Source organism: Rana temporaria, chromosome 5, assembly GCF_905171775.1.
Source record: "Rana temporaria chromosome 5, aRanTem1.1, whole genome shotgun sequence".
In the NCBI taxonomy this organism is placed as follows: Eukaryota; Metazoa; Chordata; class Amphibia; order Anura; family Ranidae; genus Rana; species Rana temporaria.
The window spans coordinates 291,732,004-292,885,436 of NC_053493.1; the positions used below are offsets into that span (position 1 = coordinate 291,732,004).

Sequence of the window (1,153,433 nt, forward strand, 5' to 3'; positions counted from 1 at the left end):
GCCGCTGGGGGGAGTTTGCGTCGTAAACCAGCGTCGGGTATGCAAATTAGGAGTTACGGCGATCCGCGACGGATTTTCGCGTTCGCTACGTCGCCCCTAGTCTAGTTTCCCGTCGCAAAGTTAGTCGTCGTTTTCGGTGCCCTAACTTTAGTCAGCAAACGTATTGATTTGACCGATCGTGTGTACGCGGCATAAGTTGAGTGTGCAGTTCCATTTACCCAACTGATATCAGGATAACTGAAGTGTTCTATAATAACATTATCTTATTTCTCAGCCAACTTATTCAGTGAAAGGCCCTAAATCTCCTCCTCATCCTTTATTTTAAGGGGTCCATGGCATACACCCCCAATTAATTTACAATTTGTTTAATTCATATGTAGCTTCAGCCATAAAGACTCTGAACTGTTACAACTCTCATTAGTGTTATCATTTCTCAAATTAACTTTCAGATCACTCTTAATATACAAGCATTAACCTCTATTTCTTCTACCAACCTAGTCATGTGAGGCGGGTGTGCATGTGTATGGTGCGCAGTGGTGGGCTGGAGCGATGGGAGAGGGGCATCTGTGCTCAGGTCCATCTGCCACCCCCTCGACTGATGGATCACCAACCGTCACTGATGTTCAGTCAAACAAACAGAGCCTCCCTTGACTCCCTCTAGAGGTGTTTCTGGCCAGCTCAGCAGATTGCGTTACAAAAGGCCTGGATTCTTTCCTAAATGTACATAATATAACTGGGTAATGACATTTATAGGTGAAGTCGATCCAGGGAAAATCTGATTGCCTCTCGGGGGATCAGGAAGGATTTTTTTCCCCTGGTGTGGCAAATTGGATCATGCTTTACTGGGGGTTTTCGCCTTCCTCTGGATCAACTGTGGGTATAGGATTGTGAATATGGGATTGTATGATATTAATGTTTATTTATTTATTTATATGGTTGAACTAGATGGACTTGTGTCTTTTTTCAACCTGACTAACTATGTAAAACAAAAACTGGTCCAAAAAGATCCGTACACCCACTCTTTAAGTACCACCACTGCGCCAAAAGTAACCTCAGGCCCCGTACACACGACTGGGATTGATCCGCGGATCAGTTCCAGCAGATAGATCCGGTCGTATGTAGGGCCTAGCGGACATTTTCAGGCGGATAAAAAGCCAGCCGACGGATTCCCAGCGGATAAAAATTTCTTAGCATGCTAAGAAATCTATCCGCTGGAATCCAGTCCAGCGGACTGATCCGGTCGTCTGTACAGACTCACCAGATCAGTCCGTCCGCTCGCATGCGTCGTAATGATTTGACGCATGCGTGGAAGTATTTACCTTCCAGGGTCGTGCACGTCGCCACGTCATTTTGCGGCGACGGCGCGGCCACGTCACCGCGGATGTATTCCGTGGGGATTTTGATCTGATGGTGTGTACAGCCATCAGATCAAAATCCGCCAGAGGATTTATCCGCTGGAAACGGTCCGGCGGACCGTTTCCAGCGGAAATCCTCTCGTGTGTACAAGGCCTAAATGTGCAACAGCTGCTGCTTTAAATAAAACAAATGTAAATAAGCATTTACAGTATAACTATAAACTAAAGTAAATAGTAGCGCTAAACAGTATAAATAAATAAACCCAGTGACAAATGATAGTGATCAACACTAATACATAAATAAACAATAATAAAGTTTGTGCAAAAATAGTCCATACAAGAGACTGGATTTTCTCAAACAAGGAAAGATGAACATTTTCTGATGTGAAATCTTCAAAACTTTCACCACACCGCGTGCACTCAGTTTTTCCACTCCCCTTTGGTTAAACACTTAACGAATTGCGATGACTTGCACTCCAATGCTCCAATGCAAAAACAGCATCAACCCTTACAGAAGACTCCACCACAAGAAAAGAAAACAACTTAAGCAGCTGTTCAGTATAATAGCATATGCATACATTAAACATGCCTATTTGTTAGGAAGGTTGAATAGCTTGTGCATGTTGTAAGCATATTTTGTAATATATGTAAGTCTTGTACTATATTCCTATAATTGTAATAGTTTGTATTATTAATATTATTATTATACAGGATTTATATAGCGCAGCCTTTACAATACAAAGGCAGACAATACTGCAACAATACAATTCAGAACAAGAGGGTTAGAAGGGACCTGCAAGCTTACAATCTAAGAGGGAGGGGCTAATGAAACAAAAGGTAGTGACTGTGAAGGACGAACTGATGAGGGAAGTAGAAGATTTGGTTTTTAGCTGGAGGCAGGATAAGCCTCCATGAACAGATGAGTTTTCAGAGATCGCCTAAAAGTTGGCAGAGTAGGAGATAACGGGACATATTGTGGTAGTAAGTTCCAGAGGATAGGAGAGATTCTGGAGAAGTCCTAAAGACGAGCATGGGAGGAGGAGACAAGGGAGCTAGAGAGCAGAAGGTTTTGTGCGGAGCAGAGAGAACAGTTTGCATGATATTTGGAGATAAGATTGGTGATGTAGCTCAGGGCAGAATTGTAAATGGCTCTGTATGTAATTTTTAGTGTTTTGAATTTTATTCATTGGGCAAAGGGAAGCCAGAGGTAGGATTGGCAGAGAGGAGTGGCGTGAACTGAATGGTTGGTAAGGTGGATGAGTCTGGCAGCAGCATTCATGTAGACTTGAGAAGGAGGTTCCCCTCCTCATCATAGTACCCATACAATACAAACTGTAACCAGAAACATAAATTAACAGGAGCTAATTAACTAGTCATTTAACCAGCCTAGGTGACTCAGAGGCCAGAAGACACATTACACATTATCATATAAATAAACGCAGAACACCTTCACACAATAGCCGGAGGCCCCAGTAGCAGAATGACCAGCTCCTACATTGCTGAACATGAAATCCATATCCAAGCAATGCTTTGATTAATCAGGGATTGCAGATGGCATTGCAAAACTCTTACAATGTTCCATCATTTTCTCAGTAACCCTGTGCCCCTTATAGACACAGGGTGACTTAGACATATGAGGTTCATGGGGAGGTGAAACAAGGGTTTCCCAACCTCTCCAAGGGATACTGGGTTCCAGGGGCCCGCGGTCAAAGTGACTCCATTCACATCTCTCCCCTTTCGGCAGCAGACTAAGACAGGAGGAAACTCCAGACGGGTTGACTCCAAAGTTAATCCATAGTTCCAGTCTGCCAATGCCTGTACCCCCACAGTACCCCAAACAAAGTGTTCCAAACAGAGCATTACTCACCCAGCCAACCTCTGCCCCTCTCGTAGAACATACCCGCTGTTGGGGAGAAGTGTGGACTGGTCCTTCCCCCTGGAGTCCCTTCAGCCATTGGAGAGAAGACAGGGTGTCTGGACTCACTCCGTCATGCTGTTGGGGATCTGGGCTGACTACCCAGCATTCCTGTGGTATACAAGTGCAGACCGTAGTCCCACCCACTTTCACAGGAAATCCATCCTTTGTTAGTTGAGGGCAGAGGCCAGCAGCACTTTGCCCTGTTGCCAGCACTTCTGCTGGGGACCCCACATCATCTGCCTGGCTAACTGTTGGCGAGGGAGGGAGCTTCTTCCAATCCCAGACTGTGGATCTACCGCTGGGGGGCAAGGAAGACCTCCTTCTCTTCCAACTGTGTTGTTGCCGTTGGGGAAGTGAGCTGGCTTCTTCATCTCCTATTCCCTCATCTGGCTGCTGGGATGACATTTTTCTGTCACTGTCTCCCAAGTGCACGGATCCTAACTGGGGAGGGAAGACAAGGTAATTAAGTAAGACTGAAGCAGACTTGTAGTGTTTTCTGTTGCTTGTGCTGGGGAAAATGCTGCATACACTGTTTAACCTCCTTAGCGGTAAACCCGAGCGTGACTCGGGGTGGGTTTTCAATGTTAGGATCGGTATCCCCGAGTCACGCTCGGGGTGGACGTGCAGAGTGTGCAGCGGCGCGGCTTACCTGCTCGCTGGATCCACAGGCAAGTTACTTACCTTGTCCCTGGATCCAGCGATGCCACCCCGCTGTGTGAGTGAGCGGGTCCTCCTCGCTCGATTCACAGTCTCCCCGTGTGCCGCCGGTCTCCGTTCCCTGCGACGTTACGACGCACGGGGGCGGAGAACGGCGCCAAATTCAAAAAAGTAAACAAACACTATACATACAGTATACTGTAATCTTATAGATTACAGTACTGTATGTAAAAAATACACACCCCCCTTGTCCCTAGTGGTCTGCCCAGTGTCCTGCATGTACTTTTATAAAATAAAAACTGTTATTTCTGCCTACAAACTGTAGATTGTCCAAAAGTGTCCCTTTATGTCAAAAATGGTTTTAGATCAGCTAGAAAACAGCAATAACAAATTATAATCACTTGCAGAATTGTGCGATAGCGATTTGTGGGGAAATTCGTCATAAAAAAAAAAAAATAATGACAGCGACAATTCTGCAACTGAGAAAATTTCAGTGATTTTGAGTTGATTACATTATTGAATATTTTTTATTATAATTATATTATTATTTGTTATAATTATTTATAATTATTTATTATATTATAATTTATAATTTTGTTTTTTAAAAAAATGTCATACCCGGGATGCCTACAAGACACTTTTTGGTCAGATTTAAGTGAGTTATTCCTAAAAATTACAGGCCTACAGTACAAATCACCAAATGTCCTTGCAAAATAATTGTACCGCTTTTGGTACGTAATTCCAGACAGAATCATATCGCCAGGGAGGTTAAGAAAACTAAGGCTGCAGAGGTTTCTGGTGTCCAGGAGAAGGCCTGCACCCTGCCAACGTACTGTAGGCCAGAAAGTGAATGTCTGTTGCAAAGGAGCTTGCAAGGTATGCTTCTTCTTTCAAATGAGCACGGTGTGAGGGAGATTTTACTCTTAAAAGTTTTCGGTACAGTTAGGGAAAGATGTGGGCAGTAGCTGTGTTTGTTTAAACTTCCTACATGCACTGCATACTGAATTGAAAAAAAGAGGAACAAGGCAGAGATATAAAGAGTCTTATTAAAAGAGCAAGTTGCAGTGGCTACCAAGTGTTTGCAAGACACTACAAGCAAGTCAAGGGTTTTGGAATGTAGGGTACTCAAATTCAAACCTGCTATTGCTTTGAAGTGTCTTGAAACCACTGCAGACAGAGCTGAAGATTTGAATTAGCGGTGTGCAACCCTCATGATCAAGTCTAATGATGCCCTAACAAAGGACAAAGTCCCAAAGCCTGTAAGCAGAAGTAGAATGTGCAAATGTTACTTCCCATAAGTGGGACGTTGTGAGTCTGATCAACTCGAATAGAGAAAATGGCAACTACAAAGAAAAGTGGGGAACGGGAAAAAATTGGACTTTTGAGGAACAGCATACAGTATATCTAAGAATCATCATTTATTAAATATTACTGATTATATAACAAATTTCTCATTGAGATCGACAAAACATCATATAGTACACATATTAACATCAGAGTATGATAAAGAAGCATATTGCATTAAAGATGGTTCATTCCTTTTGGCCTGGCACATTTCATGGACGTGATCCTTTTCTTCAGGAGCCATCAACATTTTTAGTCAAATAACAATCTAAACAAAAACAACTGAAACTATTATTCAATATTCTTCATCCCAGTACATCTCTTATATGGGTGACACCCCTGGACACACAAAGGATGGGGGGAAACATCACAATTGAGGAGGATGGGAGGTCATCCACATCCTTATTCAGAAAAACTACAGCATGTAACACTATCCTGATAGCCAACAGTGCCCATTTGATGGCACTAGTACAAAGTATTCACTATGGGCAATATCTTTGGATAAAACACAACTGTTCAAATGAACAGGATTTTGAAAGGGAAGCCTTAGCTTTGAGAAATCGTCTACTTTTAGGAGGCTATAGTAAAAAAATTGTCAAAAAAACTTTGCATCATTCTTGTAATATTTTAGTAGCACACACCTGGCTCTTTTTGACACACACCCAAGCACCCTTGCTGTAGCCCCCCCCCCCTCCTGTATATTCTCTCTCTTGTTACATTTCTATGTAATGCAATTTTGAATGTAACAAATGGAATATGTATGGTACACTTGCATGTAGAACAAATAATTTTTATTTGCAAGCTGTAGTACATACCTATTATGCAGTGGTGGGTGGAAGTAATAAGGCAGGATGCTGGAAATTGTTTGTAATGTAGTTTCCTTTCGTTGTTTATGTTTGGTTCATTTTGGGAATGATACATTTTCTTCTTCCCAGGGAGTGCACTTTCTGGATGTATTTTGGGATTGCTATGGGTCAGGCCCCTGTTGCGCTAGAGCCAAACCCAATTTTGGTAGTAGGGCACTGCTTCTCTTTTTGGAGTGCCAACGGTATTGTGCGCATCCCTTGTGGTCCGAGGTTATGTGCACCTCCGTCACTCAGGGGTTGCACTGCCAGCAACTTTCCCATATTCCATGGGGCCGATCGGTGCTCATTAAGCATGTGCTCGAGTCTGCATACTGAGGTATAGGTGCTGCCCTTCATATGGCCGGCAGGTGGGCACATGCACAGTTCCAGCCGAGTCTTCCATGGCCATCTTGGAACCACCTGGATGCTAGTTATCGTTCAGGCTAGGGATCTGCCACCTATAACCAAATTTGGCGCTATATAGTGGAGGTGCTGTGTTCTCAGCTGCAGTGTGAAGGCTGTACTTTATAAAGATCAAAATGAGTGCTCATCCTTCAACTACATACCATGTAAGTAAAGTAAGTAAGTAAAAGCCCAGTGGTACCTTCTTATTGCAAGCCTTGGGTCTGAGAGATAAAACATATCAAGAGAGACTTCAGGAACTTAATATGTACAGTCTGTAGGAAAGAAGGTTCAGGGGGGCATTATTTTTAATATGAAGCTAAAATCAAGAACACAGGCACATGGCAAACTAGCAGAAGGAAAGTTCAAAACAAGTGTAAAAAAAGTATTATTTTACCAAAAGGGTCGTTGCTGTTTGGAAAAGACTTCCAGCAGAGGTATAAGTCAGTCAACAGTAAGTGGATTCAAACATGCTTGTAACAAAAGTGGTTCTATACTAAAAAAGGTTAACAAAAAAAACTTCTAAAAAATGGGGCAGACTCGGTAGACCACTAGGTCTTTTTTCTGCCATCACTCTTCTATGTTTCTGTTACTGTGGAGCTAGTAGCTGATCGAAAATTTAGCTCAGGTCACTAGGTACCAATATCCTTCCTTCTTACACCGTTCCTCAGCCTCCAGTTTCTTGCTGCCCTACTACTGTGGCTTGTGGTACATGGACTATTTATGAAAATACTACTATGCAGATCCTTTTATTTAGCTTGGTAGCCAAGTCCACTAAATCATTTTTAGAACACATCATCTGCTTCTAACTTTGTCATTGGTACTAATGTGTACCATGACAACTAGGTCCTCCCCAGTTCTACCCATCAATCTGTCAACCTGATCTACAGCTTACATAAAGCAACAATTAAGACAACAAAATTACATAAATGTCAAGTACCTTTGTGCTAATGTAGACAATCTCATATAAAGCTACAGAATGGTAGGTATTAGTATCTCTTTTAGCAAAATGCATGTAATATAGTTTTATTTCCCAGTGATTTTGGGAGCCAGGGACATGCACTTACAGATCAGCCATGGTAACTAACAATATTCAATAAAGTGGGTGTGGTGATGAAAGGTCAAGACAAATTGAAGAATTATATTTAAATATAACCAATTATTAGATATTGCCAAAATGTCCAAAAAGCAAAGAATACTGAAAAGATAATAATGTATTTGTAGAAATAAGAAATTAACTAATGAACTTAAAAGGGAAATTCTAATGGTCATTCAGTTCATTTTTTTTTTATAAATTCTTTAACTAATGTTTATATCTTACAATACATCTTATAATATCTTTACTTTGCATATAAACTTTTAATACAGAGTGCATGAGAGTGCATAGTAGAAGTTAATTGCATTCACACTTTTTTACTGAAAGTCCATATAGAGCCATACAGAACAGGGGGGAGGGGGGTGTATCAATCCTCAACTGTGTGTGTCATTTGAGTTATTGAGCTTGGTAAATAGCAAGGCAGTAAAGACGAGCCTGGTAAACATGGTAAAAAGAAGCTTAAAGTTCTAGATGTAAATAGGTACAATTAAATACAGTATTTATATGCAATATTTCATATTTCAAAAAGATAAAAATATTTTTTTAGAATCAGGCATTTTAGTCCTGAAGATAGTAAAGAAATGATATGTACAAAAACACTTTCCTTTTTTAAGATACACAGAAATAAATTACACATACCGTGTAATAAATGATGTGTAACAAGACTGTTTTCTTGAGAGATGCATAAACATACACAGCAGGTGTTAATTGCCACGTAGCAACACTACATTCACTAAACAAACATTGCACATAACTCCTTTTTTATTGTTCATGTGAAGCAATTTATATATCATGAACATTTCTGTGTATAATGCACTTTACTGGCATGACAAAAAAGTTAGCAGATTTCAATTATCCTAAAACATTACAAAAAAATTTAGAAAAGTGATTCAGATTTACGTTTCAATTTATGCTTTGTGTATGAATGATGATCTTGCTTTCAATTAACGTACCAAACAGAATTCTAAATAATTTGTTTCTTATACTCCTTAATTAGATTGTAATTCCAAAAAAAATCAGAAACTTTTTTAGACTTTTGGATAGGGAAGGAAAGGGTTATGCCTCGTACACACGATAATTTTTCGGGTTGTAAAAAACGATGTTTTTCAGGCTCTAGAAAAAACAATTTTTTTCAACTCCATCATTAAAACGGCCTTGCCTACACACGATCGTTAAAAAAAATGCTCTAGTGACGTACAACACGTACGACGGCACTATAAAGGGGAAGTTCCATTCGGATGACGCCACCCTTTGGGCTGCTTTAGCTGATTTTGTGTTAGTAAAAGACGATTCACTCTTTTCTGTCTGTTACAGCGTGATGAATGTGCTTACTCTATTATGAACGGTAGTTTTACCAGAACGAGCGCTCCCGTCTCATAACTTGCTTCTGAGCATGCGTGGGTTTTTCACGTCGTTAAAGCCTACACACATGATCATTTTTTACAACCTGAAAAACAACAACGTTTAAAATGTGGTAAAAAAAATAGAGCATGTTCGAAACAAAATTTGCCAATTTTTCAGAACCCGAAAAATGCTCTGAAGCCCACACACGATAGTTTTAAATTATATTTTTAAAAAACGTAGTTTTTTACAACCCAAAAAATGATCGTGTGTACGCAGCATTAGAATTGATCTCAGAATTGTATTGCAATCTGTAACCCACCAGGACAGGAAAAAGAGCGTAAATCTCCAATGGTAGCATCAACGAACACTGGTGAAGGACCTACTTTTCCTAGTGTGCTAAAATAGAACAAAAGTATTTTTATTGCTGTAGTATCTCTGTTCCAATTCCAAAATGGCTGACTCTACGCTTGTGCTCTGCTGTTAGGGCCTCCTGTTGTTGAGCATTTGCCTTAATTGGGAGCTGTATTAATGGCATGCTTTAGTGTGCCTGTGACTTCCAGCCTAACTCCAGGCTTCTGTCTTTATTGCTTCCTGCATGTATTTATAAAAAATTGTTAAAACATATTAGTGTCTTAAAACTAACAAATGTTAGTCCTTCCTCCTTGTCTATGTGGAAGTCTTCAACAATGACCTCACGTTGGAATTATTTTGACATCCCAATATGCGGTGTGTTTTCCCCAATCATGATTCACATGTAGTCTGAAGGAGGGTGTGCTAAAAGCTACCTGAGCTATTTGAAAAGTTGGATGATACTACACATCATCCTACCAGAAAGTTAAACTAGGCCTGATCTACAAGCAGGACAAGAAGAGGAATACAGTTAATATCTTGTATTTCTCTTTTTAACTATTATTCGGGACTGGAGACATTTGTCTGTTTCTGGAAACTGTCCAACCAACATACCTACAGTATATATGAATACAGTTAATATATCAACACAGCCCAGGTAAATTAATAAGAATGAAAAAAGTAAAACAAGGGGAGTTGAGCTTTCAGTGGGTTGCAGATACAAATTGAAATTTGTTCCTATAAATCCTTGTGAATTTCAGTATTTGTGCTTTTAAGGTTGTTGCTGTTTATTGAATAAAAATGAATGCCAGTAGATCCAGGTCACATGTCAGAGGAACCATCCACCTCACTCTTCTGTGCCTTAACTAATTATTTATTATTTATTTGTTGAAAACAGATTCTAGTTTATTTCAGAAGACCTCTGTAAAAAAAAAAAAACGTCCATTCCTGGTGATATATAGACTTGGTAGACTCCTTATGGATCAACAACATCATCAGACAAGGATAGCTGTCTCAAGTGTCTCCTATTTGATCTCTAGGCCATTAAGTTCAAACTCCTGAGGTATGGGTAAAAGGTCCTGTTCTGGTCTAGAAGATCCTTACAATATGGCAGTGGAATTGGTGGTTCTAACTTCATTCCCCATAACAATAGGAACCATGGCCTTTTCGGACAATATGGGTCAATCACTATTGCCTGTACCCCCTCCTGTTGGCTCTTGAATGGGGTACATAGAATCGAGGCAATTGGCAGAAAGACATAAGCCAAGCGATAACTTCAGCATTTTACCAAGGCATCCTGATTCAGAGCCTGTAAATTGTGGAACAAAAAAAAAGAAGACTTTCCGTGCTCCAGTGAGGTAACCAACATTGCTGACATACTGTGTGTGTGTCAGATAAGTACTTACCGAGACCGAGATGCTGAGGGCGACTCACCTTTGCGACCTGGTGCACTCCGCCCCCTGGAGTTGAGACAGGGAGGAAAGGCGCAAGGAGGCACCAGTACCAGCGATGTAGCTGAACTTAATAGCAGGTGCTGGATGGAAGACTTAGCTGGTGGTACTTTACTAGAGGCAGGCAGTAGGTCAGGCAGCAGGACAACTTCAGGTACACAGAGCATGTTTCAGGGGGCAGAGACTGGAAGCGGGTCCGGGGTGCAAGCCGAGGGTCAAGGGCAGGAGAAGGTAGCAAGTCCGGGGATACAGGCCAGAGGTCAGGGGTTGGAGACAACAGCAAATCCAGGGACGTAAGCCAGAGGTCAGGTTCAGGAGAGAGAGCAGAGTCGTGCGGAAGTCCGGGTCAAAACGAGGCAGGTACAGCAACAGAAAGTTCAAGCAGGAGCTGACGACAAACCAGCAACCTGTCATGAGACAGGGGCTGCTTTAAATAGGGCGGTCAGGCCTCTGATTGGTTCTGGGGGTAGGCGCGCCTGTGCACATGCCGTGCCGCCGGACTGCACACGCGCGTTCGTGCACGGGCATGTGCCGGAGCGCTGTTCCATCACGCATGTGCGCCATTCGGTGGCTGGCAAGACTGGCTCCCTGACAGTGTGTATATACAGTATATATATAAATATATATACCACATTGTTTACATATGTTCAAATTTTTATAACCATCAAAATGCACTGTCCTGCTGGTCTCTCAGATATAAAGGAGGATATAGCGGAAATTTGGAAATGCCTGTCTATATAAGCAATGCTTGAGCAGGGTTTTTGGAAAACCCTCCTTGCGTATTGATATAATAAATAGATTTGGAATGCCATTGCATAGAAAGCTGCGTTAGCAGGCGTACAAATGCACTTCTCACATTTGTTCAGCTGCTGCTATCTGGAGTGACTCATACTTTTTATTAAATGATGAAACCTGAATAATGTATAGCAATACAGTTGTGATTTTGATCATTTAAACTTTGGTATTGCCTTGGAAATATATTGCCCTTTTGAAAGTATTATCAGGAAAATCATAAATTTATGAAACGCACATTTTTAAAACATTCCCCTGCATTAACAACAGTATATTGAGCACATGAATCTATCAGTGAGACTAGCGCTTAGCATTTATCAGACTACTAACCATTTTCCTGCATGCTTATTTTGTCCTATCAGGTGCACCTTCGAAAACATAATTTTTCAAACTTTTATTACATTTTTAATTTATGTTCACACACTGTATATTGTGCGTTTCATAGCTTCCATGTTCCATTTTTCAAGAGTCTTAGCTGTATTTAGGGGAAAGCGTTCATTATCATTCAGCCCGTGCTTCCTCCTCTGTTTGAAGCAGAACATATTTATTGGTAATTCAATTGATTGTCATCTCATCGTGTAACAAATGTGATCGACTGCATTTTTTTTTAAAATAGCTTATGCATTTTGTAGACATTTATTAGCACAGAAACTTTGAAGTCACAGAAAGTTTAGACTGGAATATATGGAGCAGAAATAATAATAATAAAAAAAGAGCAAACAGCGTCTTTGAAGCCGGTTAGAAGTCACTTTGATAGCATAGGATGGGGGTTGTTATGGCTGAGATTGTTCTACAGGACTAAATACATTTTCAGGCTCTTTCACAGGGGCAGCGCAACTTATATACACCTTCTGATTGGCCTCACATAACAGAGTGACAACTCTTTTTTTTATAGATAGGGGTCTATTTATTAAAAAAAATGCTCTGTTAATATATCTCATATAAGCATAACAAATAATGCCTGTAATGTTTGTAATATGTGTGTACTAGTTTCTTTGTTGACTTGCAGTGGGCAAATGTAACAATTTGATCCTCAGAGAAAAATAGCTATAAGAACATTGACTGAGAGAGTGACATTCACCAATACAGCAAATAGCCTAACACTATAGGCTAAGAACATTTGACCAGCAGAGGAAATAATATGAGGGATTCTATGGAGAATCTTGTATGAACAGATGAACTAATGGGTGTTTGGATGAACAAGCCTCCAGCTGCAGTGTGAAGTGAAACATTTAGCAGTGGTATTATTGCAGGGATTTCCATTATGTTAATGTGCAAATATGGTCATGTCCATATACTGTATCACGCAGAGACCTGCCCCTTTGCTTATAATGCAGCTGTGGGGACCTGGAGATGACATTTGGCAGGAGTCAAGAGATGGGTTCGGACATATTGGCATTTTTTTTTTCATTCAGCAGGGTTGGTGGGAGGCAGTTATTGTGATTGACATAGATCTGCATCACAAATTGATGTGCTTGAAGGTGGACTTACATCATGGGACTTTTTTTTACCACTATTGTTTTTTATGAAGTAGGAATACTATGTGCCCCTTATTTTTAAAGGGGGCTTCCAATAAGCCCCCATCTGCTAACCCCCACAACTACCAGGCCATGATTGTGGAGAAGAGGCACATGAGGGACAGGGTGATTTGCCAGGGGGCCCACCCGAGCAGGAGATGGTCAGAGGCTAAGGGGAAGGAGATGGTCAGAGGCTGAGGACATGGTAGTTTCCTCCACTGTGCCCCTTTATATTACTATACCTGTGCTATCTCTCCACATCAGTCAGTGACTGTGACAGTGTCCGCCTTCTGTCACTCACTGTGACTGTGTCCCGATTCGCTTATCTCTCCAGTCAGTCACAGTGTCCTCCTCTACCGGGCCGGCTTCACCTCCCAGTCATACCCTCTTGTGGCCCGTGACGTCGCTCCTCTGAGCCTCCGAGACCCGCAACTTCCAACTTCTACTGGAGTATGATCGGGGAGGGGGATTCGATCCCAGCTGTCCTAGGCCTGGGGGTGCATGGATCGTATCAGGACATCGCTGGGAGTTTGAGTTGTAAAAAGTGCGTGTACGATGGGGAAGAGGGAATCCAGGGGATGAGAATGGAGACTGACCCTAGGATCACTCCCCTTCCCCTAATTAATGATGAGCTGGGTGACACATGGGGTCCCCCCAGGAAGAGGAATCCAGGGGATAAGGATGGAGAGACCCTAGGATCATCCCTAGCTACCCCCCTGGATACACACCCCCTCAGGAAGAGAGCAAAGGGATCCAGGGGATGAGGATAAAGAGTAACCCTAAGATGCCTCCCCAGGAAGGGAAGGGATCCAGGGAATAAGGATAGTGACCCTGAGCCCCCTTAAACCTCCCCACCCCCACGGAACAGGAGGGATTCAGGGGATAAGGATAGTGACCCTGAACCCCCCCACAAGTAAGAGAAGGGATCCAGGGGATAAGGATAGTGACTCTGAGCCCCCCTCACAGGAAGAGAATGGATCCATGGGATAAGGATAGTGACTCTGAGCCTTCCCCCCCACAGGAAGAGAAGGGATCCAGGGGATAAGGTTAGTGACCCTGAGCCCCCCCCCCTCACAAGAAGAGAAGTGTTTCAGGGGATAAGGATAGTGACCCTGAGCACCCTAAACCTCCCCACCAGGTATCTAGGAGATAAGGATGGAGAGTGACCCTGAGCCCCCCCCCACAGGAAGAAATGGAGTCCAGGGATAAGGATGTTGACCCTAAACCCCCCCCCCAGAGAAGGGATCCATCCAGGGGATGAGGATGGAAGTAGCAGTTGAGGAGGAGTGTCCTTTTGAATGGTAGAGATCACCGACACCGACTCGCACCATGCTCTGTCTGTTCCTCCTCCACCACCAGCCAACTTTACAATGCCCAAACTATCACAGCGGCTCCAGATATTGGGGGCTAGTACTCATCATCCCCTCCACAATCATCTTCTATCTTCCTGGCCATGCTGAGACAGGACCATCTCCCCTCCTCCCCCTTACCTTACAAGACTCCAGAACTCTCCCCACGGAACCGCCGAGAACGAGTGCGGCTTCCATTTATAAATGGCGCCAGGTGGTGACATTTACGTTACTGCGCATGCGCTGCCCAGCCAAGCTTGTACGATATTTCCAGAGTCCTGCAGCTTCGGAACGGCGCATGCGCAGTTGCATGGCCGCCCCTTAGCCATCTTTCTTATTGTCACCGGCTGTCCGTATGGGATGAAATTACCGGACTGTCCGTAAATTAACGGATGGTTGGCAACACTGACGGAGGCATGTAAACTGACCACGTTATCATGGATCAGCAGCCAAGATAAACGTGGTCAGTTTAAACAGGGGAGTACAGAAACAGGCAGGATCAACCAGGTATTGTAGAACATGGAGAGTGACAATTGACATGGCAAAAGTACTGTGCTATATCTTGTCCCCTAAAGGGACAGGATCATAGGAGCATGTTTTTTTAGGGTTACAACCACTTTATATGGCAATTGCCAATGATTTTTCTTTTCAGCTGCATTTGTAATTGTGCTTTACTTACATCAAAATCAGCTTATACATGTGGTGATTCTTTTATTTTGTTCACGCCTGTCTATCCTATGAAATTATCAATTTTATAGCAGATTCAGGCCGGGTTCACATTGATGCTCACTCTATAACCCGCGACCCTGCCAAGCTGTCCGCTGTGATGTACACAGACTTTCCAGCCTGAAAGAGGGAAAGAGATGCCTGCCACATCTGCATGGGCTTTTTCACCCCCTCCTTCTCCCTGTTTCACTGACTCACTAAATCTATTGTAATGCAAGCTGACTCATAGAGAATGTTCACTTTGCAGCCTCCCCTGTGTCCTTATTGGCAGAAAAACAAAGCCAATTAAAAGAGCAGTCACAGGAGCCAAAGAGAGGAACTTTAACAAGCTGCAGGAAGCAGCTGCAAAGTACTCTAGAGTATGATGTTCCACAGAGCGGCCCCATAGCTTTGTATAGTGACTAAAACTACCAAGATAAGCATTCTTGGAGGAAAGTAAAAGACTCCATTTTAATTCCTGAAGAGATTCTCAGTGACCATGGGGCAGCAAAAGAGATCAGACCTAGGAGAGATGCTGTCTCTCAGATGATCTCCCCGCACTATTTAGGCCTCCACCACTAGTCGGGACATCCAGCCTGAGAGAAAGGGATTCCAGGTGCATATCAAGGCGCACCTGCACCGACGGTAAAGTGTTCCAGTGTGAGGTGACTAGTCAGATCACCAGGAAAGCCTGCTGTTCCAGGATGTTCATTTGGGCCTTGACCACAGGATTTGATGAGAGGGCATTTTGCCCATCTATAGGGAACAGAAACACTGCACCATAGGAGGAGTATGAATGTCATTTCTGGTAGTCATCTTGCTGACACTTGTAGTGCTAAAGGGATAAGGGATAAGGCTATCCATTTCTGGGACACTGTATACCAGTGATGGCGAACCTGTGGCACGCGTGCCACAGCTGGCACGCCGAGCCCTCTCTGTGGGCACGCAGCACGCCGCCAGGATAGCAGAGGGAATCCCCCAGCAAGGCAGTCACTTGCACTGGCGGAGCAGGCACGGAGGAGCTGACTCTGTTCCTATCGCGAGTGCAATCAAGCAGTGTGAGTGTGATTGGGCAGTGGGGTGGCAGATGCGAGTAAAGCCCTCCCTGCATGCAATGAGGACAGCCCATTGGAAACGACACGGAGGGAGTGTCTGCTCTGTAAGCAGCGTGTGATGCCTGTGTAATGAAGTGCATGGAGGAGAATAACTCCTCCCTTCCTGGGCGTGGAGAGCGGCTTCCTGTGCAGGGACTCCGGTGCTGAAGCATTGCAATGTGGAGGACTTTGTACATACACAGGTAGGATAGTGCTATGGGGGAAAGGGTAAATGAGGGGGAGCAAGGACACTGCTGTGTATGTGGGGAGAATGTGAAGGAGCAGAGGACACTGCTTTGGGAAGTGCCTTCACATCACCCCCCCCCCCCTGATCCCTGTACATGCATCCATCTCTGATTTCTGTACATCCATCCATCTCTGATCCCTGTACATGCATCCATCCATCTCTGATCCCATTGTATGCATCCATCTCTGATCCCAGTGTATGCATCCATCCATCTCTGATCCCAGTGTATGCATCCATCCCTGATCCCTGTACATGCATCCATCCCTGATCCCTGTACATGCATCCATCCCTGATCCCTGTACATGCATCCATCCCTGATCCCTGTACATGCATCCATCCCTGATCCCTGTACATGCATCCATCCCTGATCCCTGTACATGCATCCATCCATCTCTGATCCCAGTGTATGCATCCATCCCTGATCCCTGTACATGCATCCATCCATCTCTGATCCCATTGTATGCATCCATCTCTGATCCCAGTGTATGCATCCATCCCTGATCCCTGTACATGCATCCATCCCTGATCCCTGTACATGCATCCATCCATCTCCGATCCCATTGTATGCATCCATCTCTGATCCCAGTGTATGCATCCATCCCTGATCCCTGTACATGCATCCATCCATCTCTGATCCCATTGTATGCATCCATCTCTGATCCCAGTGTATGCATCCATCTCTGATCCCTGTATATGCATCCATCCCTGATCCCTGTACATGCATCCATCCATCTCCGATCCCATTGTATGCATCCATCTCTGATCCCATTGTATGCATCCATCCCTGATCCCTGTACATGCATCCATCCATCTCTGATCCCATTGTATGCATCCATCTCTGATCCCTGTATATGCATCCATCCCTGATCCCTGTACATGCATCCATCCATCCCTGATCATGCATCCATCTCTGATCCCATTGTATGCATCCATCTCTGTTCCCAGTGTATGCATCCATCTCTGATCCCTGTATATGCATCCATCCCTGATCCCTGTATATGCATCCATCTCTGATCCCTGTATATGCATCCATCCCTGATCCCATTGTATGCATCCATCTCTGATCCCAGTGTATGCATCCATCTCTGATCCCAGTGTATGCATCCATCCCTGATCCCTGTACATGCATCCATCCCTGATCCCTGTACATGCATCCATCCCTGATCCCTGTACATGCATCCATCCCTGATCCCTGTACATGCATCCATCCCTGATCCCTGTACATGCATCCATCCCTGATCCCTGTACATGCATCCATCCCTGATCCCAGTGTATGCATCCATCCCTGATCCCTGTACATGCATCCATCCCTGATCCCTGTACATGCATCCATCCCTGATCCCAGTGTATGCATCCATCCCTGATCCCTGTACATGCATCCATCCCTGATCCCAGTACATGCATCCATCCCTGATCCCAGTGTATGCATCCATCTCTGATCCCAGTGTATGCATCCATCCCTGATCCCTGTACATGCATCCATCCCTGATCCCAGTGTATGCATCCATCTCTGATCCCTGTATATGCATCCATCCCTGATCCCTGTACATGCATCCATCCCTGATCCCAGTGTATGCATCCATCTCTGATCCCTGTATATGCATCCATCCCTGATCCCATTATATGCATCCATCCCTGATCCCATTGTATGCATCCATCTCTGATCCCAGTGTATGCATCCATCTCTGATCCCAGTGTATGCATCCATCCCTGATCCCTGTACATGCATCCATCCCTGATCCCTGTACATGCATCCATCCCTGATCCCTGTACATGCATCCATCCCTGATCCCTGTACATGCATCCATCCCTGATCCCTGTACATGCATCCATCCCTGATCCCAGTGTATGCATCCATCCCTGATCCCTGTACATGCATCCATCCCTGATCCCTGTACATGCATCCATCCCTGATCCCAGTGTATGCATCCATCCCTGATCCCTGTACATGCATCCATCCCTGATCCCAGTACATGCATCCATCCCTGATCCCAGTGTATGCATCCATCTCTGATCCCAGTGTATGCATCCATCCCTGATCCCTGTACATGCATCCATCCCTGATCCCAGTGTATGCATCCATCCCTGATCCCTGTACATGCATCCATCCCTGATCCCAGTACATGCATCCATCCCTGATCCCTGTACATGCATCCATCCCTGATCCCAGTGTATGCATCCATCTCTGATCCCAGTATTCTGAGCGTAACACACTCCTTTGAAAAAGCACAACATGTTTTTTCTGGGCAGAATTGTATGTTTTTGGTCCCTTAGGGCTCATTCAGTCAGATGATCAGTCCCTTTCTCTGTACAGAGCAGTTGGTAGGTTTAATTTCATGTTGGCACTTTGAAAAAAATAAGTTGGTTTTGTGTCGCTGTTTGGGCACTCGGGCTCAAAAAGGTTCGCCATCACTGCTGTATACAGACATCATTGTCCTCTCACCTTGCTGAGGATCATGCCTGTTTCACTTGATAAGCTTGGCCAGTTATGTTGTTTGGGCCCTCTATAAAGGAGTTTAACTGGTTGCCGACCAGCCGCCGTTGTCGCTCTATTTTTGTTTATAGCGCAAAAACTAAAAACCGCAGAGGTGATGAAATACCACCAAAAGAAAGCTCTATTTGTGGGGGAAAAAGGACGCCAATTTTGTTTGGGATCCACGTCGCACGACCGCGCGAGCAAGAGAGACTGCTTGAAACTGCCTGCACAGAGAGAGAGAGGCCACTTGACACTACCTGCACAGAGATAGACCGCTTGACACTTCCTGCACAGAGATAGACCGCTTGACACTTCCTGCACAGAGAGAGAGACCGCTTGACACTGCTTGCACCAAGAGAGAGAGACTGCTTGACACTGCCTGCACAGAGAGAAAGACTGCTCCACATTACCCGCAGTGCAAAGGGGTCACTCTCTGTGGGGGCAGTGCAAAGGGGTCACTCTCTGTGGGGGCAGTGCGAAGGGGTCACTCACAGTGGGGGCAGTGCGAAAGGGTGACTCTCTGTGGGTGCAGTGCGAAGGGGTCACTCTCTGTGGGCGCAGTGCGAAGGGGTCACTCTCTGTGGGGGTGAAAGTTTTCCAGCCAGCAGAAAAAAGTGATCACTGCTGGCAGCTATAGCAGCCAGCAGTGATCATCAAAAAAAAAAAAAAAGACACGCTGGTTGTACTGAAGTCAATTGATAGATTGAATTCTGTACAAACACATTCTGCACATAGATTCAGCAGAAAATTCAGTCTGTCTATGGTGGCCTAAGTCAACCAGCCTTTGGGTTTAATAATATCCTCAAATCTTCTGAAAGGGGTGCTCCACTGAGGTGTAGAAATTCTCTTTTCACTCCACCTTATTTCCAGAACTCTCAGTAGGTATTAGATGTGCAAACAATAAGGTGAGAGCACATCTAATACCTACTGAGAGTAATGGAAATAAGGTGGAGTTCAAAGTGAACCGTGCCATTACTTAGAGGAATTGGCATTTAGGGGGTTAAAACAGGCAGGGATGAAATTTTTTGATATCACCTCCTCTGCCTGTCACTTTTCAGAGGAGTGGCAGTGCCTGCTGCAAGTGAATACAAGTCTTTGGGCTCACACTGGTGTACTGGCAGTTTTACCACAGTCATAGTCCCTCAGGTTGCAAATGTTTGCTGCATTTACTGGAATTGCACCAAAGATGCAGCATGCATGACGTTTTGTGCACTTTCAGAACATGCAGTAAAAATGTGCAACCTCTTTGGGAATAGGAGCAATATGTAGGAAGACAAACTGCAGGATACCAGTGTGAGCCCACACCATAACACCTAGGAGGGCAAGGTAGTGTCTGTCACAGGCAGAGAGGGGGAGGGAGGAGGAGCTCACTTACTTGTATGGTCCCGGGTCCCAGGAGACTCACTGCATTCAAGCCGACTGCTCAGATTGAACGTTCCCACACACAAATCCTCTTCACAGACAGAACACAGGCTGGCCAGAGTGTGGGCAGGGAAAGAGAGAGCAGCCTCTGCCAGCCAAATGTGTGGAGGAGGGAGGGGCTGGGCTCTGTAACACAGAGTGTCGGCTGTGAGACAGAGAAGACATCGCTGCTCACAGTACTGGATGGAGCTGCGCCAGCTCAAAAACTGCGCATGTGTGGTTCTGAGCTGGCGACAAGGCAGCCTTTGCAGAGAATATCAAAGCATCCCAGGGGGAAAATGCATCCCTGCCCCCTGGCCCAGCCCGCCCCTGAGCTGAAGACACCAAACCATATATTTTCTTCAAAAGGACTGAAGCTACTAGTGCCATACGGATCTCCATGTACATATTCAAGGCTCTGCATATGCATTGGGTGTTTGGGACAGTTTATCTAGAAAGCCATTACTTGTTGAATTGAATAAGTGTTTAAAGTTTGGCTTGTGGTGTCAGGGGACAGAAGAGAGAGGCCTGACACAAAGAGAATAATTTCTTTGCTCTTCTCCTGCCTGGACTCATAGAGCCAACCTGAGAAAAGGTAACCAATCAAATTTAAAGGGTCACCGTGTGCTTTATTTATCATTTAAGTGTGTCTCTGCTCTTGGGGACATTCTCAGGTTTGGAATTCCCTGAAAGCAATTTGAATATAGGATTGGGAGCTATATTTCTCCTAATCTCAGTTATCACTCTCTAGTTGATTACTTGAATATATATACTGATACTGTCTATTATTCTTCCACAGAAATATTGCAGTAAAGACAATTTCTGTGTTTTATCAAAATGTGTGTTTATCATTGATCATTGCACTTACACTATTGCCAGGTGTGCCCGAGGGGGCTGAGGCTGTTATTAGGGCTGAGAGGCAGAGTAAAGGACTGAACTAACTTAAGCAGCTCCTTCAGGGGTATCACTACACAAATAACATTTGGTTAGCTAAAGCACTATTATGAATAGTTGCCATTTTCTTAAATACATTTTTTCACCTTTTTCTCACCCTTCTTTACATTTCAGTGGCAGTGGCAGTAATTACAGCTACATGCATGATCTCCAGTGTTGGTGGCATTGCATTCCTCAAAGCGGGTTTCCAAATGGTGACAGCTGTGGAACATGCCTTCGTAATATGTGTTAAAATTGCCACTTGTAGTTGCAATTAAAACTTGTTTGAGAGTATAATTGGAAGACAGGGACAGAGCATTGCCACTCTAAAACAGGAAATGCCTGCACAAAGACACTTATTGCAGGATCACCAGGTATATCCTAAATGAAAACTGCAGATTTAAAAATACTGGCAAACACGTATTTGGCTTACCAGTAAAATCTGCTTCTAGATGTACAGTACAGGACACAGGACTTACAGTTAAAAAGAAGGAAGCAGGGAGCTTTCTGTAACCTGCCGGTAGCTGGAGTGCACGCTCTTGGCACAGCATTGTTTTACATTTTGGTACGCATACATGCGTACAGCTGGTGTAAAGAGGTTAATCATGGGATGTCCAAAAGCAGTCCAACTGAGGGCTGAGCAGTACAGCATACAACACCAACTGGCCCACATAACCAGTGTTGCTCATCTTCCTTTAAAAAAGTAATTAGTTACAGTTACAAATTACTTGTCCAAAAAAGTAATTGAGTTAGTGACTCAGTTACTACATTGGCAAAGTAATTAGTTACTCAGCAAAGTAACTGACTTTTTTTTTGCCGGCGTATGACGACCCCCTAATTTTCCAGCTAAAATACCTCTGATTTTCACATTGTTAAATATTAATATCAGAGATGTTCTGTCACATTAGCAAGCATGTAAGGTGCCATTAAACGCAGCTATTCACAGCTCCCCTCACAGCCCCGTGTGATTGTTCCAGCACGGCATTTCAAGCAGGCAGGTAAGGGAGAGTGGAAAGTGGAGAAAGTGAGTGAGAGGAAGTAACAAGCTGAACACACACACTGCTGGCTTCATTTCTCACCTCTCTATACAGTGCACTTGTTCCCGATCCCTCACCTAACATTATCCTATCTGTAGAGCAGAGGCTGGCCGTTCCCCCTTCCAGACACTTACTGTGTGATCACGGTGAGTCGGTGACACATCCATCGCTTCTGTCGGCTGCTCCAGGGGAATTCAGTCCCATGCTGTGAAGGGTCACTCGGCGGCCTCCTCCTGGCAGCTCCGGACTGTGAGGGAGGGAGGAGGAGGGGAGAGGGATCCGGCGGCCATCCATTGGATTCAAAAGCCGCTCCTCCTTCTCAGGCTGTTCCGTGATAGGCGGAACAGTCATTTTCCCAGCAGAGCCTCTGTTTAGTGTTCAGCCTATCACGGATGTCCTCTCATCCGAGGCCGAGGCTGAGGATGAGAAGGCATCAGTGATGGGCTGAACACTAAACAGAGGCTCTGCTGGGAAAATTAGTGTTCCGCCTATCACGGACGGAACAGTCAGAGGGGGAGGCACGCTTTTTTAATAATGGATGGCCGACGGGTGGCTGAGTGACAGGTAGGTGTAATTACGGTAACGCCACCCAAGTAATGGGAACGGCGTTGCCGTGAGGGGAAGAGTAATCTGGTAGATTACTCGTTACCCTCAAAAGGGGCTGCGTTAGGTAACAGTGTTTAGTTAAACGCCGTTACGTACAACACTGCACATAACAAACAGGTCAAGGAGGTACGTTTCTTTCAGTGGAGAGAAGAGGTCCATCACCTAAAGAAAGTAGAAAAAAACTGAAGCTAGCTGGGAGTGGAAGGAGTTATAAAGGGAATCTCTTTGCAGACCCCTCTTTTTGCCAGTGTTCAGTCATGGAGTTTGAGTTTGGTTACTGCCACATCTGTATGTTTATACGTACAGCAATTCTGTATATCAGTTCTCTCTCTGCAGTAGCTGATTCTTTAAACTGTCGGTGGTGAGCACAGGAATCTCTATACACTTTCCACACAGTGCAGAGGTCTCCCTCATATTATTTCCTCTTCTGGAAGAATGTTTTTAGCCTGTAGTGTTAGGCTGCGTTCTATGTTGACTGAATGTTCTTTAACTCTTCTGGTCGAATGTATTTAAGACAACAAATAAAAGCTGATATTACACATACATTATGGATAATATTTGTGACTTTTGTGCAATTGCTTTTTTTTATAGAGACCCTTAAAGTGGAGTTCCCCCCAAAAATGGAACTTCCACTTTTTGGAATCCCCCCCCCCTCCGGTGTCACAATTGGCATCTTTCAGAGGGGTGGAGGGAGCAGATACCTGTGTAATACAGGTATTTGTGCCCACTTCCTGGAATAGATCACTGCGGTGTGACCTACGCCACTTCCTGCGCCTACACTGTGCTCCCCCGCTGTCTTCTGGGAGACACACATGTCCCAGAAGACAGCAGGGACCAGTGAGGACGTGCAGCGCGAATCGCGCATGCGCAGTAGGGAACCAGGAAGTGAAGCTGCAAGGCTTCACTTCCTGATTCCCTTACCGAACAGCCGAGTGCTTCCACCTGAGAACTGAGCGACTGATCTGCTTCGGCTGCCTACATCGTGGGCGCCGTGGACAGGTAAGTGTCCATGTATTAAAAGTCAGCAGCTGCAGTATTTGTAGCTTTAAGTGTAAATTTACAATCAATAGACCATTGGCATGCTTAGTTTTAAATTTTTGCACAAGTTTTACTACTAATTGTATATTAAACTCATAATTATTATTATTAGCACACACAAAACATGTTCATTTTTACTGTTCACATGTACTGCAGAATAAACTGGACTTTCACAGCTTAGTTGTGATTTATCTGCCCTGCAGGATGTTATAATTTCAGCTGCATACGCACTCATGTTATTGATTTTATATCATTTTAATTATATGTTGTAAGTTGCCTCAAGATTGGCTTAACGCTGTCTTCAGGTGTGAAAAAAATCTGTTTGCACATATACAGTGATGAAAATAAGTATTTGAACACCCTGCTATTTTGCAAGTTCTCCCACTTGGAAATCATGGAGGGGTCTGAAATTGTTATCGTAGGTGCATGTCCACTGTGAGAGACATAATCAAAAAAAAAAATCACAATGTATGATTTTTTTAACTATTTATTTGTATGATACAGCTGCAAATAAGTATTTGAACACCTGAGAAAATCAATGTTAATATTTGGTACAGTAGCCTTTGTTTGCAATTACAGAGGTCAAACGTTTCTTGTAGTTTTTCACCAGGTTTGCACACACTGGAGGAGGGATTTTGGCCCACTCCTCCACACAGATCTTCTCTAGATCAGTCAGGTTTCTGGGCTGTCGCTATGAAACACGGAGTTTGAGCTCCCTCCAAAGATTCTCTATTGGGTTTAGGTCTGGAGACTGGCTAGGCCACGCCAGAACCTTGATATGCTTCTTACAGAGCCACTCCTTGGTTATCCTGGCTGTGTGCTTCGGGTCATTGTCATGTTGGAAGACCCAGCCTCGACCCATCTTCAAAGCTCTAACTGAGGGAAGGAGGTTGTTGCCCAAAATCTTGCAATACATGGCCCCGGTCATCCTCTCCTTAATACAGTGCAGTCACCCTGTCCCATGTGCAGAAAAACACCCCCAAAGCATGATGCTACCACCCCCATGCTTCACAGTAGGGATGGTGTTCTTGGGATGGTACTCATCATTCTTCTTCCTCCAAACACGGTTAGTGGAATTATGACCAAAAAGTTCTATTTTGGTCTCATCTGAAGACATGACTTTCTCCCATGACTCCTCTGGATCATCCAAATGGTCATTGGCAAACTTAAGACGGGCCTTGACATGTGCTGGTTTAAGCAGGGGAACCTTCTGTGCCATGCATGATTTCAAACCATGACGTCTTAGTGTATTACCAACAGTAACCTTGGAAACGGTGGTCTCAGCTCTTTTCAGGTCATTGACCAGCTCCTCCCGTGTAGTCCTGGGCTGATTTCTCACCTTTTTTAGGATCATTGAGACCCCACGAGGTGAGATTTTGCATGTAGCCCCAGTCCGAGGGAGATTGACAGTCATGTTTAGCTTCTTCCATTTTCTAATGATTGCTCCAACAGTGGACCTTTTTTCACCAAGCTGCTTGGCAATTTCCCCGTAGCCCTTTCCAGCCTTGTGGAGGTGTACAATTTTGTCTCTAGTGTCTTTGGACAGCTCTTTGGTCTTGGCCATGTTAGTAGTTGGATTCTTACTGATTGTATGGGGTGGACAGGTGTCTTTATGCAGCTAATGACCTCAAACAGGTGCATCTAATTTAGGATAATAAATGGAGTGGAAGTGGACATTTTAAAGGCAGACTAACAGGTCTTTGAGGGTCATAATTCTAGCTGATAGACAGGTGTTCAAATACTTATTTGCAGCTGTATCATACAAATAAATAGTTAAAAAATCAAAAATTTTGATTTCTGGATTTTTTTTTTTTTGATTATGTCTCTCACAGTGGACATGCACCTACGATGACAATTTCAGACCCCTCCATGATTTCCAAGTGGGAGAACTTGCAAAATAGCAGGGTGTTCAAATACTTATTTTCCTCACTGTACGTGTATTCAAATGCAGGGATTACTGCAAAGGCCACCTTTTTAAACATAGGAAACTGCATGGTAAACTCATTACACTACTGGCTAGATATTTAAAATTAATTATTATAGTTTAATCAGAAATATACAATTATTTTGTAGACATGCGGCTATCGATCTTCTGGGTGCCACTAAAAAATAGCTTTGCATGCCCACCTTGGCACACATGTCTTAGGGCATTAGAGTGTGTAAAAACCACCTTATCTGAACTCAACAATATGTACAATCAGCACTATGCCCACCACAACATTACATGTTTTAAATAACATCACATGCATGCCCTTATGGTAACTAAGACCTGTTTAACAAATCAAATAATTTGACTACCTTTTAACCTTGTGTTTGAGAAATTACTAATAATATTAACCACTTAAGGCCTGGGCCTAGAGATAAATGACAGCCGGATGCTGGTTTTGTTATCTTGAGTGGAAGTCATATGACGTCTTCTCAGGAAGCACTGATCGCACGGCTGGGCAGCGGCGCGATCCGTCACCAACCGTGACTGATCAGGGTACCGTCTCGCTGCCGGTACCATGTGACCACCATGATGAATCACAGCAGGTCACATGACAGTTGTACACAATGGAGGGCTTTCTTTCATTCCATCCAATGTGTACAACTGTGTTGCTAGCTGTGATTGGTCAATTTGATCATGTGGTACAGACAGGGCCAATCACAGCCCATCTGTACCATGTGATTAGCTTTTTTTTTTTTTCTGAAGTCACCAGTCAGTGTCCCTGATCACCACCACACCAGTTATATGATGATGCTGTACTACACTGGTGACAGTATGTAAAAAACAAAAAACAATTGTCAATTTTATTCTTTAATTTCTTTATTTTCCCCAAAATTATGACAAAAAAATTGCCCGGTATTGAAGTGGTTAATATAAAAGAACTTGGTATCACTGCATTTACACTTTACCTGCAGGTGCTTGCTTCACAGATAAGACCAATACACAGTTAGCCCATTTAAAAAAAATGTTCAAAAGGTTAAAGTGTTTTTTTTTTTGGGATGCTGTAGGGGATTGGTTACGACCATTTGATTTTATTTTGTTTGTGTCCCATCGGGAAGATTTCTCCGCACTTTGATTTCCAGGAACACAGCAAGAAGTAAGAGGATATCTCTCCAAAGCAAGGGGTATCCCCTAGTTGTCACCAGAAAATGTTTACCCACTAAACAAATGTTTTGGATTTCCTTAAGCTTCAATATTTATTTCATATTTTTATCAGTTATTATTTTTAGATTACAGTGTGTGCATAGTTGTTTCGCTACTGCTATTTGTTACCACCTGCTATTGTTACTAGCTTTGTAATTACTGAATCCAAGCCATACACATCTGATGGAATTCAGGGTAGCTTTCCCCTGATACCCATAGCTCATTTAAATGAGCTTTATTCTGACAGGACATTACAATATGAGCTATACTATAATGTGCTATCATGTTATAGTACATTATAATCAAATAGGTTGCAGGCAAGGTAAATCTGTATTAATGGCTGCAGCCAGGAATGATTGCAGAGCTATTAGCTGTGGCCGTCAGTAATGGAGAGTTGTAAGCAAAACGTGACACTCTATGGAATCACAACATGCTCTATATATGGCAAAAGTGTAACCATATATAACACAATCCCATAGCAATACCATTGTAAGGCCCTCTAGCTCTGCAAATTCCATCTTAAAGTTAATATAATGGTTGTACAACAGTGTGGTAGTAGTTATACCTTTAGATTAAATGTGTGGCCTTAAGGGTATTTTAGGTAGATTGCAAATGTTGGGGAAAAACTCAATTGGGAATAATAACTGTTTCTATACTCTTTATATTCTGTATATAGACAACATCATTTGTTATAATTGAACCATCAATGTTTAAATATCAAGACAAAAGATGTTTTTGATAGATTTTTTTAAGTATCCTTTTATTTTTTTGCAAAGTCATTTATTTTTTCAAATAATACAAATAAAGTCATTATAGTTCAACAAAATGTGTCCCATTAAATGCAGTTTAAAACAGATAAATAAATGTCATGTTTTCTGTCAAACACATTGGTGTACAAATGTAATAAAAATATGTAGTCAGAGTGCTGAACTGCATTTTCCACAGAACACAACAAAAGTAAAATAAAATAAAATTCAACACTGTTGTAGTTAAGACAATAACAAAGTAAAAAAAAAAAAAAAAAGATCCTTCATAAGAATGGAATTGTGCTCGTTCGTTTTACCAAAATCTGCTGCTTCGTTCAGGCAACTTGGTCGCTGTAAATAACCAATCCTTAAACATCAAGGTGCATCTTGTCCAGAAACAGCGAGACAGTGGGGGTAAAGGCAGTGCAGGCAGCTTCCAGATAACATTTCCAGCTCCTCAAAGAGCCATTTATAAGAAAGCTAAATAAGCAGAACACTGAAGTTTTCATTGTATATATACAAATATAGAGGAACAATGTCCATTGTTCTTGTTGAGATGAAGGTGAAAAGTTTTTTTTCTTCTTTCATTTGCTTTCATTGCCTTGCTGAAATGGTCACACAGAATTTAAATATTCCAAAGCCACTTCATAGCAGAATTTGTATTGATCCTGAAACAGAAGAGAATACAAATTTTCCAATCATGAGGGAAGACTGGTAAAGCAGATAGGTGAAATCTTGGCATAATGAAACTTTTCATCTTTGTTAGGACTATTAGATCTGTATGGATGGAATTATTTGCTCCGGCTTGTGAAAAATACAGCTAGATGAAGGTCCTATTGATGCTTACAAGGATCTGGCAGATGATGAGCTCTCTGTGGCTATATGTGGATACAAAGCCACGGTTTAAGGAACCAAATTCTGTCACTGATCATAATAATATTTAGTAAGATGCTCAAGTCATTACTACTGTAGATTAACAAGTTTTACTAGCAGATATCAAATAATGTCCAGAAAGCTTCTTTGATACCTACTAAAGGGCTTCACCTTGCACTCCATGGCTTACCACGGTAGCATCAACTTCCTAGTTGCTCTAATGCCGCGTACACACGATCAGTCCATCCGATGAGAACGGACCGATGGACCGTTTTCATTGGTTAACAGATTAAGCTGACTGATGGTCCGTCACGCCTACACACCATCGGTTAAAAAAACGATTGTGTCAGAACTCGGTGACGTAAAACACAACGACGTGCTGAAAAAAAATACGTTCAATGTATCCAAGCATGCGTTGACTTGATTCTGAACATGCGTGGATTTTTAACCGATGGTCGTGCCTACTAACGATCGGTTTTGTCCTGTCGGTTAGGAATCCATCGGTTAATTTTAAAACAAGTTGGATTTTTTTAACCGATGGTTAAATAACCGATGGCGCCCACACACGATGACCGATGAAAACGGTCCATCAGACCATTCTCATCGGTTTAACCGATCGTGTGTACGCGGCATGACTGTAAATGGTATGTTGCATAACTACTTCCCTGGGTTAACCTGATGTAGGAAGACTGAATGCATTGGTCAAGTAATGTTATGGAATGGGAGAAGGGCAGCATGAGTATGGCAGTCTTGGGCTCTGATAAAAGAACAGGTTTATCTTAAATTAACAAAAGTTAAAGAACAACTCCAGGTAAGCAGCTAAATAAGCAGCTGATATAAGGACGGGAACTGTTTTACAGATGAAAGAATTTGCAATTCTGTGAACTAGGAACTCTAGGCAGAAAACAGGAGCTTCACCACTTCCACTACATCTGCAGTACAGATTTATCAAGACAGACCCTCAGGTGCTGATTTGGTAATAAAGGAGGAGCAGCAAAGTGGTTCTAGAGCCTAAACATTTTGGGCCAGATTCACAAAGGACGTACGCCGTCGTAAGTCCGAAAGTGCGCCGTCGTATCTATGCGACTGATTCATAGAATCAGCTACGCCTCACTGTTTCCAAGATACGACCGACGTAAGTCTCCTACGCCGTCGTATCTTGGGTGCATATTTACGCTGGTCGCTAGGGGCGCTTCCGTAGATTTCTGCGTTGAATATGCAAATGAGCTAGATACGCCGATTCACGAACGTACTTGCGCCCGGCGTATTAATATACGCTGTTTATGTAAGGCGTACGACCGGCGTAACTTTACCCCTCATAAAGCAGGGGTAAGTCATGTTAAGGTATGGACATCGGAACAATGTCGTATTTTACGTTGTTTGCGTAAGCCGTACGTGAATGTTGATGGGTGTAGGTTACGTTCACGTCGACTAAGCAGGGAGAAAATTCGCCATGATACTGAGCGTGTGCCGTTCGTTAGGCGCGTCATTTACGTGGGGTCATGATTCATTTCCATACAACACGCCCCCTACCAGCCTACTTTAAATTACGCAGGCTTACGCTGGCCCATTTACGCTACACCGCCGCAACTTACAGAGCAAGTGCTTTGTGAATAGTGCACTTGCCTGTCTAAGTTGCGGCAGCGTAGCGTAAATAGGATACGCTACGCCCGCACAAAGATGCGCCCAGATACGTGAATCTGGCCCTATGTACCTTAATGCATTCCTTACATAAAGGTAAAACATGTTTAGGCATCAGCATCCCCCTTTTTACTTACCTTAGCCCTCATTCAATTCAGCGAAGTGCACGTCTGCAGCTTTTCTCTCCTCTCACTTTTGGGTTTCACTGGCTTTGCTGAGGCACCGGGAACTATTGGCTCCCAGTGCTATCAATCAAAGCCAGTGATAAGGAAGCGGGGCCGAGTCCCGCTGTCTGCATCAATCGACGCATTATTTTCCTGTACTTTTTTTGAACTTGTCTTCTGATTTGTTACATTTCAATAAACAAATTTGACAAGAAAAAAATAAAAAAGTACCTTTACAATCGCTTTAAGATTCAGCAATTGTGAACTACAACAAAGCCTGATAGGTTGCAAAAACAGGCCCTCTTTCTCTCAGGCTAAAAGCTACAGTGAATTGGGATTATAGAATGGCTCATATCAAGACAAATTCAGGTATGTACATTTATTTAAATTTACAAATATATATAATGATTCCCTAAGCAAAACATAACTACATTATTTTGTGTTTTTGTGTCTGCCTAGACTTCAGCTTTTTGGCATACTAGTGATACAAAAAAGAAAAATCTACTTACTTTCCTCAGTTTCCTATAAAGTTACAGTTAGGGAATAGATTTTGCATTGAATCGCACATAGCATATAAAATAATGTTTTTTTTTTAACTTCCAGCCACTTTATTACAGTATATATGGCTCAGTATACATACTTTGATTCTAACTTTATTTTCCACATGAAAAATGTACTTTCTGATTCTCATCTTGCTTGGCAAATGTTATATAAAATTGTGATATGTCCACGTTCCTGTTTGCTTTAGCTGAAGCCCTTTATTGCACAGAGAGTACAAAAATTCAAATGTGGGAATGTCAATTTTGAAGCTTTATTAGAACACCAGAAAAAAACAGTTCAGACATCTGTCAAAACGATTTATCTCTGTACACAGCAACTCATGAGACAACTGTAATGTCACTATGGCTGAAACTAATGCTGATTATGCAAAGTTGACAAAATCAGTGTTACCGTTTACTATATTTGGGATTTAATACATCTCAGATATGATTTGGTTATCTCGGCCATATCTTACAGCATTATTCTTCAAGACACAAACTGCTTTAACCACTTGCTTTAACCACTTGCCGACCAGGTGATTATTCATTATATGGCGTCAGGTCAACACAATCCCGCGAACCGTCGCAGCTGTACGTCGGTCCCTTTAAGCGGGATAGCGGGCGCGCGCCCACTGCAAATCGGGGGTGCGAATGCTCATGACCGGTGGACGTAATGACCGCTGACCACGAGCGATCGCGGGCATAAGAGGCAGAACAGAGACGTGTGTGTGTAAACACACACATCCCAGTTCTGTGAGGAGAGAAAGATTGTGAGTTCCTACAAGCTGAGAACCACAATCTATCATCTCTTATAGTGAGTCCCATCCCTCACAGTTAGAACACACACATAGGGAACACAGTTAACCGCTCGATTTCCCCTAGTGTTAACCCCTTCCTCGCCAGTGACATTTTTACAGTAATCAGTGCATTTTTATAGCACTGATCGCTGTATAAATGCCAATGGTCCCAAAAATGTGTCAAAAGTGTCCGATATGTTGCAGTTCTGATAAAAAGATTGCCGTCATTACTAGTAAAATAATAATAATAATAACAAAGTCATAAATCTATCCCCTATTTTGTAGATGTTATAACTTTTGCGCAAACCAATCAATATACACTTTTTGCGATTTTTATTACCAAAAATATGTAGAAGAATACATATCGGTTTAAACTGAGGAAAAAAATTAGCTTTTTTAAAAAAAACTTGGGGCTATTTATTACAGCAAAAAATACAAAATATTGTGTTTTTTTTAAAACTGTCGCTATTTTCTTGTTTATAGCGAAAAAAAAAATTAAAACCGCAGAAATGATCAAATATAACCAAAAGAAAGCTCTATTTGTGGGAAAAAAGAACGTCAATTTTGTTTGGGTACAGAGTTGCATGACCGTGCAATGGTCAGTTAAAGCGACGCAATGCCGTATTGCAAAAAATGTTCTGGTCATTGAGCAGCCAATTCTTCCGGGGGTGAAGTGGTTAAAGGCAAGGTAATGTGCACACCACCAAAGCTGGTCATAGACTGCAAAGAGCCCTGCAGAGATAAAACATTATCAACCTTTTAACAAGCTAATGTATCTTGCTAGAGTGCTGCCCAACAAGACCAAAGGATGGACTTACTAAAGCAAAATAGACTGTGGGATTGATTTACTGGAGAGTGCAAAATCTGGTGCAGCTCTGCATAGAAATCTGACACTAGTTATTTTGGGCAAAGCATAATGGAACAAACTGAAGTTAGAAGTTGATTGGCTACCATGCACAGCTGTACCAGATTTTGCACCCCCTGTTTTAGTAAATCAAACCATTTGTACTTTGCAAGTGCAGTTGCACTCCTTTTTCCCAGAGCTTATAGTAAAGGTGGTAAAGTTCGACTTTGTAAAATATACCCAATCAAAGTGCAAGGAAACACCTCTGGGCCCTTCACCCCACCTTTAGTTGTCCTCTCACCTGCATTAATAGACCTCACTAGATTAGAGAGGTCACAATGCTCTTTAGAATGGTAATTAGACACTACTCTACCTGTTTAGCAGTTTCGATCCTTGAGGAATGGTTTTCGGGATTACAGCAGGAATCTTCTAATGGACTTTTCCTATTTTCACGAATCTACTAGATATGGACTATATTTTATTGATTTATATTGCTATTGATCTCCACCCTTTTTATTGATTTTCACAGATTTTTATTGGTTTTCATTTTTTTTATATATATATTTATTATATATTGTATATGCATATTTTTAGCTGATTAGCAGATCTATTGATTTATTTGAGGGATAGCGTTGTACAATTTATAGCCTATAATAACACAACATTACATAAAAATATCAATTTTATTATACAAAGTAATACAAATTCAGTAAAAAAAATAGTATAATAAAATAGATTTTTATGTAATATTGTGTTATGCGTTTTAGAACACTGGTAAGGTATAATTAAAGGTCCCATTCTTTTCAGCTTTTTTACAATCCCACGCAATTATAGGGATGATACCTACCAGTGTTAGTGTGATTAATACAGTACTGAATTGGGCCGTCACTATTTAATAGCTTTACCACATTTACTAAGCTCTGGAGAAAATTAGTGTAACTGCAGTTGCCACGCGCACTGTGGCCCAGATTCACAAAGCACCTGCGCCGAGGTATCTCAAGATACACCGTCGTAAGTACAAATGTGTGCCGTCGTATCTATGCACCGACCCACAAACTAAGATACGCCTAAAAATAGGCTTCATCCGACCGACGTAACTTGCCTATGCCGGAGTATCGTGGGCGCATATTTACGCTGGACGCATGTGGCGCTCCCATTGATTTTCTATTCAAATATGCAAATGAGGGAGATACGTCGATTCACGATCGTACTTGCGCCCGGCACAGGCTACGACTGGTGAGTGGAAGTTGTACGTACAGCGTAAAGTTATGCCCCATAAAGGAGGTGTAACTCAGCAGCATCCATGCAAAGGGCTGCACCAGGGAACACAAGCCGTTGTATTTTACGTCGTTTACGTTGGACGTGAATATGGCTGGGCGTAGGTTACGTTCACGCCGTAGGCAGTGATCCGTCGTATCTTAGGGAGTAGATCCGACGTGATTCTGAGCATGCGCACTGGGATGCGTCCATGGGATGGGGCATGCGCCGTTCATTATACGTAGCTGTCTGAGACGCAGCCCATCATTTGCATGGGGTCACGCCTAATTTGCATGGCTCACACCCACTTCCATATATGCCGGCTTACGCCTAGGAAACCCAGCGCAGATTTGGCAGCACTGGCTTTGTGAATCCAGTGCTTGCCTCTCTGTGCTGCGTCGGCGTAGCGTAAAGAAAATACGCTACGGTGGCATAAATATGCGCCGCTGTTTGTGAATCCGGGCCTGTGTCTTTAGTAAATCCACCCCCATGAATGGTCCAGACAGATTATTCTTCATATTTGCCATGAGTTCCCTATCCATGCAAGGATTGTGCACATTTGATTCGTCATTGAACAGACTGTTAGATCAGGGGAAGAATATCCCCATTAGTCATATTCAGCATTAACTTGATAAGAACATCTGATTTACCCTATGTAACCTCAATATGCTGGAGCATCTGGAGTATTTTAGTACTATTTTTTCTTTATGTGAAATGTACAGGGATACTGGTAATGTTATATGACCCTAAGGCCTTGAAAGATGTCATATAAAAGCAACAAGATAAAAATCTGACATTATAGTGAAGATCCTGTTGATTATATTTCCATTCTATGAGGGGCTGGAGTAGATACAATGACAAGGGGATAGCACATTATCTTCAATTATTTCCAGATTTTAGGTTTAGTATGTGTTAGTTTAATGTGGCCATTTGTGTCGCAGATGGGCTCCTTATGGACTATGTTGTAAAAAGACACTGCTTTTGGCTATAATCAGATAAAATCAAATTAAAAAAACAAGTCAGCTCTCAGTGTGCTACATACTATTTGTTTTCTCAGCAGATGTTATAATAGTCTCTCCTACAAGATTAAAACTTCAATAACACATTTGAACCTCCAAAAATTTCTACAAATGTACTTGTTTTGTCCAAAAAAACTAAAATAAAGGTCACTCGCTGGGAACCAGGCAGGCATTACAATGAAATCAAGCTGAAAAACGAAAAGCAATATAGTGCAGATGGGATTGACTCTTATTCTGGCCAGATTCTGGCAGGTTTCAAAGTCCTAAGAATCTTCAGATGTGTGATCATTTTATCCAGCTTACCCTTTTTCCAAGGGAACCCTGAGGATGTTGCAAGTTAAAATAATGGAGTATATTGGATTTTTATAGAAGCTGATTTGAAAAGTTTACGTGTAAATGGGCTATATAGTTTTTGTGTGGCGACATGTGGTCTTTGTGGCTGGTAGTGTTTCTCTGGAGGAAGAGATATGCATTTAGGTGTCTGTTTATGAAGCAGTGAAATATATTCACTGCTTCATTCGCCGGCATTCACAGTGGAGATCTATCTCCTCTGTGTGCCTGTTTATGAAGCTTTGTAGATCGATTCACCCTCGGAGGAGTGAAGCGATCTACCAACGCTTCCAACACTGGAGAACGGCCCCTGATACTGGAATCTCGTGAGACTTCACGAGATTACAGTACCAAAAATTCACAGAAACATCTACGATGTCAGTTTATTAAGCAGTGATAAATAATCACCGCTCAGTACACTGACAGACGGGTGGTTAATGTTAATAAAATAATAAGTCCCCCTGCATAATATATATATGGATACACACACATACATTGTATATACATGTTTATACACACACATATATATATATACACACATGTATACACATAAATATTACAAGGGGACATGGTTACAGTGTTGGGGGGGGGGGTCTGAACGCGGTAGAAGGAAGTTAAAAATCTTCCTCCTTAGATCCCCTGGGATTCCCTCTTCACTCCCCGATTCTCCACCTCTGAGCTGGTGAATCGGGGTGTGAATCCTGACACAGATCGCCAGTAAAGCGCTCAGATTGCAGCTTCATAAACTGCCGTTACTCAATGAGGATTCTCAGTGTGCGGAGATAATTGGCGGGAGAACATGTTCAAACACTTCTCCCCCGATTATCTCTGTTTCATAAACTGTTTATGGACTGTGATCAGTGGCGATCCTTGGATCACCGCTTCAAAAACGGACACCTTAGGCAGTGTTGTCTCCCAATATTCCTGTGGTACCTCATTAGTAAGTGACCCTTGACTGAGATTTTTTCGGACAAACTAGTAACACTTTTGAAATTCTTAAACGCAAAGGTCCCAGCATTGTATTTGCACTTAAAACTATCCCTTTATGCACAGTCCAAAGCCAAATCAATACAATAATATCATATGAAAAAATCATTATGTCTGAGGATGACAAAGTAGAGCAATTTAATAAAATCTGGCAAGCATTGATATTGGCTTCTATCTTCCCTTTGCATCATAGGTCCTAATGATATTTCTCCTTAACACCCTCCATATGCTTGATTAGCCTTGTGTATTAGGTATTGCTAGGCTGGTCTTGCTTATTAATGCTATGTGATTTTCTCCGTCCCACACTCCGCTCCCGTCACACTCAGTTTCTTTGAGCACCCAGAAGGGTAATATTGGCAGTCACAGCAGTCGTTCCAACTTGAAATAGCTAAATACAATTTTTAAACATAAAAATGGTCCCTGCTGACCATGTTAATACTTTAATGTGTTTACAGTAATGTTGATAATAATCACATGCTGACACACCTTCATGTGTAAGAAAAGTCAAAGTCTTAGTGTTGGGTAGAACATACTGTTATAATGTTTTCCTGTAAATGCTTGCTTTTTTTTTGCATATTGATTTGTTAAGTGTTAAAATTAACTATTGTATCACTATTGAAGTATTCCTTGAACAGGTAGTTTAAAATGGTGGCATTAATGTAAATAAAAAACATCTGGAAAAATTATAATGAGGTATGATGTTAATATTGTGTATCCCTATATTGCTGTTTTGAGACATATACATTGCACTTATATGTTTATATTGCCCTTTTGTCTGTTAACCATATAGGTACTACAGAAAAACAAACAACTACTCCAGCATTTAAACGGTCGGTCCCCAGACCATGATGCTGTGTGGTGTCTGTACTTTCTCTGGTAAAATGCTTCAACGATGCTGCCCTCCTCTGACTGGGGAATCCACATGCTGAGTACATTACACAAGGTTTATTGATCAAAGAAATCAAAAAGTCAAATGAATAGTCAAAGGACAGGCATGACAAAAAATCTGCTGGTTAACAAATGTTGCAACATGTGATTAAACTATAGCAATGCTGTCAGGCTGATGCGTTTCGGGGATGCATCCCCTTTCCAGAGCCTGTTGGCATTGCCATAGTTTGGTCACATGTTGCCACACTGTTTGACCAGCATGTTGCCATGCCTGTCACATCTGTCCTTTGTGAGTATTCATTTAGCTTTTTGATCAATAAACTACTTTGGGTAATGCACTAGGCGTTTGCACCCCCCCCCCGTGCGTTTTGTTTTTGTATATAGGTACTACACCAGATGACTTTCCCCATTTACTGTTCATTCATGCTTATACTATTTGCATAAATTCTGTTTTTCTGTACTTGCATTATGTTTAAACAGATAAAACATGGGGAAATATGCATGTATTTCAGAGATGTTACTATTTTTTTTTAATATTTTGCTTTGACATACACTTTAGGCTGGGTTCACACTATGTGCGGCATGGGGCACAGCAGGGGTCCGGTGCGTTTCCGTTCACCATTTCACATCCAAATTTTTGCCTAAATTCAGACCTGAAACTGAGCCAAAGACACACGGGACCCCTCTGCTGTGCGCTCCGTGCCCTCCACCGGAGTTGTGTGAACTGGTTCCCTTGACAGCCAGTCACACCCTCCTGTCATGCGAATTGGATGCGGGGGAAACCCATGCTGGTGTGTTAACTATGCTGTGTTGGACACACAGGAGTTGATTTGCAAAAACTGAAGAGTGCAAAACTTGGTGAAGTTCTGCAAAGAAATCAATCAGCTTCCAGGTTATATTATCAAAGCTTGAACAAGCTGAAGTTAGAAGCTGGTTGGTTACCATGCACAGCTGCACCATATTTTGCACTCTTTTTAGTATATCAACCACACTAACCAGGAAAACGACTCACGTCATCATTAGTTATCTGTTTAGCCCAGTTAGGCTGGATTTAAAATTAGGAATTCAAGTACTGCTTTTTTCTGGATTAATTAGCGACACAAAATACGTAGTGAATACATAAGGCAGCAGAGTGCTTGCTAATAAAAAAAAACATTGGGTAGAATGACTAAATCGAACAAGACACAAGGCAAACGATGACAAAACTGGAAAATGATAGTGTTGTTGTCTCAGCGATGTATTTGTGTAGACGTACAGTTACTAATAGATCTGCTTAAAGAGTGATGCAAAACCTTCAGAGTTCAATGAACAAATTATAAAATGTAATTACTTTTGAGAGGGACAATTGACAAATGCTTGCATACATACAGTATTTCATCGGGGGCACACAAACACCTACGTGTAGGGATACAGAAGACTGCGCCTCATTACATTAGCTTCTATTTGCATTAACGAATGCAGCTACAATTAAATACAATATTCCTCAAGTTAAAATAAAAGCTGGCTAGCTGGGAAAACGCATAAAAAATGTATAATTTAAAAGTCTGGAAATTCATTTTCACAATGTTGCTTTTTGCAAGCATACAGATGCGCTCTGTGGGAAGAATATTAAGCATTGTTCACAATTCAATCTTGGAAACTAATGAGAAAAGTACTGATCTGGGTACTTTGCGGATAAAGGAAGCATACAAGCTCTGAGAATGTGAAGAGTTCCTGAGCAGAGATAAACAGATGCCAGGTTCATGGTTCACAATCAGAACACCATCTATTGCCTTCTCATACAACTAGTCTCTGGCAACATGGAAATAGAATTACTATAGTGCTGGAGCCATGCCAGTAATTTGCCATTATACTCAGTGACATTATGTTATGCCTAGGTATTTGTTAGCATGCATTAATTGAATAGATGGCTTATATTTTGAATAGGAATGTGGCGCATTGTGATTCAAGCAAAATAGATGTGCTTCCAGAGACATAGATAATAAAAAGGAATTTTATTTTTATTTTAAATTTTCTGCTCTCTCTCCTTTCAGTTTGCCGCTGCAGTGCTGCTATTAATGAATGTTTTTAGACAAAAGAAAGTACTGGTGGACTGAGAAATCAATGATCTTTTGAATTTGATTAAAAAAAGGCTTTTGAAACAACCCATACCAACAAACAGGATCGAGATTTAACTAAAAATGTAATTTAACACTTGAGAAGGCAAACCTGGTTGTAGCACACTGCCTAAATGTTTCTGAACTAATAACACTAAATAATTCTTGAATTGGTATACTGATTGTAGAATTGTGCTAAGAAGAGATGATGGAGAAGGGAGATAAATATCTAACCATGAGTTACATGGAAATCTAGAACTTTTATCATGTAATAATAATAAATAATAGTAAATAAAATAATACATTTAAGGAACAAATGAATTAGGGGAATCCAGCAGCACTATAGGTTACAGGAGAAGCGATGGGAGCACATGATCAGTTTTTCATCTTGAATAAAGTAGTTCCAAGGGCTAATGTAGTAATGCTTCCATAAACAGAACTCTCCCTTTAAAAGAACTGTGTTGTTACTCATAAACATACATGTATAATGTTGTAATTGGTTTTGGTATGTTCACATAACCCACAGCAGCCTCAAAAGACCAGAATGGCTGCCTTAAGCTTAGTACACACTGGTCAAATGTTGGGCGGCATCAGCCGGTTCAATAGAAACTGACCAACATTCGGCCCGTGTGTACTGGAGCCGATCCGACAGAAACCAGCCATTCGGCCTGCTTCTGTTGAAGGAGCATGACTGAAAAGGCCTGATAGCACTGACCAGGGTAATCTGGGGGGGACTCCCCCCTGTAAGAACAAAATAGCACAGCAGGGGAGATTGATGTACTAACGTTGGATAGTTAGAGCAGTGGCTCCTTCTGAGCAGTCAGTTTTCTTTTGTTAAACCAAAAATAAACTAGTTGTATGTACTAGGCTTTTGAAAGAACCCATACCAACAAACACGATCGAGATTTAACTAAAAATGTAATTTAACACTTGAGAAGGCAAACAACGGACCTGGTTGTAGCACACTGCCTAAATGTTTCTTCCTTTAAAAGAACTGTGTTGTTACTCATAAACATACATGTATAATGTTGTAATTGGTTTTGGTATGGTCACATAACCCACAGCAGCCTCAAAAGACCAGAATGGCTGCCTTAAGCTTAGTATACACTGGTCAAATGTTGGGCGGCATCAGCCGGTTCAATAGAAACTGACCAACATTCGGCCCGTGTGTACTGGAGCCGTTCCGACAGAAACCAGCCATTCGGCCTGCTTCTGTTGAAGGAGCATGACTGAAAAGGCCTGATAGCACAGACCAGGGTAATCTGGGGGGGAGTCCCCCCTGTAAGAACACAATAGCACAGCAGGGGAGATTGATGTACTAACGTTGGATAGTTAGAGCAGTGGCTCCTTCTGAGCAGTCAGTTTTCTTTTGTTAAACCAAAAATAAACTAGTTGTATGTACTAGGCTTTAGTTTGGTTCTCCTGGTGTGCATATGCCCCTAAATATACAGGTACTTAAATCTAATTGATATTGCAGGATGTAAGTGCTGATTGACAAAGCAGGTCATTTTCATCATGTCTGCAAACTGCAGCCTTTGAATGTTCCTCTTCGTGGTAAGGACAGAATGACACAATGATATGTAGCATGACCTGCAGCAAGTTGCATAGAGCCCACGTTGTTTCACATTTCATGGCTAAAAGACATCCTACACCATCTAGCCCTTGCCTCTCCAGCCTTACTGTCCCTGGGCTACCCCTTAATTAATTATATTTCAGTTATTTAAATCGTGGAGGCCCAGCATATAACATGTAGTCATGCAAATGCAGCCTGCCAAGCAACTTCTACTCCTCCAGACTGACATGCCTCCATAACTCCTAAAATTCACAGCCCACTACCTGCATCATAGCTGAGGCTCTGGAGATGGGTGTTGAGGTGAGTTGTACAACACTCTGTTGGCCCCTCCCATCAGCCCTGATCTCCCTGCATTGAAAAGAGAAGTATTGATACCCATTGATTACATTACTGGGTCTAAAATAAGGTACTGTATGTAATGAAACCATTAATCTTTTATTTAACAATTTGTTAGCATGTTAATGAGAAGGGAAATGAGAACCTCTTAAAGGCTAAATATGAGCAAACTAATTTTCAGATTTGCATGATTGCAACAGCTGCCAAAAGCTGCTGTCATTTGTTCCATGTAAGGGTCGTTGGTGGGAACAAATGTATAATTTGGTGCTTCCACAGCTCAACAGGAATGTCTTTCTCAGTCCACTAGGGCAGGTCTTGATGTATAGGTGATAATACTGGTGGGATGTTTGGTAGTCATGTTTCTGCACTGTACTGCCATTATATTTCTTTGGGAGAATAGAGTGGTATGTTGCCAGTCAGAGAACGGACAAAAAAAGTTTGAAAGAGATCTAGTTTTATTTTTTTGCACATTTGACTAAATGTTTAATTTTGCCCAGAGTTGCTCTTTTAAAGGTGTGTCCAACCAAAACTTTTTTTTTCTTCTGAAGCCCCCTTGCAGCAACTTGTCTATGTGCATGCACTCGGGCAACTACTACGAGACGTTTCTCAGAGCACATTTCATGATTGTGACAACATTGGATTATGTGTGTGCAATTTGCATTGGCAGTAGTCGCTACTGGTAGAGCATGTGACCGGGTAACAATGCAAGAAAACAATTGGGAGACAGGAGCAAAGTGCCACCCTACAACAGGAAGTGTCTGTCTATTTGAATGAAAGCTGCAGTTTTAGAGAGATTAAAATAACTTTTAAAGTTATTTTAACAAACTCAAGTCTATGTAAGGCCTCGTACACACGATAGGTTAACCAGAGTACACCGGTCTGATGGACCGTTTTCATCGGTCAAAACCGACCGTGTGTGGGCCCCATAGGTTATTTAACCATCGGTTAAAAAAAAGCCAACTTGCTTTTAACCAACGGATTCCTAACCAATAGGTCAAAAACGATCGTTAGTAGGCACGACCATCGGTTAAAAATCCACGCATGCTCAGAATCAAGTCGACACATGCTTGGAAGCATTGAACTTCATTTTTTTCAGCACGTCGTTGTGTTTTACGTCACCGCGTTCTGACACGATCGGTTATTTAACCGATGGTGTGTGGGCGCGACGGACCATCAGTCAGCTTCATCGGTTAACCGATGACAACAGTCCTTCAGACCGTTGTAATCGGATGGACTGATCATGTGTACGAGGCTTAAGAGTTTAGTGATTTCTGAATACTTTTGTTTTCTTTATTTACCATGTGGTCTCATAAGGCCAAATACATGCAGTGAAATCACCTCCTCCATCACCTGATAGTGTTCAAGCCTATTGATTGACCACCAGGTCTGAGCACCATGCACCATGTGAAGTGATCACATGTTCCCCCATGCCCAGAAATACCTGGCATTTTGCAGTAGTAGCCATAGAAGCAGTAGCAGGGGGTGGGGGGGCTGGGGTCACTGGAAAGGTGAAAACAATTAGTGCAGGGATAGTGCTTTACACAGACACGGTCACTTTGACCTGCATGGGCAATGTAAAAATTTCTTAAATAAAAAAAAAAAAAAAAAAAAAAATTGGTGGTTAGATTGAATATATGAAAAGTTTTTACTCTGCTCTTGTGAAGTATTTAGAATTTGTTTCCATTATTTCTAGGTACAGAAACACAGCATTTTTATCACACACCTTGGAGTAAATTCCACAAGCCTTCAGGAGCTTTTTATTTGGATCCATTATCCTCGTGGTAAGAAAATTCTACTTGTTTTGTCAAGCATTTCCACAACATACAAGAATGCCTGCTGCAGCTGAGATAATGAAACATTTGTATTCAGTAGTAAAATGAGAAAAACTTACCAAGAGGTCCACCATGTTAGGTTTATTGTTCCTAAGTGTCTTCACAGCGTGGAATACGTCAACTGCCCTCTGGTGCTGAAGCATTTCACAAACAATACTAATTGCACAAAACGTTCCACTGCGACCACCTCCATTTCTGTGAAAAGAAGAGTTAAATGTGATTTAGCCTGAGTTTGCCGAGTGTTTCTGTGAAACTACAATCCCTCAAGTATCATATGAGCTTCACTTAGAACTCAAATTATCTAAATTATTGGGTTGAGTTCTATACACTGTCTGCAACTCAAACTTTTTATGTACAGCTTCTACCCTTCAAGAGGTGATAAAGAAACCAGCTACAGGGGATGTGATCATTAGAGACTGCGATTCTAAGACTACTTAGGAAGTAGCAATGGGGCAATCAGGACATATTTCTGTTGATGGTCTGTATTCAACTTGTGAGTAGTTCATTTACGTAATGGAAATGCTATCTAATACTGTTAAAGCTGAGTTCTGGGAAAAACATTTATTTTTATTTTTACATTTGCTGTGTAAATATAAACTACTTCTATTGATGCCTTTTCCAGCATGTGTGGCTGCTGTTAAATTACAGAAAACTCTTATTTTTCTTTAGCCTGTACAGTTCTGTAAGCAGAAAATATTGAGCAATGAGACTTAAAATTCCAGGAGGACATGCAGATGGATGCCATCCAATCACAGAACACCTTGTGTTCTGTAAAAATAATACAAGGTGTTTTTTGAATGGACGAGTTAGGCCGCATACACACGGTCGGTCAAAACCGATGGAAACGGACTGAAGGTCCGTTTCATCGGTCCAAACCGACCGTGTATGGGCCACATCGGTCAGTTATCCTTCGGTCCAAAAATTTAGAACTTGCTTTAAAATTAAACTGATGGACGCCTAACCGATAGGTCAAAACCGATGGTTAGTACGCAAAAGCATCGGTTAAAAACCCGCGCATGCTCAGAATCAAGTCGACGCATGCTTGAAAGCATTGAACTTCGTTTTTCTCTGCACGTCGTCGTGTTTTACGTCACCGTGTTGGACTCGATCGTTTTTTTAACTGATGGTGTGTAGGCACATCAGACCATCAGTCAGCTTCATCAGGTAAACCGATGAGAACGGACCTTCGGACCATTCTCGTCAGATGGACTGATCGTGTGTACGAGGCCTTAGAGAACTAACAACCAGCTATCAGAGCTATACTACAGCCAGGACTGTAAATTTGGCCATACACTAATCACATTTTGTTAGAAATGTTTCCATTTGATTTTCTAATTGTTAATCTCAAACTAACACATATCTAACAGTGGGCATTGTTTTCATTTGGGAAATCACTTCAAAATGGAATGTTAAAAGCAAATGAAGTTTTGAATTACTTTCAAATGGCATCCGCCAAGTCATTGAATATACTGAGAATTTTCGCGTGAATCTTCCTACAAATATTTGTATAAACATTCACTCAAAAATCTACTAGTATGGGTGGCCTTAAGCCCCGTACACGCGATCGGAATTTCTGATGGAAAAAGTCAGACAGACTTTTTCCATTGGAAATTCTGACCATGTGTATGCCCCATCGGAGTAATTCCATTGGAAATTCCGATGAATTCCATCAGGGTTTAGATAGAGAACATGTTCTCTTTTACTCCAATGGAATTCCATCAGAATTCCATGTGATTTTAGTCGGACAAAGGTTTGGTCATGTGTATGGGGCTTTAGCCTTAGCACTTGATGTTAGGTGCTTACAGTAACTTGTACAGGCTAAATAAAAGTGGGAGTATTCCCAAATGTAGCAGCAGCCACACGTGGGAGAAGCATCAGGAGTTCAGCTTTGAATTTATATAAAAAGACTAGAAACACAATATATTTAAAGAGTATGTAAAGGCAAAACATTTTTTATTGCTGTCTGTGTCCTTGTTACGGAGATTCACCCTTTATATTGGTCCAGGTGAGCATTATCCGCAAATATTCTGGTGACAGTTTTTCTTATTACAGGTATTTATAGCACCAACAATTTACACATACATGTATACTGTACAATCGCATCAGTCCTTGCCCTCAAAGAACTTACAATCTAAGTATTTAACTCACATTCATACATATGCATACTAGGGCCATATTAGACAATTAACCTACCAGCATGTCTTTGGAGTGCTGGAGGAAACCCATGAAGGAACAGGGATAACATGCAAACTCTAGGCATGTAGTGCTCTGGGTGGGATTTGAACCAACAACTCTAGTGCTGCCAGGCAGAAGTGCTAACTACTCAGCCACTGTGCTTCCTATGTTGATAACAATGAAAATTTGAGAGCTTTCCTTTTATTTCCTTACATTTCAAAAAAGGGAGTGAAGGGAAATTTTGCCAGTGGGAACACAGACACCAAAAGTAACCTGAAGTGCTCTAACCATTCCCTACTCTATAAAAAAAAAAAAGATAAACTCCAGTTTCACAGCTGATATTCATTTACTGGCTGCTGTTCTACCTGCTAAAGCATTTGTATTTCATAGTTACATTGTTAGGTTGACAAAAGACACAAGTCCATCTAATGCAACCATTCATTTCCATCTAGTCCAGAGATTTATACAGTCCTACCAGACTGTGCTGCGCTGGTGATCTCACTTTCTCTGCGTTTCTTTAACAACACAGCCTGTTGACCTCCCAACGTCAAACTGTTTCTAGACAGAGCAGGAGCAGCAACTGTCCGTCAAAGTCAAATCTTTTCTCCTTCTACTTGTCAGCATGTTCTTTGTTAGCACATATAGGATACATGTCTGGCCTGTAGCATTGCCACCTCCCTCTCTTATTCCACATACACATGATCGGTTAAACCAATGAGAATGGTCTGATGGACCGTTTTCATCGGTCAAAACCGATCGTGTGTGGGCGCCATCGGTTAGTGTCAGGGCGCAGACCTTCCACGGTCTCTTTCCCCAGTTGGTCCTGGGTGGAATCGAACCCAGGATCTCTCCATTGCAGGTCCAGCTCTTTTGTCTCTGAGCCACTGCTCAGTGCTATTCTGTGTGCTGTCCGTTGGAACCTGGTCCTGAACCTGTACTTCTGTGGACCAATCAGTGGCCAGTGCGGCCTATTTAAGCCAGCCCCTTCCCCTTTGCTAATTGCTGGTTTGTCATCAGTTCCTGTATGTGCTTTATCCCTTGAACTAACCTCTTGACCTGGATTACCTGATTGCTTGACTAGATACCTGACCTCGGCTCGTTTATCGGATTGCTGCCTTCTCTTACCCCTGACCCCGGCTCTGGACTTTGGACTCGCTTCTCTCTGTGAACCCTGATCCCGGCTTGAATCTCGGACTTGCTGCTGTCTCCATTCCCTGAACCTGGCTTGCTTCTTGGACTTCCTTATTCCTGCTCCTGATTGACTTTGCATTGGCTTCCGGCTTCTAACGTATCCTGTGGTTCGGGATCCCACACTTGTGATCTTCACCTCGGCTACTACCCAGCTACCCTCCGGTGCCGGTGCCTTCTGGTGCTTCCCTCTCTCTGTTTCCACCCTCGGAGGAAGGTTAGCGCCAGTCCGCAAAGGTGAGCCGTCCGCAGCATCTCGGTCTCGGTAAGTACGTGTCCTGATAGTACAAACCAGCCAGATGTCTGAGACCGACCGGGCGCGCTCACCTTTTGAGACCTTGTGCCAGCAGGTCTCCGCCTTGACGGACGCTGTGCAAAAACTTCAAGAAGGCTATCTCCAGATGGATGGCTGCCTACAACAACTTGCCATCCCACCTGGGCCATCTGCTGTACCTGCAGCCCCTCTTACTGGACTTCCCGCTCCTCAGGCCGCATTAACCCCAGCAGTTATGACCACGAACCCGGAACCCCGAGTACCCACTCCTGAACGCTTCTCGGGTGACCGTAGGAAGTTCAGAGCTTTCAAAAACGCCTGCACCCTTTATTTTGGTTTACAGCCCAGGACTTTTTGCTCTGAGGCGGTGAAAGTGGGATTTGTCATCTCCCTCCTCTCGGATTAACCCCAGGCCTGGGCCCATGGTCTAATGGAGCAGAGGAGTCCCGCTTTGGACACTATTGACAAGTTTTTTATTCACATGGCCAAGCTCTATGACGATCCCCTGCGTTCATCCACTGCTGAATCCACCCTCCATAATCTGAACCAGGGTAGACACCCAGTGGAGGATTACACCGCCGAGTTCAGGAAGTGGTCGGCCGATACTGGGTGGAACGAGTTGGCCCTAAAGTACCAATATCGCCAGGGTCTCTCCGAAGCCCTAAAAGATGAACTGGCACGTTCTGAAACCCCTGCTACGCTGGAGGGTCTGATCCAGTCCGCCACCCAGTTGGACCGACGCCTACGAGAGAGGCGTTCTGAACGTTTCCAGTCCAACCGTCTCAGCTGGACTCCGTCACGTCTGCCTTCGGTGCCCACACCTCCTTCGGTTTCACCAACTTCTTCATTACCTGATCCAGAGCCTATGCAGCTTGGCTTAGTACGTCCGCCCCTCACTCCGGAAGAAAGACTACGCAGGCGTCGAGCCAACCTTTGCCTTTATTGCGGTGGGGACGGCCACTTTTTGCGCACCTGTCCGGTGAGACCCTGTAAGTTGAAACCTGCACCAACCCTCAATTACCATGTCTCGCATCTATCACAGACTTACGTTGTGCTTTTCCTTTCCCTGCAGCTTCCGGAAGGGGCAACCCGCCTACCGGCGATCATTGACTCGGGAGCATGCAGCAGCTTCCTGGACTTGGTCCTGGCCCAAAAGCTGCGCATCCCTCACCGCACTAAAGATACTCACCTTCAAGTCCACCTAGCGGATGGGTCACTCCCCCGTTCTGGATTGGTTACACATGAAACACTTCCCCTGCACGTCATCTCTGATCTTGGCCATCAAGAACATCTTCGGTTGGACCTCATCCCATCTCCCATGTTCCCCATCATCCTGGGACTCCCTTGGCTTCAGCTCCATCAACCATGTACCAATTGGCTCACCAGAGACATCAGTTTCACGTCTTCTTTTTGCCTTCAGCATTGCCTGCTACCTCCTCCTGATTCTTGCTCCACCCTCATTAGCCCACCCCAAAACCTTCTACACGTCTCTCCTGCCTACTTGGGGTACAAAGACGTTTTTGATAAACAACAAGCAGATTGTTTACCCCCACATCGGCCGTATGACTGCCCTATTGATCTCCTGCCAGGCTCTGAGATTCCCTTCGGCCGTATTTTTCCCCTTTCAGAAACTGAATTAAAGGCCCTCAAGGCCTACATCGACGAGAATTTAGAGAAAAAATGTATTCGCCCCTCCTCTTCTCCCGCTGGGGCTGGGATTTTCTTCGTCGAGAAGAAGGATGGCTCACTCCGACCTTGTATAGACTAGGGAGCTCAATAAGGTCACCATTAAAAACCGGTATCCCTTACCACTCATCCCAGAGCTGTTCCAGCGTTTCCGCTCGGCCCGCATCTTCTCAAAACTCGACCTCAGAGGAGCTTACAATCTTGTCCGGATCAGGGAAGGGGACGAGTGGAAGACAGCGTTCAGATCTAGATTCGGACATTTCGAATACTTAGTGATGCCTTTCAGGCTTTGTAACGCCCCAGCCACTTTCCAACATTTAGTCAATGACATCTTTCGTCAGTACCTGGACGACTTCCTTGTTGTCTACCTAGATGACATCTTGATCTTTTCAGCTACGCTAGAATTACACCGGAACCATGTTAAAAAAGTACTTATGATACTCAGACAACACAAATTATATCTCAAAGCAGAGAAATGCGAGTTTGAGAAGACTTTAATACAATTCCTAGGTTTCCTTATATCCACTGATGGGGTTGCCATGGACCCCCAAAAGGTCAAGGCAATTCAGGAATGGCCGGCTCCTACAGATAGAAAAGGTGTCCAACGTTTTATTGGCTTCGCCAATTTCTATAGAAGGTTCATTGTGGGGTTCTCCTCCATTGTCTCCCCCATCACCAAGCTTACAGGTCAAGGGAATCGGTTCCATTGGTCACGGGAAGCTCAGGAAGCCTTCATTAAGCTTAAGTCAGTATTCTCTTCGGCACCCGTTTTACATCACCCAGATCCAACACTCCCATTCATCCTGGAAGTTGACGCTTCAGAGTCCGCCACTGGTGCTGTTTTATCTCAGAGACAGGGGCCAAAATCCCTCTTGCACCCAGTTGCTTACACCTCCCGGAAACTTACTCCGCCGGAAAAGAACTATGATGTTGGGGATAGGGAGTTGCTTGCTATCAAATTCGCATTGGAGGAATGGCGGTACTTACTGGAAGGAGCTATTCACCCTATCATAATTTTTACAGACCACAAAAACTTAGAGTATTTGCGTTCCGCTAAGCGTCTAAGACCCAGGCAGGCTCGCTGGGCCCTCTTTTTCACGCGGTTTAACTTCCACATAACCTATAGACCCGGTTCAAAGAACGGTAAAGCCGATGCTCTTTCAAGAATGTTCCCGGAAACACCTGATACTTCAGAACCCAGCACTATCCTGAACCCTCAAAACTTTTTTCTGATTGCTCAATCAGACTTCCTCAATTCTCTTAAATTGGCATCTCGCCAATGTACAGATCCGGAAACCTCTTCACTTGTAAAACGGGAAGATTTGTGGTGGTCTCGAGATAAGATCTTTGTGCCAAGGGAAGTAAGACAGCTACTCCTGGGTACCTTCCATGACCTCAAGATGGCAGGCCATTTTGGAACACGTAAGACCTCCGAACTAATTGCTCGATCCTTCTGGTGGCCTAAGTGGCGGCGTGACTGCAAAACCTATGTGGCCTCCTGTGTCCGTTGCCAACACAACAAGGGTCCTAACACCAGGGCCTGGGGTCTTCTCAAGCCACTGCCCATTCCGGAACGTCCATGGGCAGACATCTCAATGGACTTTATCGTTGACCTACCACCCTCTGAAGGGTTCACCACGATTCTAGTCGTGGTTGACCGGTTGTCAAAAATGGCACATTTTTTGCCCATGGTTGGCACGCCCTCAGCTTCCGATACGGCAATTTTTTTTTTTAAAGAGGTCGTTAGACTTCACGGAGTCCCCAAGAGTATCGTATCCGATAGGGGTACACAGTTCACATCCAAGTTCTGGAGGGAACTGTGTAAGTCCCTGGAAGTGAAGATTTGTCTGTCCTCGGCCTATCATCCGCAAAGCAACGGCCAAACGGAAAGAACTAACCAGACCTTGGAGCAGTACCTCCGTTGTTTCTGCTCAGTCTCCCAGAATGACTGGCGTTCACTATTAGTATCTGCAGAATTCGCATATAACAACTCCATTCATGCCTCCACAAATCAAACACCGTTTTGGGCAAATTATGGCTTCCATCCTCCCTTCTTACCGGACTCTATTCCCGAAGCTTCTGTTCCAGCCGTCCAAGAACGGTTAGTATCCATTCAACAGAATTTCTCAAACTTACAAGAGGTGATGCAGCGGGCTCAGGAGGACTTTAAGAAATTTTATGACAAAGGTAGAAGGGACTGTCCCACTTTTGAGGTGGGAGAGAAAGTCTGTCTGTCCGCCTCTAATCTAAAATTACCTGTTCCTTCACAAAAATTGGGCCCGAAATTCATCGGTCCTTTCGAGATTAAACGCAAGATTAATCCTGTAGCCTTTGAACTGGCCTTACCTGATTCTTACCGGATTCACCCCGTATTTCATGCCTCACTTCTTAAACCCCTGGTCCCGGATCCTTTCCAAGGGAGAGCGGAGCCTCCACCTCCACCAATAGAGGTTGAAGGAGAAAGAGAGTTTGAAGTGGAAGCTATCCTTAACTGCAGGAAAAGAGGGAGACAACTCCAATACTTAATTAAATGGAAGGGCTATCCCCCGGAGGACAGTTCATGGGAGCCTTCCAGAAACATTCATGCCCCTCGGTTGATTCGGTCCTTTCAGCGTGAACATCCTGAGTTAATGGACAGTTTGGGCGTCCGGAGTCCGCCCCTAGGGGGGGGCACTGTAAGGGCGCAGACCTTTCACGGTCTCTTTCCCCAGTTGGTCCTGGGTGGAATCGAACCCAGGATCTCTCCATTGCAGGTCCAGCTCTTTTGTCTCTGAGCCACTGCTCAGTGCTATTCTGTGTGCTGTCCGTTGGAACCTGGTCCTGAACCTGTACTTCTGTGGACCAATCAGTGGCCAGTGCGGCCACATACAGGAACTGATGACAAACCAGCAATTAGCAAAGGGGAAGGGGCTGATAGAAAAAAACAGTAAAGTTAGCCCAATTTTTTTGTATAATGTAAAAGATGAAGTTACGCAAAGTAAATAGATATCTAACATGTCACGCTTCAAAATTGCACACGGTACTTAAAAATCTCCATGGGGTCAATAAGATAACCGCTTCACAGCCGTTTTTTTGAATGCAGAGGCCGGGGCGTGACGTCATAAAATCGCGCCCAGCTTCCGACGATCATAGAGACTTCGGCGACCATCTGGTCCGCCGGAAATCTCTGTGATCACTATCCGGGGCCGGCGGATCCTGTCACCGACTCACCGATCGCACAGGTGAGTCGGTAGAAGCACCGGAGGGCGGCGGGAGGGGGGGCGTCTCCTTTTGCCGCCCGGAACAGCCGCTTTGATCGTTCCTATGGTGTAGGGAATCGCCTGCTGAAAATGCCGATATCTGAATGATGCCTGTAGCTTCAGGCATCATTCAGATATAGCCCCGCAAAGTCCAACAAAGCCCAGGACATCATATGATGTCCTCTGGGCATCAAGTGGTTAATTGTAGATATTCCCATTCACTGATATTCCATCCGTTTTTACCCCTTATATCCTGTAAAGATTTTATCCTACCCTGCTCCGTGATGTTCTTTATTTGTGCTGTTCCCATTTTGTTTCCAAACAAAGTCCCTTGCCCGGGGATAAAAAAATGTGTTTTCGTGAGTGCCATTAAAGGTGAACTAAGTCCATTTATTATGTCTATAAATAAAATCCCATATTTTAAATACGTTTTTGGTTATTTCATGTGTATCTGAGTCCAGTGTTCTGTGTTTTCGTTGTATCCATATATTTTTTGCAGTACTATTTTTCTTTTACTGCAAAAAAATAGCACTGTAAAAAAGTCACTTCTAATGAAAAATTTATGAGCTGTCACGGGTGAGGGAAAATTTACGAATGGGGAAATTTGTTTTAGTGACAACGGTTTTTAAGGGATTTCCCATTTGTTTGGAGAGATATCTTATTACCTCTGAAGTTCTAGGACAGAAAGTGAAGGGATCTCCCTGACGGAGAAAAATCTAAAAACAAACAAATGTGACAGGGTTCCCTACTCCACCCAAAACAAAATATGGGGTAGGAAACAATGCTTATGTCAGTGGCAAGAAAGGAGTTTCTTATCATTCAGCAATGGAAAAAAAAAAACAAGGTCTAAATGATCTTCAAATCCTCTAAAGCTGATACTTTCCTTCCATTTTGCCTTAGGCTTTTTGATTAGAAGCATCTAGGCTCCTAGGCTAGAGCTGACCTAATTTCAGTTCAGTTATGATCTGGACTAAGTTGTACAGTGTATGTTTTGAAGTTTTTCTTATTATTGTGACCATTTTCCTAAAGAATAAATCGCAGATTTAACCTTTTATGAGCTATAAGATTAGCAATAACAGTAGAAACATGCAAGAAGGAAATAACAATGCCAATTGGATGTTCCATATTCATCTCACTGTAGCCACTGTGCACAACATGTGACTGTAACATCAATAAATCTATCGTTAGTGGAATCCCAAATTGAGGAATTGAGAAAAACGTAAAAAAAAAAAAAAAAAATAGACGTTACTACATTCTGTGTGTGCATGCAAACATGAGCAAATGGGATTTTTGCCAACCCCCCCCCCCCTTTTTTTTAGAACTATGATCCCATAAAATTTGTATCATTGCAGGTACTGGATATCATTTTGGTGACTGTGGCTACTCCAGAAAACATATGAGGCAAATGTATGAGTGCTGGGCAAGGCCTGCCTGGGAGTACAAAACAGACCTAATATTCAAAGTGGTTCTATAGGCTGAAGGTTTTTACCTTCCATTCTATGCAGGAAGATTAAAAAAAAAACTTCTGTGCACAGCAGCCACCCCAGCCCTCCCTAATATTTACCTGAGCTCCCTCTTGATCTAGCAATATGCACAAGAGCATCGGCTCTCCGGGGACTCTCCCTCCTCGTTAGCTGATATCACAGCAATCACAGCCAGTGAACCAATGAGGAGAAAGAGGGGGAAGGACTGAGCCACAGCTCTGTGTCTGAATAGAAACAAAGGGCAGCAGCTCAGGAGCGCGTCTGCTTGGGTGCCCCATTGCAAGCTGCTTGCTCTTGGGGCATTCGACAGGGTGGAGGGGCCAGGAGCACCGACGGGGGACCCAAGAATAGTAGGGTTTGGGCTGCTCTGTGCAAAACCACTGCACAGAGCACGTAAGTATGACATTTTTTTATTAAAAAGTTTTGCCTTTAATATCACTTTAAGCCAGCACACATTATCGTCTGCTCACACAATACTGTTTTACATAACAGCAGAACAGGTACCTTAGTGTCGGGGCCTGACTAATTCAATGGACTTCCCCTGCCCTCTCCTACATTTCGCATTAGGAGTACGACCTTGACCCACTCTGTGTTAGGAGTGCTGACAGAGATCCTCATGAACAGAACACAACAGCCTGGCTGTCAAAGTGATGGTGGAGATCCTCTGGACTAACACCAGCAGAACAAGGGACATTATTTGATCGCCACAGTGCTTTTTCTGTGATTATTTGCCATGTGGACTTGTATATGATCACAACAGTGGTCTATATTTGATTGCACATTTGTTTGCACTTTGTTTACTTGCACGTATTATATCACTCAGCAGGAGTGGGAATATTCAGATTCTGTGATTATGTGTCACATGGATTTTTATATGATCACATCAGTGGTCTATATTTGATTGCACTATTTGCACTTTGTTTATTTGCACAAATAATTTATTGCAACATTGGGCACTTTCCACCATTGCACACAGGCACGCATGCACTTTAATAGTATCAACAATTTATATAAATTTTTACTATGCCAAATGTATTCATTAATTGAATTATAGAACAGCGCCATTTTATGTTATGTTTCAGCCCTGATGAAAGATGCAGACTTTAGCCCCTGAAACACGTTGATTTTATGTGTGGTGCTTCCATTCTATATTCACTGAAATAGAATCAAATATCCATTTTTGGGCATGACTCTCAGGTAATTGTAGGTCTTCATTTTCATTAGGTTTGGAGCAGGGGGGGGGGGGTGTTCTATATTGCACTTTGCATCTAAATATTTATTATTAACCACTTAAGGACAGAGCCTCGTTTTGAGATTTGGTGTTTACGGGTTTAAAACAGTTTTTTGCTCGAAAACTACTTTGAACCCCCAAACATTATATATAAAAAAAATTCTAACACCCTAGAGAATAAAATGGCGGTCATTGCAATTCTTTGTGCAGTGGTCTTACAAGCGCACTTTTTTTGGAAAAAATAAAAAATTTTGAATAAAAAAATAAGACTGCAGTAAAGTTAGCCTAATTTTTTTAAATTGTGAAAGATGATGTTACACCAAGTAAATTGATACCCAACATGTCACGCTTCAAAATTGCGCCCTCTCGTGGAATGGCGACAAACTTTTACCCTTAACCTCCATAAGCGATGTTTAAAATATTCTGCATGTTTTGGGTTACAGAGAAGGTCTAGGGCTAGATTTATTGCTCCCGCTATAACGATCGTGCCGATACCTCGCATGTGTCGTTTACATATCTGGGCGCTATTCCGATAAAATGTATTTTTTAACATACTGTGACCATAGAAATACAGTGTTACCCTAGAGACACTTTACTACTCTGGGGAAGTGATCAGGATTTTTTTTTACACATTATGATTATTTATACCAGTGAATAATTTTTATTTCTTCATTTTCCAAAACATTATGACAAAAAAGTATAACTTCAAAAAACTCACCATGTCTCTTACTAAATACCTTTGACTGTCTACTTTCCAAAAATAGGTCATTTGGGGAATATCTGTACTGTCCTGACATTTTTTGACCTCAAGAAATGAGATAGGATATCAGTACTTTAGGATTGATAGATACAGTATATACCATAGTTTGTTCCTACAGACTAAATAATATACACCGATTTGGGTAATTTTCACCACAGAAATTTAGCACAAAAGAAAGCTTTAGTTGTGTAAACAAAATTATAAAAATAAAGGGCCTAAGCCTCAAAAGGGATACGCCGGCGTATCTACTGATACGCCGTCGTATCCCTGTTTCTATCTTTGGAACTGATCCACAGAATCAGTTTCACATAGATAGGCAGAAGATCCGACATGTGTAAGGGACTTACACTGTCGGATCTTAGGATGCAGTACCGCAGCCGCCGCTGGGGGGCATTTCTTGTCGAAATGCTGCTTCGGGTATGCAAATTAGCACTTACGGAGATACACAAAGCTTTTACGCTTTGTTTTTTCTCCGTAAGTATTAGTTTGCTGTCGCAAAATTAGGGCTGCTTTTACAAGGCCTAAACTGTTTACACCTTGTAAAAGTAGACCCTTCTACCCCGCGTCGCTGTCATTTTTTTTTTTTTTCCGCCGCAACTCGTTTTTTTTTTTGCGCCCGTCGCGATTCTCAAAACCCGGCGCAACGTAAAACCGCGCAAAGCACGTCGGGAAAATGACGTCGGGAGCATGCGCAGTACGTCCGGTGCGGGAGCGCGCCTAATTTAAATGGGACTCGCCCCATTAAATTAGGAACGCCTTGCGCCAGACGGATTTAAGTTACACCGCTCAAAATTTCTAGGTAAGTGCTTTGTGGATCGGGCACTTAGGTAGAGATTTTGCGGCGGTGTAACTTAAATAGGAAAAATTACGTTCCGCCGGGTTTTTGTGGATCAGGCCCATAGTTTGGCTACAGTGTTGCATGACTGATCAATTGCCATTCAAAGTGTGACAGTGCTGAAAGCTGAAAATTGGCCTGGACAGGAAAGTGTCCAGTGATGAAGTGGTTAAAAACCTCTTTGTAAGCGCAATACAACTTTATAGGTCCATGTAAAATTCCCCATGTTGTAAGAATTGTAATCTTAGCAGCAGAGAACTAAGAATGTGCAACTGTGTGTATTCTTGGTTTTTAGACCCACTATCAATCAGCAAAATGAGTCATTGTGGAGTTAACTGACATTTGCCATTGCTGCTAAACAACGTCTGGGCATCTAAGCTTTAATCTGGTCAGGAAAGGGTTCAATTATTTTCAGGTCCTGAAATCTGTATAATTGCTCTACTGGATATTTGTGGGTGTTGTTATTAGCTTTTTATAAAGCACCTGTCATTTTCGAATTAGTTGCCCTTTAACCATAACATAAAAAACCTCCTTAGATAGATGTACACTTAACTTGCTTGTAAATTTGCCAATAACAAGGTATGCTAATATTACTTAATAACAAGCATTAGGATAATTGGATATACTGCTGTACTAAAATTTCAGCTGCAACCTTATGCCCTAGATATTTAAATCTAAATGCTAGGACACAAAAACAGTCAAATACCAATCTTGCGTCTCTGGTGCCAGACTTTTATTTCATTCTTCTTTAAAAAGCCTCTTTTTAAAGGTTACTTCAGTCATCCTCAACAAACCAGAACATACTTCAATCTTACTAGAAGGTTAGTTACTTACATGAAAGAGATTTCAAGCATATTCACCACTTGTTTCAAAGCTTTCAATGCAAGTAAAAGGTCACGTCTGACCTTAAGGGATACAAACTTGATGGAGCCGTCTCAAATGTAAAATCACTTCTATAATCCATGAGATTTACATGGAACAATAGGAGATACTGAAGAGGCCTCCCGCTGATAGTCAAACACAGTGGAAGGAATGGAGGCAGGCTCTCTAGTCCATTTAACTCGTGTAAAACCACCTGAAGAATTTCACCATCAGGACTCAATCATGTTCCTGTAACAGTTAACTATACTGCATATAAAACATACTATATAGTGTGTTTTTACATTTGTTTTTTTTACACGCAATAGCATGAAAACACATAACAATTATTGTAAAAGTATGTATTAAAATACCACAACATGTGCAAAAATAAAAATAAAAAATACATTAAAAAGTTAATAAGCCCTTTCGCCCTTTCCACTGGCAGCAAAAGTTCCCAAGGACTTACTTTATATTTAGTCTTTAGTCTTAGATCCATAAAACTCTATGCAGGCTCAATGAACGGGTATGGCCACAGGGGAGGAAGGTCTCAAGCAGAGGATGTAAACAATGGAGCAGGCTGTAGCTTTTCTTCTCGTGGTCGTAGGTAGCTTAGGATAGGGTCAAAGGTGTTTGGTAGTTTAGAACAAGGGAGCTAGGGAGGTTGGGTAAGTGCACTTCCTGGTACAATAGTTTTTATTGTAGTAAGCAAAACAACATAACTGGTCAACCACGCAGGGGGTATGTTACACAGAACACGGCATGAAGGCATGGGCAAAGGCACAACTAAATTTTTTGGGAGTTCAAAATGTCCACCGAGCAACCTAATGGTATGAGCCAAATGTCCATATAAAGCACCTAAGCCCATGTTTTAGTGCGCTAGTTTGCTTTGAAAGATTTACATAAGCAGATCAACTTGCCACCCACACAGGGGGATCAGAGTGAAAAGGGAAATATTAAAGGAGTGTTCCAGCCTTTTTTTTAAGTTTATTAAAAGTCAGCAGCTACAAAAAGTGTAGCTGCTGGCTTTTAATAAACAGACACTTACCTGCTCCATGGTTCCAGCGACGCGCCGGCCGGGGCTCCGCTCCTCGCCCCCTCTCGCATCTTCATTCCTAGTGTGGGCATCCGGCAGTGACAGCTTTCGGCTTCACGGCCGGGCACCCACTGCGCATGCGCGAGCGGCACTGCGCATGCGCGAGCAGTGCGGCGCCGTCCGATTGGACAGGCGCTCGCCGACAGGGAGGGGCTGCAATAAGGCGATTAAGCGAATCGCCTTACCAGCCCCTCGGCGGAAGGAGGAAGTGGGACAGGAAGTCGCACTCCTCCTGACCCCCCCACTATCCCCCCCAAAAAATTACATGCCAAATGTGGCATGTAAGGGGGGAAGGAGTGGATTAAGCGGAAGTTCCATTTTTAGGTGGAACTCTGCTTTAAATATATTGATAAGTACATTTATGGTTTAACAATTTTGTGGGTAAATGCCAAAAATTATGATCTTGCGGCACTAGCTGCATGTGAGCAAAGGACTTAGGGGCATGCTGTGGTGAGGTAAGGGTGAGGGCAGACATATGCCCAGTATCAGTAGCAAAAAGAAGAGAGAAAAACAAGAATAGAGAAGCAGAGAAAGAAGGAAAAAAAAGGAGGGTGGAGGAAGAGTTTGGAAGGAGGCTGGGGTACATATATAAAATCAATTAAGAAAGGCCCAGGATGTTTGGATACATTATGGGGAGAGCATAAGACCACCAAGGTGGCCAAACTGTGTGGAATTTGGAATTGGTATAATATACATGTGTAGCAATGTAGAATGTAGGATACTAGACATTTTTTCATTGACCATAAGGTCAGGTAAAATGCTCTTCACCATAGCAAACAAAACAGAGGGTTTCCTCTAGGCTCTGGCAATTGCATATTTAGCAGCAATAAACAAATGGGTCACCAACTTTTGTTGGTATGAGAACAGGCTCTGGACCGGACAATGCAGCAAGGCCACTTTAGCATCCTTGAGAATTGATATACTGTATGAAACAAGGAATAGAGAAGCCAGAAGACCTTGGATCAGAATCCGATTAAAAGGGGGCAGGACCATCAAGTATGGACATCCCCTTATTAGCCACAGCCCCTGGAGCACCTGTCACTATACGATGGGTTTGAACTTGCCATCTGGGCCAGAACCCAATATCAGTAAGTGCTCTTTGAATGAAAATACTCTTTAAAAAGGTTTTCAAAACACTTTTTCTAGATTCCAAAATATTGTGTGTGTGTGTATATATACTGTATATATATATATATATATATATACACATATACATACACACAGTAGTGGGCCAGATTCAGAGAACACTTACGCTGGCGTATCTACAGATACGCAGCGTAAGTGTCCAGATGCGCCGTCGTATCTATGCGCCTGATTCCTAACACTAGATACGCCTGAAATATGGCTTCAGCCGACCGACGTAAGTTGCCGTACGCCGTCGTATCTTGGGTGCATATTTACGCTGGCTGCAAGGGGCGCTTCCGTAGATTTACGTGTCGAATATGCAAATGACCTAGATACGCCGATTTACGAACGTACTTGCGCCCGTCGGATTTAGCTATGCCGTTTACATAAGGCTTACGTCCGGCGTAAAGTTACCCCTGCTTTATGAGGCGCAGGTAATGCAAAGTATGGACGTCGGAACAAGCGTATGTTTTTACGTTGTTTACGTAAGTCGTACGTGAATGGGGCTGGGCGTAGGTTACGTTCACGTCGTTGCCATTGAGCCGTCGTATCTTAGGGCGTAAATACAACGTGAATCTGAGCATGCGCGTGCATGCGCCGTTCTCTCGGCGCTTAATTTACATGGGGTCACAATTCATTTCAATACAACACGCCCACTACCAGCCTACTTTGAATTAGGCGGGCTTACGCCGGCCCATTTACGCTACGCCGCCGCGCTTTGTGAATACTGTACTTGCCTCTCTAGGTTACGTCAGCGTAGCGCATATGAGATGCGCTACGCCCGCACAGAGATACGCCGATCTCTGTGAATCTGGCCCACAATATATATATATATATATATATATATATATTGCTTAAAGTGGCAGTAAAGGCTAACTGAAGGTATTCCTAAAAATGCTGCCTCCTCCTTCCTTCTACCTATTCTGCTTAGCCTTTAGAAAACAATGTAAATACTTTTTTAACCACTTGAGCTCCAGAAGATTTTACCCCCTTCATGATTAGAACAGTTTTTGCTATTTGGCACCGTTTTAATGATATTTGTGCAATCATGCAACGCTGTAACGAAACAAAAATTATATAATTTTTTTCACGCAGAGATTTCTTTTGGCATTCTGCTACATGCTTTTCATAAAAAAAAATACCAATACATTTATTTTGATTGGTTTGCATGAAAGTTATAGTGCCTACAAACTATGGTATATATACTTGAATAACATTGTTTTTAATACTATTAATGGCGGTGATCTGTGACTTATAATGGGACTGTGATAGTGCGGCAGGCAATCTGATACTGACACTGGTGGGAACTAATTAGGCTCCATGTTCACGGGACACTGGTGCAAACTCCTCTGAATGAATTTTTTAAGGCTTGAAACCGGCGTTCAGAAACGCACGTTTTGCCACGTTTGCATGCCGGGTTTACATGCGTTTAACCGCGTTTGCATCTAGAAGCGTTTATTAAACATTGTTATTTTAACTATTTCAGCCATTTTGACCAGAGTGAGAAGCAGCAGCAGAGAGAGCAGCTGTATACTTGTATTTGCCTCTATTGCTGTGCTTTTTTTTGCAATGGTTCCCATAATGAGCATTTGTGAGGAAATGCTCCTGACGTTGCTCTTAAAGAGGCTAGAACAATGTAGAAAATTGCGTGCGAGGTCCAGAGTCAGAGTTCGTCGCTATTGGACCCATCCATTGATTGCGCAGAAAATGTCGGTAGAATATTTTTCAAACATGTACGTACAGCTGCATACCTATCCGGACAAATTTTTTGTCCATTGCCCCATTTGATCTTCTACTAGAAAAACTACCACCCAGTCTGACACGGTCTATGAATCATCGCAAGTAATTAAAACATTTTAAACCAATTTTTTTTTATGTTTTTTTATCATTTTCCATCATATTTTTGTCTTTTCAGGTAAAAAAAACAAGGGTACCTAAAAACGCTTATAAACTAAAATGCTGCTAAACGCGGGTACCGCGTTTAGCCGCATTTTGCCTTTTGGAAATCGTCTGCGTCTGAACCCATTTATTTGCTTTCAAAGAAACGCTGTTAAACGCAACTGCATAAAAATGGCAATAAACGAGACTGTGTACACGGTGCCTCTGAACGTACGTTTAGCAGCGTCCTGTGTACATGGGGCCTTAACTGCCACTGACATCATCAGTAACATTAATACAGTGATCAGTGATAATACTATACTGTCAGTGTACTAAAGACACTGGCTGGGAAGAGGTTAACAACTACGATGATCAAGAGGTTAAATGTGTGCCTATGTGTAATTTGTGTAGTGTGCTGCTTTTACTACTAAATCTCTCAGTTTCTCATTCCTCAAACTGACAGGTCGCATCCTATGTACAGAGCTCTGTGTTGTTTGCACACAGCTAATCAGCAGGCCCTGGCCATGAATCATTGGGACTTGCTGACAGGCTCCCACTGTGTACAAATACAGCAGGTGCCGGGCCGAGGGCACGTATGCGCGCCCTAAACCAGGGAGTAGGCAGCTACATATGGGTGCATCACTTTGCCTACAGCGGCCACATTTACACACAAAACATTGCAGGCGGGCGGGCGCCAAGTTCTTAATTTGCTTTGGTGTGGTCACATGATCAAGTGGTTCAACTATGGCCTTGAACTTCCAGAGCACTGAGGTTGGTTCTTCGTCCACTCCCCTACAGAAGCTGCTTTCTGATACAGAGGAACCTGAGTTGATGAATCATGTGAATGCACTGGAGCTTCACTGGGGTGCTTACAGCTACAGAGATCAGCTATAGATGATTTTTGTAGGGCATAGCTTCCAGAATTCAGTTAATTTGTAAAATATTTCAGGACTTGACATGACTGTCATTCTCTACACAAATAAGCCATGGGTGTATTAAAAGATCCCATGTATGTGTACAGTATATAGGTTTATTTCCAAAGCTAATAACCATTGATCTAGAGTTAAGAGGTAGCACATAATATGCAACCCTCTTTCCTCCTCATTTGTCCCTTACTTTGGTCTGATCTATATAGTTGTATGTAAAATGCACTTTCCCAGTGCTAAACCTTTCATACAACTTCTAAATTGCTGCATTTGTAGATTTCAAAAGCCAATATAAAGGAATAGTAGTGGTAAAAAAAGGGGACTTGTGGATTTAACAAATCTTTTTTTTTTTTATTCTCCTTTAAGGGAGTGTGTCCTATGCCTACATACTTTTGCTAATAGGTGTCCCCTGTTCCCATCTCAAAAAGTTGGGAGGTATGTCTTCTACAGTCATAAGTAACTAGCAGAAGCAATGGAAAATGTGTCATTATTAATGGCAGGCTCAGGCCTCGTACACACGACAGAGGAACTCGTCGTAAATGAAACATCGTTTTCCTCGACGAGCTCCTTGTTAGGCTTGTCGAGAATCTTGACAAGCTTTCTTTGAGTACACACTGTCAAGACAAATTCTCGTCGTTCTCAAACGCGGTGACGTACAACACGTACGACGGCACTATAAAGGGGAAGTTTGATTCCACTGGCGCCACCCTTGGGGCTGCTTTTGCTAATCTCATGTTACTGTGTGTTAAGTAAAAGTTTGGTGAGAGATGATTTGCGCTTTTCAGTCTGTTACAGCATGACGAATGTGCTATCTCCGTTACAAACCCTACTTTTACCGAAGGCACGCTCCCATCTCATACTTTATTCTGAGCATGCGCGGGTTTCTAAGCATACACACCAACGTGTTTCTCATCGTAAACCAGCCCGACGAGAAACACGACAAGGAAATTGAGACTCCCAACGAGGGAAAAGAGAACTTGTTCTCTTTTTTTCTCGTCGAGTGCCACGACAGTTTTCTCGACGAAAAACATACACAAGACCGTTTTCCTCGGCAAAAAAGCTCTGACACCAAGTTTCTTGATGGATTCTGTCGAGGAAAACGGTCGTGTGTACGAGGCCTCAAACTGTCACTAGTCAAGTTTTGAGCTCAACACACACACATCACAACACATCACAATCTGACTGTACAATTTCCTATAAATCTACCAAAAACTATGTAGTAGCCACTTTTGTTTTGGTCCGAATACTAATTTGGAGGACATTTTGGTTATTCTGAGACTCAGATTTCTCCAAATCTTCAAATGAAATAGTAACATATAGTAACAAATTTCATTGAAATCCGGTAAAATTTGTTTGCTTTATATGTTATCTAATGGATTCCAACATTTCAGAACGATTAGAATTCGGATAGGTCGAAAAATGATCGACTGATTAGAATTCTGTGTGAAGAATAGCTGGTTGTTAATCAGCCGGCCACCCGCGTCCTTAACAACCAATGACTTATCATCTGTCAGCTGGCTTTTCCACTGACAGATGAATATAAAGAAAAGTATGCCGTCAATGGGGACAAGGGTCTTATCCCCACAATCGTGGTCGGAATTTGGAAGCCCCCTTTAATAAGGGGGCTTGTGGGGGTAAGATCCTGCCCCCCCTATGTGAATGAATATGTGGTACATACCCTACCCATTCACCCAAAAAGTGTCAAAAAGTAAGAAAAACACAGACAGTTTTTGAGAATTCCTTTATTAAAAAAGAAACAGTGTTCCCCCATGTGAATTCATTGTTAATCATTCTGCCCACCGCACCCACAGAAGAACAACAAAATCACTCCAGCTGACATGGAGGCCTTCTGCCTTCTGCAGGCTCCTCCATTTGACAGTTCTTTTATAGGGAAGGACGGGGCCACCTTGTAATGTCATGGACCGGTGTTTGTTGGATCAGCAATGTCACAAGGGGGTGGTGCTAACCTTTATTTTTTTCAAGGGTATAGAGGTGGCCAAATGCACACCATAAAAAGCAGTGCATCATACACAAAAAGCATAGACATATGGAGGGCTGGCCCATCCAACAATCGATTTAGCCATGTCTATACTTCCTATATTTAAAGATTTGTTTTACATTTTTTCACTCTCTCAGACTTTATTTTTTTTTGAATTGTGCACTTTTCTTTTTTGTTTCAAAAGCAATGCACTAGCTTACTGTAGAATCAGGAAGAAATGCACATGGAATTTTAAAAGCAAGTTGTTTTTCTGCATAACATTTCTAATACACAACATTTCATAATAGATAACATGCCAGAAATTATTTCCAAAATTCCCTTTAAAAAGGTAAAGTCAGAGAAAGACCCTCTTGTCAACAGTAAGATTGTCAATCACAATGAACCATAGGAAAATCGGTAAGGCCTCGTTTTTTTGTAAATCCATTAGTGAACCTTAACGGTTGCTTTTGTAAGTACCAACTTTAGAGAGAAATAAATGTGAGTATATAAAGCCATGTTATTTCTCTTTACGTGTTTGAATTCTTCCTGTCTATTTTTGACTATTGTGCTGGCTTTTCTTGACATTACATTTCAGGATGAACAGATTGTCCCAAAACCTGTTGCCATGGTAACTTAGACTTTAATATTCATTTATATTGACCTATGAATGTAGAGGTGGAGGGGACAAACCACATTTATTTAGGTTTTATCTAAATATGATGGCTATGGTACCTATAAAATATTTAACTGGGCTACTTACAAGCAGTGCACAACTGTTCGACCTTCTCCTCCATTATATTCTTCTTGCCATTTGTCCACTTGCCGAATAAGCTTTAGAAAAGACCTTTTAGACACTGGAGTATCTCTATACATTGGCCAGCCCAAGAACTGGAACTGCTGTACCATGCGGTATCCATCTTGAGGCTGAAAGAACAGAATAGATTTCTATAGAACATAATCACTCAATAACTTACTAAAACTAACTTTTTACTTTCGAAAAGTCACCAATTTTGAAATGCCAACTCTACTGGAACACAAACTATATTTATAGATTCACTGCTTTAAAAGTAAAAAAATAAATAAACATTAAACATTTTTAAAACTACTATTAGCTTATGGCAGCATGGCCTAGATAAATAATAGCATTCATAAACAAAACGTTAAATAACCTAATCAACCTCAATTTACAGTACTCTTCATGCTGCCAGGCTTCTACAAACAAATCAAGAAATCAGACACTTTTTGACGGCAGCTTGGTCTGTTATTGCAAGAAGCTGGCACCAGCCTGAGCCCCCTTCACTTGCTGCCTGTGTTTGTGAAGGGAGCTATATTGATTTTATGGAAAGTATGCTTGGTTGTGAGCATGATAAATCTCAGGCCCACAGCCTTACCTATTAAGAAGGGTTTAGACCATGTGAGAGATAAACAGAGTGAATTATCCCTAGACAATACCTTTCAAGGGACACCAAGTACTAGGAAATATGGGAAAAAAAATATGGGTGAAAGGAGAACGAATAATAATGGCCCAGCCACTCTTGTTACTACTTTTTCTAAGGAGTACAAACAGGTGGCGAACATAATTAAAAGGAATTTGCCGATTCTCTATTCAGACACAGGTCTTTACAAAATTTTAGGTTGTCGCTTCTCTAGTTGGAGGACCCCTACTTTGGGCTCCCTTCTGTCCCCAAGCTTATTTGCATCATAGAAGCGCCAACCTACCTGGTTGTCCTACCCTGGTAGTTTCCCATGCAATTTAAAAACATGTAGGTATTGTTATTTGAATGCCCCTACTAGGTCATTTAACTCTTTTAGTTCAGGAGAAAGTTTTGAAATTAAACAGTATATCAATTGTGGGACTCGTTTTGTAGTGTATATTATATTTTGTGTCGCATGCAATTTGCAGTATGTGGGGTGCACTACACGTGCCCTACGCACCAGAATAGGGGAGCACTATTGTGACACTTCGAATCCCAATGCTAGACATATTTCAAATGCTTCACAACATTTTAGAGAATGCCATGCTGGTGATTTGTCCTTTTTCAGGTTCACTGGCATCAAGAGATTGACTCTAATACCCAGGGGTGGAGATAGGGGTAGCCGACTTTTGAATAGAGAGGCGTGGCGGATTTTCAGGATCCAAACTAGAGTCCCCCTGGGGTTGAACCTGGATCTACATTTACGTTAATTATTATTATTTATTGGTGTATGTACATGTATGTATATTTTTATTTGTGTGTGCATGTATATACATTACCTTTTTCCCACCACGTCTCATATTGTTTTTTTATTTTTTTTCCGTTTTAAATGATTTTTTGTTGTCTTACATCTTTCTCCCCTTGGCAATTTAAACTATTGTTCAATCCTCCGACCCCTCTCCGCTATCTTCCCTATTCGACAATCCCTCCTTCCCCCAAGGCTTTGGTGTATCTTCGTTAGGCCCCTTCAAAAGGACTGAATGGCAACAGGCACGCTCCTTTGTGCATCCTACGCTGGGGTCGCCAGCGACCCCGGCAGGTGCTCATGACTGGCTCACTACACTACACTTGTCCACACTTACAAAGCACCTACATTCCTCCTCTCAGGTACACCACCCTCCCACGGAGTTTGAACGACTGTGTTCCCTCTCGGAGACGCCCAGGCACCTACTCTCGACCATATATAACCTACTGCAAACACTCACGCACACCGAGCTACCCTCTTACACTAGGATGTGGTCTGCAGATCTGGGTGAGGACATCCGGCAGGCAGACTGGCAGACTTCGTTTTACTTTACTCACAAGTCCACGATCTCCTGCTACGCACAGGAAAAAAACTACAAGATTCTGTCAAGATGGTACAGGGTTCCCTCCGTGTTGCACAAAATATTTCCGTCCACCCCGGCATCCTGTTGGCGATGTTCCTCTGCAGTGGGGACTTATCTACATGTCTGGTGGGATTGTGAGAGGATCCGCCCCTTCTGGACTCAGGTATTTGAATGTTACAACAAAGTCTACGATAAATCACTGGTTCCCTCACCTAAAATTGCTCTTCTCTCCATCCTGCCTGGTTCTGTTAAATCGCAGAGACGAAGTCTCCTCCGTTTCTTCATGTCTTCAGCAAGACAGCTCATACCTTCCTACTGGAAGTCGACCGCAACTCCTCCATTGTCACGCTGGGTCTCTATTATGAACGATACCATGAGAATGGAGGAGATGCTGGCTCTTGACAATGACACTTTTGATAAGTATAAGTTGCTATGGCTCGTATGGCTCCACTTCTCTTCCTCTGACACCCTGGCGAACATGTTGTCCACCCGACCATGATCACCCCTGATCGCCTCCGTCTATGTCACCTCCTTAAGATAGACTAGGTTCCCCTCCCCCCCACTTTATTTACATTGTTTCTTCCATTTGCTCCCTCAGCAACTCTCACACTCCCCCATGATTCCCCTCTGGTTTTCTTCTCTCTCTTCTCCTTTCCTTCTATTCTCTCTCTCTTCTCTCCTTCCCCCTCCCTCCCCGCCCTCTCATGCCCCTGATTCTTGCCCCCCCATTTTTATTCTTATTTTTCTTGTTCTTTTTTTTTTTATTTGCGGCCTTGGTTCTTTTTTTGTCTTGTGTGTCATTTTTTCGTTTGACTTTATTGTTTCCTTTTTGGAGACTCTGGTTGCAATGTTGTCACCTATTAAGAGGCCATTTTTGTTTCGGGTTCTTGTCATAATTGTTCCTGTTATATTATACGTTGGTGGGAGTCCTGCTGTGGGCGATAGCCATTGGGCTGACCCTCTACCACTACGTATTTATGACTGTTCCCTGATTGTGACACCTCATAATGTTCATGTATAACATGTTAAAATTCTAATAAACATATTTTCAACTCTAAACTATTGTTCAATAAAATAATTTTTTTATGAATTCTATCTTTATATTTTTTTCTGTGGTTTGCTTTTTTAATGAACTACTCCCAAATCCTCCTTTCCCTCTGATTTCATTGCATCAATTTGAGAATTAAGAGGTTAATTGGAAACCTCTGTGACCAATGAGGGGGGGGGGGGGCGGGGGGTCGTATTTCTTACAAGTATATATTTTGTGCTGTTTTTGTACATCAATGTTGTGAACAAGGCCTTTGCGGCTGAAACGCATCTACCTTTGCTGTATTTTTTTTATGGAGATACGATAAATTCGGACTGATTTAAGAACATGTATGGAGTTGCGGATTGTCTTTTATCTATCCACAGCCTTACCTGGACTGTTTGCAACCATTTTTGTTACTCTTTCAATTTTGCATCAGTTTCCTCCGCTAATGTTTGAGAGTTAAAATACCGCCAGGATCTGGTCATATGGAATGGGGGATTACACACACACTGCCACCCCCCCTCAATATGCTCTTGGGCGCTATCTACAAGTTATTTCTGGGAAACCTGCTATTGTCCACCTGGTTCAAATGCATTTACTTCCCTAGTGTGACTTAACTGATCCCTCACATTATGGAATGTTGTTCCTCTTTTTTTCAACATATATCCTACCTACGCTGTTGTCAATTGCCTAATTGTACATTATTCACATGCGCTGGTATGTCTCTGTTTACTTTTCATGGACCTACTTATGTCTCTATGGTCTATCATTTACGATGTTCTTTTTGACCTTTATTATGTAGAAAACCTAATAAAACAAGATTAAACAACAAATAAAATGTTTACACTAATGTACTTTTAACATTGCAGTTATTTAGGTATTTCTAATGCTTCCGTTTTCCAGGAACTGCTATTAAAGGTAACTTCTCTGGACAGAAAAGAGGGTTGCCATTGCCAACCCAGTGTCAGAATATCTGAACAGCTGCAGAATCTAACTGGATGCAGCCACTGTTCAGACAGACAATTTGCCATCTGGCTCTTTTGATTATTTAGTCAGGGCGAGTTTCAAACTTACCCTTGCTGCATTATATATCCTAAATATTCGGCTGATTATGTCTTCTTCTAAGTCAGCAGATACAAACTCCACTTGAATAGGACCATGTCTATGTACTCCATTTTCTGGCCAATACTGCGGACACAACTAAAGAGAAAAAATATGGACTTATCAATATATAATTATGTTTACATATGTACACAGCTATATGTATGCATAATAATTTTGTGATAAATTAATATGTATAACAATGTTATAGCAACAACCTACTACTGTTAAAACAAGCCATTTCCTAGCACTGAACAGTATGATAACTACAATTGCAGTTGACATACTGTAGATAGATTTTTGTCTTTCGAGCTTCTGCAGTTATAGCTGAACCAGTTTCATGGTAGAATGTTTGCAACATTGGAGGCTTTAAGTCAGCCAGAAGAAATAAAAAAAATAAATGCAATGTCTTATATCCCACTGAATTGGAAGACCACACACATATCATCAGATCTCATTATCGGTACACAAGTCAGAGAACATTAGGAGCATGGAGGACCTGGTCCTTTCCTTTAAAAACAAACAGGATGTGTATAGGAAAACTTGGTACTATTAAACAGAATAGTGTATAGGAAAACTTGGTACTATTGCACTAATTACATGTTTTCAGAAGAGGTTAACACTCTTCTGAAGGAAGATACCTATACTATACTGAAATACTTAGACTTACACCCAAGCAAAATACCTCTATCATCTTCTCACCACAGCCCCCCCACCCTTCCCTTTTCCTTTTTCCCCTCCCCTTGCCTCGCTATAGGTTCAAATTTCTTACCCCTCTAATCCTTTTTCCAGATGCCTGGGGCTTCACTTCAGAACCCACGCCTCATATGCCCTGTGTCCCTCCTTCTCTTCTCCTACCATATACCCTTTATCCCCTTGTACAGTACAAGTCTGCACAACTAGTTAAAATGTTTTTATCCACTTAAATATATAACATTATGGGGGTTATTTTCGAAAGGCAAATCCACTTTGCACTACAAGTGCAAACTACAAGTGCAAATTGCACAAGTGCAGTCGCTTGCACATGATTGGATGATAAAATCAGCAGAGCTTCTCCTCATTTCAGATCTACCCCTCAGATTTACAGCGATTGCACTTTCAAGTGAACTTTCAATTTGCACTTGTAGTTTGCACTTGTAGTGCAAAGTGGATTTGCCTTTTATAAATAACCCCCATATGTATTTATACACTAATTTGAGGTTTACTTGTTAATTCCCTGGTTTGCACTGCATTGTTCCTCTATCGGTGATAATACCGAAATTGTACTTTGTAAATTACTTCAAGCATATAGTCTATCCCAAACTAGGATTTTTAGAGATTCCTTTATATACATTCATCTCCATTCAACAGTCACCACTAGGAACTAGGGAAGTCTACTTAAAGCGGGAGTTCACCCATAAATGCTGTTTTTGCTCTTTTACCCTTAGATGGATGCTAATTTAGTCTAGGGGAATCAGCTAGTTGTTTTAAAATCCGAGCATTACTTACCGTTGTAGAGGGCGATCTTCTCCGCCACTTCCGGGTATGGGTCTTCGGGACTGGGCGTTCCTTCTTGATTGACAGTCTTCCGACAGGCTTTCGACGGTCGCATCCATCGCATCACGAGTAGCCGAAAGAAGCCGAACGTCGGTGCGGCTCTATACTGCGCCTGCGCACCGACGTTCGGCTACTTTCGGAAAATCGTGACGCGATAGAATGCGACCGTCGGAAGCCTTTCGGAAGCCTGTCGGAAGACTGTCAATCAAGAAGGAACGCCCAGTCCCGCAGCCCATACCCGGAAGTGGCGGAGAAGATCGCCCTCTACAACGGTAAGTAATGCTCGGATTTTAAAACAACTAGCCGATTCCCCTAGACTAAATGAGCATCCATCTAAGGGTAAAAACAGCATTTTACCGGCGAACCTCCGCTTTAATGAGGTGAATGTTTAGAATGGTATCCCTGGAATGAAAGCAGTCCTATCATTGAGTGATAAATTATGAAAATTCATCCCACATATATCAACTTGTTCTCCCAAGAATGATCATTTTGACTCCAAGGTTCAATGGTACCAATCTACTCATCACCAAATGCTGCTGCATTTAGTAGGATGTCATCATTCTTTTAATGTTTACCCTAATAACCTATTCATACTACTCAATAAATTATTTTTTCAGGGTGTTGTGCAGGAATGGTACTAAAAGAGAGCTTTGAAAGGGCAATGGTAAAACAAAAAAGGTTAGTCTACGTATATCTGAGGTTTTACATATGTGTACGTGTATATACAGTACATGTATTAAAAAGGGATTTGCATAAAGTAGTTATGGGGTGAACCCCCTAAAAAGATTTTTTTTTCACTGTCTTGTGTCTCCACTAGATAGATTTAACTTCTCTATTTGTCCTGGTGACCACTGTCACCAAGACATGAAGTGATGGGAAATACAAAATGTTAAGCCGTGTACACACGATAGGTTTGTTCGATGCAACCAAGCCGATGGACTGTTTTAATCAGACAAACCGATCGTGTGTGGGCCCCATCGGTCTTTTTTGCATCGGTGTTAAAAAAATAGAACATGTTTTAAAATTTTCCTATGGATAAAATACCGATATAAAAATCCGATCGTCTGTGTGGAACTCCATCGGAGAAAAATGCATGCATGCTCAGAATCAAGTCGACGCATGCTCAGAAGCATTGAACTTCATTTTTTCGGCTCGTCCTAGTGTTTTATGCCACAACGCTTTGGCAAGGTTGGAATTTAGTCTGATAGTGTGTAGGCAAGACTGATGAAAGTCAGCATCATCGGATAGCCGACGAAAAAATCCATCGGATTAGATTCCATCATATATCCGATCGTGTGTACAGGACTTAAGAGTTGTCACCAAAACATGAATATGAATGAATAATTCTAGCAGTAGGGACATCTGTTCTTGTGATTTTCACTCATTTCCTGTTGCATCTCTGGCACAGGAATTTAAGGGAAATCTCCACAATGGGACACAGACAGCAAACTATTCTATTTTAAACTACAAATATATACAGTATATACTATATATATATATATATATATATATATATATATATATATATATATATATATACTATTTTGGTATGCATACATCTTTAATACATCTCTAGAAAAACGTTCTTGTTTTTCTATCACGGAAAGAAAACAAACTATGGCTTTCAAGAAATTGTCAAGTAATTATGAATATTTTTAAACAAATGTATTAATTGATTGTTATCACCGCAAAATTTCAGTGATTCTGATCATAAATTGTTTTACAGCATACAAATTCATGCATGGCAAACTCAAAGTTCCAAAAGCAGTTTCCTCTTGTGCTGAGGTTAAATTGTGCAGAACAAATTACCAAGTTACATGGATACAATCAGTGTACTGGAAGATACATATGGATCCATCTATTCATTTGGTGGGCACTAAAAAGGTCAGCCTTTTAACTCTGGGAAAGAAATGCACTTAGATGTAATGTAAATGGAATTTTAGTACTGTTACATATGTACCCTGTGAAAAAAAAAATGCAGAATACTGTGATGTGTGTTTATTCAACCATTTGCTTGTAAGTTTGTAAGTTTGATCCAGTCTTTATAAAATGGCATTGTGTTAAATGCTTGCTCTAGCACATTCACATCTCCAGGGCCTCCCCATAGCACAGAGTAAACATTTCAGACTGTTAACTTGTTTGTCTCTTCCTATGTTCATCATAGCGAAAGAAAAAAGGAATCACTTGGATCATCTGCTAGATGTTTTGCCAGCAGTGATAAAGCCTTTAGAAGCATGTTATGCTGCCAAATTATTTACAGGTACTGCAACACTCACTACATACAAAGGTATTGTATTTTTTTAAGGTACAATAACGATAGAGGCATTGAAGTATGCCAGGAAAGCAGAGGTTAATAAACACAGCTGCATTTTGTAAACTACGTGGGTCTTATTTTTATAATTTCATAGTGATTTTATATTGAAAAAAAAAAAACACATCATAAGAAAATATAAAGAAATGAGGTAGGCACATAAATGCACTGTAAATAAATGAATATACAGTACTTACAGTGCATCTGGAAAGTATTCATAGCGCTTCAATTTTTCCGCATTTTGGTATGTTTATTCAAAAATTGATTAAAATCGTTATTTTCCTCAAAAATCTACAAACAATACCCCATAATGACAATGTAAAAGACGTTTGTTTTAAATCTTTGCAAATTTATTAAAAATAAAAAAACAAAAAAAATCACATGTACATAAGTATTCACAGCCTTTGCCATGACACTCAAAATTGATCTTAGGTGCATCCTATTTCCACTAATCATCCTTGAGATGTTTCTACAACTTGATTGGAGGTCACCTGTGGTAAATTCAGTTGATTGGACATCATTTGGAAAGTCACACCCCTGTCTATATAAGGTCCCACAGTTAACAGTGCATGGCAGAGCACAAACCAAGCCATTAAGTCCAAGGAATTGTCTGTAGACCTCTAAGACAGGATTGTATCAAGGCACAGGTCTGTGGAAGGGTACAGAAACATTTCTGCAGCCTTGAAAGTCTCAATAAGCACAGTGACCTCCATCATCCGTAAATGTAAGAAGTTTGGAACCATCCTGGCTTTTCCCAGAGCGGGCTGCCCGGCCAAACTGAGCAATCGGGGGAGAAGGGCCGTAGTCAGGGAGGAGACCAAGAACCTGATGGTCACTCAGGAGGGGGAATGCAAAGGGAAGAAGTAAACCTACGTACCTTCGGCCCTGTCATATGGAAGAGAGGGGAAAGGGAAATTAGTTAAAGAACAATGCCTCACACCTGGCCCCAAAGGGTCAGTGGGTGTGCGGACGTGCCGTGGAGTTTGCATGACCCCATAGATTGGGGGATTGCCCCCGCAGCGGTCCCATATACACATATGGAGTCTTTATGTAAGGATAGAACATAGGCAAACAACTATTCAACTTGGTCGATCAGGCAGAGTAGTAAAGTACCATTAGACAAGATACCTGGGTTGATCATGTTTTTATATATATATTGGTGCGTCTGGGTATGCCCAATAGGCTCTGTTTTGTATTATAATCTTTGAAAATAAATAAAGATGACATTTTAATTAAAAAAAAAGACTTGAGGCTGTAATTGGTGCCCAAGGTGCTTCAACAAAGTATTAAGCAAAGGCTGTGAATACTTATGTACATGTGATTTTTTTTCACATTGTCATTATGGGGTATTATTTGTAGAAATTCAAGGGAAAGCATGAACTTAATCTATTTTAATCCATAACAAAATGTGGAAAAAGTGAAGCGCTCTGAATACTTTCTGGAGGCACTGTAGTTGTGGTGGTTGCATTCATTTTCTTTTTCAGACTAGGACCATTTCAGTAATTGCAGAAAATACCTGATGATCTTATCAGAAATGCAGTGTGCCTGTCACTTCCTGAAAGATGAACTGGAAAAAACAATATTACCTTCATTGTAAAATTCTACTCTCACGTGATGTAGATGAAGAGAGGAAGACATATTTGAAATTCAGTCTGTGCGACAGCCATGGCTTCATCTTTAGATACAGTGTATCACAGACCTGCCGACCGCAGCCAGAGAAAGCCTAGCCAGACCACAGCTGGGTTCACTGAGGAATAGAGCCTATGGAACGGGTGGTCCTTTCCAGAGTTCCTGATAGTAGAGATGAGTCACTACCCTGGTTACTACCAGCCTATTCAGGTGAGCGGGAGGCCCCTGTGGAGTGGGCCACTGGAATGATGAGTGGTAAATTCAGCCCAGACTATGAGGGACTGAGTGCAGCACAGCCCTCAAGGATTCCAGGGGATTGCAATAGTATGTTGCACAAGATTTCCAGGAGCTGATTATGGCTCAACATGCAGGATTTCCTGGGACTTCAATACAGAGTGCACAGCAAACCTTTCAAGGATAAGGTACTGTTCAGCATGCAGGATTTCTAGGGACAGGTGATCAGAGTGCACAGTTGAGTTTCCATGGACAGGGTGCCGCACAGTATGCAGAAATACTAGGGGCAGGTGAGCAGAGTGCGCATTAGACCTTCCAGGCATAGGGTACCACTTAGTGTTCAAGATTACCAGCTATGGGTGAGCAGAGTGCACAGTGGGACTCCCATGGACAAAGGTTATAAGACTCAGAGATATGTGAACAAATTTTGCTTGGATGAGGATTGCTGATCTGAGCACAGCTTAGGTGGAGTCATGGATTGCCAGGCTGGGCAGAGACTGATCCTATCAAACAGTAGGTGAAATTGGTTGGCACTTAACGCTACCAGACCAGGTAAAGGGTCAGGTGAGATTAGACCAGGTAACAGTTCAGCTTCACAGCTATAGCATAATAAATACAAAGCAACAGATTGACTTTACACTGATCTGTGACAGTGGTGGAGTAAGCATAGCTACAAAGAGACATAAAGTGTGTTATTTGCATGATTAAAAAACAGGTCAAAATCTGAAAAAATTAAACAAATGCAGTCATCAAATCTAACGACTGGTAAGCTGCAATGTATTAAATATAATATATAATATAATGTGCTAAAAAATGTAAGATCTAACCATTTTGTTATGTGCAAAGATGACACAGGTTGTTATAGTAACTTAGGAATAGGAGTTGCAGAAGGAAGTGATACATGTTAAAGCCTAAGTGCAGCCAAAATCACAAACAGAAAAATCAGCACAAGGGAAATTACTTACAGTCAGCAGGATATGTCCCTTGTGCTCATTTCTCTTCTGTTACTGAAAAATTTCTTCTGTCCCGCCCTGAACCTATCAATCATTTGCCCATCCTCCAAACATAGATTGTGATTCATTCATGGAAACTGCAGTACAGCTTCTATGAATGGCCGAACTGGACGGAAAGGAAGGGCATAATCAGGTCCTCTTGAGGAGAGGCAATGACAGCCTATTAGTTCTAATAAATTCCATGCTGACCAGGAAGATTATGGCGATAGGTTTGGGGGGAGCAGGACTGAAGTAGATTTTCACTAATAGAAAAGGAATCAGCACAAAGGACACATCCTACTGACTGTAAGTTATGATTTTTGTACAGATTTTTCTGTGATTGTGGCTGTCCTTAGGCTTTAAATATCCAAATTAGTACCTCAGTGCTTGGGTGTTTCAAAGCTCTTCGAGCAGTTAGGCCTTAAATTTTGAAGTTTTGGGTTTTCCACCGATGGTTTTTAAATATAGAACTCTTCGAACAACAGACATTAATGAGGTGATGTGTTATGCCCCGTACACATGATCGGAATTTCCGTTGCGACAAACTCTGAAGGATTTTTCTGATGGAATTCCGTTCAAGCTGTCTTGCATACACACTGTCACACCAAATTCTGACCGTCCAAGACGCGGTGGGGTACAACATTATGACGAGCCGATAAAAATATAGTTCAATGCTTCCGAGCATGCGTCGACTTGATTCTGAGCATGCATGTTTTTTTCTCCGTCGGAGTTCCATACAGACGAACGGCGGAATTTCCCATAGAAATCTTTTTTATCGGAAAAAAAGAGAACGGGCTAGATTCACATACAATGGCGGATCTTTATGCCAGCTTAGTGCATCTTTTTTCTGCTGCACCGGACCAGCGCGGAGAGGCCTGTACATGATTCACAAAAAAAATTCTCACCCAGATGCACCAGTGGGGCGTATTTTAGACGGCGTAAGGCGGCGTAACTGTAAGTGGGCATCACCCTATGCTAATGAAGCTCCGACGGTGGCGCAGGGAGATACGTCGTGCGCAACTTTTACCGCACATGCTCAGTGACATCGACGGGCTGACTGCCCCCATCTGCACATGCTCAGAACTGCGCCCCGGCGTGACCCCTAAGATACGCCGGCCCACTGCCTCCGCCCAGTCCATAAATACACCCAGACATGCGCCCTACAAGTGCAAAAGTACCCAAGCATTTTTGGTTCCTGCTAGGTCTTTTGCACTTGTTTTTTGGGGGAATTATGGCTGCTGGAGATCCTCTCCCGTGCCCTCCTACTTGCCCGTCGACGCAGTAGTGCTATGACCACGGCTGTCCCTGGCATGTTGGCACACAGATGTGTTGTCCAGCAAGTGTGGTTGCTCAGGTCGTCTGTAACAGTGCTGCTGCAGCTGCTCTCCAGCTGACCTGTGCAAGTGTGGTGCAAAGTTACCCCTGCTTTATGAGGGGTAACTTTGCGCCGGAATTTCCAGTTACACGCACCGGGAGTAGCCTGCGCCGGCCAAACGTACTTTTCTGAATCGGCGTATCTCCCTTATTTGCATATTTAAAACCAAAAAACCATGGCCGCGCCAGATCCGTCCAGCGTAAATATGCGCCAACGCCGCTCCGGCGTAGAAAAGTTACGCCGGTAGGAAGAAGTCTATTTTGAGGCGTATCTGGTTCTGTGGGTACGGCGCAGAGGTACGACGGTGCACATTTAGACTTACGCCGCGCATCTCGATATACGCCGGCGTAAGTGCTACATGAATCTGGCCCAACATGTCTAAGTCTGTTGGAATTTCCGATGGAAAAACTCAGATGGGGCACACACACAAAATTCCGTCTGACTTTTTCCATCGGAAATTCCGATCGTGTGTACAAGGCATAAGTCATTCAGGTCACTCACTACCTCTGCCCTGTTCCATTACAGCAGTCTTTTCACAGACTACATAAACACAATTATTGTCATGGATGATTATCTCTATTAAGCATCATGTAAATAATAAACATATTGCACTGACAGCGTTGTGAATGTTTTTAACCAGACTTACCTGTGCTGGATCTACATCGTTTAACATTACTATTGATGTACAATGGTAGTCAAGGACCAGTCTCCAGAAGTCTTTCACGGTGTTTGGCAATGGATGCTGTGTAACGATGAAAGCGGACGGCTGCACATAGCTCTAAAGAAAGCAGAACAAATTATAATGATAGAAAAGAATCAAGAAATCAAATACATTCTGCAGCAGAATGTCACAAATCAGGACATTGTTAGGATTAACAAAACGCCCAAGGCCCCTTTGGATTTTCCTCTTTTTCTTGTATGTAATAAATGCCACCTATGTGCCTGTCTGTTGTAAAAACCTTTGGCTGCCCTTGAATTCTTCCACAAAAGAAATACCTTTGTCGTTTTAGAACATTTTATCTCTCCATGATAAAAACATAGATTTTTCTTTTATTAGAGAATATGACTAGGAATTGATTTGTAGGGTCGTTGTGGTACTTCTGACAAGTATATTTTTAGCAAGGATTTCAAATTACTCTGGGATCACAATATAAAAGTGAGATAAAGGTTAGCTTTTAACATTCATACTTATTAAATGCTAGACACTGGGAAAAGTTCACAGGCTGAGCTCTGGAGAGAGAGAAACTCTAATCTACTGTAACTTCTTAAACTAGTTTGCCTAACACGTTAATAGATTACTAATATTGTGCTCAGTGGCCATTTTATTAGATACAACCTTTTTTCGTAAAAAAAATCTAAATTCTTCAATGCATGCATTATAAAATGTAATGAAAATCGTCCCCTGTGAATTTTGTCTATATCATTTTATAGCATCAGTCAGTTTCTGCAGAATTCTTGGCCACACAAACATGCTGTGAGCCTCAACCTCCACTGCATCCCAGAGGGTTCATGCAATAGAAAGTTTTATTGCTCAGGTTATCATGATTTTTCCAGGCTTCACCTTTCTGGTTTTAATAATCCCTTTGCCTACCACAACCCAATTTTCCTATTCTTCACTAAGGCCTCGTACACACGACCGAGGAACTCGACGGGCGAAACACATCGTTTTCCTCGTCGAGTTCCTTGTTAGGCTGTCGAGGAACTCGACAAGGCAAGTTTCTCCATTCCCGTCGAGGAAATAGAGAACTTGCTCTCTTTTTGGCTCGTCGAGTTTCTCGACAGTTTTCTCGACGAAAATGTACACACGACCGGTTTCCTCGGCAAAACAATATCTCCCAGCAAGTTTTTTGCTGGTTTTTGCCGAGAAACTCAGTCGTGTGTACGAGGCCTAACAGAGTTGAACACAATCTGATCTTCTGCTGCCCACTTCAAGGTTCACTGTGTAGTACAGAGAAGTCCTTTTGCACACCAGTGAATGAGTGAGTGAATAACTTGTATAGCGCTACACATGCAAACTAAATCGCCTCAAGGCGCTTGTTCCATCCGTTGTCTTCCTTATCCTTCAAAAGAGGTAGGTCTTAAGTTTTTTCCTGAAGTCCTGATAGTTTTCTTCCACGCGGATGTCCATTGGTAAAGCGTTCCATAGCCGTGGTCCTTGGTCTGCAAATCTTTGTTCAGTGATCTAGCGATTAGGCAGTTAGTTGGCAATTATGGACCCCTGTCAGGTTGACAATTCTTGCTATTTTCTCTCAACCTCACTCGTTAACAAAGAGTTTTAATTTACAAAATGTCTGCTCATGAATTTCTTTTTTGTTTTTCACACAATTCTCTGTAAACTTTGCAGACAATAGTGTGTGAAAATCCCAGGTGGTCAGCAGTTTTTGAAATGCTGCAAACACTGTGTCTAGCTTTGACAGTCCTTTGATTCTGCATCAAACAGCTGAACCGTTTGATCATGTCTGCATGCTTTATTTATTTATTTATTTACTTATTATTTGTCATAGACATTTATATAGCACCTAGAATTTACGCAGCACATTATATAGACATAAGTTTATGCCCTCTACTAGCTTACAATCTAAGGTACCTATTTTACATGTATACATACACACACTTGAGGCCAATTTATACAGGAATCAATTAACCTACCAGCATGTTTTTGGAGTGTGGTAGGAAACCGCAGTACGTCCATGCAAGCACAGGGACAACTTGCAAAATTCATACAAACTTCATGCAGATAGCATGCTGGACCGGATTTGAACCAAGGAAATCAGCAAAAGTGCTAACAGCTAAGCCACTGTGCTTGAGTCGCAGCCACACTGTTTGGTTAGTTGTGTTAACAATCAAGTGTACTTTAAGAATGTCCACTAATTGAATTATATTATGAACATTGTGACGCTTGCTTAAAAGGTCAGGAATGAACCAATACAGACCCTATGAGTTAGGGATTGGGAGGGATGGGGGACCACTAAGTCCCCCTTACACTGAGGCGGGAGGTGCGGTGGCGGTAAAGCGCCGCTATTTTTAGCGGCGCTTTACCGTCAGAATTGTGGTGGTATTTGGCCACTAGCGGTGCAGTTTTACCCCCCGCTAGCGGCTAAAAAAGGGTTAATACCGCCCGCAATGTGCCTCTGTAGAGGTGCATTGCCAGCGATATAGCCATGGTTTCTCATTGCTTTCAATGGGAAGGAGCGGTGGAGGAGCCGTAAGCACAATGCTCCAAAGATGCGGCTAGCAGGACTTTTGGAGCAGTCCTGCTAGCGCACCGCTCCAGTGTGAAAGCCCTTGGGCTTTCACACTGGAGAAACAGCAGCCACTGTTTCAGGTCGGTTTGCAGGCGCTATTTTTAGCGCAATAGCGCCTGCAAACTGCCCCAATGTGAAAGGGGTCTTAGGAAGTGCTGCCTTGTGTGTCTTTACAAGTGGCAACCATGTAATATTCATACACAATTGTTTATATTACCGGCCAAAAAAGGCATAAAACGCTGTACATTTATAGTCCCGGAAATAATAAAAATAAAATGATTCCTTATGGGAACCATCAAAGTTTAATGATGGAATTCAGACTCCTCAATCCACCATAAAACAGGAAAATGTCCACTGGTGTTTTGATCCAGTAGGTAATTGGGAATGAGGATTTCATATATTACAGAGAAGGCTAGATCATATGAGGTTTAAATGTTGTCCTCAAAACTATCTTAGTTTTCTTATATTGGAAAAAAAATGAAAACGCCCTAAATCTCTCTTAATTGCACAATGGTAAGTATCCCTGCTTCTGGGCCAAACCTATTCTATCTATATAATGCTGCAGTGTATGTTTGGGAAATGTTTTACATATTACTGGAAATTCAACAATTTATTCCAACAAGGCAGATGTATTATGAGAATCCATCTGGTCAATAGCGATACTTAATGATTAATAACTGAACTGAACTAACAATGTACAGTAGCATTTGATATAAGAGTTAGCAAATAGGCTCAGCATGAGTTGGTTCACAAATTAATTAGGCCTTTGCCAAAAGCCATTATGTAATTGACCGTAACTTGCCAGCAACATAATCACTAACTCAACTCACTTTTATCGAATTTTTGTCCAAATTAGTAAGTTCCCTCCATTGTTGCATTAGCAAGCTGACCAGCAAGGGAGCAACATCCATTAGAGATAGTGGCAGTTGTATTTTAGTCATTCTGTAATTGACAAGGTGTTGCCAGCAGCAGAACTGCCAGCATTACATGGTCTTAATGATTCTAGCATCATATAGGTGGGAAATATTGTCTTGCAAAAAAAGCAAAGGCACATAGGGGTAAGAAAGATTTCTCATTTTAAATCTCAAGTCTCATAAAACCTTTACATTAATAGAAAGAGGAGGGAAATTAATTCATTATTGTAGTAGCAGAAACAAATCAAAGCTTAAAGGAACACGGGGCCAGATTCTCAAAAGAGATACGGCGGAGTAACTGCTGTTACTCCGTCGTATCCCTGGTCCTAACTATGGAACTGATCCACAGACTCAGTTTCCCATAGTTAGGACGAAGATCCAACATGTGTAATTGAATTACACTGTCGGATCTTAAGGATGCAATTCTAGGCCGGCCGCTAGGTGGCGAGGCCATTGCGGCCGGCGTAGAATATGCAAATGACCAGTTACGGCGATCCACGTACGTTCCGACGGCCCGTCGCTCTAAATCTACGTCGTTTACGTCGAGTTCTGCCGCGTAAAACTAGGGCTAAGCCCTAGTTCTCTTAAGCCATGTTAAGTATGGCCGTCGTTCCCGCGTCGAATTTTAAATTCTACGTCGTTTGCGTAAGACGTCCGTGAATGGCGCTGGACGCCATTTACGTTAACGTCTAAGCAAATGACGTCGGAGCGACGTCAGTTAGCGCAATGCACGTCGGGTAATTTACCCGACGGAGCATGCGCAGTACGTCCGGCGCGGGAGCGCGCCTAATTTAAATGGGACTCGCCCATTTGAATAGGAACGCCTTGCGCCGGACGGATTTAAGTTACAGCGCCGCAAAATTCCAGGTAAGTGCTTTGTGGATCGGCACCTAACTTGGGAATTTTGCGGCGGAGTAACTTAAATCAGAAAAGTTACGTTGCGCCGCGGCTTTGTGGATAACCCCCACGGTCTGTAGCAGTATTGGGGTATTATGGTAATTCATAATATTTGTAGACATCTTTGAAGTTGAGTCCAGAAGAAACAACTCTGAGACAAGTATTATTAGAAAAAAATAAAAACTATTATGTGCATGGGCAACATATCAGGGGAAATAATTCAGGGATGGAGTAAAGTCCTACATTTTATCAAGTGCTGTAGAATATTAGTTGACATTCTTTTCTTGGGCAATATTTGTCATTTGTTATTTGCTAAGTGTACCCCGATGAGTACTTTATTGTGCTGGAGGCTGTTTTCTTTATAGTTTGGGAGTTTTCATTTTGTTGGATTACAGATTATATTCTCATTACTATGAACCGTGAAACTGATCTTACATCCATCAATGCTGCGTTGATGTAGTTACTGCTCTCGCCATCTATTGTGATGAGGAAGGGGAGGCATCTGTCTGGAGGTAAGACGTCCATACATCTGTTCTTTTCATGGTTCCTGGGTAATAGCGCTATACTGCAGTCTTCCACCCGTAGTGTTGGTGTCACCATGTTTAGTGTCTGCAGGTACAGAGACAATAATGCAACAACTCACAAAAAAAACACACTTAATGATTTTTTCAAAGTTTAATCAAAAAGAATATATATATATATATATATATATATATATATATATATATATATATATATATATATATATATATATATATAAATATGTATGCAATAGATTGGTCTATATTTGGCTATTTTAGAGTAAAAAGCTTTTTGTGTCTTCCTCCCCAGTGTACCCGATTTTGAAAGGTACCTGCAGCCACTTCCCCCTCCCTCCCAAAGTCTTCTGGGACACAGGACAGGTCCTAGAGGACTTCAGGACCAATAACAGAGAGCAGCGCCGCTCGCACTTGAGCAGTGGGCATACAATTGTGAAGCAGCAAGCTGTAACAGCCGAGTGCCCATAGTAATGATGCAGGCGCCGCCGAGGGAGGAGAGAGGAAGAAAACTGCTGGGGTGAGTGCATCGCTGGACCGTGGGACAGGTAAGTGTGTGTTTATTAAAAGTCAGCAGCTACAGCTTTTGTGGCTGCTGTCTTTTAATAAACACACAAATGACTGGAACTCCGCTTTAATGCAGTGACCGTTCCCCCTTTTTGGAGCAAAGGCAAAATCCCAAACAATCCATATCAGCATGGTTAGAAATATGTATATATAAGAAATACATATCACACTTGCAAAAAGAATTATGCATGGCAATTACCACTAGCTCTATCATCTTCAAAAAAATCGTTAAAATGGCTACATCTCCTGGACATATAGGGCCATGTAATACCACTTTTAGCATTATTATGTGTATAGATATCCACCAAAGAACTTATTTGTGTCTTTGGTAAATGCAGAGGTTAGAGACATTTAATTAAAGGGGTTATCAAGGTTCAAGTTTTTTCACCTTAACCTCCCTGGCGGTATGAGTAATTCAGATTTTAGGTGCTGAAAGCGTTACCATTATTTTGCATGGACATTTGTCGTTTTATATTGTAGGCCTGTAATTCTTAGAAATAACTCACTTAAATCTGTCCAAACAAGAGTCTAGTAGACATCCCGGGTATAATAAAATTTGAAAACACAAAATCATAAATTATAATACAATAAATAAATATAAATAACTATAACAAGTAATATAATAATAATACAAATTATTACTTTTAATTTTTTGATGACGAATTTCCCCACAAATCACTATCGCTCAATTCTGCAAGTGATTCTAATTTATTATCGCTGTTTTCTAGCTGGTCTTAAACCACTTTTGACATACAGGGACACTTTTTGGTTGCTATGGACAATCTCCAGTTTCCAGGCAAAAAGAACAGTTTTTATTTTATAAAAGTGCATGTAGGACACTGGGCAGACCACTAGGGACAAGGGGTGTGTGATTTTTTTACATACAGTACAATAATCTATAAGATTACAGTATACTGTATGTATTGTGTTTATTTTCTTTTTTAAATTTGGCGCCGATCTCCGCCCCTGTGCGTCGTAACGTCGCAGGGAACAGAGCTCGGCGGCACTCGGCACTGTGAATCGAGCGAGAAGGACACCGCTCGATCACACAGCGGGGCGGCATTGCAGGATCCAGGGACAAGGTAAGTAACTTGTGCCTGTGGACTCTGCGAGGCGGTCCTGAGTCTGGCTCGGGGTTACCGCTTTTGGTCCTGAAATTTCACCCCGAGCCAGATTTGGGAATACCGCCAGGGGGGTTAATGTATTCTATGCATTAAGGTGAAAAAAACATCTGATGTTTGCCGGCCCCCCAGCCCCCCCCGTTTAATTACCTGAGCCCTCGAAAGTCCCGCGTCGTGAATGAGCAGGCTTCTCGACCGGGCTTTTCGGCTCTTCTCAGCTCATTCATTAGATGATGTGGTTGAACTGGATGGACTTGTGTCTTTTTTCAACCTGACTAACTATGTAACTATATATGATTGATAGCAGCGCAGCCATTGGCTCACGCTGCTGTCAATCAAACCAATGACGCGGCGTGCCAGGGGGGGGGCAGGGCCCCCTTGGGAGAGAACTTCCAATGAAGGGGGTTAGCTCTTGCGGGGAGGAGCCGAGACAGCCGCCGAGGGACCCCAGAAGACCAGGATCGGGACCACTCTGTGCAAAACGAGCTGCACAGTGGAGGTAAGTATGACATGTTTGTTATTTTATTTCTATATTTGAACCTTTACAACCCCTTTAACTGCTAAAAACATCTCCTGTTCCTGGATATTATTTTATAAATTCCCAGTAAAGTGTTACTTGTTATTTAAAAATCATGTTCACAACCATAAGCAATTATTGTGCAATGTTTAAATAATGCAGCTGAGCTGCTAGGTGTACACATAAAACATGGTCACCAACAACAGGTACAAGCTCTTTGTTCTACTGCAAGAAAAGCAATGTTACATATGCTACATTTGATATACTAATATGTGAGCTTAAGAAATACACCAAGTCATCTAGCAATATTTATTAAAGGATCCAACTTACTCTAAACTCCTCTTTTATTTGACTGGAGTTTGTCTGTGGGTCTACTTTATTCATTTCATAATATACAGATCTCACTTGAGATGCTGTCAGTGATGTGTCCCCACATAGGCAGGCTTCTAAAATGGCATCATGGATGAACACATACTGTTCCTGTAAGGAGAAATATGAGAACAATGTGATTATTTTCATGAAAAACTATCTTTGTTTATAAAGGAAGTAAGGCACTGGTTGAACAAAACAGCACAATGGTGTCTTGCAATCCTGAGAGCCTTTTGATTGCCACCAAGAGCAGCATCTGCATGTTCTCCTCAGGTATATGTGAGGCCCCGTACACACGTCCGAGAAACTAGACGAGCAAAACACATTGTTTTGCTCGTCGAGTTCCTTGTGAAGCCGCCGAGGATCTCGGCGAGCCAAATTTCCTCATTGACTAACGAGGAAATAGAGAACATGTTCTCTTTTTGGCCCGACGAGATCCTCGTCGGTTTCCTCGGCCAAAAGTGTACACATGACCGGGTTTCTCGGCAGAATACGGCTTCGATCGAGTTTCTGGCTGAATTCTGCCGAGAAACTCGGTCGTGTGTACGGGGCCTGAGGGTTTTTCTGCATACTCCCATTACTCTCATAATACATAAAAATAAATAGGGATGTTAGTAGGGATGGTAAAACATAAGCTCGCTTGACAAAATAAGCTAATGGGAATTGAGTAAAATGGAGAATAGTACAGTTGGACCAAGACACTAAGATATAAGTATACATCCAATAAGAAATGATCAATGTACGATATGAAGCCTTCTCTCAATATTCTGGTAAGACTGAAAGTCACTATGAGACTCATGAACATTATGGATAGCATATTTTCACCAAAAAGATATCAGAACCGATCAAGCATCTCTTCTGTAGTGATGGTTGCATTTGTTTTCTAAACATATTTAAAGTAGAAGTACAGCCAAAGCTTGTTTGGCTGTACTTCTCCTATGGATCACAGGAGTGCAGATCTTTGTGCACTGCTGTGACCCATTTTCAGCCGAAGTCCGTTCTCTGCTGACGTCACAGAAGTCGGTCCAGGCTCCGCGTTATCATGACCACCTCCGCCCCCTCCACTGCCCAACGCTCCAGTGAGTGAGGAGGACGCAGAGCAGACAGCGGTGACTGACAGTCAGCAGCTCCCTGCTCGCGGAGCTGTGAGAACTGAGCGATCAGCGGTGTTCGATCGCTCGGTTCTTAGTGTTAGAGGCACCGGGGGACAGATGCAGCATCGGAGCGATTCTGCATTTACCTAGGTAACTATGAATCTTAAAAAAGAAAAAAAAAAGACAAGATACTTCTCTTTTAATAGAACCGATGCATGAACCTGTTTGGGTGTGTAATTTATTGTCAAACTGTTATAATTCTAAACACAAAGGATTGAGGAGTTAAAAAAAAGTTTGAACGAAGGAACAATGGACTTATTGCCCATATCCTGAAACAAGAATACACAGAATCAGTCTTACTGATTATTATGAGTGATACCTCCACTTTGCAGTGGTACTCTGTAATCAGGTTTTCAGGTCAGAATTCAGGTTATTGCCTTTTTTTTTGCGCTGTATTTACCGTTTAATGCTTGAGTTTCTTTTCAGACTCCCGCGGGGAGTAGGCGTTCCTATGAAGAGGGGAACATGATTGACGTCCGGCTACGGCGCGTTCCGAAAATAGCCGGACTAGGTCTCGGCTCTTCACGGCGCTATACGGCGCCTGCGCACGGACTAGGAGCTGACTGCGCAGGCGCCGTATACAGCCGAGTCCTATTTCGGCTATTTTCGGAATGCGTGACGCGCCATAGCCGGACGTCAATCATGTTCCCCTCTTCACAGGAACGCCTACTCCCCGCGGGAGTCTGAAAAGAAACTCAAGCATTAAACGGTAAATACAGCACAAAAAAAAATAAAAAAGGCATACTGTAGCTGACGCTAGTATGCTGGACGGGATGGTATATAATTCTTTTAGGGTGAACCTCCGCTTTAACTGTTACTAATTATATTATGACTAATGTTACAGCATATTCTGGTTAGTCATATAATAAAAAACAAGCCTTCTATTTACTATTGCAATTACCTCTGTTTGAACCATATTCACTCTACGAGAGCGAAGTTCCCTTACACAGTTGTAGATATCTACAACTCCTTCCCTTTCTGCCATATCCAGCATGATGTCTATGACAATAAAGCAGCCTGTTCTGCCAGCTCCGGCACTGAAATAATAAAACAAATACATCATTACTTAATCCAAAGCAGTAATAAAGTCATGAAAATCACTACTTTTACTGATATAAGAAAACATTTAAATATTTATAGGGGTTATTCTATAATACTTAGGAACTAAAATAATTTAGACTTCATTAAATAATACCCACCTAGCAAATATTAAGGCTGATGGCATAGAAGAGGAGTGTAACATCTGACACCTGTCATCGCATTGTTGTCATGATTGCTGTATTTGTAGTGTAAGAAAGACAACATTAAAGTGTCCATAGACATGAGATGATGATCTCATGTCTATGTGCAGCTGCTGACAGTCCATTCTGACAGATGTCAAGGAAGAAAGTGATCAGAAATGTTAGAGGAATGTTAGATGCTCTTGTTTCCTCTCCAACACGCTTGTGCCAGGATTATCTACAACAAATGCTTTGCTCCTCTCTTCTCTTATATCCTAAACATGAACCTGTGTGCAACCCATATATACATATTGTAACCTCACACATCAGCATCTCACTGGTCCCTGGCCACCTTAAAAAATATTGATTAAAGGGGTTGTAAAGTAAGGTGACCAGATTTTTTAAATGAAATCCGGGGACATATTTTTTCTTTATTAGTAATGGCAACAATCAGCGACTCTCTGCCCGTCGCCGCTCACTCTGCCAGGGAAGGCAAGGAGATAAGCAGGCAGGCGGCTGGCCAGGACTTGAGCCAAGGCAGAAGAACATGCGAGTGGAGCTGAATGGGCATGCGCCCGAAACTGAAGAAATATTCCCTCCGCTCCGACCAGCACATGATCATCAGAAAGGGGCACAGATAATGGGAAAAATACAACCCCCCTATGCTAGTAGGCACGGCGGAGCGGGGGTGTGTAATTCTCATTTTTTTATTTTAATTCTGCACTGATTGTCTTTGAAATTGCCCCTGTCCCCTATTAAATCCAATCTGGGGACAAAACCAGGGACAGACTTGGTCCGGGGACAGTGTCCTCAATCAGGGGACTGTCCCCTGAAACTAGCGATGTCTGGTCACCCTATTGTAAAGGTACAATTTTTTTTTCCTAAATAGCTTCCTTTACCTTAGTGCAGTCCTCCTTCACTTACCTCATCCTTCCATTTTGCTTTTAAATGTCCCCTTTTCTTCTGAGAAATCCTCACTTCCTGTTCTTCTGCCTGCAACTCCACACAGTAATGCAAGGCTTTTTCCATGGTGTTGAGTGTGGTGCTCGCCCCCTCCCTTGGACTACAGGAGAGTCAGGATGCCCACTAACACACAGCTCCTTTCTCTATCTGCAATGCAGAGAGCGTCCTGACTCTCCTGTAGTCCAAGTGAGGGGACGGGCATGACACTCCACACCAGGGAGAAAGTGTCGCATTACTGTGTGGAGTTACAGACAGAAGAACAGGAAGTGAGGATTTCTCAGAAGAAATAAGGACATTTAAAAGCAAAATGGAAGGATGAGGTAAGTGAAAGAGGACTGCACTAAGGTAAAGGAAGCTACTTAGGAAAAACAAATTGTGCCTTTACAACCCTTTTAATTTGTAATGGAAGACATTTTGGGGCATACAGATATGTTTTTTGTATAAATAACATAGCCATACTACTTGATATAACCTTAATTCAGTATTGACTTGTGTACATATTTATTCTCTGTATATCTCTGCCCTGCTTTAGGAATAATACAAATTAAGGTAGTAATGCTTGTAGGCTATACTAAACCTTCAACTAAGGCCTCGTACACACGACCGAGTTTCTCGGCAAAAACCAGCAAGAAACTTGCTGGGAGATATTTTTTTGCCGAGGAAACCGGTCGTGTGTACATTTTCGTCGAGGAAACTGTCGAGAAACTCGACGAGACAAAAAGAGAGCAAGTTCACTATTTCCTCGACGGGAATGGAGAAACTTGCCTTGTCAAGTTCCTCGACAGCCTAACAAGGAACTCGACAAGGAAAATGATGTGTTTCGCCCGTCGAGTTCCTCGGTCGTGTGTACGAGGCTTCAGAGTACCTCTTGGTGTATCAGAACTTACCATAAATACATAGGGCTGGAACATAGATGGGAAGATTGGCAGCCTTTAGATTTTTTTGCAACCACAGATTAAGTGGGCATTGCCAGATTAAAACACATTAGTACTGACAAACAAGCTGCTTGCCATGGACATGCAAGTAGCAGCTGATATGTAATTTCCATTTTTTGGTAAATGTTAATTAAATTGGGTTGCAGAAAAGGCCATAATATATCAATACTGTGGACATGGAATTGGACATGGAATTCCTTAACTTAAAGCGGAGTTCCACCCAAAAATGGAACTTGCGCTTTTCGGAATCCCCCCCCCCCTCCGGTGTCACATTTGGTACCTTTCAGGGGGGACGAGGGAGCAGATAAGTGTGTAATCCAGGTATTTTCTCCCATTTGTGGGCATAGGCGGGAGACACAAAGGTCACAGAAAACAACAGGTACCAGTGGGATCGCTGTCTTCTGGGAGAGACACAGGTCCCAGAAGACAGCAGGGACCTGTGGGATCGCGCAGAGTGACTCGCGCATGCGCAGTAGGGAACCACATCCTGATTCCCTTACTGAAGATGGCGGTGGCAGCACCCGAAAGCCTAGGGACAGATTGGCTTCTGGTGCCGACATTGTGGGTGACCAGGACAGGTAAGTGTCCATTTATTAATAGTCAGCAGCTGCAGTATTTGTATCTGCTGACTTTTTTTAGGAGGAACTCCGCTTTAAGGTGCAGGAATCACTTGTGCTTTCATTTCTACATAACCACTTGCATCTCCTTTCATACCATATACAAGGATAGCTTAGCTTACCTGCAGTGTATTACCAGTGGGCCGGCATTTGGTGGACTTTTTACTTTAACTTGCCGTACAAATCCCAGTAGCCCTGTTGCATGGTATGGCACACCATGGTCTGGCCAACCTGTAAAGTGAAACTGCCGAATTTCCCGTATTTCATGTATACCCCTCTGTCAAGTAGAAATAATAAAAATAATAAAGTGTTAATTTAACAGCTCTGTAGAAATACATCTATTTTATGCAATGGTTCATTTATCTCTAGTATTGCAGAGGAAGAAATTTACAAACCTGTTATAATCTGTTGCTATACATATATACAGAGGCATCTGGCTACTCCAGTCAATCCAACATGTGGATTTAATTAAAATTGCACTGAAAGTGCACTTGGAAGTGCAGTCGCTGTAAATCTGAGGGGTAGATCTGAAACGTGGGGAAGCTCTGCTGTTTTTATTATCCAATCATGTGCTAAAATACTGTTTTTTATTTTAATTGCATGTCCCCCTCAGATCTACAGTGTAACCGAAACGCTGCTAAACGTGAGTTGCCATGTTTAGCCAAGTTTAGCCGCATTTGGCGCTTGAAATTCCTCTAAACACAGCTTCTGAATGCATTTTTTGGGGTTCCAGAAAAAGCCTCTAAACTCAACTGCCTAGAAACGACTATACATGTACTGATAAGATAACAGAGGAGAGTTCAGGAAAAAAATGCCCAACTGCTCCTAAACGTCTGTTTGCCAGCAGCAGTGTACATGAGGCCTAAAGCCTCGTACACACGACCGAGAAACTCGACGGGCGAAACACATCGTTTTTCTCGTCGAGTTCCTTGTTAGGCTGTCGAGGAACTCGACAAGGCAAGTTTCTCCATCCCCGTCGAGGAAATAGAGAACTTGCTCTGTTTTTGGCTCGTCGAGTTTCTCGACAGTTTCCTCAACGAAAATGTACACACGACCGGTTTCCTCGGCAAAAAAATATCTCCCAGCAAGTTTCTTGCTGGTTTTTGCCGAGAAACTCGGTCGTGTGTACGAGGCTTAAGGGGATAAACTTCGATAAGGATACAATGACAGTTAAAGCAAACTGACAAAAAAAAATATGTGTTTCTTTTTTAATTCTCACCCATCTTTAATCCTTAGTTTAATCTAATCAGCCCTAATTTGCTCTTTCTTTGCTTTCTCCCCTAATAATTATTTTACTGATGATTTTTTTCTCTAATCTTATTCTATTTTCTAACCATTTCTATTGACATTTTTTTCATATTTAATCATTTTGTTTCTACATTTTTTAAGTGTGGCATTAAAAAAGTGCACAATTGAAAAACATGCTTTTATTTCATTTGCAAAAAAAAATTGCAATGTTTTGTACCAGAATCAAAATGTTATTGTCATGTTGTAAAGAACTGTAATGTTTTGTTAATTAATCAAAATTTTGACATTTTAAGCAGGACGATTTTTTTTCACATATATATATATATGTGAAAATATATATATATACACACAATATATAGTATATATATATATATATATATATATATATATATATATATATATATATATATATATATATATATATACGATCGGTTTTTTATGCAATCCAAAGACAGAAAAGGTTACAAAAATAAAAACAATGCACTTGTTGTCTTCTTTAATCAGTGTTCGTTTAAAAAAAAAATACATATATATATATATACATATGTATATATGTATTTTTTTTTTAAACGAACACTGATTAAAGAAGACAAGTGCATTGTTTTTATTTTTGTAAACTTTTCTGTCTTTGGATTGCATAAAAAATAAAATAGTACTGTAATGCCCTGTACACACGATCGGTTCGTCTGATGAACTGATCGTGTGTGGACCCCATCAGTTTTTTTCCCATTGGTGAAAAAAAAAATAGAACCTGTTTTTAAATTTTCGCATGGTTAAAAAACCGATAGAAAAAAACGATCGTCTGTGGGGAAATTCATCGGTCAAAAATCCATGCATAACTAATAGACAGGAAGTGCAATCAGCGCAAAAATATGTGTAAACGTGATCAAAAAATAGTGTAAAAAGACCCTTATTTAAAGGGAAATAGGTAATAGTCAAATAAAAAACTATTTCCTAGAAGTAAAAAGTCAAAATAAAACTTAACAGTTGAAATTCCACTGGAATGCTTGCTGAACACAAAAAAAAAAAAAACAATCATAAATGTATAAATTTAAAGTGAACAAGAGAAAATAAAAAATAAAATATATATATATAAATGCACAAGTCCACATAAGGTAAAACGTCCACAATAAAGAAAAAGATCCAACGATCAAATCTTTGGAAATCTTTACCACGTGAAAGAAGGAAAAAGAGACACCCAAAACTGAAACTGTGTTCCTCGCTTACATGCCAGTTTGAATCGGCAAAATTAAGCATTTTTTTTCTCGAACAAAATACTGTATACTGTATATGCATCCCTTTTGTTATCTTAAGTAATGACAAAGTTGTTACTCAATAAAACTGGGTCATAGCAGAATGGTAAAATATGTTTCCAATCCATGGGGGGTGTACAGGTGTCAGAGATGTACTGGTTAAACATGTGGTACTGTTTAATGACTATAAAAAGATCTTCATAATCTGTAAGCTCTAACATGTTTAAGTATTTCATATGAGATAAATCACCAGGAAAAGAAATAAAACTAGGTTCCATCTAAAAACAGAAACATATTTTAGATATGAACTAAATTCACCCCAGTTCTAGCAATACTCTGCCAGAGAGATAATATTGTAGTGACGATCATAAATCTCAATAACTAAGACATTTTAATACAGTGCTACCATTTCTAATGGGATTGAATGGAACTCCATCTGTTCAGCAGATGAATCAAGTCTACATGAGATTTAATAAGAAGCGTCTCCAACTGGAGGTCTTCACACTTTTCTCATCAACGAAGACATATGCTATTCAGTGCAATTTGCAAACTTCACAGGGTTGGGATGCTGCTTTGAATTTTAGTTCACACTGAATGCACGCTAACATGAAAATACAAAAAAAGTGAAAGAGAATTAGGAGTATGGGAGTGCTGGGTGGTCTGAGATACTGATTATTCTATATTAAAGTTAAACTCCAGGCAGATATATAACCCTTTCATGCCTAAGCCTATTTCTGACATTTGTTGCTTACAAGTCAAAATTCATATTTTTTGCTAGCATATTACTTAGAAGCCTCATACATTATATAAATATTTTTAGAAAAACCCCTAGAGAATAAAATGGCAAATACATGGCAAAAAAAAAAAATGGCGATCATTGCAATATTTTATGCCACACTGTATTTGTGCAGCGGTCTTTCAAATGCAATTTGTTGGGAAAAAAGACACTTTCATGAATTAAAAAAAAAAAAACAGTAAACTTAGCCCAATTTTTTTATATAATGTAAAAAATGTTACACCGAGTAAATAGATGCCTAACATGTCATGCTTTAAAATTGCGCTCACTCGTGGAATAGCGACAAACTACGGTAGTTAAAAATTTCCATAGGCAACGCGTTAAAAAAACGTAACGGTTACCAGGTTACCAGGGGAACTTTAAAAAATAGTTTTTTTATTTATTTATACGCTTTAAAAAATTGTAACGGTTACCAGGTTAGGGTTACAGAGAGGTCTTTTGCTAGAATTATTGCTCTCACAGGGACAATCGCGGCTATACCTCACATGTGTGATTTGAACACCGTGTACATTTGAGGGTGTGACTTAAGTATGTGTTTTCTTTGCTTCAGGGAGGACACAGGGACTGGGGCACTTTAAAAAATCTTTTTTTTTCTTATTTATTTCTTACATTGTCCCTTTTAAAAAAAAAAATTCTGATCACTTTTATTGCTGTCACCAGGAATGTAAACATCCCTGGTGACAGTAATAGGTGGTGACAGGTACTCTTTATGGAGGAATCGGGGGTCTAAAAAAAAAAAAATCCCTCCCGCACTTAAAAGCATTCAGATAGCTAAAATTGGCAATTCTGAATAATGTCATTTTTTTAAATTGGTGCCATTGGCAGCTGAGTAAACCGGATTTTACATCAGAGACCCGAACAGAGCTGAATCCGGCTTTGTTCGGGTCTTAGCCTAGACGGCGGACGTGCCGGCTGGTGGCTCGGGTCTCCTGGTGGCACGGGAGGCCCAGGAAGAGTGGCGGGAGGGGCGGGAGGGGGGACGTCTTTTAGCCGCATTTGTTATCACTAAAGAGCCAACCGCCCGCTATAGAAAATGCTGTAGGCACGATCAGGTATAACCCCTTCAAGCCATGAACGCAAATTTGCGAACGGTCAGCGTGTAGGGGATAAGAAACAAATAATGCAGTTCTATATTCAATAATACACCAATAAATGTATATTTTTTATAAAGAACTCTGCAGTTTCTTTCAACAATTTTAACCTCCCTGGCTGTATTCCCGAGTGTGGCTCGGGGTGAAATTTCAGTACCAAAAGCGGTAACCCCAAGGCACACTCGGGATCACATCGCAGGATCCAGGCAAAGTTACTTACCTTGGGGTAGATTCAGTAAGCAATTGCGTCTGCGTAACCATAGTTATGCAGCGCAATTGCTTAGTTGCGCTGGCGTATCAACTGCTCCTGATTCAGGAAGCTCGATACGCCGACTGCAGCCTAAGATATGACTAGCATAAGGCTCTTATGCCGTCGTATCGTAGGCTGCATTCTTACGATGGCCGCTAGGTGGCGTTCCCGTAGTGGTCAGCGTAGAGTATGCAAATTGCATACTAACGCCGAATTCACAACCCTACGCGCGCCCTGTGTACGCATTTTACGTCGTTTGCGTTCGTCGGGTTCCGCGTAAGGCTGCTCCTGCTATTAGCAGGGGCAGCCAATGCTAAGTATACCCGTCGTTCCCGCGTCGCGATTTAAAAAAATTACTTTTTTTGCGTAAGTGAATCGTGAATGGCGCTGGACGCCATTTACGTTCACATTAAAGCAAATGACGTCCTTGTGACGTCATTTGCCGCAATGCACGTTGGGAAAGTTTCCCGACGGAGCATGCGCACTACGTTCGGCGCGGGAACGTGCCTAATTTAAATGATCCACGACCCCTACAGGATCATTTAAATTACGCGCCCTTACGCCGGGCAGTTTTAAGGAGCGCCCGCGCAAATTACGTAGCTACTGCTTCATGAATGAAGCGTAGTGCAGGTAATATACGGAGGCACAGTGTTAAAACGGTATGCTCCGTAAGAGGGCGCAATTCGTACCTGAATCTACCCCCTTGTCTCCTGGAATCTGCGAGTGTGTGTGCGAGCTGTGTCCTCCTCCGCTGGATTCACACAGTGCCGAGTGCCAAGCTCTGTTCCCTGCCAGCGTTGCGACGCACCGGGACGGAGTTCGGCACCAAATTCAAAAAAAATTAAAACACAGTATACATACAGTACACTGTAATCTTACAGATTACAGTACTGTATACAATTATTTCACATCCCCTTTGTCCCTAGTGGTCTGTCCAGTGCCCTGCATGCACTTTTACATTCAAAATAGTTTTCTTTCTGCCTGGAAACTTGAGATTGTCCATAGAAACCAAAAAGTGTCCCTTTACGTCAAAAGTGCTTTTAGAGCAGCTAAAAAACAGCGATAATAAATTAGAATGACTTGCAGAATTGAGTGATAGTGATTTGTGGGAAAATTCGCCATCAAACACTGAAAGTAATGACAGCAACAATTCTGCAACTGAGCAAATTTCTGTTTATTTATTTGAATTTTTTTTATTATTATTATATTATTATTTGTTATAATTATTTATAGTTATTTATTATATTATAATTTATAATTTTGTGTTTCAAACTTTATCATACCCGGATGTCTACTAGACTCTTGTTTGGACATATTTAAGCAAGTTATTCATAAGAATTACAGGACTACAAAATAAAACGCCAAATTTCCATGCAAAACATTGTACCGCTTTCAGCACCAAAAATCTGACATAATCATACCCTGAAAACAGAAGACTGTGAATGCCTACGTCTAAGGTGGGCAGCAAGTCTGAACACCTCTGTCATGCTGGAGAGTGCAAAATCAGGCTCTCTTCTACAACAATCGGCTTCCAGCTTTTATCGGCAAAGCTTGATTGAACAAGCTGAGGTTAGAAGCCGATTGCTTTCTAGGCAGAAGTGAGCCAAATTTTGTACTTTCCAGCTTTAGTAAATAAATCTCACAGCCCTGCAGCCTCCAGTAAAATTGTCAGAATTGCCACTGTCATTGCTGAGTCTTGTAGTAATGTACGGGTGGGAGAAAGGAACAACAATGGGCAGCAGGAGACACGGGTGTTCAACAGTCCCAGAAGTGTAAAAAGCTGAAGATTTTCCTGGAGACTGCAGCAATAGAAGTTAGAGAATTCTCACCTCATCAGAGAGGTATTCACAGTGTTCAATTGCAGGGAGCTGTTTTTTTGGATTTCTTAGTTGCTGTAATGCAAGCAGTTAGTACCTATATTTCACTTGGTATCATGCTCTAGCAGTCCCTTGTGAAGCACAGCTCCGACTGGGTGTTTGATAAGCAGCACAAGTAGTCACTCAATTACCTGAATGCTGCAATGTGTAGTTGGTAACAAGAACATGCTGAAAGTAGAGAAAATAAGCTCATCTGCTGTGTCTCCTTTACCAGACTGAGAGAAGGACAAGACCGGAAAGTGTTTCTGAAAAATGTATGTCCAACTAAACATTTTGTCTTTTTTTTTTACAGTGGACAAACCCCTGTTAGGTTTTTATGGTTATCAGGAGCTCCATTACATAGATTTCCTCACAATTTCTTTCTTGCTACCAACATTTTACCAGACAGGAATAGAGAAAAACTCTCAAACAACATGAACAGAAAAAAAAATACAATTTTGACTAGGGTAAGGCCATAACTGCAGATTTTCCCCCACTTCCTGTCTGGAGAAGTCATCAGCAGGAAGTGATAGTACATCTTTCCAAGGGCACATTTACACTTTTGGTGCCTTCTGCATAGTGAACTGTGGTGGATGATTCTTCAGAGGGCATTTGACAGGAGGCTTCCTCTCGACAGCCTTAACCCCTAAAAACCCACACTGACAGTTCACTGGGCGGCATTTTTCCTCCAAGTGTTACAGGGATAGTTTTTATCATGCCCCAGCATGTGTACACCCCATCTTCTGTGTTCGATACAGGAGCAGTTTCAGGGCCATAAAAACACAGGTAAACCATGTGTCTTTACCACCACCCAACCACAAATTCAAATGAGGCCTAACAGAATGAGGAAAAATAATAAGAATTTGTTGCGCTATAGATCTTTAGTATCAGTTGGTTCAATAAGATATCAGCAGCCAGCACAATATTGAAGGAAGTCAATAACAAGATATATATGGTAAGTGTGCAGCGCTTTAAATCCCAAAAGGACAATCCAAGAACAAAAGTTCAATAGTAGTTCAATCTGTGATATGCAGGGAATTAGGAGACCCGCCAATACAGCCGCTTACCCCATGTAGTGGACCCTCATCACAAAGGTCACATCAGCTTATATAAAGTAAACTCAGGTAATAAGGAAGCCTATCAATCTTCATACACTTAGTGGCAGCAGACCGGATAGTGGATGCAGCAAACCTCAATGGGATTCTCCTTGTTCAAAAATTCCCCTTTAGCGGTAATCATCAAATATATGTCATTTTATGCAGACAAAAGGAGGTAAACCTCATTGTGCAGTACATCAAAACAGTATTTATTCAGATAAAAAACATTTAAAATTGCACTCACATTGCTGACAAACAAAAGCAAGCTCTGTTTGTATGCATACAGCCTCTCCCCATCAAAAAGATGGCTGCCATGTCCCAGCATGCAGTAATGTCACATTTCTGCCTCCTCCCTACGTCGTTTTGTGAGAGAATCACATAATCGAAACAACGTAAGGAAGAGTCGGCAACGTGATGCTACTGCATGCTGGGACACGGCGGCCATCTTTTTATCTGAATAACTACTGTTTTGATGTACTGCACAATGAGGTGTATCCCCTTCTGTCTGCAGGGGGTGACATATATATATATTTTTTTAGTTCGGATGACATATATTTGATGATTACCGCTTGAGGGTAATTTTTGAACAAGGAGAGTGACATCCAGGTTTGCTGCATCCACTATCCGGTCTGCTGCCACTAAGTGTATGAAGATTGATGCGCTTCCTTCTTACCCGAGTTTACTTTATATAAGCTGATGTGACCCTTGTGATGAGGGTTCACTACATGGGGTAAGCGGCCGTATTGGCGGGTGCTGGTGACTGGTCTCCTTATTTCCTGCATATCGCAGATTGAACTACTTTTGAACTTTTGTTCTTGGATTGTCCTTTTGGGATTTAAAGCGCTGCACACTTAACATATATAACTTACAGAACCCAGGACAGGAGCAAAAACTTGAGTGGAATTCTTTCACGCTATATGAAGCGGAAAAAAAAAACACCCCACTTTGGCTTGCAGCATAGTAAAACCAAATCTACTACCCTGCCAGGCAGATGTACATTTTAGAACTGGATAGACAGAAATACTAATCTTTTAGAAGGTAAAACAGCTCTTGTCTAAATATTTCAACTGTGTATACTGTATAACAGTTTGCTTGGAGTTTAGTTTTATTTCTGGATTAGAACTATGTATGGAAACTATGGTTTGTCAGGGCAACTTGTGAGAACTGAAAAATATAATGATAATGGTCATGGCAAGAGAGAAAACACATGCTGAGACATCCAAGTAAAAAAAACACATTTGATATTTAGTTAAAAAAATGATCAGGATGCCTTTGCCATCAGGAAACACTTTCTTTATCAGAAAGGACTTTCTCTACTTCGGAATTGCTTTTGCCAATCACAAAAAAAGCTCTTCAACAACTCCAAAGTTCATGTTAAGGGTGATGTCGACAAGCACTTTAAAAACAGCCTGTTCAGCAATTTGTGAAGCCTTTTCTATATAAATCTCTGACCTTATAGCAAAAAAGCAGTATGGAGTTAGGAACTGTGGATAATGCTTTGTCCCTGGACCTTGCAGATAATTATTCACAATGACCAGTTCTAGAGTATTAAATTGTGACATTATAGCTAAAAAGGACAATTGGAGGTAAGCATAACTTGTTAATTACATTCACCTCCTTTCTGTACGTTTCCAAATACAACACTGAAACAGGAAACTACTGTACATCACTTCTCATATAACTACATCGTTTGCACAGTTCCCTGCCTGTCTGTTTTAAACCACCAGGGATGTTAAAGGACCCCTAAAACCAGTTCCCTAGAGAGGGGATGATCACCATCACGTTATTATTGGAGCACATAAGCACTGACACCCTCTCCTGGGCACAGGGAAGTTCTAAATAGCCCAGTGCTTGGCAGCATCACACACCATTGATTTGGGAGAGGTACCCCATTTGTGGTAAATCCCTTTCAAAGCACCCTCAGTGCTGTAGGGTATGTGCACTGGTATCAACATGCTCAATACCCCCTTGTCATTGGCAAATCAGCTGGGATTTCTAGTGTGTTGGTCTGGATATATCTTGGAGAGGCAGAAATATATATATATATTTTTAAATCATTTTAAAATTCCAAAACATTAATTAAATACATTTAAAAGTACAGTTTCAGAAGCATGGAAGGCTCAGGCTTTAAAGTTTGCATGCTGGGTTAAAAGCTGTATTTACTGCTGACTTTAAAAGCGGCATTCACCTGCTGTCTACATTTGTCTGGTGCACATTCACCTTATTATAAAGAGATGTATGTCACAAGGACAAATTGCTGTATAATTTATAAATAGACCCTTTGCTCACTAAGCAATATCAATGTTATATTTGAAATTCATCCACCACTTTATACTGGTCTTTGCCTACAATAACAGCTTGACATCCCTATACATTGATTGACTATATATAATTCACCATAGTATAACCCACCATAAGCCAGGCTGAATAACATTAAGAAGTAGGTTGAACAAGGTTACTTGGCTTTGTCTGCATATGTTGTTTGAGAAAGTAAATGTCTAATGCCCTGTACACACGATCGGTCAATACAATGAGAACGGTCTGATGGATTTTTCCATCAGTTAACCGATGAAGCTGACTGATGGTCAGTCGTGCCTACACACCATCGGTTAAAAAAATGATCGTGTTAGAACGCGGTCACGTAAACCACGTACAACCGCACTATAATGGGGAAGTTCAAATCCAATGGCGCCACCCTTGGGGCTGCTTTAGCTGATTTTGTGTTAGTAAAAGACGATTCACGCTTTTCTGTCTGTTACAGCATGATGAATGTGATATCTCCATAATGAACGCTAGTTTTACCAGAACGAGCACTCCCGTCCCCTAATTTAGTCTGAGCATGCATGGATTTTTAACCGATGGACGTGCCTACAAATGATTGTTTTTTTTTCTATCAGTTAGGTATCCATTGGTTAATTTTAAAACAAGTTTAAATTTTTTTAACCGATGGATAAATAACCGATGGGGCCTACACACGATCGGTTTGGTCTAATGAAAACAGTCCATCAGACCGTTCTCATCGGATTGACTGATCGTGTGTACGCGGCATAAGTGTATATACAGTACATACGGTATATTCTGTGTGATCTAGGGACTTTGAGGTGGTGCTTCAGTGGTTTGTAAAATCACTTCTCCTTAGACCTGGCAAAAATATACAAAGGAATTAGGAATGAGCTAAAGTATTAGACGGTGTGTCAGGGCATTAGGATTCCTGTATAGACCTCAAATGTTCCAGAAACTTAATTCTACTAGAGCAGAAGCTCTTAGGTGGTATTTGAAGTGTTGTTGCTTCTTCACGTTAATAGGAACCAGCACAGAGCTTCTCTTCTGCTTGTGGTGGATGGTTGCAGCATCCAAATTGTAACTGCTGAACCCAATGTAGTTATGTAATAAATATGGATAACTACTGCCTCCATATGGATATTTACTGCCTCCACATGGATGTCTGCTGCCTCCATATGGATATCTACTGCCTCCACATGGATGTCTGCTGCCTCCACATGGATGTCTGCTGCCTTCACATGGATGTCAGCTGCCTCCATATGGATGTCTGCTGCCTCCATAACCAGCTACACTATAGCAGCTTTCTCATTGTACTTATAGTAGGCTATCCCTAACTCCAAATCTCAAGTATAGCTGACCACTGGTGGTGTATATAAGTCAACCGGCTAATATATGTCTTAGTGATTGAATGCTGAAATGTTTGCTTTTTCACCCATGTTCTAAGGCTGTAACTAAAGCAGGGGTTGACAAATTTGCTTGGAATCTAGGAGCCAGCTAAAAAAGTTAGGAGCCAGAAAACGCGCCCCGTCGCGACGAGCTTGCGCGCAGAAGCGAACACATACATGAGCAGCGACCGCATATGTAAACAGAGTTCAAACCACACATGTGAGTTATCGCCGCGATTGGCAGAGCGAGAGCAATAATTCTAGCCCTAGACCTCCTCTAACTCAAAACATGCAACCTGTAGAGTTTTTTAAACGTCGCCTATGGAGATTTTAAAGGGTAAAAGTTTGACGCCATTCCACGAGCGGACGTAATTTTGAAGCGTGACATGTTGGGTATCAATTTACTCGACGTAACATTATCTTTCATAATATAAAAAAAATGGGGATAATTTTACTGTTGTCTTATTTTTTAATTAAAAAAAGTGTAATTTTTTCCCCAAAAAAGTGCGCTTGCAAGACCGCTGCGCAAATACGGCATGACAGAAAGTATTGCAACGATCGCCATTTTATTCTCTAGGGTGTTAGGATAAAACATATATATAATGTTTGGGGGTTCTAGTTAGAGGGAAGAAGATGGCAGTGAAAATAGTGAAAAATTACATTAGAATTGCTGTTTAACTTGTAATGCTTAACTTGTAATACCAACGGCCACCACCAGATGGCGCCAGCTTACACATCTGGTGGTATTAACTTGTAATACCAACGGCTCACCACCAGATGGTGCCAGCTCACAAAAAAAAAAAAAAAAAAAAAATTTTTTTTTTTTTTTTTTTTTTTTTGCCCCCCCTTCCAAGCCAAGTCGCCAGGACCCTATTTCTAGTCGCCATGGCGACCTGGCGCCCGGGATTTGTCGACCCCTGAACTAAAGTGACTAGCTAAATCCTCAGTTATTTGGTAATTACTGATAACAATTATGATCAGATGAGCATGACCCCAATATTTGGCTTTGAATTAGTGAAAAAATGTTGATGGCCCTGAAATTCTGATGGGGACACTTCACCAACAGAGCACCTAAGCAATATAAGAAGCCAGCATTTGATTTACCTTTCTGACATCCCTAAACCCAGTAAACAATGTTAACATAAACACATACCTTTTCCACTGCAAATGTTCTTATTACATATTCAGCAAGTAGCTCTGTTTCAATTAATGTCACTTTAATGTCTTTATATATCTCTGTATCATCTGGCCAGTATTTGCAGCACTTCACCTGGAAGTATATTGAGAAAAAATGGAAAATTAATTATACATTCTTATAAACTACCCGATTTGCAAAGCTTTAATGAGAAGTGACCCTGTCAATCCTATGTTAAGAGGAAGCTCATTGATTATCAAAGAGAGCACTTAACACAAGTAACAAATCTGCAAAAAGTCCTTAAAATCAGGTTTTCTTAATGAAACAGTAAAAGGTTGAGTAAAACTTGGTTGATACTGATTCATCACATCCTCGGTGGAAGAACATGTGTCTCTCAATAATATTGTTTTTTCCAAACATCTCATATTATTTAGGAATATTTTTTATATTGAAAGAAAACCCTTATGCCCGGCCAAATCACATCGGAAAAATATAGAATATGTTCTATATCTAAAGCCCGATGGAATTCATCGGAATTTCCGATGAAAAAACTCTGATGGGGCAACACACGATCGTAAAATACGATGGAAAAAGTCCATCAGACTTTTTCCATCGGAAATTCTGATCGTGTGTATGGGGCATAACTCTAATGAAAAAGCATGATGTGTTGTAAAATGAGGAACTCAAAAGTATTACATTTTTGTTTTCTTCCATTGAGAATACGTAGTGTTTTAACGTGCAAAGATTGAGTTAAAGTAGATCTTCACCCTCAATCAGATGTTGCCTCCCTCTCACCCCTCTGCTGTGCAAAATAAGCTTTTTTTTAAGTATTTTCAGTTTTCATCTGCCCCTTCAATGCTAGTCATTCGCCTAGTCAACTGATGTGCATTTGGGCATATGTACATCACATATCTCAGGAGGCTTAGTCATTCGTTGAGAAAGGGGGGGGGGGGGCTAGTGGCTCATTATTGATTAACTGCTGGCCGAAACCAGGAAGAGCCTGCAGCCTCCCGATGGTGTCATGTGGCTTGGGACCGAGCAGGGGAAAGAAGAGGAGCAGAACCCAGCATGACAATGCTGAGTCTGCTGGGTGGATGAGTACCTTAAATGTGCAGATCCTGTGACCAGGTAAGAATGGCTTAAAAAGGGAATGTACAGTTTCTAACTATTCACTATCAGAAAAATGTATTTTAAAGAGACTGGACCATTTTAGACAAAATGATTGTGCCCTGTGAAACTGCTACATAAAAGTTGTCATTTACCTATCTGTCATTTTTGCACATCCACTACGTGGACCAAAAATTTTCTATCATTCTGATCTATCAATTTCCATATCATTATAAATAAATGAAATTACTCCAAAAAGTCATGTCTGTATTGCTTTAATGTTTTGGCAGTATACTAGCATTTACTGATTTAATTTGTTAGCAGGACAACATTCTTAGGTAAAAGCTCTGTTAACTTTACAAAGTGTGGAAAGTTTGACCTTTCTTCTGGTTCGAGGAATTAAAATAAAATATGACTGGTTTCTGTGAGTTTCAGTTCTTTTTACATATTTCTTTGTTTTTAATAAAGGGCATCTAAATTCAAGAACACATTTTTTTTTATACAGCTTCTCATTTCTTAGATGTGGTGTTCTTTTTTCTCTCTAGGCTATTTTTCCCTAAAGCAGAGTTCCACCTATTTAAAAGTCAGCAGCTACAAAAAGTGTAGCTGCTGACTTTTAATAATCGGACACTCACTTGTCCCACAGTCCAGTGATGTGGGCGAATGAAGCCCAGCTCCTCTCCCCCTCCTCTCTGCGGCGTCGGCATTGTAATTGTTTTACAGCCATGCACATGCGCGAGCCACGCTGCACGCTGTGAATGGCCAGACAATCCTTTGGGACCTGTTACGTGTCCCAGAAGATTGCAGGGAGGGAGGGGGAGAGGTGAACTTCCTTTCCGGTGCCGCAGAACCCCGGGAAGAAATGGGAGCTGCATGCCTTTAAAAAGAGGGTATCCGCCCCCCCCAAACAAATGACATGACAAACATGGCATGTCCGCGGGTCTCCATCACTTAAAATGGAAGTTCCATTTTTGGGTGGCTCTCCGCTTTAACCTTTAACAGCAAGCATTTTATGACTATAGGACACCACCTCCACTGCTCATTTTTATAACATAGGGGGAAGATGTTCTGAAGTCCAGACAGAGAACTGGGAGCAACACTAACTAATAACAGTGTACAGAAAGTTTGGCAGAATTAACAGGTTTTTCTTTTTTTCCATTAAAATGGTTGTAAAGTCACATTTACTGATTAATTACCTTCTTTGCAGAGCCCTGCTGTCCTGTCACGTGACCTTCCTCTGCTTTCCTTCATGATCTAAGAGAGCACAGTGGGAGGGGCTGAGATTCCCCAATGATGAATACAAGCTAGCAGAGGGAGGTCATGTGTCTGCACAGCAGGGCTCTGGAAAGAATGTATTTAGCATTATAATTTTAGTAAAACACACACACACTGTACTTATCAGGGACCTAAAACAAAGAGCATCAAAGTAATTAATATACAGTATGTTTCTTTATTTTACAAGCACTAAAGCAGCTGTAGAGAATAGAATTACACAGGCATGAGAAGAGTGGGGAGGAGCAGACAGGGGAGGGGCGGAGAGGAGATTGACTCTCACACAGACTAGAGAACGGACAAGGGAGAGAGAGGGAGTGGGGGGATTCAGAGATGCTGATGAGATTGCTGGATGACAGAGGCACGTAAACTGATCACGTTATCATAAATTAGCCACAATTATAAACTTGGTAAAGAGGGGGAGACAAGAACAGGCAGGATCAGCCAGGTATTGTACAGCATAGAAAGGGACAACTGACATGGCAAAAGCACTATGCTATATCTTGTGCCTCTCAGTCCGGACTAACAATCAGTACCAGCTCCTGATCATGTGACACTGTAACAGCCAATCACAGTAGCCACATAATTACCAACCTTTCCTACCCCCTGGGTGTTCAGAAAATTTTAAAGGGTTGCTAGGGTGGGTGAGAAGGGGTTAAGTAATATTATTAAATTATTTTTCATATGCAGCTAAATGACAATTCATTCAATAATTTTAAGTTGGAGAAAAAAAATATATGTTGAAATGATGCACAGAAATGTTATGGAGAAAGTATTGATATGAAAAGGTAGGTAGCAAGAGACTCATGATTAAAATGTTCTATATGGCTGCCTGTTTATTAACACGTATACTCTAGTTTCTGTGTGCTTGTTGTATTGAAACTATTCACATAAATATGTTCAAAGAAAAAAAAACAGGAAGCAGCTGCAAGGAATCAGGGACACAACAGAGTCAGAACAGAGATGTCTGGAGATAGCGGTTGCCAACTATTGACTTCCAAGTTTTGTGAAAATTAAACTGCAGATTGGAGGGATGAATATCTTTAAGCTTGACTCAAGTATGATGATATTCACATTCCTCTTTATAAGTATTGAAAGGAACAGGAATCTTTTGAAATTCTTTACCTACCAGCTGATGTAACATACTTTTACATAGCAAGTTAAAATGATTAAGATTTTATTTTTAGTCATTTAATTTTTAGTAGACCTTTTAAAAAAAATCCTGATTAACAAAATCACCAGTTAAAACAATTAATTCACTTTCTCCATCTAAGTCCTAACAAAAAATTCTGTAATTAAAAAACACACAAAAACATCAAGCAGAAAACATACTGATATATTAAGACAATATAAAAAGAAGATAGAGAAAAAAAAAAGAAAAAAGGGAGAGGGAGAGAGCATCGATTTCCTTGAGCCCAAACACTATCCATAAAATATAAATAGCATCTTCTTGGTGTACAAATATATGGTAAAATTGAAAACCTAATCCAAAGGCCATTAAGTCATTAAGTCTTTAATTCAGAGAGCTACACATCTGTAAATATTCTGTAGATAACTTAATTTCTCTCCAAGCATCCCACATATTAAAGTTAAAAGATTATCAGCTATCCTGTATTATATCCTCAATGACTCGGGTCTGATCTATCTGGTTAAACATGACATAATGGGTGGGGCTAATGATGACTTCCAGTGTAAATTTTGATCTATGCAGTTTGTATATAACCTAGAATCCTTCTATTCTCTGCAGTTTCTCACTATATATCTCTACCAAAAGACCTTTGGGCCAGATCCACAACCAGTGGGCGCAACTTAAATGTTCCGATTTAAGTTAAACCGCCGCAAAATTTCTACCTAAGTGCCCGATCCACAAAGCACTTACCTAGAAATTTGCAGCGGTGTAACTTAAATCTGTCCGGCGCAAGGCGTGCCCAATCTAATGGGGCGAGTCCCATTTAAATTAGGCGCGCTCCCGCGCCGGACATACCGCGCATGCTCCCAACGCTATTTTCCCGACATGCTTAGCGTTACGTTACGTTGCGCCGAGTTTTGTGAATCGCGACGGGTAAAAAAGAGATGCGGCGGGAAAAAAAAAATTTTAAAACTATTTTTACAGCGACGCGGTAAAGAAGGGTATACTTTTACATGGTGTACTAAGTTTACACTTTGTAAAAGCAGCCCTAATTTTGCAACGGCAAACTAACACTTACGGAGAAATAACGAAGGGAAAAAGCTTTGTGGATCTCCGTAAGTGCTAATTTGCATACCCGACGCTGGATTTCGACGAGAAATGCCCCCAGCGGCGGCCGCGGTACTGCATCCTAAGATCCGACAGTGTAAGTCCATTACACATGTCGGATCTTAGGGATATCTATGCGTAACTGATTCTATGAATCAGCCGCATAGATAGAAACAGGGATACGACGGCGTATCAGCAGATACGCCTGCGTATCCCTTTTGTGGATCTGGCCCTTTGTCTGTAAACCAGGCACCCTTGGTTTATCTCAAATTTTTGATGTAAGTACGCCATCTTGTCACATGGTTTATATTAACACTTTATATTAGTACACCTTCGGTAATCACTTTTTATAGTTGGTTCCCATCTGTTTTTCAGGTGCCAACCTCCTTATCATCACCCCTACACATTCTATCACCTACCATCCCCTCATTGTAGTGTCCACTAATTTCTCCACTATCATTCTCACCCATTTTTATTGTTTCCTCTACTCTTCTTTTGTCCCTGCTTCTTTCTTTCTTTCCTTCTTTCCTTCCTTCTTTCCTTCCTTCTTTCCTTCCTTCTTTCCTTCCTTCTTTCCTTCCTTCTTTCCTTCCTTCTTTCCTTCCTTCTTTCCTTCCTTCTTTCTTTCTTTCTTTCTTTCTTTCTTTCTTTCTTTCTTTCTTTCTTTCTTTCTTTCTTTCTTTCTTTCTTTCTTTCCTTCTTTCTTTCTTTCTTTCCCTTCTCCCCCCCTTTTGCCCCACCCCATACTCTTACCAACACCCCCTTACCCCCCACCCCCCCTTCCCTTTTCCCTCCCCCCTCACTTTTCCCCCCCAGTCTTTTCCCCTGCTTTTTGTTAGAGTGATTTAAATCTTTCACTTGGGCTATCTTCATTAACCAATTTCTACAATACTCTGTTGGATAGATTTCAGCCGAATAATCTTTTTCAGGCCATACTGACACACTGGGGGTTATTTTCTAAAGGCAAATCCACTTTGCACTACAAGTGCAAACTACAAATGTAAATTGCACTTGGAAGTGCAGTTGCTGTAGATCGGAGGGGGACATGCAAGGAATATAAAAAACAGCATTTTAGCTTGCACATGATTGGATAATAAAATCAGCAGAGCATCCCCTCATTTCAGATCTACCCCTCAGATTTACAGCGACTGCACTTCCAAGTGCACTTTCAGTGCAATTTCAAGTGCACTTTGCACTTGTAGTGCAAAGTAGAGTTGCCTTTTTCGTAAATAACCCCTACTGTACCACATTAGTGTGCTATCGCTTATAGAGTTAAAGAAGTGTCAAGATAAATAAAGTTTTTTAAAAAGGGAAAAAAAAAAGGACTGTGATGTATTCTACAAGGCACATATTGTAACACCTTAGGCCTCGTACACACGACCGTTTTCCTTGACAAAATCCATCAAGAAACTTGGTGTATGTGTTTCGTCGAGAAAACTGTCGTGGATCTCGACAAGAAAAAAAGAGAACAAGTTCTCTTTTTTCTCGTCGGGAGTCTCAATTTCCTCGTCGTGTTTCTTGTCGGGCTGGTTTACGACTAGAAACACGTTCGTGTGTATGCTTAGAAACGCGCACATGCTCAGAATAAAGTATGAGACGGGAGCACACCTTCGGTAAAAGTAGTGTTCGTAATGGAGATAGCACATTCGTCACGCTGTAACAGACTGAAAAGCGCAAATCGTCTCTCACCAAACTTTAACTTAACGCGCAGTAACACAAGATTAGCAAAAGCAGCTCTAAGGGTGGCACCGATGGAATAGAACTTCCCCTTTATAGTGCCGTCGTACGTGTTGTACGTCAACGCGTTTGAGAACGACGAGATTTTGTCTTGACAGTGTGTACGCAAAGAAAGCTTGTCAAGATTCTCGACAAGCCTGACAAGGAACTCGTCGAGGAAAACGATGTTTCTTTTACGACGAGATTCTCGGTCGTGTGTACGAGGCCTGAGCTTGCACCTGCTAGTATGAATGTGCACATATTGACTACATATCCTCTGTGGGCCATTGGACTACCACTGTGATTACAGATGGTAATTCCTTCTCACGTGTGTTTTGTTGACAGATTAGGAGATACTGTATTTATTGGTGTATAAGGCCGGGTACTCACGAACAAACATGTACGGTGAAAGCGGTCCGTCGGACCGTCTTCACCGTACATGTCTGCCAGAGGGCTTCTGTACGATGGTTGTACACACCATCGTACAGAAGTCCGCGCGTAAACAATACGCGGGGCGTGTCCGCGTCGTCGCCGCGACGATGACGCGGAGACGTGGGCGGGCCTGCCATTTAAAGGCTTCCACGCATGCGTCAAAGTCATTCGACGCATGCGAGGGACGGCGGGCGCCTGGACATGTACGGTAGGTCTGTACTGACGACCGTACATGTCCGAGCGGGCAGGATTCCAGCGGACGGTTTTAAAACACGTCCACGAATATTTGCCCGCTGGGAAAAGGCCCGGCGGGCAAATGTTTGCTGGAATTCGGCCCGCTCGCGCCTACACACGACCAAACATGTATGCTGAAACTGGCCTGCGGACCAGTTTCAGCATACATGTTTGGTCGTGTGTACGGGGCCTAACACTCACTTTTTTACCCTGAAAATAGGAGGTAAACTGTGCCTACGTGTTACACGCAGGGAGCTGTGGAAAGTTTTTTCCCTGAAACTTCCCTCTTAAAGTTAGGGTGCGTGTTATACGCCTGTGCGTTTTATACACCGATAAATACGGTAATTCAAATTTCATGCATACCAAAGCATAGTGCTGAATATACTAACCCAATAAAAGCTGCTGAGAAAAGTATTCATATAATGACATGTATGACAGTCCACTCTATCCTCCCCTGTAAACGTCTATCTACTCATGTCCTGCAGAATGAATAGTTTTTCTTTTTCTTTATGGCTTAAGAACAATCTTAAAATAGCTACTCTTTAGGTGTTCATGTCTCTGCAATATTTCATACGTAAAATAAAGTAGGTTATGGATGAAAGTTTCCTGTCAACAAATCTAGGGTAAAGCTGCTGCAACAACAACAGCAATCCTACTTCATCAAAGCAAAATGAAATGCCTGAGATGTCCATCATGACATTGATAAAGCATATGTGTTGTCAGCATAGTAATACATACTGCTTCCCTTTTGGATCACCATTCTTCCTCTAAGCAGTCTTACCACTGATGCAATTAGGCTCTGATGGAAGTAGCAAATCACTGACTCATTTTTTATATTCTAGTTTTGGACTAGTGAGGCTAGAACTATTCCCTGAGTCATTGCCTTGGAACAGGTATGTAAGACAAGTCCATTAGTGTCATGTACAATTGTCACACTTGCTGTTTCAGCAAAATAAAAAGAGCAAATAGCACTATGTTCGGTTTAACCAGTGATTCCAGATTTTTTGTTTTATGCCGCGTACACACGACCATTTTTCAGCATATCGAAAAAACTACGTTTTCCCAACCTCATCATTAAAACGATGTTGCCTACATACCATCGTTTAAAAAAAATGATCTAGCAAAGCGCGGTGACGTACAACACGTACGATGGCACTATAAAGGGGAAGTTCCAGTAAAAGACGATTCACGCTTTTTTGTCTGTTACAGCGTGATTAATGTGCTTACTCCATTATGAACGGTAGTTTTAGCCCACACACGATCATTTTTTACAACCCGAAAAATGACATAGTTTAAAACGACGTTAAAAAATGCAGCATGTTCGAATTTCTTTTTTGTCGTTTTTCAGAACCTGAAAAATGATGTGAAGCCCACACACGGTCATTTTAAATGACATTTTTGAAAAACAACGTTTTTTTCATGCCGAAAAATGATCGTGTGTACGCGGCATGAGAGTCAAAATAGAAGTACAAGTGCAAACTTTTCTCCTGGTTCTTTCTGGAATGCTTCCCTTTACTAGCAACAAGAGCTGTCAATGCATCTACAATAGACAGGCACATGTAAGGCCTCGTACACACGACCGAGGAACTCATCGGGTGAGACACATCGTTTTCCTTGACGAGTTCCTTGTTAGGCTTGTCGAGGAACTGGACAAGCTTGCTATGCGTACACATGGTCAAGACAAAATCTCCTCGTTCTCAAACGGTGACTTACAACAAATACAATGGCAGGGGAAGTTTGATTCCACTTGCACAACTCTTGGGGCTGCTTTTGCTAATCTCATGTGTTTGCATGTTAAGTAAAAGTTTGGTAAGAGACGATTTGCACTTTACAGTCTGTTACAGCTTGAAAAATGTGTTATCTCCAGTACAAATGCTACTTTTACTCCCGTCTCATACTTTATTCTGAGCAAGCACGGGTTTCTTAGCATACACACGCTCGAGTTTCTCGTTGAAAACCAGCTCGACGAGGAACACGACGTGGAAGTTGAGACTCCCGTGGAGGAAAAAGAGAACTTGCTCTCTTTTTTGCTTGTCGAGTTCCTCAACAGTTTCCTTGATGAAAAACGTACACACGACCGTTTTCCTCGGCAAAAAAGCTCTCCCACCAAGTTTCTTGATGGATTCTGCCGAGGAAACCGGTTGTGTGTACGAGGCCTAAGTGTATGTGTTTTTCTAGTGTTATTTAGAACTCAGTAAACAGTTTACAGATTCCTTGTATATTTAATTGCTGGCCTAAGGTCCGTTGCAGTAAAGGGGCTTGGTTTGACTTAAAATGTTTATTAATGTGTAATGAATCATAAAGGATGCACAAACAACACCTACACCAGTTTGTGTGCTCAAGGCTCTATAAAAAAGGCTGTTGGGAAAGACAATTTCGTTTAGTTTTCTTTTATTTTTTTTATTTTTTCTTAACGAATGCAAAGCTGATATCTGGACACTTTCAAATGTTTGTAATATTTATGGTATTTTTTTTATTTGGGGATTTTTACTGCCACATTATCATAAAAGTGTCAGCTGCAAACCTCTTTGCATATTTTGAGCATTACTAAAATCAGGAAGATTGTTTGTGTTTTTTTTTTCTATTCTTGCAAACCCTTCATCATTTATTAAATCAAAATTCTGCATTGTAAACACACTGGAATTAAATTATGTCAGCATCAGAAAAGAGCTTGTTATGGAGAAAGGGTCAAATACTCGGACCAGCCCTCATCTTACATATACGTGGTTGGCTAATAGAGTGTTTTTAAATATACACAGTTAACCACTTAAGGACCCCTTCAGGCCGATAAAGGTGCATCGCCTTTAAGATCCCAGCCATGGGTCACGCACGCGTTGCCGGCAGCACGCTCGCAATCTAGTCCTGAGCTCCGTGGCCACGCCCGTGGGACCCGATCGCCGCCCGTGTCCCACGATCGGGTCACAGAGCTGAAGAACAGGGAGAGGTAAGTGTTAACAAACCTTTCCCCTTCTTCTTAGGCCTCGAACACACGGACGGACTGTCCGATGAAAACGGACCGCCGGACCGTTTTTATCGGACATGTCCGCTGCCGGATTTTGGTCTGATGGTTGTACACAGGATATGTGGTGACGTGACCGCGCCATCGCCGCGACGATGACGCGGCGACGTGCGCGACCCTGGAAGGTCAATGCTTCCACGCATGCGTCGAATCACTTCGACGCATGCGAGGGCTTTCGGCCGAGCGGACATGTCCGGTAAGTCGTACAGACGACCGAACATGTCCGACGGACAGGCTTCCAGCGGACATGTTTCTTAGCATGCTAAGAAACATTTGTCCGCTGGAAACCTGTCCGATCCGCCGGAAAATTGTCCGGTCGGACGTACAGACGACCGAACATGTCCGCTGAAACTGGTCTGCGGACCAGTTTCAGAAGACATGTTCGGTCGTGTGTACGAGGCCTTAGTGTGAGTGTCATTGATCGTCTGTTCCCTGTCATAGGGAACGACGATCAGTGACGTCACATGCCCAGCCATGCCCCCACACAGTAGTAATCACTCCCTCGGAAACACTTAACCCCTTCAGCGCCCCCTACAGGTTAACCCCTTCACTGTCAGTGTAATTTTCACAGTAATCAGTGCATTTTTATAGCACTGATCACTGTAAAAATGACAATGGCCCCAAAATAGTGTCAAAAGTGTCTAATGTGTCCGCCATAATGTCGCAGTCTCGATAAAAATTGCTGATCGCTGCCATTACTAGTTAAAAAAAATATTAATAAAAATGCCATAAAACTATCCCCTATTTTGTAGACGCTATAACTTTTGCGCAAACCAATCAATAACCGCTTACTGCAATTTTTTTTTACCAAAAATATGTAGAAGAATATGTATCGGCCTAAACTGAGGACATTTTTTTTATATGTTTTTGGGGGATATTTATTATAGCAAAAAGTAAAAAATATTGCATTTTTTTCAAAATTGTCGCTCTATTTTTGTTTATAGTGCAAAAAATAAAAACGGCAGAGGTGATCAAATACCACCAAAAGAAAGCTCTATTTGTGGAAAAAAAAGGACATCAATTTTGTTTTGGAGCCAAGACGCAGTACCGAATCGAAAAAGGGGACTGGTCCTTTAGCTGCATAAGGGTCCGGGGCTTAGGTGGTTAAATAAAAACAAGATAACCTCTGCTCCATGGTATGCAAGGGATAGGTCTGGGTAAAAAAACACCCTAGAACAGGGGTAGGTAACCTTTGAGCGGTGGAGATCTACTTGAAGAACCGAAAAGAGATCAAAGATCACCATGGTTCAGTATTCTTTTTTTTTAAAGAGATTCAATGAAATATCAGGGGTTTAAACAGACCACTGATGTCTCACTTTTGAGAATATGGGTAGATTTTTCAACATGTGACATACACAAGCTATAGCAGAGTTGTTGCATTATAGAAGTTGTAAAATAAATTCTACAGGGAGCATGGCAGAAGATGCATGCTACACTGGAAAATTCCATGGACGTAACTGACTCACTTTGGAAGGATATCATTCCATTTACTGGGTGTATATATCAGGAAGTCAAAGAAAATCATAGCAAAAGGGAAAAAAATAAAGACAGATAGGAGTTTCAGTCCTTCCTACTCTATTTAAAACTAAAGGGAGTTTTGCCTTTACACAGTATCTCACAAAACTGAGTACACCCCTCACATTTCTGTAAATATTTTATTATCCTTTCATGTGATAACACTGAAGAAATTACACTTGTCTACAATGTAAAGTAGTGAGTGTACAGCTTGTATAACAGTGTAAATGTGCTGTCAACTCAAAATAACTCAACACATAGCCATTAATGTCTAAACCGCTGGCAACAAAAGTGAGTACACCTCTAAGTGAAAATGTCCAAATTGCACCCAAGGTGCCAATATTTTGTGTGGCCACCATTATTTTCCAGTACTTCCCTAACCCTCTTGGGTATGGAGATCACCATAGCTTCACAGGTTGACACAGGAGTCCTCTTCCACTCCTCCATGACAACATCACAGAGCTGGTGGATGTTAGAGATCTTGCGCTCCTCCACCTCTCCACCTTCCGTTTGAGGATGCCCCACAGATGCTCAATATGGTTTAGGTCTGGAGACATTGGCCAGTCCATCACCTTTACCCTCAGCTTCTTTAGCAAGGCAGTGGTCGTCTTGGAGGTGTGTTTTGGGTCATTATCATGTTGGAATACTGCCCTGCGGCCCAGTCTCTGAAGGAAGGGGATCATGCTCTGATTCAGTATGTCACAGTAAATGTTGGAATTCATGGTTCCCTCAATGAACTGTAGCTCCCCAGTGCCGGCAGCACTCGTGCAGCCCCAGACCATGATACTCCCACCACCATGCTTGACTGTAGGCAAGACACACTTGTACTCCTCATCTGGTTGCCGCCACACACGCTTGACACCATCTGAACCAAATAAGTTTATGTTGGTCTCATCAGACCACAGGACATGGTTCCAGTAATCCATGTCCATAGTCTGCTTGTCTTCAGCAAACTGTTTGCAGGCTTTCTTGTGCACCATCTTTAGAAGAGGCTTCCTTCTGGGACAACAGCCACGCAGACCAATTTGATGCAGTGTGCGGCATATGGTCTGAGTACTGACAGGCTGACCCGCACACCGCTTCAAACTCTGCAGAAATGCTGGCAGCACTCATACGTCTATTTCCCAAAGACAACCTCTGGGTATGATGCTGAGCACATGCACTCAACTTCTTTGGTCGACTATGGCAAGGCCTGTTCTGAGTAAACAACTGCATGGTCTTGGCCACCGTGCTGCAGCTCAGTTTCAGGGTCTTGGCAATCTTCTTATAGCCTAGGCCATATTTATGTAGAGAAACAATTATTTTTTCATATCCTCAGAGAGTTCTTTGCCATGAGGTGCCATGTTGAACTTCCAGTATGAGAGAGTGAGAGCGATAACACGTACTTTAACACACCTGCTCCCCATTCACACCTGAGACCTTGTAACACTAATGAGTCACATGACACCGTGAAAGGGAAACTGGCTAATTGGGCCCAATTTGGACATTTTCATTTACGGGTGTACTCACTTTTGTTGTCAGTGGTTTAGACATTAATGGCTGTGTCTTGAGTTATTTTGAGGGGACAGCAAATTTACGCTGTTATACAAGCTGTACACTCACTACTTTACATTGTAGCAAAGTGTAATTTCTTCAGTGTTGTCACATGAAAAAATATAATAAAATATTAAAAAAAAATGTGAGTGGTGTACTCACTTTTGTGAGATACTGTATATAATTTAAAGCGTAACTCCACTTTTGTTGAGAAACAAACATTCCCCTGGGTGATCTATGTACACTGCAAGGATTATAACAACTTTTGTTGCAAATTCCTACCTTTTGTTATTCTGAAGGAATCCATGTGTGTTTGTTTGTGCCTCTGAGCTTACTAGGTCTAATGGAAGTGGTTTCATAATTATCAGTCAACTGTGGCAGCTGCAGGGAACTAATGGGGAAAGTTGCCGGGCCTACTTCCCATAAGGCATGTTGTTATTGGAAATATCTCACCAAAAATTAAATTTTTGTTGCAGGGGATGCCTGAAATCTTTATCTAAGGCAGACTTCTTGGAAAATTGGTGAGCCAATCACACAAGCAGGAAATTATGTTTCTGGGGAGTGGGTAGTACACATTCTGTGTACAGAACACCTCCATGTAGATATATTGCATTGCATTTATAGAAAATTACAGCGGCTGCAGATTGAAAAGGAAAGATAATTCTTAATAACATTCAATTACAATGTAACTTGTGTCACAATTGTACACACTATATTATTTTTTCTTTATTTGCTATTTTTTTCACCAGGAAGGTGGAGTTACCCTTAAATAAATTCCAATACACAATTTTAGCACAGACACTCAACTAACCTCCCTGAAGAGCCATCATCATTAACTCCCTAATATTGTTCAAAATTTCTTGTTATGGTAACCATGTCATGGTAAATACCATGTAACCATGACACGGTACCATGATTCGGTTGTTACTAAGCACCCACACAGCCAGTCCTTGAGTAAAATGCTGATGTAAGCATTTATATATCCTAATTCTAACTGAAGGGGAGTTAGGTTTTCAGTACTGGTTTGTTCTCTGCAGACATTTTGTCATTATTGGAAACATTGGAAGATACAAATCATACTTTCGTTCAACTCCATTCAAATGCATACAATTATCTGAAAATTATTATTACCTTTCAGTTTAAAAGTAATTGGCATCTGCCGAGCTTCAGTTAAATTTCCTTGTGTGTTGTTATTAAGTGCGTGATATAACAAATGTAATGGACTAATGCAGGGATATGCAATTAGCGGACCTCCAGATGTTGCAAAACTACAAATCCCATCATGCCTCTGCCTCTGGGTGTCATGCTCGTGGCTGTCAGAGCCTTGCTATGCCTCATGGGATTTGTAGTTCTGCAACAGCTGGAGGTCCGCTAATTGCATATCCCCGGACTAATGGGTATAGTGTTGACAGTATATCTGTATCTCTTAAGAACTTGAAACCAATGTTCTGGGCGTTCAGAAAAAATTCACTCTTCTGATTCTGATCCCGTAATGTATACATTAACAAACACGCATTTGCTGTATTTTGTACTAGTATCCTACCCATACAGAACTTCCAAACTATATTTACCTATTCTCATATACTACTGCTTACTTACAGTACCTACTGTAAACTGAAGACTGCTCAGCCTTAACGGAAGCTCGCTATGGGCTCAGGAGCTTCTCTTGTCCCCTGCAGTTTGAAGAAATGAAAAGCCTAACAATCTCCATATAGACAGCCTTCACATGAAGGGGATCAAAGAGTAACTCCACTTTTGTTGAGAAAAAAGCAATCCCCTCTTGGCAAACAATGTACATTGCAGGGATTTTAACAAACTTTGCAGCAGATTCCTATCTTCTGTTGATGTGAAAAAGCTGTTTCTTTCACAATACTATTTTCAGACTTTTATTATAATCAGCTGGTGCACTCTCAGTGTTCTAATGAGAAAAGCTGCATGTCATGCATCACCTTAGGCCCCGTACACACGTCCGAGGAACTCGACGTGCCAAACACATCGAGTTGCTCGTCGAGTTCAGTGTTGAAGCCGCCGAGGATCTCGGCGGGCCGACTTTCCTCATTGAACAAGGAAATAGAGAACATGTTCTCTCTTTGGCCCGACGAGTTCCTCGTCGGCTTCCTCGCTGAAAAGTGTACACACGACCGAGTTTCTCGGCAGAATCCAGCTCCAATCAAGTTTCTGTCTGAATTCTGCCGAGAAACTCGGTCGTGTGTACGGGGCCTCAGAAGTATTTAATGCTTGGTGAGTATTGCACCAAAACTGAAATTCCTATTGCAGGGGGTGCCTAAGATTTGACTTGTATCACACCAATCACACAAGCACACAATCACACAAGCAGCGCACCAATCACACAAGCAGGAAGTTACTTTACTGAGTGCATTCTGTACACCTTTGTACCTAGATTCAGGTACGGCAGCGCATCTTTCCGGCGGCGTAGCGTATCATATTTACGCTACGCCGCTGTAAGTCAGAGAGGCAAGTGCTGTATTCAAAAAGCACTTGCCTCCTAACTTACGGCGGCGTAGCGTAAATGGGGCGGCGTAAGCGCGCCTAATTTAAATGAGGATGAGGGGGCGTGTTTTATGTAAATTATTGGTGACCCGACGTGATTGACGGTTTTTACGAACGGCGCATGCGCTGTCCGTGTACATATCCCAGTGTGCATTGCTCCAAATTACGCCGCAAGGATGTATTGGTTTCGACGTGAACGTAAATTACGTCCAGCCCCATTCACGGACGACTTACGCAATCAACGTAAAATTTTGAAATTTCGACGCGGGAACGACGGCCATACTTAACATTGACTAGGCCAACTAGGGCCAGCTTTATCTTTACGCGGCGTATCTCTTACGGAAACGGAGTATCTTTACTGCGACGGGCGCGCGTACGTTCGTGAATCGGCGTATCTAGTCATTTACATATTCTACGCCAAACTTAATGGAAGCGCCACCTAGCGGCCAGCGGAAAAATTGCACCCTAAGATACGACGGCGTAGGAGACTTACGCCGCTCGTATCTTAGCCTAATTTAAGCGTATCTGGTTTCCAGAATATGCTTAAATTTACGACGGCGCAGATTCAGAGTTACGACGGCGTATCTACTGATACGCCGGCGTAACTCTCTTTGAATCTGGCTATCGGTCTACAAAAACCCTCCAAGTTGCCATATTGCAATTTTACAGAAAATGACATTGCCTGTAGATTTAAGGGAAAAGTAATTTTTAATAACATAAATTGCAACATGACTTGTGGAGAAATTATATATTCTATATTTTTTTATGTGCTATTTTTTCCCCTGAAAGTGGAGTTACTTTTTAAGCCTAAACTGGGAAGGTATTACTGTGGTAGCCTGAAGAACACTAGAATTTACACTAAGGCCTCGTACACACGACCGAGTTTCTCGGCAAAAACCAGCAAGAAACTTGCTGGGATTTTTTTTTTGCAGAGGAAACCGGTCGTGTGTACATTTTTCGATGAGGAAACTGTAAAGGATCCCATCGAGCCAAAAAGAGAGCATGTCTTCTTTTTCCTCGACGGGAATGGAGAAACTTGCCTTGTCGAGATCCTCGACAGCCTAACAAGGAACTCAACGAGAAAAATGATGTGTTTCGCTCGTCGAGATCCTCGGTCGTGTGTACGAGGCTTAACAAATTCCACCATCTTTTTCCCTTTGCCTTTGCTAATATGTCACGATTCTGCTGAAGTTGTGAACTGTCTTTCAAGAAAAGAATCTCAGAAGTCACATCTTGGTTCTTTCATGTGGGGTATGCCCAAACAAATGATGGACCCCAACAACTAAAGGTGGCTTTACACTGTGCAATTTTTATAATAAATTCAAGAGAAGTTGTGATTACTGGTATTTTAACTGCAAAAAATATTAGTTCTGTAATACATCTTTGCTTCTCGCTCCGATCTCATAATTTATTGGTGATTCCATGGATCCCCAGTCTCACTCTTCATGTATAGTTAAACTAATCAAAGACATCAAAAATTCCACAGCCAGCCTGTGAGAAAGTTCTATGTCAAATGGCACTTAGAAGGAGAAATGCTCAAACTGGAGGGAAACTTGGTCCTTCATATAAGCTCAGTGGTCATTTTAAAAACGGATAACTCTGATCTTTCACCATAATCTGCCCCTGTATGGTCATCTTCAGATTTAATACTGGAATTTATCTCTCTCATCTCCACCCAAGGATAGCATTAACCTTTAACGGAATGATCCAGGACAGTCATCTGCAATTTCTTCTCTGTCTCCTCTTGTCACTAGTCAAGCAATTTTCTCATAATATGAAGTGAATTGGTAGAAAATGATGGAAAAGTGTAAAAAAAAAAACACCTGTGTTGATTTTTCTCTCTCCAATTTGTTACAGAAGATAGAGCACAACACAAAAGGGAGAAAAAGAAGCAGGAGCTGACTTAAGAAAAAGAATAAGGTAAATAAATGGCAAGTCAAAGATCAATACCGCTTTCAGCTTTTCATTCATAAGATTTAACTAATGTGTTTACTCCTCAATATAAGCCTTTCCTATGAATGAAATAATTTTATCACCTCTTATCAGTGCAGTGCAGGACAAATTAATAACGTTTGTAAATGTCTTAAGAGCTTCATTTAGGTTTTTCTTTTTATATAAACGGGAACAGTATAATGAGGTCTTTTTTAAAACTCTGTTAACATATTTAGCAATCATTAGCCTTAATTACCAGAACAAACTCTCCCGTGGGAGCTGGGGGGGTTGCCCTGCATGGTTTTCTGGCGGTCAAATCCATGGAACAACACAAAGGATATTTGCTTTGCTTCATTTTAAACAACATAATACATTAATGAAATAAACCCTACAGGAAGTACATGGATTCCAAGTCACTTGACGTAACTGACGGGTGTCAAGGCAGATCTTCAAAGACACAATACAGTCTTGTGACATTAGCTAAATGCCAGGTGCGGTAATGTGTGTAGGTGCCAGTAGTATGACAAAGGTCCCTTGTTGGAGTTGTCATGGACAGTAAGCAATTCATAGCTTGTCAAGTAGGTTTTTAGATAATGACAAGCAGCGACAGGTGTACCAGCCCCTGCCGGGGGAAATTCTAGAGCAGGTGCCAGATATAGAGAGGCCTTATGGTGAATCCTGTATGAAACTAACCTGTTCTGTGAAGATATGAAGAGTGACAAAAATGATTGGACTGCCCTTGTCAGTCTTTGGAAACGTGCGCGCATCTAGACTTTAACCAACTCAATGCCACACTGTTTTCTAAGAATATTATAGCAAAGACGATCTGTAAATGGGATTTTGCACAGCGGCTGGCAGACGCTGAAAGAAAATGATGCTCAAAAATCAATTTAAATCATTAAGTAGATTTAAAGACTGATAGCTCTGGTATGAGATGGGAAGCAGCTTTCAATGCAATTATCAGGAGACATATCTGTTTTCATTTCAATGCTATTGCATTGTGCTGAAGCAAAATACTTTCACTTTTTTTAAGAGCCTTAGGACACATAGGTGTAATCAGAAAATTAAAGTGTTTTTCTTTGTGTTCAGAGAGTAGAGCTTGAAAAAAAAAACTTGACTGATTTATATTAGAATTCATCTTTTTATCTCAAATAAGAGATGGCAGAACAGAATAACTTTTTGGGGTATAAATTTATATATGATGAGACTCTAGCATGTAATTTTCTGGGGTCCTAATCTCCTAATGTACTAGCCATAAAGGCCATGGCTTGAAATATATTGTATTTTCAAACTAAATGAAGGAACAGCTGCTCTTTTTGCCCATTGCATATTCTATGTTTCAATCCCCTACTAAAGGAATAAAAAAAGGAGCCAGATTGCTCTTGGCTCTGATAAATAAGGCAAAATGTGAGCAGTCTTTTCTGGGCAATTCCACTACCCTATGCCTTACTAGCTTCATACTGTCTGAATGATGTAGCCATTAGAATCTTTTAAACCCCAACTCCAGGAAAAGTATAAATTCTCCCTTTCAGTGGGGCTGTCTATAGGACCAGGTGTAGCAGTCTCTTTTACCTGATCCTGCATGCCCGCAGGCTCTTCTGCACTGCTAGACTAGCATTATTACATTTTGATACATTTTCATAAAATCATCTGTGTTTAGCGTGCTTGCCTTTTTACAGCATTTGACACTTCTCACTTTAAAATCCCTTAAATTGGGAGAGTGGTTATCTCTCTCTAGTGGCAAGCTGTCCCTTGAATTTCCTCGCTCCCCCTCTTTTGGTGTGGTCGGTGTCCCCTGATCTTCTGGGGTGTTCCATTTTTGGGATTGGCCAGTGCTACAAATTTTGTAAGTTTTTTTAGACCATTTATATGTTTGCCAACTTGGTTTCAAAAATATATTGTGTTCTGTGGTACAGTGTTAATATATATATATTTTTTTGTAGAATCTACTCTTTTTACAATATCCCCTGAGGAACAGTGGCGGTTCGTCTATAGAGGGCACTGGAGCGCCGCCCCCTCTGGCTCTCGCATCGCCACTGAATAACATAGATTCATGCATTGAATCTATGTTATTCTTGCTGGCCGCTGGTCTATTCAGATGGCCAGACCTTGAGCTCCAGCCACCTGAATAACGGCAGCTGGTTGGCTGTGATAAGCTTTCCGAGTACAGCCCTCAGCCTTCCGGATGCTTATCCAGGGAACGTACGTGGGGGTGCGTTACTTGGATAAGACTGACAGGCGTCTCAGCCAATCAGGTTCACCGGTTCTGGTTATCGGTAACCTGATTGGCTGAAGCGTCATCATGGGTGGGAGAAGACATTGAGGGACGTGGAAGGACTCCATAGGACACCATAGCTTGTAGACTCTCTAACTTTCACACAGACCAAATAATATCCACTAATTTTGGTTATTTTTACCAAAGATATGTAGCAGTATAAATTGTGGGCAAAATTTATGAAGAAAAATTAATAATTTGCAACATTTTATCACAGAAACTAAGAAAAAATATATTTTTTTTCTGAATTTTCGGTCTTTTTATAATTATAGCGCAAAAAAATAAAAAACCCAGAGGTGATCAAATACCACCAAAAGAAAGCTCTATTTGTATGAAAACAAGGACACAAATTGATTTGGGTACAGTATTAAGCCCCATACACACTGTCATGGACCTGGCCTTGCAGTGCTGGAATGTTTCTACTTGAAATCCTAATTCATGTATTTCAGAAGATGGGACATTACTGACAGTTCATTGCAGGAGATACTGGACACATTACAAGTGGTTCAGTTGTCCTGACTAGGTCAATAGACAATGACCCTTCAATGCTTAGCTCAGTTTTCCTGCAGGTTTTCTCTTCAGGTTTACCAAAACCATCTAAAATGAGGTCAAACCTCAAGAGTTTCAATTTGTATGCAATCAGGCAGTTCCTTGCACTACATGGTTTTGGTAAACCTGAAGAGAAAACCTGCAGGAAAACTGATAGTGTGTATGGGGCTTTACATGACTGGGTAATTGTCATTCAAAATGTGAGAGCACCGAAAGCTAAAAATTGGTCTGGGTAGGAGAGGGGTTTAAGTGCCCAGGAGGCAAGTGGTTAAAGATAAATATGTAAATATGACATTTTAATATACAAAGTTAACTATATACTTCACTTAAAATATATATTTTTTAATTATAATTTCATTCCTAAACACAATAACGAGTTATATACAAAAACACTATACAATACCTTTAAGAACCATGTCTGAGATATACTCATATAAAGATCATGTTAGACCATAAAATACTGCTTACCCTGCCCACTTCCACCAGGTTGGTGACCATGACTATGCTGGCTGTATTTTCATGCCACACCATTCTCCAGAAATCATATGCCGTTTCTTGCATTGGTCCTGTGCAGACATACAAAATGAAATGTTCATTTAGTATCACAACAAAAACGTTTCATATATAAAGAAAGGCAGAACACTCTTGCATAGGATAAAACCACTGCACCGTATTTCAGCTATTCTGACTATAATAGTCAATCAGAAGTGAAGAGAAATCCTATCTACTTCTAGCTATGAAGAGAGACATGTGACTCACCCCTCTTTCTCCTATGTCATGTACTTGGAGATTGGCCCAATGTTGTCACATGAGAGTACAGAGAGTGCTCTTCTTGTGCAAGCTCTAAGAGGCACATTTGCAGTATTAATAAGTATATATCTGTGCAAGCTCCAAGGGGCACATTTATAATAAAGTTGATATCAATATTTATTCTCTGTTAAACTCTGCAAGGCCATACCACTGCTTTATATATGCCCCTCCAGTGCGATTGGACATTCCTTCTTAATTACTAACAGCTGAATAGAGGTGCGGGGGAGCGAAGGGAGGGAGAGCGTATAAAGCTGGTGGTTTCGGTATTAATAACTAACTGTTGCTTTCCCCTACATTGGCATAGCACAGGTTCACTTTCATTTTACACATGGCATATGCCCTTCATAAGGTATTAAAGAAAACTATGATGCCGCGTAGAAACGATCAGATTTTCTATCGGAAAAACCTGGAAACACAAAAGTTCTCTGAACTTTCAACCGTCAAGAACACGGTGATGTACAACACTACGACGAGCCAAGAAAATTAAGTTCAATGCTTCCGAACATGTGTCGAATTGTTTGCGAGCATGCGTCAGAATTTTGCTTGGCGAAATTGCTACAGACGATCGGATTTTCCAATTGGAATTTTTTCCGTCTGAAAATTTGTGAACCAGTTCTCAAATTTTTGTTGGTGGAAATTCTGACAGGAAAAGTCCGATGGAGTCTACACGGTCGGAGATTCCGACCAAAAGCTCACATCTGACTTTTCTTGTCGGAAATTCCGACCGTATGTACGGGGCATTAGGCCTCATGCACACGGGACGTTAAAATCATGTTATAAAAACTGCAGTAACTTTGCAGTGAGTTTTTCCCCCCAACATTTTTAATGGATCAAAAACGTAAAAAAAAAAGGCGGTGAGTCGCATTTTTGAGCGTTTTTTGACGTTAGAGAATTTTTACAGCTGAAAACTCCTCTCAGAACCCACTAGTTTTGTGTATTTTTTAAAGCCAAAAAACGCCCCAGACAGAAATTTCTGATAACATCCTATGTGTGCATGGACACATAGGATAACATGATGGAGCGTTTAATGACTGTAGAAAAAAATGTCTACAGCCAAAAACAGCTGCTGTAAAAACGTCCAAAAACATCCAGTGTGCCTGAGGCCTTATTGGTATGTAAAAATGAAAGATACAAAGTTGAATGCTTGTTTTTTCCACTGCCAATATACAGCACAGGCTGATCCTAAAAGATTTAAAGTGGTTGTATAGTAATTTTTTTAACTTTTACCTACAGGTAAGCCTATAATAAGGCTTACCTGTAGGTCCAAAAAATATTTTCTAAACCTGTATGGTTGAGGAGATATTCCCCTCGCAATGAGCCGCTGACTGCAGTGGCGCATGCACACAGGGGATTCTCGGCTGAAAGCCTGGCAGATGCCGGACCTTGCCGGAAAGAAATCTCCCGCGCGCGGGAGTGACGACATCGCGGCTCCAGCCACTCACATCGCTGGAGCCATGATACCCGGAAGACACACCGAGTCAACATATCATCTCCCTTGGTGTGGACCAGGTGAGTTACTGATGCCTCGTTCTAAGGTAAGTATTTCATAACGAGCTAGTATGCGGTGCACACTAGCTCATTATGCCTTTTGCCTTACAGGTGACGAAAAAAAAAAGTTTGGGACTATACAACCGCTTTAAATAAAGAGTTCATGGTACCAGTGAATGTGGAACATTACTATATTATTTGACCTTTAAAGAATAGCAGCAGTAACATTTGAATAATGCTGCCCCATGTTGGTGACAGACATAAAAAACAAACTGTCCTTTTAAAATGCCCCTTGTACCCCCATATCTGAGATGTTCAGTTGTTAATGGGTGTTCAAAGTGCCAAGGTTGTAGACCTGCCATGCTTACGTTCCATAATACAGTGTACCTCTTTAATCAACAGAGAGAACTGCATTACAGGGGTGGGATGTTTAGGAATGTTCTAAATATCCAATTATAACTAAAATTTCCTGGTTGCACAAAGAGGCCCAGATCCACAGAAGAGCTACGACCGCATAGCTCCCGATACGCCGTCGTATGTCTGTGATCCGCCCATCCTAATTATGCGGCTGATTCATAGAATCAGTTACGCATAGATAGCCCTAAGATCTGACAGGTATAATTGACTTACACCGTCGGATCTAGGTCGCAATCTTGTACGTTGTCGCTCGTCGGTTTTTCCCGTCGCAAAGTTACACCTGCTTTAACATGGCTTATCTTTAGAACAGCCATGTTAAAGTATGGCCGTCGTTCCCGCGTCGAATTTCAAATTTTTTTTTTGCGTAAGACGTCCGGGAATACGAAACGCCGTAACGCACGTCGCAGTTCAAGAAAAACGTCGGGGTGCCATAATTTCGCACAAAGCACGTCGGGAAATTTAAACACGGAGCATGCGCAGAACGTTCGGCGCGAGAATGCGCCTTAATTTAATGGTGCCCGCCCCATTTGAATTAGGCGGGCTTGCGCCGAGCGGATTTATGTTACACCGCCGCAAGTTTACAGGTAAGAGCTTTGTGAATCAGGCACTTACGCGGTGTAATGTAAATCAGATACGTTACGCCGCGGGGGAGCAACGTAAATGTACCTGAATCTGGCCCAGAGTTCCCTGGGTTGAAAGGCTTCTGAGTGCTCAGAAAAAAGTGCCTGCATTTAGGTTTCTTAGTAAATTGAAGGGACGAGTTTGCTTTAAGTCCAAACCTGCACCAGCTCCAGAAATTTCATAGATGCAAACATTTCTTCTCACATGTGGTTTTGTTCAGATGCTTCATCTTCCTTTTACATTGACAATTTTCAATTACAGTCTGGCATTTGAATAAATGATTATAGCACCACTTGTCTTAGGCATAAATTAAAATACAATAAAGCCTGCAGGGCAGAGTGGAATCTCCATGTCCACGCTTAAATACTGTGCCAAACTCACAATTGTGGAGAACAGAATATTTAAATATACTGTATTGATATCAAGCATTTATTATCATACATACACTGGTGTTTAATAAAAGCATCCTTTTCAGAAAAACCTGACCTATTCACACATACACTGTAAACGTTCTGTATATTTCCCTCGCTCTCATAGCAAGTGATCAACAATATCAATTGATGCAATTATAATACATATCTGTTGTACATAATAGCTTTTGCTTTTGACCAATTTCTATGCATGAAGCTTTGTAAAGTTCAATAACAAGCAAGTATCTGCATTTAGGATCAACTTGTCTCTACATTGCCTAATATATCAATAATCCAGTAGGAAATTAAAGTCCCATAAATTGCAAGGTGAGGCCTCCATGGATAAGATTTTTTTTTTTAGTTGGAGGCCAAACCAACACCCCAAACTTATTGTTGAGTGCCTCAAAACATTCTCAAACCATTTCTGCAGTGCAGCAGGGCAAATTATTTTGCTGGAAGAGGCCACTTCCATCAGGGAATACTGGGCCAGATTCACGTACAGCGGGCGCAGCGTAATGTAACCGATTTACGTTACACCGCCGCAAATTTTCTGTCTAAGTGCCCGATCCACAAAGCACTTACCTGGAAATTTGCGGTGGTGTATCGTAAATCCGTCCGGCGCAAGGCCGGCCAATTCAAATGGGGCGGGTACCATTTAAATTAGGCGCGCTCCCGCGCCGGACGTACTGCTCATGCTCCCGTCGCAAATTTCCCGACGTGCTTTGCGCGAAATTACGACGCGCCGACGTTTTGTGAATCACAACGTGAAAAAAGAGTTACGCCGGGAAAATTAAAAAATTTAAAAATAATTCAAAAGCGACGCGGGAAAGATGGGCATACTTTAACATGGTGGAGTAATTTTCCACTTTGTTAAAGGTGCCCTATCTTTGCGACGGAAAACTAACACTCGCGGCAACGTAACAACGGGAAAAAGCTTTGTGGATCGCCGTAACTCCTAATTTGCATACCTGACGCTGGTTTACGACGCGAACTTCCCCCAGCGGTGGCCGCGGTACTGCATCCTAAGATCCGACAGTGTAAAACTATTACACCTGTCGGATCTTATGGCTATCTATGCGTAACTGATTCTATGAATCAGTCGCATAGATAGAACAACAGATACGACGGCGTGATTCAAATCGGTGATTAGGGGGCGTGTTTCATTTAAATGAAGCGTGTCCCCGCGCCGAATGAACTGCACATGCTCCGTTTAGAAATTTAGAAAATTTCCCGCTGTGCATTGCGCGAAATGACGCAACAACGTCATTTTTTAAACTTAGACGTTACTTACGTCCATCCCGATTCACGGACGACTTACGCAAAAAAAAAAAATTCAAATTTCGACGCCATATTAACATGGCAAGTCTATCTATATGCCGCAGAATACCGGCTTTAACTATACGCTGGAAAAAGCCGACTAGAGACGACATAAGAGAATGCGACGTCCGCGCGTACGTTCGTGGATCGTCGGAAAAAGCTAATTTGCATACCCGACGCGGAAAACGACGCAAACTCCACCCAGCGGACGCCGAAGTATTGCATCTACGATCGGAAGGCGTACGAAGCCACACGCCTGTCGGATCAAGCCCAGATGCCGTCGTATCTTGGTTTGAGGATTCAAACTAAAGATACGACGCGGGAAATTTGAAAGTACGCCGGCGTATCAGTAGATACGCCGGCGTACTCTCACTGTGGATTTGGCCCAATGTTGTGAAAATAACATGCACATGAATGGCAGGACCCAAGATTTCCCAGCAGAAAATTGCCCAAAGCATCACACTGCCTCTGCCGACTTGCCTTCTTCTCATACTGCATCCTGGTTCCATCTCTTCCCCTGGTTAGCTATGCACATGCATCTACACAATGTATATAAATAGTGTACATGATTCGTCAAACCAGGCCACCTTCTACTATTGTTCGCTGGTTCAGTTCTGATGCCAACGTGCCCATTGTAGATGTTTCTGGCTGTGGACATGGGTCAGCATGGGCACTCTGACTAGTCTGCGGCTATATAGCCCCATACACAACAAACTACAATGACCATTTTTCTGCTTTTGACACATCAACTTCATAGACAACATGTTTACTTGCTATCAAATATATCCCACTGACTTTCAGATGCCATGGTAATGAGGTAATCAATAATATTCACTTTAACCGTGAGTGACCATAATGTTATTGCTGACCGGTTGCATACTGTATATTTTATACATATACAGATACCAGCCTGTCAAATAGTTTGACCAACCAGGCTTCTACCATTAAGTAACCTAGTAAAAGTGGTACTTGTTTTATATACAGCTCAGTACCTGGATGGCTTTTAATATCTATTTGGGGTTCAAGTGGGGAAATCTTTGGGTTGGGAGGTTTTTATGTACTCGCCCATCTGGTTTCCATTGTCCTTAATATATATTCTGTCTGGGTTTTTTTTTTATTGCTGCCTGAATCCTTACTGGAGAAAGAGACAACACTCTCCAACAAAGCCACGGACATAAAGCTAACTTAGGGCCAGATTCACGTAGAATCGCGGCGGCGTAACTTATCCTAGATAAGTTACACCGCCGCAATTTTTCATTGCAAGTGCCTGATTCACCAAGCACTTGCAATGAAAACTACACCCGCGGCCTCCGGCACAAGGCGGGCCAATTCAAATGGGCGTGTGCCATTTAAATTAGGCGCGCTCCCGCGCCGGACCTACTGCGCATGCTCCGTTTCCTAACTCCCGCCGTGCTTTGCGCGTCGTGACGTCATTTTTTATGTAGCGTACTTCCGTATTCCCGGACGACTTACGCAAACGACGTTAAATTTTGAATTTCGACGCGGGAACAACGGCCATACTTTAGACAGCAATACACTTGCTGACTAAAGTTAGGGCACCAAAAAAAAACGACTAACTTTGCGACGGGAAACTTGACTACGGACGACGTAGCGAACGTGAAAAACCGTCGTGGATCGGCTGTAACTCCTAATTTGCATACCCGACGCTGGTTTACGATGCACACTCCCCCCAGCGGCGGCCGTGGTTCTGCATCCTAAGATCCGACAGTGTAAAACTATTACACCTGTCGGATCTTAGGGATATCTATGCGTAACTGATTCTATGAATCAGTCGCATAGATAGAAACAGGGATACGACGGCGTATCAGGAGAAACGCCGTCGTATCCCTTTTGTGAATCTGGCCCAAAGTTTCTAAACCACCCTCCCCTCCAAAAAAAAGTTCAAAAGTAGTTACACTTTAAGCTTACCCTGTACATATATTTAGTGGTTTTGAATTTGAGTTGTTTGTGGGTAGCAACTTTATTCAGCAAAACCCTGGTTTTGTCTGAAAAATGTATGTGTGCTGGCAATTATTTCCGTAACAGTTACCGTCATTTATGAACACTGCATTAAAATGGTCCAGGCTTCTTAAAGCGGAGTTCCACCCTATTTTTTAAGTTTGTATCATATGATGTAATACTGCCCCCTTAAATATATTTGGCATGTTTTTTTTTTTATTTCTAAATACTCACTGTGCTATTCTTTTTCGTTTATTTCTCCCGCCGCGGCGGCAGAGGCCTCGCAGCGTCATCCCCAGCCCTGCTATTCCTCAGAAGTATCGCGGTACTTCCACCGCAATTGAAAGAAATCTCGAGCGAGCGGGTGGGCGGGCGTAGGCGGAGAGATGGTTAAAGCCCCGCCCACCGCTCTATGTATGTCCTGCTTCAGGGGGGTGGTGCACTTGCTGTCATTTGCTTAGGAGGGGCGGGCTAATGTGGGCACAAACCCCCCCGCAGTTTGTGCGGGGTGTTTGCTGTCCCACACTATCTTAGCCCAGCTCTTCATGGCAGCCGACATTGCTTCCCGTCAGCTGCCTCTCTCACTTGCAATGCAGATGAAGGTGTCAGATCGGAGGAGGCGTGGTAGGGGCGGGGTCATCGGCATACACTGTGTATGCCGATGACCCCGCCCCTACCACGCCTCCTCCGATCTGACACCTTCTGAGTACACAGACAGGAGGAGGAGCCAGGCAGGAGGTGGGATGCTGCTGTGCTAAAGGTCTGTGTACAAGTAAACAGACATCATTAAACACAGACTATAGATGACACTTGCGTGGGGGAGCTGATATAAATGAATGCCTGCAGTGATCTATGTGGGGGGAGAGGGTATGTGCTAGGGGGCGTTTTAGGAAAATCTGCCCCCACCCCTCCCCCAGCACATGTCCTCCCTCCTCCCAAAATGCCTACTAACACATGCTGTACCCTTTCCCCCACCCCTGATTTAAAGAGATGCTGGCTGAGTTCCCGGGGCTGTACTCCTGTGCTCATGAGGGGTTCTCACCATCCCTGTGCTGTGCTCATGAGGGGTTCTCACCATCCCTGTACTGTGCTGAGTTCCCAGGGCTGTACTCCTGTGCTCATTATGAGAGGTTCCCACCATCCCTGTACTGTGCTGAGTTCCCAGGGCTGTACTCCTGTGCTCATTATGAGAGGTTCCCACCATCCCTGTACTGTGCTGAGTTCCCAGGGCTGTACTCCTGTGCTCATTATGAGAGGTTCCCACCATCCCTGTACTGTGCTGAGTTCCCGGGGCTGTACTCCTTCTGTGCTCATTATGAGAGGTTCCCACCATCCCTGTACTGTGCTGAGTTCCCGGGGCTGTACTCCTTCTGTGCTCATTATGAGAGGTTCCCACCATCTCTGTGCTGTGCTCATGAGAGGTTCCCACCATCCCTGTGCTGTGCTCATGAGGGGTTCCCACCATCCCTGTACTGTGCTGAGTTCCCGGGGCTGTACTCCTTCTGTGCTAATTATGAGAGGTTCCCACCATCTCTGTGCTGTGCTCATGAGAGGTTCCCACCATCCCTGTGCTGTGCTCATGAGGGGTTCCCACCATCCCTGTGCTGAGTTCCCGGGCTGTATTCGTGCTGTGCTCATTATGAGGGGTTCCCACCATCCCTGTGCTGTGCTGACTTCCTGGGTTTGTACCCCTGCTGTGCTCATGAGGGGTTCCCATAATCCCTACAGCGCCAGGAAGTCAGCACAGCACAGGGATGGTGGGAACCCCTCATAATGAGCACAGCAGATACTATTAGTCCAGTTTTTTAAAAATTCATCATAACGAATGTGGGTAATTGTTACGAAAAGTGAACGAATCTAACGAAAATTCGTATTTCGTACGAATCTGAATTGAGTTTCGGGCACGAAATACGAAAATAACGGCTAATGCGAAACGGAACTAAACAAAATGAATTTATTGACGGCGCAAATGTCTAGTATATGTATGTGTGTATGTATATATATATATATATATATATATATATATATATATATATATAATATATATATATATATAATCTTGTTTCTGTGCAGATATATCTACATAACAAATGATTTAGTATATTTACTGGTTCCTGGAGGGAGGAGGGGAGGAGAGTTTTGCATAGACAAGGGGCAGCAAGTTCCTCCCGTTGCTATGGAAACCTGACCTGAAACTATTACATGCTTGTACAGCACTGAGCATGTGCGAGATCAAGGCTGAAATCCAGGAAGTCATACAGTCTGGCTTCATGATGCCCACACTTAAGATGGCCCCAGTCAATTTCTATTTTATAAAGTGTCTAAATGCTGTAACAACCTAACAAAACGGACCTTAGTTTACAGACTAACTGTAGTAGAATACATTAAGCTTGTGTATTACAGGGGTTTTCATATTTAAAAAGTTTTTATTTTTAAAATTGTGGCCGGAACTCCGCTTTAACTAGACACATAAACTGAGACATCCTCACAAGAAATCAGGTTTCCTGGAAACACCTTAGAATAAATGTGTATCCAATGGAAGTCCTTTCCACAAAGGTTTATTGGGAATGTAAATAAGAGTACACAAGCAAATTAACCACACCAGGGAGAAAGCCTTGCATTACGGTGCGTAGTTACAGACAGAAGAACAGGAAGTGAGGATTTCTCAGAAGAAATAAGGACATTTAAAAGCAAAATTGAAGGATGAACTAAGTGAAGGAGGACTGCACTAAAGGAAGCTATTTAGGGATTTTTTTTTACCTTTACAACCCCTTTAAGGAACTGGTTTAGATGTTACATTCAACCCTTCTGTGATAAAGCATGGTCTCAATTTTTATTAAATATGAAGTATGGGAGGGGGGTGTTGACTTGTATAAAGGTTCCCGCACATAACTGTAGCATCCCTAACCCTTACATTATGCCCTTTGTAGTGCCGTCGTACGTGGTTTACGTGACCTCGTTCTGACACGATCATTTTTTTAACCGATGGTGTGTAGGCATGACTGACCATCAGCTTTATCGGATGGACCGATCGTATGTACAGGGCAAAACTTAAATTGAAAAAAAAAAATACCGTTGTCTTTTTTTTTTATGGATTTCATCTAGCCCATCAGCAGTACCTTCTGTGCTACAGGTAGAGGTACATGTAGAATATTCTGATGATGACGACAACAGTGAAACAAGCCTATGCAATGTATATTAGCACAGCTGCGTACAATCTCTATATGTGTGTGATAGGATGACAACAAGGAACACAAATGTGGCACAAGGAAGCATTGTCATCCTGCTTGCACAAGGACCTTCACCAAATGTTACATTCACAAAAGCTATAAATGCAAAAACATTCACTTATGAGGCTGGATTCACACTATTGCAAATTGGATGTGGGTTTACCCACATCCAATTCGCATGGAAGGAGATTGTGACCGGATCTCTATGGACCCATCTCCGGAGCAGTCTTCTGGTTTGTTTCAGGTCTGAATTCAGCCAAAAATTCAGGCTGAATTGGGACCTGAAACGGTGAACGGGGGTGGACTGGACCCCTGCTGTGAGCGGCTCCATGCTGCGGTGTGAATCCAACCTAAGAGCAATAAAAACATCAGGGCTCAAGTCCTGCGGGAACGCATGGGAACGGAGTTCCTGCACTTTTTTCACAGCAGGAACTCAGTTCCCTTTGCAGGACTAGAGCAGCCGAGCCACCCGAGCCAATCCTTCACTAAGCGGCGATGCCCAGCACGAGTCACTGTCAGGGGCAGGCGAACCTTAGTAATCCTTTATGTTAATGGCCGCTGTATATGGATTCATCAGGTAGTGTGCGGGTATTCCGTCACTTCCTCGATGCCACAATGTCTCCTGGGAGCTTTTTTTATTGTTCCCATGAGACATTGCGGAGGTCTGCCGCAAGTTATTGCGGGATTTAGAATTACCATGCGGTTTAGTAATTATGCATATGAGCGTATCATTTTTTTTGGTGGGGGAGTGGATCTTGGGTGGGAGGTCTCACACTTTTTTCCCCAGGACTTGACCCCTGAAAAACATGTTACAGCTCATATGTGATTTTTAGTGACTGATTTTATATATTTTTAAATACATTTCTAATTGAAAATCAGTTATATGCAGGCATACCCCACTTTTAAGTAAACAATGGGGTTTATTTACTAAAGCTGGAAGAGGCAAAATCAGGCTCACTTCTGCATAGAAACCAATGATCTTCTAACCCCAGCTTGTTGGTAATAAAACCTGGAAGCGCATTGGTTTTTATGCAGAAGTGAGCCTGATTTTGCACTTTCCGGCTTTAGTAAATAAACCCCATTGTGTACTTAAAAGTGGGGTATGGCTGTAATACAACATATAGCAATACAGGGCTATGTGGGAAAAAAAGTGCAATGCTAAAACTGGGCTAAAAAAATCTTAGCAAAAGTATATGAACAGTACTTATTTAGGGCCAGATTCACATAGATGAGCGGCGGCGTAATGTATCGTAGATACGTTACACCGCCGCAATTTTTCATCGCAAGTGCCTGATTCACCAAGCACTTGCTATGAAAACCTACGCCGGCGGCCTCCGGCGCAAGGCGGGCCAATTCAAATGGGCGTGTGCCATTTAAATTAGGCGCGGTCCCGCGCCGGACCTACCACGCATGCTCCGTTTCCGAACTCCCGCCGTGCTTTGCGCAAAGTGACATAATTTTTTCGAACGGCGACGCGCGTATCGTAATTCCGTATTCCCGGACGGCTTACGCAAATGACGTTATTTTTTAAATTTCGACGCGGGAACGACGGCCATACTTTATACAGCAATACGATTGCTGTGTAAAGTTAGGGCACAAAAAAACGACTAACTTTGCGACAGGAAACTAGACTAGCGCCGACGTAGCGAACGCGAAAAACTGTCGTGGATCGCCGTAACTCCTAATTTGCATACCCGACGCTGGTTTACGACGCAAACTCCCCCCAGCGGCGGCCGCGGTACTGCATCATAAGATCCGACAGTGTAAAATAATTACACCTGTCGGATCTTATGGCTATCTATGCGTAACTGATTCTATGAATCAGTCGCATAGATAGAACAACAGATACGACGGCGTATCAGGAGATACGCCGTCGTATCTGTTCTGTGAATCTGGCCCTTAGTTATTACTGGTATAGGTAAATGAGCTTGGTGATATGCCAGGACAAAAATACGTACAATTTTTTACAGTTCTCATAAGTGTATGACTGCAGCATTTCACAAATGTTTCCCTGTAATATTACCAAGTTGTAATATTACAGGGAAAACAACACGGTACAATGTCACTTTAAATGTCTCAGTAAGAACATTTTCCCTGACTTTCATGCACCTATAACTTTATGATAGCAGCATGACATGTGAACTAAAATCCACAGTAAGTAATGTATGTTTGAAAGCTATTTCACAGTTGACAAGACTTGTACATTGTTGCAGAGTAGATGACCTGCATTTCCCATTCTTCCATCTGCCCTTTTTTTTCCATTTTTACTTCCATAAACAGTTTCAATTGCATTACATGCACTTGCATTATTCCACTAACCGGTTCACTGCTGTTGTCGGTCAACCTTTGACCAAAATAAGCTTTTCTTCAAAGCACACTTTGCTGGTCCTTCCCCTATCTACAAATAAAGTTATGTACTCTACCATCTGTTAATTTAATAAAATAGTGCAGACCTCAGTATTCTAAAAAATGAAACATTTCATTTTTTTTCTCTCCTTGTATGCTGAGTGCAAAATAATGGTCTGCAGATACATCTGCAATTGTTGGGTCATGACCCGTGAAGTCTCTTGCTTATTCCAAAATATCTCTTTTAACTATGAGCGATACCTTTTAGCAGTGCCTTTTCTCAGCAGACTATAATCCATTTCTATCTATATCTACAAAATGACTGTGGTGATCCATGGCGTGGCGTTCCTTTGTGGAAGTGCTATCAATTTGTTCTTTTCATCTGTAGATCTAACTATCCGATCTTCTTACTACTTCTGTGCAACAATAGAGCCTTTTCCTCATGGTATTTAATAGCTTTTATTAAACGCTGCTCATCTTCACAAGGTATCCAACCAATGTTCTGAAAATGAACATTTCTGTAGAGATTGTACAGCTGACTAAACAGATTCAACCTCTGGAAACCTCTTCCCACTGGAGGGCAGACTCCCCAAGAACATTATTAAAACTCTCTTTTGTGTTTCGTATTGCTGATCCTCGGTATCCAGCATACCCATTAGCGGCAAGTACAATGTGAATTGGACCAGGTCAGAACAACACATCTTATTAGAGTGGTATTTAAAGAGGAACAGCATGTAGGGGAAGAAAAGTATAAGCTATAAAAACCTTTCCTTTAGTGTTACTCTATAATGGCTAAAATTTTCTTACACAAGTAGTCAAATAGTAATTATGTCACACATTGTATAACAAGAATGACACAATGCAACAAACACATATAGCTAGATTCAGAAAGAGTTAAGCTGGCGTATCAGTAGATACGCCGTCGTAACTCTGATTCTGCACCGTCGTACATTTAAGTGTATTCTCAAATTGAGATACACTTAAATGTAGCTAAGATACGACTGCCTGCACCGTCGTATCTTAGCTGTCTAGTTTTGCTGGCCGCTAGGGGCGTGAACGCTGATTTACGCCTAGAATGCGTAAATCAGCGAGCTACGCCTATTCACGAACGTACGCTTGCCTGTTGCAGTAAAGATACGCCGTTTACGTAAGGCGTTTTCAGGCGTAAAGTTATTCCACCAAAAAGCTGGCCTAGCCAATGTTAAGTATGGACATCGTTCCCGCGTCAAATTTTGAAAATGTTACGTTGTTTGCGTAAGTCGTCCGTGAATGGGGCTGGACGTAATTTACGTTCATGTCGAAACCAATAAGTCCTTGCGGCGTACTTTGGAGCAATGCACACTGGGATATGTCCACGGACGGCGCATGCGCCGTTCGTTAAAAACGTCAATGACGTCGGGTCACGATTCATTAACACGCCCCCCTGTTTCTCATTTAAATTAGGCGCGCTTAGGCCGGCAAATTTACGATACGCCACCGTAACTTAGGACGCACGTGCTTTGTGAATACAGCACTTGCCTTTCTAACTTACGGCGGCGTAGCGTATATGCGATACGCTACGCCTGCCTAACGTTAGGCTCTCCTACGTGAATCTAGCTAATAAATCCAACATAAAGCAGGAAAGAAAAGAGTGGAAAGTGTTGTAATACTGATTTAAAGATTGTATTATTAATTTTACTTATACAATATATTAAAGCTCTACTCCAACCAAACAGATATAAAATACACACATTATTGAAGCTATTTATTCATGAATATATTATACAATTTATTTTTTCAAGCAGTATAACTATCTGAATTTGGCCTTTTGCAATATCAAGATAGGGGGGCGAAGCAACAGAATGAGTTAAGTTGTGCTGCAGTTCAAGGAACCTTCTAATAGGAGCGGAGAGCAGAGTTACAAAGAGATGTGATCATTAGCGTGTTGCTTAAAGCGGATCTCCCATGCAAATAAGTTTTTTTGTTGTTGGGGGTAGTTAAATAGTTAATTGCAGGGCTTAAATAAACTCACGTATCTTGTCTCCAACGTCCGCTCCTCTCTCTATCTGCCTGCAATATACACTTATATTCCTTTGTGTCCGCCGTTGCCATTTTAACTGTGGGCATTAGAATCCCACGAGCAGGGACTTCCTGGTTGGGGTGATGCTGTTGTCCCAGCATCCACCCCTCGATCTCATGCATGCGCACTCGCAGCGGGGAGCAGCGGTGTCAGCGTCGTCAGCGTCTGTGTTGCCATAACAACGGCAGGCGTTGTAATTAAAAGTTACCGCCCCTGATGTAAACCCAGGCTCATGTAACAATACACCCGCCCTCCTTCCTTTGTTTATGTCGCGCGTCACTTCCTGGTAGAGAAGTAGCGCGATATTTATTATCACAGCTCTAAACAGGAACACAGGGAGCTATGAGAGAAGCTCCCAGAGCACACTGCGTGGTAGGGGAAGTGACCTCATGCCCGAAGAATACCCGCAGTTGTGCTGCCCGGAAACATCTGGACAGTAAAGGTACTGTACACGTATGAAAAATATAAACAACCATTTTAAGCATTTTTAATATTGGCTGTACTATTAATGCAATCTTGCAATTAGGGTGGAGCTCCGCTTTAAGGCTTAAAGCGGAGTTCTACCCAAAAGTGGAACTTCCGCTTAAACCACTCCTCGCCCCCTTACATGCCACATTTGGCATGTAATTTTTTGGGGGGGAAGTGAGGGCTTCGTTAGGAGTGGGACTTCCTGTCACACTTTCTCCTTCTGCCCAGGGACCGCTTAGGCGAATCGTCATATCGCATTAGTCGGCCCCTCCTTGTAGGCAATCGCCTGAGACACGTGACAGGTCCCAGGCGATCGTCTGTCCACTCCTAGAGCGCAGCGTGGCTCGCTCATGCACAGTGAGCGCCCAGCCGTGAAGCTGAAAGCTGTCGCGGCCGGGTGTCCACAGTCTAAATGGAGGCGCCGACGGAGAGGGGGGGAGAGGAGCGATGCTCCGGACGGCCGCGTCGCTGGACAGTGGAGCAGGTAAGTGTCTGTTTATTAAAAGCCAGCAGCTGCACTTTTAGCTGCTGACTTTAAATAAACATAAAAAAGGCTGGAACTCTGCTTTAGCCCAGGTTCACACTGGGTACAATTTGGTACGATTTGAGATGCGATTTCACATGTCAAATCGCATCTCAAATCGGAGGCATTTGCCGGCAATTGTCACAATGGCACCGTCCTAATCGGTGCGACGCCGCATCTGTGGCGCTGCACCGATTTTTAAAAAGTAGTTCCTGTACTACTTTTTGCGATTTCAGGCCGCGATTTACATTGAACCCTGCACAGATGTCTCTTAAATCGCGGCCGAAATCGCGACAAAATCGCGGCAAAACCGCAGCCGCGAAATCGCGGTAAAATCGCGATTTTACCGCGATTTTGAATTCGCAGTAGTGTGAACCTAGCCTTAAGGTTGATGGACAGACAAGATTTTTAATCAAGATTTGTATTCAATTGCAACAGAGAGAAATTAGATTTCCCCCCTCCAGGCAGGGCTGTGTTGTGTGTCAATCTGAAATCACGGCCATAAGTTAGGCCATATTGCTTGAGAAAAAAAAAATGTGGCATGCAATGCATAGCTTAGAGAGAGCTGTGTATGGTTTTTATTGTGCTAAATATTGGGCAGTGTCTAAAGGGGTGTGATTCAATTGAATTTGAGACAAAGTAATCAACGTTTTGAATAAGGAATGTACAACACAGTGCATAGAATGGGAGGCAGTATGGAATAGAAATAGGATTATCTCCAGCACATTGGCACTGCAGCCCTCCCACAGCACACCAGCGGCAGCTTTCTAAGAAGAGGAAAAGGAGAAACGCTGGTGCCACGTAAGTCAGCTAAAACATTGTTTTGTTATTGCATGTGAACAACAGTCAAAAAGAAAGCCATCAGGCCTTAATCCTGGCTAAAGCCATGGTCTTGCACATGGCAGCCCTGGTCCTCCTCTTTTCTGAGCCCCTCCCCTTTGTCAACTACCTCCATAGCAAACAACTTAATATTGGGCATGTCGTCCATGCTCATTCCCATAAGACACAGAGAGTGTGGCTCAGCCCTGCCCCCTGTTTCACCCTCGCTGGCTGTGATTGACAACAGTGGGAGCCATTGGCTCCTACTCCAGGATCTCAGCCAATCAGGAGAGAGAGACTCAGGAGAGCCTCAGCTCTTGTGCACATCGCTAGATCAAGATCGGGTTTAGGTAAGTGTAGCGAGGTATCACCTTTCTTTTGTGATTAAGAGACTACCATCTGTTTATCCAGAAGGATCTCAGCTCCCTCCGGTGGCCAAGTTGGGTTATAGCCACCTTCTATTTACTTTTCACACTGAGTACAGGGAGAAATAGACTCCATTGCCCTGGTCTTTTCATAGACTACGATACCCAGAGAGCAACTGTACAACCCCAGAGTGCTTTGCTTCCCGCACAGCCTGCTGGGGGAGGTAATTTAAGGGAAAGAACGTGTTGAGCACGCTCTCTCTGGACCGCCTCTTCAACCCAGGAAGACACCTGTTTCAGGCATTTGGCCGAAAATCTAGGCAAGAGTTTGAGGCCTATCCACGCCCGGGCGGATCAGCACCCAGAGACAGAGAGAGGATCTATGACGGGGTGATCGGACGGTGTCCCAGTCCAACGGTAATCGGAGGGAGGACCGGAGACTGTCATCTTGAAGGACGGTGTGTTGGAGTTCGTAGACGGAGTGTTCCGGAAGGACAAGGTCTGATCTGATTGGGTGAGACGGGCACCTGCCCGAGCATACTAACTGCATTGCAGGAGGGTGGATCGTTTGTACTTACTACCGTGATTATACTATTCAGGCATTTTCCGCCAGTCTACTTATTCCCTTTTCGGATTACAAATTACTTTTGTTGCGCGCCAACGCATACCACCGCGGAAGTGCACCAACTGTTGTGTTAATTTGTATTGAGGTTTGGTCTGATCAACCAAACCACAGTAGTGAGTTTCATTATTTAAAAGACTGCCTATTTAGTTATAGCAACTGTTGATATCTATTTATCTATTCTTTAACTGGGTAATCAGTTCTATTAGACTGTATAGCACTGTTATTAGAGAAAGAGAGCTGGGTGAGGCTTGGCAGGGAGGTGCTTCAGTGTGATGTCCTACTGAAGGAACCCCCTTTTGCTGTGTGCTTACACAGGTCTGTGTATTTATTAGGATCTAATTTGTACTTATCTTATATCTCTAATTCTGACTCTTGCAGGGCTCTGCAAGAAGTCCATTATTGTTTTACCTTTGTTTCTTTTGTCTCTACCTTTTTAAGTAAAGAGTTACATTGGTTAAGCCGAATTTGTGTGCAGTTCCTCTGTCATCCTACAGGATCAATACAACTCAAGGTAACCATTTGTTACATAATTTACTGTGGTATGCCAAGGTATTGTGTCTCCTAACAGTTATTGGGGTTCGCAATTCTCACTGATACCAGTTGTGCCAAGGGAGGGTTTGAGCCAGTTTTAGGGGGTGGTAGCCAGAGCGTAGACCCAAAACAAACCAGCAGCTCTTTCGGGGGTAGTGCTACATAAGTATTAGGGGGACTGAGAATGCATGAAGGTAAAGAAACTTCAGCCTTTACAAACACTTTATGGGGACACGGGCCTCGTCCCCACAACCCTGGTCCGGTGATTGTGGGGGTCTTCGGTTGGGGGTACAATGTACCCCTACCCATTCACATAGGTGAGTGGCCGGGATCTAGGGGCCTCCTTGTTAAAGTGGGTTCCAGATTCCAATAAGCCCCCCATCCACAGACCCCCCACAACCACGGATAAGGGTCTAGCATGGATTTTGGGGGGGCACGCCAATTTTTTTTTACATTTTGCCATGGAGTTCCCCTAAAATCTATGCCAGACCCAGAGGGCCTGGTATGGATTTTGGGGGGACCTCATGCTATTTTTTTAAAGTTTTGGCGTGGAGTTCCCTTTAAAATCTATACCAAACCTAAAGGACCTGGTATGGACTGGGGGGACCCATTTTTTTCTAGATTTTGTATCTATATTGTCGGGTGCCAGCAATACATTACAGCCGCAAACAAGTTTAAATTACATTTTTTCCTTTAGAAATGTCATTTTGCTGCGGCACTGTTCTAGACATTGCACAGATGCACCACGTTACAGGCAGACTAAGGGGACACCCCATGCATGATACTTAACCACTTCAATACAGGGAATTTTCACCCTCTTCCTGCCCAGGCCAATTTTCAGCTTTCAGCGCTGTTACATTTTGAATGACAATTGCACGGTCATGCAACGTTGTACCCAAATTACATTGTAATAATTTTTTCCCCACAAATAGAACTTTCTTTTGGTGGTATTTAATCACGTCTGCGGTTTTTATTTTTTGTGCTATAAACAAAAAAAGAGCGTCAATTTTGAAAAAATATATATATATTTTTTTTCTCAGTTTAGGCCAATATGTATTCTTCTACATATTTTTGGTAAAAAAAAACGTAAAAAGCGTAGATTGATTGGGTTGCACAAAAGTTATAGCATCTACAAAATAGGGATATACGCAGGATGGGAAGTGGTTAAAGGAATATTATGTTTTTATTGTTTCACTTTAAGCATTATTAAAATGACTGCTCCTGAAAAAACTGTTGTTTAAAAAAAGTTTTTTTTTTTTATGGCACAATTTGCATATATGACTTATAAGTAGGGTTGTCCCGATACTGATACTAGTATCCGTATCGGGACCGATACCGAGCATTTGCCCGAGAACTTGTACTTGGACAAATGCTCCAATGCTTTAGCCGATACCTGGACAGTCAGGGTGATCAGTGCGGTGGGGGAGTTACAAGCACTGATCACCGCTGACTGTCCTCATATCCTCCTCCAGCCCCCCTCCGTGTCCCACTCCATACTGCCATCTCCCTCCGTGCTGCCATCCGTGCTGCTGCCGCTGTGTGTCTCCTCCTCTCCCCCCCTCTCTCTCTCTCTCCGTCCGTGCTGCTGCCGTGTTCCCCCCCATGCTGTCGCCGTGTTTCTCCCCCCCTCTCTCTCCGTCCATGCTGCCGCCGTGTTTCTCCCCCCCTGTGCTGCCGCCATGTTTCTCCCCCCCTGTGCTGCCGCCGTGTTTCTCCCCCCCGTGCTACCACCGTGTTTCTCCCCCCCCCCCCGTGCTGCCGCTGTGTCCCCCCCTCCTGTGCTGCCGCCGTGTCCTGGATGGAGACGATCTGTCAGGATGGAGAGCGGCGGTAGGAGCCGGAAAATCCGGCTCCTACCTTTTCCGAATGTACAGAGTCAGTAATGACTCTGTACAGTCTCATAACTGAAACATTGTAAACTGTGTTTACAACGTTTCAGTTTATGAATGAAGAGAAGTTGCTGTCTTCTCTCATTTTCAGTACAGCTGAGGCTGCAGAGAAAGGGACTGGGGAATCTGTGTCCCTAGTCCCTTTCTCTGTCTCAGAGGAGAGATGTCAGAGGTATTTTAAGACCCCTGATATCTCACCAAAGCCCCCAACAGGGCTGATAAAAAAAAAAAAAGGAATTGCAATAAATAATAAAAAAATGAATTGTAAAAAATAAAAAAATAAATAAAATAAAAAACACACTGACACTGCCCATCCCCCCCCACCCAGGGAGGGGAGCATTGTAAAAAAAAAATTAAACAAATTGTAAAAAATAAAAATTGTAAAAAAAAAAAAAAAAATACTGACACGTGTGCCACTGTCACATGAGGTTTAAAAAAAGTATCGGTAATCGGTATCGGCGAGTACTTGATAAAAAGTATCGGTACTTGTACTCGGTCCTAAAAAAGTGGTATCGGGACATCCCTACTTATAAGACTTTAAAAGACTTTGAAATAAGACTTCATAACACTTCAAAAGTGTTATGAATCTGCAGTAATACTTTCATGCCCTGTCTGTCTACTTACCTCTGGTCTGTGTATCAGCCTTAGAGCCTGCACTCTCACACCTGCATGGTTAAGTAATCTTCCCTCAGCGTGGCTCCATCCTAGCCTCAACGGGAACCACTATTTAACACTGTGTTCTCCAAGCCTGCCTTGCCGAGCAATATTGTGTGTTTACGGTTTGCACATTGCCATGTGCTCTTTGTCTGTTTCTGTTTTGCGATCTTGGCTTGTTCTTTGACTATCCCTGCCTGCTTGATACCCTGGCCTTTGGCATTTTCTCTGTCTATCCTTGTCTGCTAGTTAGCCTGACCTTTGGCTTATCTCCTGACAATCCCTTGTCATCTTGGACTGCTAATTCCTCTCTATCCTCCAGTAGCCTACCGTGAGAGTGAGCCCTGGGGGCCGCAACCTGGAGCCAGTTGCAGTGCAGTCCATCCTCACCATTAGATGCTCTGGTGAACACACGCTGGTTCTAAGACTTTGTGTCCTGGGGAATCTTATGCTCTAGCTCCCAGTGGGATCTGTGTTGGTGCTCCAGTGGACCTGCTTTCCTGAACAATCCAGAGTTCCATACAGCCGTAGGAACCACTACCTTAGCGGTGCACTCCTGACTCCAACATTGTGCATCTGTCACCTGGCCTCAGGCCACCTCACAATGAGCTCCTTTAATTTTTAAGTTTGTGTCCTATAGACTTTAATAGGATTCACATTTTAGCACACATTTTTTGCCTGTTCGAATGTTCTGGTGCTAACTGAATCTGGGGGCATTTTCACCATCCCTAGTCCAAACTAACTATTTTAAAGTGACAAAAACCTGTAGGTAGGCTTAAGCTTAGCGCTAGCCAAGGCACACTTTTGTTTTCAGTTTTGCATAGAGTAAGGAAAGGTTGGATCCAGATTTGTATTGCATTTGTGAGGTTTCTCCTCACTTTTTGCTCTAATGACATCCTGTCATATTTGACGAATAAGGTGTCACAAGACAGGAAGTGAGAGAATCTCCCTAATTGGGCCAAAAAGCTCAATAAAAATGGATAGAAGTTCTAATACTTCCCTGATTTACCACAACTAGAAAACCAAGTTCTAAGAGTTGGGCTTCATACTGTATAAAACACATCACTCATGGCTTAATGGTGACAAACTACAATAGAACAATGCAGCTTTAGAGGTATGAATCCAATGTGCAGCTTTGCCTCCAATAATGATATGGCAAAGGTCACTCAGGGTTTTACTACTTGATAATAAGGAAAATATTGATCTGTTTAATGTGTTACATTTCAAACAGCATTAAAAATCATTTAAATGCCTCAAAGGACCCCATATTACGCCTGCAATCATCAGCCTGCCACAGTGCTAGTGCCCTGCAATGAATGCTACAGACTACAAATAACACATTTTGTATAAATTGTCCAGGGACGATATTGACATTTATCCTTGTATGTAGATGCAGAGGCAGCCAGCAATGTATTTAATTGCTGCTCTCCATCAAACAGCGCTACACACACTGATAAAATGTGGGATCTTTTGCCATGTGTCAAAACAGATCAGGTAAATATCCATTTTACACCCATTAAATGCAGCTCCCACTCCTCTTAAACTCATTACTCCCAAGTTTCTGAGATAGGAAAGATATATGTTTTTCATGTAAACAATTTTCGAGACACCCCCTGCTACATCTCCAGTTATGCTTTTTTATTTCAAGTGCAAAAAATGTAATCTAAAAACAACTACAATGGTCAACACCCAAACTAAATTCCATCATGTTTCTGAAAGTAAAAAAAAAAGGAAAAGAAACGTTTAACTGAAGTGTATGCTTGAGGTATCAACAGGGCTGAAACTAGGGGTGGCGGGGGGCACATGCCCTGGGTGATGCATCTAGGGCGGCCCTACCATGGGTGACACCCCAACCCAAACACGGGAATCGCTGCTCTACATGTGTCACTGTTGCCCAACCAAGTGTAATATGCAGGCAGCACTATCGCTGAATCACTCTGCTCCTCCCACTCACCTACACTATAGAAACGCATTCCAGAGCGATGCTTCAGCTACTGTTGCTACAGTAGGTGTTTGTGATATTGTGTTTTTAGCACGACAGCATCGCGCTGATTCTCGGCGACATGGTGCCGAGATCTCGCCGACATCTTGCACTCACTGGAATAGTGACAGCACATTCCAACGTGCGCGTCATAGAAGCGACGGGAAATCCGACTTGGATTCCCGCCAATTCTACACGTGTGCGGCGTTTGTTATGAATCCTGAGGGGGAAGTCCCCGCCGGATTTTAAATAAAAATTCGGCATGGGTTCCCCCCTCAGGAGCATACCGGGCCCTTAGGTCTGTTATGGGTTGTAAGGAGAGCCCCCCTACGCCGAAAAAACGGCGTAGGGGGTCCCCCTACAATCCATACCAGACCCGTATCCAAAGCACGCTACCCGGCCGGCCAGGAAAGGAGTGGGGACGAGCGAGCGCCCCCTCCTAAACCGTACCAGGCTGCATGCCCTCAACATTGGGGGGTTGGGTGCTCTGGGGCAGGGGGGCGCACTGCGGGGCCCCCCCACCCCAGAGCACCCTGTCCCCATGTTGATGAGGACAGGGCCCCTTCCCGACAACCCTGGCCGTTGGTTGTCGGGGTATGCGGGCGGGAGGCTTATCGGAATCTGGGAGCCCCTTTTAATAAGGGGGCCCCCAGATACCGGCCCCCCACCCTAAGTGAATGGATATGGGGTACATCGTACCCCTACCCATTCACCTGGAGGAAAAACGTGGGTAGGTATCACATGGGTAGGTACAGAGCATGATGGGACTGTGAGGCCTATATAGGTCCGATGCAAGCCGCGCACACGTCATTTCAGCGAGAAGAGCCGGCGTGTCAACATCTGGAGAAGAGAAGAAGATGACGTCACAACCCGGAAGAAGAAGAATACGTCACAGCACGGAAGAAGAAGATAGACGTTCAGCGCTGAAGGAGAAGGCACCGGACAGCTGGAGGAAGAACCGGGGTGCGCCGAGTCAACAGCGGAGAGCGGCGAACATAGCAGAAGACCCCCGAAGAGTGAAGAAGACCCCCCGGATAGCCGAAGAAGACCCCCCCGGATAGCGGAAGAAGAAGCACACCACCCCCCGCCGAAGACGTCGGAGGAAACCCGCCGAGGAGTGGGCGCTTTTATAAAAGCGACCCCCCCCCCCGGTGGTGGAAGAGAACCGGACGGCGGCGAAGAGCGGCCCCCACCCGAAGACGTCAAAGAAGAAGCCCCCCCTGGTAAACAGAGCTAAAGAAGACAGGGGGCGGCCTCCGGAGCAGACTAATAAATTATTTTAAAAACTCTTGTGTTGTGTTTATTGACTTTAACATTTTTCCTCCAGGTGAATGGGTAGGGGTACGATGTACCCCATATCCATTCACTTAGGGTGGGGGGCCGGTATCTGGGGGCCCCCTTATTAAAAGGGGCTCCCAGATTCCGATAAGCCTCCCGCCCGCATACCCCGACAACCAACGGCCAGGGTTGTCGGGAAGGGGCCCTGTCCTCATCAACATGGGGACAGGGTGCTCTGGGGTGGGGGGGGCCCCGCAGTGCGCCCCCCTGCCCCAGAGCACCCAACCCCCCCATGTTGAGGGCATGCAGCCTGGTACGGCTCAGGAGGGGGGGGCCGCTCGCTCGTCCCCACTCCTTTCCTGGCCGGCCGGGTAGCGTGCTTTGGATACGGGTCTGGTATGGATTGTAGGGGGACCCCCTACGCCGTTTTTTCAACGTAGGGGGGCTCTCCTTACAACCCATAACAGACCTAAGGGCCCGGTATGCTCCTGAGGGGGGAACCCATGCCGAATTTTTATTTAAAATCCGGCGGGGACTTCCCCCTCAGGATTCATAACAAACGCCGCACACGTGTAGAATTGGCGGGAATCCAAGTCGCTTCTATGACGGCTCTGTCTCCATCGCGGCAAGCCAGCTCGGCGCTGGCTCCCGCGATGGGGCTCGTAGGTGCTCAATCTCGCCGAGAAAGGGAGCGAGATTGACACAATATCGCGTGCACCTACTGTATGTTGCTAAGCCTTGAATGCTTTTCTATAGGACGACCGGACGGAAGAAGCGGAGTGATTCAGTGCTAGTATGCCTATGTGGTCTCCCTCCTATTTTATTCTTTGGTATTTGGCAAAGTATGCAGAGGGGGGTCCAGAGAAGGACCTGAATTGGGGAAGGGGTTCAGAGGAGTCCCTGGACTGGGGGGTGCAGTGGAGACCCTGGGCTGATGGGGTATGCAGAGAAGGCTCTGGGCAAAGGGGTGCGAAGGAGGCCCTGCACTGAGGGGGCGCAGAGGAGGCCCTGGCCTGGGGGGACACAGAGGAGACCCTGGACTTGGGGGGTGCAGAGGAGGCCCTGGGCTCAGGGGGGGTTGTAGGAGGCCCTGGGCTGGGGGGTGGTGCAGAGGAGGTACTGAAGTGGGTAGTGGGGAGAGGGGATGCAGAGGAGGCCCTGGACTAGAAAAGGATTGGTGTGGCAAAGACCCTAAATTAGGAGAAGGGAGTGCAGAGGATGCCCTTGGCTAGGAGGGGAGTGTAGAGGAAGCTCTGGACTAGGGGGTGCAGAGGAGGCCCTGGACTAGCAGGGGAGTAAAGAGAAACATATACAAGAAAAAGTGTGCAAACCCCTTGGAATTAACTGGTTTTCTGCATTGATTTGATCTAACCCTGAAGTCACAAAAACATACAAAAGCAATGTGCTTAAGCTGATAGCACATCAACAATTCTATATATATAAAAAAACCTTCACCCTAGATCAAAGCCACAGGTTGCTATAATAACCACAACCTTAGAAGCATTTACTTTCTTTCACATACCACCATTCTATTCAGCATTAATGTTATTAACTTTCTCAAGCACTGTTCTTCCCAAATACAGCCTAACAATACAACCGTTTCATTTAGAAACATGTGAATAACGTGGATCATTCCTGTAACATTTTTCAAGATGATAAACCAGCTCACACTTATTCACAACAATAGAATTTGTTTTCTTTATACTTAAATGTTGCTAGCGTAACTAGGAATGTGGTTTTTATGTGGTGAATGTAAATTACATGGTGCTGTGGTTCATGAAAACTTGACCCTACATACAGTCCTGATCAAAAGTTTAGGACCACTTGAAAAATGGCAAAAAATCATATTTGACATTGTTGGATCTTAACAAGGTTCCAAGTAGAGCTTCAACTTGCAACAAGAAGAAATGAGAGTGAGACAAAACATTTTTGAGCATTCAATTTAATGAAAACAACGAATAAACTGAAACAGACTATTTTTCAGCTGATCAAAAGTTTAGGACCACATGCCTTTAAAAGGCCAAATCAGTGCAAAGATGTGGATTCATTGTCATCTTCTGTCGGGTAGTCACACGTTGTGATGGCAAAGACAAAAAACTCTCCCTTTTTGAACGTGGTCGGGTTGCTGAACTGCATAAGCAGGGTCTCTCATCAAGACACTGGGCGATCCTCGACCCAAATTAATGCCCTTACTGGTGCTGACTGCAGCCCCATAACCATCAGACGGCATCTGAGACTGAAGGGCTTCAAAAACAAAAAACTTCTTGAACGCCACAGAACTGTTCGTTTGGACTTTGCAAGAGAACACCAAACATGGGACATTCAAAGGTGGAAGAAAGTTTTATTCTCTGATGAAAAAAAATTTAACCTTGATGGTCCTGATGGTTTCCAACGTTACTGGCATGACAAGCAGATCCCACCTGAAAAGTTTTCTACGCGCCACAGTGGAGGGGGCGCCATAATGGTCTGGGTGCTTTTTCCTTCAGTGGAACAATGGAGCTTCAGGAAGTGCAGGAGCGTCAAACGGCCGCTGGCTATGTCTAGATGTAGCTCGAAACATGTCGGGTACATAGCCTATACGCTACCTGCCAACCACGCTGCATTATTTCTTTCTATGTGATCACCTGTATTGGTCTCTCCAAAGACTTGTACCTTTTTATCAAATTTCGTTTTTGGACGTTTTTATTGTATTTATCCATGCCTAATAAAGGCCTTTTTTATTGGGAATAACTACACCATGTGGAGCTGTTTTCCTTTCCATGATTCTATGATTGAACATGCACACTTGACACCATCTATGAGGATTCCTTCAGGGATTTTATCCCATATTAGATATATTCGGCTTCTGATGGTGATTGTCTGCGGTTCCATCGGCTGTTCCACTGCTATTATCGCTTTGAGGAGCTCGTGCATGCTTGATTGACACACCGTCGCTGACGAGTGTGTCCACCTTATCTGGTAAGAGTATCCATCTTTTACATTTACCATTCGGATGTTTTGGCTGATCCTGTGAGAGTGATACCTTGATGTGGCTTCTATCATCTGCTTAAATCAATATTGGATTATACTACGGATCATAATTTGATTCCTGCTCTGAGAAGACTCGCCTCACATGTTTTTGTAACTTGGTCTACCTCAATGCTGTTCCTTTTGTTTTCCACTTGGACTTTCTGCAACAGGAATAGTTCCTTTTATTAATATTGGACTCTTTTTATTTATTCATATTTCTCTTGTGGCATTCATTGGTATCACACATATTATATTTTTTGTCACATACCTCCAGGTATTTATATTTGTTCACTTAAGTAGATTTATTCATTCTCACTTGATTGTGAGCACTTTGCTACAGCAAAACACTGTATATATATGGTTTCATACCATATATAATTTAGCGCTGCACTTTTTATTTTTTATGTCTAGATGTTGCAGAGAGCATTCCTCATGACTGAGGGCCCTCGTCTGTGTGGTAACGACTGGGTTTTTCAACAGGACAACGCTACAGTACACAATGCCCGCAGGAAACGGGACTTCTTCCAGGAGAATAACATCGCTCTTTTGGCCAATTCTGCGTGTTCCCCTGATCTAAATCCAATTGAGAACCTTTGGGGATGGATGGCAAGGGAAGTTTACAAAAATAGACAACAGTTCCAGACAGTAGATGGCCTTCGTGCGGCTGTCTTCACCACTTGGAGAAATGTTCCCACTCACCTCATGGAAACGCTTGCATCAAGCATGCCGAATTTTTTTTTTTAAGTGATCAACAATAACGGCGGAGCTACTCATTACTGAGTTCATGTTTGGAAGTTGGATTTCTGTTTTGGGTTTTTTTTTTGGAGGAGTGGTCCTAAACTTTTGATCAGCTGAAAAACAGCCTGTTTCAGTTTATTCGTTTTCATTAAATTGAATGCTCAAAAAATGTTTTGTCTCACTCTCATTTCTTTTTGTTGCATGTTGAAGCTCTACTTGGAACCTTGTTAAGATCCAACAATGTAAAATAAGATTTTTTGCCATTTTTCAAGTGCTCTTAAACTTTTGATCAGGACTGTATTTCTCTGTGTTGTAAAAGCCTCACTACAAGAGCATGTGCATAATATACAAATATGAAGCCATCATTGTTACTATAGCTCTGAAAGATATATTTTTTAAAGCACATTGTATTCTTAAGGCATTGTTATATGTAAGTTAGGCTGCTATTCATGCTGATGAAAGAATAAACCCACTGGCTGTCTATCTCTACAATCAAGCAGAGCTCAGTTTTCGCATTTAAATAATAGAATGCATTCAAACAATAAAACCTGATCATCTGATTATTAATCAAAATATTTAAAGTTATCGTCAAAGATGAAGATGTACTTGTGAAAAGATAAGAAAATAGATCTTGGCTACCGGTTCTTCATTATATATTTTTTTTGTTTGCTTTTTTTAATGGCTACCTATAATTTGGACCTGTCAAGAAAAATATAGTCTAATATAATGCTAGACAGAATATAAACAGCATGACAAAATACAGCGGTAACAAGTTTCCATGCATGCTAAACTCTGATGGAGTATGCATCCAACTGGAGGTTTCAGCAACGGTAAAAGATATAGGGCCATTATGACTGTTCTACTGTGTTGTGGGGCATTACTATTTCAAATGGTCTACCAACACCAACTATGTATGGTTAACCCTCCTGGCGGTATCCCCGAGCGTGACTCGTGGTTGATTTTTTCTACCAAAACCGGTAACCCTGAGTCACGCTCGGGGTAGATATGCAAAGCCTGCAGCGCGCGCTGGCTTACCTTCTCCTGGATCCAGCGATGTCACCACGCTGTGTGAGCGAGCGGGACCTCGCTCGATTCACACAGCGTCCTCCTGTGCCGCCGATCTCCGTTCCCTGCGACGTTACGACGCACGGGAGCGGAGATCGGCGCCAAATTCCAAAAAGTAAACAAACACTATACATACAGTATACTGTAATCTTAAAGATTACAGTACTGTATGTAAAACCCCCCCCCCCCCCCCCCCTTGTCCCTAGTGGTCTGCCCAGTGTCCTACATGTCATTTTATATAATACAAACCTTTATTTCTGCCTGAAAACTGTAGATTGTCCATAGCAACCAAAAGTGTCTTTTTATGTCAAAAATGGTTTTAGATCAGCTAGAAAACAGCGATAATAAATTATAATCACTTGCAGAATTGTGCGATAGCGATTTGCGGGGAAATTCGTCATAAAAAATAAAATAATGACAGCAACAATTCTGCAACTGAGCAAATTTCAGTGATTTTGAGTTGATTACATTATTGAATAATATTTATTTTAATTATATTATTACTTGTTATAATTATTTATAATTATTTATTATATTATAATTTTAAATTTTGTTTTTAAAAAAATGTCATACCCGGGATGCCTATTAGATTCTTGTTTGGTCAGATTTAAGTGAGTTATTCCTAAAAATCACTGGCCTACAGTATAAAACACCAAATTTCCTTGCAAATAATTGTACCGCTTTCAGCATGTTTTTTCAGAAAGAATCATACTGCCAGGGAGGTTAATAGACCTGTTGTATTTCTTCCCAATGCAGTGCACCACAACCAATTGCATTAGGATGTGCACCTCAAAGCTCCAACACATATGCGTTTGACATATTTACCTGCCTCTTCCCCACTCTTCATCCTGAAATGGGAGGAAGGGGGGACCCGTGCAACAGAAGTAAGAGGAACAGGGAAAGGAGGGGTCGTGGGCTGGCATGTATTAGTACCGATCCCCTATATTTTCCTTCTGCGGCAGCTGAATGTTGACAAAAGGGAGAGGAGGAGAAGCCTACTTTTAGCTGCTGCAAGAAGAAAATACAGATCGGTTACACTAAATGCCACCCCCACCACCCCTCCTGTTCAGGTTCTGAGGGTCAGCAAGGAAGGATTGTGGTTTACCTGTCACCTGCCCACCATTGGCAGGTTGCTAACCCCAGGATTAGGGTGTGCCCAGGCACACCTGGCACACCCCTTGCGGACGCCTATGACCACAAAACACATTTTGTGCACTGTCTAAGAAGGTAGGTGCATTGAAATTCCATTTAAAGTGAATGAAACTGCAACATACTGCACATGCCTTAACATGCACTGTTTTACGATGTGAATGCATCATAATGCTAAAATTACAGAAAAGATAAAGGCAATCTGCCTCCTGCCTTTCAAAAGAAACTGTCAATGGTAGGTTGAAAATGTATATATGTGTGTAGTAAGCATTGAAGTGAACCTGTTGCAAAGCTAAAGTTTCACATGAAAGAGGTACTTGTAAAGAAGAACGTGAATACTTACCTCTCCTGCCACCTGTGCTGCCATATGCTGCGTCTGGGAGTGATCCCTCTCAACACTCAGTATCTCCTACTGCCAAACTCCATATCAGGTTGACACGTGATGTAGGTATTCACATTTTTTTTTATGGTTACTTTTAGCTTTGCTTTACAATAACTGACGATATTTGAAAAAAAAATCATTGACTGCAAAGAATATTTACATGCCCTGCTGACTGTACTGCTGATCTCCATGCTCTTTAACAGTCAACCTTGCTAAATAATTTTCAGTGTTTCCTTTTGCCATCCCCTATGCCACTGCTGTGTCATCACTACTCATGACATAGGGGCCGGCGGATGGAACCACAGCTAAAGGTGGAGAAAGCCTTCATGTTTACTGCCTTGATGTCACTTATACCTACTGAACTAAATATTGTCTCGACTGAATAATATAACCCTCTAAATTTAGGCTAAATGCACACTGAAGCTCATAAACTGCTGTTTTTGGTGTTTTTTTTAATAGCCCATAAACTCCCCTCTATGTTAACCTAAGTGTCCATGCACACATGGATGTTTTTGAACGTTTATCAGCAGTGGAGTTTATGGGCTGTTGTCTGAATGCCCTAAAATTGCATTCAGAAGCTCTTTTTCTGACCACAAAAAAAAGCACTTAAAAACATTAAGCGTGCATAAACGCTGATAAACGCTCAAAAACGTGGCTCACCAGCGTTTAACGTTTTTGTTCCATTGAAAAAAAAAAAAAAACAATAGTGCACATTTTGCTTATTTTTTGTGCCCTACCTAAAACACAGTAAACAAAAAAAGGGGAGCAATTACTCGCAAAAAGCAATTGATGGTCGGACTTTGGAGGCAAGGCGGAAGTATATAAAAATATACATTTATTAAAAAAATAGAGAGATTTAACAAAGAACAATAAAGATAATAAAAAAAACATATAGATTGAATAATAAATATGGACAATATCCTCTGTACATCGTTACGCGTTTCTACCTAGAACACACTGACGCTAACTGACACTGATGCTAATGAAAAATAAAATTAAAAAAAATCCTGCAAAAAAATACTGACCCTGACCTATGATCCTTGCTTGACCCAAACACTAACCCTTGGCACTGACCTAGATCAAACCTTATTATTATTATTATTATTATTTTTTTACTACACACACTTTATTTCCTCTCTGCATTGTATCTTTCCTCTCCATTCACAAAGAGAGAGAAACACAGGGGTGGGCTTCACAGTATCTGATCACTGTGATAGCCAATCAGAGGCTACCACAGCGATCAGCTCCAAGTCCTGATCATTAGTACGGGGCCTGGGGCTCTCGGTGAGACCCCGTTCTCTATGCTGTGAGCGTGCTGTGCAACGCGCTCCTAGCACAAAGGGAAATACACATATATGCAGCCCCATGGAAAAAAGCCCAGTGCAGTGGGGCCGCATATACATGTTACTTCGGCGTCAAGGGGTTAAAGCACTATTAAACCACAATTTAGTTCCCTTATCAGAATGCAATAGCATAGTGGGAGAGACCCGCCGGGTTGACCTGGGTTGAATGAAAAAAACTTGCAGTGTGTGCCAGGCTGAAGACAGGAAGAGTGTTACTGGCTGGATCACCAGGTGAAATAAAGCACAAAAAGCCTAAAAATAGAAAAGTAATGCAGCCACCACATCTAAGGATTGGTAAGCTGCAATATACTACATGTTTTGTTTTTGGGTTTAAAGCCTCATTGAAGCCTCTTTAAACCACCACAGATTTCAAAAACTAAAAAAATAGGTTTCTAGAAACATTGTTGACTGTAACCATAGCCATGGTAGCAGTATTTCAGTAAACCTTCTCAAGGGAGACAAAGTGAGGGTAAACAACTGCTTATATCTTGGATGAGTACTAATGGAACAGCCATTATGCTTAAGCGCCGGGTAGATGCATATATTTCAGTTCAACTTGTTTGTGCCCACACATGTCTACTTCCTACCATTAATGTGTCAACTTAAAAAGTTTAAAACACTTTACATTTTAGCAACATTAAACGTTATAATAAAGTTTCAGCAAATATCTTGTATTGACAATATTTTGTATCAAGCTGAACCATTCTGTATGTTGTAAAATGGTATCTAAAAGAACAATGACATAAAAGTTATGCTATAAGTAGTGCTATCAGTACCTATAATTACCCTTTGTCCTGCATGACCTTTGCTTAGCTCCTCCAGCATCCTAGACGCCGAGTGTATGAGTGTACCACCCCCCGGTACCTGCATCATTGGATTTGATTGACAGCAGCGGGAGCCAAGTATGAGGCTTTAGATAATTTGACCCAGGCAGATTTGCTGAACCCTATTCATAGCCAATCAATGACATCCAAGCTTTTATTCTCCGGCTATCATTTTCTAGGGCAGACTGGCTGAGACAATGCAGTCTGTCTGAGACACTTTTTCCTTCACTCTAAAAGTTGTTCAGTGCCATATTGGCTCATGTGTGTGTTGGAGATAACATTAGCCAAAATAGGTGGGTAGAAAATGGTGTTACTGAAGCCTGCTGGGTTGAAATTTCCTACTGCACTTGCCAAATTTTAAACCATTTATGGGCAAGCTTTAATAATTCAGTTTTAAATCAGATCATCTACTTTTGCTGGTTGGCTCGATTAGTGCTGCCGGCTATAGCCAGCGGTGCTGATAAGTGCATTCTGATGGCAGGGAACACTCCCCTCTGTCAGAATACAATAGCTCCGGAGGAAGTATTTATCCATCCACCTTGAATGTGTGGATGGGGGAACTGAGTTATTTTCTTTTGTTTAACCAACTCGTTAATTGAAAGAAAAGTAATCATGTATGGCCTGCCTAATGCAGCGTACACACGATAATTTTTCGGCATGAAAAAAACGTTGTTTTAAAAAAATGTCATTTAAAATGATCATGTGTGGGCTTCACATCATTTTTCGGGTTCTGAAAAACGACAATTTTTTTTTCCGAACATGCTGCATTTTTTAACGACGTTTTAAACGATGTAGTTTTTCGGGTTGAAAAAATGATCGTGTGTGGGCTAAAACGATGTTAAAAACCTGCGCATGCTCAGAAGCAAGTTATGAGATGGGAGCGCTCGTTCTGGTAAAACTACCATTCATAATGGAGTAAGCACATTCATCACGCTGTAACAGACAGAAAAGCGCAAATCGTCTTTTACTAACACGGAATCAGCTAAAGCAGCCCCAGGGGTGGCGTCATCCGAATGGAACTTCCCCTTTATAGTGCCGTTGTACGTCACCGCGCTTTGCTAGAGCATTTTTTTAAAACAATGGTGTGTGGGCAACGTCGTTTTAATGATATAGTTGGAAAAACGTCGTTTTTTCTACATGCCGAAAAACTTCGTTTTTTCTACATGTCGTTTTTTTTTTTCATGTCGAAAAATGATCGTGTGTATGCGGCATAAGAGTGCAACAAGTGCTGTATCTTGGCTAGGCGACAAGACCCAGGCCTAGGTTGGCACTTTGCAGGGGGGCAGAAAAAAAAAACGCCCCTGCCTCCACCTGAGACTCTTATGAGACTCTATTGGCCACTAGTTGCTAGAGCCGCCTGGCATCTAGCAACCAGTAATGTCACAGATGCGACTTCCTGGCCCATAATTCAAAGTGGAAGAGGATTTAACTTTCTCCTTCTCCGCGCTTAGTGCTTGTAAGGGCCAAAAGAGTTCTGCCAGTGCAGCGACGTTGGGGTGCAGGGCAGCGAAGCAAAATCCGGCAATTTCACAACAAGCTGGCGGCTGGCTCTGGAGGCTGGCTAGAACGTAGAGCTCGGGAGGGAGAAGACCTCCACCCCACCACCACGGCACCATCCTGTCCTGAGCAGCAGCGGACGCAGCATCCCTGGTGCCTCTCAGAGCCTGCACTCCTTCTCCAACCTACTCTCCACTCCCAGCTGGGACATCAACAGAAAGACAGGCTCACCGAGGGCTCATAGGACGGGGATGGGCAGGAGGTAGGTAGGTGCATCAGACACACCTACCCACAGACAGGGGGACACAGAAGGGACTGCAGGCAGGACTAGGGGGTCTCTCATCCCCCTTCTCACTCTCCGACCCCCTCTTTTTCATCCCCCTCTCTCTCACTCACCCCCTCTCTCTCTCCCACCCCCTCTCTCTCTTCCCTCCACTCTCTCTCCCACCCCTCTCTCTCTCTCCCATCCCTCTCTTTCTCTCGCCCACCCCTCTCTCTCTCTCTCTCTCCCATCCTCTCTCTCTTCCATCCCCTCTTCCTTCCCCCTTCTCTCTTACCTTCCCTCCTCTCTCCCACCCCCTCTCTCTTTTACCCATCTCTCTTTCACCCAAATTACTCTCTCTTCCACCTCCTCTCTCTGCCTCTCCCCCTCTATCTCCCACCCCCTCTCTCTTCCACTTCCCCCCTCTTTCTCTCTCCCACCCCCTCTCTCTCTCTCTCATGCCCCCTCTCGTGAGATCTTAGGGGTCCATACTGGGACTTGTAGTCCTTCAATTTTGGAGGGTGTCAGATCCATTAAACAGGAAGGGGTGGGGAAAATTTACATAGGAGGGGGAGGAGGTGCCCAATTTTAGTCTTCCCTAGGGCAGCACAAAACCAAAATACACCACTGGCAACAAGTGGAAATAACTGAAAAAAATATGATTTGATGCTGACAGAACTTATCATGTATAGCTATGTCTTTATCAATAGCAAACTTCATGAGATGTGATCTCAGAATTCCAACAGTACTGTTACTAACCACTGTGCCACTCTGCTTACAGGGCCTCAAAGTAGCACAGAAAGACTCAGGGCACCATTCAACTGTCTATGTGAAAAACTGTTGTGTGAGTTGCAAAAGTCAACAGGAAAAGAGTCAAGAATTATGGCATATAGGGCCAGATTCACAGCGGAGATACGACGGAGTATCTCAGATACTCCGTCGTATCTCTCAGAGTACCTATGCGACTGATTCATAGAATCAGTTACGCATAGATAGCCCTAAGATCCGACAGGTGTAATTGTTTTACACTGTCGGATCTTAGGATGCAGTACCGCGGCCGCCGCTGGGGGGAGTTTGCGTCGTAAACCAGCGTCGTGTATGCAAATTAGGAGTTACGGCGATCCACAACGGTTTTTCGCGTTCGCTACGTCGCCGCTAGTCTAGTTTCCCGTCGAAAAGTTCCGCGTCGCCGTTCGAAAAAATGACGTCACTGGCGGGAATCTCGAAACGGAGTATGCGCAGTAGGTCCGGCGCGGGAGCGCGCCTAATTTAAATGGCACACGCCCATTTAAATTACGCGGGCTTACGCCGGAGGCCGCCGGCGTAATTTTTCACGCAAGTGCTTGGTGAATCAGGCACTTGCGGTGAAAAATTGCGGCGGTGTAACGTATCTACGATACGTTTCGCCGCCGCGATTCTACCTGAATCTGGCCCAAAGTTCTCACTGTTGGAGTAAGACATATAGGAATCCACTAACTGACTCTGCCCACCTGGATCCACCTTTAACTAAAATATAACTTTTGGGTGTACTGACCCTTTAACTGTTGTGCCAGAGGATGGATCGTTTACTTTCATATAGGGTAATAAACTTTTTTTCAAAATGCAGAACAGTAGATTGGCTTACAGATTTTTTCATGAGCCAGCTTGCCAAATGAAAACGTGCAATTTAGTTCCAATAAACTCTGGAAATGTAATCCATCTCACAATGCTCAGATAGTCACACAAGAGTACAACTGTCTGCTCTGTTAAGGCCAGATTTGTTGCCTATTACAAACTGATTACAGTTGCCACTTTTTGGCTGCCTACAATTATATTTGCTCATTAACACTTGATAGCTTGAATGCAGATGAAGAAGAGTATGAGAACAATTAAATCTCAATCATAATAATTCCACAGAGCTTTGAAGATGACTGCTCAAATGCTATTTCCCTGCAAAGACTAATTATCTCCTTTTGGCTCCTGAAGATTGCTAGAAGATGGATGTGTGGCATTTCCAAAGTATTAACATCAAGTTAAACAAAGATATTTCATTATGAAATGTTTTCCTTTTACTCTAGGAAAATTAGGCTTCATTCCAGAATTAAAAAAAATGAACAACTGTCAGAACTGTGCCATTGGTGAGATGGGAAGATGCCTGACTGGGAGATCACTGACAGCAAATACGACTTTACTGTAAACGCTGTGCTGATTTTTTATTTATTTTTTTATGCAGCAATCCAGACAAATAGCTAAACAAGCAATTATAATACATAGGCCCAGATTCTCATACATTTACGTTGCTCCTGGGCAGCGTAACGTATGTGATTTACGTTACACCGCCGCAGGTTTACAGGTTTACAGCCTGATTCTCAGAACACTTACCTGTAAACTTGCGGCGGTGTATCGTTAAATCGCTCGGCGCAAGCCCGCCCCATTGGGCACCATTTAAATTAGGCGCGCTCCCACGCCGAGCGTACTGCGCATGCTCCGTCGGGTAAATTACCCGACATGCATTGCGCTAAATGACGTCGCCCCGACGTCATTTGCTTAGACGTTTACGTAAATGGCGTCCAGCGCCATTCACGGACGTCTTACGCAAACAACGTAATTATTTTTTAAATTCGACGCGGGAACAACGGCCATACTTAACATTGGTTGCCCCTCCTAATAGCAGGGGCAACCTTACGCGTCGCGTACGCTACGGAAACAACGTAAATTCTCAGCGTCGACCGCGCGTATGCTCGGGAATCTCGCGTAATTACCTCATTTGCATAGACGACGGGGAAAACGACGATGCGACACCTAGCGGCGGGAAAACAAATTGCTTTTAAGATCTGACAGGGTATCTATGCGTAACTGATTCTAAGAATCAGTCGCATAGATACCCGGGGCCAGATGAGGAGTTACGACGGCGCAAATGGTGTTGCGCCGTCGTAACGCCTTTGAGAATCTGGGCCATAGATGTAAAGCACAGTACCTACCAACTCTGTAATACTGTTCAGACAGTTTGATAATTCCCTCACCTCACATTGCACACCCAGAAGGAGGGTTTTGCTACTTTCTGGTTCCATTTTGCAGCTTCTTGTGTCACTTTGCTGCTCATTTATAAAAACTACGCTTAAAGTGCTTGTATAGTGTGGCCCGGATTCACGTACGAGTTACGCCGGCGTATCTCCAGATACGCCGTCGTAACTCCGAGTCCGAGCCGTCGTATCTATGCACCTGATTTTTAGAATCAGTTACGCATAGATTTGTATTAGATCCGACCGGCGTAAGTCTCATACGCCGTCGTATCTTAACTGCATATTTACACTGGCCGCTAGGGGTGTGTACGCTGATTTACATAAATATGTAAATCAGCTAGATACGCGAATTCACGAACGTACGCCCGGCCGACGCAGTACAGATACGCCGTTTACGTTAGGCTTTTCCCGGCGTAAAGTTACCCCTGCTATATGAGGCGTACATGCGGCGTACCAATGTATAGTATGGATGTCGTTCCCGCGTCAAATTTTGAAAATTTTACGTTGTTTGCGTAAGTCGTTCGCGAATAGGGCTGAGCGTCATTTGCGTTCACGGCGAAAGCATTGGCTTCTTGAGGGTTAATTTGGAGCATGCGCACTGGGATACTTTTACGGACGGCGCATGTGCCGTTCGTAAAAAGCGTCATTTACGTGGGGTCACATTAAATGTAAATAACACACGCCCACATCTACCACATTTGAATTAGGCCTATTTACGCTATGCCGCCGCAACTTTGGTTTGAGAATACGGCACTTGCCTGTCAAAGTTGCGGAGGCGTAACGTAAATAGGATACGTTACGCCCGCACAAAGATACGCGCATCTACGTAAATCCGGGCCTGTGTTTTTTAACTTTTACCTACAGGCAAGCCTAGAATAAGGCTTACCTGTAGGTAAAAAAAATATCTCCTGAACCTTTACGGTTTAGAAGATATTCCCTTCGCAATGAGCCGCTGACTGCAGCGGCGCATGCACACGGGGGATTCTCGGCTAAAGGCCTGGCAGATGCCTGACCTTGCCGCAAAGAAGTGTCCCGCGCGCATGTGCGGGAGTGACAACATCGCGGCTCCAACCACTAACAGCACTGGAGCCACGATACCAGGAAGACACGCCAAGGCAACATGTCATCTCCCTCAGCGTGGACCAGGTAGGTTACCGACGCCTTGTTCTTAGGTAAGTATTTCATAATGAGCTAGCTTGCGGTGCATACTAGCTCATTATGCCTTTTGCCTTACAAAAAAATAATACATTTTTAACTATACAACCGCTTTAATGATGATGCTGATTTATTACCTATCAGTAGGCTGTAGATGGGTAAAGATGAGAAGCTGGAGAACTAAATGAGGAGATAGTTGAATTGTCATCTTGGCTTTGCAGTGTGGCCAATGTGTATGAATCTGAAGACTGGCTGAACAGAGTTTTAAAGCCATATACAGGAAAATAGTTCACATTTGTTTATTTCAATTTGGGTACTTTTAGGTAGATTCAGAGAGAATGGTGCAAAGTTGCGGCAGCGTAGCTTAGCGTGTTTAGGCTACGCCGCCGTAAGTTAGCGAGGCAAATACTTGATTCTCAAAGTACTTGCCTGCTAAGTTACGGCGGCGTATGCTAAAGCGGGCGGGCGTAAGGGCGCCTAATTCAAATGTGTGTAAGGGGGCGTGTTTTATGTTAATGGGGCTTGACCTTACGTTTTTGACGCTTTTTTTCAACTGCGCATGCGCCGGGCGCCTACGTCTCCCAGTGTGCATTGCGGCTAAGTACGCTGCACGGGCCTATTGATTTCAACGTGGACGTAAACGACGTAAATCCCTATTCACGGACGACTTACACAAACGACGTAAACATTTCGAATTTCGAAGCGGGAACGGCGGCCATACTTTAACATTACTATTCCATCTATTAGATGGAATAACTTTAGGCCTGATATTGCCTTACGGAAACGGCGTAAATGTACTGCGGCGGCCAGGCGTACGTTCGTAAATCGGCGTATCTACTAATTTACATATTCTACGCCGACCGCAATGGAAGCGCCACTTAGCGGCCAGCCTCAATATTGCAACCTAAGATAGAACGGCGCAAGCCGTCGTATCTTAGATATGTTTAAGCGTATCTCTGTTTGAGAATACACTTAAACATAAGTCAGCGTAGATTCTGAGTTAGGTCGGCTTATCTACTGATAAGCCGGCCTAACTCTTTCTGAATCTACCTATTTGTCTTGAGTTCCATTTTAACCACTTTATCATGTGTGGCAGCTTAACCTGTGTTTTGCCAATGCAAGGCAAAATAACCAAGAAGTCTACTTTAATGCTAACCTTCACACCTGAAAAATGATAAAACCTAATCTTAACTAACTATAACTAAGCTCTAACTACAGCAATTGCTAACCCCAATAGGCCATTTTAGTAATGTTAGGGGCTGCAGTTGAGGCCCTCTATAACACTTTAAATGCCCACCAATGCTCTAACCCAGTTTCCTCATGGGCCGCATCAGCATTATGATTGGCCTCAAAAGGGCCGGTTGTATATGTAAGATTAGATGTCCAGCGCATCCCCTCCCCTTACATTAGATGTCAGAAGTTGACACAGTTGACACAGTGCACCCCCTTTCATTATGCTGCTGCTGGGAAGAAGCTGGATGCATTGCTTAAAAGCGGAAAGTAGGGGTCTTGAGGAGGACCAGTGGAGGGCTGCAGCTGCAGTAGAGGTGCGGGGGCCACATGAAATGGCCTGGAGGGCCGGATTCGGCCTGCGGGCCTTGTGGTTGACACCTGTGCTCTAACCCAACCCCTAGCTAATCACACCTTTTAGATAAACTTAATTTATATGAATAAATCAGTCTGTTAGTTTAGTCTGTCAGTTAGTTAATATTTCCCTCTCCTCACAATAACTCCTTTCAGCACAAAATATGACAATCTGGACTAGCTGGCAAAAATAGGGCCAACCTGGCAGGCAAAAAAAGATATATATAAAAAAAAATATCAGAGACTTTTTTTTTTAACAATCCAGCAATCCAGTAATTGTGTGCTTGTTACAGAACAATGTAATAATGTAATGAGCTCCAATCAGCGGAACTACTCTGAGGATGGAGAAAGCAGAGCTCAGCAGCTGCAAAGATATATTTAGAGATAGGGACTGCTCACATCTCTGTGCTTGCAGGGATATGTATCCTTTATACTTAATGTGTTCATTTTTTTTCAACATATTTTTGGGTTGGATTAAGCCAGAATTTGTCTTATATAGAGTTATTCTTATGAGGGGTTTAATGTACTTTTTTGTCCACTGCAGAAAAAGTTAGAACGACGAAGAGCCCACAATGATTTGGTGTGAACTGTTTACATTTTTTCCTGCATTAATTGCCATTGCATTGGAAGCAAACACATAGATATTTATAGAGGCCACTAGAAACATATCTTTGTGTTTTGATGCATTTTTTACCCCAACGTACCTGTACGTCCCTTTGAATTTACGGCCATGCTGGTGCGTGTGCGCAGCTGGCGGCATGCATGCACCCCTGCTGCAAGCTCCATGACCGTGCCTGCAGGACCCGCAGATTTGATGTCCGCTGGTGTCCCGTAATCTTGTCACGGAGCTGCAGAACAGGGGGGGATGCCTGTGTAAACCAGGGCTGTGGAGTCGGTAGATAAATGTTCCGACTCCGACTCCTCAGTTTTATGTACTTCCGACTCCGACTCCTCTGTATTAATATGCAAATGTATTTTATACATTCCTTGAGGGAAAGAAACGCAACCTACCACAGGACTACTGGCTGGGAAGCCAACAGTCTACTGTATTGCACAGTTTAAGCAAAAGACAAACACAATGAAAACAATCAAGTGGCTGGATAGTAGCAGCAGGCATAAACATCAGGAACAGGATCTTTACCAGTTCAAAAATACAAACCACATTATTTGGTTGTTTTAGAACAAAAACAAAGCTTATCTGTAGGGTTAGGGTTATCTGTAAAACCTAGAAATGGTTTATATTAATCTTGAAATGTAGTTCTAGGCTTAGCAAATGCAAATCAATTCAATGTAGAGTTCTAAGGAAGAGAATTGCCTCTGCCACATCCTCTTTCATAGAGGCTCTTAAATCAGACTTTATTATTTTTAGGGCTGAAAATAATCTTTCGACACTGACTTGGGTGGGTGGCATTGCAGTAACTATTCTGGCCACATCACTAACGATCTCTGGATAAACAAGGATGGCTTCTTCAACAGTAAGTTTTGATGAGCGATCATACTTTTCAACTTCTTTTAGTGCTTTATAGAACTCCTGTTGGAATTTTTTTATTTGGACACTTACTGGTTCTCTAACATGCGTTCCCTGTAAAAGCAGAACACAACACTATGGAAAGTATAAGTATTGCAGCTCCTAATTGTGCGTTGCGTGCCATATAGTGAAGCACATGAAAAGCATGCTTCTTCACGGTCACTTAACGTGTTCGTTTTGCGGTTACGTGAGGCACTGCATGCATTGGTCTTTATTCTTACAGTAGAGAAGTCATTAATTATAACTTTTTGTGAATTGGGACATTTAAACTTGCTTTTTTTTTTTTTTATTCCAATCTAAATTTAGTAGGAGTCGGAGTCGGAGTCGGTGCATTGTTTGCCGACTCCGACTCCAGGTACCCAAAATTTCCCCCGACTCCGACTCCTCGACTCCGACTCCACAGCCCTGGTGTAAACAAGGCATTTCCCCGTTTTGCCTTGTGACAGGACACTGATCTAATGCTCCCTGTCATCATACAGATACTACCCCTGGGGAGATACTGAAAATTATGAGAGACTTAAAAGCTTCATCACATCCGGATGATATCTGTCCCGGGTGGCTCATGAAGGCCAATGCAAAAACATTGGTCCTGGACATTTGCAAAGTTATTAACCTTTCTCTGCAATTAGGCATCGTCCCAGGAAAAATTAAGCATGCCATAGTAACACCCCTTCTGAAAAAGATGGGCCTAGACATAAATGACCCGCTCAATTTCAGGCCCATCTCCGCCATCCCCTTCCTGGCAAAAATCCTAGAGCAAGTAGTCTTCAGGCAGCTACAAAACCATTTTGAGGGGGGTAACCTCTTCCATGACACCCAGTCAGGGTTTCGTCCGGGAAGAGGAACCGAGATATCTGTGCTGGCCATGCGAGAAAGACTATTGACAATCCGTGACGCAGGGGGGTCGGCAGCCCTGATTTTGCTAGACCTCTCCGCAGCATTCGACACTGTTGACTATGATATACTGTTGGACAGATTAAAAAATCTTTTTGGTCTTAACGGGGTGGTCCTGAGCTGGATACGCTCGTTTCTCCATGAGAGAACACAATGTGTCAAGATGGGAACACACCGGTCTACCCCAAGACCTTTGACATGCGGAGTTCCACAGGGGAGTGCTCTATCGCCACTCCTCTTTAACTGCTATGTTCGTCCTCTTGCTGACATCATCCAGAACAATAACTTGGAGTGCCAGCTTTATGCCGATGACACACAAATTCTGGTTGATTCAGCAAGAGGACATCAGCAGCCAGTTCAGTTGGCGAAATGCCTGGTAGAAATACAGGACTGGATGGCTGGCAATAGGCTTGGACTGAACGCAGCTAAAACTGAAGTTCTATTAATTGGTCCTACTAGCCCGGTATTGCTGGCTGCTTGGCCTCTGTCTTTCGGACCCACACCCATTCCAGCCAAGCAGGTAAAAAACCCCAGGAGTCATAATTGATGACACCCTCTCGTTTGTGTCCCACTTTAGAAACATCCTGCGGAATGCCAATTACCATCTAAGGCTCCTCAGAAAAGTAAAACATCTATTCACGCAAAATAACAGGTCACTACTTGCCCAGGCATTTAATCCATTCCCGGTTAGACGGGGCAAACGTATTCCTATTGGGTGCCCCGCAGAAATGGGCCCATAAGCTCCAGGTGGTTCAGAACCACACTGCTCGCTTTGTACTCGGTCTAGCGAGACGAGACCATATTAGCCTGGCCAGGAGATCACTTCATTGGCTCCCTATCGAGCAGAGAGTGATCTTTAAAACGCTCTGTATCTTCTTTCGTGCATACTGGGGACAGGGTCCCAAGTACTTACACAGCTTGGCGGTGCACTATGAACCCTCGCGCCTATTAAGATCCAAGACCCAACATTTAGCCACAGTTATTCCATCTAAACTTTCTTCCATGGGAGGCAAACGACTCCAGAGTAGTTGTGCCATGCTGTGGAATGCCCTCTCCTTGGAACTTAAGATGACACCTAACCTGCTCCTCTTCAGAAAAAAACTAAAGATGGAGCTGTTCGTCCAGGCCTATGGATAAATGTATATTCTTTTCTCTCTCACAGTCCGCCCCCTCATTGAAGGGGCCACTTGCCTCTCTAATAACTATCATGTCTTCTACCCCATCCTCTAGTATCCCCATTGTTCCTTTTTTCTTTTATATTTTTTCTCATACACTTCACGGCTCTTTCCTCTTGCTCCCCTAAGGGCTGGATACCCTTTCCTTTCACCGCCCTCTCTTCTCTTTTCTCTCTCTTCCTCACCACGGATTGATTCAAAGTTACATCTAACCAGCGGCGCTTAGACGCTCACTTCACAGTGGGCATTTGGCGCCTAATTAAGCTCAAAAATCAATCAATCAATCAGTGTTGTGTCACTGGTAGCCCAGCCCCCCTACAGTTAGAATCACTCCCTAGGACACACTTAACCCCTTCCTCGCCCCCTAGTGGTTAACCCCTTTACACAGTAATCAATGCATTTTTTATAGCACTGATCGCTGTAAAAAAATGACAATGGTCCCAAAATAGTGTCAAAAGTGTCCAATGTGTCGCATTATGTCGCAGTCACAATAAAAATCGCCATTACTAGTAAAAAAAAAGAATATTAATTAAAATGCCATAAATCCAACCCCTATTTTGTAGACACTATAACTTTTTGTCGCAAACCAATCAATATATGCTTATTGCGATTTTTTTTACCAAAAATATGTAGAAGAATACACATCGGCCTAAACTGAGAAAGAAATGTATTTTTTTTATATATTTTTGGGGGATATTTATTGTAGCAAAAAGTAAAAAATATAGTTTTTTTTCAAAATTGTCGCTCTTTTTTTGTTTATGGCGCAAAAAATACAAAACCGCAGAGGTGATCAAATACCACCAAAAGAAAGCTTTATTTGTGGGAAAAAAATGACATAATTTTTTTTTGGGAGCCACGTCGCACGACCAATAAATTGGCAGTTAAACCGATGCAATGCCGGATCCCAAAAAATGGCCGGTCATTGGGCAGCCAAATCCTCCAGGGCTGAAGTTGTTAAATGCATTAAAGCATATGTCAGTTCTTGTCAATGCAGGCTGTAGTGCGTTTTAGGGTGTATTGTGTTGCATAAAGCATTGCATGTCTCATTGGAAAATGCATCAGGTCAAATCACAGAGGTATGTTTCCAGCAGTGTTGCCAACCATCAGTATTTTTACTGGCAGCCAGTAAAAAATGGGCACCTTTCTCCTGCCAGTAAATGCCAGTGACAGGAAAAGGTTGACAGTAAAAAATATGGTGTGACGCTTGGGTCTGGTGGAGGCAGTGCCTGAGTGTGACGTGTGATGTGATGGTGCAAGCGAGCTAAGCAGAGCAGCTGGAACCTCGTTTGTGTGTCTGTGGGACAGGAGCAAGACAGGCCGGGAGCGGGACTGTTGGTGCTGTTTGGACTGGAGTGGACTGAAGGGACCACCTGGCATGGAAAGAGACTGTCTCTCAGGTGTGTGTGCCGTCCATTCTAATTCCTTGCCCTCCTAAAAATAATAAAAATATCTATCTTAACCACTTGAGATCCGCGCTATGGTCGAAAGACGTCCACAGTGCGGCTCTCAAGTGCCGGGTGGACGTCCCTGGACGTCCTGTCGTTGTTGTTCCCTGTGCGCGCCACTGGGGGCGCACAGCGGGGAAACAACGTGCCCAGCGCATCGTTCGGGAGCCGATGCAAGTGCCTGGCGGCCGCGATGTCCGCCAGGCACTCGCGATCGTCGGTTACACAGCAGGACGTGGAGCTCTGTGTGTAAACACAGAGCTCCACGTGCTGTCAGGGAGAGAGGAGACCGATCTGTGTCCCTTTACATAGGGACACAGCATCGGTCACCTCCCCCAGTCAGTCCCCTCCCCCCACACAGTAAGAACACAATGAGGGAATACATTTAACCCCTTCCTCACCCCCCTAGTGTTAACCCCTTCACTGCCAGTCACATTTATACAGTAATTAGTGCATTTTTATAGCACTGATCGCTGTATAAATGTGAATGGTCCCAAAATTGTGTCAAAAGTGTCCGATACGTCTGCCGCAATATCGCAGGCCTGACAAAAAAAAATCACAAATCGCCGCCATTACAAGTAAAAAATAATAAATCTATCCCCCATTTTGTAGGCGCTATAACTTTTGCGCAAACCAGTCGCTAATTGCGATTTTTTTTTTTTAACAAAAATACGTCGAAAAATACGCATCGGCCTTAACTGAGAAAAAAAATTGTTTTTTTTAAAAAAAAAATTGGGATATTTATTATAGCAACAAGTAAAAAATATATATATTTTTTTAAATTGTCGCTCTTTTTTTGTTTATAGCGCAAACAATAAAAACTGCAGAGGTGATCAAATACCACCAAAATAAAGCTCTATTTGTGGGGAAAAAAGGACGTCAATTTTGTTTGGGAGCCACGTCGCACGACCGGGCAAATGTCAGTTAAAGCGACGCAGTGCCGGAAGCTGAAATTTCGCCTTGGCATGAAGGGGGTTTATGTGCCCAGTAAGCAAGTGGTTAAATCACATTGATGATTGCATATTGTACTTGTTTGTAGCCTAAATACTGAAATTGGCACTTAAAACTTAAATTTGTTTTAACTTTTGGAAATGCCAGTAAAAACTTGTCTGTGCCAGTAAATTTTGGGTGCCATGTCAGTAAATTTCAATCTGGTAGGTTGGCAACACTGGTTTCCAGTCTCTTGGAATCAACCTCTCTCACTCTACAGCCAAGCTCAGAATGGTGGAGGGAACAACAGCACAAGGAGGAAAACAGCTGTGCTCCCGTGCAGTCAGTATGATGATATTTGTTAAGACCAGAGTAACAGGGAGATGAGCTCATCAATCTGCTGCCTCTCCTTTTGCTATCCAATCACAATGTTGGGAGGAAACCTGAAAATGTTAGTGAACTGCAGCAGAGAAAAAGTAGGACTCCTCCCCTGGTAGACAGGGCTCTACTGTGTGGCAAATCTGTGTGAATTTCAGGCCTAGGATAGATAGAAACAGAGCTTTTTTTCTCAGAAAATAGGTGCAGGAACTCAACCACGACCCCGTCCAGATTTCAAAAACAGTAGAAGGGTCTTAAAGGGGCATTAAATACCAGGACTGCATTACATACAGTTTGGAGTTCAGGGGGTTACACACAGAGTGTAGAGCTGTGACTTGTACACACAGAAACCAGACTTCTGTGTTTACAAGTGATTGTGGTGAGCGGACACCAAAGGGTCTGAGCCAAAGGTGGTGGAACTGAGTTCCCCCAAGTTCCCCCTGAAAAAAAGCCCTGGATAGAAATATAAGTCCTTTGACAGGTCAGCGAGTTTAGACCAATGTATTTCATCTGTGCATTTAGTTGTCTGTCTGGAGGTTGGCTTTACAAGAAGACTGTTAGTATTTACAGTTTTCCCTTTAAAAATATATCTTGACTTGGGGAGTTTAGTATAGTGCAATGTTAGCTTTAAGTCAGCTTTGTGCTCATGTGCAAGATCCTTTCATACATGGGGCTGAGCTGTGCAGCTCATAAATAAGCCTCTAGTCATTACTCTAAGGCCTCGTACACACAACCGGACATGTCCGCTGAAACTGGTCCGCGGACCAGTTTCCGCGGACATGTCCAACCGTGTGTACGGCCTAGCGGACAGGTTTCCTGGCCTAGCGGACAGGTTTCCAGCGGACAAAAGTTTCTTAGCAAGCTAAGAAACTTGTCCGCTGGAAACCTGTCCGTCAGACATGTCCGATGGTTAGTACGACTCATCGGACATGTCCGCTGGTTATGACGTATAACCAGCGGCCCGAAATCCCGCGCATGTGTCGAATTGATTTGACGCATGCGTGGAAGCATTGAACTTCCGTGTTAGAGAACGTCGGTGTCTTCTACGTCACTGCGTTCTCTGTCTGCGGGGATTTTGGTCTGATGGTGTGTACACACATCAGACCAAAAGCTACCAGCAGACATGTCCGATGAAAACGCGGACCGTTTTCATCGGACATGTTCGGTTGTGTGTACGGGGCCTTAGGCAGCCATTAGCCAGGTTTTATACCTTTGTTCAAAATTCTATTGTTCCCTAGCTGCACTCGAATGTGTCTTCTGACCACATTGTAAATGCTACTTGGCAGTTTAATCCAGATTCCAGAAATGATATGCAAAATAACCAGGGACCTAAGGCCCCTCTCACATGGAGCAGACCTGCTGGACAGACTCCTCCAGCTCAGCGGGGGGGTCGCTCTGTTGATCCTCGCTGAGCAGCAGATTACAGGTTGATCTCGGCTCACTGTGCAGGGACGGACCTGTCAGAGTTTCGCTGTTCTATATGGCGAGATCGGATGAAAATCTGTTTGTTTTGAGCGGATCTTGTCGGATCGGATGGCAGGCAGGTGTCAGCAGACACATCTCCGCTGATATCCGCCTACACATAGAAGTCAACAGGTGACGCGCTCGGATCCGCATGAAAAACTGACAGGTGGGTCCGAGCAGGCCGATCGTGTGAAAGGGGCCTTTTTTATGTCATGTCATATTCACATTACATGTCATAATAAATTCCCCAAGGTAAAAACGAAAGTGTAAGCATACTTTTTTTTGCACATAAGTCACAGAGCTACACAATATTTTTGCCTATCAACATGCAAGCAGAAGCTTTTATATTATACAAATATCTAAGAATAATCCTTTCCTGCAGTGTTAGGATAATCACATTTTACACATTTTCCATCTCTCAGCCTCTTCTTAGGAAAAGCTGCGTTCTGTCAACATCATTGCATACAGTAAATAATCCGCTCGCACTCAAGATATTATTTGGTGCCTAAATGAAATTATGAATATATCAAGTGAGATCCTAGACTAAAGCATGTTTCAGTTAACAGTGAATTTCTCATTTAAAATTCCAATCTATACATGACAGTTTTGAAGATACACAGTCTTGGACTAAATAAACCCAGTAAATATAATTTGTGTAAGTTTGGACAGATACCATCATGCAGATAAAGCAGAATTCCAGGAATCATTTTGGTCACGTTCTACTGTACAATGTCCCCATATTCGCATAGCCTGTGCACATATAAGAACTACTGAATTAAAAATATCCATAACAGTATTTTTAAAGTCCCAATCATGTTTAGTTTGCATCATGTAGGGTTAGTGTGAGGGGTTAGGAATAAGAGGATGGTTAGTGTTGGGGTTACAAGGAGGGTAAGTATGAGGATTAATGTCAGGCTTAGGTTTACAGTGAGGTTATTGTGAGGATTAAAATGTTATTAAAGGCAGAATATTTTTTTATTAAAACATGTTATACTTACCTGCTCTGTGCAGTGGTTTTGCACAGAGCAGCCCAGATCCTCCTCTTCTTGGCTCTCCTGCCGATTCTCTTGGCCCCTCCCTCTTGCCAAGTGCCCCAAATCAAACAGCTCGCATTCAGACACAGAGCCGTGGCTCAGTCCTGCATGAATGCATGAAGGTAAAAAACCTTTAGCCTTTACAACCACTTTAATGTTAGGGTTAAGCTGAAAGGGAGGGTTACAATTAGTGGCACAGGTTAGTGTAATAGGGAGGATTAGTGTGAAGATTACTGTTAGGGTTAAAGGAAGGATTACAGTTAGGGGTACAGGCCACAACAGTGTGAGGAATAAAATTAGGCCTACAGGGAAGGTTAATGTGAGGATTAATGTTCGATTTACAGGGAAGGTTGGTGTTGAGATTAATGTTACAGTTAGGAGTTCAAGTAGGGTAAGTGTGAGGATTTTTGTTAGGGTTAAATTTACAGGAAAGGTTCATGCTAGTATTACATGGAGGGCTAGTGCAAAGATTAATATAAGGGTTACAGGGATGGCTAGTGTGAGGAAAATTGTTAGGGTTACTGGAAGGGTTACATTAGTGTTTAATGTGAAGATTAATATTAGGATTATTAGAGGGAGGGCTAGTGTATGGGATAATGTTGGACTTGGGGTTACAGGAAGAGTTAGTGTAAATATTAACATCAGGGTTAGTGCTACAATGAAGGTTAATGTGAGAATTAATGTCAGGTATAGGGTTAGAGGGAAAATTAATGTGAGTATTAATATTAGGGTTAGGGTTGGAGGGCCAGTGTGAGAATTATGTTAATGTTAGGTTACATGGAGGGTTACATTGGTGGTACAAACATTGTTGTGTGTGAGGATAAATGCTAGGGTTGGAAGGAAGGCTAGTATAATGAGTAACGTTAGTGTTGGGTTTACAGGGATGATTAGTGTAAATGTTAATGTCAGGGTTAATGTTACAAGTAGAATTAATGTAATGCCGCGTACACACGGTCGGTCTATCCGATGAGAATGGTCTGATGGACCATTTTATCGGTTAACCGATGAAGCTGACTGATGGTCAGTCGTGCCTACACACCATTGGTTAAAAAGCCAATGGTGTCAGAATGGGGTGACGTAAAACACAACGACGTGCTGAAAAAAACGATGTTCAATGCTTCCAAGCATGCGGTGAGTTGATTCTGAGCATACGTGCCTACAAACGATTGTTTTTTTTGGTTAGGTATCTATCGGTTAAATTTAAAACAAGATTGCTTTTTTTAACCTATGGATAATTAACCGATGGGGCCCACACACTATTGGATTGGTCCGATGAAAATGGTCCATCAGACCGTTCTCATTGCTTTGACCAATCGTGTGTACGCGGCATAAGCATTAGGGTTACAGGGAGAATTATTGTGAGGATTAACTTTAGGGTTAGGATTACAGGGAGATCTAATGTGAAGATTAAGGTTAGGATTAGAGAGAAGACTAGTGTAAGGAGTAACGTTAGGACTGGGTTTACATGAATGGTTAAAATAAATATGAATGTCAGGGTTAGCATTATAGGGACAGTTAGTGTGGGGATTAATGCTAGGATTGGTTTCACTGGGACGACTAGTGTGAGGAATAAGGTTAGGATAAGGCTTTAAGTATGTAATGGCCCAGCAGGGGAATTGTAAATCTATGCTATAAAACCAACTGGCTAAAGGAAAAATAATAAAATAATAGTGTAGTCTTAACAAGGCCATAGATAATTCTTTGTTCAACCAGTGTGCTGAATAAAAAAAGTGAATAGATTCCTCCATCAATCCAAATAAGGGCGATGGATAAATCCCTCCACTGGGGCATTGGATTCTGACAGCAGGATTTTTTGCTAATAGAATAAACTGATCAAAGGCTGAAGCCACTGATCAACAAAAGTTTTCAACATTCCCATTCAACAGAAGTTGATCTAACTATCGTCTTCTGTCAAACTGAGATAGCAGCTGGTCCCTGCTGAACTGGAAGACTTTTGATTCACCTTTGGGCAGATTTAGTGTAATGCCGCTTACACACGACCGTTTTTAATGTCCTAGAAGTCAAGCCTGCCTTGCATACACACAATCGTGAAAAAAAAATGCTTGAGAAAAGCGCGGTGACGTACAACCTGTACGACAGCACTATAAAGGGGAAGTTCCATTCAGATGGCGCCACCCTTGGGGCTGCTTTTGCTGATTTTGTGTTAGTAAAAGTTTGGTGAGAGACAATTCACACTTTTCAGTCTTCATGCTTTTCAGTCTGTTATAGGGTGACAAATGTGCGATCTCCATTACAAATGCTAATTTTACCAGAACGTGTGCTTCCGTCTTATAACTTGCTTCTGAGCATGCACGTTTTTTTCCCGTCGTTAAAGCCTACACACGACCGTTTTTGAAAAACAGCAACGTGAAAAACAACGTGAAAAATTAGAGCATGTTCTAAATTTTTAATGCCCATTTTTCACGTCGAAAAAATGCTCTGCAGCTTACACACAATCGTTTTTAATGACCAATTTAAAAAATTGCATTTTTCACATCATTAATGTTAGGGTTACGTGTAAGGCAGTAGTGAATTTGCGCTTCCCTAGAAGAATGTGAAATTCTAAACACAATCTGGAAGTGATGGTGAGAGGGTTAATTGCAAATTGAGCAGGACAACACCTGCTAATTACCCTTAGATAAGTTAGGTGGACAAGTGAAAATGAAAATAAATAGAAATAAATCGTATTGGGACAGAAAAAAATCTGAATAGGTGCTGCAATTTGTAAAACTGCTGGAATAGGCAGCAATGGACAGAAATATTAAAAGGGAGATATATAGCGCAACTCCCAATAGAATAAATGAATAGTGAAAAAACAACACTCAAAATTGAATGTGACAAAAAATATATTAAGTGAATCTATGTGTCTACTGCAAAAAAAAATTCAAAACATATATAAACATAGAGTCCACTTGGTGTGAATGAGAACGCTGGATCGCTGGTCAAACAATGTAGCTAAATCTTCCACACAGTAATAAAGCTTCAATATGCGGGAATACAAGGTGTAAAATCCGGGCTAGCTGGCCCCTTACCAGAAAAAAGTCTGCTTCCTTTCCCTGTAGAAACCTCATCAGATGAAACGCTGCGTCGGATGGAAGCTCCAGTATCAGACACAGCCACTACCTAGCATATCGGTATTTACCGAATACTGCAAAGAGATACGTCTCATACGGATATTGGATACCCCTCTTTTTAACTGTTGAATTCATGAAAATGTGGTTGCCAAACTTTGATGTCCACTGCAACTTTTTAAAAAAAAGAGGTTCTCATTAACTTTTTAAACTTGCTGCGCTATGAAGCCCTCTTTTTCCTCTAATTTCATTTGCTGACCATGTCATCTCCGGGAGAGCTGTAAACGAGCGGAGCAGAGCAGAGTGTGAGTGTTCCTCGGAACCTGTGAAGACGGACCTTCTTCCCCTGCACCCCTCCAGTTCAAACAATCCTTGGACTCTATGTTTATATATGTTTTGATTTTTTTTTTGCAGTAGACACATAGATTCACTTAATATATTTTTTGTCACATTCAATTTTGAGTGTTGTTTTTTCACTATTCATTAATTCTATTGGGGGTTGTGCTATATATCTCCCTTTTAATGTTAGGGTTACTCCTAGGGGTACAAGGAAACAGTCTTGCTTGGATTGATATATAATATGTAATAAAAAGACTTACATATTTACCATTGCCTGGATAAAATACTGCTCAAGGATTGATTCTGTATTAGTTTATACCTAGACATTTTGGTTATGTGACCAATACCAAATCAGAAAATCAGAGTTTTAATTTTCTGATTCTCCCCTTCAGCAGAAATCATGTGACTAATAGACTCGAGTTTTGGCATTGGCACTTAAAAAAGTCTGCAGCAATATTCTTTCCAGAAATTGTATTTCAGTCTTTCTGCTACTCTTTATTTTTCCAATGTAGCAAGACTGACATATACTGCTTTACATTAAAATTTTGATACAGCTCTGCTTTAATTTATTAATGCTTGCTAATTTAAACATTTTATTAAAAGTTATTGGCAAAAAACAAGAGATGCACAAGCCTACTTAACCTGATTGGTTTATTGTAATAAATATTGGTTTGCTACTATGGAAAACCATAAACATTTGAATAAAATTAGTCATACATTTTATAAAAAATAGATCTGTAGGAGTTACATCATCAATCTATGTATACAGATCTATACAGCTGTGCAAGAGGGTCACTTTTATGAAAAAGGTATTGTAATTTAAGATTAGCAAACAAAACTGGAAAATCTAAATGTGTACACTTTTATGAATATTTATACTGGACGACCCAACCTACTTGACCTTGTGAGCCAGGAGTGGTAAGAATAATTGCACATGAACCTTTTTCTAATAAGCACTTTAATGAATAAAGTCATGTATTGAGCATGCCTAGCCTTGGCATTATGGTTATGAGAAGTGTAAAAAGCAACAAGTGATCGATGATAAATGCATGATAAATGCATACATCCATTTCTCAAACAATAAAAACAAAATGGGATTATTTAATAATGTAAAGTGCTCATGTGCCAACTGAAGTATCCCATAGCTTTTAAAATACAACTTTCACTGAAGTGACTGCAGTAAACTGAAAGCTGATGAATATCTATTGTTACCTGTACATTGGATGACCTTATTAAATTTATTCTAGCAAATATGAGGTTTCTAAGCAACCGCATGGTCTGTAGAAGACTAACTTTACGTCCTTGAAAAAGGCTATAAATTTATTACTGCATTGTTTACCTTAAAGTAGCTTTATAAAACTTTCTACACAATAAATGCACAATCACCCATATTATGTATTGTGTCTCATGTAGACATTTGGACATCAACCAGTAGAAGGAGCTTTCAGTGACTCTCAGCTTAAAGGGGATCTAAATCCTAACTACATTAGTTATTATAATAATAATAATTATCATACATTTTTTTTTACAAACACGGATCTCCATTGCAGCCACTTCCTTTTTTATGTTCGTACACTTTAGTAAAATTTGGTGGTAGCTGCAAGTCAATGCTCAAAACTATGACTTAAGGGCCAGATCCACATACATGTAGATCGGCGCAGCGTATCAGAGATACACAATTTAAAAAAAAATTGTCTGTCTTTTTTTGTTTATAGCGCAAAAAGTAAAAACCGCAGATGTGATCACATACCACCAAAAGAAAGCCTATTTGTAGAAAGAAAGGGTATACATTTTATTTGGGTACAGTGTCGCGTGACATCTAAACTGACAGTTAAAGTAACGCAGTGGTAAATCTTCCGGGGCTGACGTGATTAAATCTGAACACTATGCCGAACTGGAAAAATCATAGAGATAAGAAATTCTGACACTTTTCTGACACTCCTTCACAGCATGCTTGCTCCAGACCTGAGATTTAAAAGTAGCCAGACATTGCCATCACTTTAGGACAGATAAGTTCTTTATTTAAAATAAAGCAGATGCAATCACAAAGTTGCTATTGCTATTCATAAGTAACTATGAGTACTGTGTATAAAGAATACTCCAAAGATCAGCTATGAAATATACATTCCAGGGACATGAAGATTGCATTTTACTGGGGCTTGGATTAAAACTACTTGAACTAGATTGTATTCCACATTTGGTGATCTGTCATGGCTGCTGAGCCTGTGCTGTTAATATTTACACTTCTGGGAATTCTGACATTTTTTTTGACACATATATCAATCTCAAACTCCATGTGCAACTTTCATTTGTTTCACTGAAGGGGAAATGCCCTATTATTGTCAATTTAGCAGAGACTGGATCCAATATTTTGGAACAGATTATGTATGGGCCTATGGGCTACTGGACAGTATGATCTCTTAGACAAGCTTTCATACAGCAATATGGTTATGAGGATACCGTCTCTTCAATTTTCTGCATTCAGCCTAATTTTCATTTTTTGGGATAAATCATATTTTCTACATGGAACAATGATACTTGCGCATATTCCTCATGTGTAGATTTGAGCTATACATGGATCTGCGGTTTTCTTAAAGTGGAGTCCCACCCAATGGGGAAGCTCTGCTTGTTTGTACCCTTTCGCTCCCTCCACTGCCACTGGGGGGGGTAACTGCTCCCTCTTCCGGGTACGATTGCCGATCTATGACATTTCCGGCCCCTTCTCCTCCCTTCCGCTGCCTTCTGGGACACACAAGTCCCAGAAGATGGTGGGACCGTTCAGGAAGTGCAGTAGGAAACAGGCTGTGATGCAGCAAGGCTTCTGAAGGTGCCTGGAGCTCCTCTTTAAAGTGGAGTTCCACCCATAAATATAACATTACTTCAGTAGTTTTAAAAAAATGTCATTAGTCCTTTACAAATTTTTTTTTTTTAGATGCCTTCAAAGTGTTGTTGCTAGGTAGAATAGTTAATCTTCCCACTTCCTGCACCTAGGTGCTTAATGCTTCCTAACCTACACCGCACAGACTCCTGGGAATGTAGTGGGTGTAACTTTCCAGGAGTCTGTGCATTCCCCAGTCTCAAAGAATCATGTGACTTGGACAGCACAGGTGCTGAAACCTGATCTGACACTGCTTGTGCAGCACTGAGCATGTTCTAGATCTGCAAGGCTGAAATCCAGGAAGTCATACAGTCTGGCTTCATGATGCCCACACTTAAGATGGCCCCAGTCAATTTCTATTTTATAAAGTGTCTAAATGCTGTAACAACCTAACAAAACAGACCTTAGTTTACAGACTAACTTTACTAGAATACATTAAGCTTGTGTATTACAGGGGTATTTATATTTAAAAAGTGAAATTGTGGCCGGAACTCTGCTTTAAGGACCTCATATTACCTTGGATGTAATGCACTCTGGAGTTAACTTGCTAAAGGTAAATAGGCCGTTTCATCTGAAAGGGAATTATGGTTAGTGAAATAAGTGAAGCTCTGCTGAATTCCATCATCCAATCAAGTACAAGGAAAAATATTGTTTTCTTTGCACGTGCTAGGGGATTCTTTATATCCATGAAGTAGACTTACATTTGAAACATCAATATGCTATGTTATACATTTTTAGTTATATATTTCTTCAAGTATACAGTACGTAGGGTGATATGGAGCATTCTGCATTTGGGACTTTTGTGTCTATGGCTTTTTATGTATGATATCTTTTGGGGTAATAAACTTTTCTTTGAAAATGTAGTTTCTGGAGATGGATTTGATAATGTATATACCCTGCTTTCATAGTCCATAGTTATCTGCTGAGCCTATATTAGTTAGTAACTATTCATTTAAAACTTGTAAAACAGGTCCTTTTTTCACAACAACTACAGGAACTTCTAATAACTGTTAATAACTCATAATTTCCTACCTGTTAAACCAGTGTGTGACTTTCGTTAAAATGTATTTATCAACTAAAGATAATTATAATCATGGTGTACACCAGCTATCTTCCTCCACTTCAAGCACTTTCCATATAATCTCTAATATTTTGTGGGAAAAGGTGTGATGGTGTATTTTCACATTCTCAACACCTTTTCAGTACTAGGAAAAGCTAGTACCTTCATTTTTAAAATGAAAGAAACTTCCACCATGATTGCCTGTCTTCGAACCAAGAGAAATTTAGCAGGATTCAGGTAGGGGCGCGCATCTTTGCGGCGGCATAGCGTATCGTATTTACACTACGCCGCTGTAAGTCAGAGAGGCAAGTACTGTATTCACAAAGTACTTGCCTCCTAAGTTACGGCGGAGTAGCGTGAATAGGCCGGCGTAAGCGCGCCTAATTTAAATGAGGATGTGGGGGGCGTGTTTTATGCATATTAACTGTGACCCGACGTGATTGACGTTTTTTACGAATGGCGCATGCGCCGCCCGTGTACATATCCCAGTGTGCATTGCTCCAAAGTACGCCGCAAGGACGTATTGGTTTCGACGTGGACGTAAATTACGTCCAGCCCTATTCACGGACGACTTACGCAAACAACGTAAAAAAAATTCATTTCGGCGCGGAAACGAAGGCCATACTTAACATTGACTAGTCCAGCTATTTGATGGAATAACTTTACGCCTGAAAATGCCTTACGTAAACGGCGTATCTTTACTGCGACGGGCGCACGTACGTTCGTGAATAGGCGTATCTAGTGATTTACATATCCTACTCCGAACTCAATGGAAGCGCCACCTAGCGGCCAGCCTAAATATTGCACCCTAATGCCGGGTACACACGAGAGGATTTATCCGTGGAAACGGTCCTCCGGACCGTATCCGCGGATAAATCCTCTGGCGGATTTTGATCTCCTGGTTGTACTAACCAGGAGATCAAAATCCCAGCGGAATTCCGTCCGCGGTGACGTGTCGCGCCATCGCCGCGATGATGACGCGCAACGTGCGCGACGCTGTCATATAAGGATATCCACGCATGCGTCGAATCATTACGACGCATGCGAGGGATGTGTTCGGACGGATCGATCCGGTGAGTCTGTACAGACCACCGGATCGATCCGCTGGAGCCGATTCCAGCGGATAGATTTCTTAGCATGCTAAGAAATTTTTATCCGCTGGAAATCGGTCGGCCCGAAATATAACCGCGGATAAATATCCGCTGGATCGTATACATACGCTGAAACCGATCCACGGATCAATTTCAACGGATCGATCCTCTCGTGTGTACGGGGCCTAAGATACGACGGCGCAGGCTGTCGTATCTTAGCTAGGTTTAAGTGTATCTCAGTTTGAGAATACACTTAAACTTAGGACGGTGCAGATTCCGAGTTAGGTCGGCGTATCTACTGATAAGCCGGCCTAACTCTCTCTGAATCCACCTAATTATCTGTGGATCTATGATGAGGGTCAGGGATAACTTGGGTAGAGCTGAGGAGGATAGAATGAAATAGGGAGGTTGTCTATTTTTGGTTTTGGAAGAGGGTGGTTGATGTTGACTCATTAGAGGACTGAGCTAGATGGAATGAGGGGTCCCTGGATAGTGTGGCGCCACATACGGGGGGGCTGGCTGGAGGCTATCTAGCCAAAACCCCACTTTGACAATGCCCAGATGTGATTGGTTACTACATCTGATTTCCAGTGAGACCTGCCTTGTATGTCAGTTTTAATAAAGTAATTTGATTGAAATAAATGTCTAGTCCTCTTCAACTAATGTATATAGTACTTAATGTACAGAGTAAAGTAGAGTATTTTAACTGCTACCCACAACCACCACAAGCCACTGCCATGTTAAACTGGAGGTTATTAAATGAATGCTCATATGTGATTCCAACAGCACTGTTTTTCCAACATGCCCAAATTTCAAATATGATTTTCACTGTACCCAAGTTTCTGATACAAACACTACAAGGAAGATCCTCCAAATAATGGTATAATTCTTGTTTTCACCCAGTAAAACAAAGCTTATTTCTCCAAACATATGGACAATATAAGCCTGTGAGTTGATGAATGGGGGAATAGCATGTTCCGACATAGTTTGTCATTTTAAAGCTCTTCCATACAGCACTGCTTGTACAATATTTTATATATATATGCAAATAATGCTGATGTTGTGTTTCTATTTTTCTCCTCGTTTTATGAGCACCTCTTAGAGCTGCATGACATAAACAGCCACGGTCCATTAAATGGGAAATAAACTACATACTGTGTTCATTACTACACATCAGATTTTTTAGGTTTCTCAACTTGAAGTTCTACCACAGAGCATTTAAATAACAGTGCAGCATTGTAATTATACTATTTTCCACAAACAGCTCTGACAATTTAATTGTGCACTGAGTATATTGCAGTGCAGATTGGTAAACGCTTTTACACAAATTTCCCTGTCAGAAATAATGTTATGTTAGCGCTAGTAAAACAACCTTGTCTTAAAGAGTTTTACAAGTTTCACAGCTAATGCACAGCACAGTTATGCATGACATGATGAACACAAACAGTGGGACTTACCTTGTGTGGCAATATAGTGATTTGGTCTATGATAGCCCTGCAAATGAAAAGAAACAAAGGAATATTAGAATGATTGATTCTGCATTCACTGCCTGTATTGTCTATCAAATATATTGGCATAAAGGTTTTGCCCAAAGCAAATATCAGAAAATTTAATATAACTATCATGCAAAAAAAAAAAAAAAAAAAAACACAGGACTGAACCAAAATGTGAAAATATTTATTTTGTCTTCTAAAATTTTAAGCAAAACTCTGGGCAAACAGATCCAGAAAAACACATTTCAAAAAGGTTATAATTTGATTTGCATTTTAATGAGTGAAACAAGTATTTGACCCCTTCGCAAAACATGACTTAGTACTTGGTGGCAAAACCCTTGCCTTGCCACCAAGACGTCATAGAGGTCAGACGTTTCTTGTAGTTGGCCACCAGGTTTGCACACATCTCAGGAGGGATTTTTTCCCACTCTTTTTTAAGTGAAGTGAAGTGAATGTATAATATAAACTGTATGTAAAGCACTGTGTAAATTGATGGCGCTATATAAGTACCTGTAATAAATAGCTATAGCTGAGAACAATGTAACTGATAGGAACAGGCTTGGACTGACAACTCATGGGGCCCCCAGGCAATAGAAGATTATGGGGCCCCCGGGCTTACAGATGGCCACCACGCCAGGAGACAGTGCATAGGCAGGGCAGCTAAAATCTCAGGATTTTCACATCAAAGCATGTCGGTTTCAGACATATCAGGGACAGATGTAAAAAAACACAGATTTTTACATACTGTCCCTGGTTTTATTGAGCCTGGCAACCCTGATGGGGCCCCCTAGTAGCATGGGGTCCTCAAGCAGTGCCCAAGAGCCCCAATGGTCAGTCCGCCCCTGGATAGGAATTCAGAGCAGTGATCACAAGTTATCGGCTTACAAGATTTCTTCCAGAATCAACAGATATTTTTTTGCATTTACCAAAAAGATATAAAATATGCTTTCAATTATATATTTTACCTGACCATAAAGGAAGCAAATAGGAAAAGTTAATTGTTGGGCTTTTTGTTTTAGTTTTAGCTTTGATCAAACTCAACTTTTACAATAGCTAACAAAACAAATATGTGTCCGGAAGGTACAGTAATTAGACTTTGGAGGCTTTCCTATTTTCCCCAACAAAAATAATAATAATTCAAGCAGAGGTCACAGTAAGACTTTGCTGAAGTTTGGGAAAATGCAGGCACTTGTATTCTGAGCCTGATTTCAAATTATAGACAGAAAAAAAGAAGCACATCAGTACAAGTTGATAAGTATGCAGTTGCAATAAAGCTAATCTTGGCAGGAGATGGAGTTCACAGAAAGAGATCTGGGGAAACAGTACACTCATCGCCTGCTTCATGCTTACATCTCTCTCCGTGAGATCTCATGCAAGCAATGTGGGGACAAGATCTGAATGTTAAATTAAATGCATCCTTTAGAGAGAAAAAATGCTACTAATTTCTGTTCTCTTTGAAGCCATTCACCACCTGCTGTCCTAAAGATATATAGTCATTTGCAGCGAGACACTGTGGCACTAATTAATGACATGCGGTAAGTTCAATGTGCAAAATAATGTGCACAAATATTAATAATTCTGTAACAAATAAAGTAATCGGTCCCTGCTGAACATTAAAAAATGGGAATGCTATTTGCAAGCCACAAACATTGCTGAGCATGACAAATTGTCACTAACAAATTGCAAGGCCTACATAAATACAAGGCAGACTGTTCTGCAGAAATGATTCTCAGAAGAAAAAAAAAAGTAATGGAAATTGTTTAAAGCTTTGTTCAGGATTTCAGAAACATTTTTTTTAACATTTTGTTAGATGCATTTGAATTCATAAGCAAACATTGTAGAGATGTTTATAGGAAAGAACAAAACCAGCATTAATTATAGCTCCTTTTAATGGAATCTGGGCAAAATGTCAGCATGGGGTTTATTTATAAAAAAAAAAGAAACTGCAGTGCAAATGTCCCAGCCTTCACACAAAAGCCACAAAAAAGCCTGCAGTGTCTATAATGTGTGAAATGCCAGTTACAACTTGTTACACCAACCACCCCCCACCCGCTCAAGACTGGCAGTCCAGTGAAAACTAGAGGACCAGAGAAGAGAGCGGTAAATTAACTCTGCTTGGAGCAGAGAATATTTTTTCCCCCCTGCTGGAGCAATTTGGATCATGCGTTGCTGTTTATTTTTTTTGCTTTCCTCTAGATCAGTGGTCTCCAAACTGCGGCCCTTTGCTTGCTTTTATCCGTTGTTCACTGACACCAACAAAGGGGCACAATTCCACCCAGTGTTATCAACAATAGGGCCCAATGACAGGGCCCAATTCCTCCTAATGACATCAACAATGGGACTCAATGATGGGGCACAATTCCTACCAAAGACACCAAAGATGGGGCACAATTCCTCCCAATGACATCAACAATGGGGCCCAATGACGGGGCACACTTCCTCCCAATGACATCAACAATGGGGCCCAATGACGGGGTACAATTCCTACCAAAGACACCAAAGATGGGGCACAATTCCTCCCAATGACATCAACAATAGGGCCCAATGACGGGGCACAATTCCTACCAAAGACACCAAGGTTTGGGGCATAATTCCTCAGAAATGACAGAAGTGATGGGGCACAATTCCTCTCGCTGACACCGAAGATGGGGCATGGTTTACTCCAACTGATGCTGGGACCTTTTTTTATTCCCGATAGCCACAGTCTGGCCCCCTAAAGCCTAATGAACAGCAAAGTGGCCCTTTGCTTATAAAGTTTGGAGACCCCTGCTCTAGATCATGGGTCTCCAAACTTTTTAAGCGAAGGGCCAGTTTACTGTCCTTCAGGCTTTAGGGGGCCAGACTGTGGCCAGTATGAGCAGAAAATGCCCCAACATCAGTGATTCATCATCGGTTTTAATGGGAGTAATAGTTCCCCATTGTTGGCATCAAATGAAGTATAGTGCCACATTTATGGTGTCAGTAGGGGGGATGGTACTCCATCATTTGTGTTAGTTGGTGAAATAGTGTCCCAAGGGCCAGATAAAGGCAGGCAACGTCTTGTGACTTCTACCAGTGTCTGGTTAAAGCTTGTAGGAGAAGTTTTCATTCTGTTCTAACTGTCCTATCAAGCTGCAGGACCCCTGACCCTCTGATTGTGCTGATCACATGCACCCCCCCCAAAAAAAAATAACTTTCAAGCAAGCTTGTCCCCTAGCCTATGTTCTATTAGCAGATAGATTGGGTACTGTGGAAGAAGGGGAGGACCAGAGAAGACAGGTTTAAACAGCCTTTTTACACAATGTGGAGGATTAACCCATTAGGTTCCACAGTGAGTATAACAAGCATGCTTTACAACATATAAAGACTGATTTTACTGTTGTGGGTGAGCAGTTGTCTCCACCGGCAGACTACCCCTCACCCAGAGGTTCTAATGCCGCGTACACATGATCGGTTCGTCTGATGAAAACGGTCTGATGAACCGTTTTCATCAGACGAACCGATCGTGTGGGGGCCCCATCGTTTTTTTCCCCATCGGTAAAAAAATTTAGAACCGGTTTTAAAATTATCTGATGGTTAAAAAAATGATAGAAAAAAACAATCGTCTGTGGGGAAATCCATTGGTTAAAAATCAACGCATGCTCAGAATCAAGTGGACGCATGCTCAGAAGCATTGAACTTCGTTGTGTTTTACGTCACCGCGTTCTGACACAATCGTTTTTTTAACTGATGGTGTGTAGGCAAGATTGATGAAAGTCAGCTTCATCGGATATCTGATGAAAAAATCCATCAGACCGTTTTCATCAGATGAACCGATCGCGTGTACAGGGCATTACTCTACCTGCTCTATCCAAAACTTAATAAAAGTCTGCTGTCTTATAGGTCTTCATATTTTAGGGTGGATTTGAGGTATTCAGACAGGTGTCTACATTTCAGGTAAGTAGATGACCTGAAGTAGCTTGCAATGACAACGGGCACTGTTAGGAATAGGGACCATTGACATTCAATATGCAATGCCGCGTACACACGATCGGAAATTCCAACAAGAAAGGTTTGATGTGAGCTTTTGGTCGGAAATTCCGACTGTATGTAGGCTCCATCAGACTTTTTCTTTTGGAATTTCCGACAGCAAAAATTTGAGAAAAGTTCTTGTCAAAATTACGATCGTCTGTATGCAATTCCGATGCGCAAAAAAAAACACACATGTGCGGAATCAATTCGACACATGCTCGGAATCATTGAAATTTTTTCTCGGGTCGTTGTAGTGTTGTACGTCACCGCTCTTGACGGTCGGAATTTTATGTGCAACATAAGTTTGAGCCAACATTCCGTCGGAAAAAAATACACAGTTTTCTTGTCCGATCGTGTGTATGCGGCATTAGAGGGCAGAGGTTGCTTACACATTATATCACAATGCACGCATTTTCACATGCTACCCTTCATTAGAAAACAGAGCATATTCACTATAAACTCCATCTGTCAATTGAACAATTATTAAATTAACAGACACATCCATCCGATTGCCATGTCAGCGCAGCTGAACATATAATATATTTCACATTAGGAACTGACTGCCTCCCAATGCTTTTCTATATTTGCAGTACAGCTTCTATAATTTTCAATTATAACTTGGAATGAATAGATTTATCTACAAACTCACCATTTCTCAGACAGTTCATTCTAATGTAAAACATTTGGTTAACATGATGCAATATGAACAAAGAAGTGGTGCTGAATAATTAAAGGGCTTACATATTTAATGAAATGGCTTGCTTGCATTAGAAGCACTGGTTAACAGCTGCACACTCCTTTGAAGGGAACTTAAAAGTGTGGAGATGACAAGAGACTGCAAATCACAGCATTAGGAATTACATAGTTTTGTCCCATTAATATGCAAACAGCTTTCTATTTAATGAAGAATTATGCCAAACTAGTGACAGAAGAAGAAATAACAGTAACTTTCTATATGCATTCATCAGAGTGTGTAAAGAAAACCTCTCACTAGATAATGGGAAAAGTGCAACAGTGACTTTTCATCCAATAGTATATTCACCAAGGGCCCTGCCTTATTACTCATTATACCACAATGGCAGAAACCTATGGATTTATTGTATAATATATAACAAAGCGCTGTGGTATGCAGTACTACACAGCTGGGCATCCCTGGCCAGCAGAATCTCAGGCTCGGTAATTAGGTGATCCCAAAATATCATATCATCAGTGACATGACGATTTTACACAATGGGATATCCATGTGTGATCAAAAAATGCCAAGATAAAAAAAAGAATAGTCAGAGTGGGTAGACATTTTCTCCTTTTATGAGTTATTTTTCAATTTTTATGTTCTTGGAGTCAGTGATGGTATTATTACTATTAATAATACACAAAACTTTTATTGTAAGCTCCTATAAGCAAGGCCCTAACCCTCTTGTATTGTATTGCAAATGCAATGTCTTTCTTTATATTTTAAAGTGCTGCACAAACTGTTGGCGCTATATAAATACTGTATAATAATAATAATAATAATAATAATAATAATAAAAACATAAATCACGTTTCCTCTTCTAAGCAAACTTGGCTTATTTTTGTTACGCTCCACTGGACTATCTGCAGTACTGCTTCCATGACCAAATAATCAATGCCTTAGGTAACACGATCTCTACTGATAGGAAGGATCGATCAGTCTGAACTCTGAATCTCCCTTTTAGCAAAGATCGTGTGAACAAATGCCTAGGGGACATAGGTGTGCGCAGCCTATGGCATTAGGGTGTGCACACCAAATCTCAAACACACATGCGTGTGTAACATACCTTATATGGCAGTGGGCAAGTCAGTAGGGCTTTGTCAGCAGGGCAGAGATTGGTGTCTGTGTCTTGATTGGTATTATTGTTCTTTTACAATTTTATTTTTATTATTTATTTTTTTAAATATATATATATATATATATATATATATATTTTTTTTAGGAGCCCTGTTGGGGGGCTTTGGTGAAATATCAGTGGTCTAAACAGACCCCTGATGTCTAACTTTTGAGACAGAGAAAGGGACTGAGGACAGAGATTCCCCAGTCCCCTTTTTCTGCAGCCAGGCAGCAGGGGGAATCTGCACAGCACAGGGTAATTAGGGTGTGCCCAGGCACACCTTACACCCTATGTGCGCACGCCTATGCTAGGGGTTTAGTTATTTAATCCACACTGCAAGCAACCTGGAGCACATTACGTCAAGGAAAGGCATGCATTTTAATCCTTCTGTTAGTCTTGGGTCTATGGAGCCCAGATATTAGTAAAAAACAACTGAGGGCTAAGGACAGCATGCAATTACAAGAGTTTATTGGTAAAAGCTTGGAACAGGCTGAAAATCTGTTTCATTCTGACTAGAACCTTATCATTCATTATGCAATGCTTTTCCTAAGCAAGCGTACAATATGAGAGGTGTAGAGATAATAGACATAATCCATTATCCTGTACTTTTACACTAAAGTACAGCATCAGTCAATGCTAAAGTTTTTAAGTGGTACGGTTAATGAAAGTGCACTTACATGCTTCCATTACAGTTTTATTAAGTAAATTCTCAGAGTCGGACCTATAGAATTCTGTGAGGATCACCTGTACTGGAGTGACCAAGGGAAAAGTTGATTTTAGTCAGAAAATCTAAAGATTGCTTCAGGCAGTGACTGGCTGAGCAATTTAAGAATGTATAAGGCGTGTTTTTAAATCAGGGGTTCTGGGTAAAAAAGGATAGCATTACTGTCTCCGAATTTATTTTATTCTTTAAAAGAAATGTGTAGTTTTTGTATTTACCTGAAACACTAAATGTAATATTTGCTTTTTTGTGTTCTTTTAAAGTTGAACACAATCACAAGTAAAAATCTTCCCTTGAATTGGGGCTACCCCTCATTGCAATGGTTAAATTTTGGTTTAGTGTACCAGAAAAAGCACTTTTACTTACCCAGTCCTCTGCTCCCATAAGCTGCCCCAATTTAACCCTTGCAGTACAGGGGCTGCCCCACAGCCCCAGGGATAAGCTTTAACCTCTTTGCACTAGCGACACGCAAACATGCGTCCTCTTGGTGGGTGGACCTTGGTGCTGAGTGGCCCCATATTTGCATGGATTGGTGCAAATAAAGCTGTGCTAAGAGCACACTCCCTTGCGATTGGGAGCTTTCCGTTCTTGTGACCACCATGACAGCCAAACACAGCCATCACAAGATCATTTAAGGGGACAAAGAAGGGAAGCACCACCTAAGTGCAATATGTCAGATAAAAATGTTTAATCTCAAAAGAAATGCACTTACAAAACATGGCCTGTAGAAGGAGCCTGTCTCCGAGTGTGTAGCCTTTTGTTTCTAGCCCCACCTTTCTTCCGGTGCTCTTCTTGGTTGCGCTTTCCTGTGATGTCATCGTCTGTGCTCCACGCTGAATCTGGCTGTTTCCTCGTGGTCACAGGATGGACTTTTCTCCCTGCCTGCAGACTCATGGATCTAGATGGACCTGAGACCGGACCGCGCATTATGAGACCGTGATGAGCCCGTTCTATATTTAGGTTTTGTAAGTGCATTTCTTTTTTAGATTAAACATTTTTATCTGACATATTGCACTTGAGTGGCGTTTCCCTTCTATGTCCCCTTGTCTTTCCTTAACAGAGTTGGCTTTTCTCTGAGGACAGCTGCCACCCACCATTTCCCTATCTCCAGGAATGGTCATTTGTACCACTATATGGACTATTGAACTGTGCCTGTTTTTTAGACATATACCAGTGTTTGCGCTAACAGTTCACTCCTATCTTTTTGTATACAAGATCATAAACCCCACCCTGCCTCCTAAACCTCTTAAAGGGCCTGGAAGGCCCATTAAATATGTAATTTAAAGCCACTTTTTGAGTTCAGAAAACATATTGCAATTAATATAATGAAGTCTTCTGCCCAGCCATCAGAATAACATTCTAGTATTCCTATCACACATGAACAAGTATTACTCTCAACTGTGCTGCAAGAAGGATTTTTTTTAAATAAGTCATCACAGCAGTAACACATCCCTATTCAGATGCTTAGCTGGAGGTTTCAATCAGATAAATTGAGCAGCAAAGTAAGCAGTATCTGCTGAACGGTTTCATTAGCTAATTCATAATGCTCTGACTTTGTTGTGTTTTAAAATGTTTATTCTTAAATCAAAGTTAATATACTTATAGTATTAATAAGTTTAAAAACTTAAAATAAATAATCCTTCCTTGCGGGGGGGGGGGGGGGTGGACGGTCCACTGCATGGGGTTAACAGCTTGTTTCGGTCTAGGAGACTTGGTAACCCAGTTTACTGGTTCACTGCAGCCTCTTCTGCACTATGCTCTATCATTCTCAGGTCCTCTGACATCGTTAAGACCGATCCTGGGACCATCAATCAAGCTGATTACAAACATTCAGATGTGCTTAACAAACTGTCGAATAAAACAATAATATAATACGTACATCAATATAGTTTCCATTGATATAGTCTGAGCTGGCTTCATCTTCAATACTCTGCAGTCTCACTCTGGAATGATCATCTGCAACAAATTCAGAGTTATACTTTTAAATGCTTGCTAAACATTTAACACTATTGCTTTAATTGTTCAGGAATGAATCCACAAGGCATAGCAGTTATGTTACACCTCATATCTAGCTGAATCAAATTAGCAACCAAAAAGCATGAATACTGTACAGCACATTACTTTTAAAGTAGCTAGATGCAGGTACAAATGTGATGAGAGGAATAGGGGAAGAGGGACAGCATTATGTTCTAGAATTATATAATGGTAGGAATCCTTGTCATTTGTTTTTCTTCCTGCTTAACCCTGCCACCCAATCAAGAACTAGACTAATATATATATATATATATATATATATATATATATATATTGTAAGGGGTTAGCTCGGTAGCGGGGTGTGTGACCCCCTGGATGGGTTCACTACACACTGAAATTATACAGACAGGCAGTCGAAGACGGTTGAAAACAAAGATTTTGGTTTATTCTTCCATCTTGCTGGAAACAAGTGCAAGCATCCAAACAGCATAAACAAAATCAAACATAAAATAAACCCTGGCCACTTGGGAGCGTCTACCTTCACCACACAGGAACCTATCTAGGGAGTCTGGCACAGCCTAGTGCTGGGCAGACACTGCTGGTCATACAGCAGAAAAACATTAGTCTCTTTTTGATTTTTATCACACAGAAAAATCAATCACCTCCTCACCTCCTCAGAAGACTTTCAGCCACAGCTCTCCTTACTCACAAAGCCTCAGGATGCAGCAAATCAGTGGTAATCTTCTGGATTACTTATAGAGGCCTTAATTGCCTCTTTCTGAACAGCTGAAGTTTTCCAATGCCCTTAGACCTTTTCTGGCTACTTCTGCAGCCGACACCCAATAACAATTGGTGTATTGTCTAAACAAGGCAGAAATGTATGTCCCGTCTGTGACAACAGCCACAGATTTACCTGACTTCCTGTCACAATATACATATATATATATATATATATATATATATATATATATATATATATATATACAGCTTAGGTACTAGGTGCCAGGAATGCTTTATTATATATAATGATGGAATCAAAAAGCTGCGTGTCTTTAAATGACTTAATCAAGAAACAAGATACATTTGGAACTAGCAGTACTTTTGAATTGTCCAATGCAGCATTTAAAGGACAGTAGAAGGTATGGCTAAGTTTGATTTGCCCTAGGAGCTAAAGTCATTTTACAGTGTTATAATTTCTTAACATTATTAGGATTTTTTGTAATTTTTATGTTTTGACAAAATGGACAAACAATCCTAGAGTACATTTTACAGACATACTACAAATACAAACTCTTACAAAAAAAGTGTGCTGTCCCAGCTTTGATTCTATTGCATACTGCATAACTGGAAGCTGCCTTTCTGCAGGGTTCATATTGGGGAATGTTCTTTTATATGCTTGTACAGATTAGAAAAAAAGACGTTGGTTATTTGATTGTTCCTGCCTTCTAAATTAGAGAAGGTGTAAACATCTCTGAGGCATAACACATTTCACAAATCCATGGCTTTATGACTAATATGTGAATTAAAAGGATGTGCCATTGTAACAAGTTAGATTATCTGGCTTACCCAGTTTCTGAATAACTTTGGAATGGAATTAGAAAACTTAAGTCTTCACAGATTCCCAAAAGGTCTGTTGAATTAAATTAAAATGGGTCTTGGCCCGTTGCTCTGAGCTAGCTGCTTTTGCTCATTGTAATAAATTACTTTTCTTCCTGATGGCACAGTTTCTTATTACGTATTTCCCTTACACGGTGATAAGACACAGCCTAGTTCCTAATGCACCACAGGGCTTAATTATGCTCTAGTATCAAAAAGTCAACAGTGTCAGCAAGTGACAGTCAGTCTCATGTAATGCTAAAAGCTATAGATCTGTAATTAAAATTATTGTTATGCCAATACTGTTCTACTTTAGTGGAAAACAACCTAGTAGAACACGTCAGTCCACTAGACAATCATAATGCTTTGGAAGAGAACTGCCCCATTAACAAAGGTGTGAAGTGGACAGTGAATTCATAGTAGTAAATAATCACAAAAATAGATCTTGCACAGCTCTTTGAGAACCAGAACAGACCTATTTACCAGTATTAAAACCAAAGTTATTTATTTACTTCTTGCAGAATGTATGTCTGTCTTACTTGTCTTATTGGGTCTATCTACTTCAAACTGATTAGGTAGATTCAAAAGCTCTTAATTATATATCCACCTATTATTCATTTGTTTAGGCTAAACTGAATTTAAACAGTGTACACATATGTACACAATCTGCTCTACAAGTCTACTTCTCTCAAATTTTTAATTGCTGATCAAGAAAAAGAGAGTGGCGCCCCCCTGCTGCAGGGGGTGCATACAGAACTTGTTTTTACTGCACACCACTGTGAACTGACACCACAAGAAATAAGGCATTTTGTCTTGTCTTGTCTTGTGTTGGGACTGTGCCGGAGAAGGCTGACAAGAGTAGCCTCAGTGGACCTAGTGTAAACAAGCCCTCAGTTTATTTTTATTTTAACAAAGATCGTATACATACATATATATGTATAGCCAACTTAGCAACAGGCTGGCAAAACAGCAAGAAAGCGATAGGATCAGGGTGGGGTTGGAACATTACAGATCTGGACAATTGGCATCTTACAGCAGAACTAGAGTATTTTTTTTTTGTATTCATATTGATATGTGGCCAAAATTGGGAACGGTCAGATTGAGTGAACCGAAGAAATTCCTCACTCTACTGTAAAAGTAAAGACTGACATTAAAATTTTCATTAATGATATTTCTCCTTGTGCTTTTGGTTGTTCAAACAGTCCTTTTTTGGGTCACAATAGAGCCCCATTTATGTTGATTCAATAAAAACTTAGAGGGAAAGCTAAAACTTGTTTAGCCATCTTATAGGAATTGTAACTTAATAATGTAATAACGTTTTGTTTTTTAAACCTGTTCTATGTACTAAATCTTCACATAGAATTAGTGTTATCTCGGCTGTGAACGTTCTAACCTTAGAAGAGGAAATTGATTCTGATTTTGCGAGTTTGCGCATAATAATCTATACGGCAGGAAGTTTTTAAATATATGCCTGCTCTTTGGGCTAAGATGATTTATTTAACAGGCACAAAATTTGTAACCTTTTCTTCTGAATGATCTACGGATGTTTCACATTTGTAAAGGTTATAAATTTGCCTGTGTAATAAAATCTTTAATTTCAGCCTGGAATCTCTCTGAAACAAAAACCTGTAACCTAAGATAAATGAGTGCTTAATTACCAGGCACTCACAACCTTGAAACACAGCAAAATGAACACAAAATTAGCTCCATCCTGACTCTAGGTCTTGAAGGGTTAATCCACATATTTAATTTGCTAGCTTCAGCATTCATTAGGCAAAGATAATACTGCTCGGGGCTTAAAATATAATTGTCCCCAAAGTGCATGCTGGGAAAATTTTCTGGTCAGTTTTATCAGAGCAGCCACTGCAATGGAATCATATGCAGTGCCACTATTGTACTGTCAAGACTTACATGCTATGATATTCCCATATCTGTTCTTCATTCTGTTCTCGTCTTTCTTTGCTGAATCCCACGGTGCTGCCTGTCCTTCAAAGAAGCTCTGGAAAAAAAAAGAGTCACAAAACATTATGCCACATGGAAGGAGGGGAAAATCCACACTCCGAGGTTAGGAGCAGAATTACAGCAATAAGTTCCTAATAGTACTAGAAAAATGCCAGCTTGACTGAAGTAACAGAAATGACTGCCTCAGTTGTTCACAAGATGATTTAATTATCTGGAGATCTAACCGAACAATCATGTCTGCTTCATTTGAGCAATACGCAAGGTACAATTTACATTGTCACTATCACACATGCCTTTCAAAGCAGTGCCACCCAAGCTTCCTTTTTAGATAATGAGCCAAGAATAAACTGTAATAGGAACTTAAATGGAGACAATGATAGACAATACAGTATTCTGTATTAAGTTGTTAAGCTGTGCATATGCTAGTTATTTCGATAACAAATAAATGGCCACTTACAGGCACAATCAACAGGTGTGATTTTGGTATGGCCTACATTGTGGATGCAAACATAGCCCATAACACTGAGGAAAACTTTAGTCAAACATATTAAAAGGCACATTAAAATTGATATTGCAAGTCACAAAACTATGGTATCAAGCAGCCTCAAGAGTAGTTCCCATAGAAATATGTGAAGCTGAATGAAAACTGAGGAAAACTTTAGACAAACATTTTAAAAGGCACAATAAAAGTGATAGTGCAAGGCACGAAAATATGGTATCAAGCAGCTTCTAAAGTAGTTCGCATAGAACTATGTGAAGACCTAGAAGGTCATGACATGAGTTGTTTAGCTGTATAGGGAAGTGTCCTTTTATTTACAATGTTTAGATGAAAGCGTAGGCCACTTTAACTCTATTTCCCACAACTCCATAGGTTTCTTAACATGCACAGGGAGTATAAATTCCTCATCTTCCTTCTGTCAAGAACTCATGCCTGATGAAGCTGAGGTAGCTGGGCAAGTGACCTGCAACCAGAAGAGAGGTCCTCTACCATTAAAACCAGCAAGTGGGCAGCCATGCATGAGCCCAACAGAAGGCAAACTCTCCAGCTGCAGGGAGACCCTCACCAATTGCTAACAGAGTATTCCAGATCCAGTGGGGTGACCCTTTGTGCCTTAGATACCTCCAGTTGTTCACCTGGACTTTACTGAGAGGAATGCTGTTTTCTAGGAATATCACAAGTAGTTGTGTTCCAAACTGTTTTACTTGTAAAAGAATATGCTTTGCAGCCACATATTACTCTGCTTGAGTAACAGAGACATTGCTGTGAATAGTCAACGCTTTTGAAAGTATTCATTATTAAGCAGGGTATGCTTGTTTTGGAAACCTAAGACTTTTTTTGCATCATTTCTTTTAACTTTGCACCTGTTTAGTAAATTGCAAGTTACAGTTCCTTCGATCAATAACCTATCCTTGTAAAGATGAAAAATTGAACTCAACCTGCAACGATTTTTCTTCCAGGGAACCTTGAAAGTAGTGGAGATGTAACAAGGGATTGAAGCCTTTCCTACTCCAATCCAAATTGGTGAAACTCTTTGGTGTGGAATAACTTTTTAAAGTAACTAAGGCAGCCTATAAATCAATTGATTTTCTTTCCTTCCACTATAGCTTTGATTCCCCCATCAACACCATTAGTATTATTGAAGGAATGCCTCCCGCAGCACTATTGTGTTCTGTTGGCTGGGGGGGAGTCACAGGGAGCATTACTGGCTGGCAGAACATAATGATTACTGCTGCAGCTATAATCTGACAGGCTAGTTGTACCCAAGTCGAATCTCAGCCAGTCCCTGCTGAACCAGTCCCATTTCAATCCATGTATGGCTGGCTTAAGTAACATAACAGGGAAGGTCACAAAAAAGCTGTAAAAGCACAAGTTACCTAGCTAGTTACACAGATGACAATAAGATAAACCAGTTAATATGATATTTTTTCCTTTTGGCACTTAGAGATCATTCACACCAGACGTGCTGGTGCTATGGAGGCAGCTATTTCCAGCACAGAACCAATGTTTTTACAAGGTGAAATGCCTTGTTTTCAGGGTTGCTGTGGTGTGCATGGAGCCCACGCCTGCATGGAGTACTTTTTTACAGCGCATAGGGCTGAAAAGCAAACCACCGCTGCATGACCCTTGACCTGTATTGAAATGTCACTTTGCAATAAAGCTTTGTGAAAAAATGTAACAGTGTGATGCACTGGGATCAGCATATTGCCACTGTATCTCCTAGCATATACTAGCAGCAGGGCGACCAGCGTGACTTGCTGGTGTAAACATGCCCTTATAGCGGGGATCATCAACCCATCAATTGTAATCTACTCGTCGATCATGGGCAGGTGATGGGTGGATTGCGTCCCTTGTTTGCTCACCCTGGAACCTGAAGTGGAGGGGCAGCATTTAATTGAACCAATGGGCTTTATTTTCCTCCTAGCAGCAGCAGCTGAATTTCGGCAATGCCCGCTTCTCCCTCCTCTCCCTCCTACTGGCATTCAGCTGCCACAGGGAGGAAATTACAGCCTATCGGTTCTACTAAATTCCACCCCTCCTCTCCAGGCTCCTCTTCTTTGTATTACCTGGTCCTCGTGTGCTTCCTTCCCCCCTCCCCACAGCACTACCGGGCTCCCCTCCTCTACTCTCCCACTGCTGCTTTCAGTATGGAGAGCCGGAAAGGGGTCAGTAAATGTACAATTTTCAACTGTGATTGAAGCATAGTGAACTGTGTTCACTATGCTTCAGTTGGCGAATGAACAGGTAGCTGCTCAGCACTTCCCATTTATTCAATGTCCAGTGCAGCTGAGACTGCAGAGAAAGGGACTGGGGAATCTCTGTCCTGAGCCCATTTATCTATCTCAAAATTGAGACAGCAGGGGTCTGTTTATATCCCTGATATTTCACCAACCACCGCCCCTCTCCCCATGGGGCTCCAGAATAAACTGTAAAAAAAAAATATATTATTGTAAACAATGATTTTTTTTAAAACATTTTTAAAGAATAAAATACACTGACATTGTCCACTGCCCTACTGACACCAACCACTGCCCTACTGACACCAAAATCTGCCCTACTGACACCGTCCACTGCTTTACTGACACCTTCCACTGCCCTCTTGACACCATCCATTGCTTTACTGACAACGTCCTCTGCCCTACTGATACTGTCCTCCGTTCTACTGATGCTGTCCTCTCCTATACAGACTGACACCGTCCATTGCCCTACTGACACCATCCACTGCTTTACTGGCACCATCCTCTGCCTACTGACACTGTCCACTGCCCTATGATACCATCCTCTGCCCTACTGACATCGTCTTCTGCTTTACTAACACTGTCTACAGCCCTACTGACACTGTTCATTGCTCTACTGACCCCATCCTCTTTCCTACTGACAGCCATACTGACACCATCTACCGCCTACTGACATTGTCCTCTGCTCTACTGACACCATCCATTGTCCTACTGACACCAAGCTCTGCTCAACTGACACTGTCCACTGCTCTACTAACTACTGACTGACGTCAGTAAAATGCTAACAGTGGTTGTAAATCCTCCCCAACCTAGCCAAAGCGAAGGAAGAAGCTGGCTGAAGTTCTGCCTCATGCCATTTAATAAATAAACTTTTATCACTCTCTTTGCCAATATTGTGTAACCGTAACCCATAATATACAAATTTAACCTTTTAATTGACTCATATCCAGAACGACACTGGGCAGGCCCAGTCCTCTTCAACTGGCATGAAAATGTATAAGTATATTCACATGCAGTTCTTCTGAACATCCAGTATTTTTTTCCTTGAAATTGTTTATTTGGCACATTTTTATAAATGATAACTTCTTTTGGTGATACAATCCCATGTAATCTAACAGGTACACAGTGTCAAAAGGCCCTCTGCATCATGTTTTAGAGTAAGGTTTGGTATAATTTATAATTTATTTATTTATTGAATCTGATACATTTCTGCCCAAACAACCTTCGATATTTTCATCTCAAAAGCTGGTTACTTTTTCCTTTTCTGCGACACATAATGAACACGGCGGAAAGGCAGTAAAACACATAACTGCTGAGTAGCTTAGAAAGGTTTGTTTGTATAAATCTAGCAGCACAAAATCCTGACAGAGCAAATGAGACTTTTGCTAGGGATGTCATGGGGTCAGTTCAAAATGTTACATGAAAATCAAAGAATTTCAGTTTTCATTTAAGATAGAAACCCAACACACTGCTCAAGAGTCACACATTCTATTTAGAACGCTAAGGTTTTCCTTTAAATGAAAAACACATCAGGAGCCAAACCCTCCTAGTCAGCTGTGTGTTGATAGAACTTTTCTTGAATTCTAGAAAGGTGGGGACCGAAGTTGTCAACAGCTGCCAAGTAGAACAAAGGTGTTTTTTTACTTCATTTTTTGGAAGCTGAAAACACCTAAAATGGCAGCTGCGCCTGTACTTAAAATGCTACCATAGACATTAAGTAGCTGTATGCTGCCTTACTAAGTATAAAGATGTACATGTATGCCCCCTTAAGATGAGAGCTATACTCCACATCGCAGGACCAATGTTTATAGCCTCCACCAGATGGCCCTATCTTCTAGATTGTGGGGTATGTCTTGATGCTTCAGGTAGGCTCATGGAGATATTTTTATGAATAGAACATACGTTTTTCTGCACAACCGAGAGGATTTATAATATCCATGGGGGATTTATTTATCTACTTATAGATAAATTTGGGAAACATCATGCTTGGGTTTGTATTAGTAAACCTATTTTTTCTAGTCTGCTTCAGAAGAGATGCTACAGAAGTCAGTTATATCGTATAAAACTATAAAATACTGACTAGTACCATAAGCATAATTGCTTGATGCTTGTTTTCAAATATCATGTATTTTGTTCACCCTGGAGCTTGGTCACCTGATGTCGCCGCGCAGTGGAAATCAGACATCTTTACAGTTGGAAACTTTCTTGCTGCTTTTATGGATTGAAATGCAAGTTTTATACCTACGTTTGTGAGTATATTGGATTATTTTTAATAAATCTTTTTAGTATCAGTAATACTATGTCTTTTATCTATCTCTGCACCCTGCATGAGTTAAGGTCCTCTTTTCATTGGAAGCCCTCCTGGTAGTGAGGTTAAAGACATCCAGTGATACAGTGGATCTTGTGGCTTGGAGCTGGCTTAATTTAATGTGTTTGACCATTATGTTAGATGGTCCACTAACGAGGGTAACGGTCTGTGTGTACTTTGCTCTTGGTGGAGGACCTATATAGCACTTTTTGTGTGTGAAAAAAGCACGGGTTGGATACCTTTTTTTGGAACTGTACCATGAATAGGGTTGTTGAATATTTTCAATGTAGACGGTGTATGAATTGGGTTCTTTAGTTAGGGTCGTCTGGAGCAGACTCACCCTGTTGGGATCCAATGGCTCCTTTTTCATCTGATATCCAAATGAAACTACTTTATGATCAAGAGCTTTGTATTGTCAAACCTGTGAGAGAGATATCACACTTTCCTCAATGGGCCCTGTTGGATTTCAATAAACATTTAAGCAGAATAGACCAGTTGTGTCTTCATCTATACATCCTATGTTGGGGGTGGTTCATTGGGAATAAGACCAGTGTGAGGTCACATAGTAGAAGTGCAGCCAGTGGCAGTGCAGTCATGGAGTCTAACACCTAATCCTTCTGGGGCACACATCTGCTTCTTTAAATCTGGAAAACCTAGGGCAGTTTTTTTTGGCAGGTACAGCTACGCTTTAAAATTGTATAAAGGTGAAAATCAGGCATTAACATATGGGTTTACGGAAGTCATGAAGCTGCTTGCATCTGAAGCAGACCTATGGCTTTGGTAACACAATAAAGCTACAGGTGATACTCCAAAAATTTGAATATCGTGCAGAAGTTCATTTATTTCACTAATGCAACTTAAAAGGTGAAACTAATATGTGAGATAGACTCATTACATGCAAAGCAAGATAGTTCAAGACTATTTGTCATAATTGTGATGATTATGACTTACAGCTCATGAAAACCCCAAATTCACAATCTCAGAAAATTTGAATATTGTGAAAAGGTGCAATATTCTAGGCTCAAAGTGTCCCATTCAATTTAGCCAATTAAGCCATAACACCTGCAAAGGGTTCCTGAGCCTTTAAATGGTCTCTTGGTCTGGTTCAGTAGGAATCAAAATCATGGGAAAGACTGCTGACCTGACAGTTGTGCAGAAAACCATCATTGACACCCTCCAAAAGGAGGGAAAGCCTCAAAAGGTAATTGCAAAAGAAGTTGGATGTTCCCAAGGTGCTGTATTAAAGCACATTAATAGAAAGTTATGTGGAAGGGAGAAGTGTGGAAGAAAAAGGTGCACAAGTAGCAGAGATGACCGCAGCCTGGAGAGGATAGTCCGGAAAAGGCCATTCAAAAGTGTTGGGGACTTTCACAAGGAGTGTACTGAGGCTGGAGTCACCACACACAGACAGATCCTAGACATGGGCTTCAAATCGTATTCCTCTTGTCAAGCCACTCCTGAACAACGAAAAATGTCAGAAGCGTCTTACCTGGGCTAAAGAAAAACAGACCTGGTATGTTGCTCAGTGGTCCAAAGTTCTCTTTTCTGATGAGAGCAAATTTTGCATCTCATTTGGAAACCAAGGCACACACTGCAAGATGCTTGAAGTCCAGTGTGAAGTTTCCACAGTCTGTGTTGATTTGCGGAACCATGTCTTCTGCTGGTGTTGGTCCACTGTGCTTCATTAAGTCCAGGGTCAATGCAGCCGTCTATCAGGAGATTTTGGAGCACTTCATGCTTCCTTCCCCAATGAGCTCTATGGGGATGCTGACTTCATTTTACAGCAGGACTTGGCACCTGCCCACACTGCCAAAAGCACCAAAACCTGGTTCAATGACCGTGGGAATACTGTGTTTGATTGGCCAGCAAACTTACCTGACCTGAAACCCATAGAGAAATTTTGGGGCATTGCCAATAGAAAGATGAGAGACGTGAGACCGAACAATGCAGAACAGCTGAAGGCCACTAATAAAGCATCCTGGACTTCCATCTCCTCAGCAGTGCCACAGGCTGATAGCTTCCACACCACGCCACACTGAGTACATATGCATGCTTATACTTTTCAGAGGTCCGAAATTGTTCTATGTACAATCCTTGTTTTATTGATTGCATATAATATTCTAATTTTCTGAGATTGTGGATTTGGGGTTTTCATGAGCTGTAAGCCATAATCATCACAATTATGACAAATCACAGCTTGAACTATCTTGCTTTGCATGTAATGAGTCTATCTCATATATTAGTTTCACCTTTTAGGTTGCATTAGTAAAAAAAATGAACTTTTGCTCGATATTCAAATTTTTCGAGTTTCACCTGTATTTAGTATCCATTATGGTCATAGAGATTGTTTTTTCATTTGATCTGTAAACACAACAGTCTACATACAGTATGTCTCTGGAATACTTACACAGACACACATACTATATGTCTGCTGTTACCCTATGACTACAAGAAAAAGTCATATATTCCCCACTGGTCACAACTGGCTCCAAAAGAGTGTTAGATTTAATTGATAGTTTTACAATTTTCTAGAGGGTTGAGATTTGGTAGAACAGCAAAAGTATTTTAAGCTTTCTATTTCAACTTTATCATTTTAGACACCCAGAAACTATATAAACTAAAAGATTTACAGCTCCATACCTTTTCCACTTTGAAATGATATTTATGTTTGCTAATACTGAGTGCACTAAAGCAGAACCTCTGTCTTCTTCCAAGTAAACAGAAAAGAATTATAGTTTGTCTATGAAATTGGCAATGAACTTGAATACTTAATTATTCAAATGACATAAATACTATCCATATGAAAATAAAAGCTGTATTTATAATTAACAACGGGTGCATTATAATTACATACAAAATCATTTGCATAATTTAAGCAGCTACAAATCGAAGAAAGGTTTTTCATGTCCATTTAATGGGAAATAATAAAATATAAAAGGATTGAAGAGGTTATTTAGTATAAAGTGATGATTTTTTTCCTCTCTGAGACACTGCTTCACTGCTCATTATGTTTGAGTAAAATCATCAGATAAAAAATAAATAAAAACATACTTAGTGTATTTTGTCTGCAAAACTAGCACATGCACACAGAGACACACACACTAAATATGAAAAATACATTTTACATTTTGAAACCTAAATAGTATGTAGCTTGGCAGTAACCTGCCAAAAAATAATAAGACTTCTAAACTGCCACTCTTAACTCCATGGCCGTGTGTATACAGTATATGCAGCTTCCAAGAAGTGGGATTTAATCCTGGACACCGCATATATGTGCTCCTCTGTTTGTGCTGGAAGCGCACTCGATTGTGCTCACCCAGCACAGAGACTGATTCATCAGTGACCGCTCCAGGTCTCAACCAACAGTTGAGAGCCAGAGGACTCAACTGACTCGATTACAGTGATCATTCTCTCTATAGCCCATCCCTGTGTAATTTCTCCTCTGTGAATAGGAGAAACAACAGACTTCTCCTCGCGAGGCCAAAAAGATACATTGGCCCAGATTCTCAAAGGCGTTACGACGGCGCAACACCATTTGCGCCGTCGTAACTCCTCATCTGGCCCCGGGTTTCTATGCGACTGATTCTTAGAATCAGTTACACATAGATACCCATTAGATCTGAAAGGCGTAAGGCTGTTACGCTGTCAGATCTTAAAAGCAATTTTTTTTCCCGCCGCTCGGTGTCACATCGTCGTTTTCCCCGTCATTTATGCAAATGAGGTAATTACGCGAGATTCCCGAACATACGCGCGGTCGACGCTGAGAATTTACGTAGTTTCCGTAGCGTACGCGATGGGTAAGGTTGCCCCTGCTATTAGGAGGGGCAACCAATGTAAAGTATGGCCGTCGTTCCCGCGTCGAATTTAAAAAAAATTACGTTGTTGCGTAAGACGTCCGTGAATGGCGCTGGACACCATTTACGTAAACGTCTAAGCAAATGACGTCGGGGCGACGTCATTTAGCGCAATGCACGTCGGGTAATTTACCCGACAGAGCATGCGCAGTACGCTCAGCGCGGGAGCGCGCCTAATTTAAATGGTGCCCGCCCCATTTGAATTGGGTGGGCTTGCGCCGAGCGATTTAACGATACACCGCCGCAAGTTTACAGGTAAGTGTTCTGAGAATCAGGCTGTAAACCTGTAAACCTGCGGCGGTGTGACGTAAATCACATACGTTACGCTGCCCAGGAGCAACGTAAATGTATGAGAATCTGGGCCTAGGTATCTTTTCCTCCTTTGCAAGAGGAGAAGTCTATAAAAAAGATCTGTTAAAAAAAAAAAAGTTTAACTAGATCAAGCCTTCATCTAATTTAGTAAGTGTTAGTGCCGGTTCACACAGGGGCGACTTGTCAGGCGACTCAGCCGCCTGACAAGTCACGCTCTGTTCTGTACTATGGAACCGTTCTAATAGGAGCGACTCAAGTCGCTCAAGTCACTCAGGTCAAGACTTAGAAAAAGGTTCCTGTATGCCTTTGGGACGACTTGCAGTGACTTCAATACAGAAGTTATTTTGCAAGTCGCCTCTGAAGTCATGTGCAGATCGCCTTGTAGAGTCGAGCGGCAAGTCGTGCTGCCCCTGTGTGAACCGGCACTAAGTGGCAGTGTGTCAGCTAATGTCAGAGCCAGTTGGTGGTGATGTCAATGTCAGTTATTGTCATTAAGGCTGCATTCACACCTAGCATTTTGAATCGCAGGCAGAATTTCCAGGATTCTGATCACAATTTCAATGTTCTGCTAAAATGACAAATCATGCAAGGTGTGTGGCAAGTTAGTGGCAGTGTTAGTGGCAGTGTTAGTGTGTTTTAGGGAAACAATTGTTTTTTTATCTAGTTTCAGTGTGTTTAGATAAAAAAATCTAAACTCCTACTTTTGTTTTTTTGGCCCTACTACTGGTACAAAGAAAAAATAATGCTGCACACATATGGGTATCACGGTGATCATCAGAAGTATGAGAATTTATATTGCATTTTTTTTAGTGGTGGGTCATAGTAATGGCATACAAATATAAGGTTAAAGTAAAATGTTTATTTTTTATTATTTTTAGTAGTGGTGCATCAGAATTTCTGCTGCCGAAAATTATCGGCTGAAAGGCAAAAACAGCTGATACCGAAAGGGGGCGTGTCACTCTGGCGCGCTCAGTCCTCCACTCCCTCCTCCTCCCCACAATCCTCCTCTCCTCGATCTCCGTGTGTCACAAAGCTGAATTGTCCGGGCCGTAGTAACAATGTCCCAACTCCTGTGACAGACGGCAGACTGATCCAATGCCGGGACATTGAATTAGTGTGATGTGATCACAGGAGGTGGGACATTGTTACTACGGCCCGGGCAATTCAAATCCGTTCTGTGATTAAGACTGCTCTGTGCAAATCCACTGCAAAGGACAGGTAAGTGTAACATGTTTTTTTTTTTTTAACTAAAAAACAAATGAGACTTTACAATCACTTTAATGCCCTGTACAAACAATCAGTTTGTCTGATGAAAACGGACCGATGGATCGTTTTCATTGGATGAACCAATCATGTGTGGGCCCCATCAGTTTTTTTCTCACCGGCAAAAAAAATAGAACCTGTTTTAAAATTTTCGTATGGTTAAAAAAACGATAGAAAAAAACGATTGTTTGTGGGGAAATCCATTGGTCAAAAATCCACGCATGCTCAGAATCAAGTCGACGCATGCTCGGAAGCATTGAACTTCATTTTTCTGAGCACGTCGTTGTGTTTTACATCACTGCATTGGACACGATCGGATTTTTAACTGATGGTGTGTAGGCAAGACTGATGAAATTCAGCTTCATCGGATATCTGATGAAAAAATTCATCGGTTCGTTTTCATCAGACGAACCGATCGAGTGTACAGGGCATAAGTGTAAGGGTGTGTGTAATTTTTCCACTTTATTTTTTAGCACCAAAAGCCTTGCATTGAGAGCTACCAGCTCTGTACTTCTTTTTTTAACATAATAACAACAACAATGCAACAACTTTTTACAACATAATTTTCCCACATGTTGTATGTCATTCCTTGTTCTTTGAGTTGAGTTTCTGCTTATTCAATGTTTACTGTCCCTGCCAATTCAGGTTTCATCCATTATTCACTTCTACTGCAAATGCAGGATGGAGAATCACACTATATTACTCAGGGTTTCTTCTGATCTTTTTAGATCAAGATAGCTACAATAATGGAAGTATGACTGGGCTTAGCTACCATTTTATTGTTATTTTTATGATAAAGGTACACATATCCTTTAACACTCGGTATAAATGAGCATTCATGTCAAGTTGGGGCATTCTTTCTAGCATAACTTCTAAATCAGTCTCAAGATGGTCCCTCAACTGCCAAGGACTCTATGTCAGACTTGAGGTTTTGCTGCTATCATATGTCCCTTTATGACTTCTCTCTTTGAATTCTCCTATAATGCTCCATCAAAAAGTATGTTTCTTAATGTGTGTCTTCATAAGGTAGATAATGCAAATACATTATTTAAAATGGTCTGGAGTGACAGTATCCTTCAATAATTGGATCTAAGACCTAACTAACATCTAATTTTCTACTGGATAGTTTAGAGACTCTTACATTTTTATATTTCCATAGTAATTTTAAAAATATATTTTAACCCAGAGAAAATCTACAAAATTTCTGCATAACAACCTTCATCAATGGTGGATGGAAGTAAAACCTAAATTTAGGGATGCATAAAAAAAATTCATGTGCCTGTATAAATGACGGATATGCTCAAGAAATGAATTACTGAGTCTAGCATGCAACTGACGATTATTTGTGTGTCTATTCTAGTTTAACGGTCTATATGGATATATCTATTAAAAATTTATTTGTGGTATTGAAGTGGTACGTACATATTAGCACATTCAAAGACCAAGTTTGAGAGAGCTGTGAAAGGTAAAATTAAAGGTCTGATCTATATTTTTTGTCAGCCTGTATAAGGACTGCCACAGTGGAATAACTCTTGAGAAGAAAAAGTTTACCAGTAGAACTTAGGATGGATCAGAGTGCTGATGTTTATTGAAAGGATGCAAACATTTCCATCAAGGGAAATAGACCTATGAGCTGCCAATTAGACCTTACAAGTTTAGCTGTTCATTAAAGTGACCCTGTCAACACAGGGTCAAATTAAAATCAATTATTATTAACCCCTTCCCGACCAGAGCACTTTTTACAATTTGTCACTGAATCGCTTTAACTGACAATTGCGTGGTCGTTCGGCGCTGTACCCAAACATAATTTTTACTTATTTTTTTCTCATAAATAGAGCTTTCTTTTGGTGGTATTTGATCACCTCTGCGGTTTTTATTTTTTTGCGTTATAAACAAAATAATAGTGACATTTTTGGGAATTTTTTTTTTTTTTAACTTTTTGCTATAATAAATATCCCCAAAAGTTTTTTTAAAAACATATTTTTTTCCATAGTTTAGGCCAATATATATTCTTCTACATATTTTTGGTCAACAAATCGCAATAAGCGTATATTGATTGGTTTGCGAAAAAGTTATAGCATCTATGGAAAGATTTTTAGCATTTTTATTATAGTTTTTTTACTAGTAATGGCGGTGATCTGTGATTTTTAGCAGTACTGCAACAATGCGACAGACAGATCAGACACTTTTGACACTTTTTTGGGACCATTGGCATTTATGCAGCGATCAGTGCTATAAAAATACACTAATTACTGTGTAAATGTCACTGGCAGGGAAAGGGTTAACACTAGGGGCGATCAAGGGGTTACATATGTGTTCCCTTTGCATGTTCTAACTGTGTGGGGATGTGAGTGACTAAGAGAGAAGTCCTGCCGCTTTTCTACTTCGTAGGAAGAAACGATAGGGCTCCTCTGCTCTGACAGCACAGGGATTTGTGTGTTTTCACACACAAATCCCTGTGCTGGCACTCGTGCACGTGATCGCACGTGGCCGGCGGCAAACGTGCCCGCTGGCCACATGCATTGGGTCCTCGACCATGCAGCAGGCACACAAGCGCATCCTGTGGTGGCCTAAAACGGTTAGGGCGTAAAGGTATGGAATTTCTCCCAGCAGTCCCATTGTGCCGCGGTATATCTGCGTGACACAGTTAGCAACTGGTTAAAAAAAAGTGCTCCAACTCATAATCATACAGTCATGTGATCAAGAATCCATTTTTTTCCGGTTTCGGCCTGACATTTTTTTTTATTTCGGTTTTGTTTCGGTTCTGAAATTTCCATTTCAGTGTACCTCTACAAATTATTAAAACAATCTAAATCAGCGTAATAAAACAATTTAATTTCAGGGATAACAACACAACAATAAAAAGTGAATATTAGTTTATAAATGAAAAAGTTCATAAGTGAAATGCTTGATATCCCTAATCTTTTTAAATGTAATGTGCCAAAAGCTTACTTCACACAAGTGCTAGCTTCAGTGTGCCACACCACCAAAGTGCCCAAACTCGTTACCAAATGAATAAGATCTCCAAATTATAAGAGCTTTCCAGCACATTTTTTTTTATAAATCATTGATGGTTTAAATCATGGGTCCTCAAACTATGGCCCTCCAGCTGTTCAGGAACTACGATTCCCATCATGCCTAGTCATGTCTGTGAATGTCAGAGTTTTACAAGTCCTTAATGGGATGTGTAGTTTTGGAACAGCTGGAGGGCCGTAGTTTGAGGATCCCTGGTTTAAATGGTATCACACAAGGTGGTTTGCTCTTTCCGTGATGATCTTTACTCTTTTGTGACTTGTGGGGTTGATCGCTGTTTATGTGCTGCAGATCTCTTAAAATTTGGAGATCTTGTCCATTTGCTAAGGAGTTTGGGCATTTTGATGGTGTGGACAAAGAAGAGGGCAGTAAGTATACAGCAGTGCCGATCCTGACCTCCCTGGGGCCCTAAGCAAACTGACATGGCACATTAAAATTGAGAAGCGGGGGGCGCTGACGACAGTGACATGTCACATTAAAGAAAGTTGAGAAGTGGGGGGAGGGGGTGTTCTGCTGTCGGAAATGACATCTTACATTAAATTGAGAAGCAGGGGGTGCTGACTTTTTACCTCTTCTCCCATGGAGCCAGCGAGTTGAGAAGCGGGGTGAGGGGGCGAAAATGACTTCTCACCAGGCGGGGCCTCTAGTAATTTGGGGGCCCTTCGCAGCTTTGCGGGGCCCTAAGCGGCTTGCATAGTGAGCCTATGGGGCCGATCGGCCCTGGTATACAGCAACATCGGTGATGCATTGGGCAGGGTTGGCACGTGATGAGCCTGCACCTTTGGAAAACACACTTGCACCTGCAGGAAATGCTGGTGGAGTGTCGCTGTTACAAGGCTAAACGTATCACCCGGTGTGTGTTGTGTCAGGCACAGGGAATGGTTTAATGCAATACTCTCTCTAACTCTGATTGGGGTTGACTCTGGGGAAGATAAAGAAAGGGGATTACATTCTGGGGTACAAAAACAAGCACATTAATCCCATTTATTAATTGAAAGGGTCTATAGGTGCATTGTGTGAAAGATTGACTTTCACTTGAGTGTTTGCTTCGGTGCAAGGAATAGTTTTGGTGGATTACAGAAGATTTGCACGTAGATTCACTGTTTTTGTTGGATAAGGGCTTTGCAAATAAAATGTGACATTTTAATTGTTGGTTATCACATAATTTATTATATAGTATATGTGAATGGCACAGAAACACTATGGGGGTTATTTACTAAAGGCAAATCCACTTTGCATTACAAGTGCAAAGTGCACTTGAAATTGTACTAAAAGTGCACTTGGAAGTGCAGTCGCTGTAGATCCGAGGTGGACATGCAAGGGAAAAAAAACAGCATTTTAGCTTGCACATGATTGGATGATAAAATCAGCAGAGCTTCCCCTCATTTCAGATCTACCTCAGATTTACAGCGACTGCACTTCCAAGTACACTTTCAGTGCAATTTCAAGTACACTTTGCACTTGTAGTGCAAAGTGGATTTGCCTTTAGTAAATCAACCCCTACATATATTTTTCGTTTTATTGCCCATTTTACATAGCATTTTTGATATGGTATAGTAGCTGGAAACTACAGTATAATGATAGTAGTACTTGTCAAGTAATGCAGTGCCGTGTCGCAAACAATAGCCTGGTCATGAAGGGGGTAAATCTTGCAGAAGTCAAGAGGTTAAACTCTCATCAATATGTCTTGTTTTTACCTTCAAGTTTACAGGGAGACAGTGGCCCAGATTCAGGTAGATCCGTGCAATATTTGCGTGGGCAAAGGGCAACGATTTTTGCTCTGCGCCCACGCAAATATTTCGATTTGCCCGCGATTCACGGAGCAGTAGCTCCGTAAATTGCGCGGGCGCTATGCTAATTAGCCCTGTGTAAGGGCGCCTAATGCAAATGATCCCGCCGGGGGCGGGAATCATTTAAATTAGGCTCGCTCCCGCGCCGAGCGAACAGCGCATGCTCCGTCGGGAAACTTTCCCGACATGCATTGCGGCAAATGACGTCGCAAGGACGTCATTTGCTTCTAAGTGAACGTGAATGGCGTCCAGCGCCATTCACGAATCACTTACGTAAACGACGTGAAATTTAAATTTCACGAGCGGGAAGGGCGGCTATACTTTAGCATTGGCTGCTCCTACTATTAGCAGGAGCAGCCTTACGCTAAAGTCGCCGTACGGAAACTCCATACCTTGCGTGCGCAGGGCCCGCGCAACTTTTGTGAATCGGTGGTAGTATGCAATTTGCATACTATACGCCGATCACAATGGCCGCGCCCCCTAGCGGCCAACGCAAGAATGCAGCCTGAGATATGAAGGCATAAGGAGGCTTATGTCTGTCATATCCTAGGCTGCAGTCCGCGTAGCGATGTTCCTGAATCAGGGGCATTCGCTAACGCGGGAGCAAAACAGCTATTGCCATAGGTTGCGCGGGCGCAATAGCTTCTTGAATCTGGGCCAGTGTATGTTATATTTTATTAGTATCCAATTGAATAAATGAGTACAATAAAATGTGCCGCCTATTTATATATGAATATATATAAATACACCCTCATTTTTACAGTTTTTAATTGAAATTTTAACAGCTCAAATTCTGTGAAAAACCTGAAATGGTACAAAAGTTAAGCAGTAAACTGCCATAGGTAAAAAAGAAAAGTTGACAAAGAATGAAAAATAATACACATTTCAGAGTTATAAAAAAAAAACATTTTCAGGGAAGAAGAAATGGGTTAAAAACTTGCAGATATTTTGCAGCGATGTAAGTAAATTAAGTCTTGAAAGTTTAAGCTAGCAATTCCTACAGGTTTCCCAATGTTTGTTGATTATTTACAAACGCTCTTGCTGCGTACACACGATCGGAATTTCCAACAACAAAATCGTGGATTTTTTTCTGACGGAATGTTGGGTCAAACTTGTGTTGCATACACACGGTCACACAAATGTTGTCTGAAATTCTGAACGACGAGCCAAGAAAATGAAGTTCAATTCCGAACATGCGTAGGATTTTTGTGCATCGGAATTGCATACAGACGATCATAATTTCCGACAAGAACTTTTGTTGTCGGAAAAATTGAGAACCAGCTCTCATGCAAATGTCCGATGGAGCATACACACTGTCAGAATATCCAACCAAAAGCTCACATCGAACATTTGTTGTCGGCATCTGTCTGTATAAAAGCAGTGATGAAACAGATTGTGTTACTACACCCTCTTAAGCAATATTGTACTGCAGAAAGTAGTATATTGCTCTCAAAATTACAAGAAAAAGGCATTTAACAAAGGAAGACAGACTGTTATAACCCTTAAAAGTGTAGGTCTTTCCTGTAGAGAAATTGCAAAGAAAGCCAAAGTGTTAGTGAGTACAGTTTTCTACACCATCAAAAGGCACTTGGAAACTGGAGGAAACTCTGACTGGAGGAGGTCTGGCAGACCCAAAACCACAACAGAATCAGAAGACAAGTTTCTCAGAGTTAACAGCTTGCGTGACAGGTGGCTCACAGGTCAACAGCTTCAAGCACAGCATAACACTGCTCAAAGTAAGCAAGTCTCAGTTTCACCTGTGAAGAGAAGACTTTGAGCTGCAGGTTTGACAGATCGAGTGGCTATAAAAAAGCCATTGCTAAGATGGCAAAATAAGAAATAGACACTTGTCTAGGCCATAAAGCATAGTCAGTGGACTACTGCAGACTGGAAGAAGGTCTTATGGACTGATGAATCAATTTGAGATCTTCTGTTTATCACACAGGGATTGTGTATGCTGTCAAGTAGGTGAAAGGATGGATCCTTGGTGCGTGACACCAACTGTCAAAGACAGAGAAGAAAGGGTGATGGTCTGGGGTTCTATTTTTTGTATTCAGAGTCAGTAACTTGCTCAGAGTGAGTGGTTCCCTGAACCAAAACTACTACCACCGCATTTTGCAGTGCCAAGCATTACACTCTGGAATACGACTAGTTGGTCTGGGGTTCTTCCTACAGCAAGATAATTACCTAAAAACATACCTCCAGGCTGTGTCAAAATGACCTTAAACAGAAAAGAACAAGATGGTAGGCTTCAAATCATGGAATGGCCAGCACAGTATCCAGACAAAAAAAAAAAAAAACATTACGAGCCAGATTCACAGAGTTCGGCGTATCTCTGTGCGGGCGTAGCACATCTCATATGCGCTACGCCGACGTAACATAGAGAGGCAAGTACAGTATTCACAAAGCACTTGCTCCCTAAGTTACGGCGGCGTAGCGTAAATGGGCCGGCGTAAGCCCGCCTAATTCAAAGTAGGCTGGTAGTGGGCATGTTGTATTGAAATTAATCGTGACCCAATGTAAATGAAGCGCAGAACGAACGGCGCATGCACGCGCATGCTCAGAATCACGTCGAATTTATGCCGTAGGATATGACGGCTCAATGGCAATGACGTGAACGTAACCTACGCCCAGCCCCATTCACGTACGACTTACGTAAACAACGTAAAATCTGACGGCTGTTCCGTCGTCCATACCTTTGCATTGGCTGCGCCACCTATAGAGGTGTTTTATCTTTACGCCAGACGTACGCCTAGCGGCTTACTGTGACGGGCGCAAGTACGTTCGTAAATCGGCGTATCTAGCTCATTTACATATTCAACGCGTAAATCAACGGAAGCGCCCCTAGCGGCCAGCGGAAATATGCACCGAAGATACAATGGCGTAGGAGACTTACGTCGGTCGTATCTTGGCAAAATTCAGGCGTATCTCATTTAAAGAATCAGCGCATAGATACGATGGTGCACATTTGGACTTACGACGGCGTATCAGTAGATACGTCGGCGTAAGTCTCTGTGAATCTGGCCCTAAGTTGGTTTGGGATGAGCTGGACAGAAGGGTGAAAGCAAATCAACCTACAAGTGCAACACATTTGTGGGAACTGCAACAGTGTTGGGAAGAACTTTCTGAACAATATTTATTTTTGTTGAAGAAAGAATGCCATAAGTGTTCAGCTATTATATCTGCTACTTTGATGAGTCAACAATTTAGATTACATTTTTATAAAGAAAACAATTCCATGATTTCTTTTTTATGTCCAATTGTATGTAGACGGAAAGAGAGCAATAAATAGAAGACAATTTTAGCATTTATCATCTACTGAACTGAAAACCCTATTGTACGGTAGGTATTGCAGAATCCAATACACGTGTAATTTTCCTGCCTTACAGGATTTCTGTATCCTTTTAAAATGGTGACTGCCAATTATGATGCTCTCTCCTTATGCTAAACTTCATGTGCGACTTTTAAACTGCAAATGGTTCCTAGCTTTTGAAATAAACTATTTTTCTGAAGCTGAGAGAAGAAGAAAAAATATAAATCAAATCAGAAAAGCGGCAATATAGTGAACAGAAACTGTATTCTTCATTTCTGACACATTTTTTCCTTTGACAGTTGCCTCTCTGATCCTACCTTATCTCTATTCTGCTACAATAGTGCACATAAGATCAAAAGAGAGAAAGCAAAAGTAAATCATTTATTCGGTAAAAGCCTGGGGCTTAATTCATTAGTGCTTAGAAATATCTCCTCAGATTCAGACCTACTCCCATAAAGAATGGTAATTTAACAGGTGTTTAAAGCTTACTTGTAATGAACACTTTAATTATTGAGCAAAAGAGAAATACCGTGATTTCCAGAGTTGGGAAAAAGCAGCAAAGAAGCCAACGTATCATTTTCCAAAACAGGAATAAATAGGGCCTGCAGATGCAGTGTGTTAAAATGTAAATGTAAGGACACATTTACTGGATAACTGCAATTTAGTTCAGACTAGGTAGTAAAATATTTATATATTAGACATTTTCTGCAGGACATTACAACAGACAACACAAAAAAACTGTAAAATTGTGATTAAAAATGTAATATTACCTTAGACTATACTGCACATATTATCTTACATAGATTTATATAGACTCAGAATACTAAGGCCCCATACACACGAGAGGATTTATCCGCGGATACGGTCCAGCGGACCGTATCCGCGGATAAATCCTCTCGAGGATTTCAGCAGATTTCTATGCGATGGCGTGTACACACCATCGCATTGAAATCCGCGCCGAAATCCTCTGACGATGACGTGTCGCGCCATCGCCGCGATTATGACGCGGCGACGGGCGTGACGCTGTCATATAAGGAATTCCACGCATGCGTCAAATCATTACGACGCGTGCGGGGAATCCCTTTGGACGGATGGATCCGGTGAGCGGATGGATTTCAGCAGATGGATTTGTTGAGCATGTCAGCAAATATTCATCTGCTGGAAATCCATCCCAGGGGAGATTTATCCGCGGATAAATATCCGCCGGAGTGTACACACCATAGAATCTATCCGCTGAAACCCATTCGATGGGATTTATCTGCGGATAGATTCTATCGTGTGTATGGGGCCTCAGGTTTAAATTATATTTATATTTGTCTACTGTTTATACCGAGAAACCAGCTTGATCAGTGGAGCATGCAGGTCCAGTCTCCTCTTTTCATGGAAATTGCTATAGAGCCCAATATCTGGATCACAATGTAGACACTCCCACTTTCAAACAGATTTTTCGTGTACATAGGCTTTTACTATTTTTTATTTAATACCTGCACCATTTGTAACAATAGGCATTGTTACTGAGATGCAGAACTCTAATTGCCCACAAGATGGCAGTGTCCACTACTTTGCCTAATCATAGTTGCAACCCAAGTGTCCAGAGCAGTCTGGGAATTGTAGTCTCCAAGGAGGACCTTAAACACAGTGGAGCTGGAGTCACAACTACAAGGCCCACAAGCACCAGAGAGGGCCTATATTAAAACAAAAGCCCAGGAAGGAGCTGGGCAGTGAGAGGGATAGATACACCAATTAGGAAGGAGTGTGTTTAGCTGTGCTGTGTTAAGGCAGGCCAGACTGGGCTGCATATGTTGGGGTTGTACCATAGCTGAGTGGCTGCTGAGTCCTGAGCCGTGGAGGTAATCCGGGGTGGAGCATCCATCATCTGCATTCGGTGCATTGCTGCTTAATGCCCCCCCTCCCCACCAAACAGAAAACTGACGGATGCTTTTGTTCTGTCACAGTGGGATCTGGATTGAGGGTCCCTGACCCACACAACAACCATAACTAACAGTTAACACCTGTTTTAATGCAACCCCGAGGAAGGACTGTTATCCTCCTTTGACACTGCTCCCATTAGAGGCTAAACACAATTGCTGCCACTTTCATCTGAGAGCAGCCACTATTAAAACCAGAGAGAGAGAGTTTAACGAAGGACTCTGGCTGTCCTATACAGACGGATTCACCCTAAATCTGCTGTCTGCAGTACTGCATAGCCCAGGAATGCAAGGATGGCCAGCTAGATCCATTTATCATGGTTTACTGTGCTGTCAGTGCTAGTTTTTGATATATTCTTGGCTTCCCAGCTCATCCTGCCCTTGATCACCAAACATTAAGCCAGACATGCAGAGGAGCAAGGTCATGCAATTTGAAGCTAGTGGATGACAAAATATTTGTAAGCCCGAGTGACCTGTATATACTTTTATATTACTGATGTAATGTTCTGATGGTTTATGTGCAGGCTTCTTCTTCAGTAAAAACTGTATGTCAAAAATATATCTTCACTTTTGGCTGTGGGTCCTTTTACATTCTAATTCTCTCTACTGGTCAGTAAGGTTGCCTATGACATTAAAGGACCAATGCCTAGGCTTATGATGTAGGAGAGGGCAAGACTAAGCTCATCGTCTCTGTTACTCTCTGCATCTGTTTGCAGTAAACTGCACAAATTGTTTTTCAGACTATTAGAAATGTTATATTGACTCCAGCGTAAGAAATACATTTTTTCGCTGCTATGTTCATGGGAACTTATATAACTACAATATAAAGAAAGGGAACTTTACCACATTATGAGTAATTGACAATCTTCATACAAGTTGAAACAAATATTCAGCAGTCTACACAGACAAGCAGCATCTAGTATGCAGGAGAAAGCAAGTATAATGCATGACATGATAGCACCATTTATTGATTCTCACTCATTTGTCAAACAGACATGCCGACTGACTTCCCCTCAGATGCAAAATGTTATTCAAGAGCTCAGGGGAATCGCCTGTAAGTCGTACTGGCAGTGAAGGGAGATTATTTTTCAAATAATTTCATGGTCATATCTTTTCTGTTACAGAACACTGCACATTACATCTATCAGTCAAGAAGTGTCATCTTTTCCTGTGCATTTCACAAGCTTTTATATTAAGGAACCATTTAACCTAAACCAGAAGCTGACTTACATGAAAAGCTATTAAAAATATTAACAGAAATAAAAGTGCAACTTCCAATAAATTTATCGCGCACTTTAAAGTTAGGTTGCCTGACCTCATTTACTTACAGATTCATATGGACTGATCTATAACAGATATGGTCCCACACAGTAAAATCTGTAAGCTATGGATGTTTGGCATCTTTTAGGAACTTCTGGATCCTGCATGTATCAAGCATGTGCAAAAAAGTGCCCCATGATGGTCGCATATTGTACATGCACTAATATGGTCATCTGTTGACTGCATATTCCACCCTTCCTGACTGTGTCTGCTATTCATACATGGCTCAGTTCTTATCAGGGTAGGAGTAAAAATGATATCACTTTTTGGCAGTCAAGCCATCAATGACTTCTATATTCATCTATATACTGTATACTGTAAACACATATTAAAGCTGCCTATTGTTTTATGTTATTTATACAGTTAGTTTTAGCCTTCTTATGCTTCCATAGTATTATGAGAAGAGGTCAACTGTGTGTTTTATGGTACTGCAATTACCTTTCATACTTTCTGATGTATTTTAAGTTATGATGAACTCCTGAATCTTCCTCTAAAAACCTAAACTGTGTTTACATTTTAGGGTCCCTTTAAATTTTAACCAATGAGTGGATTTGTGTCTATGTCCCTAAAGCAAGGTCATAACTATTTAAAAATAAGAAAACCGAAGGGTTCAGGCACACAGTGTAATCAATACAACCCAAACTGGATGCCCGTCAGAAAAACATTTAACAATATAAGAAATCAGACTTTATGTATCCTCAAAGTTCACATCCTGTCAGCTAGAGAGGAGATGAAAGGCAACGGTGTCAACTCTTCAAACCTGTTATGTAGCTATCTCGTTGAATCTAAAATATTAATAATGAATGTTCAAAATAAAATATTGAAAGTTCTTTTTGGAAATTACAGGAGATGAAAAAGGCATTTGAAGTTTCTGCTGCATTATACCTTTTTTTGCAGCACCTCCTGCCATCGTACCCGTCTAGGTTTCATACTCACTTCATACTCTTCTTTGAATCCGTAGCCTTCAGCACATTTCATCTGTGTGATGTGCTGCAGCAAGTCAGCTACCCGGATGGCTGGGTGAAGCTGGCCTGTCTGGTAGGGAACATCAGCTGCCTCCCGTTTCTTGTATGTATGAGACTGGGCTAAGCTGCTTGTCTCGCTGTTTGTGTGGTTTTCATCTATCAGAAATAAAACAAAACAGGGTTAGTGATTTTGAACTTGTATAAAATAGAAATGAAATATAAATGAAGTATAAACATAAATTTAAAAAAAAAAACACAAAAATAGAAATGAAAGCAGTGAAAATGAAATTATGACGAGATAGAAGGCAAAATGCTAAGATAAGAAATATGCACATTTCAAATTACATTTTAAATAGTTGGTAACGATGCATCAAATACAAATGAAACAGACTGAAACAAATTCACAGAGTAGTTTGTAACAGTATACGCAACAGAGCTACAAAGTAAATAACTAACTAAAACTATTTAAAACATATGTAAAAAAAAATGGAACACAATATGGTTGGACACTGGTTTAGGGTACAGACGTTTAAGGTTTACAGTTCTACCCCATTCATTTGCATGCAACTTGTAATCAAGGTTGTTAAACAACACATGAAAAGGGGCAAAACTGAGATGCAAACAGACAAAAACAGAACCACTGGAAGTGAAAAAGACCTACATGGGTTCCCCTGCCATTTATCCTTCCAAGTGCTGGAAAAATATACAGAACTTTGCAATGTATACTCATCCAGCATGGGAAAGGACACCCACCTCCCCCATAGTTGTTTCTCCAGAGTGTACAAAGAGAAACTTACCATTAATTGGCACTTTTAAGAAGATATATCAGGAGGGAAAAGAGTAGGAAAAAAATAAGACAGGGCATAAGCAATTAAAATGTATTCATTAACAACAGCATGGCTCCTGACTGTGGTCAAATAGAAGAGACGGGGTATGAGGTTGAACTAAAAAGCTATAGAAAATAGGCAGCTAAGCGCTAAAAATGTGGGCTGATCTATGATTGTATACCTATTAATAATGAAGGGCAGGGTAACAACATTTTGGGGATTTTCTACTCAGAGCTAAAAGTGGACCCTTGTTGGAGAAACTTAGAGTGGCATTAAAGAGAGATGCCCAACACCTACACATTTAGGATTGGGATCAATAGCTGCACTTTGATATTTCAAGTGCTGCACTATAATTTTGTGGCTCATTCTCTATGGTATAATGGTTCTCTGCGAGCATCATTTTTTTTCAATGGAAGGCTGCTTACAAAGATACATTGAGAGCTCAGAGACATCTCAGTGTTATTACACTGAGCTCTTTAAATTACGGGTCTACTTTTATATTGAAAGTCGAAAACCCCTTGGGAATTAACCTTTAGTGAGGAAGTATAGAAGCTACCATTTTCAAAACCTCCATCTGAAATTTTTAGTTCTCTGGTTGTCATGACAATCCAGTGGCTTTAGTTCTCCCTAAGTGACTAACTTAGAACAAGCATCAGGATTAGGAGTTTGTTTTGACTTTCTTAACATGCATGTTTGCTTCAGGTCAGTGTCTCAAAGTACTGAAGCCAGGAGCAGCCTAGCAACTAACATTTTCACAAGGAGTTCAATAGCAGCTTCCCTGTTTCTCTCACTAAAGGTTTCCTTTAACCCTACTGTAGTTTCACATATTTTATCTAGATTAGTATTTTTATTTTATGGTGGAAGTGATAAAAATAAAAACATCTTTTCATTGTCTGACAAATTAATAGATCAAAAGTCAAATGTCCACAAATATTGCTTATGTTATAAAATTATTATTTAACGTAAATTACTTCTTATACAAGACCAAAGGCTATACTTTAAATGGGTTTTCATCTGGGTATGATGTATCCTATAGTTTATGTATTTCATGCACATGTGCATAATGAAGACATAGATCTATGAAGGGATATTACTTAAAGGGAACATAATATATACAATCTACTACATCATGCCTAAAAATAAGATACGACACAAAGGACAAAAAACATAATGCCATTTAATTTTGTTTATTTTTAATTGTCAAATAATCCATCAAATTTTTGTATCACAATATATCCAACCTAACTCCAAATCCTCATGAGATTCTGGTCCAGTCCTGGTTTTCAAACTCCCATTCTGGTCCTGGTATTCCAGATTTTCTACAGAAAATTAAAAATGCCATGACCAGAATGCATCGAAAAAACAGAACATTTGAAACAAAAACAAAGAAAATCAGTAATAGGAAAACATAACAACAGCCCCCCCCTTCCCGCACAAAAAAATTGTACAAAATGTTTACATTGAAGATAAGTCATATTAAAAAATAGATGTATACAGTTTTATAATGGAATAAAAATAATTGGTCATCGGTACTACATATCATGCAACAGTTTAATAAAGATCTCAAAAGCATCACAAACATTATATAAGCTTTCACAAAAATATTTACATACTAAATGTTGCGGGAAGTAGACTCTTTAAAAAATAACATCTTTAGTGCTGTTTTCCTTCATTGAAAACCATTTAATAAAAAGCCAAACTATATATTTACAAATGCATTTTCTTGCATTTTATGAAACACTTGTTACTGTGATATTTAGATTAGGCATTTAGACTGTACATTTATTTAGTAGGTCTAAATTTTGCATACTTAGTAAATGTTTTCTGCTATGAAGAAAAGTTCAGTAATCTGACTTAGAATTACATCTTTTCTATTATACAAACAAACTTTTGTATTTCTTAAATTCTAAAAAATGCATTTTGTGGCAATTAGCTTGAAAGGTGTGGCCTGCTTTTGCCTATAACTTTTATTTTATAAATTGAATACACATTTTAGGAAACTACACATAAAAGTATACTTTACTGTTGAAAATATAAACATATGAATGTACAACTTAATATATTAATACGCAAATTAACTTTTACTAGATTGTATATACATATGTATTGCTTCTCAGCCTTTTGACTAAGATTAGGTGAAAGATTTTATATGTATAGCTGCATAACAACCACACCAGCCAAATTGTAAAACATATATATATATATATATATATATATATATATGTATTACAATTTGGCTGGTGTGATTGTTATGCAGCTATACATATAAATTAAAATGTTCTACTATACAAAAAATATACACAAATATGGTGGACGATTAAAACAATTTTGTTATAGGGTCCGAAACTCTCCCTTCTTATTCCTAACATCATTTTCACTTGTACCTGTCACTACATTACTAGGCCCCCACTACTGCTCGGCCCCATAGTTGCTGCACTCTCTGTTAAAGTTTTATTTTAGCAATTGATATGCTCAGTGATGGACAAAGCCAGTGAGGGGTCCCTGCGCAGAAATTAGGCATTATAGCTTACTGAATTGTGAGGGGAAAAAAAATGAACTTTGAGAGAAAAAAAACCCAGCCAGGATACCTTCAGTCACTGAAAGGACCCTGCTCGTCATCTGGCCGCTGAGGTGCTTAGGCCCATTACAGGCAGGAGAAGCCCCTACCTGCAATGGGCCTCAGGACCTCAGAGGCCCTTGGTGCCTGTATGGACTGCACCGATGTGTCCACCACTGGATAATGTTCATTTAAAAAGAATCAAGAACAGTGACGTTAAAAACTTGTAGCTTACATGACCCTTGTTAAAAAAGCAGCTCAGTCCTTATTTACAGATTTATGAGAAACTACAAATAAAATCAGAACCTACAAATGACTAGGTATTATTGTTGGCATCTTTGGCATTGTGGACATTACCTAGAGGAGAGCAAATTTCTTTGGTTAGTAAGGATCCACAGGGATTGTGGATAGGTTTATCAATATAGTTGAAACAATGTTTAGTTTTATAAGCCCAAAACTGATATATAAAATCAATATTACTTTTGTTCTTAGCACCAAACCTGTGGTCCTTTGGTACTTGTTGCACAGCCCTCAGGGTCCAGCAGTAAGAGAATTAAATTGTAAAGTGTAGATAATGTCAGTCTCATTTAACATATCCCTGAACCCTACAGTTTTCTGCTGCAGCCTATCTCCAGCCTTTAACCACACCTGAAGCATGTTCCCAGTCATTGACGATTGACCATAAGCAGAATATTGTCTGCCGCTGACAGTCTTTTGTAGCACTACATATACTGAAAATTGACCCTCTGAAGATGTGAAGGGCCGCAGTTGAGTTCTCCTTTTTATAGTAAGTTGACCACCACTGTTTAAAATCCTACTGGGACAAATTTACAGGTGCAGTTTCATGACAGAATATTTGAAAGAGGGGAAATGTTTTTTTTTTATAATTCTTCAGAGTTTATTCTTCTATTCATAAGCGATGCATGTTGGCATCCCATTGTATACAGACAATGCTGTGTACTATAAATACAAATTTGATTATCTCATTTATTTTGTGAATTAAAACTGTATGACAGGCTTACTTGTTAGTGTCAGAAGTGCTGGACAGAGATAAGGGAATGCAAAAAATATCTAAGATTTTATTTAATAGGCTTACTATAATCCTGCAATTAAATCTCACAGATGTATTCATTCAAACTGTGCATTTTCTTCCCACAAGGGACATTTATATGTGTGATAAAGCCCTTCACTAGATGGACAGAAGGAAAATTCTTAGAATTTGTAGATATTGTGAACCATGGGCCAGATTCACAAAAGAGATACGACGGCGTATCTCCTGATACACCGTCGTATCTCTGTTTCTATCTATGCGACTGATTCATAGAATCATTTACGCATAGATATCCCTAAGATCCGACAGGTGTAATTGTTTTACACTGTCGGATCTTAAGATGCAGTACCGCGGCCGCCGCTGGGGGGAGTTTGCGTCGTAAACCAGCGTTGGGTATGCAAATTAGGAGTTACGGCGGATCCACGACGGATTTTCGCGTTCGCTACGTCGCCGCTAGTCTAGTTTCCCGTCGCAAAGTTAGTCATTTTTTTTGGTCCCCCAACTTTAGTCAGCAAGCCTATTGCTGTCTAAAGTATGGCCGTCGTTCCCGCGTTGAAATTCAAAATTTAACGTCGTTTGCGTAAGCCGTCCGGGAATACGGAAGTACGCTACGCGCGTCGCCGTTCGAAAAAATGAAGGTCACTTCGCGCAAAGCACGGCGGGAGTTAGGAAACGGAGCATGCGCAGTAGGTCCGGCACGGGCGCGCGCCTAATTTAAATGTTAGCTGCCCATTCGATTTGGCCCGCTTTGCGCCGGACGCATTTACGATACACCGCCGCAAGTTTCCAGGTAAGTGCTTTGTGGATCGAGCACTAAACCTGAAAACTTACGGCGGTGTAACTTAAATGGCTTAAGTTTCCAAAGGCGCAATTGTACGTGAATCTGGCCCCATATCCTTGGCTGCCATAGATTGTGTAATTGATATTTGACACGGTCTGGAGTGTTCCAGCTCTGTTCATGGAAGAAGGTACTGCAAGTATTTGACTAAAAAAGTTAAAACAAAATTGTGTTTAATCCAACATGTTAAAATTCTTCTCCTATACCATATCTAAAATAAAGATTTCTATATATAGGGTATAGAATTGGGTATGTGGGGTTGTATGATATTTTTTATTTTATTTATTTTTATGGTTGAACTAGATGGACTTGTGTATTTTTTCAACCTGACTAACTATGTAACTATGTGGTTCCAGCACACTGAACGCTAATATAATGTTATAAAAATGGCAGTAGCTTTGCAGGGAGTCTTTTAAAGTTTTTTAGTGTTTTTGCAGCGTTAGCGTTTTCTAGCGTTTTTTTTTTTTTTTCATTTTCTTTTATTTGTTTTTTACAATAAATCAAAAATGCAAAAAAATGCTGGCGAGCCACGTTTTTGAGCATTTCTAAATGTTTTTTAGTGTTTTTTAGCGTTTATCAGCGTTTGGTGATTTTTTTATGTCGAAAAACGGCACTTTGACCGCGATTTTCGGGCGTTCAGAAAAAAGCCCATAAACTCCACTGCTCATTAAAGCTGAAAAACGACCATGTGTGCATGGACACATAGGCTAACATAGAGTGGATTTTATGGACTTTTAAAAAAACGCCCAAACTCCAATAAACTGCAATTTATCAGCTCCAGTGTGCATGGAGCCTGTAACTATGTTCATAAAATTTCCCCATCCTTTTTCAAATGATGTAGTAAAAAGGCCTTTTACACCCAAACAAATAGGCAGATGTTTACAAAAACTTCTTCTTCACATGGCTTTTAACTACTTCACCTCCAGAAGGTTTTACTATTCAGCACTGTGCTACTTTAACTGGCAATTGTACAGTCATGCATCACATGCATCACTGTACGCAATTATAATTTACGTATTTTTTTTTCACACAAGTAGAGTTTTTCTTTTGGGGGGGGGGTGATATTTGATTTAGTAAAAAGGCATGGCAAGTTTTTTAAAGTTGTAATTTTATGTCACAAGTTTTTGGAAAATGAAGAAACAAAATCATTGTTCTATAACACCTGAAACTGAAACAATGAATAAAGTTGACATTTTTACATAAACGTGTCAATGTGCTGCTAAGGCATTCCTTGGTAATGTTACGTAATTCTGTATGAAAGCCAGACTGAAGATGAATTCATCAAAGGTTTCCTCCAAACCAGGTATCCAGGTACATGTTTAAGAGATCCCTGTCCTAGTATGATAGGATGCCAAGAAAACGCTTCTAAAGTTTAAAATTGCATTTTAATGATTCTGCAAATGACAACAGGAAAAAAACAACCATGGCACTACCTGCCTGGAGTTTGCATGTTCTCCCTGAGCTTGCGTGGGTTTCCTCCAGGTACCTCGGTTTTCCTCCTATACTCCAAAGACATGCTCTAAATTGACCCCAGTATATGTATGTATGAATGTGAGCTAGAGACCTAAGATTATAAGCTCCTTGAGGGCATGGACTGATGTGAATGTTAATGTCTGAATATATATATGCGAAGCACGGCAGAAACTGATGACTCTATATACGTATCTGTAATGAAAAAATAAAACACCAGAAAGCCAAAGTGTTTCGGGAGCTGGGCACTCCCCCTTCATCAGGGCTCCAGAGAAAAACAATATATCAGTTGGACCCAGAGCAAGGCTCCTGAAAAAATTCACTCCAAACCAGGAGGACAAACTTTAAAAGGTGCCTCTGTCAGTGGAAGAGTAGCAAGGTCACTGCTAAGTACTGTGTATGTTAAAGGTTTTCCTCTAAGGGTCCGTCACACTGATGACCTGAGCTGAATCCACGGGCATTGGTGTGCACTGTGTGACACAGCGCTGAATGCACTGAACCCAGCACATTGTTTACTTTGTTTCACAGAACTTTATTGAAATGTAACTGTCAGCATACTGCTCAGTCACTGACATGGGGCACCTTTTAAAAAGGTTATCCTCCTGGTTTGGATTACATTTTTCCAACATCATTGCTCTGGGTCCAACTGATATTTAGTTTATTTTAGAGTCTGATGACGGTAAAGCGCTGAACCCCCAAAATGCATTGGCCGCCTGGTGTTTTTCCTGTTGTCATTTGTAGAATCAATAATATACCACTTTAGACTTAAGAAACTATTGTTTGGTGCCTTCTTTGGTAGAAATGCTTATGTAATTCCCAAATCTCCTGTTCAGATGACTTCTGTATTTTGAGAGAGTGGCCTTTTTTCTTGGGTGCTGCTGGGCGCAAGCCATTTGGCTTTATAAGGACTTTCATTATATACCAGGGATCAGAATCCAGTGCCTCAACTACTTCTACCTAGTATGCTTGGATGTCAGGCATCTTACTGTTGTCACTCCACTGGAAAGGAATACCACAAATTAGAGTTTTAACTGCTAACAATTAACTGAGAGGTTAATAGCCTGTCAAACAGTTATCATGCTAGGTAACAAGCTCCTAACCTCAAAGATCTGAAGGATCAATTCTGAACGCCAGTAAGGGCATGTCATCTATCAACTGGTTTCACACAAATCATTATAACAGCCCAGGAATTCATTAATATCACTCAATACAGCATAGAGAAATAACTTCGTAGCAGAAAACACAACGTAATAATCCCCTTTGACTGCTTTGTTCTGTTTTATATGACTTGATTACATGATATTTTTGCAATATCGAAATTTCCAGATTTTTAATGAAAGGACAGTAAATCAATCTGGTGAATGGATCTTAGTCCATTGAATAGATTATGTTGAAAGTATACCTGACATCAGGTCCCAGACCAGTACAATAGTGATAACTGTAAGTAGTTTGATGGCTCTGCTCCTTGAAGATACTATAAATGTTTAAACAAGAATGCTTCACATTGATTTGTAAGATCTGACATGTTTAATAAAATTTGCAGTGCTTGTTTACAAGTGAAACAAGTTCAACATTTTCTATTGTTTGAGTCTGACTTCATTATAAATTTCTATTTGATGTATAAAACTAATTACGAAGTACCTTAAAGTTGACAGCACAAGTGTTCAATGAAGAGAAAAAGCATTTATTCTACAAAAATGTCTGAAAGATTAAAATTTACAGGTGTGAAAAATAAATACTTGTAAAATTAGACTGTTCTACCAAAGTTAAGGGAATAGAAAGACAGAGGCATGAGATTTTTAGACAAACATTGCAGATCAGTGTTAGCCAACATTTGGTTCTCCAGCTTTCACCTGGGCTACAATTCCCATCAACCCTGGAAGCTCCATCCAGCAAGTAATTGATGGGAGTCATAGCCCATTAGTAGCTAGCAGAGTCATTTCTTGGCTGCCACTGTTACATGTTTTACTTTAGAAGTATTCAGCTCCAACATGCAGTCACAGTGAAAAACTGTCCCACGAAAATATTGTAGTATAAGATTGTGTACAAGCCAAGTGGGCAAAGCTGTGATAGATTTGAATGACCCCCACGTATACAAAACAATCTTTAGTAGCACCATTTAATGAACATTGAATACTTTTCTTCATAACATGTTCAGCATTTGCATGTGTAAGAATCACTAGAGTCACTGCTGTGTGAAGAGCCAAACACAGGACGCATGGGTAAAGTCTCTTCTGCTATCACTGTCTATCCTAGTCATTTGTACAGATAACTTTTATGAAGGGAAATGATCTCACCTAGAATTGCAGTTGGCACAAATGGATCTGCCATACACCACAAGCAGGTCAAAGCAGGAAGAAAAAAAAGGATAAAAGAGAGAAGGAGAAAACAGACAATAATTGATGCAGATTTTGAAGACTACAGATGCAAGGTAGATACATGTTTACACAGAGGGAAGGTTTATAACACCGCTGCAAAAAAGGTCAAAGAAAATGTACTCTTATCAATGGCATTGTCTAGAGGTTGGGTGAGTCTAGCACAATAATGAATTCAGTTCCCCCTATCTCTGCAATGCATCATTTTAAAATCCTATACTAAACACTTCTTGCTGCCACCTTGGCCATTATGTCAAACCTACAGGATGTAAACTGGCCATAGATGGATCCTTTTTTTAACAGCCAGCCAGCTGATTAAAAAAGACCAAACTGATTGCTCCAACCACACATTTGGGTCCCCTCTCTTAGCTATTGTATTCTGGCGGCTGGACATCCGCTGTCAGAATACACTGATCAGCACTGCAGCAGATTGGCTGCAAATGCCGATGGATCAAAAATATACTGGCAGAACTGTTTGGGAGGAACTGATTAGTAGATCATCTCCTCTCTAATGGGAACAGCTATACACGGATCAAAATTCGGTCTATTCCTGCTGAACTATGTATGGCCAGCTTTAAGGAAGGACTTGCCTGGGAAGCAAGCTGATCAGACATACATATTACAACTCTACACTACTACCAAAGACAGAGCCATAGACAATCTCTCCTATCTATTGGAAAATAACAATTCTGATTCCATAAGTGGCTTTTGGAAAGATATCACTGGAGAACTATATTGTCTCAACAATTTACATTACATTTAAAATGAAGAACACTAGATCTAAGATAGGGTCAATGGTTTATTTGACTGGATTGCAGATAATTTTGCCATACCATTAGTATATTAGTGCACACCTGATTCATTAATAGTCCAAAACATATTCATTATTTCTTTTGTATATGGACACAGTAATTTTGGTGTATTTTACTGCATACAAAAGTCACAGGAGGGATGCCAGGGGACCATAAAAAATCAGGGCCTGTATTCATGCACCTGCAATCTTGAGGTAGAAAATATGCTGAAAGGTAGGCAATTATTGAACATTTGCAATGGCTCTGCTTTTTTTTTTTTATCCATGAGAGCTTTAGGGTACTTGTGAATAGTGTCCAGCCTTGCTTGTTATTAACTGACTCCTGTCCTATGTCAATAATAAAAATGGCCACTGCGTATTGCTTTGGTAAAAAGGTTAGGTTGTAGAAAGTTCACATTAATATGTTGCTGAACAACAATTGATCTTGTCATATCTAATATTCCAATCCATAACTCTTGCACTGATACAGTAATACTGAGTCATCAAACTGATTTTCAGGTACATTTAAAGGACCCGTGTGACATGCACAATTTCCAATCTCAGCGTCCATATGCCTAGAGCAGAACACTCACAGTGAGGATCAATAAGCAACAAAAACAGTGTTAAGTCAGCTGTGCCTATAACATCCTTTTCCAAACAGAGATGAAAAAATGGTACAAGCACTTTATGAAACTTATGAACACAAATCCTAACTCAGCTATAATTATCAATATGTATTAAAGTGATATTATTTACCTCAGGTTAGAAGGAGGTCAATAGTAGCTCAAATGCACCTATCAATGAATTCTGAATGATCTTAGAAGTCTAAAACGGATGTTGAACTGATTTAATTGGCACAAGCCCAAAGCTTTTTGACAGAGGCCCTTATTGTCTCAGCGCAGAGTAGGAAATGAACTAAGGATACTGATAGAAATATTCTCCTTAGCATACTTTTCATACATAAGACCTTGTGTTTTGTTAAGCTGTTTCTCAGCAGTAAAGCTTTACACAGCAACTGCACTAGGGCTAAAAGTGATCCTGGTATATAAGGCTTTGCTGAGCATATTTGAGCTGTATTATTCATATATCAGGCAAAAATGCTGATTTGGTAATCATTTTGGGGATCCAACTAGAAATGTGTAAGTATTGTGTATTAATCATATCAATGCTGAATGAAAGTGATAATAGGAAACCCCATCAATGCTCACATACATCCACAAATATCATACAACTTTCAGAAGAGAATGGTGAATAAAAGAAAGTGAGAGAATAAGTAGCACAAATCATGCCTATTGTGTTGGTAAAAGTTGCTACAAAAACCAGTGTTGCCAATATAAATAACCATAAGGATTGGTTGGCATTTTTTTAAAGAATGTACCTAATTCCCTGTGGTTTAACAGCTTCCTCAACCATTCCTGTAACTAGAATAACTTGCTTTGACGTCTGTGCATCTGCCTGGCAATGCTTGAAGTTTTACTGACTAGCAAATGTCATACATTCCACCGCCCTGCAAATTTCTGCAGTAATATAGGGAAAATAATGGGTCTGAAGATTCAAGTTCAGTTGTAGTAAAGATACAGTAGCAGTGATAAAGAAACTTGAAAGAATTGCTATCTTTGCTGTGAAGCTGAGGAAGACACATTAGTCAAATATCAGCGACTTCACAGTTACCTTGCTGGCATGTGACTTGGCTGTAGTTAATTGGTGCTTCTGGGTTATTCACTGCTTTTCTTCTCTCACTCATATAAGAATACTGAAAGTACTGAGTAGCACAGATGCATTATTTTTACAGCATTATACCTACTGCAAAGTCAAATATAGCCTCAGCCAGTATGAAATCTGCTAAACTTGAGGTTTCCTGGGAAGACTTTGACATCACCAGAACTCAATGCAGCTGTTGATATGGGCAGGAAGTAGCCAAATTCCCCAGTCTTCCTAGTGGTTTCAATATAACAAAAAATTCAACAGCTAATGGGAATGATGGGGAATAAGTTGGAGTACTGCAGCACAGTACTGTTTGATAACCCCCTTTAGACTGCTTATTTTCCCTTATAAACCTCACAGAGTGGAATTTATATGCTCAGAACTATAAACAGTTTTGGAACAATGATGGCAACCCAGTTCAAAATCAACATAACTCAAGCATTATCTTTAAATGTTGAAGTATGGTAAGCAATTTGCAGCCTACACCTGGTTCTGACATTGGTTTACCTAAAGCAGAACTACACCATAAACATCTTGCTTTTTTTAAGTTTTGGACAGAGAGGGGTAGGGTTAGAACCCCTCTTGTGTTCCTATTTCTGTTTATGTCTCCATTTGGGAGATTTCCCCTTACATCCTTCCTACCTAGGAACAGGGTATCGCTGGGGCAGAAAGTGAACGATTGTTATACAGACAGGCAGGCTGATTTACTAAGGCCGCATACACACGGTCGGTCAAAACAGATGAAAATGGACTGAAGGACCTTTTCATCGGTTCAAACCGATCGTGTGTGGGCCCCATCGGTCAGTTAACCTTCGGTCAAAAAATTTAGAACTTGCTTTAAGATTGAACCGATGGACGCCTAACCGATAGGTCAAAACCGATGGTTAGTATGCAAAAGCATCGGTTAAAAACCCGCGCATGCTCAGAATCAAGTCGACGCATGCTTGGAAGCATTGAACTTAGTTTTTTCAGCACGTCGTTGTGTTTTACGTCACCGCGTTCTGACCCGATCGGTTATTTAACCTATGGTGTGTAGGCACATCAGACCATCAGTCAGCTTCTTCGGACCGTTCTCAGCGGATGGACTGGTCGTGTGTACAGGGCTTAAGGGATGAATCAAGATTCACTTCAATAACCCAGTCATACGAAAAGCAAACTCCTGCATTTTTCTTTAATCTGCACATAGTTGGATAACTGAAATTAAACTTCACAAATTTTTTTCCATGAATATTCTCAACTACGTTAGTAAATCAGCCACAATGTTTTAAAAGTAATATAGCTTCTTCTGCTTTTTCCCCATCTTCTCTCATACTGGGGACCTCAGTTTCATGAATTTCTTTTCCTGGGGTAACAGCGACAGGATGAGAGGACACATCTCCCAAACAGGGGCACCACAGAAATGAAAAATAGTTAAATAATTTGACACTCTATGCATAACTAAAAAAAAGTAACTTTTAACTGGTCACTCCCACAGCCTCCCTTCAAACCAAGACTTTTGTGTCCTAACAAACAGTATATGGATCTTCCCCATGGAAGAGAGACTGAAGATTAAGGCGTCTAGGAAAGGAAAGCCCAGGTTATGCTTACCTTTGACAACACTGTTTACTTTATAGATACCACCTGAAGCACCTTGAAGACAGTGTGCTGACTCGTCGTCGACTGACATCAGTTAGTGCTATCTTTCTTTATTGTTTTAAAATTGTATGTTACCTCACGTTTTTTGTTTATATGTTCTTAATGCTGCCTACTTCTTTTGTTGTTAGCTCATTGAAAATAAATGAATCTTTATGGATGAAAAAAAAGAAGTTTGGGCTATATCTTCTAATGAATGCCATTAAATGAACACTCCAAAACTGCCCCATAATCAGCAATGACACAATCTAGCATCAATGTGAGCAAATTATTTTCATGAGGCAAGATGCTCTTTAGCTTTCTGCACACATACTGAAAAATAGAAAAATGATTGAATCAAGTAGAACATTATTTCTATATCCTGCTTACCTGGGTAGTATGAGTTGGGCACAGTTGTACTTAGAGTGTTTGTTTTCATTGTGAATGAAGATGGTGACGAAACAGCTGCAAAGAAAGAACAAGAATTATTTAATCTACTGTACTACACATCTGACATATTAACATTACCGCAGCACGATGGTGTGAATGGCCCCTCGGAGTCCATATACAACACCAACACACTGCATTGTTATTCATTGTTAATTGCACCTCAATGCATACATTTAGTGTGCTGCAGCATACTGTTAATGCATTATACTGTACCACAATATACTGCATCTAAAAACCAGAGCAGGACCCAATTAAGGTACATTGATAGCCCATGCAAAAAAATGGACTGTCTAACGCAAAACATTTAAATGCATGAAATTGTGGTGAATGGGCCCTCACTATGCTATTTCACTGGAATCTTAACGGCGGATAGCTAGCTGTGACTCCTTGTGGCTTCACAGCTGGCTGCTCACTGCGCATACAAGAGCCGCACTGTGCTTTGTGAATGATCCTGCAGTCTTCTGGGACCTGTGATGTGCCCCAGAAGGCTGCAGACGGGGATGGGGGGGGGACAACAACTTCAGAAGTGGGAATGGGTACCTGTCAAAACCAGATACCCACTCCACCCCTCCAAAAAATCTGCCAAATATGTCAGAGAAGAGGGGGAGGAAGAGCTGAACTAACCATTTGGGCAAAGTTCTGCTTTAACACGTGTTTTCTTCATAAGTATACAGTATATATTGCATTTAAATGCAAGCTACTGATTGGACAATGATAGAGCGGCAGCAGATTAATAAAGTTATACCTGTATTCTCTCCTCCTATCATTGTCAGACACTGTCAGGCCTCATACACACGACCGAGTTTCTCGGCAAAAACCAGCAAGAAACTTTCTGGGAGATATTTATTTGCCGAGGAAACCGGTCGTGTGTACATTTTCATCGCGGAAACTGTCGAGAAACTCGACGAGCCAAAAAGAGAGCAAGTTCTCTATTTCCTCGACGGGAATGTGTTTCGCCCGTCGAGTTCCTCGGTCGTATGTACGAGGCTTCAGACTCAAACTTAAGATGTAGGGGCAAGATCCATAAAAGGGATACGACGGCGTATCTACTGATACGCCGTCGTATCCCTGTTTCTATCTTTGGAACTGATCCACAGAATCAGTTTCCAATAGATAGGGAGAAGATCCGACATGTGTAAGGGACTTACACTGTCGGATCTTAGGATGCAGTACCTCGGCCGCCACTGGGGGCATTTCTCGTCGAAATGCCGCTTCGGGTATGCAAATTAGCACTTACGGAGATCCACGAAGCTTTTACGCTTCGTTTTTTCTCCGTAAGTATTAGTTTGCAAATGCAAAATTAGGGCTGCTTTTACAAGGCCTAAACTGTTTAGGCCTTGTAAAAGTAGACCCTTCTATCCCGCGTCGCCGTCTTTTTTTTTCAAATTTTTTTTTTCCCGCAGCAACTCGTAATTTTTTTTTTTACGTCTGTCGCGATTCTCAAAACCTGGCGCAACGTAAAACCACGCAAAGCACGTCGGGAAAATGACGTCGTGAGCATGCGCAGTACGTCCGGCGCGGGAGCGCGCCTAATTTAAATGGGACTCGCCCCATTTGAATAGGAACGCCTTGCGCCGGCCGGATTTAAGTTACACAGCCGAAAATTTCTAGGTAAGTGCTTTGTGGATCGGGCACTTAGGTAGAAATTTTGCGGCAGTGCAACTTAAATGGGAATATTTAAGTTACTATTTTTTAACGAATGCATAAATGAATTAAATGGTATTTCAAAATACCTGCCTGGAGTCCCAGTTTAAGGTATTGTCAGCATTCCTGGAAATCCCTTTAATGCTGTTTTTCTGAGGGAACCAATAAGCTGAAAAAGCTCAGCCTACACAATGGGCTTAGTAGCCTGGAGACTATAACTAACATGCCGATTTCCTTAATGCTTAAAAAAAACACAACTCCAAGCTATTCTTAAATGAGGAAAATGGAAATTATTCACAGTGTATAATAGAAAAAGTACATCATGCTCCCAGCTATACTCTGGGCTTTGACAGCAAAGACAGGCAAACTTGTTATGATTATTAAGAGAAAACCCTTGATGCATCAGTGGCTGCTCATTACAATACGCAATGTGATTTAAGGCACAGCACGGGAGGCACTGATTTTCCATAAGTGACTACTTTGTCCATTAAATTGATTGGTTAATGAGATGGAAAAGTCTTAAAAGTCACTCTTATTCACTTCAGTTGCTTCCTCCTCTATGCATTAGTAAAAATAAAACCCAGTGCTGGAGCAAAATCATTTTGAACTTACATCTGCCATTTAGATTGTGCGTGTCCATGAAAGAGAAAGCTTCATCACAGTTGGTGCCTTGCTCCGTGTAGCTCTTATCCATTGAATTCACCATCACTGTCATCTCCTGGCGGGTGCTGCTCAGGGTCTCTTTCCGCTTCTTTGCCAGTTTCCTGGAAAACAATAGGCAAAAAAACAATAAATCACTACTGCTACATGACATTACACACACGGCTACATGATTATAGCACATCCTGTACTGGCCGACTACCTTTTTAGTTAATGCTTTTCACAAGGCTGAGTTAATGCATTTACCCATCTGAGCAGAAAAAAGTTCACTTGCACGTGACGCGCTACGTGCGAAAAAAGAGCACCTGTCTTGGGTCACAGGTTTTCATAGCAGAAGAATGTGTGTGTTAATCGAAACTTGCATATTTTATTCTTAAAAAAGCTTTTGTTTCAGTTGAACAGAAAAGATTTGTATGATGTTGATGCTGCTTGTGGTCTGTAGTGTTCCCTTTTATTGAAGTGTTGGTGTACTGGCCTGTGAAAGCATCCGATCAAACCGATCTTGTTTTGTTCAGATGCTTTCAAGGGCAGAGGAAGGATCTGGGGTCTAAGATGTCTCAGTAAAGAGAACCAGTTACCGTTACTGTTGTTGTTCATCCCTTTTTAATAGCAATAAAAGTGAAAAAAAAATTAAGCACTTCCCATCCGCGCTTTAGCCGAATGACGGCTACAGCGCGGATCTACTTTGCCGGGAGGCCGTCAATAGACCCCTGCAGGATGCACATGGCGCACGCTGTGATCACCGAGCCACTGAGACTCAGGTGATCAGCCGGTCCCGGCCCCTTACCACGTGATCAGCTGTCAGACAGCTGATCATGTGATGTAAACAAAAGCTCGGGCAATCATTTTTTTCTCCTCACGCTGACAGCATGAGGAGAAAAAAAAGCCGATTACCGGCTCTTGTGCAAGGGACATCGGTCCCAAAGAGGAAGAGGCACATCCGCCTCCTTAGTGCCTACCAGTACTGCCTGCCAGTGTCCCCTGCCAGTGCCACCTGCCAGTGCCCACAGTGCCCACCAGTGCAAAACAGTGTCACCTATAAATGCCCACGAGTGCCACCTATCAATGCCCACCAGTGGTGCCAATCAGTGCCTCATCAATGCCACCCAGCAGTGCTGCCTATCATTGTCCCCTACCAGTGCTGATCATTGCCCATCATTTCCACCCATCAGTGCCCATCACTGCCACCCATCAGTGCCATCTATTAGTGCCAATTTTCAGTGCCACCAATCAATGCCCTTCAGTGCCACCCATCAGTGCCCACCAGTGTCACCTCTCAGTGCCCACCAATGTCATCTCTCAGTGCCCACCACTGCCAACTATCAGTGCCCACCAGTGCTGCCTTATCGGTGCCCATCAGTGCAGTCCATCGGTGCCCATCAGTGCAGTCTCATCACCGTACATCAATGAAGGAGAAAAAATACCTGTTTGAGAATTTTAAAACAAAATATAAAACATTTTTTTTTTTTTATTCAGTCTTTTACCAAAAAATAAAAACCGCAGAGGTGATCAAATACCACCAAAAGAAAGCTCTATTTGTGGGAAGAAAAATTATAATTTCATTTGGGTACAGTGTTGTATGACCGCCCAATTGTCATTCAAAGAGTGAGAGCACGAAAAGCTGAAAATTGGTCTGTGCAGGAGGGGGGTTTAAGTGCCCAGTAAGCAAGTGGTTAAAGAAAATGTAAAACGATTATTATTTTTTTTAAATAAAAAAGGTGAACACATGCATATGTCACACAAGTACAAGTAAATGGTGTTTGCACCATACATGCACACATGTGAGGTATCACCATGAACATTATAGCGAGAGCTATAATACTAGCACTGTGTAACTCTAAACTGGTAACCTATAAAAGCTTTAAAGCCTCTCCTATGGCAATTTCTAAGTATCATAGTTTGCTGCCATTGCACAGACGTACACAATTTTAAAGCGTGGCATATTATGTATCTATTTAATGGGCATAACATCATCTTTTATATTTTACAAAACAATTGGATATTATATTGTCTTTTTGTGCATTAAACTTCATTAAATTAGGACCTCTGCTTAAATAAAATAATTTTTTGGGGTTTTCTAAGTAATTTTCTAGGAAAAAATGCTGATTTTTACATGTAGGAGGGGAATGCCAAAATTGACCCTGTAGGCAAGTGGTTATTTAGTATTGCAGAAAATGGAGAAGTTTTCATCTTTACTGATATCCCAGGTAGGTAACATATGGCCTTTGCTGCTCGACAAGGTTCTATACCATTTGCCGACCACAATACCTATATATAAGTTGCGGTTTGCAAGTGGTTTACTGGGGAAGCCATCAGCCATAACCCTGGTATTTTTTTTCACACAAAAGTGGTCCGAGCAACTAATTAACCGCTGTATCGATTTCAGAAGCAGTGGGAGGGGACCGCTTGCTGATGTTTCTCAGTTTTACCATTTTTACCGGTGTGCCTGGGAAAAGATTTGATGGGTCACGCAGCTGGCCATAGAGGTTAACAGAAACCAGATCACCTCTATGGTCTTGGAGGGCCAGAGTGACATCATGACTTCACTTTCGGTGAAGTTTATCTTTTGCTTTTAAAGGTAGAGGAGATATTTGGGACCTTACTGACCCCATATATCGCCATAAAGAGGACCTATCTTCCCTTATTTCTATTACAAGTGATGTTTACATTCTTTGTAATAAGAATAAAAATGATAAAAAAAAAATAAAGGGACAGTATAAAAATCAAAAATCAAATAAATCCGAAAAAAAAATGAAAGCGCACCCATACGTACACATACGTAAGTCGCACACGTATATCTAAACGGTGTTCACACCACACATGAAGTATCGCCACAAACGTTAGAGCAAGAGCAATAATTCTAACACTAGACCTCCTCTGTAACTCTAAATAGGCAACCTGAAAAAGAAATTAAAATGTTGCCTATGGAGATATCTTAGTATCGTAGTTTGCCGCCATTCCATTAGCCTTTGCAATTTTAAAGCATCACGTGTTGGGTATCTATTTACTTGGCATAACGTTATCTTTTCTACTTTACCAAAACATTTTGTTATATATATTTTTTTAAATAACCGATCGTGTCAGAACGCGGTGACGTAAAACACAACGACGTGCTGAAAAAAATGAATTTCAAAGCTTCCAAGCATGCGTCGACTTGATTCTGAGCATGCGTGGACTTTTAACCGATGGTCGTGCCTACTAACAATCGGTTAGGAATCCATCGGTTAAATTTAAAGCAAGTTGGCTTTTTTTTTAACCGATGGTTAAATAACCTATGGGGCCCACACACGATCGGTTTTGACCAATGAAAACGGTCCATCAGACCGCTGTCCTCTGGTTAACCTATCGTGTGTACGAGGCCTAATAGTATGACTTCCTTGGATTTTCAGCGCCATCTGGGGGCCAAAATATTGTATATTTTCTAAATGAGGTAGTTCAGAAAAATAAACTATATTTTGGCCACTAGATGGAGCTGAAAATCATAGGAGGTTCTAGAGAAAGTACTGGGGAACTTCATGCAGCCTTCACCAAGGCTTGTGACATTTGTACAACTAGTGTTTTATAAACAGACCCACTAAGTCTAGAACTTCTAGCAAAATAAATAATAACTTTGTGTTTGCAACAGAAGTGAGGATGTCCCGCTGTACTGAACAGTGTAATGAATAATGTGATGGAACAAACAGAGATAAAGTTGACAGCTGTGCTTGAAAACACAACAAATCATAGATGACCGTTCCTGATGCCTTGATACAGGGGTCCTCTGTTTTTTGTCCGCTGACCAGGTATGAATAGTTATTGCATATAAGCACTGATTTCTGTTGCACATTTGTGAAACACAGAGTTATGACCATGACTTATATAAATGTTCTCTCATATCTGGGCACTAAAAAATCTAAAGCATATGTAAAAAATCAGGAGAGCAAGGTTTATCTTTAGTTTACGATTGATGTAGTGTGTACATATTCAGAAAATTACATAAAACCATTTCCATCAGTTTCTGCTTTGGCAGAGCTTAAAAACTCATCCCCCTTCCACAGTCAGAAAAAGAACGCATACACCCACGCCATGGGGCCAGTTTAAAAAGGAGCCAATTAACCTACCGGTATGTTTTTTTTTGTATCACAAAAGGAAACTGAAGCACATAATCTAAGCTCTCTAATGGAAATGTGTAGTGGTTCAGCACATACTGCCTTTCTTTTCTTGCTATGGTCAGAACAATACAAAATCAAAACTTGTTTTTCCCTTTATTACCAGACAAATATGAAATATATTAATATTATAATATTTAGCATTATCCTTTTTAGCCAGGGGGAACTTTATCAACCATTTCACAAGTTCATTTACATTTTTCCTCTCCACCCCTGTTGTAAAAACCACAAAAAGAAAGGGAGACGTATAGATCTAGTGCATTATCTCAAAACCATTGCTTTATTAATAAAAATGGTAAGTATTATACTCACAAGATACCAAATGTATCCAGCTCATCACATGGTACAATGTCATCCAATCCTCACTGAATAATGTCATGTGGTAAGAGAAAGTAGAAATCCAGTAAGCTAACTGAGGAGGAGGCTGGTCCTCGAAACGCGTTATCCTACTGGATTTTTACTTTCTCTTAAAACATGACATTATGCAGTGAGCATTGGATGATTTTGTACCATGTGATGAGCTGGATACATTTGGTATCTTGTGAGTATAATACTTACCATTTTTATTAATAAATCAATGTTTTTTTTTAAATTTACTAGGTCTGTGCGCCCTCTCTTTCTTTTTGTGGTTCCAGTTGCCCAGACTCCCCCAGTCTTAAGAAAGCAGCAAGACGAGGGGTATCCATACCAGCCAGGATGGAAGTATAGCCTACTTGCATTATGTGGACCCACTCCTAAGCGCAGGAGGTTTTTGTGTTTGACTCCCTCTTGTAAAAAGCCTGTGCTTTACAGAGCTGTGTTGCCCAAGCTGGCTATACACAGATTCCTCCATCCACACTATACACAATTAAAGGACAAATCACCAACTGTGGCTATTATATGCTGAAATCCAGCTGCTGTTCAGCAAACAATTTTTTAGTTTTCCAACTGAAATTGATGTCGGGCAGAAGGTCACCCACAAAGCGAATTTTAGCTGATTTATCAGGAACTGCATGAAACTCGGTTTTATGCAAACAAGTGGAGAAATGTATACAAACAAATCAGTGAAGCCCCCTCTCTCCTCCTCCTGACATGGGGCTATATCTGATGATTGAGGTTGAGTTCACACCTATGTGAATTGTATGTGGGTTTCCCTGCATCCAATTTGCATAGCAGGAGATTGTGACGACTCTCTATGGAGCTGGTTTACATATCTCTGTGGCAGCTGTGGAGCGCACTGCACAGAAACACTGTGGGCGTCATTTACGAAAGGCAAATCCACTTTGCACTACAAGTGTACTGCAAGTGCACTTGGAAGTGCAGTTGCTGTAAATCTGAGGGGTAGATCTGAAATGAGAGGAAGCTCTGCTGATTTTATCATCCAATCATGTACAAGCTAAAATGCTGTTTTTTATTTTCCTTGCATGTCCCCCTCTGATCTAAATCGACTGCACTTCCATGTGCACTTTTAGTGCATTTTCAAGTGCACTTGCAGTGCAAAGTGGATTGTGTGTCTTTAGCTCAATTTCAGGACCAAATTCAGGCACAGATTTGGCCCTGATTCATCCCTGTGCGATCCGCAGCCGGTTCAGGTGTGAATCGAGCCTCAATCAGAGACAGCTTGTCTGATAGTGGATAGCCACTATTCTATTTTCTCTTCAAAAACCCAAAGTGCTCTCAAAATTGCAAGGTTTGCATTCTTTGTTATAGCAAATACTGTGCACAAATGCAGGGATTCACTTTCTGAATTGACTACTGAATTTCTTGCAGACCCTTGCAGACCCTTTTTGAACAGTTCTCCAAGTCCACCTTTCCTGTGACATTCAATCCTATGTCTTTTCCAACCTTGGAAAAATAGCCATTGTAGTCAGTGCAAAGTGACAGAGTCTCTTTAAAGCCCACATATATTAACCTTATCACACTCTCCCACTACTTTGTTGTTTTGTCAGAGCTTTCATGAAATACCCAATGCCTCTAGGTATGGTAAGGGATGTGACCTTCTACTGCAATGCAGTGTTTGCCAATGAGTGGCCAATTGCCAAGCTCAAAAACTGTCATGTGAGGGAGGGGGTGATGTTATCAAACTCCTGTGTAAGTTCCGACACCATTCTACATCTGGCTGCAATGGAGGAACAGAATTGTGGGGCACAAAGTAAAGTGAGAATTAGAGGGTCGGAGGGTGGGTTTTTGAAAAGACTATCTCTTAACCACATAAGCCCCGGACCATATTGCTGGTCAAAGACCAGAGCACTTTTTGCGATTCGGCACTGCGTCGCTTTAACTGACAATTGCGCGATCGTGCGACGATGCTCCCAAACAAAATTTACGTCCTTTTTCCCCCCACAAATAGAGCTTTCTTTTGCTTGTATTTAATCACCTCTGCGGTTTTTAGTTTTTGTGCTATAAGCAAAAAGAGAGCAACAATTTTGAATAAAATTTATATTTTTTACTTTTTACCATAATAAATATTCCCCAAAAATATATAAAAAAACATTTATTTTCCTCAGTTTAGGCCGATACCTAGTTTTATGGCTTTTTTATTAATATATTTTTTTTTTGCTAGTAATGGCGGCGATCATTGTTTTTTTCGACACTGCGACATTATGGCGGACACTTCTGGCAAATTTTTTGGGACCATTGGCATTTTTATAGCGATCAGTGCTATAAAAATGCATTGGATTACTATAAAAATGCCACTGGCAGGAAAGGGGTTAACCTAGGGGGCGGGGAAGGGGTTAAGTATGTTCCCTGGGTGTGTTCTAACTGTAGGGGGGGGGGGTGGAATCACTAGGGGAAATGACTGATCGCTGTTCATACATTGTATGAACAGACGGTCAGGCATTTCTCCCCTGACAGGACCGGGAGCTGTGTGTTTACACACACAGCTCCCGGTTCTCGCTCTGTAAAGAGCGATCGCGGGTGCCCGGCGGTGATCGCGACCGCCGGGCACGCGAGCGGGGGGCACGCACGCGCCCCTATTGGCTGCTGGGAGAGATGACGTAGATCTACGTGATCTCACCCAGCAGAGCCGACCTGCCGCCGGCGGCTGGTCGGCAAGCAGTTAAAGTGTTCGTTACCCCAACATTTCATATTCCTGATATGTGGCTGCTATACCATGTACTTGTATGAAAACGTATCCTGTTCTCTTTGTATTGCTTCCTTTGTGTGGAATCCCTGGTGTTCCTGCCAGTCCCTCTGATTTACTATAAAAAAAATTGACCACCAATCGTGTGGATGGAGCTATACATTTTTTTATCAGTCTGCTAGTTTGACCAGCTTTAGGTTAGGTTGGGTTGTTCCAGAAAAAAACTGAAGCAGCTCTGTACACATCAATGAATGAATTAGTGGGACACAAAAGGCATGACTATGGATGACCAGTACAAGTAGTGGGGGGTCCATTAGACTTTGGAGGTATAATGCTCCTTTTTACAAAAATATTTAGTTCCATTTTCTACTTACAGCAGTTAGTCTCTGCAATAGAATTCTGTGGGAGAAAAGTTTAAATGCAATCTACTCACTGGGGGGGGGGGGGGGGGGGAGAACCTCTGGGGGAATCAAGGATGGAAAATGACCTGGGTGTCCTAGTAGATGACAGGCTCAGCAATGGCATGCAATGTCAAGCTGTTGCTAACAAAGCAAACAGAATATTGGCATGCATTAAAAAGGGGATTAACTCAAGAGATAAAGCGATAATTCTCCCACTTTACAAGACTCTGGTCCGGCCGCACCTAGAGTATGCTATGCAGTTCTGGGCACCAGTCCTCAGGAAGGATGTCCTGGAAATGGAGCGAGTACAAAGAAGGGCAACAAAGCTAATAAAGGGTCTGGAGGACATTAGTTATGAGGAAAGGTTGCAAACACTGAACTTGTTCTCACTGGGGAAGTGACTTGTGAGAGGATATGATTTCAATGTACAAAGACCTTACTGGTGACCCCACAATAGGGATAAAACTTTTCCACGAAAGGGAGCTAAAAAAACACGTGGACACTCATTAAAAGTAGAAGAAAAGAGGTTTAACCTTAAACTGCGTAGAGGGTTCTTTACTGTAAGGCCTCGCACACACAATAGGTTAACCAGAGGACAACGGTCTGAAGGACCGTTGTCCTAGGTTAACCTATGAAGCTGACTGATGGTCCGTCGTGCCTACACACCATCAGTTTGTGTCAGAGCGCTTGTGTCAGACGATTGTGTCAGAGCGCGGTGACGTAAACCACAACGACGTGCTGAAAAATACGAAGTTCAATGCTTCCAAGCATGCGTCGACTTGATCCGGAGCATGCGTGGATTTTTAACCGATGGTTGTGCGTACTAACAATCGGTTAGCAATCCATCGGTTAAATTTTAAAGCAAGTCGACATTAAATAACCTATGTGTAAGGGGGGAACCAATGCGCAAAACCAGCCTAACTGTGAATAATAAAAATTAAGCTAAAATCTATAAAAGCAGCAGCCCCTACTGAAATAGTGCTCACGCACCAAAAGACAATGTAAATAGGGGGTAAATAGAGGCGCTTGCCAATTAAAATAAATACTAAATACCAAATAACGCACAGCAACGTAAGAATAGTATTGATTGAATCCAATGTATATGTTTCACTCCTGGTTCCAATACCTTCAAAGCATCTAATTGGAGATGAATGAGGTGGAGATAGTGAAAATTAATAATACGAAAATACGGACTAAAAATAATAATTGATAGTCAGCACAGTAGTAGTAATCCAACGGTATCATAAACAGTGATGACGTGAACAATATGTGAAAGAAATCCAAAAGAACACACAGTGTGAAATCTGAGTGATAAATAATGTAAATAGTAACATCAATAATTGTGAATAAATAATGTTCAGATAAAAATATATAATATGAGGAAAAAAATATATATTTAAAAAAATATAGTGATATATATTAGAGAGTTCAAAATCAAACTCTACTTGTGATGAAAAACAGTTCCAAAAAGGAAAAGTGCAAAAAAACTTATAATAAAGTGCCAATCCAATCCAAACTCTTCCAGAAGAGTATTGATGGTGTTTTATAATAAATTAAATAAGTGCTGCAGTCCACCGCACGAAATTCCAGTGTAGTTTAGTGCAGATTGTGAAGATAATTCCAGCCTCTCACCTCAGAACAGGTTAAACCAGCCTGTTAGATGAAATAAAGGATTCCAGCAGTGTACACTCTAAGGGTCCCTCCAAAACGTCCACCAAGGGTAAAGCTCCAGACCACTCACATGAAAGTAAATGCAAGCTCCATAGTGTAATAAGTACAACACAATTTTAACTCATTCATCTCCAATTAGATGCTTTGAAGGTATTGGAACCAGGAGTGAAACATATACATTGGATTCAATCAATACTATTCTTACGTTGCTGTGCGTTATTTGGTATTTAGTATTTATTTTAATTGGCAAGCGCCTCTATTTACCCCCTATTTACATTAAATAACCTATGGGGCCTACACACGATCTGTTTGGACCGATGAAAACGGTCCATCAGACCGTTGTCCTCTGGTTTACCTATCGCGTGTACAAGGCCTTAGAGCAGCAAGAATATGGAATTCCCTTCGACAGATGGCAGTTTCAGCTGGGAGCATCGATATTTTCAAAAAACTATTAGATAAGCACCTGAATGACCACAACATACAGGGATATACAATGTAATACTGACATATAATCACACAGATAGGTTGAACTTGATGGACTTGTGTCTTTTTTCAACCTCAATTACTATGTAACCTATTATGTAAAAAAAGGTTGCACTGAGGGGCGTAGCTGATACGCAGCTATGTCAGCAGAGAGCAATGCAGTGTGAGGGCAGGAAGCAGGATTTTCACTGAGAAAAAAAAATGTTCAAGCGCAAACTAACTACAAATAATAACATCCCGGGACACAGGACTATATAGGGACAAAAGGATGTTCGAATTCAATTGGGTTTTCAATCTACATTTGTTTTATAGCATACAAAAGAAATGAAAAATTACAATAAATCATAAAATATATAGGAAAAAATTAGTACCAATATGACGATAAACAGATGGTTTTAATAATAGCACCAAACATTATTAGATCACCAAAGTTTGGGATATTAAACTAGAGGAAAACTGTACAGTGCTTCAGGGGAACAGGATCTGTGTTCAAAATATAATCTAAAGAGGCAGAAAAGGGAAAAGTACACATAAACAGAAAGAATATTAAGTAAATAACATGTGGCAAATGTTTCTGGAGCTTTCCTGGTTCCAGCAGATCGCTTAACAACAGAGAGAAAAGGTCTGCGGTGAGATACAGTTATATGTATTATTACAGCTCTGTGGCCATTACATCAAATAACGGTGGATAAAGAACAGGTGTTCACCTTATTACTTGGAAACAAACTGACTATTCAAAGCAGTGTGGTAGAATGCAAAAGCCAGCTATTTTAGGGAAGAAACATATCAATGGTGGATTCTTGTAAAGCATGTTAGCGTGCGATTACGGCAATAATAACATTGTTTAAATTGTAACAAAACAGGGTGCTTACCATAAAATGTCATATTTAGTGATGCTAAAATTTGGGGTTGAACGCAATTATTTAATTAGCACAAAAGGACTCTACAACTCTACAATTAAGTTCAGAAACATTGTGGAAATGACTTCTGTCACTCTCTGCGATGCAATGCTGTGTAATGAATAGCAGGTCCCTGTGGCCGGGAGGGGGCCCGGGTAAGTCTGTTGTTTATTCAAAGACACCAGCAGAAGTTAATAGACAGTTATAAACTAATTGAGTGTGTCTGTAGTGATATCTTCCCATTCATCTAGCTCATTCTATTTAGCTTTGCTAAGCTTCCATATGGCGCTGAATCCTGCTGCTTGAAACAGTCACATGAAGAACAATGAAGTAAGATAACATGCAGCACCAGGGAGCAAAGAGTTTAACTGTTCTTTTAAGCTCCCTTTGACGATACTGATTTTAACTCCTCTCTGGCACATTGTAACAGTCTGAAATTTTATTGAAACCAGGAAAAAAGAAAAGAAAACTTTTCTACAGTTAGTACTTTGTACTAAGAATGCTAATGGCACTTATACAGTAACTACGGTAGATGATGAAATTTTTGCCAACTTGATTTCAGTGTGTTACTGATAAGGTGACCATCCACAAGAAGTTAAAGGTACATGCAAACCCTAACTAAATGACATTTAGTTTGCTAAAGTATGTATCAAACAATTTACATGTTTTATAAGAAATACTTTTATAATGTTTTCCTTCTTTGTCACTTGCCAGTAATGGCTGCAGCAGACCAGCACTGATGTGCATCTGCCATTTCGTTTTTTCCAATTTTTAATTATCGGGACGACGTGGCACTGTGAACTCCTTAAACCTCAGTTCCACAGCCCCACTCTGTGATGATCTGATTCATTATTTCAGACCAGTACTGATGGTCTCTTGCAGTCTCTATGCAGCCACTTGATATCCACATACATGAGATGTCAAGATCAGGAATCCCACTATAATGCCCCGTACAGACAATGGGAAATTCGGACAACAAAACCGTGGATTTTTTTCCAACAGATGTTGGCTCAAACTTGTCTTGCATACACACGGTCGCACAAATGTTGTCAGAAATTCCAAACACCAAGAGCGCGCTGACGTACAAGACATACAAAGGTACTATTAAAGGGAAGTTCAATACCAGATAAGTTAGTAGAAGTTTGGTGAGAGACAATTCGTGCTTTTCAGCCTCATGCTTTTCAGTCCGTTACAGCGTTACAAATGTGCTATCTCCATTACGAATGCTAGTTTTACCAGACCGAGTGCTTCTGTTTCGTACTTGATTCAGAGCATGCTTGGAATTTTGTGCATCGGAATTGTCCACACACGATCAAAATTTATGAAAACGGAGTTTGTTGTGTGGAAAATTTGAGAACCAGCTCTCCGATTTTTGTTGTCGGAAATTCCGACAGCAAATGTCCGATGGAGCCTACACACGGTCGGAATTTACGACAAAAAGCTTTCATCAAACATTTGTTGTCGAAAATTCCGACCTTGTGTACGCGGCATAAGACTTGCAATATGGTCAACAGTAGACCATGTTGGTGTAATGTGTATTGAAAAGGTAGTGGTCTCTAATGGAAGCCCATATGATGGGGTGATGACACAAGAGGACAACTGGTCGGTGCAGAGCATTGTCACCCTGCAACAGTGTGTGCCAGAACACAAACCTTCATGGATGGATCACCAGATATTATTTTAATAAAATACGTGGATTTAAGGGGTTAGTTCTCCTCTATGCAGTTCATGAATGTGTGTCCATAATTTTAAAGTAAACTAATTTAAAAAAAATATCCATTTATTCTTCTCCCATACCTGTAGGGCTTTTGTAAACAGACTGAAACTTACCCTAAATACTTCTGATATTTTCCAAAGCTTCATCTTGTCCTTATCTCTAGGATGGAACAGCCATTAGGACAAGTGTCTCCTAGTGATACAGGAGTGAGTGCCTTCCTTCTGAGCAGTGCTGCGCTATTCTGTGTCACTGCAGATGACTTTAACAGATTCAGCACTTTCTCTCCCATCACAACCTCTGAACTCATCTACTCTGCGGAGAGCATATGTGTGTGCAGGGTTCGGAAGTAGGACAGCGCTCCCTCTGTACTGTAATGCCGCGTACACGCGATCGGTTAAACCGATGAGAATGGTCTGATGGACCGTTTTCATCGGTCAAAACCGATCGTGTGTGGGGGCCATTGGTTATTTTTTTTTTTATCAATTCGTTTTTATTGAAAAGTTTTTCAAAACAGGTTATGGTGTACAACCAAGGATCAGAAATAATAAACAAAAGAATACAAAAGGGTATAGAGACATAACAGGCCAATTTCACGATGACATTCTATATAGGGTCTACATGAGCATAAGTCCACAGACAGATCAAAGACCGAAGAAAATCAGGAACATCATTAGTCCTTTAACATAGGCCCATAAGAAGAACATTAGCCCGTCATGGGAGTAAACTAAGATGGAGGAGAGATGGAAAGGAGGGGGGAGGAGGGGGAGAGGGGGTAAAGGTAAGGGAAGGGAAGGGAAAGGAAGGAGGAGGAAGGAAGGGAGGAAGGAAGGGTCTGCCCGCCCCCAGTACAGCAATCATTTAGAAACAAATCACATCAGTCACTCGAAAAATTCACCTATACATCACTTGGAAAGTGTGTGGTCCACACCTGCCAAACCACATCAAACCTCGGCCTACTGCCTCTCCTATTAGCTATTAGAGACTCATAGACATAATGCGACCTGGTGATTACCAGAACCTCTGATGCATTGGGGGCCCTGTCTGCCTTCCAGTGTCTCGCAATAAGAGTTCTAGCCGCCAACAGGATGTGAGAGATCACCACTCTAAGATCTGGTGGAAACCTCTCAATGCCTATATGCAGTACCGCAAGGGCAGGGTTTGGGCGGGTCAAAAATCCAGTAATCCTGGAAATGTACGTAAATATAGCGTTCCAAAAACTTCTCAGGTGTTTGCACGTCCAGAACATGTGGAGCAGGTTACCTGACTCCCCACAGTTCCTCCAACATAGTGGTGAGCCAAGATGGACAAACTTGGAGAGCCTGTAGGGAGTGAGATACCACCTGAGGGCAATTTTTTGGGCCAATTCCCAGTGGTTTATACAGCTAGACGCTTTGTAGATTGAGCGGAATGCTTGCTTCCACTGTTGTTCTGTAAAAGTCACTCCTAAATCCTCCTCCCACTTCTCAAACGGCCGGGATTTCTTAAAATACATTTTGTGTTGGAAAAAGTTGTAAAAAATTGCGATACCCTTGGGTGGTGCTGGATCAGAAGTGTAAAAGTCCCATGCCTCCCTATGGAAGCACATTTGATAAGAAGTTAGGGATTTCAAAAAATGGGCAATCCTAAGATAAGCATAGTGATCCCTATGGGACAATGCAAATTGGCCCTGAAGGGAGGCGAACGGGCGAAGGACATTATTGTGGAAGAGGTTCTCTATGTACAGGATACCTTTGTCCCGCCAGTCCGACATCGAAAGGTTCGGGATAGCCAGAGAAAGGATCTCTATGGGAACTGAAAGCTCTACGCATCCAGAGGGCAGGGGAGGCGCATCACGCAGCTCCCTCCAGGCCGCAAGAGAGGCCCGAAGTGTGAGCGGTAAAGTACTTAGCGGAAACGGTTTCCACGTGTCCAGTAGTAGCAGGAGTTTGAGATTTTTAGTCGGGCTAAGGGACATCTCAATGTCGGTCCAGATAGAGTTAGGGTCGTTCGGGGAGGTCAGCCATGGTCTGAGTTGTGTCAGAATCGACGCCCGAAAATAGTCTTGAATGTCCACAAGCCCCATCCCTCCCACCGATCTATGTCTGACCAATAAGGTTCTGGCACAACGGGGTCTTTTTGATTTCCAAATAAATTTGGACAGGATGCCATTGAGGGCTTTAAGGTGCACCCTGGGAATGGGGATGGGAAGCGTTCTAAAGATGTAAAGCATCTGAGGTAGGATCATCATTTTAAATGTGGCTAAATGTCCAGTCCAAGATAGCTCCGTATTAGCGAATCTATTGGTGTCTTTAGTCAGTTTGTCGATCAAAGGTAAGTAGTTGGCATCCGCAAGTTTGGATGGGTCCGCCATTATTTTAATTCCTAGATAGGAGATAAAGGATTTGCTCCAAGTGTAGGGGAAGGATTTTTGGAGATGAGCTTTTGTAGGAGGTGGAGTGCCCAGGTCAAGAATGATTGACTTTGAGAAGTTCACCTTGTAATAAGAGATGTCACTGAATGCTGCTAGTGCGTCATGGGCATGCGGCAATGAGGTCGAGGGAGAGGTGAGGAAGATGATTATATCGTCGGCAAAGAGATTAATAGTGTGGGATCTACCTTGAACAGGGAAACCCTTGATATCCGGATGGGATCTAATCCTCTCCGCTAGGGGTTCTATCAAAAGATTAAAGATTGAGGGGGAGAGGGGGCACCCCTGTCTTGTGCCATTAGAGATAGTAAATGCATCCGACAGCAGGTTTGATGTATACACCTGAGCACAAGGGGAGGAGTACAAGGCAAGTATGGCCGAAAGGATGGGTCCCGTGAAGCCAAACCTCTGTAGAGTATATCTCATGTACCCCCAATGTATCCTGTCGAACGCCTTCTCCGCGTCCAAGGACAACAGCAGAGAAGGCGTTCGACAGGACTTAGCACACTGCACCACCCCGAGCACCCTCCTAGTCGCATCTGACGCCTGTCTCCCCGGGGTAAAACCAGATTGATCAGGGCTGATAAGGGTCGGGAGGACAGGGAGAAGTCTATGGGCCAGGATCTTTGCGTACAGCTTAACGTCAGTGTTGAGCAAGGATATGGGTCTGAAGTTAGCCGGGGTGGTGGGATCCTTGCCTGGTTTAGGAATTGTAACCACATAAGCCTTCAGCATCTCGGAGGGGAACGAGGCAGAGGACACAGCTTCAGTAAACACAGCTTGTAGTGTGGGTGTCAGACTGTCCTGTAGGAGCTTATAATAATCACCCGGCAGCCCGTCCGGTCCTGGGGATTTACCCAGTGGGAGTGATTTAATGGCGCTTCTGATCTCAGATTCCCCTATGGGTGCGTTCAGTGACGTGAGTTGACCCTCCGATAGGGAGGGGAGATTGATCTTAGCAAAAAAGGCCTGGATGGCATCTTCTGAGGGTTGGGGCGTTTTGGGGTCTCTATTTAGATTATATAAGGAGGAGTAGTACTCCGCAAAGGAGTTCGCTATGTCCTTGGGGTTCACAATTTTAGAATTGTTGGACGAGTGGAGAAGGTATGGAATTTTAGATTTGACCCTAGCGGCTTTAAGTCTTTGGGCCAGGAATTTACCAGCACGGTTACCTGAGGAGTAATGGGTCAGTTTTAGGGCCCGCAGGTGTTTGTCATATTGGTGGATTAATAGAAGTCTGAGATCAGAGCGGCTCTGTGATAGTTTTTGTGCAAGTTGATCTGTAGCTTTGAGCTTATTTTGGGCTTCTAAGAGTTGGATGTCCCTAAGGAGCCTGTCCACTTTCTGTGTCCTCAGCCTTTTCTCCCTCGCACATATCTGCAAAATGATCCCTCTAACAAAAGCCTTATGGGCACACCATAATATCGCAGGATCCGAGACCGAACCTGCATTCTCCGCAAAAAATTGGGACAAACTCTTGGATAACATAGACACATGGGATGATGACTGAAAAACTCGGGAGTTAGCCCGCCACACATATGCAGGGCTCGGGGTGTGCCCCTCCACCACCGTAATCGACACAGGTGCATGGTCAGACCAAGAGATGTCGTGGATGGTGGAGGAGGACACCGCCTGCAGGAGCATTTTATCCACCAGAATCAGGTCAATCCTGGAGTAAGAGTTGTGTCTGGCAGAATGGAAAGTATAGTCACGCTCATCAGCGTGCTGGCACCTCCAAACATCAAAAATGTCTTCAGCGTGAAACAGGGGTTGAAGCTGGGGTGGGGTTCGTTTCGTACCAGACGATGAGTCCAGAGTGTGGTCTGCTGTTAAATTGTGGTCCCCACATATTACCAGGGATCCCCTTTTGAGGGCAGCTATTTTACTATAAAGTCTCTTCAGAAACCGGATTTGGTGGGAGTTTGGAGCGTACAAGCTGACCAGAGTGAAGGGTTTGTTGTTGAGTTCCAAAAGCAAAATGAGATACCTCCCCTCTGGGTCAGCGTGGGTTTCCAACAATGTAAGGGCCACCGTGTCTCTGAAAGCAATGAGAACCCCTTTTTGTTTAGTGGGGGCTGAAGCCATGAGGATATGTGGAAAGTTCCTGTGTTGAAAGCGAGGAGGCTCAGAAGCCCGAAAGTGCGTCTCTTGTATGCAAAGAACGTCGGCCTGGAGTTTAAGCGCTTCCCTCCAGACCGAGGCCCGCTTGGCCGGGTGGTTAAGGCCGTTGACATTGAGGGACACTATTTTAAGCGCCATGGTCACAGTGTGGGTGCGGATGATAACAGTACCTTAGTTCCATAAACTTCAGAGGCTCCAGGTTTTCGGCATCACTGACAGGCAGGGGGAAGATGGACGATCCAGTTCGGAGCGGTGCAGGGAGAGCAGCATGAACGGAGAGCAGACCATTCCAGGAAGAGGGAGGGAGGACGGGGAACAAAAAGAAAGTCAAAAAAAGAAAAGAAAAAAGCAAATAATGTAGTAAAAATGCGACTTGTCCATGCAAGAACCAGAGGGTAGGGTTTCTACCCACAACTGAGGGGGTAAACATAACGTGCGTACACGTACGCCAGGTCAAGGTGGGAACCTTGATGTTCAGAAAAAACTAACCATATAGGCATATTATGAGCTGGATTTGTTTTTGCCACTCTTCTTCCTCACCACTGTTTGCCATTCAGATTGGACTCCTATTTTCTCTGGGGACGAGGCACTAGGTTGTGATTGCTCCGGAAGGATGTCCATAGCTCTGAGTAGAGCAAGGCCCTCGTCTATACTCGTCACTACAGAGTTTTTTCCGTCATGAGTGATAGTGAGCTTTACTGGGAAACCCCAGCGGTAGGGGACATTATGATTCCGTAACGCTTTGGTTACAGGGATCAGAGACCTACGCTTTTGCATCGTAAATTGAGATAAGTCCGCATAGAGTTGGATGCGTTCAAATTGCTCAGGAAGTTGCTGCGTTTTGCGGAAAGTCATCATAAGCTGGTCCTTCACATGATAAAAATGCACCCGCATTAAAACATCCCGGGGGATATTATCAGGAAGGTGGGCTGGCTTGGGCAATCTGTGGATGCGATCTATCTGCAGTTCGGACTCCGGGACAGAGGGGAGGATTTGGTGAATCAAGTCCCGAGCATAGTGATGAAGTTGTGCTGGGAGGACTGACTCAGGGACCCCCCTAATTTTTACATTGTTCCTCCTCGATCTGTCCTCGAGGTCGGCCACCTTTGCCCTAAGCCAAGCTAGTTCTTCTGAGTGGTCAGCATGGGCATCAATCAGGGTATTATGAGAGCTGGCAAATTCACCCATTTTTTCCTCCACATGTGTGACACGCTCCCCCATTTCTCCCATCTCAGCCTTGAAGTTACGCATGCATTGCATCATATCAGCGTGCATGGAGCTACGTAGGGAAACTAACATGTCCTTTAAAGTTGTATCTGAAACCGCCTTACCTGAGGTAGGAAAGGCAGTGAATGGGTCAATCAGCTCCCTCGTGTCCTCCATGGAGTCCTGTCCAGGTCTCAGTGTCCCTGCATCTCCCTCCAAGCGGGGCTTAGATTTGGCAGGGCTTCTGGAGAGAGGAGTAGATGCTGGGGTGAGTGTCGCTGGAGACCTCCGTGACAAGCCTGCTTGGTCTCCTGGGCTGGACGCGGTCGAATGTGAGCCACGCGAGGAGGCCGGGGAGACAGTCTCCGGAGCGGCGCCATCTTGGTGTAGGCCGCGGCCCTTCGGAGGATAAAAGTCCTCCAATTTCCGCGGCTCCCTTGACTCCTTACGTTTGCGGGTCATACCGCTGCCGTCCGGGGTCTGATACGCGGAGAGTCCGAGTGGATGTGAGCTGTGGTAGTGCCTCTATCGTCGGCGGTTCCCGTGCCTGGAGCGGAGCTGTCGGATTACACGTCCATGCAGCTTCGCGCGGTAGCCACGCCCCCTCCCATTGGTTATTTTTAACCATCGGTTAAAAAAAAAGCCAACTTGTTTTAAATTTAACCGATGGATTCCTAATCGATAGAACAAAACCGATCGTTAGTAGGCACGACCATCGGTTAAAAATCTATGCATGCTCAGAATCAAGTCGACGCATGCTTGGAAGCATTGAACTTCGTTTTTTTCAGCACGTCGTTGTGTTTTACGTCACTGCGTTCTGACATGATCGTTTTTTTAACCGATGGTGTGTAGGCACGACTGACCATCAGTCAGCTTCATCGGTTAACCGATGAAAACGGTCCATCGGTCCGTTCTCATCGGATGGACTGATCGTGTGTACGCGGCATTAGGGTAGAACTCATCCTAATGGCTAATCTGTCCTAGAGGAAAAGGAAAGGATGACAGAAAACATTAGAAGTGTTTGGGCAGGATGACAAAAGGCCTACAAGGTATGGGAGGAGCATAAATATATATTTTAAAATTGAATTTGATTTAAATTATGAAATAGTTTTCATATACTACATAGAGTATTTTTTTAAAGTGAACTAACCCTTTCAAAAGACTGAAAATTTATTTTGAAATTCTATTAACATGTTAAAGCTTAAAATTTAGATATAGGTTTTAAATGGATCAATAGCATGAGTTAAAAACATGCTTATGTAGTTTCAGTTGGTTAGTTGTCTTCCACTAGTAGTTTTTATTTTAGTTTTTTACATGGAAATGTAGAGCAATACATTTGTGTCCTGTATAATGCCTTCATTGTGTTCACAAAAGGATCCCACCTGGCCAGTTTTAATGTGTGATTATTCTTTTGTTATTATCTGCTCTATACCTTTACCACCGTACCATCATTAACACAATAGGGAATTTTGTCATCACAGAATCATATTGCTTTATCATAAAAACGGGCTGCAGAACTTTTCATTCAAATGCAAAGCATGCCAGATGTTGTAAACAAGAAATTGCATAGAACGCTACACAATTATACTACACATAAAGGGGAGCTACGTGCCAGGAGATTCTACCATCATGGTTATAAAAACAAAGATAAGAAACACCCAACAGAATGTAAATTGAATGTGATTTTCATTTTCTAAGATTAATGAAAACCGTGGCCCTATATTATGGCAATCTTTTGTCCACAGACCACTAGAGGGATATGGCCTTAAACATGACTGGATGCCAGAAATGGCAGCAACGGAGAGAATTGAGAGTTCACCATCTTTGTTGTTCTTATACAATGACTACAATCAGATGTTTAACTATAATTTTTTTGTACCATGCTAAAATTATTTAAAGGCATATAGATATCTCCACTGTTGATACATTGGGGGAAATTATTCCTTGACCCCCTGCAGATTTTGTAAGTTTGCCCACTTACAAAGAAATAATGGGTCTATAGTTTTTATCATAGGTGTATCTTAAATATCAGAGACAGAATATCAACCAAAAATTCAGAAAAAACACTTGATACAAATTGAGTTGCAGTTCAGTGAGTAAAATAAGTATTTGATCCCCAAGAAAAACATGACTTGGTGGAGAAACCCTTCTTGGCAAGCACAGAGGTAAGACATTTCATGTAGTTGGTGACCAGGTTTACACACATCTCAGGATTTTGGTTCACTCTTCTTTACAGATCTTCTCTAAATCCTTAAGGTTTCTTGGCTGTCGCTTGGCAACTTAAAGTTTCAGCTCCCTCCATAAATGTTCTATAGGATTAAGGTCTGGAGACTGGCTAGGCCAATCCAACCTTAATGTGCTTCTTCTTGGACCATTCCTTTGTTGCCTTGGTGGTATGTTTTAGGCCATTGCCATGCTGGAAGACCCATCCACGACCCATCTACAGTGTTCTGGCTGAGGGATGAAGGTTCTCATCCAAGATGTTACAATACATGGCCCCGTTCATTGTCCCTTTAATACGGCAAACCTGCCCTGTACCTTTAGCAGAGAAACAGCACCAAAGCATAATGTTTCCACCTCAGTGCTTGACTGTAGGGATGGTGTTCTTAGGGTCATAGTCAGCATTTTTCTTCCTCCAAACACGGCGAGTCTAGTTAATGCCATAGAGTTCAATTTGGTCTCATCTGACCACAGCACTTTCTCCCAATCCTTCTCTGAATCATTTAGATGTTCATTTGCAAGCTTCAGTTGGGCCTGTACATGTACCTTCTTGAGGAGGGGGTCCTTGCGGGTGCTGCAGGATTTCAATCCATGGTGGCATATTATGTTACCAATGGTATTGTTGGTAGGGGATCAAATACTATTATACTAACTGAACTGGAACTCAATTAATAACATTTGTATCATGTGTTTTTTCCTGGATTTGTGGTTAATATCCTGTCTCTATCATTTACAATACACACTATGATAACAATTATAGACCCTTCCTTTCTTTGTAAGTGAGCACACTTACAAAATTTGCAGGGGGTCAAATAATTATTTTTGCCACTGTACTGTACATGTTTTCTACAACAATATAATGCACACTGCCACATATGTATTGTGCGGCAACGGCACATAGAAAACAATGGGACTTGCAGTGGTGCAGTGGTGTGCATAAAAAAGCAGCTAAATTGGCACAATGATGTAAGCAAACCCTATATCTCACAAAATTATATGATCAATGTCAGGATCTCTTTGAACAAAGTCCATAGATAAAAGCACATGGGGGGGTCAACAACTTTACCAGGAGGTCACTTTTTTCCTAGCTCAAACCTTAGACAACAGCAACAACATGAACAGCACAATTCTGGTTCCTGAAACGGTATTAAGCCATGCCACTGGAAGCTGGCACGAGTCAATCACTGATGGTGTCTTTCACTCTAAATAACTGTGTCTTATACCCTGATATCTGAGTCCATTTGCCAAGTTGGCAACAGCTGACCCCATCTTACTTACAGCCCAACTTATCTTTGCCTGGTGATATATTCTTGCTCCGTGTTCTGGCCACCTATGCCTTAACCAGGCAATATCAGCCATTCTCTACCTGACACAACTTAGAAGCTACTCAATACACCCAGAGTGATTATTTGTCCACACACCCTTAATAGCACTGGGGACCATCAGACATTGTCATGATCCAGTGCAAAGTGTCAACAGTCAGGCCCCCAATGTCAGCCAAGGTGATGCTAGTGATGTCCCAAGAACCACTAGTAAACTTGAGGGAAAATGAGCTAGAAACCATTGAAACATCAATACAAGAAAAGTAATTGACATTCAGTACCACAGCATGTATCACTTACACGTGTACATATATTTTCTTTTGAATTGTAAGCAAACTATACTGTTGTCTGGATAAAACCACATGATGTCGATCAATGCTGTGTTTTAGGAACTGATAACCCACTGGTTTATTAGAATTATACGGTAGGGACATCTTTGAACCTGCAGACCTGCAACATCCAAAATCCACCATTATAGGAAAGGTGGATTGATGTTAATATATGAAAACATAAAGTAAAGATTTTTCAGAGAATCACAAATGAAATAATCACACTACTTGTTTTACATTTTACCCATTAATACGCTAATTCACATGCACTGCTACTTAGAAGGGTGAAAAGCATGGATATCCAATGGCGCAATGGCACTAGTTTTTAAAAAATATTTTTCAGCACTGACCTTGCTATGCATCATTGTTGCCTATATCTTATTTACAGCTCTGTTTTCAGCTTTATTTACCTTCACCTAGACCTCAAACTCCAGGATAAGCAGCACTCCACACTTTCTTCATTATGGTCCTCATAAGTGTTTTGTGTATGATAAGTCTTAAAAACAGAGGTCATTGTGGCAGAAGGGGGTTAATATATGGGTTCATAAGGAATAAGTTAGTTTTGTCTGTTGCTCACTCTCCATAGCACAAGCCGTGTGGCAACCCACTGACTTACGTGACTCCTGCAGAAGACTTCATTAGTCAATGCCAACTTCAATCTGCTTCAGTTATGTTACTTCTGGACCCCAGAGGAAAGGAGCTCTCTGTGGTGAATGCAAGCTACACTAAAGATAAACTGGCTCATTTTACAACACATCAGGCCAGCACGTCCTTACTCTCAACAGCATCCCAAAACACAGGAAAATCTATAAATGCTATTAACCTTGCCAAAGTATTAAATGAAAGAGATGTATGTGCAGGCAGGATCTCCTTCAGCAATGGCAGTGTAACTCATGTTATACATCATTTACATAAGACAAACATATCATGGAAAGCCATAATCGCAGTGTAAGGCCTCGTACACACGATAGGTTAACCAGAGGACAACGGTCTGAAGGACCGTTGTCCTAGGTTAACCTATGAAGCTGACTGATGATCCGTCGTGCGTACACACCATCAGTTAAAAAAACGGTAGTGTCAGAACGCGGTGACGTAAAACACGACGTGCTGAAAAAAACGAAGTTCAATGCTTCCAAGCATGCTTCGACTTGATTCTGAGCATGCGTGGATTTTTAACCGATGGTTGTGCGTACTAACGATCGGTTTTGACCTATCGGTTAGCAATCCATCGGTTACATTTTAAAGCAAGTTGCCAATTTTTTAACCTAAGGTTAAATAACCTATGGGGCCTACACACGATCGGTTTGGTCCTTCAGACCATTGTCCTCTGGTTAACCTATCGTGTGTACGAGGCCTATAACCACATGCCTATTTAAAGCTCTTTATATGTCATCAGGTGCATTCAAGAGGTAAGTTGTCTTCTACTAGTAAGGTAAAGTTTGGTACACCTGATCAATTTTGCTGGAAGGTGGGTATCCCATCTTAAACAGTGTGCCTATGCTTGTAACAGTTTACTTAATGAGCCTGTTATTTTCTCTGCCCATTGTAGTTACTCCTTCTACAGGAAGCAATGAGGAGAATATATTCAATTCCATAGTTGTGGAGGTGAAATAGCAAAGATACAAAAGGTGTGATTATAAACATAATGTAATCTAGCTGCCTAACATTTACTTGGTAAAAAGTCATGTAAACATATAGGTAGATTCAGAGAGAAGTGCCTAAACTTGCGTCGGCGTAGCTTAGCCTGTTTAGGCTACGCCGCCGTAAGTTAGCTAGGCAAGTACATGATTCTCAATGTACTTGCCTGCTAATATACGGCGGCGTAGCCTAAAGCGGGCGGGCGTAAGGGCGTCGAATTCAAATGACTTGGAGGGAGGCATGCGCCGGGCGACTACATTTCCCAGTGTGCATTGCGGTTAAGTACGCCGCATGGGCCTATTGATTTCGACGTGGACGTAAACGACGTAAATCCCGATTTGTGGATGACTTACGCAAACAACGTAAAAAATTTGAATCTCGCGGCGGGAACGGCGGCCATACTTTAACATTGTTATTCCACCTAATAGATGGAATAACTTTAGGCCTGTAATGCGTTACGGAAACGGCGTAAAACTACTGCGGTGGCCGGGTGTACATTTGTGAATCGGCGTATCTCCTCATTTACATATTCTACGCCGACTGCAATGGAAGCGCCACCTAGCGGCCATCCGAAATATTGCAATCTAAGATAGGACGGCGCAAGCCGTCCTATCTTAGATATGTTTAAGCGTATCTCTGTTTGAGCATACGCTTAAACATAGGTCGGCGTAGATTCTGAGTTAGGTCGACTTATCTACTGATAAGTCGGTCTAACTCTTACTGAATCTACCTAATAGAATTTATTGTTTCCAAATTGCCAAAAATCTAAAGGACATACAGTCGACCCCCAAAATTTGTGGGGGTTACATTCTTTGAGCACCAGCAAATTGTAAAAATCTGTGAATTTTGCATGTGTTAAAAAATGCCTATAAATGATTCACACAGGTGTGGCTTAAAGGCGCCCGACTTTAGCGTGGTTTGTAAAATTACTTCTGCATATAAATCAATGCAAGTCGCTCTGAAGTCACCCCCAAGTAGTACAGGAACCTTTTTCTAAGTCGGAGTGACTTGAGTTGCTCCTATTAGAATGGTTCCATTGTACTGCATGGACAAATCTGCGAATGACTGAGGCCCGCAAACTCTGAACCGCAAATTTGCGGGGGTCGACTGTACGTCTCATCACAAGTCTTCTCATGCACACTTGTAGGTTTAAAGGGATTATGTAGGCAGATCTTTTAAATGATGGAGTACACCTGGCAGGGTGATCTGGTGCCTATTGGGCTGCACAGTCATGTTTAGACACACTGCACACATGCTGTAAAGGAAACTGCAGGTGAGCCTATGAAAATAGAGGTTAATAGTAAATGTCTTAGTCTTGGACTTTAAATAGTCAGTCTGATCAATAGTGCTTTGGCATGCTGTGGTGCCATTCAGTGTGAATGGCACCCCAATGTACCTATGTTGCAGCACATTGAAATGAGCTGTGCTAGCAAAAATGCAGAAAGGTGGATTCCTGGTCTATTGTGGTGCATTAGGCAGCCCACTAAAATAGATTGTCTGGCTTAATGCAACACAAACTCCTATTTCACATAACACATGTTAACATATGTGCATTAAATCTACCACAACAGAGCAGTGTGAATGGACCTTAAAGTGTTACTAAATCCACAACAGTAAAATTGGTCTGTATATGCAGTAAAGCATGCTTGTTATACTCACTGTGGAACCAAAAGTGTTAATCCTCTGCATTGTGTAAAAAGGCTATCTAATCCTGTCTTTTCTGATCCTTCCCTTCATCCACAGTCCCCAATCCATCTCCTAAAAGTACAGAGCATTGGGGACACTCTGCACATACTAATTTTGGTGTGTATTTCTAGAGACATTTTTTTTTAAGTGGGTGCATGTGATCAGCACAGGGCCTATCAGCACTGTCCAGACAGAGGGTCAGGGGTCCTGCAGCCACATAGGACAGTCAGAGGAGAATGAAGACTCCTCCTACAAGCTTTAATCAGTGCTTGGCCAGACACTAATAGAAGTCACAAGACTGCTATATACCGCTGATGAGAAAAGATATTTAGTATATATTTACAAAAAAAAAATGCATTTCCATGTTCTGTGGGAGACCAGATATAGTTTAGTAACACTTTAAGGCAGTATTATCCCTATAGAGATACAGGTAAGGATGATACTGGCAACATTTCTACCGTATTTGCCGGCGTATAAGGCGACTGGGCGTATAAGACGACCCCCTAATTTTAGAGCTAAAATGTTGGTTTTGGGATATACTCGCCGTATAAGACGACCCCTCACTGTGCCATTGCCTCACCTCACTGTGCCATTGCCTCACCTCACTGTGCCATTGCCTCACCTCACCATACCATTGCCTCACTGTGCCATTGCCTCACTGTGCCATTGCCTCACTGAGCCATTGCCTCACCGTGCCATTGCCTCACCGTGCCATTGCCTCACCTCAAATTGCCGATCTTCATTACTTGCCTGGCAGAGTGACTCAGACTTCGGGCGTCCATTTTTTAAAAGCCACGCCTCTTCCTCGTGCTGTTCCGTGATAGTGATAGGCGGAACACTCAGTTTCCCAGCAGAGCCTGTGTTCAGTGTTCCGCCTATCATGGACATCCTCTCGCCTGAGGCTGAGGACGAGACGATGTCCGTGATAGGTGGCTCACTGAGCCTATCACAGAACAGCACGAGGAGGAGGCGTGGCTTTTAAAAAATGGACGCCCGCAGTCTACATCCGGCGTACAGTATAAGACAACCCCCGATTTTTAAGCCAAATGTTTAGGTATAAAAGGTCGTCTTATACTCTGGCAAATACGGTAGTTCTTAAGAGAAAAAACAGCATACTATGAGAAATAATATGACTGCTCAAGAAAAAAGAGGGGTAAGTTACTATTTGACAATTTTTTTTTTAGGTTTGTAAATACTAAAATCAATTAGTGAATAAAAAACAGAGAAAAATCAGTCACCTGGTTATTGTAAAATACATGCAATAAGAATGGGAATAGGAAAAGTTCTATGAATATTTAGGTGTGAGCTTGTTATCTAGATCAGCAATTAGTTTCACTTCCTGGACTTCGACAAAACAATTGTAGCAAATATTTGGCACTAAATGCCTGCTATGGATAAGGTGAGTGTGGTGGTGATGGATGGATCATTAGACTGCTTAATTCTGATTTAATAGCACAGTATTGTCAGCTGTAACACATTTAATTTCCCAACAATTCAGACTGTGGCAGTTTTTATGTCAGTGACAAATTTACAGCTACCTCAATGGCCCTAAAGCATAGGCCTCTCTTCCCCTATGTGAAAGCTCATTAATTTATGACATCTCATTCCCTGATTGTCTCAGTACATTCCTAGCGCTTTCCCTGTGAGAGACATATTTTATCCCTAAAGCTAGTGTGATTATCTAATTGACAAGCAAACTAAATAAGCTGGAACAATTTAACGAGACAATGTTTCAGTTAATAGAGGCAGAAAAAGTTACCATGTAAACAAGAGAAAGATACCCCAGAAATGACATGGCTTAGCATAAATGAGAGAGAGAGAATTACTCTCAACAAGAAGGAAAATGAATCCACATGAGGCAGCATTCGAAAGGGCACCTATTGTACCATACACAGAGTCATATTGTTCTACAATACAAATGATGCCATGGTAAACATAAAGCAATCTGACAGCGTTTGCAACTGATCACCTTGTAAATTTGAAGAGTAATATTATGGTTTGACAATATTGACATGCTCTGTCTAGGGTGCAGGATTAGATGGCGATGTGTGTCTCCTCTGAAACAGAAACAAGCACTAAATAGTGGGTGTGCATGCTTGTTAAAAAGCATCCTCAAGTTTAGGGATGGGCGAACTGTTCAGCCTAAGCATGAGTTTGGGCCAAACATTTGCCTGTTTGGCAGCTCGCCGAACACCTGGATTTGCAGGGTGTTCCCTGGGTGTTCAACCCGACAAACACCCTGCAATGCACTGAGTGCGGCACAGTGCATTCTGTGCCCTGATTAGGCAATGCTTTGCCCAATCAGGGCACAGTGTAAGGCCGCGTACACACGATCGGTCAAAATCAATGAAAACGGTCTAAAGGTCCGTTTTCATCGGTCCAAACCGATTGTGTGTGGGCGCCATCGGTCGTTAACCTTCGGTCCAAAAAATTTAGAACTTGCTTTAAAGTTGAACCGATGGACGCCTAACCGATAGGTCAAAACCGATCGTTAGTATGCAAAAGCATCGGTTAAAAACCCGCGCATGCTCAGAATCAAGTCGACGCATGCTTGGAAGCATTGAACTTCATTTTTTTCAGCACGTCGTTGTGTTTTACGTCACCGCGTTCTGACACGATCGGTTATTCAGACCATCAGTCAGCTTCATCGGTTCTGACATGATCGGTTATTCAGACCATCAGTCAGCTTCATCGGTTCACCAATAAGAACGGTCCTTTGGATGAACTGATCGTGTGTACGTGGCCTCAGCTGGTTGTTAAGGCACAGAGCTGAGAAGCTGGCCGCCACATCCTTGACAACCGATGTGTCATTAGCTGACAATGGGTTTCCCTGCTGACAGCTGAATAAAAAAAAAGTGCTGGTAAAAAAAAAAAAACGGCATTATTTACAAGTAATTGCCCATAAAATGGGTATGGGGTCTGGGTACTGCCCTGGGGGATTTTTTCAGGAGCCGGGATTTTAATGATGCTTAAAGTGCAACAATGAAAAATTCCTTTAAATATCATGTCTGGGGGGCCCCCTTAGTGTGCCTGTAAAGTGGCACATTTTTAGCATATACAGAACATGCTACAGCAAAACTGAGATTTCTAAAGAAAAAAATCCCATTTAAAATGACTCGCGGTTACAATTGCTGACAACTGGCTATTACAAAATAAAATAAAAATCGGTATGGGGTCCCCCCCCAAGATCCATACCAGGGCCTTATCCGTGTATGCAGCCTGGCAGGTCAGAAAATGGGGGGGAGCTACCCTAAATCACAATCTAAAGTCAAAGTAAAGAATGATCAACAGGTAGAAAGGTTAAAGGGTTCAGAAGATGGGTAAAGTCGGCAAATGGAATCAACATACAAAATAGCACCCTATACTCACAACAGGCTAGCGGTTAAACTGATTCTAACGGAAAGAATAAAAAAACATGTTATACTTACCTGCTTTATGCAATGGTTTTGCACAGAGCAGACCCAATCTTCTTCTTTTTGGATACCCTGCCAGAGGTCCTGGCTTCTGCCCCCTGCCGAGTGACCACAATAGCAAGCATCTTGCTATGGGAGCACTCTAGCAGGCTCGCTCCCCAAGCCACGCTCTGTGTATCCATTCACACACAGAGTGCGGCTTGGTCCTACCTCCCGCTCTCTTCTAACTGACTCACTGGCTGTGATTGACAATAGCAGGAGCCAATGAGGAGAGAGAGACCCGGGAGAGCTTCAGCTCTCATACACATCGTTGGATCGAGATAGGGCTCTGGTAATGTCGGGATCCCTGCAGAGCTTTAACTGGCTCTGTGATTTCAGCCAACAGCAGACTTTAGCCTGCTGTCAGTTTAATCTGGGTAACAAGAGTAAAGAACTAAGTGCACTCCTGTCACCCACAGGAGAAGTATGGCCAAAAGAGGTTTGGCCATACTTATCCTTTAAGGTGAGCTTCTTTTTCTTGCTGTTGGGCTCTACAGCAAAGTGGGTTATAAATATCTGTTATTTAAAGAGTGCAAAAAACAATGCATATGTACAATCTGCAATGACTCATGCCAACCAATCAGGTTTTTAAATAAGTCTTATAATATAAGCCTTTTTATACCTTTTTTGCATTTAATTGATTTAGGACCTGTTCACACCATGCAAAGTGAACTGAATTTTTACACACCGGATCAATGCAGGTCATCGTGGGGGAACATTGAAAACAGTGGTTTTCTATGTGCCTTATTGACACCACAGCTTTGTGTAGATGTGCGTTTCAGTGCGATAAAATGCAGCAAGAACACACGTAAAAGCAATGCAACCCAACTGAATGGAAAGAAATAAAAAATAAAATCCTGTTAGTATTTTGACCCTTACAGGGTCCTGTAGCTTCACACAGATGACATTAAAATGCAGGCAATTCAACAGGCATAACACCCTATATTAAATGCACATTAACGGGTATGCATTTTGCATGCGTTACGGAGAGTTGTTGTGTGCAGTATGGCATAAATACGCCACTGAAAATATTTATCTGCAGTACATCCATCCACCTGCAAATGTATACACATGCTTTTCTGAGAATGTAAAGACTTTGGTATGTGAATATTGCAGCCTATTTGGGCATGTCATCCTTGCCATCCTAAGATAAATAATATGGCCATTAATACTACAGTATGAAAGACTAAATATTTCCTTTTGGAAAAAAAAGTATTTTACAATGTATAATATATCTTGTATACAATATACAATATATCTTGTATATTAACATAACTAACAGCTAATGACACACAAGCTGTCTTACTACAATTCTGTTTGTTGATCTAGCCTACAACCTTGTAGCAGCAAATGTATAGCCTTGGCAGACAGCAACAGAAGGTGCTTCAGCAGATCGACTTGTATATTAATTAATACAGCGCATACACTAATGTATCACACCTGTCAAATGACAACAGGAAGAACATACGCTATAATAGTGTTATATGAAGACTGCTAAAATACAGAGTTAAATGCCATCCTCCCCAGCTCTGGGTTAATTGGTAGAAGCATTTCTCTGACTTTCACTATAATAAAGATTAATTTGTTCAATGAAACAGCTAACAGGGAAGGAATCCCCATATTGGCAACAATCACAGATAAGTGTCTGGTCATTGTGTACTCTACTGTAGCTTTAATTAGCTCACTATTATCCCACAAAGCAGAAGGATGAGGAGCCTACTTTCTGCCTGTGTCATTATGTCGGCCTAAAGCAATTAGAGTCGAGCGTGCGGCTAATAGAATGTCCTTAATACAAATGTGTTTCTATTTGTAATTATAGTAGATATATACATGAAGAAATAATGTTGCTAAAAACATAACACATTTACACTTATAAACCATTACCTAAAACTAATAATGGAGGAAACTACCAAAACGGAAACAGATGGGAGCAGTGGGCCTTAGACATTAACCTGACAAACAGACTAACTGACCATCATAACAACAAATCTGATTTACGCCTACACAGAAAAGTGACGGTGGAGAATAGATGTCTGAAACTGAGTGGTTGCGAAGGGCAATTATTTTCTGGGACAGTTCTTCAATGATAAACTTTGATAAATACGGCAAAGTTACATATCTATGGGCCCAAATGAACTTTATGGTGTTGTATATAACAGCAGGACTGCAATGATAAGAGAAGGATTCCAAGAAATTTACCAACCTTACTCTTTAACCAAAACAATGGCAACTAATTTGTAGTCTTTAAAATGCTCTGGAATTGGTAGGAATCAATGTCCTTGACATTGTATACAGTACTGTGTTCCGGGTGCAAGACGAGACCTTTCTGTCTCACACCCTGAACAAAATAGTGATGGTCTGAGAGGCACTCAGCCATTCATGGAAGCTTTGTATTCTATCAATGACGTCCGAGAGGCAGGCTGATGATGTCACAAGCTCTGACTCCAACCAGAGGAAGCTTTGTATTCATTCATTGACACTCAAACCGATGCTATTTTGTTCTGGATGTGAGACAGAAAGGTCTCAACTCCCACTTGCAACACAGTCCTGTATACAGTATGTAGGCTCAGTGTAACAGAATGGCCCGTGAGACCCAGAGGCTCTTGCAGGGTGTGGGGTACTCCTGTTTCAGCTTCACCGATGACTCTTGTGCCTAAAGTCATCCTATGTCCACTAGGGGCATAGGATGACTGAGAAATTATATCTTGGATTACATGAGATGGGACAGAAATGATAATTCACAATGTATTCCAGGATATCTTGAAATATTACAGGTTGTTGATTCTGAACCCAACAGGCCAATAGAAGAGTGACTCATTCATGTGGGAACACAGACTGTTAAGGTGGCAATTAAGTCTACTACTGTCATGTAAACAAACCTTAGTCTGGCTCTCAGGAACCTTTCATTGTGTTATGCTAATTGACACTGTATTGTGTGAAGTTCTATTGATGATAATGTGTGTTGTGAGTTAGCACAGTCTAAGAGTCATGATGTCTGACTTGTCAGCTGTAGTAATCAGTTCATGTTAATTATGTCAGACCTGGTGCCAAAAAGTCTGACTAAAGGATGTGTATTGTAGGCTCGTTAGTACCCATTGTATGATGTTGTGGGTGGAGTGTGTCATTGTCCCTTTGATTACTGCAGCATGCTTTTTGGTGTATATAAGAAGCCTGAGTTTCCCAGTAAAGTCTATCCCTTTTGAACCAGAGAACAAAGCTGTGTGTCTCGTTTCTGGGGAATCCATTGTGTCGGTAGCTGTCTTGGGTTCGGAATGGAATATCGTAAACGGAGTTAACCCCTGACCGTTACACTCAGCTACATACAGTTTACACAGCACACCCAGCAGCCACATGTTAGTGAGGGAAATAGTTCATTTGGGCAAGCTTGGCCTGAATTAACTATTTAAACTGAAACCTTTAGTTGGAGATCAGCTGTAAAGCTGCTGCAGCTGGATGGTGCACTTCTAACGTTTATAGCAGTATGTGCCCAGGGATGAATTCCCAGAATGGCAGCAGTCTGCATTCTCGGCATTTATCCATGGGGCTATACTGCCCAAACTCTTAGTACTACTTGGTGCACTGTCCCACTTCATCCAGTAGAGCTGCTTTTAGCCTTTTTTAGAGTTGTACTAGCTGCCAGTAGCAGAGCAAGATGGTGCACGTGTGCCTTTTGCTTGCACCAAAATGGCAGGAACTCATGCATTGGGGCTAAACATCCATTGTGCATGAGGCAATTTTCAGGAAAAAGAACCATAATCTCTGTGGAAGGCAATAAATACCTGTAAGTGTACACATAAATACATCCGACCTAGTCTACCTCACTGAATAGGAAGTTGGGTCAGTTGTGTAGTTTGGGTTGACAGCACCTGGGGCAAGTATTACTCCCCCTAAACTTCAAACACAGGGCCATTGACTCTGTGCAGTTGGGTGGTCAAGCAAAAGGCTGTAGCCCAGGCTGCCTCTTGGAGAATGATTGATGGGAGTATGTCATGATAAATAGGCAGTGTGACACCAGTCATCCCTGGGAGGCCCATAGGGGCCTCACCTACCTCTATACTAACTGCACCACTGTCCTTCGAGTGTGCATCCCCTTTACTGTGCACCATCAACTATAACTCCCTTACAGGGTGTGCACTCGACCAACAGTACACCTCCCATACATACAATCAAAGTCAGTACAATCCCCCCAGATACTGGGGTCAAGTTTGAAGACATTTTCTCTTCTCATTATGAGATTCACTCTTTTCCATGCACACTCATACCTGTAAACCCAACTCTATGGACCCTCGTAAGTGAGCACACCCCACTTTATACACCCACCCCTTCATTGTGCACACCACTCCCTTCATACCCACAATGGACCCCTCAAATCCTTACACCCCCAGTCTCTTCACCCCTCATTGTGCATCCCAACATTATATAACCCCCTTCTCCCCAGGTTTGCATTTCACAGCATGCTGGTTGATGGTGGTCCTGGGAATGAGGGAGGAGAAACCTTACTAATTTTGTTCCCAGGGAAACCAGCCTTGTAGCCCTGCCCATGCTTTGCCATTGAGTTAGGTGTAGCAAATTATATCTTGGTATTTTTTTTTTGTTCTGCAGGTCCTTTAACTGAACCTTTTCATTTATTGCTCTTTGCTTATGCCAAGCAGCAGAACTAGCCAGCTTTACTTCTGAGGTTTTTTTTTTTCACTTCAGACCTACCATTACCTGAAATGTATTCTTTTTTCCAGCACTAATTAGAATTCACAAAAATACCAGCTTGTACAAAATACTAAAACAACTATTATGAAGCTTTTCTGTGCCAGGCCTACATAATGCACTCTGTACACCTCAAGCAAAAAGGACCCATTATAAAGAGGGGTAGTAGGCCCAGACAATCTCCATTCAATTTTTACATTGCTTTTTTTTTGTGATTATTATTTCCTAAAAGCTGTTACCGACATTGAAGTGCCCTCTTCATATTTAAGAGCTTTTATACTCTTTATCTTTGTATTTTGAAGCCTTTGTACTTTCACTACAATTGTACCTTCGGAATGATGCTGCTATGCCTATATAGAATGGCACAAACTAAATATTTCCAGTGCAGGGTTCTGCTAAACAACTGCAGGTATTTGGGGAAAAAAACAAGTCCATTTCACTTTAAAATGTCAAGATGCAATTCACCTCAGCATGCTATTCAGAACACAAAAAGCCATGGATAAATGCATCCAAAAATGCTGCAAAGGCCTACCAATCAAAGATGTCAGGTCTAGGTAGATTGCTATTGATGAAACTGTATAGAACAGTTAGAGGTGGGCTGTAATCATAGTCATTCAGGCAAAGGGAATGAAAAAGAACAGAGCAGAGATGTTACAATGGCAGGCATAAACAAGCCATACAACAAACCGCCATGTAGTGGCAGTTAATACTGAAACAAAAGAGTGTGCAGTCGCCACAGTGAAGCAAAGTTCCTTTTGTTCCCTTCCAGTAGAGAAGATGATTCATTTTAAATGTACATTCACCACTTCCCTTGAGAGGCTGGGAGTTTAAAGGCTTTGATCCCTGCAGGTGACCACAAAAAACTGCTCTTACTCTAAGCCACTTCAGGTGATTCTTCAAGTTTATTAGACTTGTAAATTAAGCCTGGCATTGGCACTGCAGCGGACTGTAACAAATTCAAATAGTTATTAGATGTAATTTAATTAGCAGGATGTAAGGATATGTTCTTTTTATATCTAGCGATGCATAATTAGAAGATAGGGTTTATTGTCTCTGAAATATAGAAGGTACAGGGTGTAGGGCCATATTATACACAGGTTGTGATATATCAGCCAGCCACTATGTGTTCTAAAGAACAGAAATCTAAATGGTTCCAGCTTACGTTTTCCCTCTGCCTGTACGATTTTCAGCACCCTCTATACAGCTCTTTATAAGAAATAGATTATAACGATTGTAAACGATCATCTTGTACAACAACTCATTTAGTTTAAAAAAGAAATGAATGGCATTGATATAAAAAAAATCATTATCAATAAAAAAAAAAAATCCCCTTTTGTGCATTGATATAAAAAAACATTATCAATCAACAAAAAAAAAAACCTTTTTATAAGTGATCACATATCCTGTGTTCTCAGCTGCACAATAGATGGGGGAAGGAGAAGCAGCAGCACACCAAAAACACAATTTTACTCTAGCCCCACCCCCTGGTGCCCCCTTTCCACCTAAACGAAAAATGATTTGTCTCTGCTCGTGCAGCCTCCTGGGGTTTGCAATGGGCTTCCGATGATGTAGGAAAAAAGAATGGAACATGGGTAGTGGGGACATAGCAGCAGATCGCAGCAAGGCAATGCTGGATTCATTCAGTGGGCAGGTGAGTATGTTTTCTGATGAGAATCCTGCAGGTAAGAAAGGATAGGGAAAAAACAGGGTGGGGGGGGGGGGTGTTAGCACTGGTTGTTTTTTTGGGGGTTTAAGTTACAGTGCCTGTAAGCAGACTAAAGAAGTGGTAAATGAAAGTACACTTGGACATTTTATGAATTTTTCACGTATGCATAACTGAATACATTTTTTCTTGTTTTTTTTTTTACATCTAGGGTTTAAATTTTAGTGATTAAACTGTCTGGCTAAAGTACAGGTGTATTGTTCTCAAACAATATTGTAAAAAATGAGCAAAGACCACTGCCATTCTCAGAAGCAGGACTGCATAGTTTAATTTCGGGCTATACAACATATAGAACAAAAAACTAGCAAATAATGAACGTTTTCTCAAAGATTTAAAGGATGCACCCCTATGAACAGGTGCATACATGGAATGGATGTCTAGGACCAACAACCAATCCAGACTCACTGGAAAGGAAACCGATGCACTCTTAGTGCCCATGGCAAATCCTCCACTAGCAATGCTTGTACAGGAATGAAGTACCGTACCTAGTGGTTGCCCTAGTTCCAAAAACTACCTTCTGCTTATCACAGGACTGGGGAAGAAAGGCAACAGACGCGCTCAGGACTAATGTAAAAATCTTCTATTTCTGGCTGCAATTTATAAACGTCACATCAAATTGATCAGCGTATATCAGCAACTGAATATACATTATATTACCAAAAGTATTGGAACGCATGCCTTTACACACACATGAACTTTAATGGCATTCCAGTGTTAGTCCGTAAGGTTCAATATTGAGATGGCCCACCCTTTGCAGCTAAAACGGCTTCAACTCTTCTCAGAAGGCTGTCCACAATGTTTAGGAGTGTGTCTATGGGAATGGTTGACCATTCTTCCAGAAGCGCATTTGTGAGGTCAGGTACTGATGTGAACGAGAAGGCCTGGCATGCAGTCTCCGCTCTAATTCATTCCAAAGGTGTTCTATTGCATTGAGGTCAGGACTTGTGCAAGCCAGTCAAGTTCCTCCACCCCAAACTTGCTCATCCATGTCTTTATGGACCTTGCTTTTTCAACAGAGGAGTTGAAGCTGTTATAGCTGCAAAGGGTGGGACAATTTAATATTGAACCCTACAAACTAATACTGGGATACCAATAAAGTTCACGTGCGTATAAAAGCAGGCACCCCAATACTTTTGTTAATATAGTATATATGCAAATCTCAACCGTTTATGTAAAGTAAACCCCCCTCCCCCCATTTTGCACCTTCTGAGCCTCCCTGTTGGTTATCTAGGCTGCCAGTCACATACAACAATATGGAGGCTTAGGAGATGTGAATGGTAGCATCATTTTTTCTCAGGAACAGCAGTGATTGGATTTAGCTTCAGCTGCTTATATCTCTATATTTACTGATAATGTAGTATTCACTGTGAAAGTAACCTCTGATTGAGCAGTTTGTCATCATATACTGTACACAGTCAGAAATGCCCAACTTGTGATGAGTATAATTTAAGTTAAACTGTCTTCTGGATAACATTGGCTGTGCACTGAAATTACTCTTTAAAGCTGAACTTCAGGATTTTTATTAACCTCTTGGAATCAACAGTACGCACATATGCGGCCTTTCGGTGGGTGGGCCTTAATGTCGAGTGGCTGCATGTTTTCATACCACAATGTAAATACACCTGTGCCATGAGCGTGCACCCTGCGCGCTCCCGACACAGTTACTGGCGGCTAACAGAAATCTCCCGATCGCTACTTCTGATCATGTGACCATTGTGACAGCTAATCATGGCAGTCTCATGATCATAAACATGCCCCGTCTCTTGGCATCTGAAATCCCTTAAAGGGCCAGAAGGTGCCAAGGGGTTAAACCAGCACACGTTAAAAATTAATTTCTAATTAAGATTATCTTAGTTGCAGATGGCTGCAAAAATCATAGTTAATCTGATGTCAGATACTATAGACAGTGCTATACTTCTGACACTGCAAGGATAAATAACTTCAGCCTGAAGGGCTACCATCGTTCACCATCCCTTTCCACCCACCTTGTTAATTCTCCAAAAGTCTTGTGTTTTTTCAGAGGAAAGAAGAGAAAAGGGAGCACAAACTAAGCCCTTCATTCCCGTGGAACCAGAAGTATAGTGCTATGTGTAGGATTCAGCATCTATGAATTCTGCAGTAGACAGCAGCCATCCTTCTCGAGAATAATCTCAATTACAGGTAACTTATTTAACTTGTGCTGTTTAAAAAAAATCCTTGCGTTCCTCATTTAAGCTGATGATAACATCACAAAGGCCCTGCAATCACAATACCCCAAAATATTTCCTGCATATTTTCCATGCATTTATGTCAATGTTATAATGTAAACCAGAGGATACATAATCACATATATTATTTATGTGTAAGTCAGTTTTTTGGTGGTGGCTTAATCTAATTATCTCTCCCAGGGACTGAGTCCCATCTTACAGGAAAAAGTCAGAACGTTATACATCTATATTCTGTAGAAAGCTAAAGAAAGTGAAATAAGAAATCATCTCAGCACTGCAGTATTTTAGGCAGAGGTAACATTCTATAGCACTGTCAATCATCAGGTGAGTCACATTACTGAAAAGTTTCCAAAGCTGCAGGAAGTTACCCTAGTTATAAATTTGGAAAATAAAACTGCTGATAAAGCGTTTAAAATTCTTTGCATGGATACAGTGAGAAGCTACTCTATCAGAGCAGAGATCAAAAAGTGAAAAGTTACACGTTTGCTGATTCTGAAGGAATTCGAATTTGCGTGACTTATCAATATTTCCAGAGCATTAAGCATATACAACTTTCATTTTACAGGCATAATACTAGTCACTTAACTGAGAAGAACTCAGTAGGAGATACTTGCTATCAAAAAAGGATTGCGGTACCATGGCTGCCAACTCATAAATTATGAGGCTGATGCGTTTCCTTCATCTGGGACCAGGACACTCACATTGCTGATATCACAGATAAAAACAACACCGACTAAATTTTTTTCACATTTAAAGTGAAACTCTGAGTGAAATCAAAAATGACATATGATGCAGCGTGACACTAAGGCCGGGTACACACGGACAAACATGTATGGTGAAAGCGGTCCGTCGGACCGTTTTCACCATACATGTCTGCCAGAGGGCTTCTGTACGATGGTTGTACACACCATCGTACAGAAGTCCGCGCGTAAACAATACGCGGGGCGTGTCCGCGGTGTCGCCGCGTCGATGACGCGGTGTCGCCGCGACAATGACGCGGCGACGTGGGCGGCCCGCCTTTAAAATGCTTCCACGCATGCGTCGAAGTCATTCGACGCATGCGAGGGACGGCGGGCGCCTGGACATGTACGGTAGGTCTGTACTGACGACCGTACATGTCCGAGCGGGCTGAATTCCAGCGGGCTGTTTTAAAACAAGTCCAGGAATATTTGTCTGCTGGGAAAAGGCCCGGCGGGCAAATGTTTGCTGGAATTCGGCCCGCTCGCGCCCACACACGACCAAACATGTCTGCTGAAACTGGCCTGCGGGCCAGTTTCAGCAGACATGTTTGGTCGTGAGTATGGGGCCTAACATTAACATATAAAAAAAAAAATTGTATCTGAGTTCAGTTGAAGTTGACAACACTTTGATCAGAAGCTGATGGCTGGCGGCGAATGGCTTCAAAGTGAAAGTGATGTGGCAGCTCCATAGCTGCTGACCACTTTGACAGAAACGACCACACGGTGCCCCCTCCCGTGGTTCCCAGGCTGTCCAGTGCTTAACGATGCCCGGGAACACATCTAGCAGTGGTGGGGGGAAAAAGACTGCAGTGGGGCAGAGGCAAATCCATGCCTTAATCTCACATGCAGAAAACAATTTTGTGGCGCTAAAAATAATAATAATGATGATGATATGGTACTAATAGTCTGTGTTAACACCAATTGACAGTGTAATCAAATGAAAAAGTCCATATATAATAAATCAATGACAGTAGATAGTTAAAAATAAACTGTTGATGGATGAGTAATCAAGTGAATGGTTCCAAACACCACGGTGAATCAAAGTAAATGATTTGTGAAAATGACCAGAAGCGGAGGCTTACCAGAGGTATTGAACCCAAATAAGCATACGCTTAAAGGGTCAATACAAGCTGAATGTAAGTTGGTGAAGACCACATCAACCGGATCTGGATATACGATTGGGAGGATACCCTGAAGACATCACGTAAACCAGCACAGGGGGGAATGGCAGCAACTTGGAGGTAATTCTCAAAGGATCAGGCCGTATCCAAAGTGCATAAAGGAAAACGAAGGCACATAGTGTGATACCATAACAATGTTGAGATTTAATAACGGTTAAAAACACTTACAGTTTTGCTGAATAAAAAGGACATCAATAAGAAATAGTGCATGGCAGCAGCAGAGTCCCGACGCGTTTCGCAATAGTTTGCATCATCTGGGGTCTCACATGCAAACAATAAAATTGGAAGTGATGTCACTTCCGGTTTAATATGCACACTTTCCAGGCCAGTACAGCCAGACACATCTAACCAAGCTGATCTATGCTTGGTTAGATGGTGTGAAGGGCAGGTGAGACATTGGGGTCTATTAGACCCCTAATGTCTCCAAAAAGAGTTCCTGTCACCTGCCCAATGCTATCACATGTGATAGCAATCACTTTAAAAAAAAAAAAGTAAAAAATAAAAAGATAAAATATATATATATTTTTTAAAAATTGACTATTTTACGTGTATGTAAATCATTGTCTCACTATACATGTGACATATCGCCATGAACAATAATTCTTGCCCAAGAGCTTCTAGTTAACTCTAAATTGATGGGCTGTAACATCTTTTAAAGCATCATCTATGGTGATTTTTGGGCACCATAGTTCTTGGTGATATCATGGGCGCACGCAACTTTAAAACATGAAATGTTAGGTATCTATTTACTGGATGCAACCTCATATTTTATATTTTACCCAAAAATGTATATTATATTGCATGGTTTTGCACTAAAATAGATTTTATTATATTTTTTCTGGAAAATTTGCGTTTAATAAACAGTTACACAAATATCACGTCAAACAAAATTTTGCAACTATCACCTTTTTAATCTACAGGGCCTTTGGTTTCAGAAAATATATAATATTCCGTTTTTTTTTTATTTGATTGTCAAAAATTTGGATTTTTACATGTATGCGACAAAGAAAAAAAGTTGTTCTGGAGCTATACTGGTAAAGACACGTGCAGTGCAGGGTCCTTAACAACCAGTGATTAATCAGCTCCATTTGCTTACATGGCTAGGAATCCCCAGTCATGTAGGCAAATGAACCAGGGATAGGCCAGGGATAGCTGAAGGTATTAAAAATGTTTTGGCTTTACATATAGTTTAGGGCAATCATATGGCTGCATCTTACGCCATTCTATAGGCACTCATAGACAACCATAAGATGACTGTTCACTCTGTATATAGTCAGTTGTTTTGGAGAAAATTGGATATCAGTGGGATTACATTTTGTAGTCTAATGACTATTATTCCACCAAAATAAGGACAATTCGTGGCATTCTTCTAAAATACAAGCTTGTGAAATATAAGCTTACATCCTCAGTACATTTAAAAGAGAAGTTCAGAGTTTTAAAAAAAACAAGAGTTTAAACTTACCTAGGTGGTTGCAGCATCAATCTGATGCTACATCTGTCTCCTGCCGCCTCTGTAGTGAAAAATGAGTGATCAAACACAGAAGATCCTTATCCTTAAAAATCTCCATATGCAACGTTTAAAAAAGAAAAAGTCCCTTGAAGAGCTATGGGCGGAAGTGACGTTTTGTTGTCGCTTCCGCCGTGCAATTGTATTGAGCTGAGCGGGGGCCATCTTTCCCTCACTCAGCAAAAATTGAGGAGATTTAGATTTAAAAGGGTAAAAATAAGGTGGTGGGGGCTAGGGGGGGACAGAAATAATGCACAAAAGGTACACGGTTAATGATAAGATAATTGTATGTGGAAATATGGTTAAATAAGTCTTTTTATATATGTATTTTTTGTATATGACTAAAAGCACAGTTTGTATCATAAGAGCAAATTTCTAAATAAATAAAAATAAGAGATTCAAAAAGAAGAGGATATCGGGGTTATGGCAGCTAGCTGCTGCCATAACAACGACATTCAACAAGTGCTGCCTTATAATGATTATCCGTAAGTGGTTAAGAAAAAAAATCATTGGCTTTCTTTAAATGTCTACAGATATCCTACAATACCTATGGAGCAAAGCAAAAGCAAAACAATTAAAAAATTATTATTATACTTTACAACGCAAGCAAAGAATAAAGGGCCAGATTCACAAAAGAGATACGACGGCGTATCTCCTGATACGCCGTCGTATATCTGTGATCCGCCCGTCCTAACTATGCGACTGATTCATAGAATCAGTTACGCATATCTAGCCCTAAGATCCGACAGGTGTAATTGACTTACACTGTCGGATCTTAGGATGCAATTCTATGCCGGCCGCTAGGTGGCGAGGCCATTGTGGTCGGCGTAGAATATGCAAATGACTAGTTACGGCGATCCCCGAACGTCTGCGTTACCCGTCGCTCTAACTTTACGTCGTTTCCGTCGAGATACGCGTCGTAAAATTAGGGCTGAGCCCTAGGTGTTCTTAGCCATGTTAAGTATGGCCGTCGTTCCTGCGTCGAAATTTAAAACATCACGTCGTTTGCGTAAGTCGTCCGTGAATGGCGCTGGACGCCATTTACGTTAACGCCGAAACCAATGACGTCCTTGCGACGTCATTTAGCGCAATGCACGTCGGGTAATTTACCCGACGGAGCATGCGCAGTACGCTCGGCGTGGGAACGCGCCTAATTTAAATGGTGCTTGCGCCGAGCGCATTTACGTTACACCGCCGCAAGTTTACAGGTAAGTGCTTTGTGAATCAGGCACTTACGCTGCAAACTTGCGGCGGTGTAACATAAATGGATTACGTTACGCCGCCGCTGCGTAGCGGAAATGTATGTGAATCTGGCCCAAAGTGCCTGGGATAAATGACTAGTACAGTATTTGCTTTTTATAAACAAAAGATATTTTCCATAATTTATTCAAAATTTTGCATCTGAAAATAACCTAATATCATAAGTAGACTGATGCTGCATAAAATTTATTTTAGGAAAAAGCCTTAGCAAATTGATTTACAAAATGTCAGCAGTATTTTTGTAATATTGGCAAGTTTGCCAATACCTTTCAGAAATATGATTTGATAACAAGGTCATTTGAAATAAATAATGTTAAACTTTAAATTGAACATGCCAGCATTTTTCTGTTCACACTGTTACATTTTATTAAGTGAGAATGAGTGGAGAATTGTTTACTGATATGCTCCACAAAATAACTCTTCTTCTGAGTTTTGGATATGCACATTGTAATGCAAAGCTTTAACAGGGATAAGGATTTTTTTGAAGGCACAATCCAGTCATAAATTTGAAGAAAAAACTTCAGATGTAAGAAGGGAACATGGACTACCTGTTAAGTATATATATATATATATAATAACTTGATTTTTTTGTAAACATGTATGCTATGAGGAAGGCTCCGGCCGAAACGCATTAGCACTATAGATGTAGCACTGCTGTTAGTGCCAAATAAAGATTTGAAAGAGGAAGCAATCGTGTTGCTGGCATTTCTTGCTATTTTGATGTTCATGAGACACAACAAGCCTAAGCACCAATATTCAGCTCATTACTTTATAATTGTTCAGTAGAGCTTGGGTGAGTCTTTGTCTACATGACTACCTGTTGATTACTTAGGTTTTTCCATCCAAAAATTGCTGTAGGGCATCAGTCATACCATTCCCCTTTGGTTGTAATCTGGTGATCTGTAAACCACTGCTTGTGGCTCTATTCTTAGACATTTCCACTGCAGGCCCCTTGCTTTCGCATGCATAAAGTATGATATAAAAAAAACAATTCCAGAACTAAAAAGTTTCTAAATCATGTTCAAACCTGCTTTAGAAATTGTTATATGATTGCTAATACAGAAAGCATATAAACATTATAATTTTAGCATAACTACAGAGCCACATATCTGTGGCTCATTGAATGGGTTCATTTACTGCCTGTAATTGTTCTTTAATACATTATTATCTATTATTCTTTCCTCTTACAAACTAGAGCATTATGGATCCTAGGTAGTGGCTGTATAAAGAGTCTTGATGTCTAGATTACGTCTGTCCCTTTCTGGCACTCAAATACCACAGTCATTCACCTACTAAATAAATTGTAGTGGAATAGGGTGAAGAGAGGGGACCATAAAGAGTAACTGCAGTCTGCTTACATAATTTGTAATAAAACATCTTTGCCATTCTGAAGCTTTGCTCCAACCACTTTGCATATTATGTTATATATACTGTGATTTTGTACTTGCCAAATATGCTGCAGAAATCTCCCTCCACTAAGTCTGTCTGTAGCCATTTTAACTGTGGGCAGCTGTAGCTGCTGCCTGTTCACTTCCTGTATTTACATAGACACACCTCCAGCTCTGCAGCTTTCATTGGCCCTCTTATGACTCATTCCCCCTCCTTTCCTGGCAAACTCTCACAAGAGTGAGAGAGAGAGAGAACTGTGCATGATGTCATAAGCCTAAGCAAGAAACAGGATGTAGGCTGTATGAAGTATTTACAGTCAAAAAATTTTTTTTACTATCCAAAGTTAAAGGGGTTGTAAAGGTAAAAGTTTGTTCACCTTAATGCATTCTATGCATTAAGGTGAAAAAACATCTGTGCATTAGCCACCCCCCCGAGCCCCCTGTTTACTTACCTGACCCCTTTGAAAGACCAGGGCCGTGAATGCGCAGGCTTCTCAGCCGGCTTCTCGGCTCATTCATTGGTTGATTGAAAGCAGCGCAGCCATTGGCTCGCGCTGCTGTCAATCACATCCAATGATGCAGCGCACCGGGGGGGGGGGCCGAGTGATACAGTGAGCGCCAATAGCTGCCAGCTGTATCACAGGAGTGCGCCCGTAAGAACTCACCACCATGAGAGCTCGCTCGCATGAAGGTGGTGAATTCTTGCAGGGAGGAGCTGAGACAGACGCTGAGTGACCCCAGAAGACCAGGCAAAACGAGCTGCACAGTGGAGGTAAGTATAACATGTTTGTTATTTAAAAAAAATATATATCTTTAGTGTTCCTTTAAAACAACAAGGGCAGAAGATTTAATAGATGGAAAGTTGAAAAAATTACTAAAGGTCCGTTTTAATCTTTAAGTCCTTTGTACAGCCTAGATCAGTGATGGTGAACCTTGGCACCACAGATGTTTTGGAACTACATTTCCATGATACTCAACTTCACTGCAGAGTCCATAAGCATCATGGGAAATATAGTTCCAAAACATCTGGGGTGTCAAGGACCGCCATCACTGGCCTAGACATAGGATACAAGGGGATTTATGGGGACACAGGGATCAAGTTTAGGTTTAACACCGGTACTACACTTCACAATATTCTTAGGCTAAGCCAGCTTTTCTTAATCACAACTATAGAAAATTCCCTTCCTCAGATTCAATAATGGAAAATGAAACTGATTCTTATTCTGCAGACCACACAAACAATAAAGCATTGCAAACAAAACAAAATTTAAAATGGCTTCTCTAACCTTCCAAGAAATAAAACAGACAAAATTGTGGTCTGATTGGTATTTAAAAATGCAATTAAAACAAAAAGCTTCTTACACTTTCAAACTGTTTTCAATTATATCCTTTTTCTTTCAGTGTGGTCTTCTTTTTGGAAGCAGTTTTCTTATCAGGTTACCATGTACATCTTACAGACGCATGCTAAGCAATCAAGGAAATGGCAATTTATTTCTATGTGGTCTCATTGCAACTAACAAGTAACAATCAAGCCCAAGAAATGTCAAATGACAGACAGTGGGAGGTGTACCGCTAGGCATGTGGTGCAGCTACTTAGCTTGGCATTGTGAAAACACATCCACACTGCCACAAAGCAGAAACATGTTTATTTCTGATCATGCAAATTGCTGCATGCAAACAAAAATACGTGAAGAGAATAACTTTTTAAAAATAGGAAAGATTTTGACACTAAAAAAAAAAGCCCTTTTTTTCTGGCACTGACTATGCACAATACTATGTTTTCTTATTTTATAAAATGTTTCTGGAGATTAATGATTAACAATGTGTAAGAATGCCACCTGTGGCATTCAATTGACAGTTGGTTTTGTTTGGTGTTCAAGTAACTATAGACATTAGAAAACATTTGCCTACTATGTCCCGTTACATCTGTATCAGGCAATGATCTTTTGTATCTACCAAGCATACTCAGGGACTGTAACTATCAATTGGGTTGAGTCTGTCTGGACAGATCATTAGTGTCTTCTCCTAGATAAGCTAGGGAATAATTACTGCCTTCTGTCTTCGGGAAACTCAATCGCTCATGCATAAATCGCTACGATCTTCGTAGTCACTTAGGCCTGCTTGCCTATCCCCCATTTTCAAAGTTTTAGATTTTAGTCAACCATATTCATGTTACTGAAAGATAAATATTGATTGGCGGTGATGGCTTGACATTTGAACCAACAGAATTGTAGGATTTTAACCACTTACTTACTGGGCACTTAAACCCCCTTCCTGCCCTGACCAATTGTCAGTGCTGTCACACTTTGAATGACAATTGCGTGGTCGTACAACACTGTACACAAATACATTTTTTATAATTTTTTTCCCACAAATAGAGTTTATCTTTTGGTGGTATTTAATCACTGCTCGGTTTTTTATTTATTTTTAAAAAAAGGAAAACATTTTGAAAAAAAAACACAGTTTTCTATTTTGTTATAAGATTTTGCAAACGGGTCATTTTTCTCCTTCATTGATGTGTGCTGATGAGGCTACACTGACGGGCACTGTTAGGCTGAACTGATGAGGCTGCACTGATGGGCACTGATAGGCTGCACTGGTGGACACTGATGAGGCGGCACTGAAAGGTGGCACTGATGGGTGGTACTGATGGACAGCACTGATAGGTTGAATCGATGGGCACTGATGGGTGGCAGTGATGGGCACTGATAAACAGGCATCAGTAGGTGACACTGATAGGCAGCACTGCTAGGTGGCACTGATGATGAGGCACTGATGGGCACTGATTGACACCACTGGTGGGCATTGATAGGTGGCATGGTGGTCATTCATAGGTGGCACTGATTGGTGGTACTGATATGCACAGATGTGGCTGTGCCTCTTCCTCTTCGGGACTGATGTCCCTTTCACAGAAGCCGGTGATCGGCTGTCAGCGTGTGGAGAAAAAGAAACTGATTACCGATCTTCTGTTTACATCAAGTGATCAGCTGTCATTGATCGGCCCCTTACTATAATCTGTGATCAGCTGAGTCTCATTGACTCTGTGATCACAGAGTGCGCTGTGCGTGACCCGCAGGGGAGCGTGCAAAAGGGCAGATATATTATGATGGCATCCCGGCAAAGTAGGTCCGTGCTATAGCCAATTTTCAGCTATAGTGCGGAGTTAAAGGTATCAATATGTTTGTTTTTCAAATAGTCAACCCAATATATCTAAAAAACAAGCTTTATTTACAAAATCAATATAAAAACACCCTTGCAAAAATTACAAACATGCTGCACCAACAAAATGTCTGAAATTACTACAATCGCACAGATTAAAACAATAATTTTTATGGACAGGTGGTGGCTAAGGCTACATGTTTCACAGAATAATTCTGCTTCTTCAGACTGGAATGGAAATCCTGGTATTTAGCTCACATAGTGTATTACTGGAGTATATTTGATTCCCATGGGACTGTAGGGAAGTACGCAAGATGGAACCCTCAGAACCCAGGAGAGTCCCCTCCAGAATTGGAGGTCTCTTCACACAGACTCACTAATATTACGTCGAGACTGTGGCGGTGTTTTTGTTTTATCACAATAACAGGTTGGTGGTATGTTCTATGTATGTGCTTACATCCCAGAGTGGTGTACAGGCAGTGTACATTTTTCATTAATAGTTGTTGCTCCCTGTAGAAAGATATCCCCACTACAGGTTAGACTATTTATTAGAGCTGACAGCAGTGTTCATTATAGATACAATAGTTGTAAAGTAAGATCCCACTCTTATATCACTAGGTGTATGCCTTGGCTTTACCAGATTTCTACCAACCCCAATGTTAAGGTGTTATAGATAATGAGCCAATTGCTTCCAGTCAAACCAAGACCTCAATTTGACGTGAACAAACATACCCCCTCTCTGATTTGATGGTAATAGGTTGTTACATTTCATTTATTCACCAAGCGAGGAAAAATGCAGATTGTGGAACATATTCACAGAAAAATCAAAAAAAAATCAAAGCTGCCACTGAATTTCTGATGGAAAAAGTCAGATGGTATTTTTTCATCGGATATTCCGACCGTGTGTGTGCCCCATCTGAGTTTTTCAATCGGAAATTCCAGACGGACTTAGAAAGAGAACGTGTTCTCTTTTTTTCGGAAGAAAATAAATTATATCGGAAATTCCGTTTGTCTGTATGGAACTCTGACAGAGAAAAAAACATGCATGCTCAAAATCAAGTCGACGCATGCTCAGAAGCATTGAACTTCATTTTTCTCGGCTCATCGTAGTGTTGTACGTCACCGCGTTTTAGATGGTCGGAATTTGGTGTGACAGTGTGTATGCAAGACAGCTTGAACTGAATTCAATCAGAAAAATCCGGCAGAGTTTATTCTGACGGAAATTCCGATCATGTGTACGGGGCATTAAGCACCTATGCGTTTTGCTTAGTTCATGTTCCATTACAGCCCAATTAAGCCTTTATTTTAAATTACTGTGGTGCATTCAGACTGCGTAAAAGGAAAATAATATGTCAGTCTATCATTTTTTTTTTATATTCAGCTAGTTTGCTGCATGCTTAGACCACTACACAGAATGTGTTGGTCTGGATATCCAGCAGTCTGAAACGCCCAATGCACAATGATCCAATCAACAAAGCTGCAGAGAAAGGTTGAGCATTGTTGATTGGGGCACTGTGCAGGGGGTATGTTGAACCGCTAGAGATCTGGGCCAATTCATTCTGTGTCAGAGCAGCTGCTTGTATTTGCAGTGTACTGCCGATTTCACAACTTTTCAATATTTTAAATACATAAAATGTAGACATCATGAAATTATAACATAGTCAAAATTCGACATTTCATTATTAATCACAGGTTAAAAAGCAGCAGCAAGAACAGAACTGAAATAAAATGAAATGACAACATAATCTATATTTATATTTAAATGTTTTGAATTGCAGTCTTATTAGCTCACATTTCTTTTACCCCCAAAATGGTATATAATTTGTCAGATATCTGCTACATTCTGTTCTGAATTAATTAAAACCTTAGCTAATTACTGCAATTTCCTAACCAATGAAACCTATATACAGATATCCTCAATTAAGAGACAAATAACTGTGACCCTCCTCGCCCCAATGAAAAGTAATATTATGGTTATTAATTCACAAAAAGCTGCTAGGATTATCTTGTCGCTAGAGACAAATGCAGCTTTCTACTTACGGTAAATTGCATTCTAATTCTTTAAAATATCCATTTTAATGTTTTTATGTAAAAAATCTATTAGGTTGTATTCAACTCTCAGCGATTCTATGAGCCATTCCTCTGGACACTGTCTGAAATGCTTTAAATCCTTTTCCCCAAAACAATCTTGGTCAATGTCTTAGACAATAGGTTACTAGGTCCATCCTCAACCTTCCCTGACTGTTCAGCTTCTGACTTGCATAATGTGATAACACATGTGCATAGGCAATTGTACACACATACTAAGACCAGTTTATACAGGAGCTTTTTATTCTTTTGAGCATGGGAGGTAACCAAAGGAAACCCACATGAACAAAGTGAGAACATGCAAATGCAATCTAATGTACTGGCCAAGACTTGAACCAAGGACCCCGGTGCTGCAAAGCATAAGTGTTAACTACAGTACTAAGCGCCTGTGCCATGCATACTATTTAAACCAGTCACTAATAGAGATGAGCTTCGTGTTCGAGTCGAATGTATGTTCGACTCGAACATCATATGTTCGATCGTTCGTCGATTTACGAACAAAACGGCCACGGCCCATAATTCACTGCGGCATTGCGCGCTGATGATTGGCCAAGCATGCACTATGACCCGCGTGCTTGGCCAATCACAGCTCGCAAAAAACGGAGAGCCATATTTGGCAAAAGCCAGGGTGGCTTTGGCCAATTATGGCTCAGGGGGTTTAGTACACACCCCACACTATAAAAGGCCACCTACAGGGCGGCCTTGTGTAGTTTGTTGCGGCTGTTAACAGAGAACAGAGAGAGACAGAGTCATTTGTTGCAGGTAGAGCAGGCAGGCAGGCTAGTCAGTTAATGTTACAGTGTGTAGAGAATATATATACATCCCAGGTGTTGTACATATATTTATACACTGTAAAGCTTAGCTAGATCAGTTCTTCCTAATTTACTGGCAGGCAGGTGATTGTGTTATTTAAAGACGTTATCACATTCATACTATAGACACCCAGCAGGTACAATATGCAGGAGCAGTGATTTTAATGATGCTTAAATAATAATTATAAAAAAAAAATCCTTTAAATATTGTACCTGCTGGGTGTCTATAGTTTTCCTGTGAAAACGTCTTTGAGAACCCGGGTCTTGCCCGAGGGAACATGTATCAATGGAAAAAAAGTTTTAAAAAAGTCCTGCTCCTGAAAAAAACAATAGTTTTTTAAACTTTTTTCTATTGATACATGTTCCCTGGGGCAAGACCCGGGTTCTCAAAGACGTTTTACGACAATAACTTGCATATTAGGCTTTAAAATGAGCACTTTTGAATTCGAAAGTTCGAGTCCCATATACGTCAATGGGGTTCTAAATGTTCGCGCGAATGTTCGGTCCGTTCGAAGGTTCTGGTGCGAACCGAACGGGGGGGGGGTGTTCGGCTCATCCCTAGTCACTAATATCTCACATGTTTACCTTGTTAATGTAATTTCAAAAGTAATTAACAATATTTCTACATGCAGCTTTTCATAAAATAATATTTTTAAACCCAGCCATCAAGGTCCTTGTTCATGTGTGACAACGTATGTCCCTGTCTGTCATTTTGTCACACAGGCTTCTAATGAAGACTTTTGCTTGCTGTTTCAACACACATTATGCAGTCATGGTCCACCATTGTCACCATCAGCAAACATGCCCTAAGAAATTGCAAGAGATTCAGCAATCTCTTAACCCCTTGACCCAGACAATACGCAGACATGCGGCCTCACTGGACTGTTTTTTCCCCATGATCAGTAACTGCAAAGCCCACCCTTGTGTTACTCTCTCTCTCTCTCTCTGTGAATAGAGATGAAAGATACATTGTATATTTCTCTCTCCCTGCAGAGAGAGAAAAAAAAAGTGTGTAAAAAAATAATAATAATAATATTAAGGCCCAGTACACACGACCGGATCTATCCGCTGGGATTGATCTGCGGATCAGTTCCAGCAGATAGATCCGGTCGTGTGTACGTTCAAGCGGACATTTCCCAGCGGATTAAAATCCAGCCGACGGATTCCCAGCGGATAAAAATTTCTTAGCATGCTAAGAAATCTATCCGCTGGAATCCAGTCCAGCGGACTGATCCGGTCGTCTGTACAGACTCACCGGATCAGTCCGTTCGCTCCCATCCCTCGCATGCGTCGTAATGATTCGACACATGCGTGGAAGTATTTACCTTCCAGGGTCGCGCACGTCGCAGCGTCATCGTCGCGGCGACGGCGCGGCCAGGTCACCGCGGATGTATTCCGCGGGGATTTCGATCTGATGGTGTGTACAGCCATCAGATCCAAATCCGCCAGAGGATTTATCCGCTGGAAACGGTCCGGCGGACCGTTTCCAGCGGATATCCTCTCGTCTGTACGAGGCCTAAGAAAAAATAAAGAAAAAATACCTAGATCAATGTTTGATATTGGTTAGTATCAGCGTTAGTGTTTGGGTCAAGTAAGGGTCAAAAGTCAGGGGCAAAGGTCATGATCAGTATATTTTGGACAGGATTAAAAAAATAAAATAATAATTACTGTCACTATCGGTGTGTTTTAGGTAGGATAAAAAAGGCAAAATGCACACTATTGTTTCTGGGCTGTACTATAGGTACTTACAGCAACTAGCATATACATATGTGGTATCGCGGTGATCATTGGGACAAGAGAATTTATTTTGGATTGTTCTTTGGTGGTAGATTATGGTAGTAACAAGAAATATACAGCTAGCAGTAAAACTATTTTTATTATTTTGGGCCAGTTTTCCTTTGATAACAAAAAAAAAAAAAAAAAATTAGGAGATATCTATTTAACACCAAATGAAAGCCCAATTTTTCCTTGAAAAAACAAAAAAACAAAACAAGGTATAATTCTCCTGGATGCACAACATAGTTGTAATGATATGTACGGTTTTACTAACACATGTCAAAGTTGCAAAAAATGTAAACAGTGTTCATGATATTCAGAGCTTTACCAAGGTAAGTTACATTTAGTTAGCAGTTACATCTACTTAAATTCACACCTCCATTCACTAGGAATGGTGTAAAAAACATTTACATTCAGTCACTTTAAGTCAACATTCTTTAACTTGTCTGATCAATAGTTTTTCAGATGGCTTTTTTTTTCTGAGGAAATTAAAAAAAGACGCATAATATTCTGTGCTGTCAATGTTAGGAGGATGAAGTCTTTCACATTCTTTAAACTCTTTCTTATTTTGAAGCAGTACTTCACTTTGTTGTTAAAATAGGTTGCTGGATTGTTATATTGATTACTGGAGCAGATCAAACACAATTGTGTATATTTAATGCATTCACTATAAGTATATTATTTTCTAGCTCTGTGGAAGCTGCAATTAATTACAGGTTGCTGCCACTAGATAAAGAAAAAAGCCTTTCCAAGTAAAGAAAATTGTAAACAAAAATAGATTTTTTAAGGCTTAACTACTCTAAATAACGTGTAAAGATTGGAATACCCAAAAGTACCCCATGCATCTGCAATGAGCTCAAAGACAACAGAGCCCGGTAGGCCTGCTCTCTGTAACCAAAATCTTCCTTTAGAAGCTTGTTTGGAGACTAATGCCACAAATACACGACCGTTATTCATGTCTTAACGTGATTCCTCTCAAGCCTGCCTTGCATACCCACGATCATGATAAAAAATGCTCGAGCAAAGCGCGGTGACCTACAACATGTACGCCGGCACTATAAAGGGGAAGTTCCATTCAAATGATGCCACCCTTTGGGCTGATTATGCAAATTTCCCTTCTAATAACTTGCTTCTGAGCATGCGCATTTTTTTCCCCATCGTTAAAGCCTACACATGACCGTTTTACACAACGAGAAAAACGACGACGTGAAAAACGACAAGAAAACGACAAGAAAAAATAGAGCAGGTTCTAAATTTTGAATGCCCCTTTTTCTCATCAAGAAAAATGCTCTGGAGCCTACACATGACCAATTTTTCTCGTCATGAAAAATGGTTGTGTGTACGCGGCATTAAGGCTGGGTTCACAATATTGCAAATTGGATGCTGGTAGGCTAATTGGCTCCTGTCTAAATTGTCCCTAGTATGTGTATGTATAAATGTGAGTTAGGGACCTTAGATTGTATGTATACTATATGTAAAGTGCTGTTTAAATTGACAGCGCTATATAAGTACTTAAAACAAATACATTTACAAAATATTTACCATTATATATAATGGTTCCCATCTAAAAAAACTTATTTTCTCATCCAAAATGATTCTTTGCCAACTGTCAGATCTCCCATGAATAACATGAATCTACAGAACACATATTACATAAAATAATGTTATTTTCGCCAAAGTCTTTTTCTTTGACAGCGATTAATGGCACCCTGCTTAAACTAGATGGATTCTCATACAGCAGTTTATAAAGAATAGATGAGAATAGATGAATTTTCTTTGTAGTTCCCAGAAAAATTAATCAGTTTGTAATTGACCACTTTTTTTTTCTGTGCCATTATAACATTTTGCAAAGCTAACAGACTTTAAAACTCAAAAAGTTGCAACTTTATATAATTAGTACTGTGTCTATCTCCCTATTTACTATGACACTGTGACTTGGACTGTAGCTGATAACTGATGTGGAACTTTCTTTGTTGCTGCTGTATTATCCTTCTGCAGTGTGGACAGGGTTAAACTGAATATTCATGAATATAACTATCTTTGCAATGTTTGTCTATGTACTGTCTCCAGTGCAGGAAGCAGCCATCTTGGCTCAGTCTGGATCAACTAGAGGATGGTGATTGGTGGAAGTATCAGACCAAGTGGAAGTGTGTCAGGGAGAGAAGAAAAGAGACTTAGAACCTTCTCCCTTGGAAGGTGTGATTTGGATGACTGGTGAGTTCAGACTGTACTAGAGAGTACTTCCACCACTTGTAAGAAAGGATTGAAAGATACATCATAGCAATTTATATCCCTGTTTGATTTGAACTTGATTTTTATTGAATCAGAAGACATGACCCAGAAGAGGGTGCCCTGGGTCTGGTAAGAGACTAACATCACACACGTCAGTCTGCTGTTGGGTCAAAATTGTTGTGCTCTGCTCAAGGGTCTCAACTTTTCTGCCCAGTTTTTTTTTTATTATTATTAATTACTGGCCAGTGGGATAAAGTGGGACTGTTATAGGAATTCTGCTCAGGTGTTTAACCATATCTCTTTGAGTATTGTTATTGTCATATTGATTGTTTGAATACACTTGCTAAACCCTTCTCCTTTTAGGCTATGCTTGGGCTAATACTGTACATCTAAAATGCCTCATGGTGTGTCAGGTGTGAAGAGAAATCACAAAACAATTCAGCCACAAAGCTTATAGTTCTAATGTATAATAATACTGTAATAATTGTCATAAAGCCAATTTGCAGTTGTATTTCTTTCCATTAATGACTCATCAACAGGGACTATAGTCAGCTTACAAGTCCTTAAGGATCCTTTAACACTGGGCGCGGGAGGTGCGCTGGCGGTAAAGCGGTGCTATTTTTAGCGCCGCTATACCGTAATTTTTCCCGCAATATTCGGCCGCTAGCGGTGCGGTTTTAACCCCCGCTATCGGCCTGAAAAAGGGTTAATACCACCTCTGCAGAGGCGCATTCCCGGCGGTATTACCGCAGTTTACCATGGCTTTCAATGGGAAGGAGCGGTGGAGGAGCGGTAAACACACCGCTCCTTCACCGCTCCAAAGATGCGGCTACCAGGACTTTTGGAGTGGTCCTGCTAGCGTACCGCTTCAGTGTGAAATCCTTCGGGCTTTCTCACTGAAGACTGCAGGGCCGGATTTTTTTTCGGCAGGATTTTTAGCGCAATTTTTTCCGCTAAACCGCCTGAAAAACTCCTTAGTGTGAAAGGGGCCTAAGTGTAAGCTTGCAGCATACAGTTGTTAATACAAATGAATGGCTGAATGCGGCTGTATTGTGCAAGAATGAATTGCTTCTGCATCTGCAGTTACACACCCATGTGCATATGGTATATTTCCCTACACGCAGCACATTTTCTTTTGGGGAAATATGTCACATGTGCTTGCATGGGTAAAAACTGAAGCAGAAGCAGAAAATGTTTACACAAGTATGGCTGAGTACAGCCATTAAAGTGGTTGTAAACCCTCACATATACCCAATGAAATGAACAACCTCAGATGATACACAGAGATGAACAAACCCTCCTACATAGGTTTTACTTGTTTATCTGCAATCCTCTCTTCCCTACACCCTTTCAAAAGGGTAGAACAATGTTAAAATCCTTCTTTAGTTAGTATCACAGAGGAGGGGGCGGAGAGGCTGCAGTAAGTGTGTGACAGCTGATTGGAGGAAACACCCCCTCCACACAGCAGAACTGTGTTAATAGACAAGCTGCATGCTAAGCTTCCTCCCCGACACAAACTTATCTCATGTGTCGGGAAAACTTCTCAGAAGTGACTCATGCTGATAACAGAGGAAAGAAGCACCAGAGAGAAACAACACTTAAAGATTTGGAGAGAGATAAGTAAACACTACAAATATATGTGCTTTGCTTCAGATTCCATGACTGATGTTTACAACCACTTTACTAGATTTCCAGATATCACAACCTCTCCACAATGTGATTATTTAACTTTTTACTCTGCAGGTGCCTAGTTCATGTGTACATGAAACCTGATTGCCAGTTGAAAACAACAGTACTGGCTACTGCAGCCGTGAGCTTTTATTGCCCGCTTAAAACCCATGAAATATATGTACATTACATGTGGTCCTTAAATCATTAAATCTATTTTAATTTCATGTTGTAATATTATAAAATCCAATAAAGTCTAAGAACACTATGACCTTTAGCGAAATATTCTAGCATCTAGTATTTCTGTGAAAGGGCACTACTAGAATTGCAGATTTATTTATATTTTTTTCATAACGTGAGGATGCCTTAGAACCAATATGAGATTTTTTTGGCTTCCAGTGTCCCCAGACGTATTTCAATTAATATATTTAAAATGATATCAATGACTCTTTCATATAAACAAATGTGTATCATGAGAGCCATATCCTTTATATAACAAATTATCATGGTTTTGTAACTAAAGATAACAGACTATGTGCTGTAAAGGTTTTGTCCCAGTTATATCAGAACCCATTGTAACATTGCAATCATGAGGTTTGTGACTGACCGGAGAATTTCTTTGTCATATTAAAATCATAGCTAAAAGAAGTAAAAACAGGACCTTAAATCTTATTATTATTTGCTGTATTATGTGCATTAGTGTTAATCAAGTGTTCCCGCGTGACATAACAGTTATAAATATAGTATAAACTTTGTGTAAGCAGAAACGAAGATGGCATTTATTATGCGCAAGAGAGATGGAGCTGCAATAATGCAAGACCTTTAGTATGTAAAGTACATTCTAAGGCATTTGGCACTGCAATTTAATGGTATCTCTATTGTACAATTATGCTTTATAAAGAATTTAAATATTAGTATAAACACTGTAGCAGAAACAGGTGCAACATTACTGTGACATGGGCTTTTAACGCCAAGAAACCTGCTTAGATATTAGAAGTATTTATATAAATTGTGTGTTGTACCAGCCTTACTTAAAGCTGAACTCTAAGTATATATAAAAAAAGAAAATGTAGGTAATCATTAACCACTTGATATGGCACTGCATTACTTTAACTGATAATTGCACGGTCATGTGAAGCTGTACCCAAATAAAATGTATGTCCTTTATTTCGCACAAATAGAGCTTTCTTCTGGTGGTATTTGATCACCTTTGTGGTTTTTATTTTATTTTAAAGCGACAATTTTGAAAAAAAAAAAAAACAATATGTTTTACTTTGTGCTATAAAACCTATCAAATAAAAAAATAGAATTTCTTCATAAATTTAGGATAATATGTATTCTGCTACATATTTATGGTAAAATAAACATCAATAAGTGTATATTGATTGGTTTGCGCAAAAGTTATAGCATCTATAAACTTTGGGATATTTTTATTTATTCATATATTTACTATTTATGGCGGCGATCAGCGACTTATAGCGGGACAGCGATATTGCGATGGACATTCTGACACTAACTGATACTTTTGACACTTTCTGGTGACCGGTGACACTAACACAGTGATCAGTGCTGAAATATACACTGTACTAATGACACTGGCTGCTTTCCATGCCTCTCCCCTTGTCAGAACGGCAAAAAATAAATATATTACCTATGGTCTCTTATTCACTCTTTGAGTGAATAATGCCGCGTACACACGATAATTTTTCGGGTTGTAAAAAACAAAGTTTTTCAGGCTCTAGCAAAAACAACGTTTTTTTTCAACTTCATCATTAAAACGGTCTTGCCTACACACGATCATGAAAAAAAAAATGCTCTCACAAACCGCGGTGACGTACAACACGTACGACGGCACTATAAAGGGGAAGTTCCATTCGGATGATGTCACCCTTTAGCTGATTTTGTGTTAGTAAAAGACGATTCACGCTTTTCTGTCTGTTACAGCGTGATGAATGTGCTTACTCCATTATGAACGGTAGTTTTACCAGAACGAGCGCTCCCATCTCATAACTTGCTTCTGAGCATTTTGACGTCGTTAAAGCCCACACACGACCATTTTTTACAACCCGAAAAACGACAACGTTTAAAACATCGTGAAAAAATAGAGCATGTTCAAATTTTTTTTGGCCCGTTTTTCAGAACCCGAAAAATGCTGTGAAGCCCACACACGATCGTTTTAAATGACATTTTTAAAAAACATAGTTTTTTACAACCCGAAAAATGATCATGTGTACGCGCCATGAGAGTTTATTAGTGAAACCTTCAAGTTGGGAGACAGTGGAATCCTTAAGGGTAAGACCTGATAAAACGACCACAGGAATCACCCTATAGGTGTGCAGCCGTAAATACAGTTTATATTTTCTTTAAAAGCACATACATACTAATTCAAGGTCATTTTACTTAGCTGTGTATATAGATAACAGCTCTTGCTGACATAAACTTTTTTTTTTTGTACAAATTTTTCCAGTGTACAAATCAAATTTAAACTGTTATTAACTGGATACTCTCTGCTCCCAAATGTATATAAAAGGACAACCTTACATTATGATTTACTTGCTTTTCTGACTCATATTAGAAAATGTGTCTCTCTGTATTGCTTGCATACAGAAAATAAAAGCTCCTGAAGTTTCATATTTTCTTGGTCGCTTGTTAACTTAATTTCCCCAGTAGTCCAGCACTGATGTTCCTTTGTAAATGTCACTTGTTTCTCATAAATAAGAGTGTTTCTGAGTATTTCCATGCAACCTAAAAAGGTACTAAAGTCAAAGTATAAAAGAATTGTAAGCAGGTAGAGTTTTATGTCTAGAAACTCTGTATAACCGTTGCCTTAAAAATCTCTTTTCCTTCCTGCTAACACAGATTGCCACACATTCGGCATATGAAAAAAGAGTTGGGTGATGGAGCCATGCAACTCACACGTGCATGTGCAATACTTAAGTCATTCATGACCAACCAATGCCTGAAGAGAGAAGCTCTGGACCTGGAAGAAGACTAGGAGAAGTGGTGGCAAGAGTGACGGGGAGTGTGGACCTCACTTACATTGCTGGAGGTGGGCACTCTAGGAGATAAGGCTGCCACCCAGGGAAAAGACTTCATCCGGTGGCGCCCCCCCCCCCCTTTCCGAAGAGGAGGGTGTCAGTAGGGCACTGGATGGTGTCATTCGTTTTGATTTTTATTGTTTCACTTTTTTTTTATTTTTTACACTTGAATTATGCATCAGTGTCCTACTCACATCAGTGTCCCCCTTACTTTAATGTCCCACTTAAATCAGTCTAATCAATATTCCAATCACACACGTTCCTGGTAAAACGGCTCATAAAGAAAGGGTGGGTGCCGAAATGATCACCAGCTGGGCACTGGAACCATCAAACAAATGAACATATTTGCCAGCAGGCTGATTGTTTTTAAATTGTTTTGGCGGGATTCTGACACCTTAATGACATCATGGGGAGGGGGAGTTAACATTTTTTCACACGATTTTATGTTTTTTATATATAGAGTTTGTTAATGCACTGATTCACTTTATAACTTGCCTGACGAAGAGGTCATGCGTGACCTCGAAACATTGCACTATTGTGATGTTTGTTTTGCATTACATTTTTGGAAGTAATCGGACGATCCACGGTGTGCTGGCGAATATGTACATCCCCTTAAATCAGTTTCTCCCTTACTTCCTGGTCCCCCATTACTCTAAAATCCCCCTAACAAAAGAGGCTCATCTATCATCAGAATCCCAATTTACATCAGAGCCCCCCCTTATTTCAATGTCCCACCTTACATTAGTATCCCCCTTTACACCAGTGTCCATCCTTACATCAGTGTCCCCCCTTATTTCATAGTCCACCTTACATCAGTGAACAAAAAGAAGAAAAAGAAAGGCGCACCAGCCTAGTGTATTACCGTTGACAATTTAATAAATAGATAAGATAAAATATAACTACTCACAAACGAAATGGTATACGAGGCTTGTCAACAACAATATGATGATGAATACCCCTCGAGCCACACTCCCGGATAGGGGGGAAAGAGGTGTGTCACTGCCGTCTGACGCGTTTCAAGGCAACAGGGGCCTCTTCATGAGAGCTCAGCACCTTACATCAGTGCCTACATAACATCAGAGCTCCCCATGTGTCCCCTGCCCCCCCTAGATTTGGCCCTGATTACAATGTATATTACTGGGGATATTTTGTTGTTTTCAAACACCTATGAGGCAAGAAATATTGGAACTGCCACTGCTGACTTGTTTTTAACCTGCCTGGCGGTCTTCCCGAGTCTGACTCGGGGTTAGATTTTCCTGCTGCGAGCGGAAACCCCGAGTCAGACTCGGGATCGCCTCGCTAGATCCACAGGCACAAGTTACTTACCTTGTCCCTGGATCCAGCGATGCCACCGCGCTGTGTGAGCGAGTGGGACCTCGCTCGATTCACACAGTGCCTCCGTGTGACGCCGATCTCCGTTCCCTGCGACGTTACGACGCACGGGGACGGAGAACGGCGCCAAATTCAAAAAAGTAAACAAACACATTACATACAGTATACTGTAATCTTATAGATTACAGTACTGTATGTAAAAAAAACACACCCCCCTTGTCCCTAGTGGTCTGTCCTGTGTCATGCATGTCATTTTATATAATAAAAACCTTTTTTTCTCCCTGCAAACTGTAGATTGTCCATAGCAACCAAAAGTGTCCCTTTATGTCAAAAATAGTTTTAGATCAGCTAAAAAACAGCGATAATAAATTATAATCACTTGCAGAATTGTGCGATAGCGATTTGTGGGGAAATTCGTCATAAAAAAAAATAAATAATGACAGCAACAATTCTGCAACTGAGCAAATTTCAGTGATTTTGATTTGATTACATTATTGAATAATTTTTATTATAATTATATTATTATTTGTTATAATTATTTATAATTATTTATTATATTATAATTTATAATTTTGTTTTTAAAAAAATGTCATACCTGGGATGCCTATTAGAATCTTGTTTGGTCAGATTTAAGTGAGTTATTTCTAAAAATTACAGACCTACAATATAAAACGCCAAATTTCCTTGCAAATAATGGTACCGCTTTTAGCATGTTTTTTCTGACAGAATCATACCGCCAGGGAGGTTAAAAGTGGATTTTACCTTGATCTTGGTTTCACAAGTGAGTCACTGCCCTTTTACAAGTATGCATGGCAAGAATTCAGACCTCTTTAGATTCACTGGCTGCATATTTCCCCAGCCCTGGACCCTTAAAAACTCTTTAAGGTAAGCTCCCATATTTCTTTACATGTTCACCTTAAATGCTCTAACATTACAAGAGAAAAATTATTGTAAACAAAAAGGCAAATATAGTGACTTTACTATGCCACTTTGGCTATACTGTACAGGCAAACTAAGTGATTTTATGACAGAAACGTAACTATCAATGAAAAGACCAAGCAGATTTGCATGCTCATGTCAATAGTTTCAATCACCAATGAAGCCACTGTTTTTTTTATATATAGCAGTATTAGTTATTTCGTCTTTTCCCTTTTCAGGATACAAAAAAATAGTTCATGGATTGTATTTAAGACTAAAGAATGCAGTTAGGCAGATGCTGCCTTGAGACAGATTACTAATAATCTTTGATTCAGGGTCAGTAGAATGTAGTTCGCTTTAGGCATCTTCAGACATAAGGGATTAAGGATTAAAAAGTTAAATTAAAATAGAGTTACTTACACAAGCTAATACATTGCTAATGCCTAGTACACTTACGATCGTCTTAGTCTCCAGCATTGGCCTGTGCCAGATCATATATTTTAAAGAGTTATTGGTCAAACAGGAAGAAAGAAACACCAACAGCATGTATGCTAGAGTAATTATTACAAAACAAATACCGGTTAAATGAAAAAAAACAGCTTCTACAGATTAGGAAACATATAAGAGCAGTAATAAGCATCAGCTCCTAGCCAAGATTTTGTATGTACAGAATGCTTTGTGAAAGCCTTTTGGTCTTCTTTTGCTAGGTTTAACCCCAAGGACAGAAAAGAACAATGCTTCTTTGTGCATTATGTGCATGTGTGTGTGTATATATATATATATATATATATATATATATATATGTATATATATATATATGAATAACTTTTATCTATGCAGTCTATGTTACAAAATACAGAGTGCTATTTGTATGTGTGTTTGTGTATGTGTGTCTGCCTGTGTGTGTATGAGAGACTGTTTGCATAATATGGATTACTTAATAGCATGAAGCTTTAAGTCGTCTAAAGCTGGTCATGCAAGTTTAAGGATTTGTCCACTTGCAAGTTCTTCCCCACAGAGTTTAAGACACAGAAAAGCTCTCTTACAATAAAACAAACTTTGGTGTGTATGTTGTTGTATACACCTCAGTGTTCCATTAAAGTTCAATCAACAGAAGAATTGCATGTAGCATTTTTGCTACTCAACACCTTTATCAGCTATTCAGGGTATGCACTGTCATTATTGAGTAGGCTCTGGACTGTAATGTCAACGTTATATTTGTGTTAAAAATTGCCAACAGGGGTTAGGCAAAAACTTTCAGCTTCTCCAACCTTCTGTTGCAAGACTGGAGAGAGTGCAGAGACGGGCAATTAAACTAATAAGATAGAGAAATAATTCTGCACAGCTGCACTTCCAAAAATCCTTTTATTGAAGCTTCATATGACAAGTGATTGACAGATGGAGCAGGGGACAAAGATGTAGAAGCGTTTTTTGCGCAAATTTTAGCGCTTAGTCATTACCTCTTCTCATAAGAGCTATGAGCATAGGTAAACTAAACTAACTGCATAATCCCTTTAACTACTAACGGACCACCCCGCCGCAGGAATACGTTGCTACTTTTTAAGAGGAATACCGCTGTTATGGTAGCAGCTATCCTCTTCAAGAGCAGGCGATCCGCTTTCAGATAAAAGTGGTCTCTGCGGCGGATTCATAGGAACGGACTGAAACAATTACTTCTTACCTCCAATGGAAGACTTCTGGACCGTCACTTATCTATCACATTCACAGAAGGTTCACACCAAATATATGTGGCTGGCTCACGCTGGCCACAGAGGCACTATAAAATTCTAGTTGTAACGGGGTTAAGAATTAAATAATATACCTTTTTTTCACTCCATAAAACGCACCTTTTCCCCCCAAAAAACGGGAGAAATGTCTGTGCATCTTATGGAGCGAATACTAACCACCAGAGCTGCTAATAGGGGGATGTTCTGGTGGTAGAACGATGCCCTATGCATCTCTCTGCCTCAGCTAAATCCTGTTTCTCCCCTGCCTTCAGCTGCTATAGGGAGAGAAACAAAAGACATTGTTCTTTAATTAACATTTACATGTAAATTTACATGTAAATTGGCATTTACATGTAAATTGTGCAGGCATTGTTATGAGGTAAAATGAGGTCAGCTGCGCGATTCATATGCAAATCATGCCCCATTCTCTGCATGCTGCCCACCTATAGGATGTAAACAGCATACAGGTGAGCATAGGGGGCATGTAGAGGTAATCAAAGAGGGGTGCTGAAGGTGCAGAGGTGAACAGGGGAGGTATGCAGTCAGAGGTGAGCAGAGGTGCAGAGTTGAATGGGAAAGAAGGGTTGGAGTGCAGAGGTTAGCAGAGTAGGGGTTTGGGGGACAGAGGTTAGCAGATCATGAGTTAGAGGGGCAGAGTTGTACTGAGAGGGAGATACGAATGCAGAGATTAGTAGAGAGAAAGGGGATTACTGTAAATACACCTGTTATATGGCTAGTCATTGTAAATGTCTCAATTACATGGTCATGTAAATACTCCTGTTGTGTTGGAGTTAAATGTCCTAGTTACATTGGGGATCAGTGTAGGGTGCCCCCTTACATTGGTTGTCTGTGTAGAAATATTATTCAGTTATATTTTATTAAATATTTTAGTCCACCATTTGGTTCAGATTTTTTTTTCATATTTTCCTCCTCTAAAACCTAGGTGCGTCTTATGGTCAGGTGCGTCTTATGGAGTGAAAAATACAGTACTTTAAAACAAGGGCACACAATTTATTTACACATGTTCTTTTTTATATGCTGTATATTTTTCAGGAGAAAACAAAATCTTAATTTTAAATCTGTACTTGCTTATGAAGCAGCCTTGAATTCATTTCTCATACAAACCACCTTTTTCTGGCAGACCAATAGGACGTGGTTCAATATTTCATTAAACTGCTCTAACAGAGCATAATTCAATCTATTAAAATAAAACTGCAGTCTAAGAAATCTGAATAACAATACACACACTATCTGTAATACACAATATGATGAGCCTCATAAAAAGTTTTCAATTACATTGTAACTGTGAAAATGTTAACCAAAAGAAAAAAGAAAAAAAAAGGAGTATACAAAAAAGACTAACATTTTAAACAAAAGTTGCGTATTCAAATTCAGATAACAAAGAAGAACAAAATATAACATAATCCTGCTAGTATTCCTCATAAGATGAGATCAGAATGGATCAGTTCATTCAAGTTCCAGGCTTGTAAAAAAATAAGATCTGGTAATTTCAATACTTTTATGCAGATTATATTACTCATTTAGGTTAGAGGGACGCTAATAGATATTCTACAGTCCCAAAGGCTTCTTCCTCACTGGTTCTGGTTCTGGTAGTGGTGACTGATCCCATAAAACCACTTTTTTTATCTGGTCCTCTAGTCTTGTCTTCTGCAATATTGATGCCACTGTCACATCATTAGCCATTGGTGATCCCGAATTGTATGTGAATTTGTTAAGAAATCACCCACATTCAAAGAACACCAGAACCCCAGCTGTTATGAGACTGAGGTGTAGAGTAAGTATTACTCTATAATATATCCTCCTAGGCTAAACAGACAATATAGCCTGCATTAGTACATGGGGGTGGGCAGTGGAGATACAACTATATTTCCCCTTTTTTAAAGCAGAAAGTTTAGCATTAGGCCAGGTTCACACCTGTACGACATATGCTCTGACTTTGGGAGCACGTGTCGCATGAAGTGTGTAAATCAATGATTCCCTATGAGAGTCGTCCTAACTGGCCCGACACAAGTCGGTCCGACTTTAAAAAAGGTTGCTGCACTATTTTGGCCCAACTTTGGTCCTACTTCAGTCCAGTGAAAATCATGGAAGTTGGATCAAAGTCGGATCCTTGTTCTAACCATTTGACTTGTGACATCTGACATGGTGATTACAGCAGCAGTAAAAGGAATGTATGTCACATTGGGATTGATGGACACTATTCTGTACTCTTACTTCTGGACCTCTCTGCTATCTTTGACACAGTGAACCACCCCCTTCTCTTCAAAAAACCCCATGCCTTTGGTCTCCATGACTGTGCTCTTCACTGGTTCTCATTCTACACTCCTCTCCCTTTCCCCCTTTCTCTGTCGGGGTCCCCCAAGGTTCTGTTCTTGGACCTCTCCTATTCTCCATCTACACCTCCCTTGGTCAGGTAATAGCCTCCTTTTGCTTCCAGTACAATCCCTATGGTGATGACATCCAAATCTATCGCTTTACCAATGAGATCACTCCTTCAGTCTCCTCACGTATAACTTATTTAACCTAACAGACATATCAGCCTGGATGTCACACCACTTCCTCAAGTGCAACCTATCCAAAACCAAGCTTATAATCTTCCCTCCCCACGTGCCTCTTCCCCGTCAAGATTGATAGCACAACTATCAGCCCATGCCCACATGCCAAGGTTCTAGATGTAATCCTGGACTATGAACTATTCTCTTGGCCCCATGTCCAACCACTGTCCAAATCTTGCTGCCTCAACCTCCGCAATATCTCCAAAAAATTCCCCTTCCTAACCAATGACACCACAATTCTCCTTGTTGACTCCCTGGTCATCTCTCACCTGGATTACTGCAAGTCCCTCCTCATTGGCTTACCATTACGTAGGCTATCCCCCCTTCAATCAATTATGAATGCTGGTGCCAGGCTTATCTACCTTACAACCTTTCAGTGTCTGCGACTCAAAATACTAACAACAACTTACAAAGCCATTCACAACTTGGCCCCCAGCTACATCACTAACCTAGTCTCAAAATACAACCTACTCGTTCTCTTCATTCCTCCTGCTCTCTAGATCCCTTGTCACCTCCTCCCATGCTTGCCTCCAAGACTTTTCCAGAGCCTCTCCTATCCTATGGAACTCCCTACCCCAATATGTCTGTTTATCTCCCACTCTGTTTGCTTTTAGAGAATCTCTGAAAACCCTCCTCTTCAGAGAAGCCTATTCTGCGCCCCCCTTACAACTGTACTTTTATTTTCTCCATAATCATCCCACAGTTATTACCTTTTGTATCATTTGACCCTCTCTCCTAGATTGTAAGCTCTAATGAGCAGGGCCCCCCAAATCCTCATGTATTGAATTGTATTGTAATTGTACTGTCTTCCCCTGTATTGTAAAGCACTGCGCAATACTATTGGCACTATATAAATCCTGTATATTAATAATAATAATATTTCAGACAATCATTTGTACAGCTGAAAGTCTATAGCTCCATTTACAACAGAAACACATTGTCAATATATTGACAAAGGTTTTTATGTCTCTTCTGTACTACTCCAAGGCCAGCCTTCGTGAGGAGGATGAGTTCATGTATGTAAACTATACACCTTATTGCTTCCCTCTATTGTGTATACAGCATGAGATAACAGACAGTCAAAGCTTTGCATAGGGTCCATGTTTGTAGGAGATAAAGCTATGTAATGCATGCTGTAGTGACTCATGCTGTTGTTATTCCTCATCTCTATGAGATGGAATGCATTTCTTCCTTGATAGATAGATTGATAGAGTCAATATATGAACTGGGCTAAGAAGTAGGAGAGTGCAATTTAATTCCACATGGAAAATAGCATTGAGGTTAAGAAGTATTTCCCATAATCAGTGCAAGTAAGACTTTTAAATTGCAATCCATCTGCTAGAGCAATAAGAATGTACAGTAAGTGAGCAAACATTCTGCCATTATATTTATTGTCTGGAACAAATGAGTATAAGCTATTTTGTTGTAGGTAATTAGTTTTCTCAGCAATATAACCCAAACATTTGAGCCTGGCTTAAAAAAAAGAATGCAGAAAACAAAACAGGGGGATATGTAAAGTATAAGAAGTGCCTTAAGGTAAAACAGAGTTTTACATTTTATCATGTTTTCAATATAACAAATGTATTTACACAAAAAAGAGAGACTTTTATGGCCTCAGCCAAACCATGTATAGAAAAAGATAGGTCACGACTGGAGTGGGGTTCTCGAGTAACCTAGAAAAGTGGAATATAGCGGCCAAACAAGGTAGACGCCATCAAATTAGAGTACAATATAATCTTTATTGCACATGTTAAAATAAATGAAAACATAGCCATAATATGCTATACATATAGAAATGTACCACTACCTCCATGTTTGACCGCTATAGCTCTTCTGAACAAATGTATTTATGCAATTTCTACGAAGGTAAACAGGCATGGTCAAAGTAAGATGGTAATTTGCTTGATGATAATGATTCAGAAATGGAGTGTTAGGAATATAGCAGCTATCTGAAGATCTGCTTCATACAGTGTGACCTGTCCAAGGATGGACAAACAGATTGTTATGCCTGAGCAAGCAATTCTGCTAAGTGTGTAACTGTTCTATGAGGTATCTTGTGTGTTGAAAGACACCCCAGGTATATAAATAATCAGATATGTGGAACCAGGAGCTTCTGAATTCTATACATGAAGAAATCACAATTATAGGGCAGGTCCATCCTAGACCCCAGTCTAGCACCAGTAGTCGTTTATAAGTTACACAAAAAATAAATAGGTGATAACCGGGAACCACTGCAGGATATTTCCTAATAAAATTGATTGAAAGGAAATATACTTCTGGATGATTTGACTTGTTACAATATTAGAGTATTGTCATATATTTAGTGTGTATATAGGGGAATAGAGTGGTCTAGTGTATATTTTTGGACAAGGTTGTCTTGGTTTTATTGAGGAGATAAGTGTGCATTTATTATTGGCATTAATATTTTGATATATTCAATAAAAGCTATTTTTTTGATTCCTGGTTATCAGCTATTTCTTCTGTGTATAATTAAAAAAAAAACAGACCCAAGAAAGGTTTAAAGACTTATTATGGATCTACCATGTCTTAAAGCCATGGAAAGGTAACTGTCTCTAAGCCGGGAAACATATGAGAATCTTTAGAGCTAGCTGTCAACAGATGATTACTCTAGGGATGGTATTGGCTGATCTAATGATAAAATGAAGAAGAACTGATCTACTTTATTGGTGTTATTGCTGCCCAGTGTGCTGGCTCACAGCAGGAAATGGGTAATTGACTGTCTGAAACTATAGAGAAAAATGAGTCAGTCTAGCACTGCAAAAAAAGTATCTGTATCTAAACCCAAGAACAAAAATGTCAAGTTTTTTTAATTATTATATTTCTATATATATATATATATATATATATATATATATATATATATATATATATATATATATACTGTAAATAGATAGATTTGTTTTCCTTTTCTTTGAAAATGGAGCCAAAGGCGCATAGGACCCCTGTGCAAGCCACTCCACAGCACCCCCCGGAGATATATGAACCGACTTCATGCGACTTCCTGTCATGCGGATTGGAATGCGTGGAAACCTGCATCCAATTCGCACTAGTGTGAACCCAGCCTTACAGCGATGACCTCAGCCGAAAATGGAGCTTCAGCGTTAGTAAACATTGAGGTTGATTTACTAAAATTGGACAATGCCAACTCTAGTGCAGCTCTGCATAGAAACCCATCAGCTTCCAGGTTTTCTTTTCAAAGCTTAATTGAACCAGCTGATGTTAGAAGCTGATTGGCTGCCCTGCACAGCTGTACCAGATTTTGCACCCTCTAGTTTTAGTAAATAAACCCCATTGTCTTCACCATCTGGAACCTTAAAGTGTTTTGGGGACAGATACATGAGGTATGCGGTTGCATTCTTTGGGGTGCATGACCAACATGCTGATCCAAAGGATTGAAAGCATTTTGAAGCCCTAATCCAGTGTTTCTCAATTCCAGTCCTCAGGCCCCCCCAACAGGTCAGGTTTTCAGGATTTCCCTCAGATGAAAAGGCTGTGGTGATTACTAAGGCAGTGGAACTGATCAAATCACCTGTGCAAAATAATGGAAATCCTGAAAACCTGACCTGTTGGGGGGGCCTGAGGACTGGAATTGAGAAACACTGCCCTAATCCAATACAAATGAACCTATATTGGCTTCATATTTCACTCTGACTTTTCAGACCTGCATGCTTTTTTTAGATAAGTGACTCAGAAAGTATTGAAATCAATGACAGCCAGACAACTAGAAAACTTAGAAGGCACTGAGCAACAGCAGCCAACAGATCAATTATCTTACACAAAATAGCTGACTAAATTAAGTAAACCTGGGAGCTGCCATTAACCACTTAAGGACCCCTTCACGCCGATATACGTTGGCAGAAGGGCTGGGCACAAGCATGTACCTGTACATCCTCTTTAAGAGCCCAGCCGTGGGGGCGCGAGCGTGCCACCGCCGGCGCACTCGCGACCCGCTCCGAACCTCCCTGACCGCACCCGCGTGACCCGTGGACCCTATCGCCGCCGGTGTCCAGCGATCGGTCACCGGAGCTGAAGAACAGGGAGATGTGTGTGTAAACACACCTTCCCCGTTCTTCATTGTGGCAATGTCAGTGATCGTCTGTTCCCTGATATAGGGAAAGATGATCACTGATGTCACACGTCCAGCCCCGCCACGCTACAGTTAGAAACACATATGGGGTCACACTTAACCCCTACAGCGCCCCCTAGAGGTTAACTCCTAAACTGCAATTGTCATTTTCACAGTATCAGTGCATTTTTATAGCACTTTTCGCTGTGAAAATGACAATGGTCCCAAAAATGTGTCAGCATTGTCCGATGTGTCTGCCATTAAGTCGCAGTCATGAAAAAAATTGCTGATCACCGACATTAGTAGTAAAAAAATATATATTAATAAAAATGCCATAAAACTATCCCCTATTTTGTAAACGCTATAAATTTTGCGCAAACCAATCCATAAGCGCTTATTGCGATTCTTTTTACCAAAAATAGGTAGACGAATACGTATAGGCCTAAACTGAGGAAAAAAATTATTTTTTGGGGCTATTTATTATAGCAAAAAGTAAAATATATTGCATTTTTTTCAAAATTGTCGCTCTATTTTTGTTTATAGCGCAAAAAATAAAAACCGCAGAGGTGATAAACTACCACCAAAAGAAAGCTCTTTTTGTGGGAAAAAAAGGACGCCAATTTTGTTTGGGAGCCACGTCGCACGACCGCGCAATTGTCAGTTAAATCTACACAGTGCCGAATTGAAAAAAGGGGCAAGGTCCTTAACCTGCATAATGGTCCGGGTCTTAAGTGGTTAATGACTTCCTTCTGAAAAGGTCTGCCTGTTTTGCTAATAAACTGGCTTCAATACTTTCTGAGTCACTAATCTGGAACAAGCATACAGATCAGGAAAGTGAAAGAAAAAGTCTGAAACTCTGGTGTACATACTTGTTCTGAGTCAGAGACTCTAACACCGAACCATGCAAGACAGAGGGACAGCTAGGCAACTAGCATTTTCAGGAGGAACTCACAAATAGCAACTTTCATGTTTCTTCTATTAGATGACTGGATTCCTTTAATGTGAGAATAGGGTGAAACATGCTCTCTATAACGTCTTGCCTACAAGTGTTTTACTACACATCCTAATTTCTGCATAATGGGATAATGGAACTGAAAATATGGATGAATGAGTTTTCTATCAAGCTCTCATGGACTGCAACATTGATATTCAATATTCATGCATGAAAAAACATGGCAGAAAGGATGACACTACTTAGGCACAAAAGTTTACTTACAGGTAATATGTGTAGGAGTTATAGCTTCTTCTGCCATGATGAAGCAAGGATTTAGGCAGTGGTAGAAAAAATGAAATGGAAGGAAAGAAAAGCCAGATATTAATGTATGAAAAAATCAGGATGAACGAGAACAGATCAGGTGACATGAATGAAAGATTCTAGCAGCAATTTTACATCACAGACATGACATGCAACACATCGGACTCAGTGGCTTGAGACATTGCTGTACATTCATTATGAGGAAATCTTTCATAACCATCTACATCCTAATGAGTGGGCGAGGATACACTTATGGAGCAATGTTTTCATTTGTAATGTTTACTGCCTTTATTTATGCTTTGCATCAGGAAAGGTTATTTGTCTAGAGGTCCTCTGAGATGTAACATCACATATTCGAAATGCTACACTTTAGGGCTCATTATTGCTTTGTATCATGTTCTAATGACACTACATGAAGCAGGATAAAGAAGAATATTCAGAATGTGGTATGGGATAGGAATCAAAAGGGTGTAAATGTCAAGGAAAAGAACGTTCTGTGTATCCCATAGAAAGTAGAGATTCAGCTACTGGGGGCCAGATCCACAAAGAAATTACGCCGGCATATCTATTGATACGCCGCGTAATTTCTAAGATCCCCCGTCGTATCTTTATTTTGTATCCACAAAACAACATACAACTGAAAAAGGGCTCGAACCGACTGGCGTACGTCTTAGTACGCCGGTGCATATTTACGCTGGCCGCTAGGTGGCGCTTCCGTTGATTTCCGCGTAGAGAATATGCAAATGCGCTAGATACGGCGATCCACAAACGTACGTCCGGCCGGCGCATTTTTTTACGTCGTTTCCGTAAGGCTTTTTTCGGCGTATAGTTACCCCTGCTTTATGAGGCGTATGCAATGTTAAGTATGGACGTCGGGCCAGCGTCGAATTTTCCGTCGTTTACGTCATTTGCGTAAAATGTTCGCGAATAGGGCTTTGCATAGAATTACGCTCACGTCGAAAGCATTGGCATTCTGCGGGTTAATTTGAAGCATGCACACTGGGATACCCCCACAGACGGCGCATGCGCCATTCAAAAAAAACGTAAATTACGTGGGGTCAATAGGAATTACCATAAAACACGCCCACATCTTATCTATTTGAATTGCGTGCCCTTACGCCAACACAGTTACACTACACCGCCGTAACTTACTGCGCAAATTCTTTCAGGATACGGAAAATACGCTGAAAGTTACGGTGGCGTAGTGTATCTGAGATACGCTACGCCGGACGGAAAAATGCGCGGTACGTGGATCTGGCCCCTAGTGTCTAGCACAAGGTAGTTACCCTGGTTATCCAAAAACCAAGATGGCTTCCACTGATTTCTGGAAATAATACATAAGAGTTTTCAATACATTCATATCTTACATGTAAACAGACTAGACAAGCAGATGTCACATTCGGGAGGTTATAAGTTGTGTTCACCACACAGATAACAATCTGATTGTACAGTCTCCTTTACGTCTCAACAACTATAAAGTGCAAGCGCCTACCTAATTGGATACAAATTAAATAGTTTAGGTAGGTCCTCAAATTACGTAATTTTGGTAAATCTAAAATTTGTAAAGAGGCTCAGTCCTTAAGTAGTTAACCAATTAGGTACTGCCTATTCTCCAGGATATATGTAAACAGACTAGACAAGCAGGTGTCACATTCGGGAGGTTATAAGTTGTGTTCACCACACAGATAACAATCTGGCTGTACAGTCTCCTTTAAATCTCAACAACTATAAAGTGCAAGCGCCTACCTAATTGGATACAAATGAAATAAATAGTTTAGGTAGGTCCTCAAATTACATAATTTTGGTAAATCTAAAATTTGTCAGATAACATGGTGAGCCCAGTACATGTAGGCCCGCACGTTTACTATTTTAGTGACAAAAACACATCAAATGGATACACCTTAGGCCTTGTACACACGGTCGGACCAAACCGATGAGAATGAACCAAAGTTCAGTTTCATCGGACCAAACCGACCTCGTGTATAGGCCATCGGTCTGTTTTACTTCGGTCCAAAATTTTTAAAACATGCTTCAAAACTGAACCGATGGACCGCTGCCCCATCGGACCAAACCGATGGTTAGTACAGAAAAGCATCGGTTCAAAACCCGCGAATGCTCAGAATCAAGTCGACGCATGCTTGGAAGCATTGAACTTCGTTTTATTCAGCACGTCGTGTGTTTGACGTCACCACGTTCTGACCCGATCGGATTTTGGACTGACGGTGTGTACACATATCAGGCCGTACGGCCACTTCAGAGGTGAACCGATGAAAACGGTCTGACGGACCAGTCACATCGGTTTGGTCCGACCGTGTGTACAAGGCCTTAGTGAGCTGAAACAACAAAGCCATCGCCGAAAGACAAGCTGGAATATGAATGATTGTGGTAGTTGTAATATTTCCACTACTATGTTAAGTATAAAAATGTCAATAAATGTTTTCCCTTGCTAATCCGTTTTATAAAATAAGATATACAAATGGTAATGATGGAGATATATTTGAAGGGATTTTCAAATGTACCTCTAAATTTAACCAATAATCATGAAAGGTCTTAGTAATTAAAAGATAAAAGGTCCACATTATGCATGGTACAGCTTTTCAAGCTTTTCACTCAATGTAAATAAGAATTTCTTTAGTGTTAACATTTGTCCTGCATCTTGTTGGAAGGGAAGCTCAAGCAACTTTAACCACAACATAATTTTTTAATATAAAGGTAGTCCTGGATAATAGGTGGTCCCATAAAATATATGGGAATGTCCCTTAAATATTCATAGCTCTATAAATATTCAACAGTCTGAATACTTATAGTGCGTACACTGTTAAATACAGTACATACCACATCATTTGCTGGATACTTATACTGGTATAAATATTTAAGGGACATGCCCACAGTTATTACATTGTATGGAATAGCGTAGTATCCACAACTACATTTAAACCAGAGATAATTTTTTTTGTTACTATATAGGAATAATCCTGCATTTGTCCATTTAGGGCACATTTCACAGATTCATGTCCATTGTCATTTCATTGGAGGAACTGTAATTTGGATCGTTACACAGGCATCCAGTTTTTTTACCTATTCACTATATACATCCTTTAACTGGATCAATAATATATAAATCATATTGCGATCACAACAGGGACCTGCCTATTGATATGGACACATGGCCATTTGTAGGTTTTAAAATGTTTTAAATTTAATTCTACATATGGCTGGTCATATAGCTCTGTATTTGTACTAATTCATTTTATTTTATTGTTAAATAAAGGCTTTTGTATTTAGGTGTTAGTGCACCCTTGTATTCATTTACTTAAGCTTTTTTCTGTATCATATATCCTGGAGAACAGGCAGTACCTAATTGGTTAACCACTTAACCTCACTGGCGGTATGATTCTTTCAGAAAAAACATGCTGAAAGCGGTACCATTATTTGCAAGGAAATTTGGCGTTTTATATTGTAGGTCTGTAATTTTTAGAAATAAATCACTTAAATCTGACCAAACAAGAGTCTAGTAGGCATCCCGGGTATGACATTTTTTTAAAAACAAAATTATAAATTATAATATAATAAATAATTATAAATAATTATAACAAATAATAATATAATTATAATAAAAATTATTCAATAATGTAATCAAATCAAAATCACTGAAATTTGCTCAGTTGCAGAATTGTTGCTGTCATTATTTTTTTTTTTTATGACGAATTTCCCCACAAATCGCTATCGCACAATTCTGCAAGTGATTATAATTTATTATCGCTGTTTTTTAGCTGATCTAAAACTATTTTTGACATAAAGGGACACTTTTGGTTGCTATGGACAATCTACAGTTTGCAGGGAGAAAGAAACGTTTTTATTATATAAAATGACATGCATGACACAGGACAGACCACTAGGGACAAGGGGTGTGTGTTTTTTTTACATACAGTACTGTAATCTATAAGATTACAGTATACTGTATGTAAAGTGTTTGTTTACTTTTTTGAATTTGGCGCCGTTCTCCGTCCCCGTGCGTCGTAACGTCGCAGGGAACGGAGATCGGCGTCACACAGAGGCACTGTGTCAATCGAGCGAGGTCCCGCTCGCTCACACAGCGCGCTGGCATCGCTGGATCCAGGGACAAGGTAAGTAAACCATGCCTGTGGATCTAGCAAGGCAAGCCCGAGTCTGACTCGGGGTTGCCGCTCGCAGCAGGAAAATCTAACCCCGAGTCAGACTCGGGAATACCGCCAGGCAGGTTAAGGACTGAGCCTCTTTCTGACATTTGGTGTTTACAAGTTAAAAACATTTTTTCCCTCGAAAAATATGTAGAACCCCCAAACATTATATATATATATTATTTTTAACACCCTAGAGAATAAAGAGAATAAAATGGTGGTCATTGCAATACTTTTTGTCACATTGTATTTGCGCAGCGGTCTTACAAGCACACTTTTTTTGGGGAAAAATTTACTTTTTTTAATTAAAAAAACAAGCCAATTTTTATATATTTTTTTATATTGTGAAAGATAATGTTAAGCCGAAATTGATACTTAACATGTAACTTCAAAGTTGCACCCGCTCATGGAATGGTGACAAACTTTTACCCTTAAAAATCTCCATAGGCGACGTTTAATAAATTCTACAGGTTGCATGTTTTGCGTTACTGAGGAGGTCTAGGGCTAGAATTATTGCTCTAACGATAGTGGCGATACCTCAAATGCGTGTTTTGAACACCGCTTTCATATGCGGGCACTGCTCACATATGCATTCGCTTCTGCACGCGAGCTCGGGGTGCGTTTACATTTTTTTTCTTATTTATTTGAACTTTTCTTAAAAAATAAATAAATGGGTCACTTTTATTCCTATTACAAGGAATGTAAACATCCCTTGTAATAGAAAAAAGTATGACAGAACCTCTTAAATATAAGATCTGTGGTCAAAAAGACCTCAGATCTCATATTTACACTAAAATGCAATAAAAAAATATATATATTTTTAATGTAATTAAAAAAGAAAAAAAAAGAGCATTGGGTTTTGATGTCGCTTCAGCTCTGCAATGATATGGAGACGGGTGGGGGCCATCTCCCCTCACTCGTCTCCATGTCACACAAAGGAACAGACCTGATCGCCTCTGCCGATACTTACGGCTCCAGTAAGCGGAGGAGGGCACCGGAGAGCAGTGGGGGGGCCCTCTCCCACCATCGTTAAAAGTGATCTCCCTGCGAATCTGCTGCAGAGACCACTTTTATCTTGAAGTGGACCACCCACTCTTGAAGAGGATACCAGGGTTATGGTAGCAAGCTGCTACCATATCAACAGTATTCCTCTTCAAAGTAGCAACGTATAACGACGGCTGGCGGTCCGCTAGTGGTTAAATTGTACATAATATTATCTTTTGATATTATTAAATTGAATGGCATATGAAACTGATGTAATTCCTCCCAGTTAGATAATACAAAAATTGTTAAAAAAAATTAATTTCTACCTCAAAAGAAAAACAACAAAAAAAAGTCTGGAGTTAAGCTTTAAAAAAGCAAATAAAAAAGTAACATAGCATTTACAATCTTGACTCATATTGTCATATTGCAATTAATTGTTATCAAAAATTACCTTTCCTTTTCAATCTGCAGCTCTGTAATTTTCTGTAAAGCGCAATGCAATATGGCTATCTGAAGGTGCTCTGTACACAGAATGTGTACAGCATGCCCCCCAGAAACTGAATTTCCTGCTTGTGTGATTGGCTCACTGATTTTCAAAGAAGTCTGCACTAAGATACCAGGCATAGGAAATCACGTCTAAAGGGATGCGGATCCTACAATTTTCCTCATTAGAGCCCTGCAGGTGCAGCAACTGGTTGACAATTAAGAAACCACTCCGATTAGATTCACTTACCACATGAACACAGACAAACACACATGGATTTCTTCCGAGTAACAAAAGGCAGGAACCTGCAACAAAGTTTGTTAAAATCCTTGCAATGTACATAGATCACTTAGAGGGAATGTTTTTTCTCAACAATAGTAGAGTTAAAAAACTGCTAAAAAAAATAGGAGCAAAAGAGGAGTTGTTGCCAACAGAATACAAATCGGGTTTTCTTTTTTAAATTTATGGAAAAACAAAACATGAATTCTGATTGGCTGCTGTAGCCAATGATGTTCCATTTGTGATTATTTTATTTTCTCTGTTTTAAATACGACCCACCCTGCCTTCTACTGGTAGATATCCCCCAAGCTTTTCTTATAAGCATGATGAATACTTCTATTTCATAAATATTCTTAAAACTGCAATTTCATACAGTCAAACTTTTGTTTCTTATTGTAGACCTTGGCTAATTTTGAGACACCTTTAAAAACCTATTTAGCCTAATTGCAGATCTTGTTTCCTAACTGACAGCGAGGGAGATTTACTAAAACTGGCGCACCCATTATCTGGTGCAGCTGTGCATAGTAACCAATCAACTTCTAGGTTTTATTGTTAAAGCTTAATTGAGCAAGCTGAAGTTAAAAGCTAATTGGCCACCATGCACAGCTGCATCAGATTCTGGGTACACCGGTTTTAGTAAATCAAACCCCCCCCCCCACCCAAGTGAGACACTGCCTTGCAAAATTAATTATTTCTTCTGCCTGCACTCACTTTCCTGCACCTCTCTCTCTGGATCATCACCCCAAACCATGACCGATCCATCACAAAGCACTTCAAATTCGTCACTGTCTTTTTTCGCCAAACGTATATTAGATATGTGTAGTGAGACAGTTTATATACAACTAGCTTCTAATTCTATCTGGTCCACCTAAATGTTATACTTCATAAAGTCTATAAACTGTAACTCCAGCCAGAAATTTTATGTATATATACTGTATATCTATATAGATGGTCTTAAAGATCCCTTGGTCTTAAAGATCTTGGCTTCACTTGACCATTAGGATAGTGCAAATTGCAAGCAAGAAGCATGTTAATATCTGTATGTAGTCTTCATCTAAGAGTCAGTGATCTTTATTTTCATATCCTCACTTAGCTGCCTAGTGCATGGCTGTTGGACGTAAGCAAACCACCCTAAAGTGGAGCTCCACCAAAAAGGGGAAGCTTCACTTGTTTGCACGCCCCTTTTTTGGGGGGAGCAGGTACCTGGTCACCACTCCCACTTCCCGTTCAGATCACCACGATGAACTGAACCGGAAGTTCAGCCCCTCCTTCCCCTGCAGTCTTCTGCAACACATTACAGGTCCCAGAAGACTACAGGACCATTCACAAGGCACAGTGCAACTCCCGCATGCACAGTAGGAAACAGGCTGTGAAGCCGCAAGGCTTCACTTACTGTTTCCCTTACTAGAAATGCGTTTTTTTCTTTGTCTGAATTTCGTTGGCTGGGGGTTAGTCAGCGTGCTCGCCCCCTCCCTTGGGACTACATCCCTGTGGGGAGATGCTGTGAACGTTTACATACCCCACAGGGGTGTAGTCCCAAGGGAGGGGGCGAGCACTCCGACTAACCCCCAGCCAGAACAGCTCGGATGATGGGGGCAAGCTTACTGAGGAGGAACAGGAAGTGAGAAATTCAGACAAAGAAAAAAAAACATTTAGAAGGGAAATCAAAGTAAAACGTAAGTGAACCAACAATGCACTAGCTTAAAGGAACCTATTTAGAAAATAAAAAACAAACCTTTACAACACCTTTAAGGTTCCAAAGTGAGAGAATTTGTTAAACTCTGGAACTGCCTACACTTGTAGTCATAAGTTTGGGGTCCTCACTCAAAAATCTAACATTAGGGAAACAGTATAGGCTGGATGAGTGTTTAAATGTTTGCACATGTAACTTTTTTACTTTTATTTACTCCAGTCTTTTAAATTCAGCAAATAAATACCTGCAAAAAAACCCTTTAGAAAACTATTATATTTCCAGCAGGTTTTCTGTTTTCATCTTATATTGATAAGAAAAACAAACCATGAAATGTGACCAGGCAAGTGGTTTGTATTTTATTTTCTAAATGCTTATTGCAGAGGGCTGAATTATCTGACCCACGTACCTTGCCTTGGGCTATATATTATGTTCATCTCTTTGCTGCATGGCCATTCATTGAATTTTCTGTCTTATCTGGTTTCTCTTGGCTGGCTTTAAATATACATTCCTTCAGCAATATCTGCCTTCAAAGTATGAAATGCAAGAGGGATTTCCTGCAACAATTTTATCTGCTAGGCAATAGGTAGCTAATCAGTACAACTTGTTGCATCTGTTTACTTATTTTCCTATTCTGATTTAAAGCGATATAAGGCTAGGTTCACACTGCTGCAAATTAAAAATTATGGTAAAATCGAGATTTTACCGCGATTTCACGGCTGCGTTTTTGCTTCGAATTCGCTGTGATTTTGCCACGATTCGCCACGATTTAAGGGAATTCCAGTCTATAGTGCTGAATCGCACACGGATCAAACTCACACAGGACCCTTTTTTCCCGCAGATTATATTTGCAACACATTGACGTGAACGGCACTAATGTTAAACTATGTAATTTAAATGACTTGCGAATTTGAGAAATCGCAACGGCTCAAATTCGCAATAGAATTCGCAGCAGTGTGAACCTAGCCTTAAACCCAAAACAAGCAGTTAAAGTGATTGCAAAGTATTTTTGTTTTTGTTATTTTTTTAAAATAACAAACATGTTATACTTACTTGCTCTGTGCCGTAGTTTTGCACAGAGCAGCCCAGATACTCCACTTCATGGGTCCCACACCGGCGCTCATGTTTCCTCCTTCCTGCTGGGTGCCCCCACAGCAAGCAGCATGCAATGGGGGCACCCAAGCAGGTGCGTTCTCGATCAGTGGCTCTGTGTGTCCATTAACACACAGAGCCATGACGCACCCCCCTCTGTCTCCTGATTGGCTCACAGCAACATGAGCCAATGCAGCGGGAGAGCAAGGCTCTTGTGGACATCTCTGGATCAAGAGGGTGCTAAGGTAAGCATTGGGGGGGGGGGCTGTTTTTTTACCTTCTTGCATTGAATGCATGAAGGTAAAAAACCTTTTGCCTTTACAACTACTTTAAAGCTGAAGCCCTCATTTTCCTTAATCTCCCCCACTGTAGCTCCCCGGAAGTCCCCAGACTCAAGACCTGTATATGAAATTTAAAGCATGAGAATATATGCAGCCAGCCTTTTTGAGTATGATACATAACATTCGTATAATTTACATATCAACCACTTGACAACTGGGCACTTAAACCCCCTTAATAACCTGACCAATTTTCAGCTTTTGGTGCCCTCACATTTTGAATGACAATTACTCAGTCATACAAAACTGTACCGATATGACATTTTTGTCCTTTTTTTTCACACAAATAAAGCTTTCTTTTGTGGTATTTATTCACCGTTGGGTTTTTATGTTTTTTTTCTGCCATAAAAGAAAAAAGGACTGAAAATTCTGTAAAAAAAATGTTTTCTTTGTTTCTATTATAAAATGTAGCAAGTTAGTAATTTTTCTTCATAAATTTTGGCCAAAAATTCATACTGCTACATATCTTTGGTAAAAATAAGTACAAATTGGTGTAAATTATTTGGTGTTTGTGAAAGATATAGAGTCCACAAACTATGGTGTCAATATGGTGCCAATAGATCGGTACAGAGAGGGGAGAGAGGAACAGGCGTCATGACATGACGCCGGTTTGTTTACAAGTGATCGCTCCGTGATTTGACGGAGCGATCACGTGGTAAATGGTCGCTATCAGCGGCAATTTACTGTGATCCGTCATGCGACGGGTCCCCCGGACCCGGCGATCACGGACACTCCCGTGTGCGTGCCCCAGGGGGCGCATGGGAGCGCGGTTCTGGGAAGACGTCAATGTACATCCTCCCAGAATAAACAAACCGCCCTGTAGCCAACATTCGGCTATGGGCCGGTTGTTAAGTGGTTAAAATAAACAATTCTTCTTAGTTGGCCATCCAAAAGTTTACAGACTACAATATGTTTCATGGTGATATCTGCAGATGAACTTAGTTGCTGTTATAATTAGTACAAATATATTTTCATTAAAGTAGGTATTCATTTAAGACCGCGCTGTAAATATCATTTATCAAAATAACCACTGTTGGAGAGCTCAGTTACACTTAAGTCTATATATGAAGCTATTAAGATAAACAACCATAAAAAAAAACTGATGAAAAAGCAAATAATGCAAAAGAGAAATTTATCACTGAGCTCAAGGCAAAACATACAAAAATGGAACATACTTTTTCTAAAACAATTTTTAAATGGTATAATTGAAATCACTTTATAACAATGAAAGGTACTATAAAATCGTATGGAGTTTTCTTTACTCATCTGCACAGCTCGTAATGCACAGCTGGTAATATTTTAGTAGGATGATTCCAGTGAGAATTAGAATTCTATCCTAGGTAGCTGCTTAGCTAATGTACCTAGATTATTTGTGGAACATTACTAGCTGCCCGTATTTCAGGAATAGCATTTCTAGCAGACCTTGCCAGTGTAACTGATGACTGGTGAATACATCAGCAGAAAGGTTCCTATAGGACCCGAGTCAGCATTCAAAGTGACACCACCACCATCATTAATGATACACCTTTCACTATGAACAGTGAGGAAGTGTTTTTATTACAAACATGAGAATGCAACAGATATGATAGAATGAACAGCTAGATAGGGACTAGATAAGATTGTGTCTAGATAGAGAGCCAGATATTATAAAGGATATGCACATACACCAGGGCATTGATCATGGATGGACATCCAACATGTTTATGATTACAATGTATGGACAGTAAATTTGCCAACAAAGGTAGTTTGATATGGAGTGTAATCTCTAGTGTCCTAATGTACGCCAGTCAAAGCCAATGTGTGCCTAAAATTAAAATATACATTTTCTCTTATATTTTTGAGTCTGACTGCTGCTTTAGCAAATTAGACCCATGAAGATAGCCTTGTCTCATGCTGCCCCTGGAGGGTAATGCATAGCAAAACCTACCCATATAACAGAGACAGCTTTGTGAACCAGAATGATGAATTGCCAATACTAGAAAGCTAAAAGTCCTTAAGTGCATACGAAAATTTCCCCTAGATCAGGGGTGTCAAACTCAATTTAATCGAGGGCCGCATCAGCATTATGATTGCCCTAAAAAGGGCTGGTTGTATCTGTAAGATTAGATGTCCAGCGCATCCCCTCCCCTTACATTAGATGTTAAGACGAGCCAACCCACCATCAGAGGTTATGTCCCCTACCTTCCCTTACATCACAGTGCACCCCCTCTTTCCTTAAGCTGCTGCTGGGAATAAGCTGGATGCATTGCTTAAAAGCAGAAAGTAAGGGTCTTGAGGAAGACCTAGGAGGGTGAGGGCCACATGAAATGGCCTGGTGGCCCGGATTCGGCCCACGGGCCTTGCTACTAAGAACAGTACCAAGTCTCCTTCACTAATACTACAAAGACTAGGCTGTACTGTCAGGGGCTTTGCTAGGTGGCAAAAAGACCAGGGGCTTCAGCCAAAAGTCCAAAGCCGGAACCGGGTGGGGGGGGGGATCTGTGGCGGTATTAGAGGTGTTGTATGTGGAGTAGCGTTTTTTGGGGCTGGGCGGTGGGGTTGTGTGACTTACCAGTGCCCATCAATGCTGACCACTGACCTACCTGCACTGACCTACCTGCACTGACCTACCTACACTAACCTACCTACACTAACCTACCTACACTGACCTACCTGCACTGCATGACCTTACACACACTGACCTACTGACAATGGCATAGATACACACACACTGACTTACCTGAGCTCAGCCGTAGTGTCAGTCACTCGTCACTGTCAGAGAGGAGAGGTCGAGGAGCTGCCATGCCGAGGAGGAGGAGAGGAGCTGCCAAGCCGAGGAGCAGAGCACTCGGCCAAACTGGGCCCCAGCCGCACTTGGCCGCACTCGGCCGAACTCGGCCACAGACGCACTCGGCCGAACTCGGTCAAACTCGGCCCCAGCCGCACTCGGCCGCACTCGGCCAAACTCGGCCCCAGCCGCACTCGGCCACAGCCATCAGCCGCACTCGCCCATAAGATCGGTCCGGGGCCCCGACGTTCGGGGCTAACAATACAAACATAGGTAAATAGATTCAGGGCTTTTCGAGGGCCCATTCCGGGCTCCAGCCCCCCAAGCCCGGGCCTAACGACGCCCCTGTGTACTGTACTGAATAGCCACTTTATTTTAGAATTAAAAACATAAAATATCTGTCAACATTCTACATGTTATAATGAAAACATATATATATATATATATATATATATATATATATATATATATATATATATATATATATACATATATGTCTCAAACTTAAACCGAACACCTGACTACAAAAATACTCCCATATTTGGTAAATGTCCAACCATTCTTGGCATTGCATGGACCTCTCAAGCCTACAAATCCTAGGTGTCCCAGAAAAATAGGGACAAGTAAAAGAATCAAGGTTGTAGGGCTACATTGTACAACTACTGAAGAATTTAGGGAGTGTTTGTAATTAGACCAGACCTGGAAATTTAATTGATCTGAATACATTAACAACCTTGCTAGAGTACTATGGTAGAATTATTAATACGTTGTAGCAAGTGTTTTTTTTTTTTTTTTCAACACACCACAAGGACAGAAGGATTCATTTTAAAAACCCAGCATTATATAAAACCATTTATAAACAATCAAAGAATACTTTGTTACAGATGGGTATACGCGAAGCTATTTCACATCTATAACCTCAGCATTACCTCCATGGAAGATGTATTTTTCTAACATATTGGTGACACCATGTATTGCTATTAAATTAAAATAACCTTGAAAACATTAGATTGAACTATAGCCACCTCTTAAAAGCACAGTAAACCAAAGAATGTCAAACCATATCTCAGAAAATATGTGCATGCACATAGAAAAAAAAAAATGTGTTGTCACTCATGTGTCACTCATTTGTCCAAAAAAACTTCAAATAAAAATGATATACAGTGGTACCTTGGATTACGAACATAATTTGTTCCAGAAGAATGCTTGTAAGCCAAAACACTTGTATATAAAAGAGATTCTCCCCATAGGAGTCAATGGAAACTCAAATAATTTGTTTCACAGTGAATGCTATTGTATGCAGTACCGTATATGGCATGGGGTGGGGGGCACCGGTCACACTCGGAAACACTCAGAGCCGCTTGGATGCACTCAGAGACACTCAGAGAGGCATGGAGAAACTCTGGATGGGAGTGTTTCCGAGTGTCTCCGAGTGCATCTGAGTAGCTCCAAGCAGCCCGAGTGTCACCGTCACCCCTGCACCTCTGGCCAAATGTGGTACTGCACATCCTGCTCGTCTTGCGAGACAACGCTTGCAAACCGCTTCAGGATTTTTTTTAAATAATAGCTTGTATTGCAAAGCGCTCGTAAACCTTATATATATATACCTACCTATATACACACACAGTATCTCACAAAAGTGAGTACACCTCTCACATTTTGTAAATATTTTATTATATCTTTTCACGTGACAACACTGAAGAAATTACACTTTGCTACAATGTAAAGTAGTGAGTGTACAGCTTGTATAACAGTGTAAATTTGCTGTCCTCCCAACATAACTCAACACACAGCCATTAATGTCAAAACCTCTGGCGAAAGTGAGTACACCCCTAAGTTAAAATTTCCAAATTGTGCCCAATTAGCTATTTTCCCTCACTAGGGTCATGTGACTTGTTGGTGTTAGGGTCTCTGGTGTGAATTAGGAGCAGGTGTGCTCAATTTGGTGTTATCGCTCTCACTTTCACAGGCCTCGTACAGACGACCAGACATGTCCGATGAAAACGGTCCACGGACCGTTTTCATCGGACATGTCCGCTGGGATCATTTGGTCTGATGTGTGTACACACCATCAGACCAAATTCACCGTGGACAGAATACGCGGTGACGTGGCGGCGACGATGACGCCGCGACGTGCGCGCACCAGGACGTTCAATGCTTCCACGCATGCGTCGAATCACTTCGACGCATGCGTGGGATTTCGGGCCAGCGGACATGTCCGATGAGTCGTACTGACCATCGGACATGTCTGACGGACAGGCTTCCAGTGGACAAGTTTCTTAGCATGCTAAGAAACTTTTGTCCGCTGGAAACCTGTCCGCTAGGCTGGGAAACTGTCTGGTCGGACCTACACACGACCGAACATGTCCGCGGAAACTGGTCCGACGGACCAGTTTCAGCGGACATGTTCGGTCGTGTGTACAAGGCCTCATACTGGTCACAGGAAGTTCAACATGGCGCCTCATGGCCAAGAACTTTCTGAGGATCTGAAAAAAGAATTGTTGCTCCACGTAAAGATGGCCTAGGCTATGAGAAGATTGCCAAGACCCTGAATCTGGCTGCAGCACTGTGGCCAAGTCCATCCAACAGTTTAACAGAACATGCCTCGCCACGGTCGACCAAAGAAGTTGAGTGCACGTGCTGCAGAGGTTGAAGGGGTGGAGGGTCAGCCTGCCAGTGCTCAGAGCATATGCCACACAGTGCATAAAATTAGTCTGCATGGCTGTCGTCCCAGAAGAAGAAGGAAGCCTTTTCTAAAGATGATGCACAAGAAAGCCTGCAAACAGTTTGCTGAAGATAAGCAGACTAAGAACATGTATTACTGGAACCATGTCCTGAGGTCTGATGAGACCAAGATAAACTTATTTGGTTCAAATGGTGTCAAGCGTGTGTTGAGGCAACCAGGTAAGGAGTACAAAGACAAGCGTGTCTTGCCTACAGTTAAGCATGGTGGTGGGAGTGTCATGGACTGGGGCTGCATGACTGCTACTGGCACTGTGGAGCTACAGTTCATTGAGGAAACCATGAATGCCAACATGTACTGTGACATACTGTAGCAGAGCAAGATCCCCTCCCTTCGGAGACTGGGCCACAGGGCAGTATTCCAACATGATAACGACCCCAAACACACCTCCAAGACGAACACTGCCTTGCTAAAGAAGCTGAGGGTAAAGATGATGGACTGGCCCAACATGTCTCCAGACTAAAACCCCATTGAGCATCTGTGGGACATCCTCAAATGGAAGGTGGAGAAGCACAAGGTCTCAAACATACACCAGCTCTGTGATGTCATCATGGAGGAGTGGAAGAGGACTCCAGTGGCAACCCGTGAAGCTCTGGTGAACTCCATGCCCAAGAGTGTTAAGGCAGTACTTGAAAATAATGGTGGCAAATTATTGACACTTTGGGCCCAATTTGGACATTTTCACTTAGAGATGTACTCACTTATGTTGCCAGCGGTTTAGATATTAATGGCTGTGTGTTGAGTTATTTTGAGGGGACAGCAAATTTACACTGTTATACAAGCTGTACACTCACTAATTTTCATTGTTGCAGTGTATAACTTCTTCAGTGTTGTCACATGAAAAGAGATTTTTTATTTTACAAAAATGTGAGGGGTGTACTTTTGTGAGATACTGTATATATATATATATATATATATATATATATATATATATATATATATATATATATATATATACACAGTTCCAAACAGCGCCCAATGTAAATCCTTATGCCTGTACTGCATCATTTGGGACTATGAAGCTTCTGTATCACCGATCTACCTGTAGTGTGCACCCGTTAGGCTTGCCAATTACACTGTGCAAAAAAGATTAATAACAGCCAAATAAAATAAGGTCTACTTAGGCTGAACAAAAAGCTTAATTCTGATTGGTTGTCATGAATGACTGCACACCATCGCTCTCTACATTATTTAAATAGATAAAACTCTGATACATTCTCTAAAAAAGATGATTTCTAATATCTTTGTTCATAAATTGACATGGATTATAAAGGTTTCATCAGTCCAAGATTGGTATGTTAATTATAAGTGGAGCCTGGTGGACTAAGCTCACTCCTGGCTTTTTATATTTATTAGATACTCTGGCACCAGAATTTCTTTACAATAGTTCCATAGAGACTTTATGGTCTCACTTTTCATGTTCCAGAACATCATGTTGTATTCTCCATAATATAAAACAAATGAGCAATTGAACATGGAGTGTGGACCCCTTTATAACCACCACAGCAGGTATATAGACCTAAAATATCAAGCACCAACAGTGTTCCAACAAATTTCAGCATACAAAACTGTCAGACCATTCTAACTTTCTAGCATTTACTATATAGTGAAATACCAGCTTTGGGTGTACTCTCTCCTAGCAGGACAATGGTACAAAGACAAGTGATAGCCTGTATTTGCGATTTAAAAGGGTTGTAAAGGTTCATTTTTTTTCTAAATAGGTTCCTTTAAGCTAGTACATTGTTGGTTCACTTACCTTTTCCTTCAATTTCCCTTCTAAAAAATGTTTTTCTTTGTCTGAATTTCTCACTTCCTGTTCCTCCTCAGTAAACTGTTCTGGCTGACTAACCCCCAGCCAGAACGGCTCGGATGATGGTGGAAAGCTTACTGAGGAGGAACAGGAAGTGGGGAATTCAGACAAAGAAAAAAAAAATTTAGAAGGGAAATCAAAGGAAAAGGTAAGTGAACCAACAATGCACTAGCTTAAAGTAACCTATTTAGAAAATAAAAAAAACAAACCTTTAAGTCATTCAAAATGCAATTTAGCTTCTATTCAGTCAGTTCTGTAACTGTGTACTGTGTTTTATTTTTTAGGTTTAACGTTTTAACACCGTATTACATATTTATACAAGTGTAGCACAAGAGCTTATTATAGTTTACCTATGCTAGTAAAGGTTTAAGTATGTTATTATATATATATTTTTTTTTCACTTAACGCATTTGGAAATCCAATGTTTGCATTCTGATCTGATTTTTACAGCAAAGTCATCACGTACGCATTTACTGCTATGTTTGCTTTGCTTTTCGTTAAATGCAAAATATGCTATTCAGCTACATGTGAACTGCTTTTCTTCCCTAACAAAATCAATGTGCATGCTAACAAAAGAAAGTTAAAAACAACTCAAGGCAAGATTATTATAATATAAATAATCCTCTAGGCACCAGTACTAGTTTGGCAGATCCCTGTTGTGCTGATCTTTTTATTCATAGCGTTTACCCAATTTTACTCTTCATAAATCATTGCCATATAACTGCACAGTTAGTAAATTAGCAACAGCTCACCTTTTTTTCATCACTAAGACAACTCCCAGGAAGATAATGACGAATAGAAGGATTCCAGCAATGACTCCCGCAATTTTTACTGTGTGATCTGACTGTTTTTCAGGTTCAGGATCTGGCTTACGAGTTGCAGCTCCTACATCGATTAAAAAGACAAGACAAAATGTGAGAATTAAAGTTAAAAACGCATAGCACAGACATGTAATTAATAGTCACTTCTACTAACATGTTGCTGAAAGTGAAATTTGACTTAATAGATTTACTGCTTTTTGTTTGAAATTTGTATCTCTAAATTATGTAGGGAAATTGTTTAACTTTTTACTTTAACTTAAATATTTGTGTATACACATAAAAAATATAACACATTCTAATACATTTGCCCTGACTTTAACATAAAAAAATAATAATAAATGGGCTGTCACTTATTTGTGATGTCCTTTTGGCTAAAAACTTCAGCGAAAAAAATAAATAAATAAATAAATAAATATATATATAAAACATATTGGGACTTTGAAGCCTATGTATAACTGACCAGCCTGTAGCCTGCACTCATTAAAGCGGAGGTCCACCTGAATTTTTTTTTTAAAAGCCAGCGGCTACAAATACTGCAGCTGCTGACTTTTAAAAAAGTGACGCTTGACTCTTGGATGCTGCCGCCACCATGGTCGGTGAGGAAATCAGGAAGTGAAGCCTTGCGGCTTCACTGCCCGCTTCCCTACTGCGCATGCGCGAGTAGCACGGCGCACCGTCACTGGTCCCGCTCTCTCCTGGGAACAGTGTGTTTCCCAGAAGACAGCGGGCGGGGGTGACGCGAATTGGCGTGACTCCTGCGGGAGTCAATACCCGTAATTGGTGCAAATACTTGTTTTATACAGGTATCTGTACCCCCTCCCCCCTGAAAGGTGCCAAATGTGGCACCAGGGGGGGGGGGGCGTTCCGATAAGCGGAAGTTCCATTTTTGGGTGGAACTCCGCTTTAAAGTGAAGGTTCACCCAAAATATTATTTTTTAACATTAGATTTAGGCTAATTAAGGGGAGCAGAAATGGGTATTTTTTTTAAAATCAATGCCGTACTTACCGTTGTAGAGATAGATGTTCTCCCGCTTCCGTGTATCGGCTGCGGGACTAGGCGTTCCTATTTGATTGACAGCCTTCCGACCATCGCATACAGCGCGTCACGAGTTTCCGAAAGTAGCCGAACGTCGGTGCGCAGGCGCCGTATAGAGCCGCACCGACGTTCGGCTTCTTTCGGCAACTGGTGACGCGCTGTATGTGACCGTCGGAAGGCTGTCAATCAAATAGGAACGCCCAGTCCCGAAGATCATACCCGGAAGCGGCGGGAGAACATCTATCTCTACAACGTTAAGTACGGCATCGATTTAAAAAAAAAATACCCGTTTCTGCTCCCCTTAATTAGCCTAAATCTAATGTTACATTTTTTTTTTGGGGTGAACTCCCGCTTTAAGCTTTTTAAATAACATTGTACAAGACAAGTCTTCCATTAGCTCACTTACAAAAGTGTTTATTTGTAGAGTAAGAAAGGGTACAGCTGAGAGCCTACTGTCTGATATGATGCTATTTGGTAAGTAGGTGGTGCCTGGACCCAGTTCTGTTGTAAATATAGCAGGGTGGTCAACAGCTTATGGCTGTTTTCTTGCTGCATTTCTTCTCTTACAGGAAGTTGTACAATTTGCTTCTCCCCTTATCTAATAGTCGCTTGTCTGTACTGTGCAGCTTTTACTGTTAGCTGAGTTTATGTTTTGCTCTATAGGACTTAAGACATTGGGGCCAGATGCTTTCTATTCCACTTGTTTTATTAATATACAGTAGGATGTTCTGATTGCAACTGTTTTTTTTTTCTTTACCACAGTCATAAGTAAAATTATTGAGGGGATATTTCAACTTTATCAGATTTGTAAATATTTGGAAATAAAACACAATTTAATTTTCATTAAATTGAGATTTAATTTTTTTTCATTATTTTGATAAAACAATTAAGTTTTCTAGTAGCTAAAGTTAGCATGATGCGAATAATAGTCACTCATTCACAAACAAAGGGCTAGATTCAGGTATCTGCGCCTGATCTTACGGCGGCGCAGCGTATCGTATTTACGATACGCCGCCGCAACTTACAGGAGCAAGTGCAGTATTCACAAAGCACTTGCTCCGTAAGTTGCGGCGGCGTAGCGTAAATGGGGCCGGCGTAATCACGCGTAATTCAAATGTGTAAGGGGGGGCGTGTTTTATGTTAATGTGTGTTGACCTGACGTGATTGACGTTTTGTACGAACGGCGCATGCGCCGTCCGTGTACATATCCCAGTGTGCATTGCTCCAAATGATGTAGCAAGGACGTCATTGGTTTCGACTTGAACGTAAATTACGTCCAGCCCTATTCGCGAACGACAATGTAAAAAATAAAAAAATCTAAGCGGGAACGGCGTCCATACTTAACATTGAGTGCGCCTCATAGAAGCAGGCACAACGTTACGCCGAAAAAGCCTTATGCAAACGACGTAAAAAACGAACACCGGGCGCACGTACGTTTGTGAATCGACGTAACTAGGTAATTTGCATATTCTACGCCGAAAACAACGGAAGCGCCGCCTAGTGGCCAGCGTGAGAATGCACCCTGAGATACGACGGCGTAATAGAATTACGCCAGTCGGATCTTAGGCTAATGTCGGCGTATCTAGCTTTCTGAATACAGAAAGTAGATACGCCGGCGCAGCTTTGAATTTACGCGGCGTATCTATGGATACGCCGGCGTAATTCTTTGCTGAATCTAGCCCAAAGTATTTCATTGATATTTAGCTGATTTCGACCACATTGACTATTCAATATACCAATTAAATTCCACAATTGCACGGCTGTTTACAAAAATCAAAACTGAAAGGTGAAACAGAAATCCATGTTGGTTTGAATTGGTAAATGGAATCATGCAGTTAATCATATAATTTCATCCCTTTATTTAAAGTGTATTCAAACCCAAAAAAACTAATTGTAATATATTGCAGCTTTCCAGTCTTTAGATGTGAACGTTGCATTTTTAAAGGATTCTGCTCTCTATTTTTTTACTTGGTGATTCTGCTGGTAACACACTTTGAGGAGAATTTATTAAAAGTGGAGCAGCTAGAATCTGGAGTAGCTGTACACGGCAACCTGTCTATCTTTCCTATCTATCATTTTCAAAGCTTAAAGCGGGGGTTCACCCTTAGAGGGCACTTTTTCCCCTTCGATTCCTGCTCGTTTTCTCTAGGGGAATCGGTTATTTGTATTAAAATATGAGCAGTACTTACCCGTTTTCGAGCTGCATCTTCTTCCGTCGCTTCCGGGTATGGGCTTCGGGAATGGGCGTTCCTTCTTGATTGACAGTCTTCCGAGAGGCTTCCGACGGTCGCATCCATCGCGTCACGATTTTCCGAAAGAAGCCGAACGTCGGTGCGCAGGCGCAGTATAGAGCCGCACCGACGTTCGGCTTCTTTCGGCTACGAGTGACGCGATGGATGCGACCGTCGGAAGCCTCTCGGAAGAATGTCAATCAAGAAGGAACGCCCGCTCCCGAAGACCCATACCCGGAAGCGACGGAAGAAGATGCAGCTCGAAAACGGGTAAGTACTGCTCATATTTTAATACAAATAGCCGATTCCCCTAGACCGAACGAGCAGGAATCTAAGGGGAGAAAAAAAAAATTTAACAAATGGGTGAACTCCCGCTTTAACTACCGTATATACTCAGCCAAGTTTTTCAGCCCTTTTTTTAAGTCTGAAAATAACCCCCTCGGCTTATACCCGAGTCAATGTACCTGAAATTATTTACAAAATAGGGGATCGTTTTATGGCATTTTTTTAATATATTTTTTTACTAGTAATGGTGGCCATCAGCGATTTTTATCGTGACTGCGACATTATGGCGGACACATCGGACACTTTTGGCGCTATTTTGGGACCATTCACATTTATACAGCGATCAGTGCTATAAAAATGCACTGATACTGTGCAAATGTAACTGGCAGCAAAGGGGTTAACCACTAGGGGCTAGGAAGGGGTAAGTGTGTCCTAGGGAGTGATTCTGACTGTTAGGGGGCATGGCTTACTGTGACACATCACTGATCGCTGCTCCCGATGAGAGGGTCAGTGTCACTAGGCAGAACGTGGAGATGCTTGTTTACACAGGCAATCCCTGTTCTGCAGCTCTGTGACACACGATCGCGGGACACTGGCAGACATCGAGTCCGCGGGTCCCGCGGGCGCGATCACGGAGCTCGCAGCAGGTGCGCGCGCACACCGCCGGCAGCAAATCCAAACTGACGTATATTTAAATCGATTTTCCTGTCCGTGCCATTCTGCCGACGTAAATATACAGGAGCCGGTCCTTAAGTGGTTAAAGGAAAGTACTTTGTGGGTTATCATTCTCTTTAATACTCATGAGAAAGCTGCCTACATTGTTTTCATCAAGCAGGTCGCTGATCATAAATTACGATGCCTTTGGTTCCTACTGAATTTACACATTAATATCAGTATCAAGTATGTCCACAAATCGGTATTATTGACTCAGTAGCTACAGTACTTACTAGTGTTAATAGTATGTAAATGAACCCCCACATTTACTCATACACCATACTTAGAACACAAAGTATAAACCACTTATACTATTGCTGCTATCTCAAGACAAAACTTCATGTAAATGTTGCATTCAGTTCTTCAAAAATATACACATTGTAGCTCTATGCTAATGAGGACATTCCTACTGAGTGTCTGATTTTTGCCTGCACTGTTCTCCTTACAAAGCACGGTGCCAAGAAATAAAAGTATGAACATACAAGCACAGACCTCATTAAAGCTGAACCCCATGGAGTAGAAATGCAAAGTGCTTCATTTTTTAAGTTACAATAAACTTAAAACAAAAAGACCATGTTTCTGTCATAAATTCAGGCTATATCTACAGTATCCATCCATCTATCTATCTATCTATCTATCTATCTATCTATCTATCTATCTGGAGAAAAATTAGAATCAACTGCCACCAATCAAAAGCCAGCTGTAATTTTTATTATCCATGTTAACTACTTGCCGACCAGCCGCCGCAGTTATACGGCGGCAGGTCGACTCCCCTGCGCGAGAGCCTGTAGCTCTACGTCACCTCGCGAAGCGGCCACTAGGGCCGCGTGCGCGCTGCCGGAGGTGCGCACGCGCGCCCCCCCGCTCGTCCCTGATCCCGATCCCAATCACCGCCGAGCACCCGCGATCGCTCGTTACAGAGCGAGGACCGGGAGCTGTGTGTGTAAACACACAGCTCCCGGGCCTGTCAGGGGGAGAAAGGCCTGACCGTCTGTTCATACAATGTATGAACAGCGATCAGTCATTTTCCCTAGTGAGTCCACCACCCCTTCCCCGCCCCCCCAGTGTTAACCCCTTCCCTGCCAGTGGCATTTTTATAGTAATCCAATGCATTTTTATAGCACTGATCGCTATAAAAATGCCAATGGTCCCCTTCCCCGCCCCCCAGTGTTAACCCCTTCCCTGCCAGTGGCATTTTTATAGTAATCCAATGCATTTTTATAGCACTGATCGCTATAAAAATGCCAATGGTTCCAAAAATGTGTCAAAAGAGTCCGAAGTGTCCCCCATAATATCGCAGTACCGAAAAAAAAATGCTGATCGCCGCCATTACTAGTAAAAAAAATATATTAATAAAAATGCCATAAAACTACCCCCTATTTTGTAAACGCTATAACTTTTGCACAAACCAATCAATAAACGTTTATTGCGATTTTTTTTTACGAAAAATATGTAGAAGAATACGTATCGGCCTAAACTGAGGAAAATATATTTTTTCATATATTTTTGGGGGATATTTATTATAGCAAAAAGTAAAAAATATTCATTTTTTTCCAACTTGTCGCTCTATTTTTGTTTAGCGCAAAAACTAAAAACCGCATGGGTGATCGAAAACCACCAAAAGAAAGCTCTATTTGTGGGGAAAAAAAGGACGCCAATTTTGTTTGGGAGCCACGTCGCACGACTGCGCAATTGTCAGTTAAAGCGACGCAGTGCCGAATCACAAAAAGTGCTCTGGTCTTTGACCAGCAATATGGTCCGGGGGTTAAGTGGTTAAAAAACTTTTCAATGGATTTTAAATGTGACAATCTCAGATGCTTTTCTTCTACCCAACGAAACAAAAGACTTGTAACCTAAACTTTGGCCTGTGTCTTTAAGTCGCTTAAATCCAAGCACGTTTTATGCCAGTAAAATTAAATTTCGAGATCATCTCATGCATTTCATTATATCTAAAGCTTTCGTGTTAGTGACAAATAAACCACATTAACAACATGATGACTGTCCCAAGTATTTCCCTAGGTGTGATTTGCTGGACCATTTTCCGTAATTATTTTTCATAAGTGAAGCAGTAATTCTATAACATATTAGCTGAAACACCTGGAAAAGTGTGATAAGCTAATTTACCATGCATTTCACCAGCAATTGTTTTCCCGCACAATAGCCTATTTTTGCCTTTGGAAATTTAAATCTAGGTCACATCTGGTAGTCAAAAGACTCCTTCTAAGCAATTTATTCACAAAGTGGGAAACAGCTGAGGATCATACCACTGGCACCCAAATATCTACCCAAATGAGATAATCAGTGCCTTGCAGCAGCTAGTGTCTTAGCTCTCCCTAGCTCCAATTTTTTGTCCTGTTTACACTGTTTACTGTATAATGTGATGGAATGTCAAATTTGTGTCTGATGGAATATCCATTTCCTTCTCTAAATGAATTTAAGATGAAGAATGTAAGAGACGCTATGTTCAATTCACCAAAGTCAATCCTTTTCTTTTGCAGTTTTTTCCACCCAGACTTCCAATTTTTTAATCACAGGGTGACAGTATTCATCATGTGAGGTGTCAGAAAAAAAGAAAGATGGTGTTGGAAATTGGAATGCATTTCAGAAAATCTACAAATGACCCAGTTTTGGAAAAATGGCATGTTCCTTAACATACAAAATCAATCTGCAAAATGGATTGAAATCCAAATTCACGTGAGAAATGGCACAAACCAAACAGGAAAAAGTTTTATCTAAAAATATGGTACACTGAGAACAGATATATTACACATATGTGCACCAGGCCATAGTCTCAGTAAACTGCTAAAGGTATGAAGATAATCCTAAAATGCTAGGCCCGAGCACTGCCACATGAACAAAGGACTTATGTCACAGTGGGGGTTATTTACTAAGCACTGGAGAGTGAAACTCTGCATAGAAACCAATCAGCTTTCAGGTTTTATTGCCAAAGTTGAATTAAACAAGCTGAAGTTAGAAGCTGATTGGCTACCATGCACAGCTGCATCAGATTCTGAGTGCACCAGTTTTAGTAAATCTATCCCAGTGTGAGCTGTGATGAAGAAGGGAGCAGTAAGGCAATGCAGGCAAGGATAATATACTGCAGTGGTCTCCAAACTGCGGCCCGGCGGCCAGATATGTCCCTTAGCTTGCTTTTATCTGGCCCTTGGGGAACTATTTCATTCACTGACACCAACAAAGGTACACAGTTGCTCATAATGACACCAACAATTGGGCCCAAAGACACCAAAGATGGGGCCCAATTCCTCCCAATGACATCAACAATGGGGCCCAATGATAGGGCACAATTCCTACCAAAGACTCTAAAGATGGGGCACAATTTCTCCCAATGACATCATCAATGGGACCCAATGACTGGGCACAATTCCTACCAAAGACACCAACGATTGGGGCATAATTCCTCCCAATGACACAAGTGATGGGGCACAATTCCTCTCACTTACACCAAAGTTTACTCCAACTGATGCTGGGACCTTTTTCTACTACCGATGGCCACAGTCTGGCCCTCCTAAAGCCTGATGAACAGTTAAGTGGCCCTTTGCTTAGAAAGTTTGGAGACCCTTGATATACTGTATAGTGGTCAGGGGGGGCTCTGCAGAAAAAAATGCACTTTTCCCTGCATGGGCAAGGTAACAGGGTCTCCTTAAAGAGGTAAAACTTGTAAGGCTTCTAATATAACATGTTTAAAATAAGCACTTACCAATGCTTCCCTTGCTATAGCAATTTATTACAGGTTGTGTCAGTAATATCCCTGAAGTATACTTCATCTGCTGTCACTTTTAGGAGGATCAGGCCTCGTACACACAAGAAACTTGCTGGGATTTTTTTTTGCCGAGGAAACCGGTCGTGTGTACATTTTTCGACGAGGAAACTTTCGAGGATCACGTCGAGCCAAAAAGAGAGCATGTCTTCTTCTTCCTCGACGGTAATGGAGAAACTTGCCTTCTCGAGTTCCTCGACAACCTAACAAGGAACTCGACGAGGAAAACGATGTGTTTCGCCCGTCGAGTTCCTCAGTGGTGTGTACAAGGCTTCACAGACTTTATGTAGTAGGCCCTGTACTCACCATGACGTTACCAAGTTGTCCGACTACTGCCTGTAAAGTTTCCAATGCCTGAAGTGAGATATTCTACCTGTCTGGTTCTGGGCAGGCTACTATGAACTATGAACACAATTACATACACAATAAAATGCTACTAAGGCTTCGCTTACTAACGCACTGAAAATGTATCCAGGTGTCATAGTGACAGGATTTATATTTTTCCTTCCAACACATCATAAAACCTAGTCTAGACAAACCCTGACAGTGGTTGTCATAGCAGCAAACTAGTCCTATTAGCACATGTGGATTTTAACTTTTACTATATTAAACTTGTTTATACCATCTAATCATTGCACACTCTTCATAAAGGCTCAATATTAACACCAGCTTTGTTCAAATTCTAAATTCCATAAGCAAGGAGGATAACAACCAATTGGTGCTGAAATTCAATAAAATGCATTAATACAGAATATATATATATATATATATATATATATATATATATATATATATATATATATATATACACACACACACACACACAAACACACACACACACATATATATATATATATATATATATATATATATATATATATATATATATATATATATATATAGTGTTTTCTGAGGGTTAATAGTGTAATAGTAACTTTATTGGTTACTGTACAACATTTTTTTTGTCACCCAAAAAACAACAGTGACGTTTATAAAAAAGAAATGCTAGAGCAGGGTTCTATTAATCTGATCATATTCATATATACATGGTTATGGATGAGCAAAGCAAACAAAATTGGATTCACAGGAAGATTGGTGAACCCAGGAAAAAAAAAACCTAACCACAAACATAGTGAAAACCACAGTCTATGGGAGCTGAGTCATGTTATTTTTTTTCCTGGTATTTTTTAAGACCTAAATTGCAAGCGTTTGTTAGAAAAAATTAAGATCATGAGCAGTTGGTAAATGACATGGGGGAAATGTACCAAAGAAGATAAAAAATAAAATAAAAAATAAGAGCAGCATATAACATGCATTGGGGGTGCCTTAAACGTGCATACGAAGTTGTAGAGCAGTACAGTTTACTCCTTTAAAAGTATATTTTTTTTCAATCAGTGGCTGGGGATCTGTCATCTTGTGGCAGTTGTACTACTGTCAGTAAATGACAGAGTATCTGCCAGCTTGTGTTTGTTGACAAATCAGGGAATCTGTTATTTAGTGATAGCATTAGAGCAGATGATGGATCACCGCCGGCTTTCTCATGAACACATATAATTGACCAAATATGGTCATGGCTATATTTGATCAAATATATAATCAAGTATCCCAAGTCCATTTGTTTACATTCAGAAGCCAACAGGGGATCTGTAATTTTGAGTAGCAATAGGTGATCATCATCAGGTACTGTGGGTTGTTATATCTGTGGATTGTCTTTAATTGTCAGGGATCTATGTTGTAGAGTAATGTGATTGACTTTGTATTTACATTGAGGAACATTGTTTATTTTTTATTTATTTTTTCAGATAAATAAGAAGGCCAGTATGGTGGCCTGAGTTTATGGGAGGAGCCCGGAGGGTATTTAAGCAGCCCACTCACACATGCTCTTTGTCGGTTCAGTGTGCAGTACTACACGTCACTGGGCCGACTCTTCCCAGCTCACCTCATGTCCGTGAGTCTGCGCATTCAATCGCATTCGACATCGCAAGCGCTTTGCGGCTTCTCCCTTCATGGTCTTCGCCGGCGGTTCCCGCTTACTGTCGCAGGTAGGATTCAAACCTTTTCGTATCTTGTGCAATCTTACAATTTGTTATGCTTCCTATCCTGCATCCCTTTTGGGAAAAAATCTGCCTGAGTTACTTTTGCTTATGTTCCAACATCATTCGGCTCAGGCATAATACATTTGCAACTTCCTTCTGTCAAACATACGATTCATTTGTAAATCCATTTGGAGATTGACATGTGTTTGTATGGGTTCTTTGGCAGATTGAGGTGGTAATTGGACTCACATGGTGCCTTCTCTGCACTTGATTAGCCTGGGGGGATGGGTGGTTGGTAGGTGTTCGGTTTCAAAGCAAGGGGTAGCATACACTCTACAACCAATTCGTATCAGATTCGTTCAATACTCCTTACTATCAATTCGTATCGGATTCATTTCATGCATTTTACAACCATTTTGTATCAGATACATTGCATACGTTCTACCGTTGTCATTCATTGTTTCCCCCATGTCGTGTGTTTTAGTTCCCGCAGCGGAACTTACGAATTGCTTGTACACGACTCTTCTCTCTCATTTATTTGCCAAAGTTATTGCCTGTGTGGCGCCACACCACACTCTTGGGATGCGTTGCACATCCACTCCAGTCCAAAGCAAACCCAGTCGCACGTTCACTGTCCCAGGTAGGAATCGTTAGCTTGTTTGTCATGTCAAATTCGTGGCCACTCATGGTGTCACCTGTACCATATGTTTGGTTCCCGCAGTGGAGCTTACAAAGCATTGATACGTACTTCTTGTGTTCTATTTTCTACACCAAACCTCGTTGTTTTGCCCCATGCACGGCATCACGCTACACGTTCCCGACATGTTTCACTCCAGCCACAGTCCGCCGCAAACTCACTCGCATGGCCCACTGTCGCAAGTAAGATTTGTTATTACATTCTTTATGTTCTATCAATTTGCTACCATTTGTTGTCTCCCATATCGTTCATTAGTGGCCCCTATGGAACCTACGATTCAAACAGGCGTTGTCCTTCTACCTTATACTGCTTGCTTAAGGTACAAACAAACCAGGTGTTTCTATCCTTTCTCAGTAACCCAATTCTAACCCAATTCTTATTGATTGAGACCTTGCAACCATGCAAATCATCTCAGCAGTCTGATACCCTTGCTGAGACCCTTGCAACACATGACCCTTAAAAAATGCAAAAAAAAAAAAAACGCAAAAAGGAAAAAAATAAAACTATTGCCACCACGTAATCTCAGCCCAGCAACCTGACACCTGTTGAGACCGTTGCAACGATGCAAAATTCGTCTCCACAGCCTGACACCCTTGTTAAGACCCTTGCAAACGCAATACCGTCTTAGCAGCCCCACACTCATCGAGACTCTTGCAACCACACTAAATCATCTCAGCAGCCTGACACCCTTGTTAAGACCCTTGCAACACATGACCCTTACAAAACAAAACAAAAAAAAAAACGCAAAAAAATTAAATAAAAAAAAAACGCAAAAAAAAAACGCAAAAAGAAATATAAAAGTGCAGAAAAAAAAAAAATTGCCACCACACAATCTCAGCCCCGTTGAGACCGTTGCAACGATGCAAAATTCGTCTTCGCAGCCTGACACCCTTGTTGAGACCCTTGCAAACGCAATACCGTCTCAGCAGCCCCACACTCATGGAGACTCTTGCAAGCACAGAAAATTGTCTCAGCAGCCTGACACCCTTGCAAACGCAATATCGTCTCAGCAGCCCCACACTCATGGAGACTCTTGCAAGCACGCAAAATTTGTCTCCGCAGCCTGACACCCTTGTTGAGACCCTTGCAAACGCAATACCGTGTCAGCAGCCCCACACTCATGGAGACTCTTGCAAGCACATAAAATTGTCTCAGCAGCCTGATACCCTTGTTTAGACCCTTGTAACACATGACCCTTACAAAACGCAAAAAAAAAAAAAAAAAAAATATGCAAAAAAAAATAAATAAATAAAAAAAGCAGAAAAAAATAAATTGTCACCACACAATCTCGGCCCAGCAACCTGACACCTGTTGAGACCATTGCAACCATGCAAAATCGTCTCAGCAGCCTCACACCATGGTTGAGATCCTTGCAAACGCAATACCGTCTCAGCAGCCCTACACTCATCAAGACTCTTGCAACCACACAATACCATCTCAGTAGCCTCACACCATTGTTGAGACCCATGCAAACGCAATACCATCTCAGCAGCCCTACACTCATCAAGTCCCTTGCAACCACGCAATACCGTCTCAGCAGCCTCACACCATTGTTGACACCCTCGCAAACGCACTACCGTCTCAGCAGCCCCACACTCATCAAGACCCTTGCAACCACGCAATACCGTCTCAGCAGCCTTACACCATAGTTCAGACCCTTGCAAACGCAATACCGTCTCAGCAGCCCCACACTCATCAAGGCCCTTGCAACCACGGAATACCGTCTCAGCAGCCTCACACCATAGTTCAGACCCTTGCAAACACAATACCGTCTCAGCAGCCCCACACTCATCAAGACTCTTGCAACCACGCAATACCGTCTCAGCAGTCTCACACCATTGTTGAGTCCCTTGCAAACACAATACCGTCTCAGCAGCGCCATACTCATCGAGACCCTTGCAACCACGCAATAATGTCTTGAGCAACCTCCCACTCGTCAAAGACCTTTGTGACCATACAGTCTCGCCCCAGCAACCTGGCATTCATTGAGACCCTTGCAGCCAGACAAATCATCTTTGGCCTCATGTACACTGCTGTTGGTAAAAAAAAAAAAAAAAAAAATGGGTTCAGACGGATGTTCAGAGGCATTCGAAACGCATTCGAAACGCCAATGCCTGTAACAGCTTGTAAACACTGCCAGATGCGGTAACTCATGTTTACCAGCGTTTCATTCACAGTCGTTTTCATAAAAAAATTAAAATAAAGGGGAATATTGTCTCAGCAACTTGACACTCATTTGAGACCCTTGCTAAATGTAATATCTCAGCTACCTCACACCCTTCTAGACCTTTGCAACCACACAATCTCATCTCAGCAACCTGACACCCGTTCAGACCTTTGCAGCCATACAAAGTCATTTTAGCAACCTGACACTCTTTTGAGACCATTGCAAATGCAATATCGTCTCAGCAACCTGACACCCATTTAGACCCTTGCAGCCATACAAAGTTGTCTCAGCGGCCGACGCTCATTTGAGACCATTGCAAAACACAACATCGTCTCAGCAACCCCTCACTTGTTGAGACCTGTGCAACCACACCATGCCATCTCAAAACAAACCTCATAATCATTGACACCTTTGCAACCACGCAATATCGTCTCAGCAAACCAGACTGAGACCCTTGCAACCACCAATACCATCAAACCTTCATACTCAAGGCCCCTGCCACCACACAATATCGTCCCAGCAACCTGACACTCACTGACACCCTTGCAACCGCACAATATTGTCTGCAGTAGTATAAAACACTTATCGGCACGCACCTACGTGCAAACCCGAATACAAACTAAACTTGCAAACACACCTCAGTGACAAACAATCAGCCACACAAACACACAGTGGCACATAGTTGGCCATTCATCTTCAGTGGCACGCGGGCCACTCATCTTTTCTCAGTTTTTTCCCTGCGGTTAGTTCAGGTTTTCATCCAGCACCAGCGAGTGCACGTTGGCCTGCGAGTGCACGTTGGCCTGCGAGTGCATGTATATCGTCTTGTTGAGCACCTGTGTATTGTCTTGATTTTTTCACACCAATGCAAGATCCAGTCCAAGTTCTAAAACTAGACCAAGCATCAGTAGCAGACTTAGCTATGTGGGACAACTTCCCCACCTGATGGAAAATCATTTCAATCTTCATCCCGGCAGTGTCAGCCGAGCCACCAAAGGCTTTTGCAGCCATTTTTTGGCCGCCACTGGTTCTCCAAAACTTGTCCCCCAGAAATTCTCTTAAATTTTTGCTTCACCCAGTCTTCATCACGCCTCGTGCTGCACCCCATCGTGGCAGCTGCCCAGGTCTGGGACCACACTTGAACAGGACAGACACTGTTCTTCACCACAGACAATCGTGCCACAGCCGACATCATCAAGTAAGATAGATCTAAGTCACTCCCCATCACTTCCTGCGCAGGCTTGCGCAGCTTTCACTCTGTCACCAGTTAATATCTTATGTAGACCTTTTCCAGGCAAATGCAAAAAGCAGCTGATGCGCTTTCCTATTCCAACCTTGGAATGGATGTTTCTTCCAGCAAGAGCCTGGAGCCGACCCAACAACTATCCCTGTCCCACCATGGACATTGCTGACGATGGACTGAAGTCGCATCTCGCCAACGCAATCCAACTTATTAACCACTCCTTGGCACACAACACACTGAAGGCCTATCGCACTGCTTGGAACACTAATCGCAAATTTTTGGCCCCTTGCCCCGGAGCAGCAATAGGCAACGTTGGACACATCCTAGCCTTCATATCGTATTTCCACATGCAGCTGACCATTTCTCAATACTATCACGCCATATCTAGATGGCATCCAGCATTTCCTGTCCCTGCAGGACCCCAGTAAACCGTCAGTATTCTCGAGCCCATGCAGTCAAGTCCCTCCTACAGGGCATACAGAAGCACCAACCTGTAGTCAGTGGCAAGTGCCTACCTTTCAAGAGTCCCCTCTTTAGGGACATGTCTAAAATCCTTACTCGTTCCCTGTTTAGGGCTTTGCCCAGTCTAGTCACCCAACAGCCATCTACCAGGCCTTTTACGGTTCCCTACAACCTAGTGAATTTAGTCAGCAGCTCCGGCAGTCACACACTGCTCCGACGCCACCCGACTCGCTTTCGAACCACTACACTCTCACAGTCTGCAAACGCAACAAACAGGCCCCTGGGGTTGACATCAACCTGTTTCAGACTGACAACGCCTGACGCCCAGTGACGGTGCTCGACCCACTACTGCTCCATCTACCCAGCCAATCTGATGGTAGCTCGTTGCTACCCTTTCTAAACCAGCTCCCTGAGTGTCAGCCAGTGTGTCAAGCATGTCAGAATCCTCCTAAGTAACTTGGGCTTCAAACCCCAGTCAGTTCTCTGGACATTCTTTCCGAATTGGAGCAGTCTCAGTTGCCTCCCAACAGGGAGTACCAGACTACGTAATCAAGATACCAGGCTGATGGAAGTCTCCTTGTTTTGCCACATACATCCCAAATCCTCATGAAGGAATGGCACAAGCCTTTACCAAGCTGGCTCAATAAATACAAGAAATCAATATAAACTATTTCCCTATCTGAGTCTTTTGCCCCCTTTTCTTGGCATACTGACCAGACCACCAAGGCACACTTCAGGTCTATTTATGTTGTAAGTCTTGTCGCGTGTTTATGTGATCCACATCTCTCTCGGTCAGAGGGTAACGACCATAAATAAGAAGGCCAGTATGGTGGCCTGAGTTTATGGGAGGAGCCCGGAGGGTATTTAAGCAGCCCACTCACACATGCTCTTTGTCGGTTCAGTGTGCAGTACTACACGTCACTGGGCCGACTCTTCCCAGCTCACCTCATGTCCGTGAGTCTGCGCATTCAATCGCATTCGACACCCTCCCGCCCTTCCCTTTTTCAGGGCACTTCTCAGCATGTCCTTCTTCAATTAACTACCCATTACTTACCTTGGGTATGCCCCCTTTTCTTGGCATACTGACCAGACCACCAAGGCACACTTCAGGTCTATTTATGTTGTAAGTCTTGTCGCGTGTTTATGTGATCCACATCTCTCTCGGTCAGAGGGTAACGACCATAAACAATTTTTATTAGTGTGAATGCTTTATTTACTGTTTACATTTACATGTTTTTGTGTATGGTGAACAAGGGGTACTATGTATCCCACACATGGGGGAGCTGGGTATCTGGTGACCCCCTTATTCTAAACAGGGCTTCCCGCTCTCAAAAGGATTCTCTTCAAATCCCTACATCCCTTTTGGGGGACAGGATAATAAGATGATACTATTGTCCCCAAAATGGGGATAAGGTGCTTTTGGGATACCGTCCCAATGTTGAGGACATGTGTTCTGGGATGGTTCATGGGAGGGGGGTGCATGCTTATTGTCCACCTTTTTCCTGAATAGGGAATCTTTATGAGTGTTGAAGAGAGCCCCACATAATTTTGTTTTCTCAAAAAGGGCCAGCAAACCATTAAACAAACAGTGTGGAGTTGATGAATAAAAAAAATGAAATACACCATGAAAAAGGTCCTTTGTTGGAAAATGACAAATATAATGTTTCACAATGTAAATCTAATGTCAATCACATTGTTCAGTAATATAGATAACCATCAATCGCAGAAAGCGACACCTGGCGATGTTCACCCACCATCACAACAACTTGACGATCTTCAACCATCATTGTTCTTGTTGCAAATGACTGATCTTCACTCTTTTTTTAATGTAAACAAGACAGTGGGCATCCTGGGTCTCTTCACAGACTAAATATGGTCTTGGCACTATATAGTTAATTTGTGATGTTGTTTAGTGGTGCTACTGCTATACTGCCCTTAAATTACAGACTTCTGGCTATATCAGCTGAATTTTTGGGTGGGCAGACAAATGCCACGTACACACGATCGGATTTTCCATCTGAAAAAATTTGGATGTTTTTTTCGGCGGAATTCCGCTCAAGCTTGGCTTGCATACACACGGTCACACAAAAGTTTTCTGAACTTTCGACCTTCAGAATGCGGAGAAAATTAAGTTAAATGCTTCCAAGCATGTGTCAAATTGTTTCTGAGCATTTCGCGAGTCGGAATTGCTACAGATGATTGGAATTTCCGATTGGAATTTGAAAAGTCAGATGGAGCCTACACACGGTCAGAATTTCTGGAATTATGGGGTAAAACTGGTCAACTATGGTTCGTTTGTTTCCCATTTGCTGGATTTGGTCAGAATAAAACTCAAGCCTCGTACACACAACCGAGGAACTCGATGGGCGAAACACATCGTTTTGCTCGTCAAGTTCCTTGTTAGGCTGTCAAGGATCTCGGCGAGCCAAATTTCTCCATTGCCGTCGAGGAAAAAGAAGACATGCTCTCCTTTTGGCTCGACGAGATCCTCCACAGTTTCCTCGTCGAAAAGTGTACACACGACCGGTTTCCTCGGCAAAAAAAAAAAACAGCAAGTTTCTTGCTGGTTTTTGCAGAGAAACTCGGTCGTGTGTACGAGGCTTCATATTCAATACAAAGCTGAGGCTCACCCCTAATACAGCAATTAGAAATGTAAATAGCATTAAATATATTCAATATCTTACAACCACTTAATACTCTAGACTGACCCTGAGTAATCCTCTTCTGAGAATAGAGTGCACCCCCTTTTCTTTCCCTCTTTCTATTCCCTTTTCCTTTACTATCTTTGTTCTCTATCTTTCCTCTTCTGGTTTGAATTAGTTTATTTCAGATCAATTCTTGGGATTCCATGGCAGTTCAATTAGAGGTTTCTAAACCTGATTTATATTTGATTCTAATAATTAAATGATGCAACGTGAAATCCCAAATGCATAACTCTTCTCTAACTACATGACTGAACTCCCAAGAATTTATTTATGTATAAGTTCTATACATATACAAATTTTCTATACAATGACTAATGTTGTTTACTGTACTTTTATTTAACTTGCAATGACAAATATTGTTTATTGTACCTTTATTTGAAAAATGTCAATAAATATATTGAAAAATAAATGTAAATAGCAATTTTCACATATTTTAACTGCATATGTTCAAGTAATACTCAACTCTGTAAGTTTAAACTCTTAAGCCTCGTGTTTATTGATTGGTTTGCGCCAATGTTATAGCATCTACAAAATAGGGGATAGTTTTATGACATTTTTATTAATGATTTTGTTTAATGGCATGGATCTGCAATTTTTATTGTGACTGCAACTTTATGGCGGACACATCGGACACTTTTGACACATTTTTGGGACCATTGTCATTTTTACAGCGATCAGTGCTATAAAAATGCACTGTTTACTGTAAAAATTACACAGGCAGTGAAGGGGTTAACCAATAGGTGGCACTGAAGGGGTTAAGTCAGTACTAGGGAGTGATTATTACTGTTAGGGGGCATGGCTACGAGTGACACATCACTGATGACCGTTCCCGATAACGGGGGTACAGCCATCAGTGACATGTCACTAGGCAGAATAGGGGAATGCCTTGTTTACAAAGGCATCCCCCTGTTCTGCCTTTGCCGACCACAATCGCGGGCCGCTTGGGAACATCGAGTTCCCGGGTACCAGGGGCACACTCGCGATTCACGCGCCAGGCACGCACGCGCTCCTGCTGGGCGACAAATTTAAAGGGACGTACAGGTACGCCCATTTGCCTGCCCATGCCATTGTGTCGACGTACATCTGCGTGCGGCGGTCAGAAACTGGTTAAATACCCAATCATATGTAAAAAGAAATAACAAAAATACAGGACTTGACAGAATAGCATATGACGGGATATTCAAAATAAACATAGCCTACCTTTTATTAGTAATATGTGTTATGCTGATTTAACAGCGTTCATATATTTATAAAATAAAACTTATTACCTCAGGCCTCGTACACACGACTGAGGAACTCGACGGGCGAAACACATCGTTTTGCTTGTCGAGTTCCTTGTTAGGCTGTCGAGGAACTCGACCTGCCAATTTTCTCCATTCCCGTCGAGGAAAAAGAGAACATGCTCTCTTTTTGGCTCGTCGAGTTCCTCGACAGTTTCCTCGTCGAAAAATGTATGTACACACGACCGGTTTCCTCGGCAAAAAAGAAAAACCCAGCAAGTTTGACTTTATTACTCAGAGTAATAAAGTCAAAGATAGCCAAATAACTAGCATTTTCAGATAGAGGTCAGAAATTGCAGTTTATACTTTTTATCAGTACAGTGTAATATAGTAAAAGGTCACTTTTGATGTAATTTACAAAAGGGGGCATACTCAAGCAAAAGTGATCTCTTGAAGTAACCTTTACATTTGGATATTTGGAACACCCCTTCCGAAGACATAAGCTATAGAACATAGACTTGATATTTAAAGGGTAGATAAAACAACGTTTAGCCCTTTTTTACATAATACAACATAGTTTACATGAGCAAAGAATACATTTCCTGATCTTGTAACAGCAGTGCAACGTGTTTTGATGTACTGTGATGTCAGATAAGACTTATTGCCTCTTTATGCATGTAATGTTTATCATTTCTGTGCTGTGACAGTTTCATCCATAAAAACAATACACTAACAAGAATATGAGCATTCAAAAGCTTGATGATTGCCGAATTTCCTTTCAGCACTAAACCTTTAATGTCAAATGCTATAAAGTTGCTGAAATACATTCTAATGCATTAAAGCAACATACACATTTTAAATGACATCTATTGGAAAACAGACAACACCCAACGGGCTATATTTATTGCAATAAATTTGATTAAACCTGAATGAAATGTCACATAAAAAATGATTTACAGCACATGAGACAAAGTGCATCCATGCATGCATGCCCCTACAAAAGTACAACTGTTGAGTAAACACTATTATATTCTAACTTTAGTGCATACTATGTGCTAATGATGATACATGTAATAATGCATCATATAACATCTTTCTGGGCTTGGTATACATCACTAATCCCCCACCCCCAAAAATAAAAGCAAAAATCATTTTATAGTATGTTGACTAAACTATAGCATTGTGCTTCAGTTAAAGTGGTATTAAACTCAAAGCAAAAAATATAACATATTGAAGCTTACCAATTCTTATGTCCTGTACACACGATCGGTCAAACCGATAAAAACAGTCTGATGGACCGTTTTCATCGGACCAAAACGATCGTGTGTGGGCCCCATTGGTTATTTATCCATAGGTTAAAAAAAAAGCAATCTTGTTTTAAATTTAACCGATGGATACCTAACCGATGGAAAAAAAAACGATCGTTAGTAGGCACAACCATCGGTTAAAAATCAACGCATGCTCAGAATCAAGTCGACGCATGCTTGGAAGCATTGAACTTTGTTTTTTTCAGCATGTCGGTGTGTTTTACGTCACCGCGTTCTGACACGATCGTTTTTTTAACCGATGGTGTGTAGGCACGACTGACCATCAGTCAGCTTCATCGGTTAACCGATGAAAACGGTCCATCAGACCGTTCTCATCGGATGGACCAATCGTGTGTACAGGGCATTAGATGTGGTTTAGGATAAAGGTGAGAATGAGTATTCAAAGTAACAGACACCGCATCCCAATATGGAAGACAAAATTGGAGGGGCTAGAGGTCACAGGCCTCAGGACTTTAACCACTTAAGACCCAGACCAATATGCAGGTAAAGGACCTGGCCCCTTTTTGCGATTCAGCACTGTGTCGCTTTAACTGAGAATTGCGTGGTCGTGCAATTCGTGGCTCCCAAACAAAATTGGCGTGCTTTTTTTCCAACAAATAGAGCTTTCTTTTGGTGGTATTTGATCACCTCTACAGTTTTTATTTTTTGCGCTATAAACAAAAATAGGGCGACAATTTAAAAAAAAATGCAATATTTTTTACTTTTTGCTATAATAAATATCCCCAAAAAATATTTTTTTCCTCAGTTTAGGCCGATACGTATTCTTTGACATATTTTTGGTAAAAAAAATTGCAATAAGCGTTTATTGATTGGTTTGCGCAAAATTTATAGCGTTTACAATATAGGGGATAGTTTTATGGCATTTTTATTAATCATTTTTTTTACTACTAATGGCGGCGATCAGCGATTTTTTCCGTGACTGCAACATTATGGCAGACAAATCGGACACTTTTGACACATTTTTGGGATCACAGCAAAAAGTGCTATTAAAATGCACTGATTACTGTGAAAATGACACTGGCAGTAAAGGGGTTAACCAGGAGGGGGCACTGTAAGGGTTAAATGTGTTCTAAGGGAGTGTTCTTACTGTGGGGGGGCGTGGCTGTGCGTGTGATCTCACTGATCGTCATTCCCTAACACAGGGAACAGATGATCACTGACAGCCACCCTAGGAAGAACGGGGAAGGTTTGTTTACACTCACCTCTCCCCATTCTTCCTCTCTGCGACCCGATCATGGGACACTGGCGGCGATCGGGTTTGCGGGTCTCACGGGCTCGGTCACGGAGGACTGGACAGGGTTGCGAGCGCGCTGTCAGTGGCGCGCTCGCGACCCACGGCTAGGCATCTTAAAGGGAATGTACCTGTATGTACATGTGCCCAGCCGTGCCATTCTGCCGACGCAAATATACATGCAGCGGTCCTTAAGCGGTTAAAGGTGTCATATAGACAGCAACACAGTCACTAATGGACTAAAGTAGAGATGTGAAAAAACTTTATAACAAAATGTATTTAAAAAACATGAGACACTGGGATATTCAAATCATACATCAATTGTTCCCTTAGTAGTACATTTGAACAGACAATACCACTTTCTCTACAAGTTTAGCTCAACAGAGCTTCTTCAGGAGTTGTGGCGTCTTTTATGCTTTTATATGAAATATAATAAGTACTCATGTTGGACGTTAAAATATTATAACATTAAATATTGGCATAAATAAGAATAATTATGCAGGTTTATCAACAAGAAGATAAAATAAAGAAAAAGAAAAGAAAGCTTGGATGGGACTCTCACCGGGGTGGAGGAACATCTCTCTGTACTTGCTAAATTTGTGCACTTTTAAAGTCCAAATTACAATTTTTATATCTATGTTTAAACATTAATCAGTATTGGTTCTATACCATATTAATATCCATACTATATAAAACTATGTTCCTATGCCCTTGTCTTTGATTATTTTCCACATTTGTTGATAAACCTGCATAATTATTCTTATTTATGCCAATATTTAATGTTATAATATTTTAACGTCCAACATGAGTACTTATTATATTTCTTTGTTACCCCTAGCATAATAGACGCCACAACCTAATTTCCTGAAGAAGCTCAACTGAGCGAAACATGTAGAGAAAGTGGTATTGTCTGTTCAAATGTACTACTAAGGAAACAATTGATGTATGATTTGAATATCCCACTGTCTCATGTTTTTTAATGAATTTTGTAATAAAGTTTTTTCAAATTTCTACTTTAGTCCATTAGTGATTTTGATGCTGTTTATATGACACCTTTAAAATCCTGAGGCCTGTGACCTCTAGCCCCTCCAATTTTGCCAATTCTTAGATGTGGTGGCTGTATTCGTTTTCTTTTTTCCCCCTGTTTTTACCTGGTGATCTGGCTATTAACACATACCCTGTATTACAGTGCCTACACTCTGAATGAAGGAGCACATTTGTATAGCAGCATTGTCAGTATGGGGGAAGGGAGTGTACTAGCATATTTAAATACAGTAACAAATTGAAGCAAACACCAGCTTACACTGCAATTATGCAAGCAGTTACAGCAACAATTGTTTTCCTTTTGGAATAAAGGTTTTACATAAATAAATAAAAGGTGACCATTGTAAGCACCCCTACCAGTGGTAAATGGTTGGTCTCAACACTCCTGATTGATATATTTGATTGTTCTTTTGAAAAACAACAGACTTACTGGCCAGATCACCAGTTAGAAATAAAGGAAAGAAAAGAAAACAAATGCAGCAATCACATCTAAGAATTAGCAAATCACAAAATAATAAATGGTTTCTTTTGGGTTTAATACTGTTTTAAGTTCAGTGTATTCGTTTAATTATGTGAACTACCTATATAACCATAATAAAAAAAAATGATATCATTAAAGTGATATTAAAATCTCCAAAAAAAAACATACATGTCATACTTACCTGTCCCGACCCTCTTTTTCTCACTGGCGCTCCTGGCCCCTCCCTCCTTCCGAGTGCCCCCAGAGAAAGAAGCTTGTTATGGGGGCACAGAATTGCTTCCAAGCTGCAGCTTTATGTATCCCTTCACATTCACTCACCACTCTCTTTGCTGATTGGCTCAATGTCTGTGATTGACAGCAGTGAGTGCCAATGGCTCCTGCTGCTGTCTCAGCCAATGAGAAGAGCAGAGGCATTCGTGCACATCATTGGAACGAGATGGGGCTCAAGTAGGTATTGGGGGGATTGATGGGGCACTGCTGCACAGAGAATGTTTTTTACCTTCATGCATGAAGGTTAAAAACCTTAAACCTTTAGAACCACTTTAAAAAAATATATACCGTATTTATCCGCGTATAACACGCACAGGAGTATATATTTTCAGGGTAAAAAAGTGAATGTTATACGCCAATAAATACAGTATATATATTAACTACTTATATTAATGACCACCACTGAGAACAGCTATGGTCTACTATATTACTTAAATATTTTTTTTAGGAAAACACATATATATTCTTAACCTTATTGTAAGTATGAAGAAAAAGAGATCCCCTGATATTTATTGAAAACAAATGCCTTACATGTGATGGTCTAGTTTACTCATGCCTTTCCCACAGGAATGTTTCCTTCATAACAATCTATTCTATTTCCATGTCAATAAACATGTTTCCCATCCATGCTACTCTAAGTGAGAATGCTTTAATCTGCCAATAACTCATTAATGTGAATATGTATTGCATTTATCTACTACCAAGAAAGACATGACATGGTGCTAAGAGCAGTGTTGGAGTTGAGCTATGTGGAAGGTGTGAGCTTATGCTGTCAGTTATTAGATGTTGCTCTAACATTACAGTATTTAAAGTTGCCGCACATTTGCCTAACCACTTTCCTACCGAGTCAATTGTGAAACATACATGTAAAAATTTACTTTTTTTCCCAGAAAATTACTTAGAGGCCCCAAACATTATACTGTATATACAGTATCTCACAAAAGTGAGTACACCCCTCAGATTTTTGTAAATATTTTATTATAGTGCAGCGGGGAGTATTCCCTCATCCACCCTTATCCATTGCCTCAGCCAGCTGATCAAAAAAAAAACATTTCTGGCCAGCTTTAGATACAGCACTGGTCACCTGGTCACTGGAACACTGTGGCTCCACAGCTACCATTAGTTTCTGCGCTACAATTCCAGAACACTACATAAAATAAACTATTATCGGCTATGAATCAAAGAAGAAATGGGTTTCCCACAAAATTTCTTAACTTATTTGAAATATTCAGTGTGTTATCAGGTTCCAACCCTAATATAAAAAAGGCAAACACAACTTGACAAAAACAAAACACTCAATTCACGAACTCCACCCCCAACTTGTGACATCAGTGGCTCTGTCTGAGTGTTCCCAAGTCCCACCAGCACTGTTGGAACCAGCGACAACCTCATGCTTCACCGCAGCCAGTCCTCCCTTGGAATAAATGAATCCTACCACTAGATGTGCTGATACCTTTGTGATCTTGTGAGTTTTATTACTTATCCTTGGACTAAAATGTGCAATTATTGCTGCACTTAAACACAACTTGGTGTATTGGAGTAGCAATTGAGTGGAAATAGGTCAAAGGCTAAAAAAGTCCCAGTTTAAGTTTAGATTAATAAAACCTAACCAATGTTTCGTCCTTAATTATCTGCCCTATATTTTCCTACGTCTGTATAAGCTCACATGCATGCATTTTATTTGGTTTTTAATTAAAAAATATATATAAATAAGATTCTTGACAATAATAATATACTGTTACTGAGCTTAGTGGAATATAAAAAAAAAAATATGTGTTTTCCTTTATTATATTTAAAAACAGAACATATATGTTAGTCAGTCATTCTAAATATGTCTCCATATCATGATTTATTACAAAAAAGTACAATACAGCGAAACATACACAAATGATTTGTCACTGTCCAAAATGGTGTCTGTAGGAGGCAGATAATATGTAAGTTTGAAACAATTCATTTTCTGCATAATAAGTAAAATTTGCTTCACAGCCAAACTAACTTGCTTTATTTCTTGCTATAAAAAGCCATTTAAAATGATAATGATGAAAAGATATCAACTATAAAGATACTAAAAATACAGTTTAAAACTATACAGCGTAGATAGAAATGGCTTGGTTAATAATACTGAAATAATTTAGAGGCCATATAAGAAATAATAGCCTCCCAACAGAAAAGGCCATCAACTCTACATTGCCAATGTAATATTTCCCTCTCTTTACATTTGCTTCTAACATTTAGAAAGCGTTCATGTTTTGTTTAAAAATGTATCTGAATTATTGAAATTTGTGCCACGATGTCAAGTAATATGTAGCTATACCTGACTTTATATATTGTTCACATTGCAACTACGTTCTCATGCTATCTCTGGGTTTTTATACTGTGTTTTAGATGAAATGCCCAAAACAGGTTACTTTTAACCAAACAATACCTCTCTTCCAAGTGTAACATATCACTGCTACCAAAATCGTCAAAAAACTCTGGAGATAACTTTTTAAATGTTTTCCTTATTTAAAAAATAAATGGATGGCAAGCAGTTTAAATAAAACATGCAGAAAAAAAAATGGTATATGAAATGTGACATATATGGACTGGTAACAAAAAGATCAAGGACCTGAAATATAATACATGAGTCTGACTAAAAGGTACCCACAGAGACAAAGTGACATATATTTTCCAGATCAGGTGATCTCATGCCAATAGGGCAAACTGGTCTTGGGGTCCTTCTACCATCTTTTCCGTACAGCGTAAAAAACACAAATGTTTGGCCAAGCTGGTAATTTTCTCTTTTCTAAAGGCCAGATGAGGAATTAGTCCATCCCCACATCTGACTGCCCTCTTATGTCTATGCCCTAATGCCGCGTACACACGATCGGTCAATCCGATGAGAACGGTCTGATGGACCGTTTTCATCAGACCAAACCGAACGTGTGTAGGCCCCAATGGTTATTTATCCATCGGTTAAAAAATGTGAAACTTGTTTTAAAATTAACCAATGGATACCTAACAGATAGACAAAAAACGATTGTTTGTAGGCACGTCCATCGGTTAAAAATCCACGCATGCTCAGAATCAAGTCGACGCATCCTTGGAAGCATTGAACTTCATTTTTTTCAGCACGTCGTTGTGTTTTACGTCACCGTGTTCTGACACGATCGTTTTTTTAACTGATGGTGTGTAGGCGCGACTGATCATCAGTCAGCTTCATCGGTTAACTGATGGAAAAATCCATCAGACCGTTCTCATCGGATTGACCGATCGTGTATACAGGGCATTACACTAAATAAACGATTGGTCAGAATGCTGATCACAAAATTACTCATCACAAATGTATCACAAGGGCAGAAGATTTCATAGATGGAAAGATGGAAAAATGACTGAAGTTCCACTTTAATCATTCACTCGCTTACTGTCACAATGGAAAATTGAATCAGCCGCAGCAATGCTAAATATTATACAATGAGTATGCCTAGTCAAAATAAGGCAAATATATCAGTTTTCCTGTTCACCATATCTAAACGTATTCAACAAACTTTAAATGTTGTTTGTATTTAAGATAATATAAAATGTGAATATACAGTTAATGGTGAAGGTAAAGCACTTTTATGTGCAATGCTACTTGTTAATGTGTCCTTTGCCTACCTATCTATAGCTATGGGATAATAATTGTTTTAAATATGAAAGTGTTATAGCACAGATACAAAACACAAGTAATGGTTTGAGTTAGACATCAGCCACAAAAGCCATTATGATTAATATATTGTGCTGTGAAGGTCACAATTATAATAGCTATATTCACTTCCAGCTCTCTATCACCTGTACAATATATGCAATATAAATATAATCTATGCTATTTAATGGTTGCCTGTCTTAATGTTTCCTTTCACAGGTATCTTTTTATGCACATAAACTGTATTCTTTTATGTTTTAATGGAATATATGTTAATTAATAATGGCAAATATAAATAAAATGTTTCTGTAAACTATATATTGTGATAATTCCAGACACTTTACAAGATCTGTTTCTATAGTTTTTCTTACTTTTCTTGTCTGTTTCCATTTTCTTTTACTTATTTAGTAAATGTGTGTAGAAAAATAAAGTTTTTAATTTATTATATTTGTGGTTTTCAGATTTTTTAGGGCAACATATCAAATTCTGAGTATTAATTTAGGGATTATAATCATGCTATAGTATAAACATTTTCTTAATTAAAATAATCTTCATTAAAAAGTTGTGACTAAATATCAGGTGTGGAAAACATAAAAAAAAAAAACATATTTACAGTACTTTGCTGATCCATTGTCACAACTGGAAAATGTTCTGACTACATTATTGACAATTACAGACAATATTAGCTAATTGAGAAAGATTATGTAGGAATTAGTAAATCCACCATGTCTGTATGTCGTTTCACCTAAGATCTTGTGTGCTCCTTTTCAAAGTAACTTTCTTTTGGTTTTGAATAGAGAATGGAAGGGCCAGAACCTCTGTCAGAATTCTGCTGCTCTGTGTGTCCCCGTTAGGGCAAATCACCCCATTTGACCGTTTTGTAACTATTGTTTCTGGGAAATAAAGTGATGGGAATTTCCATATTTTATGGTTGTCGCCAGAATAGAAGGTGAATTAAAATTTTCCAAAGGAGATGTGCAAGAGGGGAGATTTCAGTTTGGAAATATTTCTACCCATTTCCTTTAGTATCTTTGGGAAAGGGAGTGAAGACTATTTTCTTCAATGGGATATAGACAGCAATATAAACTTGACTAATAGCCAGATTCACAAATAGTTACGCCGGCGTATCAGTAGATACGCCGACGTAACTCGGAATCTGCGCCATCGTAAGTTTAAGTGTATTCTCAAACTGAGATACACTTAAACCTAGCTAAGATACGACAGCCTGCACCGTCGTATCTTAGGGTGCAATATTTAGGCTGGCCGCTAGGTGTCGCTTCCGTTGAGTTCGGCGTAGAATATGTAAATGCCTAGATACGGCGATTCACAAACGTCACAGTAAAGATACGCCGTTTACGTAAGGCATTTTCCGGCGTAAAGTTATTCCATCAAATAGCTGGCCTAGTCAATGTTAAGTATGGCCGTCGTTCCCGCGTCGAAATTTAAAATTTTTACGTCGTTTGCGTAAGTCGTTCGTGAATAGGGCTGGACGTAATTTACGTTCACGTCGAAACCAATACGTCCTTGCAGCGTACTTTGGAGCAATGCACACTGGGATATGTACACGGACGGCGCCTGCGCTGTTCGTAAAAAAAAACGTCAATCACGTCGGGTCACCCCCCATTAACATAAAACACGCCCCCTCATCCTCATTTGAATTAGGCGCGCTTACGCCGGCCCCATTAACGCTACGCCGCCGTTAGGAGGCAAGTACTTTGTGAATACAGTACTTGCCTCTCTGACTTAAGGCGGCGTAGCGTAAATACGATACGCTACGCCGCCTTAAAGATGCGGCGCCATACTTGAATCTGGCTATAAGATTCTAACTATTCCCTACTCTATTTAAAACAAACAAAAAAATAGTTTAGGCTATAGACACACATTAAGGCAGAGTATATTAGTACAGGAAATTACATTTTGGATTCAGTCGGACTAGAAAGTATTTTAGACATGGGCGGGAGGGCAGAGGTGACAAAAACATATTGAAAACTGAGTTTTAATACAAAAGTACTTAACAGCTGCTAATAAATATACATGGCACGCAAAATAATTTCAGTTGAAATAGATAGTTAGGGAATATATGCGTGACTGTTTTTTTTCTACAAGACATCTTTTTCAAGTTTACTTTAAGTAAACCCATTTTGAACCAACTAATCTAGAAGGAATTCATTGGTTTATTATGTATCATTGCTACTTTACATGTACACTGGCAAAACGAATGTTACGCTTTCAGGAACCTCCTGATTTTTGTGGGATATCCCTTTTCTAAAGCTCCCATAAGAATGGAGCTTTCCAAACTGGGCATGGCTTAGGTCACATAAAGCAATGGTTGGGCAAAGAGGAATTAAAATTAATGTTACAATGTTAAGGGGCTATGACTTAACTGAACACATTTTATGCCTTATTATAACAATTACAGAAGCTTAAAAACAACGCACAGAATAAGTACACACATAATGATTGCATGCAGTGAAAATGCTGATATTTATAGCAAACATAAATGGAATGGACAAGTATTTGTAAAGTGCATGAGCAAGTGCAAAGCTTAAACAAAAAATAGAACAAAGCAAATAAACAACTATAAGAATAAAAATTAGTAGATGAAAAATGTTGATGGCAGGAGGCAGAAGGAAATGCACGATGAGTTGTGTGTATTTGAATGTCTGACCTGTTAGTTGGTCGTCGCCTGCAGCAGGGGCGATGCGAATGTATGGTGTTGTAAGCTGAGTCACGATTATCGCAGCTAAGGCAAAGGAAGATTTCCAGGTCAGCATGCATGAGGAGGAGAAGAAAAGCCAGACTGAAGCAAGGCTGACAAGAATACTGTCAATGTTTTACCATGTCAAACACTGCAACATCATTCTGCCATAAAACCTCCCATCCTTATTTCACATTGTATAGAGCTGACACTAGAAAGAATGAGGGAAAGTAAAGGAACAGACTGGACTATGAAAATGAGTTAGAAGCTTTTCAGTTAGATCTTGTGATTGATGACAGAGCGGAAGATATGCTGCGTAGAAGCTTACACAAAACACTTTTTGTTTACATTATGGTACATTTCAGGACACAGTACTTCAATTGTCCCTTATTTTTGAGTAAGTTAAAGACAAATGGAATTCTAATACCCTTTTTATTGTATTGCATTGTATTTTATTGTATTGTATCTATATGAAGAAAAAGTAAGGGATGTATGAGACCTTATTCATGGGAGCCTTTTAGATTGCAGGTTGCTGCTTTTTAGATTACAGAGGCATTTAGACACCCTGCAAAACTTCTAAAAAGAAAAAAAAAGAACAATGAAACTTGAGGTCGTTACTACAGTGTCTGCCTGACTATGGATTTCTGTGGCTTCATTTGGGCCTTAAAGCCTAGTACACACGATGATATCATTTTTATTTTTTGCATGCTAGTCTCCATATCGAAAATGTATAGGTTACCAACGTCCAAAAATACTCTTAAGACAGAATAAAAATTCGGAAGTGATGTAATGTATTTGTATTGTATTTTTTTTAGATGAAAACTACTGATTAAAAGAAGATTGTACAATATCATACGCAAAAAAAAAAAAAAATTGTGTTTGTTTCTTCGTGTAATTTCGGACGAAAGCTGTGTACTAACGATCAAATTGTCATATGATTGCTTTGAAAGCGGTATTTGTTGTACGATTTTCTGATCATGTATACTAGGCTTTAAACACAAGATGTCAGTGAACTAGGTTTACATAGCTCACATAATTCCAAGAAACAGTTGTCTTGGGCATATTATGGTTCATGACTTCTGCCAAGTCTTACATGTAAAGACTAAAGCTGGCCATGTGCCAGTGGATCTGACTGATTGAAGAGAACAAATGGAAATTATTTTTATTGAATGCACCAATATATGCATTTGGGCAAATATATAGGTTTAGATCTGGGCTTGGGCTAAAGAGACTTTGAAGGGTTTGCATAATTACCATATATGTATATTTCCATCAAACTGTCTCACATTGCATTTACGGTATTGATTTGTAGGTATGTTTGTATTACACATAGGTTGATTAATAGCCCCCTGAGATTTGAGCTACTCTTGTCAATGTGTAGGTGAGTTTAATAAATTAAGTCAATTTTTTAGATAGTTTTATTTTAATATATTTAAATTTTTGCTTGAGGATTCGATTTGAACTATACTTTACCTATCCAGAGTGAAGTCGGCTGCATGTGCACAATCAAGATGTAAATGATTTATCCTAGACATGAATTTGCATTTGTATTTCAAAATTGTCACAGCAAAATAAATAGTATGACAGATTTACTAACTTCCTATTGTTGTACATTACTTGTAATGAAGGTCATACAACATAAAAGGCTTTCTATTGAATAAATCAAAATGAGGGGAATTTATCATAACTGGAGCAGCAACCAAACAGCTTCTAACTTTTTTTGTTTTTTGCTTACCTGAACCTGCTGGAGATAGAAGCTGTTGCCATGCACAGCTGCTCCAGTTTTAATACATTCCTCCCAAGGTATATTCTTGCAAATAGTAAATATTCTAACTGTGCATCTCAAAATCCCACAATGGAAATAGGACCAAGGACCTTTGGACCTATCAACACCAACTGTCCGTGTTTTAGTAGGCTCTATGCATGGAAAAACTGTTCTATGGTTGTTGGATGAATCTTTAGCTATTACTCAAAATGACTGCATTATTTAGAGATCATTGTACAGTAAGTTATAGGTTTTCATTTATTTTATGTTTATTGTTGAGTCTATTTCCTGTGCTACATAACCTCTCTCCATGCCTGCTGTCTTACCAGTTTGATTCAAGACAGACTGGTGTTTGTAAAACCTTTCTAAGTACTGACACTTTGATACATAATGCTATCTGTATGGGAGAGGCATGACAAGAAACCAACAGTTTACAGGCATGTATGGGAATGACTCTACATTAATAAAAGATAAGCAAAAAAAGGGATCAGGTAGGTAAAACTGAATGTCTCTACATTAATAAAAGATAAGCAAAAAAAGGGGATCAGGTAGGTAAAACTGCCCTATATCTATTTGAGCATTTAGCCCTTGAAATATGAGGGGGGGGGTGGTAGCCCCATTGCAAGGAAGCATTTTTAGTTTTGCTGGATTTTTATATTGTTTTTTTTTTTTTTTAGGTTTGAAATGACTGTGACCACACATAGGGTAAAACAAAATAGGGATGTATGTGTTTATTTTTTTAATTAAATCAATAGCATCAGTGACAAAACATATGCTATCTAATATATAAGGAAACAGACTTATGCCGCGTACACACAATCAGGCTTTTGCCCGGCCAAATCTCATCGGAATTCGGAATTCATCGGAATTCTGATGGATTTCCACCGGAGAGAAATAGAACATGTTCTATATCTAAACTCCGATGGAATTCATCGGAATGTTCGATGAAATAACACCGATGGGGCTACACACGCTCGGAATATGCGATGGAAAAAGTCCGTCTGACTTTTTCCATCGGAAATTCCGATCGTGTGTACAAGGCATAAATGGATAATTTCTCCTTTCTTGTTACATGTTACATCCATATTTAGGTATGAGCATGCCTGTCACGTATGTGGCAAAGGCAATGAAGAAATGACTGTGACCACAGATAGGGTAAAACAAAATAGGAATGCATGTGTTTATTTTTAAATTAAATCAATAGCATCAGTGACAAAACATATGCTATCTGATATATCAGGAAACAGACTTATGCCGCGTACACACGATCAGGCTTTTGCCCGGCCAAATCTCATCGGAATTCTGATGGATTTTCACCGGAGAAAAATAGAACATGTTCTATATCTAAACTCCGATGGAATTCATCGGAATTTTCGATGAAATAACTCCGATGGGCTACACACGATCAGAATATGTGATTGAAAAAGTCTGTCTGACTTTTTCCTTCGGAAATTCCGATCGTGTGTACAAGGCATAAAGGGATAATTTCTCCTTTCTTGTTACATGTTACATCCATATTTAGGGTAACACGTTCAGCATCCACAAGCTCTTCCTCGGATCCCCCCCTTGCCTGTAACAGTGGGCCGAGGATCTTCTCCCTGCACTCCCTGGGAGTGTGGCTGTGCAGGGCTCCACCCACACAACCACATGATTCATGATTCATTCACTATGAATCAATAAACTACTGATGAGTGCTCTAGGTGGTTCATTGGGCGCTGATAAGTGCTCTAGGTGGTTCATTGAGCTTCCTGTCATTAAGTAACTGCCTGCCAGTATCATAGGTAAAGACAGACAGATACAAAAACTGTCCACAGGAGCCTGGCATTTTACCCACCATCTCCTGATTGTGGGTGCAATGATTTACAGGCTCCTACATTTTTTTAAATAAAAGCACATATTTTACCTGAAAAAATGAATTTGCATTTATTATTTTTTTAAAGGTGAATTTATCCTTTAAATAATTGCTGTCTTTTAGGAGGACACCAAAGAAGCTCATATAAGCCGACATATAATGCCTTATCTGTTTACTATCTACTGCCTACTGTGACCAAAACAACACGCCATAGTATATTTTGACATCTTAGTGGAGGACACACTTCTGTCAATAACTTTAACAAATGCATGCAAAATCACAGAAAAATACAATATTTCCAATGCTTTCTTGCAGCAGTTATCCATTCCATGAACACAATTTTATTTATTTTGCAAAACTGTAAACTTACTAGAAAATGACTGTCTGTTTTGGCCCAGTTCCTCTGCTTCTCTCTTTACCTCCCTAAATAATTCTATGTAGCAGTCAGCAGAGGAGCAAAGGGGGATTCTATAGAGTGTCCCTAGAGTCTGCTTGAGTCACATCCAAGATTGTGGCAGTCAGCACAAGTCTCAGGACTTTTGAATATCTACACAAGGAAAGCTTTTACAGCTGAAACACATGTCAAAACTTCTGTATCTTAAATGCAAATATAATATTATGGGAAGATTGCAGTTGGAATGAAGAATGAATGGTCTGACAACAGAATGTTGCAACTATGTGCAGTCTGTTTAGGCTATCATTCAAACCTCAGCTATATTTCTGTTACATGACAATAATAATAGTTTATAGAGTATAAATTCATAACAATTGTCCAAATATATATATGTATATATATATATATATATATATATATATATATATATATATATATATATATTGGCAGCCACTCTGCTTTTAGAAAGATTAAAAAACACAGAAGGTCAAATAGAACAGCTGGAAAACGAGGTGAGGAAAATACACAAGAAAATTAAGGACAGACTTTTTTCTGAAGGATTTCTCATTTACATAGAACAGCCTGAGTGCTATTAGAACTGTGGCAACAAGCGAGAGAAATAGATCATCTACCATCTGCAGACAATTAAACTCAAAACTGCTGCTGCATAATATTTTGAAATATCCCTCTGCAATGTTCAAATAGAGTGATGTTACTGGATGCTTCATAGCTAGTTACGTGCCCTAAATATCTTAACAGAATTGTCTTCCTTGTTAGAATAAATCCATCTCTACCACAGTCAGAGTACATAGACATTGAGTATTCTGGGATAGTCAGAAGTGGCACATGCTTTGGGCACATCTAGACAGACCTCTATACATAATCTGAACAGTATTTTTTTCCCCTGACTAATCTACAATTCTTTTGATATGCTTCAACATATTGGTGAAATATTCTTTGAATGAAACTCCTATGTACGTTTCATTAAATGATGATGTATGTGTGGGTACTAGTACTCAGATTCTAAGACTTTTCCACCATTCCAACTTACTACTGTGGAGCTGGACAATCCTATCTTTAGACTACAACACAGGCTACCCACCATTCTGACCATGACTAAGATCAATCAATAGATGGGTAGCCAAACGCTAGAGCAATATTGAACAGTATATTGTTCAGGTTCAATGTATTATCCACGGAGCTCTTAGCTACAAACAGCAGATTTACATTTAGAATACTAAATAGAAAATGTTGTCATCACACATTTTCCATGATTTGAAGACTAAAGGAACATAATTTTATCATGCATTATGCATTACTGCAGTGTCATTCAACTTTGTCATCAGAATAGATACAGCAGTAATATAAGTGGTTTTCCCAAATACTTCTGACTCTTGACAGACACAAAGGAACCAATTAGAGCATATCTAAATCCAAAACTTAGTTTCAAGTGTGATAAGGGATAGCTAAAACCCAATCAACTTTTTTCTTATTGCCTGTCCTTGATATGGGAGATCTTCCTTCACTTCCTGTCTTGAGGCACAAGAGGAGAGGGGATCTTCCCAAGGAAAAGGAAACCCTTTCTCAGAAAGTTGTCACTATAAAAAAAAAACTAATTTAAAGGTTTCACCTTTATTCCTTTTCCAGTGACAACTCAAAATTTGTTTGCATTTTCTTTCACTTTAGGTTCTGGTGACAGTGATCACCAATATACAGTAAATAGAAAAGGCAAATCTCTCCAGCAGGGACATATACAGCAGTTAAACCTGACAGGGTTTTAACCCTTTCACACTTCATCAAAAACAAATAATTCTTAGGTACACTTTAAAGTGGATGTAAACCCTCACATATACCCAGTGAAGTTACATAGTTACATGGCGAGGTTGAAAGAAGACACAAGTCCTTCAAGTACAACCTGTGTGTGTGCTTTTATATCAATATAACATTGTATATCCCTGAATGTTGTGGTCTTTTAGGTGCATCTCTAATAGTTTTTTGAAATTATCTATGCTCCCTGCTGAAACCACTGCTTGTAAAAGAGAATTCCACATCGTTACCGCTCGTACAGTAAAGAACCCTCTATGCAGTTAATGGTTAAATAGCTTTTTTCAAATTTTAGTGAATGGCCACGTGTTTTTTTAAGTTCCCTTGAATGGAAATGTTTTCCCTACTGTAGGGTCACCAGTACTGTAATTGGACATTGAAATCATATCCCCCTCAAGTGTCTCTTCTCCAGAGAGAAGAAGTTCAGTGCTCGTAATCTTTCCTCATAACTAAGGTCCTCCAGTCCCTTTATTTGTTTTCTTTCCCTTCCCTGTACCCTATCCAGTTCCAGCACATCCTTCCTGAGGACTGGAGCCCAGAACTGGATGGCATACTCCAGGTGTGGCCAGACCAGAGTCTTGTAGAGTGGGAGAATTATTGTTTTATCGCTGGAGTTAATCCCCTTTTTAATGCATGCCACTATTATTTTGGCTTTGCCTCTAGCAGCTTGGCATTGCATGCCATTGCTGAGCCTGTCATCTACTAAGACCCCCAGGTTCTCCCTCTAGTGAGTGGATTGCATTCATATTTTTGACACCCAATTGCATTATTTTTCATTAAACCTCATTTGCCATGTGGTTGCTCACCCCATTAATTTGTTCAGATCTTCTTGCAAGGTTTCCACATCCTGCGGAGAAATTATTGCCTTGCTTAGCTTAGTATCATCTGAAAATACTGAGATTAAGCTGTTTATCCCATCCTCCAGATCATTTATGAATAAATTAAATAGGACTGGTCCCAGGACAGAACCCTGGGGGACCCCACTTTCCACACTGGACCATTCCGAGTACTGCCCGTTTATAACCACCCTCTGAACTTGCCCCTATAGTCAGTTTTCAATCGATGTACTCACCCTTTGGTCCATGCTGACAGACCTTAGTTTGTACAGTAAACGTTTAGTTTAGTTTGTACAGTAGTACTCCCTTTTTATTACCACCCTCTGAACTTGCCCCTGTAGCCAGTTTTCAATCCATTTACTCACCGTTTGGTCCATGTTGACAGATCTTAGTTTGTACAGTAAACTTTTATGCAGAACTGTATTGAATGCTTTTGCAAGATCCAGATACACCAAGTTTATTCTACCCTTATCTAGCGCACCTCCTCATAGAAGGTAATAGATTGGTTTGGCAAGAACAATTCTTCATGAATCTATGCTGATTACTGCTAATGATATAGTTTTCATTACTAAAATCTTGTATATAATCCCTTATCATCACCTCCAAGAGCTTACATACTATTGATGTTAGGCTAACTGGTCCGTAGTTCCCTGGGATATACCTTGGTCCTTTTTTAAATATAGGTGCTACATTGGCTTTTCTCCAATCAGCTGGTACCATACCAGTCAGTAGGCTGTTTGCACGAATTAGGAACAATGGTCTGGCAATTACTTGACTGAGTTCTTTGGGGACCCTCGGTTGCAAGCCATCTGGTCCAGGTGACTTATTAATGTTACATTTTTCAAGTCGATTTCTAATTCTATCCTCTGTTAGCCATAGGGATGCTTCCTGTGACGTGTCATGAGGATAAACCTTGCAGTTTTTGTTACTGAAGTCCCAAATTTCCCTCATGAAGGCTAATTGAGAAGAATGATATAATATAAATAGAGGGCGCTAGGCCCATATACATTAAGTATAGTGCCGTGACACAGTGTCTAATTCACAATAAAATTGCAACATAAAAAAACACAAAAAGTATATATAAATGAGTCCCAACAATTGCAGCCAAAAGCTGCGCTTGAAGCCACGCGAGTGAATTCAAATATGATCAAAAATATATAAATCAAATAAATCAGTGAACAAAGTCCAATAGTAATAATAATTCTGTGAAGGAAGAAATGCCACCACCACTTCAGTATGGTTATCAATTCCACCCAAGGTGCTTTAGATAAGGTTTGCTCTTACCAGAGCTCGTTGACCCCTTTAATGAAAAAGATGGTCAGCTGAGCTTATGCAGGATTGTGCCTGCAACACATGAAGATATGGACAGACCACTTTGCAAATCCAGGAACCTCACACGGGATTATATGTAAAAGAAGAGAGGCCAGATAGCCAAATAGCGTGATACCGTTTTTAATTAAAATTTTAAAATGTACATAAAAGTCAGCCAAATGGCTCCTTACATTGAGGGGTGCCCACCCGGCACTGAGGCTGCGGACCTGTCACCGCTCAAAGCGGTAGTTAAGTGGGATTCGCTGGAATATGGAAGCCGCCGCTCACACATGTAACCAAACGATCTCTCCAACAGTCCAAAGCACGGGGGGTACGTCACGTGACCAGGCTATTTGGCTATCTGGCCTCTCTTCTTTTACATATAATCCCGTGTGAGGTTCCTGGATTTGCAAAGTGGTCTGTCCATATCTTCATGTGTTGCAGGCACAATCCTGCATAAGCTCAGCTGACCATCTTTTTCATTAAAGGGGTCAACGAGCTCTGGTAAGAGCAAACCTTATCTAAAGCACCTTGGGTGGAATTGATAACCATACTGAAGTGGTGGTGGCATTTCTTCCTTCACAGAATTATTATTACTATTGGACTTTGTTCACTGATTTATTTGATTTATATATTTTTGATCATATTTGAATTCACTCGCGTGGCTTCAAGCGCAGCTTTTGGCTGCAATTGTTGGGACTCATTTATATATACTTTTTGTGTTTTTTTATGTTGCAATTTTATTGTGAATTAGACACTGTGTCACGGCACTATACTTAATGTATATGGGCCTAGCGCCCTCTATTTATATTATATCATGTCCACATAATACTTGTGTTATTGAGGAGCAGCTTATTATTTATTTATATACACTTTCAATATTTGTATACATTTACAAATATCTATATATAATTTTAATTTTTCTTTATATATATTTGTCAGGCGCGGAATTTCACTTTACACATAATTGAGAAGAATACATTCAGAACCTCCACCATCTCTCCACCCTTTGTAACCAGATGCCCTTCATCATTCTTAATGGGGCCAATCTGATCTGACATCCTTCTCTATGTATATACTTTTTCTCACCTCCACTATGTTCTATCTTAGCTGCCCTGATTGCATCCTTACTTTTCTTATTGTATACTTTGTAAATTTGGAATGCTGATGATGACCCTTCAGCCTTGTATTTTTTGAAGGTCTCTCCTTTGCTTTTATATACATTTTTACATTGGAATTAAGCCATCCAGGACTTTCATTAGCACTTTTAAAGTTAACAGTCACAGATGATACACAGGAATGAAACAAATCTCCCTACATAAGTTTAACATACATACCTGCTGTCTTCAGCTTGATATATTCTTTAGAAAGTCCAGATCGTGTTAGGATATTTTCTGTTCCTGGTTACCACTTCAGTGAAGCCTGGGCATACAGCCAAGACAGCTTATGGGAGGAAAGGCACACACCCTCTCCCCTCATAGGTAGAGATTTTCAGTTCTGTTCATTGAATAGTTCAGCACTCTGCTAATCTATTTATAGCATCCTCCCCAAAACAAAACTCAGGCTGATTTTATCTCCTGTGTCAGAGAGCTTATCAGAAGTTCTCATGCTGATAACAGAAGGATGGGGCAGGAGACAGCTACGGGACATAGGGCTTTGAAGAGAGATAAGAAAACACTGCATATATATGTGCCTAGCTCTAATTTCATGAATCGGTTTACATACACTTTAAGATACAGAAATGTTATGACAGTTCATTAGCAGATGATCTGGCCACTATGATTTCTGTCAAGAGGTCCTTTACATATCGGAGAAATGCACATACTCTGTGAATCCATATTGTTATTAGATTTATCTTTGATGCTAATGTTAAACGAAAATGGTGTTTATACAAAAATATTGCCATGCTTTAATGTTCAAGGCTGTATCTGACAAGTATACATACACAGCACAACCCAATTCCAAAAAAAGTTGGGACGCTGTGTAAAATCTACATAAAAACAAAATACAATGATTTGCAACTCTCACACCCATATTTTATTCTCAATAGAAATAGAAAACATGTCAAGTGTTTAAACTGAAAAAATGTAGCATGAAGTGTCTAAAAATTGTTGAACAATTTCAGAATAATGTTACTCAGTGTAAATTTGCTAATACTTTAAATATATCATCATCTACAGGACATATCATCAAAAGATTCAAGAATCTGGAGAAATCTCTAAACACAAAGGACAAGACCAAAGCTCAATATTGGATGCCCATGATCTTCAGGGCCTCAGACAGCACTGAATTAAAAACAGGTATGATTCTATGATGCACATAACTGCATAGGCTCAAAAATACTTCCAAAAAACATTGTGCCTGAACACAGTTTGCCATGCCATCAAAAAGTGAAAATTAAAGGTCGATCAGGCAAAGAAGAAGTCTTATCAATCTGAGCATGATCCAGAAAAACTTAAATTTTCTCAGGGCCAAAGATCATTTAAAATGGTCTGTTGCACAGTAGAAAACTGTTCTGCGGCCAGATGAATTGAAATTGAATATATTTTTTTGCAACTATAGGCGCCACACCCTCTGGACTAAAGAAGAGAAAGACCTTCAGGCTTGGTATTTGCACTCAGTTCAAAGACCTGCATCTCTGATAGTATGTGGTGAATTAGTGCGTATGGAATGGGCAGTTTGCACATCTGGAAAGGCATCATCAATGCTGAAAGATTTATCCAGGTTTTAGAGCAGCATATGCTCCCATTGTGATGTCTTTTTCAGCAGGACAATGCAAAACCACATACTGCATCTATAACAATAGCATTACTTTGTAGTAGAAGAGTCCAGGTGCTCAACTGGCCTGTCTGCAATCCAGACCTTTTCCCAATTGCAAATATTTTGCACATCTTGAAACAAAAAATACAATAAGAAGTCCCATGACTGTTGAGCAGTTAGAATCCTATATCAGGCAAGAATGGGACAAAACTCCAGCAACTGCTCTTCTCAGTTTCCAGATGTTTACAGAGTGTTGGTAAAAGAAGAGGGGATGCTTCACTTTGGTAAACATGGCCATGTCCCAACTTCTTTGAGATGTGTTGCTGCCAGCAATTTTAAAATTACCATATTTTTTTCTTAAAATGGTACATTTTCTCAGTTTAAACATTTCATATGTTTGCAATTTTTTTTGTGAATACACGTTTTTGGAATGAGGGCTGTAAATGTTTAGTGAGACAACAGACCAACATTGTTTCTGACAGATGATCCTTATAAGGTTAAAAGATCAAGGATGGCTACACAAAAATGTTGCAAAAGTGCTTCAAATGCTGGAAAATAAGCTTTTATTCTATCAGTTGTATCCTGGTATTTATGAACACTGTTCATAAATAATAAATCTAAGTTGCAGCATAGAAAATTAATTCAATTTGTATGTGTTTAAACTCAAAAACTGACCCTAGAGGGTTCCAGTAACAAAAAGTATCCGTTCCTCAAAAGCAAGCTGCTATTAGTGACAGACACATGGCTTAAGCTTACTAAAGTTTTCTCACTTTATATGAATACTCTAGACTGTATACAGACACATACATACATGCACGTTCAAACACATTATTCTCAAAGCACACATTCCTAAATGGCTGAGAGTGCTGCAGAGACCATTGGCTCGGAAATGAAGACATTCAAAGCAGAAAGTATGTCTCCAGCACACCAAGGATCTCCAGAACAGGTCAAAAGTTTTATTCAGTGATCACATCATTATCGTTACCGTAGCAACGTTCCAGAGCCTCGCAGGACCTCATCAGACATGTCACATGGGGTATGTACATTAGTAGGGGAAATGAGGAGACCACAATTATTGTGTTTTGGCCTTAATTTAATGCGTAGGAGAGTTACCTTCAGACATCTTACTTCTTCAAGAATGAGTTTGATTGGTTTTAAATTTGGTATATGAAATATAGTTTTAGCTCAAACCACAAGTGTCAGGAAAGGTTAAATGTGACAGAAAAACAAAATCAAGTGCCGCCCTCTGCTCAGCCTTTTCCTATTTACAATGTTCCAAGTTTCCACAGCTTCCTTCATGCCACTTGGGGTAACACTTCCATTGCAGATATGTGAAGGACTATTGAAAACACATTTTTACATATTTTCACTTGTTCATGGCTTTTTAAGTGCGTGTATATATAAATGAATTGTGTTGCACTGGATTTATAATAAATCACTTTTTATATGGCCAAGATCTAGAGCGAGCCACTTTCTTTCCCACCATCTTAGCCAGAGCTGTCTTAATGAGAGGGCACACCTGGGCACTGTTCAGCTGCATGGGGGGCCCCTGCACTTTCCCCAAAGCAGCTGGTCCTTGAGCCCACGCTGCCCCAAAATTGGGGGCCCCATGATGGCACTGAGAGTGATAGATACACAGGGGAGGCAGTCTGCCTCCTACCTACTTGATGTCTGTTTACCTGCACTGTCATCATTGTAGGGGCCACAGAGCATTTCTTTGCCCAGGGGCCCATGATGCTATTAAGATGGCCCTGGCCAGAGGTGACCAGTGGCCGGTTTCTGCCTTGCTAAATCTGGCCATAGACGGAACGATTTTCTTTCCCGCGAACACGGGTTGCAAGAAAGAAAGTCGCTTGATTCCCCCATCAACACAGTCAGTGTTAATAGGGAATCCCTCCTGCGGAGCCATTATGTTATAATTGCTAGCGGCTATAACAGCCCCTAACAATAATCGCTTGTAAAATCCGACAGGTTGGTTGTAACCAAGTTTATCGATTGATCAGCTTGGGTACATTCAGCATGTCCATACATGGTTCGAATCTCATCTGGTTCAGCAGGAACTGGCCGAGATTCAAACCATTTATGGCCTGTATAAAAATGTGACCATGCCTCATATTACCATTTTGTTTATTGGAACCCATTTAAACTTAAACTTTTTCAGTTTGCCTCCAGTATTTCAACAACAATATCAATCGAAAAAAAAACAATCATGACAAATTCATCACATACAAGATTTCACACTCTCTCAATACAATAATAGCTGTCAATTTAAAGCAACCTGGGCCCACCCAGGTACACCAAACGTAAGATGTGGCTGGATTCACACCTATGCATTTTTTTGTGCTTTTGGCATTTTGCAGATTTGCACTACAGAACGTGTTCCATAAGACACCATGTTAAATGAACTGTAGTGCACATCTACAAAATGCACTAAAAATGCATAGGTGTGAATCCAGACTTTTTTTCCCCTCATTCAGCCAACCTTGCTTTTGTGGACAGAGGAATTTCCCCTAACGGGACATTATATTCTGATAGAAGTGCTCTCCCAATCTGTGGCTGATCCATTTAACAGAAATTGGTCAAACGGCGAGAAGTCAATCAACAGGGACCTGATAAAATTTCATGGATGTCTCCACTCAACAAAAGTTAATAGTTTGATCAATTTCTGTCTAGCGGGGACAACCGCACGTGATTGAAATTCTGCCAGTCCCTGCTGAACACCCCAAATTTTTATCAGTGAATGGCCAGCATTAGATGAACAAGAATTGTCAGGAAGGATACAACACACTCAGGTGATGCTTAATCAAAGTAATATTACCTGTATTCAGATTCATACAGGGGTTGTCCACAGCATCAGTAGGATGATACAACTTGTCTTTCCCTAGGGAGTGATGACAACTGTACTTCTAAAGGGCCTCTAAAGAAGTATTAGCAGACAATGGGTGCTCCCTGGACAACCCCTGTAAGTATCTGATGTGATATGGGGCGATTAAGTTCTTGCATTTGTAAGTTACATAGTTAGTCAGGTTGAAAAAAGACACAAGTCCATCCAGTTCAACCAAAAAAAAAATAAACAAACAAAATAAAAAACACAATACAATCCCATACACCCAACCCCATACCCACAGTTGATCCAGAGGAAGGCAAAAAACCCTAGCAGAGCATGATCCAATTTGCTACAGCAGGGGAAAAAATTCAGTAACATCTGATCAGTCTGAACTGTATTTTAAAAGGCTTAGCAGCCCACTTTTATTGAAGAAAGGCAAAGTAAAATCCAGCACAACACACAGTTCACATAAGTTTCCCACTCAGGGAATTTCCAGCTTTGTCAGTACAATAAATCACTAAAAAAATGCTAGACCACCTGGCTATTAGCACTGGTCTCCAAGACCATGGGTACTTTAGGCTCACGTAGCCTTTTATCACAGCACCTCGCTGTTCAGACCGACTCCTGACCTCCATATAGTGTTGTCCCAGAACCCTGGGTTCTCCCATACTTCTCAGGAACTCAGACTTCCTCCAGTCCCCTCTGAAAAAGCTACAGTGAGTAGCAAGTCCACAGTCTCTCAGGACCGATGCAGCTGTCCTGATTCTTCCAGTGCCGAGGGCAAGACATTCTCCCAAAAACAATGGTCAACCCACTTGGCTGGAGCACACCACTATCTTCACACAAAGGCTGTGTCTCAGAATGGCAGCTAGTGCCCTGAGCTATACTTAAGCTTGGCTTAAAAAGACCCTGCACACCTGTGTACTCACACAGGCTGCAGGAATCCAGCAAACCCGGACACAGAATTGAAGGTTCCATACCACACAACACATGTTGGAACCCTCAATCTCCACACCCCAATCTAGGTCTACCAAATCTGGAGATTGAATCACAGCTTTCTCTGCTCATATCAAACACAGCCTTAATGTGAATGCTGTGTGATTTCTAACTTCATTACCTAATTATACAAAGTGGCAGGGCCTTGCTCTGTCACACTGAATAAAGATGAGTTTTACATTTGATCAAGCAGTACCTGAGTATTTTTTGTGTATTTAACCCTTTCTGACATTTTTGGTTCATCTATGTTTCCGCGTATGAACAACCAGTTGAACAACTATGAATATTTTTTTTTTAAATCTATGCCTCTTCAGTGATTTGACCATCTTCGGATGGAAGCAAGGGTCCTACTAAAATGTGTATAAGCAAACATCAGAGGAGATAATAGCCATTATGGTACAAGATATTTTCCCCTTATTAAATGTTAACACAACCTGCAGATTTGTGGTTTACAGAAAGTTCAGTGTTTGCAGAACTCAAACACAATACAGTTTAAAATATTTTTAACGGTACCTACCAAATTGGTCTGCAACAAGCAAACAATTGTTAAATAAGATGCACAGATTGTTAAAACTGCAACCCAGGAATTTGTCATTTTTTCACAAAATATAACACAACGAATGCCTACTTTTCTTGCAATTACTAAAGCTTAAACAAGGAAAGGTCACTTATTCAATAAAAATATCCAGAATGTCAACAAAATTATTGCTCCATTCTATGCCTAAAACAACTGCAGGTCTAATTTAATAACTGCAACTCATTACCCAAATGCGCCAGATGCAATATTATTGAATATCAATAAATCTTAGATTAAACATTTGACCTCTTCTTGACATTGTACTTGTTACACAATTCCTGAATAATCTTTATTTCTGTATTGTTAAAATGATAGCAGGTTTGTACTGTGAGTTTAAAAATGTTTATGAAAATAGCAAAAAATATGACCCAAACCTACTTCCACTCGGCTGGATTGTGCCAGATATGTAGTGTGTTATTTCTACAGAACAGTTCCTCCATGTCCTCATCTCCATAACATGGGGGTGGTGTTCTGTAATTCACAGAGGTGAACTGGGCAGGGCTGACAATACTGTAAGAGATAACACTGCAGAATTCACAGGAAGTTACAAATGCATCGGATTTCTGGCAGGATCAATAGGTACCGATTTTTTTTTTTAGCAACAGATAATATGTTATTACTGGTGTATTTATATATTATTAATGGAGCAAATCTCTGACGTTCTTCGGTAGGGTTTACATATGCTTTAGGCACTTCCCCCCTGAAAGGTTTACCCCCTTCATGACCAGGCCATTTTTTGCTATACGGCACTGGATAACTTCTTTACTGACAGCTGCGCTGTACCCAAATAGAGAATTATTTTAGTGGTATTTGATCACCTCTGCGATTTTTATTTTTTCTGCTAGAAACAAAAAAAAGACTATCAATTTCGAAAAAAAAAAAAAAACAGTATCATTTTCTTTATGCTATAAAACATACCCAATAAAAAAATTTAAAAAATCGAATTTCTTTATCAATTTAGGCCTTTTTGGTAAAAAAAAATCCCAATAAGCGTATAGAGATTGGTTTGCACAAAAGTTAAAGTGTCTACAACTATGTAATATGTTTATTGAATTTAAATTTTTCTTTTTTTTTACTAGTAATGACGGTGATTAGCGATTTTTAGCGGGACTGCAACATTGTGGCGGACAAATCTGACACTAAGGGGTTGATTTACTAAACACAAATCCACTTTGCACTACAAGTTCACTTGGAAGTGCAGTCGCTTTAGATCAGAGGGGAAGATCTGAAATGAGTGAAAGCTCTGCTGATTTTATCATCCAATCATGTACAAGCAAAAATGCTGTTTTTTTATTTTCCTTCCATGTCCCCCTCAGATCTACATTGACTGTACTTTAAAGTGCACTTCCAAGTGCACTTGTAGTGCAAAGTGGATTTGCCCCAAGTAAATAAACCCCTAAGTGACACTTTGTGGGGACCAGTGACACTAATACAGTGATCAGTGCTACAAAAATGTACTGTCACTGTACTAATCACACTGGCAGGGAAGGGGTTAACATCAGGGTCAATCAAAGGGTTACATGTGCTTCTAGGGAGTGATTTCTTACTGTGTGAGCAGGAACACAAAATCTTCATCTTCCCCTCTCACAGAACGGTGACCTGCCTTGTTTACATAGGCAGACCGCAGTTCTGCCTCTCCTGAGAACAATCAGCACCCATAGGAAAAACATTGAACCAAGTTAGTACCGTGATCCTAGAAATATGATCCAAAGTTGTGCATGTACATCCAAGTGGATCTGAGACAGATGTTTTTCCCATGGGTGGCTGTCTTTCGGTGCTCAGTTTACCTCTTTTTACTTATCTTGCATGGTGGGTAACCTGTACTGTCTGTCACCATTTGTGTACACCAATTAACTTCTACTTTGCACCCAGTTCACTACCCTTGGCTTTACTTTTTGTGGGCTCCTGCTCTCACAGTATATAACAATCTGCACTTATTTTACACTCTCTTCATCATTTTTCACAGAATCAGCCTGTATTCACAATTTTTTCACCTGTTATCCTACTTGGGACATAACCTTCCTACTTGCTTTTTGTGCCGATCTGTTTGCTGCGGGAGCCTACTGCCATAGCTCCCGGGATGATATTTCTACCAGGCCCTTGGCTCCCAATACCCCATTGGATTGTGGAGGGTGATCTGCAAGGTACTAGTGGCGTTGTCGTTTTTCTTTCTCCCTTCCTCTTTTTCTCTCTACAGTGGGGATCAAAAGTTTGGGCACCCCAGGTAAAAATTTGTATTAATGTGCATAACGAAGCCAAGGAAAGATGGAAAAATCTCCAAAAGGCATCAAATTACAGATTAGACATTAGACAAGTCAAAAAAAGTTAGATGTTATTTCCATCATTTACACTTTCAAAATTACAGAAAACAAAAAAATGGCGTCTGCAAAAGTTTGGGCACCCTGCAGAATTTATAGCATGCACTGCCCCCTTTGCAAAGCTTAGACCTGCCAGTGTCATGGATTGTTCTCAATAATCGTCTGGGAAGACCAGGTGATGTCAATCTCAAAGGTTTTAAATGCCCAGACTCATCTGACCTTGCCCCAACAATCAGCACCTTGTGTTCTTCGAAGCAGTTGTCTAGAAAACTGAAAGTGAAAATAGTTGACGCTAACAAAGCTGGAGAAGGCTATAAGAAGATAGCAAAGCGTTTTCAGGTGTCAATATCCTCTGTTCAGAATGTAATTAAGAAATGGCAGTCATCAGGAACAGTGGAAGTTAAAGCAAGATCTGGAAGACCAAGAAAAATATCAGACAGAACAGCTCACAGGATTGTGAGAAAAGCAATTCAAAACCCACATTTGACTGCACGATCCCCCAAGAAAGATCTGTCAGACACTGGAGTTGTGGTACACTACTCCACTATAAAGAGATACTTGTACAAATATGGCCTTCATGGAAGAGTCATCAGAAGAAAACCTCTTCTACGTCCTCACCACAAAAATCAGCGTTTGAACTTTGCAAATGAACATATAGACAAGCCTGATGCATTTTGGAAACAAGTTCTATGGACCGATGAGGTTAAAATATAATTTGTTGGCCGGAATGAGCAAAGGTACGTTTGGAGAAGAAAGGGCACAGAATTTAATGAAAAGAACCTCTGTCCAACTGTTAAGCATGGGGGTGGATCAATCATGCTTTGGGGTTGTATTGCAGCCAGTGGCACAGGGAACATTTCAGTTCAGTAGAAGGAAAAATGGATTCAATAACATTTCAGCAAATTTTGGATGGTAACTTGATGCCATCTGTGAAAAAGCTCAAGTTAAAGAGAGGATGGCTTCTACAAATGGATAATGATCCTAAACACACCTCAAAATCCACGGGGGATTACATCAAGAGGCATAAACTGAAGGTTTTGCCATGGCCTTCACAATCTTCTGACTTCAACATAATTGAAAATCTATGGATAGACCTTAAAAGAGCAGTGCATGACAGACAGCCCAGAAATCTCAAAGAACTGGAAGACTTTTGTAAGGAAGAATGGGTAAAGATACCTCAAACAAGAATTGAAAGACTCTTGGCTGGCTACAAAATGTGTTTACAAGCTGTGATACTTGCCAAAGGGGGCAGTACAAGATATTAACTCTGCAGGGTGCCCAAACTTTTGCAGATGCCATTTTTTTGTTTTCTGTAATTTTGAAAGTGTAAATGATGGAAATAAAATCTAACTTTTTTTGACATATTATAAGAATGTCTAATCTGTAATTTGATGCCTTTTGGAGATTTTTCCATCTTTCCTTGGCTTTGTTATGCACATTAATACACATTTTTACCTGGGGTTCCCAAACTTTCGATCCCCACTGTATATTCATGGCAGAATATTAGAATAGACAGGTTATATAATTTTACAGATACACCTAGATGTACTTTGCATTTGCTCCTGACGAGTTGAAGTTGTCCACGAAACGCGTAGAGCCTTCTAACGATGCAACATTTATGTCTACAACCATTTATCTATTTGGAGTTTTTAGAATCCCATTTATCTGTATCTTTTTACTGTCCATATTTAACTGGGGTTAAATCCAGTTACCCCATTACTATGTTAGAACATATGTATAGACATGAACACATTATGTTTTTGTTACTGCTTATACTACTAGTCCATGCAATTTCCGCATGTGCAAATAAAATTAATTATTGCTTTTCAACTTGATTACTGTAGCCGTATGCCTCATTTAAAGTCCCAAACTCCCCGTTTGTATTACAGTTAACATAAAGTAATTTTCAGTCTTTGTTAAATCTGGTAATCCTGCCATGAAGGTCCTTGTTCAGGAACATACTCTTATGGAGTGACAATACTCTATGTCTGACTCCCAATTGCTCTCTTGCATTGTCACCCTGTCATGTGTTCAGACTATGAAATTGTCCAGGACAACTTTTTTCCTAAGAATCTAAAGTATTGTCTTTATATACTGTCAAACATGTTGCTGCTTTATTTACATTGTTGTCAAAATATGACACAAAAAGAAAAAGAGACTGTAAACCTGCCAATTAAAGTGTAAATGTAGGCACACAACAAAACATCAAGTTTACAGTACATATATGTGAATTGTTTTGCCTGACAAAAAAATAATTAATTCTGTTCAGACAGTTTTCTAATCCAGGCACTCATGCCAGACAGTATACAAAATCCAGACCATCTGCTTTTTTCTACTGCAGTGAGAGCAATGCAGTGTTTTCTAGATTGTGGGATAGTATATGAGCAGCAGATCACACTCTCCTCCAATTGGCAAGCTTTGTTTGTTAGATTCATAGCGCCGTGCAAAGTAGTAAAGCCTGATTGGCTTACAGTACACCTTCTTCCTCTGCCAGTCTGATTGCCTTTGTTTAGACATATACAAAAGGCTAGTACAAAGATAAATTGAACTATGATTTATAACACATTAAATATAATGGCTTGTGACGTTATATGTTGTTTGCTACCCTACAGAAACATTAGTATTAGAGAATATGTAAACCCAACATTTCATATCTCTGATATGGGCCTGCTGTACCATGTATTTGTATGAAAAATGATCCTGTCCTCTGTGTATTTCTTTCTTTGTGTGAAATCTCTGTGATCCTGTCAGTCCCTCAGCTTTCCTATCAAAAACTGACCACACTAGGCAGGAGAGCACAGCACGGTCAGTCATCTAGCTCTGCTGGGAACTCTGTTTTCTCCCAATAATCAAATGTGTGCTAACATGCCCCCCCCTGCACAGGTATTCACAAGGAAGACCAGTGTGCTGCTGTTTGTCCACCCCAACCTCTCTATGTAGCTAAGAACAGAGGGAATGTGATCACTTATAAAAAAAAAGGGAAAACAAGATAATTATCATTTTTTTATATACCTATTCACAAATGTTTTACCCTTCTATTTTAAACTACATGGGTTGTTTTACAAAGTGAGAGTTTATATATTCTTTAAACAATTGTGTACGGTCAAACTAATAAAGGATGAAAAACACCTAACCATTTAGGATTTTCACAGATTGATGCCTATTACATCATGTTATTCAACAAAGCCAAGTCCTCAACAATACATGATGCTTTGAATGAATACAAGGAAAACATTTTATAATAAAAATCCCCAATGGCAGCTTCATTTCCACATTTTAATCATCAAGGCTCAGTATCCATGAAGTTTATTTGACATGACATTTTTATACACTACTGGTTGATACAAGTGTTTTCACACCCTGGTTAGTTTTCACTTTCCTTGTTAAATAGCAAAAAGCAACTACGCATATCTATAATTTGTACAAACTATCATGCAGCATCATCCTAGAACTGGCCTGTCAAGCTTTTCCTCTTGGGACCTATGTTGCCTCGGGACTACAAATCAGTTTGTTTTATGTCTGTATTGCTTCTGTGCTTTGTATTTGTTTTGAATGCCAGAGTAAAAATCTTGCCACCTTTTAGAACAATTACATTATGTCTGGGAAATCAACACTTAATGCAGCTGTTGTTTCTTTTAAAACAAGACGGGCTCTATACCACCTGTTTTTGTGCTGCATAGATCCGTGGTGCTAAATGTTTCCTTTTCTCCAGATTGTGAATGGACTAGAAGACACATTAATTATCTCTGGAATAAAAAAGGAATACTGCTATTGTCAATAGCAACCATTTCAATGATAGGATTTTTTTTTCTAATTTGCATTTGCAAATTTAAACATGAGATTTACAATTGTGTTGTCATTGGAAACAGCTCTACTGTTCTTTGCTCTAATTTGTATAAATAAGTCCACTGCTTTGAGATACCAAACTAAGAAAATGCTTGTGATGAGTGTGGCACTCATAAAGCAGATTATGGGAACACAGTTAATGTCCCAGACTTTTATGCCGCGTACACACGGCCGTAATTTCCGACAAGAAAAGTTTGATGTGAGCTTTTGGTCGGAAATTCCGACCGTATGTAGGCTCCATCAGACTTTTTCTGTTGGAATTTCCGACAGCGAAAATTTGAGAGTTGGTTCTCAATTTTCCAGACGGGAAAAGTTCTTGTCGGAAATTCAGATTGTCTATATGCAATTCTGACGCGCAAAAAAACAAGCATGCTCAGAATCAATTTGACGCATGCTCGGAATCATTGAGCTTTATTTTTATCAGCAGGTTGTAGTGTTGTACGTCACCGCGTTCTTGACGGTCGGAATTTTGTGTGACCGCGTGTATGCAACAAAGTTTGAGCCAACATTCCGTCGGAAAAAAAAATCCACGTTTTTCTTGTCAGAATTTCCGATCGTGTGTATGCGGCATAAGTTGTTCACCTGGCGATAGAGTGGACGTGTTAGAAATGCTGATGCACAATATAGGTCAGCGAAAGAACATTCCAACCTATTATGACATCATCATAATTTTATTATGAAGGAACATATTTTCTTTAGGATGATGGTGTATGGATTTCAATGGTGTGTCTTCTCCTACTCTACTACAGCACTTTTTGTTACCTCTCACCTCTTCTCTATGCCCTTCCTACACTCTGCAAACCCAAAGATGCACGATGGATAGTAAAGCCACCACATGCCTTCCTGTAGAGTGTATCAGGCCTTGTACACACGATCAGTCCAAACTGATAAAAAACGGACTGAAGGATCGTTCTCATAGGTTAACCGATGAAGCTGACTGATGGTCTGATGTGCCTACACACCATCAGTTAAAAAAACGATCGAGTCCAATGTGGTGATGTAAAACACAACTACGTGCTGAAAAAAACAAAGTTCAATGCTTCCAAGCATGCTTCGACTTTATTTTGAGCATGCGTGGGTTTAAATGCTTTTACGTACTAACCATCGGTTTTGACCTATCGGTTATCAGTCCATCAGTTCAATTTTAAAGCAAGTTCTAAATTTTTGGACCGAAGGATAACTGACTGATGGGGCCAACACACGGTCGGTTTGGACTGATGAAACTGAACTTCAGTCTGTTTTCATCAGTTTGGACTGATCGTGTGTACAGGGCCGCAGAATTCTGAAGATCATATATCATTGCACAGTGCAGATAAGATGTATAGGAAATACAATTTCATTTTTGCACGTGATTACAAAAAGCATTGGGCCTCAAGGCAAGTGAAGGTCATTGTCTCTAGTACTCCCAAGCTGGCCTTATAGTGTATGAATTGCTGCCAGTTCCTAAGAAATCACCCAAAATTCCCTTAGTGGTTGGCCCTGTTGGCCACCTCCCACCTGATATCCCTTAATTGAAAAATTGAAAGTGACAAACTAGATGTAGGAGCTGTTTGGGTATTTTGACAGCCAGTGCTGTGTAGCTTGGATGGAGGAGCTTGTTAGATGTATTTCATTCAGCCTCCCGGGATGAATGAAAAAAATCTATTTGTGTATGGTCAGTTTATGAGACCACCACCTGAAATGAGACTTAGCGCCTTTTAAGTGAATGTCTCTTATTATAGTGAGTGCAGCATTGAAATCATATTATATATTGGACAATCTATCTACATTTCTTTTACCTTCCATTTCCTGACTGCCGTATGTATATATGAGGCCTCGTACACACGAAAAAAAAAAAAAGAAACTTGCTGGGAGATATTTTTTTGCCGAGGAAACCGGTCGTGTGTACTTTTTCGTCGAGAAAAATGTTGAGAAACTCAAAGAGACAAAAAGAGAGCAAGTTCTCTATTTCCTCGATGGGGATGGAGAAAACTTGCCTTGTCGAGTTCCTCGACAGCTTAACAAGAAACTCGACGAGGAAAACGATGTGTTTCCCCCGTCGAGTTCCTCGGTCGTGTGTATGAGGCTTGAGGCCTGTCAGCAAGTGGTTATACCAACATCTTTATTTTTTAAAGATGGTGATCAACTGTCTAGTAAAAGTGATCCAGGTCCCTTTTATGGCACCATGAAGGACTTTCTCCCTTCCAGCCAGCACATGTTGCGGTTTCCTCCAGGGAGCCCTGAACCACAGTAAATATTCGGGATCAGTGAAAACAGAGGAACATCTGTTTTCATCACTTCTGGTTTCAGAGCTGTCATTCCCTGGCTGTAATAGCCAGGGATGTAGCTAACCAAGCATGATCTGTGCTTGATAAGCTGCTTTGAAGGGCAGGGGAGTTATTGGGGGTCTAATTGACTCCTAAAGACTCCATGAGAGTTCCTGTTACTACTCCAAAGCTATAGGCTCTCCCCATATAGGGGACTAATTAGTTCCCTTGTGATAGCAATAGAGTTAAATGGAAAGAAAAGTGTAAAAATAAATAAATAATAATAATTAAAAATTGCTTTCATCCACCAGTTAGTGCTGTGCCCAAATTATCAATGATGCAAATATAAAATAAATAAAACAATATAAAATTACAGTGTAAATTAAATAAGCAGCTTCCTTTTAAAATATAAATAACACATCAAATCCCTTCACATAAAGGAGCACCAGCAAAAGCAGTGCAAATCCATAAATACATTTTGAAACAATAGTCCATGCAAGCACCCAGAGTCCAAAGATAAAAAAGTCTTCTAAACCACCGTTGTGTTTCTACTCAGATAATGCAAAAACATTTTGATTTACTAAATCTGGAGAGTGAACAAACTGGTGCAGCTGTGCATGGTAGCCAATCAGCTTCTAACTTCAGCTTGTTCAATTAAGCTTTGACAAAAATAAACCTTGAAGCTGATTGGCTATCATAAACAGCTGCACCAGATTTTGCACTCCAGTTTTAGTAAATCAACCCACCAGTGTCAATCCCCATCAGAAAGCAGCTTACCCTTATAATTGACCCCTTATGCATGGAATGTCTAACATTGCTTTATACACTGCTGCACAGTGCCAATCCTAATCCATCTGGACCTCATATAATTCTCTCAGGATGCAGTCTCAAACAATATATAACCCCAGTACCACAGTAATCACACATTTCGATTCCCTAGTGTGAATATGTCAGCTAACCCACCCTACATGTACTAGTTTTCGTAACTTCCTCAGGGGTTTGTGATATATGCTGATGTGATCTTCACATAAGTAAGTTTAGCCTTTTATTATTTATTAAGCTGAAAATGTATTTTATATTGTTGGAGATTCTATCCTGAAAGAATCATCTGTGGTCCGGATGGATTAGTATTCTCGTCGTAAATGAAACGCCGTTTTCCTCGACGAGTTTCTTGTCAGGCTTGTTGAGAATCTTGTCAAGCTTTCTTTGCATGCACACTGTCAAGACAAAATCTTGTTGTTCTCAAATGCGGTGACGTACAACACGTATGACGGCACTATAAAGGGGAAGTTCGATTCCACTGGCACAACCGTTGGGGCTACTTTTGCTAATCTCATGTTACTGCATGTTAAGTAAAAGTTTGGTGAGAGACGATTCACGCTTTTCAGTCTGTTACAGCGTGACGAATGTGCGATTTCCATTACGAACGCTACTTTTACTGAAGGTGCGCTCCCGTCTCATACTTTATTCTGAGCATGCACGGGTTTCTAAGCATACACACAAACGTATTTCTCGTCGTAAACCAGCCCGACGAGAAACACGGCGAGGAAATTGAGACTCCCGACGAGAAAAAAGAGAACATGTTCTCTTTTTTTCTCGTCGAGATCCACAACAGTTTTCTCGACAAAAAACATGCACACGACCGTTTTCCTCAGCAAAAAAGCTCTGCCATCAAGTTTCTTGATGGATTTTGTCGAGAAAAACGGTCGTGTGTATGAGGCCTCATGCATAGGGGGTCAATTATAATGGTGAGCTGCCTTCTGATGGCGATTGATACTAGGTGTTTTATTATCTGAATAATGACACAGTGATGGTCAGATTTATTTTTCATCTTTGAACTCTGGGTGTTTGCATGGACTATTGTTTGAATTACTATTGTATTATTGTATTATTATCCACTTATTTATGGATTTTCATTGTTTTTATGGGCGCTACCTTATGTGAAGGGATTTGATATAATAAAAATACATACAATGCAAAAGCAAATGCATGCATAGGTCCCTTACACATATGTAAACAGCAATTGCACCAGTATGAGGTACTGCAGTGAGCAGAGTAAGAGCAACAATTTGAATAATATCATTTATGATTGACTCTAAACGGATAGCCTGTAAAGGCTTTTAAAGTACCTCCTATGAAGAATTTTGGGTAATGCAATTTGTCACCATTTCCTGGGTGTCATCAATTTTGAGTCTTGATTTATTTGATATCTATTAACTCAACAAATCATCTTTAATATTTTACAAAAAATGGGGTATTGTGTTTGTGTCTTAGCTCAAGGTACAAGACACATGACCCTACAGTTGGGGAAGTGCTTACTGATAGTGAAACCATGGGAACATTCATTTTGCCAAGTAAAAAGTCTATATTACTGTGCAATGTAACACTCTACATGTGCCTCATGTTTGTCTCAATCGGGAAACATCAGTAATGTACAAATGAAAATCTTCCTCTAAAGAAATATACTAAATACAATGGACATTTAATTAAGTTTTTTTAACAGCTCTGAGTAATAAAGACCATGTAAGGTGTGCTTTCTGCCATCCAATATGACATTTCTAATTTTGCGATTTTTCCTTTAACAGTGCTAAAGGTAAGATTCCAGTGTCAGCTCTATTAATAAATGTGTTAAACATTAACTCAGAGAAAATGTGAACTTAAAATATTAATTCTGCTATTAAGACTGGGAAACTAGCTTGCTCAGGTTTCATTTATGTTTAAGTCAATCCTCCATCTCTTAAGCAGACATGCATCTTTTTCACTAAAATCATAACTGCATTGTCTTTTACTGGTTTTATGGGTTTGGTTACAAAACAGTTATGTTTTGTACTTATTTAGAACCATATAGATAGTTTAATGTCATATATATATATATATTAATAGTTCTGAGCAGGACCTAATAGGAGATACATTTATTGATGCTGTTGCCCCAGCTATAAACAATTGTGTCTTATGCACACTCAGAACTTTTATTTAGTTGTAATCTATTAGCTCCATTGTACATATTCTACTTATCATTCAAATATCCTACTAGCTCCTGAAGAATAGTGAAAACAATTTACATGGTAGTAGTTAATTAAACTTTAACCTATATACACTATAGTGTATTTTGCACCTATTACAGATTTCAGCACCTAAATTAGCTAACAGGAGCACAGCAACACCCTTATCAATTTAGCCTATACTTCCTGGCTATAGTTGGTACCCAACTACTCCACAATTTAAAGGGAGACAGCTAATCAATGATAACCTAGGGCCTGCAGGTGCATGTACCAAACTGAAGAAGATAACAAATGCACTTCAATTTCATGCTAACTTAATCACTTCTGGGGCAGGGCAGGCACTTTTAGATTAAAGGTCTTATTGTTTTTACATTTCCATTTAATCCTTCTACTGATCTTTAAATATGAAATCTCTTTAAATCATGAAACCCAACTCTAGGAGGAAATAGTGTGTGCGCTGTTTCCTTTAAAGCAACAAAGTCTGCCCTTAACATTTTCAGACGCGATTCCACTTCTATCCTCTTACCAGCTAGCATTGGCGCTTTTGTGGTCCTACTGTGTCAATGCCATAACAAAAAAAAAAGACATTTTGTATTCTTGAAAAGCTACACAACCTCGTGTGAAATTCATGCTGAGATGGTTAGCGACCAGTTGAAGACAACAGCAACCATGGTCATTGGATGCATCTTTAAAAAATTGTAAAGTGTACCGTCAAGGAGAGGTCAATATCTACTCAACTGTGTGCACATAAAGAACTTTCCTTAGTCAGGTTGATATGTGACTAGGAGGTCAACAACCAGAAAGGAAAAATAACTTTGAAGTCAATCCCTAGAACAGAAAGCAAAGTAAACTTCATAGAGATTGCTACACTTCAAACATAATCTCCCCGTGAGAATGGATTATTCCTGTCAGAGTTGGATGAAAATATATAAGGTTAAGCAATTTCTACAGGAATTCTGCTATTACAAATGTAAATCAAAGTGTTATAAATATATGTGTACATGTGTTCAAATAAAAGCTTTATGATATAAACATGAAAAACATTTATATATAGACAATAATTTTCACAAAACTATAAATTAAGCATAACAACATTTGCTTATTGGTGTTGTTTAATGTACACATTAAATCTATTTTTTTTTTGTAAATCAAGGTTTCTCTAGGATGATCTTTGTAGGACTTTAGTAAAGTTCACATTCTAGTTTTCCAAAAAAACTCTAATGTATTTTTGAGTTTATGAGATGGATAACATAAGAGTATCCTTTTACAATTACACACGTGTGAATATAACTTTGAATTGTAATTTTCAGGAGCTGGGTTGCTTTAATAAAGTCACACACAATATTAACTTAGCTCAGTAAATGAAGTAAAGTTGTATTCACTCAGTCAAATACAAAGCAAAATCCTGTTGATACTTTTTTTTTTTTTACTTCATACACAGGATTTGGTATTTAACAAACACAGTTTCCCTTTATTTGACCATTTAAATGAGCATTCAATTTGTGAATATACTTTATTCTTCTCTATTATATTGTAGACAGTTTTCTTTATTAAAAGTTTGAAAAAGTGGATACGATAATTGAAAAATATAGTAAAGTTTCTTAAACACGTATGAAAAGCTTATAGTAAGTATACAACGTAGCTCAATTAAAAAATATTTTATTTATGCTAAGTTTTTTTTCCTCCATATTGTTTATGTTAATAAGTCTGTCTTTGTGATATTTTACATAGTTCCATAGTTCCGATGGACTATAAGAACATTTAGATTTGAAACACCTATTTATACATTAAGCCCAGTATGCTTAGCATATATAAAAAAGGCAAGGTAAAAACACCTGATACTCTCTGTTGTGTTGTGCTAGATGACAATATTGTATACTAAACAATTTTTTTCCATTAATTAAAGCTAATTATAAGGCAATCACAGATGCAACATCACTGTCACATGGATGGATATGTTCCCTTAGATCCAAAGTATATATATAGCTAAGTGTTTGATGGAAGAATTGTCTCAAACAGAGTAGCCCTGAATCAATCAACACGATTTCTCCTAGCTTTACTTCCTACTGCAAAAAGAGAAGGGGAATGGTTGTTTTGTTAATAGATGTACTGTATAATTCTCCAGACGTCCAGTGTCGTTTAATCCTTTGTTGCCCAATGGAACCAAATGGGGAAGTTTTGCCATAATGACATAAAGGGGTTGATTTAGTTAGGAAGTAAAGATTTTTCACATAGGAAAGGGATAGTTCACTGAGAAAATAAGATTAAGTGGCAACCAATTATCAAAATACATGCAACAATTATTTTTTTTCCTCCCTTGCTTGTGGTTGGGTTTTGACAGTTAAACACCTTAAAGGAATTGAAAAGGCAGACATTTTTTTTTATCTTAATGCATTCTATGCATTAGGATAAAAAACCTTCTGTGTGCAGCAGCCCTCCTCTAATACTTACCTGAGCTCCATCTCTGTCCAGCAATGTCCACGAGTCCATGGCCGTCCCTCCTGATTAGCTAAGACACATCAGTGGTGCCATTGGCTCCAGCGGCTGTCAATTAGTCAATCAGGAGAGATAGAGACGGGGCCAAACAGCAGCTCCGTGTCTGAATGGACACACGGAGCTACAGCTTGGCTCGGGGTGCCCCCATAGCAAGCTGCTTGCTGTGGGAGGCAGTTGATAAGAGGGAGGGGTCAGGAGCAGCGAAGAGGGACCCGAGAAGAGGAGGATCTGGGCTGCTCTGTGCAAAACTACTGCTCAGAGCTGGTAAGTATGACATGTTTGTTATTTTATTAGATTAAGAACCTAGGGCCAGATTCACATAGAATTGCCCTGGCGCAGCGTATCAGAGATACGCTACGCCGCCGTATCTTACCTGGCTCTAAGTCGAATCCAGGAAGATTTTGCGGCGTAAGTTACGGCGGCGTAGTGTATCTCTTGGCGTGTATTTCAAATTGGGCGGGTAGGGGGCGTGATTCATTTAAATGAAGCGCGTCCCCGCGCCGATTGAACTGCGCATGCTTCGTTTTGCTTAACTATACACCGGGAAAAGCCGACTAGCAACGACGTAAGAGAATGCGACGGCCGCGCGTACCTTTGTGGATCGACGGAAAAAGCTAATTAGCATACCCGACGCGGAACACAACGCAAACTCCACCCAGCGGGCGCTGAAGTATTGCACCTACGATCCGAAGGCGTACGAAGCCGTACGCCTGTCGGATCGAAGCACGAAGCCGTCGTATCTTGGTTTGAGGATTCAAACTAAAGATACGATGCGGCAAATTTGAAAGTACGCCGGTGTATCAGTAGATACGCCGGCGTACTTGCTCTGTGAATCTGGCCCCAAGTCTTTACAATCACCTTAAGCTCAGTGCACATTCACTTTGTGAGCATTCCTTGCTTTAATAAATCAACTCAAATGTATTGTGAATTATAATACTAACAATTACAGCCTACTTAAAAAATTGTTAAAAAAAGTCTGACTGTAATTTTGTCATTGTAAAGCCACCAATAATCATGTGGAACACACAGAAGGACTTCAGTATAAAGCTCATCAATATGTTTATTTTACTATCGTGTAGCATACCTTTTGTGGCTATCCTGACACAGTCAATCTTGGTTTCCTGTGGCAAAAACAGAAAAAAAACGTACTGCATGAAGAAGAGAAAAACGATTTTTTAGCTATTTTTTTTTTTTACATAAACTGATGCATGTTTCTTATATTTCATATGTTTAGTTCTAAATTGTATATAAAAACATTGCTGCCTCCACACCCCCTATGCAGAGTTTTGGTTGCTTAATTTACTTTTTTTGTGATATATTTTAAAATCACGTGTGTAACCTCATTACAGCCCACCTTTTATATTAGAGGGCCCATCAATATAACCCCCCTCTACCCCAAAAAATACTACATCAGTCCAGCTAAAGTATAACTAAAAGCACATATTTATTTTTTTACATTTTGGATAGAGTAGAGGATGAAACACTGGTCATTTTTTATCTGTGGCCTGTTTGGTGGATTTTCAAAGACCCAAAAGGAATTTGGAAGAAATGTCTCCAACGTAAGGAAAAATATTTTCTTAAAAAAAATTATACTGAAATAGAAGTTAAAAGAAAAATAAATAAATATAAAAATAAAGTTTTGGATTTCACCATAATTAGTGTCAAGAGGAAATGGCCAAATGTCCCCAGTCTTAGCACAGACATTAAGAACTTTGGATTTAGCAGACACACTGAGGTTGATTTGCTAAAACTGGAGAGTGCAAAATCTGGTGCAGCTCTGCATAGAAACCAATCAGCTTCCATTTTTTTTGCCAAAGCTTAATTGAACACACTGAAGTGGCTACCATGCACAGCTGCATCCTTCAGTTTAGCATATCCAGCCCACTGAGTACTCAGTTTTGAGTAAGTATTACCTCCAATGTATGTTTGCTATGAATTTATTCATTAGTATATACTAAACAGTATCTCACAAAAGTGAGTATACCCCTTACATTTTTGTAAATATTTTATTATATCTTTTCATGCGACTACACTGAAGAAATTATACTTTGCTACAATGGAAAGTAGTGAGTGTTCAGCTTGTATAACAGTGTAAACTGTGTAAATTTGCTGTCCCCTCAAAATAACTCAACACACATCCATTCATTTCTAAACGATATTTGTCCTTAGACGTGTTTACAATGTCTACACAAGCTTCATGGAAACATCAGTTTGTTTTGGGGGTACCACGGGTACTTCCCCCACACCAGCACTCTCATATGTAAGCTATATAACTAGAGAAAGCAGAGATTTTATTATTTTTGGACTTTTACAAAATTACTATTAAAAATCATATTATAGCGACACACGATCGGAATTTCCGATGGGATAATACTACGACGAGTTCAATGCTTCCGAGCATGCGTTGACTTGATTCTGAGCATGCATGTTTTTTTCTCCATCGGAGTTCCACACAGACGATCATAATTTCCGATAGAATTTTTTTCCATTGGAAAAAAATAAAACATGTTCTATTTCTAAACTCCAACGGAAAAAAGTCAGATGGGGCCCACGGTCAGAATATCCGATGAAAAAAATCCATCTGACTTTTTTCATCGGAAATTCCGATTGTGTGTACAAGGCATTAGCGTTTGTTACTGTCCAGATTACAAGTGTTCCTAATGAAATTTGCTACACTGCTGATAATCAACAGACTTCATATTTAATAAAATGTAAATATGGTAAATCTATCTATTTGAATATAACTAGGTACCCAACAGAAGTTAATGTTGTACCTTTGCTCTTGCATTTTATTAGATTTTTCTGTGGAGGAAACTCCAATGATAATTGTGATGTCAGAGAACATAAGTAAAACAGAATTGTTGGTGTTTTGGAATTAGCCGTTCTACAGAGACTGGCAGAAACATTTCCCAGCTGTCAGGAAACAGCCAGAGCTTATCAGGCTCTGTAAAGCTGGAATAGTCCTCACAAGCAATACCACATATAATTTGGTTCCGTGCTCATCTCAAACAACCAATTTGATTGCTAGATATATACAAGACTACAAGGTTATACCCCGGAGGTAGAAAAGTCAATAAAAAAGTGATAATGGCAGAAATCAGACCAAATGTTCAGTTTAATGTGCAGAAATTGCTGATGTATAAAAGCTAACTTTGCTCCTTCTAAGTTCCTTAATTTTTCAGATTAATGACAAGATCAGAAAATAAAGTATCCCTTGTAAACATACATAATAAATAGTTACTAATGCTAAAAATATGATGGAACACAAGTAAACTAATCAGACATTTACTTGCATTATGTATGCAATAGACAAATGACATTGTTTTACTTGACTCGGCTGCTGTGGTCTACAGTACAGTTCTCCTCCTTAGACAAAGCTATTACACTATTTTTACTCCAAACCTCAAATAATGGATTTGACATCAAATTTTGCATGGGTTTATAGCTAAGGGACATTTCACATTTGCCAGATTGCCAAGCTCAGCTATTTCTCGTGAATTCCCTGTTTATTGTACCTTAGTGTTATACTGTTAGCAACTAAAGGGTAACCTGTGAGTGGTTTGGGACAGCTCTGAGTAGCTATAAAAAGCATTTTTCTTTTTTTTTATTCCTCTTAGATATTTCTATTTTAAAACTGATGAGTGGAATTTATCAGCTGCCTTACCCCATTTGCTCTGCTGGCAGCTTGGTAGTAGATACTGTAGCTTTTCTGTGGGAGGAGAGGAGTATTCCAATATCCATTATAGGTTTTGTTGTCACCGACTGTGAAGAGCATGATAGAAGACAAGAGGTTGGGTAGAAATTCAGCAGCAATATAGTATGGTGAATTCAGCATTGTGGAATTCTGAAAATGTATAGGAGCAGGATAACACTTTAACATTTCTGATGTCTTCCGGGAGCGTCGAGATTTTTCTTCTTCAACAATAATCTGGTAGACACTGGAAAAGAAGAAGTGTTGATAAAGAAAAATGAATCATCAATTTAAGTATTTCCTCTATAACTCATTCAGCTAGAGAAATCTAAACAGATACAGTATGGCAATGTACCAACACTTTTTTCAAATGTCAATAACCAAGGAAATTAGTTACTTAAGCTCATCTGGAATGATCTCAGATTTGTTTGGAATTGCTTTAGACAGTAACTGGCCATTGGGAAATTTCTAAAGCCTAGTACACACGAGCCGAATGTCGGGCGGCAATGGTCGACATTTGGCCTGTGTGTACTGCAGCTGCTCCAACAGAAGCTGGCCATCCGAGCTGAAGATTTTTTTTTTTGTTCAGCCCGCTGGGTTAAACGAAAAAAACAAAACAAAAAAACATTAGTGTATACATTGTATCTAGATTTACCTTTTTTTATTTTAAAGCAAATCAGTTCACCATTCACCAGTCTAGTAATCTCAGTCAGCATCAGTTTGTGAGGACTATGTGGTCACACAAGGAACAATGGCCAGCCACTAGCTGAAAGTGCCCACTCCCAAGATGCCCCCCCCATATAAATCTATAAATCAGCTAGTAGTTCTTTTTGCTAATTTATGTGGGACAGCTGTGAGTTGCTGCCTCACCAGTTTAGCTTAAAGTGGATGTAAACCCTCCATACACCCAGTGAACTGAACAGCCTCAGATGATACATAGTGATGAACCAAATCTCCCTACATAGGTTTTACATGTATATCTGCTGTCTTCACATTTATATACTGTTTAGATAGTTCAGATTGTGTTAGGAGATTTTCTCTTCCTGTTTAACACAGAGTGTGATGTCTGGGCATACAGTCAAGATTAATGACTGGAGGAAAGGCACACACCCTCTCTCATCACAGGCAGAGACTAACAGGTGTTTTGTAATAGGGCCTTCTCCCTGCTAATCTATTTTAGCAACCTCCCCTGACAGAAGATTCAGGCTGCTTTTGCTAAAGTGTCAGAGAATTTGTCAGGAGTTATCAGACTGATAACAGAGGAAAGGCTTAGCTCATTTATCTCATTAAAAAGAGATAACAAAATACTGCAGATATATGTGCCCAGCACAAATTTCATGAATCGGGTTTACATCCACTTTAAGATATAGGGCCAGATCCAGAGAGAGAGTATGCCGGCGTATCTACTGATACGCCAGCGTACTTTCAAATTACCCGTGTCGTATCTTTAGTTTAAATCCTCAAACCAATATACGACAGCATCTGGGTTCGATCTGACAGGCATACGGCTTCGTATGCCTTCGAATCGTAGATGCAATACTTCGGCGTCCGCTGGGTGGAGTTTGCGTCGTTTTCCGCGTCGGGTATGCAAATTAGCTTTTTCCGACAATCCACGAACGTCGCATTCTCTTACGTCGTCTCTAGTCGGATTTTTCCGGCGTATAGTTAAAGCTGGTATTTTGCGGCGTATAGTTAGATTTGCCATGTTAAGTATGGCCGTCGTTCCAGCGTCGAAATTTGAATTTTTTCCTTTTTTTGCGTAAGTCGTTCGTGAATCAGGATGGACGTAAGTCACGTCTAAGTTTAAAAAATGACGTTGTTGCAACGTCATTTTGCGCAAGGCACGGCGAGAAATTTCGAAACGGAGCATGCGCAGTTCATTCGGCGGGGGGACGCGCTTCATTTAAATGAATCACGCCCCCTAATCGCCGATTTGAATTCCGCCGCCAGAAATACACTACGCCGCCGTAACTTACGGCGCAAAATCTTTGAGGATTTGAAAGAACGCCAGGTAAGGTACGTCGGCGTAGCGTATCTCTGGATCTGGCCCATAGTTTGTAACTGCATTCCATCCCATTCAAGAGGCAATTTAGATCATAAAAGAATAAGAAATTCACAGTTCTAACCACTGATTGGTCACCAGAGCTGTCTATCAAAAGTTTACATCTGTCTGGTCATATATTGGCATAGGAGATATCTATGAACTGTATTTTTGTATTCTTCTTTCTTGGCTGAGAAATGTGGGGCGGTGGCACTGGTGTAATCACCAAATTTTTTCTAGGTGCCATGTACCTTTAGTAAATTATTCTCTAATCAATACATTTTATTGAAATAGTTTTTTGCTACAGTAAAACACACATCACTTAACTTTCAGGTGTACATAAAGTGGTTAATTTAGTAAGAGTAGTGAATGTTCTCATGGTTTAGTGAATAAGATAAAGCTGAGATAAATTGAGATATATTTTCAAAAATCCCATTTTGAATACCCAATAATATGCAAGGGAAATAAAAAAATATATAACATAGCATTTCCTTTTTCACTGAGCTAAGAGAGCATTCTCTTTGTAAAATTAAAATTCTCTATTTCTTTGATAAAACAAACCCATAAGTGGCTTAACTGGCATATCATACTCACCACCCATCAGAAAAATCTGAATGGTCTGATTAAATACATAATTTGTAAGGTTTCTTTTAAATAGCAACAGCTCATGTCATTGGCTAAGTTCATTTACAGATTAGATTTTCATGAAACCAATGAATAACAATAAAACATTATGGTTATGCTCTCTAAATTAGTTCACCTGCATTCCAGAGAAAACAAATGTACCAGCTAATTCACCAACTAAACACATACAATTGAGTTAATCCACATGCTAACAATGCAGCTGATCAGAACTTTAACATAAAACATTAGGCAAAGCTTAGAGTAATGAAAAACCTCTCAAAACAAAATCATTCTCATTACAAACTTAACGAACTTCAAGCACTGCTTGAATTAATAAGACTGGCTATCTATAAAATAAGAACATAAAGTGAAACGGTAAATGTGACACTCAGTGAATCAATGTAAGCTACCTAAGCACAAAGTTTAAGTCCCTTTGGAAAAATACAATTTGGGAGGCTGGGTGCAGAGGTTCAGAAAGGAAAAAAGACCATCTAGAAACGGCAGATTCTAGATCTATTCTTGCCTCCCTATTACATCATTATATATCATATAAGATTTTTTTTTTTAAAGGAAGCTTTATCCTTTGGTGTAGATTTGCTATCAATGCAATCCTTATGAGCCATGTTATATGGTATAAGAGACCAAGGTAAAATTACAAATAACAACATCCTACCTTACAATCCGGTTCACTCAAGGTTGAATCACTAGATAGCTACTGATAACCCAATCTTAAAGTGTATATCACTTTTGCTGCCAAAATCGAATAATACATGTTTATATTTAGTACATATTCTCATTCACATAGCTGAACTTGAAAAAAGTAAAAAAATTGCTAGATTCTGGAAAATTTTAACACTGTAAAATCATATAGTTTTGTTTTTTGTTTATGAGAGGGCTGGGTGGCTGTGGTTGCCATAGATAACCCTGTCTATACTGTGCAGGCAGATATTAAAGTACATTTTTGCTGCCTAATTGGGATAACATCTACTTTATATTTGTTACATTATCCCATTAATATAGCATAATTTAAAACAATTAAAAAAATGCTGATTATCCTTTCAAGTGCTTTTTAGCTTGCTTAAGCATTTTTACACGCTCTCTCAGTTTTGTAATGTTTGAAAGGGGGATGTGGAGTAACGTTTAACATAATTAACTCTGTTTATAAGGTGTTTGAAGTTCTTCATTATCAGTAGACAAAATTAAACCAATAGGCTCCAAATTGACTTTTTAGGCACCACAAAATGCATAGTGATCTAAAAATACATATTTTTTTTATACAAAAAAAATTAAATGACAGACAAAGTGAAGTTTAAAAATTCCAAGCATCATATGCTAGTAACACTACCACATAAACATCACCATAGCCATTTATAGGCCAAAATGTAACTTGGCATGAGGTTTGTACAAATGCAGTCATCAATATTTAGGTAGGCCTGGTGTTGGTTGATGTAGAGGATAGAGAAGCTCGGAGCTCTACATGTTTCACGCTGACGTGCTTCTTCAGGAACTGAAAGTAAGTATTGTAGTCAATAATCAACTGCCAAGAGTTGCCCTGGTATGTAAAAATGTAAGTTAGAATGTGTACCAGAAAAAATTCAATGGGAAAAGGGGTCCATAATTATGAGCAGAAGGGTAGTAGAGCAACAAGGGGATACCCAGCAGGGGGATTCTTAAGGAGGAATAAGGCTCATAAGGGTAAGCTAAGGACCCCAAATATGACTGTGTAGTGACCTACACCCCTATAAACAGCATTCGGGCTGCCACACTGTAAGGCCAAAAGTAAAACACTGGTTCAGCAGTGTGTATAGCAAGCTCGCCAGCGTCCGTGTACACAGATGGCATTATCAGTTATCGTTCTTAGTAGTAAAGTATGTTTGAACACTGTCTGTTGAAACAAAGTGTTAACAGTTTAGAAACTGGCCTTCTGCAATATATGTTAATGAGGTATAGCTCAGTCTGTGTGGGGACAAAGGGCCAGATCCACAGGCAGGCGGCGCAACTTAACTTTTCCCATTTAAATTACACCGCCGCAAATTTCCCAAGTTAGTGCCCGATCCACAAAGCACTTACCTGGAAATTTGCAGCGGTGTAACTTAAATCCGTCCGGCGCAAGGCGTGCTCAATCTAATGGGGCGAGTCCCATTTAAATTAGGCGCGCTCCCGTGCCGGACGTACTGCGCATGCTCCCGACGCGATTTTCCCGGCGTGCTTTGCGCAAAATTACGTTACGCCGAGTTTTGTGAATCGCGCCGGGTAAAAAAAGTTGCGTCGGGAAAAAAAAGAGATGCGGCGGGAAAAAAAAAAAAAAAAAAAAAAATTGACAGCGTCGCGGGAAAGAAGGGTCTACTTTTACATGGTGTACTAACTTTACACTTTGTAAAAGTAGCCCTAATTTTGCGTTTGCAAACTAACAGCTTACGGAGACTTCACAAAGGGAAACCGCTTTGTGGATCTCCGTAAGTGCTAATTTGAATACCGGACACGGAATTTCGATGAGAAATGCCCCCAGCGGCGGCCGAGGTACTGCATCCTAAGATCCGACAGTGTAAAACTATTACACCTGCCGGATCTTAGGAATATCTATGCGTAACTGATTCTGTGAATCAGGCGCATAGATAGAAACAGGGATACGACGGCGTATCAGTAGATACGCCGGCGTATCCCTTTTGTGGATCTGTCCCAAAGATACTGTGAAACTGTTCAGAAATTCTTAGATTCAGCCATTACACCTTCTCCTTAAAAACATCTAAAAGATAATAAATATTTAAAAAGTAGGTATGCTGTGTGAATGGAAACACATAAACATTTAGTCAAATTTTCTTAAATTTGACTGCACACCTAGAAATAAACTTTGATTGTTAATTGGATGTTAATGCTGTCTGTCCTAAGAAAGGCTTAACTCTTTAGAAACTGGTCTTGTTTGCATTTAATTTTAATGATCGGAAACCCAGTCTGTCCAATGTTAATGATCGAAAAAGGTAAGAAATAATAATAATCAACTTTTTGTGGCATGCTGTGTGAATGGGAATGCATAACAAACACACAGAGTGCTTTTTTTAAAATTTGACTGCAAAAATAGAAATACACTTTAATTCCAAATAAGTATTTAAATTACAGAAGGTCAAATCCAATGTGGATTACTTTCACTGTGTACATTAGCATAATAGTGACACCCATAACAATTTTAATATATGCTTTAGCTCTTCTGTGAACAGTCAAATTTTACAGCTGAGATGTTACTCGTGGTAATAATCTAAATAATTGCTGGGTGAGCCTAATGTGTCTCATTTACATTGACATCTTCAATTATATGTGTTTAGCGATTTGAGAAAATTTGGTTACAGAGCACAGTACAAGGCTGAAGGGGGTCACAAGTACACATGCCTAGGAATTCAAAAACTTTGCATTTCAAAGCCAGAATTCACTGTTTGGAGAAACATCCAAATTCATTAATTGCACTGAGTGCTTGCTGAATATTTACTATATTGGCACTGTACAGCTTGTTTAGTATTAGTATTTAGTTTAGTTTAGCTAACAGAGCATAAAAAAAAACTGACAGATCACTGTGCTAACACAAGCAATATGCCAATCTGCCAAAACGACAAATTTCAGACTATTTTCAGACCGTGTGTACCCAGCTTTAAGCTCTGTTATATTGTACAGTGTTTTCGATCTAACAATGGATGTGTGATGACAGATTACTTCAATCAGCAGGCAGGGAGAATAGAATAATATGATGTGAAATGTTATTGGCAATTAAATATTTCCTGGCTATCCAGTAAAAGTGATTCAGGCAGTAAATCCACACACTTTTACATTGAAGGTTCCACTATCCCCCTTCTTGCTGAACCCCCCTGCTGTGATTCCCGGGCTCTCCTGATCCTCTGGGGAACCTGAAACCATGGTAAACAGTGTCAGGATGGTGAGTGAAAGCACATCTGTTTCATGATCCGCTCTGTCATCAATAAACCCGGAATCGTTCAGCTCAGATTTCTGGGTTTAGAGCGATTGAAAAGCCTCCCGGTAAACAGTTGATTTAGCACAGTCATGTGCTTGATCTGCTGGAGTGAAGGACAGGGAAGACATTAGGGGTCTAATATACCCCTGACGTCTGCATAAAGAATGCCTGTAATCTGTCTAATACTATCATGTTGGGTCTTGTTAACCTCCCTGTGATAGTAAAAAAAAATGTAATACAAAAATGTAAAATTAAAAAAAAAAATATTATAATAAATGAAATAAAAAAATGAAAAATAAACCACATTACCCCAGCATATATATAAACAGCAACTACAACAAACACACACATATACACTACTGCACAAAAGTTTAACGCAGGTGTGAAAAAATTCTGTAAATTAAGAATGCTTTCAGAAATAGAAGTGTTAATAGTATTTATTTTAGTTAAGAAAATGGAAAGGAAATGAACAGAAGAGAAATCCAAATCAAATAAATGCTTGGCGTGACCACCCTTTGCCTTCAAACAGCATCAATTATTCTAGGTACACTTGCACACAGTTTTTGAAAGAACTCGGTAGGTAGGTTGTTCCAAACATCTTGGAGAACTAACTACATATCTTTTACAGATCCTTCTCTCTCTTCATGTAATTCCAGACAGACTCAATGATATTTTTAATCAGGGCTCTATGGGGGGGCAAACCATTACGTCTAGAACTTTTTTGTTCTTCCTTATGCTCATGATAGTTTTTAATGACATTGGCTTTATGTTTGGGGTTGCTTTCCTGTCTTGGAATACATTTGGGGTCAATCCCAACCTCCCTGTCAGTATGACATGATGGATAAGTATCTGCATGTGTTTCTCAGCATTTAGGACACTAATCCTGACCAAATCTCCAACTATATTTGCAGAAATGCAGCCCTGAACTTGCCAGGAACCTCCACCATGGTTCACTGTTCCCTGGACAGTAGATGACTGCTGGGTCCCACTGGTTTCCACCAGTTCTGTGCTGACTTCTGGTGTTCATTCTAGTAAGAATCATGTGTCTTTCATCTGCAGCATTAAGTTCCCTTGGCTGACCACTACCTCCTCAACATTGTACTTTTCTTTGTGCTTCTTCAAAAGAGAGACTTTGTTTGGGAGAGACTTTGCTGATGCAATATAACTACCTTGTGTCTTGTTGCTGCGCTCAGTCCTACCATGGTGTATGACCTGTGACATGAAATTGCCTTCCACAACCTTAGTAGCAGAGTTTGGCTATTCCTAATCCAGTTTTAAGCTTTAAGGCCTCCTACACAGCTGTTTCTGTTTCAGTTATTGATTGTGTTTCATATATATAAAAACACACACACACATATATATATATATATATATATATATATATATATATATATATATATATATATATATATATATATATATATATAGAGAGAGAGAGAGAGAGAGAGAGAGAGAGAGAGAGAGAGAGAGAGAACGAGAAATATCAGCATATACCACATCTAAATATAAATATTTATAATATTACAGATACGCAAGCAGTGTAAAACTGAGGCCTTTTTACAAAATTGGAACACTTAAACGATAACGGATGAGTCAGTTATTTGAGACTAGGTTAAAACACAATTGGGGAAATATCTGAATTGTACGACCAACTTATATATAGTGATTTACTAACAAAAGTTAAGAATCTTTACACAATACATTGTGCTAGTACTTACTCCAAATATCTAATAATGTGCAAAACAGATGTTTATTTATTTAATCTCCATGATTGGATATTCCATGTGTACAGTTATTTTTCCAGTCACTTTGAATAGGCTTAACTTCACGTCCTGTTGTGTCTCCACAACAGAAAGTGAAGGAAAATCTCCCCAATGGAACATAACTAAAAAAGCAAACACACATGGCAGAAATTCTAACAATTCTGACTTTAGATATATTTTAATACAGCCCAAGATGATAAGGAGAAAAGAAAAGAAGCCTACGTGCAAAATGTAATTTGAGACTGCCAATTATCACTTAGAAAGTTCTAATAAACAACACAAATAAAAAGAAGAGTCCTAACCACAAAAATAAAATGTTATAAAAGTTTAGTTTAATAGAGGGGTGCCAAACCTTTTGAAGTGCGAGGGCCACTTAAGCAACTTGGTAACCGGTCGCGGGCCACAAAAAAAAGAACGGATGGATGGCAGGTCCCTGTCTGCTCTGCATATGCAGAGCAGACACGAACACAAACCACTATATATTTTTTTAGGGGATCGGATTGGAGGTAGGACACAAGTCGGTTTACATCTGCCACTCCTTAGAAGTGAATGGAGGGTCCAATTGGGTCGGACTGACCGTGTGAAAGGGGCCCAAAGGCTGCTTTCACACTGATTTGCTGCGGTTTACCAACGCAGTGTACCTTTGACTATCCTGCACTTTGCAATAGACTTCTATAATATTCTGCAGGTTTGGTGCTCTTTCAGAAAGCACACCAAACTTGGAGGTAATAGAAGTCTATGGCTCAGTGCAGGTAACCTGCAGGTGCACTGCTCTGCATCTGTGGGTCAGTTTTAAAGCAGCCCAGTAATCACTGCAGAACCGATATGCCCATATTTACACTGTGATTTTAGTAATAAACTGACCTTTAATAACAGTATTCTATTGTATTCCATCCCAGAGCAGGAAGTCGGAGGGCTCAGCGGGCCACATGTGGCCCGCGGGCCACTGGTTGGGCACCCTTGGTTTAATACATACAAGATTTACTATGGTTACCATAGGTTCAAACTGAAGGTCGGATAATTGGAGAGATATGAAAAAAAGGTTTGTACAGAAAATATAAGGGATGATTTACCAAAGCAATAATAAATGTTCACTTTGCAAAGTGAATATTGTGAAGCTATGTTTACTATGAATATCTAATGATTTTTGCTTGAACTTGATTCGGTATTCAAAGAGAACATAGCTTCACCTTGTTCCATAGGGTTGATTTACTAAAAGCAAATAGGCTGTTTACTTTGCAAGGGAAGTTTCCTTTGCAAAGGAATATTTCCCTGAGCTTAGTGAATGTGGCAAAGCTCTGCTGACTTCCATCATCCAATTGTGTGCAAGCAAAAGTGCTGTTTTTTTTTCCTTGCACATAAATGGATATTCTTTGTAAAGTGCATCATTCAGTAATCTCTGGAGTATATTCCTTTGCAAAGTGAACAGCCTATTTGCCTTTAATAAATCATCCCCCATAAGTGAATATACACAATGTAAAGTAAATATTTTCTACTCCTCTAGTAAAGCGGAGTTCATTGTGCTCATACAGCTAGTAATTAGAACTAAGGCCTTGTACACACGACCAAGTTTCTCGGCAAAAACCAGCAAGAAACTTGCTGGGAGATATTTTTTTGCCGAGGAAATCGGTCATGTGTACTTTTCCGTCGAGGAAACTGTTGAGAAACTCGACGAGCCAAAAAGAGAGCATGTTCTCTATTTCCTTGACGGGAATGGAGAAAATTGGCTTGTCGAGTTTCTCGACGGCTTCAAAAGGAACTCGACGAGCAAAACGATGTGTTTCGCCTGTCGAGTTTCTCGGTCGTGTGTACGAGGCCTTAGAGCAGTGAGTATTCTTGGTACTTTGAACAGTTGTATTATTATTCTCGTCCTGCATATAGCTATCTAACAGGGTTGCCTTGATCAGTTAAAGCACTGTTTCTTTTTGTTCCTATAAATATGCTTTATAAACAAAAAATCATTTGGATTAGGTTGATACTACTTTCTTTTTTGTTTGCTTAATTAGAAAGGGAAAATAAATCCAAAATGCAGTAGACACCTGACAGCGTGTAGAACTACATTTTACCTGATTAGGAGACTGAGGCTAAACTTTAGACGAGCCCAAAAAGAACATTACAAATGCAGTATGTCTCCCGGAAACTATTTCAGGTGAAAAGTAATTATCTCGGGTAGTCGAACAGGAGAAAAAGTAATTATCCTAGATACTTGAACAGGAATAAAATAAATATAAATTGAAAAAGCTGGTTGGAAAATGCATTAAATCATGTAATGTATGTTTCAATTGAACATTTAATCAGGTTTCACAATTCAGTATTAGGAGAAAAATTGTTCTTCTCAGACAAGAAAACACTTTAACGTTTTAGATGGATGTGATGAGGCTCTTTACTTATTTTCTTACAATAAAGCAACTGAGCATGAACAAGCCAAAGATTACCTCTTGCAGTTTCAATGAAAACTTCACTAAAGCAACAATTTACAGAGATAGGCAAAGTAAACTAAACATTGAGAAAAAAATATATTGTGCTAATAGCACCTGGTATCATTAGAAATGTCTGAACATATGTATCTCAATTCATTAAATGTCTACAAGTAATCTAGCATTTAGTTTCTTTATTTTTTTGCTGTGCACCTAACATCTGCACTTATAAAAGACTGACTGTTGTAGGAGTTGTATATTAACCATACGGCCAAATGTTCAATTAGTAACTGAAATGGAAATGAACAAACAGTGTGACATTTCAGATAAGTTATAGTTCATTTTTTACCTTTTGCTAATAATCGTAATGCGTATTACACACATAGAAGCGGAGGAATCTTTACAACAGGTATGTAAAAGCCTAGATGTAATGACACTGCCATGACCTAGACAAGAATTACATCATTATGTATAACACAATAGTATTATCAAGCATGAGAAGCTTTTTTGATGGAGTATAATGACAGGTGATGGGTCATCTCGGTATAGCAGGTTTACTGAAAGCCTGCTAATTTATCACCACGTGTGAACACAAGGTATCTTAGTAGCAGGATACAGTTTGTTCATGTTTTAAGTTCTCTCTACTCATGAGCCTGTGGGTGTTATTTTCCTACATTACATATAATTAGTTCCTTCACAACCACCTTCAAGCATTAAATACAGTGGGATTGTTCATCCTTAAAAGAGAAGTATGTTTTTTTCACAGAATCATACTTGCCTAGGTAAATACAGCTCCAGTCCAATGCTGCATCTGTCCCCTGCCAGCTCTAAGCCTGAGAACCGAGCGATCAAACACTGCTGATCTCTAGGTTCTCAGAGTTCCCTGAGAAGAGAGCTAGTGACTCACCTTTGTCTGCTCTGCCCCCACCTCCCTCACTGAAGCACTGAGCTGTGAAGGGGATGGAAGCAAACGGCTTAGCCTCTCAGCAGCTTGCTGAGAGGCTGAGCTGGGTGCTGGTCCAGGCATGTCGCCAGATCCCAACTTCATTGTCACGATCTTGCCCCAGCCTGGACGGGGTCTGTGACATCAGCCGACAGCAGGCTTCAGCCCGCTGTCTGCTAAAAATGGGTCACAGGAGTGCAGAACGAACTACACTCCTGTCATCGACAGGAGAAGTACAGCCAAAGAAGCTTTGACTGTACTTCTCCTTTAACTTAAAAACACTATTGCTAAAATAATTTTAGCAAGCATTTGCTGAACCCTTTGGTCTCAGGTGAATGCAACATTTAAAGGGAACCTGTCAGGACAGTCATATGGAAGTTACTATTGATGACTTGTTTTGAGTGTGTAAGTTCTAGTGATGTCATCTGCACATTTTTAGCTACAGCTCTTACCCTTTGGTTCTTACATGATAGAGTGTAGATTTGATTCAACACAAACAGCATTTGAAGGAAATCTGTGCTGAGAGAAACCTTGAGGCTGCCATGGCTGTACTCCATATAAAGGTTTGTGTTGTCAGAACTGCTTCTCTCCCCATACAAATCTATGGCAAGGCAAACGCAACTTGAAGAATTGTCAAATGCAGGTCAGAAGGAAGTCAACTTTAGGTCAAATGCAGGGTGTCAAATTCATATAAAAATCGAGCTTCATCTGCAACTCAAAGACTGTTGAGCCTAGAATTAAAAATGCAATTTGTTTGCCTTTAATGCTGAATGTCTTACTTTAACACATTCTGAACCAATGGTCCAAAACAGGCATGCACCTAAGAGAATCAGACTAATGTCAGAACTTCAGATCAGCACAACAGCGTTTCCCCGCAGGGATGTAGTCCCAAGGGAGGGGGCGAGCACGCTGACTAACCCCCAGCCAGAACGGCTCAGATGATGGGGGCAAGCTTACTGAGGAGGAACAGGAAGTGAGAAATTCAGACAAAGAAAAAAACATTTAGAAAGGAAATCAAAGAAAAAGGTAAGTGAAACAACAATGCACTAGCTTAAAGGAACCTATTTAGAAAATAAAAAAACAACCTTTACAACCCCTTTAATCAATTATTTTAAAACATAAGAAACTGATATGTAAAACAAATAAAAATGTTCAAATGAAGAGATAAAGGCACTGACAGCAGCCTCTATGTACCAAAAAAACTGTCAGTAGGACATATTTCAATAGGAAGACTAGAGTACAGAGCTTGATCTATAGCAGATATTTCTCAAATATATGCATATAGCTTTAATGGTTGGCCAGTGACATACACTCTTTCTTTTTCCTTTAAGGTCACCATGAATGTGACTCAGAAAGAAAATTCTTGCCATCTATCTGTCTCCTGGTACATTAGAGGAGAAAGAAAGTAGACTATAGCTATTTCAAACCCAAAATGTCTTTTCATCTTTTCACCACAAGGCAAATTAGATTAGCGAGTAACCAGACCTCAAATCTATTTGCTCTTTAATAATTTAAGCACTTAAAGGTCAAGCAGCTCTTTTCTGTTCTCCTTTATCACAGTCCAAGTGCTAATGAAAAATAACTAAATCCCATCGTCTGTCTAATTTCCACCCAGTGCTGGCTACCTGATGTAAATTAACACATGATTACCTCCTAAGCCTGTGCTGCTGGCAAAGAAAAACCTCAATGTTATTATTTCGAAATGTAAAAATTTCAATATAATGTTTTATTAAGGTCCAGGTACTAAAGATTTAAATCACCTGTCTTGCACACAGTCAAACGATGGTCATGAATACACTACTTGGTTTTCAGAATTCTAGCCATATTTCTTTTCTGTTTCCTTTGCAGCGTATGATATGAATAAAGTGTATGTTTGGACATACCGTATTTATCGGCGTATACCGCGCACTTTTTCCCCCCTTAAAATCAGGAGAAAATCGTGGCTGCGCGATATACGCCGATCCCCACTGTCTCCGACATCATCCGAGCCGAGCCGAGTGTACTGTGCACTCGGCTAGGCTCGGCCACGCTCGGCTCCGCCCGCAGCCACATGAGAGGAGCCGAGAGGAGCCGAGAGAAGCCGAGTGTGCAGGAAATCCGGCAATGCACAGCGCGCCAAATTCAAACACACAACGGAACGCAACCCCGGGCAAGGTGCGGATGGACACCTCCAAAGCCGCAGACGGACACCCACAAGGCTCGACGGACCCTGCGCAACGCCGCAGACGGACGCCGGACAAGGCCACAGATGGACGCCGTGCAAGACAGCAGACGGACACCGACAAGGCTGGACGGACCCCGCGCAAGGCCGCAGACAAACGCCGGACAATGGACGTCAGGCAAGACATCCAAAATGTAAGTTTTTTCCCTAAACTTCCCTTCTCAGCTTGGGGTGCGCGCTATACGCCGGTGCGCGGTATATGCCGATAAATATGGTAACTTTTATTTTAAGTTTTAGATAAAACGTTAGAACCACTGTGAAGTTTTTTCATTGTTGTGTATGTCCACTGGTGAGATTCATCCTCAGTAATTTTTGGGTACCATTAACAATGAGACAAAAAATTAAGGCAATTCAAAAAGTTTAGCCCAGGAAGTAAAAGGAAACGTTTCCAACAGAACACATAATGAAAAACATTAACTGGCATAAGTTATAACATTTTTCTATTTAGACAATACTATAATTTAAAGATGTGGCCTAAAATAAATTACAGCATAGCTGGGTATGCAGAGTCGGGAGTTGCAGTGCCATTGCAGTCAAAATAGTAAATTGTTTAGCATTTTGTAGTTTGAATTTTTCACTTGTGCCTGTTAGACCTGCTCCAGCTCTATCCCTGCAAGCCTTATGCCACGTACACACGGTAATTCTGACAAGAAAACCATGGATTTTTGTTTTTGTTGCATACACACAGTCACACAAAATTCCGACTGTCAAGAACGCGGTGACTTACAACACTACAACGAGCTGAGAAAAATGAAGTTCAATGATTCCGAGCATTCGTCGAATTGATTCCGAGCATGCGTGTTTTTTTACGTGTCGTAATTGCATACAGACGATTGGAATTTCCGACAAGAACTTTTCCCGTTGGCAAATTTGAGAACCAGCTCTTACATTTTTGCTGTCAGAAATGCCAACAGAAAAAGTCTGAGCTATGACTAAGCACTGAACCCCAGTGTGAAACGCGTCAGCTATATACCCCACTGCTTGCTGTGCTTTGTAGAGCTTTTTCCTTTTATACCATTAAAGGCTACCTTTCAAAAGGTTTTTTTGGTGTGCGGCCGTCCATACCTTCTTCTTCGAGTTTTGCTTTGTGCATTGCCGGCACCCACGGTTTATGAGAGGACATTGATTGCATAGTGCACCCACCTGGAGCGGCAGTTTCTCCTTTCTCAGAGAAAGTCTAATGGGGCCTACACACGGTCTGAATTTCTAAACAAAAGCTCACATGAAACTTTTCTTATCGGAAATTCCGATCGTGTGTAAGCAGGATTAGTCTTTATTTACATTTGGTTGGTCAACAGAGGTGGTGGAGCAGTGTTTTTATCATTCCCCCTTATACTGCAAAAGCAACCAGATGGGGGTGTATACAGTACATGTACACATGCCATACATTCAGTAGGCAGTACTGCCCTACGACACTCATTATGAACTCCTCTTGCCAGGAACCAGAAGGGCCACTGTAGACCACATGGAGAAAGTGAGAGCGGAAGCAGGGCACCATAATGGTGTGATGACATCAGAGAAGGCATGGCAATATGTTTCGGGGCATTCCTGCCCATTTCTCAAGCATTACATGCTACTTTTTGGGATCAGACACTGTGAGTGCATATTATCTTTTATGAGAGTTAAGCAAGCAGGAGTCACCCCAATCCTGCCATCTGTAAGGAATTTTCTGATGATGATGGAGTTCATCCTTCACATTCATGGAGGAATATGGACTTTCAGATTATGGACTTGTATAGGATTATGTCACATTTATAATTTCCCTTATCTCTGGTCACATTTCTTTTGGTGTTTTGATCATATATGAGTTGGATTGTTTGCGCATACATACGTGTTTATACAGTCTAGGTACAGGCTGTATAAACTGGGTTTGCGAAATAGTTTAAATTTCTGAAAGGCAAGGGCTCCAGGATGTACAATCTTTGTCAAAGTAGCTAAGCAGTGTAATTTCACACTTTATTTTACTATTTTATTCACAAAAAAATATTTGTGACGGATATAGTAAAATAAAGAGCAAAGTTTGTATCAATTCAAGAATTCAAAAAGCCTTGACTTTGGCCAGCACTGAAGGGAACCTGTAAAAACAGGCTGGTTCTCCAAAAAATGTAAGAATTTAAGACTTTCTATTACTCTTTACTTATCCCAGCAAAACTAAAGCAGACTGGAGGTTTTCTTTATGCATCACATACATTGTGAATTTAAAATAGTGCATGCATACAGTATCTCACAAAAGTGAGTACACCCATAAATGTATGTCACAACCTGCCCCATTCAAATTGAGGATATGATAAAAAAGCACATCACCTTTAAAGACAACTGCATTTAAAATGATTGGTACATCCAGAGATCAGTTATAATTGTAACCAAATCTTCCTGTTTCTACAAATGACCATTGTGCTTTTAGTCATTCCTAATGCCGCGTACACACGATCATTTTTCGGCTTGTAAAAAACTAAGTTTTTTTAAAATGTCATTTAAAATGATAGTGTGTGGGCTTCACAGCATTTTTCGGGTTCTGAAAAATGACAAAAAACAAAATTCGAACATGCTCAATTTTTTCACGTCTTTTTTAAACAATGTCGTTTTTTTGGTTGTAAAAAATGATCGTGTGTGGGCTTTAACGACGTGAAAAACCAGCGCATGCTCAGAAGCAAGTTATGAGACGGGAGCGCTTGTTCTGGTAAAACTACCGTTCGTAATGGAGTAAGCACATTCATCACGCTGTAACAGACAGAAAAGCGCAAATCGTCTTTTACTAACACGAAATCAGCTAAAGCAGCCCAAAGGGTGGTGTCATCCGAATGGAACTTCCCCTTTATAGTGCCGTCGTATGTGTTGTACGTCACCGCGGTTTGCTAGAGCATTTTTTTTCACGATCGTGTGTGGGCAACATCGTTTTAACGATGAAGTTGGAAAAAACATTGTTTTTTTCTAGAGGCTGAAAAACTTCGTTTTTTTAAAAGCCGAAAAATGATCGTGTGTAAGCGGCATTAGACCTTGTGACTATAAGTGACATTGTGGGTAAGCCATAAGTATTGTATGAAAAATCAGTTCACTCAAGTCAGAACTCCTAATCTTCATACTAGGCCACTGACACAGTATTGAAGCCAATGTATCAGAAGGACAACCAGGTAACTCACATTTTCAGAAGAAGATGTCAACAATGCAGTGTCAATGCTTCTTTCAGCATTAGCTTCCTTTAATTTGACAATTTCCTGTGGTCATACAAGGCAAAATCAATGGGTCACTTAACTCACACCCTCAAACCCCACAAACACCTGTACTTGATCCCTCACTGCTCAGTTTGGATACAGGGGCCGGTTTATGGAAACCCTGTGTAAGCTTTCATCTTACTTTTCAGGGCTATGGACTAGGACAATTACAAGGCATCTACCACTGTCACTTGTGAAAGGGAAGTGAGTCATGTTTATAATGAGGAAAGGTGAATATAAGCTGCAGGGAGGGGGGTTAGATAAGTGATCCTTTTACTTTACCCTACATTGGCAAATAAGGGACGTTAATGTGATCATCTTCACATACATATCTAAAATGTATATATAGTAAAAACTTGGTTTGCAAGCATAATTCGTTCCAGAAACATGCTTGTAATCCAAAGCACTTGTATATCAAAGCATTTTTTACAGGGTATAAAAGAGAAAAGAGGCACCTCTAAGGCCCGGTACACACGAGCAAACATGTACGATGAAACCGGTCCGTCGGACCGTTTTCAGCGTACATGCCTGCCAGAGGGCTTCTGTACGATGGTTGTACTAACCATCGTACAGAAGTCCGCGCGTAAACAATACGCGGGGCGTGTCCGCGTCATCGCCGCGACGATGACGCGGCGATGACGCGGAGACGTGGGCGGGCCTGCCATTTAAAGGCTTCCACACATGCGTCAAAGTCATTCGACGCATGCGAGGGACGGCGGGCGCTCGGACATGTACGGTAGGTCTGTACTGACGATCGTACATGTCCGAGCGGGCAGGATTACAGCGGACAGTTTTAAAACACGTCCAGGAATATTTGCCCGCTGGGAAAAGGCCCGGCGGGCAAATGTTTGCTGGAATTCGGCCCGCTCGCGCCTACACACGACCGAACATGTATGCTGAAACTGGCCCGCGGACCAGTTTCAGCATACATGTTTGGTCGTGTGTACGGGGCCTTAGTGTAGCATTAAGTTGCTAAATGTTGTACCTTCATTAAATGTAACCATATGTCTACACTTAGAGGCTCCTCTCTTCTTTTTTAAAATCAATTGTGATATAATGCTACTCTTAGATCAAGACATCACTTGTAAATCAAGGCAAAATGTATTAAAACATTTTGCTTGTCTTGCAAAACGTTCTCAAACCAAGTTACTCTCAAACCAAGGTTTTACTGTAGTTCTATAATTTGCTTGATGAAGTTAAAAATGTCTTGACTTTAGCATACTTAAAGAAACATATTTTTGTCAAAGTAAGTTTGCCTACAGCGTAACTCTGTATCGCTATTGATTATTTATTTATAAAGGGTCAAACAAGTGCTATAATACAAACATTTTATTTCTCAAAAAAACATTTTTTTTCCAGTACTTCTCTAATTCAAGTTACCTGTCTTCTTTCTTATACAACCCCTGATGTGTGCAAGAAATTATCCACAAAATCTCTCCATGGGAAATAACTCACATAGTACACAAATCCTGACTTTATCAACATTCTCTGTGTGGTATCTGCTAATAAGGATTGCAGATACAGAGACTATGTTTTCATCATTGAAAATGCATGTCATCACAGTATTACAAAGTATGCATACATAAAAAGTAAGCACTGTCTGTATTCATTTTTAATTTACATTTTTACTGATCATGGAATGGTTAATTGTTTTTATCGGTAGTATATCACAATGGTTTTGTTGTGTTTTTCCATTGTTCAATAGATAATTTTGTCTTGAATATTAACCACTTGCTGTCGCCGCACCGTCATAATACGTCCACAAGGTGGCTCTCCTAGGCGAGATCACGTATTATGACGTCCTGCCTTTTAGCCGCCACTAGGGGCGCGCGCGCGCGCCCCCCGCTCGCCCCCGACTCCCGTGTGTGTGCCCGGCGGGCGCGATCGCCGCCGGGCACACGCGATCGCTCGGTACAGAGCGTGGAACGGGAGCTGTGTGTGTAAACACACAGCTCTCGTTCCTGTCAGCAGGGGAAATGCTGATTTTCTGTTCATACAATGTATGGACAGAAGATCAGTGTTTCCCCTAGTGAGGCCACCCCCCCCCCCACAGTAAGAACACACCCAGGCATACTTAACCCCTTCCCCGCCCCCTAGTGTTAACCCCTTCACTGCCAGTGGCATTTTTATAGTAATCTAATGCATTTTTATAGCACTGATCGCTATAAAAATGCCAATGGTCCCAAAAATGTCCGAAGTGTCCGCCATAATGTCGCAATACCGGAAAAAAAATCGCTGATCGCCGCCATTACTAGTAAAAAAAAATATTAATAAAAATGCCATAAAAATACCCCCTATTTTGTAAACGCTATAACTTTTGCGCAAACCAATCAATAAACGCTTATTGTGATTTTTTTTACGAAAAATATGTAGAAGAATACGTATCGGCCTAAACTGAGGAAAAAAAAAGTTTTTTTATATATTTTTGGGGGATATTTATTACAGCAAAAAGTAAAAAATATTAATTTTTTTCAAAATTGTCGTTCTATTTTTGTTTATAGCGCAAAAAATAAAAAACGCAGAGGTGATCAAATACCACCAAAAGAAAGCTCTATTTGTGGGAAAAAAAGGACGCCAATTTTGTTTGGGAGCCACGTCGCACGACCGCGCAATTGTCTGTTAAAGCGACGCAGTCCCGAATCGCAAAAAGTACTCTGGTCTTTGGGCAGCAATATGGTACGGGGGGTAAGTGGTTAATATACTCACCTATTAGCAGTACATCCATTTTTTTCTTGAGGGCTCTAAAGGTTGAAGTATTTTTTTTAACTGAATGCAAGAAAGAGAAGGACAGGGGCTGCTCTGTGCAAAACTGTACAGAGCAGGTATGACATTTTTGTTAAAAACCTAAAAAATAGTGTAGCGCTCCCCAAGTGTTCAAGTGATAATCTCTACTTCCAATATACTTTTTGCATAAAGCATCAAATGTCACATGAAACTGCACAAACACACACATATATCATATATATACAATTAAGCGTATAAAGTGATAATACCACAAATCCTCTCAAGTGCGTAAAAATAAATATATACAAAGGGGCAGATCCACGTACATCGGCGCATTGTTGCGGCCGGCATAGCGTATCTCTGATACACTACGCCGCCGTAACTTACAGCATAATTTCCTTATCCTCAAAGAACTTGCGCCGTAAGTTATGGCGGCGTAGTGTATCTTTGGCGGCGTAAGGGCGCGCAATTCAAATCAATGTGATGGGGGCGTGTTTTATGTAAATACGTCGTGACCCGACGTAAATTACGTTTTTTTTTAACGACGCATGCGCCGTCCGTGGGGGTATCCCAGTGCGCATGCTCGAAATTAACCCGGAACAAGCCAATGCTTACGACGGTAATGTCATTCTACGCAAATCCCTATTCGCAAACGACTTACGCAAACGACGTAAAAAATTCAAAATTCGACGCGGGAACGACGGCCATACTTAACATTGAGTACGCCTCATATAGCAGGGGTAACTATACGCCGGAAAAAGCCGAACGCAAACGACGTAAAAAAAAGCGCCGGCCGGACGTACGTTCGTGGATCGCCGTATCTAGCTAATTTGCATACTCGACGCGGAATTCAACGGAAATGCCACCTAGCGGCAGCGGAAAAATGCACCTACGATCCCACGACGTACTAAGACGTACGCCTGTTGGATCGAGCCCAGATGCAGTCGTATCTTGTTTTGTAGATACAAAACAAAGATACGACGCAGGAACTTTGAAATTACGCGGCGTATCAATAGATACGCCGGCGTAATTCTTCTGTGGATCTGGCCCAAAATGTTAATATCATAAGTCCTCCTAAAGTGATTGTAAAGGCAGAGAGCTAGATTCACGTAGCTTTTACGTTGGCGTATCTATTGATACACCGCGTAAGTCAGAAGATGCGCCGTCGTATCTATGCGTATCTATACGCCCAAATTTCAGCTTCCTCCGTCCGACGTAAGTGTTAGTACGCCGTCGTATCTAGGGTGCATATTTACGTTGGCCGATAGGGGCGCTTCCGTAGATTTACGAGTAGAATATGTAATTACGAGTAGAATATGTAAATGACCTAGATACACCGATTCACGAACGTACTTGCGCCCGATACGCCGTTTACGTAAGGCTTACGTCCGGCGTAACGTTACCCCTGCTATATGGGGTGCGGCCAATGTTAAAGTATGGACGTCGGAACAGCAGTCGAATTTTACGTCGTTTACGTAAGTGGTTACGTTCACGTCGAAAGCATTGAGCCGACGTATCTTAGAGAGTATATGCGACGTGACTCTGAGCATGCACGCGCATGCGCCGTTCGTTCAAGAAAACATTTACATGGAGTCACGGCTAATTTGTATACAACACGCCCACTACCTTCCACATTTAAATTAGGCGGGCTTACGCCTGCCTAGTTACACTACGCCGGCGCAACGTACAGCGCCAGATCTTTGTGAATAATGGTCTGGGTGCCCTATTTTACGTTGGCGTAGCGCAGCTTGCTGTGGCGGACAAAATATACGCCGAACTACGTGAATCTAGCTCAGAATGTTTTTTATATTTAGGCATTCTATGCATTGATGAGAATAAAAAGCCTTCTGTGTGCAGCAGCCCCCTAATACTTACCTGAACCCATCTTAATCCAGCGATGTTGCACGAGAGACTCGGCTGTCCAGGACACCCCTCCTTACTGGCTGAGAGAGCAGCGAACCGCCGTTGACTCCTGCTGCTGTCAATCAAATTCAGTGAGCCAATAAGAAGAGGGAGAGGACAGGCAGTAGCTCCCTCTCTGAATAGACACACGGAGCTAAAAAAAAAAATATCTGTTGGAGAGTTCCACTCACTCCCTGAGAGTGAGATTATCTACATTGGGTAATGCACTTTATGAAATACTATATTGTCTAATGTCTCAAAAAAAAAGTAGCTAGCGCCATGGTATGAATTATTGCTCCAGTTATCTATATGAACCATGGCAAATCATAAAAAAAATGTTATTAACCAAAAAAAACTACATGCATTTTAAAAACGAATTATACTTTTGTTAAAGAATGGTTACCAAAAAACAGCATCAAAAGAAGTGGAAAGAAACATCAGGCTTGTTTAAAGTACATTCTGCCAAATGCCATAACCTATATAAGGCAACTGAGGTCCATCCCTAACATCAGATAGATTAAATCAGACCGATCACTTAAAGCTGTTGTATAACCGCTGACACATTTTTTTTGGTACACCTGTAAGGCAAAAGGCATAATGAGCTAGTATACACCGCATACTAGCTCATTATGAAATATTTACCTTAGAACGAGGCATTGGTATCTCACCTGGTCCACGCCGAGGCAGCTGACATTTTGACTCGGCGTGTCTTCCGGGTATCGCGGCTCCAGCACTGTGAGTGGCTGGAGCCGCAATGTCGTCACTCCCGCATGCGCGGGGGAAACTTCTTTTGGCAAGGTCCGGCATATGTTGGGCTTATAGCTGAGAATCCCCGATGCGCATGCACATGCACCGCTGAAGTCAGCGGCTCATTGCAAGGGGAATATCTCCTAAACCGTACAGGTTTAGGAGATATCATTTTTACCTACAGGTAAGCCTTATTATAGGTTTACCTGTAGGTAAAATAAAAAAAAAATAGACTATACAACCACTTTAATGTTACTGTACTCTTTATAATATATTTAAACATTTAAATATCTATATTAACAGATGTAGCAATCACATTTAAAAAATATGATATTTGTCATTAATAATTGCCCTTTGACTGTAATATGTATATTTAATAATAGTCCCTTTGCCACTATATGGTCCTCACATTGCTCGAATTGCCTGTATAGTTTGTATTCTGGAACTGCAATATTCGGTTATCCTCAGAAGCGCAAGAGTTTTCTTTGTTTAATTTGCCCTTATCATCTCTGAAATCTCATAGCAGATAACTAACTAGGGAGGAGAGAGATTGCTGACATTTAAAGTGAAACTTCACCTAAAAGGTTCCGATCTACCACCTCCTTCCCTGCCACATTTGGAACTTTTTTTTTGGGAGAGCGTTTACCTAGTTTTGACAGTTATCCATTCCCACTTCCACTCGGATCACCTAGGCGATCCAAGCAGAATTTCACCCCCCACCTGCAGACTTTTGGGACATGTCAGGCCACATACACACGATCAGTCCATCCGATGAGAACAGTCCGAAGCAAGTTCTAACATTTTTGACCGAAGGATAACTGACCGATGGGACCCACACACCATCGGTTTGGACCGATGAAACGGTCCTTCAGTCCGTTTCCATCGGTTTTGACCGACCGTGTGTATGAGGCTTTATAGGTAGCAGAATGTTGTGTGACCATTCAAAAATGGCAGCAAAGAGTCACAGCTAGCTGCCCACAGTTAAAATGCTGATGCCAGGACCCAAAGACCAGTGAAGAAACAGGTTAGGATGAGGACAGTGCTGAATCCTTGCACAGATGTGTGTCTGTTTATTGCTTTTTCGTAGCTGCTGACTTTTAATTTTAAAGAAATGACTGATGCTCCTCTTTCTATGTCAACAAACCAAAAACAAATTAAAGTAGTTGTAAACTTCTTAAAGCAGAGTTCCACCCAAAAGTGGAAGCTCCACTGATCTGCTCCCCCTCCCCCTTCCAGTGCCACATTTGGCACCTTTCAGGGGGAAGAGGGGAACGGGAACCTGTTATTTGAATTTCCGCCCCCTTCCTCCATACTTCATTGCTGGGCCAGTTGGAAAGTGCAGTGCGCTTTGCGCATGCACATTCGGTAACCTGTTGTGAAGCCGCCTTACCATGAATGGCGGAGGCAGCACCTGAGAGCCATTCTGAAAATTGGCTGGGGTGCCGAAATTGCAGGCTCCCTGGACAAGTAAGTGTCCTTATATAAATCCCCCCCCCATGTATGGAGCACCACATTGAATGAAACATAAACAAAGCACATTCTTCTATAGTGTGTATTTGCCTAAACCCAAAGCACCTAGTGGTTTCTGGCTTTTCTCTCCTGCCTCTGCTATCTGTATGAGTCACTTCTGACAGGTTATGCTGACCCCAAGCCATCCTCAGGGAAACACCCCACCCACCCTGAGCACACAGCAAGTAACTGCAGGTTTCCCAATGAGGTTTGGTAGAAGTGGAGAGTGTGGAGTCTCTCCACTCAGGTCTCTGATTACACTCAGCTTGCCTATCTGTGCTTTGCAGTGTGTGCCTTTAGATCCCCATCTGGAGCTGAGAAATGCTGTGTAAGCTGCACAATTTGATCAGCTTTAGAGGAGAGAGGACTTCAGATAAAAAGGTAACATTTATATGGGAGGACTTGTTACACCTCTGCTAGTCACTATATGCAAGGGTTTATGATCACTTTAACAGGGAGTGCTTACCAATTCAGTATTATGCAACTTACAGAGATAAATGGAACAACATTATGGAGTGGGTGGTGCCAGGCTATTTCTAACAGTAACATATGCCAGGTAATATTCTTCAACTCTTCACTCAGTTTACAAAGACTGAATATAGTTTATGCTGTTAGAAAGTCTGTATTTTAAAAATATACAGTTGGCCAGCAATTAAAAAAGGAAAAATAAATACTTTTTTGTAACACTAAAAAAACAAAACATATTTTCATCAATCTACACTGTCATAATATACTCAAATAAATATACAGAATCCTTGCTCGGTAATTTCAGCTTTATCACAGTAAATAGTTTCAGCTACTCAAACACATGCCATTCTTGGCTTAACAACAACATTCATCTAATACTTGTATTTATGGAATAGAGCCAAAAATAGAAATACATTTATTTTAGCTGCAAGTAACAGAAATTATTCGGAAGGAGGGTTCGGCAGGTTCTTCTGACAGTGAAATTGGTAATTAATTTAGAAAAGCCTTTTTTTGTGCCACCTGGGCACCTTGTTGAGTGATTGCACATGCTGTGTCTGGAACAGATACAATTATGATGTGGATTCTTATTAATCTGAGTCTGCAGGGTCATACAAAGTGTGAAAACTGGGCTAATTATTTTAAGCTTACTCATTATTTTTTCGTTTTGATATGGGCCGGGAGTCAAGCAGGCATATCTTCAGTGGACAGGTCCGATATGGAAATTGCGCATCTTTATTTCTTTCTTGTGTCACGTAAAATCTACAAACAAGTTTACACTGAAATATCAGATGGCTCTTCTCAACTTAAGGAAACCATAACTGAATACCTATAGCATTCACAGCAAGGCAAAAAAAATGAATGCTGACATTTCTAAGATTCTCAGGTGATTGGCAGTACCATGTAATACCATTAGGTCTGAGTTCTTAAAATGAAAGTCATAGATCAAATTGTCACTGCAAGGTAGAAGTCAGTTTAAATTAGTAAAATGTTTAATAGAGAGATTTTAGTAAAGTTTCGTTTTCATCTGAGCTTAAATGATAATTGTCACCAAAAATCTGGAACAGTCCATATAAAATTCATTCCATGGCTCTTTGGGGAAATAAAGTGAGATACAAGGTAGAAATTTTCAATAAACTGAATGTTCTAGTTCTATGATGAATGTATCTAATGCATAACACAAACCACGCAGTTCAACTAAGGGACAGAAAAGAAATACAATTAAAAGGGGTACTTTTAAATAAGATTTATTTTTGACATTATAAATCAATAAAATCAATAAAATACATTCTATACATAAACAGCTAAACACGGGAATGGCGCATTTATAAACAAAGATCATGGGGGGGTGATTTAGGATTCACAATAAACCAATGCTGTTTAGTGTAAAGCTGAACTTCAGGAAAACATCTACAGAGATGAAATACATGCATAAGATCCATTTTATCTGCCAAAATAATTCAATTTCTGTTCATTCAGTTCTGAGGCCCCGTACACACGACCGAGTTTCTCGGCAGAATTCAGCCAGAAACTCGATCGGAGCTGGATTCTGCCGAGAAACTCGGTTGTGTGTACACTTTTCAGCGAGGAAGCCGACGAGGAACTCGTCGGGCCAAATAGAGAACATGTTCTCTATTTCCTCGTTGTTCAATGAGGAAAGTTGGCCCGCCGAGATCCTCGGCGGCTTCAACACTGAACTCGACGAGGAACTCGATGTGTTTGGCACGTCAAGTTCCTCGGACGTGTGTATGGGGCCTGAGATTTACACAGCTCTGTCACTCAGCACAGTCCTGCCAGCTAGGGGACCTGATATTTTTCTTTGCTGCAGTGTCACTTTAACTTAAAGAATTAGAAGACTCCACACCCACTCATTAAAAAGGAAGCGGCACACTTATGATAGCTCTTGCTCTCTATTAACAAGAAAAGGAGAGATGGTGCAAAGATCAACTTAGTACTGTCTATAATAGTTCCAAAGATGAATATAGAGGGGCAGGTAATCAGTTCAAATTAACACTGGTGGCTGCGACCTTGAGAGTGAAGCACAACTCTGTGCCACGTCACTTTCGGTTTTAAAGAGCTTGCGTTCCAGGTTGGGACGCTTTTTCGCTTCCTGTCTTTCTGTCTACGGACGCAATTGACATCACACCGCGCGCAGCCTTTCCAGCTTTCCAGACACAGACAGAGCTACCACCGCTACTTTACCACCTAGCGGCCGGCCACAACCATCACGGATATTTACACTGTGGAATGCACAGTAACCACTGAACCCCACTTTCTATATGCCTGTTCATTATCTGCCTTTGTGAGTAGCCAGTTGGCTTTATTTTGCTTATTTCATTAAAAGAATATTATAATACTACACTGAGTCTGGCGCACCCTGTCCTTTTCCTTCTTGATCACTATCCACCTGCATCTTGCATTGTAGTACATCGGACTGTCTATTTTTGCTGATTCTCTCTCCTGGCCTGGGCATTAGTGTACAGATTACAAGAAGTTCATTTAAGACAAATTCAGGTAGGTACGTTGCTTTCATTAACCACTTAAGGACCAGCCCATGTACATATACGTCCACAATATGGCACGTACAGGCACATGGGCGTATGGGTACGTCCTCGCCTATTAGCGGGTGGGGGGTCCGATCGGGACCCCCCCCGCTACATGCGGCGGTCGGGTCCGCTCGGGGAGCGATCCGGGACCACGGCGCGGCTATTTGTTTATAGCCGCTCCGTCGCGATCGCTCCCCGGAGCTGAAGAACGAGGAGAGCCGTGTGTAAACACGGCTTCCCCGTCCTTCACTATGGCGGCGCATCGATCGCGTCATTCCCTTTATAGGGAAGACACGATCGATGACGTCATTCCTACAGCCACACCCCCAAACAGTTGTAAACACATACTAGGTGCACCCTAACTCCTACAGCGCCACCTGTGGTTAACTCCCAAACTGCAACTGTCATTTTCACAATAAAGAATGCAATTTAAATGCATTTTTTGCTGTGAAAATGACAATGGTCCCAAAAATGTGTCAAAATTGTCCGAAGTGTCCGCCATAATGTCGCAGTCACGAAAAAAATTGCTGATCGCCGCCATTAGTAGTAAAAAAAAAATAAAAAATAAAAATGCAATAAAACTATCCCCTATTTTGTAAACACTATAAATTTTGCGCAAACCAATCGATAAACGCTTATTGCGATTTTTTTTACTAAAAATAGGTAGAAGAATACGTATCGGCCTAAACTGAGGAAAAAAAATGTTTTTATATATGTTTTTGGGGGATATTTATTACAGCAAAAAGTAAAAAATATTGCTTTTTTTTCAAAATTGTCGCTCTATTTTTGTTTATAGCGCAAAAACTAAAAACCGCAGATGTGATCAAATACCACCAAAAGAAAGCTCTATTTGTGGGGAAAAAAGGACGCCAATTTTGTTTGGGAGCCACGTCGCACGACCGCGCAATTGTCTGTTAAAGCGACGCAGTCCCGAACTGTAAAAACACCTTGGGTCTTTAGGCTGCATATTGGTCCGGGGCTTAAGTGGTTAAAAGAAAAATATTTATGAATATGCATTAAAAGAGAAGTACAGACAAAGCTTGTTTGGCACTCCGGTGACCTGTATTCAGCAGACAGCAAAAACGGGTCGGTCCTGGCTGGGGCAAGATCGCAACAATATGTTTGGGATTCGCCCACAACCCTGAAGCAACACCTGGCTCATGCTCTCTGCTAAGAACCTGAGCCTGATGCTCCCACCCCATCCACAGGCCAGCACATCAGTAAACACAGGGGGGGGGGGGGTCGGGGGAGAAGCAGACAGGGGTGACTGACAATACCAGCTCTCTAACAGAGCTGTGAGAACCAAGCAATCAGCGGTCTTTGATCACTCGGGGCCAGATTCACATAGAACTGCGGCGGCGTAACGTATCGTAGATACGTTACACCGCCGCAAGTTTTCATCGCAAGTGCCTGATTCACAGAGCACTTGCGATTAAAACTACGCCGGCGGCCTCCAGCGCAAGGCGAGCCAATTCAAATGGGCGTGTGCCATTTAAATTAGGCGCGCTCCCGCGCCGGACCTACTGCGCATGCTCCGTTTCGCAAATCCCGTCGTGCTTTGCGCGCCGTGACGTAATTTTTTAGAAAGGCGACGCACGTAGCGTACTTCCGTATTCCCGGACGTGCTACGCAAACGACGTTCATTTTTAAATTTCGACGCGGGAACGACATCCATACTTTAGACAGCAATACGCTTGCTGACTAAAGTTAGGGCACCTAAAACGACGACTAACTTTGCGACGGGAAACTAGACTAGCGGCGACGTAGCGAACACGAAAATCCGTCGGGGATCCGCCGTAACTGCTAATTTGCATACCCGACGCTGGTTTACGACACAAACTCCACCCAGCGGCGGCCGCGGTATTGCATCCTAAGATCCGACAGTGTAAAACAATTACACCTGTCGGATCTTATGGATATCTATGCGTAACTGATTCTATGAATCAGACGCATAGATAGAAACAGAGATACGACGGTGTATCAGGAGAAATGCCGTCGTATCTCTTTGGTGAATCTGGCCCTCGGTTTTTAGTCTTAGAGAAACTAGTAGATTATCCCACGCTACCTTATGAGTGCTAATGTTTTGTAAATCTTGTAAAGGGTGGCTGCATACAACATAATTGTGTTCCCACAATTTGTATCAATAAATAAAGGTGTCTCCACTAAAGCTTTATCACCAATTCTTGTTTCCACAACCCCAAATTTTCAAAATCCAATTGTCATAGGGACAGAAAGTGAGGTGAAATCTTCTGACCAGGGGCACAAACAGCAAAACAAATGTTACAGGGGTGTTAACCCTTCCCTATGCTATCCAAAAAATGTAATTTTCTTTTGGCTGGAGCTACAGTTAAAAAATGTACCTGTTCCCACTTACAAGTTGGCAGGCTGAACGCAGGGAAGCCTGTATTTGTAGGAGGAGTCGGGAGGTATTTAAACCCGCCCTCCTTCCTCCTTCTGGGTGTCGGCTTTCTGGTGTGTGGGGTTTCTGGGTATGGCACGTCACTTCCTGTTTCCATCCAGAGCAATGGCGGCAGCTGCTGCAGGTGTCCATTGTGCTCTCAGGATTTCCAGCGGACCGGACTGTCTGTGCCCCATCCTCCTCTGTCAGCTGAGCGCCGCTCACCCCAAACGCCCCCCCGCTTCTCCTGATGCTGGCAGGGGGGTGCAGGTCTGTAGTTGTGGCATTGGGGGGGGGCTGTTCACCATGTCAGCCAGGCACGTGTCAGCATCTAGGGGCCGCCTGCTTCTCCACTCGGGCTCACGCTGTGGGGGAAGGGGGGGGTCCCTCCCTCCCTCCTCCCCTCCTCCCTCCCGCTCCTCCGGGCATACTCGGTGAGAGGGGAGCCAGCTGTCCTCCCTCTCACTCCTCCGGGCACCCACATCCACGTGGTGCAGGGCTCCATGGAGACCGCCTGCCTCTTCCTCCCGCCCACCGGTTGCTCCAATGACGTCACCCGCTCCACGGCTCCTCACGCTAGTCTAGTACCTCACATGGAGGGATGTTGGTTGGGTCAGGTGCGGTGGTTTGTGGGCTCAGTCAGTATTGGAAGTCGCTTCCCGGTGCAGGGGGGGGGTTGGGTGTGTGGGCATGTGTGCTTTCCCTGTCTGTGCTCTGCTTCCTCCTAGCTGTGTCATGTAGCTGGGCGCTGATTGGCTGAAGCAGCATCTTCCCTGGCGCGGCCTTTCTCCTCCCCTGTGACACATGTCCCCCAGTGACAGCCAGTGGGTGCTGAGGGCTCCCTGTCAAAGTTCCTGAGTTCTCCTGCTAGTTAAGGTTCTACTGATGGTTACATTTCTCTTCAGGCGATGTCTGTTTATGTTATGTTATGTTTTGTTTATGTTATGCGATTCAGGGCATGCGTTTCATGTTAGGCGATTACGTTTCATGCTAGTCATGTCCTCATGCAATGTGTTTCTTATGCTAGTGATGTCCTCATGCGATTACGTTTCACATACGGTCACGTTCTCATGCGATCACGTTCGCGTGCGATCACGGTCATGTTACGTTTCTCATGCATCACAGTTTCATGGTGGTTCCCATGCGGTCACGTTTCCCATGCGGTCACGTTTCCCATACGATCACGTTTCCCATACGATCACGTTTCCCATACGATCACGTTTCCCATGCGATCACGTTTCCCATGCTATCTTCTCATGAGATCACGTTTCTCATGCGATTTTTCTCATGCGATCACGTTTCCCATGCGATCATGTTTCCCATGCGATCTTCTCAGGCGATCACGTTTCCCATGCGATCTTCTCAGGCGATCACGTTTCCCATGCGATCTTCTCAGGCGATCACGTTTCCCATGCGATCACGTTTCCCATGTGGTCACGTTTCCCATGCGATCTTCTCAGGCGATCACGTTTCCCATGCGATCTTCTCAGGCGATCACGTTTCCCATGCGATCACGTTTCCCATGTGGTCACGTTTCCCATGCGATCACGTTTCCCAATGCGATCTTTTCATGCGATCACGTTTCCCAATGCGATCTTTTCATGCGATCACGTTTCCCATGCGATCTTTTCATGCGATCACGTTTCCCATGCGATCTTTTCACGCGCTCACGTTTCCCATGCAATCTTTTCACGCGCTCACGTTTCCCATGCGATCTTTTCACGCAATCACGTTTCTCATGCGATCACGTTTCCCATGCAGTTTTTTCATGCGATCACGTTTCCCATGCGGTTTTTCATACGATCACGTTTCCCATGCGATCTTTTCACGCGATTGCGTTCTCTTCATGCAATCACGTTTCCCATACGTTCTCTTCATGCAATCACGTTTCCCATGCGTTTTTTTCATGCGATCACGTTTCCCATGCGATTACGTTTCCCTTGCGAGTCAGGTCCTTGTGTTCACGTTTCTCATGCGACCATGTTTCACGTGGTAGTTCTCATGCGACTACTTTTCACGTGATTGTTCTCATGCGATCACGTGTCTCATGAGTCATGTCCTCATGTGTTTACGTTTCTCATGCGATCACGTTTTACACATGGTAGTTCTCATGCAATTACGTTCACATGCGGTCACGTTTTATGTGATCTTGGTTTTTCACGATTCTTGTCCTTGTGTTTTCGTTTCTCATGTGATTACAGTTCGCATGGTAGTTCTCATGCGACTACAGTTCGCATGGTAGTTTTCATGCAATCACGTTTCTCATGAGGCATGTCCTCATGTGTTTAAGTTTCGCATGCAATTACATTTCTCATGCGATTACGTTTCACATGGTAGTTCTCATCCGATCACGTTTCATGCAATCACGTTTCTCTTACGAGTCATGTCCTTGTGTGTTTACGTTTCTCATGCGATTACGGTTTCGCATGGTAGTTCTCATGCGACCACATTTCGCATGGTAGTTCTCATGTGATCACGTTTCTCATGAGTCATGTCCTCACGTTCTCAAGCGATTACGTTTCACATGGTAGTTCTCACACGATTACGTTCTCATGCGATTACAGTTCACATGGTAGTTCGCATGTGATTATGTTTCCCAGGGTAGTTTCTCATGCGATTACGTTTTTATGTGATTGCGTTCTCATGGGATTTACAGTTCACATGGTAGTTCGCATGTGATTATGTTTCCCAGGGTAGTTTCTCATGCGATTAAGTTTTTTATGCGATTGCGTTCTCATGCAACCACGTTTCTCATGCATTGTTGTCTCATGCATTACGTTTTTCATGCTCATGTCCTCATGCGATTGCGTGTCCTCATGCGATTGCGTGTCCTCATGTCGCGTGTTTTTCATGCGCATGTCCTTATGCGATTACGTTTTTCATGTGATTGCGTTCTCATGCGACCACGTTTCTCATGCATTATGTTGTCTCATGCATTACGGTTTCATGCTCATGTCCTCATGCGATTACGTGTCTTCATGCGGTTACGTGTCTTCATGCGGTTACGTGTCTTCATGCGATTACGTGTTTTCATGCGATTACGTGTCTTCAATGATTACGTGTTTTCATGCGATTACGTGTCTTCAATGATTACGTGTCTTCAATGATTACGTGTCTTCAATGATTACGTGTCTTCAAGGATTACGTGTCTTCAAGGATTACGTGTCTTCAAGGATTACGTGTCTTCAAGGATTACGTGTCTTCAAGGATTACGTGTCTTCAAGGATTTCGTGTCCTTATGCGATTACGTGTCCTTATGCGATTACGTGTCCTTATGCGATTATGTGTCCTTATGCGTTTACGTGTCCTCATGGGTTACGTTTCTTGTGCGAGTCATGTTCTCATGCAATTTTTACATTTCCATGTTCGTTTTACGTTACGTTTCTCATGCATTCGTGTTCTCTAACATTTACGTTTCTCTGGCAGGTTTCAGTTGTGATACAATTACATTGGTCATGTTTTCATACGTTATGCTGTTCTTACGTCACGCTTTTCACGCAAGTTACGCTTTTTCATACGAGTTACGCTTCTCACACAATTACGATTTTCATGGTATTTTTATGTTCTCATGTATATTTTGTTTCTCATGCAATCATGTTCTCGGGTGTTCACGTTTCCCATGCAATTTATATTCTCATACAATTTATTTTGTCATGTTTTCGTATCTGTTTCTTATGTTTTTCGTTTTTCATGCTGTTCATGTTCTCGAATGTGTTTGTTTCTCGTGCAACCTTATGTTTCTATTGCAGGTTCCAGTTGTGTTAGTTTCAGTTGGTAGTCTTAGCATGTTCTTTTTAGATTCATGGTGTGCCACCGCTGGGGGGGGGTCACCCATCATGTCTATGGGTGCTTACGGATTGAGATGATCGTTTTTAATTGGCTTGTACGGTAGCAAGTCTCCTCATCCGTTTCATGCATCTTAACATTTCATTTCTCACACAACGACCTGACACGTCTTCAGGTTCATCAGGCCTGAGTTTACGTTTTTAATTTGCCTGCTACGCCTCAGGTTGCTCGGCCTTCGCATTTCGTGGGATTGTCACATTGCCAGTCCAGCTGCATCAGTCCTACACTTACCTACATTTTATTGTCTTAGTCTGGGCATACATGTCACGTTCATAGCCTCACGTTAGTTCATGGCCACTCTCCACTGCTGGGTACCGTCACGTTAAGGGTACTGTCGGATTGAGATGTTTTCGTTCTAATTGGCTTGTGCAGTGGCAAGTCCCCTCATCCGCTTCTCACGACTATCATTACGTTTTCCTACGTCATGTTATCTTACTATTTACATCACTTGCCTGACACGCCTTCAGGTTCATAGGCTTGAGTGTTACGTTTTCATTGGCCTGGTTTGCCTCTGGTTGCTCAGCCTCGCTAGGTTCTTGAGACTGACACATTTTCAGTCCTGTGCTACGTAGTCGTTCCTGCTCTACGTCACTGAGTGTGTCAATCACGAACACCTGCGTAGGCAGGGGTTAGGGAAGGTAGGGTTTTCCTTTTCCTAAGGTAAGTTGGGGCTCGTTGGTCATGTTTTGTTTTTAACGATGTTGTTCTTGTTTGCAGAATTCATGCCACGGGCAGGGAAGTCGAAGATTTTGCTGCCATCCATCCTGCTCCGGTCACGGGGTTCCATACATGGTGGCAAGCCCTCTTGAACCTCCCGATACTGCCTTCTCTTTTGGTACAGACGAAGCTTGATCTTAAGTCCTTTTCGATTCAGCCTGGTAGCTCTTGACTCGGCCTGGGATATCCTCCAGGCGTTTCTATCTCAGTTTCCTGGGTTATTTTCTCGCAAACATTCTGTACCTATTTGCGGTTGGTTCTTTTGCCACTTTTCAACTCAACAGGTTTTTCAAGTTGGTGCCCAGCACAGTCTAGCCGCCGGACTTTCGCGGATGTACTCAGAGATAGGCCACCCTCCTTTCCCTGGCACTCCCTTCCCTGCTAGCACAGGGCATGACACGTAGCTATGCCTTGCTGCCTAGCTAGGGTAGCACTTCAATATTCACTCCGGGCCGTGCTTTAGTACAGGTGCAGTTCTGCTGCTTTTCATCAAGGGGTCTGTGTTTTCGTTGTTGAGAAGTTAGATTGGCGGTAGTCAGCTTTCTTTTCCAATCATATCCCAGTTCCACATGTCTGACACAGGCAGTCTTGCTTTGGGGGCTTGGGGTTACATACGGTTACTTTCATTTCAATCTCTTTGCGAGCTCATCCTACTGTTTATTTTTGGCCCCTTTTAGGCATACCGACCACGTGACCCCAGCACACCTCAGGTCAATTTCCCTGTTTCCCCTCAGACCTTTCTCTAGCACGATTACCTGAGACTCTGAGTACAAGTTGGCAGGCTGAACGCAGGGAAGCCTGTATTTGTAGGAGGAGTCGGGAGGTATTTAAACCCGCCCTCCTTCCTCCTTCTGGGTGTCGGCTTTCTGGTGTCCCACCCACCCATCCCCTTTTTTCTTGCCATTTCTTCTTTTACTTCTACTTGGGTATGCCCCCTTTTAGGCATACCGACCACGTGACCCCAGCACACCTCAGGTCAATTTCCCTGTTTCCCCTCAGACCTTTCTCTAGCACGATTACCTGAGACTCTGAGTACAAACACATTCAACTTAAGAACAACCAAAGGACTTGCATGTACAGTAAATAATATCATAAAATGTTCTTTAAATTAAACCATATGGTGCAGTTTAATAGTGGGTTCACAGTAATATAATCCATTTAAAAGTGCTGGTGCTTTGGTGATTCTCACCGCCTTTCAACCTCTCCTTTTGCCCTCTCTTACTAAGTCAAATTGCACTTTCCACTTAGCTGGGCATGCACGGATGGCTCCTCTGTCGTCCTCCTCCTTCTCTTCCTTTGTTCCACTAGATGTCCAGACACTTTATCCATAATTTGGTGTATGGCCCTTTAACATCCGTGGCTTATGCAAGAAAGGATATCCTCATAGCAAGTGAAAGTTTTAAAATTTCATTTATTTAAAAAGTAGTAACTTACAAAGAGGCAAAAAACTAGCAGCTCCTACAACTGACAGCGGGGCTCAGGGGCTCCTGCATCAATTCTGATATCGGCAGCATCAACAGACTCCACCCTACATTTGTCGTCACGATCACGTGACTTCCTTAGGGGTGCCGAAAGATGAAGGAGGAGGATTATAGAGGAGCCGTCCTTACATACCCCAGCTTAGGGAAAAGTGTGATTTGACCTACAAGAGAGGTCAAAGAGAGAGTTAAGTGCATAGCTGGTGGGAGTCACCAAAGCACCAGTTCTTTTTTTACAGATTATATTTCTGTGAACCCACTAATGAACTGCATCATATGGTTTAATTTGAAGGCCATTTTTGGAGTTACTATTGTTTATATTATTTACTGTATATTTGATCTACCTCAATTTGCACTACTATATCCCTGAGTAGAATACATCACTTTTACTAAATATAATTTATGGATATTTTAGGAATATTTCAGTCACATTGAATACTTATATTAATTATGATATGAATAATGTACACTCTTAAGGGTATAGACGCAGCAACATACACTTTTATTTTACATAGTTACATAGTAGGTGAAGTTGAAAAAAAGTCCATTTAGTCCAACCTATGTGCGTGAATATATGTCAGTATTTCTCAGTCTTAGAGACAGCGGGGGAAAGATGCAGCATTGGGGTGATCCACCTAGGTAAGTATGATTTTGAAAAAAAAAAATTCAATTTACTTCTATTTAAGGATTATAGAGCTACACTAATTGCGCCCTTTATGGAGTTTAGCTCTAATTTTTAGCTACCAACAACACCCCTATTTTTTATTTGTTATTTTTATTTTTATAAACACATAGCATTTTATCTTTTACAGGCAAATTAAAATTCTGAAGCATCATTTTTCTTGTCTGTTATCCCTTAAACAAAACAAGGGCTTTGCTCATAAACATGGTAAAAACAAATATAGGAAAGCAGATTATTAAGAGCCATTTTGGGGCCATTTTTCACTAGCCTCTCTTGGCTTGACATACTATAAACAGGCTGACACTGGTTAATATTTAATTTTAAAACATTAATTTCTTCAAGTCCCGCTTTGACCAAGATTAGATCAGTCATAAATTGCCGTGGAATATTAGCTGGGTCCTGCTAATGTATTTTGTGTTCTTTCAGCCGTAACATATTACAAAGATCTCACACTGCATCAATAAGTCACCAATGCTCGTTTTTGTGAGGCTCAATACACCACTGCTGTGCTATTTAGTGATAAAATGCAATGCAATAAAATATTAATTACAGCTGAAAGGTTAGGTGAAAAATATGAACTCAATTACACACATGTATTGTGAGAAATTTGCATCACGAAGGACTGCTGAGATACATAAAAAATATGTCCCCCATAACATAATAGTAAAAATAGTAATAACAATAACAAAATTAATATGAAACAAGACTAATAGGCATGCTGATCTGATCCAAACCCACTGCTAAGGCGCTGATCTGGAACAAGTATGTTGCCAGTAAAACAAACCCTAGTCAAGATTTCCAACCATGCTTTTTCTAGGTCAGTGACTGTGAAAATATAGACACTATTAGATCAGCATGACATGCAGAAAGCTAGCATTCTCCCAAAGTTCAATAACAGCATCCTCAATGTTTTTCTATGTACAGGTTTCCTTCATGGCGTACAGCTTATCTAATATTTATTAGACCTATGCGCCACAGTACCACAAATCTGAAACCAAAGAACACCAATGAATATAAATCTGTCAAAAAAATAACAAATAAAAAACTTGTGCTGCCACCCAACAAAGTGTAAAACTCTGAAATTAGTGCCATGAAATATAAGGAGTGCTAGTGATTAACCATTGTACCCTAACAATACAGGGAGTGCAGAATTATTAGGCAAGTTGTATTTTTGAGGATTCATTTTATTATTGAACAACAACCATGTTCTCAATGAACCCAAAAAACTCATTAATATCAAAGCTGAATATTTTTGGAAGTAGTTTTTAGTTTGTTTTTAGTTTTAGCTATTTTAGGGGGATATCTGTGTGTGCAGGTGACTATTAATGTGCATAATTATTAGGCAACTTAACAAAAAAAAAAATATACCCATTTCAATTATTTATTTTTACCAGTGAAACCAATATAACATCTCAACATTCACAAATATACATTTCTGACATTCAAAAACAAAACAAAAACAAATCAGTGACCAATATAGCCACCTTTCTTTGCAAGGACACTCAAAAGCCTGCCATCCATGGATTCTGTCAGTGTTTTGATCTGTTCACCATCAACATTGCGTGCAGCAGCAACCACAGCCTCCCAGACACTGTTCAGAGAGGTGTACTGTTTTCCCTCCTTGTAAATCTCACATTTGATGATGGACCACAGGTTCTCAATGGGGTTCAGATCAGGTGAACAAGGAGGCCATGTCATTAGTTTTTCTTCTTTTATACCCTTTCTTGCCAGCCACGCTGTGGAGTACTTGGACGCGTGTGATGGAGCATTGTCCTGCATGAAAATCATGTTTTTCTTGAAGGATGCAGACTTCTTCCTGTACCACTGCTTGAAGAAGGTGTCTTCCAGAAACTGGCAGTAGGACTGGGAGTTGAGCTTGACTCCATCCTCAACCCGAAAAGGCCCCACAAGCTCATCTTTGATGATACCAGCCCAAACCAGTACTCCACCTCCACCTTGCTGGCGTCTGAGTCGGACTGGAGCTCTCTGCCCTTTACCAATCCAGCCACGGGCCCATGCATCTGGCCCATCAAGACTCACTCTCATTTCATCAGTCCATAAAACCTGAGAAAAATCAGTCTTGAGATATTTCTTGGCCCAGTCTTGACGTTTCAGCTTGTGTGTCTTGTTCAGTGGTGGTCGTCTTTCAGCCTTTCTTACCTTGGCCATGTCTCTGAGTATTGCACACCTTGTGCTTTTGGGCACTCCAGTGATGTTGCAGCTCTGAAATATGGCCAAACTGGTGGCAAGTGGCATCTTGGCAGCTGCACGCTTGACTTTTCTCAGTTCATGGGCAGTTATTTTGCGCCTTGGTTTTTCCACACGCTTCTTGCGACCCTGTTGACTATTTTGAATGAAACGCTTGATTGTTCGATGATCACGCTTCAGAAGCTTTGTAATTTTAAGAGTGCTGCATCCCTCTGCAAGATATCTCACTATTTTTGACTTTTCTGAGCCTGTCAAGTCCTTCTTTTGACCCATTTTGCCAAAGGAAAGGAAGTTGCCTAATAATTATGCACACCTGATATAGGGTGTTGATGTCATTAGACCACACACCTTCTCATTACAGAGATGCACATCACCTAATATGCTTAATTGGTAGTAGGCTTTCGAGCCTATACAGCTTGGAGTAAGACAACATGCATAAAGAGGATGATGTGGTCAAAATACTCATTTGCCTAATAATTCTGCACTCCCTGTACAAAATGGATACAAGTGCATAAATAAATCTGTAAAATGAATAAATATAACAATAACAATTCTGTAGTGCAAATCAGTGTGTACCAAAAGTAAAACAATAGTGATTAAAAACCTGTAAGTTGTAGATGCTATCAATTAAACATACAGTACCTGCCACGAGAATGTTTGATTCTCGGCGACATGGTGCCGACATCTTGCACTAACTGGAATAGGAAAAGCACATTCTAGCAAGCGCGTCATAGAAGCGATGGGGATCCGACTTGGATTCCCGCCAATTCTAGCCGCGGCATTTGGTATGAATGGGGTGGGGGGGCCCTGCGGCCCCCCACCCCAAAGCACCCTGTCCCCATGTTGATAAGGACAGGGCCTCTTCCCGACAACCCTGGCCATTGGTTGTCAGGGTCTGCGGGCGGGGGGCTTATCTTTAAAAAGGGGGCCCCCAGATACCGGCCCTCCACCCTAGGTGAATTAATATGGGGTACATCGTACCCCTACCCATTCACCTGGAAGAGAAATGTCAATAAAATAAACACACAACACAGGGTTTTAAAATAGATTATTAGTCTTCTCCGCTCTCCGGGGGGTCTTCTCCACTCTCCGGGGGGTCTTCTTCCATCTTCTCCGCTCTCCGCTGTCGTCTCGGCGCTCCCTGGTTCTTCTCCCGCTCGCTCTCTGGTGCCTTCTTCAGGGCTGGCCACCGCTATCTTCTTTTTAGTTCTCTTACTGGCAGCAGCGCAGCCCGCTCTTCTTTGCCATCTTCTGCCTTCATCTTTTCTTCTTATGTTGACCCGATGCTTCCTCCCGCTGTAATGCCATGGGTCCCGGAGCATGATGGGACTGTGATGTCATAAGAGGCCTATATAAAATCGGTGCAAGCAGCGTACGCTGCATTACAGTGGGAGGAAGCGTCACATCAACATAAGAACAAAAGATGAAGGCAGAAGATGGCAAAGAAGAGCAGGCTGCGCCGCTGCTAGTAAGAGAGCTAAAAAGAAGATAGCGGTGGCCAGCCCCGAAGAAGGCACTGGAGAGCGAGCGGGAGAAGAACCGGGGAGCGCCGAGACGACAGCGGAGAGCGGAGAAGATGGAAGAAGACCCCCCGAGAGTGGAGAAGACCCCCCGGAGAGCGGAGAAGACACCTGGAGAGCAGAGAAGACCCCCGGAGCTGACTAATAAATTATTTTAAAACCCTGTGTTGTGTGTTTATTTTATTGACATTTTTATTCCAGGTGAATGGGTAGGGGCACGATGTACCCCATACTCATTCACCTAGGGTGGGGGGCCAGTATATGGGGGCCCCCTTAATAAAGGGGGCTGCCAGATTCCAATAAGCCCCCCGCCCGCAGACCCCGACAACCAACCGCCAGGGTTGTCGGGAAGAGGCCCTGTCCTTATCAACATGGGGACAGGGTGCTTTGGGGTGGGGGGCCGCAGGGCACCCCCCTGCCGGTGAGCACCCAACCCCCCATGTTGAGGGCATGTGGCCTGGTACGGCTCAGAAGGGGGGCGCTCGCTCGTCCCCACTCCTTTCCTGATCGGCCGGGCGGCGTGCTTGGATACAGGTCTGGTATGGATTGTGGGGGAACCCTCACGCTGTTTTTTTCGGCATAGGGGGTTCTCCTTACAATCCATACCAGACCTAAGGGCCTGGTATGCCCCTGGGGGGAACCCATGCCGGTTATTTAAAATTTGGCGTGGAGTTCCCCCTCATGATTCATACCAAACGCTGCGGCTAGAATTGGCGGGAATCGGAATCGGATCCCCGTCGCTTCTATGATGTCTTTTTCCCATCGCGGCGAGACGGCTCGGCGCTGGCTCCCGCGACGGGGCTCGTAGGTGGTCAATCTCGCCGAGAAAGGGAGCGAGATTGACACAATATCGCGGTCACCTACTGTATCATAAATATGGTAACCAGTAAGTACCATAAAATGTGTGCAAAAAACAGTCCAAAGAAAATTGGCCAAAAAGCAAATACAATCCATAAACCACATCCAGTGTGAGTTCCACACCGTGCTGTGCCACCCATTGAACTATATATGTGCTAAAAACTCAACAGTGACCACTTAATTAAAGGTGGTCACTATGCACTTGATTCCACACCTCGCATAATCAGGAAAAAACTACTTTGGTTGATATAACACTTCTCCTCCTATGGGTCTCTCCTATGTACCCAAATATACCAAAAAAAAAAGATTCTCATAGTGTAGAAAGTTTATTAAATGTATGGGGACTTAAAAACAATAAAAACAGATAGATGACCTCTTTCATGAAAGGGTGCCCAATCAGCACCAATATAGCCTGCAAGTAAACAAGGAATTTGCACCGCCGCTTTGCCGTAACCAGGAGCTAGCATGCACTTCAGTTATCGTGTCGGAAACCTTGTCTTTGCATGTTTTGTCACAATGACGTCTTCAGGAAGCAGAGGTTTATCTAGTCTGCTGACTGGATAATTAAGTTGCAGCAACACTGCATAAGGTGATAAGGTCATTCATGTCCTCTCTTCTCTTTCAAGAAAAAAATCAGTGCAAAATGGAGAGCATTGTGCAATGTAGTAGAGCCAAACTGCTGTAAGCCCTACCTCTTGCATCCTGAGTATTACTGAAAGCGAATATATATAAATATTTCAGTATTTATAGTGCGTAAAGTTAAAACACACATTTAAGGATGGTTAATGTATACATAACAGGGTTTAAATGGTGTTTTTTATTATTTGCATCAAGTTCAGCTTTAATCTTCTGCACAGCCAGGAATCCTGAGCTAGCTCTATATAACAATATCTCAACATATTCCTTAAGGGCTTCTTTCTTAATTAAGGTAAAGCTTGTGGCATCTATGCATCTTTGCAATGGTCCCAAGGGCCCACCAAGCTTTCTTATTAAAGTTATATTACTAGAAAACGAGGACATAGATAATACTATTGATGTTTACTCTAAAGTGTATTGTTTAATACAGATTAAAAGAAAACTGATTTAAAGATACTTTTCTACTTGTTAAATTAAAGCAGTAATAAACCTAAAAATAAAATGTACCATATTATAGCTCACCAATTCTTAGATGTTGTGGCTGCATTTTTTTAAATTTAATTTCACCTGGTGATCTATTCAGTAGATATGTTCTTTTTCAACTTCCTTTCAAAGACCAAGCTGTCCAACAAAAACTGTTGCTGTAACTTTTTAAAAATTGTTAGCTGGAGTCATTTTTAACCACTTCTGCTCCTTAGGGCATACTGGTACATCCTAGGGTTGAAGTGGTTATACTCATCCTGGTATTGAAATTTTCAGCTGGCTATGGACTTTCTTCTAGAAGTGAGTGGCTGCTCTGGAGCTGTCAGGGAGCCCAGGATCACAGCCATTTGGTGTGTTGAGGAGAGGAGGAGGGAGGAGGGTACATCCATACATGCCTCCGCTCTTTGATGTAGGAAACTGGAAGTGATGAAGATTTTGTAATTTCGGTTTCGGTCTGATGTTTTCAAGCCATTACAGGCTTGTACAGAATTTGATTAAATCAATCTTGGCTTGATCAGATGCTTTTGAGGGAGGAGGAGACCCCTTATAGATTCCTGATCTCTCAATAAAGAGAACCTACCATGCTTAATGCTATCATTCACAAGGGATGTTGTTCATTCCTTGTAATAGCAATAATGTTGATTGAAAAAATAAAGAAACAGTGTAAAAAAATGTAAATAAAATAAATAATAAAGTAAAAAAAAAAAATACATTTAAGGCACTCATCTGCGCACGTGCAAATGTGAACACATACATAAGTCCCATACACATATGTAAATGGTGATCAAACATATGTGGTACTGTGATGAAGATCAGAGTGAGAGAATAATTCTAGTGCCAGATCCCCTATGTAACGCTAACCTGATAACCTGTAAAGATGTTGCCGTTCCATGCGTATACACAATTCTAAAATATGTTAAGTATTTCTTTTCTCAGTGTAACATTGGCTTAAATATTTTAACAAAACGGGGTGCTATGTTGTGTTTGTGTGCACTAAAATTATTTAAAAAGCATTTTTCCTTAAAATTGTGTTTTAAAAATGGCTGCACAAATAGTGTGCAACATAAAAAATTCCAACATCCACCATGTCATTATCCACGGTCTCAACAAAAAATATAATGTTTGGGGGCTCTAAGTAATCTTCTAGCAAAGAAAATGCTGAAAATATGTATGCTGAAAATTATATATATATATATATATATATATATATATATATATATATATATATATATATATATATATATATATATATACACATTTTTTGTTTCTGGGTTTAATACCATTTTGAACTTTAGACAGTAGCTTAAAATAATCCTCATACAAAATTTAACTTTACATTAATTTGTTTCTTAACTAAAGCTGTCAACACAAAACTGAGACTTCAGATTTTAGTAAAATATGTAGTGCTAAACCAGTCATACCTAAAGTAGGTGGTGGTAGTAGTGGTTTGTTTCTTTTATGGGTTTTCTTCCTGGCCCTTTTCATAAGGATGGGTGGACTTTCTGTGGTTCTTTATATCTTTCTATATATTTTTCCCCTTTTCTTTTCCTGTGCCCAAAGGCCACCTATATGTGGGTGGTTCAGGGGCAACTGTTGGTAGGCCCCTTAACTGGAGCATACTGACTGGAGGGAGGGGTTAGTTGAAGAAGCTATGTATTAGTTGGTTATACAGATTGTCTGAAGATGTCAGGAAAAGCCTACAGACCATAGGTGTGCACCCTAAAGCTCCAACACACATGTGTGTGTGTGTCTACATATATATATGACCCTGGCACATTGATCACCTTGCTGCCACAGTGAAAGAGAAGTGCGTAAACTGGCAGAGCCAGTAAGAGGGTGATCTTTTGCATCTTCCTGCTGGCACACAGAGCGATAATACTAATGTTCATGGGGTGATTAGGGTGTGCCTAGGTACATTCAGCACACCTTGTGTGCATGTGCATGTGTGGTTGTACCTTTACTGATCAGTAACAGCAGGGGTAAGGACATTTCTGCCATGAGAGTCAGCTGTGAACCCCCAATTTGGCTGTCATATTTCCTGCCTGATCTCTGTGCTGATACAGTAAAGGGAATAATCATAGGACTGTAAAACAAAACTTTTCATATTTGTTCTGTAATCCTGGGAGCGTCGTTACTAATTGTGTCCTCTACTGTAACAGTTCAGGCAGGAGAAAAAAAAATGCTAATTGGTATCAGCCCCTATCAGATCAAAAGTTTCACCCACATAGGAGGAGAATACCAAGAAGGGGACTGAATAAAATCTTCATTCTCTGGAAGAACTACTGAAGCTGTTGGTATCTATATGTGTAGGATACCTGGTCTTCCACCGTCATTCCTCCCACCGGCCACTAAATCATTAGTGGAGAGGTTTGGAGATAATTTGTAGTATGAGATGCCATTAATGCTGGTAGCTCTTCATGAGAGAGAATATTTTAGTCTTAGCCTGTCCAAAGGCTAAGTAATAAACCTCTTCTTTAACATACTGTATATATATATATACCGTATTTATCGGCGTATACTGCGCACCTTTTTCCCCCGAAAATAGGGGGGAAATCCCGGGTGCGCGCTATACGCCGATAGCATACCTCGGAGGAGAAGGAGGGGGACGAGCGCCCACGGGAAATCACCAAACTGTCATCTGTTCTCGGCTCTCGCGTCTCACACGCACAGTCCCGCCTCCGCCACCAGCATTGGACCAGTGTTCTGTCTGTCACTGAAGATGGTCCAATGCCGATGGCGGAGGCGGGACTGTGCGTGTGTGACGTAGAGCCGAGTGGAGATGACGGCTCTGTGATTTCCCGCGGTGATTTCCGGCGGGCGCTCGTCCTCCTCCTTCACCTCCGAGGTACTGTATGCTGCATAGTTTTAAATAGCATAGATTTAAATAGGAGGGAGACCGCACACGCACAGGTGCACTGAAGCATTGAGCTAGCAGAGTGGATTTAAGTAACAGCCTGATGCACAAATTCAGTCAGACCCAGCCGGAAGTGGTGAACTGTGGGAGACATCTCACTTGGTGTTAGTGGTTTTTGCCTCTTTCATTTTCATTTTGCAAGTGTGGTTTTAACATTTAATAAAGGGATTATTCCTTTTTATAAGGAGAGCACTATCTTTTGTTCTTTGTATCCTTTTATATGGCTGGATATATCATTTTGGAACTGACCAGTTGAGAGGCAAGAGCCTGTAATCTGCTTTGTAGCTGATCCCAAAAGGTTCACAAAAAATTAGTTTTTCCTGAAAATTCCCTCTTAAAATTGGGGTGCGCGTTATACGCCGGTGCGCGTTATACGCCGATAAATACGGTATATGTATATATATATATATATATATATATATATATATATAGATAGATAGATAGATAGATAGATAGATAGATAGATAGATATACATACTTTTTTATTTTATTTTCTTTGGTCATTCATTTATTGGAAATCTTTTGCCCTTTAGTAATATATGGTAGAACAAAAAACGACTCCATTATATGTAAGCTGTCTATACTGATTTGAAGGTATCTTAAATACATTTTGTTGCACAATGTCTTCATAATTGTTTTTCTAAACACATACATGTTGTACAAGATAACTACCAGAGCGGGAATTTCAGCATAATAAAACCTGAGTTTTTATTGCAGAAATTCAATGTGACCACTGTTTCACCTCATCTGTTTCTAAGCACCATGCATTCAGATGTGTGTACAGAGTAAGATAAATACTTCCTTTTTATTGCTTTTACAATACAGTAGCTAGATCTGCAAAATAAATTGCTAAAAAAATAAAAATCGCTTGCATTATGTGTACTTTATTACAAACAATGTTCACATTTTTATTACACTGATTCTAACTGTATTAAAAGATCTTGCCATTCCCCGAAATTCTGATATTAGATGGTCAACAAATACCGTGTTCTTCTATATTTCTTAATTCCAGCAGAATAGTTAATATGGGCCAAATAAGCCACTCATATATAACTCACACAACACAGCAAAGAGCTGTTCTATGTATGATATATAAGTCAAGCACCAGGAACTACCTTGTTCCCCCTTCCCAATGGTCCTTGGAAGCTAAAAAATGTTCATAGCCATGCATACAAGTGGGCTATAAAAGGTCAACACATACAGCAGAATAATGACTTTATGATTTACCAACAGTCTTTAGAGGAATAGAGGCTCATGCTCAATATTTAAATAAGAGTACTCTATGTGGTCACGTTTTACGTTTCGATTTTTGAGAAGTTAACACAGCCTCTGCAGTTAACCTTTATTCAACATGTTTATAAAAATGTTAATGCACAATTACTGTTTCTTTAGCAAACTGAATATTAGTCATTACCTAGCACACAGATTTTGACAGAAATCACAGCCTCCAAACACTTTTTGCAGCCACATGTGACCTTGAAATGAAAAAGAAAATTAAGCCCTATTCATTTCAATGTGCTGATGGACTGCCTCACTGTCTAATAGGAGTGTGTTGGAGGTGGAGGGACCAGACACACCTTGGTGCTACAGTGCAGACAATTCTAGGTGCTTAGAGGATTGTGGAGATTAAATTTATACATTTGCCCGATGACCATTCTGACCCTCTGAAATCAATATTTTTTTCTGGCCTGAAATTAGAATGCAGATCAGCAGTTCAGACTCGATTTGATGCATACCGGCTCTGGGTCAGGTACTCAGAATGTACCAAGGCAGAATATCAGCATTAAAGCCAGGCACCTAACTTTGTTAGTAATGATCAGCAATGGCAGCATCTGTATTTATTTAATTACTGATTTTGCTTAAATAATAAAAAAAAAAACATCAGAAATGTGTTCATAGATTTATGCTACAGAGAATCTAGACAAAATCTGAACTGACTTCCTAGTAGCAATGTTTTGGAATCCTGTAAGAAGGAAATGTGCAGTCATGAGTCAAATATCTTGCTTTGCGTACACACAGACGGGGGAGATACATCAATACATTCACATCAGTATTCTGTATTTGTATAGTCTCTAGTGCTTGAAGCAGGCTCCTTCATTTTGGTTGTACTTGTGACTCTAGTCAACTGAGATTAACTCTGCTTACATTAAAAAGTATCTCTTCTTTGTTTATTAGTTATATCCATATATCTATACCAGTTCATTTTATCTATTGCTTTGCCAAAAATTTCGAATTTAACATGAATATTTAATATGCAAATGCCACAAAACAGTAAACTGATAATTATATTGTGAATTTTTGGATTGTTATTTACACAAATGTCTATATCACTAGAATACTTTGTCTTTTTCATGACTGGCCTATTTATGAAAAGTGTTAAACCATTATGAATGGCGCTGACTTGAGAAAAAATATAATTTTAGCTATTCTGTTTGATTTACTGTCCAATGCCACAAACGAGGTTATAAACTGAAGTGTCTTATAACTCAAGTATGCCCTTGATTAAGATATTATGAAAAGACTCTGTAGATTTAGAGGACTCCTTGTTCTGCTTCTAACAAAGAATTGAAATGGTGTAGCTTTTCATCTTATAAATGGAAAAACTGACATAACCTTAATTCAAGCTCACTCTCTCGGGGCTATGTTATGGGGAGGTCCTGTAAGTGACCCAGTAGTAAATACATACAAAATGGGCATGTTATTAATTTGGATAACTTATGCTTATAGGATCTGTTTTTGCAGTTAATTGATTTTTATATGAGAAAAGTTGCAGGATTTTAGCTCTGATTTACCAAATATATTTTTTTTCGGGAAGTTTTATAGGATTGGCAATTGATGCATCACTTTTATATACTTAATATTGACTTCAGTTCCTGCCCTCAAAGTGCTTACAATCCAAGGTCCCTATCTCACATGCATACAATACACATACTAATTTAGACATGAGCCAATTAACAATGTGTTAAAATTGCCCACAGGCTTTAAATGCTTTTGGAACCTGGTACAAATATTGTAAGCAGAACAGAGTTAAGTTAGGAGTGCCTATATGCATATCTGTTCTATGTGGATCAAAGATATAAATTTGCCATACATGGGTCATTTTTTTTTTCATTCAGCCAGCGGGTTAAATGAAAAAAGTGACCTGATTCCATTCAATGTGGATGCCGGAATCCTCCACTGACATTGGGTCCCTCTGCCATCAGAATACACTGACCAACGCTGCAACATGTTGGCTGCATGAATTTACGAAACAAGGCGGTTCATGAGAAGTCAATCGATAGATTGACTTCTTATGAAAGGGAACTACCACACATGGATGCAAATTGAGCAAGTTCCTGCTGATCTGTCCTAGTTTAGATCCATGTATGGCCAGCTTAAGAGTACTGAAACTAGAGGGCCAGAATTACAGCCTGGCAACTATCATCTTAATGAAATGGGAACCTCCACATTCCCTTTGTGACAGGTTTCCTTTAACCTCCCTGGCGGTATGATTCTGTCAGAAAAAACATGCTAAAAGCGGTACCATTATTTGCAAGGAAATTTGGCGTTTTATATTGTAGGTCTGTAATTTTTAGAAATAACTCACTTAAATCTGACCAAACAAGCTTCTAATAGGCATCCCGGGTATGACATTTTTTTAAAAACAAAATTATAAATTATAATATAATAAATAATTATAAATAATTATAACAAATAATAATATAATTATAATAAAAATTATTCAATAATGTAATCAAATCAAAATCACTGAAATTTGCTCAGTTGCAGAATTGTTGCTGTCATTATTTTTTTTTTTTTATGACGAATTTCCCCACAAATCGCTATCGCACAATTCTGCAAGTGATTATAATTTATTATCACTGTTTTTTAGCTGATCTAAAACAATTTTTGACATAAAGGGACACTTTTGGTTGCTATGGACAATCTACAGTTTGCAGGGAGAAAGAAACGTTTTTATTATATAAAATGACATGCATGACACAGGACAGACCACTAGGGACAGGGGGGGTGTGTTTTTTTTACATACAGTACTGTAATCTATAAGATTACAGTATACTGTATGTAAGGTGTTTGTTTACTTTTTTGAATTTGGCGCCGTTCTCCGTCCCCGTGCGTCGTAACGTCGCAGGGAACGGAGATCGGCGTCACACGGAGGCACTGTGTGAATCGAGCGAGGTCCCACTCGCTCACACAGCGCGGTGGCATCGCTGGATCCAGGGACAAGGTAAGTAACTTGTGCCTGTGGATCTAGCGAGGCAAGCCCGAGTCTGACACGGGGTTTCCGCTCGCAGCAGGAAAATCTAACCCCGTGTCAGACTCGGGAAGACCGCCAGGCAGGTTAAAGAGGTATAAGACTGTATTACTCATATTTGTAAAGACAATGCTATTTGGAATTGTGCATGTGATTCCACTGCAGGGTCCTTACATTCTTAAACAGATACTTGTTCTTAGGATGCACTCGGAAATAATCTGTCACAGTCCAAAAATTGAAGAGGAATTTATTTTTTGCCAAATGTACAGTATTTGAAGAAAATGACTATATTTAATAGTGAAGTTAGTATTTTGTCTATAATCCTACTTTAAATATTTTAAAACCACATTTTAAAACATTATTGTGAAAAATACATTTGACCTAATCTGTGACCTATAGAAAAATGTTTCGAGAAAGGTAAGAGTTGGAACCATAAATCGTAGATAATTAACAATAATGAACTTTATCAAGGTTCACAATTAAAAGCCAACAGAATCTTTTTTTTTTTTTTTCAACACAAAGTAAGATTTTAGAAGAAATACAAGTGAGCAGGCACAAAATATTTACTTTCTAGAAAAGACTTTGTTTGCTAGTGTTAAGTTTTTTTCTTGTGTCTGTTAATCTCAAAAAATGTATTAATAATAAAATATTGAATTTAACCAATTAAAAAAAAAATTACAAAGCATCCCAATATGAGTCCAGTACTTTTGAAGACCATTGCAGAAAGGAATTAGAGGTTGTTGCTTATATCATCTAATCAACTCCCAATTGTCTTTTTACCAAGCGAGTCTGCAAGGGAAATCTAATGCTGGCTACACACACAGTTGACAGATATCTGAATCAACACAAGGAATGTTCATGCAGGGATCTCTCCCTCTGATACATTGTATTCTGACAGTGGGAACTTTCCCCGTCAGTATGCATTGATCAGCGATTGCAGCCAATTGGCTGGTTTTCAAGCATGCTGTCGTTACATCAGCTTCTGTTGAAAATACAGCTGTACACACTGACTAAAAGTCACCTGGTTCCTGTGGACCTGGACGATTTGGGGCCGTGTCTACTGGGCTTAACTCCCACTGTGGATAGGATTCGTAACTGAATCCCAGCTGAATAAACAAGAGCCATTTTTGGGTTGAGTTAAAATGTCCTGTTTATTTCAGATCCCTCACTGTATTAACATGGAAAAGTCTACCTTCAATCTTGGTTTCAAGGTACTGACTAGAGTTCAAATAATGCTTCTTCAAATCAAAATTTTCAATATAGGTTTTAATTTGATGCTAGAAACTACCAATTCGTCCCTCAGTGTAAGTATAAATTAAGGCCACTGGGAACATCAAAATAAAATGTATTAGTGCTGGTTAGATAGTTCTGGGAGCTGCTAGAGTAGATGTTGGTAGATTACATCCATCTCTCCAAAATGTTGGCCGTTAAATAATGTGTCATAATTATGCCATAAAAAAAAGAATCAAAGAAGTGAACTCTACAAAAAAAGTTGAAGTTAGACAAGGGTAGCCTAGTGTAGTGTTTGGTAATAGAAATAAAATGATAGAAGCAATGTCTGTGTAACAGCGTTGAGCTTCAGGTTATGGTGTTTGACCAAACAATATGTTCTGGCTTATAATTTTTACATTTCAATGAATATATGTGCCAGTGAAATCACTCTCCTTTATTACATAGTGAATTGTGAAACCATACCTGTTTCCCATTAGAAGGTCTGCTACATCACTGTAAATGAAAACTTGCACAAAAACTGGGAAACTTCTTTCATTGTAAACACTTCATGATAAAAAATAATACATATGTTACTGTGTAAATGCCATTCAAAACGTATTACCCAATAGCTCATTGAGTAATATGCTTTCTAACTCCTAACTCCTGTATTCCAAAGTCAGCATCAAAAAGAATAATCTTCTCTATCCTCTTTCTTGTTACCATCAGATCTAAAGTAGTTCCTGGTCTTTTTCAGGTACATTTCTGTCCTAAATTCAGTGGAAAATCATTAAAAACTCCAAACAGAAAAAATAACCCTCTAATTCTTCATCATCTATATTTTTGGAATGTAACCATCTAGATCAGGCATGTCCAAATCCGGCCCGCGGGGCAATCACGGCCCCTGGCCCGGTTTTGGACGGCCCGTCTGGTAATTTTGACATGTGTATATTTTGTGGCCCTCAATTAATCCCTGAGCGCCGGGGGCCACAAAAGATATAAATACTTGCTGCATTTGAGGAGACAGGTTGAGTGCCGTACAGGATATAGGAGTATTTCCTGTTTACACGGCATCCTGTGTAAAAGGAAGTCCCGTCTCTTGCCCTGCCATTGGACAACTGTTCTGTCCATCACAGAAGGTGGGACTTTCAATTAAAGAGGCAGCTGAGAACACAGGAGTTTCTCCTGTATGTCAGCACTCGTCCCGCCCCTTCTCTGTCTCCTCTGCAGGCTGCAGATGGACATGAATCAGGCTTCACTGACTTCAATGGTGAGTCTGCATTAATGACAATGTGGGTGCTGCATTAATGGCAATGTGGGTGCTGCATTATTGGCAATGTGGGTGCTGCATTATTGGCAATGTGGGTGCTACATTATTGGCAATGTGGGTGCTGCATTAATGGCAATGTGGGTGCAGCATTATTGGCAATGTGAGTGCTGCATTAATGGCAATGTGGGTGCTGCATTAATGGCAATGTGGGTGCTGCATTATTGGAAATGCGGGTGCTGCATTATTGGCAATGTGGGTGCTGCATTATTGGCAATGTGGGTGCTGCATTATTGGCAATGTGGGTGCTGCATTAATGGCAATGTGGGTGCTACATTATTGGCAATGTGGGTGCTGCATTAATGGCAATACGGTGGGTGCTGCATTATTGGCAATGTGAGTGCTGCATTAATGGCAATGTGGGTGCTGCATTAATGGCAATGTGGGTGCTGCATTATTGGAAATGCGGGTGCTGCATTATTGGCAATGTGGGTGCTGCATTATTGGCAATGTGGGTGCTGCATTATTGGCAATGTAAGTGCTGCATTAATGGCAATGTGGGTGCTGCATTAATGGCAATATGGTGAATGCTGCATTAATGGCAATACGGTGGGTGCTGCATTATTGGCAATGTGAGTGCTGCATTAATGGCAATGTGGGTGCTGCATTAATGGCAATGTGGGTGCTGCATTATTGGAAATGCGGGTGCTGCATTATTGGCAATGTGGGTGCTGCATTATTGGCAATGTGGGTGCTGCATTATTGGCAATGTAAGTGCTGCATTAATGGCAATGTGGGTGCTGCATTAATGGCAATACGGTGAATGCTGCATTAATGGAAATACGGTGGGTGCTGCATTCATGGCAATGGAGTGGGTGCTGCATTTATTTTTCAACACTGTTCTAAATAATTCTTCTACTAACATGCAATCTTGGGTCACTCAAACATGTTTATGTGTAAATAGGGATGGGCGTGTGATTCTTGTTTAATAGTTTTTACTGAGATTTCCGAAAGCTTTACAAAATAACTGCAGGTATAAAGTGTACAGAAGGGTGCGGTAACCACTGACAATGAGGGAATCTTAATCATGAACGTACAAAAAGGGTCTTGTATGATACCATAGTGGGAAATACACAGATTGACAGGGGTGGGGGTGGTCATCAGGTTAAGCTATTATGGCAATATTGAAGTTTTTTGGTACAAAAAAACATTGGCATCTTGAATGTGTGTGGTGTTTGCAGCTTGGCATATTAAATGGGAGAAAACGAGATAACCAGAAGTTGGAAGAGGATAAAAGATGCAAGAGATACAAAGGAGAGGAATTTGTGAAGGGGCTAAAGCTCATGAGGGGTCATGGAGGTGGGGGGGGGGGGTAGGTTGGGTGGGGTACACGAGTTGCCAATAGTGTGGCAGCATCTAGTAACCTGTGGTCAAAATTTCTCGAGGAGAATGTCGAAATACAGAGATCCCAGACACGCTGGAAATTGTGTGCATCTTTCTTAAAGTGGAACTTCACTCTCTCAATCAACATTGACTATTTTTAATTTGTATGCGGCTAACATTAGTAAGTAGATAGGAAAGTGTATCATAATTAATTGTTTATTTTTTTTGTCGGTTATTTCCTGGTTTCCAGGCCAAGCAGAAGTCTTTATAAAGAGAGGTGGGGCTTTTTCAGTTAAGTACACCCTCATGCATGCATGCCTAAGCTATGGGCAGGTGCAAAACAGGAAGTAAATGCTACATATATAATCTGTTCTTATTCAAAATGGCCACAGCCAGAAATGCTAGAGTTTTTTTTTAAAGTGTTTTCTCAGCAAAGAGACATGGATCGATAGGTGAGTTTGCTTTGAATATTAAAAATGGATTAAATAGCATTTTAGATTTGGGGTGCTCAGATGCAGTGTAGTTCCACTTTCATATGTTCAGTTGGTGAAAGTTTACCTGAAGTTTTTGATACTTCTACTGTCCTTAGCCTGGCTTCCATATGTCTGCCTAATTATGGGAAAGCAATAGCTATTCAATAGAAAAAATCCAACCAACCTGATTGCTAACTTTCCAGAAGTTATCAGCTGGCAATATCCTACATTTCATTGATATGACTGTTGGATTGGGTGTTAATTATAGCATATCTGTGTCCATATGTGGTCAGGTTGTCATATGACAGAATTGTACAGTGCATATAGTAATTTCATGCATAGATACTTTTTAGAAATTAGAAGGAAGTTTTTTAAAAAGCAAAAAAAATACACATATTGTTACATTTATTAGAGGAGAACAAAATGCTCCAAGGTTTGCAGCAGTGTATGGGAGAAAGTTGCAGGGTCTGCATTTCTTTAACCACTTGCCTACTGGGCACTTTCCCCCCTTCCTGCCCAGGCCATTTTTCAGCTTTCAGCGCTGTCACACTTTGAATGACAATTGCACGGTCATACAACACTGTACCCAAATTACATTTTTATCATTTTTTTTCCCCACAAATAGAGCTTTCTTTTGGTGGTATTTGATCACCTCTGCAGTTTTTATTTCTTGCGCTATAAACAAAACAAGAGGGACAAGTTTAAGAAAAAAAAAATATTTTTGACTTTTTGCTGTAATAAATATCCATTTTTTTTTAAACAAATTTTTTTCTCAGTTTAGGCCGATACGTATTCTTCTACATATTTTTGGTAACAAAAAAAATCACAATAAGCGTATATTGATTGGTTTGTGCAAAAGTTATAGGGTCTACAAAATAGGGGATAGATTTATAGCATTTTTATTATTATTTTTAGTAATGTCGGCGATCAGCGATTTTTATCGTGACTGTGATATTGCAGCAGGCACATCGGACACTTTTAACACATATTTGGGACCATTCACATTAATACAGCGATCCCTGCTATAAAAAATGCATTGATTACTGTATAAATGTGACTGGCAGGGAAGGGGTTAACACTAGGGGGCGATCAAGGGGTTAATGTATTCCCTAGGGAGTGATTCTTACTGGGGGGAGGGGAGTGACTGGGAGAGGTGACCGATGGTTGTCCCTATTGTAGGATTGGGGTGATCACACTCCAGCGGTAGGTGTGTTTTTCAGTGAGTACGCCAGTCCAGAACTGAGTTTTTAAGGGCCTAGTAGCCCATTTTTATTTAAAAGCACAAAAGTTCACAAATACAACAGTATTTCTGCATCTTGCATAACCAACAGTTTAGCCTCCTGGCTTCCATACTTGCCATCCGGCTGTTTCAGGCCTTCAGCCTGGGCCTAAGTTCTTTTCCTCAGAACAAACAGTTTCCTAGGGATAAGCTCAAACCTAGCTTTCTCCTGATAAGCGTCTTGCTGCTCAATCATCAAATGACATCTGCCTCCTGCAGACATGCATTCTCTAGCTGCAATCATGCAGCATCTCTGACTCCTCTCAGAGGGATTGGGAATCCACCTGATTCCCAGGAACAGACTTCCTGTCTGTTGGGTGGGGCTCTGAGCCATGTCAGGTCAGAACTAAAAAGCCCAAGACACAGCTGTGCAATTAATGTGTCTTTCTCTCCAAAATCTGGAGTAAACCAGCAATCTTTCACATAGCACAGAGTCCCACCATCACACTATGTAGAAGGGACACACCATCTGTCCCCTCTCCCTGACAGGACGTGGATCTGTGTATTTACACACACAGATCCACGTTCCTGCTCAGTTACTGGGCAATTGCGGGCACGCGCACCCGTTCCCCAGTGACGCGGCGGGCGTGCATGCCCCCTAGTGGACTTAAAGGGTGCGATGTCATATGACATCCACCTAGAACAACAGGGTCTGCCTCCCGCCGTCATTTGACGGTGATCGGTGGATAAAAGGTTCAACATGATTTCCCTTTGGGAGTATCTTACCAAAAATTACATTTTTGTTGCAGTGGATGCCCAGAATCAGATTTTATATCTTAGTGCAATTTTCTGGGAAAATCAGTGAGTCAATCACACAAGCAGGTAATTACATTTATGGGGGGGAATTTTGTACACCATCTGTGCACAGAACGCCTCAGGGTTACCAAATTGCAATGCATATTACAGAACAATTGGCACCTTTTGGGGGGAGGGCCCGCGGCCCAGACTCCCAGAAGTGAGAAAGGATACCTGTCAAAGACAGGTATCCTGTCCTTGACAGGCTTCCTTTCCCACTTCTGGGAGTCCGGACCATGGGCCGTGACATCACCGCGGGGCTCCCTCCTCCTCTTCTGGCCGCCGGGCCAAAAGGAGAGAGGATCGGGGCCTCGCGCATGCACAGTAGGGTTCCTGGCGTGAAGCCGAAAGGCTACACTGCCGGGTACCCTTACCCACAATGGCGGCGGCAGCACCCAACAGCTGATGGAAACATCAGTTGTGGTGCCAACATCGAGGGACTCCAGGACAGGTAAGTGTCCTAACATTAAAAGCCAGCAGCTGCAGTATGTGTAGCTGCTGGCTTTTAATTTATTTTTTAGACTAGAACACGGCTTTAAAAAGGAAAGGTAATTTTTATTAAAATTCAATTACAATATGACGTGTCACAATTGTATACGCTATATTTTTTTTACTTGCTATTTTTTTCCCACGAAAGTGGAGTTAGTTCCTGTGGGTCAACTGCATATCAAGAGCTAGGCCTGGATGTTTTGTTGACCATTAGGGACCTGTAACATCCGTTTGGAACAAATGTTTCCAATCAACTCCAAAATGAACAGCTGTCAGTATATAAAATATCTGCTCCATATACTCTTTGGTTATTTACCTATGGAATTCTCAAGGATGGCTGAAAAATGTAGATAGCTTTGTAACAGATTAATGGGAGTAGGAAAGAAATGACAGACATTTGCTTTTACTGGACAGCTTGCAGTTTAGCAGTCAGGATGAGTTCGCACTGCACAACAAACACAGATCAAATGGTGATCTATAAAAATGATACATTGATAGTGCCAAAAATAATGCTGCAGGAGAATTTCAGGAATAGGCTTTGCTCAAGTACCCAAAAAGAATTACGTTTTTACACTGTGAGCAATTATTTCCGAGCTACTTCGATAAACAGAAATTGACCCCTTAGCTATAAATCATATACCCCCTTCCTCATAAAGCAAAGACAAAGTTTGTCAACTGTTAAAACATCTTTATACTGATCAATTCTAGCTATTCAAACTGATTTAACACATGAAAATGGCAATCAAGAAATTACTTAAAAAGCATGTCCAAAAATATGATCTAATCATCAATCTTTAAGTGCTTTTAAACCGCAGGTGATTAAAAAAAAATCCCTGCAAGGCAATGTCATAATCTGCTAAAATTCATTGCATTCTAGCAGACTATGACAGACTTACCTGAGAACAAAGCCCTTCAGCGCCACAATGTCCCTCCAGGGTTCCAGGCCTCCGACTACATGAGTGGCCAGGAGCATGATGATGTCACTCCTGCGCATGTGCGTGGGAGCCGCCGTTTCTGCGTTGAGCTCTGAAGGTCCGTCACTGTAAGCCAGACCTTCAGAGCGCATGCGCCTGTGATGTCATCGGCTGCATACACTCTGAATATCTCCTAAACTGTGCAACTTTGGCCTACAGGTAAGCTTTATTATAGGATTGCCTGTAGGTACAAGTGATAGTACAGAGTTTATCACCACTTTAAAGTATAACTAAAGGCAAAACTTTTTTTGTTTTGGATAGAGTTAAGAAGGATTAGAACCACTGTCAGTTTATATTGCTTTCTGCCCTGTTTACCGTTATCATTGAAAGTGAAAGTAAAGAAAATCCCAAATACAGTAAAATATCCAGTGCTATACACAGGACTGTCTTTAATATTGATTGGACCCCAGGCAAACATTTCCTTGCCCCCCCCCCCCACATGCAGCTAGATACAACGTCTGTTTACTGCAGAAGATCAGGCAGCAATTGTAATTGGTTGTCAGAGGTAACAGCATATGATTACTGTGTGCTGATTGGTTGCTAGAGGTTACTGCACATTATTACTGATCACTGCTTGATTGCTAGAGGTTGATGCACATCATTACTGCTCACCCATTGGTTGTTAGAGGTTACTGCACATCCTTGTTGCTCACTGTTTATAAGCTAGAGGTTACTACACATCATTACTGCTCACTGATTGGTTGCTAGAGGCTACTGCACATCATTATTGCTCACTGATTGGTAGCTAGAGGTTACTGCATGTTATTATCACTCACTGACTTTCTGCTTTAGGTTACTGTGCATGATTACCACTTACATATTGGTTGCTAGAGGTTACTGCACATTATTACTGCTAACTGATTGGTTGCAAGAGGTTACTACACATTATTACTGTTCACTGATTGACTACCATAGGTTACTATGCATGAATGCCATTTACGTATTGGTTGCTAGAGGTTACAGCAATCATTACGGCTCACTGATTGGTTGCTGAAGGTTACAGCACATGTGCATGGAGGGGGGTGTGATTAGTGGAAGTGCTGGGGGGTTGATGGGATCAGTGTCAGTGCTATCAAACATGCATAAACATAGCCTAGAAGGCACTGTTTGTCACAAAAAAAATGTTTTTTATCTAGTTTAAACTTTTAAGCAGGCCATACATGGCTCCTGCTTCATCAGCCAAAATTAAAGCCACGGATGTCCCTGTAGCCACCACCCAACCCAGCAAAACTAAGCTTCAAAATTGTGTGTAGGCTTTAACGACGTGAAAATAATGCACATGCTCAGAAGCAAGTTATGAGACGGGAGCGCTCGTTCTGGTAAAAACAGCGTTCGTAATGGAGATAGCACATTCATCACGCTGTTACAGACTGAAAAGCGCGAATCGTCTCTCACCAAGCTTTTACTAACACGGAATCAGCAAAAGCAGTCCCAAGGGTGGCACCAGCCGAATGGAACTTCCGCTTTATAGTGCCGTCGTACGTGTTGTACGTCACCGCGCGTTGCTAGAGCATTTTTTTTTTCACGATCAAGTGTAGGCAAGGCAGGCTTAACAATAATCTGGTTGAAAAAAAAATTGTTTTTTTTCTAGACCATTAAAAATGGTCGTGTGAACGCGGCATTAGTCTATATAATCTATTTAAAGTGAAGCACTGCTATTTAACGTGGTGTTGCAAACGTCCACGGAACAAAGGTTTCTCGCACCATGTTCTGTTGTGAACCAGTCCCTAATATTTTTTTTATTTTTATTTATCAACCTGAAGTTCAGATTTATTACCACATTATCACATTTTGTGCTAGAGCAATAAACTGTGTTTTATGAGAAGGTTTAAAACAATACTGCAAAGGACCTTTCAGATCTGTTCATCAAACATCAGCCCAGTATCTTCTGTTGTTTCTGTTATCTTTTATATCCATTGCATATGCAGTCACCTATGTCACGTAGAAAACTGTCTGGATTTGCAGTTTTCTATTGTGCTCGCTTGCAATGCATGTCTGAATACAGTACAGAAGGGACAAATGTAGTTTATGATCTCTACATCTTTTAGACCCAAAGTGAGAGCTGTGCGACTGCCAAGAAATGTGCAGACCCAGATAAAGATACATACACAGGAATGCTGGCATAATACAGAGCGTGACTTAACTATATTGGACACAGGGAAGTCACAGTGCGAGTGCAAACCATGACATAGCTGTCTAGTAATAATGAGGCAGACAGAGAGTGAAATGGAGATAAATATGGCTCAATCATGCACTCTATGCTCAGTCTAGCTGTCATCTTTACATTTTCTCAAATAGGGCATTCTATCAAATGTACAGTAGGTGTGTGATAGCTTGCATGTTTAAGCATTTTATTTTATATCACTTTCACACCGATACTTCTTTTGGATATGGAATGAGTGATCCTAGAATATACCAGGCAGTAATTACCCCAGTGTTTGTAATTTCATTTCCTAAATGCAGTTAATAAAACCAAATAAACCTGTCATCTGTGTACAATGGTAGGGTACATCAATATTAGGATCGAAGCAGAGTTCCTTTTTATTGAACTCAAAATCAATTCAGGACAAAAAATTAATTTACATAACAGCAGAATGCATAGATGGGGTATTTATATTAATCCTAAATTACTTATGTGTCTGTGCTAAAGATTCCAATTTTTTTTTAAGATCACTGCAGGTTTGCATGTAATTTTTATGCCTTTACCTAGGCATAAAAAAGCACCGTTATCCAAAAATATATAGGAGGAAAGGGAAGGGATAGGAGCATGATGACAGTTGCTGAGGCTGACCAAACATACTCCAACCCACAAAGTTTTGTGGTGGACTATCTCGGTACTGGTACACATAAAAATAAATCTTGAATAAAAATTAATTAATGTATTACATGCAGCGCTGTTTCCTGGCCTAGGCCAACAAGGCCCAGGCCTAGGGCAGCATGGAAAGAGTCCCCACCGGCTACATTGTTAGTGTAGCGCCAGTCTTATGGGATGGACTGGGCTGATAGGAAAATTAGTCTAGCGCCCCCATAAAGCGGCCGCACTGCTTCCAGTATGCATGCGACCAGCATTCCGCAACTGGGGGGCGCCACTTCAAATTTTGGCTGTCCTATCATCCTGGACCAAAAACCTTCCTCACTGTGCTATATGTTTTCTGCTGCACCATTGGCATGGTTATATCTTCTTAGTCCTCTCTATAAAACTTCCAGAAATTTGTGCTTAAAGTAGAACTATAGGCAACACTTTTTTTTTCATTTTGGATAGAATAAGGGAGAGTTATAGCCCCGGTCAGTTTATTTTTTACCACCCCTGTCTCATTGCAGAGATTTCCCTGCAAGCATATGCCCAGCTATTATAAATGTTCCCTGGATTTGATATACAAGGTTTTATTGCTCACAGTCAGATCCATCTAGTGGCCATAATATGTTTTTTTCATGATTGATCTATTTTAAGAGACTACCACACTCTGGCCACTAGATGGAGCTGAAGATCATAGTAAATACAATTATTAGACAAAATACAGGGAAAGTTTGTTACGGCTGGGTGAATGCTTGTGACAATCATCAAGCTTGTTTTTATTATTTAAACAGCCCCTTGGTGTTCTATAAATCACTTTTGGTTACCAGTTTGTAATACAGGAGAAGCAGTTCCAAACTCACCCTCTTCATGCTCCTTAAAATTTGATAGTGATTTATCAGTACTAAGTTTTGTGTCATTAAAATTGAAGTGCCAATCATTTTTAAATTCCCTATTGAAACTCATTCAGGAAAGAAACCTATCCACACCACACTGAAGGGCTCTCTAATGGCTAAAAAGAGTTACTTTATTGTAAATAGAGTGAACTTTCTGGAATGTTTGCTGTGCCACATTATTAGTTCACTGACAGGTTTCCCTTCCTCCAGAAGAATGGCAGGCAGCTCAAGTATAATGAGAATCTTTGTCAGAAAATAAAAAAGTTAATATTCTACATTGCATCTTATTTGAGGCAAATTAATTAAACTAATTCACGCCATATGGGAAATAGATCACAATAAGGCTGAAGCACATCTTCCACTAAGCACCTTACAGCTGCTAGTGGCAATCACTGTGCCCAATACTTTATCTTGGTTACTGTCAACAAAATTCTGTTAAAGACAGGCAGAAGATTTAGGAAAATAAATCATGTTCCCTTACTTTAACTACTTGAGTCCTTTGGTCTTTTCCTCCCTAAATTCCCTTGAGTTCTAGAGCTCTTTTTTCTTTCAGGGATGTCTTGGTCTGGCACATTATACCTTTTAGGCCTTGTACACACGACCAGACATGTCCGCGGACCGTTTTCATCGGACATGTCTGCTGGGAGATTTTGGTCTGATGTGTATACACACCATCAGACCAAAATCCCTGCGGACAGAAAACGCGGTGACGTGGCGGCGACGATGACGCAGCGACGCGCAAGAACCAGGAAGTTCAATGCTTCCACGCATGCGGCGAATCACTTCGACGCATGGGGATTTCGGTCCGATGGTTAGGTGTACTAACCATCGGACATGTCCGACGGACAGGTTTTCACCGGACAAGTTTCTTAGCACTGGGGCACTGTGAATCAAGCAAAGAGACAGCTCGCTCACACAGCAGGGAGACATCGCAGGATTCAGGGGACAAGGTAAGTAACTCTGCCTGGATACTGTGATGCGATCCCGAGTCGGGCTCGGGGTTACCGCTTTTAGTACTGAAATTTCACCCTGAGCCAGACTTGGGAATACCACCAGGGAGGTTAAAGGGTGGACAGTTTTGTGACTTGTGGTGTTCGGGGAGAGTTTGGCTAGAGAGAGGACTGATTTCTAGCACTTTCTAGTTTGATAATTTCGCATTAGGGACCTGGAATTTCAGAGGTTCAAAGAGATTTGGGTGGGAAGAACCTCCAAACCTTGACTACTAAGATTCTGATCCCAAAAGCCTCAGCTGGGGAAGTCTTGAAAGGCAGCAGAGGGAAATCAGCACCAGTGCCAAGGAAGCAGGGTGGAGAGAGAAGCTCAAGCTGTGAGTAAAGCGTGGGCTGGATCTCTGTGGCCTGCCTGGCACACCAAGCAATGGAGGAACCCTAACCCAGTGTGGTAGGGACCAAAAGTTTGGTGTTGAGCCGATAGCAAATTTGGAAGCCTTGGAGCTGAGCTGGGACAAACAGGGATGGCTAATTCCAGAGGACATTTTAAAATAGTGCTGGGATGAATCTTGTTTTGAGACAAGTACACAGCTCTCCTACACAGACCAGGCCTGTCTACTAATAAAGAAGATTGAATTTTCCCTGCAGTAAAATTTACAGATCTTGCCCTTCACCCAGTTTTTCACTGAACAGTGAAAGGTAAATCAGCAGACTGATAAGTTTGTCTGTCACTCTACTCTCTCCTACTTTCAGTGTGCCCTTTGTTTGCACATGCGTACAGCAGACAACCTCTATATGTTGCTTTTGCTGCTGCCAAATGCCAATACTAATTAGGTACTTACACTGCTTAGATTTAACACAATACATTTAATGATGTATTACTAAATAGAGAGCTGCATTAATTTGTGTCTTACATATCTGCCTGAGGGTAAAGTTGAAGACATGCCTACCACAAGGACTTCTCTGCAATATGCAGACGGTCAATGTTTCTAACAGATAGATGTAATAAATACTAATAAATTCTGCTACCACAATGAGTAACTGACAGGTCTACAGCAATGCTACATTGTGTCTACCTTATTTGTTTTTCTTCTCTCATTACCAAAATTTGAGATCTGCTCTCTTTTTTGGATTTTCCAATCTGTTACAGGAAACGTGAAATACCTCACCGAATCCTAAGTATGAAAAAGTAGCATACGATCATGGTACAATAGCAGGGATGACACTCTTCTTCTGCATTTCTGGTGAGCAAAATCTTTGTGGTCTTCCAAATGTGGTTCTGAGTGCCCACAGACTTGTTTATTATGGTTATGATATTGGAATCATTAAACCACAGGAACATTCCAAATGGCTGGACATCAACTGCAGGGATGGGAAGCATTTTTGTTGTTGTTTGAGATAAATATAACTTGGTTTATAATGTGCATCTCTTAAGAGCTATTTTGTTATTAACATACATTGTTTTCCACTGGCACAGGTCAGCCTCAATGAATGACGAAGCTGTGAAAATGTTGTGGAAGTGAGCAATCTTCAGTAAACTTGTAGAAACTAATTATTTTTGAGTAGCACTTTTTCGAATCCAGACTGGCTATATAATAACACTGTTCTAGAAAAAATAATTTTGACAAAAATCCCCCTTTTTGTTTTTCGCTATGACCTTTACACTAATCATGGAGCATACTATTCTCATATATCTGAAAAGGAGAGTAAAAAAAAGAAAAGAGTTATACACCAGCGAAATTAGGTCGGTTTTTTCCTGGAAGTTCAGATTTGTATTGGAGATGTAATAGGAGTAAGGGAACTTTGTTACATATATTTTGGACCTGCCCTAGGATTAGGAAATATTGGTTAGAAGTACAAAGGATCTCTCAAAAATGTACATCCTATCAAATATTAGATGACCCCGCTTTGTGTTTATTACACCTATCACAAATTCCAATAAAGACATATAAAAACTTGATAATTTGTCATTTGATGGATGAAGCCAAGGCGGGCATAACCCGGAACTGGAAAAACCCTAGGCCACCCACGATTGTAGAGTGGCTGTATAGGGTTAGAAACATAGGGGCCATAGAAGATTTGGTGCTATCTGCCCAAGATAGAAAAGAACAATATAATTTAACCTGGGGAGCATGGAATGTATTTGTATACTCAGAAGAAGGGAAGAGACTAATGGGGAATGAAAATAGGGAATAAGTCAGCTGGCATAAGTGGGTGGGGAGAGAGCCGGGTACCCTCTTGAAGGGGGGGACGGGGGGTAGGGGGAGGAGAGAGAGGGGGAGGAGGGAATGGGTTTTTTTTTCTTCTTTTCTTTTCTTTTCTCTTTTTGGGATTTTTTTGGGGGGAGGGGGTGAGAAAGGGGGGTAAAAAGTAAAAGAGTTGAATAGGAAGTGTGGTATATTTAAACAGAGGGATTAGAAAAAAAAGAAATGGAAAGAAATGGAGGGAGAAGGGAAGATATCGTAAAGAGCAGATAGAGCCTAATTAAGAGTGGTTAGATGAAACTAGGTAAAATGTGTAAATTTATCATTTCGAGGTTTGGTTTTACCTTTTCTTTTTATCTTATATCCCTTCTTGCTTTTCTAGCCCAATAGGTAAAGGGCAATATAGTTCCTATTTTAGGAAATGGTTATTATGATAGACAGTGGGTTAGAATTAATGAATGTATTTATGTTGGACCAGATGATTTGAAGGGTGTTAGAGGCACTGTAATGCGGGACCATTTCCCTTTATGATATTGAACACACTGTTTATGTATTATGTTATAACTTTGGAAAACTCTTGAATAAAAAGAAATATATTTAAAAAAAAAGAAAAGAGTAGGAGGGAAATAAACAAAACATTCTGAAGGATTTGTCTTGACGGACTGTATGTCAGATATGGACAGTTTTATTATACCTTTTCTGCACACATATTTTGAATAAGAGCCCCAGTTATGGATAGCAACCATGGCTTATACCCTATCTGCACGTATCTTTTGTATACCCATGCTCTATTGGGAATTGAGTTCTAAGAATCTGAATTTCGAAGGAACAAACTGATACTATATTAAGCTAACCTTAAATGTGAGGTTCACACTTGCTGGACATTTTCCTGGGGGCACTTAATTCTGGGCCAGATTCATGTACTTTTACGGCGGCGTAACGTATCCCGTTTACGTTACACCGCCGCAAGTTTTCAGCGTAAGTGCTTGATTCACAAAGCACTTGCCTGTAAACTTGCGGTGCCGTAGCATAAAGCCGTCCGGCGCAAGCCCGCCTAATTCAAATGGGGCGTGTACCATTTAAATTAGGCGCGTTCCCGCGCCCAACGTACTGCGCATGCTCCGTTTTGAAATTTCCCACCGTGCTTTGCGCGAAATGATGTCGCCCCGACATAATGTTTTGAACGGCGACGTGCTTTACGTACTTTCGTATTCCCGGACGACTTACACAAAAAAAAAAATTTGAAATTCGACGCGGGAACGACAGCCATACTTTAACATGGGCTGTCTAATTTTACACCACCTAAATAGCAATAGCAACTTTACGACGGGAAAAGCCGACTAGCGTCGACGTAAGAGAATGCGACGAACGCACTTACCTTCGTGGATTGCCGTAAACAGCTAATTAGCATACCCGACGCGGAAAACGACGCGAACTCCACCCAGCGGGCGCCGAAGTATTGCATCCTAAGATCCGAAGGCGTACGAAGCCGTACGCCTGTCGGATCTTAGCCAAATGCCGTCGTATCTTTGTTTGAAAATTCCAAATAACGCGGCAAATTTGAAAGTACTCCGGAGTATCAGCAGATACTCCGGCGTACTTTTTCTGTGAATCTGGCCCTCTATTTTTTGCTTTGCCATTATAGAACATGTTTAAATATGCTGATTTCCGGTGAGAATATCTTTGTCTTTTCTAACAGATAAAACATAACTCCCCCAGAGACAATTTAACATATCAAGTACAATATATCATTATTGACTATGGATGAATAATGCTAAAGGATGAAGAAAAAAACTGGATGAAAAATTGGCAAAGTCATGTCTTATACTTACCAAGGCCCTATGCCCTGTACACACGAAAACACACAAAAAATGACAGTTTTCTCATCGGAAAAACCAGTCATGTGTACGAGGCATTAGTCCTTGGTTCATTTGTCCAGAGAAAAAAGAGCGACACCTAATTGGCCAGTATGGAAAAATCTATTCTTGTCTCATTTTATTCTTTCCTCTTATGTCTTATAGTCACCTAGCGCTGAATTACTTTACTTTTGTAGACATTTTTTTTTTTTCGTGCCTTTCCTCGAGAAGAAAAAAAATATGAATCAGGGAAAGGCTAAAATTAAATTCCAAAGGATTATGGGTAATAACTGGGCTTTGTGAGGTCAGTAAGGATCTTGATAAAATGATTGATTAAATCTAGCTGGACCTTTGCTCCCACTTTCTTTGTCACCAATTTTCTTCCTGAATCGGATGTCATAAAATAAATTGTCATTTGCCTTAACTCATAATTTGTCGTTTTGACAAAAAGCAGAGTTAGGAGAATCTTCTGTGTGACTGAAATAGCGAAGAAGAAATTCTGTTAGAGCATCCTAGTCTGTTAATAGTTTGCTATATCACAGCATGAAGCAGGTCTAAATCAGTATTCATATTTTCATTCAATGTTAACATACATGTAAGTCCCATTACTAAAATCTTGTATAAGCTTTAGAACTCTTGTACTGATGTTTGAGCATCAGTTACTTCGGGCAGAAAAAACAGGCTATATATCTAACTAATTTGTGTGTATTTGTGAGTATTCACACACAAGCATAAACATTCTTCTAGCTTTATTTTAATGAAGGAGATGTGGCATATGCATGTATTTGTGCCTAATTACACACGCAAAAATACTGACCAACAGTCCTAAAAATTATTAAATTAGCAGCTCCTAAGGGAGTGAGATACATGTGTGTAAGGAGATATTAGTGCACTTGCAAAAATACTGTCCAACATGGTCCAGTTAAGCTTGAATTTGCCTGCAGGGATTTATTGATATATATGAGAAAAATAATTTTCAGCTAGCTTTGGTGGGGCCCTTTTTAAAGGTATTCTTAAATGTTAAAATATTGTTTATTTATTTCCTTATATCTTCTTTCAAACTTTCAACTTTTTAGAAGTAACTTCATTAGAAATATCTAATTAGAGGGAACAAGTTGGGCATTGTCTGCAATCATTTTATTATTGCACTGACAGTAAATTTTTCAGCGCAAGCTTTCAAAGGTCTAACCCCCAAAGCCTGTCCTAAAACTGACCTAAAACCATGAACTGCAATACAAATAAAAAAGGATCCAGACCAGTACTCAGTTGAATAAGGTTTTTTTAACACAGCCCCATACAGCGTGCATAAGAGTTATGTTTATGGGGCAGAGAAACACAGGTACTGAACTACATCCAGCTCTGTGCATCAGTCCTTGTGGAAAGATCCATAGAGCCACTGTATCTGTCAACCTGTCATTAATATTTAACTAACTGTAGCTGTGGCTGTACAGAACATGTGTGCCTCCTGGATGCATGAACATGGCCTGACGGCATGCTGTACTGGCCTCTGCTCCCATGTGCATGAGCCCTTATTCCCATATAATAAAGTTACTAAAATGTTACTAATGCTGTATAGGGCCCCGTTCACACTCTGTGTGTGTGTCTAATGAATTTACAGCAATGTGCCCATTAGAAGTAATTCTATATATAGCTGTCTGTAGTAAGGGGGGGAAATGGCAACTTTGTGTAAAGTGAAAATTGTTACAGCCAACTGATTTTTAACCACTGATATCTACAATTTAGGATTTTACATAAGAAACATCAAATGCACAATAGGCATGCATTATATAAATTATCTGACAATGTTTGTGTTGCATTGTTATTCTTTTCAACTATCGATACCTAGCATTGACTGGTTTGCAATGCAATATTACAAAACTCCACAAAGCTTCTTCTTGCTCTGGTTTCTTACCCCCCGTGGAATTACAATGCTGTCTTTATTATTTTTTACATGTACGCAGAGGTTTACAGCCAGCTGAAAAGTATTTATCCTGTCTTGTGAATTCTACAGGTCAAGACGTTGCAAAATCCCTCTTTCCATTCTCACAGCTGCTAAAGTAACACATACAAATATCAAATCCTAGCATTAGCTGCTGCAAACTAAGGAAGGGATAAGGTCGTATGCTCACAATAATTTCTGTTTTCCTCCTGAGCTAAAGGTGGCCTAACTCCCTGAATCAACAGATGAGAATTGTCTGGTTAGAAAATAAAAATGTTCAAATAAAAGTTAGGTTCAATATACATAATCTGTACCATTTAGATTCAAATTCCTTATTTGGCTTGGTACAATCAAATGGGATGTTGCACATGTCAGCATGTCTTTCTGTCTTAAAGCAGGGCATACTTCAGTGAGAAGATTGGAACTTAAAGAGTAGGCTACGCCATGATTTTACAACACATTCTGTGAAGTATTACATTTCATTGTTAAGAACTTCAAATTCAAACTTTGAAAGTGTACTCATCCTTGAAGTGCTAATTCTTTAGTCCAGTAACCTATAGCAACTAATCAGAATTCCCTCTGTTGAGGTCAGATTAACACAAGTTGGATTCGGGTTGACTGGTAAAGGTTATTACTGCTCTTATGGTTGTAAAGGTAAAAAAAAATCCCTAAATAGCTTCCTTTACCGTAGTGCAGTCCTCCTTCACCTACCTCATCCTTTGATTTTGCTTTTAAATGCCCTTATTTCTTCTGAGAAATCATCACTTCCTGTTCTTCTGTCTTTAACTCCACACAGTAATGCGAGGCTTTCTCCCTGGTGTGGAGAAAGCCTCTTGAGGGGGAAGGGGGTAAGCTGATTTTTTTCTTGAACTGCCTTACTCAATAGGTTCACGTTTTGGGGAAGTCTAATTCTATTTTAGGTATCCCTGCAGATTTTTTCCACGATCCCCATGATTAACCCCTAAACAAGGTTGAAACTCATCAGAAGATCATGTCTGATGGTCAAGATTGTGCATCATAAGCTATGCTACAACTGCAATAAAGTTGATTGAATGAAAAGGTTCAATATGGTGTTGCAAGTCTTGCATTCATAACCCTATTATTTTGTCCATTTGCTTTTTACCATAAACACACAAATGCTTTTATATTTGTTAAAGTGGTTCTAAAGGCTGAAGGTTTTATACCTTCATGTATTCTTTGCATGAAGGTAAAAAAATCTCGATCCTGAGATATACACAAGAGAAGAAGCTCTCCCGAGCCTTTGCCCCCTCATTGGCTAAGAGACAGCAGCGGGAGCCATTAGCTCCCGCTGCTGTCAATCACAGCCAGTGAGGAGGGAGTACGGGGTGGGGCCGAGTCATGCTCTCTGTGTCATGGACACAGAGAGCGGGGCTAGGGAGGGAGCACACACAAGTGCCCCCTTAGCAAGTGGCTGCCCTGTAGCAAGCAGCTTGCTATGGGGTCATTCAGCCGGGGGAAAGTGTCAGGAGCACTGGTGGGGCACTGTACAAAACCATTGCATAGAGAAGGTAAGTATAACATGTTTATTTTATTTTTTTATAAAATAATTGTCTTTACAAAAACAAGCAAATGAAAACATAAGGAAAATATTTTCATTTGGGATTATACCAATAATCAATTAAAAAAATATTTGTTAAAGCTTGCCAATACCCATCTAGCTCTCACAGGTATTATTAACAGTATATGACCTCTGTCCTGTGCATAAAAACACAGTGATGACTTTGCAGCATCATCACAGTCTGGGCTTTTTAAATGAAACAGACCATCCAGGGATGTTGAGACTTGACTGTAGTGCTGATTTCGGCAGTGAGACCAGAAGAAAAGTGGCAGTTGTACTTCCATGGGTAGCTTACAAGTGATTTTATATGCTTATCAGATGGAAATAAATTAATTAGGCCACAATGCAAGGGTAAATAAAGAAACAAATAAAGATATTATAAAAATCATTGTGCCCGGAGTTCAGATTTAAAGAAAGCTGTGCTAGGAGAGATAAGAGGGCGTCCATTGCTGACCTTCTAAAAATGCTATTTACCTGGATGTCTCTGTTCATTATTTTCGCTGGCCATAAACTTGAACAATCATGGATCCAGTGAAGCCATTCCTCTACCTATACTTCTCTAAGACTGTTTCAACCACTAAAAAAAGTTTACAGCTGCTGGATTAGTATGGCAGCCAGTCAGTACAGGCTTCCTTTAAATTAACTGTAATGTGTTTTGTATCAATCAGCTTGTGTATCTCAGGGAAAAAGCTGCAGAATAAATAGCTGCTTTAACGTCATTGAATTAGTTTGTTTGTGTTCCTGAAGTCATTGAATAAATCCAGTAAATCCTTATTCCCTAAAGTGATTTCATAAAACAAGGCGACTAACACAAGTTAACAAGCTCCACCAATATACCTCTTGTTGTGGCAACCATGGAAACACCATTAGGATTAGGAGTCCAAGTATTAACCTGTAAGGTTCCCTGCAGTGCAGCCATACTGTTTGCTTTTTCATCATATGGAATATTCAATTATTTTCCCCAGTTTAATCACATGTTCTAAGTATAGCAATCTATAAACATGTAAAACATGTATTTGAAGTGCTATAAATGTGCTGTGTCATTTATGCAATGTGCAAACGTAAATACAGCCAGAGAAAAAAAAAATTCTATATAAAAAAGTACTGCATACCAGGTAATGTCACTGGGCATTAGGACAAAAAACACTACAGAGTTTAGTGCTTGTAAGCCCAGTCAGCAGAACCACTCACTGCAATTTACATGCAATGCCCATTAACAAAATCTGTTCTACTGAATGCTTTTTCTAAACTTTACAAAGAGCTGCCAGTTCTACTTTTAGATGCAAATTCATACATTATTGATGACAGCAGACAAATTAAATAGGTACTTAGGCAAAAATGATCACTATTATGAAGAAAGACTGTCCCCTGCAGAAACATGTAGTGCCCTTAGGCTGGGTTCACACTACTACACTACTTTCATCCTACTTTGCTCTGTGTTCAATGTTTCCCTATGAGAGCGTCTTGTAGCGTCCTACACAAGTCGGTCCGACTTTGAAAATGCTCCCTGTACTACTTTTGGTCCTACATTGATCCTACTTCAGGCCCATTGAATATCATTGAAGTCGGACCAAAGTAGTATCCTGTTCATGAAAGTAGGATGGATGTAGGACCAATGTAGGATAAATGTAGGACCAATGTAGCAGAGCAAAGTAGGATGAAATTAGTGTAGTAGTGTGAACCCAGCCTAAGTCCTGGAGGCAACTCTGTCCATTGATCCCAATAAAACCTTTGTAGAAGTTAAGCCAGGTGTCACCAGTCCTGCTGCTTACCATGCAGATAAAACAGCCTACCCCCTTTAAGACAAAGAAAGCAGAATTTAGCCTGCTTAGTTTATGTCCTATGTTCTTGGATGTCTTTTCTTGTGCTGTTGACTCGCATAGAAAATAATAGAGCCCTCTCAAGGGTGTCTGCAGGATGTAGACCAAGCTGTAATTCCTGGCAGGCCACAACTGTCAGCTTTGGTAAATGTGCATCTAGGAACCCTAACTGGGAACTTTTGTGTGCTGACAAGGGTAGAGGTGTATGGTAGGGCAACTTTTTGATATCACAAATACTTTTTAGGGCAACATAATTGTTTCCACATGCAGGGCCGCCATCAGGGGGGTACAGGCATTACACCTGTAAGGGGCCCAATGGTCCCCACCCACCTTTAGCAACTTGCGGCAGGGACCACCCCCCCCCCCCGTTTTATTTTTTATTTATTTTTTATCTGACTTTAGCAACACGCGGCAGGAGAGAGAAGAGAAGACTTGGCTTGACTTTGTTTTGTTTGTCAGCACCAACCCCCCCATTCCACTTATCATCTCGTGGCAGGAGAGAGAAGAGAAGAGATGACACTTTCGTTACCACAACACCGCCGCCTATCATCTCACGGCAGGAGAGAGGAGGCCTCCCCCGGTTCTCTGCTCCAGGGTGGCCCTGCCTAAAGCTGTGTAAGGGGCCCCAAAATTTGTGATGGCTGCCCTGTTCACATGCATTACTGAGTGACATAACTGAGAAACATGTTACCTCTCCAAGGGAGGAACCACTCAGTATTTACTATATAGCCTTAGTTGGCCATGGGACTCTCACTGCTAAATAACAGAAGGTGTTCTGAATGAGAATGGAGTGCAAGATCTATTTATATGCATTTAGGGGTTTCCTGGGTACACATAGAGCAATATGAGGTCTAATAAAAATACTCAAAATGAGAATATTGTTAGTTTGTACACTTTTATGACTAGTCATATACTGGTCAACTAAACCTCTGAGAAATACACATCCTTCAGGCAAACACCAGAAGTGCTACACTTTTAATTCGATTGCACACCCCCACCTCAGTTTTTCCAAAGACCATATATACCTTGCCCTAGGTTGAACACATGAAAAATGTTCTTAGTTCTGTCAGCCTAAAGTATGTATTGTGGTTGATTTACTAAAACTGGAGAGTGCAAAATCTGATGCAACTGTGCATGGCGACCAATAAGCTTCTAACTTCAGCTTGTTCAATTAAGCTTTGACAAAAAAACAGGAAACTGATTGGTTTCTATGCACAGCTGCACCAGTTTTTGCACTCTCCAGTTTTAGTAAATCAACATCTTAATGTCTTCTGTGTAGCAGTAGAGGATATACTGCTACCATCACAGTCAAAAAAAAGAAAAAAAAAAAAGAAAGCGAATGAAAATACTTACCTGCTACTGAATGCATTTATGGAAACATATGTAAAAATGAACAAAGGCAACATAACAAGAGATTAAAATTGTCTTCTAGTCGATAATGTATTTTTTTATTTTGCATCTCATTACATTTTTTTCTTGCATGAAGAAAGCAGAATGAGTTTATAAAAGATACTTCAGCTAGAAAGGGTTTGATTTCCTGTCTAGATTCCTGATTATACAGAAATGTGAGATTTAATAGACAAAGATTTAGTATTACAGCAGCAGGAAATGCAATTTTATGATATAGACTATAATCTTGATCCCATGAAACAACAATGAGACACAATGCAGGCCTTCTCTGAATTACAAAGTAAACTTGTAATAGTAGATAATATTACATGATTAAATAGTGTGTGATAAAATGAAAAATAAAAGATGGGTTTCCCATTGTATTGCTGTTTTCAAGACTAGGGAAGATTGACTTGATGCAGGCATATCATGGAAAATACTCTTATGGGACCTTAGCAAACCATATGAGACTGAGACATATCAATACATTTCTGACAGCATGGAAATGACTCTGCATCCACACTATATAGAATTGTATTTCAAGGGTAGCAGCATCCTTCATATGCCAGACCATAATATTATTAAACTACAGTATCTCAAGCCATTGAGTAAGAGCAGTAGGTGAAAGTTGGGTAAACACATATGCCGCGTACACACAACCTTTTTCATGACGTGAAAAATGCAATTTTTTTTAAATGGACATTAAAAACGATCGTGTGTAGGCTCCAGAGCATTTTTCTCGACATGAAAAATGGGCATTAAAAAATGGGCATTACAAATTTAGAAAAATTTTCGCGTCGTTTTTCACGTTGTCGTGAGTAGACTTTAACTACGTGAAAAAAACACGCATGCTCAGAAGCAAGTTATGAGACAGGAGCACTCGTTCTGGTAAAACTAGCATTTGTAATGGAGATAGCACATTCGTCACGCTGTAACAGACTGAAAAGCACGAAGACTGAAAAGCGCTAATCGTCTCTCACCAAACTTTTACTAACACAAAATCAGCAAAAGAAGCCCAAAGGGTGGCGCCATCTGAATGGAACTTCCCCTTTATAGTGCCGTCGTATGTGTTGTACATCACCACGCTTTGCTCGAGCATTTTTTTTTTTCACGATCGTGTGTATGCAAGGCAGGCTTGACAAGAATCACATCGAAAAAAACTTTCTTTTTTCTATGACATTAAAAATGGTCGTGTGTACGTGGCTATACAGTTTTTTCTTGTTTATTTATTTTTTCATTCAAACCGTTGGTTGGACGCATCCCCACATCAATACACATGATGTCGATTCAGGGATCTCTCCCACTAAGACATTGTATACTGACAGGCAGACTGCACCCCCCCCAGGTAGAATACATCGATCAGCGTTTGCAGTTATTGGTTAAAAGTGTTGATCGAATGCAGGTTTTCCTGCATGCCTGTTCAACAGAGTTTAGTCATTAGAACAGACAGCTGTACACACAGACCAAACGGCGGGTTTCGGCTGAACTGGCTGATTTTCATCCCATGTGTACCAGGCTTAAGTTATAACAAATGTTTAGCAATATAGTGAGACTATATACATTTATATAAGCAGTACACATTTATCCCAGGTTTATCAATACATATGGCTCATTGTTTGTATCCCAAAATTGTATTTAAATGAGTGCTTGAAGCTAATGTACATACTAGATTCATACACCCCTCAGTGCTTGCCTTTGAAACATATCACTAACAAAATCCTCTCATAAATTCCAGTGCAAACGCCATCACAGGCTATTTTTTTCAGAATAACAAAAGTTAGGAATCTGCAACAAAGAGGGAAATGTTTTTTTTTTCTCAAAAAAGTGGAGTTACTCTTCAACTAGCCAAGCTAAAAAAAGGGCAGCTGTAGTTGTTCGCAACCACAGAAACATCGATAGTAATGTTATAATTTTCTCTATGATTACTAGACATGTGCACACTGAAAAATTTTGTTACGGAATTTCGTTGTCGTCCTAAAAATAAATTTATTTAGTTACTCCCAAAATTTGTTTTTATTTAGTTCGCTTAGTTGAAAAATGCATTCATCTGAACATCCAAATAATTAAGGTTGAATCTGTCATTGAAGGCTTATGGTGTCTGTCGAATGTTCTAAGAAGATTTGACGGAGCAGCTAAACTGTACGACTCCGCAATTGTACATTTCCGGTCGAATGTTCTGCCTACAAGCTATAGAAGAATTCTAATGTTGTATGACACTAGTAATAATTATATTTATAAATTATTATTACTAATCAACCAACATTGTAATTCTTCTATAGCTTATGGGCCGAGCATTTGACCAGAAATGTACGATTGTGGCGTCGTACAGTTAAGCTGCTTTTCGAATCTTCTTAGAACTTTCGACAGAAACCATAAGCCTTCAATGATAGATTCAATGTTTTTATGTTTTTCTCTGCTTCGTCGAATCTTCATTGTTCATATCGAATGGTCTACCCCAACACTGTCTCTATAATGTCGAATCTTTTCTCTCTATGTCAAATCTTTCCTCTCGATGTAGAATAACCTCAGACTAATAGAGTTAAGGTTAGGCACATTCGACCGCAGATTTGATTGACACAGATTACTATTGTCAGAGTCATGTCGAATCTTCTATCTATATCGAGCTGTTGCAACAACGAAAATGAAAATACAGCATTTTTTATGTCGGATCTTTCGGATTTCAGATTCTGTGTGTTCGTTTTCGTTAACGAAAATACCCGAAATTTGGACGAAAATGCATTCGGACGAAAACGAATGCACATGTCCAATTACTTAAACCTTTAGAGAAAATATCAACGATGGCCCAAGGTTGGTATCCTGGTACCCCTTAACTGTAAGCCTTTGATAGATAGATACCAGAGAATCTGACATATGTATGCTTGGGTCTAACCTCCACTGCTTTGGCTCTGCTTTGTCCTCCTGTATAGCTTCAAAATCGCAAAAAGCATTGATTTTATGCTTTTACAGCAAAAATAAACTTTTATACAACAGTAACACTTAGGCCTCGTACACACGATAGGTTAAACAGAGGACAACGGTCTGATGGACCGTTTTCATTGGTCAAAACCGATCGTGTGTGGGCCCCATAGGTTATTTAACCATCGGTTAAAAAAAGCCAACTTGCTTTAAATTTAACCAATGGATTCCTAACCGATAGGTCAAAACCGATCGTTAGTAGGCACAACCATCAGTTAAAAATCCACGCATGCTCAGAATCAAGTCGACGCATGCTTGAAAGCATTGAACTTCATTTTTTTCATCACGTTGTTGTGTTTTACGTCACCACGTTCTGACACGATCGTTTTTTTAACCGATGGTGTGTAGGCGCGACGGACCATCAGTCAGCTTCATCGGTTAACCAATAAAAATGGTCCATCAGACCGTTCTCATCGGATGGACTGATCGTGTGTACGCGGCTTTAAAGTATGTCATTTTTAATGCTAATGAGCACACTGCAGAACTTTGTTTGGATTCAAAAACCACCTCCTAAACCCAGGAATAGACTGTTTGACTGCTTTTAAAACCCAAGTGGCTTTTGGAAATGGTCCTTCATTAGAAAAAATACCTGCTGCTTTATTGTGACACTTGAACACAGAATCAGAAATAGCCTACACAGGTAACTAGCGAAAGGTGAAAGTGAATCAGTTTAGGCTGGGAATATACTGTAGCCATGAATTCTGCTGATAGCAGCAAGTAATTACATTGCAAGAACGCATAAGCCACCCACACGCCGGTACTGCGGCTTTGTTCTCTTTCTTCAAAGAATAAACCACTTGCATCTGGATCAAATGCTTTAAACAATACTCAGACACTCATCAAAGTGCCTTCCTTTCTTCTGTTATTTAATTTAATTAGCCCTAATACAGACATGGATTTACACAGTGTATACTGCGTGAAAAGTAATCCCCAGAAACATATTCAAAAAAAATTATCAATTTCATATTTTTTTGTTTTTTAAAGGAATTCTCCCCCTCCTTTCATACCTGACAGGAGCTCCTCTGCTCTGAGCCGGCTTCAGCAGAACTGTCAATGTGCTGTCAGTCTGATTCAAAGGTGTTTCCAGTTCATACGCTGGCATGGAGGGGGCTGAGAAATACAAACAGAAATTAACCAAAAAAAAAAAAACTTTTCCGCTGCCTGAACACCTACACGCTGTGCATGTACCCAGAGGACCCTGCAAGATACTGACAGTGTTTGATAAACCACACTGAATATGTGAAATATATTGACAAAGGTGTCCCGTGTGTTTATGCTGATATGACATTAGCCCCATACGTGTTTCTGCTGTACTTCTACAAACACATCATTTCATGGATAAGTGGATAGTCATGTCTTACATCAAACCTGTGTGCTACATTCAGTTTCTGAGTGTTCAGGTGGTAATTGAGCAGCGTATGCGGTATGATCTACTGTATATACTAGACAATGTTGGAAGCCTAAAGTTAGACAAAAGTTCAGTGCATGAAGCTGTTATGTTTATTTATATCCACTGTGAGATCAGAGATAGTTAAGAATTCAAATTTATTGACATAAGGGCTTATTCAATAAGGCACTCCAAAGAGCAAGAATTATGTGCAAAACGCAATAGCCAACAGCAATCTTTCACAATTCACTTTATTAGAGGCAGTTTAAAGAGGATTTTTACCTATTAGTTATGAGTTACTGCAGTTTGCACATTAGTATTGCTCTTTGTATTACCTTGTTCAATAACTCCACATCTTCCAATCATACAACATGCCAAACAGTATATGTCAGGCATAAAAGAGCGAGTTATTTCAAAGTCTGGATCATTATCAAAAGGCTGAGCACAGTCACGCACCAAGCGTATTTCAAACCACAGCAATACAGAAAGGAGCACCAGACCAAATCTGACTAAAATAGTCTAAGGTAATTTTACTTCTTGGTAAACAATATATAAACAGCCAACACATTTCGGGAGCAACACCACTACTCTTCATTAGGGTTAAAACCTGGATGGTCCATTGACTTCACAGATCTATATTAGAACCAGTATTGAAGTCTCCTCATGGAGGTAAAACTTTCAGCAGGCCCCGAGTAGCAATGGAGCATCCCGTTGCTCTGCTCAGCAACTGCTGCCAAGTTGGTAAAAAGTGATAAAATCTAACATTGCCACCTTTAAAAAAAAAAAAATACTTTGCATTTCTGTCAGAAAAAGCCCACACAACAGATAACATATTATGTTAATGTACATAGCAAATTGTTCACAGTGAAAATCTTCAGAAAAAATCTCAGCCACCGCACACCATACAACACCCGGCTTGCAATAGGTTATAACACCCTCAGCCTAACTACATCTAGGCCATGCCCCCAAAATGTTTCTCCCCACCCACAGGGCTTAGTCATAGACCTCCATTACTAAGACTTGTGGGTAGGGAAAAAAAATTGGGGGCGCGGCCTGGAGACTCTCACTTATTACACGCTGGACTTGTATGATGTGCAGTGGCTGAGATTTTTTTCTCCTGGTTCTGCAGATTACATGCAGTCAGATCGGACTCCTAGCCTGACCTACACTCTCAGTGGAATACATCGAATGGGGGACACAGATGCTGGAGCAGACAACCTAGAGTTGGCTTAGGTCCACAAGGAAAATTTTGATGAAGAGCTGACACAAAGAACAAAAAATTGATTCCCACAAATCAATACCTGAGATTTTGGTTGTAAACTGACTCGTAATAGGAGGTCCAAAGCCTTTCGCTGTGCTGGCCCGTATTGTAAAAGAGTAGGTTGTCCCAGGATACAGTCCAAAGAACAGATAGTGTGTTTCATTTCCTTGTTTTAGAATACGTCCACTTTGATTGGATAAATCTATTTCAGGGTCAAAGGAGCTGACTGCCTTGTAGGAGATCTGTGAAAAGAAGTGAGTAGAATTAATGGAAACTCAATGGAAAGACTTCTATTGGCAGAGTCAGATTACATTTTTATCCGATAAACCCTTCTGATGTATGCACCGTCAGACGTTTTATGATAACAGATCATATTCCTCCAGACTCTTCAAAACCTGAATCCAATGAAGGAACTCAGACAAAACTGTTATGAGCTATTACTTTTATAGATACAAGGACTTAGCGGCAGATGGATTACAAATGTAGAAGATGGGTTCTAGCTTAGCATAATACCTTTACGTTGTTTGCCTTTACATTCCAAACATATAGACAAAATTCTGATGCCTCCTTCAATAATCAGATTGCCTTAAAAGATTATGTTATTCATGATGACTGATATCATCTTTCAAGGTACATTCTTTTTGAGAGCATAGAGCAATATAAATGCAGTTTAACCTTCACTATTGTTGCAAGAACCTCGGATTGCTCTTTAGTTATACAGCATTAGAACAGATTTACCAAACAGTGACAAAAATGGATTACCTTACTCTAGGGTTAAACAACCACTTTATTACCTGAGATTTCTTTAAATGCTAACATAGTCATATAAGTACTCCCCCTGAGCCCTGTGTTTGGCCTGGTACTTAAAGTGTTTGTTAAGGTCAAAAATGTTCTTCTATAGTTTCCTCTCGTATATAACACAAAACTCCCCAGTGGATGTAATTTTTAAAAATATGCGGTAAAATAGCTTACTTCAGAGCACCGTTCAGTTTTTAGCTGACTACCCGCCGGTCTACTGTCCCGATATGATAGCTGCAGGGGAGGTGCTGGGAAACCCCCACTTAAGTCTGATGGGATGAGGAGAGGAGGGGAGGAGACAGGTGGGCAGTCACATGAGCGCTGAATGGCACTCTGAAGTAAGCTATTATACCGCATATTTTTTTAAATTACATCTACTGGGGAGCTTAAAATTATATAACAGACGGAAACTATAGAAGAAAAACACATTTTTTTTAGAGCAGGAGGGGAGGATTGGGGAGCTGACAAGCAGGGAGGGGAGGGGGGAGGAAGACAGAGGAGACACGGACACAGAAGGGGCCTCAGATGCAGAGGCACGTACGCTGACAACAGTGTCAGGGCTCAGCAGCCCTGATTATCGTGGTCAGCATACAGAGGGGAGAGCAGAAACTAGCAGGATCAGCAAGGTATTTCAGGTAATACAAGGGGCCAAATTATACAACACAAGCACTGTACTGTACAACATGTTTTAAAGAAACAGGATCAATATTTATTTAAATTTTTTGGGGGTTAACAAACTTTAAAGAAATCCTTGACTTTTCCATTGTTTACTTAAAGCCAAATATATACTATTTAGCATTTAAGCACATTACCTGTGCATAATCAATAAACATAAATCAGCTTAAAGGGGTTGTAAAGGATTTTTTTTCATAATAAGCATCCTTTACCCGCAGACATTCCTCTTTTCACTTCCTCATTGTTTGTTTTTGCTCAGAAGTTGCTCTATTTCTTCTCTGTTCTGTTCACTTCCTGCTTGTCTGATTTTACTGACCACCGTGAAGGGAGGCTTTACTGCGGTGGTCAGTAACGTGCTCACCCCCTCCTGGGAACTACATCTGTGTGGCAGGACGCTCTCTATGTGTTAGAGACTTCAAGGAGGTGTGAATTACTGGGCGTGCCGCAATTCATACTGGGAAATGTAGTTCTTACATGATAAAAGCGATGCAAACCAGGAAGTGAATGAGAGAACAGAAACTAGAATGCCAGAGGTGATATAGATGAAGGAATTTAATAGGTATTTACTTGTTTTTTAAGAGACTCATTACACTATTCTGTCTGTCTACCTTGCAGACATAAATTTTAGGCAAAAAATTGTTTTTCTTTACAACTCCTTTAAGTCTCCCATGATACCCAGTTGGGTGCTGCCATCTTGCCTCTTGTGCAGCACTGAGAAGATGAAAGCAGTATGTTAATTACAGCAGCCTTAATGGGAATCCCATTGTATCATCTTCATGTGATATTCTTTCATCATTGCTTTCTGCAGGAGAGCAGACATACATCAAATACCAAGCGAGTGGTCACAAATGGAGATGAGTGTCATGGATATGCAGTAATGTTTGTGTTCACCTTAGAGGCCAGTCACTCTCACCTGGCTGCCTAAAAAATCTCTCCTCTAGCATGGCTCCACCCAGGCCATCCCAGGAACTCCATATTAACCAGTACACTGCAGGTCTGCCTTGCTGATCAACGTTGTTCGTTAAGCATTGTGTGTTTGGGTTCCTGCTTGCCGTATGCTACATTTATCTCTGTATACCGATCTTGGCTTCTCCCCGACTACTCCTGTTTGCCTGTGACCCTGATCCTTGGCCTTTCCCTTGTTTATCCTTGTCTGCTTGTCGCCCCGACCTTGGCTTAAGCCTTCACTATCTCTTGTGTCCTGAGTGGCTGCTTCCCCTCTCTCCCTACGGAGCGTGACCTAGGGGACCCTGGGGTCTGTGACCTGGATTCAGTTGCAGCTAAGGCCATCCTCACCACTAGAGGCTCTGGTGAATACCAGCTGGGTCTTAGACTCTGTGCCCTGGGGAATCTTGGGCTCAAGCTTCCTGTGGGATCCCTGTTTGAGCTCCAGTGGACCTATCCTCCATATCCACTCTGTGGTCCATCCGCAGCAGTCTGCCATAGGGTTCATTACCTTGTGGTGCACTCCTGACTCCAACAGGGTGCATCTGTCATCTGGCCACAGGTGACCTGACAATGAGGGCTTAGCTGCTGATATTTGGTCAAAATTCCTTGTTTTTTTTGCTTAGTTTGTACATTTTGGGGAAAGAATATGTGCATTTTAATGAGGCAGATTATGAAAGTACCAATTATGAAAGGTTTACATGCTTAGGAAATCAGATGATTCAAGTTATTAGCATATTTGGGAAATTATGAGTGTTTGCTTCTTGGCTCAACTGAATAGGAACTTGGTGGAAAAGAAATCTAGAGAAAGATGGGTAATAAAAAAAAACAGAACCCAGAAGTCTTTAGAAGGGGAGGAGGTTTTTCATTAGCTAAGCACACCCTTCTCCCTGCATGCCTGAGCTAAAGCAGATGGATTCCACGAAGTAACTGCTACATAAATCATCTGCCCTTACTCAAGATGGCCATGGACAGAAATGTTAGGGGGTGTTTTTATAAGCGCTGACTCCGCAAATTCAACATGGAAACATGGATATACAAGGAAGTTTGCTTTGAATATTAAAAGTGAATTAAATAGCATTTTTGGTTTAATATGCTCAGGTATAATGTAGTTCCTCTTTAACTACTGCACAAAGTGTAGGGCTCATCTCTAAGTTGGGGTACCACCATAATGTTGACTTTCACTCTTCTGCCTGGTCCTGGGCATTAATGAGCATGCACACGGGAAGAGGTACCCTCACGTGCAGGGCAGGTGGGCCCTGCACACAACCAGTTGAATTTTGACTCATCTGTGGCTATTCCTGTTCATGAGAATTGTTTTTTTTATGAATGGGCTTGTTGGAAAATTTTGCTTCGATCAGCACATGCAGCCAATCGACTGTGATGCCAATCACTGAATTCCCCCTTTCACACAGCATACTGACTGAATAAAAAAAAAACCATAACAGTCTGTTGTTTCCAAAAGGCTGAAAGAGCTTCTTCGATAGGTAAGTATAAACTATGCTTGGAAACAGGGATTTTGGGTATACATTACAGTGGTTCTAATGGTAATTTTTTTTTTACCTTAATGCATTCCCTGTCCTGTATCGATTCAGCACTGTGCCAATTTGCTGTCTTTTCTCCTCTCTTGCCGCTCTCACAAGCTTGGCTGAGAACAGTGGGAGTCGTTGCCTCCTGCTGCTGTAAGTCAAATCCTGTGAACAGAGAGCGGGAGGTGGGGCCAAGCTGCTCTGTGTGTGTTAATAGGCGCCCACAACCTGAGTCGGCAATGAGGAGGTTCAAGGATGCTCTGTGCAATACCATTGCACAGAGCTGATGAGTATAACTTGTTTATCATTTTATTAAAAAACAAAAATGGCACTTGAAAACGCTTTAAGACACATGACTGTTTCTTTTTTATCAACATGATCTCTTTCCACGCATTGAAAAATAATACAATTCCCCCTTAAAAAGAGTTAATCAAGATAGTAATATGGGACCTGCCATTTCTGACCTGATTAGTGCCCCAACACTACCCTGATTCTTTACTACTTGGTGAGTCACTGACCTGGAACATTTATACTATTAAGTGTTTGTGACTGCATGTGCTGAGACTTCACAACCAAATGTTTCCTTTTTTTTTTCTTTGAAATGTAACAGTATAAAGTCAAATAAAAAAAGGATAGTAAAATCAAAGCATTTGATAATCGACCAATACATTATTCAGTCAATATTTTGTGCAACTGGGAAAAAGTGATTGTTCTTTGTAAAGTTTTTCATTGTGATATTCATATGTCAATTTACATTAATCCTAGAATTTACTGCAAATATTAAGAGTTTTTTTACGTTTTTTTGAGCATCTTGTTTTTAAAAGATGAAGAATTTGTTCGTTTTCCAAGCATAGCAGCTTACTGGCAATTATGTCTGTGAATATTTGCTTCTTATCTTTCATTGAATATAATTGGTGCATAACTACAAATGGAACCATCAAAACAAATCAATCAGCTCCTGTCCGTCCATTTAATTACTGCACACTGTGGAGATGGAACCGGGTGGCTGATGCAAATGAATGCAATACAGAGACTCGGTTTTTCCTACTACTTATCCTCTTCTGTAGCTAAAGAAGATTCTACCTTTGGAAGCTGAGCTGAAGAATCTGCTATAAAAATCCCAGTGCAATTTTTAGGAAAATTACATGTATGCTGGTGAACAAAAAATAATAATATTTGAGTAACCCTTTGTTCCCTTTCTAACTGTCAAAAAACTGACAACTTTAACTTGGCAAAAATGTCTGGGACTTAGAATTTTTACCAATTGTCATGAGTGATTGACAGGCAAAAAAGAATGGATTTTTTTTTACCTCTTCACTCACTGTTCTTAGTTCTTTATATAAAATCTGGTGTCTGCACAAAATGCAAGCAAAATCCAATTTTTTACATTTAGGTATTTTCTTCTTAACTATATTTAATGCCTTCCGTAGAACATCCTTTGGGGCACTACCAGGGCTTTTTTTTTCAGGGGGGAACTTGGTGGAACCACCACCTCTGGCTCAGACCCTTGGGGGGGGGGGCTGCTCACCACAATCACTTGTAAACACAGAAGTCCGGTTTATGTGTTTACAAGTGACAGCTCTGCACTCTTAGTGCAACCCTCATGAACTCTGCACTCTGTATGTAATGCAATCTTGGTATTTAACTACTACATTACCAAGCCTATTTCTGAGATTTGGTGTTTACAAGTTAAAAACTGTTTTTTTTTGCTAGAAAATTACCCCCAACATTATATATATATTTTTTTCTAACACCCTAGAGAATAAAATGGAGCTTGTTGCAATACTGTCTGTCACACCGTATTTGCGCAGACAATAAGACAACAGTAAAGTTAGCCCAATTTTTTTATATTGTGAAAGATAATGTTACGCCGAGTAAATTGATACCCAACATGTCACGCTTCAAAATTGCTCCCTCTCGAGGAATGGCGACAAACTTTTACCCTTTAAACTCTCAATAGGCGACATTTAAAGATTCTACAGGTTGCATGTTTTGAGTAACAGAGGATGTCTAGGGTGAGAATTATTGCTCTCACTCTACCTAACGCGGTGATACCTCACATGTGTGGTTTGAACACCGTTTTCATATGCGGGCGCTACTCACATATGCGTTCGCTTCTGCACGCGAGCTCGGCAGGATGGGGCGCATTTAAAATGTTATTTTTTTTTTTTACCTTTATTTTTTCACTGTTCTTTTAAAAAAAAAAAAATTACTTTTATTCCTATTGCAAGGAATGTAAACATCCCTTGTAATAGAGAAAAATATGACAGGTCCTCTTAAATATGAGATCTGGGGTCCAAAATACCTCAGATCTTATATTTACACTAAAATGCTAAAAAAAATTGTCATTAAAAAAAAATGGCCCTTTACGAGCTATGGACGGAAGTGACATTTTGATGTCGCTTCCGACCTGCAATGACATGGAGATGGGCGTGTTCCATCTTTCCCTCACTCATCTCCTTGTCAGGCTAGGGACAGATCCGGATCACCAGCACCGGCATCTCGCTGCGAATCCGCCGAAGAGACCACCTTCATCCAGGGCTCAAGTCTTGCGGGAACGTGTGGGAACGGAGTTCCTGCACTTTTTTCACAGCAGGAATGCAGTTCCCTTTGCAGGACTAGAGCAGCCGAGCCGCCCGAGCCAATCCTTCACTAAGCGGGGCGATGCCCAGCTCGAGTCACTGTCAGGGGCAGGCGAACCTTAGTAATCCTTTATGTTACTGGCCGCTTCCTGAATATGGATTCATCGGGTAGTATGTGGGTATTCCATCACTTCCTCGATGCCGCAATGTCTCCTAGGAGCTTTTGTCATTGTTCCCAGGAGACATTGCGGAGGTCTGCCGCGAGTTATTATGAGATTTAGAAAGAACTTGCTTAAAAAAAAAAAACATCTACACTTTGTAGATACACAATAGGGAGAATTATTTACCCCTGGATTAAATTTTTTTTTTTTTCTCTTTCACAAGGTAGGGAATTTGGCCTTCCCTCTTTTTACACTTTGTAAATACACAATAGGGAGAATTTATTACCCCTGAATTTTTTTTTGTTGTGTCTCTTCTTCGTCTCTCCTCCTCTTCCCTCTCGTCTTGTACCCACCGCCTTAACCCTGCCCCGTCGCCTCCATCCCCCCATCGCTAGGGGGGGTCTGAGTTCTGTCTCTAGGGCCTCCCCCCAGGGAAATTTAATCTTAAAGGGAAAATTAGATATGGGGCAAGTTTGAAGTGAGTAATCCTGTAGCACTAGTGACAGACGAAGTCTTCTCCTTTTTCTTTTCTTTAAGGTATAAGAGGTCCATTATACCATTATGTTGTAAGTCTGTATGTTGATTTTATGGGTATTTATTGTTCTGTTTGGAAAAAAATCAATAAAAGAAATTTTGATATAAAAAAAAAAAAAAAACATGCGGTTTAGTAATTATGCATATGAGCGTATACTTTTTTTTTTGGCGGGGGAGTGGATCTTGGGTGGGAGTTCCCACACTTTTTTCCCCAGGACTTGACCCCTGCCTTTATCCAAAAGAGAACCGTCGACTCTTGAAGAGGATACCGGGGTTATGGTAGCTAGCTGCTACCATAACAACAGTATTCCTCTTCAGAGACAGGATGTTTATAGTCGTCCTGCGGGAAACAAGCCGTTAATGCCCCTTTAAGACCCCCCTACTGTTTGTGAAATTTGACTGACCACACCCAATATTTTATGTGATTTGGAGGGTGCGTGTGGGTGTAGCGGTTTTGGGGGGTTATGGTTGAATTGTCCAGCACCTATTGTTTGAGAAAAAAAGCCCTGGGCACTAATACCATGCAGCTGCAGTCATCATTATGGTTAACAATATGAAAATCTGTGTTGAAAGGAATAGAGAGACAAATGCCGCGTACACATGGTCAGAATTTCCGACAACAAATGTTTGAGCGCTGGTTCTCAATTTTTCATACATCAAAAGTTCTTGTCGGAAATTCCGGTCGTCTGTAGCCAATTCCAACACACAAAAATCCTATGCATGCTCAGAATCAATTTGACGCATGCTAGGAATCACTGAACTTCATTTTTCTAGGCTTGTCGTAGTGTTGTACGTGACTGCGTTCTTGACGTTCAGAATTTGTGTTACTGTGTGTATGCAACACAAGTTTGAGCCAACATTCAGTCGGAAAAAAAATCCCTTGGTTGTCGGAATGTCCGATCGTGTGTACGCAGCATAACAGTTCTTGTTTGCATTAGACAATGTTAGTTATCTGGCTGATGCTGATCTTCTAAATCACTGACCCAAAACAAACACGCAGCATGTGAAGTCAGAGCAAAGTCACAACTGCTTATCTGTATACGTGCTTTGGGTCAGTGGCTCAGAAAGTATTAAATCCACTATATCAGCATGATAGCCGGTATTCATTATACACTACTTTGATTGTGATTCATGGACTATAATCAGTAGCTAGTAACAGAGCTGGATCATCCCCAAGCCAACCTAAGAAGGAGCCTAGAGTCAAATGGATGTCCAGTGAGCCATAATATAACATGTATTCTCCTGCTGTGAACCAGAGGAATAACATATTTAATCAAAGTCATGCACCTGCCTATCACTTCACAAGGAAGCATTTGTAAACATCTGTTGTCTGGTATGCCATACCATGGCAGTTCAGGCCATTCAAGTGGCATGGCTTTTCTGTGCCTATTGCCATCCTTATCAATGTAAGTTAAAGACTTGGGGGTCAACGCTCTGCCACAGTCTAACTGTAGCTAATAACCAGTATTACTTAAAGCGGAGGTTCACCCAAAAATCAACTTTCTGCCATTAGATCCAGCATACTGTTGACATCTGCAGTATGCTGTTTTTTTTTGTACTTATAGTTTTATCAGCCGTTGTTATCCGGCTCCGAGCGGGAATTTCTGCGGGGAATAGGCGTTCCTAAGCCAAGCGGATTTGATTGACGGGCTGCTAAAGCACTCGGGTGTTTACGTCGCAATGGAGCGCCTGCCGTATAGAGCTGACTGCGCAGGCACCATAAACACCTGAGTGTCACCTCGGGTATTTCCGGAAGGCGTGACGCGCTTTAGCAGCCCCTCAATCAACTCCGCTTGGCTTAGGAACGCCTATACCCGGAAGGAATCCCCGCTCGGAGCCGGATAACAACGGCTAATAAAACGATAAGTACAAAAAAAAAAAAAACAGCATACTGCAGATGTCAGCAGTATGCTGGATCTAATGGCAGAAAGTTGATTTTTGGGTGAACCCCCGCTTTAACTCTTCTCAGTGACAATTCTTCTCTGTCACAGCAACAGAAACAAGCACAATTACACACAGACCCCTATTTGGAGAGTGATGTGGTCATTTGGATTTTTTTTTTTTTATTATTTGTTGAATACTATTAGAGGCAACATTTTAAATGCATTTATCAGGCCTTGCTCACATTAAGGCTGATTTAGTAAAGCCAAATAGACTGTGCACTCTACAAGTGCAGTTACTTCAGAGTTTAGTAAATGAGGCGAAGTCTATTGCAAAGAATAGCCAATCACAATGAAAATGCTTGCGCATAATTGGACGATGGTAGTCAGCAGAACATACCCTCATTTACTAAGCTCTGGTGCAACTGCACTTGCCAAGTGATCAGTCTATTTGCCTTTAGTAAATAAACCCCTATTGGGAGAACACACAGAATCTGGTGCAGCTGTGCATAGTAATCAATCAGCTTCTAGCTTTTATTGTCCTATTCACATGGACTGTCCAATGAGGTCCACCTGTCAGTTTTCCAGGCGGAACTGATGGGACCTTGCATTATCCTCTATGGAGCGACGGATGTCAGCGGAAACATGTCCGCTGACACTCAAAACCATCCAATCCGATCGGTGGTCCTATTCTCCATCCGTCTGGTGGATCGGATGGCATCGGATAGAAATAGACAGGCAGTCCGTTTCCATCTGATTTCTCCTTGGAGGAAAGCAGGACTGTGTCCGTGTCTGCTCTGCATAGGGGAGCAGACACGGACCTGTCACCTGCCTGCTCAGCGGGGATCAGTGGAGAGGTCCCCTGCTGAGCAAGCAAATTCTGGTTAGCAGAGGTTCCTGTGTTAAAGGGGCCTAAGGTCTTTTGTACACAGGAGTAAAAAACATAATTTGTTTTACTGATTTGGATATAGAAAGAAGCATTATAGGCTATGGAACCATACACACAGCTATGTAGAGATGAGTAATAGCGTAAGACATGGCAGGTGGACCAAGGATCCGACCTCTTCATCAAACGAGAGGCTTTTACCCTCCAATCCTGGACAGTCAGCATGGAGGACCCTCGCAAAGGATCTTATTCTTTAACAAGATCCTGAGTACAGATGGGCTTGGGCATGTTCGCGATCCCACCTGCCCGATCCCACTGGGAAGTCGACCCTGCACATTGCTAATTACAGACACTGAGACATTTCCCAGTCTGTGCAGCTGCGGATCAGGAAATATCTCCGTGCCTGTGATTAGTGGTGTGCAGTGCGACTTCCTGTCGGGATAGGGCAGATGGGATCCCGAACACGCCAGGCCTATTACTATTCCTGAGTATAAACATCAGTAAATTCTTACCTCCATGTGCAACTGACCTAATTGAACAAGCTGAAGATAGAAGCTTATTGGTTACTATGCACAGCTGCACCAGATTCTGTGTGCTCCAGTTTCAGTAAATGACCCTCAGTGTGTTGGATGCAGAAGATATAAACCAATGTGTTGTGTAGCAAAGATATCTGCTTGCAATTGGTCTCCTCACCCAGAAAAAAGCATAGTTGCCAACATACAGAAAAAAAATTTAGGGACTTCTTTCTGTAGGCGGAGTATTAATTTAATTAGGAGTATTGCATTAATTTGTAGGCATAGTCTAGCAGGATTTAAAAAAATGTGGTGCGCAAGGCACGCCACGGCAAGATATGTCTGTAGTTTAAATTACACGTGGCCTAAAGGCGTGCTTAGAGTCTGGGATGACTTCCATAGTGGAAAATGTGGTAATATATATGGAATGTAGGTAGGGCAGGGGTGTGTCCATGTGCCCATGCCTCACTGTGCTCATGCCTCACTGTGCCCATGCCTCACCGTGTCCATAACTAGACTGACATTTAACATGTGAGTCTATGGAAGGGGTACCTGGCTTTGAAAAACCGGTGCTCCCCAGTCATAGGTTCCCCGAACAACAAACTTTTCAGAGGGAGAGAGGGGCTATACGTGTGCCAAGTTTGAGGTAAAACTACGTAAAAAAATGCGCCGGCTGGACGTACGTTCGTGGATCGCCGTAAATAGCTAATTTGCATACTCGACGCAGATTTCGACGGAAACGCCACCTAGCGGCCGCCGAAAAATTGCATCTAAGATCCGACAGCGTACTAAGACGTACGCCTGTCGGATCGATCCCAGATGCCGTTGTAATCTTGTTTTGTGGATACAAAACAAAGATACGACGCGGGAAATTTAAAATTACGCCGGCGTATCAATAGATACGCCGGCGTAACCCTTTTGTGGATCTGCCCCAATATGTCTATTAATTTGATCTAAAAATTGGTTTAGAAACTGAAATATAACTGAACATCTGTGGTGAATTAGTTGATATGATGTATATGACCCGAGCCTTAGGTTTTAATATATTAAAGAAATATTGTACTTATTGAGATTCTTCTACAATGAAGTTGATTCTTGGTATGGCATTTGTTCGTGTGTGATTTTATAATGTTTTTATATTCATGGGAATATGAATGAAAGATTTTAAATGCTTGACTAACATTATATTATATTTTTGATATAAAGATACATTGAAAGTCCCCTTATTTGAAAGGTATAGCTGTAGTTTAGAATGTACTCAAGTAAAGGTCCTTTGTAAGATAGGAAAAGGTTTTTAGAGGCCTTGCAGTGTATAATTGTGTAGAATTTGCATCCCAATAAACAGTAGCTTACATATGAAATTACACCTGCTTCTTTCTGTTAAAATAGGCTTCATGGAAAGAAACACAGGTGAAATGCAATGAAAGTGACCATTATACTATTTCTACTTCTTTGTTCCTGAACAATCGACTCAGATCTGTCTCCATATCATTCATTGTGTTTACTGGCATCACTTTAGCTTGCTATATAAGGCATGTAAATGTGAATATATGTTACAGATGAGAAATATAATAATACGTTCCAAAGCAATAAATGATTTACACAAGTAGAGAGCGTTGTGCCAGGTCTACCCAGTATAATGCATTATCGCCAACATTCTATAAAAATGTTATCTGAATTCTCATCCTTTAATTTTTGGTTTTACTCAATTGTTTATAGATAAACGTAAAAAAAAAAAAAAAAAATATATATATATATATATATATATATATATATATATATATATATACTGTATACCCTATATACTCGAGTATAAGCCGACCGGAATATAAGCCGAGGCACCTAATTTTACCTAAAAAAAAACGGGAAAACTTTTTGACTCGAGTATAAGCCTGCCTAGGGTGTCCATCTGCATGCCTCACTGGGCCTCACTTTGACTCACTGTGTCCATGTGCCCATGCCTCACTGTGCCCATGCCTCACCGTGTCCATAACTAGACTGACATTTAACATGGGAGTCTATGGAAGGGGTACCTGGCTTTGAAAAATCGGTGCTCCCCAGTCATAGGTTCCCCGAACAACAAACTTTTCACACTTGTAGGGAGAGAGGGGCTATATGTGTGCCAAGTTTGAGGTCCAGGGGACATACAGCCGGCTGGTACCGGGTCCCCAAAATCCAGGAGATCAGGTGCAAAAAGGTGACTCGAGTATAAGCCGAGGGGGGCATTTTCAGCACAACAAAATGTGCTGAAAAACTTGGCTTAGACTCGAGTATATATGGTATATATATTTTTATCAAAATGTATTCAAAGTTTATAACAGATGACAATATGACATCATAGCAATTATTAAATACAGTTTTTAGTATATATGTCAGTGTACATGGATTTTAAAGAGACAAATAAAAAAAGGTTATATACCGGTACTTAAAATAATGAATTAAGGGGAGCATAATGTATCTAAAATTTATTTAAATAATATACACTGCTCAAAAAAAAATTAAGGAACACTTTGAAAACATATCAGATCTCACAGATCTGTACGTGATATCTGTTTTGCCTATTTTGAATGTCAGTACCTGTATTTAGTCTGTCTAGCGCTTAGCCCAGGTCAGCTACACTGGCAGCCTGCAGGAGTCTGAGATTGCACCTGCAATGATTTACAGGTTCATAATAACGAAAAGTAATACATGCACAATTTTTTGGCCTGCAAAAAGATCTGCATTTATTATTTATTTTAAAAGGTAAACTTATCCTTTGAGGATTTTGTAGGCATATGGTCCAGTTTTTTCAGGCACGTGTTCAAGTGCATAATTGAACTATGTGCCAGTGATCAATTAGATAACACGTAGGTTAAAATACAATTATTAAATCAAACAAAATAAGCCATGTAGGAGGAATAAAGTTGGGTGAGGAAAAGCCATGCTCTTGTAAACATTTGAGGTTGCTTAAGTTCAGGATAACAACATATTACAAGATGCCAAACTGAGCACAGCAACAACATACAGGGTGGTCTTACTACATTAATACAATTTCTCACAGGTTCATAGTGTGATGGATTTAATAAAATTATTATTTTGTGTTTATGTTATTTTTCTTCTAGTCACTCAAATATTGCTTTCCTTTCTTATATTGTTTTATATATATATATAAATATATATGTGTGTGGGTGTGTTGCAACAATATTATTTTCCTTAAAAGAAGTCATTATAGAGTTAAAAAACCTTCAGGGGTGATAAGTGAAAACAGCTGCTATTTCTCCCTCCTTCCGGCCCCTTCAATCGACTGAAGCAATATGGCCCCCAAGACTGTGGAATATGAAGCAGCGTGGCAAGAAGAGGCGTCACAAGAGGAGACCATATATGGACTAAGCGAATCAGTTGTACCCATATGAATGATGTCATTCTGTCTATAGAGCTGTGGTAACATTAAAAGTTCCGCCTCTTTTGCGGTTGGACACTGAAGGCAGCAGACTGTTTCTCCTGTTCTGCATGCTTTCACTATTATAGATTTGAATCAGAGGCAGTTTAGGTTTTTGCCCTGGAGTTGTGCCAGGGGATATCTATTTCAATAGGTGTTTATAGATGTGCTGACCAGGCTCTTCTACAGAAGCACTAAGAAACAGGCAACACTGAAGACCTAAAATGCTGTGTCCGGTTTTCGTGCAGTAGATGAAAAACACATCATGCTGAGTTCCTTTCCTAATGCACATTGATTAAAGATTTGATCAAAATAATGGTACAGAAGAACAAGCAGTCCTGGAAGAGATGGTATGGCCCCCACACAGCTGAATTCTCAACATCATTCAGTCTGTTTGGTATTGCATGAAAAAAAAAGAAGTGAATGAGCCAGCCCATATCTAACAGAAGAACTGTGATACATTTGGAACAATCTACGTTCCTTAAAACACTGTGTGCAAGTCTACCTCGGAGAACTGATGCTGTTTTAAAGGCAGAGGGTCAATACACTGAATATGATTGATTTAGGTTTATAGTATATACAGGGAGGGAGCTCCAGCACACATCCTGTGATTGAAAGCCTCAACTCTGCTCCTGTGTGGTGCTGTGTGAAGGGGGGTGTGTCCATTCCCTCTTATAAGCTTCTAGTTCTGTTCAATGAGTGCAGCTTCAGCTCCCCCCCCCCATCTGAAAAATGGTGGACTCTACAAAGCTGTAGAGAAGAGGAGGCTGCAAATAAACGTACAATGTATGTAGTAGGATTTAATTAATCTCTTTATATCAGACCAGTCACTTCAGTGGGCGTACAAAGTATGCTAAAAATAAGACAATATGTTGCAAGGCATAGTGCTATACACAGTAATCAGACAATACCATACCTCATATAAAGTAATGATGCCATATGTTTGGGCAGGCTCCCTCCACTGCAGGAAAATCTTCTCCTCAAATGTGCTGCTTTGGATTGATTCTAAAGGTACAGCACCCGGTACTAGCAAATAGAGAAAAACAGCATTGTGTATTTAATACAATGCATTACATCCATTATACCCTTAATGAAGCAAAGAATACTACAGCCCATGTTAAAAAAAAAATTAAAGCCTAACTCCACTTTTGTTGAGAAAAAAACATTCCACTCTGGGTGATCTATGTATATTGCAAGGATTATAACAAACCTTGTTGCAGATTCCTACCTTTTGTTATTCTGAAGAAATCCATGTGTGTTTGTCTGTGCCTCTGGGCTCATTGTGTCTAATGGGAGTGGTTTCATAATTATCAGTCAGCTGTGGCAACTGCAGAGGACTAGGAAACTGCTGGGCCTGCATCCCTTTAGATGTGTTCCTATTCAAAATATCTCACCAAAAATGTAATTTTTGTTGCAGGGGATGCCTGAAATCTGACTTGTTAATTAGGCAGACTTCTGGGAAAATTGAGGAACCAATTGCAGAAGCAGGAAATTATGTTTCTGGGGAGTGGTCAGTACACACTCTGTGTACAGAACAACTCCATGTAGCCATATTGCATTGCATTTACAGAAATTTACAGCGGCTGCAAATCGAAGGGGAAAGGTCATTTTTAATAACATTAAATTACAATATGACATGTGTCGCAATTGTACATGCTATATTATTTTTCTTTATTTGTAGTTTTTTCAAGAAATATGGAGTTACCCTTTAAACATCACCTCATCCAAAACTGATATTTCTGTTGTTGGTAGACACTGGAGAGATATACCACCAGACAACTCCTTACATCTCTTAGGGACACTACCAGTGAGATTTGTGTGCTCAATATTCCACCTCCTCCTGTTTACAGAAAATTAACAGGAGGAGGTGGAATAAGCAAAGGTTGATGGGGACAATAAAGAAATTAATGACCCAAGTTGGATGTTATGGTATGGAGATATCAATGTTGGTATATGCAAGATATAAAAGAAACAAAGGGCTAACAATGCTCCTCAGGCTTTTATAACTAAAATGTCACTATTTGGTTAAACAGGTTAAATAAAAAAATTGACATTGTACAACTAAAAATGTAGAGGATAAGTACATTGATAGAATTGTGTGTTACATAGGTGTGTTTCACCAACACAGCTCTCTTTCAATTCGGGGAATCCTACTGAAAAACAGAATAAATAATAAGGTCTGGTGCATTAACTGATAAAAAAGTTTATTGGATTAAAACAAGCCAAAAACATACTCACAACATGCACACAGGCCAAAAGTTTTGTTTCTATAAAGCTAAAGGATCGGGATGTGGAGATGTGTCATCAAGACCTTTGCATCACTCAGACAACCAGGCTGATGTTTTTTGTGGGACAAGCCTTCTATAGAGCATAGTTAGTCAATGTATTCCATAATCTTTTAAACATTTAAATAATCGAGTGATGTGTAGGTCTTGATGATACATTTTCATATGCCAACCTTCTCACTTTGGCATTACATATACAAAGCTTTTGGCCTGCGGCCATCTTGTAAGTATGTTTTTGGCTTGTTGTAATTCAGAAAACTTTTTATTGGGTAATACACCAGGCCTTTTTTTCTGTATTCTGTTAATCACTGTTTGGTGGACTGAACATGTATTTTTTTTAGATATTCAAACAAAGCCAATACAGATTTACATTAATATTTGGTTAATATTTAGAATAAAATTGTGTTTCCGCTTGCAGATTAAGATTTTATAGCAGTAGTTGTTGGTTAGGGAGGCTCAGTTATTGCAGGGAAATTCTTAAACTATTTTATATTCTTTAAAGAAAACAGAGTACTGCTATGCTGAAATATATGTCCACATGGATGCACAGCTAAGTAATAAATTATGAACACACTGCATCTGAATATTACCAGTGCACACATTAATGCAGACAAGTACTGTTCTTTGCTGATATACTATTGTATATACATCATCAATTTTCTACAGACATTCCAAAACCTATTTTTACATTATGACATCTGCACTTTAGAAGAATTCAATTTATTTTAGTACATCTAAAAAGTATAGATGACAAGAGAGTCAAGCAGGTGTTTTTTTTTTATCAGAAACCATTTGATGTCTAATTTATTTTGGCACTTATTGGTCACTGAAGTCCCTGCCAGAGCTCTCCTATAGGCACAATATATGTGCAAGTGCTTGACTTAAGGGCCATAACATAAAATTCTGCATTCAGTGACTGTGACAGCATCTGTCAAAAATAGTGTTACAATGGACATTCATCTTTATAGGAAAAGAGAGTTCCAACAATTTAATATGGCTTATCTTATTTGAATGCTCTAAACTTCAGCATTGAAATATGATGCAGAATAGTGTTTTAATACTTATTTCTTATTTGTGTTTTAGAAAAAAAATCCAATGACATATCAAAATAAATGGTAGATAAATACAAAAAAAAAACAGCAGAAAAACAGTAACTATAACAGAGGTATTGTATTTTCTACAGTGGTCTATTAAGAGTCATGGTTTCCATGTTTCAGAGGGTGACTAAGTGGGATATGCTCAAAAAATATTTCAGGTCAGGGTGGTACATTGTCTGCCAAGAAGCAATGGGCTCCAACGTCAACACATTTTAATCCTGGTTAAATTAGCAAATTATGCCGAACATTAATTTGTATGGGGTGTGGTCATTAGATATTTGGAGAACTACTTCCTCTTCCACTATCTCACTACTGATAATCTAGCTGCTATGAAGATGTGGGTAATTAATAATTTGTGCTTTAATGGTGGTTTTCAAATAGCAAGCATACAAGACTAATGCCGCATACACACGCTCTGGATTTCTGACAACAAATGTTTAATGGGAGCTTGTTGTTGGAAATTCCAACCGTGTGTAGGCTCCATCAGACATTTTCTGTCGGAAAATAACCTAATCCTGACACAAAGTACCTATATATAGCATGCTTCCATATGTTTTGTAATATTCTTTATCAAACCCATTGGGTCCTGGGGCTTTATGAAGAGGATATGTCATCATTTTTTTAATCTTTGATCCTGAAAATGGCATGAAGAAAGTAGAGAGTTGGTTGTCGGGAGTAACTTGGGGTGTGTAGTGGTGGTGGAGTCGCTCTGATTTTCAAAAGAATGGCCAATACAAGGACGGCAGGAGTCTTTATGCAAGATGAAAGCCTAATTTAATATCCTTCTCAAAAGGAGCAGATTGCTAAAAGATTTACACCTTGCCTAACAGCAGGAAAGGGCCACCATTCAGTTATTCCATCTATGAGAACTTACCATCTTCATCAGTCTGTACTATGAGTTCCTGGCTTTCCTTCTTTCCCTCCGGATTCATAAGCACCAGCTTGACACTGACATTGGTGAATGGAGTCAGACTAGCGATGGTGTGCTGGGGGTGGGAGTTATCTGTATCCCAGCTCACTTCCTCTCTGACTTGTTCCTGTCCTCCAACCTGGTATCTGTACAGAATGGTCAGATTGTAACTGTGACAACGTGTGACATTGTATCCAAATGGCTCCCATCGAATGGTTATTTGTCTGGACTGTATGTCAACCACTTGCAGTTTTCGTGGACCGTGCATGGGATCTATGGAGAAATGGAACAATAGCACATATGTTGGTATATTGTAAGCTTGGCCTATGATTTTATGAAAAAGCAAGTACCATTTATAACCACATAGATACATAAAAAAGTGGCATTACTGTTTCTGCATAATTATTTTTATGTTATCAGAAGTTAATGGAAATGTGTTTGAAACATTGAAGAATATTAGTGATACTACAATTTATGAATTATCTAACAAACATTAACTATTTAACTTAAACACTTGACGACTTCCCACAATACTTTTACTGAGGGCAGGCAACACAGGCAGGCAGGATCATGTACATGTATGTCAGCACACCCCTCCCACAACTGCTGTGTCCGGTGAATTATAGATCCCGGTACTTGAGGCCCAGTGATTATGTGATCGTTATGCTATCACATGATCACAATGTTAACAAAGTTGTTATGAATGAATTATGAAGCACTAAAATGCTTCAGGTTAAGCTTAAAACCACGCTTAATTTGCTCAGGTGTGAACAAGACCAAAGTGGTATCAATAGTTGGGAAACTATATGTAAGTAGGGAATATCATTATTCTGAAGGTAACACATCAGATTAATGTGTCACTAAACCCAAAAAACAATACGTAATTTATTTCACTGACCAATGAGGTTTTTTTTTCAACTTTTAACAGACCAAGCTGACCATCAAAAATGGTAGTTTAAAGTTGTTGTAAACTATCGGAATAATCAGCAGGGACAAGCCGAGAATTGAACAATGTATGGGCAGGCTGGATTTTACATGCAATTATAGCTGCTAGGAGTAATCACTGTGCCCCCCCCCCCACACACACAGACGCACACACATATTGGGAGAACACAGTGGCAGTAAGGCCCCTTTAACACCGGGGGGAGGTGCGGTGATGGTATAGCGCCGCTATTTTTAGCGGCGCTATACAGTCGGAATTGCTGCGGAATTGCTGCGTATTCGGCCGCTAGCGGTGCGGTTTTAACCCCGCTAGCAGCCGAAAAAGAGTTAATACCATCTGCAATGCGCCTCTGCAGAGGTGCATTGCCGGCGGTCTAGCCTTGGTGTCCCATTGTTTTCAATGGGAAGGAGCAGTGGAGAAGCAATAAACACACCACTCCTCTCACCGCTCCAAAGATGCTGCTGGCAGGACTTTTGAAGTCGGTATTTAGGTGCTATTTTTTGCGCTAAACTGCCTGAAAAACTCCTCAGTGTGAAAGGGGTCTTATGCCGTGTACACATGATCGTTTTTTCCGATGAAAAAAGTCAGATGGACTTTTTTCATCTGAAAAAACGATCGTATGTGGGCCCATCAGACTTTTTTCCATGGGTGTAAAAATATAGAACATGTTTTAAATTTTCCGATGGAAAAAAATAATAGGAAATTCCGATCGTCTGTGTGGAACTCCATCGGAGAAAAGTCCACGCATGCTCAGAATCAAGTCGACACATGCTTGGAAGCATTGAACTTCATTTTTTTCGTCTCATCGTAGTGTTTTACATAACCGCGTTTTGGACAGTCGGAATTTAGTCTGATCATGTGTAGGCAAGACTGATGAAAGTCAGCTTCATCGGAATTCTGTCAGAAAATTCCATCGGATTTTATTCCATCGGAAATCCTACCGTGTGTACACGGCATAAGTGATTTTCTTTCCTGCATCCCGCAGGAAAGATAATTGCTCCATCTATAGCAGGCTAAATGCAAAATGTCCAAACACAAACATCTTTTGTGATTAGTGGTATGAATGAAAAAGTGCCATGTATAGAGATGTGAAGTGAAAACATTGCTGATTGTTTCTGTAATCTTTTTAAAAAACAGTAAAAATTTGACACAGATTCTAACCTTTCCCTATGCCTGGATTTACATACACTTGAAAAAAAATATTCTACAAGAAAGAAAAATAACCTAATCCTGACACAAAGTACCTATAGTTGTATGTTGTAAGGCAGTGCCAGTGAAATATATAGCTTCACAGGAGAAAGTTAACTTTCTATAGATGGCGATGGTGCTGTGAGGAATACAATTCTATCTCCTTTAACTTTTCTTAAAGGTTACAAAGCTGTTTTTAGTGTGTCCCAGTTTACTTGATAAAGTAGCAGTGTCTCCCACAGAATTATCACCATTTATGATCAGTCCCACTAGCATGAATCATGGGGTCAGCCGAGTCACTCTAGGTCCGCTGATTCATGAGGAGAGAGTTAGATTGCTTCTTTGCCGAGTGCAATGTTTGTCACGTCTGAAGTTTAGTCAGGTAATGCCTATCAATTCCCCTGACTGTGCCTATAGCACTCGACATACACCAGTGCTCTTCTCCTGCCAGCGTACGCTGGGTATCAAGCAATGAAGCCTGACAGGTGCAGCTCTGACCTGAGGGAGTTACTGGCCCATATTTAGCCTGTGGCACTTCTGAATCCTATTTAATCAGTGATTCTTGCTTCTTGTTCACTTGCTGTATGCTTCAGGAACTGACTGATAGAATCAATTTCCATTGCTAGTAGAGATCATCGTTCATTCTTTTTGAATTTAGTGTTTAGCTCCTATTACAGTCATGGCGCTTTTTTCCCCTGAAACTCAATTTCAGTTTCTCTGAGACATTTAAGGTGTAATTTGAGGATGCTGCCAATGATAATCAAAATCTGGCTTAGGAATAAAAGACCCTGCTGCAGGCCCTCTGCTCCTCTTTACTTTGTGTACTGAGACATAAATATGCAAACGAGGGACATTTTGCATTTTTGCTTTCCTCATGTACTCGAAATCTTTAATTCAGTTCCAGGACAAAGATTTAATGACAGGGACTTGGCCGATGGCCTTTCTTTGACAATGACCAAATGGTTAATGACTTACTTCCTTTCAAAACAAACCTGGACAGTCATCATTCCAAAGTTAAACTGGCTGGCCGCTGTGCCTCCCTACTGAAAGCCTTTATTTTCTGTGTGGTCCACCAAATGGATGTAATTATATACAAATGAGCACATTTATAAGGCCTGGCAATGTTGCTTACTACACTATGCTGCCATACAACATAATAATGTAGGCATCAGTCACCACATGTCATGCAGCCAGTGTAATATACTAAGCAGTAAGGCTGCTTACAGAATCCTAACTAACAAAGCAACTGTTTTACGATTGATCATGAGGGAGAGTAACAGAGGTGATGGTAAAGTAGCTTAATAAATCCTGTGACAGTTGCAAAAATTTAAAGTGAACCGGTACTCCATTTTAAACGTTTTAATAAACTTCTGCCAAATACCACAGGGTTCTTGCTACACCTTTATTAGCTGGAAAGTCTCTTCTCTACCCATCTCTGATTTGGTTTCTCTTTATTACTGGTGTATGACTTGACTGCTGAGAAGCAAAGGCCTAAAGCCATCACTGTTTTAGTTCAATCTTATGTTATTAAGTTTTCACAATAAAAGAAACAAACTAATTGAGAGTGTATAGTTGCCTTGTAACAGCTTTGGATCCACAAACAGAAGTTTGAGATTATACTTAAAATAGGGATAGACAAGTATGTGTGGACCAATAATTTTTTTTTTAATCCACTTTATTTTATATTTTCTTCTTTAATACATATGCCTATTCGCCCTCCATTGCGAATCAATTAGAATACATTATACAACATTTTTACATTCGCATGATATTCTCTTTTTTTTTTCTTTTTTTTTTGACCCAACCCCTCCCCCCCCCTGTCCTCTGCACTCTACATACGGAATCTATCCGTCACCAGTTTTGGTGGTGCGACACTCGCGTCTCCAACCAGGAATACCAAATCTCCTCAAATTTGCCCTCTACTTTCCTTCTTTTGTATGCCAGATGTTCTCTACCCAACAGGGAGTTAACATATGCAATCCATTGCTTCCCTGTGGTAACCCCCGGGGTCATCCAGTAACGTGCAATGAGCTTTCTTGCCAGGTACAGAAATCTTGTTATCATATAGTACTTTCCTTTTGTATACTCTCCAGGATCGATGGCCCCTAGCAAGTATACCAGAGGATCCAATGGGACTGGTACCTGTGCTACTCAAGTGATACACTGGGAGACTTCCTCCCAGTACCTATGAAGCTTTGGGCATCTCCAAATTAAGTGTATGAAGTGGACCAATCATTATAGAAGAAAAAACATTATGATAATAATAATTCAAAAATCTGTTATGTAGAGGTCCATATAGAAAACTAACAGTCGGCGAAGAAACAACTAGTCATGAGTATCTCCAAAAATTAACCCAAAAATTTGATTAGATCCAATCTGGGAATATAAAGGGGGTAAAAGGTAAATACATTTCTAGACTGACATGTAATAAAAACAAGGTTCATAATAAGTACCAAAAAAGAATAAAGAAGAAAAAAAGGGTGGTAGAAGAGGGTAGGAAAAAAGGAAAGGAGAGGGAAAGGGTAAACGAGAAGGCATGGAGGTACATATCCCACTCTGGTCCCACTGTGGACATCAGCCTAAGTGAGAGTCACATCCCAAAACTCATGAAGGCTATGAAATATATTCCAAGCAGCCCAGGCAATAGAGTGTTTATCCAAACTTTCATGTACTGCGCCACAGATGCTCCATAACAGTATTCGGTTCTAGGGCCTATTCAATTATGGCGGGAATCTGTGTGAATCTTCAATGATGGGGAATGACAGCTCTCGCTGCCATCAAAAAATTAAGGAGAACATCACGTTTAACTAATTTAATAGATCCGGGCATCATGTAAAGATTTGAGGGCTGGGTGGCATGTGATTATCTGTAACTGTATGATAAATATTCAGCATAGTCTCCCGGAATTAATTTATATGAAGGCATGTAGCCCAGATGTGAGTCACATTACCCTCTGAACCTTGGCATCTTAAACAAACATTTGGGAAAGACCAACAGAAACAGTGAAGGACATCTGGGCACTTTGCCCACAATGACATGAGGACATAGTTAGGTTAAGAAGCGCAAGGCCACAGCTTTACTGATTTTCCAGCATAGCCTAACCTATGCCAGTCAACGATATACTGTGAACACACCTTAACAGTAACCTGACATGCTAAGGAGCCTGCCCTAAACCTGAGTGCTGAACAGGCATTAGATTAACCCAAAAACCCACTTGAGGGCATAGATAATTAAAGGATCTTTAACTGTGATGACCGTCCTCATAAAGAAGGAAGGTGGGCAACTTTTCTGAGGGCTAAAGGCTTTCAGGTTTGTAACAGTTTAGGGCTTGTTCACACTATGTGCAGTGACCTGAGTTTTTTCTGAACTAGATAAATGCATGTAACCTCTAGGGCAGTGGTTCTCAACCTGGCCTGTTGGGGGTACTTGAGGACTGAGGTTGAGAACCACTGCTCTAGGGCACATAGAATAAAATTGCTTTCTAAATGCCCCATTCACACCACAATGCTGGTGTTATGTGCAGTATAGAGAGGATAAATGCAGCATGTATGGGTGGTCCCACATGTCAATTCACTGTGCAGCTGTGCAGAGACATAACTGAACTTTCCTATTCCCCTCTTCACAGCGGATGGAAAAATTATAAATTATAAAACCACTACCAAAACTCTGACAGGTGTGTCAATTGCAGACAAACCATTGGCCTATTTACTTCACAATATGCCTTTACCAATAAAGGAGTACAACAACTCCCTTCTTAAACATCTCTTAGCAGCAGCTAAGGCATGTATACCATCAATGTGGAAATAAAAACATAGCGCCCACTAAGATACAATAATACACCAGAATTATTGAAATCTGGCATGTAAAAAAACTTTACCATACAGTATTTAGAATTCAAAAAGAAAAATAATTGTGCACTTGGACAACTTGGTTCCTTTGTAAAGATACCATGATCTTAACTCAACCAGGAAACCACAAACACCAGGTCTCATAACACTTGAGCGACAACATTCCCCTATACAAAGCACACTGAGTACACTGGAGATGATCTTGAGAGATAAGGGTGCCCCTTTCCCCTACCCAATCTGCACACACCCCCTTTCTTTACCTCTTTCCTGGACATCCCATTCAAGTGGTAGTCCTATATACTATTCTCCCTATTCTTTCCTCTACTTCCTTCACACTCCCAAATCCTCATTGTTTTCCTGTCCTGATATAAGAAAAACAAGAACAGTTGCAACACAGGTCATTGCTTTTCATTACCAACCTAACTAGAGTTATAGCGCTGTACACCTGTATGTCTATGTCTACAAACAAGGTTGCTCAGTGACTACATACACTGTATACTCATATTGTAAATTTATTGACTTCTCTGCACAAGCTGGTACCTTTAAACCTGTAAAAGTATCAAACTGTTGCAAATCCTTCTGTTCTCTTCCTAAATAAAGATTTGAAAAAGATATATAAGTGTAATAGCGCAAGTCTATTTTGAGACATATTTCCTTAAAACATCCGTAATTCCTTTCTACAGAGTGGAATATGTTCAGCACTTTTCAAGGACTGAATTCACTGAATTCAAGGATTTCTTTTTTTTTGTTTACAATTTTATTTATTTTTTGGCATAAAATACCATAAGAATACAACATTTTAGGAAAAACGCATCTTAAAAGGTATTTTACAAGGTATGATTAAAGAGGTTGTAAACCTCGGAAAACAAACAAACAAACCCTGCCAGACAAAGGCATAATGAGCTAGTATGCAGAACATACTAGCTCATTATGAAATACTTACTTTAGAACGATAACCTGGATTGGTGTCGGCTCTCCAAATACAGCGCGGACATTTTTCACCGGAGTTACTTCTGGGTTTGTGGCTCCGTCTCTGTGATTGGCCGGAGCCGCGATTACATCTCTTCCTCCTCCTGCACCACATGTCACAGCGCATCTCCCGAAGAAACAGCACCACGGGCCCGTCTCTACAGTGCGCATGCGCCAATGACGTTGGCAACAGCACATTTACTGAATTTCTCCACAACTGTGCATGTTTAGGAGATATTCAAGGTACCTACAGATAAGCCTTAGTAGAAAGAAATGTTTGGACAGCCGCACTCTGGAAAAACCTTCTTGGTTGCCTTTTATTGATAAAAGTTTTCAAACACCATACATCACAGCAAAGACAGGGGCATACAGCTGACATTTCGCACTACAATCAGTGCTTACTCATACCAAGAAGGTTTTTCCAGAGTGCGGCTGTCCAAACATTTCTTTCTACTATTGCTTCGTGCATTGCCGGCACCTGGGTTTCTCTGAGAGGATACGGATTCATCCACATACCCTATTGGAGCGGTGACTATCTTCTCTCTACAGGTAAGCCTTGTTATAGGCTTGCCTGTAGGTAAAAGTGGTGTAACAGGGTTTACAACCATTTTAGGGTACTTATCGATTGAAAGAAAGTCAGCTGTAGCTATGTTCTTAACAACATATAAAACACCAATGGAGAAATCAATGCAGTTCAGTTGAAAATAAGGGGTCACTTGAGTAAAGTTAATTGTTCAAGGAGCTAAATAATACCTCAGAATGTTCATACCAAGAGGTCAATTTTTCATTATATATATGTATGGTATAATATAATGTATGATATATTTTTTCCATAAGGTTGATATTATTTATTTTCGTTTTTAGTTATATGAGTGTAACAGGTGGTGATTTCCAGTGAAAGGCAATAAGCCAATGTACAGAAACACTAATAGTGTGTATAAGACACAAGGATTTCAAGGCCCAACTACGCACTCCTTTCATAATAGCGCAATTACAGATAATGGCTACCTGTGTCTCTGACCCGAAGGTTGATGAAACACCTGCAAGTTTCATTCTGTTCTACATTCCTTAGCACAGAAAACAAATTCTATCATTCACAAAATGATCCACTTTCTTCCAGACACTTTATGAAGCCTCGCAGATTAAACATTCTCAGCCAATTTTATTACTTCTTCGCAGCCACATCCAGACAATAAATAGAAATGATGTAAAACAAAACAACTGCTTACCAGAAAAAAAAAGTCTCCTGTTAAAATGACATACCTCTCCGTGCTGCAATCACTTTATAATAACCCCTTTCATTTTCAAATCTACTTAGACATCAGCTTGTGGTAGAGACAACGTTACTTGCTACAACTGCACATTAGGTTTGCATTCCTTGACAGGCTAATTCTAGAGAAGTCTAAAGACAGACAGCCATGTGCATGAGTAATTTTCCTCTTTTTTTTTTTCTATGGAGAAGCATGTTTTTTAGCTGATAAATGAAAGTGGAAAAGTGCAAAGATACATTTTAATTTCACCCATCCTCTGGCTACAGTTTTTTTTCAAAATCGTACTGCAAGTGCCATCGGCAGATATGTAAATCATTATTAACAGAAGAGGCATTTAGACATTTCTTCTACCCTGTCTGTGAATCTCCTGAAGCTGAAAATACCAAATACTAAAAGACTTCAATTTAACGTTAGATATATGGGGGCAGACTTGAGAAACATCTGTCTTTAGAAAGATTGACTGAGGGTATTTCCTGCCTGACACTTGTATTACTGATAAGCCAGTGTTCGTGAAAGTGTGCTTTTACAGCATTAAAAATGCTCAGGTGTCATGCATGAAGTCCTTTTCTAAGTCGGTAATGTCATGTGAGAATTGGACCACTGTCTAATACCATATGGACCCAGTTTAAAACATGATTTAAAGATCCATGATGTCATCTCCATTTCCATAACACCTACAATATACAGAAATCACTAAAACAATCTGATATTGCCTTTTATTTACATGTCAAAAATGTGGATTTTCCAATGCAAAATCTAGATCTAGTGAGCATAGGCAAGCAGAGGATAAAGGAATATCACCAGTTTTGCTTGTCGGCTCACGGCCGCTGTCTTTTCCCCATTACTGGCTTACCATGCCTTGTTCTGCACTGTGTCTCTGTGTGGAGACAGCCATCTTGGTAAAGGCAGGGCTTTACTTACACATGTCAACACACTCATGGAAACAGTGAGTAATCCAGTAGTGATATCACCAAACCTCACTTTCTCCTCAGGCCCCGTACACACGAGAGGATTTATCCGCAGATACGGTCCAGCGGACCGTTTCCAAGGATAAATCCTCTCAAAGATTTCCGCTGATTTCGATGGGATGGAGTGTACACACCATCGCATTGAAATCCGCGCGGAAATCCTCTGCCGATGACGTGTCGCGCCGTCGCCGCGATTATGACGCGGCGACGGGCGCGACGCTGTCATATAAGGAATTCCACGCATGCGTCAATTCATTACGACGCGTGCGGGGAATCCCTTTGGACGAATGGATCCGGTAAGTCTGTACAGACGAGCGGATCCATCCGTTGGAATGGATTCCAGCAGATGGATTTGTTGTGCAGCACAGCAAATATCCGATCTGCTGGAATCCATCCCAGAGGAGATTTCTCCGCGGAAACAGATCCGCTGGCGTGTACACACCATAGGATCTATCCGCAGAAACCCATTTGCTGGGATTTATCTGCGGATGGATTCTATCGTGTGTACGGGGCCTTAGTCTAGCAGTCAAAGGAATAAGTGCATTAGACCTCAAACTGCAGACTTACAGCTATGAAGCGCTATGTAGCCACTGGAGTACCTGGGCACCCTCACACTCCAAGAAGTACGTTATTTTTCCTGAAGAATTAATGCAAAAGTGTAAAGTTTTCTAAAGGTTCATTATAACATAGCAAATCTTTACTTTTTGAGTTCAGTTCCACTCTAGAATAAGTCAACTGAATCTATTAGATCGTGTGACGTGAACACTATACATAAGCTAGTAGAAGAAAGCTCTAGGCAATCATTCTAGAGTGAAACAACAAATTTAAGGTGCAGCTAAACTCTCTAAGGCTGACCACAGACAGAGCAAATTTATTTCCTGCAACTACAGTCTGTGTGGATTGGGAATACCTCCAGCAGAGTTCTACCCCGGTAGGGAGGACGGGGGAAGACACCACTCCTGGGAGAACACAGTTATTATTGCTAGCGGCTATAGCAGCCACTAAAAATAATCGGATGTAAAATCCGACATCCTGGTTGTGCCCAAGTTGATTGATCAATCAACTTGGGTAGATTTAGCCTGTCCATACAAGGTTTGAATCCTGCCTGGTTCCTGATAAACCAGTCGAGATTCAAACCATCTATGGCTGGCTATAATAGACATTAACTATTTTTAATTCTTATGTTGTTATCCTTAGTAAAAAGATAGGAAAGTATATTATATTTACTTGATTTAAACTTTTTTTTTTTACATTTCTCAGTCTCCTTCTGGTTTCTAGCCTAGGCCAAAATGATGACACAATCCTTCACATATGTTTTCATTTAGAGGGGGAAAGAGGGCTTTTTTTTTTAGCTAAGTGCACCCTCATGCTTACATGACTGAGCTAAGGGCATATGGATTCCAGGAAGTTGATGTTACATGAATCATCTGTCCTTACTCAAGATGGCTGCAGATGGCTGAAATCCTGGAGAGTTGTTTTTCAAAGTAATTTCTCAACTAAATAAAGCATGGAGACATGAATGGCTGGGTGAATTTGCTTTGAATATTAAAAATGAATTAAATAATATTTTCAGTTTGTGAAGTTCAGATAGAGATCACTTTCACTTTAACTGCAAGTGACTTTCACTACTGCTTTCCCAAAAATAAGGGTGGCACTATTCTCCAACCGCTCTTTTCCAGTTATTAACCTGCACACCGACAACCATTTGGCATGCCAACAGCCTTAAATAAATATGCTGAACGAGAAGAACAGCAAATCCACATGTAATGTTAGTGCAAGTTTAAAATAAAATTAAGAAAATAACTTTTATTTAAATCCTCTAGTCTTTTCAAAAAATGCTTAGTGAATAATTTATGAATGAAATACATTCTTACCTGTGAAAACAATTGCTCAAAACACCAGACATAATCAGCAAACATTCCAATTACATTTTAAATATTCCTAATCAATACAGCTTAAACCTGCAGAGCAGAAAGATTACGAGCAGACACCACACTTGGAAAATAGAGCATTATGCCAAAAAAGAAGGTCTGAATGTCACATTTTCAAAATGTGAAACTGTGTGAAATTTTGGAGCTGTTTAAAGCACTTTATGAAATAGAACTAAAATAAAGAAAATGCAAACAATGTGATTTTTAACTTCAACCATAATTCAGACTGTTTTTGCTCTCAATGTTCTTCCTGTGGAGAAACCTGTTTTGTATTAATCTTCTTCTTAGGAGAATATGCCATATTGATTGCAACCAGGGAACAGAAATAGCTTTCTTGAAGGCAACTAAATAGCACAAAAATCCAAAGCTTTTTAACTCCTGACAAGGATTCAAACATATGACTAAGGTTTATAGCATGTATGAACCCCCTAAAAAAACGTTATATTCAACCTTACCCTCTCTACCTGATTTCCAGAGACTCTGAGCATAGAACTTTCATTTAAGCAGAACTTTACTCTCTTAATCAACATTAGCTATTTGTAATCCTTATGATGCTGCCAGTAGTACATCGATAGGAAGGTACCGTATATACTCGAGTATAAGCCGACCTGAATATAAGCGGAGGCACCTAATTTTACCACAAACAAATAGGAAAACGTATTGACTCGAGTATAAGTCTAGGGTGTCCATCTGCATGCCTCACTGTGCCTCACTTTGCCTCACTGTGTCCATGCCTCACTGTGTCCATGCCTCACTGTGCCTATGCCTCACTGTGCCCATGTCTCACTGAGCCCATGCCTCACTGAGCCCATGCCTCACTGAGCCCATGCCTCACTGTGTCCATGACTAGACTGACATTTAACATGGGAGTCTATGTAAGGGGTGCCCGACTTTGAAAAATCAATGCTCCCCAGCCATAGGTCCCCTAGACAACAAACTTTGCACACTTGTAGAGACAGAGTGTGGCTACATGTGTGCCAAGTTTGGGGTCCAGGGGACCTACGGTACAGGGTCCCCAAATTCCGGGAGATCAGGCGCAAAAAGGTGACACGAGTATAAGCCAAGGGGGGCATTTTCAGCACACAAAAATGTGTTGAAAAACTTGGCTTATACTCGAGTATATACGGTAAATTATGATTACTTATTTTTTATCTTTTTTTCTTTTACATTTTACAGTTGCTTCCTGTTATAGCCTGTGAGGAAAGCAGAGCTGTAAGAGGGACCCAATAGGCCCATCTACTACAGGCTGCCTGCAGGAAACTACAGGAGGGGCGGCTACAAGACCAGTCACTCTGCGCAAGTGGAAAGACCAGCAGTGACTGGTCTTTATTACAGGAAGCTCCTTCACAGAGGCAATGTTTTACACTGAATTATTGTACTGACCTGGAAGAAATACATAAAATACATCAAGATACAAATAAAATTGCATATGCCTTGCACTTAGACAATATTTGCTTATGCCAATGTGCAGTTATAAGATTTGTTCCTCAGGAAGGATTATAATTTTTGAACTTGATGAACTTCATACTTGCTTACCCTATGTAGTGGCACATTATGTGATCTACACATTAGATTACTAATCCCTTCTTATACAAAAGGGAGGATCTCAAAGCCAATTAAAGAGTATGCAACATGCTGGACAAATGTTCTGCAAATAATCTTGTGCCTTCTTTTGAACACAATGGATATGATTCACTAAAGAAGTAAAGATGTTCACTCAACAACGTGAACAGTGTGGGGTTGATTTACTAAAACTGGAGAGTGCAAAATCTGGTGCAGCTCAGCATAGAAACCAATCAGCTTGCAGTTTTTTTGTCAAAGCTTAACTGAAAAATCTGAAGTTCAAAGATGATTAGCTACGTTGCACAGCTGCAGTGCCACCATCAGAAATTTTAGGGCCCCTTACACAGCTTCAGGCACGGGCCCCCTGAAGCAGAGAATGGGGGGGAGGGGAGCTGCCGAACATCCAAACATAAAAAGGAAACTGCAAGTGTCATGTCATGCTTAGGCCTTGTACACACGACCAAGAAACTCGACAGGCGAAACACATCGTTTTGCTCGTCGAGTTCCTTGTAAAGCCGTTGAGAAACTCGACAAGCCAATTTTCTCCATTCCCGTCAAGGAAATAGAGAACATGCTTTCTTTTTGGCTCGTCGAGTCTCTCGACAGTTTCCTTGACGAAAATGTACACATGACCGGTTTCCTTGGCAAAAAAATATCTCCCAGCAAGTTCCTTGCTGGTTTTTGCCAAGAAACTCGGTCGTGTGTACGAGGCCTAACATTCTCTCCCCTCTCCAGCCGCGGGGGGGGGGGGGGGGAGGACTGCTGATGAAAAAAACTGAAAGTGTCATGTAAGGGTCCCGAACGTGCCCAGCCGGGCTCCAGCCTGAGGACGTGTTTTAGCCCCTTACAGCTGTATTGCCTGTACCCCCTGATGGCGGCCCTGCACAGCTGCACCGGATTTTGCACTCTGCAGTTATAGTAAATCAACCCCTCATGTTCACTTTGCAAAGTCAATGTAAGTGTGATAAAGTCAAGCTGTTTTAAATTTAAATACCTAATCATGTAATAGCAAAGTCTATTTTTTTACTTTTCTTGTACATGATTGGACAATTAACCCATTCACATTAACCTTATTCTCTAAGATTCACTATATTTTCCAAAATGAACATTCACTTTGTGGTGAAGCAGCCTCTAGTTCTTTAGTAAATCAAGCCCTCTGTTTCTCCTCAATAGAATACTATAAATCTACAAAGGATGCTGTGAACAGATGTTGCACCTGCCTTTATCCAGTAAATTTGTAAATCGTTAAAGCTCTGATGTTGATTTTCTTTAGCAAAAGTTCTTCATAACAGCCATTGGATATTTCTCTCCATTTGTAAGATATATTTTGCACTTACCAAGTTCTTAAAAGTACCCTAAATACAAAACAAGACCAGTTTCGTCATTTTATTGTGATTAATATTTTCAAAATTGATGACTAGATGGTTTCAAATTTAGATTGACTTGAAGCAACTAGTATACATAAAGATTTGAGAAGTGGTACAACACAAATATGCTTTTTGTCTAAATGTGTGTTTATAATGATGCCCTGCAATCAGGAATGCAGCTAATATAGCTTCTTTATCAGTATGTGTGTTAGTAAAGGTAGTAACAACATGTCTGCGCCCATTAATATGTATCACATTACCTAATGTTTATTACACTGTTATTTCTGTGTCAATATTAGCTGTGTGCACACAACAGCAGGAAAGCAGACCTAATTAGAGAAAACAGACCTTCCACATTCTGCATATTTACATTTAGTCTGATCCGCAATTCGTGCATAATGAAGTCATTGGGCCAGATTCTCGTAGAATGGAGTAAAACTCCGGCAGCGTAACGTATCTCGTTTATGTTACGCGGCCGCAAGTTTCACGGGCAAGTGCTTGATTCAGAAAGCACTTGCCTGTAAAGTTGCGGCGGCGTAGCGTAAATTCTCTCGCGCAAGCCCGCCTAATTCAAATGATCCAGTTAGGGGGCGTGGATCATTTAAATTAGGCGCGTTCCTGCGCCGATCGTACTGCGCATGTGCGTCCCTAAAATTTCCCGACGTGCATTGCGCTAAATGACGTCGCAAGGACGTCATTGGTTTTGACGTTAATGGCGTACTTTTTTAAATTTAGACGCGGGAACGACGGCCATACTTAACATTAGTTGCACCTCATATAGCAGGGGCAACTTTACGCGTCGCAAAAGCTACGGAAACGTCGTAAATTCACTGCGTCGACCGCGCGTACGTTCGGGAATCTCGCGTAAATAGCTAATTTGCATAGACGACGGGGAAAACGACGTCGGCGACACCTAGCGGCAGTAAAAAAATTACATCTAAGATCTGACAGCGTAAGAGCCTTACGCCTGTCAGATCTAATGGATATCTATGTGTAACTGATTCTAAGAATCAGTCGCATAGATACGCCGGGCCAGATTAGGACTTACGACGCCGCAAATGGCGTTGCGCCGTCGTAAGCCCTTTGAGAATCTGGCCCATTGTGTACAACCCGTCATTCACACCTTGATATAACACAAGTGCACCAAAACCTAAAATACAAGTGTATACCATCTGCTAGTATTGTGGTTTATAAGATCATTGATATATACAGTTACAACTGTTCCAGTGCATTGAATTTTTGCACCATAGTATTATTGACACGGTCTTCGGTGATGCAAGCATTATCATAGTAGTAATACCTTCAGAGGAAAGATTATGGTTAACCTTGGGGGTTAAGGGGTAATGCACTGGTTTACAGGCTAGGCTCATGTTTAGAGTAAGATTAGGAATTTGGTTGAAGTTTAGGGTCAGGGTTACATGTAGGTGGGGTGGATATAAATCAATGATTTAAAACAAAAACAAAAAATCATATATTTTTTATTTAAATCAAAATATTTTCAATATTTTTTTTTTAGATTTTTATCAAATTTATTTAATGGTCAGGGTTACATGTAGGTGGGGAGGATATACATCAATGATTTAAAAAAAAATGAAAAATCATATTTTTTTAATTTAAATCAGAATATTTTCATTTCATTTTTTTTTTATTTTTATCAAATTTATTTTAATAAAATGCTTTTGGACTAAAAATATATCTAAAGATAGTTTTCTATTTAAGATACATTAATCATTTAGTTTATTCAGCTTGAAATGGAGCTTAGTTCAGGAATATTCCTTTATCTCATTGTTTTGCAAATCTAGCTACACTACAAACTGTATAATTGAATCGGTTCTGATCTTGCTGTTTTACTAACCCGACAGCTTATTATTCTAAATAGGAAACCTTCATTTTGTTTGCATATATTAAAGATTCTAAGCGATTCCAGCGAGAATGAGTTTAAAGGGCACCTGTCATTTCAGATCCATCATGGCAGCGCCTGTTAGCGGCATCCACTCACCTTCTGCCTCTATAATCCTCACCTTGTTGTGTCACTGTCGCATCACAAGCTGTCCCATTAAAGTGAATCAGACTGTCGGTGAGTCAACAGCAGGTCAGAGGAGGAGCTGCTGCAGGACAGAGATGACAGTTGTTCTTTAAAAATTATGATTTAAATTGAGTTGATTTAAATCAAACTTTTTTACTAGTGATTTAAATCGTGATTTAAATCAGCTTGATTTAAATCAAATCCACCCTGCATGTAGGTAAACCCTAACAATGAATGTGTCTTATTTTCTCTCTTTATATGGTTAAAATAACTTTCTTAAATGTGTTCCATGTGTGCAAAAATACCTGTTGATGCTGCCACAAAATCTAGTGAGCTGATAACTTCCTGTGCTCTCTGCCTCTGCTGCACTGTTATGGCTCTTAGTTCTTATTGTGGACTAACAAAAATATCCCTATGATATTATGGAAATGAGAAGAATGGGTCATGTTATGCAGCACATTTTGTAAATAGTGTAAAAATGCTTATCTTCCCTTCAACATGCTAATAAAACCTTACCATTGCCTTGTTTTTTTTGGACCCTGTGATGCCATCACCTGGTTTTTATGCTCCTCTATGCAAGATAGACATATCATGGGTGGTGGGAGGGTAATATTTTCATGAAAACAACACAACACCCTGCCTCAGTGCTCCTCTCATTAGCCATTGGCTCTGATACAGGCAATGGGCTGGATGTTGGGAGGGGTTTTGCAAATATCAAATGTATGTACCATATATACTCGAGTATAAGCCGACCCGAGTATAAGCCAAGGCACCTAATTTTACCTAAAAAAAATGGGAAAACGTATTGACTCGAGTATAAGCCTAGGGTGTCCATCTGCATGCCTGACTGTGCCTCACTTTGCCTCACTGTGTCCATGTGCATGCCTCACTGTGCCCATGCCTCACTGTGCCTCACTGTGTAAATGCCTCACTGTGCCCATGCCTCACTGTGTCCATGACTAGACTTACGTTTAACATGGGAGTATATAGAAGGGGTGCCCGACTTTGAAAAATCGGTGCTCCCCGTCCCCCAAACAACAAACTTTGCACACTTGTAGAGGGAGAGATTGGATATACGTGTGCCAAGTTTGAGGTCCAGGGGACATACAGCCGGCCAGTACCGGGTCCCCAAAGTCCAGGAGATCAGGCGCAAAAAGGTGACTTGAGTATAAGCCGAGTGGGGCATTTTCAGCACAAAAAAAATGTGCTGAAAAACTTGGCTTATACTCGAGTATATATGGTATATGTGTCAGCCTGGAGGAGTGGCATTTCCTAGGCAGACTTCATTTGCATGAAGGCTGCCATAGGTAATGCCCATATGTGATTTTGAGCGTCTATGACTGAAAGAACTAAAATCCAATTAATGAAAGGGGCTGGCAAGGGGTAGAAAGGTTGGAGGCAAGAGCGCTACATGATGCTGGATGTCCTCCAGCCAGGAAATGAGGTGGGCTCCATCTGACATGTTGCATTTTCGAATGAACGCTGTAAGAAGCTCACAGTGTGCAGTGAAGTCAGACTTAGCAATTTCAGGACAGGAGAATAATCTTTACCACTATGCAGGCTGGAGTTCAGGTTTAAGAATTTATATTTTATCAACAGGTTAGCATATTCTGCGCTGCCATCAATGTGTTGTCTGTGTTTTGTTTGGAAGACTTCAATTAAATTATTTTTATATTTGTCTTCTTTACATTTTTATAGATTTTTTTGACAACTGCATACAAAACATCTCCATGTTGAACTGACTTATAGCGAACAGGAGTTAGAAGCAGGAAAACAGAAGCATCAGGATCACTCCATGGTCACAGAATAGCAATACAGCAGACTGCTGTGCATCTGTAAAATGGGTTTGTACTTGCTCCGCATTACCTTACATCTGCATGGTGCAATTACGGATAGATTACATGTTTGTAGAAGCTGCACACTACATTAACTAGTGCCAGCTTCGAGCTACATTATAAACATTCACAGCTTGTTGGACTGCAGAGAAAAAAAGAACTTTCAAACTTGTTAGAAAAGAACAAATATATTGAAAACTATAGTTAATGAAAGAAATGTTCAAGGTCTACTTTAATGTGCACCCTACACAACACATTAGGGTTTATTTATTAAAACTGGAGAGTGCAAAATCTGGTACAGTTGTGCTTGGTAGCCAATCAGCTTCCAAATTCAGCTTGTTCAATTAAGCTTTGACAAAAAAGAAAAAAAAATGGAAGCTGGTTTCTATGCAGAGCTGCACCAGATTTTGCACTTTCCAGTTTTAGTAAATCAACCCCATTGTATTCAGCGATAAATATATGTAAAAGTCCTAAAAAGTGGACGAGTCAATTAAATATTTCCCAAACTAAAAAAAATAACTATAACAAAATAATTACAATAATGTAGCCAAATAATTGAGTATGCCATGGAATTTAATGTACAACATATTTTATTAAGGTGTTTAAACAAGTTTCATTGGACAATAGTGCAAAAGATGAACCATGGCCCAATAATATCACCACGGGTCATTCCTCTTACTGAGAATGGCTAAAAATAAAGGATTAGGAGGGGAAGATGTTGGGAAAAAATATGGATACAGAAGGAACAAAAAAGGGCAGGCGTGGAGATGGAGGGTGGGTAGCAGGATCCTCTTCCCAATCTTCTACACTTGGAGTAACCCACTGGTGCCCAATTCTATCTAAACCTAACTAAATTTTTAAAGTCCAACTTACATAGTTAGTTAGTCAGGTTGAAAAAAAGACACATGTCCATCCAGTTCAACCATAAAACAAACCAAAAAAATAAATATCATACAATCCTATATACCCAATTCTATACCCAGTTGATCCAGAGGAAGGCGAAAAACCCCAGCAGAGCATGATCTAATTTGCTACAGCAGGGGGAAAAATTCCTTCCTGGTCCCCAGGGAGGCAATCGGACATCCCCTGGATCAACTTTAACTTCAAATGTTAGTACCCAGTTATATTATTATGTACATTTAGGAAAGAATTCAGACTTTTCTTAAAGCAATCTACTGAGCTAGCCAGAACCACTGTGAAGAAACCTCTCCGTATTTGGAGACAACGGGGCAGATCCACAAAGATCTGCCTATCTTTAGGCAGGCGTAGCATATCTAAGATACACTACGCCGCTGTAACTTACTTTTTCTTCTTGTGAATCCTCAAAGAATCCGCGCGGTAAGTTACGGCGGCGTAGTGTATCTATTGCGGCGTAAGGGCGCGCAATTTCAAATGGGAGTGATGAGGGCGTGTTCTATGCAAATACGTCGTGACCCGACGTAAACAACGTTTTTTTTTAACGGCGCATGCGCCGTCCTTAAAATATCCCAGGGTTCATTGCGACAAAGTACGCCGCAAGGACGTCATTGGATTCGACGTGAAAGTAAATGACGTCACATTCCTATTCACGACGACTTACGCAAACGACGCAAACAATTTAAAATTAGACGCGGGAACGACGGCCATACTTAACATTGAGTACGCCACCATATAGCAGCTTTAACTATACGCCGGAAAAAGCCAAACGGAAACGACGTACAAAAAATGCGATGGCCGCTCGTACGTGGATCGTCGGAAATAGCTAATTTGCATACTCGACGCAGAAACGCCACCTAGCGGCCGCCGAAAAATTGCATTTAAGATCTGACGGCGTACTAAGACGTATGCCTGTCGGATCGATCTCAGATGCCGTCGTATCTTGTTTTGTGGAAACAAAAAAAAGATACGACGCGGGAAATTTAAAATTACGCCGGCGTATCAATAGATACGCCAGCGCAATCCTTTTGTGGATCTGCCCCAACATCTCTTTTCCTCTGAGACTTAAAATGAATTCCTCCACATTTCAAGAGCTTAATGCTCTTTAAAAGAGAAGTTCAGGGTGTGGAAAAAATAAATAAGATTATACTCACTTAGGTGGATGCAACATCGATCCAATGCTGCATCTGTCCCCTGCCAGTTCTGGACTTAGAACTGAGTGATGAAAGACCGCTGAGCGCTCAGTTCTCAGCATCCTGTGACTGTCAGTCAGCTCTTTGCTCTGCCCCACTCCCCCACACCCCCCTGCTCACTGGAGTGCTGAACTGTGAAAGGGAGGAGAGTGGCTGGCTTGGGTTTTGCTGAGAGGCTGAGCCAGCTGCCGATTTAGGGTTCTGGGAGGACCCCAACCATATGATCAAGATCTTTTAGGAGCCTGGACCAGCTCTTTGATGTCATAGTTACATAAAGACACAAGTCCATCCAGTTCAACCATAAAAAAAATGTAAATAAAAATAAAAATATCAATAAAATAAAAAAAATTGATAAAATAAAAAATATCAATAAAATAAAAAATATTGATAAAATAAAAAATATCAATAAAATAAAAAATGTCAGTAAGATTCAGCCCACTGTAGGCTGAAAACAGTTTACAGAAGTGCAGAACTCATGTGATCCATGGGCGAAGTACAGACAAAATAACTTTGGCTATACTTCTACTTTAACTCTAGGAGCTGAAGGTAGAGGCTGTATTTATCTTACAGCTTATTCTGGCAGCTCCAGTTCTTACCTCTTCTTTTCTCTGCTCTGGACTGTGTGCTGTTCCTTTGACATCATCACATACAATGCAGGGCTATTAGTCCTGCATTGTATGTGAAGGAGGTAAAAGTGGGACCATGGGAGGAATCTGTTGCACATAACTGGGGAGTCTGGCAGAGGAAGGAATAAGGTAAATATTACAGCCTTTTCCTCTACCCATATGAGAAAACTAGGCAATGTAGGGGGGGGATCACTGGAAAGGTGTTTTGTTAAGTGTAGTTTTTTGAACTTTGACTCTTTCCAAACCAAAAAATGCGTGCAAATCTATTCATCTACGGCAGATCACCACAACCTTCTGTGCTGCAGTTACCACCCCAGACCCCCCCCTTTTCCTTACCTGAGTCCATCCAATCCAGCGATGTGCACAAGCTCAGCGGCTCCTGCTGCTGTCTCTCTCTTTATTGAGCAGATTAATAGCAGTGGGAGTGATTGGCTCCTGCTGACATTGGTGTGGGGGGCGGGCGGGGCTGTTTTAATGGACTCGGGAATGACCTGGGACGGGTGCCCCCAGGGTAAGTGGCTTTCCGTTGGGGCACCCAATGAAAAGGAGGGACCTGGAGTGCCGGCAGGGGACCCCAGAAGAAGAGGGTTGGGGCTGCCCTGTGTAAAAGCACTGCACAGAGCAGGTAAATATAGACATGTTTTTTAATATTATCATACTGTTCTTCCTGATTAAAGTGGAATGCATTGTAACCTTCCTGTTCTTAAAACTTTACACCAAAGTAAACATGTAGTATAATACAGTAAATCTAATATTCTCGAGCGAAAAGCAAAGTAAATAAATCCAGACTCTTCTGCCACTATATGAAAAGTATTTTAGAGTTGTGTAAGGTCTTATGTAAGATGGAACAATTATTTCAATCAATTGTGGAGATTTTCTAATATGATTTATGTGTGTATAATAGCATTATAATGCCAAACCTGAATGGCCACAAGCAACAAAAACATCTGTAGCCGCATACTCTGACATTGGCAAGTTCTAAAAACCTTGTGGTGAAACATCTGAAATTTCCTCTTTGGCTATAGATGAACATGATTGGAAACTTTACAACGTATGTGCCAACCAAAGAATAAACAAGAGGCGGTGTTTGTGTCTGATAGCAATATTTGAGAATGGTTTGTGATAGTCATGTAGCAGACTGCTCTGATAGATTTTCCAAATGAAATTTTGAAAGGACTTTAATGTAAACCACTCTATTAAAACAAACATTCGGCAGACACTATTGTTCAGAGAAAATATAATCTTATTAAAGCAGCAATATAAAAGATATACTCACCTTGTAAGTCTTCATGCTGCCAAGAAAGCAGTGCCTGGGGGATTTGAGTGCTTTTCAACACCATATACAGTACTAATGTTCTCTACACTACAATAGTCTGGATATGATTAACTATTTATTGTCCGTGAGACCTGTGTTAATCTTCTACTTCCAATACGTTTTTTTTTTCAAACTCAAATCCTTCCAGGTGATGAGAAATGTTAACGTTAGGATAACCATGGCCATTATAGCATCAGCAATCGATACAGATATTTTACAAAATTGCATATTATTAATGATTACTAAGGAGTTACCACATTACTTTTTTATAAGGAACATGTTGCTAATTCATTTAAAATTGTTCCAGTTGTTAGCTTGCTGTTTTCCTATAATGAGTATGTAGATCAAATAAAATATTCCCATTGCAAACATTCCTGGAAATGGCGTTTAGTAAGTGGGTGTAGTGGCGACTACCAGCTGGGAAGCGGCATCACATGCCTGATTGAGGGGTGCTGCATGGCTCTGAAATGTCTCAATCTTCTGTTGTGATTTGATCACTATAATAAACTTTTGGATGCTTTTTTGAAGTTCCATGGTGTGCTAGCGATATGTGCTTTGACTCACACACGTCTGTAGGATGCTAAGATACAAAATGTAAATATTGGGAGAGGGGATATTCAGTGTTTGAATAGCTCACTTACATTTGTCAGCAGTTTAATCCACCCACTGTCATTGCTGTTAATTTAACAGTAAAATTCACCATGACCAACACACTGGGTCGTACACACAAGAAGAATTATTCACTTTATTTTTTTTATCATACTTACCTAGGTAGAGGAAGCATTGGTACCCCAGCTGGCTCTAAGGCTGAGAACCGAGTGATCAAACACCGCTGATCGCTCAGTCCTCAGTGCTCCCTTATCAGAGAGATAGTGACTGTTAGTCACTGGCTCTCTACCCCCCCCCCCCTGTGCTCACTGGAGCACTGGGCAGAGCTTGATAAGATGTTTAGCTGGGTGGCGGTCCAGGCATGTGGGCAGATCCCAACCACATGGTCGTAAACTATCCTGAGCCTAGATCCGCTCTGTGACGTCAACCGGCGTTTACAGGAGTGCAAAACAATCTGCACTCCTGTGATCCACAGAAGTACCGCCAAATGAGCTTTGACTGTACTTCTTCTTTTAGGGTCTGCATGTACACTTCGTCATCATTTGTGCCTGAATCAGCAAACTGAGTGCACATGGAATGTGTTTGCAATGTGTTTATACAGGTTACAAAATATTAATTTACTAACAAATGTAGTTTACTATGGAATGTATGCACCAGAGTCTTACTCCAGTCAAATCATGGCATGCTTATAAAAAAAAATAGATTGGGGGGGGCGTGGCTAGCCGCGGAAGGTAATGGCAGCTTGAGACAGGAGCTCCGCTCAAACGGGACCTACAGTGGCACAGAACGACGCTAATATCGGGCTTTTCTACACCCCATCTGGCACCCGACACCCGAGAGACTAGCGGGAGAATGACAAGGAAGCGGAAGGAAGAAAGACGGCCGCCAAAGCTCACGGAGTTCTTCCCGCCGAGCCAGCACGGAGGTAGGCAAGATGGCGCCGGCCGGTTCTCTTCCCCGGCACACAGCACACATGGCTCCTCTCTCCCTGCCTCCTCCACATCGAGTAAAGAGCATAGTGGATACCCGGGGAATCCTCACTCATATCCCAACACTCCTCAATCAGCGAGTCCAGCTAAAGCCAGGTTTAGAATGGACGGTCCTGGCTGCAGTCCGGTGGCAGGGCCTGAGGTGGATTCGGGGGATAACACAAGGGAACTGCCGGAGAGAATAGAGAAGTTCCCCACAGCCAATCAACCTATTATGGACACTGTCCTAAAGGACATGCTACTATCGCTGCGCAGCACTCTGCAAGCTGACATGGCGTCCTGTATGAAACAATTCCACACTGATATTCAGGAGGTTGGTTCAAGGGTGGATCACATAGAATCAAAGATGGGGGAATTTGCCACCACAATTAATGACTTAGTAGATGCCCAAGAAAGAGATGAGGATGATTTGGAAAGCATGAAAGCAAAGATGGCGGACATGGAGGATAGAAGCAGGAGGAATAATATGAAAGTCAGGGGGGTCCCTGAGTCAGTCCTGCAGGGGGATCTAAAGGCTTATGCTGCCACAATGTTCAACGCTATTCTCCCTGACCTCACAGCCATAGAGGTAACCATCGATAGGATCCACCGCCTCCCCAAACCATCTTATCTCCCAGACCAAACGCCGAGAGATGTGATTTTGAGGATGCATTTCTTTCATGTAAAGGAGCAGCTCATGTCGGCTATGCGCACTAAAGACCGCATCCCTCCCCAGTATCAACATCTGCAATTTTACGCGGACTTGTCGCAATACACGCTAAAAAGGAGGAGGAGCTTGGCCACCATCACTAAAGCTCTGAGGAACCACCAGATTACATACAGATGGGGGTTCCCTACCAACATCTCCATTACCAGAGAAGGGAAAACCCATGTGGTGTCTTCATTGGAGAAAGGCCTGGCCTTGCTCAAGGAGTGGCACATCATTCCGGATGTAGAGGCCGATACTAACCTTTCCCGTGGGCCGCGGCAGGTGGAATCGGGGTGGCAGAAAGTCACAGCAAAGAATGCCAAGACTCATACTTAATCCTGGCCCGTAGGATCTAGTCTGGGTCCCTGAGGGGGAGCTTGTCTCTCCTACCCACGTACTTGTCCCTCACTGAAATTTGAGCAGCAAAGTGCTGCACCCGAGAAAACTTTCTTAGTGTTTACTGCTCAGTTCTGGGCGGTTCTAACCTGTTGTTGACTGTTTTGTTGCTTTTATACCGCATGGCATTAAGGTTTTGTCCTTTCTTTTTGCGGCTGTTTTTTTTTCTCTTTTTCTCAGTTTCTTTCAGTTATGTTCTTTTCTCCTTCGCCGGAGCAGTCCCAGGATTTCTTCCCCACAAATTGGAGAACTTAGCACTAATGTTCCAGCAGAGAAACCAGATCCACTATACCCACCGCAACATGGAAATGAGGGAATGGCTTCAGGGCCATGATGACAGGGGTCTTTGCGTGTCGGTGAGATCCCGGATGATTGTGAGTAACCCTTTCTTGCGCACATTACACATCATGACCGAATTATACCAATGGGTGTGAAGTTTCTATCTATTAATGCCAACGGCCTCAATCATCCAGCCAAAAGGAAATCGCTATGGTCTGAAGCCTTGCAATACAAGTGTGATATCCTATGCGCACAGGAGACTCACTTCTGTGCGGATGCACAACCTAAATGCTCTCATGGACAATTCCCCTATGTCTTTACTGCGAGTGCGGGGGCAAAGAGGAAGGGGGTCCTTACTGCCGTCAGGGACACGGTCTCATTTAAGCTTCATGAAGAAATAAAAGATATTGACGGCAGATATCTCATATTAATCTGTGATATCAATTCTTCCACCTACACAATTGTTAATGTCTACACCCCCAACTCCCACCAGATAAGATTTCTTAACAAATTATTGAAGAAACTAGAGGGCATCAAGAGGAGAGCTCTGGTCCTATGCGGGGACTTTAACCTGGTCCCTGACAAATCAGTGGACTCTACTGCCTCATCTGCTAGAGTGAGCCCATCGCTTCAAGGTACTTTGCACCAATTCGGCCTCTTTGATGCCTGGCGATGCTTTCACGCTGAGGAGAAGGACTTTAGTTTCTTTTCGATGCCTCATGGATCCTACTCTAGGATTGACCTCTTTTTGGTAGACTACGGCACTCTGGTTAAGGTTACCGGGACTGACATCAATACTATCACGTGGTCGGACCATGCGTCAGTGTCCCTTACCCTGTCTGACGCACTCACGTCTGGCGCTAGGCCAGTCTGGAGAGTCAACCCATCTCTCCTACAAAGGAAGGACACTAGAGATATCATAGAAGCGCACTTGAAGGAATATTTTGTTACTAATGTGGACTCGGTTAGCGATTGCTCTATTTTGTGGAATGCGCACAAAGCCTTCATGCGAGGCATTCTGATAAAAGTGGGTGCTGGGGTGAAGAGGCAGAGGCAACGACACATGAAATAACTCACTGACAAAATTAGAGCTTTAGAATCCCAAAATAAAAAGGATCCCTCACCTTCGCTGTCGCAACAGTTGTCGAAACTTATATTTGATCTCAGAGTGAGCCTCATGGAGGATTTTGAGAAATCCTCTAGGAGACTTAAATCAGCGTTCTATGCCAGTGGTGATAGAGCAGGAAAACTCCTTGCTCATCGCCTGCGAGGACACAGGTATAAAACTAGGATTCCTTTTCTTGTTCACCCAGTAACCAAGGCCAAATGCTATCACCCTAAAGATATTGCGGACGCTTTCAGTACCTATTACGAGACCCTTTATAATTTAAACAGAGACCCTTTAACTCCACAACCTGACCCTGAGAGGATAAACGAATTTCTGTCTAATTTACAATTACCCCAACTAAACCCACTCCAGCTTCAGGACCTTAATGCACCTTTTAGCCAGTCAGAAGTCCACTTAGCTATAGACTCGATCCCTTCCAATAAGTCCCCTGGCCCCGACGGGTTTGTGGGCGAATACTATAAAGAGTTTAAATCAATTCTGTCGCCCCATCTGGTTAGTGTGTTCAACGGTGCGGTTGCCTCTTCCTCGTTCTCCCGTGAAATGTTACAAGCAATGATAATCACCTTACCCAAGCCGGGGAAAGACCCATCTGCCCCTCAAAATTTCAGGCCAATCTCGCTCCTCAACATGGACCTGAAGCTGTACGCAAAGCTTATTGCTCGTAGGCTGACAGAGGTTCTCCCGGACCTGGTCCATCCCGATCAGTCGGGCTTTACAAAGGGACGCCAGACTTCCGACGCCACAAGGCGGCTAGTCAATGTCATACACGGTGCTAATAGGAAAGGGACGCCTTCTCTGCTCCTGGCATTGGATGCAGAGAAGGCGTTCGACCGCGTGCATTGGGGATACCTGGCCAGGGTGCTGACTGCTTTTGGATTCTCAGGTCCCATACTTTCAGCTATCATGGCCTTGTACACGTGCCCTTCAGCGCAGGTCTATACTTCCGGTGCCCTATCGAATCCTTTTGACATTGCGAATGGGACGCGCCAGGGATGCCCGCTTTCCCCTTTGATTTTTAATTTGGTAATGGAGCCCTTGGCGTGTCACATCCGCAACCATCCTCAAATAACTGGGTTTAAGTCCCTTAGATCTTCACGTTATAAGTCTATTTGCCGACGATGTTATACTAATGCTCACGGATGTGGAGAATTCCCTGGCTTTGGTACACCAGGTGCTGCAGATGTTTAGTCATCTTTCATACTATAAAATAAATGACACCAAATCATATATCTTAGGTCTGAATGTCAAACGGGAAGTAGAAAGGAAGCTGGCTGCCACCTATCCATACATTTGGGATCACAATGGGATAAAGTATCTAGGCATCACCCTCACACCCTCCTCAACTAAACTTTATGGAGCTAATTATGTCCCTTTCCTCGACAAATTACGATCTAAACTCCAAGACTTAGCGAAGGTAGAACTCTCATGGTCAGGTAGATTGGCAGCGTTCAAAATGATTGTTCTCCCCCAATTAATTTATCTCTTTAGGACACTGCCAATACCAGTACCCAGATCCTATTTCAAAACAGCTCAATCTATCGTTAACAGATACCTATAGAAGGGTAAGAGGGCAAGGTGCGCTTTCTCTAAATTGGTTAAGTCCAGAGGGGTAGGAGGGGTGGGGATGGTGCTATTGAGAGACTATTACACAGCCAATCTCTTAGCTCAAATTAAAGACTGGTTTCCCACATCAGTGCAGAAGCGGTGGGTGGAATTGGAGAGCTCACAGATACCTGGTCATAACTTGTACTATCGTCTTCTTGCTCAATGCTTTAATATGCCTTCCCAAAAGGAACTATCCCCTACTGTGTTAGCATCTATTAGTGCTTGGGATTTACTGGTTAATTCCCCCTTTAGCTCTACAGCCAACGTCTCATTCCCCCTCCCAGTGCAGTGCTTGACCTGTGTTTTACCGGATCTGAGGATTGGGGGATGGGTGGACAAGGGTATCAGAGATATTACAGACTTATTGGTGGGCCCCGCCCTAAAAACCTTTCGGTCCCTTCAGGTAGAGTTCAACCTGACTCCTACAGACATATACACTTATTTACAGTTAACACACATCTTTAGATCAAACAAGGTGGCAGCCATTTCTTTGCCCTGGTTCGTTAAGAGATTTTATCATTCTACTACGGTTAAAACCAAGGGCATCTATATGTTTTATCTACTGCTAAATAACAAAGATGTGTTTGTCAAGTCCTCATCAATGGTTGCGTGGGAGAGGGAGTTGGGGGCTGAGTTTACCTCCGAACAATGGTGCAGAGCTTACAAAATATCATTTGCGGCCACCAAGTGTGTGAACTTGTGGGAATTGACCCATAAGATATCGCTTAGGTGGTATCTGACTCCGTTTAGAATTGCTAAATTCGCTCCCTGCTCTTCGGCCTTATGCTGGAGGAATTGCGGAGAGGTAGGTACTCTCTTTCACACATTATGGTCCTGTCCCGCCTTATCCAGTTACTGGACAGAGGTATTCCATTTATTTTATCTTGTCTTAAAACTTGATATCCCAGTGGAGCCGGGACTAGCTCTTCTATCCTTGACTATTGACAATCTCCCGGTTGCCTTCAGAACAGTAGTTACCCATATTCTGTTGAGCGCTAGATTGGTTCTAGCTCGCCACTGGAAGCAACAATTGCCCCCATCAATTCAAGAGGTCATATCCACCACACACACTCATGCCACATATGAGCTGATGTATGCCTCTGCACAAGGGTATCTCCACAGAGTTAACACATTGTGGAAGCCGTGGTTAGAATGGTTTGCCGGGACTAAAGGAGTATGCTGATGTTGATGATGTAGTGTTGGTATTGACAATGGATTTGGGTCTGGGGTATGCTCTGGCGAGGGGAGTTTACTTTTTGTTCGTTATATGTTTTATTTTGTTCTGTTTTATTTGGTTCACTTTATGACTCTTTCTGCTCACTGGGAATATTTCTCTCTGTGGACTTCAACACACTGCTTAAAGGTGGTATACGAAAACCTTTTACTAATATGGCGTATAAGCATTGAAACTATCAGTAGATTACACTGTTTAACTATTTTTAAGTTTTCCAATACATAGAGATTGAATACTTCTTAATTGTGCTACCTAAAATTGACGATGAGTCAGCCTATTGCTTTGTTGATTTGATGTAATCTGCCATGTTAAACTTTCAAACTTTCAATAAAGAAATATTGAAATTAAAAAAAAATAGATTTTCTCTAACCACAATGGTATCTAACCACTGTTATTATTTTTAAAAGCACATAGGACATATGAATAAAACCACATTATGTACTTTTGTTAAAAAGTGTAAAAAAAACATAATTTATAAAAAGCCTCAGTAAAATGTATGCAGAGGGATATCGTACCTGCTGGTGTGTGTAATGGACATCCTAGTGATCAATACCAGTTTAGCTTAGCCCATGCACATTCCAATGCTTAGCTAGCCAGTGACATTTAATTTTCTTAAAAAAAGTTTATTTCATTTTGAAGTAAAGATTTGATGCCTGCATTTCATAGGGAAGCTTATAGGAACATATTACGCTATGTGAGCACTTGCGAGTCTGCAATCCAAGCATGCTGTAACAAATTATCTCTGCTCTTGTTCCTTTGGTTTAGCAAGTTAGACTCACTGTCTCAGATGAATGAAGCTAGCATTTCAGCTCACCACATATTTAAAGTTTTTAGGTATGGCTATATCTGTTAGAGGCTTAGTTTAACCACTTAAAGTGGGAGTTCACCCGAAAAAATTTTTGAGGCTAATTAAGGGGAGCAGAAACTAGTATTTTTTTTAAAATCAATGACGTACTTACCGTTTTCGAGATAGAGGTTCTCCCGCCGCTTCCAGGTATGATCTTCGGGACTGGGCATTCCTATTAGATTGACAGCCTTCCGACGGTCGCATACAGCGCGTCACCAGTTGCCGAAAGAAGCCGAACGTCGGTGCGGCTCTATACGGCGCCTGCGCACCGACGTTCGGCTACTTTTGGAAACTCGTGACGCGCTGTATGCGACGGTCGGAAGGCTGTCAATCAAATAGGAACGCCCAGTCCCGCAGCCCATAGCCGGAAGCGGCGGGAGAACATCTATCTCGAAAACGGTAAGTACGGCATTGATTTAAAAAAAAAATACCCGTTTCTGCTCCCCTTAAATAGCCTCAATCTAATGTTAAAAATGTATTTTTTGGGTGAACCTCCACTTTAAGACCCGGACCATTATGCAGGTTAAGGACCTTGCCCCTTTTTGAGATTCGGCACTGCGTCGCTTTAACTGACAATTGCGCGGTCGTGCAATGTGGCTCCCAAACAAAATTGGCGTCATTTTTTCTCACAAATAGAGCTTTCTTTTGGTGGTATTTGATCATCTCTGTGGTTTTTATTTTTAATTAATTTAATTATGTAAAATCTGATGTGAAAATAGATAAAAAAGGGATCAAAAACTGATGACAAACTGATGTACATCACTGGCCACTGCATCTGCAGCTAAAGAGGGAGCAATTGGGGGTGGTAAAAATGCCCCAAGACTGGGGTGCCTCAAGACTGAAAAATACTTTTAATGGTTGCTGTGACTGATAAAAGATTGAGAAACCCTGGGTTAGACTATTGACGTGCCGCAGTAATTAACCACTTAAAGACAGCCCACCGCATATACCGTCTTATGGTGCGAATAAACAACAGGCACCACCCCCCGTCGCCAACAGCAACGTTCCCCGCTGTCACTGCCGGAAGAGAGGCAGGAGACTGGGGGACAGACACCCATAACCCGTGGGCACCAGCGATCTCCCAGCTGGGCCTGACACAGAAGACAGAGCATTCGGCCGCTCGGGCTGCTCTGTCTTCTGTCAAGCAGATGAGATAACATCAGGTCAGTCTGCATTCATGGCAATGGTCACGCTGCATGTCACTCTGCATTTATTAAAAGAAAAAAGGGATGGACAGCCGCACTCCAAAAAAAAAAACATAAGGTCGTCTTTAATATAAAAATGGAAAAAAATGCACTACAAAACCAGCAGAGAAAGGGAATAACAGCCTACACGTTTCACACTCCAAATCAGTGCTTAAAGAGGAGTTCCACCCAAATTTGGAACTTCCTCTTAACCCACTCCTCTCCCCCTTACATGCCACATTTGGCATGTAATTTTTTTGGGGGGGAGTGGGGGCTTCAGCACGAGTGGGACTTCCTGTCCCACTTCCTCCTTCCTGTAGGCGACTAAGCTTAATCGCCTTCAGGAAGTGGCTGCTGTAGGCGATCGCCTAGGACACGTCACAGGTCCTAGGCGATCTCCTGGCCAATTACACGGCGCGGCGCCGGGCCGCGCCGCTCGCGCATGCGCAGTGCCGCGCCGCTCGCGCATGCGCAGTGGGTGCCCGGCCGTGAAGCCGAAAGCTGTCACGGCCAGGTGCCCACACTGAAGATGAAGACGCCGGCCGGGGAGGGGGGGAGAGGAGCGGAGCCCCGGCCGGCGCGTCGCTGGAGCGCTGGAGCAGGTAAGTGCCTGTTTATTAAAAGCCAGCAGCTACACTTTTTGTTGCTGCTGACTTTTAATAAACATAAAAATGGCTGGAACTCCCCTTTAATCATGGCTATCACTCTGCATTTATGGCAATAGTCAGTCTGCATTTATGGCGATGGTCACTCTGCATTTAACTCTGCATTTATGGTAATAGTCAGTCTGCATTTATGGCAATAGTTAGTCTGCGTTTATGGCAATGGCCACTCTGCATGTCACTCTGCATTTATGGCAATAGTCAGTCTGCATTTATGGCAACGGTCAGTCTGCGTTTATGGGAATGGTCAGTCTGCGTTTATGGGAATGGTCTGTCTACATTTATGGCAATGGCCAGTCTGTGTTTATGGCAATGGCCAGTCTGCGTTTATGGCAATGGCCAGTCTGCGTTTATGGCAATGGCTAGTCTGCGTTTATGGCAATAGTCAGTCTGTATTTATGACAATGGTCTGTCTGCATTTATGGCACTGGTCAGGCTGCATTTCATGGGCACTGGAAAATATTTTTTTGCACACCATTTGGTCCAGAATATTTTTTTTCCTTGTTTTCCTCCTCTAAAACCTAGGTGCGTCTTATGGTCAGGTGCATCTTACGGAGTGAAAAATAGAATATACTGTGGCAGGGCGGCTCTATTGCGCAAAATCACATACCTGTACATAATTTCGTGCACTAGAGACTGTGTCCACTGCCCACCCGCGATTGTTCTCCAGAGAGGCAGAGAGGCAGAACGGTGATCTGCCTATGTAAACAAGGCAGATCACCGTTCTGATAGGGGAGGACACAGAGATGTTCTGTTCCTGCTAAGCAAGCATCTCTGTTTTCACTCAGTCAGTCCATCCCTCACATAGTTAGCAAGCACCTTCTAGGGGCACACTTAACCTTTAGATCGCCCCTTGCCTGCCAGTGTCATTAGTACAGTAACAGTGCATATTTTTATCCCAAAAAGGTGTCAAAAGTATAAGTTAGGTGTTGGATTTGTCTGCCGCAATGTCACGGTCCCGCTAAAAATCACTGAATGCTGCCATTACTAGTAAAAAAAAATAAAAAGCCATAAAAATATCCCATAGCTTGTAGACACTAACTTTTGCACAAACCAATCAATATACGCTTATTTAGATTTTTTGATCATAAATATGTAGCAGAATACATATATTATTATATGCGTCTTATAGCAGAAAGTAAAAAATATTTTTTTTTTCAAAATTGTCGCTGCTTTTTTGTTGATAAAGGTGATAAAATACCACCAAAAGAAAGCTCTATTTGTGGGGAAAAAAAGGACATACATTTTTTTGGGGTACAGCATAGCATGTTCGCTCAATTGTGAGTTAAACTAAAGTAATACTGTATCGCAAAAAATTACCTAGCCATTAAGGGGGTAAAACTTTCAGGGGCTGAAGTGGTTAAAGCATATTTTATCGGTACAAAGACTATGGCTCAGTGAGATGGCACAACTTCTAAGCCTCTTTCCACTGTTATTGCAAATTTGCCACGCCCAAATTTGCAACATGGTGCCCAAGGCTATATATACTGATTGTAGAACTGTAGAGCCCTATACACACAATCGGTTTGTCTGATGAAAATGGACCGATGGACCGTTTTCATCGGACAAACCGATCGTGTGTGGGCCCCATCAGTTTGTTTTCCATCGGTGAAAAAAAATAGAGCATGTTTTAAAATTTTCCTATGGATAAAAAACCGATAGAAAAAAACGATCGTCTGTGTGGAAGTCCATTGGTCAAAAATTCACGCATTCTCAGAATCAAGTCGACGCTTGCTCGGAAGCATTGAACTTCATTTTTCTCAGCATGTCGTAGTGTTTTACGTCACCGCTTTTGGACACGGTCGGATTTTAGACCGATGGTGTGTAGGCAAGACTGATGAAAGTCAGCTTCATCGGATATCCGCCAAAAAAATCCATCGGATTAGATTCCATCAGTTATCCGATCGTGTGTACATGGCCTAGGACTGACACAGTAGTATTTTAGACCTCTGCAATGAGACCATTGCTTCCACACAACACTAGTTATTTCCTGCAGCATGCTGGCAGGTGACAGACTTTTTTACTCAGGATGTTGCTGCTTTTAAAAGAAAATTAACTGTGAGACATTGAACAATTTTTATCTTGATGAATCTGGAATGTTGCAACTGATTTAACCTAAGGGTTCAATTGGGCTTTAACTTGACTGATAGCCTCACTGATTAATATAGAGACATGGGAAGCAGGAAGGGGTGGTCCATATTGATGGCATCCTAATAGCAAGTTGGTTATATATTTTGATATGCCACAGCTTATAGGGCTCCCAGGGCACTCTGCAAAAGCACATTATGCATGGAAGAACCTGAAGATGAGTACAATAAAATCCACATGGCAATTTATGATACTCACCCCCAGTACAGACACACGTTAAGACATTCTTGAGAATACCTACAAAGTTATGTGAAGGTGCACCTGTTACATGTAGTATTTAAATATGTAACCACAACCATATGTAAAATATTACAAGTGGATAAACATATTTTGTGTCTTTCTCCTGTCAATGCAGTTTTCAAAACCTGAGAAGAAAAGGTACTATTCTTAGCGAAGTTGAGAAATTGAGATGTACTATGCTAGTGGAGAAATGATCCAAAGATGGAAACAATACAGAAACTGGGCCACATTAAAAAATAAAATACAGACTCAATAAATATAATTGTATAAAACCTATAAAAGAGTAAAAAAAATAATTAAAAAAAAACATATTATGTTGTGTCTTTTATATATAAAAGACACAAAAATGCCAAACAGAAAACTAAAATGCATTTAATGAGCCGTTTTTTTGTAATAGGGAATTCATTTTGTATCGTATTAGAAGGTAGCGTTTGCCCTGTTATCAGATTTGGTATAGAAATGTGCCTGTTCTTTCTGCATATTTTGTAGAAAGAATTACTCATCTATTTGCAGCAAATAGTGCAAAGCCTCCAAGCATCAAAGACACATGAAGCCCCTGTTGAGCTTGACACTTGTTTTTCATTTCCAGGCATTGATTTTTCTCAGTCCAGTCAACATATTTCATTGGAATAAACTGTTAGCACTATCAGCATCAAATATTGATTACTGCAAGTCTGAGATCCCCACCTGAGAATATGTAACCTTAATTTCCAGCAGGTTACAATGGTTATAGCCAGTCGCTTGGAAATACATGGGAATCATTATGAAGTCTAAAATGTTCACAGCCACAAAGTACCTTGTGTACATGGCGACAGTCAGATATCTAACTATAGATTTTAGAACTGAGAGGGCAGCTTGTTATATGTCCCCAAATCAAAAAAAGGACACACACCACTTTAACCATTTAACTATTTTTAATTAGAATACAATGGTATATACCACATTTTATAGGACATTTCTAGTAAAAATATAACATTTATGGAATGCATTTTTTTCTACTTTAATAGAATAATGTGAATTTTTCTACTTGCCAAAGGATTTGAAATCCTGTGAAGCCAGTATCTTAATCCTCATACAGTACACCTGTCAGACAATATAGTTCAATATTTAGGCTCTACTTCTTAGCAAGAAGCACACCCGCATACTGCTAATTGGAGGGTCAAGGAGCAGCAGCACAATAATCAATCATCACCTTTCTATTTCCTCCTGTCAGAAAATATAATCTGCAGCATAACTCCTATTGATTCTAATGCCGGACCTCCCTCTCCCAGACTCCCACTATACAGGGATTCATTTAGGCTGATATTAAGAAGAACGAAGGCACTTTCATTAGTTGCCCTTAAGACACATTCACGACAGGGGAGGTAGAGGTTCTGCCATATGTAAGTAGCCAAGCTGTTCTTTCTACTTCCTCCACCCTCTACTACTCCTTTGCCTGCCGAGGTAAAAGTGGCACCCATCTGGGTACCACATGTATGTGAAAACACACAGAGCTCAGTAGGAGCAGGACCTCAAAGAAACAAATGAGAGAGAAAGAACCTGCACTCTGCCTAGCTCCTGCTTTCTGCATCCCCCCCACCCATGACATTCTACTGCTGCATCTGCCACAACATCTGTGGCCTAGTGAAAGGGAGGGAAGTCCTACAAGGGGTTTCAGAAGCCTACCACTTCAAGCAGGTAAGAGGGTCATGGACCCCACTGAGTAAGGTCAAGTGAAGGCTTAAATCTCTACAGACTTCTCTCACACCTACCCTGAAGTCTCCAGCAGCATATTTTCCAAGAAAGACGTCTCTTCCAAGGGCAACAAAAGTGAGCACACCCCTAGGTGAAAATGTCCCAATTGGGCCCAATTAGCTGTTTTCCATCTCCGGTGTCATGTGACTCATTAGTGTTACAAGGTCTCAGATGTAAGTGTGGGAGCAGGTGTGTTACATTTAATGATATCGCTCTCACTCTCTCATACTGGTCACTGGAAGTTCAACATGGCACCTCATGGCAAATAATTCTTTAATTCTTTATGCTGCTCCACATAAAGATGGCCTAGGCTATAAGAAGATTGCCAAGACCCTGAAACTGAGAAGCAGCACGGTGGCCAAGACCATACAGGGTTTTACAGGACAGGTTCCACTCAGAACAGGCCTCGCCATGGTCCACAAAAGAAGATGAGTGCATGTGCTCAGAGGTTGTTTTTGGAAAATAGAGTAATGAGTGCTCCCAGCATTGCTGCTGAGGTTGAAGGGGTGGGGGGTCAGCCTGTCAGTGCTCAGACCATACACCGCAAACTGCATCAAATTGGTCTGCACGGCTGTCATCCCAGAACGAAGCCTCTTCTAAAGATGATGCACAGGAAAGCCTGCAAACAGATTGCTGAAGACAAGCAGACTAAGGACATGGTTTACTGGAACCATGCCCTGTGGTCTGATGAGACCAAGATAAACTTATTTGGTTCAGATGGTGTCAAGTGTGTGTGGCGGCAACCAGGTGAGGAATACAAAGACAATTGTGTCTTGCCTACAGTCAAGCATAGTGGTGGTAGTGTCATGGTCTGGGGCTGCATGAGTACTGCTGGCACTGGGGAGCTACAGTTCATTCAGGAAACCATGAATGCCAACATGTACTGTGACATACTGAATCAGAGCATGATCCCCTCTCTTCAGAGACTGGGCCGCAGGGCAGTATTCCAACATGATAACGACCACAAACACACCTCCAAGACAACCATTGCTTGCCAACCATTTAGCCTTGCTAAAGAAGCTGAGGGTAAAGGTGATGGACTGGCCAAGCATGTCAGGACAAGGGGTAATCCTTTGATTAAAGAGGATTTGCTGTCATTAAGTGCACTTATGCTGTGGAATGCCCAACTACGTGAAAATGTAAAGCTTACATCAACAATGGAATATAAAACATTAAAAGCTTCAAACAATTTGTTCAAACTAATAACAAATAAACCACAGTTTGGAAATATTTGACCCAGGATATCGGTCCTCACTGCCTTTGTCTGGACCAAAACCACAGGAACTTAAATGAATAAATAATATTTTTTTTACCTACCCAACTATGTAATATCTAATTAGTGTGATACATAAGCTGAATATGTTTAAGGCAATGTAGCAGAACCGCTTTTGAGCACAAGACATGGCTTATGGTAAATTATAATTCTGTCCAATATAGTCTGTTGTAGACAAGGTCATAGTTACTTGAGAGCTGCATTATATTTTAATATTCAAACACATCCTGTGATTGTTCTTCCACAACACCAGTGATTCAGTGAAATAATGATGTAATTTAGATGAAGGTTTCATGTGTTCTCTACAAGTGGCAAAAAGAAGCAGATGCCAGCTTTTGCCTGAAGGAGAATAAAATTAATGTACTGTAACAAATAGAGGCAAATAAAATAAAGCTACATTTCTCTATAACCTGCAAATGATTTCTCATGCTTCATTCATATCTGGAATTGTTCACCTCTGCTTGCAATGCACACTGGAACCCAGAATCAAAGCCAAGTATAGCTTAGGAGTAAAAACCCATACATCTTAATACGTGATGAGTTGTTTTATCCACTTATTGATTTTAGACATAGACAACTGTAACTGCACATTTATCAAACAATGGTAATACTGTGCAGTAAAAGGACCACAATAAGTTCAAGCAGAATACAGGACAAAATGCACTTAATGCCAAGAAATGATAGCCCAGAAATACAAAGTGCTATAGCAGGGGTTTCGTACTCAATTTCATTGTGGGGCGCATCTGCATTATGATTGCCCTCAAAAGGGTCGGTTGTATCTGTAAGATTAGATGTCCAGCGCATCCCTTCCCCTTATATTAGATGTCAAGAGCCAACCCACCATCAGAAGTTAAGTCCCCCACTCTCCCTTACATCAAGGTGCACCCCCTTTCCTTATGCTGCTGCTTGGAAGAAGCTGGATGCATTGCTTGAAAGCAGAAAGTAAGAGTCTGGAGTAGGACTAGAGGAGGGCGGGAGCTCTCCTGCAGCTGCATGAGAGGTGCGAGGGCCACATGAAATGGCTTTGAGGGCCGGATTTGGCCCGCTAGACTTGTGTTTGACACCTGTGTGCTATATGATTCAGTGTTTTATTTTTGCAGTATTGTTTATGTTTCTTTTATTTGTTTCAACAATAAGGCAGCCATGCATCCTGTAACTTGATTATGAACAGAAAAAGTAAATCCATAACAAACCTGGGAAATTCAAAATGAGTAAATGATAAAAAAAAATACCTATTTACAGGTTTCCTTCAGTAAAAACTGCCATTTAAAAGTATTAGGTTCCAGCTAATGGTGGGTAGGTAGCTGAAGTTACAGTATATGCAAATTTTGATTTTCCTATCAAAGTCAAGCTTGGCCCCATACACTTTCCGTCCCTGAGCTTCCTTATCAGCCTGCAGGAAAAACCATCAGGTTGAAAAAGCAATACTGATAAATATAATGTGGGTGGAAGGGGATGGGTCAATAACACCTTTATCACTCATGTAATAGAAAAAACTGATACAACAAATTGGAATAGGACTTTATAGGTTCCAGAGTTATCAACAACTATGTATCAGGTAAAATATCACTACCTTTGATTTCTGGTATGCACAATTTGGTGAAAATACACTGTATGCACAAGTTGAAATGTTGGGAGATCCCATTACATATAATCTTCTACGTGTTTCGCCATCCTGGCTTCTTCAGGATGGCAAACCAATAAGGAATTTATAGAGGTGGTGTGAATGGGGGCAAGCAATAGGAAACTTGCTCTTATACATTTTGTCATCAACTGTCCAACATTTCAACAGGTGAAAATAGTTGGGCTTAAAGTAGACATCGTTTTAGTTTTGTATAGAGTAAGTATAGTTTAAACCCTTGTCAGTTTGTTTTTGTGCTCTGTTTCAAGTTGGGTAGATTGCGTTTAATTTCCTGTACCAGAGGTGCAAAAGGAAACTGAAGGGAAATCCTTACTATCCAAAATGTTAAAAAAATACTGTACACACTTTAATACCGCTGGAAAAAAACAACATTTTAAGTTCTCCCCATCCATATAAAGTTGACCTATAGTAAATGGTGAATATCAAACTTGATTAAATGAACACTAAAGGCATATTTTTTTTTGGATAAGTTAACAAACATGTTATACTTACCTCCACTGTGCAGCTCGTTTTGCACAGGATGTCCCTGAACTCGGTCTTCTGAGATCCCTCGGCGGCTGTCTCGGCTCCTCCTCGCGAGAGCTTTCCACCTTCATGCGAGTTCCCTCGCATGGTGAAAAGCTCTTGCGAGCGCGCTCCCATGATACAGCGGTGTCCATAGCCGCCGACTGTATCACTCGGCCCCACCCCCCAGCGCGTCATTGGATGTGATTTACAGCAGCGTCAGCCAATGGCTGCACTGCTATCAATCCGTCCAATCTAGCCAATCAACGGCCAGGCTGGGAACCAAACAGGATGACGGGGATGCGTGCAGGACTTTCAAAGGGGTGAGGTAAGTAAAACGGGGGCTCGGGGGGGGGGGGGGCTGGTGCTGTCGGATGTTTTTTAACCTTAATGCATAGGATGCATTAAGGTGAAAAAACATTTACCTTTACAACCCCTTTAATTTACATCTCCAGACAGTAATTTAATAATAATGTTTTTTTCTTTTTGTAGTAGTAGATGAACATAAGATGTTGTGTTTTATTCACAACACACAATGTTAAATACACAGTGACCACTAACCACCTCAAAAAAAGAAGAAGCAACATTTCTAATGTAAATGTATTTTTATCACTTCTGTAATACGCTCAGTGTTAGCACTCAGTATGAACTATGAAGCACATATGATTCCTACAATTTCTGTATGCGTCTCTGTAATGTTTGCACAGATTACATTCCTTAACCTTTACACCAAGACACGCTAAAGGTGATATTTAGTGAAAAATTTGGGGGCAGAAGTAATACATTTTCTTAGTGACCTCAACTAGGTTAATGACTGTCTATAAACTAGAGAAATTCTATAACAGTGTGAGGATCACAGCACAACAGTATTAATATTTTCTAGACTTACAATACATAATTATGGAAGTCCCCTGTGTATTTTATATATAATATGACACAAGCTTACACGCAAGCGGGAAAGCATGGCATAGTCCAGGCAATGTGGAGTGAGTAGAATGGCATGTGGGAAATGTAGAAACTAAGACAAAGAATAAGGTTGCTCTTGAAGGAATATTTTGCACCTCTACATCCTTGTCAGTCACACATTTTCATTCCATTCCAGACTGTGATTTGGTCAACCATGAACACACAACACATAAGCCCGGATATCTATAAATGAGGTGATTTCCACAGCTCACTGAACTCATCCTAGAAGATCTACTACTCACAACCAACAAGTACAGATTTAAAAGCAGAATGTATAGGACAGGGATGAACAAGACCTTTTTCTCTATAGGGCTAGGTGCCTACTCGAGCATGATTGTGAATTCATTTAATTGACAAATGTTATCTGATCCTTTGGGGAATGGATTTGAAAGGTTGAACAGTCACAGTTTTTGTTTGGCACAGTGGGAACAGCCATCATATCTGCAATCAGGACAATGCAGCTTAACAAGCCAGTTCAGACAAGTGACACAAAATAACTTTTTTTTTTTTTTTAAAGAGGAGAGTTCTAGTCACATCTAATATTAGGCTGGTCATACACGAAGCAAATTTGCTTATTTCCCCCATCAACACAGACAGTGTTGATGCGGTAATCCCTCCTGCTGGGCCACTGTCTTCTCCCAGCGAGGGGGCGGGATATAGAAGCCTTCTCCACCGACTATAGCAGCCGCTAGCAATAATCAAAGGTAAAACTCAGCATGCTGCTTGTAACCAAGTGGATTGATCTATGTATTTGGTAGATTCAGCCTGCCCATACATGGTTTGAATCTCATCCAGTTCCTGCTGAACCGGCTGAGATTCAAACCGAGTATGGCCTGCCTAACTTATTATGGTCTGCAACAAGATCATATTGTTAGGTGTTGTGCTTGCTAGCCAACACCCAACACCCATATTTCTCTTTAAGGACAAAGCAGTAAAGCCAGGTAAACTCCAGAAGCCCTTTGGATCTGCAACTTTGCTGGACTGCAACTCTATTAGTGATATCAAAGCAAAGCCCCATGTGCCTCTAAAAAAAAAACAGTACAGACTTGACCAACAGAACTGTTGCCTGGTTGTAGCCTCCCCTTGGCTCCTAGAATGTACCAGGGCCTCCTGCTAAATCATACAGGTGACATGCCAATGTGTTTAATCATCTTTTTAGGTGGCCATTACAAACAATTTAATTTAGGCTGCTCAACTGGTGCCCAGAGGGGCGATCTGGATGGGGGGGGGGGGGATAACTGAACAAATAATTTTAAGACTGTGTTCACTTTCTTCATTTTTTTTAAAATTTAGCTAGTGTGCAGCATCTCTTCTCTGCTCTTTTGCTTCTCACAGGAGACTTGGCAGCAGTGGGAACCATTGGCTTCTGCTGCTGCCAGTCACATCCAGTGAGGAGGGGGCGGGGACAATGAAAGATTTACAAAGCCGAGCTTGGCATTGAACCTGCATGTCTTCCCCTCATAACAAGCAACTTGCAATGGGGGAACACAGAAGAGGAGGAGGCAAGATCGCTGACAGGGACCCCAGAAGAGGAGGTTTGGAGTCACTCTGTGCAATACGATTGCACATAGCAGGTAAGGAGGCATACGTGTGATACAGACTACCCATGCTGAATATCATTCTACCATTGTGAGTGCAACTCTTGTTGTTTTTTAATCCCTTATTAAATGGTTCAACACTAGGGCGGCTGTGAGCTCTCCTTTCTTTGTTTTTGCCACAGAGCAGGTAAGTAGAACACGTTTGTGAACCATGTTTTTTTTTTTCATATATATAAAAATAACAATCTCTTTAAGTTATCACTTCCCACCCTGGTGCCTGCACAAAGCTTCATGCTACTTTTAGAACATTACAGAACATTACAGAACCTCTGAAGCTTCTTGAGTACTCTGGAAAAACCTTTAAGCCGCGTATACACGATCAGTCCATCCAATGAGAACGGTCTGATGGACCATTTTCATCGGTTAACCGATGAAGCTGACTGATGGTCCGTCGTGCCTACACACCATCGGTTAAAAAAAACTATTGTGTCAAAACGCGGTGACGTAAAACACAACGATGTGCTGAAAAAAATGAAGTTCAATGCTTCCAAGCATGCGTCGACTTGATTCTGAGCATGCGTGGATTTTTAACCGATGGTTGTGCCTACTAACGATCGGTTTTGACCTATCGGTTAGGAATCCATCGGTTAAATTTAAAGCAAGTTGGCTTTTTTTTAACCGATGGTTAAATAACCTATGGATCCCACACACGATCGGTTTTGACCGATGAAAACGGTCCATCAGACCGTTGTCCTCTGTTTAACCTATAGTGTGTACGAGGCCTTACACACCATCCCTGTGATAAGCAGCCTCACTGTGAGGAATGTGATGCTGGAAGGGGTGAGCCAGAACACTTTACAGAAAATATAAAGCTGTATAAAGATATTTGGAGGAACCTGATACTGAATCCAAGAGGGGGGAATTACTAACTTTAAAAATACTACAGGTTTGCTTTAAAACTGAACTCCTGCGAATACATGTATATAAGGGTGCTATTTTACCTGCCAAAGGATTTGTATTTTTGTCCATCCAGTCCTGAGATTTACGCACCTCTGGCGCACAACAAAGATCTGCCTTGCAGGACAGGAGACCTAATTCTTCTCTGTTGCAAATACGTAACACTCACTGATCTTGGCCCTCTCGTAGTCTGCGACAGGACAGTAAGACTCCTTTCACACTGGAGGCATTTTTTAGTGCTAAAAATAGCATATGTAAAGCCCCTGAAAAAAGCCTCATCTGTAATCCCAGTGTGAAAGCCCAAGTGCTTTCACACTGGGGTGCTGCGCTGGCAGGACGTCAAAAAAATCCTGCAAGCAGCTTCTTTGAGGGGCTTTAGGAGCAGTGTATACACCACTCTCGGTGCGCCCCTGCCCATTGAAATCAGTAGGCAGCGCCGTCTAAGCACCTACGGCGTTTTGCAGGCACTTTTAACCCTTTATGCAGGTTAAAAGTGCCTGAAAACACCGCAAACACAACGGTAAAACGCAGCTAAAGCTAACGGTGCTTTACCGCCGATGCCCCCGTGCTGGCAGTGTGAAAGGGCTCTAAAAGGAGAAGCAGCAGACTGATAGGTTTACCTCCCTGTCAATCTGTTCTCTCCTCCTATTAGCCTATCTTTAAACTTTGTCTTGTCTTGTCCTGTCCTGACTGTAGTTCAGCTTAAACTAAGATGTGATTTATTTTCTCTGTTAAATTAAAGTAAGCTAAAAAAAATTGTAGATCACTGATTAAAGGATATGTAAAGTTTTTTTTTTTTTTTTTAAATAACAAACATGTTATAATAACCTCCACTGTGCAGCTCGTTTTGCACAGAGTGGCCACGATCCATGTCTTCTGGGGTCCCTCGGCCGCTGTCTCTGGTCCTCCCCGCAAGACCTCCACATATTCATGCAAGCTCCCTCGCATAGTGTGGAGTCCTTGCGGGCAGGCTCCCGTGATACAGCGAGCAGCCATAGCCGCTCACTGTATCACTCTGCCCCACTGCTTTCAATCCATCCGATCTAGCCAATCAACGGCCAGGCTGAGCGGCGAAGAGGATGTCGGGGCCAAGCTCAAGACTTTTGAGGGGTCAGGTAAGTATTATGGGGGGGCCGGTATACTCTGAAGTTTTTTCACCTTAATGCATAGAATTCATTAAGGTGAAAAAACGTTTTCCTTTACAACTCCTTTAACTGAAATCACTACATTTAGCAATGTACTTCTTAAATAAAATCCTTAGTATAAACCAGGGAATTTAGATGCTCTTTATTTTTGTACTGAGCCTAGGCAAGTTAGCTTCTGGTCATATTTTGCGGACAATTTGCATTGAAATCCTAAATTTAAATGCCCAAATTCGAGAAAAATTACACCAATTTTCTACCCTCTTTTGTTAGAGATATGTACTGTATAGGAAAGAAATATAATACACAACCGATGTACTGATTCACCTCATGTAGTCTCACCTATTTACCTGCAAGCTGACCTTCTGAATTGTCTCTGTGTTACATATCTAAAATGCTATACAATTTCCAAAGCTTCTAAAAAAAAAAAAAGATGAAGACACTAAATGGAATATAAAGTTCCACTGACATTCTCTAACTGCTTTCCTGGGTATACTTTTAGTGCTCACACTCGCATATTGTTAGCTTTCTCACAGTCGAGCTGACATTAATTTAGGAAGTTATTTTCCAGCAAGACAAACATTGCATTTTCGTCTGCATGACATTATAATTGGGAAGTAAAGGTTTTAAAATGTTGTTTACTGCTGCAATTTTGCTTTCTGTTTTTATGTGGTTACATTGTCCAAGATAAACTAGGAGGTTATTTTTGTAGTGAAATTAGATTTATACTGTTGGTCCCTTACAATGGAAAAGTCTTTGTGCTGCAACTTTGAAATAAGACGAGGTGGGAACGATCTTATACCTCGTACACACAAGGCCGGATTTTCAGAGAAAAAAAGTCAGATGGTTTTTTTTTTATAAGTCCGACAGACTTTGGATATAGAGAACCTGTTCTCTTTCTTTCCGTCGGACTTCCGACGGACTCACGGCGGACTTTTGCACGGTCAGAAGTCTGACCGTGTGTACAAGGCATAAAGATAAATAAAAAAACAAAAAAAACAAACTGGCTTTAAAACAAAGGTCCTGTTACAACGTGTTCATAGGATTGCACCAAAGCTATGCTTTTTCTTTCTTGCTATATTAGCTGTCCCTGGGTTAAAATGTGTGTTCTATGCATGCATTTTAACATTGCTACCAGTGGAGTTTGCCATAATATAGCAGTGATTCTTTTTTAACATACAATCATTGATATTGTTAAAAGTAAATTTAGTTATTAACAAAATTAATACCTTTAAAAAGGGGGAAGAAACAGGTTAAAATAGATGTAAACATACAAAGGTATGGAGTGTCTAGAAAAAAGTATTCATACCCCTTGAAATTTTCCACATTTTTTTATGTTACAACCAACAACGTAAATGTATTTTATTGGGATTTTATGTGATATAGACCAACACAAAGTGGCACATAATAGTGAATAGGAAACAAAAATGAATAATGGTTTTCAACATTTTCTACAAATAAATATGCGAAAAGTGTGGCGTGCATTTGTATTCAGCCCCCCTGAGTCAATACTTTGTAGAACCACCTTTTGCTGCAATTAAGGCTGCAAGTCTTTTTGGGGATGTCTCTACCAGCTTTGTATATCTAGAGAGTGTAATTTTTGCCAATTATTCTTTGCAAAATAGCTCAAGCTCTGTCAGATTGGATGGAGAGGGTCTGTGAACATCAATTTTCAAGTCTTGCCACAGATTCTCAATTGGATTTAGGTCTGGACTTTGACTGGGCCATTCTAACACTTAAATATTATTTGATCTAAACCATTCCATTGTAGCTCTAGCTGTATGTTTAGGGTTGTTGTCCTGCTAGAAGGTAAACCTCCACACCAGTCTCATGTCTTTTTGCAGACTCACAGGTTTTCTTCTATTTGGCTCCATCAATCTTCCCATCAACTCTGACCTGCTTCTGTGTCCTTGCTGAAGAAAAGTATCCCCACAACATGTTGTCACCACCATGTTTCACTGTGGGCTCTGTGAGATGTTTAAAGCGGGGTTAGGTTATAAAAAATATCCCAGGCTTTGAACTTCTCCACAACTTTATCCCTGACCTATTTTGTGTTTTCTTTGGCCTTTATGATGCTGTTTGTTCACTAAGGTTCTCTAACAAACCTCTGAGGGCTTCAAAGAACAGCTGTATTTATATTGAGATTAAATGACACACAGGTGGACTCTATTTACTAATTAGGTGACTTCTAATGGCAATTGGTTCCACTAGATTTTAGTAAGGGGTAACAGAGTAAAAGGAGCTGAATACATTTGTAAAGCATGTTCAAAATCATTTATCATTTTCCTTCCACTTCACAATTATGTGCCACTTTGTGTTGATCTATCACATACAATCCCAATAAAAAAACACTTATGTTTTTGGTTGTAACATGACAAAATTTAGAAAATTTCATGGGAACTTAGAAAATAACCAGCACTTATGGGTATGGCAGGGCATGTTATTCTCATCTGACTACACGGCTGAGCATATACTGATGGGAAAGAGGCATTAAACTAAACCTGCAAACTCTGCAGGCTTGCTTTATAAAATATCTGTTAAACCCTGACAGTATCGTCTAGACCATGAAACAAAATAAGCATTTCCCAATACTTCAGAACTCTTCTAGATAGCCCTATAAAACAGTGAACTTTCTTATCCAACCTCATTTCCCTTCCCTTGAATTTACAGAATTTATTTCACCAGTCACTCCACAATAATCCAACTGAGAACTCATAAATGTTATTTATTAGTCCATGCCATATGCATGTACTTACTTCTATTAACTTACAGATATTAATAATTAAAGACTTTAACGACCTGTAATACAGTCCTACATGCTATCACTGATTGCGATTTATGTGTTATGCACACAGCTTTAGTGTGCTGAAAGCATTTATCAATTATGGATGCTTTTATGTCTTCTATTACATTATTGTTCACAATCTTATTTCACATTGTGTGTCTTCATACACTGCTATGCTTTGCTCTGCTTTAATATTTCATTCTCATCCAATAAAAATATGATTTAAAAAAGGAATAGGCATAACCCAGAGCAAAACAACAGTATACAATGCTAATTACCTGGCCATAATAAATCATCTCCGCACAAATTAAAATAGCTAGATAGATTATAACTTTCCTTACAAGCTGTGGCTATAATCTAAATTAATTTTATGCTGACAGCTTCTTCCAGTTGAAACACCTCAACGCCTGATAAACAACTTGCAAGAATCTATTCATGAATTCATGTCAAAGAATATCCATTTCTGTAAACAGATAATCAGCCAAATTAATATTAAATCAATATGAGTCTACCGAGTGAATTACTGAAAAAGAAAGACAAACAATGGGGATCTGACTTAATGCTATTTGCTAATGCACACTTTATATTGGAAGAGCATTAACTCCTACCAGTTGGAGACTCGGATGCTCTTTAAAATGAATTTTCATGTATTAGAGCTAGGCTTTTTAGCAGGTAACTTGATAACTAGTAGGGTAATATTCAGCTGTAGCAGGGAGATGGTTGCAGTACAGGTTCCTCCTCAGCATATAGCACAGTAGTGACATCACCAAAGCTTACTCCAAATCATGTGAGACTAATGCCTCATACACACGACTGGTTTTCACGACGAGAAAACGACCTGCAAAAAAATTTGGACCCGCTCTATTTTTTACCATCGTGTTTCCTGTCAGTCTTTTTCACGTCGCGAAAAACGCTCGTGTGTATGCTTTTCCGAGGGGAAAAAAACACGCATGCTCAGAATCAAGTATGAAACGGGAGCGCTCGTTCTGGTAAAACTAGCATTCAGAATGGAGATAGCACATTTGTCACGCTGTAACGGACTGAAAAGCACAAAGACTGAAAAACGTGAATTGTCTCTCACCAAACTTTTACTAACACGAGGATCAGCAAAAGCAGCCCACAAGGTGGCGCTGTTTGGATGGAACGTCCCCTTTATAGCGCCGTTGTACGTGTTGGACGTCACTGCGCTTTGGTCGAGCATTTTTTTTTGACTGAACGTGTGTATGCAAGGCAGGCTTGAGAGGAATCACATCGGGAAAACAACGGGTTTTGGCATGTCACGAAAACCGGTTGTGTGTACAGGGCATATCAGTTAGAGGCACAGTGCCTTAGATTTTATACGGTGGATATGTACCTAGGCACAGGAAGTGCACTGTTTTTCAAGTGAAATTCTACACAAAAGATAAAGTTTTTAGGGTTGGCACAATTCGCACTTCTAGATTGCCTAGAACATAAACAAACTTAATTTTTTATTTCAGATCCACATTAACACCATAAACCCAGATAATCTGACATATACCCGTATTTATCGGCGTATACCGCACACTTTTTTGCCCTGAAAATCAGGGCAAAATCGTGGGTGTGCGGTATACGCCGATACCCGCGCCGAGTTTTGAATACTGCGCTGACATATACCGAGCGCAGTACACTCGGGTATAGTCGGGCAGTCTCGGCTCCTTCCGCGCTCACGTCCTGGACGTAAAGGACGTCAGCGTGGGTAGCCGAGCATCGCCGACAATACACGAGTGTACTGCGCTCTGTATATGTCGGCGCAGTATTCAAACTCGGCGCGGGAAACGAGCTGGGAGGACGCGAGGATGCCGCAGAAGGACGCCGACCCGACGAAGAGGACACCCGAAGCCGCAGACGGACGCCGGACCTGACGAAGAGGACACCCGAAGCCGCAGACGGACGCCAGACCCGACGAAGAGAACACCCGAAGCCGCAGAAGGACGCCGGACCCGACGAAGAGGACACTCGAAGCCGCAGAAGGACGCCAGACCCGACGAGGCCGCCGATGGACGCCGCGCAAGACACCAAAACTGTAAGTACAAAAATAACTTTTTTTCCACAGGATTGGGGGCACTTTTAGGGGTGCGCGGTATACGCGGGAGCGCATTATACCGCGATAAATACGGTAAGTCAAAACAGCAAGGCATTCAATTTTACAGATAGTATAAACTGCCTATCTTGTTCTGAAGGCCCGTACACACAATAAGAAGATCAGAAGAAAAAAATTGTACGACATCTGATCATTAGTATTGTGCTTCCGACATCTGATTCCGACTTTTCAGGTGACAAAGACTGAAGGTGCAGGCTAAAAAAAAAATCTACTACACTAGTACATATCTACAATTGCCTTTGTCAGCTGAGAATTTTCATACAAGTCAATACCATTCCAACTACATCATGATGTACTTTCATGGAAAATCAAACAAAAAATTGTCTGATTTTCTCATAGTGTGTACTAGGTTTAAAACTATAGGGTTGATTTACCAAAGACAAATAATAGCACTGCAGCTGCAGTTGCTCTAGATCTGAGGGGAACATGTAAGGAACATTTAACGAAAATTTTTAAAAACAGCATTTTTGCTTGCACATGATTGGATAATATGAATCAGCAAATCTTCCCCTCATTTCAGATCCTACCCTCAGATCTAGAGCAACTGCACTTTCAAGTGCACTTGCAGGGTGCTTGTAGAGCACAGTATATTTGCCTTTAGTTAATCGACCTCTTTGTATTCAACTGAGCTGCTCATCATCCACCTACAGCATTCACCTGGCATTTGGTCAATGTCCAGTAAGCAGAATGCAAAGCTCTGGAAATAGGAAGGAACAAGGCTTCTAGAAACCAATCTCTCTCTTGTCTTCTTGTGTCAGAGCTACATACCTGAACAGCCAAAGAACACGCACCTACAAGGTCATGTGGGAGGAAGTGGAAGGAGCCACAAGCTCCTTATACCTGAAACTGTCTGGAAAGCGAAGGGAAGTGAGAGTGTCTGGAAGAGCAACAGTTAGAGCCGGTTCACACTGGGGCGACTTGCGATCCGACTTCATGTCGCCTCAAGTCGTCCCAAGTCGTGCTGTAGAGAAAAACAATGGAAGTGAATGGGAGCGGTGTTAATACACACGACTCAAGGCGATCCGACTTCAGAAAAGGTTCCTGTACTACTTCAATCCGACTTGTAGGCGATTTGTACCCATTGATTTCAATGGAAGTCGCCTCAGAAGTCGGATCACTGTCTTAACTGAAGCTACTTTCAAGGAAGATAACATACATTTCTCAGGCAAACCCCCCCTTCCCCCTCCCTCTCCCAGAGCTGATTGTTGTTTTATTGGCCACTGGAATGTCTCCTGTCCTGGAGACAACTTCAAGTCGTGTTGTAAATCTCCCCAGATCGCCCTGTGGTTCATGCTCAAGTCGTGTTGGAGTTGCTTCTGAAAGTCGTGCTGGAAGTCGTGTCGCCCTAGTGTGAACCGACTCTTAAGCTAACAAATTGTTTTTCCCTTTTTATGCATATGACAGAAAGGCTTAAGCCAACCTTATCTGATCACTACTGCTTCCCCCAGAGAAGCTGGTGCTGAACATGTCTCCTGCATGGCTACCCTGTTCAGCTCTATAGGTGGCCATTTGTCTTCAGAAAAGTTGACACCATAAATGCCTAGAGGCCAGTGGATCATGCATACACATCCCAATGCCATGTACTACCCATGATTATCATAAAACAACTTTTTTTTCTAGAATTCCCTTGTTTTCGCGGACAATAACTGGGCCTCGCCAATTTTTACAATTCAAAGGCAACGAGGCAGTGGCCACAGATTTAAAGCCCAACACCAGCCCAAGCGATTTCTTTCATTGTGGATAGAACAGGGAAGGATTAGAGCCTTGGCCAGTATTTCATGACTGTCTGTGTCCCCCCTTCAGGACAAAAAGTAGAGGGAAATATTTTCAACAGACACAAACAAACATTTTTAGTTAAGTAGGGGAAGTGTTGAAACGTCTGAGAATATGTCTACTGCATTTCTGTCCTACTGATGACTGTGCCCCACTTGTATGGTGTCATAGGGGTAAGAAGCGTGGAATAATCTTCCCTGTGTGGTTAAGGCCAGATATAAAAACTGCCAGACATTTCCCCACTCTACCCAAAATGAACAAAAAAAAGGTATTTTTTATTAGGTTTTTAACAGTTTTTATCAATTTTACATTAAATTTGTATAGACAAATGTATTCAAATTGTAAAAAATAGAAAATAGACAAAACAGTAATGTTAAACTAAACACGCCTTACTAGTAGGCTATCATGGGCCCCAATATGCTACCGTATATCACTCTAAATATACATTTACCGTATATGGCTGTATACACTCTCTGTAGCCTATGATTTAGGAAGGAAACATTCTTGTTACATCTTTATAGATGAATCGTAGACATGTTTTTACAGCTATAGTATTCTATTAACCACTTAAGGACCCCTTCACGCCGATATACGTCGGCAGAATGGCACGGCTGGGCACAATCACGTACCTGTACGTGTCTCTTTAATTCCAGCCGTGGGGTCACGAGCGCGCCGCAGCCAGCGCGCTCTCGACCCGGTCCGAAGCTTCGTGACCACGCCCGCGGGACCCACGGACCCGATCGCCGCCGGTGTCCCGCGATCGGTCACCGGAGCTTGAGAACGGGGAGAGGTGTGTGTAATCACACCTTCCCTGTTCTTCGTTGTGGCAGTGTCATTGATCGTCTGTTCCCTGATATAGGGAAAGATGATCAATGACCTCAACCGTCCAGCCCTGCCCCCCTACAGTTAGAAACACATATGAGGTCACATAATGTCGCAGTCATTAAAAAAATCGCTGATCGCTGCCATTAGTAGTAAAAAAAATTATTAATAAAAATGCAATAAAATTATCCCCTATTTTGTAAGCGCTATCAATTTTGCGCAAACCAATCGATAAACGCTTATTGCGATTTTTTTTACCAAAAATAGGTAGAAGAATACGTATCGGCCTAAACTGAGGGAAAAAAATTTATTTTTATATATTTTTGGGGGATATTTATTATAGCAAAAAGTTAAAAATATTGTTTTTTTTTTCAAAATTGTCGCTCTATTTTTGTTTATAGCGCAAAAAGAAAGCTCTATTTGTGGGAAAAAAAGGACACAAATTTTGTTTGGGAGCCACGTCGCACAACCGCGCAATTGTCAGTTAAAGCGACGCAGTGCCGAATCGCAAAAAGGGGCAAGGTCCTTAACCTGCATAATGGTCCGGGTCTTAAGTGGTTAAACAGAAATACCTATAATCACAAAATACTTAGCACTATTTTCAACTGGCAGCAATGTCAGGATGCATCATTACAGAGATAACTTAGACTTTCCAGGTCAAATAGATGTCAATAGATGTCAATGTCTTTAAACACTATAAAAATGTCAATAGATTATGCAGTTTAAGTTAATGTTTTGTCATATCTACAATACTGAGATAACAAGGCAGATTAAAATGGGGACATATCAGGATGCGTTATGATAATTGTTGCAGGAAATTGCAAATACATTTTTATTTCGGGTACATAAAACAGGAAAGGTGAAAAGGACAAGTAATACTGAGAGAAAAAGGTGATTGGAAAGATAAAATAAAATGACTTTAAGTGTCTGAAATGGACAACATTCTGCCAATTAAGAGCACATAAAGTATTATTACAATTAAGGAGAAAAGAGCTGCATGACCACAGAAGCCACAAAGGCTCAATATAGGGAAATTAAATAAAATGTAACTTTATTATTGTAACTAATATGAGAACCCATAATATGGGCGAGAATAAAAGTTGAATATGACCTTTATTTTTTAGATTGTTCTGTATATTTATTAAGCATACTTCCTTTTTATATAGTAAATTACCTTACTTAATGATTTTCATACTTTTTCATTTCTTGCCCTTTTGGTCTCTCTAAACTGTTCTGGTTGACAATGGTGATGTGTACGCCCAAGGGATCAAGGGCTACCTCTTTCCGTAACAAAAAAACCTTGCAGCAAATATATTGAGCTTGGCATTTATACATGTGGTCCATAGAAACAAATGGACCTGACACCAAAAATATTTATGGATATTTATGACTCGTCCGATATTTAGGACACTTGCTTTAAACAACTTGTTTCTTATAGGGACAGACTCACCCAATTTAATATCATTCATAGGGCTTATTTCAATTCCTCTCGTTTGCACAAAATGGATCCAAACATATCTCAAAACTGCTAGAGATGCTCCCTTCCCTTTTCTGGACCTGACCTGCAATAGTTCAGTACTGGGAGACAATTGTTCAATTTATTTTACCCCTCCCCCACGTGTATGCCTGCTGGGCCTTGTTGAGATACTGGCTTTCACAGTGGCTAACGGAACGCTGTTACATAGTTGGTGAAGTTGTAAAAAGACCATCAAGTCCAGCCTGAGTGTGCTTTTATGCTAGTATTACATTGTATATCCCTGTATGTTGTGGTCGTTCAGGTGCCTATCTAATAGTTTTATGAAAATATCAATGCTCCCCGCTGAAAGCACTTCCTGTAGAAGAGAATTCCACATCCTTACCGCTCTCACAGTAAAGAACCCTCTATGCCAGGGGTGCCCAACCAGTGGCCCGGGGGCCACATGTGGCCCATGGAGCCCTCTGATGTGGCCCATGACCTCCTGCTCTGGGATGGTGGGTTGACAAGCCCAGATCACAATTTGGCAATCTGCCATCCCAGAGCATCAGTTTTGTGAATGAAGCCAGCGGTAGGGCAAGCAAGCGGCTGCGCAGCAGAGCCACATAAGCTGATGCTTCCAGTATAGCACTAGCTCCTGTCATAGGCAAAGTGATGCCCTTTGCCTGGTGCCACAACAGCCGCTGATACCTGAATAGAAGACGTATTAAAGGTAAGTTTATTATTAAAATCACAGTGTATATATGGGCATATTTGTTCTGCAGTGGTTACTGGGCTGCTTTCTAACTGATCCAAAGGTGCAGTGAGGGCCCATAGAGTAGAGTGGGCTGTGTCTGTGTCCTCTTTCCATATGCAGAGTGGACATGAGCCTGTCTTTCACCCGCTTTGCTGATTGTGGCCCACGACCGGTTACTAAGTCGCTTAAGTGGCCCTCACTCTTCAAAAGGTTGGGCACCCCTGCTCTATGCAGTTTAAGGTAAAACCGCCTCTCTTCTAATTTTAGTGAATGGCCGCGTGTCTTTTTTAAATGTTGATTAGTCCTACAGCTTTTCCATTTTACTGACATATCACAATGGTTCTACAGTATGTCTCTGTGTGTTGGGAGACATCGCCATAATATGAAGAATTATGCCTAAATGATAAATATCAAGATTTCTTTCAATATTATGTTTTTTGCTTATTCCCGTAGCCCTGATTGTCCTTATATGCCTTTTCTGACTTTTTCAGTTTAAAAATGATCTTGGACCTTTTTTTTTTGGTTTTGGTCTGGTGCTCCTTTCTGTATTTTTATGGTTCGAGTGCCTTTTTGTTTTTATAGCTCTCTTCGACTGTAGTTTTGAAAGCAGAACCTACAGGTACTTGTAAAAATAACCTCAGTACAAGTATTCTACAGATGTAGGCATATAGCTGACCTGATGGAGAGCTCTGTACAAGCAGGGCTGGTGCAAGGATTTTTGACCCCCTTGGCTCCCCCCATGACTCCACTCCTTTGCCCTGCCCATATATACCCCACCTTTTTAATGAAGTGCCCATCAAATGCAGCCTCACCAGCACCCATCAAATGCAGCCTCGCCAGCGCCCATCAATGCAGCCTCACCAGCGCCCATCAATGGATGTTTGCTTGCTTCCATTCATTCGGGAATCGTGACACAGACACAGTCCTCCGCCACCGTTGCACCTCTGACACTATGTGCGAATGAAGCGGCGGCTGCCTGCTGATGCTGAGACTTAGTTCCTTGCTGCAAAGAGAAGAGAGTAGGAACACCGGTGGCCTAGGGCGCTCTAGGCAGCAGTGTGCCCTAGGCGGCTATTCCTAGTTTGCCTAGTGGTAGCACCGGCCCTGTGTACAAGGCACATGGACATCCACTCATTTTCTGGTGGTCTTGCCACTCATAGATCCATCATCACTTTCAAGTTGTTTATGATAAAAAGAGCTAGAGATGAAATTTTCCTTTAAATCCTTTCTGCCAACAAAGCAAGCATTGTGTAATTTCGCTGGCATGTCTTGCCAGTGGCTGTGCCCTTTTCATAATTATTTTGAATCTTTTAGGACTGACATTACAGATTCCTGAGTTTTCCTAAACCTGTCTTGTTTGCGCTTGGCAATAAATAATAAAGAAAAATTATGACATTGTTCACAAAGTACATTTACCATTATGTTTGGCAAAATAATTTTTATATCTGAATATCTGTATTTATGAGTCAAATGTTTTGTCTTGTTTAAGGGCCCCAATGATTTCACCTCAAAATTGTAATGATTGCCGTTCTGTTACAACCTCTTTGAAAGCTAAATTTGTCTTTGAAGCCAGAAGTAACTTTTACTGATAAAGCTTGACTCAAGCAAGAAATTATAGCTCTGTAATTCTATAGAATGGCTCGTCACTACCAGGCTTTACATTTGTCAGAAAAGGAGACACAGGTTTTTAATGGAAATGTAATTGTAGTGCCATTTTAAACAGTTGTCACTTGGCAGCAATGCTAATGATGCATAGGTCACAGAAAAATATATTTTTTTGTCATTCGCTTGGTCAAACATGCCAGTTATAATAAGGCAGAAGGTCACTCCGTAAAATTAAACGCTACAGGAGGAATTGATCAAACTTTTTGCACAGTTAGCAGCCTGCTAGACTCATTCATGGCAATTTTACACATTAGAAAATGGATCCAGTAATAAAAAGATCAATTTGAAATGAAAGAGAATTCATACCTTGAAATAGTCCTGAATTTTAATTACATAGTCACATAGTGGCCTTCCTGCCCCAATTTAACCACTTTAGCCTTGAAATGATCTGCCCCCTTAATGATCAGGTAATTGATAATTGCGCGGTCGTGCGATGTTGTACCAAAACAAAATAAATGTCCTTTTTTACCCAAAAATAGAGCTTTCTTTTGGTGGTGTTTGATCAACTCGGCGGTTTTTTTTTTTGCGTTATAAACAACAGAAGAGCGTCAATTTTGAAAAAAAAACACAATGGAGGTTATTTACTAAAGGCAAATTCCCTTTGCACTACAAGTGCACTTGAAAGTGCAGTCACTGTAGATCCGAGGGGGGCATGCAAAAAAAAACAAAAAAAACCCCAGCATTTTAGGTTGCACATGATTGGATGATAAAATCAGCAGGGTGTGTTCTAACTGTAAGAGGGATGGGGCTGACTGGGACATGACAGAGATTACTGTTCCTGATCACTGGGAACAGAAGATCTCTGACATTAGGCAGAAGAGGGAATTGCCTTGTTTACATAGGCAGTTCCCCGTTCTGCCTCTGTAGAGAGCAATTCCTGACAAAAAGCTCACATTGCAATTTTCTTGTCAGAAAAACGAATCGTGTGTACGAGGCATAAGATGTGAACAGTTTCATATTTAAAGGGGACTATTTTTCATGTACGTTTTAAGTACTGAGCAAGTGCATTGTAGCTAGCTGAAAACATACAGGTGTATATGGGCCCTAATGGGGCTTATTTATGAAGAAATTGTATAGCTGTTTGCGCATCAAAACTGCGTGTGCATTTGTTGTGTGTAAATGGGGCAAAATATTGGGCTAGATTCTCTAAAATTTGAATGCATAAATGCGGAAAATACCACATTAGGACCACTAGATGTTGCTGAGGAGCAAACAAATTTCCTATGATAGTCGGTGCCATCTAGTGGCCATAATGTGGCATGCAGTATTCTGCTCAGTGCAATCTAGTGGCTCAATGCAGTATTTTCTGCACTCACACATTCAAATTGCATAGAAGTAGAGTATTAGAAAGATCTCTAACAAGATACCAGTGCAACATACTTGCAAATAAAACAAAGAATTGTTAAATTTAATTACAATAATGAAACTGTCTAAAGAAATTCAAATGTGGATTCTACTGGCACAAAGAGGGCAAACACATAGATAGTATAACAATTCAAAAAAGGTTATTACAGATATAAAACACATTTGAATTAAAATTCCACATTTTGATCCCACTGAACCGGCAATTTCAACCAAAGAAGGTTACTCAATTTCTATTATGTCCATAGTTACACCAAAAGATCAAAAAGGTTAATGCGTTTCACAATCCTTGCATCCTCAGGACCTTGGATTTAATGAAAAGCAGCCTGGATATTTTTTCTGGGTGGAAAGAATATGGCAGCAGATAACCAGTAGGCAACAGTAGTCTGTAAGGGCCTGGTAGGGTTAGACATGAGGTCCAAGTCAATCCAAGAGAACATAATTATTTCTAAAAATTAGAGATGCTTAAAGCATTGGATAATAATACCAGTAGGGTTACTTCTGCCATAAAACCCTCTTGGGGAAAGATAATAGTAGATTCCAGTACATTCCCTATGTCCAAATCCATCTGTGGCTCATCAAAAGCCAGCCATACACTTTATAGAATGAGATGTCCCAGAAATCCAATCATAAATAATGCAACCGTGACAATCATAAATATTGGGCACACTTGTCATCGGCCTCTATATAAACACAAGGTTTACTACAGCATTCATTACATTTAAAATTACAGCATAATATAGTCAACTTGTTCCAACTATGTCATTTGCTACTGGCATAGAAATGATGTTGATAATTGGAACACACTTTACTCTAAAACCACAAAAAAAAAAAATCTATTATGAATGTTTTTCTCATAATGAAAGCTTGATTTGTTTAGTTTAATTATATAATGAATAAAATAGCGCAAGACATTAGAAATGGGTGCATACGTTCTAAATTACATAAGCCTATTTGTGGGAATTAAAGTAGATCCAAAATCTAAATGGATGACATTTTGTTTGTTATTTTTATTTCAAAATACAGTTCTCAACTTTTCTGTTAACCAACCCCAGGTGTCAACCCGCCGAGGGGAACCGGCAGTCTGGGGAAAGGCGTCCCTATTGGTTTGCAATCTATGGGCTGACAGGTCATATACAAAGGCTGTAGGATCCTTCCAGGTGTCCACCGCATCTCTCGCACCATCTGCCCAGCAGTCCCTCGCTTCTCTGGCCTTGGCTCACCCTTGCCTGTCCCTCGCCTGGACTGCCGGTTCCTCCCGGCGGATTGAGAGCTGCCCCCTGGACCATTCCCGAATGTACATCCTCCACTGTCCTTTGCCTGTTGCCCTTACAATATTGTGAGTACATTTTGTTGTTCATTCTACCTTTTTTTATATTAAACTGTGCTACACTATAGCTTGGAGTCTCTCTTTCCTTCCTCTCTTCTCTTGCAGCTTTTGGATTTCCCATCCATCATGAGATAGCAGCCTTGCACATGCTTAAAGTATTAGCCAGTGACTATTTTAAATGTTGCTATTTCCTAACCTCTAGGAACATATCTTTTTTTTTTAAATACATATGTTGAGAACACATCCCATGTTTCATTAGTCTAGTGTACCTATACAACACCTAGTGTACTTATACAACAGTAGCTCTGCATTAGAGTTTGCTTGTCTGTGTTCACTTTCTGGAATTCATCTGCCCTTAGCTCAAGCATGCATGCAGAAGAGTGTGTTTAGCTGAGAAAACCCCCCTCCTCTCCTCCCCTCCTGAAGACTCCTGGGATGTACGACATCATTTGCCCAGGCAAAAAAACAGGAAGTAAATAAAGAAATGTAAAACATTTTTTTAAAACAAGAACATATTATATGCTTTCCTATCTATTTACCAATACTATCAGCATGAGGATTACAAATAATCAATGTTGATTGGGAGAGTGAAGTTCCACTTTAACACTTACACATAGATAGCATGCATGCACTTAAAGTGGTAGTAAACTTTACATGGTTTATTTTTACTTGTAGGTAAGCTTATAAGGCTTACCTATAGTTACAGTAACTATCTCTTAAATGTGCACAGTTTAGGAGATATTTACTTTGGCAACAGCCGATGATGTCACCAGTGCATGCGCATTGGGCTCTGAATGTTCCGTGCCGTCCATTGCAGTAACTCCTGCACACATGCTTGTAAGTCACATCATTGTGGCTCGGCCATTCATAAGGCCAAAGCCTGTGAACTCAGAAGGAAGACCGGGTGAAGATGGAAGTGCCTACAGCGGTGACAGTGTGCCACCGGAGGGCTTTGTTTCAAGGTAAGTCAAGGTAAGCAGAGCATACTATTACATTATGACTTAAAATGCCCGGGCTTTTTTTTTTGGTGTGGTTTACTACTGGTTTATTATAAAAAAATGAATCTGATAAAAGATCAACTTTAAAGTGGAGGTTCACCCTAAAAACAAGTATATACCATTCAATCCAGCATACTGCCGACATGTACAGTATGCTTTTTTTTTTTTCGGTTTACATACCGTAGTATAGGTATCCTCCCCCCCCCCGGCTTCTGGGTAGTGAATCCTGCGGGAGTGGGCGTTCCTATTCAGAGACTAGTGATTGACGTATGACAAAAGCTTCACCCCAGCGCATAATGCGCGTCACCAGTTTTCGAAAGAAGCCGAACGTCAGTGCGGCGCTATACGGCGCCTGCGCACCGACGTTCGGCTTTTTTCGGAAACTGGTGACACTCATTATGCGCCGGGGGTGAAGCTTTTGTCATACGTCATTCACTACTCTCTGAATAGGAACGCCCACTCCCGCGGGATTCACTACCCGGAAGCTGGGGGGGAAAATACCTATACTAAGGTATGTAAACCGAAAAAAACAAAAAACAGCATACTGTACATGTCGGCAGTATGCTGGATTGAATGGTATATACTTGTTTTTAGGGTGAACCGCCGCTTTAAGTATAAACTATATTTGGTACATTTTTTCTTTATCACCTTGCAAGAAAACAAAGATGGTCTTCAAGTGGCCTTAAAGAAAAGAGGCATTTTTTAAATTCTATACTAATCAATAAAACAAAACCTGATCAGGACATTTTTTTTCAGAAAAAAATAAAAATAAAAAAAGAGTGGCAAGATCATTTTTAGATGAGATTATGCAATCTGTTCATATAGAATCCTAATGGAGAACATGGAAAGAGACATCTATCCTGCTTTATCTCCTCAAAGTATCAGCATGAGTGTCTGCATGACTGTCTTCAAGGAGAAGAGTTATTGATTCTGGAAGTTGAAGAATGATTACAGGACCAATATTTCACCCATTCTGTTTGGCTTTTTTCCATGTGCCAGCAAGATGTTGCTGGTAGCGTGTCTGAATAGTCAAATGACAAATGCCACACGGGTGCCAGGCCTGCTGGAGAGTGGCTCTTACTTACAAGAAGACTCAAGGTCATCTATTGTGGTGATTGATTGCTTTGATAGGTGTGTGTGGGGTTACACTGAGTTAATATGTGGTCAAGTTGATCACCGTGCTAATATAGAACATATCAGTGGTGTGCTAACCAAGTAAGAAAAAACACTGAGATGCAAGAAAAAAGGATTCAGTTCTGTTTGCCATACAGTTTATTAAATCGTTTATTTTCATTGCATTACTTCTAGAGGATGTCTTTATATTATCTGTAACTATAAAATATCCTTTTATGGAGCCAAGAGCATATAAAGGAAATATATTCCCTCAAATAGGTTTGGATTATTCTGCAAAACTTTGCAGAAAAACATATTTCTGAGGCAATGCTTGCATTTTTAAATTTTAAACATCTCTCGGACCATCATCATATATATGCCGTACATTTACAAGCTGGCTAGAAACCCAAAAGATGTTTTAACCCTTCTTGGGCAATCCTTCTCCTTTAAACTCTCGACACGGCCCTTTAAGAAGTTTAAGATGCTGGGAGGTGGGGCTGGGTTTTGAATAATCTGACCGCCGTGATTGTCTGTCACAGCGGTCACATGATCGGAAAGCTCCCGATCGCTACTTTCCGTTAGCCACCAATAACTGTGGCGGGGGCGTGCGCTCACCAATTCACGCAAATATGTGGCCAATCAGTGCCAAGGCCTACCCGCCAAAAGGCTGCATTTTTGCATGCGGCCAGAACCAAGGGGTTAAAGAGTAACTCCACTTTTGTTAAGAAAAAAACATTCCCCTCTGGATGATCTATGTACATTGCAAGGATTTTAAGAAACTTTGTTTCAGATTCCTACCTTTTGATATTCTGTTTGTTTGTCTGTGTCCATGTACAGAGTTAATCTGTATGGGAGTGGTTTAACCACTTGAAGACCAGGCCTATTTCTGACAAATTTTGTTTACAAGTTAAAATCAGTATTTTTTGATAGGAAATTACTTCACACCCCCAAACATTATGTATATTTTTTTTAGCAGAGACCCTAGAGAATAAAATGGGGGTCGTTAATTTGTGCAGCGGTCTTTTAATCACAATTTTTTGGGCAAAAAAATACACTTCAACTAATTAAAAAAAAAAACAGTAACGTTAGCCCTTTTTTTTATACAATGCGAAAGATGATGTTATGCTGAGTAAATAAATACCTAACATGTCATTCTTTACAATTGCACACACTCGAGGAATGGCGACAAACTACAGTACTTAAAAATCTCCATAGGCGACGCTTTAAAGATTTTTAACAGTTACCGGTTTAGAGTTACAGAGTAGATCTTTCAATAAAAGTATTGCTTTCTCTCTAACGTTTGCAGCAATACCTCACATGTGTGGTTTGAACACTGTTTACATTTGCGGGCGGGATTTACGCATGTGTTTGCTTTGGCGCGTGAGCACGGAGGGATGAGGGCCTTTAAATTTGTAAAAAAAAAACGTATTTTTATTTTATGTATTTTTTTCCACTGACCCTTAAAAAAAAAATCTGATCACTTTTATTGCTGTCACAAGGAATGTAAACATCCCTTGTGACAGTAATAGGCAGTGGCAGGTCCTCTTTATGGAGGGATCAGGGGGTCTAAAAGACCCCAAACCCCTCATCTGCACAAATATACAAAAAATGTCTGGTGTGTTTGAATACTGCAGATTTTTTTATTTAAAGATGGTGCCGTTGGCTGGCAAGTAACCCGGATATGACATTGCTTCCAAGTTACTACATCCAAGACCCAATCAATTCCGATTTTGGCTTTGTTCGGGTCTCCGGCCAGTCAACGGAGCTGGTGGCTCAGGTCTCCCGGTGGGACGGAAAAGCCAGGGGCGAGCCGCAGGAGGGGAGGGGGGAACGTTCCCTCCCACTGCTTGTAATAACAGCTGACTGTCGGCTCTAAAAAAAACGTTACAGGGGTGATGCCTGGTACCCCCGTACAACCACTTGAAGCCAACAATGTACAGGTATGTGATTTGGCAACAAGTGGTGATTAATTAACCTGCAGGGCTCTAATGAAGAAATTGGAAAGGCCTGCATCCCTTTAGAAGGGATTTCCATTTGGGAGTATCTCACCAACATTTTTTTATTTTTTTTGCAGGGGATGCCAAAAATCTGACTTGTATCTTAGTCTAGGCTTCTGGGAAAATCAGTGAGCCAATCACACAAGCAGGAAATTACATTTTCAGGGGGCTTTCTGTACAGTCTGTGTACAGAACACCTCTAGGTAGCCATATTGCATTGCATATTACAGAAAATGACTACGCTGCAAATTAAAAAGAAAAGATCATTTTTTTATATCATTTAATTACACAACTGTTTTTCATGTCATGGAAAAAAACGACGTTTTTCTCCACGTGATTCCTCTCAAGCCTGCCTTGCATACACACGATCGTGATAAAAAATGCTCGAGCAAAGCGCGGTGACGTACAACACATACGACAGCACTATAAAGGGGAAGTTCCATTCGAATGGCGCCACCCTTTGGGCTGATTATGCTAATTTCCCGTCTCATAACTTGCTTCTGAGCATGCACGTTTTTTTCACCGTCGTTAAAGCGTATTCGCGGCGAGAAAAAAACGACGACGTGAAAAGCGACGAGGAAAATTAGAGCAGGTTCTACATTTTTAATGCTTATATTTCTCGTCGAGAAAAATGCTCTGGAGCCTACACACAACCGTTTTTAATGTCCAATTTAAATATGGCATTTTTCTCGTCATGAAAAACGGTCATGTGTACGCGGCATGAGATTTGAGTCACAATTGTATACGCTATATTATTTATGAATATTTTTTTGCTATTTGGAGTGGAGTTATACTTTAACCACTTAAGAACCGTCTCACGCCGATATACGTTGGCAGAATGGCACAGCTGGGCACAATCACATACAGGTACGTTGCCCTTTAAGTGCCCAGCCGTGGGTCATGCGCGCGCTGCCGGCGTTTCGCGAGCCGGTCCGAGGCTACATGACCGTGCCCGCGGGACCTGCAGACCAGATCACCGCCGGTGTCCCGCAATCGAGTCACAGGAGCTGAAGAACGGGGAGAGGTGAGTGTAAACAAACCTTCCCCGTTCTCTGTGGCTTGTCACTAATCGCCTATTCCCTGTCATAGGGAACGACGATCAGTGACGTCACAAGTCCAGCTACGCCCCCCTACAGTAAGAAACACACAATAGGACACACTTAACCCATTTAGCGCCCCCTAGTGGTTAACCCCTTCACTGCCATTGTCATTTTCACAGTAAAAAAATCGCTGATCGCCGCCATTACTAGTAAAAAAAAGATTATTAATAAAAATGCCATAAAAACTATCTTCTATATTGTAAACGCTATTTTGCGCAAACCAATCAGTAAAAAGCTTAGTGCGATTTTTTTACCAAAAATATGTAGATGAATACGTATCGGCCTAAACTGAGGAAAAATAATGTTTTTTTATTTATTTGTGGATATTTATTATAGCAAAAAGTAAAAAATATTTTTTTTTTAAATTGCCGCTCTATTTTTGTTTATAGTGCAAACAATAAAAACCGCAGAGGTGATTAAATACCACCAAAAGAAAGCTCTATTTGTGGGAAAAATAAGGACGCCAATTTTGTTTGGGAGCCACGTCACACGACTGCGCAGTGCCGAATCGCAAAAAGGGGCCTGGTCCTTTACCTGCATAATGGTCCGGGTCTTAAGCGGTTAAGAAATTTCCAAAAACATTAAAATACAATGGATTCTATTTGAAGTTTTACTAGCTTCAGAACTGCGGTTAACAATTATCATTTTCATTAAACAAGTGCTCTGACTTCAGATCGGCTCCTGTTGTTAAATATAAGAAGCACATCTCGGGATCTTAGTGTTTACTCCTACCTTTCTTAATTGCTTTGTCATTAGTTTATCAGCATCTACTAACCCCATTAGCCAGTGATTAGTATGTCGTTTAAAGCCTGCAAACCTCCAATTAAAGGTGTCAGGAAGCATCGCTGAACACTGAAGTGACACTATCCTGTCACATCGCTTCTGCAGTCACTCAATACTTTATATGTGGTATAAATAATACATAGCAAGGAAGATTTATGCAGGGTAAATAATAAATATCTCATGCAGTTAATCTCAAAGTGGAAAAGCAATCCTTTTCTGATAAAAAAAAAAAAATGGCAACGAGTCCTAAAATCTGAAAAGATTCAGGGTAAGAAACTTGCAACGTTTTATCAATTTATTGGCTGGCTGAGGATGTAGGTTCTGAACCTACTGAAAGAAACAAATTGAGGCTGAACTAAGAAAAGGCGGCAGACATTATAAAATAACGATAACGATGAAGATTACATCTCAGTAGGGGATAAGTGCACAATGCACACTGCTAGCTGGCTGACAATTATTTTCTCGTTTGCATGCTTGGGAAAGTCATTGCTATGTAGAAATGAAGACGGGAAAAGTAATATTGTTCAATTAGGTGGATAATGGTATGGAAGGAAGTCCCAGCAGTAACAAGCAACCTTTGACATCTTACACCTTTACTAAAGTGTCATGGGAAATGTAGTTTTATTGCTAAACACTGTGATACCTTTAATTGCGCCTGCATCTTTTCAATAAGCTAAATTCATTTACCAACAAGACACTTTGTTCAATAAGCTAAATTTGTTTACCAACTATGTGGATGATTTAATAAAAGTAGCTATGACAGTCTAAGCAGTCATAAGAATCATTTTGATTGAGGTGCTAACTTGGGTAGCAGCATGCTAACCTTCTGATTTTGCAATGATTTTACAGTACTATGACAGCTGTCATCCTAAGTACACTGGAAGTGACAGGTTTTGTGACATTTGCAGCACTACTGAAAAGAGGAGATCAGGCACCCAATGGCTTTATATATCACTCGAAGATTCCAGCAGTCAAGTATCTCTGCTTGTGCTACCAAAATCACCTTATATTGCGGTCCTTTTGCTGAATTGATATTGCCAAATTAATAATTGAAGAGTCCGATGTCCACAATTTGATGCTTTTGTAGTGGTTTTCATAGGGGTGCAGAGAGGAATATGTCAGTAGAAATATATTTTCTCTGGAATCCTTAATGCTGGCCATACACACAATATTTCTAAGGCAATTTAAACGACTTAGGGCCAGATTCACAGTGAGAGTACGCCGGCGTATCTACTGATACTCCGGCGTACTTTTAAATTTGCCGCGTCGTATCTTTATTTTGAATTCTCAAACAAAGATACGACGGCATTTGGCTAACATCCGACAGGCGTACGGCTTTGTACGCCTTCGGATCTTAGGATGCAATACTTTGGTGCCCGCTGGGTGAAGTTCGCGTCGTTTTCCGCGTCGGGTATGCTAATTAGCTGTTTACGGCGATCCACGAAGGTACGCGCGGTCGTCGCTAGTCGGCTTTTCCCGTCATAAAGTTGCGACTGCTATTTTAATGGCTTATATTTAGACTAGCCATGTTAAAGTATGGCCGTCATTCCCACGTCGAATTTGAAGTCGTCCGTGAATAGGAAAGGACGTAACACACGTCATTTCGTGCAAAGCACGGCGGGAAATTTCAAAACGGAGCATGCGCAGTACGTTCGTTGCGGGAACGCGCCTAATTTAAATGATACACGCCCCATTTTAATTAGGCGGGCTTGCACCGGACGGCTTTACGCTACACCGCCGCAAGTTTACAGGCAAGTGCTTTGTGAATCAAGCACTTGCGCGGCACCCAAACACACTGCCTCTTACCCTCCTCTTTGGACCCTTATCACAGGGGTCAAATGAGCAAATAGATAGAATGAACACCCTTATTCACGATCGTCCACAATCAGTCAGGTACGGCATATAAAACAGGATGGACATAGGTATCCCAATCTCCACGCTCTGTTCCCAAGGGTCACACCATTAGATTCACATAAAATATCATCCCATAGAAAATAAAGGCAGAATCCTCATGGTGTAGTAATTCTAGTGATCCTGCTAATTAGCCCATGAAGCAAATGGAAATAGGCTCATGGTGAAAAGGATCTTAGCTCAAGGGTGCACCGGTAGGGTTTACTGTGCCATTAGTTGTTTTCAAGGTGCTTAGAATACTTCAGCTTAATACACAATGCAACAGAATAGAAAACCTGTTCCTCTTCATACTGTTTTACTCCCAGATTCTCATTATACCATCAAGCCCCTCCAGTGGTTCATGTTGTGCAGGACTTGTCCTTACTCGATGATATGCCAAGTAACATGGTGTTATTATGCATATGTAATTTGTAATATGTTTATGCAATTTTGTGGATGCAACTTTTGTCATTCAGTATGCTCTATATTATATCACAAGGCATAATAAAATGCTCTTTGCGAATACTGCTCTTTGTTATACATCTCTCATTCCAGGTCCCCAACTAACTCCCCCTTTTGTGTTGGAACCCAATCAAGCAATACTGTATACCTTATATGCTTACTCCGCATGGTGATTGACCTCATTTAAAGTCCCGCTGACCAAACTCTCCCTTTTTTCCTGTTCAAATTTGGGATGGAGGCCATTTACCTATGGTGCCTTGGACCACATAATTTTTTCTCTCTTCATCTGTTAAGTCACAGGCTCGAATAGAAACTCTGCACACCACTCCCAAAGTGTGTATTAAGCTTAAGTATTCTAAGCATGAGGATTATTCCTTTATATTCTATGGGGTGATATTTTATGTGGATCTAATGGTGTAACGGGGAGTGGATATTGGGATACCTGTGTCCAACCTGTTTTATATGCTGTGCCTAAAAGACTGAGGACGATCGTGAATAAGGGTGTTCATTCCATCTATTTGCTCATTTGACCCCTGTGATAAGGGTCACTCTTCAAATATACCACATGAAATGTTTGGCCACTATTTACATCTGAAGACCGAAGGGTCTAAGGACATTTCATTCTAAGCGCTGCACCTTTGTTTCTTTTTATGCTTGTATTGTATTGTTCCGGCTGCTCTAAAGACTTTAGACAGCAAACATTTATCATTAGTGTGAACATGGTCATCACTGGAGGTGGCAGGGAATAGACGTACAGCTTATGTCTGAACACTGTACTCTAGGTCAGCCTTTTTCAACCAGGGTGCCCAGGCTTCAGAGGTGCCTTGGCAAAATGACTAAAAATTGCCCCAAAATGATATACATTGCAGCAGATGGATGAAGCATGACTTTTAGTTACACAAAGCCACAGGTTTTCATTGTGCACCATTATGACCTTCCAGCCGCCGGTGTCCTAACAACCAATGACCCTACCCTGCCCCTATCGGTCAGCTCTGGGGTCACATTAGTTGTGTAATGGAGAAAAACTTAGGGAGAAGAGAAATATTAGAATACTAGTCAGTACAAGTGTGCAAAAGTGTATTGGATTTGGAAGAATAAATCACTTCTAACGTTGGGTGTCCTATGTGTGGATGTTGATGTATTGTTTAAAACTATTCAAATAGTTTTTTACATTTTAGAATGGGGTGCTTTGAGACTCTCCATAATGTTAGAGGGTGCCTTGAGATTGTCCATAATTTTAAAGGGTGCCTTGACTGAAAAAAAGGTTGAGAAATACTGCTCTAGGTTATATATTTTATAGATGTCAACTGTCCTGGATTTGCCAGGAAAGGTCGCGCACCTCTGTCCACTATCATGTTGAAGTTGTGTCCCAAAATCACAGCCACATCCCTATTTGAGTCACTGGGCATGAGCAGTAATTTTACAAAAGGGTACTAGATGAGGGGTCGCAGCTGCGATTGAGTAATTCCAGCATAATTAGGGGTGTGGCCATTAGGAAAGTGGGCATGGTCTGGATGCTGTTCATACGCAGCTCAGTTTTCATTCAAGAGGACACTGTGAACAGGCAGGTAATGTTCTGTCCACCAGATGTGTTTTAATCCCTCTCCACTCTATTGGTAGCTAAAAAAAAATTGCCTTTAGTTGTACTTAAAACTACATAATGTGTAAAAACAAAGACTTCAAAACCCAGCTGCAAGCAAGATTGTTAAAAACAAAATCACTCTGAATAATACTGTATATAAAATGGGGTGTGCAATAATATATAACCACTGAAAGCTGAAAAAATATATTATGTAAATAAAGCAAAAACATATGTGTGGGAGAGGATAAATCATAAAAAAATCTCAAAAAGTTCACAGAAGAAAGGTCCAGAATTAATCCCAAAAGTGCAGGATGCAACAAAAGTCACTTTGTGCAATAAAGCATAAGCAACAATCAATTCAGGGTATTTCTTTCTTGAATCCTCTGAATTGGTGTGCAAGAGAAAAAACCTCCACTGTGATCCACACCTTTTGGACACACCCTCACCTTTTGAGAAATACCCCCTACAAGATAGTTCATATAAGTGCTTTTTAATCAAGGCCTCTTGGATCGCACTCTTATCCCCCGTACACACGATCGGTTTTCCTGTTGGAAAAAGTCTGATGAGAGCTTTTGGTCGGAAATTATGACCGTGTGTATGCTCCATCAGACTTTTTCCAACAGAAAAACTGCTGGAAAAAGATAGAGAGCAGGATCTCATTTTTCCCGTCAGGAAAAAAACTGATTGGAATTTCCGATCGTGTGTACAAATCTCAACGCGCAAAATTCCTACGCATGCTCGGAAACAATTCGACGCATGCTCAGAAGCATTGAACTTAATTTTCTTGGCTTGTCGCAGTCTTTTACGTCACCGCGTTCTTGGCAGTCAAAAGTCCACCGAACTTTTGTGTGACCGTGTGTATGCAAGGCAGGATTGAGAGGAATTCCGTCGGCAAAAACAATCCAAATTTTTCCCGACGGGAAAACCGATCGTGTGTATGGAGCAAGAGATCGCTCCTTTCCAAACTGATCTCTTTTTAATCTCCACAATCGTCAAGGAGCCTGGTTGTGCAGGATAAACATATCTCTCAAAATTAAAAATAAAACAAGCATAGTGCTCACTGTGGCATATCTCATTATAACAAGAGTAAAAGATAGACTCACATACAGTAAGTCAATGGGATATTGCTTTAAACCACATGCACTTCTGCAGATGCAGGAGGCTATCTCCAATAGCACTTTGAACAGCTTATCTAGCACGCTCTCAGCTCTCTCTCCTGGTTTACTGTCCTCCGTAGAAGCCACACCGTACGCAGATTGTCCTGCTGATGATATCTGGGGCAGAGCTAAGAGCGGGCTGGCTGAGAACTTCAAAGTGCTATTGGAGCCAGCCACTCACACTGGCAGCAATGCATGTGGTTTAAAAGCAATATCCCATTGACTTATGTGAGTCTATATTTTACCTTTGTTTTAATAAAATATGCCACAGTGAGCACAATGCCAGTTTTATTTTTAATTTGAGAGATATAGTTATCCCACACAACAAGGCTCCTTGATGGTTATGAAGATGTGTGTATGTGTTGCATCTTGCACTTTTTGGTATTAATAATTGTGGACTTTTCTTCTGTGGACTTAACCACACGTTTGAGATCTTTTCACAATTTATACTTTCACACACATATGTTATTGTTGCATTTACATAATATTTTTTTCAGATTTTTATTGCTGTATATTATAGCACAGCATGTATTATATAACAAAACAGCATATTTTTATTGTTTAAACCCAATGTCAAAGACACAAGATAACACAGTGCACCAGTTCCAGGACCACTATTTAACGTGTTACTAAACCCACAGCAGTAAAATCAGTCTGTATATGCAGTAAAGCATGCTTGTTATACTCACTCTGGCACCTAAGGGGTTAATCTGCATTGTGTAAAAAGGCTGTTTGAACCTGTTTCCTCTGATCCTCCCCTTCTTCCTCTGTCACCTAACCATCTCCTGATAGTACAGAGTCAGTGGAGTCAGGCTGCACATGCTCAGTTTAACGTGTATTGCTAGAGCGTTTTTTGTTCTTGGGAGGGTGCATGTGATCAGCACAGGGCCAATCAGCACTGTCCAGACAGAGGGTCAGGGGTCCTGCAACCTCATACCACAGTCAGAGTAGAATACAAACTCCTCCTATAAGCTTTAACCAGACACTGATAGAAGTCATAACTGCATTTCCATGTTTTGTGGGAGACCAGGTATAGTGAATGCAGGGTCATGGGTTTAATAACACTTTTATCCTAGCAGTATTCTGTAAAATACTTACTTATAGCTATGACACTAAACAATGTATATATACATATCCAACAAAAGATATAAAATAAAAAAGAACCTTGGAACAAGGGAGTGAGGGAGTGGAACATTATTAAAGATTTAATGAGGTGCTGGCTCCCAAATGGCACGTGACAACTGATCCATCATGTATTTACAAATGACATCACAAGTCCACACCTACACTAACTGCAGCCAATCATTATATACTGGCAGACTCAAATCCCCAGCCTCAAAATAGATGTTACTGCAGTCCTTTTTCCCACTGACAAGTTAGGATAAGGTGCAGAATGTTCCAAATGTTTGGGGCTGTACTAAGGTTACTTTTATTTCCAAACAGCAAATAAGACTCAAAACTGGGAAAACTTAAACTTTTTTTGCTGTGCAATTATTATATAAAAATCTTTAAAATGTTTTTCTATGAAGAAAATATTAAAGTATGGAGTCCCATTTGCACTATTCCCATGATTTTAACTGTCTTTTTACATTCTCAGTTATCAAATTTCCTGACAGTGGTGGAACACTTTGTTAAGTCCATTAAGTTGCAAAGTGACAGTTCAATGATTGCATGTTGACCTTGGTGTGACTAATACTCGCTGGTCTCGGAGATTAATCTACTGGTTGAGCTGCTGGACTAGGATGTGAATGCAGCCTGAACAGGTGTAAATGCCGTAAGATTGGCAGAGACAAAGTGTTCTATATGGCATTCTAAATGATTTCTGTGATTTAATTGCATTGTACAATACCTCACTTCATTTACATCAATAGCAGTGAAAAATATTGTGTTAAAGCATCAAGGTTCACAGTTGCCTGTTCCAAACTCATGGAAACTGACAAACATAGAGACAATTGTTTCAGATGATACAATCTAACCACTGGGGAGTTGCTACATGTCATTTGTACTGTTTTGTGGGGGGGTCATTTGTCATTAATTAATCAGTGGTCATGCATGCCAAGTTTAAATTTAAAAAAAATGTGACTTGAAGGTCTGGTCAGCCTTAATTATTAAAAGCCCTCGTAAGTGACCTGCTTTACTATAGGGGAAAGTCCTTAATGAGCAATTAACATCCCAGTCTGTACTGAATGTCCTCAGCCTTAGCCGAAAATGTTACTACTTACAGAAACTGTCAAATGCTGTCACTGAATAATAAAAAATAAATAAAACAAATTTTCAATAATATATTCCCGATCTCCTCTGTAAGGACAATCCATGACATTAAACATTCTTTATTTTTTCTACAAAGTTACGACATCCATCTGATATCTTCTTTGTCATTATGGAACAGAAAACTGTATGCAGTGAGGAAAATTACGTTTTATCATTCTCAGCTATGGATGCAAGATCTACTCTAATATATACAATGATTTTGCATAAAGACCTATTCACCAAAACTCATGTTGCCTGGAAACTGGAAAGCTCCTTCTCTCACTTAACAGGTGCCATGTCGGACCTCTGAAAAGAGATCACTGCTTAAAGTGATATTAAAGCATTGATTTTCTTTTTTTAAATAACAAACATGTCATACTTACCTCCACTGTGCAGTTCGTTTTGCACAGAGTGGCCCCGATCGTCCTCTTCTGGTTTCCCACGGCGGCTCTCGCGGCTCCTCCCTGCAATAGATAACCCACTCTGGGATGCTCTCTCCCTCTGGGAAGCTCTCACTCCTGTGTCCAACAATCGGTGTCCATCGACGGCGAGTGTATGACACGGCCCCGCCCATGGCGGCCGCGTCATTGGATTTGATTGATAGCAGCGGGAGCCAATGGCTGCGCTGCTATCAATCTATGAAGATATGAAGATCTAATTTAAGAGCCGAGAAGCCGTGGAGAGAGCAACGCGGGATCGCGCCCACAGAAATTCGGGGCTTAGGTAAGTATAGGGGGGGGGCTGGGGGGCCAGACAATGCAGGTGTTTTTTCACCTTAATACAAAAACATGAGGGTTTACAACCCCTCTCACCTACAAAGATCAATGGCCCTCACTCTGCTGCTGCTGGCAAGGGAGAAGCTTCTCTACTCAGGCTGTAAATGCTTTAGTAAGAAAATAAACTGTAAGATATTGAGCACCTTTTGCTTTAAAGTAGCTAAAATGTATTTGTATGATTTAAAGTGAGAGTTCAATTGGGCTTATAGTAGTTCTCTAGGTAATAATTTACAATAAAATGCATTAGATTCCTAAATTTCATAGTTATATTAAAACCAAAATCCAGGATGTCAGTGAGAGGTGGTATTATATATGTTTAGTATGAATAAGGTCTGCATTGGAAGGGGGAAGGAAGTAATTTGCAAGAAGTGGACACTATAGAGAAGCCTGGGAAAATAAAACCTTCTGTGCAGAATTTGTAGATCATTCTAAAGCCAGACTAGTGTAAGCCTGTTAATCCACTTTTGGGAGCTCTGAGGTGGGTATAAACTGTGATGTATGTAAACAAAAAGGGGGGATAGGGTTCGGACTTTAAATGATAGAACTACCATAGCCTCCATCCCTGTAAATGGATAGAAGGGGGGGGGGAGGTTTTGGGACCTCAAATGAGATGCGTTTTTAGCAGTATGCAATTAAATATATAAATATGGAATATAAAAAAAAAATCCATAATAGCCAGGCTCAAAGTTACCAACCAAAATAGCAATAAACCAGCTGTGATGTATGTGCTGAGTGTATTTGTGGCTGGGTGTGCTACATGTATTGTGGGTTGACCTCTCCATACATGTGACATTTTACAGGCTGACCCTTCCTGTATGCTGTGCATAACGTAGCATACTGCACACTGTTTCACTCTGAATGCCGTGTTTAAAGTTATATTCTCCATATTGCTAATCGTCACACTATACATGTATTATTATGCAGAAATAATTTGTACCACTATGACTACTTAATTATATCCCATTCAGTGAACATGTACACACAGGTAAAGACAATCACATGACACAAATATAGTTAATGCAATTTTGGGTTTATCTCCCCATTTACTGCATCCAAGTGATTATATTGCAAGTCACAGGAGGCTCTGTAGATACTAGAGACCGAACTATGTAGAATTTTTCAGTGAGCAGACACCGAACAATTATATATGCACATTGGGGGCTCATCAGAGAGTCTGGCTGCTTGTTTCTGCAAGATAAGCCTATTCATTATATAAGCACCTATCCTGCCTTAAAGTGGTACTAAACCAACAACAGGAAAATCAGTCTGTATATGCAGAAAGGCAAGGTTGTTATACTCACTGTGGAACCCAAGGGGTTAATTCTCTGCATTGTGCAAAAAGTCGGTTTTATCCTGTGTGCACAGATCCTCCCCTTCTTGCATTGCCCCCAAAATATGTTCAGATAAGACAGAGTTAGTGGAGTCAAGCTGCACATGCTCAGTATGGTGTGTGTTGCTAGAGAGTTGTTTTTTTTCTTGTGAGGGTACATGAGATCAGCACAGGGCCAATCAGCACCATCCAGAGAGAGGGTCAGGGGTCCTGCAACCTGATAGGACAGCCAGTGAAGTATGAAAACTCCTCCTACAAGCTGTAACTCGGCACTGATGGAAGTCCCAAAACTGCTATATACTGCTGATGAGAAAAGGTATTTATCAGTTTATATGTACTAAAATTATTGCAATTCCATGTTCTGTGTACTGTGATAGACCAGATATAGTAAATGCAGACTCCTTTATTTAGTAGCACTTAGGGGCTATAAACATAGGCCAAATATTCGCTCTATGCCCTGTTATTATAAATGACCTGTGTCCTGTTATTATAAATAGAAGTGACTCTATCATATGTCAGATTTCACAACTGTGCAAAAATTGAGAGTTTTTTTGGTTTCTTTTACAAATAGATAAAACATATATATATATATATATATATATATATATATATATATATATATATATATATATATATATTTAATAGCAATTAAGTCATATAGCAAAAATTGTGTGTGGAAAGATATCAGGAGGAGCTGCAATTATCTATTCTGCAAGGGTTAAGTTATGAACTGGACAGATTACCAAAAAAATGGCCGGAAAGATCTATGAGCAATGTCAGCTGCACCTTCTTCTGCTTACAATATATAAAAAAGACAGTAAAACACTGCGCAACAGATATAATTTAAGACTGTATCCATTTAGTTCAAAAGACATATTCTTCCTGTAAGCTAGCGTTGCATTTGTACATCTATGATTTTCACCTTGCCTCTTCCCGTAAAGCAGAACAATTGGAAGGATTCAGATTATACTGCCCAACACACATAATGCACAATTTAAAACTCTGCTACTTAGAACATCATTTGAAGATATGAATCCTTTGATTAAATATGTCAGGACTGCAGGGCTTCAAGGTCGAATCATTCAAATATTGATGACATGGAAAAAAACGGCTTCTGTTTAACTCTATAACACTTATTGAAATCATATTTTGTACTCACCAGCACATTTTGTTCTTGTCCTCAGGGCTGGTCCAGGGGAACCTGTGCCACCTTCTCCCGGTCGTGTTAAGAGTACACTGATTTCATATTCAGTGTCAGGGTCAAGATGCCCAATCTTATAACTTGAAGAGTCCACTGGCTGGAGATCATACCAACTTCCACTGGTAGTACGATACTCAACTTCTCTCTGAATGATAGGCCCATCACCATTTATTGAGTTGGCATTTAGTTGTATCCACAGATAGGTTGCCCCAACAGAAGAAAGCTGGGGTGGTGCAATGGGTACAGGGGGCTCTGAGAAAAAAAGAAAAATATGTGTACAATATTAGTCAATTTGTTCTATGTCATAACTGGTACTTTTTTTTACAAAGATGTGTAAATATAAATATAGAATCTTGGCCAAAAGACTTGCGGACTAAGAACAACTGAACATTTAATCTTTCCCTTCCTATGAAGAAGACTCTAACAAAAGCAATATTAACACCATGCCATATGGTAGGACTAGCAATAGGGGCCTATTTATAGATCAGTGATAAGTTATAACCTATAACTTTTTAACTAAACTTTGTTAATTGTTGGTTAACTGGGTTACCAAGCTTTTGATGAAATAGATCAGCCAGGATTCTGTTGATTCCTTTGGATCCTTTAGAAGTTGCTATTGGTTCCATGAACAGTGAGCAGTGGCAGATTAATTTACTGCCTGACGGTGTCCGCACCAATACCACCCCACAGAGCAATCAGCATGTGACCAGTGGAACTTCACCTCTGGTTTCTCAGGTAAGTAACCAATGGCACCAATGATAATGTTAGCAGTCTGTAAAGAGGAACATTTGTCCCACTGACCATCAATATGGTATGGCTAATGTACTGTATTGTGATATAATTGTGTTTATAAGGGGTTCCTTGAGACCTGAAAATTATTTACACATTCCTATGTGGCAAAAAAGGTTCAGAAAGGCTGATATTTTATTAATCTAATGTACTTTATGCACTATATTTTTCATAAGAACTAGCAGGATAAGATTCCAGCAGCCCCCTTAAGACACTTACAATTTGCAATGCCTTTTCTATGACCCTGACTGAAATAATAGTCCGCCTGCTGTCCCTTAGGACTTGAGATCCTAGGTGGCTTTTGCGCATAGCCTAGCCTGCATACCAATTTTCACATGCATCTGGTGCTGTAAGCATGCTAAGAAGCCATACAGTCAATCTGCATTACAAGTTGCAGCTGCAGAAGTAAACTTTGAAAATTTGGTGGGAATAGTATTACAAAATAATGTGTTTTTATTTATTTTACTTATCTATTAGCTGTGGAATTATTTTACGGTGTTTTAAAATGATGGGGGACTCAAAAACAGTTTATAATCTGCAAAAGAAATCAGCCAATACGATCTCCTGTTAGCCACAGGCTGCTGTGTTAGTAATGATTGAGTGAATGCTGTGTGTAGGAAGCGTGTGCTGTAAACACTTCCGAACCAACTCAAAATCATTTAACATCAATTTATGTGATTAAGCTATTTCTTGAACCAGGACGTGATACAATGCCTTCATGGAAGAATCCTAAGGCATGAGTGAAGCCATGCTGAAATAAAAACATAATTACTTTCAAGTTCTTCCAATATATTAAGCACTGCTGACCGTAAATGCAAATTGAATAGCAAGGTCAAAAGGGTTATAAGATATAGCATTTAGGTAACAGCTTTGGCTGTATTTCAGACCCACTACCTTCAATTACTTTGTGAAACCCCAGAGCTATTTGCAGCAACTTGTGCATAGTGGATAAAACAGAAGCAATGAGCCAATGCTATCCTGAAGGCTAAACAAAGCATCGGGACAGCTGATTCTTAAACAAAATGTATTACAGTGCAGCCATATGCACCTCAGATCTGATTCTCACTTTTTCAAGCTAGAAATGTTAATAGCTTTAGAGAGGTTTTCACCTTGTCGCATACATTTATCCAGGGCCATCTTAATAGCATCACTGCCCCTGGGCAAAGTAATGCTCTGGGACCCCTACAATGATGACAGTGCAGGTAAACAGACATCAAGTAGGTAGGAGGCAGACTGCCTCCCCTGTTTATCTATCACTCTCAGTGCCATCATGGGGCACCCAATTTCGGGGCAGCGTGCGCTCAAGGACCAGCTGCTTTGGGGAAAGTGCAGGAGCCCCCCATGCAGCTGGGGCCCCTGGACAGTGCCCAGGTGTGCCCTCTCATTAAGACAGCTCTGCATTTATCCATTCTTTACTTTCATTTCTTCATAATTAAAAAATAAAAGTGCCTAGTTCTGCAGGATTAAGGTTTCATGCTAACACACACTGATCCCCTTACCCCTTCACACAGTTTATCATATGTTCTGTAAGTATCTGATACAGAGATACATGTCTTCTGTGCTCATTATTGGGTTTTTAACTGCAGAAAACTTGTATTGCCACTGAAAGGATTGGTCAGGAATATCTTTGCAATGGTTCTTTCTAAGGGTCAGTTGAGGTGTACAGGTCCAAAGCGGCAGATACCAATAATGATTTGATTCCTGCTGTGCAACTTATATCTCCTTAGATCTTATGGGCATTGCAATGTCATGGTTTGTGAAATTGTCTGATCAATATTCCTATCGCACACGTTCCTGGCAGATGTGGCTCATAAAATGGGTCTTGGAAACATCAAACAAGCGTACACATTCGCCGGCACACCATGGATCGATAACTTCCATCCAAAAGTTCTTAATGAAAGAGATCACATCACAAAAGAACGTGAAATGTTTCGAAGACGTGCAGGACCCCTTCATCAGGCATGTGATGATCAGAGGCGATTCAGTTTGCATGTGTTGCGCTATATACGTTTTTTCACTCACTCACATGCCTGATGAAGGGGTCCTGTGCGGCTCCGAAATGTTACACTTTCTTTTGTGATGTGATCGATTTCAATAAAAACTTTTAGACGGAAGTTATCGATCCATGGTGCATGGTCTGCCGGCGAATATGTACGATGGTTTGTGAAATGTCATGTACTAAAGCACATTGATATAAGCTGGAATAAACATTTTCATCAAGTAGGTAATTAGTTAGTCTAAATCAGGGGTTCCTAAACTTTTAAATTCCAGGACCCAAACATGAAGACTGTTACTGTACTGGAACCCAAGAAGAGAATTATTATGAAAATTTCAGCAAAGACAGATAACAATGGGCACATAACACAATGCATATTGCTTTCATATCTGTGAGCTTTGATAGAAGAACATTTTTATTGCATTTTCTTTTTGACATTTTAACTGGCACCTGGGTCTCTTCATATCACAACATCATCTGTGTAATTCCTTATGCCCCCATGCTTTAGTCCCCCATATGTGTCTATGCCTTCACTCAACATTTGTTTAACTGCTTCACAGGTTATGAGTAGGCTGTTGATGTCATGGGTGGGAATATTTATTACATTTTCATCCCACAGAATAGAACACTCTCTGTGATACACTACCGTTGTGCTTTTAGGTTACATCTCCAACCATAATAGTATAGTATTTGAAACATAGGGGGTTATTTACGAAAGGCAAATACACTTTGTACTACAAGTGCAAACTACAAGTGCAAAGTGCACTTGAAATTGCACTGAAAGTGCACTTGGAAGTGCAGTTCCTGTAAATCTGAACGGTAGATCTGAAATGAGGGGAAGCTCTGCTGATTTTATTATCCAATCATGTGCAAGCTTAAATGCTGTTTTTTATTTTCCTTGCATGTCCCCCTCGGATCTACAGTGACTGCACTTCCAAGTGCACTTTCAATGCAATTTCAAGTGTAGTTTGCCCTTGTAGTGCAAAGTGGATTTGCCTTTAGTAAATATCTCCCATAGTATGCTATATCACTCCCCACTGATTTATTGTCTTAGACAAATTAGGCTATGTTCACTACACAGTCATGTGGTGACCCATCAAAAAAATTTCCACAACGTATTTTTTGTTTTTAAGAAATACTGGTCTACATACACAAAAATGTCCTACAGCTTAGATACTGTGTGGTATATTAAAGTCACAGGGCCAGATCCACAACGAGTGGGCGCAACGTAACTTTTCCGATTTAAGTTACACCGCCGCAAATTGCCCAAGTTAGTGCCCGATCCACAAAGCACTTACCTGGAAATTTGCGGCGGTGTATCCTAAATCAGTCCGGCGCAAGGAGGGCCAATTCAAATGGGGCGAGTCCCATTTAAATTAGGCGCGCTCCTGCGCCGGACGTACTGCGCATGCTCCCGACGCTATTTTCCCAACGTGCTTTGCGCAAAGTTACGTTGCGTCGAGGTTTTGTGAATCGCGACGGGTAAAAAAGAGTTGCGGCGGGAAAAATAAAAAATTGAAAAAAAAATTGACAGCGACGTGGGAAAGACGGGTATACTTTTACATGGTGTACTAACTTTACACTTTGTAAAAGCAGCCCTATCTTTGCGAAGGCAAACTAACACTTACGGCGACTTCACGAAGGGAAAAACCTTCGTGGATCTCCGTAAGTGCTAATTTGCATACCCGACGCTGGTTTACGACGAGAAATGCCCCCAGCGGCGGCCGCGGTACTGCATCCTAAGATCCGACAGTGTAAAACAATTACACATGTCGGAACTTAGGGATATCTATGCGTAACTGATTCTATGAATCAGCCGCATAGATAGAAACAGGGATACGACGGCGTATCAGCAGATACGCCGTCGAAACCCTTTTGTGGATCTGGCCCATAGTAAGCAGTTCAGTTTTATTTGAGAACTAAAATGAAAATATGTGCTTATATATGTGGTCCACTTTGCTACACTAAAAATAGGTTGATAACACAGTGCTGTCAGTATAGAGCAATCTCATATATATATATATATACATATATATATATATATATATATATATATATATATATATATATATATATATATATATATATATATATATATATATATACTGTTTATATCAGAGACAACTAAAAATCTATTTTTTTCAGAGGGCAGGGTCTTAAAAAAAGCTAGTGTTGAAGGTGCAGCAAGCTTCCAGGAAGAAGGCTTGGCAAGGGGGAGGTTATGGTCAGATTGGTTATCCCTGTTTAATTCCTCCCTGATCCTAATGAAAATACTAAAGGTGGTTTTTTTTGCCAGACAGTACATATAAAAACAGGTATTGGTACCACTAATGAAGGTGCAGTTCAGTCCCTAGTTGTAAGACCTTTCAACCAAAAGAGTTGCCCATGGGACTTTTGTGAACTGCACCAGACATCAGCAAAACAACAGTAATTAAAAAAAATATATATATATATATATTCATATAATGATTAAAATCTTGGACAGAAATTCCATAAAGCATAACAGGATATAATAAATAATTATATAAATATATAAACATCCAAATAACCAATTGGTATCCTGTGAACTCTCAAGGCATTTCGTGAAACAATGTTTACTTCTTCAGGACGCAATAACGCTTCATAGGATAACTGTAGCCTCTCTATAGCCTCTGTAACCTCACTGTATATTTTTGCCTAAAGGTATAAACTATAAAATATTCCTGGGAGCAGATCAAAAAAGGTTAGAGATAACTAATCTGGCAGAAAATTGGAGAGGAGGACAGCAAGGTTTTTCATCAAAAAAGGGGAAGACTGTGAGTGACCAGTTGGATTTCAAGGTGACTCTCTGTGTTGGAATAGGAGCTTCTGGGGACCACAGTACCATAAGTGCTTTGGACCACACTTTCTCAGGGGGTCAATCCATTCTGGTCAACCTTGAGTTGGCCACTGTGGTGATGTGGAGGTGACATAAAGAGTGGTCATCAACCCTGTCCTCAGGGCCCATTAACAGGCCAGGTTTTATGTATTACCTTGGGGAGATGCAGACTAGAATACTGCAATCACTGAGCAGCAAATGATATCACTTGTGATGTATTTTAGTTATCTTGCAAACCTGGCCTGTTAGTGGGCCCTGAGGACAGGGTTGATAACCACTGACATAAAGAGCACAATTGCGGATATCACTTTTGCACTATATGTGGTGAATTAATATGATGACTTTTTCACAGTTTTTTCACAAGACATTCAAATGTGTGTGTTTTACCCTGTTTGATGTATGTATTTTTGGGTTGACACTTGCTGTATTTTTTTGATTAGCGCTACACTTATTTTTTAATGGGTAATGTATTGCATGGCATGCATAATATATGACAAAATTAAGGTTGCTTAAGATGTTTCTGTAATGTCTGATGTATGCTTTGTAACAATTTCTTTGATTGAAAGCTTTATGAATACAAATGAAACATCACATTTTTTTTTGGTATACAATTTTAAATGATCAAATAAAGATGTGTTTTTAACAAATCTGATAAAACTCAGGCTGTCAGTCAGGCCGCGTACACACGGTCGTTCCAAACCGATGATAATGGTCCGACGGGCCATTTCCATCGGTTCACCGCTGAAGTGGTCTGATGGTCTGATGTGCGTACACACCATCGTTCCAAAAACCGATCGGGTCGGAACGCGGTGACGTCAAACACACGACGCGCTGAATAAAACGAAATTCAATGCTTCCAAGCATGCGTCGACTTGATTCTGAGCATGAGTGGGTTTTGAACCAATGCTTTCTGTACTAACCATCGGTTTGGACCGATCGGGCAGCGGGCCATCGGTTTGATTTTAAAGCATGTTTTAAAATTTTGGACCGAAGGACAACAGACCGATGGGCTATACACACGGTCGGTTTGGACCGATGAAACTGAACCTCGGTCCATTCTCATCGGTTTTGTCCGACCGTGTGTACGCGGCCTAAGTGTCCTATTTATGTTACTTTTACACAATGAAAAGTTTTTACAATACCACTCCCATTAAATATGCTGAAAACTAATACTGTATATGCCTTTTATTAAAAGTCTGCCAGGAATAAACTATAGTACAGACCGTTATTTTGCTTTTCCAATCTGTTACTTTTAACAAACAATATCCTCTTGCTATCTTTTTATTATGGGTGTCAAAAGAATTATAAGCTTCATAATAATGAAGAAAACAAAAACGTAAATGTGCTTGTTAATTACGAGAGGGTGTTTCAAGGTTTTGTTAAATACCATTATGTCTTTAAATAATACAAAATAAATGCCAGCGTAAATACAACAGGCACATTAAGCACATAAGTGCAAATTAAGAGAAATTATCTATCAAGTTTTCTATTTTCACAACCTAGCAATTTAATAAAACGTTATTAGACAAGAAATGAATGGAATAGATAGGGCCTGTTGCTCAACATGTTATTTTTGCTTAAAACCAAGCATAGCTTTTCCCGTATTTCTTTTGAATGTGTGTCCTTTAATGTTTTTAGAGGACAATTTCACTGACATTTTGCTAATACTTCTGCAGAATGAAAGATATTATACTGCAGCACAGTCCTAGCGGAAGCTTTATCTTTTAATGTCATAATATTTTTCATGCTTGTGATAAGTAAAACATTTTTATCACTAAATAGGGCTTACTCAGTTCTTTAACAAATACAAGAATACATTTAATCGCTTTCTTTCAAAAAATACAAAGAATACTGCAGATCTTACTATTTCAAAGAACATATAAGAATCCAATATTTCAATAAATGCCTTGACTGCTTTAAAAATGTGTTCTGATATAATCTTGAATCCTCCTGCTGGCTTAAAATGAAAACGACTAAGCTGCAGAATAAATGTAAGGGTTTTTGTTTTTTTCTGTTTTTTTAATTCTTCACACAAGCAACAAAGTTAAGTTCTTGCAGAAGGAGGCAAGCTTTGAAAAGAAGTGGGTCACGGGTGCTACAGATGGCTTCCCCTACATGCCCTCTGTTAAATGCTGCAAAGCAACATCTGAAAGCTGAAAGACACCTTGCCTCTCCTTGTATGAACTCAATAAGCAGGTTGAACCCTGCAATAATCGGATGTCTTTTCAGACAGGGCCATTAGAGTTTTCTTTGTCTGGTTAATAATGCACCTGTGACCAGACTGATATTAGAAAAAGTTTAAGCAGTGAACCATATGCAAGAGTCTAATATGCTTTTCCAAACACATTGAATCAATACTGCCCTGCTGCTTGCCTTTGCACATATGTATTTTAATAACAGCCAAGATCTCTTCTAGCATAAGAACAATTGGATCTTGTATACCATGATATAGGATTCAAATGCACAGAAGGTGCTGATAACACAATATAACTCATAACCAGCAATAGCTGTAGCCCCCAACATTCTTTAAATGAGACTACTGTTTTTTTTTAAACTGTCAGTAACATGATGTTACAGTTCCTGCTTCTGTTGGCGTATATGCTATGTAGAAACAATGTGTACAGGACACCAGGGGTGGGTCCTGGACGGGTGCTATACGGCACCACTGTTTGGACTATGGTCCATTTAAATAGAGGTAGAAGGTTCAGGGGGTCACCCAAAAGTGGGTGAAAAGTTCCAGGCAGGCGCTAATTCAGAGAGGACTGGCTCGCAGTCTTCTCTATCTTAATAAAGTAGTTTGGGGCCTGGAATTTTGGAGGCTCCAAAGTGTTATTTGGGTGGGATGGAGCCTCCACTCCTAAACCCTGGAAGCCAGCGCACAAGGGGTTAAAATCTCACAGACAACCACCCATTAAAGCAGGAAGTGATGCTGGAGGGAATGAGTGAGTTGGGAGAGTGCACCTGTGAGGACAAGATGGAAGTCTGCTAGCTGCTCAGAGAGGATTTCTGAGTAGTTTGGAAGTGAAGCTGTGTCTGCAGGGAAGGTCTGGAGGACTTCTTACTAAAAACGTATGTGCCTTTCTTTTGGTTGTTTTCTGAAGAAAGACTTTTTTTTCCTAATTTATGCTGGAAACAAGCAGGACTTTTGTTGTGACGTTTTGGATGCTGAAGAAAAGCTTTATTTTGTTTTGTTTGGTCACCAATAAAGACCCTTTGCTTTACTGACACGGTTTTACGCACTTGTCTCGCGGAGCTTAAGAACCCCCAAAGTTTACAATTGGTGGAGAATGCGGGCAAAGTGCATTTGCAGGCGCAAAAACCGTTTAAAACTGACATTTAAAGAGACAGTGTACCTATGGCATGTCTTGGGTGAAGTCAGCCCAGGCCTTACAAACAGCAGACAAAGGCATGGAGGAGGTCGTTAAGGCTTTGGCACAAGCCACTGTGACCCAGCAGCAAGCCACTGTGACCCAGCAGCAAGCCATTGTGGCCCAGCAGCAAGCGTCAGCAGAGTCAAACCGTCGCCATGAGGAAGCGATGGCTCAACAGCAGCAGGCCCTGGCACAGGCTATAGCTGCGCAGCAGGAAAATACACGGCTGCTATCCGCCCAGTTTACGGCCCAGCAGGAGTCCACTCAAGCACAGGTGGCTGCCTTGCAGGAGGCCGTACAGCAGCTGGCTCAGGGACAAGCGCAAGCGGTCGTTGCCGTTAGCAACCCAGTGTCTGTTAGAGCCAGCCATTTTTTGCAGAAACTAACACCCAGCGATGACGTGGAAGCCTTTCTTACCACCTTTGAAAGGATAGCAGAGAGAGAAGCGTGGCCCCGGGACCAATGGGCCGGCATTATATCGCCTTTTCTCACTTGTGACCCGCAAAAGGCCTATTTTGACCTCCCAGCTGAGCACATCAAAGACTATGAACGTCTAAAAGCTGAAATCCTGGCCCGCCTGGGAGTGACCACAGCTGTCCGGGCTCAGAGGGTGCATCGCTGGCGGTACAAATCGGACCAACCACCCAGGTCCCAGATGCATGAACTAATTCAGTTAGTTAAAAAATGGCTGCAGCCAGAAAAGTTGTCAGGTCCACAAATGGTGGAACGAGTGGTAATGGACCGGTACCTACGGTCCCTACAAGATGACCTACAGCGCTGGGTAAGCCATGGAAACCCTACTAATGCTGACCAGCTGATCGAGCTGGTTGAACGGTATACCGTGGTGGAGGACCTGCTTGGGCCTGCCAAGCGTCGAGAACCCACGCCAAGGACACCCAGACCAGCCACCAACCTGAGGAGAGAAGCCTTGCCAGATGTTGGCGTCCGCAGGTTTACACCATCTGCCCTAGAACCACGGAGGTCGGTTCCTGTACCAAAGATGGGAGACATACAATGTTGGCGATGTCGGTCCTGGGGGCATACCCGGGCACAATGCCCACTGCAGGAGGAGCCTATGGAGTGCGGAACTGGTCGGAGAAGCTCCTTCTATGTGCGAAGTGTGTGTACCACTCATCTTGACCTGGCTGCAGGACGGTTTGAGTGTGAAGTGTGGGTGAACCACCTTCCTGCCAGGGCCCTACTGGACTCCGGTAGCATGGTAACATTAGTACATGCCAGGATACTTGGGAGGCTTAGACCAGTGACTAAAACTCTTCGGGTGGTATGCATTCATGGGGATACCAAGGAGTACCCCTTGGTTCCGGTGACTGTTTCTTATGGCCATGCCTCAGTTACACAGGAGGTCGGGGTGGTAAACAGTTTAATTCATGACATCATAGTGGGGCGGGACTGTCCACTATTTCTGGAACTATGGAACGAGGTGCAAATGGCACCACCAGGGGAACTGGGGGCACTGGGCCTGGAAGGGACAGGGTCCGAGGGGTCCGGAGCTGAAATACACCCCTCTCATATAGAAATACCTACCATTGATAATGAAGTCGCAGGGAATGCTAATGTGGAGGATAATGCCCCTGACCCAGGTCTTAAACCCGGGTTGATCTCTGAGGTGGGGGAGGTCTTCCCATTACAAGTCATGCTGGGGGAGGATGACGAGGAGCTCTCCCCGGTTGAGGAGGATGAAGGGGAAACCTCCTCAAGGCCAGTACATCCAGATCTAGACGTGTCCAGAGGTGCATTTGGTACCGCCCAATTACGGGACCCTGCCTTGGTCAATGCTCGAGAGCAGGTTTCTGTTGTTGATGGGGTCCCACAAATGCCAGATGCAGACCAGAGGTTCCCTCACTTTGCGTTGAAGGGGGACTTACTGTATCGAGTGGCTGAGAGCCGAGGGGAAACTATAGAGCAGTTGCTGGTTCCCCAACCGTATAGGCGGATGCTCCTCGATCTAGCCCACAACGATGCACTGGGAGGACACCTGGGGGCGGAGAAAACAGAGGCCAGGATAAACGACCGGTTTTACTGGCCAGGGTTGAAGGCCGAGGTTAAAAGATACTGTGCGTCTTGTCCCATTTGCCAGTTAACCGCCCCAGTGCCACACTATAGAAACCCTCTGGTGCCCTTGCCGATTATCGAAGTCCCGTTTGAACGGATCGCTATGGATCTGGTGGGACCCCTGGTAAAGTCGGCACGGGGCCACCAATACATATTGGTCATCCTAGATTACGCAACTAGGTATCCAGAAGCTGTCCCTTTGAGGAAAGCCTCCTCTAAGGCCATCGCCAGGGAGTTGTTTCAAATGTTCTCACGAACTGGGTTCCCCAAAGAGATCCTGACAGACCAGGGTACCCCTTTTATGTCAAAGGTAATGGCGGACTTGTGCAAATTGTTTCAAATTAAGCAGTTGCGGACGTCTGTCTACCACCCACAGACCGATGGCCTAGTCGAAAGATTCAATAAAACCCTAAAATCCATGTTGAGAAGAGTAGTCCAGAAAGATGGGAAGGATTGGGATATGTTACTCCCTGCCCTGTTATTTGCTATCCGGGAGGTCCCGCAAGCATCCACAGGTTTTTCGCCATTTGAATTAGTGTATGGACGAAGGCCCCGGGGGTTACTCGATCTGGTAAAAGAGACATGGGAAAGTGAGTCCTCACCACACAAAACGGTGGTAGAGCATATCTCTCAAATGCGAGAGAGGGTGGCTAAGGTGATGCCACTGGTGAAGGAGCACATGCAGAAGGCCCAGGATGCCCAAAGAAGAGTGTATAACAGGTCGGCTAAAATTAGACAGTTCCAAGTAGGAGACCGGGTGGCTGTTCTAATACCCACGGTAGAGAGCAAATTCTTGGCCAAATGGCAGGGCCCATTTGAGGTAGTAGAGAAAGTCGGTGAGGTGGACTACAAGGTACACCAGCCAGGGAAAAGAAAACCATACCAGATCTATCACATCAATTTGTTGAAACCCTGGAGAGACAGAGAACAAGTGTCAGCGGTAGTAGGGGTACAGTCAGGGGACCATGCAGGGATCGACTTGGTGCAGGTTGCTGCTACCCTGACTAGACCTCAAACCCAGCAAACAAAAGAGTTTCTACAAAAAAATAGAGATATGTTTTCAGAGTTGCCCGGTCGCACCAACGTCATCAAGCATGACATTGTGACCGAGCCCAATGTAAAAGTCAGGTTAAAGCCTTACCGTATCCCAGAAGCTCATAGGGTGGCAGTGTCCGAAGAGGTTAAAAGAATGTTCGAGCTTGGAGTCATTGAAGAGTCGCAGAGCGAATGGTCAAGTCCAATTGTGTTGGTACCCAAGCCCAACGGCACCCTCCGCTTCTGCAACGACTTCAGAAAGCTTAATGAAGTCTCCAAGTTCGACGCATATCCCATGCCACGAGTAGATGAGCTAATTGAAAGGTTGGGGCCTGCCAGGTACATTACCACGCTAGACCTCACAAAAGGGTACTGGCAGATTCCCCTGACTAAGGAAGCCAGGGAGAAGACAGCCTTCTCTACCCCAGAAGGCCACTTCCAATATAAGAGGATGCCATTTGGTCTACACTCAGCCCCGGCCACGTTCCAAAGGGCCATGGACAAAACTCTGCGTCCACACCAACGGTACGCTTCTGTCTACCTCGATGACATAGTCATCTTCAGCACTGATTGGGAGTCCCACCTTCCCCGGGTTCAGGCAGTCGTAGACTCCTTAAGAAGAGCAGGGTTCACCATCAACCCCGAGAAGTGTGCCATTGGGATGGAGGAAGTAAAATACCTAGGATATATTGTGGGTAGAGGGCTGGTGAAGCCCCAAATGAGTAAGGTGGAGGCCATACAGGACTGGCCCCGTCCCCTAACCAAGAAGCAGGTCAGAGCGTTTTTGGGCATAGTTGGCTATTATAGGAGGTTTGTCCCCAACTTTGCCACTGTTGCTGCACCACTGACCGACCTGACCAGAGGCAGAAAGTCAGTGATGATAAAGTGGAACGCCGAGGCCGAGACGGCTTTTCAAAAGCTTAAGACAGCTTTGTGCCAAGATCCGGTGCTTGTAGCTCCAGATTTTACAAAAGATTTTGTAGTACAGACAGATGCTTCAAGCGAAGGGTTGGGAGCGGTCCTGTCTCAGGAAATCAATGGGGAGGAGCACCCTGTGGTCTTTCTTAGTAGGAAGCTGACGGCAGCTGAAAGAAACTATGCGGTGGTGGAGCGGGAGTGTCTGGCCATCAAGTGGGCTCTAGACTCCTTGCGATATTTCCTCCTGGGCAGAAAGTTCCGCTTGGTGTCAGACCATGCTCCGCTTACCTGGATGAGACAGAATAAACACACCAATGCCAGGGTAACAAGGTGGTTCCTTTCTCTCCAGGAGTTCAATTTCATGGTAGAGCACAGACCCGGGAGACAGCATCAGAATGCCGATGCCCTCTCCCGAGTCCATTGTATGGTGTCTACTGTTGCCTCCAACACCTCCGCGTTGAGGCAGAGGGGGGGGATATGTACAGGACACCAGGGGTGGGTCCTGGACGGGTGCTATACGGCACCACTGTTTGGACTATGGTCCATTTAAATAGAGGTAGAAGGTTCAGGGGGTCACCCAAAAGTGGGTGAAAAGTTCCAGGCAGGCGCTAATTCAGAGAGGACTGGCTCGCAGTCTTCTCTATCTTAATAAAGTAGTTTGGGGCCTGGAATTTTGGAGGCTCCAAAGTGTTATTTGGGTGGGATGGAGCCTCCACTCCTAAACCCTGGAAGCCAGCGCACAAGGGGTTAAAATCTCACAGACAACCACCCATTAAAGCAGGAAGTGATGCTGGAGGGAATGAGTGAGTTGGGAGAGTGCACCTGTGAGGACAAGATGGAAGTCTGCTAGCTGCTCAGAGAGGATTTCTGAGTAGTTTGGAAGTGAAGCTGTGTCTGCAGGGAAGGTCTGGAGGACTTCTTACTAAAAACGTATGTGCCTTTCTTTTGGTTGTTTTCTGAAGAAAGACTTTTTTTTCCTAATTTATGCTGGAAACAAGCAGGACTTTTGTTGTGACGTTTTGGATGCTGAAGAAAAGCTTTATTTTGTTTTGTTTGGTCACCAATAAAGACCCTTTGCTTTACTGACACGGTTTTACGCACTTGTCTCGCGGAGCTTAAGAACCCCCAAAGTTTACAAATGTTATAGTTATGAATTTTGAATTATGAATTTGAGTTATGAATCATTGCTGCACTCAGAAAAAACAAAGGAATACAGTAAATAGTATTTGGTAAATATATATTATAACTCACTTTTACAATAATAATGGTAATCTACCATATTTTTATATTTTATTTGGTCATGAATGACCGCACAGCCTCTCTTCAGGCTCTTCTTCCTCCTGGCAAGGAGCAATATCTCTATAGTAGGTGGTTGGCCTGAGTATTGCATCACACTCATTTAGCCAACTAAAGTGCTGTACTAGGCATGAAAAGGTGCGGTTGGCCTAACCCTCCTCAGTCTTGCTGTGTTGGTTGACAGCCAAAAAGCCTCTGTTTATGAACACAGAAGGACTGGGTGGGGACGTCTTCTGCTGTACTTCTCCTATGTGGAAGTTCGTTCTGCACTCCTGTGACCCATTTTCAGCAGACAGCAGGATGAAGCCCACTGTCGGTTGACATCACAGAGATGTCACAGATTGCGACAATGAAGTCGTAATTCAACCACATGCCCGGAATGGCACCAGGCTCAAGCTCTCAGCAAGCCGCTGAGAGCCTGAGCTGGCTGCTCCCGACCCTCACCAGCCCAGCACTACAGTGGGGGCGGGACAGGGCAGAGAGCGGTGACTGACAGTCACCAGCTCTCTGCTCAGGGAGCTGTGAGAACTTAGAGATCTGCTGTGTTTCAATGCTTGATTCTCAGTGCAGAGCCGGCGGGGGACAGATGCAGCATGCTGCATCCACCTAGGCAAGTATGATTCTTATAAAATAAAAAGCCACACTCCTCTTTTAATCTTGTGCCCCATTTCCTCTACTTTTTGAACTTTGTATGACACAGGGACAGGAAGTGAGGGAAAACATTTCCAATAAATAGACAGAAATATTACCTCTTTCATAGTTACATAGGTATATGGTTAGTCAAGTTGAAAAATGTCCATCTAGTTCAACCAAAAAAAAAAAAAGACGAAAGGCGATAAACCCAAGGGAAGGACCATCCAATTTGCTACAACAGTGAAAAATTATTTCCTGATCCCCCGAAAGGAAATTGGATAATCCCATGATCAACTTTACCTACAAATGTTAGTACCCAGTTATATTATGTACATTTAGGAAAGAATCCAGGCCTTTTTTAAAGCTGACCTCTGGAGTGAGTCTATTCCACATTTTCACAGCTCTTACGGTGAAGAAACCTTTCCGTAGTTGGAGATGAAATCTCTTTTCCTCTAGACATAAAGAGTGCTCCCTTGTCCTCTATGATGACCTTAAAGTGAATAATTCAACACCAAGTTCACTATATGGACCCCTTATGTATTTGTACATGTTGATCTTATCCCCCTAATTTCCTCTTCTCAAGAGAGAATAAATTTAGTTTCTATAATCTTTCCTCATAGCAGAATTCAGCCAGAAACTCGGTTCAGAGCTGAATTCTGCCGAGAAACCCGGCCGTGTGTACACTTTCGGCCGAGGAAGCCGACGAGGACCTTGGCGAGGAAATAGAGAACATGGGGCCAAATCCTCAGCCAGGCGGCGTAACTTAACTTTCAGCAGTTAAGTTACACTGACTTAAAGTTTCTACCTAAGTGCCTGATCCACAAAGCACTTACGTAAAAATTTCAAGCCGTGTAACTTAAGTGCCGCCGTCGTAAGGCGGTCCTCCTCTCCGGGGGGCGTTTACAATTTAAATGAGGCGCGCTCCCGCGCCGGCCGTACTGCGCATGCGTGTGACGTCATTTTCCCGACGTGCAGCGCGCGAACGTAATTGACGCCGGGCAGCTTTGTGGATTGCGACGGGACACTAAAGTTGCGACGGGTGAAAAAAAAGACGCGCCGGGAAAACAAATAATTTTTTTTAAAAATGACAGCGTCGCTCAGCATGCATTCCTGAGAGGGAGAACTCCATGCCAATTTTCAAAGAAAAAACCGGCATGGGTTCCCCCCCAGGAGCATACCAGGCCCTTAGGTCTGTTATGGGTTGTAAGGAGACCCCCCCTCCGCCGAAAAATCGACGTAGGGGGTCCCCCTACAATCCATACCAGACCCGTATCCAAAGCACGCTACCCGGCCGGTCAGGAAGGGAGTGGGGACGAGCGAGCGCCCCCCCCTCCTGAGCCGTGCCAGGCCGCATGCCCTCAACATGGGGGGGTTGGGTGCTCTGGGGCAGGGGGGCGCACTGCGGGCCCCCCCACCCCAGAGCACCCTGTCCCCATTTTGATGAGGACAGGACCTCTTCCCGACAACCCTTGCCGTTGGTTGTCAGGGTATGCGGGCGGGGGCTTATCAGAATCTGGGAGTCCCCTTTAATAAGGGGGTCCCCAGATACCGGCCCCCCACCCTAAGTGAATGGATATGGGGTACATCGTACCCCTATCCATTCACCTGTAGGCAAAAAGTAAAAGTTATTAAACACACAACACAAGGGTTTTTAAAATAATTTATTATTCTGCTCCGGATGCCCCCCCTGTCTTCGTTATTAGCTCAATTACCAGGGGGGGCTTCTTCTTCCACTCTCCGGGGGTCTTCTTCCACTCTCCGGGGGTCTTCTCCGCTCTCCGGGGGGGGTTTATTCTTCCGCTCTCCGGGGGGGGGGCTTCTCCGGACTCCGGGGGGCTTCTTCCATCTTCTCCCCTCTTCCGCTGTTGACTCGGCGAACCCCGGTTCTTCTGTAGATGTCCGGTGCCTTCTTCTTCAGTGCTGGCTGCCTGCTATCTGTGTGTGTTAGCTCAATTAGTAACAGGCCACCTGGCGCGGTCTTCTGTGACGTCAGGGTCTTCTCTTCTGTTCTTCTCCCCTCTTCCGATGTTGCCTCGTCGCATCTTGTCGCTGTAATGATGGAAGCGCGCCTTGCATCCCATTCATATAGGCATCACCGTCCCATCATTCTCCGGTAGGTACCCACGTGGTGGGTGCACGTGGGTAGGCACCCACCACGTGGGTACCTGCCGGAGCATGATGGGACGGTGATGCCTATATAAATGGGATGCAAGGCGCGCTTCCATCATTACAGCGACAAGATGCGACGAGGCAACATCGGAAGAGGGGAGAAGAACAGAAGAGAAGACCCTGACGTCACAGAAGACCGCGCCGGCTGCCTGTTACTAATTGAGCTAACACACACAGATAGCAGGCAGCCAGCGCTGAAGAAGAAGGCACCGGACATCTGCAGAAGAACCGGGGTTCGCCGAGTCAACAGCGGAAGAGGGGAGAAGATGGAAGAAGCCCCCCGGAGTCCGGAGAAGCCCCCCCCCGGAGAGCGGAAGAAGAAACCCCCCCCGGAGAGCGGAGAAGACCCCCGGAGAGTGGAAGAAGACCCCCGGAGAGTGGAAGAAGAAGCCCCCCCTGGTAATTGAGCTAATAACGAAGACAGGGGGGGCATCCGGAGCAGAATAATAAATTATTTTAAAAACCCTTGTGTTGTGTGTTTAATAACTTTTACTTTTTGCCTACAGGTGAATGGATAGGGGTACGATGTACCCCATATCCATTCACTTAGGGTGGGGGGCCGGTATCTGGGGACCCCCTTATTAAACGGGACTCCCAGATTCCGATAAGCCCCCGCCCGCATACCCCGACAACCAACGGCAAGGTTTGTTGGGAAGAGGTCCTGTCCTCATCAACATGGGGACAGGGTGCTCTGGGGTGGGGGGGCCCGCAGTGCGCCCCCCTGCCCCAGAGCACCCAACCCCCCCATGTTGAGGGCATGCGGCCTGGCACGGCTCAGGAGGGGGGGGCGCTCGCTCGTCCCCACTCCCTTCCTGACCGGCCGGGTAGCGTGCTTTGGATACGGGTCTGGTATGGATTGTAGGGGGACCCCCTACGTCGATTTTTCGGCGGAGGGGGGTCTCCTTACAACCCATAACATACCTAAGGGCCTGGTATGCTCCTGGGGGGGAACCCATGCCGGTTTGGATTTTACAAATTGCCGTGGAGTTCTCCCTCGGGAATGCATACCAAATGCCGTCGCTTGAATGGGCCTTTACAAGGTGTGACTAACTTTACACTTTGTAAAAGCAGCCCTAGTTTTACACCAGGCAAACTAACACTTACGGCGAAAAAACTAGGCACAAAAGCTTTGAGGATCGCCCTAAGTGCTAATTTGCATACTAGAAGAGGCATTTCGACTCGAAATGCCCCCAGTGGCGGATGCGGTACTGCATCCTAAGATCCGGCAGTGTAAGTCCCTTACAGATGTCGGATCTTCTGCCTAACTTAGGAAAACTGCTTCTGAGGATCAGTTCCAAAGTTGGAACCAGAGATACGACGGCTTACGCCGGAGTATCTCTTTTGTGGATATGGCCCATGTTTCCTTTCCTCATCTCTTATCAGTTTTGTTTCCCTTCTCTGCACTTTCTCCAGTCCCCCCATATCCTTTTTTGAGAACTGGTGCCCAAAACTGAACTGCATATTCCAGATGAGGTCTTACTAATGATTTGTACAGGGGCAAAATGATATCTCTCTCTGGAGTCCATACCTCTCTTAATACAAGAAAGGACTTTGCTCGCTTTGGAAACTGCAGCTTGACATTGCATGCTATTATTAAGCTTATGATCTACCAGAACACCCAGATCCTTCTCCACCATTGATTCCCCCTGTTGTACTCTCCTTAGTATGTATGATGCATTCATATTCTTAGCCTCCAAGTGCATAACTTTACAATTATCAACATTAAACTTCATCTGCCACATAGTTGCCCAATTAAACAAAGCATTGAGGTTGGCTTGTAAGTTGAAGACATCCTGTAAGGACGTTATATCATTGAATAGCTTGGTTTCATCTGAAATGGTACCTTTAATCAAAGACCCTATATCATTTATAAAGATATTTAAAAGTAAGGGTCCCAACTAGGGTTGCCACACCATCCCTTTAATCCAGGACACATATTAATTACGCAGGTTCTCTGGCTGATTAAGGTAGTAATTAAACTCACTTGGTGCCTTATCGGCATTCATTTAGCCTCAGAACCTGTGTAATTAATATGTGTCCTGGATTAAAGGGATGATGTGGTAACACTGGTACCAACACTGAACCTTGGGGTACACCACTAATAACCTTAGACCATTCAGAGTATTAATCATCACCGCTGGCACCGCCCCCCTGCCACCGCTCGCATTGCCTCCCACCGCCACCACCGGAAGAGAGGCAGGAGAGCGGGGGACAGATTTCCAAACCCCCTGTGGGCGACGGGCGATCTTCCGGCTGGTTCCTGAGGCAGAAAACAGAGCATTCGCCCACTCGGCTGCTCTGTCTTCTGTTAGGCGGAAGTGATAACATCAGGTAAGGCTGCGTTTGTAGCAATGGTCATTCTGAATTTCTATGGCATGGTCACTCTGCATTTCTATGGCATGGTCACTCTGCATTCCTATGGCATGGTCAATCTGAATTCCTATGGCATGGTCAATCTGCATTCCTATGGCATGGTCACTCTGTATTCCTATGGCATTGTCACTCTGCATTCCTATGGCATGGTCACTCTGCATTCCTATGGCATGGTCACTCTGCATTTCTATGGTAATGGTCACTCTGCATTTTTTTCTTGTTTTTCCTCCTCTAAAACCTAGGTGCGTCTTATGGTCAAAATGGCTGTATTTAAACTTAAAGTATACCTAAAGCTAAAACTTTTTTTGCCATCTGTGTTTTATTAGTGAGATTTTTCACTTCCTGTCTTGTAGATGCAACATGATGTGAGAGGATATCGTTCTGATTTGAGGGATATACAAACTTAGACAGTTGTCACCCCATTGGAAGATTTCCCATTAATGCTTGCTCTGGTGACAACCCAAGATTTAATTTTAATGTTCACTTTAATTTATTCAATGTTGGTAATCAGGTCAATACGAGAGGATGAATCTCCCTAACAGGGTCACACAGAAATAAAGTCCTGACAGGGATTCAACCCATCCACCACCATACTACCCTATCCAAATAGAAAAAAAAATGCCTTGAGTCAAAATTTGCTCCATATTATGCTGTGCTTTGATAAGTTCCACGGTAGTTTTGTTGTGTTTGAAAAAAAAAAATGACCGCTCCAGGTGGATTGTGTTGGGATGATCAGTATAGTCTCAGGAGATCAAGGGTGCTGGCAATGCACAAGGCAACAAATGGAAAAAGAAAATATGGACAGCCGCACTCCAAAAAACCTTGATGGTTGTCTTTATTTAAAAAAGGAAAAATGCACCACAAGTCGTGACGTGTTTCGCACTATATATTAGTGCTTAATCATAGCTCTAATTTAGCACTAATTTATAGTGCGAAACGCGTCAGCTGTTTTACTCCCGTGTAGTGTGCTGTGACTTTTTTAAATAAAGACAACCATCAAGGTTTTTTTGGAGTGCCACTGTCCATATTTTCTCTTTCCATTTGTAGTTTTGTTGTGTTTGTTATATTATTTTTTTACAGGGCAATATATATTACACATCAAAGTAAAGAAATGCTGAAAAACAATTTAAATGTAATAACATAGCAGCAAGATGAAGTGAAAACTGTTAATTCAGCTAAATAGTGTTTTGTAACAACTTCTTAATTATATTATGAAGATTTTGGGCTTACAGTCAGCTTCTGATCATTATTTTATAAGACATCTTACAAACCAGAACAATGAACATATGGTTATTGTACACAGTCCAATATTTCTTCAGTCTTACTTTTCACTAAATAATAAGTCTGAGAGAGGTCTGTTATATGAATATTTATTCTCCTAGATATTCTCCTTACATGATCTAAAAGTGTTAGTCCTTCCAAAACGGATTATTTCAGTTTCAGGAAGATACTGGACTCTATTGGTAGGATCTCTGTGCATCAGTTCCTAGGTTTGCAAGCCAGGGGGAATCTATTCTACTTGTTGGATAAAAAATAAATAAAAAAAAAGAATCATATAGAATGTGCTGTTGAAGTATCCAAGAGAAAAATGAAGCCAGGGACTAAATCAGCCCACCTGGCTCCATCTATAACTAAAATATCACTTTTAACCACTCGACTTCCGGAAGATTTACCCCCCTGATTAATAGGCCATTTTTTTGCAAAAAGGGCGCTGAATTATTTTAACTGACAATTGCGTGGTTGTGTGACACTGTACCCAAATAAAATGAAAACACATCTAATATTTTTTTTTTTTTTTTAAATCTAATTTCTTCATGAATTTAGGGCGATATGTATTATGCTACATATTTTTAGTAAAAAAAAAAATCACAACTAACATATTTATTGGTTTACGCAAGTGGTATAGCGTCTACAAACTAAGGGATATATTTATGGAAATTGTTTTTTTTTTTTTATTTTAGCAATTGCATCGATAATCGACTTATAGCTGGACTGCGATATTGCGCCACTTGACATTAGCTGACACTTTTGACACTTTGCGGGAAGCACTGACACTAGTACAGTGATTGGTGACAAAAATATGCACTGCCACTGTACTAATGACACTGGCTGGGAAGTGGTTAAACATCTAGGGCCAGATTCTCGTATCTGGGCGTAAAACTGTGCGGGCATAAAGTATCTGGTTTACGTTACGCCGCCGCAACTTTTACAGGCAAGTGCTTTATTCACAAAGAACTTGCCTGTAAAGTTGCGGCGGCGTAGCGTAAATCACCCGGCGCAAGCCTGCCTAATACAAATGTGCCGGGTAGGGGGCGTGGAGCATTTAAATTAGGCGCGTTCCCGCACCGAACGTGCTGCGCATGCGCCGTCCGGAAAATATCCCAGGGTGCATTGCTCCAAATGACGTCGCAAGGACGTCATTGGTTTCGACGTGAACGTAAATGGCGTCCAGCCCCATTAACGGACGACTTACGCAAACAACGTAAATTTTAAAATTTCGACGCGGGAACGACGGCCATACTTAACATTGGTTGCCCCTCATATAGCAGGGGCAACTTTACGCGGCACAAATCTAACGTAAACGGCGTAACTTCACTGCGTCGACCGCGCTAACGTTCGGGAATTCGCGTATTTTGCTCATTTGCATACTCGAAGGGGAAAACGACGGAGGCGACACCTAGCGGCAAAAAAAAAATTGAATTTAAGATCAGACAGCGTAAGAGCCTTACGCCTGTCGGATCTAATGGATATCTATGCGTAACTGATTCTAAGAATCAGTCGCATAGATACGACGGCCCAGATTAGGATTTACGATGGTGTACATTGCGTTGCGCCGTCGTAAACCCTTTGAGAATCTGGGCCCTAGGGTGATCAAAGGGTTAACTGTGTGCCTAGCCAGTGTTTTTTTTTTTTACACTGTGTGCTGCTTTCACTAGGGGAAGAGATCAATCTAGTCTCTTCTTTTCAAGAAAACAGAAACCATTCCTTCCCCCTGTCAGAACTGAGATATGCCTTGTTTACATAGACATATGTTCTCTATGTAACATCCGAGAACATCTAGTGCCGGTATCCCACAGATCGGTTTCTGCTGTGAATTCTGCTGTGAGATCAGTACGCCCAGCAGAATCAGAGCCCTAACTCAAGTGACACTCTATAATACTCCTCTATACATAAAAGGCTTTGTAGAAAGGTGAAGGGATGGGTAAAGTAGCTTTATCTGCACAAATATTAAAACGTATCTATGGCCAATTGTAAAATCATATATTTGTTTCAACTTTGTATTTCTATTATTTCTAGACTGCATCTATTTATCTGTACAAGCTTGCAGTTTGTAAACTTACTTTTTGAAGATCCCCACACATTTACTGTACTTACTTGAATTATTTAACATGTATTCACTATGCCCTGTGTGTGTGGACAGCTGTGTCACAGATTTCACAGAGCCTGCCATTCAAACTACAGGAGGTGCTGAGAGGGGGAGTGGAGTCAGTACAGGAATTGTTTCTTGCAGACAGCAAGGTACCATGGGATATGTGGTCCTTAGAAATTTAAAGTAAACAGCAGAGGAAAAGCTGCAAAGCATGCAGGGAATCCAGGAAGTTGTCAAAAGAGATGGCCAACAGACAGACAGAACTCACTACATGAAAGGAGGTTTTTCAAGTAAGACTATATTGCATTGTAAAAAATAAAAAATTGTTGTATTTTTATTACAATGTTGATGTTACAAAATAAAAGCATATGCTGTGACCATAGATTTTCTTTAATTAGACACTCCCAGAAGAGGAGAAGGCTTTGATGTGCAAGGAAGGAGGGGACTATCTATGGAAATGACTTTTTCTGGTGTAGACATGTTTTCTATAAAATTTAAAGGCATTTGGAAAGTGAATTCATTTATGGAAAAGAAAAACACTACAAGCAAGCTTTTTCGTTTTAGCTCAGCACTCCATAGTAATGCCTCCCCCAGTTCCCCATGTAACTAACTGAACAGGCCTGTTTCACAATATCAGTAAAACTATAATTAAAGACAATTAGAACACCAGGCCTCTGGATTGAGTACCCTAAGGATGTTATCTTCTCATTGACTAAATCTCTGGACAGTCTGCAAATTAACCACGTACACCTTCTGACCTTCCACCGCTCTATCTCCATTTATTTTTGCAAAGTCAGCAATAAAATTCCTCAATAACCTTTTCACAATTCTCCAAGATGTAGAGCACATTTTGCTACTGCCACTGATGTGTAGTTATTAGATAGTAAGGGTGTTATAAATATTATTAATGAAACCTTCCTTTCTTTTTGTATTTAGTTTACCAGCTACTGAATAAAAAAGCTCTGAATTAAGCAGCTCATAATAGGATATTTGTTTATCACTGATGGTCTCCGCGACCAAACAACAAATCCTCTTTTGTATAAATGAGAAGCTAAATTCACAGTGGAGATTTCAAACAAATGTGGATTCCACAAACTCATATACATGCCCACTCGAAATCTGTCAAAACAAGAAAGTCATTTATAAAAGAATAATTGGTACTCTGATTTTTCTAGTCAAGGCAAAATATTACATTGACTAGGATGCATATCTATAAAGCCAGAAGGTTCCTAAATAAATAAAGGTATACTGCAACTTTAGTGAATATGTAGAATGTCGAATATTTTTCATTCATACAGTAGAGAGTGAATAAAGAATATACCATATTGTGGCCAACAGATGGAGCTAATGATCATAGGAAATTAATACTTATTTACTATGATCACCAGCTCCATCTAGTGGCCATGATGGGGTATTTGTCTTTATTCACTCTAATCCATGGGTGCTTAACCTGTGACCCTCCAGCTGCTGCAAAACTACAAGTCCCATGGTTGATTTAATATATTTTTTTTATGTTAAAACACATCTCTGCAAAGTGATTTAACTTCTTCAGATCCACGCTATAGCCGAATGATGGCTACAGTGCTGACCTACTTTGCTAGGAGGGCATCAATAGACGTCCTCCCATGCTCGAGCGGCCTGTGCGCCCTGTCATCAGCGATTCTATGAGACTTGCTGGATCACAGATTGGAGTAAGGGGTCGGTCCCGACCACTTATAACGTGATCAGCTGTCAGTCAATGACAGCTGATCATGTCATGTAAACAGAGCCGGTAATCAGCTATTTTTTCTTCTTGCGCTAATAGCGCAAGGAGAAAAAAGAAGCCGATCACCGGTGGCAGTCAGAGGGACGTCGGTACCGATCAAGGATAGCTGCCTCCAGCTCATCTGTGCCCACCTATGCCACCTACCAGTGCCCACAGTGCCACCCATCAGTGCCTCATAAACAGTGCTGCACATCAGTGTCACCTACCATTGCCCATCAGTTCCACCTACCAGTGCCCATCAGTGCCACCTATCAGTGCCCATCAGTGCCATCTATCAGTGGTACCTATCAGTAACACCTATCAGTGCCCTTCAGTGCTCATCAGTGCCACCCATCAGGGCCTATCAGTGCTGCCTTATCTGTGCCCATCAGTGCTGCCTTATCTGTGCCTATCAGTGCAGCCTATCAGTGCCCACCAGTGCCGCCTCATGAGTGCATATCAATGAAGGAGAAACATTTCCTGTTTGAAAAATGTATAACCAATTATGAAACATTTATTAAATTTTTTTTCAAAATGTTCCATCTTTTTTGTTTATTTAGCAATAAATAAAAACCTTGGTGGCGATTAAATACCACTAAAAGAAAGCTCTATTTGTGTGAAAAAAATAATAATAGAAATGTCATTTGGGTACAGTGTTGTATGACCGCGCAATTGTGTTATCACTGTGTTACTTCTCATTTCACTGTTCACTCATTTCCCAGTTCCCGCACCACCTGGGCTCAGAGGAATGGGTTTACTAATGCTGGCTATCAGACTGAAGACATCTACTGGCAGAAACAACGTATTGAGGGCCACACCTTTGGATTGTGGTTGCTTTAGACACAAGAGCTGATTTTTTTTTGTCTTTAAAAGTCTAACCACAAGCAAAACGTTTTGTTTTTTAGTTTTGAATAGAGTGGCGATGGATTAGATTAGTGTCATTTTTTTTGTGGTCTGTGCTTCTGTTAGGGCAAATTACCATCTCCATTTGTCCTGTTTACCTTAATAACAAATGTGAGCGTAAAATAAAATCTAAAATGTTGGGTTAACATCAGAACACTAATAGCGGAGAAACCTTCCAAGGGGGGCATTCGTTCTGGTGACCCTGGTGACACATTGCGATTATCTCTTCTCAGTTCCTGTTTTGGCTATGGGGCAGGAAGTGAAGTAAAGTCTCCCCAATGGGACCCAAATGGAAAATAAAAAAAATAAACAAACTGATGGGAATTTATCTCTCCCTTACGCTATCCAAAAAAAAAAGCTTTGCCTTCAGTTACAATTTAATGTTTTTTATTATTTTTTATTGAAGTTCTACTTAAAATTGTTGAATTCCAGGCACATTGTGTTTTAGTTTTGGATTAGTGGGAAAGGGTTGAAGCAATTTTATTGTTTCAATTGACACAAGAATAAAGGTGATTACAGTAGCTGTGCAATTAGTTGAATTCATATTATAAAAGGCATTAAACCTAAAGTGAAAACCACACAATATTGCCTCTCTTTTTTATATGTGTGTGCCTAGCAGGGCCCTGCTAATGTTCTGATGCTCATGAATTGCTTGTCAGAATACATGAAAAAGAAAACTTAATTACAATACTAAAATGGTTTAAAGGTACCTGAATCGTCTTATCACTCACAATGCCACCACTAATGTACTGTAAGTCATAAGACAATTGAGGTACCTTTGTAATCTCATTAGTACTATGATTATGTTTTTTTCTGAATATTCCGGGAATGTGGTAATGGTTCAATTGGCCAGTCTATACATATAGCATTATGTATTGTATATAATTTATATGCAACACAAACTTTGTATATAAAAAGTAATGTTACCTGCTCAGCGGGGGAATCTGTCTGTTGATTCGTGCTGAGCAGGCGGATGACAGGTCTGTGTCCGCTCTACTATGCAAAACAGGCAGTTTTGCCTGTGCAGTTGGAGGAAACGGACTGCCGGACCATTTCCATTTGAATGTCATCCGATCCACCGAACAAATGGGGGAAAGATCCCCATCTGTCTGTTCTTATTAGACAGGATTGGATAGGATGCTGGCAGGTGTCAGCGGAGAGCTATGGTTGGTCCAATCAGTCTGTCAGTGTCAAAGGGGCCTAAAAAATTCTCATCACTTTCTGTCCAAGTGATTTTCCCAGAAAGCAAAGTCTGACAGAGCCTATCTACAACTAACCCAATTCACGATACACATAGCTCTTTTGAACAACAAATGCTGTGCTCAAATTGGTTATATATATATATATATATATATATATATATATATACACACAATTATAGTATAAAACTGCCTTTTTCAACAACGGTGTCCATGGGTGCCTTGAGGTTTCTTCAGGGGTGTCTTGGCAAACCTAAAAATTACCCAAGTTTTGTATACAAGCTGGCATGTGGATAAGGCTGTCTTTTAGTTACACTTAAGCCTCGTACACACGCTCGGTTTTCTTGGCAAGAACCAGCAAGAAAACTGCTGGCAGAGCTTTCTTGCTGAGTAAACCGAGCATGTGTACGAGGCTTTCAGGTTTCTCGCCAGAGTCTTGACGAGAAAAATAGAGATCCTGGTCTCTATTTTCTCGTCGGGATTCTTGTCGGCATATTTCCAGACGAGAAACCCGAGAGTGTGTATACTTACCTGTCGTCGTGGACCAATATTACCAATTATCTCCTAGCATGCATGCATACCATAGACAACATTATGGGGGTTATTTACGAAAAGCAAATCCACTTTGCACTACAAGTGCACTTGTAAGTGCACTTGTAAGTGCAGTTGCTGTAGATCACTGTAAATCTGAGGGGAAGCTCTGAAATGAGGGGAAGCTCTGCTGATTTTACTATCCAATCATGTGCAAGCACAAATGCTGTTTTTTTTTTATTTTCCTTGCATGTCCCCCTTTTAGATCTACAGCGACTGCACTTCCAAGTGCACTTTTCAAAGTGGATTTGCCTTTCGCATAGGCGTGCGCACAGGGTGTTAGCCGGGTGTGCCCAGGCACACCCAAATTACCCCATGTGCATTAGTGTTATCGTTCTGTGTAGCAGCAGGAACATGGGAAAGATCTCCCTCTTAAGCCCTGCACACACGGTCGGACCTTTGTCCGGCCAAAATCACATTGGAATGCCGATGGAATTCCATTGGAGTAAAAGAGAAAATGTTCTCTATCTAAACTCCGATAGAATTTACGATGAAAAAGTCCGCTGGGGCACACACACAATCTAAATTTCCGATGGAAAAAGTCCCTCTGACTTTTTCCATTGGAAATTCCGATCGTGTGTACAAGGCATTACTGGCTCTGCCATAAGAGAAGTGTTTATCCTTCACTGTGCCGGCAGGGAGAACAATTTGCCGGGGGAATATATATACAGTATGTAGACATATACACATGCATGTGTGTTTAAGCTTAAGGGTGCAATAGGCTGCGCACACCTATGGCCTTTTGTAAACAACCTCCTATGTGTAATAGCAAGCTTGTTGTCCAAAGTTCATAAAAGCAGGATTTTGTTGATTTTTTTTTTTATTTCTACAGAACAGTGCATCCAAAAATAAAAGGCAGGCATACGTAAACAGTGATTGATTTTAAATATTTACCATCAAATGTTGAATTTTCATTTTATTTTAACTGTGGAGAATGTGTCAGAATTTCTGTCTCCGCAGTCTAACAAATATGAAGTAATAACAACAACTTTTCAGATTTAAGTGAGAATACATTTTTTTTATAATTTATAGAGACATAAAAGGAAGATAATTCCGCATGCTGTATACTTTAAATATCTCCATTTATTTTTCTGGTGTAACTGGGGACACTCAGAAACTCTTCCTAAGGATAAATGTAAATTATGTTTTTTTTTTTCAAAGTAATGTTACATTTATGATTTCTGTTGTACTGCTCTTCTGTCTCTTCCATTGTTCCCAATGAAAAATATTTTATTTGTCTTCTTGCAGATGTAAAAAACTGTATGAGGGAGATGAGGCTGAATATTCCTCAAGTGGTTCATTTCTACAAAAAAAAAGCAATGTTCCCAATGTTCTGAACTCTGTTTTATAAAGCAAATAATGCAAACACCTTTTATTTTCTGTACTCTTCCAAGGTGAACCATTCTAAGAGCAAAATAAGCTGCATGTTCACAAGAAACAGCTAAATATAACATATAAACTGAAAGGTGAAGTACCTTTAACAACCAATTCTGCATAGTTTGAGACCGCGACTCCTCCTTCAGTTCGGATCATACAACGGTAATTGCCAGCGTCTCTCTTTGTTGTGTTCACCACATTGAACACAGCCACAAATCTCCGATCATTATTCACTTTAATCTCCTTTAAAGGAGCGTCTCTTCCATTTGCACCCTTGAAAGACAAAAAATAAGAGAAGAAAAGTATATTCAATTTCTCTCTTTTCCATAACTGCTCACTGAATATTCATTTTTTCTGTTCCCTGAAACAGATGTTGTTGCAAGAAAGAATAGCTGATTGATTGCTTTGTTGTTATTATGTTTGCCCTGTTTTACAGACATCCAGCTGGCGATGCACTGAAGATGAGGGACAGATTTATAAAAATTCAAAGAAAAGATGCTTACTGTGACACTCACTGTCCAGTGATATGAAAACTATTTATAATGCATTACACACCCCAAATGCAACATGTCTAATGTGAAAGAACTACTGAGCGTATTCAGAAAAAGTTTTACCAAGAGACTTTTATAATTTGGGGATCCTTCGGATCCTGACAGGGGAGGTAAAGTATAACTAAAGGAAATGTTTTATTTGTTTTGTTTTGGATAGAGTGGAGAGGGGATAGAACACCTGTCAGTTTTTATTGCTGTCTTAGCCCTTGGGACAGGAAATTAAGATAAATCTCCCCAAAGATGGCAAAAGTAAACCTTACAGGGGTTATAACCCTCCCTTACTCTAACCAAAATGAAAAAAAAAAAGGTTTGCTTATAATTCTACTTTAAAATACTGTGGGGCAGATCCTCGTACAGCGTAGCGTATCTAAGATACACTACGCCTCCGTAACTTACTTTTTTTTTTGAATCCACAAAGATTCCGCACCGTAAGTTACGGCGGCGTAGTGTATCTTTGGCGGCGTAATGGCGCGGAATTCAAATGGCTGTGATGGGGGCGTGTTTTATGTAAATACGTCGTGACCCGACGTAAACTACGTTTTTTTTTAACTGTGCATGCGCCGTCCGTGGGGGTATCCCAGTGCGCATTCTCGAAATTAACCCGGAACAAGCCAATGCTTCCGACGGTGACGTCATTCTACGACTTACCCAAACGACGTAAAATTTTTAAATTTCTACGCGGGAAGGACGGCCATACTTAACATTGAGTACGCCTCATAACAGTAGCTTTAACTATACATCGGAAAAAGCCGAACGCAAACGACGTAAAAAAATGCGCCGGCCGGACGTACGTTCGTGGATCGCCGGAACTAGTTAATTTGCATACTCAACGCGGAATTCGACGGAAACGCTAACTAGCGGCCGCCGAAGAATTGCAGCTTAGATCCGACGGCGTACTAAGACGTACGCCTGTCGGATCTAGTCGAGATGCCGTCGTATCTTGTTTTGAAGATACAAAACAAAGATACGACGTGCAAAATTTGAAATTACGCGACGTATCAAGAGATACGCCGGCGTAATTGTTCTGTGGATCTGCCCCTGTATGTATATATAGCCAAAACTAAAAGGATGCTTAGAAAATGAGTCAGGTTTTTAGTGCTGTATTTGGCCCTGCTAGATACATTAATTTTCTCTATTTTTCTGGAGAAAGAAAGTGATAGGAAATGCAAAAAATATACAGTCACCTGAAGGAAGCTATGGCTGCCTACAAAAAAATATGAGCAAGTCTTTCACTAAGTTTGAAAACCTCTACAGAATTTTTTTTTTTTTCAATGATTGCACACCACATCTGAAGAGTCAAAATAAAGACTGTAGAAGGGTTGTTATAAAGTTTGGGTAGATGTCTCATCACCAATTGCTCTGACTGAGACAGCTGCCCATACAAACTAGTCTATGATAAGAACAAAGTACTAACCATTATTTAGAGTAGGTCAAAGTCTAGGCTTTCTCCTAATTATAAGTGGTGTCCCATAAAGAAGATCCAGTGCAATGTACTAGAAAGGCTAAGAGGTTAAGTAAATGAGGGCTAAGTACCCATCAATTGGTGCTGCATTTGATTTCCATCATGGACACTTCCCACACAAAGTCTGTATGATCGTTCAATGTTTGAAAAAGTTTCCAATAGATACTCTGTCCCACACTCTGCACTAACTAGCATCTAATCAACTTCTACATTTATATCGAAAAATCATAGATTTCCTCCAATACATTTTCAAGTGATTTATATTTACCTGCAAAATAATTACTGATTTATGATCATAACCCAAATTATCTAACTGTTAGACCTCGTACACACGATCGTTTTCCTCGACAGAATCCATCAAAAAACTTGGTGGCAGAGCTTTTTTGCCGAGGAAACCGGTCATGTGTATGTTTTTCATCGAGGAAAACTGTCAAGGAACTCGACGAGGAAAAAATAACAAGTTCTGTTTTTCCTCGACGGGAGTCTCAATTTCCTCGTTGTGTTCCTTGTCGGGCTGGTTTTCGACGAGAAACACGATCGTGTGTATGCTAAGAAACCCACGCATGCTCAGAATAAAGTATGAGACGGGAGCGCACCTTCGGTAAAAGTAGCGTTTGTAATGGAGATAACACATTTTTCACGCTGTAACAGACTGAAAAGTGCAAATGGTCTCTTACCAATCTTTTACTTAACACGCAGTAACATGAGATTAGCAAAAGCAGCCCCAAGAGTTGTGCCAGTGGAATCGAACTTCCCCTGCCATTGTCTGTGTTGTACGTCACCGCGTTTGAGAACAAGGAGATTTTGTCTTGACCGTGTGTACGCAAAGCAAGCTTGACGAGTTCCTCGACAAGCCTAACAAGTAACTCGTCGAGGAAAACGGTGTGTCTTTTCCGACAAGTTCCTCGGTCGTGTGTACGAGGCCTAATAGGTGAAAGTGACTGGAGATTCATTCAGTCCATTCCCAATATTCATATAATATTAATGGATCTTTAGATTGATAGGAGAACATTGTATTGGTGTTTACAAAAGCATTACTGTCCCAATAACCACTTAAGCCCCGGACCATATTGCTGGTCAATGACCGGGCCACTTTTTGCGATTCGGCACTGCATCGCTTTAACTGACAATTTTGCGGTCGTGCAACGCGGCTCCCAAACAAAATTGGCAACCTTTTTTTCCCACAAATATAGCTTTCTTTTGGTGGTATTTGATCACCTCTTCGGTTTTTAGTTTGTGCGCTATAAACAAAAATATAGCGACAATTTTGAAAAAAAATTATATTTTTGAATTTTTGCTATAATAAATATCCCCCAAAAATATATAAAAAAAAAATATTTTTTTCCTCAGTTTAGGCCGATACGTATTCTTCTACATATTTTTCGTAAAAAAAAATCGCAATAAGCATTTATTGATTGGTTTACGCAAAAGTTATATCGTTTACAAAATAGGGGATAGTTTTATGGCATTTTTATTAATATTTTTTTTTACTAGTAATGGCGGCGATCAGCGATTTTTATCGGTACTACGACATTATGGCGGACACTTCGGACACTTTTGACACATTTTTGGGACCATTGGCATTTTTATAGCGATCAGTGCTATAAAAATGCATTGATTACTATAAAAATGACACTGGCAGGGAAGGGGTTATTACTAGGGGGCGAGGAAGGGGTTAATTATGTTCCCTAGGTGTGTTCTAACTGAAGGGGGGGTGGGACTGACTAAGGGAAATCACTGATCGCTGTTCATACATTGTATGAACAGATGATAAGTCATTTCTTCCCCTGACAGGACCAGGAGCTGTGTGTTTACACACACAGCTCCCGGTTCTCGCTCTGTAACGAGCGATCGCGGGTGCCCGGGCACGTGCGTCGGCATCAGGGGCAAGCGGGAGGCTGAGTATGGCGATACCACATGTGTGAGACTTTTACACAGCCTGGCCATATGCAGAGGCCCAACATTCAGGGAGCACCATCAGGTGTTCTAGGAGCATAAATCACACATCTAATTTCATTCCTACCTATCACAATTTTGAAGGTCCTGGAGTACCAGGACAGAGGAATTACCCACAGAATGACCCCACTTTGGAAAGCAAACACCCCAAAGTATAATCTATGAGGCATATTGAGTCTTTTGAACAGGTTATTTTTTTCCACATGTTTTCTGGAAAATGTGGAAAGAAAATTAAAATGTTTTTTTTCTTACACAAAGTTGTCAATTTATAAGATTTTAACACATAGCAACTACACCCCAAAATACATTCTGCTAGTTGTTCCTGAGTATGGCAATACCACATGTGTGATACTTTTACACAGCCTGGCCACATACAGAGGCCCAACATGCAGGGAGCACCGTCAGGCATTCTAGGAGCATAAATTACACATATAAATTCCCAACGACCTATCACAACTTTGAAGGTCGTGGAGCACCAGGACAGTGAAATTATCAACAAAATTACCCCATTTTGGAAAGCAAAGTGTCAGAGGTGGGCTAAGCCCTTCCTTCTTATAGCTCTGTGCCCAGCTGTCAGTTAGTTGCTAGCACTCTTCATTCCACAGTGACTCACCTGGTCTTCATTTCCTGCTCGTCAGCTAGCTCTGCAAGCTAGTTAAACTGCATGGATCAGATCTTCTTTGCCTTCGTCTTGGTCAACATATCCGGACATATCTAGACTCTCTCTACTGTGTTTTCCTGCTTGGCTGACTTCCCTTCTGGTTCCCTATCCTGTTTGTTGCACCCGACTTCGCTGGCCTCTGGACTCCCATTTCTCTGGCTTGTTCTGACTACCTGTCCTGTTTAACAAACTCTGGCTTTTTGAACTACGTTTGCTCTTTTTATACCATTTTATAATTAGTGTGATTTTTACTGCACTTCTCAGTCTGATTCATGGTTCCTGACACAAACACCCAAAGTATATTCTATGAGGCATAATGAGTCTTTTGAAAATGTATTTTTCTTCCAAAAGTTTTTGTAAAATGTGGAAAGAAAATGAAAACGTATTTTTTTCTTACGCAAAGTTGTCAATTTATAAGATTTTTCTAACACATCATATCATGTACACAGCAAAAATTACCCTCCAAAATGTATCCTGCTACTCTTTCCGAGTATGGCGATACCACATGTGTGAGACTTTTACACAGCCAGGCCACATACAGAGGCCCAACATGCAGGGGGGTTCTAAGAGCAAAAATTACACATTTTGTTTCCTGACAACCTATAACACTTTTGAAGGTCCTGGAGCACCAGGACAATGGAAACACTCACAAAATGACCCCATTTTAAAAAGCAAACACCCCAACATATATTCTATGAGGCATGGGCTGGTGACAGGTACTTGAGTACTCTGATGGGCTGGTGACAGGTACTCAGGTATTTTGATTCTAGTGACAGGTAATCGGGAACTCTGATGGGCTGGTGACAGGTAATTGGGTACTCTGATGGACTGGTGACAGGTACTCGGGTACATTGATGCTGATGACAGGTACTCGGGTACTCTGATGGGCTGGTGACAGGTACTCAGGTACTCTGATGAGCTGGTGACAGGTACTCGGGTACTCTGATGAGCTAGAGACAGGTACTCGGGTACTCTGATGAGCTGGAGATAGGTACTCGGGTACGCTGATGAGCTGGAGATAGGTACTCGGGTACTCTGATGGGCTGGCGACAGGTACTCTGAAGCTGGTAAGAGGTACTCTGATGGGCTGTGACAGGTACTCTGATGGGCCATGACAGGTATTCTGAGGCTGGTGACAGGTGCTCTTTATTTGTGGGGCAATAGGAGAGCAGATCGATGTACTGTATCACACACTGAGGAGGAAAACCCGGAAACCGCACTATAGTTGTTAGTTGACATTTGTGATCAGCTGTAATTGGACAAAGCAGGTCAAATGGTAATAGGCTGGGCTGTGTCCGAGGGACACGCTTCATTCCTGATTGCCTCGCTACATGCCAACGGGGGTGCACACGAACGCCAATCACGAGCAGAACACATGTGACCAGCTGTGATTGGACACAGCCTATCACGTGGTAAAGAGCCAATTTCATTGACTCTTTACCCTGATCGTGGATGGGCTGTGTTCGAGGGACATGTCTCATCCCCAATCGCCACACTGCGGGCTCCTGGCGAGAACCAGAGGACGACATATGACGTCCACCCGGAGGGAGGAGATGTTCCTGCCGGTGTCATTTTACAATAGTAAAAGTGGTTAAAAACTCACCATAACTGTCACTATATAACAGTTTATTTATTTTGCCCTTCCATGGTAACTGTATACATCATCCAAACATATTTTGAAACAATGGCTAATCATTTTATTGTGCATATTCGAGGTAACAAATTTAGTTTGACATATTTAGTTGTATTTGACAATCCATTTAACAGAAGATTTTTTTTCTTAAAACTTTATTTATTGTTAATTTCATATCTGAAATACAGTAAAAAGTATAATGTGAATCTTTAGAATACAGCAGTTATCTAACTCAACCAGGCAGCAGACCTGCCAAGAGTAGACAAGTTTAGATTGGCGTTAGATCATAAGAATGTTGTGATAGCTTCAGCACTGTCAGTGACACCGGAGGGAGAAAAAGCCAGAGCTGCAAAAATACATTTCACCATCAGAGTTTCATTGTCCAGTGGCCAACTGGGATGTATCTTCTTTTATCAGAACAGTGCAGAACTTATTAACATAGGTATGCCTGTCCTATGCTGTGCCAACATCATAAGATATATCAGTTATTTACACAATAATATAAGCAGCACTTTACCTATTTAAAGAAACTGTGTTGGTATTAGAGGAAAAAGTGATGCATGGTTTGCTCCTAAGAAAAGAATGGAAGCAGTATTATGCATTCAAGAATAACACAGGTAGTAGAGGCTGAAGCTAATTATCAATGGGTTGCTCCAGTAAAGTGGTTGTGAAGGCTGAATGTTTTTTTTCTACCTTAATGCACTCTATGCATTAAGGTAAAAAACCTTCTGCCTGCAGCTCCCTGCCAGTCCCCCCCCCCCCAACTTATACTTACCTGAGCCAGGTTTCCAGCAAGGACTGCTCCACACTATGGGACTCATAACAGATGTTGATGTCATCAGCAAGCTACTTGTCTGGGGTTGCCTGCTGTAATATGTTTATTGTAAGTTGATCTAGTGTGCCTCCTGAGGGTCTTTCACCCATTGCTAATTGTGCTAATTTACTCACCTTTTGTCTGTCTGCTAAGCAAAGCATTGTGGGTAGTGTTTATACTTGTAATAATGTGTATTGTCCAGTACACTGTATTCAGTATTGTAGAAGTCGGCAAATCTGATCTGGAATGAAACCTCAGAGTCATCCAATTCCTCTGTGCAGTTTGTATTGTGAGGGTAATATGATCAGAAGGGGGATGTCCTCCTGTGGTGTATATATTCTTTGTTAGTTTGATCAAATAAATGTGCACCAGCTTTGCAGCCAAATGAGTCCTGCCTAGTTCTTGGTTGTAATATGTGGCTATAATATTTATCTTCAGACTGGAGGAAGCCGTATATGACAGAGGCACTCAATTGGAGTGTGGGACATTCCATTACAATGTGTTTTGTTGTTTGCAGAAGATAACTGAAAAAAAGCTAATGACATTGCTTAAGATCTCAGTGGTGTTTTTAGAGCTCAGGGCACAGGAAATTTTCAACAGTGAAGTCTAGTAAACAGATTGTTATAAGGACTCAAAATTTTCCAAGGGCATCAACAGTTATTTTTATATACTTGAATTTTTTTTAGTTAGCCTGAAAAAAACAAAACAAAACATCTGACTGGTAAGCTGTGTATCTTTTTAAAATTTTTGTTCTTGGCATACATTAATTTCATATGTGGCAACACAATTTGGTGAATAGGTAAATGTATCCTAAGACAGTCTGACTTCTGTGAGGTACAGTATGCTGTAGACAAGACTGTAGTGCAATATATGGGATAATCCTGAAAACGTTTCAAACTGCTTTTCTAATCTGCATCTCTAATTCGAACATGTGCATGAATCGTGGTCTTCTATATTTATTAATAAAGCACTTGTCTGTAACTGCGCTGAAAGTGATGATAGTATCGGAGCAAATAGAAGGGGGGGTGTTACTGAAACTGGAGCAGAATGTCAGTTAAGTCAGTTAAGATTTGAAAATTAAAAATAAAAGTTGACTATGCACATCTGCTCCAGATTCTGTCTACTCCAGTTTTAGTAAATTCTTCTCAGTGTTTGCTAAGCCACACTAGGAACCTACCCACTCCAGCGTGTTTGGAAGTGGTTCACGAACACATGAACAGCATCAGGCCTTATTTATCAACATGTCTGAAAGACGGATTCTAAGTAGCCCATAACAACCAAACCCAATCAATCTTTTATTCTTCCAGTTCAGGTTTGAAAATTGAGAAAATATATGGTTGGTTTCAGACAGTTTGATAAATGAGACACACTGTTTTTGTTGCTCTGATCACATAAATATATTACATGTTGCAGTTTTAATATGGTTCTCATTGAAAACTTTAAATATATTTTTGTGAACTGGTATCCAAAACTAAACTGCATATTCAAGATGAGGTTTTAACGCACTGTACAGGGGCAAGATTGATTTACTAAAACCGAAAAAGTGCAAAATCTGGTGCAGCTCCACATAGAAACCAATCAGCTTCCAGTTTATTGTCAAAGCTTAATTGAACAAGCTGAAGTTAGAAGTTGAAATGGCTACCATGACCAGCTGCACCAGATTTTGAACTGTCCAGTTTTAGTAAAGCAACCCCTTATTTGTCTCTGTCTGTAGTTGACATTTTTATTTAATTTTTTACAAGAAAATATTTTGCCCACTGTAGACCCTTCAGATTGACATTGCATGCTGTTTAAAAGTCTATGGTGTATCAAGACATCCAGATCCTTCTTTAGCAGTGACTCAACCAGCCATACTCCCTAGGTGATATCATCAGTGGCGGCTGGTGAAGTTTTATGATGGGGGGGCGCAATACCCCGCCCTTCCACATTTGGTCCCTCCCACTTCTCATAAGCCACACCCCTTATAGAATCCACCACTCCGTCCCCTGTATTCCACTTGCTTCCACTGAATGTCAGGAGTATACAGCTCAGCGTCACAGCACAGAGTATACAGCCCCAGCATCACAAATCATGGTATATAGTGCAGCCTTACAGATCGGTGCAAACAAACTAAAATATGACACTGTTAGTAATGAAGGACTCGAAATGGGCAGGAGATTACCAGAGACTGCGGACATACTGCACAGGATTACCAGAGACTGCGGACATACTGCACAGGATTACCAGAGACTGCGGACATACTGCACAGGATTACCAGAGACTGCGGACATACTGCACAGGATTACCAGAGACTGCGGACATACTGCACAAGATTACCAGAGACTGCGGACATACTGCACAGGATTACCAGCGACTGCGGACATACTGCACAGGATTACCAGAGACTGCGGACATACTGCACAAGATTACCAGAGACTGCGGACATACTGCACAAGAGTACCAGAGACTGCGGACATACTGCAGAAGATTACCAGAGACTGCGGACATACTGCAGGAGATTACCAGAGACTGCGGACATACTGCAGGAGATTACCAGAGACTGCGGACATACTGCAAAAGATTACCAGAGACTGCGGACATACAGCAGGAGATTACCAGAGACTGCGGACATACTGCAGGAGATTACCAGAGACTGCGGACATACTGCACAAGATTACCAGAGACTGCGGACATACTGCACAAGATTACCAGAGACTGCGGACATACTGCACAAGATTACCAGAGACTGCGGACATACTGCAGGAGATTACCAGAGACTGCGGACATACTACACAAGATTACCAGAGACTGCGGACATACTGCACAAGATTACCAGAGACTGCAGGAATTACTTGTCCTGCGACTTGGGACTTAAATGTTGCATGACAAGTCGTACCCCATGATTTCCAATGAGAACCGTTCATATCTGTGCGACTTCAAAGTAGTCTGTGCATTACTTTGGTCCCACATTGATGCAACTTGAGGTCCATAGACCTCCAGAATACACAGGCATTGCTTTAAGTCACATCAGAATTGCAGTAGAATTGTGCAACTTTCAGACTGCATTAGCCTGAAAGTCGCAAGATTCTGCCACAATTTTTTGGTGCGATTTTGCAGCGACTTGAAGCAATGCCTATGTATTCTGGAGGTCTATGGACCTCAAGTCACATCAAGGTGGGACAAAAGTAATGCAGGGACTACTTCAAAGTTGCACAGATATGAACAGTTCTCATTGGAAATCATCGGGTCCAACTTATCCTGCAACTTTCCAGTCCCAAGTCGCAGGACAATTTGCAAGCGGGGGGTGGGGTGGTGTTGACGGCCGATATTTTCCCTGCACATTAAGTATAAAAAAGTTTTTTTTTTAATAACTGGGGGGGGGGGGGTAGTGTTACCGGACGCTATTTGTGCTGTAATGAATTTTTACATAGAAAAGAAATGTTGTTAATAAATGGGTAAATGAATTATAAAAAAAAGATTTTTTTAATAACCGTTATTGGAAAAATCTTTTTTTTTAAATTCATTTACCCATTTATTAACAACATTTCTTTTCTATGTAAAAATTCATTACAGCACAAGTAACACTACAGCGGGCGGTAACACTACCCCACCAGACCACCCCCCCCCCCCAGATATTAAAAAAAAAACTTTTTTTATACTTAATGCTAAATTGAATCAAATATAAAAAATAAACTGTTAATAATCTTAATATATTTAACTAATATTAAATAAAAAAAAACAATATTAAAAAATATATAAAAAAGAAATTGGATTAAGCATATTACAAAAAAAAGACTAAGAATAAGCAGGGGGGGGGGGGGGGGGGGCCGCCGAATATTAAATAGAAAAAAAAATTAGAATAAGCGGGGGGGGGGGGGGGGGGCGGGTGCCACCGAAGAATAATCAATATAATCAATAGAAAAAACACTTTGAATAAGCGGGGGAGGGTGCTGCCGACGAATAATCAATAGAAAAAAACCTTTGAAACTTTGAATAAGTAGGGGGGGGCCGGCGGACGCCGAATACGATTGTGGAAATACGATAGTGGCAATCGCGGGAGGGGTTGGATGCTGCTGTGAAGCGGCCGCCGATGTAGAGACAGGCAGGCTTACCTGTTCCTCGGTCGGGCGCAGTGAGCTCGAGCTGACCCGACGTCACTTCCGGTTTTTCCAGTGACGTCGGAACGAGCACAGAGACGGGCGGGTGCACACAGACAGTGTATGCACCCGCCCGGCCATAACAATACACTCCATCGCGCCAGAAGCAAGTGGCGCGATGGAGAGCGCCACAAAGGCATATTTTTCGTGCCAATGTAGCGCCGCGTCTGCAATCCCGTGATTGCACAGACGTGGCGCTACTCCTAAAGGACTGTTCCCGGCGTCCGGCGCGCGGACATAAGGCCCTTTTTTGGGAAAAAAAAATTCTTAAAGGGACAGATTTAAAAAAAAAAATTTTTTTTTTTTTTTTTTTACTGACTGTGTGATGGGGGGCGGCGCCCGGGCGCCCCTATGGACGGGCCGCCACTGGATATCATACATGTTTTTAGTCCCTATGTGCATAATAAAACAATGCTGAGAAACTTTTCTTTAATACTTGAGACAATAAGCAGTTTAGGAATAGGACTAGGAACAGGAATAGACTTTCAGACCCAAGAGAGACCTGTATGGGCACTAAATGATAGTTATGGAAGATGAGTTTGTTTAATGGCTGCAACAGTGAATGTATGCATTGAGGGCATTTATCTCTGACTCAAACCATGTGTATCTGTTAAATTTATGCATGCCCTTGGATGGACATGTAAGTTGAAACCTTATTGTTAGAACATAGATGAAGATAAGATACCTTTTAAGCCATCAATTGTGTACATATCCAGATTATTGAGGGTGCAGAACTTGTTCTGCTAACCATAAGTAAAACAAAACTGCTTACAGCTACGCGAACAAGCAATAACTAGATTAAGTTCTGAAGGAAACGTGGCATTTGAAAGAATCTGGGAGCTAGAAAAATAATTAATAAAAAAAAACTGAATGCCAACTGTAACAGGGACAATGTCTTGATTTATTCTGGATGTAAAACTAATGAGACTATTGTTATGGAAATGAATTGTAACCACCTAAGTGGAACACTTTACAGAGAAAACTAAAAAAAAAAATTCAGCTAGGGCTGTTATTCTTTACATTATGTAATATTTATTCATGAGACTTATTTCACTTTATTTTTCTAAAAAGTTATACTGAGGCTAATAACTCATAAAGCACTGAAAAGGCAAAATCCCATTTGCGGATAGTAACAATAAGAATTTTGTATTAACTGATCGAGAGACAAAGAAAATTAAAATTTCAACTGCAACCATTTACTATTCCACTTGGATTTTACAGAGTGAGGAGCAAATGAGAGGCATCAGACAATAAAACCAGGTAACAAAGACTGCAGGCAATGTTTGATTTGGTAAATAACCGAACCCGATCATATGAGTTACATCAACACAAATCTATAACCCTCTTATGGTATGGTACCCTCTCATAATATAAGAACAAACACCAATTACATAGGTAATATCGAGGTAGGTTGTATAGTAGAATATGTAAAGACAGTATGCCATTTGTTAAAACATGGCTACGGCAGTAACTTAGAGAAACCTTCAAATACACTCAAAGCCTCTCTGGCTACATTCAGACCTGTTGGATTAACAATAAGGGGCAGGCAGCAACGTACTGTAAACCATGTACTAAACACACTATTGAGCCAACAAGGTTTTTTATTTTGTTTTGTTTTTTAACGTCCCCCTCAATAATAGCATATAATCACCTTTTCTTTACTTCCTGTTTATATGTGGGCGAAGAAAAAAAAATTGACATGTGAGTCACTTCCGTTCTTTTCACATGGGATCTAGTTTTTGGTCTGCTGCTTTCAAAACAGAGAGGAACAGATGTGTAGAAATATAATGTTCACACTTTAAATGCTCTGTGGTTTAAAACCTTAAAATTTAATTCAATAAAAAAACAAAAAAAAATAGCACAAAGGACCTGTCAAAGGCACTCATCAAGCATGTCGACTATGCCTGCCCTTTCCACCAACCTTCCTTCATTCAGTGAAGCTGTACTATAACTTCCAGTAACAAAAAGCTCTATGAATGAAGCACGGGTAGATGAATGAAAAGTCTACCTCTTCCATTTATAGCTGGAAGTACAGTTTCTATGAATGGCAGAGGGGGACAGGAAGGGGAGCCATAGTTAGCACTCTTGATTTGTGCCTATGACAATTCCCATGGCCGCATTAATCCCCGCAGGGGATGTGTGGTGAGACAGAGGACTGAAGATTTCATCTAAAGGGGGCCATAGATGATGTGATTCTCCCATCAACACAGTCAATGTTAATGGAGAAATCCCTCCCTGTGTTCTCCTGGCGGTGGGGGAAGAGGAGCCATTCCTGCTAGGAGAACACCATGATTAGCCGCTGGCAATAACTGCATCTAAAAATCTGACATTCTAGTTGTACCCAAATAAATTGAAGAATTGACTTGGGTACAATCAGTCTGCCTATAGATGGTTCGTATATCAGCCGGTCCCTGCTGATTCGAACAATCCATGGCTGGCTTAAAAGAGCAGCTATAAGGGACACATAAGGTGCCATCTCTTGTACTGATTTGATAAAGAAAATACAAAAAACTAAAAAATAAATAAACTTGGGCTTTAACAAGGCCTCCTCATCATCCTAAATCTCCACTCTCTGATTCTTTTCTCTATGTGATGAAATCCTGTCTTCTAAACCACTTACATTATTAAGTTTATGACTTAAGCATTTGCCATATTTCATCATCAAAATGACTATAATCCTAAAAGTAAATCCTCAGGTTACAATTGATAACCAGCTTTTACTTATATGTCAGCAACTGGGGAATTTGGAGCTTTTAATGTTTGCAATTTTCAAAATGCCGAGCTAAACTCTGAGGAAGCATTTGGCCTGGATATTAAATTATTGTGCAATTGATATGATACAAATGTATTCAACCAAATTACTTCTGAGAACAGATGACATCATTAAACATTTCGGTGGCATCGACTAGGTAATAATTTAAGAAACAGCATTGCTCAAAGTGAGATAATGCAGAGAAATAGAAAAGCGAATGGTTCCTTAATCTATCCAGCTGGACAGTAACAAGACAATTGACCCAGACTTTCTATAAACCAGCAGGCACAAAGCTGAAGAATTTTACATTGTCCAAGGAGGACTAATACAATACTTACTGAAAATGCTGCTTTTGGTGTTTCGGTTTCTTTAAACTATGATTAGTATGATTATTGTTACAAGTATTGCTGAAACGGCATAATTTTTTTTCGCTAACAAATTCCTACTCGTGCGTTAAGATCTTAGGACTTAACAGACTGCACAAAAGTAGCTATGAGTCTCATTTGCATGAAAATAATCTAATTCCAGTACAGCCTGCCCAATTTAAGATAATGCAATGCTTTAAAGCTACACGATCACTTACATAGCAAAATTTACTTAACCCTTGCGATATAAGCTTGTCAGTTGACAGTGCTCCTGCCAATGTACAGTAGCAAATATTGTGTACTGAAAAATCAATTGAGTCTTTCTGCACATTGATGAGACAATATGGGAAGTCTCTAGATATATTTGTCACAGCAGTGTTTGAAATTAATCTCAAAAGACACAGGGGTCAATTTACTAAAGGAAAGGGCATGTTCACTTTGTGATGTGGATGTTCACTTTACAATGTGAATGTTCACTTAGCTTAGTGAATAAGTGTCCTCACTTCAAATATCCAATTACTGGCGGTCCTCGAGTTACAAACATCCAACTTAGGAATGACTCCTATTTACAAACGGAGGGAAACAACAGGAAGTGAAATCTACCCCTAGGAAGGGAAATTCTCTCCTGTAAGTGTTAATATGAGAAAAAGATGTCTCCGCTGAAGCTTTATCACCAATCCTTGCTTCCACAACAACCCAATTGTCATTGGGACAGAAAGTGAGGTGAAATCTCCTGAACAGGGGCACAAACAGAAAATCAAATATTACAGGAGTGTTAATCCTTCCCTATGCTATCCAAAAAACATAAAAAATATTTTTAGGGCTGGAGCCACACTTAAAAAAATGTACCTGTCCCAACTTACAAACAAATTCAACTTAGGAACAATCCTACAGAGCCTGTCTTGTTTGTAATCCAGGGAGTACCTGTATTTGCAAGCAGAAAACATGTTTTTTGTCTTTTCTCTTGCACATGATTTGACTTTGTAAAAAAAAAAAAAAAACATAAAAAATGATTTAACCTCATTTACTAAGTTGGTGAACTTACTTTTTACAAAGTGAACGTTCACTTTGGAAAGTTAAAGTAGAAGTCCATCCTGAAACTAAAATCCCTGCATCTACAGATATCCATGACCTAACACTAACCTATCTAACCCTGCAAAGAAGAAATCAGTATACATATCTTTTCTGCAGCCACTCTGACCCGATTCCACACAGCGCAGTCAGCCATGGCTTCGCTGTAAAGGCGGGTGCAGAGGACAGGTCCGACAACGGAAGCCTCATAGTAAGTCTATGGGTGACATCAATCCCCATTCATTTCACAGCCGTTGACAGCTGTGTCCTCTGCAGAGCTTCCACTACTAGAGATCAGGTCGGATTGGCTTAAGAAAATCCATATTTATAACAAGAAGATGTATATGTTTTTCTTTTACAAGGCTTTATTATTAATGTGACTTGGATTTGTCTTTCGGTGACTCTGTGGTGTTGGAGTAGGTTTGGAATTAACAGCTTGCCCAGCTGTGGAATTTCACCTAAAAAAGGGTTCTTATTTGACCATTTGTTGGAATATGGATGTTACCTCAATGGGGGGGGGGGGGGTGTGACTAGGGACAGGAAGAACTTATGTGAGGGACTAGGCAAACCCAGCCATCCTTTGAAGTCTTAAGGGGGGTTGAGGAGGGGTGGGGTTTTTACAAAGGTGTATATATCCGAATGCAGCCGGATAGCTCAGTCCCTTTTCCCTGGAGATGATGACCTGACCTGAACTAGACATCGTGACGTAATGTATCCTCTCTCTCTCTCTCTCTCTCTTTCCCCCCCTTCTATCTTAAGATTTGGCCTACGATTAATCTCACTTCTCTCTCTCTCTCCCCCCCCCCTTCTATCTTAAGATTTGGCCTAAGATTAATCTCACTTCTCTTTTGCTTTCCTCATAGATTCATTTAACTACAACTTGTCATTACTTACTGCTGTGTCCTTTATAGCCATATTACCATGTGTATAATTGTGTAACACGGGTATCATCTTGGTTTTAAAGGTGGTATCTGTTATGTTATAGTAACGAATATTGGACTAATACAAGTTTCTTCTCTGTATCAATAAATGTAAACATTTTCTCTTTTTCGCACCGCTATTCGTTGTTTTAATTTTTATATAGACAAAAAGGTTTTAATCGCTTATTTTAATTATTTAAGTGCGGTATAAATATTTCTATGACAGTATGCACACTTATTTCTTATTTAGAGGGCTAGATAGCCCTCTAGAATGGATGTCTGTAGATGCACATATTTTAGTTTTAGGGTGGACTTACACTTTAACAGCCTCTAATCCTTTAGTAAATCAATCCCTTTAAATCCTATATATTAAGTGGCTGAAAGCAGATGTGCCTGTATTGCCTGCATTGCCTGCAATAATTTCATTCTGATACACAAAATGTTGCGTATATACTTCTGTACCGAATATGTACTTTCATATATGGATTTATTTGCATTCTATATGTGTTGATATTCTCTGTATATTCCTATGTATATTAAAAATACTCAATAAACAGATTTAAAAAAAAAAGAAGTTTGCTTGGTAATATCCATAAAGCAGCCAGGAGCATATCCTGTGATTAAAACGCCATCTTCAAATCATTCTTACAAGACATTTTATCAAGTTATCATTACAAATTTATTAAGTATTTCTTAAAACTCATTGTTATACTGTAGATGTAAAACGCAAAAACGCAAAAATATTTATCTAGACTATCAGGCCTTTAAGATTTGTATAAACCCGAATAAAAAAATGTAAAATATTGCAGCTTAAGTCCTTGGTGCAGTGGCTGATTTGCTTTCCATTAAACACTTCTTTTGTCTTATTTTTACCTGGTAATTCTGCAAATAACACACCTCCTGTCCCCAGATGGTTACATCACTCCTCCACTGTATCTTGGAGGGAACCAGGCTTGTCAGCCTAGGCTGTTCTCCAGACAGGTGGATTACAGAAGATGGCTAGGAAGAAATATATTCTTCTGTGTAGCTCACAGGAAGTGATAAGGACACTGTATTTCTGGAAGAATCAACAGGTATTTTTTGCTGAAAAAGTTCTTTACCTGAAAAAAAGAGAATAATTAGGGTGGCCATAAATGGATCGTCCTAATGTCGATCCATGGATAAGCAGGCTGGTTGCACAGAAGTTGATCTACCTATTGACTGCTGTACAACCAGCCTATGGGTTTTTCCCCCAAATGATCAGTGCTGCTGGCTATAGCTGGCAGCACTGATCAGTGTATTGTGACAGTGGGGAAGTATCCCTATTGTCAGAACACAATAGAACAGTGGGAGTAATTCCCTCATCCACATCAAGGATGAGGATTTTTATTTTTTTTCATTCAACCCGCTGGTTTATTGAAAAAATAAAATAATAAAAAAAAGATTAATGAATGGCCAGCTTAAGGCAGCTAGCACACCTAAGCAATGTAAACTGCAAAATGTTGCATTTTTGTTCTTGAGTTTAGATAAAATCACTTTAATAAAATCACGAGTTTCTGCCTTGACATAACTGTGAATACAAGGGAAGTAAGAAAAACATATAAGCTTTATGTTTTTAACATTTTAGTATAGGCCGATTTACACTACCTGCATGCTAGAATGCTCCATTTTAGCATGCAGGCTGGTGTCCATTTAGCTGGCCAGTGGAGGAGGGGGCAATATTTGTTTACTTTTTCTTAACACAGTTTTTATATTTAAATTGTTTTTAAAACTGTATATAAAATATACAACTGTACACAATATTCACATCTCTGTACAGTAGCTTAGTGCTTAGTAGCTTAATGCACAGTACAGTAGCCTGCAATGCCAGTTGAAGTGCTGCAGAAGAAAAGCATGTCTGCATGTATGTACACCAACACTGTAGTCAGTGGCGGCTTTTTTTTTGGGGGGGCAAACAAGCCACCTGCCAACCCCCCCTTTGTTTAGTTGGTCTATCAGTAAAAGCCTATCGCTCGTCTGTCCACCCACCAGCCCAACACTTACCCCATCTAGGTCGCAGGCAGCTTCTTAAGACCTGCTTCCTGATTGGCTGGGAGGAGAAACAGGAAGAAAATAGCGAATATTAATTTGCTATTGTCACACAACTGGGTGGGCTCAGGGCACAGCCCACCCTTTTTTGAAGCTAATTAGAGCCTCAGGCTCTAATCATGTGCTTAAAACAAAAAACCCCAATGAAATCCATGTGTTCGGCAACCTGCATGTAGATTAGGGGCCTGGGCGCATGGATGGGGGGGGGGCGCCCCTGCGTCCCTATTGGAGTAGCCACCAGTGACTGTAGTGTGAACTGAACACCCAGAATTTTTTTTCTATGTGCCCTGGAGGTGACTAGTGTTGTACAGGTGCAGAAGAAACGTCGGCCTCCACACATGGCGTGAACACAGCCTGCTTTAGCATTAACAAAACCAAAACATGGGCTCACTGTAAATGCATTAGGCCTAGTTCACATCTGCTCAAAATACTGATGCAGAACAAGCGTGTTGCCCATCGCATTTGACATGCATTAAAGGTGAAATGAAAGCACTCCCTAAATGCCCTATGCAGGTTTCACACACAGTAAAGGCATAATAAAACCCACCCAGATGCCTATATTTTCTTTCTTTTTTTTTGACGGTTGTGAACAAGATGTGATGCAAACAAGCTTAATTTTCGAAGCACAGCAATGCAAATGCTTAATTTTTTGATGATTTGAATGGCCCTGTGTGCTGTTCATATTATGAATTGTAGTCTGCTTTACTAGGAGTTTGAGAAAAAAAAAAACACGCCTCAAACTCCCGCTTTTAAAGCCAGTGTGAACAGTGCCTTAGGCCTATTTTACATGAGCTTCAGCTTCCTTTAAGATTAGTGAATGAATGAATGAGTAACTTGTATAGGGCTACAAACGTGAACTAAATCGACTCCAGGCAGTGTCAACAGCAAACTTTTCCAAGCATTTGCAGAGCTTTCAGCAAGATTTGTTGGAGCTTTGGTACCATTAACTTCAGTTTGTAAATGTTGAACACAGATTGGAGTGTTGATTGCCACTTTCAGCAAGCTGCTAGCAGGCTTTATCGGGCTCTCAACAAGCCTCCATACGTTCTGAAGCCTGCTATCAGCTTGTTTAAAGTGGCAATCAAAACACTCCCATCGGTGTTCAACATTTACAAACTGGAGCTGAATGGTACTTCAGCTCAACTCAACAAAGCCTGCTGAAAGCTCTGCAAATGCTTTATCAAAGCTTGCTGTTCACACTGTTCTTATACAAGCTGAAGCCCATTTGAAACAGGCTTTATATGTAGTTTATTTGTAACTGAAAAACATAGGTAAATTTATAAAGCACTAAATGTGACATTCATCAAACATTCACTGCACACACACATTTCTGGTGCATCAGTGTTATATTAAAGGGAATGATTCACTTGCAGTGAATCTTTGGTGAATGTCACATTCACTACTTTATAAATATGCCCTTTGTGTTTATGTTATAACTGGTACAATGAGAAGGACGGTGTTGTATTATGATCGCAACTGCACCTCCAGGGGCCATAAGTGTTATTTGCTTTCTCTGCTTACCCTCTGTTAGTATGACACTTCTGAAAGCTAAATCCAATAGTGTGCCATCAATATATGATACATATTAAACATTTTATGCACATTGGTCAACAATAACAATAGTACTGTCTTTGTTGCGATTTTATCCTGCAATACAGGTTGACAAAAAGAGAACGACTTTGCTCAGGATGCAAAGAATGTAGTTAACTAAGTTTAATAGGGGACAAAGTAAACTGCCGTGTAATCTCCTTCAACTTTTATTAATTACTTTTTGGCTGGCAAATGACAATGTCTGATCTTCCGCAAACACAGCGCTGCAGTCAAATTTCCATGGTGACAAGCCTCTGCTAATACCCAGGCTTTTTATTTGCCTGCAGCATAACCGAGTACTACAAGTGAGATATAAACACTTCTATCAACATATGCATTATAATGATTATTCTTGTTTAGTAAGTCAATACAAAAGAAATATTATGCCCATTTTAGTGCTGGCTTGTGCTGTCAGCAGATGTGACAAAGAAAATCTAAGCAGATGGGATACATCTGTTAATCATAAACATTCTTTCATTAGTGCCATTGTCACATTTATTTGGAGGTATGTTTATATTTTAGTGTATCAGCTAATGAGAGCCCTGAATTTACATTGCAGTCTGTATCTGTAATGTCTGTTCTTAGCAATATGCTTGTTTATGTTTGGCAAAGAACACTTGCAAATGAAGATTTACCTATCTCCACCTCTCAGATAACATTACATTTGTATATATACCTAGGCTGTTTTGCATATTTGTTTTCTTTCTTTTTTATATATGCATCATACTTAGGTATGTTATTCCTGTGTTTTGGTCACGTGTGTAAAGTGCATTGGCTTTTGCCACCAGGAATGCTGACACATACCCAGCTGGCAGAGGTGGCACAGATACCTCCATTTTACTGTTGCAAACAGATCTTTTAATCTCTCATTGGATCCCATGCTTTTCTTGAAGCACGGTAATATTATATATGGCAACATGGCACCTGGGAAATCTGGCACCTCTTTAACAGCATGTGGCACATATGAAATGTGATAACTCACTGACGTGTTATATGACATGCTGTAGATATCTCATGCATACCTATCAATTAATTATAGTTGCAAGCACCAAAAAGTGAAAAAACACCCCACAAATGATATATACACATAAATGAGGAGATTGCAATATTATATGCAAGCTCTGGTAGTGGGTAACCATCAGCGTAGGAGACACATTTAAGGCTGCTAGGCTAATGTAGATGAGAGAGTAGCCTGTAATTGATAAGTTTGAGGACTACATGTGAGTGCAACAATTTAAATAAATATGCTTTGGGCCCATCTGGTTTGAAACCTTGGATGTGCAGTGATTGCTACTGTGTATCAGCAGTTATAGCATTGCTGAGCTTACAATGAGGGGGGGGGGGCTGTGTTAGACCTCTTTTGTTTGAAAAGTCCACCCATTAAGGTGAGCAAGTGTCCACAGGGTTGGTGGTGGAGCACACTGGCTTTTTGGTTGTTTCATAACAAGGCTGAAGCATGGACTTGTATTATTTTGAGTCAGTGCTGGGCTCAACCCCTCCTTCTCAGAGCAGGCAGCTCAGCTGTCGGTTAATTGCCAGCTCCAATCTTTCCACAGTGACTCAGCTGATGATGATGATATCCTGTTTGTCAAGTCCTGCTGGTTACTTAAGCTGTTCAGTTCAGTTCCTCTCTGCATTCGCCTTGTCAACACATCAAGAGACTCTCTCCTGTGTACCTGTTATAGACTTGCTTGGCTAATATCCCTTCTGGTTCCTGATCCTGCTTGCTGTTCCACTATGCTAATTCTCGGGTTACCTGATTTCCTGGACTATCCTGAAGTTCATTGATCCATGGCTCCCTGACATCCTGGCTTGTCTGAATATCCATTCCGGTTATCGAACTCTGGCTATGTTTTGACTACAATTACTCTGTTTACCTTTTACTATTATCATTATTAAAATTATTAAACAAGTGTGATTTTACTGCACTTCTGTCTCGGTCTGTTTCATGGATTTCTGACATTAGGTTTTCATGGCAATGGACAATCTTTCATGTTTTTTTTAATTTGAAATGCACATTTTGTTGTGTAAACACACACACACATTATATATATATATATATATATATATATATATATATATATATATATATATATATATATATATATATATATATATATATATATATATTAAGGGGAACCCCGATCCTAAGAAACCATCTGAAACTCAATGTGTGAACTAACCTTGTTGATTTTCACTTATAAAATCCAAAGAACGCCCAACTAGGGCCCAGGGAAACAATAAATATTATTGCTTTACATATTTATATCTAATCAATGGGCATGAGTTAAAGGCTCATTGTAAAATCATTGAGAATAATTCACTACTGTGCTAGGATGACTTAATTTATGATTTAATTATGATGAAAATCCCATGATTTTATTTCAGCTATCTATATGTAAAGTAAAACCAACCTACTGGAATCTAATGAAACCATATGAGAAACTAATAGCCAAATTCTGGCAATTTGGCTATTGGGATATATTGGACAATTCATAAAAAGTATAAGAACCCACTAAGGTTCAAAACCATTGAATCTGCATTCTTCTTTTGCTTCCTCCTCCAATTTGGATTTAAGAGGAAATTATTTAACCTGCTTAAAGCTCTTGTTCCTTGAGTTGGAACATGAGGTTCAGGAAGGAAGGCATCCTAGCAATGCACATAGTGACTATTGTTTTCCAAGAATCTATTGACAAGCACACCATCATTTTATAGATACAGTACATACAAGATTTCAGGTATTTGTTTCACACTGAAAAACATAATATTAGAGCATATACAGCAAACAGGATCCCATACTGTTCATGTTACTTATGTGAACCAGACAAACCAAGATAAAAAATCAATTCAGTTAAAATCAATAGAGCTGGCAGCGCTTTAGTTTTAGGTGAATTATTGACAGTTTTAGCTATACCATCTGCTAAATTGTCCAGTGAGTGATTAAAAGTTGGATTACAGAGCTTCTTTGTTGCAACATATGTAGTGTATTATAAACCTTAAAAACACACTCAATGAACCAAAGCCCAAAAATACCCCATTATTTTAATATTAGTCATACCATGATAGTATTATTTTTGATACCCTGTAATCTGCACAAAAAAATAAACTTTATTCAAAACTTGCATAACATGCCAAAACAGTAAAGCATTTACCTGTAACCAAAGTCTGTCACTTGCTGCTGTTTTTCCATTTGCTGTACATGTGACGGTGGCAAACTGACCAGCATTCACATCATCTTTTTTAACCCGTACAAAATGTGGTGTTTTACCTGAAAAATACCATTAGAAAGTACAATCAATTTATAAAATGGATCACATAAAAAAGTTAGTCAAATAACCAATAAAACTGGTGTAACTGGTGAAATATATTCTAGGTTTGTTGTCAACAAAATGTTTACTCTGTGGCAGTATTTCTATGGTATTCTATAAAGTCACAAAGGGAACTAGGGGCAAGGAGCAAACAGTAAAGTATCCGCCCTCATCCTTCTGCCTATACTTACTGTGTATTCCAAAGAAATTAGGGCCAGATTCAGGTACAATTGCGGCCGTGTAACGTAACCCGTTTACGTTACACTGCCGCAAGTTTTTAGTGTAAGTGCCCGATCCACAAAGCCCTTACCTGTAAACTTGCGGCGGTGTATTGTAAACACGTCCGGCGCAAGCCCGCCCAATTCAAATGGGGCGGGTACCAGTTAAATTAGGCGCGCTCCCACGCCGGACGTTCTGCGCATGCACCGTTCGCAATTTTCCCGACATGCTTTGCGCGAACTTACGGCGGCCCGACGTGTTTGTGAATCGCGACGTGCGTAACGTACTTACCCCGGGGAAAAAAAAAATGTCAAAAGCGACGCGGGAACGACGGGCATACTTTAACATGGTGGAGTAATTTTACACCATGTTAAAGCACACCTAACTTTGCGACGGGAAAAAAATACTTGCGCCGACGTAACGACGGGAAAAACCTTTGTGGATCGCCGTAACTGCTAATTTGCATACCCGACGCTGGAATACGACGCAAACTCCCCCCAACGGCGGCCGAAGTATTGCATCCTAAGATCCGACGGTGTAAGTCAATTACACCTGTCGGATCTTAGGGCTATCTATGCGGAACTGATTCTATGAATCAGCCGCATAGATACGACAAGAGATACGACGGAGTATCTGAGATACGACGGAGTATCTGAGATACGACGGAGTATCTGAGATACGACGGAGTATCTCCGCTGTGAATCTGGCCCTCAGTTGGTAAGGTTGAAAAAAAGTCCATCGAGTCTAACCTGTGTGTGTGTGCTTTTATGATACGCCGTCGTATCTCCTCTGTGAATCTGGCCCTTAGTGCTTATCAACTGATTGCCTCAATGGGGTTCTTTGCAATCATAGTAAATCATTCTCAGTACTGTAGGGTTTGGTGGCCACACAAAATATTGACACTTTGGGCCCAATTTGGACATGTTTACTTTTGTTGCCAGCGGTTTAGACATTAATGGCTGTGTGTTGAGTTATTTTGAGGGGACAGCACATTTATACTGTTATACAAGCTGTACACTCACTACTTTACATTGTAGCAAAGTGTAATTTCTTCAGTGTTGTCACATGAAAAGATATAATAAAATATTTACAAAAATGGGAGGAGTGTACTTACTTTTGTGAGATACTGTATGTGTATATATATATATATATATATATATATATATATATATATAAATATATATATATATATATATATATATATATATATATATATATATACAGTATATACACATACACACACAAAATAAAAGGCAACTGTCTTCCAGCAACAATGGAAATATATATTGACTCAATACCTATAATATGCCATAAACAGATGAAATCTATTAACCACTTAAGACTCGGACCAAAATGCAGCTAAAGGACCCGGCCAGGTTTTGCGTTTCGGCACTGCGTTGCTTTAACAGACAATTGCGCAGTCGTGCGACGTGGCTCCCAAAAAAAATTGGCGTCCTTTTTTTCACACAAATATAGCTTTCTTTTGGTGGTATTTTATCACCTCTGCGGTTTTTATTTTTTGCGCTATAAACAAAAATAGAACGACAATTTTGAAAAAAAAAATGCAATATTTTTTACATTTTGCTATAATAAATATCCCCCAAAAATATATAGAAAAACTTTTTTTTCCTCAGTTTAGGCCGATACGTATTCTTCTACCTATTTTTGGTAAAAAAAATCGCAATAAGTGTTTATCGGTTGGTTTGCGCAAAATTTATAGCGTTTACAAAATAGGGGATAGTTTTATTGCATTTTTATTATTTTTTCGTGACTGCGACATTATGGCAGACACTTCGGACAATTTTGACACATTTTTGGGACCATTGTCATTTTCACAGCAAAAAATGCATTTAAAATGCATTGTTTACTGTGAAAATGCCAATTGCAGTTTGGGAGTGAACCACAGGGGGCGCTGATGGGGTTATGTGTGACTTCATGTGTGTTTACAACTGTAGGGGGGTGTGGCTGTAGGTGTGACATCATCGATTATGTATCCCTACAAAAGGGATCACACGATCGATGACGCCGCCACAGTCAAGAACGGGGAAGCTGTGTTTACACACAGCTCTCCCCGTTCTTCAGCTCCAGGGACCGATTGCGGGACTCCAGCGGCAATCGGGTCCGCGGGTCCCACGGTCCCGGAGTTTCGGACCGCGCTGCGGGCGCACGCCCGCGACCCACGGCTGGGTACTAGCACAGGACGTACCTATACGTGAATGTGCCCAGCCGTGCCATTCTGCCGACATAAATGTGCAGGAGGCGGTCCTTAAGTGGTTAATTTAACTGCTTGAGGACCACCGCACAACGATATACACTCGGCGGCTCACTCGCGACCCGGTACATTTCTCTGTGACCCGACCATCCCCAGCGGACCCAATTGCCGCCGGTGTCCCGCACTCGGGTCATAGAGAGGAAGAATGGGGAGAGGTAAGTGTAAACAAAACTCTCCCCGTGCTTCCTAGTGAGCCTGTCACTGATTGTCTGTTCCCTGTCATAGGGAATGACGATCAGTGATGTCACACGCCCAGCCACGCCCCTCACAGTAAGAATCACACATTAGGGCACACTTAACCCCTACAGCGCCCCCTCCTGGGTAACCCCTTCACTGCCAGTGTAAATTTTACAGTAACCAGTGCAAATTTTATAGCACTCTTCGCTGTAAAAATGACAATGGTCCCAAAATACTGTCAAAAGTGTCCGATGTGTCCGCCATAATGCTGCAGTCATGATAAAAATCGTTGATCGCCGCCATTACTAGAAAAAATAATTATTAATAAAAATGCAATAAAACTATCCCCTATTTGGTAGACGCTATTAATTTTGCGCAAACCAATCAATAAACGCTTATTGCGATTTTTTTACCAAAAATATGTAAAAGAATACATATCGGCCTAAACTGAGGAAAAAAAAAAAAATTTTGTATACATTTTGGGGGATATTTATTATAGCAAAAAGTTAAAAATATTGCATTTTTTTCAAAATTGTCGCTCTATATTTGTTTATAGCGCAAAAAAAAAAAAAAAACGCAGAGGTGATCAAATAACACCAAAAGAAAGCTCTATTTGTGTGAAAAAAAGGACGCCAATTTTGTTTGGGAAGCACGTAGCACGACTGCGCAATTGTCACTTAAAGCGACGCAGTGCCGTTTTGCAAAAAGTGGCCTGGTCTTTGAGCTGCATAATGGTCGGGGGCTTAAGTGGTTAATCAAAACGTATGACCTTAAAGACTCTTAGCCAGATACATAAACACTTACGACGGCGTATCAGTAGATACGTCTTCGTAAGTCCGAATGCGGCACCGTCGTATCTATAAGCGTATTCTCAAACTGAGGTACGCTTCTCTGTTGCTAAGATACGACCGGCGTAAGTCTCCTACGCCGTCGTATCTTAGCTGCATATTTACGCTGGCCGCTAGGGGCGTGTACGTTGATTTACGCCTAGAATATGTAAATGAGCAAGATACGCCTATTCACAAACGTACTTGTGCCCGATATGCTGTTTACGTAAGGCGTTTTTCCGGCATAAAGATAAACCACCAAAAAGATGGCGCAGCCCATGCAAGGTATGGACGTCGGAACAGCCGTCGTATTTTATGTCGTTTGCGTAAGAGTACGTGAATGGGGCTGGGCGTAGGTTACGTTCACATCGAAAGCAATGAGTATTTGCGCTTCATTTACATGGGGTCACGATTCATTACCATACAACACGCCCCCTACTTGCCTATTTTGAATTAGGCTGGGTTACGCCGGGCCATTTGCGTACACCGACGTAACTTGTGAATACAGTACTTGCCTCACTATGTTACGTCGGCGTAGTGCAAATGGGATGCGCTACGCCGGCATAAAGATTAACCTCTACGTGAATCTGGCCATCTATGTGTGGTTACCATGCTACCCACATGTATAGGACGACATAGAAGTAACATATAGTTTCAGGACATACCTCTGACAGACAATGCTACAGTTCAAGGGTATCTACTTTGCTTCCCTATAGATAGAGGAGACACCCTAAGGCCTCGTACACACGACCGAGTTTCTCGGCAAAAACCAGCAAGAACCTTGCTGGGAGATATTTTTTTGCCGCGGAAACCGGTCGTGTGTACATTTTCGTCGAGGAAACTGTCGAGAACCTCGACGAGCCAAAAAGAGAGCAAGTTCTCTATTTTCTCGACGGGAGTCTGATTTGGCTCGTCGAGTTTCTGGTCGCGCTGGTTTTCAACGAGAAACTCGGACGTCTGTATGCTAAGAAACCCACGCTTGCTCAGATTAAAGTATGAGACGGGAGTAAAAAGAGCTTTTGTAATGGAGATAACACATTTTTAAAGCTGTAACAGACTGAAAAGTGCAAATGTCTCTTACCAAACTTTTATTTAACACGCAAACACATGAAATTAGCAAAAGCAGCCCCAAGAGTTTAGCCAGTGGAATCGAACTTCCCCTGCCGTTGTACGTATTGTATGTCACCGCGTTTGAGAACGAGGAGATTTTGGCTTGACTGTGTGTACGCAAAGCAAGCTTGTCGAGTTCCTCGACAAGCCTAACGAGGAACTCGACGAGGAACTCGATGTGTTTCGCCCGTCGAGTTTCTCGGTCGTGTGTACGAGGCCTCAGACACAGGTGTCAAACACTTTAAATAACGTCCAAAGGCAAGCTTGAGAACCACTACTTTAATATATGCTAAATAGAGGAAAAAAAATGCAAGACTTACTGCAAGGGTGTCCTAGAACTTTCACTTCATCTATTGCAATGTATCCATGTTGATCTGAGGTAATAACTTCAAAATAAACCTGAAAGTATTAACAATATAAGATAAGTAACAATATAATATTTTCAAATCTGTTCTGAGAATAAAACATAACACATAACAAGGTACAAAAAAAACAATTTTTCCATTTGTATTAGGAAAGGCACCTGATCTAATCAGTAGTAAAATTCCAATTTCCAAAATGCATACGAAAATGCATAGTCTAGCTACATTTTTTACTACAAATACACAACAAAGTTACATAGTTACATACTTAGGTTGGCAAAAGACTCAAGTCTATCTAGTTCAATAATTAGAGAATAAAACAAATAGAAAACCAACTTATACACAATTCTGTTCCCACAGTTGATCCAACATAAAACATAATCCAATTCTCTCCAGGAGGAAAAATGTATATCTGATCCTCCAGGAGGCAATCGAAAATTCTTCGGAACAACTACCCATGGTGTTATTACCTATTAGTATTAGACTAGAGTTGGACTTAGGTAACTGATATAACATTACTGGGGTAGAAATGGTCAGAGCAGGTAAATCAAAGGTATTTATGGCTTAAATCCAGGCAAATCACTAAATACATAGTTCAAATAGTTAGATACTGTATATAACCAGGTATATATCTGCCATAGGATTTGTTTTTCTGTCTGTCCAATAATATTTCTGTCTGTGCCAGACAATACATGAATACAAAAGACCTGAGTTTTCTATGCAGGAGTTAAGCAAGGCAGCTAAGTCACTACCCTGCAAAGAGTGCCGGCCCTACCTCTTCCAATCTGAGTGTTGTGTACAGGGCATTGTATTAGTTGTCCTTTCTAAAATATTTTTGGGGCAGATCCACATACCTACGCTTTCCCCCCGCGCAGATGTCAGATACCCTACGCCGCTGTAACTTACTTTGACTTGGTTTGAATCCTCAACTAATTTGCGCCGTAAGTTACGGCGGCGTAGTGTATCTCTCGCGACGTAAGGGCGTGGAATTCAAATTGGGTGGGTAGGGGGCGTGTTTCATTTAAATGAAGCGCGTCCCCGCGCCAAACGACCTGCGCATGCCCTGTCCGTCAAAACTCCCAGGGTGCATTGCTCCAAATGACGTCGCAAGGACGTCATTGTTTTCGACGTGTACGTAAATGGCGTCCAGTCCCATTCACGGACGACTTACGCAAACGACGTAAAATTTTAAAAATTATACGCGGGAACGACGGCCATACTTAACATTGAGTACGCCACCAGATAGCAGCTTTAACTATACGCCGGAAAAAGCCAAACGAAAACTACGTAAAAAAATGCGACGGCCGCTCGTACGTTCGTGGATCGTCGGAAATAGCTAATTTGCATACTCAACGCGGATTACGACGGGAACGCCACCTAGCGGACGTCGAAAAATTGCATCTAAGATCCAAAGGCGTACGAAGACGTACGCCTGTCAGATCTAACCCAGATGCCGTTGTATCTTGTTTTGAGAATTCAAAACAAAGATACGACGCAGGAATTTTGAAATTACGCCGGCGTATCAATAGATACGCCTGCGTACTTTCTTTGTGGATCTACCCCTTTGAATGAGCTTTTAATTAACACGTAAACACATTAAAATGTGTTTTAAAGTCCAGCTTTAATAGTTCTTTTGTAACAGTATAAAAGCGGAACATAGCTTTGTTATTAATCTGTAATACATTGCATTTAAAGTCAACGTTAAGTGGAGCATTGGTGTTGAGAAGGGATACTTGGGTTTTTCCTCTGCCCAAGGTGCAAGGGTGTCATTTTGTATGTATGTATGCTATGCATGTATAGAAATGGTGACATTCTTTAAAAAAAAATAATAAAATTTTTTTTAAACACTAAAGACAAAGCTAAATCAACATAGAGATTGATGATGTGTAGAGTGACTATCAGATTCCATGGCTTTGTTGTGTGCACGGCACCTGTCTGGGCATAATTATTGCTTATGTTTGTTTTTAGATGCAGCAGAAATGATTACACTGATTATAAGTAAGGGACGTCCCTAATTAGATCAGAATCTTTACTTCCAAATGTTGAACACCACATTGGCACAACACTGAGACAGATGTAATCTGCTTGTTCTACACTATTTCAGGCTTTGCATGATTCACATGGGTAACCTACATGCAAAGCACTGATGTGCTATTGTAAATTGTTTCTGATCAATAAATGGAGTTGTGTTGGTAATCTATGTGCCTATAATAGCCTTGTCACCCATCTGTCTTCACAAAGCACAGTTAATTTTGCTATTTAAGAGAGCAATTACATGGTAAATTATCAATAATAGAAGCATAGTTTTCATGTGTATAGCACAGTGTAGCAATCATCACAATTTTTTAAGAGCTGTTAATAAAATCAACAATTTACAATAGTATGTTTTTACTGGGAAAATGGTAATAAATATTATGATGGATAGACATGGTCTAGGACCTAGGCTTGAGATTACGTTTAGGTTTATATGTGACCCAACCTGTGTTATGACTAAGGTTCTTTACATGTTTAAAATGGGGGTACTTATTGAGCATTTTCAATTCCTGCCATGTGCCCCCAGCTGAGAGATAATACAGTGTGTGCTGGGATATACAGCCTAGTATACTATATTAAAAAAAAGAAAGTTACCGCTCCAGGTGGATTGTGTTAGGATGATCATTATGGTCTCAGGAAGTCAAGGGTGCTGGCAATGCACAAGGCAACAAATGGAAAAAGAAAAGGAAAAGAAAAAGAAAATATGTACAGCCGCACTCCAAAAAAACTTGATGGTTGTCTTTACTTAAAAAAGGAAAAATGCACTACAAGTCACAGGACACTACACGGGAGTAAAAAACTGACGCGTTTCGCACTATAGATTAGTGCTTAATCATAGCTATACTATACTGTGTTTACTGGTTGTAGTTCAACCTTGTGTTGACCGAAATGCTTCAAGCAATGTGTTGGCCACTGATGTAGATTACTTCTCTTGGAGGGCCATTTTGCTAAGTGAGTTTTTGCTGTGCAGGTAGAATGCCCCATGAGTAAGCTCTTCTGCATCCACTACTCATAAAAAAAAAACAGTAAATGTTATGAGGGAGATTAAGAGGAGCTTCCATCTGTCAGAAATGTTTGCAATAGTAAAAAAAGTCTTCCAACTAGTGGAAGTTGAGTCTTTGTGCGAAGGGGCAATCCTTTCCTCTTCTTGGTAAGAAAGGGGGGAAGTGACTATGTGTATCACGTATGTCTCATTGGCTAAATTACATAGAGGCAAGTGCTTGTGTGTGTACAAGGATGAGTCAGTGTCTTAGCAACAATGCCTAGATAGAAGATATTTAAATGTTCTCATTTGAGAGACTTCTGGGACCCACTGTGATATCCAACAAAGGAGAAGCAAGGTCTGGCAGGCAGAGTTGTTTGCAATGCATTGCTCTTTGTGGAATAAAGCTTAGTAAAGCCTATATAAAGTTTATGGACTAGGACATATCCCCTGTAGCCACAGCACCTGCTGCTAGCAGTGGAGCTTTAAAGAGGTTGTAAAGTCTCCAGGTTTTTCACTCATTCTATGCATTAGGGTGAAAAGCCTTCTGTGCTGCAGCTGCCCCCAGAGCGCCCCACCTTTTTCTTACCTGAGCCTGTCCGTTCAAGCGATGTGCACGAGCCCAGCGTCTCCAGCCACTGTCTCTATCGTCATTGGATAGATTGATAGCAGCTGGAGGAATTGGCTCCCGCTGCTGTTAAACAAATCCAGTGACATGGGAGCGGTGGCAGGGCCGAGTCCTGCTGTCTGTGTCAATGGACGCAGCAGCAGAACTCATGAGCGCAGCCGCAGGAGTGCCACCAGGGAAAGCGGCTCTCTGTGGGGGCACCCGATGAAGAGGAGGAGCCAGGAGTTCCACTAGGGCACCCCAGAAGAAGAAAATTGGGGCTGCTCTGTGCAAAACCCTTGCACAGAGCAGGTAAGTATAGGCATGTTTGTTATTTAAAAAAAAAAAAAAACTTTACAATCACTTTAAACTTGGCTGATACTGCCTTGTTATGCCCTCCCCCTGTAAACTGACCCAGTTCATCATAGCTGCTGAGCCCTGACAACTTGGTCAGTTTATGTGTCTCCGTCATCTGATGCTATCTGCAGCTCTCCTGTGTCTCCCTCTGTCCTCCTCCCCTCCCCTTCCTGTCTGTCAGCTGGTACCAGCGCCGCACTGCTCCCCTCCCCGTGGTTTTAAAACTATGTTAAGTTTATACCATTCCCTCTGTTATATACAAACATGTGTCCTAGTGCCTGTGCATTATAAAATAAAAGCCAATTTCTACCTGTTTTCACAGCGCCTATCGGCACTCATGTGACTCCTCGGCTCTCTCCTCCCCGGCTGATGTCAGCGGGGGTGTTCGGCCCCACCCACTGGGGATGTCAGACAGGGAGAGGAGAGAGCAGAGGAGTCACGTGAGTGCCGGGAGGACTTGTTCTTATCTAACAGAGGATGGTATAAACTTAACATAGTGGCTTAACAACCAATTTAAGTTCACCCAGAATAGCTTTAATTTTTTTTGATACCCAACAAGATGGAAAATCTCTGTGTGTGATACCTTAATGCTGTTAATAGTCAGGAATTTCCAAAACAATGTCCAATATGTGAGCTCTAGATGATTTTCTTTTACATTTATAATTTTGAGCTTGAAATTGTGTAGACCAGCCTTTGCCACCTCTACTGAACATACGCCAGTTTTAGTTCCCTTAGTTTTCATTATCGAGTCATCCATGTGGGCATATACACCCTGGATAAATGACAGCCCACTCCCTCCTCCATGTCCACTAAACAGCTAAACACAATGGGGACAGGATATTACATATTGATTGATGGAGGACTCACTTCTCTGTATTTCTAAGCACATACAATCAATGAATAGACACAGGCTGGAGGGGCATGAAACTGGCTCGATAGGCAAACCCTCCTCCTAGATAGCCCATGCCATGTTTTTGCACAAAAATAATGATTTGAATTCAAATACATATTTGTTTGACACTTTAAAATATTTATTGGATAATAATTATGCATTTTTCTTTTGTATTTTGAAGGTTGTGTGTTTTTTTTGTTTAACATGTGCCCAGCAGCAGAGGACTAGAAGCTCCTCCCGCTGATGTTTCCCTGCCGAATGGGCTGGAAAGGAGCTGGATCATGTGGTACCTGTAGCTGTATATCAATTATAAAAAAGGTACATATATATATATATATATTTATAAATACATACAGTGCCATCATCCATATACTGTGCATAAGGAGAAGGGATAATATAAATTAAATAGTGTGTTTTTAGTATCACTTTAAAGTACAGGAAAAAGGCTCAACAATTCAAAAATGTTATGGTTGGATTGTAAGTGAATGCTCCACTTACTAAATGTTTAACATAATCATATAGCCTTTGCTGAACCTGAAAACCTGAGGCTACAGTACTTTTAAAGGCTAGATAAGCCAGGGTCAGTTAAGCATCTGCCTGCCAGTTACAGCCACTTAAGCACCTGTCTGGCAGTAGGGCTTAGCGAACCTGGCTGGGTTTGGGTTAAGACAAGTTTGAGAAACCCAGCATGATGTCTGCCAAAACCGATCTTACAGGCGAACAGCCAGGAGGAAACACTACATATTTTTCTGGCTTTTTTCAAGGCTAATAAGCTATCGTTGAATAAAGGGTATGAGCAGCTGGCCACTGCAATGCCCCAAAAAAACATACCAGACCGAAGGGCCTATTATGCTCATGAAGGGGGAACCCATGCCGTTTAAAAAAAAAAAAAAAAATTGGTGTGGAGTTCCTCTTCATGCACAAGTCGTACTACAAGTCGCATGCCAAAGTCGGATCTGTTAATATGGAATCCGACTTTGATCCGACTTCAGAAAAAAAGTAATGCAGGAACTACTTTGAAGTCGGCACGACTTAAAGTCGTGCCAGTATGAATGGTAGTCATGAGGAATGACTTGCCATCCAAAATCGTGCTACAAGTCGTATAAGTGTAAAAGGGGACTACGGTATAACACTGAAAATACAAAAATCCTTCAAATAGTATATCTGGGGGATACCTTAAAGCTGTGGGGTAACAGAACAGTACAATAATCTTATAAAAGTGACAGAACACATGAAAAAACAGCCTGGTCTTCCCCCTAAACTGTCATCCAGACACTTATCCAGGCACGCAGCCTGGGTGCTCAAGAACTGAGGGTAGCAAGCATGTAGCCCTCTTTCCTTTGCCAGACTAGAACACATGCCTTTCAACACTGGGAGAGCACCATGGCAAAGACTCCCCCTTTTGCAGGGGACCTTGTCCCAATGTATAGAGAAGACATATAATAGAATCTGGAAGCCCTCTTTAAAATAAGGAGGCACCCAGATTCCTTACCTTCCAGGAAGAAATAGGAAATACGGGTAGATTAGTACCCCTTACCAATTCCCACAAAGAGTCAATAAACACACCACACAGGGGAAAAGTATTTTATAACAACACATTTAATAAATAAAATGTAATATTAAATCTAATCATGGCATCCAGAAATGTAAACCCTTCTCAATCACCATTACACAACACCCTAAATTGTGAACCCAAGCACATGAACGGTGGGTCCATGAACACACAGGGTTTACCTTGGACACACATCTGACCCAAAACCTAGTCTCCTCCATGCCTGTCAGTTGTGGTCTGCAAGTACAATGCTGCAGAATCAACTCCATTAGACACGTCCTTTTTGCCTTTGTAGTGGGTGCTAGCATTCAAGTTAACCCTTAAAATAATTATAAATATCCAGACTGTATAATAGCTAAAACAAATTAATTTCAAGGTTTGAAATATACACAGAAAAACCATTCTGCTAAAGAGCTGAACAAATTACAAGTGGCCTTCGACTAAAAGCGTATAGCAGCACATCTTTAGCTGTCCTAGTTAACCACTAAAGCATTGACACCAATCAGCTGTCACAACAGGGGATGGGAGATCAACTCTGACAAAGAAAGCCAAAACACTAGATAAAAGTGCTTCCTGCTCTGTTTATCTTAAAAAAAAAAAAAAATCAGTGTTCGCTAAGTATTCTCTAATGAAAGACCAAGGTGAAATTAAAGTGGTTCTAAAGGCAGGAGGCTTTTTTTTTATGTCAATGTATTCTATGTGTAGCGCCTGTGTACTGTCTGTACAGGTGCTATTTTAAATTGAAGGGGGGATGAGAGAGTTAGTTAGCTCTCATCCGGTTGATTTGTCTAAATTGGGTCTTTGTTTCAGCTGGGCTGTACTGTGGGTCCATTCTGTTGTTGCAGGGGTGCTATACCACCCCGGAGCGACGGGTGGCGCCAGTGGAGTCCAGGTTGGGGTGCCTTTTGCCAGCAGACAATCAGGAGGGTTTTTCTCTCACGGGGCATGCTGGGAGAGGGTATTTCTGGAGCAGAAGCCATTGGGCGGGGTTCGTGTTCTGGTTCTTGTTCCTGGTGCGTCACCCACCTTTAGGGTGACCGCACATCACAGCCCCCCCCCCCCGGTTATATGGCCTACCAGGCCGGGGTGCGCGTGCCACGTGATGTTCCTCTATATGTTCTTCTACATATTTTTGGTAAAAAAAATTTGCAATAAGCGTATATTGATTGGTTTGCACAAAAGTTATAGCGTCTACAAAATAGAGCATAGATTTGAAATTTGTGTTATTATTATTTTTTACTAGTAATGGTGGTGATCAGCGTTTTTTAGCGTGACTGTGACATTACGGCGGACATATCGGACACTTTTGACAATTTTTCGGGACCATTGACATTTATACAGCAATCAGTGCCATTTATTACTGTATAAATGTCACTGGCAAGAAATGGGTTAACACTAGGGGGAGATCAAGGGGGTAAAGTGTTCCCTAGGGAGGTGTTTCTAACTGTGGGGGGGAGGGGACTGACTGGGAGTACAGAGAGATTGCTGTTCTTGACTACTAGGAACAGCAGATCTCTCTCTACTCCCCTGATAGAATGGGGATTTGTCTGTTTACATTGATAGATCCCCGTTCTGTCTCTCTCAGGAGCGATTGTGGGTTGCCGGTTGCTGGCCACACGCATCGGCTCCAATGTCACGCAGCGAAGGAGCCAACCTGTCGCCGTATAACGAGTAGGTAAACAAAACAGATTAGACTTTAATATCACTTTAAGAGAGCTGAGAGGTTTAAAGCTGGCCATACATGAATTTGGCTGGTTTAGCAGGGACCAGACAAATTTCAATTCATGTATGAACGTCCTGATCTACAAACTTCTGTACCGATCAGTGCCACTGGCAATAGATTATTGTATTCTGATGGCAGGGAAGTCTTGATGGCGTCAGAACACGACAGCATAGCAGGAGGGAATTGGATCACCTCTTTTTGTTCAAACCTCTGGTTAAACGAAGAAAAAAAGATTATGGGCTACCTTAACTCTTAAAAGACACGAGGGTTGCTTTACTAAAACTGGAGAGTGCAAAATCTGGTGTAGTTGTGCATAGCAGCCAATCAGCTTCTAACTTCAGCTTGTTCAATTAATCTTTGAACAAACAAAATGGAAGCTGAATGGTTTCTATGCAGAGCAGCACCAGATTTTGCACTCTCCAGTTTTAGAAAATTTACCCCACTGTTTTCTGCTTCTGTGATGTACAGAGCCATAGAGTCAATACAGGGCAGTGATGGTTTGGAAAACGAAACTGATTAGTGCTGAGGGGTTTTAGACACACAGTAATCACACCTCCTTGATTAGTGACCACAGAGAGAAAGCTCCCAGTACTGTGGTTATCAGGAAACAGACAATCAGGAAGTGTGGAGATCAGAGAAGAATTACAGCAACTTGAGAGCAAAAACGAACAATGAGGACATGAAAACAGCACTGCATTACGGTAAAGGAAGCTATTAAGATAAAAAAAAAATCCTTTACAAACCATTTAAGACAGAATTGTCTGCTATGTACTGTATTGCTATACACATATGAAACACATGCCAGTGTTCACGGCCTCTTGCTCACTCAGTGATTTTATCAATATCTGCAATATTTAATGCTCCATCTCCCTTTTATAAAAGATGCCAGCCATGTGGGTATGAATGTCACTGCTCTCTGACAGGGCTTCAGTGGAGGGAGGTGTAGCTGGCATGTGATCTCCTATCATAGAGGAAATCAACATCAAAGATTGTTCTGCCTGGTTGGATCCTGATACTGCTTCTCTCATGGGTCTGTCATGCAAGCGCAAAGTAGATTGTAAGCTGGGATGCAGTTTTTGAAGCAGGTAAATGTTAAATTGTAAATAAGAAGCAGAGGAACAGTAGGTGAAACAAACAAAGCATCCACCTACAGTTGCCCATGTAGTCCGAAACAAGATTCCCACCACTAAGAAGTTGTCATCTGCCCTTGGTTTCTAAGACACTATTACATTTTAGACATACAGTACTGTATGCCCTGGCAACGTTTTTTTTTTTTTTAACCTAATTTTAAAAATAATTTTAATAACATCTACAAATAGTGTCACCACTCTGAAGAAAAAAAAAACAACTGTTATATGGCGTCCATCTGAGAGTAATAGTCCATAAAGATGATTCGCACAACCGCTATTGCTCTAAAATCTTGCTTTTTATTCAGGAAACTGTACAGTACGTAGATGAAATCAATCAACGTGTTTCAGCCTACACGGCTTTAATCAGGATTAAAACCGTGTAGGCTGAAACGCGTCAACTGATTGCATCTGAGGCTTCTGAAGACGCCCAGTGGAAGAGGACGAAACACGTCAAGCGGAGATGAGCTATACGAGACAGTGTGATGGCTGGCAGCACACCAAGGTGGAGTTTTTTACCTTTATGCTTTTACCTTGATATAAGATCCTCGTTCTGTCTCTCTCAGAAGCGATCGCGGGTTGCCGGCGGATGCCGCAGCTGCTGGCCACGCACATCGGCTCTGACGTCACGCAGCGCGCGTGCATTCCCTATACTTATTAAAGTGGGTGGCTACGGCAATTCGCGCAGGGGAGCCAACCTGCCGCCGTATAATGAGTGGGTGAACAAAAAAAAATGAGACTTTAATATCACTTTAATAGAGCTGAGAGGGTTAAAGCTGGGCATACATGGACCGAAATTTGGCTGGTTCAGCAGGCACCAGGCACATTTCAATCCATGTATGCGCACCCTGGTATATATATATAAATATATGTATATATATATTTTTCTTTTTGATATGTATGCATGTAAAAAATAAAGAAAATAAATAAAATAAAAATTCTAAATTGTCAGTCTTTTCTTGTTTATAGCGCAAAAAAAAAGAAGAAAAAAATACCGCAGTGGTGATCAAATACCACCAAAAGAGAGCTCTATTTTTGGGGGAAAAAAAAAACATCAATCAATTTTGGGTACAATGTCGCACGACCCCGCAATTGATTCGTTAAAACGACGCAGTGCCGTATTGCTAAAAATAGCCTGGGCATTCAGGAGGTAAATCCTTCCAGGGCTGAAATGTTTAAAAACAACCCATTACTCAGAACCTGCATTTGTTTTGTTTTTTGTTTGTTTTTTCTTTATATTTTACACAGCAAAAAATGCTATAAAAATGCAATGTTTACTGTGAAAATGACAATTGCAATTTGGGAGTTAACCACTAGGGGGTGCTGAAGGGGTTAAGTGTGACCTCATATATGTTTCTAACTGTAGGGGGCGGGGCTGGACGTGTGACATCATTGATCGTCTTTCCCTATATCAGGGAACAGACGATCAATGACAGCGCCACAGTGAAGAATGGGGAAACTGTGTTTACACACAGCTCTCCCTGTTCTTCAGCTCCAGGGACCGATCGCGGGACTCCGGCTGCGATCGGGTCCGCGGGTCCCGCGGCCACGGTCACGGAGCTTCGGACCGGATCGCGGGCGTGAGCCCGCGACCCACGGCTGGGCACTTAAAGAGGATGTACAGGTACGTGCTTGTGCCCAGCCATGCCATTCTGCCGACGTATATGTGCAGGAGGCAGTCCTTAAGTGGTAAAGCTATACTTCATCTTTACTTTCAGCCTTGCACAGCTGTACAGGCTTCCTTTTTGTGCTGAAATAGCTTACTCTGATTTCACTGCACACTGTGATTGTCTCACAATGTGCATTAGAAGCCATAGACATTTCAAAAGAGCCTAGCTAATTCCCTGGTTAGAAAATGTCCAGCATCATATAACCCTTTCCTCCCTAGTACTACTGTCTATGGCCCATCCCATGTATTCATTGGATTTCAGTTCTATCAATCATGAAAGCTAAGCATTACATGTGGGTGTTACCTGTGAGGGGAGTGGGCATGCACATACAGCCTTCCTAGAAATTGCCACACCTCCAGATTAGTAGCCACACATACAGGTATTGTGATTTTTGCATAACCCCTTCCAAAAAGCCAGCCCATTGCTTGCGTCAAAGCTAACGGCTCTTGAGAGCAGTACTGAGGCAGAATGTTATGTTGTTTTCAGGAAGCTGTGTACAGCACACTGGCAGCCCCTCCCACACACCAGGACCTGCCTAAGATAAGGTGACCAGATTTTTTAAATGAAATCCAGGGACATATTTTTTTTTACTAGTAATGGCAACAGTCAGCGACTCTCTGCCCGTCACCGCTCCCCTCACAGCCTCTCAAGTCTTAGGCCCCTTTCACATTGAGGCGTTTTTCATGCGGTACAGCGCTAAAAATAGCGCTGCTATACCGCATGAAAAATCATGCCCTGTAGTGTTCAATGTGAAAGCCCGAAGGCTTTCACACTGAAGCGGTGCGCTAGCAGGAGCGCTCCAAAAGTCCTGCTAGCCGCATTTTTACTGCGGTATAGGAGCGGTGTGTTCACCGCTTCTATACCGCGCCTTCCCATTGAAATCAATGGGAAACCGCGGTATTAACCCTTTTGTCGGCCGCTAGCGGGAGTTAAAACCTCACCGCTAGAGCCCGAATATCGCGGTAAATACGACGGTATAGCGGCGCTACAAATAGCGTGGCTGTACCGTCACCGCGGCTCCACGCCTTAATGTGAAAGAGGTCCAGGGAAGGCAAAGAGATAGGCAGGTGGCTTGCCAGGATTTGAGCCAAGGCAGAAGAACATGCAAGCTGAATGGTTATGCGCCCTAAACAGAAGAAATATTCCCTACGCTCCGACCAGCACATGATCATCAGAAAGGGGGACAGATAATAGAAAAAATGGAAAAAATACAACCCCCCTAAGCTAGTAGCCAGGGCGGAGCGGGGGTGTGTAATTCAATTTTTTTTTATTTAATTCTGCACTGACTGTCCTTGAAATTGCCCCTGCCCCCTATTAAATCCAATCTGGGGACAAAACCAGGGACAGACTTGGTCCGGGGACAGTGTCCTTAATCAGGGGACTGTCCCTTGAAACTGGGGATGTCTGGTCACCCTAGCCTAAGATGCATAGAGAAGCACAGAGACCCAGTGATGAGATCACTAGGAATAAAATAAGGTACGTATTAGAAACAAAAATAAATCATTAGCATATTGATGGGGTGAAGGGGACTTAGGTAAGGCAAAATATAAACAAATGAAGCTTCAGCTTTAACAAACTTCCTATTCAGAAGTGACAAGCACACACTCATTGTATTGTATCCATAGGGGTGCAGTGCGTTCAACTCAAGAAAATCAAGTTTTTAAGACTACAGAACACCGCCATTCTCCTTGTTTCTATAGCATAGGTGAGGTTTTCTACAGTTCTGGCAGGATCAGCTTGTATTTTTTGCACTTATTAAACAGAACAGATATAACAAATCACTATCAAAAGCATATTTAACAGACCAAAAATAAGCAAATAAGAGAAGTTCACTGTTAGGATTTACATACACTTTAAAGTGGTTGTAAAGCCTGAAGATTTAAAAACCTTGAGTATCCAGCTCCCCCCTCAGTGCCCTCTGAATACTTACCTAAGCCCGATACAGTGAAGTGCACGAGACCCGAGGCTCTTCTGGGTTTCCCCATTCTGATTGGCTGAGATGTAGCAGCAGGAGCCATTGGCTTTTGCTGCTGTCAATCACAGCCAGTAAAACAGGAGTGGGGGCGGGGCTAAGCTGCGTTCTCTGTGTCTTATGGACAGAAAGAGCTGTCTCGGGAGTGAGCACACATGAGTGACCCCACAGCAACCAGTTATCTATGTGGGGCACTTGGAAAGGGGGAGGGGCCAGAGCGCCAGCGGGGAACTCTAGAAGAGGAGGATCGGGGCTGATCGGTGCAAAACCACTGCACAGGTCAGGTAAGTATGACATTTTTTTTTATATATACAGGGCCAGATTCACAAAGAATTGCCCTGGCGCATCGTATCAGAGATACGCTACGCCGCCGTATCTTACCTGGCGGAATTTCGAAGTTACGGCGGCGTAGTGTATTTCTCGGCGCGTATTTCAAATTGGGCGGGTAGGGGGCGTGATTCATTTAAATGAAGCGCGTCCCCGCGCCGATTGAAATGCGCATGCTCCGTTTCGAAATTTCCCGCCGTGCTTTGCACGAAATGACGTCGCACCGACGTCATTTTTTGAACGTAGACGTGAGTTACGTCCTTTCCTATTCACGGACGACTTACGCAAAAAAAAAAATCAAAATTCGACGCGGGAACGACGGCCATACTTTAACATGGCAAGTCTATCTATACGCCACAAAATAGCAGCCGTAACTATACGCGGGGAAAAGCCGACTAGCGACGACGTAAGAGAATGCGACGGCTGCGCGTACCTTCGTGGATCGACGGAAAAAGCTAATTAGCATACCCGACGGGGAAAACGACGCGAACTCCACCCAGCGGGCGCCAAAGTATTACACCTACGATCCGAAAGCGTACGAAGCCTGTCGGATCGAAGCCAGAAGCCGTCGTATCTTGGTTTGAGGATTCAAACTAAAGATACGACGCAGCAAATTTGAAAGTACGCCGGTGTATTAGTAGATACGCCAGCGTACTTGCTCTGTGAATCTGGCCCAAAATGTTTTTCTTTACAATCACTTTAATATATAGAAAATATAGATAAAGTATGCATTTAGTAAAAAAAAAAAATTGCAGACTAATTTCATCATCACTGTGTGTCTGTGATGAGGTCACTGCTGTACAAGGACCAGACAGGTTGAATATACACCTCTGCAGGGCAAGATGAAGTACCTTTTAATAAATATGCTTATTAATAACTATCCTGATGAACAAGTTTTATTAAAGCAAAGGTCCTAATTTATAAATTAATCTAGAACATAATTAGCCAATGATTTCTGAAATTATATTAATATCACTGCAAAATGCAATTTATAAGGAATATCTCGGACATCGTATGTATAATCATTCCGCATTAATATATCAGACTTCCTAGAAACGGTAAATAATTAATTTTGTAGGTCACGGAAGCAAACGGTATAACTCATTTTTATTTAAAAAATGATTGCATTTCTGACATTCATTTCTGCATTTCACCTTTTCCATATGCTTTATATTATAAGAAGTGCGTGCCATTTTCTCAGGTCAACATCTTAGTGCAATCACAATTGGTGAGATCCTGCTGAGCTTTTTATTAAGTCACTATGAAGCCCAAGCTGATCTACTAAGAAAATAAGAAGAAAGGGCTGATAAAATCCATATCATCTTAACACGTATTAGAATTAGGCAACTGAATTACAAATAGAGAAAACAATTATTGTAATGTGCATTACTTAAAGCTACAGCTCTCAAACCTGTCCACAAGCTTGGCCAACAGTGGATAATTTTTAGAACACAGGTAATAGAATCAATGATTGAACAAAGAGGTCTTGTGGATAGAATCCTGAGAGCAGGGCTAAACCTTCCTTTAATGATACCCATCTTTTGCTGGCATCTTTTTCTGCGTGCCACTCTTCAGCCGCCTTCATTGGGTAGGTGCGGGAAGACGTTATCCAGGAGTCAATCACCCTGGCATATAGGAACTAGGCTGACTGTGCATGCACAGCTCAGGTTAAATGCCAGACAATGTTGTCAGCACGCAGGTAGGTGGATTTTATTACAGAAGAGACTTTGTATGTCTCTGCTGCAATAAAGAGCCTACCACTTGCAGTTTGTGACCCCACATGCATTACAGTGGTTTACAACTTTAGCTACCCAGGATATCTCCTAAACCTGCACAATTTAGGAGATATTTAGGTGTGTAGGCTGGGGCAATTTCAAAGACAGTCAGTGCAGAATTAAAAAAAAATCTGAATTACACTCCCCGGCTCTGTCGCTCCTACTAGCTTGGGGGGGTGTATTTTTTTCATTATCTGTGCCCTTTCTGATGATCATCATGTGCTGGTCGGAGCAGAGGGAATATTTCTTCAGTTTCGGGTTCATGCCCGTTCCACTCGCATATTCTTCTGCCTTGTCTCAAGTCTCCTCGCCTTCCCTGGCAGAGTGATCTTCCTCCGCTCCGAGTAAGGCCTCGTACACACAACCGTTTTCCTCGACCGAATCCATCATGAAACTTGGTGGCAGAGTTTTTTTGCCGAAGAAAACGGTCGTGTGTATGCTTTTCATCAAGAAAACTGTCGAATAACTCGACGAGGAAAAAAGAGAACAAAATCTCTTTTTCCTCGACGGGAGTCTCAATTTCCTCGTCGTGTTCCTCGTCGGGCTGGTTTTTCGACGAGAAACACGTTCGTGTGCATGCTTAGAATCCCGCGCATGCTCAGAATAAAGTATGAGATGGGAGCGCACCTTTGGTAAAAGTAGCGTTTGTAATGGAGATAGCACATTTGTCACGCTGTAACAGACTGAAAAGTGCAAATCGTATCCTACCAAACTTTTACTTAACACGCAGTAACATGAGATTAGCAAAAGCAGCCCCAAGGGTTGTGCCAGTGGAATCGAACTTCCCCTACCGTCGAATGTGTTGTATGTCACCGCGTTTGAGAACGAGGAGATTTGGTCTTGACCGTGTGTACGCAAAGAAAGCCTGTCGAGTTTCTCGACAAGCCTAACAAGGAACTCGTCGAGGAAAACGATGTGTCTTTTCCGACGAGTTCCACAGTTGTGTGTACGAGGCCTAAGACTTGACAGGCTGTGAGGCGGGCGGCGGCGGCGAGAGCCGCTTATTGGCGCCATTACTAGTAAAAACAAATATGTCCCCGGATTTTAAAAATCTGGTCACCTTAACTTGGAGACACATACCATAACAAAGTACTCCAAATTCTCTTAGTGAGGGTTTTACACAATACACAATACACTACTAACATCAACTCAATATTTTGTAGTTTGTTGATCTGTCTCCCAGAAAAGTATCTGCATTGCCTTTAGCAACGTATAAGATTAAATCTAAAAAGCACAGAGATTTATCTATATTGCCAGCAGCAACATAACAGATCTCAACTGGAGAACAGACAAGTATCTACAGTATGTTGCCAAAGCAACATAGAATCAAACTGAGGAAGTAGACGTATCTTTGTTCCCTATAGCAACATAGATTTACGTTGATTTATTGACGGAAACTATTGCTTGCTTTTGACACTTGGAACTGTATTCCTTTGTTTTTAATAAATCAGACCTATTGCACACAAAACCAAAAAAAAAAAAAAGCTAATGACATAAAAAAAGAAAATTCTTTATCTGTGGAGCGCTATACGAAAATGCTGCATTAAAAGCTGCTGTCTGCTATATTTGCCTTTCATGGCATTTTCAGTAGTTACACATGTAAGAAATCATAAAAGAAAAATGACAGTCATTAGGGTGGCATTTTAATGCACTTATAGTAAAACAACATTGACACTTCTAATATATCTCCTGTGAGAAAATGTGTGACTTAAAACAGTGCTGGGCTTTCCATCATTTATGGTCCATGACTTCCCTGGCTTGAGAAATGATATTCTCATTCTATCCTCATCAGCATGTATTTTATCAGATCAGACTTGACTTCACCTGCTGCAAGAAGAATAGGAGAAACCTTAGCGGACTGGAGAAATGAACAGATAGAAATGTTTATTGAGAGCTATTTAGCGTAAAAAGTATAATTTTTGCTTACGGGGACGGATTTGTCAAATGAAGGAAATGTGCTGCATTCAGAACTATTTAGAACTCCGCAGAGAGCACAGATCAACATCCTGTTTTATGAATGATTCATTTAATTAAACAAGACTCACGTTTCATATTCTTCTTTGTTGTGCTTGTGATTTAAAGGAATTAATTACTGTTCTTATAAAGAACACCAGTCGTAACATTATGTGTCTCTATTGCTGAAAGAATTAAACATGCAACAAACGGCTGGATATAGAGTGGATAAAGAGCCGCTGTTTTATGCTACTAGGCATAATGAGCATATTTAATGTATATGGCACACCCATGAGCTCATATGCGTGTGCAGGGGGTGTGGCAGGTGTGCCTGGGCACACCCTAATCACTCTGAGCAGTGCAGACTCCCCCTACTGCCTGGTCTTCCCCCTGGTGTTGCCCACCCCCAGCTTCCCTCCTCTTCTCTCCTCTCCCATTGGCTGCTGCGGAATTTTTTAGGATGGAGAGCAGGGGGAAAGGACTCACTGAGTTCATTTACAAATCGAAGCATAGTAAACACAGTTTACTATGCTTTCATGTGTTTGAGATTTGGTGTGCACACCCTAATGCAATGGGCAGCACACACCTATGCATGAGCTGTAACACAGGACTAGATTCTAGGATACTCTCCCTGCAAATCCAGCATCCATTAATACCAATATGTACAAAAAAATCTAGGATTTTAGAATCCAGTTAGGACTAAAGAATGTATTGAGCTTTTTAGCAACCACTTTAGTTTAAAAAGATAAAATAAAAAATCTATGGCAAGCAGTAATACAAAAGAGGTGTCCACTACCTCCACCTATTGAAGCAAGTAGCACTGGAAGGCAACATATGATATAAACAAGTCAAGGATAAATCCAAGGAAAGATCCAAGCCATTACACCGACCAGCCCACTGACAACCACGACACCCTGGTATCTGTGGTCCTATCACTGGCTTACGAGTGACTCCACAATGGAAGCACATGCATTTTGATGGATAGGTGAAGGGAGCATTGGCCTTGTTTATATCATATGTTGCCTTCTAATGCCTCTTGCTGCAATGGCCAGTTATAGATGGGGGTAGTGTACATATTTTTTGTATTATATATTGGTTATATTGGTCAGGCAACGCACTGCCACCTTTGCAGCCATTGTGTGATTTGCTGGCTGTTCAGTGTGCCCCTATACCTTTAAAAAAGGGGGTTGGTTTCCTTCAGTCCACCTGCCCAGTGGCGTCTCCAGCTTTCATATTTAGGGGGGCACATGGGGGACAGGGACAAAAGTAGGGGGGCCAACTATCAAATGCAATTTTATATATATATATATATCTCCTGGGGCCCTTTACTACGATCCCACTATGGGCCCTTTCACATGTTCTGCAGTGAGCTCCCTTCCTACTATACTGGGGCCCCCCAGGGTGGCAGAAAACAAGAGATATATGTCACCAGCACAACAAGAAAATATAAGGGTCCAAAGCAGTGGGAGAACTATCATTGTTGCAAAGGTTGTCTTGCCACCGGGCCCTGGTGTTCTGCCACAGTGGGGATCCCCAGCTGTCCTGTCCCTGCTATTTACAGCGCTGGTCTGGCATCTGTCTCCTTGGCAGCGGCGGCAGTCTATTAGGACCTAGTGCTGGTGACATTATGGGTGCATGCAGGGGAAGGCTGGCACTATTGGTTATAGAGAGCCGAGCCCCCAGCTGGTCACCTAGCAGCAGTAATGCTGTATAACCTTCTTTGCATGTGATCCAGGTGATGCTCCCAGTCAGATCTAATAAACACAGTATTTATTAGCATCAAGAGTACAACCACATAAATATAATCAACCGTATGATCAGCAGCCATGTGGGCTTTATGCCTGTAAAGTGTGGGCTTTGATCAATAAAATCACTGATATTTATGACTAGAATTTGACTAAGAGCATCACCTGGATTGCATCCCGATCAGCATGTCAGAGAAGATCCACTGCTGCTAAGCAACCTGCAGGGAGCTCAACTGTCTACAACCAATAGAGATGGGCTTGAGTGTGTTTGAAATCCCACATGCCCGATCACGCCAGGAAGCCGACACTCCACAGTGCTAATCAATGTATGGGCTGCCTAAGAGCTAAGACCAGCCATAGACAGTTTAAATATCAGCTGGTTCAGCAGAAACTGGCTTTGATTTGTATTATTAATGAGCAGATTCTCTTATAATTATCACTAGTGGTTGCTGTATAGCCACTAGTGATAATCACTGTTTGTCGGGAGAATATAATTGCTGCGCAGGAGGGATATTCCCCTGTCACCACTGTCTGTTGATGGGGAAATCATGCAAGTTTCTTTCCTGCAATCTGTGGATGCAGGAAAGAAATTTGCACCGTATATTATCTGCCTAACTGAAAGTGAAAGTAAATTGTGAATGTTTTGAAAGAACAGGAGAGGGGGAGGGAGACAGATGGGGGGGGAGAGAAGGGATGGAGATAATGTAGTTTAGTGATTACAGTGTACTGCAGTCTGCAGTGCACACACTTAAACACGGTCCAGGCTAGAATATCTGGTTGTGTGAGCGCTCGCATTATGCAGTGTCGGCGAGCAGAGGGAGGGGAGGAATCCCCCGCAGAGCTGACTGGGGACGCTCTCCCTCTCAGGGAGCAAAATACAAAATTTTTTTTTTGGGGGGGCACATGGTGGGGCACAGCATGATGTTGGGGGGGTCAGGGCCCCCTCTGGCCCCCCCCTAGGGACGCCTCTGCACCTGCCCTCCACCTATCCATCAGAATGCATGTGCTTCCATTGTGGAGTCTCTCATAAGCTAGTGATAGGACTACAGATACCAGGGTGCCGTGGCAAGGCTCTGTGGCTTACACATGTATTTTCAAATGTGTGCAGACTAAACTCCTGTTTTAACGCATACTTAGATAGGTTGATTCGGTTGTCAGCGGGCTGGCCGGTGAGTAAAGCTTGAATCTTTCCTTGGCTTTATCATTGGCCTTGTTTATATATGTTGCCTTCCAATGCTTCTTGCTGCAATGGCCAGTTATAGGTGGAGGTGGTGGACACCTTTTTTTATTACTGTTATATTGGTCAGGCAAGCACTGACACCTTTACAGCCATTGTGCAATTTGCTGGGTGTTCAGTGTGCCCCTGTACCTTTAAGAAGGGGTGGGCTCCCTTTGATACTATGGCAAGTAGTGCAGTCAGTTCACTTGCTGCTTCCATCTTGGCCCAGAGGGGTGTTTTGTGGAAATGAAAGATTATGGGGATCCCACAGAGCACCCTATAGTTTTTTTTTTTTCTTAGGAGTCCTGAACTTTCAAAGAGATAACACATGCGAAAATGTTTTCATGATCAAAGAGGTCAAAAGGTTCAAATAGAATCAAAAAGATGAGCCAAAAAGATCAGAAAGTGCAAAATGAAAATCTCAGCTTACCAACCAATCCTTCGTGTCTGCTCTCCACTATCTCCCTCCTGCCATGTTTATTATGCCTTTTCTATGGCCACAAACCTATGTGGCTGCCATGTTGTAAATGCCTTCTATGGTAAAAACAGGTGTGTGTTGCGCAATTGAAAATGTTCTTTTTTAAGCTTGCTGGACACATATATGGTTTATTTGCAGAGAGCAGACATCAGTATAGTGCAAATGAGGTACCTGTCAACAAGAGGTTAACCTCATGGTTCTATGAGATTAAAAATCTCCAGACAGCCTCTAGGTAGCTGATTGAAGAGTAGGGGAGATAGAAGAGTAGCCAAAGGGGTTTTCAGATTTTGGCTTAAAGGCTTGCCAACTGTATCAGCAGGGACTGCCTTGTTCTTAATAAATGAATGCATTCCTGCTCTGGGCCACATTTATAGTTCATGCTGCACAGATACACATGAATAATGGTGCTCTGTTAGAAGATTCATAACTTTTTGCCATCAGCCATGTTACACCCACCCACTCCCACTAAAAAAAACATCATACTTTACTATATACTGTATGCTATCTGTTCTACATGAAACCACAAATTGACTATACAGTCCCCTAATTATTATGTGACTGCAGACATAAAGGAGATACAGTGGATGTCTATTATTCAAGCTACACACGGGGTTGATTTACTAAAGGCAAATTGACTGTTCAAATAGACTTTTGCTCCATAGTTTAATAAATGAGGCAAGGCTTCACTTTGCAAAGAGTACCCAATTACATGCAAGGAAATAAAAAAAATAAAAAATAAAAAAATTCTTGCAAATTATTGAATGATGGAAGTCAGCAGAGCTTCTGCTCATTTACTAAGCTCTGGTAATTTAGTAAGCTCAGCATGCAATGCACTTTGCACAGTCCCTTTGCCTTTAGTAAATCAACCCAATAGTGTCTTGCAGCCTTTTTACAACAGGTACCTAACCCTCTTCCCTTTTAGTTTTACTGCTAGATTTACCCATGAGTGTCCAGGCAAGGTACAAATATGTAAATTTACAGTACTGTGCAAAAGCTTTAGGCAGGTGTGAAGAAATAGTGTAAAATAAGAATGCATTCAACAATATATATTTTGATTGTTAATTTTTTTTTATCAATTTACATCATGCAAAGTGGGGGAATTGAAGATACATCTAAATCCAATCAATATTTGTTGTGACTACCCCTTGGATTCAAACCAGCATCAGTTTTTACACTTGCACAAAGTCTGGGATTTGGTAGGATAAAACTCAGGTGTATTATTAACCAATTATTCAAAGCAGGAGCTAATGATCATCAATTTACTGTAATATGTAGGTTGAAACACAGTCATTAACTGTAGGAGGCCTAGGAAGACAGTTTCATGTCATAGGTCAAACACCATGGCAAGACTGAGCACAGCGACGAGACACAAGATGTTGTGTTCAAGCTCTTTTGAAGAAGCACAAAGAAACGGGCAATGAGGACTGTAGACGCGGTGGTGAGCCATGGATACGTAATTCAGCAGATGAAGGACACATCATGTTATCTTCCCTCCCACATCAAAGATGTCCAGCAGTGCCATCAGCACAGGACTGGTAGAAACCAGTGGGACCCGGGTACACCCATCTACTGGAGAAGTCTGGCCAGAACAATTTTGTCCAAAAGCCATACCTCCGACATGGAAACAAGGCAAAGTGACTCAACTATGCATGACAAAATAGAACCGGGGGTTCATTTGCCCTTAGTCAAGATGGCCACAACCAGAAATGCTAGATTGTTTTTTAAAGTGATTTCTTAAAACAATAAAGCATGGAGACATGGATGGATGGTGAAGTTTTCTTTGAATATTAAAAATGTATTTACCTGCCTAGCGGTATTCCCGAGTCTGGCTCGGGGTGGAATTTTAGTACCATTAGTGGTATCCCCGAGCCAGACTTGGGATCGCATTGCAGGATCCAGGCAAAGTTACTTACCTTATCCCCTGGATCCTGTGATGTCTCCCCGCTGTGTGAGTGAGCTGTCTCCTTGCTCAATTCACACAGTGCCCGAGTGCCGCCAAGCTCTTTTCCCTGCAACGTTATGATGCATGGGGGCGGAGATCGGCGCCAAATTCAAAAAAGTAAAAACACAATACATACAGTATACTGTAATCTTATAGATTACCGTACTGTTTAAAATAAATACACACCCCCTGTCACGATCAGGCGTCGGGCTTTAAGGCCAATTGCAATAGCAGTGGCAGAACAGGTATACAGGCAGTCACTTCTGGCAGATGACACAGGCTCAGCTGAGGTGTGGAGTCTAAGTACTAGCTGGTGTTCACCAGAGCTCCTGATGGTGGAGATGGATTTAGCTGCGAGCTAGTACCAGGTCGCGGTCCTCAGGTTTGCCCCACCAGGGTGTGAGCAAGCTGGGGTACATTAGCGGATAAGCAGACAAGGATGAAACAGCAGCGTGGTCAGTAAACAAGCCAAGGGATCAATCACGAGTGGCTGCAGGTTGGGATCAGGCAGAGGAGTAGTCAAAGAACAGGCCGAGGGTCAAACACAGGTGGTTGCCGATTGGAATCAGGCAGTTGAGTAGTCCAGGAACAGGCTGAGGGTCAAACATGGGTGGTTGCAGGTACAAATGGCAGCAGAGCAGACAAATAGCAAGGCACTGGCTGGGAAGGCACAATAACCTGGCAAAGAGGAAGTACTGAGATAAGGCTTATATAGGTAGTTCATGGGAGGAGCAAGGGGTTCAAGGTTCAAGGCAATCAAGACACCAAGCAGAGTAGTCTAAAGGATCATATAGGTTTATCCAGCAGATCAGGCAGGGAACTGTTCAGCATCCCAGATAACTCAGTGCCAGACACAGAAGAGGTCCCAGGTTCAAGCCCAGGTCCTGACACCCCCTTTGTTCCTAGTGGTCTGTCCAGTGTCATGCATGCACTTTTATATAATAAAGACTGTTCTTTCTTATGTCAAAAGTGGTTTTAGACCAGCTAGAAAACAGCGATAATAAATTAGAATCACTTGCATAATTGAGCGATAACGCTTTGTGGGGAAATTCGTCTTCAGACACTAGAAGTAATGACAGCGACAATTCTGCAACTGGGCAAATTTCAGTGTTTTTGATTTGATTACATTATTGATTCATTTTTATTTTGTATTATTATTATTTGTTATAATTATTTATAGTAATTTATTATATTATGATTTATGATTTTGTGTTTCAAACTTTATCATACCCGGGATGTCTTCTAGACTCTTGTTTGGACAGATTTAAGTGAGTTATTCCTAAGAATTACAGGCCTACAATATAATACGTCAAATTTCCATGCAAAATAATTGTTCCGCTTTCAGCACCTAAAATCTGACATAATCTTACCGCCAGGGAGGTTAAACAGTGCTCAGATGCAGTGAAGATCCGCTTTGTCCTTCAACTTTTGGCACATGCTCAACAGCTATAGGGCTCCTTCACACGGGTAGCAGTCCCCAGCTCCCATATGAAAAAGGATTAACAGAGGAACGTTTTTCGGAAGTGGTTTGCAGATATTCAGGAAGCAATACTGCTGTCTCCTAATTGCCTGTTTTTTATTTATTTATTTGTTTTTGGACTGTCTTTTCCAGCTGAAGGGGCATTTCTCATTGAAATTTCATAGCACAGCTGCAGTTGTGGCACGTTCAATAGGCAAGTCTGACAGGTGGTGCCACCTGTCAAACTCAACATGCTGAGTTAAAATCGCCACAACCATGCAGCAAAGCATCTCAGCTGCAGAACGTCTATGAAGGTTTACTGTAAATATTTGTCCTGACCTCACCACATAATTCTGCTCTATATGCAGTTCCTAAAATAATGAGGAATATCACCATGGATTCTGTGCAGGCCAATCGAGATGGCTGCCTCAGGCAGCACTCATGGAGGCACATTGGGTCACTCCATCCTCTATGTAGCTCAGTAACACTGAGCTTGGCAAAACCTAACCAGCTTATGTGCATGTCACACAGACAGGTGCAGCAGCCAAGCCTCTTCGAAGACATGAAGCCCAGTAACAGTGCACATTCAGTAAAATTATAGCTGAACTGAACTCTCTCATTCAACATGAACTGTTTTTACTCATTATACTGCTAGCATTAGAAAATGCATAGGACGTATATAATATTTACTTGATTGACATTTTTTTAACCTCCCTGTCAGATTTTTGAATGTCAAAGCGGTACATTGTTTTGCATAGAAATTTGGTGTTTTATATTGTAGGCCTGTAATTCTTAGGAATAAATAACTTAAATCTGTCCAAACAAGAGTCTAGTAAACATCCTGGGTATGATAAAGTTTGAAACACAAAATCATAAATTATAATATAATAAATTACTATAAATAATTATAACAAATAATAATAGTAATAGTACATTTTATTTAATAATGTCAAAAACACTGAAATTTGTCCAAACAAGGGTGCAATATTACTAGTCACTGTAATACTAGACACTTCATATTGGTTTAGTAAACATCCCGGGTATGATACATTTTGAAACATGGGACTGCACAAAGTCCAACGTCACACTCAGGACAATGGAACCTGGTTTCATTTCAGATTTTCTTTATAGGCATCTTCTTGAGCAATGCGTGTGGAATGTCTACATTCTACTCAAAAAATAATTTAGAAAGTTGGCGAGCAGATCTTTTTTTAAGTAGAATTTAGGCATTCCACAAGCATTGCTCAAGAAGATGCCTGGAGAACTTCTTGTAGTATTTCTTTTGCTGTTTCCTCATTACTGGGTAGAATATCATTGCTTGGACGACTGTCTACACCTCCCATGGTGTTATTGTAGCCTATCACTACATAACAGTGGAGGTATTATGAACTGTACTCATTAGGCACACATCTTTCTTGTCATGCCATCACAGTGCCATCACAGTGCCATCATTGTGCCTCTCTGCCAAGCAACCATTTCTACAGTCTTCAGCTTCTTATTGCCAAACATTGGCGGCATATTGCGCCAGTTAGCCCTAAAGGTTCCATAGCCAAATGTTTTGTTTTGCAGAAGAAACTCATAAAGTTCAGGAGATGTGTAAAAGTTGTTACGCAATAACCCTGATTTAGCCATGGCTCAATCAGCGAATGAATGGAAGATGTTGCCATTCCATAGTTGCTGTATGTTGGATTGAAGGCAGGCATCCCAAGTTATTTATAAAAATATTTTAAATATGCAGAGTCAGATTCTGACCATTGAGGCTTTGCTACAATGGAGATTGCACTGGTTGATGGCTTACAGGAATTGAGAGAACATGGTGATCTCATCAGTGTAGTTCTGTTCATTAACTTTCCAATCACTGGCTAAGGTGGTATTTGACCAAGTCTTATTGCTTTAACTGCAGTAGAGAAAAGTGAGGTCAGAACCTGACAGTGTTGTCTGAAAAATAGGTCTACATTAAAAAAACTGTCTGGACATATTTATATATATTTTTTTTGTTGGTAAGTCCGTTCACAGTTATGTATTTCAATTATGAAGCTGTTAGCTGTTTGCCTATCCTTTTGCTTGTATATATGGATATACTGAGATGTAGTTTTCACTGAAGGTGACCTCGGCTTATGTATTTTTCCATCATATGCTCAGCTTGAATCTGCCACATTTTTGACAGGTTTAATTTAAACTCACGTTGCCTCACATAATTAAGCTACCAGTACTAAACATAAATATATGTGTAAACCCTTCCATACCTTGATACAATAAGAATATGCTGTGCAGCTAGGTGCAGCCAAAGTTATCAGTCATTTCATACTGGGAAGTGGCTATCTGCAGCTGTGTATGGTGACAGTTCTATGCATTGTGTGCAGGGAAAAATACTGACAGTCAAAAAAACAGGCTTAACCCCTTGACCACTAGCCTGTATATATCTCGCCACTACCAGGCCATGTTAAAGTTTCCAGGGTTGTGATAGTTTGACTGACAATTACATGGTCATGAAACACTGTACCTACTGTAAATGAATCTTATATATTTTTTTTACTTATAGGTTGTTTTTTGGTAGTAATTAATAATCACTGGAACTTTTATTTTTTACTATAACGGGAAAAAAAAACTTTTTGGCAAAAAATTCCTGACCACCTAACACATTTCTTGAGGCCATAAAATGCCAGGACAGAACACACACCCCCATGAATGTTTAAATTAAATTTGGACACAGTGTATATAGTACAGTGTATATTAGGTGTGTCTAAAAAGTTCAGTGAAAGGTCCGATATCCTAACGGGAACATGGGCCAGGTGCACGTGCATGCACATGTACAGTAAAGGTAATCAATTTGTATCTTCTGTTGTGTTTGTTTTATGATACCATTCACCAAACTGTGTGCACTTTGCAAAGTGAAGTTGTTCCAGTGCTTAGCAAATAAGCAGAAGCTCTGCTGACTTCCATCATCCAATCATGTACAAGCAAAAATAAATTTTCTTTTTACATTTTCCTTGCACATGATTGGGTGTTCTTTGCAAAGTGAAGCTTTACCTCATTTACTAAGCTCTGGAGCAACTGCACTTGCAGAGTGCAACTAAACTTTGCAAAGTGCACAGTCTATTTGCTTTAGTAAATCAACCCCAATGTGTTTTTTTTTACATATGTGATTACTTTTATTGGCCATCACATTGATCACATTGACCAGTGCCACTTTGATTGGATTTGTACATTTTGTCAGTGATCTGGGGCGTCTAATGATAGAGATCACAGCACTGCGTGTGCAAATGACGCCACCGACCGGTGGTATATGTGCGCTTCACAAACAAATAGTAATAAATGAATAAATAAACATGTAAGTAGTAAGCGCTGTTTTCCTGAAACACATGTCTACCACACCTATTTTTGTTTTTTTAATCAAACATTTATCAATGAAATATTGACATAACAATCATTCTAGTTTTCATGTACAGATCCGGAAGGCAAAAAAGTAGGGCTGTTACTGATTACACTTTTTGTGTTCGATTAATCGACTAATTTCGATTAATTATAACACACATACATTATTCGGATCACCACCATATATATTCCCCACTGTAATATCCACAGACATCTCCCACACTGTAATATCCACAGACATCTCCCCCACTGTAATATCCACAGACTTCTCTCCCACTATAATATCCACAGACATCTCCCCACTGTAATATCCACAATCACCCCCACTGTAATATCCACAATCACCCCCACTGTAATATCCACATCTCCCCCACTGTAATATCCACAGACATCTCCCCCACTGTAATATCCACAATCACCCCCACTGTAATATCCACAGACATCTCTCCCACTGCAATATCCACAATCTCCCCCACTGTAATATCCACAATCTCCCCCACTGTTATATCCACAATCTCCCCCACTGTAATATCCACAATCTCCCCAACTGTAATATCCACAAACATCTCCCCCACTGTAATATCCACAGACATCTCCCCCACTGTAATATCCACAGACATCTCCCCATTGTAATATCCTCAGACATCTCCCCCACTGTAATATCCACAGACATCTCCCCCACTGTAATATCCACAGACATCTCCCCATTGTAATATCCTCAGACATCTCCCCCCACTGTAATATCCACAGACATCTCCCCACTGTAATATGGTCCACATCGCCCCCACTGTATAGGAAGATTAGTGCTTGCTTAGTCTTACCAAAGAAGCCGGCAGAACACGAGCAGTTAAAGTGGAGGTTCCCCTAAAAATAAACTTTTTACATTGCATTTCCCACATTAATGACAATTAGAATCGGCTGGTTTTATTAAAAAAAACGTAAGTACCGTTTGCTATATGCGTTCTCACCGCCACATCCGGGTACGATGGTGGGGATGGGCGTTCCTAATTGATGGACAGGCATCCGAACGACGCATACATTGTGTCACGAGATGCCGAAAAAAGCCAAACGTCGGTGCGGCTCTATACGGCGCATGCGCACCGACGTTCGGCTTCTTTCGGCATCTCGTGACGAGATGTATGCGTCGGTCGCATGCCTGTCCATCAATTAGGAACGCCCATCCCCACTATCGTACCCGGAAGTGGCGGTGAGAACGCATATAGCAAACGGTACTTGCGGACGTTTTTTTAATAAAACCAGCCGATTCTAATTGTCATTAATGTGGGAAAAGCAATGTAAAACGTTTATTTTTAGGGGAACCACCCCTTTAAGGCGGGTGATGACATCAGCACGCCGCTCTAGGCTCACCTAGGCCACCGCCAAGTGGACCAAGATGGCCGCCACTCCAGGAGCTAGGCCGAAGTCACTGCCTTTCCTATGGCCAAAGCAGCAGCGGAGCTCCGCGGATCATGTGGTGTGCCGATCCGCATATGGTGACCCCTTCGGATCATGGATCATTTACGATCTGTTGCACCACTAGTACCGATCAAAAGAATTTTGATCGTTCAAAAAATTAACGATTAATCGAGGAATTAATCTTATATTTCCACAGCCCTATAAAAAAGGAAATATATAATAATGTACATATAGTACAATACATTTATGTACGTATAACACAAAAAAGTTTTTCGCAAAAAAAAAAAACTCACAACATTTTACAGTAGTTTCAGTAGCGAGAACTGGCAATACTTCACATAACGCTATGTTTTATTTTGCTATGCACTGCAGACTTCCTATCAGTAATATTATTGAATAATTGTCTACTCAGCATCTCTTAACCTCCTTCAGCCAAAAACGACTGATAACTTGGAAAAATTATGATGCAGCAACGCAGCAAAATGCAAATAAAAGCTCAGTGAAGATAAAGAGTGTTTACATCCATATTTGTGAAGATTATGTTGGCCAAGAAAAAATAAATAAAAAATAAAACACACATTGACTTTCTGGCCCATAATAGAAAGATCTGAATTATGATTTTCTTTTCGTGTATTAGCAGGAAAAAAAAAAAAGAAATAACTCAAAAAGGATGAAAATCTGTATCATCAGCTGACAAAATCTTCCAGTTCTCTCATGAGTATAAAATTGTTCTCAAAACTAACAATCATATGAGTCTGGAAACAGTTGTTCCATTCCAGGCGCCGGATTGCTTGCATCAGTCGAAATTGACAGGCATCTTTCAGAAGATGTCTTTTGCTGACAAAGGAAACTCATGCAAAATGATGCATGTACTATTTTTTAAGTACAGCAAAATGGACAAGGACATAGGAAGAAAAGAATTTGGGTATTTGTTTTCACTCTCCCATGCAAGTCAGATTCAAGCAGTTTACTCCCTTGTCAACAACTTCCTTTAACCACTTGAGCTCCGGCGGGGTTTACCCCATTCATGACCAGGTAATTTTTTGGTATTTAGAACTGCACTACTATAACTGGTAATTGCAAGGTCATGTAACACAGTACTGTTACAGATGATGCAGTTGTTCCTCAGGGAACTCAATCTGTAGCTCATGTTCCCACTCCCTAGTTACACTCATATTGACACAACTGATTCATACATTGGTTTCTATATAGGAGGAATTGTTTCACGAGCCTAAAGTGTATGTTCCCCCCAAAAAATTCTGTCTCATATATGTCTGTTTTTTCTTTTTGTTTAGGCTAAATCTAGCCTGTCAATTTGCTATTTCTTCAACATCATATATATATGGTAACCCTGCTAGCTTCCATCTTTTTCATTCTAACCATGCCAAGCACAGAGGCGGATCTGTACTGGCATGGTCATTTTTTTTTCAATAAGGGCCCTTTCACACAGGACAGATCCGTGATGATCCACCCTGTGAACCTCTGCTTGCTCAGTGGGGATCTCGCTGCTGATCCCCGCTGAGCTGGCGGATGACAGGGCGGTCCCCGCACACTGTGCAGGGACTGCCCTGTCAGATCTCTGCTCTCCCCTATGGGGGGATCGGATGAACACGGACCGTCTGTCCATGTTCACCCGATCCGATCCACAGACGGATGGAAAAATAGGATTTTCCTCTGTCTGCAGAATCGGAGCATTGTGGACCCGGATGAGATCGGGTGTCAGCGGATGTTCATCCGCTGACACTCGCTATCTCATAGGGATCAATGTATGTCCCTTTTTCATCCGTAAACGGAGGGATGAAAAAGTGGACATACATTCCCCAGGTGTGAAAGGGGCCTAAGATATTTATTAAGAAACAGATGATACATTCATCAAATATGCTGTTATGATGTAGTAGTAATATAAACATTTTGATTCAGCAGTAACAGACGTAGGTAAATTTGGAACATGCTTAATTGAGGGTTTTTATTAAATGTTTATTACAGTTGGGAATGTTATTATGTAACCAACAATTGGAATCTTCCATTAATCTAGTACAAAAACAGAAAAAAATAGCTATGGTAGCCAGGGTTTAAGCTTTTCTATTTTTGTTTAATACAGTACAATAAAGAAGAGGCATGGTAATTTTGCATCTCCCGGCTTTCTCTTTGGGGGTACAGGATGCCGTGCACAAGTACGATGTGCCTATATCTTCCAAAGTCACTCCAACTACCATGTCCCTGACCAGCCCTGATGTTTTGACTGACAGAACTCCCAGCAAGGAGCCTCTGTTAAAGCGGAGTTCCGGCCTCACTTTTTAAATATAAATACCCCTGTAATACACAAGCTTAATGTATTCTAGTAAAGTTAGTCTGTAAACTAAGGTCCGTTTTGTTAGGTTGTTACAGCATTTAGACACTTTATAAAATAGAAACTGACTGGGGCCATCTTAAGTGTGGGCATCATGAAGCCATACTGTATGACTTCCTGGATTTCAGCCTTGCAGATCTCACACATGCTCAGTGCTGCACAAGCAGTGTCAGATCAGGCTTCAGCACCTGTGCTGTCCAAGTCACATGATTCTTTGAGACTGGGGAGTGCACAGACTCCTGGAAAGTTACACCCACTACATTCCCAGGAGTCTGTGCGGTGTAGGTTAGGAAGCATTAAGCACCTAGGTGCAGGAAGTGGGAAGATTAACTATTCTGCCTAGCAACAACACTTTGAAGGCATGTAAAAAAAAAAAAAATTTCATAAAGGACTAATGACATTTTTTTAAAACTACTGATGTAATGTTATATTTATGGGTGGAACTCCACTTTAAGGTCAAAGCTGTAGCAGAGTTGAAGACAGCAGATATTCCCCCTGCCCCGCTTGCTATGGGTAAAACCATTGAATGAAGGTAGAAAAAGTTTTTATAAAAGTTTTTTTTTTTTTTTTAAGTAAATGCATATTTAGGTAAATATTGTATGCAGCAGTAGAATAGGCTGCAATTGTACTGTGTTCACATATATATATATATAAAAAAAAAAAAAAAACATCTTCGACTTGGCTATTTGTTGTCAGTAGGAGAAGTTATTAGAAAACTTCCAAAATACATATGAGTGTAGACAGGTCTGATAAGAAGGTGAAAGTGGTGCTTGACCTCTCTGGCAGTCGGTTAGGCTACTCAACTCTGAAAAGGATTCTTTACTTGAGGTTATTTATCAGATATGTGCCAAACAGAAAGCAGTGACTCAATGTACCAAAGCAGTGATCCTCCCCGCATCACTGAAGAGCAAAATTAGCTTTTATCCTCACCACTTTTTCCAGCTGCGTTTGCCGAACATGCTGAACATTATTATTACCCATCCAGAATGGGAGACCAAAGACAACATGTCACTTGCCAAGAGTAATGGAAATATTGTGCCCTCTCTAAATGAAGTTGTACGTCCTCTGTCCAAAGAAATAAATAGGAGCAGCAAAGGATGGAGAGTTTCCTCAAAAATCAATACATGGGGACCAATGCATCAAATAAAATAGCACATGTGTGAAATAGGAAAACGTAGAGAGAAGATGGCAAAAAAAAAAAAAACCCACACAGCATTTTTAAGCAGTATTACAACGTGCTTGCCATATGACCTATTTTACATAAGATATTTCTATAAATGTGAGCAAGGCTTCAAGTTTGCAAAACGGTTTGTAAAATCTTTTGAAAACATTTTAAATACAGTTTTTTGGCTTCTGGATAATTACATTTCCAGGGTTTTGGACTTTGTGTGAGGTTTGTCTTCTTGGCCTGTGAATAAACGTGACATTGTGGCTCCAAGATTAGCTAGGGTACGGGATACACTTCCAGTGCACAGGGATTGGCTTGTTGCAAGACCGCTCTGCTAAAGAAGGCCATTGTAGAGTGTATTAGAGCAGAGGCTGTCAGTGGCAAATTCCAGGCTAATGCCCAAATGATAAGTGGGGGATCTTGTATTTCAATGGATGAAAAAGCAGCCTAAACATTTACAGCCATGTGATACCTGGACAGTATGGGTTGGTTTACACTGCCATGACATAGGATCAGACTTGTGAGACCTCAAGTCACATGACATGTAAAATCCCATATTAGTCAATGAGAGCTGTCTTAATTATCACTACTGAAGTCACTCTAGAAGAGGTTCCATTACTACTTCAAGGCGACATCCATCCGATCTGTGCCCATAGACTTTAATGGAAGTGGCCTCCAATTCAGATCCTCTTCTAAATTGATGTGATTTGGATCCGATGTAACAGGAAGATTACCCAGGCATTCACTTCTAAAGATGCATCAAAGCAGTACTCAAGTTGCCAGCAAATCGCCAGAAAGTCGCCTGGAAAATTCACACTGTAAGTTGAGTGACTTTAAGGTCGCAGTAGTGTGAACCAAGCCCATGTGTTAAAAGTGATTGCCAAACAGACCTGATGCCCACAAAACATGGATATGCGGCCCAGCAGCTAGAGCAGAGGTCTCAAACTGGTGACCCTCCAGCTGTTGCGGAACTACAAGTCCCATCAAGCCTCTGCCTGTGGGAGTCATGCTTGTAACTGTCAGGCTTGCAATGCCTCATGGGACTTGTAGTTTCGCAACAGCTGGAAGGCCGCCAGTTTGAGACCTCTGAGCTAGAGAGTAGTAGCTAAAGGCCCATTTTTTTATAGGTATATGAAGTCAGCAGTTTAGAATTTTGTAGATTGTAAAAGGGACTGATATGTTTCTATTGAGAATTCCCTACTAATACATCATTTAAAAGGGATAATAGTCTCCTGTAGTAAACAACCTATTCATTGGCTGATGATCTGGAAAATTAAGTTTTGATCCAGCTTGCTAGTTTTTACTATATACCGAACAAACTTGTCCTTTGCCTTATAAAATACAGAGTCAACACCCAAAGTGCTTTTATCTCAAGATCATTCCTAATATTCCCCACAGGATCCCTTAGCTTATGGTGTCAAAGGGTGAAGAATCAAGATTGTGTATGGCCTTCTTAAATCTCCATGTTTTCCACCTCCTATACACTTTCTATAATTATTTTATTGTAAGATTCCCAGGTTTGCGACTGGGGTTTATTCTGTTGTTCACCTCCTACACTTTCTAAAATGATTTGATTGTAGGATGCCCGGATTTGTGGTTGAGGTTTACCCATATCTGTTAACACTTGAACACTGGCAGTGTGTTTTTTTTAACAGTTGAACTAATAAAAGGGTAAGAAGATGATTTTACCTTCTGTTCAAATTTTTGGATCTAGGTCTGCCGAGACAGAGTGGGCACATTGGTTCATTTAGCCTGTCTGCCCCCTGTCTTGCCATGTCTTGTGTGGCTATAATGTCTTAATCATAAATGTGGGCAGAAGTAGGAATTGGTCCCTTCTTGCAGGTCATGTTTTTTCAGCTTTTTAACCACCTTCGGATGGTTTAGCACCCCCCTTAATTTCATGAGCAGGCCAGTTTATGCGATATGGCACTGCGTTACTTCAACTGACAATTGTGTGTTCAAGCAACACTGTACCCAAATACAATGTATGGCACTTGCTTAGCACAAATAGAGCTTTCTGTTGCTAGTATTTGATCATCACAGCATTTTTTATTTTTGAGCTATAAACTGACAATTATATATATATATATATATATATATATATATATATATATATATATATATATATATATATATATATATATATATATTACTGCTATAAAACATACCAAATAAAAATGGAAAAATAATTAATTCCTTCATAAATGTAATATGTATTCTTCTACATGTTTTTGGTAAAACAAATCCCAATACACATATATTGATGGTAATTGATGTGTTTACACAAATGTTTTAGTGTCTACAAATTATGGAATATATACTGAAATGTTTACGTTATTTTTTAAAATAGTAATGGCGGCGATCAGCAACTTATGCGATATTGCGGTTTACAATCCGACACTGACACTTTTGACACTTTGCGGGAACCAGTCATACTAATACAATGATCAGTGCTAAAACTATGCACTCTCACTGTGCTAATGACACTGGCTGGGAAGGGGTTAAACATCTAGGCCGATCAAAGTGTTAACTGTGTGCCTAGCCAGTGTTTATGTTTACTATAAGTGCTGATTTTACTAGAGCAGTGTTCCTCACTCCAGTCCTCAAGTCACCCCAACATGTCATGTTTTCAGCATTTCCCTCAGATGAAACAGCTGTGGTAATTACTAAGGCAGTGAAACTGATCAAATCACCTGTGCAAAATAATGGAAAAGCCTGAAAACATTACCTGTTGGGAGGCCTTGAGGTCCAGAGTTGAGAAACACTGTACTAGAGGAAGAGATGGATTTGAGTTTCTACTAGAGAATTACAGAATCGCCCCCCCCCCCCTGTCAGAACATAACTCTGCTTTGTTTACATAGACAGAGCTCTGTTCTGAGTCTCTGCCCGGTGATCAGTGGGTGCCGGTGGACATCGCCTGCCTGGCACCCGCAGATCGGCTTCTGCTATGACTAATCACAGCAGGAGCGACATGTCATGTGTGCCTCCTGCAGGTAAATCTGCAGAATCACATGTATATATGTGATCCAGCACACAGCTGCTGCCCTGTAACAAAACTGCTCTAGAGCGGTCAGCAAGTTTTTAAAAATTATTCCATGCATATGTACCAAAAAAATGGATTATCTGGGATTCTATATCTCTGCTACCTCTTCTGAGCATATATATTTCTCCACTATGGAACATTATATGGGTTTAAATCTAATGTTATGTACTTTTCCATTTTATTAACCAACTCTTTTGTATTATGTACATTGTGAGTGAACCATACATTTGTATATATTCAATCACTGTAATTTCTCTATATCTTGACCTTAATAAAAACCATTTGTAAAAAAAAAAAATCATATTAATAAAACCTATAGTGCATTTCTTGTATAAAATAAACACACGTTCACTAAGAATAAGAGAAGGGGAAAGGTGATAGAAGTTTGGTGACATGGTTTATACATTACGGAAAAAAACAGGAAATCCACTTGCTGCTGTTTATGTACAGAATGCAAGTCTACCTCTTTATTTAGACTTTTTTTTTTTAATAAGCATTAAAAAGAAACAAATGGGCCAATCTGGTTCTAAGGCCTCGTACACACGACCGAGAATGTCATCGTAAAAGAAACGCCATTTCCTCGACGAGGTTCTTGTCAAGCCTTCGTTGCATACACACTGTCGAGACAAAATCTCGTCGTTCTCAAACGCGGTGACGTACAACATGTACGACGGCACTATAAAGGGGAAGTTCGATTCCACTGGCGCCACCCTTGGGGCTGCTTTTGCTAATCTTATGTTACCGCGTGTTAAGTAAAAGTTTGGTGAGAGACGATTCACGCTTTTCAGTCTGTTACAGCGTGACGAATGTGCTATCTCCATTACGAAAGCTACTTTTATCGAAGGTGCTCTCCCGTCTCATACTTTATTCTGAGCATGCGCAGGTTTTTAAGCATACACACAAACTTGTTTCTCATCATAAACTAGCCTGAAGAGAACCATGACGAGAAAATTGAGACTCCCGACGGGATAAAAGAGAGCATGTTCTCTTTTTTTCCCGTCGAGATCCACGTCAGTTTTCTCGACGAAAAACATACACACGACCGTTTTTCTTGACAAAAAAAGCTCTGCCAGCATTTTTCTTGATGGTTTTTGCAGAGGAAAACGGTTGTGTGTACGAGGCATAACTTTGATCCAGCAAGCAGTTGAAAAAAATCTCAATTATTATTTGAATGCATTTGTTTACTTATTTGTTATAACTAAGACATTGGAAACACACAGTGATAAGCAAAAGTTCATATGGAGTAGCTAGCTATTTGTTCAAGAATCTTCTTTTATTTAGAAAATGATCAAATATTTACACTGGATGATATTTACATGATTCATCAACATGTTCTATGAAGTAAACATTTGTCATTTGCTAATTTAGATAAATTTGCTTGGTGATAAATGTATAAATGTTTATAGGAACGAGTAATAGAATATAGTGCTTCTTTCTTTTTCTGAAAAGCTCCCAAATAAAATAGACCTGGTGGTCGCAATAAAAGTTGTCATTAGCCAGATACTATGAGGAGCCCTAATCAAAGAATGATTTCCATCCTAAATTGCTATCAATGATAATTAGCTCGCAATTTGTTGTGTTTCCAGGATGGCCCTGTATAACACTGTCACATGTAATAGAAACTGCATAATTCAATCTACTGTGATTAACGTGATAGGGATCGGCATTTAAAGTTCACACGTCCTTCTTTTTTAATTATATGCTCAGCATCATTTAAATGTAAACTACGTTCATCAACTCCACAACACTTTGTGAATGTTCATCCAGCTAACATATTGCAGGAAAATGTTGCTATAAATGTCCTTAAGGGGATAGCAGTATTAGAGCATGTCAAGATAAAAAAAAATAGTATTCTTAATAAATCTTTATTAAACCAATTAAATGTGTACAGCTCAAATCCAATCATTTATTTTGCTTTAACCTTCCTGGCGGTATTCCCGAGTGTGGCACGGGGGTTAATTTTCAGTATGAAACGCCTTAACCCCGAGCCACACTCGGGATTGCATCGCAGTATCCTGGTACAGGTTACTTACCTTGTCACCGTGCTGTGTCCTCCGCCGGATTCTACGCCTGATCTATTACTGTTCCTGGGTCCGTTCCCTACGAGAGTTGCTACGCGCATGGGGACGGAGCCCAACGGCAAATTCAAAAAGTGCAAAATACATAGCACATACAATACACTGTAATCTTATAGATTACAGTACTGTGTCAAATCATTTCACCTCCCTTTTGTCCCTAGTGGTTTGTCCAGTACCCTGCATGCACTTTTTTATTATAAATATTGTTCTTTCTGCCTGGAAACTTGAGATTGTTCATAGCAACCAAAGTGTCCCTCTACTTGAGAAGTGGTTTTAGACCAGCTAGAAAACAGCGATAATAAATTAGAATCACTTGCAGAATTGAGCGATAGTGATTTGTGGGGAAAATTTGTCATCAGACACTGAAAGTGACGACAGCGACGATTCTGCGACTGCAAATTTCAGTGTTTTTGATTCACTTACATTATTAAATACATTTTATTATTATTATTATGATATATTTTTTTATATATATAATTATTTATAGTTATTTATTGTATTTTAATTTATGATTTTGTGTTTCAAACTTTATCATACCCGGGGGGAGAATTAGATTGGCACATGCCAGTAGATAATGCCAAAGCTCCTTTCCCATTCTTATAAGGCTTCATGCACACTAGAAAGCTAAAAACTGCTTTAGAAATACTGGACAAAGAAACGCTAATGTTTAGTGTTTTTTGCTGCCGTTTAGCAGTGCTTAGGCTAGTGTGTAAGCTACATTTCAAAGCGTCCTTAACAGCCAGTAAATAGCTGGTTGTTAAGGAGCAGGTAATGAAGTCAGCTGCTGCATCCTTAACAACGCATAAGTCATCAGCCGTTAGCCGGGTTCCCCACTGACAGTTGAATGTAAAGAATTTTTTTTTACGCCAATAACAAAATGTGAAAAAAAAAATGGTGTGGGCCCCAATCCATACCAGGCCATTTGTGTTTGGTATGGATTTTAAGGGGAACAACACACCAAAATAAAAAAAAATTAAAACAGTGTGCCCCCCCCCCCCAAAACATACCAGATCCTTAGGTCTGGTATGGATTTTGAGGGGAACCCTAATGCAAATTTTATGTTTAAAAATGGTGTGCCCCCCCCCAAAAAAATTGGCTACACATGGTTACAAGCATTTGGCATTTAAAATGCCAGTAAACTACAGTCCTGAATGCAATTTTTAATGCTTAAAAAAAATGCTTGTAACCTCAACTGCCTCTAAACTTCTATAAATGATAACATAGAGGAGAGTTCAGGGGCTCCTGAAGAAAACACCCAACTGCTCCAAAACTTCAGTTTAGCAGCTGTAGCGTACATGAGGCCTAAAAAAATGCAGCTGTAAAAACACCCAGTGTCAACATTGCCCTTCGTGTTTGTATTGGAGAGATTTTCCATGACTGCCTGTTAGAAAGAGAGGTTAAATTTCCTCATGGGGGACACATACAGCAATACCAGGCATACCCCACTTTTAAGTACACAATGGTGTTTATTTACTAAAGCTGGAAAGTGCAAAATTAGGCTAACTTCTGTATAGAAACCAATGAGCTTCGTACCCCAGCTTGTTCAATTAAGCTTTGGTAATAAAACCTTGAATCCCATTGGTTTCTGTGCAGAAGTGATTTTTCACTTTCCAGCTTTAGTAAATAAACCCCATTGTGTACTTAAAAGTGGGATATGCCTGTACAATTTGACAGAGGTCCTAACCATTCCCCACTCTATCCAATTGTGGGTGGAGATGGGCTTTAAAGGGGAAAGCCTATGTAAGGTTTCAATGATGTGGTTATTTTTTTCTTGTCAATTTTGTTTATTGAATATTAAATAATAAAGACAGTTACAATTAGTAATAAATACTTACAACAAATGGTAACATTAGTTAGTTATATGATAATAAATTTGATGGAATTATACATATCTGAAGATTAGATATTTTACATAAACAGGTAATCAACTCGAAAATGAAATGTTAAGTTAATATAAACAATTGAAAAATATAATATGTAAATATGTGCTCATACACTTACACACCATCACTTTATGTGATGAAAAAAAACGACGTTTTAAATCATGAAATAAAACAACGTTTTTGAAACTTCATTTTCAAAAACGACGTTGCCTACACACCATCGTTTTTTCAAAATGCTCTAGCAAAGCGCGGTTACGTTCAGCACTCTTTTCCATTGAAGCTAGCTTCATAACTTGCTTCTGAGCATGCGCGGGTTTAAAAACGTTGTTTTAAACATCGTTTTGCCCACACGCTATCATTTTAATTGACACAAAAAACAACGTTTTGAAAAACGACACAAAAAATTGAAGCATGCTTCAATTTTTTTTTGTCGTTTTTCACAAGACAAAAAAAACAACGTTTTCCCCCACACACGGTCATTTTAATTGACGTTTTTCAAAACGTCGTTTTTTTTTCATCACATAAAGTGATGGTGTGTACGCGGCATTAGTTCCAGACATATTCAATTAACATATAGTCACTATGGAAAGAAAGCTAATTGGAAAATCAACTAATTCAATAACAACTTCAAAAATGTATAATTATTGTAAGTAATAACTAAATATAGTATTTATGTATAATACATTACCATTTAAATATGGTAATACAAAAAAAATAGGGAAATAGAAAAAAAGGACAGAGTAATAGTAAAAGGGAAAGAATGAAGGTAAGAAAGAGAGAAAAGAGCCTAGAGTAAGAAAGTTCTCCGGAGCATCTATATTGTAAGAATATTATTAAGTTAGTACAGAAGACAAATGTTCATGTTAAGTACTTGTTTCCACTCATATTGTTGTATAATATTATAGTATTATAGTATAACAAGGTCTTAATAGGGAATTGTCAGGGATCATAGGAAGAAAACACGTCATCCAAGGATTCCATATTTTCTCAAAATTTTGTATAGTATCGTTGGTTATGGCTTCTGATTTGGAAAGGATCATTGCTTGGTTTATTCTGTTTTTAGCTTCAGAGATCATTAATGTATTGGTTTTCCAAGCTTTGGCAATAGTTTGCTATGCGGCTGTGGTGATCTGGAGAAAGAGCCTAAATTCAGTGTAAGAAATATAAACTGGTTTTATATTTAAAAGTGCAATAGTCATGTCTGGAATGATAGTTGAAATATTTTAGATAGATGAGGAAAATTTCATTCCAGAACTTTTTTGCAATCGGAGATTTCCAGAATGTATGCAAGTGCGTTCCCAGATCACCATAGCCACGAAAACAGAATGCGGAGCATTGAGGAGCATATTTTGCAATTTTAACAGGAACCAAGTACCAGTGCATGATTATTTTATAGTTTGTTTCCAAAGCAATTATATTTTGAGAAGACATTTTTGTATTGGTCCAGACTTTATTCCAGTCGAAAATGTCGATTTTAGTTCCAAGCTCTTTCTCCCATTTTTCCACATATGAAGGTAGTTTGGAGTCAGAAGTAGTGATCAGATGATTATTTTACATTGAAATAAGACCTTTGGTATGAGGGTCTTGTTTACATATACGTTTGAATTGTGACATATTACTTAATTGATTAGTATCATGTAAATAAGGTTCAACATTTTTTGATTTGAAAGAAACAAAAGAGTTCAGAAGCCAGGAGTTTGTGATGTTCACATATTTCAGGGACTGTTTTGAATAAGGTTAATGTTAGAAAATCAGCTAATTGTGTTAGGCCAGCAGAAGTAAATTTTTTGAAAATATTAGGGTATATGTGGGCTGGGTAAAATTTGGGGTTTCTGATAAATGATATTAAAGGTGATGTGGTTATTTTTAATCCAATGGTCACTAGCTGGGAGCTAAGATAGTCTAGACTTTTCATCCAAAGATTTAAAAGATTAGTCACAGCAGAATTCCGTACACAAAACTCTTTACAGATTGTTCTGCTTGATCTCATATTTCTTTTAGAAACATATACATATACTGTACATTGTGTATGTGCCCCTAATATGTATATAATGTATGCAAATATTAATTCCTATGTAATTGACTACTATTGCGGCAAGGGGGGTGGACAAGAAGGTGGTTTGCTATGGTGCCTGGGGATTTATTTTTCTACCCTTTACTATATAGTGATAATGTCACATCTTTTTCAATATTTGGATCAAAATATATTTATATATATATATATATATATATATATATATATACAGCCCTCTAAATTTCCACTCGTCTGCTCGCATTTGGCGAGTGGATAAACATTGAGGGCGAATGTATTAGCATGGCAGGTCACTTGGCTCGGGCAGAAGGCAGGTCTGCTTGCTTGGCTCGTGCGGGGAGGTGGGCCGGCTTAGCTCGGCTTGGTGGGGCGGGTACAGACGGGGAGGCTTGGCTTGAGCGGGGGGTGGGGGGAGGATCCACTCGGCTCGGGCGGGGGGCGTGTTCCCTCGGCTCAGGCAGGGAGGCGGAATGGCTCAGCTTGGCTTGACTCGCGAAGGGGGCGTGTCTGCTCAGGCGGGCCGGCTTAGCTTGGCTTGACTCGGGCAGGGGGCGTGTCTGCTCAGGCGGGGAGGCAGGCCGGCTCGGCTTGAATCGGGCAGGGCGGGTCAACACCTGGCTCGGGCAGGGAGGCTGGGATGTGAACGCACCGCAACTTAGATTGACCTCCGCTCTACCCATGGCCACCAGATACCATTAAGGTGTCTCCAAAGCTACCATTCATTCATTGAAACTTCATCAGTCACATGACATGAAATTTTAGCGGCTTCCTGTGTAAGTGGTGGAGTCATTAGAGGTCAGTTATGTGGCATGTCCTCATTCAGAGCTGTGTTTGCAATCATGTTCCAGGTCAGGGATTTCTCCCTCTGCACTCCAACCTCTCATGTCAATGGCAAACTTTACATCCAGTCTGATGATAGCTGGAGCAGAAAGTGTATTTTTGTCAGTGAAACTCCCCCTCTCTTTCTATTTGTGACACTGTGCAGCTTGCTAAATTAGTGTTGGGCCACTTAACACTAGAATGTGTTTTGCGGCAAAATCGCATTTCATGCTGGTTTCCTGTACCACGCATTAATGCACTGCCCTTGAGACATGCGCGGAGAACCATATGTAATGGCACCCAAAACGCATCAGTTGTAGGCCGTATGGTAACCGCAGTAGCATGCAATTTGGTGCAACACAATTTGAGAAAGTTGTGCTTGCGCTACTTTTTGTATATTCCCATGCGCTCTGTCAAAATGGGAATGCATGTATTATATTGGGAACCAGTGCATTTTTGTAGTGCGACATTGTGCATTTGTTATTCATTTTTCATGCTGATGCTTTTTATTTTTTTAGGAGGAGGCAGCTCGATTTAAGTCATCAATTAAACCACAAATGCGACCTCCAGAGCCATTCCAAATGCATTTTTGCATGCTCATTTTTTATGCGTTTCCGGATGCATTCCAGGTGATTTTTTTTTTCTTTTTCTTTTTTTTTTCACTGTACTGGGGTATAGTACCTTTAGTAGACAATCATATGTTGTCCTTATTTTATTTATCACAGTCAGATCAATGAAATATGCTTTATGTTAATATTGTTAAAGTTGTTGTTGGTAATACTTGTTTTTATACCCTGCATAAAACATTTAACAGTGTAATTTCATGAGATAATTTGCGGGGGTGTGTTTAGGGACGGACTTAGCAGCAAGGCAGGGGAGGGGTTGGGTGGGGAAAATAGTGGCGAGTAACTCTAAAGCCCTGGCTAGTAGCTCATGACTTGAAATTTTGAGCCCTGTATATATATATATATATATATATATATATATATATATATATATATATTAGGGCTGCTACTGATTAAAATTTTTGTGTTCGATTAATCGTTTTTTTTTTAATCGATTAATCGACTAATTTCGATTAATTAACGCACATACAGATACAACTACTTTTAGCTGATCTCCTTGCATTGCAACTCTGCATTAGTCAGTGGTAAATGTGGTATACACTATATACAATCACTCGACACTAGTTGGTTTCCACAATCAATGACTTCCCCCCCCATACCGTAATATCCACATCTGCCCCCAAACCGTAATATCCACATCTCCCCCCCCCCATGCTGTAATATCCATATTTCCCCCCCATACTTCAAGAATATACACATCTTCCCCCCATACTGTAATATACACATCTGCCCCCCATACTGTAATATACACATCTGCCCCATGCTGTAATATACACATCTGCCCCATGCTGTAATATACACATCTGCCTCCCATACTGCAAGAATATACACATCTGCCCCCATGTGTACATTACAGCATGGGGGCAGATGTGTATATTCTTACAGTATGGGGCAGATGTGTATATTCTTGCAGTATGGGGGCATATGTGTATATTCTTGCAGTATGGGGGCAGATGTGTATATTACAGCATCTGCCCCCATGCTTTTATATACACACATCTGCCCCCATGCTTTTATATACACACATCTGCCCCCATGCTTTTATATACACACATCTGCCCCCATGCTTTTATATACACACATCTGCCCCCATGCTTTTATACACACACATCTGCCCCCATGCTTTTATACACACACATCTGCCCCCATGCTTTTATACACACACATCTACCCCCATGCTTTTATACACACACATCTGCCCCCATGCTTTTATATACACATCTGCCCCCATGCTTATACACATCTGCCCCCATGCTTATACACATCTGCCCCCATGCTTATACACATCTGCCCCCATGCTTATACACATCTGCCCCATGCTTATACACATCTGCCCCCATGCTTATAGTGTTATACACATCTGCCCCCATGCTTATACACATCTGCCCCAATGCTTATAGTCTTATACACATCTGCCCCCATGCTTATAGTCTTATACACATCTGCCCCCATGCTTATACACATCTGCCCCAATGCTTATAGTCTTATACACATCTGCCCCCATGCTTATAGTCTTATACACATCTGCCCCCATGCTTTACATAAACACATATGCCCCCATGCTTTAATATAAAGAATGGTTTGTTGTCCTCTCTTACCTACATCAGGCAGACCCGTCGGCAGAGAGGCTGATGGACACGTGTGCGCGGGAACATAATACAAGCAGGGCGGGCGGGTGATGATGACGTCAGCGCACCGCTACTTGGTTGCCGCCGGGTGGACCAAGATGGCCGCGGCTCCGGAGCTAGGCCGAAGCCGCGGCCTTTCCTATCGGCGAGACCGCGGAGCTCACTCCGCGGTTCGTCGATCAAAATAATTTTAGTCGATCAAAGAAATTAACGATTAATCGAACAATTAATCGTTAATTTCCGCAGCCCTAATATATATATATATATATATACATATACACACACATATACATATATATATATATATATATATACATAATGATAATAATAATCTGACACTCAGAAGGTCCTGGTTTCTTGAGACACTAAGCCTTGCCACATAGTTCTCTCCCCACATTCACTTCAATATCTGGCCTTGATACAAAATGAATTACAAACACTGTATACAAGCGGTAAAAATGCATCAATTCATTAATCAGATACTAATGTGAATCCATGAAAAATGTGTATTGATCTAATTTTGCATCTCCCATTCTCTACAAATAAAATGTGTATGTGGTGAAGGTTTCAATCTTCTGAAATGACAAACTATATTTTGAAGTTATAAAAAATGAGCTCTGTGCAATGTGATCAACAAGGTTTTTATGCATACAAAAAGCTGCTGCACATTGTCATAAATATATTACTGTTTGCACTGACTTCAATAATACAGAATTGTAAATGAAGGGGGTATGATATAGATTAAAATGTCAGCATATTTATAATTGTGGGGAAAAGCCAAAGAAAGTATACAAAATATAACTTATTACAAAATTGTTCTGACTGTATATGATAATACTGAATAGCAAAATAGCCAAAGAGCTGTTTTTAAAGTGAAAGTCAAGCAATTATTGAATGTTCTATTACTGTTATGCCCTGTACACATGATCGGTTCGTCTGATGAAAACGAACCGATGGATTTTTTCATCAGATATCCGATGAAGCTGACTCTCATCAGTCTTGCCTACACATCATCGGTTAAAAATACGATGATGTAAAACACAACGACGTGCAGAGAAAAATGAAGTTCAATGCTTCCGAGCATGCGTCGACTTGATTCTGAGCATGCATGGATTTTTGACCGATGGATTTCCCCACAGACGATCGTTTTACGAAAATTTTAAAACAGGTTCTATTTTTTTTCAACGATGGGAAAAAAATGATGGCGCCCACACACGATCGGTTCGTCCGATGAAAGCGGTTTCCTGGGTCCATAACCCCTATTCAATGTGCCTCAACTTTGGGTTAAGCCGGGTACATACAGGTCAAAAACTGTATGGGTTAGTAGGAACCCGGACAACTTGTGGTCAATATGTACAGCTGTTTATACAACAGAAGTCGGTCTGACAGCCTGCTTTTGTCAAAGGGGCAAGCTGGAAAACTAGTATAGGATAGAGTGGAGGTAAATGGGGACGGTGTTCCATAAAATTGGAGGTAAATTAGAATACCTCTCAGAATTTTATGGAACAAACCTGGGGATGGTGTTCCATAAAATTCTGAGAGGTGTTCTAATTTACCTCCACTCTATCCTAAACTAAAAAAGTTTTGCCTTTAGGTATACTTTAAGCATTATGGGCCAGATTCACGAATAATTGCGGCTGTGTAACGTAGCCTGTTTACGTTACACCGCCGCAAGTTTTCAGTGTAAGTGCCTGATCCTCAAAGCACTTACCTGGAAACTTGCGGCGGACGGTGTAACGTAAAGTCGTCCGGCGCAAGCCCGCCCAATTCAAATGGGGCGGGCACCATTTAAATTAGGCGCGCTCCTGCGCCGGACGTTCTGCGCATGCTCCGTTCCCAATTTTCCCGACGTGCTTTGCGCAAACTTACGGCAGCACGACGTGTTTGTGAATCGCGACGTGCGTAACGTACTTACGCCGGCAAAAAAAATATTCAAAAGCGACGCGGGAACGACGGCCATACTTTAACATGGTGGAGTCATTTTACACCATGTTAATAGCACACCTAACTTTGCAACGGGAAAAAAAGACTTGCGCCGACGTAACGACGGGAAAAACCTTTGTGGATCGCCGTAAATCCTCAGTTGCATACCCGACGCTGGAATACGACGCGAACTCCCCCCAGCGGCGGCCGAAGTATTGCATCCTAAGATCCGACGGTGTAAGTCAGTTACACCTGTCGGATCTTAGGGCTATCTATGCGGAACTGATTCTATGAATCAGCCGCATAGATACGACAAGAGATACGACGGTGTATCAGGAGATACGCCGTCGTATCTGTTCTGTGAATCTGGCCCTATGTACTTTTCTATTTTAGATATTTAAAGTAATATTAAAGGTTCATTAAAAATAAATAAAATAACAAACATGCTATACTTGCCAGCTCTGTGCAGTGGTTTTGCACAGAGAAGCCCTGATCTTCCTCTTTTTGGGTCCACCACTGGTGCTCCTGGCTCCTCCTCTTCAGTCAGTATTCCCAATAGCAAGCTGCTTGCTCGCTCCCGCTTCCGGTTCTATGCGTCCATAAGACACACAGAGCCCATTGGCCCCACATGAAGATAAAAAACCTTGAGTCTTTAAAACCACTTTAAACACAAATAAACTACTTTTTCTGTGTTGTTCTTGTGGCAAGCATACTACATAAATCAAGGTATGCTTGATCTCCTCTATATGGTTTACTGGAGTGAGAAGTACATCAGTGATACTACACTGTTTACAATATGTTCTAGATAAAAGTAGCTGCTTCTTATCCTACATTCTCAAAGAATAGTTTTTATCATACCTGGTAAAAATTGGGCCAGAAGGTGCTTATTGCCAGTTCTGCTCGATTCCACATCCCAGTTGCTGGTCCTGATATGTTCCACACAGGGCTTCCCATTACTCCATTATTTTCTGTGACATAGATGTGTAGCAGTCCAGGTAAGGCTCCACTCTTGCTGGACACAAAGTAGTGAAAGTCAATGCAATGTGTGTCATTCTCTTTCAGCTGAGGCAATAACAGAAGAGCCCTCTTCCCAGCCAACCTTCCAGATGTATTTACCATCATGAAAGACCCTGAAATTGAAAAACAATGTGAAGTCAGAATATTTGTAAAATAGATTTTCTTACTACAGTGCTTTCCAGTTTCCCTGGGGAACAGCCAGATATGGAACACACCTACTTACATTGATCCAAGCTGGACCAATATAACTATGTAGAGATAGCCGCACCAGGAAATTAGCTTAAGGGTGACATCGCTTACTAACTTAGCTACAGAATGTTCACCCTTTTCTTGCATACCCTAAGATGGACTACAAGCAGCCATGCCAACATACAGTGAGGTGGCACATTCTACCATAGTCACGACAGTAAAACCGTGTAGGGAGAGAAAATATGAACAAAGAAAAGACCACACAGTATTTTTTAACAAAAATAATGCAATCCTGTACCCATTTATAAATACCTTTGCCAGTTGTAATAAATAAATACTTTAGTTACATAGTTGGTAAGGTTGAAAAAAAGACACAAGTCCATCGAGTCTAACCTGTGTGTGTGCTTTTATGTCAGTATTACATTGTATATCCCTGTATATTGTGGTTATTCAGGTGCCTATCTAATAGTGTTTTGAAATTATCGATGCTCCCCACTGAAACCACTGCCTGTGGAAAAGATATCCACATCCTTACCACTGTTACAGTAAAGAACCCTCTAAGTTTAAGTGTAAACTGCTTCTTTTCTAATTTTAGTGAATGGCTGCATGTCTTTTTAAATTCCCGTTTGCAGAAAAGTTTTATCCCTATTGTGGGGTCACCAGTATTGTATTTGTACATTGAAATCATATCCCCTCTCAAGCGGCTCTTCTTCAGAGAGAATAAGTTCAGTGCTTGTAACCTTTTCTCATAACTTAGGTCCTTCAGTCCCTTTATTAGCCTTGTTGCCCTTCTCTGGACTCTCTCCAGTTCCAGCACATCCTATCTGAAGACTGGTTCCCAGAACTGGATGGCATACTACAGGTGCGGCCGGACCAGAGTCTTGTAGAGTGGGAGAATTATCGTTTTATCTCTGGAGTTAATCCCCTTTTTAATGCATGCCAATATTCTGTTGTCTTTGCTTGCAGCAGCTTGGCATTGCATGTCATTGCTGAGACTGTCATCTACTAGGACCCCCAGGTCCTTTTCCATCCTATATTCCCCCAGAGGTTCTCCCCCTAGTGAGTAGATTGCATTCATATTTTTGCCACCTAAATGCATTATTTTACACTTTTCTACATTTAGCCTCATTTGCCATCTAGTTGCCCCCATTAATTTGTTCAGATATTCCTTCAAGGTTTCCACATTTTGCAGAGAAGTTATTGCCCTGCTTAGCTTAGTATCGTCTGCAAATACTGAGATTGAGCTGTTTATCCCATCCTCCAGGTCGTTTATGAATAAATTAAATAGGATTGGTCCCAGGACAGAACCCTGGGGGACCCCGTTTTCCACACCAGACCATTCAGAGTACTCCCCATTTATCACTACCCTCTGAACTCGCCCCTGTAGCCAGTTTTCAATCCATGTACTCATGTCTGTCCATGCCGACAGACCTTAGTTTGTACAATAAAGGTTTAATGGGAAATGTATCAAATGCTTTTGCAAAATCCAGATACGTCTATGGGCCTTCCTTTATATATATGGCAGCTCACCTCCTAAAAGAAGGTTAATAGGTTGGTTTGGCAAGAACGATTCTTCATGAATCCATGCTGATTACTACTAATGATATCATTTTCATTACTAAGATCTTGTATATAGTCCCTTATCATCCCCTCTAAGAGCTGTAATACTATTGATGTTAGGCTAACTGGTCAATAATTCCCAGGGATGTATCTTGGCACTTTTTTAAATATTGGTGCTACATTGGTTTTTCTCCAATCTGCTGGTACCATTTCAGTCAGTAGACTGTAAAAAATAGGAACAATGGTCTGGCAATTACTTGACTGAGTTCCTTAAGGACCCTCGGGTGCAAGCCATCTGGTCCCAGTGACTTATTAATGTTTAGTTTTTCAAGTATATTTCTAATTCTATCCTCTGTTAGCCATGAGGGGGCTTCCTGTGACGTGTCAAGAGGAGAAACATTGCAGTTGTGGTTACTGAAGCCCCCCGTTCCCCTCATGAAGATTGAGGAGAAGAATAAATTCAATACCTTTGCAGTCAGCTGCTGCAGTGAGCTTCTGGAACTGTTATACAATGTTGGTTTCAACTCTGTGCATTATGGTAAGATAGAAACCTTGCTCCACAATTCTTATATCTCTCTTGTGTGATTGGCACATGATATTTCCCAGAAGTCTGCACCAAGCCACAATTACAAGCACCCTTGCAAGAAAGATATTTTTTGACAAAATAATTTATAAGTTTCATACTGAACTAACAGGATGCAGACATGGCAGCTTTTCTTATTATGATGCTGAAATGTATCAGGTCAACATAATGAGCCTGCCACCGTTTTGAAGTTAAAGCATATTTCTACTTTTGTTTAACCAAAATGGGATAACACCTTCTTTATATTTATTACAAGTTTCCATTCACATATATGTATTAAACACAAAAGCCTACATTTTAATATATTGCAGTTTACCCATTAGTCTTTTTCCTCTTTATTTTAACCTGGTGATCTGGCCAGAAACACACTTACTGTCCCTGGATCAGAAGGGAAAGAAAGAAAGAAAGAAAGAAAGAAAGAAAGAAAGAAAGAAAGAAAGAAAGAAAGAAAGAAAGAAAGAAAGAAAGAAAGAAAGAAAGAAAGAAAGAAAGACTAAAAAAAAAAAAAGAAAGAAACCTTATGCAGTTTTTAACGAACTGGTAGGCTGTAGTATATCATAAATGTTTGTTTTTAGTTTATTAATATTTTTTAGAAATTGCTGCTTGACTCTTTGCTTCCTTAAAGGAACACTAAAGGTTTGTTTTTTATTAGATCAATTGATTGCTGTAAGCTAGAGCATTTACATATCACTTACCTCGTTTTTCCTTTTGACCTCCAAAATACAGTAATCCAGGTTTGAAAATGTCATTTCCTGTCACTCCTCTTCTTGCTTTCCACCAGCATCTGAGCCGTTTTGCATGGTGGAAAGCAGAATGTGCTCACCCCCTCCCTATGACTACAGCCCTGCGTGAAGATGCTCTCTTATCCCTCATAGGCAACTTATCCCTGTAGTTCCCAATAGGACGTGATGTAGCAAGAATGAATGCGCACCGCAAACCAGGAAGTCAGTGAGAATAATGATTCAGGAGTGACAGAGGTGAATAAAACAGCTAGATTTCAACAGGTATCAATCTAGTTATAATGCAAAACATTACTTTTTTCTTTATCAGCTACTGTCAGACTTTAATTTAGAAGGAAAATATTTTTGTCTTTACAACCCCTTTAATCCTTCTCCCTTCTATGTATTGGGCAGATTACTGCTTTTTACATTGGTGACCTTTTGACCTGTGCAAAATTACGGCAAAAAAAACAGCAAAAACCATGGTAAAACCATGCAACTTTCTGCCTGAAAAGGAAACGCTCAGGTGTGAATGCAGCCTAAAGGTAAGATGAGGGCTGAGGAGTTATGTTTGCCATAATCAACCCTTTGTGTACTTTGTTGGCAGAGCTCATTATGAGTTGGAAACGAGATTTGCACACTGCCCTAACCAAGGGATAAGGATCTTGAGGATTGGGTGGTATAGTGCACTTAACCTGCCTAGCGGTATTCGAGTGTGGCTTGGGGTGAGATTTCTGTGCTACGATCGGTACCCCGAGCCACACTCGGGTTTGCCTTAAGTGACTTACCTTTTCCCTGGGATCCAGCGATGTATTTCCACAGTGCACGGCGGCCGGATCTTCCGCCCGATGCACTGTGTTCCCCTGATTCCCTTCCCTGCGAGCGTCGCAACGCAGGGGGGAGGAACGGTGCCAAATTCAAACAGTGAAAAGTAAAAACAAAGTAAAAAACTACAATTGGATTACAATAAAAAATAAAATACAGTGACCTCAGATTGCCCCCCCCCCCCCCAGTGCTTTCTCCAGTGCCCTTGTCTGCAGATTTACTGTACTTTGTGTCTGTAAACTGCACAGCGACCATGGCATCAAAAAAGCGTCCCTCTACCTGAAAATCGCTATGCGACCTGCTGGAAAACAGCGACAGCGATACAGAATCACTTGCAGAGGAGTTGAGTGACAGTGACGCATGGGAACGTTCGTCATCAGACGCAGAAAGTGATTTGATCGATGATCCTGCGACTGTGCCCAGCGACATGCGGACTTGATGTTGAATTGATTGCGGTACGGAGCACGTAGCGCCACCAAGATTTCCGTTTACAGGAGCACCTGGGATCAAAGTGGATGTTGAGGATGACAATCCCTTGGCATACCTCCAACTTTTTTTGACGGATGAAGGGATCGCCAAAATTGTTTTGGAGACTAATCGCTACCAGGAGCAACAAGCTGCTACCCATCAGCGATTTTCAAGGCGCAGAAAATGGGAATCAGTAACCAGCGACGACATCTGGAAGTTTCTTGGCCTTATAATTTTACAGGGAGTGGTGGGGAAACCCCTGCAAAAATGGTACTGGACATTTATTTATGAATTGTATAACCAAGAATGTTGTTATCTCAAAACCTATGTTATTTCTTGTAAATGGAAAATAAAAATATTTGAAACAAAATAGAAACTCAAAAAATTTCAAATATTAACTTTGGTGACACCTTTACCAAACAGCCCCCATGGGTAAGCATATGCAAGTTTATATTTAATTTCACAGTGGATTACTTTAGATTTAACATCTTCCTGCGCAGCCTATAGTAAACGACAACCGGATGGAGCACTGTTGTTCTGGGAGGCCGTCATATGGTATCCTCCCAGAATGCGCCTGCCCCACAGCAGCACAATCGGTCACCGGCTTTTTTTGGAACCGTCATGTCGGAATATAAATTTTTGCTAATCATGAAATATTTGCACTTTGCAAATAATGATGACTTTGATGAGAGTTCTCATCCAGTTTCAAAGCTGAAAAAAATTGGGAGATTTACCAGCTTGTTTTGCATAATTTCCAGAAGACCTATATTCCAGAGAGAGACATTACTATTGATGAAAGTCTCATGGCCTACAAAGGTAGACTCAGCTGGATACAGTTCATCGCATAAAAGTGCGCTCGCTTTGGCATAAAGTCATTTATGCTGTGTGAATCCAGCTCTGGGTACATCTGGAACTCAGTCCTGTTCACCGGGAAAGGGAGCAAATTCTGCCAGCGATTCAGCAATTTTGGAATGGCAACCGCTTTGGTTCTTTCCTTGATTGAGCCATTGCTGAACCAGGGCTACTGTGTCACCACAATTTGTATACCTCCCCAGAACTCTACGAGTTCCTTCTCCTGAATAAGACAGACACATATGGGACCGTGAGGCCTAACCGGCGTGACATGTCATCAACCTTTGCCAACAAAAAGCGTGGGGCAGGAGAAGTAGCTGCATGGCAGAAAGGGAAAATGATGGCACTGAAGTGGCGGGACAAAAAAGACGTGTGCCTTATGAGTACCATTCATAACACCTCGACTGTAATGGTACACACCAAAGGTGGAAAGGATGTGATGAAGCCACAGGTTGTGTTGGACTACAACCACACCATGGGAGGTGTGGACAGAGCTGACCAGGCCATGACCGTTTATCCACTAATGAGGAAGCAACAAAAAAAATACTATAAAAAAAAATTCCGACATCTTCTGGAACAGTGCCTTTGGAATTCCTTGATTCTGATGAAAAAAAAAAAAGTGACAGGCCTATGGTCCATGCGGACTTTGTGTGGAAGGTTGCAGAACTAATCTTTCTAAAGCACCAAATGCCAATGGCTGTAAACCGATCTGGACGTCGGGCTGCTGGTGTTGTGAACCCTAAACGACTGACTGGTCGTCCCTTTATGGACCACATTCCACCCACTGAAAAGAAAACAGCACCCACAAGGATGTGTGTGGTTTGCTGCTCCAAGCGTGTTTCTATTGTTCCGACTGTGACGTTGGACTTTGTGCTGTACCTTGCTTTAAAGTGTTCCATACCCGAGACGTTTACTGACTAATAATATTGCACCCTAGTTTGACCCCCCCCCCCCAAAAAAATCTGAGTTTTTTAATATATTATTTACTAAAATGTATTGAATAAAAAGTATTGTTATTATTAAATTATTATTTGTTATTATTTGTTATAATATAATTTATGATTTTGTGTTTCAAACTTTATCATAGTCTACTAGACTCTGGTTTGGACAGATTTAGGTGAGTTATTCCCAAGAATTACAGGCCTGCAATCTAAAACGCCAAATTTCCATGCAAAATAATGGTACCGCTTTCAGCACCTAAAATCTGAAAGAATCATACCGCCAGGGAGGTTAAAAACAACAACAACAAAAAAGCTATTCCTCTAATTGCACTTTGAAAATGTTCAGAATAGCTTGCACGCTGCCTGTGGAGTCCTATGTATGAACACGCTTCAAAGTAAAAACTAAAAAGTTAAGGAATATTTTTTTATGCTATGGCTACTTTTACTATGGTGAGTTACCTTGTATCATATTAACATTTTTGTGGCCATTTTATGCTTTTAATATACAGATTTAGCATAGTATATTTTGAGCAGACATTCTTCCTTTTAAAAAGCTTTCCCTCCTGCTGCTACATGCATTAAGAAAATTAATCCATCTAAGGCGTTTGTTCTAAAAATGTAATGCATTATTTTTATTACAATCTTCATACTCTTCATACTGGATCAGCAAAGTTTTAAAATCCATTTCATGCACATTTAAATTTAGGTCTAATAAACACTATGAGAGATGGGAGAGAAGAGGGATAAATGCAGACTGTGAGACGGAGAGGTCGAACGGGCAGAAGTGAGCCCGAGCGATCTCTCTTAAGCAGTCCGGTGAGAGCAAGGGCGCAATGGATATGATGAAGAGAGGGGAGGGAACGTGCAATAATGGCATCTAAAAGGTACTGAAATTAGGGAAAAGGGAAAAGAAACTGGCAGGGGAGGTCTGGGGAGGGGGAGGAAGGGGAGGGGATGAAAGGGTATTTTTTCCACTCAGACTTGGAGTGTTCTGTTGTCTTTACGAAAATTAACATGAAAAATGAAAAATATCTTAAATAGATTTAAAAAAAGAAAAAAAAAGAAAAAAAAAAAAAAAGAAAAGGAAAAGAAATTACAAATTTAACTAAAACCATCGTGATCCACTTATGATGCGATACCATAGAGGAGATGATATCGGCAAGTGAAGTAGGGGCCAGGAGCATGGTCCTCTCCTCGCCCAATAGATCCTTTTTTATCTTTGGTGGAGTCTGAAGTGGAAAAAAAAAAAAAAAAAAGGAAATGCAGACTGTGACTATGCTAAATGCTAAAATCAAAACTTTTTGCATGAGGAAAGGAAACTGTATCATGTTGCCAGTTACACTGTATAACCAGATCTGGAAAACAAGAATCTAGAACTTATTAAAGGAAAATTGTAATGCTATCCTGGAAAATTTGGAACTATATAGACGCTGACTGCACATCCTATCAACTTCTGCTTACTCATGTTTTTTTTCAGTTCAAATCAATTAAAGTCAATGTAAATCCTCACATATACCCAGTGAAGTGAACAGCCTCAGACAATACGCAGAGATGAAACAAATATCTCTGGTCCACATATTGATGTGCCCTCCTGGAGGAGTTTGCCTGCCTGTGCAACTTCTATAGGGTTCCAGTTATCGCCCCATGCTACCAGTAGTGACACTGACCCTAGCCAAAACTAGTGAAAAACAGTCAGGGAAGGTGAGTATTGAACAAAAAAATGTCAATGGCCACCTCTAAAACCATTCCTGTTTTTTAAGTCATCTCTTTGTTGCCCATTTAGTGCACCTGTTAATTTCATTAACATCAAAGCGGCTGAAACTGATTAACAACCCTCTCTGCTAACTTAACTGACCAGATCACTATATCAGGAGTTTAAAGTGGAGGTTCACCCGAAAAGTTAATTTGTAACCTTAGATTGATGCTCATTTTGTCAAGGGGAATCAGGTAGTTTTTTTAAAATCTAAGCAGTACTTACCGTTTTAGAGAGCGATCTTCTCCGCCGCTTCCGGGTATGGTCTTCGGGACTGGGCGTTCCTATTTGATTGACAGTCTTCCGACAGGCTTCCGACGGTCGCATACATCGCGTCACGATTTTCCTGAAAGTAGCCGAACGTCGGTGCGCAGGCGCCGTATAGAGCCGCACCGACGTTTGGCTTCTTTCGGCTACTCGTGACGTGATGTATGCGACCGTCGGAAGCCTGTCGGAAGACTGTCAATCAAATAGGAATGCCCAGTCCCGAAGACCATACCCGGAAGCGGCGGAGAAGATCGCTCTCTAAAACGGTAAGTACTGCTTAGATTTTAAAAAAACTACCTGATTCCCCTTGACAAAATGAGCTTTAATCTAAGGTTAAAAAAAAGATTTCAGGTGAACTCCCGCTTTAATTGACCTGACCTTGGTTTGAGAGTAACTTGGTTTGAGAGCGTTCTGCTTGACAAGCTAATTTTTTAAATACATTTTAACTTGATATAAAAGCGATATCTTGATACACAAGTAACGTCATGTCATAACTGAGTATAAAAGAGAAGAGAGGCGCCTCTAAGTGTAGCAATACGGTTACATTTAATGAAGGTACAACAATTAGCAACATATTGCTACACTTAGAGGCGCCTCTCTTCTCTTTTATATTCTGTAGCTCCTGCTGGATTTTGCTTTTAATCCTCTTGTGGAGGCTTCCATTTGTGGATGGACATTTCATGGTTACACCACCTGGTCACATTGCTATAATCTTTTTATATGGACTATAAATGAAAGGACCTATGAATAAATGGTTGTGGAACGAACCACTTGAATTTCCATTATTTCTTATGGGAAAATTTTCTTTGACATACAAGTGCTTTGGATTACAAGCATGTTTCTGGAACGAATTATGCTCGCAATCCAAGGTTTTACTGTACTCTGATTAAAAAGCGTTCCCCACATTTTTTTGGAGCAGTGTATCAGTGTTTATTTATATATATATATATTAAGATTGAGGGAATTAAACTCAAGTAGCAGGTGCATTCATTCACAATGAGCAGTGCCAGTCCAAACTGTAGTTAAGTGTAGTTAGGGCGTGCCAGCCCACTTTTATTGAGTAAAAGAAAAGTTCACTATTACACCAGTTGCCCACGCAGGGGTTTCATCCACAAAACAAGAATGAACGAAAATACCAAGCAACCTATCTTACGCGTTGGTAGCACTGCTGCTCCTCTTACATGTCCTTTGACTGTGTCATTCAGCTCTTTCATACAATTGGCTCTCTAGCCTTCAGTTGCAGTGCTCTGCTGCATGACCCACCTCTGGCCTAGGAATTGGGGTTCTCCTGACACCCCTGATAGGGGCCGACCTGACTCCTGGGAGGGACCAAGATCCGCTGCCTCGATGAGACCTCTGTCCTGTGGCTTCTGGCTGGGCCCCCTGACCTCGGGTGAGACCTTCCGGACACAATCTGCCCAGGGCTCTCGTTTTGGAGACAGCTTCCAATTCTTAGACCTGACTGTATCATGACCCTGCACACTTGTGTAGTGAGTAAGGTTGCAGGCATCTAGCAAAACCAGGACCCAGGATTGAATGTTCTGATTCAGAACTACAGAATCTGGAGAGATGCTAGTCCTGAACCTTGCATTAACCCTTAATGAGACTTCTAAGTCACCTTTTCCTATAAACGTATAGTGACATAGCCTCTCTCTGTCACATTATATATATATATATATATATATATATATATATATATATATATATATATATATATATATATATATACTGTATATATAATGTGACAGAGAGAGGCGCTGTCACTATAAGTTTATAGGAAAAGGTGACTCAGGAGTCTCATATATATTACACATTCACAGCTTTCAAACTTGGGCTCCCTCATTTCATATCTTTGGCATTCTTCTACATAACTCCCTGTTCTGATGACCAGACCAGTCAACAAAACAAATCTTCCAGAAATGAAGACTTGTTGACAATCAATGTCTGTTGAATTAGAGTAACTCGCGCCAATATAAATTATTTTTAAAGGAGTGAAGATAAAAATAAAAATAAAAATAAACAAAATCGCTGCTACCCAAGAATAATCGAGTGATTATACAGTGCAAAAATATTGGTGGATGGGTGCGCTGATTAATCAATATTAATACATGTTCAAATATAAATCAATATACATAATCAAATATAAATTAATATGTAGATAGGATACTAAACACCTATTACCAGTTGTGATCTTAGTAAAAAAAAGTCCAAAATAAATGCTAAAACACCTATTATCAGTAAGTGATCTAGTAGAAAAGTCTATAAAAAATGCTGGTATCTGTAGTGCTCAGATGTGAATGGTGCCAAAATATATAGAGAAAGTCCAAAATAGGCGTAAGTGGTTGGAGATAATAATCTCTTAATCAGTCCTCAGTTGAAGAAAGACATGTTTGCAATCAAGCTGTAGGTCCACCTTCACCATATAATTGGCTTACACCCAAAGTGAATATATGAATTGGCTCCTTACCAGAAGAAAATGCCTCCTATTTTGGTATCAAAAAGGAGGACATTTAAGGCTTGTCACAGGATCACCTGTAGTGGCAAATACGTCCTGGCAGCAGTGATAGTTGCAATCATTGGATATCCAATATGAACATGAAAAATAAGATGTGGCCAAACATAGTGTAACTTTGTTTTAATAAATGTAAAAATATAAACAGAGGGAGCCAAGTGGCCGCTTACTTTAAAAGGTGCCTCAAACCCGGCACTGAGGCTCAGTAGCATAGGGTCAGACTACAAGATCCTGGGCGCTTGGATGCTCAGCTCGTGTCCCGAGCGTGCATTCCACGTCCGCGATGAACGGAGCCAGCAGAGCAGGATACAGGAAGTGACAGGTACGATTGCGTGGTTGGATGCCGCCCCGACGTACGTTTCGTGGTTAACGTCATAACGTTTGGATTCTCCTCAGTTCACCCCTATTCTCATTTACAATATATATCCCTACAAGCAGGGAAACTCTGCTACCCTATACTCTATACTCAATAATTCAAACACAGCCTTGCTCACAACAATCTTCAGAACATATGAAAACATGCTGATGTGAAAACTTGCCTATTTAAAGTGGATGTAAACCCGAAACTTTTTTTTTTATGTCACAATGTACAGTATAAGATTTCCCATCATCTGTGCCCAGTCTTGCCACACAAAGTTAATCCAGCTCTGAGCAATCCTCTTTTATTGTTCAGTGAAATAAAACAGACTTTCAGAGAAATACCTTGGTCCGTTCCGCCCCCTTGTTGTGAGTGACAGGTTATTTACATATCTCATGCACTAGCCTGGAGACAGGCATTATTTTTTAATTCCTACCCCCACTCCTTTTCTGAAGTCATGTGGTTACTTTTCCGGATTTTGACTGTATGTTAGTGATCATATTCAGTGTAAGAAATACACAGGAAAAAATGCATGTTGACAAGGGGAGTGTAGAGGTGGGTTGGGAGTCTACTGACATCACAACTCTACCCACCGAGCTCCAGACAACAGATCCACCCACAGATTTTGCAGTTTTTCAGGTCTTAAAACCAGTGCCGATCCTGACCTCCCTTGGGGCCCTAAGCAAAATGACATGTCACATTAAAGTTGAGAAGCGGGGGGAGGGGGTGTTCTGCTGTCGGAAATGAAATGACATCTTACATTAAGGTGAGAAGCGGGGGGTGCTAACTTCTTACCTGTTCTCCCATGCAGCCAGCGAGTTGAGAAGTGGGGTGAGGGGCCAAAAATGACTTCTCACCAGGCGGGGCCTCTAGTAATTTGAGGGGCCCTCCGCAGCTTTGCGGGGCCCTAAGCGGCTTGCATAGTGGGCCTATAGGGTGGATCGGCCCTGCTTATAACAGACAGAGGGGAGACATTTGACAGGTAAAGATACCTGCAGGAGGCATGTATATCCTTATAGATCAGCACTATGGCAGTAGTTTAGAAAGGATGAGAGTGGGTTTACATCCACTTTAAAGGTTGCCGACATTTTACCAGCAGGACACGTGGTATGTACCCTGAGAATAAAATACTAGGGTTGATTTAATAAAACCAAAGAGTGCAAAATCTGGAGCAGCTTCCAGATTTTTTGTAAAATCTTAATTGAACAAGCTGATGTTAGAAGCTGATTGGCTACCATGCACAGCGGCACCAGATTGTGCACTCTCCAGTTTTAGTACATCAAACCCACTGTCTTATTTGTCCTGTGATGTAATGTAGCATAGATACTGATAAAGAAAATGTAATATACAAAAAGCGAAAGATCATCAGTGAGACTTAAAACAAAGAAGGGTCTTTAAAGCAGGTACCTATAGGCCAGGGCCTAGAATGCCTTTTGATAAATCCAGACTTTCATATATCACAAAAGAGTCCATGTTGTCACAAATAGAAAATCAACCCAGATCTTCAAGTTCACATATTTGAGAATTAAAACTAATGTATTTTTTTTTTATATATATTTGCTTATCTCTAAGTTTCAAACTATTAACTGCAATAAAAGGAACAGTTCCGGTCCTTGTGAATCTAAAATTCTATCATGTTATTACCGATGACAAGTAATTTGCTCAGCATGTGCATCGAGACAATGCAAGCTTCCAAGCCCAACACACTATCTGAGGCACATGCCTATTATATAATGTCATTTCCATAATCCCTTCAAGCTATATCTACATGGTATTGAAAAGAATTGTGACTGAGAAAAGGCTTGTACTCAATTTCATGAGATAAGACCCAGAGGCTGAGCCCCTTGCTCTCTGCTGCCTTAGATCTAGATCATTTTTTTCTGTTGTTTGCCATATCCATTACTCGGGTCGGATCCAGACAGCATTGTCACACTTTATGTGGATTTGATTTCACTTTCAATGCATCTGAATGTGATGACTTGCTGGATATTTGCATAAACATATAATACAATAAACAAATGTATTTTTGGGATGCTTACACACTGAACTCAGTGTTCATCAATCACTACAATACAAACACAAATGGCTTTGCCCTCTGTTAATGGTGTGAAGCCTATTTCTATCCAACCCATGCAGCAGCCAGTCATACAACTGGCATTAATAAAGCAGAAGACTACTACTTATGTATAGAAAACAAGCTCAATTCTACCACAGTCGAACAGGCTGTCACTCACTACAAACATGACTTGGATTTAAAGACGGTCCATCGGTCCGATAGTGTGTGCAGGGCATTACATGTGTGACTGCTATGTTGCACTGGGAGCCTAGTGCGTTAAGCAGGCCATACACGGTCAAATTTCGAACAAATTTTCTTTTCAAAATCAGAACGTTCTTTTTTTTTGTGATCCGATGATGCCACCATTGATTTTCGAAATTCGGCCGACCAAACTTTCATGTTGCCGGGAATATTCGTTTCTCTCCGGGAATATTCGTTTTTCTCCATAAATATTCGTTTCTCTCCGGGAATTTGCTTTTCTTGCACATGCACATTTTTTTTCTATTACATTTCTTGCACGATTCTCCCATCATTGATCATAAAATCGTTAGTTTTTCCGAAAATTCCCAACATGTTGGATTTCTCAAATTTGTTTGCTGCACGAAAATTGGCTGTTGCTGCAGCCCACTAACGGTTCGAAATTTGTACGCAAATTCTTTGATACGAATTTCGAAAGAAAATTCTTTCGAAATTCGTATCGTGTATGGCCACCTTTAAAGACAGATTATGAATGTCAATCAAAGGTAACAAACTTATAAGAAGAAATTGTGAAATGGTGCAAAATGAATAAGAAAGATTATATAGGAGTTACTTAGTGCAACCAATTGTAAAACAGCTCTGCTCTGCAAGACACTGAACATTTCCAACATCTATCTTAGTAGATAGCACTAGGCTCCCAGTGCAACATAGCAGTCACCCATATAATGCCCTGTACACACTATCGGACCGATAGTGAAAAAAAATAGAACCTGTTTTAAATTTTTCTTATGGTTAAAAAACCGATATAAAAAAATGATCATCTGTGGGGAAATCCATCGGTCAAATATCCACGCATGCTCAGAATCAAGTTGACGCATGCTCGGAAGCATTGAACTTCATTTTTCTCAGCACGTCATTGTGTTTTACGTCACCGCGTTGGACACGATCGGATTTTTAACCGATGGTGTGTAGGCAAGACTGATGAAAGTCAGCTTCATCGGAAATCTGATGAAAAATCCATCAGTCTGTTTTCATCAGACGAACCGATCGTGTGTACAGGGCATAAGAGGTATTGCTTCACCACAAGGCATGATATACATTCATAAATCATTCATTCTCAAAAGCATAATTTTGGTCACAGAGCTGTTAGCATGAATTTTCTCAACATCATGGCATTTTAATAATAAAGACTTCAGCCTTTTCTGAGGATATTATTGGCATAATGTTGTTCTTTTTATTCAGTGAAAATGAAGAAAGAGCCACTGAAGCTGATGTAGGCATTGGCCAGTGTCATTGGCTGATCTGATGTATGTACTGGATTTAATTTATGAAGGAGCAGGAGAACCAAAGTCTGGTCATACATGGAATGATCATACCATCAGGAAACAGTACAATGTGTATATTCTAGAGGACACAAGTTGTACTTAATAGTAAAAACCCTAGTGGTATGCAGACACTCCAGCGACAATATAAACAAAAGCTTTGGTGGCAGCATTGTAAGCCAGGATAAGCCACCATGTCCACTGAGACAGGAGGTGGACCACTGAGGCATAATCAAAATGCCTCAGAACATTTCCTGGTGTTAAATGTTTATTTAAAGGGGTTGGAAAGCTTTGTGTTTTTTCACCTTAATGCATCCTATGCATTAAGGTGAAAAAACACCTTGCAGTCACTAAACCCCCCCCCCCCCGAGACCCCGTTTTACTTACCTGAGACCCGAATCTCCATGGGCGCGATCCCGCGTTGTTTTCACCAAGCTCTAGTCGGCTCTTCATTGGCTCCCGCTGCTGTCAATCAAATCAATGACACCGCTGCCAGGGGGCGGGGCCAAGTCATACATTCGGCAGCTATGGCAGTTGACTGCATCATGCAGGAGCGTGCCCGCAAGCTAACCCCCTTGGGAGAGCGCTTCCCAGAGGGGGGTTAGCTCTTGCGCGGAGGAGCCGATACAGCCACTGAGGGACCCCAGAAGACAAGGATCGGGGCCACACTGTGCAAAACAAACTGCACAGTGGAGGTAAGTATAATATGTTTGTTTTAAAAAAAATGAACCCATACAACCCCTAAAATAAACTAAAATAAGGAAGTAGATGGTAATAAGTGAATGTAACTGATCCTGTGGATAGGAGGAAAAGATAAGGAAATCAGAGGTGTGGGGGTGGGGTAAAGTAGAATCATTCTTACTAATGGGCCATGTTATGGGCAGTGGCGGCCCATCAAGATGGAGAGCAGGGGCACCCCCTAATCTATGTGCCCGGCCCCTAATCTACATGCATGTTTTTTTTTTAAGCACATTATTAGAGCCTAATGCTACTACAGTCCGTTACAGCACACATAGCAGCCGTGTCATTCCATAATGGAAATAGTTTGTTTGGGCCAGATTGACAATGAGATGTGGCAGTGAAATAAAAACCTGGAATTGTACTTTAGGAGTCTAGAAGGTTTTGTTAAAATACAACGTAATCTTCCACTGATTTTGTATGTTATGTAGCTGTAGATTCATTGCATGCTTTCTGAATTCTTAAAAATATCAATAGACAAAGCTGTACTTCCGATCATTTGAAGTTCATTATCCACGATATTAGAAGGTTAGCTAATACCATGGTGTTAATGGAGGGCAGGATATTATTTGGGGCTTCAAGTTTCCTGATTTCCCTCATCTTTTTCACTAATCCTTTGTCACCATTCCTTTGTGTTCTAGTAATAAGAATCACAGAGGTCACACTGAGAAAGAAAAAAATTAATAGATGGAAAATGTCAATGGTAGGCAAACTCTTATTACTTTTGTACAGCTAAGATTTTTTTCTAGCTACAGGGGTTAGTTTATAATGTAAAGTAATTTAACTTTCAGACTGCTGATATAGAGAGCAAAAGTAATATCTTTTTTTGGACATAATCTACTTCGTAGGCATGACCTTTAATGGAGAATCATAGTATGGGGTTTAAGACAAGCAGGAAGAATGCTGTCATATTTTAACTAATACCAAATATGAAACCATGAACTCAGAGAGGTGAAAAAAGCAAAAGAAATGGTTTATGAGAATTTTCACAGGCCCTGGGAAGGAAGAAGCCCTCCTTTATCCCATTAATTTTAAAATATATCTAATGTCCTGTACACACAACCGGTTTTCCTGACATGCCAAAACCCAACGTTTTTCCCAACGTGATTCCTCTCAAGCCTGCCTTGCATACACACGTTTAGTAAAAAAAAAACGCTTGACCAAAGGGCGGTGCCGTCCAACACATACGATGGCACTATAAAGGGGAACGTTCCATTAAAATGGCACCACCCTTTGGGCAGCTTTTGCTGATCCTTGTGTTAGTAAAAGTTTGGTGAGAGACGATTTGCGCTTTTCAGCCTTGTGCTTTTTAGTCCATTACAGCGTGACAAATGTGCTATATCCATTACAAACGCTAGTTTTACCAGAACGAGCGCTCCCGTCTCATACTTGATTCTGAGCATGCACGTTTTTTCCCCCTCGGAAAAGCATACACACGAGCGGTTTTCGCAACGAGAAAAAGACTGACGGGAAACACGATAGGAAAAAAATAGAGCAGGTTCTAATTTTTTTTTCGGGCAGTTTTCTTGCCTGGAAAACTGCTATGGAGCATACACACAACCAGTTTTCCTGACCAATCTAAAAAATGGCAGTTTTCTCGTCGGGAAAACCGGTCGTGTGTACGAGGCAAAAAACAAGAAAAAATATTTCATATATTTCAGCTTATTAATCTTTAATCTATCTTGACTCTTGCTTAAAGCATATATGCAGCAGCCAAAAGAGGTGTGCTCTAAAACCTATCCGCCCACGGTTGTGTGCTGAAAGGGGAGATTGACTGCAACTCCAGCACCCTAACCAAGCTGTCATCCTTCACTCTCTGTCAAGGCTTCTGATCCAGTGGGGCGGGCTCCCAGATGATGTAACTAATCTGAGAGCCAATCACAGTAGTCACATGATACATAAGCATGGGCTGCCTCCCAAGCATTAAAGTCCACTTAAAAAGCTGCCAGGAAGTGCTGTTAAGGGGTTAATTGTAGTGGTTGCATCTGTTTTATTTATTTTTTCCTTTACTTATACTTGGTGGTCTAGCTATTAACACTCCTGTCTGCGCTCTATGGAGGAGCAATGAAACCACCCTTATGGCCCGTATACACCATCTGAAAATCGGACAAAAAATACAGCTTGTATGATAATCGGATCGTTAGTAAAGAGCTTTCGAGAGCCAATCACAATATTATCCGATTGAACAAACACAAAAAATGTACTCGTATGATACCAGATTGTATGATTTTCATTTACTCAGTACAGTTGTTGTCTGAAAATACAATAGAACACACAACACATGACATCACTTCCGAATTTTTATTCTGTAATGCGAAAATTTTGGTCACTTTAGTAACCTCTCCGTTTTCAATATGCGACTAGCATGCAAAAAAATGGAAGATCTGTCATTGATTTCCGGATTGTGTCTACGGGCCATTAGACAGCAGCTTTGTGTAGCCGTGTGTATGCCCCATCGGATTATTTCCATCGGAAATTCCAATGAATTCCGTCGGAGTTTAGATAGAGAACGTGTTCTCCTTTACTCCGATGGAATTCCGTCGGAATTCCGATGTGATTTTGGTCGGACAAAGGTACAACCGTGTGTACGGGGCTTTAGATAAATGCAAGTCATTTGAATGCAAGTCAGAACAAGGAACATTTTTAACTGTAACTCAAGTTTGTAACTTCAAGTTAAATGTAACTCACGTACAGGAGTTAATTTCCCTTCCTAGTAGTAGATTTACTCTCACTTCCTGTTGTCTCCCACCATTTGTAAGCAGGAGTCATTTGTAAGTTGAATGTTTGTAACTCAGAGACTGCCGGTATCAAAAAATTGTTCTAATTTGGTTCAAATCACCAGTTAAGCACTGGGTACAACTTAAAATAGAAGAGCTCTGTTAACTGTATACCTCAGGAGTCCTCATAAAATACCTGTAGTGTTAGTTTATACCTATTAGAGCCAACAGTAGTTAGCAGTAGTGAAACAAAAGCAGACTAGGAAATTTGCTTATTATGCGCTTAGCTTGCAATTACTTTTAATGCATTTTATATTACAGTTATCTGTACATGGGAATTGGAATCAATGAAGCTGACATAAAGGTCATTCACACCTTAATGTGAAACTCTTGCAAACATTAGTCACTGAACATGAATATCTAACAAAACACCCTGGGATTTCTCAAATAGCAGATACTATTAAACTGAAAATATCTGCACATGGGTGTCTTTTGTCCCCTGTCTGCCAAATAAAAGTGGAGAGATACATCAGTGACATGTGCAGAGTAACTCGCAGAAAGAACTATAGAATTCCATGGAATCACAGATCTATATTGTCATTGGTCTCAGTAGAGAACAGAGACGTATCAGAGAAAAGCACACCATGTACTTTTTTCCTTTCAACACTCTCCTGTCTCTGTTCATTGCTCTGGCATTAGGGGACAGGAGTTCCGTTCTTGCATACAAACTACTGTTCTCTGTGTAAATGCTTCTATACACTGCGTGACTCTCCAATCTTCCCTAGGTGCTTTGACAAGGAAGTAATGGAACTGGACTGGTAAAAAAAAAGCACTTAGTGGGTGTGTGCAATGGATCATGCTAAAACCCTTCTATGCACGTATTTTTTACTGTTTAATAGAACGTGGAAATGTTAAAATGTTATGTCAGTTCCTCAGACCCAACTGGGGAGATTTTCCCTCACTTCCTGTGACACTAAGACAAGAACGGGGGGGGGGGGGGGGTTGGGTGAGGCATTGTCACTGGAAAAGGAAAGTACAGAAAGCAATAAAAACATTATTATTTTTATCTCTGTCCCTTCTAGATTCTTGCATACATGTTGCATATTCCGGCGCAGAAAAAATCTGCACATGATGCCAGTGGTGTGAACAGGGCACATAGAGAACAATTGTTTTCTGTGCACTTGCAGAACGTGTGCAGAAAAACTGATGTCTCTTCACCATGGTGTGAACAAGGCCTGATGCCGCGTACACACGGTCGTTTTTTGTGATAAAAAAAAACACAACATTTTTAAAAACGTCATTTAAAATGACCGTGTGTGGGGAAAACGTCGTTTTATGTCTTCTGAAAAACGAAAAAAAAAAAAAAATTCGAGCATGCTTCAATTTTTTATGTCGTTTTTCAAAATGTCGTTTTTTTTGTCATAAAAAATGACTGTGTGTAGGCTAAAACGACGTTTAAAACAACATTGTTAAACCCGCGCATGCTCAGAAGCAAGTTATGACGCAAGCTTGAATGGAACAGAGTGCTGCCGTAGGTGCTGAACGTAACCGCGCTTTGCTAGAGCATTTTGAAAAAACGATGGTGTGTAGGCAACGTCGTTTTTTAAAATGAAGTTTGAAAAACGTATTTTTTTTTCATGAGAAAAAACAAAGTTTTTTTACAAGACAAAAAACGACCGTGTGTACGCGGCATGAATGTAACTGTTTTTAACACAATTCTGCCCTTTTTGAATGGGTGTACAGAGGAGAAGACTGCAGATAAACAAGCAAAGTCTATGTAGAAGTATTTGTTTCATCTCTGTGTATCTCAGGCTGTTCGCTTCATTTGGTAACTGTGAGGATTTACAACTACTTTTAGGGCCAGTTCACACCAGACGCAGTTCCGTACAGTTTCGTTTGCATTTTTCTGCACTAAAAATGCATGCACAGTGTTTTCCATGTATTCCAATAGCTCTAGTTGGCTCTAGTTCACATCATGCACCATGCTCTAGTTCACACCAGAAACTGACTGCATGGTGTGAACTAGAGCCAACTAGAGCCATTGGAATACATGGAAAACTCTGTGCATGCATTTTGTGCAGAAAAAAAGCACACAAAACTGAACGGAACTGCGTCTGGTGTGAACTGGCCCTAAAAGTAGTTGTAAATCTTCACAGTTACCAAATGAAGTGAACAGCCTGAGATACACAGAGATGAAACAACTACTTCTACATAGATTTTGCTTGTTTATCTGCAGTCTTCTCCTCTCTACACCCATTCAAAATGGCAGAATTGTGTTAAAAATCTTTCTTCATCTGTCAGGAGCACAGAGAAGGGGGCGGAGAGGCTATAGTTACAGTGTGTGAGAGCTGATTGGAGGAAAGGAACACCCCCCTCCACACAGTAGAAGAACAGTGTTCTGAATAGACAAGCTCCATTCTGGGCTCTTCCCCCTCACTGACACAAATTTATCTCATGTGTCGGGAAAACTTCTCAGAAGTGACTCATGCTGATAACAGAAAAACAAAGCACCAGAGAGAAATTACACTTAGAGCTTTGGGCTTTGTAGATAGATACGTAAACACTGAATGCGTTGCTCAGATTCCATGACTGGGGTTTACAACCACTTTAAATTGAAGTTTTTAGTTCTGTTTTAAGGCCCCTTTCACACACGCGGATAGAATTCAGCTTATAGCTGGAGAAAAAATCAAATTCTCTACCGCAGCTAAACTCAAACAATGCTTTCCTATGGCCCCATTCCCACACTGTATTTAGCGACAGTTTCGTTACATGAGGTTTTGTGCGGTTAGAAAAATAAACTTGACTGCATCCAGGACTGATTTTTTTGCAGCTATCTGCACATAACTCCTGCGGATAGTAGAAAAAAAAACAAAAACGAAAGCACATCAGAAATGGCAAGAATGTTCCAACGCAGCTAAACGCATCCACATGTAAACGCAAATAAACGCAGCAAATTGCAATGTACAACTGCAAGTGATCGCTGTGCCTGGAGTCTTAGGATTTGAAAATAACAAAACATGCTTTTGACAGCGGCAGAACAGCCGCCTGAAAGGAGAAATTCAGGATTTAATAAAAACAAATGCACATACTTACCTAGGTTGATGTAGCATTGGTCAGATGCTGCATCTGTCCCCCGCCACCACTAAGACTGAGAACTGAAAGATCAAATACCACTGATCACTCAGTTCTCAGTTTTCAGTGAGCAGACTGTCAGTCACTGTCTCTCTGCTCTGCCCCTCCAGCGCTCACTGGAGTGATAGGCTGTGCAGGGGGTGGAAGTGGCAGGCTCACAGAGGTTCAGCCAGCTTCCGCTCAGGGTGGATGGATCCCAACATTATAAGTTGCTTGCTATGGGGCATTCGTGCATGCTTGCTCCCGAGTCCCACTCAGTGTGTCCATAAGACACACAGAGCATGGCTCAGCCCCACCCCCCCCCCCCACGCCCTTCTCACTGGCTCCTGCTGCTGTGTCTGAGCCAATGAGGAGGGAGAAAGTCAGGACAGCCGCTGCTCTATTGCACACTGATTGATCGACATTGCGCTCAGGTAAGTAAAAGGGGGGCTGGGAGGCTGCAAACAGATGTTTTTTTAACTTCATGCATAAACCTTTACAATTTAAAATTACTTTTAAGTAGTAATGAAGATTTCATATTTCTTATCTCTGTATTACTAGCATGATATACATATGATATATCACATAAAATGTGTTAGTATTCCCAAATGACAGTCAGAAAACACTAAACATAAAAGTCATTTGGAATGCAAAGAATCAGGTAGTGTGTGTGTAGCAGTGCAATTAAAAAAAACAAAAAACGATGGGATTAATTTACTAAATCTGGAGAGTACAACATTTTGGTATACCTGAGCATGGTAGCCAATCAGCCTCTAACTTCCGCTTGTTCAATTATGCTTTGATGCATCAGATTTTGCACACTCCTGTTTTAGTAAATCAACCACAAAGTGTCTCTTTAAAAACGTAGCCATCTTGCACCAAGAAGTGAGAATTAAACTTAAAATATAATATTATAAAACTGCACAGACACATACTTTCCCTTTAGAAACACAAGCTGGGTTAATACTATGTTGCACATACACACAATAACTACATATTTTTTTACTTAACTACCTGTATGAATAAATGAGCCACCCACTTACTATTATAAACTATGGGCTTTATTTTTTGCTACTTTACTGGTAATAAAAGACTAATATTTCCTTATCTAATAATTGCAAGCTTCTTACTCTTGAATGGTAACATTTTGACTTCATGCTGAGAGCCTAGCAGAATAAGATTTTTTTTTTCATGCTATTATTTTTTAATATGTAATTAGGGTTCATGGTGTTCTTTTAATGTGTATTCACTGGAGAGTTTTGAGTCCTACTTTAGTTGGAAGAAAAATTGTATAATAATAGCCATTGACATACAAAACACAAACAGTTCAAGTGAGAATACTGTACACACAGGCAGACAAGTAAATAGAAGTAATCTGAGATACTCTATGCTATCAGTCCCTTTATTTCGAATTAAAGGGGTTGTAAAGGTAAAAAAAAATTATCCCTAAATAGCTTCCTTTACCTTAGTGCAGTCCTCCTTCACTTACCTCATCCTTCGATTTTGCTTTTAAATGTCCTTATTTCTTCTGAGAAATCCTCACTTACTGTTCTTATGTCTGTAACCCCACACAGTAATGCGAGGCTTTCTCCCTGGTGTGGAGCGTCGTGCTCGCCCCCTCCCTTGGACTACGCCCTGGTTCACACTGGGTACGATTTGGAACGATTTGAGATGCGATTTGACATGTCAAATCGCATCTCAAATCGGCGGCAATTGTCGGCAATGGCACTGTCCTAATCAGTGCGACGCCGCATCTGCGATTTCAAAAAGTAGTTCCTGTACTACTTTTTGCGATTTCGGGCCGCGATTTACATTAAATTGCGGCCGAAATCGCGGCAAAATCGCAGCCGCAAAATCGCGGTAAAATCGCGCATTTTACTGCGATTTTTAATTCGCAGCAGTGTGAACCTTGGCTACAAGAGAGTCAGGACGCCCACTAACACACAGCTCCTTTCTCTATCTGCAACGTAGAGAGCGCCCTGACACTCCACACCAGGGAGAAAACCTTGCATTATGGTGTGTAGTTACAGACAGAAGAACAGGAAGTGAGGATTTCTCAGAAGAAATAAGGACATTTAAAAGCAAAATGGAAGGATGACGTAAGTGAGGGAGGACTGCACTAAGGTAAAGGAAGCTGTTTAGGATTTTTTTTTTACCTTTACAACCCCTGTAATGCTGATGCCCCCATATATATATATATATATATATATATATATATATATATATATATATATATATATATATATATATATTTTTTTTTTTTCCAGATGTACCCTCTATAAGTAATCCTTTATAGAATATGTTCGAGCCTGCAAGCCTGCATAACCCCCCCCCCCCCCTTTTAAGGTATATTAACTACATCAATAATCCTGTAAAAAAAAGTTGAATGTTTACCTTCTTTGTTGCCCTTTGGGACAACCAGACAAATTATATTACTTTTTTGACTCTATTCCCCCCTTTTTCTGAACTAGATTTATAACCACTGGTTTAGGGGTGTCCTTTGGGGGCTCCTGTGCCCTCCGGGGTGGGTCACCTCTCTTTTCCGGGTCCCCGTTTTTTTTTTCGACGTCCCTTACTGGTAAGACACGTGAGCCAATGATGGGTTCTTTTCACAACAGATGTCTTCTTGTTCATTTAAAATATGACAATGTATATTCATAAAATGCATCTGTTGAATAATATTTATATGTCTTTCTTCTATCTTTATAGTTACATGACAATTTTTTCTCCATGCCAACTGATTCCAAAAAAATCTCCTGAAGAAGCAGCTAATATAAACCTGTGAAACATGTAGAGCAATTAGAATATGAATGGTATCTATGTTCTATTTGTGATGATAGGATGTTCTAAAAACCTCCCTTTGATTGTCACGAGTCATTCTTTTTATTCTGCAAATATGCTATATATTTTTGTAATAAAAATTATCAGTATTTTCTTAACCTTGACTGTGTACTATCAGGTAATATATGGTACCATCAAAGTCCAATATAGCCTCTTCCCACTCTCTATTTTCAATTTGATGGGACGGAGGTACCACTTGTAATCCTTCTTATATCTATGGCACTTCTCTATATAAGTTCTTTTAGAACAGAGTTGAAATATAACATAATTACTGACGGTAGTTTCAAATGTGTGACACTTACTAATGACCACAAACTCAATCTTATTATACTTTGTGGTAATCAGTATTGGAATACCATCTGCATCAATCCACTTTTGAAAGTCGATAAGAAATTATTCAATTACTCTTTTAAACTGGAAGTTATTTTGTTATCACCCATCATTGATGTGCAGGTCACAAATTGCACTTTTATTAGGCCTTTCCTTGTTTCCCCAGATGAAGCCACTGTTGTAGGGAAATATGTTGGGATTGGAGTCGTGGGTCACATTTCTGTTGGAGATATTGGTGCTTTGATCATGAATTACATATATTAAGGGTGAGAATTACTTGTGACATTTCAAAAAGTTTCATTGGCTGCACCACAGTGCAGTGAATTACATTGCACCTTGCTGTGCTAAAAAACAAAAATACTGCATAATATTGTTTTTCAGCGCATACCAACACAGCATGGTGGTGTGAACTTGCCTGGTAGGAAAACAAGTATTTTTGCCTTGTCCTGTATTGGGACTGTGCTGGGCAGGGTTGCCACACACCAGATATGAACAGGCCCTTAATGTAGCTGTAATTCATGAAATCTGACCTGGGCACATATACTGTATCTGTAATGTTTACTTATCTCTCTCCAAAGCCCTAATGTATGTGTCTTTCTGCTGCCCTGTTCCTCTGTTATTAGCATGATAACTTCTAACAAGTTCTCTAACACAGGAGATAAAAGCAGCTGGAAATTGGGGAGTGTGCTATAAATCGATTAGCACAGCACAGCTCTGCAAGTTTCTTTGCCCCTCTGACTATGTGGAGGGGGGTGCGTGCCTTTCCTCCAATCAGCTGTAACACAGTCTATGGCAAGAATCCACACCCACTGCTGAAACAGGAAGAACAATTTCTAACACAATGTGCACTTTCTAAAGAAAATAGAAAGCTGAAGACAGCAGATATACTGTACATGTAAAACTTATATAGGGAGATTTGTTTCATCTTTGTGTATCATCTGAGGCTGCTCACTTCCCTGGGTATATGTGAGGGTTTACATCCACTTTAAGAGCCTTAATGCAATTAAAAACCTGGGTCAACATAGACCTATAGTTTTCAGTGGGCATAGTGGGCATTGTATATTTTGGGGGCTTAGTTAAAGGAAAAGTCCAGCCTGAGCTTGTTTGACTGGGCTTCTCCTATGGGTCACAGGAGTGCAATTCCTTTTGCACTCCTGTAACCCGATTTCATCAGAGAGCGGCCTGAAGTCTGCTCTCTGCTGACGTTACAGGAATCAGTGCAGGCTCTGCATCATTACGACTATAAGTCTGGATTCATCAGGTGCCTGGACTGATACCCGTCTCAGACTTCTCAGTGAGCTGCTGAGAGCCTGAAACGGCCGCAACCCACCCCTCCACTGAGCGCACGGGGAGGGGGGGCAGAGTGCAGAGCTGCTGATTGACAGTCAACAGCTCTCTGCTCGGGGAGCTGTGAGAACCGAGCCATCGGTGATGTTCAATCGCTCAGTTCTCAGTGCAGAGGAGGTAGGGGACAAATGCAGCACCTCGGTAAGTATGATTCTGTAAGAAAAAAACAAACATACTTCTCTTTTAAGAACTGAAGCAGGAGTTTAAATCCACTAAATCAAAACAAAAAAGTATGCAATGTCTTACCGTTTGTTTTCTTTCTAACGCAGCTATAGCTTGTGTAAAAAATCCTGTCCCCTGCCAGCAACTGCAGAGTGAGACACTTGCTTTCTTTGAGGAAGCAGAGGTCTCCCTGCAGAGATCCGACATTCTCCCCGGTGAACCAGAGCTTTCCAATCAACAGTGAGCATTAGCTTCCCTCATTGCAGAGCTTTAGGTCTGACTCATTAGGGGTGGCATGTCAGACTTCTGCAGAGAAATAGCTCTTTCCACACAGAAAGCAAGGTCTCACTCTGCAGCTGGTGGCAGGGAATAACCTTTTCTACTTAGACTATAGCTTCAGAAAGAAAATGAACCATAAGATATTAAAAAAAAAAAAAATGTATGAATGCATTTGTAATATACTTAGCTGAATTTAACTGAGGGTTTAGTTGAGCTTTAATAACTGCACTGTGTCACATACACCAGCATGGTCGCTGCCTCTGCTTGCATGCCCCTTAATGTGTTGCATCTTCAGCGCACTTTGATGTATGCTGAAACACATTTTATTGTTGTTCCTATTGTCACGCTGAGATTGCATCAGAAAAGTTAATTTCAAGGTGCCTATACATGTAGCAAATGTGATTCAACCTTTATTATTCAGTTTAAAACAATGATGTACTTAATGTGATAAGAAAAATCTAATACATGTGGCAGGTGGCATAAGTGGGCTTGAAAGGTTCAGGCAGTGCAATATATTGGATAATACCGTTGGGTAAAATCTGCTACCAAGACAAGCTAAACTTTAAGGTGAAGACAGAATAAAGACAGCTGCAGACAGAGACCATCAGGCACATAATCAATCTTAAATAGGCATGTAAGGACACAAGCTGGCACAACAACATTTCATATTATGGCTAATAAAGACCTAACTTCTAATGGCAGTGGGTTTAAAATTAGCATAAGTCTTATTAGTACGAAGGGTCAAAAGATTTCAGATGGTATTTAAGTATCAGTAAATAAGTAGTAGGGCTGGTCATTCATGATTGCTAATCAATATGGATAGCCAAAGACAGATAAGGCTACTCAACCAAAGTTGAATCAGGTGGCCTAATCTACTAGTATATGGCCACTGTATTTGGTATATTTTGTTCAAAAGTATTAAAATGCATTTAATTTTTTTAAGTATTTCCCATCCTAATACATCAAAACAGACTCTGACTTGTAATGCTACTAAAATGAACTTCCAACTTATATGACATGTCTTATATGACATAACATTAAATAACCTGTTTGCTTTATGTGGTAAAACACATTTATGAATTACTGAAGTCATATATCACCTTTAATATATGATAATTATTGTTTTAAATACAATTAAAAGATTATACACTACATTACTAAAAGCATTGGGACGCACATGAACTTTAATGGCATCCCAGTCTTAGGCCCAGATTCTTGTACACTGGGCGTATCTCTGCGGCGGCGTAACGTATCCGATTTACGTTACGCCGCCGCAAGTTTTTCAGGCAAGTGCTTAATTCACAAAGCACTTGCCTGTAAAGTTGTGGCGGCGTAGCGTAAATCACCCGGCGGAATTCAAATTCGGCGGGTAGGGGGCATGTATCATTTAAATGAAGCGCGTCCCCGCGCTGAGCGCACTGCGCATGCGCCGTCCGTAAAATATGTCAGTGTGCATTGCTCCAAATGACGTCGCAAGGACGTCATTGGTTTTGTTTGCAAAAGTCGTCCAGCCCCATTCACGGACGACTTACGCAAACAACGTAACTTTTTAAAATTTCGACGCGGGAACGACGGCCATACTTAACATTGGCTGCGCCTCATGTATCAGGGGCAACTTTACGCTGGGAAAAGCCTTACGTAAACGTCGTAACGTTACAGCATCGGCCGCACGTACGTTCGGGAATTCGCGTATCTAGCTAATTTGCATATTTGACTGGGAATCCGACGGAAGCGCCACCTAGCCACCCATTGTTCAAAATGTCTTGGTATGCTAATGTCTTAAGAGTTCCCTTTACCGAAACTAAAGGGTTAAGCCCAACCACTGAAAAACAACCCCGCCAAATTATTTAGACCAGTGCAAAAGCAAGGTCCATAGACGTGGATGAGCAAGTTTGGGGTTCAGAAACTTGACTGGCCTGCACAGTCCTGACCTCCACCCAATAGAGCACTTTTGGGATGAATTAGAGCAGAGACTGCGAGGCAGATTTTCTTGTCCAACATCAGTGCCTGACCTCACAAATGCGCTTCTGGAAGAAGGGTCAAACATTCCCATAGAAACACTCCTAAACCTTATGAACAGTCTCCCCATAATGCCGCGTACACACGATCATTTTTCGGCATGAAAAAAAAAACGACGTTTTTAAAAACGTCATTTAAAATGATCGTGTGTGGGCTTCACATAGTTTTTCGGCTTCAAAAAAACAACAACAAAAATTTGAACATGGTGCATTTTGTAACGTCGTTTTAAAAAATTTAGTTTTTCAGGTTGTAAAAAATGATTGTGTGTGGGCAAAAACAACGTTTTAAACCCGCGCATGCCCAGAAGCAAGTTATGAGACGGGAGCGTTCGTTCTGGTAAAACTACCATTCATAATGAAGTTAGCACATTCATCACGCTGTAACAGACAAAAAAGCGCGAATCGTCTTTTACTAACAAGGAGTCAGCTAAAAGCAGCCCAAAGGCGAATAGAACTTCCCCTTTAGAGTGCCGTCGTACGTGTTGTACGTCACCGCGCTTTGTTCATCATTTTTCTAAAACGATGGTGTGTGGGCAACATCGTTTTTACATGCTGAAAAACAACGTTTTTTTCATCCCGAAAAATGATCGTGTGTACACGGCATTAAAGTTGAAGCTGTTATAGCCGCAAAGAGTGGGTCAACTCAATATTGAACCCTACGGACGAAAGCTGGGATACCATTAAAGTTCATGTGCGTGTAAAGGCAGTGTCCCAATACTTTTGGTAATATAGTGTATATCAATATTATTCTGACAAACGAAAAAAGCCATTTCCTGGTGATCAGTGTTGATGTTTCATAGCAAAGATGTATAAATGATAGCCTAATATATTAGAGTGTATAGCCATCCAAACCTTTTCTTTTAAGTTTCGGATAGTGTGGGGAAGCATTGAAACCCCTGGTAGGGGGCAGCAATTCTAACCTTTCACACTGTATACAAAACTAAAGCAAAAGCTTTAGCTGGAACTAGCACATAAACTTAGGCCTCGTACACACAATAAGATAGCCAGAGGACAACGGTCTGAAGGACCGTTTTCATCAGTCCAAACCGATCGTGTGTAGGCCCCATAGGTTATTTAACCTTCGGTCAAAAAAATGAGAACTTGCTTTAAAATTTAACTGATGCACTTGTTAACCGATAGGTCAAAACCGATCGTTAGTATGCAAAAGCATCGGTTAAAAACCCGCGCATGCTCAGAATCAAGTCGACGCATGCTTGGAAGCATTGAACTTCGTTTTTTTCAGCACGTCGTGTTTTACGTCACCGCGTTCTGACACGATCGTTTTTTTAACTGATGGTGTGTACGCACGATGGACCATCAGTCAGCTTCATCGGTTAACCGATGACAACGGTCCTTCGGACCGTTCTCATCGGATGGACTGATCGCGTGTACAAGGCTTAAGACTTCCAAAAATGACAAAGACTGTCTTCGAAAAAATCATAATATAATCATTTAAAAAAAACTTTCTGAGCCAACCCAAATGGATCTGAAATAATGTAAGTTTTCAAGCCATTTTTCTAAATTAATGGTGATAGATATGCCAATTGTATTCCTTGATTTGGCACTTCTTCAATGGCATCTGGACGATGCTGATCCTTTAATGTAATGGGCATCCTTATTAAAGCAGTGAAAACAAAAGAAGGAGGGGGATGGGAAGGGAAGGAAAAACACAAAACTAGGGATGATCAGAAAGGAAAGGAAAGAGGGAGAGGGAGGGAGGACAAGATACACAAGGAAAGCACTCACATTGGCCGCATCCGTAATGATAAGAATATAGAACAGTACCCCTTGAAGAAGAGTGGGCAAAATCGGACTTTGAGGCTCGTGGAAGTATAAAAAATATATATTTTATTACATAAATTTACAAAATGTACACTAACAATGGTATAATGGAATGCAACTGATAACAATCACAATACAACCATTCAGAACAAGAGAATAGTGAAAGAATCCTATTGAAGTCGCCTAAGCGTTTCACCGTGGGGCTTCTTCAGGACGAAATGAACAGGATTATTGCTACTATGTAGCCATGATTTTCACAATCTGATACACAGCGGTGGATATAATCATCCAGGAAGATTCCAATGATAGATGAAATATATACCGATGGTAGTAGATAGTACAAAAAATATGTTTAGAGATCGATGATCGCAGGTCCAGGCCAAATATGTCAATAATGACATGAGCAAATATACATTACAGTCCCCAGGCAAAAGAAGACGTGTCGGGGATAGAGATGCAGGTAACCGAATCCCTTAAAAATCCACTAGGGGACCTAAAGCTGGGGCAAAAGACAGCTCACAGAGGCAAACATAAGGCCATCAATCAATAAAGGAACAGCATCTCCCATATAACAGAGATCGTCTTGCAAACACCTTATGTGCATGTAGCATCCGTGTATGCCCCAGGGTCACAGCCTGTGCTGAGATTATATCCACCGCTGTGTATCAGATTGTGAAAATCATGGCTACATAGTAGCAATAATCCTGTTCATTTCGTCCTGAAGAAGCCCCACGGTGAAACGCGTAGGCGACTTCAATAGGATTCTTTCACTATTCTCTTGTTCTGAATGGTTGTATTGTGATTGTTATCAGTTGCATTCCATTATACCATTGTTAGTGTACATTTTGTAAATTTATGTAATAAAATATATATTTTTTATACTTCCACGAGCCTCAAAGTCCGATTTTGCCCACTCTTCTTGAAGGGGTACTGTTCTATATTCTTATTAAAGCAGTATTAAACCAACCAAAAATTATTATATTGCAGCTTACCAATTCTTAAATGTGGTGGCTGTATTCATTTTTGTGGTGATCCAGCCAGTAACAACCCTCCTGACTTAGTGTTTCTCTATTCTGGAGGAGCACCGAGACACCTTTGGACAGCAACATCGTCAATCTGGGTAGAGGGTAGTGTTAGATTCACTAGCAGATTTAGATGGTCTTGACTAACAAATTAAGCTGATCTCCAGCTAATACTTTTACAACAACAGTTTTTTGGGAGGATAAATGTTTTATGACCATTGTAAACACCCTTGTCAGTGGTAAATGTTTTGTCTCAAGCTTCTAACATCCACATTGTCAGCTTGGTCTGTTAAAGATACTTGAAGAAATAGGCTTACTGGTCAAGTCTGAAAGGTAAACTAATGTAGCCACAACGCCTCAGGCCTAGTACACACGAGAGGATTTATCAGCGGATACGGTCCAGCGGACCGTTTCCGCGGATAAATCCTCTCGAGGATTTCAGCGGATTTGGATCCGATGGAGTGTACTCACCATAGGATCGAAATCCGCGTCGAAATCCCCTCGCGATGACGTGTCGCGCCGTCGCCGCGATGATGACGCGGCGACGAGCGCGACGCTGTCATATAAGGAATTCCACGCATGCGTCGAATCATTACGACGCATGCGGGGGATCCCTTCGGACGGATTGATCCGGTGAGTCTGTACAGACCAGCGGATCAATCCGTTGGGATGGATTCAAGCGGATAGATTTGAAAGCATGTCTTCAAATTTATATCCGCTTGAAATCCATCCCAGGGGATAAAAATCCGCTGAAACAGATCCGCTGGATTGTACACACCATAGAATCTATCCGCTGAAACCAATCCGCTGAGATTTTTCAGCGGATGGATTCTATGGTGTGTACGGGGCCTAAGAATTGGTAAAAAAAAAAAGTATTGTCTTTGGATTTAAAGCTGCTTTAAAGCTCAGTTCTTACTTGGGTTATAATCAGACAACTAATTCACCCATCAGCTTTGGCTGCTATACTCACCTACCCCACAGTCTCACCTGTTTATCGATCTAGTGCTGGTCTTCTTCTGGGTTAAGTAATCCCAGGCCATCATGGCTCTGCTTACCACCCTGGATCTACAGGGCAATGGCATGTCATTCTGTGGCACTGTTCTCTACAGCATTAGGATCTTCCCACCACCAGAGGGATAAGAGTGTTAAAGAGACTTGTGACATCACCAGACCGTACCGAATTCACTTGAAAAAAAGGATATTCCTTAAAAAAAAAAAAAAAATCTGTAGGCATGCTCTAATGGGGGTGGGGGTGGGGGGGGGGGGTATTTGCCAATAGCAAACCTTTTGGCATAAGAAAATATCTGCTTTCAAAGTATGCTTGGCCATTTTGTTACAAAAATTTAAATTTTCAAAACTGTTGATTTTGTAATGATTAGGGTCAAATCCATGTTTGTTTTCAACTGTAGTATGAGAAAATTAGAAGGAGCAGGATGGAGATTTATTCTCAAACACCATTCTAATGATGCGTACACACGATCGGACATTCCGACAACAAAACCGTTGATTTTTTTCCGACAGATGTTGGCTCAAACTTGTCTTGCATACATGTGTTCACACAAATGTTATCGGAAATTCTGATCGCCAAGAACGTGGTCACGTACAACACATACGACGGCACTATTAAAGGGAAGATCAATACCAAGTGTGCCACCCTTTGGCCTCCTTCTGCTAATCTCGTGATAGTAGGAGTTTGGTGAGAGACGATTGGTGCTTTTCAGACCATTACAGCGTGACGAATGTTCTATTTCCATTACGAATGCTAGTTTTACCAGACCAAGCGCTTCCGTCTCGTACTTGATTCAGAGCATGCATGGAATTTTGTGTCGCAATTGTCTACACACGATCGAAATTTACGAGAACGGATTTTGTTGTCAGAAAATTTGAGAACCAGCTCTCAAATTTTTGTTGTCGGAAATTCCGACAGCAAATGTCCAATGGAGCCTACACACTGTCGGAATTTAAGACAACAAGCTCCCATCGAACATTTGTTGTCGGAAATTCCGAGCGTGTGTACGCGGCATTACAGTGTATGTGTTTTTTGTTCAGGAAATTTCATTCATTCCAAAATTGAATGTTACAAGCCAATAACATTTTATAGTACTTTCGAACAACATTTGTCTCTGACGACATTAATTAATGCTCTGATGAGATTTTTTGTGCAAACGCTTGTTCGAAAATCAGCGTATAGCCAGCTTTATAATGGCTGTAAATGGACACTGGTAAGGACTGGCAACATGTGCAAAAACTCTGATAACAACATACAGATCTGCAAGCTCAATTTTAATCCACAGATCCATTATTTATTTTCTTTGTATCAAATCTACATTGATAAAGAAAAAAAAAGGCAGGCGGCTGGGTATGATATTAATCCATGCAATTAATATGATCAGATAAACACCTTGACAAGTAGCAGTAAAAATTTCTTCAAATCCTCAGATGGATACATAGGCTCCCTGGGTGCTGCTTTAATAGATGAAATATATGCATGACTTCCCACATTCAACATGTCATTCAGTAATGAACAGATACTTCGCTCCTAATTTAATGGGCGGCCACAGATTACTTCTCACTCATCTGCAGCTTTACTATGTGATAAAATGTAAGCAATAACTTGTCATGTATGCGAGATGACAATGACTGGCAGATATATCATTAATATAAATCTCATCCATTTTATAGTTCAGACTTTTTAGGAACTGTAATACATAGTTGTTAAAATGTATCTAAAACCAAACCATTTTTTCTGAGTGGTGAGGGGTTAGAACTTCTGTCAGGTGTATACTGTTGTGTTCTAGCTAGGGAGCTTCACCTGCTCTATTCACTCTGGATGGGAATTAGAAAACCTGCCTGGGTTCAGTCTGAGAAGTTTCATAAACTTTGCTGCAAGTTCGAAGTTCACTAACTTTGTCAAATAAAAGGCATGGGAAGTTGGGCACTGCCATGGGGAATATGTACAAATGCCAATGTTAAAAATTAATAAATAAAAAAAAAAGAAAAAACAGTATCTCTTCCTACATGGAATTGTCAGCTCTATCTAATATCTTTAATACACATTGACAAAATGGCTATTCATTTATAGAAAGGAGACTGGGTACGTTAATTCCTTCAAATTATTAGCCCTATGCACTGACCTGGTTATTCTGGCAAAAAGTTTACCACTGTACCACTGGCACTGAAAGTGAAGAAAAAGTAAAAAATGTATAGTTGTCAGTTTGAGTTGTCACCAGAGCATGAGTACAGTAGAGTGGAAATCTTCCAATGACAGCACTGTTGACAACAGTTTAAAAGGACATCTCTTTTTGATTAGATTTCTATTTACTTCCTATTTGGTCTACAGAACAGGAATCAAAGGTAAATCATTTGAATAGTTGAGTTGAGTTGAGAGGTATCTTAATATAGCGCGGTCTTACCCCAAAGGGTCCCGACACACATAGCAGAGTTCCTGGGAAAAGAGGACCCAGGAACCAAAAGCAACAGAGGGTGGAAGAGAGAGGCTACGCAAGAAAGGCTTGCGTGAAATGCCAAGTCATCAGTAATCTGCTGAAGACTGGGATAGTAGGGGCTTCCTGGAGCTCAACAGGGAGGCTATGCCATAATACAGAACCCTGGTAGGAGAAGGCCTGACCGCGCCGGATCTTCTTGGGCACCGAGATGTAGAGGAGATCTCTGTGATCTGAGTGATCTGACAAGAGCTTGTTTATGGAAACGAGAGCAGAGATAGCCAGGCTTCTCATAATCTTAAACATGATACATCCTGCCTTAAATAAGGTGTGATAGTGGACTGGCAGCCAATGCAAGGCGCAGAGGACAGGGGTGATATGATCCCTCAACGGGACATCCATGAGCAGGGGTGGACTGACAACTCATGGGGCCCCTGGGCAATAGAAGATTATGGGGCCCCCGGGCTTACAGATGGCCACCAAGCCAGGATGCAGTGCAGAGGCAAGGCAGCTAAAATCTCTGGATTTTCACATCAAAAGCATGTCGGTTTCGGACATATCAGGGACAGATGTAAAAAAAAACATAGATTCTTACATACTGTCCCTGGTTTTACTGAGCCTGGCAACCCTGATGGGGCCCCCTAGTGGCATGGGACCCTCGGGCAGTGCCCGAGTGACTCAATGGTCAGTCCGCCCCCGTCCATGAGTAACCTTACTGCAGCATTTTGAATAAGTTGAAGCTTCTGCACTAACAATAGGGCAGAGACGGTAAAAAAAAAAAAAAATCCTAAATTTTTAATGCCCATTTTTTACATCGTGAAAAATGCTCTGGAGCCCACACACGATTGTTTTTAATGACATAAAAAAACGTCATTTTTTACAACCCGAAAAACGGCCGTGTGTACGCGGCATAAAAGTAACTGGGCATTGTAACTATTATAAAATTGTTTTTATGCCGCTAGATGTGCAATCACTGAGATAAAACTCAGACTCCATCTAAAGCTAAAGTGCAATTTTAACTGAGGCTAAAGGGCAACTTCCGTGTCCTGTATCTGTGCTGTCCAAATTCCTGAAATAAATAAAAAAAATTAACACTTTGACTGATCAGACTTTCTGTCTCTGTAAGACATGCTGTATAATGAAAGTGTTTGAGAATAGTGATGATGTGGAAAATTACTCACAAACCCCAATAATAATGCATTTTGTTATTTCACATTAATATTTTTCTGATGATTTCACAATTCTCTACAGACTGGACAAACCTGTATGGTTATATTTTGAAGAATTGAAAAAAATTCAATATATGTTAATTCATCTGATATGCACATCCCATTTGGAAACGACTCTCTTGAATCATAGAAGGAGGTCCCAAACCACCAGATTACTGACAAAAGGGGTGAACAATTGCATATAATTTTAATCAAAAAGTAGCAATGCCTGGATGAAAAGCTGAAATACTAAACAGGTAGGCTGTGTTTTTTATATAAATTGCAAGGTTTAATTTTAATTTTTGACATGTGTTTAAAAAAAAATCAGGTAACAAATGACTTTATTCCAATTTTGGGTTCCACAGCAGCATTATTCACAGTACACCATACTTCACAGGAACCCTGGCAGAGAAGAGCTAGGCTAGGGTTGCCGCATGGAGTCCCCCTGGAAGATATTAATTAATGAATTATTTTCTTTCAGCCAAGTGCAGCAGCAAGGGGCCCTGGAAGAAAGGTGGGTTGTATATAAGGGACCTCATGAGATAACGGAGTCAGAGTTTGGGAAAAGAGGTGTTAGCCATGTGTTGCTGGTGGAGACCTTTCACATAGGGCCCTTCTTGAAGAAGTTACCGGTGTCAAGGGCTGTACCCTTTGTACCCTTTGCATAGAGGCCCCTAGAAAAGCACACTGCCATAGGGGTACTGGCAAAGAGGTTATAGACTGGTGATGCTGGCTGAGACCCCTTGCATAAGAGTTGCCAGAAAAGGACACTGTGTGGGTACTCTGGCAGAGAAGAGCTAGGTGGGTGTTGCTGGCCAAGACCTTTTGCATAGTGGGCCATGGGAAATTACACCCCCACAATGGCCCATTGCAGCAGAGGATAGGTGCTTAGTGCCTGCTAAGACCACTTGCATATGGGCCTCCAGATGACACTTGCATAGAGGTACTAGGTGGATATTTCTGGCTGAAGCCCCTTGGAATAGGGGCTCTGGAAGAAGGCATTGGCACAGAGGCCAAGACAGAGAGGTTCTAGGCAGGTGTTGCTGGCCCAGACTCTTTACATAGGGGGCCATGGCAGGCCACACCAATTTGGTGGGCCAGTGTAGCTTATGGTAGTAGCTCAGTGCTTGCCAAGACCCTTAGGTTGGAATAAATCCTGAAAGAAGGATGTGGAAGTTCCTTCCAGAGTTAGCGGTGTCAGCTAAGAGTGTAGATTAGGTTAAAAAAAAGGTTTAGATGTGTTCCTTAGTGAACACGATGTACAGAAATATTTAAAAAAAAGTAGTCACACACACATTGTGCAGTACCCACATTATCAGGGTTTAAAATGCCGGTTGGGGTGAAAAATAGTGGACTCAAAGGTAGTTTGAAGGATGCAGGTATAAAGTTGTTCCCTTTTTAAAGCAGGGTTTAAACAACACAGAGAACCATTTGCTTTTCTTCTGAGTAACCCTACAACTTGGTCTATATGTTTTTTCAAAAAATCTATACTATTATGGTTCTGCACTATTAAAACAAGCTGATGCGGAATAGTACACTGGATCTCAAGCCCTCCCATGTGTGTCAGTTTGTACGTGCTTTGTATAACTCCGAAGCATCATAAAGAATTACGCCCAACATTAAAATGAACATTATTATAAATAGTTCACTCTGTTCAAACTTAAAATTTTCATCATGTGAAATGTTACAAACTCACCTAAGCATTGGGATGCGTTAAACCCTCACTGGATGAAACCACCTCAACTATTACATACCATGAAGAAGTACAACGTGGCTGTACAATTATAAGGTTGTTATCTACATGCAGTTTTGGACCACAGTCTAACTAAAATGGGATTATCATATAAACCTCTAATTCTAATATTAGCTCAGTTGCAGTGTTAAGATAAGTTGTTGTGGTACTAAAACAAAGTTTTTGTACAGCCTGAACAAATATGTATGTGAAGAATAAGGTGTAACAGTAAAAGCTTTTTAAAGTTTTAGCTGGTGACAGAAAAGGATAAAAAAACTTTAATACAGCATACTTTTATGACTTGGAAGATAACGCAAAAGGACCACATGCTGTACCTAAGCATCCATTAAGGGAGTACACAAGGTTTAGAGAAACTCCCTAACATGTTTGGCACACTGTGTGAGATGAAGTAAGGCTTTCTGGATGCCTGGAGTGATTGCTGCCTTTCCTCTCAACATAGCCGCCTGCTTAATCATCTGAAGATGCCAATAAAAACAAGCCCCATCCAATTAGCTATCTAATACAGGGCAATTAATCATTCTTTCAGAATTATATTCCCTTTGACATCTCAATATACTTTAAATAAATGAAATTATGGTAATGTAGGTATTATAATGATGTATTTATGGATGCACCTGCCCTAGTAAAATGCAAAATGGTATGAGAACTTGAGAAGAAAGAGCAATTAGTATAAAAAGAAAAAAAAGAAAAAGCTGTTTTAAGGAAAACAGTCACCAAAGGGCATTTTTAATAATCAAAACCCATACTAGTGCAGTCTTTTCTCTTGAAGCAGAATTTCACCAAAAAGGGGAAGTTCAGCGCTCTCTCTCCCCCCTATTTTTTTTAAGGGGGAGAGCAGTTTTGACAGGTACTCGCTCACTCTTTTGTTCAGATTGCCTAGACGATATGAGCGGGAGACTCCCTGCCTGCAGCCTTCTGGAATGCATCATAGAAGATTGTGGGTCACAAAGTGCAGCCCGGCTCGCACATGTGCAGTAGGTAGCTTAATGTGAAGCAAAAAATCAAGGCTGCTCAGGGACTGCAGACCGGTGAAAAACCAGCTTGGGTGAGAACAGCTCTGGATCCCTGGGCAGGTGAATATCTGTTTATTAAAAGTCAGCAGCTACAGTTTTTGTTTTCATACATATGACTGAAGCTTTAAGGATTACTTTTTTTTTTATTATTCACTTCGGGTCTCTCCCTGTTAAAAAATGCATTTCAAGGTCATCGCATCTTCTTCCTAAACCCCGAAACTCAAAAATAGTCATAAAGAGATTTGCCATACCGAGACATTATACAGCCCGTTTCAGTGACATACTGAAATCTACAGTGCTGGATGGTGAAAGATGGTGGGGATCAAGCAATAATACAGCTGCTTTTACAGTACATGCTTCTAATTAATTTTTGGATGGTGGGGCAGGGGGAAGGGGTTGGAAGCTCTACTTGAGAGGTTCAATTATTCTTTAAGCACTACTCTAGTCTGCTTTGTCTCTATGCCATTTGCCATTATCCGTAGCAATAGGATCTTATACTGACTGAGGAATGAGAATGTAAGATTCAGGTTTTACAGAGGATTTTAGAAGATTCACTATACATTACAACAAACACTTCCATAATTGAATTTCTTCAAAACTATCATGCTAGACTACATATAAAAATGGACAGAAGAAAAAGTGAACCAAAAGTGAACCTGTTATGCCCTGTACATACATTCCGTCGGAATAAACTCTGACGGTTTTTCCGACGGAATTCCGCTCAAGCTGTCTTGCATACACACGGTCACACCAAATTCCAACCGTCAAGAATGCGGTGACGTACAATACTACGGCGAGCCGAGAAAAATGAAGTTCAATGCTTCGTCGACTTGATTCTGAGCATGCATGGTTTTTAGACCGTCAGAATTGCATCCAGACGAACGGAATTTCATCTGAAAAATTGAGAACATGTTCTCTATCTAATTCCATTGGAATTTCCAATGAAAAAAGTCCAATGGGGCATACACACGGACGGAATATCCGATGAAAAGCTACCGTCTGACTTTATCCGTCGGAAATTCCGCTCGTGTGTAAAAGCCATGAGCCTCTTAACTACTTGCCGACCGCCCACCGTCGTTATACGTCATCACTTTGAAGATGGATATCTCGGTAACGGCAGCAGCTGCTGCCACAACCGAGATATTAATCTCTTCAGTGGGCGGTCCTGTCAGCGATAACGGCGGTCTCCGCGGCGGATTCGCCACAAGATCACCGTTATCGGTGGCGGGAGAGGGGCCCCCCCTCCCGCCACTCTCCCGCCCCCTCCGCCGCTTACCGTAGCCGTCGGTAGCGGCGGAGGAGATCGGGACCGTTGCAGCTGTGTGGGGTTGCGAGTGAAGGAAAAATCTCCTTCACCCGTCCCCATAGCTCTGCTGGGCGGAAGTGACGTCAAAAGCCTCTTAAACAAAAATTTTTTTTTTGTCATTTGAAAAAATGACCGTTTCAAATTTTTTTATTTTTTTTGCATTTCAGCCTAAATATGAGATCTGAGGTCTTTTTGACCCCAGAACTCATATTTAAGAGGACCTGTCATGCTTTTTTCTATTACAAGGGATGTTTACATTCCTTGTAATAGGAATAAAAGTGATAATTTTTTTTTTTTTTTTATTTCAGTGTTAAAAATTGTAAAATAAATAAAAATAAATACGAAAACCCCCAGAATTTTTTTTTAAAGCGCCCCGTCCCGACGAGCTCGCGCGTAGAAGCGAACGTATATGCGAGTAGCGCCCGCATATGAAAACGGTGTTCAAACCACACAAGTGAGGTATCGCCGCGATCGGTAGAGCGAGAGCAATAATTTTAGCCTTAGGCCTACTCTGTAACTTAAAAAATGCAACCTGTAGAATTTTTTAAACGTCGCCTATTCAGATTTTTAAGGGTAAAAGTTTGACGCCATGCCACGAGCGGGCGCAATTTTTAAGCGTGACATGTTGGGTATCATTTTACTCGGCGTAACATTATCTGGGCCAAATTTATTGTTATCTTATTTTTTAATTTAAAAAAGTGATTTTTTTCCAAAAAAAGTGCGCTTGTAAGACCGCTGCGCAAATACGGTGTGACAAAAAGTATTGCAATGACTGCCATTTTATTCTCTAGGGTGTTAGAAAAAAAATATATAATGTTTGGGGGTTTTAAGTAATTTTCTAGTAAAAAAAAATGTTTTAGTCTTGTAAACACCGACTCTGAAAAACAGGCCCGGGGCTAAAGTGGTTAATACATCTTTAATATTTCTTGTCAAGAAATAAGAAAAGGCTACAGGTGAATGTTGTGTTGTATAATTCTTCATTTTATGTATTATTTGATTTACATTCTTCTTGTTCAATATTTTTTTATTGAAAGTAGGTAATAACAAACATTGCATAACGACTAAGTAGTACAATTAACAGGTGACTTTGTACATAAACACAGTACAGATAACAAAATAATTTGTAGAATGCAATGGTCAATAGTAACTAAATGATAATATTACATCTCGAGTAGAAAAAATTTAGGAACGAATAAACTCCCACCTGATGCACGTGGCACAGGTAGCTATAATGCAATAGACTACATAGGTGAGTAAGGACCGCGGAGAGGGTCTCAGAGGAGTACCACATAAGGCCCTGACCACATGTCTCAGCTTACATCTGAAGAAAGAAATGAAAGCGATCTAAAGGAAAAGGTAAGAAGAGAGAAAAAGACCTATCAGGCTCGCCAGGAGAAGAAAAAGGGTAAGAAGAAAAACAGCAAAGAGGGGTGAGATGACAAGGGGGAGAGAGAGGCCGTCTGCTCCACATTGGGCAGAAGATTAACCAGGGTAGGAGATTAGTTTCACAACCTTAAGGTTCCAGGAGCCTGGGATCAAAGTGCGGAGGAAAGAAATTGATCCACTCATAGTTGCCAAATTTTCAGGTGCCATAGGATCTTATCTAAGATGGTTGCCTCAATCTTACTGCGGATCATAGCTTGGGTGATCCTATTTTTAGTCTCTACCAAGCAGAGAGATGAAGATTTCCAGGCATTTGCAATAGTCTGTTTAGAAGCTGTTATAATGTCTATTGCAAGTTTCGATTGGGTCTTTGTAAGGTCAGGTGGGCAGTGGTTAGCAAAGCGAAAGCTGGGTTGGGGTGGTCGGCCTGCTTAGCAGGGTGGACAATATTCTGAAGATTTCAGCCCAGAATTACTGAACGATCGGACACGTCCACCAGATATGCACATATGTGCCCTGTTCTCCTCAACCTCGAAAGCATGTGGGAGGGTAGAAAAAAGGTATTTAGCAATTCTTGCCCAGACCAGGTACCAGCTCAGGAGCACCTCGTAGTTGGCCTCAACAGCAAGCATGTTTTGGGATGAGGAATTAGTCGTACCCCAAATGTCATCCCAATCTTCCTGCTCTAGAGGAATTCTCAGATTGTTGGTCCAACGGGTAGTATAGGAGGGGTGGTGGGAGGACAAAGTTGTGAGGTGGGTATATAATTTGGAGATGATAACCGAAGCATGGGGATCCGAGCTACAGATGCCTTCGTGCAGCGTCATAATAGATGGTGACGTGGAGGCATGCAGATATGGAAAGATATAAAGAAATATTGGATATTTGTGCATAATGAAAATGTTCCTGATTTGGGGTTTGGAATTGCTCCTGCAGAGTCGGAAAGGTTTTCAGGGACTAAGAAGCAATTCGAATGGTTAGCCTAGTCAAACCTAGACGCTTCCAAATTGCAAAAGCTTTAGGGTTTATGTGGGCCGGGAGGAACAACAGGTGGCCTAGGAAGTAATATAAAGGGTAGTGAAGGGAATGTATCTTAAAAGAACCTTTGAGCTTATTCCATAGCTGCAAGGAATGTGCTGTTACCAGATTATGTAAGAACTTACGTTCTGATTGATTTACATTTTGAATGATTTATCTTTACAGAGGAGTAGGTATTAGTAAAACAATTTACCATCACGTTAACAAATCTGTAATAAAAGATTATAATCCACACTGTAAATAGCATGCAATACTTATATTATTCTCTTCCTTTTTTTACTTTTCTTTCCCTAACACAACCCTCTGTCATTTCAGTCATGGCCAGTGAGGATGCCATTCTAATGGAAAGATCCATATTGAGGCTTTGAAAGATATGCCAGGAGAGGTGTGTGTGCAGGGGGGCATTTAAGCTCAAATCTTTTAAGAAAAGATACACATTTGACTTCAGTTATCTACATCTGTAGATGTATCTGATTGTGGACATGTGGTTTTCACTGAATTCAACCTCACCGTGTGTATTTTTACCATACGTTCTGTTTGAATTGTCAAGTTTTGTGACAGGTTTTCTTCACATTTTAAAATAATTCTTTTTAAAGAAGCCTGTGATTAGAAAAGTAAGTAGTAAGTCATTGCTGAACACTGAAAATGCTAGTTGGTTGATGTCTATTGTGCTGCTGTCTTCCTGAATCACTTACCTAGGGCAATTAGGCACACTAGTGGGTTGACTTATTAAAGAAAAATAGACTGTTCACTTTGTAAGGGAGGTTGCACATTGCAAGAGAATTCTCCCTAGAGATAGTGAAACTCTGCTGATTTCCATCATTCAATTTGTGCAAGCAACAAATGTTTTTTTTTTTCATTGCACTCAAATGGATATTTCTTGCAAATTTATATTTCACCACATTCAAAAAGCTCTGTGGAGAAATACCTTGCACACTGCAACTTCCCATGCAAAGTGTCCAACCTATTTGCCTCCAGCAAACCAACCCCTAATGCTGCGTACACACAATCATTTTTCGGGTTGTAAAAAATTAAGTTTTTTTTTATGTCATTAAAAATGATCATGTGTGGGCTCCAGAGCATTTTTCACGATGTTAAAAATGGGCATTAAAAATTTAGAACATGCTAAAATTTTTCACAAAAGTTTTTAACAAAAAAATGGTCGTGTGTGGGCTTTAACGACGTGAAAAAACTGCGCATGCTCAGAAGCAAGTTATGAGACAGGAGCGCTTGTTCTGGTAAAACTAGCGTTCGTAATGGAGTAAGCACATTCATCACGCTGTAACAGACTGAAAAGTGCGAATCGTCTTTTACTAACACAAAATCAGCAAAAGCAGCCCCAAGGGTGGCGCCATCTGAATGGAACTTCCCCTTTAGAGTGCAGTCGTACGTGTTTGTACGTCACCGCGCTATGCTAGAGCATCTTTTTCACGATCGTGTGTAGGCAAGGCCGTTTTAACGATCGGTTTGAAAAAAACTTAGTTTTTTCTAGACCATTAAAAATTTCATTTTTTACAACCCGAAAAAAGGTCGTGTGTACACAGCATAAGAGTTCTTAATTGACTACTATGACATTAGTTGAATGTTTTTTTCACAACAGTGCGTCAGCCAGGCAACCACAAAAATCACATGGTAAAAAATCTAAAATAAGAAGCTATTTTGAGTTATTTTGTGTCTTCACTCTGCAGTGTTTTCACAATGAACAGTATTATCCTGAATAGCTGGTAAGTTTACTGTACAGCCATCTGAGAGGGCCAACACCCCAATTTTTTTATATAATCAAGACTCTTTTATTAATGACAAAAGACAGAACAAATGAGATAGGTATAGCTTACATCACTTCCCATAAGATACACAAACATGCATAGATAAATCGAGTTAAACAAGGATCATATCCCATATGTCAATAACTGTTGCATCTATTGCTACAACACGGAAGGTGTTTTGTAATGTTGTGTGGAGAAGTGACAGATAGTCTGTACCCAAATTCAAAAGGTGCAAAACATAAATTAACAAAACAGAAAATAACTAAGCAGAGTCCATAAGGCGGGCATTTCAAAAGCCAAAATACCTTAGGAGAGAATGTCAACATTGATTACATTTGCAGCAATCTATCCATTACTAGTTATGGGGAAGCCAACCCTGGGGAGTCTAGCCACCCCAGCCAAACCAGCTGAGACTTACGTATGGCATTATTGTGATGGTAAGCAAGTTGCTCACTCCGTAGTAAAGAATTAACACAATCTATCCATTGTTTAACTGTTGGAATGGTGGAAGCCATCCAATATCTTGCTATCAACTATCTAGCCAGGTGTAAGGGGTGTGATATCATTACGTACACTCCTGACTGGTACCATTTGGGGCTTAGGGCACCCAATAAACACACTAATGGATCAATGGTTATAGTAGTTTGGGAAACTGAAGTAAAACAGTTTGTACCACTTGCAAAACTCTTTTTATAGTTCTTGTTTAACCGTAACAAATTCCACTAGATTGCCATAATAAGCACTGAAGAATTGTATTAGGGAATTACATCATGTATTAAAAGTATCTGTGCATCTAATTCTAACAGAAGGTTTAGAATAAAAAGATTTGGGCTCCATTCACAGGGGGGATTTAGGGTCCATTCACAAGGCACACTTTACTGTGGGCCCCATGCAGTTCTGTGTTTTCCTGGCATGGGGCTGCACAGGTGTTGCATGCATACCCCCACCGGTGTTTAATTAATTTCCACTGGGACATACGGCTGCATGGACAAAGCCATTGTGTCCTAATATGACATGTAGGTGAGTCCTTCACAGGACATGCAGTAAAGCGCCTTATGTGAATGGGCCCTAAGGTTTTAAAAAAATAAGCTGTGCGTGTTATTATAACACAATCTATAATACTCAGTCAAGTGTATAAAAAAAAAAGAAAAAAAAGGTAAAACAATAAGTTGTTAAAGAAAACTAGCAGAAACGGTAGCAGTTAAGTAGAGACAATCTGTTATTTTTCAATGTCTTCTGAGGATCAGAAAAACAATATCATGCAGAGGTCTCAGCTCATTAATCTGACAATGATTTGACAAGCCAATATAAGTGAACGCAAACAAGCCATCGCTATTATCTCAAAGAGGCAGGAGCTGTGTCAATCACAACCTTGGGATGCAATCACATATTCTTGGTCTATAAACCCAGGTGCTGATTTACCAAGATTATAGGGAAGCAAAGACCTATGCACAGTAAAACTATCAAATATGCTAAACTGCTTCCTAACACTCTTTCATGTAATAACTGCTGTAATTGCAGTATTGTTTCACATTTTTTTTCCAAGTTGAAACATAAGAAGGTTTAAAATTGTAGAGGTTAGTTTCTCTGGTAAGTAACATATTGAACAAAAATCCCATTATACTCATTCACTTTATTTAATAAAAACATACCCAGAGGATTTGTCTTTTCTAATTTTCTTATTTTTTTTACATGCACTGTGATAAATTTTGTTTGTTTTGCCACATTTTGTTTTTATAAACAGCACTGATGTGTACTCTGGATTGGTAAAGGTTTTACCGTATTTATCGGGGTATTGCGCGCTCCGGCGTATAGGGCGCACCCCTAAAGTGGACCCGACATTCCTGTAAAAAAACATTTTAGTACTTACAGTTTTGGTGTCTTGCGCAGCATCCATCGGCGGCTTCGGGTGTCCTCTTCGTCGGGTCCGGCGTCCTTCTGCGGCGTCCTCCCCGCTCGATCCCTGCTTTCCCGTGCCGAGTTTGAATACTGCGCCGGCATATACCGAGCGCAGTACACTCGTGTATAGTCGGGCAGGATCGGCTACTCTCGCGCTCACGTCCTGTACGTCCAGGACGTGAGCGTGAGAGGAGCCGAGCTAGCCCGACTATACACAAGTGTACTGCGCTCGGTATATGCCGGCGCAGTGTTCAAACTCAGCGCGGGAGAGCGGGTATCGGCGTATATCGCGCACCCAAGATTTTGCCCTGATTTTCAGGGCAAAAAAGTGCGCGGTATACACCAATAAATACGGTATATACTGCTTTAGACTGTTTTGCCTAAAGAATATTTTAACCCCAACATTTCAAATGTCTGATATGTGTCTGTTGTACCATGTACTTTCTGTTAAAAATTATCCTGCTCTCTTTGTATTTCTTCCTATGTGTGAAATTCCTGATGTTCCTGCCAGTCCCTTTGCTCTCCTATTTCAAACTGACCATGCTAGACATGAGAGCACATCTATCCCAGTGCGGTCAGTTTTATGGCTGTGCTGGGAGAACAGCCTGCCTGTCCTTCAATGGTCAGACTTGTGCTGACACACCTCCCTGCATAGCCATTCACTGGAAATATCAGTGTACTACTATTTCTCCACCTCTCCAAGACCCTTATGCAGCTGAGAACAGAGATTATGATTCCTTATAAAAGTAATATATATATATATATATATATACACACAAACATTTTATCTTTCATTTTTATTTTAAAATGGAATGGGTTGTAAGGGATCACATATACTTTAAGTATTTCATAAGATGCCATTGGCTATACAAGTGTATAAATATTAATATGCTGGTCACATACACAGACAGATTTTTACAGCATATGATTAGATTTTCTATCCTGACCAAAAGAGATCTGAACAGATAATAGTCACAAGGGGAGTTATTTGCTTCTACAAACATATTCCATTTAGTGACAAATGAATAAACTAATCTGCTTATTTTTGAATAATTTTGTTCCTGTGCTTATCAGGATTTTATAAAGTTAGTGCCATGCAGTCTATTACTATTGTAACACATAGGTAAGGTACTCTGAATGACAGTCCTAATTACGTCACTGTTATTTAACCACAATTAGAAAGTAATATATGCTGACACATGCTCAAACCACTGACTCCAACTGTCAGTGAGGAGTCCATGCTGGTTCCTGTGAGTCAGAAACTAATAAGGCAATTAACCTTCTTGAAAAGAAACATAACATTTATTTGCCCTTTAAGCAGTGTTTTATTTTCAAGTGTGATTTTTTTCAATCATTTAAAACAATTTTATAAACTATGTATAAAAAAAACATAAAGTGCAAAAAAGTTTACTTATACAAATCAGGTCAACTCACTATTTGAAAATGTGAAAGTCATTATTATCATTTATTTTTCATGTGTCCTCATTTAGCTTGTGCTCTTAGTTGCCCTAGAGGTAAATTTGGTGTTGCCAAACCAAAGTTGAAAGGTAACAGTGTAAATCATTAGTTCAACAACACATGAAAAACCAGCAGAATAACTTTTTTAATACCATAAATCCGGGTACCTCTAAGGCCCCGTACACACGACCGGATCGATCTGCTGGGATTGATCCACGGATCAGTTCCAGCAGATAGATCCGGTCGTGTGTACGGCCTAGCGGACATTTCCCGGCGGATAAAAATCCAGCCGACGGATTCCCAGCGGATAAAAATTTCTTAGCATGCTAAGAAATCTATCCACTTGAATCCAGCCCAGCGGACTGTTCCGGTCGTCTGTACAGACTCACCGGATCAGTCCGTCCGCTCCCATCCCTCGCATGCGTCGTAATGATTCGACGCATGCGTGGAAGTATTTACCTTTCAGGGTCGCGCACGTCACCGCGTCATCGTCGCGGCGACGGCGCGGCCACGTCACCACGGATGTATTCTGCGGGGATTTCGATCTGATGGTGTGTACAGCCATCAGATCCAAATCCACCAGAGGATTTATCCACTGGAAACGGTCCGGCGGACCGTTTCCAGCGGAAATCCTCTCGTGTGTACAAGGCCTAAGGGTGCACATTGTAAGTACTACAGTATGAAAGCGTAAGCAATAGCACTACGCCTGAGAGATCATACTCCAAGTGACCAAAAGAGGTAAACAATTAATGGAAAAAGACTAGTTCAGTTGAAGACTCTTAGACAAGAGGGATTAGGGTTAGGACCAGGAGTCTGGCACACTATCCTCAACCCAGCTCTGCCTCCAGGTAGGCCACATATTTTGGTCACTTCTGGATTTTAGCTTTTGCCAGCTTGGGTAGGGTCCTTTAACGTTGATGTGCAAATATTGTGGTGTTTTGTGGGGCGAAAAGTTTAAGGACAAAGTAGATGACAGGCTATACTCAGCCAGTGGATATGCCCCTTTAAGAGTGGCAAAGTAAAATAGACACATGCAGGAAGTTGGGGATTCACCGGGCTCACAGTGCATAGCTCACTGCACTCACTATTTCCTGGAGGTGTGTGGTTGCTGTTACAATGTCATCAACTTTGAAAACCCACCCCTTTGATAAGTGTCGTCCAATCTCAGACTCCCTCAGAAAGTACACAAGACTACTATTGATCACGAACTGTTATCACATTGGTGGACTTTATTATTGTATTCACGGATATGGAAATATTTTTTTTTATTTGCGAATATGTCATACACAGAAGTTTTTTCTGTTACATTGATTGTATGCTGTATAGAATATGCTGCTGATGTTGCAGTAGTGCTGCACTAATTTTGTTTTTAAATATATTGTATTATATTTCTAAAGCATTAATTAAAACATCTAAAAACAAAACAAAGACAGCATACACTAGATCCAGAAGAAAAGTTAAAGAAGATGGCAACAGTTGGGGATTGAACAGCGCAGGAATCTAGAGCTGTCAGTGCTGGAGTGGGTCAAACCCAAGGTAGGGCTGCTATAATGTGCATGTATGCTGAACGTACATGTATATTTTGGCAAGCGCTTTTGACCCTCAACTATGCTACAGTGCTTTCAATAAATTCCACATCCTACACAAAATAAATGTATCACCTTCAGATGGCTCTCTTCTAAGCAAGAAAATACTGGACCAACCCATGCCAGGGGGTGGTCGTGGTAGGGACCCCTTGCATACCGAAGGTTACCAATAAGAGTAACTACTTTACAACACCTTGCTTCAAGTAAAAAATATACAGAATGAAAAAAAACTGTAAATAAAGATTAAAGTGGTAGTAAATCGCATGTTTTTTTTTGGAACCTGCAAGGTAAAGCCATAATGTGCTAATATGCATCGCATTATGTGAAACTTAACATCACTCTCGTGCATGAAGGAGCTGCCATTTACGGCACAGGACTCGAGTGCCCGTTCCTTCATGCCGCTACACACGGTCGTTTTTTGTGATGAAAAAAAATTTAATTTTTTCTCATGAAAAAAAACAAAGTTTTTCAAACTTCATTTTAAAAAACGACGTTGCCTACACACCATCGTTTTTTCAAAATGCTCTAGCAAAGCGCGGTTACATTCAGCACATACGGCGGCACTCTGTTCCATTCAAGCTCACGTCATTACTTGCTTCTGAGCATGAGCGGGTTTAAAAACGTTGTTATAAACATCGTTTTAGCATACACACGGTCATTTTTTATGACACAAAAAATGACGTTTTGAAAAACGACATAAAAAATTTAAGCATGCTCAAATTTTTTTTTAGGTCGTTTTTCAGAAGACATAAAACTACGTTTTCCCCACACACGGTCATTTTAAATGACGTTTTTAAAAATTTCGTTTTTTTTCATCACAAAAAACGACCGTGTGTACGTGGCATTAAAGTGCATGCGCATTGACAAAACCGGCTGCATGTACTGTAAAGTAAATATCTCCCAAATGGTGCATGTTTAAGAGATATTTACAGTATCTATAGGTAAGCCTTATTATAGGCTTACCTATAGGTACAAATTGTGCATGGGTGTTACTCCCACTTTAACCACTTAAGACCCGGACCAAAATGCAGGTAAAAGACCAGGTTCCTTTTTGCGATCCGGCACTGCGTCGCTTTAACTGACAATTGCACGGTCGTGCGACGTGGCTCCCAAACAAAATTGGCGTCCTTTTATTCCCACAAATAGAGCTTTCTTTTGGTGGTATTTGATCACCTCTGCGGTTTTTATTTTTTGTGCTATAAACAAAAATAAAGCGACAATTTTGAAAAAATTCAATATTTTTAACTTTTTGCTATAATAAATATCCCACAAAAATATATAAAAAAAATGTTTCCTTAGTTTAGGCCGATGCGTATTCTTCTACCTATTTTTGGTAAAAAAAATCGCAATAAGCGTTTATCGGTTGGTTTTCGCAAAATTTATAGCGTTTACAAAACAGGGGATAGTTTTATTGCATTTTTATTATTTTTTTTTTACTACTAATGGCGGCGATCAGCTATTTTTTTCGTGACTGCGACATTATGGCGGACACTTTGGACAATTTTGACACATTTTTGGGACCATTGTCACAGCAAAAAATGCATTTAAAATGCATTGTTTATTGTGAAAATTACAGTTGCAGTTTGGGAGTTAACCACAGGGGGCGCTGATGGGGTTATGTGTGACCTGAAGTGTGTTCACAACTTTAGGGGGGTGTGGCTGTAGGTGTGACGTCATCGATTGTGTCCCCCTATAAAAGGGATGACACGATCGATGCTGCCGCCACAGTGAAGAACGGGAAACCTGTGTTTACACGGCTCTCCCCGTTCTTCAGCTCCGGGGACCGATCGTGGGACTCCAGCGGAGATCGGGTCAGCGAGTCCCGCGGTCCCGGTCACGGAGCTTTGGACCGGGTCGCGGGAGCGCTGCGGGCACGCGGGAGCGACACACAGCTGGGTACTAGTTTTGCCCAGTCGTGCCATTCTGCCGACTTATATGTGCAGGAGGCGGTCCTTAAGTGGTTAAAGTGATTGTTATTTAAAAAAAAATGAGACTTTACAAACATGTTATACTTACCTGCTCTATGCAGTGGATTTGCACATGGCAGCCCAGATCCTCCTCTTCTTGGGTCACTCTTAAGCCCTCCTGGCCCATCCCTCTTGTCGAGTGCCCCCACAGCAAGCAGATTGCTATGGGGGTGGGGCCAAGCACAGCTCTGTGTGTCCATTCAGACACAGAGCTGCAGTTTGACCCCGCCCCTCTTTCTCTTGATTGGCTAACTGACTTTGATTTTGTGTCTCAGCTAATAAGGAAGGAGAACCCTGGATGGCCGAGGGACTCATTGGCATAGAGATGGGGCTCAGGTAGGTATTAGGGGGACTGAGTGAGGCTGCTACATACAGAAGGCTTTTTTATCCTAATGCATAGAATATATTAAGATTAACAACCTTCTGCCTTTTCAACCCCTTTTAGGTTCCCAACCCTTGACTCGTACCCTTGACTTACAAAATCGTATTTTCTAGTTTTACATCATGAGAATAAAGTTGGTGTTGATGTAATTTTTCCCATATCATGTAAATAAACATGGATCAATAGAGAAATTTTCTGAGTATTTTATCGGTGAAGGCATCATGGAATGATACAGTCAGATGCATTAGCAAAAGAATTGATTTGCTCACAAGGTTCTTGTGATGGACTAAAATAATTATGGGTATCTATGTACAGAGATGAAATATTGACTGCTACAAAATAAAGCCAAATGTCACACAGCACCGTCACAGACACTGGGGCTTCAGATACCAACTTTAGGACTAGAAGGAACTTCTGTTTACAAGATGATATATTGACATGGTGCAACATCGTGGCTTCATGCTATGCAAAGAACGATATAGCACAGCATGCTGGCCTGCATCTAGATGAACTGATTTTGTCTTTCTGTGACAAGCAGTTTGTAATCACCGCTACTCATTTAGATGTAATACATGAATGAACATTATATTTCAAAAGAAAATGTACAGATGAAATGATTTGTATCCATGTGGAACTTCCATAAGAAGTATGAAATATAAACTTTATATTATAATTTATAGATGTAAACGTTATATTCACTGTTTAAACTACAAATAACAGTCTTTGCCTTCTTAGGAATTAATTAAGATATAAAAGCCACAGTTTTCTTAGGGCAGTTGTTTTTAAGTTGCACCTTTAACGGGGTTGTAAAGGTAAAAAAAAAAATCCCTAAGTAGCCTCCTTTACCTTAGTGCAGTCCTCTTTCACTTACCTCATCCTTCCATTTTGCTTTTAAATGTCTTTAGTGCTTCTGAGAAATCCTCACTTCCTGTTCTTCTGTCTGTAACTAAACAAAGTAATGCAATACTTTCTCCCTGGTGTGGAGAAAGCCTCTTGAGGGGGGTGGGGGCGAGCAGGAGTGTCAGGACGCTCTCTACTTTGCAGATAGAGAAAGGAGCTGTGTGTTAGTAGGCGTCCTGACACTCCTGCTCGCCCCCTCCCCCCTCAAGAGGCTTTCTCCACACCAGGGAGAAAGTGTTGCATTACTGTGTGGAGTTACAGACAGAAGAACAGGAAGTGAGCATTTCTCAGAAGAAATAAGGACATTTAAGAGCAAAATCGAAGGATGAGGTAAGTGAAGGAGGACTGCACTAAGGTAAAGGAAGCCATGTAGGGAATTTTTTTTTACCTTTACAACCCCTTTAATATAACATTTTCTAATGTGGTTCCTTCCTAATTCTCCAGGGTACCCTTTTATGCAAATACTGCCCAATTTTTTTTAGGGTTGATCTCTATCACCTTTTGTCCCTTTTCTCTGATCCAAATCAGGCATATAAGCACAATATTATTATTATTTTTTTTTTTGGGGGGGGGGGGGGGGCTCCTACAATTTGGCACAGAGGATTCAAGCACAGGACCTGCCAGTGTCAACGTGGACTCTATTTCTCTATTTCTCCAGCACCTGGAGCATCATGCTTTTTTTACATGGTACTGAAGTCCTAATGCCAATACATAACATATTGAGCAGTGCATGAGCAGTAGTTAATTTCAATAAAAAAATGAATGCCAAAATGATCATTAGACCCACAGATTCAGGCTGCTGAAGTTATAAGCAAACCTTAGCTTACGTTGACTGTTTCATTTCCCACCTCTCTACTGGCCAAAAATGCAGATTAGTACACTAAAAGAGCAATGTAAAATTAACAACACAAACTCATATAAACATAAAGAAAATGTATCAGGGAAACTTGCATTGTGATAACATTGGATTTGATTGCATCGGAGCTAATTACAACTGTGTGTCACCAGGATCTGGAATGAGCAAAATGCTGAGAAATTTTCAATATTTCTTCTCCTTTTCCAAGGCTGATAAGGGTTGTATTTCCATATATTTGGCAAAATGGAATAACTCTGTTTATTCTGTATAATATGTTTTTCTTTATATGCTATTAGTGTTGATCCTTGCCATACGAAATTAATTCATAACTTATTTCTCTACCTTATATAATGCTTTTTACATTTGGGAGGCTCTCTAAAAACTAAGCTAGACTGATTAAGTGACATATACTTGACTGACTGTTTAATGTGCCAAAGGGGGTGCAATGACATTTATTTTACATAGCTATGATCATTTGACACTCATTGCTCATATCTCTAATATAATCTATTTTCTGACCACAAGATAGTATGCGTTTCGTTTGACATATAATGATTTTTAATTGTTCAGACAGCCTAAAGTCACTGGTTACATATTATGAAAAGCATAATTATGTGTATAAGTCTATGTGTTACTCTGTGTAATTTTCTTATCAATTGTACCAATTAGCAGGTATAAAGTGGTTGCTAATTCTGTGCATTAAGATAAAAAGCCTTCTGTGTGCAGCAGCCCCCCTCAGCCCCCCTAATACTTACCTGAGCCCAACTCGATCTAGTGATGTTGCACGAGAGACTCGGCTGTCCGAGGCTCTCCTCCTGATTGGTTGAGACAGCAGCGAAGCGCCATTGTCTCCCGCTGCTGCCAATAAAAGTCAGTGAGCCAATGAGCCAATGAGGAAGAGAGGGGGCTAAACCATGGCTTCATGTCTAAATGGACAAACAGAGCTGTGGCTCGGCTCACGTGTCCCCATAGCAAGCTGCTTGCTATGGGGGGCACTCAACAGGAGGGAGGGGCCTGGAGCACCAAAGAATGACCCGAGAAGAGGAGGATCTGGGCTGCTCTGTGCAATACCACTGCACAGAGCAGGTAAGTATAACATGTTTGTTCTTTTGAAAAAAAAACACAAGAATTTAGTATTACTTTAGGTGGTTTGTGTTCATGTTCATAAGAATACTTGCGTATATCAACTACTCATTGTTTTCTGTAGCTTTACATATTTTCAATATTCAAGATCAAGGGTGTAAAGTTATGGCCTGGTGTGCTTTAACATGCCCAATGACCAAGCAATGAAGATTTGACCATATAAGAACATTTTCTGTACTGGTAAAGCTCCTTATTCCCCTTAGCTTTTGTTTTTTTAAGCAAGTACCCCAACTTCTACTACCCTTTCCATTTGTAACAAGTTGTCAGTGATATGACACTAAAACTTGTAACCCAAAGACGGTCCTGGTTGTGACAACAAATATGTGCAAGAATGTGAATGCAGAATACAGATAATCCCCCCCAAAAAATTTGAGTTTTGTGATTCATAAAAATAATAATACCTTGAATAATGTAAGATTTGTTGAAGGAAACTTAAAGGACCCTATAGTCAAGGTCACCATCAGACGGGAACAGGCAGTACTCATGAAAGGGGCCCGAGCATCCTTAGGGGCCCGGCCGACCAAGGCAAGCTCCCCCTTTAAATTTTACCAGCTCCATCGCTAACCTGCGCATCGCCTGGCCGCTACAGAGAAGCATAAACAAGCCTCTGTCCACTTTCACTAGCACCACGCCCCCCCCCACTGGCTGCAGCTATAATGAACTTTCACTTTCACTTTTTTACTTTTTTTTCAGCTTCGGGAGTTGTGGCTCCTGTCCTGCCCTGCCCTGAGGCTCCCGTCCCGCCCTGCCGTGCCTCCCTGTAGTTTATAGCTGAGTGACGTGTGAATAAAGCCTGCATGTGCTAAACGGACCAATGATAGTTGCACGCACCGCAAGCTATGGAGAGGAGGACCACAGTGGGGGTGAATTTGTGAGGAGGCGGGTGGATTTGTTAAAGCTGGAAAGAGGTAGAGGTGAAGAGGGGGGTGAAGTTGTTAAAACTGGATAGAGGAAGATGTTGTGCAAAGTGAGAGCTGAGTAGTGTTGAGGGGGGGGGGGCAGGTGACACAGTGACAAGAACTTGTAAGGGGGGACTGGCAGGTTGTTTGAAGGTGACAGGGGGTGAAGAGGTGAAAGTTGAGAGCTTAAAAGATAAAAGCTGTGGATTGGGGTAATCTGTAGATGGGGATGCTGTAGTGAAATGTGGAAGGGGGGTAGAGATAAGCTGTAGTTGTGGACTTGGAGTGTAAGCTGTAGATGTGCGAGATGCAGAGTTGAGTTGTTGACAGATGGTACAAAGGTGAGTTGTGGGGGGTTCTAAGATGACATGTGGACAGGGGTGCAGAATTAAGGAGGGACAGGGGAAAGAAGAGGTGTGTTGCGGAGGTTATGTCTAATGCCAACCCTGCCCCCATCTATTATATTCAAACATTTCAAACAAATTCAAACAAATTCAAGTATTTCACTTTGACAAACCTGATGGCATCCAAGAATCTGTGTGTGACTTCCTCAAAGTATTGACCTGTTCCCAGTTTAGATCATTGCGTTCCCATTGGCTATATCCACAGGACTGGTATGGCTCATCAAAGGTACAGCTGCCTAAAGTAAGAATAAATAGAAAAGAGTTAATCTTTATTAAAACAGACCTTTACTCAAAAATTCAAATTTCCACCAGTCTAATAATTCTTCACTTTTTATAAATTCTAACCCATGTTTATTTATTTTATTTCCTTTATTTTATTTTTGTTACTGGCCCCGCGCTTTGCTGCTATTCTTATTCAGTCAAGAATTAAGGTTCACTCTCCTCCTGCAGCATCCTGGGATACTGACATCACATACTGTATCCCAGGAGGCATTACTTTCCACTCATAGTCGGTACCAAATCTTGAACATTCACAGACAGAGATCTTCTGCTGTGTCTGTTTATGTGTCCTTCTATGAACATAGGGATATGTGACGCTCATATCTCAGGAGGCACCCTCCATTTATAGAAACACTATGTAAACAGACATCATGCCAGATTTCTGTGCATGTGTATAATATGGCCCCACATCACTAGGAGCTGGTTGCAGGAACCAGATAGAGACAGGGGTAAGAGAGAGGACATATAGCAGAACAATGACGGGGGAGAATGCTACATCTGCTGGGCTTGTACTTATGTTATTACAGCACATAAAACAAGAAATTAAAGGGAGGAGAGAATTTATTAGTGTGTGTGGGGGGTGTTATGTATGTAGAACTATTTTTTTATTGTGATGGGAAAATTCTTGGTTCATCAAATTTTGCACTTTTCATCTAGCTGAAGATGAGAGTTTGTATAACCCATCTTCTACAGAACATTTTAGCCTTGGAAAAAGAATAAAAAAACTCAATAATGGATCTCATTTGGCTTAGGTATTAATTATAGGGGCATGTTTATAAAGCAGTAAATCTAACATACATGCATGAAACATTCAATGCAGATGACTCTTCCTGTGTTTTAAATGACAATGATTGATTTAATAACGTTGAACGTTTGGTGAAAGTCACATTTACTGCTTTATAAATATGCTTCATAACATTTGCATATTCAATCTTGCATTTCAAACTTACTGGTATCTGTAAAGGAAGAATACTAAACAAATGCTGCCTCTCTTATGCCGCGTACACACGATCGGTCAAACTGATGAGAACGGTCTGAGGGACCGTTTTCATCGGACCAAACCGATCGTGTGTGGGCCTCATCGGTTATTTATCCATAGGTTAAAAAAAAGCCAACTTGTTTTAAATTTAACCGATGGATTCCTAACCGATAGAAAAAAAAAACGATTGTTAGTAGGCACGACCATCGGTTAAAAAGCCACGCATGATCAGAATCAAGTCGACGCATGCTTGGAATGATTGAACTTCGTTTTTTTCAGCACGTCGTTGTGTTTTACGTTACCGCATTCTGACACGATCGTTTTTTTAACCGATGGTGTGTAGGCACGACTGACCATCAGTCAGCTTTATCGGTTAACCGATGAAAACAGTCCATCAGACCGTTCTCATCAGGTGGACCGATCGCGTGTATGCGGCATTAGAAGTAAACAGAGTAAACAAATATATATATCTATAGGGTTACAAATAAAGACCTGAAAAATTAATAGCTGTTTGACTTCTTGGCTGTTATTATTAATCTGCTGCTTATCATTGGTCATCTCTACACCTGTTTATAAAGCACCAAACCTTTATGTAGTAAAAGTGAAAGCTGATTATGGCAAGACAGTGAAAAGCAAGGGTTGGCGTAGACAGGAATCTGTTCCCATCAAAACTGCTTGTCTCTCCATTTCCATACAGCTTATTAAGAATGAAAAAGCAGCTTGATGCAGCTTAGAATGCTACCAGGACGTCAGATGTGGGTAAAAGCACCTATGTGGAAACTCAGATGAAACATCTCAAACTGATCCCAAAGGGAAACTGAATGAATGCTGCGTTTGCCCATATACACAATAACAGATCCATTCTTTTTAATGGATTTAACGTAGGTCAAGGTTCAGCTGCCCCTTATTGTTAAAGAAATTGCGGCACTTGTACATTTTAAAATATGAAGTATTAGTGTTCTTGAGATAATGTGATATGGAGGCCCATTGCTGAAGTCTTTGTTCTGGGCTATGTAATGGCATAAAAGTAAATCTCTAGCCATTTATTTTTTGAACATTGCTTATTGTGACCTTTTTTTTGTCATAAGACTAATCATGAAACTAAACAAGAAATTAGGAGACCACTTTCCAACAACAATAGAGACTGCAATGAGGACTGGATAGATGTTCCAACCCTTTTCTTTGAAAAAAACAAACAAAACAAAAACAAATGCTGAAATTCAACTTAGAAATGGACGTACTGTAGTATTTAAGAAAATTAATTAGAACAACCAAACAACTTCACTTTCTCAGATAGTATTTCAATTATACATACTATATGAAAACTTGACATTTAGATAGTGTTATTTTATGTTTATTGGGAAATATATAAAAAAAATGTGTTTTGAATGAATATTTAATATGTTGTAAGTAGAACACCAAATGTATAAACCTCAAGGTCAGAATATAAAATTTGATATCTGGTAGACACATTTTTATAATCTGATTAATTGGATGTATGCCTTTTGGTTTACAGCAAAACTTGCCCTCTTTTCTAATTATGATAATGTGGTTGATGTAATTCTGAACAAGTATGAGATACAATAATTATAATGATTAAAGTTTAAAAACTATTATAAAATAACTATTGACTTTGTTATATTTAGCTGAAGTAGTTATGGCATAAACCTACCATGAAATCTCAAAAAAGAAAATTGCATCTTCTTTTAGTTGCAACCAAATAGTTTTTATCTGACAGTTAAAATTATAAAATCTAACAGTGAATTTGTAGCTTGTTTTCAAAATATTATACTTTGCTCCTGGGCAAAAAAATGGAAACAATTTAATTTAAAAGTCTTGTATAAGAGCAGGCATTTCATGATATGCAATATTTCTTTTCTAGCCCCTTTCTGGTTGCTCTCTAAATACTTGTTTAATTTTCGTTAATAATATTAGAATTTTGCTGACTTCAAAGCTAAGCAATGCTTACTTGTTATTCCTGTTGAATTACAGAATAATCCATAAAGATACTTTTATTAGAAAAGGGGATTGCAGGTGCTGAATGGGAATCAAAAACAGAAGGGCATATTTATAAATTGGTTACTGTAAGAGTATCGTCCTGGTGCAATTGCTTTATAAAAGCAGGAACAACAATTGTCTCTGGACAGCCACACTCTGAACAAATTGTAGCCTTTATTAAAAGAAGGACAGCACTACAAGTCACAGCAAAATGAAATAAAAACCCTGCCAGCTGACGCGTTTCACACTGAAACTAGTGCTTATGACTAAGCACTAGTTTCAGTGCGAAACGCATCAGTGTCGGGTTTTTAATTCATTTTGCAGTGACTTGTAGTGCTGTCCTTCTTTTAATAAAGGCTACAATTTGTTCAGAGTGTGGCTGTTCAGAGACAATTTTTGTTCCTGCTTTGCTAAGTGCATTGCCTGCACCTGAGTTTTCTGCAGCGGAGGATATTCATCTGGGTTCCCACCTGGAGCGGCTATTCCCTTTCTCCTTGCAATTGCTTTATATTAGAAAAATTGATTCAACTACAGTAAGAAGTAAATGCTTATTAACAAAAATAAAAATAAAAATGTATTTGCTTTTAGACAGGACTTTAAAATAAAAAAAAATTTATCGCTAAAAGATTCACTGGGATGGCATATAATTCAAAGATGCGCCCCTCCCCCCCCCCCACCCAGTACTGCTTGCTTGTTTCTTCTAGAATAGGTGCAAATACTTAGCTTGTTTCTTTCTCATTTACCCTTCTCTGCTCCTCACACTCCCATGATATGTCCAGGTCCTCAAAATCCTCCTATAAAATGCAGGACCAGTGGTCATGCATTGTACATAATGAGGTTGAAAATCCTGCAACAAGCAGAATAGTAAAGAGAAGAAGCATTGGGGGACTTGTCGGCTTGGAGGAAGCCTGAAAATATGAGGAATAAGGTAGGTATTTGTATTAATTCAAGCAAAGGGCTGCACAGGATGTGTCAATTTTACAGTACCTGGAGTTTGGCTTTATATTTTAATACATTATAAACAAATTGTTTTTTTATTAAACTTTTTTCAACTACATTTCCCTCATGAAAGGTCTACAAAGATTTATTTTTAAGCTAGGTCTTGCAATGCTTTCACACAGCACTGTCACCTTTCCATCTTGGTTTAATCATTGACCTTTTCACTTCTGCACATACAGCCTTGTATGTGCTGTCCAACTCAATTCCAAAATGAGTAAGTGACATGTAAGTGACATTTTAAGAAATAACGTCAAGATGATCAATGCTTCCTGTGATCCATGTTGACTGCAAATGCACAGAATATGTGCCTAAAAAAGGTGAGCAAAATCATAACCTTAGATAAGAAGCAATTTTTTTTACTTATGTGTTCTGAAGGCAGTTTGTGGAAAAATATAAATTGTTCAGAACTGTATTTTGTGACTGATCAGATTTTTTGCTTTATTTCAAGATGTTTTTTTAACATACACCAAAAAACAAATGGTCAACCCTAACAAAAATTACGACAAGTTAAAACAGGGTATCACATAAAACGATATACCCATAAAAAAACATGACTGTGTGGGTTTCACAGAACCAACATCTTATCTTCAGCGGGTGAAAAATGTGACAGCTAGTATTAGTACTCAAAATAAAAATACAGCTAAAGAGGTAGCAACTGTTCCTCTGTGTGATGGGTAGGTAATAAATTAAGTCAACAAGGATGGATAGTAAAATAAAAAAAGTAGTGTACACTCTTCATATGTAGATAGGAGGGTAAGAGGAAGACCAAGAGGGGGAGGGGACAGTATAGGGTAATGGGAGAGAACTAGCTAGATAACTATTTGCACTAATATTCAATTCTCAAGACAATCACCTAAAAGTTTCTAACTATCAAAAAAAAAAAAGACGACAAGATCAGCTAAACATTTATAGGGAGAAGTATATTTCTACCAGTTGTAGCCCTAAAGATAAGCTAATAAAATGGTGCATAGAACCCGAAAAATTATCATGGGCTTACAACCTGATTAAAGCATTTTTTTTGTCCTGTCAGGTGCTAGAATTCTACTTATAAGCATCTCAGATCAAAACAATAGAATCCCAAAGTATACTGTACAAATGAGTGCCACACCACAAAATAAGTCCAAAATGCCTTTAATTGTTTGTAACAGTGTAACATTTTTATTTAATGTATTACAATCAATTAAAGACACTTTGGACCCTTTCACTTTGTAATTTCAGTTGCTTCTATATACCCTTTTAGGACAAAAGAAAGGATTTCTTCTGGACAGCCGTACTCCGAACAAAAAATTGCCTTTATTGTAAAAAAACAGCACTACAGGTCACAGCATGTTGGCAGAGCTGACACGTTTCATACTGAGCTATGACTAAACACTAAGTATAGTGTGAAACGCGTCAGCTGTGACCTGTAGTGCTGTTTTTTATCTTTGATTTTTTTACAATAAAGGCAATTTTTTGTTCGGAGTGCGGCTGTCCAGAAGAAATTATTTCTTTTGTCTTGCAATCTCATATGCATTGCCTGCACCCGTGGTCCTGGGGGAAGCACTCACTTTGAAGATCTCCACACCTGAGCAGTCTTTTTTCTTTGGCTATATACCCTTTTAAGTGGGATGATTGTGTGTTTGAGAGCTGCCTCACCAGACAAATTGTTTGAAGATTTTCATTGGAATAACCACTGAAATTCAAGCACCCCTAAAGATGTTTTTCACAGCAATAGAACTTCAGGCTGTTTTCACACCCATAACAGAAAAAAAAGGATGGCACTGAAGTTTTCCAACAAGGGTTAAGAAGGGCTAAAATGATATGAGATGTGACCAAAAAATTTCAGAAGAGAGGTTCACAACTTGACCATTTTTCTTAAAGCTTCCTAATAGCACCAATGGTAGTGAACTAGTTAATATGACTTAAAAAATAATGCAAGAGGGGTGGAGATGAAACAAAGACAGGCATTTGTTAAGTGTGTGCAGATCAGAATGTGGCATTGGCACATGTCATACATACTGTTTCTTAATCAGTAGGCTGAATGAAATTCATATTTCCCCACTGGTGTCTCTGAACATCAGCTGAATCAATCTATAATTTTATGAGGTCATTGAAATGAAATAGAATTGACATTTTCTTTGGAATGAGAAAACGGAGGGAAGCCGAGATTGCTAAATTAATTATGGCTCAGTGAACTTAGCAACTCTTAGAATTGGGAAAAAGCGAGTATGCCTTTATTGATAATGTGTGCTGCATTTAGCAGGGAAACAAGTGTTGTTGTTATTGTTTCTTATATTGCTCTCATTAAATTTAAGGACAGGGACTATAAAAAAGATACAAGTATTACATTTTTGTCTTATGACATAATAAACAATACTTGATGTTTTTTTGTATGTGAGCCAGGCACCCCTTTTATTACTGACTTGGAGGACTAGTAAGTGCAAAAGGTTTTACCATTCACATTCATTGATAACTAATTATGCACAAGATTCAAGTACAAACCAACATATTTAAAGAAAGAGACTGAATAGCTATTGCTGATCTCTCTGGCTTTACTACCGTATATACTATATGTATAACCTGACCCGAATATAAGCCAAGGCACCTAATTTTACCACAAAAAACTGGGAAAACATATTGACTTGAGTATAAGCCTAGGGTGGGAAAATGCAGCAGCTACTGGGTAAACAATGCCCATCTGCAGCCTCACTGTGCCCATTTGCAGTCTAATTGTGCCCAGTTGCAGTCTCACTGTGCCCAGTTGCAGTCTCACTGTGCCCAGTTGCAGTCTCACTGTTCCCAGTTGCAGTCTCACTGTTCCCAGTTGCAGTTTTACTGTGCCCAGTTGCAATCTCACTGTTCCCAGTTTCAGTCTCTCACTGTTCCCAGTTGCAGTCTCTCACTGTGCCCATATGCAGTCTCTCACTGGGCCCACATGCAGTCTCTCACTGTGCCCACATATGCAGTCTCTCACTGTGCCCACATATGCAGTCTCTCACAGTCATCAGTAAAACAGCGTGTCTGCCGCTGTGTAATCCATATGCAGCCGTACCTTTTTATTAGTAAAACAGTGTGTGTCTGCCGCTGTATAATCCAGTCTGTTTCTGTCTATTGTAAGAAAGCCCCGCCTCCTCCTCCTCATCCGTCCGTGATAGGCGGAACACTGATACGATGCTGGGAAGCTGTATCAGTGTTCCGCCTATCACAGACGAGGAGGAGGCGAGGCTGTCTTACAATGGACAGAAACAGACTGGATTATACAGCGGTAGACACACGCTGTTTACTAATGAAAAGGTACGGCTGCATATGGATTACATAGCGGCAGACCGGCTGTTTTACTGCTGACTCGAGTATAAGCCAGGGGGTAGTTTTTCAGCCTAAAAAATGGGCTGAAAAACTCAGCTTATGCTCGAGTATATACGGTAAGTCCCATGAACCGTGATTACACTCTGCAATGAATATGCACTTATTTGCAACCTCTGCAATGAAAGTGCACTTATTTTCAACTGAGCTACCTTCATTGGTCTGGCGAAAGGCTAATGATAAGTTCTGAAATCAAGTAACAATGAAAAATTTACATTAAAGGGCGACATAAAAGAGGGTTTGTGGCCTCACTTTCCAATTAAAGGTTTAAATTAGCTAACATGTTCACATTAAATGTCAGATAAGAAGGAACCATCCTCCTAAACCTAAGGTTTAAATCAGAATAATAGATTTTTGTTTTACTAGAATGCCTACTGAGTCTCTTGCATCTCAGTTTGATAGAAAGCCAATGTGATATAAAAGCCTTCCCGACAAAGGAGAAACCCAACACAAGCAAGAATGATAGATTTTCTATAAGGTTACATCTTAATTCATTATTACCTTGCTAATTAGCAAAGCAATAGGATGAAAACTGGCCCTAACCTCTACGTAATAGTTCTATTGTTTTTTTGTTTCTTTTTCTTAAATTTGAAATCGTGCAATTGTTTGGCATTAAACTCTGTCTCATCTACAATGATAAATCTGCCTCAGAACTGTGCAAACCTGTCACAGTAGGCTGCCCAGAAGTCTAGGTATAGAGGTTACAAATACACAGAAAAATGAAAGCATATATTTTACTATTTACTACGTGAGAGGCAGCTTTATTTGCATCTCATTTTGTTACTAAATTGGTAGATACATGTCCCCACTATGTCTCTCTTTAAACTAAAAGTATTTATTTTTCTTTAGTGCCAACAGACTGTTGCTTGATCGATGCTATGATTGGTGGTGATCACCTGATAAAGCTGTGTTCTAGCTGAATTACATATTTCTAGGCGTAAATCAGCGTACACGCCCCTAGCGGCCAGCGTAAATATGCAGTTAAGATACGACGGCGTAGGAGACTTACGCTGGTCATATCTTAGAGAAATTTTGGCGTATCTGATTCTTTGAATCAGGCGCCAAGATACGACGCCTCAGACTCAGAGATACGACGGCGTATCTGGAGATACGCCGTCGTATCTCCTACGTGAATCCGAGCCTTAGTGTTTGAGGTGCGTTCCCCCATGTTCCTGCTGAAAAAAAGCTCTGCCTATAAGGTTGTTAAGTCAAAGTAAAAGCAGGTGGGGGAGAGGGAAGCTTACAGAGGAGAAGGCCAGCACTCGATAATGTGATATCCAATGTCTATGGTTACTCTTGTCAAACATAATGTACCCCCGTAAATATGTGCCTCAGTTATTATGCATTATTGAAATTGTACATTACTGATTCACATACTGTAATATGATTTTTAATATTCCCTCTCAGAACAGAAGTTAATGTACAAATAAAAGTTTCAACAACTGAAGTCACACTTTTAATTAGTTATGGGAAAGCAGTTGGCATAACATTATAATAAACTTGCTAATGAGCCATAACAAATGAGTTTTAAGTCTGTCTGCTATGATCATGATACAAAATAAATCTGTTGCAGCAAATGTGATTCTGTGTACATTTAAAACTACAAAGGTTAGAGCTGAGAAGTTCATAGGAAATAACATGTAAGCCTCATGATATAGACATAAGCTGCAGCATGACTGTTTTTTTATTTTCAGAATAAATTCAAAGTTAAGTTGCAGCTTGTAGGACGCAGAAACCAGAATTCAATTACCTATTTGACTGTACTTTGCTGTGACTGCAATCTGATTGCTCTGCGACATGTAATCTGCACACTTGACATTTTTCTATCACACTCTATTATGTTTTTTACCATTTTATTAAATGCATTGTGGATTTAAACAAGATGTGCTGACAAACTTGCTAATGCATGGCCTTTCTCCTGAGTCACAAGTCGAGTGTCATGAGTGCATATGAAGAGATATCGAAGTACTGTCTACCTTGCCAATTTTAAGCTGAATGTGATTAGTGCTAATACCTAACTCAGCCTTTGACATATGTAACAACTCATAGTTGTGATTTAGATGAAGAGTCACCAGTGTCAAACAAACTGGAGCAGCTCTCTGTTTTATTATTCAGATCACAAATCTGGAAGAGCTAAACACATTATTAAATGACAACCTGCTGTGTTTTTAGTTTTGCAGTTTTTTTTTTACAATCAAAGTTACATGCATAAATATAACAAAAAAAGGCAAACGTTAAAAGTAAAACTGTGGTCAGGCTATATTCATTTGTATATTTAAATATTAATAAAAAACAGTAAATGAGCTTTAAAACAAGCCCTCACTGACCCCTGTAGCTGAAGACACCGCAGAAAACAAATTCTCTCAGCAGCTCAGCTCATCTTTATATCTCTTCCCAGAGCACTTACTCTACCTTTACATCATTGATATTTGAATGTCCATAGCCTAGCCACGGTTACATGTTAAATTGACACTTTTAAAGCATTTCAGCCAGGAACAACTATGATGCAGGTATCTAGTTGCCTGCATGTATGGTTTTGTACTATGTAGAGCATCCTGGGGTCCCTGTCGAATGCTTAGGCTTTGCCTCTCCTGACCCCCACTACTGGTTTTGTTTCTGAAACACTAAACTAAGTAAGCTATAATTATTGGTACAGTGCAGATGTAATGGCTGTCCAATTTGTATTTTTGGAAGACCTTCCCCCAAACTATTTAAAATTAGGCGTCTGTGAATGTAACTTTCATTTACACATTCTCTGGTAAGGATTTAATCACTGCCATTTAAAATAAATGTAATTGGAATAGTTATTATTATACATGATTTATATGGTGCCCACAGTTTGCATGGAACTTTACAAAACACAAGGAAACAGTACAGTTGCAACTCAAGACAAGAGGGCTATGAGAGCCCTACTCATAAGAGCTTACCATCTAAAAGGGTAGGGCAAGTGAAGCAAAAGGTAATACCTTTTTTAGAATTACAACTCTAATGGTTAGGTAGAGGCAAGATAATATTTATTGAAGACATTTTTCAGAGATCAACCAGTTTGAGGTAGGGTGTTTCAGAAGAGGGGAGAGGCTCTGAAAAAATACCAGATGCAACAATTGTAGAAAGTGACTAGAGAGCTGAAGCGCAGAATGTCTTGAGAAGAATGAAGAGGAGCAATGAGAATACTCACCTGCAGAGAATGTTTGTTGAATAACAAATTATTTTTTTATAAATATGCACCTGTTTAAAAGGCTAACCTAACTGAGATATCTCAGGTAAAGGTATACTATGGTGGGATGTTCCTTGGACCACAGTCTTGAGGGCTTCAATATAGAGTTCTAACTACCAGGTTTCTCAGCTTTTTAACCTTCCACCTTGTCCTGCCTTGGAGAGCTTTAATTTATTCTTTTGCATCCTCTGTGATGTAAAATAACATAAAACTCCAACTGGGAGTGTAGAACTTCCTCTTAACATGTGTAGCAAGTGAGCAGGAGTATCCAAAAGAGAGATCATTAGGTGGTGTATGTCCGAATTATCTACCAAAGTCTAAAATATCACCTTTAGTGGAATGTCCCTTAAACTTTTTGTTAACTTTTTGTCCTAATGTTTCTGAATTATCTCCTTTAGATTTATAAAAACTGTCTAATATGAGGTGCTAACTAAACAATACTTTCAGTGTGTATCTTTGTAGGTGGCTAAACAGTCTAGTGTCTATCAAGGGTGGCCTGTCAATTAGGGGAGTACAGGTGCCCCCCGTCCATCGCCACGACACCATCCATGTGTCTGGCCCTTTGCAGGACACATGATGCATGAATTACAGTGTTGGAGGATTTTTTTTGAAGCACATGAGCCAGAGGCTCTAATAGGCTTCAAAGTAGGGTGCAGAGAATGCGAACGGAGTACTCACTGTTGTAACACTGACCCTCTTCCCGGCTAATCAGAAAGCGGGTTTTGAGACCTGTCACCCGATTGGCTGAAAGGACATGCGATCCTATTGGACTCCTAGCTGGAGGGGAGGAGCCGCACACTGGAAGCCACCAATGGAGGAAAGGGCACTGAGTGGCTACCCGCTGCCCACAACCCGCTACACGCCTAGATGGGGTAAGTGCCGGACCGACAGACAGTGTGGGGGTGTGCCGCTGTGCGGTGGGGGGGTTTGTTTGCCGCCCCCCAAAAAAACAGCCGCCACTGGTGTCTATGTACCTCAGGAACTGAAAGCTGCAATTTCCAAGGTTACAAATTCCCTTCTGTTTTTTAGCTGACCCACATGTTATATTTGGCATTAAGAATTACTGGACACCCTGTCTAAATTAAGTTTTCAGCAGCTTGGTATGGCAACTAATAAAAAGTTGATCTCCTATCAATTGCCATGGGTTCCTTCAAATTGCTGCTTTTTGCAAAAAGAACAGACAAAAGGGACTTTTTAAACTTAAAGGAACACTAAAGGTTTGTTTTTTATTAGATCAATTGATTGCTGTAAGCTAGAGCATTTAAATATCACTTACCTCGTTTTTCCTTTTGACCTCCAAAATACAGTAATGCAGGTTTGAAAATTCCATTTCATGTCACTCCTCTTCTTGCTTTCCTCCAGCATCTGAGCCGTTTTGCATGGTGGAAAGCAGAATGTGCTCACCCCCTCCCTATGACTACAGCCCTGCGTGAAGATGCTCTCTTATCCCTCACAGGCATGGAGGCTAAGCCTAATGGGAACTGTAGTTCCCATTAGGCCATGATGTAGCAAGAATGAAGTCAGTGAGAATAACGATTCAGGAGTGACGGAGATGAATAAAACAGCTCGATTTCAACAGGTATCAAACTAGTTATAATGCAAAACATTACTTTTTACTTTATCAGCTACTGTCAGACTTTAATTTAAGAGGAAAATATTTTTGTCTTTACAACCCCTTTAATTTCAAAAATATATATCATGCTTCTATTATACAGAAAGGCAAATCAATGCCAGTTCATGAACTATACTGTAAAATAAGGAGCACTCAATCAGAATTAAAGCAATGTACCTTATTAGATGCATAAAACATTAGTTGTAATACGTAACCTATTGTACTCGGTATCAAAAATGATAGAGAGCAATAGGAATCTAGCTGGAAATATTCATTCGACAGAGCTAAAGTCAAGCAAAGCCATCACACATGATGAACTATAAAATTTTCATGATAGCTTTCTATGGCCACCAAAGCAATCACAGGGTATTGCCTTAGCATAAAGCACAACGAAGTATATTGACTTTACATAAAGCCTTCCTTGCAATGACATCAGGTTTCGGCTTATGTTTTAAGCTATCATTTAATAAAGAGATATAACCTTTGGCCTACGGTTTACAAAATGAAACTCCCGGTCGCCTAATAAAAGGTACTCAATACCACAAGCAATCAGTATAAAGAATTTGCTTAGCTACACAATCATGTGTCTCCATTCCATTGCAATATATTTAGTCACTAAAGGCGAAAAGTAGGGAAATATATGTTTTATCCACCAAAACAACAGCTGACCAAGAGGAAAACAAAGACGCAAGCAAAACATATCTGGCCTCCTCATAAAGGGTATGATCCATTCACTAAAGGAGTATAGGGTATTCACTTATCAAGCCTAATGTTCATTTAGCAAGGTGTATATGGAAGGAGGTGTGTTACTGGCTGCATCACCAGGTGAAATAAAGGGAAAAAAGGATAAAAAAAAGAAAGAACTAGAGTAGCCACCACATCTAAGGATAGGTAAGCTACCATAAATTACATTTTTGTTTTTGGGTTGAATATCACTTTAAGAGGTAAATAAGAGGTACGGTAAATAAGTACTATATATATATATATATATATATATATATATATATATATATATATATGCGCAACTGTACACACATAATATATATATATATATATATATATATATATGCAACTATATATATATATATATATATATATATATATATATATATATATATATATATATATATATATATATATATATATATATATATATATAATGTTGAGTATACATAGTTTAAAATACTTTTTTTTAAGAAATTGCATATAAGTATTTGATATTTACCACTTGCAGCCAGTGGGTGACAGGCCCCAAGCAGAATTGCTGTTTTTTATTTCCACTGTTGCAAAGTAGGCATGCATAGAAGGACAAATCTTAACATACTTCTGCTTCACTCAGTGGAGGAAACATTTGCCCTTCTTAGCAGGGGCGGACTCATATAGATTAATCAGTTATACACAGGCTGCTAACAAGCATGCAGCCTTTGCAAGGTTTTGTTATTAGATTCACAGCTCTATATTATTACATTTGTAATTATAAAGAAACTAGTATATGCAAATAATAAAAAAATAAAAATAAAACAGTTTCTAACTTTCAAAAAATGTATAAAATAAAACCAGGCAAAGCCAATATTCTTTTACTAAGTTAGAAGATGCCTTTAACATCTTTCATAGTATTTTTTCAGTAGCAAACACACACTGACATTTTGTTGAACAGAATGGGTGATTGTTTAGGGGCATCTGCAGTACTCATCAAGCAAATGGAAAAGATTAGCCATTAAATCAAGCTTCAGATTTTCTTCTTTTTTTTCACAGTCAGTGGAAAAGCAATGCACTCAGTTTTCTAATGTTATTGAGATTGGCTTTTTTAAAATCCTTTTTGGAGTTCAAAGCCTGGAATAGACCGTATGTAGAAGCAATTCACAGTGGAGCTCCTGCTTAGTAGGGGTTTGTGATAAATAAGTGAAATTGGGTTTGACTGAAATGGCCCAGGAGTCCCACATGGACTTAACAGGAAGATTTCAGCTCAAAAAAAGGCAGTAGTTAAGGGAGGCATCAGACGCTGGCTTTAAATTACCTGAGATTGCTTTGTGCTTTTTGTCTTTTGAGACGCATGAAGACAAGCTGCTCATTAAAAATGAGAATTCATTGCAGATGATGATTGAGCATCAAGTACACTTGTGGTTCTTAGTTTGAGGAGTTAAATGGTAGCAATATCTAAGAGAAAGCTGTATTTCCCTTCTTACTGCAACAGCTTAAAGGCACACAAAGAACGTGAAGGGAAAAAGGAGCTCCTCGAGGACTTACCAGTTAGTTTAGGAAAGTAGTTTGTTAAGCAAAGTCCATATGATTTTTTGCAATAAGCAACATGATAAAAGAGAACTTGACTAAATATTCTTAAATGCGGGGGAATTAGGTGAACAAGATAATAGTATACACTACAATGTTACTACACAAATAGAAAACCTTTCTGCCATAGGCTCACTCGGAAAAGGGTGTAAAGTTGGAGGTGAGAAGGCTTTTAGCAAAACAGATTGTTTTTCAGCAAAATTGTTGATTTCACTATTGGCAACATTTCACCTAAACAGAAACTCAGAATTTCTGCCATTAAGCTGCTTAGTTTTGATTAAAAAAAAACTACTCTTTTTTACTTTATTTAGAACAGGGGTCTCAAACTGGCGGCCCTCCAGCTGTTGCAAAACTACAAGTCCCATCATGCCTCTGCCTGTGGGAGTCATGTTTGTAACTGTCAGGCCCCGTACACACGTCCGAGAAACTCGACGGGCAAAACACATTGTTTTGCTCGTCGAGTTCCTTGTGAAGCCGCCGAGGATCTCGCCGAGCCAACTTTTCCCATTGATTAACGAGGAAATAGAGAACATGTTCTCTTTTTGGCCCGACGAGATCCTCGTCGAAAAGTGTACACACGACCGGTTTTCTCGGCAGAATACGTCTCCCATCGAGTTTCTGGCTGAATTCTGCCGTGTGTACGGGGCCTCAGCCTTGCAATGCCTCACAGGGACTTGTAGTTTTGCAACAGCTGGAAGGCCACCAATTTAAGACCCCTGATTTAGAGGGTGTGTATGTGCGTGTGTTTATTTATTTTTTTATTTGGGGGGGGGGGTCAGGTTGCATAGTTACATAGTCTGGTTGAAAAAAAGACATAAGCCCATCAAGTTCAACCAATAAGAAGGGGAATTTCGTTATTTTATTTTATGTTTTGTACTTTGTGTTTGTGTTAGTTTCCCTCTTTTTGTATTTGTCTGTTTGTTTGCACCGATCACCGTTTACATATGTACATGGGACCATCATATATGTCCGTCTTTGCATGCTAGCACGGGAGTCAGGGGAACTTTACAATTTTTTAAACTGTATTATATATTTTATAATTTTTTTTTTACAGTCTTTCATTTATATCACTTTAATTGCTATCACAAGGGATGAACAGCATCTCTTTGATAGCATGGACAGTGACAGTTTCTCTTTAATGAGTGCGGATATACCTCTGCGCTACTCAAGTGTACAAATAAAAAACAAAATATGGTGTTCAAAGTAAATCAACTAATGGCTGTGTAGGTAATTGAAAACGAGCTGCTGCAGCCACCTACTGTGTTCCCACAGAATATGAACAGTGTATAGTGTGAAAACTGTGCAAGCTCTACCATGTGTAGGTGTATCACCAACTAAACATGTAAACCTATTCTATAATATATACCACTGAAAAAATATATAGTGCATATGTATTAACATAAACATACAAAGTGCATCACACAGTGCAGTCCATTGCAGAGGTGTATAATTAAATGAAAGTACTGTATACAACAGTTCATTCTCCAGCAGTAATGGGCCAGATTCACAAAAGGGATACGACGGCGTTTCTCCTGATACGCCGTCGTATCCCTGTTTCTATCTATGCGACTGATTCATAGAATCAGTTACGCATATATATCCCTAAGATCCGACAGGTGTAATAGTTTTACACTGTCGGATCTTAGGATGCAGTACCGCGGCCGCCGCTGGGGGGAGTTTGCGTCGTAAACCAGCGTCGGGTATAAGAATTAGGAGTTACGGCGATCCACAAAGCTTTTTCCCGTCGTTACGTCGCCGCGAGTGTTAGTTTGCAGTCACAAAGATAGGGCACCTTTTACAAAGTGGAAAATTACTCCACCATGTAAAAGTATACCCGTCTTTCCCGCGTCGCTTTTGATTTTTTTTTTAATTTTTTCTTTTTCCCGGCGCAAGTCTTTTTTTCACGTCGCGATTCACAAAACGTGAAAATTTCGCGCAAAGCACGTCGGGAAATTTGCGCCGGGAGCATGCGCAGTACTTCCGGCGTGGGAGCGCGCCTAATTTAAATGGTACCCGCCCCATTTGAATTGGCCCGCCTTGCGCCGGACGGATTTACGATACACCGCCGCAAATTTCCAGGTAAGTGCTTTGTGGATCGGGCACTTAGACAGAAAATTTGCGGCGGTGTAACGTAAATCGGTTACGTTACACTGCGCCCGGGCTACGTGAATCTGGCCCAATGTGCCTAATACAATCACTATTTTCCAAATACGGTGCTTCTTTTGTTCATATATAAAAACAAATCGGTGTGCTTTCACCTCCTTGTGACACCTCTATGCTGTCAGAATTCTCACCTTAAAAGGCAAATCAAATAAGCCTGATGCCGCATACACACGACCACTTTTCATGACAAGAAAAATGCAATTTTTTAAATTGGTCGTTAAAAACGGCCGTGTGTAGACTCCAGAGCATTTTTCTAGACGAAAAAAAATGGACATAAAAAATTTAGAGCCTGCTCTATTTTTTCTCGCCGTTTTTCTCGTCGTGAAAAAACAGCTGTGTAGGCTTTAACAACGGGGAAAAAAACGTGCATGCTCAGTAGCAAGTTATGAGAAGGGAAATTTGCACAATCAGCCCAAAGGGTGGCGCCATTCAAATGGAACTTCCCTTTTATAGTGCTGTCGTATGTGTTGTACGTCACCGCGCTTTGCTCGAGCATTTTTTATCACGATCGTGTGTATGCAAGGCAGGCTTGAGAGGAATCACATCGAGAAAAACTTTGTTTTTTTCCATAACATGAAAAACGGTTGTGTGTACACGGCATTATAGTTGTTATAGTTGTAGTATTTGGGATGATGTTCCATCAATCCTAGCTTGGTTCTAGGTATTTCAGAAGTATCCAGGTAATCTTTAGTAGTGGTCCCTTTAAGACTCCATCTCCTACCCTTACTCCATATGATAGGGTAAAATAAAGTAATCCCCCATGGTGTAGTATTTAAAAGCAGTAATTTATTTAAACAAAAAGTATCTCTTACATTAAAAAATGCTCTGTTGTGTGTTAGTACAATGACTTGCCAATCTCCTGCATTACTTCCTGTCCAGAATGACCTACAGGTTACGCCACAGCACGTGACTTCATCAGGGGTCTGAGATTGGTTTGACCAGATGCTTTTACAAGCCAGGCCTGGCTTGTTTACATCGTAGCTAAACCCATTTCTTAGACCATCACTTCAGTGCCAGGCTCCCGGTGGAACGAGAGAGCCCAGAAGTCACCAGTAGGCGCCATAGGGGTTAGCCCCTTCTACCACGTGTAAAAGCGATCCAGCGGCTATTCAGTTGCTCAGATCACTTTTACTTAATTCAGTATTGCCGGGGTGAAAACTCTGATACTGGGGTAATGACTGCAGCTTCAGCTATGGCCCCGGTATAAACACATAAACCCGAGTATGTATGGGTATGTCCTACGTGGGAAGTAGACAATTGATATTGTAGTTTTATGAATCAAGGCCCTAGAGATTAACTCTAGCCTTACCTTCAAGTTGGGTGTACACTCGTAGAATTTCAAACAAGAATTCATATGAAAATTTGCATGAAAATTTGCAATACATTCAGCAGCTTGACAAATATCGCTTGAGAGTACATCAAAATTCTGTTTGCCGTCATCGTGCGATTTTGAAGTGAATGGATTTAACTGCACTTAAACCATATATTATTGCTAGAAATTAATTTGTTCAAGAAACAAATGTCAATCCTGCTTCAAATTTTCTCATCACTATGTGGAATATTGATTTCACAATTCATTCAACGTATTTCTGACTAGAAGATGTTGCATTTGCATACAAGTAGTGTCAGTGTCTGCCCTATTACTCCTCCCAGCAGCTGGGTATCTCTGCATTCTTCAGATAATGCTCATGATGTCACAGACTTTTCAATAGAGGGTTTCTCAAAATACATGTGATTTTTTTATTTTTTATTCAGGTTTCTTTTTATTAAGGGTTTTTAAGCAGCCACATGGACATCCATATATAAGTATAGTAAGTTAAACCAAATGTTGAGTAAAGGAATGGGAAATACTGGGGAATGTGTAACAGTAGCCTGAGCTTTAATGTAATTAAATCTTCAGTGGTAATCAGCTGATCCTAATTTATATAATATAGCCTGGATTAAGTTTGTTTTCAACAGGTACAAATATTATTCTACTTTTGTCTTGAGCCAGATCACAGACCACTGAAAGCTTTGGTATAGCCTTGTAAAATCTTGAATTTAACCTGATTTCATATGGTACACGCTGTATGCTAAAAACACATTTTTAAAGATAGACAATGTCCACTATTTTAAGATTTGTAACTCTTAACTTTTTCCAAGAGAAAAAAAAAAGAACTTTACAATGTAATCCACAAAACATAAAAAAAGAGGAATTGATGGGTTGCATAATAAAACAAAAATAGCAGGGGAGCAAAAGACAGCAACAGCAAAGCAGGTGAACAAAGATAGCCAGCTGTGCCCCTATAATTGGGACATACAAAAACAAAAATCTGTTGGTTACATATTTCTGACTTATAGCTAACAATAAAGAACACGCTTTCTGTAATTGCATTGCCTATTATACTTTGTTACACAATTTTTGTTTATGATAAATTACATTTTACGATTCTAAATAGGATCAGAACCCACCCAGAAAGAGTTCTTATTTTTAATCTAGGCCACACATGTTAAATAAACTTTAAGGTGGTTGTAAACCTCAGAGATGAAATATGAACAAAACATATCCCTCTAGAGCACAGGTGTCAAACACAAGGCCCGTGGGCCAAATCCGGCCCTCCAGGCTATTTCATGTGGCCCTCGCACCTCTCCTGCAGCTGTAGGAGAGCTCCAGTTCTCCTCTGTTCCTACTCCAGACCCCTACTTTCTGCTTTCAAGCAATGCATTTAGCTTCTTCCCAGCAGCAGCATAAGGAAAGGGGGTGCACTGTGATGTAAGGGAGAGTGGGGGACTCAACTTCTGATGGTGGGGTGGCTCTTGACATCTAATTTAAAGGGGAGGGGATGCGCTGAATATCTAATCTTACAGATACAACTGGCCCTTTTGAGGGCAATCATAATGCTGATGCGGCCCACGATGTAATTGAGTTTGACACCCCTGCTCTATAGTGTGTACTTGTCTCTATCCAGAGCACTAAGTGTTATTTCTGTCTGCTGTCTCCCATCTCTGCTATCAGCATGAATAACTTCTAAAAAGTTTTCCTGACACCAAGAGAAAAAAAAGATGGCAGGGAGGGATCTCCGGTTGATTGACAGCCTCAGCTCTGTTCCTGTGTGCTGTGTGACTTTAACTACTTGAGGCCTGCGCTATAGCCGAATGATGGCTTCAGCGCGGACCTGAAAATCCAGGAGGATGTCATTTGACGTCCGCCCCTTTCCTTGTTCCCCGCGCGCGCTCCCAAACACAGCGGGGAAATTCTGTGCTGGCCGTGTCCCTTGGACACAGCCAATCACAGATCGCCGTGAACGGCCAATCGGAGTGGCCGTTTGGTATGCGATCTGTGCGGCCAATGAGAGGTGATCTCAAATGTAAACATTTGAGATCATCTCTCATTGCAGAGACAGCGTCCTGTCAGGGAGAGAGGAGACTGCTCTGTGTCCCTTGTACATAGGGACACAGATCGGTCATCTCCCCCAATCAGTCCCCCTTCCCCCACAGTTAGAACACTATTCAGGGTACAGATTTAACCCCTTCCTCACTCCCTAGTGTTAACCCATTCAATGCCAGTCACATTTATACAGTAATTAGTGCATATTTATAGCACTGATCGCAGTATAAATGTGAATGTGAATGTGAATGGTGGCAAAAATGTGTCAAAAGTGTCCGATGTGTCCGCTATAATGTCGCAGTCCCAATAAAAATCGCAGATCGTCGCCATTACTAGTAAAGAAATAAATAAATAATAATAATTCTGTCCCCTATTTTGTAAGCGCTATAACTTTTGTGCAAACCAGTCGCTTATTGCGATTTTTTTTTTTACCAAAAATATGTAGCGGCCTAGACTGAGAAAAAAGCAACAAGTAAAAAATATTGTATTTTTTTTCAAAATTGTCGCTCTTTTTTGTTTATAGCGCAAAAAATAAAAAACGCAGAGGTGATCAAATACCACCAAAAGAAAGCTCTACTTGTGGGGAAAAAAGGACGTCAATTTTGTTTGGGAGCCACGTCGCACGACTGCGCAATTGTCAGTTAAATCGACGCAGTGGCGGAAGCTGAAATTTCACCTGGGCAGGAGGGGGGTATATGTGCCCAGTAAGCAAGTGGTCAAACTAAAATCCTTTTAGCAAGTGGGTGGGCCTTTGCCATAACCTGCACGTATACACAGCATTTTCTGAATTCCCTTATTGACAATGATGTTCCCTGGCTATCATGCTGATGCTTAGGTTTTATTGATTCCTAAATAACTGACCTGGAACATATATGGTGATTATTTATTACAATAATTTACAGCATGCTTATTTCCAGGTCTGTAACAATGATATTGTAGATGACCAAGCAGTGCTGAATATATATGTCTGAGTAAAGGAAAAAAAATAGGCAGTACACCTCCACAATACTTTCATATTTCCCTTTGAAAATGCCGCAAGTTCAGAAAAATATCTTGTGACCCTGACAGAAATGGCTGTTATGGGCTTACAACATAGTCCCCCTGCTGCCCTTGAATCCCCAGCAGTGTGATTAAGCCTTGCCTGTGTTTCCCTCTGCTAGACTTCAGAACTCCACCGGAATCCCTGCCTATCTCCACATACACAATAATACCAAAAGTATAATACCAAAAGTATTGGGACACCTGCCTTTACACGCACATGAAATTTGATGGCATCCCAGTCTTAGTCCTTAGGGTTAAATATAGAGTTGGCCCACCCCTTGCAGCTTTAACAGCTTCAACTCTGGAAAGGCTGTGCAAAAGGTTTAGGAGTTTCTATGGGAATGTTTGACTATTCTTCCAGAAGTGTATTTGTGAGGTCAGGCACTGATGTTGGATGAGAAGGCCTGACTCAGAGTCTCCCCTCTATCTATCCTTTATTCCAAAGGTGTTCTATCGGGTTGAGGTCAGGAAATTGTGCAGGCCAGTCAAGTTCATCCACCCCAAACTCGCTCATCCACACTACATTGCCAAAAGTATTGGGCCACCCCTCCAAATCATTTGGTGAAGGGGGGGTTATTTTGTGGGGTTGTTTCTCAATGATTGGACTTGGCCCCTTAGTTTCAGTGAAGGAAACCCTTAAGGCATCAGCATACCAAGACATTTTTGGACAATGTCATGCTCCCAACTTTGTGGGAACAGTTTGGGGATGGCACCTTTCTGAGTCCTGACCTCAACGCGATAGAACACCTTTGGGATGAGCTAGAGTGGAGACTGCGAGTCAGGCCTTCTCGTCCAACGTCAGTTCCTGACCTCACAAATGCGCTTCTGGAAGAATGGTCAAACATTCCCATAGACACGCTCCTAAACCTTGTGGACAGCCTTCCCAGAGGAGTTGAATCTGTAACAGCTGCAAAGTGTGGGCCAACTCAATATTGAACCCTACAGACTTATGCCTCGTACACACGACCATTTTTCTCTGCAGGAAAAAAAGCGTTTTTCCCAACGTGATTCCTCTCCAGCCTGCATACACACGTTCATGCAAAAAAACGTCCAACCAAAGAGCTGTGACGTACAACACGTACGACCGGACTATAAAGGGGAAGTTCCTTTCAAATGGCACCACCCTTTGGGCTGCTTTTGGGCTGCATACTTGATTCTGAGCATGCATGTTTTTTTCCCTTTGGAAAAGCATACACACAACCATTTTTCGCGACGAGAAAAAGACTGACGGGAAACACAACGAGAAAAAAGAGAACTGGTTTCAATTTTTTTCGGGCAGTTTTTTAGTCGAGAAAACTGCTAGGGAGCATACACACGACCGGTTTTCACAACCAATATAAAAAATGGCAGTTTTCTCTTCGTGAAAACTGGTAGTGTGTACAAGGCATAAGACTGGGATGCCATTAAAGTTCACATGTGTGTAAATATATTTTTGGTAATATAGTGCATATACATCGATTTTTAACTCAACAAAACAATGCTATTGCCTTGCCCTCCAAGAGCTGCCCTTATGCCGCGTACACATGATCGGTCAATCCGATGAGAACGGCCTGATAGGTGTGGGCCCCATCGGTTATTTATCCATCGGTTAAAAAAAATTGAAACTTGTTTTAAAAAATTAACCGATGGATACCTAACCGATAGAAATAAAACGATTGTATGCACGTCCATTGGTTAAAAATCCACGCATGCTCAGAATCAAGTCGATGCATGCTTAGAAGCATTGAACTTCATTTTTTTAGCACGTCGTTGTGTTTTACGTCACCGCGTTCTGACACGATCGTTTTTTTAACTGATGGTGTGTAGGCACGACTGACCATCAGTCAGCTTCATCGGTTAACTGATGGAAAAATCCATCAGACCGTTCTCATCGGATTGACCGATCGTGTGTACAGGGCATTAGACTGCTGATAAGGAAAGGACTCTCAGAAGATCTAGTTTAGGTGGTGACTATGGGGCAGATCCTCGTACAGCAGCGCATTTATGCGCCGAGCGTAGCGTATCTAAGATACACTACGCCACCGTAACTTACTTATTTTTTTGAATCCACAAAGAATCCGTGCCGTAAGTTACGGCGGCGTAGTGTATCTTTGACGGCGTAATGGCGTGGAATTCAAATAGCTGTGATGGGGGCGTGTTTTATGTAAATACGTTGTGACCCGACGTAAACAACGTTTTTTTTAACTGCGCATGCGCCGTCCGTGGGGGTATCCCAGTGCGCATGCTCGAAATGAACCCGGAACAAGCCAATGCTTCCGACGGTGACGTCATTCTACGCAAATCCCTATTAGCAAACGACGTAAAAATTTCAAATTTGTACGCGGGAAGGACGGCCATACTTAACATTGAGTACGCCTCATAACAGTAGCTTTAACTATATGGCGGAAAAAGCCGAACGCAAACGGTGTAAAAAAATGCGCCGGCCGGACGTACGTTCGTAGATCGCCGTAACTAGCTAATTTCCATACTTGCCGCGGAATTCGACGGAAACGCCACCTAGCGGCCGCCGAAAAATTGCAGCTTAGATCCGATGGCGTACTAAGACGTACGCCTGTCGGATCTAGCCGAGATGCCGTCGTATCTTGTTTTGTGGATACAAAACAAAGATACGACGTGCAAAATTTGAAATTACGCGGCGTATCAAGAGATACGCCGGCGTAATACCTTTGTGGATCTGCCCCTATAGCAGTAAAAATTGAGATTCCCTGCCGAAAATCTTAAAAACCTGGTAAAGATATCACATGGAGTAATAAATGTTGTTTCACACCACAGTAACAAATTACAAGAAAAAAAGGAATGCTGGGACATGCTGTAGAGGGGGACAAGTGTTTGAATGATGGCAAGTTTGAGGATACATTTGGGTCACTCCAATACAAATCCTCTAAGGCAAAATAAAGTTATTCACACAAACACCAAACGCTGCTCAAAGCTATAACACATCTGCTTTCAAAATGAACCCTTCTTTAATCATCTGCATCTAACGATCCCCTTCCACTCATACTGTACATCGCACTTAATGCAAAGTCTGGATAACAAATTACTGGAGTAATTAGAAAGCACCTGAGTGTTTTCCGCACATTTTTATCCCTCTGAGAACTGATAAAGTCTATTTGAATTTCTTAATACCGCTGCCTATTTTCTCTATAAACACATTGCTACAAGAGAAGATTACCTAAACAGTGTAGCATTTTCTTCAGTAAAAGAAAAAAAAACTATTCGGTGGAAGTCTGTCCCCAGTTGAGGGAAGAATAAAAAAGAAAAGAGCTCAAATAAGTGTTTGAACATAGTTTAGTGCCTGCTAGTGCTCAGTAGGGCTTTCTTTATAAAGGTTAACTTTCCAAATACAACGTATCGGCGTTTAAGCAATGGCAGGTTTTAGGCAATTATATATTTAAGGAAGTCAATTTCCACATATGTGTCATATTTTATGTTTAATGCTACAAAATAATATTTCTAGCTGACAGAAAAAATACAATTTTCCGTTCTTAGAGAAACTATTTCAATGTATAGTTTGTAATCATATACATACACTGCAAGTCTTCCAAGTGATACTAGGCCAAGGCTTGGGTGCTCATTTTTTAACCACTTCAGCCCCGGACAATTTGGCTGGCCAAAGACCAGAGCCCTTTTTGCGATTCGGCACTGCATCGCTTTAACTGACAATTGCGCGATAGTGCGAAGTGACTCCCAAACAAAATTTATGTCATTTTTTTCCCCACAAATGGAGCTTTCTTTTGGTGGTATTTGATCACCTCTGCGGTTTTTATTTTGTGCACTATAGACAAAAATAAAATTAAAATTTTTGAAAAAATGCTATATTTTTTACTTTTTGCTATAATAAATATCCCCAAAAATATATATACATTTTTTTCCTCGGTTTAGGCCGATATTTCTTCTAAATATTTTGATAAAAAAACACAATAAGCGTTAATTGATTGGTTTTCACAAAAGTTATAGGGGCAGATCCACAAAAGAATTACGCCGGCGTATCTCTTGATACGCCGCGTAATTTAACATTTTGCGCGTTGTATCTCTTAATTGCCAAAACAAGATACGACTGCATCTCGGATCGATCCGACAGGCGTACGTTTTAGTACGCCGTCGGATCTTAGGTGCATTTTTTCGGCGTCCGCTAGGTGGCGTTTCCGTGGAATTCCGCGTCGAGTATGCAAATTAGCTAGTTACGGCGATCCACGAACGTACGTCCGGCTGGCGCATTTTTTTACGTCGTTTGCGCTCGGCTATTTCCGGCGTATAGTTACCCCTGCTATTATGAGGCGTACTCAATGTTAAGTATGGCCGTCGTTCCCGCCTCGCATTTTGAATTTTTTACGTTGTTTGCGTAAGTCGTTCGCGAATAGGGATTTGCGTAGAATGACATCACCGTCATAAGCATTGGCTTGTTCCAGTTTAATTTCGAGCATGCGCACTGGGACACCCCCACGGACGGCGCATGCGCCGTTAAAAAAAAACGTTGTTTACGTCGGGTCACAACGTATTTACATAAAACACGCCCCCATCACATCCATTTGATTTCCCCAGAGATGGGCTTTAAGCAAGGGAAAAGAGGCTGTGTTATATTTTAAATAATAGTGTGAGTTGGTTAAGCTTTCGAGTACCCATCTGATCCAAATTTAGAGTGAATTTGAATGGCAGGTCCCCTTTAAAGTGAACCTGTCTTATAGTGCTGAAAAGTATAGTAGATGCTACTCTTAAATGAATGAAATTCCAGCTTGCAAGCACTGTGTATCATAAACAATGGACATTATTTACCTAAAGTATACTTTTTCTGTCTTTTTTTCCTTAACTCGTTGCATCTCCTTTAGCCCCTTTGCAGTCACTTCCTCTCTACATGCATGGCAATTCTTGGAGTGATTTCTGGTAGTGACAACAATGACCCATATATATGTAATGTGTGTTGAAATATTCATTTGTACTCAGAAGCACAATTGGGGGGACAGAGGCGGAGTGTTGTGACCTTACAACAGGATGTATCTGAACAAGGATCTTCATGGCATCCCCAGCTTACCAATTGCCAGATTTCCTTTTTGAATAAACCTAATAATATAATTAAATAACTTGAATATGCAAACATTTTAGAACATGAATAAGGTGTCAGATTAGGATTAAAGTCCGCGGGTATGACATTGTTTCTGAGCCCACAAATCAGATTCATTGTTAAACTTGGCAGGGTGGCCTGGCATGCCCACAGTACATTGGATTGTTGCTAATTGTTCTATGGCACTCTATAGTCAATTAATGACAGATTAACTTTCTGTATTTCTTCTAATAAAGCACATTTTAAATAGCAAAAACATTTTGGCCTTCATAGCTTTGTGCTCCTGTCACAGTTTGTACATCTTATTTGTAAACCCTCACAAAGACTTACACAGTGTTTTGTAAAATCCCTTTACCAATAAGGAATGTACAGATGAGAGAGGTTTGCTTAATATTTCTTGTAAAATTGTCTTCCTGTGACAGAATAAGGTGCAACATTTAGTACATCTAGTTAGAGGCAAGGAAACCAAAATAATTCATTACAGCTGCCGAGCACAATCCTTACTGTCCCTAAGTAACCATATATCATGGCACTACTATTATATCCAATTTCAATATACATAAAAACACAACATGTTCTTAAATAAAAAAAAAAATACTTAATTTGAACAGATGTATACAATTTGCAGCCACAGTGAACTGCTTTGTCATATCCTTATTTCAGGGAAGTTTGGATTTAAAGATGATGTGTCTGAGATACTGGCCATCGGAGAAAAATAAAAGTCCAACTTACTTAGGTATTTTACAATGGTAACAAAATAACACGAAAAAACTATTTAGAAGAGATATGATGAAAATGTATAAATACATAAGGGGTCCATATAGTGAACTTGGGGTGGAGTTATTCACTTTAAGGTCATCACAGAGGAAAAGGGGTCACTCTTTACATCTGGAGGAAAAGAGATTTAATCTCCAAATACAGAAAGGATTCTCCATGGTAAGAGTGGGGAAAATGTGGAATAGACTCCCTCCAGAGCTGGTTCTGTCCAGGTCAGTAGATTGCTTTAACCTCCTTAGCGGTAATCCCGAGTCTGGCTCGGGGTGAATTTTTTATACCAAAAGCGGTATCCCCGAGCCTGACTCGGGATCGCATTGCAGGATACAGGGAGAGTTACTTACCTTGTCCCTGGATCCTGCGATGGGTCCCTGCTGTGTGTGCGGGCTCCTCCACTGTTTCTCCTCGCTCGATTCACAGTGATGCCGAGATCTGTTCCCTGCGACGTTACGACACACAGGGACGGAGTTCGGCGCCAAATTCAAAAAGTGAAAAACACAATACACATACAGTATACTGTAATCTTACAGATTACAGTACTGTATGAAATAAATACACACCCCCTTTGTCCCTAGTGGTCTGTCCAGTGTCCTGCATGCAGTTTTATATAATAACAACTGTTCTTTCTGCCTGGAAACTGGAGATTGTCCATAGCAACCAAAAAGTGTCCCTTTACATCAAAAGTGCTAGAAAGCAGCGATAATAAATTAGAATCACTAGCAGAATTGAGCGATAGCGATTTGTGGGGAAATTCGTCATCAGACAATAAAAATAATGACAGCGACAATTCTGCAACTGAGCAAATTTCAGTGTTTTTGATTTGATTACATTATTGAATAATTTTTATTATAATTACATTATTATTTGTTATCATTATTTATAGTTATTTATTATATTATAATTTATGATTTTGTGTTTCAAACTTTATTATACCCGGGATGTCTACTAGACTCTTGTTTGGACAGATTTAACCTCCCTGGCGGTATGATTCTGTCAGAAAAAAGGTGCTGAAAGCGGTACCATTATTTGCAAGGAAATTTGGTGTTTTATATTGTAGGTCTGTAATTTTTAGAAATAACTCACTTAAATCTGACCAAACAAGATTCTAATAGGCATCCCGGGTATGACATTTTTTTAAAAACAAAATTATAAATTATAATATAATAAATAATTATAAATAATTATAACAAATAATAATATAATTATAATAAAAATTATTCAATAATGTAATCAAATTAAAATCACTGAAATTTGCTCAGTTGCAGAATTGTTGCTGTCATTATTTTTTTTTTTTTATGACGAATTTCCCCACAAATCGCTATCGCACAATTCTGCAAGTGATTATAATTTATTATCGCTGTTTTTTAGCTGATCTAAAACTATTTTTGACATAAAGGGACACTTTTGGTTGCTATGGACAATCTACAGTTTGCAGGGAGAAAGAAACGTTTTTATTATATAAAATGACATGCATGACACAGGACAGACCACTAGGGACAAGGGGGGTGTGTTTTTTTTACATACAGTACTGTAATCTATAAGATTACAGTATACTGTATGTAAAGTGTTTGTTTACGTTTTTAAATTTGGCGCCGTTCTCCGTCCCCGTGCGTCGTAACGTCGCAGGGAACGGAGATCGGCGTCACACGGAAGCACTATGTGAATCGAGCGAGGTCCCGCTCGCTCACACAGCGCGGTGGCATCGCTGGATCCAGGGACAAGGTAAGTAAAAAGTGCCTGTGGATTCAGCGAGGCGAGCCCGAGACTGACTCGGGGTTACCGATCGTAGCAGGAAAATCAAACCCCGAGTCAGTCTCGGGAAGACCGCCAGGGAGGTTAAGTAAGTTGTTCCTAAAAATTGCAGGCCTACAATATAAAACGCCAAATTTCCATGCAAAAAATTGTACCGCTTTTGGTACAAAATTCCAGACATAATCATACCACCAGGGAGGTTAAAAAGGGACTGGATTAGTTACTAAATGTACATACAGTGCCTGTGTTTTTAGCACGATGGCATCGCGCTGATTCTCGGCGACAGGGTGCCGACATCTCGCACTCGCTGGAATAGTAAAAGCACATTCCAGCAAGCACGTCATAGAAGCGACGGGAGATCCGACTTGGATTCCCGCCAATTCTACACTGTGCGGCGTTTGTTATGAATCCTGAGGGGGAACTCTCCGGCGGATTTTAAATAAAAATCCGGCATGGGTTCCCCCCTCATGAGCATACTGGGCCCTTAGGTCTGGTATGGGTTGTAAGGAGACCCCCCCTACGCCGAAAAAACGGCGTAGGGGGTCCCCCTACAATCCATACCAGACGTTATCGGGGTATGCGGGCGGGAGGCTTATCGGAATCTGGGAGCCCCCTTTAATAAGGGGGCCCCCAGATACCGGCCCCCCACCCTAAGTGAATGTATATGGGGTACATCGTACCCCTACCCATTCACCTGGAGGCAAAAAGTTAAAGTTAATAAACATGCCGGATTTTTATTTAAAATCCGGCGGAAAATTCCCCCTCAGGATTCATACTACACGCCAGACACGTGTAGAATTGGCGGGAATTCAAGTCGGATCTCCCGTCGCTTCTATGAGGGCTTTCTCTCCATCGCGGCAAGCCAGCTCGGCGCTGGCTCCCGCGATGGGGCTCGTAGGTGGTCAATCTCGCCGAGAAAGGGAGCGAGATTGACACAATATCGCGGTCACCCACTGTAATATAACTGGATACCAACATTTCTAGGTAACATTAATCCAGGGAATATCTGATTGCCTCTCAGGGTACCCAGAAGTAGTTGTTTCCCCTGCTGGAGAAATTTGGAGCATACTTTGCTGGGGTTTTTTGCCTTCTTCTGGATCAACTGTGGGTATAGGATCGTGTATATAGAATTGTATCCCCCCCCCCTTTTATTGGTTGAACTAGATGGACTTGTGTCTTTTTTTAACCAAACTAACTATGTAACTATATTTTTTTGTTAATATTTTATAGTTATTACAGGCCAGTGCTGTCGTAAAGCCATTGCTACATCATAAGAAGATCTAATTCCACAATTGCAAAAATCTAATTTATTAGGCAACAAAAATCTTTATCTATCATCGTATAATCACAAACATGCATTATCTTCCATATCCAGTATAGACAGCCATGTATTGTCAGGCATGATGCTAGAATTATGGAATTTTTATGCCTCTCTAGGATGATTTTGTGACTAACTGATGCCCTCTTTTTTGTTTAGTAACTCCAGGCAAACACATCACACACACTAAACACAAATTGGAAATTTGACAAGTCTTGTACCTCCACATAAGGGCTTAGATGAAGGCTTAAAAGGAGCAGAAGTAGACGGATGAGGTCATTCATCTGCTCAATCTTGGTATGTTTACTGACAATGTAAGTGCCTAAAGAGCCTTACTGACTCACTCTACGGTGTCCTTTTATGAAACTGCGGTAAAATACCGCTATTCAGTTCTCAGGTGTTCTCAGAGGAGATTGCTCTCCTCTGAGTGCCTGTTTATGAAGCTCTGTAGCTTGCTTCTCATTTTGAGATGAGGAGCGATCTACAAACACCGGGAACTCCTGAGAAAGGCTCCTCTCACTGTAATCTTGTGTGATGTAGCGGGATTACAGTAGGAGGAAGTGAAAAATACAAAAGTTGAACACGAATCTACACACATTATACACCACATATTAATAAAATAATAAAGTTACATTCCCACCAAACAATATACATTAACCTAATTATTAAAAAACATTGTTTTTATCAATATTTAAAGCTCATACATGTGCCTATTTAAATGTGAATGGTGTATAGTAAATGAATGGAATCCCACATATGTAATGCAGCTACAGTATACACCATTCATATAAATTAAAAATACATTTATAATCATTCATGTAAAACTGTAATAGAACAGTCCATGGGTAAAACCATATTTTAGGGTTTACATTTTTTTTTTACTAATAAATATTTTTTTTTTATAAAAATGACTTTAATAATAGCATTTTAATGCAGGTAGAATTATATATGTATATAATATATTTTATATTTTATATATATATATATATATATATATATATATATATATATATATACGTGTGTGTGTGTGTGAATATATATGCGTGTGTATATATATATATATATAGATAGATAGATAGATAGATAGATAGATAGATCTATATATATATATATCTATATCTATAGATATATACTGTATATATATCTATAGATATAGATATATACACATAGAAATAAACACACACACACATATATATGCTATATGATGATGTATCTATATATATATATACCAGGGGAGGGCTGGCAGGGGGGGGCAGGGTGGAAATCTTCCCATGGGCTTGTGACACTATGCACAGCCACCAGCCGCCACTACCAAATGCTGTTTTTGCAGAGCAGGAATATGCCTGCTGGAGCTCTGTTAACACAGGTCACAGCCGCTGCTCACCTCCGACTGTGCAGCCGTGCCTGTGTCAGCTCTGATGTAGATGGTTGCAGAGCTGAGCTATGTCTCGTCTCACACATAGCTCAGCCTCAGCGCACACCAGCGCTGACATCCCCTTCTCTTTCTGCACAGACACGAGGAGAGATAGAGCTCATCTGCTCCTCCTCCTTCTGAGTCTGCCCTGCCCACAGTACCCGGGCACTGGACAGGAAGTTTGAACCTGAGCCTCTGTGCGGACTCTGATGCAAGGGGGGGCCTCTGTGCAGACTCTGATGCAAGGGGGGGCTCTGTGCAGACTCTGATGTAAGGGGGGGCCTCTGTGCAGACTCTGATGTAAGGGGGGGCCTCTGTGCAGACTGTGATGTAAGGGGGGGCCTCTGTGCGGACTTTGATGTAAGGGGAGGCTATGTGCGGACTCTTGTGATCATGAAAAATCTTAGACAGTTTTCCTTAATCCATCACTTGTCCACGCTCTATGGGCCACTTTCTGTGACAGTCAGTTACAGATTCTCACTGTGCTGCGATAAAACTGTTTATGACCTGAGATCAGCGGTGAGACTCGGGATCGCCGCTGATCTCACTTTCATAAAAGGACACCTACATGTCCGAGACCTGCAGTGCAAGGATTGAATTCATATATTTAATTACTTTTTTTATGAGAATATATTTGACAGATGAGTGTCAGTACACAATACTTGTAAGGCCCCATACTCACGACCAAACATGTTTGCTGAAACTGGCCCGCGGACCAGTTTCAGCATACATGTTTGGTCGTGTGTAGTTACGAGCGTACAGAATTTCACCGTACATTTGCCCGCCGGGCCGTTTTTCAGCAGACATTTATTTCCAAACTTGTTTTAAAACCGTCCGCTCAAATCCTGTCCGAACGTACATGTTTGGTGGTGAGTACACAAAACCAACGTACAAAAACCCCGCGCATGCTCAGACTAAATGAGGCCACGGGAGCGCTCGTTCAGGTAAAACTGACGTTTCTTTGGGATATGGCACATTCGTCAATAGAAAGATTAATTCTAGCAATAGAACACTGAAGCAAAACACACAATAACCAATGCTTGATGCCGTCGTTTTATTCATTCTTCTCTTGCTATAACTAATCAGTTATTTAGCTCATGTTATTTCAACTGAGTTGTTCCATACTGAAAAGTGACATTTGTTAGCTGTGATGTAGTAAGATTTTTGCAAACTTTTATTGGCCCGACGTATCATATTTTTAGTGGTCCTCCACATTTCAAATTTTTTGCTTTTAATGTTTAATGGTTATCTTTCCCACTTTCTTTAGGTGTTTATAGTTATGTCACCATTTAGAATATTTTAATAGGAAATAGTTTTGATTTAGCTTTTGTTTGTATATTTAACATGATTTTTTTGAAGGTTGTTTAAATTGTCTACCATGTTGGCACACCAAATGACCCCCCCCCCCACATGAGTTAGTGAATAGTTTAGATTAAACATTTTATTTGTTTGTAATGTTTGATGCCTAAAATAATACCCACAGTATTACAAACAATAGGCACGTTTTTCAAATCAACAAAAAGGCTTTTATTTGAGCAAATTATAAAAAGGATCAAAAACAGAATGGCAGCACTTGAACAGCTAGCAACATACATGCAAACTTGCATTTCAAACATGGTGAAGGATAAACTAGCCAACCTCAGGAAGCACACAAAATAAAATCTGAAGCAGCAGCACATAACCAAAGGAACCCAAGCTGTGGTAGTCCAAACAAGATGCCATTTGTGGGGGATCAAATGGAAGGCAGGGCATCAACGTCTCCTCTTCCTTGCAACCTTCCTTCCAGGCTGCCTTCCAGCGGGTCTTCCCTGGGCCCTTGCAGGTGGGGATGATGTGGCAGCAGGAGTATGATGTTCAGCAAGCCGGGCCGGGTCACATAGCCCAGTGTCTGGGGTCAGCAGCTCCCTCTGCATCCACCAAAGGGCCTGGTTGATGATGCCCTTGGCCAATTGCCTCTGCTCCTCCGTGCCTTTATTGAGGTCATGTGCCACGGAGGCACTGTAGGCCTCAGTGGGGTTGAGGGGGGCCCTCATGATGGCACTCGCCTCCTGAATCATTTTCAGGCTGGCTTCCTCCACTGCCCCCAATTTCTTCTTACGGCCTGGTGGCCTAATATAAAGGGGAGGAGCCTGGCTGGTGGTGCTTGTCCTGGGGAGCTGCTGAACGCCACTGGGCCCGGCCTCCTCCTGGCTGCCACTGACCCCTTCGTCCTGGCTGACAGTGAGGAGAGGATCTGCCACCTCCTGGCTGGTCTCTTCTTCCTGTGTAAAAAAAAGTGACATGTTGTAATATATTTAGGAATATACTCACTCACATTTTCATGCTTGAATCTTATTTTTTGCCTTGAATTTAAACTTGAAAACAGACTCACCCTCTGACCCCTGCAGTTGTCATCCCTGACACCTATTTGTTTGCCCACGATTTTAGATTTTTACTTCCCAGCTTGTATTTTATTAACCAATATCAAGTCAAGAATCAAACAATAATTAAGATTATTACATAACTAGTTATGAAACTACTATACCTCATCATCGTAGAGGCGCAGATCTGCCTCTCTGTCAGCCAGGCCCTCTTCATCCGACTCTGCAGGGCTGTGGTGATCTGGGGAAGTCCCGCTGGGAGGTAGCGTGGAGGAAAGGTTGGGATTCAGACTTGACATTGATGCCCTGCCTTCCAGTTGATCCCGCAAAAATGACATCTGGTTGTAATACCACAGCTTGGGTTCCTTTGGTGGTCTTGCTGCTGCTCCAGATCTTAGCTGCTTTTGGTGAGCTTTGTACGCTCTCCTATATGTGCCCCTGAGGTTGGCAAGTTTATCCTTCACCATGTTGGCACTGCATTCTGGCACCCATGTCCTCATGTATGCTGCTAGCTGTTCAAGTGCTGCCGCTCGTACGTCCTTGTTATGATAATGGTCCTGCTTTGAATCCCACAGGATGGGCATTTCCCTGAATTTATCCAGCAAATGCTGGATAATGTCTTGGCTCTGCAGGAGATCCATTGGGAAATTAGGATTTACTCTTTTTTTTTCTAGATTGAATAAATAAAAAGAAACCAAAAACACAATTAAAAAAAGCCTCAGCATTTACATTGATAGAATATGTTGTTTAAAAAGTCGTACCTATATAGAAATACAAACACAGTGTCTCTTGTTTAGAAAATGCTGGCCAGCTCTGCCCCATTGGTTGGTTTTAGATAACATTTTTTTTATACATGCCGCCCCTTTGGTTACATTGCAGGAAATAATATAAATCTACAACCATACACAATTATTACAAATGACAGCATTCATCAAGGCACTATTGCATGTGTAGATATCCTGCCCCTCAGCATTGATTACATGAAAGAAACTTCCTAATGACCTCTGTCCAACCAACACAGAACAATACTTGGCCTGATCTGAATACACCCTACATAATTGATAATGAGTCACAGCATTTTTGATCTCTCTATTTTGTGATGTCTACAAAAGCATTTGGGTATGAAAATCACATTCTGGTATCCAAGAGACATAATAGCTTAATAAAACTGTGCAACCAACAGACCAAACCCCCATCCCATTGCTCTACATTTTAGAGCCCGCTGCTGATCCCATGTTTAAATTTCTTACCTGCCTCTCTCACAATCCTCGTTTCTTCCGCTCGCTGAATTAACACGTAACCTACGTAATCACGTCAAGCGCCTTTTATACACTCCGCGTATGTATGAAACGCCGCCCTCGTCACCTTTGCCATGCCCCTAATCAATTGAAAAAGTAAATATGGCGTTAACTGTGTAGGTTCTGGAATCGCGCGAATATTCTCCGCGTAACGTACGTCAATACGTTGTTGGCATTCGCGACACTCCGCATATGCAATAATCCCCGCCCTCATCTCCGCCCCTGACGGGACATTTCCTCGTTTCCACGCCCCTAATCTCTGTGGGAAGGAAAGATGGCGATGTCACACGAGCGGGCACGGAGCTCTCATGGCGCAAGTGAAGGGACAGAGGCTGGACCGTCCCGATCCAGGCCTAAAAGATATAAAGCCACTAATATGGCGTTCGAAGAAATGGTGGAGTTGGTTTACATCATGAGGAGGAAGGATTATGATGGTGAATGTGGGCCCTACAAAACACCGAACCGTAGGAAGTCACACATAATGGACAAGGTGGCAAGGAGAATGAGGAGAATGTTTGGTGTCACCAGGTCAAAGGAGCAACTACGGAAGCGTTGGTCCGATTTAAAATTGAGGGAGCCACATCACATGAAGAAGATACTAAAAATTCTGCGTAAAAGTAAGTCCATATTATTTAAGGGGGGGGGGGAAATGTCTGCAATAATGTGTTGACATGTATTTTTTCACATCTGCCTCCTTGGCCTGCTTGTACTTTTGAACACGTGTAGATACTGTATTGTGTTTATGTCAAATAACAACCTTAAACAAATTTTGTGAAATAGTAAACACGCGTAATATGACATTGTTTAGCAAAAATGTGACGTTACTCCAGGAACAACACACCTGGACATGGCTGACTGGCCCCAAACTTGGTTTTCCAACATTGTTGACTAGCAAAATCACAGAAATTAAATTGAGTGAATGTGACAGGCAAACAAGATTCATTCTCCAAAATGCAAATAAAGCTGATGTTTTAACATCTTGAAATGCAAAGCACCTGTGTCTCAAAAATCTAAGTATATTTATTTGGAGGGTCGACGAGAATTAATGTTTTGGGGTGACATCCATTTGTGTCACTTCTTTGCAAAAAAGGGGCAGGATCAGAGCTTGGCCTAGAACTATGCCAAAAATGGAGGATTGCTGAAAGAATAAACAACCAAAAATCATCATAAATGTATCGTCTATGCAATGTGTGCGATTTATGATATCCAATATCTGTGTGCTGATGAGTATACCTTTTGTTTTTTATTATTTCTTATAGGGGAAAGAAGACGCCAGCAATTGGAGGAGGCAGAGAGGGCCAGACACCCGGAAAATCAAACACCTCCACATGTTGAGCAGGAGGAGGCTGTGGAAGGAAGAGAGGAGGATGTGGAAGGAGAAGAGGATGTGGAAGGAGAAGAGGATGTGGAAGGAGAAGAGGATGTGGAAGGAGAAGAGGATGTGGAAGGAGAAGAGGAAGGAAGAAAGGAGGAAGGAAGAGAGGAGGAAGAAGTTATTTTGGACTTAGAATTTATATCAGATGAAGGGCAAGTGGCGGAAGAACAATTTGGCGAATTGCAAGAAGGTGGATTGATGGATGAAGGAGGAGTCGAAGATGATGGGGAGGTGGTGGAAGAAGGAGGAGTGATAGAAGATGATGGGGAGGTGGTGGAAGAAGGAGGAGTGATAGAAGATGAAGAAATTGGGGATGTGGAAATTATCAGGCCATCAGGTCAGTGTCACCCCTATATTAATAGGGCCAAACATATGCAGATAGGCTGGAAATTATTTACATATTTTGAATGCCAATTTGTTTCTTTTTAGGGGATCAAGATGGAGTAGCACATTTTTCACGTGCAAGTGCTTCTATCATTATCCAGCAACTAATGGAGTGCAGCACGGAAATGGACATTATGCAGGAAAGGATGCTAGTCATGGAGCAGAATGTGCGAAATGTCATTTCAGAGTGTAGCACGGAAATGGAGAACATGCGACAAAGGATGCTAGTCATCAACCAAAATTACAAAAATATCATGGACATGATGGGCCGTGTCAAAGACTGAACCACAGAAGCCCATCCCCCGCCCATCCCCCGCCCACAAAACCCTTTTTAATTTTTGTACTTTATAATACGCCAAAATTTCTAAATGCACACACAGTGTGCCAATATGTGCTAGCTGCCATCACAGACTATCTATTGTCTGTGCTTTGTGGGTACAAACCCCTCCTCGATCCTCAAGTAGTTGAGAGGAAGGGTTTGCTCCCACAAAACACAGACATTGATCACCCATGATGTCAGATAGCACATGTGGCCATTTGTCTGTTTAACCAATGACATTTGGCGAGTTTGCACTGAATGTGTGCATTTAGAAATTTTGGCGTGTTCCAGTGTGAAAGCACACCATCCATATGACTGACTGCTGTTATTTTTTTTAATTTTTGTTTGGTGTTGATCTTTTTTGGTTTGTAAATGTTTCCAGTTTCAGATCACAAAACGAACAATAAATCTCACCTAAAGAAAGAAGTTAACTAATTTTGGTAAAAAATTCAAAAATTTTTGTGTTGTGTTAAAATCTTGTTGAAAAAATTAGACACAAACAAATGACAAGCCCAAAAATTCTTGCGTATAGTTTCAGTGAAATTATTCTTACATTGTGTTTCGATCATTATTATTGATAATCACTGTCAATAAAGACAAAAAAATAAATAATTAAAAGCCAATATTTTGTCTCAAGAATTTGCAGGAAATGTTTTCTGCCTAAAAATACACATTTCTTGTTAAAAAATGAATAAACTAAAAAAAAAAATATGAGACATCAAAAGCAGAAAAATGAGTGGCTTCTTATTTCTAGACTGAATACCCAGTTTGTAGATGAGTGAATAATGTGCAAATGTGGTTAGTTAATACATCTGAGTAAGTAAATTTGGCACTAGAAGTGCACGATTTTTGGAGATAACCTGGAAGACAGAAAAATAGAGAAAAAGCAGTAATGACAAACAACTGTATAAAGTCCAATGGTCTAATTATTTATTAGTTGTGAGAATATTCCTTTCTTTGGGGGCCGAATTAGAAAGAAATATGATCTGGCATAGCAATGGCCCCCCGACCCATGAAGTACTCAACATATTTGTCGCGTACCTCACGAGCAGATTGGGGGGCCAAGCCAGCGCGACCAGTGTCCAGGCCAGGAATGTTCTCTGAGGGTAGTCCTGCCTCAGAGCCCATGGAGGCTAGGTACGTCTGGGAGTGCCTGCGTAGAAAATTGTGCAAAATGCAGCAGGCAAATATAATGGTGTTCAATTTATATTCCGCCAAATGTATCGATGTCAGGAACAGGCGGAACCGGTTGCTGAGGATCCCAAAGGCATTCTCGACTACCCTCCGAGCCCTGGACAACCGAAAATTAAACACACTCCTCTCTAAGGTGAGGGTCCTCTGGGGAAAAGGCCGCATTAGGTGAGGTCCAAGGCCGAAAGCCTCGTCCGCTAGGAACACAAACGGAAGTCCTTCCACATTATCTTCATCTGGTGGCAATGCCAGACCACCAGTTTGGAGACGATCATAGAAATCAGTCCGTGCGAACACTCCCCCATCTGACATCCGGCCGTTCTTCCCCACGTCCACATATAGAAACTCATACTGTGCCGACACCACCGCCATCAACACGATACTATGATAACCCTTGTAATTATAATAGTAGGACCCCGAGTGGGGTGGGGGCACAATGCGGACGTGTTTCCCATCTATTGCTCCACCGCAGTTAGGAAAATCCCACCGCTCGGCAAATTGGGAAGCCACAGACTGCCATTCCTGTGGTGTGGAGGGTAGCTGTGGGGACAAACAAAAAAAGAGATTTAGTACTTTGGCACATAAACATTGCAAACATAATCCTACAAGCATCCTTGTGCAACTTTACATTTTTAAAATAGCATTTGCAAATTATGAAGGGAGAATTTCGGGGCACAAATATATAGGCCCACTTAATTAATAAGAGACTCCACAGCCCTCTGATGGGGACAAAAACACTTTGAAGGGGGGGGTGGGGGGTGTTAAAACTGTTTTTAGAAAAAAAAAAAAAAAGTGGCATGGTGGGGGTTGGCCCGAAGATAGCATGCTGGACAGGTTAATATTGGGTAAGATCAAAATATGCAGGTAGGCCAAAATAAAAAGAACATGTAAAAGCTGATATCAACATGCATAGTGAGAAAAGGGAACGTTAGTTAAACACACAGCATATCTGGGAAATAAAATAAAAAGTTAGTTTGCCACATTATTAAAGACACATTGTGAGGTTAAAATGAGGAAACTTACCTTCATATACTCCTCGTGCATAACTTTAATGATGGCAGCACACGTGTCCGGTATGATGACCCCAAGCGCCTGCGGAGAGATGCCTGTCGAGAACTTGAGGTCCTGCAGGCTCCTCCCAGTCGCCAGGTACCGCAACGTGGCAATAAGCCTCTGCTCGGCCGTGATGGCTTGGCGCATCACAGTGTCCTGCCTCGTGATATAGGGGGACAGAAGATCCAGCAGACTGTTGAATACGGGGTCCGTCATGCGGAGAAAATTCCTATAGTCATTAGGATTATTCTCCTGGATTTCCCTAAGCAGAGGCATATGTGAGAACTGGTCACGCTGGCGCAACCAATTCTTGGTCCAGAAACGCCTCCGCCCCCTGTTTCTGGCCAAAGTACTGGAATAATGAACATATCCAGCAGCCATCCCATAAACAGCACCAACTCGCGAAAATTGACGCTGCTGCTCCATCATGGCTTCAAACCGGCCGGCTGGTCAGTCAAGAACACACTCCAACAGAAAGCACAATCAAATCCAGCGGTACCTGCAAAGAACGCACGACACACAGATACGAACGCACAGTACGAATCTGCTAAGCAGAACGAACTGCACGCCTGTACCCGAATGCCAACTACGTACCCACAAGCACACGCACTGAACGAGAAAATACTACCTGCTAAAGCCTGGAGACCGAGAAGCGCGAATCAGCTCTAACCAAACCTTCACTAACACGAGCAAAGCCGTAACTAGCAAAAGCGGAACAGAGGGCGTCGCCATTGACTTTGGCCTTTCCCTTTATAGTGACGTCAAACGTGGATTACGTGCACGCGTTCAGGTCCGCAGGGAAATATCGTCCGCTGGTGTGTACAAGCCAGCGGGCCAAATGAAAAAACAGCCTTGTACGCCGGAAACAGCCCGTCGGACATTTCGAACGGACATGTTTGCTCGTGAGTACTCGGCCTTATAGAACAGAAGCAATAGATCAGTTGTTTTTACACTGCCCATAGCCATGGTCCAATGACAATCATATGCTGCTAAGCTGAAAGGCTGTTAGAGCTAAGCAATAGACCTACATGAAAATATGAATATTATTAAATATTTAGAGAAACAAGGGAATCCTTGTAAAACATTCATAATTAAAGAAATAATTTTATTACAGTACCTTGGTGAGTACTTATAAGATAAGTTTGACAGATATCACTCAATAAATATTATGCACAAAAACCAAATTATACAATAATTTGGTTTCTCAATATTCCCTCTACACACCTCACAATAAATTTGTGAAACAACAGTGCTGGCATATTGTTCTGCTACAAAATGACTCTACATCATTATTAGAAAGAACTAAAGACAAAGTTGTGATGCAGACTTTATGACTTTTAAGATCCAACTTGCTGTCGCTATAATAAAACAGACCATTCTTGTAATACAGAACAGCTAAGAAGACATGTCTTGTGGTCACTCTTGGCCTGCGTCCATGGAACGCTTTGAATCCCTGCTACAAGTCAAGGAAACAGCTGCACAGGAAGAATCCAGGGCTCCAACTTGAAATAGGAATACATGTTCTAACTAAGCAGATTTACAGTACGTAACTCTTCTTATAGCGAGGTGAATACAAGAAACATATGTATACTCCTAAGGGTCCCAACTGAGATTTTCTTTCCTCTCCAAAAACATGCAGTTTGGTGTGATGTACACATGATAATCAACCAGATACAACGAAGTGTTAATACAAAATATACAAAAACAGTTGTTATAAGTTACTTTGCTGACAGTGTTTGTAATCTTCATTATTACTTCTTTAGTAGGGATATCACTCTTTTAATGTAAAGCCCCATACACACTATCAGTTTTCCTGCAGGTTTTTCGCTTCAGGTTTACCAAAACCATCTAATATGAGGTCAAACCTTCAGGCCCCGTACACACGTTCCGAGGAACTCGACGTGCCAAACACATTGAGTTCCTCGTCGAGTTCAGTGTGGAAGCCGCCGAGATCTCGGCGGGCCGACTTTCCTCATTGAACAACAAGGAAATAGAGAACATGTTCTCTTCTCGGCCCGACGAGTTCCTCGTCGGCTTCCTCGCTGAAAAGTGTACACACGGCCGAGTTTCTCGGCAGAATCCAGCTCCGACCGAGTTTCTGGCTGAATTCTGCCGAGAAACTCGGTCGTGTGTACGGGGCCTAAGAGTTTCAATTTGTATGCAATCAGGCATGCCCTTGCACTACATGGTTTTGGTAAAGCCGAAGAGAAAAACCTGCAGGAAAACTGATAGGGTGTAAGGCGGGCTTAATGCCACGTACACACGACCGTTATTCATGTCAAGGAAAAAAAATACGTTTTTCTCTAAGTGATTCTTCTTAAGCCTGCCTTGCATACACACGGTCGTTAAAAAAACACGTACGACGGCACTATAAAGGGGAAGTTCTATTCGAATGGCACCACCCTTTGAGCTGCTTATGCTAATTTCCCCGTCTCATAACTTGCTTCTGAGCATGCACGTTTTTTCCCCCTCGCTAAAGCGTAAACACGACCGCTTTTTACGACGTGAAAAACGATGACGTGAAAAATGACGAGAAAAAATAGAGCAGGTTCTAAATTTTTAATGCCCATTTTTCTCATTGAGAAAAATGCTCTGAAGCCTACACATGGCCGTTTTTCACGACCAATTAAAAAAATTGCATTTTTCTCGTCATGAGGCATAAGGGGCAAATACAAATTACAGTATTGCTTAATCCCATTGGTGATCTATATAATTAGAAAATAGGGCAGGAAGTACATTTAGGTTATGTTTTGTTTGGCTGTTTGTTTCTAAGTGTGCACCTGAGGCTTATGCTCTCTGTAAAAAAAAGGGCAAGCAGCCAGTAAATGCAGATTCTGATCACATGATCACTCAGCCTGTAGAAGGTGTCAAAACTATTTTTGTTTAACCACTTAAGCCCCGGACCAATATGCAGCCTAAAGACCCAAGGTGTTTTTACAGTTCGGGACTGCGTCGCTTTAACAGACAATTGCGCGGTCGTGCGACGTGGCTCCCAAACAAAATTGGCGTCCTTTTTTCCCCACAAATAGAGCTTTCTTTTGGTGGTATTTGATCACATCTGCGGTTTTTAGTTTTTGCGCTATAAACAAAAATAGAGCGACAATTTTGAAAAAAAAGCAATATTTTTTACTTTTTGCTGTAATAAATATCCCCCAAAAACATATATAAAAACATTTTTTTTCCTCAGTTTAGGCCGATACGTATTCTTCTACCTATTTTTAGTAAAAAAAATCGCAATAAGCGTTTATCGATTGGTTTGCGCAAAATTTATAGTGTTTACAAAATAGGGGATAGTTTTATTGCATTTTTATTTTTTATTTATTTTTTACTACTAATGGCGGCGATCAGCAATTTTTTTCGTGACTGCGACATTATGGCGGACACTTCGGACAATTTTGACACATTTTTGGGACCATTGTCATTTTCACAGCAAAAAATGCATTTAAATTGCATTCTTTATTGTGAAAATGACAGTTGCAGTTTGGGAGTTAACCACAGGTGGCGCTGTAGGAGTTAGGGTGCACCTAGTATGTGTTTACAACTGTTTGGGGGTGTGGCTGTAGGAATGACGTCATCGATCGTGTCTTCCCTATAAAGGGAATGACGCGATCGATGCGCCGCCATAGTGAAGGACGGGGAAGCCGTGTTTACACACGGCTCACCCCGTTCTTCAGCTCCGGGGAGCGATCGCGACGGAGCGGCTATAAACAAATAGCCGCGCCGTCGTCTCGGATCGCTCCCCGAGCGGACCCGACCTCCGCATGTAGCGGGGGGGGTCCCGATCGGACCCCCCACCCGCTAATAGGCGAGGACGTACGTGTACGCCCATGTGCCTGTACGTGCCATATTGTGGACGTACATGTACATGCGGGGGTCGGGAACTGGTTAAAGAGATTGTAAACCCTCGTGTTTTTTCACCTTAATGCATCCTATGCTATTGTGAGAGCTGCCGTGGGACCCCATAAGAGGACGATCGGGGACACTGTGCAAAACAAAACTGCACAGTGGAGGTAAGTATGACATGTTTGTTATAAAAAACAAAACAAAAAAACAATGAACCTTTAGTACCACTTTAAGCTTATATTTTCTCTGTATCTCTCAACCAGCAGAAATATCTAGTTTGACCGGCACAGCAAATGCACATTTATTTATTTTTGATGCAATAATGAAGTCCAAGTCCCTGCCACATGGGATGGGCAAAGAGGGTTGGGTCAGGGGCGGAGCTAAGGGGTGCTGCAAAACAAGGTTTCGCCTCGGGTGTCAAAAATCCTTGCACCAGCCCTGAGTCCACCCATCAATGAATAGTACCAAAAAATAACTCTGTCTGCCCTAAATACCAGGGCAACAGGATCAACATGAATCCATAAGCTCACATCTCTACTGCTATATAATTTTTGCTTGGTGTAGTAAGGGGGTCTTTTGGGGGCAGTGATTTAAAAGTAAACATAATTTTCATAGAGCACTGTACAAGAGAATCATACATAGTTTCAATACTTCCTAACACACTGATCAAAAAAATTAACAAAAAAATTGTAACCTAATAATCTACTTTTAAATTGGTTCTAAAGTCTAATTTATTTTTTTACTTTAATGCATTCTCTACATTAAAGTGAATTTAGTTTTTCAAACAATAGCCTCTACTATTACTTTAATTTCCAATAAAAAATATTTAGGGAAGAATACACAGCCAAAAAAAAAATAATACATCCATAAATTGCGTTATAATTGACTTAACAACAGAGGAGCAAACTTTAGAAGGCAAAAACATGAAAGCCATTTGGGGCTTTATAAATAAGTCCCTTTTATATCATATTCAGACAGATGAGAGATGATATTTGATATGTTGCTATGGGATACAGCAGTGGATTCTTCTCCTTACTAAATAAAGACCAGAGAGACATGCGTGTCTGCTGTATGACACACCACAGTCTTTTTAATAATGAATAATGTTTCCCATGCACTGTGTGTTACATGCAGCTCAGAGACTAAGTAGAACAATAGGTCAAAGGAAATGATGCCAATTAGACCTGGTGCTGGAGAACTAGAAGACAGAAACTTCCTCTCAGTACATCATTTCCTGCAAAATGTATTTTAAGATTTATCTCCTTTCTAGTACAAATGCAACACATGAACACAGTATATATTATTTGTGTTTATGCTTTCCAAAAAAAAAGTAAGAAAAAAAATATATATATACAGTACAGACCAAAAGTTTGGACACACCTTCTCATTCAAAGAGTTTTCTTTATTTTCATGACTATGAAAATGTAGATTCACACTGAAGGTATCAAAACTATGAATTAACACATGTGAAATTATACATAACAAAAAAGCGTGAAACAACTGAAAATTTATTTCATATTCTAGGTTCTTCAAAGTAACCACCTTTTGCTTTGATTACTGCTTTGCACACTCTTGACATTCTATAGATGAGCTTCAAGAGGTAGTCACCTGGCGCAGCACCCCATCACTCTCCTTCTTGGTCAAATAGCCTTTACACAGCCTGGAGGTGTGTTTGGGGTCATTGTCCTGTTGAAAAATAAATGATGGTCCAACTAAACGCAAACCGGATGGAATAGCATGCCGCTGCAAGATGCTGTGGTAGCCATGCTGGTTCAGTATGCCTTCAATTTTGAATAAATCCCCAACAGTGTCACCAGCAAAGCACCCCCACACCATCACACCTCCTCCTCCATGCTTCACGGTGGGAACCAGGCATGTAGAGTCCATCCGTTCACCTTTTCTGCGTCGCACAAAGACACGGGGTTTGGAACCAAAGATCTCAAGTTTGGACTCATCAGACCAAAGCACAGATTTCCACTGGTCTAATGTCCATTCCTTGTGTTCTTTAGCCCATACAAGTCTCTTCTGCGTGTTGCCTTTCTTTAGCAGTGGTTTCCTAGCAGATATTCTACCATGAAGGCCTGATTCACACAGTCTCCTCTTAACAGTTCTAGAGATGTGGCTGCTGCAAAAGGTGGCTACTTTGAAGAACCTAGAATATGAAATATATTTTCAGTTGCTTCACACTTTTTTGTTATGTATAATTCCACATGTGTTAATTCATAGTTTTGATGCCTTCAGTGTGAATCTACAATTTTCATAGTCATAAAAATAAAGAAAACTCTTTGAATGAGAAGGTGTGCCCAAAGTTTTGGTCTGTACTGTATATATATATATATATATATATATATATATATACATATATACACTATATTACTAAAAGTATTGGGGCGCCTGCCTTTGCACGCACATAAACTTTAATGGCATCCCAGTTATAGTCTGTAGAGTTCAATATTGAGTTGGCACACCCTTTGCAGCTATGACAGCTTCAACTCTTCTGGGAAGACTGTTCACAAGGTTTAGGAGTGTTTTCCTTTGGGAATGTTTGACCGTTCTTCCAGAAGCACACTTGTGAGGTCAGACACTAGAAGTGGACGAGAAGGTCTGTCTATTGGGTTGAGGTCAGGACTATGTCAGGCCAGTGAAGTTCCTCCACCCCAAACTCGCTCATCCATGTCTTTATGGACTTTGCTTTGTGCACTGTGTTGGATCTGTTTACTCATAAGGCTCTTTCCTCATTGTAATTAGTTGACACCAATGCATCTCAGTCAACAAAATCATGATGGTAATGTCACAATTGTATTGCCCGTGTTCCCTGGGACTACAGATCAACATTGTGATGTCATTGCAGGTTGTGCTCTCACTTTAGTCACTGCTACTAAGACCATACCTAGCTCCACCCATTAGACCACAATTGTCCCCACCCAATGCCCCAGTCAACTAGCCTAATGCACAGCATAATGGGAGATGTAGTTTCATTGGAAACTAACAAGGTGTAGCCGCATATGATGCTCTAAGACTGCAAAAACTGTCCCACCATATCCTACAGACTTTGGCTACAGGAGCGTGCATTGGTTTTAATGGGGAACATTTATTTAGATTTAGGGCAGGTAATGAAGATTTTTGGCCACAAATTAATATTATTACAGTAGTTCTGCTGATTTTTATAGAATAACATTTTGTGTACTTTTATTTTTATTTTGCTGTTTTTACTTGTAATGGTGGCGATCTGCGATTTTTAGTGGGATTGTGCCATTGCAGCGGACCAATCTGACCCCAAGTGACACTTTTTTGGGACTAGTCACATTATTACATTGATCAGTGCTTAAAAAATGCACTTATCAATGTATAAATGACACTGACAGGGAAGGGGTTACCAATAGGGGGTGATCAAGGGGTTAACTGTGTTACTTGGGTGTGTTCTAAAGGTGTGGATTTACTGGGACAACATAGAGATCGCTGTTCCTGATCACTAGGAACAGCAGATCTCAGTATTGTCCTCTGTCAGAATAGGGATGGGCCTTGTTTACATAGGCAGATCCCCATTCTGCCTCTCTGTACCACGATCGCATGCGTACCCACAATATCACACACATGGACTGACGTACGAGCCGCGTTGCAGCAAGTGCTTAATGTAACAGTGAAAAACTATGTTAAACTGTTACAACTTATCTCATTTTGCTACAGTTATGAAGCTGTGATACATACATTAAAGTGGAAGTCCAGTCAAGATCGAATTAAGCCTGAAATGGTTCCCACCTCTGTCCTAATTCCTATTTTAACTATCCCGTAGAAGGAAGATGCTTATACGTACCTGGTCTGTGGGTCCTCTGGACTAATCACATAGTGGGGTTTGAAGCTTGTAGCTTAAAAAAGGAACTTGCGCTTCTTTTGAGCTGTTTCAGGTCAATAACTGGAATTCAAAAGGACTGGTGCAGACAGATTTTGCAGAAGTGTCTCACATGCATTCTAAAAGTGGCGCAGCATTTCCAAATTTACGGTGTGTACACATATAGAACTTGCCCCTGAATTTGGCACATGCTGTTCCACTTTTAGAATGTACACGAGAGAGACTTTTGTAAAATCTGTCTTCGTCAAAGTCTCTCTCTAAACACTAAAAGAGAGTCAATATTCCCACTTTTGTAAGAAACGAACTGTGAGCATTTGATGTGGAATTTGGAGCAGGTGTTGTGCCACAATGTAAAAGTGGCGCATAACTACCTGAATTTAGCGCATGAGTTGCTTTCAGAACCAAACGTGTCACAGACGCTTTATGAATTTGGCACAAAATATTAACGAGAGGGATTAATGCCAGAAAATCTGTTATTTCCCCCAAGCAAGTACTAACCACCATTACAGGCAGGAAACTAGCAATTATAGAAAACTGTCTATGACTGCAGACTAAGCATCTCCCCGTCCTCTTGAAGTTGCTTCAAAACTAAGCTTTAGATATAATTTGTTTCTTCTTTGATGAGCAGCCTGGATGCCTCAGTAAGGCTTACAATGATCTTCTTCTAGTGAGTGCACATGATCACATAAAACCTGATGACATCCAGTGACTACTGTGCAGTCCTAATAAAAGTATTAAAGATGGCAAAGGGGTTATTGACGGGCATGATTCTGAATAGCTGTCAGCATATGAAGACAGTCCATTATTACCAGATAAAGATCTGACACAAGTCAGGTGCAGCTCATTGGTACAGTCTGGACCGTCGGACTCATGGTGCTCCTCCTTATGGAGGTTGTGACTTACAAAATTACACCCTTTGCTGAAAAGTCTTCTTTCTTCTAAATTGCCATAAAACATTCCTGCCCCTCTTCTACCTAAGTGCACTTAATGTCCACGAAATCCTCAAAGAGGTAATCTTGCAAGTGACGACAGTAACTTTTACAGAGAATACATGTTTTTGCCTAGAAGATTTTTCTTGCGAACATGCCAAAGATAAAGGTTGCTAAATACAATTTAATTCACTCCAGAGTGCAGTTAAATAGATATGACGGATGGCAGCTTGTCTGAGGCCTTTCCATTTGTTAAATTATGATGGATGAGTGATGTACATTGCTGAATTTCAATGCTCTCTCTGTCGCTCACACTGCCTGTTTTTATAAAAGATTTGCAATCAACAATTGTTCTAAATCTATCTCCATCAGAACAATGTGACACTCTGCAATTATGGTAAAGTAGTAGAATGCCTAAAGTGTTAGCGAATAGGTCCCTTGATAATATGCGCTATGTGAAGAGCATTCAAAGTGTCACACTGGTGTGACTGTTTCAACAAAGTCTCCACACTTACAGCTTTCAATTAAGTAGTTCGGCATGTTCTCTGAATAAATGTTTCGCATTGAAACATCATGACTCACTGAAATAAAAGACAGTTAGGGGCAGCAAAATAATTAGTTATGATTTCTTTTTCCTCCATAGGAAACCCAGAACACTGGAAGAATGGAAATCGGCATGCATTGTAGTCCGTAAAAGCTCTGAAATGGGAGAGATGCATTCCAGCATACTAATTTTCATCATTTCATCAGATCAGACTCTTTAGGATTCAGATGAGAATATAAGTTGATTCAGCCGGTTGCAAAGAAGAAGAAGACACCATTTACCAAAAGGCAAGCACTTATGTGAGATGAGTGGCATCTGATGCCTCAATCCACGGAGGGGAAATTGATGAAGAGGGTACAGAAGGCGGTGTAGAAAATAACTCCAGGGCTCAACGTTTTTGATGGGTAATCTACTGTCTCAATGTAGGCATCTATATGCAGAGCATATAAACATTTACACCTGTATAGTAAAGCTGTCATGGGGAAATAAATGATTTGGCAGTCAGATAACTTAAAATTAAAAATTAAATGTAAAGTTTAATGAGTTAAATTTTTTCGTACTGATTTTTTCGGCTTTTGAATCCCTTTTTATTGGGACAAAAAGAGTTGGGAAATCCCATTTTTTTTACAGTTGTCACTGGAACAGGAGAGGAAAAATATTTCAAAGTAGACATCTGTTATAGTGACAACTCTGTACAAGAGGATTTCCTCTCTTATCTCTCTTCTTGTCTTGCCAAATTGAACACCAGCAGCAAAACCCCAAAATTGCTTTAGGTTTGCATGGATTGCACAACACTAGTGACTGAATAGGTAAATTTTATACTTAGAAAAAATACTAATGGTGCTAATCAATTTAGGGTTAGCAATGGTTCCATTCCCATATAAATACATGGGATTTTAATTTAATTTTATAATCACCGTACCTAACATAGACATGACTGATTCACATTTATAATCACTAGATTGTATAAGGTATAACTAACGGCAAAACATTTTTTCACTTTGGGTAGAGTAGAGAGGGATTAAAACACCTGTCAGGTTTTTAATAATGTCTCTACCCCGATTAAAATAGACCTATACAATTTTTTTTAACTTTTTGGATTGATTTTTTTTTTGCCATGTGTATTACATTGTGAAAATTTACCTTCACTTCCTGTCCCATAACCAAAATGGGAAGTGAGAGGAAATCCCTGCAAAATAAGGGAATTCCTTGGGGACTCCCAAGTCATCAGAACAAGTGTTCTCATTAGAAGAGTTCCCCTCTATTACATTTCTGGGGATAAACCAAAATTTGGATTCTCTATTACTTTCACTTTCAATGATAATGGGGTATGAACAGCAATAAAAACCTGACAGGTGTTCTAATCCCTCTCCACTCTATCCAAAACTAAAACAAGTGTTGCCTTTGGTTATGCTTTAAGAATATTCGTCCTTTCTATTTGTCCTGTTTGCTGTTATCACCAAGAGTGAAAGTGAAAGGAAATTCTAAATTTTGTGTCACCAGATCAGAAATATAGCGTAAATCTTCCAATAGGGACACTAGTTCTGGTGACCTACAGTAGGAAACAAGCAGGGATTTACTTCACTTCCTGTTTTGGCTATGGGAAAGGAGGTAAAAGGAAATCTTTCAAGTGAGACACGAATGGCAAAAAAAAAAGACATGGTCCTTTACTCTATCCAAGCTTTTTTAATCTTTTTATTACATTTTTATTTTTTGTGGTTTTACTTTAAGAATGGTTGTTTTTACATTTTTTTTTCTTCACCCGACTGCATCCCTTTTGCATAAATCTAGGGAGACAGACCACAGATTTGACCGGCAAACTCAAAGTTGAAACCATCAAAAAGGCATTCAAGAGCTGTAAAAATAAATCAGCCTCAAATACTAAAGTAGAATGTGTCTGTCCATAGCAGGTAAACAGTAAACATTCCTGCATTTCCTTTTGTGCATTGTAACAATGTAGTAATTTTACCAATAATAAAAGACAGTAAAAAATCCCTATAAATGTCTTATGTGATTTAATACAAACATAGCAGTATAAATGAACAGTTTGATGCATTTTGGATGTGCATTCTAGTAAGAAATATCCTGCACTCTAACATCTGAAATACTGTTATTGATTTATGACAATCCAAAATGCAGCTATTCCACTTCATATGCATTCATTACTGCTGCTATGCACTAGTGATTTGGAACATTAAACAACAAATTAGAAATTGGATGTCATATTTGTACACCTTTTATCATTAGAAGGCTGTATCTGTTTACTTTGATTTAATTTACATGGCAATTATACATAAATAGCTAGATTCAGAAACACTTAGGCTGGCGTATCAGTAGATACGCCAGCCTAAGTCTGAATCTGAGCCGAAGCAAATTTAAGCGTATTCTGGTAACCAGATACGCTTAAATTAGGCTCAGATACGAGCGGCGTAAGTGTCTTACACCGTCGTATCCTAAAGTGTACTTTTTAGGCTGACCGCTAGGTGGCGCTTCCATTGCGGTCGGCCTAGAATATGTAAATGAGTAGATACGCCGATTCACAAACGTACGCTTGCCCGACGCAGTAAAGATACGCCGTTTACGTAAGGCATTTTCAGGCCTAAAGTTATTCCATCAAATAGCTGGAATAGTAATGTTAAGTATGGCCGTCGAAATTTGAAATGTTTATGTCGTTTGCATAAGTCGTCCGTGAATAGGGATTTACGTCATTTACGTCCACGTCTAAACCAATAGGATCGTGCGGCGTACTTTGCCGCAATGCACACTGGGATATGTACACGGACGGCGCATGCGCCGTTCGTAAAATACGTCAATCACGTAAGGTCACCCTCCATTACCATAAAACACGCCCCCTCAGCTAAATTTGAATTAGGCGAGCTTCCGCCCGCCCGATTTACGCTACGCCGCCGTAACTTAGCAGGCAAGTACTTTGTAAATCATGTACTTGCCTCGCTAACGTACGGCGGTGGAGTGTAAACACGATACACTACGCCGCCACAACGCTACCCCTGCCTACCTGAATCTAGCTAAAAGTGTGTAAAAAAAAAATATATTTAGTGATAGATGAGTTGAAAATGTTAGGTAAACTGAAAAAAAAAGCTTAAAAAATGTTGAGGTTGGGTTAAATGTTTAGTGTACAAAAATGACTTTAAATAGGTAAATAGTATATTATGATAGATGGCTACATATCAGACGAGAAAGAAGGACAGCGTAAGAGGAAAGACAGACAGAACATTTTGGTTTAATCATTAGACAGTCTTCCCAAACGAGGGAAAGTTTGGAGATATGACAGATGTCAAGAAAGGATTCCAAAAACAAGTTGTTCGATTTTTACTTTTTTCTTCTGGAAAAGCAATTTTTCCAGGTTTCTTAACTCCAGAATTTGTAAGTGAGACAGTTGGGCATCCAAGTGTAATAAGAAAAAGACTAAGTCCTAGGGAGAAACAAAGCAATATTTATGAATGTTTCTAGGCTTACTTTTGGAAATCCCTAATTGTTTTTTTGTTGTTATGTTTACCTTCCATACATAACTGTTCTTAACTGTGTGTAATAATCTGATAAACTGTGATCTGCACTATGCAATTACACTCACTTAACAGCTGTTAAGCAGCATAATTGCCTGCTGTTAAACTCATGTAGAATTGATTGAAATCTTAATTGCATTATCGTTCCTCATTATGACCACCACCACCCACAACCACCAGGGATGCGCTATGCATGAGGGACCACACTGCATTGACAAAAAAAAGTTGAGAACAAGCTTTTTTAATGCAAAAACTTTGCAGATGCCTATATGCTTTAATATACTATGTTTGTTTCCACTTCTTCTTGGCCCACTGCCCAAAAACAAAGCAAAGATTAAAGCAGTTATAAAAGCCTCAAGGCACACAAATTTCCATATTCTCTGTGCCTTGAGAAACTCTCCGTGATTCACAGTCACCATGGAACACAATATGTTACTGATATAGCTATTGAGCATCTGTGAGGGGAGCAAAGTTCACCATGTTTTAGGTAACATCAAGAGATGCAAACACTGGAAAAGATTCCAACAGTTTTGTGAAACAAAATAATTACCTCTTATTATATTATATATATTTTAAATGTACACTTCCTCTATGCAGAATTCATTGAAGAATGGGTGTTGTGTAAATATGGTTAACTAACTAATGCTAAATGTGACCAACGTCAGGTGAGGGTGGCCAATCATGTAGACATGATGTTGTCCAAAAGTTCCCAAAAATTTGCACTTTGCTCCATTAAGTTAACTTATATAGCGACATAGTGAGATAAAAAAAAAAAGTGTCCTATGAATATGCAAAAAGACAAAAATAAAATGATAACAAATAATTGCATTCTTTGAACCATAAACCTACAGTTGACCCAGAGAAGGCAATAGACCCATATGAAGTGTGGTCAATTTTGATCTAGCAGGAAAAAAAAATCTTAAAATAACACCCGGTATTCCTAACAGAAAGGCCCTTGTTTATGCACATCCTATTATAAGGTAACAATACCAAGTCCCTCTCTCCCAATTGTGCTCCTGGCATTGTCACCCTTTTACAGGGTCTTTCAAAGAAAACACATTATCACACGGCGTGGTTCTTAATGGACCCCTGTAGGAAATCCAACATGAGAAATGCCATGCAGCCACCACTGGAATGCATATAAATGAAAAGTGGTTGCAAGAGGCTGTTTTAGCAAACTAAAAAATGCACGCCAACACACAATTTATGGGCATTTCAGTGTGCACACAGTGTAATGAAAGCAGTGTGAATAGGCCTTTAAAAGAGAAGTATGGGTATTTATTAGAATGAAACTTACCTAGGTGGAAGCAGCATCGGTCCTGCTGCATTTTTCCCCCGTTGGCTCTAAGGGTGATAATCGAGTGATCAAACACTGCTAATTGCTCGGGTTCTCAGTGCTGCCTGGGCAGAGAGTTGGTGACTGTCAGTCACCCCCCTCAATGGAGCACTAGGCTGTGGAGGGGGCAGGAGCAACTGGCTCAGGCTCTCAGCAACTCACTGAGAGGCTGAGCAAGGTGCTGGTCCAGGCTCCTGGGCGGAACCCAACCATATGGTCATGACCTTTCCCGAGCCTGGACCGTCTCTGTGACGTTAGCCGACTGCAGGCTTCAGTTTACTGTCAGCTGAAAATGGGTCACAGGAGTGCAGTTTGTTTTGCACCTCTGTGATCCACAGTAGTACAGCCAAACAAGCTTTGGTGGATGTAGTTCCCCTATATCAAAAAATCAATGATATTCATGAGAAAAATAGTGAATGTTTAAATGTGACAAGGGCTGCCTAATGTTAGACTGCCTTTATAACAAATATAGTGAATGTTAATGAGACTTAATTTAACTTTGAAGGATGAGAAATTAAGACATTGGGCAAAGATTGGGGAATGTGACATAAGCGGGTTTTCTAAATCTGGCCTTGAGTCTTATTTATGTTTATATCTTTTTTATTAAAGTTTTGTCAAGTTCAAATCAAATTCAAATTCAAAAGGAAAAAAAAGGGAATATAAGGCACAAAGACATATCCATAGTCAGTACTATGTTGGTGAAAGTACATTGTAAGTGCTGATATATGAAGTGCAACAAATTGAAAACATGGAAATACTCCACGGGGTAAATAATAAACAAGTATATATAAATCTATAAACCAAATCCACTCAAATACACAATATACCCAGGTCAGGGAGGGCATCAAGAAGTATGCACAGACTAAAAACTTGTACACACGACCGGTTTTCTGTCCAGGAAAACTGCCAGGAGAGCTTTAGGCCGGGAAAATCGGCCATGTGTATGCTTCCTCGCTCTCTATTTTCCCGCCGGGATTACCAGCGGTTTTAAACCCAGCAGTTTTCCTATGGGGAAACACTGCAAGGGAGCATACACATGGCCGGGATTCCCGGCCAAAGCCCCCCCCCCGCAGTTTTCCCGATGGGAAACCCAGCCATGTGTACACAGGCAAACTTTGCCGAGCAGGTTCTCGGTTTTTCTGTCGGGATTCCCGTCAGACTTTATACCGCCGAGAGTCCCGGTCGTGTGTACAGGGCTTTAGCTGCATTGAAGGCAACTGGACACATCTCTTCCAGGTTTATACCGGCAACAACCAAAGAACATGTAGAACCCTTAGAAGGTTCTAAAAAGCCAACAAAAAGATAGAGAAAATAGGTATCATAGAACCTATGAGAAAGGGAAGAAAGAGGGGGAAAAGGGGGGAGGGGTTGGTAATGTAAGTCAAAATTTAAAAAAGCGTACAGGATCCAGGCAGCATGGGCGGATAACCCTCACAGGGTACCAAATAATACAGCAACAGTTTTAGAGATATAAGGCAAATTTATGGGGATGCTGGAAGTGATTCCACACTGACCAGGTGTAAATGCAGTCTTCGGTTTTATCCATTCCCCACGAGATCAGACTTTCTAAGTGGCAGTCGGAGCCCATTTCACGGGCCCAGTCTGCAAAAGTTGGAACATGAGGGTTGGGCCATGCCCTGGCTATCATAGTGCGTGCAGAGGTTAAAAAGTGACGGAGAAGACTTTTTTTGTTTTGTTTATAGGATTCGGGCAGCACTGATAGTAAAGTAATTAAAGGAGAGTTATCGATTTTGTCTCTAACTAGGTCACAATAAAGATGTAATGCTTTGTCCCAAAAAGGGGTTATGAGAGGGCAAGCTTAAGTCTCATTTATGAACAGTACAATGTATTAATGGTCCCACTTCTTGTTGCATCAAAGCTCCTGATGTCCAGTAGAGTGTCTTATAGTGACAAAACAGTTTTCATAATACCATTAAGTGTAAAAACAAACAAATATTTCTAATAAATAAATATTATCATGAAAAATCCTTTTTCACCTACCATCACTGATATTAGAAAGACCCAAATAATGAAAAACAAAATACTGCACAGCTTCCTGGCATGATTTTTCTTTAGAATTTAGTTTAGTCACTTAATAGCTAGTATTAGGAACATCAACTGTAGCAAAGTAATATATATTTACTTTCTTAATTACAAAAGTAGTGTGGCAAATTAATACATGCTGTAAGAAATAAAATTTACATATCTATATTAAAGTATATAAGAACAGCAACATTAGTTTAATGCTTCAGTAATTTTGTTGATAGATTTTTTTCTGCAAATCAATGGGAATCTTTGTAATTATCAGCGAATAATTAATTTACACTAATGAGCATTTACCTCGTACCTGATATTATTTTCTACCACATTTCCATACAGACTGATCATGGTGGAGAGAAGAATGCATGATAAACGTCAAACAATATCAGGCCATAAGAGAAACTTCAACAAAGACTAGCGGCATTGTTTATGTACTGGCACCTCTACCAACTCAATACCAGACTGAATCCCCTAATAAAAAATATCTATCCATATCCTTTTTTGCATTTTGGATAAAGCCTTGTCACATTTTTGTCCTTCAAAACAACCTACTGAAAGAGGCGCTGAAAACTTTTATGCCTCATACACACGATCCGTTTTCTTGTTGGAAAAAGTCAATGAGAGCTTTTGGTCTGGAATCTCGACCGTGTGTATGCTCCATCATACTTTTTCCAATGAAAAAACTGCTGGAAAAAGATAGAGATCAGGATCTCTTTTTTTCCGTCAGGAAAAAAACTGATCGGAATTTCCAATCGTGTGTACAAATCCCAACGCGCAAAATTCTGATGCATGCTCGGAAACAAATCGATGCATGCTCAGAAGCATAGAACTTAATTGTCTCGGCTCGTCATAGTCTTTTACATCACCACGTTCTTGGCAGTCAAAAGTTCACTGTGTGACTGTGTGTATGCAAGGCAGGCTTGAGCGGAATTCCATTGGAAAAAACATCCGTTTTTTTTTCGACGGGAAAACTGCTCGTGTGTACGGGGCATTAGACTTGCATGTGTAGTTAGATGATGAAAAACTTTGAACAATCTCAATAGCACTGGCCTGGCATCTACCAGACAGCAAGGCTTCCCTTGATGGGCACCTAACAGTAGCTCAAACCACAGAAATATGGAAGGGAGCGCTAGACCAAAAATGGATAAAAGAATCCCAGATAATGTTATTTCTTGATTAAAAAAAAGTCATACAAAAGCAGGTAATGCAGTCTGTGGACAACACCGCTCCCTCTTTATCAGGGCTCAACACCTAAATGCACTCAGAAAAAAATGTGAAAACACAGATCTACACTATATTGTCAAAAGTATTGGGACACCTTTCTTTACACGCACATGAACTTTAATGGCATTCCAGTCTTAGTACATATGGTTCAATACTGAGTTGGCCCACCCTTTGGAGCTCTAAAAATGTTGACTTTCAGTCCTGGGGGTAATAGTCACCTGGACAAACAGGAAGAGTGAATCTCCCTAACAGGAACACAGACAGCAATGAAAGCCTTGTGATTAACAATTTAACCATACCACACAGACATCCATAGGTAATCCTTGTGAAGGGTGGGTCTGTGGCTTTTTGGTGGTATTGTTTAGAGTCCAATAATAAAGAGAAAACCAGCACACCAATAAGTAGTTTATGAACCAGGATTTAGGCCCCATTCACACTTGTGTGACTTGTCATGCAACTTTGGACATCAAAGTCGCATGACAAGTCATTCCCCATATACAATAACCATTCATATATGTGCGACTTAACCACTTGAGACCCGCGCTATAGACAAAAGACGTCCACAGCGCGGCTCTCAAGTGCCAAGTTGACGTCTTTGGACGTCTTTTAAAGTGCATTACCCGCACGCGCCACTGGGGGGCACGCAGTGGGTAAACACTGTCCCGGCGCATCGCTGAAGAGCCGATGCGTGTACCTGGTGGCCGCGATGTCCGCCGGGTACACGCGATCGGCGGGAACACAGCAGGGACGTGGAGCTATGTGTGTAAACACAGAGCTCCGCGTGCTGTCAGAGGAGAGGAGACCGATCTGTGTCCCTTGTACATAGGGACACAGTATAGGTCACCTCCCCCAGTCACCCCCCTCCCCCCACACAGTTAGAACACACCCAGGATACACATTTAACTCCTTCCTCACCCCCTAATGTTAACCCCTGCCAGTCACATTTATACAGTAATTAGTGCATTTTTATAGCACTGATCGCTGTATAAATGTGAATGGTCTCAAATTTGTGTCAAAAGTGTCCGATATGTCCGCCACAATATCGCAGTCCCAATAAAAATCGCAGATCGTCGCCATTACTAGTAAAAAAAAAATAATAAAAAAAAATCATAATTCTGTTCCCCATTTTGTAGGCGCTATAACTTTTGCGCAAACCAGTCGCTTATTGCGATTTTTTTTTTTTTTTACAAAAATACGTCGAAAAATACGTATCGGCCTTAACTGAGAAAAAAATTGTTTTTTTTTTTTTTTTTTTTATCTTAATTTTTCTTTATTGTTTTCCAAAAAATAGACATATCTACAGATTTATATGTTTACATAGCTATAGTTTACATTGTCTGGTGCAGTTACATTGTATTTCTACATATAGCCAAGCATATTTCATTTAAATTCCTTAATTTACCCCATCCCCTCCCTCTCTTCTCCCCCCCTCCCACCCTCCCTATTAATATTATAAATTTATTTATAAAAAAGTTGAGGCAGATATCTTGGTCTAAATTGTCTTTTGTTTGGTTGACAGGGGGTAAAAAAAGAGTAAATTAAGAAAGAGCGCGAAAAGAGAGATAAAAAACACAAAAAAGGAAAAAGGGTCTAATCTCAAAGACCTGGAAAGGGAATCCAGCATATCCAAAACTGGAGAGAGCGCTATTAGATTAATTTATCCTTGTCATTCGGTTTTATCATCTACTGGGGTAAGAGGGGGTTTGTGATCCCCCTATAGAGACTATCTCTCTACAGATATTCCCATTTCTGTCAGCCAAGGCTCCCACACTCTTCTAAACCTGTTGTAATTTCCTTGCTTAATAAAGGCCACCCTCTCGCACCAAATCAGAGCATTGATGTTTTCAACCCAGTTCTCAACTGTTGGAGGAACATGCGCTTGCCATCTCTGTGCTATTAGCTTCCGAGCTTGGAAAAGGCACCTAAGCACGCTTTCCAGTGCTCCTGCAGGGATTCTATGTTCTTCCGTGTCCCCTAGTAGGCAAGTTCTGGCCTCCGGCTCTAAAGAGGTCTTAAAGATCTTATTAATCCTATTTATCACTTCTATCCAATATCTAAAAAGCTTGGGGCATCTCCAGAACATGTGGATAAAATCTCCAGTTGCTTTGCATCTGGGGCATTCATCATTTGCATTCCAGCCTAATACAAACATTTTTTTAGGGGTGTAATAGACCCTGTGCAGTAGAAATAGATGGGACAATCTCTGCGCAGGGGCAATTGACACCAATGTTCCTCTCTGTAAGATTTGGTTCCACTGCTCAGAGGTTAGCAATCCAATGTCTCTTTCCCATCTTTCTCGGCTTTTAGAGACCCCAGTTTGACTTATAGCTTTAGCCCCCAATTTCCCGTACAGTACAGAAATTTGACCTTTTGTAATATTAGTCTGAATCATTTTAAGGAGCTCAGGGGTATGGGTCCTAACCATCGGATGGATCTTAAATTGGGTTTGGAGGGCGTGCCTGACTTGTAAATATTTAAAGAATGTTTTATTTGGTATGTTAAATTCACTCCTCAATTTCGAAAACGTTTTAATTAAGTCTCCCTCATACATATGTAATACCCGTGTTATCCCCTGATTCTCCCAGATCTTAGGGATTTCAATATCTTTAAGTTCTGTCAAGTTTTCATTATGCCCAAGGGGGGCATACTCAGTTACACCAGTATATCCCAGCAAAGCTTTAGTAGTCTGCCACACCTTGTTGATTAGCTTTACAGTTGGGCACTGATAGTGAAGTGAGTCTGCCTCCAGGGCTTCTATTAGGATTTTATGTGGGGACCTTAATAGGATTAATCTAAAGTCGTTATTACCCGAATTTTGAATACCACAACCCACCATGTGTTGCAACTGAGATGCCAAAAAATATGTTCTAGGGTGTGGGACCGCCATCCCCCCCTCCTTCACCGGGAGCTGCATAGTCTGCAATCTAATTCTGGCCTGGCCTCCCTTCCACATTAACTCCCTGAATAATGTTTCCATTCGTTTGAACCATATTTGGTTCACCCAAATTGGAGAATTGTGGAGAACGTACAGTATCTGGGGTAGCCAGATCATTTTTATCAGGTTGCATCTCCCAGCTACAGAGAGGGGGAAGCGGCCCCAAGCATCCTTCTTTAATCTCAGTCTCAACAATAGTGGAGCTATATTATTAGTGGTGTACTCCTTAACTTCACTAGTGATCCAAACCCCCAAATATTTCAATTTTGTTGATATTTTCAGCTGGGGCATTTCGGCGATTGTCTGAACCCCCAGCGGATCTAATGGGAGTAGGGCCGACTTATCCCAATTCACACTTAGCCCCGAGAATCTTCCAAACTCCTTAATCATTTGGACCACTGTAATCAACGAGCTATCCACATTTCCTATAAAAAACAGGACATCGTCCGCAAAAAGCGATATCTTGTCCTCCTCTGTACCCCTTCTAAATCCTTGTATGTCTTTATTTAATCTGGTTTTGATAGCAAGAGGTTCCATAGCAAGTGCGAACAGAAGCGGTGAAAGGGGACAGCCCTGTCTCGTCCCTCTCTCAAGCTCAAATATATCTGAGACTTCACCGTTGATTTTAATTTTTGCTCGTGGTTCGCTGTATAGGAGTTTGACCCACTTAATAAATGTTGGGCCAAATCCAAAGCTTTCTAATACCTTCCATAGGTATGGCCACTCGATACTATCAAAAGCTTTAGCGGCGTCTAAAGCCAGCAGAGCTCTAGGGCCCTCATTATCAATGGGGATCTGTATATTTAAGAAGGCTCTTCTGATGTTTTTTATTTTTAAATTGGGATATTTATTATAGCAACAAGTAAAAAATATATATATTTTTTTTAAATTGTCGCTTTTTTTTTGTTTATAGCGCAAAAAATAAAAACCGCAGAGGTGATCAAATACCACCAAAATAAAGCTCTATTTGTTGGGGAATAAAGGACGTCAATTTTGTTTGGGAGGCACGTCGCACGGCCACGCAAATGTCAGTTAAAGTGACGCAGTGCCTGAAGCTGAAATTTTGCCTGGGCACGAAGGGGGTTTATGTGCCCAGTAAGCAAGTGGTTAAAGTTTCAGCGACTTCAAAGTAGTTCATGCACTACTTTGGTCAGACTTTCATGCAACTTTAGGGCCATAGACTTCAATGTTAACCCTCAAAAGTTGCATGAAAATCGTACCTGAATGTTATAACGCAATAGTTGTGAAACAGATGTTCATTATCACTGGTCAAAGTCATATACAAGTTGCACCCATCCAAAGTTGCATCAAAGTTGCACCAAAGTTACACTCAAAAGTTTGCAGAACTTTGGAGTCGTACACATGTGAGCCTTACTGAAGTATAGCACCAAAAAGTTACACCAGCCAGCTGTTCTCGTTTTTTTGTCTTTTATCATATGGTTTCTTCTCTTCATCTGTCAGTGACTAACCACAGAGCTACTTATAGTGCTGGTGTCGCAATGGACAGTACAGTAAGCTACACCTGCAGGAAAAGGGAATTGGGTGAACAAGGCAAGTAAGTCATGCAGGTAAGTAAATTGGGGTGGAAGCAAGGGTAGCTGTAGGCTAAAATCTCATTGTCTTGCTGACTTCTGCCCTAAATTGTTACATCTGTACCACTGCACTTCTATGTGTTCTATTGGATGTACTATAGTCTATAATGCACTATAAGATTTAGATGTTATCTGTGGTACAATGTTTCAGTACAACGTTATTGGAAAAGGACACTTCTTTTGATGAAATCTTTAAGTACAGCTGAAAGTACATCACAGAACATTAGCAAAAGTAAAAAATAAATAAAAACAATCTGTGTAATCTAAACAAGTAAACTCTAATAGACAATTCAATATGTACCCTTCACTTTATACAGTTCACATTACTTCTGGTAAACATTCATAAAAGGAAATTTATTGCTGAGCTACTTTCAGAACGCTAAACAGCCACTTTTATGAAGTTCCAGAAGATTGGTTATAATGGTGGCCATTACTTTGCCTCTTAGAGCAGCTGGCTGCCAGTGGCTGCATTCAATTCCTGTTACTATGGCTGTCTAAAACCGACATGTTTATTCTTCTGGCAACAGCAAAATGAAAAATTGAATATATTAATTTGTACTGGTGCAGTGACTAGGATTAGTAGATAATGAAGGCTTATGGGAAATCTGATGAGTAAATAAACTCAGCAGCCAATGAAAAGATCATCCTTATGAGCACAGATTAAAGCTGAAAAAGAATAAACTTATAATTGTTGTTGTGTATAGAAGACAAACACACAACCAACAATCAAGATATTCCTTCTTAAAGGTACATTTGTCCAGCTGGACATCAACATGTTGCAGTTAGCATAAAACTATAGGCAAACATTTTTTTTTGCATTTTGGCTAGAGTTATGCCTCGTACACACGATCGGAAATTTCCGATGGAAAAAGTCTGACTGACTGTGTATGCCCCATCGGAGTAATTCCATCGGAAATTCCGATAAATTCCGTCGGAGATTACATAGAGAACATGTTCTCTTTTCCTACGTTGGAATTCCGTTGTGAATTTGGTCGGACAAAGGTCCGATCGTGTGTACGGGGCATAAGGGAGTGATTTACCTTCACTTCCTGTCCCATAGCTAAAAACGTAAGTGAGAAGAGATCCCTGAAAATTTAGGGAATCCCTTGGGGCCCCCCGGGTAACCAAAATTGTGATTGGAAGATTTCCCTTCTATTACTTTTCTGGGGACAACCCAAAATTTGTGATTTTCTTTTACTTTCAATGATAATGGTAAACAGGATAAAATAGAGAGAATTATTCTCCCTAGCAGGGACACAGAAAACAGTGAAAACTGACAAAAAAAAAAGGCTTTGTCTTTACTGGGCTCCATTCACGAAGCTGTATCTAGTACTTTTTTCCAAACATTTTTGGGCTTTCACCAAAAAAAACTACTAAAATACCAGCTGCGCTATTGTATGAAGTGATGTAGTACTTCAGTAGTGAAAGCTTGCAGTAATTTAACTCTGGGGGTAGCCGGTGTTATTAACAACCAAAAACTGTCATGGTTGTTAAGGAGCAGGCGGTGACCACCGGGGATCCAAGCTGAATGTAATGAAAAGCTTTGCTGGCACTAAAAAATTATGGAAATAAATGGCCCTTTGGATCTGGTATGGATTTTAAGGGAAAACCCCATGACAGCATGTGCAAGAAAGGAGTGCAGTGATGTATGATGGTGGATATTATGTACAGGAGGGGAATGCAGGGTGTATGACAGCAGGTAATATGACCACAGAGAAATGTGGAGTATATGTTGGTGGGTAGTATGTGCACGAGAGGAGTGTGGAGTATATGATGGTGGGTAGTTTGATCAGGAAAGAAGTGCAGAGCGTATGATGGAGGGTAGTATGTTCAGAAGAGAATTTGCGAAGTGTATGATGATGGGTAGTATGTTCAGGAGAGGAGTGCGGAGTGTATGATGATGGTAGTATGTTCAGGAGAGGAGTGTGGAGTGTATGATGATGGGTAGTATGTTCAGGAGAGGAGTGTGGAGTGTATGATGATGGGTAGTATGTTCAGGAGAGGAGTGCGAAGTGTATGAAGATGTGTAGTATGTTTAGGAGAGGAGTGCATAGTGTATGAAGATGGGTAGTATGTTCAGGAGAGGAGTGCAGAGTGTATGATGATGGGTAGTATGTTAAGGGGTGGAGTGTGGAGTGTATGATGATGGGTAGTATGTTCAGAAGAGGAATGTGGAGTGTATGATGATGGGTAGTATGTGCAGGGGGAGGAGTTCAGATAGTATGAAAGTACATGGTGTGAACATGCACCTATTCAATGCTCCATCACTGCAGAAGCCACTGGGCAGTGGCATGCATGGAGGCAGCAACTGATGTTAGCTGCAGACACACAGCACCAGTGCCTTCCACCCACCTGCCCACTCAACCCCCAATCTGAGCCTCCTTGCCACCTTTACACCTTGCCTCACTGCCACCTTACTTCTTCGGACGCCTTACCACACTGTCATTTTAACATCTTGCTACACTGCCAACTCAACACCTTGCCTTCCTGTTACCTTACCTCCCTGCCACCTTAACACATTTCTAACATCCCACCAGTTTACCTCCTCATACACATCCTTCAGGAACAAACTACTGGAGGCTACATCCCTCCCAGCAGCATCTTTAAGGCTGGGCAAGTGAACTCCCTTCCCACCCACACATGTCAGCAAGAACAGCCTGCAGTGAAGATGCTGCTGTGCCCACCTCTGAACTGTTTTGGCAGCCAGCACTAGAGCACACTGATTGAGAATGCTGGACAGTGCTGGAGGAGATTGAGGGGTAAGGAAGGGCAGCGAGAGTTCTGTGTTGTTATTTACATTCTATACAGTATACTGTATATACATATTACCATTATATACTGTTTATATTTATTTTTATAAAAAAACACTTTGGGTTCCTAATTTTTACAATGAATTTATAACAATTTATATGTATTTTTGCATTCCAGAGGCTTTTATGGCTGCAAGCTATTTATCTTTTCTCTTACAAATTTATCTTTTTTTTTCCCCTTATTATCTGAGTTGTTTTTTAGGAGAGTAACAATGCTGATAAGCAGAAGAGTGGATTAACAATGTTCTAAGACAAGCGAGGGGATTAATAATGGAACATAAGACACCTCTGCCTATTTACAGCTTCACTGCTGACATTTGAGTGACAGGTGATTGTCTGTTTACCTTGGGAAGAAAAAAAGAACACAATTATATTTGAATGATTTAATTTTAAATTTAAATTTGTATGTTTGGCATTGCTAAGGCAGACAAAAAGAACAATGAAATGAGTCTGTACCCACACAGAACAGTAGTAAGTATTTGAGATAAATTATTTTCTAGGATATGTACTGTAAATATAGGCTTATTAAGTAAAAACTGGAGGAAGTTAAAAATAAAGTGTGTTTGTCCTTTGCAGCCAATTACATTCCAGTTATTATTTTCTATTGGTTGCTTTGAGGAAAAATATGTCTAAGGCCAGAACCAAATCAATGATGTGTATTACCTAAAATGGAATAAAATAAAAATGGTTACATGCCAAAAATGTTGCAAAATTGGCAATAGTCGTTGATACTGCCAATTTTGCATACATTTTACGTAGTTAAATACTGTATTTATTGGCATATAACACTCACTTTTTTTACCCTGGAAATAGAGGGTCTATTCCAGGGAGGAACTATGCCTGCGTGTTATATGCAGGGGGCTGTGGAAAGTTCTTAAAGTTAGGGTGCGTGTCATACGCCTGTGCATGTTATACGCCAATAAATACGGTAGTTACATGGTAGATGAGGTTGCAAAAAGACACAAGTCTATCAAGTCCAACCTATGTGTGTGATTTTATGTCAGTATTACATTCTATATCCCTGTATGTTGCGGTCATTCAGGTGCTTATCTAATAGTTTTTTGAAACTATCGATGCTCTTCACTAAGACCACTGCCTGTGGAAGGGAATTACACATCATTGCCGCTCTCACAGTAACAAACCCTCTACGTAGTTTAAGGTAAAACCTTGTTTCTTCTAACTTTAATGGGCGGCCACGTGTCTTGTTAAACTCCCTTCCGCAAAAAAAAGTTTTTATCCCTATTGTGGGGTCTCCAGTATGGTATTTGTAAATTGAAATCATATCCCCTCTCAAGCGTCTCTTCTCCAAAGAGAATACGTTTAGTGCTCGTAACCTTCATTCATAACTAATGTCCTCCGGTCCCTTTATTAGCTTTGTTGCCCTTCTTTGTACTCGCTCCATTTTCAGGGCATCCTTCCTGAGGACTGGTGCCCAAAACGGGTGCAGCAGGACCAGAGTCTTGCAGAGTGGGAGAATTATTGCTTTATCCCTGGAGCATGAACAAATTAAATAGGATTGGTCCCAGTACAGAATCCTGGGGGACCCCACTACACACCCCTGAACATTCCAAGTACTCGCTATTTATCACCACCTTCTGAACTCACCCTTGGAGCCAGTTTTCAATCCATGTACTCACCCTAGGGCCCATGCCAACGGACCTTATTTTGTACAGTAAACATTTATGGGCAACTGTGTCAAATGCTTTTGCAAAATCCAGATGTCAGAGTGTCTTTCTTTCAGTCCTTTCTAGTTAATACATACCCTTGATTATGTTCTATTACCAATTGTGCGTGAGAGTGTCTTGTTCCATCTTTTTAAGTTAATATGAATTATTGATTACATTCTTGGCCAAGACATTTTTCTGATTGCTGAATATCCATAACCATTTCATGTCCCAGATCATGAGTCTCTAATTATGCAGAAATGAGCGGAGATAACTAAACAATCTCCATTACTTGCTTATTGACAGCAGTAGAAAAATGTCAGTAGAATAAAAGGCTGAACAGTGTACATACAGTTTGTGTAAAGTGAAGATGGTTCTAACACTTCGTAGTCTGTTCCAAATAGTCCAACCCCCCCCCCCCCCCCCCACGTATAGCTAGCGTTGGGCTCTGTTATTGGGCAGAATTGCCAACAACTGGTTCATTACCAGCATGGGTGTAGCTAAAAACCAAACAACTATAGTTTTATGATGGGAGACTAGGCTGCTGTTAAAGCTGATCTTCAAGTATAAATACTGTAAAACTCCAATAAACATGGTTATACATTGAATAAAATATATTTTCTTAATTTTGGACAATGTACATGTCTGAATTTTTCTTTGTATTAGCTTCTTGTAAAAGGTGATGATGTCTGCGCAGACATCATCACCTTTTGCAAATTATCTTTTATTGTCTAATTAGGATAGACTTTCTTTGTCTGCTGCAGTGTTCCCATTCACGTCCCACATTCCCCATCTCCCCCATTCACCTATCTAAGACAGCGCAGGAGTTTCACCCAGTCTTGATATTAGCTTCTTGTAGTTCTTAATACAACAGCATTCAGACTTGAAATAGGGAGGGCCAGTCAGGTTCTGCATTGATATTAATAAAAGCGCAATAAAGAGAGTTTGGTATTGTACTGTGGTTTTGCAGGTATGCATGGGAATAAAGGTGTGTTGTTATTCGTATGTATACTAATATCAACTTTGTCCAGGTGACTTTGTGATTCTGCTGGCAAGTCTAAAAAGTATCTAGAGCACGGGTGTCAAACACAAGGCCCGGGGTCGAATTACGGCCTGCTAGGCCACTTTATGTAGCCATCACAACTCTCCTGCAGCTATGACACCCCCCTTATCTCTGTCCCCACCAAGTTTTAGCCGTCAGCAGCTGAGAGGACAGAACTCCTCCTCTGGATCCTCCTCCGTCTTGCGCTTTACGTCTCAGCAATCGGTAGCAGAGAGGAAGACAGAACTGCTCCTAGAGAAGCTGCGCCTCTCTGTGGCACACCCTAGTCTCCGCCTCCCATGGTCTCAGCATTCAGCAGACTCTGGCAGCCTTCCTCTGGTCCTCCTTCAGACCCTGTACTCTCTGCTTCCCAGCTCTGCCCCAGCTTCTTCCTGGCAGAAGCACATGGAAAGGGGGTGCACTGTGATGGAAGGGAGTGTCATGACTTCTGATGATGGGGGGAGCTCTTGACATCTGATGTAAGGGAGGTGGAGTGCTTTGGACATCTAGTCTTACAAATACAACCGGCCCTTTGAGGGCCACCATAATGCTAATGTGGCCCACAATAAAATTGAGTTTGAAACCCCTGATCTAGAGCATTGTACACCTTTAAATTGTTAAGTTGAGGTAGTGTTTCTGATCATGCTAGCGTTTCTGATCTTTCAATGTCCAGTTGGCTGCTGCTACCATGGAGGTTGAAGATTTGCTAATACTGTCTGGCAGGCATGTGTTGATCACAAAATTGGCTGCACAGATTTACAAATCCTTAGGCAGGTACCCATGTGTACTTCAACTGTGCATTCAGCTGCTTGCCTAGCGTTCAGATTCAAAAAATCATCTAAATTAGACTGATTATTTTTCTTCCATTTTATAAAACATATTCCCTTAATTTGGCCTTGCCAAGACAAGCTGCAACTAGAAAACAACTTTGACCCCCTTTTTACAGAGAAGCCCAAGCAGTTATAGCTTTTTTTCAACTAAAGATTGACAGATTTCCAGGCAAGCGTGAAAGTTGTTTCTTTGCCTTTGGCAAAATACAGCTTATCTGATGAATGTATAAGTACATTTTCCCATGTTTCCTTCTCCTCCCTTACTTCCAATCTGTACTTTTTCAGTTATCTTTAAAATACATAAGCCATGTTCTTTACATAGAAATGCTATACTAATTTTTTCATTCATTTCATTAAGAAACGAAAATAAAAAAATAGTTGTTTTAGTAAAGTGGACAGTTCATTTTATAACAACCTAATGTGCAATAAGGGAGGTCATACAGGTATAATTATGTTAGGTGGTAATATAATTACATAGGGGACATTACGAACTGATGCTTTAGTTCTGGAAGGGTAATAAAAATATAACTGCGGAATATGAGAACATTATTTGCATAATGATAGGTAGCTACACTTAACTTATTTATTCCGCCCAAATGAAAATAAACCTACTTTCTAGGGCCTGTGCACAACAAGTGCACTTAGCTGCTTTGATCAGCACTGATCAACACAGGCTTAACACAAGGACGCAAAGAAAAAAGTAAACAGTGCAATGGGTTGTAACATCATCCAGACACATTGCACACCAGCACACACAAGATATGCATATTACATACAGGCTGGGGTGAATGCGCTCTTAAACCCCTTACACACCGCTGCCGCCCATAGGTAAAATACTGCTATTTTAGCGTCGGATTTGCGGCGCATTTCGGCCGCTAGCAGGGTGCTTTTAACTCCCGCTAGTGTCCGAGAAAGGGTTAATACCGCCCGCAATGCTCTGCTACAGCGGCGTATTGCCGGCGGTACGGCAGCGCTGTCCATTGATTTCAATGGGCAGGAGCGCATTAGCAGCGGTGAGTTCACCGCTACTAATGAGCTCCAAAGAATCTGCTGGCAGGAGTTTTTCTGACGACCTGCCAGGGCACCGCTCCAGTGTGAAAGCGCTCGGCTTTCACTCTGGAGTGAATAGAGCATCTGTTTATGGGTGGATTGCAGGCGCTATTTTTAACGCTATATCGCCTGCAAAACGCCCTTAGTGTGAAAGGGATCTAACCCTTCTGCAACGTATCTTAAACTTTGGCTCTTTGATGTCAGAATATACTCTGTGGTCTCAAGTTAGCCACTGAGCCTGATTTACTTAAGAATATGCACATACACTGTCATACTGGGGAACACTCCAACAATAGAACTGTGCATATAAAAGAGTCATGTTTTATTTCATAGAGAAAAATATAGAACTAGATCACCAAACACAGGATGGGCTGTGGGTATCTATAATAATGCAGTGCCACGTCCTGATTATATTGAGACAACGAATGTTAAGGGCATAGAAAAATGGACTTTGTATTTACCAATTATAAAAGTTTTATTTCATGTTTTGGTAGATGACGGAGGATTAAAGAGGAACTGATCTCTAGAAGCTATGCCTAAAAAAGTCAGACAACAGACAAAGGACTAGTTAGCAGTCTAAGATCACTGCGCTCTCTTTGTATCTGATCTTCCACCATCACTGACCATCCCTTGTTCTGCACTGTGTCTCTGTGTGAAGGTGGCCATGTTGTTAGAGGATGAGCTTTACTTCCTCATATCAGAGCCTCCAACAACAAAAATAGTAAGCACTACAGCAGATACATTATAAAATCCAACTTCAAAGCTCTTGACACTATCAGTTAGAGGCAGCGGTGCTTTAGATCTCACACTGCAGATACACAGCTGTATGCACAGACTTACCTAGGCACTCTCAAAACAAGGAAGTGCAATGTTAGTTGTTAGGAGGAATTTCAAACAAATGGTACATTTTTCAGGGTACTGCTTTGATGCAATTAACGTTTCTAGATATGCAAGACACATAGCAAGCTAAAAACAGACTGACCTCACCAGCACCCACCTATACGCAAATATTACTTTTGGATGTATGAACCCTTTATACTAAAAGAGTGGGTGGAAAGACACCCGTTTCACTAGACTTATCTAAGTAAATATTAGAGGTGTTAGCTAAAGAAAGCTTCACGACTGCTCACAATTTACCCATGAATGACTTTAAAGATTTTTATCAGTACTTAAAAATGTGATATTTTGATCCGTAGGGCTACAGTGCCATTCATGTTTCAAATAGATTTTTTTTATTATTCCTTACATATAAGTTGATCCCCCCCCCCCCCCCCAAAAAAAAAGTTCAACCAGCAAAAACATGACTGCCAACTAGGACAGTGGTGCACTAAATTCCTTCCTGTTGAAAACCTGAAGGGAAATTCATGGTGGCAAAGGCCAGTTGCCGTATGCTGACTGCAGTGCTGGAGACAGCACTCTACCTTGCTCTCCACTTTCATTTTGTGACTGCAAGATCCTTATACAAGACCTGTATTATTAATATTACACCAGTCGAATACAGCATAAATAGAAACATGTGTACAGAAGCTACTATACTAAAACTTAGGTATACTGTATATTTATAGGACAATTTATGAGCCAACTTTTTTTTTTTCAAACAACGAGTTGAACGAATAATGCTGACTCCATTTCCCCATTCACACACTCAATGTGAATCGAGAGTGACTTCTGTACAACCATCTTGCCCATCCATAGATTGAAATTCAGCCGGTTCAGCAGGGATCTGCCAATTTTTTTTTATCCATGCATGGCTGCCTTTAGTTTTAAAAGACCAAATACCAATTGCTTGTACTCAGCTACAAAACTTTACATTATTGATCTGGCGAGATTTATATTTTAGGTTGGGTGATATTTTACTACTGGACAGAGTATCTGAAAGTCTTATCTGCTAAGTGAGTACGTCAGGTGTCACATCACCGGCATGACATTTGCATGGGCGTAGTAATAAAAAAATAACTTGAATCAGCTTTAAATAGTTAGTAAATTCCCTTGGGAGATGAATGTGATAACCCTAAATGTCACCATTATCCATTAAACAGATTAAACTCTTTGAAAGGTATTGCTGACAGCAGAGTTTATAATATGATTAATTAAATACAGTGACCATAGAGAAAATAATTTATGTGACTGCTTATTTTCCATTTGGAAATTTAGCTGATGTTTTACGCATCTCCTTGCAGTGCTAGCCATGTCGATATCTCTGTCAACATCAATTTGCTTCATTAGAGATGTCAGATTGTAAAAATTTAGTGTCAGGGAGAAATGAAAATCTATCTAATTGGATTGATGTATCTATTATTACGATGACATTACAACCTGTCATTAAGAATTGACTTGCAGCGACAGCAGCAACTAATATATTAATTATTGGCAGGAACAAAAGTGATGTAAGGAGAGAAGGAGGGACAAGTCAAGTTTAAAGTTGTTTTTTGAAAAAATAAATAGGAGGATGGGTAATAAACTAAAATATAAAAACCTGATGAAAAATAGAAGAAAAAAAGCTATAATCGTGCATGCTCACTCCCAAGCCCCGCTGTCTGCGTCCATAAGACATACAGAACGGGGCTTTGCCCTGCCCCCTTTCCCCTTCTCACTGGCTATTAATCACAGCATTGGGAGACAATGCCTCCTGCATCTAAGCCAATGAGGAAGAAGAAACTCGGGAGAGCCTCAGCTCTTGTGCACATTGCTGGATCAAGATCAGGCTTAGATAAGTATTAGAGAGGTCTGAGGAGGAGCTGTACACTGAAAGTGATTGTAAAGGCTGAAGCTTTTTTCACTTCATGCATTCTATGCACAAAGAAAAATAAATTCAGTGTGCTGCTCCCCCCTCAGCCCCCCCCCCAATACGTACCTAAGGCAGATCTCGATCCAGTGATGTGTATGAGAGACCCGAGGCTTTTCCGGGTCTCTCCCTGCTCATTGGCTGAGATGCAGCAGCAGCAATTGGCTCCTCTGCAGTCAACCACAGCCAGTGGTAGGGGGGGTGGTGCCAAGCCACATTCGACTGTCCCGGGTCTGGCATGGTCTTCAGATATTCTCCTGACGAAGCAGCAATAGCGAAACTAGTTAAGATTCGTTCTCGACCCATAATCCCATTGTGATTCTGCTTGTTTGGGGGCTTTTCAACTGGTGATATGTATGGATTGCCACTAAGCTTTTAATCTGTAGCCCAGCTACACGGGAGCGGAGAACGGCGCCAAATTCAAAAAGGTAAACAAACACCTTACATACAGTATACTGTAATCTTATAGATTACAGTACTGTATGTAAAAAATACACACCCCCCTTGTCAATAGTGGTCTGCCCAGTGCCCTGCATGTACTTTTATATAATAAAAACTGTTCTTTCTGCCTGCAAACTGTAGATTGTCCATAGCAACCAAAAGTGTCCCTTTATGTCAAAAATTGTTTTAGAGCAGCTAGAAAACAGCGATAATAAATTATAATCACTTGCAGAATTGTGCTATAGCGATTTGTGGGGAAATTCGTCATAAAAAAATTCTGCAACTGAGCAAATTTCAGTGGTTTTGAGTTGATTACAGTATTGAATCATTTTTATGCCTACTAGACTCTTGTTTGGTCAGATTTAAGTGAGTTTTTTCTGAAAGAATCGTACCGCCAGGGAGGTTAAGGAAACCTATCCAAAGTAGACACAAAGATAAAAAATGCTACAGTAGGGATTGTTTGAAATTTCTGCCAGTGGTTGTTATTGTTGTGACTTTTGTTCCTGTGTCACCCACACTACCCATTTTCTTGTATAGGTGTCACAGAGATAAGAAGCGAGGGACAATTTTTCCCAATGGAGTCACAGACAGAAAGATAAACTTTACAAAAATATTATCTCTTTCGCACTCTATTGACAATAACAACAAAAAAAAAGAAAGAAAAATCATTGACTGGTTGTAGATAACAGCGACCAAAATTTCATTTCTCCAATAATTGTTGAAGGATCAGGATTGACCACAATATTCAGCAACTCATCTTGCACAACTGAAACAATTTGCAATAATTTGCCACCAATTGCGAACATCTCGCAGTGAAAGGGTGCCGTGTTTAGGGAATGATTGCAATCTGTGATAAAATACTGACAATTTTTAGTCATTCACTGCTAACTACCTGGCAATTGCCTCTGCATAATTTGAGCCTGAAAGAACTTCGCCATCCAATTCTTTGCTTCTATGTAAAACATATTTAATCTCCAGGTACAAGATGCACCAGAAAGAACGTATTTTTTTTACCATTTTATGCTTGAATGTCTCAGCTATGTTTGGTTTACTGTAGTTTCCTTTTGGTTGATAAGTGATGCAATAGTAAGTAAGAGATGAGATCTTCCATTGACAGTATAAAAATGGCTGCTCATATTTCAAAAGAGAACTTGTCTAAAAGCACAGACTGTCACATGGATTGTAAAGATTCATCACCACAATGATATTTCCATTACAAAGGTAATGGATGTAATAAAAATAACATACCTGAATACATGTCCATCACAGCACCTGTCATTTTATCTGTCAATGCAAAATAGACAGTATTTATCAATTGTATTTACTGATGAACTTAAAAAAAAAATCTAAAGCTAACCCTAAAGCTGAATTATGTGCAAAAAAAAAAAAAAAAACCCACTAAAGCCCTGTACACGCGCTCAGTTTTCTCGGCGGTAAAAAGTCAGCCGAGAAAACTGAGGGGAAAGCCGAGAACCTGCCCGGTAAGTTTCCCCATGTACACACGGCCGGGATTCCCGTCGGGAAAACTGTGGGGAGAGCTTTGGCTGGGAATCCCGTCCGTGTGTATGCTCCCTCGCAGTGTTTCCCTTTAGGAAAACTGACGGGTTTAAAACTGTCAGGAGAGCCGGGAGAGATTTTGGCCGGGAAAACCGGACGTCTGTATGCTTCCTTGCAGTTTTCCCATCAGGAAAACAGCCGGGAATCCCGGCGGGAAAATAGAGAACCTGCTCTCTATTTTTCCATCGGGATTCCCGGCGTTTTTTTCCCTGCCAGATATACTACTTACCTTTGGGAAACGCTGCAAGGCAGTGCCGATGCCAAAGCTCCATGGCAGTTTTCCTGCCGGGTTCTCGCTTCTCCCCTCGGTTTTCTCGGCTGACTTTTTACTGCCGAGAAAACCGTGCGTGTGTACAGGGCTGTTCTCTATTTTCCCACTGGGATTCCCAGCAGTTTTCCTGTCGGGAAAACTGCGAGGAAGCATACACACGGCCGTTTTTTCCGGCCAAAAGCTCTCCCCCCATGTTTCCTGAAAGGAAAACCGGTCTTGTGTACGAGGCTTAATAAATACAGTACAGTAAAACCTTGATTTGAGAGTAACTTAGTTTGAGAGCGTTTTGCAAGACAAGCAACATTTTTTAATACATTTTGACTTGATATACAATTAGCGTCATGTCAAAACTTTTCCTTTCATTTCCCTTCTAAATGTTTTTTTTTGTTTTCTTTGTCTGAATATCTCACTTCCTGTTCCTCCTCAGTAAGGTGTTCAGTAAGCTGTTCTAAATGACTTTCCACCGCTCGGATGATGGTGGAAAGCTCACTGAGGAGAAACTGGAAGTGAGAAATTCAAACAAAGAAGAAAAAAACATTTAGAAGGGAAATGGAAGGAAAAGGTAAGTGAACCAACAATGCACTAGCTTAAAGGAACCTATTTAGAAAATAAAAGACAAACTTTTACAACCCCTTTAAATAAAATAAATCTTTTTGGGAAGAGTAAGTTCAGTCTAGCAGCAATCAGTACAAATGTACTCTTTTGGTTCAGTAGCTCAGCAGTTGTTGAACCTGTCTATAGGATCAATTGCAGGACATGTTTAGGGATGCAGAGGTGAGTCACTATTGCAGCTTCTGATTGTCTTACCAGGGGGTTGATTTTCAAAGGAACATTGATGTTCGGACAACTTATTCCTGCCAAGAAAAACACTCTTCTGCTTACATTCAAAAGCAAAAATATACTGTCTCTTTTCTTCACTTTGAAGCTCGTCTTTCTAAGGTGAGTTTACATTTATTTTAATAAAAACATCTTATAATGACAGGCAAATTAACCCTCTTAATCTTCTGGTCTGCATGAAAAATACTGTTTTATTGACTTACTTTCTCACTAAATAAACAACAAAAGCTAAACAAATGATGTTCTACTTTTACTTTGCCAGTGTGCAAATAAGCCTGTTCCTGGTCATACCTACTGCACACCTCTCGTGCTCATAATGCTCCCTGTCATACCCTCCGCACTCCCCCTCTGCACATACTGCGTGCCGCTATACCCTTTACACTCCTCTACAGCACATACTGCTTGCTGCCATACCCTCCGCACTCCCCCTCTGCACATACTGCGTGCTGCCATACCCTTTACACTCCTCTCCTGCACATACTGCGTGCTGCCATACCCTTTACACTCCTCTCCTGCACATACTGCGTGCTGCCATACCCTTTACACTCCTCTCCTGCACATACTGCTTGCTGCCATACCCTTTACACTCCTCTCCTGCACATACTGCTTGCTACCATACCCTTTACACTCCTCTCCTGCACATATTGCATGCTGCCATACCCTTTACACTCCTCTCCTGCACATATTGCTTGCTGCCATACCCTTTACACTCCTCTCCAGCACATACTGCTTGCTACCATACCCTTTACACGCCTCTCCTGCACATATTGCATGTTGCCATAACCCTTACACTCCTCTCCTGCACATATTGCTTGCTGCCATACCCTTTACACTCCTTTCCAGCACATATTGCTTGCTGCCATACCCCTTACACTTCTCTCCTGCACATAGTACTTGCTGCCATACCCTTTACACTTACACTCCTCTCCTGCACATATTGCTTGCTGCCATACCCCTTACACTTCTCTCCTGCACATAGTAATTTCTGCCATACCCTTTACACTTACACTCCTCTCCTGCACATATTGCTTGCTGCCATACCCTTTACACTCCTCTCCTGCACATTTTGCTTGCTGTCATACCCTTTACACTCCTCTCCTGCATGTATTGCTTGCTGCCATACCCCTTACACTCCTCTCATACACATATTGCTTGTTGCCATATCCTTCACACTCCTCTCCTGCACATAGTACTTGCTGCCATACATGTTACACTCACATACTGCTTGTTGTCATACCCTTTATACTCCTCTCCTGCACATAGTACTTACTGCCATACCCTTTACACTCCTCTCATACACATACTGCTTGTTGTCATACCCTTTATACTCCTCTCGTACACATATTGCTTGCTTCTATACCCTTTACACTCTCCTGCAAATATGCTCCACTGTTATGCTTCCTGCACTCTGCTTCTGCATATACAATACTGCCCGCTAAGTCACTTCTTTAGCATTATATCCCAACCTTCCCTTTCTGAAAAAAAACCACACTTTTGTTGATCTATTATAAACCTTGACACAACACCCTGCAAAGTATAATCTAAGATCTGAATGCTGTAAATCAGAAATAAATACAAGAAATTTGCTTACATACGCTTACTTGGTCCATGTTTCAAATTAATGTCAGAATGAATCGCCTACCCCAATTTGCCTAAACATTCCACAAACCTGCCAAAGCACATCAATGCCCAGTATTAATTATGACTTTTAGGTTAAGTCCCACCATTATAAAGGGCTGAATTTCCTAAGCTATACTAAATGCGTAATTTGCTATCATATAATTTTTTTTCACCAATATGATTTTGTTTTTAAAGAGCTCATTGGCTCTCGTTGCTAAGAATCCCTATGTTAAATAAAAAAATATTATGATTGTTATAGCTTAGTATATCAAAAGCCTATTGTGAGATACTGTATGTTAAAATCTATACATTTTCTATAGTCTAGATAGTAAGGCCGCTACACTATTTTGCAGATCAGGGTCATCTCAGACTGTCCTAATCATAAAGGTTTGTTAATATGTACTTTGCAAGCACACACCTGGTAGAATTCCATAATTTCTTTTCCAAGTTGCTTACTACTATGTCTGAAATTAGGTGGTATATTTTAAATCATATTTTTGCTTAAAAATTGATCTATAATGTTGTATTCCTTCAAAAATTATAGTACATACTAGGGGTTGACTGATATATCGGCCTTTTTCAAGAAATCAGCATTGGCTGATTATTGTGTGAAAAAAGGCTTATTGTGAGGGATCAGAAGCAGGGGCGTGCATGGTGAAAATCGGCAACATATATCGGCCATTGGCCGCCCCGATTTCTAAATATCGGCTATGGCATCGGCCAGAAAAAAAAACATATCGGTCTACTTCAAGTACATACCTGCAAATTAATGTAATACCCAAAGCACCTACCACAAAAATACAGTACTCAGCTTATAAGGTGTATGTACCCCAAAATATTTTTTCTCTATTTTTGTTTACATGTGTATTTTATAAATTATAGTCTCTATCATTTTCATGTGCAATATAACTTTTATCGGAAGTAACTGATTGATCCTGCCAGCCACCTTTCTCATTGTTCTAAACTGACCACACAAAACACAGAAGCTGATCTGAATAAGCGTAGATCGTTTTTATCCTTTGGTTGGCCAATCAGAGGTACAGGTCACTGTGCAGACACACAACATACCTATATTTTGTAGTTTTCTCAGCCACTACACCCTCTGACCAATAATAGCCATGCTCTGGCACAAACCTCCTCCCCAATCACAGCCTGCTCTGGCACACACCCCCTCTTAATCACAGCCTGTCTCTTGAACACACCCCCTGCTCAAGCACAGCCTGCCTCTTTCCGGCTGCCATTGGCTCCTGCTACTGTCATTCAAATTCTGTCACAAGGAAGCAGGGGGTGGGGCCAAACCTCACTGTCTGTGTCTAAAAAAACAGGAAGCACAGCTTAAGATTGAGCCCACAGGTGTGCCATTAAAGGAAGCAGCTTCCTATGGTGCCACACCGAGAAAAGGAGGAGCCAGGAACTCCGGAAGGGGACCCAATAAGATAAGGATCGGGGTGCATAGAGAAAGTAAGTATAACATGTTTGTTATTTTAAAAGAAAAAAAATGACTATACAAACTCTTTATTATTCTTTTTCATAAAAGTGAAAAATAAATGAATGTTTTTATATCATATTTTAATTACTTTTTCATCTCATGCAGTCACTACAATGTGTTCTATATATAGTTTTACATAAAAACATACATATCCAGTGATTTAGGTGCTGAGAAAGAATAGAAGAACAAAATAACTTTCTTTGCTCATTACAGCAATGAAAGTGGTGATATGAATGGAGAGAGGCTGAGACAGCCAACCCATCTACTATGACTCAGTCTCACCAAAAGCCTCTTCTATGCTGCCACTGTAATGGGAACCTTGTTATACACTTGATAACTCTGATTATGTTTTTTTTTTACACTACAATCTTTAAGAATTATTATAATTTTAAGCTTTGCCACGGTAATTTCAGTTTTACATTACATCTGTGCATAATAAAATGGAACTATAATAGAAAAGGGAATGCATTTGTTTCCAAATGCTTCATTCACAGCATAATTATAACATCCTAATTGTAAGACTATAACCTTTACACCTGCAGCTGAAGCTATCTAGATAACAACCATGTGAATGTAGAATAAAGAAAGCCAGATCCTCCATCAATAGAGGAGTTCAGAAATAACATACGCTCTAAGACATGAATAAACTCTTACAAAGGATAAGAGTGCCCGGTGTTCTGCCCAGCTGTACATAATGCAGGAGATGGACACTCCCGCGGTGCACTCAGGAGACAGGTTAAGTATTTTAGGAAACACAGTTGAAAAATAGACTTTAATGACTTCTGGTATCTTGAAGTAATCTGTTGTGATCAGCTGTGTGAAAAGACCACTTATAAAAAATAAAAATAAAAATGTAGAAATACAGCCACTGAAAATTATTTGGCAAAACAAACCATTTTTGCATTTTTTTAACCACTTCCTTACTGGGCACATATACCCCTTCCTGACCAGGTGAAATTTCAGCTTGTGGCACTGCGTCACTTTAACTGACAATTGCGCGTTCATGCGACGTGGCTCCCAAACAAAATTGACGTCCTTTTTTCCCCACAAATAGAGCTTTCTTTTGGTGGTATTTGATCACCTCTGTGGTTTTTATTTTTTGCGCTATAAACAAAAATAGAGTGACAATTTTGAAAAAAAAACAATATTTTTTACTTGTTGCTGTAATAAATAGCCCAATTTTGAAAAAAAAACATATTTTTTCTCAGTCTAGGCGTTACGTATTCTTATACATATTTTTGGTAAAAAAATTAAAATAAAAAAAATCGCAAGAAGCGTCTGGTTTGCGCAAAAGTTATTGCGCTTACAAAATAGGGGAAAGAATTATTATTATTTTTTATTATTTTTTTTTACTACTAATGGCGGCGATCAGCATTTTTTTTCCATGACTGCGACATTATGGCGGACACATCGGACACTTTTGACACATTTTTGGCGCCATTCACATTTATACAGCGATCAGTGCTATAAATATACACTAATTACTGTATAAATGTGACTGGCATTGAAGGGGTAACACTAGGGGGCGAGGAAGGGGTTAAATGTGTACCCTGAATTGTGTTCTAACTGTGTGTGGAGGGGACTGACTGGGGGAGGTGACCGATCTATGTCCCTATGTACAAGGGACACAGATCGGTCTCCTCTCTCCCCTGACAGGATGTAGATCTTTGTGTTTACACACAGAGCTCCACGTCTTGTCCCGGTAGCCGCCGATCCTGAGTGCCTGGTGAACATCACGGCCGCCAGGCACTCGCATCGGCATCTCAGCGATGCAGCGAGCACGCACGCGCCACTGCCGGGCGTGCGCGCCCCCGACTGCGCGCGCAGGCCGTAAAAACACGGCCAGTTAGAGAATTAGAACCACCCTGCGGCCGTATAAAGTCGTACGGCTGTCGGGTTAAAGGCCAACTCTACCCATTACTGATATCTCAGTTTTGAGAGTTCATGGAACAACAAAACCAAATTAAGATTTAAATTAAACTTCCCACAGGTCCCAAACCTACTGTGTGCAGTTGCCCATAGGCAGCAATTACAAGATGTGACTGTATGAGGATAAGTGCTAGATATTACGTTAAGCACACACACACACACACAGACGTATACCCCGAACACAGGCTGTGCATAAGCCCTTTTCATACTGGGGGTTATTTACGAAAGGCAAATCCACTTTGCACTGCAAGTGCACTTGAAAGTGCAGTCGCTGTAGATCGCTGTAGATCTGAGGGGAAGCTCTAAAATGAGGGGAAGCTCTGCTGATTTTATCATCCAATCAAGTGCAAGCTAAAATGCTGTTTTTTATTTCCCTTGCATGTCCCTCTCAGATCTACAGTGATTGCACTTCCAAGTGCACTTTCTCGGCTGCACTTGCAGTGCACTTGGAGTGCAAAGTGGATTTTCCTTTAGTAAATAACCCCCACTGTTTAAATATATTCTGTCGTATCTTATTCACGGTTAGTAAAAGGATATTAAAGGATAGGTAAACTCAAGAACAAAAATCAAGTGCAGCTTTCTAGGGATGAGGATCCTGGTTTAGTCTGGACCCATGTTTAGACAGAAATTTGCTTGTTTGGGGGTTCAGCAAACGGGCAAAATAAATAAGTGTTTGGCTGAGCCGAACAATCGCCCATAGTAGAAAGTAAAATATTTAGTAGCGGTATTACTATTAAACATGACAGCTTCCCTCTCACGCTGGTTGTTGCAAACCCGTTGTCTCTAAAATGTGTGGCCCTTTGTTTGACCTTATTTGGCCCTTGGGGCATTATTCAACCAACTGACACCAATGATGGACATCATTACATCTACTGAGATCATCAGTGACACTATTCTTACCATTGATACCAACACTGGGGCCTTCTTCCTCCAATTAAAACAAATGATGGGGCATAGTTTATGCTTACTGATGACGGGGCATTTTCTACTCTCAATGGCCACTGTCCTTCACCCCTACCCAAATCTTGAAGGATAGTAAACTGGGCCTTTGCTTAGAAATTTTGAAGACCCCTGTTGTAAACAAAGGGGCAGGGAGATTTAAAACAAAAAACAAAAACATGGATTTTTTTTTAAATGTGTGAATGGGGATATTAGGCTATGTTTTTTTTTTCATTCAGCCGGCTGGCTGAACAAAATGAACTGAGCCATGTATAGTCAGCTTAATGCCGTGACCACATCAAAGGACCCAAAAACTCCAATATATCAAAAGTTTGTTTTAAGTTTAAATACATTTAAGTGGGGAGGGTTAAATCTGATTAGACAGAACAAGTGACAAAGATGCACCTTGCTTTAAGGGGTGTCAAACAGAACAGGAAGTGATAGGGAAATTCCCCTAACAATTCCCCCAACAAAACCATTTTCTTGTATTTCCCGGTTAAATGTCATATATTTTTTTATAAATATCCCTGGGGGTACAGGTAACCAAGAGCCATGCACTTATACCTTTAACACCACTGAATGAGCTCAAGGCCTGTGGTAGTATCCCAGTTAACTCATAATGTAGAAAATGGAGTTGCATTTTTACATGGTTCTAAAGGCGCAAGGTTTATACCTTCATGCATTCTATACATGAAGGTAAAAAACCTCCTCTGTGCAGCACCCTTCCCCCCATAACTTACCTGAGCCCCATCACAATCCATCGATGTGCATGAGAGCCTCAACTTTCCGGGGACTCTCCCTCCTCATTGACTGAGACAACAGGCAGTGAACCAATGAGAAGAGAGAGGGGTGGGGCCGAGCCGCAGCTCTGTGTGTGAATGGACACACAGAGCAGTGGCTGGGGAGCGAGCCTGCTTGGGTGCCCAATTGCAAGCTGCTTACTCTGGGGGCACTCGGAAGGAGGGAGGGGCCAGGAGCACCGGCAGGGAACCCGAGAATCGGAGGGTCAGGGCTGCTCTGTGCAAAACCACTGCTTAGAGCCGGTAAGTATAACATTTGTAATTTAAAAAGAAAAAAATGACTGCCTTGAATGGTGTTAGATAGCGTTATTGTAGAAGCTAGAAGCGAACGGGTCCGCGGTTACGGTCACGGAGCTTCGGACCGGGTCGTGGGAGCACGCCGCAGGTGCGCGCCCGCGACCCCTTGGCTGGGCTTAAAGGGCAACGTACATATACGTTGATGTGCCCAGCCGTGCCATTCTGCTGACGTATATGCGGTCCTTAAGTGGTTAAATGTTGCTTGTTTTGCAAAACACTCTCAAACCAAGGTTTTACTGTACTTTCATTTTAAAGCATGCCCTCTTTCTGCTGTGTGGATTGCTCACTTCAAAGTGGAAGGTGCTGTTCCAGATTTAATACAGATTATGTATTGAACATAACATTTTGTAAAACTATAAAAACAAATAAGCAGACTATATATTGAAGTAATTCCGCAAAAAGAAGGCAAAATGTCACAAACACGTCAGTATCCAGTTTAGTGTATTTTCTGCTGAGAATATTCAAGGTCACATCTGCTAGAGAAAGGCTCCCATCTTTCTTGTTGACCCGTATGCCATCATTTTCTTTTGTATTTCGTTTTTTTACTTTAACAAAGTGTCATTCCCATACTGGCATGATATCATCTATCAGTTGTTTACTTTAGCTGTCATTAACTTTGCCCTGTTCTTTATTTTCAATTTAAACTTAATTCCCAGGATGGCATGCTCCTTACGGGTTTTGGGGATTAAACGCAAGGGTTTATGAATAAAAGCAGCTTTTGCTACAATGCTATTACACCATGATAGCTTAACGATAAACTGTAAGCTCACAATGCTGCGTCAAGTGCACACCAGATAATTTGCCAAGCAAATAAACAACACTTCATTGACAGCACAGAAAAACAATTTGTCACAACCATTAATGTCAAAGTATCAGAGTATTCTTCAGGGGACACAGAGGTTGTGGACCTCTTCTCACAGGTTGTATGAATTGTTTTATTAATTTACGGTATTTGTTTTTAAGGGACTTTGCTTTATTTATTTTTTTCAAAAGTTTTTGTCTTGTTGTCGTAGTCTCTTGGGGTAGACAGCATTGGGGTTTTATGTACAGGTAGTGAAAGGCCACCCCATAGTTCAGATCTCAAGCAGGCTGAACCATCTATTCTGTTTCTAATATTTCAGGTAGCTTCTCCACAGTGATAACAAATAATACATAAAAAAAAATTCTAGCTAGCCTCTCCGCCATAACTACACATCACAATCCCTTTCAAACACGACAATTGGCCTTGTATACACAGAAAAAAAATAGTCCTTCTTCTCGCAAAGTTGCCACCACACTGGGTCTCTCTGCAGAACCATATGCTTTGTTATACAAAAAGGTGTTAAGAGAGTTTAACCACTTAAGCCCCAAACCATTTTGCAGCTAAAGGACCGGGTCACTTTTTGCGATTTGCCACTGCGTCGCTTAAATTAACAATTGTGTGGTCGTGCGACGTGGCTCCCAAACAAAATTGATGTCCTTTTTTCCCACAAATAGAGCTTTCTTTTGGTGGTATTTGATCACCTCTGCGGTTTTTATTTTTTGCGCTATTAAACAAAAGTATGGCAATAATTTTGAAAAAAAAACAATATTTTTTACTTTTTGCTATAATAAATATCCCCAATTTTTTTATTTTTCCACAGTTTAGGCCGATATGTATTCTTCTATATTTTTGGTAAAAAAAACACAATAAGCGTTTATTGATTGGTTTGCGCAAAAGTTAAAGCGTTTACAAAATAGGGGAGAGTTTTACAGCATTTTTTACTAGTAATGGCGGTGATCAGTGATTTTTTTTTTGTGACTTCAACATTATGGAGGACACATCAGACACTTTTGACACATCATCTCCCCGCTCTATACCTCCGTGGGACGATCGTGGGGATTCCCGCGGCGATCGAGTCCGCGGGACCCACGGTCCAACTCATGGGGATGGCCTCCAAGTGTTTCTCTCACAGCTGGCATTGTTACCGACCTGGCTATGTAGAACTATTTAGTTGGTCTTTGTTTAATTTCTTTAGCTTTGAAGAGTAACTCCACTTTTGTGGGGAGAAAAAAAGAAAATAAAAAAAAATATTATATAGCATGTATATTTGTAACACAAGTTATACTGTAATTAAGTGCTATTAAAAATGACCTTTCCTTTTCAAACTGTAGCTCTGTAATATTATGTAAAATGCAATGCAACATGGCAAACTGGAAGCATTCTGTACACAGATGGTGTACAAAACACCCCCTGAAATGTAATTTCCTGCTTGTATGATTGGTTCATTTATTTCCCCAAAAGTCTGCATTAAAATCAGATTTTTGGCATCCCCTGCAACAAAAATTTCATTTTTAGTGAGAGTCTCCCAAAGGGAAATAGCGTCTAAAGGGACACAAACCCTGCCACTTTCCTCATTAGAGCCCTGCAGGTGCAGCAGCTGATTAATAATCATGAAACTACTCCCATTGGATTCACTCACATGGACACAGAAAAACAAACAGCTAGCTATTCCTTCAGAATAACAACGTTTGCTTACATCCTTGCAATGTAAATAGATCACCCAAAGGGGAATGTTTTTTTTTTCTTCTTCTCAACAAAAGTGGAGTTATTTTTTAAGCAGACTTGTGCTGAAAAAAAGGGTAATGATAATGTATAGCGGCAGATATGAGAAGGAGCCAGAGCATACTCCGATGGAAAAAGTCAGATGGAATTTTTTCATCGGATATTCTGACCGTGTGTGTGCCCCATCTGAGTTTTTCCATCAGAAAACACGTTCTCTTTTTTCCAATGAAAACAATTTCTATCGGAAATTCCCTTCGTCTGTATGGAACTCCGACAGAGAAAAAATCATGCATGCTCAGAATCAAGTCGACGTATGCTCGGAAGCATTGACGGTTGGATTTCGGTGTGACAGTGTGTATGCAAGACAGCTTGAACGGAATTCCGTCAGAAAAAAACGTCTACGCAGCTGCCCTCAAAGATACCCATGAAGCTCCCTAAATCTTCTTAAAAAATACCAACTTTCACAAGGCTTTGCCCATGCATCTTCATAAGTCACAAGATATTCTATTGTGGTATGTGGGATATTAACAGGTCATGATAGTGATATGCTACATTATCTGGAATATGGTTTGTGCATGGGAAATCAGGGACAACTGTGAAGAACTTACTGTCACATTATGGTACCTTAATGTATCTTAAAAAGGCATTGTTTTTTATCTACCAGCTAGATTTCAATGCCTACAGTCAATGTCTTTGCAAAGAATTATTCAGGCCCGTCCACACTTTCAAAGGTATAAATGTGGTTTCTGTGCCTTAATTAGGTCATAAAAGCTTCATTAGCATATAAGACTGCATCATTAGTGGTGTTCACATCAGCCCATTGGAAACATTTCAGTACACTAAAACTTGCTATCCGTCACTGTAATTGTGTTGCATCTGCAGCAACGGCATTGTGATTTTCACAGTATCAGCTAACTCACATACCTCACACTTTACAGAGTACATAGGCCATTCGTACTTAAGAAATGCATACAAAATTGATGCAGATAGTACCCATGGTGGTGTTTAAACTTATCATGCCAGTGCTGCAAGATGAAAGTGCTTGCTACTTAGTCACATGCCTAGTACACACGTGCGTTTTTTCCGTTTGATAAAAAAAAATATGGTTTTCCCGACAAGAATTCCTCTCAGGCTGCCTTGCATACACACGCTCAGACAAAAGTCCGCCCGTCCAAAGTGCGGTGACGTACAACACGTACAACGGCACTAAAAAGGGGAAGTTCAGTTCCAACGGCGCCACCCTTTGGGCTGCTTTTGCTGATCCCTGTGTTAGTAAAATTTTGGTGAGAGACAATTTGCACTTTTCAGTCTTCGTGCTTTTCAGTCCGTTACAGCGTCAAGAATGTGCTATCTCCATTACGAATGCTTGTTTTACCAGAAAAAGCACTCCCGTCTCATACTTGATTCTGAGCATGCCCGGTTTTCTGCCAGTTGGAAAACCATACAGACGGACAGATTTCCTGCTCGGAATTTTGGCCTGATGGGGAAAAAAGAGATCCTGATCTCTTTTTTTGTCCGGCAGTTTACTCGTCGGAAAAACTGCGATGGAATATACACACGGCCGGAATTCCCGACCAAAAGCTCTCATAGCAGTTTTCCCGGGGGGAAAGTGGCTAATCCCCATTCACACCTGAGCATATTGAAGTATATTTCCTGAAGCACTTCAACACTATTCTATTGAGCTTGTTCGCAGTGATGTGTCGTTGCTAAAAGCTCAGAAAAAGTACAAAAACTGTTTGTGACTTCAATGGGCGTGCCTGAAAAATGTGCTAACATAAACTTTTTCACATGAATTTGTGCCTAACAACAGTCCTCCTCCTCCTATTTACTAGTTTTTTATTGTCTCAAACAAAAAAAAAAGTGTTACTAAACCCAAAACAGTAAAATCACTCTGTATATGCAGTAAAGCATGCTTGTTATACTCACTGTGGAACCTAAGGGGTTAATCCTCTACATTGTGTAAAAAGGCTGTTTGATCCTTTATTCTCTGATCCTCACCCTTCTTCCCACTGTCCCCTAAATAATTTCTTTATAACACAGAGTCTATGGAGTCAGGCGCACATGCTCAGTTTGGTGTGTATTGTTAGAAACATTTTTGTTTTCTTGGAGGATGCATGTGATCAGCACAGGGCCAATCAGCATTGACCAGAGGGTAAGGTGTCCGTGCAGTCTCAAAGGACAGTCCAGCAAACTCCCCCTACAAGCTTTACCAGTGCTTGGCTGGACACTGATAGAAGTCACAAGACTGCTATATACTGCTGATGAGAAAGGGTATTTAGTATTTTATATGTTCTGTGTACTGTGGGAGACCATATATACTGAATGCAGAGTCTGAAAACACACAAAAATGCTTATACAAGCTGGCAAAAAAAGGTTGTTCCCTTTACAAAGTGAATGTTCCCTGAGCTTAGTGAAGCCATTCTCCCAGCCCTGGCAACAGGGCAATGGGGACTATATGGCGGGGGGCAGGAATGGCTGTCCAAGCACATGAACACTCTGATTTGCTGTCACAGTGGTCATATAACTGGAAGTTGGTCCCACTGACTCCCGATCATTGCTACAGACTGGAAGCTGCCAATGACAGCTTGGTCACTATTCAGGGACAGTCAGTGTGCTCTTAGCACAGAAACATTGACTATCCATGATCCCATATGTGTTATCTGGGTGGCAAGAGGTTAATAGGGTGAAGCCCTGTTTACCTCAGTCAGCTAATCATGTCCTAGCAAGAATCCAGGTGTTTGTTTATAATTTTCCTTGCACATACTGTAATTGGGTATTCACAGGTTCACCTCGTTTACTAGCATTCACTTTAGAAAGGGAACATACTCTTTTCAACAAGTAAATCAACCTCAAACTTTGAAATTCTCTCAGTATAGGTTACAGGTATGTTCATCTATATGCTTTCTCAAATCTCTTTTTGTTGTATTATTACATCTTAAAAAAGAGTATTTAAAATAAATAAACCTACATACTAGGTGCATTCAGCATTGGTCTGATGCTGCATCTCCTCCCCTGCCTCCCCCCCATCTCTAAGAACGACAACTGGGCAATCAAAGGCCACTCTGGGTCTTCAGTGAGGAGAGAGCGCGTGACTGGCAGTCACCGATAATCTGCTCTGCCCCTCCAGCGCTTCACTGGAGCACTGAGCTGTGGAGGGGGATGGGAGCAGTTGGCTTAAGCTCTCAGAATTGTGACATTTAAGTTGGGATCTCTCCAGAGTCTTGATTGGCTGAGCGACGTCCGCCAACAGCGCACTCCTGTGACCATTGGCGGTGCGTCCATAAAGGGCACAGGAGCGTCGCCCCCTCTCTCCTGCACTGCTCTACCATCAAACATAGATTCATGCATTGCATGAATCTATCTATGGTCACCGCTGACACCCCCTTTTTAGGTGTCTGGACCCTTTTGAGGAGCAGGGCACCTGAATTACAGTGGCAGGTTTTTTTTGGTAGCACCTGATTAGGGCCATAGGCTCTAATAGGCGCCCAAACAAGTAAACAGTGTGCGCCATGCTGGGCGTTCGCTGTTCACTCAGCTGTGTCTTAGCAAAGCGAAGGAAGTCGCTTTGCTAACACTTAACCGCCTCTCAGCCAATCAGGTTGCCGGGGTCTGTTACCGGTCACATGAATGGCTTGAAACTGTAGGCGCTGTGATTGGACGCCTGAGAGAGTACGGAAGAAGACATTGGAGGACATGCAGGAGACCACCACTGACCAGCTGCTAGACAGGTAAGTGCCGGGCAGCTGATGGGGCACAGTAGAGCCAATTTATGGGCACACTGGCAGCATCTGATAGGGCTACAGTAGCGGCAATTGATCGGCACCCTGACAGGAACTGATGGGGCACAGGTAGCGGCAATTGATCGCATGCTGGCAGCATTTGATGGGGCACAGTAGCGGCAATTGATCGGCACACTGGCGGCATCTGATGGGGCAAAGTAGCGGCAATTGATGGGCACACTGGCAGAATCTGATGGGGCATAGTAGCGGCAATTGATGGGTACACTGGCAGCATTTGATGGGGCACACTGGCGGCAATTGATGGGCACAGTGTCAGCAATTGATGGGTACAGTGGCTGCATTTGATGGCACAGTGGTGGCAATTTATGGGTACAGTGGCTGCGTTTGATGGCACAGTGGTGGCAATTATGGGTACAGTGACTGCGTTTGATGGCACAGTAGCTGCGTTTGGCACAGTAGCTATGTTTGGCACAGTGGCTGCAATTGATGTACCCATGAGGAAGGATTATTTGGAGGGTTGTAGTGGTTGTGAAAAGAATAAATTAAAGCTACAGGTAACCTTTGGTGTCATGTGATGCCCACTTTTCAGCTTTGCCTTCAGTTTACTGACATTTAATAAATATCTATAACATGGCATTATGAAACGCACGCTAGTTTACAATATCCTCCAGTGTTTTATCCTAATACAGAGCATATCATTTCCCAGAAACTCAGACGATGTAGCAGGTAAGCTAAAAAAAAATGTGAAAGCAGACAGATATTACTTTATATAAATAGAAAAAAATAAAATAATATTTCTTGCAGTGTCTTTATTAAAATGCATAGAACAGGAAATGTCTATTCCCAAATACTGTTTAACATGAAGGCAATAAACTAAGCACAGGTAATAAAAAATTCAATCACCCAGAGTCCATTTCAAACTTTGTATGTCTCAGCAATTTTTTACTATTACTTTCAAATGGTATCCCAAGCTGAGAAACAAAATAGTTTCTTAACATAATCTGAGGCATTCAGACTATTATCAATACGGGTTTTATACCGATCAAGCTATAGCAACATAGATGTCATCATCAATTGGTCAAGAAATATAACCAAATCTTGGAGAATAATGGACCAACTGCAGAAACAGCCACAATAACAAGCATAACTAAAATGGATAACATAAGTAAAATGGATATAATTTTCTGTGTAAATATTTCTTGCCTATTTAATGGTCCAACGCAAATGACTTGACACCTTAAAGAAAACCTGTGGAAGCTGTGTTCACAAAATGACAGGCAGAGGGCAAAGGACTAGTCACCAGTAGCAATGATTGGCAAGTTTGGTAAACAAAATGGATTTGTGAAATTGCTGTCTTTTTTTGATGTTTGCTTAAATTGCCTACTAATATCATCTTACAACACAGAGGAGAGTTCAGAGAGTGGTGATAAATGGGGGGGGTACACAGGAATGGTCAGGGTGGAATAGTAGCCCCCCCCCCCCAGGTTTCAGTCCTGGGACCAATCCTACTTAATTTTTTCATAAACGACCTGGAGGATGGAATAAATAGTTGCATCTCTGTATTTGCAGACAATACTAACTAGCAGGGATTGGAAAACATGCAAGAAGATCTGAACAAATTAATGGGGTGGCAACTACATGGCAAATTTTGGTTTAATGTGGAAAAATATAAAATAATGCATTGGGGGAATCAGGGGAGGGGAAAAGGACCTGGAGGTCCTAGTAGATGACAGGCTCAGCAATGGCATGCAATGCCAAGCTGCTGCAAACAAAGCAAACAGAATATTGGCATGCATTAAAAGCGGATTAACGAAGAGATAAACCAAGAATTCTCCACTCTACAAGACTCTGGTATGGCCGCACTAGAGTATGCTGACCAGTTCTAGGAACCAGTCCTCAGGAAGGAGGTACTGGAAATGGAGCGAGCGAGTACAAAGAAGGGCAACAAGCTAATAAAGGAGGACATTAGTTATGAAGAAAGGTTGCGAGCACTGAACTTATTCTCTATGGAGAAGAGGCGTTTCAGAGGGGATATGATTTCAATTTACAAATACCATATTGGTGACCCCACAATAGAGATACAACTTTTCCACGACAGGGAGTTTAATAAGACGTGGCCACTCATTAAAATTAAAAGAAAATAAGTTATACCTTAACCACTTAAGGACCGGACCAATATGCTGCTAAATGACCCAAAGGGTTTTTACAATTCGGCACTGCGTCGCTTTAACAGACAATTGCGCGGTCGTGCGACGTGGCTCCCAAACAAAATTGGCGTCCTTTTTCCCCCACAAATAGCGCTTTCTTTTGGTGGTATTTAATAACCTCTGCGGTTTTAATTTTTTGCGCTATAAACAAAAATAGAGCGACAATTTTGAAAAAAATTCTATATTTTTTACTATTTGCTATAATAAATATCCCCCAAAAACATATATAACATTTTTTTTCCCTCAGTTTAGGCCGATACGTATTCTTCCACCTATTTTTGGTAAAAAAAAATTGCAATAATCGTTTATCGATTGGTTTGCGCAAAATTTATAGCGTTTACAAAATAGGGGATAGTTTTATTATTATAATTTTTTTTTTACTACTAATGGCGGCGATCAGCGATTTTTTTTTGTGACTGCGACATTATGGTGGACACTTCGGACAATTTTGACACATTTTTGGGACCATTGTCATTTTCACAGCAAAAAATGCATTTAAATTGCATTGTTTATTGTGAAAATTACAGTTGCAGTTTGGAAGTTAACCACAGGGGGCGCTGTAGGAGTTAGGGTTCACCTAGTGTGTGTGTACAACTGTAGGGGGGTGTGGCTGTAGGTCTGACGTCATCGATCGAGTCTCCCTATAAAAGGGATGACTCGATCGATGCAGCCTCCACAGTGAAGCACGGGGAAGCCGTGTTTACATACGGCTCTCCCCGTTCTTCAGCTCCGGGGAGCGATTGCGACGGGGCGGCTATAAACGAATAGCCGCGCCGTCGTCCCGGATCGCTCCTGAAGCCCTGGGAACCACCGCATGTACCGGGGGGGGTCCCGATAGGACCCCCGACCCACGTCTAGGCAGGCACGTACAGGTACGTGGATGTGCCTGTCCGTGCCATTCTGCCGACGTAAATGTACATGCGGCGGTCAGGAAGTGGTTAGACTGCACAGAGGGTTCTTTACTGTAAGAGTGGCAAGGTTGTGGAATTCCCTTCCACAGGCAGTGGTTTCAGTGGGGAGCAATGTTAATTTAAAAAAAAACTATTAGATAAGACCCTGAACGACCACAACACACAGGGATATAAAATGTAATACTGATATATAATCACACACATAGTTTGTACTTAATGGACTTATGTCTTTTTTCAACCTCACCTACTATGTAACACTAAGAAGCAAAATTTAAAAACATAATAATAAAAAAAACACTATTTGAGCTTTCCACAATAAGAATTTAGCTTTAAAAAATATCATTATTTGAAAGCCTCAGCTTTACAAAAACTTGATTTCTCTATTCATGCCCTATCATGAATAGATGATGAAAGCATGATTGAAATGTCTTCCCTCTCTATTCAAAGATCATTTTTTATTCATAGAAGCTAGTATTCTATAGTTGCGCCCATAGAAGGAGAAGGAATTCTACTAAAGGAGGGGGCATCAGCACGAGGGACACATAACACCAATCATAAGAAATGTCCCTTGTGATGATTTGTTTTTTGAGTAAATTTAAGCTATAAGTGAGAACATTGGCAAATCACAATTGTCCCCACTTGACCAAATTTTCAGGGAAAAATAGTCTTTCTCTTTGGTGTGAAAAGCTAAACCTAATTATGCTTTCGGTTAAATGGTCATTTAAAGTAGTAGAGCATCTTACCAATAGAGAAGTTTTAAACTACATAAACTTAGGTTGCAGTTGCAGACATGACATTCGGGGAGACAATACTGTTAATACAGATTTAATTAAAGTATGTGAGAAGGATGCAGGCTACCATTGCTGACCTCCTTCTGAAAATCCTAATGATTTGGCTTTGTGTTAAATAGTTTAATTTACTGATCCGGAGCAAACACGCAGCAGGTGAAAGGCAAAGCAAAGTCAGAACCGATTGCATACGTGTTCTAGGTCCGTCAAAAAAAGCATTGAAGTTGCGTGATAAGCATGAAAGCCAGGTAAATATTCTTTGTAGGAGAAAATGTTCCTTCTACAAGGGGGATTCATGTTTCCTCTGTACAGTTTTCCTAACAAGAAAGGAGGTGTGTATAGAAATTATACTTTACTTTTTAGTATGAACTACAACAGAGCTGTGCATGCGCTACAGAAATTGGTTTAAAGGCAGTTTCTGCAAAAAAGAAAAATCTTTTACGAATCCAATTATTGTGCCGTGCGATGGATGTTTAGACTTATGAACATAACACAGCTTGCCTCAAATGAAAACAGTTTGAAAAGTCTGTTTTCTGGGGAATTTGTGGTTTGCCTGAAAAGTTCAAGATCTGACACTTGAGGTGGATGAAAATTGATTCAATGTGGAATTAGATAAGGCACATAATAAAATATATCCTATTGGTCTAGTTTTCTTTTTTCGGCAATAAAGTACTTTATGGATTGCTCTTGTTTAAATTGCATAAAGTGGATAATTTTATGAAAAGTAAATGTATCATATTTTTGTTAAATGTTCTGTACTGGCATAGGCTGAGGCCCCGTACACACGACCGAGTTTCTCGGCAGAATTCAGCCAGAAACTCGGTTCAGAGCTGAATTCTGCCGAGTAACCCGGCCGTGTGTACACTTTCGGCCGAGGAAGCCGACGAGGACCTCGGCGAGGAAATAGAGAACATGTTCTCTATTTCCTCGTTGTTCTATGGGAGAACTCGGCCCGCCGAGCTCCTCGGCGGCTCCAGGACTGAACACGCCGAGGAACTCGATGTGTACGGGGCCTCAGGCAACCTTTTTCAACCAGGGTGCCCAAGCACCCTGGGGTACCTTCAGGTTTCTTCAGGGGTGCCTTGGCAAAATCCTTAAAAATTGGCAAAATATTGTATACACGCCAGCAGGTTGATCAAGTCTGCCTTTTATGCCTTGTACACACGGTCGGACTTTTGACCATGAAAAAGTCCGCCGTGAGTCCGTCAGAAGTCCAAACGGAAAGATAGAGAACAGGTTCTCTATCTAAGGTCCGTTGGACTTCCGACAACAAAAGTCAGATGGAGACTACACACGGTCGGACTTTTTTTCTCGGAAAGTGCGACTGTGTGTACGAGGCATAAGTTACACAAAGCCACATATTTTTATTATGCACCATTACAACCTTCCAGCCACTGGTGTCAAAACAACCAATGAGGCCTTCAGATCATAAGAAGGATGCCAGGCACCTGCACTGCATTCTTGTTTGCCCTTCCCATGCCTCTCTCTTTTAGGACTGAGGTCACATTAGCTGTGTGAGGGAGAGAAGAGAAACATTGGAATACTAGTCAGAATCAGTTAGCAAAGGTGTATTTATTTTGGAAGAATAAATACCCTCTAATATTAATTGCCCTGCATGTGTGCATGTTGAGTTAGGTGCCTTGAGATTGTCCTTCATTTTAAAGGGTGCCTTGACTGGAAAAAGGTTGAGAGACACTGGGCTAAAGTACCAGGCAGATTCATTAAATTTAAAAGGGGTCAGCCCCTTAATTTAAGCACTATATATACCCCCCAGCCCAGCCCCAAATCCCACACCATTATCCCCCATCCACCAAATGATTTAGAGGGGTGGTCCAATACTTTTGGCAATATAGTGTGAATGAGTTTGGGGCGGAGGAACTTGACTGGCCTGCACAGAGTCATGACCTCAACCCAAAAGAACACCTTCTTCCCAAAAGAGTTAAAGCTGTTATAGCTGCAAAGGGTGGGCCAACTCAATATTGAACCTGCAGGCTTAGACTTGGATGTCATTAAAGTTCCATGTGCGTTGTAAAAGCAGGCGTTCCAATACTTTTGACAATATAGTGTATGTAAGACTGCTTTTCATTATTGCTGCCCATTTTGCACCTTCATACTACTTTAACCAAGTTCACAAAAAAAGTACATTATTATTTCCTACTCGCCAGAGTACACAGCAAGCAAACAGTATCTTGTTACCTTGTGTTCTTTTAAGCAATCTTTTTCTGTACTGGTTTTTAATATAACAAAGAGACTGTCTTGAATATCCACAAACATCCGTGAGAAATCTACTTACTGTTACAATAAAATCACAATATGTAACCTTTAGAATCAAAAGGGAATTCTGAAGGCGGGGATGATAGGGAACATCCAAGATGTTATTATTTTTATTAGAAGGAGTTTAGCCAAGCATGATACAATAACTACATTCCACAAGAAACTTGGACTGAATTAAGCCATGGTCTAAGGCAGGGATCTCCAAACTACGTCCCTCCAGCTGTTTGCGGACTACACGTCTCATGAGGCATTGCAAAACTGATATTCACAGAACATGACTAGTATGATGGGAATTGAAGTTTCCTGAACAACTGGAGGGCCATAGTTTGGAGACTCCTGGTCTAAGGCATTGCTGTCAGATCTTAAGTGTGCAAAAAACACTCACACCCACAAATGGTAAAAAAATTCATAGAAAATACTTATTTCCTGAAAGAGGCGTGAACATGAACTAGCCATAGTTTAGGTAACCACCTCAGTCTAAGAAAAGAGAAATAATATCCCTTATTACACAACCGCAACAACTTATTTGATTTTTATGTTTTTATTACAAACAATGTGACAAAAGTAACTGCAAAGCCTACTGAAAGACTTAACTCAATCATTTACAAATGCTAGGACTATAAAATCTCAGGGCATCCTCATTCAGGGTAATACTGCAGCTATAGAAAATTATTGCCATAATGAAAATAGGCACGTGATTTGATGATAAATGATAAAAAAAAATTAAATGTTAGGCTTTATATTTCTAAAAAAAGGGGGGTTCTGTGGTACTTTATATGAGGAGATGATGTTATCATCAGCCTCCATCCTTATTAACCACTTGCCGACCTCCTCATGTACATATACGTCAGCAGAATGGCACGGACAGGCACATGTACGTACCTGTACGTGCTGTGCTTGACGTGGGTCTGATCGGGACCCCCCCCCCGGTACATGCGGCTGTCGGTAAGCCTCGGGGAGCAATCCGGGATGACGCCGCGGCTATTTGTTTATAGCCGCCCCGTCGCGATCGCTCCCCGGAGCTGAAGAACGGGGAGAGCCGTATGTAAACACGGCTTCCCCGTGCTTCACTATGGCGGCGCATCGATTGAGTGATCCCTTTTATTAGGGAGACTCGATCGATGATGTCAGTCCTACAGCCACACCCCCCTACAGTTGTAAACACACACACAGTGAACCCTAAATGTTACAGCGCCCCCTGTGTTTAACTCCCAAACTGCAACTGTCATTTTACATTAAACAATTTAAATGCATTTTTTGCTGTGAAAATGACAATGGTCCCAAAAATGTGTCAAAATTGTCCGAAGTGTCCGCCATAATGTCGCAGTCACGAAAAAAATCGCTGATCGCCGCCATTAGTAGTAAAAAAATAAAAAAAATAAAATGCAATAAAACTATCCCCTATTTTGTAAACGCTATAAATTTTGCGCAAACCAACCGATAAACGATTATTGCGATTTTTGTTACCAAAAATAGGTAGAAGAATACGTATCGGCCTAAACTGAGGAAAAAAAATGTATATTTTTGGGGGATATTTATTATAGCAAAAAGTAAAAAATATTGCATTTTTTTCAAAATTGTCGCTCTATTTTTGTTTATAGCGCAGATGTGATCAAATACCACCAAAAGAAAGCTCCTTTGGTGGGGAAAAAAGGATGCCAATTTTGTTTGGGAGCCACGTCGCACGACCGCGCAATTGTCTGTTAAAGCGACGCAGTCCCGAACTGTAAAAACACCTTGGGGGTGATTTACTAAAGGAAAATCCACTTTGCACTACAAGTGCACTTGGAAGTCCAGTCGCTGTAGATCCGAGGGGGACATGCAAGGGAAATAAAAACAGCATTTTAGCTTGCACATGATTGGATGATAAAATCAGCAGAACTTCCCCTCATTTCAGATCTACCCCTCAGATTTACAGCGACTGCACTTGATGGCACCACCACTGTAATGACCCCCAATACCATAATAACGCTGCTCCTGTCCAGTAGCATGATTTGACATTGCCGGCAACAGCACCTTCTGAATCAGTGCGGTGCCGACTTTGCGGTGCTACACCAACTCTCAAAAGTAGTTCCTGCACTACTTTTGGCAACTTCGGGGGAGATTTGTATAGACATCTGTGCATGAACCTGCACAGATATCTGTCAAATCGCCCCCCATCGTCCCTCAGTGTGAATGTGGGTGAAATGTAGTTCATAATTTGTCAGATGTGATGTGGAACACCTGCTTTGATCGTCCCACTGGCATGGATGACTTTTTATGCAGGAGAAACATACAATTAATTAAACAGTTGGTTATTAAACCTGATTTTCACCCTCAGTATGTTGTTGCCTTTTCTCCTTCTCCCCATTTGCTGTGCAAATTGGTCTTTTTTTTGAATTTTTGTTATTAAGAAACCTCTGGTCAGCCCCCCCCCCCCCCCCCATATGCACATCATTTGCCTACACAAATAATGTGCACTTTGCCCACTGTGCCTCCTGGCATATGTACATCACATATGCCAGGAGTCATAATCCTAGATTGGGAAAGGAGGAAGAGGGTGACCTAGTGGTAGTGACCTATAGGAGAGCGGCAGGGCTAAACCCAGAAGAGTCGGCAGCTTCCTGATAAAGGCATGCTAGAAGAAAGGGTACAGGGCCTGATTGGGGGCAGAAGAGAAGCGGAATTACAACAGGTACAATGCTGGATATGTTTGGGGGGGGGGATGAGTACCTGAACTGTGACAGGACCTAGGGACTAGGTAAGCAGGGGCTAAAAAATGTGTGTGGGGGGGGATTCTGCTTTAATTGTGAATAGTTATAAGGGTTTTTTTGTCCAATGCATTGAGGTAGTGTGGTCACTGTGTGCTGCTGATAGGACAGGGCCTAACAAACAGGCAAAATTCAATCATTTTTTTTCCTTTTTGTACCAGTGTAAAGATTTGTCTCAATCCCACCTACTTTCTCTAGTCAATCATTACATTTCTATTATAAAATATTTCGCCATCACTGTAAGGCGAATCTTATTTTAAACAAGTACCTAGCGAATGTGCTACTGATGTGCACTTTACTCCATACTGGCAGTTCGATTTTTTATTTTATTTCATAATGCAGGAGTTCATCATAAAAAACAATAACGTTTTTATGAGGCAAAGCTCAAGTTCCTGACAATGTCTTATGATGACGAAACGCGCAGGGTGAAACTTTGGCGTGTGATGTAATCATGTATCGGTGCAGAGCATCTTATCAGTTTGAAACCTTGCTATACTGATACCAAACTGTTTTACATTTAAATCCATGTATTATTTTATATTAAATACAAATTAGATAACAAGATTGCTACACAATGAGAGGATTCTGCTTCTTCCTTTGAGCTATATCCTTTGAAGATTTACTACCTTGTATCATTTGGCTATTTCGATGTGGAGAAGTTCAAAGCTGATTATGTATGCTGGTGGTTTGGGCTCTCTGTTGAACCACTCCTGGAGTATAACTGCGTGTTGTGACCACTTGTAATTAGGTGGTCAACTCCATCTGGTAAGAGGCTGTTTGTGCTTCCCTAGGTGGGGGAGGATCTCTCTTTTGGTTACATAAATATTCATTGCATGCGGACTAAGAATGGACTTTATATTGGTGTATTTTATTATGTTTATTTGAGGAGCGCTACACCTCTCTTTCTTATAGAGTTATATGAGAGTAACGCTATACTGTGGAGTTGATTTACTAAAACTGGAGAGTACAAAATCTGATGCAGCTCTGCATAAAAAACAATCAGCTTCCAAATTTTTGGGTCACATTTTAATTAACCACTTAAGGATGGAGCCTTTTTTCTGAGATTTGGTGTTTAAGTTAAAAACATTTTTTTTTGCTAGAAAATTACTTAGAATCCCCAAAAATTATATATATATATATTTCTGACACCCTAGAGAATAAATTGCGGTCATTGCAATACTTTTTTGTCACACCGTATTTGTGCAGCGGTCTTACAAGCACACTTTTTTTGGAAAAAACTTTTTTGAATTAAAAAATAAGACAACAGTAAAGTAAGCCCAATTTTTTTTATATTGTGAAGATAATGTACACTGAGTAAATTGATATCCAACATGTCACGCTTTAAAGTTGCACCCACTTGTAGAATTGGTGACAGACCTTTACCCTTAAAAATCTCCATAGGCGACGTTTAAAAAATTCTACAGGTTGCATGTTTGAGTTACAGAGGAGGTCTAGGGTGAGAATTATTGCTCTCTCTCTAATGATCGAGGCAATACAAAATGTGTGGTTTGAACACCGTTTTCATATGCGGGTGCTGCTCACGTATGCGTTTGCTTCTGGGACGGGCTTTTTAAAAACATTATTTTTTTATTATTTATTTTACTTTATTTTGACACTGTTTTAAATAGAAAAAATGTGGGTCACTTTTATTCCTATTACAAGGAATGTAAACATTCCTTGTAATAGAAAAAAGAATGACAGGTCCTCTTAAAATAAAATGTTAATGTCATTCTAAAAAAAAAAAAAAATTTCCCTTTAAGAGCATTGGGAGGAAGTGACGTTTTGATGTCAGTTCTGCCCTGCAGTGATATGGAGTTGGGTGGTGGCCATCTTCCCCTCGCTTGTCTCCACACCCAGGAAGGGGACAGACGTGATCGCCTCCGCCGCTGCCGACGGTTTCTGTAATTGGCGGAGGGCAACCGGAGAGTGGCGGGAGGGGGGCTGATAAAAGTGATCTCGGGGCGTATCTGCCACAAATACCACTTTTATCTTGTAGCGGACCGCCCGCTGAAGAAGAGGATGCCAGGGTTATGGTAGATAGCTGCTACCATAACAACGGTATTCCTCTTCAAAGTAGCGACGTATAATGACGGCGGGCTGTCCGTAAGTGGTTAAACAAGCTGAAGTTAAAGGCTAATTGGCTACCATGAAGAGCTGCACCAGACTCTCCACTCTCCAGTTTTAGTAAATGAGCCCCTGTGTTCAGTATTTGGTTATTCTAAGCTATCCATTGATGCCAATGAGTTCTTTTTCTTAGCAATATTAAAACATTTTTTAAAGTGTTTCCATACGAATGCAGGTGTTTGCATTTCATTTCATTCTTGTGAATTGAGTATTACTGGATAAGTTAGATTCTTTGGTTTTTAGGCCCCTTCTGCACCACATGCTGCTGCTTTTTGTATCAGAAAATAAATTGCATTTCTTTTAGATACATCCTTTTACAAGGACGACAGACAAAAGGTCACAATGCAGCTCCATTATAAATCAGTCAATCAGTTAAAAGAAAAAAAAGAAAAAAAAAATACGGATCTCCTATGTGAAAAACAAGTTAACAGGAGAAAGTTTTCAGTGTTGGGGCTACAGAAAACTTTTGAAGCTGTAGTACGTCACTGTAAATAATTGATTGAATGTGACACTGCAATAGTCAACCATATTCTTTACAGAAAGACTGATCCCTAAGGACCTAAGTGCACATCTTTGTAATGACAGCAGCGGCAATAAATCCAATGTGACAACTTATTCACAGACTAGGGCAACGTTCCATCAAACATTTTTAAAGTCAGTTCCGCACAAACCATCCTTGATTCGCCTAAGGATTTATTAGACATTTAGCTGGTGTGCATGTGATCATTTGTTAAACTGAAAGGGAAAGAAAAAGAAGTTGACAAAGTGTAAACTAGAAGGTTTCTGTGCTGGTGGAAAATAAGATGTGATGTCTGAATTGGCCAAAGTGTGCTTTTAACAAACTTTTGAAATTAAACAAATTGATGTCAGAACCATTTAGCAATAGGCGTGCTGCTCATAGACAATGATATGGAAATGTGTCTCCTTATATTTACATATAGTTATCTTGTTCCAATTGTTCATGTTATTTAATGTATCCCCAGGAGTATAAATGCCACGTATCTTATCACTGAAAATGTAGCTAAGGAATAAACAGACAGCAAGACCGAGAATTAGTATACACGTTTGACATGTACCATCTCTTACAAACAATCCTAGTAGAAAAGCGAGCTGCGTTGATATTAATTTGGTTTAACAAGAGGATTTTTTTTCGTTTTACAAAGCTTTATTAAACGCTAATGCCTTGTACACATGAGCAGAATTTCCGTTGGAAAAAAATCGGAAGGTTTTTTCCAAACGGAATTCTGCTCAAGCTTGGCTTTCCTACACGTGGTCACACCAAATTCCGGCCGTCGAGAACGTGGTGACTGGCATCACAACGGCGAGCCGAGAAAAATTAAGTTCAATGCTTCCGAGCATGCGTCGACTTGATTCTGATGAACGGATTTTCCGATATAGTTTTTTTCCGTTGGAAAATTAGGGAACCTGCTCTCTATCTAAGTCCATAATAAATTCAGACAGAAAAAGCTCCCATCGGAAATTCTGCTTGTGTATACAGGGCATAAGTGCCATATTTATAAAGCAGTGAATGTGACTTTCACAGATGGGGAATCACTCACTCTATATTAAATCACATTCATCAGGATGATTTACCGGAATGTTTGGTGAATGTCTCAGTCACTGCTTTATAAATATATCCCCAAGCCAAGCACAAAATACACACAGATTTTGGTGAGCTGATTTGTAATATCTTTCAGGAACCCTCAGCAGCTACTTATAATACCCCTGATGTTCCACTAAGGCTTCAAGTACACTACATCTCCTAAACTTGAGTTTAGGAGCTCCATAAAAGCCTATGAGTCCATGTACACGTAGGCTTTTACCAGAGGCTAGGAGCTGTTGCAGTTAGGTGAGCACTGGACAGTGCTGATTGGCCCTGGGCTGATGACATGCACTTGTCCAAGAACAAAAAAAAATCTCTCCAGCAATAACACACCAACTGGGCATGTGCAGCCTGACTCCAGTAACTCTGTCTTATCCAGACATGTTTTGGAAGACAATGCAAGAAGGGAAGGATCTGTGCATACAGGATCAACAATCTTTTTACACAATGCAGAGGATTAACCTTCTTAGGTCCACAGTGAGTATAACAAGCTGCTTTGCTACATATACAGACTGAATTTTGCTGTTGTGGGTTTAGTAACAATTCTTCCTGTGAAGACCAGAAGTTTAGGGAAGCAGAACTGGGATAGCTGGTCAAACTCCACAGTTTGAACCAGGATTATTGAAGGGACCGTTAGTAGATTAATAGAACAGGGGCTCTTCCAAGCTTCTCATTTTTTGAGGGCGGGAGTATGGCCCACGATTCAGGAGATGACAACAGGAGGTACACCCTATCAATTGGACGTTTGGAGGGCATTGCAATTTGAGACTCTTTTTGGACACCTTGAATTTACTGAGTAGATACGAACAGAGGTTAAGAAAGTTTGAGGGGTATTGTACTGGGAGTGGGACGCTCTCTTAAATGAGTGAATTGTTGAATTGCACCCGCAAAGGATTTTCGTTTACCTTTCTTTACTAAATTGGAGGCGGAGCTGGGTAGGGGCCTTACAGAGGAGAAAAAGAGTAAGATACTATGAAACGTATTGAATCCTCAGTATGTGTAAAGGTCCAGGAGATGAATTTTAAGATTCTATCACAGTGGTACCGTACCCCGGTTGTTCTAAATAGGTGTTACCCAGATACGCCAGATAGATGTTGGTGGTGTGGGAGAAAAGGAGGAACATTAATACACATCTCTGGGCTTGTCCAAAAAATACAGAGTTTCTGGGAAAAGGTATGGGAATTAGTGCAAAGGTTTAGTGAGGAATAGCTACCGGGGAGTAGACTTTTTATCTGTTACAGGAATCGGATATTCCGGTCAGTCAGTATAGAAAGTCAGTAGTTTGTCATTTTTTGAATGCAGCAAGAGCCTGTATTCCTGTGATGTGGAAGCAGACCCAGCCTCCGTCGGTAGGGATATGGCTTAAACGAGTGGAAGATTTGAATGGAATGGAGGATTTAGTATGGACCTCGCGGCAGAAATGGGGGGGTCTATCCGAATGGAACTTCCCCTTAATAGTGCCGTCGTACGTGTTGTACGTCACCGCGCTTTGCTCAAAGCATTTTTTTTTTCACTGATCGTGTGTATGCAAGGCAGGCTTGACAAGAATCACGTCGAGAAAAACTTATTTTTTTCTAGGATATAAAAAATGGTCGTGTTATAGGCGGCTTAAGTCCACTTTTGTGAAACAAGGCCTGAAAGATAACAGCTAAACAGCAAAATAAAACCCTAAAACCCTAAAGACATAGATACAAGCAAGCACAAGCACATTACAACCTGGTGTGCAAAGATTATGTCAAAAAGGCTGCTTGTTACTTTTCCGAACCACTGTTTTTAATTGAATTATTCATGATTGGTAATGCCGAACAAGATGAAAACCTGAGCGTGTGTTTGAGGAATGTATTGTTTTCACTTAACAGATCTGAAACCTGGAAATGGCTGCATAATTCAAGTGAGGAGCAGGTAAGTCAACCACACATTCGAAAACGAACAAACCAAAAAAGACATGCATGATCTGTAATTTCTCAGTTTTATGAACAGTATGTTTGTAAAATAAAATCTAAACTCAAGGCAACCAAGAGCAATACATATATGGGAGCTGTTTGCAAAAGATTGTATTCCTGTCCATCTTGTCCTGGGATTTATACAACTGGCAGACAGTAGAGCCCGACAGTGACACGACTTTTCTCTTATGCAATTAATTAAACTAGATCACTTTCCTGCCCTCAGCCTGTAATAGGACAATGTATAAACAGCGCCACCAGTCTTCCCTCTGTCACTCTGCTCTCTCCCCCTGTTAGCATGTTCATTGTCAAAACATTTGTATTCAGCCTCCTGGTGTTTTTTCTCCCTCTCCCAATCTTAGTGCAGCTGTACATGAGATTACAAGAGGCCGAAACCAAATGAAAATCACTTACTTACACTAGTTGCATTAAAAAAAATCCCGCTGCTAACAATCAAAGTCAGACAGCCAATCAGGAGAGAGAGGGGGCAGGTTTGGGCCACAGCTCCGATTCAAAATGAACACAGGGAGCTGTAACTCAGCTCAGGCGCCCCCCACAGCAGACTGCTTGCTGTGGGGGCATGAAACATGAGCACAGAAGAGGGACCCGAGAAGAGGAGGATCTGGGCTGTTCTGTGCAAACCCACTGCACAGAGGAGGTAAGTATAACATGTTTTTTCTTTTTATTGAAAAAAAACAAGATTTTACAATCACTTTAATGTGTTAGTTAACCCACAACAGTAAAATCAATCTATATATGCAGTAAAGCATGCTTGTTATGCTCACTGTGGAGCCTAAGGGGTTAATCTTCCACATTGTGTAAAAAGGCTGTCTTCTCTGATCATCCCCTCTTCCACAGTCCCCATCCATCTCTTGATAATACAGAGTCTAAAGCCTCGTACACACAGTCGGACATCAAACAAACTTCCCTTGGATTTTTGTCCGAAGGGAGTTGTTCCGGTCACACCCATAGCATACACACGCTCTGACTTTTTCGGCAACAAACACAAACTTAGTGACGTTTCAACGTATGGCGAGAGTTTAAAAGAGAAAGTTCAATTCTCCGGCGTCACCCTTTGGGCTCCTTCTGCTAATCGATAGTTAGTAGAGGTTTCGTCTGTGTGCATTCGCGATTTTTAGTTTCGTGCAATTTTGTTCGTTTCTGAACGTCCGTTCGTCAAGCAGACATGTTGCGCAATGGGGTTGTGCTAACTTGACCCACAAAAAAATATAGAACTATGTTTGTTTTATATAACCAAAATACACTAATCCAAAGTAAAGACATTTGTTTTTACTCCGTCAGTATCACCGGCAAAGCAGCTTTTAGTATTATCACATTATAAAGAAGAAGAGAATGTGCGCTGCTGGCTGGTGTTTGCTTCTGAGCATGCGTGTTTGTACTTTGTACAAAAGTCTGATTGCTTGCTGTACACACGGTCGGACTAGGCACCATCAGACTCTTGTTGACGTAAAGTTTGTCCATTTACAGACCAAACTTTTTGTCCGATGAAAACCTGAAAAAGTTTGTCCGATGGAGCGTACACACGGTCGGACTATTTGAAAACTTGCTCATTTTGAAGTTTGTTGGAAAAAAGTCCGACCGTGTGTACGGGCCTTTAGAGGCACTCTGCACATGTTTAGTTTGGTGTGTATTGCTAGAGAGGTTTTTTTTTTGTTCGGCACAGGGCCAATCAGCACCGTCTAGACAGAGGGTCAGGGGGGTCATGTAGCCTCATAGGACAGTTAGAAGAGAATGAAAACTCTTCCTACAAGCTTTAACCAGTGTTAAGCTGGACACTGATAGAAGTCACAAGACTTCTATATACTGCTGATGAGAAAATGTATACTGTAGGAGACCAGTTATAGTAAATGCAGGGTCCTGGGTTTAGTAACCCTTTAAAGACTACATCTGTTGAACACAAATTGCAAAATCAGCTCCATCAAAATACATGCAAAAAAAAAACCCAGAAAACAAAATGATGAATAAATCTGTAACACACACAGGAGACAACATGATCAATTCACATAAATGCATGAGTTATTTTAATTGTATTTGTTATTTCTTCCTGAAAATTATTCCTTCAAAAACATCATCATTACATGCATGCTGAATCTATCTTTTTTCATATAAATTGATATTTAACTAGTAAAAGCCTCCATTTCTAACGGATCGGTATTTTATATCCACCTTAATATGGCTCCTTTTTCCTTCTCTCCCTAATAGACACCGAAAATAATCTCACAATCATAATTATATTTTCGGGAGTGATATCTTTGCCATTTGACCCCTAATGTTGTAACGACGGAGAGAAAACACAGCACATTATATACTCAGATATTACAGTAAAGGCCACTGTAGACAAGTGCTAGTCCTCTTTAATTGCATTTTCACAAAGGTCTCCAAAATGTAGTATTCCATATGTAGAGCCATACTACAGCTTGAATACAAAGCCTGTGTGCAAATGACTACTAACAAAAAAAAAACATAAACTATAAACAGTCATAGCCATGTTAGCTTGTTTAATCACAATGCATATGGTATTGGTAATGCATGTGCTAATTAGGTGGAATATATGTTCAGATCACAGAAATGTTATCTGCTAAGATGTACTTGCTATCCTGATTACTTTATTTTACTCTAATTAGAATGTTTTCTAAACAAACTAACAATATAATTAAAGTTATAATAAAAAAATAGAAAGGAATTATTTTACATTTTATTTTATTCAAGCTTCATCACTAGTAAACGAAACAAGATAAGAATGAAAAACAAAGCCTCTGCTGCACACATACAAATTTGCTATTATAGGCTGTGGTCTATTTTGCCTTTTCACAAATCAATGTCCTATATATGAGCACTGCATTGAAAATTTTAATGTAGGCTTTAAAGTGGTAATAGGTTTCTTACCTTATTCATTCTATACCCTTTGCGCCCGCACCCAACAACCCTTTACGGGGTTTTAGATGACAGGAGGTGAGATTTATGATAATGTGACCACCGTCATTGGTTGTCATGGCAGTCACATGATCAGAATTCCAGTGGTTACCAGCAGCTAACCGAAAGCTCCAGATTGCTTCTTGACATTGGAAGCTTTTGGTTAGCCGCCGGTAACCGTGCCAGGAGTGTGGCATGGCGCGCGCTCTTGGCACAGCTGTGTCTGCAAATTGGTACGCAAATATGCGGTCTCTCTGCGCCAAGGCTCACCCACTGAGAGGATGCATAGGTGCCTAGGGGTTAAGATAAAAAAACTTCCACATGTAGCTTCTGAGAAACAATGAGTATTTGGAGGATCAAATTAGTTTCACACAAACATCTTCTAAAGGGCCGGAAAAACTTTTCATTAAGCCAGAATGAAGCGAGTGATCAGCCCCTGAGGTTGCCCACACACATGCAGATCCCTTTTTTGAGAACAATGAGATGCTAGGTGTTCCATCTCACTGAATAAAGCTCATACACACAACCGGTTTCCTGCCAGGAAAACTGCCAGGAGAGCTTTTGGCCGGGAAAACCGGCCGTGTGTATGCTTCCTCTCAGTTTTCCAGACAGGAAGGCTGCCGGGAAAATAGACAACCTGCTCTCTATTTTCCCATCGGGATTCCCGGCGGTTTTAAACCCAACAGTTTTCCCATGGGAAACACTGCCAAGGAGCATACTCACAGCCGGGATTCCCAGCCAAAGCTCTCCCCGCAGTTTTCCTGACAGGAAACCCGGCCGTGTGTACACGGGAGAAACTTACCAAGCAGGCTCTGGGCTTTCCCGTTGGGATTCCCGGAGGACTTTATACCGGTCGTGTGTACAGGGCTTAAGGATCAGACCACCAAAAAATGACATTTATGTTTCTAGCAGATGCCTCAGAGAAGGCATTTTCTTCCATATCTCTTGAGGAATTTGATGGCAAGACACCTGTAATGGAGCTCCCAAGCCTCTTATGCCTACTGAAGTCCCTGTTGAATTTCACACTTTTTTTACATAACAGAGATTGCAACAAAAGAAGTAGATGATCCCAAGATGGGTAAAGACACAGAAATTTCATGTTCTTGCTCCTGACGTTTTAAAAAAATATACAATAGAAAGAAATACTCAGATTACACATGTAAATTAAATCATGGTGGGCTGACCCTTAAAGCTTATTCAGTGGCTATGGAAAGAACCTTCTTGGGTACACATATGGTATAATTTCAGCAGCTGCGATAAAAATACGCTTAGGAAGTAGTGATGATGTCATTAATGTAGAAGGTATATCTTCTTTCACTACTTGTGCACTGAAACACCAACATTTCTTTTTTTGAAAGAGATGTAATTGGTTGAATAATTTTGTCTGATAACAGTGGTTTGCTAGCACCTTACATGGTGGTGGATGAATTGTACGGTAGCTTACACTGCACAGGTTTCAGGTAAACACGTGTGTATGTGTGTGAGATGATCAGATTCCTTCAAATATGATTAGCTTTAGGCCGGGTTCACACTATTGCGAATTGGATGCGGAATAGCAGGAGAATGTGAATGGCTCTCTATGGAGCCGATTCACATATCTCCGATGCGGCTCCAGTGCAAATTTGCACAGGAGCCCTGTGCGTCTTTTGGTCCGTTTTAGGCTCCGTTCAGCCCGATTTTTTCAGAATTCGGACCTGAAATGGTGAACCAGGACGCACTGGACCCCTGCTGGGAGACGAATCGACATTAGGTGTGAACGGAGCCTAAATCAAATATGTGTTTTGTCATCAAGAGTACCTTTCCTTCACTCTTCTGATGCTCCATTCAGTCTCCAAAAGAGAAGAAATACCAGGAACTTCTGGAAAAGGGAGCATGCTTAGTGATTGACCCAAAGTTGTCATTTGGGGCAGGAGATACAGTCAACCCTGTGTAAGTTTTGATTGGAAATTTAGCTGTGTTTTTTTGAGCTCAGCAGCGAAATTAAGTGGGGAGAAAAAGAACTATATGTAGCCAGAAAGAGGTGACTTTGCTCTTTATGGGTAAATCATAGGCTCACTTTAAGTCATACGAACATGATGGACCTCTTGGCTGAACGTATGCTTGTTAGTATATCATCAGACCATTTTATAATAAAAAATAAAAAATTAGAGCATTGAGTGTGACGTCCCACTTTAGCTCACAAACAATTTCATTTAACACATTATGAGATAAAATCCCAGATAAGCAATATAGAATGTATAAACAGTCACTGACATCATTAATATGTGTGTTAAGTGAAGTGTTTCATATAATTGGCATTATCACTTCCATCCGCTCATGAGTTACAAGAGCACATGAAAACCTCCAATCATGTCCAACAAATATTAATAAGGGACTAATTTCCTTAGTTACCACTTCAATGAATAATTAGACCTCTGGGCTAATATAAATAATGTATAAGATGGAATGCAGATAGTATGTATCCCTACAGGTCTGTGCATATATTATATCATTCTAAATCATTCTCCGGCAAAATATGACTTGTAAGTGACTTCTATGCAAATGATTCTTTTCTTCTCTAGCCTGAGGATGGCATAGCGAGATTCTCGATCAGTTAGAGAGAGTTAGAGAAAAAGACAAATATTTTTTTTTCATCCGAATCTCTTTATACCATGGAGTACTCAATAATTCATTATTGTACAAAAAGTCCAAACACCCTTAAAGCTATTGACGAGATGTTAAATGTAAAGCTTGCTACAATTACTCTTGAAAGTTAGGTCTGCTTTCCTCAGCTTCTTTTCCTGACAAAACAAAACAAAAACAACAAAAAGAATTTGTGCAGAATCTGAATTTTCTTGAGCATATCCTCAAAAAGGCGTATCTTATTAAAATGCAAATGGTTAGTGCTAAGGCATTGTCCCTGGCTTGAAATTGATTCATCCCAGTAGCGTTTTTTTGTAGCATAATCATATAGAAATAAGCAATGTTAAATATAAGCTTTCATATATTAACTTTTTATCAGCTATCTGTGGTTGGGGGGAATTCTCTTCCTTCCAGGTCAGCCTTTATGTATGATTGCACTGGTGCATAATTTCACATAATTTATACCTAATTTGAAATGGTGATGCTGGTTTTAATGCTCAAGGATAATAAATGACCAGCAAGAGGGTATATTTCAGTGAATATAGTGACGGCACTAAGCTCCAGAAAACTTACATCTACATACCTAATGAAAGTAAGATTGTGGTAAAGGTCAAAAATTTTCAACCGAATAATGTGCATGAAGATAAAAATTCAGAACAAAAGAAGTTAAAGGGTAAATACACAAAACTGTAATGAGCAATGATGGGGCTGCAACTAGCAGTAATCAATCAGACATTTGCTTTTAGTCCTTTAATGCGGTTTAACTACTGAAAACTGAGTCTACCACCCTCCAGCACCTCTAATCCCGTGTACTCACGATTGGAAATTCCGACAAGAAAACCGTGGATTTTTTTCGACGGAATGTTGGCTCAAACTTGTGTTGCATACACACGGTCACAAAAAATTCCGACCGTCGTACAACACTACAACGAGCCAAGAAAAATTAAGTTCAATGATTCCGAGCATGTGTCGAATTTATTCCGAGCATGCGTGTTTCTTTGCGCGTCGGAGTTGCATACAGATGATCGCAATTACTGACAATAATTTTTCCCGTTGGAAAATTTGAGAACCAGCTCCGACAGAAAAAGTCAGATGGGGCCTACACATGGTCGGAATTTCCGATCAAAAGCTCACATCGAACTTTTCTTGTCGGAATTTACGATCGTGTGTACGCGGCATTAGGGCAGTGCACTCTATAGATAAGACACAAAAGCTGCATTTTAGTATGCTCATATTTTGCCTTCCCTGGTTCCTCTTTTCAATTTCACTAACATGCTAATGAAATTGTTAAATAGAACCTTTCCATTGTCATTACTCACCCCTATTTTAGACCCAGTTACATCATCTCTGGGTCTCTGTGCTTCTCTGAGCAATGCAGGCAGATCATGACAGGAGGGATGGGTTGTTTTGTACAAAGCTTCCTGAAAACATCACAGTACTCTGCCTAAGTAATCTCCCCAAAAGCCCTCTTCCCTGATGTAAGCAATGGGCTGGTTCTTGGGAAGAGCTAGGCAAACATCAAAATGCCTTGATGATGTAGGTACATGCCGGGTAGAGTAGGCATTCCTAGACAGGCTACATTTGCATGAAGACCACCCTAGGCAATGCCTACATATATGTTGCTGAGCCTCTGTGATTGAAAGAGCTAAAATAAATTAAAGGGGTGGGCCACAGACAGTAAGGCTATGGAGAAAAGAGTTAAATTAGGCAGATTGTCCTACAGCTAAGAAATAAGGTGACCTCTATCTTACTTGATGCAGCTTTCAATGCACATTGTGAGCTTACATTGTGCAGTGCAATCAGGGTATGCAAATTTGGTACAGGTTAATAGCCTCTGCAACTGTACAAGACTGAAAGTTGGCTGTAGTTTAGTTTTAACCACATGGAACGTCCCTGTTTATGCTGAGGTGACACACCAACCAACTAGCAAATGCAACCTCTGTTACAAAATATTAAAAAAGTCAAAAGGCAAAAAAGTCTTATTGACATAAAAGATGCATGTAAAACATCTGTAACTTCAAACGCACTAAGGCAGGGAATAACAGCCTCTAAGCTAATCAGTATGAGCTCACTTGCCTAGCCACCACTGTATAGACTTGCAAGTTAAGGAGAATAAATGATCTTGTCTGATCAATGTTCTCCTAGTCTACCCTTAGAGACATGAGATTGTCAGCTGATTTGGCCATCGTTTAAATCTGAGTTAAGAATTGTAATTCATTCTAAAAATATACAATGTTTCTGTGGTTAAAACAATAAATCTTAGGTTGTTATACCACTAATATCCTAACTACACAATACATAATACCTATAAAAATACAGAGTGAAAGTAAATACAAAGAAATGTATAAATTACTGAATTTGATAACATTCTATGTGGTTTATGGTGCTAATTTATTAGTTAATGAGAGTAAAGATGGTCACACATGGAATGAAATTGGACCAGCCAAATTTTGATTCATGTACAGTATGGACAGGCTGCTTGTACACAAGTAGATCTATTGATCAACTTGTATACGACTAGCCTGTCCAACGATTGACTTGTGTTCAGTCAGCCTGTCTCTGGCCTGAAAGAAAGTCTGATATTAAGGAGAGATGAGAAACTCAAGCCACTAGGCCTGAATGTGCTTCATCGTCCAGCTCCTGTATTTATGTAGGAGGACTTGAGAGCTTTTAATTACTTAAATACGTTCTAGGAATATTTCTGACTCTTCTATACGCATTGTCTTCAGGGGGAAATCGTTTTTTTTTTGTATTATTGGTGGGTTGTCACCAACAGGTGAAATCTAGTAAAACAATACAGCTTTTAAGGTATGATAGTGCTCTCTGTACATCATAATACAGCTGATAGGAAAAATAACAACCTCTACTTATGATGAATGGTACTGAACGTTTATTAATAAGAGAAGAGTTACAAGCAACATCAAAGATTAGGAAGTAAAGGGATTAGCACACATGTGAATGTTGGAAACAGGAGTCATGCCAAGAACTAGCATCTTTGCCAAAGAGGGAGACTTTTAACCTGCCTGGCGGTGTTCCCGAGTCTGACTCGGGGTTAGATTTTCCTGCTGCGAGCGCTAACCCCGAGTCAGACTCGGGCTTGCCTCGCTAGATCCACAGGCAAAGTTACTTACCTTGTCCCTGGATCCAGCGATGCCACCGCGCTGTGTGAGCGAGCAGGACCTCGCTCGATTCACACAGTGCCTCCGTGTGACGCCGATCTCCGTTCCCTGCGACGTTACGACGCACGGGGACGGAGAACGGCGCCAAATTCAAAAAAGTAAACAAACACTATACATACAGTATACTGTAATCTTATAGATTACAGTACTGTATGTAAAAAAAAACACACCCCCCTTGTCCCTAGTGGTCTGTCCTGTGTCATGCATGTCATTTTATATAATAAAAACGTTTTCTTTCTCCCTGCAAACTGTAGATTGTCCATAGCAACCAAAAGTGTCCCTTTATGTCAAAAATAGTTTTAGATCAGCTAAAAAACAGCGATAATAAATTATAATCACTTGCAGAATTGTGCGATAGCGATTTGTGGGGAAATTCGTCATAAAAAAAAAAAAATAATGACAGCAACAATTCTGCAACTTAGCAAATTTCAGTGATTTTGATTTGATTACATTATTGAATAATTTTTATTATAATTATATTATTATTTGTTATAATTATTTATTATATTATAATTTATGATTTTGTTTTTAAAAAAATGTCATACCCGGGATGCCTATTAGAAGCTTGTTTGGTCAGATTTAAGTGAGTTATTTCTAAAAATGACAGACCTACAATATAAAACGCCAAATTTTCTTGCAAATAATGGTACTGCTTTCAGCATGTTTTTTCTGAAAGAATCATACCGCCAGGGAGGTTAAGCTTCAATCCTGGACTGTTTGTATGTAGGACCTCCGAAAACAAAATAATTTTGTTATATTTGTTAATATTTTTATGTAAAGTAATAAGGATTTGCACAGGCAACACATTAACAAGAGACATTCATTTCTCTTATTTTGTACAGCTTCCCTGTAAAATTTAGGGGACTGACTCTCTACAAACTCCGCAACAACAAAGTCCAAGGACACTGTTCTAGTAACATCTTTTCACACAAGATACAATCCTGCAAGTTAACCTTTTATTATACAAAGAACCCAATATTAGCATAGATTGTATGCATTGAGTAGGGCCCTCTGAATCCTCCTGTATTGAATTGTATTGTATTTTTGCTGTCTGCCCTAATGTTGTAAAGCGCTTCACAAACTGTTGGTGTTACATAAATCCTGTATAATAATGATATTTGCACATATCATTGCAACTTAATAATTAGTCAAGCATATAATATTTCTTTTTCTTTATATGTTTACATGTTAAGCTTTTTTCAGTTTTGATATATTGGTAAGGGGGTTAGAACCACTGTCAGGTTGTTAATGCGCTCAAATTGTCCATATTACCAGTGCCACATGAAATTAAAGTACTTGCCATGGAAGACCTCAACATCCAAAGTAGTAATTGAATAGAGAAAGAGAGGGGTTGCTGGCATATATACCCTGCTAATGCTGGACTTTAATGGCATAATATGAGACAGAAACCATTATGGTATAATATCACGTTTTATTCTTTACAGTTCAAAATTCCAAGGAGTGGTACAAATTACACAACATAGTAAAACATAAAGAGAGATTGTTATAATACATTAACCTTCCAACACCTACATTTTATGAATAAGCTAAAGATGTAAAGGTAGCCTAATCCTCCCAGGGTCAACGCGTTTTGCTGGATTGCATAAGCTTCTTCAAACCCATAGGTTGAGTATCATACTAACGGCACATAACAGGACATTAGAAGCATTAAACGTCTATGGGGCAGACACAGGGGCAAAAAAGCTCTGTGAGTATATCCTAAAGCATATAGATCAACATGAGCCAACACAGCCTTTTTACACTGTGGTATGTTGTACAGGGTTTCCAAGATTATACTAAGGGTTATATAATGAATGATGGTATCTGAATATCCAAAAAGGTCACACACCAAACAGATCCACATAGATCTCCATACATATTGGGATGCAGAGCCTGGGTACAATCCCCAAACAGACCGCTCACCAAGATATCCATATATAGGTAACCAGGGATCAACCACTGTGTGTCTCCCACATGCTTCATACAATGATGCCCCAATTAAAGTAGTTGAATTAAAATGAAAGTAACAACAAACCCAAAATTTTGAGGTTGTACCAGAACAGAAAGAGAGGGGAAATCTTCCAATAGGCTCGCCTGTTCCTGTGTCGAAAGGAGGAAATCCTCCACACTAGAAAGCTTTCTTCTCATGTTCTGTTGAGTCGATAGGACGTGAAGGAAAAATCTCCCTTATGAGATAAAGCCTGAACCACTCTTCTGAACATGAAAATGAAGCATATCCTGTTTCAAATTAACAAGGGGTTTAAGTCCTTTTGGTACCTAGGAGCAATCTGCCCAATTTTATATGCTGTGTCTGTGCCAAGCATGGTACTGAGAGTAGGACAGCTGGAGATAACAAAGCAGATCTGAATCATAGTTAACAAAGGGGCGCAAAAATGTTATGCTGTTTCCGTGCCTGGCACGGAATAAAAAGTAGGTCAGCTGAAGCTAGTTGCTCCAGCTCCCTCTTCCCAGGAGGAAGACTGTTAACCCTGGGTTTGCAAGGCTAACAGTGGGCATATAGGCAAGGACTGGAGCATTCACAGTAGGGTGACCACATTTCCAAACTACCATTCAGGGACACCCTCCCTTCCCAAAAATCAGCTTGTGCTGTAACGAATCACAGCACAGTGATTGGACACAAGAGGCAGGATTTATGATTTCTCCAATCACAAGCAGGGGGCGGGATTGTGCTCCTCCGGCATTCCCAGGCAGGACAAGTACTGTCAGTGAGTAAAGCGGTGATGTAGCAGCCTTTTTTGGGGGCATCAACAATTTGTGGAGCCATGGCATATTGTGCTTTCTTCACTATTCTGCAGGGTACGTAAGAGATAACAGTCAAGTGTTCTACAAACTGAGTATAATATACAAACAATGCTTTCTGATGTCTCAATTTCATAACTAATAGGGCATCACACTACACATTGTTATTTCTGCTTCTGGGTTGAACTGCTTATGCACACAGTATGCACTTTAGGAAATGCTGACTGCACTAATACAAACAATTATTTTGCCTGTTATTTTGTCACATTCCAGGCAAATGATTAGCATCAACCTGTCGCTAATAAACCTGAAAGGAATAAGCATTAAAACAGACTGCTAAAAGAGAGCCTGCAATATTTTATGTTGTAAATAATGAACCCTAATTGCTTCACTGTACATGATATAGCGCAAAAAATCCACTGTATGCACATTCTAAACAAAGTCCTTCAATTTAGCTCTTCTATTCTGCAAGAACAAATGTACCGTGAATGCAACTCCAGGCTGCAAGTTATAACAGTTCATTGCTAATGAAATCCAGAAAACACTACAAATGCATTAAAATCATAAAGTCTACCAGTTTCTTAAAAACGTCTCACCTATTTGGCCCGGGTTCACACTGACTGTTGTACGACTGTCACCTACTTTGCCGTGCGACATCAGTCCTACTTCCATCCTACTTGACATGAACAAACAGAATATGATTTTGCTCTGACATTGAGATAGAACGACTTGTCCTTTGACCAATCCCAGTGTGACATAAATTAATTTTACTGCTGTTATGTCGGATGTCACCATGTCGGATGTCACAAGTCGGATGGTTAGGACAAGGATCCGACTTCAATGATATTGAATTAGCTGAAAATGGACCAAAGTCGGACTAAAGTAGTGCCAACTTTCTAAAGTCGGACCGACTTGTGTCAGACCAGTTAAGACAGCTCTCATAGAGAACCATTGATTTGTATACGTTATGTGCTCCCAAAGTTGGAGCGTATTAGTGTAAAGCGGGCCTCCAAGCACGCTTACACAGGAAATCCAAGACACAGATAATCCTGGGGTAGCACAATCAGAAAAGTTCTTTGGCTTCAGTAAAAAGGTAAATCAATCACCATGATTCACAGTCTGCCATATGTCTATTGAATAAAATAAATACATAATTAGTGGCTTAATTGTTTACCAACACCAAATTTTAATTTAATGTATGCAATTATGTTATACATCTCATTAATGCCAGTAAAGCATGTGCATCCATGCTGTAGAAAAAAAAAACAGAACTACTTAATAAAGAGCACTAATTCATTAGAGTGCATGAGAGTCAACAGATGGAAAATCTCACATTGACAATAAGAGACCAGTCTGAGAAATATTTTCAAACATGGACTCTGTGGCTTCTTTACAAGGAATATACGCGTTCCTCAAGTGGACCAAATGACCCCGCAGTTCCCTTCACTATAGGCCGAATGAAGGGTAGAGAATGTTCTCTTTGCTTAGTGAATAAAGTCAAGTTAGGTTCAATGCGATCATCCACTCATGTGCAAGGCTATGCTTTTTTTAGAGAAATAGAACTTGCCACAATTATGTGGCTTTGCAGTCCTGGATCCAACGCTATGCAAAACACAGGAGAGGTAAAACAGGAGCCTCTGCTGGCTGATGCGTTCCAAAGGTTCTACCTCACTAAGGGGAGGTGACTCAGACTCTCATAAATTGTGGCTATTGGCATAATATAATGTACATGTATTTAACGACCTAAAGGGTCCTCTACTGCTAGCATCTTCAAAACGCGTCAGCCAGCAGGGGCTCCTGTTTTATCACTCCCGTGTTTTGCGTAGCGTTTGTTCTAGGACTGCAAAGCCACATGATTGTGGCAAGTTCAAGTGACTCTGGTTAAAATCTTGCGAGTAGTTTTAATATTTATTTTTTACACAATAAATATACTTGGGATGATGCACTAGGCTGGTGCACCCTCTTTTCTTTCTATTTTCTAGTGACAGTAAGGACATCCCCAGGCCTAGAGGGCAGCAAGGTCAACAACAGTATCACCTGAAGAATTGACTGACATTATTACAAGTGCTGGGCTGTCATAGATTTTGCGCAAGAGTGATTCTATTTGTATTGGTGTATGCTTTTTTTAAATTCCCCTACACCTGATTGGCTATTCAAAGTGAACACTTTGCATTTTATTACTGTTGATAAACTCCTTTAGTAACTCAACTTTGTGTGTTTGAAAGTTAATAAAAAGTACATACGTTAATGAGAGATACTAAAGAGGAGCTATTAATTTCAGCCTTTACTGTACAGCATTTTCCCAGATGAGTATAAACAGCACTGTATGCATATACAGTGGAACCTTGGATTACGAGCACAATCCGTTCCAGGAGAATTCTTGTAATCCAAAGCACTCGCATATGAAAGCGAGTTTCCCCATAGAAGTCAATGGAAAGGAAGATAATCTAGAAGAATTACACCAACTTGAGAGCAAAAACGAACAATGAGGACATGAAAACAGCACTGCATTAAGGTAAAGGAAGCTATTAAGATAAAAAAAAAAAAATTCCTTTACAAACCCTTTAACAAAAAAATACAGTTTGCATATATATTGTGTGACTAAATGATAACTGTGAAACGCCTTCTTAAAGCCATGAAAAATTGATGATAAAATGTCCAAATGATTGTACACTCTTATGCCGCGTACAGACGGTCGTTTTATGCGATGTAAAAAAACGACGTTTTTAAAAACGTCAATTTAATTGACCGTGTGTGGGAGAAAACGTTGTTTTATGTCTTCTGAAAAATGACCAAAAAAAATTGAAGCATGCTTCAATTTTATGTGTCGTTTTTCAAAACGTTGTTTTTTACTTCACAGAAATTGACCGTGTGTAGCAAAAAACAACGTTTCAAACGACGTTTTTACACCCGTGCATGCCCAGAAGCTAGTTATGAAGCGAGCTTCAATGGAAAAACGTGGTGAACGTAACCTCGCTTTGCTAGAGCACTGTGAAAAAACGATGGTGTGTAGGCAACATCGTTTTTGAAAATTGAAGTTTCAAAAACGTTGTTTTTTACTTCACAGAAAACGTCGTTTTTTTACATCGCATAAAACGACCGTCTGTACGCGGCATCATTATATCTAAACAGAACACCACTGTGTTCAGTTAACTAATGACCAGTGGCAGCTGGTGAAGTTTTAGAATGGGGGGGCGCAAAACCCCGCCCCTCCATGTTTGGTCCCTCCCATTTATCATAAGCCACACCCCCTATATAATCCACTCACTCCGTCCCCTGTATTCCACCTGCTTCCACTCATAGTGTCAGGAGTATACAGCTCAGCATCACAGGACAGAGTATATATCCCCAGAATCCCGCCTAGTTCTATACTGTGTGCACTGCACCCGCCCGGCCATAATACAGTCCATCACGCCGGAAGCTGTGGCGCGATGGCCTGCGCCACAAAGGCATTTTTTTTGCCTGCCAATGTAGCGCCTCGTCTGCAATCTCGTGGCGCTACCCATAAGCCACTGTGCCTGGCGCCCGGACACAGTGCACATAAGGACTTATTTTTTATTTTTTTTAATTAAAGGGACATGTTTAAATAATTTAGTTTTTTTTTACTGCCTGGGGGGGAAGGGGGCTGCGCCCGGGCGCCCCCTATGGGCGGGCTGCCACTGCTAATGACACACAGTAGAATGATGTGCTTTACCAAAAAGCTCTATCTTGGTCTCATCTGTCCACAAGACGTTTTCCCAGAAGAATTTTGGTTTACTTAAGTACATTTTAAGTAAAAAGTAGTCTTGCTTTTTTATGTCTCTTATGTGTCAGCAGGGGAGTCCTCCTGGGTCTCCTGCCATAGCGGTTCATTTCATTTAAATGTCGATGGATAGTTCGCGCTGACACTGATACTTCCGGAGCCTGCAGGACAGCTTGAATTTCTTTGGAACTTGTTTGGGGCTGCTTGTCCACCATCCGGACAATCCTGTGTTGCAACCTTTCATCAATTTTTCTCTTCTGTCCACACCCAGAGAGATTAGCTACAGTGCCATGGGTTGCAAACTTCTTGATAATGTTGCGCACTGTGGACAAAGGCAAATCTAGATCTCTGGAGGTGGACTTGTAACCTTGAGATTGATGATATTTTTCCACAATTTTGTTTCTCAAGTCCTCAGACAGTTCTCTTCTCCTCTTTCTGTTGTCCATGCTTAGTGTGGCATACACAGACACACAATGCAAAGACTTAGGCCTCGTACACATGATAGGTTAACCAGAGGACAACGGTCTGATGGACCGTTTTCATCGGTCAAAACCGATCGTGTGTGGGCCTCATAGGTTATTTAACCATCGGTTAAAAAAAAGCCAACTTGCTTTAGATTTAACCGATGGATTCCTAACCAATAGGTAAAAACCGATCGTTAGTAGGCACAACCATCAGTTAAAAATCCACGAATGCTCAGAATCAAGTCGACGCATGCTTGGAAGCATTGAACTTCATTTTTTTCAGCACGTCGTTGTGTTTTACGTCACCGTGTTCTGACACGATCGGTTATTTGACCGATGGTGTGTGCTCACGACGGACCATCAGTCAGCTTCATCGGTTAACCGATAACAATGGTCCTTCAGACCGTTCTCATCCGATGGACTGATCGTGTGTACGAGGCTTAAGTGAACTTCTCTCCTTTTTATCTGCTTTCAGGTGTGATTTTTATATTGCCCACACCTGTTACTTGCCCTAGGTAAGTTTAAAGGAGCATCACATGCTTGAAACAATCTTATTTATTCACAATTTTGAAAGGGTGCCAAGAATTTTGACCAGCCCATTTTTGGAGTTTTGTGTGACATTATGTCCAATTTTCTTTTTTCCCCTCACTTTTTTTGTTTTTTTCCAATACTCACAACGGGAATAAACATGTGTATAGTAAAACATGTGTTACTGCAATACTTTTCTGTGAGAAATATTTGATTTTCTGGAAAAATTTCTGGGGTGCCAACAATTTCGGCCATGACTGTAGCATCAATTGGTAATTATGTAAGAGGTCTGCATGACTCCTTTTACTATTTACTATTTTACTATTACTATGGGTAATTAGGTTCCATATACAGTATGCCACTATGCTGGCACCCTCTTCTAGACATTAGGGGTACTGAGGAGCCTAAAAACATTCTGATTTAAGTAAAAGTTTCTTTAGCATGGTATACCTTTTTTGGGACCTTGCATACCTCCTCAGTGCTGAAAGTAATGTAGGCTGGTAGCAGAATCATGGGAGACTGCATGCTAACTGTGCCCTTAGCATGGGGACATCCACCTTTTGCCTCTATTATCCCCATAGATCTACTTTTTAAAATAATTTTACACAGGTTCTTAAAGTGGACTCTCACTCAATCTGAAAAGCCTTTTTTTTTTCTTTTACACTTCACCCTGCTCCCCACTTCCATTCGTAGACGAGGGATACCATACACTTACATCCATTTATGTCTGCAAAACCGGAAAAGGAAGCAACCTTTCCTGTCTTTTTTTCTGCCGACACAGACATGGATATAAAAGGATGTAGGTCCTTTAACATTCGCCCGCTCATAGATGTACATTGTGCTTCAGTCTAGATCTATCTAAACTTCTGACAGTCAGATCCAGACTGAACCCCTGTTGAAGGGGCCCAATAAGAACATTACACATTTTTACACAATCCATTATATGTTGAGTACCTAATTTAAATGAAGGTTACTTATCAAATCCTATGTCCTTTCTTGTTATTTAATCTGAACATGAGAATTGTCAATTGATCGCACAAGCTTGGAACAACTGCACTCAATCTATTTCAGATGACTGCAATAATGAACAACACATTTCCTGATATCATAACAGAACTCAGTGGGAACCAAGCTGAGCCATTTTCCCCACTGAATTTCACAGCTGTACAGATCTGAAAAATACTGAGCTTTAGACGGAGTATTCATCGACTGGTTGTATGTTTTACTTGTCATTTTGTTGGTTTGCCCCATATTCTTGTTTTCTGATCTCATCAAGTCACTTTTATTCTCTGTTTGCCCTGCTGCACTAATATATAATATGGTTCTACAGGGTGCTTTGAAAAGTGGTTGAGTCTTAAATATACTATACATTCTTAAGCAGCGTAAAAAGGATCAAAAACTTGACAGAAATATGCTATTTAAAATAAAAATAAAACATTTTCAGTTAGGCTTTAACATTCCCCTATAGAATTTGTACCAAAACATGAAATCATTAATTAGGAATGGTTAAGAAAAAAAAAAACTAGAGTCTCAATTTTTTTTTTTTTTAAATGGTGCAGCCTTTAACAACCAGATGACCAATGCTGTGTAAACGTTTACATGGCAAGCAACTTTCCTACATGCCATAGTGTAAGTAAATGTGTAATAAAAGCGAATTCTAGTTCTTAAATATAGTATTATAATGACTACACTGCCATAATAAGGAAAAAAAAAAAGAAATGTATTCATTAACAGCTTGCTGCCCGCCCACCGTCAAAAGACAAAGGGGCGGTGCGGCTCTCACTCAGGGATGACGTCATTTGACATCATCCCAGAAACACCGCTCTTGTGCGCTCTGCGGTGGCATGCAGTGTGGGTGGCCCCACCGTGTTGCTAGGACACAGCGCAACCCCTATCTCTGTAAAGAGCCGTGCCCACAGCTCTTTAACCATGTGATCAGCTATGTCCAATCACAGCCGGTCACATGTACATGGAGATGACGGTAATCGGCTCTCATCATCTCACACTGACAGAGTGTGTGGCGAGGAGAGCCGATCAGCGGCATCTCCTCCCAGGGGACATCAAGACATGTAATCAGGAGACTGATCATCAGTGCCCTGATTACAATAACACACCACCAGTGCCAGCAATCAGTGCCCACCAGTGGCAGCAATCAGTGCCCATTAATGATGCAACAATGTACACTGTTATACAAGTTGTACACTCACTAATTGTAGCAAAGTGTTATCACATGAAAAGATATAATTAAATATTTACAAAAATGTGAGATACTGTGTATATATATATATATATATACTGTATATAGTATGTTTAAGCATGATACTTGTCTAAAAGAAATAGTGTACTTACAATAAAAGATTGACATATTTAATGACTTGAGAGGTGAGGAAGGGAGACAGAAATGTCAAATGCAGGAATTTGCTAAATGGCACCAAGTGCCTGGGCGAGGTGTTTGCCTATCCATGTGCTGCTTGTCTCTATAAATCTATCACTAGAAAGGACATGGAACCTCAGGAGGGATGAATGTCCTGAGTCAGTGGGATGGAGTGGGCTACGCTGCCGATAGCCTTAAGCAGCAGCATGTTTGCTGCAATCTGCCTCCTGTCAAAGTTTCTGGGAAGCGCGTTCTTGCTTGGTGTTCCTGACCTGCAAGTGATGGCGTTTTAACTATTTCTATCATCTATAGAGGTTAGCAATAAAAGGCTGTTTCAATATTTGCTACAGATTAAAAAATAAAGGCTGACAGGAGTGGTGTAGCTCAGAAGGGACAGAGTTAACAGAAATGTTAAAATCCCCATTGACTGTGTCCAATTAGAACTCACTGAGGTTCCAAGGTAGAGAGCTGCGGGAATCCACATCATGCCATTCGCATTGATTTGTGAAGTTCAGCCCCTCATTAAACCATTGACCATTGCAAAGTTTACCACTGATTGCAACAGCTAGGACTGCAGCCTTACAAAAGAAATCAGATAACATTTTCAAAATTACTCAGTTCCTTAACGAAAATGGTAAAACCCTTTTACAAGTACAAGGTTGGGAGTATTTATAGTGTGTGTGTGCATCAGTTTATATTTAATGAGTTAAATATCAGCTGTAAATATGTTTTATGTGTCAAATCCTAAAATGTGAAAATTGTAAAAAACTGATCTATTTTGTTCAACTCTGTCTCTGTCTGTCTAACATTTTTAAAATAAAATTGCATTTGACATCTCTATTGTGGTATATGACATCTTCATTCTTAAAGTATTATTGGTCATAATGGACAGGTTATTGTAAAGCCAAGAACACATATCAATGTAGAGACCCAACTGCCATCACAAGAAATAATTGCAGCTGAAAAAGATTCAAGTTGTTTTCTACTTTGTATTATTACACTAAACAACATACCAAAAGCTTTAAAATAACTGCTCAGATGAACTGATCTTAACCAGTTATTGATTTGGTGTCAGAAGCTCCAATTGCATGTCTGCGGCTCCTCAATACCCTGTGTCTGACAAACAGAGGGTCATTTACTAACAAACTAGAAGTGTGCAATAATCCATAACAACCAGACGTTTTCCCATTTGTAACTAGCACTAGTTTGATCAAAGCTTATTTCTGTCCTGTTCCTATGTGTTTCTGGCCATTTTTAGTTAATGGATCAATACATTTTCTTGCTTTTCTGTAAACCGCTTTTATGCTGACCTGGAATAAAAAGTGGAAACTATATATATACCAAATACCGTGCACAGCATTAAAATGAAAAAACGGTTGTATAAAATGATAGTCCAACTTAGTTTATATAAAAGATATAATGAGTATATGAAGGTATCAACCGTTTATAAGAAATAGTTACACAGTTGGTAAGACACCAGTACAACAGGTTAAAAAGGATGGACTTGTGTCTAAACCTTAAACTTCCTAACCACTTAAGACCCGGACCAAAATGCAGCTAAAGGACCGGGCCAGGTTTTGCGATTCGGGACTGCGTCGCTTTAACAGACAATTGCGCGGTCGTGCGACATGGCTCCCAAACAAAATTGGCGTGCTTTTTTTCCCACAAATAGAGCTTTCTTTTGGTGGTATTTGATCACCTCTGCGGTTTTTATTTTTTGCGCTATAAACAAAAATAGAGCGACAATTTTGAAAAAAAATGCAATATTTTTTACTTTTTGCTATAATAAATATCCCCCAAAAATATATAAAAAAACGTTTTTTTCCTCAGTTTAGGCTAATACGTATTCTTCTACCTATTTTTGGTAAAACAAATCGCAATAAGCGTTTATCGGTTGGTTTGCGCAAAATTTATAGCGTTTACAAAATAGGGGATAGTTTTATTGCATTTTTATAAAAAAAAAAATTATTACTAATGGTGGCGATCAGTGATTTTTTTGTGACTGCGACATTATGGCGGACACTTCGGACAATTTTGTCACATTTTTGGGACCATTGTCATTTTCACAGCAAAAAATGCATTTAAAATGCATTGTTTACTGTGGAAATGACAGTTGCAGTTTGGGAGTTAACCACAGGGGGCGCTGAAGGGGTTATGTGTCACCTAATGTGTGTTTACAACTGTAGGGGGGTGTGGCTGTAGGTGTGACATCATCGATTGTGGAAATCCCTATAAAGGAGATCACACGATCGATGACACAAAAATAGAGAACCTGCCCTCTTTTTTCACATCAGGAGTCTCAATTTTATCATTGTGATTCTCATCGGACTGGTTTACGACGAGAAAAACGTTTGTGTGTATGCTTTCCGAGTCTTAAAAAAACTTGCATGGTCAGAATCAAGTATGAGACGGGAGCGCACCTTCTGGTAAAACTAGCATTCGTAATGGAGATAGCACATTAATCATGCTATAATGGACTGAAAAGCACGAAGACTGAAAAGCGCAAATCGTCTCTCACTAAACTTTTACTAACACGCAGTAACACGAGATTAGCAAAAGCAGCCCAAGGGGTGGCGCCATTGGAATCGAACTTCCCCTTTATACTGCCGTCGTACGTGTTGTACCACGTTTTAGAACGACGAGATTTTGGCTTGACAGTGTGTATGCAAGGAAAGCTAGACAAGAATCCCGTCAAGCTTGACAAGAATCCCGTCGAGAAAAACAACATTTTTTTTACGATGGGATTCTCGCCCGTGTGTACAGGGCTTCACTGGTACAACATAGATAGTTGTCAGAACATTCTCATTAGCACACACAGGGCACCTAAAACAAACAATGACAATAAACAATGAAACTACTTCCACATCTGCCAAACTAACTTTTAATTTCTTTCCTGGCGTCTAAACATACAACTCTTGGAAACAATGGGAATTTTAAATTCAATGCAGGCAGAGTACTGTTCTTTGGGTAAAATGACAGAACAGGAACATAACAATGATACATCAATTTCTCATTGGTAAACAAGGCATCTAAATGGCTCATTGCTTTTGTTATTCTGTAGAAGAAATACATCATTTCCTCTACAGTATATCTGAGAAAACAGAATTAAAGTGGACGCATTTTTAAAAACAAAAAAAACAAAAAAAACAAAAAACACAGAACTCCAGCCAAAACTTAAGCTGCGTCTCAGTTAAAGCGGGAGTTCACCCAAAAATCAACTTTCTGCTGTTAGATCCAGCATACTGCTGACATCTGCAGTATGCTGGTCTTTTTTTTTTGGTACTTATCGTTTTAGCAGTATTTCTTCTATGGCTCCGAGCGGGGATTACTTCCTGGTATAGGCGTTCCCGAAGACAAGCAAGTTGATTGACAGTGCGTCACGGCTTCCGAAAATACACATGAGTGACACTCGGCAATTTACGGCGCCTGCACAGTCAGCTCTACACGGCAGGCGCAGGCGCTGTAAACAGCCAAGTGTCACCTTGGCTGTTTTCGGAAGTCGTGACGCGCTATCGAAGGCCGTCAATCAACTTGCTTGCCTTCGGGAATGCCCATTCCCAGCAGGATTCCCCGCTCGGAGCCATAGAAGAAATACTGCTAAAACGATAAGTACCAAAATAAAATAAAAAAGACCAGCATACTGCAGATGTCAGCAGTATGCTGGATCTAACTGCAGAAAGTTGATTTTTGGGTGAACTCCCGCTTTAAGGAGAAATACTTTTACTTTATTCCTTTAATGACATTCAACAGCTCTATCTTTACCTAACACAAATAAGGTTGACCATAGAAAGGTAGATGTCTTATCAAGTATGAAAGAAAATCAGACGTGCAATTATAGTTGCTTGAATTGCTGTAGATCGAAATTGTTTGCAATTTTTATTTAACTGCATAAACCTCTTTCCAATTACTTCTATCCTGAAAATGTCATTTCTGACTTGTCCAGCTGCTTCTGTTGCACTTAAAGCCTTTAACCAATGTAATCAGAACACAAAGATTTGGGATTAGAGAAGGGAAATTGCAACTGCAAATAAGAAATTACAAGGATGGTATAATATCTAAGACGGAAGCCCCCTACTTGGAAAATGAGCTGGATAACAATCTGTCCACAAGACAGCATTGTCAAAGGGATTTAAAATAATCAACTCATCAATGTGAACCAGATTTTCAGTGTGTGCTGTTGTATCACTCAATTGCCACCTATATTAGTCATTTCTAGGAAAATAACATCTCATATTGTGATTCTTTGCATATGTTATGGTAAGTAATACAGATTCATGTTTAGATCACTGACCCTTGATATACCATTACGTGCTACATAGCATAATTACCTAGAATTTATAGAAAGCTGGGAAGGAGACGAGAAGATAAACAGCATATTAAAAGGAGCTGTCCACGTCAAAAAGAAATCAGTTTATGTGCTACTTGTCACAGTAATTGGGTTTCTAAGGTTCAATCAGCCTTACAGTAATACATTTTTTTCCTTTCTCAATTTTAGACAATAATATTTCAAAAGAATGTTTTTCTGCACGCTGCCTGACTTAGGAAAAAAAAAAAAAAATTACAGAAAGTTTCTTACAGACAAATATACATTAGATAATCTCTTAGAAAAAGGTATTTAACCTCTACGTCTGGCCAGGATGGCTTTAGAACATTTATTTGAAAGATTTACCTGACAAGCCCTCGAAACAGAAAGATTCAATTCATTTTCAGTGTGGCCACAAAATACCTTGCATGACCTTACTTGAATCAATGTGGTCACCTGGTCCCTGCTTGGGTTTTTTTTTTTTTTTTTTAAACAACACTTTTTGCAGGGGAGGCTTTTTTGCTTGACATCAAGCTTTGGGTAGAAGGTGGCTGCCAAGTTGAGGTTAGACCTGGCATGCACATGTAAAAGAATAAAGTCTACCCAAAACTATTTTTAGCCTTTGTTGGAACAAGGTAGGGTTCTAGAGAAGAGGAAAAAAAGGGCGCACCAGCCTTGTGCATTATCCCTTGTATATATATTTTATTAGAAGTAGATTCAAGGAAAACTACTCACAAACAATTGCGAGATAGCTTGCAGTAAATAGTCTCCAAATAAGAGCAATTGGTCTAAGACTAATGTACTACAGATGGTCACGGAGTTGATAACCTTCTTCCTCAGAGCCCAGCAATTATCAATCTATTTCATAAGGTTCAAGCCATTATCCCATAGTGGGCGTTTATATTTTTTTGGCATCAGGCCACCCACAAAGGTGGGAGGATCCTCTAGGCCCCTCTGGGAAGTCCTTGCTTGTCAGCTCATTGGTGCATATAAGTATATATAAACAGCTTAAGGAGGCAACATTGCTGGGCTCTGAGGAAGAAGGTAATCCTTCAAAATGCGTCAGTGGCAGTGGCCCCTGTTATCTCCTACGTGACTATCTGGAGTTCATCAGTCTTAGACCAATTACTGTTATTTGGAGACTATTTACTGCAAGCTATCTACCAATTGTTTGTGCTTAGTTTTCCTTTTATCTACTTTTAATAAAATATATCCAAAGGATAATGCACAAGGCTGGTGCGCCCTTTTGTTTCCTTTTCTCTTTGACCGCTAGGATACCCCTATCCCTGAGGGCAGCAAGGCCTGTGACATAAACCATCACGATACATAATCCGTCTGGTAATCCACTCGTGCGCAGGAGTGGATTATACCCTGTTTTTACCGGCATTCAACAGAACAACAACAGAATAGCTTCCAGCCCAAAGTGATAGCTGCACCATGGTGCTAAAACTATTTGGTTCTTCTCTGATTGAAGATTATCCATATATATTCCTGTAAGGTATCTACTAGGGGATTTACAACAAGGAGAAGTTGCAAATTAATCTTAGCATGTCAACAGTAGATCAGGGAGCTTGAATATACATTTGGGTTAAAATAAAATTTTCGTTTAGAAAAATGTATTTCTTTTAGTTTTAAAAGAGACGTATGGCCAATGCTTACAGGTAGCTGGCTTAGCAGCCTCATAGCATGCTGCTGAGAGCCTGAGCTGGCCGCTCCTGCCTCCTCTCTTGCCCAGTGCTTCAGTGAGCGCTGGAAGGGCTGAGCACAGAGTGGTGACTGACAGTCACCACTTCATGTTTAGAGCAGACCCAATAACTGAGTAATCAGCGGCCATGTACTAGCTCAGTTCTCAGAGTTAGTGCAGACCGGGGGCAGCTTTGCAGCAGGTAGGTAGGTAAGTATGTTTGTTTTTTATATTCCAGCACTTCTCTTTTAAAGGATAAGTTCAGCTTTGGAACATATTGCATGCTCTTCTCCCCTGCAGCTGCTGTCACATTTGAAATTGGTGCAGCTGTATGGAACCCCACTCGCACAACTGCGTCATTTATTCATGGAGATCTGTGAACAAGTAAACTACAAGTTCTCGCATCCACCACTGCTGATGGACTTGCTGATCATTACACTAGTTGGCCATTCACTCTACTTCTAGCTTCCTCACTGAAAGCCCATACCAATGAAAAACTGGAGGGAGAGTATGCAAGAGCCTGACATTGCGCCAACGATCTGCTGATCACGGGTGCAATGCGTTGCAGGCTCTTGTAGGAAAAGAAACAAATGCAAAATGTTTTCTGCAAAACCATGTGCATTTATTTATTTATGTTTTTAACTTTGTTTTATATTAAATATAAAAGATTTACATATAGCCCATAACAAGGATGTCATGCAGGAACACAGAGGATGGAGTATGGACAAGCAGCCAGAGTAAACGCGACAAATGATAATCAAGCAACTAAATGTTTCAGAAACAAAGCACAGAATCAATCAAAAACAGTAAGCAAAGGAACAAAAAGCCCTAGGCACCATATGTGCAGTATCAGTTTCCTAATAAAGTAAAATGTGTGTCATGTGGTTTTGTTATAGATCAAAATGTACAGCAGACATTAGACATAGAGGTTACTGAGAAGACCTAAGGAGTATAAGTAAAGAGATAAGGGTTGCCGACTGTCTAACCAAGCAGCCCAAATCTTAATACATTTCCAAGGGACCCTGTGACCATGCATTTATTATTTTTTCCTAAAAGGTGAACTTAATCTTTAAGTCCCTATACATTGATGGAAATAATTGTACTGTATATTGAGTGATAACCTATAGCACGAGAACAATCACAAACTAGTGTCATTGCATCTAAAGATGGGATAAGTACGATTTTTTGGGGGCATTTTTTTGGGGCATTTTTTTGTTCATCATTATGAAAAGGAATAAAGACAAATCCTTCAACGATCATTGCTGCCTCATATGACTTAACCTTCGAAGCTGCCCAACATGTCCTGCACAGTACACATGCAAATAAGGTGAACAATAGCTTCTTCAAGAGTCTAATCAATTGTTTCTAATGATTTGGTTCCACATCTATGACCATTCTTACTGGGACATGGACTCAGCAGACAAATCTGTGTCACTGCTTAGCTACTGTTACTAATTCAATTTATTATAAATGCATTAGTCATGAACGTTTTGCACAAGGCATAGTCTTCTGAAATTCTCATAGAGAAAATAAACAAATAATCTACCAGTAATATCTGCCTGAAATAAATCCTGCTAATCTGCCGGCCCATGAATTCATGTACAGTATTATATCATCTCAGAATCAATGCCTTCTGCATTACTAATATAGAGTGGTAAAATGGATAATGCAATATACAGAAACATAAGAACGTAGAGTAGTCAAACTTTTCAAAACTTATTGAAATACATCATGATTTATGAAAGTAGAACATTTTCATGAAATGTAAAAGCAATTTAAAATAATGAACACATATAAATATAAATATGCTGTTTTTCTTGTACACAATTGCATGATAGAAGTCAGCATTTACTTCATTCACTATGCTAAGGGAAAATTCTCTTGCAAAGTGAACTGTAATTTGTCAGCAAATGCACTCTGCTTGCAATTAGATGCGAGAACCTTATGCCGCGTACACGCGATCAGGATTTTGCCCGGCCAAATCACATCAGAATTGTGACGAAATTCCATCGAAAAAATATAGAACATGTTCTATATCTAAAGTCCGATGGAATTCATTGGAATTTACGATGAAAAAACTCAGATGGGGCTACAAACGAAATTCCGATCGTGTGTACAGGGCATTAGTGGTGGTTCCCGTGACTAGCTGTGAGTAGGCACCCCCATTAAAAACAATAGGAGGCTGCTGGCACGTATAGCTAATCGAACCCACTCACATGTAATCTCAAAAGCAGCGAACGCATGCAAGTGATAGGCCCTGGGCAGTGTGAATGCACCCTTAGTAAATCATATCCTGCTAAAAATAAGAAAAATAAAAGCAAACAAACCTTGTGAAGGTGACTAAATAACTGTAAATGTCCGATCACAATCGAGTATTATTATTATTATGATTATTATTATACAGGATTTATGTAGTGCCAACAGTTTGCACAATGCTTTACAACATGAGGGCAGACAGTACAATTAACATACAATTTAATACAGGAGGAACCAACGGGCCCTGCTCATTAGAGCTTACAATCTAATAGGGAGAGTCAGGTGATACAAGAGAAAAGTGGAAGTACATTTGTTAGGTGGAAGCAGGATAGGATTCTCTGAAGTGGGCAGAGTAGTATTCTGTACACATGCACTACACTTGCTGGATTTCTTAGTGTAAAACAGACTGTTGACAAGAGAATACCGAAAAAAAAGTTGAAGAAAATGTTAAGTAACGCTGCCTATTATTTCCATATTTAAATATTCTGTTAGTCTACTGATATAACAGTGAATAAAAAAATGGTGGTGTTATGCAAATTAGCAAAATGTTCTTTGCTTTCAAGGATGACTGGATGAGTCAAGGCTATCATAACAGTCTACATTGAATTTTAGATGGTAACTGCATTGTTTTGCAGTTCCATTATACTATATACATCATTTCAGACTAGAACATCAAATATCAAATTCTTTAAATTAACTCCACACAATTTATATATCATGCTTTTTTTAAAACCTTGGCCACATAAGAATATGACTGAATGTCTGTTTACGCTCCATTTGTACCTTTATATACCTTTATGGTAATGTGTATTTTCTATTGACTACCATGCAAAATAGAATTAAGCCTCTTGTTGCCTGCAATCTGTAGATATATGCTCCCTACCATGATGACCTATGCTGAGAGTACATTAATCCATGTCTCCCCTTTGAGAGGTAGCAGACAACACTATGCATAGTTGCTAAGATCACTCACCCAGTCTGCAACAACTCTGGTCCCACTAATTATTAGAAATCAATAAGAATGATGTCTGATCACCATGTAATCACTAGGATATAGTAATCACATACAGGCTATGATGAAGTTTCATGCACAAAATAAGCCTTCAACCTACAGATGTCACTATAGGTGCTTTTGCCACCCTGAGGTGGCAGTGTGCCTATGTTTAATACTGTGATTGACAGATTTAATTACAGTTTAAAAAAAATAATAATAATAAATGAATTGAATAAAAATAAAAAGATGCACAATAAGAACGCACTTGAAGAATATATATATATATATATGTGATGGATTGTCATTTATGATTGTTTCAGTCACTATGCATTTTATGGTTATTGATGTTATGATAGCATTTAATAAAAAAAAATTGGTGGAATTTTCAATCAAGCACTTTAAGCACCTTTAATGACACTTGCAACATATTTTCTTTCTATATATGTTTTGGGATTTATACACGCAATACAGTAATGCCGCGTACACACGATCGGTTAAACCGATGAGAATGGTCTGATGGACCATTTTCATCGGTCAAAACCGATCGTGTGTGGGTGCCATCGGTTAAAAAAAAGCAAACTTGCTTTAAATTTAACCGATGGATTCCTAACCGATAGGTCAAAACCGATAGTTAGTAGGCACGAACCATTGGTTAAAAATCCATGCATGCTCAGAATCAAGTCGACGCATGCTTGGAAGCATCGTTTTTTTAGCACGACGTTGTGTTTTACCTCACCGCGTTCTGACACGATCGGTTATTTAACCAATGGTGTGTAGGCGCGACGGACCATCAGTCAGCTTCATCGGTTAACCGATGAAAGCGGTTCATCGGTTCGTTCTCATCAGATGGACTGATCGTGTGTACGCGGCATAAGTGCAGCTGTTGTTAATATTGAAGCATCAACCTATTTCCACTTAGCGCAGATAAAAAAATGTATTATCTAGAAAAGCAGTACTTTGAAACATTTACCATTTGTCTTGTATTTCTCCTGAAAAGTATCAGTAAAATGCATGTGCCTAGGCATTCCTGTGCCTTGAGCCTCCAAGCTGTATATCAGCTGTGTGAGATCTAAAACAATGCTAGTCTAATGAGATTTAGAAAGAGATTTAGTGATGTCACCACCTGCAGATATTGTTCACATTACTGGTGTCACCATTGTGCTCCCCACTGTTCTCTTTGCTGGAGAAGAAGCTGTACCCGAGGACCTGCAGTGCAACGATCTTCTTGCTCCTGCTTCATTAATTCTGCGGATTTGTGTTTTCAGAGCCTCTCCTGCTGCTCCCTGCTCATTACCCCACCTTTCCCCAGTTATCAGGGGGTTAGACTCAACATGAGAAGATAAAGCCTTGCCTCTGCCATGATGACCAGAGTGTAAGTCAGTAATAGGTTTAAGATTAGAATCAGGGAGCCTATAAACAATAGTAGTGACTAGTCCTCTGCCCTTTATTAGCCACTATTGGGCACAATTTCCAGTGTTCATGTCCTTTTGAGTGGCTGTTTTTACTAAGCTAGTCTTCTAGGAAAGAAAATTTGTTTTTCCATTTTAGAACATACATAAATAACATGAGCATTATTGTTTTACAGAATAATATAAACAAATTTGCAAAGCCATCACACAAATGCTACATAACAATGATGGAACATACACCGATCAGCCATAACATTATGACCACTGACAGTTAAATGGAATATTTTGTTACAATGGCATCTGAAAATTTGTGGGATATATTAGGCAACAATTGAACATGTTGTCCATGAAGTGGGCATCACAGTTTGTTGTGTATGGTGCTGTGAAGCCCATGTTGACCCATGTCCACAGCCAAAAGCTTCTACAATGGTCACATGAACATCAAAACTGGACTACAGAGTAATGGAAGAAGGTGGCCAGGTCTGATGAATCACATTTTCTTTTACATCATGTGCATGGCCGGGAGCGTGTGCGTCACTTACCTGGGGAAGAGATGGCACCAGAATAAGATGGCAAGTTGGCAGAGGTAGTGTGATGCTTTAGGCAATGTTCAGCTTGAAAAACTTGGCCCTACCATTCATGTGAATGTTACAATGGTGTCCATGCCTCAATGGGTCAGGGTTGTTTTCGCAAAACAGTGCCATACTCAATATTAGGTGGTTGGTAATAATGTTATGGTTGATCAGAGTATATAGCTAAAAACAGAGGCCCGGATTCTCGTACGAGTTACGTCTCCAGATACGCCGTCGTAACTCTGAGTCCCAGCCGTTGTATCTATTCGCCTGATTCTTAGAATCAGTAAGGCCCCGTACACACGACCGAACATGTCTGCTGAAACTGGTCCGCGGACCAGTTTCAGCAGACATGTTCGGTCGTGTGTAGGCCCGAGCGGACAGGATTCCAGCATACATTTGCCCGCCGGGCCTTTTCCCAGCGGGCAAATATTTCCGGACTTGTTTTAAAACAGCCCGCTGGAATCCTGTCCCCTCGGACATGTTCGGTCGTCTGTACAGACCTACCGTACATGTCCGAGCGCCCGTCATCCCTCGCATGCGTCGAATGACTTCGACGCATGCGTGGAAGCATTGAACTGGCAGGGCCACCCACGTCACCGCGTCATCGTCGCGGCGACGGCGTGGCCACGCCCCGCATATTGTTTACGCGCGGATTTCTGTATGATGGTGAGTACAGCCACCATACAGAAATCCCCGGGCAGACATATACGGTGAAAACGGTCCGGCGGACCGGTTTCATCGTACATGTATGCTCGTCTGTACGCGGCCTTACGCATAGATTTGTATTAGATCCGACCGGCGTAAGTCTCTTACGCCGTCGTATCTTAACTGCATATTTACGCTGGCCGCTAGGGGCGTGTATGCTGATTTCCGCCTAGAAATATGTAAATCAGCTAGATAAGCAAATTCACGAATGTACGCCCGGTCGACGCAGTACAGATACGCTGTTTACGTTAGGCTTTTCCAGGCGTAAAGTTACCCCTGCTATATGAGGCGTACATGAGGCGTACCAATGTTAAATATGGACGTCGTTCCCGCGTTGAATTTTGAAAATTTTACGTCATTTGCATAAGTCGTTCGCGAATAGGGCTGGGCGTCATTTACGTTCACGTCGAAAGCATTGGCTTCTTGCGGGTTAATTTGGAGCATGCGCACTGGGATACTTTCACGGACGGCGCATGCACCGTTCGTAAAAAGCGTCATTTACGTGGGGTCACATAAAATTTATATAACACACGCTCACATCTACCACATTTGAATTAGACGGCTTACGCCGGCCTATTTACGCTACACCGCCGCAACTTTCGTTTGAGAATACGGCACTTGCCTGTAAAAGTTGCGGGGGCGTAACGTAAATAGGATACGTCCGCACAAAGATACGCGATTCTACGTGAATCCGGGCCAGACTATTTAACCAGACCAATCAAAGCACAAGACTGTATTTGGTATTTGTGAATTATACCAAAAACTATCATGTAAAATATGAAATATTTCTACATTTCAGTGTTGCCAAATATTCTTTATTTTAAAACATTTATGAGCAATTGTTTCAATACACTATAAAATAATGTAAACCAGTGAAGTAAATCAGCCAGTCCTTAGTGTCTGAATGCAAAATAAAACAAAAAAAAAACATAAACATCGGAGATGATAACTATAGTTTTTAATCTTAATACTGATGCAGCCTATTTGAAATTCAAGTATTTTGTGAAATATTATGTTTCAATATAAATCTCCATATGAAAGAGTAGGAGGGTCACTGGAGACAGTTTTAAACAGAGAGTTGAGATTTTGTTTTGATGTTATCCATCGCTAGGTTTTACACTACAGCAAAACATCGCTCATCCAAGTCGACCGGCTTAGAATATAGTGAAGAAGATAGAAATAAATATGCAGTTTTTTAAATTGATAAATGATTAAAACAGACGCACATTCATTCAAATTCATTGTTTTCTGAACTTGGATTCTGTCCAATAAACATCAGTTTTCGCAAATTAGAACATGTCTTTGAGGATTTAAATCCTATGCCACTGGAGACTACAGCCAGCAATCGTTACTGATCAGCAGGTGTTGAACTACAAAAAGTCACCTAAAAATAGAAGATGAGTAATCCATCTAAGAGGAGGTGATCAACCAATCATGTCCATAAAAGCAGCAGAAAAACAACACATTTGAAATTTATTTTGTAGAGCATCATCTAGACCAGTGTTTCTCAACCTTTTTTGAATCAAGGCCCCCTTTATGCATAATCCTGAGGCTCCCAATTCTAAGATATAAAAAATGAAACTAAGTTTTACATAACACAACAGCTTCCACACAAACAAGACACTCAATGATAAAGGCAATTTATTCTTTAAGTGCAAATACTCCTTAGCACACTGGTATAAACTAGTATTCCAATGTTTCTCTTCTCCTAAGTTTCTCTCCCTCACCCTGCTAACCACTTGCCGACCACCGCACGCACTTTTACGTTGGCAGAATGGCACGGACAGGCACATGGGTGTATATATACGTCCTTTTAAATTTCCCTGCCGCAAGCTCCATGACCATGCCTGCGGGACTCGCGGACTCGATGTCCACCGGTGTCCCGCGATCAGGGCCATCTTTAAGGCAGGCCAAAAGTGGCAGCTGCCCTGGACCCTGTCATTGTTAAGGGGACCAAAACTGTTACCTCATATTAGCCAACTATTCCAGTTTAAATTTCCTTGTCCCTTGAAGTTTTATTCCTGTGCCCTGTCCTGATATCTCAGTGTGAAGTGCTGCTACTAATGCTGCCCAGCTCTGCCCTATTGTCATGTACAGGTGACTCGCCTGCAGACCCGATGTTTACATGTAAATAACCGTCATTCACAATAACAGGAGCATTCTTATGTAAATAGTGGCAGGATTCATTTGTAAATAGCTGAGACGGGCGGTATTCATATGTATATCATGCCCCTCTGCAGTGAGGAGAAGATGTGCTGTAACCTCTAGCAACCAATCAATGAGCAGTTTTACTATACAGTAATCTCTGGCAACCAATTAACAAGAAGAAATAATGCGCTGTAACCTCTAGCAACTAATCAGTGAGCCGTAGTTTGTGATGTAACCTCTAGCAAACAGTCAGTAAGTGGTAATGATATGCTGTAACCTCTGGCAACCAATCGCAATCACTGCAAAATTCCATGGGGGAGCCCCAACAATTTTTTTGCTCAGGGTCCAATCAACATTAAAGATGGCCCTACCCATGATCAATTCACGGAGCTGCAGAACAGGGAGATGCCTGTGTAAAGAAGGCATTTCACTGTTCTGCCTTGTGACAGGACACTGATCGTCTACTCCCTGTCATCTGGAGCAGAGATCAGTGTCGTGTCACAGTAAGCCCAGCCCCCCACCACAGTTAGAATCACTCCCTAGGACACACTTAACCCCTTCCTCGCCCCCTAGTGGTTAACCCCTTCGCTGCCAGTGTCATTTACCCAGTAATCAGTGCATTTTTATAGCACTGAGCGCTTTATAAATGACAATGGTCCCAAAATAGCATCAAAAGTGTTCGATGTGTTCGCCATAATGTCGCAATCATGATAAAAATCATGATAAATTACTAGTAAAAAAAATATATAAAAAAATGCCATAAAACTACAGTAAAACCTTGGTTTGAGAGTAACTTGGTTTGTTTGCAAGACAAGCAAAATGTTTTAATAAATGTTGCCTTGGTATACAAGTGATGTCTTGATATAAGAGTAGCGTCATGTCACAACTGAGTATAAAAATGAAGGGAGGAGCCTCTAAGTGTAGTAATATGGTTACATTTAATGAAGGTACAACATTTAGCAACTTATTGCTACACTTAGGCCGCGTACACACGGTCGGACAAAACCGATGAGAATGGACCGAGGTTGAGTTTCATCGGTCCAAACGGACCGTGTGTACGGCCCATTGGTCTGTTTTCCTTCGGTCCAAAATTGTAAAACATGCTTCAAGACCGAACCGATGGACCGCTACCAAATCGGTCCAAACCGATGGTTAGTACAGAAAGCTTCGGTTCAAAACCCGCGCATGCTCAAAATCAAGTCGACGCATGCTTGGAAGCAATGAACTTAATTTTATCCAGCACATCGTGTGTTTGGCGTCACCGCGTTCTGACCCGATCGGTTTTTGGAACGATGGTGTGTACGCCGGACCAGTCTCATCGGTTTGGAACGACCGTGTGTACAAGGCCTCAGAGGTGCCTCTTATAGCGCAAAAAATAAAAACCGCAGAGTTGATCAAATACCACCAAAAGAAAGGAAAATTAAGACGTCAATTTTGTTTGGGAGCCACGTCGCATGACTGCACAATTGTCAGTTAAAGCGACGCAGTGCCGAATCGCAAAAAGTGCTCTGGTCATTTGGGAGCCAAATCCTCTGGGGCTGAAGTGGCTAATGTGACCCCAGTGCTGACGGAGAGGGGCAAACAAGGATGTGGTAAAAGGCACCTAATGTCCTCCTTATCAACCTATGACTTCATTGGTTGTTAGGATGTCAGTAGCTAGAAGATCTTAAAGGTGCACAATGAAAACCTGTGGCTTTGTGTAACTAAATGGCAGATGTTATCCCCCCGCTAGCTTGTATACAATTTGTTTTGGCAATTTTTAGGCATTTTGCCAAAGAATTCCTGAAGAAACATGAAGGCACGCCAGGGTGCCTGAGCCCCCTGGTTGAAAAAGACTGACCTTGAAATACAACATAATTTGTTATGATATCAAAGTACATTTATTTACAGCTGAAATGCTTAAAATGAATGCAACAATGCACATTGAAAACATGCACTTCTACTTATGAAAAGATCTAAATGGGCCCAAAGTCTTGAGCTGCACTAGGTCAATGTTTTTCTTCTACTAGAGTATGCTGGAGACCGTAAGGCCTCGTACACACGATCGGTTAAACAGAGGACAATGGTCTGATGGACCGTTTTCATCGGTCAAAACCGATCGTGTGTGGGCCCCATAGGTTATTTAACCATCGGTTAAAAAAAAGCCAACTTGCTTTAAATTTAACCGATGGATTCCTAACCGATAGGTCAAAACCGATCGTTAGTAGGCACAACCATCGGTTAAAAATCTACGCATGCTCAGAATCAAGTCGACGCATGCTTGGAAGCATTGAACTTCATTTTTTTCAGCACGTCGTTGTGTTCTACGTCACCGCATTCTGACCCGATCGTTTTTTTAACTGATGGTGTGTGGGCGCGACGGACCATCAGTCAGCTTCATCGGTTAACCGATGAAAGCGGTCCATTCTCATCGGATGGACTGATCGTGTGTATGAGGCTTTAGTCAATTGTGTTCCTATTCCTGTGCATGCTGTGTTTTAAAACCACAGTTCCGGCATATGCAAATATCCTAGAAAAACAGGAGTAATCTGCAATATGACAGATGGTATGAGTACAAATAATACCAACTTGGAAATCATTATTTACTTGCAACACCCTACACTACAGATGTTTTATAGAACTGCAGAAGAACTTCAAGTGCAACAATGAAGCAGTTTACACGGTAGCTCAGTAATGTAATCATGTCCTGGAAAGAAAATGATTATGTCCACAACCCAGTAAAAAAAAAAGAAGTTACATGCTGGAGATAGGCACCATAAGGTGTCAGACTGTACCTGTACTATAAGGATATTTCTTCTACTTCTTCTTGCTGAATCGCTTATGCAGAGTGGACACAGACACAGCCTGGCCTCTTCTATGGGTGGTCAGAATGTAAACTAACTGCCTGTCCGTTTACACCCGGCTGTCATCTGATCCACCAGACAGAAGAGGAACAATCCCTATTTGTCTGTTTTTAGGGGATTGGATTGGATGTAAGCTGGTGTAAACAGACACTTGTCCGTTTACACCCACTGCTCCCTAGAGGATAATGAAGGTTCCGACGGGGTCTGCCTGTCAGTTTTCCTGTTCGGACCGCTAGTGTGAAAGGGGCCTTAGTTACCAGTCAGGAGTTTTACTATACACTGTCAGAAAGTCAGTATTTTAGATGTTTCAAGAGGCTCTGGTGGCACTTTCAAAAGGGTTATTCTAATAATGATATAATATAATGGCAACTACAATCAAGAACTTAACATAATTATTTTAATATTTTGTGCAGGTACACCGCAAGTTGAACATAAATTGAAATGCTGTTTTAGCTTTAAAAAAATCGAAATAAATGTTCTGGTACAGTGAACCCCGTGGCAGAGAACAAATAGGTGTGCATTGGGTAGCTGAGACAGTGGCGTATTACAGTGTGGAAGAATGTTTATAGAAGTGTACACAATGACCATTATGTGACCTGGGAGTTAACCCTAGTACACACGGGCGGAATGCCAGCCGGCAATGGCCGGTGCTATAAAAACTAGCCGACATATAACCCGTGGACAGCACTGTGTCACAATACCTTCACCACTGCAAGTGATTATTGTCTAGTTATACTTACTGCACTACTTGTGGGTGATGTCAATTTAGTCGAAACTGCAGATTGAGGGGTTTTATTTCTCTGAAATTTCAGCATAATTTAGGAGAAACGATACTTACTGAAACAAACTAAATTCACTTCCCATTTTATTACCGGTAATTATGAAACAAACAAATAATTTCTCCAAAATCACTCTGCTCATCCCCTTTCATCATTAACAATGATCTACAAAAAGTGTTAAAGAATGGGAATCCCACCTACTTAAACAATTTAGTACTCACCGAATAAATATCGGGGGGGGGGGGGGGGTTCGTCAAATATATACTAGAGCACCAAAAAAAGAAATAAATAAGCAGGGACTTCTACACACCCTGAAGAGTTAACTACCAAAATATTTTATTAATAGAACATATACAATAGCACTTTACATAGATCCCCCCCTACTATGCCGACTTACCCCCTTTATCCCTAAAGAAGACATTGCAGTCGTGGTGGGAACAATCATCAATTCTAGACTGGACAACGCTAATGCCCTTTATTTAGGACTTCCCAAATACTCACTCTGAAAGTCGTTCAAAATACGGCCGCTCGATTAGTGACTGGGAAAAAACCATGGGAGTCGATCTCCTTTTCGCTTAGATCTCTTCACTGGCTACCAGTGAAAGACAGAATCACTTTTAAGGCACTCTGCCTAACACACAAGTGTATTCAAGGAAACGCTCCCCAATATCTATGCGCAAAAAATAAAAACCTATAACCCAAATCGCATTCTGCGATCAACAAATCAAAACCTACTGGAAATACCCAAGGCAAGATACAAATCCAAAGGAGATCGGAGATTTGCTGTCCAAGGACCTCGACTGTGGAATGCACTACCAACCACCATCCGACTGGAGTCGGACCACTTGGCCTTCAGGAGAATGATTAAAACTCATCTCTTCTGAGGTAAAGGGTTTCCTTACAGAAGGAATGGAAACAGCGCCCAGAGGCGATTCAGTTCGCAAGTGTTGCGCTCTATAAGTTTTTCACTCACTCACTCATATCAATACAGAACTCCCTATAACAAAGGGGGTTCTATATAAAATATATTTCCCTCCCCAACACAATTCCTCTAAATAGAGGAATATATATTTTATATAGAAGTATAGGGAGTTCTGTATTGGTATAAGGGGGGATCTATGTAAAGTGCTAGTAATTTATTGTATATGTTCCAATATATGTTCCAATATGTTCCAATAATAAAATATTTTGGTAGTTAAAGGGACACTAAATAACAAACATGTTATACTTACCTCCACTGTGCGGCTCGTTTTGCACACAGTCTTCTGGGGTCCCTTGGTGGCTGTCATGGCTCCCCCTCTACAAGAGCTTTCCACCTTCATGCGAGCGAGCGAGCATGGTGGAAAGCTCTTGCGGGTGAGCTCCTGTGATACAGCGGCAGCTATAGCCGCCGACTGTATCACTCGGCCCCGCCCCGCGGCGCATCATTGGATGTGATTGACTGTGGTTTGCGCTGCTTTCAATCCATCCAGTGTAGCCAAAGGATGCATTAAGCCATAGGATGCATTAAGGTGAAAAAACATTTACCTTTACAACCCCTTTAACTCTTCAGCGCAACGCTGCATCCTGGCCTAGGCCAACAAGGCCCAGGCCTAGGGCAGCACTTTGCAGGGGGGCATCACGGAAAGAGTCCCCGCCGGCTTGCGCTACACTGTTAGTGTCACCCAAGCTGCTTCTAATTTTGACTGTCCTATCATCCTGGACCACAAACCTTCCTCACTGTGCTATATGTTTTCTGCTGCACCATTGGCATGGTTATATCTTGTTGCCCTTGTCAGTTTATTTTTTACCATCCCTGTCCCATTGCAGAGATTTCCCTTCACTTCCTGCCCCATAGCCAAACAGGAAGTGAGAGGAAATCTATGCAAATTAAGGGAATCCAATGCCCTAAGAATTAGTGTCCCCACTCAAACATGTCAGGGTGGGGCTTAAACAGAAAGGGGTGTGGCCTTGACAGGAAGGGGAGGGCCATATTTAAATAGGGGGTGCATTAATTTTGGTCAGGCCTAGGGCAGCACAAAACCTAAATACACCACTGCTTCAGCGTTGACAACACCCCACAATATTTATTCGGTGAGTACTACATTGTTTAAGTAGGTGGGATTCCCATTCTTTCACAAATTGTGTAGGTTATTTTGTAGATCATAAATAGAGGAATTGTGTTGGGGAGGGAAATTTATTTTAAATAGAACCCCATTTGTTATAGGGAGTTCTGTATTGGTATATGGGGGGATCTATGTAAAGTGCTAGTAATTTATTGTATATGTTCTATTAATAAAATATTTTGGTAGGTAACTCTTCAGGGTGTGTAGAAGTCCTTGCTTTTTTTTCTTTATTTTTTTTTGTTGCTCTATTATTAACAATGACACTCTGGCAAAGAATGATAACCTTATAATATTTAGTTTTGCATTATTTATACTGACAATAAGTCCCATTTTTCAGGCCTGGTCATAAATGAATCTTTTATGTGTTACTTCTGCATGCTTCTGTACTGCAGGTGCAAAGGCAGCCTGTTGATCAATGATACTTGCATGATACTCCACAACTTAGCTGAAAATGGTTGTCCCATCATTGCCTATTTAGCTTGTTCAAGCATAGCATTAATCTTTCCATTTTAATTGTATGCAAGAATGTAAAAAGTTTATTTTGGAATGTTTGTGAATGACATGACTCGGGAACAGTTGTAGATACACTGTAAAGCTATAAAATAGCTTCATCTTTGCATTCGTGTGATTGCCTCAATGACCTAAATACTCTTATGTCAGCAATTAGCAGGAGCAGTGTTTCATTAATCCATCAGAGTTCTGATGTGGCACATTCTAAGACCAAGAGATAATAGCAAATCATTTGTTTAAAACCTCAGGATTAGCCTCTGATGCATCGCCCTACTGGATGCCATTAGCAGTGCTGGTGTTAGCCCAGGATTAAAGCGTGAATCCTGAACTGATAGATAAGACTCTAGAAGCGGAGTTAAAATCTCTGCATGACACCCAAATACAATGGAAGAAATTACAGTATCACAAGTAATAAAAAGTAGTGAAGTTCTCTAATGAGCAAAATGTGTGAAGTGTAGAGTATACTTCTTCATTAGATGTACATTTCTACACAGCATACTACTATAGAAATGAGATATTGTGCTCAAAAGAGAGGCACAATCACACTGAGGCCGCTTACACACCATCGGTCCAAACCGATGAAAACGGACCGAAGTTCAGGTCCATCGGTCCAAACCGGCCGTGTGTACGCCCCATCGGTCTTTTGTCCTTCGGACAAAAATGAGAGAACTTGCTTTAAAATCGAACCGATGGACCGCTGACCGATGGGTCCAAACCGATGGTTAGTACACAAAAGCATCGGTTCAAAACCCGCGCATGCTCAGAATCAAGTCGACGCATGCATGGAAGCATTGAACTTCGTTTTTTTCAGCATGTTGTATGTTTTGCGTTACCGCGTTCTAACCCAATCGTTTTTTGGAACGATGGTGTGTACGCACATCAGACCATCAGTCTACTTCAGCGGTGAACCGATGAAAACGGTCCGTCGGACCATTCTCATCGGATGGACCGGTCGTGTGTACGCGGCCTGAAAGTACTATGGGCTGATATATGAAAAATGTGCTGTAAGTAAAATGTATTGCTGACCATATGACTCAAAATAGCACCTACAGAACTATCGCAAAGCTCCTTCCGATGTTCCTTCTTTACAACATAGCAACAGTGGCACTCTGGCTTTCACATTGGGATTGCAGATGAGTCTTCTTTCAGGAGCTTTACATGCGCTTTTTTTTTACGCAAAGACCCATTTCGCACTGGGGCGTTTTTCAGTCGCTTTAGTGTGAAAGCACTCGGGCTTTCACATTGGGATTGCAGATGGGGCTTCTTTCAGGTGCTTTTCTTAACACTAAGACCCCTTTCACACTGGGGCGTTTTTCAGGTGCTTTAGTGTGAAAGCACTCAGGCTTTCACATTGGGATTGCAGATGGGGCTTCTTTCAGGTGCTTTTATTAACACTAATGCCGCGTACACACGATCATTTTTCAGCTTGTAAAAAAAACGTAATTTTTCAGCATCTAGAAAAAACGTTGTTTTTTCCAACTTTATCATTAAAACAACATTTCCCACACACGATCGTTTAAAAAAAAATGCTCTAGCAAAGCGCGGTGACGTACAACACGTACAACGGCACTATAAAGGGGAAGTTCCATGCGGATGACGTCACCCTTGGGGCTGCTTTAGCTGAGTTTGTGTTAGTAAAAGACGTTTTGCGCTTTTCTGTCTGTTACAGCGTAATGAATGTGCTTACTCCATTACGAATGGTAGTTTTACCAGAACGAGCGCTCCCGTCTCATAACTTGCTTCTGAGCATGCACAGGTTTTTCACGTCGCTTTAGCCCACACACGATCATTTTTTACAACCTGAAAAACGACATCGTTTAAAACATTGTTAAAAAATGCAGCATGTTCGATTTTTTTTTGTCGTTTCAGAAGCCGAAAAATGATGTGAAGCCCACACACGATCATTTTAAATGACATTTTTAAAAAACTTTGTTTTTTACAAGCCGAAAAATGATCGTGTGTACGCGGCATAAGACCCCTTTCACACTGGGGCGTTTTTCAGGCGCTTTAGTGTGAAAGCACTCCGGCTTTCACATTGGGATTGCAGATGCAGCTTCTTTCAGGTGCTTTTTTTAACGCTAAAGTGCCTGAAAAATGCCCCAGTGTGAAAGGGGTCTTATACATCAGTCCCTATAGCTATGGTTTTGGAAGAGCAAAACAGCCATGCACATACATCCAATTGCCATATATAAAAAAAAAAATACATCCACACACTAATATTGTGGATGGCCAAATTATATATATATATATATATATATATATATATATATATATATATATATATATATATATATATATATATATATATATACCTGCTCTGTATATTTTAGTCAGGTACAGCTGTATTGCACCCATTCACACCAATAACGTGTTTATATTCTGATTATCCTAAAATACTTTTGCTCGAATAGCCACTGCAGGTTTTTTGCTGGCTAATGTAAAAAAAAACAAGTTCTACAAAGTTTCTCATGACCAACAATCAGATTCAAATCTGCCTAAGAGGGTTATGTGGCTGATGATGAAAGCAGCAGAGAAGAGAAGTAAATTACAAAATCCCGGTTCCAGAATAACAATCCTACTTTTCTTCCAATAAGCCAGTCAGATGGTCTGTGAAAATTTGCTTGCACTGAATGTAAAGAACTCACAAATGGACCTTTCAGCAACTTTACACATCTGCATAAAAACCAAAGACCTTATGGCCCGGATTCACAAAGCACTTACGCCGACGTATCTCGAGATATGCCGCGTAAGTGTAAATATGCACCGTCGTATCTATGCACCGGACTCTGAAACCAAGATACGCCTGAAAATAGGCTTCATCCAACCGACGTAACTTTCCTACGCCAAATATGGAAATGAGGAAGATACGGCGCATATTATACGCGGTTTGCGTAAGTCGTACATCCGGCATAAAGTTATTCCCCATATAGGAGGCGCAACTCATGCTAAGGTATGGACCAGGGAACACAGCCGTCGTATTTTACGTTGTTTACGTAGTAGGTGAATAGGGCTGGGCGTAGGTTACGTTCACGTCGTAGGCAGTGATCCGTCGTATATTAGGGAGTAGTTCCGACGTGATTCTGAGCATGCGCACTGGGATACGTCCACGGGACGGCGCATGCGCCGTTCGTTTTAAGTACTTGTATGGCACTCGGCCCATCATTTGCATGGGGTCACGCCTCATTAGCATGGCTCACGCCCACTTCCACCTACGACGGCTTACACCAAGGGAACCCAGCGCAGTTTGGGAGGCAAGTGCTTTGAGAATTCGGTGCTTGCCTCTCTGCAGGAAGGGCAAGCACCAAAGGGTTTAATCATGTTCCCTGGGTGTGTTCTAACTGAAGGGGGGGTGGACTGACATGGGGAAATGACAAATCGATAGGTCATTTCCCCCCCTGACAGGACCGGGAGCTGTGTGTTTACACACACAGCTCCCGGTTCTCGCTCTGTAACGAGTGATCGCGTGTCGGCATCAGGGGCGAGCGGGGGGCGTGCGTGCCCCTATTGACTGCTCGGCGAGATGACGTATAGCTACGTGATCTCGCCCAGCAGAGCCGACCTGCCACTGTATAACTGCGGGGGCTGGTCGGCAAGCAGTTAAACAAGCGACGCTTTAGCGCTAATGTGGCCCTAGTGTGAAAGAGGTCTAAATGGGCCTTTAGGAGAAACTTGCTGGCAGCAGCTCAGATTGCAATTACCTCGCCTGTTGCTAGAATTACTCTTCATGGAACACATACTGTATGTGTTAACAGGTAAATAATAAAAACCTAATGTAACAGAGAACAAATCACCTTGCAGCAAAGTAAAGAAGAGATTATGAGTATCTCTTTTTGGATTGTAACATCTGGTCCATTTTTCTGTTGAGTGCTGTGTTTTTATACTGCCTATGAAATATTGCCGCTTTTATGCAATGCTTCTTGAAAAAGCAATTGGGAAGCGGGAATTCGAAGAGGTGAAAAATTTATTTTTAATTGATCTAGGGCATTCATAATTTGAATTTTCAGTGTCTGACTCAGACAGAGCAGAGAATCTCAGCAGGTAGATTTACAGCTTGAGGATCAGGGGGTTTCCAAATACCACGATAAAGACAACTAGTGATATGGCCTTGTGTCCTCAACCAATCCTCTTGACTTCATATTTTTTCCATTGTATATTTTTAAACCTAACTGGATATTACATTTAGAACTGTTTGTGTTTTGTAAATTCTGATACGCTTGATTGCATTTGTTAAATGTTAAGCCTCATACACACGATCCAATTGTTGGCCAACCGAGTGTCCGATTTTTGTCTTAAGGGCGTGTGCCAGGATCTTGTCTTGCATACTAATGGCCAGTGCCGATTTTGACCTCCCTGGGGCCCTAAGCAAAATGACATGTCACATTAAAGTTGAGAAGCGGGGGGGCGCTGCTGACAGTGACATGTCACATTAAAGATTAAAGTTGAGAAGTGGGGGAGGGGGTGTTCTGCTGTCGGAAATTACATCTTACATTAAATTGAGAAGCGGGGGGTGCTGACTTCTTACCTCTTCTCCCATGCAGCCAGCGAGTTGAGAAGCGGGGTGAGGGGCCAAAAATTACTTCTCACAAGGCGGGGCCTCTAGTAATTTGGGGGGCCCTCCACAGCTTTGCGGGGCCCTAAACGGCTTGCATAGTGAGCCTATAGGGCGGATCGGCCCTGCTAATGGCACACAATTTTCGTGCCAGAAAACACAAACGCAGTGACGTACAACGAGGAATTTCAGCTCTTAAGCGCCACACTTTGGGTCCCTTCTGCTAATTTCGTATTTAGTGAGTATTGACTCCGAGCATGCATGTTTGTACTTTCAACTGTTGTGTGACGGATTTGTGCACTGACCATCAGAAAATCTGACAACCAAGCCAAAAATTTACTAGCCTGTCATCCAACATTTGTTGGCAAAAAGTTTGACAACAATTGTCAAAAGGAGCGTACTAACGGTAAGATTTTAGGACAACAGTCTGTCAACAGACAATCCCCTTCCAACAAGGCAAGTTCAGAGTTTTATACTGATGGTTAGCGATATGCTTTATTTTCAGACTCCTCAAAAAAGTTCGATATACACAAATATAAATATGTTTTCTGTTATAAAAATCCCACAACATTTTAAAATGGAAGCCATCCTGGATTATTAGTCAGCAAACATTTAGTTACACTGACAGCACACACTGGGGTTTATTTACTAAAGGCAAATATACTATGCACTTTGCAAGTGCAGTTGCACTAATTTTCCCCAGAGTTTAGTGAATGTGGTGAAGCTTTACTTTTAAACAAATACCCAATCAGGGGCAAGGAAAATAAAAAAAAGCAGCAGAAAGGCAGCAGGAAATGTTATACTATATCACCAAAATGTTGTGGCCACCTGACCATTAGACATGTGCACACTGAAATATTTTGTTTTGCAATTTCGTCGTCGTCTGAAAAATAAATGTATTTAGTTACTCCCGAAATGAGTTTGTATTTACTTAGTTTAGTTAAAAAATGCATTCGCCCCAAAATCCGAGTTAATAAAGGTTGAATCATTAAAGGCTCATGGTGTCTGTTGAATGTTCTGAGAAGATTCAACAGAGCAGCTGAACTGTACGACGCCACAATCGTACATTTCTGGTGTAATGTTCCGCCTACAAGCTATAGAAGAATTCTAATGCTGTATGACACTAGTAATAATTATATTTATAAATTGTTATTACTAGTCAACCAACATTCAAATTCTTCTATAGCCTATGGGCCAACCGGCAATGTACGATGGCGGCGTCGTACAGTTTAGCTGCTCCGTCAAATCTTCTTAGAACTTTCGACAGACACCATAAGCCTTCAATGACAGATTCAACGTTTGTATGTTTTTCGCTGCTTTGTCGAATCTTCGCTGTTCATGTCGAATGGTCTACCCCAACACTGTCTCTATAATGTCAAATCTTTCCTCTCTATGTAGAAGAATCTTGGACTAATAGAGTTAAGGTTAGGCACATTAGACCACAGATTCGATAGACACAGATTGCTATTGTCAGCGTCATGTCGAATCTCCTATCTATATCGAGCTTTTGTAGCAACGAAAATGAAAATAAAGCATTATTTTATGTCGGATCTTTCGGATTTCGGATTCTGCGCGTTCGTTTTCGTTTGTTAAAACGATAACAAAAATACCCGAAATTCGGATGAAAATGCATTCCGACGAAAATGAATGCACATGTCTACTGACCATCACATCTGCCTATATGGCCAAAGGTATGTACACAATCCAAACCTCCACCCTACTGAACATCTTTGGGATGAACTGGAACACTGATTACGAACCAGTAGTACCCCATTTGGCTGAATGGACACAAATTCCCAGAAACACATGCCAAAGTTGTGTCTAAAGTCTTCCAGAAGAGTGGAAGCCTTTAGAGCTGCAAGGAAATGAAGATGGGGGCGCTCGGTATTAATTCTCAGGGTTTTGAATTGGAAGCCCAACAAGCTCATATATAGGTGTGATGGTCAGGTATACACAACCTTTTGGTAAAATAGTGTGTCTTGGCTTAGACATGTAGACAAAATGATTGGTTGGATATGACATAGGCACAACTTCCTTTTGTAGTTGAGACTTTATAAAAAATCTCACATTTCTCAAACACAATTTTCTAAATGTTAAACAGATTTTTCTACCAAGTATTGTTTTGTTTTATATCAAATAAAAAACCCGCAAAACCATATGCTGCTTATAGAGAAAAAAAAATGTCTTACTCATCATGTAACATTAACAAGTTTGTTTACCAATATTTATACTTATTTGTATCATTGGAATTTGTAATTATATGTTTACAGGAACAAACTTGGGTCCGAGGGAACAATCAATTAAGAGTCAAGTAGATATTAATTAGAAATTTACTTAACTTAATTAGGATTTGAGAAACAAATCAGTTAAAAACCCTTTACTTGGAGCTATGAAAACGATTAGTAGTTCAGGTGATGAGTTACAGAGGTAGGTTTTTGCAAAAAAAAAAAACATTTTTTCAAGAACTGACTCCATGTCCTATGATGAATTAATGTATTTTCTAGCTAACATCAGCACCACACATTAACCCTGTAAATCATTGGACTCCAAACTGCAGCTCGGGGGTCGGATGTGACCCTGTGCTTGCCTTTATCTGACCCTTGGGGTACTATTCCTCCCACAGACCCCAATGAAGGGGCACTATTTCTCCTGCTGACCCCAATGACGGGGCACTATTCCTCCCACTGACCCCAATAATGGGGCACTATTTCTCCCACTGACCCCAATGATGGGGCACTATTCCTCCCACTGACCCCAATGATGGGATACATTTTCTAAATGTTAAACAGATTTTTCTACCAAGCATTGTTTTGTTTTATATCAAATAAAGAACCCGCAAAACCATATGCTGCTTATAGAGAAAAAAATATTTCTTACTCATCATGTAATGTTAACAAGTTTGTTTACCAATATTTATACTTATTTGTATCATTGTAATTTGTAATTGTGCGTCTACAGGAACATACTTGGGTCCGAGGGAACAATCAATTAAGACTCAAGTAGATATAATTAGAAATGTACTTAACTTAATTAGGATTTGAGAAAAAAATCAGTTAAGAACCTTTTACTTGGAGCTATGAAAACGATTAGTAGTTCAGGTGGCGAGTTACAGAGGTAGGTTTTTGTAATTAAAAAAAAAACTTTTTCAAGAACTGACTCCATGTCCTATGATGAGTTAATGTGTTTTCTAGCTAACATCAGCACCACACATTAACCCTGTAAATCAGTGGTCTCCACTGAAGGGGCACTATTTCTCCCACTGACCCCAATGATGGGGCACTATTTCTCCCTCTGACCCAAATGATCGGGCACTATTTCTCCCGCTGACCCCAATAATGGGGCGATGTTTCTCCCACTGAACCCAATGATGTGGCACTATTTCTCTTGCTGACCCAAATGATGGGGCACCATTTCTCTTGCTGACCCCAATGATGGGACACTATTTCTCCTGCTGACCCCAATTATGGGACACTATTCCTCCCAATAATGGGGTACTATCCTTCTCACTGACCCCACTAATGGGGAACTATTCCCCCCCAGACCCCTGATAACAGAGGGACAGTTCAGGAGAGAGCTAAGAGACTTAGCTCTTTGAAGAGAGATAACAAAATACTGCAAATGTATGTGCCAAGTTCAAATTTCATGAATTGGGTTTATATCCACATTTAATTTTCGTGTGTCACAGTCTACTATCCGCAGAGAAGAATTGACCTGTACTTTCCAAAACTACTGAGTTGGTGTCTTGAGGGTCTGTGTCTATGAAGGTCTACTGAAAAGAATATATCATGTTGAAATTTAAATCTCTTATCTGAGAGGAAACATGGAGGGATCATAATCTCTCACAGCTTAGCTACCTTCTAAAAAATTCAGACACCCTTAACCCACTGTTTCCTTTTCTAAGTGCTCAGTGGACCTATGTACCATTGTATAAGTATGAGTCTGCAATGCACAATTTTAGAGGTTGTCCTGAATGTGAACTCGGCAGTTTCCTCATATGATCCATCTAAAATCCAGAAGCTGCAGAGGATGCCCCATAAGTAATTTCCATGTAAAGTGAAAATCTTTTTTGGGTATGTACATGCGTATACAATCAGTATTTTCCAAGTAGTATGTTACCAGTGACTTAGTTACAAAAGAGCAAAGCTAGTTATACGCCTCTACCCTGTCCGAAAATGTTCGCCTTTAACAAAAGTAAAATGAAAGATCCACTTTTTTCGAGTTGGGTGGTCCTGATAGCAGGAATCACACAAAATTGGAGCAGTGAATGGCCAGTTTTAATTACCAAACACCTTATGCCTCGTACACACGATCGGTTTTCCTGGCGGTCAAAAGTCCACTGGGAAAACCGAGAACCTGCTTGGTTGTTTTTCCCTGTGTACACACGGCCATTTTTCCCGACAGGAAAACTTCCATGACAGCTTTGGTTGGGAAAACCGGCCGTGTGTATGCTCCACTGCAGTGTTTCCCATAGGAAAACTGCCGAGCAAAAAAAACGCCAAAAATTGCAAGTTCTCATTTTTTTGCAATGTTATAGTTAGGACGCAGTATACAGAGAGCCTTGACGGGGCCTGCAGCTTACACATGCATTTGCAAATGCGTGCAACTAAACCTCTGTTTTTAGCACACACTGTTAGACAGGTGAATTAGGTTGGTTGCTGATTGGTCGGTAGGTTTGAACCTGGATATTCCATGTTTTTGTATGTATATCCGATCTTTCCAGCGCTCCTTATTGTATAGACCAGTCATGGGTAGGGGCAGTGACTTTTGTTTGTTGTATTTATGTCATTGTGGTCAGGCAGTGCACTGGCACCTTTGCTTTCATGTGCTGGGTGTTTAGTGTGCTCCTGCCCCTTTAATGAGGGCTGGGCTACCTCCAGTCACCTACCCCTTATCTATCCATCAGCAGTCATGTGCTACCACTGAGGAGACTTAAAATGCAATGTTATAGTTAGGACTGCAGTATACAGAGCGCCATGACGGGGCCTGCAGCTTACACATGCATTTGCAAATGCATGCAACTAAACCTCTGTTTTTAACGCACGCTGTTAGACAGGTGAATTTGTTTGGTTGCTGATTGGTCGGTAAGTTTGAGCCTGTATATTCCATGTTTTGTTCTAATTTTTTTGCATCGCAGTTTTCCTGTCGGGAAAACTGCTATGGAGCATACACACGGCTGGATTTCCCAACCAAAAGGGAAAACCGATCTTGTGTATGAGGCATCTTTTTACAGGCGTCTTGTACATCTATAAGTATTCCTCTGCACATTGCCCTACAGAAAGAGTATTTGTAAAGATGAAGATGAGGGGGATATTTAGTAAAATGAGTACTAATTATGAAAAAAAACTGAATCCACTTTTGATAAGTTTCGGTTGAGTCCATTGCACTCTTGCAAAAAGTCGCTAGTGAATAATAATGGTCCCTCATGGGTCAATGATAATGTACAATGTTTTACCGAATAGAGAGGCGCTTTTTCCAAAAATGTGAGTGTAAACAAAAGCGTATTCAGCCTTCAGATAAAAAAATTAACCAATATTTATATAAACCTCTCAAAAAAATAATATATTAAAAATAAAAAAACCCACACACAAACGACGAGCAGGTGAATAAAAGAGATCAAAAGTTTTAAAAGATAATACAGGAATAAATGAACACATTTTATTTGTTTGAGAAAGGCCCCAATTTTCCATTCGGTTTGGTGAAAGAATTAAGAATAAAAACAGTTTAATAGAAACAGGAAAATAACACATTGTGGTACGGTCAAGGCTTGGGTCATTAAAATATGGTAGAACCTTGCAAATCCTAAAGTTTAATGAGTTTTATTCATTGTTATAAAATGACAGACATGCACCTCGATCTAACATTAGTACATTCACTTTAGAAATCAAAAGCATGCTCCAAACTGGCATACACCTGCTAAATAATAACTTTGAACTATGTGAGCTACAGTTGTTATGGACAGCTAGATGTACTAATTGGCAGGCAGTGTTGAGGCAAGGTGCGGCATGACCAATGTTAATGTTGAGCAATACAAAATAATATGCCATCATTTTATAGTCTAGCTATTATTATTATTATTATTATACATTATTATGTACAATATTGTGTTTTATATAGTAAATACATGCTTAAATACAGCTCTGGATAGACTCCCTGTAAAGCTGCACACTGACAATGATCAGGCAGAGGTTGTAAGTAGGAGGCACTTGTTGATAAATAGAATAAATTAATTATTATTATAAATTGATTTTTCATGCTGCAGCCTTGCAGCTCTGGAGAGACTACCCTCTTTGTATGGAATGTTATTGGGAACGCTTTTTCCTCTTTCAGTCCAGGAAGGTGAGTTCAGTCAGTAGCTTGACATTTCCACACTCCACTAATCCTCTATATATCTATGGGAGGGTTGCTTGTCAGAACTACCCAGCATTCGGTTGTATCTGCAAGCTTGTATGTGCAAAAAAATACATAAATAAATGTTTATATATATATATATATATATATATATATATATATATATATATATATATATATATATATATATATTAGAAATTCTTATTTAAAAGACCTTGAGATCTAGCACTCCATTTTATAGGCTGCTAATCTAATATTAGAACGGTATCTCAAAGATACAATATAAAGTGGTATAGTTTTATATTTCACTTCTGTAGGTTTATGGTTTGTGCTAAATTTCATGATACTTTAGTGTTAGACAGAAAATATGATATAAATTAAATGTAAGGACCAGAGAGATAGAGCATTTGTAAGGCCCCGTACACACGACAGAGGAACTCGACGTGCTTGGCACGTCGAGTTCCTCGTCTCGTTTTGGGATGAAGCCGCCGAGGAGCTCGGCGGGCCGCCTTCTCCTATAGAACAACGCGGCCAACGAGAAAATAGAGAACATGTTCTCTATTTTCTCGTCGAGCTCCTCGGCGGCTCCATCGAGCCAAAACTGTACAGACGACAGAGATTCTCGGCAGAATCCGGGTTTTGACCGAGTTTCTCGGCGAATTCTGCCGAGAATCTCTGTCGTGTGTACGAGGCCTCATAGTCTCATTGGGCCTAAGGCTGGAATGGAGACAGCCTGGGGCTAGGCCACATGTTCTATCTTTCCAAAGAGTGATGGAAGCTCAGGGAGCTCAAAGAAGAGCCGTAGGCTCTGTGACCTGGCAGCCTGGAAAAGCTGTACATGTTTAGTGCACGTTAAAGAATAGAAGTCAAGAAGTAGCCATTGTTATTCTAACTATGTTAAGTTATTATTAAAGCATTAAGATGCAATTATGTTTATTCTTCTGTTAAATTGCATTTTTAAATCTAAAATGTTGATTTTAAAGTGATATTAATGTATCACTTTTTAAATTAAAATAATAAACTTGTAACACTTACCTGCTCTAGACAAATAGGGGCGATCTGAGTGATTCTAATGTGTTATGCACCTCATCCTGGTTATTGAGGATAGCAGAGAAGAAAAAAATTGGGATTATATACGGTGCTGGAAATAATTAATACATGATAAAAATATATATAAAAACGTTTTTGTTTCTTTATTTATACAAAAGGGAGACAAAGGGCTCAGTTAAAATTGGTTATAGAAACATATATTGCAATTGCTAGGTCGATGGTGTCCCAACAGAAAAGAATGTGGTCGCAGACGGATGTTCTATCCCTACATGTTTTCCTCAGGGAATTTGTCTGGGACCACCAGAATACAACCCAGCTCTTCAACAATCCCAGAGCAGAGGACAAACAAATGAGATGCCCCCCAGGGAGATGAAAATCCCAGTCAAGGACCAGGTGAAAAGAGGCCTTGCCTAGCCACAGGGGTTAAATAGAGGCCCAGTGGGCTTAATGCTACACACAGAATGGTTTAGGGCCGACAACAGGGGCGACTACACTCCTTACTCACTCTGTGCAGTGAATACAGAATCCTTTAGTGGAATGTTGGGACTTTTTTCCCTCTTCCACAAAAAAAGTTTTTTGGTCACCCCTAAACCATTTTGTGTGTAGCATTAAGCCCACTGGGCCTCTACCTACCCCCTGTGGCTGGGGACAGTCTTTTTTTCACCTGGTCATTGGCTGGGATTTTCATCTCCCTGGGGGGCATCTCATTTGTTTGTCCTCTGCTCTGGGATTGTTGCAGAGCTTTGTATTCTGGTGGTCCCAGACAAATCCCCTGAGGAAGCTACCTTTGGTGAAACATGTAGGGATAGAACATCCTTCTGCGACCACCTCCTTTTCTGTTGGAACACCAGTGACCCACCAATTGCAATATATGCTTCTATAACCAATTTTAACTGAACCCTTTGTCTCCCCTTTGTATGAATAAAGTAACAAAAATGTTTAAATATATTCTTTATCATGTATTAATTATTTCCAGCACTGTTATAATCCCAATTTTTCTTCTCTGCTACTAAGTATATTACACAGGGCAGTTCCTTACCTCTTCTTTTTTTCATCTCTGCTCCTCCTCTTTTCTGAGAGTCTCTATAGCAAGCCGTGTGCTGAGGGGGCAACATGCGGGCATGCTCCCAAGCTTCGCTGTGTGCATCCATCGACAAATAAATCACAGCTTGGCCCCACCTCCCACACTCTCCTCACAGAATTTGACTAATGGCAGCAGGAGCTTATTAATCTAAATCTTTATTCAGTCCAGCTCTCACTCATGTACACCTCTCATATAAAAAAAAGCAATAAGCATATATTGATTGGTTTGCGCAAAAGTTGCTGCATCTACAAAATATGGAATAGATTTATGGCATTTTGATTTAGATTTTTTTACTAGTAATGGCGGCGATCAGTGATTTTTAGCGGAACTGCGACATTGCAGCAGACAGATCGGATACCTAACTGACATTCTTTACACTTTTTTGGGAACCAGTGACATTATTACAGTAATCAGTGCTAAAAAAATGCACTGTTAGTGTATTAATGACACTGGCAGGGAAGGGGTTAACATCAGGTGGTGATCAGGGGGTTAAATGTGTTCCCTGCAGGTGTTTTCTAACTTTATGGGGGACTGTGCGACTGGAAAAACACACAGATCCATCTTCCTGCTTAGCAGAAAGACAGGATCTGCATGACCTCCCCTGTCAGAACGGAGATCTGCCTTGTATACACAGGCAGATCCCCGTTCTGTCACTGTGGGGAACGATCGCGGTTGGCTGGCGGACATCGAGTCCGCCGGACCCGCTGATTGGCTCCCCTGCTGGCCAATAGGAGCAGGCGCGCCACAAAAGTGAGTTCCCGAGCCGGCGTGCAGTCACAGCAATTTGCGGGATCGTGATACCTTGCCGCAGTATAATGACAGTAGCTGATCAGCAAGCGGTTAAACAAGTTTGGCTGGGTCACAGGGGCACTTTGTGGAATTTTTATTTTATGCACTTTTTTCAGTTTTCAGTGGCAGACATCCGAAAAGAAATCGAAATCCAACCAACCCTTTTTAAAGCAGATATGCATTTCGTTTTACTTGTCTGCACCTGCAAATCTATGAAGAGTTTATGTATTGATATTCATGTACCTAATCACTATGCAAGAACCAGAAGCATCATTTCTATGTTTTTTTAAAACCAGATGTAAGATGAGGCAATTGCAATTGCGAAAGAGAGGAAAAAAGATTCTTTGAAATGGTATCTCTAAAGCAAGGGTCCTCATGTGCAAGGACGTAAATCAAAGTTCTGATTTGCCACTAAACTGCTAATAATTTATTGGAGCTGTGGAAATCATTATGCAAGTTGCTCTTGCAATGCAGGATCATCATGTATTTTCTCTCTACATTAGTAAATGCTCCCTTGAGGACAGATTGATTTTAAACCAAAATAAAAATTCTCTTGGTATTAAGCCTTCTGTGAATCATGCTTTCAGATTACTTCCAGACTTTAGCATCAAGACATCCTAACATCCCTGAATTATTAATTCACCAGTGTTTGCACCACTCCCAAAACACCAGTGAAGACCAATACGTTTCAGCTACTTGATGTTCTATCTTCTTAAGTGACTAAAGAGACTGCAAAGCACCCCATTGCTTACGCCTGACATCTCCACGCCATTAGCACTAAAGACCTCCCTATTCTTGCTGCTGAATAAATCCTTGGAGAGCCTGAGGACTGTTTCATGCTTGAAAGCAACTGTTAAGAATTTGACAACAGCCAAACGGTTCCTATTTAATCCTTCTCCCAAGGTAAAAAGAATTATAGGTAAACATATGCCTTCATTATTTGCCTTGCTGCTTCTCAATACCCAATCCCACACACAATTGCAAGACAAGGATTAAATGCATTCGCCTGTATGGTTCAGAGCCATTTCTTTTTGGCATGTCAAATGCTTAATAAGAGTGACAGGGTGTGATAAAAAGCAGCTGTGGTTTGGAAAACTGACAGGACACTTTTTTTCTTAATAAAAAACAACAACTTTGATTTCCCCAAAGTTAAAACGGAATCACGCACTTTCAACATTTTTATGAAAAAATCCTCATACACCCCTAACATTAAAGAGGGCCTAAAATCAAATCAATTTAACCCATAATAAGGCACTGACAATATCTATTATAGTCTATCGAATGGCTGCAATGTTCCTACGGGGTCAAACGAAGGGAATCATATACTTTCAGATAACACCACACAATACCTATTAAGCCCTGTACACATGACCGGGATTCCCGGCGGTATAAAGCCCGCCGGGAATCCCTGCTCGGTAACTTTCCGTGTGTACACACGAGAGGTTTTCCCGTTGGGAAAACTGCAAGGAGAGCTTTGGTCGGGAATCTCGGCTGTGTGTATCCTCCCTTGCAGTGTTTCCCCATAGGAAAACTGCCGGATTTAAAAACGCCAGGAATCCCAGTGGGAAAATAGAGAGCAGGTTCTCTATTTTCGCGCTGGGATTCCCGGCAGTTTTCCTGTCGGCAAAACTGCGAGGAAGCATACACACGTCTGGTTTTCCCAGTCAAAAGCTCTTTTGGCAGTTTTCCTGGCAGGAAAACCGGTCATGTGTACAGGGCTTTAGACTTTCAGATGAAAGCAGTTTTGTTTAATTATATTAAAATTTATTACAACACTAACATAGAAATATGAATGTAAATATAATAGAGTACAAGCAAAATATGTAATATCACAAAGCTTCATTATTAATTAACTATAAAATCACATATTGGAACTAATAAGTGTTTGACTAAATCTACATGGTTGGAAACCTATCTTAACCACTTGGCGCCAAAGCCAATTCTGACACTTCTCTTCTACATGTAAAAATCATCATTTTGTTTTCTAAAATATTACTCAGGACCCCCAAACATTATATATATCCCTAGGGAGTACAATAGCGGTTATTGCAACATTTTGTCACAGCAATTTTTTTTTTATAATGTGAATAATGATGCTACTCTGAGTAAATAGATACCTAACATGTCACTCTTTAAAATTGCGCACACTGGTGAAATGGCGCCAAACTACGGTACCTAAAAATCTCCATAGGCTACACTTTAACATTTTTTACAGGTTATCAGTTTAGCGTTACAGAGGAGGTCTAGTTCTAGAAACATTGCTCTCATTCTAACGTTCACGGCCCGACCTATGTATGCATTCGCTTCTGCATGCAAAGATGCAGGGACGATTTTATTTTTTTATTTTTTATTTTAGTTTCATTTTTACACTTTCCCATACATTTTTTTTCTTTTTGATCACTTTTATTCCTATTACAAGGAATGTAAACATCCTTTGTAATAAGAGTAGGGCATTACAGGTCCTCTTTATGGAGAGATGTGGGTTTTATAAGACCCCACATCTCTCCTCTAGGCTGGAAAGCCTGAAATAAGATAAAACAATAAATCGATCTCAGGCTTTTCAGCTGAATACATGGCAGTGTTTACAACTGCCAGGGCCGGACGTGCCAGCATAACGTTGTGCCCAACAACCATATTGTCTTCGGTCAGCTCTATGGTAAACTTCTGCTGCCAGGGGGTACATTCTCTGGCTCGCCAATCGCATTGGGCGAGACCGGATAAGCACTGGAGGGTGGTGGGAGGGGCCTGTAAAAAAATGAAGTGGCAAAAAAGCCGCTATGTTTTTTTGTAGCTGCAGACATCATTCAGATATCACCACTTCAAGTCCCCGACGTCATATGACGTGAACCCAAATGAAGTGATTAACCACTTACCCCCCGGAACATATTGCTGCCTAAAGACCAGAGTACTTTTTGCGATTCGGGACTGCGTCGCTTTAACAGACAATTGCGCGGTCGTGCGACGTGGCTCCCAAACAAAATTGGCGTCCTTTTTTTCCCACAAATAGAGCTTTCTTTTGGTGGTATTTGATCACCTCTGCGTTTTTTATTTTTTGCGCTATAAACAAAAATAGAGCGACAATTTTGAAAAAAATGAATATTTTTTACTTTTTGCTGTAATAAATATCCCCCAAAAATATATAAAAAAACATTTTTTTTCCTCAGTTTAGGCCGATACGTATTCTTCTACATATTTTTCGTAAAAAAAATCGCAATAAGCGTTTATTGATTGGTTTGCGCAAAAGTTATAGCGTTTACAAAATAGGGGGTATTTTTATGGCATTTTTATTAATATTTTTTTTACTAGTAATGGCGGCGATCAGCGATTTTTTTTTTCGGTATTGCGACATTATGGCGGACACTTCGGACATTTTTGACACATTTTTGGGACCATTGGCATTTTTATAGCGATCAGTGCTATAAAAATGCATTAGATTACTATAAAAATGCCACTGGCAGTGAAGGGGTTAACACTAGGGGGCGGGGAAGGGGTTAAGTATGCCTGGGTGTGTTCTTACTGTGGGGGGGGGGGTGGCCTCACTAGGGGAAACACTGATTTTCTGTTCATACATTGTATGAACAGAAAATCAGCATTTCCCCTGCTGACAGGAACGAGAGCTGTGTGTTTACACACACAGCTCCCGTTCCCCGCTCTGTACCGAGCGATCGCGTGTGCCCAGCGGCGATCGCGCCCGCCGGGCACACGCACGGGAGTCGGGGGCGAGCGGGGAGCGCGCGCGCGCGCCTCCGGCGGCGCGCACGCGCCCCCTAGTGGCGGCTATACGATAGGACGTATAGCTACGGGCTCTCGCCCAGGAGAGCCGACCTGCCGCCGTATAATGACGGTGCGCGGTCGGCTACTATTAAAGTAAGCCTATCAATCTGCGTTATTAAATATCTGACATATGAGGTTTTGTTTAACTCAAGGCAAATAGGCTGTTCATTTGCAAGGTGATTTTGAGACTACTAAGCGTTTGACTAAACCCACATTGTTGGAAACCTACCTTAAAGTAGGCCTATCAATCTGCATTAATCAATACTTGACATATGAGCGTTTATTTACTAAAGGCAAATAGGCTGTTCATTTGCAAGGGAATTTTCCCTTTTTTGTGAATGAGTAGTGGTACTATGCATTAGTGTTACCATGCAAACAGTGCAGAAGTCTCCCTCATACTATGTCTCCTGCTGGTCAGCTGTTCTTATCCTACATGCTATTTTCTCTATATGTCGAAGTTAAAGGGGTTGTAAAGGTTTGTTTTTTATTTTCTAAATAGGTTCCTTAAAGCTAGTGCATTGTTGGTTCACTTACCTTTCCTTTGATTTCCCTTCTAAATGTTTTTTTTCTTTGTTTTCTTTGTCTGAATTTCTCACTTCCTGTTCCTCCTCAGTAAGCTGTTCTGGCTGACTAACCCCCAGCCAGAATGGCTCAGATGACAGGGGAAAACTTACTGAGGAGAAACAGGAAGTGAGAAATCCAGACAAAGAAAAAAAAACATTTAGAAGGGAAATTGAAGGAAAAAGTAAGTGAACCAACAATGCACTAGCATAAAGGAACCTATTTAAAAAATAAAAAACGAACCTTTACAACTCCTTTAACTTATGGTCAAATGTTCTTATAGCTATTGTTCTATTGGGACCAAATGTTAGTGGATATTACCTTCATCAGCATGCAAACTATTACACACATGCAACAAACAATGTGGGTATTACCTGTTATGCTTGGATGAATGTTGAAGCATTTTCAAAGTGATTTTTAAATAAATAGACCACCGTCTAATGTTCCCTTTAATAGTCCTATTTTGAAAGAGCTGCACCTACAATATGCTTCCCTCACCTACTGTACTGGTGATAGAAAAATACTCAAACTAAATAAAAAAAGCTTTACTATTTGTTGATACTGAAGAATACTAATAAAAGGATGACATTTTTCATTACAATATAACTCATTAAATACGGCTTCATTTATGCAGAACCAGCCCAGTCAGTTACATTATTCTAGAAAAAAAAACTCCTATAACCTGTCACAAGATTCCCATCTCCACTGCTGATGTCACAACCAGACCTACAATCTTGCTGTAGCTGAAACACTGTTGGGAAGCAGATAATGAAAGCCATGGGATTTGCTGGTAAGGGACAGAGGTATATTTATGCACAATATTATGCTCCTGTTGCCAATTAGAATTTACATTCTCCAAGATTATTTTTATGTATTATGTATATCTTTTGATGTGTAAACAAGATTTTTTTTTATTGTCTGTAGGACTTCTTGATCTTCTTGAAATGTACATTTCTTTGGTAGAAGAGTTTTTCTTTAAAGCTTATTTCATGTTCTGCAACAAAATTCCTTATTTTACAACAGTAATTCTTAACAACGGAATATATTGCTAAATATAATTAGACAGATTTCCTTTAACCACTCTCTAGCCACTAAACTCAGTGTTTGGTCATGTTGTATTTGTCTGTATTTGAACACCCCCATACACCGACCTTCTTTTTTGGGGAATGGGTGGGGACCAAGACCATCAAGATGGGAGAGAGAAAAAAGAGGATTTGGAACATGGGTCAATGCCCTGGAACACAAAGAGAAAACACAGAGGTTGTAGGGCAGGAAGCAAGATACAATACAAAAAGAAGGAGGGAGTTGTAAAGGGTGCAGATTTTTAACCATAGCCATGCCACCTCAAAATCGGAGGAATTTAATATCTTGAATCTTGTTGAAGGCGGTTACCTATAGCAACAAGTAATGATCTGGTTAGGAATTAATATAAAAGATGTAGAGACGAAGCTACGCCATTAAGCACGGCGAAACACGTTGATGTCATCACCCTGCGCCTGTCAAGCGACGTCTAGTGTGGTGCATGGGCGAACCGAGCGAAGGAGCAACGGATCAACGAAGCGAGTGCCTGAATCAACGTGGAGCACCGACAGCAAGGACAGGGCATAAATGCTAGAAGCAGGTCACCGACTGGCCACATACACATCCCAGGAAATGGTGCCGAAACATCCAAGTCGGACTGAAGGAGTCCATTGATGTTATTCCATCTAGCCCCACGGCTTAGTGACTCCCCTCACGGGGTACTCACATTCAACAACAAAGGAATTAAGTAGCCAGATCCAAAGGTGACAACAAGCAACTATTTGGTAAAGTATTATGACTACTGATCAATTGTTTCTGTTACCAGTTGCCTGAACTGCCCTATACTGCTGCCTTACTAAAGCTCCAATGCCCTAAAGATACTGTTGATATTGGGACTGTCGACTAATCAAATTGCTACTACAGTGTGTACACACGAGTTTTACTTCCATCCAAAGCTATTCGGATGCCCCCAGACTACATTAGTAACACTCTGCTCCTTCTCTCCTTTCGCTCTTCTTCCACACACTATATCCAGCCCCTTATTAAAGCTCTTGTTGGCTGTGTCAGGGTAGATACTATTAAGTATCTACATATGGAAACTTTCCTCCCTGACAATTACAAAAACCGATCGTGTGTGGGCCCCACAGGTTATTTATCCATAGGTTAAAAGAAATGGAACTTGTTTTAAAATTATCTGATGGATACCTAAAAAACTGATTGTCTGTACGCACGTCCATCGGTTAAAAATCCATGCATGCTCAGAATCAAGGCGACGCATGCTTGGAAGCATTGAACTTCATTTTTTTTCAGCACGTCGTTGTGTTTTACATCACCGCGTTCTGATACGATCGTTTTTTAACTGATGGTGTGTAGGCATGACTGATCATCAGTCAGCTTCATCGGATAACTGATGGAAAAATCCATCAGACAGTTTTCATCAGACTAACCTATCGTGTGTACAGGGCATTACCATCAGGGAGGCGTGTGATTGGCCCCAAATGTATTCTGCAGCAGGACACCGACCCCAAATATGCAGCCATGGTCTATAGTAGTGGTCATCAACCCTGTCCTCCAAGGCCCACTAACAGGCTAGGTTTGCAAGATAACTGAAATACATGACAGGTGATATAATTTGCTGCTCAGTGATTGCAGTATTCTAGTCTGCATCTTCCCAAGGTAATACATAAAACCTGGCCTGTTAGTGGGCCTTGTAGGACAGGGTTGATGACCACTGGTCTATAGGACCCATCTTCAGCATAAAGAAGAACAAGGTTTCCTGGTAGAGCCCTGATCTCAACATACCAACAGCAGTTCTCCAAGATGTTTGGTACAACCAACCTGCCGAGTCTCTTCAATGTAAAACTGTGTGCAAGTGTACCTAGAAGAATCAATGCTGTTTTCACACCAAATATGAACGTGAATGGGGCTGGGCGTAAGTTACGTTGTACGCATTGAGCCGTGGTTTCTTAGGGAGTATATGCAACGTGATTCTGAGCATGTGCGCACATGCGCCGTTCGTTTGGCCATTCATTTACATGGGGTCACGGTTAATTTTAATACAACACGCCCACTACCTTCCAAATTTGAATTAGGTGGGCTTACGCCAGCCCATTTACGCTACGCCGCCGTAACTTAGGGAGCAAGTGCTTTGTGAATACTGCTCTTGCCTCTCAGAGTTACGTCAGAGTAGCGCATATGAGATGCGCTACGCCCGCTCAACGATACGCCGAGCTACCTGAATCTGGCCCATAATACGTAATATTTGTCTGGGTACAGCCTATTGTTTTCCTGAGAAAATCCTAGTGCCAAGGGCATATTTGAGTGGGTTACATGCACACTTGCGGCATACAAGAATGCATGTGTATGCATTCATCAGTAAAAAAAAAAATAGTATATGCTAAGTATTGCTAAGGTAGATGCGGCAGGATCATCTGACCTCAAAATGTCAGTTATTGGCTTCAAGTGACTTGTCCTTGCCTGTAAAATTAAATATATATACGGTATATATCCCCAGAAAGGTGTAAAACAAATCTAATTTACAAATAAACTCTTTTTTAAAATTAGCAAATTATAGTACTATTGTGACTGCGGTGATCCAAAATTGTTCTTAAAATTATCAGTGTTTAGTAGAATCTGACAAAAAGCAACTATAAAAACTATCCCACTTACTTTATCTGCTAGAACATAAGCAAGCCATTATCCCTGCTCAACAACAACAAAAAAGAAGACATATACACTTTTCTTTTACGTTCTTAAAACTGATTTCAAGAATTTTTGGGCCTGATTTAAGGATAGCATAAACCTCAACCCAACAAGCATATAGGTTCTTTGTCAAAGCGGAATGATAGGTCTTATGTGTCTTTAGATTTATTTAAAAAAAATATTATATCCCTCAGGTATAGGAAAGTAAAATATCCATTCTTTTTGAAAAGCTGAATGTTTTCCATTGATCTCCTTTCAACTTCCCTCCAGATAAATGGGACTCTGGGTCCTCTCTATAAAGGCTATTCATGGAGGAAATTTTAAGGAGGATTCTTCTGAAAATACAATTATTTCACTGCACTCATGTAGTAATCCTGGGTTTATTAAACTGAACCTAAATCAAAAAGTGAAGATTATCTATTTTGTAGGGAAACATCTAACTAATTATGCTGCAGCAGGTCCCTAAAAAATGTACATTTTGTCTCAATATCATTATGAAAAATATCAGTACACTTTATGTGCCTAGGCACCCATGTGTCTGGAGCCTCATAGCTGTATATCTGCAGTGTGAAATCTACGATACAGATGTCTCCCAAGATTTGGAGTAAGATTGGGTGAAATCACTAGTATGCCGCTTGCTGAAGAGGAAGCAGTGCCTGAAATCCTACAGTGCAAGGATCTCCCTATTTCTGTTTTCTTTATTTGTGGGTTTTTGCTTTTAGAATATTCTCCTATGAGTCATCAGATAGTTCTGACGTGAGAAAGCAAAACCCTACCAAGGTGCCACCTCCACACAGAGAACATGGCATCAATAATGGAGGAATTATCAGCTGCAGGAAGCTTATAGACAATGCTGGTAAATGGTCTTTTGCCCTCTGCTTGCCTATTACGGGCACAGCTTTCATAGTTCATTAGGTGAGATGGACTACTATCAGGGAGGGTCCTATCATCCTAGAATTTATACAGCTCTAGGAAAACCTGTCCTACGGTGCATTACCAAGCAGATAATTAATCCTAAAATGAATAAGGCTCTAGCTGCGTGAGGACTTTATACATGCTCTCATTGAATGTCCATAAACTAAAGTCTGCACTTCACACATCTCCAATCCCATGGAATTACACAAAATCTCTTAAAATATTCCAAGGAATATCAATTATACCTGTACTTCTAGTCATATACAAATATAATTAATGCATTCAGAAATCAGTCATTCTTATATTATATATTTTACATATTTAGATCTACCATGTTTCCCCGAAAATAAGCCTGGGTCTTATAATTATTTTGGCAACAAAAGACACAGTAGGGCTTATTTTCAGGCTAGATCTTACCATGTAACGTGATGTCTTCTCTCCCCCTCTCCCTGCCTGTCAGGAATCCCCAGTGCGAGTTAAAATGCTTGTAAAATCCTATAATCCACTCTATTACAGTAATATATAATGTACAATGTGTGTTTCTGTAATATAATTTTGCCAAATACCTTCGTTATAGCGCCACTCTGCGCTTCTGTGACCCGCTGGAGCTCACTTCCCCGCATTTATATTACAGAAACACACACATTGTACATTATATACTACTGTAATAGAGTGGATTATAGGATTTTACAAGCATTTTAAACTAGGGCTTATTTTCAGGGTAGGGCTTATATTATATTGCAGCCCTCCTGGAAAATGACGCTAGGGCTTATTTTCGGGGTAGGTCTTATTTTCGGGGAAACGCGGTATTTCTCAACTCAAAATGCCATTACATAGAGTGTTAGGCCCCGTACACACGACCGAGGAACTCGACGTGCCAAACACATCGAGTTCCTCGGCGAGTTCAGTGTGGAAGCCGCCGAGGAGCTCAGCAGGCCGACTTTCCTCGTTGAACAACGAGGAAATAGAGAACATGTTCTCTTTTCGGCCCGACGAGTTCCTCGACGGGTTCCTCGCTGAAAAGTGTACACACGACCGAGTTTCTCGGCAGAATCCAGCTCCGACCGAGTTTCTGGCTGAATTCTGCCGAGAAACTCGGTCGTGTGTACGGGGCCTCAATCTTTCTGTATCACTGCTATGCAGTTTTTTTATATACCCAGAGTTTGGTAAAGCTCAAACTCCTTTCATGATCTGGAATCTGTGTTTATCATTCAGTAGGGCTTGTTGTAAGATTCACATAACAAAATAGTATACTATATAAGAAATTAAGAATTTTAATGGAAGATAGAGCCAATCACTCCTAAGGCATCTGGCTCATTAGGTCATTCAGTTTGTTTGGTTTAAGATAAAGATGATCCTTTGCACAAAAAGGCACAAGGCCTCTTACACATGGGAGTAAATAATGCTGATCTAAAGTTAGATGCATTGTTGTCTATTAGACATTGTGCACAGCTGAGTAAAGATCGGTAATACAGCGTTGAGTACAGAGCAGTAAAACAAACATAGAACATATGTGTGTTTACTTGTCTATAAGCATGTTTTTGTGAGTAAAAAATTGTTTTATTACAATACTGACAATGAACAAAGAATTTTACTCATCTAGGCGCTTACGCACCTTTATTCGCCTTTACTCAACATTACTCAGGTCTTTACACACAGTTTTTGGCCCCTTGCACACAGGTAAAGTAAACATCAGTAAATTATGATGCCCATGTGCAAGGGGGCTAAATATACAAAATATATTAAAGACTATAGTAGGATATTACAATAAAATGTTGACCTAAACTGCCTGATCAAACTACTGTGTAAGCTGCTTTAATCATGATACCTTCAGCCAGCGGAGAACTCTTTGTAATACCACTATGATCTTGTGTCTTCTATTTGTTCTATTAGCATTTAAATCTGATAAATCTTTAAAAATCCAAGATTTAGTCAGCTTTATACAGCTAATATATATGTTAATGTAGTTCCAATGCAAGATTAAAGCGTGCATCTTGTTAGCGGAATAACTTTCCTGCCATAAATGCCAGGTTAATATGCATCCAGGTAACTCATTAAGCAATGCATGTTTTCTGCTGTACAACACTAAACATCAATAAAGTTCCTACTGCTTTCAAATGCATACTGAGGTTACAATAAAAAGCATTAATCTCAGAGTAGCACAAAAGAAATAAGAATTAAGCAGCATAACATTTGTTTGGTGGAACTGTGGTCAAAACATTTTTGTTTTAGAGAGGATGGGGAAGAAGGTTAGAAGCAATGTCAGTTTTATATTGCTTGTTGGGTAATTTTATGAAGATTTTGGTGTACTTCCTGTATCAGAGGAATAACAGAAAATGGATGAAAATCTTCCCAAATTGGGGCAAAATCTACATCCTTGACAGCTGTCACTGGAATGGGAGTTGGAAGGCCAGTATATGGGGCAATTGGACTCTGATACATGCACATATACCTGTGCAAATAAAACCAAACAGCATCTACCTTGGGAAATGTAAAACAATGGACAAAAAAAATGATAATTTGTCCTATTTCTCCCCAGAAAAAAACTGAAGCCCCGTACACAGGATCAGACCTTTGTCCGACCAAACTCACATTGGAATTCCGACTCTATGTTCTCTATGTAAACTCAGACAGAATTCCTCGGAAAAAAAGTCCAATGGGGCATACACACGGTCGGAATTTCCGATGGAAAAAGTCCGTCTGACTTTTTCTAACGGAAATTCCGATCGCGTGTATGAGGCTTAAGAGCACTGGTAAGTATCTAAAATCAGCTTTCTGACAGACAAATCACAAACCTGAATGTTGGATAAGTCCTTGTAGCAGCTCTATATAGGTTTTCCTGACAAACAGGTTCACAGCAATTTAGAAAATACCCTACAAATTGTTTTATTGGTCCCTTTGGATTGTAGAGAATATTAATATGCTGTTAATTTTCAGGATCTGCTACAATTAATGACAGTTGCGCATAGCTTTCCAACAAATGGTGATTAGAACAATGGTGCCCTGGAAGACAACCAGGTCTAACTGTGCCAAATTCTGCAAACATGACTGTCTGGAAAACAGGGACCTGAAATGACTCACCAAGTCTTAAATAGCTGACCCTGTCTTACCCAGTCACACATTATTTCAATCTGTCAGACGGAGCCAGTTCCCTTTCCATTGTTGATTTTTTGTAGGCAGATGCCTTCACGACAAAGCTTCAATTATATTGTTGTGTAGAAAACTGAGCTCATGCTCCCTTCCTCTGCAGTCAGTGTCAACCAAAAGATGATGTCAGAAAAGCACTGAGGAGTAACCTAATGTGAGAACAGTATTTCTCATAAATACACTAGATAAACTGTTGATGTACAGGACATAAATTGATAATACCATTTCACGTAGTACACATAAAATGTACACAACAAATATACTGTAAAGCCTCGTACACACGACCGAGGAACTTGACGGGCGAAACACATTGTTTTCCTTGTCGAGTTCCTTGTTAGGCTGTCGAGGAACTCGACAAGGCAAGTTTCTCCATTCCCGTCGAGGAAATAGAGAACTTGCTCTCTTTTTGGCTCGTCGAGTTTCTCGACAGTTTCCTAGACGAAAATGTACACACGACCGGTTTCCTCGGCAAAAAAATATCACCCAGCAAGTTTCTTGCTGGTTTTTGCCGAGAAATTCGGTCATGTGTACGAGGCCTAACTGTTATACAATTTATATTTTACCTTAAAGTGATTGTAAAGTCTCGAGGGGCCTGCTGCACACAAAAGGCTTTTTATCTTGATGTATAGAATGCATTAAGATAAAAAAAAACTTCTGCCTTTACAACCCCTTTAAGGGCTAAACTTCAACTTCGTATTTAGGGTGTAACATGTTCTACCCCACAGTAGCTGTCAAACTACCGGAAGAGTTCTCCCTTATTGACTAGGCCATTTTTTGCAATATTGCACTGCGTTGGTTTAACTGACAATTGTGCGGTCATTCGATGCTGTACCCAAACCAAATTTACATCCCTTTTCCCCACAAATAGAGCTTTTTTTGGTGGTATTTTATCACCTCTGCGTTTTTTATTTGTTGCACTATTAACAAAAAAAGAGTGTAAATTTTGAAAAAATTAACACAATTATTTACTTTTAGCTATAATAAATATTCCATCAGTTTAAGCCAATATATATTCTTCTACATATTTTGGTTAAAAAAATCCCAATAAGCGTATATTGATTGATTTGCACAAAAATCATAGCCTCTACAAAATAGGGCATAGATTTATGCCATTTTTTTTACTAGTAATGGCGGCGATCTGTCATTTTTAGCAGGACTGCGACATTGCGGCAGACAGATCAGACACTTTTGACACTTTTTGGGATCATTGACATTTATACAGTGATCGGTGCTATAAAAATGCACTGACTACTGTGTAAATGTCTCTGGCAGGGAAGGGGTTAACACTAGGTGGCGATCAAGGGGTTAAGTGTGTTCTCTGGGAGGTGTATCTAACTGTGTGGGGAAGGGACTGACTAGCTGTTCCTAATCACTAGAAACAGTAGATCTGTCTCTCCTCCCCTGTCAGAATGGGGACATGTCTGTTTACATTGACAGATCCCCGTTCTGGCTCTCATTTCTGTGATCGTGAGTAGCCAGCAGACATCGCGGCTGCCAGCCACACGTATCGGGTCCCCCCTTCTATCGCTCTTAAAGGTGCCAACGTACACCTAACGACGGCAGCTGGTCAGCAAGTGGTTAAATAGTAATGGTTAATCATGAACTAGAAGAGGGATCTCAGTAACTTGCAGGACTATCGCTACCACATGAGTGGACAGACACAATTATGAATACTTTGGCAGGTAAAACAGTAAACATATTTTTTTTTCACAATTTATTTGTTGTTCTAGATCTTTATTTTAAATGAATAGATATTGATGAAATATTCTTCCATAACTTACTGTTTCTGTTGGGTACATGCTCAGTTGTGTACTCCTGATTACATACAGTAGTAATGATCGGGAGGTGATAGGATGGGCTTCCAGTCATATAATCACTGTGACAGCTAATGAAATGTCTTTCGGCATTGGGGGTTAATTAACTGTGAATTAACAGTGAACAGCCAATTGTAACACAAGTTTGTTATTAATTCATGGTAATTTTCTTCTTTCTGTATGCCATAAATGTAAAGTTGCGTAAAATCCTACATTTTTTCTACCTTGCTCTGCTAGTAATAAAACAATCAGAGTTGTATGGGGATGTGTCACCCACATTTATTTAAACTGGACACTCCAACAGGCATCCACTATTAATAATAATAACGATTAGTGGCAATCGATTTTTCCCTCCCCATCTCCCCCAACCCACCAAAACAACACATGCATTGAATGCTTAGTTTAAGTGCCATGTAAAAAGACATAGAGGACTAATGGAAATACTACATCATTCGGTGGAAGCAATTATGCACAAGATAGAAACATTTATCACACAAACCAATTTGTGACCTTGGGTGCCTATACATCATTACTGAACTGTGGCAGCGAAGTTATCGTTTCCAGGACAAGGAGAGAAAACCTTAACTAATGCTCATTATCTGGCAGTGAATAAAAACTTTGCATATACAATATAGTCTGCAAGAGCATACATTTATATCTTTTCACAGCATATAAACACTAATGAATAGTAATGTCATGCTAAATAAATTCAGACAATGCTTGCGCTGTATAACTAGTGTACTGAATGTGCTAAGCAACCTAAAGGCGTAAGGAAACATTATATCATTATCATATATGTCTTGTTTCATGTTCTGGCCAAGAATGGGTCACATTTTCTTCATAGCCACCCTAGCAACACAATGCTAAGGTTCAGCTAATTTCAGCCAATGTATTCACTACATATTTTGGACCTTCCAATTAGTTGTACTGATATATAATTATTAAATATATCTCCAGCTTGTATTATAATTGAGTGGCTTCTGGGATTTGTCTAAGGGCATGTCCTGACCTGGTCTAATCTTTAACAGTGGCAGATGAAAAATGGCCCAACTAAACAAAAGGCAACGAGTCTGATCAACACTTTAAGCAAGTCAAACAGACATTGACAATACATTATCTGCAGTTCAGAAAAATATATTAATATAGCTGAGCAAATTAGTAAATGGCATTGATAGAACAAAGACGCCTCCCATTATAATACTCATTTGTGCAGCGGCATGTGTGGGTGACAAACGGGTCAGTTCATCTCAGAATTACATTTTTTTTTTCAGATCAGGCTATAGTTATACTGTGCTGGATGTATCCTCACAATTTTTAATTGAACATACTTTATATATACTGTATATTTTATGTGTACAGTATGTATATATATATATATATATATATATATATATATATATATATATATATATATATATATATATATATAGGGCCTTGAAAAAGTATCCATGCCCCTTGAAATTTTCCACATTTTGTCATCTTACAACCAAAAATGTAAATGTATTTTATTGGAATTTTATGTGATAAACCAACCCAAAGTGGCACATAATTATGATAAATGGTTTTCATTTTTTTTTTGCAAATAAATATGTGAAAAGTGTGGCGTGCATTTGTATTCAGCCCCCCTGAGTCAATACTTTGTAGAACCACCTTTCACTGCAATTACATCTGCAAGTCTTTTTTGGGGGGGGGGGCCTCTACCAACTTTGCACATCTAGAAAGGGAAATTTGTGCCCATTGTTCTTTGCAAAAGATTGGATGGAGGGCATCTCTGAAATTTTTTAAGTCTTGCCACAGATTCTCAATTGGATTTAGGTCTGGACTTTGACTGGGCCAAATCTAACATATGAATATGCTTTGATCTAAACCATTTCACTGTAGCTCTGGCTGTATGTTTAGGGTCGTTGTCCTGCTGGAAGGTAAACCTCTGCTCCAGTCTCAAGTCTTTCGCATACTCTAACAGGTTTTCTTCTAAGATTGCCCTGTTTTTGGCTCCATCCATCTTTCCATCAACTCTGACCAGCTTTCCTGTTCCTGCTGAAGAAAAGAATCCCCACAACATAATGCTGCCACAACCACATGGGTTATGTGCAGTGTTAGTTTTCTGCCACACATAGCATTTTGCTTCTAGGCCAATATGTTTTTGGCCTAAAAGCAATTCTTGTCTCATTTGACCAGAGCACCTTCTTCCACATGTTTTCTCTGTCCCCCACATGGCTTCTCAAAAACTGTAAATGGGACTTCTTATGGGTTTTCTTCAACAATGGCTTTCTTCTTGCCACACTTCCATAAAGGCCAGATTTGTGGAGTGAACGACTAATAGTTTTCCAGTGGACAGATTCTCCCACCTGAGCTGTGGATCTCTGCAGGTCCTCCAGAGTTGCCATGGGGCTCTTCGCTGCTTCTCTGATTAATGCTCTCCTTGCCCGGCCTGTCAGTTTAGATGGACAGCCATGTCTTGGTAGGTTTGCAGTTGTGCCATACTCTTGCCAATTTCAGATGATGGATTGAACAGTGCTCTGTAAAATGTTCAAAGCTTGGGATATTTTTTTAGGACCTAACCCTAAAAATAAATACATTTATGTTTTTGGTTGTAACATGACAAAATATGGAAAATTTCAAGGGATATGAATACCTTTTCAAGATATATCTATATATATATAGATATATCTATATATTATATATATAGATAGATAGATAGATAGATAGATATATCTATCAATATATAGATATATATCTATATATTATGTATATATATATATATATATATATATATATATATATATATATATATATATATATATATATGAAGTGATAGGAAAATTAAGTTAATATCTGAAAAGTGTGGCGTGCATTTGTATTCAGCCTTTTTACTCTGATACCCCTAAGTGAAATATAGTGGAACCAATTGTCTTCAGAAGTCACCTAATTAGTAACTAGGGTCCACCTGTGTGTAATTTAAACTCAGCATAAATATAGCTGTTCTATGAAGCCCTCAGGGGTTTGTTAGAGAACCTTAGTGAACAAATATCATCATGAATGCCAAGGAACAAACCAGACAGGTCAAGGATAAAGTTGTGGAGAAGTTTAAAGCAGGGTTAGGTTATAGAACAAATATCCCAAGCTTTGAACACCTCATGGAACACTGTTCAATCCATCATCCCAAAATGGAAATATTATGGAACAACTGCAAATCTACCAAGACATGGCTGTCCACCTAAACTGACAGGCAAGGAGAGCATTAATCAGAGAAGCAGCCCAGAGGCCCATGGTAACTCTGGAGTTGTGGAAAATGTCAAAGGGTATGAATACTTTTCAAGGCACTGTAGATCTCCAGATGAAAATAGAAGAAAGAAACCCAAGAAAGGAAACAAATACAGCCATCACATCTAAGAATTGGCAAGCTGAAACATAATAAACGTTTGCTTTAGGGTTTAATACTGCTTTAACACATGAACATTGGAATCAGCATACTAAAAAGCTAGCATTCCTAACTCCACTGCAGGCAATGGTGGGCAAATCCCAGGAGTCAAGTATCTAATGTGCTGCAAAGTTATGACTAGGTCTATTGCTTTTACTGATGGCCTAAGTCTTCGTAAGGAAAACCCTAGTTTTGTTAAAAACACGATAAAACCACTATATAGGCCATTAGTGTCAGTAAAAATTACTTTAAATGTTTCATCTGCACTCATTCATTACATTCTACAAATGCAATTTTTATCCTCTTTGTAATCACAGCAAGTGTATTAAGTTTGTAGACAGGAGTTCCCAAAATCGTAATCCCCCTGCTCATGTAATTGGCTCAATGCCTCTTCTAGAAATCAGCACAGAGGCTGTAGTAAAATTACAGACAGTCTGTTGAATGGAGCATGATGTCCCTGGCAATAATGTTTCTCTTTTCTAATAATCATGCATTAAAAGAGTGCTATGCATACAATACTTAATATTATTAAACAGGAATTAAGTACAGTATGTCATTACTGAAAGGCAGAACCCCTGGAGAAACCCTTGTTGACAAGCACAGAGGTACAGTGTTTCCCCAAAAATAAGCCCGGGTCTTATATTAATTATGCCAACAAAAGAAACAGTAGGGCTTATTTTCGGGGTAGGTCTTACCATGTTATGTGTAGGATAGTCGCAATTGGTTACCAGGTTAGCACACATCGCAGGAGGGATTTAGTCCACCCTTCTTTACAGATCTTCTCTAAATCCTTAAGGTTACTTACAAAATTTGCAGAGGACCAAATAATTATTTTTCCCACTGTAGATAGTCTTAAGCTGACTATAGATGGCGCGAATCTTAGCCAAGATTTGATCCATCTATGGGCAGGTTGATTGTACCTAAGTCAATCTATTCATCGAATTGGGTACAACCAGCATGTGGTATTTCTAGCTTGCAATTATTGCAACTGGCTAGAGCTGGGAGAATATAATAGCTCCGCAGGAGAGATTCCCACATCGACACTGACTGTGTTGATGGGGCTATTGAGCAATTTTCTTGCCTGCAACCACACATCATCTATGGCCTGCCTTATCCCACAGGTGGGAGACTATAAAAAAAATACTATAGGTGGGAGACAATAGAAAGTTTTCTCTGGGAGATTATTTATAGAAACTCTTGTTCCACAAGTGGGGGACTATTTATAGAAAGTATTTTTGCCCACAGGTGGGAGACTAGTAAGTGGAAAGTGTAATTTTACATGGGTGCCACTGAAATAGGTGTCCCTACCCTACTAGAAGATTTTCTTCCACCTCCTGTTTTGGTGAAAAGCCAAACATTTTGAATTTCCCAACAGAATTCAATTAGAAAATGATAGGAAGATGTAAGAATATTGTGTACAAACTTTTATAAATAGATCCCTTTCTGTCTCAGTGAGAGTGCTTACCAAGACAAACTGAGAGTGCACATTTACTCAATACGGACAGCAATAACAAAAAAAAGTTGATAGGGATTCCAATTCATCTTAACTCCGTCCAACTATTACAACTAAAAAATGTGTGTATTATGGTATTCACAGATCTTCGATTTTTTTTTTTTTTCTAACCTTTAGGAAAAGTCTATGGGCCAGATTCACATACAAATACGTTACGCTGCGGCGGCGTAACGTATCCCATTTACGTTACACCGCCACAAGTTTACAGCGTAAGTGCCTGATTCACAAAGCACTTACCTGTAAACTTGCGGCGGCGTAGCATAAATCCGCTCGGCGCAAGCCCGCCTAATTCAAATGGGGCAGGCACCATTTAAATTAGGTGCGTTCCCCCGCCGAACGTACTGCGCATGCTCCGTCCGTAAAATTACCCGACGTGCATTGCGCTAAATGACGTCGCAAGGACGTCATTGGTTTCGACGTTAACGTAAATGGCGTCCATCGCCATTCACGGACGACTTACGCAAACGACGTGAAATTAAAAATTTCGACGCGGGAACGACGGCCATACTTTACATTGCTTAGACCACCTAGAGGGCATGCTTAGTTTTACGCGACGCATCTCTACGGAAACAACGTAAATTTAGATCGACGGGCAAAGCGGACGTTCGTGAATCGCCGTAACTAGTCATTTGCATATTCTACCTAGCGGCCGGCCTAGAATTGCAGCCTGAGATCCGACGGTTTAACACAGTTACACCTGTCGGATCTTAGGGCTATCTATGCATAACCTGATTCTATGAATCAGGCGCATAGATACGACAATCGTATCTCAGAGATACGACGGTGTATCAGGAGATACGCCGTTGTATCTCTTTTGTGAATCTGGCCCCATGTTTTTGAGAAACAGCAAAAACTTCTCTTATTGACCACACATGTATTTATTACCCAGCTATTAGACCCTAGCTCTTAAAGGGTTGTATGTAACAAAGTTGTTCTCTTTGGGTTTTTTTCAGGGAAAGAGAGTAGAATGTCACTTTGTTAGCACATCAGATAATTTCACATATTATTATGTATTTGAAGTACTTCTTAAATATATATGAGATTGACTACTGCTGTAATTAAGTGCATAATGTTCAGTGATTCATCCACATGCTGAATTTTGACGGACTTGGTATTTTGCAAGAAAATCTGATTTAAATGACTTCTTGAATAAATGTCAATCACATTACAAAATTAATGGCCTTTCAAATCTTACCTATAAAGAGTTTTTTTAGTGCTAAATGACACTGACACTCAAACGCCATACATTATATGTGGTACTTTGATAAATTGAAAGAGGTAAGTGGAGTCACTTTGTTCTCTTCACCCTACTGACACAGAGAACGTTTTTTAAAATCTCTGTTATTAGCGCACAGTATATGAAAACACTGAATGAAAATTGATTATAATTTGATCATTTGTATTGTGTGCCGAAGAGTGAATAAAATAAAAGTTTGCAGTACAATTCCATGCTAAACAAGATCATGAATGGAGGAATGTAGACTTGTTTGCGGCTCTATTAGAAGAGAATATTCTCATTTAAATATAAAAGTATTTACTTTAATAAACCACCTTACTTAATAAACCACCACATTTTCTGCCTAATTTAAATGTTATCTTTTGTTAAAAAAGCAGATTAACCACTTGCTTACTGGGCACATAAACAACCTTCGTGCCCAGGCGAAATTTGAGCTTTCGGCACTGCGTCGCTTTAACTGACAATTGCGCGGTCGTGCGACGTGGCTCCCAAACAAAATTGACGTCCTTTCTTCCCTACAAATAGAGCTTTCTTTTGGTGGTATTTGATCTGCGATTTTTATTTTTTGCACTATAAACAAAAAAAGAGCGACAATTTTGAAAAAAAAACACACAATATTTTTAACTTTTTTCTATAATAAATATCCCATTTTTTTAAAAAAATACTTTTTTTTTCTCAGTTTAGGCCGATACGTATTCTTCTACGTATTTTTATATTAAAAAAAAAATCGCAATAAGCGACTGGTTCACGCAAAAGTTATAGCGCCTACAAAATAGGGGACAGAGTTATGATTTTTTTTTTTAACTAATAATGGCGGCGATCTGCGATTTTTATTGGGACTGCGACATTACGGCCGACATATCGGACACTTTTGACACATTTTTGGGACCATTCACATTTATACAGCGAACACTGCTATAAAAATGCATTGATTACTGTATAAATGTGACTGTCAGTGAAGGGGTTAACACTAGGGGGCGAGGAAGGGGTTAAATGTGTAAACTGGGAGTGTTTCTAACTGTGTGTGGGGGGACTGACTGGGGAGGTGACCGATGCTGTGTCCCTATGTACAAGGGACACAGATCGGTCTCCTCTCTCCCTGACAGGACGTGGATCTGTGTGTTTACATACACAGATCCACGTCCTTGTCTGTGTATCCGCCGATCGCGGGCGCCTGGCGGACATTGCGGCCACCAGGCACGTGCATCGGCACTTCGGTGATGCCGCGGGAGCGTGTGCGCGCCCCCAGTGGCCGGAGGAGCGGAGGACGTCCATAGACGTCCTCCTGGCAATTGAGAGCCACCTTGCGGCCGTCTTTTGACAATTGGCCGGATGTCAAGTGGTTAAAGTGATTCTAAAGGTAAAATAACCTGGATGCTCCTCTTTACGATTGGCTCTTCTGTCCAGTACAACATACGTTACCTCCAAGGTTGGACAGAAAGGCAGAAATGTCTCTGTTTTTGATACAACAATGAATGACGACAGGGTTACCACTTATAGCCCTGATGAAGGAGCCACACATAGTCTCTGAAATGCGTTGGATAAAGGATACCAGATTGTATCATCTTGCTGTTTCAGTTGGTGTATTTTCAATTGTTTATATCTTGTATATTTCATGTTTCCTATCTTTTTCTGATGATTCAGAATAAATATATTTGTTATCAATGTATCTGTTATGTGTTTGAAATGCCTAGAAAGTCCCATGACTGAGGAACCTCTATGTCTATATTCGTATTTAGGGATGCGACTAGGGTGACCACATTTCCAAACTACCATTCAGGGACACCCCCCTTCCCAAATATCAGCTTGTACTGTAACGAATCACAGCACAGTGATTGGACACAAGAGGCGGGATTCATGATTTCTCCAATCACAAGCAGGGGGCGGGAATGTGCTTTTCTAGGTGAGTAAAGCAGTGATGTGGCGGCCTTTTTTGGGGGCATCAGATTTTGCTGTGGGGGGAGGGGGGTGGCTGTGTCAGTTTCATTCCGGGACACTGTATTGTCCTGGAATGAAAGTGCCCGGGACAGACCTGCAAAATACGGGCCTGTCCCGTGCAATCCGGGACAAGTGGTCACCCTAGATGCGACACACTCTGGAGTCTAATCACCGATACCCCTATAGAGTAACAATGCAGTAACACAATTTCAAGACAGGGACAGTGTTTTTGCTCTTTTATAGAAAGTATCTGAACAATAAACTTTATCACAAGATATTATTTTAAATAAAACTGCAGCATTAAAAAGAAATAAAATGACTTCTGAAATAACAATGACATGTTAAAGCTTATATGAGATTTTAGTGATTGGGCTTACATATCCATTTATCTTCCTGTCCGTTTTTTTCCTGTCTCACCTGCCACTCAGTTATATGTCCTATCTCATTTCACTCTCCATCTGTGCATATATTGTCCTGTCTTGTCTTGCTTTGATATCCTGGTCTTGACCTCAACCATTAAATAATACGTTGACAAAGCCTTTGGTTACAAATTAGGGCTTGAGCTTCTACATCCTTTTAGAAACACCTAACCCTGACCATCAGTCTCCTGCTGATCCACCACTTCTCATATACTGTATTTGTTGGCGTATAAGACTACCTTTTACACTTAAAAAAAATGTCCTAAAAGCAGCGCTTGTCTTATATGCCGGGTCAGCTGCGCGGATACCTGCTGGATGTGCGGTAATACTGTATGTAGCTTCGGCTACATACAGTATATACCACTTAGCCAATCCCGGTGAGCGATATATTCAAATGAATACAGAGCCTGCTTGGATTTGAGTAACATCCTCTGCCAATCCGAGCAGACTACATACAGTAGCCTACTCGGATTGGCTTTGAGAGTCAGAGAGGCGTGGGCTGATGATGTTACAGCCTCTGCCAATCCAAGCAGGCTTTGTATTAATTAATATAATAAATCGCTTGCTGTGATTGACTCCAGCTCCAGCTAGAAGGGAGAAGAATATGGCTCCAGAAAGAAGAAATATGAAGCCTCGGAAGCCTCGGAAGGGGGGCCGTCTTATACGGTGAGTACAGGCAAAAAATCCTAAAAAAAATGTAAAATTAGGGGGTTGTCTTATACGCCCGGTCGCCTTATACACCGGCAAATACGGTAAGTATAGCATTTTCATAAGACTGCAGGCTACATGCTACATTCCAAATGCAAGGTAGATATCTTTTCTACTTTTAAAAATGTATATTTGTAAAAAAAAACACTTTTAAATCAGCTAACACAAGCATTAACTGCTGACACAAAACATGATACACTCCCTTTGAATGCTTCAAAAATGAGTCTGGCACTTCACGGACATTTCAATTTCCAGGTCTATGATTTTAGCATTAAAAAATTAAATGGTAGTCTAATAATATTACTCAATTTGTAATGCTTCTCATATATATGTTGTACTTCTGAACCTGACAAGCTTGCAAAATGAGTACAGAGTGTTAGCATTTAAAACGTTATTCACACATAAAGAAACTTTAAATAATAAAATCGTATTGTGGCACTGGATGAATGTCACTTTGTTGAATCACCTGTTGCTTTTTTATGTCTTTTAGGAATTTCAGCAATGTGATATCATCACTGAAGTTTAGGTCCCTGCCTTTAATCATGCCCATTAAGTGCATCTATCTTATTGGATTATGCATAATGTAAAAAATCGAGAACTCAGAACCCAGACAGAAAGTCTTAACCACTTCAATACCAGGCACTTTCGCCCCTTCCCACCCAGTACAATTTTCAGCTCTCTCGCACTTTGAATGACAATTGTGCAGTCATGCAACACTGTACCCAAACAATTTTTTTTTATCATTTTGTTCCCACAAATAAAACCTTTCTTTTGGTGGTATTTTATCACCTATGTGTTTTTATTTTTTGCTAAACAAGTGACACAATTAGTGTCAAGTGTTAATGTGTGAAGGATGCTGTGAGGTTTAAAGCAGCGCATTCAATAAATTAAAAAAAAAAGTTTTTCTTAGTTACGGTTACAACATTTTGTTTTCTTCTTCACTAACGGGCACTGATGAGGCAGCACTGATGGGCACTGATGAGACGGCACCGATCAGTTGGTACTGATAAGGTGGCACTGATGAGGATGCACTGATATGTAGAATTGATGGGCATTGATAGGTGGCACTGATATGCAGCACTGATGGGCACTGATAGACAACACTGATAGGTGGCACTGATGGGAACTGGTAGGTGGCACTGATTGGCGGCTGTGATGAGCACTTAAAGGCAGGTGTGATGGGCACAGACAGGTGGCTGTGATGGACACTGATAGGCGGCACTGATTGGTACTGATAGGTGGTACTGATTGACACTGACAGGTGGCACTGATGGGCAGCACTGATGATGAGGTACTGACAGGTTTTGCTGCTGGGCACTGTGATTGGCACTGACTTGCACTGGGGTGGGCACTGATTAGCACTGATATGGGCACTGATTGGTACTGTGATGGGCACTGTGAGCTGTGTTTTTATGGGGCACTGACTGGCAGCTTTTGTGTACATTTTAGAAGGTGTTGTGGTACATCTGAGGGAGCTGTGCTGATAATCAATGTGCTGATTATCAGCACAGACCCCCCTCCATATGACGCCCAGTCAGGATAACAGAACCACTTCCCGGCCATCAATTTGCTACAGGCCGAGCGGGAAGTGGTTAAAAGAGAAGTTCACGATCGTAAAAAAACAAAACAATTATACTCATCTAGGTAGATGCAGCATCAATCCAATGCTGCATCTGTCCCCATCTCTGTATCTCTGATCGATCAGTTTTCCTCCTCCGCTCTGAGTAGAGAGCCATGACTGTCAGTCAGCATTTCTCTGCTCTCTCCTCCAGTGCTCACTGGAGCACAGGGCTGTGAAGGGGGCAGAAGGGGATGGCTCAGGCTCTCAGCGGGCAAGTGGCAGTGCCAAATGGTCAGGATCTTTCCCAAACCTGGACCAACTGAGTGACAGCTGCACTCCTGTGATCAATAGAAGTATGACCAAAAAAAAGCATTGGCCATACTTCTCCTTTAAACTTTCCTGCCCAAGACTGCTCCCCTGCACATTACTATTGGCCAATGAGACTGCCAATCATAGTGATGAATCAAAAGGAAATAATATTGTGGAGTGATTTGCTTAAAGCAAATAGGCTGTTCACTTTGCAAAGCCTGGTAGTCAGTACACATGATGAGGTTGATTTACTAAAGACAAATAGGCTAATAATTTTGCAAGGGGAAGTTACCGCTGAGCTTTGAGAATTTAGTGAAGGTTCACTTTGCAAACAATACCTAATGCAAAAACAAAACTGCATTTTTGTTGCACATAAAAGGATAATGGAAGTCAGAAGTGCATTACAACATTTACTAAGCTCTGGGGCAAATTCCTTTGCAGAGTGCACCTTCACCTTGAAAAGTCAACAACCTATTTGTCTTTAGTAAATCAACCCGATAATGTGTACTGAATACTAGGCCTCAGCATGTGATTGGCTGCTTTGTACAGTTTTCTTGACAGTAATTAATGCATTGTTCTACTGTAGGTCACTGGAGGCGTTGCAAAAACACGGGGGCTCATTATCATTCACCACTTTCTGAAACATATGAGATATATGAGGTGGCTATGAGTTATATAACAAATGGAGCACTCCCATTGTATAATGAAAGCATCTTGATGACCTTTTCTCAATGGAGGAAGTGGGGATGAGGGGAGACCGCCGCCTGATCATTTTCGCTGCAGCTTACAGAAGACTCAGCGCTATTAACATCCTCAGCATTGGTCGCTTGGTAGTACAAAGTAGACCTGTCATCACTACACAGATGATTTCTACGGGATCCAGCTGCCTGACATAGGTGGGACATCCTTCATTAAAAGCAAGGGATGTGACTGCAGCTGTAGGAGCAAAACAGTTTTGGCTAAACTTCAGATTAAGGGTCCTTTCACACGTGCGAACCGTTCGTCCGTTTTTTCATAAGTTCGTTTACGGACTGCAATGCTTTCCAATGGGATAGCGTACGTTAGCAGATGAGCATCTGCTAACGTCCGTTAACATCCGTCTCCGTTAAGCTCCGTTTTTTTGAACGGAAGAAAACCCTATTTTTCTTCCGTCAAAAAACGGAACGGATGAAAAACGGATGTTAGCGGACGATCCGTTTAACATCCGATCCGCTAACATTCGTTTTTCATCAAAATATGTAATAAAAATTTCTAACAAAAAAAAAATGGATGAAAAAACGGATGGAAAAATGGATGAAAAACTGATGAAAACAGATGAAAAACGGATGACAACTGATGAAAAACGGATGACAACTGATGAAAAACGGATGTAAAACGGATGAAAAAACGGATCAACTGATGATAAAAAACTGATCTAAAAAACGGTCCGCACGTGTGAAAGGACCCTTAAGATTATTTGCTGTTTGAAACAAAAAAAAATTGCCATTGCCGCAACCCCCTTCATATTTTTGTTAATGAATGTTCCTTTTTGTCTTATATTGTTCTTTTTCTACACAATTTTTGCTGGAGTAAGCTAGTTCTCCACAACTCTCAGGCCAATTGTCAATACGTGTACCTAACCAGTGTTAAACAGGCCTGCAATGTTTCACAGCTTCTTAAAAGCTTTTGTGTACTTTCATTATTACAATTATTCCCAGTACTAGCAGAACATAAATCATTACTTTTCTTACTTCAGCATTTTAGCAACAAAAAAAGGTTCAAGGTGAAACGCTTGTAATTTAAAATTATAGTCTGCACTCACTCTGTTTCATGATTTTTTTATTTTTTTTGCCAAGCCCTCAAGTCAAGAAAACTGATGCATATGAATTGAATGCAAGCAGAGCAATGCATTAATGACTAGTGTAAGGCAGCAAAACGGAGGCACATAAGATGCAGACTGACGTTAATGGAGAAAATTGCCTGTGGTCAAACACAAGGGGAAAAAAACAGACCCACCTGCTTCTTGCCTTTAACCTAGGTTTAAAATCAGATGTCAGACAAGATTAATTAAATGCCTCCAGTTTGATTCTGTTCTGCTGATAGGAGAAACGCATTTCCATAATGCAAGGAAGCATTTATGTGGGTAGAAAATTGGTCTGACATTGAGGCAAGGTTTGTTGTATTGTGAAGCTGGCTGTGCGGTGCTTGTCACTGCAATTACTTTCTACTCAAGTGCTCTGCTTTTTAACATTTTATTATCCTTACAACAAAACCCTGGAAGCAATAATTATTTATTATGTTAATGGCAAAGCTTTCCTTCTCCTCGACATTATGCCAGCCATTAAATACTTGCTGTGTCCTAGATATACGTAAGGTACATTCAGTTTATCCAATTAAGAATACAAGTAGTAAAAGCAGTTGACTACCCTAGTAACAGATTGAAGAAGCATCCAATTTGTACACAGATTACATTTCCTTACCTAGAAGCATTTGCAACAAAGCTTATAAGAAGATCAAATCCGCTTTATGTTAATGCAAGTGTTTATCAGGATAAGTATGAGAGCAAATGTATAGGTCACATATTATATTCTGGACATGGATAGTTTAAAGCAGCAAAAGCCTTTGTCTCAAGAAAAACAGCTCTGAAGACCCCAGTGGATTAATTTTCCCACTCCTGACATTCTCTTAGTAGTGCCTTTCCAACTCTTGTTTTTGTATTTAAGATAATCAATATTTTAAAGAGAAGCTGTAGGAGAATTTAAAAAAGAGGACAATGCTATTCCCAATTTATGATTTTACACTTTCTATAGCAACAGTTTATTCTAGTGTCCTAGGATTTATTCTAGTAAAGTTGTTTAAGCAATTTAACCACTTAAGGACCGAGCCTCTTTTTTCAGATGTGTTGTTTACAAGTTAAAAAAACATTTTTTTTGCTCGAAAATTACTTAGAACCCCAAACATTAGAAAAAAAATTCTAACATCCTAGAGAAAAAAATGGCGGTCATTGCAATACTTTTTGTCACACCATATTTGCGCAGCGGTCTTACAAGCGCACTTGTTTTGGGAAAAAATAAGACAACAGTAAAGTTAGCCCAATTTTTTTTATATTGTGAAAGATAATGTTACGCCGAGTAATTTGATACCCAACATGTCACGCTTTGAAATTGCGCCGCTCGTGGAATGGCTACTCACTACAATATAAAGGAATAGTAGTGGTAAAAAAAGCACTTGTGGGTTTAGCTTATGAATTTTTGTATAATTCTCCTTTAAGGGGGCGTGGCATGGGTGTGTCCTATGCCTACATACCTGTGCTAGTTTCCCTCGTTCCCATCTCAAAGAGTTATAAAGTTTAACTTCCATTAATGATAAAATAAACTTCTAACCTGACTTGTAGATTAATTCTTGTGGTTTGTATATGGAAGTTGCATGCCGTTACAGTCCAATTCATTTCTAGTTATATCTTTAACTATAGCCATGCATTAGGACTAATGTTTGGACTAATGTCTCAGCCACGGCATCTACACATACAGTATATGAACACAACCACAGTGCCATACACATCTCAGCAGATTGGTCAGAAATGAAAGTCTAATCTGGCCACTAGATTTTTCCAGCCTGATCAGGAATAGCTGCACAGGTTTGAGGGTCACAATTGAGTAAAAATCGTACAATTTGAAAAAATGCATCCACAGACATAAAAGCCCCCTGGCCCTTTTCTGTTGATTTTGGCTGCTTTGGATGGATGATAATTTGTATGTGTACAGATGCCACTTGTCAACCATGGCCAATTATTCTTGGTGGAATAGGAAAATGGGTAGGATGACTTTGCAAATGGTATGTTTTTTTTCCCACATGCTATGTAAAAGAGTTATGCAACATTTATTTGAATAAGTTGATAATTTGTCATTTGGATTATGCCATGGTTATAAGTCCTGACCACACAATTACCTAGGAAGCTGGCAGGGCTATTTATTATTTCTTTGATAGTAATCAAGATGTTTCTGGCAGAAATATTCCTGGACAGCACCACGATTGTTTCTAGATGATATTTGTACCTTAATTTCAGATACGATCTTTATTACTATTTTTAAGAGCTTCTTTTATTTGCCCTTCAGGGCTTTGATTTTTGAGCAATAACAGCTCCTCATATTAGTGTCATTGTAAATACGACATGATGTACACAAGTGCTAATGTGAACTTTAATGAGGGCCAGTAAAGGGACATACAGTAATAGATCCCGATCACAGTGATGTATTACACCAAACGAGCTGTATGAAAGAAGTGTTGCTTTAAAATCATGTAAGATCAATATAACAGCTTTGTGTAGGACACAAATTGTGTTGTGGAATTCATTCAGTTAAGTAGGCTTCAGACAGCCTCTCACTAATGCTGAGGTTTAATGCTAGCCAACCTTTGACCAGCCAATACTCAGCACGCAGTAAACCTCTAATTTGTACACAAAGGCTTAGACCTAATGCAATTAGTAATGTAGCTGACAAATTATCAATCCATGAACGTTACAGATTCACAACAGCTCTAGTCCCATCCAGGCTTCCTAAAGACTAAAGGAAAAACAAAGCAAAATATATTGAACGTAGAGGTGCAGTTGCTTTAACCTTTTTTGTATTGCTGATAAATAAAATGGAAAAAACACAAGACACCATTTTTTCTGGGATCTTTTCAAGAATGATTTAGATTATAAAATCAGATTTATATTACAATAAGCAATAGACTGACAGAAGCCATATTACAAAGACTGATCTTGTCTCAAGATAATGCCAGTCATGCAACAATTGCTCAGTGCTGAGTATGTATCCAATTTTAAACGACTGCCTCGGAATTCATTTTTTAATTTTATATTTATCTCCTCTGATAAAGAAATGCGGAAAAACTCCCCTCGCTATTACTGATTCAAATTGAACACAGGGATGTTAGGAATTCTTAAACTGTCAGTGTGTCGAAAAGCAGTCCTGGAGATGTGGAGATACAGTAATGCTAAAAGGAGTATTTGAAGTAATCAATGCCCAAAAGGCTAGATGAAGAAGGCTAACTAAATATGGAAAATTACACAACCAAAGGGAGGGTTCCAAGGATTATCATGGAGCTCCAGACCAAGACAGTAACCAAAAGGGGAAAAAAGTTGCTACTGGAAGGAGCCATGGGCTTCAGTGAGTGAAGTAAAGCACCAACCAACCAACCAAACAAAAAGTGGAATGGCACACTACATAAACAGCAGAAAACTAGACCAACAACTAAAATGGTTGACAAAAAATAAATTGTTGTTCTAGTCCCAGAGAAAAAACACATTCCTAAGGGGAACCTTGCATAGGCACAATATGTTCATTAGTCAAAATCCATGCAAACAACAGCAGGAAAAAGCTTAAAGGCTAAGTTCACCTTTTGGGAAAAAATAATAAATGCACATATTTTTGCAGGAATAAAATGTGCATTTATTAATATACAGTTTATGCACTTAATGAGACAGAAGATATGGCAAGCATGTCAAGCAGCCTCTGTCCATTCAATCCCTCTAGCCTGGGGTACTGTCTGCAGTTGGTTTTTTGAAAACTATAAGCTGTTGCAGAGTCTGACAGGGAAGTAGCTGGGCTAGAACAGTGACAAAAGCTTGTCATCTGATAGCAGAGTTTAGCAGGGAAGCGGACGGCAGACAGCTTCCCTGCTAACAAAGGTGATTTGAAATACTTCCTATATCTTCCATCACAGTGAGTGAGAATAAACTGTTTTTAAATTCTATTTTAATAAAATGTACACCTAATCGTGGTGCCCTCACTCTTTCTCTTTTTCCTTGTTACACTTAAAGGAGACGTTTTAAGTTGTTAGAAAAATAAACATGCATATTCACTTCCATGCTGCAGCATCATTCAGTAGTTCAGTTGTTTGTAACATGCAGTTTAGTAGTTTGTTACACAGAGTTCAGTAGTTGGTTTTACAGAGTTCAGTAGTTTGTAGCACAAAGTTCAGTCGTTTGTAACACAGTACTTTGTAATACAGAGTCCAGTAGTTTCTAACTAATATTTCAGTCATTTGTACCACAGAGTTCAGCAGTTTGTTACCCAGAGTTCAGTAGTTTGTAACACAGAGTTCGGAGATCAGTAGATTGTAACATAGAGACCTCTGCTTTGCAAACTATTTAACTCTGGGGGTTATTTACAAAAGGCAAATCCACTTTGCACTACAAGTGCAAACTACAAGTGCAAAGTGCACTTGAAATTGCACTGAAAGTGCACTTGGAAGTGCAGTTGCTGTAGATCTGAGGGGGACATGCAAGGGAAATAAAAAACAGCATTTTAGCTTGTACATGATTGGATCATAAAATCAGCAGAGCTTCCCCCTCATTTCAGATCTTCCCCTCAGATTTACAGTGACTGCACTTCCAAGCAAACTTTCAGTGCAATTTCAAGTGCACTTTGTAGTGCAAAGTGGATTTGCCTTTTCGTAAATAAATAACCCCCTCTGTGTTACAAATTACTAAACTCTGAGTTACAAACTACTGAACTTTGAGTTACTAACTTCTGAATTCTATGTTATGAACTTCTAAACTCTTTATTTATAAAAGAGTGCACCAAAAGAAAATGCTCAAAGGGAACCTACGCAGTGCACTTCCCGGCGCCAAGAAAAAGCTTTAATATAAGATAGACAGGAAATGGATTAAGTCTAAAATAATATATATATAAATATTTAACAGCAGAAAAACTCTGTTAAAAACCGGAGGTAATATATATATATTGCTGCAGCTATTTAAAATAGATGAAGCACATCTATTAAAAGTATAAAAAAAGGAATCAATCAAATAGAACCAATAAATAAAGGTTATATAATGATAAAACAGCGCTATGCATAAACATATAGATATAAGATGTTGGAAAAAAAGTCCATAGATCAGTGAGTCAGGTAAAGTTCAAGATAATAACGGAAATGTTTTTCAAGGAATGGTAGTACACCCTCCACCGATTTCCAATCTTCACCAGAACGTGAGACACACTTCCCCTCTGGGATTTACACTCACCAGAAGATCAATACAAAAGAGCCTTGAAATAAATCATCCTGATCGGACCTCCAACCTCATTCCAGAAGCAGCAAGGGATTTTTTAAAACTCCAACCAGGGGTTCATAGAAAAAACAAATGGCACCAAAATAGTGTAATATCGCTTTAATAAATAAAATCCCGTATAATAACACACCCCGCTTCCTATCTACGTACAATGTGTAAACGAGCATAAGAATAAAGAGTCAACTTCACCGCTCTCCTCCACACACAGGGGGTCGCGCTTGTGCTGGATGCACGCTGCCGAGGACACCTGGTCTGATAGGGATGGTACAGCGGTGGAACGCACTCTTCACAACTTCCTGGATACGCCGTCGTAGCCACGGGCTATTTTATTTATTTTTTTCCAACATCTTATATCTATATGTTTATGCATAGCGCTGTTTTATCATTATATAACCTTTATTTATTGGTTCTATTTGATTAACTTCTAAACTCTGCCTTAAAAACAACTGAACTTTTGTATTTTGTAATGCAGAGTTCAGCAGTTGTTAACACTGATTTCAGTAGTTTGCAAGGCAGAGTTTAAATATCGGTTACGCAAAGTTCAGTGGTTTGTAAGGCAGAATTCGGTAGTTGGTAACATAGAATTCACTTGTTTGTAAGTCAGAGTTTAGTAGTTTGTAATGCAGAGTTCAGCAGTTGTTAACACTGATTTCATTCGTTTGTAAGGCAGAATTTTTTAATTGGTAATGCAAAGTTCAGTGGTTTGTAAGGCAGAATTCACTAGTTGGTAACACAGAGTTCACTTCTTTGTAAGTCAGAGTTTGAGATGTAATGCAGAGTTTAGTAGTTGGTAACACAGAGCTCACTTGCTTGTAGCACAGAGCTCAGAGTTCGGTAGTTTGTAATGTACAATTCACTTGTTAATAACTCAGAGTTCAGACTTGAGTAGTGTGTAATGCAGAGTTTAGTAGTTGGTAACGCAGAGCTCACTTGCTTGTAGCACAGAGTTCAGACTTGAGTAGTTTGTAATGCTGAGTTTAGTAGTATTGTATTGCAGAGTTCAGAGAACATCAGATTGTAAGGCAGAGAACTCTGCCTTACCAACTACTGAACTCTGCGTTATAAACTATGCGCACTAATGCACACAATGCTACACATTGCTGTATGTGTGGTAATGCACCACAACAGGGTGCCATAGTGTAAAGCAGGCCTCTGAAGAAGTTATCACAATATTCCTAATTAAACGACCTACCAACTGCATAGGTCAGCATTAATCAGTCTCCACAAATAATATTTGCCAACGTCTTGCATTTACAGTCACCTGCTTTCTCAGAGTATAATGGGGCTTAATAAAAAGCTTGTGGTTTTCCAGAATCATTGCTCTTCAAATTATAGTGAAAAGCAATTTCTTTGTGAAGATTTAAAGCAATGAGAAAGTCTACTAAGTTATTTCACAGTCAAAAGATAATTCCTTCTCAGATCCCGGGGATGCTGTTCAGGGCTCTCTGTAGATGAGGGAAGATTTGTTAAAGCCTTTACATGCCTGTGCTCTGTAGTAGCGTGATTGCTCACTCAGCCTCTGCTAAAATGCATTAATTAAAAAGTCTTATAGCTGTCTGTATAACAAACCTCTAAAATGCATATTTTTCCTACAGAAAATGTAACTACAGTTCTCGGCTCCAGTGGGCTGCATTTTTTTATCTAACATACAGTAGTAAATACCCGAATGACACTTATAATCTTTCCAAGTATATATACACCAAAATACAGAAATGATCTTTTTAGACCCAGAAAAATGGGAACCATCAGAAAAGAACCCTTCCAGAAAGCTGGAAGATCTGTAGTGATGAAATAGCTCATCTAAAGAGACTTAAGGAAACAGAGATTTACTTCAAAACCTTTAGCAGTTTTCATCATTCCCTTTAGAATTCAACATTTCTAAGAGTGCACAGTGGTTCCATCTTCAGATCCCTACATCAGTCCTATAAGGGTCAGAGAATGGAAACATAATGGAATCCAACACTACAGCCAACTAGCAGCACTTAAGCACATGTAAGGTAGGAAGCTGCCAGAGAGATGAGTATACTACAAATTCTCTTGCAGGGCACCTTTACTTGGATTCATTTCTAGAACTTTGCTAAGCATGCCTGCTTGCATTTTGTTTCGGAAAAGTTGTGCTTTAACCTCCTTAGCGGTATTCCCGAGTCTGGCTCTAAGTATATTTTTTATACCAAAAGCGGTATCCCAGAGCCAGACTCGGGATCGCATTGCAGGATACAGGGGGAAGTTACTTACCTTGTCCCTGGATCCTGCGATGTGTCCCCGCTGTGTGTGTGGGCTCCTCCGCTGTGTCTCCTCGCTCCATTCACAGTGTCGGGTGCCGAGCTCCGTTCCCTGCAACGTTAGGACGCACAGGGACGGAGTTTGGCGCCAAATTCAAAAACTGAAACACACAATACACATACAGTATACTGTAATCTTACAGATTACAGTACTTTATGAAATAATTACACACCCCTTTGTCCCTAGTGGTCTGCCCAGTGTCCTACATGCAGTTTTATATTATAAAAACTGTTCTTTCTGCCTGGAAACTGGAGATTGTTCATAGCAACCAAAAAGTGTCCCTTTACATCAAAAGTGCTTTTAAACCAGCTAGAAAACAGCGATAATAAATTATAATCACTTGCAGAATTGTGCGATAGTGATTTGTGGGGACATTCGTCATCAAACAATAAAAATAATGACAGCGACAATTCTGCAACTGAGCAGATTTTAGTGTTTTTGATTTAATTACATTATTGAATAATTTTTATTATAATTACTGTATTTATTGGCGTATAACACGCACAGGTGTATAACACGCACCCTAACTTTAAGAGGGAAGTTTCAGGTAAAAAAACTTTCCATAGCCCCCTGCGTATAACACGCAGGCACAATTTACCCTCTATTTTCAGGGTAAAAAAGTGAGTGTTATACGCCAATAAATACAGTACATTATTATTTGTTATAATTATTTATAGTTATTTATTATATTATAATTTATGATTTTGTGTTTCAAACTTTATCATACCTGGGATGTCTACTAGACTCTTGTTTGGGACAGATTTAAGTGAGTTGTTCCTAAGAATTGCAGGCCTACAATAATAAAACACCAAATTTCCATGCAAAATAATTGTACCGCTTTCAGCACCTAAAACCAGAAGGAATCATACCGCCAGGGAGGTTAAGAACTTTACGCAATCTTTTAAAAAAATTGCCACATTTGCAGGACAAGCATTTAGGGGTAAATACCTTCTTCCAGGTCCAAGCAGTACTGGTTAGATGTGAAAATAATACCTGTGTTGCCTTATGAAGAGTTTATGAGTAATCTCCATTAGCAACTGGGAATATTTGTACATAGATGTATATATAGTTTAGGATAAGAAATACGAGTAATGTGTATGTAATATTGCTTCTGTAAGGGTTAACTTGGCTAGATGTAAATATATATATATATATGACAGGCTTTGCCTGAGAATATAATCCATTTGTAAGTACCCTTTTGACATGCAGGAATGCTGGGTGATGTGCTAAGGAGACGCATTGCTGTGTACCTAGCTTAATATTCACAAGGCCAGGAAGAGATACCATCTGAGGCCCCATACACATGACCGAGTTTCTCGACAGAATTCAGCCAGAAACTCGATGGGAGACGTATTCTGCCGAGAAACTCGGTCATGTGTACACTTTTCGCCGAGAAACCCGTCGAGGAACTCGTCGAGCCAAAAAGAGAGCAGGTTCTCTATTTTCTCGACAGGAGTCTGATTTGGCTCGTCGAGTTTCTGGTCGGGCTGGTTTTCAACGAGAAACTCGGACGTCTGTATGCTAAGAAACCCGCGCTTGCTCAGATTAAAAGTATGAGACAGGAGTAAAAGTAGCATTTGTAATGAAGATAACACATTTTTAAAGCTGTAACAGATTGAAAAGTGCAAATGTCTCTTACCAAAGTTTTATTTAACACGCAAACACATGAAGTTAGCAAAAGCAGCCCCAAGAGTTTAGCCAGTGGAATCGAACTTCCCCTGCCGTTGTATGTGTTGTATGTCACCGCGTTTGAGAACGAGGAGATTTTGGCTTGACTGTGTGTACGCAAAGCAAGCTTGTCGAGTTCCTCGACAAGCCTAACAAGGAACTCGACGAGGAACTCGATGTGTTTGGCCCGTCGAGTTACTCGGTCTTGTGTACGGGGCCTGAGTGTTTAGTCATGACGGTGCCGAATTCATTAGCCAAATAAAGGCTTTTGTACTCCTCCATGTTAACGAACCATTTATCCATTTAAGGAACAATTTTCCTCAGCTATTACCATGCATAGTTAAGTGCCCCATTCAAGAGAAGGTGATGACCTTTGGTTTAATTAATTTCTCTTCAAAACTAATTATCACTAACCCAACAAGAGGAGGTGCTATTGAGGGGAAATTAAGTTAAGAGGAAATTGCCCAAACTTGGGGTAGATATGTCCAGAGGGAGGAGAGGGCTAACACACTAACCAATCAGAGTGGCCCTGTTCAAGTCAATGAGAGATGGGCCTATATGAGGGGAGTCCCAAACAGTAGTTAGAGAGATGAAACTGACCTGGGCCCAGGACCATTAATATAGGTAATTATCAGGTCATCTTCCAGCACTTAAAGGTAGAACTGCGTGTCATATGTTTGTCTGTTTGCTTTCTGTATTGTGATTAATATACCCTATATTCTTGTATTTTAACCTAATATTTCCTCCCTTAAGACTATATATGTTTTCTGTGTATTAAATAGACTTTTAACAATACTCTAATAAATGTTATTATGTTAACGCTTTCACTTCTGGTCAAAAGAACTCTCATTTAACCCATATCATATATTTGAGATATTAGACCTTAAAGTGGTTGTAAACCTTCTGATCATATTTTCACCTACAACGTAGACAACGACGCAGGCGCACTGAGCGCGCCGGTCTTGAATACAACATGAACGCACACATGCACGGGAATGGTGACGGGAACGCTCGCATGCACGTGAGCCAATCACAGCGCCAAAGCGGCGATAGTACCCGGAAGTAACCTCCGGGAGCAATGGTTGCGGCTGGTAGGAAAAACGAGGATGGCTTTGGGGGTGTTGATCTAAGGTAAGTAATATATAATTACCTAGTATGCTAGTCATACTAGCTCATTATGCCTTTGCCTTGCAGGTTTTTATTTTTATTTTTTAAATTTGGGTTTACAACTGCTTTAAATATATATTATACAGGTTAACACCTGTTAGTGGAAATATAAAAGTATCATGTACAGTACTTAACTTTGTTAAAGGTAGGTCCACTTTAATAGGATGTACAGTCATCACAAAAAAAAAAAGAAAACAGCACCGTACCACAACTGTAGTTTCTCTGTTGACTAGGCCCCTGTACCCAAAGTTCACCTCCCAATTGTCTATGTTTCTGCAGATATGCAAAGGGGAATCATCAGACTATTTATTCAATCAGTCAATCATGTTATGGGAGTAGTGGCGGCAAATGGAATTGAGAATTTGATTACCGGTCAGTGATAACCAGCTGGTGGTTCAATTTCCTAAAATGAAATCAAGTCCAATTGACTTGTTTCAGTGAATTTTAAATCAGGCATCTGTCTATACAGGAAACCATTTGATAAAATCATTCAACATGTAGGTAATATATCACTTCTTCTAACTAAAACGTAGCCGTTTTACAATATTAGGTGTTTTCATGTATGACAGACAATCCTTCCTAATTGTGTACACAATGGTTTTAATTTCATTACAATATTACTGAAGGTACTAAAAATGATGCAATTAAGTCAGTGTTTCAAAGAATACAAATCTATTGAAATGTCAAATTGAAAGAGTTCTAAGACGTATGATTAACTTACCAGGTTCTATTAAACCAGCCTCTTCAATTTGAACTGTATATAGAAGTTGTCTTGTAATCAGTGTATATGTCTTGGTATGCATTTAAACATGTGTGGCTGGCAGATTTTTCATCTAGAAAACGATCTTTGTGAATCTGTATATTTATGTATGTGCATATTCTTAGGACCATAAATGCCAACATCTCTGGTAAACAAAAAAGGCAACCGGCTTACTTAAAAGAGACAAAAATGTCCTTTACTTAAGGCATATTATAATATGCACAATAAAGAGAGAATAGTCTTCATATATCCTATTAGGAGTGAATTGATAGACAAGGGGCAGTATAGACCAAATGTAATAATATGGGAATACAGAAATAAGATTTATTTTATAATGAAAAAATGGCCAAGTACTATGCTCTGGAATTTACATACTGTATATTCAGTAAAAATACTTGCTTGTCTGCTTCACATCACAAAGCAACTACTGTGAAGTAGCCTAACAACAACAACATTGATAGTAATATTTGTACATTTGTAGGTGTTTTGGGGACATGTAATAAAGGTCAGAACCCTTTAATACTCATCTTCGCAGCACTACCCATTGGAGCCCTACATAAATACTTAGGGCCAGATTCACAGCAGAGATACGACGGAGTATCTCAGATACTCCATCGTATCTCTCAGAGTATCTATGCGACTGATTCATAGAATCAGTTACGCATAGATAGCCCTTAGATCCGACAGGTGTAATTGTTTTACACTGTCGGATCTTAGGATGCAATACCGCGGCCTCTGCTGGGGGGAGTTTGCGTCGTAAACCAGCGTCGGGTATGCAAATTAGTAGTTACGGCGATCCACAACGGTTTTTCGCGTTCGCTACGTCGCTGCTAGTCTATTTTCCCGTCGCAAAGTTAGTCGTTGTTTTAGCTGGCCTAACTTTACACAGCCCACGTATGTGCTGTTTAAAGTATGGCCGTCGTTCCCGCGTCGAAATGTAAAAAAATGTTCTTCTTGCGTAAGACGTCCGGGAATACGAAAGTATGCTACGCTTGTCGCCGTTTGAAAAAATGACATCACTTCGCACAAAGCACGGTGGGAATTTCAAAACGGAGCATGCGCAGTAGGTCCGGCGCCGGAGCGCGCCTAATTTAAATGGCATACGCCCCTTTGAATTACGCGGGCTTACGCCGGAGTAAGTTTTCACGCAAGTGCTTGGTGAATCAGGCACTTGTGATGAAAACTTGCGGCGGTGTAACGTATCTACGATACGTTACGCCGCCGCACTTCTACGTGAATCTGGCCCCTAGTACTTACTGGTAGGAAGAAGCATGTGATTTCCTTCACGGATGGAATGCTTGGTCCTGAGTAGCTAATTACCAGGTCCTAACACTAGTGATGAGCTAAGGTTCGGGCCAAGCCCAGTTCAGCCCAAACCCATGGCAAACATGATAGCAGGCAACCTATCCAGTCAGCTGCCACTGGGATTAGTGGTAACATCTTATACTCAATATTGCCACATATATGGTCAATGACATTGGCCAGTTATGGTCATGCGGCTACATTGGGTCGATGAAGTCACCAGCATCTCTACCACTTTGTTACGTGCAGCTGTGGGGAGGAAGAAAATATAAGCCTAGCGCATTATCTCACAAAGATTTATTAAGAATGAGTAAACAAACAATAACTACTCACAAACAAAGGTGATAGAAAAGAGGGCTCTGGAAAAAAAGGACTTTCCGTCTAAACGCTTTAGCCAGCAGGGACCCAAGTTGGGATCCCCCTATGCTAAAAGTTCCAGCCTGTCTGGGACAGTTTAGCCATGAGGTGAGGCCTGATGAACATTTTTATCACATTTGTGAGTAGTTAATGTTTGTTTATTCATTTATGATACATTTTTGTGGGATAATGCACTAGGCCAGTGTGCACGCTTTCTTTTATCTTTTTTTTTTGCAGTGCTTTGAGGACAACCCCAGTCCTAGAGGTCAGCAAGGCTTCAAAGGAATAATCCATATCTACAATGGTGGTACAGTCACTATCAGGTCATTTCACTCATGCGCATGAGTATTGTTGAAATAAAACCATTCACCAGAAATAAATGTGAACGTTGGTCCTAAAATAGTCTGTAATACAGAATGTTTCTTTAATAACATAAGGGCTGTCACAACCTTGTTTAAACCATGCATGTCCTAAAAAATCTAAGATACATGATATATTTATAAATAGTGATGTCTAGATCAGTCATTTCTTAAGTCTTCCTTATCCTGTTTTGAGATGGTATACTCGTTGCCAAGAAGGAATTAAATTTAGCCCCATCTGTCATACAGCAATATGAGAAGTCTGAATACATACAAGTTGCACTTGCATATCCTGGCTTCACTTCAGCAGTTTGTGTTCAGATTTTGCCACTATACACAATTAATTTATAAAATGTGAGGACAGATGCCAATATGTGAACAGCTTTGACATCATGACGATGGAGACAGAAATAATTAGGGCTGACGAATTACAGCCTTACTGCTGCATGTTTGCAGGCAGAATTTCTTTATTCAACAGTAATTGTACCAATACATGGACTTAACAGATCACTAAAGGAATTTTTTTTTTAAATAACAAACTTGTTATACTTACCTCCACTGTGCAGCTCGTTTTGCACAGAGTGGCCCCGAACATGGTCTTATGGGGTCCCTCGGCAGCTGTCTCAGCTCCCCCCGCAAGGACTCAACACCTTAATGCGAGCGAGCCGTGATACAGCCGCCGGCCATAACCGCTCACTGTATCACTTGGCCCCGCCCCCGGCACGCCGCATCATTGGATGTGATTGACAGCTGCTTTCAATCAACAAATGAATGAGCCGGGAAGATGGCCGAGAAGCCTGCTCATTCACGGCGCAGGACTTTCAAGGGGTCAGGTAAGTAATCGGGGGGCAGCAAATACACTGATGTTTTTTCACCTGAATGCATGGAATGCATTCAGGTGAAAAAAACATTTACCTTTACAACCCCTTTAAATCCAAATCTGGGATGAAGGGGGGTAGAGGAACTGCAAAGTTTAAATGCCCATTAACAGAGTGGTGATAAAGAGACTGTACTACTTACCTAAAGGAACACTAAACACTTTTTTTTTTTTAAATAACAAACATGTTATACTTACCTCCACTGTGCAGCTCGTTTTGCACAGAGTGGCCCCGAATCCTGTCTTCTGGGGTCGATCGGCGGCTGTCTCGGCTCCTCCTCGCAAAAGCTTTCCACCTTCATGCGAGCGAGCTCGCATGGTGGAAAACTATTGCAGGCGCCCCCCGTGATACAGCGATGGGCATAGCCGCCAACTGTATCACACGGCCCCACCCCCCGGTGCGCCACATCATTGGATGTGATTGACAGCAGCACCAGCCAATGGCTGCGCTGCTATCAATCCGTCCAGCCTAGCTAATCAACGGCCAGGCTGGGAATCGGAGAGGATCACGAGGACGCGCGCAGGACTTTCGAGGGTTGAGGTAAGTAAAACGGGGGTTGGGGGGGGGGGGGGGTCTGTACTGTATAGGATGCATTAAGGTGAAAAAACATTTACCTTTACAACCCCTTTAACCCCCCAATTTGGCAGGCTCGTATTTTAGTATTTTCAGGTATCAAGCTATAAGGCTGCATGGTGAGAACAGAAATGTGATACATAACTTAAGGTCAGATCTTCCAACTCTCGATCGAGATCCACTTCCCCATGTATGACATATCAGTCATTTGAGTTGTCAACTATAGATCAATTATTTGGGAGAAATTGATTGGAAAATAAATTGATCACTTATCGATGTGTAGCCACCATTAGAAGAACCTCAAAAGATCACAGCCAAGCCTTGCGACCTCACTCTTATGCATATTTGCCAAATGTTGGAGATCAGAAGATGACACACCTTTCTATTCTGGCTTAGCAAAACAACAAATGCAATAATTTTAATATAAAACACCTTTGGTAGTTAAATAACCACTTGCCGACCGGCCCATAGCAGATTTACTGCTACAGCAGAATCACATAAATATATGTGATTCTGCAGTTCTGGGTAGAGGACGCGGACTTGTGTCTCAGGCGTGCAGCTTGTGCTGTGATTAGTCACTTCTGCTGTGATTAGTGGGCACCGGCCAATGGATGTCCGTGGACTGTTGTGTAGAAAGGCTGGGTGGAGCTCCGAATATGTAAGCAATGCATAGCTCTGTCCTGACAAGGGGAGAAGCAATACATTTTTTTCCCTGCAAGGGAAAGAAAATCCACCACGTCCCACAGTAAAAACAGCACACATACTACACATACTACACACAAACACTGGTTAAGCACACATTTAATCTTTTATACAAAGAAAAAGAGCTGCTGCTCCAGGTGTATGATGATAACCTGAGGTGGAATATCTCGTAGAGTGCCAGCCCCGGCCAGCCTCCGTGGGAAACTTGTAAGAAAAGAAATGGCTGCACATCCAGGAATTCCAATTGCCTTTTATTGTTCAAAGTGATAACACCAAAGACACCAACATGAGGTCACGTAGACACGTTTGACACAAACATCTTGTGCTTAATCATTACACTTAATGATTAAGCACAAGATGTTTGTGTGAAACGCATCTGCGTGACCTCGTGTTGGTGTCTTTGGTATTATCATTTTGAACAATAAAAGGCAAACGAAATTCCTGGATGTGCAGCCATTTCTTTTTCTTATGCATTTAACCCTTTGATCGCCTTAGTTGTTAAACCTCTTCCCAGCCAGTGTCAGCACAGTGACAGTGCACATTATTAGCACTGATCACTGTATTAGTGTCACTGGTTCCCACAAAGTGTCAAAAGTGTCAGACTGTCCGCCGCAATATCGCAGCCCTGCTATAAGCTGCCGATAGCTACCATTGCAAGTATTAACAAAAATCTGTATATATCCTAAAGTTTGTAGATGCTATAACTTTTGCGCAACCCAATCAATATGCACTTATTGGGATTTTTTACCAAAAATATGTAGCAGAATACATCTAAATTTATGAAGAAATTCAATTATTTTTTTAATTTTATTGGATATATTTTATAGCAGAAAGTAAAAAATATTGGTTTTATTTCAAAATTGTCTGACTTTTTTGTTTATAGCGCCCAAAAAAAACAAAAAAACACAGAGGTGATCAAATACCACCAAAAGAAAGCTCTATTTGTGGGGGCAAAATGACATAAATTTTATTTGGGTACAGCGTTCAATGACTGCGTAATTGTCAGTTGAAATAACGCAGTGTCCTAGTCCAAAAAATGGCCTAATCATGTAGGGGGGTAAATCTTTTGGAGGGCAACTGGATAAAACATGTTTATAGAGTTCATCAGTGGGACATCTGAGGAGCAAAAAGACACACAGTGATTTGTTCCAAAGAGGGGGACTCCTTTCAAATGAGGGGCAGTTGGGATCTATACATATAGAATAGAAAACAATTTTTAGTCATTACTTGTTGAGCAAGCTAGGATATGCTGATGCTGAATGCAGCTGCAATGCTGTGCAAAAAATAATAAATGAACATGTTTGCTTTTTTATAATATGGATGCATTTATTATTTTTTGGCAAAAGGTGGACTATGCCTTTAAGAATAATGCCCTGTGCACACGATCAGAATTTGCGATAAGATAAAATCCAATGGAATTTTCAATCGGAAATTCCATTCAAGCTGTCTTGCATACACACTATCAGACCAAATTCCGACCGTCCAAAACGCGGTGACCTAAAACACTACAACGAGCCGAGAAAAATGAAGAACAATGCAATGAGTTCCACACAGACGATCGTAATTTCCGTTAGGATTTTTTCCATCGGAAAAAAATAAAACATGTTCTATTTCTAAACTCTGACAGAAAAAAGTCCGATGGGGCCCACAAACGGTCAGAATATCCAATGATAAAATTCCGTCTGACTTTTTTCATCGGAAATTCCAATCGTGTGTACAAGGCATAACCTTTTTATTCAGCAGGATAGCACAAGCAGCAATGATGGTGCATCGGTGCATTAGACCATAGCAATTAAAATTTTCGATCATCAGTCATTTCTGATCTGTAGCTATGGATTATTACACACATAACATCAGTTTTTTGTCTTATAGCAGCATTAAACTCAAAAACAAAAATAACCTTTTCTATCTTATCTACCTACTATCTTAATTTTTTTTCTCTTCTTCTTCTTACCCTTCCCTCTATTCTATCTTGTCTCTTTAGTTCTTTCTTGTTGTTTTTTCTTTCTTAGCATATATTGTTATTATATGCAAAAATGGTAGCAGCATTACATTTTTTTATGTTTTTATTTATCAGTATATTTCAGCTTTAGAGCTCCATTGAAACAGTACAAACCTAATGGGGCAGATCCACAAAGAAATTATGCCGGCGTATCTACTGATACGCCAGTGTAATTTCAAAATTCCTGCGTCGTATCTTTGTTTTGAATCCTTAAAACAAGGTACGACGGCATCTGGGTTAGATCCGACAGGCGTACGCCTTATTACGCCGTCGGATCTAAGATGCAATTTTCCGGCGGCCGCTGGGTGGCGTTCACGTTGGAATCCGCGTCGAGTATGCAAATTAGCTTTTTCCGACGATCCACGAACGTACGAGCGGCCGTCGCATTCTTTTACATTGTTTCCGTTCGGCTTTTTCCAGCGTATAGTTAAAGCTGCTATCTGGTGGCGTACTCAATGTTAAGTATGGCCGTCGTTCCCGCGTCTAATTTTGAAATTTTTACGTTGTTTGCGTAAGTCATCCGTGAATGGGGCTGGACGCCATTTACGTTCACGACGAAAACAATGACGTCCTTGCGATGTCATTTGGAGCAATGCACCCTGGGAGTTTTGATGGACGGGGCATGCGCAGTTCGTTCGGCGCGGGGACGCGCTTCATTTAAGTGAAACACGCCCCCTACTCGCCGCATTTGAATTCCGCGCCCTTACGCCGCGAGAAATACACTACGCCACCGTAACTTACGGCGCAAATTCTTTCTGGATTCAAACCAAAGCCATGTAAGTTACGGCGGCGTAGCGTATCTCAGATACTCTGCGCCGGTGCAGATCTTTGAGGATCTGCCCCAATGTCTATACAATAAATCCCTGTTTATCTTCATTATATATTACCCCAACATTATACAAGGTCTAGAAATGATGACCCTTAATTTTTTTCTTTATGTATTCTCATATTACCTTACACTGTTAATATATTATTACTATATCTGGTTTGTAATTACTAAATTCAACACTAAGCATATATTTTAGCAAGTCTCCAGATAATGGTCAACATATGTTAAACTCAAATTACTGTTTTTTTTCTTTTGTTGTTGTTGCCTTCTAAAAAAACACTGGAGCTTGATGTAAATATCTAATTTGTGTTCTCCTTAAAGCGGTGGTTCCCCTAAAAATAAACTTTTGACATTGCATTTGCTACATTAATTACAATTAGAATCGGCTGGTTTTATTGAAAAAATACCTCCGTACGTAGCGTTTGCTATATTCGTTCCCACCGCCACTTCCGGGTACGATGCTGGCGGTGGGCGTTCCTTATTGATGGACAGGCATCCGACCGACGCATCCATCGCGTCACGAGATGCTGAAAGAAGCCGAACGTCGGTGCGGCTCTATACGGCGCATGCGCACCGACGTTCGGCGTCTTTCGGCATCTCGTGACGCGATGGATGCGTAGGTCGGATGCCTGTCCATCAATTAGGAACGCCCACCGCCAGCATCGTACCCGGAAGTGGCGGTGGGAACGAATATAGCAAACGCTACGTACGGAGGTATTTTTTCAATAAAACCAGCTGATTCTAATTGTAATTAATGTAGCAAATGCAGTGTCAAAAGTTTATTTTTAGGGGAACCACCGCTTTAACTGCTACTATTTATAATGTCTATGTTTATTGACAATATACGCTTGTAATTTTGAAAATTTAATAAAAACAAAAATAAATAGTATAGCTTTAAGTGCTTTATTAGGTTTAGGTGCGTTTCTTTAAGCTGCTTTTTACTGCTGTAAAAGGCGTTCAGAGGAAAAATGTGAACGCCTTGTGTGTTTATTTAAAATGTTTATTTCTTTAGCAGAGCTTTTCTTAGGCATGTAGTGTGCTGTTATTGTATTATGTAAGTGAGATCACTTTTACATGGAGTTGGGAGCTGAAAAGGGCGATAAGCCCAAGCAGCTGCAGAGCACAAGTCAGAGCCGTCAGACGCCGGCCATCAGTATAGTAGTCAGTGGATTTGGAGTACAGCTACACCTAGTGATCAGTGGCAGATCACAGCATGCTGAATTCATCAACAGTGTGATGTAAGGCTTTTCAACTCAGAATCATTTACAGAGTTAAAGGAGATCACCAGTTCCAAAATCATAATTTCTATAGAAACCATTTTGGGATATACTGTAACCAAATAAACACATTTGCATTTAAGTCTGAGGCCAGCTTTGATTTTTTGCATCTGCCAAAACAATTGATATTTCTTTCCTTCCAGGAGTACTAAGAATGAATTTCCCATTATCCTAACCCATTTCCTGAACTGGCTCATTGTTTTAGTTTGGATGTTCATACAGAGCCTGAAAAATTATATCCCCCACAATGTCCTTGAAGCAGAACTCTAGCCAAAACGTAATTTTTGTAATAAATATTTTTTTTTCTATTTTTTTTTTTTAAATTCTTTATTTATACAAAGGGGGGTAGAGAATACATTATTACATCACATTCCATCAAATACATGTACAGTCTTTTTCAGCCGTATTACATTTAGGCTAACTTAATATTCCAGTTCTTACACCTGAATATACACATAAAACTTTTTTATTAGTAAAGTTGGGGAAGTGATATGTCCCTGATGGCAATTTACACACACTTTCTGCCCTGGTAGCATTAGCTAAAGTTACACTTTAACCACTTCAATACCATGCACTTCCTGCCAAGCCAATTTTCAACTTTCTGCCGCGGACATAGCCTCAAAGGATATACATCTACTCTGTGTACACCAAATGCCTGTGCAAACCCATATATTACTTTGTAAAATTAGCAGTGAGGCGGTACTGTACATAGCCTGTGCAGAGAGCAAAGCCAGAAGCTCCTCCCTCTACAGGCTGCCTGCAGAAACCTATGGGAGGGGGGCGGATGCAAGACCAGTGATCCTGTACAAGGACAGAGAGCAGCAGTGACTGGTCCTTATTACAGGAAACGTTTCACAATGGTTTACTGCACAGATCTGGAGGAAATAACAAAGTACTTCAAGATTCAGGTAAGAACACACATGGCTATTGTATTTGGACAATATTTGCTTATCCTGGAGTTCAGCTTTAAGTAATTTGTTTTTGAGTATCTTCATCCCTGACTATTGTTTTCACATCTGCATTACCTTCCATTTATCACAATTACAATGTTTTCCTGCTATAAAAAGAAATCATATCTGGTGTAGGAGTAGCGCTGTTCTGTACACTTAAATGTGGACATGCAATGTTTGAAATAGCTATAAAGCACATCTGCCACTGTGCAATAAACACACTGCTGTGAGAGATGGATGTTGAAAAGACACTGTACATATTCTTTCAATTAAAAATGTTTTAGGTTATTTTTGGGTGGACTGTGTTTAGATCCTGCTTAAGCTCTCTGTCTATATCATATTGGCATGGTACTATTACAGTACTAGCGGGTTAGGATGGGGGAGAGTAAAGCCGGCCAAAATTCGGCAAGTTCAGCAGGGCCCAGCAAAGATTCGATCCATCTGTGGGCAGGCTGATTGCACCATCGATCGACTTGTGTACAACTAGCCTGTCAGATTTTTTACATGCAACTACTGCCAGCGGATATACACGCTAACAGAAATCTTTGGATGCTCTCTGCCGGAAAAACACAATAGCACTGCGAGAGGCATTCCCCCATCAGCACTGAGTGTTGATGGGGGAATCAAGAGATTTTCCTTTCTTCACCCATGGTGGATGGAAAGAAAATGTAATCCTCTATGGGCTGCTTAAGGGCCCTTTCCCACATACGGATCCCATGAGGATCCGTACCGTTAACACCCACTTGCTTAGCGGGGATCGCTTCTTTGATCCCCGCTGAGCCGGCAGATGACAGGGCGGTCCCTGCACAGCCCTCTCAGATCTCCGCTCTCCCCTATGGGGGGATCGGATGAACACGGACCGTCTGTCTTCACCCGATCCGCTCTGCAGACGGATGGGAAAATAGGAATTTACTCTGTCTGCAGAATCGGACCATAGCGGGGACTGATAAGATCGGTTGTCAGTGGAAATTCATCCGCTGACACTCGCTATCTCATAGGGATTAATATATGTCCTTATTTCATCCAAAAATGGATGGATGAAATACGGACATACGTGTGAAAGGGCCTTAAAGCTGGCCATTCACTGAGCAAATTTTAGCCAATATTCCATCAGTAGGTGGCCTTGTCAGTATCACTCCTGACATCCTTCAACTGAAAACAATCAAAGGAGCCAGGCAGAAACAGTCTTACTGTCAGAATACAATAGCTGCAGCAGGAGATTTGTCCATTTGAGCTGTTGGGTACAAGAATATGTTAGATTTCTTTCGTTCAGCTTACAAGTTTAATGAAAGAAATATATAAATGTATGGTCAGCTTTGGCTAGACATCACCTGGTCAGAGTCATGATTCCTCCAACCAATTGGCTCTCTATAATTCAGTCTGTGACCCCTTCAGATTCACAGACACATTTCCTGTTTGACCATACCTAACTATCCCAAAACACAATTTGAAGCAGAACTATATTCACCTACATTCCAATGTTGAGGTGTCCTGGCGCTCCCTCACTAGCTACTGACACCTTTGGCTGGTCTCCTTCCAGATTTCAAACTTTGGGCTTTTGATTGACCAGGCTGAGATGACTTTACTAACTTAGATGGGAGCCAGTTCATTCATCTTAGAAGATGCCGAAATGATACACTGAGCTGTACACAATTTTTTTAAACAAAGTTCCACTTTCACTAGCTTGGAATGCATATACACATGGACACACAATATTACCTTCTAAAATACATAAAGTCTCAATATTACCCTTCTAAAATACATACAGTCCCGATATTACCCTTCTAAAAGACATAAGGCCCCAAAATTATCATTCTACGTACGATACATGAGGTCCCAACATTACCATTCCAAGATACATAAGCTCCCAATAGTACCTTTCTAAAATGCATATGGTCCCAATATTACCTTTGAAAATACATAAGGACCCAATATTACCATTCTAAAATACATAAGGTCCCAATATTACCATTCCAAGATACATAAGGTCCCAATATTACCCTATTAAAATACATAAGGTCCCAATATTATCCTTCTAAAATACATAAGGTCCCAATATTACCATTCTAAAATATATAAGGTCCCAATATTATCCTTCTAAAATACATAAGGTCCCAATATTACCATTCTAAAATACATAAGGTCCCAATATTACCATTCTAAAATATATAAGGTCCCAATATTACCCTTTTAAATACATAAGGTCCCAATATTACCATTCTAAAATACATAAGGTCCCAATATTACCATTCTAAAATATATAAGGTCCCAATATTACCCTTTTAAATACATAAGGTCCCAATATTACCATTCTAAAATATATAAGGTCCCAATATTACCATTCTAAAATACATAAGATTTCAATATTACCCTTCTAAAATAAAAAAAGATCCTAATATTACCCTTCTAAAATAGTTACCCTACACCTTTTTTTTGTCACAAAATGAAAGCGTATTTAAAGTCCCAGCTGTGTTCTATAGTAACATAGGGGTCAGAGGATGGAATAACAGGGTGGTAGGGGACACAGGCATTTGGTACTCCTGGAAGTGTTGGAGGCTGAAGAGTCTAACAGAGGCTGATAGGCCACCAAAGCGGTGAACATAATACCACTTTTATTGCAGAGCCCTGCCAGTTAGACTTTTTTTTTTTTACCCTGCAAGTGCAGTTGCTCCAGAGCTTAGCAAATGAGAAGCTTTGCTGACTAAAATCATCCAATCACGTGCAAGCAAAAATGCTTTTTTTTTTTTTCTTGCACGTGATTGGGTATTCTTTCCAAAGTGAAGCTTTACCTCATTTACTAAGCTCTGGAGCAACTGCACTTGCAGAGTGCAAACTGCACTTTATAAAGTACATATAGGTAGATTCAGGTACGGACGCCTAACTTTGCGGCGGCGTAGCTTAAGGAATTTAAGCTACGCCACCGTAAGTTAGCGAGGCAAGTACATGATTCACAATGTACTTGCCTCCTAAGTTGCGTCGGCGTAGCCTGAATCGGCAGGCGTAAGGGTGCCTAATTCAAATGTGTGGGATGGGGGGCGTGTTTCATGGTAATGAGGCTTGACCTCACGTTTTTGACGTTTTTTTTAACTGCGCATGCGCCGGGCGACTACATTTCTTAGTGTGCATTGCGGCTAAGTACGCCGCACGGGCCTATTGATTTTGACGTGGACGTAAACAATGTAAATCCCGATTCACGGATGACTTACGCAAACGACGTAAAAATTTCAAATTTCGACGCGGGAACGGCGGCCATACTTGACATTACTATTCCACTAGAGCCTAGCTCTAACTTTACGTGGCCTATCTTTTACGTAAACGGCGTAAAAGTACTGCGTCGGCCGGGCGTACGTTCGTGAATCGGCGTATCTCCTCATTTACATATTCTACGCCGACCGCAATGGAAGCGCCACCTAGCGGCCATCCAAAATATTGCAATCTAAGATAGGACGGCGCAAGCCGTCGCATCTTATATATGTTTAAGCGTATCTCTGTTTGAGCATATGCTTAAACATAGGTCGGCGTAGATTCTGAGTTAGGCCGGCTTATCTACTGATAAGGCGGCCTAACTCTTTCTGAATCTACCTAATAGTCTATTCAACTTTAGTAAATCAACCCCAAAGTAGTATCCACCAGAAAGTAACTTTTGACATGTGCTTCTTTGTTTATTATGTGAAGATTTCATAAGCATAGATGAAATAAAATCCATGTTTTAATAGGATAAATGCATTAGGTTAAGAGAAGTGTTCTTGTTCAGGCTTTATGTCAAGTCCAATTCACATAAAAGGCCAGTGAACATGTGTCTACAGTTTAAATGAACAGAAAATCTAAAGGAAAATCAAGGTCACCCACTGAGGGCTGCACAAGCCAATTACAGTGTCACTCTTGCAGCAGCATCACATAATTGGGTGCAGTTGTCAGTCTGCCACCTTGCAACTTAAAAATAGGAACCTTAGCAAATAAAAGTTGTGCAAAATATACGTTTTAAGGCAACTTAAAGGTAAACTGTCATTGTGAACTGCAACAGGAATTATTTGTGGAACTACAATCCAAATTTACATGAAATATTGCAAAGCCTACAATATCTAAGCACTGTCTGCTCCATAGAATTCAAAGTGAAAGTGAACTGAAAGTAACCTGCAGCATACACATCAAGGCTTATTAAATAATTACAATTAAAGAAAATAATAACCTATGCAGTGGCCGGTAGCAGAGAATTTTTTTTTTTAAACAAAGGGCCAGTCTACTGTATTTCAGAATGGAATGGGGAGGGGGGGGGCAGAGTGTGGTCAGTGGGAGTAGAAAATGCCCCAGTGTCAGTGGGAGTAAATAATGCCTCCAACTGGCTGATCGGTGGGCATAAGTGAAGTAACTAGCACCTGTAGTTAATAGGAGGAATAGTGTCACATCATTAGTATTAATGGGAGGAATAGTTCCTCATTGGTGGTGTTAGTGAAGGAATAGTGCCCCAACATTGATGTCAATGGAAGGAACAGTGCCGGGTCCTTGGTGTCAGTGGAAGGAATAGTGCCCAATCATTGATGTCAGTGGGAGAAATTATTCCCAACTGGGAGTAACTTAATTACCTAGCACCTGTAGTTTATTTCAAATGTTAAAACTCCTAATACTTATCTGGGCAAATGCAAAATCTTCATAGTTGGCCCGGCCCTGCCAATGATAGCAAATCACAGTGGCTGGAGGTGCTCACGGGGCTGGAGGAGAAGTAGAGACAGTCTGCCCCCAAGCCAACAACACTTCCGCCCTATACCCACAGGGTCCCAGAACTTCTCCTCCAACCCTGTGAGCACCTCCAGCGGCTGTGATTTGCTATCATCGGCGGGACCATGACATTTATGAAGATTTCGCTTTTGGCCAGATATGTACTATGAGTGCTAACACTTTTAATAAACTGCCCACTATCTGGCGCGTTTCCTTTTCTACACACACACACACACACACACACACACGAGGAGCAGTGGGGGAAATCATATGTGATTCAGACAGGAATCGCACCGTATTCCTGTTCCAATTGCATGTAATTCTTTGCAGTGCAATTTGCTCCAATTTTTTCGTATTGATGCAAATTGCACCGCAAAATATTGGTAATCGCTTTTGGTGAGTATTTTTTTACTGAAAGTATTGGTACTCATGCTCTGCGATAAAAAAATGGTAACGGTGCAGCTCTAACCTAAAGTCAATGTGAATGCAGCGCAACTGTGAGCAATACTTGGCTCCATCAAGGATCAGGAAGGATGTCGCAGCATAGAACTCAGTCCTTCATGGTAATAGCAGTTCATATTGTAATATATACATTATTAGTTATGTTTCTATTCATGGTAAGATCTTCATCTATTATACCAACAGTACATCCATATTTAATTACTGTTAGTAAGCTGGTTACAATTTATAAGTAGATTTTAAGAGAACAGGATCACTCAATACTCTTGTTGAGATCAATAAAAAAAAGTTAATAACCAATCAAAGTTTAGTGCGTGGAAAGCAGAGATTTATGCTACCAAAACAATTGCCATCTCTTAAAAATAGTTTATTCACCTCCACAAACTCTAAAATGCTTGTGTACTCATGCAAATCTACACAATCAAGACATCACCTAAGCAATTTATTTCTTTGGAGAAATACCAAAACATCCTTAATTCTTATAAATACTATGTAAGGGATGAAAGCAATTTAGATAGAGAATACAGTACACAGAGTTCCACTTCATTCACTCTACAACAATGGCAGCATTATGCCCAGAACACAACAAGATACCAGAGATAAAAGCCTGAGAGTATTTAATGCATGTCTTGTTGGGAAACCTTAAGGTGATATTTAATCATAGCAATTTATATGAGTAAGCCAAAATAGCAAAGAAACATTGAAGAATTGTCTCGGTGAAATTACATCCTTTTCCACCCCATAGGGTTGTGCATTGTCCTCCATATTATTATATTAACGGCACCACTTTAATCAAGTACACTATTGGAAGCTGTATGGTTTTGAATAGCTTAGCTGGAAAAGGCAGATGCCTGCTTGATACTGACAGGATTAGTTGCTGTTTCCGTGGGCTTAATAAAATAGTTGAAGGCATTAATAACACGGATATTTACTTTGGAATACACAGCTATTTCAGAGTACAATCTCTAATCTGCTATTTAATTTAATTAAATGCATTTCCCCTATAGTTACATGACTATAGGGTGTGAGTGCTGGCACAGCGCCATAGCTGCCACCTCCAGCTCCCAGGTGACTCCAGCAGTCAAGTTTCAGCTCCAGACTTACTATAGAACCTGTACAGAGCTTCAGCTCAGCTCCTAGAACCCCCAGCTCTGAATCCACAGTAGTTCTACATTGGTGTCAGCTTCAAAACTACTTTGAAGCACTCTACCTCTGTTGTGAACTTAAAGATGAATTTGTCCACACTGCCTGGAGCTACAGAGGCCACCAATTTTAAAGCTTCTTTTCTCTGTGTTAAAATACCTTAAAGGGGTTGTAAAGGTTTGTTTTTTATTTTCTAAATAGGTTCCTTCAAGCTAGTGCATTGTTGGTTCACTTACCTTTTCCTTCGATATTTCCCTTCTAAATGTTTTTTTTCTTTGTCTGAATTCCTCACTTCCTGTTTCTCCTCAGTAAACTTGACACCATCATCCGAGCGGTGTTTAGTCAGCCAGAACAGCTTACTGAACAGCTTACTGAAGAGGAACAGGAAGTGAGAAATTCAGACAAAGAAAACAAAGAAAAAAAACACTTAGGGCTAAATTCAGGTAGGGGGACATAAGTTTGTGCGGGCATAGCGTATGTTATTTACGCTATGCCGCCGCAATTTAGAGAGGCAAGTGCTGTATTCACAAAGCACTTGCCTCCTAAGTTACGGCGGCGTAGCGTAAATGGGCCGGCGTAAGTGCGCCTAATTCAAATGAGGATGAGGGGGGCGTGTTTTATGTAAATGTCTAGTGACCCGACGTGATTGACGTTTTTTACGAACGGCGCATGCGCCGTCCGTGGACATATCCCAGTGTGCATCACCTTTCATAACATGTAACACATGGGTGCTCAACCTGTGGCCCTCCAGCTGTGGCAGAACCCAAGTCCCATCATGCCTTTGCCTTTGGGAGTAATGCTTGTAACTGTAATGCCTTTTGGGAGTTGTGGTTCCGCCACAGATTGAGCACCCATGATGTAACATGTTGCAAACAAACCAGCCCCTCCACCTCCCCGATCCCCACTGACAGCTAGCGGTCAAGCAGGGCTCCGTGCACTGATTGACAGAGTTCTGTGCATGTAAAACTACAAGGTCCAGCAGCCTTTGCAGCTGTCAGCTTGTAGCTTTCAATTAACTACCATGGCACTGTGGTGTGCCGTGGTAGTTCATTAGGGATGAGCCGAACACCCCCCCGTCCGGTTTGCACCAGAACCTTCGAACGGACCGAACGTTCGCGCGAATATTTAGAACCCCATTGACGTCTATGGGACTTGAATGTTCGAATTCAAAAGTGCTAATTTTAAAGCCCTAATATGCAAGTTATTGTTGTAAAATGTCTTTGAGAATCCGGGTCTTGCCCCAGGAAACATGTATCAATGGAAAAAAAGTTTTAAAAACGGTAATTTTTTCAGGAGCAGTGATTTTAATGATGCTTAAATAAAAAAAAAATGAAAAATTCCTTTAAATATTGTACCTGCTGGGTGTCTATAGTATGCCTGTGAAAACGTCTTTGAGAACCCGGGTTTTGCCCCAGGGAACATGTATCAATGGAAAAAAAGTTTTAAAAACTGTAGTTTTTTTCAGGACTCCTGAAAAAACAACAGTTTTTAAAACTTTTTTCCATTGATACATGTTCCCTCGGGCAAGACCCGGGTTCTCAAAGACGTTTTCACAGGCATACTATAGACACTCAGCAGGTACAATATTTAAAGGAATTTTTCATTTTTTTTATTTTTTATTTAAGCATCATTAAAATCACTGCTCCTGAATCTTTAGGTGCAAACTACAGAGCACACGGCCAGTACACACCAAGTAGCTTTAGGTGCAAACTACAGAGGACACAGGCAATAAACCACGTAAGAATACTGCGGCTAGCACAATAACATGCCTGCCAGTAAATTAGGAAGAACTGATCTAGCTAAACTATACAGTGTATAAATATATGTACAACACCTGGGATGTATATATATATCCTCTACACACTGTAACATAAACTGACTAGCCTGCCTGCCTGCTCTATCTACCTGCAAAAAAAATGAAGCTCTCTCTGTCCTCTCTTAACCACCGCAACACACTACACAAGGCCGACCTGCAGGCGGCCTTTTATAGTGTGGGGCGTGTACTAAACCCCCTGAGCCATAATTGGCCAAAGCAACCCTGGCTTTGGCCAATTATGGCTCTCCGTTTTTTGCAAGCTGTGATTGGCTAAGCATGCGGGTCATAGTGCATGCTTGGCCAATCATCAGCCAGCGATGCCGCAGTGAATTATGGTCTGTGAAACGTAACTCGAATTTGTCACGAACGACCTGTTTTGTTCGTATTTAGACGAATTATCGAACATACGATGTTCGAGTCGAACATGAGTTCGACTTGAATACGAAGCTCATCCCTATAGTTCATTAATACTTTCTATCAGATTGTATCTGCTTACCCGTATGGGGTGTATTGGCAAGCAGATACACTGGCAGTTCTGTTAGAGACCTGCATGGTACCAGCGATCAACAGGCTCCAAAAAAATTAAATAAAAAATAAATACACAAAAAAGAGCATTTATTATTTTTTTCCCCAAAAAGTGAACTTATCGTTTAAGTTGTGCATATCAATGCTTCTAAACGTAGTTTGGTCATCTAAACATCAAAAAACTCTGATCACTAAAGGGTGAAATGCGATAGTTTCATCACACTTAGACATAGACATTCTCCCACACTCTACAAAAATTAGCACGATGGCTTCCACCCGGAATGACGCTATGGGAAAGATTAAACAACTTTAAAAAGGAACAAGTGAAATCACTTAAATAGATAAGAGTCTGGACGGCAACCTTTATCACGAGGCACTAGCAGCAAAGTCAACAGTGAAACAGACTCTGGGCCTGCTCACTAAGACAAGCTCAGCCTGTAGATATGGAAAGATTGTTTTACTTTCATTTCACTCAAGCATCACAGATTCAACGCAGACAAATAATGGTACAATAAAGATTTGTGCTTTATATATTAATGTAAAACACAAAATAATTATATTACACATAACTATGTTGCTATATAGGACCAACGTGCTTACATGAAATCAATGCACAATATACTTTGTCCTTAGCTTTCTTCCTGAGGAAATACAGTACAATGTGCGGCTGTTGTGATTCTCCTTACTGCTTCCTGTACATACAAGTCACCAGCTACAGCATGGGTCTCACACACAAACAAGTCTCCAATACCTTTCACTGTTTCTTAACCTCCCTGGCGGTATGATTATGTCAGATTTTAGGTGCTGAAAGCGGTACAATTATTTTGCATGGAAATTTGGCGTTTTATATTGTAGGCCTGTAATTCTTAGGAATAACTCACTTAAATCTGACCAAACAAGAGTCTAGTAGACATCTCGGGTATAATAAAGTTTGAAACACAAAATCATAAATTATAATATAATAAATAACTATACATAATTATAACAAAAAATAATATAATTATAATAAAAAATATTCAATAATGTAATCAAATCAAAAAACACTGAAATTTGCTCAGTTGCAGAATTGTCGCTGTCATTACTTTCAGTGTTTAATGACGAATTTCCCCACAAATCGCTCAATTCTGCCAGTGATTCTAATTTATTATCACTGTCTAAAACCACCTTTGACATAAAGAGACACTTGGTTGTTATGGACAATCTCCAGTTTCCAGGCAGAAAAAACTGTATGTATAATATAAAACTGCATGCAGGTCACTGGACAAACCACTAGGGACAAATGGGATGTATAATTATTGTATACAGTACTGTAAGATAACAGTATACTGTATGTGTACAGTGTTTTTACTTTTTGGAATTTGGCACCGATCTCCACCCCCCTGCGTCGCAACGTCGCAGGGAATGGAGCTCGGTGGCACACGGGCACTGTGTGAATCGAGCGAAGAGACAGCTAGCTCACACAGTGGGGAGATATCGCAGGATCCAGGGGACAAGGTAAGTAACTCTCCCGGTATCCTGTGATGCGATCCCGAGTCTGGTTCGGGGTTATCGCTAATAGAACTGAAATTTCACCCCGAGCCAGACTCAGAAATACCGCTAGGCAGGTTAAAGTGTTACTAAACCCACAACAGTAAAATCAGTCTGTATATGCAGTAAAGCATGCTTGTTATGCTCACTTTGGAACCTAAGGAGTTAATCTTGCGCATTGTGTAAAAAGGCTGTTCGATCCTGACTTCTCTGATCCTCCCCTTTTTCCACTGTACCTAATCCATCTGCTGAAAGCACAGAGCCTTGGGGGGCACTCTGCACATGCTCAGTTTGATGTGTATTGCTAGAGAGATTTGTTTTTTGGTAGGGTGCATGTGATCAGCATGGGGGCCAATCAACACCATCCAGACAGAGGATCAAGGGTCATGCAGCCTCATAGGACAGTCAGAAGAGAATGGAAACTCCTCCTACATGCTTTAACCAGTGTTTTTCCGGACAGTGATAGAATTCACAAGACTGCTATATACTGCTGATGAGAAAAGGTATTTAGCAGTTTATAGTTACATTTCCATGTTCTCTGTACTGTGGAAAACAAGATATAGTGAATGCAGGGTCATGGGTTTAGTATACTTTAAAGAGGAACAGCAGTCTGCTCACATATGTAGAATGAGCCAGGACTAAGCACTGAATTAGTGTGAAACGTGTCGGCTGTCCCTTCCTTTGGCCTGTGTTTGTGATGCATGTCCATTTTTACCAATAAAGACAACTTTTGAAGTTCCTTTGGAGTGCGGCTTTCCATCCCTTTTTGAAATTCTACATTTGCCTTGTGCATTGCCAGCACCTTGGTTTCCTGAGAAGTTCCTAAATTGCTTACAAGACCCACCTGGAGCGGTGACTCCCTTCCTCCAGTCTGCTCACATAATTTGCCATTATGAAGCTTCCCCCTAACCACTTTGCATATTATTTTATATATACTGTGATTCTGTACCAAATATTGTGCAGAAATCTCCCTCCACTGAGTCTGGCTGCAACCATTTTAACTGTGGGCAGCTGAAGCTGCTTCCTGTCCACTTCCTGGATTTACACAGACAAAAAGCAACACACCTCCAGCTCTGCAGCTCTCAATGACCCTATTATGGCTGAACCCTCCTCCCTTCCTGGTCTCACTCTCACAAGAGTGAGAAAGAGAGAGCTGTGCATGATGTCATAAGCCTAGGCCAGTGATGGCAAACCTTGGCACCCAAGATGTTTTGGAACTACATTTCCCATGATATCTCATGCACTTTGTAGTTTAGGTGAGCATCATGGGAAATGTAGTTCCAAAACATCTGGGGTGCCAAGGTTCACCATCACTGGCCTAGGCTAATGATCAGGCAAGAAACAGGAAGTGGACTGCATAAGGTATTTACTGGCAGAAAATAAATGTTTTATTATCCAAAGTTAAAACAACAAGGGTAGACGATTTAATAGATGGAAATTTAAAAAAATGACTGATGTTCTGATTAAAGTACTATTCTTCATGTGAACTAAGTGGGATGCAAATCTATTTTTTGGAGATTGGCCACAACGAATTAGTAACATTGTGTACAAAAAGTACCTAAACAAGTGCCAACTTGGTTTCATGCCTTGATCTTATAGGGACTGTGTAGAAAAAATGTGATAGTACCCTCCTCAGTAGTTTTTCAAGGATTATTGGAATGGTTATGAATATATTTTAACGTCATAGTATTATAAAACTCAGACTTTACATAGCTCAACCTATCACTCACTTGGGTCAGTTCCTGCTAGCTTTGCTGCCGACACTAATAATACAGTACATGAAAAGTAGAAAAGGAAAGAATACAGTCACTGCAATACATGAAACAGAGGCCAGAGGAAATTATGTATGTAAGAAGGATATCATAAGTCATGATAGCAATATTTATTGGAGACAAACTTCAAACAGCTCTATATGCACATGGAGCATACATATATTGTATATGTTTTATCTGCCAGAGAATTTATATTTCCTGAGATCTACACAACCCTGCAGGACAGCTTAGCCAGCCTGGTGACCTGACTTTTCTCCCATTCCCATTCCATTAAGCAATACAGCTTGGTCAGCTCCCTCCTTCTGCCTGTGACTGGACAGTGAAAGAGCATCAATAGACTGATGAGGTCATCTTATTACTCTCTCATGCTGCCATCAAGGCTTAAAAGGGGTTGTAAAGGATTTTTTTTTCATAATAAGCATTCCTTTACCTGCAGACATTCCTCTTTTCACTTCCTCATCGTTCGTTTTTGCTCAGATGTTGCTCTATTTCTCTCTTGTTCTGTTCACTTCCTGCTTGTCTGATTGTTACTCACCACTGTGAAGGGAGGCTTTTACTGCGGTGGTCAGTGACTTGCTCGCCCCCTCCTGGGAACTACATCTGTGCGGCAGGGACGCTCTCTCTACGTGTTAGAGACTTCAAGGAGGTGTGAATTACTGGGCGTGCCGCAATGCATACTGGAAATGTAGTTCTTACATGAACGAGCGCCGCAAACCAGGAAGTGAATGAGAGAACAGAAACTAGAATGCCGGAGGTGATATAGATGAAGGAATTTAATAGGTGTTTACTCGTTTTTTAACAGAATCATTACACTATTCTGTCTGTCTACCGTGCAGACATTAATTTTAGGCAAAAATTGTTTTTCCTTTACAAGTCCTTTAAATCAACTTCTGTACAATCAACTAACCCACATGAATCGAAACTGGACCGCTTCTCACTGAACCAGCTGATTTTCAATTCATGTATGGCCAGCATAAAGGAGATTGTACAGAAATTGTACAATCAGATTGTATAGTGGATGGCAACTTTTATGCACCTAAAATGACACTCCAAGAGATGATCAGACAGACAGAAACAATAGGCGACTCAAGTAACAATGATAATGCATACCTAGGAGGCACTCAATCAAAGTCACAAAACAGTGATTCCACCCCACCTCTAATTGTCCGGCAAAAGCCTACAACAGTCTACGAGACAAACGTATACAATGTTCTGGCAGGTGGAATTAATTTATCTTCATAGATTTCTTGAGGGATATTGTTGATAAATATTTCTGTCGCAAGTGGAGGGCTTCTCCAACCCAGTCTGCAGGAAGGCCACCATATTTCCTCTGACCATTAACCTGTACAAGATTAATATTACAAGGGAAGATTTATTGTCCCTATTCAGAGAATTAATCCAAGCCTCGCTCTCAGCATTCATTGGGTAGCTGTCCATCATTAATTAATGATTTTCTCTCTCCATGGGCCATAATCAGTGGGTAGGAGGCTTGCCCCTAGTCATCTCCAAAAGCACCTGTCCTGGTTGGGTCTGTTACATATTATATAATAAAAAAAATATTGGGCTTAATAGAATAGTGGGGAACAGTTAGAACCTCTATTTGAGGCTTGATTGCTGCTGTGGCTTCCTGTGATAGAAAATCTCCCAAATGGAGTCACGGACTCTTCACCACTCTATCCAAACTAAAAATTTGCCTTAAAGTTGTCTTTAATCATTAGCCCTTAGAAACTAAGACAACATTGTTATAGAAAGTTACTAATTAAGTCATCAAGTAATTTCATTAAATATTCTGATATCAAATTGTCATCAAAATAAATAATAACGGAATCTACTCATAATTAGACTCTTTGATCTTTCACTGTTTTCACACATTTGCTGTTAATGATTTGGACAGCAGACAACTCTAAAGTTCACAATCTAAACCCCTCAATATACTTTCAAAGCAACCTGAGTAAAAACTAATTTTCTTCTAAAGTGAAATTCAAAATGATATTCAAAGACTGACAACACAGTGTGTCTTTTTATATTAAACTTCTTGAGACGGGAACATCATTTCAAACACTGCATAATAATGCAGTGGCTGACCTTTCCACGTTCCATCAAGAGCAATGTAAAGGTTGAGAAACAAAACTGAAAGATCTAAAACAAAATGGATCAACAAGTAAAAACTGTGAATTTGAGAAAAACTTGAGAAGCAAATTGATGCATGGAGCAACGTTCCCCGCTCAATTTCTGCTTGTTTGTGATATATTTGTATATAAGGTCACTCACATTAAGAAAACAGAAACAGACACACATCTTTATACGTTTTTTTAATGGAATGGTCCACCTTAACCCAAAGGTTGACCCTTATCGACATCAATTTATGTACAAGAGTTTAGGTTCTCCCCTCTTCCAGCTGGGATTTATTATTCCGGCTGGTCAATATGATCTAAATTTAATAAGTATTAAGGTATGTCCACTTAGGCCTCGCACACACGATAGGTTAAACAGAGGACAACGGTCTGATGGACTGTTTTCATCGGTCAAAACCGATCGTGTGTGGCACGCCCCATAGGTTATTTAACCGTCGGTTAAAAAAAAGCCAACTTGTTTTAAATTTAACCGATGGATTCCTAACCAATGGGAAAAAAAACGATCGTTAGTAGGCACAACCATCGGTTAAAAATCCACACATGCTCAGAATCAAGTCGACGCATGCTTGGAAGCATTGAACTTCAATTTTTTCAGCACGTCGTTGTGTTTTACATCACCGCGTTCTGACACAATCGTTTTTTTAACCGATGGTGTGTAGGTGCGACGGACCATCAGTCAGCTTCATTGGTTAACCGATGAAAGCGGTCCATCGGTCCGCTCTCATCGGATAGACTGATCGTGTGTACGTGGCATTAGAGATAAGGGCCAATATAAATGAAATGACAAATACAGTACCAAGGTCCTGGCATGGAGGAGCAGCCACTCTGTGCTACCATACACATCCAAAAGCTTTTTTTCTGTTTGTCTTGTTTTTTTTTTTAAGTGAATACAAGATGTACTCTGACTGGACAATGTGGAATTTATGACATCACTGCCCCTTCTGTCCATCTCACCCAATTAGAAAATGTCTTGATTTCATAAAAAAAAAAAATACAAAGTGTACGGTGAATGCCAGAGGTGCTGAACAACTAAACTCCTGTGGTTAGTGTGGCAAGGGGAAGCCATTGGCACAGAACCCAGAAGATCATGGCTGTGACACTGGCCAGCAGCCCATGGACCATTGGACCTCTGGATATCAGATATGCATACTTATATTGAGCCAAACTAGTACAAAGTATGCAATTATATATATATATATATATATATATATATATATATATATATATATATATATATATAATATATATATATATATATATATATATATATATATATATATAAAAGCAGTCAAGCAAATCACTACAGTAAATGCACTGGTTTATCTTCCCATCAGTAGCTAAGCTAAAAATTGCATATGACACAAAACTATGGAACATCAAACTTGTTGAAATGTGAAAGACACATCAGAAATTATTTTTAGGTTAACAATGCTTTGAAAAAAATATATGTTCACAAAAGACATTCTTATTTCTCTTAAAGTACAGAAAACAGAACCCATCCAAGCTGCCGCAAGATCTTTGCTACCCACCTCAACCAATGTGCATGATGTCCCATCCAACACTGAAGCTGGTTTTCAGCAATGAGGGGCCACAGCCCTCCAAATGGGGATGAAATTGCTCATTACCCTTGATGCATAAAGGTTTAAATCTACAGCAGCATTTCCTGAAGTAACACTCTCTGGGTATGGGTTTCCACACGGGCTATCAAGACAGGTCAGATGACTAAGTAGTCTTTTTGACATATTTGACTCTCTGACCAGGATACTTGCCCTGACTCTGCTGGGGCACCTGGAGGACAGAAATCCAGAAAAGGATGTACAATAACATTATCTGTGGACCCTGGAGCCAGAGTTTCCTTTGTTTTGTTTTGTTTAGCTGAGAAGGAAAAAAATCTAAAAAGCTGGACTTATAAAATAGCCAGGTACAAGAATTCTCCCGAATTCCATCTCTGTCACTTCTGCTGTACAGCTTGATCTGCATTTACTTATTAGAAAAATATGTGACATAATGAAGGGAATTGTTTACTGAATGCTAGAATTGTTTATCCTAGAAGACTAAGGCCCCTTTCACACTGAGCCGCCCATAGTGTCAGCGGTAAAACTCCACTATTTTTACCGCCGATGCTATGGGCGGATTTCGGCCGCTAGCGGGGCGGTTTTACCCCCGCTTGCAGCCGAGAAAGGGTTAAACCTCCCGCAATGCGCTGCTGCAGCAGCGCATTGTCAGCGGTATAGCCGCGCTGTCCCATTGATTTCAATGGGCAGAAGCGGTGAAGGAGCGGTAAACACATCGCTCCTTTACCGTTCCAAAGATGCTGCTAGCAGGACTTTTTTTTACTGTCCTGCTAGCGCAACGCTCCATTGTGAAAGCCCTCAGGGCTTTCACACTGGAGACAATGGAGCAGCTGCTTTAGGGCGGATTGCAGGGATATTGTTGATAAATATTTCTGTACCAAGTGGAGGGCTTCTCCAACCCAGTCTTATTTTTAACGCTATAGCACCTGCAATACGCCCTCAGTGTGAGAGTCTAAAACCCATGCAATCTCTGACCATGGCCCCGATTCACTCTTAGGCCCCGTACACACGAGAGGATCCATCCGCTGAAAAATCTCAGCGGATCGGTTTCAGCGGATAGATCCCCTGGTGTGTACGTTCCAGCGGATATTTATCCGCGGATATTTCCGAATTCCAGCAGATAAAAATTTGTAGACATGCTTACAAATCTATCCGCTGGAATCGGCACCAGCGGATCGATCCGGTGGTCTGTACAGACTCACCGGATCGATCCGTCCGAACCCATCCCTCGCATGCGTCGTAATGATTCGACGCATGCGTGGATATCCTTATATGACAGCGTCGCGCACGTCACCGCGTCATCATCGCGGCGACGGCACGACACGTCACCGCGATGGGAATTCGGTGCGGATTTCGATCCGATGGTGTGTACACTCCATCGGATTAAAATCCGCAGAGGATTTATCCGTGGATACGGTCCGGCGGACCGTATCCGCGGATCAATCCTATCGTGTGTACCAGGCCTAAGGTCTGAGAAAACCTGCTACTCCTGGGTACTCGACACTCATGGTATTTCACTCTACCTTCTGTCTGATCAAGTCATGTGAGAGGTGAGGAAGGCATATTTAGCTCAAAAAAATCTGCGTCTTTTAAATATTAGTATTAGCTACCATATGGTTTGAACAAATAAATGGTGGATCAGGGTAGTGGTAAGTATAGTAAAGTTAGGATTAAGGAATCTAAGGATGTCTAAAGCAAGTCTTATAGGTTGGTCTGTTATGTTATGATTATTTTTTAAGTACTATATTTATCGGCATATAACTCGCACCTTCATTTTAAGAGGGAAGTTTTAGGATTTTTTTTTATTTTAAATAAAGAACTTTGAAGCAAAATAAGAGTCAGTGTATATCAATGCAGCCTGATCAATGCCCATCTGCAGCCTCAAAATTGCCCATCAATGCAGCTTGATCAATGCCCTTCTGCAGCCTCACAATTGCCTATCAATGCAGCTTGATCAATGCCCATCTGTTGTCTCACAATTACCCATGAATGCAGCTTGATTAATGCCCATCTGCTGCCTCCCCATTGCCATGAATGCAGCCTTCTGCATAGAGCGTGTATGTTCCCTCTTTGGTTGTTTGGGTTTCTTCCCATACTCCAAAGACATGCTGGTGGCTTAACAGGTTCCTATCTAAATGTGTCCTAGTACTGTATGTGCCCCAATGCATGAGATAGGGACCTGTAAGCTCCTTTGGGGCAAGGACTGATGTGAATGTACAATAAGAAAAAGTTCTGCATGAATTGCTAATGCTATAAAAATACCGGCAATACATTTATGGAAGGATTATTATTTTTTTGTCACTTGTCCCAGATATAACAAAAGCTTTCAGTTATGCTGAACCAACCCAAAAGGATCAAATAAAAAGAGTTCACTGTTGGAGTGTAGGTACATTTCAAAAGAGAAGAACTGAGGAAGGTTGTGAATCTTGTGATAATGGAAATGCTTCATATTTTATGACAAAACCATTTCTTTTTGACACCGTACCCCCACTGCTCAATATTCTGAACAAGAAATAAGTAACACCCCGTCACCCTGCTATTCTTAGTCAAGCTAAACTACATGGGCTTTGAGGACCAGTACGCTGGGCTACTGCAATCCAAAGTTTTCTATCCTGTTTGAATTTTTACAATCTGGCTTACTTCAGCTCGTAAAGAATGTCTGACGGAGCCTTCCCTCTCAATGCAATGGAAAATTGGAACACGGCACACAGTATCTCTGCCATGTATTCACAGACAGGCTATTATGAAAGAGGGAAAGTCGGGAGTTTTACAAAATGTAGTTCAGACGCTCACAGACTATTACAAAGCCCAGCAATGCACTGCGGGCAGGGGAAGGATGTGTTCATAAAGACAAGAGGATACTGAAAGAGGGCTGGGGTGTTTCTCAAAACTCATTTTGTGGCACAATGAGAGGCAGCTTTCAGATCTGCTACCTTCTAACACATGGCAGAAAAAGTAATGTTCACAAGATTGTACCTTGATGAGTACATTGTAGCTTTAGAGAGATGGGCACACAGATAAACAGACATACTGACAAACAGAAAGACGATAAACAGGCCAATAGGTAGCCTGATAGTTAAACAGAAATAGAAAGGGAGATAGATAAATAGATAGATAGATAGATAGATAGATAGATAGATAGATAGATAGATAGATAGATAGATAGATAGATAGACAGACAGGAGATAGACAGATACATACATAGATGGATGGACAGGTAGATAAATATACAGACAGTAAGATAGATAGATAGATAGACAGACAGATAAACAGATATACAGATACATAGATAGATGGATAGACGGGCAGACAGATAAACAGACATACTGACAAACAGAAAGAAGATAAACAGGCCAATAGGTAGCCTGATAGTTAAACAGAGATAGAAAGGGAGATAGATAGATAGATAGATAGATAGATGGATAGATAGATAGATAGATAGATAGATAGATAGATAGATAGATAGATAGATAGATAGATAGATAGATAGGAGATAGACAGATACATACATAGATGGATGGACAGGCAGATAAATATACAGACAGTAAGATAGATAGATAGACAGACAGACAGATACACAGATATACAGATACATAGATAGATGGATAGACGGGCAGATAAATACAGACAGTAAGATAGATATATAGATAAATAGATAGACAGATACAAAGATAGACAAACAGATAGATAGACAGGATATAGACCAATACATAGATAGATGGATAGACAGGCAGAAAATACAGACAGTAAGGTAGATAGATAGATAGATAGATAGATAGATAGATAGATAGATAGATAGATAGATAGATAGATAGATAGGAGATTGACAGATACATACATAGATAGATAGACAGGAAGATAGATAGATAGATAGATAGACAAACAAACAGATAGATAGACAGGTACATTCATATTTAGACAGGAAGATTGATAGATAGATAGATAGATAGATAGATAGATAGATAGATAGATAGATAGATAGACAGACAGACATATAGATAGATAGATAGATAGATAGATAGATAGATAGATAGATAGATAGATAGATAGATACTATTAAGACAGACGGGCAGGTTAGACAGGGATAGATAGATAAATAGATAGATAGATACATAGATAAAAAAATCGATAGATAGATAGACTCATACGTACACACACTTGTGCCACGTACACACGATCGGTTCATCCGATGAAAACGGACCGATGGATTTTTTTATCAGATATCCGATGAAGCTGACTTTCATCAGTCTTGCCTACACACCATCAGTTAAAAATCCGATCGTGTCCAACGCGGTGACGTAAAACACAACGTTGTGCAGAGAAATTGATTCTGAGCATGCATGGATTTTTGACCGATGGATTACATACATAGACAAACATACAGGAAGATAGATAGATAGATAGATAGATAGATAGATAGATAGATAGATAGATAGATAGATAGATAGATAAGATAGATAAGATAGATAATATTTAGACAGACAGACTTGATTCTGAGCATGCATGGATTTTTGACCGATGGATTTCCCCACAGACGATCGTTTTTTTTAACCATCAGATAATTTTAAAACAGGTTCTATTTTTTTTCACCGATGGGAAAAAAACGATGGGGCCCATACGATCGGTTCGTCCGATGAAAGCGGTCCGTTTTCATCAGACGTACCGATCGTGTGTACAGGGCATTAGAAGTGGTCATACACTATACAATCTGATTGCACAATCCTCTTTAACTCTAGCGTCAACTATGTAGTACAAGGGCATACCTGCATTGATACAAATTACATTTTGTAAATGTGTCCTCCTATTACATAGTTTTGGTAAATATAACGGAGATGGAAATGGAAATGATTCAATTTGATTGTATAGTGTATGGACAGATGAGCACACAAATATATAGACTTACAGAGAAACATAGAAAACAGAAACAAGGTAGATGGCAGTAGATAGATAGATCGATAGATCGATAGATCGATAGATAGATAGATAGGTAGATAGATAGGCCCAGATCCACGAAGCAGTTACGTTGGCGTATCTATTGATACGCCGCGTAACTTCTAGGATGTTCCGGCGTATCTTTGTTTTGTATCCACAAAACAAGATACGCCTGAAGCTGGGCTAGATCCGACTGACGTACGTCTTAGTACGCCGTCGGATCTAAGGTGCATATTTACGCTGGCCGCTAGGTGGCGCTTCCGTTGATTTCCGCGTCGAGTATGCAAATGAGCTAGATACGCCAATCCACAAACGTACGTCCGCCCGGCGCATTTTTTTACGTTGTTTATGTAAGGCTTTTTTCGGCGTAACGTTACCCCTGCTCTATGAGGCGTACGCAATGTTAAGTATGGACGTCGGGCCAGCGTAGAATTTTCCGTTTTTTTTGCGTAAAACGTTCGCGAATAGGGCTTTGCGTAAATTACGTTCAAGTCGTCTAGGCATTAAGCGGGCGTAATTTAATTTAAAAAGTCGACGTGATACTGAGCATGCGCCATACGAAAAAAGCGTCATTTACATGGGGTCAAGCTTATTTTACATCATTTGTTCATCATTTGAATTCCGCGCCCTTATGCCGGGAGATTTACGCTACGCCGCCGTAACTTTAGAGACAAGTGCTTTGTGAATACAGCACTTGCCTCTCAATGTAGCGGCGGCGCAGCGTAACTACGATACGCTACGCCTGCCTAAAATTACGCCGCCCTACATGGATCTGGCCCATAGATAGATAGATAGATAGATAGATAGATAGATAGATAGATAGATAGATAGATAGATAGATAGACATACAGGAAGATAGATAGATAGATAGATAGATAGATAGATAGATAGATAGATAGATAGATAGATAGATAGATAGATAGATACATAGACAAACAGGAAGATAGATAGGTAGATAGATAGATAGATAGATAGATAGATAGATAGATAGACAGACAGACAGACAGACAGACAGACAGACAGACAAATAGATAGATAGATAGATAGATAGATAGATAGATAGATAGATAGATAGATAGATAGATAGATAGACAGACAGACAAATAGATAGATAGATAGACAAACTTGTAGACACACACGCTTGAGTGCACCCTTTTTTCCAATCAATTCTATTTAAGTACAATAAATATGATAAACAGATGTGTGAAGAAACTGAAACATTAATCAAATAATTTAAATCTGTTTTTCAATTAGCCAGGCCTACTGGGAAATGTAATAGATATAGTAAGCAAGAATCCTATTATGTTATTTAATGTTCCAATCTTCTGCTGTGTTACATCTCTTATTTCTCATCCCCTCCGGGATCGTTCTGATCTCACAGACAGGACTAGGCAGACTGATACCGCAAATGGGGATCAACCGTCTAGAAAACAGGAGCCGTCGCTGTAGTCTTGTTAGTACTAAAATAATTCGAGATTCTAAATACAAATCTCTAAAACTATTTCTAAATGAGGAAATCACAATACTATATGAAAATACTTTTATTTGACGGGAACCCACCACACACGGAATTACAGGTCCTTAGAATAAATACGATTATTCTTCCTTTGGGTAAGGCAAGCAAAGCAGACCTGCCTAATTGAATAGCAGCCTGAACTTAAATAGCAGGATATTACTCAAACGCAGGAAATGGGCAGGTATTCAGCACAAGTATAGGAAAATGTTACATTTAGAATAAAGAAAAACACAACGGGAGCAATTTCCTTCTGCTCTGATACGGAAAATGTTAACACATTGGGAAGTAAAACGTTGTGGCTATTTTCTGAAGCCTTGCTGGTTTGGTTCAATTAGGACCTTACTAATCACTTATAATTAGCAGTAAAGCTGACGTCTATTCTTTACCCTATACTGTCACCATAAAAGAAGGAACTTTGATGTGCAGCAATTGGTTCATTAAATTTACTCTTAGCACAATGTCCCATCCAGAGGCGTATCTAGTGAAAATGGTGCCTATGGCAAGCACTGAAACTGCGCCCCTGTCAAAACATTTGAAACCTTTCAGATAACCAGAGATAGGGAGGGACGCAGTGCGACGAGGACATAGGGGCTGGTACTGAAAATTTTATGGGGGGTCGCAAACTGAAAAAAAAAATCAATTGCAGCCACTGTGCCCATCAAAAGCAACCACTGTGCCATCAATGGCCAGTCATCGGAAATCATGGGGGCACCTGTCACTGCCCTCCTTAGGCCAAGGAGCAATATTAGCAATTGCTGTGCTGGGCGCCGCTCTTCAGCAGGCCGGCCGCGATGCCGGGAGCTACATTAGTGCCGAAGACGGCCGCAGGAGGACGGGTGGGGTTTTTTTCATGCAGGGGGTAGCTTTTTGCCGCCCCCCTTCCCATGGCGCCCATGGCATTTGCCATTGCTGCCATACCCTAGATACGCCACTGGTCCCATCACAGATCGGGGGAACTTTATTCGGCTTTTATGGAACTTTCTGCAAGTGTAACCTAATAAAAAGACGCCAATACTGCCAATTTGTTGCCTGATTAATACGTGAAAAAAACGTTCACTTTATAACCTTCAATCTAAGAAACGTTATTATAAGTTTAATGTAAAGCACATATGGAAATTCTTCAAATGCTGAAGGACAATGACTATTTACAAGGGATGTCTAGGCAAATATTGTATTAAAAATGCAACACTGAGAAATGATACCGGAAACCTTCACCCTTTATAATCCAACCTGTAGAACGTAATGAAACTTTATGAATCCTATCTGTATGGTTATTAGAACACTGGCTGCTGACAGAATCTCCAATAACCGCATGAAGCATGGTTTCAATATCAGGCTATCAGACACATGAACGGTCTGATGTGTATCCAGCAATCAAGCCAACTTCACTCCATGAGTCTGTTTCATAACATGACCTTACTACTAGGATAATACTGCTCAGTGATCATCTACCGGACAAGCGGAAATAAAAGCAGAAATATAGCAGTATTACATACTGTATTAAAATGTCCCATTATGTTCCTCTTTAAACCGCCATGGCTTATATTTCACAAAAATGACTTTCTGCGTAGAAGGCTATTAAAAGTAGTTTATGATGTCTAATAAGTTGGTGGGTCTTAACGCCAGCTCAAAGATTGCTTGGGATCCTCAGATTAACTCCTTCATGGCATGAAAAATGCCCTATATTAGGAAACGTTAACTTTGCAGCAGAGAACAAGGAATGTGCAACTATGCATGTACGTAGTTCTCAGACCTGTACATGTACCTAGTTCTTAGACATGTACATGTACGTAGTTCTTAGACCTGTACATGTACATAGTTCTCAGACCTGTACATGTATGTAGTTCTAAGACCTGTACATGTATGTAGTTCTCAGACCTGTACATGTACGTAGTTCTCAGACCTGTACATGTATGTAGTTCTAAGACCTGTACATGTATGTAGTTCTCAGACCTATGCATGTACGTAGTTCTTAGACATGTACATGTACGTAGTTCTCAGACCTGTACATGTACGTAGTTCTCAGACCTGTACATGTATGTAGTTCTAAGACCTGTACATGTATGTAGTTCTCAGACCTATGCATGTATGTAATTCTCAGACCTGTACATGTACATAATTCTCAGACCTATGCATGTACGTAGTTCTCAGACCTGTACATGTACGTAGTTCTCAGACCTGTACATGTACGTAGTTCTCAGACCTGTACATGTACGTAGTTCTTAGACATGTACATGTACGTAGTTCTCGGACCTGTACATGTACCTAATTCTTAGACATGTACATGTACGTAGTTCTCAGACCTGTACATGTAAGTAGTTCTCAGACCTGTACATGTACATAGTTCTCAGACCTATGCATGTACGTAGTTCTCAGACCTGTACATGTACATAGTTCTCAGACCTATGCATGTACGTAGTTCTCAGACCTGTACATGTGCGTAGTTCTCGGACCTGTACATGTACGTAGTTCTCAGACATGTACATGTACATAGTTCTCAGACCTGTACATAAACGTAGTTATCAGACCTGTGCATGTATGTAGTTCTCAGACCTGTGCATGTATGTAGTTCTCAGACCTGTACATGTATGTAGTTCTCAGACCTGTACATGTATGTATTTCTCAGTCCTGTGCTTTTATGTAGTTCTCAGACCTCTGCGTGTATGTAGTTCTCAGACCTGTACATGTACATAGTTCTCAGTTAACTTGTCAGTAATTCTTTGAATAATGTGTCTGTATGGCAGAAGGTCTGAGAACTACGTACAAGCACAGGTCTGAGAACTACGTACACGCAGAGGTCTGAGAACTACATAAAAGCACAGGACTGAGAAATACATACATGTACAGGTAGAGAAATTACCCTGTGATTGTATGTAGTTCTCAGACCTTCTACCAAACAGACACATTATTCAAAGAATTACTGACAAGTTAACTGATGCTGCTAAACTTGGTCTGGACAGCTACATTTAAAAAAAAAAAAAATCTAGAAGTCTACTTTTGGCCATATATATATAGATCAAAATCACTTTCCAACCCAAATGGAGGTACTTTTTATTTCTTTTAACTCTTTAATAAAAAAGTATTTCATATTTCCTAATGATGGATGTCCAACATAAAACCCTAATGATGGATGTCCAACATAAAACCCTAATGATGGATGTCCAACATAAAACCATATTGATGGGTGCCCAGCATAAACCCCTAATGATGGGTGCCCAGCAAAAAACCCTAATGATGGGTGTCTATTATAAAACCTTAATGATGGGTGTCTGGCATAAAACCCTAAAGATGGGTGTCCGGCATAAAACCCTAATGATGGGTGCCTGGCATAAAACCCTAATGATGGGTACCTGGCATAAAACCCTAATGATGGGTACCTGGCATAAAACCCTAATGATGGGTGTCCAACATAAAACCCTAATGATGGGTGCCTGGCATAAAAACCCCAATGATGGGTGCCCGGCATAAAACCCTAATGATGGGGGCCTGGCATAAAACCCTAATGATGGGGGCCTGGCATAAAACCCTAATGATGGGTGTCAGACATAAAACCATGCCGTTCTATGTACCTGTTGACTTTATAATAATTGTGGCAGAGTAACTAATTGCCCCCAGACTTCTTAAATCAAACATGCAAAGACGTACAGTAACCCACAGCAGCAATCGTTCCCTTATCAGTCTAGAGAAGTCCATATAATGAAATATAGTTTCTGATTGCTTCTATTGCCTATGCACATTGCTGTATTTAATAACACTGATAATCTGGTTTATGAGCTTATTTATTTAACTTATTTATTTATTTTTCTTTGTTTGCTTTGATTTGTTTTCTGTTCACCGGGACCTGAGTTGTTTATTTTATTCCTTTCACATATAGCATGTTTTTGGAATGACAATAAAATATCCTTATTAACTACTTCCCGACGGCCGTACGACTATTGACGGCCGCAGGGTGGATCTACATCTCTGAGGCGCCGTCAATTGACGTCCGCCCCTTTCCGCGTTTCCCGCGCGCGCTCCCGAGCGCGCAGCGGGGAACTCCTGTGCTGGCCGTGTCCCTTGGACACAGCCAATCACAGATCGCCGTGAACGGCCAATCGGAGTGGCCGTTTGCTAGGCGATCTGTGCGGCCAATGAGAGATGATCTCATATGTTTACATATGAGATCATTTCTCATTGCCGGCTCTCACAGACAGCGGTGCTGTCAGGGGAGAGAGGAGACGGATCTGTGTCTCTTGTACATAGAGACACAGATCGGTCACCCCCCCAGTCACCCCCCTTCCCCCACAGTTAGAACACTCAATAGGCTACACATTTAACCCCTTCCTCATCCCCTAGTGTTAACCCCTTCCCTGCCAGTCTCATTTATACTGTAATTAGTGCATATTTATAGCACTGATTGCAGAATAAATGTGAATGGTGCCAAAAATGTGTCAAAAGTGTCCGATGTGTCCGCCATAATGTCGCAGTCGCAATAAAAATCGCAGATCGCTGCCCATTACTAGTAAAAAAAAATAATAAAAAATAATAATTCTGTCCCTTATTTTGTAGGCGCTATAACTTTTGCGCAAACCAGTCGCTTATTGCGATTTTTTTTTTTTTACTAAAAATATGTAGAATACGTATCGGCCTAGACTGAGGATAAAAAAAAAAAAATAATTGAGCTATTTATTATATCAACAAGTAAAACATTTTTTTTTTTCACAATTGTCTCTCTATTTTTGTTTATAGCACAAAAAATAAAAACCGCAGAAGTGATCAAATACCACCAAAAGAAAGCTCTATTTTTTGGGAAAAAAGGGACGTCAATTTTGTTTGGGAGCCACGTCGCACGACAGCGCAATTGTCAGTTAAAGCGACGCAGTGCCGAATCGCAAAAAGTCCTCTGGGCAGGAAGGGGGTTTAAGTGCCCAGTAAGGAAGTGGTTAAAGAGCTGTGCTATGGAATCCAGTTGTATAGTATGGAGCGATGACAGAGCTGAACTGATGAGCAGCATGGCTCTGCTGATAGAACTTTACAGAGGCGCTGACAGTGGCAGTATTCATGCCTTGCTAGGCTGCACTCATCCCACAGCCAGGCTCGCAGGCAAGTGCACCTGGTTCTTCCCGCTCGCTTGTGGGGCCCGAACGCCATTGTTCTCAGGGACTTTGGTGTCTGAGCAGGACATGACAAGTCCAAGAGGAAATTACCCTGTTTACTTTAATTGAGGGGGGAGCAGGAAAAGCAGCTGGGAAGATAAGAGAGAAGAGGAAATAGGGTGGAGAATAAGAAGACTGAAAAGTGGATGAAATGCAAAAGGAAAAGGGAAACTGGGAGAACAAGCTGGGAAAGCAGATAATAATAATAAGCCGTCCTCCTGTGTGTTACACCATAAGGTGAAAAATGAGGTCACTTATACCACCACACAACTTTCCCATATGGAAGGGAACTTCTAGAATGTGGGGTGACAGTCCTGAAACAACTTTCTCCCAATATTATCACTTAAAATGTCCTTTTTTTGTATGACAGTCCCAGGACTACCCTGACTGGTACTAGGGTCCTCCATAAAGACAACTTTCTGTGCGTTAACTGGAATCTGATTGGTTGCTGTAGGTTATTACGTCCTGCACATCGCCGTTACTCTGTTCTGGGAGAATTCAAATTAGCAATAGAAAAATATTAATAAAAGTCAAAAAAAGGCACATATATGGAAATATGCAATACACGCCCCCAGTGTGTTATTACTGGGATGAATATGTAAACACTAAAGGAGTGCATGGAGGGTATGAAAAGTTCCGATAGGAAGTCTTCCCTGACAGGTCCTTCCATGGCTGCGCACATGATGTGTCTACATGAGATCTCCAGCCTCCGAGAGCCTCCGAGAGGAGATCAGCAGCTATCAGCCACGTCTATCTGCCCAGATTTATCTTCACACTGAAAATAAAAAGGATCCTGGTCCCCAAAGACAGCACGGGCATGACAACCATGTCTACCCAGCCATGGATCACTCATTCTTGGCACAGGAGCTCATCCCCCTGCTGGCTGCTCTCCACACTAGCCGGTGATCTGGTGTCATGTGTGCCTTTGTTTACTACTTGCTCTGCTCACGAAAACAATTAGGAGGACATGATCATCTTTACAGCAATTGTCCATCATGAGGATGAGGACGATACGGATGGAGATGAGTCTCTGGATACAGCGCCTGAGCTCCTACAGAAGTAGCATAACTATACACCGATCGCCCCCGGCTACTTCCATCCCTGAGATTCCACACGTTCAGCTAATCATCCAGCGAAAGAGGAACTGCAACCCACACAGGCGGCTGCTGGGAAACTTCCCCAAAGTCAGCCTCTCCTTTTATTCACAGGACATAGAATGGCTCAATTCACAAAGCCGAACACATCAGGATAAGGAAAAAAATACATAAATAAATATAATATAAATGCATATAAATAAATAATAACAGAAATAAAAAAAAACATAAAATAAATCTAAAATAAATAAACATAACAAAAATATAAAATAAATCTTAGATTAAAAAAAAAATAACATACATAAGTAGAAAAAAAAGCTAAGATAAAAAAACATAACATAAATGAAGATAAAAAATAAATAAAATAAATCTTAGACTTAAAAAAAAAAAACATAAATGAGTAGAAAAAAATAAAACTAAATCTAAGATAAATAAACATAACATAAATGAATAGAAAAAAAACAAAACATAAGTCTAAGATAAATAAACATAACTGAAATATATGGGAAAAGAAAAAGGATACTTTCAAAAAATAATATAAAACAAGATAGTGTATATATATATATATATAGATATATATATATAGATATATATATATATATATATATATATATAGATATATATATATATAGATATATATAGATATATATATATATATATATATATATATATATATATATATATATATATATAGATATATATATATAGATATATATATATAGATATATATATATATATATATATATATATATCTATATCTATATATATATAGATGTAGATATGTATGTATATATACAAATATATATATATATATATATATATATATATATATATATATATATATATATATATATAGAGAGAGAGAGAGAGAGAGAGAGAGAGAGAGAGAGATATATATATAAAATATATCCATATATATAAAATATATCCATATATATATATAAAATATATCCATATATATAAAATATATCCATATATATATATAAAATATATCCATATATATATAAAATATATCCATATATATATATAAAATATATATATATATATGCATTTAAAAATGTGACAGTTATGCCCAGTGAGACTTAAAAATAACAGTCACATGGTTAAAAAAGGATGCATGTTAACACTTTGTCACCCTATCGGGTTCAGCTTGTGAAGTTCTAACAATAACATTAGAATAAGGATCCTAATTTCAGCCAAGTGAACCTACAAATCTCAGCGGACTCCTCTGAAAATAACTGTCACAACAGTTAGAAATAAGATGGAGCAGAGGGGAACTGAGCCTGCCTGGCCATCTCCCCCACCATCCATGGTCCCATCATCCATGGGATCGGAGCTCTGACAGCTCCTGGATCTGCCTGTCCTGTCAAACTCCTGATCGCAGTACATCCCGATGTTAGTACATCCCGATGTTAGTACATCCCCACTCACCAGTGTACGGTCCAGCAGCCACAGCAGGCAGAAGTCCAGCCAAAGTCAGCAGGCAAGTTGCAAATATTTTCCCCATGGCAGCTCCAGGGTCTCCAAATAGCAGAAGTTGTGAGAGTTGGAGAAATGAGCGATGAGTAGAAAGTAAGGCGGGTGTGGTTGTCACTCCCTGTCCATGGCTGGAGTCAGAGTGAAGTTTGGATGTCCCTTGTCGTCCCCAATGTCCCACTTGGCTGTGTGGAGGGGAGTGTCACTGGCTCCCAGCCTGCTCCCTGCATAGAGTAATACGAGTGTGTCCTGCTGCAGCTCCTCTCCGCCACTGCCAGCGCACCGCCTCTCGCACTCTCTGCCTGCTGGATTTGGAACTCTGGCGCTGACTTGCAGCCCCTCCCGCTACTGGATGGAGGAGGCAGCGCCGGGCTCCCTCTAGATGTGCGCTACTCCCGCTCTACCGCCACTGAGCCGCTAGGTGGCGAAGACGTCTACACAAGTGAGAGCGCAGGCTGAGCTCCCTCCGCTGTGACTTCTTGGAGCCGCTCTGTCACTTTACATCGCGACTTTCTTGTATCCAACTCTGATTATCATCATATTGTTATTGATCATTTTCAGGAAACTTTCGTTTGTATATCATTTACTTGAGTATTATCTTATTTTGGATACTTAAAGGCTCCATTCACACTAAGGCGTTTTTTTTTTGTTTTGTTTTATGCTTTTTGCATTTTGCAGAAATGCTGCACATTTTTCTTGGGTTCTATGGAACATGTTTACATCAAAGCATGTTAGGTCCTCTGCGTTTTTGGAAAGGGTCAGCGCAGTGCCGGCCCAAGACATTGTGCTGCCCGGGACCAAGAATGAAATGCTGCCCCCCCCCCCCAGAAAAAAAATCACGCCAACCAAAAGGCCCCCACATTCATTATTTTATATCATGATAACTAAAGGGGACCCGTCATGGCTCTATACATGTATAAAGGAGTATAAAGAGGACCTGTCATGGCTCTATACATGTATATAGAGGACCTGTCATTACTCTTTACACGTAAAGGAATATCAAGAGGACCTGTCATGGCTCTATAAATGTATATAGGACTATAAAGAGTACTTGACATGGCTCTATACATGTATTAAGGAATATAACAAGGGCCTGTCATGGCTCTATAGATGTATAAAGAGGACCTGTCATGGCTCTATACATGTATAAAGGAGTATAACAAGGGCCTGTTATGGCTCTATAGATGTATAAAGAGGACCTGTCATGGCTCTATACATATATATAGAGGACCTGTCGAGACTCTTTACATGTAAAGGAATATAAAGAGGACCTGCTATGGCACTATAAATGTATATAGGAGTATAAAGAGGACCTGTCATGGTTCTATACATGTATAAAGGAGTATAACGAGGGCCTGTCATGGCTCTATAGATGTATAAAGAGAACCTGTCATGGCTCTATACATGTATAAAGAGGACCTGTCATGGCTCTATACATGTATATAGAGGACCTGTCGAGACTCTTTACATGTAAAAGAATATAAAGAGGACCTGCCATGGCTCTATAAATGTATATAGGAGTATAAAGAGGACCTGTCATGGCTCTATACATGTATAAAGGAGTATAACGAGGGCCTGTCATGGCTCTATAGATGTATAAAGAGGGCCTGTCATGGCTCTATAGATGTATAAAGAGGGCCTGTCATGGCTCTATAGATGTATAAAGAGGGCCTGTCATGGCTCTATACATGCATATAGGCGTATAAAAGGACCTGCCATGGCTCTATACATGTATCCAGGAGTATAAAGGGACATGTGAATTGCCGGCGGCCACAATGTCTTTTGTGCAAACTAATTAATGTACGCTAATTGTGTTTTTTTTTGGTACCAAAAATATGTAGAAGAATACATATTGGCCTAAACTGAAGAAAATAGTTTATTTTTCAAAATGTTGGGGATATTTATTATAGCAAAAAGTTAAAAAATATATATATTTATAGCACAAAAAATAAAAACCGCAGAGGTGATCAAATATCACCAAAAGAAAGCTCTATTTGTGGGGAAAAAAAGACATCAATTTTATTTGGGTAGCGGAGCTGGCGGAACGGGCTGGCGGGCATCAGTATGCTGCCCCCCTAAAAGTGCTGCCTGGTACCCATGGTACCACCCGGTCCCATCATAGGGCCGGCCCTGGGTCAGCGACTTTTTTAAATGCAAAACAGTCCTTTTTTGCTTTTATTTATTTTTTTATTCCATGGGGCTGCAGAAAAGCATGTAGTGCTTTTTGCAGCCGCGACTTAGCATTTTGTGTTTTTCAGCCTAGGTTCACATTGGAGCAATTTGTCATGCGATTTGAAAGATCAAATCGCATGACAATTTGCAGCCTATTGGCGGCAATGGCACAGTTCCAATTGGTGCCACACCGACTTTACGATGCCGCACTGATTTGCAAAAGTAGTTCCTGCACTACTTTTGACGATTACAGGTGCAACTTCAATAGACATATAGCTAGATTCAGAGAGAGTTACGCTGGCGTATCAGTAGATACGCCGTCGTAACTCTGAATCTACGCCGTCGTAAATTTAAGCCTATTCTGGAAACCAGATACGCTTAAATTAGGCTAAGATACGAGCGGCGTAAGTCTCCTACGCCGTCGTATCTTAGGGTGCATATTTACGCTGGCCGCTAGGTGGCGCTTCTGTTGTTTTCTGCATCGAATATGCAAATGAGCAAGATACGCCGATTCACGAACGTACGTGCGCCCGTCGCAATTAGTTACGCCGTTTATGTAAGACATATGCCGGCGTTAAGATGAAGCTGCTCTCTAGGTGGCGCAGCCCATGCAAGGTATGGACGTCGGAACAAGCGTATCTTTTTACGTCGTTTGCGTAAGTCGTACACGAATAGGGCTGTGCGGAAGTTACGTTCACGTCGTAGGCAGTGTTCGACGTATCTTAGGCATTCTATCCGACGCATGTGCACTGGGATACGTCCACGGACGGCGCATGCGCCGTTCGTTCAAAACTTAATTTACGCGGGATCATGCTTAATTTCCCTAAAACACGCCCACCTCTTCCTCATTTAAATTAGGCGCGCTTACGCCGGCACATTTACACTACGCCGCCGTAACTTAGGACGCAAGTGCTTTGTGACTACAGCACTTGCCTCTCTAACTTGCAGCGACGTAGCGTAAATACCATACGCTACGCCCGCACAAAGTTACGCTGCCCTACCTGAATATGGCCAATAGTGTATGAAGCCACACAAATGTCTATCAAGTGGCACCTGAAATCGCACTGACCTTGCTACTTTGATATTGCGCTACTTCAAGTGAAGTAGCGCAATTTCAAAGTAGCATCAATGTGAACAAGGGCCAAATCTGCCCAACAACACATATCCCCGCAATAAGGCATAAAAAAAAAATGCAAATCACGGCAAAATCACGGTGAGCCCTGGCTCACACTGACATGTCAAATCGGTGGCATTTGTGAATTGCCGGCAATGGCACTATCCTGATCGGTGTGAAACCATATCTGCGGCACTACACCGATTTTAAGTTTCTGTACTACTTTTTGCAAAACTGCACAGATGTCTCTGTAATCGCGGCCGAAATCGGGACTGACAAGCGGGAGTGAAATCATTCCCACAGCCCAGTGTGAACCTGGGCTACAGCCCCTTGCACACTACCATGACTTTGAATTTGTGCGATTTTGCGTCCGTGATTTTGACACGATTTTTCCACGATTTCAGGGAGACTTGAGGTCTATAAATCTGAACTTGCATCAAAGTCTGACCAATGTAGTGCAGGGACTACTTTGAAGTCGGCACGACTTGAAGTCGCACTAATATGAATGGTTGTCATTCGAAATCATGGGGAACGTCATGCTACTTTGCGTTCCCAAATTGTACAAGTGTGAAAGGGGCAATAGGCACTAGGGGCAATTCACACTAACGCGACTTCAAAGTCACACGATTTTGCCACAATTTTGATGCAATTTTTAACGCGATTTCAGGGAATGCCTTTGTAACTCGCATCAAAGTAGGACCAAAGTAGAGCAGGGACTACTTTGAAGTTTGCACAACTTGAAGTCGTATTAATATGAATGGTTGTCTTTGGAAATCACGGGGAATGACTTGTCATGTGACTTTTCAGTCCCAAGTCGCAGAACAAGATGTACAAGTGTGAAAGGGGCCTAAGGCCTGATTCACACCTATGCAGCAACTTCAAAGTAGTTCATACTGTACACTACATTGGTCCGACTTTCATGCAACTTGAGGGCCATAGACTTCATAGATTTTAACCCTCAGGAGTTGCATGAAAGTCGTACCTGAAGGTTATACAATACAACTTGTGTGCACCGGTTGTCCATTATCACTGGCCAAAGTCATATCCAAGTTGCGCCCATCCAAAGTTGCATTAAAGTTGCACTCCAAAGTCGGCACGACTTTGGAGTCGCACAAGTGTGAATGGAGCCTAATTGAGCAAGTTGAAGTTAGAAGCTGATTGGTTACCATGCACAGCTTCTGAGTGCTCCAGTTTGAGGCCCCTTTCACACAGGCTGTCCAATCAGGTCCACCTGTCAGTTCCACTGACATCCGCGGCCATCCGTTTTAATTATGTCTGCCAAAAACATAAGGATGGTGATCCTATTCTTCATCTGTCTGACGGATCAGATGGAAATGGACAGGCGGTCCGTTTCCATCCCATTGCCCCATCAGCAGCGAGATCCCCCCTCTGAGCAAGCGGATTCGGTTTAGCAGAGGCACCCATGTGAAATGGTCCTTAGCAGGGGCGGACTGACAACTCATGGAGCCCCTGGATAATAGAAGATTATGGGGCCCCCGGGCTTACAGATGGCCACCACGCCAGGAGGCATTGCATAGGCAGGGCAGCTAAAATCTCAGGATTTTCACATCAAAAGCAAGTTGGTTTTGGACATATCAAAACACAGAATTTTACATACTGTTCCTGGTTTTATTGAGCCTGGAAACCCTGATGGGGCCCCCTAGTGGCATAGGGGCCTCGGGCAGTGCCCGAGAGTCCCAATGGTCAGTCCACCCCTGGTCCTTAGTAAACCTCTCATAATGCCTGTCCATCTCCCATGTTTCTGACATATGTCTGCGATATCTGACATATACCACGCTGGATGGCCAACCCCACCATATCTGATTGCCAGCTTCCAATAGCTTCTGGCGTTTATGTAACATTCCTAGGGGAAGCATTTGTCTCTTATGAGTCTCATATGAGCCACCAGAACCAGCAATCATCTTTCATTGAGGTTGATTTACTAAAGGCGATCAGGCTGTCCTGATCTTTTCAAAGGATCTTTCTTCAGAGCTCAGTAAATGAGGTGTAGCCCTGGTGCAAAAAGGCTATTTCTCTATTGTCTGTGATTGGTTATTCTTTTGCAAAGTGAAATCTCATCGTATTTAATAAGGTAATTTTGCAAAATAAAAAGCCTATTTACCTTGAGTAAAATAACTTTCTGCCTTGGCAGTTCAAAACCCATCAAAGCTTGGGATCGCATCGCAGTATCCAGGCAAAGTTACTTACCTTGTCCCCTGGATCCTGCGATGTCTCCCCGCTGTGTGTGCGAGCCGTGTCCTCCTCCGCCTGATTCACAGTGCCCATGTGCCGAGCTCCGTTCCCTGCGAGCGTTGCGACGCCCAGGACGGAGCCAGGCGCCAAATAAAAAAAATGAAAAACACACAATACATACAGTACACTGTAATCTTACAGATTACAGTACTGTATATAATTATTTCACATGCCCTTTGTCCCTAGTGGTCTGTCCAGTGTCCTGCATGTAGTTTTATATTATAAAAACTGTTCTTTCTGCCTGGAAACTGTAGATTGTCCATAGCAACCAAAAAGTGTCCCTTTACGTCAAAAGTGCTTTTAGAGCAGCTAGAAAACAGCGATAATAAATTAGAATCACTTGCAGAATTAAATGATAGCGATTTGTGGGGAAATTCGTCATCAAACACTGAAGCCTCGTACACACGACCGAGGTACTCGGCGGGAAAAACACATCGTTTTCCTCGTCGAGTTCTTGTTAGGCTTGTCGAGGAACTCGACGAGCCAATTTTCTCCATTCCCGTCGAGGAAAAAGAGAACATGCTCTCTTTTTGGCTCGTCGAGTTCCTCAACAGTTTTCTCGCTGAAAAATGTACACACGACCGGTTTCCTCGGCAAAAAAATATCTCCCACCAAATTTCTTGATGGATTCTGCCGAGGAAACCGGTCGTGTGTACGAGGCCTCAAACTAATGACAGCGACAATTCTACAACTGAGCAAATTTCAGTGTTTTTGATTTCATTACATTATTGAATAATTTTTATTATTATTATATTATTATTTGTTATAATTATTTATAGTTATTTATTATATTATAATTTATGATTTTGTGTTTCAAACTTTATCATACCCGGGATGTCTACTAGTCTCTTGTTTGGACAGATTTAAGTGAGTTATTCCTAAGAATTATGGGCCAGATCCACAGAGAAATAGATGGGCGCAGCGTATCAGAGATACGCTACGCCGCCGTACCTTACCTGGCGGAATTTCGAATCCTCAACGATTTTGCGCTGTAAGTTACGGTGACGTAGTGTATTTCTGGTGGCGGATTTCAAATTGGGCGGGTAGGGGGCGTGTTTCATTTAAATGGACGCCGAAGTATTGCATCTACGATCCAAAGGCGTACGAAGTGGTACGCCTGTCGGATCGAACCCAGATGCCGTCGTATCTTGGTTTGAGGATTCAAACTAAAGATACGACGCAGGTAATTTGAAAGTACGCCGGCGTATCAGTAGATACGCCGGCGTATTCTGTCTGTGGATCTGCCCCTCCAGGTCTACAATATAAAACGCCAAATTTCCATGCAAAACATTGTACCACTTTCAGCACCTAAAATCTGACATAATCATACCGCCAGGGAGGTTAATAGGCTGGGTATTGTTTTGTTTTTGTTACCCTAGTTTCATATTTTTAGCCAAAGCAGCAGAAAATGTCAACCTATAAGTTTTAATATGCCCACCGATTTGCTAATAAATAGAATAATTAACAATGTATATTTTTCTGATGAGTATTTGCGTCAGCAGTATTGTGGATTTATTCTGTCAATCCTATGAAATGAGCATTAGCAGAAGAAGTAATTTACTATATTGCTAACTTATATTTACTGCTACTATGACAGCAATAATAAAAGCCTCCTATGACACTAAGTGAATATCAATGGACAGTCATGCTGGAGTTACCTTTGTGACATGATGGTAAAAAATGACATCGCTGGGAGCGCTGCCTGGGCAATGTAACTGAACTAATAAGTGTTCTATAGTATGATAAGCAAGAGGCATGCACACCTAAAGGGATACTGGAGAGGCGTTTATTCTATAGAACACCAGCTATATATTATTCTAACAATCAGCACAAGGCGAATGATGTCACAAACACCCTCAGAGCCCATGGAGCAAACTTCTAATGTGAATGTAGTAAAAGACTTAAAAGCCCAACATGATCATGGGTCCAGATGCAGCTCTTGAATCTACATTTACAAACTGCAAAAGGAAAAAAAAAAATGTTAAACTATTTTTTTTTTAACTGGATATGTGCTCACGAAGTGATGGACCACAGGGTAGGTGAATAGAAGAAAGGAGTGCAACTAGAAGCTTTTATATTGCAACTATTGTCTGATATTTTTGTAATATAATTGCCAGCATTCGAGCCCTGATGACAAGGGGAGTGCAAAGCGCTTACCCTCCAAAATGCATTGTGATTAGCCTCCTGATCTTCATTAATACATTCTTACTGGCCTCATTAAATAACTCTATAGAGATAAGCCTTATTCATAAAAAAAAGCATAGCTAAAAACAACCGGGTTTGTATGTTTCTGTGCGCTATCAAAGATCCAGCAAGTGATGATGCCAGGGCCCATGTCACTGTACCCACAAGGGGCCCATGAGTGGAAAGACGCGACCCAATAATGACAGTGAGCTTCCCCTGGACCAATTTGCCAAGGATAAGCAGAGTTGTAACAAAAAAAACATGTATAATAACATACTAGACAAAAAATTCAATGGATCAGTTAGCATCAGGTGGAAAATAAGCTTTCCAGCCCTTGCTCTGCCTCCGCTGTCCAATAGTGGGAATTACTCCAATTCAAGGCCCAGCAGAGAGTCTAAACCTGGAGCAGGAAAAAGGCCACAGGGGACAGTATGTGGAATCTTGGCACTGAATGACTTGAGAAGTGTCTGAAAAACAGGTAATGTATCATACAGCTGGGTTTAACTGGTAAGTCCAGTCCGGATGAGGCCTCCGGCTTCTCATTGGAAAGCCTGGAGAGGCACCGATCCACTAGGATGATTTTTATATTATAGGGAATCCCAAGGTCCACAATATGCAGAGGGGCAGTGTCATGTGGGACTTAGCCCAGATGATTGACGTCTTGAGAAAAACTTCCCCTCGGCGGATAATGCGCGTCACGAGTTTCCAAAAGTAGCCGAACTGCGAGTCGGCTCTATACGGCGCCTGCGCAGTCAGCTCTACACGGCTCCTAGTCGGTGCGAAGGCGCCGTATAGAGCCGACTCGCAGTTCGGCTACTTTCGGAAACTTGTGACGCGCCTTAGCCGCCGGGGGAAAGTTTTTCTCAAGACGTCAATCATCTGGGCGAAGTCCCACATGACACTGCGCCTCTGCATAGGAATGCCTACTCCCGCGGGAGTGAGTACCCGGAAGCCAGGTGGAAAATAGCAATAATACAGTATGTACAGCAAAAAAACAAAAACAAACAGCATACTGTTAATGTTGGAAGTATGCATAACGTAATGTTATATACATGTTTTTAGGGTGAACCTCCGCTTTAAGGTGCTCTGCTAAATCTGGTGTCTCACAGCAATGTAAGGGCCCTTTCACACGGGTGGACCATTCAGGTCCGCCTGACATTTTTTGTAGGGTAACCTTGGGCCTGGGACTTGGGTGCAGCTTGGAGCCCTTGAAAAAGCATGAACAATCTGGAAAGGAGGCACAAGAGGAGTCAGAGAGGTCAGCAGGAGCTAGTCTTGCTGGGCAAGTCTTCAAGAGGGAACCACCTGTTTCATGTGCAGTCGGGAGGACTGGAGAGGCATGACATAGAGAACTGAAAGGAGACAGTCAGAGCTGGGTGCGGAGCCAGTCAGGAGGATTGCAAAGTCAAGCAGCTGCAGCCAGGAGGGCTGCCAGGGACTGACTGGGAGCAGTAGTCCACCAGTCGGACAACTTAGACTAAGGACTTTTCATTTCTTGCTACACCGTAGGGGCCCCTGGTCCCTGCCTACAAAAGGCAATTGCTAAGAGCTGGCTGAGCCAGTGTCAGGCCTAAACATGTGCTAGCTGCTCCAGGGAGATAAATAGTTGTGCAGGAGGAAGGAAGAGGAATAGCATGCAAGCAAGGAAAGTGCTGGAGGAGACTGGAGTGGTAACTTGTACAGAGAAGTGTATAAAGTTGTCCCAATTGATTAATATACAATCTGCCAATTGATTGATATAAAATCTGCCAATTGATTGATATACAATCTACCAATTGACTGATTTACAATTTGCTGGGCATCTAATAATTCCATTTTTCTGCCTGAGGCCGCGTACACACGGTCGGTGAAAAACCGTTGAGAATGGACCGAAGTTCAGTTTCATCGGTCCAAACCGACCATGTGTACGGCCCATCGGTCTTTGGTCCTTCGAACCAAAATTTTAAAACTTGCTTTAAAATCGAACCAATGGACCGCTGACCGATCGGTCCAAACCGATGGTTAGTACACAAAAGCAATGGTTCAAAACCCGCGCATGCTCAGAATCAAGTCGACACATGCTTGGAAGCATTGAACTTCGTTTTTTTCAGGAAGTCGTGTGTTTTACGTCACCGCGTTCTGACCCGATCGGATTTGGAACTGATGGTGTGTACACACATCAGACCATCAGGCCACTTCAGCGGTGGACTGATGAAAACGGTTCGTCGGACCATTCTCATCGGATGAACCGGTCGTGTGTACGTGGCCTCAGAGTGACTGAGGAATGAATGCTGGGCTGGGCAGGGTGACAAGTGGGCCAAATCACTTAGCAGCCCCTACAGGGGTATCACTATGTAGAAATATCCATACCTAGAATCATAGGTGTGCGCAGCCTATTGCATTAGGGTGTGCACCCCAAAGCTCCAACACATATGGGTTTGGCATATTTACCGGCCTCTTCCCCACTCTCCATCCTGAAACAATGGGGGGAAGGGGGAGCAAGGGAGCACATGGGGGATCCAGACAACAGAAGGAAGAGTAACAGGGAAAGAAGAGGTGGCATATATTAGTACCAATCCCCTATATTTAACTCCTGTGGGCTAGATTCAGCAAGCATTTACTTTGTAATTTCAAATCTGCGTCGGCGTATCGTTACGCCGATTCTCCAAGGCAGATACGTCTAAAAAATAGGCTTCCTCCGCCGACGTAACTTGAATGCGGCGGCGTATAATTGTGTGCAATATTACGTTGGCCGCTAGGGGCGCTTCCGTTGTTTTCGGCGTAGAGTATGCAAATTACCTAGCTACGTCGATTCACAAACGTACGTGCGCCCGGGGGTAGTTTTTTACGTTGTTTGCGTAAGGCGTTTTCGGCGTAACGTTGCTCCTGCTATTAAGGTGGCGCAGCCAATGTTAAGTATGGACGTCGTTCCCGATTCGAAATTTTAATTTTTTACATCGTTTGCGTAAGTCGTTCGCGAATAGAGCTGGACGTAATTTACGTTCACGTCGAAACCAATACGTCGTTGCGGCGTACTTGGGAGCAATGCACACTGTGATATGTACACGGACGGCGCATGCGCCGTTCGTAAAACACGTCAATCACGTCAGGTCATCACACATTAGCATAAAACACGCCCCCCTTCCACATTTGAATTACGCGGGCTTACGCCGGCCCCATTTACGCTACGCCGCCACAACTTACGGAGCAAGTGCTTTGTGAATACTGCACTTGCTCCTGTAAGTTGCGGCGGCGTAGCGTAAATACGATACGCTGCGCCGCCGTAACATTAAGCGCAGCTACCTGAATCTAGCCCTGTGGCAGCTGAATATTGACAAAAGGGAGAGAAGGAGAAGCCTACTTTCAGCTGCTGCAGGAGGAAAATACAGATCTCTTCCACTAAATTCCACCTCCGCCACCTGTCCTGTCCAGGTTCTGAGGGTTGACAAGGAAGGATTGTGGTTTACCTATCACCTGTCCACCACTGACAGGTTGCCAACCCCAGGATTAGGGTGTGCCCAGGCACACCTGGCACAACCCTTGCGCACGCCTATGTCTAGAATTCATCTTTAATGTACTCCAAATTTATTGAACTGACATGTGAACGTTATACATAAACACACCAAGGCATGTGATTCCAGGGCAGTGGTGCCAACCTACCAGATCAAAATTTACTGACATGACACCCAATATATACTGGCACAGCCAAGTATTTATTGGCATTTCCAAAAGTTACAAAGTTACAGTTTTTCTGCTACAAACAAGTACAATATGCAATTAGTAATTTGATTTAAGGGAGCTATTAAGACAGAAAACATATTTCTTATTTTATTTTCAATATAGTAAGTAAGTAGCTCAGGGACAGGACTCAGGAAGGCATGAAATTAGAATGGGCAGGCACACACTAATGAAATTGACTCTCATAGTATCACTGACAGCAGTATGCAACAGCACAGATGATGATGATGACGCCTCATCGACACAACATGTCCCCTCCTGAGTCACAATGACAGCCTCTCTCCACACCAGGTGATCCCTTCAGTCCACTCCAAACAGCACAGGCAATCCCACTCCCGGCTTGACTTGCACCCATCCAGAGGCAGCTCTAGGCTTTGTGAGGCCTTAGGCAAAATTTAGACATGAGGCCCCACTCACACCCTTTGCAGGGGTAAAGGAAGAACCCTGAGGCGGAGCATCTTATTACTGCTGCTGCTTGTGTGGGTGGGGTGTGTACTGCGCCAACCCCATGGAATGAATATGAGAGGAGGGTCAGCAGGGATTGGCACAGTACACATCCCACCCACACAAGCAGCAGTAATCAGGGTTCTTTCTTAGCCCCTAAAAACATGGGGATGGGAACCATGGTGCAGCGGAGAATGGAGAAGGAGGAGGGGGAAGAAGGAGTGGGTAGGAGATGAGGGATGGTTAGAGGAGAACTGGCCTGAAACTGGGGGATCCTGGTCTGGGGGAGAGGGAGAAGGGGAGAAGGAAAGAAAGAAAGATAAAAGGAGAAAGGGATGGAGGGAGGGAGGGTGAAAGTAAGATAGAAAAAAGGAGAGAGGGATGGAGGTAAGGAGAAAGAAAGAAGGAAAGAGGGAAGGAGAAAGAAAAAAAAGAAAAAAGGAGAGAAGGATGGAGGAAGGGAAAAATAAAGAAAGAAAAAAGGAGAAAGGGATGGAGGGAAGGAGAAAGAAAGAAAAAAGGAGAGAGGGATGGAGGGAGGGAGAAAAAAAGAATAAAGAGAGGATTGAGGCAGGGAGAAAGAAATAATAAATAGAGGATGGAGGGAGGGAGAAAGAAAAAAGAGGGATGGAGGGTAAAAGAAAAAAGGAGGGATGGAGGGTGAAAGAAAAAAGAGGAATGGAGGGAGAAATAAAAAAAGAGGGATGGGGGAGAAAGAAAGAATAAAGAGAGGATGGAGGGAGGAAGAAAAAGAAAAAAAAAGAGAGGATGGAGGGAGGAAGAAAAAGAAAAAAAAAGAGGGATGGAGAAAGAAAGAAAGAAAGAGAAAGGGAGGAAAGAGAGGGCTGGAGAGATGGAGAAAGAAAGAAAGAAAGAGGGATGGAGAGAGGGAAAAAGAAAAAAAGAGGAGAGCAGGATTTAAGATTAGGCGGTGTACAGAGTGCAGGATTTAGGAGTGCGTGGTGTACGGAGTGCAGGATTTAGGAGTGAGTGGTGTATGGAGTGCAGGATTTAAAAGTGCATGGTGTACGGAGTGCAGGATTTAGAAGTGCGCGATGTACGGAGTGCAGGATTTAGGAGTGCACGTGAACAGAGTCCAGGATTTAGGGGTGCTTGGTGTACAGAGTTCAGGATTTAGGAGTGCACGGTATACAGAGTCCAGGATTTAGCAGTGTGCGGTGTACTGAGTGCAGAATTTAGAAATGCGCGGTGTACTGAGTGCAAGATTTAGGGGTGCGCAGTGTACAGAGTCCAGGATTTAGCAGTGCGCGATGTACGGAGTCCAGGATTTAGGAGTGTGCGGTGTACTGATTGCAGGATTTAGGAGTGCGCGGTGTACTGAGTGCAGGATTTAGGAGTGCGCGGTGTACAGAGTCCAGGATTTAGGAGTGCGTGGTGTACTGATTGCAGGATTTAGGAGTGCGCGGTGTACTGAGTGCAGGATTTCTGAGTGCGCGGTTTACAGAATGCAGGATTTAAGAGTGCGTTGTGTACGGAGTGTAGAGATCAGGAGAGCGCTATGTACAGTGTGCAGAGTTAAGGTGCATGCTATGTACAGAAGGAACAGTTCATGACTGCATTTCTCACTAGTCACTTTAAATCAAAAATTACTCCCCCAAATCCTCATCCTACACAGGATTGACATTGCTCTTCCAGAAAAAGTCCCCCACCCAAACCGTCTTCCCCTGTCATAAATTCTATTGTTTATCCTCCCTAATTCTAAATGTCCCATCACAGACCTCAGATACAGCGTGGGCTCAGGCTCCATGAAGGCAGAAGATGTTCTCTCTCCCAGGCTCCTCCTCGTGTGGTCTGTTAGAGCTGAGAAGGAGCCTAGGAAAAGTGTCCCTGGCTTCTTTTACACTGGGTGGCAACTGGCATGGGAGATGCTGCAGATGCCAGCAAGTGCATCGTTTGAATGCACACCTGACACGTGTCAGACCCCTCCCTGCCTACCGGGTGGGTAGGGTTCATTGCGGCCATCTGGAGAGTTGTGCTGTCACTTCTGCAGAAGCCCGGCTTCTGTATTTAGACATGACAGCGATGACCGGAAAGGAACGCCACCCTGGTGATTGATCACAGGCAAATTAGGTAGCCACGAGGCCCCTGTGTGTGTAAGGCCTAAGCCGACCGCCTTATTTGCCTACTTAAAGAGCCGCCTCTGCACCCATCGCGCACACGAGGCTCCGGCCGCTCCGCTTGGCTCCCTTGCACCATGACATTACACAACATACTCAGGTACCGCCTCCGCCAGACCTGCCCCCCACCAAAGCCACCCAAACACACTGTAGCAGGTAGTCAGATGGTCTCAGGTGGCCGAGTGTCACAGCCATATTTTTTAAGGGTAACCTTTTCCTGGCACTGGGATTTACAGGAGAAAAATGTCAAGTTTTTTACTAGCTGCCAGTACAAATATTGACAGTTGGCAACACTGTTCCATGGCCTGTAGTCTCAGGCAACTGAAAATGATAGTAAGTTCTTAAAGCTCTAAAGAATTCCAAAATACATTTTGTTTTATTTCAGCTTTTTAACAGCTTTAAAGTGGAGTTCCACCCATAAATATAACATTACATCAGTAGTTTTAAAAAAATGTCATTAGTCCTTTACGAAATTTTTTTTTTTTTTTAGATGCCTTCAAAGTGTTGTTGCTAGGCAGAATAGTTAATCTTCCCACTTCCTGCACCTAGGTGATTAATGCTTCCTAACCTACACCGCACAGACTCCTGGGAATGTAGTGGGTGTAACTTTCCAGGAGTCTGTGCACTCCCCAGTCTCAAAGAATCATGTGACTTGGACAGCACAGGTGCTGAAACCTGATCTGACACTGCTTGTGCAGCACTGAGCATGTGCGAGATCTGCAAGGCTGAAATCCAGGAAGTCATACAGTCTGGCTTCATGATGTCCACACTTAAGATGGCCCCAGTCAATTTCTATTTTATAAAGTGTCTAAATGCTGTAACAACCTAACAAAACGGACCTTAGTTTACAGACTAACTTTACTAAAATACATTAAGCTTGTGTATTACAGGGGTATTTATATTTAAAAAGTGAAATTGTGGCCGGAACTCCGCTTTAAATTTCCAACCAGGTGATTGCTGATCCATAAGTCTACTCCAGCCCAATTCTTTTTTTTTTTTTATGATACAGTGGATGAAATATTATAGCTTCTGTTGGATTTTTATTACTGAAGGCTGTCGGTTTGCCCATTGGAAAGATTTTTTTTTAATCATTTTATCAGAAAGACCAGACCTGATGAGTAATCAAAAAACACCTCTATTGTAAGGTGGGGAAAGATTAGAACACCCTTCCTGCATTTTTCTTGCCCTGGTCAACCATAATGAATGAAAAACTAACTGGGTTTCTAACCCTTGACTACTCTATCCATAAAAGACAAAAGAAAAACTTTGAATTAGAGTGGTTTGTTTGTTTTCAAATGTGTAAAGCCATATTTTTTCTTAGTTTTGTATAGAGAAGGGAATGGTTAAACACAATACGAAGTGATAGGGAATTTCTCCACAGTGAGGGAAATTCCTTTTTAGAGTGCTGGCACTTGATCAAGTGTTAAAGGCGTGCACAACCTATTGTATTAGAGTGTACACCCCAAAACTCAACACATACTACCGATCACTGGGAAGGGAAGGGGCCGGTAAGTTACATATTTACCTGCTCCTTCTCCCACTCATCCTAAAACATCCCCGCAGCAACAGCCGGAGGGAGAGGAGAGTAGGGAAGCAGGATGAGTTGCGAGGGGAAGCAGGAGGGGGGCCAGCGCAGTAGGGGGAATTTGTGCTGCACAGTGTGATTAGGGTGTGCCTGGGCACACCTGGCACACCCTGTGCTCACGCCTATGTCAAGTGTCCTTAAAACCCACTTCAAGTTTTTATTTTTCTATCTTTGCCCCATTGTGTGATTTCCCTTCACTTTCTGCCCTGGAGATACAGTAGAATAGGAAGTGAGAGGAAATCTCCCCAAAGTAAGGAAAATCCCCATTTTAACAGTTGACTGTCCCCATTGGACGATGTCCCACCCCCCATCTCTTTCTGATCTGGTGACAACACAAACTGTTTTACCCTTTTTAGCTTTCAATCTTGAGAACAGTATTCATCAGGATAAATGGAGCAAGTGTGTTAACCCAGAAGGGTCACAAATAGCACATACAGAGGTTCCAACCTTTCCTCTCTCTATCCAAAACGAAAAAAACAAGTTTTGACTTGCATACGCTTTAAATAAATATGAAGAAAATAAAAAAAATATTAGAAAATATTTGAATGCCCATTTCAAGGATAGTGTAAGGAAAGGACGGAGTGTCAGGGAAATGTCCGTAGTAGAAGTACTGGCAATCTTGCCAGTAGAAGAAATGGCCATAGAAGAAGTACTGGCAATCTTGCCAGTAGAAGAAATGGGAGCCATAGGCTCATCATGTGACAGGAAGATCCTTCCTGATGCCTATTTAAAGAGAGCTCTGACCATCAGGCGGTGCTGACTGGTCTTCAGCTTGTACCCTGATATCCTGAACCTTACTGTTACCTTGCTGATCTCCTGTTGCTGAACCCGGCTTGCCCTGACCCTATTCCTGAACTCTGTTATTCCCTGACTACCGGTTTCTGATCCTGGCTACTCACCTGACGCTGCTACCGCCTGCTGCTTGGTACCTCGCTGCCCACCTTCCACTTGACCCGGCTTTCTGTATGACCCCGCATCTGCTTCCTGTGCTGAGCCCTGGCAACCCCCCAGTGTCTGCGACTTGCTCCTGCGACTTCCTGCGACTTCCTGCTACAAGTCTTCCAGGAACTACACCTCATCTGATATCCAGCGTCACTGCTCCCGTGGGGTGCCTCCTACTCATCCCGGCTCGCACCTCCCGCTACTGCTGTCGGACTCTTCATCTGCAGGCACTCGTGTTCCTCCTGTCCCTCGGTGTCCTCTGTTTCATTTCCAGCGGTGCCAGGACGGGAGATACAAGAGAGACCGACCTCGTCATCTCAGTCTCCCATCAGGTACATGACAGATATTCCCACTCCCTCTAACTAATCGCTACGATTAAAAACCATCCAAATGCCCATTTTACTTACCTGAAGTCAAGGTCCCATGACAATCCTGCTCACTTCTTCTCTTTATTCCTGGTGTCCTTCTTTACATGTCCACATCACTGCCAGCTGGATGTGGACATCTCCTGTTGGTGGAAGTGACACTTTCAGTAGCTGGGTCCTCTTTCATAGGCTCCAGAGGTAGGAGAACTCACTGTGGTGAAGCAGGGAACAGTGCCCAAGAAGATAGCAAGCAGGGAATGCTTGGTCCCTTTGAGCAGGAAATTATCTCTGCTCATAGAGGAAACGGTAACTTTAAACCATTACACTGCAGGAGGGTTTAGGAAGAGGTGTTTGAAATCAAGACTGAGCAGTAAGGTATTTTATGCACCATTTAAATTTCATTTTTGCCTGAAGTTGGGCTTTATTTATTATGTATGCACTATTTTGTCCCTGATAATCCCTTTGTAATAAAGTTTATAACTTTCTTTACTACAAAGTAAATTTTCCTGCCAGGTCAACTACCATTCACCTCTGGCATTAAAGAGCAATAGCCAGTGGATTATTTTTCAAGGAACACGTAAGGCATCTAAGCCAAGGACCCACAAAGGAGAGTGAAATAATGTTTTTCAGAATGCTCTCAGCTGTGCTTTGGTAAAAAAGTAAAAAGTTCTCCCTACAGCTTTCCTTGGAAAATGTTGTATTTTTCCGGCACACATGAATACTTCATGCACTCTCCTTAATCATTTTGCTGCCCAACCATTTTTTTCATTTTTTTATTTTTAGACATATTTTCGTAATATTGCACATTACAGACTGGAAAACTCAATAACGATTACCATTCTATACATTTCCTTAAAGCAGAGAACCTATAGGTGTGTGAAGGAATATCTGAAATGTTGAGCATAAATGGTATTGATGTACTGTATGTCCTACTGTAGCACTCCCTTACCCTGGGTGTTGTGTGATAACCCCCAAGCGACTTGAGAGGCTAGCATTTTAACCTAACAGGGTGGATCCTTGGCTTACAGTAGGGTAAGCAAACAGTTGAGAGTTAGTCATAGTCACTTAATTTTTTTGCAGTTTTGTGGCTGAATTATTTGTGTAGACAGTGTTAGGGGTAAAGGGTAACCAAAAAGAGCAACATACCCGGCTTTGTGGAATCAATAGTTGCTATGCCACTCCAAACTTCTCTCTTTCATTGTACCTCCAGCTCCCATTGGGTGCATGCTGTGCTTAGACGTTCACTCATGCCGTCACTGTCATCATTATTTAGCAATAAATGGAAGAGTTACAAAATATAGTCTTGCATGTCCACTCTAAGGCCTCGTACACACGACCGGACATGTCCGCTGAAACTGGTCCGCCGATCAGTTTCAGCGGACAGATCCGATCGTGTGTACAGGCTAGCGGACAGATTTCCAGCGGACAAATGTTTCTTAGCATGCTAAGAAACATATCCGCTGGAAAGCTGTCCGGCGGACATGTCCGCTGGTTAGTACGTCTAACCAGCGGACCGAAATCCCGCGCATGCGTTGAATTGATTCGATGCATGTGTGGAAGCATTTAACTCGCGCGAGAGAGAACATCGGTGTCGTCCAACTCAGCGCGTTCTCTGTCCGCACGGATTTTGGTTTGATGGTGTGTACAGCCATCAGACCGAAATCTCCGAACGGACATGTCCGATGAAAACGGTCCGCGGACCATTTTCATCGGACATGTCCGCTGGTGTGTACGAGGCCTAACACATTTCACACTACAAAGGGGTCTGTCAGGGATCGGATGGGAGACTGATTTGATGAGGTCGGCCTCTCTTATATCTCCTGTCCTGGCTCCGCTGAAGGTGATACAGAGGAAGCCGAAGGACAAGAGGGACACGAGTGCCTGGAGCCGGGGGTCCCGGGAGAACAGCTTGGCAGGGTTCAGCGGCCTGGAGCAGACCGTGATGAGTTGCGTGATGAGTTGCGCAGGAACAGGTGATAGCCAGGCAGGTAACCAAGGGTTAACAGTGACCAAGGGCATAGACAGGAGCAAGGTCTCAGATAGCCAGGTTCGTCAGCAAGCAGGCAGTGAGGTACCGAATCATAGACAGAGCCAGAGTCAGGAAAGGAGCCGGGTCAGACTACTGGGAAGACATACAGGATCAAGCAGGATTTCAGAAACAAGCTGAAGATCAGTCAGCAAGGCACAAGAGCCCAGACACCCTTTAAATAGGCTGTCTGGCGCCAAACTGAATTAGGCTCGTACGTGTGCGTGCGTGCGTGCCCGTATCTGTGCGCATGCGTGCCCGCAATTGCGAGAACTGTGAGCCATTCTATGGCAAAGGCTATGCACTTGCGCACGTCTATGTGCAAAGCGTCTTACGGGAGTTCCCTGACAGGGTCTCTATGATTAAGTCCTTTGTGGTGGGAAACATGTTGGAGTGAAAAGTGGACAGGCAAGACTCTATGTTATGAATAATGTATTTATTTTATTCAATCTGGTTTTACATCGGTGACAGCATCTGTGTGAGACAAGTTAATTTCTATTTGACATGCATATCCCAGGATAGTGCATAGTGACTCTAGTTTATTTAGTAGCAGCCTCCCAGTAATAGAAAAGTTGATGGTGGCTATAATAGTAGCAGCCTTCCAGTTACAATAGATCCTTTAGGAGTAGCCAGATCTCAACAAAAGACCTCCAGACTTTAAGCAGGTGCTTTCTTGTACTAAAAACAAAGAAGAAATTCCGCGCTGGAAAAATAACAATAATAAACCTAAAAATTGCAAGCCAGCACTGGAGGATAAATTCAAATAGAAATCCCAATAATGATCAATAACAGTAAAGTGCAGCGCAAAGACATATAAATTAAACAGTGAAAAAATTGTGACAAAATACAATATACAAAAATATAACTATGATATTAACACAAGAAGAAATCCATAAAGTGCATCAGTGAAAAAAGTCCAAAAAGTGCTCCAAATAATGAAGTGACTGATTGTGATTATTTTCGAAATCGGTGACCAACAGGAAAGTTCCTCCACCAATAACTAAGGATGGCCCCTCACCTCAGCCATTCGACCATGGCTAGGTCACAAAACTTTTGAAAACCTCCAAGGTAAGTATACAGACGCCTCCAAGATAATAATAGGATATACAGCAGGCAGCAGACGGCTCAGCAATCCCCAAAGACCACGGAGAAGTATATAAAACAAAAAGGGGACAGACTAGTGCTCTCTGTCTTAAACTGGATTTAATAAGTAAAAATAAGTCAAACAAACTCACATAATGCGACACTCAGAGCCAAGTGTGGAGCGTAACAGCACAGCACGGAGCTCCAAGGCTTCCGAATCTTACACAGCTCACACCTTTCTTGTACTAAATGTTTTTTTTTTTTCTATAATGTAACATGCTCTGGGTTTTGTTATTATAACTGTATCGATGTGTGGAACCATTTGCTAACATTTAGGTCTATTACATTTTTGTCCTTGGTTGAGTCAGGGATCCAAGGAGTATGGAATTATATGGACTTGTGCTACCAGATGCTGGACTTTTAAGGATTGTTGCTATCAAATTATAGGTTTACTATCATTATTGGATCATTAAAGGACTTTTTAAAGACTTTACCACCTGACTCAGGTATGACTACCACAGAGGGCACTACAACAGGGTCACTTAGAGGACTTTGTCAGAAATGTGTGTGAAAATTTCTTGGAGAACTGCTTCTGTGTTACTTCCAACTACTTTATTAAAATAACTTTATCGTACAGTTTATCCGCCTGAAGTTATTAATGGGCACTATGCAGGGCGGTCTTAATGAGAGGGCACACCTGGGCACTGACCAGGGGCCCCAGCTGCATGGGGGGCCCCTGCACTTTGCCCAAAGCAGCTGGTCCTTGAGCCCACGCTGCCGCGAATTGGGGGCCCCATGATGGCACTGAGAGTGATAGATACACAGGGGAGGCAGTCTGCCTCCTACATACTTGATGTCTGTTTACTTGCACTGTCATCATTGTAGGGGCCCAGAGCATTACTTTGCCCAGGGGCCCATGATGCTATTAAGAAGGCCCTGGCACTATGCATGGCATATAAAAAAAAACAGGGTTTACTTAGGGGACAAGAGAAGTTAGAAAAAATACAATACAGAGGCCTTACATGCAGAGAAGCTATCTAAGGAGGCTATATTTACTGGGTTAATGAGAAGTGTGCTTCTTGTATCCAATAGCAACATATAGATCGTAGTCACTGGAGTGAGGTGACAGAACAGCTGAGTTTGTTGGAGCCCTAGGGAGAGGTGAACTGCAACAGAAGTTGTTTCTGTAGTGCATTAGTGTCAACAGTGTAGAAGTTTGGCCAAAGATTACAAAGAGTTAACGTGTGCTCCTGGAAGAGCCTTGCTTTTAAGCTGGAGCGCTGCCTTGATGCTGATTTCACAAGAATGTAGCCTCTGCCTGCCACAAGGTCCTCACTACCGGTTTGCTAAGCCCTGCCCACAACACTGCCACATTCTCACCAGGAAGCAGCAGCTTGGGAGGAAAGCAAAAACCTTTCTGGAAGGTTGCTCTAAGGCTTCATTTCCACTGGCGTTTTTACAGCCACTTTTCTGAGCGTTTTTTACAGCTTAAAAACGCCTGTCCATGTTATTCTATGGCATCATGCCCACATAGGCGTTTTTGAGCTGTAAAAAAAACGCGGGACCAGGGCGTTCTGTGGCTCCAGCAATAGAGCTGTAAAAACGCCAGACATTAAAAAACGCGCAAAAATGCTACCGCGGCGTTTTGAGCTCCAGCTCACAAAAAAATATATTTTTTTTTTACAAAATAAACATGGACAGGCGTTTTTAAGCTGTAAAAAAGGCTAAAGAAAGTGGCTGTAAAAACGCCAGTGGAAATGAAGCCTAAGGCTGCATTCACACCTAGGCGTACAAAATCGCGGCGTTTTGTCCCGCGAATTGCGGCGACAAATTGCGGCATTTTGTACCGCGATTTGCGGCATTTTGTACCGCGATTTGCGGCGACAAAACACAGCGATTGTGAATGCAGCCTTCACCCCCTCTATGGAGATGGTTCACATCTCCTATGCCGAACGCCGAAAGCCGCCTGAAAAAAAGGTCCGGGACTTGTTTTCAGGCGGCAGGCGTACGGCGTTCGGCGTTCAGCGTGGAGATGTGAACCATCTCCATAGAGGGCAATGTGAAATCATCCCTCCAGCGTCTCAGGGGCTGCTGCGGCGTCACACTACAGGCGTATATATGCCTAGGTGTGAACGGGGGCTAAATGTTTATTCTTTCTCCCCAGGTCACGTAAGTGTACTAAAGCTCACAGTGATTGGCCATGGCAGTTAGATATTCATAACCAGTGCTTTAACTGGGCCGGAACGCGGCGGTACTCAGTACCGCCACTTCCAAAAATGGCCCTGGAGAGTACCAGCACCTCTCCGTGCGCCCAGTACGTGGGTTTACAGTACCGGAACGCAGCCGGTGGGCTTTTCGAGTTGCGGGCCGGTAATGTGTGTCAGACAGACAGCGCAGTCACAATAGAAACTGTATGCCGCCCCGCCGGAGCCGACTCACTGCTGCCGAGTGCGCTCCTGGCTCCCTTTCCTCTGTCCTGACACTCCTGTCCTGTGCGTTTCCTCGACCCCCCCCCCATGGAGGAGCCCAAGTCACGAGGAACCTCAGCTCAGCCTGCGTCTACAGTTCCTAGTGCTGCTACTGTCTGGATCCTGGACTCAGGACTGCAACAGAAGAAAGTAAGAAAATAATTGACTGTATTGGAGGGAGGGGGGGTTGGACTGAGGTGACCATCAGTTTTTTAATAAAAAAATGGCAGAAAAAAATATTTTTGAGTTATTTTGAGCTTGCCTTCTCTAACTAAAAAAACCCCATTAATTGCAGCCTCACTGTGCCACCAAACGCAGCCACTGTGCCCATCAAACGCAGCCACTGTGCCATCAATTGTCGCCACTCTGCCCATCACACGCAGCCACTGTGCCACCAAACGCAGCCACTGTGCCATCACATGCAGCCACTGTGCGAACACACGCAGCCACAGTGCCATCAATTGTCGCCACTGTGCCATCACATGCAGCCACTGTGCCAACTCACACTGCCACTGTGCCATCACATGCAGCCACTGTGCCCATCAAACGCAGCCACTGTGCCATCACATGCAGCCACTGTGCCCATCACATGCAGCCACTGTGCCCATCAAACGCAGCCACTGTGCCATCACACGCAGCCACTGTGCCATCACACGCAGCCACTGTGCCATCACACACAGCCACTGTGCCACCACACGCAGCCACTGTGCCACCATCAATTGTCGCCACTGTGCCCATCTAATGCAGCCACTGTGCCCATCAAATGCAGCCACTGTGCCCATCACACGCAGCCAAGGGTATTTTCATGTTCAGTATTGGGGGGGGGGGAAGCACCGGCGCCTAATAGAGTACCGGCACCTCTTTTGGCCCACTTAAAGCACTGTTCATAACTCTATAGATTGTTACTTTTCTCACACAGTGGGCAAAATTAACCAATGTTGTGGGCTGAGGAGAAACCAAATGGACACAGAAAGCATGGTTGGTTACAGCCTGTTTGCAAACAGCACTATATTTACCTAGGGACTCTCCAGCTTAAAGACGAAGTTCACCCTTAAACTAAAATCTCTAAATGTATTTGCATCCACAACCTAAGCCTAATCTATCTAGCCCTGTTAAGCAAAAATAGCAGTATATACATTTTCTGAAGCCGATCCAGCCAACAACGGCTGTGAAATACCTGGGAAGTGACGTCACCCATAGAGCTACCATGGGGCTTCCGTTGTCGGCTGCCTCTTCTGCACACACCTGCACAGAGAAGTCGCCGCTGACAGCTCATTGTGGGACCAGACTGGAGCGGCTGCAGAAAACATATGTATAGTGATTCCTTTACAGGGTTACATAGGTTAGTCTTATGCCGTGCACACACGATCGGACATTTCGTCAACAAAACCGTGGATTTTTTTCCGACCGATTGTTCGCTCAAACTTGTCTTGCATACACACGGTCATACAAATGTTTTCAGAAATTCCGAATGTCAAAAACGCGGTCACGTACAACACTATGACGAGCTGAGAAAAATGAAGTTCAATGATTCCGAGCATGCGTCAAATTGATTCTGAGCATGCGTAGGATTTTTGTGCATCGGAATTGCATACAGACGATCGGAATTTCCGACAAGAACTTTTGTTGTCGGAAAAATTGAGAACCAGCTCTCAAACATTTGTTGTCGGAAATTCTGACAGCAAATGTCTGATGGAGCGTACACACGGTCGGAATATCCGACCAAAAGCTCACATCAAACATTTGTTGTCGGAAATTCCGACCGTGTGTATGCGACATTAGATTGTGGATGCAAGTAGATTTACAGATTTTAATTTTGACCTGAACTTCTACTTTAAGGCAGTGTAGCTACACAAGTCTTACTGCAATATAAAGACACAGGTGGGTATTCTGGCTAGCTTCATCAACCAAATTTAGTAATTGGAAAAAGAAATCTCGCGCCAAATGAATTACACTAAATTATATACTTGATAAATCAAGTGACTAACTGAGTGAAGCTGCTCCCAAATAAAATCAGGTGACTGACTTGCATATATTGTATAGTGAGGTGAGGGGCGCTATATCAAAATAGTGGATGCGTGTCACAATGTGCGTTTGAGTAGTACACAGTGTAACTGTGTACCCAAATCTATGTGAAAAAACAAACAGATTATAGTCTAAACTCTATAAGTACAATAGTGCCAAATGTCGTGGAAAATAAATAAAATATAAAAAAAAAAAAAAAAAAAAAATGTCCAGCAAATAAATAGTTAAGTGCAAAATGGATCCAGTGTTGTATCAAGTCCAGGTGCAAAATGCAAATAATCCAATCCCAAATCGCAGGGAAAAGTGCAAATGCTAAAGTGCTTGTGAATCTTCAAAATAGCCAAAGTGCGAGAAAGAAGTGATCCGCCTTCACCTATAGGTCACCAGAATAATAATGGATGGCTCCTTACCACACGGTGTTGACCAGATTACTTAAAATATGGTCGATCAGGCTTGTTTTAAATGAGGATCAGCAGGGTCTCATTGGATTCCAATGTCAGCGATTGCAGCAAATGGTGTACCAAGAAAGGAGAAGAGATACCACCATAGTGTAAAACCATTTAATATACAAAAGTTAAAATTACAATGCCAAATGGCCTCTTACTGTTGCTGGTGCCCGTTCCCGGCACTGAGGCTGTAGGTGGTGGGGATAGTAAGACAAGATAAGAGATGGCCGCGTCCTGGTCCACTAGCGTGCGTTCCACCGCTAGTTGTCCATCAACCAGTGAGACCGGAAGTGCGTGGCTATGCGTGCGCGCTCAGATACCGCCTCGACGTCACGTTTCAGTTAAACCGTCTTCGGGAAGCGTGACGTCGAGGCGGTATCCGAGCGCGCACGCATAGCCACGCACTTCCGGTCTCACTGGTTGATGGACAACTAGCGGTGGAACGCACGCTAGTGGACCAGGATGCGGCCATCTCTTATCTTGTCTTACTATCCCCACCACCTACAGCCTCAGTGCCGGGAACGGGCACCAGCAACAGTAAGAGGCCATTTGGCATTGTAATTTTAACTTTCGTATATTAAATGGTTTTACACTATGGTGGTATCTCTTCTCCTTTCTTGGTACACCATTTGCTGCAATCGCTGACATTGGAATCCAATGAGACCCTGCTGATCCTCATTTAAAACAAGCCTGATCGACCATATTTTAAGTAATCTGGTCAACACCGTGTGGTAAGGAGCCATCCATTATTATTCTGGTGACCTATAGGTGAAGGCGGATCACTTCTTTCTCGCACTTTGGCTACTTTGAAGATTCACAAGCACTTTAGCATTTGCACTTTTCCCTGCGATTTGGGATTGGATTATTTGCATTTTGCACCTGGACTTGATACAACACTGGATCCATTTTGCACTTAACTATTTATTTGCTGGACATTCTTTTAAATTTTTTTTTTTTTATATTTTATTTATTTTCCACGACATTTGGCACTATTGTACTTATAGAGTTTAGACTATAATCTGTTTGGTTTTTCACATAGATTTGGGAACACAGTTACACTGTGTACTACTCAAACGCACATTGTGACACGCATCCACTATTTTGATATAGCGCCCCTCACCTCACTATACAAATTTAGTAATTGACCAAATTTGGTTAACGATATCACCCAGGATCCCCAGCGGTTTACATTGTTCACGGCAGCACCAGGGATCTGTCATATAGTAATCGGAGTGTGATGTGCATCAGGCATCACAATTAGTGATGGATCCATATAGCTGGACACCATGATTGGCGCTAGGTTTAAATCAATGAATGCCGTGATTAACAATAGATTTACTTTGCTGGATGATGTGATTGATGATGTATTTACATCTCTGGACATCACGATTGATTCTAAATTACTATTATTATCGAGGGACATAAAACCTAAACTACACCCAGAAGAAAATATCATGGTGTTTCCTTTCCTTGTGAAAAAAAATATTGTTGTTAAAGTGCGTACTACCTCCTCCTTGTAGTTTAGAGAAGGATTGTGAAACAAAAAAAATCTTAGGGAGGGTAGAATTTCCACAACATCCAGTGACGGTCATCTATGCCCCATTACTTTCTGTCCTTAAAATAAAGCAGGAAGTGAAAGGGAAATCTCCCCAAAGTGAGGCCCGGATTTTCAAAGGAGTTACGCCGGGGTATCTCCAGATACGTCGTCGTAACTCTGAGTGCGGCCAGTCGCAACTCGGCGCCTGATTCATAGAATCAGATACGCCTCACAGTTGCCTAGATACGAGCTGCGTAAGTCTCCTACGCCGTCGTATCTTAGGGTGCATATTTACGCTGGCCGCTAGGTGGCGCTTCCGTATATTTCTGCGTTGAATATGCTAATTAACTAGATACGCCGATTCACAAACGTATGTGCGCCCGGCATATCAAGATACGTCGTTTACATAAGACATACGCCGGCGAAAAAGTTACCCCTCATAAAGCAGGAGGAAGTCATGTTGGGTATGGACGTCGGAAACGTTCGAACACGTACATTTTTAACAACCCGAAAAACGACATAGTTTAAAACGTTGTTAAAATTTTTTTTGTCGTTTTTCAGAACCCGAAAAATTATGTGAAGCCCACAAAACTATTTTTTTTTCATGCCGAAAAATTATCGTGTGTACGCGGCATTAGTGTCTGAAAATTTCAGCAATGTTATACAAAGTAATACCACCTATGTGGTTCGTAGTTCACATCCTACCCTACTTAGGCCTTTTTGTACTGTGGAGAGTATAGCAGGAAAATAATGTAATGAAAAAGTACAGGTAAGTACGCTATTAATATCATATTAAGTTTAATGATCTTCTAAATGAATATACTGGTAAGCCAGTAGAAGTAGTTCTAAAGACTCAAGGGAGCCACGGCACACGCAGATCAGCTTCTAAATAATCACAGCAAAGGTGGCCAACCGGCAACGTGCACGCACCTCCTGCAGTCAGAAGTACAGAATTGCGTATATATACCTGATTCTGCACAGGAGAGCCACCCTGTAGCAAGAGGCAGACGGCAAGTGGTTAAAGTGGTTGTATACCTATTTTTTAAATTTTTACCTACAGATAAACCTACACTTAAATTTTTACCTACAGATAAACCTACACTCACAGCACTGAAGCCGTGAACCCGGAGGACACGCCAAGGGCAAAATATCAGCTCCCTCAGTGTGGACCAGGATTAGATACCAACGCTTCATTCTAAGGAAGGGGGTTGGAGACGGGCGAGCGCCCCCCCTCTCCTGAACCGTACCAGGCGGCATGCCCTCAACATGGGGGGGTTCTTTGGGGCAGGGAAGCGCCCTGTGGCTCCCCCCCCCCCAAAGCACCTTGTCCCCATGTTGATGGGGACAAGGGCCTCTTCCCAACAACCCTGGCCGTTGGTTGTCGGGGTCTGCGGGCGGGAGGCTTATCGGAATCTGGGAGCCACCTTTGATAAGGGGGCTCCCAGAACCTGGCCCCCCACCCTATGTGAATGAGTATGGGGTACATCGTACCCCTACCCATTCACCTGGTGGAAGAAAAATGTCGATAAAAAAATCCATGGAAAGCACCCTGTCAGTGTTAAAATTGGTTGTCTGATACTACTTTTGCTTGGACAGCTTGGTCTGCTAAAGGAAGTTGATAAATAACAGACTTACTGGCTGGATCACTAGATGAAAATAAAGGAAACAAAGTCTAAAAAATAAAAGTAATGCAGCCATCACATGTAAGGACTGGCAAGCTTCAATATAATACATTTTTATTTTTGGGTTTAATACCGCTTTTAAGGCAATACCAGACAGACAATTTTGCACAGCATCTGATAAAAAAGTTCATCACTTTCAGTCCATTTAACAAGCATTTGCTCTGGGTCTGTCTTACTGTATTTTTGGAGTGTTTTATAAGCTTCATGTGATAGGGCTAGCGTGATTCTTATTTATTAACAATGTGTAGTATCTTTCACCAGCATGAAAGATGTACTCTGCTCAAATGCTGCTTGAGGGTCTTTTATAATAAAAAAGAAAAATAAACAATCTATCAACCCATCCCTATTTCAGCATGTTGGCATATTCAATGTAACAACAAATTTAGTGATGTAGATGTGGCACTGTAAGTGCGTATGCGACAACGAATAAGCATTGCATTTCCTGTCAGATGAATGCAGAAAAGATTAATGCATTTTTGTAATACATTTTTTCAAACTAATTGTTCTCTACCATGCTTGTGTGTCAGAAGGAAAAGTGCCTCATTCAGATACTGTATGGGCTGAACTGCTTAAGCTTAGAGTAGAGGATGGGAAATGCATTTTATTAACCACTTAAGCCCCGGAAAGATTTAAAGAAAAGCAATATTTTTTCCTTTTTGCTATAATAAATTACCACCCAAAAAATATAAAAAAAAACAAATTTCTTCCTCAGTTTAGGCCGTTATGTATTCTTCGACATATTTTTGGTAAAGAAAAATGCAATGAGCGTATAGTGATTGGTTTGTGCAAATGATTAAGGGAGCAACGGATCAAAAAACTCACGGTTGGGATCGTTCCTTGGATCAGGAGTCACGGATCGGACCATTTTTCGGATCAGGCAAAAAAAAAAAAAATTCTCCCCCACTGTAATATACACATCTCCGCCCCCCCACTGTAATATACACATCTCCCCCCCCACTGTAATATACACATCTGCCCCCCACTGTTCACCCCCCACCAACTATAGTACCTCCTCGGTGCAGACACCCCCCCTCCTCTCAGTACAGAGACCCCCCCCCTCCTCTCAGTACAAGAGACCCCCCCCCTCCTCTCAGTACAAGAGACCACCCCCTCCTCTCAGGGCAAGAGACCACCCCCTCCTCTCAGGGCAAGAGACCCCCCCTCCTCTCAGGTAAAGAGACCCCCCCTCCTCCCAGGGCAAGAGACCCCCCTCGGGCAGTACAGACACTCCCAGCGTGTGTCCCACGAGCTAGGCCGAAGCCGTGACCTTTCCAAATGTTATTCCTGCGTCTCCGGAGCTAGGCCGAAGCCGCGGCCTTTCCTAGCGTTATGGCCACGGCTCCGGAGGTAGGCCAAAGCCGCGGCCATAACGTTAGGAAAGGCCGCGGCTTCGGCCTAGCTCCGGAGCCGCGGCAATCTGCAGATCACAGTGTGTTCTGATCCGAAAGGGGTGACCCGTTCGGATCACGGATCAACTGTGATCCGTTGCACCCCTACAAATAAAATTAAATTTATTACGATGTTTTTTCTACCAGTAGTTCTTGTCATTGATATGTGCTGTATACCCTACTATGATAAATAAATATGTAATTTTTTACCCTATACCCCCACCTTGTCCATGGCCTCATTTAAAGTCCCAAACTCCCTTGATTTCTGTTACAAATGATTATAGCGTCTTCAAAATAGGGGATATATTTATGGCATTTTTATTATTTTTTACTAGTAATGGTGGTGATCTGTGATTTTTAGTGGGACTGCGACATTGCGGCAGACAGATCGGACACTGTTGACACTTTTTTGGGACCATTGACATTTATACAGCATTCAGAGCAAAAAATAGCCACTGATTACTATATAAATTGTATTGGCAGGGAAAGGGTTAATACTAGAGGGCAAGCAAGGGGTTAAATGTGTTTCATAGGGAGTGATTCTAACTGTGGGGGGGGTGGGACTGCCTGGAGAAGGAGACCGATCGCTGTTCATACTTAGTATGAACAACAGACCTGACTCCTCTCTCCAGACAGAACGGAGATCTGTCTGTTTACATTGACAGATCTCCGTTCTGTCTCTCTCAGAAGCGATCACAGATGCCCCGCAGACAACGCAGGCCACCGGGTACGTGCACCGGCAAGGCCACGCGTGCACCGCATAGTGGTCTTAAAGCAGCCAACATACAGCAACAGTAATTTGCCCAGGGGAGCCAACCTGCTGCAGTATAACTGCGGCGGCTGATCCTCTTGTGATTAAAGAACTAAAGGCAAAAATGTTGTTTAATTTTGGATAGAGTAAGGGAGGTTTATAAACCCTGTTTGTTTTTTAGTTTTTTTTTGCCATATACTGTATGTACCATTAGGGAGATTTACCTTCCCTTCCTGTCCCATAGCTAAACCGGGAAGTGAGAGGAAATCCAGTCAAAGTAATGAAATCTCCAGTTGTCACCAGGATTGCCAGAACTAGCATCCCCCATGGAAGATTTTCTCCTGATCTGGTATAAAACACAAAATGTAGGATTTTCCAGGTCAGCACTTACCCCATCCAGGTCGTGGCATTTCCCGGCTTCTCCTCCTGGCTAATCCGGTCTTAAGATCCGCCTCCTGTCCTGATTTGCCAGGTCAAAAGAAAATACTGAAGAAATACCACCATTTTTTTTTAATTCAGTAGTAGCTGCTGACTTTTAATATTAGGACACTTACCTGTCCAGGGATCCCGCAATGTCGGCACCCCAGCAGATTTTCCGATCGGCTCTTGGGTGCTGCTGCCACCATTAGTGGTAAGGGAAACCGGCAGTGAAGCCTTTTGGTTTCACAGCCAGTTCCCTGCTATGCATGCGTGGAGCGTGCTGCACTTTCTATCTGGCCCTGCGGCAGGAGAAGGAGGGGGGGCAAACTTTCAACTTTCAGGGGACATTGCCGCATCTCGGCGCAGCCAGTTCTCCTGGAAGTTGGGACAGGTATCTGTCAAAAACAGGTACTGTTCCCCCTCCCCCGAAAGGTACCAAATGTGGCACCGGAGGAGGGGAGGAAGCAAACAAGCAAAGCTTCCCCTTTTGAATGGAACTCCGCTTTAAAGGCAGGGACTGAGGGGAATGTACAATATACTGTATAAAGTGTGATATATATTATATGTAAAGTGCTACAAAAATTGTCTGAATAAGTAGCTGTAATAAATAAATTAATATTTAGAGGCAATGAATGTGACATTAATCAGGCATGCACTGCACATGAATATCACTAATTTAAAACACATGCACCTGGAAGATACACTTGTAGCGAATATTTGATGAATATCACATTCACTCTAATCCCCCTAGTGTATACATGTTAAGATTTTCTAAGTACCGTAATAATAAAATAATATTTGATGTGGTTATTTAATATGCATTGAAGTTCAAGTGTAATATTGTAACATAACAGTTTTTATAATCTACTTTTAAAGTTGTCTCCTGTAGTTCAGAACATGCAAATAATTCTTCATGAGTCAGATCTTCACTTCTCCATGTTCTGCGCTATGCTGTTCTGTTGTCATGGTATTCTCTTCAATGACTTCTTGTGCCCCAGAATGGTTGCATGCTGCCCCCACTGGCTAAAAGAGAAATAGACATGTAAGCATAAAATAGCTTAACAAGGAAGTTTTCAAATCAGCTTTGCAGAATAATAAAAGTCAAAAAGTCAAGAGATAGACTTAAAGGACCAGTACAATAAAAATATTGTAGTTTTTTTTTATAACTGTATAGAGGTAATTGTAGTTATATATTCAGATAAATAATTCTTCAAAGCTGTGTTCATGTCAATCATTTAAAGGAACACTAAAGGTACAATTTTTTTTTTTTAAATAACAAACATGTTATACTTACCTCCACTGTGCAGATCGTTTTGCACAGAGTGACCCGGATCCGTGTCTTCTGGGGTCCCTCGGCGGCTGTCTCGGCTCCTCCTCGCAAAAGCTTTCCACGTTGATGCGAGCTCTCTCGCATGGTGGAAAGCTTTTGCGAGCGCGCTCCCGTGATACAGCAGCGGCCATAGCCGCCGACTGTATCACTCGGCCCCGCCCCCCGGCGCGCCGCATCATCCGCTGTGATTGACAGCAGCGCCAGCCAATGGCTGCGCTGCTATCAATCCGCCCAGCCTAGCCAATCAATGGCCAGGCTGGGAACCGAGCAACATGACAAGCACGCGCCCGGGACTTTAGAATGGTCAGGTAAGTAAAACGGGGGCTCAGGGGGGGCGGTGCTGTCAGATGTTTTTTTACCTTAATGCATAGGATGCATTAAGGTAAAAAAACTTTTACCTTTACAACCCCTTTAATCATGTGTAAGCAAAAATATTAAATTGTTATTTATTTTGTATTTTTCTTGCACCTAAAATTATTGAACATTGCTAATTTACAAATCTTTAATCTTTTATTAGTTTAACTCTTTGGCTTTTTGTGTAAGCCAGATTCACTAATTTTAAAGTAGATTTAATCCCTGATTGAATTGAATTAAGTTTGGCAAATCACTGTGTAACCTGAGTGGTGTTTTTTTTTTTTTTTACTAAAACAATTGTTTTTACTTTTTTCCTCATACAGTACTTTGTTGCATTTTGTGCTGCTGATTCTGTCTATGAAGCTGTGCATGTACTCCAGGGATTGCCAGCATGGTGTTGTTCAGAGATGGTTTTCTAATTGTGATAAAAGTGGACAATGTAAGAAAAAAGAAGTGCAGCGCTCTATTACAAATTGAAAACTATAAAATAATCAAATAAAGCAACATTTCAAATTAGGGTTGTCCCGATACCACTTTTTTAGGACCGAGTACAAGTACCGATACTTTTTTTCAAGTAGTCTCCGATACCGAATACCGATACTTTTTTTAAATGTGTCCCCAAATGCAGCCATGTCCCCCCAGCCATGTCCCTCACATATGCAGCCATGTCCCTCTAGCCATGTCCCTCACATATGCAGCCATGTCCCTCTAGCCATGTCCCTCACATGTGCAGCCATGTCCCTCTAGCCATGTCCCTCTAGCCATGTCCCTCACATATGCAGCCATGTCCCTCTAGCCATGTCCCTCTAGGCATGTCCCTCACATATGCAGCCATGTCCCTCTAGCCATGTCCCTCACATATGCAGCCATGTCCCTCACATATGCAGCCATGTCCCTCTAGCCATGTCCCTCACATATGCAGCCATGTCCCTCTAGCCATGTCCCTCACATATGCAGCCATGTTCCTCTAGCCATGTCCCTCACATATGCAGCCATGTTCCTCTAGCCATGTCGCTCACATATGCAGCCATGTCCCTCTAGCCATGTCCCTCACATATGCAGCCATGTCCCTCTAGCCATGTCGCTCACATATGCAGCCATGTCCCTCTAGCCATGTCCCTCACATATGCAGCCATGTCCCTCACATATGCAGCCATGTCCCTCCAGCCATTTCCCCCATACCTTTGCCGCCGAAAGCCGCCGCCGCCGCATGGAGAAAATCACAGCATTCATTTGAATAGCTGTTTTGCCCACGCGTATAGACACTCCCCCTTGCTCGGGATTGGACAGATCACGATCACCCATCCCATTCCGAGCAAGGGGGAGTGTCTATACACGCGGGAACACTACAGCTATTCAAATGAAAGCTGTGATGTTCCCCCACGCCGTTTAACCCATGCGGCGGCTTTCGATGCGGCGGCTTTCGATGCGGCGGCTTTCGATGCGGCGCCGCGATGCGGCGGGGAAAGTATTCTATTTAGGTATCGGGGGTATTTGCGCGAGTACAAGTACTCCCGCAAATACTCGGTATCGGTCCCGATACCGATACTGGTATCGGGTCAACCCTATTTCAAATAAATCATCATTGTAGTGTATAATTCATTAACCATATATCAACTAAACCTTATATAAAGTGCAAGTTAGTGATTACCACATTCACAGTGCATTATACAGATCATACACAACTTTGACACAAATAGTAAACCACCATAAAGGGCTTTGCTATAGTGATAACAAGTACTATAATCTCAATATATGTGCAATGTTCTCATCAAGTGCAATATACAAAAGGTTCTCCTAATCTAGTATACAGTATCTCACAAATTTGAGTACCCGCTCACATTTTTGTAAATATTTTATTATATCTTTTCATGTGACAATACTGAAGAAATGACACTTTGCTACAATGTAAAGTAGTGAGTGTACAGCTAGTATAACAGTGTACATTTGCTGTCCCCTCAAAATAAGTCCACATACATCCATTAATGTCTAAACCGCTGGCAACAAAAGTGAGTACACCCCTAAGTGAAAATGCCCAAATTGGGCCCAATTAGCCATTTTCCCTCCCCGGTGTCATGTGAGGCCCCGTACACGACCGAGAAACTCGACGGGCAAAACACATCGTTTTGCTTGTCGCGTTCCTTGTTCGGCTGTCAGAAAACTTGTCGAGCCAAATTTTCCCATTGCCCAACGAGGAAATAGAGAACCTGCTCTCTATTTGGCTCGAAGAGTTTCCCGACGGGTTTCTCGGCGAAAAGTGTACACATGACCGGTTTTCTCGGCAGAATACGTCTCCCATCGAGTTTCTCGCTGGATTCTGCCGAGAAAACCGGTCGTGTGTACTGGGAGAGGGAGATGGTGAGGAGTTTTACTAAGAGGGGAAATTTATGCTGGGGGGAGATGGGAGAGGATTTGTAATGAGCTTAGGGATTTATGCAGAGAGGGGGAGATGGGGAAGGATTTTTTCTAAGTGGGGGATTTATGCTGGGAGGGGGGAGATGGCAGAGGATTTCTGCTCAGAGGGGGGATTTATGCTGGGAGGGGGAGATGGGAAGAATTTTTGCTAAGAGGGGGTATTTATGCTGGGAGGGGAGGATTTGTGCTGAGAGGGGGAATTTATGCTGAGAGGGGGAGATGAGGGAGGATTTATGCTGGGAGGAGGAAATGGGGGAGAATTTGTGCTGAGAGGGAGAGTTATGCTGAGAGGGAGAGATGGGGGAGGATTTGCACTAAGAGGGGGGATGTTTACGGGGAAAGGGGATGTGGAGGCAAGGGTTTGTGCTGAGAAGGGAATTAGTGCTGGAAGAGGTTATATGAGGGTTAGAATTTGTGCTGAAAGGAGTAATTTTTGCTGCTAGGGGGAGATGGAGGGGGCGGGGGTCTGTGACAGGTCATGTGATTACTTACAGGCAACACTTCTGGGAGGAGGGTCAGACAGGGAGAACAAAGGCTGATTGGGCTACGCGCTCGGAGCCACTGCTTCTTCTATTAGGCCAATAGAAGGAGCAGTGGCTCCGAGCGCGTAGCCCAATCAGCCTTTGTTCTCCCTGTCTGACCCTCCTGCCAGAAGTGTTCCCCCGGACCTGTCATGTGACCCGTAAGGCTGGACCAGGCCCCATCCTCAAGGCCACAGGACAAGCCTGAAGACTCCACACAATCTGCTTTCTTCACTTCTAAGCAGCCCATGGATCCGGGAAGAGGACTACAAGATGTTACAGATGAGCCTTCTTTCCTTACCTTCTTGTAAGTGTGTTTTGTATAATGTGTCATTAAAAGAACCTCTTTAATGCACTTAGGTGGGTGGCGCTTCCTTTCTCTACCCCTCTTATGGTAATAAAATCGCCAGAGGTTGCCATCTGTTTTCCATGCTGTTCATCTGTCAGCTTGTGTGGCACAAACCAGTACCAGATCTTCCGCTTACCGAAATCTTCGAGGACGATGGTATGCACAGTGTCCTTGCTAATGCCCAACTCCTCTGCCATCAATCGTAGAGTCAATCGGCGATCTCGTGCCAGCATTTGTCTCACTTGCTCGAGGATGTCTGGGGTCCTGCTTGTCGACGGCTGACTCAAACGTGGCTCACCCTCAGTCGTTTCCTTCCCATCGCAAAAGCGTTTGAACCAGTCATAAACACATTTTATGCTCATGGTTTCATCCCGTACACTTGCACTTTCATACGTCTCCGTCGCTGTTTTCCCCAATTTGTAGCAGAACTTGATTTTCACTTGTTGCTCCATTGCACTGTGACCCTACCTCTCACACTGACTATGTTTGGCTGCCTGTAACAGGTTTATCATGATGGTCATGTGTACTTCATGCTAGGTGTCACCTCTCGATGTGTCTGTGGATAGCCATGTGCATGTGCTCGCACCTGGCCCATGTTGCCATTGAGATATTGGACCATTCGCCAAACATTTTAGCAGTGTCGGCCCATCCATTAAGGGTGCCCGGGCACTGCCCCCTCTCTCCAGGCCACCTCCTCTATGTAATGGATAGATTCATGCATAGCATAGCATGAATCTATCCGCGGCCACCCCTTATTCATGCCTGCAGCTCATTTCAGGGCACCGGACACATGAATTACAGTGCTACCAACCGACCGACCAGGGTGGGCGGGTCCATGGGGGGTGTGGCATACTTTTTGCTGCCCCCCCCCCCCCACAAAAAAAATCCACGACTGCTTTTTTAGACATACCTTGTATATTATGAATTTTAACATGTGTGGGAAAAATCGCTCCAGCAGACAAATGGTTACAAGCTGGCTGTGTGTTTCCCACATAAATATGAACATGAACAAAAATAACATATGAGTTGTACAATACAGTGAAAATGTTCTTCCATTGTCATGAAGCGTCACCTAATAGCTTCTACATCTGGTGGCATTGACTGATAGAAAAACAGTCATGTACACTGTTAAATCCTTGTGAAAGCCAACAATGGATAGTAAACAAATGATAGAGTCTTGGGAAAACCAATAATAGATTTGAATTCAGCCATAGTTTCCATATCTCACCCAGAGATTTCAACTTTCAAATTTGTAAGAATAAAGTTAACAAACGAAATGCAAACACAAGGTTGGAATGACCCAGGTGAGTATACACAAATTAATCAAATCTCACACTTGTTTCTATGGCTTAGCTCACACCTTCTTAGCCGAGTGCTGAAGGATTCCATGTCCTGTATTATCTGAAAGACTCATTCCTCTTCTTTCTACAGAAAGTGAAATAACGAGAAATGACTGGTCTCCTTAACTCTAAATAAGACTGGCTTTAAAGGGGTTGTAAAGGTACAATTTATTTTTCCCTAAATAGCTTCCTTTCCCTTAGTGCAGTCCTCCTTCACTTACCTCATCCTTCGATTTTTCTTTTAAATGTCCTTATTTCTTCTGAGAAATCCTCACTTCCTGTTCTTCTGTCTGTAACTCCACACAGTAATGCAAGGCTTTCTCCCTGGTGTGAAGTGTCGTGCTCGCCCCCTCCCTTGGACTACAGGAGAGTCAGGACACCCACTAACACACAGCTCCTTTCACTATCTGCAACGTAGAGAGCGTCCTGACTTTCCTGTAGTCCAATTTAGATAGAAAAATTGTACCTTTACAACCCCTTTAAGCCCATCTCTGGGCAAAGATAATTTCTGGTCAAAGTTGTTTTAGTTTTAGAATAGTGATTTTTTTAAATCCATGTCAGGTTTTTTGTGATTGTTTGTGTCATTTTGGGGAATTTTAGGAATACTTTGATACACTACAGGAAGACAGTTGAGATCTCTCCAAAATGTCCCCAAGGAAGAGTGCAATTACCTTTCCAGTGACAACAAAAATGCGTGGCTTTTCTCTTTCAGACAGACAGCAACAAAAAACTGACAGCGTTTCTAACTCTTCCCCACTTTATATAAAATGTAAAAATAATTGAACTTAGGTACAGTTTAGGTACTTTAACTCCTTCGCTGTCAGGTCTTTACGTTATACGGACCTGACAGCAGGAGGGTATTACACACAATCCAGTGTGTGAAACTGTCAGGTGAGAGCATTCGGGCATGCCGCCTGATCGCTAGCACACATTCCCAGTACCGGCGCCCCATTCCCACCGCCTTGCCCCGCCATGCTTTTCAGGCTCCACTTGCCCATCGGCGGGCCTTGGATCTCCATGGTGGGTGCTGGCAGGTGAAGGGGAAAGAGAAGAGTGGACACACATCCGCTCTCCTCCCCTTCTTGTGCGACCTGGAAAGCTGCTGTGTTTGATGGCATGGCACAGTGGTGACAATTGATGGCACAGTGGCTGCATTTGGTGGCATGACACAGTGGTGACAATTGATGGCACAGTTGTTGTGTTGCATGGCACAGTGGTGACAATTGATGGCACAGTGGCTGCGTTTGATGGCATGGCACAGTGGTGACAATTGATGGCACAGTTGCTGTTTGATGGCATGGCACAGTGGTGACAATTGATGGCACAGTGACTGCATTTGATAGCATGGCACAGTGGTGACAATTGATGGCACAGTTGCTGTGTTGCATGGCACAGTGGTGACAATTGATGGCACAGTTGCTGTGGTTGATGGCATGGCACAGTGGTGACAATTGATGGCACAGTGACTGCATTTGATGGCATCGAACATAGGTGACAAATGATGGCACAGTTGCTGTGTTGCATGGCACAGTGGTGACAATTGATGGCACAGTTGCTGTGTTTGATGGCATGGCACAGTGGTGACAATTGATGGCACAGTGGCTGCATTTGGTGGCATGGCACAGTGGCTGCATTTGATGGCACAGTGGCTGCATGTGATGAGCACAGTGAGGCTGCAATTTTTTTTGTTTTTCGTTTGCGCCCCCCCAAAAATTTTGAGCACCAGCCGCCACTGGGTCAAGGTGTGCACCCAGTTCCATATTTAACTGACATTGGGCTAAAGTCTGCTGCCAGCTGACTACACAGAGCTAGTCCAGGCTTTGCAGGGATGCCAACAATAATTTTGGGATCCACCCAGATGCTTGACTGGCAGCTAACTCAGCCTCTCAGCCTGCCTCATCACAAATGCAATACTTGCGTTTCTGGTGCGATTCCATTGAAATTTATTAGCTGGGAAAAAAGTCCCTGACCCTTTCCAAAAAAGCACTGGCTGCAAAACGCATAGATTTGAACTAGCACCATAGGAAACCATGTTAAATGGACTGTAGTGTGTTTCTGAAAACTGCAAAATGCATTAAAAAAAGGATACGTGTGACCTTAGGGTAAGTATACCACTCTTACCTGTGGGCACTGTTTGAATGAAGGTCTGTTCAATTATGTTGAAAACGTCAAGGATTGTCATGGGTGTACTTACTATATACTTTCACATGATTGTGTGTGTATATATATATATATATATTATATACATTTTATGTAGAGAATAGGTGGTCACTATGGGTTAAAATCTGAAGTGTCCTGAGAAGTGAAACTGGCAATTACAATTTAATTATATGGTTTCCATTTGCTGGAGTTATTATGGTGGTGCCTATTGTTGTCTACACAGATTTATAAAAAGAATTAGTCCTGTAGGTGTGGTAAAATTCAGGATATTTGCAGAGGTTAAAACTCTGTTTGCTTCATTAGAAATGTCATAGCAGTTTTTCAAAGGCTGTACAGAGCAAAGGTCAGACAGGTGAGGGTTTGTCACAGATTAATTCCATTATGTTACTTTTCACATTATACTGAATCTCTGTTATTAATTATTGTTCAATACTTTCCAAACACGATGGGAAACATGTATTAATGCATCTGCATCTTAAATCAGTAATGTGTAATTTTCATGCAAATATGTTAGCATTCTTTTTTAAATCCGTGACACTGCAACTGTTTTTACAATTGTGCCTCAACTGTGGCCACTTACTTAGCAAGGTAATTCAACCTCACATCTGTCACAGAACTTACAAGTGCCAAAGAGTTTATTTTCACTGCCACTAATTTACTACCCACAATATGTACAAGTTATATATCTGCCCCTTAAATTCCATTTAAAATAAAACAAGTGACAGATTAACAGCGCCTAACACAGAGTCAGTTCTCATAAATGGCCCCCAGAATGTGTTCTCAATTTATTCAGTACAATACATTGCAGTTTTAGGGGGAAATGGTTATTTTCTTCTTTACTTTAGTAATCTGAAAAAAGAACAAAAAAAAAACATCATGAAAGAGGAAGACGATAGACTAGCTTGGACTTTATGATGTGGCTTGTTAAACAATGCAAATACAGTAGGTAAATACTTGGTTAGCGGATGAATAAACTGTGTCATTAAGTTCCAAATAGCCCAGTCCAGTAATAAAACCAAAGCTAATGGGCATTGCTATCCAAGTAATTACCATAGCGGAATTGTAAAAATATCACTCATGGGCAATGAAAGGATTAGAACATATCCCAGGATGCTTGTACTGATGGCTAGATCAATGGGCTGCCCAAAACAGTGAAAAATCTATTAAAGCCCAACTCCAGCCAAACCTTTTATTTTTTGGTTGTGGAAAGGGTGAAGAAAGCTTAGAACCAGTGTCAGGTTTTATTGTTGTCTGTGACTCCACTGTACACAAGTTGTAACTATTACCTCTTCTTCTAAAACACTATTTTGTCATGGCTTAATTCCCCATTTTCTGTCCCTGTTTTAGAAGTGAGGAAAATTCTTTCCAGCAGGAACACAGACAAATAAAATCCTGGCAGAAGTTCTATTTTCTCCATGCTCTGTCCAAAACATGGGGTCAGATTCACAAAGATCTGCACCCGCGCAGCGTATCTGAGATACGCTACGCCGCCGTAACTTACCTGGCTTTGGTTTGAATCCTGAAAGAATTTGCGCCGTAAGTTACGGCGGCGTAGTGTATCTCTCGCGGCGTAAGGACGCGGAATTCAAATGCGGCGAGTAGGGGGCGTGTTTCATTTAAATGAAGCGTCCCCGCGCCGAACGAACTGCGCATGCCCCGTCCTTCAAAACTCCCAGGGTGCATTGCTCCAAATGATGTTGCAAGGACGTCATTGGTTTTGACGTGAACGTAAATGGCGTCCAGCCCCATTCACGGACGGCTTACGCAAACAAAATAAACATTTTCAAATTCGACGCGGGAACGACGGCCATACTTAACATTGCGTACGCCACCAGATAGCAGCTTTAACTATACGCCGAAAAAAGCCGAACGGAAACGAATGCGACGGCCGCTCGTACGTTCGTGGATCGTCGGAAATAGCTAATTTGCATACTCAACGTGGATTACGACGGGAACGCCACCCAGCGGACGCCGAAGAATTGCATCTAAGATCCGAAGACGTACGAAGACGTACGCCTGTCGGATCTAACCCAGATGTCGTCGTATCTTGTTTTGAGGATTCAAAACAAAGATACAACGTGGGAATTTTGAAAGTACGCCGGTGTATCACTAGATACAGTACACCGGCGTACTTTCTTTGTGGATCTGCCCCATGGTCTTTAATGTGTTACTAAACCCAGAACCTGCATTCACTATATCTGGTCACCAAAAAGGACACAGAACATGGAAATGATTATTTTTTAGTAAATATAAACTGATAAATACATTTCTCATCAGCAATATATAGCAGTCTTGTGACTTCTATCAGTTCCTAACAAAGCTTGTAGGAGGAGTTTTCATTCTTCCCTGATCCTCTGTCTGGACATGTCTGGACAGTGCTGATTAGCCCTGTGCTGATCACAAGCACCATGCCTCCCAACTGTCCCTGGTTCGAGTGATGTCCATCTGTTCCTCTTTCCTCCTTATTTGTTCCCTTATTTTGGTCTGATCTATATAGTTGTATTCAAAATGCACAATTTATCTATCAAAAAGTATTTCCCAGTGCTAAACCTTCATCCAATTTGTAAATTACTACATTTGTAAATTTTAAAAGCAAATATAAAGATATAGTAGTGGTTAAAAAAAGCACTTGTGGGTTTAACAATTATTATTTTGTATAATTTGCCCTTATAGGGGCGTGACAGGGGGTGAGTCCTATGCTTACATATTTTTGCTAATAGATGTCCCTCATTTCCATCTCAGAAAGTTGGGAGGTATGCATGCAACCTCCCAAGGAAAAAAAAAAACCTCTCTACCAATACACACCAAACTGAGACTGTGCAGCCCGTCTACACTTATCAGGTTATTTTTTTGAGACAGTGGAAGAATAGGAAGATCAGAGAGACAGGATCAAACAGCCTTTATGCAAAGGATTAACCCCTTAGGTTCCACAGAGTGTATAACAAGCATGCTTTACTGCATATACAGACTGATTTTACTGTTGCGGGTTTAGTAACACTTTAACAGATTTTACCATATTTTACTTACTACATTAATTATAATAAAAATAACTATTTAATAGATTTAAAGTATAACTAAATGCAAAACTTTTGTTTTAACTTTAAATATAGTGGAGAGGGATTTGAGCTCCTGTCAGGTTTTAATTGCCCATGTTAGCCCCCATTCACACTTAAGCAACTTGACATACGAATTGACAGGTCCAATCGCATGACAAATCGCACCCTATTGTCGGCAATGACACTGTTTAAATTTGGTTAAAAAGCCCCCTCCACAATCATGTCTGGAGGCCAAAAAGGAGAGACAGACATACCAATGACACTATGAGGGAGCCAGCAGTGTCTATGTCTACAGGTAATGGTGGACATGGTCTGTTCTCAGGCAGGGCACGTTTGTCTCTGTTTCATGCCTGTGCTATTCAGCCACAGCATGCAGAGGAGGTGGTGGACTGGCTAACTAAGCCATTCTCGAGCAGAGTCTAGTGCGCAGTCCAACGCAGCTACCAGAGTGGCTTATTCTGCCTCATTGTTCACAGCTTCTCCTGCCATAGCCCCAGCATAATGCATAGAGGAGTCAGCTAAATTATTTGAACACAGCATCAGCCACTTGCTTCTTGAGGATGCAAGATATTACTTGATTTTGATGTTGGTTCTGAGGATAAGAAAGGGAGTTGCATGAGCCTACAGAGAGGGGAGAACACTGATAAACAACAAATTGGCAGTCATGTTTCCCCATCCGCAGTGTATTGCCAAGTTGGCCCAGTGATGATGAGAATGGAATGGATGATGATGAGGTCACTGACTTTATATAGAAAAAAAATGGTCATAAACCATACAATATGGTCAAGTCATTTTAAATACCCCAGGTTAATCTTGACCTGAGTGTACTATAATTTGGCTTCTTCACAACGCTTGCTCATTGTGATGCAAAAATGTGTTATTTCCATCCACAGTCTGCTAAAGAGACACCAGAATTTATCCAAAAAATCTCCAATCTTGTTCCGAGTGCACTAAATTGTGGCCTCCCCAAGCTGTTGTTTACAAAATAAAGAAAGCTTGGAGGGAAAATCTATTTAATTCCATTTTTTCTTTATATATGTCAGTTTTGATGCAGCAGGTTCTTTACATGGCACAGGCAGACTAAGGGGGCCCCCACACAATACATTTAAAGGAATATTTCACTTTTATTGTTTCACTTTAAGCATCATTAAAATCACCGCTCTTTTAAAAACTATCTTTAAAAAAAATGTTTTGCATTAATACATGTCCCTCAGGGCATTACCTGGGCCCACATACCCTTTGTATGGCCAATAACCTGCATATAAGCCTTCAAAATGGGCACTTTTGATTTTTCAAGTTTTGGTCCCATAGAATTCAATGGAGTTTTGAGTTTGGGTCCAAACTTTTGTGATGCTCGGGGGTTGTGGTGTAAACCAAACCAGGGGGGTTGTTCGTCCCAACTCTAATCTAATATACAATCGGTAAGCTTACACTTTTTTCATAAGAGGTGGTGGCTTCACGGAATATACTTCTTTGTGGGTGATGGGTGCTCATCACAAATATTTAAGTATGATTATATGAACATTTAAGAAAATAAACTTTCCTTTTGCATGCAGACTTTTTTGTATTTAACTTTTTGGTTACTGGAGGATCTTACGGTTTTTATATTTGCACTGTATATCATTGTGTTTGTATCTTAGTAGCGTGACTCTTTATGCTAAAATTTGAGTTATACTGTGTATCTTATCTCATGGTAGAGTTGCTGCTTCAGCCAATTTTTTACTCCATTCATTCATTTTTGAGCACATTTTATTAAAAAAAATATGTAACTACAATATCTGCCTTTCCTTGAGACAGTTATATAGCGCCCTTAGCTTTGTACAGCTATTATTCCTGAATTGTGTATTTGTTGTGTGGCACCTCTGCAGTGAAAAGACTTGTTCCCCACTCCTTGCAGTTGTCACATGGGGTATTTAAAATGACTTGACCATATTGTATGGTTTATGACCAATTTCACACATTGGGTCCTACTTATAGACCATCCTACTTATTCACACATTGGGTCCTACTTATATATAGACAAATCGGACACTAAGTGACACTTTTGACACTTTTTTGGACCAGTGACACTAATACAGTGATCAGTGCTAAAAAATATGCACTGTCATTGTACTAATGACACTGGCAGGGAAGGGATTAACATCAGGGGCAATCAAAGGGTTAAATGGGTTCCCTGGGAGTGCTTTCTATGGGAGATGTGCATGTACTGTAAGAAGACAGAGATCCGTGTTGCGGCTTAGCAGAAACATAAGATCTCTGTCTTCTCCTGTCATAGAGTGGCGATCTGCCTTGTTGACATAGGCAGACCGCCGTTCTGTCTGCCTCGGGAATGATCAGTGGGAAATCAGGTCTGATTGGCTCCTGCTGTGACAAATTACAGCAGGAGCGGGTCGCCAGCAGTGCGCGTGCATGCCCCAGACCTGGAAGAAGAAAAAAACACATACAGATAGGTGATTGCACGTTAAAGGGCCGCCCTGCCACAGTATATGTACGTGGGGCGGCCCCACACCAGTTAGAGTATAACTAAAGTTAAAGTTTTGAATAGAGTGGAAATGGATTGGAACACCTGTCAGGTTTCTATTACCGTCTGTGCCCCAATTAGGGAGCACCATCCGTTCTATTTGCCCTATTTACTATGATCAGAAGGGAAATATTCCAATGAAGACACTAGTTCTGGTGATGTTGGTGACAACCAGGGATTGCCTCACATTGGAGGGATTTCCTCACACTTCCTGTTTTAGCTCTGGGACAGGAAGTGAAGAGAAATTTCCCCAATGGGACAGGCGTGGAGAAAAAAACTGACTGGTTATAATCCTCCCTTAAGCCCCGTACACACGATCGGAATTTCTGATGGAAAATATCAGACAGACATTTTCCATTGGTAATTCCGACCGTGTATGCCCCATCGGAGTAATTCCATCGGAAATTCCGATGAATTCCAACGGAGTTTAGATAGAGAACATGTTCTATTTTACTCCGATGGAATTCCGTTGGAATTACAATGTGAATTTGGTCAGATAAAGGTTCGATCGTGTGTACGGGGCTTAACTTTATCCAAAATTAAAACAAACATTAAGAAAAAGCAACAACAGACATGTAGACTGCCAATGCTGTGTGCCTACAGAAGCCAGCGATCTAACCCTTTTAGCAAGAGTTTCAGTACTTTGGGCCAGATCCTCAAAAGGGATACGCCGGCGTATCTACTGATACGCCGTCGTATCCCTGTTTCTATCTTTGGAACTGATCCACAGAATCAGTTTCCAAAAGATAGGCAGAAGATCCGACATGTGTAAGGGACTTACACTGCCGGATCTTAGGATGCAGTACCGCATCCGCCGCTGGGGGCATTTTGTGTCAAAATGCTGCTTCGGGTATGCAAATTAGCACTTACGGAGATCCACAAAGCTTTTACGCTTCGTTTTTTCTCCGTAAGTATTAAGTTGCATGTGTAAAATTAGGGCTGCTTTTACAAAGTGTAAACTGTTTACACCTTGTAAAAGTAGACCCTTCTTACCCGCGACGCTGTTATTTTATTTATTTATTTATTTTTTTCCGCCGTCTCTTTTTTTTTTTTCGACACAATTTTTTTGACCCGGCGCGATTCACAAAGCTCGGCGTAATGTAATTTCGCGCTATGCACGTCAGGAAAATTACGTCACGAGCATGCGCAGTACGTCCGGCGCGGGAGCGCGCCTAATTTAAATGGGACTCGCCCCCATTTGAATAAGAACGCCTTGCGCCGGTGGAATTTAAGTTACACACCCGAAAATTTCTAGGTAAGTGCTTTGTGGATCGAACACTTAGGTAGAAATTTTCCGGCAGTGTAACTTAAATGGGAAAAGATAAGTTACGGCGGCTGGCTGTGGATCTGGCCCATTGTGTTTTAAAAGACCCCATTTCAGTTTGCTAAGTTTTTAGCTTTATCTGGCTTTTTAGGTGTCATCTATCCCTAAATGTATAGACATTCTGTCAAAAATAAAGGCTCATTAAGTTTGGCCATAAAGTATGTTTAACTGCCTTTTAAAACAATATTGATTTTTCCACTTTTTATTGTCAGACACTCCTATTGTTCACACCACAAGCCCAAGTTGGTGCTGGCTCTAAAATCTCCTAACAATAAAATATACAGTATTACTTGTGTTTTAAATAATGTTATTTCCCTTTTTTAATTCCCTGTTGATAACTTCCAAAGTAGATAGCACTAAAATGTAAAAATCTAGAAAATGTCAACCTGATTTATGTTTGCATCAAAGTTGCTGCTTAAAGTAAATGCAGATGGGAACTCGTTTTATATTAACAGCCAATAATATGGCCTGTGGCTTGCTTTTCATTGTTGAGCTAGTACACACTGTTCCTTTTCACTGTGACAGCATGGTTGATATGATAATACTGAGGATAATCTTTACTTCGGTTTAATTATAAGAATTTGACATGGTGTTTCTCATGAAACTCAGTGAACATCTCCACACAGTATTGTTTTGTAACGAAAAAACCAAACAAAAAAAACAATAGGGGCTAGTTATAAAGGCCATAACTGATATATTTCCATGTTATTACTTGCAAATACTGTTTCTGACAACTTTTCCTCTTAATATACAGTTAAACCTCAGATTACGAGCATAATCTGTTCCAGGAGTATGCTCATAATCCAAAGTACTCGCATATCAAAACGTGTTTTCCCATTGAAGTCAATGGAAACGAAAATAATTTGTTCCGCATTGACTTCAATGCGATGCAATACCGAATACGGCCAGAGGTGGGGGGCGCCAGAGAGCGCCGAAAATGGCCTAAAAGGCCAGAGAACACTTCGGCTCGTTTCCTGCGCCAAATGAGGAACTGCAGGCCAATGTTTGGCTTTGCTTGGCTCCTGTGCCCCCGTACCTCAGGCCAAATGAGGTACTACAGACCTATTTTCAGCTCTGTTCGGCTTCTGCGCCTCCATACCACAGGCCAAATGAGGTACTGCAGGCCTATTTAGCTTGAATTCTGCTCGTCTTGCGAGTCAACACTCGCAAACCGAGTCAGAATTAAAAAAAAAAAAAGTTGCTCGCAAATCAAAACGCTCTAAAGCCAAGTTACTCTTAAACCGAGGTTCCACTGTACAAATGTTATACTATGCATACCATACACACATATTTCAATTCAAGATAACTCTACTTTTTATAGTAAAGAACAACCATCTCGGTGATCAATGTACAGTTGTGGCCAAAAGTTTTGAGAATGACACAAATATTAGTTTTCACAAAGTTTGCTGCTAAACTGCTTTTAGATCTTTGTTTCAGTTTTTTCTGTGATGTAGTGAAATATAATGACACACACTTCATACGTTTCAAAGGCTTTTATCGACAATTACATGACATTTATGCAAAGAGTCAGTATTTGCAGTGTTGGCCCTTCTTTTTCAGGACCTCTGCAATTCGACTGGGCATGCTCTCAATCAACTTCTGGGCCAATTCCTGACTGATAGCAACCAATTCTTTCATAATCACTTCTTGGAGTTTGTCAGAATTAGTGGGTTTTTGTTTGTCCACCCGCCACTTGAGGATTGACCACAAGTTCTCAATGGGATTAAGATCTGGGGAGTTTCCAGGCCATGGACCCAAAATGTCAACGTTTTGGTCCCCGAGCCACTTAGTTATCACTTTTGCCTTATGGCACGGTGCTCCATTGTGCTGGAAAATGCATTGTTCTTCACCAAACTGTTGTTGGATTGTTGGAAGAAGTTGCTGTTGGAGGGTGTTTTGGTACCATTCTTTATTCATGGCTGTGTTTTTGGGCAAAATTGTGAGTGAGCCCACTCCCTTGGATGAGAAGCAACCCCACACATGAATGGTCTCAGGATGCTTTACTGTTGGCATGACACAGGACTGATGGTAGCGCTCACCTTTTCTTCTCCGGACAAGCCTTTTTCCTGATGCCCCAAACAATCGGAAAGAGGCTTCACAGGAGAATATGACTTTGCCCCAGTCCTCAGCAGTCCATTCACCATATTTTCTGCAGAAGATCAATCTGTCACTGATGTTTTTTTTTGGAGAGGAGTGGCTTCTTTGCTGCCCTTTTTGACACCAGGCCATCTTCCAAAAGTCTTTGCCTCACTGTGCGTGCAGATGCGCTCACACCTGCCTGCTGCCATTCCTGAGCAAGCTCTGCACTGGTGGCACTCCGATCCCGCAGCTGAATCCTCTTTAGGAGACGGTCCTGGCGCTTGCTGGACTTTCTTGGGCACCCTAAAGCCTTCTTCACAAATGCAGTGGAAATTTTTTTATGGGATTAAGTTAATTTTCATGGCAAAGAGGAACTTTGCAATTAATTGCAATTCGTCTGATCACTCTTCATAACATTCTGGAGTATATGCAATTTCCCATCTCAAAAACTGAGGGAGCAGACTTTGTGAAAATTAGTACTTGTGTCATTCTCAAAACTTTTTTTTTTTTTTTTTTAAGTAATGAAGTAATGTGATGTCACCATCCCTGTGCTGTGCTGACTTCCTCCTGGGGCTGTACCCCTGCTGTGCTCATTATGAGGGGCTCCCACCATCCCAGTGCTGTGCTGACTTCCTGGGTTTGCTTATTCATCGAATGTTCGTAATTGTTAAGAAAAGTTAACGAACATTTGACCCGTTCTGTAAGAAATTCAGATCCAAAATTCGTCAATGACATTTCATATTTCGTAAAATTCGGAAGCATAGCATTTCTCATTTCAGATGCTTCCGAAAGTATGAATTTTCAGAAATTCGTAAGAATTTTCAATTGGTACGAAATGAACCACACATGTCTAGATTGCAACAGAAGTCCAGCAATACACAACAGACCTAGCAGAAAGGTAACTCAACTGGGAAAACTCACAAGTCATAACAGCAATGAAACAGACAGTAGACTGAAGACTCAGAGGTGTCAACAGTGTCTTACTCGAGGAGCGGAATGCAAACTGGGCGGCCCGTACCCAAATAGGGAGGCTTTCAGGAAGGATGGAATGTCCCTGTGCTTTTCCTACTCTTTCGGGAACATTTCCCTGAACCTAAGCACTGTCCCTGGCAGACTGGTATCATGTCCCAACACTGCCGCTCCAAAAATGTGCACCAAATCGGGGTCTTGACCCAAGCTGGCCACCAAAGCCACACGGGGTGCCAGCATGCAATTGGATAGCTGCCTCTCTGTGACTGAGGGACCATAGAGGAACTAGGTTTTCCTCAACTTCCTCCTTCATCTGCTTTGCCACTGTGGATGAGCGCCACCTGCAGTGGAAAAAATAAACGGCACCTACCTACAAACTGTAAGAAAAAGTACATGTAATGGTTTATTGTAATCAGGCTATAATAGAAATTGTTTTAATATGCAATATTATCAATTATTTATTTTATGTGTTAAGCTACAAATAAATGTTTACACATTTTCAGAAATAAAATGTCCTTTGTCTCCTATAAAGAAACTTTACAAAAATGTTGGATCTGCAAAGCAGTTAAAAAAAGTTGCAGAGTAAATTTAAACATATAAAAAGAGCAACATATTCAAAAACATAGTTAAAGCTCATCACCCTGAATTATTTTGGTGCCATCTGTGTCTCTGGCAATATACACTAGGCAGGCTGAGTCGGTTAGATATCGCTCAAATGAGCCTGGCTACATGATTGTGAACATGCTGTTTTTTTACACCAAATATACACATATGCATTTATTTGACCATTTTCAGGTTATTGCTGGGTGCTGGGGGAAAGAAAGGGGGGGCAGCAGGCACAGGATGCTTTCTATTCCAAAAGTGCACCTGTTACTTTGTTTATTAATACAATTACAGTACAGGATCACTTTGAAGTCTTGTGCATATGGGTGTGGAATTAATGCATGAGCCTTATTTATCGGTCTCCATTTGTTTTCAGATAAATGATACTAAGCTGACTTTGCTTGTCACAAAATCCCATTGGCATTATTGCTGCTTGTGTACACAGGACATGAATGCAAACCTTGGATAAACCTACATTTGGCTGCGCCACACAGCACTCATATACACAGGCGGATATGCTGCCCACACTTTCAATTAACAGTGGAAGCAGAATATCTCTGCTTGCCCGGAGCCATATGATGCTAAAAGTAAAAGAGGATCAAAGACTCATGTTTTTCATGTTCCATGTTCCATGGTAGAATACACATGCCATATTATGAATAAAAAAAGAATAAGAAACAGTAACAGAATATTAATTTGATTTGTTAAAAAAAAAAAAAAAGTCTAAAACAGGCATTTAAGCTCTCTGGGCCAGATTCACAGAAGAGATACGACGGCGTATCTCCTGTTACACCGTCGTATCTCTTGTCGTATCTATGCGGCTGATTCATAGAATCAGTTCCGCATAGATAGCCCTAAGATCCGACAGGTGTAATTGACTTACACTGTCGGATCTTAGGATGCAATACTTTGGCCGCCGCTGGGTGGAGTTTGCGTCGTTTTCCAGCGTCGGGTATGCAAATGAGGTTTTACGGCGATCCACGAAGGTTTTCGTGTTCGTTACGTCGTCGCAAGTCTTTTTTTCCCGTCGCAAAGTTAGTCATGTTTTTTCATGCCTTAACTTTACACAGCCCATGTTAAAGTATGGCAGTCGTTCCCGCGTCGAATTTGAATTTTTTTTCCGGCGTAAGTACGTTTCGCACGTCGCGATTCACAAACATGTCGGGCCACCGTAATTTCGCGCAAAGCACGTTGGGAAAATTGCGAACGGAGCATGTGCAGAATGTCCGGCGCGGGAGCGCGCCTAATTTAAATGGTACACGCCCCATTTGAATTGGGCGGGCTTGCGCCGGACGGCTTTACGTTACACCGCCACAAGTTTACAGGTAAGTGTTTTGAGAATCAGGCACTTACGCTGAAAACTTGCGGCGGTGTAACGTAAACACGATACGTTACGCCGCCGGAGTTCTACGAGAATCTGGCCCTCTGTACCTTTATTTGCTTACCTTTATTTACTTGTTTTTCCACTTTGAAGAAGTAGGTTGGCAGATGATGAATTTTATAGGTATAACACCGATATGTATAAAATATATATCTGTGTTATGCCTATAAAGTCCATCATCTGCCAAGCTACTCCTTCAAATTAAATGTATTGGGACGTAGCATTTTTTATCTATTTTTCGTATCCACAGCACCACTCTATGGTGATACGATTTTCAAGTATTTGTCCACTTTACCTTTATTTACCCACTTGCCTGTGTAATAAAAGTGCGAGCAGGGGTTTGTTCATTTCAGCTTCTGATTTACTACCCTTCAAGACCAGGTAATTTTTTGCGATACAGAACTGCGTTTCTTTAACTGATTGTGCGGTCTTGCAACGCTGAATATTTTTTACTTTCTGCTATAAAACACAACCAGTAAAAAATTGTTGCGGATATTCTGACACTAACTGACACTTTTGACACTTTGTGGGAACCAATGACTATAATACAGTGATCAGTGCTAAAAATATGCACTGTCACTGTATTAAAGCAGGGGTTCACCCTAAAAAAATGACTAACATTACATCCAGCATACTAACGACATGTAAAGTAAGCTGGTATTTTTTTTCTCCGTACATACCGTTTAATTGTTATTTTCGCCCAGGCTTCCAGGTTATGATTCCCGCGGGACTGGGCGTTCCTATTGAAAGCTTAGCTGATTGACATCTGGTGAAAATCTTCCCATGGCGCATAAAGCACGTTACCAGTTTTCCGTAAATAGCCGACCTGCGAGTCGGCTCTATATGGCGCCTGCGCAGTCAGCTCTACACGGCGGGCGCAGGCGCCGTATAGCGCCAACTTAGGGAAAACTGGTGACGCGCTTTATGCACCATGGGAAGATTTTCACCAGACGTCAATCAGCTAAGCTTTCAATAGGAACGCCCAGTCCCGTGGGAATCAGAACCCGGAAGCCTGGGCGAAAATAACAATTAAACGGTATGTACAGAGAAAAAAAAAAAAAACAGCATACTTTACATGTCGTTAGTATGCTGGATGTAATGTTAGAATTTTTTTTTAGGGTGAACCTCCACTTTAATGACACTGGCTGGGAAGGGGTTAAACAGCTAGGGTGATCAAAGAGTTAAAGGAGAAGTCCAGCCTCACACTAAAATCTCTACATCTATAGATGTCCGCAGTCTAACACAAGCCTATCTAGCCCTATAAAAAAGCTGCCCTGGTCCGGTCTCCAGCGGCGGAAGCTCTGCAGAGGACACAGCCGACAGTGTCGGCTGTGAAATGAATGGGAAGTGACATCACCCAAAGAGTTACTATGAGGCTTCCATTGTCGGCTGTGTCTTCTGCACCTGCCTCCACAACAAAGCCGTGGCTAACAGTCAGTGTGAGATTGGGTCGGATCTGCATCAGAAAAGGTATGTAGACTGATTTCTTCTTTACAGGGATAAATAGGTTAGTGTTAGATCATGGATGTCTATCGATGTAGTGATTTTAGTGTTAGGCTTGACTTCTCCTTTAACCACTTAAGGACCGGCTCACCTACATATACGTCATCACTTTAAAGATGAATATCTAGGTAACGGCAGCAGCTGCTGCCACAACCAAGATATTCATCTTTTCTGTGGCCGGTCCTGTAAATGATAACGGTGGTCTCCGCAGCGAGATCACCATTATCGGCGGTGGGACAGGTGCCCCCTCTCCCAGTCCCTCCACCGCTTACTGGAGCCATCGGCAGCGGCGGAGGCGATCGGGTCCTTCTCGAAGCTTGCCGTGGATACGAGCGAGGGCAAGATGGTCCCCACCCATCTCCATAGCATAGCAGGGTGGAAGCGATGTCAAAACGCCCATGCGTCTTAAAGGCAAAATTTTTTTTGTAATTTTTTCAAATGACAATTTTTTTTATTGCATTTTAGTGTAAATATGGGATCTGAGGTCTTTTTGACCCCAGATCTCATATTTAAGAGGACCTGTAATGCTTTTTTCTATTACAAGGGATGTTTACATTCCTTGTAATAGGAATAAAAGTGACCCATTTTTTTTTAAACAGTGTAAAAATTAATAAAATCAATTAAAATAAATAAGAAAACCAAATTTTTTTTTTTACAGTGCCCCATTCCGACAAGCTCGCGTGCAGAAGCGAACACATACGAAAACTGTGTTCAAACCGCACAAGTGAGGTATCGCCGCAATCGTTAAAGCGAGAACAATAATTCTAGCCCTAGACCCCCTCTGTACCTCAAAAGATGCAACCTAAAGAATTTTTTAAATGTCGCCTATGGAGATTGTTAAGGGTAAAAGTTTGACGCCGTTCCATGAGCGGGTGCAATTTTGAAGACATGTTGGGTATCATTTTACTCAGCGTAACATTATCTTTCACAATATAAATAAAATTGGGCTAACTTTACTGTTGTCTTATTTTTTTATTAAAAAAAGTGATTTTTTCCCAAAAAAGAGCGGTTGTAAGACCACTGCGCAAATACGGTGTGACAAAAAGTATTACAATGACCACCATTTTATTTTCTAGGGTGTTAGAAAAAATATATATATATAATGTTTGGGGGTTCTAAGTAAATTTCTAGCAAAAAAAACTGTTTTAAACTTGTAAAGACTGAGTCTGAAAAACAGGCTTGGTCCTTAAGTGGTTAAATGTGTGCCTAGCCAGTGTTTGTGTACACTGTGTGTGGTGCTCTAACTAAGGGAAAGAAAATCCATCACTTCCCCCCTGTCAGGACAGAGCTCTGCTTTGTTGACATAGGCAGAACTCTGTCCTGTGTCTCTGCTCAATGATCGGCAACATGCATTGGCTGGCATCCGCTGATTGGCTTATGCTGGGACAAATAACAGGAGAACTGGCTCACCCCCTACCTGGAAGTGCAGAATCACATACATTATAAATATGTGATTCTGCTCAGTGTGACCACCCTTAGCAGTAAATCTATAGGGCAGTCTGAAAGCCGTTAAGGAAACAATAACGATAACCTGCTGGTGTAGAAATATGAGAACTGCCATCAGTGCTGGGATAAGGTAATCTAGTGCCTAGGAAGAAAATGGGAAACTATACCCCCCTTCCCCAGGTGGAGGAAGGGATGGGACCATTGGTTGCATGCTCAGTGTGCTGTGCCGAAATATATGCAATATTTGTGGCAGAGCCACCTGCCCCACAGCACCCCCATGTTGAGGGCATGTGGTCTGGCCTGGTTTGGTTCAGAAGGGGGGGCACTCGCTCACCCCCCCTTTTCTTGACCTGTTTTGGTGGTCTGGCATGTATTTTGGGGGACCCCACGCCATTTAAAAAAAAGTGGCTTGAGGTTTCCCTTAAAATACATAAGGGCCTAGTGTGGCGCACACAGTTTTTTTCTGACTTTTCTAATGCCGGCATTCTTTTATTTACATTTAGCTGTCAGTTGTGAAGCCCAATGACAGCTGATGATTCATCAGTTGAAAATGATGCGGTGGACGGCTTCCCAGCCCGTTCCTTAACAACCAGCTATTCTTCACACACAATTCTAATTGGTCAGTCATTTTTCAACCGATCCAAATTTAATCATTCCGAAAAAAAATGTATTCGTTAGAAAACGAATAAACTAAACAAATTTTTACGAAATTCGTTCCTATTTAATTTGGAGATATGGATACATCCGAATCTCGAAACAATTGTCCGAGTTTATATTCATACTGAAACAAATTGTACTTGTCTAGCTGATAAATCTTTAACTTTTAACTAAGTACTGCTTCCTATTAGTGTACTGATTGTTCTAAAAAGCTCCACTGTTGCCTGCTCTTGATTTAGGCATTCTTTATGTAATAGGGTAACTCCACTTAAAAATATAGCATATACAATTGATACACAAGCCATATTGTAATTGAATGCTATTAAAAATAATCTTTCCATTTCAATCTGCAGTGCTGTCATTTTCTGTAAAATTCAATGCAATATAGCAACCTGAAGGCCTTCTATTCACATTTGTTGTACAGAATTTTCCCAGAAATTTTATTTACTAGGTGATTGGATCACTAATTTTCCAAGAAGTCTCCACTAGAATACAAGTCAGGTTTTAGGCATCCTCTGCAACACATATTTTATTCTTGGTTAGATAATCCCAAAGGGTTAATTACCTCTAAATGGATGCTAACACTGCAAATTTCCTCATTAGAACAATGAAAGTGCATCAGCTTATTAATGAAAACATTACACCCATTCAGAATCAGCATCCAAACCACAAAGCTTTTTCTTCAGAGCAAAAACAGGTAATCTGGCAATAGATTTGTAGCATTCTGAATGAGAATTCTTAGAAAAGGAGGGCCAGATTCACAGAAGAGATACGACGGGGTATCTCCTGATACGCCGTCGTATCTCTGGGAGTATCTATGCGACTGATTCATAGAATCAGTTACGCATAGATAGCCCTAAGATCCGACAGGTGTAATTGACTTACACCGCCGGATCTTAGGATGCAATACTTCGGCCGCCGCTGGGTGGAGTTTGCGTCGTTTTCCAGCGTCGGGTATGCAAATGAGCTTTTACGGCGATCCACGATGGTTTTCGCGTTTGTTACGTCGTCGCTAGTAAATTTTTTCCCGTCGCAAAGTTAAGCCTTCTTTAACATGGCTTAACTTTAGATGAGCCATGTTAAAGTATGGCCGTCGTTCCCGGGTCGAATTTCAATTTTTTTTTTTTTGCATAAGACGTCCAGGGAATACGAAAGTACGTTACGCACGTCGCCGTTCAAAAAAATGAAGTCACTTCACGCAAAGCATGGCGGGAATTTCAAAACGGAGCATGCGCAGTACATCCGGCGCGGGAGCGCGCCTAATTTAAATGGTACACGCCCCATTTGAATTGGGCGGGCTTGCGCCGGACGCTATTACGTTACACCGCCGTAAGTTTACACGCAAGTGCTTGGTGAATCAGGCACTTGCGCTGAAAATTTGCGGCGGTTTAACGTATAAACGATACGTTACGCCGCCGCAAGTATATGTGAATCTGGCCCGGAATGTTCTAAAAATGTTTAAACTTTTTTTTGTAATAGTTAATTAATCAACATTCATTTTGTCTGCAGTGATGAGTAAATTCAAAGGAGCAGGATGAAAAAATGTCCTCCTACGAATGAAATTGCAACAGTGTATGTGGTTTTCATTAGGTCCAATCATTCCAAAATCAAATGCGAAAATCAAATGAAATCTTTCGAACAACATTTGAATGTTTCTGAGAATTTTCATACACATTTTTATAAGAATTTTCATTAAAAATTCTATCCAACTATGGCCTGTTTTAAGAATCTACAAAAAGTTTGCAATGTACATTGATCACCCAAAATAAATTGTTTTCTAAAAAAAAGTTGAGTTACTCTTTGTGGCCCAATGATTTGTAGTAATGTCCCTTTATACAGTATCTATCACAGTGTAGCTATACAATAATATAAGCACAATCTATGGAATCTGTCATTTAAGTTTATTTGGTTTTATTGTAAACTAAAGGCAATATTAAAATTATAGGAAAGTTTAATGTGCTCATTTTCAAGATTATCAAAATGATCCTTTCTGAATGTTACAAAGTGCATTGACGTTAACTAAATTTTCTCTAAACTTTCTGCCAACATACCCGTACAAATAAATGTACAGCCAATGAACATGACAAGAATGCACAAACCACAATGACTTTCTGATGTCAATGTCAGTCAGGCTGTGCAGTGGACAGTCTGTGTGGATCACATCTCTTGATTGAAGTAACATCACAGGAAGCCTGTGTTGACTCCAATGTTTGTATTTTTTATGCCTCCTTCTCTGTTGGTGCTTTTCAGCAGAATTTGATATAGCCCTGGGAATATTGGAGAGAAAAAGGACACTGGTATATTTTTTGTAAGTATCCAGTATGTTTTAAAAGAAAATAACTTTGTGAAAACCTAGTGAAGAACTGGAACTGGAACCAGTTCAATTGTATAGTATTTTTTGTGTCATTTATAGGTCTATGCATAGCAACTTATGGTACTTACATAGATGTGCCCAGGGGGTGTATGGACGTTGGGCCAGCGTCTAATTTTCCGTTGTGTATGTCGTTTGCGTAAAACGTTCGCAAATAGGGCTTTGCGTAAATTACGTTCACGTCGAAAGCATTGACTATTTGCGACGTGATTTCGAGCATGCGCACTGGTATACCCCCACGGACGGCGCATGCGCCGTTCAAAAAATACGTCATTTACGTGGGGTCAAGTAGAATTTACATAAAACACGCCCACATCTTTATCATTTGAATTCCGCGCCCTTACGCCGGCAGATTTACGCTACGCCGCCGTAACTTTAGAGGCAAGTGCTTTGTGAATACAGCACTTGCCTCTCAAAGTTGCGGCGGCGTAGCGTTACTACGATACGCTACGCCCATTTAAAGTTACGCCGATCTACGTGGATCTGGCCCATACATGGACAGGAATGTGTGTTTGAGCTTAGGGGTACACACGCTAATGCAATAAGCTGCACACACCTATGAGTACCTACAATTATGTTTGATCATCTTCAGATCTGTTTTTGTGCTTCCATGGAGCCCCTCATTTCCAGCCAGGTAGCCACACATTTTCTGCCCAGTTAGTCTAGCTATACAAGGAGACGTTATTCAGCAAATGTCTTGTGCCATCTATCTTCTATTCAAGTTAACTGTTTAGCCTATGTGCCATACTATCAAGGTCAAATGCCATATCCACACAAAGTGCACTTACTCATTATGTGTCAGTACACTTTGACATTACAGCAAGAAGAGTTGTTTGTGGCCCTGGGCACACGTTACACAAAAGGTATTGAGTTCTGCTTGACTCTGTGTTAAGTTCTTTTCTTGCTAGCCTTGGGAGTAATTGAGGTTCTCTGTATGGTGAGAATTTTTTACAGACAATAGGCCCAAAAAAATATTGCAGACACACAGCTTTATCCTTGACACATTTACAATCCAAGTTTACCTTATTGTCAATTTTTTTGTTTCACCTTCTTAAAGAGTAGTAGCACAGTCAATACTGCTCCTTCTATGGAATCGATTGTAAGCTCTTCTACCATTTATATCAACCTCCCCTAAAATGTTTTTTACTTGATATCACTGAGCCACAGTGTCCTGTTCCCTTACAGAATATTAGCCATGCCTTGTAAAATTAACAATTTTAGTACATTTTAGTACATTTTATAATTAACTAGAAACAAACAAACAAACAAACCAAAAAAAAAAAAGAACAAAAAAAACAGAATAGGCTAATCAACAGTCCTTCACTGACATCAAAATGGATTTCTCGGTTTGGTGGTCTAACATAAAGTGCATTTTCTGGCTAGCTTATTCTTGTTTTATCCATAATATACACCACTAAGTGTGAGTACTTGTTATGACACTGGCAGTGAAGGGGTTAACCAGGAGGGGCGCTGTAGGGGTTAAGTGTGCCCTAATGTGTGATTCTTACTGTGGAGGACGTGGCTTGGCATGTGATGTCACTGATCGTCGTTCCCTATGACAGGGAACAGACGATCAGTGACAGGGTCACTAGGAAGCACGGGGAGAGGTTTGTTTACACTTACCTCTCCCCGTTCTTCCTCTCTGTGACCCGATCACAGGACACCGGCGGCGATCAGGTCCGCTGTTCCTGCAAAGATGTTCACGGAGAAGAATGACCGGGTCGGGAGCTCGCCGCCAGCCGCTGCTCGCGACCCATGGCTGGGATCTTAAAGGGGACGTACATTAACGCCATTGTGCCCAGCTGTGCCATTTTGATGACGTATATAGTCGTGTGGCGGTCCTAAAGCGGTTAACGACAAAGAATTGTCGTCCAACAAACACAAAATGATGTGGTTTTTCTGCTCTTTAGCGCCACCCTTTGGGAAACTTCTGCTAATGTTGTCTTATTTAGCATTGCTTCTGAGCATGCGTGTTTGTACTTTGGATTTTGTGTACACATGATCAGATAATCCGACATCACACATTTGTTGTCAGGAAATTTTAAAGCATGCTATCCAACATTTGTTTTTGTTTTTTTTTTAATTTTAAATGTTTCACTTTAAGCATTACTAAAATCACTGCTACCAGGCAAATGTATTTACATTTTCTTTCTTGCTTTGGTTACATGTTCCCCAGGATTGTTCCCAACCCCCGTGCCATTCGTTTTTATTATTCATCTCCCTTTGACTTCAGTGGGGTTTGGATTTAACACCCAAACTTTCGTCATGTTCACCAAACTTTGCATAACCGATAGCAATATCTTTTTAATGAAACTGTAATCCCCAACATAAAAAGTAGTTAATCCAACATAGTCAAATTTGTAGGACAGGTAGAGGTTACCTGTAGTATTGAGTCAGAATGATACATTTACAAATGCAATTATAGATACAAATAACAAACTCTTAGAACTTTATAAAGCAGTAAAAATGTGTTTTTCAGGTTTTACAAGAACATGGTCACTTAAATTGTTAAAAAAAAAAAAAGATTACAACATTCAGGACACTCTCTTCATTATCGTTTCTCCTTTTTCTTAAAGGTCCTGAAATATGAAAAAAAAGATAGCGGTAGGTTAGGCTATTATTCTGATTTTCAGCATCTAAAAGGCAAATATAGGTATGCTATAGGAAAGCGCCTACTAAATGGGCTCGCAAAATGCTTTTTAGCAATTACATTTTTCTAGACCTGCAATAATTGTTGCAATTTTACATTTTTTTCCCTGCTAATGCAGCTAAGTTATAAGGGTTGATGGTTTTACAACTATTTTACATTATGTGGAGTGGGTAAAATACAATAAAATTACAGAGGGCTTTTCTGAGATGGAACATTTGAATGTAAGACAGGTAGTCTAACTTTAACCAAGGTGACTTTGATGCTTTACTATGATATTGCAATTTGGGGACACGTACAATTCAACGCTAGGAGCTGTCTTTTTTGTATTGGCTAGAATCTAGAACACCGCCAATCTGGACCCACCTTTGCTGTAATTGATGTAATATAGATTACATTATCACCTTAGTTTCACCTTTCTCATGGCACATTTACTTTTGTTCTTTGTAATATCTGAGCTGGAATGCAAAACAGGATTCTGGCTCCTCACTTTGTTGCATTTTAGGAGGGTAAGTACAAAGCCTAAGCCCTCTCACCAGTTCATTACACAGTACCAGGTCTAGCACACACTTTTACGCAAAGGCAAGGACAAGAGCCACCCATTTAAGATTTGACCTGGTCCCTGGGTGTGGCCCTGCTCTGTGGATGAGAACCAATTAGAGTAGTCTGGCAGCCCGGGGGGTGCATTATGGACCTTTCAGATCACCCAACCATCACCACTATTACCTGGCCTTATCACCCCTGTTCCAAGCTGACTGCTTGCTATGCGTCATCCCATTTTTATTACTAAAGGTTATGCTATGGTCTATTGTGGCCCATATTTATATCCCACACAATAACAATACATTTCTTGTCTTTAACCACTGCAGCCCCGGAAGGATTTGCCCCCTTCCTGACCAGGCCATTTTTTATTGATACTGCGTCGCTTTAACTGACAATTGTGCGACGTGCAACGTGGCACCCAAACAAAATTTGTCTCCCTTTTTTCCCACAAATCGAGCTTTCTTTTCTTAGTAATTGATCACCTCTGTGGTTATTATTTTTTTGCGCTATAAACAAAAGAAGAGCGACAATTTTTGTTTTTTGTTAATTTTGTTAAGGAGTGGATCAGGAAGCTAGCCGCATTGTCCATAAAGGATTTGTAAAGGTTACAGTATTATTTGGAAAAAAAAAAACATATCATACTTACCTCCACTGTGCAGTTCGTTTTGCACAGAGTGGCCCTGATCATCCTCTTCTGGGGTCCCCTGGTGGCCACGTCATTGGATTTGATTGACAGCAGCGGGAGCCAATGGTTGCGCTGCTATCAATCATCCAGTGAAGAGCCGACAAGACTTGGGGTAAAGCAACGCGGGATCGCGCCCACGGAGATTCGGGGCTCAGGTAAGTAAAACGGGGGCTCCGAGGGGTGGTGACTGCAAAGTGTTTTTTCACCTTAATGCATAGGTACGTTGCCCAATGACACCAATAGTGTTGAGGACTATCTCAGTACCCAGGGATTAGAACAATATAATTATAAAAAAATTTAAGACAAATTTCCATAAAAAAAAACACATTGGCACAGATTCAAGAAGCAATTGCGCCCATGTAACCATGAGTTACACGGCGCAATTGCTTACTTGCTCCGGTGTAACGAGTGCTCCTGATTCAGGAACCTCGTTACACCGGCTGCAGCCTAAAATCTGCGCGGCATAAGGCTCTTATGCCTCGCAGATTTTAGGCTGCATTCTTGCGGGGGCCGCTAGGGGGCGCTCCCATTGTGTATCAGCGTGTAGTATGCAAATTGCATACTACCACTGATTCACAATCTTGCGCGGGCCCCGCGCAAGCCAGGTACGGAATTTCCGTACGGCTACTTTAGCGCAAGGCTGCCCTTTCTAATAGCAGGGGCAGCCTGTGCTAAAGTATACCGCCGCTCCCGCGCCGCGACGTTCAAATGTTACGTCGTTTGCGTAAGTGCTTCGTGAATGGCGCTGGACGCCATTCACGTTCACTTTGAAGCAAATGACGTCCTTGCGACGTCATTTGCCGCAATGCACGTCGGGAAAGTTTCCAGACGGAGCATGCGCTGTACGCTCGGCACGGGAGCGCGCCTAATTTAAATGATTCCCGCCCCCGGCGGGATCATTTAACTTGCACGCGCTTACGCCGGGCAAATTTGCCGGCGCGCCCTCGCAAGTCACGGAGCTACTGCTCCGTGAATCGAGGGCAGCGCAAAATATTTGAGTGGGCGCAGGGCAAAATCGTTGCCCTGCTCCCCCGCAAATATAGCGCAAGCTATGCTGAATCTGGGCCATTAAGTACAACAATACATAAAGGATGGTTGTTGCAAAAGGTTCACACTTAGAAAACATAGTAAACCCCACTGGTATGTGGGGACACAAAGATATAGGTTCAAACGTTGTCCTACACATGTTTCGCGACAAACGTCGCTTCTTCAGGAGGAATCAACGATAAACATCTATAGAAAGATACAATCTCATAATAACAATGTCACCCCCCTATCTGTTTAATCATTCAATTGAGACAATACCTCTTAACCTGTGTGAATTATGGTGTGAACCAGCCCTTAATATTTTGTTTGTAGTTTCAATATGAAGCTAAGATAAAGAACAGGACATGACCTCAGACTAGACTTCCAGCAGAGTTAGTGAGTCAGTCAATAGTAAGTGGATTCAAACATGCTTGGAACAAACATAGATCTATACTTAAAAAAAAAAAAAAAAAAACACTTTTTCTGCAATTCTATGTTCTTTGTTTTACTATAGTGGACATATAAAATAAGGACATTTCCATACATTTCCATGCAAATTAATACCATCTGTTACCAACAAACATTGTCTTATTTAGACAATACCTATAGTATATTCTTACATCAGCCTACAAAGACAAATTCATCAACTCTGTCATAAACATCACAAAATAAATATGCTTATTAAAAAAAAAAACAAAGCGAGTTGAACAATTCTGTTCTAAAGCTACATTAATCTTTTCAGTAAAATAGGAAAGGAATGTGTCAGAACATTTTTCACTTGTCTTGTTACTTGGAGAAAGATTTGTTGAGGTTTTATCCTTTCCTTTTTTTTGAGACCTAAGATAGGATGCATACCTATAAATATTCCATGTGGAATATGAAATAGACATTACAAAGCACTTTCCAGTAAATTGCTGATATTATATCAAAATTACATCTGATTTCAATTGATAAACAAAGTGTATTAGTCAAGTAGTGGTATTGATGACTATCTACTAAATGCAGTATTTAAAATCCTATTCATAATTCTTGTAAAATATTGTAATCAAGAAAATGCACTAAAATTAAAGGGTGAGTGAACCCAAAACTGGTATTTCTCAATTTAGAGAGTGGAAAATCTGGTGCAGCTCTGCATAGAGACCAATTTGCTTCCAGTTGTTTTTTTTTGTCAAAACTTAATTGAACAAGCTTAAGAGCCGGTTCACACTGGGGCGACTTGCGATCCGACTTCATGTCGCCTCAAGTCGTCCCAAGTCGCGCTGTAGAGAAAAACAATGGAAGTGAATGGGAGCGGTGTTAATACACACGACTCAAGGCGATCCGACTTCAGAAAAGGTTCCTGTACTACTTCAATCCGACTTGTAGGCGATTTGTACCTATTGCCTCAGAAGTCGGATCACTGTCTTAACTGAAGCGACTTTCCAGGAAGATAACATACATTTCTCAGGCAAACCTCTCCTGCCCCCCTCCCTCCACCTCCCTCTCCCAGAGCTGATTGTTGTTTTATTGGCCACTGGAAAGTCTCCTGTCCTGGACACGACTTCAAGTTGTGTTGTAAATCGCCCCAGATCGCCCTGTGGTTTATGTTCAAGTCGTGTCGGAGTCGCCTCTGAAAGTCGCGCTGGAAGTCGTGTCGCCCTAGTGTGAACCGACTCTAAAGCGAAAGTAAACTTATCCATAAAACAGTTTCATTTCCGGTGTCTTGTCAATCTAGTTCCCCTATCGAGATGGTTCCCTGCCTGACTGCCCAGACGAAGCCCACGGAAATCTCTGAAACCTCGGGCGGCGTCGCCTCTTGTCACTGTAATGATGGAAGCGCGCCTTGCATCCCATTTATATAGGCATCACCGTACCATCATGCTCCGGCAGGTACCCACGTGGTGGGTGCCTACCCACGTGCACCCTCCACGTGGGTACCTACCGGAGCATGATGGGACGGTGATGCCTATATAAATGGGATGCAAGGCGCGCTTCCATCATTACAGTGACAAGAGGCGACGAGTCAACATCGGAAGAAGGGAGAAGAAGAACCTGACGTCACAGAAGACCGCGCCGGCTGCCTGTTAGTAATTGAGCTAACACACAAAGTCAGCAGGCAGCCAGCGCTGAAGAAGAAGGCACCGGACAGCTGCAGAAGAACCGGGGTTCGCCGAGTCAACAGCAGAGAGCGGCGAAGATAGAAGAAGACCCCCGGAGAGCGGAGAAGCCCCCCCCGGAGAGCGGAAGAAGAAACCCCCCCGGAGAGCGGAGAAGACCCCCGGAGAGTGGAAGAAGAAGCCCCCCCTGGTATTAGAGCTAATAAAGAAGACAGGGGGGCCTCCGGAGCAGAATAATAAATTATTTTAAAAACCCTTGTGTTGTGTGTTTAATAACTTTAACTTTTTGCCTCCAGGTGAATGGGTAGGGGTACGATGTACCCCATATCCATTCACTTAGGGTGGGGGGCCGGTATCTGGGGGCCCCCTTATTTGAGGGGACTCCCAGATTCCGATAAGCCCCCCGCCCGCAGACCCCGACAACCAACGGCAAGGGTTGTCGGGAAGAGGTCCTGTCCTCATCAACATGGGGACAGGGTGCTCTGGGGTGGGGGGGCCTGCAGTGCGCCCCCCTGCCCCAGAGCACCCAACCCCCCCATGTTGAGGGCATGCGGCCTGGCACGGCTCAGGAGGGGGGGCGCTCGCTCGTCCCCACTCCCTTTCCTGACCGGCCGGGTAGCGTGCTTTGGATACGGGTCTGGTATGGATTGTAGGGGGACCCCCTACGTCGATTTTTCGCCGTAGGGGGGTCTCCTTACAACCCATACCAGACCTAAGGGCCTGGTATGCTCCTGGGGGGGGAACCCATGCCGTTTTTTTCTTTGAAAATTGGCATGGAGTTCTCCCTCAGGAATGCATGCCGAGCGACGCTGTCAATTTTTTTTTTTTTTCCCCCGACGCAACTTTTTTAAGCCGGCGCGATCCACAAAACTCGGCGTAACGTAACTTCGCGCATGCGCAGTACGGCCGGCACGGGAGCGCGCCTCATTTAAATGGGACTCGCCCCATTTGAATAGGAACGCCTTGCGCCAGCGGAATTTTAGTTACACGGCCTGAAATTTCTAGATAAGTGCTTTGTGGATCGGGCACTTAGGTAGAAATTTTAAGGCAGTGTAACTTAAATGGGATTTTTTAAGTTGCGCCAGGTTTTTGTGGATCTGGCCCATTGTTCCTAAACTTTTGGTATTCTAGGTTTTTGGTACTGGCAGCTTTTTTATCCCAATATCATTTTGGGACTCTCTCACGTTTATACACTTATTCCTTAGCGCAGTGTTTTTTCCTTGATTGGAAAATATATTTTTTTGATGTCTTGTATTGCTGTCTGTGCCTCCGTTAGAGAAACGTACCCTCCTTATTACCACCGGAACTGAAAGTAAAAGAAAATCTAAAATTCTGGGTTCTCACCAGAACATGAATAGAGGGGAAATCTTCCAATGAGGACACTGGTTTTGGTGATCCTGGTGGCAACCAGGGATTCCCTCACTTTGGAAGGATTTCCTATTACTTCCTGTTTTGACTATGGAGTGGGAAATAAAAAAAAGTCTCCCCAATGGGACACAGATACCAAAACAAATTGATAGGGGTTATAACCCTCCCTACTTTTCCCTCTCGTGTCACTTTGTAAAGCCCAGTACACACGATCGGAATTTACGATGGAAAAGGTCAAACGGACTTTTCAGAAATTCCGACCGTGTGTATGCCCCATTGGAGTAATTCCATCGGAAATTCCGATGAATTCCATCGGAGTTTAGATCAAGAACATGTTCTCTTTTACTCCGATGGAATTTGTGAATTCGTGATTTTGGTCGGACAAAGGTCCGATCGTGTGTACGGGGCTTAAGTGTTACAATTGCAGAATAAAAGTAGTAATATATTATTAAGCGCTATCTTAAAGTGGTTGTAAACCAACGAAAAAAAAAAAAAAACGACCTGCAAGACAAAGGCATAATGGGCTAGTATGCATAGCATACTAGCTCACTATAAAATACTTACCATAGAACCCCTTTCACACTGGGGTGTTTTTCAGGCGCTTCTGTGCTAAAAATAGCACCTGTAAATTCCCTTAAAAACAGCTTCCCTGCAGTCTCAGTGTGAAAGCCCGAGAGCTTTCACACTGAGGCGGTGTGCAGGCAGAACATTAAAAAAACTTCTGCAAAAAACTCCTGCAAGCAGAATCTTTGGAGCACCGCTACTCCACCACTCCTAAAGCCCCCCTGCTCATTGAAATTAATGGGCACTGCCGCTGAAACGCTGGCAAAGCGCCGCGGGCGGTTTTAACCCTTTTTCGTCCGCTAGTGGGGGTTAAAAGCACCCCACAAAAACGGCGGTAAAGCGCTGCTAAAAATAGTGGCGCTTTACCGCCGACACTTAGATGTGAAAGTACCCTAAGATCAAAGCCCCCGCATTAGTGCCGGCACACCGCTGTGGCCGGCAACATGTCCCGACACACTGCTGTGTCTCCTGACATGTGGCCGGAGTCGCGATGACATCATGCATACTATGGGAGCCACCAGTAGCGGCACAGGAACTAAAGAAACGACACAAGCAAGCTGTTTCTTCAGTGCGCATGCACCGAATGACGTCGGCACATGCTGATACAGTGAATATCTCCTAAATAGGAGATATTCAAGGTACCTACAGGTAAGCCTTATTATAACCACTTTAAGTAATTATGCATTACAAATGTACTAAATATATTTACAAAATATTAAATATTAATACAAAATATATACATACTCTTACACACTCATGTGCTGTAAATATGTTCTTTAGATCCTGTTCTCAGCACTTCCTACATATAATATATTTTTTTATTCATATAAGGTCGTTTTCACTTTGTAGAACAAAAAAACGACATAGTTCTAATTCATTTTGCTGAATAAAGTCAGGATGTTCTGTGACCTCACAGAATAGTAGAAAGTGTAAATGTAACCGGTGGTGAAGTAATACTTATTCAGACTTCTGCAATCAAATGAAATGATTTTCTGGAGTTTCATATTCATTTCTAACAAAGTAGAACTACTGTAAGTGAAGAGAAACAGATTATACTAAAATATGAATATTTTATGAATCATTTGTGCAGCTACCTTAAAGGAGTTTCATAAGAACAACAGCAACTTTTTTTAAGACAACATAATTGATTTTGTATACTAATGAGTGGCGTCACTAGTAGGGTTGTCCAGATACCGATACCAGTATCGGTATCGGGACCGATACCGAGTATTTGCGGGAGTACTTGTACTCGCGCAAATACCCCAGATACCTAAATAGAATACTTTCCCGCCGCTGCCGCCACATCGCGCCGCCGCATCGAAAGCCGCCGCATCGCACCGAAGCATTTGAAAGCCGCCGCATGGGTTAAACGGCGTGCGGGAACATCACAGCTTTCATTTGAATAGCTGTAGTGTTCCTGCGCGTATAGACACTCCCCCTTGCTCGGGATTGGATGGGTGATCGTGATCTGTCCAATCCAGAGCAAGGGGGAGTGTCTATACGCGCAGGCAAAACAGCTACTCAAATGAATGCTGTGATTTTCTCCATGCGGCGGCGGCTTTCGGCGGCAAAGGTATGGGGGAAATGGCTGGAGGGACATGGCTGCATATGTGAGGGACATGGCTAGAGGGACATGGCTGCATATGTGAGGGACATGGCTAGAGGGACATGGCTGCATATGTGAGGGACATGGCTAGAGGGACATGGCTGCATATGTGAGGGACATGGCTAGAGGGACATTGCTGCATATGTGAGGGACATGGCTAGAGGGACATTGCTGCATATGTGAGAGACATGGCTAGAGGGACATGGCTGCATATGTGAGGGACATGGCTAGAGGGACATGGCTGCATATGTGGGGGACATGGCTGCATATGTGGGGGACATGGCTGCATTTGGGGACACATTTAAAAAAAGTATCGGTATTCGGTATCGGCGACTACTTGAAAAAAAGTATCGGTACTTGTACTCGGTCCTAAAAAAGTGGTATCGGGACAACCCTAGTCACTAGGGTTGGTGTCACCCGGTGCGGTAAAACATGGTGTCACCCCCCCTCTGTCTAGGCTGCCCAGCACCAAGCAGGCAGCGCACGGGGCGCACCCCAAACCAGCCCCTGTAAATGATAGTATAGGGCAGTATAGTGGTAGGTTAGGGTAGTATAGAGTGGTATAGTGGCAGGTTGGTGTAGTGGGGTGGTATAGGACAGGTTAAGTAATAAAAATAAATAAGATTACAAAAATAAAAACCTGACACCAGTGGCAAAACTTCTAGGCTCCTAAAGGTCGCACCTGGAACTGGGCCCTGATGTTCCACCACTAGGCTCGGAGGAAAGGGCCCTGGCCAGGGGGGCTGGCCATTCATGGTTTCTTGTACCTGGGCCCTGAAGGTTCTAGTTACACACTGCTGTATCTAGTATAAAAATTGTCTGCGCAAATTGCAACAGTCCAAAGCATCCGGAAGCATTTCTTTAATATCCTTTGAACATATAAAATATCATTTAGTTGGTGTGGATTAATACAGTGCCTTAAAAAAAGTATTCATACCCCAAAAATGCAACCAAAAATGTAAATGTATTTTATTGGGATTTTATGTGATAGACTAACACAAAGTGGCACATGGCACATAAATATTACCTGGAAGGAAAATGATAAATGGTTTAACACGTTTTTTTACAAATAAATATCTGAAAAGTGTGGCGTGCATTTATATTCACCCAGCGAGTCAATACTTTGTAGAACCACCTTTCGCTGCAATTACAGCTGCAAGTCTTTTTGGGGATGTCTCTACCAGCTGTGAACATCTAGAGAGTTACATGTTTGCCCATTCTTCTTTATTCAAGCTCTGTCAGATTGGATGGAGAGTATCTGTGTACAGCAATTTTCAAGTCTTGTCACTGATTCTCAATTGGATTTAGGTCTGGACTTTGACTGGGCCATTCTAACACATGAATATGCTTTGATCTAATCCATTCCATTGTAGCTCTGGCTGTATGTTTAGGGTCTTTGTCCTGCTGGAAGGTGATCCTCCGCTCCAGTCGCAAGTCTTTTGCAGCCACTACCAGGTTTTCTTCTAAGATTGCCCTGTATTTGGCTCCATCCATCTTCCCATCAACTCTGACCAGCTTCCCTGTCCCTGCTGAAGAAAAGCATCCGCACAACATGATGCTGCCACCACTATTTTTCACAGTGGGGATTGTGTGTTCAGGGTGATGTGCAGTGTTAGTTTTCCACCACACATAGTGTTTTGCTTGTAGACAAAAAGTAAAATTTTGGTCTCATCTGAGAACCTTCTTCCACATGTCTGCTGTGTCCCCCACATGGCTTCTCGCAAACTGAAAACAGGACTTCTTATGTCTTTTTTTAAACAATGGCTTGCTTTTTGTCACTCTTCCATAAATGCCAGATTTGTGATGTGCAAGACTTAGGCCCCATACACACGGGAGGATTTATCCGCGGATACGGTCCAGCGGACCGGTACCACGGATAAATCCTCTCGAGGATTTCTGCGGATTTCTATGCGATGGAGTGTACTCACCATCGCATTGAAATCCGCGCCGAAATCCTCTGGCGATGACGTGTCGCGCCGTCGCCGCGATTATGACGCGGCGACGTGCGCGACACTGTCATATAAGGAATTCCACGCATGCGTCGAATCATTACGACGCATGCGGGGGATCCCTTTGGACGGATGGATCCGGTGAGTCTATACAGACCAGCGGATCCATCCGTTGGGATGGATTCCAGCAGATAGATTTGTTTGGCATGTCAGCAAATATTCGATCTGCTGGAATCCATCCCAGGGGAGAAATATCCGCGGAAACAGATCCGCTGGAGTGTACACACCATAGGATCTATCCGCTGAAACCCATTTGCTGGGATTTTTCAGCGGATGGATTCTATCGTGTGTATGGGGCCTAATAGTTGTTCTGTGAACATATTCTCCCACCTGAGCTGTGGATCTCTGCAGCTCCTCCAGAATTACTGCTTGGCTGCTTCTCTGATTAATGCTCTCCTTGCCCGGCCTGACAGTTTAGGTGGAAGGCCATGTTTTGAGTTGTGCCATACTCTTTCCATTTTTGGTTGATGGATTAAACAGTATATTTTCAAAGTGTAGGATATTTTGTATAACCTAACCCTGCTTTAAACTTCTCCCCAACTTTTTTCCTGACCTGTCTGGTGTATTCAATGGCCTTCATGATGCTGTTTATTCACTAAAGTCTGGTACACACGATTGGATTTTCCACGGACAAAGCGTAGGACTTTTGTCCGAAGGGCGTTGGCCATGAATTTGTCTTGCAAATGGTAAAGAATTGTTGGCGAACAAACATGAAACTAAGTGTTTTTTCAGCTCTTTGGGCAACTTCTGCTAATGTTGTGTTATGGTTAGCATTGCTTCTGAGCATGCATGTTTGTACTTTGGAGTTTTGTCCGAAAGGACTTGTGTACACACGATCGGATAAGGGCTTCACAGAACAGCTGTATTTGTATTGAGACTAAATTACACACAGGTGGACTCTATTTACTAATTAGATGACTTCTGAAGGCAATTGACTCCGCTACATTTTAGTTAGGGGTATCAGAGTACATGGGGCTAAATACAAATGCACGCCACACTTTTCACATATTTATTTGTAAAAAAAAATGAAAACCATTTATCATTTTCCTTCTACTTCACAATTATGTGCCACTTTGTGTTGGTCTATCAAATAAAATCCCAATAAAATACGTTTACATTTTTGGTTGTAAGATGACAAAATGTGGAAAATTTCCAGGGTTATGAATACGTTTTCAAGTCACTGTATACTGTGTACATTATTACTACATTTAGTACAGTTTTATTATGCAATCTTGAAAACTACACGCTATGAGCGAGTCCTTCACTTATCTGATCTGCAGTGAAACTGATGTCTGTCTCTATGCTTGAATTGCTATCAGGCTGAGTGCCAGGCTGTCTGAGTTCAGGACTGAAATCAGGCATTGAAAAAACTGTTAAGTAACAAAGATACTGTCAGGATTACATGAAAAGAGACTAAGATTTGTTATTTGACAATTTTGTTCTCCTTCGGTAGCCCAGAGAGTGTGTTAGCGATCAGCCCTGAGTAGAGATGTGCTGAATACATGGTTTGAATGTAAGTTTGGACCTAACACTGTTCCTGATGTGTAGGCTTGGTTCATATATGAGCCACATGTGGCGTCCTGGTTCACAGTTTCAGGCCCAATATTGGGCTGCATTTGGACCTGAAACATGACCAAAAGACGCACAGTTTTTTTTGTGCAAAAAAAAATGGACCTGCTGGAACCAGCTCCATAGAGAGCCTGTCAAAATCTCCTGCTATATCGGGACCGATACCGAGTATTTGCGGGAGTACTCGTACTCCCGCAAATACCCCCGATACTAGAATAGAATACTTGTCCCCCCCCGCCGCCAACGCCGCCGCAAACCCACCACCGCCGTTAATCAGCGTACGGGGAACAGCTTTCGTTTGAATAGCTGTATCCCCGCCGCGTATAGACACTCCCCCTTTGCGCGGGATTGGACGGATGATCTGTCCAATCCCGCGCAAGGGGGAGTGTCTATACGCGGCGGGGACAGCTATTAAAACGAAAGCTGTTCCCCGCACGCTGATTAACGGCGGCATCAAGGTATGGGGAACAACGTGGCTGGAATGTGGGGGACAACGTGGCTGGAATGTGGGGGACAACTTGGCTGGAATGTGGGAGACAACAGGGCTGGAATGTGGGGGACAACATGGCTGGAATGTGGGGGACAACATGGCTGGAATGTGGGGGACAACATGGCTGGAATGTGGGGGACATGGCTGGAATGTGGGGGACATGGCTGCAATGTGGGGGACATGGCTGCAATGTGGGGGACATGGCTGCAATGTGGGGGACATGGCTGCATTATGTGGGGGACATGGCTGCATTATGTGGGGGACATGGCTTCATTATGTGGGGGACATGGCTGCATTATGTGGGGGACATGGCTGGAATGTGGAGGACATGGCTGGAATGTGGGGGACATGGCTGGAATGTGGAGGGCATGGCTGCATTATGCGGGGGACATGGCTGGAATGTGGAGGACATGGCTGCATTATGTGGAGGACATGGCTGCATTATGTGGGGGACATGGCTGCAATATGTGGGGGACATGTCTGCAATATGTGGGGGGCATGTCTGCAATATGTGGGGGACATGGCTGGAATATGTGGGGGACATGGCTGGAATATGTGGGGGACACATTTAAAAAAAGTATCGGTATTCGGTATAGGCGAGTACATAAAAAAAAGTATCGGTACTTGTACTCAGTCCTAAAAAAGTGGTATCGGGACAACCCTAGTGTGAACCCAGCTTCAGGGTGTTCAGCATGGACAAACATGACAGCTTTCTGCTGTTAATAGTTGTTAAAGCGGGGGTTCACCCTTAGAGGGCACTTTTCCCCCTTAGATTCCTGCTCGTTTTTACTAGGGGAATCGGCTATTTATTTTAAAATATGTGCAGTACTTACCCGTTTACGAGATGCATCCTCTCCGTCGCTTCCGGGTATGGGCTTCGGGAATGGGCGTTCCTTCTTGATTGACAGTCTTCCGAGAGGCTTCCGACGGTCGCATCCATCGCGTCACGATTTTCCGAAAGAAGCCGAACGTCGGTGCGCAGGCGCAGTATAGAGCCGCACCGACGTTCGGCTTCTTTCGGCTACGAGTGACGCGATGGATGCGACCGTCGGAAGGCTGTCAATCAAGAAGGAACGCCCGCTCCCGAAGACCCATACCCGGAAGCGACGGAAGAAGATGCAGCTCGAAAACGGGTAAGTACAGCTCATATTTTACTACAAATAGCCGATTCCCCTAGACCGAACGAGCAGGAACCTAAATGGGTGAACTCCCGCTTTAAGGAAGTAGCAGGTACTTGCACCCGCCGTATGCTTAGCAACCACTGAGGTTACATGGCTAGGAAAATCGTAAACAAAGTAGGGCTAAGGGGGTGATATCATTGTCACCAGCACAAGCATATCCATTCTTGTATGCTGGGTGATACTAAAATTAGAATTTAAAGTGTCGGTACTAAAACTCCAAAACAAATGGCATTCTTATTTAAGGTATGACATGGCTTAACTAGTGTATGTTCAGACAGAAGGATTGCAATCATGCTTGTTAATAAAGTTGGAGTTCTGTTTTAACAGTCCTGTGATAATTTTTTCTATCCCACAACCTCACGTCTTCTCCACTGTGCTGTCTGCATTCTTTCTAAGTGTGCTCCTGCTACACCTTCTGGACAAAATAGGAAACTGCATGAGTGGAAACTTTAATAAAGAATTCAAGGTATTGGACTTGGACCAATGGTGTCCGTGCTGAGTGGCCAACCCCCTGTGTTCACAATACATCAGGCTGGTCACTCAGAATGGGACCCAGAAGCAAGTGGAGATCACTAATGTAGTAGCGGTGTTTACCATACGGCCAGGTATGGAATATGTATAGTTACATTGGACCAATAACATATAACTATATAATAACTATAATAAATTATAAATATATAATAACATATAATTATACTAATCATCTGTTTTTCATCCTTTTTTACTTCATATTTTTAAATCTGTCTAAAGCTAAAGTTCATAACCACTTAAATCCCGGAGCCATTTTCTTATGCAAAAATGAACTGTTTGTCCATTTATATCCCTTTTCATCTGATGCGTTTTTTTAATGGAAGAAAAATAGGGCTTTGATCCGTACCAAAAAATGGATGTTGACGGAAGTGGATGTAATCAGATGTAAGTGGATGATCATCCGTATACATCTGTTTTAACAAAGAGATGCATTAATATCCTTTATTCATTCATCAACAGATTGATGAAAACCTGACAAACGGTCCACAAATGTGAAAGGGGACTAAAGGCCCTTTCACACAGTGGGTAACTGAGAAGGAATAATGCAATGCTCTGAGCCACTGTGAGTCTGAAAAGGTGGAATAAAATCTCCCAACATTGCATGGGCGAAGTTTTGCTGAAAATTTATTTCTGGTAGAAGAAAGAATAAAACATGGAGATACATAAGGTGATGGGGTGTTGTAAAACAGCCAAGCGTGTGGTCACATATACATTATGGGTCGGGGCATGGAGTGCAGAAAATGGGACATACAGTAGGTGTTTGTGATATTGTGTTTTTAGCACGACAGCATCGCGCTGATTCTCGGCGACATGGTGCCGAGATCTCGCCGACATCTTGCACTCACTGGAATAGTGACAGCACATCCCAGCAAGCGCGTCATAGAAGCGACGGGAGATCCGACTTGGATTCCCGCCAATTCTACACGTGTGCGGCGTTTGTTATGAATCCTGAGGGGGAAGTCCCCGCCGGATTTTAAATAAAAATCCGGCATGGGTTCCCCCCTCAGGAGCATACCGGGCCCGAAAAAAAACGGCGTAGGGGGTCCCCCTACAATCCATACCAGACCCGTATCCAAAGCACGCTACCCGGCCAGCCAGGAAGGGAGTGGGGACGAGCGAGCGCACCCCCCCCCTCCTGAGCCGTACCAGGCTGCATGCCCTCAACATGGGGGGGTTGGGTGCTCTGGGGCAGGGGGGCGCACTGCGGCCCCCCCACCTCAGAGCACCCTGTCCCCATGTTGATGAGGACAGGGCCCCTTCCCGACAACCCTGGCCGTTGGTTGTCGGGGTATGCGGGCGGGAGGCTTATCGGAATCTGGGAGCCCCCTTTAATAAGGGGGCCCCCAGATACCGGCCCCCCACCCTAAGTGAATGAGTACGTGGGTAGGTATCACATGGGTAGGTACAGAGCATGATGGGACTGTGAGGCCTATATAGGTCCGATGCAAGGCGCGCATCCGTCATTTCAGCGAGAAGAACCGGCGTGTCAACATCGGGAGAAGAAGAGAAGTGAAGAACATGACGTCACAGCACGGAAGAAGAACTCACAGCACGGAAGGAGAAGAAGACGTACAGCACGGAAGAAGGCACCGGACAGCGAGACGAAGAACCGGGGTGCGCCGAGTCAACAGCGGAGAGCGGCGAACATAGAAGGAGACCCCCCGGATAGTGGAGAAGACCCGTCGGGATAGCGGAAGAAGAAGCCCCCCCGCCGAAGACGCCGGAGGAAACCCGCCGGGGGGTGGGGGCTTTTTTAAAAGCGACCCCCCCCCGGCGGTGGAAGAGAACCAGACGGCGGCCCCCACCAACCCGAAGACGTCAAAGAAGAAGCTCCCCCTGGTAAAAGAGCTAATAAAGAAGACAGGGGGGGCCTCCGGAGCAGACTAATAAAATATTTTTTGTAAAATATTTATTTTCATTTTTCAAAGAAAAGAGGTATTGACAGTTGTACAATGCGGCATTATCAATCAGACAGAAAGCCAATACAAAATAATAACAATAACCAGAGTAGGGGGTGACAGTGAGGGAGGGGAGGGAGAAGGGGTAGTGGGCCAAAGGGAGGGGGGAGGGAATAAGGGAGAGAAGGGACTCTAAGGGAAGGTGCCTCCGGTCCGCGCTCAGGCAAACATCAAACCGGGAGCAGCGGCCCGCCACGGAGCAGGGACAGGCGGACACACCACCCACCCAGGACATTTGATCCATGTGGGCGGGTCCTCTCCAAAATAACGGGGGAGGGGATGTGTCCCCATGTCTCCGCCCCCCGGCAGACAGCAAGGTGGCTCCCTTTGCTACATGCTAATTAGAACAGACCTGAGATAATGGGACTAGTCAAATAGGTTGGGGGTTGCATCGATGGTCCCAATATTAAACAAATATCTATGCATTAGACATTAAGAAGGGGGATGAGGGGCGAGGGATAGAGGAACAGAGTAAAAATCAGGAGGGGGGACAGAGAGAATTGAGAGAAGAGAGGTGGAAGATAGAAGAAAGAAGGACCAGCACTCACCACTTTCGCCGACTTACAGGACTCCCTTCATCCTGGAGCTTCAAGAGGCCGACTGACGATGCGCCCGGACAAGTTCCCCAAAGGAGGGGTCAGCCAACACCAGTAGCGCCTCATCCAAACTGGAGGAGAGCAAAGCCGTGTCATGTACGTGAGCCTTCCACTCTGCCCAAGTGGCCTCAAATTTTTCGCGGGTATCTCTGCAGGTGGCCAGCCAACCCTCCGCTTCCATGATCTTCCCCAACCAGTCTTGCTCACTGGGAATATGTGAGCTTTTCCAATGAATCGGAATAAGTCGTTTAGCTGCATTGAGGAGGTGGGGGAGAGCGCTACGTTTATACCGTGACAGGGGAATGGGGGGGACGTGGAGCAGGAAATGTTGGGGTTGGGCCGGGACATCTATGCCCAAGCCCTCAGACACGTGTTTGGCAACCATGTCCCAGAACGGGCGAAGCACCGGGCACTCCCACCAAATATGGAGGAGAGAGCCCCTCTGTCCGCACCCCCTCCAGCACCTATCAGATACATTAGGGAAGATTCTAGCTAGCGCGGCCGGCACCCTGTACCAACGCGTCAGTAACTTATAATTGTTTTCTTGGGTTTTGGCATCAACTGAACTCTTGTGGGTCAAGCGATATAAGTGGTAAAGTTGGTCATCAGTAAGGTCAATCTGTAGGTCCCTCTCCCATTCTCTAACAAAGTAAGGACGGGGGTCAGGGGAAGCGCCCTCCAGCAGCCGGTATAATACTGAGATCAAGTGAGGCTCTGGGTCCTCCATCGCCCAAAGGCGCTCATACTCTGTCAGGCTAGCTCTGATCGGTGCCACCCTCTGACACTTTGCTGTGAAGGTCTCAAGCTGGCGGTATCTCCAAAAGTCAAAGGGAAAGCTACCATATCGGGCGCGTAAGGTGGCCAGCTGTGTTAAAATCCCGCTGTCCATAAATCTTGCGAGGCTAACTACCCCATCCCCAACCCACGTTCCAAGGGATGATTTCAGCTCTCCAGGGGAGAACCAAGGGTAACCTCCGACAGGCGCCAGAGGAGAAGTCCTCGGCGCCAGTGCCAGGCAGCCATTCAATCTATCCCAAATGGACAGGGAGTGAGTCGTCAACGGGGACACCCAGTCAGAGAGCCCTCTATTGTCTGTCGGGACCCAGGGTGCGTAGGCCAAGTTCCGTCCCGCCATTGTCTTTTCCAGAGGGACCCATAACTTAAGGGACGTGTGAAACTTCCAGTTCAGGATGCGCTGTAGTGCAATCGCATGATAGTACCTAAGAATATTTGGTATTCCCAAGCCTCCCCGTAACTTGGACCTTTGCAAAATCGTCATTGCCAGTCTAGGCCTCCCACCCCCCCATACAAATTTAGTAAACATACTCCGTAGTTCAGCGAAAAAACGTTTCGGTAATCTTATAGGTATCATCTGTAAGAGGAAAAGGATACGGGGCAGGACTGTCATTTTCAGGATGTTCGTCCGTCCCACCCACGTGAACATTGTCCTATCCCAGGCCTGCAAATCTTGGGAAGTCTTTTTCAAAAGAGGGATATAGTTCTGGGAATAAAGTGAGTCCAAACGATTAGTAAGCTGGATCCCTAAGTACTTCATGGAGGACGTGGACCATTTAAAGGGGAATGAGTCCCTCAAAGAGGACGCTAAGGTAGGGGGGACAGTGACAGGCAGTATCTCGGATTTCGAATAGTTTATCTTGAAGTTCGACACCTCCCCGTACTCCCCGAGTTCATCCATCAAGACTGGCAACGAGACAAGGGGCTCCACCACATGAAACAGAATGTCATCTGCATAAGCAGAGAGCTTGTGTTCTAGGGAGCCTACCTTCACCCCCCTAATGTTGGGGTTAGATCTGACCCTTTGCAGCAACGGTTCCAGGACCAATGCAAACAAGAGGGGCGAGAGCGGACACCCCTGTCTCGTGCCATTCCGGATCGCAAACCCAGCCGAGAGACCACCGTTCACCTTAACCTGTGCTGTAGGGGAGACATAAAGCGTAGAGATCCAGCTTAGCATACGTGGGCCCAGCCCTGCCCTCTCCAGAACCGCGCCAAGGAACTGCCAGTCCACGCGATCGAATGCCTTTTCAGCGTCATGGACAGTATCAAGTATGGAGGCATCCGATCGCGTGCACACGCCCAGTGGATCAGCTGTATCGCCCTATTTGAGTTATCTCTGGCCTCCCGCCCCGGTATGAAGCCAGCCTGGTCTGCGTGTACCAAGTCAGGAAGGAGAGGTTTCAGTCGGTTGGCCAAAATCTTTGAAAAAATCTTTAGATCCGTATTTAAGAGGGAAATCGGGCGATAGCTCTGGGGTTGAGCAGGGTCCTTACCATCCTTCGGAAGCACCGTAATGTGTGCCAACGAAGTCTCCCTTGGAAGCTGGCCACCCGACGCCAGTGAGTTAAGAAGGGTGCATAAGGGGGCCTGTATTTTGTCAAAAAAAATTTCGTAATACGCCTTCGTGAACCCGTCCGGGCCTGGACTTTTGCCAGAGGGAAGAGACTTAATAGTCGCTAAAAGTTCCGCCGTGGAAATAGGGTGTTCAAGGCCAGTCACCTGTTCAGGGGGCAGGGTGGGGAGCCCGATCGAGGCAAGATACGACTCAATTTTAGTTTTTTTGTGGGTCACCTCCGCAGGGGAGTCAGTGGCTCCCAGATTATATAAATTCTCGTAGTATTCGCGAAACATCGAGGCAATCTTTGAAGAGTGCTGAGCCGGTTCTCCCGTAGGGGAGTGTAGCTTATGTACATGAGCCGCAAGCCTCTTCTTTCGAAGCGCACGCGCCAGCATCCGTCCGCATTTATTACCGTATTCATAGTACGCGTGGGCCATGTAACGTAGTTTACGAGCAATTTTCCTATCTAGCAACTTAGCAAAAAGCCGTCTAAGCTCGTTCAGACGGCAGAGCTCGGACGGGGCCGATGTCCGCTTATGATTAAGTTCAGCCTGTCTCAGCGCCTGTAGTACCCTCTGGAAGTCCGCCTGCCTCTCCCTGTTAAGTTTGGCTCCCAGGGCGATGAAGGAACCGTGAACCACTGCCTTATGACCTTCCCACAGGATACCGTCACTGACCTCACCATTGGCATTCTCAGCAAAGTAGTTTGTTAGAGTCTCCCTAACCCCCGCCACCACCCCCACGTCGTCGAGTAAATTCTCGTTTAACTTCCAAGTCCTGGCCCTGGTCAGCGCCTGCGCTAAAGAGATCGTGAGGGTCACAGGGGCGTGGTCGGAGATAGTAATGTGGTCAATAGTTGCTTCTAGTAGGAGGTCCAAAGAGCCCTGATCCACAAGCATCAAATCTATTCTGGTGTATACTTTATGTACACTGGAGAAGTAGCTGTAGTCCCTCCCTTCAGCATGAAGGGCCCTCCAGCAGTCCACCAGTGTGTGTCCCTGAAGGGTCTTTTTAAAATGTTTCAGGAATGCGTGGGAATGGGTAGATCTGCTCGCAGAGGTATCTAAGAGAGGATCAGGGCTAACATTGAAGTCCCCCCCCAGTATCAGTCTGCCCTCTCGGAAGTCACCCAACTTGGCCAGGACCCGGTCCAAAAACGTGATCTGTTGTGAATTCGGGGCATATAATGTTGCAAAGGTGTATTTTTGGCCCATTATTGTGCCCTTTAAAAACACATAGCGCCCCTGGGGGTCTACCTTGTGGTCAGAAGGCTGGAACGGACAATTCCTATGGACAGCTATTGCCGTACCCCTGGACTTAGGTGTAGGGGAGTTACTGAGATACCATTGAGAATAAAGGTGGCTGGGCAGTTTAGGAAGCGAGGAGGCGGTGAAATGGGTCTCCTGCAGAAATATTACCTGGGCCCCCAATCTCTTAAGTTCTAACCAGAGCCTATTCCGCTTATTGGGAGAGCACAGCCCACGCACATTATATGACACTACCTTGATCGTAGCCATGTGTTGATGTTAAGGATTGTCCAGGCGCCAGTCCCCTTCTTGTTATAGTCGGCGAGTGCTGATCCCTCCGCCAGATGCTGAATAAGCGCTAGAGGTAAGAGTCCAGAAGGAAGAGAGGAGAGGAAGAAGAGGAGGAAGTTAGGGAAGAGAAGAAAACACATTAATAAAAATGACATTACATAAGGCACATTAAACATAAAACAGGGCCACTCGTACGCCTCTAAGGCGATAAAAGGAGAGGCCCCAAACTGTTCACCAAGCCCGGGGAGCCACCCCAACTTGCGAGGGCCGCCCGGGCTGGGCGAAGCGCCCAAATCTGGGCTGGCACCCAAAACGGGTAGTCCTATGTGGGAGAAGTGATCGGACATGGAAAGCCAGGTGTCTCCCACCCCTCACACAGCAAAAAGCAAACAATATAAATCCGGGAGTATTGCGACTCCACACAGCCTCAAAGTATCTCCGGGTGAAAACCCCCCGGGCAGCAGGGCACATGACACGTATCAAATGGCCATTTTAGAACGAAAAAATGCTGAAAGGGTAACCGAAAAAGAAATAATGAAACATTGCAAAAATTGAAAAAATGGAGGGGGCCTTAATACAAGGCACCAGGCTTCCAGCAGGTGAGTAGATAGTCCACAATATGTGAGCTGTAGATGCTGAAGAAGCCCGGGATATCCCAGGGAATAGAGTTGCAATGGCCCCCCTCCATACCGGTCATTTACATCAGAGGGTCAGTTCCCAGGAGACCCAGATGTAAGGTCTAACGTCTCCGTGGTGTCTCATTCTCCCATTGAAGACCCCGGCATCACTGCAGCCGAAGAGGACCTTTTGCGGCCTCGGGAGCGGCGAACCTGCTGCCATGGTTGGGGCATCGTCACCATCGGAATGCCAGAATTGATCCTCCAGTCCGGGAAATCCACTTGGGCCAGCTGTAGCTGTGACAAGAAATGCGGAAGGTCATCCTTGGTACGTAGGGTTGCCGACTTGCCTTCTCTGCTGGCCTGCAAAACGAAGGGGAACCCCCATCTATAGGTGGCATTTGACGAGCGTAGGGATTCCAGGAGAGGGCCCAGGGCCCTGCGTTGCATCAGGGTGCGGCGTGACAAATCCTGGTAGAAGAACAAGCGTGCTCCATCAAAGTCAAAGAAAGGGCGGTTACGCATTCGTTGCATGAGCTGGTCCTTGACCGTGTACCTGTGTAGTTTACAGATTATGTCACGCGGATTCTCCGCATCTTGCGATGGGGGTCGCAGGGCTCTGTGTGCTCTGTCGATTTCCACAGTCTCGGCAGGGGAGAGGCCCAATAGTTCCTTGAAAATGCCCTGCAGTGTAGGGATAATATCCCTGGCCCCAGTAGCTTCAGGCAGTCCCCTAATGCGTATATTGGACCTCCTGCTACGGTTCTCATAGTCATCTAATTGTGATAGGAGACTCTCAATATGGTTGTCCTGAGCAGCACATCTATCCCTTAGCTGGGAGATGGTAGGTAGGGCCTCTTCCACTATCTGCTCCAGGGTCTCCAGCCTTGTGCCTAGCTGAGTGGTATCTGATTTAAGCTGTTCAATGTCCTGCTTAAAGGCCCTCTCAACCCTGGTGGCGAAGCGGTCCAGGTCCTCCTTGGTGGGGAGGGACAGGAGATGCTGTCGTAGGTCTCTATCCCCCATTAAATCTGCGATGTCAGAGCCCTGACCTAGCGATGCAGCGGAGACTGGGGAGACTGGGGGGGTCGGATCTCTTACCAGAGCAGGCGTCTGTATGGGGGACCCGTGCTGCGGCGGTGTAGTAGGCCTCAGCGCGTGCTTCGTTGCAGCCTCCGCGCCCTTGCTTTTCCCAGGCGCCATCTTGGATGGCCCAGCACTCAGCTGCGTTCCGCCGCCGAAATAGGCGTTGATCGTGCCGATTCCGGGCTGTAAAGTTGACCTGGTCCTGGAGGAGGCTCTCCAGTTCTGGGACATGCCTTTGGCGTCCTATTTGTGGCCGCGAATCCGCCGGATCAGGCTCTTGTAGCGTCGGTGTGTGAGGAGCTCAGGGAATCTGCTGCCTCACTCGGCCATGTCCAAGCCACGCCCCCCTAATAAAATATTTTAATACCCTGTGTGGTTTATTTGTGTTTTTACCACTTTTCTTGCAGGTGAATGGGTAGGGGTACGATGTACCCCATACTCATTCACTTAGGGTGGGGGGCCGGTATCTGGGGGCCCCCTTATTTAAGGGGGCTCCCAGATTCCGATAAGCCTCCCGCCCGCATACCCCGACAATCAACGGCTAGGGTTGTCGGGAAGGGGCCCTGTCCTCATCAACATGGGGACAGGGTGCTCTGAGGTGGGGGGGCCGCAGTGCGCCCCCCCTGCCCCAGAGCACCCAACCCCCCCATGTTGAGGGCATGCAGCCTGGTATGGCTCAGGAGGGGGGGGGGGCGCTCGCTCGTCCCCACTCCCTTCCTGGCTGGCCGGGTAGCGTGCTTTGGATACGGGTCTGGTATGGATTGTAGGGGGACCCCCTACGCCGTTTTTTTTCGGCGTAGGGGGGCTCTCCTTACAACCCATAACAGACCTAAGGGCCCGGTATGCTCCTGAGGGGGGAACCCATGCCGGATTTTTATTTAAAATCCGGCGGGGACTTCCCCCTCAGGATTCATAACAAACGCCGCACACGTGTAGAATTGGCGGGAATCCAAGTCGGATCTCCCGTCGCTTCTATGACGGCTCTGTCTCCATCGCGGCAAGCCAGCTCAGCGCTGGCTCCCGCGATGGGGCTCGTAGGTGCTCAATCTCGCCGAGAAAGAGAGCGAGATTGACACAAAATCGGGTTCACCTACTGTATGCATATGTGTAAAGTAATCAGTACAAAGGAAATTAGAAGTAGTCATCAGATGTGACCAAGATCTAGATTTATCCTTGATATTAAGGTCATCCACCCAGCTGATACCAGATGTATATCATGTTTAAGTCTGCAATTGTGGGATAAGAAGTTCAAGGGAAGGGATTAGAGTGAGAACTTCCTTGAGGCCTTGACAGTAATGGGAAAGTGCAAAATGTCAAGTAGAGTCCAGAGGTCAGCTAAAAGTGTTAATTCAAGCTCTGTGACCTGCCCCTAAGTGGCTTTAATGTCCACCCAGAGGTTGTCCTGAGGCGGGTGGAACCAATACAGTAAAACCTTGGATTACGAGCATAATTTGTATTGGAAACATGCTTGTAATCCAAAGCACTTGTATATCAAAGCGAATTTCCCCATAAGAAATAATGGAAACTCAAATGATTCTTTCCACAACCATTTATTCATAGGTCCTTCAGTTTATAGTCCATATAAAAAAATTATTTGAAAATTTAGCTTGTCTTGCAAAACGCTCTCAAATCAAGTTACTCTCAAACCAAGGTTTTACTGGCTTTCAATTTCGTATGCAAGAAAGTGTAGTAATAGACTAGGATATGCACAGAGCCGACTCCTTAAGTCTTTTTGTGCTTAATAAGATGTGTATATGAACACCATAAAAAACAATTTTTTTAAGTTAAAGTGACATTAAAGGCTATGTTTTGTTTGATTTTGTTTCAAAATAACAAACATGTTACACTTACCTGCTTTGTGCAGTGGTTTTGCACAGAGCAGGCCGGATCCTCCTTTTCTCAGGTCCCTCGCCAGCGCTCCTGCCCCCTATAGCAAGCAGCATGCTATAGGGGCATCCTAATGAGCTTACTTTTGAGACGCTGCTCTATGTGTCCATTCAGACACAATGGGGATTATTTACGAAAGGAAAATCCACTTTGCACTACAAGTGCAAAGTGCACTTGAAATTGCGCTAAAAGTGCACTTGGAAGTGCAGTCGCTGTAAATCTGAGGGGTAGATCTGAAATGAGGGGAATCTCTGCTGATTTTATCATCCAATCATGTGCTAAAATGCTGTTTTTTATTTTCCTTGCATGTCCCCCTCGGATCTACAGTGACTGCACTTCCAAGTGCACTTTGCACTTGTAGTGCAAAGTGGATTTGCCTTTAGTAAATAACCCCCAGAGCTGTGGCTTGGCCCTGCTCCTCTCTCTCCTCATTGGCTCACTGTCTTTGATTGACACCAATAGCACCCGCAACTGTCTCAGCCAATAAGGAGGGAGAGTCCCTAGAAAGCCTAAGCTCTAGTGCACATCGCTGGTTTGAGATGGGGCTCAGGTAAGTATTAGGGGGGCTGGGGGGGCTGCTGCACACATAAGTTTTTTTATCTTAATGCACCTAAGGACCACTTTAAGGAGCAAAGGTAGGTAAGTTTAAAGGAGAAGTATGGGTTTTTGCCTTTTTTCTCCAATCATACTTACCTAGGTGGATGCAGCATCATGCTGATTTTGCATCTGTCCCCGGTGCCTCTGCACTGAGAACCAAGCCACCAAACATGGCCGATGGCTCGATTCTCTCTGCTCCTCAAGAGGAGAGCTCTTGACTGTCAATTAGCAGCTCTCCTGTACTGCTCCTCCACGCTAACTGGAGCGATGAGCCATGGAGAGGTGGGGAGCGGCTGTCTCAGCCTCTCAGCTGCTCGCTGAGAGGCAGAAACTGCCATCAGTCCAGGCACCTGGTGGATCCAGACTTCCAAAGTCAGGATGATGTAGGGCCTGGACTGAACTTGGTGACATCAGCAGAGAGCGGACTTCGGATGGCTCTCTGCTGAAAATAGGTCACAGGAGTGCAAAACGAATTGCACTCCTGTGACCCTAAGTCCTCGTACAGACGAGCAAACATGTACGATGTAAACGGTCCGCCGGACCGTTTTCAGCGTACATGTCTGCCCGGAGATTTCTGTATGATGGCTGTACTCACCATCATAATGAAATCCGCGCGTAATCGATGACGCGGCGACGTGCGCGGCCCTGGCAGTTCAATGCTTCCACGCATGCGTCAAAGTCATTCAACGCATGCGAGGGATGGCGGCCGCTCGGACATGTACGGTAGGTCTGTACAGACGACCGAACATGTCCGATGGACAGGATTCCAGCGGGCATGTTTCTAAACATGTTTAGAAATATTTGCCCACTCGAAAAAGGCCCGGCGGGCAAATGTACAGTGGAATCCTGTCCGCCCGGCTGTACAGACGACCGAACATGTCTGCTGAAACTGGTCCACGGACCAGTTTCAGCAGACATGTTCGGTCGCCTGTATGGGGCCTTAGGAGAAGCCCAGCCAAATGAGCCCAGACTGGAATTCTCCTTTAACAGGAACAGGCAAGGTCCTAAAAAGATATAAAATTTGGGTTAACATCATCATCTTGAACGTAGCTAATCTGCCCACAACTCATGCAGCACCACTATTATTTCACTGATTTTAGATCACGGGGTCCCAACTCAAATTCTGAGACACCTGCCAAACTTTAATAAAAACATTTTCATATATATCCAATATACTCGGTCAAACGCCTTCTCTGTCTCTATGAAAAGGAGCAGGGAAGATGCTCAACTTTACTCTGCATGTTGAATTATATTTGAAATGCATCTAGTCACATCCGACACCTTTGTAAAACCTAAATGATCAAGCTGGATCAGAGTGGGAATAATGTCAAGAAGACGTGTTGCTAGCATTTTGGCATACATTTTTACATCTGCATTTAATAGTGAGATAGGCTGAAAATTAGCAGGGGTATCAGACTCTTTGCCAGGTTTAGGAACAGTGACTATATTGGATGACAACATCTCCGCTGGTTATGAGGCTTTAGAGGCTGCTGTTGTGAAAAGTTGTACCTTACGAGGATGTGCAAACTAAAATGCTGCTTTTTATTTTCCTTGTGTAGGGGGGTCATACTATCATGGACTATTTGATAGTTATGTATACCTAAATCCCCCAGGAGTTCCGGTCATGTTGTGTATATAGGTGTTTATTTTTTCCTAAAGCAATGCATTGTGGGTTTTGAAGTATTAGGAGAAAAGGACTCCATTGACATTAGTAGGAATAGACTACGGTACCCATAACGCATTGACTTCCCAGAGAACATTGCACCCCCGCACAGCTTTATGGGGGAGGTTACTTAAAGGCGGGGAGGGGCTGATTTCGCTCTCTTGGGATCGGCATTCTTCCCTCTGCGGGAACGAGGGAGAGCACTCCAGCCAAGCAGCTAGGCCTGAAGCCTGAGCCGGGATCCACTGATAGACCAGCCATCCGGAAAGAGACAAGATCAGCTCGTGCTTCCAAGAGATCTGAGAGACTCACCAGTTGACGATTGTAACAGTGGAGAGTAAGATACCGGAGACTGTGCGTTGCAGAGTGGCCACTGATCAGCGTATCTTTCGTGAGAAACTCAGGCGGACTAGGCCTGCTCGGGTGAGAGGGCACTTGCCCAAGCTTTCAATACTACCTCAGCCTTGTGACTCGTAGTGCTCCACATATCAGAGCAGCATACTGTCTACTGATTTAACCCAGAGACCTAACATCTGAAAGTCACGCTAGCCAAGTTGACCGATGCTGACTTGAGGATCGGTCCAAAAGCACCTGTATTGACCATACCCTTTAACTGAGCCTGAATATCTTTGGATTACAAACAAGTTAACGCGCACCAACAAATTTACAATAGACTTCACCACTGAGGAACATTCTGGAGTTATCCAAGCCAGACCTAGTCAAGATTACTAGTGATTGCACTTAAAGGGATTGCCCACTAGGGGAAGCTCGCGAGCATAGACTATTTATAGCCACTTGCAGACTTTATAACGTTAACATTTTTAGTTTTGCTCTTATTGACTCTTGCAAAGGGCCCTTGCAGAGTCAGCTATATATATAGTTAATCTGTTGTTTGATCTTTTATCTTTCTTATTACATGCCAAGTAAAGTTACCCTTGGTTTAATATATTGATTGTGTGCGGTGTGTTTGCTCCTGAGGACTGCATTCAGATGAAGGTAACGACATTAATGCATGTCATTGTATATTTCATATGTGTTATTGGGGTCTTAGCCAATCAGGGGCTCGCAATACATTTGCATTTGTCTGGTGTGCCAAGGAAGGGTTCGAGCCTATTAGAGGGGTGGATAGGTCAAAGAGTAGACCCAAAACGAATCAGCAGCTCCTTCGGGGGTACCGCTACACTTGCATGTCCCCCTTGGATCTACAGCAATTGCACTTCCAAGTGCACTTTCAGTGCAATTTCAAGTGTACTTTGCACTGGTAGTTTGCACTTGTAGTGCAAAGTGGATTTGCCTTTCGTAAATAACCCCCATGGTATATTTACCTGCCCTGTGCAGTGGATTTGTACAGAACAGCCCAGATCCTCCTCTACTCGGGTCCCACTTCTGTGCTCCCAGAACCTCCCTCCTGTTGATCAACGGCTCTTCCTGTTTACATTGTGATCAACTGTGATTGGACACAGTTAATCACGTGGTAAAGAGCCTCCGTTGGACTGATAAGTCGCACCATCAATCGCCGCGATGCGCACCCCCACGGGTGTGTGACGGTTGTATCAAAACAACGTCCGGACGTCAATCTGCTATTGACCGGGCTGGAAATAAATAAATATGTCATACTTATCTCCACTGTGCAGCTCGTTTTGCACAAAGTGGCCCCGATCCTTGTCTTCTGGGGTCCCTCGGCTGCTGTCTCAGCTCCTCCCCACATCAGATAACCCCCTCTGGGAAGCACTCCCGAGTCCAGCATTTGCGTCCATAGACACAAATGCCAGACTTAGCCCAGCTCCCCCAGCGCTCGCGTCATTGAATTTTATTGATAGCAGCAGGAGCCAAGGGCTGCTCTGCTATCAATCTGTCCAATAAAAAGCTGAGAAAGCCCGGCCCGAGATCCAGTGTGTTCTTAACACGGGACTTTCGAGGCCTCAGGTAAGTAAAACGGGGGGCCTGTAATCATCGGATGTTTTTTCACCTTAATGCATAGGATGCATTAAGATAAAAAAAACAGGAAGCTTTACAACCCCTTTAATGCATAGAATGCATTAAGATAAAAAAATCTTCTGACTTTACAACTCCTTTAACCACTTGCTTACTAGGCATTTAAACACACCTCCTGCCCAGACCAATTTTCAGCTTTCAGCGCTCTCACACTTTGAATGACAATTACTCAGTCATGCAACACTGTACCCAAATGATTTTTTTGTCCTTTTTTTCATACAAATAGAGCTTTGTTTTGGTGGTATTTGATCACCTCTGGGTTTTTTATTTTTTGCGCTGTTAATGAAAAAATACTGAAAATCTTGAAAAAAAATGATTTTTTCTTAGTTTCTGTGATAAAATTTTGCAAATTATTAATATTTCTTCATAAATTTTGGCCACAATTTATACTGCTACATGTCTTTGATAAAAAATAACCCAATTTTTTTTTTAGAAATGATTTGGTCTGTGTGAAAGTTTTAGAGTCTACAAGCTATAGTGCAAATCATAAAAAATTATCACATCTGATCACACCTGATGTACTGAAGGCCTATCTCATTTATTGAGACCCTAACAAGCCAGGAAAGTACAAATGCCCCTAAATAACCCCTTTTTGGAAAGTAGACATTCCAAGGTATTTATTAAGAGGCATGGTGAGTAATTTTAAGTTGTAATTTTTTCCCACAATACTTTGCAAAATTAAGATTTTTATTTTTTATTTAAAAATGTTCTCAAAATTGTCATTGTAATAGCTTATTTCTCTCACATGGCATGTGAATACCACAAATGACACCTCAAAATACATTCTGTTACTCCTCCTGAGTAAAACGATACCCCATGTGTGAGACTTTTTCACTGCCTGGCCACATACAGAGGCCCAACATGCAGGGAGTGCCATCAGGGGTTTTAGAAGCATAAATTGCACATCTAACTAGTTGACTACCTACTACACTTTTGAAGGCCCTGGAACATCAGGACAATGGAATTACCCACAAAATGACCCCATTTTGGAAAGCTAACACCCCAATGTATAATCTATGAGGCATAATGAGTCTTTTGAATGGTTCATTTTTTTCCAGAAGTTTTTGGAACATGTGGAAAAAAATTAAAACGCATTTTTTTTTTACACAAAGTTGTCCATTTCTAAGATATTTCCAACACATAGCATTTAGATAGCAAAAATGACACCCCAAAATACATTCTGCTACTCCTCCTGAGTACAACGATACCACATGTGTGAGACTTCTACACAACCTGACCACATACAGAGATCCAACATGCAAGGAACACCGTCAGGTGTTCCAGAGACACATAGCATGCACATACCAAGAATTACACCCCAAAATACATTATGCTGAGCAAAGAGTAAACAAAAGATTACCTGTGGTAATAGTAGCGCAGTTCTACACAGCAGGATAGCACTGGTCCAGGCAGCAGGCATGGACTTGGTCAGCAACGGCATACACAATTGTCCAGGCAGGGATACTGTCCCGTCAGGGTTAGTGCAGGTGGTCAGTTCAGGCAACAGGCAGAGGCATGATGGCATAGGTCCTACAGGCAGCAGGCAGAAGTAGGGCCTTGTTCAGGACAGAATGGGGACAGGTGTAGAGGCTTCTCCCACCCCAAATCTCTTTGAAGCCTCTGAGCAACCAGACCCTAATCTAGGATGAGAAAACAAGAAAAATGTTTTCTTCATCCAGAAAAACTTTTCTGGAGCCCCTCACATATGTGAGACCCCTGTGTTGAATCCCACTAGTCCAGAAGCAGGGTACAAGATCAGTCCATGAGGCAGGCAAAAACATGGTCAAACAGTCCAAGGTCAGTTCCAGATCAGGCAGAGGCATTACAGAATCGTTAGGCAGAAGAATGGTCGAAAAAACAGTCCACGGTCAGTTCCAGATCAGGCAGAGGTATTACAGAATCGTTAGGCATAATCGTGGTCAAAAAACAAGCCGGGGTCAGTTACAGAGCAGGCAGTGGCATAAGGGGTGTGAAGGCAGGAACGGAGGATTAATAATTTAGTTTGGTATGGTAACGGCGAAAACAATCAGTTACACAGAGGCCTGGTTGGGAAGGACAATCGGCACAATGGTAAGATGTGTCTCGTCTGACTCCTTCACTGGCACACACCTTACATCTTTTTTGACGTCGTCTGCCTGTTTCTGTGGGAGGGACTTTATCGGGAAAATGACGCTCGACGAGACGACTTAAAACATCAGATCGGATGGTTTGGGGTGCATCGTTCGGGAAAATAAGGGCAGTGATAAGGTCCTCTTGGTAGCCAAGTAAGCGTTTGGGGTTTTGGGTGCAGTTGCGGTAAATTACAAAAGAATTATATATGGCCAATTGAAAAAAATAAATGGCAACTTTTTTGTACCAATGGTACGTCCGCCTTGTGGCAAGATAGGGTTCAAGCATCTGGTCATTGAAGTCGACCCCCCCCATAAACAAATTGTAGTCCTGGATGCATGTGGGCTTTCCGATGGTGGTGCCACGCCTTCTGCAGGTTTCAACGACGGTGTCATTGTGGATGGTAGATAACATGTACACATCCCTTCTGTCCTTCCACTTCACTGCAAGAACCATCTTGTTTCGCAGACTTGCCGATTCTCCTCTTTTCAGCTTTTTATTCACAAGGCTTTGAGGAAATCCTTTCCGGTTATTTCTGATGGTGCCACATGCTGGCATCTGCTTCCGATGCAGGTTGTGGAACAGGGGAAGAGAGGTGTAAAAGTTGTCCACGTACAAGTGGTATCCTTTTTCCAATAGGGGGTTAATGAGTTCCCAAACAATTTTGCCACTTGATCCCAAGTAGTCTGGGCAATTAGGGGGATTCAGCTGGGTGTCCTTGCCTTCGTACACTCTGAAGGCATACAGGTACCCTGTGACTCGGTCACACAATTTGTATACCTTCACACCATAGCGGGCCCTTTTGCTGGGTTTAAATTGTTTTATTTGAAGCCTGCCAGTAAATTTAACAACGGACTCATCCACACAGATGTGTTGGTCCGGGTATACAATTGGGGGAATTTTTATGAAAAATAATTCAGTAAGGGCCGAATTTTGAAAAGCCTGTCATGATTTGGGTGATTTCAGGGATGGCACTGGGTATTATCGTTGAATGTAGGAATCTCGTGATGGCAAAGTATCGGGATCTGGACATTACGCTGGAGAAGATGGGCATGTGGTAGATGGGGTTTTTGGACCAAAAGGAACGTGAAGTGTTTTTTGGGTTGAGTCCCATACATAATGTGAGGAGTCCCATACATAATGTGAGAAAAATTTTCAAGTCCTCCACCGTAAGGTCTCTCCACTGGAAGGGACGGGCATGGTATGATGTAGGATTATTTTCAATAAATTGCTGTGCAAATAGGTTGCACTGGGCCGCATGTCCTCTCTAAACATGAGGTTAAAATAATCGATTGGGGAAAAATTCTCTGTGTCCACCTGGATTCCTGGCTGGGCGGGAAAGGGGGAATGTTGGCTTCTCCTGAATTAGGAGGAAGCCACAAGGGGTTCTGAAAGGCATTGAGAAGGCTGGCATGGGTCCTTGAAGTTTGTTGCCGAGGCACTGCGGTGCTGGTGGATGGCACTGCGGTGCTGGTGGATGGCACTGCCTCATCACTAGAACGCCTTCATTTAGCAGGCCGGCTATCTTCCTCCTCTGAGTCACTCAGTGTTCCGCTACTGAGGGCTGGCTCATAATTGACGTCAAACTCAGAATTGGAATTGGAAAGGGAGCCTGAAAGAGAGAGCTCCACATTGCTCTCATCGGGCGCGGAAAGGATTTTTGGTATGCCTCCTCGGTGGAATAGGATCTTTTGGACATGGTTGCTGGTGCAACTACACAGGTGTGTGCTAAGCCTTCACTGATGGGCACTGATGAGGTGGAGCAGATGGGCACTGATGAGGTGGAGCAGATGGGCACTGATGAGGTGGAGCAGATGGGCACTGATTGGCGGAGCAGATGGGCACTGATGAGGTGGAGCAGATGGGCACTGATGAGGTGGATCAGATGGGCACTGATTGGCGGAGCAGATGGGCACTGATGAGGTGGCACAGATGTGCACTGATGATGCTGCACAGATGGGCACTGATTGGCACAGGTGGGCACTAAGGTGGCACTGATGAGGCGGCACATGTGGGCACTGATTGGCGGCACAGGTGGGCACTGATTGGCGGCACAGGTGGGCACTGGCAGCACAGGTGGGCACTGATTGGCGGCACAGGTGGGCACTGATGAGGTGGCACAGGGATGGCACTGATAAGGTGGCACAGGGATGTCACTGGATGTCACTGTATGGGCACTGTACTTTATACTTTGCAATACTGTAACTGGATGGCACTGGGATGTCACTGTACAGGCACTGTACTTTGTACACACACTTTGCAACAATGTAACTCACAGATCTTCTCCCTCCTCACACGCTGTCTCTGTGTGAGGAGGGAGAGGCGGCAATGAGAGATGATCTCATATGTTTACATTTGAGATCATCTCTCATTGGCCACACAGATCGCATAGCAAACGGCCACTCTGGTTGGCCGTTCGCGGTGATCTGTAATTGGCTGTGTCCAAGGGACACGGCCAACACAGAATTTCCCTGCTGCGCGCTCGGGAGCGCGTGCGGGGAACGAGCAAAAGGGGAGGACGTCAATTGACGTCCTCCTGGATTTTCAGGTCCGCGCTGAAGCCGTCATTCAGCTATAGCGCGGGCCTCAAGTGGTTAATGTTTCAGATTGATTGGATGTTAGGACCGCAAGGTTACATTTTTGTAGAAAGATACTGATTGCATCCCCTTAGGTTTGAGGGGTGTTAGCACCATCCTTTAAATTGTACAAGGCACTGCAGTAGTCAGCAAATTTAATATCTTGGGGATTACTCAGCTTCTGCTTCATAACCGGGTGGTAGATAAATGGTAATCTAAACTAAAGCCTTGTACACACGATCGGATATCTGATGGAATCTAATCCGATGGATTTTTTCGTCAGATATCAGATGAAGCTGACTTTCATCAGTCTTGCCTACACATCATCAGTCAAAAATCCGACCATGCCAAAACGCGGTGACGTACACTACTACGACGAGCCGGAAAAAATTAAGTTCTATGCTTCTGAGTATGCGTCGACTTGATTCTGAGCATGCATGGATTTTTTTCCGATGAAGTTCCACACAGAAGATCAGATTTTTCTATTGTTTTTTTTATCCATAGGAAAAATTTAAAACATGTTTTATTTTTTAACACAGATGGAAAAAAAAAAAACGATGGGGCCCACACACGATCGGTTTGTCCGATTAAAACAGTCAATCTGTCTGTTTTCATCGGACAAACCGATCGGGTGTACATGGCTTTAGAATTGCAAAATGTTTGCCTGTTTGCCATGAGTTTACCTGGTTTATTATTATTAGCATAATACAGTGCCTTGAAAAAGTGTTCATACCCCTTGAAATTTTCCATATTTTGTCATGTTACAACCAAAAACGTAAATGTATTTTATTTAGTTTTTTTTTGTGGCACATAATTGTGAAGTGGAAGGAAAATGATAAATGGTTTTAATTTTTTTTTTACACATAAATATTTAAAAAGTGTGGTCCGCCCTTTGTAGAACCACCTTTTGCTGCAATTACAGCTGCAAGACTTTTTGGGTATGTCTCTACCAGCTTTGCACATCTAAAGAGTGACATTTTTGCCCATTTTTTTTTGCAAAATAGCTCAGTCAGATTGGGCGGAGAACATCTGTAAACAACAATTTTAAAATCTTGCCACAGGTTTTTTGATTGGATTTACTGTAGGTCTGGACTTTGACTGGGCAATTCTAACACATGAAAATTGATCTAAACCATTCCATTGTAGCTCTGGCTGTATGTTTAAGGTTGTTGTCCTGATGGAAGGTGAACCTTTGCCCCAGTCTCAAGTCTTTTGTAGGCAATAGACCAACACAAAGTGGCAAATAATTGTGAAGTGGAAAGAAAATGATAAATGTTTTTCATTTTTTTTTATGAATACATTTTTGAAAAGTGTGGCATGCATTTGTATTCATCCCCCTTTACTCTGATACCCCTAACTAACATCTAGTGGAACCATCTACCCTCAGAAGTTACCTAATTAGTAAAAAAGAGTCCACCTGTGTGTAATTTAATCTCAGTATAAATACAGCTGTTCTGTGAAGCCCTCAGAGGTTTGTTAAAGAACCTTAGTGAACAAACATCATCATGAAGGCCAAGGAACACACCAGACACGTCAGGGATAAAGTCGTGGAGAAGTTAAGGCAGGATTAGGTTATAAAAAAAATATCCCAAGCTTTGAACATCTCACAGAGTACTGTTCAATCCATCATTCGAAATTGGAAAGTGTATGGCACAACTGCAAACCTACCAAGACATGCCTGTCCACCTAAACTCACAGGCAAGAAGAGCATTAATCAGAGAAGCAGCCAAGAGCCCCATGGTAACTCTGGAGAAGCTGCAGAGATCCACAGCTCAGGTGAGAGAATCTGTCCACAGGGCAACTATTAGCTATGCACTCCACAAATCTGACCTTTATGGAAGATTGGCAAGAAGAAAACCATTGTCGAAAGAAAGCTATAAGAAGTCCTGTTTGCAATTTGCGAGAAGACCATGTGTAGCTGGCCAGCTAGAACCTGTCCTAGGTAGCTAATATAACCTACATGTATATACAGCTAAACCTTCTAAGAACCTAAATGTAGTGCACATGTTTATATGTAAGAGACAAAAGCAAAGTTATTCACTGTGATTTTTTGCTTGAATGTCATATAACAGTTGTATGTTGTGTTCACAGAAGCAAAAGAAAAAATATGCCTTTAAGAATCATTTATTTATATGACAGTGAAGGTAAACTCAAACTACACAGTAGAATTCATACCAGAAAGCATAGAGTTAAGCTTTTGTGACTCATCAGTAGCCTTGGCCATTCACAGCTAATCTCACATGGAGCAGAGTCTTGACCTATCACAGCTACCTTTGCATCCATTCTGTCTGGGAGGTTCCTAATACTGTACATGTGATGCAAATTCATTCCACACGAAGACAGAGAGCAGAGCAGACATACAGAGTTCAGTTTTATGGAGGCAAGGGCCTAAATAGGTGCGTTACACAAGAGATATATATATATATATATATATATATATATATATATATATATATATATATATGTTCTTATTGTACATAGTGTGATCAGAACTGAATACTGATCTATTTGTGTGTTCACTTGTAGTTCCACCAAACAAAGTCATCTAACCGCCCTAACTGTAGTTCCACCGAACTAAGTCACATCCTTCCATCCACTTTAACAAGCTAACCGAACTAAAGCAACCCTGCAAACCAAGTTGCAAAACACAGTTTTACCTTTCAGAGAAATCCGAGAATGCTTTGATAACTTACAGAGAGAGAGAGAGAGAGAGAGAGAGAGAGAGAGAGAGAGAGAGAGAGAGAGAGTATAAATACTGAAGAAGAAATATATCCACCATTTTATGTTGAATGACAAGACTGAATATTTGAACCGCCATTTTCTGTTATACTTATTCAACACATGTTTGTACATGGACTGTCTGCTGCAAAGCAGCAGTGTTATCTATGAAGAAAAGTGAAGTTAATAAAGAAGTTATTTTAAGCATTTGGTGTGCTCTTTAAACCTTACTGCTTCCATAGAACGGCAATAGAGAAATTTCAGAGTAATAGACAGTCTTGTTGGACTGAAAAGTCAGAGATATGACAATTCTTCTAATGCCACAGCGCATGAGGCACTTTATAGTGTTGCGCCTGCTACACCATGTGGGGGACACAGCAAACATATGGAAGAAGGTTCTCTGGTCAGATGAGATCAAAATTGATTGAACTTTTTGGCCTAAAAACAAAATGCTGCATGTGGCAGAAGATTCACACTGCACATCACCCTGAACACACAATCCCCACCGTGAAACATGGCAGTAGCAGCATCATGTTGTGGGGATATGTTTCTTCAGCAGTAAGGGGGAAGCTGATCAGAGTAAATACAGGGCAATCTTAAAATAAAACCTGTTAGAGTCTGCAAAAGACTTGTGACTGGTGCAGAGGTTCACCTTCCAGCAGGACAATGACCCCAAACATATAGTCAGAGCTACAATGGAATGATTTAGGTCAAAGCATACCCATGTGTTAGAATGGTCCAGGCAAAGTCCAGACCTAAATCCAATTGAGAATCTGTGGCCAGACTTGAAAATTGATGTTCACAGATGCTTTCCATCCAATCTGACGAAGCTTGAGCTATTTTGCAAAGAAGAATGGGCAAAAATTGCACTCTAGATGTGCAAATCTGGTAGAGACATACCCAAAAAGACTTATAGCTGTAATTGCAGCGAAAGGTGGTTCTACAAAGTATTGACTCAGGGGGGCTGAATACAAATGCACACCACACTTTTCACATATTTATTTGTAAACAATTTTGAAAACCATTTATCATTTACCTTCCACTTTACAATTATGTGCCACTTTGTGTTGGTCTATCACATAAAATCCCAATTTTGTCATGTTACAACACTTACATTTTTGGTTGTAACATGACAAAATGTGTAAAATTTCTGTGTGACAGAAGGCTGCAAATGATTGTTCTTTAACCTGGAAAAAATGAATCCACCTAATGACATCTCTGGGAATTTCTGTGGGCATATAAGACAGTTTGGGGACATGGTGTATCCTGTCTATGGTTCGGTCTGCCAATGAGAGGGAAGGGATAATGACAAAGCAGGTCCCCGACAAAGTGTGGAAGTTGAGAAGGCCATACAGATTTAGGTATTCCACGGATTTTCAAATTATTACGTCTGGCTCTGTTTTCTAGATCTGAAAGTTTTGCATTAAACCAGGTGATATCTTCAGACTGTGTCATGTGTGCGTTAACTTAAGTGGTATAGTTAACTGTAAAATCGCACTTGGAGTGCCCCACATTTTCTACTTAATCTTCAAGTTCCTGCAGTTATAATTTGGATTAGTGCATCATGTGCTGCTGCATCTGGGGATCTCGGCTGAGTGGCGCTAGAGGTTCAGCCACAGCCAAAGTTGAGTGGGAGCCTTCTGCCCCCCCCCCCAAAAAAAAGTGGAAAATGTCAAGGAGGAGGGGAGCAGGAGGGGGAAGAGCAGAACTTCCCCTTTTTGGGTGAAGTTCCACTCTAACTAACAGCAGAAGAAGCCAATGGCTCCCACTGCTGAAACAAACATTCCGTGAGAAGAGAAAGACAAGGGAAAAGAACTGCTGCCGACCACAGTGCTGGATCGATACAGGACTCAAAACAAAAGATTTTTTACCTTACTTCAGGAAATGTAATAGGATAAAAACATTTTAGCTTTAGAACCACCTTAACAATCTCATTTTATGCAAGCTAGCTTTCACATAAAGCTGGCATTGATATGTCTGATGAGAGATGAATTACTGTGATGAGATATTGATTTCTGTGAGCAGAGGACTTTTTTTTGCACATGGTGGGTGGAAAAGGAACTAATGGAAGTCTAGACCTTCACCAGCTGACTGATTTCAACAACATAGAGGTTGATTTACTACAGGAGTTGAGAATCTTCGCACAATAAATTAAGTGAATATTCACTTCAATTATCTAAATCTCTGTTTATTTTGATCATGGAGATTACATAAGTAAACGGAATTTGCTTTTTACATGAAAGGATAATTAGGGTGAATATTTACTCAATATATTGAGTAAAAATTCTAACTTCATATACTGTAGTAAAGCAAGCTAATTGTAACCATTATTTCACATTTTCTAAAACAAAAAAATAAATTAGTCTTGATTATAATACAGATAGAAAATATCCTAGACAGATTTAAAATATAGTGCAACGTCTCTATATGACTAAACCAAAATAAAGCAACAAAAGATATGGAATGGGATTTTTAAGGCACAGCTTTTTTTTATATAATACAATTCTTTACAATAACTTCACCTCATATGAGCAATACAGCCTGTCTCCATAGATAAAAAAATATATATACCTATCATGGGCAAAAGGTTCCCACAGCCTGCTCCATCGATTCCCCGCTGGTTGGCAGTGTCACTGCTGCCATTCTTAAATGCTCCTACTACCCGGCAGGAACGCCAAAAAGGGTGTGTGTGCACGGGTGCCCTAGATGGTATTGTCATATAACAGATGCACGTCAGCACATATGCGTTGCATGCATCCCCACACGATGCTACACAAATATTGATCCTACTGTCCTGAGGGGCTGGAGTCTAGAACTGAGCATGTGTGCAGTGAGGGGAGGGTAGGATGGAAATTATGACATCACGGAGCTGGTGGATGTTAGAGACCTTGTGCTCCTCCACGTTCTGTTTAAGGATGCCCCACAGATGCTCAATAGGGTTTAGGTCTGAAGACATTTACCATCAGCTTCTTTAGCAAGGCAGTGGTCGTCTTGTAGGTGTGTTTGGGGTCGTTATCTTGTTTAAATCTCCAAAGGGAGGGAATCATGCTCGGCTTCAGTATGTCACAGTACATGTTGGCATTCATGGTTCCCTCAATGAACTGTAGCTCCCTAGTGTCGGCAGCACTCATGCAGCCCCAGACCATGACACTCTCACCACCATGCTTGACTGTAGGCAAGACACACTTGTCTCTGTACGTCACACAAGCTTGACACCATTTGTACCAAATACATTTATCTTGGTCTCATCAGACCACAGGACATGGTTCCAGTAATCCATGCAATGCTGTATTCTGGCCTAGGCCAACAAGGCCCAGGCCTAGGGCAGAACTTTGAAGGGGGGCAGCACGGAAAGAGTCTCCACCCGACTTGCGCTACACTGTTAGTGTAGCACCAGTCTTATGGGGTGGTCTGGGCTAAGAGGCAAATTAGTCTAGTGCCCCCATATAGTGGGCACACTGCTTCCAGTATGTGAGTGGCCGGCATTACGCAACTGTGGGGGGGGGGGGCTCTGCTTCTAAGTTTGACTGTCCTATCATCCTCGAACACCATAGCCAAACAGGAAGTGAGAGGAAATCTATGCAAATTAAGGGAATCCAATGCCCCCCACCCAGGCCCTCAGAATTAGTGTCCCCACTCAAACATGTCAGGGTGGGGCTTAAACAGAAAGGGGTGCGGCCTTGACAGGAAGGGGTGGGTCATATTTAAATTAGGGGGTGCACGAGTTTAGTCAGGCCTATCCATGTCCTTAGTCTGCTTGTCTTTAGCAAATTGTTTGCAGGCTTTCTTGTGCATCATCTTTAGAAGAGGCTTCTTTCTGGGACAATAGCCATGCAGACCAATTTGATAATTTGATTCAGTGTGTAGTGTATGGTCTGAGCACTGACAGGCTGACCCCCCCCCCCCACTCCTTCAACATCTGCAGCATTGCTGGCAGCAGCAGCACTCATACGTCTATTTCCTAAAGACAATCTCTGGATATGATGCTGAGCATGTGCACCAAACTTCTTTGGTCGACCATGGTGAGGCCTGTTCTGAGTGCAACCTGTCCTGTTAAACCACTGTATGGTCTTGGCCATCGTGCTGCAGCAACGTTTCAGGGTCTTGGCAATCTTCTTATAGCCTAGGCCATCTTTATGTAGAGCAACAAATCTTTTTTTCAGATCCTCAAAGAGTTTTTTGCCATGAGGTGCCATGTTGAACTTCCAGTGACCAGTATGAGAGAGTGAGAGCGAAATTCATATACTATGAACTATTTTTAATCATTACATGTATGGATAGAATTGGTTTCTGTCCAGCTTTTTAGATTAATTTGCTGATACTTTCCTAGATTTCTTCTCCATGTATTGTGTTGTATATCTGTTACATCAAATTACAAATCTAAAACTTTTCAAATGCTGTGATTGCTTGATGCACCCTTGTTTTTGCAACACTCAGGCCCCGTACACATGGTCAGACAAAACCGATGAGAATGGTCCGACGGACCGTTTTCATCGGTTCACCGCTGAAGTGGCCTGATGTGTGTACACACCATCGTTCCAAAAACCGATCGGGTCAGAACGCGGTGACGTCAAACACAGACGTGCTGAATAAAACCAATTTCAATGGTTCCAAGCATGTGTCGACTTGATTCTGAGCATGCACGGGTTTTGAACCGATGCTTTTCTGTACTAACCATCGGTTTGGACCGATCGGGCAGTGGTCCATCGGTTCGGTTTTGAAGCATGTTTTTAAAATTTTGGACCGAAGGAAAACAGACTGATGGGCTATACACACTGTCGGTTTGGACCAATGAAACTGAACCTCGGTCCATTCTCATCGATTTTGTCCGACCGTGTGTACGGGGCCTCACTGAATATGGAAACAAAGGTAACAATAAAATATATATGGATATTTGCAAGCTGATTTATTCCATCAAAAGCATTATACTCATACAGTATCTGTTCTTGAAACTGTGTAGCTACAGTTAGAATATCATGTACAACAATTTGTCTTGGGTGGTGATGGGTTTAAGGTCTTGCTTGTGGGCCAATAATTAACAAAAAGTAACGCCAAAATTTTTTTTAAATGAGAAAATTTGCATATCACCTCTCCCTTACAAATACATAAACATATTGGGTTTATTGTTAGAGACCTGCAAATCATTCCTACACTTACCTGTGGTCTATGAAACATCTATGACTATAGGATTCTTGTATATAGGTTGGTGTTTGGAGCCATACTGTATGCCAAATGTACAGTATATGCAGCTATTAAGTCTTAAAGCATATGTACACACATTCACTAAAATCTCATAAATACATCAGCATTTTAAAGTAAGTGTACTAGTCGTGCCCGATATTTATAAATCTGCAGCCTTCATTAAAATAATACCTGGTGATTCTCCCACAAAGGCAATGTTCAGTCACTTTCTGCTATAGAGATTAAAAAAGCAGGAGCATGGGATCTCATTAAAAACATGTTTATTCCAAAAACAAAAAATAAGCACACTTGCATTCAAGCTACTGGATGACAGCTTAGTAGAGGGTAACACATTCTTGTCTGAGGACCATGTGGGGTAGCAGTCAGCAGTCCAAAGGCAGGCATGTAGAGGACACACTCTGGATGAAAGGTGTTTAAAACACTTTTGCCACATACACACGGTCGTTTTTTGTCTTGGAAAAAAATGACGTTTTTTATCAGGAAAAAAAACAATGTTTTTCAAACTTAATTTTAAAAAACAACGTTGCCCACACACCATCGTTTTGTGAAAATGCTCTTGCAAAGCGGGGTTACGTACAACACGTACGACGGCACTCTGTTCCATTCAAGCTCGCGTCATAACTTGCTTCTGAGCATGCACAGGTTTAAAAACGTTGTTTTAAACATCATTTTAGCCCACACATGATCATTTTTTATGACACAAAAAACGACATTTTGAAAAACAGCATAAAAAATGTAAGCATGTTCAAATTTTTTTTTTGGTCGTTTTTTAGAAGACAAAAAATGATGTGAAGCCCACACACGATCATTTTAAATGATGTTTTTAAAAACGTCGTTTTATTTCATCACAAAAAACGACCATGTGTACGCGACATTAGGCCTCGTACACACGACCAAGAATCTCATCGTAAAAGAAACGTTATTTTCCTCGTTGAGGTTCTTGTCAAGCTTGACGAGATTATTGTCAAGCTTTACTTGCATACACACTGTCAATACAAAATCTCGTCGTTCTCAAACGCGGTGACGTACAACATGTACGATGGCACTATAAAGAGGAAGTTCGATTCCCCTGGCACAACCCTTGGAGCTGCTTTTGATAATCTCGTGTTTCCCGCGTGTTAGTAAAAGTTTGTTGAGAGACGATTCGCGCTTTTCAGTCTTTGTGCTTTCAGATTGTTTTCTGCTGTTCAGTTTGTGCTTGTGGGGTCGTATCTTGTCTTTCAGGGCGTGTAGTCAGGTCGTATTTGTTTTACAGTGCGTTCCTGTGCGCTCGTTTCTGATTTTCAGGTCGTTCTTCATAGGACTTGCTGTTCTTCAGTGCGTTCTGTTTAGTTTGTTTATTCTGATAAGACGTTCGTTTTCTAGCCATGTTGCAGGCACCTGCTCGTCGTAGAGTTCGTGTTGTGCAGTCGGTTTGTGTTGGTCTTTTTGTTTTAGACCAAGACGAGGCCATGAACAGGGCGAAGAGGCGTTCATGGACCAAGAATTGGTTGCTCCGTAGGAACCAAATTCTCTCATATGCCTCTGCTGCGGGAGATCCAGGAGAATAATCCTGATGATTACAGGAATTTCTTTAGGATGTCTGACCCCGTTTTTCAGCAGCTCTTGGCATTGGTGTCGCCCTATATCACCTGGCAGGATACCGTTATGCGGGAAGCCATCAGCGCTGAGCAGAGGCTAGTTGCCACGTTACGCTATCTGGCAACTGGGAGAAGCTTGCAGGACTTGAAGTTCACGACAGGCATCTCCCCTCAGGCTCTGGGCCTCATAATCCCAGATACCTGTTCTGCCATCATCCAAGTCCTGCAGGAGGACTATATGAGGGTACGTTTTCTCCTTTAATATCACATTCAATGTATTTAATGTATGCTAATGTATTGTATTTTTTTCATCCTTCCCTAATTACCATGATTGTAATATGCTGTGAATGTCCCCATGCATGCTGTAAGCTTTTAATACTCGTTTTTTGGCCTATATGCATATTTCCCTTCACTAACCTCTCCAGCATTCTATCCTGGGCCCAAACAGACCTAGCCCAGTCACTTCCCAATGTATTTTGTAATATCCATTGTAGTGCTTTACCCTCCCCCTAAAATGTTTTTTAAAAAATAGCTTCACCATTTATTTATTTTGAGGTCCCAAACTCATCTAGCCCCCCCCCCTAAATTTTTACAATGGGCCATCAGAGGGGGTGAGGAATTTAATAATTGGGCCTTATAATTTTGTATTTAATTTTTCCCTAAAATAAATGTTATAATGATGTTGGCCAATAATGTTTTAACCTGCTTGCAATGTAATGTGCAAAAGTACTATTTTTTTTTATCTTGTTTGAATCCACAGCTTCCTTCCACCCCACAAGAATGGCAGACTGTGGCATCGGAGTTTGGTATGCGGTGGGACTTCCCAAACTGCGGTGGAGCCATTGATGGGAAGCACATCCGCATCGTGCCACCACCCCGTTCTGGTTCCTTTTTCTTCAACTACAAGGGTTTTTTATAGCATTGTGCTGATGGCGGTGGTGTCAGCACAGTATGAATTCCTCTATATGGATGTGGGGAAGAACGGCCGGATGTCGGAGCTTTCAGGCAGACGGAGTTTGCTCTTCGTCTCCAGAGTGATGACTTTGCATTGCCACCGGATGCAGAGAATGTGGAAGGACTACCCTTTGTGTTTCTGGCTGATGAAGCCTTTGGCCTGGGAAAGCATCTCATGAGGCCATTCCCCCAGAATTCCCTCCAGAAAAAACTCCAGCCAACCCTCCAGCCAAGGTGAGCGTTCTCTAGAGCAAGACCCGGATGTGGCTGTCTGGAGCCAGGTATAGTATTTTAAATGTATTTATTGTGAAAAAAAATGATGTAAAAAAGATGTTAATATGTGAAACAATATATAATGTTTGAGCTGAAAGTGTTTTCCATATTAATAGACAGTAGTGGCCAAAAAAAAAGTTGGGGAGAAATAAATGAAAACTGCTGGGGTCAGAATGATTGTCTTTTCTATTTTTTTTTAATCAATTTACAACAGTCATGAGCTGAAAATTGTGTGTGATTGATGAACCCAAAACTCAAACGATGTCCCTTTTTTATACACAGGAGGACATCAGCCAGGATGAGGGTCTGGAAAGTGTCAGGCAGGAAGAGGCCGGGGTGAGTGGCAGAGAGGAGGTGGCAGGAGTGAGTGGCACAGAGGAGGTGGCAGGGCCAAGTGGCAGAACAAGGTTTCAGGTGCCTCCCATCCACCTTCCAACAAGAAGGGCCAGGAGGGATAGGAGGGTGAGCGAGGCAGCACTGGCCCTGATTAAACAGGCCACACTCCAGCAACCTACCACCCCTGAAGAGGGCTACGGCACCCTAGTAATGGCCAAAATGAGCCAGATGTCCATGGACCAACGCCTCATATTTGAGCCCCTCGTAATTTGTTTGCTCAAAAAGGGGGTGAGGGGGACACTTATCGAAGACACAGTAATTTGTAGCCACGGCATCCTCCTCCACCTTCTTCTCCTCCACCGTCTTCTCCTCCACCGTCTTCTCCTCCACCGTCTTCTCCTCCACCGTCTTCTCCTCCACCTTCATCTCCTACACCTTCATCTCCTACACCTTCATCTCCTACACCTTCATCTCCGCCTCCTCCACCTTCTTCTCCTCCTCCTGGCACGAGTACACCTCCAGAGGCACAGGCTCCAGGCAAGCAGAAGGAAGGCTGCAGAGAAGACTGCAGAGAAAGCAGCAAAGAAGGCTGCAGGGAGGGCAGCAAAGAAGTCTGGAAGGAAGGCTACCAGGAAGACCAGAAAGTGATGGCCTTGCTTCAAGGTGGTCTGACAGAAGGCAGCCTGTTGTAGTACCACAAACTTGGGACATATATCTCACCTGCTGCTGTTCCTGACCTCTGGGAGTTCAGGACCAGATTGGGCTCCCTCCTGTATGTGCTTCTCAATGTCCCAATTTTAGTGTCCACACAAAGCTGCACAAATGGCAGCAGGTTCTCCAGCGCTGCCTTCTATTATTTTATTTATATTCTTTACCAGAATAAATGGTCATTTATTTTACAGTTCATACTTGTCTATGTGTTTTTAATCAACCCAAAAATGTAGCTTGTGAGTAGGCAGGTTAACTTTAAAAAAATACAAAAGGTCTAATTATAAAGGGACAAATCAGATAACACCAAACAATAATGTTAAAATTGTGGTAACTTGACACAACAAAATTAAAAAATAAATCATGGAGATGACTAGAAATTAAATAATAATGAAAAATGCAGATCTGTATTAATATATATATATATATATATATATATATATATATATATATATATATATATATATATATATATATATATATATATATATATATTTTATCTTGCTATATAAATTAATCAAAAAATGTTCAGCATGAAAAATGTTACAAAAAGTTAGTCAGAACTCTGTGAATATCAGCAGCAAAAGAAGTTCATTATTGTTCATTATTGTACCATTCTAAAGATGATTTAAATGCGCTACTTTTATCGAAGGTGCGCTCTGGTCTCATACTTTATTCTAAACATACGCGGGTTTCTAAACATACACACGGACGTGTTTCTCGTCGTAAACCAGCCCGATGAGAAACCCGACGAGAAAAAAGAGAGCAGGTTCTCTTTTTTTCTCGTCGAGATGCACGACAGTTTTCTCGACGAAAAACATACACACGACCGTTTTTCTCTGCAAAAATGCTCTGCCGGCATTTTTCTTGATGGTTTTTGCAGAGGAAAATAGTTGTGTGTACGAGGCCTAAGTGTGACGTCTGCTGCCACCATTTCTTTGTTGCCTTGTGTGAGAATCAAGAAGAGGGCATAATGTATTTCAAAGGATTTCCTTCTTCTTCAGACTAAAGCCCTGTACACACGGCCCAGAAGCTCGTCAGGAAAAAAACTTTGTTTTTTCCTGATGAGATACTTGGTAAGAATCTCTTGCCGGCCGAGTGTGTAGACACAGCGATTCTTTTGAATGGAACGAACGCGGTGACGTCATCGACTACGACGAGCATGCGCTCATCACATTCGATGCTGTCGCCGCCATCTTGCTACACCACACCTATACCTAGGAAGCTACTGCGCATGTGTCAAAGTCATTTCAAGCATGCACGGGTTTCCATGGCGACAGGTAAGTATGCACACTCTCGAGTTTCTCGTCAGGAAAACACTGCCGAGAATCACGACGAGAAAATAGAGGGCAGGTTCTCTATTTTTCTCGCCTAGATTTTAGGCAGATTTCTTGATGAGCAACCTGAAAGCCTCGTACACACGCACGGTTTACTCGGCAAGAAAGCTCTGCCAGCAGTTTTCATGCTGGTTTTTGCCGAGAGGCTTTTGTACGAGGCTTAAGGTACAGACAACAAACTGGTCTGCATGGGGCTTTCTAGGAATTCAGCATATAAATCCATATACAACATATGTATTCACATATCATAAAAAAATATTAAAAACCATATAAAAAGCTGCATATACATTCCGTGATCAAGATATAATAGGTACAATTCTCTTTTTTCCAGCGCATTTAAAAACTGCTTTCTTCATCAGTGGAAATTAGAATTTGTAGAGACTAAAAAGTACAGTGTCGCACAACCGCACAATTATGAGTTAAAGTAACACAGTGCCGTATTACAAAAAATGGCCCGGTCATAAAGGAGGGGTAAACCTTCCGGAGCGGAAGTAGTTAATTGCCATTTTTATGCCATTTTTAGTTTTGCCCGTAGTTCCGCTTCAAAGTTTGGAAGGGTTCAAAAAGCAATCCACTGACAATGCTGTACAGTACAGAGCCTATTTTATTTCAGGGGTTCTATAGAGACTAAACCTATTACCGAATTTGTTTTTAGCATCGATTGTTGACAATGATTATATGGCCATAATAACATGAACTCTAAAATTCTGAGAGATTCCTTTCTTGGTGTCTCAAAGTAACCTGCTACAATTTTGGTACGGTTATTAAATAGATTTTTTAAAATTCCTAGCTTTGGGCCAAAGTTATCTGATATGTGTGGATGCCTCATGAGTGAGATGTGCTTTTTTCCCCTCATTCCAAAATCAAAATTTGTTTTCTATTTTAGTTTGGATATACTTGTTTCATTTCTCCTCTGAAATTAATTAGAATTGTAAAAATAATGGGGCTAGCTGGCAAAAATACTAAATTATGTACAGTGAGGATTGAAAGTTTGGGCACCCCAGATGAAAATTTGTATTAATGTGCATAACGAAGCCAAGGAAAGATGGAAAAATATCCAAAAGGCATCAAATTACAGATTAGACATTCTGAAAAATATATATAAAAAAGTTAGATTTTATTTCCATCATTTACACTTTCAAAATTACAGAAAACAAAAAAATGGCGTCTGCAAAAGTTTGGGCACCCTGCAGAATTTATAGCATGCACTGCCCCCTTTGCAAAGCTGAGACCTGCCAGTGTCATGGATTGTTCTCAATCATCATCTGGGAAGACCAGGTGATGTCAATCTCAAAGGTATTAAATGCCCAGACTCATCTGACCTTGCCCCAACAATCAGCACCATGGGTTCTTCTAAGCAGTTGTCTATAAAACTGAAAATAGTTGACGCTCACAAAGCTGGAGAAGGCTATAAGAAGATAGCAAAGCGTTTTCAGATGTCAATATCCTCTGTTTGGAATGTAATTAAGAAATGGCAGTCATCAGCAACAGTGGAAGTTAAAGCAAGATCTGGGAGACCAAGAAAAATATCAGACAGAACAGCTCGCAGGATTGTGAGAAAAGCAATTCAAAACCCACGTTTGACTGCACGATCCCTCCAGAAAGATCTGGCAGACACTGGAGTTGTGGTACACTATTCCACTATAAAGAAATGCTTGTACAAATATGGTCTTCATGGAAGAGTCATCAGAAGAAAACCTCTTCTACGTCCTCACCACAAAAATCAGCGTTTGAACTTTGCAAATGAACATATAGACAAGCCTGATGCATTTTGGAAACAAGTTCTGTGGACCGATAAGGTTAAATATATAACTTTTTGGCCGGATTGAGCAAAGGTACGTTTGGAGAAGAAAGGGCACAGAATTTAATGAAAAGAACCTCTGTCCAACTGTTAAGCATGGGGGTGGATCAATCATGCTTTGAGGTTGTATTGCAGCCAGTGGCACAGGGAACATTTCACAAGTAGAAGGAAAAATTAATTCAATAAAATTTCAGCAAATTTTGGATGGTAACTTGATGCCATCTGTGAAAAAGCTGAAGTTAAAGAGAGGATGGCTTCTACAAATGGATAATGATCCTAAACACACCTCAAAATCCACGGGGGATTACATCAAGAGGCGTAAACTGAAGGTTTTGCCATGGCCTTCACAATCTCCTGACCTCAACATAATTGAAAATCTATGGATAGACCTTAAAAGAGCACTGTATGACAGACAGCCCAGGCATCTCAAAGAACTGGAAGACTTTTGTAAGGAAGAATGGGCAAAGATACCTCAAACAAGAATTGAAAGACTCTTGGGTGGCTATAAAAAGCGTTTACAAGCTGTGATACTTGCCAAAGCGGGCAGTACAAGATATTAAAACATAGGTGCTGCGCTAATACCAGCAATTGCTACTGTGAGTACAAATAGTGCTAATGATACCTCGTACACAACCTTCTCAGGAGATATCAATATGTGCAAATGAAGACTTGCATGCAATGAAAAACAAATGTGCAAATTGGCAGATATGTGCAAAAATACAATTAAGTAACTAACCAATAGGATGGAACAGCGTCCCTCCTAACTCAACCTTGTGCAAGTGCATAAACCAAAACCAAAGAATAGTGGCACACTAAAATATGGAAGTCCTGAATCAGTCTATGGACAATGCACACACAGACAGGTTGAATTGAACCGAAGGGATCAGTCCCAGATTAGCTTGATGGTACTATGAGCGGTGATGTGATACAACAAATGATCATCCATTCATCCATCCAGATTTAGCAGCTCATGTAAAATAAAGGAAACAAAACATAGTGCAAGACTGTATGCGATAAAGGTAGCAGAGTATTCGATACGATTCAACACTCACGAAACCCCCCGATCAATCACAGCATTCAGCATTCAGCAAGGCAGTGTTTGAATAAGCCGCTCAGCGTTGCAATCTCCTCATTCGGACGGATCTCCCGTCGATCGCGTCACTAGGCTCCTCGCCCACGCGTTGCGTCACTAGGCACAGTACAAGATATTAACTCTGCAGGGTGCCCAAACTTTTGCAGATGCCATTTTTTTGTTTTCTGAAATTTTGAAAGTGTAAATGATGGAAATAAAATCTAACTTTTTTTGACATATTATAAGAATGTCTAATCTGTAATTTGATGCCTTTTGGAGATTTTTCCATCTTTCCTTGGCTTCGTTATGCACATTAATACAAATTTTTACCTGGGGTGCCCAAACTTTCGATCCCCACTGTATCTGAAAAGAGACCTTAAAGAGCAAAAAGTACCAAAGAGCCCAGAAGTAAAATGAAATAAATTCATAAAGGGACTGAAGGGAAAGAAGAAAGACTATATAATGAAAGCGTTACATAAAAAAAAAGAAATCTTTAGACTTGAGAGTTCAGTAATAACCATCTCTTAGTGTGACACCTGATTGCTTAGTGTTTCAGCTACTAAAGGGACCCTTGAGACTACTGGATTTAAAAATCTCTTCCATATTTCATATGTCAAAAGGGGCTTACAGGCACAGCCTGTGACTATCTGTCTGAACAGTTGTGTTATTTTAGGCACAGAACTCATTTATTATTTGCTACACATGAATATGTTCTATTAGTTTTAAAGGAAATCAAATGTCATCAAATAATGATCAAGCCCGCAGTTTAATTTTTAGGTGAAAGACAAAAAAATACTTAGAGATTTATTTTTTATTCCTATAATATATTGCTTCTTCTCGACTGGTTCGTAGTCGTGGACTAATTCAAAATGTGCCTGTTGTAACAAACACACCTATTACATGGCTCCCGGGAAAGACTTAACGTGACTATAGCTCACTGACCTTATTTGTGCACATATAATATTTCCCCTTATCTAAATGTGGATGAAAAGTACCTGAGCACCTTATCTATATGCATGGGATGGGATTTAGATCTCAGTTGGCTTCTAAATGGATAGCCATCCAATGTATAAAAAAAATATATATTTTAAAGGACTGTTCAAAATGGTAATGAGAATCATTAGGTGGACTATTCCTTGGGGTGCTAACATTTACACATAATTCAAAGCGGGTTTAAGGTCATATTTTAACCTGATGCCAGGGCTACTCAATGGTATGCGTAATATGTCTGCCGTTCATTCAGGAAATCGAGAAAACTGTTTTATTGTCCAAGCTGATTGATGTCAGTAAGCATGCTAGCTCTAACTTATGCATTCACATCTCGTTAAACCTACGTGTCAATTCATTTTGAGAGGAGCTTCTGCTTGCTTTGATCACAAACACTCATATTCTTTTTTTTTTGTAGCATCAAAAGCAGTTTATTTTCTTTCATGTGAGCACAAAAAATAGAGGCCTTGTGAGAAGGAAGGGATCTGCACCTGGGTATTGAAGTTCCATAATTGAAAAGCCATGTACACTATGTATTTTTTTCATTTTGTATCAAATGCATTTACAATTTATTCTGAAATAACAGCCAAACATTGGTAGATGTTGTTACTTCACTGGTTCACTGATGAAAATGTCTAATTTAGCTACCTGATTGCAAAAGGTTCTGTCTTAAAAAGGTGAAACTTTAATCTTCTCACTTAGACAATAAAATGTATTAATTTAACTCTTCATTTCTTATTTTTTGTGCATTCAAACTGTCTAAAGATGTTCTGTTCCTCATGCCGCGTACACACCATCGCTTTCTGCGATGGAAAAATGCGACGCTTTATGTGCTTTAAAAAAACGTCATTTTTCAAACTTCAATTTGAACAACGACGTAGCATACACACCATCGCTTTTTCACAACGCTCTAGCACAGCGCAGGTCAGTCAATCACACACGACGTCACTATAAAGGGTCGTTTCCATGCGGAAGACGGCCTCTTTTGCTGATATCGTGTTGCTGCGTGTTAGTAAAAGTTTGGTGAGATACGATTCGTGATTTTCAGTGACTGTGCTTTAAATTTCGTTTTCTGTCGTACAGTTTGTCTATTTGTTGTCGGATCTGTGATACAGTGCTTGTACTAAGGACGTATTTGTTTAGGCATTACGTTTTGTGTGCACGGTGCTGTTTAGCAGGTCGTTCTTCAAAGGCCATTCTTTACTTCAGGGCATAATTTTTAGTCTGATCTGATTTGACGACCGTTTTCTAGCCATGTTGCGGGTACGAACTCGTCGCCGAGATCGTGCTGTGCTTGTTGTTAGGATGTGTGCTGCATCCCAGCGACGGTCCATGTACAGGGTGAGGAGGAGGTTGTGGACCAAGAACTGGTTGCTACGCAGGGACCAGTTCTCTCATATGCCTCTGCTGCGGGAGATCCGAGAAAATAACCCTGATGATTTCAGGAATTTTCTTAGGATGTCTGACCCCGTATTTCAGCAGCTTTTGGCTTTGGTGTCGCCATATATCACCAGGCAGGACACCGTTATGCGGGAAGCCATCACTGCTGAGCAGAGGCTAGTTGCTACGTTGCGCTACCTTGCAACAGGGAGAAGTCTGCAGGACTTGAAGTTCTCGACGGGCATCTCCCCCCAGGCTCTGGGCCTCATAATCCCGGAGACCTGTTCGGCCATCATTCAGGTTCTTCAGGAGGACTATGTTAAGGTAAGTGGTGTTCTTTCAATGGTCAAACTATGTCCCAAAAAATAAAATAAAAAATAACTTTTCTAATATGCTCAGAATGCTCACTTTGTCTCTATGTATGCTGTTCTACACAATTTGTAAAGCCCTACATGTTTATTTAATTTAGCCAACCTGTCCATCATTCTATGTTGTGGCCAAACCCACCTAGCATAGTCCCTATATCCCCGTTTATTTGTGGCCTCCATTGTAGTGCTGCATTTTGTGTGTCCCTATATCCCCGTTTATTTGTGGCCTCCATTGTAGTGCTGCATTTTGTGTGTCCCTATATCCCCGTTTATTTGTGGCCTCCATTGTAGTGCTGCATTTTGTGTGTCCCTATATCCCCGTTTATTTGTGGCCTCCATTGTAGTGCTGCATTTTGTGTGTCCCTATATCCCCGTTTATTTGTGGCCTCCATTGTAGTGCTGCATTTTGTGTGTCCCTATATCCTCGTTTATTTGTGGCCTCCATTGTAGTGCTGCATTTTGTGTGTCCCTATATCCCCGTTTATTTGTGGCCTCCATTGTAGTGCTGCATTTTGTGTGTCCCTATATCCCCGTTTATTTGTGGCCTCCATTGTCCAAACCCCCCCCCCTAGATTTTTGAACTACATACTAATAATTATTTTTCTTAGTTAGATTTTTTTTGGGGGGTTGTTTCTCATGTGAGAAACTCATCTTGAGCCCCACTCCCCCTAAATATATTTTTTCAACATCAGAGGGGGGTGATTAATATGCTTAAGTGTTCACATGTTATTGTTCACTAGTGTTCACTATCTTGTTGCATTTTGCACAATTTTTTGAAACGAAATTCACAAACTTACCTGACGGTATTGCCTGATGAGGCTGATGTTGTGGCTCCGGAGCCGGGACATCAGGCTAGCCATAGAGGCTTGGCCCCCCAAACCGCACGTGCAGTGCGTCAATCATATGTGGACTATTTTATGGGGAGGGGGGCCATTGAAATGCCTGATCTTGACTAAAGAATTAAATTTACTTTTTGTTTGATGAAACAGTGTTTATTTTTTTGATTTTAGTTATTTGTAAGTTTTGGGGGGTAATGTTTCTTTTTCCTAGGTTCTCATCCAGCCATGTGTTTGGGATGTCATAAATTCCCATGAGTGTTAAATCTTAATAACTCTACAAATATGCCTGAGTAATTGAATGAGTCTGCATTGATACCAATAACTACACACAAATTGTTTGGAGTCCAAAATGTTATTTAATTTGTTACTTTTTTCTTTTTGATTATTACAACAAATAATTTTTTTTTTTTTTTTTTTGGTCTTTTTTGATTAGTACAAAATATAATTTTTTATTTTTTTTTTTGGTCTTTTTTGATTAGTACAAAATATAAATTTTTTTTTTTTTTTGGTCTTTTTTGATTAGTACAAAATATAATTTTTTTTTTTTTTTTTGGTCTTTTTTGATTAGTACAAAATATAATTTTTTTTTTTTTTTTTCAAATTCAAGGAAAAAAGAAAATACACAAACAATTAAACCCTCCCCAAAACATTAATAAAATTTTTAAGCTGCCGTTCCAGCGTCTTTGCTTTGTGGCGTATTTCACGGCAGGCCAGACGTATGTCCTCGACTTGGGCCCTGCAGGTGAGAACCTCGCCGATGAGGAGCTGGGCACTATACGTGTCCAGTCCCTGACCAGCCCGATTTCCTCCTGAAATGTGGAACCAAAACATGTGTTAAAAGATTGTATGCCTATATCTATATTCACAGAAAATGTGGTAGATGTTACTTTACCGGATGTTGAGGCAGGTTCCTCTTCCTCTACATCCCTCGGGGGTGTGGCTTGATTGGCTTGTGCCTCCTGCCTTTCTGCTTCATTGTGCCCTACAAGATTGAAGAAAGGGAAAACATGAGGTTCAAACATTACGAGCGGCCTGAAATGACACCCAAAAATTAATAAATTATAAACAAAAGGTCAATATTGTTGATTTTTAAACAATTATCAAGAAAATAGACCAGTATTTAATCCATTCACAAAGTAATGTCAAATCTGTTAACCAAATTTTTAATTTTAGATATGTAAGCTAACCAAGTCTCCCCTGGATCTGCTCACCCCTGTGTGTGACCCAACATAGGTTGTGATTGTGACAAACAATTGTGCTACTGAGTACACATGTTCAATAAAAAAAGGAGTAGCAAACGCTCCTTTTTGTGAATCTCAAGGTATTTACGTTTCTTCTAAAATAAGCTGAAACACATTTCCATCAATTCCAGAATTGAATACACCTTTTTTTTAAGCCCCAAAAATGTCACAACTTTCATATTTGTGTCGACTAATTGGTCATAGGAGTCGTCGTTCATTCGCCCACAATTCCTAAATTTACGATTTTTGTTCAGATACAGTGCTTCAACTCCCCTTTGCACATGCAAACTAGGCATGATGCCATTTCTCATTAATATGGTCTTGGATTATTGAAAGTCACCGAATGAACGACGACTACGACGACTGCATCATGCGTCCACATTCATAATATTCATTTTATGGTCAACCTGGAAAAAAAAAAAAAAATGGCACAAAGAACACACCAAAATAATTAATACACATGGAAAAAACTTACTTCTTCTTCGAATCACCCTATTAATTCTGTAAAGTTGGTGGGGTTCCCTTTTTTTTAAATCCGACCACCTTTTGCGCAGGTGCTCTCTGCTCCTGGTTTTCCCAAACTTCCGCTGGAGCCTACGGATGACCTTCTCCATAATTTGGGCTTTTACTTTATTGGGATGCATGTAGGGGCCATGCTTGGCATCATAGTCCTCCCTCCTCAATATGGTGACCATCTCCACCATTTCCTGAAAACTCATATTGGAGGCTCTGCACCGGAATCTGCGGCGTGGTTGGGCCTGGCCTGCCTCCTGGCTTGAGCTAGAATACACCTCCATGTTGTCCATCTTTTCTCACTCACCAAACGACAGAGAAGGGGCGTGGAAAGGACGATACCGAACGTCAGGGGCGGGGTGTCGTGCGGAGCGTCACGCGTGCGTAGTGTAAAAGGGATGGGACGTGTTTGTAAACGGCGTGCATAGTCTGTGGAAGAAGGCGTAAATCACGATCTTTCCTAACGATGAGACGTAAGTTTTTTATTCCGACTTTATTATAGTGAATAGGGAATGAGTTTGTGGGCTAGTTAGGGGAAGTAAGCTAGTGGCTTTAATTACATTATGTTTTGGCTTCTGTTTCATGTGCAGAAAGAATGGATCCCTTCAAGGATGCGGAGTTCCTGACAGAATTCATACAAAAATGGAAGGAACATCCTGTTCTGTGGCAAACCAAAAGCACAATAAATAAAAACAAAGATGCCAGGGAGAAAGCTAGACAGAGCATGCTTGTTTTTCTGAAAACAAGGGTCCCCAACGCCACAACAGCCACTGTGAAAAGCAAAATCAATTCCATCAGGGGCACCTACAGGGCCCAACGGGTCCAAGTCCTGGCCTCAATGAGGTCTGGGGCTGCAGCTGACTCCATATACAAACCAACCCTGTGGTACTATAGTCAGCTGCAGTTCCTGGACGACCACATTGAGACCAGGACATCCATGTCTACCCTTCCCCCAAGAGGTAGCTCCCAGCTTCCCAGCAGCCAATCCTCCAGTGTTCCCTGCAGACAAGAGCAGGCAAGCTCGGAGGAAGAGGAAGAGTTCCTGGAGGACCCCAATTGTGAGCCATGGAGAATGGTATGTGTTTTTTGTATGAATTTAGTTAGTATATGACAAGTATAGTAATAATGGTAAATGTATGTTACTATTGTTCTAAATTCTATGTGAATCTCGTAAGTTTAGGGATAGGATCAATAGTCAGTAGTGGGAAAACATGATGGGGTCAAAATGGGCAAATTAATAATGTTTATGAAGGAGTGGGTGGCATTTTCAGATAGGCCAGTAGGGGGGAGTAACGCAATACACCTGCAAGGGGTCCCAGATGGAAGACACCCTTTTTGAGTACTATCTAGTTGACACTAAATTGAATAAATTAATTTTTGGGGAAAAGGCCACTTATTTACTAAATTAGGCATGCAACAACCCACATAATTCCAGGGGGACCATGTCTGAAGGTGTTTAAGGGGCCACATAATTAAGGATGGCGACCCTGTGTGTAATATATATTGACATTCAATTTGCATCACTCATGATTGTAAAAATGTGTGTGATTAATGACAAACACAAATAACATATGTTCCTTTTTTTGATACACAGGCAGACCCAAGCCAGGAAGAGCCAGGGCCCACAGGGAGCCAGGAAGAGCCAGGGCCCACAGGGAGCCAGGAAGAGACAGGGCCCACAGGGAGCCAGGAGGAGCCAGGGCCAACTGCAAGGCAGGAGGTGGCAGAGCCCACTGGGAGCCAGGAGGTGGCAGGCCCCAGTGGGACCCAGGAGGCACGCCGGCGGGATACCATCTCCCGGATCCCTCCATTCCGCAATCCCAATAAACGGCTCAGGAGTATGCGACAAATGGAGGAGGAGACCCAGGGCCTGCTTCGCCAAGCTACTGCAGCCATCCGAGAGCCACCCAGTGAAGTTGAGGGGTTCGCAGCGCTCATTGCAGCCAAGATGTACAATCTGGAGCAGAGCCAGCGTGTGCGCTGCGAACTCCTCATCTTCCAAGCCATAACCATGGCATCCCTGGGGCAGCTCGATGACGACACCCACATTGTGCGGATTGCTCCTCCTGTCCTTGCTGCTCCTCCTGCTCCTGCTCCTGCTCCTGCTCTTGCTCCTGCACCTGCTCCTGCTCCTCCACCTCATGAGGCTGCTCTGGCTCCTGCCACCTCATCTCCTCCAGGAACCCAGCCCCCAAGGACTCGGGCTACAGGGAAGGCTGCAGGGAAGACTGCAGGGAAGGCTGCTGGGAAGAAAAAGGCGAAGAAATAATACGGTGCCCCTGATGGAATTTTAATGTGGACTCACAGGCTGTATTTGTGGCTTCGGGGACCCTTGTTTTCAGAAAAAATCAAGCATGCTCTAAAGTGCTGCCTACCTTGGCATCTTTGTTTTTATTATGTTGTGTTTTTGGGTTGCCACCTTTTTTGTTTGAAATTTTTAGGAAGACTAAAATAAATGTTAATTTTTCAGCCAAATTTCAACATGTTTCTTTATTGTAGATTTGAGAGATCAGTATTGAATGGGCAGACCCATTACAAAATAAATAATGCAAACATTAACAAGGTAAAAAAACATGCTTGTGGGTGAGTTAACTAAAAAATTAGGTTGTTGCAGACACTTCACACACTCCTAAATAAAAACAAAAAAGAAATTACTAATCAAATTGGTAAAAAAAAAAAAAAAAAAAAAAAAAAGGTGGACCAATATATATATTTAAAATGTTTAAGATGGAAGATACAACTAAATAACAGAACACAAACATAAACATTATCAAACAAGAAAGAAACTAATTAAAAGCTTGTCATAACTATGTAACAAGATCAGCCGCAACAAACGTCCATTTCTGGGTAGCAGTTAAAAGCAGGGGTTAAAGAAGCGCTTTATTTTCTTGTCTATAAGCTGAAAAACACCTTAACGAATGTGCTGATTCCATTCTGAACAGTCGTTTTACATGAATGAGCGCTGCCGTCTCCTAACTTGCTTCTGAGCATGCGCGGGCTTAAATCGACGTTTTTACGTACACACGGTCAATGTTTAGAACACAGAAAACGACGTCGGCCAAAAACGACACATAAAATTGAAGCATGCTTCAATTTTTTTCTGTCGTTTTTTAGAAGACATAAAACGAAGTTTTTGCCCACACACGGTCAATTAAATTGACGTTTTTGAAAATGACGTTTTTTTCCATCGCAGAAAGCGATGGTGTGTACGCGGCATCAGTGACAGAAATAGGTGTAGGTCCCTATAAAAATTGACCTTAGAGGCTAGGACTGTCATTATAAATAAATTCAGGACAAGAGGTCATAGGCTGCTCCTCCTGCTGCACATTCATCAAACAGCTAAAATATTGTATCATATGTGGAGAAGGAAAAATTGTGGAAGTTGAGCAAAACTCACTATTGCTAGGGCCTGGAAACAGCCCAAGATCTCCATCATGGCAGCTCAATGCAAGATCTCTTGGATTATGTCCCAAGAAAAAATAGCTAGTATCCTCATGGACACATCCCAAAAAATGTGAAATAGTCTGGGAACTTTGGGCCACATCTCAAGGAGTCTCACTTACTCCAAGGGCTATCCCCAACCAGCTAAAATCTACAATCTAAGGTTTGGAACATGCTCTGCTCCCTACTATTGTCTTTTTCTCTTCTTATTCTCTCCATTTCTCTTTATAATAATATGTTTTTGCGGGATGTTCTTTTCCGGTTTGACTAATACGCTTCCATAGCAATAAAAGCCTAATATCCTTCCTAGTGTCCCAATGGAGGTTTCATGACATCAACCCCCCCCAGTGATTGTTTGCTGGTTTGATGGTCTCGAGGTGGGGGCGTGGTGGTGGGGGGGGGAGTTCCTCCTTGGCACAGGAAGATTCCATTAGGGCTGCCCATTGACTATCACATCGATATCGAAGAAGCCAGGAGCCAGGGCCAACTGCAAGGCAGGAGGTGGCAGAGCCCACTGGGAGCCAGGAGGTGGCAGGCCCCAGTGGGACCCAGGAGGCACGCCGGCGGGATACCATCTCCCGGATCCCTCTATTCCGCAATCCCAATAAACGGCTCAGGAGTATGCGACAAATGGAGGAGGAGACCCAGGGCCTGCTTCGCCAAGCTACTGCAGCCATCCGAGAGCCACCCAGTGAAGTTGAGGGGTTCGCAGCGCTCATTGCAGCCAAGATGTACAATCTGGAGCAGAGCCAGCGTGTGCGCTGCGAACTCCTCATCTTCCAAGCCATAACCATGGCATCCCTGGGGCAGCTCGATGACGACACCCACATTGTGCGGATTGCTCCTCCTGTCCTTGCTGCTCCTCCTGCTCCTGCTCCTGCTCCTGCTCTTGCTCCTGCACCTGCTCCTGCTCCTCCACCTCATGAGGCTGCTCTGGCTCCTGCCACCTCATCTCCTCCAGGAACCCAGCCCCCAAGGACTCGGGCTACAGGGAAGGCTGCAGGGAAGACTGCAGGGAAGGCTGCTGGGAAGAAAAAGCCCAAGAAATAATATGGTGCCCCTGATGGAATTTTAATGTGGACTCACAGGCTGTATTTGTGGCTTCGGGGACCCTTGTTTTCAGAAAAAATCAAGCATGCTCTAAAGTGCTGCCTACCTTGGCATCTTTGTTTTTATTATGTTGTGTTTTTGGGTTGCCACCTTTTTTGTTTGAAATTTTTAGGAAGACTAAAATAAATGTTAATTTTTCAGCCAAATTTCAACATGTTTCTTTATTGTAGATTTGAGAGATCAGTATTGAATGGGCAGACCCATTACAAAATAAATAATGCAAACATTAACAAGGTAAAAAAACATGCTTGTGGGTGAGTTAACTAAAAAATTAGGTTGTTGCAGACACTTCACACACTCCTAAATAAAAACAAAATAGAGATTACTAATCAAATTGGTGACAAAAAAAAAAAAAAAAAAAATAAGGTGGACCAATATATATATTTAAAATGTTTAAGATGGAAGATACAACTAAATAACAGAACACAAACATAAACATTATCAAACAAGAAAGAAACTAATTAAAAGCTTGTCATAACTATGTAACAAGATCAGCCGCAACAAACGTCCATTTCTGGGTAGCAGTTAAAAGCAGGGGTTAAAGAAGCGCTTTATTTTCTTGTCTATAAGCTGAAAAACACCTTAACGAATGTGCTGATTCCATTCTGAACAGTCGTTTTACATGAATGAGCGCTGCCGTCTCCTAACTTGCTTCTGAGCATGCGCGGGCTTAAATCGACGTTTTTACGTACACACGGTCAATGTTTAGAACACAGAAAACGACGTCGGCCAAAAACGACACATAAAATTGAAGCATGCTTCAATTTTTTTCTGTCGTTTTTTAGAAGACATAAAACGAAGTTTTTGCCCACACACGGTCAATTAAATTGACGTTTTTGAAAATGACGTTTTTTTCCATCGCAGAAAGCGATGGTGTGTACGCGGCATCAGTGACAGAAATAGGTGTAGGTCCCTATAAAAATTGACCTTAGAGGCTAGGACTGTCATTATAAATAAATTCAGGACAAGAGGTCATAGGCTGCTCCTCCTGCTGCACATTCATCAAACAGCTAAAATATTGTATCATATGTGGAGAAGGAAAAATTGTGGAAGTTGAGCAAAACTCACTATTGCTAGGGCCTGGAAACAGCCCAAGATCTCCATCATGGCAGCTCAATGCAAGATCTCTTGGATTATGTCCCAAGAAAAAATAGCTAGTATCCTCATGGACACATCCCAAAAAATGTGAAATAGTCTGGGAACTTTGGGCCACATCTCAAGGAGTCTCACTTACTCCAAGGGCTATCCCCAACCAGCTAAAATCTACAATCTAAGGTTTGGAACATGCTCTGCTCCCTACTATTGTCTTTTTCTCTTCTTATTCTCTCCATTTCTCTTTATAATAATATGTTTTTGCGGGATGTTCTTTTCCGGTTTGACTAATACGCTTCCATAGCAATAAAAGCCTAATATCCTTCCTAGTGTCCCAATGGAGGTTTCATGACATCAACCCCCCCCAGTGATTGTTTGCTGGTTTGATGGTCTCGAGGTGGGGGCGTGGTGGTGGGGGGGGAGTTCCTCCTTGGCACAGGAAGATTCCATTAGGGCTGCCCATTGACTATCACATCGATATCGAAGAACCTTGAAAGACCTAACTGGGCCTCATTGCTGTCGGTTTATACCACCTCATCCCCATTGCAATGTCAAAGTACACAATGTATGTTGTTTCAATCAATATTCTGTGTTGTTTTTCTTCTAAAATGAAAAATAAAAATCTTTTAAAAGTAAAAATTGTGAAAAAGTTGTCTCACCGTCTAGATAATTGTTGAAAGTGCAACAGTACCTATATGTGTGCATTGCCATCCACACGTTTGCACACAACTGCATAAGAATGCACATGTACAACACTTATATTAGTGTCACATAACCTATATGAACCTGAATCCAGGGTATTTCAGTGCGGAGTGGACTTCAGTGTGTTAACTTGACCTGATTGCACCTGTTATCTCTTAACCAGGTTGCTGCCAACCTTGCTTATTCTTTTTGATGTTGCCATGCAGAGCTGGATCATCCTCAAAGCTAACTAGGCAGGACCCTGGGGCTCAGTGGATGTCTAAGGGGGCCCAGCTTTGACTTTATAACATTACAATGCGCCATGTTCATTACAATGACCTACATCATATTTTCACCTACATGAAAGAGTATTTTTGGCAGAATATAAAGTGACTCAGGAGCTATTTAAAGCCTGTTGCACCCTTAATCACTAAAAACACCTTAATTTCTCCTACTCTGTTGACTTAAGCCGGCTACACACAACCATTTTTCATGTCATGGGAAAAACAGTTTTTTCTTGTCAAGCCTGCCTTGCATACACACGATCGTGAAAGAAAAATGCTTGAGCAAAGCGCGGTGACGTACAACACGTACGACGGCACTATAAAGGGGAAGTTCCATTCGGATGGCGCCACCCTTTGGGCTGATTTTGTGTTAGTAAAAGTTTGTTGAGAGATGATTTGCGCTTTTCAGTCTTCGTGCTTTTCAGTCTGTTACAGCGTGACGAATGTGCTATCTCCATTACAAATACTAGTTTTACCAGAATGAGTGCTCCCGTCTCATAACTTGCTTCTGAGCATGCGTGTTTTTTTTCCCGTCGTTAAAGCCTACACACGACCGTTTTTCACGACGTGAAAAACAATGACATGAAAAACGACGTGAAAAATTAGAGCATGTTCTAAATTTTTAATGCCCATTTTTCACAACGAGAAAAATGCTCTGGAGCCTACACACTGTCGTTTTTAATGACCAATTAAAAAAATGGCATTTTTCTCATCATGAAAAGCGGTCGTGTGTACGCGGCATAATGCTTTTAGCTAAAATGACAGTCCAAACATCAGATATAGTTCTTTAAAAACACATGTGTGTTAAGTTATGTGTATGTGTGAGATTTGCAGAAATATTTTCCCTATATATAGAGAACAAAATGCCTTCTGAGAATTTATTGATCTTCTATTTTCCCTATAAGGCCTTGTACAGACGAGCAGACATGTCCGATGAAAACGGTCCGCGGACCGTTTTCATCGGACATGTCTGCTGGGAGGTTTTGGTCTGATGTGTGTACACACCATCAGACCAAAATCCCAGCGGACAGAGAACGCGGTGACGTAGACGACACCGACGTTCTCTGACACGGAAGGTCAATGCTTCCACGCATGCGTCAAATCAATTTGACGCATGCGCGGGATTTCGGGCCAGCAGACATGTCCGATAAGTCATACTAACCATCGGACATGTCCGACGGACAGGCTTCCAGCGGACAAGTTTCTTAGCGTGCTAAGAAACTTTTGTCTGCTGGAAACCTGTCCGCTAGGCCGGAAAACTGTCCGGTAGGCCCTACACACGGTCAGACATGTCCGCGGAAACTGGTCCGACGGACCAGTTTCAGCGGACATGTTCGGTCGTGTGTACAAGGCCTAAGGCATCACATTTCATGCTTCTGTCAGGCAGAACTTAAGAGATTATGCCAAGGAGAATTCACTTGACAACTGCGCAAGTACTTTTAACTTTAATGTAAAGTGCTCACCTTCCTGCTGCTTAATGCTGAACACTACAGCATGGATGTGAGCACAAACCACGGTTAACACTAAATAATTACCCCTCAGCAGCTGCAGGTGCAGTTAAGAAACCCTATCGTTTACACTTGTGATTGAGGGCGGTAAGACTCTGCAGTTGAGCTACATTTTTACTGCCGCTCAACTGCTCTCCCTGTTGCCTGTTGTATACATGCCATGGCCACAATGCTTCTCTTTGCAACCACAGCATGAATTTTCAGGAAGTTTGATAAGCACACCCCAGATCACGGCTTTGTGCACCTCCCAAACTACCCCAGCGTCACTGTCAGAGGTGCCATTAGTGTTAGGGGAGGTGACATTAGTGTTAGGCATTTTTTAGCCAGGAATTGGGGGATCAGGCCGGGAGCTCTGAGAGGAAGCAGCCTCACTTAGCCATGTCCAGGCCACGCCCCCAGACCATTGACTTCTATAAGGGCTTTGAGATACTGCAAAGCATTATGAAAGTGACATGGGGTATAATTTGTGCAGCAAAGCAAACTCAACAGTGTGTACAGGACAGTAAGCAGTGGTGGAACTACCAGGGTCACAGAGGTCATACTTGCGACTGGGCTCTGGTGTTCCACCATTGTTGGGGGGGGGGCAGCGAGGTTGTTTGACCAGCTCTGAGCTAAGAGCTTCTCTCTCATACAGCTCAGAACCTGACATAGCATGGGAGGAATGTACTGCTGACACCTGGCAAGTCTGTTCACATGTGATCAGCTGATCACATGGTAAAGGGCCACTGTGGTTGGCCCCATAGAGTGATCAGCTGTGTCTAATGGACACAGCAGTCACAGGGGGCACGCCAGGGCCGATCCTAGGGTCACAGGTGCCTGGGTGCAGAAATATTTCTGGCGCCCCTACATGGGTGTGGTCATTTTACTAACTCCTCCCCTTTACAAATGTTTTTATGGCAATGACTCAACCACAGAGATGCTCCTCCATGAAGTCTTCATTACCCTGGGATCCTTACATGATCTCTTAACAATAAACAAAACTCAGGAAGAGAAGCAGAGTACTTTATTGGGACCTGGAGGGGGTCTCTCTGATGGACACAGAGAGGGCCTCTGTTAGAGAGTCTGTTAGAAAGAGCCCCCAGACATACTACAGACATGATACAGGAGATGGTCAGAGACTGCAGACATGATACAGGAGATGGTCAGAGACTGCAGACTTAGTACAGGAGATGTTCAGAGACTGCAGACACAGTACAGGAGATGATCAGAGACTGCAGACATAGTACAGGAGATGGTCAGAGACTGCAGACATAGTAAAGGAGATGGTCAGAGACACATCAATTCTGGACGGACACACACCTATGCTCAGAACACTAGTTCTGGATGGACACAAACAAAGAGAGAAGGAGGAAGGGGAAAACTGCCACTTTGGTGCCCCCACCTCTGCAGGCGCCTGGGTGCAAAGCACCCTGTGCACCCTGCCTAGGATCGGCCCTGGGGCATGCGGGAGGCAGGGTTCTTGGAGGATGTCTATGGATGCCCTCCCAAAATTAGAAGCCAGGGCTCAGATGTAAGAGGTGTCAGGGGGGCCCTTAATGGTTCTAGTTACTCCTCTGACTGTAAGGTAACCATTTTATTTGGTGCAAGGTGCTTTAATTGGCAAACAAAAAAAAAATGTCAAATGCCACATTTTGGAGCAAGTGTAAATGAGGCCTAAAACTACCAATATGTCTGCTTTAAAGTACACCTATAATGAAAGAAACGGAGGAGCTGCTGGTTTGTTTTGGGTGGCACATTTACCTTGTGGCTCTTCCGAATTCCTAGGGGTGAATGATGCATATAGTAATAGTAAAGGAATGTCCCAACAAGTGTCTTTTCTGTGCTCTTTATTACCCAGCCGGGTAAAAACAATGAACCGGTGATGAAAGGATAGAGTTTGTAAGAAGGAGAACAGCAGATTCCGGCATAGTATTTGGAACAGTCCTGCTCCCACACGTAACACTTTCCGTACCACTCCTACCTGAGTGGGCTTAGCATACCCGGACAGGCCTCTCTCACTGACCTGGCAGCCGGAGTATCACTCAAACCTTTTAAGGGAAAAGTCTCTGCCACAGACCCTCCTGAAATGAACTTGGATTTGAGGAAAAGTCTCTGCCACCGACCCTCCTTGGAATGAACTTCAGGGAGACACCTCTGCCACAGGCCCTCTCTGATTGCAAATGCGGTGGCAATCCTCCTCGGAAGAATTACGCCTGGATCTCCTTCTTAACCTAGTCCAGGTACCGACTGACAGATGATCAATCTTTCATTGTCCGGCTACCTTGATCCCCGGTGGTTTGTCGAAATCCTTTTGGACCGCCAGCCTCTCATTGGCGCTCCTCAGACGTACTCCCCACCGAATAGCTCTACCGCTTGGGATCTTCAAAAGTGGGAACCCAGTCGATCACTGGGTCCCCGCCATTGCTGAAATGTTCCGGACCAACATGGTCCCGGAACCAGGAACACTGCGTGGCATGCGCACCCTGGCCAGGTAGGCCATAACGCCGGGGCGCCGTGATGTGGTCACCCTAAAGGTGGGTTCCAGACTGGAGGAAAGCCCAGACTCAATGGCGTCTGTTCCATAAGTACCCTCTCTCAGCATGCCCAGCGAGGACACTCCCTCCTGATTGGCTGCTGGAAAAGAACCCCCAAGTCTCGACTCTGCTGCTGCCACCTGTCGTCCTGGGGTGGGATAGCACCCCAGTAACAACAGAATGAGCCCACAGCACAGCTAAGCTGAAACAGAGACCCTATTTGAACATTGTAATTTGGATCAGAGTCATTAGTACTCTGATCACCTTCTAAATTTTAATAGCACCGGTACTTGGAAGTAACCAGGTGTTACACAAGCATTCATGAAAAATCGCTCATTGGAACATCCGTTCTTGCTATCATTGATTTAACTAACTTCATTTGAAAGCCCTTAAAATGTCATTCATACCTGCTATTTGAATGGAATATCAGACATATTAAACAGGGTTCATTACATGTGTACAATTTTTCTAAACAAAAACCGCATTCACAGAATTTTGTTTATTGGAGAAAAATCTTCCATCCTGCTCCTTAGAATGTTCTCATCATTACGGTCGAAAAGGAACATTGATTTGACATCACTAATCACCATCTTTCTGAAAACAACATTTTTTGAAAAAAAGTCTACTGGTGTATGACCAGTTGTAGAATGTACTGAAGCCAGAGCACTGACACGACAGACAGCTAGAATTTCAGGAGAATAGGTAACCAATGGAAGCCTATATATTCCCACATGGCAGGTTTTCTAATTTACCATTACAATCAAGTATAGATTTTCTTGAAAACTTATATATAAAGTTCCACATTGTTTAGAATGCAGCATGTGCAGGGGAATACAAGTCAAACTTTGTTTACTTTGAAAATCCAAGCAAATTCAGGAAAAAAAATGTATTTCTGCTCTTTGATTGACTTTTTGGTTTTAGAAGCTGAAGGATGTCAGTGGACTTATTACAGACTACTGATAACAAAAAGTTTACTTTTTTCTTATGTATAAACTATACAATGTGGCAGTTTTATGTGTGACATTGACAGATTACATTGGAATCAGTTCAATTCCATTTAAACATTTTAAAATTCCAACCTTATAGCCCAACCAAACTTTCTGTTTAAATCAGTTAAATATATTTGAAGTGCACCAAAAACAAAAGTTTACTAAAACCTTTTAATTAATTTTATTTAGAAAACTGACACAGGGTCCCTTTGGATTCTTGTTTTCTATGTGGAAACAAGGTCGACAGAGATCAGACACAACCCCTGTTGAATCAGATCTAGAGCTCTCCAATAACCAAGGAAAATTACGGTAGCTATGCTGATTTCAGAGCTCTTTGTGTGGAAGCACTGTTTTCTCTCTACTGAGGTCTGACATTTCCCCTTGCTGCTGCAAACATGCATTGGAGAACCCTAACTAAAAGCAGTTCAGTGGGGAGAATGCCCCTTACATTGGTAGTGTAGCGCTACCCCCGAAGGAGCCGCTGGTTGTTGTTGGGATCTACTCTCTTGGTTTGGCTCACCCCTATTTAACCAGCTCGAACCCTCCCTTGACACATCAGAAGTCTGGTGGGTAAGGTATTGTGACCTCTGCTGGGCTGGGGTCACAATAGCAGGCACACAATATACAGTGACATTTAACAATAGTATTACCCATTTTCATGGAAGGTCCCTCCAGACGAGAAAATACACTTCACACAATGAATATATTTAAATCAGAAAGATAAGTTTACTTTATGTGAACTTAAAGAATAAGCATAGGTTTAAATCACAACAAACAACTATTAGACAATACCTCACTATGATTCCGCAAGGGCCCTTGCAGGAATCGGCAATTAACATCAGTAAATAAAGGTTTAAACTAAGAATAGTACTATTCACTTAAACTAAGGTAGGAAGTCTGAGTTCTCCTCAGAAATAGCGTTGGTAAAACACTGCTCATAGCACAAGGATCCCAGACAAGGGTGCTCCAGTGTTTCAGTTGTCAGCTGGGCTACCTCTTCGATCTCTGGGAACACGGGCTCGATACTGGATGGCTGGTCTCTCGGTGGATTTAGGCCCGGGCTCTTTATTGTCTTTCATTACATGGGAGCTTGAAGGGACTATACTTGGTGGCACGCACTTAGCCTATGAGATTCATTCCAGCATCTGAGTTAGTCTTTTGGGAGGACTTTTAAATATCCCTGGGCCCTATAAGACCGCTGCAATACCGGTCTTATCATCTGGTAAGGAGACTACATCTTTATTTATCGGGTGTCCTTTATGGTGGAGGATTTCTACTTTCAACATCACTATTCAATATATGATTCATTTGATTTCGAGTTCTTTTTTGGACTTTTATTGAACTATTGTTCTCTTTTCACTATTCATTTATTTTTCACTAATTTTTCAATATTTTTTTTGGTGATCACACATACTTTTAGCGCTGTACTTTTTTGTATTTTTAGTGTTTTTTACTTTGGTTTTAGGTATTAGGTACTGGCAGCTATTTACACTCACGTGTTTCACAATATTTTATATGTTAGCGCAGTGTTTTTTTCTCTACCACTAGTGGTCGAAATTTTTTTTTCTTTTTGTTTACTAACTTGGAAAAATTGCGGCGGTGTAACTTAAATCGGGAAAGTTAAGTTGCGCCCGGTCTACGTGGATCTGGCCCTTTGTTTATACTGAGAAAATGGAAAGGGCGATCCCAGACACAGTGATTGGAGGTGGTCTACCCACTCACTGCAAAATCTGCAGGATATCCTCCCTAGGGGTGCAGGGAGGATGTTATGAAGGATATGATTATTAATCTTTGATTTAGTATTTTGATATATCTGTTATGTAACTGTTTATATATGATTGTTTTGAGAATCTGGACTCGCCCTTGGTGGTAAAAATAAAGTATTTGAAAAAAAAAAGAAAGATGATTGGTTTAATGCCACTGACTCTGCCAAGAGGTGTTTGCTATGGAACTACGCAGAAACTGTGAGATGAGAAGTAGACCAACCACAGCTCAAGGAACCTCTAGCAACCTCTGGAGGAACTCTAAAGCCATGTACACATGACCGTTTTTCATGACAAGAATAATGCAATTTTTTTAATTGGTTGTTAAAAACAATTGTGTGTAGGCTCCAGAGCATTTTTCTCGACGCGAAAAATGGGCATTAAAATTTAGAACCTGCTCTATTTTTTCACGTCGTTTTTCACATAGTTTTTTCGTCTTGAAAAACGGTCGTGCGTAGGCTTTAACGACGGAGAAAAAAACGCGCAAGGTCAGAAGCAAGTTATGAGAAGGGAAATTTGCATAATCAGCCCAAAGGGTGGTGCCATTCGAGTGGAACTTACCCTTTATAGTGCCGTTGTACGTCACCACGCTTTGCTCGAGCATTTTTTATCACGATTGTGTGCATGCAAGGCAGGCTTGTGAGGAATCACGTCGAGAAAAAAGTTGTTTTTTTCCATGACATGAAAAACGGTCGTATGTACGTGGCATAAGGTTACACAGAACCCTGTTTGAGAATGGCAGCCCTAAAATCTCTATCTTTATTGCCATCCACATGTGTGCATATTCTTATATTTTTAAATACCTAAAATCAGCACATTAGATTTGCTCGTATGGGATCATTTATTAAATCAGTTATACAATGTTTAACACGACAGGCAGGTGTACCCCCTGTGGAGACAACATTGCACTGGCTGAGAAAGTATGTTTTAGAAAATCTCATCAGTATATTCTGCTGTGTGGTGTACGATTTGTATCATCGTGGTGATTTATGGTCTGAATAGATCATTTTTCATCATTACCTTTAGACATCTATTTTTTCACAGCAATGCTAAAGTTTTCGAGGATTAATTGGAGTAAGTAGGGAGTTCATCATTTTTCAGAAACTCTTTTCCCAACAGAATGAATATTTTTATGTCTAACAAGACAATGCCATTGTGTTTTTGTTTTGCATATACTTATATGTAAAGGTTTACCTTTTTCCAATAGTTTATTATATTTGCAATAGTTTATGTCTCAGAATAGGAGTAATCTACCCCTACTGTAAGAATATAGGAAAAAGAATATCAGAAGGCAATTGAATATTCTGTGATTAGACACCCATCCGTGCCTTTCTCCTGCATTTATCACACTCTAAAGGCAAAATACTCATATGCATTGCAACAGTCATATGTGAAAGGTTAATATTATGTTGTTATTTGTGTCAAAGTTATTTAACTCCTGAGGTCCAGCACTATAGCTTCCAAACTGGAAGTGCGGTTGCCGGCTGTGGGCTCTTAAAGGTTTTTGCCCTAGGTGTACCACTTCCCATAATGCATTGGGATGCTGGATCCACAAATTAAAGCAGAGTTCCACCCAGAAATTGAACTTCCGCTGTCCGGACTCACCCCCCCCCTCCGCTCTCACATTTGGCACCTTTCGGGGGGAGCAGATACCTTTCTAATACAGGTATTTGCTCCCACTTCCGGCATAAGGTCGCCGCAGTATCCACAGCGATCTACGCCATGTCTGGTCCCTCCTCCATCCGTCCCCTGCTGTCTTCTGAGAGACACACAGGTCCCAGAAGACAGAAGGGACCCCTCAGAACGTGCAGCGCGACATTCGCATGCACAGTAGGGAACCAGGCTGTAAAGCCGCAATGCTTCACTTCCTGATTCCCTTACTAAAGATACCAGCACCTCCACCTGGAGCCGAGGGACAGGTCGGCTTTGGGTGAGGACATCCTGGGCTCCCTGGACAGGTAAGTGTCCTTATTTTTTTTTTTTTCAGGACTCCACTTTAAAATGAAGTAGGACCCTTTGTTAGTGCTCGGGCAAAAAGTCAGTATAAAACATTATGTGTAAACCTAGGCCTATATACACTACTCAGCGCCAAAATACTTCACAGTTATCAAGGTAAAAAAAAAAATATTCAAACATACACTATAAAGCGAGACCTACTTGATTGCTTTTCAGCAGTCAAACAGATAAGGGTATACAATGCAAAAGTTGCTGTTTAAAATGTTCAAGAGTATAAAAGGTTAACACAAGAAAAAATCTTTTTTTGCTAGAAAATTACATAGAACCTCCAAACACTATATATGTTTTTTTAGCAGAGAGCCTAGAGAATACGATGGCGGTCATTGCAATTTTTTATCTCGTACTGTATTTGTGCAGCAATTTTTCAAGCACGTTTTTTGGGAAACAAAAACAGTTTCCTGCTTTAAAAAAAAAACAAAACAGTTTCATGCTTTAAAAAAAAACAGTAAAGTTAGCCCAATTCTTTTGCATTTTGTGAAAGATGAAGTTATGCCGAGTAGATAGATACCTAACATGTCACGCTTCTTAATTGCACATGCTCATGTAATGGCGCCAAACTTCGATACTTAAAAATGCCCATAGGCGACGCTTTAATTTTTTTTCTGGTTACATGTTTTGAGTTACAGAGGACTCTAGGGCTAGAATTATTGCTCTCGCTAACGGCGAGACCTCACATGTGTGGTTTAAACACTGTTTTCATATGTGGGAGGGACTTACGTATGCGTTTGTTTCTGCGTGCGAGCACACGGGGACCAGGGCACTTTAAAAAAATAAATAAAAATTTATTGTAAATTTTACTTACATTTTTTTTATTTTCACACTTTAAAAAAAAAATGATCACCTTTATTCCTATTACAAGGAATGTAAACATCCCTTGTAATAGGAATATGACATGACATGACAGGACCTCTTTACAGTGAGATATGGGGTCAGTAAGACCCCACATCTCATCACTAGGCTGGGAAGCCTAGAATAAAAAATAAAAAAATGATCACCGATTCCCAACTGAGACGGCGCTGTTTTTTTTTAATGCAGAGGCCGGGCATGACGTCATAACATCGCGCCTGGCCTCCGACGATCATAGAGACTCTGGCGGACCAGATGGTCTCTATGATCAGCATCCGGGGCTGGCGGATTCGTTCTTCGACTCACCGATCACATCGGTGAGTCGGCAGAAACACTGGAGGGCGGCGGGAGACGCCACCCGTAAGAACGATCAAGTGGCAGAACAGCCGCTATGATTGTTCTTATGGTGTAGAGAATAGTTGGCTGAAAATGCTGATATTTGAATGATGCCTGCAGTTGCAGTCATCATTCAGATATAGTCCCATAAAGCCCCAGACATCATATGACGGCCTCTGGGCACCAAGTGGTTAAAAAAAGAAGGTAACTTTTCCATGCATATGATTGAATGTTTCACACAAGCACAGGTTACTTTCACTTCACCCCACTCCTCACTTCTACAGTATAATGAGTCAGGTGCATTGTATTCTAGGGTGTTATTTAGAGGTTGCTCCCAGAAGGACTAGTCATTTGTTCTAACAAAAGCAAGAAATATCAGACAGAAAATTGTCACGTTAGCTAGTTTAATAGCTACTAGCTTTCTGCACATTTAACCAGTTTATTTGCAGTATAACATCTGCAGATGCCACGTATCAAAGTAAAGCTAATGATAAATAAGGTTTACAGGGTTAAATAAAGATATGATACACACATAAGGGAGTCAGGATCAAATTGCAATCCTACTAATTTGTGGATACACGCTCATCCCATCTGTGAATCTGCTTCTTTACTCACATTTATATGAATCTGGGTAATCAACAGTGACAATGACTCCAGGAGGGGCCATAGTAGAGCCAGCTGTAATGCAAATCATTTGCCTGGCAACTTGCTTCATTTGGCTTCAACTACCCAAATCTTGAAATAGGTCCAGTGCTAACACACAAAAAGGAGTAAGATTCTGCAGATTTTCCAATGCTAATGGTGTAAATGGACTTCTGCTCATTAGTGCTCTAAGTAACAGCTTTCACACAGTACTTTCACTTACTCCTCTAATCAGAGCTTTTTTTCTCAGAAAATAGGTGCAGGAACTCAACCACGACCCGTTCAGATTTCACAAACAGTAGAAGGGTCTTAAATACCAGAATTGCATTACATACAGAGTGCAGAGTTCAGGGGGTTACAAAGCTGTCACTTGTAAACACAGAAACCAGACTTATGTGTTTACAAGTGATTGTGGTGAGTAGGCACCAAAGGGTCTGAGCCAAAGGTGGTGGAACTGAGTTCCCCCAAGTTCCCCCTGAAAAAAAGCCCTGCCTCTAATAGAAAATCACCCACTTCCTTCACTGTCATTTAGAACACAGTTAGCTAGATTCATAAAGACTTACGACGGCGCATCAGTAGATACGCCGTCGTAAGTCCGAATACACGCCGTCGTATCTTTAAACGGTATGCTCAAATTGAGATACGCTTCTCTGTTGCTAAGATACGACCGGCGTAAGTCTCCTACGCCGTAGTATCTTAGCTGCATATTTACGCTGGCCGCTAGGGGCGTGTACGTCGATTTACACAGAGAATATGCAAATGATCAAGATACGCCTATTCACGAACGTACGCACGGCCGTCGCATTTAACCACTTAAGGACCGGACCAATATGCTACCTAAAGACCCAAGGTGTTTTTACAATTTGGCACTGCGCTGCTTTAACTGGTAATTGCGCGGTCATGCAATGTTGTACCGAAACGAAATTTGCGTCCTTTTCTTCCCACAAATAGAGCTTTCTTTTGATGGTATTTGATTGCCTCTGCGATTTTTATTTTTTGCGATATATACAGAAAAAGACCGTAAATTTTGAAAAAAATATATTTTTCTTATAACAAAAAGTAAAAAATATCGAATAAACTAAATTTTAGTCAAACATTTAGACCAAAATGTATTCAGCCACATGTCTTTAGTAAAAAAAATCGCAATAAGCGTATATTTATTGGTTTTCGCAAAAATTATAGCGTCTACAAACTAGGGTACATTTTCTGGAATTTACACAGCTTTTATTTTATGACTGCCTATCTCATTTCTTGAGGTGCCAAAATGGCAGGGCAGTACAAAACCTCCCCAAATGACCCCATTTTGAAAAGTAGACACCCCAAGGAAACTGCTGAGAGGCATGTTGAGTCCATTGAATATTTTTTTTTGTCCCAAGTGATTGAATAATGACAAAAAAAAATTACAAAAAGTTGTCACTAAATGATATATTGCTCACACATGCCATAGTTATATGTGGAATTGCACCCCAAAATACATTCTGCTGCTTCTTCTGAGTACGGGGATACCACATGTTTGGGACTTTTTGGGAGCCTAGCCACGTACGGGACCCCGAAAACCAAGCACTGCCTTCAGCATTTCTAAGGGCGCAAATTTTTGATTTCACTCCTCAATACCTATCACAGTTTCGAAGGCCATAAAATGCCAAAATAGCACAAAACCCCCCCAAATGACCCCATTTTGGAAAGTAGACACCCCAAGCTATTTGCTGAGAAGCATGTCGAGTCCATGGAATATTTTATATTTTGACACAAGTTGCGGGAATATGACAAACTGATTTGTTTTTGCACAAAGTTGTCACTAAATGATATATTTCTCACACATGCCATGGTTATATGTGGAATTGCACCCCAAAATACATTCTGCTGCTTCTCCTGAGTACAGGGATACCACATGTGTGGGACTTTTTGGGAGCCTAGCCGCGTATGGGGCCCCGAAAACCAAGCACCGCCTTCAAGATTTCTAAGGGCATACATTTATGATTTCACTCCTCACTACCTATCACAGTTTTGAAGGCCATACAATGCCAAGATGGCACACAACCCCCCCAAATGACCCCATTTTGGAAAGAAGACACCCCAAACTATTTGCTGAGAGGCATGTTGAGTCCATGGAATATTACATTTTTTTGCCCCAAGTGATTGAATAATGACCAAAAAAAATTATTGACAAAACGTTGTGACTAAATGATATATTTCTCACACATGCCATGGTTATATGTGGAATTGCACCCCAAAATACATTCTGCTGCTTCTCCTGAGTACGGGGATACCACATGTGTTGGACTTTTTGGGAGCTTAGCCGCGTATGGGACCCCGAAAACCAATCCCCACCTTCAAGATTTCTAAGGACATAAATTTTCTATGAGGCATAATGAGTCTTTTGAACGGTCCATTGTTTTCCACAAGTCTTCAGAAAATGTGGAAAGAAAATGACTTTTTTTTTTTTTACACAAAGTTGTCAATTTATATGATATTTCTAACACACAATATGTACAATGCTGCAGGCCCGCCCAGGATGGTAGAGTGCTCCTGCGGACACCATATCACTATAGGGGCCAGTAGGAAAGTGGTTAAGACCACAGTACTTGCATCATGCCTTACGACCAAAGAGGAAAAGTCTGTAACGGTCCTTGTTGTCAACGGAGATCATGAACAGTAGCCGGAGCTAAGTAACTTTTAAGCATATTTCTACTGTTACAACTTACAAACCATAGTTTTTGCTTATTTGCTAGGTGTGCAGCCATTCCTTCCTTTTGCTAGGCATCTTGCTTGATATATATGTCAGTCTTGTATTCCTAATATTATAATAGTATTGTATGTACAGCATTTTTGTTTAGTAAAAGCACATTTACACACTGCAGAGGTCTCAGCTTCCTTGCTTATAACGCAGAGTAGTCTTGCTAGATAAATGCAAGCAAAGCAGGAACACACTAGAATATATGAAGTAATATTTGGATTTTTCAATAAATTTTCCAAGGAATCTCAATCTGTAAACCATTTAATGGGTCATATTACCCCCAACAGCAAGAAGTATAATAGTTATTTGGACTAAAACACACTCAGTGCAGACTCTCAGGTTATTAGTGACTTGATAAGCCAATAGGTGAGTGTGACCTTTATTCAATCCATATCCAGGCTTGACTGAAAGGACTTGTTGAAAACATGCAGTAATCACTAGCATAGAATCAAAGGGGTGGTCGTTTGGATCACTTAATTCATTTACCGAGGGAACTGGGTTACCTAGCAAAGTGAATCCCAGCTTCCGGAGGACCAACACCGGTGAGAAAACCAACATTTAGTGATCCCAATTGGAAATTTTATAACTGCATTATTGTCTGGTCCCTGGTAGTGGAGATTATGCTTTACTTCATGTGTAGTCAGCAGGGCAGAAAGTAAACTGAATGTCTCCAATAGAGGCACAGGCAATAAAAGTATTGTTATAATAACATAATGGTGAAGCCAGAACCTTTTTAATTGTTGTCTGTGTCCCTATTAGGAAGATTTCATCTGAACTCCTGGGTGGTCACCAGGATAGGAAGTGAGAAAAGACATTTCCTCAACAGGCACACAGGTTGCATTAAAAACTCAATTAACATTATACCCTTTCCAGTTTTGGCTACAGAATCAGGGAACATCTGCTTCCATCAGATCATATAATTGCTTTGTGACACAGTCCCTTTAAAAAAGTAATGTGCGTAACAATATGCCTTTTTCACTTTCAGCTATTTGGTTACTTTTCTATAAACTTAATAGTAAGTGTGTTATTAATATATGCCAGAAAACTCTAGAGTGGTTACTTATTGGATTAATAAATATGCTGATCTTAATCTTTTCCAATTGGTATGTAATACCTTGCAAGCACTGAAGCAAATTACTATGCATCACTTTGCCTGACTTTTATGTATTGCAGCTCACTCAACAAGGACATAGAGGGAAATACATGAAAACAGACACCACACTTATCAAAGTCACTTACACAATGTTTTTAACTAATCACACAGCTACGCGTGAATGTTTTAATACATGTCTCCATGCTTTTAAGAAAATAAGTGCAAATGCAAAAAGGTAATCATGGATCAAGATCACATATCCCCCTGTACTTTAGAGTTACAAAAAAAGGACAAATTAAAGGATATTTGCAAAAGATCAATTCCTTGTTTTCATACTGATAATAGTATTTACCAACAGGACAGTTTTACTAGAAAAAACAAAGTGATTTGTTTTTCTGGAACCGGCAATATGAGAATTACAATTTAAAATTTTTCATCCCAAAGATACTCTATGTGAAGTGAAACACACAGCTAAAGCTTTGTCTATTTTTCAAAATACAATCATTTGCAGTATGGGTATCTGAAACCTTAGTTAATAAAAGCAAGTTTTGCACAGGTCTCACATCCAATTAACAATCATCTTTTTTTGCTGACTTTTCTAAACTGACAAAAAATGTCATCTTAATGGCTGATGAGGGCTATTTTTCTCGGGATACTTCTGGATATGGGGAAATATGGGACCTCCTCCTTTAATAAAATGCTTGGGTCTGAGAAGCCAATCATCAAGTCCGAACGTTATTATAAAAATAAAGTGTATGGGAAGTGACAGCTGCGCACAAACAATATCTGGATATAAAATTTACGTGACAAAGCTCCTTTAAATATAATAATCAACAATCCACATATAAATAGATGTGGAAAGAAAATCCAATAAAGTCCACCAAAGTGAATTCATAATCCTGCGCATATCCCAAAAGGAGCCAGTGTTGTAAAAAAAGACACGCCACTAGGATACACACACTTCTTACCAGAAAGATTGGATCTCAGCCAAATTAGATCAAATGAGCTCAGCTGACACACAGCCATACTTACTTTCCTTGATGACGACAGTTGTGTGGAAATGCATTGGGTGGAGCTTACATAGTCACATAGTTAGGTTCAAAAAACACAGTCCATCTAGTTCAACCAGTAAAAAAAAATACAAAATAAAAATACAATCCCATATACAAAATCCTATACCCACAGTTGATCCAGAGGAAGGCAAAAACCCCAGCAAAGAATGATTTGATTTGCTACAGCAGGGGAAAAAAAATGCTATTTCTGACTTAGTGCAGGGAGCATTCAAGGTTTCTAGTTGCTGGTCAGAGTTTGTAAAGCTAAATCTGCAAACCATGCTTGGTAGGCCGGGTCAGAGGCCACCACTGGTTTGGAAAATAGTTTTTGGTAAAAATCAACAAAAATACCCAGAATGCCAAGTCGGTAGAATTACGTAGTTTATATACAGTAGGTGACCGCGATATTGTGTCAATCTCGCTCCCTTTCTCGGCGAGATTGACCACCTATGAGCCCCATCGCGGGAGCCAGCGCCAAGCTGGCTTGCCGCGATGGAGACAAAGCCGTCATAGAAGCGACGGGAGATCCGACTTGGATTCGCGCCGATTCTCGCTGCGGCATTTGGTATGCATTCCTGAGAGGGAGAACTCCACGCCAAATTTTAAATAAAAAACCGACATGGGTTCCCCAACCAGGAGCATACCAGGCCCTTAGGTCTGGTATGGGTTGTAAGGAGACCCCCCCTATGCCGAAAAAACGACGTAGGGGGTCCCCCTACAAACCATACCAGACCCGTATCCAAAGCACGCTACCCGGCCGGCCAGGAAAGGAGTGGGGACGAGCCGTACCAGGCCGCATGCCCTCAACATGGGGGGGTTGGGTGCTCTGGGGCAGGGGGGCGCACTGCGGGGCCCCCCCACCCCAGAGCACCCTGTCCCCATGTTGATAAGGACAGGGCCTCTTCCCGACATCCCTGGCCGTTGGTTGTCGGGGTCTGCGGGCGGGGGGCTTATCGGAATCTGGGAGCCCCCTCAAATAAGGGGGCCCCCAGATACCAGCCCCCCACCCTAAGTGAATGAATATGGGGTACATCGTACCCCTACCCATTCACCTGGAGGCAAGGTGTAAAAGTAAATAAACACATGACACAGGGTTTTTAAAATAATTTATTAGTCTGCTCCGGGGGCCCCCCTGTCTTCTTTAGCTCTTTTAGCAGGGGGGCTTCTTCTTCACCGCCGTCTGGTTCTTTTCCGCTCTCCAGGGGGTCTTCTCCGCTCTCCGGGGGGTCTTCTCCGCTCTCCGGGGGGTCTTCTTCTATCTTCTCCGCTGTTGACTCGGCGCACCCCGGTTCTTCTCCCGCTCTCCGGAGCCTTCTCCTTCAGGGCTGGCCGCCGCTATCTTCATGTGTTAGCTCAATTACTAGCAGCGGCCAGCCCGCTCTTCTGTGACGTCTTCTTCTTCTCTTCTCTTCTTCTGCTTTCTCCCGATGTTGACACGACGCCTCTTCTCGCTGCAATGACGGGTGCGCGGTTTGCATCCGATTTATATAGGCCTCTCTTATGATGTCACAGTCCCATCATGCTCCGGTACCTACCCACGTGGTACCTACCCACGTGGGTAGGTACCGGAGCATGATGGGACTGTGATATCATAAGAGAGGCCTATATAAGTCGGATGCAAACCGCGCACCTCTCATTGCAGCGAGAAGAGGCGTTGTGTCAACATCGGGAGAAGGCAGAAGAAGAAGACGTCACAGAAGAGCAGGCTGGCCGCTGCTAGTAATTGAGCTAACACACGAAGATAGCGGCGGCCAGCCCTGAAGGAGAAGGCACCGGAGAGAGGGAGAAGAACCGGGGTGCGCTGAGTCAACATCGGAGATTGGAGAAGATAGAAGAAGACCCCCCGGAGAGCAGAGAAGACCTCCGGAGAGCAGAGAAGACCCCCGAGAGCGGAGAAGACCCCCGAGAGCGGAGAAGACCCCCCGGAGAGCGGAAGAGAACCAGACGGCGGGGAAGAAGAAGCCCCCCCTGCTAAAAGAGCTAAAGAAGACAGGCGGGCCCCCGGAGCAGACTAATAAATTGTTTTAAAAACCCTGTGTCGTGTGTTTATTTACTTTTACACTTTGCCTTCAGGTGAATAAGTAGGGGTACGATGTACCCCATATTCATTCACTTAGGGTGGGGGGCCGGTATCTGGGGGCCCCCTTATTTGAGGGGGCTCCCAGATTCCGATAAGCCCCCCGCCCGCAGACCCCGGCAACCAACGGCCAGGGTTGTCGGGAAGAGGCCCTGTCCTTATCAACATGAGGACAGGGTGCTCTGGGGTGGGGGGGCCCCGCAGTGCGCCCCCTGCCCCAGAGCACTATGTAGCTATGACTAAGCATTGATATCCAATGCGAAACGCGTCAGCTGTTTTTCCCACTGTGTGCTGATACTTGTAGTGCATTTTTCCTTTACCCAATAAAGGGCACATCTTTTTTAAGAAATTGGAGTGCGGCTGTCCATATCTTTCTTCTTTTGCATATCCTGTGCATTGCCGGCACCCATTGGTTCCTGAGTGGACATTGATTGTTCTAGTGTGCTCACCTGGAGCGGCAGCCTTCCTATCTGGTATGGATTGTAGGGGGACCCCCTACGTCGGTTTTTCGGCGTAGGGGGGGTCTCCTTACAACCCATACCAGACCTAAGGGCCTGGTATGCTCCTGGGGGGGGAACCCATGTCGTTTTTTTATTTAAAATTTGGCGTGGAATGCATACCAAATGCCGCTGCGAGAATTGGCGGGAATCCAAGTCGGATCTCCCGTCGCTTCTATGACGCGCTCGCTGGAATGTGCTTTGTCTATTCCAGCGAGTGCGAGATGTCGGCACCATGTCGCCGAGAATCAGCGCGATGCTGTCGTGCTAGAAACACATTCTCGGCAACATGTACTGTACATGAGGTGGTTTAACCATGTGGTTGAGTTTCCTTGCAAACACAGTAGAAGCAGAGTTACTAAACAACAGGAATTTTGCACTGGACCAACGCAAAACCTTTTCAGTGTCTTCAGACAGTATCTAGTCAAAAGCACTTTTTTTTTGTAATTAATTTGTTCGAGAAGTTTGGGGGTGGGAGAGTGATTATAGTGGTTGTACAGGCGATCTAGTGTCTTTGTAAGACCTACATTTTAGTCTTATGCCTCTTAGTTGCCGGATTACTCCAATTCTTAATCCTTAAATTTCCCAAATACACACATTTGGGCATCTAATCCCCCTCCCCTCAAGGCATCCTCTTGTCCTCGAGACGGGTGGGGGGGTGAAGCATTCTATCCCTCTCTTGTTCTATCTCATTTTGCTTCAGTTATCCTTTTTATCCCCTATCCCCCCTCCCCAGGAGAAAAAAAACCCTGGGTGACGGCTCCCTCTCCTCCGCACCCCCCAGCTCCAAATCCACCTCTATTCAGTTCACGTCTATAAAGGTTTTCCCTGCCTCTGAATATTTAAAACGATTCCATTCCGCCCATGTCTCCAAATAAACCCCCCGTTTCTGCCGAGAGGTCGAGACTAGATCCTCCATCCTATTCAGGTCTTCTACTCACTTGAGCCACATCCCTACTGATGGGGGCTGAGTCTGCTTCCGCATCCATGGGATACAAACTCTTGCTGCATTCAAAAGATGACAAATTACCAACTTCCTGTACTGTCTAACCCAGTGGTTCTCAACCTGGGGGTCAGGACCCCCTCAGGGGTCAAATGAAGATTTTCCAGGGGTCACCGAATCCTGGGCTGTTCCTGAAGCCTGCATCGCTCTCCCAGCCTTTTTGCGGCCACCCACTAATTTCATGGCATGGCTGGGGGGCAGAGGTCATCTGACTGGTGAGGAATGTGAAGTGGAAGGGGCTGGAAGAGACCCTATCTCCTGATTTCGGCATAGGTGTCACTGCTGCGAGACACCACAAAGTCGGAGACACAGCGAGTAACACTACCTGTGATTACAGTTGCCATTAAAAGGCCCCACTACAGTTCTCAGATCAGCAGATGACCTTGATCAAGAGCACCTAAGTTGGCTGATCAGAACTCCCCCCGCACTGCCACTGATCCCAACTCCCCGTCAGCACTTCCACTCATCCCAACTCCCCACCAGCACTGCCACTCATCCCATTCCCCCCACCAAGGAGTAAGAGAAGGAATAAAAATAGAGAAAACATGGAAGGGGAGGAAGAAAGGAAAAGGGAGAGAAAGAATAAGAGAAAGAACAAGAAAGATGTCTAGAAAGAGGGATGGGGAAAAAAAATAAGAACTTAGGATATAACGAGATAAAAGGGAAAGAAAGGAGAACAAAGCAAGCGTGGTATAACCTAAAATGTACCATAAGGGGATTTAATACTGTACGAGTGGAAGGGACCCAGGGAGCACTAAATGTCCATGGGTTAGGGGCAAAAATTACTTGTCTTGCCTTGGGTGCTGACAACCCACGCTACAAAAATAATTTTACCGTTGGGGTCACCACAACTTGGGAAATTTTATCATGGGGTCACAGCACTAGAAGGTTGAGAACCACTGGTCTAACCGAAATACCCGATTCCTGTAACAGGTAAAAAGTCCACTCCCCCGGTAGCTCCTCCTCACTAAACTTTTGCACTATTTCCCACACCTCCTTCCAGAAACTCTGTATTCTAGGACAAGTCCAGAAGATGTGTATTAGCGTCCCTCCTTTTCTCCCACACCGCCAACATCTATCTGATATATCTGGATAACATCTACTTAGAACAGCCGGGGTACGGTACAACTGTGATAGAATCTTAAAATTCATCTCCTGCACCCTTACACAAACTGAAGATTCAAATACATTCCGTAATATCTTATTCTTTTGCTCCTCTGTCCTACCCAACTCCACCTCCCACCTGTTAAAGAAAGGTAATCGAAAATCCTCGGCGGGTGTATTCAGCAATTCACTAATTGAGTGTTGAAGCATTGAAGCATTCTGCTCCCATTACAATACTCCTCAAACTTTGTTAACTTTCGCTCATATCTGCTCGGTAAATTCAACGCGTCCAAAAAAAAATCGCAATTGCAGTGCCCTTTCAAAAGTCCAATTGATAGGGTGTGCATCCTGTTATCATCTCCTGAATCGTAGGCCATACTCCCGCCTTCACAAAATGAGAGGCTTGGAACAGCCCCTGTTCTACCAGTTTAATAAAAGGTCTCTTCATTGATCCTGGTCCAAACTGTGGGTTCCCCAAAATGGGAAAAAGAGGTGAATCTAATGTTGATAATTTCCCTCTCACAAATAACCCATATCCCAGCCGAAGAGTAGGGCCTATCAGCGGGTGCCCTTTTCATATTTTTCGATAGCTCCCTGTAACACAATGCCGCTTCCTGGAGCATACTGCCACACTGAGCTTGCTCTAACCCCAGACATATTTTCTCTCCACTATGTCTACTCCAGTCGATCAGATGGCCCAATAAAGCCGCCTGATAGTATCTATAAATGTCTGGGGCCGACACCCCCCCATCTTGTTTAGATAGTGATAATATACATCCTCTAACTCTTGGATGTTTATTTGCCCATATAAATCTACTAAACAAAGATTGTGTCTGTTTAAAAAAAAGTTTGGGTATAGCAATCGGGAGTGTCTGAAAGAGGTACAGAAATTTCGGTAAGATATTCATTTTAATAATATTACACCTCCCAAACCACAAATGCAATCCCTTCTGCCATCCATCCATCCATCCAGAAGGATCCGCACTCTAGCTAATAATGGTAAAAAATTGAGCTTATATACTTGTGTAAGATCCGCCGGCATGGAAGTCCCCAAGTACGTCAGAGCTGTATCTGTCCATTTAAATTTTTAATTCGATTTCAAAACTTTCAGTTCCCATTGCTTCAGACTTTACGTAATTAATCTTAAAATTTGTTAACTTCCCATATGTCTCCAATTCTTGAAGCAAATTAGGGAGGGATACCATCGGGTTGGTCAAATTATACATCATATCATCCGCGTATGCTGAAATCTTATATTCTATACCTCCCACAGACACTCCCTTAATGTCTGGATTCAATTGGATCCACCTCAATAGGGGCTCCACCGACAGAGCAAATAAAAGTGGGGATAACGGGCACCCCTGTCTTGTCCCATTTGATAACTTAAAAAGTGGGGACAGTACTCAAATTCACTTTAACCTGAGCAGTCGGGTGGGTATAATTACTCGAAATCCATTGTAACATCGTATTACCGAACCCCATGTGTCTCAATACCAAGAACATGAATTGCCAATTTATACGATCAAAAGCTTCCATCTTTTCTGGTAAGGGGCCATACAGCACGGATTTTTACATCCCTTTTTTCTGCATATTGAAGCTGTACTTTGTGTGGAGGATTTAGCCGCTTCTCTGAGTGGTGACTCAGCGCTCTCATTCATTACAAGTGGACTACATGTTTTTTACACATTTCGATAGCTTGTTACAGCAGACTTATTGATTCAATCATTATATATTTATTTCTCATGTTGCTATCTTGCACAGTGAAGTAATATTACTGTTGGAGATACTGGCCATCCTTTGAACAGTGATCGAGTGTTTTTCTTTTACATTCAGTGGACTTCATTTATTTGTTTTCCTCTATCCCATCTGGTGTGATAGATACACTGATTCACCTTTTATTTATTATTTGTTAAATTTGTTACATTCTTTTTTGAGTGTTGTATTTTCTCCATTTATTCACATTGGGGGTTGCGCTATATATTTGTTTTTAATATTTCCATAGGTAGATTCTGGTCACCCTAACCTGCAATTAGAACACATTGAAGATACATCACCGACCCTAGCTGCGGGCTGGATACAATTATGTAACAGGCCAGATGTGGCATGGGGGCTGCCTACCAAGATTATTTTCTCAACAGAAATAAATGTCTTTGTTGTGAATTTTTTTTATTTTTATTTGCAAAGCTTATGGATACAGAGATTATTGAAGGGCTTGTTTTAAAGTTCTTACACTACAGAAAATGTAAATACTTTAGTGTGTATGGACACGGGTTCACTTAAAAAGATGATGGAACTTGATTAACAAGTTTGGTAAAACTGATATTTAATTCCCTCCAAATTGTTTACTTTACAACAAACATTTTTCCCAATTGAAAAAATATATATATTTGAAATAGTGATAAGCAAAAAAAATAAATTATATAAATCTTAGCAGGCACTTTCACAGTTGGAGGGTTAGAAACAGGGGGGCCCGTCCATTAGGAGCACCCCTCTCTCCAGCCACCCCCTCTATGACTAAAGGATAGATTCATGCATAGCATGATCTCTAAAATATTACAACTCTGAACTAATCAATGGAGGCAAAGAAAAATGCAAATTTATCAAACTTCTTCTGTGTATACAAACAAACATGATGATCCTGATGCTGGTATGGTCCAAAATATATATGAATAAAACAACTGGACATGATAGCTTACACTCACCTCAAAGAACTAAACTCTGTATAAGACAGTGTTTAGAATTTTTAGAGACAACTGGCATGGATTCAAATTTTTTAAATTTAATATTTTAAAAAGACTAATGTCTTCACCAAGCAACTTCAGACTTGTAAAATTAACATCTGTTGTAGTAAAGATACTTAAGGGATTGCTCAAGAACCACATGCAGGAATACATAAAACAGAATATACAGCACTTTTACTGCACCAAAAATGCACAAGTATTGTCCTTTAGCATAAATCAAACATTCTTTTTAAATGTTTGTTAATGAAATGTTTTTTTTTACCTTTATTTAATGCAGAGGTCTGGTGCAGTATTTAATTTGTAGATTTATTTAGACTTTATCCGTTTCTGTTTCAGCCGAAAAGGAAATTTATTAAGAAGGATTACAAATAATTACATTGCTTTCAGCTAGTTCCATGAAGCAACTTAAATAAACAATCTGTACCACAGAAAATTGACCAGGCATTCATTAGTTTATAAGTTTTACCTAGTGTTAAAACAACACATAGTAGAATGTTGATTCAGGGATTTATGTGATTGCCATTTAAGGCCGGGAAGGTGTTCCATTCTTTCCCCCATTAAAACAACACATTAAATGGGTTCTTTGATTTTGTCTGGATTAAATAGTATTTTTTTTAAAACTTTAAGCTCTTTTAAAATGTGATCAAGGCAAAGGGTCTATTTAAAGGAACTTGACAGATCTCAAAAGTTATCTTTGCTTTGACTTGGTGGTTAAGCTTGCTTGGTGAAATGACCCTAGAAGGTGTACCAGGGGTAAGGTCATCCAGGATGGGAAGATCTTAAGCCTCATACACACGATTGGATTTTTCCAACAGAAAAAGTGTGATGGCAGGCTGTTGTCGGAAAATCTGACCGTTCGTACGCGCCATCGATAGATTGTTGTCGGAATTTCCGCCAACAAATGTGGGATAGCATGCTTTAAAATTTTCCAACGACAAATGTGTGTTGTCAGAAGAAAATCCGAAGTACAAACACGCATGCTCAGAAGCAATGCTAACCATAACACAACATTAGCAGAAGTTGCTCAAAGGGTGGTGCTAAAGAGCTGAAAAACCACATACAGTCATGGCCAAAATTGTTGGCACCCCAGAAATATTTCCAGAAATTCAAGTATTTCTCACAGAAAAGTATTGCAGTAACACATGTTTTGCTATACACATGTTTATTCCCTTTGTGTGTATTGGAACAAAATAAAAAAAATTGAGAAAAAAAAGCAAATTGGACATAATGTCACACACAAAACTCCAAATATGGGCTGGTCAAAATTCTTGGCACCCTTAACTTAATATTTGGTTTCACACCCTTTGGAAAAAATAACTGAAATCAGTCGCTTCTTATAACTCTCAATAAGCTTCTTACAACTCTCACCCGGAATTTTGGACCACTCTTTCTTTGCAAACTGCTCCAGGTCTCTCTTATTGGAAGGGTACCTTTTCCCAACAGCAATTTTAAGATCTCTACACAAGTGTTCAATGGGATTTAGATCTGGACTCATTGCTGGCCACTTTAGAACTCTCCAGCGCTTTGTTGCCATCCATTTCTGGGTGCTTTTTGACGTATGTTTGGGGTCATTGTCCTGCTGGAAGACCCAAGATCTCGGATGCAAACCCAGCTTTCTGACACTGGGCTCTACAGTGCGACCCAAAATCCTTTGGTAATCCTCAGATATCATAATGCCTTGCACATATTCAAGGCACCCAGTGCCAGAGGCAGAAAAATAACCCCAAAACATCATTGAACCTCCACCATATTTCACTGTAGGTACTGTGTCCTTACCTTTGTAGGCCTCATTCCATTTTTGGTAAACAGTAGAATGATGTGCTTTACCAAAAAGCTCTATCTTGGTCTCATCTGTCCACAAGACGTTTTCCCAGAAGGATTTTGGCTTACTAAGTACATTTTGGCAAACTGTAGTCTTGCTTTTATATGTCTCTGTGTCAATAGTGGGGTCCTCCTGGGTCTCCTGCCATAGTGTTTCATTTCATTTAAATGTCGACGGATAGTTTGTGCTGACACTGATGCTCCGTGAGCCTGCAGGAGAGCTTGAATTTCTTTGGAACTTGTTTGATGCTGCTTATCTACCATCCGGTGTAGGGGGTCCCCCTACAATCCATTCCAGACCCGTATCCGGTCTGGTATGAATTGTAGGGGGGCCCCCTACGTCGGTTTTTTGGCGTAGGGGGGGTCTCCTTACAACCCATACCAGACCAAAGGGCCTGGTATGCTCCTGGGGGGGGGGGGACCCATGTCGTTTTTTTATTTAAAAATTGGCGTGGAGTTCTCCCTCTCAGGAATGCATACCAAATGCCGCAGCTAGAATTGGCCGGAATCCAAGACGGATCCCCGTTGCTTCTATGACACGCTCGCTGGAATGTGCTTTGTCTATTCCAGCGAGTGCGAGATGTCGGCACCAGAATCAGTGCAATGCTGTCGTGCTAGAAACACATTCTCGGCAACATGTACTGTAGATCTTTGGAAATGGACTTGTAACCTTGAGATTGCTGATATTTTTTCACAATTTTGGTTCTCAAGTCCCCAGACAGTTCTCTTCTCCTTTTTCTGTTGTCCATGCTTAGTGTGGCATACACAGACACACAATGCAAAGACTAAGTGAACTTCTCTCCTTTTTATCTGCTTTCAGGTATGATTTTTATATTGCCCACACCTGTTACTTGCCTCAGGTGAGTTTAAAGGAGCATCACATGCTTGAAACAATCTTATTTATCCACAATTTTGAAAGAGTGCCAAGAATTTTGACCAGCCCATTTTTGGAGTTTTGTGTTACATTATGTCCAATTTACTTTTTTTCCTCCCTTTTTTTGTTTTGTTCCAATACACACAAAGGGAATAAGCATATGTATAGCAAAACATGTGTTACCGCAATACTTTTCTGCAATTGACAGAAGACAGGGGAAAAAAATATAGGTGTCTAAAGTATAAGAGGAGCAAAGAGGCTGTAGTATCAAACAGACAAAATATCTTGTAAGGAGAGCAAGTAAAAATAAGAAAGGAAAGATTTAGGCCCCTTCCACACCGGGGAGGAGGTGCGGTGGCGGTATAGCACCGCTATTTTTACCGGCGCTATACCGTCGAAATTGCTGCGGTATTCGGTTTTAACCCATTGTTTTCCATGGGAAGGAGCGGTGGAGGAGCAGTAAACACTGACTTCTATCATCCAATAAGGAATATATATAGAGACTTATGCCGCGTACACACGATCGGTTCGTCTGATGAAAACGGTCTGATGGACTGTTTTCATCAGACGAACTGATCATGTGTGGGCCCCATCAGTTTTTTATCCATCGGTAAAAAAACTAGGAACTTGTTTTAAAATTATCTGATGGTTAAAAAAAACGATAGAAAAAAACGATCGTCCATCGGTTAAAAATCCACGCATTCTCAGATTCAAGTCGACGCATGCTTGGAAGCATTGAACTTCATTTTTCTCAGCACATCGTTGTTTTACGTCACCGCGTTCTGACACGATGGGTTTTTTAACTGATGGTGTGTAGGCAAGACTGATGAAAGTCAGCTTCATCGGATATCTGATGAAAAAATCCATCAGACCGTTTTCATCGGATGACCCGATCGTGTTCAGGGTATAATAAGAATATATAAAAATAAACTTTAGATAAAGAAATGAGGTAAGGTGACAGAAAATAAAGTCTTAATACAATCTCTAGAAAATTATTATGAAAATAGATGATGGATTGGTTTGATGGGGAGTGTAGAAAAGAACTGGGGGCCAGATTCACAGCCAGCGGGCGCAACGTAACTTTTCTGATTTAAGTTACACCGCCGCAAATTACACAAGTTAGTGCCCGATCCACAAAGCACTTACCTGGAAATTTGCGGCGGTGTATCCTAAATCAGTCCGGCGCAAGGCGGGCCAATTCAAATGGGGCGAGTCCCATTTAAATTAGGCGCGCTCCCGCGCCGGACGTACTGCGCATGCTCCCGACGCTATTTTCCCGACGTGCTTTGCGCAAAGTTACGATGCGCCAAGGTTTTGTGAATTGCGACGGGTAAAAAAAAGTTGCGTCGGGAAAAAAAGAGTTGCGCCGGGAAAACATTTTTTTTTGTAAAAAATTTGAAAGCGACGCGGGAAAGACGGGTACACTTTTACATGGTGTACTAACTTTACACTTTGTAAAAGGTACCCTATCTTTGCGACGGCAAACTAACACTTACGGTGACTTAACGAAGGGAAAAAGCTTTGGGGATCTCCGTAAGTGCTAATTTGCATACCCGACGCTGGATTACGACGAGAAATGCCCCCAGCGGCGGCCGCGGTACTGCATCCTAAGTTCCGACAGTGTAAAACAATTACACATGTCGGATCTTAGGGATATCTATGCGTAACTGATTCTATGAATCAGCCGCATAGATAGAAACAGGGATACGACGGCGTATCAGCAGATACGCCTGCGCATCCCTTTTGTGAATCTGGCCCTGAATATCTATCCTGAAGAGAGGAGACCAAACAATGAAAGAATTATCGTGGCAACTTGCAACTCTAATAAAAATGAGCATGTCCGTGGATTAAATTCTCTTGTTAAAATGTTAATTTACCTTTTAGGTACAAATTTGGAAGATACTCTAACACTGTACACCTTCACCAGCCACCCTTTCCCCCCCTGATGCACTTACCTCAGTGAGTGAAGAGCTGTCAGTGCACATGCAGCTGGTGCAGTGGTCCAGGAATTTTAAATCCCTTATCTTCTCCCTTTTTCTGTAACAATTCCCGGGATGAAACTGACCAATCAGAATCAATCTGATCTATCCCGGAAGCACAGCAGAGAGAAGGAGGAGAAGAGCATGGATTTAAAATTCCTGGATCACTGCACCAGCTGCGTGAGCAGTTCATCGCTTATGGAGATAAGTTCCTGCGGGGACCAGGGAGTGGGGAGAGCATATGGTGTTAGTTCACCTTTTCATTTTTTGTGAAAAGTTGAACTTACACTTTGGGCATGAAAATACAAAATATGGTGAACATAATAATAAATTATACCACCCCACTAGGTGGTGTGTTTCTGGGATGGATCAGGGCGATGCTGGTGCTGAACAATCACAAATGCTGAAAGTGCTGTAGAAACAGGGGGGAAAACAGAGGGAGATTGCTACATCGTCTGCATGGGCACTGACAGCACATCACTCATGGGGATAAGTACATCAGGGAAGGGGGGAGTACATAATATTAAATTACACCACCCAACCAGGTCTATGGTGGATGAAGCCTAACTTAAAGCAGATTTAAAAGACACACCTTAATTCAGCATATTATTGTTATCAACCTCTTGAAGTCCCTGTACAGAGCGAGATGAGATCATCAGCCAACTGCTTCTAAACACACGACCGGGTTTCTCGACGGGAAAACTGCGAGGAGATTTTGGCCGGGAATCCAGGCCATGTGTATGCTCCTCGCAGTTTTTCTGACAGGAAAAAGGGCCCAAGAACTGGCGGACAAAAAAAAGAGAACCTGCTCTTCTTTTTCTGCCGGGTTTCCTGGCGGACTTTTTTCTGGCGGAAAACCCGGCCATGTGAATGAAAAAAACAACAGTTTTTGGCAGTTTTCCCATCGGAAAAACTCTGATGGAGCATACACCCGGCCAAAAGCTCTCATCTGAGTTTCCCCATTGGAAAACCTGCTCGTGTGTACGGGAGAGCAGATTCTCGATTTTCCCATCAGGATTTCCGACTGGGCAAGGGGGAAGATCTGTAGTGTTACATACTGCAGCAAAAATCAGATATCCTGCCCCTCTTTTTTACCTAACAAAGGAGTTGTATTTTTGTTTATCCAGTCCTAAGATATTCACAGCTTTGCTATACAGCACTGCTCTGTCTTTTTCTTGTTGCGGCAGTTCATTAAAACATTCAGGTCTTGTCCCTCACCCAGCCTCTAGCCAAAAAGTGAAAAGATAAACTGTCGACTGATAAGCCCATCTTTCTGTCGATCTGCTCTCTCTTTCTATCAGTTTGCTCCTTATTTGCACCTGAGTACTTGAGCACAATTATTCTTTTTCTTCTTCAAATTTGATTATTTCTGTACAGGGGGTTTTAAAAGGCTCAAACCATGTCAGATTCACGTGCATACACTACATGTAATTAAATAAAAAATATATTTATTAATGTATTTATTAATGTACTAATGAATACAGAAGTGCATTCGTTTGTGTATTTTATAATTGCCAGGGGTTCAATTTTAAAGAAGGTTGCATGACATACTAGAATAATCCATCTTTGTCTACCATATACAGATGAGATAGATCTTGTTATGAAGAGGTTTAGTTAAATTAGAGGAGTTAGAAAATAGGGCTTAAAAGTAATCAGGAAAGAAACTATATGATTATACCAGACAGCTTTTGAGGACAGCCATAAATAACATTAAAATAGGAAATTATAAAATTTGAAAAGCCAAAAAAAATTCATATTTAGGATCTATTATTACATGTTTTGTATTTTTAGAAGGAACCGCCTATGGCAGTTAAATAAAACTTTTATATTTTTCTATAATTTTAGTATTTTACTTCTTATACTCCACCAAGGCACAATTAAAGTCCCACCCCACTTTACCTTTTTGAAACATAGTTACATATTATTACAGGGAAAAATAAGTAAGCAATTAAATTAAATCTAGAATAAAAGCAGGAAATACATGCTATTTTGCAATTCGCTTAGTATCAGAATTAAATGCAGTGTCCAAAACTTTGAGAACAAAAATGTATAAAGCTATAATTAGATCAACTGTAACATATGGATCTGTAAAATGGTGTTTGGTACTGTTGGATATGAAGCTGCTTCAAGTATAGGAATGGAAGGTGTTGGGGAAAATGTATGAAGCAGTATGTGAAATGGACTCTAGAGGATAAGAACGAATGAGGAAATAGCAAACTTTTAAGCAGAACCAGACTTTGTAACACACATAAAGATTTATAGAATGACATGAATAGTGCATGTAGACAAAATAGAAGACAGAGACAAATATTAAGATTTATAGAGAGAAGGAGACAAGGTTATGGATAGGCCAAGGAAAAGATGTATCAATGGCAATGAGAAAGACTTCCAGGGTTGATTTACTAAAGGCAAATAGACACATAGTTCACTTTGCAAAGGGTCCTTTTCTATAACAAGGAATTTTTACCTTAGATTACCGCATGCAGTGAAGCTTTGCTGACTTCTATCATCCAATTCTGTGCAAGCAAAAATACAGTTTTTCTTTATTTTACTTGCAAATAATTGGGTATTCTTTTCAAAATGAATTTTCACCACATTAAAGTGAAACTAAACCTTTAGCTTTGTTCTGCTTATCCTACTCCTTTAAGGTAGTGTAGTGTGATTTAATTTTTGTTTTAAAATGCTTTTTTTTTGTGTCCGTTTTCCACACTTCCTGTTGTTTTCCTAGATGGTTGCCCAGTCTGCAGAGCCGTTCTGAAGGGGGTTACCATGTGCGTGCGCTCTACCTCCACAGGGACTACATCCCTGTGGCGAGACCCTGTCTGCGCTCTCACAGGCATGGAGATATTGACAGAAAAACGGGAGACGCAGCCGTGTAAGATGTAGCTCTGCCTCCCATGCTCGTTCTCGTTCAAGCAGTCAGGAAAATGCGGCAATGCAAATGCGCATATTTCGTAGTGGCAGGAAGCGCGTTCCATTACCCGGAAGCTGTGGAAATCGAAAGGAGCTGTAAAGGAGGAAGTGCCGAAAATTGGTATGTATATAACAGGGAAAACAAATTGGGTGGAAATAATATATAAATCTCCAATGTATGTAGCATGTATATCAGATATATGCAAACAAATATGTACCTTTACAACCCCTTTAACTAAGTTCAGGGGTGGATCCAGGGGGGGTAACGGGGCAATTGCCCCCTCCGAGAATGCGGGTGAGTGAGACAGTGAGTGGGCGCGCGGGACCGCGGGTGAGAGAGCCGGCGGGCGGCACCATGGGTGAGATAGCCGGCGGGAGGCACCGCGGGTGAGGCAGCCGACGGGCGGCATCGCAGGTGGGAGAGCTGGAAGTGGCTCCATTGGTGAGAGACAGCGGGTGTGCCCGGCGGCTCCGTTGATAACCGGGCAGGTGATAGAGCAGGTGAGCAGCTGTGCGGCACGTGTTTGAGAGGGCTGCTGGTCAATCAGGGAGCCAGTGGGCGGGGAGAAGAGAGGTGACATCATCTCTCACCGCCCGGCGCCCGCCTGCATCCCTGGAGTTCCACCCTCACTGTGTAGGCAGCCGCGGCAGCAGAGAAAGTACATCATCTCTCTGCTGGGGGGCAAGTGACGTGGCAGGTGACAATCCGCATTTGGTGGCAGGAGACAGTGGCAAGTGACACACTCAGGGCTCCCACTGATTCTGCATTATGGTGAGTTGAACTATTTCATTTTTTTATAACAATGTAATAATAGTAATAATGCACTTGAATCATCCTGACACTATAACAACCTTGGTGCCGTGATGATTAAAGCGACAACACCAACCATTTCCCCAATAAATTAACTCCAAAAAAAGTATTTTCTGGCAGTGCCTTTCCGGAGACTAGATTCTGCATCCGCTCCTGACTAAGTTAAGGGATAATTATTTTATGAAGTGGAAATTCCCCTGCAGAGTGAAAAGTCTATTTGCCTTTAGTAAATCACTTCCCACATGTCTGAGAATCAGAAACTGGAGAGGGAAGATATAAGATAGAGAACCCTGGATTTACATCCAGCAGGATGTCGAGGACCCGCATGGAGTAAAGTAGTGAACCTGAAGGAAGGGAATATTTAGGCTTGTGTAAAAATATGCAATTTCACTTCACCCAACTCTACTTTAGTTTTTTAATGCCCTAGTTATGAATTTTGAGGTAATTTATGATCACAGTTAATGTTTCAAAGTGATTTTTCTTCCACATATAATGTTATGCTAAGACAAAGCGAAAAAAAAAATTTCATGCTACTGAATTTTCCATTTCAGTTCAGCTTGATTTGTTTTTTTCCTAATTTCTGTTAAGGGTTTTAAGGATTTTAAAAGTGTTCCCCTTTATATAGAATGGGTAAGCATCCCCTTTAAATTCATATAAAATATTTATTTTTATTTTTAAACTTTTAATACAGAGTTCACTCACACCACCACTCACACTATCGGTTTGCTTACAGATTCTCTAGCTCTCATTTAAAGGCTGCATTCCTCTGACTTCTCCAACTCATTCAGCTCTGTGTGTGAGCTTTAGCTATTGAGCTTTGTAAATAGTAGTCACATTTAGTATGGTAAACTCTATCTGCTGGCTGAAAAAAAAAATATATATGATTAACAACTTGCCCACAGGGCACTTTCACCCCCTTCCTGCCCAGGCCAATTTTCAGCTTTCAGCGCTGTCACAATTTGAATGACAATTGTGTGGTCATGCTACACTGTAATCATGTGACATTTTTATCATTTTCTTCACACAAATAGAGCTTTCTTTTGGTGGTATTTAATCTCTACTGTTTTTTTTTTTTTTTTTTTTAAAGTAAAAAAAATAGACTGAAAATTTTGAAAAAAAAATTAAGTTTTTCTTAGTTTCTGTCAGTACATTTTGTAAATAAGTAATTTTTCTTCTTCACTGATGTGTGCTGATGAGGCGGTAGTGAGTGAGGGTTTTCTGGTTGCTCCAGCGTCTCCCCTTTCCTGAATTCGGCATGCACAGGTGCTAGTGTGCAGGGGTGCCAATAAAAAGAGCTTTTGGCAGTGTGAATCGCCCTGATGTGTGGCTGAGAGCCCTGTGAAGACTGGAGCTCTCTTTAAGTGTGGCCACTCCGTTCCATGTCTCCAAGCTTCTCCATCTGGTTCTGTTCTTGACCATGCATCTGTCTACTCCTTGGCTTGCTGTCCTGTGTATGACTTTGGCTCCCATTCTGACTATGCTTCTTCAGTGTGGTCCTACTAGCCTGATTCTGCTTCTTCCTTGGGTGCCACCTTGCCTGTGGTCACTGTCTTGGTTCTACTACATCTTCAGGTGCTACGGATATCCTGCCATATGTCCTGACAGACCAACTGACAGTTATTCAGTTCTGCTGTGCTACAAGCAGCTTCCAGTAGATCCACCTACTGGAAATAACAGCCGTGCTTCTTTGAGCCAAGCACTCCCCATCTCACCTTCAGGGGTGCTTGGCACTTAGCAGCAAGGCAAGCCCTCTCATCAAATTGGCCTCAGGTATGGGACAATATTAATGCAATTTACCAGACTAAACATGATTTCTATATTCCTTTAAATACATTTTGTTTTTAGCAGAGCTTTTTTTCTCAGAAAATAGGTGCAGGAACTCAACTACGACCTGTTCAGATTTCACAAACAGTAGAAGGGGCTTAAAAGGGGCATTAAATACCAGAATTGCATTACATACAGAGTTCAGAGTTCAGGGGGTTACAAAGCTGTCACTTGATTGTGGTGAACAGGCACTAAAGGGTCTGAGCCAGAGGTGGTGGAACTGAGTTCCCCCACGTTCCCCCTGAAAAAAAGCCTTGTTTTTTTACCCCTTAACATAAGCATAAAAAAACCCCCAAAAAAAACATACATTCTGTTTAACCACTTGTAATAGATAATTTGATGTAGATTGCGTGTCCAGATCACCCATGGAGTCAGTCCAAGAGGGATTTGCACACATACTTTCCTAGGAATGTAATATATTTCTAAACTCTGCACTATCCAAGCTAGCAAGCCGCTGCAATGCAAACAGAGATCATCAGTACTGGCTGTCACTGCCTGTAGCAAAATAGATTTGAGTCTTAGGGGAGTTAATTAATAGGCTGAACAGACAGTGACCAAGAACCTGACTCTTGTATGCCAGCAATTTGCATTTTCTAATAAGAACAAACTAGGAATGTTACAGGTGTGGATGCGTGTAAATGTGCTCATTCAGGTATATACACAACAATATGCTCTTTTGCATAAAAATGATCGAACAGCCGATAAGGTCATAACTTTATTTTGAGTGGTCTGGTTTTACTTGAGTAGTTAGTACGCTTTTGTCTATGAGATGTGTACTTTAGCTATGATAATAATAAGCAAGGAATACAAAGGTGCTCACAATTTCTGTAACTTATGGATGCATAAATAATTCTGTTTTTTAGCGTACCTCTTCAGGACGCATGCCATCAAAATAAAATCCCAAGGCTGGATCCACACCACTTCTATTGCATTTAGCACACATTGGGGGTTATTTACTAAATGCAAATCCACTTTGCACTACAAGTGCAAACTACAAGTGCAAAGTGCACTTGAAATTGCACTGAAAGTGCACATGGAAGTGCAGTCGCTGTAGATCCGAGGGGGACATGCAAGGACAATAAAAAACAGCATTTTAACTTGCACATGATTGGATGATAAAATCAGCAGCGCTTCCTCTCATTTCAGATCTACCCCTCAGATTTACAGTGACTGCACTTCCAAGTGCACTTTCAGTGCAATTTCAAGTGCACTTTTCACTTGTAGTTTGCACTTGTAGTGCAAAGTGTATTTGCCTTTCGTAAATAACCCCCATTGTCATTGTGTTTCTTTGATGTGTATCTATTTACTGTGTTGCATAATGTAAATGTGGTGTAAATGTAAAACCACTTACAATCCTGGAACTTGTCCCAAGTGCACAAACGAGCGCTCTGTGTATACACATCTAATCCAGCAAGATGGCCGAGGGCGACGCCATGCGTGGCTCCTTCCCCTGTATGCGTTAAGTCCTGGGCAGGACTTTGTCAGTGGGTAGGGAGTCACGATAGTCTCCCGCACTTAAATAGACTTGCCTGAAGTGCCAGATTCTTTCTATTTGCTTTTATATCGATAGCCACGATCCTACAGAGGATATGACTGTCTGGGATCCTGTGATGCCTTCAGCAAGGTTTCTTATGTGCCTTTGTTTAATTGTTAAATATGCTAATGGTAAGTATAATACATTGTAATATCGCCATCTAGTGGCTCTTTACATATTTAGTATCTGTTAATAATTCACCAGAGGGTAGATAGAGATTGTTGTTTATTAGCCACCGTAGCTTCCCATAATTCCACTGGTCTATACTATGAGGTGTAAGAGACAGCCTCAGTAGTCAGCTTTCTTTTTCATACATGCATCTGCTCCAGTGAACTGCACACCTTTTCAGCTGCAATTCTTATATCAGCCTTATGGAAACATCGCTGGTATGTTCATATGCCTTTTCCTAGTTAGACTAGACTAGTGTGTTAGGACTGTTATATTGTGTATACTGATTGTATGTTATTTATTTTTATCTAGTTTTACTCTAACTTCCCTGCAATAAAAGTTGAAAAAGGACCTTGCGCCTGTGTCAATGAGTTGTTAAGGGAGAAGAGTTAGCTGTCTGTCTAATTATACCTCAGCCAAGCATAGTGAGGGCAGAACAGATCCACTCAGACCATTGGGAGACTATTAGATCCCTTCAAGGGAATGCTTGTTTGACTATTCTGTTGGTTCAGGGGGTCATGGTCCTGAGGTGAGCGGCCATCTGTGTGTATGGTGGAGGTGCTTCACATTATGGGCTAGATATACGTATCTGGCCCTATCTTTGTGCGGGCGTAGCGTATCCTATTTATGCTACGCCTCTGCAACTTGGACAGGCAAGTGCAGTATTAACAAAGCACTTGTTTCGGCGGCGTATCGTAAATTGGCCGGCGTAAGCCCGCCTAATTCAAAATAGGCACGTAGGCTGTGTAAATGAATCGTGACCCCACTTAAATGACGCAACTAACAAACGGCGCATGCGCGCGCATGCTCAGTATCACGTCGAATTTACTCCATAAGATACGCCAGGCCCAATGTCTGTGACGTGAACGTAACCTACGCACAGCCCCATTCACGTACGACTTACCTAAACGACGTAAAAAGATACGCTTGCCGACGTCAATACTTTGCATTGGCTGCGCCTCATATAGCAGGGGTAACTTTACACCGGACGTAAGCCTAACGTAAACCGCGTAGCGGGCGCAAGTACGTTCATGAATCGGCGTATCTACCTAATTTACATATTCGACGCGTAAATCTACGGAAGCGCCCCTTGCGGCCAGCGTAAATATGCACCCAAGATACAACGGCGTAGGAGACTTACGCCGCTCGTATCTTGGCCAAATCTATGCGTAACTGATTCTAAGAATCTGGCGCATAGATACGACGGCTCACATTCGGACTTACGACGGCGTACGCGGAGATACGCCGTCGTAAGTCCACTGTGAATCTGGCCCTATATGTTCAATCTAGAGACATCTTTATGCACCATCCGGATCTTTTTTTATGAACTTTTTATGGAAATGTATTTGGACCTTCTCTTATTTTATGATTTATATTTTTTTTAATATATGAATGTTTCTTGTGCCGCACTATTTTCATTTATTAGTTTATTTGAAGGTGTTGTGTAATTGGCCTTGAGTGTACAGATGCAATTATTAATATTTACTCAGGATTGTTTGCGCTGATTATTTTTAGTTTATTTTGAGAACATTTTCATCAAGTACACAAAATACCTGTTGATCTCGCTAGAAATGCAATGGCCTTGTCACTTCCTGTGAACTGTACTGTAGCCAAAAAAATGTGTTATCTTTCTTTCACTGTTGAAAAAAAATATGTATTGTTTTCTTATGAAAACTACTAACCTCATCAGCCAGCACAATGTCACTACAAGACACATACCCATATACAGTATAAAGTACGAGTTGCTCAGCTCAGCATTGGTATTCAGTGGTTTATATAAAGATATCAAAATACTTTTTGGGAACAAATTCACCTGTATGACATCCTTAATATAAGAGTGCAATATTTGGTAATAATTGGAGCTTGTGTCCTCACATGTAAATTCAATTTTGCTTCTTAGGTTAACTGCACAGAGACAATTGCTAAGGATGTGTTCCCTGTCACGAAGACAGTACATTGAAATCAACATGCATGTATATATTTTCCACTAGTTGCTGGTGTCAACCAATGACATTATTCACAGGTGGAGTGGCAATCTAATGAAAGAGAGGTGTCTCTGTTCTTGTGATTGATACAAAGACGTTGACAAGGAGATGCTGGAGTTTTTGACCGTTAAAGAAATATAGCGGCAGTTCTTTGTTGTTCTGGCATGAGATTAGACATCTTTTAATCTCATAAATCAGCCTGTTCAACAATCAATCGGGAAAGGAAGGACAAGACATTTTTGTTGCATGTTTCTTGACTTCCATTTGCAAAATCTCAATACTCTGGTGACAGTTTCATCTAAAATGCCTGGGCTATTGAAAACAACTTAATCCTAGAGGGTATTTGAAGGTGGTCATCGTTTCTCGTCAGAATAATGTATTTCCAGAAACTGTATAAAACAGCCTGTTCAAAAAGGAATGAGCAGATACATCAGTAGGACACAAACATTGTCCTTAAGCATATCACATTGTTTCCACAAGCAGTGTAATTTGCAATCTATTATCTGCTAATTATGCAAATCATAGCTAATTGAAGTCGTTGGGGGTGGTTAAAAAAAATCCTAATTTTAGAGATTTCCTGAAAGAAAAGCAGAAAACAATTATTTTTTCTTTAGGAACAGAAACCAAATGGATCACAAGCAACAGTTAATTAGATTGCATTGCTTCAGAATGAATACATATTAGGGGTGTTGTTTATTATTAGTGCCCGGAGTACTGCAGGGCACCTTATAAACTAGAAAGCTGTAACACACGAAGTGCGAATAGTATAAACTGTATCTTACAACAGTGAGTACACCCCCCACATTTTTGTAAATATTTTATTATATCTTTTCATGAAACAATACTGAAGAAATTACACTTTTCTACAATGTAAAGTAGTGAGTGTACAGCTTGTATAACAGTGTACATTTACTGTCCCCTCAAAATAACTCAACACACAGCCATTAATGTCTAAACCGCTGACAACAAAAGTGAGTACACCCCTAAGTGAAAATGTCCAATTAGCCATTTTCCCTCCCTGGTGTCATGTGACTCGTTAGTGTTACAAGGTCTCAGGTGTGAGTGGGGAGCAGGTGTGTTACATTTGGTGTTATCACTCTCACTCTCTCATACTGGTCACTGGAAGTTCAACATGGCGCCTCAAGACAAAGAACTCTCTGAGGATCTGAAAAAAAATTATCGTTGCTCTACATAAAGATGGCCTAGGCTAGTGGCGGTGCGTCCATTAGGGCGCACGGGCGCTGCCCCTCTCTCCAGCCACAAAAATTCTTAAATCATTACCCAGTACCCAATTACATTACATTACAATTACATTACATTACACAGTACCCAAAGAACAAATCGAAAAATGTACCGGAGGCATATAGATGATATTCTAATCATCTGGCGAGGGACAGAAGATGAATTACAATCTTTCTTTGACGAAATTAACCATAACGCCTATGGGATTACTTTTTCAGGTATTTGGAATAAGCAGACAATCGATTACTTAGATTTACAACTGTTCAAGGAAAATGGAAACATCAACACCAGAACTTACTTCAAGAAAACGGACAGGAATGGTTATATCCCAACCAAGAGTTGTCACCACAAACAATGGATAAGCAACATCCCAAAGGCACAGTTAATGAGAATTATAGAAATTGCAGCAGTGCCAAGGATTTTAAAACCCAGGCAAACTCCATCATTAATACATTTGTGGAAAAAGGATATAAGAAGAAAGACATGGTAGCACATAACCACTTAAGAGCCGGACCTTTAGGCAGCTAAAGGACCTGGCCTGTTTTCGCTTTAACTGACAATTGCGCTGTCGTGTGACGTGGCTCCCAAACAAAACTGGCGTCCTTTTTTTCCCACAAATAGAGCTTTCTTTTGGTGGTATTTGATCACCTCTGCAGTTTTTATTTTTTGCGCTATAAACAAAAATAGAGTGATAATTTTGAAAAAAATTCAATATTTTTTACTTTTTGCTATAATAAATATCCCCCCCCAAAAAATATATTTATATATATATATATATATATAAAAAAAAGTTTTTCCTCAGTTTAGGCCGATACGTATTCTTCTACCTATTTTTGGTAAAAAAAATCGCAATAAGTGTTTATCGATTGGTTTGCGCAAAATTTATAGCGTTTACAAAATAGGGGATAGTTTTATAGCATTTTTATAAAAAAATATTTTTTTTACTACTAATGGCGGCGATCAGCGATTTTTTTCGTGACTCGACATTATGGCGGACACTTCGGACAATTTTGACACATTTTTGGGACCATTGTCATTTTCACAGCAAAAAATGCATTAAAAATGCATTGTTTACTGTAAAAATGACAATTGCAGTTTGGGAGTTAACCACAAGGGGGCGCTGAAGGGGTTAAGTGTGACCTAATTTGTGTTTCTAACTGTAGGGGGTGTGGCTGTAGGTGTGACGTCATTGATTGTGTTTCCCCATAAAAGGGAACACACGATCAATGACGGCACCACAGTGAAGAATGGGGAAGCTGTGTTTACACACATCTCTCCTGTTCTTCAGCTCCGGGGACCGATCGCGGGACTCCAGCAGTGATCGGGTCCGCGGGTCCCATGGTCACAGAGCTTTGGACCGGGTCGGACCGGGACGCGGGCCCACGACCCACGGCTGGGCACTTAGGCACAGGACGTACCTGTACGTGCTTGTGCCCAGTCGTGCCATTCTGCCGACGTATATGTGCAGGAGGCTGTCCTTAAGTGGTTAAAGAAAAAGTTAAGAAAATGAACAGAGAACTTATGACAGTAGAAGTACCTAAAAAGAAGAAAAATGCTATGGATTTGGCCTTTCTAACAGGATATAATACTGTATACAACATAAGGATCTTAAAACCATAATAAAAAACACTGGTCCATCCTACAATCAGACAAAACCCTGAAACCATAATACCTAACAGGCCTTCTTTCATTTACAGAAGGGCACCAAATCTTAGAAACCGACTCGTGCATAATGCACTGGACCCTCCCAAACAGATCAAAATCTTTAAGAATCTAAAAGGATTCCATAAGTGTGGTACATGTCTTCCCTGCAGGGTGAGCAAAAAGAATGATAAGAAAAAAGTTGATTTCACCTTCACAGCAAATGGATCAAGACACCATATAAAGCAGCTAATAACATGCAATAGTACACATGTGACATATGTAATTGAATGCCCATGTAAAAAACAATATGTAGGAAGAACTACAAGAAAACTGCATGTCAGGATCCGTGAACATATTGCCAATATAAAGAAAGGGTTCAACAAACATAGTGTATCGAGACATTTTAGGGACCACCATAACAGAGATCCCACATGCATGACATTTTATGCAATTGATAAGATAAAAGAACATTGGAGAGGAGAAAATAAGAAAATTAAGGTATCACAAAATTAAACTAGATGGATTTTTGAGCTCGATACCCTATAACCCTCGGGTATGAATATAGATTTGGACTTAAACTGCTTCCTGACCAATTTCTATTTTTTTATTTTTTATTTCTAATCTTTAAATTTTTAACAGAATTTTTTAGGGCATCATAATTTCCTTAATCCTCCTTCAGAGTATTATTAATAAGTTAACATCTGAATCACTTTCATCATTTTTTATTTTTATACTGCACTTACTCCACCATTTTAATGAGTACAACCTCCTACCCTCAGAAAATACACATTATTTCAATTATTTTAATTATCTCTACTTTATTTTTACATATATATTAATTAAATGTAATAATATTATTTATTTGCATTTTTAGCACATAAGTATATGCTATTATAGATGGCCACTGACAGGCAGTGAAGCTGCATCACACATAAAAATATGTCTCTCAGTATATCCATAGACCTCCTATATATTTAGATATGTGTTTTACAAACCATAAATTCATCGTTGCTCGTTTCAAATTCTGTGAAATAAGAAAGTTTTTTTTTCGTTTCCACATGTTTTTATGCCTTCGTATTGGTTTTAAATGTTTTATATGCCTTCATTTTGTTTACAAGTACCGGTAAGTCACAATGCGTCCGTTTTAGAATTGGAATTAGATGACGAAGACTATATTAGTCTTTGGTCTGTAAAATCTCACCAAAGATAGTCTCCGTCCATAGGCATCCAAGCAAATGGACTTCGGTCCTCAAAACCACAAGGAAAATGGCGGCCGTAGCATAGGACGCAATGTGATGATAAATAGGAAGTGAAAGTGACGGTCTGTACGCTCCAGACGACGTCTGATGACGAAACCGGTCGAGCGAACAGACCAGGCCCGTCGGAACCCGACAGGCAAAGCAAGCATTTGCCTGGGGCCCCGAGCTGGCCAGGGGCCCCAGCAGGGAGGGCCCTTGCCGCACCGCTGCGTCCTCCTGCAGTCCGGTCGGCCGTGTACTATAACGGCGCGGTACAGGAAAATCAGGTTCCTGTTCCCGGCCGGACTGACAGGAAGTGCACACACTGAGTGTTCCCTTCCTTTCAGTCCGGCCCCGGGAACAGGAAAGTGAATCTCCTGTACCACGCAGTTATGGTACACGGCCGACCGGACTGCAGGAGGACGCAGCGATGCGTGTGAGGCGGAGGATAGAGGTAAGCCGCCAACCCCCCCCCGCTTCTCAACTTGAAATGTCACTCTTTTTTTTTTTGCTTGGGGCCCCCAAGTGTCTTTGAACGGCCCTGGAACAGACGCTGTCATGACACACTTCCGAAAATACGATCTTTTCAGCGCTTGTTTTAAATCTGCCAAATTGTGAGTACCCAGTTTTTAACAAAGAGGGAAATGCTTTTTTGATGGTATCACACTATTGGGATCCCTCTCTCTTTGCATATGAATTAACGTTGGAAATGGAAGAGGAACACAGGGGGATGAGAAATTTCCAGAGTGCAGCACAGGGCATACACTGTGAAAGCTTTTCACCCCAAGAGGGGGTGTAGGATCTGGTGAGTGCGGGCCATATCAGAGCACAAAAGAAGGAGGCACTGTGTGGAACACGGCAACAGTGTTGAAACTGGCACAAAGCACTTTTTATGCCACATCCAGCACTCTCTGAATGAAGACACAAAGCACTTTTTTATGCAACATTCAGCTCTTTTTTGAAAATATAGTTGCACATGGACTGTTCACTGTAATTTTATTATATTAGCACTTTCACATGCACTATTTGGAATATTTTATCCTGTAATATCATTTATTATATATTGTTTTCTAATTTCTTAGCACACCTATATATTTATGCCGTGGTTTGCCCATGCAGGGGCGACATTGTACAGAAAAATAAGGAAGCAGCACATTAATACGGAATTTTAGCGCTTCTTTTCAGCACATGCACTCTATATAAGAAAATGTATTGATATCACCGTTTTGACTTTTTTGGTCATTTTGTACACACTTCAATCAAATGTTATTGTATATAGATGAATTTATTGTGTATCTGTTGTATTTATTTATCTTCAGCACTGGCACTGTTCAAAGATTTTTTTAACCGGTTCATTATTGCACTTATTTAAGGTGTTTTTTGTCTTTGAAGGGTGAGCGCGCTCTAAACAATATAGATTACTGTTCAATGGCCATACTGCCCACAATTGTATTATTTAGTCTGTTGAGCAGACAAATATAGTAATTTCATAATGATAACAGAAATCACCCAAATGGTCCTTATCAAAAGCTTTTATACCCTGAAAATGTTTGGCCTTGGTACAGACACACTAGGTGACACACACAGGTTAAAATGCCAATTAAAGGTTACTTTCTCACATCTGTGGCTTTTTTAAATTTATACAAAATAAGTGTAGCACTGGATATTGAGTGAATAATATGTGACCATAAATTCAAATAAATAATCAGTGAAAAAGGTATAAAAACTACATAATCAACAGTGAAAAAAGAGTTCATAAATGAGTAATTCCTGAAAGGCCACATATGTGGCCTTTTTAAATTGCAATTAGTGTAAAAATAGGCAATGAGTTTGTTAGCTCACACATGGATGCAATGAACAGGCTAGATACTGAGCCATATTGAACAGAAAAGAAATGTCAAAAGACCTGCGTAACAAGTTATAAAGTATGGAACTTTATAAAGATGGGAAAGGATATACAAAGATATCCAAATATCCAAAGCCTTATATATTCCAGTTAGTACTGTTCAATCACTTATTAAGAAGCTAAAATCTCTTTGATATGAAGCCAAGGTCTGGTAGTCCAAGAAAGATTGCAGCCACAACTGCTAGAAGATTTATTTGGGATACAAAGAAAACCCACAGACAACCCCAGGAGAAATACAGGCTGCACTGGACACAAAGGCCTGGATTCACAAAGCACTTGCGCCGATGTATCTCCAGATACACCGCGTAAGTGCAAATATGCGCCGTTCTCTTTGCAAACCTCGTAAAGTTATGCCCTATAAAGGAGGTGTAACTCAGCAGCATCCATGCAAAGGTCTGCACCAGGGAACACAAGCCGGCGTATTTTACGTAATTTACGTTGGATGTGAATATGGCTGAGCATAGGTTACATTCACGCCGTAGGCAGTGATCGGATGTATCTTAGGGAGTAGTTCCGACATGATTCTGAGCATGCGCACTGGGATGTGTCCACAGGACGGCGCGTGTGCCGTTCGTTATACGTATCTGTCTGGCACTCGGCCCATCATTTGCATGGGGTCACACCTCATTTGCATGGCTCACACCCACTTCCACCTATACCGGCTTACGCCTAGGGAACCCAGTGCAGTTTTGGGAGCACTGGCTTTGTGAATTCAGTGCTTGCCTCTCTGCGCTGCGTCGGCGTAGCGTACAGGAGATACGCTACGGCGGCATAAATGTGCGCCGCTGTCTGTGAATCTGGGCCAAATTGTGTAGTTGTCTAAAGGAGCACAATACAACAATACTTGAACAAGTTGCCAGAAAGAAGCTTTTACTGCACCAATGCCCACAAAAAAGTCCAGTTACAATATGCCCAACAACACCTTGACAAGTCTCACAACTTCTGGCACATTGTAATCTGGAGTGACAAGACCAAAATAGAGCTTTATGGCCACATCCATAAGCATTGTTTGGAGGGGAGTCAGTAATGCCTATAGCGACAAGAATACAACCCCTCACTATGAAGCATGGTGGTGGCTCACTGATGTTTTGTGGGTGTGTGAGCTCTAAAAGCACAGTGAATCTTGGGAAAATTTATGGCAAGATGAAAGCAGCATGTTATCAGATAATACAGGTAGAAATGAGCTTTCTTCTTCATGAAAGCTGCACATGGGACGCTCTTGGACTTTCTAGCATGACAATGACCTAAGCACAAAGCCTAGTTGGCCCTCCAGTGGCTATATCTGAAAAAGGTGAAGGTTCTGCAGTGGCCATCACAGTCTCCTGACATTAATATCATCAAGCTACTCTTGGAAGATCTCTAACATGTGGTTCATGCAAGACGACCAAAGACTTTGCATGACCTGGAGGCATTTTGCCAAGATGAATGGGCAGCTATACCACCTGCATAAATCCAGGGCCATCATAGACAACTATTACAAAAGACTGCACACTGTCATTGATGCTTAAGGGGGAAATACACAGTATTAAGAACTAAGGGTATGCAGAATTTTGAATAAGGGTAATTTATTTTGTTTACTTGTTGCCATGTTTTGTTTTAAGATTGTGCCATTCTGTTATGCACTACAGTTGAATATGAAACCCATAATAAAGAAAACAAATGTTTTGTGCCTGCTCACTCATGTTTTCTTTAAACATGGTACATACTATTACCAATTCTCCAAGGGGATGCAAACGTTTGAGCACAACTGTAGGTAGGGGCAAGAGAGCTGAAAGATATGCCTGTAGGAGCCCAACATTGCACCCATGATCCTCTGATAATGCTCTGCATTATAATTGAGATTACTTCACAGTATTCATATTTAGAGGCAGAAAGTGAAGAAGAACTTATCTTTACAGCAGTAAGGGAGAAAGGAACTGTAGGTAGGGAAGGGCAGCTGTCTAAAAAAAGAAATTGTGTTTTTGCCATGTTGTTCTCAAAGGTGCATAAAAGGAAAATGCTGCCTCTACTTAATGGTATTTTCCCCAGCTCCCCATGTGCTTTTTTCACAATCCTTTGCTTAAAAGCCTTGAAAGTGGCCAGAATAGATTTTTCAAATTCGCTTCATAGACTTCATTAGAACAGTATTCACCTCCCCCAACCCCCACTTGCCCCCCCCCCCCTCACTTGTAGTGTTAAATTATCTTTAAAACATATACTCACCCATACATAAAATACAGCATTGTTCTGATACATTGCTGCGATCTGCTGTTCTGGGTGCAAGTGGCCACTCCAATGATGTGCCAGACCACTTTCTTTTGGGAGTTAGGTTCTGCTTTATAATGGTTATAAACCTCAGACATGAAAAATTAACAAAGCACATCCCTCTATAATTTGCACTAACCTAAATCCAAAGCACCAAGTCTGATTCTTCTCTTATCTCTCCTCTCTCTGCTATATGCTTGACTCACTCCTAATCAATTAAGCTGATGCCACAGCCTCCCAGGAGTCGGCCCTTTTCCTTCCTGCACACAGCAGATGACTCAAAGACCAAGCTCTGTGTTTTTTTCTATGAGCCTCTTAGAGGGGGTTGTGTCCCCTCTCTCCGTCAGCTATCAGATTATACTCAGCTCTGTGCTCTAGCTCTGCAGTGGGTGTGACATCAGCTTCCCACCTCTGCTTTCTACAGCTGAGAGATGATGTGTAAAATGTGTTGTGGAAGACTGTAAAGGATAGAGGTTTGCAGAGACAAAGGTACAACTCATGTTGGAGGATTTGGTTCACCTCATCATCTTCAGTGGGTATATATAAGGGTTTGCAACCACTTCAAGTTTCATATTAAGGCCTCATGCACAGTGATCATTTTTAATGGCCTCTAAACTTTCTGCATGTTGTCCTATGTGTTCATGCACAAATAGGCTTTTAGCAACATTTTTGGGTAGGAGATTGTAGTTGCAGAAAAAAAGGCCTTTGGCAGCGCATTCTGAAACAGCAGTGTTTTGGCAGAAAAAACGCTGACAGCTTTTAAACTCTGGGTACTGGCGTTTAACAATATTTAGGAGAGTTGTCGGCATTTTCTTCTGCCAAAATGCTGCTGTTTCAGAATATGCTGCCAGAGTTTTTTTTTCTTTTTGGAAGCGTAGGCAGTCGGCATCCTTTACAGCCAGTGAATAGCAGGTTGTTAAGGAGCAGGCCGGCCACAGCACCTAACAATGGATGATTCAAAAGCAGAGGTGTTTTTTTTTTGGGTCGACAGTGGGTGGCGTGATTGATGATGGATTACCACCGGGGGACATTTTTTTCTATTTTTGTTTTTTTTAAATAAAGGACTTGTCAGAAACTGTCTACTGTCTTTTTTACACGGCACCTTTTTTGGGGATGAAAGAGTAGGGGGTACTATGTACCCCCATTCATTCATATGGGGGTGCGGGATCTGGAGGGCCCCTTGCTAATGGTAGCTTCCAGATTCCGATAAGCCATATGCCTGTAAACCCCCCACAACCAATGACCAGTACCCAAAAAATGTTTTAAAATGGTTTAGGGTTCCACACCAGATCATTATCCGAGCATGCAGCCTGGCAGGACAGTCGCTTGACCCCCCCCCAACCTGGCCTGCCACGCTGCATGCTCAGATAAGGATCTGGTTAGGATTTTGGGGGGATCCTAAGCCATTTAAAAAAAAATGGGCATGGGGGATCCCCTGAAAATCCATACCAGACCTAATGATCTGGTATAGATTGGGGGGCCCCCACACTGTTTTTTTTTTTTTCAGTTTTTTTATTTCCGGCAAAGGCTTTTTTTACATTCAGCTGTCGGCTGTCAAAGCTGATGACTCATCAGATGTTAAGGACATGGCAGCCATCTTCCCAGCCCACTCCTTAAAAAAAACAGCTATTCACTGGTTGTAAAGGATGCTGGTGATCGCTGGCTCCTCAATGCTACCGCTACTAAACGTAGCTTACACACTAGGCTAAACTGCTAAATGCTGGCAAAAAAAGCTAAAACATTTCTATTTTTGGCCATTACAGGTCCTTCTCAAAAAATTAGCATATTGTGATAAAGTTCATTATTTTCTGTAATGTACTGATAAACATTAGACTTTCATATATTTTAGATTCATTACACACAACTGAAGTAGTTCAAGCCTTTTATTGTTTTAATATTGATGATTTTGGCATACAGCTCATGAAAACCCAAAATTCCTATCTAAAAAAATTAGCATATTTCATCCGACCAATAAAAGAAAAGTGTTTTTAATAAGAAAAAAGTCAACCTTCAAATAATTATGTTCAGTTATGCACTCAATACTTGGTCGGGAATCCTTTTGCAGAAATGACTGCTTCAATGCGGCGTGGCATGGAGGCAATCAGCCTGTGGCACTGCTGAGGTGTTATGGAGGCCCAGGATGCTTCGGTAGCAGCCTTAAGCTCATCCAGAGTGTTGGGTCTTGCGTCTCTCAACTTTCTCTTCCCAATATCCCACAGATTCTCTATGGGGTTCAGGTCAGGAGAGTTGGCAGGCCAATTGAGCACAGCAATACCATGGTCAGTAAACCATTTACCAGTGGTTTTGGCACTGTGAGCAGGTGCCAGGTCGTGCTGAAAAATGAAATCTTCATCTCCATAAAGCTTTTCAGCAGATGGAAGCATGAAGTGCTCCAAAATCTTCTGATAGCTAGCTGCATTCACCCTGCCCTTGATAAAACACAGTGGACCAACACCAGCAGCTGACATGGCACCCCAGACCATCACTGACTGTGGGTACTTGACACTGGACTTCAGGCATTTTGGCATTTACCTCTCCCCAGTCTTCCTCCAGACTCTGGCACCTTGATTACCGAATGACATGCAAAATTTGCTTTCATCCGAAAAAAGTACTTTGGACCACTGAGCAACAGTCCAGTGTTGCTTCTCTGTAACCCAGGTCAGGCGCTTCTGCCGCTGTTTCTGGTTCAAAAGTGTCTTGACATGGGGAATGCGGCACCTGTAGCCCATTTCCTGCACACGCCTGTACACTGTGGCTCTGGATGTTTCTACTCCAGACTCAGTCCACTGCTTCCGCAGGTCCCCCAAGGTCTGGAATCGGTCCTTCTCCACAATCTTCCTCAGGGTCTGGTCACCTCTTCTCGTTGTGCAGAGTTGTCTGCCACACTTTTTCCTTCCCACAGACTTCCCACTGAGGTGCCTTGATACAGCACTCTGGGAACAGCCTATTCGTTCAGAAATTTCTTTCTGTGTCTTACCCTCTTGCTTGAGGGTGTCAATGATGGCCTTCTGGACAGCAGTCAGGTCGGCAGTCTTACCCATGATTGCGGTTTGGAGTAATGAACCAGGCTGGGAGTTTTTAAAAGCCTCAGGAATCTTTTGCAGGTGTTTAGAGTTAAAGCGGGAGTTCACCCAATTCGTTTTTTTTTCTCTTTTATCCTTAGCTTCATGCTCGTTTTGTCTAGGGGAATCGGCTCTTTGTTTTAAAATATGAGCCGTACTTACCGTTTTCGAGATGCATCTTCTCCGTCGGCTTCCGGGTATGGGTCTTCGGGAGCGGGCGTTCCTTCTTGATTGACAGTCTTCCGAGAGGCTTCCGACGGTCGCATCCATCGCGTCACTCGTAGCCGAAAGAAGCCCGAAAGAAGCCGAACGTCGGTGCGGCTCTATACTGCGCCTGCGCACCGACGTTTGGCTTCTTTCGGAAAATCGTGACGCGATGGATGCGACCGTCGGAAGCCTCTCGGAAGACTGTCAATCAAGAAGGAACGCCCGCAGCCCATACCCGGAAGCGGCGGAGAAGATGCATCTCGTAAACGGTAAGTACAGGTCATATTTTAAAACAACTAGCCGATTCCCCTAGACAAAACGAGTATTCATCTAAGGGGAAAATGTGTTCTCTATGGGTGAACCTCCGCTTTAATTAGTTGATTCAGATGATTAGGTTAAGAGCTTGTTTAGAGAACCTTTTCATGATATGCTAATTTTTTGAGATAGGAATTTTGGGTTTTCATGAGCTGTATGCCAAAATCATCAATATTAAAACAATAAAAGGCTTGAACTACTTCAGTTGTGTGTAATGAATCTAAAATATATGAAAGTCTAATGTGTATCAGTACATTACAGAAAATAATGAACTTTATCACAATATGCTAATTTTTTGAGAAGGACCTGTATTTCTAAAGCAGTTTTTTGCTTTCTAGTTTGCATGAAGCCTAAAGCTTGCAATTTTTTAGCTTTTACGATGGGTTCAGTAAAAGGAGCATGAACTGAATCCATGCCGATTTGCTCATCCCTAGTTAGGACCCAGCAATTACAGTAAATACTGATAGACTAAAGAGAGGTGTCTCTTATTACCCACTAGGACAGCAGAAACAATACAAATACTGCGACAGTGGTTCTGCAGAAAAGTCCAGTCATTTTCATGGACATTTACAGAAAGTATACAATATGTAATTCTGGCCAAATCTCTTCCAGCACTGAACACACAACCAGATTATTTCAGAAAGAGTTTATGGGAATGTAAACAATACTGATTATGGGTAAAACTAACGGTTTATTGTGTATAGGATGCATGATACAAGTAAGGCAGAAGACATAATGCAAAGCTAAGGACTTACTCGACATTTACAAGAATCCTATTTATAGCCAACTAAAAAAATTTGTTCTGACATTTTAAGAATCAATATCCCCTTTTCTGTAAAAAGCTTTAAATAAGTCACAGTAGAGGCAAACTGCCATAGTTACCAACAAAGCCAGATGTTTAGTATAAACGCTTGGCTATGAAATTTGTTTGACTTGGCTCTTTAAATGACCGAAATTGCCACTGAAAAATATTTTACCATTAATATGCTTTGCTCGAGACTTCACTGTTTTCACAATGCTCTCTGCATCTTTATTTGAGTTTTAAAAAAACGGATAGTGACATTTCTGTGTATCTCTTTCAGCAAATAATGGTGGACGAATGTGTTTGTGTGTGTTTGTGTGTGTGTATTTGTTAAATTGCATATGGACTTTAAGTGAGCAGTGAGGATCCATGGCACCCCATAAAAATGTGTTGTCATTATTTAGTTGTTAAATGTTAATTTCATGGTGCCATTCATCACTACTTTTTACGTCATTATAATAATGTCACCAAAAACAGATATTTCATATTTATGGACTTGTTGAAAACTGTACCCTGGAAACTTATATAATTACAGAAATAAAAATCCTCATCAGAATTTACAGTTTAGCCTTTACAATTCAGACATTACTGTATAAGATGATAGTGTTACTCAACCCCCAAAAAAAGTTAAGGTAAAATCAACACATTCAGCTGAAAGAAAATGGCTCCTTCTCTGGATATACATTATAAAAGGAGCAAAGGTATACATCACATTGCCAAAATCTCACTACAGAAGCCTCTGATTGGCAGAAAAAGCAGGTGGTTCAACTCAACCATATCCACTAAAAATGTAAATAACATGTTTGATATAGAATTAACCTTCAATTTAGTCTTACCTTTAATAAATAAGTCTATTACTACAAAGAATATTAGCAAGATGATCAATACAAGCATACATGTGTTGGTATAGATGGCTGTTGGAGAATATCACCCTACAGACCTTGCATCCATGGCCAGATCAGTTGGACAGGTTAATTCGGTTTGTCAGCAGACTGTCTGGTGAGTTGAGCTATGGAATGTTCTGTTTTTGACTTTTAATGTGTTTGCCCTTTCATGTGCTCCTTGCTGCAAAGGCAGGTTATAGGTGGGGGCAGGGGCCATTTGTTTGTTACTGGTGCAAATATGGTCCAGGGACACACTGGGCACCTTCCCTACCACTGTGCTATGTGCTGGGTGTCCAGTGTTCTCATGGTTCTTTAACCACTTGCCGACCGCCGCATGCATTTATACGTCGACAGAATGGCACTCCTGGGCAGAAGGACGGATATATACGTCCCCTTTAAGGAAGTGGCATTGTGGACGCGTGCGTGCCGCCGGCATCATGCGCCCGACCGTGAGCTCGACCGCGGGTCACGCGGACTTAATCGCGGCGGGGATGCCCACGATCATCACGCGGTGAGGAAGAACGAAGAGATGTAAACAAGCATCTCCCCACTCTGCCTAGTGACAATGACACTAATCACCGCTTCCTGTAATCGGAAGCAGTGATCACTGTCTTGTCACACACAGCCCATCCCCCCTACAGTTAGAACACATCCCTGGGCACACTTAACCCCTACAGCGCCATCTAGTGGTTAACCCATTCATTGCCAGTGTCATTTTTACAGTAATCAGTGCATTTTTATAGCACTGATCGCTGTAAAAATGACAATGGTCCCAAAAATGTGTCAAGAGTGTCTGATGTATCTGCCATAATGTTGCAGTCACGATAAAAATCGCTGATCACCACCATTGCGAGTAAAAAAAAAATATTACTAAAAAACAATAAAACTATCCCATAATTTGTAGACGCTATAACTTTTGAGCAAACCGATCAATAAACGCTTATTGCTATTTTTTTTAACCATAAATTTGTAGAATACGTATGCTATAAGCTGATCTTGACTGTCCCCTGACAGTTTGTTTATTTAATCTGATTTATCTTACCCTTTGCATGTTTAAAATGATACAATAATTTATAAAAACACAATTGGTACTTCTTAAATTATCTTATTTCATTATTATTCTATTTTATATATTATATTTATTTATTTTTGACAAAAAGTTCTTGTAGAGAAGATAAAAGTTATATATATATACAACTACTTCATTTAAAATTTGTATAACCAATATGTATTATATTGTGAAATCTTCAATAAAATATTTGAACCGAGAAAGGGGATGCATTTCTGAAATGCACCAGCTTGCCATCATCTGGTTGTTCGTTGTCTCACTAGTTTACCATCAGAGTCTGCTGTTATGCATGTCACTTCTGTTCTTTGTGAGTATTTTATTGGCTGTTTGGTTTCCTTTAATAAATCTTGGGTAAAGCACTAGGATTTTTTTTTTTTTTTTTGCAGTATATGGTTGGATTGCAGGAGGGCTGCACCTTTGAAGCATTTGAGGAAACACAGTCACACACTATCTTTGTCTGATGATTGTCCTTTCAGAACTGGAATGGTTGTTTAGCTTTCTCTGCATTTGTCACTGTTGGAGTTCTCCAGACTGAACCTGTTTATTGGGAACTGATGGCAGTGGCGTCTCCAGCTTTCATATTTAGGGGGGGGGGCACATTGGGGGGACAGGGACAAAAGTAGGGGGGGCAACTATAAAATGCAATTTTATATATATATATATATATATATATATATAGATATATATATATATATATATATATATATATATATAGATATAGATATATATATCCTGGGGCTCTTTATTACGATCCCACAACGGGCCCTTTCACATGTTCTGCAGTGAGCTCCCTCCAGGGTGGCGGACAACAAGAGATATATCTGTCACCAGCACACTAAGAAAATATAAGGGTCCAAAGCAGTGGGAGAACTCAGGGTTGCAAAGGTTGTCTTGCCACCTGGCCCTGCTGTTCTGCCACGGTGGGGTTCCCAAGCTATCCCTGCTATTGACAGCGCAGGTCTGGCATCTGTCTCCTTGGCAGCGGCGGCAGTCTATTAGGAACTAGTGCTGGTGACATTATGGGTGCATGCAGGGGAAGGCTGGCACTATTGGTTATAGAGAGTCGAGCCCCCAGCTGGTCACCTAGCAGCAGTAATGCTGTATAACCTTCTCTGTTGACATGCTGATTGGGATGTGATCCAGGTGATGCTCCCAGTCAGATCTAATAAACACATGTACGCCGTCGTAAGTCCTAATCTGGGCCGTCGTATCTATGCGACTGATTCTTAGAATCAGTTACGCATAGATATCCATTAGATCCGACAGGCGTAAGGCTCTTACGCCGTCGGATCTTAAATGCAATTTTTTTTGTCCGCTAGGTGTCCCCTCCATCGTTTTCCCCGTTGAGTATGCAAATTAGCTAGATACGCAAATTCCTGAACGTACGTGCGGCCGACGCAGTAAAGTTACGACGTTTAGGTTAGGCTTGTCCCGGCGTAAAGTTGCCCCTGGGTATATGAGGCACAATCAATGTTAAGTATGGCCGTCGTTCCCGCGTCGAAATTTATAAATTTACGTTGTTTGCGTAAGTCGTCCGTGAATGGGGCTGGACGCCTTTTACGTTCACGTCGAAACCAATGACGTCCTAGCGACGTCATTTGGAGCAATTCACCCTGGGATATTTTACGGACGGCGCATGCGCAGTACGTTCGGCGCGGGAACGTGCTTAATTTAAATGCTACACGCCCCCTACCCGCCTAATTTGAATTAGGTGGGCTTGCGCCGGGTGATTTACACTACACAGCCGCAACTTTACAGGCAAGTTCTTTGTGAATAAAGCACTTGCCTGCAAAACTTGCGGCGGCGTAACGTAAATCAGATTTTACCGCCCAGTTTTACGCAATTCTATGAGAATCTGGGCCACAGTATTTATTAGCATCAAGAGTACAACCACATATATATAATCAACCGTATGTTCAGCAGCCATGTGGGTGTGGGCTTTGATCAATAAAATCACTGATATTTAACACTAGGATTTGACTAGGAGCATCACCTGGATTGCATCCCGAACAGCTTGTCAGAGAAGGTTCCACTGCTGCTAAGCAACCTGCAGGGAGCTCAACTGTCTACAACAGGCGTCTCAAACTGGCGGCCCTCCAGCTGTTGCAAAACTACAAGTCCAATGAGGCATTGCAAGAATGACAGTTACCAGCATGACTCCCACAGGCAGAGGCATGATGGGACTTGTAGTTTTACAACAGCTGGAGGGCCACCAGTTTGAGACCCTTGGTCTACAACCAATAGAGATGGGCTTGGGTGTGTTTGAAATCCCATATGCCTGATCCCGCCAGGAAGCCGACACTCCACAGTGCTAATCACAGCTAGGGATGAGCCGCAAACCCCCCCGTTCGGTTCGCACCAGAACCTTTGAACGGACCGAATGTTCGCGCAAACATTTAGAACCCCATTGACGTCTATGGAACTCGAACGTTCTAATTCAAAAGTGCTCATTTTAAAGCCTAATATGCAAGTTATTGTCGTAAAACTTCTTTTTTGAGAACCCGGGTCTTGCCCCAGGGAACATGTATCAATGGAAAAAAAGTTTTAAAAACGGTCGTTTTTTTCAGGACTTTTTCAGTTTTTAAAACTTATTTTCCGTTGATACATGTTCCCTCGGGCAAGACCCGGGTTCTCAAAGACATTTTCACAGGCATACTATAGACACCCAGCAGGTTCAATATTTAAAGGAAATTAAAATCACTGCTCCTGAATCTTTAGGTGCAAACTACAGAGCACATGGCCAGTACACACCAAGTAGCTTTAGGTGCAAACTACAGAGCACACGGCCAGTACACACCAAGTAGCTTTAGGTGCCTCAGAAGACGAATAGCAAATTCGAAACGTACGTCAGGCCTGTACGTGTGACGTCACTTCCGGGTGTACGATAGGTGGTTTGGCTGGAACGCACGCAACTACCTAGGACACACACGCCATCACTCTGTGTAGCTAGGCTGAGCTGTTACTTAGGGCGAATAGAAGCCAGCCACTTTAGTTACCAGTGATCTTCTTTTATCCTTTTTATTTATCTATTTAATTTTTGTTCCCTGCCCACATACGCTCAGGGGACTATTGTCTCATTGGCAGCTAGCCCGTACACCTCATCACCAGCCAGTAGGTGCGGACATTGCCATTTTCATTTTGAGCTCCAATATTTTATTTCATTTATATATTTTTCCTGTGATTGGCCTGTAATCCACATGCCTTTTGAATAAACTAGTACTTTTTTACAAAGACCAAGCTGTCAAAATCTTATTACACTATCGGAGCCCCCCGTATGTGCTTTTTCTCATCCGAGGGACCAAGGGAGCTACACCATCCGGGCTTATAGCAGTACCATACACGTTTGGAGGAAGGACCCAGCAGCAGCTAGTAGCAGTGGTTTCCTGAACCCCCGATACATGCGGATCACCCCAAGAGGGGACTTCTATCTGGTGAGTGGGGTACCCTGAGGGGAGCACCGGGAGCACTCGGAGTTGTGTGACAGAGGCACTACTTTCACACCTACCTGCTTGCTGGACTTTCACCAATCTATCAAGATCCCTTGCACATTTTCCCTATGGTTTTGATTATAGAAAGAAGAATGTTGAACTGTATATACATATGACATTTTGTGCATTGTTTCCCCCCCCCCAGGATGGACAATATCTCTCATATATATTTTTATATATAGTTGTTATTATCAGTGTGGATTCATAGTTCATTTACTGCACCATCTGGGGCTCTTTTACAGTAATACCCCTTTTTCTCTACAGGGGGCAGGAGCCCATTTATCAGTATTACATCTGGACATTTTTGTTTTATGGACAGGCGTGTATGATTGATTGGGTTGATTTGTATCATATTATCTGATTTATGCACGTAGCTGTATTCCTGCTGTATCCACTTGATACTATCTCGTGAGGGTTAAATACCAGGATTACACCATCTGCAATCATATATTCCGTAGATACCTCATACTAGCTATCTAGGTATATCATATTATACGCACAGCCCACTGAATAGCACACATTGAGGTTTGCACATAGAGGATATTGTATTCTATTATTCTATTAATATTACCTTATGAGCTGCGGACCTTAGTGACTGTAGGTATTTGAGGAGCATTACCAGAATATACTGCATACCCAGCGCTCTATCTGGGGGATATGTCAATACCCCTTATCTAGCTCCTTTTATAGTGCCTACACAGGCAGCGCCACCATCCCTATCACTTTACCTACTATGCAAACTACAGAGGACACGGGTAATAAACCACGTAAGAATACTGCAGCTATCACAATCACCTGCCTGCCAGTAAATTAGGAAGAACTGATCTAGCTAAACTATACAGTATATACATATATCTACAACACCTGGGATGTATATATATATATCCTCCACACACTGTAGCATTAAATGACTAGCCTGCCTGCCTGCTCTATCTACCTGCAAAAAATTACACTCTCTCTGTCCTCTCTTAACCACTGCAACACACTACAAGGCCGACCTGCAGGTGGCCTTTTATAGTGTGGGGCGTGTACTAAACCCCCTGAGCCATAATTGGCCAAAGCCACCCTTAATAGGTTATACAGCATTACTGCTGCTAGGTGACCAGCTGGGGGCTCGACTCTCTATAACCAATAGTGCCAGCCTTCCCCTGCATGCACCCATAATGTCACCAGCACTAGGTCCTAATAGACTGCCGCCGCTGCCAAGGAGACAGATGCCAGACCTGCGCTGTCAATAGCAGGGACAGGACAGCTTTTTTACATTTTAAAAATGTGGAAAACTATATAAAAATAGCAAATACAACAAAAAAATGTAAGTATGCAGTAACTGGAAGTTCCCTTTCAGCTAATAGCCAAGAGCATACAAGTATGTCCTCTACTAACTGGTCAGATCAGAAGAGACTGTTTCATCTGGCTAGATGTGCTTTAGCGATGGGATGCTTAGTGAAGTCTGGGACATCCAAACCTCCACCGTGATCCAAGATTGACTTTGGTCACCCCAGCAGAAATATGGATCTGACATCAGAGTTCCCGGGGCTGCTGCAGTTCATCCTTTCAGCGTACTCCAGGGCTGTGTCTGCAGATGAATACCTGGAGCCCAGGCAGCAGATTCGGGTAGGGCTCTGCATTGGAGCCCTCCAGGTTTCTGGGATACAGCAGGGCAAGTTCTTTCCAACCTCAGAGCAACAGGCCAGTGACCAGGGGGATTTTACGGGTGGCAGTCCTGGGAGAGCGGCCTCAGGAGCAATGGGTGACTGAGTTGGACAGGCTGGTCCAGCAGGAGATAGAGCTGGACAATCGATATCAGGCTGTGCTATAGCACGCAGAGCTGGGATATTTAGGGGATATAACAGAATGCTCGTCTGAGGGATATGACTTTGGCGGCACTGGATTGCTGTGAGAGAGCATTACTAATGTTTTTGTGTCTCAGAGCTTAAACCTGGAATATTTGCTAAGGAAAAAACAGCATCTGGAAAGGGCTTACAGGGAACTACTAGAATACGTTCAGCAGCATGCCCAGAATTGTCAGCAAAAACTCCAGAGATGGCCACCCCCAAAGCTGAAGTGCTGACAACAGGGCAGAGCTCTGCTAACCTCTGTACAGCACTGGTAAAATCTTCTTTGTTCTACGGACAGAAGATGGTGAATCTCTATCCCCAGACACCAGTTCCAGAGACAAAGGATTTAATTTTTTTTTTCGCTGAGGAAGAACAACCTGGTGAGCCTTCAGCCATAAGAGCTGGCATCAGGGCCAAACATCACTGAGCTCTGCCCAGCACCAACAGTGGAATTCGGCCTTCCTGAGAGAAGAGACAGTCAGCCTTTATTCCACAACTTTGACAGGGACATGGGATATCCTGCCAGCAGCATCTGTGGAGTTACAAGAAACTTCTCCATCTGAAGCACTGGTAACCGGACAGAGAGTCAAAGACTTCTCTCCCATACCTGCGGCAGTTCCAGAGGTCCAGGTTGAGAAGGAGATGGTCACTTCCCAGCAACAGATCAGGATTCAGGGAGAGAAGGAAGAGGAGGTTGTTGTCCTCCCTTCCCAATAGTCAGAGTGGAGGAAATTGTCTTTACTCCCCAGCCAGGATCCATGCACCTGGGAGACAGTGACAGAGAAATGTCATCCCAACAGCCAAATGAAGAAACGGAAGAGGAAGCAGCTGGCTCACCTCCCCAATGGCAGCTACACAGTTTGGAAGATCAAACTTCCTCCCCAGAAGTAGATCCACAGTCTGGGAGTGGAGGAATTCAGCCTCCCACTCCAATGGTTAGCCGGAGCGAATCATGTGAAGTCCCAGAAGAAGTGCTGGCAACAGGGCTACCAACCTCTGCCCAGCACCAGCAAAAACTGTATAGTTCCAGGGAGCCATGGCAGTCGGCCCCTCTCTCCAGTGACAAGCTGATGTAGTGAAGCTTCTACTTCCAATTGAATCGCTGGAAACAGGGCAGAGCGCCTCTGGCCTCTGCCTAGCACCTACAATGCATCCACAGCTTCAGGAAGCTGGAGGGATTGGCCCCTCTCACCAGCAGCAGACCGAGCCTCGGAATGTTACAAACCACCCAGCTGAGGCGTTGGAAGTCGGACAGAGAGTCAATAACCTCTGCCCCACACTTACTGACGACAACAAATTTTTTCACTATTTCTTGCAGCCAAGAATGGAGATCATGCATACTGACTATATGAGTTCACTCTGCCTGACTAACGCATGTCCAGACCAGGTGGGGGTCTGGGACCTTGTTAGTTGACTTTTGATGGGGGAGAAATGCGATAAACCCAGGACAGAGACTTTTGGAGTGGACTGGATGCTAGCCTCTTGCCTATTGACTATGGGCCCTGACATTTGTGGGAGCTACAAGCATTTAGGAAGATGTTCTGTTATGTAATGCAGAAGGAAATTATTAAAAAGACCATGATGGGCTCTGGCAGCTTGGGACTCATAGCTGATGTTGATGTTATCAGCAAGCCACCTGTCTTGGGCCCCCAGCCAAAATGTATTGAAAGTAGCTCTCCTGCTATTGTCTGAAGGTGTTCTGTGTTTATACTTATGATAATGTGTATTGTACCTTCTGAGTTTGGAGTCGGCAAGTCTGACCTGCAATGTGACATCTGAGTTATCCAGGTGGTTAATTAAGGATCCTCTGTGATGGGATTAGCCATGAGTAAGCTGTACCTCATTAGCTAAACCATTGTGTGATGTTTTGGGTAAATATTTGGGTCATTGTTAATGTGGTGAGTGACCTTTTTCTCAAGTGTAAAAAGGCTGTATTCTTGTTCAAATAAACAGTTCTTATTCTGGTTTACTCCAAAACTGGTGTTGCCTAGTTCTTGGGGTAACTATATCCAGATTCACTCATCTCGTGTATCAGAGCATTAGGAAGCAGCTTCTTGGCAGAGATACTTAGTCAGGGTGTTCGGAGTCCGTCACATTTATACCAGAACATCTTCCTAAATGATAGTAGCTCCCTCAAATGCTAGGGCCCATAGTCAGTAGGCAAGAGGCTAGCATTCAGTCCCCTCCAAATGCCTCTGTCCCGGGGGAGTCTATCACAGAATCTAGAACCTCTGCCCCTGCCACTACATTGTCTACACTTCCCACCCCTCTTCTTTTTTAGAGACAACCCCACCCACGGGGGGTGTCAACAGAAGCAAAAGATCTGAAAAAACAAAAGGGTAAAGCAAGGAGTTATGAAGCATAAACAGAGGAAAGATCTCGGCGGAAAATATGCTACCATCAATCATACCTCTTTAGAATTCAGTGACGGCAAAAAATATTCTTTCTTCGAAGAGGGTTACGTTTTGTCCCGCCGGACTCTCCACATTCGTTCAAACTATTTGTAGATTTAAATTGATTTACCCGCAACCTCACCTTGAAGACATGCTATGCCGTGAAAGAGGGTACACCTCAGAAGAGGGGCATCTTTCTCTTGGGATATAGATATAACATCCACTTATGAGTGCTGGCTGTAATCTTTTCAGCGAAGAACACTTAGTTGCACTTACAGGTAACCATTCCGTTATCCAAATGTATATATTAAATATATTAATTATCGAACAACAACTTCCCTGTCTCTCCTTTTTCATTGGAAATGTGTATGTGTGTGTGTGTGTGTATATATATATACAGGGCTCAAAATTTCAAGTCCTTAGCCACTAGCCAGGCCTTAATAGTTACTCGCCATCAGTTTCCCCACCCAACACCTCCCCTGCCCCACCCCTAAGTACGCCCCTAAACACGCCCTTGTAAATTATCTCATGAAAACACTGTTAAATATTTTAAGCAGAATTAAGTTCCAAAAATAAATATTAACAATAGTAACATAAAGCATATCAGTACCCATCTGTGCAGCCTCAGTGTGCCCGTGAACGTAGCCTTACAGTGCCCCATCAATGCAGCCTTACAGTGCCCCATCACTTGCAGCCTTACTGTGCCCCATCACTTGCAGCCTTACTGTGCCCCATCAATTGCCGCATTACTGTGCCCCATCAATTGCCTCTCAGCACAAATCCCCCCCAATATTCCCCCTCTTAAAAATCTTCACCCCCATATGCCACCTTCTAGTACAAATACCCCCTCTCAGCACATTACTTCCCTTCCATTTCCCCCTACCAGCACAAGTCATCACCCTCATATACCCCCTTTCAGCACAAATCCCCCTTCTCAGTAAAAAAATGCCCCCCATATCCCTCGTCCCAGTATAAATCCCCCCAAACCCCTCCTTATACAAATTATTTTACCCCCCAAATCCCCCCTCTCAGCACAAATCATCCCCCCATCTCCCTGCACAGATCCCCCCTCTCAGCCCAAATCATCCCCCCCCATCTCCATGTACAGATTTCCCCTCAGCATAAATCATCCCCCATCTCCCCCTCCCTGCACAGACCCCCCCTCTCAGCACAAATAATCCCCACATCTCCCCTCTTTCAGTATTAAACCCCTCTTCTTGCCCAAATTCGCTTATTCCCCCCAACCAGTCACCCTCAGCAGAAGACTTACCGGTTATCAGAGACCGGGTCCTCAGTGATTGATGGCCGACACTTTAGCAGCTCCCATCTGTCCCAGCCGGCTACCTGCATGTTAGCAGTGTCAGAGCGCCGGGTGATCTCCTTCGAGTGTGTTTCGGCATTTGCCGACATCTCCTGCGGGGTGTCCCCGGGTCTCCAGCGCAGTGATGGCTGACAATTTAGCAGCTCCTATCTGTCCCAGCCAGCCGCATGTCAGCCGTGTCAGGGCGCCAGGAGATCTCCTTCCCAGGTTCCTCCTCGCGTCCCATCAGAAGACACACCAAAGCAGAGGAGGAACCTGGGAAGGAGATCTCCTGGCGCCCTGACACGGCTGACATGCGGCTGGCTGGGACAGATAGGAGCTGCTAAATTGTCAGCCATCACTGCGCTGGAGACCCGGGGACACCCCGCAGGAGATGTCGGCAAATGCCGACACACACTCGAAGGAGATCTCCCGGTGCTCTGACACTGCTAACATGCAGGTAGCCGGCTGGGAAAGATGGGAGCTGCTAAAGTGTCGGCCATCGCGATCGCTGCGCTGGGGACCCCCTGCAGGAGATGTCGGCAAATGCCGACACGCACTGTAGTAGCCCACTCGCCATCACCCGAGACTGAAGCCCCGCTCTTGCCCATGCAGTCCCGGCCCCTGGTGTCACCCCTTTGGTGGGTGTCACCTGGTGCGGTCCGCACCCCCATAGCAACGCCGCTGCAAGCCCCTCTCCATGACACACAGCGGAAGATGCCCGCTGTGTGTGATACAAGAGGGGGAGAAGGAGAGTGCTGCAGCCTTGGTTTAAAGCGGTGCCAGGGCAGTCCAGTCCTGCCGTTCTCTGTGTCCTTCGGCTGACAGAACTGTCAGCCTGGTTCACCCCAGCTCCTCACTCGCCCTGGAATAAATTTCACTCGCAAAATGCGAGCAAAAGAGTGAAATTTTGAGGGCTGTATATATATATATATATATATATATATATATATATATATATATATATATATATATATATATATATATAATTTACATGTATACATGTATTTGTTGAAAACATTATTTAGGATTATTATGATGACCTCTCTCACCCTGTCTGATGCTGCAACACCCCGTCCCATTTTGGAGGGTTGAGCTGTAGGATGCCTGGTGCATTTATTAGGAGGTGAACATTAGTTGGCTTGAGCTCTGAGGAAGGGGCTGCGTCCCTAAAACACTGGTTTACAATCAGTGTCCGCTGTTATGCATGTCATTGTTGTCCTTTGTAAATATTTTATTGGCCAATTGGTTTTCTTTAATAATTCCTGGGTAATGCACTAGGTGTTTGGGCCACCTGTGTGTTTTTTTTCCGCCCTCATGTTAATTCTAGTCAACACCTATGCAGCCTCCCAGTTAACTTTTTCATTGACACCACTATAAACACTGGATGATAAGCAGTCACTTTCCTTCACTCAGTTGCCACACTTTGCTAAAATAGCAAAGAAAAAATGTTTCTGTAGAATTTTAATTTGTATAGGCATGGTTTCTGCTATAAATGACAAATCATTCAAAAAGCATAATACATGGCATAATTACAGACACTTATAGGGACTATTATGCTTCATGAATGAATGATGAAGAGTTCTGTAAAGCACAGCAAATCGTTTTCTATGGCTGTGGACATATGCAATACATCTTTCAAATGGTTTATTTGTACCAATTAAAAACTTTGGATTTATTTTGGGAATTGTTGGTTTGCATAGAAAGATGCATCTTATCTAATAAAACAAGGTATATGTTTTAGTAATCAGAGACTGCAGGCTCAACCATTAACATGTATTTATTATACAAAGCATGCAGGGTTACCGGTGCTCTAATTTTCCTAAACAAATATGTCAAACTGAATTTATTGGGACAAGATAAAGTGATTATAGAGTCGTAACCTTGCTGACTATGGTGCTATAATATCACCTACCCCTGTTATAGTGCTGTACTCCCTATGCCTTGGTGTTCAGCACTAAATCACAAAAGGATTACTGCAGGAAACTGACTGTACTGAAAACGAATATGTGAAGTGAACCGTGTAGAAGACTCTTTACAAAAAATAATACAAATACAGTCCTAATGCCTTCACAATATTTGAGTGAATATAAAAGTGCAGCTACAAGCTATCCATCATCATATAGTAGTAACATATTTAACAGGATTTGGCATCAGTCACGATATGGGGCACTGCAATACAACTGTAAGCTAACTTATTGGGATGGATTGGAATTCATCTGTCAAAAGTCTATTTTTGCAACAAGATAGCACTAAGAGGAGATAGCAGAGAAAATCTGTCACTATACAAATGTTATTAAATCATGCCATACCTGAAAAAGAATATAGTACATACCTTTCCTGCTGCCTGTTTCATCAAATTGGCTCCAATCCTGGAAAATCTCCAATCTTGTGAAATCTGGTGAAATCAAAACTTCTGTTGGTATTAATCTACTTCTCTCCAGTAGCCCTCACTGGTTCCTCCCTCTGACCTTTTTGTTTGAATGTATGGAGGAACCAGTGACAGCTGTGGAGGTCTAGGAAATCCACAATATTGCAATGTCCGTTTGTCAGAGGACTTACGCCTCGTACACACGGTCGGATATTTGATGGAATCTAATCCGATGGATTTTTTCATCGGATATGCGATGAAGCTGACTTTCATCAGTCTTGCCTACACACCATCAGTCAAAAATCCGACCGTGCCAAAACGCGGTGACGTAAAACTCTACGACGTGCTAAGAAAAATGAAGTTCAATGCTTCCGAGCATGCGTCGACTTGATTCTGAGCCTGCATGGATTTTTGACAGATGGACTTCCACACAGACGATCGTTTTTTATCCATAGGAAAAATTTAAAACATGTTCTATTTTTTTTTCACCTATGGAAAACAAACCGATGGGGCCCACACACGATCGGTTTGTCCGATGAAAGCAGTGCATCAGTCTGTTTTCATCGGACAAACCGATCGTGTGTACAGGGCTTTAGGGATATTCTGGTGTGCATTTTGCATTTTTCAATACATGTTTTTGAAGTCTATGAAACACAAAAAAAAAAACCTGCTGGTCCCTTGCCCTTTCCATAAAAATGCACAGATGTGAACGTGACCCATAGAAAACCATGTAAATAAACTGTAGTGTGTTTCTGCAAAACTAAAAATGCACTAAAAATGCATAGGAGTGAACCAGGCCTGAAGTGGCATCCAGTGGCGCAGCCAGCAGGAGAGGTGAGTATTGTCTTCTTTTTCAGGTATGCTTTCATTAGAAAAAAATTGTATATTAACTAGTTACCGACCACCCACCGTCGTTATACGTCATCACTTTAAAGATGAATATCTCGGTAACGGCAGCAGCTGCTGCCACAATCGAGATATTCATCTCTTCAGTGGGCGGTCCGGTACACGATAATGGTGGTCTCCGCGGCGGATTCGCTGCGAGATCGCCGTTATCGGTGGCGGGAGAGGCCCCCCCCTCCCGCCGCTCTCCCGCGCCCTCCGCTGCTTACCGTAGTCGTCGGTAGCGGCAGAGGCGATCGGGACCGTTCGGCTGGTGACTAGGGACGAGACTGAAGGAAAAATCTCCTTCACTAGTCCCGCCCAGCGTCTTAAAGCAACATTTATTTTTTTGTCATTTGAAAAAATGACATTTCCAAATGTTTTCTTTTTTTTTGCATTTAAGCCTAAATATGAGATCTGAGGTCTTTTTGACCCCAGATCTCATATTTAAGAGGACCTGTCATGCTTTTTTCTATTACAAGGGATGTTTACATTCCTTGTAATAGGAATAAAAGTGATAATTTTTTTATTTTTTTATTTCAGTGTTAAAAATTGTAAAATAAATAAAAATAAATGCGAAAACCCAAAAAAAAATTTTTAAAGCGCCCCGTCCCGACGAGCTCGCGCGTAGAAGCGAACGTATACGCGAGTAGCGCCCGCATATGAAAACGGTGTTCAAACCACACAAGTGAGGTATCGCCGCGATCGTTAGAGCGAGAGCAATAATTTTAGCCTTAGGCCTACTCTGTAACTCAAAAAATGCAACCTGTAGAATTTTTTAAACGTCGCCTATCGAGATTTTTATGGGTAAAAGTTTGACGCCATGCCACGAGCGGGCGCAATTTTTAAGCGTGACATGTTGGGTATCATTTTACTCGGCGTAACATTTTCTTTCACAATATATAAAAAAATTGGGCCAAATTTATTGTTGTCTTATTTTTTAATTTAAAAAAGTGAATTTTTTCCAAAAAAAGTGCGCTTGTAAGACCGCCGCGCAAATACGGTGTGACAAAAAGTATTGCAATGACTGCCATTTTATTCTCTAGGGTGTTAGAGAAAAAAATATATAATGTTTGGGGGTTTTAAGTAATTTTCTAGCAAAAAAAAATGTTTTAGTCTCGTAAACACCAACTCTGAAAAACAGGCCCGGGGCTAAAGTGGTTAACAGAGTTGTAAATGTTTATATGTATAAGGGAAAACAAATTGATTTTTAACAAGGTTATAGACTGGTGTAGCACTTTCTTAGATAGGCTGCTAGGCAAATTACATTTTTGGCTCCTGCTGTACCTAGAGGAGCAGTAATTGTTTAGTCTGGTCTGTTCAGGGCTTTGCAGGCTAGAAGTATGATTGCTTCCCTCTACCTCTAGAAGTTTCTAGAGCTTGGGAAGGAGGAGTCAAATGACAGGCTTGAATATTGAGCAGGGTCTAGGCAATTCCTGGTGGATGTGTGTTTAGTTGGTGGCAGGGGTGCTGTTAAATACTAGTCTGGAACCCTTATGACATTGTCTTTCTCCCTCCTGAGGTAATAGATAAATGAGCTGAGAGGGGGAGAGGGCTGCTTGTCCCTGATGCCCTGGGGTTGGATGCTGGATTACTGTATAGGAGGCTGCATCTAGTAACTAATCCTGTTCCGGGATTATGTGAGTAGAGTCTCCTTTCTGCTGCACCTTAAAGCTACTTAATGATCCTCAGCTATGAACCTATAGACTGTTCCAGCCTAGCTATACCTGTTCTACAATCTATTTCATGGTTCCCAGCTGTGAGTGAAAAGAGTGTGCTGCTACAGTTGAGTGAGAGAGAGAGAATTTTCCTCTACAGAATGGTGCTTTAGCACTTTTGAAGTATCTCACACCACCCTTAATCCCATCATAAGTTATACCAGCAATAAAGTACAAAAAAGACAACCCCCTAGACTGTTCAATGAGCTGGAGTAAATGGACTGTTCACTGTGGCTGGCTGCCTCTGCACTGTTTGAGGAGAGAACCTGTTAAAAACAAATTGGCTCCTGTAGGGGTAGTACTACACTGGCTAACATTGCCTCTGTTGTTACTAACTTAAGGGGCTTCTTCTGATCCAGTACAGGTAATTCACTAATTGCATTAATAACAGATTTTTATTTATTTTTTATGATTGCAAAAATTACCATTTCCATGATTAAAAAACTTGGGCACTATCAATTTCAGTGTAAGATTGTATATTGACTGACATTTTCATTACAGTTATCCCCTGCAGTCTCTTGTAAGGTGCATATTCAAGAACTGATTCAGATCCCATTGAGGCTGAATATATGAAATCCTTTTGCCTGAATATTTCCTTGATGAATATTTATTTTCCCAGCTTGTTTTTATAATTTACATTCAAATATATTCCTAATTTCTTGAATATATCATAATTTCATAGTGGTGTTTGAAATTAGCATTGTACTGAAAACAAGGTTGGTCCATCTTCTCAGTATAAGAGCATAAAATTTGAGGTTTGTATTTGCAAAACAGTTGAGTAATTAATAAAAAGTTTAAATGTTAAACCTTACATTTTATTTGTTTGTTATGAGGTCCTGTCTGATATTGTGTTACTTCACTATTTCATTACACAAGTAAAGTTTAGGATAAGGTTAAAGTCAGTTAGCAACTGTCCATGATTTCCAGGGGCAGGCCTTGGTTGTGAAGTCCCTAAAATGGCACCCATGTTTCAGCACTGACCAAACGTTCAAAATAAATCTTCTTGATCTGCAAGTTAGAGTGTACTCCAGTTATTAATCTAATGCATCTTTGACATTAAAGTGGAGATTCCATAAAAAAAAAAAATAATAATTTTTCTTTAAACTGTAGTTTACGACTAAAAAAGAAAAAAAAAAGAAACATTTTTTTTTTACTCATCTGGAAATGCCTGTTGCTATGCGGTCCCACGAAATCTGCCTTTGAAACCACCTAGGATTCTGACATCATCTCCCTCTAATGCTCCTGGGAAATGTTGCAGTGCGCTGTCCAATTATCACTCCTCATCCAAGACATCCAGGAAGTAAGTGCTTGTAGGCTTCACAATGCCCACAAGCAAAATGACAACGGTGTAGATATAGTTTTATAAACTATCTTTTTTGAATATCTATGCAGATCGGCGGCGGATTGTAAAATAGTAAGTGACCAGATTTATATTATAAAAAACGCAGGATGAAAGGACATACATTAAAAAAATGCTAATTGTGGTTGGAACTCCGCTTTAATACTAATTATTTGTCTTTGAAACACAAATTATGGATACCGGTTGTTTGTTTTTTGCATTTTTAGGTGAAGCATACATTTATAAGCCAATAGAAACACATACCTCCCAACTTTCTGAGATGGGAATGAGGGACACCTTGCACCAAAAGTATGCAGGCAGAGGACACACCCCTTTCCACACGCCCTTAAAAGGAGAATTTTGCAAAAAAACAAGATTTGTTAAACCCACAAGTGCTTTTTTTTACCACTACTATTCCTTTATATTGGCTTTTGGAATTTAAAAATGCAGCAATTTCGAAATCAGATGAAAGGTTTAGCACTGGGAAACACTTTTTGATAGATACAAAGTGCATTTTATATACAATTATATAGATCAGTGAAAATGTGAACAAAGCTGCGCTAGTATAGTGAATTGAAAAACACTATTATATAAAGGGATACACAATACCATGTGGTCCAATATCATATATCTGTGAAAAATATATCTGTGAAGAATATACTAAGTGCTCAATCAGGATGAAAGTCTTTAAATGAATTAGTGAAATAACTAAAAAATAAATCCAAAGTAGTGTGTAAATGACACGCTTGAGGAAGATGACAAAGGAAGGGTCCCAATCAATCACCACAAAAACGAAATGATCCACCACCACATAGATGACCTGCTTACCAGAAGCAGGCTATACACCAGCCTGTAGGATGTTAATGCAGAATTCAGCCGCACTCCACCAACCGGGAGAGGTATATGGACTAGGAGTACTCCAAACACTCGAGGGAAATGACATCCAATTGTGTCCAAAAAATATAAAACACTCAATAGTGTGATACAGTACCGCACAAAGTTTTATTTAATTAAAATTGCACTTACAATTGTAAAAAGTTAAGACAGCATCCAGGTTAAAAAGAGGCGTCTATAGAATAAAAGCCGGCCGGTCTGCAATCACCCGTCCACTTGCGATGGCGTCAGCACGTCAACCTCCTGCCGCACGTTTCGTCTCAGATAGACGTCGTCACTGGGGAACGTATATATATTATAAACTATATAGCTCAGACCAAAATTAGGGACAGAGGGACATTGTTCCCAATCAGGGACAGTCCCTCGAAATCAGGTACAGTTGGGAGATATGGAAACAATATAATTTGATTTATGTCAAAAAACTGTGGACACGGTACTCACAGGTTTTCATGGTATCTTCTTATTCCATATGTGGTAGAAATGCTACTTCTATGATAGCTTCTCCATTGATAATAAGGGACCAATGTGTGGCTAGTCTTACATGTGAAGGAGTAAGAATGAGCTTCAGGAAAATAGCGAACAAATCCAGCTATTTGTCACTATAGCATTAGCAACTGATTGACAATAATGCACCTCCTGGCCTCTAAACTGTTGAAGGGCCAATCATAAGGTTTTCATTATGTTCCAGCCCTTCCTACAAAATTCTGAATTCCCAGTAGCCTTTTGCCAGTGTGAGTCTTGGAGTAGATAGGGAGAGATCACAGATGGAGGGATATACTACTATACAGCGCTGCTGAACAGTGTTATTTTTACTGTCAGCGATAAACACAGTCAGTATTGTTTGGAGACTGGGAGTAGATAGAGAGAAATTACAGAGCATTTACAGGGTGAGATAGTTGCTGCTAAACTATGCAGTACTGAAAAGTACTATTCTCAATGCTATACAGAGCTTCATTAGAGTGAATTGCAGTGTGGTGGGCTATATAGTGTGTACACCCCCCCCCCCCCACACACACACAGTGCTGGGACAAGGTCATTCAGTTCCCAGGGCAAATATGGCAAACTGCGTCCCCCTTCCCCACTGGGTGAAAGAGTGTATGGAGCTAGTTGTGGTGTAATGTTTGTAATGTACAGTATGTGACATGCACTGAAATATTAATAATAGCTATGGTATACCACAGTGAAATGAAGAATTTAAAAAAGGTGCACAAACACAGTATGGGGCAAACAGTGGCAAAGACAAAAAAAAGGCCCAGGGGCAGATTCATCAAAGAGATACGACGGCGAATCTCCTGATCCGCCGTCGTACCTCTGAGTCCAGCCGGTCGGATCTATGAGGCTGATTCATAGAATCAGATTCCTCATAGATCTCCCTTAGATCCGACTGGTGTAAGTGACTTACACCAGTCGAATTTTAGGCTGCAATCTACCGCCGGCCGCTAGGTGTCGTTGTTTTTTTTTACGCGTCGGATATGCAAATGAGGAGAACCGCCGATTCAAGTCCGTAAGCCCGCCCGTCGCTTTTTTTTAACGTCGTTTGCGTTCGGCTTTTTCCGGCGGATAGCTACCCCTGCTATATGAGGGATAGCTAATGTTAAGTATGGCCGTCGTTCCCGCGCCGAGATTCAAATTTTTACGTTGTTTGCATAAGTCGATCGGGAATACGGATGGCCGCAATTGACGTACCCGCCGCAAACAATGACATCCTAGCGACGTCATTTGGAGCATGCGCACTGGGAAATTTCGCCGGCGGCGCATGCGCAGTTAAATCGGCGCAGGAACGCGCCTGATTTAAATTGTACACTCCCCCTAGCCGCGGAATTTGCATTCCGCCGGGGGAGTTACGATCCGACGATGCAATTTTTGAGGTAAGTGCTTGATGAATACTGCACTAGCCTCGCTAAATTGCACCGGCGGATCGTAAAACACGTAGATCGAGCGGATCTAAAGATCCGCTGATCTACATGAATCTGGCCCCCTGTGTCTGTGGTGTCTCCAAAAGGAAAAAATGGCCCTGCATCTATGTCAGTGGGATGAAGGAGGGGAGGGGAGCTGAGCTCTGAGGTGTACATGGAACTAAAGATCTGGTGTGCTCTAAAGGGAGAAAGGGGGACTGAAAGAATTCTAAGGGCCATTTTTCTTTCATCACCATGGACCTTATATGTTTGTTTGTCTCATTATTTTGATGTATTACCTGGTACTCCTGACGAAGCTCATTTAGGGAGCGAAACATGTAGAGATACGGTATTTTTTGCACCTATTTCTTCATGCTTTGGGGCGTCACATGAGTCACATGGTCTATTGGGATGGTGAACAAACTGTTTATTATGTAGTCATCTACATAATCTACATACGTTACGCCGCTCTAACTTTGGGTGCGAGTTCTTTATTCAGAAAGAACTTGCGCCCTTAGTTACGGCGGCGTAATGTATGTGTTGCGGCGTAAGGCCGCGTAATTCAAATGGGGATGTACGGGGCGTGTTTTATTTAAATTTGTGTTGACCCCGCGTTTTTTAAATTTTATTTGAACGGCGCATGCGCCGTCCGTAAAATATCCCAGTGTGCATTGCTCTAAATGACGTTGCAAGGACGTCTTAGCTTTCGACATGAACGTAAATTACGTCCAGCCGTATTCGCGAACGACTTACGCAAACGACGTAAAATTTCAAAACTCGGTGCGGGAACGACGGCCATACTTAACATTAGCTACCCCTCATATAGCAGGGGTAACTATACACCGGAAAAAGCCGAACGCAAACGATGTAACAAAAAAGGGCCGGGCGGTCGTTCGTTTCTGAATCGGCGTAAATCCTCATTTGCATATTCCTCACGTAAAAATACGGAAGCACCACCTAGCGGCCACCCTGGAATTGCAGCCTAAGATCCGACGGTTTAAGACACTTACACCTGTCGGATCTTAGGGATATCTATGCGTAACTGATTCTCTGAATCAGTCGCATAGATACGACCGGCGGAACTCAGAGATACGACGGCGTATCAGGAGATAAGCCGTTGTATCTCTTTCTGAATCCGGCCCAGTGACTATATGTTTGATACTTCTATATCATAGGGTAAGGCTTAAAAAGAATAGCATATTAGCATCATTGGGGTATCTTCCTATCTTCTGCTCTCCTTTCAGAATCAATGTACACATATACACATACACTCATTTGTTTATTTTTTCTTTCCATTATATACTTCATAACCAACACAGGTTGATTCTCTCTTATTGGCCATTGGTGCATGGGCATGTGCACCCCGTTTCTTGTCTTTCAAATATAATTACCTGCCAGCTTAAGAGATTTTTGTACATGATAGTAGCCAATTTGTTTAGTAATAAACAGTCACCAATGTACAAACATAATCTTTCTATCACATGAAAACTATTTACAATGCTGTGAAAAAGTGTTTGCCACCTTTCTGATTTACATCTTTTTTGCATATTTGTCACACTTAAATGACTCAGATCATCAAACACATTTTATTATTACACAAAGATAACCTGAGTAAATACATAATGCAGTTTTTAAATGATGGTTTCATTTATTAAAGCAAAAAAGCTGTCCAAACCTGTCTGGCTTTATGTGAAAAAGTAATTGCCCCCTAAACCTAATAACTGGTTGTGCCTTCCTTGGTGGCAACAACTGCATTTAAGCATTTGCGATAACTGGCAATGAGTCTTTCACATTGCTGTGGATCAATTTTAGCCCACTCTTCTTTTCAGACTTATTTTAATTTAGCCACATTGGTTTTCCAGCATGAATGGCCTGTGTAAGATCATGATACAGCATCTCAATTGAAATTAAGACCTGGCTTTGACTAGGCCACTTTAAAACCTACATTTTGCTTTGTATGAACCATTTGGAGGTGGACTTGCTGTTGTGTTTCGTATAATTGTCCTGCTGCATAACCCAAGTGCACTTGAGCTTGAAGTCACAAACTGATGCCGGACATCCTTCTTTAGGATTTTCTGGTAAAGCTCAGAATTCATGGTTCCATCAATTATGGTAGGTCGTCCAGGTCCTAACGCTGCAAAGCAGCCCCAGACCATCACACTACCACCACCATGGTTGAATGTTGGTATGATGTTCTTGTTATGAAATGCTGTATTGTTTTTATGCCAGATGTAACCGGACTAAAAGTCTTGGGGATAATCAAGATGTTTTTTGGTAAATGTGAGATGAGCCTTTGTGTTCTTTTTGGTCAGCAGTGGCTTTGGCCTTGGAACTCCTGTGGATGCCATTTTTGCCCATGAACACTGATCTTACCTGAGGCAAGTGAGGCCTGCAGTTCTTTAGATGTTGTTCTGGGAACTTTTATGACCTCCTGGATGAGTCGTCGTCATGCTCTTGGAGTAATTTTTGTAGGCCAGCTGCTCCTGGGTAGGCTCACCACTGTTCCAAGTTATCTCCATTTGTGGATAATGGTCCACTGGAGTTCCAAAGCCTTAGAAATGGCCTTGAAACCCTTTCTAGACTGATACATGTTTGTTTCTAATCTGTTCTTGTTTTTTTTTTATTAGATTGTGGCATGATGTGTGGCTTTTTGTGATCTGTTAGCGTGCTCAGGCCTGGGTGTGGCAAGTGAAATTTAACTCAGCTTTCCAAAAAATTGGAGTTAATCACAGTTCATTCATGATTCAGCATAGGAGGGGGAAATTACTCTTTCACATAGGGCCAGACAGTTTCTAACAGCTTTTTTCCCTTCATAAATGAAATAATACTTGAAAAACTGCATCTTGGATTTACTTGGGTTATCTTATCTTTGTGTAATATTAAAAGTTTTTGATGATCTGAATCATTTAAATGTGAGAAATATGCAAAAAAAAAAAAAAATCAGGAAGGGGACAAATACTTGTTCACAGCACTGTATGTCAAAACATTACATAGTATTGTGTTTTTATGTCATGGTGTGCATTACACATAAGCAAAATTAATCAAAACAAATTGTAGAGCACATTCTTGCAGCTACTGTGATACCACTGACTTCTTCAAATAGGTTTTAAATAATCTTGTAAGGTTTAAGAGATGTGAAACCAAGTAGTGACTGGACCATAAGAAAATCAAAGTTTTTTGCTTACATTTTAAAGCAGTAGTAAACGCCTCCATAAAAAAAAAAACCTTCTCCTTGAACTTAAAGCGGAGTTCTGCCCTTCAGCAAAACATGAAAGGTCAGAAGCTACAGATACTGTAATTGCTGACTTTTAATATTAGGACACTTACCTGTCCTGGAATCCAGCGATGTCGGCACCTCAGCCAATATTTCCATTGTCTCTCAGGTGCTGCTGTAGCCGGCATTCGTGGTAAAGGGACAACGGCAGTAAAGCCTTTCGGCTTCACAGCCAGTTCCCTACTGCGCATGTGTGAAGCATTCTGTACTTTCTGAATGGCCCGGTGGCGGGGAAGGAGGAGGGGGGCCGAACTTCCGAGTGATCTCGCCATGGAAGTCAAAAACAGGTACCCGCTCCCCCTCCCCCAAAAGGTGCCAAATGTGGCACCGGAGGGGGGAGGAGGCAGATCAGAGGAGTTTCCACTTTTGGGTGTAACTATGCTTTAAGTGCATAGATTTGAGAGAATTACCTTAAAACAAAGCCCTCTAGTGGCACCCGGTCACCATTGACAGGGCTTCCATCTTCACCCGGTCTTCTTTCAGAGTTTGTGGGCTCTGGCTGCTTGAATGGGCGAGCCGCAATAATGTCATACCTGCGCATGCACACAGGAGTCACGGCCATGACCCAAATCTCTGAAAGGACAGCATGAACATGTGTTGGCGAAGTCACTGGCTGCAGAAACAGTGAATATAGGGGGTTGATTTACTAAAGTTGGAGAGTGCAAAATCTGGTGCAGCTCTGCATAGAAAGCAATCAGCTTCCAGGTTCTTTTTTTGTCAAAAGCTTAATTTAACATGCTGAAGTTAGAAGCTAATTGGCTACCATGCACAGTTGCACTTGATTTTTCTCTCCAGTTTTAGTAAATCACCCCCACAGTATCTCCTAAATAATGGACGTTTAGCAGATAATCCGTGCTGTGTTTACTCCTGTTTTAAAAGGTATTTAAATTTTTGCGGTAAAATAGGGCGATACCTACTTTATATTTGTTACATGCCCCCCATAAATAAATAAAAAATACAGCTTTTTTAAGTGTGTCTTCACATGATTGGCTCTTTATGTATACTTCATTTCTCTTCATCCATAAGTAAAACAGACGCACTAAATAGTGAATAATTAACTGAAATGTCATAGACGCTCAGAAATAAAAGTTCCCAGGAGGTAAAAAAGATGTTTAAAAGGTCGTTTTGGTTTAAGATTTAAAATAATCAAATAAGTATAGGGGAAGTCACAGCAATGATAGTAGTGTTAAAAGAAAACTGGTTAATTTTCTCATGTTTTTCTACTGTGGTGGTTTTCTTGCCATGACTTCGGGGTGAAAAAGAACATTTACTCTATTTTTAGATAAACAGGTTTCCTAATTAACCCCCAAGCTCTCATTAGCACACATACACTGTTTCTGCATCTTTAACCTTCATTACCACAGCAGCATGATACAATAAAATTCGTTAAAAGTACTTAATAAAATTGTTTTGCCATTCAACTAGTATTTGAACTACTAACATCTCATTTAGATAAAACAAATACCCAGAACTTGACACAAACTGAAAGACCTAAAGCAGTTTTCCTTATCTGAGCAGTGCTGCATTGGGACTTGCCATAACTCAGTACGGCACCAGTTCAGTGAAATGATTTGGGTTCCAGGCATTCAACAGCAATAGACCTCCATCTGGCAGAACTCTCCAGAGAAGCTTTGTAATGCTGTAGGCACCACATTTATCATGGAGGCTTTAAAATGCAAACTCGATCTGGCATATCAAAAAGAGTCTTTTTGGAAGGATATTTTTTTCTATGTTGCCTAGGTTAAGCCAAACACTGACTGAGGTTTTTTGTTCAGAAAAACAAACACCAAAGTTTATTTTTAAATTGAGAAAATCATAGCAAGTAATATATCTAGAAATCTAGGAAAATCATGCCCCTGATGCCTAAAATAGAACACAATTTAGAATAAATAGAATAAAATTAAGTTCCATGCACATAATTTATTTATTTATTTTTGTAAATCGTAGGTATACTAAATGTTACTAATCAGTTGTTCCCAGCTGATCTATCATCTGTTATACTTTTGACCCCAAAAAAGGGTTTAAAACTCCAGTGTAAATATGTAAATATGCATCCTTGATGACTATAGAGGCCAGACAGTTCCCCTGGTGCAAATAGGCTACTGTGGAGGCCACTCTCACTTCACATGGGACAGTTCACTCTACTGCTGAAAGCTTCTGATTTTACACAGGGATTGCCTTTTTTGACATCTCTTTTTCCATATATGCAGTTTTGCACACATTCCTGCTTGGCCTTTATCATCTTACAATCGCAACAGTCCTTCCATTCTTTTTGTTTCGTCCATGTGCCATACATTCGAGTTGTGTTGGGTTCCTTATTTGGCTATTACTACCCATGGGGGGTTATCAAGACTTAATTTTTACTGAGTATAGTTTGGAGTACCCTCGAGCTGTTTGGTTCCTGGAGTCCCTTTGAACGTCTGTGGCAGACTAAACACCGGTCTTGAACAACTTGGTTTAGTGTCTCCATCTTCGGCTACTCTCATTGGGATTCATACAACGAGCATTTGGAGATCCACTGGATCTCTTGGATATTCTGCCTACCCAGCCATTGGGAACCCCTAAGCCTGATAGATCTGCTGTCGCTGACAGTTAGGTCCAACACTTTTGGTGTTTATGACACACCACTTTTATTTTGAAGATATATTTCCAGGGAAGTCTGTCAACCTGGGCAACATCCTCAACCTTTGATTTTAATCATTTATGATGGACACTGTTACTTGTTTTCACTAGTTTTCCGTTTATGGACTCAGTTTTACCCTGACCTAAGAGGCCACTACCAAGCAAATGGATTCCATTCCAAACTTCAGTGCTTGCACAAAGTAACCCAGAGCCTTGAGGATCAGTATTACATGAATTTCTTCAATTTTCAGAACTGTAAACAGGTTGGAGTAAAAGCCTCTGAAATCTCTCTGGTTCTGGGACTAGAGCTATCACCCAGTGAAGCAGCAGAGCTTTCACTATCCCGTAAAGGGCCTGCAAACTCAAAGGGGAGAGTCACAGATTGGAAGGAAAGAACTTGTTTGGCAGATATAAATGAAATTCAATATTGTAGCCTGGCAGGATCAGTTCGTAGACCCACTTGTCGGAAAGCATCCCTGGGTTCCTTGAACCACTGAGGCACCCCCCACCCTGGAGTTGGGTAGGGAAAAAATCCTTCATGCTAAGAAGGCCTTTCCTGTTGGCTTAGCGGACTTGTGAGGCCAGGAATGCTTGGTGCCCCCTTAAGGGCCTCTAAGGGCTTGGCTTCCTTATCGAAGGAACCTTGGAGATGAAAAGGTCACTGGATTTCAGGAGAAAGTACTCTTCCTGCCCATAAGGTTCTTGTTAATGCCATTTAGGATGGCACCAAAGAGCTTCTTATCCTGGAAGTGTAAGTCAGCCAGGGCTTTCTTAGAGGTCTGGTCTGCAGACCAACACTTAAGCCAGAAAACCCAGCTACGCACTACTGCCAAGAGCACGAGAGCACTTGGAAAACAAAGGGGGTGCATCCAAAGACAAATCCACTTGTACTTGAGGCCATGGACCAGTTGGTACACCAGTTCCACGTAAAGCGGAGACATCTGCTTCTAATGCAGCACCTGGTATAAGAGCTTGGCCCATTCAATAAGCATCTAAGACACCAGGGCCTTGGCCCATGGCCAAAACTGCGTGGAATGCTGAACAAGCAATTGTGAACATAGTTTTAGTGACCAATTTTGCCTTTCGGTCCACAGAGACCTTGAAGGAAGGAGACACCTCCAACAGTATGATGGTTGCCTTAGGTAACCGACAGATGAGAGGGTCCACTACAGTAGGCAAGGACCACTTCCTCAGAAGTGCCTTCCCAAGGGGGCAACAAACCACAAATTGCTTCAGAACTACAAAAAGATGCTTCAGGCACCCTAATCCTTGTACACAAACATATCCAAATATCTAAGAAAAGGAAATAATCTAGTGGAATGAGCTGGCTTGTGAGTACCAAAGGGGACAGACATTTCCTCGGTAGCCCCTGAAGTATCCCTAATCTCTAACATTCCCAGCACTGAGGTAATGAATGAGGCCACCAGCACCTGCACTTGCACCACTTTGGTGGCAGAGGATTTATCAGCACTATCGGGGGAATCAGGTATCATGTCCTCCAGGCACACAGTAAAGCCTGGGCCCACAACAGCCAAGCTGTACTCTGATTTAAAATCATCTTAGGGAGAAAGCGAGGGTACATTTCTTACCTGCCTTGCACCCAACACCACTTCCACAAGGGAGACAAATGACTTTAGGACTGCTGACAGTGGATCCAAGGCAATGGAGGACCCAGGGGGAGAGAGTAGACTGACAAAAAGGGACCCAGGCTTGGAAGGGAGGAGAAGACCCCACTGAGCCAACCATCCCAGGGAGTACCCGCACCCCACAACAGTCAAGTTGGAGTTGCGGGTAAACCTCCTGAGACAAATTTGCCCAAGGTGAGTAGGCTGTCACCCTGCGTAGCACTGTGACATGGACATGAGGTGCCTGGTCATATGTGTCCCTGCAAGACATTTAACTCGCTGGCAGCCCCGATCCAGGATAGAGCTGCCACAGCTGACCGAGTGCATAGCTAAAGTTCTGCGTGCACTCACTGCTCAAGCTGGGGTGACTATTGCATCTAGATTATACAGCCTGTGGCCCAGCCTGGCTGCTGATAAAAAATCTTCACAGGAAAATCCCAATAGGGATCTTAATAAACCCCAAATAATATTTATGCGCTTGCAAAAAACTTTAGTGACAAAAAATTGACTGTGTTCACACTTGTGCAATCACAGACATCGCATGTGATTCGCACCGCATTGCTGTGTAGATCACATGCAATGTCTGTGCGATGTGAAAATCGTATTTTCACAAAAATGGTGCAGGACCCTTTATAGGTCCGCACTGGAATTGGATCGCATGAGCGTTCACACCTATCCGATCCGATTCCTTCACCATTTCCCAGTTCACACTGCCATCTGCGAACAACTCTGGGGTGTCACTAACTGCACATTGACACAAGCAGCGGTTCGCAAATGTCAGTGTGAACCGCCAAAGAGTGAAATGCAATGCGGGAACCTGCACAGGAATCTCGCTGGTTCCCACATTGCATATGTGAGAACCGGGACTAAAATAAATACAATAAAATTGCAAGTAAACCAAAGGACAGCAGCATCTAAATCATGTGTAACAAGCTCCAACCAAACAATAACTAAAAGTGTGCTATCCTTGTGCTAGGTATAAGTTAATAAATCACCTAAAATACACAATAAAAGTGCATTAAGCATATGATAAACATTCCAAATTCATATGTCTGTGCAAATAATGTCCATATGAATTGTGCAAACACTTTGCAAAAAAAATATTATTATAAAAAAATATATGTATTAAGTGAAAAAAGGTGCTCAGACTGTTTTCTAAACAGCAATAGTTCATCTTTCTTTGCCGTGAAGCAATTATGATAACCTACACCACCGAAGAAAAAGTGCTCCCGAAAGGAATCACCACAAGCGTTTAAAGTGGATGTAAACCCCCAAAAATGTGTTTGATGTCACAATGTGGAGAATACGATTTCCTATCATCTGTGCCTAGTCTTGCCACACAGAGTTAATCCAGCGCTGAGCAATACTCTTTCTATTGTTCAGTGAAATAAAAAAGACTTCCAGATAAAGACCAAAGTCCTTGCTTGAGTGACAGGTTATTTACATATCTCGTGCACTAGCTTGCAGACACGCACAGCTTCTTGTCTATGTATATTCTGATGGCTGTTTACACTGAACTGTGGATCACCCCATATTTTGAAAACATTTAATCAAAACACAGGAAAGATAGACAATCCTGGGAGAGCTGGACGGGAGAGGAGAGGATGAGAGGGGAGGGGGATGTGAATTGTGCACTTTACAGAAGTTGTGCATGTCTGCAAGCTAGTGCACAAGATATGTAAATAACCTGTAACTCAAGCAAGGACTTTGATCTTTATCTGGAAGTCTGTTTTACTTCACTGAACAATAAAAAGAGGATTGCTCAGCGCTGGATTAACTCTGTGTGGCAAGACTGGGCACAGATGATAGGAAATATTATTCTCTACATTGTGATATCAAAAAATAAATACATTTTTTTGGGGGTTTACATCCACTTTAAATCAGCTTCCTAACAGCATTAGGTGCCTTGCTGCATAGTAGCCATATACACCACAATCTTGCGTGCAAAGGTTCCACGATCGCCTAAGCCAGGATAGACTCCTTGGAGGAAGTTAAATTACAGAGGAAAATCCACGTAGTATTTCACCAAGATTTTAATAAAATTATAAAATAACACTTACAATTTATAAGGAATTACAAACAACCAGCGGGTCCAAGCAGTCAGGCTGACTTGTGGAATAACATTATGACGTTTCTCGTCTGGTGAATCCTCTTGGTAATACTTTTTCTTCGTGGTGCAAGTTATAATTTCTTCACAGCGAAGAAAGATGAGCTATTGATGATTAGAAAATCCGAGCACCTTTTTGCACTTTATATATATATATATATATATTTTCCTATAATAATATTTTTTTTTGCACAGTATTTTCACAATTCATAATGACTTTATTCCCACATGGATCTTACTCTTAGGCCGCGTATCCACGATCAGTCCATCTGATGAGAACGGTCCGAAGGACCGTTGTCATCGGTTAACCGATGAAGCTGACTGATGGTCTGATGTGCCTACACGCCATAGGTTAAATAACCGATCGTGTCAGAACGCGGTGACGTAAAACACAACGACATGCTGAAAAAAAGTTCAATGCTTCCAAGCATGCGTCGACTTGATTCTGAGCATGCACAGATTTTTAACCGATGCTTTTGCATACTAACAATCAGTTTTGACCTATCGGTTAGGCGTCAATCGGTTCAATTTTAAAGCAAGTTCTAATTTTTTTGACCGAAGGTTAACTGACCAATGGGGCCCACACACGATCGGACTGAAGGACCGTTTTCATCGGTTTTGACCGATCGTGTGTACGCGGCCTAACACTAAGCAAAAATTAGCTGCCTATAGTAGGAAGGGGGTTTTCTGCTTATTAGGACTGCCCATAGGTGGTGCTCAGGTTCTTTTTTTTTCCTAGTGTCCTACTCCTGTAGGGAGCAGTATAATCCTATGGTCAAAAACAGTGGCATCTGGAGTTATATTTTTGGGGACAGATGGCAAACAATCTTCCCGCAAACCACTGGTCAGTCGGATCAGCCACGCACCCCCCCATCGGCCGGTCTGTCAACCAGCCCCACACTTACCCATGTAGGTCACAGACAGCGCTTCCTCCAGGTGGCGGATTCACCATGCGTCTCCTCCTTTTTGGCTTCACGGTGGGTTCCCCTGCACCTCTTCCTCAGTGGCCAATGCTTCTTAATTTGTCGGGAGGAGACTCAGGAAGACAATAGCGAATATTAATTCACTATTGTCACACAACTGGATGGGCTCAGAACACAGTGCTCCACGCACAGAGCTCACCCTTTTTTAAAGCCAATTAAAGCCTCTAATCACGTGCTTCTAAAAAAAAAAAACCCCATTGGAATCCATGCATCCGATGCCCTGTATGTAGATAAGGGGCCAGGCGCATGGATTAGGAGGGCGGCACCCTTGCATCCTGTATGGACGGGCCGCCACTGGTCAAGGAATATGAAGACTGGTTTAGTGTTGGGACCCTTACTTTTTTATATCTTTTTAATATCTTTATAAATGATATTGGGTCTGAGGTCAAAAGTAAAATTTCTGTCTTTGCAGACAACACCAAGCTATGCAGTGGAATAACGTCTTTACAGGATGTCCCCAATTTACAAGCCGACCTCAATGCTCTGTCTAATTAGGCGACTATGTGGCAGATGAGGTTTAATGTTGATAAATGTAAAGTTATGCACTTGGGGGCTAAGAATATGCATGCATCATACATACTAGGGGGAGTACAACTGAAGGGATCCATAGTGGAGAAGAATCTGGGGGTTTTGGTAGATCAGAAGCTCAATAATGGCATGCAATGCCAAGCTGCGGTTTCCAAAGCGAGCAAAGTCCTTTCTTGTATTAAGAGAGGTATGGACTCCAGAGACAGATATATCATTTTGCCCCTGTACAAATCATTAGTAAGACCTCATCTGGAATATGCAGTTCAGTTTTGGGCCCCAGTTCTCAAAAAGAATATTGGGGAACTGGTGAAAGTGCAGAGAAGGGCAACCAAACTGATAAAAGGCATGGAGGAGCTCAGCTATGAGGAAAGATTAGAGGAACTGAATTTATTCACTCTTGAGAAGAGGAGATTAAGGGGGGATATAATCGACATGTACAAATATATAAGGGGTCCATATAGTGAACTTGGTGTTGAGTTATTCACTTTACGGTCAACACTGAGGACAAGGGGGCATTCTTTACGTCTAGAGGAAAAATTATTTCACCTCCAAATACGGAAAGGTTTCTTCACAGTAAGAGCTGTGAAAATGTGGAATAGACTCCTGCAGAGGTGGTTCTGGCCAGCTCAGTAGAGTGCTTTAAGAAAGGCCTGGATTCTTTCCTAAATGTACATAATATAACTGGGTACTAACATTTATAGGTAGCTGATCCTGGGAACATCCGATTGCCTCATTGGGGTTTAGGAAGGAATTTGCTCCCCTGCAGTAGCAAATTGGATCATGCTTTGCTAGGGTTTTTTGCCTTCCTCTGGATCAACTGTGGGTATAGAATTGGGTATATGTGATTGTATGATATTATTATTATTATTTTATTTCTTATGGTTGAACTGGATGGACTTGTGTCTTTTTTCAACCTGACCAACTATGTAAGAGTGACAAGGTATATAAAATGTATTCAAACAGTGAGATTTAAATATAAATCATATATAAACAGCGCTAAATGCGTGTATGACCCACACAAGTGAAAAAATGTATATTGAAAAATGTAAGAGGCTGTGTCTGTCAATGAATGAGAGAAATGTCTTATGCCGCGTACACACCGATGGACTTGTTTCATGTGGGCCCCATCAGACTTTTTTTCATCGGAGTAAAAAAAATAGAACATGTTTTAATATCTTCAGATGGAAAAAAATCTGATGGGAAATTCCGATCGTCTGTGTGGAATTCCGTCAGAGAAAAATCCACACATGCTCAGAATCAAGTCGACGCATGCTCGGAAGCATTGAACTTCATTTTTCTCGGCTCGTCGTAGTGTTTTACGTCACCGCATTTCGAAATTTAGTCTGACAGTGTGTAGGCAAGACTGATGGAAGTCTTCATCGAAATTCAGACAGAAAATTCCATCGGATTTTATTCCATCAGAATCGGATTTTATTCCATCAGAATTTTCGATCGTGTGTTCGCGGCATTAAAGCTTTCTAGAAAATGTGACTACTCCAGGCCAGTCATGGAGTGAAGGGGTACAATAAAGAGTATTTAGTTACAGCCCTGAGTCTGCTGAGACTGCTGGCATCACATTCAAAATAGTGCCACACAGCAGCAGATTCAGGGATGCCCCTTGCAATCTATGCATTAAGGTGAAAAAACATCTGATGATGCCGGTCCCCCGAGCCCCCGTTTTACTTACCTGACCCCTCGAAAGTCCCGCACTAGGTCCAGAGATCCTCTTCGCCGCTCGGCCTGGCCACTGATTGGCTAGAGCGGATGGATTGAGAGCAGCACAGCCATTGGCTGGCACTGCTGTCAATCACATCCATTGATGCGGCGCGCCGCTGAGTGATACAGTGAGCGGCTATGGCCGCTCGCTGTATCACGGGAGAGCACCCGCAAGGACTCATGACCATGCGAGCTCTCTCGCATGAATGTGGTGAGTTCTTGCGGGGAGGACCAGAGACAGCTACCGAGGGACCCCAGAAGGCGTGGATCGGGGCCACTCTGTGCAAAACAAACTGCACAGTGGAGGTAGGTATAACATGTTTGTTATTTTAAAGAAACATTTTTTTTCCTTTATTAACTCTTTAAGTGACATTTGATAGTGTTCCGATCTGCTCCTCTCTTTGGATGTCTACACAAGGGTGGCTTTTAAAGGTGAAAAATATGTATAAAATTCACTTATATTTAATAGGAAGTTTTTGTTGAATTGGCCTGGTGATAGGGTCCCTTTATTGACTGTTTTTGTTGTATGCAAAATTAAGAAAACTTTAAAGTTAAAGTTGATTGAAATATAATGAAAGATTATACCAAATGGCTTATCAATCCAAGCATTAGTGTTTTATTATGTAGATACAGTATGTGATGGGAGTTGGGCTATTCCATTGTCTGCCTCCTTAGTTATATAACAAAAACACTGAGCAAAAGATATCTACATGCTCACTGCAATCTTAAAACATGCCCAAAGAACACCAAAATTCTTTCCTGTATTTGTTTGTTCAGAGAAATGCAAAAATGACCTTCATTCTCCTTTAGTATGAAACAGACTCCCGAGATGGCTTTGTGTGTGCTGCTCCATACACATCTTTTGAAACACAGCCCCAAGAAGGGCTTCAAAGCCAAAATCCCAACTCATAGACATCTGTTTTACTTGTGTTTGGGATTTTAAAGATAGAGGGCCACATCACCAAAGGTAACATAGGATTTTAAATCGTATTTAGAAATGTGAGGGCTTCTGATAAATTCTGAACTCTGTAGTAGTTTACTCTTTGCTGAACAGTTTATTTTCCACATAGCTGTAAAACATAACCGGCCTTATTCAGTACAATTCAAGACAAAGCCAGATAGAAATACTTTGCTGAAGACAGTATATTACTAGATATTGTATGCATATCATTGGTGGGAATTTACAAAACTAGAGCAGACAGAATCTGGAACAGTTTTACATAGTAATCATTTACCTTCCAACTTCAGCTTGTTCATTGGAAGTGGTTATAAAGCCAAAAGTTTTTTTAGCTTGATGCATTTTCTGCATTAAGTTAAGAGGGAGTGATGATGGGGCTGAGCCACTCTATTTGTGTCTATGAACAAGAAAGAGCCTACACGTCTACTTAAATAGCAAGTGGCTACTAAGGGGACAGACACAGAAGAGAAGCAGTGGACAACACTGGCTGCGGGGGCCGTGGGCAGTGTTGCTCATCTTCCTTTAAAAAAGTAATCAGTTACAGTTACAAATTACTTGTCCAGTGACCAGTTAGTGACTGAGTTACTACATTGGCAAAGTAATTAGTTACTCAGAAAAGTAACTGTGACCGATCCACATGCCCAGGCAGGCCAGCAAATGCAATACTGTGTACAGTTATTAATATCATCATCACACTCCACCTGCCCAGCAATACTGTACAATATCAGATTCAGTGTGCAGTGTGACACAGTGTCACACTGAATCTGATATTGTACAGTATTGCTGGGCAGGTGGAGTGTAATTTTGAAAAGAAAGAATGACTTAGGGGCTAGTCATGGACTTTGTCGGCATGATAGGTTAGTAAAGATATGAGTCTTTCGAAAAATGACTTTATATATAAAAATATTTATTACAAAAAAATATATATTTTAAAAGTTTCACTCCAAAGAGTACACATAGAATACACATAGCATTTGATCAGTACAGCGTTCACAGCAATTGATGTAACTTAGAAGATTAGATCTGGTTATACAACATTAGCACCAAGTATATAGTACTAGACTAGATGTCCTGATATGGACTGATAGTTTAAACCATAAATAAGTACAAAGGCTTCTACAGAAAATCATCAACAACTGGAGATTTTAGCACTTGCGCTGGGTTGATCGGAGTCCTGACATGTTTCGCGCTGTATCTGAGCGCTTCCTCGAAGGACTTAGTGAGGTCAATGTGCTATATTGGTGAAGAAAACAGATATACATATATAACATATTGATTTAGAACAGAAGAAAAATGTATAACAACCTGTATAAGTATTTGAGAAACCGGAGTGCTCCTATAACATGCAATATGGTGAGGAAGGATGAAAGAGAGTCACCCCCATGAAAATTGTGGAAATAGCCACAACTAGCAGACAGGATGCCTGAGAATAAGGTCCCAAAAATTCCAGTACGAAGGAGACAGAAGGCATAATAGAATTGCAATATGATAGTTAATAAGGTTAGAGGCAATTTGCTTACCTATAAAAAGGAGTATAACAGTACAGAAAAAATAGCTGTAGAATAACCTGGCTTGGTACTCTCTGGATAGAGAGATATGTAGCAGGGGCTAGCAAGAAGTTAAATTTATAACTCCCAAAAGGAATTAAATGGCGTAGCAAAGGCGGCAGGGCTGTAGCAAGAAATCAATACACAGAATCAGAACATTGTTAGAAATTGTTGATAATAAAAAATAGTAATAAATATTAATAAAGGGCAAATAGTAATGAAAGCAAGCATAATGCTTACCCAATGTTTGGAACCAGTTACATGTAGAATTTGCAATAGCTCATAACAAGGCTGCATTCAGCAAATGTAAGATTAGGGTGTTTGAAAAACATTAATCTTAATCTTTAGAGCAGTTCAAGAGAACAGGGGCAAGGATTGCCTCGATAAGCCAGTAACTGAAAAAGATATAAAGGAAAAAAGACTGTGAGCCCAATAGAATTGGCCGCACAAAAGTATGGAAAAAACGTTTAAGGGTAAAGATATTGGGCTTACCAGTAAGCAATGTTAGCCACACGCGCCGGTTATTATTGGAGTGTAATGATGATATTAATAATTGTACACAGTATTGCATTTGCTGGGCCTGCCTGGGCATGTGGATCGGTCCGGTGGAGTGTCACTGACACTCCACCGGACCGCTCCACATGCCCAGGCAGGCCCAGCAAATGCAATACTGTGTATAATTAATTATATCAACCCCACCTGCCCACAGTGCCCAACTGCCCAACTGCCCAGGCAGCGCCAGCAATACTGTACATCATCAATAATATCAGATTCAGTGTGCAGCCAGTCCAGCCAGTGTGTGAGTGTCACTCACTCACTACTCTACCTCCGCACCACATGCCCAGCCCCAGCCCTAGACTAGGCCGCTCCCCCCCCACTCCCAGACACTGACCGGTTCCAATCCGATGCCGCTCCTCACCTGCGCAGGGCCACGGTCGGTGCACTGCTGGCGCTCTCAGCTAGCTGACTATCCTATCCGGACTGGTGGTGGAGCGGAGCCTCTGCGGGGGAGATGACGGCGGCTGTCGGCTGAGGTGAGGAGGTGAGCCAGACTCACTCCCTCGTGACACACTGCAGGCGGGCGGGAGACTCCAGGCGCGTGCATGCGCCAGCGCCACCCACGAGTCAGACGATCACGGAGACAGGCCAGCACTGGCCACATGACCCGGCCGCCGACGATGTGACCGAATCACAGGCCAGTTTAGGCCTGTGGCCACATCCCCCTGACAGAGTGACAGTGACATGTCACATGACCCCCTCTGAGTCAGAGTCTGCCCGGACTGCCCTCCCCGTGCACGCTCAATGTAATTTCGGTAACGCCGCCCAAGTAATGGGAATGGCGTTGCAGAGAGGGAAAGAGAAATCTGGTAGATTACTTGTTACCCTCAAGAGGCCCATCGTTAGGTAACAGCGTTTATTTAAACGCCATTACTTACAACACTGGCCGTGGGGGGGCATGAGAGAAGGTTTGAGGTCTCTCAGAGCTGAAAGCAGGTAAGTATACCATGTTTATTCTTAAACCACTTGCCGACCACCACACGCATTTGTACATTGACAGAATGGCACTCCTGGGCATAAGGACGTATATATACGTCCCCTTTAAGGAAGCGGCATTGTGGACACGAGGAGTCCTGCGGACTCAATCGCCGCAGGATACCCGCAATCGTCTCACAGTGAGGAAGAATGGGGAGATGCTGATGTAACAAGCATCTTCCTGCTCTGCCTAGTGACAATGACACTAATCACCGCTTCTTGTAATTGGAAGCGGTGATCACTGTCTTGTCACACACAGCCCATCCCCCCTACAGTTAGAACACATCCCTAGGCATAATTAACCCCTACAGCGCCACCTAGTGGTTAACCCCTTCACTGCCAGTCATTTTTACAGTAATCAGTGCCTTTTTTCTAGCACTGTTCGCTGTAAAAATGACAATGGTCCCAAAAATGTGTCAAAAGTGTTCGATGTGTCCGCCATAATGTCGCAGTCATGATAAAAATCGCTGATTGCCACCATTACTAGTAAAAAGAAAAATATTAATGAAAATGCCATAAAACTATCCCCTAATTTGTAGAGGCTATAACTTTTGCACAAACCAATCAATAATGCTTATTGCGATTTTTTTTACCAAAAATATGTAGAAGAATACATATTAGCCTAAACTGAGGAAAAAATATTTTTTTTTATATATTTTTTGGAGATATTTATTATAGCAAAAAGTAAAAATTGTCGCTCTATTCTTGTTTATAGCGCAAAAAATAAAAACTGCAGAGGTGATCAAATACCACCAAAAGAAAGCTCTATTTGTGTGAAAAAAAGGACGTCAATTTTGTTTGGGAGCCACGTTGCACGACCGCGCAATTGTCAGTTAAAGCGATGCAGTGCCGAATCGCAAAAAGGGGCCCAGACTTTGACCAGCAAAATGGTCCGGGGCTTAAGTGGTTATTAAAGAAAATGTAACCTTTACAACTGTCTTTGAAAACAAAAGTGATAAACTCCACATTCTGGCTGCTGCAGTCTTAGTAAAGTTCTCTCCATATGCTTTAGAAAATATCACAACTTTTAGTACCAGACTAAGTAAAAAAATCTGTCATATTTGCAGGTTATGAATATGCCATTTCAGTATTTTTAATACTTATGGTGGAAGTTTCCATTTCAATAAGTACAGGCATACCCCACTTTTAAGTACACAATGGGACCGAAGCATGTATGTAAAACGAAAATGTACTTAAAGCGAAGCAATACATTTTTTCACTTCTAGGCTGTATTGTGGGTGCCAGGGGCTATAGTGTGGGTGCCAGGGGCTATAGTGTGGGTACCAGAGGCTGTAGTGTGGGTGCCAGAAGCTATAGTGTGTGTGCCAGAAGCTATAGTGTGTGTACCAGAGGCTGTAGTGTGGGTGCCAGGGGCTATAGTGTGGGTGCCAGAGGCTGTATTGTGGGTGCCAGGGGCTATAGTGTGGGTGCCAGAGGCTGTAGTGTGGGTGCCAGGGGCTGTAGTGTGGGTGCCAGGGGCTGTAGTGTGGGCATCAGGGGCTGTAGTGTGGGCACCAGGGGCTGTAGTGTGGGCATCAGGGGCTGTAGTGTGGGCATCAGGGGCTGTAGTGGGGGTGTCAGGGGAACACTCACATGTTAATAAGCTCATCAAATGCAGGGGGGGCGCTCCAATCCATCCCCCGGACATCGCGCTGTGCACAGAGGACAGTGCTGTGGAGAGGCTGGATGGCATTATGTGGTTGACAGGGAAGCCGGAAGAACCACTGAGTGCATGTGATGTCACTGGAGGTGGGGAAACGGCCAGGATACAGGAAAAGCACACTGGAACAGGGCAGGCTACGTGCTCAGAGCTTCAGTTCCGTCTAGTGCAGGTGCATGGAGCGGGAAAATTAGTACTTGTGAGGCACTTTACGTACATTCTCGGGTATGTCCGTACTCGCGAGTGTAAGGAAAGTGAGTGTCCGTAAAGCTGGGTATGCCTGTACTACATTTTGTATATTTTGTATCCTGGTCATATTTTACAGAGTAAACTGAACTGGAAGCTCTGATGTAACAAGTAAGTGAAACTGATATACAATTTAAGGGTCTAATATAATTTTTTGAGGGAACCCCATGTAGTTTTTATTTTTTGTAAACTGTCATTGATTTGTATGGCAAACCATGCCCATATGGTGCACCATAACAACCAATGATCAGGTGGTCACCAGCATCCTAGTAACCAATGATATCAACAGTTGCTAGGATGTGGTCATTCAGCCTATGCAGCATCCTTGGTTGCTAGGAGGCAGGCAGGCACGTGAACCCCACATCTGGTGATGATCCTGGAGTTGAGATTTAAGTTAGCTTAAAGGACAGCCCAAATCAGTAGAGAATGTTAATTATTTAGCTTGTATTGGTCTGACTTCAAAAGGTAAATACAGTAGTGTTTCACTTTTGATAAACAAATCTAAGGTTGTTCCAACAGGCAAAACATTTCTATTGCTCTATAGTGAGAAGGCTTGTCAGACCCTTCCTGTCTCCCTCACTTTCTTCTTGGCCAGTAAAGCTCAAGGTCATGGGAATTGCTAGCAACAGGCATCTGGGGTATCTGCCCTGCATCTATTGTCCAGTACCCCTGGTGCTGAGGCTGCTGCCCATATTATTGGTACGCTGGTCTCTGTCTGCAAAGGACACTGGCTCCAGTTAGAGAACATGGGCTGGAGCAATAGTGAATGGACAACCAGGGAAAATGTGTATGATAATAAAGCCAAATACTCCCCACCCAGACACATTTTTTTTTTTTCATTTCAATAATTTTTTATTGGTGTATAAAGTATAAACATTACAAAAGTGAAGGACACTAGAGGTATTAATTATACTTGCTTATAAATGATA

At 41.3% G+C, this 1,153,433-nt stretch overlaps 1 protein-coding gene across 13 annotated transcripts; it reads right to left on the minus strand.

The window, feature by feature from the left end:
- Positions 1-28,093: 28,093 nt before the first annotated feature.
- PTPRM (protein tyrosine phosphatase receptor type M) lies at positions 28,094-944,134 on the minus strand. 13 transcript variants are annotated; one of them, XM_040353979.1, is made up of 37 exons: positions 943,775-944,134; positions 784,713-784,748; positions 711,556-711,678; positions 655,930-656,201; positions 608,875-608,953; positions 603,794-603,909; positions 580,762-580,936; positions 551,928-552,221; positions 477,502-477,810; positions 474,162-474,271; positions 459,366-459,567; positions 457,685-457,787; positions 381,315-381,588; positions 378,735-378,771; positions 348,571-348,645; positions 319,242-319,374; positions 302,104-302,133; positions 231,956-232,107; positions 229,640-229,714; positions 225,067-225,093; positions 218,095-218,172; positions 216,824-216,835; positions 215,998-216,182; positions 193,154-193,241; positions 189,552-189,628; positions 181,076-181,112; positions 123,000-123,097; positions 102,219-102,335; positions 89,929-90,083; positions 86,973-87,108; positions 84,879-85,028; positions 82,243-82,416; positions 77,398-77,529; positions 68,648-68,773; positions 64,501-64,664; positions 43,067-43,202; positions 28,094-28,499 (listed from the first exon to the last, which is right to left on the minus strand). In XM_040353979.1, exons 1-37 carry the CDS (start codon positions 943,848-943,850, stop codon positions 28,446-28,448), a joined length of 4,617 nt encoding a protein of 1,538 aa, XP_040209913.1. In that variant the 5' UTR covers positions 943,851-944,134; the 3' UTR covers positions 28,094-28,445. The 13 variants fall into 13 exon arrangements, with proteins under 13 accessions (XP_040209913.1, XP_040209917.1, XP_040209918.1 ...); XM_040353983.1 differs by lacking the exon at positions 784,713-784,748; XM_040353984.1 differs by lacking the exon at positions 348,571-348,645.
- Positions 944,135-1,153,433: the final 209,299 nt, after the last annotated feature.

What these genes read in the sequence shown, in the direction of transcription:
- PTPRM (XM_040353979.1), bottom strand. Translation starts at nt 943,850, where the DNA reads ATGGGGAAAATATTTGCAACTTGCCTGCTGACTTTGGCTGGACTTCTG. An exon ending in GCCCAACTCATACTACCCAG is followed by an intron (nt 225,094 to 229,639) that starts GTAAGCAGGATA and finishes GGTGTATGGCAG; the next exon opens with ATCCATTTGTGCCAACTGCA. An exon ending in TCACTATATTGCCACACAAG is followed by an intron (nt 123,098 to 181,075) that starts GTAAGTCCCACT and finishes ATGTCTGCACAG; the next exon opens with GACCAATGCAAGAAACGGCA.